The sequence below is a fragment of the Monodelphis domestica genome, chromosome 1, assembly GCF_027887165.1.
Source record: "Monodelphis domestica isolate mMonDom1 chromosome 1, mMonDom1.pri, whole genome shotgun sequence".
NCBI lineage: Eukaryota > Metazoa > Chordata > Mammalia > Didelphimorphia > Didelphidae > Monodelphis > Monodelphis domestica.
The window spans coordinates 118361541-119504058 of NC_077227.1; the positions used below are offsets into that span (position 1 = coordinate 118361541).

The following is a 1142518-nucleotide window of genomic DNA, read 5'->3' on the forward strand; positions in this document are numbered from 1 at the left end:
AGGTACATTTCAATGGAAGAGAGCATCCCTAGTTCAAAGGACCAACATAAGATCTTAAGAAGCAATGATGAAATCGGGGGTTGGGGGGAGAGAAGGATGAAGGACCACTAGATTCATTATTTTGCCTTAGGGTGATCTAAACTCTAACATTTTCTATGTTTAAAAGTTGAATCAATCAACCAACAAATTTTTAATGAGAACCTACTTTGTTAAATTATTAGGTATTCAAAAAGGAAACAGTCCCTCCCATAATGTGCTTACAATTTAGTTGGAAAAATAAGACATACACACAAGCTAAAGCTATAAAGTAGCTGCAAATGCTTGGGTCCAAATGCATGGTTGCTAGTAATTGCTATAGGACTTCAAAAGAAAAAGAAATCATTCACTGGAGTCAGGAGGACCTGAGTTCAAATGTGACTTCTGTCACTTCCTAGCTGTGTGCCCCTGGACAAGTCACTTAACCCTATTTGTTTAACCCTTACTCTTCTATCTTAGAGTTGTTACTGAAACAGAAAATAAGGGTTTAAAAAAGAAAGAAAGAAATCATTCAATTGAGTCTCAGCTGTTTGATTAGTAGTATGACCTTGGCCTAGAAATGGGAGGTCCTGGGTTCTAATCTAGCCTCAGACACTTCCTAGCAGTGTGAACTTAGGCAAGTCATTTGAACCCTATTGCCTAACCCTTACCCTTCTGCTGCCTTATAACCAATACTTAGTATTGATTTTAAGGTAGAAGCTTAGGGTTTCTAAGATAGAAGAATGGTCTGACCTTACATAAGTCATTTAAGCTTCCACAGCTTCAATTTCCTCATATATCCCAAGCTCCTTAAGGTTAATGGTTAGATTCGGTTTTGTGTTTGTAGCTCCATTGCTTAGCACAGTACCTGGGAACAAAGTAAGTGATTCATAAATGCTTGTTTGAGGAGCAGCTGGGTAGTTTAGTAGATCAAGAGCTAGGCTAGGAAATGAGAGGTCCTAGGTTCAAATCTAGCCTCAGATACATCCTGGCCATGTCACTTAACCCCATTTGTGTAAGCCTTGTAGCTCTTCTGCCTTGGGATTCTATGACTGAAAGGTACAGGTTTGTTTTTTTTTTTAAGTAAATAAATAAATAAATGCTTGTTGATTGATGTAGAATGAACTAGATTATTTCCAAGGCAACTCCCAACTATAGAATTCTCTGTGTGAATGTTACAAATAGCAGCAAATTTGTCTCTGTGTTCCAAACATTTAATTTCCCATTCAACAGAAATGTATTAAGTAGCTGCTGATATGTACAACTTTTGTATGGAAATACAAAAACCAAAAGTGAAACTATCCCTACTCTTAAGGAGCTTATATTTGCTGGAGTTTTGTCTTTACAAAATTTCCATGAACCTGGTGATAAATGTTCATTATGATACCCTACCAAACTGTGTAGAACAACCAGAAGATAATCATTGCTTGATCACTCAGGGTCATTAGGAACATTGTTGTGCTGAGGATGGAAAAGATATGGGACTGGGACTTTAATGACTTAGCTTATCAGTCATTGATTTATAACAAGTTTCCCCCTCTCCTTGCCATCATCCCTGCTGGAGAGTTGTCTGCAGGTTTGAGGTAGCTACCTCTAGAGAAGCTGGCAATTAAACTGAAAAAAGAAACATCACTCATTGTTAGCAACTTCCATTCATAGTCTGTCTCCCTTTGCCTAGGGAACACAGTTATAGGGTCTTTGGATTCTGAGCTTGATGGGTTTCCTTGAATTTTCATATCCCCTGGTTAGATTTAAGACTACTCATTCATGTTTTTATCTGGCCTTGAATTCATGCCTGCTAGTCATAGACTATTTACCAAGAACCTCTAACTAGATAAGAGTGGCCTTGGCCACTCCTTGCCTACACTAACTCTCCTTGATTCTTCCCTGGAGATTAGATAGATAGATAGATAGATAGATAGATAGATAGATAGATACATAGATACATAGATACATAGATACATAGATACATAGATACATAGATACATAGATACATGGGTAGATGGGTAGATGGTTGAATGGATGGATAGATGGATGGATGGATGGATGGATGGATGGATGGATGGATGGATGGATAGAGATAGATATCTCCAGATAACAAATATATACATGTATTTCAAGACCTACATATATTTCAAGTTAGTTAACGTTTATTAGACTACTATGTGTAGAACACTGTACTTAGCATAATGCCTCAGCACTTAAGTACAATGCCTTACATAGGTGCTTAATAAATGCTTGTTGCCTTGGTACCAGGAAGTATATTAATGTAGGGCCCCCTGGGATACTCTTGTCCTTGCCTCATATTGAAAGGTTGGGTTCCCTGGAGAACAACTACCCCAGCTCTAAGCTCTTCTTTGGGTCCCCAAAGAATATAGAATCTAGGAATCTAAACCTATAGATAACAAGCTTCTACCAATGGATTTATCTTTCAGTAGTCAACCATAGGATACAATTATCTTAGAATAAGAACAAAGTCATTTACTGGAATAACACATGAGTATTTACATTAAGGAATTCCTTCCAAAATTTCTCCTGAAATATATACACTATCTTTAAAAAAAATTCAGTTACATGTAGAAACAATTTTTGACAATTGTTTTCTGACATTTTAGGATTTAGCTTTTCTCCTTCCCTCCCTTCCCCCACCTTCTGAAGGTAAACAGTCTGATATATAGATTATAACCATACTTTTACACAATACATATTTCCATATTGTTCATACCCTGATAAAAGACATATAGCATACATACAATAAAAATCTCATGAAGAAAATATGGTAGAAAATGGCATGCTTTGATCTGCAATCAGACTCCAATAGTTCCTTTTTTGACTGTAGATAGCATTTTTCATCATGAGTTCCTTGTGGTTATTTTGGATACTGCTAATAACGATTTAGCCCTTCATATTTGATCATCATATAATATTTTACTTTATTCATTGTTCTCTTGGTTCAGCTCTCTTCACTTTGGATCAGTTCATATGTCTTTCCAGTTGAGAAAAATATGGAAAGACTTATATGACCTGAAAAATATACATAATATCAATATCAATGAGGAGAATGAGTAAGTGTAGTGGTCATACCTGAGCACTCCCCCAGGGCAAGGATCCAATTATACCTCCAAGTGCTACAAAGCCACTCATGACATCCTATCACTACCCTTTAGTGGATTCCACAAATGTGTGGAGTGTATCACTAATCTGGAGCCCCTGGATCAGCTGTTGGGCAGGGAATCTGGTCATAATCTCCCCTGCTTCCAGTTTCCATTCATGGCTTGGTTATGGTTTATACTTCCTCTAGCTCCAGTTTCAGTTGCAGCCCTTACCTAGGACATTGCTTTTCTGAGGAGAACCAGAATCAAGGTACAGAGCAGTTGGCCTGGAGTCATGAAGAACTGAGTTCAGATCCAGTCTCACATACTAGCCTGTGACTTGGGGCATCACTTCACCTCTAACTTGGTCCTTCCTCTCTAAAATGGGGATAATAATAGTACTTACCTCCCAGGGTTGTTGTGAAGATCAAATGAGATGATATTTGTCAAGGGCTTAGCACAGTGCCTGACACACAGTAGGTACTACATAAATGCTTGCTATAATAATTATTATTAGGATTATTGGGAAATCTCCCCAGTTCTACTTCCTCAGAATCTCTGCCTCAGGAAACAAGCTCTCTTCCTCTTCAAACCTCTTGAAGGCTTGATATAAGCATGGTTCCTACCCATTACCATGTTCTACCACTGAAAGAAGAGCCATTGCTGGTGTGGGAAGAGGAAGAAAAGAGAAAAATTCCCTCCCCAGATTATTGTACTATTCTAGTCACTCTTAAGAACACTACCAAGACTGGTTCCCTTCTTTTGAAAATCTGGGTTTCTCTCATTCCCCTATGCAAATGAATGGACTGAGAAAAGACCCAAAGTAAGTCAGAACTAGAGGTAAATCCATTATCTCTTGGCAGCCACTCAGCATAATTCCTGACCAGTTTGTAGGAAAATGTGGACACTTAGTGATTGAGAGATAACAATAATAATAACTAACTTTTATAGAGTGCTTACCATGTGCCAGGCACTGTCCTAGATCTTTATAATTATTAGCTCATTTAATCCTTATAACAGCCCTTAGAGGGAGGAGCTGTTAGTACCTTCCTTTTACAGATAAGGGAACTGAAGCAAATAGAGGTTAAGTGACTTGCTTAGGGGTCACACAGGATGTGACTGAGGTCAAATTTGAACTCAGGTCTTCCTGACTCTAAGCTGATCTCTCTGTCCCACTCCCTACTACATAAAGGTTAGATAAGAAAGCAAGCCTTCATTAAGCTTATAGTCTACTAAGGAATATTCACACATACTTGTGCACACACATTTTATATGTATAATATATATGCCTATATATATGCAATATATATCATATATATAATCGTGATACAAACAATGTTAAATACTGAGAAATTCAAAGCCAGCTACTCAGATCTCAAGGACCAATGCTAGCTCAAAAGAATAATTTAATCCCATCAGGAAAAATTGGAATCATAATAGCAAATCATTGTTATTCAGTTATGACTCCATTTGAGGTTTTTTTGGCAAAGAAATGGGTATTTTGCCATTTCGTTCTCCAGCTCATTTTACAGATAAGGAAACTGAGGCAAATAGAATTAAGTGACTTGCCCAAGGTCACACAGCTAGTAAGTGCCTGAGGCTACATTTGAACTCAAGAAGATGAGTCTTTCTGATTCCAGGCCTAGCACCCAATCCACCTAGGTACCAATAGCTATATTATTTCTCTGTTTAAGGGCTCACTGCTAGCTATAATTCTTTAGGGTAAAAGGCCATTATCAACTGGGTATAGATCAAGAGAAAGCATTTGGGTGCAGACTTAAAGAATGACAGGAAGCTGGGAAAGAGCAAGAGCATTTCAGGGAACTTATGAGCAAGGACATTTGGAAATTATCTACTTAGAGGTGATAGTTGAAGCCATACGAGTAGAGATCACATAGGGAAGGAGAAAAGAGCTAAAAATCACCTTAGCATGTACCCACTTAAAGTCAGGAGAGTATTAAAGCAGCAAAGGGGGGAGAAAAATGACCTTGTGAGAGATAAGACTAGAAGAAGACCAAAGAAGGAAATTAGCCAACATTGTCAAATACCATAAGGAAGTCAAGGAGCTAGGGGACTGAGAAGAGACTTTTGCAATTCGGTAGTCACCCTGACTCTGGACAAAGAAGTTTCATAAAGGAGTAAGGGGTGGGAAGAGAAGCCAAGTTTCAGGTGTTTAAGGAATGAGTGGATGGTGAAACAATGAAAAGATCTTATATGACCATTCACCTGAGACGTTTAGCTAGGAAAAGAAGTACTTAGATTGCATAAATTATTGGTAATTAGATTTTCTTTTGAAGTAGTGACAGGATAGAATCACAGATTTGAGGTATCAGTGAGTTATCAAAGAACGAAGTTATTTCTTTATTCACTATGACTTCCCTATCTTTCTGTCTTTCTCCCATTTAGAAAGGGGGAAACATTAGGTAAACAACCATTGGCCACATTCTGGTGTGACTCTTAAAAGACACAATCCACTCAGTTTGAGTAAGTAAAGGCAGGAGCAAACAGTTGGGGGGAAAACCCAGTTTTTCACATCTTACCTGGAAGGGATTCTCTGACCCTTCCCTTGAACCCCTCACCACTGAGCTATGGAGCTATTTGGCCAGGAGACTCTCCATCTAACAGTTCCCCAGACAGTCACAGGTATAGATTGGCTAAGTGATATGGCCAAGTGGCACAGTGGAAATCAAGTGCCAGGACTGGAGTTTGGGAAACTCTTCTTTCTGAGTTCAAATCCAGCCTCAAATACTAGTTGTATGACCCTGGGCAAATTACTTAACCCTGTTTGCCTCAGTTTCCTTATCTGTAAAATAAGCCAGAGAAGGCAATGACAATAAATAAGGTAAAAACAACAAAAAAAGACATTGACAATCTGCTGCAGTATCCTTGCCAAGAAAACCCCAAATGGATTCACAAGTAGGACAAGACTTTAAAAAGAGAGAGAGAGAGAGAGAGAGAGAGAGAGAGAGAGAGAGAGAGAGAAAATACCAATAGCACAGTGGCATAAAGCTACACTTGTTTGGAAACAGAAGAAAAGAGAGGCTGCTATGGACTACAAGGTAGCTAGCCCAATATTTTGAGATTTAAACTGCAGAGAGGCTTGAATAAAGACAAAAAGGACTCTGGGGCCAGTTAGTACTGGAGGAATGGGTAATCTTTGTTACATGAGTCTCCAGGAAGGACAAAGTCCAATCTTTTTCACTAGACACACCTATGCATAAATTTGCCCATTTTTAAAATGGAAAGATAGTTAACTTTCTCTTTTCCTTGCAAGTGATTCCCAATACCTTTTCTTAAGCATGTAAACGCCTCTTAAAATGTGTCCTTAAGCCAAGGAGAAATAGCATCACGCTATATCATGGGCATCATAGAAGCAATTGTGGCTCAATGATAAACATAGAATAGGCCTGGAGTTCAAATCCAGCTTCAGATACTTCCTAGTGCTGTGTGATCAGGCCAGTCACTTAACTTCTATATGCCTAGGAGGCAGTTAGGTGGATCAGTGGATGATAAGCCTGGAATCAGGAAGACCTGAGTTCAAATCTGATCTCAACAGTGGTCCCTAATTGTGACCCTGGGTAAGCCACTTAATCAATGATTGCCTGACAAGAGAATCCACTTGAGAAGGAAATTGCAAACCAATTCAGTATCCTTGCTAAGAAAATCCCTTGGATAGCTATGGTCTGTGGGGCCACAAAGAGTCAGACATGGGCATCAGTGAACCAAGAGCACAAGGTAGGACAGTGAGAGCACAGTAGTGGATTGGATCACAGAGAAAGGTATTTGGAGTCACAGGACTGTAGTTCAAATCTCATTTCTGATAGTACCTTTGTGATCCTGGGAAAATCACTTAACATCCATAAGCTTCAATTTTGACATCTGTAAAATAAAGAGGATCAGATAACATCTATAATCTCTTAGGGCTCTAAATAGTGACCAGTGGCAAACAAGATAGCAACAAACTCCCAGACATCAATACCAGTGGGTAAATTAGAATATTCAAAGTCTAGGCATTAGTGTTTGGGTCCAGATAGAGAGAGCTCCAAAAGAACTGGAGTTACTGGGACAGGGACCAAGGAAGCAACCTTGATAGTGAGGAAGAAGGCTGCCTTCTTCAGCAAGGCTTCCCTCATGCCAGAACTAACCTTGACCTTGGAGGTTTTGATGGTGGCTACCTGCAAACAGCTCACTGTCTAAGGAGAGAATATAAGAGCAGAGGATGGATGCAATTCTCTGCCAATAGTCATTCCCTGAGATAAGTGGTTCCAGCAGATAGTAATTCTCTTTCCTGCCTCCAACTGACTTCCGGAACATCAAATCTACAAATACTGGTTACATTACAATAGACTTTACCATAAAGTTCATGCTATTGGAAGCTATGGTGTCTGATTTTTCATATTCTGTGGTGTCTAAATATCTGGGATTCAATAGAAATTATCAGAAAGTCTATGATTTCCAGATAGGACTTAAATATTGAAAGGGAAATAAATGACCTATCTTTTAGGAAAGCTCCTAGTATGTCTTCCTTCCTTCCTTCCTTCCTTACTTCCTTCCTTCCTTCCTTCCTTCCTTCCTTCCTTCCTTCCTTCCTTCCTTCCTTCCTTCCTTCCTTCCTTCCTTCCTTCCTTCCTTCCTTCCTTCCTTCCCTTCTCTCTCTCTCTCTCTCTCTCTCTCTCTCTCTCTCTCTCTCTCTCTCTCTCTCTCTCTTTTATTAACTCTTACCTTCCTTTTTAGAATAATAGTAAATGGGGTAACTGGGTGGCTCAGTGGATTGAGAACCAAGCCTAGAGATGGGAGGTCCTGGGTTCAAATTTGGCCTCCAATATTCCTAGCTGTGTGACTCTGGGCAAGGAATTTGATCCCCATTGCCTAGCCATTACCACTCTTCTACCTTAGAACCAATACACAGTATTGATTCTTAGATGGAAGGTAACGAGGCTGCATGTTATAGTGGATACAGAACTCACTTCAAAAGCAGAAGATCTAAATTAAAGTCTCTCAACTCTGACATATACTGGCTTTGTGACCTCCAGCAAGACATTTAACCTCTCTGTCTCCCAGGTGACTCTCAAAGTCTATAAGTTGCAGGTAACATTTAACATTTAAGAAGGTAACATTTAAAAATGTTGTAAAAAAATTAAATAATTAATATTGAGCATTGGTTCCAAGGCAGAAGAGGGATAATGGCTGGGATAAAATGACTTGTCCAGGGTCACATAGCTAGGAAGTATTTGAGCCCAGATTTAAATGCAGGACTTCCTATCTTCAGATTTGGCTTTCTATCCACTGAGCCACCTAGCTGTTCTCCTCCATTTCTTTCTTACAAAGCTAACAAAACCCAGCTTTTTTCTGAATACAAGATGGTTTTAAAAGGCTCCATAGTTAAGGTGAAGAAAATAGAAATGAATATTGCTAATGACTAGTTAACAATAAAGTATAAGAATAGAGTCTGTACTTGTGATTTCATTGGCATGCATAATTCCTAAGTGAGGAAAATTCCCTCAGTTCAAATACTCTGCAACTTATAGACTTTGAGAGTCACCTGGGAGACAGGGAGGTTAAATGTCTTGCTGGAGGTCACAAAGCCAGTATATGTCAGAGGTGAGAGACTTTAATTTAGATCTTCTGCTTTTGAAGTGAGTTCTGTATCCACTATAACATGCAGCCTCATTTGGTAAGTCAGGTTTCTTCCTACTGAAAGAAAACATTTTAATTAGAAATAATACTTTAGTTTAGAGTTTAATTGCTAGCAGAAAGTATGACAGGTGCTTCTTCATTCTCAACTAGTATGTGGACAACCTTATCTTCAAATAATGTAATGTAGGTAGGAGGCTGGAGAAAACAGCTAATTGTAAACTTCTTTTCCTCTACAAAATTAAATAAGGAAAACTTGACTGTAAAAACAGACACTGCTCAATGACTTTTGAAAGATGGGGAAGACAAGGTAGAATCTATTGTTTTCCTTTGGCTCAAAAAGGGTCATTGGGCCCAAGGGTCTTTGGAAAAAATCAGACACTGGATTGTAAATTGTATCATAGACATTGAGATTGTATTTTATTTTACTCCAGTAGTTGAATAACAGACTTACAATAACTTGTAATTATAACATAATTGTGTATTATTGATAATAAATATATCAGGAATATAAGAGCTCCTGTTTGAACTATAAATTATTTTCTTTCATTTGCTTATTACTGGCACGACTGCCAGTATTTGTATTTGTTAATAATTATAGAGTATATGTTTCATTAATAAACAGTTTATTTGACAAGAAAAAGTGACATATTTCTAAATTTTTCATATGCACACTCTTCAAATGAACCCTGACTACTTATGAATAATTGTTTTGGAAGAGGTAAGCTGTTATAGTCAAAAAGATTTGGGGCTCCATCTAGGGACCAAATTGAATAAATGCTCTTGAACTGAGGGGTGGGGAGAGAGGGAGAAACAGATGCAAAGTCCTGAGAGAGCAATCATATGTATAACATTTAATATAGAAATAGATAATATTTCTACAGTATAACATGTTCTGAAGTATAATGAGAATTTTGTTTGAATGATTTTAAAGTACAAAAATTCACCACCCCTCCTAATTTCCATTCATTTTTCAAACAAAAAGTATTCTCAGTGATTCTCTATAGCTGTAAGTCATGATATACTGGGAGCTAGAAAGAACACTGAAATTAGAGCTAGAATAGCTGCTTTCAGTTTCTAATTCTGTCACTCATTATCTGGACGATTCGGGGCAAGTTGCTTCACCTCATGGAGCCTTATCTGTAGGTGACAGGGTTGGTCTATATTATCTTAAAGGTCCCTTCCAGCTGTATTCTATATCACATGGCCTTTTATGAAGGATTAAAATTGACCTGAGGATAATCAAAAGATATCATAGCAAATATATATATAGATAGATTATAGCATATTTAATTAATAAATTAATTAAGCATAATTAATTTGAATTAAATTAAGAAAAGAAGTCATATAACATGTCATCAAAATTGATATGTATGATTAAAAAAAAACAAGGAAGGGCCTGGCCATGTAAAAAGAATAAGATATGGACATTTTTACTTCATTTGTACCTTTGATATCCTAAGAGAATTAGAGGAAGGCTTCCAGTATTTGAGGCAGATTTTCTATATATAGATAGAGATGATATGGTATGATAGAATGAATACTGGACTTGGAGTCAGGATTTGGGTTCATATTTTACCTTGTTAATATTTATATAGCACTTATATGACTATCAGCAAATCACTTAACTGCTTAGTGCTTTAGTTTTCTCATCTATAAAACAGGGATTAAAAATGCCTGTAGTACCTACTTGAGGTTCAAGAGAGATCATGTAGGAGCAGTTAGGTGACACTTGTTTTTGTTTTTAATTGAAATTTTCATTTAATTAATTAATTAATTTAGAATATTTTTTCATGGTTAAATAATTCATGTTCTTTCCCTCTGCTCCTCCCTACCCTCCATAGCCAATGAGCATTTCCACTGGATTTTACATGTGTCATTGATCAAGACCTATTTCCATATTATTAATATTTATATTAGGGTGATCACTTAGAGTCTATGTCCCCAATTATATTCCCATTGACCCATGTGATCAAGTAGTTGTTTTTCTTGTGTGTTTCTGTTCCCACAGTTCTTTCTCTGAATGTGGATAGCTTTCTTTCTCATAAGTCCCACAGAATTGTCCTGGATCATTGCATTGCTGCTAGTAGAGAAGTCCATTACATTCAACTGTGCCACAGTGTATCCATCTCTGTGTATAATATTCTCCTGGTTCTGCTCTTTCACTCTGTATCAATTCCTGGAGGTCGTTCCAGTTCACATAGAATTCCTCCAGTTCATTATTTCTTTGAGCACAATAGGAATCACCATCAGATATCACAATTTGTTCAGTCATTCCGCAATCAAAGAGCATCCCCTCATTTTCCATTTTTTTTTCCCTAGGTGGCACTTTGGCTAGAGCACAGGAATAGTCCAGGAAGACTCATTTTCATTAATTCAAATCTGGCCTCAATCTGGCCTCAGACACTTTCTAGAAGTGTGACCCTGGACAAGTTAGTTCACCCCTTTGCCTTAGTTTCTTCATCTATAAAATGAGCTGGAAGGAGATGGCAAACTGCAACAATATTTCTGCCAAGAAAACTCTATTTGAGGTGTTGGGCACAACAGAAAACAAATCGATATCAGAAGGAGGCTGAGCCAATGAAACATCATCTGCCCCGAGGGTCTTAGCTTTTAGCAAAATGGAATAAATCTACCCTATTCTATTATAAATTACATTATAGCCTATCTGAAATGTGGCATGGTATTCCCCCAAAACTTTCATTTTCTTTCCTCCATATAAACCCTCTTTGATGTTCCATTATAAAATGGAGACCACTCTGGCTTCTTAAAAGTTCTGCCAAAAGAATGCAGGGCTCCAGTACTATTATCAGGCTCAGTGTGAACAAAAAAAAAAAGGCAAGGGCCAGCCTCATTCATTTTCAAAAGGTTCATCGTTAGAAGGCGGACACTAAGTCATTTTTTTCATGACTAGAACAAGTTATGAATATCATCAATCAATTGATAGATGAGCATTTATTAAGTGTATGGGCCAGACACTGGGAAATCAAAGACAAAATTAAAATACTCTTGGTCCTCATAAAGCTTACAGTCTCACTGTAGGGAAAGAGTATGTTTAAATATAGTTATATACAAAATACATATACAAGGTATTTTCAGGAAAGGTTTTATATAGAAGAATCATAAACTTAGGGCTCGAAGGGACCATAGAAGCCATCTAGTCCAAACCCTTCATTTTGCAGACAAGGAAATTGAGATTCAGAGACATTAAGAGATTTGTCCAAGGTCACCCAGGTAGAAAATGACCAAAGTGGGATTGAAACTCATGTCTCTGTGACTTCAAGTCCAACACTCTATCCATTGTTCCTAGCTCCCTCTTGACCTGAGTCTTGAAAGAAAACATTGTGTCAGCAGTTGCTGAGTCAGAGAATCCCAGAACTGCTGGTCATCTAGTACATCCTGTCTATTTTCCCTTGTAACCTGTGTCTGACTAGTGACCATCCAGACGCCACCATCATCCGTATCAATCTGCCTATAGGTCATTTTGCATGTCTAACCGTGTGAAATGACTTTTGAGCTTTCAGTTGGTCTTGTCCTTCAATCTGTTTTCAGGGGGACAATCCAAATAATCTTCTGTCCTCTAGCTCCCTCACATCCATCATTAATCTCCCATTTTGAACACTGTCCAAAACATTGGGAGCAAATCTGCTTCTCTGATGTCTACTCCATACACTGCCTTGGCCGAGGTAGCTTCAAAAGAGTTCCAAAAAATTATTGAAGCACGACTTGGCTTTCCTGGGCTCTGCTGGTAATCCTTAATCAGGCTCAAAGAGATTTTTCTGGGTACTCCTCCACTTAATCCATCAAAACACTTTCTAATGTTTCTCCACAGCTGAAGGGAACCTAGCAGTTCCCTAGGGTTTTTGTTTGTTTGTTTTTGTTGATTAGTCTAAGCTCTCTTTTAAATGAGGGGAAGAAAACATGATGGTACTCTGAAATGTTGTACCATTTGGGAAAGCCTAAAAATATGCTCCCACTGTCTTTAAGGAAATCCTTCACTTAAGAGAAAAATGAAATAAATCAACTTAAATCAGCTAACTTCAACCATCTTGTTTGGGATTCTGTTAACCATTGTCTGAACTTCAGTGAGCACTGGAAGATACCCCTTCTTTGCTTCCCCCTCCCCACTGACACCTTCCCTGGCCATATGTCTCCCTTTGGTCTCAACATCATTGCTACATTGACCCCCTTTTTCCTCCTTCTGTTTTGTCCAGACCTATGATTTTATCAGCGTAGCAGATTTCCTTTATTAATACATATTGGCACTGAGAGATTAATGGACTTGCTTAAGGTCACACAATTAGTATACATCAGATATGGGACTTGAGCCAGTTCTTTCTGACTCACTGGTAGTTCTTTATTTACCATGCCATATTACTTTATGTTGTTTAAAAAAACAAATAAAACACTCTGCATTCTATTCTCTATATGTCTTTTCTTCAGGAGGACCCTTTCTTACAGTAGGTATTAAGGAGTCCATTCCTCATAATATCCAAGACCATGAAAGCTGCCTTCTACCCCTCTCCCACCATCCCATTGAATCCTCATCCAAGTGGGATGTGAAGGAAGATGAAAGAAGATACAATGGCTTAGCTAAACCCAGTCCAACCACAGATCTATAGGCTATGAAACCCCCTCATCTTCTCTTAGATTTCTTAAACTTCTTCCAAGAACCAACTGGCAGGATTCTTTTGTACACAGGTGAGAATTGTGGTTTCACATTGGACGTCAAGCAGCTGTGTGTTCTTGACCAAATCATGGAACCTCTCAGTTTTTTAATAGCCTCCTCCCCCCTTCAAAAATGTTTATTTTCTATATGCTTTGTAAACACATTTTTATATTCATGCTCTCTCCTTCAATACAGTGTAAGCTCTTTGAGTTCAGTGAATATTTTTGGCTGTATTCCTGGCACCTAGGACAGTAGCAAGACCTTAAACAAATGTTTATTGACTGGTTGATTGACTTCTCCATGTCCCTCATTTTCTTCATCTATAAAATGAGGTAGCTTTCACTCTCTGGGGACCATTCAAAAATGTTATTCTGGGGGAGATAGGCAACACACTGAATAGAGAGCCAGACCTGGAGACAGGGAGCCCTGGGTTGAAATCTCACCTCAGACACTTCCTAGCTGTGTGACTCTGGACAAGTTACATAACCCCCATTGCCTAGCCCATACTATTGATTCGAAGTCAGAAGGTAAGAAGTTTAAAAGAAAAGAAAAAGTAAATAATCGAAGGAAATGCAGTTTTGGTTAGAGCTTTTTTCCTCCTAAAAACAGACCCTCTGATATCTATCAATAGATCCTTTAGAGGCATGTGTCTCCCCTTCAATTTAGTTCAGTCCTCTCATTTTACATTATGAGGAACTTAAGGGCTGAAAGAGTTGAAATTATTTGCTCAACTTTCACAGTAAGTGACGGAGTAGGATTCGAAACTCGGTCCTCAGGGTATAAATCTAGAATTTCTTCCCTTAATGTTGCTACTCCCTGTCAACATGGAAATCTAGAGATCCCCAGTTTATTTAGTTTGAGTGTAGAAACCTCAGGTTTTGACCTTGTCACAGGAGAGTTTCCCCCTGAGGGAAGGTCCCTCTTCACCAGACAGTGAACTTCCTGGTAGTTTGGGTGGGAACAGCAAATCCCATCCAATATTAAACATCCCTTTTGTCCCAATGGTTTCTTCCCCCTAGGCTAAAGTCCATGACCAAGGTGACCCAGCCCTAGGCTGAGTCTTTCCCTTTTGTGTCCATTGTGGGGCCCCAGCCCCTCACTATTATTCCTGTCTGGAACTTCTCATTTTCCTTTCTCACCATTGTAAGGTCAATCAACTGTCCCTCTAAACCTAAAGCCCCCAGGTCACCTAGAGTGGTATATATGTTCCCCAAGTTCTTTTGTTCCTCGGAGTCCATCCTGAGTGGGTGGCACTCCCAGGGGCTGGTGACCAGGGCGTCTTGACTCCAGTGCAGTCTTGGAAATCAGCTCTGTTGTCGTAGTAGCAGCGCTAACCCCTTTTCCCTTGATTAAAGAGTGATTTTGACTATTTAATAGTTCTGTGTTTTTTCTAGTTGACATCCCATTCTAAAAGAGTAACTCCAGGCGGGGCCAGGAATGTGTATGCCCCAAGAAAGAAAATTTGAAAATTATGTCCTTATGTATCAGGTACACTTCACACTGTAAGCCTTTACTGAAATACACATGACTTAACTCATTTCAGTGAATCATAGTCACAGAATAATAGAGGAAAAGAAAACCAGAGGAGGTTAAATAAGTGACTTGTGTAAAATTACACAGAAAAGTAAGTGGCAGAACTGAAATATGAACCCAGCTTCTCTGTACCACATTGCCCTCAAATAAATACAAAGTAAATGTGGAAATATAATAAATACAAAGTAAATAGAAAGTATAAAATATGCTAACATTAAATATATGTAATTTGTTTGCTTTTGATCTGAACCTATGACATCATCACCTTAAGGAGTACTCTTTGCAGTTACAAATAAGAAACTCATCTACAAGTTGATTGTCTTAAAAGTTATGTGGGTAGGGCAGCTGAATGGCTCTGTGGATAAAGAGCCAGATCTGAAGACTGAAGGTCCTGGGTTCAAATGTGACCTCAGATACTTCTTAGCTGTATAACCATGGGCAAGTCACCTTACCACTCTTCTGCCTTGGAAACAATATGTAGTATTAATTCCAAGTTGGAAGTTAAGGGTTTTAAAATAAAATGACAAAAGACAAAACAAGTTATCTGGGGACACTGAGATGTTAAATAATTTGCTCAGTGCCACATAGGTACTGTATGCCCAAAGCAGTATTTGAACCTGTGTCATTGTTTACTAAGGATAGTCCTTTACTAAGTCACACTGCTTGGCAAAACAACAACAAAACCCTTACAAAATAAAATAATAAAAATAAAAGTTAAAAAAGTGTTCTTTTGTTTAGCATATGCATATATTATACTTTATAGTATATATATATGCATATATATGTATATATACACACTCTCTCTCTCTCTCTCTCTCTCCTTACTTTCTAAGATTGCATTCTATTTTCTATGGTGAATTTCCCCCCTCCCAACTTCTTTATTTTAGTTACATCCCTTTCAGAGAAGGATGAAAACAAAAGATGAATTGGCCAAGGAGTATGATGGAGAAGATGGGGAGATCTTTTAATTTTTCATAACAAGAAATGGATAATTAGAAAGCAGAACCTGTTTATAGTTCACAAGAAATCCCTGGCTATTAGGGAGGCATTGTGTCTGGAGACAATGGACTTAGGTTCAAATTACTACCTGTGTGACCTTGAGCAAATGGCTAAATCTTCTAGGGCTGCAAAAAAGGGGGCTGAACAAGCTGACCTCTGGAGTTTCTTCTAGCCTCATGTCTATAATCCTATAATGCTTTGTATTTGCTTAGCTGTGTACATATTTCTCTAGGTTAAAATGTAAGCTTTGTATTACCAGTGTCTGGCACAGTACTTGGTACATAGCCAGTGCTAAATGTATATGACATTGTCTAGAATTTCTGTAGAAGTTTAAAAGAATGTTATTGATTCCCTGGGGGGTCTCTATCTGTTCTCTCAATTGTTTTTGTTCAGTTGTTTCAATCAGGTCCAACTTTTCATGACCCATTTGGGTTTTTCTTGTTGAAGATACTAGAGTGATTTGCCATTTCCTTCTCCAGCTCATTTTACAGAAGGGGGAGTCCATAATCACATCTCTAGTAAGTGTCTGATACTGGATTTGAACTCAGATCTTCCTGATACAAGGCCCGATTCTCCATCTACTGTACAGCCTATACTATTCTGTTCTATGTTTACCCAGTATCTGAGAATGGGAGTTTCTTATCAATCTATGATTCAACAATGATTTATTAAGAGTATCCAGGTAGTTTGGTGGATAGAGTGGATAGAGAGGCTCGAAGACAGGGGGTCTTGGGTTCAAATATAGTTTCAGATACTTGCTAGCTGTATGACAACCCCAAGTGCCTAGCCCTTACCACTCTTCTGCCTTGGAACCAATACTTCATGTCAATACTAAGATAGAAAGCAAGGGTTTAAAAAAAAAGAGTGCCTCGGTGCCTTATATAGGGATACAAAGACAAAAATTAAAATTTCTTCCCTCAAGGACCTTACTTTCTATCAAAAGAAAAAAATTTACACATATAAAACTCTACAAAATGTTCACAAGCTAGATATGAAGTCTTTTGGGATGGTGTTGGGGAGTCTTTAACAGATGGGGGATCAGGAAAGGTCTCATATGAAAGGTGGTTGAGCTAATTATTCTAAAAGGGGCAATGTGGAAGGAATTCATTCCCAGGATTGGAAATAGCCAGAGCCAAAGATGTGAGAAGACTATAATTGGTCAAAACATAGAATGTATAAAGAGGAAGAATATATAATAAGTCTGGAAAGGTAAGTTGGTATTAGGTTTGTAAAGGAGTTGAAAAAATGAATAAAGGCGTTTGTGTTTAACTCTAGAAATAATTGGTAGGTGGTACGGTAGATATAGCCCTGTGTCTAGAAACAGGAACATTTCATTACAAATCCATCCTTATATTACTAGCTGTTTGCCCCTAGGCAAGTCACATAACTGCTCTCTGCCTCCATTTCCTCATGTATAAAATGGGGATAGTCACTATTTCATAAGGTTGTTGTGAGTATCAAATGAGATAATATTTCTTAAAAAGTGTTTAGGGAATAACAAAATTGGACACTAACACATTGTTGGTAGAGTTGTGAACTAATATGATCATTTTTGAAGGATAATTGGAATTCTACCCAAAGGGCAATAAAACTGTACATACCCTTTGATCCAGTAATACCACTATGAGGTCTATATCCCAAAGAGATAAATGAAAGAGGGAAAGAGCTACATGTACAAAAATATTTTTAGCAGCCCTTTTTGTGGTGGCAAAGAATTGGAAATTGAAGGGAAGTCCATCAATTGAGGAATGACTAAAGGAATTGTGGTACCTGTTGGTGAAGGAATTCTATTGTGTCATAAGAAATGATGAAAAGGATGATTTCAAAAAGAGATAAAAAGACCTATATGAACTGATGCAGAATGAAATAAGCAGAACCAGGAGATCACTGTACACAGTAACAGCAACATTGTGGAATGATCAATTGTGAAAGACCTAGCTACTATCAGCAATACAATGATCCAGGTCAATTCTGAGGGAGGGGATTTATGGGAAATGATGCTATCTACATTAAGAGAAAAGAACTGTTGGAGTTGGAATGCAGATCAAAGAACACTATTTTTCACTTTAGTTTATTTGGGAAATTTGTTTTTATATGAGTATTCTCTTAAAACAATGAACAATGTGGAAGTATTTTTTTACATGATAATACATGTATAACTCAGATCAAATTGCTTACTATCTCTGGGTAGAAGGAGGGAAGGGAAGTAGGGAGATGATTTGAATCTTATAACTTTAGAAAACTTATGTAGAAGATAGTTATTACACATAATTGGTAAAATTAAATATCTTTTTTTAAAGCACTTAGTACAGTGCCTGGCACATAGTAGATGCTAATGAAATGCTTATTCTCTCCCTATATCCCCTCATTACACTTTATCGAGCAGGGAGCAGCTAGGTGGCTCAATGGGTAGAGAATCAGTCCTGAAGAGAGGAGGTCCTGGGTTTAAGTGTGATCTCAGACACTTCCTAGCTGTGTGACCCTGGGCAAGTCACTTAACCCTAATTGCCTAGCCTTCACCATTCTTTTGCCTTGGAACCCATACTTAGTATAGAGTCTAAGACAGAAGGTAAAAGGTTAAAAATATGCATAACAATTTATTAAGCACAAGAGTGATAAGATTAGGCCTATACTTTAATAATATCAATCTGGCAGCTCTATGGGGGTTGGATTGAATGAGGGAGAAACTTGAGGCAAGAAAACCAATTGGGAGGGTTTTTTAAGAATCTAAGAGAGAGCTGACAAGGGTCTGAATTAGGATGGTGGCTTGGTGAATAGAGAAGAGGGGGTGAATTTTGTGAAATTAATTATTGATTGATTAGTAGCTAAGAGTTATTAATCATAGTGGTAGTAATTATGACCAATTTCTACAAGCTTAGATTCAGAGCTATTTTGTGTAGACTCTAGTAGTGTGATGCTTATTAGGTAACTATGAATGCAACACAATAGTGGCCAAGTCACTTGAGGGAAATAAAGAAGATGGATGAAAGATTACACTGATGATATCAATCTAATCAGGACATTTTTCCTGGTTCTAGGTTCTGCTCATGTGGGGAGTAGAGAGTTGGGGACTTCCCAAATGATGTTCTGGGGGATGATGACTAACTTTGTGCTCCCCTAGGACTCTGGAAAAACTCTCCTATAAGATGGCATAATTATGGGCCAACCACAGTCTTAATTTAGTTTTCATCATTGCACCATTTTTGGTACCCTATATAACCTACTACCTTTTCAACTGTATAAAATACTGCTTTGATTATCAGAGGTGTCTCTGGTCATTGAAGGACCATTGACCTGTATTATTTGAAGCTGCTAGTCTTGCTAGGACTTTTGTGCTTTAGTTTCTTTATACTGCAGATTTTTATCACAATCTTTTAAGAGATGTTGAAGCAATAGAATTGGCAAGATATGGCAACTCAGTTGGATAGAGGGAATGAGGAAGAATGAAGAGTTGATAATTATGGAATTTTGAACCCGTGTGCTTGGGAAAATGATAGTGTCTTTCATTATGAAAATCTAGCTCCATGATTTAAAAAGCAAATTCTTGACTTTGGAATGAGTTGATCCTCAAGAAAAATAAAAAGTGGAAACTTTTTTTGAAAGCAGTAGGAGAGTTAAGCAAGATCAGACTGATTATCTCCTTTTCTTGTTTAAGAACGACTAGCATTTTTTAAAAATAAGCTTTCATTAATGTATTCTTTTTGGTATCTCCTATATTTCCATCATATGCCTTTCCTTCTCCTTCGAAGAGAGCCATACTTCATCTTAATAAAGAATAAAAAAGAAAGTCAGCAAAACTAATATATGAAAAAGTTGTGACATTATACACTGATCTGTACTTCTGACTTTATCACCTCTGCAAACAGAACTGACTCTGAGTATTGGTATATCTTCAACACTCTCCCATGTTTGTTTGTTTTTATTATGTGTCCTGTTCCCTGAAAATATTGGCAGTAAAAGTCTCTCAGAAGTTTCCAAAGGTGTTGTATGGTCATTTGGGGATAGGGAGAGGAGGAGGAAAAGTTAGGAACCTCTGCACCAGTCCACTTGGAAAGTGAAGAAATCTGATAGAAAGGAAATTGTTGAAAATGGATCAGGATGCTGAGCTGCCAAGTCATGAGGAAACAACAAAGTGAGACATAGATTTAAAAGTTTCTCATTCAGCTTAATATCACCAAAGACTTCATGTATTCCTGTAGTTTATTAGTAGATGTGTGCATAAATTTAGAACTGGAAGGGATTTTTTTTTTAATCCTTACTTTACAGCTTAGAATCAATATTGAGTATCTGGTCCAAGGAAGGAGCAATTGATGTTAAGTTACTTGCCCGAGGGCACATAACCAGGAAGCATCTGAGGTCAAATTTGAACCCAGGACCTCTTATCTCCAAGCATGGCCTTTTATCCACAGAGGCATCTAACTGAGCCTTGGGAGGGACTTTCAAATGAATTTCTGTTAGTATTCAGAACTCTATAGATCCTAGACTCTCTGTGGTAATATTCCCCATGTTTTCCCTTGTTTAGCCATGGAATGTTATTGCCAGCAGAAGAAATCAATATTGTCATCATCAAATGATATTTATTGGAACTCTATCTATGACCATCTCTATGCTGAAACAATTTCAGTCATCAACAACAGTCTTATCTTTCTTATTTTCAATTGACAAATTCGAACAAAACACAACCATTTCCATAGACAAAAAAAAAATGGTCTATGAAACTGTGAATCTTTACTGCAGACAAATTTCTTTTTTTTTCTAAAAGTATCTTGAAAAATAATGTAAAATGTTAGTTTCAAAGTTCTTGCATGTGTTATGGAACTTCCTTCTATTCCTGTCTATGCATTTTTAAAAAATGCATCAATGATATTTTCTTTTCATTCTTTCTTTTGTGAGGGGGAAAGGATAAGGGAAGGAATCACTATTACTAATTTTCCTTTCTCCTTTCAAGTCCTGCTCCCATAAACAAAATAAAACCCTCCTCTATAATTAAAAGTCTTATTAACAGACAACTAGATGTTAGAGTGGAAAGAGACAGATAGTTCTGAGTTCAAATATGGTTTTAGACATTTGTAAGCTGTGGGACCCTGGACAAATCACTTCACCTCTATCTGCCTCAGTTTCTCCATATGTAAAATGGTAACACTCACCTTTAGGTGTCATTGCAAAGATAAAATAAGATATTTTTGGTAAAGAATTTTGTGAATTTTTTTGAAAATTTTATTTAGTTAGATGATATAGACTATTTTTCCATGGTTACAAGACTCATGTTCTTTCCCTCCCCTCTCCCACCCCCTCCCGTATCTGATGCACAATTCCACTAGGTTTAATATGTGTCTTGATCAAGACCTATTTCCATATTATTAATATTTGTACTAGGGTGATCTTTTAGAGTCTACATCCCCAGTCATATCCTCATCAACCCATGTGATCAAGCAGTTGACTTTCTTCTGTGTTTCTTTTCCCACAGTTCTTCCTCTGGATGTGGATAGTGTTCTTTCTCATATGTTCCTTCAAATAGTTCTGAATCATTGCATTGCTACTAGTAGAGAAGTCCATTACATTTGATTGCACCACAGTGTATATCAGTGTATATTGGATCTGCTCCTTTCACTCTGGATAAATTCTTGGAGGTTGTTCTAGTTCACATGGAATTCCTCCAGTTTATTATTCCTTTGAGCATAACAGTATTCCATCACCAGCATATACCATAATTTGTTCAGCCATTCTCCAATTGAAGGGCATTCCCTCTTTTTCCAATTTTTTTGCCACCACGAAGAGCATGGCTATGAATATTCTTGTACATGTCTTTTTCCTTATTATCTTTTTAGGGTGCATAACCAGCAGTGCTATGGCTGGATCAAAGGGCAGACAGACTTTTAGCGCCCTTTGGGCATAGTTCCAAATTGGCTTCCAGAATGGTTGGATCAATTCACAACTCCACCAGCAATACATTAATGTCCCAATTTTGCCACATTCCCTCCAACATTCATTACTTTCCTTCGTTGTCATATGCTGATGTGAGGTGCTAGGTGTGAGGTTATAACTCAGAGTTGTTTTGATTTGCATTTCTCTGATTATAAGAGATTTAGAACACTTTTTCATGTGCTTATTAATAGTTTTGATTTATTTGACTGATAATTGTCTATTCATGTCCCTCACCCATTTATCAATTGGGGAATGGCTTGATTTATTTGTACAATTGATTTAGCTCCATATAAATTTGAGTAATTAGACCTTTGTCAGAGGTTTTTGCTATAAAGATTATTTCCCAATTTGTTGCTTCCCTTCTAATTTTGGTTGCATTGGTTTGTACAAAAACTATTTTATTTAATGTAATCAAAATTATTTATTTTGCATTTTGTAATTTTTTCTAACTCTTGCTTGGTCTTAAAATCTTTCCTTTCCCAAAGATCTGACACATATACTAATAACTCTTACCTTCCACCTTAGAATCAATACCAAGTATTGATTTCAAAGCAGAAGAGTAGTAAGGGCAAAGCAATGGGGGATAAGTGATGTGCCCAGGGTCACACAGCTTGGAAGTGTTACATTTGAACCCAGGACCTCCCATCTCTGAGCATGACTCTCAATCCACTAAGGCACTCAGCTCCCCACCTGGCCCGGCTTTGCAAATCTTATAGTACTATATAAATACTAACTATTATTAGTTAAGCAAAAGAAATCCATGTAATGGACATATTTGAACATGCATATCTATCCAAGGTTCTTCTGTTCTTAAGAGAAATAACATTTCATAGGATCGTATTCAATCCAATCCAATAAGCACTTGCTAAGGGCCTCCTATGTTGTAGGCACTATGCCCTGAGACTCTAGGAATTCAAAAATAGAATTTATATAGACTCTTCCCTCTACCCCAAGGAACTTATATTCTACTCAAGGGCAGATAACAACATGTTTACAAATAAGTAAATATAAAATATATGCAAATAAATATAAAGATATAGGAGACTCCAGAAGCACTAACATCTGGCAGCTAAGTGGCTTAATGGGTAAAACACTGGGTCTAGATATATGAGTTCATCTTGGACACTTCCTAGCTGTATGACCCTGGGCAAGTCATTTAACCTCTGATTGCCTGACAAAAAAGGGATCCCCTGGAGAAGAAAAACAGCAAGCCACTTCAGTATCCTTGCCAAGAATACCCCATGGGCATGGGTTCACAAAGACATGTCTGAATGGCAGAACAATATCTGGGGGAAATTAGGGAAAGTCTCAATAGGCAGAGACACTTGAACTGTATTTTGAAGAGGGGAAGGCTTCCTAGAGAGAGAAGTGAGTTAAGGAACAATAACACTCGGCAATGGGGACAACCTGTGCAGTAAGGAGGCTGGAGATACAGTGGTATGTATGATGGGTAATAAGTAGGTTAATTGGCCCAGAGTGTGTGAAAGGAAGTCATGGGCAACTGACTGGAAAAATACAGATGGTTGTAGTACTGATATGTACCACTTAGCAAGTCTAGTGATATTCCAAATTCACTAAGAGAGCTTTCTCTATAAAGGAATTCCAGGGCGTATCTTCTTGCAAATTTGAAATCTCTTTATAAAAGGAATAGTCACCTCATCTATCTAGTTTATAAATGCAGATTTTTTTTTTTGTATTAGGTTTGCTTCAGGGGGAGCAGAACACAACTTGACCTCCACCTCTCACCCCACAGGCTAATCAACTCATCTATAAAATGGACTGGATGACCTTTAAGGTTGCAGGCAGTTCTCAATTTATCATGCTGGTCTTCTGGCTTCCCAAGGGGCTTTCTAAATTATTTCTGATTAGGAAAGCAACAGGCATCTTCTGGTGTGTCTATCTTTCTGGTGTTGTTGGTTTTTTTTATAAGTGCCTCTACCTCTTACTTCTTGAAATCATCACAAAACAAAAGCCACAATCAGGAGCCCAAAGTCAGATTATCGTCTCAGAGTAGAAAAAAGAAAGCAGAGAAAAGGATAGGAGTAGGAAATCTACTTTTCTTACCAATTTCGCCTCTGTTCTTTCCCTCAAAAATAGTTATTTTAGATACTCTAGTTTATCCTATTGGAGTCTGTCTGCTGGAGTTCTCTGGCAAGGGAGTTGGTGTCTGTAGTACACAGTGTGGACACCGTGTGTACAAGAATAAGGAAGGCATCTTAAGGGATTTAGGAGAGCAGTCCATGATCGGCATCCTGAGACATCAGTCATCATTTCTGGCTGAGGTCGTAGGCAACTCTGAAAAAGAGCAGGCCAATTGCTGCTAGTGCAAGACTGAACTTGATGGAAAATCAAGGAGATTGCTATGGTAATTCCAAACATTGGAACTAATTACTTTTGTTTACCTGTAGAGTCAAGTCCTTTAACATCACTGGCTCAGAAAAACGTCTCCCCTTTCTGTCCCTTCTCTGGACCCCACCCAGCTTCATAAGTCACTTATTCATTCATTCATTCATTCATTCATTCATTAAACATTCAACAAATATTGATTGAATACCTTTTATGTGAGAGGCGCTGCCCTCATTGAGTGTCTCCTAGGTACAGAAGGCACCCTTAAGCACTATGGAGGGTGATTGGACATTGTAATTTATTTGAAGTGAAGTGCACTGGCATCATTTATTCACTGAGTAGTTTTCTTTGGTTCATTTCATGTCTCTGCCTTACACAAAGTGTTACCTCAGCATTGGCAGTGACCAAATACCACATGCATTCCTATGATTTTAGACATGCCCCATGGGGTCTGGTTAAAAAACAAAAGGCCTTTTTATTTAACAAAAAACTGAGAATCTTAGAGTTGGAAGTGATCCTTATGGTCATCAAGTTTTCAATCTTCTACCCAGTCTCTTTAGACAGACGGCTATCCAGCCTCTGCTCAGACATTTCAAGGGATGGAGAGTTTACTGCCTCACAAGGCAGCCCACTCCATTTTGGTCAGCTCTACTTGTTAGAACAGTCTGACTTCAATTGGTGACCTTATAATTTCCTGTAAATCCCTCTAATTTCCTCCCAATGACACTGTAGTACTACTCTCTGAAGTTACTCAGAATGTCTAATCCTTCTTCCATATAATGTCCTTAATTAGCTCTCTTTCTCTTTCTTTTAAACAAAAGAAGGGTTCAAATCTTTGGGGGTACAGGAAGGGGATTGTTATATTCATTCATGCATTAATTCATTTACCAATCATTCATTAGTGTCTACTATCTGTAAGAAATGTAGGCAATTAAGATAATATCCCTGTGGTTATGGACTTTCTAACTATTATAATTTAAAATTTATAATCTTTATAATCTAAAAAAATCTTTTTGGTATTTTAAAATGGAGGCTAGTAGAGGGAGATGGCAAAATGCAATTTTAACAGATATATACATATAAATGTATCACTGTATAATTATAATGTAGTATAGAAAAACAATGAGGCTGTCACTGTATAATTATAATGTAGTATAGAAAAACAATGAAGCTGTCACAGAGGTACAAGGTTCTGTGTGAGACCTAAAGGACAGAACATTTCTTTTGATTCCTTTTGGTTTGCCTATAGTGCCCTCACAGAGGCCCTAATCTTCTTAAGTAATGAACCAATTTCAAAGGTGGAAAAGCAGAGGACTGGAACAGTAAGTATTCACAGAATCATAGGATTTAGAACTTCAAGACACCTTACAGATCAGTTAAACACTATCAGGTTTCAGAAGGAAACTGAGACTTCGAGAGTTTAAATAATCTGCCTAGGATTTGACTGTTGAGCTTGCATTTCAGTAAATCCACATCCTCTGATGCCTAAACCAGTACTCTAGCTGCCATCTATAAACCTCTGAAGCCTAAGCTTGTCCTTTAGGCACCATCTACATACATCTGCATACCATCTATACATTGGCACTCCCATTATGGCTAGTGTGTTCAGTAGGCGAGGGAGAGTAGCAAGAAATGGTTTGTATATAGATTTTGTGCAGTGCTCAGGCAGATCTAACCAAATAATATGCTTCCAGCATAGTATGATCCAAAGCACTCATGGATATAGTTTTTTCTGTTAGTTTATCAGTGAAAGTTCTCTTTGAAAAATTCCAACCTTGGTTGAACTAAGAGGAAGATATGTATTTTTCTTAGTCAGATGATTAAGAGAAAAAGTACATTTCTGGGGGAAGGAGCTGTGATCGTGAGGGAGGAGCACTGCACCTTTGAGTTGCATGATTCCATGTCCAGAAGCCATAGCTCTGTGTGTGGCTCTTGGCTAGGGGCAGAGAATGGGAACTAACCCCAAGACATTTTCCTATTGGCATCTGTTCTCCTCCTCCACCATACTTAGTGTCCTTGAAATCATACCAAACATTGTTGCCTACCTATTTGTATGTCCTATTCTATAATAATGGGAATCTCTAGAGATTTACAACCACCCTCTTACCACTTAAGAATTTTGGTTCTAAACCACTTGAAGATTTTCTCTAGTTCTAACGGAATAGTAACCTTTATCCAAAACAAAAGGTCCCAACTTTAAATTTAACCTTTTTGTTGTTGAGTTGAGGGTTTTTTTGAATATTGTATTGTTGATTTAAACTGGACCATGATAATACAGAGAAGGGCCTGAGAAGATAGTTGGCTTTCCAAAATCTTTTGAATGTTACATATGCAGATGGCAGAGCTGGGAGTTAAATGACCCAGGGAACAACAAGTCAATCATAACTGCATATATAAAGTATGTAAGGTACTGGTCATTTAATAGTTTTGGACATGACAACTTTAGAAATGGGAGCTGCAAATCTAGAATATAAGGTTTCCTGAAGGGCACACATTGACAGTTTTAAAATGTAATATTATCCCAGTTTGATCATATTTTTATTTATTTTGTTAACTATTTCTTATTTGCATTTTAATCTTGTTCAGGTTTCACACTTCTGCTCCAAGCATCTCTAAGCCTACAAGATGCAGAAAAGATACTGACCTCCATTGGTAAAGGAAGTCCTTCATCTAGGGATGCCCCATAGAGTGAAATCAGGGGTAGTCCCTATCCCCCATTTCAGAGAATTCTGTTGCACTGTAAACAATGCCCTGATATTGTCTCCACCCCAAACTAGCAAGAAATGCTTGCAGAAATCAATTTATTGAAGACTCATTAAAAATGATACATTTACATTTGGGAAAGTATATATGAAAATATTTTGTTTTGTTTTGTTTTTTAAACCCTTCCCTTCTTTCTTAGTATCAGTTCTAAGACAGAAGAGCAGCAGAACCTGGGCAATTGGGGTTTTAGTGACTTGCCCAATCTTATGCAGCTAGGAAGTATCGGGGGTCATATTTGAACCCATGTCCTCCTGACTACAGATCTGACACTCTATCCACTCTGTTATCTAGTTGCCCCTGTGAAAATGGTTTAAAGTATAATATTTCATTTGAGCACACAGGATTTTCAAAGTTAGAAAGAATGTGGGTAAATTAGAAAGTGTACTGAATTTAGAATGAGAAGACCTGAGTTTTAATTCAACCTCTGATACTTATTACCTGATGAAGGAGACATTCATGTTTGAACATGACTATAATATGTATTTGTTTTGCTTGAGTGAATATTTGTTACAAAAGTTGTATTTTTTTTTAATTTGGAGTTAGGAGAGGTAGAATTTTTAGGGAAGAAGGGAACTAGTGACAGGGTTACAAAAAAAAAAGATGAAAATAAATAAGAAGAAAAGCAAAGAGTGTCATGGAAGCCTTTTAAAAAAATGTATGAAAACAGAACAGAAGAAAGTTCAAAATAGATGTGTCTGACAGTTTTGAAAATAGCATATTGTATCTATTATATATTTTCAAAAAAGTAAGATGTGCATGTTAGAGATTCATACTTTCACATATAATACAAATAGAAATGTGAACTTTTTTGTTTTACTTTGCATATGGAAATGCTCATTTTAGGTAGTTATTAATATCAGAATTAATTTTTTTAATTAGAGGATTTGATGAAGGCTCCTTCCTGCCCTCAACCTATGATTCTATTAGGATATTGAATTAAATGATAACTTCTAGTTTACCAAGTTTGCTTAGCAAGATATATATTCCCAGTTATTCCCCATGAATTATTAAAATATATATACGTATGCATGTTGATAATACATGTATAACTGAGATTGAATTGCATGGCAGCTCCTGAAGGGGAGGGCCGAAAAGGAATAAGGGTGATAATTTGGATCATATAACGTTGAGAAGATTATGTTGAAATTTGTTATCATGTTTAATTGGTAAAGAAATAATCAAACTCCAAAAAATATATGCATGTAATATTATGAGAGGAATTAATTTTTTTAAACTTATTAACCTAATCTAACCTAAACAAAACCTGACTCATGAAATAATAATCATCAGGGAAGGTCAGGGTCATTTCTCCTAGTTGAGAGTTGACCAAAACCTATCCCATGGGATGTAGAAATTCATTTAAAACCTTAAACATTTCTTAGATAAGAAGCCAGAGGGAAACTTTTCCTATCTCCAAGGAGTCCCTGACTCCTGGGTGATATGCAAATCTTCTTTTTTAAGTAGACTAATTGTGAAACTTCTAAATGTAGTTTAATCTGTAAATTGACTTAGTTTACCTATAGAGTTTGTTTGATGAGGTTTATTTCCCTAAGGGATATGTGAGATTATTACTCTCTTTAACTAAGTTTTCAACTTTTATGACATTGAAGGAAATATGAGATCATGAATTTATTTTCTCTTTAACTTTTATGGTCTAAGAGGAATGCACATGATTGAAGTACATAAAATAATTATTTCTCTGTCACTAACATAATTTTGCCTATAAAAAGTCTGGTTAGAATCTAATCAGAGATACATAAAAATATATAATCATAGATCTAAAATTGGATGGACCTCTAAGTCCATCTAATCCAACCCTCTCCTCCTCCTATGCATGTGATGAAGCTGAGACCCAGAATGATTATGACTTGATGAAAGTCATACAAGTAAGAAGCATCACTAGTGAAAGCTGAATCCAAGAGCAGGTGATTATTCTACTGTACCACACTGCCTGCCTCTCATTGCATCACAGACTCAGAGTTGTAAAGTGATTTTAGAAATCATCTAATCCCACCTTTACTCAGTACAGAAACTCACTCTAATATCCCTGGCAGGATTGGCATTTGCTTAAACATTTCCAGTAATGGATAATTCAATCTACCTATCAAATAAGGTCCATTCCATTGTTGGACAACTCAAATTGTTAGGAAGCCCTTTCTTAAAGGGCACCAAAATCTCACTCCTTTGGTTTGCCCATTGGTTCTATTTTTGTACTCTTTTGCTGTAGACAATAAGTTTACTCCTTCTTTAAGATGATAGTCCTTTAAATATTTGAAGACAGTGCAGGCTGCTTTCCACCAGAAGTCTTCTATAGTCTACACACTCTCAATTCCTTTAGACTTTCCTCTTTTGAAATGATTTCCAGATACCTCATTCTCCTGATTGCCTTCCTCCAGATACAAGCCAACTTATCAATGTCTCTTTTAAATGTGATGCTTAGAAGCAGCACATAATATTTTAAATGTGATCGAATCAATGCAGCGTTCATTGTGTCTATTGCCTCCTTTGTTCTGTTAACACAGTTTAAAGATTACATTAGCTTTTTGGCAGTCGTGCCAAATCATTGACTCATATTGAGCTTACAGTCAACTAAGTCTTTCTCAAATGAACTACTGTCTAGCCATGTCTTCTTTATCCTATACTAGTACTATTTTTTTTAAGTCTAAGGATGTGGTTTTACTCTTTTTTTTTTGGTTTAGACATGTGATTGTATCTCTGTGGGGAATTCCTGGTGTGGAAACTCCCTCTGCCTGATGCAGTCTGGCAGCTAAACTGTAATTTGTAGTCTTAAATAATTTCCTGGGAGCAATGAAATGTTAAGTGACTTGCCTATGACCACATGGCCAAAAAGTATTAAAGGCAAGATTTTTAATATAGGACTTCCTATATCCAAGCCAGTTCTTTATCTACTATGCCATTACAATGTTTTAGATATAGCCCTATTAAATTTCCTACTTTTAGATTGACAGTGAACATCAAAATGGGGCAGAGGATAGGTGACAGGAGGAAGAAAGAGGGATATTGACTTAAAGGATCATGTGAGATAATATATATAAGGTCATTTCACAAGCCTTAAAGTGCTACATAAATGTTAGCTATTATTATTAGTTATTATTTTTATAGGAGGTATTTTTAGAATACAAAACTGCTAATTTCATAGTCTTGCCTGGTGCTAATCTTGAATATAATACTCAAAGTCATTTCACATGCTACCTTGACATTACATGCAATATTCTTCCAATTTTTGGTTTAGAACAGGTGGTTTTGTTGTTGTTGTCGTTGTTCTATTCAAACCCTTATCGATACTGTGTAAGAAAAGTGGTCAGGGCTAGGCAGTGGGGGTTAAGTGACTTGCCCAGGATCACACAGCTCGGATATATATGAGGCAAGATTTGAACCCAGGACTTTTCATCTCCAGGCCTGGCTCATAATCCATTGAGCCACCTAGCTGCCCCCAGAATAGGCAACCTTTTGGGGGTCATAGACTCTGGTGAAACCTATGAACCCCTTTTCAGCATAATGTTTTTAAATGTAAAATATAACATAAGATACACAGAATTGCAAAGTGAAATAATTATATTGAAATATAGTTATAAAATACTTTAAAAAAATAAGTTCAGAGTCCCCAGGATAAGAACTCCTGGCTGATAGATGAACTTCTGGTTCATACTTTACATTATGGAAATCAAAGGGGATGCAAGGTATACCAAATGACTATCTTAGATATGAAGGTCAATGAGAAGGATGTCAGAAGGGAGATCTAACCCTGTGGTAGATCCAGAATGTCTCAGAACCTTTTGTTCATGTACCTAGCAGCCTTGTTTAAAAAAAAAAAAGAAGAGAGAATTAGAATGATGCCTCTGGCCTCTGGGAGCTTGGATGGGGTGTGGGGTGTGGAACAGAGAGGATCCTGCTACAGTCTCTTATGTTAATGCTTGTCCTCTGCTGACTGTACATCAGCATAAAAGACAGTTTTCTGAGATCCGGTCCAGCCACTCCAGCAAGATATCACTGAGCAAACAGTTCTAGATGAAAGACTTATTACAGATGCATTAGTCCAGCACAACTATAGATTCCATGCTCTAACGAGTCTTCTGGGATGTGTAAACTGCTCCTAAGCTCCTAGAAAATGTGAAGGGAGACCCCGTAGGATCACCTGTACTTCAATTGATTTTTCATCATAGGCTAGTTTACTCTAAGAGCTCTCTGAAAATCTGCATTAACTGTTTGGGGCAAGATTTATCTGTCTTTTAGGTATATTCATTTTACCTGAAACATTAAGCTATGTTTTAGGAAGAGAGCGTTTGTAATTCTGGTTTGCCAGTTGGGCAGGCTTGTTCACACATGCAGATAATGAGGTTCAAAGACATACCAGCTGTATTAGGGTGCCAACTCCAGGACCTTAGGAAAGGAAGATTTGGTTCACATTTTATTGCTTGTGCTGAATATTCCAAAAGGTGCTGACTCTGCTGTTATGCTCCAGAACCCTTTTTCTGAAGCTCACAATTCCTTTTTCAATCCTCTCTCAATTCAACCGAATAATTTTGCAATTAAAAAAAAAATTCTCTCTCTCCACCAGATCCTTTCCGTGTGCAAGCAAATTTCCTAATCTCTCTCTTTAAAACAAGTAAACAATCCCCTCAATCTTGCTACCCTCTCCATCCACTATGCCCTTTCTTCCTTTACCACCAAATTTCTTGAAAGTGTAGTCTATGCTAGCTGTCATCACTTCTCACCTTCCACTCACTCTTCAGCCTCTGAGAACCTAGCTTCCATTCCTACCAATCTACTCACACCGTTTCCTTGAAAGTCACTGATTACATCCAGATTGTTAAATTTGTTGTTGTTCGGTCATTCAGACTTGTCTGACTCTGTGATCCTGTGGACCATAGCACACTGACACTGTCCATGGGATTTTCTTGTCAAAGATACTGGAATGATTTAATATTTCTTTTTCTAGTGGATTGAGGCAAACAGAGGTTAAGTGACTTACCCAGAGTCGCACAGCTACTAAGTAAGTATTTGATGCCAGCTTTGCATTTCCCTGACTCCAGGTCCAGCACTGTACCTGCTGGGCCACCTGGCTGCCTAAATTGTTAAATATACAACCTTTTTATCATGGTGTGTCACCCTTGACCTCTCTGCAGAATTTGACACTTTTGACTATTCCTTCCTACGACTCTCTCCTCCCTTCTCGTCTTCTCCTCTCTTCCTCCTCCTTGTTCTTCATCTTCCTTATTGGTAAAACTTTCCCTGATTCCTCCAACAACTAGTTCTACCACTCCCTAAATTACCTGATATTTATTTTGTATTTATTCTCTACATACATTTAACATGTTGTCTCTCAGATAGAATGAATTTTTTTGTTTATTTTAATTTTATTTAATTTTTATTTAATTTTATTATTTTTATTTATATCCCCATGTACTTAATTCACTGCCTGGCACATAGCAGGCACTTAAATGCTTATTGATTGATTGATTTCAGTTCTCTGGAATTCAGTTTCATTACCTATAAAATGAAATAATTCATCTCCTCTTTGGGATAAAATTATGGCTATTTACAAATGCAGAATTCCATAGATGAAGAAGTAGGTAAGATTTTCCCTGAGTTGGATAGTCAGTTGTTTTTCATTCATGTCCTATTTGACCTCTACAGATAGACTGGAGTAGTTTTTGCCTTTTCCTTCTTCAGTTCATATTACAGATGAGGAAACTGAGGCAAAACAGGGTTAAGTGATTTGCCTAGAGTCATACAGCTAGTAAGTACCTGAGGCCAGATTTGAACTCAGAAGGATGTCTTCCTGACTCCAGGGCTGGCACTGGCCACTGTGCCTTCTAGCTGCCCTTGGATAGTGTCAGTCATGGTTATTTCCTCTACTATACTCTTCTGATTTTTACAGAAGGTTTAGTCCCTGACTAGCTCTGTTTACATGCCAAATAGAAGTCAGTTTTCATAGTCTACTTCTACCTTAGTTCTATCTAGTGTTGATTGATTGCTTTGCTGGCTTCTCCTTCTTCTTTCCTTGACTTACCAACACAAGTATTTCCCAAAGTTTTTACTTTTTTCTCTTTATATACTCTCTTTTAACCATCTTTTTTTCCCTCTAAACAACACCAACTATTTCTCCTATAATAATAATCATGATAGCTAATACATTGTCAATATGTGCGGGGCACTGTGTTAATTACTTTACCAATATTGCCTCATTAAATTTTCAGCATGTTGTGATGAAGTTTGATGCTGTTATCCTCAGTTTCCCAGTTGAGAAAACTGAAGCAAACAAGAGGTTAAGTGACTTACCCAAAGTTACACAGCTAGCGAGTGCTTGAATTCACATTTGAACCTAAGTCTTCTTGACTCCAGATCCAATACTCTATCCACCCTATCATCCAGCTGTGTAATGCTGATTCCCAAATCCTACTAGATTATAAACTTCTTGAAAGAAAAAAAAAACAACCCTTGTTTATTTTTGTGTCCTAAGTAGTGCCTTGCATACCTTGCTTGTAGAATTGAATTGTATCTATTTCAAGGAATCTTAACACTGGATCCATAGACCCGGAGAATTCAGGGAATTTGTGAATTGGGATAGAATAAAATGCTTCCTTATTCCAACAGAACTGGTTTCCTTTGGAATCCCACGTGTTTTATTTTCTACACTTAAAAGCATAATTCTGAGAATATCCTGGCTTTGATAGACTACCCCTCTTTAAACCTTCAATCTTGATCTCTCTTGAGAGAGTAGAATGTGAAACCTATAGTTTACATTCTGTTATTTTGCACTTACTTATCTGTGTCAATATTATACTCCACACTGGAAAATAGGCTTCTTGAGGACAGGATATTTTGTTTTGTTTCATATTTGAATTAGTGCTCTACTAGTTAATGTTTAACAGTTGGCTCCTCCCAACCCCACCAAAAGATAAATGTAAAATACTTTTTACTTTTAATCTGCATGATTAAAATTTTCTACATCACTTTCTTTTTTAAATTTTATTTTAAACCCTTAGCTTCTGTCCTCGAATTGATATCAATTCTTGGTATTGTAAATCTTGGTAAGGAAAAATATCTTCCTGATTTATAAAATTCTAAGGCAGAAAGAAGTGAGGACGGGGCAGACAAGGTTGAGTAACTTGTCTGGATCACACAACTAGGAAGTAAACTATCTGAGGTCAGATTTGAACCCAAGTTTTCCAAACTCCAAACCTGGTACTCTCTCCATTGTGCTATCTAGCTGCCCATCCAGCCCATTCTTAAGTCTAGACAATCATCAAACTAATAAACCAAATATTATATATGTAGTGTTTATTAGTTTAAGAGGTATCAGTGTTGATAATGAAAATTTAAGTGTCTTTCTTGATCTGGCTACAGTATATTCCTGTTTGTAACCTCTGGTACCTTACATGTAGAAGGTGTTTAATAGATGCTTATTGAATTAAGTTGAACATGACCTAATAAACACCTATCCTGAACTTCTTTACTCTTTTATATACTCATTGCTTCATGGTTTTTGCAGGTGGATTCCACACCGAATTTTAGCTTCTATACACTATCAGCCATGTCTACAATAAATTTGATATCATGTTCTTGATCAAAAATGTATTCTCCAATTATAGAATAGCATTCCTAGGAAAAAATGCAACATCCTGATGAAGGGGTTTCTGGGAGCACTAGACGTGTTCTCTAGTCAAGCAGTCCAACTTTTTACATTTTCTCTACCCACCAGGCTCATTCCCAGAAACCAGATGAGAATGGAACAACTTTCTTTTTTAGAGAATCTCTCAGGGATTCCTTAACTATTTCAAATTAATGAAAAGTTTTGTTAAATAATTTTTATGAATAATTAATTGTTCTATAGACATACTAAATGGTACTGGGGCATCCTAAAAGTATTCATGTGTGTTTTTTTTTTCCCCATCTCTCTGGCTGAGTGTTGTATTATTCATCCTTTTCATTCTGTCCTCATAAAGTAGAGATGAGGGACAGATTTCTACACCTCTGAAGAGGGTAGACATTAAGACACAGAGTGCTTCAGGCACTCATGTAAAGGCAAATGGCTAGTCAATGGCAGACCTAGGAAACTGAAGCAAGATCTCTTGACTCATTATTTTTAAAGCTTCTTAGAAAACAAATACATAATCAACAAAATACATGCCAGTCACTGTCAGGAAAAAGATACAGGTAGGAAAACAGATTGAGGGCCAAACATAATCAGTATCCCCAATTTCCCTAAAGTGTATATATATGTGTGTCTATAAAAGCACTTTTGGAGGCATCTGGGTGGTTCAGTGGATGAGAACCAGCCCCAAAGTGGGGAGGACCTGGGTTCACATCTGTCCCCAGACATTTCCTAGTTGTGTAACCTGCACAAGTCCCTTAAGTCCAATTGCTTAACTCTTCCCACTCTTCTACCTTGAAACTGATATTTGTAACAATTCTAAGAAGGTAAAGATTTTTTTAAAAAATAAAAGATTATTTTAAAAATTGTTTTATAATCATAGCAAGATAATTCCATGGGAAAACTTATAATGACAGCAAGGACCTGAACTGTATGGTTTAGGTTGGGGTATAATGGAAAGACCATAGAGCTTGGAAATCAAGAAATTTGTATTCAAACCCAGGACTTGCCTCTGGGGGTCTGACTGTGGGCAAATCCCCTTTCTAAGTCTTATCTTCCTGATTTATAAAATGGGAACTAATAATCCCTGCCCTGAAGAGCAAGAGTAGCATAAAGGGGAGAAAGCAATACTCAGAGCCTGGAACATTTGGGTATAATTCTTGCCTCTGACACATCCTAGCCAGGTAACCCTTGGCCAAGTAATTTACCCTTTTAAAGCCTCCAGCAATATTCTCAGGCTAAGATACTGATTGAAGAGTGGCATCAGGGGAGGGAGTGACCATGCTGTGACTCCTCCACACTTACGTGGATGTCTCCAGTATTGTAATGTTATTGCCATGTGAATGTGAGAGAAGATACCCAGACACACACACACACACACACACACACAGATATTTGATTTGGTAGAAGATGGAGTTAATGAGAAAGTCCCTCACTAAAATATCCTTTTATGTTGCCCCTGTGGCTAAGGAGAGTTCTTTTCCCTAGGCCAAGGGAGTAACTCCTCCTTCAGCAAAGTCACACATCAGGCTTCTTTCAGACCAGGTGTCTCACATCAGAAGGTAATCCCGGTGGGCCTGGAATTTCCAGGAACAAGGCTGATGGTTCAGCAAAGTTGGGAGGGACTCCAGGGAGCTCTGATTAATGAGCCTTTCTTCAGCCAGGAAACTGGGTGCCACAATATGAGTCATGGGGAAAGGAGAATTGCAAAGTGACAAGTGCAGAAGCTAGTCATTCTGGAAATTTAAAAACACCCCCCCCCCAAAAAAAGCAGAAAGCAGTGTGTATTTTGATTAAACTGTTTTAAAAGGAAAATTATTGTCTTGGGCAGAATTGCACTTCAGAAACAAATGCTCTTCATTAGTCATTGATTAAAGGGAAAATAATTGCTTAATCTAGATCTATTTACAGAATAGCTGGACAAATCCCAGTACTTTTTTTTTTTTTGCTAAATTACTGCCAAATGTTTTTAAATACCCCATCCTCCTGGCTTTAAGGATTCAGTTGGAATTTCATCTTATTGGAGGTCTTTGGTTGTGGTCCATTGGTTCTTGGGACAGGTTGTAGTTTTGAAGAATCCTTTGCCTCACTCTGTCTTGCAGTCCCCTGGGACTGATTTATAATTATTTCTCTAACCACTATTCTCAGACACTTTTTTTTTTCCAAATTATGACTCATTACCCTAAGCCATCCCTTCATGAAAGGCTGCTTAACTGTACATGTCCCAATCGCTCTCTTTGTCATCTGACTTTCAGACTAGTTCCTGATCTCCTTTGATATACTGTACATGACAGTCTAACAAAACCAAGTCTTTAATCAGAGTGATGAAGATTCAGCTGTGTGCCACTGTCAGAAGTTTGGGAAATGCTAACATGTAGCAGATGTGTTCTTGCAGGTCAGATGGAATGAACGGATTTAGAACCTCCACTCAGCATAATCTTTAAATTAACCCTAAGATATAATTTTAAAATAAAATCCCACATCTTTTTCACAAGGTAGAGATGTCTTAGCTAGCAGGTCACTTTTAGAAACAGTCAGCAGGCAAAAGACCCATGACAAACTTTTCCAAAATGTGCAGGAGCTCAGGAACCCAGGATTAAAAGGAAGCATCTTAGACAAGCCAAGTGGAGCAATGGGGAGAGTGCCAGGTTTGGAATCAGAAAGACCTGAGTATAAATACCATTTCAGATTCTTTACTAGCTGTGTGACCCTGGACAAATCACTTAATCCTGTTTGCCTCAGTTTCCTCATCTATAACATGAGCTGGAGAAGGAAATGGCAAAAGACTCTAGTATCTTTACCCAGAAAACCCCAAAGGGGACAACCAAGAGTCAGACATGGCTGAAAACAGTTAAACAATAACAAAAATCTTAGACAAGAGCAACTTTGTTTTTAAAATCTGACCAAAAAAGCACTTAAGGTCATAGGATTAGACCTGGAAGGCCCCTCATGTTGCCCATGAGAAATCTGAGTTCAAAAGAAGTTTAGTAAATTTCCCAGATTTAGCCAGGAAGCCAAACACAAGTCTTAGTATGGCAAAGAAAAGAAAAAAAAAAACTTCAGTTATTTTTTTTTTTAAACTGGTCTGCCTCCTCTGGTGGAGATACATTGGCAATAATATGAATTCAGTGAGTGAACTTCTCTAATTGATCAACATCTTAGTTCCAACAACAAACTGGAGGCTGGCTAGGATGTTCCCTTTGAATAGTGTCAGATATATAAGCGTACCATAAGTAATCAGATATTCACTCAATCCTTTTTGAGGATGTGGATGATCAGGGTTAACGTGCTGAGTAAGTAGAATAGGTGGCTGCCTAGACAACTTGATTGGAGAAATGCCAAGAAGGCCTCCCTGCCCCAGAAAATCTCTCCCACAGGCCTGCCACGGATGCCTTGAAAGCCAGCCTTTAGAGATTAGTTTCTTTGGCTTGGGGCATCATCCTCTATTAAATACAGATAGTCCTGGGAGGGGTAAGATGTTAAGGATCCTTTGTGGGAATCAGGATGTCATATATTCCCCCCCCAAAATGAGAGCTAGCTTGGAGCAGGGTTTGATGGGGAGAGCATAAAGACACAGGGTGCTGAGGGGAAGGAGGGGCCAACAAATGAGGAACATGGGCAGGCAATAGCAGAGGTGGGAGCCTGCCAAAGACCAATGTCAGGATGTTGCCAAAGGCGGTCCTTGACAGTGGTGATGGTGATGATTGCTGATTGCTAGTTCAATACCAGAGAAATCCAGTGGAGTTGTAGAAGCAAAGGAGAGAAACGAAAGGATTTAGAAATAATTGTGCAGCCATCCCAGCCCTTAGAGTCTAGGGCTTAACTGAGGTAAAGAAAAAAGGAGGGCAGTTACTATTAGTGGTGCCTGTTAGACTCATCACAAGCTGCTGCCTTTAGGCAGATTTGGACTAACAGCTGAGAGGAAAATAGATCCATGTAGGCATATAGTGAGTGAAAAAGGGCACAGGGACTCAAAGTCAAGGGGGTCTTCCTTTTTATAGATATTTTATACATTCCCTCAGTGAATGAATGAAAAAACATTTATTAAGCAGTTAATAGATATAAGCATAGGGAACACAGATTGATAAAAGTAAATAATCCCTTAATTAGCCACTCAACCATTTATTAATTTTTTTCATTTGCCAGGCACTATTCTAAGTTCTAGGGATACAAAGAAAGGTAAATAGCAGTCCCTGCTATCAGGAGCTCACACTCTAATTTGAAGAGACAAAGAATAAAAGAAAATCCAGCTCTTTGGCAGATGGAAAGCCTTGGAAGGACTAAGGATGCTGTGGTGTGGCTGATGGTGAGTCCCCAAAGTCCTTAGGTATTTTTAAGTATAGTGCTGAATGACAGGAAGCATGGTATAGCTTGAAGGAGCTTAGGATGCAGAGGGAAGGCAGATGGTTAGACCTGGTGGTCCTCCATTTCATCAGAAGGGATGGAGTCATTGGCTGCCATCTCAGGCAAGCCTTATGTGCAGTCAAGAAACTCAGGCAAGGGTGTAAGTTGGTACCTTTGATGGTGGCCAACTGAAAAATTATTTTGGGGATAGAAGCCAACTGTGGCATGTGTGTGTATCTCCATACTCATCCTCTAACTCAGTGTCTTACATAGTATGTCTGCATTTGGCACCTCTCCCAATATAAATAAAGATCAGCCTATACTAATTTATATATATTTAGAATTTCTCCTGTAGGATACTGATGGTAGACAAGGATAAGAGGAGAGAGAAAGCCCCTCCCCCCTCCTCCCTATCCCCTTCTGCATTCTGGTAGAGGAACTTTTTATATGTATATAGACATATCTATATACACATATACATACATGTACACACCCACATATAAAAACATGTAAAACAAAAAATTCCCTTCTCCAATGAAACAGTCACCAGACATCAAAGCATTCACAGCAGTCTTTCTGGCAAAAAATATAATGTCCAAGGCTGGATTTGAACTGAGGTTTTCCTCAAGGCTCAAGGCTCAGTGTTCTGTGCACTGCATCATCTAGATACCTCAAATGTGTTAGCCTTCTCATAGGCATGAATAGCTGGGAGCATGGATTCATGCATAATTCCTTTCAATTATAGTCATTCAATTATGCTCTAAATATTCAATTGTACTCTTAATTATACTTTAAAATAAATTCTTTTAAAATAGTAAAGCATAAAAAACTGAAATAATCTCTATGAACCCAGTAACATAACTTGGACCAAGTTATAAAGAAACATAACATGTCATGTCCAGCAGGGCGATTGCTTTGGAATGGGGAATGGGGTAGGATTTTCAGTCTTAGCTATTGTTTGGCCAGGAAGTTTGCCTGTAAAGTGGATAGAATAGAAATAAATACAAGCATGAAGTATCCAAGAAAGATTTGAACTGGGACATTACCAATGACAAAAATAAGGTCTGTTGTCAGCACAGAGAAGAGTCATTGATACACCATTCTGGGAAGAACAGAGCAGAATTATTTATGGAGCACCTGCTTGAGGTTGTCCCCTAGCCCAAAAGAGCACATGCTCATGAAGTTTGGGTTTTCCAGGAGATAAGTGCCTCAGGTTCAAGGTGTTATATAGGTCTGTATCTCTAAAAGTTTCCACTGATGTATTTGCCTTTTATAGCTAGCCTGGAGACTCAATTTGCTTTTTGTACTCACTTATTGAAATGACAGAGGAAGGATAGTATTTATAAAACATTTCCCAATTAACCTGGGACATAATATTCTCTTACAAATACACACAACACCAATAGGAAGTGACAGAAAGAGTATGTATAGAAAAAAACATATGAAGTGAGCCATTACATATAGTATGTGTAGAGAGAAACACAAAAAGGAATTGCTATATTATGTGACCAAAAAAGCTTATATCTGCAGCACCTCCACCACTGCTCTGTATGGGCATAGTGTCTCTGCTCGTCTTGGTTGCTCAGTTGGGTTCTTGGGCCCATTCTTCTTGGTCACCACAGGCTTCCTCTCCTAACTCTCAGAAGTAACAGTTCTCCAACCTAAAGCCTTCTTCTACACTCAATTTGAGAGCCTCTTTCCTATGACGTTCTATATTTTCCACTTGTTTAGAATTCTCTGGCAAGATGCTGATGGAAGGCATGGGTGAGAAGAGAGAGAGAGGAATCCTCTTTCCTGTCTCCCAACTCTCTGTTTTCTAGGAGAGGCATAAGAGAAAAATTTTAGAAATCCACTAATTAATTGTGAGGAGCCATGATGAAGAGCACTGAATAACTTTTTCCTGAGTTGTTGAACAGAAGCCTTTCTTTTATTAGTGGTGCATAATACAGAAATACAGATAGAATTAATGTTTATAGAATATATAGAATTAATATATAGGACAAACACCACAATATGCTCCTCGAAGCAAGCAACATGAAAGGCACTCTCACATCAACAATTTATTATAAATTCAGTTTGGTAGGGAAGGAGTCAGGGCAGGGAAAGAACTTGAGGGGAAACTTTAGATTCTGGAACATATGAAGATAGACCTGTTGGGGTTATCAGAAACCCTGGGACACTGGGGGAGGGGGTCCTGCAGGAGAGTCTACTGTGTCAGAAGTGAGTAAGGCAGGGCTGATCCAGAGTGGAGCTGACCAGATATAGAGTTGCTAGGGGAAGAAGAAGGACATCTGTAGCGTCCCTAGATCTTACCAACTAAGTGCTAAGCTCGGTGGCTTCTCAACTTGCCAAAGGAGTATTATCAAAACTTGCTACATATTGGTTACCCTGGGACAAAGCCATAGTTCCTTGTCCCATAGTCACATCTCTGCAGAGTTGCCAAGAAAATAAACATTCTAATTGACTATATTGGAAAATACCCTCAGAGGGCTTCATATGATGATGACACCTAAAGATCAGGCAAATATTGGCCATGCTCTTGAAAGAGCGATATATTCTTTGGAAAAGTTATCATTAGTAATTGAAAATGCATTCTGACAGGAAGCTTCAGGTTACTAAGTCAATCATCCCATTTGCCCAGAAGATAGTCTTTAAGTGAACTTCTTTTAGAGTCAGAATATGAATGAATAATGGAATCCACGTGCAGAAGATCAATAAGGCAATGTCTTACAATTTTTTCAGTGTTGAAAATTGTCTTCTATTTATTGGTTTAAGTAAGTAAATCACTTAGTCATATCATTGCAGAACTTTTGTGCTAGAAGGGGCTCCCCTGCCAAAGTCTCTCACAAACTCCTAGCATCTGATCAAATGCCTGTTATGTAGATACTTTTTGGTCCTCAGAATGTGCCAAACTCTTGCCCTGAACCAATATCAAAGTTTTGACTTTAAGTGGAAGAAGAGAAGAGCATAGAAAGGCATTAGCACTCAGAACCAGATACCACCACTTTCTCAGATCTCGCTGGGTTCTGGCTCTTTTTTGATGAAGGCTCTTAAGTCCTATATGCTAAGTCAATAAGCTTTTCTTCAGTTCAGAGACCACCTAGGATGATCTAATGGGTATAGTATCAAAAGCAGCCTCTATGCATAAGATTCTGTGAAAATTACTTTCCCTTCACATGAAAGCAAGTCAGTCCTTCAAGATCAGGATAAAACATCTCCCCCCACCTCCCACCAGCACATCCCCAAAGTATCTGCACAATAAAAGGTTCTCAGGAAATGTTCATCGAATTGAACTGGACACAACTGAATTCTTAAAGTTGTACTTTTCAGTGATCTCTTTGAACATTCTTACTCTTAGTAATATGAGAAAGTAATCTATATTTACAGTTTCCCTTTTTCTTGTAAATTGTTTCAAACAACTCTATACATGAATAGAACCTATTTTTGAAGCCCTCTTTCATTGACCCAAGAAATCACTAGCACAATGAAAGTGAATTCCATCACTTTGTTATAGAGTTCCAGAATTTCAAAATTGGAGGGGACCTTGGGAACCAACTCATATAAGTCACACTTGAACAATTACCCCTCTAAAACATATCTGACACATAGCTACCCCACCTTTGGTGGAAGAACTCCAGTAAGTGGGAATTTGGTCACAATGCAGCTCATTGCACTTTTGGATAGCTCTAGTTTTGGGGTAAGTTTTTTCCTTGCAATGAGTCAGATTCCACCTCATGGCAACTTCCATCCTTTTTAAAAGTCTGCCCTCTAGGGACAAACAGAAGAAGTTTAATTCATCCAAATGTTAACTTTTTATTTGGTGGTTTCAATTGTGTCTGATTTTTCATGATCCCATTTGGAGTTTTCTTGGCAGAGATACTGGAACAGTTTGCTGTTTCCTTCTCCAGCTCATTTTACTGATAAGGAAACTGAGACAAACAGGGTCAAATGACTTGCCCAGGGTCACACAGCTATTACTTGTCTAAGGCCAGATTTGAACTCAGAAAGTTATCTTCCTAACTCCAGGCCCAGGACTCTATCCACTGTACCTCCTAGCTCCCTTCTTCTATAGGACATTTTTTCAAGTACCTGATGGCAGATAACCTGTCACATTAAAATCTTCCTAAACCAGTCCTTAGACAGCAGCATTCTGGTTTCCTTTCTTCAAAGAAAGAAGCCTAGCTTATGAATATCTTGCCTATAGTAAAAGTCATAGAATCATAGGCAGTATGCTAGGGACTGTGCAAAGTACTAGAAATACAAAGGAGAACAAAAAAGGTCCCTGTCTTCAAAGAGAATATATTCTGAATGTTTTTTTTTTTAATCTAGAATCTATTCTAAATATCTAGAACACAGTCTGGATATATTTATCAATAATAGATTCTAAGTGTTTATCTACAACATATTCTGGATTCATTAATCTAAAACATTCTAAATGCATTTATATAGAGCACATTCTGAATGTATTTATCTAAAATATATTATAAATAAATTCATCTAGAACATATTCTAAATTTATAGCATAAGTAACTAGGAATGTATATATCCTATATTTTATTTTTCAATTCTAAAATTCTTCTTTGATTTGCTGCTATTTCAACAATACTCTTAAGTCTTTTGTACTATTTTCCCCTTCTCATTTTCTCTACCATGCTATGTTTATTTTATTTGATGCACTAATGTTATAACTTTCCTTATCTCTTTTTTGAGGACAGCTCATACTTGTGGCCATGGAGAACCAATGGAATCTATCTGCTATAGTTTTCCAACATAAAATGGAGAGAATATATTTTTGTCTACCTTATTCAGTATTTTAAAGTTATTGGTAACAAGAAAATCTGGGGAAAGTGGCCATTAAAATCATACTACTACATATTCTTTAACAATCACAGAATCCATAAAGATAGAGAAGATATTAAAGATCTTCTAGACCAGAAGTGTCAAACATATGTCTGTGGTCACCTGAAAAAATTAAAATGTAATTGGGTAATTTTAAACAAAATAAACAAAAATTCAATAAAACATAGGTAATAATAATTTGTGGTTTTCTAAGTCAGCCACACAGATGCTCATTATGGTTTAGTAACTGTTTCTAATTGAATTTGACACCACTGTTTTTGACCAACAACCTTCTCCATGTAGGAATCCTTTCTTTTCTTCCTTTTTTTTTTAAACTTTTACCTTCTGCCTTGGAACCAATTGACAGAAGAGTGGTAAGGGCTAGGGAATTAGTGTTAAGTGATTTGCCCAGGTTCACAAAGCTAAGAAGTATCTGAGGTCAAATTTGAACCCAGGACCTTCTGTCTCTAGGCCTGGCTCTCAATCCACAGAGTCACCCAGCTGCCCCCCTGGAATCCTTTCTGTAATATCGCATCTTTATTTTTCAGAGAGAATTTGCCTCCCTACTAAGTCTACTCCATTTTCCACGAGCTTGCTCTTAGATATGATGAAAGCCATTATGTTTCCCCTGAGTTATCTGTAGGCTACATCCTTTGACAGTCAATAAGTAACAGTCAAATCAATATAGGAAATAGTATCAGGTGCTAGAAGAATCAGAAAAAATCTGGGATTATGATGGATTTACCAGCCAGCAGTTACTTACCTATGTAAAAGTCATGCAGGAGCTAGAATGTAAATGAAAAAAAGAGATTTATAAGCCAGCAGGAACATGGGAAGGGATTCTGGATCTAAGTCTTTTTCTGTGCAAAACCGGTATGGATGTTGTGACAACAAATTAGTCTGAATGAATTGACTTGTTTGAGTTAGATGACTGGTCAGTTTAGTCAGTGATGGAGCTGTTAGCCTTGTATTTACAAGCAAAGTCAAAATTACCTTGGAGGGGGAAATCTGTTCATTGATATGCTGTGTGATGATTAAAAATTCTGAGAAACTGACTTCTGGATAAGATTAAATATTAATCAGTCTAGCAATAATCAATAAATTAATGTTCTAAGATCCTCTTAGTAATCAAAGATAAGGAAGTTCTTGAATAGATCCATTAATACAATTTGTGGAGTTTATTATTCAGCTCCTCTCTTGGAGATCTGAAGACATCTCTAATTGGTGAATAGCCAATGATCCAGTGAAACTTTCAAACCTTTACTATCCCCTGGGTGGTAGTTGCCAGTTACTTGTCCCATGCTGTCTCAGAATTGACACTAAGTTATCAGTTCCAAGGCAGAAGAGTGTTAAGGGCTAGGCAATTGGGGTTAAGTGACTTGCCCAGGGTCACACAACTGGGAAATGTCTGAGGCCATAATTGAACCCAGGACCTCCAGTCTCCAGGTCTGGCTGTCTACAAATTGAGCCACCTAGCTGAGCCTATAATGTTTCTTAATGTGAGAGTCAAAGACTTAGTTCTATTCATGACAGATTCTCCCAACTTAAACTAGTTCTTCTTTACTAAGTAAAATTAACCCTTAATCTCCTCTTTCTATCTATCAGACTCTAGGGTGGGAAATACCTTGAAGTTCCTAGGAACAACAGAATGAGAGACATGCCTGAGTCTCAGTTCAGAACTCAGGAATAGAAATAATTCAATATATTAAAAATAAATCCTCTCAGCTGTCTTCATATATTTTCGAGGCAAATACAAAACTTCATTTCACATAGCGACCTAAGTCCCTTTAGCAGGCACTACATTGTCATCATCACCATCATTATTTTAAGAATGGTAACAGTAACAGAATGGGCAAAGTTGATTCCTTCCCTTATTTTTTTTTTAAAGCCTTACCTTCCATCTTGGAATCAATACTGGGTATTGGTTCCAAGGCAGAAGAGTGGTAAAGGCTAGGCAATGGGGATTAAGTGACTTGCCCAGGGTCACACAGCTGGGAAGTGTCTGAGACCAGATTTGAACCCAGGACCTCCCATCTCTAGGCCTGGCTCTCAATCCACTGAGCTACCCAGCTACCCACTGAATCCTCCCCTTATTACTCCAAGGCATATGTGATCTCATCCATATGGATAAGCCCTCTAATGGTAGAGACTGTAATTTATTCCTACTTTTTCAACTTGTGTGATTCTTGTCCAGTTCCTCCCACAAATCCTTTATGGAGGGTAATCCATGGGCAAACAATTTTCCCTCTATGTTCATTTAACATTTTGTGAATACCTGTGTAGTACTCAGGTTATCTGTTATCTGTTAGATCTGTTAGATCTGTTATCTTCTACTTCTTTCTGTATTTTCACCCATCTCCTTTTCCAATCCTACATTTCCTAGAAAATATATTTCATACTCCTTTTTACACATTTCATCATAGGTAATATGCTCTGGTTTACTTAACACTTATCTCACACCCCCTTTTTGACTTTGGGTCATCAACAATTTTGGTTTTTTAGAGAATGTGATATTCTGTGATTTGCAGCCACTTAATATCATCCTACAAATATTGGTTTTGAAAGGATGCGTTTCTGTGTCAAGGAGCATCTTGGGATTGTTGAAAGTATCATATAGTTTCCCAACTGCAATCCAGCCTAGTTTCCTCCTCTTATCAGTTCTAGGCCTGGCTTATTTTCCACCTGCAGATCCTATTCATAGGAGATATCTTGAAGAATTGACTCAGAATACTGTCTCTCCAGTTGCTTTTCTGAGATATAGGCATTCACTTGTTTTTCCCTACATGAATTGTTGGGTCAGTATCTTTTCAATGGTCATGAGTTTCTTTTAGGAGGTCATATTGTTGGTGATCAACTGAGAATGACTTAGCTATTCTCAATAATACCATGATCCAAACAACTCTATAGGACTCATGACAAAAAGAGAAAGAATTCATGGAGTCTGAATGAAATGCTTCAGCGTACTATTTTTTGCTTCATTTTCTTCATTTTTTTAAATGAGTCTTCTTTCAAAATATGGCCAATGTGGAAATATGTTTTATGTGAGCGCCTGAGTATAACCTTGATAAAATTGCCTACCGTCTTAGTAAGTGGAGAGGGGAGGAAGGAGAGGAGAAAAGCAGGAAGAGAATTTGGAACTCAAAAAATGTAAAAAAAACAAATGTTAAAAATTATTTTGACATGTATGGGAAAATAAAGTATTCTATCAAAAAATAGAAGGTTGTATTGTATTCTGGGACATGATGAAATCAACATCTTTGAAGGATTTTCTTATTTCTATGGAGTCTATTTAGATTTTCTTTTGGGACATCTTCCATGAGAGAGGTAAACCCATTGGTGATCACAGCTTTCTCTCTGATAACTTGCTTGACATTGGTAGTTTGGAATCATTGAACAGTTATCTCTGAGGTTGTCTCTACTCAGGAACTATGTACAGTCTTGACACATGCGTGGCAGGAACTCTTTTGAAGAAAACTCTAAAGCTGTCTTTTGCATTGCCAGTTCAAATGTCTTTTACAAAATCAACAATCAGGAAGGGGGAAAGGGGAAAAATCAGTAGAATCCTCTTTTCTCTCCAACTTTTATTCAATTGTGTGACTGCAAATATTGTATCTACAGAAAACTGTGACCATGAGCCTGCTCCTTTTCCATTTTTCATCAAAGATACCCTCCATGCGTGTGTACCCATGCATAGATTCCCATAAAGACTTTCTACAGATGAGATGAGTTTCTCTAAACAACCTCTAAAGCAGTTATTAGTGTCCTCTAACAAAATCGACCTTTTCAGGTCAATAATAATATAATTTGTAGCATTTATAATAATTTAACCTTTCCTCTTTTTTCAGTTACATTCAAAATTTAAAGATGAATTAAAAATGAAATAGGGAAAGTTTACATTTTGATAATTGGTCTGTTGTTGATTTCAGTGTTGTATCACTTCTGGAATGGATGTCTTCTGTTTATATTTTGCCCAGTCCAACTGATCTTGCTTACTTATTCAACTCTCAATTCCACTTGTATAGCACATAAAAGACTAATGGATTCTTACCTACTTTAAATGTCATAATCTTCATTTCTAGGAGTTTTCAGCACCTAAGCAGAAAGTCTACTGAGACCTAATTTTCTTTTTTCTTTTTTTTTTATGACTTCTCTCCCCTGTTACTTCAGATCAGGAGGCAATGTGGTACGACTGGGAAAAGCATCAGATGAGATGTCATGAAATTTGATTTCATATTCTTCATATTTGGACAATCAATCAATCAATAAACATTTACTAAGCACCTATTATATGCCAGGCACTGTACTAATCATTGGGGTTGCAAAAAGAGGGAAAAGACAGACAAACTTAAGGAGCTTATAGTCCAATGGGGAGACAACAAATAAATAAATATATTAAAAGAAAGCTACTTATAGGATAACTAGGAACTAAATAACAGAGGAAAGGCCTTCAATTGAGCATTAAGAGGGTTTGTGAAAGGTTTGTGGTAAATGATGACATGACTGCTTATTGTGTTCTTTGGGCCTCAGTTTCCTTATCTGTTCAAGAAAGGGGTTGGGTTCTTTTTAATCAGACTTTTATATACAGGGGTAGACCTAAGGCTTTTGTCTCAGTGTTTATTTCCATCTTTGGAATCCCAATTTTAAGGGACCAGTCTTTAGAAAAACAACAATGGCAACAAAATTTAAAATATAACTATTTTGACTGTACTTTTTTTGATCCTATGACCAAATGGGCAAGTAAGGCCAGCTAAATGCTGCCTTCACTGTTGTGCCTAAATCAGATGAAACATTTCAGCTGGTTTGGGAGTAAGACACCAGGACTGAAAATTAGATCCATGAAATCCCCAAGGGGTTCAGCCCATTGTTCCTTAGCCAGCATTTGTGCTTTTAAATTAATTAGTAGCACCATTATATTGATTTGGATAGGCAGTGTCTGGAACCATGTTTGCCTAATTACTCATCATTTGTACATCACTTTGCAAGCATCTTGAGTAGTTATTCCTTGCAGAAGCTCTGGGAGCTAGATCTGATTTTATATCTTGAAATACTAAGGTCAGATTTTCCTTTTTCATTTAGTTTGTATGGGATGGAGTGGGGCTTCAGATGTTTTATATTTGTAACTGAAGCTCCTGCCCTAGGTGGTTGGCTCCTAAAATTTCATCTGCATAACTTACTGAGTTTTCCAATGAGTCCAGAACCACACAGCCAAAGTGAAGGTGAGAACTGATTCTGAGCTGTATAGATAGTACAACTCTATAACAAAGCGGTTATTCAACCACTCTAAAATTGAATAGATTAAAGGTCCACACCGGGAAAACAATCCATAGATCCACAACTGAGCACAACTAATCCATGTAAAATAAGTTTATAAGAACATGACTAGCAATTTTAAAATTATTTAGAAATGTTAAATCAAAGAAACAAGTTGGATGTCCATTATATTCTTAGGAAATTGCTATTTCTTGTTCAACCCAGTGGACTGAAGGTGGCATTCAGTAATATTGGAGGTATTAGCTAAGTTTTCACAGTAATACATAAACTTTCATGATAGAGCTTGGGGGGGGGGGGGAGGAAAGAGAAGATAGATTAATGAGCCTCTCAAAAAAATCCCAATCATTTTTTAACTACTTAGAAGTCTAGGTAATAGTTGGTTATTTTCTAAAAGTACATGTCTAACCACATCACATCCCTACTCAATAAACTCCAGTGGCTCCCTAGTACATTTAGGATAAAATATAAACTATGTTAGTTTGGAAATAACACAGAACTACTAAAGTAGTCAGAACAATCAAGTCTTTAATCAGGAAAGAGATAGGTCCAGTAATAGGCCAATATCATATAGTCTAGCACCAAAAATTACTTAGGGTCAATACTCTGGGGCTCTGGGGACATATCCCTGGAAAAATGCACCCTGCTAGATTTCTCCAAAGAACAATAAAGCTTGGGCAACTTATATGCCTTTTGGGGAACTAAGGACACAGAAGTATGACTGATTGGCATTACCATGGTTCCTAGGAAATGGGAAGCCCAGGACCAGATAATCAGGGAAAGGCTGATGCTTTATAATGAATACAAAAGGGAAGGGTCCAGACAAGTGCTGGGCTACCTGGGGGAGAACTTTGATGCCATGGGAGAAACTACTGGGAGAAAAGAGTACTTAACATTTTAATTAAGTTTACCTTAGGGTTTATTGTTCTGTCTAAAATGGTCAGTCTGGAACTTCCCTCTGGGTGAGTTCTCAGGGAACAGGGGCAGACTTGGGGTCTCTAGATTTCAAGTTGACAACTCTATAGTTTGACATTTAAAATTCTTTATAACTTAGCCCCTTTCTAATTTTCCAATCTTCTTACTCACACTCCAGTCCCCTCTGCACAATCTATTAGTCTATCCATACTGACCTAGATGCTATTTCTCACACATAATACTCCCATCTCCTATATCTTTGCCTTTTCTGTCCTTAATATCTGGAATGTTTTCCCTCCTCATCTCCACCTTTTAGAATCTTTCTTCAGGGTGCAACTTAAGGGCTGTCTCTTGCAAGCTTTTCTTGGTGTGCCTACATATGGCTTCAGAATCTCCAGAAAGATTACCTTTCATCAATTCCGAATACTCTTATAGGTGTATAGGTAGGGATTAGTTGAGTAAGTCAAACACTGGCACTTCATCCCATTTTAAGTTAGTGGTGACATGCTAAACCCTTAATGAGGTAAGAACATGATCTCCATCAATTAATCAGTTGAAGACTTTAGGCTGTCAGTCAACAAGCATTTATTGAGCACTAACTATATGCATGCTGTGCTAAGCCCTAGGGAAATTTAAGAAAGGCAAGTCCTTGTCCTCAAAAAGAGTCCCTGTCATCATGAATACCAAGTGTGAAAAGTCTTTGATCAATTTAAGATGTCCTTGAAAGGCATAGGAAGACTGTCACGACTGGCTGAGGAAATTTGGAACATTCCTTGTGAGTCTTCTATAAAATAGAAAAGCAGTTCAGAACCCAAGATTTTGAGATTCTAGCATGTAGAAAGGAGAGACTCTTTTAGTTAAATCCCAGAGAAGGAATCCACTTGGGGCAGGGAATGGGGAGGAGTAGAGAGAGCCCAGACTTTGGCTGTGATCTCTTCCCAGCCCCTGCCTGGTCCCTTGCTGGATCTGGAAAAAACTCCCCACCTTCTTAGCAGTAAAATCTTTGGATCAGCTGATGGCAATGGCCGCATCAGGGCATCAGTAGCCAAGGACAGATTGAACATGTATAGGGCTCATCAAGGAGTCCAGCAGAAAAGCTAAACTTGACCCTGGGTATGACTTTGTATTTACTTTGAACATATTTTGTTTTTGCTTTTTTCAAAAGTTCATATGTTGATTTTTGCTCAGTTCAATGTAAGCTCCTTTAGGACAGGCATTGTTTGATTTGATTTGATTTTTTTGTTGTTGCTGTATCAGCTGTTGCTGATAGTTCTCAGCACATACTAATTGCTTAATAAATACTTGTTGGTTGATTGAACAAATGAGTGATAACTTTCCCCTCTGAGAATTCCTTTTATCCAGTTTGAATATATTTTGTATGTCTCTAGTTATTTTACAGTCTTCTTCATTAGAATGTTAGTACTTGAAAGCAGAAACTCTTTTTGCTTTTCTTTGTATGTCTAGCATTTAGTATGGTGCCTGACACAGTAAGATCCTTTGACCTGGTGAAAACCAGTTTGACTGGTATTGTCATTGTTCCCAGAGACCCAAAGCTTGACTCTGTGTGGTGTATGTTTATGACTCTACATGGTGGTCATAAGAATTCTTTTTCTCTTTTCTGATTAAAGACTTGTTTGTTGTAACTGCTTTGTGGTTTTGTGATTTTCTAGGTTGACAGAGGAAAAGGACCTACATGCACAAAAATATTTATTGTGACTTTTTTTTTGTGCTGGCAAAGAATTGGAGACTGAAGAGATATCCATCATTTTGAGAATGGTTGAACAAGTTGTAGTATATGGTTGTAAAGGAATACTGTAGTGCCATAAGAAATGATGAACAAGATGATCATACACACACACACATACAAACCTGAAAAGACTTATATGAACTGATACAAAGTAAAGTGAGCAGAACCAGATGTATAATTAAAAATCTGTTACCCTAAAAAAGAACTACATTTCCTGGGAGCCCACTGTGTGATAGAGGCTGGCACTAGAGAAAAAGTGCCAGACTGAAGAGTATATGAAATTGATCACCTCGACGGGGCCGGGACCCCAGGAGTGGAATCCTGAGGAGACTCTGGTGAGGAGAGCAGTGAGGGTCTCTCTGTCTTGAGACGTCAAAGAGAGAAGATGGATAAAGACTTTCTCCTGAGGGTTGCCCACTTTTCCTGCTGGTGACTGGAAATCTTCTCCTCCCCCCCAACATTTCTCAATTAAAGGGACTTTCTGAAGAGAATCCTGAGCAGACTTTACCTCAGCTCCTGTTGCCCAGGGGTGAGTTGACCTGACTTTCTCTTGGGGGGCTCAGGCTGCCAAGGCCCGAGTTCCCCACCAAACTTGAGGAGGGAGGAAAAGGGCTTTAGATAGAGACAGGGACCCCCTTTTTCCCACTTTACTTTTCCCATTCTTCCCTGCCCATTACTCCTTTTGTATTACCTGATTGAGTTAACATTAAAAGTTATCTGTTCCCCAAGCTGAGTGTGAACAAACGGATCAAGGGGAGACCTTTTGGGTCTCAAGTAGTGGAGGGAGGACAAGAGGGACAAGAGTAATTGGGGAGAGCAGCTTTAGCTAAGGAGGGAAGGCAGAAGGGGGAAAATCTTCAAACCCCCCTCTCCTCTCTCTGAGCCAACCCGTTACATCTGCTGTCTCCCCTGAACCCCACTTTGTGGAAAGAAGGTAGGGTTCTCCTCCCTTTCCCTCCCTCTCAATACCTCGGAGTCCAAACCATCCTCTCTAGACTACATCCCTTCTTTTTTTTATATCTTTTTTTTAAAAAACAACTGACTTCCTGTTGTTATGTAATTCCTGTACACAGGGGATATTAGGCAGGGACATGGAGAGTCCCAGCCTCTTTGGCTTGATGACAGTGAGCTTGGTGGTAGTAAGGTGGGTGTTTTAAACTGGCTAATTAGCCATGGGCATGTAGTTTTTTATTTTGTATCCCTTTTATTCCTTTATTTCTAATGATCATTAATAAATCTCCAAAAATATAATATTTTAATTACTTGAGATTAATTTTAAATTTTACACAAGAGAATGTTGTTCACAGAAAGAGCAATACTGTACAATGATCAACCTTGAATGACCTAGTATCAACAGTTTAAGGATCTGGGGCAATTCCAAGGGATTTAGGATGAAAAAGAATTTCCACCACCATAGAAGGGACAGATGAAGTCCAAATGCTAAATGAAGCATACCATTCTTCACTTTATTTCCTCCATGAATTTTTCTCTAATATAAGTGATATGTGTCTTCTTTAATAATATGATGAACACAGAAATATATATTTTATGATACCACATGTATGACCTACATCATTTTACCTGCCATCTTGGGGAAAGGGAAGAGGTGAGAAGAAGGGAGAGAACATAGATTGACAAATGTCAAAAATTTGTTATTAAAAATTGTATCAAATGTAATCTGGAAAAAAATTAAAAAGCCAATACATTAGGCCCAGATTAGAACAAGCAGATAAAAGTGGCCTGAATTGACTTTGGAAAATTGTAAAATTCTTCCACTGACTCCAAACTTCCCTCTGAAACAAAGGCTCATCTTTTTAAAAAATGTCCATATTAGTCATGTTGGGATAAAGAAAGCACACACACACACACACACACACACACAAACAAAATAAAATTAAAAAATTAAAAACAAAAAACCCCAACTATAAGAAAGTTTAAGTCCTGAGTGTCTTAGGGCCTCATTGAATATCCAAGACAAGATAGCTTGCCTGAGGAGCTTGGGGTAAAGGATGAGGGGGATCTGTGCTGTTTCTGTTGGCATCCGTCCCCTTCTCAAGGCTGACAATCTTGGGCGACAGTGTCACTCTTGGTGAAGAATTCCTTCCCCTCTCCCCTGACTCTTGAAGGAAATGTTTATTGAATGACTGACTGAGAACTGAAGAAAGACAGAAGTGGTGACTGCACTAGGGATGTGGGACTTCGATATGAACTGAGATTCTGGGACCAGTGTAGAAATCAGTCAACAAATCCACTCAATATCAAAATTCTGAGAGATTTAGAATCAAATTCAAGCATCACTAATTAAACACCCATTTTATACAAATCATTCATAGTGTGGACACCAGAGATTCCAAAATGAAAACAAGACTCTGCCCTAAGGGAGCTTATACTCTAATTGGATCAGGCCAAGCTGACCTTCATTTTTTCTTGTTCATTCTCAAGTCAACAAAAGCATTTGAAGTGTAAAGCGCCGTAGGCCTGTCTCTTTTCCCATGTCACATTGATGCTATGTGGCTTTGAAACCAAACTGATCTATTTAGACAGGTGGGGCCTGGGAGCAGAGGATTTTTGAACATGTTTAGAGAGCATGAAGCTAAGCACAAAACCAGGTAAGAAGTCCCTGGCTGATTTTTCTATAGCTGTCACGATGAAATATCTGGTAAAGTGCTTAATAACTATGAAATGTGACCGTCCCACCCCTCTCTATAAAAGATGTTCTAGATCTGTATATTCAGGATAGATAAATAGATAGAGATTTTAAAAAATTTTAAGCGTGTCTCTCTAAAAGTGAGATTGGTGTGTCTGAAAATGTCAAGATGGGGGTAAGGAAATTATTTTTCAGGCCAAGCCCATGGGATGTTTGCTGTATACTTCATGATGGAGCAACATTCAAAAATGTATTCTATTCTTTGGAGCCCTGACTTCCAGAATGATGGTCATCGCTGAAGTCTTGTTTTGAAGAGGGTCTTCAAGTCTGTATGCTGGGCTTGTTCTTAATGGCTAAAACTACTTTATAGCTATCTGAGAGTCTTTTGAGGCCCTGTTTCAATGATCCTTAAATCATATTTTCTGCCCTTTACCTTTGAAAGTGAGATCCTATTTGGGGTCACTTAGCTATTATGGTAATATGGTATGGGATCAAAAGAGCACTAAAAATAATGGAGTCAGAGGACCTGGGACCAGTCTTGGTTTACCTGTGTGACCCTGGGCAAGTCACTGCATTTTGACAAGCTTTAGCCTCCTTATCTATAAAAGGGATTTCCCCTTTTTATAATATCCAAATTAGGTGTCCTTTAGAAAATTGTTTTTAAACCGTAAAGTACTGTGAAAAGAAAGACTCTTATCCACCAGTCCTCTGGGTACTTTTCTATTCCTTTGTCTTCATACATTGGCCCAGTGGATAGAGAACTGGACATAGAGTTAGAAAGAATGGACAGTTATTAGCTGTGTGATCCTGGTCATGTTTCTTAATCTGTCTGCCTCAGTTTTCTGTACTGAAATGGAGATAATAATAATACCCAACTCTCAGAGTTGTGAGGATTAAATATTTATAAACATTTTATAGTAGGTACTTAATATTTCCTTCCTTCCTTCTTTTCTTCCTTTCATCCTTCCTTCTTTCTTCTCTCCCTCTTTTTCTCCTTCTTTTCCTTGCTTTTCCCCTCCTTTCTTCTTTCATTCCTTTTCTCTCTTTCCCATTCTTTCCTTCCTTCCTTCCTTCCTTCCTTCCTTCCTTCCTTCCTTCCTTCCTTCAGGACTTAAAAAACAATGAGTCTATATATCTGTATATATCAGAGCCAGGACTCAATGAAATGGAACAGGATAGGGACCTACGGAAGGAGATGTGTATATGATGGTTGGCTTAGACTATGAAGAAGGAATCTCAACTGTAACCTTGAATAGATCCATCTATACAATGTTGAAAAAATCATCAAACACAGCTTGAACCCTGGGATTGATCTGAAAAAACATGGCTGAATATTAGAAGTTATTTCCAACAATGAAGGGGAGAAGGGAACAAGTATTTCTATAGCACTTGGAATGTGCTTAAGTGTCTTACAGATATTTCATTTTATCTTCTCAATAACCCTATGAGCTTAGTGTATTATAATTATTCCCATTTTACAGCTAAGGTAACTGAGGCAAACAGAGGTTAAAGTGATATGTACAGGGTCATACAGCCAATAAATCATATTTGGATTTGTAAAAGGGAATTCTTTGTTCTCTTTGAGTTTATACTTGGGAAAGGGAATCCTTTATTCTTTTTGCCTAGTTGGAGCTAACACTTTGGTTAACAATAACTTAAGTACCCCTACTTAGGGGTACTTACTAAATTGTGAAGAAGGGATTAACTCTACTTTGTCTACTTTTTGATAGAATCAAAAAAAGCTTGAACTAGGTGGAGGAGCTCAAAAACCATTTAGAGTATTCACACCCTCAGAAACTCAATCAGCCAGGAATCTGTGAACCCTTTTGATGAGTATTCACCTCTCTAGAAGGTGAGAACTGGTTCCTACAAACACTGCCCCCTGGGCAGTGCTAGACAATTTGGAAGCTGTGATTGGCTCTTTGGTGAGGGGAAGGGACACAAAGCCGCTATAAAAGGTTCTGAATTTCTGGGGCTAAAAAAGTCAGCTCCAAAAAGGAAGTCAGCTTCAAGAAGGAGTTGGACTTCAAGAGGGAAGTCAGCTTTAAGAAGAAGGTTGACTCAAGGAATCACCTTCGAGTCATTGTCTTGACTTGCCTCTTGGAAGGAACTTGGGTGAGTGAATAGCTGATTTTCCTTTCTTGTCTTCTGGAGAGAGTTTAATTCTGGTTGAAGGTCAACAAGTCCTGACAGAGTCGAGCACCTGAGCAATATTTAGTTAGATAGGCTAATGTCTTCTCTACCTTTTTGTATTTCTCTACTTTTACTCTTTACACCTCTTTTGTAAATAAAAGCTATTAAAGTCATTTCAACTTTGAGCAATAATACTTTGAATTGGTGACTACCATATTATTCATAATTTTCACATATTTTAGTCAACCATTAAAATTTAATTCTTACAGATTCAGATTTTCCTGATTCAAGGCCCAACATTCTCTCTACTGTACCACATAGTCTTGAAGCAAAGTAAACAATACTCGGCTAATCTTTTGTAGCCCCTCTCAACCTAAGAATGATATTTAACCAGCTTCCAGCTAGGATAGTCAGCTTACATAAAGTAACAAATTCAATCAATAATAGACACTGGGGCAAAAAGACTCAGGGCTATGAAGAATGAAACTAAGCCACAGATTGCCCTAGACCCATCTCTAGCTCCACACTATCTCTGAGCATCATAGATGCCACAACTTTTGTCTGTATAAATACTTTATCTAGTCCCATGGGCTGAATCTTATTTCTAGGATCTTAGATTCAGGGATGGAAGGGAGCTTAAAGGAAATCCAGGTCAACTTTCTCATTTTACATGTGGAGAAACTGTGGCTTACAGATGTTAAATGATTTGTATATAGTCACATAGCTAGGAAGTGTCAAGGTGGGATGTGAACACTAACTTTTCTAACTTCAGGTTGTTAACTCTATCCATTTAGCCACAAAGGCTTTTTGATATACATTAAGCATTGTTCTTTTGTTGTTTATATGCTGCATTCAGCTCTGATCCCTATCCAAATCTGCCTGCAAGTGACTTCATAACATTTCCTTTGACCTCTGATACAAGATTACTACCCCTGACTCTTTAGAATTATTACAATTCCATTAGAATATAGAATACCTTGGGGTAGTTAGGTGACTCAGTGCATAGAAAATCTGGTCAGGAGACAGGAGGTCCTGGTTCAAATTTGACCTCAGCAAATTTTTGTCTGTGTGATCCTGGGTAAGTCACTTAACCCTAATTGCTTCACCTTTACCACTCTTCTGCCTTGGACCTCATACCTACTATCCACTCTAAGGCAGGAGCTAAAGGTTAAAAAAAAAGAATGAAAGTTCCTTGACAGCAAGGACTATTTATACCTTCTTTAAAATCCTGAGTGATAAATATTGTGCGTGGAATAAAGTAAGCACTTAATAAATTTGTTGACTTGAGACAGGGTTCTCAGATCTTGGTTTGGTTTGAGATACTATTTTCCCAAATTCTCCTGCTGACCTTCCTTCCCACATGAAATCTCTGATTGCTGCCCAGTCTTTATGCTGACCAATCACTGTCAGCCAGCTGGAAGCACTTTGGGATAATGGGTGCCTTTCTAGGGCTCTTCAGACCATACAAGATGGACTATCTGCTTCCTCCACCAGTGCAGGTGTCCCAGCTTGGGGTGTTCACTTTGTCAAGGTAGGGGAGCATGGCCTTTCTCAAGTGAGATCTTTGGCTCATTTTCAGATTTGAAAGACAATGGAGAGATGGAACTTAAGGCTCTCCTTCTTGAAGCCTGCCAGATGTTCCCATCTGGGCTGCAGAGCTGGAAGAACAAAGCTTGTGTTCTGACTCATCCTAAGGAACTCTCAGAACAATGTTAAATGTCTGGAGTCCGGGAATGGTTATTTTTTTTGTCTCGTTCTGACTGAAGGACTCAGGAGCTTGAAAGAGTATCATTGCTGGCAGCAGCAACTCTGGCTTTGTCTTTCTTCTTTCTTAGTGCCCTCTGTAACGAATCTCCTTTCATAATCTACATCTTATAATCATCTGCCTGTCAGGTCCAGTTTAAATCCCATTTTCATTTCCTGCTCTAGAGCTCAAAGGCAAGTGTTCTGGTGGTTCCTATTCTTTGGTAGCTGTTCAGTTGTTGAATACCTGGTAATTACTTGGTTCTTGTTGTTCAGTCATGTCTGACTCTTCATGACCCTGTTTGGGTTTGTTTATTGTTTATTGTTTTGTTTTGTTTTTTTGGCAGGGATACTGAGTGGTTTGCCATTTCCTTCTCCAGGTCATTTTACAGATAAGATAACTGAGGCAAATAAAATTAAGTGACTTGATCAGGGTCACACAACTTGGAAGTGTCTGAGGTCGTATTTGAATCCAGAACCTCCTCTCTCTAGGCTTGGTTCTCAGTTCAATGAGCCACCTAAATGCCCATTGGCTTATATTATAATGAAGGAGATAGGATACACATAAATAGCTATATATAAGATAAAGAATAGATGCAAGATAAGAGGGAAAATCACCAGCAATTGGGATAGAGGAGGCCTCCTGTAGAAGGTAATTTGTGCTGTGTCTTAAAGGAAACCAGAGATTCTAAGAGACAGAGGAAATGATGAAGAGCATTGTAGGTACGGGACAATCAACATGTGGAGGAGGAAATGGGAGAATGCACAGCATGTTGTTATTGTTCAATTGTTTCTGTCCTGTCTGACTTTGTGACTTCATTTGAGGGTTGTCAAAGATACTAGAATGGTTTGCCTTTCCTTTTCCAGCTCATTTTCCAGTTGAGGAAACTGAGACAAATACAGTTAAGTGACTTGCCCAGGGTCATACAGGTAGTAAGTATCTGAAGCTGGATTTGAACTTGGGGAGATGAGTCTTCATAACTCCAGACCTGGCACTCTATCCACTGTGCCAGCTAATGTAAGGAGAAGCAAGTTAGCCAATATGTCTGGACCAGAGAACTTGGGATGTATAAGATCGGGTAGATAGGAAGGGACCAAGTGGTGAAGATTAGAACACAGGACCTCCTGACTCCAGGGTTTGATTATTTTGTATCTAAAACCAACTTCACACAACCAAGTGCTCCCTTCTACCACTTCCCCTACATAAGTACCAGTGATCACTTAATGTCCTTAAATATCCATGAAAACAGCAGCTACTTAATGTATTCTTGGTCACCCAGCAGTTCTCCCCCTTCCTAGACACTTTCGAGCTGCATAGTAGTTTTATTTTCTTCATATTTCTACCTATTTTATATAACAGGGGCTAGCCATTGAGCCCACTCCTTATGAGAATACCCAGAATGCTGCTCACGTAATTTCCCACCTGGAAGACACCAGATTAGTCTGGAGGTTATGACCGTTCAAGTTTTGAAAGCTCAGTTTGAGCAGATACGAGTAAAGAAGATATTCCTCAGTTCCTCAGTAGTTCTCCTAGAACCTCAAAGGAAGATGTTGCCAGACTCATGCATAGAGAATGGGGGCAGAGAGCACTCACAACACTGCACTTATCCTGGCATATCATTTCTGAATTTGAGTATATTCTCTTCCCTTGTAAAAGAACTCCACAAAATATTCTTGAGAGCAGAAATAGGGGCAAGCAGGGGAAGATCTTAGCTGTGGATGCTAGCCCACTTACAGTGTCAGGGACCAAAGAAACCAGGTAGATGCTAGATTTCTCTAAAGGATTTCATATATACACATATGTATGTGTGTGTATATATATATATGAAAGGACAATTCTATATTTTTCAGTATGATATTACATATAAATATATATATTGGCATAAACACAGTTTAATCATCTTCAACCAAAATGCTGGAGGGGACAAAAGACAGTATGGCAAGGCACATTCTTTTTAAATTTTTAAAATATTTTATTAATTTCAAAGATCAAGTATTCAGTTATTTTCTCTCATACCTCCCCATTTACTGAAAAGAAAGAAGAAAAGGACAAAAAGAAATGACATATGTATTGCATAAGCACAAACAAAACACATTCCAGCACTGGTTCTGTCCAACAATGCATTTCTCATTCTGAATGTTAGTCCATCATCTCTCTGTCATGAGTAGTAGCAGTACTTGTCATTATTAGTTCTTCGGAATGATAGTTGTTGATCATTTAGTTGAATAGAGGTCTTAAGTCTTTAAAAGTTCTTTTTATAATAGTTCTTTTTTAAAAGTTCTTTTTTATAATATTTGTTATAAATTATTATTCTGGCTTTGATTACTCTTTATCAGCCCCTGTAGGTCTTTCTATGTCTCTCTGATGTCATATTTTCCCTCATTTCTTATAGAACAAATAGTATTTCATCATATTCATATGCCACAAATTGTTTGGCCTTTCCCTAATTGATGAGCAACCCCTTAGTTTCCCTTTTTTCTTCTTTTTTTTGCCATCACAAAAAGTTGCTATACATATTCGTATACATAGAAGACCTTTTACTCTTTATGTGATCTTTTGTATATAGGTCTAACAATGTTATAGCTGGGTCAAAGGGCAGGTACTATTTAGCAAATTTTTGTACATAATTCTAACTTGCTTTCCAGAATGGTTGTACCTATTCACAGGTTCATCAATACAGTGAAATGTACATGTTTTCCCATATCCCCTCCAAACATTTGTCATTTTCTTTTTTTATCCTGTTTGCCAATCTGATAGGTGTGAGGTGTAATTTCAGAATTGCTTTAATTTGTACTTCTCTAATTATTAGTGATTTGGAGTATTTTTCTTTTCCCCACTTTTAACAAAATTTTATTTTTTCTCAATTACATGTAAAAACAATTTAAAATTTTTAAAATTTTAGTCAAATCCTCTCCCTCCTTCCTGCCCTCTCTTTTCCTTCCCTGAGACAATAAGCAATCTGATATAAATTTTAGGTGTGCAATAATGTAAAACTTTTTTCCATATTAGTCATTTTATGGAATGGGATTTTGAAAAGATTATGGAAGTGAAATATAGCATGTTTCTCTCTGTATTCAAATTCCATCAGTTCTTTTTCTGGAACTGGATGGCATTCTTTATCATGAATCCTTGTGATTTATTTTAGATTACCATATAGCTATGAATAGCTAAGCCGTTAACAACTGTTCATTGTATAATATTGCTGTTACTGTGTACAATGTTTTTCTGGTTCTGCTCACTTCAGTTCTCATCAGTTCATTGTAAATCTTAACAGGTTTTTCAGAAATCATTCTCCTATCAAGTATTTTTTCATATTGCTACCTATAGATAGTGTATTTTCTTCCTTGCGAGCCAGTTGCTTGTTCATATCTTTAGATAATTTATCAATAAATAGCTAACATTTATATAGCATTTACTATATTTCAGGAACTGTGCTAAATACTTTACAATTATTTCATTTGATCTTCACAATTACCCTAGGAGACAGATAATATTATTATCTTATTTTATAGTTGAGGAAACTGAGGCAGACAGAGGTTAAGGAACATGCCCAGGGTTATGTAAGCTAGTTCCAAATTGCCTTCCAGAATAGTTGGATCAATTCACAATGCCAGCAACAATGCATTAGTGTCCCAATTTTTGCCATATCTCCTCCAATAGTTATTATTTTCCTTTACTGGCATATTGGCCAACATGCTAGGTGTAGGGGGTACCTCAGAATTGTTTTGATTTGAATTTCTCTAATCAGGAGGGATTTATAATACTTTTTCATATAATTATCGATAGTTTTTATTTCTTCATCTGAAAACTGCCTATTCACATCCCTTGACCATTTGTCAACTGGGGAATGACTTGATTTCGACTCTATTGCTCTTTCTATTACCCCCACACTACCCCTCTAACATCATCAGATCTAAGTCTTTGTCTCTGCTCCCAAAGACTAATCAATACTCTTGAGAGCTATGGTACTTATTTATTGAGCCTTTACTGTTTTGTTGGTTGCAACATTTAGAAGCTTAAGAACTGTGGTGTTTCAACTACTCCTTGTTTTTCATATCCCACAAATTCCATTATCACCTCAAAATCAATTAGTTTCTCCAAGGATGGAAAAAATTCTAAAAACCCATTATCAATATGTAGACATTATTTTGACCCAGAAATATATCAGGAGATATGTTAGGAATATGACAAAGAGCATGGCTAAGAACATAGGCAATTGATGAACAATGATGAATTCAAGTATCCACACTTGAAAGTTTGGTACAGAATACTGATCCAACTATAAATAGCTTATAAAGTCAATCTATGTCATGTGAAATAGGCAGATAACTATGAGATCTACCATAGGGAATAAAACCCAGAAATTTTAAACATAAACATAGGACATTGGCAGGATATGATTTTTATCTGAAGTTGGCTCAACTAGAGAAGAAATATTGATTTTTTCAGCACATTTATTCTTGTCTCAAAAGTTATTTCATGTTTGAAAGAAATAGGAAGATGAAAATATCTATATGAGGTTTGACTATTAAATAATAAAAAAAATTTTTAAACAAGTGTCCTAGAATTTAAGTAGCTAAATGAATGCTGCCCTTTTAAAGAAGTGACCTCAGAAAGCTAAACACTTCATTATTCTAGTGATGCCTCCATTGCTCAATAAAATTTATTCTGCCTCTTTGGGATTCATCTTCAAGGTCTGAGCCATCTTCTTTGGGATTTCCTTATCTTTTGAGGCTGTATTTGACTTTTAGAAAGATCCAAATGTCATTCAGAACCAACTTTAGTGACTAGAGAGGGCAAGGGAACCAAGTGATATATTATTCTCATTCAAAACAAAGTTGAATCTATGAAGTAATGAAAATTATTTTCCCTTAGGAATCTCATCCTTCTTCTCTTCAACCATTCTTGCCTATTGTTACCAACGAGCTCCATTCTGTTCAGAGATGTCCAATAATGGAACAGGTTAGTCAGTGGAACAAGCCTACTTCTTGAGATTCTTATTAGAAGGGTTCAAGCACAGGAGAGATTTCCATTTGTCCATGGAATTATTGGAGATTCATGAAATTTAGGAGCTAGAAGAAAATTTAGAAATCATTTAGAACAACCCCCTTGTGTTAGTGCAGTAATCAGTTCTAGCATTGATATCATATTGCTTATCGACATTAATTAGTGGTGATGCAGCCAAGAAAATGTTTGATGTATAGAAGCATGGCTGTAGTTTTCAAAACAACAATTACAACAAAACCACAACTGCACCTCTTGTATAATAATGAGGCCATAGAGGACAGTGGAAAGAAAACTGGATTTAAAATCAGAGACCACTTCATTCCTCATTGTATGCAAAATAAGAATAACACTTGCTGTATTATCTACCATAAAAGAGATCATCCAAGAGACTCAGAACTGGATAAGGGGAGGAATTAGATAGGAAGAGTGAAGGATAACAGATGAACAGACCACTTGTAACATTGGTATCTACATGAAATCAAGAGACCTAGAAGAAAGCCATTGGTACATTAGGTGGACCTCTTTGGATGATGTGCACTTAGGGAAGGATATGCATGAGTCAGATAAGATGGGAAGGTACAGATGGGGTGCAATCAGCATCTTTGAATTACAATGTCAGTGTGATCATAGGTTCACTGTAGTATTGACAAAACTTTACCTTAAAAGCCATGTTTTCCAACTCTTCCATCTTACAGATAAGGAAACCGAGGCCTGGAGAAGTTTTGTGACTTATCTAAGTTCGTGTAGGTAATAAATATCAGTTGGGATTTGAATCTAGATGTTGTTAACCAGGAGAAGCATCCTGGGTTTAACTTCTATTTTTGTGTGTGTGTGTGTGTGTCTTTCTGTGGGTAGCTAGACAGAGGTACTTCCTCTACTGGACTATAAATGCCCTGAGAGCAGGAACATATCCTGTCTAAATTTTGGAACACTCCTTACTGTTTATTCTATATATAGCAGGAAATAAATAAATAAATATTTACTTATTTATTTAAACCTTTACTTTCTATGTTAGTAACAAGACAGAAAGGTAAGGGCAGCTGAGGTTCAATGATTTGACTAGGCTCACATAATTAGGAAGTATTTGAGATCAGATTTGAACCCAGGTCTCTGGACTCCAGTCCTGGCACTCTATCCACTGTACAGCTGCCTCTTAAATAAATGATTATTGGCATTAATTTTAAAATTGAACTGTATTGCTAGCAGGAATTGGCCACACCAACAGACCCCCTTGCCAATGAGAATTGATCCTAGGCTAGCCTGGTTTGCCTATTGAAGTTAGAGTTCTGAGGTGCCTGTATCAATCAATTAACTGGTATTTATTAATGCCTTCTAATTGTCAAGGCACCATGTTAGTCAATAGGGAAACTAATATAAAGAATGAAGCAATCCCTATTTGCAATAAGCTTACATTCTAACAACTATATATATACAGCATATATACTATATACAGCATAAATATAAAATTAATAAATACATATTCATGTATACATACTTGTATGTATGTACACATATGTACATATGTGTATGTTTATATATGTCTATATATATACACACACACACTCACAAAGTAGTTAAATACAAAGCAGTTTGAGAGTGAAGAACATTACCATTTAGGGGGATCATGAGAGAACTTCACAAAGAAGATAGTGTCTGCCAAACATCTCAAAGGAAGAGAGAAACTCTATAATGCTATTTTATTGTGCCCAGGGAAGAAATAGGTACCCCCCACTTCTGCCAGCAGAAGCTCCTCCATTTTTTGTTTTATGTTTTCTTATTTTCCGAACCAGTGGGTAGAAGCACATTTTGTCCCTGACTCCACCACCTGGTGCTCACAACAGTTGGAGTGCCCCATGAAAATCAACCTTCGTGCATCAGACCTGGGGCCGAGGGCAACAAATACAATCTTCCATTCCCTGGAAACATCTTCAGACATGGAGACTAATAGCAGAATGACAACGTTAAAAGGCTTATGAGCTACTGACCTGTTATGTAAGTACAACCAAAGTAAAGGTCATTTTCTTGGGGTAATTGCTGTCTCCAAAGATTACAGAGAAGGTTATTTACACTGTGCTAGTCACAGTATTAATCCTTAGGAGATGCCTCACACCAAGGTCAAAATGGCGGTTATACAATCAAAAAAATATCTTCCAACAATTTCCTCCCCAATGGTTTGTCATATTCATCTTCAGAGCTGAGTGTGTTCTCTCAGTGTGGCACCAATGATCCAGTGGAAATATCTGGCACAACCTGAACAACCTTGTAATCACAAGGTAGCCTTGGGCTGGAGTAGTTGTAGCTTATTCAATAGAACATCTGTTCCTTGGTACCTTTGGTCTATGACGGGGAAGCAGGAGAGGCATGCTCCCTGGCAAGGGGCAGACTTTGAATTGTATACTGGAATGTTCAAGCTCATTACTAGAAGCCCAGCCACCTCCCCGTGGGAATAGGAAAAATAGCCTCAGTGGTGGGAATGGTGCTCATTAATTAGTACCCTTCTAGGAGTAACTAATCACATGAAACTTTGAACTACATAACTAGCTGACTATAAGGGCCATACATAGGTCAACAAACAACAATATTTCCACAAAATTAGGTGATGAATTCTAGAGTAGAATCTTGTGGTTAGAAATAGAGTCCATTGAACAAGTGGAAGGAGATGTAATTTTTTGGACATGGGAAATACAGGAATTAGCTTTACTTAACTAAGCATATTTGTTATAAGTGTTTTGTCTTATCTTTTTTCTAGTAGGGATGGGAAAGAAATAAAATAAGTGTCTGTTAACTGAAAAAATAAAGTGTAATATAAAAAAAAGAAATCTAATCCATATCCTTCATATTACAGATGAAGGAATCAAGGCTAAGAGGGGTGAAATTACTTACCCAAAGTCACATTAACTAGCTTGTGACAGAGCTTGTAATGGAATTCAACTCTCTTCACTCCCATCCTTGTATTCTTTACATTACAGGACACTTTTCCAGCTGTTGCACATGCAAAGAATCTGGTCCAATAGGATACAATAAGCATTTATTAAGCATCTACCATATGGAGGGGACTATGCTAGGAATAGAAAGATAGAATGAAAAACAAACACAATAAACAGCTCCTGATCCCTTGAAATCTGGCTTCATACTTTATCACTCAGTGGAAATTGATGTCTCCAGAGTTGCCAAAAGCTAGTCAGCTTTCTTTTTTCTTTCTCTTTCTTTGTTCCACCCTCTCTCTGTCTGTCTCTCTTTCTCTTTTCTTCTCTCCCTCTGACTCTCTGTTTTTCTTTCTCTTTTCTTCTTTCTTCTTTCTTCTTTCTTCTTCTTCCTCTCTCTCTCTCTCTCTCTCTCTCTCTCTCTCTCTCTCTCTCTCTCTCTCTCTCTCTTTCTCTCTCTCTCTCTCCCCCTCTCTCTTCCCTCCTTCCCTCCCTCCCTCCCTCCCTCCCTCCTCCCTGCCACCCCTTAGAATCAATACTAAGGAACAGAACCAGGAAAACATTGTACACAGAGACTGATACATTGTGGTACAATCAAAGGTGATGGACTTCTCCATTAGTGGCAATGCAATGTCCCTGAACAATCTGTAGGGATCTAAAAAACACTATCCACAAACAGAAGATAAACTGTGGGAATAAAAACACCAAAGAAAAGCAACTGCTTGACTACAGGGGTTGAGGGGATATGACTGAGGAGAGACTCTAAATGAACACTCTAATGCAAATACCAACAACAGGGAAATGGGTTTTAGTCAAGAACACATGTGATAACCAGTGGAATCGTGCGTCAGCTATGGGAGAGGGAAAGGTGGTGGGAGGGGGGCGGGGAGGAAAAGAAAATGATCTTTGTTTCCAGTGAATAATGTTTGGAAATGACCAAATAAAATAATGTTTAAAATTAAAAAAAAAAGAATCAATACTAAGTATTGTGGTGGTAAAAGAAACAGGATCCAGGAGAGACAGCTGATGTTTTATGGTTGGCTCAGAGAGAGAAGAGGGAGGTTGAGGAATTTCTTCCTTCTGTCTTCTCTCCTCTGATATGGCTGCCCTCATAGATTGGCTCTTGTCCCCCTCCACTACTAAAGCCAAATGTTTCCCTCCCTCTTTAAGCTGTTCCACTCATACTTGATTCAAATTTGGGAAAGGATAACTACTTTAATGTAAATTAATTAGGGTAATACAAAGGAATGACTGGCAGGGAAAAGAATGGGAAAGGAAAGTGGGGAAAAGGGGTCCCTTTCTCTAACTAAACCCTTTTCCTCCCTCCTCCAGGTTGGGAGAAACTCAGGCTTTGACAGTCTGAGCCCCCTGAGAGATAGTCAGGTTGACTGACCCTGGGTGTGGCTCACTGGCCACACAGTTCAGACCCAGGACAACAGGAGCTGAGGTAAAGTCTGACAGAGACTCAAAATGTCTTTTCTCAGCTTTCCCTTCATTAGTCTTTTCAATTGGGAAAGGTTGAAGGGACAGATTTCCAGTCCCTAGCAGGAAAAAAGGTGGGTAACCCTCAGGAGAAAGTTTTAACCAGCTCTCTCTCTTCAGCTTCTCAAAACTGCTCTTCAGAAGGAACCTTCTGGCTTCTCAGGATTCCAGCCTCCTGGGGCCCCACCCCCGACAAGGAGAAAGATTCAGCCTGACAGTCTTCCTTTAGTGCCAGCCTCTGTCACAGTTCCAAGGCAGAAGAGAGGTAAGAGCTAGACAACTGGGGCAATTGATTTGTCCTAGTTCACATAGCTAAGAAGTTTCTGAGGTCAGATTTGCACCTGGAACCTCCCATCGCCAAGCCTGGCTTTAACAGTTTCTTCATCATCAAATCCAATCATCTTCTCTCTAGCCTTATTATTTTTTAATCTGGTTTATTTGATGCTATGGACCACTTCCTCCTGGATATTCACTCCCCTCGGATTTTTGTGACACTGTTCTCTCTTGGTTCTTCTCCTAGATATGTGATCATTCTTTCTTAGTCTTAGATCATTGTATCATTGTCTATGTCCCACCATCAATTAAAGATGTGCCCCCAAGGCTCTATGCTAGGCTTTATCTCTGAACACTCTTTTTAAGTGACTCCATCAGCTCTCAGGGCTCAATTTTCACTTCCCTACCAGAATGCAATCATTTGGAGAACTGAGACTATCTTGCTTTTATGTTTATATCCCTAGCACTTAGTAGAATACTTTACACATTAGGAAGTACATAATCAATGAGTTTTCATTCATTCTTTCATGATTCAGCTCAGAACCCTGGCCTCTGTTCTGAGCTCCAGCTTTATGTCACCATCTGCCTTCTGCACATTTTGAATTAAAGGACCTACAATGAGACATCTTAAATTCAACAGGTACAAAACAGAACTTCTTAGTTTCCCTCAACCCACTTCTCTTCTGAACTTCCTTATTTCTGTCAAAAGGAGCCACCACAAAGAATTGGAAATTAAAGGAATGCCCATCACTTGGGGAATGGCTGAACAAATTGAGGCATATGAGAGTGATACTATTATACTGTAAGGAATGATGAACAGGATGATTTCAGAAAGAGCTGGAAAGACTTAAATGCAATAAGCAGAACCAGGAGAACATTGTACACAGTAACAGAAGTATTGTGGAATGATCCACTGTGATAGACTTAGCTATTATCAGTAATATAATGATCTGGGACAATTCTGAGGGACTTATGACAAAGAATGCTGTCCACCTCCAGAGAAAGAACTGTTGGGGTCAGAATACAGATGAAAGCACATGATTTTTCAACTGTTTATTTGGGTTTATGCTTTGGGGTTTTGGTTTTATAAGATTACTCACAAAAATGAACAATATGGAAATTTTGTGAGATAATACATGTATAACCCAGATTGAATTGCCTGCCAGCACTGGGAGGGGTAGGGGAGGGAGGAAGGAAGATAAGTCCGATCACATAACTTAGGAAAACTTGTGTGGAAATTGGTAATTACATATAATTGTTAAAAATAAAAAATATATATTATTACTAAAATAAAATAAATAGTAAATAACAGGAAAAAAAGAGCTACCATCCTATGTACTGAGAACAAGAGGTTCATCTTTGACTTCTTATTCTTTTTCATACCTTGTATCAAGTCAATTGCCAAGTCTTATTGAGTTTACCTCCTTTGCATCGATCCTTTTCTATTCATATAGCCACTACAGTAGCTCAGAGCCCCATCAACTCTTGACTGCACTATTGCAATGGCCTTTTAATTGGTCTCCATGCCTCAGAAACTCTTGCTTCTAATCTGTTCTCCACACAGCAGCCAAACTGATTTTCCTAATTCACAAGTCTGAACTTGCCACTCCCTGCTTGATAAACTCCAATGCCTATAGATATCACTGGAAATAAATATAAACTTCTTTGTTTGGCATTTAAAACTCTTCCCAGCCTGGCTACAACCTACCTTTCTAGGTCTCATACACATTGCCTCTTGAACTTTACAGTTCAGAGAAAGTGGCTTTTTTTGCTTTCCCTCAGACCTCCTGTTTCCAGGGCTTTACATAGTTTCCCATGCTTAGATGCATTCCCTTTCTCCTCCCTCTTAGAATCCAGTCTTCTTCAAAGCTCATCTCAAACACCATCTCTTATATGGATATCCTTTTACATGATATCCTAATAGGATATCAAGTTGTTCAAGGCAGGTGCATTTCATTTTTGTCTTTGTATCCCTAGCCCTGTGTGTGTTGATTGCTTGCTTATAACTCCCTCCACAGAGATAAAACTACAACCCTTCTATGCTTTGGTTGATGGGTTGAGGAGTTGTAACAAAGTAATTTATTGCCTAATAGCTAACTTTTCACTGTTAAGCCCCTTAAAACAGTGTATCTGGGTCTAGTTCCTATGTACTCCCAGGGAGCAATTTCAGAGCCACAGTTGCTGGTCCTAGTCAACAAGTGGGAACTTTGGTACCATCTTCTGGTCACATGGTGTCACAGTGCTAGGGCTTGGTGTTGTGGAATGTCAAGGCCAAGCATTAGTGATCTCCAGGTTTTTTTGTAACCCCTACTACATCTGTGGAAAGAAGCAGCTTCTAGCCTAACCTCTTGGTTGTGACTTGCTCATTGCTCTGACTCTCCTGGGCAGAGAGCTAGGGAGATGGATAGTCTTTGTTTATTTTTTTTAAGCAAATGTAGCACTCTATTCTGCTGTTTCTTTCTTTGAATGGGTACTGCCTAAGATCAGTTAGGGTTTGCCATTTTATTCTAAATCACCAAGTCCTTTCAGTGGTAGACTCCACTGGTGGAAGAAGGATGAAAGAAGTCCCTTTTCCAGCTTGGTAGGACCTGTGAGAACTTGTATTCTACAGGTATAAACCTTTGAAAATCCACAGTCATTTCTATGCCACGATGAGGCACTAATCACTGAGTGAGAAAGTCCATTGCAATTAAAAGACATGTCAGGATCTGTTCAGTATTCTGCCCATACACTTCCATTAGTGAAGTGCCTTCTCTTTCCCACCTTCCAGACCTAGGTTGGTTAAGTCCTGGGACAAGTCTCTCCCTTTCCAGCACACATATAGAAACTTTCCTATTTGGGACTAGGGTTTGCCACATAATTAAGTTTTCCTTGAGAGTTGGCTCATGTGTCATTTCTTATTTGCTTTGTCATTTAATGATATCCTGGCCATTGATGGCCAATGGCCTGAATGCCTTCCTTGATGTATCCTCTGGTATTTGTGTCTTCCTAACTACTTGATTCTACCCTATATTCTTGCACTGACCTATGTGTATGTTTCTTGATGGCAAGTACTGTGTTTTATTTAATTTTTCCCCCGTCCGACTGCTATCATAGTGCTACACACCTTGCTTAATAAAATTTTATTGGTATTTATATATTTAAATACATATATATGTATACACATAAATTGTTAGACTAAGTAACCTTGAGGGAAAATAAGATGATAACTGGTACAAAGTTCCTCTTGAGAAGGTGCCTTGGGACTATAGTCTGGGTTGATAAGATGGCAGCCAAATGATGCTCAATGGAACTCTTTTTAAAAAAAAAAAAAAGTAATTCTTTTGTTGGTTACATTTAGGTATCTCTTCCCCACTCCTTCCCTTCTCCATGCTAGAGAAGGCATTACTTGACAAAAAAAGCATATGTGTGTGTGTGTGTGTGTGTGTGTGTGTGTGTGTGTGTATAAACTATGTCTTTTGTGTTTCTATTTATCAGTTCTTTCTCCAGAGGTGGACAAGGGCTAGGCAATTGCAGTTAAGTGATTAGCCCGTAGATAGGAAATATCTGAGGCCAGATATGACCCAGGTCCTTCTGACTCCAAACCTTTTACTCTATCCACTGTGCTACCTAGCTGCCTCAACAAGTTATTCTTCAAACATTAATTCTGTGACTGTATATAATGTTCTCTTGAATCTACTCATTTTGCTTTTCATAATTTCATGTAGGTTTTTAAACTTTTTAAATTGACCTGCTTATCATTTCTTATAACAAAGTAGTATCCTATCACAATCATGTGACACAACTTGTTCATCCATTTCCCAATTTATGGACATCTCCTCAATTACCAGTTCTTTGCCACCACCATATTTTAGAACATTTCCCTGATTACCTTGGAAACAGGATATTGCTGGATCTAAGGGTATATATATATATACACAGCTTTATCACTCACTGGACATAATTGCAGGTTGTTCAATGGGACTTTCAAGTAGTATAGAGGACAGAGGGTGCTACTAAGATAAAGGAAACAGGGAAGAAGAATGCCAATCTGTCAAGGGACATGGGTTGTTATGAATTATATCAAAAAGTCAAGGCCACCAAGTATTGGGAGATCAAATCACTGAGGGTTAGGATGGGCAGAAGACAGAGTCTTAAGTTCCCAAATCAAATAAAGTCAGGTTAGTTGTGCAACGAAGAAATGTTGTACTGTTATAAAAAGATGGTCTTTGAATAATTTGGATTTCATTAAGAAACTTCTGCACTAGATCAAATTATGTCATTTTCCACTATATTTCCTTTATGGGATTTCTACTGTATGTGTGGTATAATGTGTCATATATGTGATGTCTTCTGTCATGCCATGAGTAATGTGGAAACATATTGCATGAAAGTACATGTATAACCTACATCAGACTATTCACTGCCTTGGAGGGGAAGAATGGAGAAAATCTGAATTTGAAAATGTCAAAAAGTATTTCTTTATTTAACTGAAAAAATAAAAAATAAAAATGAATGTGATTAAAGCAAAACAAAACAAAACAAAACAAAGACTTATATTAAGGTCATGGATTATTGCCTTGTAGAGCTACAAGGACTTCAGAGGTCATCTAGTCCAGTTCTCTCATTTTTTAAATGAAGAAACGGATGCCTAAAGAGTTTAAGTGACTTGGACAAGGTTACATAGACATTGCATCACAGTCAGGGTTTGAATCTAGATCCTCTATTCATGATCTTGCCCCTTTCCCATGCTACCTTGCTGACAGTTATAACTAGGATGGACTAGGGCATCAAAATATAGAGGGCACAGAACTTTATATAATTTCAAGAAATTATACAATTAAGAAATCTGTTCTATTTTAGGCATACTTTTTACTCTTTCAACTGTGTTGCATTTATCATGCATAATTAAACTTGGAAGCTATCCATTGTCTCAATGCTTTTCTATCCCCCTTTCCCAATGGCAACCTATCAAGAGAATTCAACGCAATCAAAACTCCTTTCAGGCTATCCTTAAGTGGCAGTATCCCCAACAGTGACCTCAGAGTATCCTACAGTCTCCCCCAGGAACTGGCTTGGATATGCCTCCTCTTCCCCCCCCCCCCCCAGTGAATCCTATGCTAGGGTCATTCCTCATGGTTGATTTAAAGTTATGTTTACTTCCTCTTACCCCAAGGTCTACAGGAGCCAAAATTTCTAACTAGCACTTTTTGTTGCTTCTTCAGTAATCCAGGCAAGCATCAATGAGACAATTGGGATTCAGAGTCAAAAGATCATTGTTAATCTTGAAGAAAATGGTAGGTTCAGAAGTCTAATTACATAGGGCTGAGGAGTGATTAGGTGGTAAAAAAATGGAAGAAGTGAGAGTAAACAACTTTTTCTGGAAGGTTGACAGTGGAAGCAAAATATAGGATGATACCTTGAAGAGATAATAGGATTAAATATGTTTTCCTCAGGATGAATGAGACCTGGACATATTTGCAGGCAGCAAGAAAGAAGCCAGAAAAGGGAGAGATTAAAGATGACAGAGAGGGATCGAAGAGGAGGAATGTGAGCCAGGTACTGAATATCTTGAGAAACTGGAAGAGTTATTACATATGAAAGTATCTTAAGGCAGTCTATTACACTTTTGGAAAGTTCTGATGAAAAGAAGTTTTCCTTACATTAAGCCTAAATTTGCTCCTTTGCAACTTTCATACAGCTGTGTTAGTTCTAGCCCAGGAGCCAAGAATAAGTCTAATCTATCTTTTATATAGTAGCCCTTCAAATACTTGAAGACAGTGATCATGCTTCCCTCTACCCATTACCAAATCTTTTCCAGGAGTAGAAAAGGAAGATCAGTCAAGAGGCTTTTATTAAGCACCTAATATGTGCTAGGTACGGAGAATTCAAAGACAAAAATAAAACTGTCTTAATCTCTTCTATTGGGAAAACAAAATGCCCACACAGAAGTATACCCAACTATGGTATGGGTGACCCAGTGTTGAGGAATGGTAGGATATCTATTGATAGTAATAAGGAGGCAAACGTATTCACGGGGTAGGAAGGGGTGGATAGAAGCCAGCTTGAACTAGCTTGTGAGAGCCAATTGTCTATCTAAATATTTGCACCCTAGAAATTGGCAAATGGTATAAATCAGAGCTTGGGTTATTGTTTGTTGTTATTGATTATCCAGACTTAAGAAAGTGATGGAGAAAATGTTACTAACACAAATTAATCTTAAAAATGTGTACATTTTTTTTTGAGAACCAGTTATTAAGTACTTATATAAATCACTGGGGAAAGGGCAGTGCTTACTGAACTGATAAGTTATAGGGTCAAAACATTGAAAAGAGAAAAGTGAGTCCAGAGTAAGATAATAAAATAGGAGACCAGAGAGGAATAAAGGGGCTGGGGATCACTGTGAGGAAAAGTCAGGGAGAGGGGAAGATGAAAGGATAGATTTGTGAAAAAATAAGAGAATTTTAGAATTAAAGGTTGTGGGGATATCATAGTCATAGGTGATAACAAAACAGCTTTCTAACAACAGCTCAGTAGATTAAAGGTATAGGTCAAGGGAGCTGAGGAGGCTGTTGACTTGGGTGTCCAGGGCATTTGGAGTATCATTAACATGTATAATAAAAGGCTCAAGTATGAAATCGGGGAGAAGACATGGGTTTTTTTCATATCATAGTCACAAAAATCTGGACTTAGTGATACAGTGAGGTAGAGTGAACCTCAAAGAGAGGTTACAGAATGTTAGTAATATAGGGAAGTTCTGGAAGTGTCCTAAGGAATCAAAGAAAAAGTTCATTTTTCCATAACTTACTGTCAAATGAGAAATTGGAGTGGATGACTAGGAAGAAAGGCTACCATGATGCAACAGGAGCACCAGAAAATGGAACAAGCCTAAGATGAAGAGATCTAGGATGAAAGGAGGTTTGTCAATAGTATATCAGGTAAGGGGAGGGGAGTGGGGTAGATGGGGGCTCAGTAGACAGAGAGTCAGGCCTAGAGATGGGAGGTTCTGAATTCAAATATGGCCTCAGACACTTCCTAGCTGTGTGACCCTGGGCAAGTCACTTACCACCACCACCACGCCCCCATTGCCTAGTCCTTACCACTCTTCTGCTTTGGAACCAATACACAGTTTTGATTCCAAGACAGAAAGTAAGGGTATAAAAAATCCCCTAAGGTCTCAAAACCCTGAGATTCTATGATTTATTAAGTATGAACTTTGGCAAGTCACTTAACCCCTGTTGCCTAGCCCTTACTGCTCTTCTGCCTTGGAACCAATATACAGTATTGATTCTAAGATTGAAGGTAAGGGCTTAATATGTATATATAAATATATATCAGGTACTCTGGTGAGAATGACAAGACAAAGGACAATATAGGCTCTGGAGAAATAGGCTTGAGGTGGATGGGGGTAAGATTGCAGGAAGAAAAGATTTCCCAATTAGTGTTCATCATACTTTGAATTACATATCACCTTGATGTGGCTGAAATGTTCCACAAAGCCTGCCAAGTAGCTGTATATGATCAAAAGAACAGAGAAACAATGCTAGTTGATTAGTATGGGGCTACCTTTCAGATAAGATATATGAGTTGCTTAGATTCACAATTATGAGAAAACTCCTCAAATCAAATCTTTAGACATAACCTAGGTCACTAGTTGAGGTCTCTGGACAGCAAGGACAGGTGGTTCAGTTTCCCAGTCACACAGGACTAGGTTCAAACAATGCTCCATTTCTATACTCACTGCCTTCCTGAGCATCTGCGCAGAAAAGAGCAAAACTTGACCTAAAGTTACCCCAGGGTATTTAACATATCATTTGCTTCCCATTTAAACTGAGGTTTGTTTCCCTGAGTTGGGCAAACAGAATGAACCATGGGTAAATACATGCAAACCAAAGTGGATCATGGGTAAAGTGAGGTTAGTTCCCTGGAGACACAGAGCAACAACTGCCCAAACAAATGATCCCTTCCTTAGTAACTAATCTAGATAAAAAGCATTTCTGAAAACTCCTATTCTTACTCTTAACCTTTTACTCTCACTCTCTTCTCTACCTTTACTCTCAATTATTTACTATAATAGATACTATTTTTATACTCTTTTATAATAAAATTTGTTTCCTTGAAATGGAGTCAGTTTGAGCCATAAATCAATTCCTTGAATAAGACCCAATCATCTCTCCCCCATCATTCTTCTTAAGTAATTGATTAAGATCAATCAAAAACATTATATTTGTGCTCTTTCTAAAGAGGTAGCTTAGAAAAACAAACCCATAAGCAATTAAAAATAATATTAAATACTATATCTTAGTCACACTTAAAGAGACTGAATTTTTGAACCACAAAGCCACAAACAAATTATCACTATATAATTAATGGCCAGGTATCTTAATTTCAAATATTTGCCTTGAAGGAAAGATGGAAGACTCTTGAGGGATGGCCTTGAAACAGAAAATCTATAAAATGACAGAAAATGTCACCCTTAGTTTTTTCAATATCACCTGTCCAAATGCAGAGAGCACTACTGTTAAGCAGTATTATCAGTATTACCCATTCATCTAAGTTTTAGTTGAAATAGAATAGAATCCTTGGTTTGATGTAACTCAGATCATCCTCCAATGCAACGGTACTTATGTTTCTTCCATCAGATTGGGAATGACGGACCAAATACTTCTTAAGATGATTACTACCAGTTGGAATGAAAAGAAGTCAGGCTTTAGGATATTCCCAAGGGATAAAAAAAAATGAAACTGTGGGAGGAACAACAGTATCACCAGTTAAAACAATCAGAATAGTTTCTAGTTGGGAGGCCTTATTTCAGTTTCATCCTAAAAGTGGGAAAAGCTCCCAGTTTTTTTTAGTCAAATAATAACTGATTCCACATTTTTGAAGTATTATAACAAAGGGCTCTTTGTTCAGTCTTCTATTGGCAGCAAATAACTTCAGTTCTCGTGACTGATTGAGGATACTAACTGGACTTTTAGAATGCTATGTCAATCATTTCTCCTACTTTGTGTAAAAAGAATTCATGCTCATAACAATTAAATCAGAGCCACAGTGACCATGAGAATGTATTTATCATAGTGTTTCATTTTATTATTGTTTTTTAACAAAAGAACTTTTTTCTAATAGTTTCTTTTTGCTGGTCATTTCATATGATCACAGCTTTTTCCATTTCATATGATCACAGCTTTTTCAGAAAGCCTCTGTTAAAAACTGCTTCCCTGCCAAAACACCTGTCCAGAAAAAATGATTTGGGTATAGATACAGAAATATAGGACAAAGGTTGCCAGCTCTGCCATACCTTCCAATCTTACTTACAATTTCCCAGGGTAATCTGCATGGACAGTGTTAGTTACTGAAAACATGATGGTAGCTGAAAGGAGTTTTCTCATCTAAATATTAGCAAGCCGACTGGAAGGGATGTTTGCTGAGGCAAAAGCAAAGCTATTAAAAAAGACAGACTTGACCTAAAGTCTTTTAGTGGCCGGCTAGGTACAACTATGAGTCTGACTCACAAAAGAGCTGAACTAGCCCTTGGCTATTTTCCAAATGAACAGTGACCACTTACTCCTAGCACAGAGCTCACAGCTATAATTTGGTGAAAAACTATCAGGTGGCAACACAATAGGAAAGACAGCCCAGCAGATTTTATTACCAGACTAGCAAAAAATACAAGAATTTCAGCAACAAAGCAACAGATAGTAGATTCAGAGTCAGAGAAATGTTCTGAGGTAGAACCATTAGAGTGTGAGTTGTCCACTCTATATATGTTCCTTGTCCTGCATTTGTTTCCTACATATGTTCCTTCTCTCTTTAGAAGTCAGGAATCTATGGAAGAAGAATGAGAGGGGATTTCCCTTGTTATTTACCTTATTACTCTTTTAAATTAAATCCCTTTGCCTTGAATGAATATATCTCCTGGTTTGATCTGATGAAAAAAGATATTTTGGTATGGGCTCATAAACTGCAAATTTGAATAATCTTCAGTTTATCAGCCCAAACCAAGATTTCTTTGAATAAATACTAATCCAAAGTATCTCATACACCTGTATGTTACTTTCAGAGACCTACATAAGAAGTCACATGAATAATGTTATATATAAATCCACAATCACAGACCAAAACTATCCTCCAACTTAGTGGAAAATCTGTCTCTTATCCCTGCTTCTCTACTCCCATTCATCACCCTATTGTCAATATGCTGATGAATTTAGCTAGGCTATTTCTTGGTCAAAACATATCACCCCATCATTGGACGTGTACTCAAAGTCTCTATTGGTAGGAATACCCTGATAAAGATTCTGCTCAATTAGCATAGTTTTGAGAATCTAAACTCACCTCTATGTCAAGATAAGGCTGATCAGAATAGGGTTTTGGTGGAAGCCTATAGGTTATTAGATTGTAACAGTAATGATGAACTAATATTTCTCTTCCCTATTTTCCATTTTGATATGTAGCTATTCCCCTCACTTATGCTTTTCCTGATTGCCTTCTTTTTCTATAAATATCCATTACTCTTTGTTATGTGTATAATTTTGCCCTTTTTTTCATGCTCTCATTTTTTCATTTATCTCTACCTATCAAAATATATAACCCAATCATTATTTCCTCCATCTCTCCTTAGCTAAAATGGATCTTTCCTCTGAATTCTTGTACTAATTTGTTGGTATCATAATTATGCATCTAATCTCACATAGTTATTGGTGTGAAGAGTCATAGGATCTTAGTTTAACAATTATAACCACTGTTTCGCCCAGTGGATAGAGTTGTTGCATCCTTTCCCTTTTATCCAAGGAGTCTCTTTACTATGAATCCATGCACATGGTCCAAAACAATTCTGGTTCTTGGGATACCTGAGTATCTAAAAGAAAGGTCAGAGCCCTTTTTTCATCTATTATACTCCAACCCCAGCACCACAAGAAAAATTTAAAGAGTTTTGGTTCATATCTAGGGTCTGCCCAAAAGGGCAATTATAATATGAACAACAGAAATCAAGGTTGGAACAGATTTATTTTTTACCTGCAGAAGAAATATTCAACAATGGTTATTACAAGCACCCACTGATGAGACTTATGAAATCTGTAGCATATAAATGAATAGATAATAATAATATAAATATAACATATAATAATGTGAAACTACTGTTTCACACTTGAAGAAGCTTGTGGCACAGTGAATAGAGCACTGGTCCTGATTTTAGGAAGACCTGAATTCAAATCCAATCTCAGAAACTTACTAGCTATGTGGCCTGAGTTAGTCACGTAAATCTCCGTTGACCTCAGTCTCCTCACTTGCAAAATGAGGATAATAATAGAATGTAACTTCCAGGGTTATTACAAGGATCAAATGAGCTAATATTTTTAATTGAAAAAATTAATTAAGAATATTTTCCATGGTTACATGATTTATGTTCTTTCCCTCCCCTCCTACCTCTCCCCTCCCCTGTATCCAATGTGCAATTCCACTTGGTTTTTCATGTATCATTGATCAAGACCTATTTCCATATTATTGATAATTGCACTAGGGTGATCCTTTAGGGTGTACATTCCCAATCATATCCCCATCAACCCATGTGATCAAGCAATTGTTTTTCTTCTGTGTTTCTACTCCCACAGTTCTTCCTCTGAATGTGGGTAGTGCTCTTTCTTATAAGCCCCTCAGAATTGTCTTGGATCATTGCATTGCTGCTAGTAGAGAAGTCTATTACATTCAATTGTACCACAGTGCATCAGTTTCTGTGTATAATGTTCTCCTGGTTCTGCTCCTTTTACTCTGGATCAATTCCTGGAGGTCATTCCAGTTCACATGGAATTCCTCCAGTTCATTATTCCTTTGAATACAATAGTATCCATCACCAACATATACCACAATTTGTTCAGCCATTCCCCAATTACTAAATGGGCAAGGGACATGAATAGACAATTTTCAGAAAAAAAAAATCAAAACTATCAATAATCACAAGAAAAAGTGTTCTAAATCTCATAATCAGAGAGATGCAAATCAAAACAACTCTGAGGTATCACCTCACACCTAGCAGATTGGCCAACATGACAGCAAAGGAAAGTAATAAATGTTGAAGGGGATGTGGCAAAGTTGGGACATTAATGCATTGCTGGTAGAATTGTGAACTGATCCAACTACTCTGGTTGACAATTTGGAACTATGACCAAAGGGCTTTAAAAGACTGTCTGCCCTTTAATCCAGCCATACCACTGATGGGTTTATACCCTAAAGAGATCATAAGGAAAAAGACTTATACAAAAATGTTTATAGCCACGCTCTTTGTGGTGGCAAAAAAAATGGAAAATGAGGGGATGCCCTTAAATTAAGTTAATGTTTTTAAAAAATAAATTTAAATAAAATAAAATAAATTTTAATGCTTAGCATAGTACCTGGCACATTGTAGTAACTATATAAAGGCTTGTTTCCCTTTCCTTCCCCTTTTGTGGAAAGTTGACATAAAACCCTGGACATAAAGAATTTGAAAAAATTCCTAAATATGCTTTTTTATATTTAATCTCACTTTTGCATTGTCCAAACAATTCCTGCTTGAGTCCAGGTCTTCTGTAAAAGAGGTGAGAACTTGGCTCATCCTCATGTTGGTGGTTGCTTTATATAATGCATAAACTCTCAGTTTTGCCAATTATCATTACTAAATATTGGTTCTAAGGCAGACTAACAGTATGGGCTAGGCAATTGGGGCTAAATGAATTGCTTAAGGTCACACAGCTAGGAATTGTTTGAATTCAGATTTGAAATAATTTTCTAAAGAGTAGGAAAGCTCTTATCTTTGCATCAAATGAGATATTTGTAAAATAGCACAGTGCCTGACACATAGTAGGCACCAAATAAATACTTATTCCCTCCCTGCTTTGGGGGTTATACTTTTTTCTTCTCCAGGAGATAGAAGGCAATGACTGATCCTTGCAATCAAGATGACCTGTGTGGATAGAAATTCAACTGAGCTATGCAGTTTTACTTTGTATAGGCATGTACATCTTGAATTCATTGCCACTGGCACCCGGATGATGTAAGGAGCTAAGATGGTCACAGCAAAAACACTGTAGTTGTCCAACTCAGCTCTGCCCTGCCCTGATAGCATATGCATGCTTGGGGATAGCTAACTGATTCTCCATCAAAATTCTGATCACAAATTTAAATTTAAAAGTTCAGTAGTTACCCAGGAACATATATATATATGTACACATATATATATATGAAATTAGTAAGCACTTATTAAGTGCCCACTAATGCCACCCATTCTTCTAGGTACTAGGGATGCCAAGACAAAAGTGAAATGTCTCTTCCTTGTAGAAGCTTAATTGAACCAGGGGAAATAATATCTATACACATATAGGCATATGAAATATATAAAATAAATACCAGTTAAGTTTTTGGAGGGAGAAGTTGCTAGCATCCAGAAGGGCACAGTTAGGAGTCTTCATGTAGATGTACTTGATCGAGTTTTTTATTTTTTTAAAAAACACATTCTCTCTTAGAATGGATACTATCCATTCCAAGGCAGAAGAGCACTGAGGGCTAGGCATTTGGGGTTAAGTGATTTGACCAAGAAGTGTCTAAGATCAGATTTAAAATCTAGGACCTCCCATCTTCAGGTTTGGTTCTCTATCCATCTAACTGCCCCATTTAGCCAAGTTTTGAAAGAAATGAAGGATTCTAAAAGGCTGAGCTAAGACGGGAATACATTTTGGGTTTAGTGAAAGCTAGAGCAAAGAAACAGAGGTGGGAGATAGAGGATTGCTTAACAGGAAAAGCAAGAAATTCAATTTGGTTAGACCAGAGAATAAATTAAAGACAGTAATATATAAAAATATTAGAAAGGACACGTGAATTTTTTTTTTAATTTAAAAACCCTTACCTTCTGTCTTGGAATCAATACTCTGTATTGACTCCAAGGCAGAAGAGTGGTAAGGGCTAGGCAATGGGGGTTAAGTGACTTGCCCAGGGTAACACAGCTTAGAAGTGTCTGAGACCAGATTTGAACCTAGGACCTCCCATCTCTAGGCCTGGCTTTCAATCCACTGAGTGTCCCAGCTGTCCCACATGTGAAATTTTAATGTGATAAGATGAAGGTTTTTGGAAGGGGCATCATAGACCATTAACAATTTGAAAATAATATTAAATTCTCTCATGGTTAATCACACTTAAGGAGACTGGATTTTTGAACCACAAGAAAACAGCTAAATTATCACTATATACCTAAATGGCCAAGTATCTTCATTTCCTTTGAAGGGACTATAGAAGCTCCCGAGAGATGATCTTGAAATCCCCAAAGTACAAAATGATGCAAATGTCACACTTAATTTTTTCAATCTCTAATTTCTATTCTTACTTACATTTTACACCCAAAGACAGATCATTTAACTATCTTCAGTTTAATTCAGTATACATAGTACTAGAGTGAATTCCTAGACAAGAAACTTAATTACCTTTTTATCCTGGGTATTCAAAAATTCTATGATTCCTCTAATATTGGTAAGAACAATTTGCTGAATCCTGGGAGTGTCATGAACTTGATAAGACATAATTCTCACCCTAAAGGGGTTTATAGTCTAATAGAAGACTATTATCTATATACAAATAACAATAATACAAAAATAGCACATAAGAAGTGTAAAGTGCTTTGCAAGTCTACTATGCAAATATTAGCTATTATTATTACTACTACTAATACTATTATATTGAGTAGAAATTCATTCACTGATACTCTGCCTCTGAAGCTACATTGAATTCATCTAAATCTCTTCTTTTTGAGCACCCTTTCCTTAGTATTTACCTAAACTGATAAACATTGTTTCCTGCCATGTTTCAGTAACTGTCTAACTTGGCTTCCATGGGTGCCTGGATCTATACTTGTAACTGCTCAGTTTCCTAGTAGGTATGCCTTTAATCCTAAAAGACTCTATTAGCCATTGGTTCAATTACAAGGAATCAGTTCCTTATTTTGTTTTGCATGATTTTTTTTTCCCTTTTGGCTAATGCCTTAAATACATTTGGGGGGGGGGTTAGCTTTTGTTTTTCAATTAACAAGAATTCATTTTTTTGCTTTCTTACAATTCATTGCACAAAGAAAGGGAAACCATATCCTTCCAACAAATATCCAGAGTCAAGCAAAACAAATCTTTGTGTTGGCCAAGACCAAAAATGTATTCTTGATGTAAATAATTATTATTTGAAATTAGGTAGAAGAATGATGGCTTGTTGGATGACTACATTTTAGAATGGATTAAGAATTGGTTAATTATTTCCTTGCATTTGAATCCCCAACATTTAGCACAGTTCTCAACACATAATAAGCATTAATAAATGTCTTTTAATTCATTCATTTATTCATCTACTCATCTGCATGGAAGTAGTAGTTGTGATAAAGGATGGTCCATCCTTTACCACATAGTTAAAGCTTAAAGAGTGAATGAGATTGCTGAAGGACTGAGAGAGAGACAGAGATAGACAGACAGACAAATGAGATGGGGAAGGGGTGTGGGGGAGAGAAAATATTAAGCACTTACTATGGGCAAAACACTTTGCTAAGCACCAGGGATACAAATATAAGTAAGCAAAATAGGTCCTGCCCTCAAGGAGCTTACATTTACATGGGAGAAGGCAACACAAAAGAAACTGGAACAGAGGTAAGTTCCAGAAGATATCTGGTGAGTTGAGTCAAGAATTAAGTATAGTTGCAACCTCTCCTGATACAGTGGTCTGTAAAAATATTCATGTTAGGAGAGGTGGGACTTCAGAGCAGGGGTTTCTCCAGGGTGAGAAGGTAGTTGTTCAAAAGGAGGAGAACTCTAGAGAGCTGAGTTATAAGTGAAGTGAACTGGGCCTCTGAGACAGAAAATAGAGGGGGAAACAAAGGTTAAGAACAGAATTTTGTTATGGTAGGAAGACAGTGAAGAATCTGTGAAGATAATCAGGAGGAGAACCAAGAGATCATATTCTCTCAGAAATCAGAAGAGAGAATAAAGGAGGGTAGTGGGCAGATATGTCAACTGCAGAAAGCTTTAAAATGAGGACAGGTAATATGCAATCCGTTTTGTAACCTAGGACATCACTGATAATTTTCAAGAAATAAATTTTAGTACAATAATGAAGACAAAAGCCAGATTACAAGTCACTGAGGAAAGTCAATATTAACAAAGTAGAAAGCATCAAATGGAAATTATTTTTTCCAAGTTTGTTTGTAAAAGAGAAATGGGAGGATAGCTAAGTGAAATAGGATAGAGAAGCTCTTTTCTTTTCTTTCTTTTTTTAGCATTAAGTAAACCTAAGCATGTTTATAGATAAATGAGAAAAATACAATAGAGGTGAAAAGGGAGAGAATAAAGATACGTAAGAGAAGATGATAGTTGCAGCAAATTTCTGAAGAAGATAATGGGGTCAAGGGAGAATTAATCTCGGCAAAGAGTCTTATCTGACAGACTAAGGAAAAAAGGGAAGAATAGGTCATTACAGTGAGAGAAAAAAGGGAAGAAGCAAGGGCCCAGTGTGTGGGCCTCTAAAAAATTCCACTGCCAAGATGGCCAGCACAGCATTTCACAAATAACTGGTGAACCTGTTGTAACACCACAGTAGCAACAAGTTTAGCATTTCTCTGAACTCACAGGGCACTTTCTCCTTGATTTCATCTGCTTGGAAAATTTTTATTCTAAAGTCAAAATAGAACTATATGCTCTATAACAGGGATGCACAAAGATTTTGACCCAACATGGAAAAACTGCCCAAGGAATGAAAAAAAGCAGTCTTTGAACCATCAAAAAGTGTTTAAATTTTATGAAATGTGGAAAGATTTGTTGATAGAAGACCTGCTATTGGTCTTGAAACTCAGTACTACTAGGGTTTGGGAATGTCTAATGGAATTGGAAATTTCAAAAAAGCTACAATTTGACTACAGCCAATGCAGGAGAGAATTCCTATCACATATATTCCACAAGGGACACAACAACATTGTTTGCTTTAGCAAACAGACATCCTATTATCTTAGAATGTAGACCTGTTGATTTCTTTCTCTGATGCTCTATTTGGACATCAGGGGGACTGTGGTGACCTTTCAGAATTTGTTGAGTGGCCTTCTAATCCTAAACCCTCTTGGTATATATAGAAGACCAAGTGACCTTCATAGTGTAACCTAATTTTTAAGTATATGAGTAATTAATGAGAGCATTAATATTCTTTTTGTCCATTTTCTGATATCTTTGTCCTGCTAGGATTAGATAATATCTTCAGGATTCAGATTATATTTGTGTTTTGATTACATATGAGCCACGTGGCATGTGTTGGTACTTTTGTTGTTGGCTTGGCTACATATTGATTAGTCATTCAGTCATTTCAATCCTATATGACTCTTTGTGATCCGATTGGGGGTCTTCTTGGCAAAGATACTGGAGTGGTTTACTATTTCCATCTTCAGCTCATTTTACAGATAAGGAAACTGAGGCAAACAGAGTTAAGTGACTTGCCTAGGGTCACACAGCTAGTAAGTGTCTGATGCCAGATTTGAACTCATGAAAATGAGCCTTACTCCAGGTCTGGCATTCTAACCATTGCTCCATGTTGACAGTCTGACTAGTTTTGAAGTGTTGCCCTCCTATGAGTAACCTTAATGTAGTTATGTTGTTTCTTCTGTTCCTTAATAGTCTAGATTAAAATATCTTTATCATGAGTTTTATTTTTCTTTAAAGTTACAATTTGAAAAACATCAAATAAATTATATAAACCTCTCATCTGAATATGTATCATGTATGTGAACATATATTTCAAACTTATAATTTGAACAAATATAAAATAAATATACTGTTCTAGGGTTCTAGGATAGAGATAGAAAGTAAACAGATAAATATAGATTAAACTTTTTCTGGTATAAATCAAAATATGTGAGAGAAGGGTTATTTTTCTTTATTTCTCATTTCTCAAATCTTTATTTAAAAGGCTTAATTATTACTTAAACAGGAAGATAAAGAATAATTTTCTCTCCCAACACTCTAGGCCAATTCTATTCCATTCTTCCATACTAAATGTTAAAAAGAAGCAAATTTTATCTTGGTAAAGTAATATGTTAATGATGATTTTTCCATAGATCCCCCCCCCCCCCCGTCCATTACTTAATTTGGAAATCACCTCTTTATCAGTTAAATTTGTAAACTCATGACTCAGCATAAATTATTATTGGAAGATTTTAGTAAAAGAAATTGAATCTGTATAATTTCTTTTTTATGAGGGTGCTCATTTTAGCTGGACTCAAATTCCTCATTTTGAAGGAGGAGTTGCCAGTTGTTAAACAGTAACCAGCACACTCCTGGACAAATAGCACAGTGAATGATACAATTAGAAAGATCTCCCAGGACTGGAACAATGGATTAAAACTAACTAGATAAAACTTAGTGTTAAATATAAAGGTCTGCACAGTGAGAGGACTCAAAACTAGGCCATACAAGAATCATTGAAGGAATTAGGGAATGTTTATTCCAGAGAAGAAAAAACTTGGGAAATATGGTAGCAATTTTCAAATATTTGAATGTTTTTCATATGGATGAAGGATTAACTTGTCTTGCTTGCTTCTAGAGGGCAAAACTTGAATCAGTAGGCAGAATTTACAGGAAGACTCCAGGTTTTTATTTTAATATCCTTTAAATAATAACATAGTTCTCCAAGAATGGGTTAAGCTTCTTTGGTAGGTAGTAAGTTGCTCATCACTGGAGGTAGTTAAACAGAGGCTTAATTATCATTTGTCAAAGATGTCAAAGTTTCCTTCCAATTCTACATTCTGGTGACCATAGTATGAGAACAAAAAAACAATGAACATCATTTAGAAAAACAAAATGGCAACAAATAACATAGACCATAACATAAGCTAGAAAAAGCTTTTTGAAACTACAGTCAAGGAATTGTTGAGTAGCTGAGCTTATATACATTCTTCCAGTATGAAAACCATAAAAGTAATTCAAATTGGGATTATTCGGAGATAATAACAGGCTGAGGTGAGAGTTTTGGAGGTATTTGTGCTAGGGAGAGTTCTTCCTATAATACTGTAGAAATGTGATACAGTGGGAAAATAATGGACTTGGAGCCACAAGACCCAGGTGCTTATCTTACCTTTTTCCATTACTATCTATGTGGCACTAAGTCAATTAATTTCTTTGGGCCTTAGTTTCTTTATCTGTAAAATCAGGATATTGGACTTGATGGCCTCCTTCTTCCCTTCCCACTCTAAATCTATGATTTTGTGGGTCAAAAGATAAAATTGTCATCCAGCAAGGACTTTTACTTGTATTTTCTTAAGCAGAAGAACCTTAGGTTAGCAAAAAGTTTTCACTTTGGTTTGGGGAAATTGGAGTCTATGTGAGTGTATGACTTTTTTTTTTCCTTTAAGGAGAGAAATTGAGGAGTAAAATGACTCTAAGATGTTACAGCCTGGAAAACAGATAAATAAAATTCTGCTAGCTGGTAATGACTCAACTTATGCCCTTCTTATGTCACAGAGTGGCTACAGACACAGAAGGGGTAACTATAGATAATAAGTTTGCAAGATATTCCATAGGGAAAGTAGTGGGCTTGAGACACATTTTTAAAGTTACTGAGTTAACTATAAAAGAGAAAAGGGACAACTTCCTTCTCTGATGCTACTGAGAAGGATGAGCAAATAAATGTGGAAACATTTAAATATTGAGGTGAACCTGAAGGTAACTCCTGCCAGATGGACTCAATCTTTTCTGCACAATAGAAGGCAAGGTCATCTGCCAAGTGTCAGGAAAAAAAGAGGTCTTTTAAAAGAAGTTGACAGATTTGAAATACACATCATGGGGATAGGAAATTGCCAAATCAAGATTTAAAATACTTTAGAACTTATTTTTATTTTACACAAAATAACTTAACCAGAGAAGAAAAAAATCTGTGATATGCTAAAATATTATTGACTTCCACTCATCCTGCAAACATTTATTGTACCAATTACTAAAATGGTTTAATTGTGTGTGTGCATCCATGCGTGTGTGCAAATTAGAAAGAGCTTATTTCTAGATAAGCTGTCTTATGAGAAAAAAGGAAAAAATCAATATTCATGTGACTCCATTCATTGAATCAAAAATATTCATTTAGCAATATCCTAAGTGCTTCTCTCATGCATGTTAAGGCTAGTATTTTATTAAAGGGTTGGTGGGCTGAAGGTTCAGACTACTGACAATTCTTCCTGGACACCTGGATACAAAACTGGGACTAGGAGCACTAACTCCTTACCCTCCCTGATGGTTTGGCTCTGTGGAAAATAATGGCCCACTCAGGCAAGAGAGAATCATCAACATAGAGATGATAATTGAATTCACTGGAGCTACCATGACCACAAAGTGAAATAGAGAGGGAGAAAAAAAAGGGGGGGTCCTAGATCAAAGCCCTGAGCAACAGTCAGAGTTAATGGATGTGATTTGAATGATGATTTGACCATGGAGACTGCTTCAGAAGGAGTGGTCAGACAGGTAGAAAGAGATCCAGAGAGAGGATTATCCTTTGACATCTAGAAAGAAGAGAGTATCAAGGGGAAGATCTAGAGGATATTGACAGTGTTAAAAGCTCCAGAGAGGTCAAGAAGGATGAGCATTAAGAAAAAGACAAGAGATTATTGAGAACTTTTCAAAGAACAGTTTTGGTTGAATGATGAAGGCAGAAGACAGGCTGCAGAGAATTAAGAAGAAAGTGAGAACAAAGGAAGTGGAGGCATTGATTATAGTTAGCCTTCTCAAGGAGAGAAAATGGGATTATAGGTCACAGGTATGGACAGATCAAGAGGATAGGAGTGACAATACGTTTGTACCCAGGGGAAGCATCCAATAGATAAATAGAGAAATATTGAATATGAGAGGGAGAAAGGATGATAGAGGGGACAATCTTCTGAGGAAGATGAAATTGTATTGGATCACTTGTGTATGTAGTAGGGTTTACCTTGGCAAGGAAAAGAATCACCTTTTCACATGAGAAAAGGGTGAAGGAGATGATAGTAAAAAGAATCTGCATGATCTGAGATGAGGAAGGGAGAAACAGAAGCTTTTGCACATTTAGTTCTAATACAAAACCTAAACTAAACAAGAGACCAGAGTAAGTAAGTTCTACCTCTGAACTATTGCCATAGTTGGCAGACCTGAGCTTGCTGAAGTGTGGGATGGGAATTGCAGAGGAATATGGGCTGGCATTGGCTTTCATGCTCCTGGTGGTGCTTTTGGTGATGCCTGGTGAGATAATGGTTACTTACTGTGATGTTCCTTCTCCATCCCCCACCTCATTTTGGGCAGAGTAAATAGTAAACTGCCCATGTAGATTCAGGAGGGTGAGACCAGAGAGAGTAGCAATATGAATATACTGTGTGTCCTTAAAAATATATACCTTGAAGATAATTGTAGGGGCAGCTAGGTGGCTTAGTGTTAGAATGTCTAGAGACAGGAGGTCCTGGGTTCAAATCTAGACTTAGTCACTTCCTAGCTGTGTGACCCTGGGCAAGTCACTTAATTCCAATTGCCCAGCCCTTAATGTTCTGCTTTAGAACCAATACACAGTATTGATTCTAATATGGAAGGTAAGATTTTTAAAAGAAATGAGAGAATTGCTATAAAATGTCTTTTAGGCCCTCCAACAGTGTTGTTCCTGGGCCTGCCAGCCTGGTGATCTAAACTTTCTCCAAGTTCTACTGGGGATTTACTCAGAACTCAGTTTACCTTCAAAGAAGTTAGGAGGAATTACATTTGGGAGAATTAAAAGTAATAATTCCTCCTCACTACAAAAGACAAATGTAGAAGGATTAGGTGTGCTCCAGGGGAATGCTGATCTTTATTTATTTATATTTATATACTTAGCCACCAGCTGAGTTAGGTCCCAGGAAGAGCAGGAGCCACAGATCTCTTCCTGAGCATAGGGACCCAGTAGCAGGGCAAGTCTACAGATCAGTGGAAGCACAATAGTCAGCCAATAAACATTTATTAAGCAACTACTGTGTGACAGGCTCAGTGCTAGACTTTAGGAATACAAATATGAAAAGAGTAGCCCCTGCCCTGAAGGAGTTTATTATTTAACAGGGTAAGATAACCCACAATAGGAAGGTGAAAAGTGGGGAGAATAAGGTACTTGGAGCATGGGCATGATGGAGAAGTCCAAGGGGTGTGTAGCCATGTAGGAAATGTAGAGATGGCTGGCTGCTGTGAGTGTCCTTCTTAAACTGGGATTTGGGGAGGAGCTCTCCACACAGAAGGTACTGAGACCAAGTGATTTCTGGGGCTGATGTGATCCTGAGCGATGAAGAAATACATGGGGAATGATAAAGAAATCCAGAGAAATACAGCCAGGTAGAAAATGAACAATAACACTCAGATCTCTCTATGGTCATCTACTGTCCAAAGCAGGGTAGAAGATGTCAGATCCTAATAGGACAGTTCTGCTCTGCCACTCTGGACAGCAGTTGACCCTGGTAGAGCAAGGAGATGGCACAGGTGCTGGCCTCAGTGGTGCTGGCAGGGGGACAATGGTCACAGATGAAAGAGAGTGAGCCACCCTGACAGTGAAAGCTTAGACTTTCCATAGTACTTTGTGCCTTTCTCTTGTAATTGATACCAACGGTCAATACCATATTCTTTCCTGTATTATAGTTATTGCATGATTAATTATTTTATAGTTATATATTATTGAGCATTTACTTATATCTTATGCCTTGTCTTTTTAGATTCTCAAATCTGAGAGTAAGTGCCATATGTTTATTATCTTGCTAATTTTCCTAGTGCTTATCTTTACATATAATATTTGCTTGATAAATGGCTGCTGGATTAATGAATAATGACAATGAATGAATGAATGAGAGAGGATCCAGTAGAAGAGCTCAAATTCTACCAGAAGGGAAAAAAATGCTTTCTTTTTTAAAACTCTTATCTTTTGCCTTGGAATCCATACTGTATGTTAATTCTAAGAGAGAAAAAGCAATAAGGGCTAGGCAATGAGGTTTAAGTGACTTGCCCAGGGTCACACAGCTAGGAAGGATCTGAGGGCAGATTTGAACACAAGACCTCCTATCTCTAAACCTGGCTCTCAATCTACTGAGCCACTTAACTGCACCCCTAGGGGAAATTTTTCTTGAGAAAAGGGAAGCCATGATCATAGTTGGTTTAATGGATAACATATGTAGCCTCATTATCACCTCTCATATACCCTGGGTTAGTTATCAGTTCCCTAAGGGACAAATGAGCATAAATAGGCATCAGGAATCAAGAAAGGTCTACAATATGCTAATCCTATAGTGTGTGCAGAAGCTCTAAGCAGTACAAGACCAGAAAGAGGACCTTAGAAGACTAGAGGGGGAAATGATGCTAAAAGGAAAGAGGGCAAGGGCCTAAAGAAAATGGCAGAGGAGTACCAAAGACAATTTTCAACAGTTTTAGAGACTTGGGTGTATCTCTATCATGTCCCAAGAAATTTATTGTTGGGAAATTTCATTATCCTGCAAGACTGAATCAGCCTTGGCATGCACATCTCAATAGTACCCTCTGCCCTTTTAATTAGACCCTTTGACTAGAGGGCAGAGCCATGAGTGCCAAAGCCTCTATTTAAGGAGGGAGGGAGCCCAGTTCAGTCCTCTCCCCATTTCCCACCAGATACACTGCTTTTGGACTTCTTTGAAAGTCTCCATCATGCCCCCCCAGTCTGGGTACCTTCTTCCCCACTAATCCTTCCACTTTTGCTTATTTTTGTGTGCCCTCTTCCTCCATTAGATTGTCAGCTCCTTGAGAATAGGGACTTTTTCTTATTACTTGGATTATATCCTTAGCACTTAGCATGAAATCTGGCACATAATGAGTATTTAACAAATGTTTATAGACTAGAAACTTGATAAATGTAAATTAAAAATATGAAATGCAGGGAGAGAAGAAAGGAGGAAGAGAGAGAATTTGAAATGCAAAATGTGAAGAAATTAATGTTAAAAATTATTTTAGTATGCAATTGGGAAAAATGTCATTAAAAATAAGAAGGGGTAGCTAGGTGGCAAAGTGAATAAAGTACCAGATCTAAAGTCAGGAGGCCCTGTGTTAAATCTGGCTTTAGACACTTTCTACCTGTGTAACCCTGAGCAAGTCACTTAACCTTGTTTACTAAAAAAAAAGATAATGATGAAATGGAAGCTGTACTGGATTCTGCAGGTTGTAACTCATGGGGTGCACTGACTCCAAGAGGTAATATAGATCAAAAATATAGATCAGTACATAAAAGGATTAAATAAATTCATTAATTATAGATGGAGTTTGGCAAGACTATTTTCCTACTTTCATCTTAACATATAATCAGAGACTTAACTATGGAGGAAGTTGTCAGGGCTTTGCCCCAAGGTGGAAAATATAGAGGGCTACAATAGCAGTAACCCAGAATATGTTTCCATCCTGCCTAATCTAGCCACCAAAGTAGTAGTGGACTGATTGCAATCAGTAGTCTGGTCTCCATAGTGCCTCTTCTTTTTTCAGAGACTGGCAAGATCAATCTAAGAATAATTGATCTGCCAGAAAAGCATGATGAAACAAAAAACCTCAAGGTCCCATTCCAGGAAATCCTACAAGAAATTGGCCAGAATTTTCTTTAGAGCAAAGTCTAAATAGAAAGAATTTGTCAGAGAGATTCTCTAGGATAACTTACCCAGAAAAAGAGTTACCAAGCCCCAGAACTAGGAGAACTAAGCTCAAATAGAAATTATATCCATTAAAGGATATGATACAGCTAAAAATGAAATCAATATGAAAAATATTTTTAAAAGACACAGGCATATGTGGGGGTAATGGATAAATAATCATATAAAATTATGACAGGCAATATAGAAAAAATTATGAGACTCAGGTATGTAATGCATAGAGTAATATTTATAATTATGGAAGTTTATATTAATAAAAGAAAGAAAAGACTAACAAAGTAAGTGTATAATTTCAAATATTAGAAAACTAACAAATTGGAAGTCTTGAATTAAGCACAAATGTAAACATACTTAAAATAAAAGCAGAGATTAGTAGCATTAGAATAAGAGTATTGAACTGATAAATAAAACATTTTATTTATTTAAAAAATTTTAATTTTAATTTTATTCCAATAACATATTTCCACATAAGTTTTCCAAAGTTACATGATTCATGTTGTCTCTCTCCCTTCTACTGGGTTATACATACATTATCACTCAAAACACATTTTCATATTTAAATAAAATATTTTAAAAGAACAGTTAAATTTTTTGAGTTGTTTGACTAATTTGAGAAAAAAAAAAGGAATGGGAAGAAAGAATAAACATCTACATAGTACCACCCCATATGCCAGGTTAAGTGTCTGAAGCCAGATTTGAACTCAGAAAGATGAGTTATCCTTGACTTCAGGCCTGACATTCTATCCACTGTGCCACCTAGCTGCCCAGTTTTAAATAAATAAAGCTTAACATTTAAGACTTTGGGGGGGAACATCCTGTAGAACTATAGCTCCAGAATAGTTTTTACTGAATTAAAAGAAAAATTAAATAGAAAAATATTCAATCTTTGTAGTGGAACCATTCCACTGTAGCAAAAACAGGAATCCTATCCTAATTTAATTTGTAAATTACATATTTAGTGTTATTCTAAACAAATTGTCAAAGATTCCTTCATTGAATTGCAAGTCTTGTAAGTTTTGTAAAGCATTATTTGAAAACTGGAAACAAAACATGGACTTAACTAATGATTAATGGCTTGACAAACTGGGGTATATGGATGTAATGAATATTACTATATTATAAGGAAAGAAGAATGTGAAGAATTCAGCAAAACACTGGAAGACTTGTATGAAGAGGTGCAAAGTAAAAACCGCATGCATAATACACATAATTGCTACCACATATGTTCATTGTTGGTTCCATCCTTTCAAAGCACACATAAAAGGGAGGAAGGAAGGAAAGAAGGAAGGAAGGGGGGAGGGAAGGAGGAAGGAAAGAAGGAAAGAAGCATTTATTATGTGCCTACTATGTACGGAGCACTGTGGTAAGCCCTTTATAAATATTCTCTCTTTTGATCTTGACAATAACCTTGTAATGTGGGTGCTGTTATTATCCCCATTTTATAGTTGAGGAAATCAAGGCAAAAAGAAAATTAAATGACTCTTTCAGGACCACATAGCGAATATCTGAGACAAGATTTGAACTCAGGTCTTCCTGACTTTAGACCTAATGCTCAATCCACTGTGCTGCAAACCTACCACTGGGAAGAATCTTGCTTCCCCCTTCCCCCCCAGCCCCCCCCAAAACACCCATCAATTTTAAAAAGGAAAAGGAAGTGGATTATCATAAAGCAGATCTAATTTTCCCCCAGAAGCAGTCATACTTTGAGGCTGAGTTTCTGAGCAAAGTCTTACTATTAAATAAATCACAGTTATGAGTGACATGTCATAAAAGCCAAGACAGAAGAGCTATAAACTTCCATAATAATTTAAAATAATAAAGTCTTCCAAGTCCTATAAAGCAGGCATAAAAGTACATATTGATTGTATAATGTAGCATGTACTATAAAGTACATAAAGAGAATTTGAAAATATAATTCTATTATGTCATAAATTTGACCTGAAACTACCATGCTTGCTATAAGTCAACATTTAGCTTTTAATTAATTCTTGTTTTGTTTGCCTCAGAATTTATGGAGCTTTAGGAGAAATTGTTTGGCTGTCACAGGACTTTAAAAAATGTTTTCATCTAGGGAAGCCCAAATTAATGTCTTTTTAATCTATCGACAAATTCCCTTTTATTGAGCAGAATTGTTCAAGATCTTTCCTTTGACCTCAGGGCCAAGTTTTCCAAATTTCTCTTTTTTTGGTCACTAGATGGGGCACTTCCACACTGAAAAAGTGAATCGCTGAAGGAAGGTGCCCCAAACTGAAAAAGACAGCCAAATCAAGCAATTGGAAATGAGCTGGTACTCTGAAAATAGAGATTGTGAGGGAGAGGGCAGGCTGGGAGAAACAATCTCTGGACACTTTAATTTAATTAATCAGAAATATATATATATATATATACATATACATATACATATACATATACATATACATACACACACATACACACACATATATATATATACATATATAGTTTATAATTAGATTAAGAGGGAACATAACATAGTGGATAAAAGAGCTGGCCTCAGACAGGAAGACCTGAGTTCAAATTCCACCTCTGACATACTAACTCTGTGACACAGGCTAAATCACTTCACCTCTCAGTTCTCTTGGAAACCGATGAAGATTATAAATTACACAGAAGGTCTCTAGAGAAAGTGTGGAGTGGGGACAGCAGATAGTGGTTTGGACATGGAATCAGAAAAACCTGAGTTCAGATCTCAGACAAATATTAACTGTGTGGCCCTGGACAAATCATCTAATCTTGTCTGCTTCAGTTTCCTCATCTATAAAGTGGGGATAATAATAGCACCTACCTCTAAGGGACACTGTGAGGATAAAGCAAGAAAATATTTGTAAAGTGCTTAGCACAGAAGTGCTGGTTATTATTATTATGATTATTTTAACCTGTACTCCGTAGAAGAAATGTTCTTACCTGGGAATTCCCTGTACCAATGAAATCATCGGTCCCATTCCTATCCTTATCCCTTAAAGGCAGACATGGAAAAAAGTCATCAAGATGGGCAGGCTGCTACTAAGAGTATGTATCCATCAAAGCAGCCAATATGAAGTCAAACTCCTTCCTACTTGTAACTCTGTGGTTTAAAGGAGTTTAAATCTTCCTAAACAAGGGATGAACTAAACACTTTGACAGGTTTCCTTTTTTTCATTGACTCACAGGGAAAAAAATCAATAAAGGGTGATCCTGAAGAGCAAAACAATTTGATTTACATAATTGCTATTATTTTAAAGAAAGGAAGAGATGTAAACAATTTGTCTGACCTGATTTTTGAGTTAGAGTAGAGGACAAAAAACTTTACCTAATAAATAGGATACAAATTTTGAAATGTCATTTCCACATTATGACCAAATGAAAATGGAAGATAAAGGAGAAAAGAGTGGGGAGAAGAAACAGAATAAACATTCATCTATCCTTTTGATGTAGTAATATTCTATTACATTCATATTCCCTGGTTTGTCCAACTATTATGCATTTGTTGAGTTCATAGATTTTGTTTCCAGCTTTAAAATAATGCTACACAAAACTTTAATTCAATTTAATTTAATTTAATGCTTTAAATCAGTGAAAGAATCCTTTGGCAATTGGTTTAGAATACTGCTAAACTTATTGAGTAGTTTGCTTAGGTTTGCTCTTTTTGCTATAATGGTGGGGTTCAGCCACAAAGATTTAATTTTGTTCTATTTAGTTCTTCCTTTAATTCCATAAATATCATTCTGTTGCTGAATTTATACAGTGTTCCAAGAATCTTAAATTTTAAGAGAATGGGAAAAAACATATGGACAGATGGACCAGAAGCAAAAGAGAAATACAAACTAGAGAAAGAGATGAAAAGTTTAAAGAAAACAAAGAGGAAAAGGGAAGATGGAAGACAGGTAGTAGAAAACAGAAGAGCAGAGACAGGAAAGGAGGGAGAGAGAGAAGTTCAGTCAATATTTAATGACCTCATTAGTGAAGACTAATGTTATTTGAGTTTTGGCTCCAGATTGATACCACCTTTAATCACTGCCTCCTTGAAAGCTAATAAGATGATAAATGATTGTTCAAGTTCTTGGGTTCTTTACTTTTTTTTCCCTCTTTTTTCTCTGTCAAAAAAAAAAACAACTGTTATCTTCTGTCTTAGAATTCAGAAGAGCATCAAAGACTAGGCAATTGGGGTTAAAAGACTTGTACAGGATCACACAGCTAGGAAGTGTCTGAGATCATATTTTAACACTTTCTAAGCTGGACTCTCTGTTCACTGTGCTGGGTATCTGACTTCCCACTGCATTCTTTACTTTTGTCTGAGAATCTATAAATGGATTGCCACCGCAACTCTTTGAGGAAATTATTCTCTAGGATACAGCGGTAGTGGTGATTCATTCATCCAAAAACTATCATTGAGAACAATATTACTCTAAAAAAGGGGGGGAAATAAGTCAAGCATTTCTCTTGGAAAGAAGATGACAACTAAATCGCTAGGTATATCTATAAATATGACTACAGATATAGATGTAGATATACCTGATATGGAAAGAATAGATGGGAAGTAGGAAAGGGCTCCTGCAGAAGGTTGGATTTGAAATGGAGCTTGAAGAAAGACAGATAATATAAGGAAGAGGTGAGAAGGGAGAACATTCCAGGCATGGTACATAGCAAGTCTGCGTAACTAGCAGGATGATAGTGTCCCAGAAAAGAACAGGGAAGTTGAGAAGTAAAAAAAGAGTTTGGGGCGGAAAGTAAGTTCTGTTCTAGATATATTGATTTTGAAATATTTCTGGAAAATTCAGTTTGAGATATACAGAAGATAGTTGCATGAGACTGAAGTTCAGAAGAGAGATTTGGGCTATATATGTTTATGAATGTATACATGTAGTTTACACACATACATACAAGAGATGCATAGATATGTTCATTGTACACACATGTGTATTCATATATCACATATCTATAAATACATCATATTATAGTATGAATATATGTGTATTATAGATCTGTGAATTGTATGCATAGAGATGATAATTGAATTTGTAGACATTAGATAGTATAGAGTGAAAATAGAAGAGGGACCATGATAGATCATTTTCTAAAAGGATCGATGACATCATGAGGCTTATATCTTGACTTGCTGGTCAGTTGGATTTAAATGAGGTGGAGTTGTGCAAAATTGTCAGCCTCACTTGCTTTTCCAGAGTCATTGAAATTTGATGGCTGGACAAAAGTCAAGATGCCTGGAGATGGCCCAGGATGCAATAGATGACCCTGGTGTCCAGCTCTACAGAGAAGTCAAAAAGAATGGGGACTGATGAAAGTCCATTCAATCTGGAAATTAAGAGATCACTGATAACTTTGGAGAGAGCAGTTTCAGTTGAATAAAGATGATTGCAGAAGGTTTAGAAACAACTGACAGGAGAGGAAGTAGAAGTACTAATTGTAGATGGTTAGCTCAAGGAATTTAGCTGAGAAGTGGGGATAAAAGACAAAAGCGAAAATGGTAGAATCAAGGGAGGGTATTTTAAGGGTTTTTAATATTTTCAACTTGTTTCAGTTGTGTCTGACTCTTCATGATCCCATTTGGAATTTTCTTGGCAAAGCTACTGGAGTGGTTTGTCATTCTTTTCTTCAGTTCATTTTACAGAAATTAAAAACTGAGGCAAATAAGGTTAAGTGACTTGCCCAGGGTCAAACAGATAGTAAGTATCTGAGACTGGATTTGAACTGAGGTCTTCCTGACTCCAGCCCATACACTCTATCCACTTTACTACCTAGCTTTCTCTGGGGAAATTTAGATGAGTTTATAAGTAGATAAGAAGTTAGTAAATAGGTGAAGATGGAAGATATGAGTGGGAATGTGTGTATCTGCTAGAAAATATGATAGGGGGTGGGTTCAAAGGTCTATGTAGAGGGCGTGGCTTTGACAAAAGGAAGAGATATTTCTTTATTCAAGATCAGAGTAAAGGAAGAGAGGAGGATGGGATGATGAACGGCTGTGTGATGTGAGGATGAAAGAAAGATTTTGGCAAATAGCCTCATTTTTCTCAGTGGAGTATAAAGCAAGGTTCTCAGCTGAAGAAGTGAGGAGAAGGGATACCATAGCATCTATGGTGCTGTGATAAGAAAGATGATGAATCGGTTAGAGAGGTATAAAAGGATTATTTTGCTGCAGGAGTGAGGATTCTGTGAAGATTATATAATACAAATTTGTAATGGTCCCACTCAATATGTTTTCATGACTTTCTCCACTTTACATTCAGCAGTATGAGAATAGGAAGAAAGGCTACAAATGGTAGAAATAATCCAAGGTTGGGGCTTGGCAAGGCATGATTGGCAACAGGACAAAAGGACAAGATATTCTTATTCAAGAATAAGAAAGGAAGAGGTTTCAGATGAAAGAGGTGGAGAGACCTGGACTGGCTCATTGAAGAGGTTGGGTTGAAGTGTATGTGTGTCCTTTGTAATAGAAATGGTAATCTGTGTGACTATTTCTTGTTGTAATGACTGGAATGTACTCTGACTGGAGACTAGAGAGCATCTGCTAGTAGTATGGGGACACACCTGAGGGCTATCTAGAGATAGAAGTACTTTGAGAGACACTGAGAGATACTGCCTGAGATAGAGGAATGCTGCCACAGGGGAATGTTCTGGAGCTGCCTATTGATCTCTATTGATGGCTAATGGATCAATATTTTCCTAGTCTCCTCCTACCCTCTTCCTCCCTCCCTCCCTCCCTTAACCACCCACTTCTTGAAGCCTTTTGGCTTCCTCCTTCCCCCCTGAGTGGACTTGTTTTCTTTCTCAGGTAAGGGGTTTATTGGGAAACAACAGAATGGGAAACTGAAGTAAGAGGGATGAGGGTTTCCCTAATCTATAAGGAGAATTTGAGGGTTTGGGAAATCAGTCCAGTCACAACTGTGACAGAGGGACAGTCAGAGAAAATGGAGGACAACTGTTTAAAATCTTCTTTCTTCTTCACAAAGCCACCAATGTCTCAGACTAAATTTCAGAAGTCCCCCTCAAGGGTCCTTCAGCCTGGGACAAAAGCTAACAAGATTAGTTCAGGGCTTCTCTCCTTCAGCCAGCCACCAAGAAAGTCTCCTTCAGCCTGACTTTCCTCCAACTCTTGGTCAGTAAAATCCCAGAGAGCCAAAGTCTCCTGGTCAGTCCACCCCAGAAGAGAGAGACAGGATCAGATCCTCCCCCTGGCCAGCTCAACTGTCTCCTCCAGGAACATTCCATTTGGAACCTTCTCCTTGATTGACAGACAGGTAATCACCTTGGTCTGCATGCAGGCTTGTCCTGTTCTCCTTGATTTTGCAGATCAGGTACCCAGCCTTGGTTTGCAAGCCTGAAGTTCTCTCTTTCTGGCTTGTCTGTATCACACCTTCTGGGCAATAGGGCTCGAGAACTGGGACTGCATCTCAGCAGATGGGAGTTCAGAATCATTAGGATGGAAAGAGTCAAAGGGAGAAGATGTCTGCTAACCACTGCAGAATGAGTCCAGGAAGAGTATCAGCGATTAGAGAGGACTATTGAGTGAGGAGCATGCTTGAGGTCCCCCCTCAAGGTCCAACTGTGTGGTAGATAATGATGCTGTGTTTTGTGAGAGCCATGGTTTCACCTCACAGAAGGCAGGAGCAGGAATAGGAATGGGAGCCAGGTCAGAAAGCAGTGTGGTTAAGCCAGCCCCCGGAGAAGACCCTGGGAGTGAGAAGTAGGAGAAATTTTGTCATGGGATTGACTGGTCCTTGGGAAGGCCCTGGAAGCCAAGGATCTCTCCAGAAGCAGATGTTAGGTTATTGTTCTTAGAATGGGCTGCTGCCTACTGTGGGAGTGAATACCATATATAAAATCAGACTTTTTTGATATGTTTGTTTTGCTGAACTGGTTTTGCTGTTGTTATAAGAGATGGTCCTTGGAGAAGAAGTGGGAGAAGAGACACTGGAAAATATAGGCGATGAAGGAGCAAAATATGTCAGGAAAAGTATTTTAAAAATCAATATTTCTGCTAGTATCATATTTTCCTGCTATTTTGAAGTGTGATGTCATGATGAACCTACACTTTTTTCTTTAAAATAACATTAGTCAACAAGAAAATTTTAGGGAGGGACTTTATTCTAAAAGAGAAACCAACATTTCTTGTCAATCCAAGGAAAAATTTGAGAATTTATTCTGATTACACTGAATACAAATGTATTTGAGGGGGAAAGGGGAGGGGATTTGCAACACTGTGATAATTGCATCCTGCTGGTAGAAAGATGGTTAGAACATACCAGCCTACCTAAATATCTACATTAGACTAAATGGAGGACTAGGGTTTCGTTGCTTTCTTACCCCCAGATCTAGGTCTTTGTATAATGCATCTACATATATATGCATCTATATGTGTATTATATAACCTATAGATAATATTGTCAGTACTTGAAATGATCAGTGATTTCTTGATTTGGGGATTCTTCTTAAGTAAAATGAATTGTAGATCCTCCACTGTCACAAAGTACCTTTTTTCATCAGTCACGTTTACTCCCCATGCTACCTTGCTGTGTGAATGTGGATAAGTCATTCAGCTTCTGTAGGTATCAGCTTCCTCATCTATAAAATAGGGATAATAAGAGCACCTACCTCCTAGAGTTGTAAGGATTAAATTAAATTATTATTAATAATTATATGTTTAGCATATAATTATCATATAAATATTAGTCATCATCATTATTATTATTACCGTGAGTGAATCCCTTTGCCCCTCTGATTCTCAGTTTTGATCCCTTATATCTATTATGGAGGGGATTTTTGTGTAGGTAAGCATTGAACTAACTGACCTTCCAGGTTTTCTCAACTCTGAAATTCTACAATTTGGTGAATGTGCTTTATAAACCTTTGAAGTGCTGTAGAAATGAATTATCATCATTTTTATTGTTATTGGCAGTAGTCAAACCACAACCATATTTTCTAAACTCCAAGATTCGGACACATGCTTTGATAAAGAATATTCCTTCTGCAAAGCCTTGCTAAAAGTATCTGTTCTTTTCATAAAATAAAAAACCATCCTAGAAAATCCAGGACATATGGTTGCCATATTCATAGGGCACAGGTGAAAATAAAGTCCAAGAAATAGCTCTGGGTAACTAGCCCCTACTCCAAAAGACATTTCTTAACTAAGCTGTTATAAGGCCCTGGGTGACACAAGTAAGTTAATAAACAGGATGCAGACTACACTGTGCCCTACCCAGCCAGACTAGACCATCTGCCTTGTCACTCAGACATCAAAGAAACTGATTTTGAAATGCTGGTGAAGAAAAGTGTTTCCACACTAGATACAGACTTGACTTTCATCCTCTCAACAAACTTCCTTCCTCCCTGACCTGGGGCTAGGAAGTCTAAAGCTCTGACATTCAAAGTTCTACTTTCTTAAAATCAAGGAGTCACACACAGCCCACCTGGAGGGGAAATTTCAGTGAAGCACTGCCCCCTCGAGCCCCTTCTTCATTCCCCCAAAAGAAAAGAAATCACCAAGGTTTTAAATTTTTCATTCTGTCTCTGACTCTGGGAAGGATTAACTGAAAATCCTGTATGGATATAGATATGTCAATCTAGCCTGCCAGGGCAATCTACTTCCCCGATATTAGCTGACTAAATCCTTGTCATTTAAGCTTACCAACTCTTATGACATAAATGTCATGTACATTGGAACTCCTCCCAAACTCTGTCCCCTGGTCTAGTAGCCTTAGCTTCTCCCAAGTTCCATTCTACTCCAACCCAACTCACCCACTATCTAGCCCATTTTGCTGGGTCTTTGGCAAGTCCACAGTATCCTCTGTTCTTATTGTCAACCAGCGTTCCTTCTACATTCTCATTTGAACATAAATCTGGTTTTGTCTTGTGAATTTTGGTTTTAGTTAATCTGGCTCAGTCTTTAGAAATTCTAGCAACCAGGAATGTATACACCCTTACTTAAAGATTAAGTGTTGAGGAGGATGACCTATGACAGACATGTGCTAGCAAGTGACAAATAAGAAACAACTGACAGACCCCCTGGGCTGTTCTAAGTCAAGCTTAAACTACCATTGGTACATATGAGATGCAGGAAGTGATGTGAAGAATGATCTATATATTTCGCATCATTTCCTCTCTTCGATCTCTCTTGCGGAGATATGGCTCTCTCTCTTTCAGCATTGGGAGCTTGTGGTGGAGTCCTTAGCATGCTTGGTGAGTGGTTAGGCTGATTCCTCCTTTCCTTTACCTCCTAAAACATTATCCTCTTAGGAGGCCCTTCATCTCGGTGTAGACCTTATGGCTGGAAGCCGAGCTTCTGAGGAGGCCTTGTGGCTAAGTTCTCTGAACTTCCCTTGGCTTAGGCTGGGCTGGAGAAATCTTATACCCCTTTCTCTCTCTTCTTCTTCTTAATTTCTTCCCTCTATTGTAATTAAACTACCCTAAAAATCCCAAACTGACTTGAGTATTGTAAGATAATTTTAGTGTTTTGACTTAAATCTAGATTTAAATGGTCTCCAGGGATGATTCCCAAATAATAAAATACCCAAGTCAGCTGGGAATTATGGAGATTTTAATTAATATAGAGAGAAGAAATTAAGGAAGAGAGAGAGAGAGAAAGAGAGAGAGAGAGAGAAAGAGAGAGAGAGAGAAAGAGAGAGAGAGAGAGAAAGAGAGAGAGAGAGAGAGAGAGAGAGAGAGAGAGAGAGAGAGAGAGAGAGAGAGAGAGAGAGAGAGAGAGAGAGAGAGAGAGAGAGAGAGAGAGAGAGAAAGAAAGGGAGAGAATTAATTTAAACTGCTCTGGCTCAGGCTGAGCCAGGCAGTAGTTAAAGGCCTTGGCCAAAGTGGCCTCCCTGAGCCTCAGGGAAAGGGAATCAGTCTTATCACTCACCACTAGACCATCTCCAAACTGGGTTCCAGTTCTCCACTGAACTCAGTCTCCTGAACTGAGTTCAGAACTCCATTTCCACTCCAAACTGAATTGCCTCAACTGACTTTTTTAGCCTCCTTTTAAAGAAATGTTCTCTTATGTCACCTCCCCTAAATTTTCATGTCTACCAATAAAAGTAGACACTTTTTTTCCAGGACCGCCCATTCTTTAGTTCTCCCCACTCTTTAGTTCTCACCTTCTCTGGAGAGATTATATCTTTTGAGTACTTCACACTTCTTTGTTAAGCTTACCTTTTGTGAGTTACTTGACCTTTTTGTGATTAATTTAACCTTTACAGGTACTTAACAACTTTTTGTATTAGATCTAAAAATAGACTTAACTTAAGGTTCTAGCTTCACTATAAGGTATGAGTTAAGTACCTTCATTGTTCAATCAGGAGTTTACAACTTTATCTTCCCCTAAAGTATGTCTAAATATGGGTGGAGTAATGTAAAGTTCTCAAGGCATTCCTGATTTTGTTAGACCAAGTATCTCCATTGTTACAATAAGGAAATAGCTAAATCAAAGCTTCTAAAGTACAGTCTGAGTAGTTTTTAAGATTCACAGTATTTTATTGGGATTGAATTAATCCCTGGAGACCACTAGTATAATATATTCAGTCAATAACCCTTAATTTTACCCCTTATAGTCCTGAGGATATAAGGTCCCACTTCATTGGTGATCATTGCTTCAGTGACCTCTGACTCATCATCCTAGAGGAGAGGGGTCAAGCATACTTCTTGCTTCCCATTGTTCCTTCCATCTCTCACAATCCCCTCAATACTTTTCCTCTACAGCAATTTATTCAGTCCAATTGGGCTGCTCACTACTCATCTTTGCTGCTGTCATTTATCAATCTTGAGGTCATTTCCATCATTTTTTAGAAATGAGTTTTATCACCGGTTTATAGTCTTCCTTTCTACCCTAATCTTTGTCTTCTGGCTCAGGACTGAGTCTTCTCTCTCTTTCTTTGGATGTTCTTCCTCTTACCATCTTCTTAATGTGAGTGTTTTCTAAGAGTCAGTATTTAGTCTTCTTCTTACTAAGCTCCTTGGTACTCTTCTTCTCTCCCATAGCTTCAACTCTTACATTTATACAGATGATTCCCAAATTCTGAGCACTCTTCCTGGCTCTCCAACTGCCTAAGCAATATTACCACCTTTATTTCGTACCAGCACTTCAAATTCAAAATGTCAGAATCCAGTTCATTTTTTATCCTTCTAAATACACATCTCCTTCCGACCACATTGGTTGTTGTCCATTTTACTCAAAGAGGACCAAAATGACATCACTGGTAATGTCATCTGGCTCATGCATAAATTGTATTTAAGATAGGCAGTTTCCCAAAGTCATCAGCCTCATTCTCTCTTCCAGAATCATAGAAGTCCAATGGCAAAGCAAGGCAAAAGTCAAGATGCCTGGCAAGGATGCTCCGTAGCAGCAGAATTCACTGAGCCTCCTGTGATTTTCCCTTTAAAAAGAGTCGTTGATTTTTTCCTTCCCTTACTTCTCATGTTTAAAGGCTAACTGGCCCTTTTGTAACCTTGGATGTTATATCTATAACATGTCTTACATTTATCTCCCAATAAACCCCAATCCAACAAATCTTTATAAGCATCTACTGCATATAATTAATATTTAATATTAGAGACACAACAATATTCCCGGTCCTATCACTCCTGTTCATCAGTCTGGATTGTTGCAATAGTTTCCTGATATGTTTTTCTCACTCCATGTTCTTCTCTTTCTCTAATCCCTCCATATATTTAACAGTGTAACATGTTTGTCTTATTTCCACTTAGTACTTAGTATTCCTTTTCGAAAATATTCTAATGTTCTGCACACAATAGGTATTTGATACTTGTGGATTTGAAAGCCTTACTGGTTATCCAATGCACAATCTCTCAGTGCATAATATCCAATGGATATCTCTCAATGCATAATACTATCTAGCTTACTTATTTTACTGGGACATTATTAGGATCAAATGAGATAATATATGTTAAAGACTTTGAGAATTATAAAGTATTTCACAAATGCAAAGAATTATTATTACCTTGGGATGTTGGAGTACCTTTCTGATATGATAATGAATAGGACTAGCTCTAGTTAACAAATATGGGAACAGAAAACTTGGAATGAAATTCAAATCACTTGGGTTTTGTTTAGATATTTTTCAATGAAGGGGAGAAGGAAGGAAAAAAGAAAAGAATGTTCTAAAAAGAAATTTTAAGTAGAACTCAAGTTTTCTCATCTCCATTTCAGGACACTAACTTATAGACCAATATTACTGATGCAAATACTAACGTGTAAATTAAATTCCATTAAGTCCCTGATGATCATATAAGGGAAATGTGAATTCTTGACGACTTAAGATTAATTATTGAATCATTCATTGATGTTAATAAAAACTTTTCAGCTTTCCTTAGTTGACTTGGAAATTTGCTTTTCACTGTCATTTAGATATCTAAATGATATTTTTATTCTTTAATTTTAAGTGCTAGTGTTATAGAGGTAGGTAACAGCCCCCTATTGATTAAACCAGAATGATTTTAAATCTACTTCTATATACTCATATATTGATATATGTATATATATATATATACATATATATTCAAATCACCAGCCCTTTGCAAAGAACTATATAGGATGTACTCTAAATAAAAATTCATTCAAGTGGGAAAATTCTTGGAAAACCAATCCCAAGCACATTGCTGATGCCTTTATGAAGACAGTGATACAAAAGAACATGAAGCAAAGCCATGCTTCTATTCTAGAGTTGAAGTAAAAAATGTTATTCAAAAGAAAAAAATGAGTTAATTTTTCCATAGCTATGAAAGAAAAAAGACCATTGGACAATTCATTCTTTAAAAAAAAACAACTAAATTTTTCTCTTTTAATTTAGTGTTTTAGCAAGATGAGTTCTCTATCATATTCTGCATTCCTTTTTATTAAGCCAGTTTTTTAAATCCAAAAATTCTTTATATTTGAAGTTCATTCTATTAAAAAATTCACCCAGCAAAGTTTTTTTGTGTATAATAAATGTTTGATAATTATCATTTGAATGAATGAACTAATGAAACTTTCAATTCTGTTCTGTGATTTCTTTATCTTTTTTTAATGATGGTATTAGGGCACACCTAACTGTTAAATGGTTAAATGGAATTGGGGTGTAGAAGACCTATAGAACTGAAGTAACATAATTGGTGTAGAACAGATTCCATAAAGCCCTTTAAGGAGACAAGAGAATCCTAGGGCAAGGGTGAAATGTAATATAACTGGGCTTCAGGCAATGGAAACTGGGGTAATAATAACTGTTTCAGGAAGAAAAAGTACATCAGTTGGTTTAAATAGTGTGTGTAGGGAGCAGCTGGGTGGCTCAGTGGATTGAGAGTTAGGCCCAGAGATGGGAGGTCCTGGGTTCATATCTGGCCTAAGACACTTCCTAGCTGTGTGACCCTGAGCAAGTCACTTAACTCCCATTGCCTAGCCCTTACCACTCTTCTGCTTTAGAACCAGTTCTTGGGTCTAAGGCAGAAGGTAAGGGTTTAAAATAAATATATAAATTGTGTGTGTGTGTGTGTGTGTGTGTGTGTGTGTGTGTGTGTGTGTGTGTGTGTGTGTGAAGGAGAATAATAGGAAGTATGCCTGAAAAGATAGTTTGAAATCAGATTATAAAAGGCATTAAATGCTAAACTTATATATTTTATTTTGTAGGTGATAGATAGCTTATCATGATAGTGCTGGCAAGAGATGAGGACTTGAATTAGGTTAGAAGCTCTTTGGGTAGAAAGAAGGGGATGGGGGCAGCTAAGTGGCCCAGTGGATAGAGACTGGCTTAGAGAATAGGAGATTCTGGGTTCAAATTTGACCTCAGATACTTCTTAGCTGTGTGATCCTGGGCAAGTCACTTAACCCCTGTTGCCTAGCCCTTACTGCTCTTCTGCCTTCCAACCAATAGCTTCTAAGATAGAAGGTAAGGGTTTTCTTAAAAGGGTGGGAGAATACATGTGTGAAATGGGGAAATAGAGTTGACAAGACTTCCTAATTAGCAGGATGTTGAAAAAGAGGGAAGAGATAATGACAGTTTAGAGACTGCAAGGGTGCTGGTTGAGTTATTAATGTTAAAAAGTAATTTTCTTTTTAGATCTTTTGTTAGTGTCCTAACACTTACCATCAATCATCAATCTAAAATAAGTGATTGAAACAATAAAATTTGAATGACTTTTAAAACTTTGGTCATTCCATTAGTGTTTTTCTCAAATCACCTATTTTCCCAGGGTATAACATCATGCTTTCTCTCTGCTGTATCCTTTCTCTTGTTTGGACAAGTTCTTTTGAGTATCAAATGAATGTTTCTCTTAAAAATACATTAGCTTTAGGACTCCCTTTCATGTATAAATTATTGTCCTCATTTCCCCCTTCATATTTTTATTATTACTCTCTTTTTAATCTTTCACTGACAGATTAAATTAAAGGATCAAACTGCTGGAATTTTTTTAAGAGAGAGGATAAAACTAATTAAATAGTTTTGATGAACTAGGTATAAAACTTCAGCAAGTATTAAACAGAATAGTGAATGAAATCGATAATAATAATAGTGGCTTGCGCTTTTAGGTTTACAATAATCTTCTAAAATAGTTAGTATACGTGTTATTTCCTTATTGCAAATGAGGAAGCTAAAGGTCAGAGAGGCTGTTACATGGTCATAATCACACAGTTACTAAGAGTCATAACTGGGCATCAAATGTGGTTTTCTGTCATGAAGCTCAGTGAATTTCCCACTTTACCATTCTGCTTCTTAGTTGTGAAAAATGGCACAATAAAATTGTTATGTTTTCCTTGGTTGCTGACTGTGTTATTAAGATGAATCTCAGCTCTGTTACTTATTGTGTGATAATTGATTAAGGTATTCAATGTCTCTGGACCTCACTTTCCCCATCTATAAATTTAGAGGTGTTGAACTAGATAGCCAGGTTTTCTAGCTCTAAATCTCTGATCCTTAACTGCACTTCTGTTTTATCTTCAGCAAGAGGTCTAATAATTATAAGCAATATGATAGTGTTGTCATTTGGTATAATTAACTCTAGAGAGGCAGATATGTAGTCAAATGGATTAGAGTGCTGGACCTTGAGTCAGGAAGGCTCATCTTTCTGAGTTCAAACTCAGCTTCAGATACCTATTAGCTGTGTGATCTTGAGCAAATTACTTAACCCTTTTTGCTGTAGTTTCCTCATCTATAAAATGAGCTGGAGAAGAAAATGGCAACCACTTTAGTATATAAACTTAAAAATTAATATACAACAACCTCAAGTATTATATTTAATAAGATTTATTAATAAAAGAGCAAAGAGGGAGCTAACTCAGCCATGGTTATGAGAGAAGAGAGAGAGAGAGAGAGGGGTGGAATTATCGTCAACTATATAGAAAATATGACCACGAAGTGGTGGAGAGAGAAAAGGAATTCTGGGAAATACTCAAGGAATTCTGGGGAATGCATTTCAAAGGTACAAAATTTCCACTTATACATATCCCCCTGTGATCTTTTTGGGAGATCAGTCTCCCCAAAGGGATTGTTTTAAACATAACCAACTTATAAATTGTAATAATTTGTGAATAAAAGGAAAAGAGATCAAAACCAATTATTGCTAGGTGCATTGACAAAAAGCCAATGATGTGGCAGTCCCCTTTGGCATAAGAGTATACATACAAAACAAATGCATTCAACACCCCACAGTTCAAATCACCACATTCCAAAGTTCACTGTGGATCTTCTGGTGCAGCATGTGGTCTCTGCAGGCATCTTCGTGGCACCTTCTCCAAAAAGTTCTTATTCTGGATTCTGGGAGGTAGCAAGTTTCTTATCCTAAAATTACTCTCAAAAGAATTTAAAGTTTGAATTATAGAATAAAAACACATTCCTCCATTAGGAGGACGGTGACAAACACAGGGATCACTCAAGAATACATGACTGAGTTCTGAGGTATATGAATCAATTGGCAAAAGAAATCAAAACATCAAAAAAATCTAAATAAAAGAGAAAAAACAAACTTGTGGATGAAATATAGAATCTCAAAGTCTTATGTGTAGAAATTCTAAGTAAAGGAAAAAAATAAACCTATAACAGATCCTTAAATCACAACCCAATTATAGTGATTTATGTAATTATGCACTTACCCTATCATCAGCCAGGACTACAGAAAGTTTGCCACACTATAAAAGCCAGAAAAGAGACTAAATTTCAGTAGTAAATTGGGAAATAGCATTCCTTGGTCTGATTTTACCTTTTCTCTCAGGGCTACTGGAGCCACAATGGCAGCCAAAGTGAGGTGCTTGGTAGAATGTGGCTCAGGGAAGACCTTCCTCTGACACATGTCAAAATTTCAAACCCCAAACAAGTTCAAGTCCTCTTGTCTTGGCTCAAAATTTTATCAATCCCACTGGGATTGGTTGGTCTATTTGATCTTGTGCTTCATAGGCACTATGCAGGTTAGCTTTATGCTTCTTTGGCACTGTACAGTGGCTCTTTTTTGTATTCCCTTCTCCTGGAATCAGACAGAATCATTCAGTAAAGTACTATATAAAAATTTTTAAAACAATCAAAGGCATTATTTCTATAGTTTAAAGCTTTTTGAGTGTGCACTGACATTAGGGTTAATGGGTATTTTTAAATTTACCCTAGTGCAAAATTAAAAAAAAAACACCTTAATAATACTGGCAACATGTGCTTCAAGTGCAAAAAGGAGAGAGAAAAAAATAAAACTCAAACACTGTATTGCACATACCAGGAAGGAAAATAATTTTAAAATGTTTTAAAAATCAAAAATATGTAGCTTACAATCAATGACACACTGTGTCAGCCAAGGAGAGGTAGAATGCAAAGGTTTCTTACCCAAAAATGAGATCCATTTCCTTTTTAACTTGGCCATGAACCACTCTATGAGTTCAAATGATTTTTACAAAGTAATAGTTTTATAAAACAGTAGTACAGTAGATAATGCACATTCAAAGAAAGTCCCAAAATTCCCAAAATTCACAATAGCCCATTTAATGACAATAGCAAAAAAATACACTATTATATAGGATTCACATCAGTTTCTATATAGCCACTTGCTGTGTGACATTTAAAAAAACATATGAACTGATGGATATTTGTCACAAGTTCTACAAATATAGCAAATCTTTCAACCTTGGCAAAGATATCTTTAACAAAGTCAATTACTGTCATCATTCCAAAATTTGGCAGAAGAGCCTAGAAAAAACACAAACCTCTGCATTGCTGATAAAACCTTCTGGGTCTAAAACATCACTAAGCATCTAGTTCACTCTAGTGGCATGCAAAAGCAACTTGGGCTTCATGCTTTATATAAAATTTTTGTGGCAGAAACTTCTGTTTTGTTCTCTACCTTTAATTCAACATTTTTAATTATTTTTAATTATTTAATTATTTTTATCATATATACATAATCATACAGAAGCTACTAGATATCTAAAAATTATTTCTGAAGACCCCTTATAATCAACTGAGATATTTAGCTCATTTTTAGCTCATTAAATTCTTCAAAGGTTGTATACAATTGTAACCAGTTTTGATGGAGTCCATCCATCATCTATGTGACAATTAATGAAGACAAAAATAAATAAAAAGCAATATGTGACTTTGATGGATCAGGTGGAAAATGCAGCATACATAAGGAGTTATGGTTTTGACACTGAAGAGAGTTTGTGCAAGGTGTTTATGGGCTTTCACAATGATACGTTCTTTAGCACAGTCATAGGGGAAAGGTACAAATAAAGATAATGTAACAGAATATATCTAATAGCCAAAACACAGTAGCTTAAAATGATTCAGTGTAACAGAATAGTATTGATTAGATTAATATATGAACTAAAAAAGAAAATTAAATCTTAAAACAAACAATCAGCAAATACAATAAGCATGACAGGGTACAGGCAGTTAATTAAAAATCCTTTTATCCAATTCCAATAGACTTCTTCACTATCATGGAGGGGAAACAAAACTCAAAAAGTTAACATCAATAAAGATCTCATTAAAGGTTCCTTCCCCTCCCCAGTATCAATCATCCATTCAGATTCCTTTTGTCACACCTCTGGAGTTCCCTCAGTTCCACTGAGCATAATGTGGATTAATCTCATATTGGGTTTGGTGCAGAAACTGGGGAGATAAAAATGACAAGAGGTTGTAAGGAGATGGATTTTCTATCTGAATCTTAAGATTAGTCAAATGATCAACTTCAAGGTTTCTAATCAGCACAAAAACCACCATGAACAGAAGAAAAACTATCCTAAAGCTGTCAGCTACATTAAGTCAATAAGGCTCTATGAAAATGGAAACTGTTTGAGATTTGCAGGAACCTGGGACATGCTTACAATCTCTACTTATTAAATTGGTTGCAAATCTACTTCCTGTTTGGAAGAATAACCTTCCTTCCTTCCCCCCCAAGTAAAAATACCAGGGGACACATACTACCTCAGGCCCCTCCCCCACAGGCAGGATCATGGAAGCCTTCCTGGATTAGGTGGCTGGGGTTGGAGTGGGTGTGTTCACCTGCTGAAAACTGGCTAGCACAACCTTTAAAACCCTCGTTTGGGAGGGGAGGATGAAGGGATTTATACTTCACTCACTTCTTAAGAACTCCTTAATTGTGTGCTGAAAAGACACAGTGCAGGCTCACAGCAAAGGGGTCCCAGTCACAGGCAGTTGGAGGCTACAGGCTGGGTACAGCAGCCACAGGAGTGCAGGCACTGGGGCTGGGAGAGTTCAGGGCATGTCAGAAGTGGCAGGAGAGAAAAATGTAGCTTACAAAATGTATCTACTCTATATTCTTTTTTCTAAGGCTTAAAAACATTTTTTTTTCAGAATTCTATCCCTTCATAGGTAACCAAATTGTAAACTTAAAAATTAATATACAATAACCTCAAGTATTATATTTAATAAGATTTATTAATAAAAGCTAGAGCAAAGAGGGAGCTAACTCAGCCATAGTCATGAGAGAGGAGAGAGGCAGAGATACCACAAACTATATATAAAATGTGACCATGCAATGTGGTGGAGAGAGGAGAGGAATTCTGGGAAATACTCAAGGAATTCTGGGGAATGTAGTTCAAAGGTACAAAATTTCCACTTATACAAGTATCTGCCAAGAAAACCCCAAATGGGGTTACAAAGAGTCAGACATGCCTGGAAAACAACTGCAAGTGGCCTAGAGAAGGCTAATGTTGTTTTTAACTTATGTTGGGATTCATTTTGTTGTTGTTTAAGATGACAAACAATTATATTCTGCAAATTACCCATATCAATTTACTATGTGCATAATACATTAATTCAGTAAACATTTATTAAACTTACTGTGTGCATTGCCCTGTTCCAAACTGACATTATTTCATGTGCCTTTTTCTCAGTTAGAGTCAATGAGTTCCCACCATGTTTCCCTTCATATGCTCACACAAGTATAGCCAGATATTAAAACAGAATTGGGTCCCATTTCCGAAAAATAAAAGGATATTTTATTTAATTTTACCCTGAAATTCACAAGTATACTTCATTTTCCCTACTTACAGAGGTTGACATTTTACAATAACTTGAAAAGAAAGCCTAAAGTACATCCCCCCTACATCTTCAATTAGGAAGACTTCAATTCGGATCTTGCTTCTGAAACATGTTAGTGGTGGGATCATGGGGAAATCACTTTAATATCTTTGAGGTGCTCAATTTCATCATCTGTAAAATAGGAGCACTAATAAATGTAGCACTTAATTCATAGAATTATTGTGAGATTCAGACAGGTGCAAAGTGCTTCATCAACTTAAAAGGTTAAATGTTTATGATGATGATGATGTTTTTTCTCATCTTTATTTTGATGGAACTCAGATAGGAATAGACCTGGAACAAGTGCTATCTTACAAATATTGTTTTATTTTTAGTGTTTAAGTCATGACAAAAAGTTCTTATTACACACCTACTATACACCAGGCATTGTGGTAAGTCCTGGGGATTCAAAGAGAGGCAAAAAAAAAAAAGTGCCCACTTTTAGGGAGCTCACAATCTAATGTGGGAGACAACATTCAAACAACTATATTCAAATGGGAAATGCATAGGATAAATTGGAGATGATGTCAGTGAAGATACTCTTAGAAGGGATAAAGAAAGGCTTTTTAACAGAAGGTGAGGTTTTAGCTGAGACTTGAAGGAAGCCAGAAGCCAAAAGTGAAAGGGGAGAGAATTTCAGGCATGAAGTGAAAATGTAGAGTGAAGCAATGGAGTGTCTTGTTCAAGGAATGACAAGTGGGTCAGTATCAATTCAGGACAATTCCAGCAGACGAGATGACAGTATTTCTTCCTGTCCCCTCATGGTTTTGATGGTTTCTACATTTTGAAAGCTTTTATTTCATGTCATTTGGAGGTTTTGAGTACTTGTATGCCAACATCAATTTTTAAAACATCATCAGAGCAGCTCAGTGGTTCAGTGGAGAGAGAGTCATGCCTAGAGATGGGAGGTCCTGTATTCAAATGTGACCTCAGATACTTCCTAGCTAAGTGACCCCCTCAGCAAGTCACTGAAACCCAATAGCTCAGCCCTAACTACTCTTCTAACTTGGAACAGATACTTTGTACCAACAATTCTAAAATAGAAGAAAGAGGTTCAAAAAGTTTGTCATCCTTGAAATAAATGAATATCATCACTGGAATGGAGGAAATGCTGAAAAGCTACAAAATGGGTATCATTTTGAACCCTGAAGTAGCCAATGTCTCTCTCACTTAGGTCTGAGGACCTGAAGAGTGTGAAACACAGAGATGGCTTGCAGAATACACTGAACATCCCTGGGAGATTTTTGTTGTTGTTGTTTTTGTTTCAGGATTAGAATCTTGTTCCTTTACCTCAGACAGACACTATAGAGTGGTGGATGTGGGAGAGCATTATAAATCAGAAACAGGGGTCCATAAAGAATCCATGAGCCTGAAGATGATTTCCCAGGTTTAAATGGGATATAGTCTTGCTTTCCTGGTTTAAGTGAAGATGAGACCCAAATGTTTACTACTTCTGTATTTTCCCCCCATATAATTTTATTCTCAGCCTCTGTGTGTAGAGTAGAGATGTTTCTGTATTTAATTCTGGAACCAGACTGTTTTATGATGTTCTAGAAAATATACCTTAAGCAACATTTTCCTCCCATTTCTTTGAGCCTCTTAAGGCCATATTTTCCCTCTGGCTGCCCAACGTAAGGGACAAACATAAACTCTATGTCTATCTATGAAGAAATTCTGTCTGAAAAGCCCTCGATATTGAAAGAGCTCAATAAAGCTGACTTGGAAAGCCTATTCAGCATGATTATGTGGGAAAAGTTGAAGACCACAGTACTGCAAAATGAACACAACTTCAAGAGGAATATGAGTTAGTTAATGATTAGTTTAAGAACATTCACTTTGAAATTCAAGCATGAGGGCCATTGTTATCAAATGGTGTATGTTCCACATGCCATTGGGTGGCCCAACAGATTTGAAGGATAAGGGTTGGGGGGAGGAAGGAACCCTTACCCTCCTTAGTCTGAGAGCTGAGAGCCCAGCAGTAACAGGTTTAAAGGAACCCTTGTATTTTCCCACCTAAGTTCCTATTCCTCAATTCTTACTACATTTTGGATGTTTGCTCTTGATTAGATACTGACCCCCTCCTCTTCTCCTTCCCCTTTCTTGAGTATCCTAGATTCTCAATTCACTATGATCACTGGACCAACTACTCCATACTTAACAGTCACTGGGCAGGGACCATTCACACTTGTTCTTAGAGGTCCCCTGGGTCTTACCATCTGCCCTGCTGTGCCCTCTAGACCCTATGGACCATCTGGTATTTCCATCTTCCCTGAAGATATTTGTTATCTGCCATTTCCATTAGCCCTCCTTATTTCCATCTCCGCTAGAGTATGAGCAATATGAGAGCAGGAATGGTCCCTATTTGCATTCTTAGTGCTTGGAACTTAGTGCTTAATAATACCTTTTCATTCTGTTTTTCCTATTAGAGATAATTGTTATCAGAATATAGGTAATAATTTTATCTTTTAATATTACTGTTCTAGTACAACTTATGTGTTGAATTCTCAAAGATATTATGAGACTTGTATTTGTAGTGCAAAAATTCATTATGTTAAAATTTTGAAGAATAATGAGTTTCTGTTGTGTAATTTTAACTACTGGATCATGTTTTAGAGGTGCAAAATTTTTGCAACTTGCAGTGATGTACAGTATTGCACAATTTCTGCAGTCTCCATTAATCAAAAGTCCTGGCTCCTTAAGAATGAGCTTTCTTTTGTTTTTTAGAAGCAGTAACCTGACACTGTGCCACCATCAAAACCTCCTGTTTTTATGAACAAATCCTCTATTCAGCAATTTGCTTGATACCTCTTTTTTGGCATCTTGTGGAGTGAATTCATGTGTTCATCACTCATAGAAGGTCTTTTACTTTCATCATTTATATTATTATCCTCAATTGCCATGTCACATCCTCCAATTCAGGCTTGGATTCTGCCTTATGCTCAGATTGGAGAAGAGAAGAGTCAAATGAAAGGGAATAGAGAGGAAGGAGAGAAGGTTTATTGCAACTAGGGCTTCCACCAACCCCTCTATATGGCCCCTGAAGTAACCTGACCAGATAGTCATGTCTCCATCATCAATCCTTTCTCAGAGAATCCTCCAAGAACATGCTGTGACCCATAGTGACCTTAATGTAGGTCTCCTAATGATGTTGGGAACTAAAGTCCTAAGACCACAATCTTTTTTCCCCAGTCCTTCAAAGCTAAAAAATGACTCATGCTTAATTTTGTGGGCTGATTCTTAGATACATATTAGATTTGTTTAGTCCTCATTTAAACATTGATTGTTTAGAGGCAGCATTTTGGATTGGAAGAGCACCATATTTGAGTCTGAGAACTGGGCTCTGGCACTTACTTGCTATGTGGCTTTAGCCTTTCTGCATTGTAGCTTCCTCTTCTATAAAATGAAGGTTTGTCTAGCTGACCTCTGGACACTATCTCCAGCCACCAAGTCTATGATTTTATGTAAGAATTTTCTGGGTTATATCTATCCATATCTGTTGGTTTGTCTATCTATCTATCTATCTATCTATCTATCTATCTATCTATCTATCTATCTATCTATCTATCTATCTGTCTACCCACCCACCTCTCTCTGTCTGCCTATGTATCTATGCATGTATGTATGTATGTATATATGTATGTATGTATCTATCTATCTATCTATCTGTCTGTCTGTCTGCCCACCCACCTCTCTCTTTCTGTCTGACTATCTATCCATCCATCTGTCTATCATCTATCTATCTATCTATCTATCTATCTATCTATCTATCTACCCACCCACCTCTCTCTGTCTGCCTATGTATCTATGCATGCATGTATGTATGTATATATGTATGTATGTATCTATCTATCTATCTATCTATCTATCTGTCTGTCTGTCTGCCCACCTACCTCTCTCTTTCTGTCTGACTATCTATCTATCCATCCATCTGTCTATCATCTATCTATCTATCTATCTGCAGATCTTCATCTCTATCCAAGAACATACATACACATACATACATATGAAACTAGATGGCACAGTGGATAGAGTGCTGAGCCTGGTTTCAGGAAGACTCGAGTTCAAATGTGGTCTCAGACACTTACCGGCTGTGTGACCCTGGGCATGTCACTTAACCCTGTTTGCCTCAGTTTCTCATCTGTAAAATGAGCTGGAGAAAGAAATGGTGAACTGCTGAAGTATCTTTAACAAGAAAACCCTGAATGGGTTGTAGAGTCACACATGACTGGAAAACAACAACAAATATGTATAGATAGATAGATAGATATGGATAGATAAAGATATAGAGACACATAGATCTTCCCAGAAGTGTATATAAATCACTTTTTTATTTTCTCTATTGTTCATTAGTTGGCTGGTGGGGGGAGGGCAGATATCAATCACCATCAGACTAGTTAACAAATTTGTGATCATATTTCTGGCTGGTTGACATTTTCTAGAGGAAACAACACAAAGATCCAGAGGAACCACACTTCAATACTAACTCTCCTCACCATCAATGGGTCCTTGGTAAGTCTTTTATGCTCTTTTGACCTTAGTTTCAACATCTGTAAAATGAAAGCATATGGCTACTCTAAATTCTATGAGTCCATGACAACTCAATCAACCAGCAATTCGAGATGCAGGAGAAGAGCAGCTATGTCTAATGCATGGAACAGTGGGCAAAACAAAACAAGACCCAACAACAAAAAAAACTAGCAAACTAGCTTTGGGATCAGGGGATCTGGGTCTTTTCCAAGTTCAGTTACTTACTACCTATTTGATCTTGGACAAGGAAGGACAATAAGGTCCTCTAACCAATCTATAAAAATGAGGGTGTTGTACTGGTTATCTGTGAAGTTCCTTTAAACTCTCAATCTATGATTTTATCATTCCTCCTCCTCTTCTTCCTGCTCTTCCTCCTCCTCTTCTTCCTCCTCCTCCTCTGCTTTGATTAAAAAAAAGTTCTGGGCAAGGATGAAGATGAAAACCTGTGTCACTGCTCAGGACATCAAGAGACATGACCAAATCCCAAGATTGGTCCTAGGCATCTTCCATTTTTGTTGTTGTTGTTGTTGTTACCACTGTTTAAGTACCTACAGGTGGGGTGTAAAGAATCCTCAGATTGTGCTTTGGGTTTCCTCAAACTGCATGGCATCCCAATATTGCAAGATGACCACAAATCGATTGTTCCTTTTTTGTGATTTGTGCACTGAAAACAATTCACCCTCAAATTAAAATTTTGTCCTTAGCAAAATTAACCAAGGCATTTTTAGACATTTAACAATTCAGAAGTCAAAAGAATAGATATGACCATTCACTTTTCCACATCTTGGGTCATGTATTTTGCTTTCTAGTTTTATTCATTCTGAGGCATACTTCTAATTGTCTCAATTTCCATGATATATCATAGGTTGCTGAGAGGGCAGAGAGAGAGTATGCCTCTGGAATAAAAGATGGTTGTTTGAGATGGTAGCACATACATTAAGAGTTGGAAGAGACCTTAGAAGTCATTTAGGCCAACTCTCATTTTATAGGTGAGGAAATGAGACATAGAGTTAAGTGATTTATTCGACATTGTAAAGCTGGCAAATATCAAGGTCTGATTTAAACTCAAGTCTGGTAAGGCAGCTGGATGGTACTGTGGGTAAAGGGCTGGAGCTTGAGTCAGGAAGATCAAAATTCAAATTCTGTCTCAGACACCTAACTGTTGTCTGCTTCACTTTCTTCAAGTCAAAGATGGGCATCATGATAGTACCTACCTCAAAGGGTTGTTTAGAGGATCAAATAAATCAATATATGTAAAGCACTTAGCATAGTATCTGGCACATTGTAGGTGCTTAAGAAATGCTTGCTCCCTTTCCTTAATCTTTCTCTACCCACTCTACCCATTTATTTATAATGAATACCTGCTAGTACAGGGAAAATAAGTCTTTGAAAGATCTCTACTTAATTAGATAAATAAAAAGAGAAATAATATTGAAACAGAAAGATAAAAGAATAAAAAGTAGTAAATGGAATTCTAGACTTAGATTCATAAAGACCTGGGTTAATATCCTGCCTCTGACACTTATTGAATAATCCTGAGCCAAATCATTTAATTTCTTGGTGCCTTAGGTAATTAGCTATGGTTAATCTGCTCATTTACAGAAAGGATGCACTCTGTTTCAGGTATACTGGATTCCCCAAGCTGATGGATCCATCTTGTGTATATATGTATATTTAAAAAAATTTTTTTAAAAGACAAAAATGGAAAAAATTAAAGATTGGTACATGAGGTTTGAATTACTACAATAATTGGAGTTCCTTCCTCCAATATCTTCCTTCTTCAGTCCCTTCTTGCACAGCTGATAAATTGATTATAATTAAAGTGCATTGTGTGAGCATGGAGGAGCAGACAGGTGACTTACATATATAAACTGTGAAGCTGGACAATTCACTTGTTCTCAAAACCTCAGCCAATTCTCTAAGACAAAAATGACAGGTCTATTACTACTTTTTATTAGTAGTTCCTTACAAGGCTTTCATGACTACAAAGAAATCACAAATTTCCCAGCATAGATCTGACCACTCATTCCTTTCTCTGTGTCTCCCAACAGGAAAATTGCAATTAGAGCCCCTCACAATCTGGCTCCAAACATGCAAATGACCACAACTGGCCCACCTCCTTGGGCCCCATATGCATCCTCTCTCCCATTGCCATACCTTTACACAAGCTATGTACTCCATCCCTAGAATGCCCTTGTTATTAGCTTTTTTTTCCCTAGATTCAACTCAAGTGTGTTGGTAGAGTTGTGAACTGATCCACCCATTTTGGAGAGTAATTTTGAATTATACCCAGAGAGTTATAAAAAATATAAACTGTGTATATCCTTAGACCTAACAATACTACTGCTTGGGTCTCTTTCCAAAGAAGATCAGAAAAAAAGGAAAAGAACTTAGGTGTTCCAAAATCTTTATAGCAGCTCTCTTTGTGGTGGCAAAAAAACTGGAAATTGATAGAGGATGCCCAGCAATTGGGGAATGGCTAAACAAATGGTGGTTTTTGATTGTGATGGAATACTACTATGCCATAAGAAATGACGAGCAGGCTAATTTTAGTAATACTTGGAAAGAATTACATGTGATAATGAACAGTAAAAAGAGTAGAGCCAAGAGAGCATCATAACAGCTACAGATTTAATTCTTTTTTTTAAAACCTTACCATCTGTCTTAGAATCAATTCTATGTATTGGCTCCAAGGCAGAAGAGTGTGGCAAGGGCTAGGCAAAGGGGGTTAAGTGACTTACCCAGGATCATACAATCAGAGAGTGTCTGAGGCCACATATGATCCTAGGACCTTCTATCTCTAGGGTCAACTCTCAATCCACTGAGCCACCCAGCTGGTCCCTACAAATTTAATTCTTGAAGAATTGTGAATGTTACCTCCAGGGAGTAAACTGAAAGATACAAACATAAATGACATCTTTTGTATGAACATGGCTGTCTCCCAGATGATGCCTTCTGTGATATGGGGAAGGAGGGGAGGGCCATATGAGGACACTTGTGGATAAATTCTATTAATTTAAAACAAAATATTCAATTCAAATGAAACTCCTATTAGCTTTCCCTATCTACTTCTTATTGTTCCCCCTGCATTTGAAATTGGTTTGTATTTTTCTTTCTTTTTTCCTTCTTCCTTGCCTTCCTTCCTTCCTTCCTTCCTTGCCTTCCTTCCTTCCTTTCTTTCTTTCTTCCTTCCTTCCTTCCTTCCTTGCCTTCCTTTCTTTCTTTCTTTCTTTCTTTCTTTCTTTCTTTCTTTCTTTCTTTCTTTCTTTCTTTCTTTCTTTCTTTCTTTCTTTCTTTCTTTCTTTCTTTCTTTCTTTCTTTCTTTCTTTCTTTCTTTCTTTCTTTCTTTCTTTCTTTCTTTCTTTCTTTCTTTCTTTCTTTCTTTCTTTCTTTCTTTCTTTCTTTCTTTCTTTCCTCCCTTACATTCATACTAAGTATCAGTTCCAAGGCAGAAGAACTATAAAAGTTAGGAAATTGAGATTAAAGGCCACCCAGAGAAGAAGTATATGAGGTTAGATTTGAATCCAGGACCTCTGGAACTCTTGGGCTTTCTATCCACTGAGCCACCTATTTGCGCTTGTATTTTTTTGTGTGTATATATATATATTTTTTTTTTTCTCCCCCCTCAGGAGAGATGACCCTTAGGAATTACAGTTATTTCAAAGCCAGTGTTGTCTGGAAAGTGATCCATTGGAATCTGTTCATGATAGTGACTTCTCTGGTGCCTAGGAACTAAGAACACTGATCTAATTTTTAAGCCTGAACTTAAAGGATTCATCTAGTTAAAGAGATCAATGGAGAAACAGAAAGAAAAGTATTCCTTTCTTGTCCACTAACACATTTTCTCTTCCCATTGATGTAAATAATTTCCAAGAAGTCCCTGAATTGCATATGTTCAGGAGATGTACTTATTCTGCAATTGGGATAAAGGGGCTTTGAAGAAGTTTTGAAGGTCAAGATCTTAATCACTGGCAATTTGTTATTGTATTGCTATGTTTATTTGGAGGCTCAGGTGTTTAAATACCCCCTATCACCTTTAACTTACAGTTCATGATGGTACCATCTGATCTCAGGTCACTCATGTATCAGGATGCATAGTTTGGAAAACATTGGCATAGGATTTGATTCAATTAATTTAGCAAATATTCATTAAGAAGCACTATAAGTGCAATGAAAAAAGATGAAAAGGGCCCTACATTCAAGAAGACCTGAATTCAAATCTTGTCTCAGCCTCTTGTAGTGTAACTGGGCAGGTTCCTTACCTTTTCTGAGGTTCTGTTTCTTCATCTATAAATTAGAGATAATAATAACATCTACCACTCAGTGTTTTAGTGAGGATAAAATGAGATATTAAAAGGACTTTGCAAACTTTAAAATGCTCTATAGTGCTAGGTTTTAATTATTATCAATTGGGTAGAGTTAGAGGTGACAAAAACTGACAAATGAATGGAGATAGGAAGTGAAGAAAAGAGAAGAGGTTACATACTTAATGACTGGAAGGAGGGTAATGTCCTCAGTAGAGAAAGTTTGAAGGAATATATTTTCAGAAATAATAATAGCTCATGTTTATATAGTACTTTAAAGTTTGAAAAACATTTTCTTTACTTTATAAGTTTTGTTTTGAATTAGTTGAGATTGAGATGTTATGGAATATCCACATGGAAACAGATGTCCTTCAGGCAGTTGGGGATACAAGACTGGGATTCAGAAGAGAACTTATTCATGCTGGGGCTGAATATATAGGTTAGGGATTTATTTACATATAAATAGGAAGCAAGTCAGTGGGATCTGTTGAAAGCACTGAGAATATAGAAAAAGAAAAGAAAGACGAATAGGGTGCTGGGGGAACAACTGTACTTAGTGGGTGGACAAATAATGGTTCAGGTAAAGGGGATGGAGAATGGTCAGAAAAGGAGGAGAATGAAGACAGAGTCAGTAGTATTACAGAAGCTAAAAGAAGAGGGAATAGCCAGGAAGAGGGAGTAGTTTAGACAGTGTTAAAAGCTACAGAGAATTCCCTGGATTTAGTAGTGAAGAGTTAGGGTCGAGCAGAGAATGATAGTTGATAAAATGAAGGCAATCAGTATAATGATTCTTATAGTCTGGAGGGTTGGCAGCAGTAAGTAAAGGCATTTTTTTTGAGGATGGCAAGAGATCCTACACCTGTAGGAAGCAGGGAAGGCACCAGTGGCTAAGGAAAACTTATAGATGAGAGAGGGAAAGATTGTGAAGGTCAGACTCCTATAGAAGATAGGAAGGGATGGGATTGATGGCACAAGTGTAGGGTTGATTATGGGAGTTGGTGAGTTTCATGGGCACTGGGATTTTATTTGGGATTTCAATTGTATTCCCTTTTAAAGGATTTGAAATATGTCTTTTGCCAATTGCCAGACTTACTGGGAATATGGGAACATCACCTTGAGGGTCACTGGGTATGAACTGGTTGGTTCTCAGTGTTAGAAGTTAGAACTGCTTCCTTCTGCTGGACCTATAAAAGGGAATATGTTGCAGCTAGCCTTGCTCATTTTCTTTTCTTTGTCCCCTTTTTTAGAGATGTGGAGAGCAGCAGAACTCAGGGCAGTCTTGAGTCTCAGGAATCATAAATGGTTGCCTTGGAGCTGAAGCAATTTGAGGTTGTACTTACTCTTACTCACTTAGACTGAGAGTTTCTGAACCCCAGAATCCTGGATAAAGGAAAGGGAATTTTCTGGACAATGTTAAGTTCCTAAAGAGTTCTGGAACCTAGCCTTCTAAAGAGAGTGAGGGAGTTCCTGGATAGTATTGGCTTCTTGGGATAAATCAAGAGGATTGCACAACTGGCTCCTACGGTAGGATTAAGAGATGGATTTAGAAACAACACAGGGAAGTAGAAGATTTTGCCTTCAGCTATTACTGTGAGTTATTCTCTCAGTGCAAGTCTGATGGGAAGGGGGTTGCCTGGTTAGGAAATGCAAGTTCATTTCCTTTTCAACAGAGCCTATTTCCTGAGGACTATAAAGTTGGACATCTATTTAGGTTTTTGGTGTGAAAGTAGTACACTCAAATTTTGGAGACTGGGTGCAGTAGGTTTAGCCATCCTGCTAATTTCCCTTTCATTCAAACCAGCATGTTGCCAAACAAAAAGGATTATTTAGGGGTCTGGGAGAAGGTGAGATTGATTACAGAGAAAAGTGTATTGGCTTCTTAAAAGTTACTGTGAGCCCTTAATGCATTTTCTGTGGGTGGAATAAAGATTTACCTGTATCTGATACAAGCTTTGTTTCCTTGAGTAATTTGCATGGGAAATGTGAAATCTTCTTATTCACATCTTTGAAGATCTATATTTCAGTTATAATCAGAAATTTCCCAGAGGCAATTGGGTAGGGACCAAATGACTCAAAGAGATTTTGATGCTTTCAGCTCTTTTCCCAAGCTGAGTGCCAGGATCTACTGCTTCAGTGATATCTCAGAGGTAAGACAATGAAGGTCATGGTCAATGGATTTGCCATTTGAGGTACCTCTTTACCAGGGCTGAATTCACCTCAGGCAGAGTGGCTATTGTGGCCATCCACAACCTTGTGGTTTGTATATTCCAATATGATTCCACCCAGATCCATGGATGCTATTAAGGTTGAGAATAGGAATCTGGGGACCAATGGAAAAGCCATTACTGTCATCTAGGCACATAATCTGACCAATATTAAATGGGAGGTTGCTGGACCAAATATGTAGTAGAATCAATCCACTGGTGTCTTTACCACCTTGGAAACAATCAGGACTCACTTGAAGAGTGAAGCTATGTGTGTCCTTAATCTCTGCCCCTTCAACTGATGCCCATATAGTCATTATAGGGATGAATCATGAGAAATGGGATAATTCTCTTGAGACTCTCAACAAAGGAGGAAGAAATGCCTCATCATATAACACTGTGGGTCTAGTTGAGAAGAAAATAAAATTTTAGTAGACTCTGATGGTATGATTTGTATGACCTGGAGGCAGCTAGATGGCTAAATCAACAGAGAACACTCAAGGTTGCAATGAATTGGGTTTGAATCCTGTATCAGACATTGGATGTACAATCCTAGGCAAGTCCTCTTTGAGCTTCATTTTTCTCATCTTTAAAATGAAGGAGTTGGACCCAATGGCCTATAAGATCCCGTCCAGCTCTAATCCATGAACCTTTCTCCAGCAGTGTTTTAAAGCATGAAAGTAGGAGTGAAGGAGGTAGATATTGGAGAAATTCATGGTTGAAATTTGCCAAGGTAGGAGTGATAGGGAATAGGACAAGGCAAGAAGAGATTCAAGGGTGGAAGAGAATGTGTCACTTGAACAGGTCAACAATATAATCAAGTCTAGGAAGAAGAGGTAGTAAGGCTAGAGCATTTTTTTTGGTTTGTTTTTTAATTGAAAAACATTTACTTAATTAATTAATTTAGAATATTTTTTCCATGGTTACATGATTTATATTCTTTCCCTCCTTTCCCCTGCCTCATAGCCAATGAGCAATTCCACTGGATAAGGCTAGAGCATTTGTGATGAACTGGGAAAGCAGGGAAGGGTATAGGAGGGGATAGAGTTTATGTTGTTGTTCAGTTAGGTATGACTCTTGGAAAAGATACTGGAGTGGTATGCTGTTTCCTTTTCCAGCTCATTTTAAAGATGAGAAAACTGAGGCAAACAGGGTTAAGTGGTTTGTCCAGGATTACAGAGCTAGTAAGTATCTGAGGTCTGACTTGAATTCAGGTCTTCCTGACTCCAGGCCTGGCCCTCTATCCACTTGCACCACCTAGCAACAAGAAGAGGTTGAGAAGGAGGCAGTCAGGGAGAGGTGAAAAAACAGGAGGTTATGATTATAAGGAGACCAATCAAATTTAAGCTGCTTGAGGAAAGGAACTATTTCATTTCTCTCTTGGTATGTTTGGGTCCTAGCACAGTACAATGATTGATCATGGGGGCACCTGGGTAGCTCAGTGGATTGAGAACCAGACCTAGAGATGGGAGGTCCTGGGTTCAAATCTGGTGTCAGACACTTCCCAGCTATGTGATCCTGGGTAAGTCACTTGACCCCCATTGCCCAGCCCTTACCACTCTTCTGCCTTGGAGTCAATACAAGGTAAGGGGTTAAAAAAAGATCAATCAGTTTATAATGATCATAGAATGTTAAAGTTATAATGAGACTTAGAAACCATAATTGCAGCATCAGTCATTTTACATGATTATTCATTCAAGGACAATAGAATAAAGTTTGCTTTTAGTTTTTGAATAATAATTGTACTGACCTTTCCTTGCTTTGGGTGTTATAACATATGTGGTCAAATTGTTTACTGGTTGAAATATCCAAAAAAGTATAGTTCAACAGGAACTCCCTATGTTGTTTGTGACAGTCTGGGAGGCAGGCAGGTCATAGAGAGGGGCAAAGCAGCTTCCAATCCTATTAATGCACAGACTTTAATAATGTGGCTAAACTAAACCTTAATTTCTTTATTTTATGGGTCATTAACAGAAAAGTAATAGCCTTATTAATCTAATTAAGGTCAAACATATATAATGATTTTCAATAATAGAATCATAGCTATAGAACCAGAAGGCACACTGAGGTTATTTAATTCAACCTATTCATTTTATAATTGCCTTTAACTGAATTTCAGCTTTGAATACTAGTTTTGTTAAATACTGTCAAAATAAGCAAACAATATCAGGCTAATCTCTTTCTCTATGTAAAGGAGAGATTAGACTTTCTCTGGCCACACAAGAGCTCAGAATTAGATGCCAGGGATTAAAATTGCAAAAAGGCAAATTTAGGATTGATATCAGGGAAAAGCAAGAAAAATTCCTTAAGATAAGAGCTATACTAAAGTATAATTTGCTGCCACTGTGGCTGATGTGTTTCTTAAAATTTTGAGGATTCTCCTCATCACACCAGAAGATGGCATTAGTAGTTTACTCACTACCTAGTTTCCCCTCTGTGTAAGCACTTCTTTGAAGTGTGAAAACATTTGAGAGGAAACAAGGACATCTGTAACAGAACACTACAGGTTCATTCAAGGTTATTGTCTCGAAAAGGGGCATTAGTATTTATAGTGTCGTTTGTCCTTCATTTTTGGAGAGGACCAATGACATCATGGGGTGATGTCTTACCTTGCCGGTGAGTTGGATTTAATGGTGGCCAACTTGCACCAAGTCTTTGGCCTCTCTCCCTCTTCCAGAAAATGCAATGACGAGACAAAAAATGACTGGCGATGGCCTGGGATGCAGTGGATGACCATGGCCTCTTCCATGTCTGACTAAGCTCTAAGGACTCCATAGTGCCTGCTTCAGCTGCTTTCCTGGCCTGTGGAAAGAACTGTTTGCTGGGGGAAATCTTCATGTGTCTGGAGTAGACATCCTTTGGGTTACCCTACTGAAGAGCAAAATCTTGTATTGGCAGACATATCGTGGAGTACCCAGTATAATTGAGCTCCCTTCAATCATCCCTCCTCCAGCCCTCTTTTCTGAGGAATTTAAGATTTTCTTCAGTATCTGAAACTGAAAAGAGCCCCTGCCTACTTCTTGAACTCACCAAATGATTCTTATTAGCTTCATATAAACCAATGAATAATATTTTTTAAAAGTCTATATGCTACCATTTGCAATGTACTAGGGCCCAAGGAAAATTGCCATGTTTAACATCTGTAACTCATCATGTCTTTTCTGTTACCTCATTGATCACCAGACAACATGTTTTCCAGATGTTAAAACATGGGGTTCTTGAACGGCCTATTAAGTTACAATAAAAGCAAAATAATATCCATGCTTTAAAATTCCTATCAGAGCCAGGTATGTGTGAATGCCTATCAACTCTGATCAAGAATTTTTTAAATGTCTTATTTACAAAAACACTGGACATATTATATAAATATTAAATATTTACCTCTAAAACCTGGCATGATACTACCTAAGTTACTTTCTAAAATTATTCAACCTTCCCAAATAGGGATGTTTGGCTAAAACAATAAGAATAACAAAAGAAATTTGACTACCTTTGATAGTGTGGGGGTTAAACCAGGATCTTGGGCATATCACTAAAAGCTTTAGGGAGTCAAAGCCAGTCTTTTAGACTTGAGAAGAAATGCCATCTGTAACTCATATCATACTATGGAGCTCTTCAGTGACAAAGATGTTGGAAAATTCAAGTGGATAAGCCAATTTCTATTGCCAATTTGGATCCAGGGCTTCTTTATTCCTGAGAAGGCATAGATGGTTTCGGTTTGCACTGCTGGAAAGAGCACCCACATTTATGGGATCATAGATCCATCAAAATGTCATTCTTATTTTGCACCATATTTTTTCCTTCACACAGGTTTGACCTATAATCATCATTTATCATATGGGAAATTATAAGGGCTCAGTGCACATATTTCTTCTGACTAAAGTGTAAGGATTTTGAGAGCAAGAGCCAGGCCTTATTCACCTTTGTGTCCTGAAATAGTAGTCTAACACAGAGCTTTGCACTAGTAGGCACTCACTAAAAGTTTACTTGAGTCCTTAGGAGGGGCAGGTGGGTGGCTCAGTGGATTGAGAGCCAGGACCAGAGATGGGAAGTCCTTGGTTCAAATCTGACCTCAGACACTTCCCAGCTGTGTGACCCTGGGTAAGTCACTTAACCCCATTGCCTAGCCCTTACCACTCTTCTGCCTTGGAACCAATACACAATATTGATTCCAAGACAGAAGGTCAGGGTTAAAAAAAAAAAATCCTTACTACTAAAACTATAAAACTCAGGAGCTCTCCTCACTGATGTGTGAATTCTCAATAGACAGAAAACACAATTAAGTCAGAGCACATTAGTTAGTTAGGTGGCATGGTAGATAGAACATCTGCCAAATTCAGATCAGATACTCACCGTGACCATGGTTGGTTGTTCTTTGTTCTCAGAGTGAATGATGTCTTTTGACTCTTGCATTAACTGGATTTAAATAAGGCAGGACTGCACAAAGTCCTCAGACTCACTCTCTTTTCCAGTCATCAAAATCCAGGAATAAGACAAAAGTTAGGAAGACCCGTGACGGCTCAGGATACAGTGGATGACCCCAAACTCTTTTGATGTTTCACCCAGCTCCGTGCTCTGTAGTGCCTGTTTTAGTCACTTCCATGGTCACTGGAACAAACTGTTCCCATCTATCTGCCCCTTCCTTGGGCTGGGCTGGGGAAGAATCTTCACATGCCTGGGGTAGACCTTCCCTCAACTCAGCAATGAGTTTGAGGTCTGTTCCCCTCCACCTGGTTTAGCCAGCCCACTGAGGCTCTTCCCTGGGGTGTGGATGCTGCTCATCCTACATCTTCTTGGCACCATAGGTGAGATCTGGGTGGCAGGTGGGTACTAAAGGAGGCAAGGGGGTGTCTCATGTTCAGGGAAGACCAGGCTCTCTGATAAAGGGTAACTTGCAGATTTGAACTCAGAAAGTTCAGTCCTTTTGATGTCAGATCTGACATTCTATCCCCTGGACCACCTAGCTTACCAGAGTATTGTCATACTGCTCTTCAAAAAGTGATTATACCAAGACTCAGCTCAAGGTCCATTTACCCAACTGAAACCTTTCCTGATCTCCTCAAAAGCTAGCACTTTCCTTCCCAAATCTCTTGTAATTTACGTTCTTGTATTTATTTTTATAATATTTTAAGCCTCTCATAACCTTACCTCCTTCTACCTTTTCTGTCTTTTTCCAACTTAATTCTGTCTATATTCTCTGCAAGTCATTCTATCTGTTCTTATATTAGCTGTTACTACTACTACTACTGGCTAAAATTTATATGATGCTTACTAAGTGCCAGGCACTAATTCGATCTCATTTGATCCTCACAGCTGCCCTGAAAGGTAGGTGCTTTTATTATCCTCATTTTGCCAGTAAGGAAAAGGAGACAAAAAGAGGTTAAAGTGAGTTGCCCAGGGTCACACAGCTAAGTGTCAACATTTCCCTACTCCCTGCACTTTCCTAATGCTTGAAATTATCTGCTTCCTCACTCCCTGACTTCTTAGTCTTCAAGTCTCAACAAAAATAGCACTTTCTGTAAGAAGCGTGCCTTTTTCAGTCCTCCTTAATGTGAGTTCTGTGCTTCTGAGATTAGCAGGAGTTTAGACAAGCCAATAAGCATTTATTAAGCACCTATTAAGTGCCAGTAACTGTGCTAAGTAAGCACTGGGAATACAAATACAGAAAAGAAAGGCAATCCTTGTTCTTGAAGAGTATGCAGTCTAATGGGGGAAGCCAATACACAAAAAGAAAAGCAGTATACAAAAGAAGATGGAAAAAAGGGTAGGGGGTGTAGAAAGAGAAGTCTTAAAGTAATGGAAGTCAAGTGAGATACAAGATGTTCTAAAGTTTTGTAATTTATGATTCTACCTTTCAGTCAGATTGAAGCGGAGTAAGGATGGCATGGTAGAGTAAGTATCAAGGCTAATGGTATCTTTGCAGTATGATGAGTTTTTCCCAATAATGAGCTTTCTAGGGACATTTTGGAAAAGTGATAAAAGTTCCAAAGTAGTTCAAGCCAATGAAAAATGAGATCTTTGAGCTGAACCAAGGTCCCTTCTGGGGCAGCTGGGTGGCATGATAGATAGAGTTCCAGGCTGGAGTTAGGAAGACTCATTTTCCTGGGTTTCAGATCTGGTCTCGGAAACTTACTAGTTATGTGACTCTCAGTAAATCATTTAATACTGTTTGCCTCAGTTTCCTTATCTGTAAAATGAGTTGGAGAAGGAAGTAGCAAACCATTCCAGTATCTTTGCTATAAAACCCAAATAGGGTAGGAGTTGGACAGGAGAAAACAACAACAAAGCTCCTTCCTAGAATAGATATTTTAGAGTTCATGGCTCTACCCTTCAATCAGAGTGACAGAAGGTGGGGATGAGATGTGGAATACCAAAACTGATGGGATCCCAAGGATGATGAGATTTTCCCAATAATAAACTTTCTTTTTAAAAGTCAGAAAAGTTCCAGAGGAGTGCAGTCAAGTGAAAAATGAGATGTTTTGAGCTGAGCTCCCACCTTAAATGGAGGTTTTGGTTTACCCTGTATGTCTTGTTTATACCTCATAGTTTGCAAGTTGTCTCCTCCATTAGGTTGTAAGTTCTTTAAGGGCAGGGACTGTCTTTTGGGTTTCTTTAAATCTCCAAAGCTTAGTACAGTGTCTGGCATACCATGAATACTTAATAAATGCCTGTGGATTTGTATATGTATATGTTATCTTCTCCAATGCAAAGTAAGCTTCTCCAGAGACTAGAGATCAGTTCATCTTTTGGCTGTATTTATTCTCAGCACCTCATAAATGGTTGCTGATTTTGCTCATTTGCTTAACACTGGCTTTTATCATTAAAATAACTTCCCCTTGGTTTTTAACCATTAAAAAATTGGTAAACATAATCTGATCTGTCACTGGTGAACTTGTGTTGGGGGGCTTAGGGAGAGGGAAGAAGGTCTACCTTCCCAATTCAGAATGCCCTAAGAGCAAGGCTCGTATGTTTCCAGGACATCTACAGTATTTCATAAATATTTAATACATGCATATTCAATAAATAGATGTTTTGAATTCTCATTTTCAGGGCTTGCTTCTTTAGTTACTCTTCCAGTCCTCTCTGGGGCTGAAATTTCCAGCATAATCTCAGAGTTGCTATATGAAGAACACTGGACTAAGAATCAGAAACCTGAGTCCCAGTTCTTATTTCCTAACTTGCTGGCTCCTATGATACTTTGGGTAAGTTACTTGATCTTTTTTCAACTTATATTCCTCTTCTGTAAAATGAGAGAGTTGGACCCCAAGGTATTTTTCCTTGCTTTAAAAGCCTGTTTATTAGACAGTATCGGGGGTCTCCTAATAGAGTAGCTCTGGATAAACAATTTTGGATTGATTGCTTTAAAAGACCAATAGTGCAAATCCTTTTATGATGAGATAGATCGCATAAAGAAATAATTATATATGAATGTTGTATATTTGTCTATTTATTCATCTATCTAAAAACTAAGTTCACAAACAAAAGGTAGCTTGTGCTATGATGGTGGAAGATGGCATGTCAGGTTCGTGAAACCATTAATCAACAATTTTATTTGGAAAAGAAGTTTGTGAAAGGGATTAATATGAAATAAAGCTGAGAAGGTAGCAGGGAGCCAGCCTTACATTCTAGACTAAGGATTTTTTATTTTATGCAGTAGGGTACTACTGAAGAATTTTGAGAAGGGATATGTAAATCATCTTTTCCATATTATTTGGATGGGAATGGGCTGTTTCCCAGCAGGGATTTCTGAGAAAATTGATGAACTTTTAGAAAGCTTAGACTCTAGATTCCAGATCCCTCTTTACTTAGAACAGTAGCCCTCAATTTTTGATGTTTTCCACTTTTTTTATGTCTTCATTTTTTGGGGAGGGGAGGGCATTAAAAAAATCTATGGAAGAAATATGTACTAGAAGTTTATAAGACTATCTTGAGAGTTGAGAACTATGATTTTATGATTTAATTTATTTTAATAACAAGTTTTCTGGAGTTAGATGATGCAAATTGTCTACCTCCTTTTCCCCCTCCTCTCTCCCTGACCTAACAAGCAATTCAATCTAGGTTATATATGTATAGAGGTGAGAACTATGAATGGTCTTCACAGTTCATATATATTTCAGGGTAGTAGAGAGAGGAGCAAGAGAAAATGAATTTGCAAATTACCTCTTAAAAATTACCCCTTACATGTGTAAATTTTAAGGAATTTCATGGAGGCTCATATAACAATGGAAAGTTTTGCAAAGTAGGGGGTTAAATCAACCTGAGATCATAACCTCTCATCTCTAATTAACAAAGAAAGCCTGTAAAGCTATTATCACCTGATACTTTCAACCAGTATCTTAGAACCTTAAAATTGGGAGGGGCCTTGGGAATACTTTAGTCCAATTCCCTCCTTTAACTATTGTGGCCCAAAATAGGTCAAGTCACAAAACAAGTAAATAGTAAAAACTCAATTAAAATCAGGCACTTTCATTGCAAGTGCCGGTTTTTTCCCCATCATATTTTGCTGCCTCTTATTCCACTTCTGTTAAGAAACCAACACTTCCCAAATATTCCTTACAATATGAATGATTTCAATTTGAAAAAAAAAACTGTGCTGGTGGTATTTTTCCTTGAAAATAGGTAATTATGAACATGGAAGCTTCAAGTATTTGAAATTTTGTTGGTATGGGTACTCCCTCTATTGATGGTTTGGGAGAGCTGATTTAGAGGAAAATTCCATCCTCTTCGCAGCCCTAGATGTTGAGCCTTTTGGAAAATAGCTACATTTACTTTAACAAACTGTCCACCCATTCCAGGGTCCAGACTTGGGATCTTTCCAGCTTAGTCCAGCCTCTGAGAGGGTGAGCTCAGCCCTTAGAGATTAGGAGAAGCCACAGCTCATCTCTACTTCACAAAGTGGCACCTGCCCTAGGATTGTAGTGTAAGAATAAAATGTTATAAATATAAAAAATATTTATTACAGCGGACACTTTTTTGGTGGGTATACAAATAGGCTTAACTTATTTTGCATTCAAATCTCCCCGATTCTCTTTTTGTTCCTGGGAAATTCCATGTACTTAGATACTTTACATTTCCCTGTCTTTCCTTCTCTTTCCCTCCCCTCCCCACACGAAAGTTTTCCCAGACAAATTAATTTAGGAAACACTCAGACTGGATTATTTAGGATTGCCTGGAAACAGGTGCTCTGTACAGGATAAAACGCAATAGAGTAATCTGGGAATAAATTATGGCAGGATGGCAAACATAGGTATTTATGTATTTGTAAATTAACAGCACGCTACAGCGTTCCCATTGGTCTGAAGGAGGCGGAGCATCTCCCCCAAAAGAGTAATTCATAACTAATACACCAGGAGGATTCTGGCGTATTTCTTTGTGTTACAAACGAGGATTAGGGGATCCCTACACTCTTCTCCCTCCAGGGCTTCCAGCTCATACTCTAACTAGCCTTTCTTAGCAAAGGCTTGTAATTTGCTTGTGGAGCACTTGCAGGCGGCCCCTAGTCCGAGAAAAAAGGAGGAGGAATGAGGAATATACTGCACAATCACCCAAACTCGGAGTGCGTGGTATATACATCTCATATGAACGCATCAGCCCCTAGACTCCGCTTTGCCTCTATTTAAGCCCACGGGACCTCTCTCCTCCAGGCACTCCGCTGACCCTCCGGCTGCGCGCCTATTCCCCCGTATCCACGCAACAATGAAGCGTGGGCGTTCTTCACGAGACTTATTTGCATACAGCGGCGGCTTGGCCAATGGGCTCCTGGGAAGCTTTGGAATTCGGTGTTTCCATTTGCGTGCCTTAGAGGGAGTGAGAGTGTGTGGCTGTGGCGGTGACAGTGACTGGCTGGGGGGTCGGGCCGAGGACAGCGGGGCGACTGGCCTCGGCGTCCGCTCCGCTCCCGGGACCGCGTCGTCCCTCTCCCCGACCCCCCGGCCCCCAGCGGCCACCTCCCTCCCCTTCTTCTAGAGGGTCGGGACGCCTCCTGACCACACGCGCGATCCACAATGTTTAAGTCCGGATTCAGAAAGCAGTTCCACAAGGCTAGTCAGGTAGGATGGGGACCTGCTGGGAAGTAGGGGAGAGGGGTCCTGCAGCTGGGTTGGGTGAGGGAGGCCTGGACCTAGAAGGGCTGCCACTCAAACCCTCAGGAATAGACCCTCCCGGGCCAGTAATTTCCTTCCCCCTCCTGTTTGGGTCTTCTACCCTTTCCTTGAATCGCATAGCCACCCCCAGCTCAGAGTCTATGTGTTTGAGGGGGGTAGTGGTCCTCCTGGTTCTGCTTCCCCATCCTTTAGCGCCACCCGCCCGCACTATTTCTCCCTTCCCCAACTACCCCCATCTCCTACTCTTAACTACCATCCAAGAACCAGCACCTCCCCCCTCCCCATCCACTCCACGTGACCTCGCCCCTAGGCTTAGGTGGTTAGGGTGTGTGTGTGTGTGTGTGTGTGTATGTATGTATGTATGTATGTATGTATGTGTATGACACTTGGGTGTGGAAAAATATGGTTTGGTCTGTAGTTTTAGGGATTAAAAAACTCAAGGTAGTGGTGCTTAGTGCTGAAATTTGGAGAGGATAAACTCTGGTGCTTTTGTCTCTGGAGAGGTGGGGGAGGTGGAGAGGAGTGGACCCCTGGTCAGATGCTGGTAGTGGTTTAGTCATCTCTCTCCTCTCAGCCTTTCTTTTCCTTCTCCTCCTCGTCCCCGCCCCCTTCCCTCCTCTACACCCCCCTTTCCCTTTTTCGTCTCTTTACCTTCTCCCTGTCTTCTTCCCCTCTCTCCCCCTCTACTCTTCTCATACTTTCTTCTTCCTCTCCTCTCTTCACCTCTCGGTCCCTTTTACTTTCCTCCCTTCCACACACTCTCCCTTTGAAGTGCATTTAGTAATTATAATGATAAGGAATAAAACTTGACTCCTGCTCCCCAGGAAATACTGAATCTAGTTAAATGTGTGAGCCTGGGGCTCCTGTTACTGTTCCATCCCCTTATCCAATTTTGCATTTCTGAATGAGACAATATGTGTTATAAATGAATATTTATTTACTTGAAGTCAGGATATAAAAACACAAATCTTTCTGCCATTCTATTTACTTTTTTGGGAACTTGTACCATACTTTGAATCATGCTAAGGGTTATGCTGTTCCTGCACACTTTTCACTGTGTATCCATAATCTATTTTAGTGTAGGAGTGTACATTTATACTACTACTTTGCTCTCAAGTATCTAGAATAATTCCCATTTGTTTTTATCTTTCTGGTCGGTTGAATAATCAGAGAACTGATGTGCTTCTAACACATTACAGGCAGCACAGGAGAGCTGAAAGTGAGGAAGTCAAAGGGAACCACAACAAAGCATTGTGTAACTTCTAATTGGGTAGTTAGAGTTGCTTTTTGGCTGGCTAACCAAGAGGAAAATGTTGAAATATACTAGAAATTAGAAGAGTAGTAATGAGACCCTTCAGGTAACAGAACTGGATAAAATCAATTATATTGAAATATCAGTATGAATCTAGATTGCCCAACTTGAAAAGAAATAGAAAAACACAACAGCTTTTTAGTAGCAGAAATCGAAGTTTATAGTTGACATGCTAAATAGATACATGTTTGTCAGAACAAAAAAAATACTCCAGCACAGCAGATATGAAGAGAAACCACACAGAATTTAGTATAATAGAAAAAGATAGAGTTGTGGAAGAAAAAAATGCTTTCTAGTCAGATAGCATTTAACAGTTTCTTTCCAACTTTTCTTATCTGAATTATAATGCTGTTTTATTTTATGTAAAATTACCATAGTATTGGAAAAAAGAAGATCATTGAAAAGAAATTCTGAAGATCAGGATTCTAACCCTGGATTGTTTTTCCCCATTAAATGGTAATTGTGTGATTTTGAATAATCATTAAAGTATTCTGGACCTCAGTTTCCTTGTCCATAAAATGAAGGATTTGTACTTGATTTATAAAAGTCCTTTCAACTTTAACTTTCCAAGTTTTTCAATCTGTATGCTCTACTTTCATTCTATATTTTAAAGGCTTTTTGATAAGATGAAGACATAATAAAAAAGATCATTTTCAATAAGAAAACAGGAAAATGGTAGATTAAAAAATTCTTAGAGATGGGACAAGAGAAATTACTATTAATTTCTAGGAAAAATAATTCTATGTTCCACCTATTTTATCTATTAAAAACCCTTTAATTTGAAGAATTTGAGCTGTTTAAGCAAGTTATTAATAATTTGGAAGCATGTAGAGGCTAAAAGAGAATAGTACAAATTAATTTCAAATAAGACATGTTGTTGTTTAGTTGTTTTCAATTGTCTGACCCTTTGTAACCCCATTTGGGATTTTCTTGGCAAAGATGCTAGAGTGGTTTGCCATTTCCCTCTCCAGCTCATTTTGGATACTGGCAAAAAGGATTTACTGACTTTCTCAGGGTCACAAACATAGGTCAGATTTGAACTCAGATCAGACTGAATGCACTATTCTACTTATACCACATAGGTAGATGGGAACAGCTGACAGAAATAGACCAATTTCTTAGGAAAAGAGTACAAAAAGAATAAAATTTATTATTAGAATGTTTAAGGTATGTGATATATGGATCCTGTACTTAAGGATCTTGTAGGCTAGTTAGGGGAAAGAAGACATGTAAAAGAACTGAAAAAAATTCTAAGTATTATGAACAATTTTATAACATAATGGAATATGACTAAGAGTTTAAGAGAACTAACACATTTTTAATCATCCCCATTACTCTTAATTAGAAAAAATGGATAATAATGCAACAGTTTCCTTATTCAGAATCTCCCAAATACAGCACTGTGCCTGGAGTGAGGAAGATCTGAATTTAAATCCTGATTCAGACATTTCTTTTTTTTTTTTTGTTTCCTCTTTTAGAATAACAAAGTAGAAGCTGGAAAGGGAGCAGGCTATGTTTTGGCTCTGACTAGGACTACTATTACTACCTAAATTTAACCAGGGAGGAACACCAGAAAATTAAATGTTTTTATTTCCCTTAAACAGGTCTTTATGACTGCCAATGCAGAATAAATGAACATTGGGGAATGAACCACTTTGGTTCTGGTGTTTAGGATCTTATAGTTGCTTACCTTTTCCACTTGTGAGTTTGTGTTTTGCTGGTTTGCCATTTATTCAAGGAAGACAGCATAATTTGATTATGTTACTTTGAATATGACTTGGGGACTGTGTTAGTTCATATGGATGAGCTACTTAGAAGTCCAGAGGGAAGTGGCCTATGGTGATTTGTAATTCAGTCTTTTTTGGTTCATGCTTGGTATGGCCAATCTCCTCATTCTATGGTCATTACAATAGTCACATATAATATACCCTGCTACCCTATCCCAGGGGGTTTATTTCTTCTTACTTGTTTCAGCTAGTCAATATTTCACCTCCCCCAATCTTTTGGACTATCTATTGACACTATATTACTTGTTTTTTTGGTTTTTGGGTTTTTGATAATAAAATTCAGTTGTAAAGAAGTCTTCTGCAACTTTAAAGTTTTAGTTGTCTGAACTACTTGCAACTCCCCCAAACAAGAATGGTTATCAGTTATAGAGCTTTTATCTAGTTTTTCCAAAATTTTAATATATTCAGTTTAAATTTAATTGGGAATAAATTAAAAAGGGACAAACTTTTCTTATTACTGGTTAAGTATGCAACTTGGAATGCTTCTAGGAGAATATGTTAGGAATGTGTTATAAATGAACCTCTAGGATAAGAAATAAGTGTAGCTGACTTGTGAAAAAATTAGAAAATTATGCAAACTTAATTATGTATTTTCTTTTCTACATATTAGAAAATATCTTTAGGCACAAAACAAATGTTGTTTTGATTTTTAGAGGGTTTACTGTGCAGTAGCTTCATTATTATATAACTCCATATGACATTTCTTTGAGTTGAATGGTAACTAAATAAAAATTATTTGAATAATTCAGACTCATTAGGAAGATATGATCTAGTCATTTTCCCCTCCAAAAATCACATTCTTAGCATCTGACATAAACTTAAAATTAGAAATGTATATCTAGAAGTGACCTGACAGCATTTAGGCAAATATGATTATTTTACAGATAAGAAAAAAAGATTTCAGAGATGTATAGTAGTGACTTGCTCATTATCATAGCTGGTTAACAACAAAACCAGGACTAGGACTTTGTCTCCCAGTACACAGTCTTTTTATCTTGAAAAAGCTACTTATTTTACTGCCTAATTTTTGCCTCTCTTTACTTTCCTTTACTGGGATTGTACTACTCAGAGGTTTTTTTTTTTTAAGGCATATGTGTTTTGAAGGGATCTATTTTATATGTTTTCCTAACTAATTTTCCTAATTTAATGGCTTATGGAAACTAAAAGATGATTTGTTTATAAAAGCTAATGGAATCAAAATACTTTTGAATTTACCAGGCTTATTATGGGTAATTTGGCAATATTCTGTTATCAGGAAGTATATCGCTGTTCTCAAAAACAATGAACATTTCAGTCAGGATTCTTATTATATAATCAATTAATTTACTATTTTCAGGATTTTGAAAATTAGATTTCAGTATAATTCATTTTCATTATAATCCTTTATTTTATTTTATGCATTTAACAACATTATTTTCAGAAAGCGTACATAATCTTTACCAGATTGCTAAAGAAGTCCATGACATAAAAAAGGTTAGGGACCTCTCTGATTTAAGTTTTTAGACCTATTAAGTTATTTTTTTATATTTTTCCTTCAGTCTTGGAACCAATTTGGTTTCTATATATTAAGTCTTAATATTACCAGTTTGGTATATGTTCTTTTTAAAAAATATATTCTATTTTTTTCTAAATTACATGATGGTATAATTTTTAATAATTGTTTTCTAAATTTTGTGATTCATGTTTCCACTTTCCTTTCTATCCCTCCTCCTTCCCCAGAATGGCAGGTAATATAATTTATTCATATGTTATCATATAATACATGTTTCTATGTCCATTATGATGTGAAGCAAGACACATATTACTTATAACAGAGAAACATGTATGGAGGAAATAATATGAAGAATGGGGTTCTTCCATTTGCATTCAGAATTCTTCACTTCTTTCAGTGGTGGTGGATAGTCTTTTTCTTCATGAGTCCCTCAGAGTTATCCTAGATCCATATAAGGTTGATAATAGTTGCCATTCAGAGTTTATCGTTGTACTTTATTGCCATTACTGTATACAATGTTTTCTTGGTTCTGCTTACTTCACTTTGCATCAGTTCATATAGTCTTTCCAGGTTTTTTTTTTTCATCAACTTGCTTCATGGCACATTGTTCTTACAGCACATTTCCATTACAATGGATACTTTCTTCAATAAAAATAGGCATGCTCTTTTTTTTTTTTAAAAACCCTTACCTTCCGTCTTGGAATACTGTGTATTGACTCCAAGGCAGAAGAGTGGTAAGGGCTAGGCAAGGGGGGCCAAGTGACTTGCCCAGGGTCACACAACTGGGAAGTGTCTGAGGCCAGATTTGAACCTAGGACCTCCAGTCTCTAGGCCTGGCTCTCAATCCACTGAGCCACCTAGCTGCCCCCAGGCATGCTCTTTTAATAAAACAAGTATATTAATTTGTGTAGTTAAACTTAGAAATATATTTTGAATGCTTTCTTTTTCTTTCATTACCAAAAATATTTCCTAACAGATTTCTTTACCTTTCTTCCTTCCATTCCATTCTACCTAAAGCTGCTGGATTTTAAAGGTTGATAATGTCATATCTTTTACCTGCTCAGAACTTATGCTATCAGTAGAAGATATTTCTTTTAAAGGTGAGATTATCACCATTGGAGTTTCTTTTTCTTTTTTTCCCCCAAACCCTTACTTTCTGCTTTATAATGAATACTATGTATTGGTTCCAAGGCAGAAGAATAGTAAGGGCTAGGCAATGGGGGTTAAGTAACTTGTCCAGGGTCACACAGCTAGGGAGTGTCAGAGGCCAGATTTGTACCCAGGATCTCCCATCACTGGACTTGGCTCTCAATTCACTGAGCCACCTAGCTGCCCCCACCATTGGAGTTTCTGATGAATACAACTGTTTAAGTCACTTCTGCCAATTCATTTGGCAACACCCCCACCCAAGCAAATTACACATTTTTGAATGGTACATCCATAACTTTAAAATATATTCTACTTTTTATGTTTTGGAGGTACCATTGGTGACCAGCCACTTACGATGTAGGCATCAATTGTTTAGCAGTTTGTAGATGGTATTGGCTGTCCCAGTACAGATTGCTCTTGTTTTTGTGATGCTTGTCATTCCTGGAAACAGCTTGTCAGGTGCAGTACCATCAGCTGAATAGACAGTGCAGGGCACCTGTGCACTCTTTATGGTTGTCATTTCAGCATATATGGTTTCCTCGGTCAAGGTGAATAAGCAAGTAAAAGGAACAAAAAGTAAAGTAAGAGATGTTTATTTAGTAATGTTAAAAGGGTGAAATAATAATTTAAAATGATAAAAACTTAGTGTGTTTAATTTTTTTCTGTTACAAACATGTATAGTGAAGAAAACAAATTATTGCATTAGTTGTGTTCAATAGGGAAAAATGTGTGAATAGTTGTAAAAGCACAGATAAAACATACATGTATTTTGTATGTCTTATTCTACACTGTGAGGCTTTCACTTCTCTTTCAGAAGGTGAAATAGTATGTTTCATCTTGAGTCCTGTGGAATTGTGGTTGGCCATTATGCTGATTGGAGTTACTAATGTCTTTCAAAATTGTTTGTCATTATATTAATTGGTCCCTGAGTTCTGCTCACTTTACTCTGCATTAGTTATAAAAGTTTTCTTGGATTTCTCTGAAATGCCCCCCCCCTTTTTTTAAAGTGCAATAGTTTTCTGTAACCATTATAAACCATAACTTGTTCAATCATTCCCTAATGGATGGATGACCCCCTTAGATTCCCTTTCTTTGTCACCTTAAAAAAATATAGTTTTTGCCTACTTTGGTTGGAGTTTGTTTTGTTTTAGGACTAATCCCTCCCTTAATTGCTTGCAGGTAGTGTGTTGTCCTTTCAGGTAAAGTCAGAATGGTCACTTGTCATGTATAATGTAGAGGAAGAAGATTCTTGTTCAGGTATGGATTGAATTAGATTGCCTTGATTCTCTTTCAGTTCTAGGATTATGTTATTAGAAAAGGAAGCCACACTGGTCATAGGGCAAGAACAAGAACTAATTAACAACAGATGGACTTTCCAAATACACAGTTGTCCTTGAACTGTTAAAATGTGTATCTGACGGCTTTTAGCCTTTTTGTGGTAGGTTTTCTATGAACACCTTGGGGAACACTGACAAAAAAATTAGGTAAAAAGAAGTATGCCAAGATTATAAGGTGTATCCTTCAGAGAACACCCACATTGATTAGATCACATATCCACTGAAATATATAATGATGGTGATAATAGTCCATATTTTTTTATTCAAATCTGAGACTTCCATCTATATTAATTTCCAGGATAGATCCCACTTTCTTTGATACAGATTGGTATCTTATTTATAATCTATAGTCCTAGAGAGTTGCCTGGGGCAATGGGAGATTATGTCACACTGTTAATTTGTGCAAGAGACAGAATTCAAAACCATTTCTTTCTGGTCCTATACAGTTGGTCCTCTATCCTATACCCATGATAGCAAACCTGTGGCACTTTTGGACCTCTCTGTGAGCATGCATGCCAAGGACTCAGTGCTCCCATCCCTATGCCACAAAGTTCACCAGAGTTCCCAAATAGAAAGCCAGAGGGAGGTGTAGCTGGACTGCTTCCCTTTTCCTCTCCCCAATAGGAGTTAGCAAGCAGGTCTCTTCAAGACAGCATCCCTTGCAGGACAAGATTGCACCACCCCACTCAGAATACAATCTCCTCTGATGTCTTTACTATCAGAAGCAACCAGTGCTTTACAAAGTACTTGGGGATGTATCTTTTGAGTCTTTACTATCAGAAGCAACCAGTGCTTTACAAAGCACTTGGGGATGTATCTTTTGAGTCTGTACTTTAAAAAATGTCCAAAACTATAGTCTAATGATTTAGGAATAAGTTTTATGAACTATGGGCCAGGCTATTAGCCTCTTTACTGTTCTTCCTTTCTCAGTTTCTTTCACAAGCAAATTTGGATTCTTCCCCTAACTTCTTACTAGCCTGTTCAATTTGCATTTAAAGATAGACTAGAAGTTTTGGAAAACGCAATAGTGACTTGTAAGAGGTAGCAGTCAGCCCTGCATCCAGATTAAAACCTGACTTCAACCCTTGACCATTTGCTAAAAAGGTTCATTTGGAGGATACCTGCTTCATGAAGGCTGAAAGTGATGGGGAATGTGTCAAGATGATGTCATTTAACCTGAAGCTTATATTTTCCTATAAATAAGGCGTTTTCCTGTAAACTGGGGCTTTTTTTCTCTTCTAGGTTTGAGGGGATCATAAATCACATAACTAGAGGGGAGCAGAATGCTTACTTCCCTTACCTCACCTCACCTCTTCCTTACCTCACCTTTTCCTCTCCCCAAGCCTGACTACAAAACCCGCCTCCCTGCCCATCAGTCCAATGGGAATGCTTCCTCCCTCCCCTGGGTGGAGTAAGGGGGGCAGGGAATGACCAGCACTCAATGGGGGGTAGGGGCACAGAATGTGGTCTGGAGTGGTGGTGGGGCCTGGCGTTCTATGTCTAAAAGGTTCCCCATCACTGTACTATATCATGCTTTTTCTCATTATTTATATTTATGTTTCACTTTATGGTTAAATACAAATATATATATATATACTTATTTGCAAATCTCATCCTCACCATAGCAACCTGTAGATAGCAAAGCCATAAATTACTAGCTAAGATAAAACAGGGCTTTGCTCTAGAACATTGACATGTACTTCTTCTACAAGCACTTATACTTGTACCTCACCATGTTGACCTTTCCTGACCTGTCACAGCTCAATTCTTAGGATCTTGTCACTATGGCAAACTCTTCTTGGACCTACCTTTCTCTCTTAATTCCTCAGGTGACAAGAGTCAGCTGAAACCTGTGGTTTCACGATGGCACCTCCTAACCCCAGTTTTTACCTCAGGTGAAAAAATTTCCAGTTAAAATCTATAGTAGTGTAAGTTGTATTATATAAATAAGGAAACTGAGACCCAGAGGTTATATAACTAAGAGAGTCCAAGATTGTGTGTGTGTGTGTGTGTATATATATACACACTATATATTATGTAAGTAAAAGGTCTTGAACATCTCAGTGTTTAGTAAATCATATTCATATAACAAAATATTTTAAATTTATAATTAACCATATAATATATACCAGTATCCAATAATTATATAATTAGTATATCAATACAACATACTATGTTAATAAATGTTTGTCGACTGATTGAAGTCAAAATGTCAGGGTCTGAGTCTTGACTCAGACATTCACTAGCAAAGTGACCTTTGGGCAAATAACTTTTATTTCCTCCATTGAAATTGTGGTAATAAAACTTGCTTCAAAAGTTTGTCAGTTCTGAAGGACTTATGACAAAGAATGCTATCCACTTCCAGAGAAATAACTGTTGGAGTTGGATGTATATTAAAAGCATTCCATTTTTCATATTAGCTTATTTATTACTTTATTTTGGGGTTTTGGTTTTATATGAGTATTCTCTTATAACAGTGACCAATATGGAAATATGTTTTGCATGATAATACATATATTAGTAAGATCAAATTGCTTACCATCTCTGAGAGGAGGGAGGGAAAGAAGGAAGGGATACAATTGGGATCTTATAGTTTCAGAAAATGTGTATTATTATTTAATGTAATTGGGAAAAAAATATGTTTGAATTAAAAAAAAAAGCTTTCCCAGTATGTAAAAGGGGGGAAATTTTCTCGTCAGGAAATCTCTCAATAAACCTTAAATTCTTCAGTGCATTTGTGATGTATCTAATTAGGGTGGGGATTACTACTGGTACAGCATAGAAAAAATTTATGGCATATTATATATAATCCTATAAATCCTCAGTAAAAGTATCTGGTATACTGGAAACCTTATGATTATTTAAAAATATTTTGTGAATCCAGTACCTGTGTAGTCCCCAGGCTTAGAACACTATACAAATGTGACTTTATATTATTATTAATCCCCAAGATCACATTGCTAATAAATGAGGGAGAACGAACTTGAATTCCAATTTCATTCCTTGGGGGGGGGGGGAAGTGCATGTGTGTGTGTGTGTGTGTGTGTGTGTGTGTGTGTGTGTTCATGTGTTCATGAAGATATTCCAGCCAGTTGATGGGTCCTTTATCTTTCCACCCTAGTTTGTGTGGATAGGTGTGTCTAGAATCATTTATTTATTTATATACATATTTATATATGTAAATAAATAAATATTTATTTATTTATAATATTTATTCATTAACACTGTTTGGTTATATTCCGGTGATGAAAGGAGGGAAAGACTCTAGGAATAAGTGTGTTTGTGGTTACTGTTAACTGTCCACGTTATTTTCTTTTTAACAGAAGAAACTTATTTATTAGATATGATAGTGCCTGTAGTCAAGGTCACAGATTAGGAGGATTTAGCCTCAGATTCTATACTCAGTGAGAATAAAAGTTTAGTCATTTCCACATTCTTATCACTACTGAGTTTTAGAAAGTTTGCAATCCATAACTAAAAAAAATCCACTTTGAATCTTTTTTAGTATGTACACTTTTCCTTTTCTTTCCTTTTTTTTTAAAGTAAACAAAAGTCATAAAAGAACTTGTGTTAAAGGCAGTGAAATGCTTTGCCACCTCTATAGAGAAAAACAATGAAGGGTTTTATTTCTTTTCTGACCAACCCTAGTTTCCCTTATTGTTTTGTGTGTGTGTTTGTTTGTTTTAGTGAGTATTGAAATGAAATAGACTTGAATAATATATATTGTTTTTAGTATATTTGCATATCAGAGTTTGGAAGTTGTTAGGTAGTTGCTAGTGTAATTTGGTGTGGCCTTTTATAAAGATAAAATGTATAAGACCACAAGGCTCAGCAGGTTTTAAGTAAGAAGGTACCATATTGTATCTTTCTTAGTCTCTTCTGGATAGGAGGAGCTTGTTTCAGGGGAGAAGGTAGTCAACCCTGTGACCTTTCAATAAAAAAATCTATATCCAGGCCAAGTTGTTGTTCAGTCCTGGAGTGTCATATCTGACTCTGTGACCTCATTTGGGGTCTTCTTGGCATTGATAATTGAGTGGTTTGCCATTTCCTTCTCCAGCTCATTTTACAGATGAGGAAACTGAGGCCAACAGGGTAAAGTGACTTGCCCAGGGTCAGACAGCTAGTAAGAGTCTGAGGCCAGATTTGAACTCAGAAAGTTGTCTTCTTGACTTAAGGCCCGAGTACTTTATCATCCCCTGTGCCACTTAGCTGCACCCATCAGGGCCAAATAATTCGTATGAATCTGAGAAATTAAAGCAAGTAGATTGGGTCAAGTTATTGAGCAGTGGATTAGATAAAGCATTTTTTTTTGCACTATGCTACACTTTGGGAATATAATATGAATACAAGCAAAAAAAAAAGTTAGTCTTTGCTTTAAGGAACTTATTTTCAAATGGGGAAAAAAAACCCATTAGCAAAAAACTCCACATAAAACAGTACTGGAAGTGCTCTAAATATATATATGATTTAATATCAGATATGTAGATTCAAGGTCATTTTAAGGTAGAAGGATCCAGGAGTTGGGGATAAAGATTAGGAAAGCCCTTATTTATAAAGTGGTATGACACCTGAAGTTTTTTTCCCCCTTTTTCTTTTTTAAACCTTTACCTTCTGCTGTAGAATCAATGTTATATATTGGTTCCAAGGCAGAAGAGTGGTAAGGACTAGGCAATGAGGATTAAATGACTTGTCCAGGGTCACACACCTAGGAAGTGTCAGAGGTCTGATTTGAACCCAGGACCTCCAATTTCTAGGCCTGACTCTCAATCCACTGAGCTATCTAGGTGTCCCGATAATTGAATCTTGTAGAAAATTAGGAATCAAAGACACAAGTGAGGAAAGAGTACATTCCAGGCATAGAGCATGACAGATTTCTTAGGAACAAATGGCTGGACTATTGAATAGATAGATGAAAAGGAGTAATATGTAATAAGACTGGGAAAGTAAGTTGGGTCAGTTTGTACTTAGCTTTGAATAGAGGAATTTGTATTTGATCCTAGAGGTGATAGGAAGCCTTTGGAATTTATTGTGTAAGGGATTTATTGAGTAAGTGACCTGGTCAGACCTATCCTTAAGAAAAATAACTTTTTCAGTTATGTGGAATATGAATTGGAGGGATGGAAACTTGGAATGAATGGGTCAATGAAAAGACATTTTTAAAGTGCCCACTGTATGACAAACACTGTGCTAAGAGCTAGGGATATAAATAGAAAAAATGTCAGCCCCTGTTCTCAAAAAGTGCACCCTCTAAGTAGGAGAGTATACATAAGAGTTAAAAGTTCAGCTTCAGCACAGTGAGAAAGGTTCTTAAGGTTCCAGTGGGGTGTGTATGTGGGGGAGAGGGGGAATGGCAAATGGTATGACCCAGGGATTTGTAGAACCCAGTGGCAGGATAAATGGCAAAACTCTGAAGATTTTAGGATGCAGTAGCAAGTTAAATAATAAGAATTCTTTGTTCCTTCATCTCACAGGAAGGCTTGTAGTTCACCTCCTGCTCGTCCAAGTGGAATTCCCTGGATACAGGGAGGTTAGTTGTGTGGCTGATGTTCTAGGTAAAAGAGGTAATGAAGTGCTGACTAGGACAGCAGCCAAATGAATAACCAGAAGGAATGGATATTGAGAGATGTGGCATCAGAAGTGGTAATATTAGGCAATTGAATGAATGTGTGGGTTAAGATTAAAGAATCAAGGTTGACACTGAGGTTGTAAACTGGAAGTATAGTGGTGTCCTTAATAGAAATAAAGTGCTTTGGAAGAAAGGAAGATAGTGACATGAGTTTTGTTTTGGATAAGTTGAGTTGGAGATACTTGTTATAGGATAGATTATTTCTAAAACCATTATTTTCAAAGATATGGAGCAAATCAAAATCATTTAGCATTATTACCTGGATGTCACTTCCAGGAAGGAAGATTGCTTTGACTGTTGTTCCATAGAGCATGTTCCCAACATAGGCATTAGCTCCCTCAAAGTTTGAACTGATATTTTCTTTGGAAATGTGGAATATATCTTATTTTCAAAGTAGAGGGTTTTTAATTATTGCAGTTTCATTGAATGTGAATGAACAAAGCAGCATATTCCCACCCTGAACTTTGATGTTCCCTAGTTCCAGGCCTTGAAGAAAGCAGTCTAAATTTCTAAACTGATCAGTCAACTAGAATATATCTAAGTAACAACTATAATTACTCCAAAAGTCAAATGACTGGCACAATGGGGACAATGTTTTCAATAACAAGAATAATAGTAGTAACAGCTAGTATTTATATAGTATTTTGATGTTTTGAAAGTACTTTAGAAATATCTCATTTTATCTTCACAATAACCCTAGGAAGTAGGTGCTCTTAATTTGAAGACATCTTATCTCTTTCCTCCTAATGTGATGTAATATTTTTATTTTGGTTCAAATGTGAGATTTCATTAGAACAGGAAACCACTGGAGAGGAAATTTCTTCTACCAGTGCAGATAAGCCACTGTTACTTTCTGAGAGAGCTGCAAGAGCTATGAAGATGGTAAGTGACTTTGCTCTGGGTCATACAGTGTTGTATTTTTAATTTGTTTTTTTTTTTTTTAAATCCTTAACTTTTGTCTTAGTATGAATTCTAAGACCGAAGGATAACAAGGACTAGGCAATCAGTATTAGTCTGAAGCCATATTTGAACCCAGGGCCTCCAGATTCCAGACCTAGCACTCTATCCACTGTGGCATCTAGCTGCTTCTACAGAAGATGTTAAAGGTAGAACTTGAATCCAAGTCTTTCTGACTCTGAAGTTGGCTCTCTAGCCACTATATTTTATTTCCTCTCAGTAAAGTAATAATAGGGGAAAGAAAATTACATAAAATGATAAGATTGCACAATCTACTTCCTGAAGGTAGATTAAAACTATATGTTAACTAGAGCTTTAAGTAGTAAAAGAAATGTTTTCCCCATTTGATACCTTTAAAGGCGTTTCAGATTGTTAATTAGCTAAATTCTAGTTGTCTGGATGTCAGAGCTCACTTTACTAAGTTATAGTAAAAACTCTCTGGAGATGAAGTAGATAGTATAAAAATTATTGGTACATTTTAATTTTAAGTAACAAGGCATTTGCCAATATATACCCAAACTTCCCATAAAGTATCTTTAAACAGTTAAGGAAAACCATTCAATAGCAACTGCAACATGCTATTTTTGAATTTTGGTATGGATAATTATTTTTCAGAACAGCTGGACTGTTCAAGTCAAATGTGCTAGGAATTGTGTTGAGTCCTTGGAGTACAAAGAAAGGCAAAATCTCTGTTCTCAAGAAATTTATATTCTCCTGGGGAGATAATATGCAAATTAAAATATACAAATAAGATATAGACAGGAAAAGTTGAGAGTAATCTCAGAGGCAAAACATTACTATTAAAGGGGATCAGGAAAGACTTCTTGTAGAAGATGAGATGTTAGCTAGGGCTTGAAGGAAGCTGTGGAAACAAGGAGGTGGAGATGAAGAGAGAGAATTCCATGCATAAGGGCAGATAATGAAAATAGTCAGGAGATTTGTATTGTGTTAGGGACATTAAGGAGGCCAGTGCCACTGTATTGTAGAATTTATGAGGAGTCAAAGTATAAGAATACTAGAGGTAGGAGGGTGCCATGTTAGGAAGATCTTTAAAAGGTAAAAATAGGGTTTTATATTTGATCCTTGAGGCCATAAGGAGCCATTGATTAGAAATTTTAAGAAAAAGAAATAATCAGTCATTTTCCAGTCTAGGTCAGCTTAGAGAGTTCTTCAGATATTGGAGATATTGGTCAGCCAAAGAGCACAAAGCAGTGGAGCACAGTGGTAAACAGAAGAAGACTGTAGTTCAAGGGTCCCCAACTATGGCCTGCAGGCCACATGTGGTCCCCTGAGGCCATGTATCTGGCCCCCACTACACTTCTGGAAGGCACGTCTTTTTCATGGGTGATCAATGAGAGGAGCACTGTATGTGGTGGCCCCACAAAGTGTGGTGTCACTTACGTACAGTACTACTTCCAGGGACAAAATCCTTTGCGTGGCGCCTTAGGATAAGGCACCATGCAAAGGATTATGTGGCTGTACAATGAAAGACATCAGTATGGTGAGTGGTGATCTGGGGGAGGGGATTCCATACTATGTATACTACTGCTGGGTTAGGATTAGGGTTAGGCTTTTATAGTTTGGCCCTCCAATGGTCTGAGGAGCAGTGATCTGGCCCCCTGTGTAAAAAGTTTGGGGATGCCTGCTGTAGTTGTACTAAGGCAAGAAGAGACCTACATAGAGAAGCCAACCTTACAGCAAAATATAGGAATAGAGGTCAGTTGGCAACTCTGCCACTACCTAGTTCTAAATTCACAGATCCAAGGTAGAGTGAAGAAGGGACTGAACTTAGGTAGCATTTCAGGATTAGGAAAAGTTGTGGGCCTCAGGCTGTGTCTAGAGTGAGGAACAGGTTCAGAAGTAAGCCATAAGTGTGAGGCTCTGATCCCAAGAGCAGATTGGGGTCTCAGTTCCAGCTTCTAGCCTGAAGAGGAACAACCAGAATAGGAATCTGTAGTCAAAGGAACTCCTGCAATCTATCACTCTGAAGCTGCAGAACTTTCCAGCTGGCTAATGGTGGCTGAGTCAAGCAAAAGTCTACTGAACTCCAACTAAGGGCCAGTGAATAGATGTGATACTCAAAGCCAAACCTATGTTGTAAACTTATAGAGCTTAAATAATAAGATTTTGCCCTCCATCAGCCAACTTTGGGAGTACTTGTATGTTTCCAGCCTAAGCTGTTCTTGAAGTCCTGAAACAGGCTAAAAATTATTTCCTGAGTAAAGCAGTAAAAGGATGACTCAAGAGGACATAATCCATCATTCAGACATCCCTTCCAGAAGTTCTTAGAGGTGGGTTTTTAACAGAGTACAAAATTAGGAAGTAGGCTGGAAAAATGTGCAAAAAAAAAAAAGAAGAAGAATCTTACCATAAAGAGTTATTGTGGAGACAGGGATACTCAACAAAAGGCTATTGAAAAAATTAATATGAGACTAATTTAATTCTTAAATAATGAGTTGGTTAAAAATTCCACAGAAACAATCAATAATTTTATTAAAGATAACAACAAAAATGGGATAACTTAACTAAAGTTTTTGGCATCTAGACAAAACAGTTCTTCAGAGGAAATTTGTATTTCTGAACACTTTCATCAATAAAAGAAAGGACAAACAGATCAATGAACTGAGTGTGCAACTAAAAAACTAGAAATCAGATAAATTATAAATCCCCACTAAAATACCAAAATAGAAATCCTGAAAATCAAAGAAGAGATTAACAAAGTAAAAAGCAAAAACCCACATTGAATTAATGGATAAAACTATAAAATATTTAAGAAGACAATTAGCTAATTTGGTTTTTGAAAAATGAAAGAAAACCAGGTTAATGGTATCAAAAATGAAAAAGGTGAATTCACAACCAGTGAAGAACAAAAGAAACTAAAATAAAATAAAAGAAACTAAAATAAAAAAAATAAAACAAAATTGAGTTCTCAATTTTGTGCTTAAAAAACCTGATACTCTAAAATGGAATGGATGAATATTTAGAAAAGAATAAACTATCAAGATGAATAGAACAAGAAATAATGGACTGAAATAACCCAATCTTCTTTTTTAAAATACTCTAAAATGGAATGGATGAGTATTTAGAAAAGAATAAACTGTCCAGATGAATAGAACAAGAAATAGTGGATTGAAATAACCCAATCTTCTTCTTTTTTAAAATAAAGTTTCAAAAGGAAAAGACAAAATAAACGCAGCTAGATGGCATCTTACTGATCAGATTAGCTAAAATGACAAACATTAAAGGGTATGGGGAAAAATGAGATCATTAATACTCTGTTGGTGGAGCTGAGAATTGATCTCAATCCTTTTTTTGGAGAGCAATCCATAATTATGCCCAGAGTTAAAAAACTGTGCATACCCTTAGACTCAGTAATATAAGTGTTGGATCTGTCTCCCAAGGACATGAGGGGAAAAGGAAAAGAAACTTGTATGTTCCAAATATTTATAGCAGCTTATTTTGTGGTGTCAAAGAACTAGAAATTGAGGGATGTACATCAGTTGGGGAATGGTTGAACAAGTTGTGACATATGATTTTGTTGGAATTCTACTGCTCTGTAAAAAATGATGAGTAGGTTAATTTCAAAAAAATCTTGGAAAGACCTACATGAAATTATGAATAGCAAAATTAGTAAAGCCAAGAGAACATATCCAGCTAAAGAATTAATGTTTGAAGAATCACTTGTGAATGTCCACCTCCAGAAAAAGAACTGTCAAATAGAAACATGAATAGACAATTTATATATACATTTTTTTTGGTAAAGTGATGCCTTCTTTTATGTAAGGAGGGAGAGGGAGGAGGGAGAGGTACTTGGAAATTTTAATGTAACCAACCAACAATGAATTAATAAAGTAAAATAAAAACTTCCTGTTCATTAAAACAAGAGCAACAGTGGGTAAGCATGGTGGCAGTCTAGACATGGGACTCTTCCTCTCCTCAGCACCCACCGATATAGACTTCCTCAAAAGACCAAAAAAACCAAATTCATAAGAATGAAGGGACTCTTGTACAGTTAAAAGAGTGGTTGCCTTAAACTGTGACCGTGAAAATATGGTTTCAAGAATTTGAATTGCCAAAATTGTAAAGATAATTTTTTGTGTCTTGATTTTATATTAAAAATACAGTGGTCGCCATGGGAAAAATTCCCTAATATGAAATACCCAAGTCAGCTGGGTTTTTATGGAGGTTTTAATTAATACAAATAAGGAATTAAGGAAAGGGAGAGAGAGAGTAAGAGGAAATAATGGGAAAGAGGCCTAGGCCATTGGCCTAGGCCTGAGTTTTAAGAGAGACCCGTCAGTCTTTAATCCACTCACCACAAGATTTGTCCCAAGCAAAATTCTAGTGTTTAGAGAGACCCAACTCCTCTAACTAGTCCGAGCTCCAACTCAGCTACCAAAGCTGCACTCACTTTCAGAGGCCTTCTGACCTCCTTTTTAAAAAGAACTTTCTCCTATGTCACCTCCCCTAAGTTTTCACATCTACCAATCACAGTAGACGTTTTCCAAAGGACTGACCATTCTTAATTCACACCTGAGTAGACTAAAACTTTTGAGTAATTCATACCTGAGTAGACTAATCTTGTCCTTTGCAAGTTGCCTGATTAATTTGATCTTCATAGGTACTTAGCACCCCTTTGTATTAGATCTAAAAATAGACCTAGCTTAAGGGTTCTTGCTTCACTTTAAGTATGGGTTGAGTACTTTTCATTGTTCAGTAAGGAGTTTAAAACTTTATCTTCCCCTAAAGTATGCCTAAGTATGGGTGCAGTAATGTTAGAGTTCCCACCTTCCTGACCACAGTCCCTTCATTGTTTTAAAATGGGTTTAGCTTAATCAAATCTTCTGAAGTAGAGTCTGAGAATTTTTAATATTCACACTCTACAGTAGGGTGCAGCATTGAAGGTATGTGGGATTTGGGCATTTCCACGCTATAAGGGGGTGAACATTTCCACACTATAAGGGGGTGAACATTCTACACTATAAGGGGATGAAAAATCTCCCACCCAAACATGAGCTGATCTACCCTCCCCCACCCCATCTAAGGAGCCAGAGTCAGAGCCAGCATGCACCAGAATCAGTGAGTGAGCGAGAGGCACCTCTAGAGCAAGCAAGGGGCACCGCTAGGTCCTTGGGAACTGACTAAGATCACCAAAGACTTACCCCTAAGAGCAGCTACACCTGAAACCCCAGCGGGCTGGGGAGTTCAGACTGAGGGTGCTCGCTGGAAGGTGGCACAGAGAATGGCAGCGAATAGTGGAAGCTCTGAAGATTCAAAATCTTGCCTCAGGCAAAATCCTTGCTCCTTAACTCCATACATAGAGAGCCTACCCATCTAACTCAGATTTCTGACTAAAAAGGGAAGGCAAAACCTCCACGGTGATGGAAAATTGTGCCCAGGAGCAGGAACCACCCTCCAAGAAAAACAAAAAAGAAGGCATTGACCCTGGAAAATTTTTACAGAGGAAAAACCCAGGCTACAGAGGAAATGGAGGAGGAAATTCAAACAAAGCCAAAACCTTCCCCCAAAATTGGAAATTGTACATAAGCTCTTGAAGAATTTAAATTGGAGCTTATCAAAAAGATGGAAGCCTTTTGCAAGAAAAGTGGGAAATAGTTCAGAAAAAAATAACAGTTTAAAGGATAAGAACTCCCAATTGGAGAAACAGCTGGAAGCCACGAAAAGCAGGATAGACCAAACTAAAAAGGAAAACCAGTCTTTAAAGACTAGAATTAGGCAACTGGAATACAGTGATCTTCCAAAACAGCAAGAATTAATAAAGCAAAGTCAAAAGACTGACAAAATAGAAGAAAACATAAAATATCTCACTGACAAGATGACTTATCAGGAAAACAGATCATGAAGAGACAATTTGAAAATCATTGGTCTATCTGAAAAGCCAGAAATAAACAGAAATCTTGACAGCATACTAAAATCATCAAAGAAAACTTCCCTGATGTTCTTGAAAAAGGGGGCAAAATAGACATTGAAAGAGTTTATAGAACACCCTCTACACTAAATCCTCAAAAGACAACTCCCAGGAATGTAATTGCCAAATTCCAGAGCTTTCAAGCTAAGGAGAAAATTCTACAAGAAGCCAAAAAGAGACAATTCAGATACCAAGGAGTACCAATCAGGATCACGATCACACAAGACCTGGCAGCTTCCATGACCCCAAGGCCTGGAACATGATATTCAGAAAGGCAAGAGAATTGGGTCTTCAACCAAGAATCACCTATCCATGAATACTGACTATATAATTCCAGGGGAAAGTATGGGCATCAAAAAAAAAAATAGAAGATTTCCAAGTATTTGTAAAGAAAAGACCAGAACTAAATGGAAAGTCTGATATCCAAACACAGAGAGAAAGTGAAACGTGAAAAGGTAAATAAGAAATAGAGGGAAAAGGGGGAAAATGTTTTATTCAAACTCTCTTTAAGGACTACAATTAGATCAAATTATATATATTTACATATGGGGACAATGTTATTTGTAACTCTCAAAAAATTGCATTCATTTTTATAGTAATTAGAAGAATCATTCACAGGAAGAGATTGGGGCATTAAGGGCTATAAGATGATATTCAAAAAAAGAAAAAGGGAGGGGGGAATCGAAGATGGCACCATGAGATACTTGAAGAAATAAAATAAATAGGATACTCTTTATCACATAAAGATATACATGGGAAGGGGAGGGGAAGAATACTCTCATAAGAAGGAGAGGAAGTGAGTGCTAATAGGTAATATTTAAACCTTACTCTTAGTGAAATCAATTCTGAGAGGGAAGAACATCTAGATCCATTGGAGTCTTGAATTCTATCTTATCCTACAGGGTAAGTGAGAAGGGAAAACTAAGGGGGGTAGGAGGGAGGGAATAGAAAAAGGGAGTGAAGTCGAGGGGGGAGGGAAGTCAACAGACCCTAAAAAAACAAGAAGGGAAGAAAGAGAGACCAGAAAGGGAAGCATATTAAGGGAGGGGATTAGGGGGATTCATTAAAAGTAAACCATTGGTTTAAAAGGATATAGCAAAAGAAGAAAGGACAGAACTAGGAGAGGATATCAAAATGCTGGGGAATACAGAAGTGACAATCATAACTTTGAATGTGAATGGGATGAAGTCACCCATAAAACGAAAGCATAGGAGAGTGGATTAGAATCCAAAATCCTACCATATGTTGGTTACAAGAAACACACCTGAGGCGGGTAGATACTCACAAAATTAGAATTAAAGGTTGGAGCAAAACCTATTGGGCCTCAAATGATAGAAAGAAAGCAGGAGTTGCAATCACGATATTTGACAAAGCAAAAGTAAAAATACATCTGATTAAAAGGGATAGGCAAGGTAAATATATCCTGATAAAAGAATAGGCAATGAGGAAATATCAGTAATCAACATGTATGCACCAAATGGTATAGCATCCAGATTTCTAAAGGAGAAACTAGTGGAGTTGAAGGAGGAAATAAATAGTAAAACTATACTAGTGGGAGACCTAAACCTACCACTATCAAATTTAGATAAATCAAAAAATAAATAAGAAAGAGGTAAAAGATGTGAATGAAATCTTGGAAAAATTAGAGTTAATATGGAGAAATATAAATAGGGACAAAAAAGAATACACTTTCTTTTCAGTAGCACATGGTACATTCACAAAGATTGACCATGTATTAGGTCATAAAAACATGGCAAACAAATGCAGAAAAGCAGAAATTCCAAAGCCAGGCAGATCAAAAATGGAGAAAGAAAACTGCAGACCAATCTCCTTAATGAACATAGATGCAAGAATCTTAAATAGGATATAAGCAAAAAGACTCCAGGCAAGTCATCACGAGGGTTATTCACTCTGATCAGGTGGGATTTATACCAGGAATGCAAGGATGATTCAATATTAGGAAAACCATCCACATAATTGACCATATCAACAAGCAAACCAACAAAAATCACATGATTATCTCAATAGATGCAGAAAAAGTCTTTAACAAAATACAACCCTTATTCCTATTGAAAACACTAGAAAGTATAGGAATAGAAGGGTCTTTCCTAAAAATAATAAACAATATCTATCTAAAACCATCGGCAAACATCATCTGCAATGGGGATAAATTAGATGCATTCCTAATAAGATCAGGAGTGAGACAAGGATGCCTATTATCACCTCTATTATTTAATATTGTACTAGAAACACTAGCAGTAGCAATCAGAGAAGAAAAAGAAATTGAAGCTATTAAAATTGGCAATGAAGAGACCAAGCTATCACTCTTTGAGGATGCTATGGTGGTCTACTTAAAGAATCCTAGAGACTCAACTAAAAAGCTAGCAGAAATAATAACTTTAGCAAAGTTGCAGGATACAAAATAAACCCATGTAAGTCATCATCATTTCTATATATCTCCAACACATCTCAGCAGCAAGAATTAGAAAGAGAAATTCCATTTAAAGTCACCCTAGACAATATAAAATACTTAGGAATCTATCTGCTGAGACAAACACAGGAACTATATGAACACAACTACAAAACACTTTCCACACAATAAAACTAGATCTAAACAATTAGAAAAACATTAACTGCTCCTGGGTAGGGCGAGCTAACATAATAAAAATAACCATCCTACCCAAAGTTATCTACTTATTTAGTGCCATACCCATCAAACTACCAAAAAACTTTTTTACTGTATTAGAAAAAAACCATAACAAAGTTCATTTGGAAGAACAAAAGATCAAGGATATCCAGGGAAATAATGAAAAAAAATGCAAAGGAAGGTGGCTTTGCAGTCCCAGATCTCAAACTACTATGAAGCAGTGGTCATCAAAACAATTTGGTATTGGCTAAGAGACAGAAAGGAGCATCAGTGGAATAGACTTTGGACAAGTGACCTCAGCAAGACAGTCTATGACAAACCCAAAGATCCCAGCTTTTGAGACTATTTGACTATCCACTATTTGATAAAAACTGCTGGGAAAATTGGAAGACAGTGTGGGAGAGATTAGGTTTGGATTAATACCTCACACCCTACACCAAGATAAACTCAGAATGGGTGAATGACTTGAACATAAAGAAGGAACTCTAAGTAACTTATGTGAACACAGAATAGTATACATGTGAGACCTTTGGGAAAGGAAAGATTTTAAAACCAAGCAAGACTTAGAAACAGTCACAAAATATAAAATAAATAATTTTGTTTACATCAAATTAAAAAAAGTTTTTGTACAAACAAAACCAATGTAACCAAAATTAGGAGGGAATTAACAAATTGCGAAAAAATCTTCACAACAAAAATCTCTGACAAAGGTCTAATTACTCAAATTCAAAAAGTTAAATCAATCGTACAAAAAAAAATCAAGCCATTCTCCAATTGACAAATGGGCAAGGGACATGAATGGGCAATTTTCAGTCAAAGAAATCAAAACTATTAATAAGAACGTGAAAAAGTGTTCTATATCTCTTATAATCAGAGAGATGCAAATCAAAACAACTCTGAAGTATCATCACCTCACACCTAACAGATTGGGTAACATGACAGCAGAGGAAAGTAATGATGCTGGAAGGGAAGTGGCAAAGTTGGGACATTAATTCATTGCTGGTGGAGTTGTGAATTAATCCAACCATTCTGGTGGGCAATTTGGAACTATGCCCAAAGGGCTTTAAAAGTCTCTCTGCCCTTTGATCCAGTCATGGCACTTGCTGGGTTTGTACCCCAAAGAGATAATAAGGAAAAAAACTGGAACAAGAATATTCTTAGCTGCAATCTTTGTGGTGGCAAAAAATTGGAAAATGAGGGGGTTGCCCTTCGATTGGGGAATGGCTGAACAAACTGTGGTATAGGTGATGGAGTATTATTGTGCTCAAAGGAATAATAAAGTGGAGGAATTCCATGTGAACTGGAACAACCTCCAGGAATTGATGCAGAGTGAAAGGAGTAGAACAAGGAGAACATTGTACACAGAGACTGATACACTGTGGTATAATCGAATGCAATGGATTTCTCCATTAGTGGCAATGCAGTGATCCTGAACAACCCGGAGGGATCTACGAGAAAGAACGCTATCCACATCCAGAGGAAAAACTGTGGGTGTAGAAACATAGAAGAAAAGCAACTGCTTGATTACATGGGTCAAGGGGATATGACTGGGGATGTAGACTCTAAATGAACATCCTAATGCAAACACCAACAACATGGAAATAGGTTCTGATCAAGGACACATGTAATTCCCTGTGGAATTGCATGGGGGCTATGGGAAGGGTGGGGGGAAGGGAGGGAGGGAAAGAATATGATTCTTGTAACAAAGGAATAATGTTATGAATTGACTAAATAAAATTAAGATTTAAAAAAGGGAGGGGTGGGAGATGGGGCTTAGAATAAATAGGGAAAGATATTTCTCTCTCCCTCCCTCCTTTCCTCCCTCCCCTCTCCTTGCCTCTTTGAAAGATATCTGTCTGATATGAGATGAGAAGGGGGAAGAGGGAACTCTTGGTAATTGGCTTACCTTTTGTTTAACTGAAGTATGAGCTGAGATCCATTGCTGAGAAGATGGGGGAGGGAGTGCCATGGGAAGTATGATGATGGATAAAATGTTTGCAGTGACTGTTGTGGCAAGTAGGATAGTGAATTAGTGAAGTGGAAAAGGATTGCCTTGTTGAAGTGGGGGTCCAATTGATATTTTCTAACATAAATTTGTAATAAACCTAAGGCAGTATAGTTTCATGATTTTCTTTTTCAACTCCAGTTAGCAGCACATGACTAGAAGTGAAGGTAGATGATGGGAGTAATCCAAGGTGGGAATCTGGCAAGGCATGATAATAGAACAAGGAAGCAAGGAATTCAAATGTAGAAGATGATATAGAATTGAACTGGTTCATCAGAGGTTCAAGATAATGTAGACCATATAAATAGTGCAGAGAATATCTTAGGAAAGAACTGAGGAGATGAACAAAATGTAGATCAAAGTAATGATGGAAGTTTAGGGGTCATAAGGCATAGGGAGTATATAATGATAAAAGATGAAGGAATTTTAGAGTTCATGTATATTTAAGTAGAAAACATTCAGGTGATGGCAGAATTTAGGTTATGACTAGCTCCATGTCATTGAGGTGGAGTGGAGGAAGAGGTCTTATGAATGGAATAGAATGAGAAACTGGGAAGTTATGTTATTTGTTATTATATTATGTGTTTTGAAGTACCTTAATATGAGAGCAAGAGTTGGAGTAAAAAAAGATTATGAGCAAGGAATCAAATTCATTGAGGAAGGAGAAAATCTTGAGGTTGATAAAAGAGTGTATACCAGGATCTGTATCGTATGATTAAATTTGAATGTCACGAACCTCAAAGGTAGAGATGTTGAGTGATGGTCTGTAGAAGGAGTCTGAAAGGGATACAGAGCACTTTAAATTTTTCACAGTGACCAAATGATTGGAGTGTAGGCGGTATTATGAGTAAAAGTGCAACTAATATTAGAAAGGTTGTCAAAGTGTTGTGGAAGAGTGAGTTTGTTGTGGGAGAGCAGATGCTGGTTCTTGCCCAAAGAATTGTAGCACTCATCTGAAAGCATGAAAATGTTTATTCAAGAAAGATAAAAGTAGTGTGACCAGGGTGGTGGAATGGCCCTTGCAGAGATGGAAGATGAACTGGGCCACAGCAGAGATGGAATCGCATCTGCCAGAGGAATTCAGGTTGCTAGATTTATAAGAGCATCTGGGGGATTGCCTTCTCCCTCCTTGGGAATTCTTTGGCTTTCCTTAGATTGTTCTTCCCTTAGGCATTTCAGGCTGAAAAGCAGGGAAGGGGCTTGTAGGTTTTTAGGCAGAGATGTGTTTTAAGAGTGTATGCATCATGGGGTGAATTTTAGGGCAAGAAAAGAAGAAAGGGACGTGTGCAGGGCTTGGGGATTTTTCCTAATCATAAAGACCTTCCCTTAATTGCAAATATCCCCAGTATGCATGTATGATGTTCTCTCCTGTAACCTTCCTAACCTTATCTGTAGACCTTCAAGGTTGCTCTCCTATTCTCCCTTCTCAGGTTTACAAGCTCTTAGCAGCTGGCAGGAAGGCACAATCTAAAACAGGGTTTGAATCTACATTCTAATTGGTAATATCTGCTAACTAGTAAAAAGTGAGGATTTAAAAGCACTGTTTAAAAGCACCATTTCACATTCTTTCCCACTGCACAACTCCATTAAAAGAAAGCACTGTGAATAGGAAGGATCCAGGTCTCAGCGAATGCAGAAGATAGAAGGAATGAGAAAGAAAAAGGCTTATAATCGAAGGAAGTGTGCAAATTATAAAGCAGACATGCCAAAGGACACAGTGGAAAGCATAGATAATTTTGAGGGGAGAGTAAGATTGTGGGGGATAGAAGAGATCAGACTGTTGGACATGGGGAACAACATTCATTCAATGGCAGCCAGGAATTCAGAATTTCTAGGATTAGGAGAGCATAAATGGGTGTGGATATTCTAACCATTAAGAATGAATACAATTCTGAGTTTCATTGGTTGCATGAGGTCCAATGAAGGGGGAATGTGATTAGATTCAGGATCTCCTTGAAGTTCATCCTCCTGGCAATAGAACATTTTATGTACTATGAGTCTTAGGAGACCTGTTTAACAAGAGACAGCAAGAAACAGAGGTATATCTGAGAGGAGTTTAGTCATGAGGCAAGAGATGGCAGTGTAAGAAGGGTTTAGAGGATTATCTCCTGAGTATGGCAGGTAATGGGGCAAATACAAAGGCCAGATCTCGGTAGCCACCAATACTGAAGTAATATTGAAAGGTTTTCTCATGCTTCTTTTGCCCTTCTGTGTTTACCTTAAACCTTTTCTCTTATCCTTAAAATATTTACAGAGATAGGGGCAGCTAGGTGGCTTAGTGGATTAGAGCCAGACCTACATACAAGAGGTCCTGGGTTCAAATATGGTTTCAGATATTGCTTAGCTGTGTGACATGGGGCAAATCACTTTACCCCTATTGCCTAGCCTTTACCTCTCCTGCCTTGAAACCAATACAATTCCAAGATGGAAGATAAAAACAGGAAAAAAAAAGTTTTTACAGATGTACTCATCCAGTCCATTTATATGGGGTGAATGCCTCGATTATTTATGGTTGGACTCTTTAAGAATTACAAAACAAGGGGCTGAACAACTGTCCTGTATCATACAGTTAATAAGAATTAGATCTAAGGCTCTTGCACTACATATACAACCCTGTATTGTGAGAGTAGAGCCATTTGACTCTCCCACAACTTTCTCTACTTCTTAACCCATTACTCCTTCCCCTGAGCACTTCTGCCTCCTGCTTTCTCTTCCAGGCCATGAAGAGAAGTGGGGTTGAGAAGTGAGATTTAGATTATACACTAACACTGTAATTTTTATTTGTAGCTTTTAAAATATAAACACCAATACTGCTGGTTGGAGCCTTATTAAGAATACACTATGAATTTTAAGAATCATAATGCTTAGGCTTAAGCTTAGTTTTTGAGGGTGTTTGAGTGGTCCATAACTTTCGCTTACTTTTTTTTGACATCTTATTTGTGAAGGGGAAAATAGAGTGCATTAGTGTTTGAATAGATATGAGTATTTTAAACAAGTTAATCAACACCTATCTTCCCTGTTTGGGAATATTTACTAAAAAGAATGGAATACTTTAGATAATCATGATATGATAATCTCATCGTGGCTACTCCAACTCCCTCCCCAAAAGTGATAGTCATAAGTATCACACACATTTAGATTGATTATGCCTTCTGGCTTACCAAAGGTACCACTGGGGCACATTCAAAAGTTATGCCAAAAAGGATATGGCTTTATATATTGAGACCTATTGTCTTTGAAGATAATTCTACTTGACAATGTCTATAGCAAGGGTCCCCAAACTATGGCCCATGGGCCACGTGCGGCCCCCTGAGGCCATTTATCCAGCCCCCATTGCACTTCCGGAAGGGGTACTTCTTTCATTGGTGGTCAGTGTGAGGATATATCCGCATTGTGTACTCCTGGAATACTGTATATTCATGTACAGTACTACTTCTGCTGACATAATCTTTTGCGTGACGCCTTGTTCTGAGAGTAACTGAATGAGAATGAGGTGTTGCGCAAAGGATTATGTGACTGCACAGTGGAAGACATCAGCATGGTGAGTGGAGATCTGGGGGAGGGGATTCTGCACTGTGTATCCTGCTGCCTGGTATAGTGGTGGTGGTGATGGGCCTGTGCAAGATGTGACAAGCCCATCACAGCCAGCACTGCAGCCTCCACTATCCCAGACAGCAGGATACAGATTTGTTCGTAGTTTTTTTTTATAGTCCGACCCTCCAAGTTTTTTTTATAGTCCGACAGTGAACTGGCCCCCTATGTAAAAAGTTTGGGAACTCCTGCTTATAGTGTGGATGAAGGTCTTGCTCCTTGGGTAGAGGCCTCAGGCACTGTCATCTGTCCTGCTGATCCCTGAGGCCTTCTGAGCCTTTCCTTACATTTGACCTTTTTTATTTATTGGCTTTCCCAAAAAGAATTTTAGCTCTTAAAGAGCAAGTAGTATTTTTTCTTTGTCTTCACTGTGGTTAGCACAGTATTTAGCACAGAGTACTTTTAGTGTATAATTGAGGCAACTGGCAAAATACATGTCCTCTGTGGTTTAGGACACCACTGTCAAAGGAACTAAAACAGGTAGTATCCATTCAGGCAGCCAAATATCATTCTTCATTATTTTGTGGCTCTATGAAAATAATTGGAAATTCTTTTTTTTATTGAATAAAACTGGATTTGAAATATAAAATCTGTCATTAAAAACACTTATTTTTCTTTTCTTTGGGGTAGCATACTCTTCTGAGAAGAGGAAAATTTAGAAATAAGAGAATAAAAGACAGTCTGTTTTCCCAAACGAGAAGCAGTTGTTATAATGACAAGCACTCTTTAATCTGAATACCTGATTTTGAATCTTGGCTCTGTTCCAACTAATACTTGTGGGATCTTGGGCAGTTATTTAGACTTTCCATGCCTCATTCTATTTATCTGGATGGATCACAGTATTTAAGAGGTAGAAGGGACCTCACTGGCCACCTAATCCAACCGTATATGAAAGGAATTCCTACTATTATGCACCTGACTAGTGGCTGTCCAGTTTCTGCTTGAAGACCTCCAAGAAAGAGGTCAGAAATCATGATTTTTCTTTACAAATATAGAAAAATGATTTTGTTTTTCTTCTTATAACTAACTTATTAACCCTTAATATTTAATTTATCAAAGACTTTTGATTCATTAATTAATGAAATAATGAAAACATGTGTGCTCTGTTCCAGATAGTGTGCTGTGCTTTGAGAATATGTAAAAATTAGACAATCCTGCCTTCAAGGAGATTATATTCTAATAGTTAGTGATAACATAAAAAGCTTCAAATATTTCAGATCAATAAATGAGTTTAGATTGTTTTCTTTCTCCATTCTTAAATATTGTGGATTATAAGGGCTAGTCATTCTGTTGCTGGTAGAATTTACTTATAAATTAATTTAGGTCTAATGCCTTTTTACCTGGAAACAGATGGATATTTTCTTCTATTTTTCTTTCTGATATTAGTTAACTGAAATTATAACTTGTTTTTAGAAATTCATATTGGCCAGCAACTTTTTGAGACTCTAAATTTCAGAGTAGTTGCTAATCTGCCCGATTCAAGGGAGTTGATTCAAAGAGAATTCCACATGTTAATGATACCACAGATTTAAACAAATTTAATTTGTGTGTCATGTTTCTAAATGTTAAATACATTTTATTTAATAATTTCTAAAAAATAATTACCTCTCCAGGCAGCCTATTCTTCTTTTCAGTAGTTTTAATCGTTAGAGGAAGTATTATGCACCAATACCAAATGATGCAGAAAGATTAAGGATGAGAAGCAAGAAGAGGCCAACTGATTTAACTAATGAGAACTTAAAGAAGGCAATTTCAGTTGAATGGATTTTGGAAGCCAGATTGCAAGGGATTTAGAACTGAATAAGACAGAGGAAGTGGAGTGTAGGTATCCTCTCATATTCCTTATGTCCTATGAGTTTGTCAGTGAAATGAAAGAGATAGTTTGAGGGGATGGTAGGATCAAGTGAAAATTTTTTAAGGATGGAAGATACTTTGGATATATTTTTGGAGAGCAAGGAAAGGAGCCAGCAGATAGGGAGAAATTCAAAATTAGAGGATGGATAATAAGCTTTCATAGGAAATATGAGAAGATGAGATCAAGGGCACAAGTAGAGAGAGGGGTTGGTTGATGATAGTGAGAAGGACCACCTTTCCATTAGAGCAAAGGAAGAATGGTCTCAAGGGATTTTTGAGGTGTTGACAGAAGAAAAGGGAAGCTTCCCACCCAATAGTAAAATGAGATATTTTCAAAGTACTTTGCAAACCTTTAAGTGCCATATAAGTGCCAACTATTATTGTTCTTAGTGAAACAGGATCACTTCTTGGGAGAGGTAGTGGGCACAGGTAGTTTGAGACACCTCAGAAGAGAATGGAATAGTTTTTGTGGGGAATGTCATAGTCATTTGAAAAATTTTGATGATTGCTTTAATTTCCTCTTCATTGGAGGTAAGGTCCCCCTTTTCATCTATTATACTGTTAATTTGCTTTTCTTCTTTCCTTTTTTAAATTAGATTGACCAGTACTTTATCTATTTTGTTTTTTCAAAGTACCAGCTTCTAGTCTTAATTATTAGTTCAATAGTTCTATCACTTTCGATTTTATTAATTTCTCGGATTTCTAATTTGGTTTTCTTCTGGGGGTTTTTAATTTGTTCGCTTTTGAGTTTTTTGATTTGCATGTCCAATTAATTGATCTCTGCCATCCTTAATTTGTTAATATATGCACTTAGGGATATGAATTTTCCTCTGAGTACAGCTTTGGCTGCATCCCATAAGATTTGAAAGGATGTCTTACCATTGTCATTTTCTTCAATGAAATTATTAATTGTTTCTATGATTTGTTCTCTAACTGATTTTGGAGTATCATACTATTTAATTTCCAATTAATTTTTAATTTTGCTCTCCATGTACCCTTACTGATCATTATTTTTATTGCCTTATGATCTGAAAAAGCTGCATTTATTATTTCTGCTTTTCTGCATTTGTTTGCCATGTTTTTATGACCTAGTACATGGTCAATCTTTGTGAATGTGCCATGTGCTGCTGAAAAGAAGGTGTATTCCTTTTTATCCCTATTTATTTTTCTCCATATATCTGTTAACTCTTAATATTTCATTCACATCTTTTACCTCTTTCTTATTTATTTTTTGATTTGATTTATCTAAATTTGATAGCAATTGGTTCAGATCTCCCACTAATATAGTTTTACTATCTTTTTTCTCCTTCAGTTCTCCTAGTTTCTCCATTAGAAATTTGGATGCTATACCATTTGGTGCATACATGTTGATTAGCGATATTTCCTCATTGTCTATACTCCCTTTTATCAGGATGTATTTACCTTCCCTATCCCTTTTGATCTGGTCTATTTTTGCTTTGGCTTTGTCAGATATCATGATTGTAACTCCTGCCTTCTTTCTCTCAGTTGAGGCCCAATAGATCTTACTCCAATCTTTATTCTGAACTTGTGAGTATCTACCTGCCTCATGTGTGTTTCTTGGAGACAACAAATGGTAGGGTTTTGGATTCTAATCCAGTCTGCTATTTGTCTATGTTTTATGGGTGAGTTCATCCCATTCACTTTCAAAGTTATGATTGTCACTTATGACTTCCCTGGCATTTTGATCTCCTCCCTTAATTCTGACATTTCTTCTTTTGCTATAACCTTTTTTTTTTTAAACTCTTACCTTCCATCTTGGAGTCAATACTGTGTATTGGCTCCAAGGCAGAAGAGTGATAAGGGCTAGGCAATGGGGGTCAAGTGACTTGCCCAGGGTCACACAGCTGGGAAGTGTCAGGCCAGATTTGAAACTAGGACCTCCCATCTCTAGGCCTGGCTCTCACTACACTGAGCTACCCAGCTGCCCTCGCTATAACCTTTTAAACCAGTGGTTTACTTTAAATCAGTCCCCCAATTACCTCCCTTGATATGCTTCCCTTTCTATCCCCTCCCTTCCCCTTTCTAGCCCCTCCCTTTTTGTTCCTTTTTTTTTAAGGGTCTGTTAATTTCCCTCCCCCCTCTCCTTCCCTCCCTTTTTGAACTCCCTTCCCCCTACCTCCCCTTAATTTTCCCTTCTCCCTTACCCTGTTGGATAAGATAGAATTCAAGATCCTAATGGGTCTAGATGCTCTTCCCTCTCAGATTTGATTTCACTGAGAGTAAGGTTTAAGTAATACCAATTAGCACTCTCTTCCTCTCCTTCTTATAAGAGAATTCTTCCCCTCCCCTCCTCTTCCCATGTATATCTTTGTGTGACAAGGATTATTCTATTTAATTTATTTCTATTTCTTCAAGTATATCTTGATACCATCATCGATTCCCTCCCTTCCCTTCCCCCCCCTTCTCCATATCATCTTAATGCCCCAATCTTTTCCTGAGTGATTCTTCTAATTACTCTAATAATGCATACAATTTTTGAGATTTACACATAACATTTTCCCCACATATTTATACACACACACACACACACATACATACATATATACATACATATATATATATAAAATTTGTTCTAAATGTAGACCTTATAGAGAAGAGGGTTTGAATACAAGAAAAAAATTTTTTTTTTCCTTTTCCCTTTCTTTCATATTTACCTTTTCATGTTTCTCTTGCTTGCTCTTTGTGTTTGGATATCAAACTTTCCACTGAGTTCTGGTCTTTTCTTTACAAATACTTGGAAATCTATTTTGTTGAATGCCCATATGTTCCCCTGGAAGTATATAGTCAGTTTTGATGGATAGGTGATTCTTGGTTGAAGACCCAGTTCTCTTGCCTTTCTGAATATCGTGTTCAAGGCCTTGTGGTTGTTCAGTGTTGCCGCTGCCAGGTCTTGTGTGATCCTGATTGAAGCTCCTTGGTATCTGAATTCTTTCTGGCTTCTTGTAGGATTCTCTTCTTAGCTTGAAAGCTTTGGAATTTGTCAATTACATTCCTGGGAGTTGTCTTTTGGGGATTTATTGTAGAGGGTGTTCTATGAACTCTTTCAATGTCTGTTTTGTCCCCTTGTTCTAGAATCTCAGGGCAGTTTTCTTGGATGATATCTTGTATTATTATGTCAGGATTCCTGTTTATTTCTGGCTTTTCAGGTAGACCAATGATTTTCAGATTGTCTCTCCTTCCTATGTTTTCCTGATCTGTCACCTTTTCAGTGAGATATTTTATGTTTTCTTATAATTTGTAAATTTTTTGACTTTGCTTTATTAATTCTTGCTGTTTTGCAAGATCATTGTCTTCCAGTTGCCTAATTCTGGTCTTTAATGACTAGTTTTCCTTTTTCAGTTTGGTCTATCCAGCTTTTTGAGGCTTCCAGCTGTTTCTCCAATTGGGAGTTCTTGACCCCCAGATTGTTAAATTCTCTTTGCATTATGTCCCGTTTTTCCTGCCAGAAGGCTTCCATCTTTTTTGATAACCTCCAATTTAAATTATTCAAGATCTTGTGGACAATTTCCATTTATTTTGGAAGGTTTTGGAGCATTTATTTGGGTTTCCTCTTCTGCTATTTCCCCTGTATTCTATATTTTTCCTTTATAAAAACTATCCAAAGTCAACCTCTTCTTGCTTTTTTTGGTGTTGGGAAGTTGTCCCTGGGCACTGTTTGCCATCTCAATGGTTTTCCCTTCCCTTTCAAGTCAGAAATCTGAGTGAGGAGGGCTGGCTCTCTGTGTATGGATCAAGGCTTTTTGCCTCTGGCCAGCTCTCAATTCTCCGCAACTGCGCTATCTTCCCGGGGAATTCCAAGGTCTGCTCTCCCCTGCCTGCCAGCGTTTTGGGTGTTGCTGCTCTCTGGTGGGTCCTTGGTGGTCTTAGTTACCTCCCAAGACCGACCTATAGGTGCCCCTTGCTCACTTCAGGGGTGCCCTTTACAGACTCATTGATTGTGGTGCTCTGGTTCTGAGCGCCCGAGATCTGAGCTCCCCTTGCCTGCCTGCCGGGGTTTTGGGTGTTACTGCTCTCAGGGGTAAGTCCTTGGTGGTTTTAGTAGCTTCCAAGTCCTGGAGCTGCCCGTTGCTCACTCCTGGTGTACCCCTCCCTCACTCAATGGTTCTGACGCACGCTGACTTTAATTCTGGCTCCTTAGGTATGGTGGGGGAGGGTACGTCAGCTCAGGTTTGGGAGGGAGTTTTTTCCTTCCCTTATAGCGTGGAAATGCCTGTGTCCCACGTACCTTCAGTTCTGCTGCCTTCTGTAGGGGCCCTCTGTTCTTATGAAGATGGTTTTTTTTGGGGTCTTTTGAAGTCGTCTGTATCATTGGGTCTGAGGAGGGGAAGCGAGCCGCATCTAATCTCCTGCCATGCTTACCTGGAAGTCCCTCATCTAAAATTTTTTAAGAATGATTAAATTGCATTTGGTGAAAGCTTCATTGAGGCTAGTGACATAAATTTGTAGTTGCCTCAGTCTATGATTCTTTAAAGTCATTAAAGAATCATATTAATGACTTCCAGCACTGTTTGGTAGCATGTGACTAAGAGCCAAGAGCCTGAATGGTGAGAACAGACCAGGACTGGTAAGTGTAGAGGGAAAGAACATAGTTAAACTACTTAACTTTGTTAGTCAAGATTAAAAAGTTAAGAAAGTGAAGTCAGAGAGCAGTCATTATGAGGATGAAGAATAGATTTAGGAAGGGTGAGGAATGGGGAGAGATAGAAAGGGTCAGAAAGGTAGGTTTCAGATTATGAGATCAGAAGTATGGCTGTTTCTGTTTATGGCTGAAGTGAAAGAAAGATGTAACTCATAGAAGTTGAGGAGGATCATTAAGGAGGCCAGAGTGTTTAGAAAATCAACAGCATGTCTACTGAAGTTTTCAAGTGTAATGGCAAGAGGTTGGAGTGAAGGGTAACAATTTAGTGTCTGACTCATTTAGGTTGTTAGGATAAAAAAAAACAATATAAATTAGTAGAAATACTGGCTCTTGTTTGTAAAGTAAAAATGTCAAGACTAGATGATGGTTTTAACTCTATGAATTTATAAATGCATGTGTATACATCAGTGCCTAATCTTCAGGGCAAAAGAGAAGAGTCTGTCTGGGAAGACTTCAGATTGTTTTTGTTGGTGACTTAATTTTTTTTCCCAACAGAATAATTTTTTTTCACTTTTTTATCCAGTGTACATACTAAGGAATGTGATTGTCAGACAAGTTCATCTGGAATGAACAGTAATTCTGGTATAGGTCTCTGCCTGGTGCAGTGTTTCCTTTTGAATAGAAATGCAGAATTACTCTATATTGTTAGAATCTCACTTTATTCACATTTGAATAAAAAAACTCTTTGTTCATAGGAGGAAAAAAAATAATTATTGTGAAGCTGCATGAATTCTAAATGAAGCCCTTGAACAGTATATTATATCTTTCGGTAAAATAATAAGCATTGTTTGTATAAATAATGATCCAAATTATTTAGATGTGATGTAGATTTACTTATTTTTCCTTTTTTGAAATTTGGTTATGACTGAAAAGAATTAATGTTTGGTAACGTAGTGTCACAAGAATGTTTTACATATAGAGGAAGCATGGTGTGGTGCAAAGAATATTAGACTTAAAGCCAGGATAGCCTGGTTTGAATCTCCATTTTCATGCACACTATCCTCATTCAAACCCTCCTTAGCTCTGGATTATTACCATAGCCTCCTCATTGGTCTTTCTGCCTTCCTTCCTTTAATCTTCAGTTCATCTTCAACATGGCTAGCAGATCTGGCTGAGACTTACTCTTCCTACCAGAATACTTCAGTGTGTGCTTGCTTCCCTGTTGTTTTTAGGATAAACATAAACTACTCCATTTGGCTTTTTAAGCCCTTCACAGAATGGATCCAGCCTGCCTTTACAGGCTCAATATAAACATTACACCCCTTCACACATTCTGTATTCCATACAAATGGGCCTAATTGCTGTTCTTAGTATAAGACATCCAATTTATCTGGTGTGTGTGTGTGTGTGTGTGTGTGTGTGTGTGTGTGTGTGTGTGTGTGTGTGTGTGTGTTTTCCTCCATCAGCATGGAATGGCTTTATTGCTGCTTCTTAGAGATACTTTCTTCTCCATGGGGATTTTTGTGATCCTACCAGCTACTAGTGACCTCCCTCCCTCTACCTTTGCATTTACCCTTTATATATTTATTTGTACAAGTTAAGAATGTGAGTTCAATTAGAGCAGGAATGAGTTCATTTTTGTCTTTGTGTCCCCAGATCCTAATTTTATACATGGTATATTGAAGGTGCTTAATAAAGGGTTGTTGCTCAGTTGCCTCAGTATGACTACTCATGGAACTGTGTATATTTATTTTAATACTATTTTAGATTCTGTAGGTCATAGGATATAGAATTCAACATGATCTTAAAGATCATCTAGTTCAGCACAATTTTACAAGTGAGGAACCTGAGACTCATAGAAAATGAATGATTTGCCTGTTCTTTTGTAACTAATAAGAGTCAAAGCTGTGAGAACTTAGCCTTTTGACTCTACTAGTGTGCCTTGATATGCCTTTTAACTTCATATATAAAGAAGATGGTTTTGGGGGAAAATACCATAATTGAAGAGGGTCATACTTACAACACACATCATATAGGGGTTGCTTATTTCTTCCTAGGATTTTATTTTTGGTAACTTATTACTAGGGAACATAAGGCATTTTGGATTATTAAGGTATAAAGTAAATGATTAAGTATAACATAAGGGTTCTATGACTTTTCACTAGTAGACTCTGTGATCTTTGGCATGCCCTTGACTAGAGAATATGGGAGGAATTTTCAAAAAGTCATCTTAAGGCAAAAGCTATTGCTGATTTTGAAATGCAAAGGAAATCCTTTTGATAGATTCTTGTTCTCCAAGATCTCAAATAACGTACAAAAAAGGCTAGTGTGTAAACTTTTTTTTGGGACACATACAATAAAGAAGAGCAAAAAACTAAACACATTGGGAAATACCTGTTACTTAGGACATAATAGTTTTAGAAATTTGTCATCTTGTCTGGGCAGGACTGTTGGAATCTGCTTACAGTAAGATGCCATAGTTGAGTTGAGGGGTCTTGTTTTCAGGTTGATCTTTCTTGGAACTGTCATCATCTATGTTAGTATTCCAAGAGGGAATTAGGGTCCATATCTAAAAGGACTCCTTGGATAATCCCTAGGGTTTGTGTGTCTTGAAACTAGTGCCTCCCTTTTAGTGTTGACTCCCATTTGTTAAGTCCATGCTTGTATCCACATTTCCAGATGAGATGTAATTTTGTTTTTTATTTGAAATTTTTTACTTAATTAATTGATTTAGAATATTTTTCCATGGTTACATGATTCATGTTCTTTCCCTCCCTTCCACTCACTCCCCTCCCCCTTAGCCAATGAGCTGTTCCATGGGGCTTTACATGTGTCATTAATCAAGACCTATTTCCATATTATTAATATTTGCATTAGGGTGATCATTTAGAGTCTGCGTTCCCAATCATATCCCCATTGACCCATGATCAAGCAATTGTTTTCTGTGTTTCTACTCCCATAGTTCTTTCTCTGAATGAGATGTAATTTTAACCCCATCATTTAACTTCAGGATAGTTCTTGTCTTCAAAGTGCTTATATTCTAATTAGAGGTAGAGAGGGAAGGTATAAAATGTAAAGTATAATCTATGTTTATAGTGGTGGTAAAGTACTCCATGAAGACTTCAAGAAGGAAAATCTCTTGTAGGTATTCTTAACATTTTATGTGTCTTAGACCTCTTTGGCATTTTGGTGAAGCTGATGGAACCTTTCCCAGAGTATAGTTTAAAAAGAAAAAACAAAAACAAAGACAAAAAAACCCTATTACCTTATAAATCTTAGAATTGTTACCAAGTATGGGTTCCATGGTAACATAGGCAATTGGGGTAAATTGGCTTGTCCAGGATCACACAGCTAGGACACATCTGAGACTAGATTTAAACCCTGTCAAGAATATAGTTTTTAAGCACATAAAATACAAATAAAAGATTATCAAGGAGCTAGTTATATTGAAATGAAGATATAATTTGTTTTCTCATCCCTGAAATCTATGGTCCAGGATACTAGGTTAAGAACTCTTTAGAGTATGAAGCTTTTGCATCAGTCCAGAATGTGATACTTCTCCATATTTTTGTTCTGATAGAGGGCGTTTTAGAAACATAATTCTTTAGAAGCCTTAATTTTTGAATTTTAAGAGATTAATCTAACATAATTTAAATTAAAAGATGAAAATCATTCACAAAGACATTCTAATTGGATAAATCAAATCTTCATCAAAACATAAGATTATTAAAGAATAGTGGGTAGGGAAGAAGTCAGTGGGGCCTTAAGGTCAAGTTGAACATGAATCTAGTAGTTAGATTGAAAGCCACCTAATGTGGTGAGTGATGAGTAGTTGCAATCATGACGTTTTCTTCATTCTTAGCCTTGTGTAGTATGATCTCATTCTACTCTACCTGAACCCACTTTGATTAATCATAGATGTAGTCCAGACCTGTGACTAACAAGATTAAAGACTAGCTATTTTCTCCCATCTTTATCACCTGAACAAGCTAAGAAATATGATAAAAGCCAGTCCAGCTGTGGCTTCCTCTCTCTCAATCTAAGACCACAAGAACCCTAAGGAGAAAGAAGGTAATCCAATGAACTATAAAAGCAGAGAAGATGAATTCTTAGTTCGAACAAACTCAGTGCTCCTTCTTTTCCTCCATCAGCTCTGCCAGGGCTGCACAAACTGAACTATGAACTTGTAATAGAACTCAACTCTTCTCCCACTCCAACCCTTCACGTGCCCCTGTTCTTCCTGACTTGACCACAACATCTTGGCAGTACACTGTGCTACAACAGCACTGAACCAGAAAACTGAGGTACACAGAGGACTTGGGATATTAGTAATTTTGATTTTTCTAAGATCACATTGTTTCATGATCCACAGCCATATATTATCACAGAAAAATGTTCATTTTAAAAAGATGGACTTTTTGGCAATGAATAGATGTTGACATTTCCTTCTAGCTCTCAGTTTAGGCTTTTATACTTGTTCTATCACACTGTCCATTTTATACACTTGTCAAATTAACTCACTGGGTTCTCTAGCTACATGTCTTAGACAATCTGCACTTTTTTTCCTTCTTATTTTTCTAAGTGTTGTCAGACCAAGCTCTTTCCTATTTTTACAGATTTCATTGAGATGACTTTTTAAAAGTGTCATATACTTTTGAAAAATTTCAATACTAATAGGGAGGCCTTTGTTTGGATTCAGATCAGGACATCATCCATGACACTGGTAATAATGTTATGTGAACAGGCTCAGTGTTTTATACAAATCTTTCACCCACGAGATTTTTTGGGAGTTGCATTTTGTTGGGTTCATTGCAGTTAAAGCTTTTGAATGAGGTAGGCAACTTGGTATTTGAGCTGTACTTGTAAAGTTTTAAGAAAGACTTCTTGTGCTTAGGAAGTAACATTTTCTGTTAGCCCAGTCTTAAGATTCTTTCTTTCTTTCTTTCTTTCTTTCTTTCTTTCTTTCTTTCTTTCTTTCTTTCTTTCTTTCTTTCTTTCTTTCTTTCTTTCTTTCTTTCTTTCTTTCTTTCTTTCTTTCTTTCTTTCTTTCTTTCTTTCTTTCTTTCTTTCTTTCTTTCTTTCTTTCTTTCTTTCTTTCTTTCTTTCTCTCTCTCTCTCTCTCTCTCTCTCTCTCTCTCTCTCTCTCTCTCTCTCTCTCTTTCTTTCTTTCTTTCTTTCTTTCTTTCTTTCTTTCTTTCTTTCTTTCTTTCTTTCTTTCTTTCTCTCTCTCTCTCTCTCTTTCTTTCTCTCTCTCTCTCTCTCTTTCTTTCTCTCTTTCTCTCATTCTCTCTTTCTCTCTCTGTCTCCCCCTCCCCTCCCCTTTCCTCTTTGAATCTATACTGTGTTCCAGTATAGATTTGGTTCCAAGTAAGGGATAGACAGTGGGGGTTAAGTGACTTTCTCATGGTCACACAGTTAGGATGTATCTGAGACCTGATTTAAATCCAGGACCTCTCATATATGGGCCTGGCTCTTAATAGATTAAGTTGCCTAGTTTCTAGTAAACTAAAAGTGGATGCAGATTTTAGGGGCCCCTGGCAGCCAAACTGAGGAGTTATGACTTTATCTTATGGAGAGATATTTTGGGAAGTTGATGAGCCTGGGAATTATGTTATTTAGGCCACATTTGAGAGAAATGGGTCAGGCAGCAGTATAGGTATAGATTGGAAGGGAGAGAGGATGGGGGCAGGGGGACCAGTTGGGACATTATTTCTCCTTAATTAGGTGAGTGGTATTTTCCCCCAGAAGTAAGAGGCAGTATAGTATAGTGGATGGCCTTTGAACTAGAAGATCTGATTTCAAATTCTGTGTAGGCTTGGGTGAAGTTGTAAAGAAGGTATTGACCTACAGTAGAATTTCCTCATCCAGAAGTTCTCTGTACTAAAGTACATAGTAGGTCCCTAGTATGGTTATAGTGAGATAGAAAGAAATGGACAGATGTTAGAAAGATTTTGGAGGAGGAATAGTAGTTGGATTTGGGGGACATGAGAGGAAGAAATCAAAGACAAATTTACACTCTGGAAGGTATGACTGACATAAAAAGATAGATTGAGAGAATTGGCCAATTTTGTGGTATAAAGTGTAATTTTAGATAGACCAGCTGTGAGATGATGGTATAACATCCAAAAGGAGATATTCCAAAGGCAGAGGGTGATAGAGATCTGAAATGCTGAGATCTGAACTCAGCTTCCTTTCCTAGGTTTAAGATCCAGTCTTTGTGTGTGGCCTTAAACTGTGTTGCAAAGTCAAAGATAAATGATTTTTGGATTATACTTTCCCTTTTGCTACCCTATAGTTTTCTTTCATTATTAATGAAGCTAATTGATAGTTGAGTACATTAATGGAACTGATTTCTGGTTAGGTAGTTTTGTGCTTGTTAGTTTGATTATGGATGTTATTTGTGTGCATTGTTAAAGAATGCACATATTGCAATAGTGATGCAAGTTGTAATTCCAGGTGCCTAATTAGATTTTTGCCAACTATTTTACCTAGAAACACTATCACTATACTGTAAGTATTCTCTCTCCTACTTGGTCTCTCCAGCACAGTAGGGGATTCTTCAAAAATCCTGTTGTTTTGCAAACTCAACCCCTGGGTATTTAATTTAAATTAAGGATCTAGCTAGGTATCATTGTTTTGTTTCAGTTAGCTCTGTTGAGATTGGGCTACAAACAAGCGTTTTAAAAATAAAAGTTAAGTGTTTTTAAAATATGTTGTCTCTACCTTGTTTCACACTTTTTCAAAATGAAATTATTGAGTACCCTGGTCTGACCAGTTGGTATAAATGGGCCAGTGACACTTGTGCAGGCACTAAAGTGCAGCACTCTTGTAGAATTGGTAGGTATTCTTATGGTGTCTTGGGAGAAGTCATTGGCAGTCTCAGATTGAGCATGAGTAATTCTCTAGGAAGATTCTATATATAAAGCAAGGATAATAATGGAATAAAAATAATGTGCTTCAATTATATTTGAGTTAGGTCATATAACTGTGTTCCACTTTAACAAAATCTAACATACCAAAAATCAAACTGGATTCACCTAAATGACCTGATATTGCTGTTAATATTTTTCATCCCCAAATGGGGAACTATGATGAGAGGAAGGCAAGGAAAGAAGGACTCTTTGAGTTTCCAGGTCTTGGGTCAGATCCCACCTCTGATTCTTATGTGTGACTTTGGGCAAGTTCCTTAATTTCCCAGAGCCTCAACTTGCTTTTCTTTAAAACAAGGGGGTTAGACTAGGTGACCTCAGGTGGTCTCAGGTCCCTTACAGCTTTTAGTCCTAGGATTCTTTATTTTACAGGACAATTTTTGGGATGTTTACCTTAAATATAAATGCACATGACAAATTTAAAATGTACCTGTGAAAGTTTTAAGGCCTGCTGCATAAAGTGCAATATAATTATGGAGAAGATAGCAAGGTCATTTGGAACAAAAGAACTTAACATTAGCCCCCACCCCCTTCCTCCTAGACTCTCCAAAGAAATAGGCAGTACATTTTATTCTGATGGTTGTTTACTGCATTGTCAACATCACTGGACTCTTTGTAATTTTTTTTTGGCCTTGAGTTACGCACGACTTGCAATCAAATCTGGCAATTACAGTCATTGGGGTAGTAGACAGAATTCTCCAGAGGATTTGAGGCAGATATTTTTTAGAATCAGCACTTGAGTGTGACTTAAACTGCTTTTTGATGAATAGTAATGCACCTTGCTTTTTTTTTTTTGCTATGAGATAATCTAGCTTGCATATTAGATGACAAATTAATCTATTGTACCTGGAAGTGAAGATTTCTTTTATTTAGTAGTAATTAGTTGTGAAGTGGTGCACTTCATAAAGTGAGTCCAGACACCCAGAAGTTCAAATTAATGGAACCAATATTTATTTATTACTGGCCAGGGCAAACCTTCATAATGAATGTTGCACCAATTGAAATGACAGTGCAGTTTTTATAGTGTGCAAGATACAAAGCAAACAATTAATGAGACATAACCTTGATGGAGCAAGCAAACCTTATTGTCTAGAAGCTATATTTGTCAGTCGCTTGGGGTACAGGACATTCCATTGTATATCTTATCCTAGCCTGGCTGCTTGATAGAAAGGGAGTTACTTTCTCATGGATCCTGATGTATGTTGTTTTGGTTCTGAGCTGACTGACCTTCACAGGAAAGCTCAGTTCTGATTTCTACTTTCCCCAGGGAAAAACAGGTTTTCTAGTCAATGACTTAGTTTACCTCACTGCAATTCCTACTTTTCTTGTGTGTATGAGTCAAACCCTTAACTCACCTTTGGTGGGCACAGGAGGGTAGTGAGACAGCAAGAGCAAAAGTTTGACTGCCTTTAGGTGCCATTGGACATAGAACATGAGGCAATTTGTTAAGCAGGGGCCAATACCAGGCCTCTGGGGGATCATCAGGAGATGGTGAGCATAGGGCGAAGGGGAGAGGCTCAGAGGCAGAGTAGTAGCTGAGCTGGCAATGCAGCCCCCTTCTGGGCTCTGGGCAGAGCAGTTTTATCCTGTAAAACAGACTTTATCAGGATGTCCTGGTTTTCCATATATTATTCCCTGGCCCTCATGAGCCACTGAGAGGTCTATGATCGAAGCCCCTGCATTCCCCCTTCTCTACAATGTGACCTTGGGGTTTACTGGTTCCATGGGGCAGGGGTCTCCTGCCCCCAGGCTGTACAGTGAAATTTACCAGGCATGTTGCAGGGAGTTGGCCCTCCTGATAGACAAGCATATAAATGAAATTTAACCAACATCAGTTCCCCATGTATGCCACAGACCAGCCCCTGTAAAAGCATGCAGGATTTTCTTCTAGTAGTTTGACGTGTATTTTGGATACTACTTATCTTTCATTAAACCACTCATCCAGTGCTGCCTGAAAAATCCCTAAATTTCAAACCCTATTACCTAAATACATTTCTTCAGCCTCCAAAAGTAACTAATTGTAGAAACAAAACATATTCTTTCTGATGCTTGAACGCCACCCAGTGGTGAAAATGTGCAGATGTAGACTTATGCAGGTTTTTTTTTATAGGCCCACCGGGAAGGGTGGTTTGGGGTTGATTTTGTTTATGTCTCTTCTTTGGCTAATTATGGAATCTTAAATAGGGAGAGGACTTTAAGGGATCTAATCCAGTCTTTACCTGAAGCATGAAGCACCTGCAGTTAGTAGGTACTGATTTCAAGAGTCAGTACCTGATCAGTAGTCATGGAGAACTAAGTTAAAATCTGGCCTGGGACACTTAGTAGCTATTTGACTTCAGATAAATCACTTTACTTCTCTCTGCCACAGTTTTTTCATATGTAAAATGAGGTTAATGATAGCACCCACCTTTCAGGGTTATTTTAAGGATAAAATGAGATGATATTGGCAAAGCCCCTTGCAAACCTTAAAATTTCATGTAAATAACCAGCTGTGATCATCATCTTCCTTGACTTCCTGACTCCAAGGCTGACCCTCTGTAATAATAATAATAATAGATTCAAAGCTATTTTCTTTTTCCAATTACATGTGATAATAATTTTCAACATACCCTCTTCCTACTTGGAAGCAATTTGTTCTGGGCCATACATGTATTATCATGTAAAACACACTTCCATATTGATCATTGTTGTAAGAGCACACTCATACAAGACCATAACCCCCAACTAAAACTGTAAATACAGATCTACACCCATCTGATTCTAGCAGTTTTTTCTCTGGGACAGCATTTCTTGTTATAAGTCCTTCAGAATTGTCCTAGATCATTGCATTCCTGAGAGAAACTAACTTTTTACAGTTGATCATCATACAATATCACTGTTACTATGTACAATGTTCTTCCAATTCTGCTTTTTTAACTCTGCATCAGTTCATGTAATAAAAAAGTTAATATTTGCAATAGAGTGATCATTGAAAGTCAACATCCCCAATCATATCCCATGTGATCAGTCATATGTTTTTCTTATGGGTTTCTACTCCCACAGTTCTTTCCCTGGATGTGGATAGCATTCTTTCTTATAAGTCCCTCAGAATTGTCCTAGATCATTGCATTGCTGCTAGTAGAGAAGTCCATTACATTTGATTGTACCACAGTGTATCAGTCTCTGTGTACAATGTTCTCTTGGTTCTGCTCCTTTTGCTCTGCATCAGTTCCTGGAGGTCTTTCCAATTACATGGAATTCCTCTTCCAGTCCATTATTCCTTTTAGCACAATAGTATTCCATCACCAACAGATACCACAATTTGTTCAGCCATTCCCCAATCAATGGATATTTTCCAGTTTTTTGATATTACAAAGAGCGCAGCTATAAATATTTTTGTGCATGTATTTTTCCTTATTATCTCTTTGGGGTATAAACTCAGCAGTGCTATGGCTGGATCAAAGGGAAGGCAGTCTTTTAAAGCCCTTTGGTCAGTGTTCCAAATTGTCTTCCAGAAAGGTTGGATCAGTTCACAATTCCACCAGCAATTTTAGTGTCCCAATTTTGCCACATCCCCTCCAATATTTATCACTTTCCTTTGCTGCCATATTGGCCAGTCTGCAAGGTATAAGGTGATACCTTAGAGTTGTTTTGATTTGCATTTCTCTAATTTTGAGAGATTTAGAACACTTTTTCATGTGTTTATTGATAGTTTTGATTTCATTGTGTGAAAACTGCCTATTCGTGTCCTTTGCCCATTAATCAATTAGGGAATGGCTTGATTTTTTTGTACAATTGATTTAGCTCCTCTTAAATTTGAGAAATTAGACCTTTGTCAGAGGTTTTTGTTACAAAGATTTTTTCCCCCAATTTGTTGTTTCCCTTCTAATTTTGGTTGCATTAGCTTTGTTTCTACAGAAACCTTTTAATTTAATGTAATCAAAATTATTCATTTTACATTTTGTAATATTCTCTTATCTCTTGCCTGGTCTCAAATTTTTTCCTTTCCCATAGATCTGACAGGTATACTATTTTATGTTCATCAAGATTACTTATAATTTCCTTCTTTATATTTAAGTCATTTATCCATTCTGAATTTATCTTGGTATAGGTTGTGAGATGTTGATCTAAACCTAATTTCTCCCATACTGTTTTCCAATTCTCCTAGCAGTTCAAGATCCCAAGCACTTGATCTTGAACAAAAGATCAAGAACATCAAGGGAACTAATAAAAAAAGTGTGAAGGATGGGAGTCTAGCAGTACCAGATCTTAAATTGTACTATACAGCTGTGAGCACAAAAAAAAATATGGTACTGACTAAGAGACAGAAGGGTAGATAGATCAATGTAGTAGACTTGGGGTAAATGACCTCAGCAAGTTAGTGTTTGATAAACCCAAAGATCCCAACTTTTGGGACAAGAACCCACTCTTAGTATTGATTTTAAAGTAGGAGTTTGTCTAAGGTTTTTAAAAAAAGGAGATGGTATTTGAATCAAGTCTTTAAGGAAACCAGAATGCAAAAAGGTAAGGAGATAGAGCATTCCAGGAATAGGGGATAGTCAATGAAAAGGCATAGAGTTGGGAGAGACATATGCAAGGAAATGGGTAGCGTTCTTGGATTAGTACCTGAAGAGCATGGTTATGCCTTTAAATTTTTTTTCCCTCCAATAACACGTTGAAACAATTTTTTAAAATTCCCTCCCCTTTCTTCCTCTCCTTCCCTTTTTCCTCCTCCTCTTCTTCTTTTCTCTTTTCTTCTCTCTCTCTCCTCTCTCCCCCTTGGTATTGATTCAATTTCAAGGCAGAAGAGTGGTAAGGGTTAGGCAATGGGGTTAAGTGGCTTGCCCAGGGTCCTACAGCTGGGAAGTGTCTGAGTTCAGATTTGTGAACCTAGGCCCTCCCATCTCTAGGCCTAGCTCTCAATCCACTGAGCCACTCAGCTCCCCCTTGGTTTTCTTTAAAATTTGGTTTGAGTGCAACCTAACCTTTTTTTTGGGGGGGACAGTTCTACCTAGTAGTGCTCTCCTTTGTAAAATAGTTCTTGTATTCATTTCATGGATGTTATGCAAATTATTGCTGTACAGATCTATATATATACCCAGACCTAATCCATTGCCTTTCATTTCCGTATCACAAACTGCTGTTAGGACATTTCAAACTAAGTGCCGTACAAGTACATCAAACTCAGCTTGCCAAAAAAAAGGCATTTTCCCCTCCACACCAACTCCTTTCCCAAATTTCTCTCTTACTCTTGATGGTTTTTGTTGATTTGTTCTCTTGTTTCAGTGGTATCCGATGGTATTTTTGTTCTTTTAAGTGCCCAGGTTTGCCCCTGGTGACATCTTCTATTCTTTACTCTCTTTTACCCTATAATCCAGTTGCCAAAGCTTGTCTTCATAACATGTCTTATTTTGTGGACTCACACAGTCATTCTCCTAGTCGAGACCTTCATCATCTCTTGCTTAAATAGCCCCTTATTTGATCTCTGCTTCAAACGATCCTATCCACAGGTGCTAAAGTAATTTTCATGAAGGAATGGTCTGACTATTTCACTTCACTACTCAATTAACTCTAGTGTTTCCTTGTCACCCCTAGGATCAAATATAAACTTCTGTCAGGCATATACATTTTTCACAACATAACTGCTTTTTACCTTCCAGACTTTTTGCACATAATTCTGTTTCACTTGTGCTGTGGTCCAGCCATCCTGGCCTACTTGTAGTTTTTAATGTATGATGTGTAATCTCCCACTTCCATGTCTTTGCACTATTCTCCAATTCTGTAATGCTCTCCCTCCTCACCTCATCTTAGAGTCCCTGGTTTCCTTCAAAACCCAGCTCCATTGCAATTTAGACTTTACCTTTCCTGATCCTTGAAGTTGCTAGTGCTGTCTTTTCCAAAACAATCCTTGTCTTTATTTCACAGACATTCTTTATGTACTTGCTTCCTAAATTGGAATGTAAACTCTTGAGGGCAGGAATTGTCTCATTTTTGTTTTTGTTTTCCTAGCACCTAACACAGTAGTTGACACATAACAGACATAATCTTGTTTATTTATTGATTACATAGCTTGCCTCTGTCACACACAGTTTTTACAAAAATGCTTTTGAAACTGTAAAGTACTAGATAAATGTGGACTATTCCTATCATAAAAGATATGGATTCTAATAACTAAATCAGGCATGTATTTCATTTGTAACTTTCTAGTTAGATGTCTTATTCATATGATTTTTTTTCATTTTCCTTTATTAATACTGTTAACTTTTCATGAAAAGAAGCAGAAGAAAAAACTTCAAGTGGTTAAAAATTCAGGTTTTGAAGGAAATTCCTAAAATGACTTATCTTAATCTTTCTTGAATTAACCATTGTATTTTTATTTCCTATCACCCTGCATTTGGGCAATGTTTTGCTAAGAAATTATTTTTCTCTTTCTTAACACTTTGCAATACTAAACACTTTTCCTGAAGGTCTCCAGGGCAGGACATCACACCTTCAGAGACATAAATTATGAGAATTTCCCTTAACCCCAAGAAACTCAGCAAATGCTTGCTAACCACAGTCACATCTGTAACAACTGGAATAACATTAATAATAAACTTACTATGTGGCAGTTGGATTTTTTTTCAGCTATATAGTCTATCTGCCAAGTTTACTATAAATAGAAGATTTAATTATCAAAAAAGTATATAATAAAAATTCCAACAGTAACCCTTACACTTTCACAGTTACTCATCATTTTCTTTTTAAAAATAAATTGTTGAAACCTTTTGATTTTACACTGCCTACATTTCTTACTATATTTATTTCTTCCACTACTCTCTTATAATAAAAGGATTATAATAAATATAATCTTCTCAACCATCCTTTATAAAAAGAATAAAAAAGAGAAAAAAGAAAAGTTTAGCAAAATTAATCAACATAGTAAAAAAGTATGATATTATGCAATATTCTATATCCATAGTCTTACCCCCTCTGCAGAGTAGTACAGAGTGAGCTCTTCTTTGGAGCTGTTTTGTTATTATAATTTCATAGCATTCAGTTTTTAAATTTTATTTTTATTCCAAATTTTATAAAACCAAATGAAATAATCCTTTCCATACACAGAGAAAAAGAAGATAGTATACAAATAAAATCACAAATCTATGTAATTTAGCTTACTTTTCTTCATATGTGCATGATGAATCCTGTCCACTAGTATCTCAGCCCCTCCTTACCCTCCTGTTTCCCAAACATGTACATATAAGTCTTTCATATTTTCCTTTTTTGCTCATTTTTTGGAGGTGACATTTACAGTTTATTCTTTCAGCATTAATTCTGTTACTCTGTATAATGATCTCCTGGTTCTACGTGTTTCACTGTTCACTATCTCATACAGTTCTTTCCAAGTTTTTTTTTTTAAATCAGTCTGTTTATTGTTTCTTATGGCACAGTACTTTTCCATCACAATCATTTATCATAATTTGTTCAGCCATTCCCCAATTGATGGGCATCCCAATAGTTTCTAGTTCTTTACTGCCACAAAGAAAGCTGTTAGAAATGTTTTGGAAGCATATGGATTCTTTTCTTCTTTCACTGATCTTGTGAAACAGATCCAGCAATAGTATTTCTGGGTCTAAGAGTATACAAATTTTATAACTCTGGGCGTAATTCAAAATTGTTTTCCAAAATAGTTGGATCCTTTCACAGGACCCCCAACAGTGGTTTTTCCCATTTTTCCATAGATCCTCCAACATTTGTCACTTTGTCCTTTTGTCATTTTAGCCAATCTGATGGGTATGGGGTGGTATTTCAGAGTTGTTTCAGTTTGCATTTCTTCAATCTAGTAACCTATAGGTGACTTTGGTTTCTTTATTAAAAAATTGTCTGTTCATATCTTTTGTCCATTTATAATTGGAAGATGGCTATTATTCTTATAAATTTCTTTTATTCTTCCAATTGAATTTTATTATTTTTTCTAACAGTAAAATAATTTTTTGATAATTTAATTGGGAAGGCATTGAATATAGGTAGATTAGTTTAGCTAGGATTGCCATTTTAATTATATTGGCTCTGCCCGTCCATGAATAATATGTATCCAAATATTTAGATTTGATTTTATTTGTGCAAAAAGTGTTTTATAATTATGCTTATGTAGTTCCTGGGTTTGTTTTGACAGGTATACTCCCAGGCATTTTATTCTATCTATAGTCTTATCTATGTATATATATATATATTTTTTTCTATTTTAAATGGAATATCTTTACCTCTTCTTATAGAACTTTGTCAGTAATGTATACAAATTCTGATGATTTATGTGGATTTATTTTATATCCTGCTACTTCACTAAAATTATTGATAATTTCAATTAAATTTTTAGTCAAATTTTTACTATCATGTCATCATCAAATAGATAGTTTTAGTATCTCTTTACCCATTCTGATTCCTTCCATTTCTTTTTCTTCTCTTATTGTTAATTCTAGCATTTCTAATACTATGTTAAATAATATTGGTGATAATAATAAGAAACCAGGCTTCTAGCTTCTCCCCATTACAGATATTTGCTGATGGTTTAGGTAGATGTTTCATATCATTTTAAGAAAACATCCATTTATACCTAATAGCATTCAGCTTTCATTGTTTTATTATTCTATTTTTTTCCACTTACATTATTGTAGTAATTTGTATATTGAGTTCCTAGTGTTGCTCACCTCACTGTATCAGTTTGTATAAATCGTTTCATGTCTATCTTTATAAATTTTTTTATTTTATATTTTTTATATTTATATATATAATTTATATATAATTTTTTATAAAGATAGACATATAAATGCCTATCTTTATAAATCAATCATCATTTCTTATATCACAGTAATAGTCTCTTGTATTCATATGTCACAATTTGTTTAACAACTCCCAATTTGATTGGGTGTCTACTTTGTTTCCATTCTTTCCTACCATACAATATACTTCTAGAAAAATGTTGGTATTTATGGCATCTTTTTTCTGTCTTTGACATCCTTGGGGTCTATTTCTAGCAGTGGGACCTCTGGGTTATAAGTTATAGATATTTTAGATACTTTGAGTACTTACAAATGGCTTTTTAGAATGGTTGAACTCATCTTTTTATTGAAACCTTTTGTATATCACCAGAATTTCTATCAGCATCATGCCCCAGTGAGACATACATTGTAAAAAGTATTATTTTTTCTAAGGAAGAAAAAATTGGCAAAATCAGTCAATACCTAGTTGTTCTATATAACACATATACAATGCGTTATATGTGGGTTTCCCAGCTCGCCAAAGGAGTGAAATAGGGATATGTACTCATGTCTCTTCTTCCAGATCCTTCACTTCTGATTGTTGTATACATTTTATATATATATGTGTGTGTGTGTGTGTGTGTGTGTATATATATATATATATATATATATATATATATATATATATAGTTTTATTAACCCTGCTAATTTCAATGGGCTTCAGATTATATAAACCTTTTCATGCTTTTCTGTATTCATCACATGCATCAAAAGGTCAGATTGTTGGTAAGGGGCTAGAGAACTAGAATTGGAGGTAGGTTCAGATTGTGCCTTAGACACTTAACTAACTTTGTGACCCAGGGCAAGCTATTTAAAGTTCTCTGCCTTAGTTCCCTTGTCTGAAAGATTAGGGGCTTGGATTTGATTTCCTTTTTTAAGTTCCTATGCAGCTCTAAAGCTATGAAGCCATGGGATTAACTGTAAACTTAACAATTTGAGGGAACAAAACAGCAGTGGTAAGGAGAACGAGGAAACTGGTTGTCTTTATTCATTCTTTTCAGGAAATGTACGATTTTTGCTCAATTAGGTTTGAACCTGTGTTTCTTTTTCCTACTTTCTACTTTGGTATCATTGGCCATGGACCTAAATTCTCCTTGCTTTTGCAGGGATGGTATAGCTGTTGGTTTCTCTCTCCTGAACTACAGGATATAGTGTAAAGACACTTCTCATAAAAGGTATTGTACAATTGTATGCTGAATTGTTTATATACTGCCAATGCTGTAAAAATTCAGGGAAGAAGGGAGTTAAAAGGGATTGTAATCTTAAAGAATCATCAGTGTGATATGTTGAGATTAAAGCTAACATGATATTTGGATGCATTGACAGGCATACTGTCCAAGACAAAGGAGGTGACGGTGAAAATCCACTGATCAGATAGCCTCTAGAATATTAGTGCTCACATTTGGACTATTAATGTCTCATTTTAGGGAGGACTGACAAATTGGAGTGAATTAAAGTAGAGTGACCAGAATTATGGGAGTATTGGAAACTATTCCAATAGAGGACAGGTTGAAAGAAATGGGAATGTTGATTTTGGAGAAACTATGGGGGCTACATCATAGCTTCCTTCAAGTATTTGAATGGCTTGTCATGTGGAAGAAGGAATAGACTTGTTCTCTTTGGCAGCAGAGAAAAGAACTACCACTAATGTGAAGTAGAAAATAAGCTCAGTTTAAGGAAGACTTCTTTTAAATAGAGTTGGCCAAAAGTGAAATGGGCTTTTTCATATGATAATGAGTTCCCCATCACTGGAAGTCTCAATGATTTGTTAGGTATGTTTCAGAAGGAATTTCTGTGTAGATGATATAAGTTGGACAAGATTGGTTCAACTCTGGGAAGACTAAAGGATGTGAAAAATGAGGATAAGTGAATTGCAGAAGAGGCTAGTGTATAGTCTAGGAGAAGGGGAACATGGTTAAAAAACATAGGAGTAGGAAATGAGCATAACACAGTAGAAATGAATACAGGTGATTAACACCAATGCAGCAGAGATTATTTGAAAAGGACAAGTAGGAAAGTAAGTAGGGTTGGAGTCAATTATGAATGATGACCTTATAAATTAGACGCAGGAGGTTATATTGAATAAATAAGGAGATAGGAAATAGTTTGAAATCAGAAGCTAGTAGTCCTATATTAAGCAATCCAGACTTGATTAATAGGTGAAAAGGAATTTTAAATATTCATTTCATTACTGGGGAAAAGAGGAAAAAAACTATTTTTATTTTGGCTAATAGGGACAGTTCCTATCTCAATACCTCAATAGTATTTTAAAAACTCATAGAGAAGACACTTCAAAATGCTCTCTTTTACATAGCCAGATGTGTCAGGAAATTCCATGGTGCAGTTACCTTCTACTCTCTGTGCTAACAATTGTAAAAACATATTAGTATTGTTTCATCAGAGTCCTGTCAAGCAGAGTTTTAATATTGTTTTTCTCCAGAAAGTTATAGAACAGTAAATTACCCTCAGAATAATTCAACTGGTTAAACATTGCCAGAGTTGATTATGTAAAGACTTAAAAAAATTCATTTTGCATTTGTAACCCAGTAGTCTTACTATTCTTTTAGAGTTTGCTATTGTTGACAACATTGAGTTATATGGAGGGAAGAAGTTTTGGATTTCCAAGTGTAATTGTGAGGAAAGTAGTTGGTAAATGTCCAAGTGCCCCAGAAATGTGAGTCATTTATGAGTTTTTTTTTCCTGACTAATGCTAATAATATTGATGGGGAATGAACGGATAAGTAAGGAAGGTATTTTATGTCCTTCAGTGGATCTTGACTTTTTATTATTTGATATTGATCAAGCTTTATCATTTATGAAGCAACTAATAGAATATTGGGCCTCTGTGCAGTCTTAAAATGGATTATTCCTATTTAAAATGTCTTATTGGCTTCACATTTATGTAGTACTTGAAGACTTAGCAAATCACTTTATTCACAACAGTCCCAAACAAATTAAATAATGGAATATGGTTATCCTTATCTTTATTCCTGGGTAACTGAGGCATTGAGAAATTAAGTGTGTGGTCAGGCTCACAATATTAGTATCAGAACATTACTTAATTGAAAAAAAAACACAAAAACTCAGAGAAATTGAATAAACAATAGCAATACAAGCCTACTTATTTGTTCTATGAAGACGTATTTATTTTCTAAATTGATAGTCAACAAAACTATTCCCATGGCTTAACTTCCAGTAAAATGTTTTCACTTTGGTTGGAAAAAAGATCATGTGGACAGTATTAAAAAATCTTACCTTCTAGTTCACTCCTGCCTTACTACCAGTTCTATACTTAAACATGAGTAGCAAAAAAAAAAAGATGTATCCTCTTAAAGTATTCTGGAGAGAGGGAGCATGGGGAATATGGTTGTGGGAGGTGATGCTTCATCTCATCATTTAGTTTTCACCACCCAGGTGAGAAGGATTAGCACATAGGAGTGAAGCTGGTAAAAAGTTAGCCACCTTCCTTTGAGATGCTAGATTCAAGTAGTCATGAAATATAAACCTCTACTTTCTAAAACACCATACTTATTTGGGAGTATTCTTGGTTATACTATTCTGAAAAGTCTTATGGACTTTTAAAAAATTTCCATGCTATAAGCAATGGAGGAAAAATGTACCATTTCAGTTTATTTTTGAATATATAAACTAGCAAAATTTCATGTACATGAGAATGTTTTCATAATTTAAAAGTTTAAAAAAATTTTTAAAATGAAATCAATATATTAATTTTTTTTAAACCTTACCTTCCATCTTTGAATCAGTATTGTATATTGATTCTAAGAGCAGTAGCAGTAAAGGGTAGGCAGTGTGGCGTAAGTGACTTGACCAGAGTCACATAGTTAGGAAGTACCCAATGCCATATTTGAATCCAGGGCCTCCTGTCTCTAGGCCTGGCTGTCAGTTGCCTGAGTCATCTAACTGCCCTGCCTCCTTGACCCCATCACATTAAATTGTAGGGACTATTCTTTAAGAACTCTGACAATCTAGAAATTGCCCTCTTGTGATAGATGATCAAGATGGTAGACTTAAAGCAATGACATTTGAAGATTAATCAATTAAAAGGATTGGGGAGATTAGAAAAGATTTTATATGTTCTCTAGCTTTAGAAAAGTTCAAAAGCTTCTGGGTAGAAGACAGAGTAAGTTTACAGAACTAGAGCCAGGAAAATGGAAGTAGCTTCATAGCACCATAGCAAAGCACCTTCTAACAATTAAAGTTGTCTATAAATGGGTTGGGCTGTGTCATAAAGTAGCAAACAGAGGAATGAGGGAATCCAGTGGAAGAGCACTAGCCTGGAGTTCAGATCTGGCCTCTCATTAGCTATATGACCCTGGGAAAGTCACTTAGTGCACATTGCCCATCTCTTGTCACTCTTCTGCCTTAGAATTGATACTAAGTAAGAAAGAGGGTAAGGATTTTAGTTTTAAAAAAATAGTTAACACTGTCACTTGAAGTGTTAGATATAGATCTATGATCAACTGTCAGGAATATTTGAGAGAGTGTGGGGGGGGGGAAGCGGGAACGAGACAGGATTTTCCTGTATTGGGAAGTAAATGTTCCTTAAGATTCTAAAAGGGTTCTTTGATTTAAGTATGTTTTAAGTTTGGTGAAGAAATTTCCAAGGATGGTTTGAAATTAGCCATGGTTCTTCCCTGGTCTAGCATCTTATCAGACTTGAACCTAGAGGCTTTTTAGGCTTGGTAGAAACTTCTACAGGTAGAGTTTCTCCAGCATGGCTGTTTTTCAAGGCTTCAAGGTTACTTCAAATCAGAATGAGGTATTGCAGTAAGACATTTTTTGGTTAATAAAAATCATGTCATTAAAAGCCAGATTTCTATAATGGATATTGTTAAAGCTTGGGGAAGTTTGGAAAGTCAGGATTTTTGCTTTTGCTTTTACATTCTACCATTTCCTAAAATAGGACTTTTAAACATTAAATTGGAAGTATATTCAAAACTATCCTCACAGAGAGAATTTTCCTTCAGGTCCAATTCAATTGGTTTGAGAAAGCAACATAATAATTTTTTTTTTTATTAAGGCTAGTTTATGGGTCTTCCATAAGTCTTCCAGTCTAGTTCATCAAAGGAGAGGAAACACTCAATTGGAAAAATACCCAAATATACATATTATTATTATTAACTTAAGTTTATATAGTACTTTTGGGATTCAAATTGCTTTCCTTGACAGCATTTGAGCTTCACAACTCTGTGAAGTAAGTTATTACAGGTATTTTTTCTTTCCATTTTTCACATAAGAAAACTGGAGCACAAAGAGATTAATCACCTGATAAAATGTAAATTCCTTGTGGGGCAGAGATGTCTGCATCCTAAAGGCCTGTCATGGAGGTACTTAACAAATATGTTTTAATTGATTTATATTGTGGTCCCAGTTACTGGACTCTTAGAAGAGTGTTGAGTATATTTTTTGGAAGATAACCCAGTCTGAAAAACAGTCTTCTACCTGAAAATTTTCTTGGTAGTGACCTTGTGGCTAGTCAACCCTCACTATGAAAGTTAAAGGTAAAAAACAAAACAGAATATAACAATTGTAGACAATAGAATTATTTAAATACCCGCTCATGGGGAATTGGGTCAGTTTATTTAGGTTTTTTACAAGTCATCTAATGGGAGATTATTTCAGACCAATAAATACAGTGTTTGGCATATAGTAGGGGCTTAATAAATGTTTGCTGAGTAATTGCCAAGGTAAAAAAGGGGAATTTAAAAGGAATTTAGCTTTCCTCAGGTTGGACACTTATGAACCATGGGTCTATGCTTCTTATAATAATATTATCTATTATTTGTGTAAAAATAAGAAAAATAAATGGAAATAGAATAAGATAAAATGTAATAATTAAGGTAATAAAGATAAAATAGACAATATTCTGATATTTGTATTCAATGGAAAAGGAAGATCATTTATACCTACCAAAAGAGATTAATGCTTCTTTGTGGGGTCCTGGGATTTAGTCTATATTTCTTAACAGATCTGTCTGAGAGATAAATTGGAGGTTGGAGGGTCACTTGAAGAGAAACCTTAGATATATACTTCAAAGTAAAAACTTATGATTATGTACCTAAGAGAAAAGAATATAGCTGCTGAAAAACTAGACTAGGTTTAGTAGCTTTAGTATTCAATTTAAGCAGGTATGGGATATTTATGAATAGCGGCTCTAATCCCAGGGGGGAAAAAAAAGAGTTTGTTTCTTTAGAGGCAGCTCCTGGTGCAGTTGATAGATGACTGCCTGGAATTGGGAAAACCTGAGTTCAAATCTAGTCCCAGACACTTTTTAGCTATGTGTTTATAGATAGGTCACTTAACCTGTTGAACTCAGTTCCTCAACTATAAAATAAAGATAATATTAGCACCCACCTCGTAGGGTTGTTGTGTGGATTAAATGAGATAATATTTGTAAAAAGGACCTAACACAGAGATTCACACATAGTAGGCATGATATAAATGTTTTCTTTTTTCTTTTCTCCCTCTTTCATTCTTTAGGACTGTGATTTGTTCTTACTGAAAAGAATCCTTTTGTCTTTTATTTTTTGAAAACTAGGCTTTTTTGACATACTGAAAGTGCAAGTTTTAAAAAAAAAACTTGTTTAAATGTAATAACATGTAATATAATATAATTTTTTTTTTTACAGTTCCTTAGTGAAAAAATCAGTCGAGTAGAAAAAACGAAACTAGATGATGAATTCCTGGAAATGGAAAGGGTGAGAAAAAATTTTATGTGCAAATTAGATAAGATTGACCTTATGAGCTGAGATTTTATTTATTACTATAATTGTCTCCTGTCACTAAAGCAAATGAGAATCCCAGGGCATATAAACCAGAGCATGAGTTGCAGAACTCAGAGAAAATCCTTTCATAATACTGAGTCATGGTGAGATCTTAGACATACTTTTCTAACCATTTTGGGTCTTTTGTGGTATGTTGGAATTTGAAAAACTTAAAGGTGGTTTGGAGGTAGAGTCATGAAAAAGGTCAAAGGAAATAGCTTTTGAGTAGGACAGATAGAATTTTCAATCCTACCTCAGATACTGTGGGCTCAGAGTGTCTTAGCCTCTCGGGGCTTCAGTTTCCTTCTTTGAAATTCAGAAGTTATTCCACAGCTTCTGAGTTTCTATGATTCTCTGATCTTAAAAGCATCATATAGTGAGATAGAATCCTTTTGGAAAGGTTAAAATAATAGGAATGGCATGTTTTAGAGAATCAAAGACTAAGAGGGTCCCAGTTACTGTTTTCCTAGTACATAAACACTATATAATAAGATATTATGAATACAAGATAATACACTTCTCTCCCCTCACTTGGACCTCTGAGTATTTATGAAACAATGCAGTGGAAAAATAGTAGAATCTTTGTTTGGTTTAATGCAGGTGGAGAAAGAGCTAGATCTACTTTATTTTGAGCCAGACTTCATGATGTTAAGGATTTTTAACTAGAGATCTGTGGGATCTGTGTATAGATTTCAGGGGACACAAGAAGTTGGAACTAACATCTAACTGAAATTGAGGATTTCCTTTGGTTTTGAATGTCATGAGCAAATATTCTGAATAAAATATCCAAAGGTTTTACCAGACTATCCAAAGGGTCCGTGACAAAAAAGATTCAGAACCTCCGAACCCAGATTTTTTAAATGTATTTTTCTTCATGTTCTTGGAGTTGGAGGGCAGGGATTTTCCTGGAAACATAATTTGACTCAAGATGGGATTGCTTGCAATTGTAGGAATGTAAGTAATAGAAAGAGGTCTTTGAAGATTAAATATGTAAATATAGTAAAAATGACAGAAAAAATAAAACAAGAAAAAAAATGAGACTTGAGTAAAAAAGAGTTGCCTTCATCATTTCTTATGGCATAAGAGTATTCCATTTATTCCTTTCATATACTATAATTTGTTTATCCATTTCTCAGTTGTTGGGCATCCTTTCAGTTTCAGATCTTTATTATTTCATAGGAGCTACAATTAATATTTTTGTATATATTGGATTATCTTTTCTCTTTTGATCTCAATATGTACAAAAATGTTAATTGAAGACATTGAGTCAAAGGATATACTCGGTTTAGTGAATCTGGAAGCATTGACCTAAATTGCTTTCAAGAATGTCTGAACCAAAAAAAAAAAGACTGAAACAATTCACATTTCTACTAACAGTGCATTAATATGCCTTTTTATTGTTCCTCCAACATCTATAATTTTTCTTTTTTTAGTCAGCATTGCCAATCTAATTGATGTGAGGCAGAACCTCATCATTTCTTTAATTTATGTTGTTTAGTCATTTCATTTCAGTTGTGTCCAATTCTTTCTGACTCGTAGCTCATTTTGCATATCAGGAAAGTGAGGCTAACAGGGTTAAGTGATTTGGCTAGGGTCACAGAGCAAGTAAGTGTCTGAGGCCAGGTTTGAACTCGGGAAGATGAATCTTCCTGACTCCAGGTCTGGAGCTCTATTCACTGTTTCACCTAATTGCCCTTCTAATAATTAGTGATTTAAATTTTTTTCATATGACTGTAGGCCTATTTCTTCCCTTGAGAACTTCATATTCATATCTTTTGACTATCAATTAGAAAATGCCTTTTAATTTGACAAATGTGAATCAGTTCCATGTATATCTTGGAAATGCAACCTTTATCAAAGAAACTTATTCTAAAGCCGTCCCCTGTCTCACCCATATTAAGCATTTTCCTTCTGTTCTTTGACCTACTTCTAATTTTTAGGGAGTTCTTTGCTTGAGGTTTTGGTTTCCTTTTCCATTTGGCTAATTTTACTCGTTAGAGAGTTATTTATCTTAGTGTTTATTATTGTCCTCCATTTCCACTTGGCCTATTATAGTTTTTAGGGAGTTATTTTCTTCAGTGAATGCTGCTTCCCCCCTCCCATGCCCCCAAAGCTATTATCTTTCTGTCAATTCTCTTATTGTTTGGTTTTTAAAGTTCTTTTCTTTCAGGGGTTCTTTTGAGGACTGACATACTTTCACACTCCTTTGAGCTTCACATTTTTATTTTTGACATTATCCTTTTCTGAGTTTGTTTTTTGATTAGTGTCACTAAAATAACTCTCTAAGGATTTTTTTGGTTTGTTTTTTGTCTTTTGATCATTTTTCCATTTATTTATTTATTTGTGTTACCATACCTATCAATTCAGGTTCTGCTCTCCTCCTGGGGCAGAGGGAACACTGTTCAAAGTTTGCAGAGCAGTGTTCTTTGGTATTTTGGGTAGACCCAGCTTTGGGTCCCACAGTGTGCCCTTTGAAGGGTTGCTCTTGCTGGCCTATTGTGGGGAAGACTTGTAGCTATTTTGTCCAGTTAGATTCTGCTTCCTGTGCTGCCAGGCCCCCCTGTTGTCTCATGGGTTGGGCTAGTTCCCTGATTTGTTGCCCTAAACCTCATGGAAATGTGTTGGGCTCCTACCCTGTTCTGCAGCTTTGTTGCCCTGGGTCTAGTGACTTATGCTTGGCTGGTCTCCAACTCTGCATGTTTGCTGCCTTGGGCCACATGGAAAGGCATTGCCACTTTGCTGCTCTGAGTAGAGTGGCTTTGGCTGGGAAGGTCCCTTGCCCTACCTTTTTGTTGTCATGTAACATTATAGTAGAGTCAATGTTGGGCTTTTCTATATTCTGCTGGTTTCTACACACTGGTCTTCCTGGACTAATCTCCTTTCTTTCCCCTGTGAGATACTTCTTTCCTGACTTTGTTTTGAGGCAATTTATTTTCTTTTTTTGTGTGTATGGGGAGTTTGGGCAATTGGAGTATTCTTTATTCTGCTATTTTAGCTCCCACTATGCATCTTTATCCCTTTTTGTCTTAATTGCTTCGGCATTATGCAAAAATTTAAAAATTTAATGAAATCAAATTCATTCTTTTAATAATCTTGGATACTTTAGTCATCCATGAATTCTTCCCCTCTCTATAAATTTTAAAGGTAATTCCTTCTTTGCTCTTCAAATTTATTTATGATGTGATCTTTTATAGCTAGGTCATGTGTCTACTTGACCTTATCTTAGTATATAATTTGAAGTGTCCTACTTTGAAAAACGTATGTATACTTTGTTCTTATGAAGCGAAAGGTCTGCTTTCTCTGAGCATGCCCTGGTGCGGGTAATAAAGGAATCTCCAACCAACTTTTCCTGGGTTCCTGTGGTTACACAGTCCAAGTGTCCCTTAATATTTGGAGGCCCCAGAGAGATGTCCTGGAGGTAGTAAATGACTTCTGACCCCTGCATTGGCGCCATACCCCCTCTTCCTTGTGACTGTGTGTGATTGTGTGGAAAGAAGGTTATCCTCCAAGGTGGAGGTGTTTCTGAGAGTGGATGGGCAGAGTACGAGTTTCCCTCAGTCTGGGAGTACCTGGGCCAGAAATTTCCAGAAGTGAGTGGTGGTGGTGGTGGTGATCATAATGGGGGAAAATAAGTTTTATTTCTTAACCTTTCTCAAGGAAATCTCATAAATTGGATATTTGTACATCTTTGGTGTCTAAGGATTTTTTCTGTTCTATTCTGAATCAGGCTGGATCCATTTGGGGTAGGATGGCAGTTGGAAGAGACTAAAAGCCTCCTCCCTAGGGATCTCAGGAGATGTCCTCAGGCCCTGTGGGTGTATCATATTGATTGTTCATTGTCTTTTGTGTGTCTTATCTGTCTGGGAGGTGTCTGTCTATACTTGTATTGCTGCTAAGAATGAGTAACACTAATTCAATGTCTGTCTCAACCACCCTTGATTGTGTGTTGACTAATTTTAAAGCCTTAAAAAAGGCGGCTTCAGGATATGGAGAAAAGGTAGATTCTGCCACACTGCATCGCCTATGTAGATTGGAATGGCCAACCTTTGAGGTGGGTTGGCCACCAGAGGGAACCACTAATCTCCAGGTCTGTTTTGATGTTAAGAGAATCATTTATGGGGATCCTGGCCACCCAGATCAAATCCCATATATTGATGCATGGATTTGTCTCTTGACCTGAATGGTTGTTTCCAATACTGTTCCCACACCTTATGCCCCTTAGCCCTGCCTTTACAGGTGGTAAAAATTTCCCAGCTCCTTCTGGCTCCAGGATGAGCCAGACCACCAAGAAGGTGAGTTTCCACCACCATACTAGCCACTGTCAGGCCCCCCCCCCCCACTTCCACACCAGACATCATCCCTATACTCCTCCCTCCCATCCCCAGGAAGAGTAGGGATACTGCAGTTAATCAGCCAGCCTCTGTTTCCCCTGCTGCCACTTGCTAGGGTACAAACTACCAAAAGCCCCCTGCCCCTGTTCCACAATTACCCCTCCACCAAGCCCCTGTGCCCCCCAACACCTCTGAGACAGGGGTTCCCTTTCTTGTTTATGTCCCCTTCTCTTCCACTTATCTCTACAACTGGAAAACTCAGAAGCCCCCCCTTTATCTGAAAAGCCCCAGAACCTCATTTTCCCCCTTGAAAGTATTTTCTTCATCCATAACCCCACTTGGGATGACGGTCAACAAATTCTGCAGACTCTTTTTACATCTGAGGGATGCCTCCATATTTTCAGGGAGGCTCTGTGATCCATTTTAGATAGGGATGGTCAGCCCACAGTAGATGCCGACAGATAGGAAATTGTTTTTCTATCCAGGAACCCCTTGTGAGAGTATAATAGTGATGCAGGGAGGGAAGCCCTTGACAGGTATGGACAAAGACTTTTGGTTGGGAGGGCAGCTGGGTGGCTCAGTGGATTGAGAGCCAGGCCTAGAGGTGGGAGCTCCTAGGTTCAAATCTGGCCTCAGAAACTTCCCAGCTGTGTGACCCTGGGCAAGTCACTTGATCCCCATTGCCTAGCCCTTACCACTCTTCTGCCTTGGAGCCAATGCACAGTATTGACTCTAAGATGGAAGGTAAGGGTTTAAAAAAATAGACTTTTGGTTGGGGTGCAAGTGGCAGCCCGAAAACCCACCAACTTTTCAGTGGTCAGTGAGATAGTCCAGGGACCCACAGAATCCCCAGCAGCCTTTTTAGAGAGACTTTTTGAGGCCTATTGAAATTTCACCCCTATTGACCTTGAGACCCCTGAAAACTGTAGGATTGTGAACATTGCTTTTGTGACTCAGTCTGCCCCTAACATTCACTGCAAATTACAATGCTTAGAAGGGTTTGAGGGAAAAGTTCTTTCAGAACTCCTTGAAATTTCCCAGGTTTTTAATAATTGTGGGCATGAAGACCTCTTGAAGCTGAAAAAGGCATAATGACCCCTACCCCTGGTTGGCTGGACCTAGGGTGGGCAAAATGACTGGTTCCACCCTCGCATTCGCAGCAAGAGACCAATGTGTGTATTACAAGGAACTTGGCCCCTGGAAAAATGAATGCCCCCAAAAGAAGGAAGGCCCTGTTTTGATGCAAATGAGGGGACTCTGCACCCATGCACCCCCCGGAGCCTAGGGTGAGCTTATAAGTAGGTGGTAAGACTGTTGATTTCCTTTTAGACACAGGTGTTACCTTTTCTACCCTCTAAAATGACCATGATCCCTATTCCCCTGATCCTGTCCTTATTCAGGGAGAAACGGGAATTTTTTCTTCTTGTCCCCACATTGCAGATTGCAAAGTCGATCTTGGAACTGGTACTGGAACTCACTCTTTTTTGGTCCTCCCCGATTGTTCAGATCCTGTATTGGGGAGGGACCTTCTTCAGAAGGTTCATACCTCCATCTTTTTTAGACCTTTTGCCCCTCCCAATATTACCTTCCAAGCTTTCTCAAAAAAGCCACCTCCAGCCTTACTGTTCACCTGCCTCCTTTCACAGGAATACCTCCTCACATCATCAGGCCCACTACCCGCAGCTGAGAATTCACACACCCCAGCCCCATCTTCCCTCTTTTCAGTTCTTCAGACCCAGGTCCTGAATGTGTAGGCTGAAACAAATCCACCTAGGCTTGCAGCCCATCACCCTCCATCCTTGTCCAAGTACTCAATTCCAACATTCCTGTCCACATACGACAGTACCCCCTCTCCAGACAAGCACAGATGGGGATTGCCCCCCACATTGATTGCCTCCTATCTGCAGGGATTCTGGTATCCTGTCATTCCCCTTGGAACTCCACCCTGCTTCCTGTTAAAAAACCTTGCTCTACTGATTATCGTCCAGTTCAGGACCTCAGAGAGGTTAACCAGTGGGTTGAAAGAGTGTACCCTACACTGCCTACCCCCTAAACCCTCATCAGCTTGTTGTCCCCCTCTTGAACCTTGGATTTAAAGGATTCCTTCTTCTCCATCCCACTGGCCCCTCCCATCCAGCCCCTCTTTGCATTTGAAGACCCTCGGGAGGGGTGCCCCAGTCAACTCATGTGGACAAGGCTTCTCCAAGGGTTCAAAAACTCCCCCACCCTTTTTTTATGATACATTCTTTTTTTTTAATTTGAATTAGTTTATTTAGTCAATTTTCATTATTTTCATTATTTCTTGGTTACAATAATCACATTATTTCCCTCCCTCCCCTCCACTCACCCTTCCCGCAGCTGATGTGCAATTTCATTGGGTATTACTTGTGTCCTTGATCAGAACCTGTTGTTGATGTTTGCACTAGGATGTTCATTTAGAGTCTATATCCTCAACCACATCCCTTCGACCCATGTATTCAAGCAGTTGCTTTTCTTTGGTGTTTTTACTCCCACAGTGTTTCCTCTGAATATGGATAGTGGTTTTTCTCATAGATGCCTCCAAGTTGTTCAGGGTCACTGCATTGCCGCTAATTACATTCTATTGTACCACAGTGTATCAGTCTCTGTGTATAATGTTTTCTTGGTTCTGCTCCTCTCACTCTGCATCAATTCCTGGAGGTTGTTCAAGTCCCCACGGAATTCCTCTACTTTATTATTCCTTTGGAATACAATAGTATTCCATCACCAACATATACCACAATTTGTTCAGCCATTCCCCAATTGATGGGCATCCCCTCATTTTCCAATTTTTGGCCACCATAAAGAGCGCAGCTATGAATATTTTTGTACATTCCTTTTTCCTTATTATCTCTTTCCCCCCACCCTTTTTGGAGAAGCTCTGGCGAATGATCTCTTGCTCTATTGCCAAGACCACCCATCTATATCACTCCTTCAGTATGTAGATGATTTGCTCTTGACCAGTGACTCTTATGATTCTTGTTTTCAGACCACTTTGGATTTACTTTCATTTCTTGAACGGCTGGGATATTGGTTCTCTGCCAAGAAGGTGCAAATCTGTGCGTCCTCTGTTATATACTTGAGCTATGTTCTCTCTTCTAGTACCCATAAACTGTCTCGAGACAGGATACAGGCTATCTTTGATATCCTAACCCCCTCCACCAAGCAACAAGTCCATGAATTCCTCAGGGCTGCTGGCTATTGCTGTCTCTGGATTCCTAGGTTTGCAGACCTTGCAAGACCCTTCTACATGGCTACTGTTTGCACCTTCCTGAATCTCACCTGGACTTCTGACATGCAAAATGCTTTTGATTCCTTAAAGACAACCCTCATGACTGCTCCAGCCCTAGGGCTCCCTAACCTTTCAAGACCCTTCCAACTTTTTGTTGATGAAGCTAATGGGGTAGCTAAAGGAGTCCTCACCCAGTCTCTTGGTCCCTGGCCTCTCCCTATGGCTTACCTCTCCAAGAAACTTGACGTTGTTGCAATTGGGTGGCCCATGTGTCTAAGGGCAATCATAACAATTGCCACTCTGGTTAAGGAAGCCTCTAAACTCACCTTTGGCCAAGATCTTATAGTGACTGCCCCTCATACTGTGGATGCCCTCCTCCATAGCCCCCGATCAATGGCTATCAAATTCTTGCATAGCTCAGTACCAGGCTCTACTATTGAACCACCCTTTTGTTACCTTTACCTCCTCTGCCTCCCTGAACCCTTCCATTCTCCTCCCCCTCTCTGGGGAACCTTCTCCCCTACATGACTGCCTGTAGCTGCTGGACACCCTCACTGGTGTCTGCCCTGATATTTCTGATCTCCCTTTGCCTGCTGCTGATCATGTTTTATTTGTGGGTGTTAATAGCTTCATTTGGGAGGGCATTCACCTCTCTGGTGCTACTGTTGTGGAACCCCCAAAGACATTGGGCACACAGTCCCTTGGTCATGGGACATCTGCTAAGAGGGCAGAAGTCATAGCCCTGACTCAGGCTCTCCACTGGGCATACAGCAAGTCTGTTAACATTTACACAGATAGCCGGTATGCTTTTGCAACTGTCTTGTACATAGCGCACTGTACCATGAATGTGGGTTCCTGACTTCTGTGGTCCATGCTATTAAGAATGGCCCAGAGATTTTGGCCCTCCTTGAAGCCATTTGGTTCCCGTCTGCTCTTGTTGTCATCTACTGCCCTGGGTACCAGATTGGAGACTCGCTCATGGCCATTGGAAATCGCCTGGCTGATGCCATCACCCATCAGGTAGCACTGGAACCTGTGCATCCCCTCAAGGTGCTGCCTTTACTACTCCCATCCCTCCCCACTGTAGAAATTAAAATTAAATCTTAAACATAAAAATATCATATTTTAGGAGATTTATTTATGATAATTAGAAATAAAGGAATAAAAGGAAAACAAAACTAAAAAAACACATGCCCATGGCTGATCAGCCAGTTCAGATGCTGGCCTTACCACCCCCAAGCTCTCTGTCATCAAGCCTACAGGCCCAAGAGGACCATCCACCTGTTAATATCCTCTGTCTACAGGAAGTACTTAATGACAGGAAGTCAGTAGACTCCTGGGAAATGTAGTTCTTTTATTAGGGTAACAGATTTTTGATTATACACCACCATGCCTTACTATGCTATGCCTGATGAGGACCTTACTGCTTCCCTGCAAGCTGCCAAGGACCCTTAGGGGTGGCATTGACAACCTGATAGGCACCTCCTTCTTCCTCGAGCCCTGGGGAGAAAATTCCCTACAGCACCTATATACTTCAATACACCTAGGGTGAACCAAACTGACTGAACTGATCTGCAGAGATTTTGTAGTCCTAGACCTACATGGGATCGCCAAGATTTCACTTCCCACTGTGCCACCTCTGCCCAAGTCAATGCAAAAGGAGGCCCCACCATCTCCACTGGCCACTGGCTACGAGGTACTTACCCGGGGCAGCATTGGGAAGTAGACTATACTGAAGTCAAACCTGGAAAGCTCGGGTGCAAGTACCTTTTGGTATTTGTAGACACTTTTTCTGGGTGGGTAGAAACTTTCCACACTAAATCAGAAACTGTCAACCAAGTCAGCAAGAAACTTCTACATGAAATCATTCATCGATTTGGTCTTCCCCACTGCACATTGACTCAGACAATGGACTGGCGTTTGTTAGCCAGGTCACCCAGCAACTTTCAAAAGCTCCTGACCTCACTTGGAAGCTTCATTGTGCATGTTGGTCACAGAGCTCAGGACAGGTTGAATGCATGAATTGAACCCTCAAGGACACCATGACTAAACTACTTCTAGAAACTAAAGGAACTTGGATGGACATCCTTCCCTTTGCCTTACTAAGGGCCCGGTGTACACCATATCACTTGGGCACCACTCCCTTTGAGATCATGTTCAGCAGGCCCCCTCCACTCCTTCCTCACATGGGGGAAGAAATCTTGACAGAACTAAACAATTGTTCTTTTCTCTTCTCCCTCCAGGCATCCCAGCGAATTAGGGAAACTGTCAATGCCGGAGTTTCTTCTACAGTTGCCTCAGACAAACTAATCACTGTTACTGTTTTAGATGCTGCCCACCAGGTATCTCCTGGGGACTTGGTCTGGGTCTGATGCTTCAGTGCAAAGGCACTTGAGCCATGGTGGGCCAGTCCATACCTTATTATTTTAACCACCCTGACTGCAGCAAAGGTTGCTGGAAAACAAGCCTGGATCCACAACTCCCACCTGAAAAACAACAGGACCCTGACTCCCCCTGCGGTTGGAGTATCCAGCTCTCCACTGATCCCCTGAAATTAACTATGAAAAAGAACATTGTGGGTCCATAATGAAGCCCCTAACTGTTCTCACCATTACTCTCCTTCTGCTTTGTTGCTCTGTGTGCTCCTCTTCCAGGTTCTGACTCCAGACTTACTGCTGGACCATTACTCGAACTATTGATTGGCAGCTTTTGAACTCCATTGAATCCACCTCTAAGAATCTGATCATCTGCTTCAGTCTCTGTCTTTTGGTGGACAATGGCCATCATTCTAGATGATGCCAAGGAGAACATGGACACTTTCCCTCAGTATCTGGGTGGTATGCTTGCCCCTCTGACGGTCCATCCTACTTCACCACTCTGGGTTTTGATTATTGTGCTTCCTGGGGCTGTGAAACTATGGCCCCATGGCTGTCGCAGCCCTGTGACAAATATATAACCATTACTACTAACATGATTTCTGATAAGAATTGGGAAAAGATAGGTGGACAACATTGGGTGATAGGCAGCTATCAGAATCCTAGAGAGGTTTAATGACCACTGGCAGAGTGGCCAATCATGGAGCTTTTGGTTATATGACAAAGGCTGTGACCCAGGTTGGTCTTTTACTGTCTAGCATTTCCCACTACAGCAACAGGATGAAACAGTTCCTCAGCCTATAGGTCCCCTGAAAACATGTTTATTCCTCCTACCCTTCCCCCATTTCTGTCTCCAGTGCCTCCGGAGGCAGGAGATGCTGCTACCTCTACTAATGCTCATATCAACCCTACTCTCCCAGGGATGACAGACAACCCGCTCCTAATTGTCTTGGATGCTATGTTCATTTTTCTTAATTTTTCCTTCCCCCAACCTGACCTCCAGCTGTTGGTTATGCCTAGACCCTAGACCCCCATATTTTGTTGGCATTGGAGCCCACGCTTCTTTCCAAAACAGCAACTCAACCCAAAGAGAGGCCTTCATTACTCTAGTCCCAAAGGAACACGGTGAGAAGCTGTGTTGTTGGGGGTATGAACCTGTACTGACTCTGGGTGATTTGAACAGGCAGTGGCACATCTGTGATCACCTCTACAAGTTGTTGTGAACCCAGGTGGAGACATTGTATGGATGTTATCCATGCTGAGGTTGATGGGGGAAGTGAAGGTAGCTACTTTGTGGCTCTTGTCGGGACCTGGTTTACCTGTATTTTGGGAATTACTCCCTGTGTATTGCCCTTGACTTTAGTGGAAAGTGATCCACTATCTTTTTGTATCCTAGGACATATTGTTCCTCAGGTTTGTTACTACTCAGAAGGAGAATGAGACCATTTAGCTACTACTGGCTTGATCTGGGCTTGTAGAGCTCCAATTCTCATTCCTGTCCTTGTTGACTTAGGCTCAGCTGCCCTGGGAGCCATGGTCCTGATCCCTGGAAATGCACACTCTCATATCCTAGCAGCCCAGGGACACTAAGACCTGCAGGAATTTGAACACTCTGTAAACCTTCTAGCGAACTCTGTTGCATCCTTAGCTGAGGTGATTCTCCAAAATCGAAGAGATCTTGACTTGCTATTCCTAAAGCAGGGTGGCCTATGTGCTGCCCTAGGGGAAGCCTGCTTTCTCTATGCAAACCACTCTGGTATCATCTGTGAAAGCCTCTCTTTAATCAGGAATAGATTACAGAAACGAGAAGAGGCCCACTCTCAGAATGCAAACTAACTTATCCTTTTGGTCACCCTGATTGACTACCCTACTTACCAGTCCAACTGGCTTGTTTATCCTTCTCTGCTGGGAACCATCAAATCCACACTGTTTGACACGTTCACAAGTGGAAACCAGGGAAACACCCACTTACACCCCTTTATGTGACTTCTCTCTTACTAATATCCCCTGTTATTGGAATTGTTATAATTATTATTCTACCCCAGCACCAGGAAAATACAGATGAGAGCAAAATGCTTACAGGGTTAAACATAGATCTCCCACTCTATCGTCCTAAAATATTGCCAAAAGATTCTACTTACCAAATCAAACATAAGGATTCCTACCCCTAACAATTTTGTACTTAGATTCCCTACCCCATATACAAGCCAGGGACAATAAGTATATTAATTGCCTTTCATGCAGAGGCTGGTATATTCCACTCCACTGATTTGTTTTGCTACCTGTAGGCAAGGTAAAATGTCTTAGAAGCCTTAGTGAAACATTAGGATATGAAAGCCTAATAGTTGAAAAACACTTAAAACTGGGTTATGTTTTCTCTACCCTCTGACTCTGCAGTTGGCAACAGTTTTTTGTTGATTATCTCCTTAGAAAATCTGGTTGATTGTGTATTTGATTAAAGTAACAAATAATCACTCGACTTAATTGCAAATCTGATCACCTCACAGGTTAATGAGGAACTGACCTCTAGCCATGCCGCCTGTGACGAGAAAAACATTTATCTTTTGTAAAAGCTTTGCATTTGTTGTTAGGATCTATGGAATCAAAGTATGTAGGATAATCATAGAATGTCGATTAAACAATTTGTTAAAAGTTAATGTATGACTTGTTCCATTACCTGTAAGGAAGCATGTATGTTGAAAAATGAAATCGTGTGCCAAGAACATATATAATCACTAGAGTATAAAATAAAGTCAAGCCAGCCAAAAGTAGAGGAGTTTCTTGTGACATCTGATTGCAGGTGAAAACTTTAACTGTCTTCCCATCATTTACTGTAACGCCACCCTACCAGCCAAAGACCCCAGACTCTGCGTTGAGGGCTTGTCCACACACTGCTGTACTTCTCCTCCTTGGTTTCTTCATAGGCCCCATTGTCCTTAAATGCCTCCTTCATTACATTTGCTCCTGCCAGCAAGCTGTGAAGCTACTAGTTGTTCACCACATTTATTTAACCTTGTCTACAGTTGATAGTCCAGTCTGATGGAAGTTTACTAAGCTGCCTCTCAGTGGAACAGTGTTCCATTAGTCTCAAGAGGAGTCAGAAATGTTATGACAGAGGCATCAAGGTGCTAGGTACCCACATCCTGAACTTGTTCTGCTTAAGAGGCACCAAAGTACCAAGGTGCCATATCCTGAAGTTGTTTTGCCCCAACCTTACTTTCTAGAAGATTGCCTGTGCAAGCTTATTTTAGAAATCTTCCCTGTTCTGAGAAATAATCCTATCCTCCACATTCCCCAGTGTCAGAAATACAACACCTGCATAACCATATCCCTTTGCTTCTATAACCTCAGCTGCTTCCATGAAAAGCCCCTCTCGGTCAGTAGGCAGAATCTAGGACTTGACCAATCCACTGACAATATAAACAACCCCTGTCCTACTTTGAAAAACGTATATATACTTTGTTCTTATGAGCATGCCCTGTGTGGGGTTTTCCTTAATGGACTTCCCTGGCCAGCAGGGTCCCACAAGGGAAGGGGCTCACCTTTGTGATGGGACAGGAGGAGAGATAGGAACCGAGAACCAGGATGGAAATGAAAGACACGGACAAGTCAGTGTTTGAATAGGGCAGGCAATCCCTATGATAGGAAAGTATGAGTACAAAGGAACACGAGGTGGATGAGGAGATTAAGATAGGGAATGCAGCTGAGATGGTTACAGCCTCTGGGAAGGAGAAGGTTAAAAGGAGAGAGAGACATAGTCATTAAGGAGCCTGGTGGAGCTCCATGAAAGGGGAGATCAATCTCTCCTTTTGATGAGTAGAAGAATCACCCTCCCCAAGGGGTTTGTATATACATACATATGTGTGTGTGTGTGTGTGTGTGTATATATATATATACATATATATATATATGTATATATATATATACATATATGTATATACATATATATTAGTATAGGCCTTTGATATTTTTCTTAAATGTGGCTAAGAGGTTGCCCCCTCTTTTCTTCTATTCCCATGAAAGAAGTTTAAGGGTGACCTAATTCTTGTGAGAGAAATCTTAAAAATTACAAGTTATAATCTTGACTACATATCCCAGAAGATATTTCAACCTGTTGCAATGCTATAGCCCAAGTAATGTTTCAAAGAGTATTTCAGCCTGAGCTGTAAAATCTGACAAATCCTTGGACAGGCCTAAAACCCATACTCAACTAAAAATTGCAAACCTAAGGAATATTCCTGTATGTTTGGAAATGTCAGAAGCGTTGGAAAAGGATTGAGGATAGAAGAAGGAGGGTTGAATAAGATACAGATGATGGGAAAGTGGAAATAGCATTGTGTTGGATCCCTATAAAATAAGATTCACTTCAGAGACCTCAGACTGTGGAGTCTGTCTCTCTGTCTCTCTCTGCCTCTGTCTGTCTCTCTCTCATTTGGCACCACCCCTACACCTTGTGAGGATGCTGTCTATGCCCATTGTTTCCTTATTCTATGCACCCCGCCTCCCATGCCTCTGAATAAAGCCACATGAATTCTGCCAGCATCAAATCTTCTGTCTGCTAATTAGAGTGATTTTGGGAGTATGAGCCTTCCCCAGAATTGCACTCCACACAGAACCAACTTTGCATTCCTCTTATAAATCTAATATATTCCTCTTTTCCCTGCTATTTTACGGTGCTTATAAGATAAATATATATATATATATATACACACACACATATATATTGTTCTCTAGTTTTCTCTGTTATTGAATCTCTTTTCATTTAGATATTAAAAGCATATTTTTAGAAGAAATTTGGTAGGACTCTTCTGATATTTTTGGAAACAGTATGTAATGGAATTAATTATTGAATATTTGATGCAGTTTACTTATAAAATTCCTTAGTCTCTTTAGTTTTCCTACCTCCTTTTGGGAGTTCATTCATGGCTTATTTAGTTCAGTATTCTGACACTGAGTTGCTTAAATTCTCATTCTTATTCTAATTATCTCTGCCTTTTTTATTTTTGTAAATATTCATCCATTATTTAAGGAGTCAGTTTTATTATCATAGTTAAGTAAAATAATTTCAAATAGTATCTTTTATTTCTATGTTGTGAAGTTTCCTTTTTCATTTTTAATAGTAGTAATTTGATTTTCCTCTTTTAAAAATAATGGTTTATCTATTTGATTTATTTAAAAAACCATATTCTAGTTTTATTGTCTTTTTCTTTTCTATTAATACTTTCTTCTCCAAGATTTCTATTCTGATATTTAATATGTATTGTGCTACCTAGTTGCTCCTTTTCTGCCATATTAGCCAATCTGATAGGTGTGAAGTGGTATCTTAGTTAATTTTAATTTTAATTGATCTAATTAATAGTGATTTAGAACATTTTTATATGACTAGATATTTTCTATTTCTTTTTCTGAAAACTGCCTGTCACTCTCCTTTGAATATTTATCAGTTAGAGAATAACTCATATTCTTACAAATTTGACTCAGTTCTATCTATTATTTGAGAAATGAGGATTTTATCAGAGAAACATGATATAAATCCCCCCCCCCCCAGGTTCTTTCTTTCGAATCTTGGCTGCATTGGTTTTGTTTGTGAAAACCTTCTTAAATTTAATGTGATCAAAATTATTTATTTTACATCCTGTATTAGTCTTGATCTCTTTATTGTTTATAAATTCTTTCATTATCCATAAATCTGACAGATAAAATATTCTATGCTTCTTTTATTTGCTTATGATATCACCTTTTATTTTTAAATCACATACCCATTTTGACGGTATCTTGGTATATGCTGTAAGATGTTGGTCTATACCTAGTTTCTGCCAAACTGCTTTCCAATTTTCCCAAATAGTGAGTCCTTATCCTAAAAGACTGAATCTTTGCCTTTATCATACACTAAATATTGTCATAATTATTGTGTACCTAATTTATTTCACTGATCTGTCATTCTGTTACATAGCCAGTACCAGATTGTTTTGATTGAATACTGCTTTGTAATTTAATTTGGGATCTGATATTATGAGGCTATCTTCCTTCACATTTTTTTCATTCATTCCCTTTATCTTCTTGATCTTTTGATCGTCACATCATTTTAATTGGTAGTTTTCCTAGCTCTATAAAATAATTTTGTTGTATTTTGTTTATTGCATTTGAACAAGTAAATTAATTTAGGTAGAACTTCCTTTTTATGCTATTAGCTCAGCCTGCCCATGAACAAAGAATATTTAATTGTTTAGATCTGATTTTATTTGTATGAAAGTGTTTTGCAATTGTGTTCATACAGTCCCTAGGTTTGTCTTGGAGGGTAGACTCCCAAATATTTAACATTTTTTGCAGTTATTTCATTTGGATAGTTTTAATTTAATTTAATTATTTTATTTTTATTTAAACTTTATAAATATTTTAATATTTCATAAATAATATAATATATAATATTTTAATAGTTTAATTTTAATGGAATTGTTTTTTCTGTCTCTTCCTATTGGACTTTGTTGGTAATATACTACATAGAAATGCCTATGATTTATGTACATTTATTTTACATACTGTCATTTTGCTAAAGTTATTATTTCAAATAATTTTTTAGTTTATTTTCTAGGATTCTTCAACAAATGCTATCTGTAAACCTCAAAATTCCTTAGACTTATAAATGTTGGAAATTTCACCATTGGGATATTTCATACTTGGAAAAATTCTTACTGATAGTCTATTGGAATGGGAACCCCGTTGGCATGGGAGGTTCCTTCTCTTCCCTTCTTAAGATTACTTTAGGACAGAAACCTTTTGCTGAACAATGGAAAGGACTTTGACCTATGCTTAAGCATAGAACAGGAATTTCTTTGAGTCATGATTGATTTTAGAATTGATACAATGGAGATACTTGGAATCAATCTCCACCCTATTCAGTCCTAACAGGATTGAGTAAGGGCTGCAGCCTAGATCAAAATTTAATTATTCCAATCTCTACCCTACTCAGGTTAACAGGATTTAGAAAGGGCTGTAGCAAAGGAGCAAAGATTTAATCATTTGAAAATATGACCTTCAACAGACATGTGCAAAGCCTCTGGGCGGTCCTGGGTTAAGCTAGAGCCTCCATTGGCACAGGGAAATTGATGGACAGTGATTGGTAGATGTGAGAACTGAGGGGAGGCAACTTGGATGGTTTCCTTAAAGATCAGGGGGGTCTGAAGACTAGAGGGTGGTTGAGGAGTTGATCGGAGTGGTGGCAGTGTACTCTGAGAAGCTTGCTCTGAAGGAAGCTGAAGGTGGGGGCCTCTGAGACTGTTTCTCCATTTTGGTCACGTGAGTAATAGGGACTGATCTCCTTTATTTGCCCCAGCTATCTAAGGGCTTGGGCCTTTTGGCCCAGCCTAAACAGAAGGGGTATTTAAGCCCTATTCCTTTCTCTCCCTTTTTCTCTCTCTCTATCTCTAATTCCTTTCTTCCTCCTATTGTAATTAAACTCCATAAAAGATTGACTGCAAACTTGAGTTTTCATTTAGGAATTACATAGCTGAATTCCTTGGCGACCTTAATTAATATATATCAGTCTTTTAAAGTGATTCCCTTGTAACATATCCTATTTTCAGTAGAGTGATAGTTTTGTTTTCTTAATGCCAATTCTAATTCCTTCAATTTCTTTTTCTCCTAAATTCCTATTGCTACCATATCTAGTACAGCAATGAATAATAGTGGTGATAATGGAGAGCCTTACTTTACCCATGATCTTACTGAAAAGACTTTTAGCTATCCCCATTATAAATAATACTTGCTGATAGTTTTAAATAGATATTTTTTATAATTTTAAGGAAAGCTTTGTTTATTAGTATGTTTTCTAGCCAGCATTTTTAATAGGGATTTTGTATTTTGTCAAAAGCTTTTTTTTTTTATCTGTTGAGATAATTGTGCAATTTTTGTTGGTTTTGTTATTGATATGGTCTGTTATGCTGAGAGTTTTCCTAATATTGAACTGGTTCTACATTCCTGTTATAAATTCCCTTGCTTATAGTGTATGATCTTTGTGCAATATTATTGTAATCTCCTTGCTTGTATTTTATTGATGTAAATTGGAATTATCTGCATTAAGAACAGATCCTAGTTAGAAGCAAGAGTTTCAGCCCAGAGAAATGTTTGTTACTTTTAAATATGTTCCATTAAGGCAGAGCCAGAGGAAAGGGTGATGTGGGCCTCTTAAAAATTATCCCAGAATCCCCAGAGAGAAGAGTCAGTTGGCACTCTCTTGAACTGGTCCTCAAGAGAATAGGTTGACTGGTTAGTTTTCTCTGAGAGTGATTTTTAGAGATAACTGGAAAGAGTTGAAAAAAACCATCTGGAAAAGCCAAAGAAGAGTTTTTGGTGGGCTGGAAAGCTGTTCTCCTGACAGGGATAAGTAGCTGCCAAGTTGGGGTGATGTTTACTCACACTGAACAGCGTAAGCTCTGACTGCTCTGGTGAGAAGAGTTAGAGGAGACATTTTGATCTCTAACTGCCATGTTGGTCTGTTAGAGAAGACAACTTGTTACTTTTGTTTTGTATTTCAAGGAGGTTAATTATTTTTAAATTTATATATTAGAATAAGGCTAGAAAGATAGATTTTGGGTTTTTGCTAGATAGTGGTAGAATAGATGTAAGGAGGTTTGCCTTTGGTGAACAAGAAGAAATCCCTTGCGTGATAGTTGGGGTGTGGGAGTAGTTAGAAACTTTAGATTTAAAATATCTTTACTATCTCTACCTCCTTATTTCCCTACCTCTCTTGATAATAATTAGTAAATAGTTGTTAGATTACACTGTGTACAACAGCTTCATACATCACATATCACCAGGTGACCTTAATAGTTAGCTGATCAATATCAACTGGCCATACCATAAATACATGACAAACAGGGAAATATATATTAGATGATAATATATCTACAAACTCTTTCATATTACCTGCCTTCTTGGGGAGGGTAGGGGCTGGGAGAAATGAGGAACAAAAGGGAAAAAAGAATGAGACAGAATGAGAAATGTAGCTAATGCGAGAATTTTTTTCTCTTGGATAAGCATATTTATTTTAATGTATTATATTTATAATAAATCATATGCATTATCATTGTTACATATTGTATTACATATAAAAAATAAAAGTACTAGTGATTTAATTTTCTTTTTTATCATAATTTTAAAAATCAAATTAGCCAGTGGTTTATGTGTAAATAGAAGTTTTGTACCCCTGAACTACATTACCCAGCATCCCCAAGTTGCATGCTTACATTGCATTGATAAAGGTGTGCATAATACCACCCTGGCACTCACTCTCTCTCTCTCTCTCTCTCTCTCTCTCTCTCTCTCTCACTCACACACACACTTCTGGCAGTGCTTTTGGCGCTATCATGACCCTGTGTGTGGGTCACAGGTAGCTTCTTTTCTTTATCAAGGCTGTTACTTTCCTTTTGCTTCAAGTTATTATTAATAAGCTTTATAAAATATAATACTTGGATATAAATTTTTAATCTTACAATATTTGGTGACCATGAAGGGACACAAATTCTCAAAAATTATTTTACTCAGCCTCTCAGTAAAGGTAAATTTTTCCTGTGGTGGGGTTCTAACCAATGCCTGTTCCTGCTCCTGTTACTCTGTCTGGTGCCTACTGGTAAGCTTCCCCAACCCCAGCCCAGTGGGTGTCTGAAGAAACCCTAGTCCCTCTCTTTTTCACCCACCACAGCTTGTTTCCTAAACTACCTGTCCAGCTCTGGTCTCTCCCTCTGGATTGAGATTGCTTATAGAAAAGTAAGTGCAAGCAACAAACCCTCCTTGCCTTTGCAGCCAGATCCTCCATTTTGGTTTCTGGCACACCTGATTTACCTTAACTATGCAACTAGAAGCCAGTATTGAGTACTTGCTTTTTTTGCCTCTGCTGAGCTGCAGTGCTGCCTTTCAACCACCAGAGGGCAACACCAAAAAAATTTTTTTTGCAAATAAAATCCAATAATGTCATATAACATTATATAAAATAAATTAAAATACTCCTACGCCTTCTAATTACAGTGCTGAGCATCATGATTGCTATTCTGCAAGAAAGCCTTCTGGCTTTTGCTCAATTGGAAACCTTTAAGGTTTCTGAATGCCTCCTTCTTATGTTGCCAGGAAATTTTCTTTTCCTGATCCTAAATGTTAAGACTCAACAGGATTCCCTGTGGAAAATACAGGCAAAAATGCAGGTTGAAGTGCAATTTCAGTTGGACAATTTCAAGCACTCCTTGCACAGTCCAAAGGCAAAGGAGGATTCCATACAAAAAAATGTCTGATTTTTGCAAGCCTATTCATAAACTACCAAGAGAGGAAAATCCTATTTCTCCTGAAATGCAGACGGAAGACACCTCTTCCGTGTCTAAGGTGGATAACCTCCTCCCTTGTATTGTGTAACTACTGGCTAACAGTCCCTCCTCTTCTACTTCTCCCAATGCCCTGCCCTCTCCTGTTCCCTCTCCTATCCCACAACCAACCCCAGCCCTGAAGAAACCTTGTCCTCCTAAAATACAGGTTCCTATCTGTACTGCCTTGGTATCCACACAGACAACTACTAAGAAAACACAATCACTGACTGATTCTTGTGAATTTCTTTTCACCTCAAGAGAAGTGCCCACAATAGAATGCAAAGGGGATGTGGTAACATTAAAACAACATATACCTTTCACACCCCTAGATATAAAGGAATTAAAACACAATACTCCTAGCTAGGAAGAAGAACCTATAGCAATAATGAAAAAGATGGCTAACATTTTCTTTCAGTATTACCCTTATTATAAAGATGTTGAAAAATTGTTCCAGGCCTTTCTAATGGACCATGAGAGGAATAAGATTATCTCTCATGTTAATAAAGTCCAAGGTGTGATATGGAAATCACTTTAAAAGACTGATATATATTAATTTAAGGTCATCAAGGAATTCAGCTATGTAATTCCTAAATGAAAACTCAAGTCAGCAGTCAACCTTTTATGGAGTTTTAATTACAAACAGGAGGAAGAAAAGTATTAGAGGGAAAGAGAGAGAGGGGGAAAAGGGAGAGAAGGGAATAGGTCTTAAACACCCACTCTGCATAGGCTGGGCCAAAGGCCCAAGGCCCTGGATAGCCGAGGCAAAGAAAAGAGATCAGTCCCTATCACTCACGTGACCAAAATGGAGAAACAGTCTGAGCGCCTCCACTCCAAGCACCAGCTCCAACCACCACACTTTCCTCCACACAGGAAGTCCCCAGCACTCCTGAGCTCTCCTCTACCTCACTTCCTGTGTCTCGCCTGTGCCAGTGGTGGCTCTAGCTTAACCTAGGACCTCCCAGAGGTCTGCCCTTTTTGCACATGTCTGTTGAAGGCCATATTCTCAGATAATTAAATCTTGAGTTTTGCTGCAGCCCTTCCTAAATCCTGTTACCCTGAGTAGGGTGGAGATTGTAGTTTCCAAGACCTGATTCTGTCATTCCAAGTATCTCTATTGTTATTGATCAGGAAATAGCCAAATCTCATCCTCTAAAGAATGGTTTGAACAGGGTTGAGTAGTTTTGAAATTCACAAAGGGCACAATGCAGCACACTGGCTATCTCAGGATCCTCAATGGAACTATAACCACCTCGATTAATATTTGCAGTTATATTGTGCTAGGGAGGCCATTCTCAAAGCAATGTGTGAATTCTCTGAAAGGCTGGGTGCATGGACCAGATTTGGGCACCTTAAACAATCTGATGATGAGACACCCTCCCAATTCATGGATAGACTCATTGAGCTGGGAGGTAGATACCTGGATATTGACATTTCTTCTGAAAGTGATAATAGGCAAATAAGGCAACAATTTGTCAACAACTATTGCAGAGTGGTTCAGGATTACTTTAAAATGCATTGCCCAAATTGTCCCAAGATGGATCTTGACGAGTTGAGAAGAACTGCTTTTTATGTCTCTGAAGACCATAGAGACAGACAGAGACTAACAATTTACTGTAAACGATTCAAAAGGAACTAAAATCTTTAAGTGATAGAATACATAAACAAGAAAAAGGGCATGATACTCAACCAATGGCACTTTTCCCCCTTTAAGAATCTTAACTATCCCATACCTGCCACTTCTGTAAGAAGGGCCATATATTGATGGACTGTAGAAATTTGTTCCAAGCAATCAGAAAGAATACCTACTGACATAACTATAGAAACAACCATAGGAGTAATAACTAATAATGATTTCAGGAATCACAACTTTAGAACGCATAACAATTATAGAAATATAAATCAGGCAACTGATAACTCCAAAACTGATAACTCCAAACCAAATGTCCCCGCAACAGTATATATTAAGTGAAGCTTGTCCCTGAACTACTCAGGGTGCTAATGCCTCTCAGGGGTAGTCCAAGGAACTACCTAAATAATATGAAGGTGTAAGGGGGGTGGGGCACAGTAATCAGAGGATACAACCTTTGATTTTCCAGACCCTGATGTCTTACTGCCGATTTTCCCTATCCAATGCTTCCCCAACTCATACTGATGAGTCTTGCGAAACATTAAAGGTTGGTAACGCCTTTTATGATTGTCTTTTGGACACTGGAGCCTCCATGTCTGTATTGAGGAGTATACCTGATTCATATTAGAATCCCATCGGCTCAATAAATGTAGTAGGTGTATCGGAGACACCCCTAAAGGTTCCAAAGCTTTTCTCTAGGATGGTGTCTGTAGGGCCCTTTTCAGTAGAGCATTCTTTCCTCTTGATGCCTGGCTCACCTATAAATTTTATGGGGAGAGACCTTTTATGCAATCTTAGAGCCACAATGACTTGCTCTTCAGATGGCTCCATGCCATGTCACTGAAATTAGCAGAGTAATCCTTATTTTTGCTTCCTGTACTTCTTTCAGACAGTCATGAGATGGAGTCTCCCACTTTTGAAATCCCAACTGATATACCTGAGCCTCTGTGCCACATCATCTTCTGATATTGACCTACTTATATTTACTGTCCCTTTCCAAATTAAAACGAAATCAAGCCCACCTCCTTCTATTCCTCAGTACCCTCTCTCAAAGGTGGCAGTTGAGGGCATTACTCTGGTAATAAATTCACTAATTGACCAAAGCATCATAATTCCCTATAAATCTGAGTGTAATACACCCATTCTGCCTGTTAAAAAGCCAAAATTGGGGTCTAGTGGCAAGCATCTCTATAGATTCATCTGGGATTTGAGGGGTGTGAACATTCACATTATAAAGAGACACCCCCTAGTTTCCAATATAAATACTATTATAGTCCTAGCACAGCTACATACTTTACTGTAGTTGACTTGTGTTCCTCTTTCTTTTCTATACCTATACATAAAGATCCTAGTCATATCTTTGCTTTCACCTGGAAAGGTTCTAAGGGAACCTTGTCTTGTTTGTCCCAAAGGTTTATGGACAGCCCTACATTATTTACACAGTGCTTGACTGCTGATATAGATGCCATCAGATTTAAATACAGCCGTTTAATCCAATATATGGTTGATTTGCTCTTGGCTTGACCAAATGCTACAGTATGCCAAGAGGAGAGCAAGCATCTCCTTTTGGAGCTTCACAAGAGAGGTCACAATGTCTCTAAAGACAAAATTCATGGGTGTCTCCCCACAGTGCAATATTTGGATTTCATTTTAACTGCTGGGTCCCATTCTATTTCTCCTAAACGTATTGAAAGTATCCAAAAATTAAGTGCTCCTTCCACTAAAAACCAATTGAGGGTGATTTTTGGAGCAACAGGATTTTGTCAGCAGTGGATCCCTTGCTATGGGGAAATCACTAAGCCCCTTGTATCACTAACAAAAAACTCAGTCCCTGAACCACTTAAATTGGAAATGGAACACCTGACAGCTCTTTCAAATTTAAAATGGGTTATCCTATCTGCCCCTGCTCTAGGCACCCCAAATTATGATAAACCATTTACCTCATATGTGCATGAATAAAGAGGGGTAGCTTCAGGTGTTCTAACTCAAGTTTTGAGACCTGCTCAATACCCTGGACCCAGTAGCTTCAGGAGCATCACCATTCCTTATTGGAGTAGCTGCCACAACTTTATTAGTAACCAAATCTGCTGATTAGGATGCCCTCTAACCATAATGTGCCCACACAAGGTCAAAGCATTGTTATTAAGTTATTAAGATATGTGATATAGGCATTTACCAATCAAAGGATTATGAGATACGAGATAATCCTATTGAATAATGAACATATCATGCTAAAATGCTGTGGAGTTCTAAATCCTGCAAACTTGCTCCCTGATTTGCCAACTTCTGAAGAACCTTTTCCCAATTGTACATTTTTAGTGTCCATTGTTGATAAACCTTGTAATGATTTACTGGACACCTCTTTGGATAATTTGGATTTAATATTATTCATAAATGGTTCTTTGTTTATGAGGGATGGCATACACTATACAGGTGTTGCAGCAGTTTCTAAATGCTACTGGTCAGCTTCCTTACCCTCAAATGTGCACAAGGTGCAGAACTCAGTTTTAAAACATGCTTGTATCATTGTGAAGGATAAGAGGACCATGATTACATGGATTCCTGTTATACATTTGGCATATGTCATTCTGTCAGCATGTTATGGCTTCACAGGGATTCTTAACATCTGCTGGAAAATTGTCAATACAGACCTTATTACTGAACTTCTTTCTGCCCTCCAGTTCCCTGATGCCATTGCTGTTGTTCACTGCTCAGATCACACATATGGCACTGACCTTGTCTCCAGGGGAAATAACTAAGCATATATCGCATCCACACTACTGTCCTTGGAAGGACCTGAATTAATTTTGCCACTAACAGTTACTGATGATTTGGATCTATTCCTTTCCTATGATGACAAGGAAGTGGGACAATGGAAGAGTAAATTTAAAGCCAAATAGATCAGTGGCATCTGAGAATCATTAGACGTTAAATCCCTGCTCCTTAGACTTTCTATAACCAAATTAGTTACTCCATCCATAAACATGGTCATTTTGGCTCTGTAAACCTTAAAATTTCTTAGACTTATAAATGTTGGAAATTTCACCATTGGGAAATTTCATACTTGAAAAATTTCCTACTGATAGTCTATTGGAATGTGAACCCCCTTGGCATGGGAGAAGGACCCTTCTCTTCCCTACTTAAGATTACTTTAGGACAGAAACCTTTTGCTGAACAATGGAAAGGGCTTTGACCTATGCTTAAGCATAGAACAGGAAGTTCTTTGAGTCATGATTGATTTTAGAATTGATACAATAGAGATACTTGGAATGACAGAACCAGGCCTTGGAAAATACAATTTCTACCCTACTTAGAGTAACAGGATTTAGGAAGGGCTGCAGCAAAGGATCAAGATTTAATTATTTGAGAATATGACCTTCAACAGACATGTGCAAAGCCACAGACCTCTGGGTGGTCCTGGGTTAAGCTAGAGCCACCATTGGCACAGGGAAGACATGGACAGTGATTGGTAGATGTGAGAACTGAGGGGACGGAACTTAGATGGTTTCCTTAAAGATAGCGGGGTCTGAGGAGAGAAGGGGAGGAGGTTTTGCTCTGAGCGAGGTGGCTCTGAAGGAGGTTGGAGAGGTTTTGCTCTGAGAGGTTGTGCTCTGAGAAGCTTGCTCTGAAGGAAGCTGGAGGTGGTGGCCCCTGAGACTGTTTCTCCATTTTGGTCACGTGAGTGATAGGGACTGATCTCTTTTCTTGCCTCAGCTATCTAAGGGCTTGGGCCTTTTGGCCCAGCCTAAACAGAGGGGGTATTTAAGCCCTATTCCCTTCTCTCCCTTTTCTCTCTCTCTCTCTAATACCTTTCTTCCTCCTGTTTGTAATTAAACTCTATAAAAGGTTGACTGCTGATTTCAGTTTTCATTAAGGAATTACATAGCTGAATTCCTTGGCGACCTTAAATTAATATATATCAGTCTTTTAAAGTGATTTCCTTGTCACAGCTCCCAAGGCATTGTATGTAGACTCTGTGAAAAGAGTATTGTTGGCACCTGGAATAACTACCATTGCCTCCAAAGTTTGTACAGCTTGTCTTATCTGTGTAAAAATGGAGATTTGAACCCTGGACTTCAATTCCCAGAAGTCCTTGGTAGTTCCCAGAATTCCCTAAGATCTCACCCTGAGTCCTCACCTGAGTGGGAGAACACAATTTGTATTTAAACTGACTCTGCCTACTTCAGTCTCTCTCTCTCCCTGCTTCTGCTTCTAGGACATGCAGTTCTCTACCTAACAGGCAAGAAGTAGAGTAAGTGGTTGTGAATGGGCTCTGGGTCTTGGTATGTGCTTTTCTTATTTTGCATTTTCTTTAATTCTTAATTCCAATAATCTTTAATAAACCTCATAAAATATACTACTTTCATCAGAGAAACAAATTTTAAATGTTACACCTGCCAGGCCTTTAATCAGCATGCTTTTCGAGGAAAAGACGTTAGTGGACATCCTCTTGCTTACACACCATTTGGGCATTTACAAATTGATTTTATCTCTGCTTAAAGCTGGATAGTATAAATTTTGTCTGGTCATATTTGATCAATTGACTAGGTAGCCTGAAGCATTTCCTACTTTTGGGGCCATAGTGGCTTTTGTTGCCAAAGTCCCTTTTGAAAGAAGTTATTCCTTGTTTTGGCATGCTGGCATGTATTGATTTGGATGGAGGAACTCATTTTACTGATTAAGACTCATTGCAAATTTATTCATGTTTGGGGATAACTCCTAAATTTCATACACTATATCATCCCCAGAGCTCTGGCCAAGTCGAAAGAATGAATAAAGAACTTAAAACTATGATTGGCAAATTGTAAATGAAGACTCATTTAAAATGGCCTCTAATTCTATCTCTGGTCCTATTTTATCTCAGAAGCCATTTATAAGTCTAAGCAATTTTACGGTTTACACCTGCGAAATGCCACACAAGCACAAAAAGTAAGAGACCAAACCTTTTTTTATGGGAATTGATAAAATTCTGTGCAAAGTGCACAAGGATTTGATCATGTGTGAGCCTCAACATTGAGGCTATTTAACATGTGCTAAATGTAGGACTTCCTTGTACCACATGCTCTATTGAGCACCTACTTTTGATTGTTCTGGCTCCATTATCTGAGAAAGTGAAGAAAAGTGTTAAACAAGGGAGTGCTATTTCCCATTTGTTTCAAGTTCTAGTCTCATTTTCTATTTTCTTTCATGATGAGGCAACTTACTCTAGTCCAAACTGCTAAATTGGGTTAGTGAGTGATTGTCATTGTAGGCTTATGGGACATGGATCGCTAAAAGAACCTGTTACAATTTGTGAATTTTTTCCTTTTTTCTATAATTTTTCACAGTTTTGATATTCTACATTTCACTCAGAGGTTATTTTTAATTATTTTGGATTATATGATATTTTCTTAAACTTTAATCTTATATTTATAATTTCTTTGTTTTTACCCCCCCCCATAAAACTAGCTCGTAGTTTTATTTATTAGTTCAGAGCCTTTCTTTCAATTTTGATAACTCTAGCCCCTTACCATGTATATCTCTTACCATGTGTATCTCTATTTCAAGTATATTTCTGGTAAATAATATATTGTATTCTAGTTTTTTACATCCACTCTGTTATTTGTCTTCATTTTATGAGTAAGTTCATCCCTTTCACATTTACAATCATGATTACTGTGCATTTCCCTCTGACCTATTTTTACTCTGTTCTTTTTCTCTCACCTTTTCCCTCCTTGAAAATCTGTTTTACTTCTGACAATTTCATCTTGCAATCTGTCTACTCCCTCCTATCCTCACTTTTCTTCTCCCTTTCCCTTTGTAATTTCTTATGGGTTAATACAGATTTTTATACACATTCAAGTGTGACTGTTATTCCCTCTTGAGCCAATTCTAGGGAGAGTAAGTAAGCATTTGCCACTTTCTGATCTTACCCTTGTGGTTGAGAAAAAAGGAGGGAAAGCTAAGGAAAGGAAGGTGGCAGGGGTCTCCCCCTGCTCTGTAGAGAAATTGACCCAGGTCTTCTTGTAGGTAGGCTAGGGAATTAAATTAAATCAAGCTAGACTCCATAGAGAGTTAGATAGGTTTATTTAGGGTTTGGAATAGAAAATTTGGGAAAGTCAGGGAAAGTTTGATCTCTGATAGCTATGCAGGGATCAAAACTCTCCACCTAGGTTTGGGGTAAAAGGCACCCAAACCCGAACTTCTCTCTTCTTTATTCTCTCTCTCACACCTCCCACAAAGGAAGTAGGATATGTCAGAGGAAGCTGCAGTAGAGAATCCTGGGAGATGGAGTGTCCCAGGGCGCTTAGTTCTACTTCAAAACACACATCCTTCATTATAAAACCTCTTCCTTTCTCATCTCTTTTATGTGAAAATTTTCCTCATTCTACTTATATATTCCCTTTTCTTTGAATGCATCCTTCTTTTCTTATCTCTTCAATTTATCTTATTTTTAAATCATCCAGTGATACACAGACAACTCACAACTGTACCTTCTGTCTTTGTATGCTCCCTACCCTAATAATGATAAAGCTCTTAGGAATTACAGGTATCATCTTCCCATGTTAGAATGTAAATAGTTTAACCTTATTAATTTTCTTATGATTTCTTTTACCTATACCTTTTGATACTTCTCCTTTCTTTTCTGGTCTTTTTCATCAAGAATGTCTGAAGGTCCTCGATTTTCTTATTTTTTAAATTTTATTTATATTATATTTTTATTTTATTTATTATATATTATTTATAATACAAATATAATGTAAATAACATATTATTTTTATTACATATTTTATTAAATATGTAATCCAGAAGGATTATGTTTTGTTGACTAGGTTATTTTCAGTTTTAATCCTAATTCGTTTGTTCTCTGGAATATTTTGTTCCAAGCCCTTGAAACATTCAGTGTGGAAATTGCTAAATCTTGTTTAATCTCAGTATCTGAATTGTTTCTTTGTGACTGTTTACAGTATTTTCTCTTTAGCCTGGGAGCTCTACAATTTGGTTATAATATTCCTGAGAGTTTTCATTTAGGGGATCTCTTTCAGGAGGTGATCAGCAGATTCTTTCAACTTCTATTTTACCCTCTGATTCTAGGAAATCAGATCAGTTTTTCTTGATAAATTTCTTGAAATATTTTGTCTAGGTTCTTTTTTTCATTGTGGCTTTCAGGTATGTACTTTTCTTAAATATTCTCTCTCGGATCTATCTTCCAGGTCTGTTGTTTTTCCTGTGATATAGTTCACATTTTCTTCTATTTTTTTTAGTCTCTCGACTTTGCCTAATTGTTTCTTGATGTCCCATTGAGTCATTAACTTTTACTCATTCAATTCTAATTTATAAGGGATTATTTTCTTCAGTGAGCTTTTCTACCTCCTTTTCAATTTGACAACTCTACTCTTTAAGTTCTTTTCTTCAGTAAAGTTTTATTCCTATTCTTCCATTTTTCCTGTTTCTGCTTTTTAAGAAGTTTTTCTTTTAGTGTATTTTTGTTCCTCTTTTACCATTAGGTCAATTCCTTCCTTCCTTCCTTCCTTCCTTCCTTCCTTCCTTCCTTCCTTCCTTCCTTCCTTCCTTCCTTCCTTCCTTCCTTCCTTCCTTCCTTCCTTCCTTCCTTCCTTCCTTCCTTCCTTCCTTCCTTCCTTCCTTCCTTCCTTCCTTCCTTCCTCCCTCCCTCCCTCCCTCCCTCCCTCCCTCCCTCCCTCCCTCTCTCCCTCCCTCCCTCCATACTCTGTCTCATTTAATTATCGAGTTATTTATATTTTTTCACAAATTGCTTGCATGGTCCATATTTTATTCCATTCTCTAAATAACACTATAAATGAATGAATAAAAGAAAAATAATTTAATAAGCATTTGCTACATCTACATGCTAGTTACTGTGCTAAAACACTGTTTACACAAATATAAGCAATGCCAAACAGTACCTATGTTTACATTCTAAAGGGGGAAGACCATACATAGAGGGGAGCCGGAAAAGGCAATGATGGGGTAGAAGCTGTGAGGCATCAATGTGGTTTGGAAGTAATTGGGAAGTGACATGGAGGTCTAATTCTAGACAAAATAAAAGAAAAAGTAGGGCAGGTATTTTTAATCAGTCCATTTTATGGACAAAGAAATCTTTGCTTAGAGAAGTTAAAAATAATTTGCCATAAGTCATTCTTTTACTGTCAGAGATGGGATTAGGACTCATATCCTCTCTCTCCCAGTTCCTTTAGTCTTGATGTTGATCTCTAGCAAACTTCCTTGAAGTCTTTTTTTTTTATTTTTAAATTAAAAAAATTTTTAAATTTGGTCAATTTCAAATATTATTCCCTGGTTATAAAAATCATTTTCTGTTCCTCCCTTCCCTCTTTTCTCCCCTCCCCTCCCGTAGCCAACGCATAGTTCCACTGGGTATTACATGTGTCCTTGACCAGAATCCATTTCCATATTGTTGGTATTTTCACTAGGATGTTCATTCAGAGTCTACATCCCCAATTGTATCCCCCCTTGGCCCATGTAATCAAGCAATTGTTTTTTTCTTCTATGTTTCTATTCCCACAGTTTTTCCCTCTGAATGTGGATAGTGTTCTTTCTCATAGATCCCTCTGGGTTGTTCCGGAACACTGCATTGCCATTAATGGAGAAGTCCATTACATTCGATTGTACCAGTGTATCAATCTCTGTGTACAATGTTCTCCTGGCTCTGCTCCTTTTACTCTGTATCACTTCCTGGAGGTTGTTCCAGTTCCCATGAAATTCCTCCACTTTATTATTCCTTTGAGCGCAATAGTATTCCATTACCAACATTTACAACTATTTGTTCAGCCATTCCCAATTGAAGGGTATCCTCTTATTTTCCAAGTTTTGCCACCACAAAAGAGCGCAGCTATAAATATTCTTGTACATGTATTTTTCCTTATTATCTCTTTTGGGGTACAAACCCAGAAATGCTATGGCTGGATGAAAGAGCAGGCAGTCTTTTAGTGCCATTTAGGCATAGTTCCAAATTGTCCTCCAGAAGGGTTGGATCAATTCACAACTCCACCAGAAATGCATTAATGTCTTGACTTTGCCACATCCCTTCCAGCATTCATTACTTTCCTCTGCTGTTATGATAGCCAATCTGCTAGGTGTGAGGTGATACTTCAGAGCTGTTTTGATTTGCATCTCTCTGACTATAAGAGATTTAGAACACTTTTTTATGTACTTATTAATGGTTTTGATTTCTTTTATTGAAAATTGCCTATTCATGTCCCTTGCCCATTTTTCAGTTGGAGAATGGCTTGATTTTTTTATACATTTGATTTACCTCTTTGTACATTGGAGTAATTAGACCTTTGTCAGAGGCTTTTGTTATGAAGATTGTTTCCCTGTTTGTTATTTTCCTTCTGATTTTAGTTACATTGGTTTTATCTGTACAAAAACTTTTTAATTTGATGTAGTCAAAATTATTTATTTTACATTTTTTGACTCTTTTTTTGTGTGTCTTGCTTGGTTTTAAAATTATTCCCTTCCCAAAGGTCTGACATGTATATTATTCTGTGTTCACCTAATTTTCTTATAGTTTCCTTCTTTATATTCAGGCCATTCACCCATTCTGGGATCTTTTGGCTTGTCATATACTCTCTTGCTAAGGTCGCTTACCCCAAGTCTATTCTACTGATCCTCCTTTCTGTCTCTTAGCCAGTACCAAATTGTTTTGAATACCACTACTTTATAGTATAGTTTGTGATCTGGTACTACAAGGCCACCTTCCTTTGTATTTTTTTTCCCATTATTTTCCTGGGTATCCTTGATCTTTTGTTCTTCCAAATGAACTTTGTTATGTTTTTTTCTATGTTAGTAAAAAAGTTTTTTGGAAGTTCAATGGGTATGGCACTAAATTAAATAGATAAGTTTGGGTAGGATGGTCATTTTTATTGTTAGCTCATCCTACCCATGAGCAGTTAATGTTTTTCCAATTGCTCAGATCTAGTTTTAGTTGTGTGGAAAGTGTTTTGTAGTTGTGTTCATATAGCTCCTGTGTTTGTCTCAGCAGATAGATTCCTAAGTATTTTGTATTGTCTAGGGTGATTTTGAATGGCATTTCTCTCTTTCTAGTTCCTGCTGCTTAGATACATTGGAGATAAATAGAAATGCTGATGACCTATGTGGGTTTATTTTGTATCCTGCAACTTTGCTATAAGTTGTTGATTATTTCCACTAGCTTTTTAGTTGATTCTCTAGGATTCTTTAAGTAGACCACAAAGAGTGATAGTTTGGTCTCTTTATTGCCATTTTTAATATCTTCAATTTTTTTTCTTCTCTGATTGCTACTGCTAGTGTTTTAATACAGTGTTAAATAATAAAGGTGATAATGGACATCCTTGTGTGTTTCACTCCTTATCTTATTGGGAATGCATCTAGTTTAGCTCCATTGCAGATGATATTGACTGATGGTTTTTGGTAGATATTGTTTACTATTTTTAGGAAAGACCCTTCTATTCCTATATTTTTTAGTTTTTTTTTTAATAGGAATGAGTGTTATATTTTGTCAAAGGCTTTTTCTGCATCTGTTGAAATACTCATGTCATTTTTGTTGGTTTTCTTGTTGATATGGTCAGTTATATGGATGGTTTTCCTGTTATTGAACTATCCTTGCATTCCTGGTATAAATTCCACCTGATCAAAGTGAATAACCCTCCTGATCACTTGCTGGAGTCTTTTTGTTAGTATCCTATTTAAGATTTTTGCATCTATATTCATTAGGGAGATTGATCTATAGTTTTCTTTCTCTGTTTTTGACCTGCCTGGTTTTGGAATCAGTACCATATTTGTGTCATAAAAGGAATTTGGTAGAACTCCCTCTTTGCTTATTATGTCAAATAGTTTGAATAATATAGGGATTAGCTGGAATGTTTGATAGAATTCACTTGTGAATCCATCTGGCCCTTGGGATTTTTTCTTATAGAGTTCTTTGATGGCTTGTTGGATTTCTTTTTCTGATATGGGATTATTTAAGAATTCTATTTCTTCTTCTGTTAATCTAGGCAATTTATATTTTTGTAAACATTCATATCACCTAAATTGGAATGTTTATTGCCATATAATTGGGCAAAGTATTTTTTAATGATTGCTTTAATTTCCTCTTCATTGGAAGTGAGTTCTCCCTTTTCATCTATGATACTGTTAATTTGATTTTCTTCCTTCCTTTTTTTTTATTAGATTGACCAGTACTTTGTCTATTTTGTTTGTTTTTTTTCTTAATACAAGCTTCTAGTCTTATTGATTAGTTCAATAGTTCTATCACTTCCGATTTTATTAATTTCTTCTTTAATTTTTAGGATCTCTAATTTGGTTTTCTTCTGGGGATTTTTAATTTGTTCGCTTTCAAGTTTTTGGGTTTGCATGTCCAAATCATTGACCTCTTCTCTCCCTAATTTGTCAATATATGAACTGAAGGATATAAATTTTCCCCTGAGAACTGCTTTGGCTGTGCCCCATAGGGTTTGAAAGAATGTTTCGTCATTGTCATTTTCTTCAGTGAAATTATTAATTGTTTCTATGATTTGTTCTCTGACCGATTTTGGAGAATCATATTGTTTAATTTCCAATTAATTTTTGATTTGGCTCTCCATGTACCCTTACTGATCATTGTTTTTATTGCCTTATGATCTGAAAAGGTTGCATTTATTATTTCTGCTTTTCTGCATTTCTTTGCCATGTTTTTATGATCTAATATATGGTCCATCTTTGTGAATGTACCATGTGCTGCAGAAAAGAAGATGTATTCCTTTTTGTCCCTATTTATTTTTCTCCATATATCTATTAACTAATTTTTCCAAGATTTCATTTACCTCTTTTACCTCTTTCTTATTTTATTTTTTTATTTCATTTATCTAAATTTGATAGTGTTAGGTTCAGGTCTCCCACTAGTATAGTTTTACTATCTATTTCCTCCTTCAATCCTATTAGTTTTTCCAATAGAAATTTGGGTGCTATTCCATTTGATGCATACATTTTGATTAGTGATATTTCCTCATTGTCTATAGTCCCTTTTATCAGGATGTATTTACCTTCTCTATCCCTTTTTATTAGGTCTATTTTTACTTTGGCTTTGTTAGATATTATGATTGTAACTGCTTCCTTCTTTCTATCAGTTGAGGCCCAATAGGTCTTGCTCCAACCTTTAATTCTGACCTTGTGAGTATCTACCTGCCTCATGTGTGTTTCTTCAAGACAGTATATGGTCAGGTTTTGGATTCTAATCCACTCTCCTTTTCACCTATGTTTTATGGGTGACTTTGTCATTTGTGAATTCCCTAGCATTTTGATCTCCTCTCCTAGATCTGTCCTTTCTTCCTTTGCTTTATCTTTTTAAACCAGTGGTTTACTTTTAACCAATCCCCTTAATCCCCTCCCTTGATGTGCTTCCCTTTCTGGGCCCTCCCTTTTTGTTCCCTTCTTATTTTCTTTTTTTTCCAGAGCTTGTTGATTTCCCTTCCCCCTCTCCTTCCCTCCCTTTTTGTACTTTCTTTCCCCTACCCCTCTTAGTTTTACCTTCTCCCTTACCCTGTAGGATAAGATAGAATTCAATATCCCAATGGATCTAGATGCTCTTCCCTCTCAGAGTTGATTTCTCTGAGAGTGAGGTTTAGATATTGTCTATTAGCACTCTTCTTCACCTTCTTATATGAGTATTTCTCTTTTTTTAAATATCTTTTAGTCCTTAATACCCCAGTCTTTTCCTATGAGTGATTCTTCTAATTACTATTATAATGATTACAGTTTTTGAGAGTTACAAATGATATTTTCCCATATATTAATATATATAATTTGATCTAATGGTAACCCTTAAAGAAGAGAGTTTGAATAGAAAGAAAAAAACCTTTTTCTCCTTTTTCCTCTTTTTCTTATTTATCTTTTCATGTTTCTCTTGCTCTTTGTGTTTGGATATCAAACTTTCCACTTAGTTCTGGTCTTTTCTTGACAAATACTTGGAATTTTCTGTTTTGTTGAATGCTCATACTTTCCCCTGCAAGTAAATAGTTTTGATGGATAGGTGATTCTTGGTTGAAAACCCAGTTCTCTTGCCTTTCTGAATATCATGTTCCAGGCCTTGTGGTCCTTTAGTGTGGAAGCTGCCAGGTCTTGTGTGATCTTGATTGGTGCTCCCTTGTATCTGAATTGTCTCTTTTTGGCTCTTTGTAGAATTTTCTCCTTAGCTTGAAAGCTCTGGGAGTTGTCTTTTGGGGATTTAGTATAGAGGGTGTTCTATGAATTCTTTTCAATGTCTATTTTTCCCCCTTGTTCAGGAACATCAGGGAAGTTTTCTTCGATGATTTCTTTTAGTATGATGTCAATATTTCTGTTCATTTCTAGTTTTTCAGGTAGACCAACGAGTCTTAGATTGTCTCTCCTTCCTCTGTTTTCCTGATCTCTCACCTGGTCAATGAGATATTTTATGTTTTCTTCTATTTTGTCAGTCTTTTGACTTTGCTTTATTAATTCTTGCTGTTTTGCAAGATCATTGGTTTCCAGTTACTCAATTCTTGTCCTTAAGGCCTGGTTTTCTGCTTTAACCTTTTGATTTTCAGCTATACTTTTTTAGTTCTCTGCTATAATTTTTTCATTTTCTTTTTGAACCATTTCCCATTTATCTTTCCAGAAGTCTTCCATATTTTTGATAAGCTCCAATTTAAAATTTTCCCGAACTTGTAGACAATTTCCATTTCTTTTGGAAGGTTTTAGAGCATTTATTTGGATTCCCTCTTCTTCTATTTCATCTTTAGTCTGTAATTTTTCCTCTGTAAAAATTATCCAAGTTTAAGTCCTTTTTGTTTTTATTGCTTTTGGGAAGTTTTTCCTGGGCACTGTTTGCCATTGTTTTTCCTTATCTTTCCAGTCAGAAATCTGAGTTAGGAGGGCAGGCTCTCTGTGTATGGAGCTAAGGAGCAAGACTTTTTTGAGGCAAGCTCTCAAATTTCTATAGCTGCGCTACCTTCCAAGGGGCTCCCAGTGTCTGAGCTCCCCCACTTGCCCGCCTGTGTTTCGAGTTTAACTGTTCCCACGGGTAGCTCCTTTGTGGTCTTAGTCAGCTCCCAAGACCTAGATCTGTCCCTTGGTCGCTCTAGAGGTGCCCTTTGCTCACTCAGTATTTCTGCCATGAGTTGGTTCTGGGCGCCCAAAGCCTGCGCTTCCCTGCCCGTCTGCCTGTGTTGTGAGTATAACTGCTCTCAAGGGTAGGTCCTTGGTGGTCTTAGTCAGCTCCCAAGACCTAGAGCTGCGCCTTGCTTGTTCCAGAGGTGCCCCTCACTCACTCATTGATTCTAGCTCACACTGGCTCTAACTCTGGCTCCGTAGGTGGGGTGGGGTGGAGGAGATCAGCTTGAGTTTGGGTGGGAGCTTTTTTACTCCCTTGTAGTGTGGAAATGCCCAAGTCCTATGTACCTTCAATGCTGCACCCTATTGTAGAGTCCCTTTGTTCTTATGAAGATGGTTTTTTGGGGTCTTTTTAGTTCTTCTATATCGGTGAGTATGAGGATGGGAAGCTTCCCACTTCTAGATTGCTGCCATGCTTACCTGAAAGTTCCCTTTGAAGTCTTAACTCTGTTATTTACTTGGAAATTGGTCTTTTGTATCTATAATAAATTAAATATAGTAAAATTGGTTTACTTCAACTACCTACAATTTTTTGGGAATTTTTTAAATGGTAGGAATATATGGAGATTTTTGTTAGTTTACATTGCATAGACATATTTTAATATTGGAATTTATGTACTTTTATTAATAAAGGAGTTTTTGTCAGTTTTAAATTAAAACACTTGGATTATTCAGATTATTAATTCATATTAGTGATCTTGCTGAATATTTGTTAGCTTGAGTATGAGGCTATTCCTAATTGTTAATAAATATTTTTAAATTTTAAATAAAAAATATTTTTAAATCCCTTATCTTCAGTCTTAGACTCAATTCTGAGTATTAGTTCCAAGGCAGAAGAGTAGTAAGGGTTAGGCAATTGGGGCTAAATGACTTGCCCAGCTAGGAAGTGTCTGAGGTCAGATTTGAACCTGTGTCTTCCTGACTCTGGTGCTCTCTCTACTGAGTCACCTAGTTGCCCCGTCAACAAGTATTTTTGAAGTTCCTACTGTGTGCTAGGCAGAAATACATATGTTAAATAGTTCCTACCCTCTACAACAGTGATAGTGAACCTTTTAGAGACTGTGTGCTATGCTTCACCCTCCGACTACATGTTGTATTGTGCCCCTCCCCTCCCACTTCCATCTTACCCTAGACAGGGAGAAAGGGATAAAAGGGGCCCAGGTACTCCTCTAAGGGTCCTTATTTGGCTAGTGGGCAGAGCTGTGGGTGATGAGAGGAGGGGGAGGGGAGCATCTTTGGCCTAATTCTTCTGCTTTTCTAGTAAATGACTGGTGCACTTGCCCACAGAGAGGTCAGTGTGTTCACCATCATGGCTCTAGGAGATTACTTTCAACAAAGGGACCTCCCTAGGCTACTTGAGACCATTTATTGTGAAAACCCATGTTTCATGCACTCTAAAGTTCTGTAGATAGAAAAATAAGTGAAGAATTCTTACCCTCAAGGAGTTCATGCTTTTTATTAGGGACAAAATTAAAAAAGGTAAAAATCTGTGTATGCATAAGTATGTATATGTGTATTTATGTGCATATGTACATTGTTATAAATAAAAATTAATCTTGGAGGCTTTTCACTAGATTTATAAGCATTTATTAATAAAAAGGTGGGGGCAGCTGGGTAGCTAAGTGGATTGAGAATTAGGCCTAGATTTGGGTGGTCCTAGGTTCAAATCTGGCCTTAAATACTTCCTAGCTGTGAGACCCTGGGCAAGTCACTTTACCCCCATTGTTTAGCCCTTACAGCTCTTCTGCTTTGGAAACAATACAGAGTATTGGTTTTAAGGTAGAAGATAAAGCTTTAAAGAAAAATAAAGAGAGTGAACAAAATCAGTTTTTAGCCTTTCTACTTAGTAAGATCAGGTCCTCCACTGAAGCCTCCCACTGGGCCGCTTTTCAGAGATGGCTGGATAAGATGAGAGTACTTCAGAAGAGAGAATACAAACCCAGAGAGAGTTAAGATATCAAAGGAGACAGACTGCTTTCTGGACTAGCTTTTCAAACCTAAGCTTCTCCCAGCTCTGGATCTTTCCTAGGCCAGTGGCTTTTATGCATCTGTCCTAATCTCCTGCCCTGGGATGCCTGTGTTGATGCTGAGACTCTGGGCAGTAAGACATATGACTCTTGGTTCCTATGTGCACTGGTGTGCACAGGATCAAAACTGGGATGGAGGTCCCCTAAATATTTACCTCACATAGCATGTATATGGACATACAAAAATATATGATTTTTCCTTATGAGGGAAGGGGATAAACAATTGGAGAAGTCAGGAAAAGCTTTATAGTTAAAGTGACATTTGAACTGCTTGTTGGAAGGACCTAGAGATATTCTAAAAGGAGTGGTGAGCAGGAAGAGCATTTCAGGGTTGGCAGATAGGTTGTGCAAAAGCTCAGAAATAGAGCAATAAAGTTATTTTGACTGGATCATTCTGCATGTGATGTGTAGAGATCAATAGGAGATGATGAGAACTTTTAGAACAAGAGAAGGACATAGTCAGATCTGTGCTTCAGAATACTGCTTTGTATTGAGTCTGGATTAGAGAGGAGAGAAACTTGAGTTAGGGGGTAGTTTACAACTACCTCCATTCATTAGATTTCCATATGTAACAATATTTCTAGGTTGAAAATTTTGTTTACACCTTAGTGTTAGTCAGGAATCAGGTAGGAGGTTATAGAAGTAATTTTAGGAATACCAGGACTAAAGAGAGATTAGAGCTAGTAATTTGTGCACTGTAAATGCAGTTTCTGGCTTCAGCATAAATTCAGTTCTTATTACTAAAATGCCATAAATGGTGAATTCTTACACTACCATCATGTGGGTTTTATATACACTGTTATAGGAATGGAGGCCCAAGTTCAACCAGCAAGTGAATGGTAGCAGTGTTTTGTTTTTGTTCTTATCTTTGTAATTCTGTCATCTAGGGTGGTGCTATGTACATAATAAACTTTTGGACTGATGGTTGAATGAATGATGAATTATGGTGTAGTTCTTAATCTTAAGCAAATCTTTAATCTGCTGCCCCATACTATGCTGCTGCTTGGGAATCAAAATGGTAGGCCCACCACTCCCAGGATTGATTTTAATATAGGAATCTAGGTTTCTGAAAAACAGGGGCTTTGTTCTGCAAAGATTCTAAAAACAAAGTTAATTAACATTAATTTAAAACTTATCTGGAGGCTTAGAGATGCCCATAAGATCTTGGCATATCTCAATTACAAGCAAAACTTCCGTAAATTGAAGCCTCATGGTGTTTGTACCAGCATTTCATCATGGAACATTGCTTCTAAAGCTTGATACTACATGGATTATTTAGATTTTCTGGTATTTTTACATCTTGTAAAATTTCTTTTTCAGAAAATAGATGTAACCCATAGAGCATTTATAGAACTTCTTCCAAAATGCATCGAGTATCTTCAGCCAAATCCAGGTAAAGTTAGGAAATATCTTAACATCTTCTAACATTTTATGTATCATCAAAGCATGTTATTAGTTTTTTTTTAAGTTAACATACTAAGAGTAGATGATATTACACATTTATGGGAGGGAAATTTACTTTAGAGGTCATATAATCCCCCCTCCATCATTTTATGAATTAGGAGACTGATCATACAGGTAGCATTTGGGAAGATCAGGGTTTGAATTCTGATCTTTGAATTCCAAACTGAGAACTTTTTCCATTGTATGTATTCTACTACGTTTCTTTGCTGGGTTTTCCTATGTTGTCTTCCAAATATTTGATAAAAGGTTTAGAAAGTGAAACCTCTCTTCATGAAGAATAATTGCAGGAAACATGCTAGTCAGATGAGAGACTTGGCAGATGCCATGTTAAATTTTGTATCCTCATTTAAATGGAGATTCTTTTGTTTCTCTGCCAAGTAGAGTGCTATAGCAAAGATGTTTTTAATTGAAATATTTTAGAGTGTATAAACAGCTCTTTTATTAAGTTTTGTTTCCTCTTGATGAGCTGCAGTTACTGGGGTCCTGTGTCAAAGATGGGATTCTGATGTGATATGCCAAGAGATTTATTCCCACGTTTGAGGATATAAGGAATTACTACGTGGCAGGACAAATAGCTGATTTTATTTAGAATATGGTCTAAAATAGAATAAAGCAATTGAATAAGGACCTGAGATTTTTCTTTCATTAGGTGAACTCCTCTTAAGTTCATGAGTTTAGTAGATATAATTTAGTGCATATATTCTTTTCTTGTTTGCTAGAAGCCTTCCCCTCCCCCCTTTACTTCCTACCTCTCACCTATGTTTTGTACAGGTGAGGTTTTTTAGTTATAAATCACTTTTTGTTAAGTGATATACCATTAAATAACATCACCTGCAACAAGTTTCTTCTGCCAGTAATTTGTGTTCCAAGGTTGCTGTTCTACATGTTGATATCCATGCCATTATCACCTCTCTTGTGGACATCTGCAAAGCCGTAAAGTATTTTTTCTACCTGCAATCCTTTACTAGGCCTAGAATAATCTTCCTAAAACATTATTTTGCTCAAAAATTTCCATCTGGCCTCAGAAAGGATAAAATAAAAACTGGAATTCAAAGACTTTTTTAGACTCGATTTCCAAATTTATCTCCTACCACTCTCATATGTTAATCCTGTGCTCTAATCAAACTAGTCAACCCTTAGCACCATCTCCAATTTTCTATGCATTCCATTCTCCATACTTTTATCCATGCTTGTCTTCATGTCTAGAATACTCTTTTTCATCCTTTGTATTTAGCTCCAATCTTCTCTTTTGACTCAATTATATTCCAACTTACACCATTGAAGCCTCTCCCACTATTCTAGCCTGCCATGATTTCTTCACCTAAATACAGAAGTTTAACAATTTACTCTCATTGTTATTCTTAATTGGGTGTTTTGGGAGTGGTGGGTAGGAGAAGAGAGAAGGGGTGGGGGGTGAGGAGGGATGGGGAGAGGGAGAGACAGAGACAGAGAGACAGAGAGTCATACACAGAGAGAGAGACAGAGAGACAGAGACTGACTTTTAAAATAACAAGACTGGTTTCCAGTCATTCAGGGATCACTCATACACATGCACACAATCTTTCTATGTTATATGCATGCTACTTTGCAGTCTCTAGATATACCTTAGGGTAGAAACTGGCTTTTAATGATAATGCCAAGTATAATGTCCATTATGGATTAGGTGCTCAATAAATACATTTTGTTTTCATGATGCTAAATTAGACCTGAACTTGTACAGGACCTTGAGCTATAGTGTTACTCCTCTGACACCTGAAAAAAAGACCAAAAGCATGTTTTGCTATCAACCAGGAAAGAATGATCACAGAAAGTTGAAGAACTTACCCGAGTCTTAAAATTCAAAGATTAGTATGTATTGTTGTACAGTCATTCCTTATTGGTTTTGATATTGAAATTTAACTTGGTTCAATTATATATTTAAAAAAGTTTTTCCAGTTACATGTAAAAACAAGTTTTAACATTGATTCAAAAAAATTATTTCCAAATTCTCATCCTCCTTCCATCTCCTTTCCCCTCCCTAAGAAAGGCAAGAAATTTTATATTGACTCTACATGTCATGAAAAAAACTATTTCAAGATGGTTCATTTTTATGTTATTTTGTAATTTTAGTTTAAAATTTTTCATTAAAAGGAAATTACATGTTCATATGCATTTAGTGAAATGATACAGTATAACTGAGTTAAATTCATCTCATTTTAATATGTCAACAGTAAAAATCCTCTCTTTCCATGGCTCTTAATTGCTAGTGTTGATCGATATATAGTACTAGCAGTATCTTTTTTGAGATTTTTTTTTTTTGTATTTTGTTTTCTGAGGGGTAGGCATTTGGAGGGCAATGCATATTGAAGATAACCATTTGTTAATGGTTTGGGCCTTGAATATGTTTGGTGTACTTTATGAGGCTAGTTTCCGCCCTTGTCTAAATATTCTTGCCTATCTATCTTGATCAAGAATCCAAACTTTTATAACTTGAGTTGAAAAGGTTTAAAAGGAAGAAAGACCTTCATTTATGTGGTTGAGCTTTCGCACATTTTTTGTTCTCCTGATGTACCCAAGTCATAAAGTTGCTTTCCCATGGATGCTGTAATTTTATCTGCTCTATGTCATGCATTCCGATTTTGTAAGCGTAAAGAATTACAAGTGACTATGTCTTTAAGCATATAGAATGAAGCTAGGAGTGATGCAGACTGTGTTCAAGATCACAGGGCAGTTGAAAAACCAACCATACCCACATTCTGAAGGGATGCTAGGAGACTGTATGCTGCGCTATGGTTCAGAACTTGGAGAAGAATCCCTGTTTGGTGAGTGTCTGCCAAATACTTTTGAATATCCAAGTTTATATTATTCTGTAAAAGATAGTTCTCTATTGCTCTTAAATTAATACAGTCACATCTGAAAGCCTAAAGAGTAGTAAAATGGATTTTGAAAGCACATCAATAGTGTTTTGTCTTTAGTTTCTGTTTATTTTTTATGCGTTTTGAGCAGATGCAGTTAAAGAATGCAGAATAACATACTTTGTAGTTAACAGTTTATATTTGATGATTTTGAATGGTATTTATGCATTTTTAATATATTAGCAAAACTGATGGCATAAAACTATAGGGTGTGTAATGGAGGGTGGTTTGGAGATGGGATTAGATGTTTCAGATAGGGCCAGTATTAGAAGATGTAACTGATTTGGGAAGGCAGTGTCAGTAGGTTGACTGTGGCCTGACAGGTTTTAACAGACCCAGTTCAGACAGAGCCTGTCCTGAAATAACAAACACAGATGGATTTATTATGACAAGGAAAGGTGAAAAGGGGATTTGGGGTAATCCTAAATTAATGTCAACTATCTAAACTCCCCAGATCTAAATATCTCTTCACAGAGATTTTTTCACAGATTTTGAGCTAACCTTATCCTTACCTATCTGTCTAAAGACCCCAGTCCCTAATATAGATAAACCTATATTAACCTAACCCCCCTTTTGATGGTAATAGAGGCAGTGGGTTTTGGCAGTATGACAGGACAGGGCACAGGGAGAGGTCCTGGATCCAAAAGGATCCCAGACCCAACCAATCTTATAGACAGATGGCCCAAATGGTTTAGGATCACAGCAGGAAGCTCAGTAGATGACAACAAGACAGCAGGTAAGCAGATAAGATGGAAAAGACAAGGTAGAAATAGCCACCAAGGAAAGCAGCTATTCCCTCTAGTTCAAACCAGAGAAGAACCCAGCTCCAACCTCAATTAATTGTCTCATACTTTTCTCCCCACATTTTAGAATCTTTTCTCTGCATCTGCATCTCCCTGCTGACCCACATCTTCTACTTTCTTACTTATAACAGGTGGCAAAATTTCCTGACAAGGGCTGAAACAGCATGGTTATTACTGCTTTTTAAACCCACAGTCTTCCAAGCAGAGTGTCTAAACCCCATGGGTTATACACACAATGTGCTAGTGGAGTCATAAGAGTTTGAGTAGTAAATATTAAAACTTGTATTTCTGTTTATTTTTTTTATCTTGAAAAAGAAATTAATCTTTATTAACATTGACTATATGGATTGACCTGGTGCCCTCACTCCATCTCCATATGTCTGATGGATGATCGCGTGGCTTATAAACTCTCCCTTTCATTGGCTTTGAAATCTGGGAGGTAGAATATAATGCATAAGAAATCCTAGGTAATTCACAGAGGGGCTGACCATGCTTAGAAGATGGGACAAGTCTGGGCAATAAATTGCGAGCTTTTTATACTACCTAGATTCCTTATTCAATTTGTTTAAATGGTTCAGGTGATTTAATAAACTTGGCACCTTATTAAATAGTCCTGTTTCTATCTATCTCTGCCTTGCCTCAATGGTTGAGGGTAGAAATCTGGGAGTAAAATGGTTTCCTGGGCAGAGCTAGCTGGACTGGCCCCACACAAGACTCAGGTGACTTTAGGTCCTTTGACCCCAAAGCCCCTCAGAGTTAGGTGATTCTATTCTTTGGCTAGAAATCATACCCACAGAGATGATTTGCAGCAGCAAGGTACTGAAGTGTTGTGTCTTATCTGAAGGGAGAAGGAAAGGCTTATGAAATTTCAGGATATGATTTACACTATGAAAACTATGACTTCCTTGGGTCCATTCTCATTCTCCTCATTCCCCTTCTCCCTACTCTGTTCTTCTCAGGCTTCAATTCAACAAGTTTTTAGTCAGCACTATGTCATATGCCAAGTTCCTTAGTTTCAAAGAAAAAAGCAAAACGTTATCTGTCCTTCTTTATACCTTAGCCTTGGAAATTTATTGGGAGAGGATAAAAATCCATTCTTGCTAAAAATGACTGTATAAGATTTAAGAATCTCAGTTTCCCATCATGGGACAGGACTCATAGTTTGTACTAAATGATAAACTAGTGATTTCCAGTAGAGTCAAGTGTGTCGGATATGACCCTTATAGATATGGAAGGAAAAATAGGAGAATTTCTATTTCAGTTTAGTTGAAAGAAAATCTGAAAGAAGAAATTAAGATTTGCAGACATTGAGTAAATATATAGATTGACCCTAGTGCCTTCACGTAATCTCCCTATGTCATATAATCCTGTGTCATATTAGCTTTCCTTTCTTTCTGGATATATGAACACAAATAAGAGCAATGTTCACAATAAAGAAGGGAATAGAAAAGGTTAGATAATTTTACATGCTTAGCTGGATCTGGAGTACTAACACCTTGGGGAATCTAGAAAGATCTCTTATAGAAGGGATACTTTTAAAGGATTTTTTTTGAGTCAGAAGATTTTTTTTAAGAGTTAGAGAATATGATGAGATGGAGAATAAAAATAATAGTTTTTCCCCTCCCAATTCCTGTATTGCCTTTAAAAATAGTATTTTCTAGGGTACTATAGTTTGTCATAGCTTCCCATTTCAGCTATGACAGTCATTAAAATTAAGTGTTGAAATAAATTGAACCAGAACTTATATTACTGCATCATAACATAACAAATTTAATATTTAAAACAATAGTGGCCCATATTTATAGTGATTTAATATAATTATTTTTAGTGAGAAAAAAATTTGATGCTGTTAATAAATAAAATAGAAATTATTTTTAAAATGCTATCTTCATTACATCTTAAAAATTTTTAAACTTTCCATATGTTTTATTATATTCATGAATATAGATGTGTTTAAATTTAAAATTAACATACATATATTGGGTATATTTCCTCCAAAAAAGTTTTACTGAGTGGTGTACAATTAAAAAAGTGTGGTGATCATTGCCCTAAAGCATGTGAATACTAAAATAATAAACTTAATTGTACCTGAGGTATGGGAAAGAAATATCATGTTCAAGAGGGGAAACACTTGGAGAACACAATCTACTCAGTGTTTCCAGTTTGTGTTTCTCTCTCACTGATGACTCACTAAGTCATGAAATAGAGGGGGTTATCTTACTCCTCTTTGACAGAAAGAAAGATTCCAGAAAGTTCATAGGGCATTGAACTAGAAGGATCTTAGAGATCAGTCAGTAAACCTCCTAGAGTGTGTCAGGCACTTTGCTATGTTCTAGGGTACAAAAGTAAAAGACAGTCTCTGCTCTCAGAGAACTCATAGTCCAGTGATGGAGACAGTATGCAAACAGCTACATTCATAGATGCTATAATGGAATAAATTGTAGCTAATCAATAAAGGAAAGGCACCAGATTTAAAGAAGATTGGAAAAGACTTCATGCCGAGGGTGAAATTTTAACTGGACTTGATGAAAACCATCTAATTCAGCACTATCATTTTGCAGAAGTAGAAAATGAGCTCCATAGATAAGCTAATCCGCCTAATGTCCCTCCCCAGGTAGTAACATTATTCAAACCTAGATCCTCTGACTGTATACCCCATTTGTTCTATAACTCCATATTGCCTCTGTAAGAGAAAGAAATTTAGCCTCTTAGTAAAAAGTGCAGCTATGGTTGGTTATAATGGAGAAATAGTCAAGTTTTAGTTATGAGTATGAAGTAACCTCTCATTTAATTTCAGGGCCTCAGAGTATGGACATGTAATTGGGGGAATACACAGGTATGGGGCAGAAAAGCAGCCCTGGATTCACTTACCTAATTAAGATAGAACAACTTTATACAATGAAGAATAGATCAGGTTAAAGCTGACTTTGAAGAGGAAAGAAAGAATGAAGCTTTGACTCCTGGAAGGGTATTGATAGGCTCATTTGCAAAATAATCTAGTTTTAGCTGTAACAGGCCTTGGTTACTTGGGAATCAGATGAGAAATGGACTTCGTCTCCAATTAGTTGAGCAAAGCCTTATTTTGAGAACTGGCACTGATGTCCAATGAACAATTTCCATTTTGACTCCTTCAGGGCAAAACTGGAAAGGAGAATTGGCCCCTAGAGGGAGAGAACAGGTTTTCTCAGAAACATCAGCTGCACAGAAGCTGAGATTGTAAGTTTAATATAGACTTCTGGATGAACCTCAGACAACATGCAGTCTCTTTTAGAATGTTTAGTGCCTGAAACCCTGAATAAAGGGGGGGAAAAGAATATTTGTTTTTTATATATTTGCCTATTGCTATTTAATTGAAGTCTTTTCTTTTATCAGTCTTTTTTTTTTGGACATACTATCCCTCTTACCCCATAACAACCTCACTAAATGAGGCCTTCTTTGTAACAAACATATTCAAATGGCTATATTATTCCACTGATATGGCATCCTCTTCACAGGTGCAACTCATAGCCTAGCATATATCTGTCCTGTGCAACTTCTGTCTGTGTTCTTCCAAAAGCTCACCGTAGGTTGGTCCTATCTGTGAACTGGAATCCTTCCTCCTTTTTGCTGATATCACAACAGTATAAGTGGAACCCTCCAACTAATCATTCTTTCATCCCTTGTTCTTCTATGTGATCAGCCCATCTTTCCTTTCTGTCATGTAATTCCCTGTCATTCTTTACTTCTTTCTTCCAGAGTTCTTTGTGGTTAATGCTGTAGCCTGCTCACACTCACCACATAATTCTTATTTATTTGCCTTTCTTGTGTTTTACTTTATCCTAAGTTTTTTTCACTGATATTCTAGGTCTTAAAGCCGTAGGGCAACACTGGTAAAATGTCAATATTGAAAAGTAGGGCCTTTGCTTTCATGGAAAGCTTGCAGTTAATTAAAGAGTTTTATAGTTTCTTTAAAGCAATTGGGCTTCCATTCCTCCTTCCTTTTCAGCTTGGACCCATCTATACTGTTTAACCCAGAAATACTTAACATTAGACATGCTCTTTTGAGTGTACATCCAAATACATATTGAAATTTTTTTCTCTTTAAAATTCTTTTCAAATTTCTTTTTAAATTAATCTTTTAAAAATTATTTTAAAAATTAAATTTTATTTATTCACATTATAAATTATTTATAAATTTTTCTTTCTAACTATTCCTTTACTCCACTGAAAGAGAAAGGACAACAAAACTCTTGTAACAAATAAACTTAGTCAAATTAAACAAACTCCCACATTGACCCTGTACAAAATATGTCTCATTCTGCCTCATAGTCCCATACCTCTCTGCTAGGACATGGGAACAAGTTTCATCAGCCTTCTGGAATCATGATTAATCCTTGCATTGCTTACTCTTCTGAAGTATTTCAGAATTGTTTTTACATTGTTCATAGCATACGTTTTTATCTTGGTCCTTTTCACTTCATTTATCAGACCATATTATAATCTTCCCAGGTATTTCTTATAGTGTATTATCTTTTCATCACATTTCTTTTACTATAATTTGTTCAGTCTTTTCTAAATTGATAGACACTCTCTTAGTCACACAATGAATATTTTTATATATTTTTGGCCTTCCTTCTTTGGCCCCATTAGGGCAGTGATTGTGCACTTTTTAGTTACCAAGTGCCCAAACTTCATATGAGTGCCCTCACTCCATATGTGAGGCTTCCCTCCCAACATGAGAGAGAGGAAGCACTCCCATTGGGCTGCTGAGCAAAGAGGCAGGTGAGGCAAGGAATGTCCTCAGGTAGGATGGAAAGGGGGAGGGGAGAAGCCCCCTCCAGCATGCATGCCATAGATTTGCTGACATGGCCTTAGGGCATATGTCTAGTAGAATTATTGTTGAGTGAAAGGGTATACACATATTTTTTTATGTTCAAAATTTTATTATTAAGAATATTTTTCTCAATTACAAGTAAAAACAATAGTTAATATTCTTTTTTTTTTAATTGAGTTCCAATTCTCTCCTTCCTTGAAAGGACAATTTAACATAGCTTATATTTGGAAAGTCAGAATATTGTTTTCTATACAACTGTGGATATCTTAGATTTCTTCCTTAAGAACTGTCTTCATATTCTTTGACCATTTATCAACTGAGGAGTGGCCTCATTCTTATAAATTTGAATTTACAAGAGAAGCTTTTATCCACGTTTACTCCTTATTTCCTCTTACTACTTCTCTTCTAATCTTGGTTGTATTACATTTATTAGTATAAAAACTTTTATTCATTTGGAGTTTATCTTGGTATAATTGATATGAATGTTGATTTAGATCATATTTTGATCTCATTTCTGCCAGGTTGTTTTACAATTCAATCATCAATTGTTATTTGAAAAGTTCTCTTTTCAAATAATGAGTACTTAATTCATTAATTGGGATCTTTGGGTTTGTTGAATACCAAGCCAATTTATTTAAAAAAAAAAAAGTCTCCCAATTACATGGAAAAACTGTTTCCAAAATGTTTTTTTTTTTTTAACCCTTACCTTCTGTCTTGGAGTCAGTACTGTGTATTGGCTCCAAGGCAGAAGAGTGGTAAGGGCTAGGCAATGGGGGTCAAGTGACATGCCCAGGGTCACACAGCTGGGAAGTGTCTGAGGCCAGATTTGAACCTAGGACCTCCCATCTCTAGGCCTGGCTCTCAATCCACTGAGCTACCCAGCTGCCCCCCCCCCCCCCCAAATGTTTTTTAAAGAATATTGAGTCTTGAATTTTCTCCCTCCCTCCCTACCCCTGCCAGGACCCCCATGAGGTTGTAAGCAATCTCATATAGATTATACATGTACAATCATGTAAAACATCTTTCCATATTAATAACTTTGTGGAAGGAAACTCAAATAGAAAAAAATTAAGAAAGTGAAAAAAGTTTGCTTTGGTTTGGATTCAGACTCAGATTTCTTTTTCTCTGGAAGTAGATGACATTCTTTTTTATATCATGGATTCTTTGAGTTAGTTTTGGATCATTTTATTGCTAATAATATCCATTATTCACAGTTGTTCATTGTAAAGTATTCTTGTCACTATACAGTGTTTTCCTAGTTTCTGTTTGTTTTATTCTGCTTAGTTTCTATAAGTCTTTCCAGGTTTTTCTGAGCCCCTCCTGCTTGTCATTTCTTATAGTACAATAGTATTTCATAACAATCATATACTGTAAGTTACTCAGTCATTCCCCAATTGTTGAATATCCCCATTCTAAATCTTTGCTTCCCTAAAAAGAGCTGCTTTAAATATTTTTTTGGGGTACGAATAAGTCCATGATGGCAAACCTATGACATGTGTGCCAAAGATGGCACACAGAAACCTCTCTGCGGACATATGTGCTGTTCCTGTTAGAGTTAGTTACTAGAAAAGCAGAGGGACACAGGCAGAGCTGCTCCCTCCCAGCTCTCCACAGAGCTTCCCTGCCCCTCTGTGCTTCCTCCTTCCCCTGAACTGAGCACTCAGGCCACTCCCCTCCCCTTCTCCCTCCTTTGTCTGGAACTAGGGACTGCAGGGGGCAGGAGGGATGTCTCCTCTCACAGCACCTGATTCAGCCCCACCCCTTAAAAGATCTCCCTCCTTCTTCCTTTCTTCCCTGCCAGCCACTAGTCTTGGGGGGTGATCCAGCCCTCCCAGGCTAATTGTGCTCCCTCCACCTCCTGCTCCCATCTCCTGAGTGGGTCTCAACTCAATAGGCACTCCACTCCTAGCACTGTTGTCATATCATGGGGTGCTCCATTGTTATGGAAATATAAGCAGTCTAAAAGGCAAGGAGGTTGTACCTCTGAGACAGAGTTGGGCATAGGCTGCATGGAGCTGCATTTGGGTTTTTTTGTTTTTATTTTTTGAAAATATTACTTAGTCAATTTAGAACATTATTCCTTGGTTACAAGAATCATATTCTTTTCCTCCCTCCCTTCCCCCAAACCTTTCCCATAGCCAATGTGCAATTTCATTGGGTTTTATATGTGTTCTAGATCAGAACCTATTTCTATGTTGTTGATGTTTGCACAATGATGATCAATTAGAGTCTACATCCCTAATCTTATCCCCTCAACCCATGTAATCAAATAGTTGTTTTTCTTCTTGTGTTTCTACTCCCACAGTTTTTCCTCTGAATGTAGATAGTGTTCTTTCTCATAAATGCCTCCGAGTTGTTCAGGATCACTGCATTGCCACTAATGGAGAAGTTCATTACATTTGATTGTTCCACAGTGTATTGGTCTCTGTGTACAATGTTCTCCTGGTTCTGCTCCTTTCGCTCTGCATCACTTCCTGGAGGTTGTTCCAGTCTCCATAGAATTCCTCCATTTTATTATTCCTTTTAGCACAATAATATTCCATCACCAACATATACTACAATTTATTCAGCCATTCCCCAATTGAAGGGCATCCCCTCATTTTCCAATTTTTGACATGGGGCTGCATTTGAATTGGATTCTATGAGAACATGTACCCTGCTTTGTAATAAAAAGCCACCTTCCTCCAACCTTCCCCTACCTTCCTGACCCTAATAGTCTTCTCTGACTGAGCAAAGCCCAGCTGTAGCCCCCTTGCTCGGCCCCTGGCATGGCTGCATGGAGCATCAGCAGGAGGCAGGTTCCCTCTGAATGTGAGCTGCTGGGAGCCCAGAACTTGCTCCTGAATGCAGGGTGGGGGGCACTCATTCTTGGTGGGGCAGAACATGGCACATAGTCTGGGAGGAGGGCTGGGGCATGGCACATGGTCTCTAAAAATTTCTAAAAGGTTTGCCATCACTGACATAGATACTTCCCCCCTTCCCCCTTTTTAATCTCTTTGGGATATAAACCTAGAAATGGCATTTCTGGATCAAAGAATATATACTATTTTATAGCCCTTTGACCATGGAACCCAATTGCTCTCTTGAGTGACTAAATCAGTTCACAATTCCCCCAACAGTGCATTCATGTCCCAGCTTTCCCATATCCCCTCCAAATTTTGTTATCTTCCTTTTCTATCATAATAGGCAATCTGATAGGTGTGGGGTAGTACCTCAAGAGTTGTTTTAATGTTCATTTTTCTGAATAATAGTGATGTAGAGCATTTTTTGCATAACTATAGAGAGCTTTAATTACTTTTGAGAACTGCCTGTTCATATCCTTTGACCATTTATCAAATGAGGAATGACTTGAATTCTTTATATTCAACTCATTTCTCTATGTATTTGAGAAATGAGGTCTTTATTAGAGACTTGTAAAAATTTTTGCATCATTATGTTTACTGTGTCTTACTTTCCATCTTATCTACACCTGTTTAGTTTCTAACCTCTATCTCCTCCCCCAAATTGCCCTCTTTTCTACCAGCCCCCCTTCTCTAATTCTTTCCCTTTTAACTTTCTGATAAGGTAAGATAGCTTTCTACATGCAAGTATGTTCTTCCTTCAGGGAGCCAATTCTGATGAGAGCAAGGTTCACATGCTTTTCTCCTCAACCTTCCCCATCTTCCCCTCCAATATGAATGCTCTTTCATACCTCTTATGTGCAATAATTTATCCCATTCTGTTTTTCCCTTCGCCCTCCTTTCAATGCATTCAGCTTTCTTCTCATGCCTTAATTTAATTATTTATATCATCCCATCATATTCGACTAATTCTTACTTTCTATGTATCCCCCTTTTAACTGCCTTAATAATGAAAAAAGTTTTTTGGTGTTAAAAGAATTACCTCCCCACATGGGGATGAACACAATTTGACCTTATTGAATGTCTTTGATTTCTCTTTTCTGTTTGCCTTTTTATGATTCTCTTGAGCTTGTTATTTGAGAGTCACATTTTCCATTCAGCTTTGGTCTTTAAATCTGGAAAGTTTGGAAGTCCTCTTAAGTCCTATTAAATATCTATTTTTGCCCCTGAAGTTGCTCAGTTTTGCTGGGTAAGCAATTCTTAGTTGAAGTCCTAGCTCCTTTGCTCTGGAATATCATAGCTCAATGATCCTTTAGAAGCTACTAAGTCTTGTGCTATCCTGACTGTGGTCCCAGGATCTTTGAATTGTTTCTTTTTGGCTACTTAAAATATTTTCTCCTTGACTTGGGAGCTTTGGAATGTGGCTATATTTTTCTGGGAGTTATTCTTTTGGAATCACTTTCAAGAGGTTATCAGTGGATTCTTTTCTGTTTTGTCTTCTGATTCTAGAATATCAGGGAAGTTTACCTTGATGATTTTTTGAAAGATGATTTCTACCCTCTCTTTTTGATCATGGCTTTCAGGTAGTCCAGTGATCTCTTCTAGGTTTATTTTTTGGGTCAGTTGTTTTTCCCACAAGATATTTTCTCCTATTTTTTTTATTTTTTGACTTTGATTGTTTCTTGATGTCTCATGGAGTTAATAGTTTCCTTTTGTCCAATTCTAATTTTTAAGATAGGATTTTCTTAAGTTAGCTTTTATACCTCCTTTTCCATTTGGCCAATTCTACTTTGTAAAGACTTCTTTTCCTCAGTGAATTTTTGCATATCTTTTTCCAAAAGGCCAACTTTGTCTTTCAGGTTTTTCTCTTCGATGCATTTTGGTATATCTTTTTCCATTTGGCCAATTCTGCTTTTTAAGTATTTCTTTTCTTCTTTGGATTTTTGCCCATCTTTTATGAGTCTATTCTGTTTTTTTTAAGGTATTAATTTTTTAGTATTTTTATTGGCTTCTTTTTCCAAGCTGTTGATTCTTTTTTCATGATTTTTTTGTGTCACTCTCCTTTCTTTTCCCAGTTTTTCTTCTACCTCTCTTATTTGATTTTTTAAATCTTTTTTTAAGCTCTTTTATTATTCCTTTTTGGGTTTGAGAACAATATTTTCTTGGAGGTTTTGGATGCAGCTGTATTGATTTTGCTGTCATTTTCTGAGTTTCAGTCTACCCTGCCATCAAAATAATGTTCTATGTTGAGTTCCCTTTTTGTTGTTGTTTGCTCATTTTCTTGCTTTTTTCTTTTCTTTTAGTTCAAAAAACTGTCAAAGTTGGGCTTTGTAACTGTGGTGAAGGGAACACTATTCCAAGTTTCAGGTTCTTTATATACCTGTCTTCAGAATGGGCATTGACCTCTCTGCTTTCAGTTCTTCTAAGGTGGTCTGAGGTAAGGAGAGGTGTGTTTAATTATTACTTTCCTGTACTGTGCTCTGATCTGTGAGTAATCCCAAGCTCTCCTTTTTATCTCTTGGAACTGTGACCAGTGTCCCCTCCAAGTGTTGATATTTGCTGGTACCCCTCCTCATCCTGTAACTCTGCCTCAGGGCTGTGACCTGTTTTTGCATATGGGCAGTCTTATAGCCAGAGCCAGTAAAGGAACCCCTGTCATCTCTTTCTGCACAGTTGTCCAACCCCTCTCACCATCTGTGACTGAACCTTCCAGAATCCTTGGCTGCTGTTTCAGTGGTTTCAAAGCCTGTTGCCTCAGTAGGTCTTGTCCTTTCATGCTGTGTGTTTCATCTCTACTCTGGTGCACTGGATCCCTCATGCTGTTCTTCCAGGTTGTTATGGGCTGAAAAATTACTTCACTATGTCTTTTTGAGGGTTATGCTGTTCCAGAATTTTTGGAAGATAATTTGGTAGAAATCTGGCTTTACCCCTTCACAAGCTAATTTTTTAATAAGCACCATAGGATTTTAATAATTACCATGTTGTATAGCTTAGGATCTAATATTACTAGACTTTCTTCCTTTCCCCCATTATTTCCCATGAGATTCTTGACCTTTTGCTCCTTCAGAAGAATTTTGTTGTTATTTTTTCTACTTCTGTAATGGTATCCTTTGTTGGTATGGCACTAAATCAATTAATTAATATTTAGATAGTATTGTTATTATATTAGCTTTGCCTACTCATGAGCAGGTATTTAGGACTATGTTTAAATATTTTAAATATTTTTTTAAGTTATTTTAGCTGATAATGTGGATTTATTTTATATCTTGCAGCTTTGTCAATTTTATTAATAATTTCAGTAAATTTTAAAATCACTTTATTTTTCTAAGTGCACTATCATTATCTGCAGAAAGTATTGTTTTTCTTATATTTTACCTATATCTAGCATTTCTAGCATTTTATCAAAAAATAATGATGATAGTGATAGGCATTTTTTTGTCCACTTGATCTTTTCTAAGTATGCATGGATGATGGACCAAATTCCTTTGAGTGATTATAGATCTCTTCCAGGAGACTTGGCAGTATCTTGGGGTTTGATGCAATCATACCATTGTCTTCAAACAAGAGGATATTAAAAGACCTCACTATCCACAGGGAATTATTTCTTCTTACCTTGTATTCTGCTGGTTTTCTTCCCCTTGCTTTGGGCAGCTAGGTTAGAAGCACAGATTTAATGCTGTACTTTGTGTTAGGAATACCTGAGTTTGAATTCTACCTTAGACAGTAGCTTTGTAATCCAGGACAAGTCACTTTCAAATGATACCTCCTTCTAACCTTGTGAGAACCAAGTAAGCAACTTGTAAAGGACTATTCAAACCTAAATGCAAACTATTTTATACCTCATCTGATGTTTCTTATCAGAAAGTCACTGATTGGGGTTATTTATATTCTTCCATTTCCCAAAGAATCTTGGGTGGTCTTAATGCATGAATAAGATATAACCTTGCTATAAAAAAAGAACCCATAAAATGACATTTTGCTTTACCCAATCAAGTACAATTTCATAATCAGCAAGCAATTCAATAAACATTTGTTATATTAATATGCGATATTATCTTATATTCTTTATATATTTTTTAAATTCTGAGATGATAAGGATTTGGTTCATTATTAATTATCATTTGGAAAAATCTCTTTTTATCTCCTTATGCTTTTGTTAAGAATACCTTCAATACATCTAAATGTGTCTCTCATCAAAACTTTGTATAGATTGGAGAATAGGTTTGTAAGTTATTAATTTTTGATGGCCTCTTGGTTACTGTTTTTTGAGGAATATATTTAAAAGGTCCAGTATTCTTTTCAATCCCACTGATATCTTCTTATCCCTTAGATAACTTACAAATTGGTCCCTAACTATCTTCCCAATTGAATTGTCTTCAGTATTGCTTTCTACTATTTATATATGGTTCATTCTGACTGCTTTACCTATCTTTGTTTATTTTGTTCAGATTGAGATATTAGGGTTTAAGCATGGTGGTTCCATTGCTATTGATGTGTTAAACTTTTTGTTGTATTATTTTATTAACTAAAATTTTTCTATTCTTCACTAAAGCATAAAATCAGTTTAAAAAAAGCTCAATGGGATTTCTTGGGTACTAGATTATTATTTGAATCATTTGATAACAAATATTTCTCATATTTACATCTTCCTTTATGTTTGCTGCACAAGTTTTGTTCATATAAAAGAGTCTTTTAGTTTTTTTTGCGATTTACATTGTTTATTTTATTTTTGTGTTGTTCTCTCTCATTTCACTTAAGAATTTGCTCCTAGGCATATTTATAAAAGGCACCTTCTTCCTTTCTCTTAATTTTTAATATTTAATTTCTGTGTCCCCTTGGGGTTTGTTCAGTGTGCTAATAGGACCCGGTTTTCCACGAACTTTTCCAGTGTCCTATTCATCCATGTCAAATAGGGAGAACTCTCCCCACTAATGTATCATTGGTTTTGTCAAATACAGGATAACAGAGGTCAGTTATTTTTGCTTCTTGATCATTTAGTCTTTTCTATCAATCTACTTTTCTGTTTTTTTTAACCAATACCAAATAGTTTTGGTGATTTAGACTTTATGATATATGGTTTGAAATCTTAAAAGTATTATGTCTCCCTTCACTATTACTTTCATTCCATTATTTCCTTTGAGATTCTAGACATTTTATTCCTCTAAATGATTTTTTAAAGTTTTTAGTCAAATTCTACCAAATAATGCCTTGGTAGTTTGACATAATATGGAATCTGCATGTTAATTTAGATACTATTATCTTTTTTGTCACTGTGGGCCAATGCCAAGGTATAAATATCCCTTAAATTATTCTAATTTTTCTTTATTTCTTTACATTATTTGTAATTATAGAAGCCCAAATTGTGTCTTCACATATTGGTTCAGATATTTGTTCATTATTTAGTTATTTTGAATGGAAATTCTCTTTCTAGCATTGCCTCTTGGTTTTTATTGTTGATAAATGGAAATGCTGATGGTTTTATAGATTTATTTTATTCCAATTTTTTATCAGATTTGAGTTTTCTTAGCAAGCCATCTATAAAAAAGGAGTATCTCCTCTGTTTCAATGTTTAATAAGCTGCTTATTTTTGAAGAGTTAACTTCCTCAGAAAATTTTTAAAAAATATTTAAGTATCAATATAATATAATGAATAAAATGAGTATTTAAATCCAAAGTTGCTCAACTATATTTATCCTGTGGATATTTAGAAAATATTAGGAAAAATATAAAAACAAATGAGAAGAATCTTTTTTTCTTTTTTTTTTAAATCTGGGGCCATAAAGCCCAAAGTTTAAGAGTTGAACAATATCCATAGGACTGTCAGCATTAAACTCCTTTTAAAGGAAAAAGTGAAAAAGGCTGTCCTTCTCTGGAAACCCCGTTCATTGCTGAGCTGACTCTGTTTTGTCTTTTCTCTAGGCCAAGCATTGTTGGATTGTGGTGAAACAATGATGTTGATGAGTGATATAAAAGAAGCTCTTGATATCAATGTGAAACAAAACTTTTTAGATCCAGTGCAGTTATTAGAAGCCAGAGAAATAAAAGACATTGAGGTAAGTTTCTGCACACAGAACATGGATGCATTTTAAAATGATGTTTTTATTCAGTAGGAACTTGGTCAAAATATCAACCTTAAGCTATTCAGTTAAATTAAACAGTTTTGGGATCACAGTATAAACTTTTTTTTTATTATTAATATATTTTATTTGATCATTTCCAAGCATTATTCGTTAAAGACATAGATCATTTTCTTTTCCTCCCCCCCACCCCCCATAGCCAACGCGTAAGTCCACTGGGCATTAGATGTTTTCTTGATTTGAACCCATTGCTTTATTGATAGTATTTGCATTAGAGTGTTCATTTAGAGTCTCTCCTCTGTCATGTCCCCTCAACCTCTGTAGACAGGCAGTTGCTTTTTCTCGGTGTTTCCACTCCCATAGTTTATCCTTTGCTTATGAATGGTGTTTTTTTCTCCTGGATCCCTGCAAGTTGTTCAGGGACATTACACCGCCACTAATGGAGAAGTCCATTACGTTCGATTATACCACAGTGTATTAGTCTCTGTGTACAATGTTCTCCTAGTTCTGCTCCTCTCGCTCTGCATCACTTCCTGGAGGTTGTTCCTGTCCCCATGGAATTCCTCCACTTTATTATTCCTTTGAGCACAATAGTATTCCATCACCAACATATACCACAGTTTGTTCAGCCATTCCCCAATTGATGGGCATCCCCTCGTTTTCCAGTTTTGGGCCACCACAAAGAGCGCAGCTATGAATATTTTTGTACAAGTCTTTGTGTCCATTATCTCTTTGGGGTACAGACCCAGCAGTGCTATGGCTGGGTCAAAGGGTAGATATTCTTTTGTCGCCCTTTGGGCATAGTTCCAAATTGCCCTCCAGAATGGTTGGATCAGTTCACAGCTCCACCAGCAATGAATTAATGTCCCTACTTTGCCACATCCCCTCCAGCATTCATTACTTTCCTCTGCTGTCACGTTAGCCAATCTGGTAGTTGTGAGGTGATACCTCAGAGATGTTTTGATTTGCATCTCTCTGATTATAAGAGATGTAGAACACTTCTTCATGTGCTTGTTAATAGTTTTGATTTCTTTATCTGAGAACTGCCTATCCATTTCCCTTGCCCATTTATCAATTGGAGAATGGCTTGATTTTTTGTACAATTGATTTAGCTCTTTGTAAATTTGACTAATTAAACTTTGTCAGAGTTTTTGTGATGAAGATTGTTTCCCAATTTGTTGTTTCCCTTCTGTTTTTAATTATATTGGTTTTGTTTGTACAAAACCTTTTTAATTTGATGTAGTCAAAATTATTTATTTTACATTTTGTGACTAAGTCTTGCTTGGTTTTAAAATCTTTCCCTTCCCAAAGGTCTGATATGTATACTATTCTGTGTTCACCTAATTTTCTTATAGTTATCTTTCTTATGTTCAGGTCATTCACCCATTCTGAGTTTATCTTGGTGTAGGGTGTGAGATGTTGATCCAAACTTAATCTCTCTCATACAGTCTTCTAATTTTCCCAGCAGTTTTTATCAAATAGTGAATTTTTGGCTGAAAAGCTGGGATCTTTGGGTTTGTCATAGACTGTCTTACTGAGGTCATTTACCCCAAGTCTATTCCACTGATCCTCTTTTCTGTCTCTTAGCCAGTTCCAAATTGTTTTTATGACCACAGCTTTATAGTATAGTTTGACTGCAAGACCTCCTTCCTTTGCATTTTTTTTTTCATGATTTCCCTGGATATCCTTGATCTTTTGTTCTTCCAAATATACTTAGTTATTTTTTTTTCTAATTCAGTAAAGAAGTTTTTTGGTAGTTCCATGGGTATGGCACTAAATAGATAAATAAGTTTGGGTAGGATTGTCATTTTTATTATGTTAGCTCGTCCCACCCATGAGCAATCAATGTTTTTCCAATTGTTTAGATCTAGTTTTAACTGCGTGTAGAGTGTTTTGTAGTTGTGTTCATATAGTTCCTGTGTTTGTCTCAGCAGATATATTCCTAAGTATTTTATATTGTCTAGGGTGATTTTAAATGATATTTCTCTTTGTAATTCTTACTGCTGAAATGGGTTAGAGATATATAGAAATGCTGATGACTTATGCGGGTTTATTTTGTATCCTTCAACTTTGCTAAAGTTGTTTATTATTTCGACTAGCTTTTTGGTTGATTCTTTACAATTCTTTAAGCAAACCATCATATCATCCACAAAGAGTGATAGTTTGGTCTCCTCATTGCCAATTTTAATACTTTCAGTTTCTTTTCCTTCTCTAATTGTTATTGCTAGTGTTTCTAGTACAATGTTAAATAATAGAGGTGATAATGGTCATCCTTGTTTTACTCCTGATCTTATTGGGAAGGATTCTAGTGTATGCCCATTGCAAATGATGTTTGCTGATGGTTTTAGATAATAAACTGTTTATTATTTTTAGGAAAGGCCATTCTATTCCTATACTTTCTAGTTTTTTCAAAAGGAATGGGTGTTATATTTTATCAAAGGCTTTTTCTGCATCTATTGAGATAATCATGTGATTTTTGTCAGTTTGCTTGTTAATATGGCCAAATATGTGGATGGTTTCCTAATATTGAACCATCCTTTTATTTTATTTTATTCCTGGTATGAATCCTGCCTGGTCATAGTGGATAACCTTTGTGATGACTTGTTGTAGTCTTTTTGCTAGAATCCTATTTAAGATTTTTGCATATATATTCATTAGGGAGATTGGTATATAGTTTTCTTTCTCTGTTTTTGACCTGCCTGGCTTTGGGATCAGTACCATGTTTGTTTCGTAAAATGAATTTGGTAGAACTCCTTCTTGGCTTATTCTGTCAAATGGTTTGTATAATATTGGGATTAGTTGTTCTTTGAATGTTTGATAGAATTTGTTTGTGAATCCATCTGGACCTGGGGATTTTTTCTTAGGGAGTTCTTTGATGGCTTGTTCCATTTCTTTTTTCTGGAAAGTGGTTGTTTAGGTAATTTATTTCTTCCACTGTTAATATAAGCAATTTATATTTTTGTAAGTATTCATCCATATCGCCAAGATTGCCATATTTGTTGCCATATAATTGGGCATAGTAGTTTTTAATGATTGCCTCGATTTCCTCCTCATTAGAGGTGAGGTCTCCCTTTTCATCTTGGATACTGTCAATTTGGTTTTTTTCTTTCCTTTTTAAGTACTTTGTCTATTTTATTTGCTTTTTTCAAAGTACCAGCTTCTAGTCTTATTTATTAAATCAATAGTTCTTTGACTTTCAATTTTATTAATTTCTCCTTTGAGTTTTAGGATCTCTAATTTAGTCTTCATCTGAGGATTTTTAATTTGTTCGCTTTCTAATTTTTTAATTTGCATGCCCAATTCATTGACCTCTGACCTCCTTAATTTGTTAATATATGAACCCAAGGATATAAATTTACCCCTGAGTACTGCTTTGGCTGCATCCCATAGGTTTTGAAAGGATGTCTCATCATTGTCATTTTTTTCAATTAAGTTATTAATTGTTTTTATGATTTGTTCTTTAACTAACCAGTTTTGGAGAATTGTATTGTTTAATTTCTAATTAATTTTTTATTTACCTCTCCATGTTCCCTTACTAATTATTATTTTAATTGCATTGTGATCTAAGAAAGTTGCGCTTATTATTTCTGCTCTTTTACACTTGCTTGCAATGTTTTTATGCCCTAATACATGGTCAATTTTTGTGAATGTACCATGTGCTGCTGTAAAGAAGATCTATTCCTTTTTGTCCCTATTTATTTTTCTCCACATGTCTACTAATTCTAATTTTTCTAATATTTCATTCACTTCTCTTACCTCTTTCTTATTTATTTTTTGTTTTGATTTATCTAGTTCTGATAGAGGAAGGTTCAGGTCTCCCACTAGTATTGTTTTTCTATTTATTTCATCCTTGAGCTCCTCCAGTTTCTCCTTTAGAAATTTGGATGCTATGCTATTTGGTGAATATATGTTGAGGACAGATATTTCCTCATTGTCTATACTGCCTTCTATCAGGATGTAATTACCTTCCCTATCTCTTTTAACTAAATTTAGTTTCACTTTGGCTTTGTCAGATATCATCATTACGACTTCTGCCTTCTTTTTATCAGTTGATGCCCAATAGATTTGGATGCACCATCTTACTTTCACCCTATGCATATCTACCTTTCTCATGTGTGTTTCTTGTTGACAGCATATGGTAGGGTTTTGAATTCTAATCCACTCTGTTATTCACTTGCATTTTATGGATGAGTTCATTCCATTCACATTCAGAGTTATGATTACTAGCTGTGTATTTCCCAGCATTTTGATTTCTACTCCTGGTCCTCGCTTTTCTTCTTTCACTATTTCCTTCTAGACCAATATTTATTTTTAATCAGTCCCCCTTGTTCCCACCCTTATTTTCCTTCCCTTTCTACCTTCCTCCTTTTTACTCCCCCCTCCCATTTTCCTTGTAGTCTTTCTAAAATTACCCCCCCCAGACCCCTCCCTCCCTTGCACTGCTTCCCTCCCCACCAGTCCTTTTGTTACCTTTCTACTCCCCTATAGGGCACAAATCTATTCTCTCCCCAAATGGATTGGATTGTTCTTCCCTCTTTGTTCAATTTCAAAGCATGTAAGAATTGAGTATTTCCTATCTTCAACCTCTTTACCCTTAGAATGTATTGATGTTCTCCCCTGTCCCACCACGAGCTTCTTTGTGACATATAAATCTACCCCCATTTGTTTCTTTTCCCATTTTTTAATATTAACCTATTTTTTAGCTCTTTTCATCCTATATAGTTTGTCACTGTTCCCTCTCAGTGTACTTCTTTTAGCTGCCCCAGTAATAACAACAGTTTTTAAGAGTTACCAATGACCTCTTTTCTTATAGGGATACATATCATTTTAACTTATTCAGTCTCTTAAAAATTTTTGTTTTGTTTTGTTTTGTTTCTCCTTTTTCCCCCTCTTTTCTAATTATCGTTTGATGATTCTCTTGAGTTCTGTGCTTTGACATCAAATTTTCTGTTCAGGTCTGGACTTTTCTTCATGAATTCTTGGAATTCTTCTATTTTATTGAATAACCATACTTTCCCCTGTAAGAATATAGTCAGTTTTTCTGGGTAGTTGATTCTTGGTTGTAGGCCTAGTTCCCTTGCTTTCTGGAATATCATATTCCGTGCCTTTCGGTCCTTCAGTGTGAATGCAGCCAGACCCTATGTTATCTTCACTGTGGTTCCATGTTTTCTGGATGACTTCTTGGCAGCTTGTAATATCTTTTCTTTGGTCTGATCGTTCTTGAATTTGGCTAAAACATTCCTGGGTGTTGTCAGTTGGGGATTAAGTCCAGGTGGTGATCTGTGGATTCTTTGAATCTCTACTTTTCTCTTTTGTTCTAGGATATCAGGGCAGTTTTCTTGAATAATTTTTTTAGTATGATGTCCAGGCTTTTTTTTTTGTCATGGTCTTCTGGTAGACCAATGATTTCTTAATTTGTCTCTCCTTGAACGATTTTCTAAATCCTCTGCTTTGTGAATGAGATCCTTCATATTTTCCTCAATTCTTTCATTCTTTTTGTTTTGTTTTTTTTATGTCCTGCTTCCTTGTGAGGTCACTGAATTCTAGTTGTTTTTTGTGGTTCTTAAAGACTGGATTTCATCCTTGGCTTTTTGGTCATCCTTTTCCTTCTGGTCTGATTTTCTTTGGAGGTCATCTTTTTCATCCTCTTTACCTGGTCTTTCATCTCCTTCTCATTTTTCATCTTTATCTGATCTTTCATCTCCTTTGCCTCATTTTTCAGCTGCTTGATTTTGGCTTTCAGGACACTATTTTCTGTTTCCAGTTGACTTATTTTAGTTTTTAAGTTCTTTTCCCAATATTCTTCAGCCTCTCTTAATTGTGTTTTGAATTGCATTTTGAGTTCTTCCAAAGCCTGTTTCTAATTCACTGGGATTTCTGATTTTTCCTTTGCTGATCCCTCCCCCTCTGTTTTGTTTGCTCTTTGCTCATTACCTGTACAGAAGCTCTTTATTGTAATTTCTTTCTTCTTTTTCTTTAGTTTGCTCGTATTTACCCGTTCTTTGCTCCCCATACTTGTCTGTGCTCTTGCTACTCTCATTTATTTTTGGGTTTGGGGCTTTCTCTCAGTCTCCCCTCTTGGAGCTTTGTCAGATATCTTAGTACAGTCTCTGGGGGAGGAATGTTGACTTCCCTGTCCTCTGGAAGCTTTTGATCGTATTAAGTTCAACTGGGTTGGGCTGTATGTGCTCTGAGGCCGAAAACTCCCTGTAGGCTGCAGCCAAACGGAAGGTCTCAGCCACCCAGGCTCTCTCCAGTTTTCTCCAGCTGCTTCCCCACTGCTTGCATTTCACACTTTGAGCCTTGCACAGCCCTCTCCGCTAGGTACATCCTCCAGTCCAGTGCCTTTGCTTGCCCAGAGTTTCCTGTCCTTGCAGGAGTCCCTGCACTCTATTGGGGAGGGGGGGGCTCTGGCCTCCCTGAGCTCTGAGGAGTACTGATGGGATTAGGTTCAACTGGGTTGGTTTGGATGTGCCATGAGGCAAAAACCTCCCCTGAGACTGGAGCCAAATGGAAGAACCCAGCCACCGGGGCTGCCAGCTCTTCGATCTCTCTCTGGCTGATTTTCTGCTGCCTGTGTTTGATGCTCTGAGCCTTGCACAGCCCTCTAGACCAGCACCTTTGCTTGCCTAGAGGTTCCCACTGTCTCTGGGGCCTCAGAGCTGTGGGTTGGGGGGGGAGGGGTTTTGGGACCTCCCTTCTGACTTTCCCTTAGACCCAAGTGTTCTTGGATTCCGGCTTTTGGAGGGCATACCTTTTGAATTGAGTCCAGAAGGAGGGTTTCCCTGCTCTGTCCTATTGTTAAGTTTGAATTTCAGTCCCCTAGGAGCATTCAGTTTGTGATCCTTAAGGAAGGCTTTTCAGATGTCTGAAGTTTTGCTGCTTCTAAGCTGCCATCTTGATTCCACCCCCTTCATTATATTATTGATAAAAGCTAAGTCATTCAGTTGATCATTATATAATATTTCTGTTACTGTGTACTGTGTTCTCCTGGTTATGCTAATTCACCTTGCATCAATTTATATGTCTTTCTTCTTAATAATTTCTTTTTTTACAGTTATAGTCTATTATGCTCATGTGGTACAACTTATTCACCTATTTCCCAGTTATTAGGCATCCACTCATTTTCTACTTCTTTGCCACCACAAAAAGAGCTGCTATAAATATTTCCATACAAATAGGTCCTTAAATTGTTTCTTTCTCTTTGTATGTAGCATTTTCTTCTTGGCCATGGAGCTCTGAAATGAGGCTATATAGGTCTGGGAGTTTTTCTATTTTCGTCTCTTTTAGAAGGTAATCAGCAAACTTTTTTCCGTTTTTATTTTATGCTCATGATTGGGATTTTAAGGACAGTTTTCCCTGAAAAAAATTTTTTTTGTAGTGGTGTCTATTGAAAAATTGAAGGAATTTGGATAGCAAGTTATTATTTGTAGGAAATTAAGTGAAACACACTGACTCCATCTTGTAACTCAGTTTTGGAGTTAGCTCAGTTCTTTTTTGTTCAATTATGGACCTAATCCAAATTCTGTCTTATGAGAAAAGTTTATTCAGTTGTGGAAATTGGAAGAAAATCTTATTGTATTATTTTAATCTAGCCCTTTTTGTCTTGGAAATTAGACTACCTATGTCTGTGGTTGACCAGAGATATCGTCAGATCCACAGATTGATATAACGAGTTTTCTCATCATTTTATATATTTATCTACGTATATGTCTTCTCTGAAAACTGGTCACATATGGATCAATCAGTTATTGTTTCCATGTTCCTTTGATTATTTATAGATACTTGGTGAGGTGTTATATACGACTTTTCCTGAACCAGTGAAAATATACATGTTCACTTTTCCCCTTCCCATTTGGAACATTCTTAATCTTTCATCCAGTTAGAAATCAAATGACCTAATAATGTATTATTCCCTTAATGAGTTGGTCTTACTTCATTAACTGTTTTTAATGGATAAAAATCTCTCTCCCTCTTTATTAGTATCCAGTCCTAAACTGAGGAAGGGGCTTAGTCCTGATTTGTTAGTCAGTTGCCATGCATTGCTTAATAAATTAATATGCTCAGAAAAATCAAACTTTTGTTTCCTTTGTCATTTCTTCTTTTGCTTGTTACATGTTTAGGCTCTTTATTGATTATGACTTTCAGGTAGTCCAATAAATTCTTAGATCTATTTTCAAGGTCAGTTTTTCTGGAGAGATATTTTAGATTTTCTTCTATTTTTTTCTTCTTTTGATGTTGTTTTATTATTCTTTCATGTCCTAACAAAGTGATTAACTTCCATTTGCCTAATTCTAATTTTTAGGTAGTTATTTTCTTCATTGAATTTATATATCTCCTTTCCCATTTGGCCAATTCAGCTTTTTAAGAAGTTATTTTCCTCAATGGATTTTGATTTACATTTTACTAAGCTGTTGACTTATTTTTTCCCCAATTTTCTTCTATATCCTGTTTGAGTTCTTCCAGGAAATTCTTTTTGGGGCTGCTACTCTTTAACACTTTCCTTTTAGGTGTCACATGTTTCCATTTTGGCATTGTTGTCCTCTTTTGAGTTCATGTTTTGATTTTCCTTGTCAGTAAAGTAGCTTCCTAAGGTTAGGTTTTTCCTTTGTCTTTTGCTCATTTTTTCAGCCTATTTCATGATCTTTGAATTATATATTACAATTTAGTTCTGTTCTTGGGATAGAGGTGATGTTTCCCAGGTTTCTTTTGCAAGGTGTACAATGAATGGAATCTGGAGAGGATTGCAATTGTTTTATTTAGGTGTTACCTGCTCTGAATTGAGTTAAATTTCCATTCCTCCTCACTCTCCCTTAATTGCCCAGTTCCACCTGTATGCTACCTGATGTGGGCCATGCTCTACTCATACCCCTTTGAGATGGATCTTCACTGTCTACCCTCCATGCTATCTTGGGCAGCATTTTGCTCTTTTTCTTGGTAGAAAATTTCCAAGGTCAAGTTCTTTTTTTTGCTGTTTATTCCTTTTGCCGTTAAGAGGACTGGGATTCCTGCATGTTGGTGGTCATTGCTTTCTTAGCTTTGTCTAGCAGGGCTTTGCCTTGGTGCAATCTTTCCCTTCCGTATTAGAGTCTTGAGTGAGAGCAGGGAGATCTGTGATGTTTTTTGTGTAACTTGCTTCAAAGTGTTTCACCCTAAGGCTATCTTTCCTGCTTTTGCTGTGTCCCCTGTGACCCCCTCGTTGCTTCCCCCACTGCAAGGACCGAGTTCTATGTCATTTAGTCTCTGCCATATTGGCTCTGCCTCCCTCCATGCTATCTTCAGATAGAAAATTGTTTCATTTTTCTTAATTCTATTCCTCCAGAATTTGTTTTGAATTTTTTGCAGGTGATTTTGGATGACCTTGGAGCACTCCTTTCTTATATCATCATCTTGTCCCCTGAAAATGGAAGTCATATTTATAAATTTAACTAGTGCCTTTTTTACTTGTCATTACCTTTCCTTGCCAATTTCACTAATACTCCTGATACTCTCACTAAGACTATGCCATGCTTTAAAATTTTTATCCTGTTAAATATTCTTGTTCCATCTTTTGCATATTTCTTTTTTAAATTTTGTTAATTTCCCTTATTCCATATTCTTTTATTTCTTTCTTTTTGCAAAAACAAAGAAACAACCCTTACCTTCTGTCTTGGAATAAATAGTGTTATTTTCATGGCAGAAGACTGGCTAGGCAGTTTGGGTTAATTGAATTTCCCAGGGTTACAGAGGTAGGCAATGTCTGAAGCCAGATTGAACCCAGGACCTTCTGCTTCCATGCTTCGCTCTCTGTCCATTGAGTCACCTAGTGGTCCCCTATATATTCTAAAAAATCTAAGTTGGTTGAAGAGTTTCCTGTGTATTTATACTAGTCTTACTTTAGATAATTTCTACTTTTCCTCCCTGTAGATATTTTTCTTTGGATCTTTAGAATATCATTACAAGAGTTTTTTCATCCTTCCTGGATTGACTTCCTCTTTAGTATTTTAGATGCTACTGATCTTTTACCTAAACCTTTTGAATTTTGTTATACAGAGGACATGATAGAATATATTTGTGTTTATTTCATTGTAATTTGTTAATTCTTAAATAGAGCAGTTATGTAACCCTAATCCACAAATATCTATAATTTCTTCTTTTACAGTTTTGAACCTTTTGGTGATAATCAGCAATTAGCTTCATTGAGTCCTCCCTTTTGTTAAAAGTTTTCTTAATCTCTCTCTCTCTCTCTGTTTCTTTAAGGGAGCAGAAAGATTTCTCAGTAAAAGCCTCTTAACTCACAGGCTTCTGTTAGAGATCTGAAGATTCTGCTACCTTGGAGACAAAGTAGGTATATAAGGGAAAGAGAAGTTGGGAGGAGGCTTTTGCCTCTGGAGTTTCCTAGAGACCAGGAGTTCCATCTGTCTTTGTCTCAGTCAGACTGGTAATTGGACCAGCTGACAGTTGACGTAGAGAAAAGGGATCTATGGTGGTTGGATTTTGATTAATGCTTATTGATTAGCTTAGGTAGGTAATTAGATAGTGAATAAATTGATTGACAGATGATGTCCCCAGCTTTCTGTCTTGCATGAATGAAGTTCTCTCTTCCTTCATGCCTCTTCCACATTAGTCAAGCTAAAGAAACTCTTGGATTGACCATATCCAAAAATGTGACTCGTTCTCCATCATAGTTTCTACCAGGACATGGGATGTGAGTCGTTAGCCTTCTGGAATCATGATTAATCCTTGCATTGCTTACCATTTTGAAGCCTTTTCCCAGAATTATTTTCATTTCTCATAACATAGTATAAAGTTTTCTCCTGTTCTTACTTCATTCTGTATTGGTCTAGATAAGTTTACCTAATTGCCAAATAAATATATTTTGGAGAAGAGCTCTAGCATTTGGGGATATGGGAAAAACTTAGAAATTAATTCTTGAACTCCACCTTGAAAGAAGTAAGATTATTCTGTGTGGTTGAGGTAAAGATGGAGCATATTGAGGGCAAAGGTACAGAGATGAAAAGATGGAGTGTTGTATTCAAGAAGTAGAGATAAAAGCAGTTTGAGTATACTAATATATGAGAAGGCTAATAAAATGAGACCAGAAAGATGGGTTGGGGTCACTTTGGGAATAGCTTTAAAAGCTGAAATGGATTTTATCTTAATTTTTAATCATAGAAGCAATAGTAAGCCTGTAGAATTTGAGTTGGTAAAGTCTGCACTTGAAAAAAAATTTTTTGTGGAAAAATGATTATAGTAGGGAGAGACTTAAGGGCTTAAACTAAAGAGGCAGTGAGGAGAGAGAAAGCATTAAATATAAACAATATTGTGATGTTAAGAGACTTCAAGATGGCAACTTGATTGGATATGTGGAGTGAAAGTGTGGAGTCGACAACAATGACCAAATTACAGACCTGGGAGACAGTTAAGAATGGTAGTCCCTAGACTTACTGCCAGTATTACAAGGAAAGAATACATGAATGCCTTATGTAATCTCAACTAATCTTATTGAAAAAAAATTTTTTTCAAAGGAAAAAAAATAGTTAAGACCAACATTTTTACTCTTTATTCAGCCCTAGTCTCTTTTCTGATCTCTCTAGTCCCATTTAATGACCTGTTGTTCACTTTGAACCCCAAATCTTGTAGGCATCAATGCAATACACAGTCATTAAGCTTCTGCTATATACTTCAGGCACTGTGCTAAGTGCTGGGGATACAAATAAGAAAAATTAATAGTCCTTACTCTCAGTGAGCTTATAATCTAATGGAGGAACACAACACATAAAAGATACCTGAAAATTAGGGAGAAGATTCCTACATAGGAGAATCAATGGTGTTGGAGTATGGCTGGTGGAAAATGAAGAGTTGATCAGGCTTCTGACCCTTGGAGATTTTGTGGGCAATTTTTTTCCCCTTAGCTCTCTATGCCTTCCAGTCAAAGTGGCAGTGGTAACAGAGTACTCATTAGTTTTCCTGGTGATATGCTTTATTACTATCCTTCTAGGCTCTTGGGTTTATTACCCATGTGTCATCTTTGATTCTTCTTTCTTGCTGACTCCATATATCCTATAAGTTGCCAAATCTTATTCCTCTTTATATTTCCTCTTCTTTCTATTCGTATTTTTACCAGCCTCGTTCAGCCACTTATTACTACCTCTTGCCAGGACTATTTCAGTGGCCTTCTCATTTTTCTCTGTGTTCCAGGTTTTTTAATGCTTCAGATCATCTTTCACATAGCTGCCAAAATGATTTTCCTAAAGTCAAGATCTGATTATGTCATCACTACCTCAATTCAGTAAATTCTAATGGTTCTTTGTTAGCTCCAGTAGCTATTCATATATTGCCTGGCCCTTGTCTATCTTTCCAATCTTCTTATAGTCTTCTACCTTCTATACTTTTTCTAATCCAGCCATATTGGCCTACTTACAATTCCTTGCAATTATACCTCTGTGTATATCTCTGTTTCTCTCTGACTTGCCACTGGATGGTTTTTGTTTTTTTGGTTTTTTTTTTGGCCTGGAAAAGTCTTTTTTTTTCCAGACCCCGACTCCTAGAATTTCTAGCTTGCTTTTAGGATTCATTTCCAGTGCTACCTGTTTACTGGTACCCCCCATATTAGTGCCATCTCTTCTAACGCAATTCTAACTATTCTATTTATCTTGAATGTCCTGATTTATATATACTGTGTCCATCATTGAAATGTAAACTTCTGAAGATCAGGTACAATTTTTTTATTTTGTATGTGTGTGTATTCATCACTTAACAAAGTACCCAACATATAATAAATACTTGGAAGTGCTTATTGATTGGTTGGTTGGTTGTATGACAGTATAGACAGTATTCTATACTTATAATTCCCCATTTCCATAATGAAGTAGGGAGTTATACTTTTTCAGCTATTTTCCAGGTTCAAGTTTAAACATTAGAATTAATGACAGATTAAGAGGCACAACATAAACAATGTACAACCATATGTGATTTTGTTCCAAGTTATATGGCAAAGCCCATAAGAACTATAAACATTCTGGTATTACCATCAGTGGACTACTATTTCTTAGCCTTTTGTCCAGTTCTACAACCATAATCAAATAAATACTGGCATTATTACTAGAAATCCTACATCTATATATTCCATTATGACTATTTAGCAACCCTTTAAAGTTCCTAATCCAAATTACACCTCCCTGGGTGCCATTTTCTCCTTGTAGTGTTTTCTCCTTTTGGAAAGTAGGCTCCTTAAAAGGGTAGAGCCTGTCTTCACATGTTTTTAAATCCCCAGCATTTAGCTCAGTATTTTGCACATAGTAAGCACCAAATAAATTGCTTTTCTTTAAATAATTCAGAAAAAGAGGAGAATAGTGAGGGCTTGCTTAGTCAGAGATTCATAGAAGAGGGTGTTCAAAGATGGATAGGTTTTAGATGAATGAAAAGGGGAAGGAATCTCAGCAGAGGGGAGATATATGAATGGAAAGACACAAAAACAAAAAGAGCATGACATAACTAAAGTAGATAGCTGCATTGGAAAATAATGGGAAATGTGCTTAGAATTATGATTCTAGATGTGCTAGAAGAATTATGAAAAGAATTTGAAATTAAGGTAAAAATATGACTAAAATGTCCATAACCTTTGACCCAGAGATCCTACTGATAGGTACATATCTCCTGAAGGTCTATAATAGAAATGAAGGTCCCATATAGACCAAAATATTCACTGTGGCACTTTTTTATAGTAGATAACTAAAAACAAATTAAATGGCCACTAACTTTGTAATGGCTAAGCAAATTATGGTACAAAAATATAATGGACTATCACTGTATTCCAAGAAATGATGACCCGCAAGAAACATTAAAATGCAAACATGAAGAATTAATAGAGTAAAAAAAGCTGAACCAGGAAAACAGTGACTAAAACAATGTAAATTCAAAGTGACAAGAAACTGAATTCTAATTAGTATATCTAATAGTAGGTGCTTAATACATTGGTTGGTTGATGGTGTTCATATTGTGAAATACTTTGAGATTTTGTTGTTCAGTTGTTGTTTAGTCATTTCCAACTCTTCAAGACCCCATTTGGGGTTTTCATGACAAAAATTCTCAAATGATTTGCCATTTTCTTCTCTAGCTCATTTTACAGATAATGAAACTAAGGCAGAGCTAAGTCACAGTAAGTAAATGTCAATTTACTGAGGTCAATTTTGATCTCTGGAAGATGAATCTCACTCTAGACTTGGCACTCTATCCATTGCACTGACTAGCCATTAGGCTTTTAGGTATCATCTAAGTCAGCCTCATTTTGTAGATGAAGAAACTGGAGTCCAGAAATGTTAAACAATTAGTTTTTGAGCCCAACTAACCTTGGTCTCTTGACATTGTTATTGTGACTATTACTGACTTGAAATCTGGTGTCACTTTACCTTGATAAGAGTTGGTGAAATAAATTCTTAAGTTTCATTTTAATTCAGTAGAACAAATGTTAATTAAGTTCTACTTTTTCCAAATCACTGTGCCAGACACAAAGGAAACAATGACTAAAACAAGACTGTCCATGCACTTAAGAGTTCTTACATTTTAATGGATGATACAACATATACATAGATTCAGTAAGTACAAGACAATTCGAGGAAGGAGAAATGATTAAAAATCCATAGAATCAAAAAGGGCAAGAGCATCATGAAAGAAGTAAAGGGAGAGAAAGATTTGAAAGAAGTGAAAGTTATAAAGGAGTATATTCCAGTGAGGGTAAACTAATAATCTGGATTTCTCAAAGGTAAAAAAAACCCTAGATCTAGAGTCAGAGGACCTGGACATGACTTACAGCCCTAACACTGTTGGTGGGACCTTGGGAAAGTCACTCAGTCACTTTAAGATTCAGTTTCTTCATTTATAAGGAGAGAGGGTTGTACTAAATGACCTTGAAAGTACCTTCTGTTTCTAACATGATTCTGCTTGATGATTGGCTCAGTAATATTTAACAAAAATATTTCAGTTTTTCAGTGAGATATTTCATATTTTAAATTTTTCATTCTTTTGATTTTGTTTTATTGTTTCTTGATGTCTTCATAGAGTCATTGGCTTCTATTTTGCCCAATTCTAATTTTTAAAGACTGAATTTCTTTCACAACTGTTTGATCTTCCTTTTTCATTTGATCCATTCTAGTTTTCATGGTACTCTTTTCTTCATTGTTTTTTTTGCCCCCTTTTCCAATTGACCAATTTTGTTCTTTAAGCTGTGATTTTCTTTTTGCATTACTTTCATTTTTTCCCATTTTTGTTTGACTTGTCTTATTTGTTTTTTTAATTCCTTTTTGATTTCTTCTAGAGATTGAGATCAATTCCTAGGGTTTTTTTTTTTTTAAGTTTTGCATGTGGTTGCTTAGCTCTCACCATCTCCTATTGTTCTATGCTTTGTTCTTTGTCCACACAGAAATTTTTGAGGGTTAAATGTTTCTTCTGTTGCTACTTATTTTCTTTCTATGATTATTTGATTAGGAATTATCTAGAGTACAATTTCTGCATATCAACAATAATGGAAAGAAATGAATAACCCTCAAAATAGGTTCTCAGGACAATATTTTCTTAGTTGCTATGCTTTGTTTTGGATGCCGAAAGGATCTATCTACTTGTATTTACACATAAATATTCAGTTATTCCATAAGCTTTTATCCGCTGTACCCTTTATGATCTCTCTTTGTTAGGCATTGAAAGGGATAGATAGGCATTCTGTGTTTTGGACTTTGGAAAAATAATTAGCATTTTCACAGAATTATAAAAGCAGTCTGACATTTTCTAATTTTTCTCTCAGCGTAACTTGAGAAAGTTAGAAAGCCGTCGTTTGGACTATGATTATATAAAGAGACGTGATATTTCCATCATACATCCTGAAGAATTACAAGTAGCAGGAGGAAAATTTGAAGAGTCAAAGGAGTTGGTTAGAACCAGCATGACTAATTTTTTAGAAAATGATGTGAGTATGACATTTCAACTATTTAAAGCAAACTAAAAGAATCCTAAAATAATAGTTTTAATTAAGTAATTTTTCATATGGAGATATGTTGTCATTTTCAGGGAGAGGAAGGCACTCTAAAATCCTCATGAATACAAAATATATAGTACATGCTGGTGTGTTTCTTGTGTGGTCAATTCTTGTGACTTTAGATAGTCAAGAAATTAGATTATTGTGGGATGTCCTTGCTCAGAGGCCAATCAGTCATCTATATCTGGTGAGAGCCAGGGGAAAAGCACAGTGGGTCCCCTCCCCCCCCATTATTTAGTCTCTAATTATTTGTGGTTGAAATGAAATTAAAATGACGTCTAGGTATGGCCTTAAAATGGAAAATAACTTACTGAAAGCCCATTTGAAGTTTGAGAGAATGGATAGTTCCACTGTGTTTGCATCAGGTCCTGCTTTGCCTATTCAAAGTCACCCAGAGTTATTGCATTGCCCAACTTGTCCTAGAAGTTAAGGGTCCAAGGCATTTGCATTTATACCAGTTCTCCAAACCTGAGATTTCAGAATCTCTAGTTCTAATACTGTGTGTCCAGTTTTCTTTTAGATCTGTGGAACAAGTGATCCCCTTACCCCCTTAGCATATTTAGGAATGCTATTTGATATCATCACTATACTATCATAAATGGAGCATTCAAACAAAAACGATTTATTAAATTTCTACTCTGTTAGACATGAGGCTAAGTGCTGTAATCATGACTCTTATGATGGGATATAAACCTCTCAAGTACAAGGAAGGAGAGTATCCCCTTTATCTTCCCTGTTCTTTTTCTTTTTTCTTGATTATTAGGGTTTCACTTTTTGTTTTTGGTAACAATAATTATAGCTAATATCACTAAAGCACATTACAGTTTTACTGAATACTTTTCCTTCTGTATGCTGTGGGTTGTGTAATGTCAATATTACATTCCCATTTCATAGATTAGGAAGCAGGAAAATGCCTTGCCCAAGTCACATATCACATGTCTGATGAAGATGGCATGATATCATAGATAGAACTCTAGATTGTGGAAGATCTAAGTTTAAATCATCATTAAATCCTCACTAACTGACCCTGGGCAAGACACTTAATCATTCTTTGCCTCAGTTTCCTCATCTGTGAAATGAGCGGTTTAGAATTAATGGCTTCTAAACTTTGAGCTCTAAATTTATGATCCTATGTCTCTTAAGTCCAACAGTCTTTTTTATCTACCATATCACCTCTTCTAGAGAAAAAAAAAAAGAACTTGTCTTGGGCCTCCTATACAAAATATTTCATATCACCAAATTATTATTACATTGAAAAATCACATTGCTTTATAAATGCTGCCAACTAGCTTGTATATAGACAGGCACATTTAAACAGAATAGTTCATGAGTTATTTTCTTTAGAGAACATCATTAGGATTTTTTACAAAGGTCTACATTAAAGATAAATATATTCAGCTGCTACTAAGTTTGGCTTGGCATTTAGCTCAGCCTGTAACATTTCTTCCCTAATTATCAGTAAAAAATCAGAAGTAATTGCCTCATTAATAAATTTATTTATTTCCAGTTTTTCCAAAATGAAGTATGTTAGCTGTCAATGAGTGGGTAAATTCCTTTCCTGACTAGGGAATTGTCATCTAGCTTGCTTTCTGGCTAAGCCTTCCTTGGATACTTAAAGGGCTGACTTAATTTCTTCTTTTTTCTTTTTCTTTTTTGTCCATAGGGGATAGGCTCTCCATTGCCAATACTTAGGCTAAGCAATCTAGGTTTCTTCCCATTTTATTGTTGGCTTAGCTGTTGATTCTCTTCCTAGTAGTGCCTATTCATAGGCTTCATTAGAACTTATTTATGGAAATTATATCTCTCCTTCCCATATTTGACTTTTATTTGAAAAGAGAAAAATCAAAACAAACAGTAATTATTAAACTGCTAGTTAATGGCAGATCTGGAATTGGAATTCTGATCCACTATTATTTTTTTAAACCCTTACCTTCCACCTTAGAATTAATACTATGTATTTATTCCAAGGCAGAAGAAGAGTGGTAAGGGCTAGGAAATGGGGGTTAAATGACTTGCCCAGGATCACACAGCTAGGAAGTGTCTGAATCCAGATTTGAACCTAGGACCTCCCATCTCTAGGCTTGGCTCTCAAGCCACTGAGCTACCTAGCTGCCCCTTCCAATTTTTCTTCTACCAAGTTATCTAATTCATCTGTTAGAAGGAGAAAAGTGAATTCTAATTAAAGGTCAGAGGTTTTCAGGCCTTTTCTCCCTTCTTGCCTTTCTTCTTGATCCTAGTGTAACCCAAGTAGAGAGCTTTCTAGAAAGGCCTTTCTTATTAGAAGATCAGATGAAGGACATGGCCTTTGAACTCCCCTATTTCCATGGAGGTACCTACCTCATTCCACTCTACTATTTTGTATTATCCATTTCTGACATTATCCACATTAGAAGTTTTCAGACTGGAGAAGTCTTGGAACAAAATCCTTATTGGGGTATATGACATGTAACCTTTGAGTCATTTCATCTTGCTCCTTTTAGCTCCCCTAAAATCTGAACTGATATTGGTTGACATTATGAGAAATACCTGTCATCTCTAAGGTATCTATAAATATTTCTATATATAAATGAGGTGATAATAAATACAACAATTTGAGGTGACAAATATGTGAAATATAATAAATATAAGATGATACACCCTGTACTTCTCAAATCTAATGTAACAGCCAGTGAACATGGCTTTGTTAAAAAAAAAAAGAAACCAAAAAATATCCATCCTTAGTATTTGCCTTGCAGATATGAATTATAGGAAGAAAGACATTGCAGTTTCCTGCAAGGATACCGGAACTTTTTGGTTGATAAAAACTATTAGAAATCCTTTTGAGTGAAAGAAAGGGTAAGATATTATCAGGGCGAATGCTATTTAACATTCTAACCCATCAGAGACCCTAGTAACAGACCACACATTGAGATTGGCTATTGATGTCAGCTCTGATTGGTTAAACTCCTCAAACCCACACAGCCCAGGGTCTGAGCTTTGTCACTGAAAAGCAAGCTGTTGTTGGAGGAAGATGGGCATTCCCTCATTGTATTTATAATTGAGGAGAGACCCTGCAGAATTTTTAGCAGAAATCTTCTTCCTCAACTACATTTAGAGTAGAGATAGATAATACTTTTTAGGTGTGTTATGCAAGAAAGAATTTCCTTACAGAAAGAATTCATCCCAACAGTTTCACTATAGCAAACTCAGGATTATGACATTAGGAAGAACCACAGAAAGTGAGGTGAGTGAGACTCCATCTCTACAAATACCAAGAAACCATTTAGAACTTCTAGGTTTCCAAGGCAAATTCTTAGATATAGAGACAAAACCTTAGCACCAATGCCTGAGTTTTTTCAGTCTGTTGGAAGGAATACTGGGACCTGAGTTCTAGTTCCATTTTTGCTGAAAACTCTTTTGTGTAATAGTGCTTTGGACAGTTTGCTCCTGCCTCAGTTTCCTCAGCTGTAAAATTGTATGTGCTTAGTTTGCTGTGGGGATCTCTGAAAATAGTGGAGGGGCAAGCATTATGAGAAGTAAAAAGTTAATTTAAGTGTGATTGATTTTCTTTCCAGGTTAGTTTTTATAATTTACCTGTGATTTGGACCTGTGAGTTTACTGGTACAGTATAGGAAACTCCTTCTGGTAACGGGTAGTAACACGTGCTCCTTCTAATCTTAGGAAATCATCTAGAAGCAGTTATTACTTATCCAGTATCACCCAGATAGACAGATGGGAGGACTTGAAATCAAGTCTTACTGACCCAAACTTCAAGCCAGATCTTTATTAACTATGCCATGTGACTTCTTTTACAAGGACAGAAATTTAAAAATCTTAGTAACTGTTGACTCTGTTAACTTTGAAAAACTCAGAACTACTAAAGTAGTCAGAAAAACCAAGTCTTTAATCAGGAGAGAGATAGTGTTCAATATTGGGCCGCCACAGAGTCAAAGGCACTCTCTGCTAACAGTATCTCTGAGAGGAGCATCTACTAGATGATACTCCAAAGAACAATAGAATTGGGGGAACTTATATTTCATTTGGGAACTAAGGACAGGGAAGTATGATTGATTGACTTTATCATGGTTACAAGAGATCCCAACTACATGGACAGGATGTAAACAGGTTTGGAAAGAAACCATAGCCAGAGGCTGGGGTATCAGGGAGTGGCCTACTTACAATAGATGCTAAAAGGACTATCCCTGCATTGTAGGGGGAAACTTCCAAGACTAAAAGGGTACTTATCATTTGATGAGGTCTGCTAGCCCCACCTAAACTGGGATTATCAATTACTTTACAGTCTATTATTGAGTCTGAAATGGCTGAATCTGAGGCCTCCCTCAGGGCGAATTCTCATGGGACAGGAGCAAACTTGGGGTTTCCAGATTTCAAGTTGACAACTGCAAACTAGTACCTGCATCCTAATTTGTGTTCTTTTTTACACAATTTTCAGAGTATAATTTGGCCATAGGCCAACTGACATTTTTCTTCTTTTTTTGAAAATTATATTACACTTAAAAAATGATGTTGTTAGGTTAATGAATGATAATAATAATGAAATGGATTTAAAAGTAGATTTAACAAATAGTAATAAAATGAATATTGGATTAGAGTTTAACTAAAAGTTGTGGCATAAAGGACACAAATGTTATGATGATAACAACAACCTGTAGACAACCATATAGTAAATTGTTCTGACTAGATCTCAGTGCAATGGAGTAAACATTTCTTAAACTATATTTGTTTATAGAGCTAAATCTATCATGAGCATCTTGATGTCATAGATTGGATTGCCAAGACACATAGAGAACCAAGTTCTGAAAAATCAAGAAATCCTGCTGATTTTGTGGTTGGGAGGCCACATTGTGTGTCATTTTAAGGTTTCTAGAAACTTAAAGCATAGCTAGTTGGATCATTTTTACTGTTTTTAAAAAAAGTAACTGTAAAATGATATTGTTTAATTTTGCATCTTCTGAACATCATTTGGCATTCATGGAATATGCTTTCTATCTTCCATGCATATTGAATTCCAAAACTAAGGAAGTATTAGTAATGTAATTGTAGAGTTAATGATGAATAATAGCAGAAAGGAGAAAGGAAAATTAAGGCATAGACCACCAAAGAAAAGCTTTAGCAGAAAATGCAAACCGGATGGAGGATTATTCAAGCAAAGAAATACAGGCTTGGTAGGACAAGAGAAATGTTGAAAATGTATTAAAAAATACATAGAAGAAAAGATTTTATAATGGAAAAAAGCAATGAAGAATGAAGCAGGAAAGACTTCAACTTTAGAAGATTTGAAGTTGAAGATTCCTGCCTAACAGTAGGAGAATGGGTGAATCTTGAAATGTTTGAGCTAGATGTATAGATGTGCAAACTGAGGGTTAGAGAAAATGATGTTATTTTTCCCATCATCACAGTAGCAGAACTACAAATAGAATCTTCTGACTCCTGATTCCCAGGAAATTGAGAACAATAGGGTTTCTGTAGGAACCGGGGACACTCACATTTCCCTAAAGACTTGTGGGAGGGGTATACTTTGACAAAATAAAAATAGGTTTTACCCCATGGCAATGGGTAGATTTTGCTGGTCTGGTAGCTTTCGATACCTTTACCTACCTTGGCTTTTATGAAGTGGGAGGTTTCAAAAGGAGGAGGGGGAAAAAAAGGAAATGGAGGAGAAAAGAACCTTAATAGAGTGGAAAGGAAAGATTAAAATATCAAGAATGAATAAAGAGAAGCACATAATATTAGGAATGGAATTAGGAAAGGAAAAGCTTATGCTGATTAAACCTAGACCAACTACCACTTCCTTTTTCTAATCCATTGTATTTTTATTATTTTCCCATATCTCTAAATCTAAAATGTAAATATCAAATAGTCCTTACAAGTCACTTGATTTATAAATAATTTGTAGCATTCTTCTACCCTCCCTCCCCCATTTGCTTGTGGCTAAGTGACAATGAGAGAGATTAGAAGGTTAAGGCCCCCAGGTCTAGCAGATACTGCAGTTTTGGAATGTCATAAAATTAGGGCATTAATTTTCACATAAAAATCTGTGAATTGGAAGAGAATTTTAGTTTGCCGTTTCATTTAATGTGGGAATAAATCCCTTTTATAGGATCCAAGCTCAACTTCAAAACTCCTAGTGAAAAGTTTTGTCACTTCCTGAGATTTATTAAATGCTTCATCACTTGAATTTTGGGATTGCTGTAGTTAAAAAGTTCTTACCTAGAAACCAAACCTCTCTTGATATACTAGCACCACCTAATGGTCCCAGTTCTGCCTTCTAAGAAATTCTAACAAGTCTATTTCCTCTTATGCCTGAGAACTATTTAAGTATCTGGAGACAACTTTTATCCTCTTCCTAAGTGTTATTTTTTTCAGGCTTATCCTTTCTAGTTCTTTTCATTGTTGGTTGTATGACAAGATTCCTTACCGTTCATCTTAGTATTGGCAAAGTGGGTGGTCGGTGTTTGACTTTTTAAAATTGAGGAGGTGTTGGGACATTTAAATTTTGTTCCTTTCATTTAGTTGTATCAAGGAAAATATTTTCTCAGTGTCCCAGGGACCATGTAGATGGGATGGATGCCCGTGAATCTATTAGGTCTTTGGTCATTTAACATTTTATATTTCCCTTTCCATATTCAAGGATAAGGTTATACTTTGTTCTTGCCTCTGCTTAGACATTATGTATTTATACAGAGACTGCACACATTTCATTTAGCACATTTAAATAGCATTTGTAAGCTGGAATGCTTTTTCATGCAGTTTTTATGTCTGTGAAGCCTATAGGTTAGTTAGAGACTTTGTGGAAATATCTAATTTGAAAAACAAGCATTGTGTTTAGTTTAGTATTAAATTAACACAGATCACAAGTGAACTTGAATATCTTCTTACAAATTAACCAGGTTCAATAATGGAGTAAGATGTGCCTGAATTATGCTGATTACCTGAATTTCCTTTACAAACCATTGTCCTTATTACTAGTCTGATCATTTTCTGTTTTTGTCAATGAAGATGAAAAACCATAAGATTCCATGAGCTAATCCTTCTATTCTGCTGCAGATAGAGCAAGTTAACCAGTTGGCAGTATTTATAGAAGCCCTGTTAGAGTATCACAGACAGAACACAGAAATTTTGGAGGATCTATATAGGAAATTACATCACCGGTAAGAGCTGAACAATTAATTAAAAATCTTAGGTTTCAGATGTGCTACTTTTTTTTCTTTTTCAGTATTTTGTTATTTTGAGAGAGATGTATTTTCATGCACATGGTTCTTCTAGTCAACAAAACATCATAGTATCCCCATTCCTCCTCCTCTTTCTTGAGATTCTTGTCTATGTTTTTTTTTTTAAACCCTTACCTTCCATCTTGGAATCAATGGGCAGTGAGGGTTAAGTGACTTGCTTAGGGTCACACAGCTAGGAAGTGTCTGAGGCTAGATTTGAACCTAGAACCTCCCATATCTAGGACTGGCTCCCAATCCACTGAGCTACCCAGCTGCCCCATCTCGTCTATGTTTTATTATAAACCCTTGTGAGAAGATCTTCCCTAAGCACCAGAGCCCTTCCACTTGTTTTGTCTCTGTCTCTGAGGGTACCAGGTTGGCTGTTTGTTGACTCTCATCCTTATTACCTGACCAGTCCCTTTCTAGTTATGCAGTCTCACTGATGTCTTTTATTCTTGCATATGTCTATACCAGTCTGCTTTTTAAATCCACCGGTCATCTTTTTGTTAGCTTTTTATTTGTGGTTTTTACTTTTTTCTTAAATATTACAGTGTTCCATTGGTTTCAGACATATGGCCATTACAAGGATGTAATAATTATGATGCTAATGATAGGAATTAATCAATATGTACTTATTAAGCACTTACCATTTGCCAGGTATTGTGCTAGGCACAGGAAATAACAGAAAAAAAATGAAATAACCCTTCCTGGCAAAATAGTTTATATTCTAATAAATTCTGACCTGGATATAGCGCTTTATAGTTGAAAATGTGCTTTCACATACATGACCTCACTTAATTTGAATTTTGTTTCATTAGGTGCCTTGGTTGAGTGGACTGAGAGATATAACCCTGTGAATTAGGAGGTCTAGGGAAAGAGATCTCAAGCACCCATCTCTCCCCTTTTTTCCATTAAAGTTATTTTATCATTTTAAGTTTTTGACAAATAAACACAGATTATTTACTCTTGTCCTCTCCGGATGTGAGGGACTTTAGTTCTAATATTCCTAACATGGCTGCTTGACTTGCTGAATTATCTTAAGCAGGTTATTTAGTCTCTTGGGATTTAATTACCAAGTCACCAGAATAGGGAATGCCTTTTTTCACCTTCTCTGGAGGGTGATAAAAAGCCTGAAATGACATTTGGGAATTAGTTTGAACCCCAGAGAAACTAGAAAGATATGGCTCACTTCTGAATAGAGTAATATATTTATGAAAATTCAAGATTCTGAAATTCTATCAAAATTATCCCCCAAGGTTAAATTATTAAGTGTGCTCTAATTCTTTGAATATTAGTGATCCGTGTATAATATATGTGGTGATTCTAAAATCAAGTCTTGATTAGTTTAATAGAGGGTTGGTCTGATTGTAAAGAGAGAGGGAGAAAGAGTGGAGAGCTCCCTTCCCAAATTGGGGTTCAGGAGGAACAGCTGATATTTAATTTGGCCAAGCTTTTTACTGTTGGGCCATGCTGGATGACAGGAAACTAGTGACGAATCAATCAAGAGAAATTATTTAATGCCTTCTATGTACTAAAATCCCACATACTCCTTCCCCCAACTCCCAACTACTATGTGTATTGTTATTTATACACATACACATTATAAATACTAAGTAATTTTTTGGAAGTAACTCTTTGAATAATTATTAAGAACTAAGAATAAATTTGAAGTAATTTTCATTGAGAACTATGTCATATAGTATAAACATTAGCATTTTGATTGGTGACTAATTTATAAAGTACCTCCTTTGAGAGACACCTGGTTCCTGTTAACTTTTAGTCATCCTACCTATTCAGGAGACACTCTTTCTTAGAGATGTATATGACCTAAATGAATTCAGATACATTGTGGAGAGGGAAAACTTTGGAATTTAATTTATGTGGATATAGTCAGCCCAACTAACAAAGATTAGAGGATAGCATTTTGGGGGTTGTTCAGAATACATTTGTCCAGTCTTTTCCTGCTCCCAATCTAAGTCTACGATTAATGTATAAATAATGTTAATATATTCCTAAGGTACTGTGTTTTCAGTTATCCTATGTCTTATATATCTTAAAATATGTGTTACAGAATCCGTCTATCACCTTATTACTACAAGTCACATGCTGATTTTTTAAAGACTTATAAGGTTAAAGGTAATGATCGAGTTGAATATAGATCTTCAGCAAATTCAGGTAAGAATGCAATTATACTTAACATTTCTTTAAATATAGAGAATAAATTGTATAACTGTTAAACAAAGTTTGTTATTTTTTTGCATTAATATAATAGCTAAATCTTTCATGTCAAAAGAAAATATTTACATATTACTTGTGACTAGTTTGGAAGAGATTTATACTTTATTTTTTTATTTTTAAAAATTCTTAACCTTCTGTCATAGAATTGATATTAAGTATTGGATCCAAAGCAGAAGTATGGTAAGGGCTAGACAACTGGGCTTTAATGACTTCCCTGGGGGTCACACAGTGTCTGAGGCCAGATTGGACCTGAGATCTCCTGTCTGCAGACCCGGCTCTCTTTCCACAGGGTAGATTTTTCTTTATTTTACTTTATTGCACTTGGTCTTTTGTTGCAAAATAGAAATTTTAAAATCAAGCATAAAAAGGGTATTATTTAAATTGGACCCAAGTTATAATAATAGTGTTTAATTTCCAAGTACTCAGAAGGGATAGGGGGATTTCAGAACCTGGGAAAAGCCATGTCCATGTACTCCCAAGGTTTAATCTTACTTCTCCTAGGACACACTCTTTTCTCTGTAGGAGAGAAAAGATTACTAACTCTCCATAGCAATGTATCTGAAAATAGATTATACTGCAGACCAGTGAATTATCTCAATTCTTTATCTTGGCTCACTCTAGCCTCGGCATTCTCAGGACCAGGGCTATCAGCAGCTTGAAGGACAGATAATTTGGAGGAAAATATAGAAATATAAGGGGGGGGGGGAAATAGAAATAGAAGGATAAGATGAAAAAGGGTTAAAAATTTATACATGTGGGAGGCAGCTGGGTGGCTCAGTTAGGAGCCAGGCCTAAAGATGGGAGGCCTGGGTTCAAATATGACCTCAGACACTTCCTAGCTGTGTTGTGACCCTGGGCAAGTCACTTAACTCCCATTGCCTAACCTTCACCACTCTTCTGCCTTGGAAGTAATACATAGTATTGATTCTAAGGTGGAAGGTACAGGTTTTTTAAAAATTGTAGGTGTTAAATAAGGACTTTTGCATGCCCATAATCCCTGCTACAAAATATATAGGCTGGTGGATTTCTTAATTTCAGGAGTTCTGAGCTGGGCTAAGCCAATTAGATTTCTGTACAATGTCTAGCACCATTATGGTGAGTCTCCAGGAGCAGGAAGCCACCAGACCACCTGAGGAGGTCAAAACTCTCATGTCAGTCAGTAGTGGAATTTGACCCATGAGAGGCTATTGAACTTCCAGCCATGGCAAGATCAAGTGAACCAGTCCTTCCCACCATTCCCCCACAAACAAAAGAAAACAAAAGAAAGAAGTAAAGACATTTTAGAGTAAAGACCAGTATAAACTTTGAACATACTAATGGTATAATCATGGGCCCAATGTCAGCTTAGGAGGATCTACCCTTTGACCTGTCAGCTTAGTCAGGACATAAATTCCCTTGAGTTTCTTTGCAAGGACACACAGATGCAGAGAATAAAGTGATTCTTGGTGCCCCATCATTGACTGATTTTTCATACTTATCCCATTAAAAAGCAAAGCAGAACAAAGCTGTTTTTCCTGGAAATGGCTAAAGGATGTTTAGTCTAATGCTTTGTTACTTATGTATACCAAGGGACCTTCCTCAGGTAGTTGGGAAAAAGATTTTTTTCAGAGAGCATAAGATTACTAAATTGAGGGGTGGCTCTGTCCTGCTTTAATGGCCTAAGACAGAAAGAGATAGAACTAGAAATGGGCCATCCAATGCTTTTTCACAGAGACCACAAGTGACTTTTTTATTTCCTAGATCTCACTGTGCCCCAAGGATTATTTTTCAGGAAGACCTGGTGCCTACCATCAGAATTCTCTTCTGTTCTCTAATGCCCTTCTCCATGTACTTCAGTTTGTCCTGTGACTTTAATAGACTACCTCTTAAATTGCCTTGGCAATAGCAATCACTTAAAAATCAGCACATCTCATATCCATCTCCATTGGTCATGGCTGGAATGTGTGAGGTCGAAGGGGACCTGTACTGTTTGTTTCTCAGGAACAGATTCAGATGAAAATGACATTTTATAGTCAGTTTTAATGGGATATTACTTTCCATTAGGATTCTGAATGATTTCCACAGAATGTTTATAAAGCAAAGAAAAAATGTCAAGCATTTCACTAACAATTCAAAGTGAAGCTGATGGGAACCTGCCAGAAACGGACTCCAAGAACATTTTCCTCATCATTTCTTCTTTCTAAGGAAAGAAAAGAATGTGGTCAATTAGGCAGTATGAATCCATCATTATAGTGAGATGGGATCATTGATAATATGTGTAAGCAGGTCTGAAATGAAGCCTCTGTGTTGGTTATATTATGAAAATGAACAGAGCACGACAGAAAAAAAAGAAGAAATCACATCTTGTAATGATGGATTGCAGGCAAAAGACCAGGTTAAGACTTGGCTAGGAAAAATGACCTACTGTCCAAACTCTGAGAGTGTACAGTCATGTTTGCCTCATCAGCATTCAGGAGTACTTCTGTGCCAAAACTTGAGAAAAAGGGGAGAGAAAGCCATTAAGGTGTAATGGTTCCTTTTGCCCTTTTTCTGAGAGAGCCCAGAAGCCCTGTGTTTACTTCTCCCACTACCTTTAAGAACTTTAAGAAAGAAAATAACTTAGGAACTTGTAGACTATATTTTCCTTATTCCACAAATATGTCTTTCTTGGCCCTTCAATATTTGCTTCCTAAATTGTAAATTTAGAAATTGTGATATAGTGGAAAGAATACTGAAGTGAGTCAAAAATCTGGGTTCAGGTGCTGCCTCTAGCACTGCTGAGTGGTGAGATCTTGGGCAAATCTCTTATTTATTGAAGCATCAGCTTCTGCATCTGTAAAATTCTTACTTGACTACATCATAGGGCTTGTTTTCAGATAATACATAGCAAAACGCTTTGAAAACTGTAAAACCCTATATAAATATAAGGTATTATTGGACATAGGATTAATGATGTTTTTTGGTTAACCCATTTATTCTCAAAATTTTGAATGGTTCTCAATATCAAACATCATCTTAACTATGTTTTAAAAAAAACTCTTCCATCTTAGAAGTACTAAAGTATTGGTTCTAAGGCGTAAGTGGTAAGGACTAGGCAAAGGGGGTTAAGTGACTTGCCCAGGGTTACACAGCTATGCAGTGTTTGAGGCCAGAACACTATGTCTTAACAGATAAAAAAAAAGACAAAAGATAAAAGGTATAACTAGTAAATCAAACGTATTGAAGGAGAGGATAAACATTGGGCTCTTAAAGATGGTGGAGTAAAAGCAACACGGAACTTGGGCTCACAGGGCATATCTGAGTTTAAATCCTGGCTTTACTACTTACAGAATTTCCAAGTTTCAGTTTCTTCATTTGTAAGATGAAGAGATTGGACTACCTGTCCCCTAAGCTCTCTTCCTGTTCTAGATCTGACCTTGTAATTCTCAGATTATTTCTGTGGTAGAAAGAGGACTGACCAGTCCAGTGTAGGTTTAGAGGCACTACAAACAAATCATAATTGGGCTCCAGGATAATTATAGGGTAAAAGATATTTTAAAAGATTAAGTTATAAACTGTTTAGTTAAAGAATTTCTTAACTGGGAAAAAAGTCTTCCCTCTGCATGTACATATAGTCTCCTAGGTCTTCTGAAAGTAGCACGGTGTGATGAAGAGAGCATGGCCCTAGGAAGTGTTCTCCTCCTAACTTTGCCACTCACTAACAGTGTGGCTTCCCTGCCTTGGTACCTCCTTCTGTGAAAGGAGGGAGTTGTCCCCAGTGACAAAAATTTAACTCTAAAATTAGATAATTCTGTGTCTGTACTCAGATGCTTCCCAATGTTTAATGTACTTGTTTGGGCCTTTGATTTCCTTGCCATCCTCTTTCCCCATTTTTAAACAGTGTAATTAATTGCTCACTGAGCTATTTAAATGAGCTAAAAGAAAATAAAACATTTTGAAAGGGCCATTTAAGCCTAAAATATACAATTAACTAATTATATATACAACAACTCTATAGATATGAGCATACATTCATAAAATATACACTTTTTTTGGTAAGATACGTTTCACATGGAAAATGATCCTATCTTGAATTTTATTGTTTCCAGTATCTAGCAAGATGCTGGGGACTTGCAGAGCTTAATAAATACTTGTTTGGTAATATTTCAAATGTGTTACAGACAAGCCTAAGCAAGCTCCCACTCATGTAGCCGTCGAGTACCATGGAACAAAAAACTCTGAATTTGGGTCCAGAAGGCCTTGGGTTTAAATCTCATCAGTGCCATTTACTTAGGTACTTTACTGTAGGCAAGTTATTTATTTTTTCTGGGCTTTATTTTCCTTGTCTGTAAAATTGGGGAGTTGGACTTGATGACCTCAGAGGTCTTTCTTAGCTTTAGGCCTATCATTTTATAATTGGCATACATTTTATAGTCGCCAGTTCACTATAGGACCAGTACCTATACCCTGAGATTCCATCACTTTTACACTCTGGATCTGTTTATCTTTTCCCTGCACCCAGATAATTTCACTTTTGTGAAGTCTCTTGAATGTTGAGGATTATGCCAATTGGATATTTTATTTGTCCAACTCTTCCTAGATGCCAGGCTGATATATATATACATACACACACACACTCCCTCTGAGGCCCGACAATAGACATCGAGGAAACTGATTCACCCTCATTCTGTGCTCCCACAGTGTCTGGCTCACAGGCCCAAAGTGGAATCTCCCAAACCTGTCGGGTTCCACATCATCCACTTGTATACTCACCAGATTATCAAGCTGTCCCTGACCTGAGTAACATGCAAGGGACACTCTGTTGCTCTCACTGCCATATTCAAACTCTGGCAGGTGTTGCTATAGGGCATGAAGGTTTCCTACTCGCTACACTTTCATTCTCAACACGAATCCCTCAGTATTCACCTGACAAGAGCCCCAGACCCAGACCGACCACACACTGACTCAGTCCTGAGCTGACAGTTTTGAGAACAGATTCCTACTGACAAGCTTCCAGATCTGTACCAGCAGTCCTTTGCGCTCTGACTCGTGTCCCGTGGTGAGAGCACACTGACATAGAGCACTGCACAGACACACACTCACAACATGTTCCACGCTCTCCACATTAAATGGGCTCCTCATTGGCTGGCTCACCATAACCACGGCACAAAGAATGTTTCCACTCTAGCCTGAGAATAACAGACTCATCAGGAGCTTCTCTTCCCTGAAGTCAGGAGATCACTCTTTCTTCTTGTTTTGGCTCCTTTTAAAAGGGTTTATATGCTAATAGCTGGTCCAAGACGAAGCCTGTTAAAGAATCTTCACATTTGCTCTCTTCCTAGACTGATGTAGCAACAGGGCAGTGTAGCAAAGGGGGACAAGCACTATGACAGACACGTCTCTGAAGGCAAGGGGCTCCAAGCCCGGGAGGTCAGTGCAGGCTGAGAAAGAGCAGAGATGTAACTAGGCAGTTAGGTCCCACTTAGCAAGAGTGACACCAGTGAGCAGGGGGCCCATAGTACTTGTTCTCTCCTGAATATGCTTTACCTCTGGGCTGTCTACAAGGCTGCGCCTTATATGCCTTCCTGGCTATGGGTATGTATAGACCATAGATAGAAGGATCTCAGGGGTTTGTAGGGAAATCTTGTCTCAGACTGAGGCAAGGACAAATATGGTAGCTAGGATTAGCTCTCACCTACCTACCTGCATTTTATTAATTTCCTCCAATGTGGTAAAATATTTGTTTTTTTTAACAAACCCTTTTTATTTCCATGTAACTGGGGCAGGTCCTTCGTTTGCCAACGTTGTCCCATGCTGTCGTGGTCTCTATGATTTTGCTGCTGAACATGAAGAAGAACTTGGATTTAAAGAAGGGGACATCATTACAATAACCAGTCAAGTAGATGAAAACTGGTATGCTGGAATACTCGAGGGAAAATACGGATTCTTCCCCATTACTTATGTTGAAGTGCTAGTGCCTTTGCCTTCGCATTTGTCTTATTAGATTGGTCGCTCCAGCTGTGGACCTCAGTTTGTGACTGAAATGAATTCATACAAATGTTCTCTCAGTGTGGCATTCTGTGAAAGCCCTGCTATATTTGACTGACTAAATGACTTTTGTATGTGTGTTCTCTTTTTAATGTGTTTTGTATTTCATTTGTATAAATATTTTACCTTTTTGGCCACTTGGAAGTGCAATTTTCATTTTTTGCTTTGTCTCTTCAAGGTCACTGGTTAGATGTGTGTGGATCCTGTAGTTTAAAAAAATTACATCCATTACAAAAACTCTTGGCTGGTTTTCATTATCCATTAGCTGCAAGGATTTTTAAAAACATAAAATGTGAAGCTAAAAATCCAGGGTCTCCAAGTTACTGAGATCACTGAGTCATTCATCATAATGTAACTTACATGTTAACAGCCTAATAAATATTGCTCATTCTATGTAGACAAAAGTCAAAGTTTGTTGTCCTCAGTATTAAGATGTTTTTCTTCAAAATATAGTCTTCAGGTGATAGCCTATTCTAGCTTACTGAGGTGGACCCAATTTAATATATATTAGAAAAGACAATGCCTTTTCATTATTTATGTGTAAATGCTTTTAAGTGATTTTCCTTTGCAGATCAAAGTGGTTTTAGAAATGTGCCCATGTGTTTTTCTTTAATATCATTCTTTACCTATTTAATTTAGTTATTATAACCTTTTCTTTCTACTTCACAGTGATTCCAGTAAAAATTGGGAAAAGGCTTCCAAGCTAGGCCACATGACCTAAGCAATGAATGGGCTTGTGGGCAAAAGTGCTGGAGCGAATCAAGTAATTGGGCACAGATGTAGTTTCCTAGAGAAAGTTTCATGAGGAGAGGAGAGTCTTAAGCATGTATTTGAATGAAAAGCAGGGATGTAGCTTTACAGAGGGAGGGCATACTCAGTGGCTTAAAAATTGGAGTAAATAAGAATTAAGGAAGAATACCAGAGATTTTTGTTTGGTGACAATAGAGAATTCAGGCTTTGCTTTAAAGGGGAAATGAGGTTTTGTGGCAGTGGAGCTGAGGAAGGCACCCAATTCATGGAGGGTCTGGAAGTGAGGTCTGATGAGTGCAAGATGCAATTAGGAATTCCTTTAGGTTTCTACCAGAGGAGCTGCGTGATGAAAACAATATTTTTGATCAGATGTTCTTAACCTGGAATTCTTGAATAATTTTCAGATAATCCATGATTATTTTTGTTTAATATTTTGATAACTATTTCAATATTCATCTCTCTTGTAATCCAATATATTTTATGCATTAAAATTATTTTGAGAAGTCCATAGGTTTCATCAGACTGACAAAGGGGTCAAAGAAACAGCAACAAAAATGATTAAGAACCCCTGGCTAGTTGATTATTTAGATTTTAGCTGTTTATTCAACCTATATATCTGATAAATTGAAGGGCTGAGAGACTGGAGTAATGTAATGAAAAGAGATTAGAAAACCCAAATTGGAATCTTGGCTCTTCTCTTTCCTGCTTATTTGATTATGACAAGCCACAGTTCTGCTAGACCTCAGTTCAAGAGATAGAAAATCTCTGTGGTCCCTTCTAACTCTTTTCTATGAATCTGAGTATGAACCTCCTTTACCTGTTTGACAGCATTGTTGGGAGGGTCAAATAAGTTTAATGTAAATGAAAAAAATACCCCGCAAACTGAAGACAAACCAAATGTACAAGAAATAAAAAGCTATTACAGGAAGAGGTAAACTGCAAACATTCAGGAAGGTGGGAGAGACTAATGCAATGATGATTTAACTTATTTCTGCAGACATGATATAAGCTTAGACTCTTATTTTTAAGAGGAAGAGGTGATCAAATGAAAAGCCTAAGGAAGGAAAAAGAATTAGTCTTCTTGGGATGTAGGAGACACTCATTTTGATTTTATACCTGAGCTGCTAACAATCCTTATAGCTTCACTGTCTATCTTAATTAGTGTTCTATTATTGTTTGTCCTCAGTGCCATCTAGTTGCTAACAAACAACCCAAAAATGTGAGAGAAGGAATACCATTTTTTCTTTCCAGTGCAGCTTTTGGTTCTGGCACTGCCAACTTGTCGACTTCTTCCCACACCTAGACATTTCCACATTTTGGGGTGGTGTGAGACAGATGGCTCTCAGTGTACGTAATGGAAGTCATAGTAGTAATGCTATGGAATAACAAGGAAATGGACTGCCTTCAACTTCACACTTGCAAAAATGCCTTAATTTCTTTGAAACAAGATGCCCCAAATCGGGTTACAATTCACACTTAAGATGCTTGAATCATGAAGGTTTATGTGAACCATCTCAAACTGGCCTGCAACCTCTAGAAGCAGAGCAAGCCTTCAGGCAACTTTTCCGTGCTCGACTATTTAAACTTTTCTTCTTGACTTGGTTCTATGCAAGAAGGGGGAAAAAATAGGAAAAAGACTTGTCAACACAGACAAACAAAGCCCCAATAATGAAGCATTTCCTGATACATCTTTAATCTTTTAAAGTGTTTGTTCTTGTACCCATTTTATTATGTTATTTAATATCCACACAAATAATATGAAAGTGAGATTGAACAGTCCAATAGCTACTTTTCCAGATGAATGACTAAGGTCTCTTGAGTAGGGAAATGTGAAGTGGATGAGGATATGCTGTAGGATGATCTCATCAAGTGATGTGAGTATAGATAAAGGAGTGGCAGATGAACCCTCCCTGTGGATAAAAGTAGTATGATGTGGAACATTTGGAATGAGATTGGAGTGTGAGTCCTGCTCCTGACACTCACACACAGAATTTTAAAGTTGAAAGGGAGCTATGAGACCATCTAGGGCAACCTATACCCAAAAGGAATCTTTACTAGAACCTATCTGCTATCTGCGTTTAGCCTCTGCTAAAAGACCACTAAGGAGAGGGAATTTATCATCTCCTGCGGCTATGGGCAGATCACCAAGTTTTTGAGCCTCAGCTCCTTCATTAAATTGGGGAGTTGGACCAGGTGATCGCTGAGATCTCTTTGCCCAATTCTTATGAGGATGAGCCAAAGCATTTTTTGGAAAAAAAGAACATAAACCCCCCTTGCAAGGTGATGAGCTCTAGGTAACATTAGGAAATTTTTAAAGAGTAACTTTAGGCTAAGGACCTTAGTTGATCCAACATGCAACTGTGGCCCCAAAATAGCAGATTCTGGACATCATGGAAAGTAGTGAAGAGACAAGAGAAAAAGAGTCTCTTATATTTATTTTCATAAAAATGTTGAGTTGAAAGGCCTATGATTTAATGGGTATTCTCTCCACTAAAATCAATCACAAATACATACTCTCTCTCTCTCTCTCTCTCTCTCTCTCTCTCTCTCTCTCTCTCTCTCTCTCTCTCTCTCTCTCTCTCTCTCTGTCTGTCTCTTTCTTCCAATATAATAATGTTTTATGCATTTGAAAATGTTTTTTCTGAAAAGGGGAAGACAGAATTTATCAGACTATCAAAGGTTAGGCTACAAGACAACAAAAACCAAGGCTAGCAGATACCTTTCCAGAATTGTCATGGCTAAAAAAAAAATAGTTTTCTAGCCAATCCAATGATCTATAGTTTTTGCTAGTCCTAAGATGATCCTCACATGGATCCTCATCAAGATACTACTTAGGGGTCATTTAGGTGACTCAGTGGAATGAGAGCCAGAACTGAATACAGAAGTCTTGAGTTCAAATTTGTCCCAAGATACATCCTAGCTATGTGACCTTGGGCAAGTGATTTAATCCCCATTGCCTAGGTTCTGCCTTGGATCTAATACATAGTATCAATTCTAAAACAGAAAGTAAGGTGGTTTTTTGTTTTTATTTTTAAGACAATACTTGGAGCTCTGTGCTCTTGCTAGGCACAGCCTTCAAGAATTGGAAGTCACAGTCCTTTGATGCCATCTTAGTTTAGAATTGGCTGTAGTGGGTGGAGGGTTGGTGGGTGGGAGGGTTGTAGGGGTAGTTTCCCAGAGTAGAAAGTGTCTTTTAAGAAGTTATTGTTCTTGGGAGCAGCTGGGTAGCTCAGTGGATTGAGAGCCAGGCCTAGAGATGGGAGGTCCTAGGTTCAAGTTTGACCTCAGACACTTCCCAGCTGTGTGACCCTGGGCAAGTCACTTGACCCTCATTGCCTAGCCCTTACCACTATTCTGCCTTAGAACCAATACACAGTATTGATTCCAAGACAGAAGGTAAGGGTTTAAAAAAAAAGAAGTTATTATTCTTTCCTCACAGAAACATTACTCCTTTGTTGTTTAATTGCTGTGATAAGGACATTGCTACAATATAGTCAAAGGAAGAGACAAAATATACTCATAACCTCCTTGGATCACTGAGTAGAAGAGTATGTTGTATTAAAAAAAACAACCTCCCCCCCCCTCCCCCTTACTTTCTGTCTCAGAAACTAAATATTGTTTTCGAGGCAGAAGAGCAGTAAGAGCTAGGCAGTTGGGATTAAGTGACTTGCTGAGGCCACACAACTGTCTGAGGCCAGATTGAAACCTAGGACCTCCCATCTCCAAATCTGGCTTTCTATCCAGAGCCACCTAGCTGCCCTGAATTTGTTGCATTTTAAAAATGACTATAATTTCCATCTCCTCCCCAAGTCATAATTAGAAAAGCTTTCACTCAGCAAACAAACAAACAAAAAATAAAAGTTTTTGTTTTTGTTTGTAAAAGAGAAAGGAAAATAGGAGGCAATGATGCTACAAAAGACCAACCCAACCTTAGGTTCAGTAACACCGACAGAGGGGTGATTTGCCTGACCCCTATCTACTTAGAGCTGAGTGGGGAAACTGGGAGCCCCAAAGTCCAGGGGCTATAATGGCTGCTCGTGTGCCTCCTGATGGTGTGAGGTCCGCAGCAGTGGACCGTGAGGCAATAAACCTCCAGATGTTGGTGCCCTGGGGCACTGGCTGTTCCTCATGCCTATAATACATTTCCATCTCACCTCCATCTCTGAGAGGTCCTTGTTCCTTTTAAAACTTTGCTCAAGTGACACCTTCTACATGAAGTGTTTCCGGAGGCCCCCAGCAGCTGCTAGTGCTATTGCCTTCAAAAAATGTAACTCGTACTTATTTCTTGCTTTATGTACACTTATTTATATAAATATCTTCCTCTGTAGAATGTAAATGCCTAGAGAGCAGGCATTGTATCATGTGTATCCCCAGCTCCCAGAATAGTCTGCACATACGAGATGCTTAATGAACACTGAGGAATGATTGGAACAAAGCTGTCAGAATGTTTTAAGTTTTCTCCTAAATGGAAGTCTCACTGTGTGGAATCTATGTAAAATCTGACTTCACTTCCTTTTCTTCCACAATTAAAATGAAAGGGGGAACTCTATAATCTCTAAATTCTATGCAAATTCATTGTTTATTATCTTTGGTGTGGGGCCTTGTCCAAGAATTTTTTACTATATGTCCATTGGCTTCTTCTTGTTCATATATTTACTAATTTTCTTAGAAAATACTGTGATAGCAATTAAGCAACATTTCCCTTTAGAGAAGTTGTGTTTCAGAAGTGGTTGAATCATAAAATGCTAATTAGAAGCCTGGCCCTGTAAAGAAGGCAAAGGTTCCAGTACCACCTCTTTTACAGGTGTCAATCACCCAACCTCTCTGAGCCTTAGTTTCCTCAGTTGTAAAAAAAAAAAAAGTTAAGACCTCTAAAGTTTGCTATGAGGCTTCTAGGAGAGGACTTTGTAAAATAAGATATGAGAATGTTGATCATTATTATTTTGATTGTAAATAGTTTATGGTATTGGAAGTGATGATTGATGATTTGAAAATGACAACTAATTTTTGATGAGACTTAGTAGAACTGGAATCCACTGGAGACTACGATAGTGTCCAAGTGAAAAGCATTGAAAACATGCCAGGAATCTTGATGTTAGTTAAAACAGTTGATGTCAGGGCTCAGATGGAAGCATCAAAATTGTTTCATTCTAGGCTACAGTTCACTTGGTTTTGCACACTGATTATTATTATTTTTAAAAATAAAAGTATGAAGAGAACCTGATTCAGATGTGTCCTTTTGAATGGAACAAACAGTTCAACAATGGAACAAACAGCTTCCAACCGAAGCACTATATAGCATGTGGTATCATGGAAGGGTTTCAATTCATTTTGTTTCAATAATGCCTGCAAATTGAGCTCTTAGAATTCAAAATTTTGCCCACAGCACACTTAAATATGTATGTATCATGTATTTGAGGCAACATGGTACAGTTGAAAAGCCTTGGAGTCAAGGAGGCATCCTGAGGCATCCTGCTTCCATGATGATGGGCAAATCATCCGGCCTCTCAGTGCCCCAAGGGACTCCTTTAAGGGAAGGCCAGGCCTGGTTCTTCAAGAGTGGACGAAGTATCTATACTGATGAAATCCCAAGTTTATACAGATCTCTTCCCTTCTTTGTGATCTCAGATTTGAGGAGTTTGCTTTCAGTCCACCCCTACGTCCTCATCTGTAAGGAAAAGGGCCTTTTCCCTATACTGTCTGTATGTACCTTTATCATCCAAGCTCTGTACAGGTTCTGCATCTATGTGTCACTCGGGCACCAGGCTCCCACCCCCCCTTCCATCCTGTGAGAATTTGGGCATTTATGAGAGACCACGTGTAGTGATAGTTCTCCACCACCCGATTTTACATTTCTGATAATGCCTTCAGGTTGTTCCATCCCTTGCTCCGAGAAATACCGCGTAAGAGTGAAAAAAGCTGACCACGTGGGAATTCAGGTTCTTGGAAGTAAGCAAGCTAATGGGTCATGTGCATTATGTCTCCTCTTTGTAAATACAGGATAAAAATGCTTTATTGGTCATCAGCTATTTCAAGTGCCAGAGCTGAGTGTTTTACAAACGGTAATGCATAGAAATGTTTTTATTGAATTAAAATTTGAAAACACACTTTTCAAGTATTCCTTTGTGGTGCTTCCAACCCAAATATTGCAACATTGAGGGCATAAGAAACAAGAAGGAAGACAGACTAAACAGACTGGCTTCACTGTATGGGCCAAACTGAGTGAGTGACATGAAGAAGAGGAATGGGATAAAATTTATTTTAAACCTTGCTTTTGAACTGAAAGCTTGTGTAAGGCAGTGCAATGTTTATCCCAATAGGGTCCCTTCTGTATATAGTATCTATCCTTTCACTTCTACTGCTGCAAATTATGTAGCACAACAGTCAAACCCCAGCTGGCCAGCCATCCTTGGGGAAATGAGTCATTTGGGAAAGCTGAGTTTTCCAGATAGTTGAAGGCTTTTCTCTTTAAGTGCCAAACTATTATTTTTTCCTTTTATTGGGCCTCAAGAAAAAAAAACCAGGACACTTTAGTTGGACCTTTTTTGTTTCCTTCTAGTCTCCATCCCAACCCCCTCATTTGCTTATTAGTTTAACAATCAGATTGCTTTTGTGACTTTGTAAACTTTCTACTGGGATAATTTTTTCACTCTGCTGGAAAGATGTTTTTAATCACAAATAAAATTTTTTCAAATACATTTAGTTTTTTTTTTTTAGTGGAGAGGAAGGAGATGGGTGAAGAAACAGGTTTTTGTTCAGCTCATAGATTTCAAGTAGTTCATGTAATTCTCTTTTCCCTAGGAAGGTCCTAGGCATACATTTAATGGGTTAATGATAATGATGATGTGACATTTACTTGCTTCTCAGTCTTGTCTGACTCCTCATGACCTCATTTGGGGCTTTCTTGGCACACGTTGGAGTTGCTTGCCATTTCCTCCAGATGATTTTATAGATGAGAAAACGGAGGCAAACAGGGTGAAGCAATTTGCCCAGGGACACAGAACTGGTATCTGTGGCTGGATTTGAACTCAGCTCTTCCTGACTCCCAGCCTTGTGTTGCATCTACTATACCACTTCACAACATAGATCACAGATAATGTTAATTTGAGGTTTTCTAAATTATTATGTGGCTGGCAAGGGTCCATTTCTATTTGAATTTTAAACTACTGAAAGAGAACTCATTCAAATTAATAAGAAGGAACACTCTCCAATCAATAAGCAATCTGATGATAAGACTGCGCCATCCATTTTCCAGGGAAGAAATCCAAGCTATCAATAACCTTGTGAAAACATACTCTAATTTAATGCAAATTTAAATAAGTTATAAAGTTGACAAATGGAAAATGACAAATGCTGGAGGGGCTCTGGGAAAATGTCTAATAATGCACATTAAAAAACCCTTACCTTTTTTCTTAGAATCAATATTAAGTATTGGTTTCAAGGCAGAAGAGTAGTAAGAACAAGGTAATTGGGGTTAAGTGACTTGCCTAGGGACTAAGAGCTAGGAAGTGTCTGATTTGAACTCAGGACTTTTTTTACTCCACGCCTGGCCATCTCACTGCCCCACATTAATGCAATATTGGTGGTGCAGCCATTCTGAAAATTAATTTGGCATTGTGCTCCAAAAGTTATTCAATTGTGTATACATACTCTTTGACCTACCTATACCACTACCATATGTACCTTTCAGGAAAGATCAAGGAAAGAGGACAAAGACCCACATGTACAAAAATAACTATAGTAGCCCTTTTTTGGTGGCAAAGGATTGGAAACTGGGGGGATGCCCATCAACTGGGGGAATGGCTGAACAAGTTATGGTATAGAAAATGTGTTGGTACTACTATTGTGTTGTAAGAAATGATGCAGGGAGTGTTTTCAGAGAAATTTGGGAAGACTGGTATGGCCTGATGCAGAGGCAAGTCAGCAGAATCAGGACAATTTATATGATAGTAATATTGCCATACAGACAGCTCTGAATCATTTGGGGATTTGGCATCATCCCCAACCACAATTGAAGTGTACGTGATGAAACATCAACCTCTTGATAGAGGACGGAAGGATTCAAAGTGGAGACAGTTATTTGTTTTATTTTAAATCGTGGCCAGTGGTGGAATTGGCTAGCATGAGTGTAACCGGTTTGTTTTACTTGCTATTTTGATGGAGTGAGCAGGAGAGAACATGCATCAGAAAATAAAATAATTTTTAAAAAATGAATGTAAACATAAACTTCTTGAGGGATGGACCCATGTAGTCATCTTTCTACTTTGTTTTCCCCATAACACCTAGACTGGAGTGAATGTCTGTTGACCCCTGAGAAAGGTCTGAGAGGAGTGCATAGGCTGGGAAATGAAACTAGATCAATGACTTATATAATTAATATAAATAATAATTATAATTTCACATTAAAATAACGCCAATGTTGGCATCTCATTTGATCCTCACACCAACCCTATTAGGCAGGCACTTCACAGGTGAAGAACCAGGCTCTGGGAGGTAAAGTCTCCTCACTAGTAAGAGTGAGGCAGAATATTGAATCCAGATCGTTTGATTCCCAAGCCCAATAGCCTCCCGCCACTCTGTAATGCTGCCTAGATCTTCCAAGAAAAGCTCCCAGGGGTATCTCCATTGCCTAACAAGCCTGGCCAAACCCATCCCCACTTTTCTATTTCAGCTTTGGCCAAGGAGCATCGTGTGGCTGGTTTAGAAAGAATGCACCATTTCTACCAGTGGAAAGGACAGTTAAATAGTGTAGACCGGCCCGGGGTACCCAACTCTCCTCATGGGTATTTCCCACGACTTTGGCATTCGTCTTACATAGCTTGTGTTCTGCTCCCTCCTGTCTTTTTTTAATCCAACTTATTTCTTCTGCTTCTTTGGTAATAGGTCCAATTCAGTTTTCAGGGAAGCCGCGAATTCTTTCATTTAAAAATTTTCATAACTTTAAAATTCCTAAATTTCATAATTCATAATTTAGTGAAATTCCATCTCGTAAGTGGTCAATCCCACAGTAGAATACTGAAGGGAGAATGTGAGTTAAGAAGGCACTGGTAAGAAAGCAGTACCTGTTTTTTGGCTTAACTGATACTCAAAAATAAAAACTACAAAGTAAATAGATACAGGAAAAGAGGCTCTCCGTGATTTCATGGGTATAGTAAACTCATTCCCCCTTTCAATTTCTCATCAACCACTTCTCCTTCAGAGAGTTGCTTAGGGCATGGAGAAGTTAAATGACTTGCCTAGGGTCACAAAGCCAAGAGACTTCAGAAGTAGAGCTTAAACTCAGATTTTCTTGGCTCTAAAGCCGGCTCTCTATCCGCCAAAGTGCTCTGCCTCTTAGTTATGTTATAAAGACACGCTTATAAACGAAAAACCTTCGCATCCTCTGGCAAAGAATCGCAGACGCTTAACTGTCGGAGTTACAATTCCTATTACCGCTTCACCACCCTTACCTTACTTCTGTCCACGTCGCAAGCGGGTCCCTCCGCCAAATTGAAGGATTCCAGCTCGTGTCTACTGCAACCCAGTTCGGAGCACTTATTCCGCTAGAGGGCGCTCGGTTCCTACTTAACGAGGAGGCTCCATTCCCTCGCGGAAGCGTGAGCCATTTGGAAAAGTTTCCAGCTCAGCATATTTTCGCAAGCCCTTCATCGGTTATGTTTAGTTCATTGGTGCACACTCTTAGTGTACATGGCACGCGTACAATAGCAAGGGGTTTTACTGTCCTCGTCGACTCCATGTACTAGGTTGCGAGGACGAGGCGGCGGTAAAGGCATTTTAATAGCCAGTGCCCATCACAGCCGAGAAGCTGGATAAAAAGTTAGCCACTAGAGTTTTCGCTGTTTTGGACATTATACCATGGCTCAGAGCTCTAAAGTTTTACAGGCACAAGACAGATGTTTAAGGTAAAAGTCTATCTATTAAACTTGAGTGAGGAAATAGAGTATGTTTTGATCTCTGGGTTTATTATTCCAGAGTCTACCTTTCTCTGAATGCAGCGATGACTGGGTTTGTTTTGCAACATATTCCTCCCCACCCTTCCCTGAATGCTGGTTACGTTTTGTAACGCTGCAGCATTTCCACCATAACACGCCCGGGGCTGCATTCCCTGCCTTTGGCACGACACCTGGCAGGAGGCACTGGGCAAGGACTGGTTTTCTGCAAACTCGGGCTAGGAGATTCTGACCAAGTCTCCTAGTCTAAGGTACCTTACTCATTAGGCAATCACCTGCCCCCAGGGGAAGCCGGGCCCCTGGCCACTTTTTACCCTAGTTCTGGGCGTTTGTCCCTGCATTTCTGGGGAATATGAAAGTGACTGTGAGTGATGGAAGGAAAACTGCCTCGGTTGTGGGAAGTCCTCTTGAAGACTAAGCTCCATCCTGGGGCAGTGGGCAGCTGGGAGAGGGGCGGAGGTCTTCAGTGGGGGTAGGGCGCATGGTCCAGTGCACTTGCTCCGGTGCTACAGGTGGCGGCGCGCGCGCTCTCCCGAGTCTGGCTCCCGCAAGTGCTCCGCGCCGGGGCAGTCCCAGGAGTGGGGATAGGAGGGGAAGGCGGGGGTTGGGGGGGTGGGGGGAGTGGGGGAGATGGAGAGGTGGGGCAGCCTCGGCTCCAGAACCATTTAACATCTTGGCGGCTGCGACGCCGCGGATTGGAGGCCGACGTGCAGTAAGGTCATGCTTCTCTAGGCTCCGAATGAGAAGGCATCATCCCCAGTAGTGGTGACGGGAACGCAATTGCTCTCCTCGCAGCCTCGCGCGGAGTTGGAGCGGCCCTTGGGTGGAAGTTACAGAGTACAGGTCATCCATCGGTGCAAGGTGGGTGCAGTAGAAGAACGGGAAAACGGAGGGGATAAGGAAACCCGCCTGGAAGCGGGGTGAAGTTTTCGGATTCTAATGGTACTTAGGTAGAGGTCAGAGCCAACTGAGCCGCGGGCTGGAGAACCAGGCAGCCACCGAAAGTCTCATCAATTGACAGCACGTTAGGGGACTGACCTTGGCACTAAAGGAGGGGGACAGCATGCTCCATTTATGACATATGTTGAGGAAGAATGGACTTACCCTAGGGTATAATGAGCTGTCACTCTAGGGGCTGCGTCGTTCTGAAGAGTGAAGGGCTTGTGTGTGTTTGAGGGGTGGGGGTGGTGGCGGCTCGAGAGAACTGGGGCGCAGTTAAGGGGGATTAAGTGGATGTGCGTGCTTATGTGTGTGCGCGTTAAGGGGGAGGGAGACACGGGTGTCGATTGCTGAAACTGTAGGCTACTGCCGTGGGGAGAGCACTCAGCAAGGGGCAGTGTCCCGGAGACTCGGTATCAGTTCGCCGCGAAGAAGTCGCGACAGGTCGGAAGAAGCTGCACATTTGCGGATCGCATTAGGTCGGGTCCCGTTAATGCTTTCTCCAGATGAGTGCGAAGCCATCCATCCACCCACGGACAGAGCGGCTCTGCTAAGGCGGGGGCGCTGCACTTCCCAGCTCTGCGAAACAGAAGTGAGGAATGACCATGGGCCATTACAACACACCACTTTTAGAACGTCATTCTTTGCCTATTTCCTGAAACTGAAAGGAAACTATGCAAAAAGACACCCACCCATAAGCTGCCCACTCTTCCCCAATTCCCAGTTTTCTGAGATTCAGGGTCGCCTCGACCAGGCACAACTCCAAAGCAGAGAGAAAAGTTGGGGTTGTTCTGGCGACCTCCCAGCTTAAGAATAGCTATAGGTGCTCGGGTCTCGGGGGCGTCCTTAGGTTGGCATAGGCCGACGTACAGGTGCAGGGCCTCGCGACAGGGGGTTTAGGAGGGAGAGGTGACTCTTCCTGAACTTCCGGGTCTGCAAAGAATCCGGCGATCGTGGCAGCGGGCCGGACCCTGCGTCTGTTCCGACGTCGCGCCTGGGTAGCGCCAGGAGGACTGACTTCTTTGGCCTCCTCGCTCTGTTTCTGGACGGTTTCCACGTGGAACCTACTCCAGAGAGCCTTTGGGCGGGCACGCGCCAAGCCTTGGCTAGGGAGTCCCAAGATATCTGGCCTCTGGGTTGCGCTCCCGCGTTGAGGAGGATTGGAACCTTGGAGTCGGTTGGGCTCCCGGGCAGTCTGAGGCTTGCCCCCGGGGCAAGGCGCCGGACGCCCCACCCAGCCGAATGGGAACGGGAGAGGTGGGGCGCACGGGTGCGGCTGCTCTTCACACGTACACGCACGTGCGCTCAGCAAAAATTGCAAATAGGTATCCTCTCCTATATTCACCCACTCGGCGCATACTACGCTTACTTAAGTATGCCAAGGCTTTGCCCTTTGGCCAGGTCCACAACTTCTTTTCCCTAATTGGAAATACCTCATCCCTTATACTGATCATGGCATGTGCCCTGAGTCTGCTTCCCTCGCCAGCAAAAACCTTCCCCATGTTTGAGTTGCTCGGAATCCAATGCCCCATTCCCAGGCTACGTCCGGCTGAGTCACCAAGCTTCCGAGGGGGAGAGGGGCACTGGGGTGGGAACATTTTTTGAAATCGTTGCTTTTTCTGATAGGCAGACAGCGAGCCTTCTGAGATCAGGACCCATGGCCCTGCCAAAGACCTTCTGGTGGTTGGATATCTGGATTGTCATAATCTTCTGTGCCGGTTTACAGGTAGGCTGCGGTCAGGTAATTGTTTTAGTTCCATAATTAAACAAGAAATAAAAAAAAATCTCCAATCCTTATTTTTATTTAATTTATTTTTAAATTCAATTTATTTTTATTTAATCCTTATACTTATTTTAAAGAAAAGGGTGTTACCTGAAGGATGCCATTAGGGATTCTAGTAAAAAAAAAACCAACAGCACACTTTTCCTTCTAAAAAAGTTAATGGGCTTTAATTACTTTGTTATTTCTTTCCCTTTGTAGTGAGGATCATCTATGCTCTGGAGATACAGTAGAAACATGTTTCCATGCATTTGGAAAACAACAAATAGTGTAAAGTAATGTTCTAGGCACTAATGGATTCCTGCCTTAGAAAAACACTAAATCTAATGGAGGAGATGAACTTACAAATAATTAATTTGAAACAGAACTAACAAATTGGTTTACTGGAATGGAGTCAGAGAAATTTGACATTTATTCAGTAATTGTTTGATCTTTAGCAAGTTAGTTTGTAGGCCTTTAGGTTCCTCATTTATAAAATTAGGGAATTTGTATTAGATTATTTTGGAAACTCATTTAAGCTGAAAATCATTTAATTCTATGACAAAGTACAATGAGAGATGTTCCTGCCTAGGAGAATCAGGCATCATGGAGTCTTCAGAGCTAGTTTTTGAAGGCTGATTAGGATTTAAAAAGACAGATAAAATGAAAAGCATTCCAGGCATAGATTTCTAAAGGTGGGGAGCAGGGAAATTTAAGTTATTTGTGAAGTGGACAGAAGCCAAATGGTTTTGTTGAATTAGAAACAACAGTATATTCAGTGACTAGATGTTGAGATGAAGGAGAGGGAATTGTCATGGGTAAAAATAGGGGAGGATGTTGTTATAATTGACAAAGATGGGTAAGTCAAGAAGAAAATAAGATACTAACAGTGAGGTGTTGAATTAAGCATGTTGGGCTTTGCAGGAAACAGTTGGCAAACGGAAAATTGAGTCTGGAAAGAGGCTGGGGCTAGGGAGAAAGATTTGATAACTCTTTGATCCATCCCCCTCACATTTGCCAATTGGACATTCCTCAGGTCTGACCAGGTAGACTTTTGCAAAAGAAGCTTCGGTGTGGCTCCTAAGAACAATGTACACATGCCTCTGTTTGGCATTTAAAGCCCTTTACAACCTGATTGAAGCCTATATTTCTAAGCTAATTGCACAGCAGTGCTCATCATATACTCTACTTTTCAGCCAAACTGGCCTACTTGTTATTACAGTAAGGCCTTGTTTTACTCGACCAATGCATTCCGAGACCCTTTTCATAAGTTGAAAATCATGCTTAAGAGCAAACCCCATTATTGAATAAATGTTATACAAATGTTCGTAGGCACTTTATGATTTTCGTAGGCTTATCAGAGCTCCCTGTATCCCTACTCATATATATTGGGACCATTATCAATAACTAAATATCATTAATGAAACAGAGAGAAGCACCGCTCTGACTCCGACAGGACTTGTTACCAGCTAGAACCCTGGACAAAAACTGAGGAGGGAACTGATGTTTGGCTCAAAACAATGTAATGGCTCACACTAATGCTTCTCAGAGTGAGAATGATGGTGATGGGGTGAACTGCAGTAAGACTTTACTTGGTGTGGGAAAATAACTTGGATTTAGTGTGGGATTAAAACTTTTTTTTTCCCTGCCTTTAGTCTTTTCAATTGCCAAGCATATATATCTGAATTCATGTGCGTTGAGTTCAAGTAAAATGAAGTCCTACTGTATTCTTTAACATTCTCTTTCCTGCCTTGATGACTTTGCAAAGATTGTTTCAAAAGCCTGGAATCATCTCCCTCCCTATCCCCACTTTTAACTTCAAACTTCCTTTGTAGTTCAGCTCAAGTGCCACCTGTTTGAGGAAATTTTTTAGTGGCAGTCAGGTAACTCAGTAGAGACAAGGCTGGAGATAGGAAGTCCTGGGTTCAAATCTGAATTCAGACACTTCCCAGCAGTGTGTTCCTGGTCAAGTCACAACCCATGTTGCTTATCCCTTACCATTCTTCTGTGTTGAAACTAATAGTATCAATTTTAAGAGAGAAGGTAAGGTTTTATTTTTTAAAAATCTTTCTTGAGTCGTTAATGCCCTCCCATTACTTTGTATTTCTTTTATATATATGCATATGTGTGTATATATGTTCACATATAAGTTTATTTACTTATTGAACACATTTATTTTTTGGCACCACTTTGCAAACCTATTTGCATGCCAGCCATTTTTATTATTACGTAAGTTACTTGAAAACAGACAGAAACTATATAGTCTTTGTAGCCTCCATGCCTAGAAAAGGGTCTGGTATAAGGCATGTGCTTAAAAAATGCTTTTGAATTAGTCTTTTCACCTGGACATGATAATCAAAATTTGGGAATTCATATGACCACCCAGAAAGAGAATGTGTATAGAAAGAGAAGGTCTGGGGACAGGTCTTTTGCAAATTCCACCATCAATTAAGGAGTGAATAAAAGAGAAGCCAGGGACAGATACTCAGAAGGAAAGAATCAGCATTACCAGAGTCAAAGCAATCAGGACAAAGGAAAGAAATCACTAACAAAAAATAAATTGGCCTGCTTTCCAAGAGACTTCTATTCTAGTCTGAACATTACCACAAACTTAAGACAAATTGTTTAAATTCTCTGGATCTTTGTTTTTTCAACTGTAAAATCTAAGGTCTGGTTGATATACAACGCTTGAAGTCTCTCCTTGCTTTTCACCTCTGTTGTGTTCTAATCTGTCACTTAGTATTCATTAAGGGCAGAGTGAGTAAGAAACTGCTGGACCCTTGGGGAGATGCTAGACTAATGAAGATTTGACTTCTTGCCTTCTGGAAGCTTATAAGTGGAGCAAGGGAGATGAAACACAAACAAATATATCATAATTCATCACACTTAAATTCTGTGAAAGTTACTGTGCAAGTTGAAAGTGGAGGGGAGGACATGAGTCACAGTCAAAAATGGAAATCTTGACCTCAAGATGTTCTGGGAGCATGTATGTATATAAAGAGAATGGACTGAGTTTCAACTGTGAATGGAAAGATGAAACATGTAGACAGATTAAGGAGAGGGAGAAAACACTAATTGGGAAGGCAGGGGAATCAAGGAAGGCTTCTTGGAGGAGGTGACCTTGAAGATGGTTATTTAGAGAAGCAGCAATAAGCATGTGGCACAAGCCAGGCATTGTGCAAATGTCGGGCCCTGGAGATTATGTGACCAATATAGGAAATAAATACTGGTCCAGTTTCCTGGACTACAGTGTGTGGAAGATTTCATAAACTTCATAATTGTAAAATTGAGGTACTTCATTCCACAACTCCAATATGTAGTTTACTGACTTGTTTTTATTCTCTCTTATTTTATTCTCACATTATCACTAGTTTGTTTATATTTTTCCTGCCAAAAAGTGTAATTTCATTATATTTTATTTCCTTGTTTGCAAAAGAAACTTTATTTTGAAAAAAAACTTAACTATGCATATGATGGAATCAGATCATCTTGAAGATATTCCTCTTAGTAGGAACATTTTGTTTTTAACTCTTGGTGTGGACAAAATCGAGTATTACCACGACTACTTAAAAGTTTTTTTTTTCTATTCTTGTGACAGTTATGGCTCTTTTGAATAAAGTTTATCTTACTCTCTTGTTCATGGAAAAGGAAACGATGCTAATGCTTTCTGCAATATGATTCAAGTTAGTAAGGGGGTGGAGTGGGAAGGTTCAAGGAGAACTGAGAGTATGAATCTCAGTGATGGGGAGAACGACAATGTTCTCAAAAGAAATAGGGAAATTTGAGAGAGAGGCAGGCTAACAGGACGATCTGTCTGAAATGGTAAGTTGGAGGCAGATTAGTTGTTCTGTTGTTTTTCAGGCATATCTGATTTTTTTACCTCATTTGAGGTTTTCTTGGAAAAGATACTAGAATGCTTTGCCATTTTCTTCTTTAACTCATTTTACAGATGAGGAATTGAGGGAAACCAGTTAAGTGACTTTCCCAGGGTCACATAACTTGTAAATGTCTGAGGCTGATTTTGAACTTGGGAAGATGAGTCTTTATGACTCTAACCCCAGCACCCTATCTACTGAGCCACCTAGCAGCCTTTGGAGCCAGATTATGGAGGCCTTTAAATATGATGCGGAGGAGTTTGTAATTTATCTTAGAGACAGAAGAGATAGGGATCGAACCTCTGATTTCATTGCTATGAGGAACACCCAGATGAGGAAACTCCTTTGAATGAGTTCAAATTTGACCTCAGATACTTACTAGCTATGTGACCATGGATAAGTCACTTAAACTCTGTTCGCCTCAGTTTTCTCATCTGTAAAATGAGTTGGAGGAAGAAATGGTAAACCATTCCAGCAAACCCCAAATGGGGTCTCAAACATGACTGAAAATGACTAAAACACCACAGAATGCATGCACATATATATCTGTATATAGAAAGAGCTGTCAGAGTTATTTGCATAGAGATGATAATTGAAGCCATGAAAATTATTAAGATCGCTAAAGGACAGCGTTTAGAGAGAGGAGAGAAGAGGGTCTGAGGACAGAGCCTTGGAGTACATCCATACTTAGTGGGTGGGCAATGGTTGATGATCTAATAACTAAAGGATAATTTTATGGTAAAGAATGAAGAGGAATATAATAGAGAAGCAATGTGAGTCTAAGGTGGGAAAGATCATTCCTGAATAGCAGGAGAGAAGGCAAAGAGGAGGAGGAGGAGGAGGAGGAAAGAAGTCTTTATTGAGGACCTGGATTTCAAATGATGAGTAGAATTTCAAAAGGCAGAAATTAAATTCATTTCGCCAGACATTCATTAAATTTTTACTTTGTGGAGAGAATACTATGTAAGGAATTGAATAGTGACCTAGATTTTACACAGGATGCAGTTTTTCTTATCATAGAGTTTACAATCCAATGATGGGGGGGGGTGTTAATTATAGTGTAAGCAAAAGCACGGAAGTGGGAGATTACTAGATGTGTACACAGGATGGTGAACAGTCCAGTTTAGCTGAAACAAATCTTACAGGTTTGGGTGTCAGCATGAGACAAGACTAGAGAGGTGGGGACACATCAAGTTGTATGGGGACTTTAATGCCAGGTTATGGAGTTTGGGCTTCATTTTGGTAGGTAGTGGAGAGCCTTTGTGGAGTTTTGAGCAGACAAGTGAATGGAATGGACTTGTGAATGAGGAAGATGAACCTGGCAGTCATTAAGAGAAGGATAGTTTGGACACAGCATTAGATCAGAACAGATATCCCTTGTGGGGACAGAAAATGAAAGTGCTTTCCACCCAGCCAGAAGTCTCTAGTACCTTGGAGAAGCTGGTGCTAGGGCAGCCTCCAAGTAAGAGGCCAATTTAGTAAAGCTTCTGGATATACCAGATTGCAATGTTGTTGATTGTAGAAACACTTGAGTTTTTGCTGAGTGCAGTGCCCTGATAGTAATGTTCTGGGGAGATCAATCTGAACTCAAAATGGTGAAGCTCACTGGACCTGGAGGCAGGAAATTGTCAGCTTGAATTTAGCCTCAGACAAGTGTGTTACTCTAGGCAAATCACTCAATCTCTCTGTGCCTCAGTTAACTCAGCTGTAAAATAAGAGGGGTAGATTGGATGACCCCTTAAGGACCCTTCTCTCTTTACCTCCATAATTCTATGATTATAGGGCCGAGGGTTTAGGAAAGTTAAGGGATTAATTGATCTGTTGCAATAATCCAAGTATGACATTGGTAACAATGGGGAATCAAGAGGAAGAAGAGATTGATGCCCAGACCTCCAGAATATTAAATTAGTGACTTTAAATGCCCTCCTGGCACCCACATGTGAGATCAGAGTAGACAGATGCTCTGGGGAATGTTGTTGTCACTTTTATGCACACTCCTTGTGAAAGCAGAGAGAAAACTCAGTGTGTTTGGTTCTCATAGAATGGAATCTGATGTTGGCATTGTGCCCTGCTCTCCACAAATGATTCGGTCTTGCTCTCCTTATGGGATGTTTCTATTTTTTAACACAGACAGGTTGAAGTAATCAGCTAGTCATTGTGAGGAGGTTCCAGAAGTTTTTTTTCAGAGGTTCCAGAGGTTTTTACAGTATGCAACATTTAGGAGCCTCCAAACCTGACCTTTAAACTTTATGATTCTTATGTCACAGAAAGCCCTATTCTCTTGATCTTAATGACATGGAAGATCTATGTGCTGGTCTTTATTTTTATTTTAAAAATGCTTACCTTCTATCTTTGAATCTATACTGAGTATTGGTTCCAAGGCAGAAGAGTGGTAAGGGCTAGCCAACTGGAGTTAAGTGACTTGCCCAGGATCACACAGTGAGGAGGTGTGTGAGGTCGAATTTGAACCCAGAACCTTCCCTCTCCAGGGCTGGCTCTCTATCCACTGAGCAATCTAGCTGCCCCAGTGCTTTCCTTATTGATTTCTTTCTTTCTTTCTTTCTTTCTTTTTTTTGTAGTTTTAAATGAGTCATGGTATCAGTAATGTGATTTGATTACAACTTCATTGTTGTCTTCTCTTTAGCTAGTTGTGGAGAGAACCAGTAGATAGCCCACTGCATTTATACCTGGCATACTGTGAGCCATCTAACTTTCTGTTGCAGAGGGTTCAGTTAAAGTTAGTTCAGGTCAAATTTATGATTTTTTGAGAACCTGCATGTCAGGCAGTTGTATAGGTGTTAGAGATATTCAGAGTCAGAAAATAGTTCTTGCCATCAAGGAATTTGTATTTTACTGGGAAGAAACAATGTGTACACAGATAAGCAATACAAACTATAAGTGTACTTAATACAAAGTAATTTCAAGGGAAGGAGGGAGACGGCTAACATTCAACTACCAGTAGGAAGTGGTACTTGAACCTTGTGCTTTGGGGGAAACTAGGGATTTTATGCAAGGGCTTTTCAGATGCCTGAATAGCATTTGGAAATAGTCCTACAAGGCAGTGGCATGTCCCTTGGGAAGAATGGATTCATTTTACTTGGAGAGAATAACACAGGAAGGAGGAACCCTGCAGTATGGAATCCATTAAGAAAAGCAAGCTGTTACTTAGAAAATTCATAAGTTATTATTTTTTTGCATTGGGAAAATTCTCTCCAACTGTTTCTGGAAATTGGATGTTTCTATAACCTGACAACATTCGATTCTGGTTCTGATTCCCATAAGATTTCATCATCAAATTTCAGTTTGTATTTGAAATCCGATGAATAAGAAATTTAAATGATGGGCTTTTATTTTAGGGAGCAACTTGGGATTATTGAAAGTGCTATATGGTTTCCTGAATGCAATTTGGCCTGCTCTATCCCTCTTGAGGCCCCACTTATTGTCCAGCTACAGTAGCTGTCCAAGATAGACAAGGGATCTGGGTGGTATAATGGATAGAGTGCTTGAGACAGGGTGAAGAAGATCAGTTCAAATCCTGTCCCCCACACCAGCTCTGTGACCATGTGCAAGTCACTTAACCTCTGGGTACCTCAATTTCTTCATCTGTAAAATAGGAATAATAATAGTATACACTTCCCAGGGTTGTTGTGAGGATAAAATGAAATAAGGATTGTAAAGCATTTTGCAAACCTTAAAGGGCTATAGAAATACAAGTTATTACTGTTATTTGTATTGTCATTTGTGTAATGATTGACAAACTTATTGAGCTTCTCAGCTACTCCATCTGATAGTATGAGCAATTGATGTTCCTCTATCATTTCTTTTTTCTCCTGTGCTTTCTTAAACTAAGCTCTTTTCAATGGCTATGGTGCTCATTGAGAAGGTTCTGTAATATTCCATATCTTGATATAATTAACACATCAGCCACAAACTAAAGCATCTGGAGAATATAAACATCTGCAGGGAATTTCTCTTCCATTTGGACTTCATGCAGGGCATTCTTTGGCTAACATCCATCACCTTATTTTCTACTTCAACTGATAATCAGAGGATCATTGCACAGATCTCATCTCTTTAGCACCAGCATTTTCTTAGTGATGCCAGGACAGCATAGAGATGCCAGGTGGGCACAGACAGCAGCACAATGCCAGTGATGGTCACTTGCACACAAGAAGTGGAGTCTTTGATATTATCCAGGAAATGCCTAATCAAAAAAAGAAGTGGCATGCTTATATAGCGAGGGATAACAGATAGACTTTCTGAGTGTTATGTTAAAAAGACCCAAAGGAAGACTCCCTCCCTTGATTTGAGATTTGGAGTCAGGAAGACTACGATTGAATTCCTTCCTCTGACTTGTCCTGACTATGAACAAGACATTTACTCCCTCCACCTTAGGCAGTTACCTCTCTGCATCAGTTGAGGGATTTTCCCACATTCCAGGTTGGACTTCAAATAAAACAAAACAAAATTGATCAATTGATGTTGCACTCTATAAATTTTAGATCACTGTGTAAAAACTGAGTTATGATTATTAGGACTGAATTCACGAAGAGGCTACATATGTCCAAATGAAGTCATTAGCCTAGCAACTGAAGAGATTCTCATTCCTTTCCAAACTAAAGCCTCCTGATTTTCCGTTTATCTGTAACAGCACCATCATTCTCCTTCTCAATGAAATGCAACACTCCAGGCTTATCTTATCCTCTTCCTTCCCCCTCCCCTCCTATAGCCATTCTAACTCCAAATCCTGGCAATTTTACCTCCATTATACTCCTAGATTGTATTCTCTTGTTCCTGTTCCTCATTATTACCATCTAGTAATAGGCTTTCGCCTCATCTTCCACTTGAATTATTATGGCATTAGCCTCCTAAGAATTAATTCTCCCCATCTCTAGTCTCTCTTCTAGTCTGTGCTGCTCTCAGATTTTTCCATTTTCTCTTAAAAAGCCTTTCCTCTTTCCACTCTTTCCATTGCCCATGCAATTAAACCCAAACTACTTATTCTGGTTTTTTTCTTCCTTTGTATTTCTACGCCTATCTTCCACCTCTTTCCTTCTACTACTCTACTATTCAGATAAACTGGATTACTTATTGTTCCCCAAACATGATCCATATCCCCCTTCCCCCAGAAATCCACCTTTGTTTGAGCCATTTCCTGTGCCTGAAAAGACTTTATCCTTCCTCTTCTTGTCGAACTTTAAACCATTTTTCTGTCCTACAAGTTCAAATATCTCTTTTATTTTGGAAAGGAAAGTTTTTCCTTGATCACCCTGCTCAGGAGGCAGTGTGGTACAGTGGAAAGAGAACTGGTTCTGGAGCCATGAAATTTAATTCCATAGTTTATATTTTCTCTAAAAAAATAGATTTTATTTTTTTCATTACCTTCATTTCAGAATGAATTCTTCCCCTCTTCCCTCTCCAGCAAGCTATCCCTAGTAACCTATAACGAAAAGGAAAGTCACAGACGAGCTCGCCAACATCTCAATCCAACTTGACAGTAAATGCAATGTTCTCCATAGTTATCCTTTTTTATGGCACAGTAATATGTATTTTATTACATTCATCTACTTTAGTATGGTTAGCCACTTCCTATTTAATATCTACTTTGATATCAGTTCTTAGCTACCATAAAGAGCTTCTGTTATTAATTTTTTGATATGAGTTTTCTTTTCCTTTTGTCTTTGACTTTCTGGGGGCAGATACATATCCATGGGATTTCCATGTCAACTGAGCCACTTTATAAAAGCATAATTCCAAGTTGCTTTTCAGAATGACTGTACCAATTCACAACCCTACCAGTAGTATCTTAGCATGTCTGTTTTTCCACAATCCCTCCAGCACTAACTATTCCCATCTTTTGTCACTTTTGCCTATTTTTCTGGTTGCAAGGTAACAATTCAAAACCTTTACTCATCTTAGAATTGCTACTACATATAAGTTTCAAGACAGAAGACTGTTAAAGACTTGGTAGTTTTGGTTAAGTGACTTGCCCAAGGTCACACAGCTAAGTGTTTAAGGTCAGATTTGAACCCAAGATTTCTTATTTCCAGGCTTGACTTTCTCTCTATTCACTGAGTCACCTAGCTTCTCCTCCCAGAATTGTTTTGATGATAGTTCATTCATTATTAAATAATGAATTGGGATAGTCTTTCATGTGGTTGCAATTCATATGGTCTTGGAATTCTTCTTTTAACAACTTAGTTCATATTTTGTAGCCAGTGTTTTCCACTAGAGAATAGTTCTTCGGTTATTTATTTTCATTAGTTCCCTGTATATGTTGGATATGAGATCCTTATTAGAGATACTTGTTGCAAAGATTTTTCCTCTCCATCTAATACCTTCTCTTATTATTGTGTTGACACTGAATGGACTCATGCAAAATCTTTTGAATTTCATGTAATTGAAATTTGCCATCTTAGCTTTTGCTATTACCTCTACTTTTTGATTGGTTAAGTATCTGTTCTACTATCCATAGCTGTGAAAGTAAGCAATGTGCTTTTCTGCTGTTGGTTTTTCTTTCAGTTGGTATGATCTGTGATATTCAGATTGTGTATTTGTTTTGAGCTTATATAATGTATAATGTAGGATGTTGATTTTAAAAAAGCCATTTTTGCCAAAAATTTTCTTGGTTTCCCCAGAAGAGTTCTCCTTAAATACAAAATGCTTTCCAAAATAATTTGCCTTCTAAGGTTTATTTGGATATGGGTTATTGAATTGATACATTTATGATTCTTTCTTATATAGTTTGTTCCACTGACCTACTTTTCTATTAAAAAATCAGTTCTAAAGAGTTATGGTGATTTTTGTTTTATAGTATAATATGAGGTCTGGTACAACTTACTTTTTTCCAAAAAGTGAAATACAGTAGGTCAGTGGGACCTTCTGTTTTGAATTCTTTTCATAATACATTTTGCAATTTTGCTTTTAGATTCTATAAACAAACCAGTTTTGAAAAGGAAAATATGAGCAAAAATTTGTTTTTGACAGTGGTAATTGACATATATTTACTGAGGTTGCTCAGCACAGACTCATACCAGAGAGAGTTTGCATAAAGTTAATTGTGAAGAGATTGTTTCATGTTTCCATGCTATTTATAATATTTAACATTTTTAGGAAAAGTAAACAGTCACAATTACAATCCTTGAAATGTGATTTCCAGGAAAGGCTAACTTGTAATGCTTTGAGTTTCATTAAGAATTGTTTGTATTCAGAAGTACCCACTTTGATTTTGTCCTGGCATGAAAAAAAACGACATGCAATAATATAATCAGTCATGTATACAAATGCTGGAGAAGCCTGGCGATTTGGATTCCAATTTTGGCTTTCGCACAGTGGTTTTATAATCTGTCACTATATCTGTCTAAGCCTCTGTTTTTTCCTCTATAAAATATGGATAATAAAAATCTTGGTATTCTTTTCTGAGAATTATTGTGAGGAAACACCTTTGTAAACCTTATAATGTTATATCAATGTGAATTTCCATTTTTATTCTTTTGATTTGTAGTTCTCTTTTCTCATTGTCATCTTTGTTGATTTTGTAGTAATTTGAATATTAGCAACAGTTAAAGTATTTTCTTGTCACTTTTTTGATGTGTAATGCACTAAAAGAATTAAAAATGCAAAATGACATGTCAGATTGATGAAATTGATGAAGATCGTCTTCAGATATTCTGATATTTATGTTCCAACTTGTAACAGAGCAGTTAGGTTGGTTCCTTGGGCAGGATAGTGATATGAAAAGAAGGACTTTAGACTAGTGATGGTGAACCTTTTAGAGACAGAGTGCCAGGCCCCACCCTATCTCATTCCCCCAGACTGAGTGCTGTGCCTCTCCCCACCATTACCCCATGTAGGGAGGGAGAAAGTGCTCTCATTGGGCTGCAGGGCAGAGGGGTGGGTGAAGTGAGGAATGTCCTCAGCAAGTGTATAGAGGGGAAGGGAAGTGTCCTGAGTGCTCTGCTCCCCTCCAGCTCTGCCACCTATGAGCTACCCACCTTACCATCCATGCACTCTCATTGGGCTGCTGGGCATAGGGGTGGGTAATGTGATAAAATGTTGTCAGGCACAGTGGAGAGGGGAAGGGGAGCAGCTCTGCCTGAGTCCCTCTGCCTTTCTAGAATTGAACTGAGGTGGGGTGGCCATATGCCCACAGAGAGATCTCTGTGTGCCATCTTTGGCACTCGTGCCATAGATTCACTATCATTTCTTTAGCCTGTGAGATTAAAAAGCAAAAAGAACAGTATCATTCTTTTGGAAGAAAGAGGAGGTTATCCCTAGGTTCATTAAGGTCAAGTCCCGAGCTCTGAGCATGGTCATTGCCCCCAAATGGGAGTGGGGTGAGTAATGCTCTAGGAAAGTTAGAACAGTTACCAAATCAGAATAAAAAAACTTTCTGCTAGAACTTTTCTTTATTATGGGGTGTCACCATTGTTATTGCAGGAGAAGGAAACATTTGAACCTGGTCTAGAGCACAGAACTGAAATGTTCTAAGAATCAAGATAAATGCTAAATGCTAAAAAGGGAGATATTTGATAACTGCTTTTTGAAGTTTGTGTTTGATATGGCATGGCCTTTAAAATATATAACTACCTTTCTTTTCCAGTCAATTTACATGTAGATGACACAGAATGAACTTGAAGAGCCAATCTTTCTAGGTTGATTACACATGATTTCCTTAAGCATGCACTCTATAGCAGCTAGGTGATGCAACTGGCAGAGAGCATTTCACTGGGCCTGGAGGCAAGAAGACCTGAGTTTATATCTCAACTCAGACACTTAATAGCTATAGCCTAGGGCCAGTCATTTAACTTCTGCCTGCCACTGTTTTCTTATTTATAAAAGAAAGATAATAATTTCACTCTCTCTCAGGATTATTGTTGGGATAAAATGAAGTAATATTTGCAAAGCAATCTATAAACTTTAAAGCATTCATGAATGCTAGTTCTTGTTAGTTCTTGCTTATGGTTCAAACAAACTAACCCGCTTGCTATTGCATCAACATAATTTTCCAACTTCCATCTCAGTGCCTTTCCTTAGATTGTTCTCTCCCAGTGAAGGCTCTCGCTCCCTCATTTCTATCTCTTTACTTATTTCCTCTAGCTCAAATGCTTAGTACCTTCAACTTCAAGAAGTATTTCCTGATTCCTTCTCCCTCCCCACTTAGTGTTTTTTCCTCACTCAATATTTACTTTCATTAACATTCTCCTTGAGCTACTCACCGGGCTTCCACCGGAACTGTCAGGTTGTGGCTCTAGAAAGCTGTTGACTGTTTCCTCTTTCAGCATTCTTTCTTCAGGTAAGCCTGAAGAACTGGAGTTTCTAACAGTGTTGCTCAGGAGCACCCATTTTTTTTTGTGAACCTCAGTATTGATTAACCAGTCAATAATAATTAGCTTTAACAAAGGGACAAAGACAGAAATTACAAAAACATCCCCTAAAGTAAATGTTTGTGCAGATAAAAAATCCATAGGGAGAGTGAGCTCAAGCTTAAACTATAAAGGGAATCGAACACATAGAAAATTAGAAAGAGAACATTACACATGTTCTATAGAGCTCAAAAGGAAGGATAAATCTATACATGCTCTAAGACCTAGGTCCTTGTTGGTCAATACTCTTGTCACATTTATATATTTTGTACTTTCTTATCAAGTAATTAAAATTTTTACAATGTTATGTCTCCTACTGGAATTTAAGCTCCACAAGTGCAGAGATAGTTTAACTTTCATATCTGTGTTGCTATTACCTTGCATGTAGCGAGTTCCTACCTTCTGTCTTAGAATCAGTACTGTTTTTTGGTTTCATGGCAGAAGAGTGATAAGGGCTAGGCAATGGGGTGTAAATGACTTGCCTAGGGTCATGCAACTAGGAAGTATCTGAGGTCAAATTTGAACCCAGGACTTTCTGTCTCCAGACCTGAATTCTCAATCCACTGAGTTACCTGGCTGCCTTTGGTATATAGCAGGTTCTTAATAAATGTATTCTATAGATTGATTACAACAGAGACCTCCAGCTTTGAGAAGCAATATGGACAGTAGCAATGAGATGTGCTGATAGCCAAAGCACAATGGTAATAAGTGCTGTGTTTTCATTCAAAGAGAGGGTTTTGAGTCTGATTCCTGTTACTAGCTCTGTGACTCTTCTGGACATGTCACTTCTCTTTGTGCCTGATACTTTTTCTTCTGAAAAAAATGAGGGATTTAACTTCTCCAAGCTGCGTATGGTAGTCTATACAAATGATTTGAGTATAAGTTTTGTTTTTTGGTAGGGGATATTCTGTGATGATCTACTATTATGGAAACCTTAGTTGCCTGAAAAAAAGGATAAGTCCTCATAGCTTTGGTTTTGAACATGAGCATGGAGATGTATAAGGTCCTTGAGGCCAAGAACTTTTTTGGGGGATGAGAGAGGGCATTATTTCTAACCCCTAGCACAGTGCCTGGCACATAGTAGGTATTGAACGAATGCTTACTGGATTTAATTGATTTGGAAATAAGAAAATCATTAGATCTCTAAAGAAACTGATTTATCATAGTAAATACAGGCCATACAGGTTTCTGTTGAACATGCTTGAGTACTGATGACTGATACTCAAGAACTTAACCTGGCACTGGCTCAAGATTTCCCTCAGAAACTGAAGATCCAAGGAATCACATTAAGGAGTTAGTGATTAAATGACAATTATGAAGTCCTTTATCTCTCAGACATCAGCTGTGGCGTGGCTGGAACAAAAAGCCTGGGAAAAATAAAATGTTTCTGGAATACAGACCACTGAATGAAGCAGAATGGATCCAAGCCTCAACTTTGGTGTTAGGTATGCAAGGGGCCCTGCCTGACTCCTAGAGCAGGTCAGTAATACAAAGGGGAATTATCTCCATTCAGGGAACTCCTACTGATCTGAAGATATTCTCCATTGGAATATATGCCTGCAGGAAATCTCAGCAGCCTCCAGGACCCATATTTTAGAACCTTAATTGGGGAAAGGGAGCAAGGAATGAAAGCTGTTTTGAAATTAGATCTACTTGGATGATCTTGTGTTTGAGAAAACCATCCAAGTAGCAAGTATTGAAGACACTAGAACAGTTGGAAATTGCGGTTGAGAAGACTCTCTGGGAAACATAAGGGATACCATTCAAGGTACCAAATCAGTTGGAAGCAGCTGTTTTAAAGCTGTATGTTAACAAAAGTCAAATCTGTAGATTGTTTTCTAAATATGTAGGTCACTTAATGTCTGCAAAGAGATAAACACTGACCTGGAAAGATAGAGGTGCTTACCACGGGGCCATGTCAAAAATACTAGAATGAGCTCCGTTTTCCTAGGGTTTAGGAGATATTACTGAAGGTTTGTTGAGAATTTTGCCACTGACACAGAATCCCTAAATGAACTTACAAGTAGATACCAAGTTGGAAGGAGACAAAAGAGAAAAAGGAGAATAGGAAACCAAAGCTCAAACAATGAATATCAGGTGAGGAATTCTGATGCCTTGGAACCAACTGGAGGCTGCTGGACTCAGAAATGTGGTCAGCTTTCAAAGACTTGGTTCATTGGCCAATTCACATACCAGTGTTTGCTTTTGTAGACCCAGACAAGCCCTTTGTGTTGATTGTTGATGCAAACCCAGATGAGTTAGGATTTCTATGATTTGTGCCAAGTTGTCAGGACAGTAGGTTTAGGACTTCCTGACAATGAGGTCTATTCCCATTCCCATTCCCAGGTTGGAGTTTTTGGCCCAGAGAAATGTAGATTTAGAATAGAGAGTTTAAGTACTAAGTATTACTTAGTATACATTAGTTTTATGTAAGGAAAGTTACCGCTACCTAAAAATTAGTGTTAAATAGGTACTCTTTCTTCTGTCCCTTAAAACCAGCCTTCACCAAGCAAAGCCACATACCTTAGCATTTTTATGGACTATTCCTTTTTTTCTTTTATGGAGGAGGACAAGGTAGAACAGAGAAGGAAGATCTTTGTTTTACATAGCTCCCTTCAGTAATTCTGATATTTGTGTTCTCATTTACATTAGATAACAAAATGAGAGAATCTGAGAGTTGGAAGGGACCACAATAGCTATCTAGTTCGATACATAATTTAATATTTTTATTTATTCTGATATTCCATTTTCCCACATATATGTTATAACAATTTTCAACATACATTTTCCAACAGTATAAGATCCAAATTGTCTCCCTCCTCCCTTCTCAGGGATGGTAAGCAATTTGATCTGTTATACATGTATTATCATGCAAAACATATTTCCATATTGGTCATTATTCATGTAAAACCAAAAGCTCAGAATAAAACTATAAATAAACTAATGTGGAAGATAATATGCTTAGTTCTGAGTCTGATTCCAGCAGTTCTTTCTCTGGAGGTAAATAGCATTCTTTGTTTTAAGTCCTTTAGAATTGTCCCAGATCATTGTATTGCTGAGGGTAGCTAAGTCTTTAATAGTTGATCATCTTATAGTATTGCTCTTACTGTGTATTAATGTTCTCCTGGTCCTGCTTATTTCACTCTGCGTCAGTACATGTAGATCCTTCCAACTTTTCCCAAAATCATCCTGCATATTACTACTTAAAGTATAAAAGTATTCTGTCACTCAAACATACCAAAACCATTCCTCAATCGATGGACATCCCTTCAACTTCCACTTCTTTGCCACCACAAAAAGAGATGCTATAAATATTTTTGTGGAAGTAGGTCCTTTCCCCCTTTTTTATGATCTCTTTGGTATACAGATCCAGTAGTGGTATTATAGGATCAAAGGGTATATACAGTTTTATAGCCCTTTCAGGCATAAGTTCAAATTGCCCTTCAGAATGGTTGGTTCAGTACACAACTCCACCAACAATGCATTAGAGTCCCAATTTTGCCATTTATCACTTTTCTTTACTGTTATATTGGCCAATCTGATAGGTTTGAGGTGATACCTCAGAGTTGTCTCAAAAAAACTTGTTGTAAATCCCCCCCCCCATTTGTTGTTTCCCTTCTAATATTGGCTATATTAGTTTTGTTTGTACAAAAGCTTTTTAATTTAACAAAATTTAAATTATTCATTTTACATCTTTTAATGCTGTCTATATCTTCTTGTTTGTTCATAAATTCTTTCCCTTTCCATACATCTGCCATTAAACTATTCTGTGTTTCCCTAACTTCCTTATGGTATCATTCTTTATATTTCAATAATATACCAATTTTGACCTTATCTTGGATATAGTGTGTGAAATATTTGCATACACCTAGCTTCTGCCATTCTGTTATCCAATTTTTTCAGCAATTTTTGTTAGAGAGTGAGTTCTTATCCCAAAAGCTAGGGCCTTTGGGTTTATCAAACACTAAGTTTCTAAGGTCATCTATCCCTGTATATTGTATATCTAATCTGTTCCATTGATCTATGATTCTGCTTCTTAGCCAGTACCAGACCGTGGTTTGTCATCAATCCATAATTTAAAAGGATTCCCACTATATCTGACAAGTAGTCATTGGGCTACAACCAGAAGACCTTCAATGAGGAGGAATCTACCTTCTTAGAATGCTCATTTCATTCCTGAGTATCTCTAATGGCATTTTTTCCCCTGGCGTCAAGCCTTAATTTATCTTTTTGTAACTTCTACCTATTGCTTCTGATTCTGTCACCTAGAAGCAACTAAGACAACTCACTTTTCCATATGACAGCTCCTCAAATACTTGAACACAGCTATCACTATCCCATGCCACTATCTCTATCCCATGCCAGTCTTCTGAGTTCTTATAGAGCTTTATATGTTATATATTATATAACATTATAGTATAGTACATTTATATAACACTGTAAGGTATCAAAAATACTTTATATATAATATTTTATTCTCAGAACAATCCTGAGAGGTAGGTACTATTATTATTCCCATTTTACAGATAAGAAAACTGAAACTTTTAGAGATTAAGTAACTTGTTCAGGGTCACATAGCTACTAAGTATCTGAGGCCAGATTTGAACTCTACCTTCTTGACTTTATGAACCACTAGTTTTCTCTTCTTCAGGCCGAACATTCCAAGTTCCTTCATGACGTGGGCTCAAGATTCTTCCTTATACTTTTGCTGCTAAAGAAAATCCAGAAGCTTAGGTCTTTTTTTTTTTTTGTTGTTGACAAACTGCTATCTAACTATGTATGCCTTCCTCATTCTGTGCTTGTAAAGCTGATTTATTTTTTAGCCAACGAAAGAATTTTTACACTGATCACTTATTTATATGACATTTTGGCTTTTGAGACTAACTTAACTTGCCTTGTGGGCATGGAATCCATACTTCTGTAAGCTTGAGTTCTGCAATATTTTTCTGAATATTTTTGGAACACTAAAACACTTTACTTTGATCTCAACATTATGATGCCATTGGCCTAATTCTTGCTCTTGAATGATATTCATGGCATAATAAGACAATGGGAATGAGTCCCAGTAAAATCAATCTCATATGATTAATGTGTAGACTTTTGTAAAGTTGTGTGCTTGATGTTGAGGAAACTATAAATATCTTTTATTTTCATGCCAAGAGCCAAATGTTAAATGCATCTTTGGTCCAGTGGTATTAAGTTGAAAAATTAGAGAGCAATTAAGTTAGTTGGGAAACACAATTTACTTTGTATTATGAATAGAGCTTTAAAACTCCAGAAATTTTTAAACCATACAAAAAGAGGAAAAACAAAAATTTTTGTAAGGGTAGGAAAAGAGAGATTAGACTTTAAGAACAATCAGAAATATATACAAAGTATTTTAATTTACTGCCTTTAGGAGAATTAAAATTAAGTAACATAAAAGTGTAACAAATATAACTTAATTTGCTCATCAAATGATTATTGGCTATATTTAGAGATATGGAAGCTTGAAAAAAGAACCAATAAGATTCAGGGGAGAAAAATTCTTATTAAGAGTGCCATCTGCCTCTTTACTTCCTAATCTTGACTCACACCTATCCTTTTTACCTCTTTCATATTTAAATATTTTCCTTGATTTCTGTTTTTATTGTCAGTATTTCTATAAATCTATTTGATATTCCCTCCCACCCATTTACTGGGGTGGATGGGAACAGAGAGAACTTTATGTCTGATTTGTAGTCAAAGAACTTGCAGGTTCTCTAGGGAGAAAAGATTTACATGTACGCAACAACCAGATAATAATACAGATGGTACATTGTAAAGTGTTGAAGTGTAACCTAGGAGCTGCTTTTCTATACCCCTTTAGAACTAATAGACTGGGTTGCTAGACTGAGGCTACTACACCCTCTCTGGGCTTTGGAAGTAGCCCTGAAAATTTGGGGTATGGTTTTTCTCTTACTTTATGGTTCATAAGCTTCAACTTATGTGCTTCCTGCCATGACTAATGATTATCAGGTGATATATGTTAGTTAAGTAGACTTAATTGGTTTTTGGAAAAGAATATTTACTAAGGTGGTATGATAAAAATGTTCCCGTAACAGTTTCCACAAGTATATACAGAATCCAAGGGAAAAATAGTATCAAGCTTAAAGATGACATGCGGCAAAAGGGTAACTCATACCTCTTCTTTGCTGACAGTCCTCGAAATTTTCACTCAGGAATGGTATCATTTCCTGTTGGACTCTTCATGTAGCTGTGTATTTGTATCAGGTCTGTACTTGGCTCATGATGCAGATAGCTGATCCAGGGATGCTTCTAGGATAGTGCAGGGAAGATGAGAAGATGAAAGAGTAAGGAGGAAATGGGGATAGCTGGAATAGAATTGCCATTTTAAAAAACTATCAGCAGTAAGGAGAGTAGCTAGAAAGGGCAGCATATCAAGGAGATAACTGGAGATTTATACACGTTTTAAGGCAAATGTCAGGAAGCCAGCAAAATTGGACATGATAAATGTTGGATCATTTTCCCCATTACGAGGCAAGACGAATTGGGATCAAGAATGTGTGTAGGGGGCAGCTGGGTGGCTCAGTGGATTGAGAGCCAGGCCTAGAGATGGGAGGTCCTAGGTTCAAATCTGGCCTCAGACACTTCCCAGCTGTGTGACCCTGGGCATGTCACTTGACCCCCATTGCCGAGCCCTTACCACTCTTCTGCCTTGGAGCCAATACACAGTATTGACTCCAAGATGGAAGGTAAGGGTTTAAAAAAAAAAAGGATGTGTGTAAAGATTGGTTAGAAAACCTTTTCTCTAATACTGAAGAATTAGATAGGAGGATGATTATAGAAAGTGAAATACACTGAATTAAGGATGAGAACTGTTATCTTTTATAAACAAAGAAGAAAGATCACTTGCCAAAAGTGAGGGATGAAGATGGAGGTAATAAATTGGAGAAAAAGGAAATTTGGTCATCAAAGATGAATAAAAAATGTCCGGAGGAGTCACTTCATAGAATGTACTTGGTAATTAATGGGAGATAAAAATATTGGATTACCAGTGAGAGAGAAATAGGCTAGACTGAAATTGAATAGCATAAATCAATAATATGTTATCATCATCTAACAGTAATTAGTAACTGAATAACAGAAATGTAAAGACTGTATAAAGATTAGTCAGTAGGGAGGTAATCCAGGATTGAGTAATTGAGGTAGGGGCCCAACAGAAGTTCATGGATCACCAGGGATCCAGCGGTGCAAATGAAGTCTTATAGATATATAGCCAAAGGAGAACTAGTGGCTTGAGTGAAGTGAGTTCAAAAATCTGGGGTGCAGGTTCAGTACGGTTGTTGGAGAGATGCCAGGTAAGGAAGTTGGGGCTAGAGAGAGGGAACATAACTGTCCAGATCTTTTTTTTTAAACCCTTACCTTCCATCTTGGAGTCAATACTGTGTATTGGCTCCAAGGCAGACGAGTGGTAAGGGCTAGGCAATGGGGGTCAAGTGACTTGCCCAGGGTCACACAGCTGGGAAGTGTCTGAGGCCAGATTTGAACCTATGAACTCCCATCTCTAGGCCTGGCTCTCAATCCACTGATCTACCCAGTTGCCCCCAACTTTCTAGATCTTGAAAGTAGAGCAGGGCCTTTTCATAAGAAGTTCAGGGCAAAGCTGCCTTTTGAAGCTGGAGATGGAGTTAGTTAGCTGAAGAAGTCAGGACAGAAAAGTTAAGATAGTGATTTCACGTCTACTTTTATTTAAAAAAAATTTACTGATAACTTTTGTTTTTACATCATCTTTATTTTTAATGGTTTCCTCCAATTATGTCTTCCAACTGATTTATGCTTTGTAACAAAGAATAAGATGGAAAGAAAAAATATAACTCAGCAAAACCAGCAAAACAACCAGTTTTCATAGCATATACAGTATTCAAGCCCCGTAGTCACCCACCTTTGTAAAGAAAGGAAGGAAGTACAGAATTTTCTTCTTTACTTGGGGGCCAAGCTTTGTCACTATAATTATACAGAATTCAATTTCTGGGTTTTTGTTTTGCCTTTCCATTTGAATTGTTGTAGTCATTGAGTATATTGTTTTCTGGATGCTTCTTTCACTCTCCATCAATCCAAAATTGTTTTTCTTTATTTCTCTTCATATTCATAATTTTTTATGGCTATAGCAAAATTGCATCATTTTCATGTGACACTTTTAAAAAAATTCTAAGCTTTCAAGAACAAAGTTATGAGTTCTTATTGTTATCTTTGACTTGTCACCTCATGAAGATGTTGCTAAAATTGAGGAATACACAAACTAAATAACCTGTTCATTTCAACATCCATAATTTAAATTTTATGTGTGATTTTTAGGTACAGTGATAGGGGCTGAACCTAGTATAGGGAATGACCTCATGAAGAAACTCTTTTTCATATGCCTGTTTGATAGGTTTTCTGCAAGTCAGGGTCATCTTAGAGAGTTGCCTAGAACAGAGAGAGGTTAAATGACTTGGCTCAGGATCCTAAAGTGAGGGACCAGCTAGGTAAGTCTTCCAATATCTGACACTAGCTCTCTAATCAATATATCATACTACCTTTTGAGATTTTTTTGATGTTATAAATCACAAAATACACATTTGCTGATCACGGGTCAATTCTTTTTTTTTTAAATGAATTAATGAAAAATATTTTTCCATGGTTACATGATTCATATTCTTTTCCTTTCCCTCCGGTACCCAATGAGCAATTCCACTGGGTTTTACATGTGTCATTGATCAAGACCTTTTCCCATATTATTAATATTTGTAATAGAGTGATCATTTAAAGTAAAAATCCCTAATCATATACTAAAGGATCAATTCTTGATTATTGTGACTCTTGTTGGAGTGGAAGTCCAGGGGGCAATATGTGGGAAAAGGGACTAGCATGGTTGTGTCAGTCATAGGAAATAGGAAATGCCTTATGGAACCCAGAGGAAAAAAAAACTCATCCAGGTCCTGGCAGGTTCTCTTGATTACTCCTCCCATCAAAGTTCTTGTAGAACAGACAGTAACATCATTGGCAAACAAAAGCTTTTTTTTTTTTTAAATCCAAACCTGCCCTGGTGATAGAGCATTGAAGGGAGCAAGAGGACAGTAACACTGTGTTTGCTCTTCAGCCTCCTAGCCAGAACTGGCCAGCCTCCAAGGGCATTCAAGCTTCTACTTGGCAGCCTGAGGGATGACCTGCACTTTTTATACTGCTAGAGGAGTGAGTCAGGAGGGAGGGAACAGGAGTGGTTTGTCACCCCTGGAAACTCTGCCTCTTTCATGGCTTCATGGGAATTTGCCTGACTTGTTTTGTGGAGGTCTTTGGATGCTAATTCTATTCTCTGTTCCAGACTATGGCTATCTTCCTAGTGCATACTTCTAATTGGGAACAAGCACCCAATAAATACTTACTGAATTTCATGGAAAAACTTTCATTGTTAGATTGAGGAGTGTCAGTGTATGGAAGAGTGCCCATGAGGAAAGGCTAATGAAGGTGGGGCTACTTAATCCTGAGAAAAGAATGCTAAGGTGGAGCCTCAAAATGATTTGTTTTCCCATATGACAGAAATTATACATTTGTTCTGTTGGTGAAAAAAAAAGTTCTCCTTACCAATGCTTCCACAGCTAAATACTACTGATCCTAGGTACTCTATGGGTCTTTATTCTCCTTAAGCCATAATTCATGAGCCCCCACCAATGAGTTTACTTTTAATAGTCGGTCAAAGGACACATAGTTCACAACAAAGGCATTTAGTGAACTAGCATAGCAACAGAACATTTTCCCCTATTAATTTTGAGTAAATTCTCCCACAGATCATACACTCAATGGAAAAAAAAATTAAACCTATATAGAAATCATAGGTACATAGCTGTGTGGGAAAACCTGTGGCTAGGCTACTGACAGGGTGAAGCACACACCAAGAGAAATGTGGCATATACACACAGAAGCCAAAGTATCCTATACTGTGAAAATCTTAATGTCTTTTAGCAACATGATCAAGCTGCTCTCCACTGGACCTGCTTCTTGCCAGGAATTGAATAACTGCTATCTTCAGGGTCACCTAATACTTAGCCCAATATCCACTAAGAATGGTTTAGGGCATAAGCTTGTCCACTAAAGCTCTTTTCAGCCTGAGTTTTTAGATTACAACTATGTCATTGTGATACTGTCATCTTAGGTAGTATCTTCAGAGCTACTTGCTCATCTAGCCTACTACAAGTACTCTGATTATAGCAAGCCTCTTACGTATAGAAGAGGCTCAAATTATTCTGTTAACCTTCTCAGGCACTAGCTATGAAGTTCCTTAAGCTCTTCCTAGTCAGTTCTTTTAGCCAATGGCTGAGAAACTCTTCTGAGATCTTCAGAAGCAACCATCTTAACCAGCACTCAAGAAATTCTTTGACTAAATCATCTTACAAGGGCCGGGCATGGAGACCTTGCTTTCTCTCCCTTTCTCATCCACTCCCATTCTTTTTCTTCCCCATCCCATGGGAGTTATCATTATGGAGTTGGGATAGTGTTAGATTTGGAGTCAGAAGTGCTAGGTTTGAATCCTGGCATTGTTACTGACTAGCTAGTGAGTGTTTCTCTTTTCTTGCTTGTAAAATGAAGAAAATAAAATATATACAACTTATTTCCCAGAGTTGTTGTGAAGAAATTTATTATACAAATTAAAGTGCTAAAATTGTGAATTATTACAGTTTTTCCTTCCTTCTTAACTTTTTTTTTTCTTCAAGCCTTTCTGGTCCTTAGGCAATGGTTACTCTGGTTAGTAGTTGTTGAAGGTAGACTCCTGAAATGAGTGATGAAAGAATTAAGTGCCTACCAGGAGTAATTAAAGTACAGGGAAAATCTGGTTTACTATATGTTTACTTTTTCAGGGAGTTGCAGTAAAACTGTGCTGTAAATAATGCTACCTGACCTCCCCCCCCTGGCTTGAGGGAATCATTTAATTTTACTGTGGTGGTCAGATGGCATCATGAGATGTTTCTGTAGCCGTTAGTTTGTGTTTATTTCTTTATATAAAAATCCAAATGAACATTTATATGTTTATGATTTTTATAAAAATTGAAAAGCGTCCCATTTTCCTAAGGTTAGGTTTTATCGAGTGTCACTGAAGAGCATTTTCTCAGGTGTGCCAAACTGTCTTTGTTGGCAAGAATATCTCTGAAGTGTTGTGGAGGGAAATATTCAAACCAGCCCTTAGAGCTTGCACGATATTTTTATGAAGGTTTGAAGCATGACAAACACGAACATTTATTTGGAAAATATTTGTTAGGGCTTTTTTTCTTTTTCTTTCTTTCTTTTTTTCCTCCCATGAATGAAAATTGAAGAGCTATTTCAGTGTTCTTCCACTGAGTTTTAGGGAAATAGTGAGGGTAGTGCCAGTAAGAAGAGAAACTTTATTAAGTTCTTTCTGCATGCTTGGGCATTGTGCTAGGTGCTGTGGATACAGACAAAAATGCAACAATTTCTGCCTCCAAGGGGCTGGGATTTACATTACACTGGAGAATAAAATCTATACAGGGAATATTAAAATAAAGGATAGGGATCCTGCAAAGGAGATCAGAGGTCCTATGGGAAATCTTCATAGAGGAGGTGGCAATTGAGCAGATTCTAGAAGGAAGATAAGGAATATGAAAGGGAAAATTCTAGGCTAGGGAGGTATAGCTTATGACAATGCATAAATGCAGACAATGTTAAATTCATTCCAAGATTAGGGATCAATTAGTAGGCCAGTTTAGCTGGAACATAAGAGTACATGGAGGGAACGTTAAATATGATTGTAGAGGGAGTTTGGTGCCAGATTACTGCAGGGACTTAAAGTATGCACATAACACTGTAACTATTAAAATGGTCATTAGTTAAGCTGGAATGCACTGCGGTTAGTTGTTTTTCCAAGATCACGCATCAAATCAAATCAGCAAATAAATAGCAACACCTTCTTTCTACCAAGTATTGTGCTAGCTGGACATAAATTGGGATCCTGCCTTCATGACTCTTACAGAGAAAGAACTGTTGGAGTCAGATAGATGCAGGTCAAAGCATATTATCTTTTATATCAGTGTATTTGGGGTTTATTTGGGGGTTTTGGTTTTGTACAAATGTTTTCTTATAATAGTGACTAATATTGAAGTCTGTTTTGCATGATAATAAAAGTAAAATTTAAAAAATAAAATAAAGAAACTGAACATCGTGTTTGGCTTCTCGCTATCCATTTAATTATAGTGTAGGCTCATCACAAATGAAGTTTATGTGGTAGGACATTTTATATAATAAATGCCCAATGAGGATATGGAATATGAGAGTTATAATATAAGAAGAAGAAAGGGATTACTTCAAACCACACTTGCTCAGGAAGTAGATGAGAAATTAGTGAAGTTTTGAAGGGAAGATAAGATTTGAATATCTTAAAGGGAATTGTATGTTTTATATCTTTTTGATTTCTTCTCCAAACTTAGGAGAAGGTTTAGAATAGATACTATGTGAGGTTTTTCAGTTCTGGATTTTTGAATTCATGGCCTTATGTTTTGAGATTTCAAATTTAAAAATAATTAAGCTGTTTCAAAAATAATTTTATGTGTTTCTGTTTTTGGGGTACTAGACTATGGGCATGGAAATTTTAGGGGGAATTGTAAGATGAGTAATATTGTTAAAATACCTTCTTTGAATATAAAAAGTCATTTAATTAGGGAGCAGCTGGGTAGCTCAGTGGATTGAGAGCCAGGCTTAGAGATGGGAGGTCGTAGGTTCAAATCTGGCCTCAGACACTTCCTAGCCGTGTGACCCTGGGCAAGTCACTTGACCCCCATTGTCTAGCCCTTACCACTCTTCTGCCTTGGAGCCAATACACAGTATTGACTCCAAGATGGAAGGTAAGGGTTTAAAAAAAAGTCATTTAATTATTTTGAGAACATAAGGATTTATTCTTTATATATTGGTGCTCTAGACTTTTGTAGTCATTATAGCCCTGGAATTTAAACAAAGTTTTACCGAAGAATTATACCATCCATTCAAAGGAAAGGAGTAGACTTTATTTGGCTTACATAAAAGGTTATATGACTTAATTGGATACGTCTAAGGCCTGGATCATGAAGAAAGATTAAGTCAGGGACAACAAGAATAACACTAGAGGGGCAGATAACACCTCCATGCCAAAGTAGTATAGGAAAAGCCCTAGAAGGCATACAACCAAGGATGTCACCAGAGCCTTAGAACATGGCATGAGAAGGAGAAAATTCAAGATGCTCTCATGAAAGGCAGCTTCCTTAACTTGACATATGCATGCTTAAAAAAAATTCTCAATACTGCTTATGTGTGGGACAGAAGGGAAGCCTAGGTCTTTTGATTTGTCCCATTTGCTGGGTAATGCTGGAACAAGCCTAGGCATTTTATATCAAGAGATGGAGTCTTCTGATTGGCTTCCTACCTTGAGTGTCATAAGCAAAGAGCTGGCAGGGTTATCCTATGGATCATGGAAGATTTTAGTGTGGAAGGTAGCAGGCATTGGAGATTCCTTAAAAGGGAGAAGATAGAGTCTAGAATAGAGACAGCTTGTCACAAGAAAGACTAGGAAGGGTTTACCATTAAGATGGTGGTCATAAAGAAATAGTGCTCTCATGTATATTGCAGCAATTATTTTTAAAAGGTGCCACTTTGAATTATGATAAAGAAATTCAAAGAGAAACATTACTAAGCTCCTTCATCCATGCCAGGCAGGACTACACAAAAAAATTAACCAGAAACCACTAGTGTTGAAAGAGGGGTCCTGCCAAGAAAGCCAGAAGGAACCCAGCTAAATAGGTCAGAAGCCAGTAGCAGTGACTTGTCTGGGGAAGCCCGCAGCAGCATCTGGAGAAGCAAGCAGTAAGGGAGGGGAATGTGTGAAGGCATGAAGTGGCACCCTGACTGAAGACAGCCAACCGCAGAACTGTAAGTAGGAACATTAAACCTTGCCAAGGTTCTGAGCACAGACATATAAGGAAAATAGAAACTAGTAGATGGAGCTGAGAAAATCAAGGTCATGACTAAACAGAGCTGGTCTTGGCAGAAAGTCCAAATTAGAAACTGAGGCTAGAGATATGACTAAACAGAGAAAGACAATGAACACAATGAAGAAATATTATGTACCTAGAGATGCCCAAGATGTAAACCAAGAAAAAGACAGTAACTCCACAACAATAATAAGCAGAGGGGCAATGAAGATAGAGAGCCAGGCTTGGAGACAGGAGATCTTGGGTTCAAATCTGGTCTCAGATACTTCCTGGACACGTCATCCTGGGCAACTCACTTAACCCCAAATTGTCTAGTCCTTAAAGTTCTTCTGTCTTGGAATTAATGCTTAGTATTGATTCTAAGACAGAAGGTAAGGGTTAAAAAAAACACCCCCAACCAAAACAATAATAATCAGAGCCTCATGGTAAAAGATACCTGGGTCACAAGAACTACAGGAGTGCCTGAAAGGAGTGAATCAAGAGATAGTAAATGAAATAACTTTAAAGTAAAAAGGCAGAAGAATATTAAATAGTTGAGAACAGAAAGCAGGACATTTTAATTAGAATAAACCAAATAGGGCTTAATAACTCCAGGAAACAAGAATTAGTATAAAAGAAACAAAATATTACAACAAAAAGAAAAAAGTTTTAAGTATTTTATAAAAATCAACTAATATAGAAAGTAAATTAAGAATCAGATTTCCTGAAGACTGCAATGACCTCCCCCCCAAACTCCATAAAAAAGCCTGGATATTGTATTTCACAAAATTAAAAATAAAAACTGGAAATTGCCCAGGTTTACTGGAACTGGAAAGCAAAATCAGCTAGTTAATTAGCAAGCACTGATTAAATACTTTTATGTGCTAGGCACTATATTAAGTTCTAGGGATACAAAGAAAAGAAATAGAAAAGATTGTGTTCTTAAGAAGGGTATATTATAATAAGGGAAATAGTGTATAAATAACTATACATCTACACAGTATTTGTGGATGTTCTGTGCTTGCTAATTAACTAGCTGATTTTGTTTTCCAGTTCCAATATACTTGGGCAATTTCCAGTTTTTATTTACTGTCCATAAGGTTTTCTTCACATAGATACTGGAGTGGTTTGCCATTTCCTTTTCCAGTGGATTAAGACAAACAGAGGATAAATGACTTGCCTAGGGTCTCCACAGTAAGTTTCTGAGAGTGGATCTGAACTCAGGTCTTCCTGACTCCAGACCCTGTGACCTGTCTACTGAGTCCTCTAGCTCTATGTATATACATAGTATATACAATGCAAAAGGATGCTGATCTCAGAAGGAAGCCACTAGCCATATGGGAGTAGGATGGAGACTGGCCTCCTGAATGCGGTAGGATTTGACCTAAATCTTAGACCAAAGAAACCAGGAGGCAGACGGGAATAAGTAGAAAATTCCAGGCTTGGGGAATAGTTTGTGAAATGCAGTAAACTTGGGAGATAGAATATCTTGTTTGAGGAACCATAAGTAAATGAGTATCATTTGAGCATAGATTACATATATGGAGCCAGAACAGAAAATTTCATTTTTTATCCTGGAAGTCATAGGGACCTACTAGAGTTTATCTTGTAGGAAGATGAAATGATCAGACCTATATTTTAGGACAAAAATCATTCTGGCAGCTGAACAGAGATGAGACTGGAGTCGGGAGATATTTGAGGCAGGCAACCCCACCAGAAGGTTACCCCAGTAATCTAAGCTGGACGTGACAAAGGACAGCACCATAATGGTGGCTCTGTGAGTGGAGAGGACATATATATGAAGGATGATACTTGAACTCATAAGATATAATATAGAGGGACAATAAAGGAAAGAACTTTGGAGGATATCTGTGTTTAGTGAGTGTGATCTGGAGGGAAATCCAGCAAAGGATATTGAGAAGGAGCAGTGAAAAAAAAAGGCATCCATCAGTGCTGGAAAGATCTACATGAACTGATGCAGAGCAAAATAAGTAGAATTGGGAAATTGGACACAGTAATAACAATATTGTAGGATAATCAACTGTGAAAGACTCGGCTACTCTCAGCAATACAATGATCTGGGACAATTCTGAAGGACTTATGATAATGAATACTATCTACCTCCAGAGAAAGAAGTGTTAAGAGTCAGATTCAGATCAAAGCATACTATCTTTCACATTAGTTTATTTAAGGTTTTATTTTGGGGTTTGGTTTTATATGAGCTTTTTCTTACAACAATGACCAATATGGTATGTTTTTGATATATAATCTAGATCAAATTGCCTCCCATTTCTGAGAGGGGGGAGGTATGGGAGTGAGAAGACAATTTGGATCTTATAATTTTGGAAAATGTATGTTGAAATTTGTTATTACATGTAATTGGGAAAATAAAATCTCTTTGAACAACAACAGCAACAACAAAAGTATCCATCTGTCACCTCCTGAAAGAAACCCTAGAATGAAAACTCCCAGGAATGTAGGAAAAGAAAAAGATACTGCAGGCAGTGAGAAAGAGAGAATTCAAGTACAAAAGCAGTCACACAAGACTTGGCTGTAGCTGCTTTGATGAAGAAAAAATTTTAGAGTAACATATTTCCAAAAACAAAAGAGAAAGAACTGCAACCAGGAATAACATACTCTGAAAATTATTCTGATTCTGAAATTTGAACCTGGCATCTCATGTCTCCAGGCTTGGCTCTCTGTCTACTCACTGAGGAACTTAGTTCCCTGAGACCCAATCTTAAATAAAAATAAAATTAAAAAAAAAACTGAATATAATCCTATAGGGAAAAAGGGAATTTAATAGAATATTATACTTTAAAACATCCCTAGTGAAAATAAATGAGTCTAATAGAAACTGACTTCCAAATATAAGAAGCAAAAAAAGGTCCTAAGGCAAAATGCCCTAACACATAAAAACCTCATAAGCAACATTTGAACAGTTTAGTATTTATTGGGTGCTTGTTCCCAGGTAGGACACCGATAAAACAAAAGAGGTGAGTAGAATATAAAAATATATTGTTTACAAGAGATATACTTGAAACATAAATTTTCATATAGTAAATCAGAATTCTGGACTAGAATTTATTATGTTTCAAATAAATTCTAAAAAGCAGAAATAATAATTATGCTCTCAGACAGGCAAAAACAGACACTGCCAAAAGAAATAAAAAATTACATTATATTTATTGATACCATAAACAAATCAATAACTTAAACTTATATATATATATATTTAGCAAATAACATGGCCTCTTCAGATTGTCTACCCAAAACTGAAATCCTTCAAAGTTCAATCCCTCACAAGTCTTGTCTAACATCACATAGGTAGTAATCATCAGAGATAGCATTTAAATCTAGGATCATTAACTGTAGAGCCAGTGCTCTTTCCATTATATGTCATATATATGGTTAAAAGAAAAATTAATTTAGTTATAAAGATGAGTAGAGAGCAAACCTTGATCGCTGTAAACCTCATTTTATTCCTGTCAGGCTTAAATATATTTAAATACGGGAGAAAGTTTAGGTGCTGAATATAAATATAACCCAGGAGACTTAAGTATGATATAGATATCTAGAAGTCAGTGAATGGGATTTGAAAAGACTATTTATTTATCAGTGTGCCACTTTTACAAAATTTGATCTTGTCCTAAGGAATAAAAACTCATAAAAAGCAGAAATAGTAAATACAGTCATTATTGAGCACAACATAGTTAAATACCATAATAAGTAAAGGGACTTCAAATAAGACATTCAAACTTAAATGGAGAGTAGATGATTAAACCCAAGAGTTAGTCGGTCCAAGAACAAATCTTAAAAATAAAAAATAATTTTATTAAAGAAAATGGCAACAAAAAGACAATAGAAGAGCTTTTGGAATGTAGCCAAAACAGTTTCATCAACAAATTTAAAAATAGGTTAATGGATTTAGCATGCAACTAAAATAAAATAGGAAGAAAAAATCCAACCTCCTAATTCAACACAAAAATTGAAATCCCCAAAACAGAAAACAGATTAAAAAAATTAAAATTTCAAACCTGTTGAAATGAGAAATAAAACTAAGAGTTGGAATTGGCTTTTCAAAAAGCTAGTAATATAAAAACTGTTTAAATAACCTCATAAGAAGTAAAGGAAAGTAAATTAAAAAACAAGATGTCAACTGACCAGTGATAAGTACAGTAGGTTTATCTCCTTCCACATCCTGGACTCTATGTCTTTCAATGTAGGCTAAGGTCTTGTTATTATTATTATTATTTTTTGGCATCTGTAGCACATTATTGACTCATATAGAGCTTGCAGCCCATTTAAGTCTACAAATCTGTTTTTCTTTAAACCCTTATTATTAGAATTGATCCAAATATTGGTTCCACAGCAGGAGAGTGATACGGTCTAGGCAACTGGGGTTAAGTGACTTGTCCATGGTCACACCGCTAGAAAGTATCTGAAATTTGAACCCAGGTCCTCCTGACTCTGGTCTGTTTTATCCACTGAGCTACCTAGCTTTCCCAAATCCCCAGATCTTTTTGGAGATAATTATATTACTTTCCCTCCTTAATTCTTCTCCTCTCTAGTTCTGATATCTTCAGATCTTTCCATTAATGACATATATTATGACCTTGCTACTCTTCATCATTTTTTTTGAATAGCCTTTTTGTAATGTTCTCCAAAGAATCAGTGAACGTCCTTTCTAAACTTTGGTTCTCAGAATAAAAGGATCAGTAGGAATTGTGACCTTAGTAACCTAAGCTTTTCCATTCTCTCTGTGATCCTTTGTTAGTAATTATTTTTTTAATATGCATTCATTTAGAGTTCCTAAATAGCATTTTATAAGTGATCTATGACTACCTTCAGCTGGGTTATATAAAATCTAGAATTATAAGAACTTAAAAGAAGATTGTAATATCTATAGTTCCATGATAAATTTGAGATTGCAGAGCCAGCCTAACCAAGGAGATTTTTTTTTTTTTCCAGAACACTCAGATAGGTTTTCTTCAGGGATGAAGAGCTGAAAGTAGATTAAGTCATGATCTAGCCACCGATATTTTTAATCTATAAAAATAAAGTATTAAATACTAATGCCCAATAACCACTAATTGGTAATTAATAAGAAAATGAGACACCATTTAAAGTAGAATATGAGTAAGTCTCAAGTACAAATCATGTTTTAATTAGACTCCAACTGTTATCACTGCTTAATCTAACTTTTCCCCCGTTCTGGTTTTTGCCCTTTCAGCTTTTTTTGTTTATATCTCCTGCTAACATCAGACTATCTTAAAACAGAATTTGGTTCTATATTTTTCAAAAGGTGTTAAGCCTAAATAAATATTACAACTTACTCTCTATTTAATTTTGTGTTATTATTGTAGTTTTAATCCAAAAGATATATTTATTGACTGCTTAACCTCAGAACCTTAAAAGTATGAAAAATGTTAGCTAGACCTTGTGTGTGTATGTATTTGCATAGTTACTTCATCAAACACCATATGTTCTTTTCGCTTATGTCTCTTTGCATCTTTTCCAGTTGCTTGATCTACCCACTTTCCCCTGTTCTGATGATACAAAACAGATTGTTAAAAAATAAAAACTTCTTCTGTTATAAAATCAATACTAACTTGGTTCCAAGGCAGAAGAATGATAAGGGCTAGGCAATGGGGATTAAATAACTTGCCCTACATCTAGGAAGTATCTGATATTAGATTTGAATCCAGGACAGTTTGTCTCTAGATCTGACTTTGTCTAATATCTGTCTACCTAGTTTGCTACTACCTCCCCATTTTAAAAGTCTTTAATCGACTGCTTCCTGCTTGAAGTTAATTGTAGGGAAGTTATTTTACCTTTTGAGAATTCCTCATTTAACTCTTAGAACCTCTCTCATATTTTCTTAGCACAGAGAAAGCAGCAAAACAAGAAACTGATCCCAGCTTTGATGATGTTTTTCTTAAATTTTCTCATGACTGCTAAAACTCTGTGATGATAGGTAGTAGTAGGTAGCATGATAGCTAGAGCTCTAGGTTTGGACTTAGGAAGTCCCAGACTCATATTTGAACCCAGTTACATATTATTCGTGTGACTCTAGGCAAGTCACTTCACCTTTGTCTGCCTCATTTTTCTTACTTGTAAAATGGGCATAGTAACAGCAGGGTTGTTGTGAGGATCTGATAAGATAATATTTATAAAAAGCACTTAGCACGTAGTAAACATTAAATGTTTTATGATTAAGAATGTTATTTGTCAGTATAGGAGAGGTTGTGGGCAGATAAGCACAGGAAAAGCATTGTTGATGGACCTGTGAATTAGTATAGCCATTTTGCAAAATTATTTGGAATTATACAATTACAGGGTCTAAAACATTTATATTGTTGGTTCAGAGAATCCAGTGCTAGGTATATCGAAGGAGGTTACTGATAAAAAGAAAGGCTCTTCCTATACCAAATTATTGAAACAGCATTTTTTGTGAAAGCAAAGAATTAGAAACAAGTAGATGCTCATTGGCTGGGGAAATCTCTAAGCAAATCGTGGTACTTGAATGTGACTGAATATTATTGTGCTGTAAGAAATGACCCAGATCAACCTCATTTCCACTTCCCCTGAGACCGTGTGCAGAGGCGAAGATTCTTACCTATACACAACAGTAGCTTCTACTTATTAGTCATCGATTATAATTATTCCATTAATATTCTATTAAGAATTACTCTTCAAGAACTATCTATGAACGGCTTAACAGCTTTAGTCCAGATTTTTCAGTGTTAGTACAGATGCTGTTATTAAAGGGAACATCAGGAACCTTTCTTGCCTGAGGCTGATAGAGCTTCAGCTGCAATGTTGGTCTTGATTTCTGGCTTCTTATTTTCCACAACAGACAGGTTCAGCAATAATGTCAAAACGGAATCTAGACACCCCCAACTTGTAGCCTAGTAAGTTCTGATGAACCCCAAGTTTTAGGACTAGTTTATAAGTCAGAGACCCCAAAGCTTGTACTGATTCTCTGTTCCTGTGATAATCCACCCTAAATGGGATCTCAGGCTAGCGTTTTCAGACTGAAATTTCCTTCAGGGTGGACAATCTCCAGCAGGTGGGGCCAAGCCCAAGCCAAGTGACTCTTCTTGTCTCCAGAAACCTCTCCCACTGTATTAAACCCTCCTTTTGAGGATCGAACTCAGGACCTTCAGCTTGGGAGACTGACACACTGCCTACTGCACTAAAGAGTCACTTGGGTTGGACTTTTACCTTCGGGTCCATTATTCAGTCTGAAACTGCTAGCCTGGGATTCCCCTCAGATTGGATTCTCACAGGAACAGGGAAAGCACAAGCTTTGGGGTCTCCGACTTACAAGCTAGTCCTAAAACTTGGGGTTCGTCAGATCTTTAGGCTACAAGTTGGGGGTTTCCAGATTCCATGTTGACAATAGCTTGAGTTCCTCAACTTAGTTTGCAACAAGAATGTTTGCATTTTCTGACGTTTTTATGACTGGTATAGAACACTTCAACCTGCCTTCAGGTTGGGGAGATTTTAATTGGGTTTCTGAAATGGCCAGGAGTGAGTGACCCTTCTCCTTGATAGATGGAGTCCTTATTTAAGTTTCTTATCTTTAATATTGCTTATGGAAGCAAGGCTGTACCTGGAGCAGAAGTCATGATCTAGCTATCTGATTTCCTCAGACTACCTTTTATTTGTCTTAAGGCAGTCCTAGAAACTCTTTCCCTGATTAGACTCTACTAGCCAGGGGTAGTATCACATAATTTAAAATAAATCACTTGTCTTATGAAATAGGGTAGATCCCAAGGAGTTTGGTTCCTCTGCCCCTTGCCTGAGTTTAGAACTTATAGGAAGACTTGAGTTTAGATTTCCTTTTCACTTCTTGCTGTTGTGGAGGTGAAGAGGTGTACCCGTTGGGCTCAGGAAGGATACTTTTCTGCAAGATGCAAGACTGAAACTTAGCTTAAAATAGGGAAATTTATTAATTTAGAAAGTAATTTTAAGAATGGCCAGGAGGATAGTACAGGTGGAACAGCAAGATGGAAGGCTGCCTCTTGGGAGGACAGCTTGGATGGAAAAGCTGTCCCCCAGAAGACATTAATTCTGTGGATTTTATACTCTTTACAACAGATGCTGTATCATGGTGTGGATGTGACTCTTGAGTGGTAAACCCTCAGGTATTTGGTCAGGGGTTTGGTCATCTGATTGGAGTCTGCCTGAAGACATGGGGAGTGACTCTCATAAAAAGATTCTTTAGTTTTAGGGAACAGATGGATGTCCAAGATACAGCCTGATGGTATTGAGGTATAACCTGGAGGTGCAGCTCTCTGTCCATCTTAAATCTAAAGGAGGATCAAAGGAGAATGATCCTCTCAGGGATTTATAGGAGTTATTAGATGTTTTGGGTTGGGAGTCACGAGGATGTAAGGGAACAGAGGAATTTCCCTGATAATAGTTTGCCTGAGTTTCTGGGGGGTACAATGCCCATGTCATTGCTAGCTTGTGGATATGAAAAGTAGCATGTTTGCCTTTATCTGGTTTCCTCTTCACCAGGCTCAAGAGGGCTTTGTGGAATTAAATCCAGCATCCCTCCTTCTCTCCCTCTTTGAGAGGAAGACTGGGGCAACACTTTGGAATTTAATTCTTCCCCTAGTGAAGGGAGAGGGAAAGCTGGGCCCATCTTCCAGTCCTCTGACAATAGGTCTCATATGGATCAACTTTATTTTAACCAAAACTTAGCTTAACTAAACCTTAAGTGCTATATAAATAAATTGATTTGGTGCACATGTTATTTAACTAATCATTCTTTTTTCATTCCCTCAAAATAGGTTTTTAGATTGGGAGTTCAAGTCATCATGTGGTTTTTAAATTCTGAAATTCGTACAATATGGCACAGAAATTTTGTGTGTGATAATTTTGGGGGTGCTCTTAGAATACTAAGCTGCCCAATCCATTTTAATATCCCTCGTGTCCAATGAGTATCACCGTTTTAACTACTTCAGACTTTTTAATGGTTTATTTCTGGAGTCTTATTTCAGGCAAAACAAGCTTTATTTATTTATTTATTTATTTGGTGTAAGCTTTTATTGTTAAACCTGAAATTGAAGCTTTATTAGGATTAGTGTTTATGGTATAATTTTCTACATCTGTTGCAAACCAGAGCCCCTTTTGAATAAATTCTTCTCCCAAATAAATGAATTGTTGTTTTAATTTTGCATGGATTTACATTCAATACATTGTTATCTTCAACTAAAGGATATCATGAAAAAGGGTTCACAAAGGATGTTTTATTCCCTGACCTCCATTCTTCTAAACTTTCCCCATTCAAGATAGAAGGGGAGTATTTATATTAAGATTTTTGGGGGGAGGGAGAAAGGACTACAACATTGTCCTACTAGTTTTTGAAGATAAGTCATTATAGCTTAAATTGACCACATCGAGCATTTTTTACTTCATAAGAGACTGCTCTTTTACTCACTAAAGAGTACTATGTTTTACCATCATCTCACATTGAAATCTAACTTTCACTGGAGGACTGAGGATGGGTTCCAGGGAGCATTATTGGAAGCCATCCTTCTGTGTTTCTTGGCAAGAAAATGAACAAATATTACTTGATTTGCTTTCCCTGAGAAATGCAAAAAGCCATAAGGTCCTATGCCTATGTTTTAAATTTTGGAGACAGTCTCAGCCACATGTTTTTAAGGAGTCAGATTATGGTGGTACAACATATTTGCTAGTTTAGATCATTTCTAATTACACTCATATACAGGCTTGTGCCCCCTAATTTCATGCATAATTATGAATTACTTGTGTAAAGGGCTGCAAAAGTATGGTAATTTTTCCAGATAAATATAAGTACAGCAGGTACTTATGCCCAAGATATAAACAAGAAAGGAAATCAATTGTTTCTACATTTGAGGATTTACATGCCTTTCTTCAAAGTCCAATAGCTCATGACCATATTGGTAAAGATTTGTAGTGAGTTATGGGACCTTTGATAAAGGATCTATACTTCTGAAGTAGTTACTTGAATTAATTTTTTTTAAATTAACTTTTCAAAAAATATTGCTCATCTTTCAGAATTTAATAATTTGTGTAAGTGACTGCCATGGTTCTAGTCATGGGATAAATAATGGAGCAAGCAATGAGGTATGCAAGGTGTTAAGGGAAGACTAGTACCACTGGTGTAATGGCTTCTTGAGTCCTCTTCAGGGCTGTTTTCTTCCTTTGGTGTCCACCTCTTATTCAGCTCTCACCTGTGGTTCCAAGAAGCTATAGCATGAGCAGGGGCCACACTCTAGTAAACCATTTTGGCAGGTGGGTTAAACCAAGCTGAGGGTAACTAATGGGCCTTAAACCCACTGGTGATTTAGGTGGGGTATACTCCAGACATATGGAGACTTCTGGCAGAATAGACTGATGAGAACAATTTGTTCCAGTGGCCTTGAAAGCTATGGAAGCAGGCACTGTGGAGCGCTTAGAATTTGGTAGACATTGAAGAAGCCAAGGCCATCCACTGCATCCTGAACCATTGCCAGGCATCTTGACTTTTGTCTTGCTACTGGACTTTGATGCCTCTGGAAGAAAGAATGAGGTTGAGGTTGGAGATTTTGTGCAATTCTGCCTCACTTAAATCCAATTTAAGCAGAGTCAAAAGGTATCACTAGTTATACCATTTTGGCTCTCTTCAAGTACTAGGGACAGCAACTAAACAACCAGGAGCAAGATCTAAACAAAATGGGTCATGGTATGAAAAACCTGGAGCCAGAAGTCATGCTAAGGGCCATCAGATCTAGCTCTCTAATTTTACAAGTGAGGAAACTGAAGCCCAGAAAGATTAAGTGATTTGCACAGGTTATTTCTTGGCACAATAACATTCAGTTACATCATGTACCATGATTTATTTAGCAATTTTCCAGTGAATGGGTATTTCCTTTGTATCTAATTCTTTATCACAAAAAATGCTGCTATAAATATTTTGGTATAGGAGGAGCCTTTCTTTTTTATCAGAAACCTCCTTGGATATACCTACCACTGGATTCTCTGAGCCAAAGATATGAATGTTTTAGACCCTTTATTTGGGCTAGGCTTTAAGGTATTATTATGCCCTTTTAACAAAAGTAGTTTCCTTAAGCCTGGGAACTAAAGACTATTTAGGTTGAATAAGTCTGGCTCTGAGGAGTTTGCTCCTCAAACTGTATGAAGAAGTAAAAGGCAAAGCACATATATTTATCCTTCCTCTAACCTGTTTTATTGAGGAGCAGAGGATTTTTCTTGCTCTAATCAACTCCTTGCAATACCACTTCCTTCATTCAATTTACTTCTGAGCCAACCTCCTTTCAATGAGTCCAGGGCAAAGCAAAAGATGTAAAAATATGTCTTCTTCCAGTAAACTGTGCAGAAGGGTTAATGAAAAGTTACAACTTCTCTTTTTTCTCAACTAGTTACTTTTCTGTGGTTCATTAGTTTAACTGGACTTGACTGAATTCAGCTTTTTATCAACGAGTAGACGGACAACCTCTTTCTTCTTTTTTGGTCTCTTCTCTTTCCTCAGTTTCTCTTTTCTTCCCTCCAGTCTCAGTCTGATTCTTTTCTAATTGACTCTTGCCTTGAAGTTAGGTCATCTTGTGTGAAGTGACTCACCTCTTTCTCAGGATGAAAACCTGAAATTTCCATTTCTGTCCAACTCTCAACCAATGGGCAATGTACAATTATTTCATGGTTATCAAGAAATACTAATATCAGAATTTCCCAACTATCAATATCAAAGCCTTAAACAATCTTATATAGATTATCTGTTGGGAAATGAAACATTTTGGCCATCTTTACTTTCTCTGTGTACTTTTCTTTGAGTGCTTAATTTCTCTCAAGTCGTCTTTGTCTCTTTAAAAATAAGTTTTTCTTTGATCCACTTTCTCAGAGTTTCTTTCAGAACTATCCAGGTTTCTGTACTTTTCTAGAAATAAAATAGCCCAAAACTGCAAGGGACTCCATTTTACAGTGGGAAAAAGGGAAGACCTGAACTCACAAAAAGACTGCAGACTCCCTTGTTTTGCTTTAGAAGTGCTTATCTATTCACATCCTATGTCCAGAATAGACAGCAGAAAATTCTTCTATCAGAGAGATGTGCTGCTTGTACTGTAATGTGGAGTCTTTTGCCATTATTACGTATTATCTAGAATTTTTTTCCATGTTTGAACCCTGGGCAAATGGCCCTCACAAATGTACTTGGATTATTCTCTTCTTTATTTGTGTTCCCATCTGCATGTGTGAATCATAAACTTCATGAAGATAAGTCCCATAGTTTTTTTTCCAGTCTTTCTTAGTAACTAGTACAGCCCTTTGCACATAGTAGGACCATAACAAATGAATGGCTCTTAAAGAAGTGAAATAATCAGTTTTGTTCTTATGGCCCATGGTACATCTTTCTTTTTAAAAAAATATTTATTTAATTGATTGATTTAAAATATTTTCCCATGGTTATATGATTCATGTTCTTTCCCTCCCCTCCTACCTCCCCCTTCTATAGCCACCAAGCCGTTACATTGAGTTTTACATGTATCAATAATCAAGACTGATTTCCTTATTATTAATATTTACAATAGAGTGAACATTTAGTCTATATTTCCAATCATATCCTCATCAAAACATGTGATCAAGCAAATGTTTTTGTTCTGTGTTTCTACTCTCACAGTTCTTCCTCTGAATGTGGATAGCGTTCTCTCTCCTAAGTCCTTCAGAATTGTCCTGGATCATTGCATTGCTGCTAGTAGAGAAGTCCATTACATTCAATTGTACCATAATGCATCAGTCTCTGTATCCTGGTTCTGCTCCTTTCACTCTGCATTAATTCCTGGAGGTCGTTCCAGTTCACATGGAATTCCTCCAGTTCATTATTCATTTTAGCACAGTATTTATTCTATCACCAACAGATACCACAGTTTGTTCAGCCATTCCCCAATCGATGAACACTCCTTTATTTTTCAATTTTTTTGCCACCACAAAGAGTGGGGTTATAAATATTTTTGTACAAGTCTTTTTGTCCATTATCTCTTTGGGGTACAGACCCAGCAGTGCTATGGCTAGATCAAAGGGTAGACATTCTTTTGTCACCCTTTGGGCATAGTTCCAAATTGCCCTCCAGAATGGTTGGATCAATTCACAACTCCACCAGCAATGAATTAATGTCCCAACTTTGCCACATCCCCTCCAGCATTCATTACTTTCCTTTGTTGTCCTGTTAGCCAATCTGCTAGGTGTGAGGGGATACCTCAGAGTTGTTTTGATTTGCATCTCTCTGATTATAAGAGATTTAGAGCACTTTTTAATGTACTAATTGATAGTTTTGATTTTGGCACATCTTTCTGAATGAACTGATTTATGGATTTCCATTGTGTCTTTTTGACTGAACCCTCACTCTGTTGTTCCATGTCATAGTAATCTGCTCCGGTTGCCCACTGCTGGTATCACCTGCCCTGTCTGTTACTTTTCAACTCATAATCTAGCACTGCCCCAGGGTTGTTCTGACACTCACGCCAAGAATTATGAAAACAAGAAAGTATGTTATAAATGAATGTTTTAAAATGTGTCATAACTGTAACAATGAGCATGGGACTGGGATTTAGGGAACCCAGGTTTGAATTCCAGATATCTCCCTGAATATCTATGTGATCTTTCCTCTTCCACTAAGCTATATGACCTTGGGCAAGGCATGGGAGCTCTTAGGGCTTTAATTTCCTCATTTGTTATGATGAGGTGATAGTATGAAATCATTCTAAGGTCTCTTCTATCTCTAACAATGTATAAATACATTAAGTTGAAATGAGTGAGTGATGAGAAGGAATTTCAAAGTCTAATTAAGGTGATTTCTATAGAGGTCGGAGGATGTTAATACTTCCAATCTTAGTAAATTTTTGATAATATTTTATTTCGATTTTATATTTTTGCTCAGAATTGAGGTTCCTCTTCCTAGAAACATATCTCTTGCTATGCAGTAGAGCTCTTAAATAGAGGGAAGGGGGCAGCTATGTGGGTCAATAGCCAGGTGTAGAGTTGGGAGATTCTGGGTTCAAATCTGGTCCCAGACACTTCTTAGCTGTGACCCTGGGCATGTCACTTGACCCCCATTGCCTAGCTCTTACTGCTCTTCTGCCTTTAAACCAATATATAGTATTGGTTCTAAGATGGAGGTAAGGGTTTTAAAAATAAATAAGTGTAATAGAGGGAAACTGAAAACCCTCCTTTGCTTTACTTGTTAGGACTAGCCTTATATAAATTAACTGTTGGGAACCAGCCATCAGTTTTTCTCTGCAGTTAGAGATACAATGGGTGGATGCAGGGTTTCATATAAGTAAGTTGACAAATTCTACTAGAGTGATATCCCCAAAGGGAAAAAGGGAAAGCTCAAGATATTTTGTATTCTGGCCTCTTCTGGCCGGCCATACTGCTGTAGATGCCTGCCCCCTGCAGGTAGGAAAGAAATTGAGCCTCCTTTGACCCTTAGTTTTCTTTTCCTTCAATGTGATAAGGGGGATTTAAGTCAGTTCAAGAAAACTTTATTCATTGATCACTTTATTCAAGATTTTGGATGAAACCCTGTAGGGGATCCAAAGATAGGTAAGTATATAATCTGCGTCCTCAAAGAGTTTTCAATATAATGAAAATAAGACATGGACGCAATTAACTACAATGGTAGTCTACCTTTGTGTAATGCCAAACGTACAGAGTATTATGGATCAGAGGATTATAGATAAATTCAGAGCTATAAAAGACCTTAAAAGTGATGTAGCCCAATCTTTTTTTTTACAGATGAATAAGCTGAATGAAATGACTTATTTAAAGTAGCATAGGTAATAAGTGGCAGAACTGAGATTCATACACAAATCCCCTGACTCCTAATTCATTCCTCTTCTCACTGCTTCAGGCTGCCCCTCAAAACAAAGAGCAGTATTACCTACGGGTATGTGGTGGCAGGGGCATGGAGGATGGCAAATCAGAGAAGAGGGTATGGAGGTAGAATTTGAGATGGGCTTTATAGGATGGATTGTTGTCAAGAAAGCACTTTTTGAAATTGAAAAGTGCGCTGCTATTATAGTTATTTTCATCATCTGGGAGGGGCATATAATTTCTGGTCCTCTAATGTTCATTTATGTATGAAGTTACACGAATCAGGTGACATACATGAGATGGATGGCCATTTCATCTTTCTGACTGATCAACAAATTGTCCAGCCATCAGTCTTTCTGCATGTGTTTTTCTACTAGTATGTATTGCTAATGCTTGGCAGTTTTATATTTCCATAACCTGGAACCCATAGGTATCAATCAGCCCAAAGCTGTAGGAATTGCCTTGGAACATATGATGAAATAATTAGGTTCATCATATACATATGCTTCCATTCAGTCACCAAACTGAATATTTAATCACTGGTTTGAAAACCATGTTACCATCTGGATGTGATAGCTATTTTAAATGGCTTTCATCTGTATGGGACAGATATGATGAGGAGCTGCCTGAAGGGAATGCCCCCCTAACAGTTGATATTGTTCCGCACAGTTGTTTCTTAAAAACATGGAAGACAAACCACAGTAACACCTCATTTATCTGACATCATCTGGGAATGAGTTGTACTGAATAAGTGAACTTTCTGTGTTCCTGAAGCTTTATATCCCTTGGCACTGAAACATAAAAAAATTAACCATCTTGGATTAAAATCTTCCTAGAATATATTATAGAATAATAATCAGCTTTCATATGGTTCTTTAAGGTTTGTGAAACACTTTAATTATTCCATTTGAACCTCTCAAATCCAGTGAATTTGGGACCTTGGATGACATTATTTTACAGATTAAGAAAGTGAATTCTCATATCTAATGAAATAATATTTATAGAATGCTTTGTATACAGTGCACTTAGTAGTTGCTTAAAAAGATGCTTGTTCCCCACTATGGTCACCCAGGTGGTGGATGACAGAGGCTGGATTTGAACCCAGATCTTCTTGACTCCAAGTTCAACATCCTGATATTATGTACTCAAAAATTATTATCAAAAAAGAAAAAAAAGCTATCTGCTCAAATATTTTGTAATTCTTATTTGTAATCATAAGAAACTAGAAATGGCACCAAATATCCAACAGCTGGTGAATGGCTGAACAAACTGTGGCATATCAGTATAATTGAGTAGTGCTATAATATAATTAATAATGATACATATGAGGGGCATCCATGTAGAGAATGGACACAGAAATATGGAGCAGGTGGGCAAAGGGATTCAGTAGCAGTATCAAGTTAGCTGTTGGGGATATGTGTGTGCAGAAATTCCTTTTTTAAAAACAAAGAAGTTGCAAATGTATGTCTCATTTTGTTATTTTTAAAGTTAAATTTGTATAAAACTATTAAACAAAAATAAAAGGCATTATGTGTTTTCCTGCCTCCTTAAGCATGGAATATTCAGTCATCAAGGCAGTGGGGCATAATGAATAGAGAGATGTACTGGGAATTGAATCTCTCCTTGAACACTTATTATGAGGGTGATCCTGGGCAAGTCCCTTAACCTCTCTGAGATTCAAATTATTTGTCTATAAAGTAGTGACAATAAGCCTATCTTTCAGGGATGGAAACCTTAACATGCTCTATAAGTATTAGCTGCTATTATAATTATTATGAACATCTTGATTCATAAGATTTAGTTACAAGGGGAAGATCATCTGGTTCATTGTACTTACGTGTTGTATAGTTTGGAAATAATCTAATTTGTGATGACTTCAGAGTCTATTAAGGAATGTGGGGCTATGTTCCCTATGCTGAATAGTTACAAACTGTGGTGCTTTTGGACTTTTTCCTACTTTCTGGAGGTTTTTTTTTTTATCTTCTGTCATAATGTCAGGAAATCTGAGGTCACTTCTTACTACTAATAGTGGACCTGCCTGTAGCAAGTCCTTTGATCATACCTGATTTGTGGCTTTAGACTGGGAAAAGAAATGACCATGATGCATTGTATGCAAAATAAGAACCAGTGAGGCTCTGAAGAGCCCTCTTGGGAGTCAAGTGTCTGTGCTTTGCTGCAATCTTTGTGACATTTGTTTTTGATGTTTAGTTTGTCGTGCCTAATCTTTTGCTTACCCTCTAGTCTTGATTCAACAGTTATGAAATGCCCACTCTGCAATGTGTTTGTAGTTCTAGGCTCTGAAGAAAATAATTAATAACAATAGAGTTAATTAATGTTGTTAGCCCTGTGGGATAGCTGGCTAGCAAAATTATTATTCCTGTTTTACAGACGAGGATCCTGAAGCTCTGAGGGGTTAAATGTATTTCTCATGACGTTGAAGCCCCGGGCATCCCATCAGAGGTTAGAACCCAGGAGGATAAAATATGTGTGTATTCACAACCATATTCAGATCAGACAATACTGGGGTACCAGAGGAACACAGAGGACACATTTCCAGTTGGGAAGATCAAAGCAGGGTTCATAGGGGATGTGCTTTGTTGGTTCTGGACAGGTGACCTTGCTAGATAAAAAAAAAAAAAACCTTCTAGATACCTGAGATACTTTAGAGAATAGTTCCTATATGCAACTTGCATCCCTGGAAAGCAGTATGAAGGTTTTATCTTGTCTTTGATGAACAAAATTAGATTGGGGTGTGTGAATCTTGAGGTACTTTCTCTGGCAAATAAGGAATCTTTCTGCAGGAGGGGGTCAGCTTTCACTAAGGCTAGTTCTCCTCTCCTACTTCCCCCTTAACCCTCCCCCCACCCCCACTGTAGTCAGTTGGAATGAATAGATGGAGGGGCAAGAGGGGATGGCAATGCATCCTTTTATGTAGCAGAGTATTTTTCATCTTTTTATTCTTTAACTTGCTATGAACCCCTGCTGTATCCCCCCCCACTTAACCTTGACTTTATGAACTCTGTTGCTGCTACTTGCAAGACATTTGATCGAGGCATTATCATTGTTGTAGAAAGGAAACACCAAATGAAGACGGCAGGAGTTAAAGACACAGCTCTGTTTCCAGCTGCCTTGGGAGCTGTTACTAATCTTCACATCTGTCTCCAGACACCCACACAGAATGAGCACATAATGTGCAACAGAAAGGTCTTCCACATGCAGATGGGGGTGACTGCCAACCCCAGATCTTGGATGTGGTGGCCAATTTCCTTGGTTTGTGTCATAATGCATACTTACTTAGGCAATCTGGCTTGTGTCAGTTCTTAGAATCAGGAAGAACCCCTGGTGGGCCACTAATTGGTAAGTAATGGAATCCTAGATCAGCTTTTCCTGCTTACACTATAGGGCCATAAGTAAGGACACATATTAAGCCTGTTGCTCATTCATTGCTGGTGATCAGTGTTACCCACTAAAGTCTTGGCTTGTGTCACTATTCTGAGCACAATTCCAACATGTCCACGATGAAGTTGCCAGGCTCACCACATTAATTATAAAAAAGACACAGTATGTTACAAATGCTCTTCAGTTATCCAGATGGATTGGGTGATATATTGCTCTGTTACTGTAAGTACCCACTCCCATCAAAGTTTGTGACATCCTTTCTGCAGGAAGTGAACAGTAGATTGTAGTCATAAAGGCTGGAATCTATTCAGAGAGAATGGTGGAAGTTGATTCATCAAATGTAGATAAGTCAAAGATAGGAATACTTTATCAGAGTTGGAAATAGTTTATGACACATAAAAGTACAGGCTAATTTTTCATAGTAATGGAGAAAAAGAATAATGAGATTCCTTCCCCCATCTTTTTTTTTTTTGATAGATCTTCCATTTCCTTGGTGTAGGGAAATCTTGGTGAAGAAACTCCTCCTACCTATAGACAGTCTTCAGTTTTTCTGCAATTTATAGTCTTAGACATTAAGTGACTTCTCTAGGACCAAATGGCTAGTATGTGTCAGAGTTGGTACTTAGAAAACAATAACTCTTAAATTTCTTTTATAAGAATGGCACACTGTATTCTAGAGACTCTCACTTCCTTTCATCTAGAAACTATTTTTCTATTAATGTAGTTTTCAGTCACTTTTGCCTTTTCTGGGGAGAAGCAACCATATCATATTGTTGACTTATGTTGGGCTTGCAGTCAAATTGGATCTTTAAATCTTGTTAATATAGTTTATTCCCTAAACATGGCTCTCCATTATGTCCTTTAGTGACTGAGTTTTTGAGCCTAAGTACATGACATTGACATTTTCCCCCAGGTAGTGCCATACATATTATTACATACATATTAGACTTCCTCAGCCTATTGAGATAGTTTTTCTGATTCATATTCATTCATTTGGTTCCATCCCTTACTGCATTGTTCCATCTACACATTTGAAAAGTATGCCCTTTGTGTCTTCAATACAAGTAATTAATAAAAATATTGAACAAAGTAGGGGCTAAAGACAGAGGTTTATAGCACACTAGAAGGGAGGTAGATAGCCATGGTTTAATACAAAGAGAACTGTATCTGGATCATAAAACCTATGTAATTCTAGTTAAGTCACTTCACCAATATGATCTGCAGCCTCCTTATTTTTATTATACTGAATGACTTTTAAGATTCCTTCTACTTCAAAATTCTATGAATCTTTTCTCTAGATCAACATTAATCCATTATGCAATATTCTATAACAATATTAATTTAGTTTCACTTCATTACAACATATTTGAATTAAACAGTAGGAGGGGAGAATGGCACAATATGTACAGAATATGTAAATACAAAATGTGTCTGTGTATTTGAATAACAATATCTGAGGAAGGCTAAACAAGAGAAATTCTTGTGTAGGATAGATTCTTGTATTCTAGAGAGAGATAAAATCTGGAATGTGGATGTGGACATAATCTATACTGATAGGATAATTGTCTCAAGTAACAACAGTCATAGGAGAGAGCATAGAGAAAAAAAAGAAAGGTCTGGGACAGAACTAGGTATGGTATACTTAATGGTTTAGAAGATGATGATCAGGCTGTGAAGTAAATAGAACCAGGGAAACAGTATATCTAATAACATGACAATGTAAAAAAAAAAAGGACATTAAAATAAAATGAAGAGCTGTATGTACCTTCCTCCTTTCCATGAGAGAGGCAGAGAGATGTCAAATGTGATCATTTGGTTAGTTGGTTTTGCTTAACTTTCTTTGTTACAAGAGAAAGCTCATAGAGTGGGAGGATGTAGTAGGAGGATTAGAAATGCCCATGATATGAAGGTAAAAGGTATCAATAAATTAAATTTAAATTGTAATTAAAAATTAATTAATTAAAATTAATTTTAAAATCCCCAAATTTTGCTTTTGATTGTCACTGAATTTACTGATATATATATATACACACACATACATATTTATTTGTTATTCAGCAATTTCAAATAACTGGGGAAATATTTTTGCTCATTACAGGACCATATACAGATTTGGCAGGGACCTTATAAGGCTATTTTCCTCCTAGGCCTGTCATTTTACAGATGAGGAACTGAATCCTCGAGAAGTAATGTACCTTGCATGAGATCACACAGCTGTGATGTGATATTCATATCTATTTCTTTGTGACCTCATTTGAGGTTTTCCTGGTAAAGATACTGGAGTTGTTGGCATTCCCTTCTCCAGCTCATTTTAGAGATGAGGAAAAGGAAGCAAATAGGGTTAAATGGTTTTTCCAGGATCACATAGCAGTGTCTGAGGGCCAGATTTGAACTCACAATGAGTCTTCTTGACCTCAGGCTTGGTAATCTAGATAGCATATCACCTAGCTGTCCAGAAAAGGTGTAGACCTTAATTAGTAGTGGGGATTTTCTTCATCTGGGAGTTTTATCTATCACTGAAATCACAAGTCTAGTCCTCAGCCTCTGTACTCTTGTACAAGATATCTGAAAAGTCTTTTGTGCAGTTTAAGCTTTAATAGATCAGTCAGTATAGCATATTAATTAAATAGCAAGATTGTATACAATGTGGACACCAAAGACAAAAATTAAATAGTCTCAACCACTGGGGAAGTAGGGAAGAAGTAAATACAAAGTATACAGATTAAATAATACAAAGCAATTTGAATACACAATAATTGAGAGAGGGGAATTCTTATGTAGGAGATGACACCTAAACTTTAATAGTTTAACAACGAACAAAGACTTTTGGGACCCCCATGCATGACTTTGTTGTCTCTACTGTTAGAATGTAAGCTTTTTGAGAGTGTGAATTGTATCATTCTTAGTATTTGTATTTTATTGACCATTATGCAGTATTAAATAAGTGTCAATTGATTAATCACTTGCAGAGAGTCCTAGCAGAGAAAATATCCATAACATAATAGCCCATAAAGTATGTGTATATGTACATATATGTGTATACATACCTGTGTTTTTGTTGTCCTGTCTATCTATCTGAATGCTTTTGAAGACAAAAGTCCTTTCCATCCTCTTAGATCTGTAACTAGGAGCACAAAACCAATCAACCTACAAGGTAATAAAAATATTCTGCTGCATGCAATATTCAGAAGCATCTGGCTCCTGTAAGTACCCCCTTTGCTTAACACCCTACATAGATCAGGTTGATCAAAACTATACATTCTGTTCTGTATATCTAATCTCTCTGGACACCTTGGATGACAGAAGCCTAAGTGGAAGTGCTGTTATGATCACTGTATACTTTGGTCCAGCTATTCCTGAATGTGTAGGGAATACTTCTACCCTGAGCACACACCGTCCCCCTACTTCTATTTGTGCTCTTTGCTATATTCTTTTCTGATGATTCTGCATTGGATATTCATTTTTCATGCAGTTGGCAGGCACTAAGAAGTTGACCAGACCAGAATATAGATGAATTCCCATAAAAACAACCATTATTATGCAAGAAGCCACTATTAGAGCAGACATGCAGAATCTATGGTGTAAATGCAGCATCTCCTTCCCTGTACTGTTTGGTGCCAAGTGTTCTAGACTGAATTAAAAAAATATTTTTTTTCAATGAACAAAAATCTGTTTCTCTTTCTTCTAATCCCTATTAACAAAAAAGAAAAAGAAATCATTGTTTACAAATATACATATAGTTAACCAAAACAAATTTTCTCATTATTCAGGTACAAAATATATATCTCATTCTTTATCCTGAGTATATTAGTTCTCAGTCAAGAAGAGGGTAGCAGGCTATGTTATCAGTGCTTTCAAATTGTGGTTGATCATTATAGCAATTAGAGTTCTTAAGTCCTTCTTTGTTAATTGTCTTTGCAGTGTTTTTGTTATTGTATAAATTGTCTTCTTGGTTCTGCTCACTTTACTTTGCATCATTTCATTCATACAAGTCTTTCCATGTTATTCTGAAACTGTTGCTTCCATCATTTCTTATAGCACAGTGGTATTCTGTTCATATAGTGTATGCCAGGGTAGATTATTGTTGATCCTGAGCTGATTGTCTTACCTCAGAGTCTTTATTTTTGATGTCTGGAGAAATTCTCTTTTAATTGTGCTTTACTCTTTGGTTTACCTATGTTGTGCCCTCGACTTACATTATATGCTAACTAAGCAGACAATCAGACTTGTTCAGTAACCTCTTTTGCCTTCAGTAGAGGTCTCCCTGGATCTGTCCTCTTAGAAGCCTCACTTGCCTTACCAGACCTGTTTTTTTTCCTATCAGGGAAATCCACCCATTTCTGCTGTCCTCCTGAGTGCTAAGTAGGCAGAAGCTTTAAAAGTCTGAGAAAATTTGAGCAAATGATGCTAAAAAGCCGAGAGAAGCTGAAGACCAGCGAATAAAGAAACCCGGTGTATTTTGTATTTTGTAGTTTTGATTTAGCCTAGTTCTTGGTTACTAATTCTTAATTTTCTCTATCCTAACCTTGGGACCTTTATAGGAACTTCTGGCTTATTGAATTTGAATCAAATACCCATTTCATCGATTGTTTCACATTATCCCAGGGCTTTCTGGCTTGAGGGACTGACTACTTCCTGTTTACCCATTGGCTTATCTTATTGATATTGTTGGGTCATAACTTAGAATCATTTTGGATGTATTTCTGGTTTAAATCCTAAATCCCTTAAGTGAAGCTTGGCTTCATCACCTCTTGTTCCAAGTTAATATCTTTGTCCCATTCATGTTGTCTTTTCATGATCTTTGTTCTTGAGCTTGTCAGATTCAAATCTGCATTTCTTCTGTCTAATAGAAGACTTTTCTTTTCCCAATTTTAATGCTATGTTGCACATTGCACTTCATACTATAGTTTCCCTAGCATAAAGTATACCTTGACTTCTCCATTCATTCATAGGGAAAAGATTGGTTTAGACAGATTTTGAGCCCAGTGAATGATTTTTCAGCTCATTTACCATATGCTTTCCTGGATTAGGACTCATTCTTCAGAAGTTCCCCATTCCCCCAAGACCCTGATACTATAAGTTTAACATAGAGTAATAATAATAGATAATTCTCACTAACAATAAGGAAGAATACTTTTGTGGCAACTGGTCACACTTGCCAAACTTGTCTACCCAGGTCTACCATGATATATACTATCAGGAAAGAGGATATGGATTGGTTATACACTAGTGTAGATATACTTACTTGAATCCTCCTTTCTTTACCTATTTTCTCTTGGTTTGAGGCATCCAACAATATTTTCCCATGCCAATCTACATTTTTGTTAGGATTTGTTATCTGCCTTCTCCCATCTGATTTGCTTGATCTTGAACATACTGACCTCAGCCTGTTTTCTGCTTTTTGTTACTCTGTCCCCTCCAAGTTGCACTGTACTCATACTCTTCTTAGGTCAACTGAATTTTTAACCATGACTTTGCTTGCATGGCACCTAAGGATCTCCGATGTCCACCAATCTAATTTGACTCATAGAGGTGGCTTCCTATCCCTGTAGTTAGTACTGACTTGTAACTTTATGCTCACAGTCTTATGTGCATGACTAGGAGTAGCCCTGAGACAGACTAATGCAAGTAATCTATCCAGTTGGACTAGGAGACCCTTCTCCATGCCATGGAACCTGGAACAAATTATTGGAATAGCAATAGGAGATGCAAAGAATGGGAAAGAGCTAGAGGAAAGGGAGGGACTAAATATGTGGGGGAAAGAGGGGAGTAAACATTTTTACCAAAGGAAAAATAGAATCTAAAATGATAGTCAAGCCAGGAAGGTTTAACTCTGGAGATCAGAAAACCAGGATAACACAGAGACCAATATTAAACCATAAACAAATGGAAATCTATCTATCTCCCCCCCACCCCCCATCCCTACCTTGATCTTTCATCCTTCTAGTTTTGTTTATGGAGAATGCTAGTCTCTGCTTTATATATCTTGGGCAAAAGCATGAGATTTGGAGTTCGAAGAGCAGTCTTCAAACCTAAACTATACCACTTATAGAAATACTTCTGTGACTTTGAGGAAGTCACTATTTCTTATTGGGACTCAGTTTCCTTATATAAAATAAATAGGTTGGTCTTGAAGGCAGGGGTTTTAAAACCAAGTGCTGTCAATTGTTAAATATTTGGGCAACTATGTTTTATTTCATTTATAAAAAATATTATTCTGAAAAGGGAATTCATAGCTTTCTTTAGTTTGCCAGAGAAGCCTATGATAGACACAAAAATTAAGAACCCTCAATCTAAGTGATCTTTTAAAGTCTTTTCTAGGTCTAAATCCTATGATCTTTTATGAAGTATTTTCTTTTCTTTCTTTTCTTTCTTTTTTTTTGTCATAGGGAAGCTATCTAAGTCTTTAAGGTTGAATCCTTAAAGATATTTCTTGTTTGATCTTCACTGTTTTTCCTTATGTGTTACCTTTGCTTGTCTTCCTGATTAGTGATAGAGAGATTGAGCTGCTTTCAGCATAGTTCAAGTGTGTGGAACACTGGTGCATCTCAGTGTAGGCCTCTTTTTTTGTAAAATGAATTGTAGAAGCTTTGATTTAAATGGAGGACTCTCCATGGCAGGTAGGGTTTACTCTCTGGTTAGCATCTGAAGAGTAGCAGAGTGACTATCCCTTCAATTTTCCTTTCTTTTTATAAATTTTCGTCCTCAAAATTCTCTAATTTTGAAAATAGGAGAATTAAGGCCAAGTAGAATGAAGTAACCTGGCTAACCTTTGCTATGGTGGAGGTAGAAACTAAAGCTTTGTGATTACTAGTCAAGTGCTCTTTTCACTTATGAAACATCTCTTTAAAAATTGGACCTTTACCTTATTGCTACAAACAATAGCAAACGACAGCTAGCAATTATATAGTGCTTTAAGGTTTGCAGAGTGCTTTGCACATCATCTTATTTGGTCTTTAAAACAACTCTGTGAGATAGCTGCTATTTCATCCATTTTATGGATGAGGAAACTGAGTCAGAAAGTGGTTAAGTGACTTGATCAGGGTCCCATAACTGTATCATCTCAATCAAGAAGGTAGAACAATTGATATTTGACATGGAAAGGTATCGGCTATTTCTGGTAGCCTTAATAGTGGGGCCAAATTTTTTCTTACTTTGAGGCCATCCATAAACAGCAAATACTGAGAAGGGGAGCAGAAGCTTCTGAACTAGTATTTAATATGGTTCTTTATAACATGGCAGTAAAGCTGTAGAGACATGCATTTCATAAGGAAATGAAGAGAGCAGATGGACTCTTCTGTGAGAGAACAGGGTACCTCGGTGTGTTTTGGTTACCAGGATAGTTTCTACTATGTGTTTTTGTTTTAGACTCTCATAGTTCTGTGCTATAAGTTTGTGGGGTATCAGATGTAGAAAACACCCCAAGTATTTGTGCCAAAGATGATTCTTTGTCACATTATCAGTGACAACTACATTCTTGAGAATACCTTCTGAGCCCTTCCCTTTGGACGTAGGTGTTCCACTCTCAGTGACTTTGGGACACTTGTAGTCAATGGTCACAGGATGCCGACAGTAATTATTCTATTTATTTACTAAATTTGGTGATAAAATTTCAATGTGAAATCGATATGAAGTCATGTAAATTACTGTTAAAAGCCACACCCACCCCACCCTAAGGATGCCAATTAAGGTTGTGACTCAAAACGAAAACCATGAGGAAATTTTAAGGCAGGAATCCCCTTTTAGCCTAAGCAGATCCTTCCTCAAATGAAGAATTATGATTTTCTTTCTGAAATGTAATAATTTTTCTTGTGATGTGCTTTTAAGTGCATATATTACTCCAAGTTGGACTTGTTTTTAAATTATATTTTAGTAGTTAATTTAATAAAGGGAATAATTTATTAAATTCCCAACATGTGCATTGTGTTATTTTGCTAAGTAGGTATAATTTTAGCTCCTTTACAAATGACAGTGATAGCAATCATAATGGTGACTCACATCATTCAGTATTTTAAGGTTTCTAAAAGATGTTAGCTTTTTCATTTAAGGAATCTTTAATGTTGTATGATAAGGACAAGGCCATTTTTTATTCTGTATAGCATGGAGAAATTACCATTAGCTGTCTTCAGTTTAATGAAAAATAATTCTCTGACTCAAAATCAGTATCTTCCAATCTTACTTGTTCAGACACTCTAAAATGGATGAACCTCAAAACTGCAAGTCTGGCATGGACTAAAACGTGTTCTTACTGAAGATTTCCTGCTTTGCTAAGCTTTTAAAAACAAACTAGGTTATGATTAATATAGCTGTTGGTATGTGAAGATGTTTTTCAGAGCCTGTGTAAGCATAATATTTCTATCTTTTTCTTATCCCTGTAGATTACATATTTAAAATCTACAGAATTGCAGAAAGAAATAAGGATATGCTTGAGAAAGAACTTAAAAAGAAGTGAATATGCTCACCAGAATAATACTGCATCTTTGCCTGGCCCCTCATGCTCACTTGACATTAAGTGTTCCATTGCTAAATCTGGGAAGGGTTGTGCATTTTTCATTGCTGATATAAGATAAATTTATGTTAGGAAGAGTCAGTTTAACAACTACTTAGTGGTTACATTTGATTTAATTGTGCATTCAGCAGGGATACTCCATGATCATAACAGAAAATCCTTCTGGTCATACATATTTAATCACATATTCAGAACATAATTGTTGAGTGTCTTCTATGTATAAAGTATTTTTCTAGGTACTGTGGGAAACATAAAGAAAAATAAATAAGGCATGGTGTCTGTTCTTAAGAATCTTATAATCAGTTATTACAAGGTAGAGGCAGCCAAAAATCAGGGCTGACTAGGAGGGGCCAGGATTAAGGCTTCATTTGGCAGATACAAGGCAAACAAGAAGTAAGATGGATGTAAGCTAGCTAAGTAGCTGCTATGAATCTAAACAGGTTCCAGAGTTCAGGAAGTTAAAACAAAACAACAGTATCATGCAACATTGATGACTTCTTTAGTTAATATTTTACTTTTTCTCCAATTACTTGTAAAAACAATCTTTTGACCTTTGTTTAAAAAAATTGATCCAAATTCTTCCTCTTCCTTCCCTCTCTTCTCCAGGGGACAGTAAGCAATATGATATAGATTTTACATGTGCAATAATTTAAAACATTTCTCCATATATAGACATTATGTTAAAGAGAACTCAAACAAAAAATGAAGAAAGAAAGCAAATAGTATGTTTCAGTCTATAGTCAGACTTCATCTGGAGGTGGATAGCATTTTTCATCATGGATCCTTGGGGATTATCTTGGATCAATATATTCCTAAAAATAGCAAAGTTATTCACAATTGTTCATCTCATAATATTGCAATGTTCTCTTGGTTCTGCTCACTGTGCTTTATATCAGTTCATTCCAGGTTTTCGTGAAATCATCCTTTTCATTTCTGGTAGCACAGAAGTATTTCATTAAAATCATAAATATTACACAACTTGTTTAGCCATTCCCCAATTAATGGCCATCTTAGTTTCCAGTTTTTTGCCACTACAAAAAGAACCACTATAAATATTTTTGTATAGGCCTTTTCCCTTTAAAAAAATCTCTTTGGGATATGGACCTAGAAGTGTTATTGCTGGATCAAAGAGTATGCACAGTTTTAAAGCTTTTTGGGCTTAGTTCCAAACCTTTCTCTGGAATTGTCGGATCACTTCGCAGCTCTACCAATAGTGCTTTAGTGTCCCAATTTTCCCATACTGCCTCCAAAATTTATCATTTCCTTTTCTATCATATTAGCCAATCTGATAGGTATGAGGAGACACTTCAGAGCTGTTTTAATTTGCATTTCTCTAAGAGAGTGATTTAGGGCTTTTTTTAAATATGATTTTAGATAGCTTTGATTTCTTCATCTGAAAACTGCCTGTTCATATCTTTTGACCATTCATCAATTGGGGAATGACTTGTGTTCTTATAAATTTGACCCAGTTCTCTATATAGTTGAGAAATAAGGCCTTTATAAAAAATATTTGCTTAAATTTTTTTCTCCATTTTTCTGTATTTTTCCTATTCTTAGCTGCAATGGTTTTATTTGTGTAAACCCTTTTAAATTTTAATGTAATTAGAATTATCCATTTTACATCCTATAATGATGTCTATCTCTTGTTTGGCCAGTTGATTACTTTTGATATTAGGGCACGTGCATTTTGCTTTCTGCCTTGTAGAAAGCGACATTGTCAAGTAGAAAGAGCAAAGTACTTGGGTTCAAATCCTACTTCTGCCACCTCCTACCTATGTGACTGGGAAAGTCACTTAAACTCCCTGAACCTCGTTCACTTCATCTGTAAAGTAAGAGGATTGTACTAACTGGCCTCTGAGGTCCCTTTCAATTATAGAACTATTATCTTACTGCTTATATAGACTGAGATGTATGGGATAATGCACAGTCTCACAGATATTAATTGCAACTGATGAACCCTGATTCTGATGGAGTCTTAGCTGGGATCTCAGTAAATTCTCATATAATCTACTTTGGGAGATAATACATTCATAAAGTGAAAAGGAGACAGTATATAATGTGCTAAATGTAAAATTCAGATAAGATAGTGTTGTCTAGTGGAAGGATCACTGAACTAGAAATCTGGAAAACTGAGTTCAGATCTAAACACTACTATTTTGTTAGTTTAGACAAGCCACTTAACTCCTATGCTTAGGAGGTCACATGTAAAAGGTGAAGCTCAGGTTCTTTCTCGTTAAATAAAATTGACTTCAGGAATATGTGTGCTATAAAAGAGCAGAATGGGGAAGAGAGATGACAGTGGATCTAGTGGTCAAGGAATAAATATGGAGAGGGGACCCTGAAGCTTGGCTTTAGCAGGATTTTTGGTACCAAATTTAGGGAGGAAACAGTATATTTTCATATATTTGAGAGACTTAAACAGCATGTTTGACATTGAGAGTTTATGAAGTTGTGGGGAGTTTTGAAAGAATGTAAGCTTCTTTAGGGCAGAGACTATTTCATTTTTTGTCTTTGTATCCCTAGAAAATTTATAGTTTGAGTGGCAGCATGAATAGAGAGCCAGCTTTGAAGTCAGGAAGCTCTGGATTCAAGAAATACCTTGGATGCAAACTGCTGTGTGACAATGGCCAAGTCACTTAAACTCTCATGGATCTAATCCAGAGATGTCAAACACTTGGCTCACATGCCACCCACAATATTCCTGAGGGTAGCCTGAACCAGATTAAAATGCAATTGGGAATATTTTATAGAATAAACAAAAACCCATCAAATCATAGATGATATTACATATAAAAATTAAGTCAATATGCATTGCACAAGGATCTTTGTGTCTGGGTTAGGGGCCCCTGTTTCTGAGTGAATTTGACAACACTGATCAGCCTGTTTTTAACCCTTATCTTCTGTCTTGGAATCGATACTGTGCATTTTTTCTAAGGTAGAAGAGTGGTAAGGGCTAGGCAATGGGGATTAAGTGACTTGCCCAGGGTCACACAGCTAGGGAGTATCTGAGGTCAGATTTTAACTGAGGACTTCCTATCCCTAGGCCTCTAGGCAGCCCTCTCAGGATACAAGATGCAGAAGGAGTTGGAAGGTAAAATATAATCCATTTTACAGATGAGGAAACTAAGATTTGTGGCTTGTATACTATGATATATATATATATATATATATATATATATATATATATATACATATATATAGTGAGTGGCAAAACTGTCTTTAGCCAGCATCATTAGACTCTAGACCATAACGTCATGCTTGATTCACAGTCTGAAGCAACATCTTTGTATCTCAGTGCTTTGTTCCTCTTAATGCATTTTACAATTCAGTTTTGTGTGAGTTGTTTATTTCTATTACTGGACAGCAAGCACCATGAAGGAAGGGATTACAGTGCCTTATGCATTGAGTCCTTATTGAATATTTGTAGAATGTTTGTTGATTGAGGCTATAAAAGGAGTGACCAGAGAGCTAAGAAGAGATCCAAGATAGAAGTGCATTATGAAATCTGAAGGAGGTGCTGATTTCAAAAAGGAAGGGATGGTCAATAGGTTCGAATTCCATTGAGAGGTTAAGAATGAAGGTTAGGTAAAGTCTTTTGGAGTTGGCAATTAAGAGATGAGATGGATGACATTTTAAAATATAGCTTTAGTAGAATCCTTTTAATGGAAATTTAATTGTAAGGGATTAAGAAAGTAAATGAGTGGTAAGGAAATGAACAGAGTAGGTGCAGATATCTCATTTGGGGAATTTGATAAGGAAAGGAAGGAGACAAATAGCAAGATAGCTTTGAGATGCCACCATGATGATAGAAAGGTCTCTGTGAAGGCAGAGAAGAGATGAAACCAGTACAGATGCAAGAATGAAGTGTGTGTGTGTGTGTGTGTGTGTGTGTGTGTGTGTGAGAGAGAGAGAGAGAGAGAGACAGACAGACAGACAGACAGACAGACAGGCAGACAGACAGACACACACACACAGACAGACAGACAGAGCAACCAAAAAAGGAGAATGTTGTATTGGGAAGAGCCATTTCTTAGAGGATGCAAGCATGACTTGATAGACTAGGTTTGGTCTTCAAAAATAAATTTTCCTCTGGTACTGAAAGAAGTACTAACAAAGGAACAATTTATGATAACCTTATGACTGTCTCTTTGATGTATCCCCATCCTCAGTGGCAGGGTCCACAACACACTCTTCCCTGGGGAAGAATATAAGGGGAAGACAAATGCAGACCCAGGCAAAATCATTCAGAAATATCTATCCTTTATATTGTGCCATGGTGATGAGGGTCCATTTTTCTCATCCTAATTTTCAGGGAGTTCACTGCTTGGATAAGGTTTACCATCATCTGTTCAAAGATATTAATTCTTGCCATTCTTTACTTCCTGCCTGTCATTTCTTTTAGTGTTAAATTTTGTATCATTTGTTTCATTTCTGGGTATTCTTGTAGTTCTTCTGACTAGTACATTCTTTCTTTTTTTCTGAGGCTCTACTTGGGATTATTTTAAGGTTCACCCTCCTCTTTGGGGTTTCTCTAAATCATAGTATTTCTTCCTCATTTTCAGCAGTTTTTCTATTTACTCATATTTCCAGTCTCAGTATCTAGATTAGGATTTTGTGCTTGGGTCAGACTCTGCTCTCTCCTGTACTCTTGAATGTTACAGGTAGTAGATGCTAGGCTGTACTTGGTCCTCACTGTAGTGGCTATGTAATGAGAGTCCATTTGACCATCTCTCCTTCTTTCCCCTCCAAAGAAAAACTTTGCACTGGCAACATGATTGCTAGGATTGAGGATGCTTCATCCACACAGAAAAAAAAAAGCCCTGTTTCTCCCAGCTGTTGTTTATTGACTGTGCAAAACCTTAGTGTGGGTGATGGATCTTCCTCATCAATGCTGGCAGAAACTACTGAATTCACAAACTCGCAGCTCACTTGCTGTGATACAGAGGAATAGCAAGAGCCCAGGAGACTGCCGCTACTTTAGAAATATTATCCTATCAACCCATCTCCTCCCCCCTTTCCCACACAAATACTCCCTTCTCCATCTTCATATGCAGGGAGAAAGCCAGAGGCACAGGAGAAAATGTGTTAGAGATTAGCAGGCCTATGTTTTAGCCAGGGTATAATTGGAAGGGCCCTTAAGTAAGTCAATAAGCTGACATGGTTGTTAAGTATGTAAACAAGCCAGCTGGGATAAAGTGGATTTATACACAGCCAGGGAAAGCCAGAAAGTTCATGGAGAAAACTTTAAGGTGGGTACAAAGTCCAAAGCCTGAAAAGCCAAAAAACTGGGTACCAAAGCCAGAGGCTAAGTAGGAACACACTCCCAAGAGTTGGAAAGCAATGGGTCAAGAGTCAGGGGCATCAAAACTGGAGCAAGAACAGGAAACAACACAGGAGGCAGGTGTTGAGGACAATTTGCTTCACTCAGAGAAACAGTTCAAGGCAGTAGACATTTTTAAATGGCAGGCAGCTGAAGGAAATGCAGATGTGGGCTTGGCTAGTTTGGTGCTTTCACAACCATGTTCTTAGACACCAGTGTACCCAAAAATGGGCTGAGAAAAATTCAATGAAAACAAGCAAACAATTATTAAGCTCCTACTGCAGATAAGGTGCTGTGCTAGGTGATGCAGGTATTAAAAATAAAAATAACATAGCTTTTCTCAAAGAGCTTACATTTTTCAGGAAGCAGGGGCATGTTATTATATGTCTACAGAGAAGAAAGAAGGAGACATCTAGATAAAGTATCGTAGGAATATTATGGAAGGAAGAGATCACCTTCAGAAGTTTACATCGAGAGAAAGCTACATTGAACCATGCAGCATTTGAGCTGAACCATAGTGGGAGAAGAAGGATTCTGGAAGTTGGATTTAATGAGGTATTATGTTGCAGGGAGGTGAGATGGCGTAAAGTGGGAGATAGCATGTCAAGCTCAAGTAATGGTTAGTAGTACAGTTTGGCAGGAATATGGCGAATGAAAGAGAGAAATATGAAATAAGGCTAGAAAGGTAAATTGGAGTCAGATTTTGAAGGGCCTTAAATGTCAGTTTAAGGAGCGATCAGCACTAGAGCCTTTGAAGACTGTTTGTGTTTTTTGGACAAGACCTGAGGTTACAGTGCCTTAGGGGAGGGTTACATTACTGTAGGAAATACCTTGGGAGGAAACGCCCTTTACTAATGGTCTGCAACTTAATCTTAAAGAGTTATTTGGGGCACTGAGAAGGGAAATGATTCACCCAGGGTCATACAGCCAGTCCTCTGAAGGAGCAGGGTGGTACCATGGGAAGATTGTTGTTGGCAGCTCTGGGAAAAGAAAATTTAGAAGAGACAGAACAGAGGCTAGACTCAAGGCATGATCCTTCATCATTTGACAGGCTCCAGACCTTCTTCTAATCTTGCCTACCCTTGTATAGACACAGATAATAAGGATCTTGCTGTTCTCTTTTGGGGACCTACAGCTATCCGTGCATCAGTACCCTGCACATTGGCTTGTAAGGAAATACATAGGTTCATAAATGAAGTTGGTTGCCACAAGGAAGGCAGAACTGGCCCCTGAATGTTGCAAGGATGAAGTTCTTCAGCAGAAGTTCCTGAATGCTGTTTCACTGAGAAGTTATTTTCTATTTGCAGCTAAACTAGAGGAGACTCTTCTGCAAATGAGTTTTGATACTTCTGGGTGGAAGGGACAGCTTTTTGTGCCATTGACCATTATCAAGGGCTGTCCGAGGCTAAAAACCCATGAGTCTCTTCATCTATTGAATGAGGGTTGACAGATCAGAACCATTGTAATAACCTGGCCTTTGAGGAGTGGAGAATGAAAACCAGTACAATCAAGGAATTGTGGAATAGAAGTCAACTTAGATCTGTCAGTCATTCAGTCAAACAAACATTTATTAAGTGCCTCTCATGTGCCAGGCATTGTAAAGTCTCTCTCTGAGCCATGTATCAGGAAAGCAGTTTTCTAGAGTATTTCACTCGGATTTCCCTTTTGATCATATTTTCTCCTTTATTTTTAACTTATTTATCTGATAGATTTTTAAGTGCTAAGAGTAAGGACTATGCCATTTATTTTCATCTTTTATATTGCCTTGAATGTAGTAGCTGTTTAATAAATTGTTACTGAATTAATATCTCTGTATTCAAGAATACATGAGAATAAAACTCTGAATTCCTGAATGACTCCTTACAACCCAATCATTTTCCACACTACTGAAACCACCACCACTCTTTGTCATTTTTACTTTGTGTAAACAATACTGCTAAAAAGGTTCCATCAATTTCAGAAACAAGATTGTATTTCTTGATTATTATATGGTTTGCTTGTGGAAGAACCCATTATATGCTTCAGTGTCATGTACTCTAAAGGCAGTAAGTATGTCATAGTGGCTAATCATGGACTTGGTGCCAAGAAGAGTCAAGTTCAAATGACAACCCTGCCACTCACTAATTGTATAACCCTGGGAAAGTTGCCTAATATCTCTGGACCTTAGTTTCCTCCTCTGTAAAATAAGAACGGTAGTATCCAATTTTGAGAGTTGTTATGAGACTTGAATGGCACAACAAATAATTTCTTTAGTTTTGAAACATGTTTCTATACAACTTATTTAAAGTGCTTTGTAGACTTTAAAAGATTATCTTACTTCCTCCATCTTTTCCTTCCCTTCCCTTTCTTTCTTTCCTCCTCTTTCTTATATATTTCTAGAGGTTACTAAATGATTCCTGAAAGAGTTAAAATGCTTGAACTTCTTTAAAGAAGTTCAGATACTGAAACTAGGGAAAAGATACTGAAACTAGGGAAACACTTTTTTTTGGGGGGGGGGGAGGATATCTGTTTAAAGTTTTCCTGTTTGAAAAGCAGAAAAAACCCCTCCAAATATTTTCTCACAATATTCCATGTCTGTGTTCCTCACTCAATACCTAATTTAAAATGCCAAGTTATTCATAAAATCCCTCTTTAAAAATTTTTTTTCTTAAAGGTATTTTGAGAGGAATTTCTATCTCTGTGGCATTTTACAAATTGAGACTCTTTCCAATGGGAGAATTTTATTTCAAGGCCTACCTAAAAATGAAATTTTAAATAAAATTGTTATAGAGAAGGCTTAAGGGGGAAAATAGCTAAACTGTATATATTGGCAGGGAAAGTCTATCTTTCCTCCATCCATACAGAGTAATAGTCTTGTTTTTTAAATAATCCATTGTGATATGCCAACATTTTATTCAAAATTACAGCCAAAACATTTTAGTCTTCCTGTTGGAGGGGAGTATGTTCACATGACAGTCATGTCAAGCTACATGTGGAAGGCGGTGCCTACTTCCCTGATGTGGTACCTAGAAAAAGGACTTGTTGGACATGATTTTATTCCTCCAGTTATCTTCCTTCTCCCGCCCCCCACAAATGACAAGATGAGCTTTCTTCTCTGGCTACTAGCACTTTACTGGAGAAGTTTAGTATGTATTTTCCATATTGGCTCTACCTGTTCATCCAAGTTTAAAAATTTGTTTATTGGGGGTGGTGTTTCCAGGGAAAATGGCATAAATAAGTAAAAAATTCCTTTTTTGTTAAAAATTGGAATTGAATGTGACAAGTTTGCATTTCAGTAAAGACTTTGAAAAACAAACAGCTCATTCTCAATGTGTGGAAAAAAGGAACAACTTAGGAAGAGAAGTGTAAGGCCCAGGTGCTCATATTTCTTTGGGAAATTTGCATCACAGCTAAGGTAAATTTTTTGAAACTTGTATTTTGGTGTTGCTGTCATAGAGGTCGGTTAGTGAATGTTAAATGTTTTAGCTAAACTCTTATAAAGAGAAAATACAATTAGTTATTGATATATCCAAAAACTTAATCATTGGGATAAATTTTTTAAAAGTTCAGAAAAAACTGTTAAGATTCATTTGATCTCCTTCCCACAGTACCAGTCCTGCCAAAGAAAATGCATTTTATATTTATCAGGAATATATTTTTTTAAACATAGCTTTAAAAAAGAAAACTTCAGAGTGACGACAGTGTACTTGAAAAAAAAGTGAGCTGGAATGTTTCCTTTTTAACCTAGGTTTCAGGTTTAGGAAATAAAGCCTATGTTATGCCTTTTGGAGGAGAAAAAATCTTAAGCATACTGTAAAAAATAATTATAAATGACTAGATTTTCTGTTAAGGATCCAGATGGGTGATAGCAACAGACTCTCTTGGGATTGACAGGAGCAGAGGATCTGAGGACTTTTGCTGCTGCTGCTTCTTCTTTTTTTTAAAAACCCTTACTTTCTGTTAGCATCAATACCAAGTATAAGTTCTAAGGCAGAAGAATGGTAAGGTCCAAGCATCTGAGGTTAAGTGTCTTCCCCAGGATCACACAGCTAAGAAGTGTTTGAGACCAGATTTGAACCCTAATACTCTTGACTCCAGGTCTCCAATCCCCCCACTTCCCCAAGTCCCCTTCTTTAAGTTCAGATCTAGAAAAACAATATGCTTTCTTCAGAATGTCCCTGATCCAGTAAGTAACTTTGTTGGAGAGTGTGGATGGCCACTCTACCTGGAGCACAATCAGTATGGCAGTGTGGGTGCTTTCCCACTTTCAACATATCCTGGACCGTGTTCCCTTTGCTGTTGGGGCCCCTTGGTACCTAGGAGAAAATGCAGGCTGGACTGCTAGCCTCACAGATCTCTGCCTGTCATGTGATGACAGATGTTATGGCTCCTGAAGACAGCATAGAGTTTAGAGTTGGAAGGGACCTTAGAGATCATCTTGTCCAACTTCCTAATTTCACACATGAGACTCAGAGAGGTTATGTCATTTGCCAGAGCTGAGAGACTCAAACAGTTTTTCTGCTATTACTACATTGATGACTACATTGCCTTTGGATGCAAAGGCATAGCTCAGGTCTCTGTCTATGTACATTGAGGTGATGAGAGGGATAGAACTACTTATAGGTTATATAATTTTAGAGTTGGAGGGGGTCTTAGGGGCCTTTGAGTCTGGCCTCCCACCTCCCACAGGAATTTTCTCTGCAATTCCCTATCATCTAATCATCCAGCCTGTGTGCGAACATTTCCACTGACTACTTGGCTCACTAGTGAAGTCTCTCATTCCCTTTTTGGATCCAGAATTGCTAAGTTGGAAGGGACCTTGGAGACCATCTAGTCCAAACTCTATTTGAACAGGATCCAGCTGAAGCTGTACCTGAATAGGGACTGATTAGAGCAGGCATTTCTAACTGCTAGAAAATTGTAACTTCTTTTGAGTCAAAATCTTTCTCCTTTGAATTTTACCTCATTGGGCTTGGTTCCGATCTCTGAAGCCATATTGTACAAGATTACTTCCACTTCCACATCACATCAGCGTTTCAGATATTTGAAGATATAGAACATACGCCCTCCTAGGTCTTCTCTTTTCTAGGAAAAACATGAACAATTCTTCCAACTGTATGTGGTTTGCTCCTGAGCCGGATCTGCAGCATTTCTCTAACCGTTGTACTGAAACTTGGACCACTGATATGGGCCTCAAATCAAATTGTCCTCTCTCTGAAACTTTCCTCTAAGATAGTAGGTGGAATTCTATCTGAATTCATTAGTCACTTTTCATCTGAGGTGAAGGGAGATCCCAAGGACTCGAGGACCTGGCTGTGGTTTTCTTGAGCAGAAACAATCCTGAGGAGGGCTACAGTCTCTGCTACAGAACATATGATTGCTTTTAAAGATTTGCTAAGAACCCCTTATTCCCATATTTGACACTTGTACCTGGAGAGGGGCATACTCCTTCCCCCACCTTTTATAAGTTTCATTGATATTGTCTGTTCTTTACATCGTCATACAGTTTTCTACTGTATCCCTCTCCTCCCTTCTCCCACTGAGTCATCTCATATAACAAAAAGTATTTTTGCAAAGGGAATAAGAAAAGAAACAGGAAAAAACCCAACATAACCAATCAATGTAATGAAAAAATCTGAAAACCTATGCAATGTATGATCCCTATGGATCTCCCACATATGCTAAGGGGTGGATTGGAGGTAAATACACTCAGATTTTTTCACTCAAATCAGAACATGTTCCACTTCCTTCTTTCCTTCCTTCCTTCCTTCCTTCCTTCCTTCCTTCCTTCCTTCCTTCCTTCCTTCCTTCCTTCCTTCCTTCCTTCCTTCCTTCCTTCCTTCCTTCCTTCCTTCCTTCCTTCCTTCCTTCCTTCCTTCCTTCCTTCCTTCCTTCCTTCCCTCCAGCAGTTTTCATTTCTCCTACCTTCTGGGAAATCAAATGAAATTGTTAGCCAACATGGTAATTACTTATCTGATCCTCTAATTGTAGAATAAGAATTCAAATGAAGTAAAGATAGTTTTTACTATTATTACTATGCTTTGTATAAATTCTTTTTTTCTATTTTAAGAAGATTTCATCTATATACTCTTTCTGATTATGTGGTCTTATAGCAATGGTGCCAAGCTCAAATTAAAATGGGGGTCACTAGTCCATATGTAGATGCCTGTAAGATGCATATTAACTTAATTTTAAAACATAATATTATCTGTTTTATTGGCTTTTTGTATATCTTGTTAAATATTTCCCAGTGATCTCTTAATCTGGTTTGATCCATACTCAGGAGTGTGTTGAGCCATATGTTTGATACCTCTGGTCTATAGTGTAGACCTCTAGAGTCTATAGTATCATAAGGTTATTACATTTGTTTCTTTCTCCTTTTACTTTCACCTAACCTCTACCATGTCTTTGCCCTCAGACTTGTATATATCTATGCCAGTGTCTACCTTCATATATTAATGTCAGCAAGTATGTATTACACATTTGCAGTTTGCCAAGTACTAGGGATGTACTGGAACCATATCATTCCTCCTTTGAATAAAGCACATCTTTCAATAGGATAGTCTAGTCATGAGTTCAATTCTACAAACTCTTAATGTAATATATTTACTTCCTTTAAAAGTTAACTTTTTGTAGATGATAGCCTTTGTAATAACTGCAAATAATCTTTAGAGGTGCCTCCCTCGTGAAAACATTTCAACTTTTCTCACTTTGTTAATTTATTGTCTATACTGTATGCACTGATATCTAGATCCATGACGCCTCTCCTCCTCTCTGTCCCAATGGAGCAGTGCCATTTGTAGTAACCTGCTCTTCAGGATTAAGGAGATAAAGTAGAGAAAATAAAGTTATGCTGAATGAGTACATAGTTGTTTTCATTCAGCAGATAGTTGTATGCTCCAATGATAGTAAAGGAGCTGCCAAAATTGAATGTGTTCACAAGCATCCTTTTTGGGAGTGGTTCAGAACTCTCCAACTGGGGAACATTCTGTGTTCAGCCAACAGTTAGCCTTCATTCACAGCTACACTGGGGTGGGTTTTTTTCTGGTTTCAAAACAGAGTAGGATCTGGGAAACAGCTGGCATTTAAATACCAAAGACTGATGGGACATGAGAGGTCATCTATTTCTCCTTTCCTCCAGCACAAATTCTCCATTTGAGAGAATGTTGTACAAATGATCTCCAACAATAGAACGTGGTAGAAGAAATCTCTAAGGGTTAAGTGCTTATCTTAGGGCCTTGGGAAGGTGAACTATCCCAGAAGAAGGAATAGTAGTACACAGTACATGGACAAGAGTGAAAGAACATTTGAGGAAAAGGACTCCAACTTTTCATGTTCTTAGTTAATTGTTGCTACTCTTGATGAATACTTATACTAAATTCTGCTGTCAATAAAAGTACATGCTCTAAAAATATCCATTCTATGGTAGGGCATAGAAGGGCACCCTGATCACAGTCACATTAGTAGGAGGCAGATTTCAGTTCATTTAAAGAACTTTCTAAAAACCAGAGCTGTCTGAAAGTGGAATGGACTGTCTTGTGAAGTGGTGAATTCTTTGTCACTGGAAGTGATAAAACAGGCTTGGTGACCATCTTTCACAGATGCTATAGGGAAACTTGTTACATACATTACTCCTGAGTGCAGCCTAACCATATTAAAATGTGATTGGGGTGCAGGGGTGCTAGGTGGCTCAATGAATAGAGAGCCAGACCTAGAGACAAAAGGTCTTGGGTTCAAATGTAGCTTCAGACACTTCTTAGCTGTGTCACCCTGGGCAAGTCACTTAACCCCCATTGCCAATCCATTACTGCTCTTCTGCTTTGGAAGAAATATACAGTATTGATTCTAAGACAGAAGATAAGGGTTTTCCTTTAAAAAATGTATTGGGAAATATTCAGCAAAATAAATAAAAAATGCAATAGAACATACTGCTGATTTTTTAAAAAGCCAACAACTATCCTACAGAGATCCTTTGGTATGGTTTGATGGTCATTGTTTCCATTTGAGTTTATGCCACTTACATAGAGGCTAATCCTGAATTGGGAAGCACATTGACCTATACAGTATATAACTTTTAAAGTCACTTCCAATTTTAGTTCTCTTATTGTATAACTTGAAAGTAGCCATAGTACAGTAGAAAGAATGCTGGTTTTGGAGCCAACAAACTTGAATCTGAGAACCATGCAGCTTTTAAGTGCCAAAGTCAGATTTGATCTCAGGACTTCTTGTCTACCTACTCTACCACTTAGCAGTCCTAGTGAGTTATAAAATGAGAGACCACAGAAACTCTAATGCCCCTCCCAGGTCTAAATCTATGATTTTATGTCTTGACTTTTAGCACCTGAGTATTTGTGAATTTTGAAAGGATCCTAATTAGAAGACAATCTAAACTAGAGTATCTTAATTTTTGTTGTTATTATTATTTAGAATTGGGTATTCAGCAAAACAATCATACGGGTGAATGTCTGTGGTCCTAAAAAGAGGAAGCAGGATTTCTTTGCATTTGGGATTTAGAGAAAGCAGATTGTTGTCTGTACAGTTACTCCAAATGTAGGATTAAGACTTTTTACAGAGATAGCTCCTAACTGGACTTTGGAAATTAAAGATCACTGAGAGCTCCAGGAGATAGTAGGAACAGGAGTGTGATCAGGTTCCAGGCTACAGTCTTTGTCAAGGTGGTCAGCCTGGAGTACAGGGAGGGAATAACCTTAAAGATGCCAAGAGGGAGTAGGCCAAATTGTTCATCCGAAGAATCTTTTAGGATTCAAGAGTTTTAGGGAAGTTAGCAGTTGTTGGGACCAAGTTTTACTGGAATTCGCAAAAGGCAAAAGAACTGTTCTTTGTTTTTGCTTTGAGCCCACTGTGGGTTATTCATGCTCCAAGTACATATGGTTGTGCTTGTCTAATAAAGTCTGGGGCAATAGTTAGATACAAAAAGTGATTAGAGCATGGAGTTGAGAGGAAATTTTAGAAGGAATTCATTATTGCACAAACAGTACCAGGTTAAGAGAGATGAAATGTAGAGAAAGTCAAAACTATTAATTATAAGGGGTCAGAAATAAATGTAACTGCTGTAATAATATAGAAATCTGTTTCAATTACTCAAAGGAAATGTGATGAAATAGGGAGTATGCCAGATTAGGAATCTGGGACCTGGGTATATAATGAGGTTAGATTAAAGGACTCCCCATCTGCCTCAAAAACTCAGAAATTCTATGACTTACAATCATAAGCCAATATAAGAATTTGCTAAAAATGCAACAGATCAAACAAATTTTAAAATCTATTAAGGTAAGATATAATAAATACATATCAATTTTAAAATAGATTTCTTTGTGGTTTTACCTTATGTGAATTCCTTAGGAATAAGTCTAATGTAATTTTTAAAGGAATTGTTGTGGATTGAAGAGGTACAGGGGATAAGAAAGGTTTTGCAACAGGGAATGGAGGAATTGAAGGGGTAGAGGGAATATGGATGCTGATGAGGTAAAAGGAGAGAGATACCCCCTGCTGAGAGACTATCTTTGAAAAACAGGGTTCCCAAGAAATGGGCCAACTATGATAGCCTGAGGGGATGTCTTCTTTATTGATTGATATTGAAGATACTCCAGAGCAGGTAAGCATGGACCCTCCTGAGGGACAAGCCTCCCCCCCTCTCAACCATTCTCCTGGCAGTGGTCCAATAAGGACTGTTTATGGTTGAATGTCTGTCCTTAGGTTCAGCTCCCTCTATGTTCCACTGAAATGATAGTCCTCTTATCTGACTATAGGTTATTTAACCCAAGATGAATTTAATAACAAGTTTGGATCAGGAAGGTATCAGGGTATAGGGAAGAGGGAATTGCTCTATACTTTGCCCCAAATTGGGTTTGAGTCTCTCTCAGCTTTTGAGCTGAGGCCAAGCCTCACAGGATGGTGGAGAGTTTCTTTTATTCCTGTCTATGCTAATCTGTGCTAGGTTTCTTAAGTTCAAAATCTTTAGCAGAAGACAGTAAGAGGAAGAAAAGGCTCTGACCTTCAGAGCTGGTTGGGTCTGTCTCTTCAGATTGACATCCCTTAAGACTGTCCTTAAGTTCAAGCTGCTCCCCTTAAATCCCTTTGTTCGATGACACAATCCACAGGAATCTAGGTAGAGCACACAGTTGGGAAAATCCGAGAATAGAGGTACTACTCTCCAGAGACTGGGAGAGAGCTCTCCTTCCAGTCTGAGGGCTAGGAAAGAAAGAGCCTCCTTGAGAGCAACTGTCACTCTCCCAGTAACTCCTCCCCCCACCAACTGTCATCACTGCTCATCACTCTTCACTCTAACATTCCAATTGCTGTTTGCTCTACTTCAGTGGCAGAAAGGCCCAAAGCTTGATTCAGTTTTAATTTCCACAGTAATAATAAAATTTATTGATAAAAATAAACCTTACAACTTTGTATGTCTTTAGAAAAAGTTTAGTGTGCAGTGTATCAATCATCTTTTTGCCACAATCACTTGTTTTAACATGATTTGATTTTGAGTTCAACATGTTGATTCATCCTTCATCATGAAACCACAGTTTATTACATTAGTGAATATTAATTGTATCTGAGAAACAGATAATTTTTCCAGGTGTTCTCTTGCTTGTAGCCAACAGACTTTCAGTGAAGTTTAAATGAGATGAGTTCCTAGACCACTGAAACATGTTTAACTCTATCTTCTTGAGTAAATTTTAGAAGATTCCATAAGTGGCAAGTTTTAAGGTTGTGTTGAAGTATTTCATATTTACATGGAATTTCTGTGATTTGGGAACAATTCTGTTTTTCTCTATATATCAGAGTTCATTATTTTATAAGTAGGAACAAGATTTATAGGCCCTTTGGAAATAGAAAAAATTCAAAATATTTTTGGAGGTGGCAAAAAAAAACCAAAATCAAAAACAAAAAAACAAAAATAACGTTATGAAGATTCCTAGATCTTATAGGCCTACCTGAATTTTTGGCAATGTTTTTGCTATAGCCCTGGATGGAAAAGCAGAAAGTTTTATTCGTAAAGATGACATTTTCCCAGTCTTTATTATTACAGTCTTTATACTATCTTGCTCCTGACAAGAATTTTTTCTTCAAAGCTATTGTTAAACCACAGAAAATCTTGAAAACCATTTACCAAGCTGTATAGGATCTGGGAACTGAGTTGGTAGAATGAATATCTACACCAATAAAAACAAAATGATTTTGAAATATTGAGGCATATAGCATTTTAAGGTTAACAAAATGTTTCCCTCACAATGACACTGTGAAATGCATAGTGATGATTATTATTAGCCTGATTTTACAGATGCCACAATTGCAAAGTGGTAAAGCAACTATATTCAGGATCATGCAGCTAACAAGTATTAAAGGACAGATTTGAACCTAGTCTTCCTGACTCTATGCCCAACACTATAACACTTCATGGTGTCTCTTGATTAATAATGCACTGCAGCAGAAAGACAGGAATTAATTGGTCATCCTTATAAAAAACAATAAGATAATTGGAATAATTTAATTTTGCTCTAGGGATTTCCTGGTCAATCACAGAGTCCTAGCCTCCTCCACCCTCTACCCCACCATAGATTCAAAAGTATTCTGATCTCAATGAAAACATATGTTGGCATTCAGATTCATAAGCCTAAATTTGCCTGGCACAGGCAGGACCTTCTGAATATAATTCAATTGTTTGTATGTTATTGAGGTCTTGAAACCCATCATTAAATACCTATTATGTAGGAGTCATTGTGTCAGATTCTGGGGCTATAAAGACAAAAATGAAAGAAACATGTCTTTCCTCAAGGAACTTACCTTCTATGAGGGCAAATAATATGCACATATTTAGGTATGTATAAAATAGATGCAAAGTAATTTGGAAGAGGAGGGTGCTAGTAGCTGGCCTGGTGAATTGGAGATTAGGAAAGAATTCTTGTAGAGGGTGTTCCTTCAGTTAAGTCTTGAAAACATTAGGGATTTTAGGAGGTGCAGGTAAGGAAGAAGTAACCTCTAAGTACTTGGGCTAGTCATGCAAAGGCCATAGAAAATGAAAGTGTTATGTATGGGGAATAGTAAGGATAGTTTGACTGGACCATAGAATACATAAAGGAGAGAGTAATATGCAATGAGACTGGAAAGGTAGGTTGTAAAGGGATTTCTTAAGCGTCAAGAAGAACAGTTTGTTGGTTCCTAAAATATTAGAGAAACACTGGAGTTTATTGAATAGGGCATAGTCAGTATTGAATAGGGCATTGACAGATTCAAACCTTTAGGGAAATCACTGGCAACTTGTGAAAGAAGAATTAGAGTGGGGAGATCAATGAAAAGATTGTTGCTGTAATCTAAGGAAAGGGTGATGAGGACCTGAACTAGAGTGGCGACTGTATGTGGTTAGCATGAGAGGTGTTGTAGTGTTAGCAAAAACAAAGTTGGGCAGCTGAATGGATATGTGAGGGTAGGGAGAGGGAGAAGTTAGGGATAGAACCAAGATTATAAATCATGATTACTGGAAAGATGGTGGTGCCTTTGATGGTAATAGAAAGAGGGATAGGTTCTGAGACAAAAATAGTAAGTTCTCATTTTGACATATTGAATTTGAGATGCTCAAGGTCCAAAATCAAAGAACCAGCATTAAAATTCTGTCCTTTATTTTCACCTGTGTGACCTTCTTTAACTTTAACTTTAACCCTTGTTTAAAGTTGTTTAACTTTGTTGGGCCTCAGTTTCCTTATTTGTAAAATGATACACAGAGACAGAATGAATTTCTTACAGGGTAAACCCCTAGGGTCCTGACTTGTCAGTATGCTCTGCTTTTTTAAGCATTTCTTGACTACAGGAGGATCATGACTTAAGCCTTGTGGCCCAAATCTCTCTCCTTCCTCCCCATAAGATAAGGTTAGGAAGGTAAGATCATAGGTTTTAAACCTGCAAAGGATCTTCAAAATCCCATGCCAACATCATAATTTTATATATGAAGAAAATAAAGCCCTGAAAGATGGTGAAGGAACTTGTTTAAAGTCACCAATAGAATGAATGGGAATTGAACTCAGTTTTTTCTCATTCCCAAATAAGGGCTTTTCCCCCAAGCACCACAATTGCCTCCTTAGAGTTGTCAGTTAGTTTGCAAAAGCAAAAAAAATCATAAAACCAGACCAGTGCTCTGGTTAGCATCTGAGTGTTTTATAAGCTAATTTGTCTAGGATGGAAAATGAAAAATAAAAAGGACGTGATGGTCACTACAAAGTTTAAACAAAATTCGAGATCACCTTTTGATAATTTAGCACAAATTTCAAGGAATGCTGGAGATGACATCTTATTGAGGCTACATAAGAGAGCACAGATGGGAAACCAAAGATGAATGAGAATTTCTTATGTAAATACAAAGTATATTTGCAAAGGAAGACTTGAGTGTTGTTGTATGGAGTAGTTATCTCTGGTATTTGAAGGAATTACTGCTTATGTTATTTCCAAGATAAAAGAAATAACTTATAACCATATTGATGGTAAGAGTTGGGAAGTATAAAAACCACACTTGACTTATTTTATGTACTATAAAGAAGCCCCAGTGCAGGAGAAGTATTATTATTGTAGGAATCAAGAGGCCTGAGTCAGAATAGCTATGTCACTCAGTGGATAGAATAAGACCTGGAGTCAGGAGGACCTGGGTTCAAATCTGGACTCTGACACTTCCTAGCTGTGTGATCCTGGGTAAGTAATTTAATTCTGTTTGCCTAGCCCTAGTCCTTCTGTTTTAGAGTTGTTACTTAGACAGAAAGTAAAAGTTAAAAAAAAAAAAAGATTCCTGAGTCCTAGACTCTGCTCTGCTTCAGTCAGAGATATGGTTTTAGATAAGTCCTTCTGGACGTCATTGGTTTATTAATTTTTTCATTTAAATATTTATGCCTGTAAAATCAAAGAGTTGTATTCATTAGATCTCTAAAGTTCTTTGGGGGTGAAGTTCTTTGACACAATGAAAAACTAATCTCTAACTAGTTACAGTGAAGTAACTGTAACCATTTCACAAAACTTAGCATACAATAATGAAAAATGGTAGTTGAGAGATAGGAAGAAAGGAAAAAAGTTGTGTGTTATTGGAAACCACAAGCAGGGCTCATTTTTTTCTTCCTTAACTACAAGTGGAAATGGAAAAGGCCTATTCTGAGGTTTTTGGTGGGAAAAGAGGAAGGTACTCATTGATAGTGTCAGCTTGACCCCAGCCTTGCCAGTGGATCCCTTTTATTTGTCTAATTTTGAAAATCTGAAGGTTTCCCCCCCCTTGGGTGACTTTAGGGTCTATGGCCCCAATAGCAATGTGTCATCTCCCTCTTTTCTACTCATCTGCATGTGCATATGCTATGATAAGACTGTGGAGGCTGTCATCCATTCTCAAAATTGGTTTTATGTGCCTACTTCAGAGGTTGGAGTGGTGAATATTGGGGATTCTTTTCCCTGACTACTGAGCTTCATTTCACTGTTCAGGGATCTCATTAGACAACCTCAGAGATACAGGAACCTTGACTGAGGACAACGTATTCTACTGCTAACACTTGCTATCTCAATCAATCAATCTATCAATCAGCATTTATTAACTACCTTCTATATGTCAGGAACTGTGCTAAGAGCATGGAATTAAATTAAATAAATAAAATTTAAAAAAAAGCAAAAGACAATCCGTTAATGGGAGAAACAACATTCAAACAAATATATACAAAGCACTCTATACAGAACAGATAGGAAATAACTGAGGAAAGGCATTAGCATTGAGGTGTTGGGGAAGACTTCCAAGGAAAAAGGAGATCTTAGTAGAGACTTAACGGAAGCTAGGGAGGTCAGTATACAGAATGGAGGAAGGAGAGCATTCCAGGAATGGAGGACAGCTAGAGAAAATGCTCTTAGCTGAGAGCAAGAATTCTTATTCATGGAACAGCTAGGAGACCAGTGCCATTGAATTGAAGAATACAGAGGGAGAAAGGTGTAAGAAGACTAGAATGGTAGGTTGGGACTAAAGTTATTACTGAGGATTTGAATGCCAAATAGAAGAGTTTATATTTGATCTTTGAGGCAACAGGGAGTCACTAGAATTTATTGAGTAGAGGAGTAACATGGTGCTTAAGGACAATCATTTTAATGCCTGAATAGAGGACAGATGAATGAGGAGAGGCTTGAGGCAGGCTGACACCTTCAGGCTAATGCAGTAGAGTAGTGGGTGGTAGTGTTAGAGGTGAGAAGGGAGAATCTTCAAGAGGTATTGCAAGAAAGGAATCAAGAGGTGGATTGGATATGGGTGGTGAGAGGTAGTGAGGAGTCACGGATGTCTCCTAAGTGAGGAGCCTGAGGTATTGGGAGAATGATGTTACATAAGAGGGAAGATAGGTGGGAAGGATGATTTAGGGGAAAAGATAATGAGTACAGCTTTGGACATTGAATTTAAGATATCTACTGAATGTCTAGTTGGAGGTACGAGATTGGAAGTCAGCAGAGAATTTGGGGCAGGATAGGTAGATTTGAGAATCATCAGCATAGAAATGGTAGTAAGCTCTCTGATCTTGGGCAAGTTCTATAGTCTCATTATTTTATCTATTATAATGAAAGATTTGGAATGTGTGGCCTCAGAGGTTTGTTTGTTTGTTTGTTTGTTTTTCAGCTCTAGATCTTTGATCCCATTGCCTTCCTTCTTTCTTCCCACTCTTCCCCTTTTTCATTTCTCTCAAGTTGTGGTTACTAGAGCTAAGTGCTCTCCCTACTTTTCTTAGCTTGAAAGTCAGTGATAATCATGAAAATGTCAACATAAGAGTCAGGGTAGTATACAATGAGTCTCAGATGACCTGAGTTTGAATGCTATCTCCATTTACTACTTCTTGTGACCTGGGATATGTGACTTAATCCTACTGTTTATTGAAAATATTGTTGATAAATTTTTGTGGTTCTGTGATATGCCTGGAGGAGTGTGAAAGACTCGATTTATTATTGCTCAGAAAATATATGCAATGACATACTTTTAAGTTTAATCTGCATTATTTTCACTTTCTTCAGTCTGGAAAGTCAACAAAAGACTAAATCAAGCCCTAATTTATAATGAGTTCCCTAGGTATGTGTGCCACTACTGAAAATTTGACAGTGGGCTCTCCAGATCTGATTATTACTATTATTATTATTTGGCAAAATCTGTAGTCATATCAGCGTAGGGAGTTCATGTGAGGAATTTCCTTTAGAGTGTAGAAAAATGCTTGTTCTTCAACTTAGGATCAGTGGTCTGATCTTTTTTTTTTGTATTATCAACTCCTACGGCAGCCTGGTGAAGTCTATAGATCTCTTTTCAGAATTATAGATTTTATTTTATTTTAATATATCTATTTATTATTATTATATTTTTATTATTATTTATGCCTTCTGTTTTGATATCATTTCTAAGAAGCAAGAGATTAGCAGTGGGGGTTAAATGACTTGCCCAGGCTCCCACAGCTAGGAAGTATCTGAGGCCAGATTTGAATTTGGGAAGAGCAATCTTCCTGATTATAAGCCCAGTGCTCTATCCATTGCAGAGGAGGGAATTGAGGTTCAGAAAGATTGAATGAGTTGACCATAGTCATATAATTAGTAAATATCAGGGATGGAATTTGAGCCTTGGTCTTCCTGATTACAAATGTGGTGCTGTTGCCATTATTCCATGATGCCTCTGGATAGTATGAGGATTGATGGCTTTATGATTAATTCAGGAACAAATGCCCTCCCTTGCCTCTCTTCCTGTCCTGCTATCAACACTTTTAATATCTATATCAATTCATTCCTCCCTAAATTTCCCACTTTACCTCCCTGTTGTTCTCAGATGAAATCTGTTAGTTATACAACATTCACACCCCATTTCCCTCCTATCACTCTAACCATTGGTAGCCAAACACCACCTCCTGCCGACTAATATTTGTCTCTTTTTATGGCATTGGATTCTCCACCTGAGTAGTTCTCCTGTTCTCACTTTGCTCCCCATTTCTGAGAGAAAATCAGTTTCCTCTTATTCCCTCCCTGCCTATTCAGACAGTTAATGGCCTTCTCTCCAGGTGATTCTCATGGAAAAATTGGAGTTTGTTGCATAAACAAATGACTAGAGTTGTGGGAAGAGTTGAATTTCTTAGGTGTTAAGTAGGAGGCCTGTGTGGGAAACGAGATATGTCAGCATGGAAACAGACTAAGGGGAGCCTAAACATTTTAGTTAAAGGAAACTTGAAATTTGGAAGGGACCAAAGGGGCCATCAAGTTCAGTCCTCTAATTTTAGAGACAAGGAAACTGAGGTCCTCAGAGTGAAAGTAACTGACCCAAAACCATCCAGCTAGTTAGTGGCAAAACCAGGTCTAGGATTTATTAGTTCATTAGTGAGGGCTTGCAGTGAATTGTCACAGAAAATCTCATCTGAAATCATCTAATGTTTTTGCAAAGAAGATATAGTTTATTGTACAACATTTAGCATAAATGCCTTATGTGTAGGTATTCAGGAAATATTTGTCAACGTGCATGCAGGCACGATTGAATGATATTTCAGACATTCCTGGTGGGGGTGGGAGGAAAGAGAGTCATATGTATACATCATTCAGTTCTTTGTCAAAAGGGTAATTTTGTGTCTTGTAATAATTCTAATGGATCATTTTCAAGTTTATAAAGTACTTTCCACATAACAGTCCTGTGAAGTCGTTACTGTAAGTCTAATTAATTCCTATTTTATTGATGAGGAAAATGAGCCAGAGAGAAGTGATTTACTTATTGTTTCACAATAAGCTTCAGAGCAGAGGTTCCAACCCTGGTCTTTAGACTCTGGTCTAGCATAGGGAGGGAGAGGGGTAAGATTACTAACAGCACAGGTAATCTCAGAAGGGCGGCAAGCCAGAAGCTAGGAGAATTGTATGTTTTATTTGGGTCTGCATGGAGTTAACTTGACTTGAAAATCTAATTTTTTTTTGCAGCTTATCCCTACTGAGGAAGTAAGACTTTGCAAACATGTTTTCTCTTCCAGTAGAATGTAAGGTGGGCTGGCACAGTGGATAGTGCCAGGTCTGGCCCGAAGACTCATTTTTCCGAGTTCAAATCTAGCTTCACTTACTGGCTGTGAAATCCAGTCAAGTCACTTACCCTGATTGCCTCAGTTTCATCATCTGTAAAATGATTTGGCAAAGGAAACATCCAACCACTCAATTATCTTTGCTAAGAACCTCTCTCCCTCAAATAATGTCACAAAGAGTTGGAGCTGACTGAAGAAAAGAATGTAAGCTACTTAGGGGAAGAGATTTTTTCTCTTTTTTTGTATTTGTATTCAAAGCCCCTCCAATACTGAAGATGCTTAGTGGGTGCTTATTAAACTAAAATAAATTGAATGAAGTTAATCAGTTTGGGCTGGGCCATTCCCATCTAATATAACTTCAATTTTGCATTAAGACCAAAAGTAAAGATTTTAAAAACCTCCCACAGACTATTGCTATTGCCTCTTAGATCCCGAGGATACTGACGTGAGGAAAGAAGGCATTGATAAAAATAACCTGGGACCGCTAAGCAGTGGATGCTGTTTATGGATGACAGCTTGTTCTTGTAAACACATATATGATCATAAGTATTGCTATTAGAGCTCTCTCTGAGAATCGAGTATCAGGGGACTAGAAACTGCATCCTGATGGAAAATAAAAATGCAAGCTGTTGAATTTGGACGATCACTGTAATATAGGCAATGGATGGTTCTCATTTTTCTAGGCTCTCTAATGACATTTCTTGGAGATCAGTAGTCCCTGCTAACTGCCAGACAAATTCAGTGCCTGCTTTAACCAGGAATCTCACTACTGACATCTTGTGGCTGGCAATGAAAATCTTTTCTCTTGCTCCCATAGTCTTTCCTTTGCACTTAAAGGCATCTGTTCATGATTCATCTTGGAATGTCTTTTTCCCATGTTTCCATCATCCTTCACATGGGTGGTGTGTTCCCTGAGACTTGAATGTGACTGGGATGATCTTTTCTTTTAGGCAAGAGCAGAGAAGTCTCCAGGGGCGTACTTCCTGCCTGAGTTTGCCCTTTCTCCTCAAGGAAGTTTTCTTGAAGACACGACGGGAGAGCAGTTCCTTACTTACCGTTATGACGATCAGGTCAGTAAATGATGCAAAAGTAATTGGCCCTGGGTTGATTGTACAGTAATTGGACTTAAAAATAAAATCTTCTACAATAAATCATTCTTTTCTACCTTCTTCTTTCTAGTAAAGTAAGGACTGTTACGTTACCTGAATAAAGAAATGAAAGGTCATTTGTTGTTGAAATATTAAACAAATTTACATTCCAATATGAAAATAATATGAAAAGTCATTGAAAAATATTTTTATTTGGGACAGGGGAGTGAGGGAATGAAGGAGGGGGAAAGAATACTTCTGTCAACAGATTAGGTAACCCATTTCACATTTTTTGAAATGTGTCTGCCTGAATAGGTTTGTTACGCAGCCGGGAACCTTTCACCATGTTGGAATTTTACTGGTGTTACAATTTATAGCTCTAGTTAATCCAGAAATCAGTGATCCTACATGTTTTAATATGAGAACTTCAGAGAAACTAATTGAGAGGGGGAGTAAGGTATAAAATTGGGTGTCTGGAAAATAACAAGTCATGCATCTTATAATTAAAGAGTGGTAATGACTTCTCCAGGACTCTACCAATACATTATATTTAGCATAACAACAATATAAAAAGTTTTTTTTTAATAAAAGAAACCCATTAATTCAGAGGAAAAGAGTTAATGCAGAGCTGGAAAGTGTGTGGCATACAGTAAAAACTGACTCAAAGCATATTGTTTTCCAGAAGCCCTATTGAACACCATGTGTGATCTACTAAGTTGGACTTTCATAGGTACTTAAAATAGGTTTCTTTTAATTAAATCAAAGGAATAGGGTAGGAATCTGATAGAACCAGTGAATAAAAGCTATGGTTCCAAACATTAAAGAAAATAATTAAAAGATCATTTTTCCCAAGTAGGTAAATGTGATCTATATGGAAATCAGGAGATAAGGTGCATTTTTTAGTGAAAACAATCTAGGCAGATTCAGGAGGAGAAGAAGGGTACATGTTTATGGTTGAGAATTTTTTGTCTTGAGAATCTTTGCAGTTATAGACACACTAAATCTCTTTTCTCTTATTTGTCCATTGAATGCAGAAAACTGAAAATCTAAAATTCCTGGAGTAACTCCTAGATACTATTCATAGTTTTTGGGGGGCTGGAGAGCATTGCCACATCTTATATACAATGGAATTTCACCTTCTCCTTATCTCAGTATTCTCAATATTATTATCTCAATATAATATCTCAATATCAATCTTCTCAAATTTTCAAGTTGAACACAAAATTCAACTCTTGTCAGATGCCTTAATAAGGGAGGAAAGGGAATATGGCCTGTCTGATCTTCAAGTGTATGGCACTTATTCAGGTAATGGTTTTATAAAATGAATGCCAATTGTATTCTCCCAGCTCAGATACTCAGGAATATATAGAGATTTAGGCACCAATGATATTGCTGGGCCAATGAAAAAATAGATAGGAGCACCCTGAGATCTTATAGCCCAGAAGTTGATAAGGAAACTGGAGCCTAGGGCTAGAAGATTCTTTGAGGTTTTCAGGGGACTTGCATGTTGATTTTCCTAAAACTGAGCCATGGACATCAGGGATACATAAAGGAGCTCTGATTTCCTTTGCAGGACCTTATAATGCACATTGGCAGCCTGTCTGTGATTTGTTAGATAAGTTCACAGGTAGTACCAGGGTCAGAAGGAGAAAGGTAAAGTAGTTTGCTTAGGGCTCCAGAGCTGTCAAGAATCTGAGGCAGGATCTAAACTTGGTTCTCTTTAGACTGTATCTGGTTATAACCTGCTGCTAAGTGATGGAGCTCATGGAAGAGAAATTCTCGTGAACCTTCAGGTATTCCAAAGTAAGGTAAAAATGACATGGCACCACTAAAGAGTAGGTTCTATTTATAGATGGTGACGTGTTCATGTAAGCACATGTGTGACCAAGAGTGTTGATATTAGAGCTATCTCTGAGCTTTTTTAGAGAATGAGAGCTAAGAAGGGGTTCCAAAGACAGAATTCAAAGAAATGTGCCTTCTGAGAAAGCTTTAGGGAACAGGACATTATTCTAAAGGAGTGGTGGGCTGACAGAATTAAAGGTTGATGTGAATTAGGAAACTTTTAGGCAGGGCCAAGTGATTGGCCAACAAAGACTTTATCTAGAGAAGTAATGTGGCTTGATAGGACAGACTGGGTTGGTCAGGAGACTTAGCTTTGTCTCCCAGATGATTGATAGCTATGTGGTTTTAGGGAGTTTCTAATGTCTCAAGAGACTTATTTTCTTTATCCCTAAAAAGGGCTCGATGCTACCTATATTACTTCACCCACAGGGATGCTGGGAGTGTAAGACTGTGCAAATCTTAAGGTACCATGTGAATGTGAGCTATTATTATTTAGTGTGGTGAAGTGGGAAGAGTAAGTGATTCAGTAAGAGAACTGAATTTGAATGTCAGCCCAGACACCAAGCTGTATAAGAAGCAAATCACTTGACCTTTCTGAGCCTTAGTTTTCACATCTGTATAAAAAAGATGTGATATATTCCCATCACTGCCTACCTCCTAAAATTGTTGTGAGAAAGTGGTTTATCAACCTAGAGGGCTATGCCACTATCTCAAATGTTAATCATAGAATGTTAGAGCTGGAATCTTTGAGTTTATCTAGTCCAACCTCCTCATTTTGTTGATAATGAGACACACTTAGATTGGTAAAGCCCTAGGAGCCTAGTGTTTCAGTGGAAAGAGTGCTGATCTTAGAGTCAAAGGACCAGAAGTTGAGTCTTAGCTCTGCTCCTATGTCAGTCAGTCAGTGAACATTAAGCACCTATGATGTGTCAGGCACTATAAGTGCTAAAGATACAAAAAGAAGCAAAAAAGACAGTCCTTGCTCTCAAGGACCTCACAATCTAGTGGGGGAAAAAATAAGCAAACATACACAAACAAGAAATAGATAGGAAAAATAGGAAAAAAATTCAAAGAGGGAGGGATATAGAATTAAGAGGGCATGACAATTAAAATTCCAAGAGACTGGGTTCTGGGTAAGAAAATCAATTTATTGATTAGGCTAGCAGTAACCAATAAATTAATTGGTCAGTGATCTTTCTCAGTAGTCAAAGACAAAGAAAGCTTTATGGGTCCCTTAATACAATTTTGGAAACTCACTATTTAGCTCTCCCCTAGATGTCCCAGGATATCTCTAATAGGTGAATGAGGAGGTAGTCCATCATTTTTTCAGTTCCTCCCTGATTCCTTGCTCAATGATGGAAATGACATGCTTGATCCCATGATTCCAATGTCTAGAAGGAGAAATAAAGTTCTGCCCAGTTAGGAATGACTGTTCAGTACTTTTCAATGTCAAATTCAAGGACACAGACACACTTGGCTTAATCCAGTTTTTATTTACTGGGCAATGTAGAACCCATAATTTTACTTTTCTATTACCAGACAATGGAAGATGTGAGCATTCTTTGAATTAACCAGGAACAAAGAAATGAGTAAAAGAGGTCTTAAGGACAAATTTGAACCTCAATTCAAAATCTAGAAATAGATTATAATAGAAATAATTCAGTATATTAGAAATAAATCTTTTCATGGGGTTGGGAAAGGATTGCTGTAGATAATGGATTTTTCATTGGGACTTAAAGAAAGCCAGGACACATACTACCTGTGTGACTATAGACAGCATGGTAGAGGAGGAAGAATACCAGATCTGGAGTCAAAGAATTTAGGTTCTAATCACATTTCTGCTATGGGCTAGTTGGATGACTGCGGGCAATTCACAGACTTTCTGGGCTTTCTCAAGATCTCTCACATATGTACCCTTCCTTCTACCCACTCAGATACAATCTAAGTTCCAATTTTCTTCACCCCTTGCCTGCTTCAGGGCTCTCTTTATTCCAGTTCATTCTCTATATATGTAGCTGCCAAAGTGGTTTTCCTAAAGTGAAGATGTGACCCTGTCACTTCCTAACTAAACTAACTCCAGAGCCTCAGTGATACTTTTAGGGTCAGATAGAAAATCTCTGGCCATTCAAAGCCCTGCATAACCTTAAACATCAATCAGCCAATCAACTAACATTTATTAAGCACCTACTACATTCCAGGTCCTGTATTAAGTGCTGAACAAATAAAGAAAAACAAAAGTATACAGTCTCTGCTCTCAAGGAACTTGCCATTTAAAAGGAGGGGGGAGTTGTGTGAAAACATGTAAATAGCTATATTCAAACAAGATCTATACAGGATAAATTGGGGTTAATTTCAGAGGGAAGAGAGAAGACCCTTGCAAATGATAAAGCATTCTGTAAATGTTAGTCAAATGTCCCCTTTTACTGTACAATTTAACCAAACTGGCTTTTGTACCATTCCTCAGACATGACTATTCACTCTTTAGCTCCCAACTTGTTCTTTCTTTCAATGGTTGCCTTCCCTCTTTAAGTTGACTTTTATTGATTTCATAAATAATTTTTTTATTTGATGTTATTATATATATATACATGTTTAAGTTGCAATAGAATGCAATTCCCTTGAAGGAAGGAACCATTTTACTATTTTCTTTATATACTTAGCACCTACCAGAATGGCTGAGACATTACATTCACTTAATAAATGATTTTTGAGTGACTACAAAATGAGAGGATTAAGTGAGATGGCCTTTAAGGTCCCCATCCCACTCTAAATTAATTGATCTTTTGATCCATTGAAGTCACTTAATCTCTTGGAGATTCCTTAGTTTCAGCTTTAAAATGAAAGGGTTGTACTAGATGACTATCAAAGTCCTTTCCATCTCTTGTTCTGTGATCTTAAGTCAGAGCTAGGAGAAGAAACCTAATTATGTCCTAACTTCCAAGCTCATGACTTCTGGTTTACATGCCCCTTATTAAATGAGGAGCTTTTCATAGCCTTCTCCTTTAAGTACAAGAAATTTTCCCAGCCTATATATGGAAACTCTGCTTGGGTTGTAAAGGTGTCTATCTGGCTTTTAGAGGAAGAACAATTTCATTGTGAGATTAAACCACTAACTTTAAAACAGAAGGTAACTAAAGGAGGACTTCTTGGAAACATCCCAGCTCCAGAATTCTTATTTGCTGTAAAGAGAAACAGTTAGAAAGGGAGCATTGATATACTTCATATGCATATCTCTTAAACATTTTTCAAGTAAGTGTTTTTTCATAAATGCATTAGTGAGAAGACCTTCAGTTCATCTCAGGATGTCTCCTAGATTAAACATCTGGAAAACCAATAACTTAAGGAACAGTAAAACACAGCTGCAATGTGTGCTACATTTAACAAGGCCCTGTAAAAAAGGTCCAATACAGATCAGTCTTTGGGGGTGTGGGGGGGTAAAAGCAGTTTCTATTGAAGGAAATATTTGTTGGATCTAATTAAATAAATCCAAGCAGAATATTCTACATTAGAGAGTATTAATTGGATGGTTTTTCTTCACTAGGATGGCTTCAGTAAGGGCTCCAGCTCATCCATGTAATAAAATACTTGAAGAATAAGTGAATTTTAGTGCTGGAGAAAACCTTTGTATTAACCAAGTACAACCCTCTGCTTTTCAAACATGTGGAACCTGTATACGAGAGAGTTTAAGTTTCTTGCCTAAAGTCACCCATCTAATTAGTGGCAGAGATGGGGTGATAAGTCAGCCCTGCTGACTTGAATCTTTTATATTTCTTTCTTGCATAAACAAGTTGAAGCCCTAAGTTTTCTTTTGCATAAAAAGAACACTGTAGGTCATATTGTCTAACAAAGATTTGATGATTGTAGAATAATAGATTGCTTTATTGGGTGACTCTCAGCTTCTACAAGAATTAGGAATTATATTAAGAGAGATTCTGAGAATTATCCAGATATATTGACTCCCTTACCCTAATTCCCACTTTTAAAGTGCCAAAATATTAAAATTAAATAATTATTATCAAAGTACTAATTTCCATGAAATGAACACATACTTTGAACACTTAATCCATTTAACATGTGGTTAAATCAGTCCAGTGAGGTGCTTACAAATTCCTTCCTTGGCTGGTATGACATTTGGATAAAGTACTGGCTTGGTGAAGAATCAATAGATTTATGGACTTTTTATTAAGTTAAGATATTTTCTTCTATTAAGGCTATATTTATAAGTAAACAATTGAATGTTGGTAGACTTCAAAATTGAGATATTCAAGTTTAGGATTTGTTCTACTGCAAATAAGAGAAGTATTTTTATGATTAAACTTTCTAGTGGTTCAGTCTACATTTTTATAAACTGAGGTAAAAAAGAACATTTAAGGCCTATAAGTCAATTTAATAGGAATGAATGCAAAGTCTTATCCCCAGTTTCAAACAACCAATTTTACACCTAAAAGGTGGAGGAAGAGGCATGGTTAGAAAATAATTCCTGAGAGAAATGCCTTCACATCTTAGTGGACTGCAATCTCAACACATCATCGGTTAAAAAGCTCTTGGGTTACATTAATTGGAATATAGTGTTCAGAATGAGGGAAGTATAGGCTAGCTCTATTCTGTCCTGGTTAGATCACATTTGGAAAATTGTGTTCAGTTCTAGATGCCCCATTTAAATTTGGACATTAACAATAAACTGGTGGTAGTTCACAGGAAAGCAAGAAGTATGTTGAGAGGACTCAAAACTCTGTCATACAGGGGTTGTTGAAAAAAAAACTGGGGATGTTTAAGCTGGCAAAGAGAATATGTGTGTGTGGGGAGAGGGAGTGACATGATTGTTTTAAGTATTTGAAGGCCTGTCATATGGAAGGGGGATTAGATTTGTTTGGTTTGGCCCCAGAGGGCAGAAATAGGAGTAATGGTTAGAAGTTTCAGAGTGACGGATTTTGGCTCAATATTAGGAAATCTTCCTGAAAAATTGGAACTATTCAAAGATAGAATGGACTGTCTCACTGAGCTAGCAAATTCCATATCATCAGAAGGCTACTTATACAGTCTGGATGATGATTTGTCAGGGAATTCATAGATAGGATTCATAATTTTTCCAGGACCAGACTAGATGACTTCTGAGGTCTCTTTTGATTCTGAGATTCTGAGAGGCAGAGTCAAGATGATGGCATAGAGGCAGTAAAAGTTCAGACCTCTAACCCTTCCTCATCAATTAAAAACAAAATGCTCCCAGGGGACTGAAAACCAAATCTAACAACAGGACAGAGCTAAGGAACCCTCCTGCTGGACTCAACTTAAAAGGTTCACCCCCAAAAAGCCTGAATTCAAGAACATTGGGGTTTAAGGGGAAGAAAGAAGGAAGGTCCCAGGACCCGTCTACCACCTACTGTTCTGAGCCTCCAGCAGTGACTAGAATCTCTGGGTGGGCAAGGGCGCTAGTCTAGAGGGAGTACCTTGTGGGCAAAGCTGTTCCAGGCTCAGGGCTTTGAACACAGTTGATAGGGAGCCAGCTGGAGGAGAACCTCAAAGAAGGCAGCCGAATTGCAGCAGAGACACTCCATTCCCCACCCCCGCCTCCACACACATACACACCCCAGCCTTTTCCTGAGGTTTTGGTCTCAGGGCATATCCAGCTCTGCAAGTTCCACTCTTCCAGGCTTAATCTTATCAAGCCAGAGGGCAGGAAAGCTCAAGCTCCAATACTCCTCCCCCACAGACTGCTCTGAGAGCTTGTTAAGCTCCAAGGGTGAAGGCTGACAGAAAAGTCCAAAACCACAGATCCAGAACATGAGAGGAGCAAGACTACAGGCAACTACAGGGGAAAAAGAAGGGGCAAATATGAGCAAACAACAGAAAAAGAAAAAAGAAATGACAATCTACAGTTTCTATCCAGGCAATGAATAAAGAGCAAATGTAACAGAGGACGATCAAGGAACACCAAGCAAAAACACAGAAACTTCAGCAAATTGGACACAGGCTTTGGAAGTACTCAAAATCCAATTCAAAACACAATTAAGAGAGGCTGAAGACAACTGGGGAAAGAACTCAACTCTGAGATTCTAGTATTATGTTATTCTTTTGCCCCACTCTGTACCTAGATCAACCCTGGGTAATTAGTTTTTTAGGCAGTCTTTCTATATTGATTGGAGATATAATAATAGAGTGAAGAGGACATTAGTAAGACATGGAATTAGAGGACCAGAGATCAAGTTCCTGACTCTGACAATTACTATTTTATGATCACAGATGAGATGCTAAATTTCGTTGAGCCTCAGATTCCTCTTTAAATTGAGGAAAATAATGCTTGTGCTACCTGTGTCACAGAATAATTGCCGAGAAAAATCAGTTTGTTAGCTATAATACATCATACAAATGTGTCAACTTTTAATTTTGATTACAAAGTCTTTCTTGGTCCCTAAGTTATTTTACTTCCCTCTTTCAAATGACTTTGAATTTATCTGTGTACATATTGTATCCTTTTGCTTGAATATAAGCCTCTTGAGGGCAAAGATTTTTTTCCCTTTGCATTCTCAGCTCTTAGCATAATTCTGGGGACATAATAGATACTTAATAATTATTTGTTGTTTAAATGAATTATAAGAAAGTTTCAGATATTTTATTTTTTGAAATATTACTTTAATTCCTCTTCATCTGTTAAAACTTTTTATTCTTCTTTCATTACTGGTTACCTGTTCCCTTAGGACTATTCATTGATCATAAGCTTTCATTTATCCATATACAAATGCTCATAATCCATATCAGGGGGGCCATAGGTTTTAGGAATGGAAGAGATTGCAAAGGCTGTTTAGATTAATCCTCCCATTTAAGGAAAATGAGGCTCAGAGAGGACATTTGACTTGCCTAAAGGTCACATAGGTAGAACCAGGAGTTCAGCCTTCATCCTCTGCCAATCTATTGTGCTTTCCAAAGTACAATATGCCACCAAATTCCATATCTCTAGTTCTAACTTCTGTCCCATTCTCTAGTCCCCCTTCCACCCTATATTATAAATTGTCCCATTGTTCAAAGTTCAATCTTCTGCTTTCTCTCTAATGGTTCATTATCTTCTTCCTTCACACTAGCATTAGCATTACTATCCTTTGAATAATCCACTTTTAGATCCACTGAGCTAAGTTTCCAAAGCAATAGTTTTGCTCTCGCTGTCCTCTGTACTTTTGACTTTGTCCATGCCTGCTACTAAGGCCCCTCTGCCAAACCTTGTATGATTGGACAGTCCCTAGACAGTGCCTAGCACATAGTAAATTCTTACTATGTTGACTGACTCATTGACTGATACATATAACCACTCATACTCATAGTTTTCTCCTATTAATTAATTAAGTTAAAAAAAAAACCTTTTACTTTCTGTCAGTAACAACTCTAAGACAGAAGGGCAAGGTCTAGATAAATAGTTAGAAAGTGTTTGAGGCTAAATTTGAACTCAAATCTTGAAGTCAGGCTGCATTCACGGTGCCACCTAGCTGCCCTTAATATAGTTTTATTGTCTATTTCCTTTTGTAACTCATGTAGTTTCTTTAGAAATTTGGATGCTATGCCATTTGGTACATCTATGTGTTTATTCATAGTTTATTTATTCATAGTTTATGCTACCTCCTATCAAGATGTAATTTCTTTCCCCATTTCTGTTAGATTGGTTTTCCCTTTTGCTTTGTGTGAGATCATAATTGCTACCCCTGCTTTTTCGTCTTTAGCTAAAGCATAATAGATTTTGCTCCAGTCTTTTTTCCTTTACTTTGTTTTCCTACTAAAAATGTTTTTCTTGTAGACACCATATTGTGGCATTCTGACTTGTAATCCCCTCTGCTATATGCTTCCCTATCATGGTTGAGTCCATCCTATTCACATTCACTGTTATGATTACTATGTTTCTCTCTACCTTCTTTATCCCCTTTTCCTTCTTTTTTCTCCTGGTCTTTTCTCATTCATGCTTTTCTCTACATTTCCCACATTTTAGTTTTCATACAGGTTGTTTTCCTTACCTCTCTTTTAAATTGTTTTCATATGTTTTCTGTTTCCTATTTTCTCTGTTTAACTTGTGGTACATACTAAATTTAGTATCAGAAGGATCTTTCTAAACTAATGCTTTCATTTATTTCATCACTTCCTTGATCATCTGTCCCGGTTAAGGAATCAGAGTTGGAAAGCACTAGAGTTGTCATTAGCCCAACTTGATCCTGAATAAGGTTCCTTCAATATTATTATTCAATAAGTATTCATCCAATCTTTGTTTGAATAGTTCTAATGAGGGTGAGCTTACTACCTCCCAAGGAAGCCCATTTCTCTTTTGGATAGCTCTAATCGTGTGAAGTTCCCCTACCCTCTTACCCCAGAACTAAATTTGTGACTTTGAAATTTCTACCCGTTACTTATAGTTCTGCTCTCTGCAATCTAACAAACTATAAAATCATTCTTCTAAGTGAACTCAATTGACCTCTCCCTGCTTCAACTCTGAAAACAAAATCAAGACATTCTTCTTAACTTTAAGGAGTTTAACCAGCTAGTAATAGCCCACTTCAGAGATTATGTTTATTTAATCTGGTAGCATGGAAAGACCAATAATTGTAGTGAGGGGACCTAGGTTCAAAACTCACTTCTGTTACGTAGTGCTTTTGTGACCTAGGGCAAATCATTTACCCTCTTTCTCATCTGTCACATATGGAGGTTGAATTCTGAGTTCCCTTCCATTCTAATTAATTGCAACTTTGTTAAAGCATCACTTTTTAAAACTTGGTCTACATTCTCTATTCAATCTGGTAAAAGAAGTACCTAGGTTTTTCCAATGAAACTTTTTAAAGGCCAGTGTTATTTTTAACTACACATCTTTTTAGCATTGATCAATAGAATGCTTGGCAGGCTGAACTCTACTGAATAAACAGATGATTTGGCTGACAAAAGAGAAGAAAAGAAAGATTTAATGGGGAATAATAAGAGCATGAACTCTCAGGGAAATTTCTAGTACAGTAAATAAAATATAAATTAAAAAAATTAACACATATAATTCTCAACAATAACCTTAAAGATAGAAGACACACAAGAATCTCTATAAACAGGATGATATTAGATTATATCTTCTAGGACCAATTGGACCTCAGTTGATATGAGACCACATGTACTTCTCCACTCCAAACCACACCAAAAATGTTGAGGGATAAAAGGGTAGATGAGTAGGAGAGAGAGCCAGAAAGCAAGAGAAATTCAGTTTTGAGTTCTCCTCTGTCCATAAGAGAAACACTCCTGCCTAATTTGCTGACAGGCATTTCTTAAGCATATACTAGACAATGGGAATACAAAGACAAAAGTATAATTAGTTCCTCCATTCAGGTAATTCATCTTCTCTTGGAAGACAATGTATAAATAAATAAGCATATCTTCATGGCTGTATTAGGGAGAAAAGGCATTAGCAGTTAGTGGAACAAGAAGGGTTTCAAGAAGTCAACTAGTCTTAAAGATAGGTCTTTGAAGCTTTCTGTTGGTTACTTCTAGTCTAGTCAAACCATGTGTAAATTATTTTCATTCTTTCTAAGACTTGCTTCTCAGTACCTCCTGAGAGTTCAAGGAGATATCATACCTAATGTATTCCAAATCCTGTTGCCAGAAATGAGGGTTGATGAAGACATCTCCCTCTCTAAAGAGGCAGACTGATTTTTTTAATCCAGGGATGCCAACCCTAATAAGAACAGAAAGTCTTCCTTAATTTAATCACGCGATTTTTTTAGGATCAACTTTTGTGAGACCATTCTTATTGGCTAGTCAGTTGCTTAGAGTATGAATTATGGTGCCCTTCTCCCTGTTCCAAACAACTAGAATGTAACTGAATATCAACTGATCCATTATGATATTGTTAAATGTGGCCAGACAGTGAGACTCCTAATAACTTGTGTTTTAGCCAGGTAGGCTTTCACCAGCTAAAGATATCTCTCTCTTCTGATTCTAAGCTTCTGTCTAGGATGTGTTTGGAACAGTCTCTGTAATAGACATCATCAGATCGCTGCACTCCAGCACATCTCATCCGTAATGATGATACCGAGAGCTTAAGGAAACATCAGACCTTATGTATTCCAAACACTGTTGCTGGAACTGAGTGTCAGGGAAGACCCTCGGGGAATAGTTTCCACTTATGAACACTACATTTTAAAAGGAGCTTTGAAAAGTCACTGAGTCCAGAGGAGGACCGCCTAGACACTGTGCTTAGAAAACATCTCATAATATCAACAATTGATGAAGCTGATAATATTTAGCTTGTAAATCTTAGGGAGACATGATTGGCATCTTCAAATATTTGAAGGGCTGGTATTGGAAGAGATGTTAGTTTTCTTCAAATGGATTTGGTGATACAGAAATAGGAATAAGGAAGAACTTACCCAGTTAAGGAGAAACTTTCTAATCAGAATTGCACAACAATTTTGATTGTTGCTTTGTAAAGTTTTGAACTTTCTGTCATTGCTAGAATTCAATAAATGTGTTAAATTGAATTTAGTTAAGTCATTAAATCAAGTTGAAGAAATTCTTAACTGGTTTAGTGATCTTTGCTACTAGTGTGATTAGCCAGTTATGTTATAGGGAGATTTTTGCTTTATATAGGAAGTCCAACTTATAGTGTGGTTTAGTAGCTAGAATGCTAGACTTGGAGCCAGAAAAATATTGGTTTGAATGCTTTTTCAAACATTTTCTATCTGTATGACCTTGGGCAAATCATTTAACCTCTCAGATCTTTAATTTCATCTTTAAAATGAGGGGCCTGGATTAGATGATTTATAAGTTCTTCAAATTCTAAATTTATGGTCCTATGACATCTGATATTTTTCCCACTTCTAGTTCATGACTATGAATGGTGATAGTACTACTGAAATTCTACATTTTCCATGAAGCCTTTTTGGATAATTAGAAATTTGTTCCATAAATCATTTAACATTTCTACCTTTTTAAAGCCATTAACATTCCTTCTCCTATATACATCCTCATTTGTGTACCTGTGTAAACATATCTTCATATATTTAATAGTAGCACTTATGTAGCACTTTAAGGTTTGAAAAGCACTTTAGAAAGGTTATCCCATTATTATATGCATTTTACAGATCAGGAAATTGAGGCAGGCAGAGAGATTAAGTGTCTTGTCCAAGGTCACAAAAGCTAGTACATTTCTGAGGCCAAATGTTAACTTAGGTCTTTCTTATTCCAGATCTGATGCTCTGTCAACTATTTTTTTTTGTTTTGTCAAGACTATTTTGTATTTCCCATTTTGACTGTAGCTTTTTTTTGAAGTAGAAACTGTGTTTTTTCCTTTATTCCTTTTTAGTCTGAGTGCTTACTCCCTTGATGTCAGGGCCATACCTGCATAGGTATTTGATGCCATGTATTTTTTCAAATATCTCATCACGTGAGTAATAGATGAAAAATCTTAAATTCAAATTAGAGATGAAGAATACTGCACTTTCTAAATTTATTAAATGCCAGAGCAGGAAATTTAATTTTACCATTTCTACTGCTTGGAGGCAGATGTCTGAGACTGAACTAGATAAACTCTCTTAGCATGTTTTGTGGCTTTGTGAATTATGTAATCATTCTTTGTTCTTAATCTTAATTTAAATGGTTTGCTCAAAGGATTATTTTAATGTTTGATGATGCTATCAAAAATATATTATAATTGAGTACAAAGCTGGATTTATATCTTATTGAAATCTCTCCCAGTTTCCCAATCTATAAAATGGGGATAAATAGCACCTACTTTCCAGGTTTGTTGTGAGGATAAAATGGGATAATATTTGTAAAGTTTTTGCACTAGACTTTGATGATCTCTGGAAGAGAAAGTATGGCTGATGACTTTGTGCAATTCTGCTTCACTTAAATCTAGTTGATGGGTAAATCAAGACATAACTCCATGATATTATTGGTCCTCTTCACAATGAAGGACAAACAACATGTTATTATTATTATTATTATTATTATTATTATTTGATGTGGGCACCTTTTTCATCACAACAGATTATAACCTGTCCACCTTCCTTTTCTGTGTGTCTCTCGCCCATGTCATCCTTTGAGTCCTTAATGAGGGGTGGGGTGATCTGAGACACTGAATACTTTTTGCTGTCTCTTTTGTATATTGCAAGGATATCATTGAAACGGATTTTTGTCCATTATTTTGACTCACTTCATTCATTCAACAAAATATATCAAATAGCTGTAATGTAATAGACAAAGCACTGAAAATACACAGATAAATAATATATAATTCCTGTCTTCAAATAGCTGGCAATCTAATACAGTAGATAAAATTCTCATGCAAGTAAGGACACCACAAAATGTTAGAGAATACAATGGTTTGTCTTGATCAGATCAAGATTCAACTCTTATTATTTTCCAAAATTTTTTCAGTATTTTTCTTAGAAATTTTTTCTTCAGCTTTTTTATGATGAATACAAGTTTTCATTCTTAATGATTGATTTATAAAAGGAAGAAATATGAATATATTATTTTGCAAGGTAACTTTCTTAGAACTTTTCATGAGTATCTTGGCTAGAATTTGCAGTTTGGGCTAAATTGTTGGCAGGCATCAAACTATTGCATGAGTCTTCCAAGTTATCTGTGCAATAGTTTATAGCTTGCCCTGCATATGCTTACTTCTGACATTTACATTACAGGAAGCTATATGCAGCCATATATTCTCCAATATGCTGTCATCTTCATTACCATCTAAACTTAGCTTCTTTATGTATTCCATACATAGAAATGTCTCAGTGTTGTTTTTGGCTGATGCCTATGATAGTTTCAAGCAGCGAGCCACTTGAATCTGGCCCATTCATTCCTTTGTTAGTGAGTAATCTTGCTCAAATGGAGTTATGCTTTTTAAATATTCAAAAGCCTTAGACCTCTAAAAAGACAAGTTCACAATCTGACACGAGAGACAAGTAAATAGTAATTGCAACAAATTGAATTCTGCTCCCAGCCCAGGCACATGCATTCATATTGTATATGTCATACAGTACTTTTTTCCTAGTGTGTTCCTGTAGAAGGATTCACTGAATTTCATTCCTATTAAACTTTTTCCAGATAATTGTTTCTTGGGCAGAGATGAGACGCAGTAACTCCATTATCAGAGATCAATTATCCAGTTTAAAAAAAATCTTTTGAGACCATTTGCTGCTTCTAATATCTTTTACTTAATTTTTTTTTCAGTAGGGGATTTTGGGGTTTACAATTACCTATGCCAGAGTGAAAAAAAATAAGGAGACATGCAGTAATAGTGATAGTACCTCACATTTATATAATGACAAGTTTAGCAAAACTTAATGTTTTAGGCTACTTGTTTGCTACTTTTATGAACAGTTTAATGAGAGAGAAGATTGAAGTTCTTACACAAGATGAACTTTGGGGTAATTTTGGTTTTCCTATATTCATGCCTTGGAGAGAATCCCTTTTTGTGGAAATAGCCTTGTTAGAGTGAAAAGATCCACTCTGAAACTCTTATGGCCAAAGTCTAAACTTGGCTGATGTCATGATTAATTAAAAAAGGGTTTAACTACTAAAGAACAATGTGACTTGGAATAGTAGCTTCCCACATTATTATCTCAAAATCACAATTATTAGCACTTTAAAGGTTTGGATAAATTTAATTCATTCAGTAAATCAGTGAATAACCCTTTATTTAAATGCTTACTATGTGCCCTGACACTTGATAGGAAAGACAAAAGATGGCTCAGAGCAATACAAGAAGACAGCACACAAAAGAAAGTTTTGAAGAATGGAGAATGATCAGTGTTGGGGGAAAGATATCTAGTATGAGGCAGGATGGAGAAAGCCAGAGGACTGCAGCTGGGTAGGAAATTAGACCATTGTTCTTCTTGACAATATTTAACTTTAGTCAGGTAATAGCTACTTTACCTAGAGTTTACATTTTAGCTGTAACAGTTACTTGCTAATAGGCAATTTGTCATTGCTAAAAAGTGGGAATTATGGCACAGAGAATCTGAAATTCTGTAATAACTTGCTATAAAAATTAATCTTGATTTTGGAATTTATCATCTATTTTTTGTTCTGTGATATTCTAATTATATTTGGTCTTAGTTCCTTTAAAAAATTCAATACATTCTCTGAGTATGTACCAAGTTCTGCTGGAAGAATGTTGCCCTGAGAAGTAAAGGCAGCCTGGAAAAATAATTTGCTTTGGGTAATCTACACACAGATAATTAAGAGTTGACTGTATATCACTCAATTGGAATTTTTAATGCAGTAGTTTGTAATTTTACAAGGGATTTTTAAAAAAGGCAACTGTATATCTAGTGAATTTTTTCATGGGTAGTTGCACAGTTCCCCGCAGAATTCTTCTGGGTTCTCAATCTGGAGAAATTTAAAGTCTGTCAAAGGAGACAGAATTGAAGCATTTAAAAGTTAGTTAGACCCAGGGTTAAGTGAAGTGTTTCACAGAAGAGGCGGTTTAACTAAATTGCGGCACCTATATGTTATATAAAGTTACACTATAGTTATCCAGATGTCAGATTTCCAGCAACCCCAAGCCATTGGAATGGTGCCGAGCCCTTGGAGGAAGGAAAAAAAAAAGGAATAAAAGCTTCTCAGGCAGCAAAGAGGTGGCCCCTCAGCATCCAACACCAACAAAAAATAGGCAGGAAGAGACCCAATCTCAGAGATTAAGCTTGATAAGCAAAGATTGTCCAGTCTGTTGACCAGAGAGGATTCCCCTCATTGCTTGACAGTGACTGTAAAAACCAAGGCATTAGGTGAGAAGACTAAGAAGTAGGTAAGAAATAATAGCATAAGGAGAGAGAGGAGAATAAAAAGAAAGAGAATTATAAGAAGGTACAGCTACTATGATTAGACATAACAATAGAAGTGATGAGTGTCTGACATTTTGATAATGAAAAGGAAAAAGCCATCTGTGCCCACATCACTGGAAGTCAGTTACATTGTTCTCTGCAATGGTCAGATCACAGCTGGACTATTCTGTTCCAGGTGCCACTTGTTTAGAGGGTCAATGAGAGTCTGGAGCATATTGGTAGGAAGATAACTAGAAAGAAGAGAGGTGTGGGAAACATGAGGAATAGTTGAGGGAACCAGAAATGTTTGAAATGATGTAAAGATACCTAAGGAGAAATATAACTCACACCGATCAACAGATTTCTCCGTTTGCAAAGCTATCACCTTAGTTCAAACTCTCACCACATTTTGCCTTGGATATTGTCATAGTATCCTAATTGACTTTCCTACCTCACCTGTCCCCACTCCAATCAATCTTCCACATGGCTTTCAATACCACTTCCCTCAACTGCATATTTGACTAGGTCACTTTTCTACCCAGTAAACTCTCATTGCTCCCTATTATCTCTAGGATTAAATATAAGACCCATCTATTTAGTTTTTAAAATGCTTTGCAACTTGGCCTTATTCTCCTTTTCAATCTTAATTATTCATGAATTCCATTTCTGCTTTCTCTTGTGTTGCTCAACTGGCCTTCTCAATATTCTTCACACATAAATCTATACCTCTCATTTCCCTGTCTTCTGTGCTTAAAATGCTCTTACTCCTAGCACCCATCCATTACAATTGCTTGTCTTCAAAACTGTGCCCAAACAGCACCTAAAGTTTTTTCTGATTTTTGCCTCCCCACCTCAGATGCCAGATGCTAGTGTCCTACATCTTACAGAAAACCAAAATAAACATAAATTTATTTTGAAAACATTTTATTCTATGCATTTGTTTAATTATGTATTATATACTATACAAGCATGATATGTATTCTTCTATATTCATTTTGTATTTTAGTCTATTATATATTGATTTATGTACAACTTTTCTCCCCCAATAAAATGTGAGTTCTTTTAGGACAGAACAATTTCATGTTCCTCTTACTATCCTATTCACCCAATGTTTGGCATAGAGGAAGAATTTAAAAAATACTTGTTTATTGATTGGCAAGAGTTATATAGAGATATTTGAAAAATTGTCACAGAAAGGATATAGACTGCCTGAGAAAGAAAAACAAGGTATAGTGTGTATAGGTTGGCAGAATTTGGCCTAATATGCCAAATAGTTTTCTAGTAATTAAAGATGTCCAACAAGAGATGAACTATTTAATAGCAAGTGGTAATCTACTTGTGGAAGTATTGAGGAAGAGGCAGAATGACTTCCCCTTTCAGGTATCACCAAAAGAAAGAAAGAAAATAAGCATTAATTAGTTGTTTACTATGTGCTAAGTACTTTCCAAACATCATTTGGTCCTTGCTACAACTCTGGAGAATATGTACTATTATGATCCCCATTTTACAGAAAAGGAAACTGAAGCAGTCAGAAATTAAATAAATTTGCCTAGGATCACACAGCTAAGTGTCTGAAGTCTGATTGAAAGTCTTCCTGATTCCAGACCCAGTGCTCTCTCCATGGAACTACCTAACAATTTCTATGGATTACTAGATTAGATGGCTTCTAACATTCAAGTCTGAGATTTAGGGATTCTAAGGTTATTGATGTAAAAGAGTAAACCAAGGCTAACTTACATCAATAATCTCTGAAGAAGAACCAGCGAAGGACATCTGTGTATCCAAACAGGAATTCATAAATCATTTGTGATGGCATTTGCCTAGAGAACTTTCCCCAAGGCAGCCATCTAACTATGAACCAATAGATAATTCCTAGAGTTGCTCAAGTCATTGAGAGGTGAAATGACATAAATGGGATCATACAACAAGTAACTGGATTTAGAAGCCACTCACTCTAAATCTTAGCTCAGCATTCTATCCTTATGGATTAGTGGCCACCACTCTTTAGGATACTTACTATGAAACATGGTTTTATTTCTTTTTTTTTTATCATTGCAGGGAGCTCCCAATAAAGGACTTTCTCTACCAATAGCAGATGACTACCTGCTCTGAAAATTGTAGTCTTAGAGAATTGCCATATAGGGTAATGTCTAGGGCAGCCAGTTGTTGCTCTGGATAGAGTGATGGGGCTGGAGTCAGGAAAGCTTGAGTTTGAATTTGACCTTGGGCACTTATCTATATGACCTTGGCAAGTCATTTTTCTGTTTGTGACAGTTTACTTACCTGTATAATGGGGATCATCCTAACACCTACCTTTCAGGGTTTTGAGGATCAAATGAGATCCCTCTAAAGTGCTTAGAAAAATGCTTGGCATGACATTAATAAACATTATTTTAACACTAATTATTATTATTATTGTTATTGTCACAAAGCCAGGACATATCAGAGGAAGGTCTTAAACTCATGTCTTTAAGACTTCAGAGGAGCAACAAGTTCAGTGGATAAAGAGCTAGGCGTAGAAATGGGAGGTCCAAGGTTCAAATGTGGCTTCAGACACTGCCTAGTGTATAAGTGGAAATTTTGTATCCTTTGGACTTCATCTCCTAGAATTCTTTTCTTGTCCCAAGAATCCTTTTCCCCTTTGTTCAGGTTTGTGTTTGTTACATTCGTATATAAGTTTTGAGTAACTTCTCGCTCGCTCTCTCTTTCACAAGAGGCTGGGTGAGCTCTTCCTGTTTCTTTAGCTTTTTAGTTTCCTTTTGCTTCAAGTTAAATATTAATAAATATTATTAAATAGAATACTCTGAGTATTAAATATTAATTTTAAACATCTACACTAGCTTTGTGACCCTGGGCAAGTCACTTAATCCTGTTTTGTAGCCCTTACTACTCTTCTGCTTTGGAACCTATACACAGTATTGATTCTAAGATGGAAAATAAGCGTTAAAAAAAAAAGATCTCAGAGTATTATTTTATAGGTCTCCCTCTAGTGCTCACCTAGGTATGTTAGTTTGTGGCTTTGAAAGTATGAATACTCCTCCTCTTTGAGTTCCAGGGATAATGTTGAAGGCTTCTGATCTAGCCTATCATGAGCCACTCTCTGGTGTACCACCCCCTCTAGTATTAAGCATCCTGCAAAACTATTGGCTTCTAGAAAGGGGTAATTACTGAGAAAGTAGAGCAGGAATAGTGGATAGAAAAGATTCCCCTAGTCTTGGGTTATCTGTCCCGCCTGCATACTCCCTAGGGTGAGTGACTTCAAACTTAAACTATAAAGGGAGTGAGTCATCCTCCTAATGAACCCATGTGGCCAAGGGGAACCTTGTGAATCCTGGATTCAGAAATCCTTTTTTCCTTTTGTGACATCCTCATAAGGCTCCCCTTGAGTGGAGCTCTTGGCTAGACTTCTATGACCAGTACCTCCCTTGGGTTCACAGAAAGCCTTGTCAGGCTGGATCACTGCTCTTCTTGGGAGACACTCTTTCCCCCTTAGTCTGTGCATCCTTTCTCTGTCACTGACTACTACCTATCTGGTGGACTTTGCTACCAACTGACTAGGGTTGCTGGTGATACCTTTCTGATGACTTAAAATTATTTTATTTTTAGAGTCTATACTATGTATTGATTCCAAGGCAAAAGAGCAGAAAAGGGAATTAAGTGACTTACCCAGGTTCACACAGCTAGGCAGCATCTGCGGCTAGATTTGAACCCAGGACCTCGCATCTGTTGGCCTGGCTTTTAATCCACTGAGCCACCCAGCTGCCCCCTCTGAAGACTCATAAATTTCCTGAAATCCCTAGTGACCTGGATAATGCTTTTTAGGTACTCATTCATATAATAGAATAAATTCAAAACAACTAGAAGTGGCATTGACTTGAAGGAGGATGGAAATAACCTACTTCCCCAAACCCTATCAATTAGGGCAACCCTCTTCACTCACCTGCCCCCAAGGAAAAGCCTGAATATCCTTTTGGAAGCATACGTCATTCCTGTTTAGCCTTTTCTGGGTTCTTAATCTTTTTAACTCTTCCACTAACCAACATGAAGGCTCTTCAACATTTTACAGCCTGACCCCCTCTGTCTTTCATGCCCAGAAGCAGGCTCTGAAAACTCTTTGTGAAAGATTGAAATTAGGTAGGGAATATTTGGGCATGCTCTAGGAAGGGCCAGTCCAAGGATGGGTCTCTCATTGGCCAGTCTCTCCATTATATAAATTTAGACATTGAAGGCACCTTGGAGCCATCAAGTCAAACCTACTCTTTTTACAGATGAGAAAATGAGCCACAAAAAGTTTAAGTGACTTTCCCAAGGTCACCTAGATGAGTAAATGTCAGAGGTGGGATTTTCAGTCCAGTGTTTCAGACTCCAATTTCAGGATCCTCTTCACTATACCAGATTCTCTTACTTAGCATTCTATGATGTGATTTGATATTAGACAGTAAATACATATAGAATGTGCTATAAATTGTGTTGTTTTCTGGAACCAAAATATATTCATTTGTTAAAAAATGATATTAAAAAGTCTCTTTTTGTAACCCTTAGCAGGTCATATTTTAGTATAGGCAATGGCATTTTTAGATCTTGACCTTTTGCTTAGAACCAGAGTGTGCCTAGCTGGACATTGGCTCATGATTTAGAGGATCATTCTCAAAGGAACACATCAGAGGTTACCTTCCTCTTCCTTGGCTTCCTCTTGTGCCAGCTCTGTTCTGGGGACATTGTGGTAGTCTGCAGAGCTGTCCTGGATTGCAGAACACTAGCTTGGTGGGATGATTCACTCGCTGCACTTACAGCAGTGGCAAGCTCAGTTATGAAAGAATTGGCTGCTCTACAGTTACTATAAACAGCATAACAGAGAAGGGGGTATCATAGAAGCCATTGTCTTGAAGCAATATTTGTTCTGTCTGGTCTCTGGGCCCTAAGGAGTTGAATGGGTCATGTGGAATTCCACATGATTTAAGGTTTTAATTTTAATTATTTTTAATTTTTAAAATTTAAAAAAATTTTAAATTTTAATTAAGTTTTATTAATTAATGAATTAATTAAAATTTAATGAAATTTAATTTAAATTTAAATTTTAAATAAAAAATTTTAAATTTAATTTTTAATTAAAATTAATTTTAATTTAAATTAAGGATTTAAGGTATAAATGAAATGAGGTCAAATGCATTAAGGTCAATCTTTGGATGATTTCTCTATGCCAATATTGAGAAGGAAGTATAGTTCTTTCTATATTGTGGGTTTCTTATTCCTGCAAAGCCTCCATTATGACCAACCTAGGGGTATCCCCTTGGGTGGGAACCTGGAAAGTCACAACTCTCCATGTATATTCTTGCCAAGTAGTTGGTTTCTATAGTAAGAGGATTTGATTATTTTCTTTTTTTAAAAAAATATTCTATTTCCCCAATTACATGTAAAAACAATTTTCAACATAGGTTTTTTGAATTTATAAGATCCAGATTGGGGAGATAGGGAAAATTGAGCCTGGCGTAGAAAATCCTTGTCTCTAGGAACTTTGGGTGATTAATGGGGAATAAAGCTGCAGAATAATTTTGTATCTTTTTCAGAGAACTCATTTTTGAGCCCAGTCTTCTCAATGCTGATGTATGACCCTGCAGGACATGGCCAGCATTCTGAGAAGCAAAATATGGAACCACCTTTTTCTTAAACAGATTGATAGGGTGGATGAAACAGTTTTGTTTTGGCAAAGCATTCTCCAAGTTTAGTACTTAACAATGAAGTTACTTAACATCCTGACTGTCCTCACATGCCTAATCCTGGATGCCTTCATAAAATAAAACTGGAAATTGGAAATTGTCATCATTCAAGAACTTTAAAAGATTTAGTACTATTTGTATCCAAAACAAAAAGTAATACATGGATAGATGAGTCTTAGAGGCAATTTGCTTTAGTAGGAAAAGTTCTGGATCAGATTTAGGGGTCCTAGAACTTGAATTCTGACTCCTTGGCAAGTCGGTTAAACTCTATAGACCTCAGTTTCTTCATCTGTGAAATAAGAGGCTTGGAGTATTGAGCCATTAAAGTTTCTTCCAGCTGTAACAAAATGCCTATTTTTCCTGGTTCAATCATCAATTTGTACGTTTAATGACACATTTCAGAATGTGGGCCAATTTAAGCACAGCAAAATATATTTTGTTGGTAGTTTTAGAACTTTACTATAAAGAAAAGTATGGAACTATTTTTAATCATATTCCAACTTTCTAGTGGTATCTCATTGATTAAAACTATAGGTAATATTAAAAATAAGAAATATTATAAAAAGATTGCATAAAATAAATTTAAAAATTTCCACAAGTATTTAGTAAGTTCCCATTGTGTTCCAGGCACCGTGTCCAGTGCTTTTACAAACATTTCATTTGATACTCTCAACAAACACTTAACCTCTGTCTGACTCAGTTTCCTCATCCATAAAATGGGGATAATAATAGCAGCTACCTTGCAAGATTGTCATGAGAGTCAAATGAGATAATAATTGTAAATTCTGTAACATATAGTAAGTGTTATATAAATGTTAGATATTATTATATACATATTGTTTCCATGCAAAGAATTTCATTCCCTTGAGAAGTAATTATTATTATGCTTTTTTAATAGATAAAGAAACTGAGGCAGACACTTGAGTGATTTGCCCAGGATAACCCAGCTAGTATTTAAGGCTGGATTTGAACTTCCTAACTCCAAATCCAGTGCTCCCAACACTGATTTTACCTTAGAGGATCATGCTACTGTCCATCCTTCATTCTGTCTTTATGAAAGAGATATTAAAAAAATCAAAATAACCTGACTTTTGGGATTTTCTTTAAAAATGAGCTTCAGGATATCTCTTGGAGTCATTCCCCATTTGGACTTTTTGTCTATAATGACACCTACTTAGGAGAATTACTAGCATTCATAATAACCTCCCCTACCCTAATATTAATGATTTTAATTTTTAAGAAATCTAAATTATGTCTAACATACTATTTAAGAAGGCAGGCAAATGTATTGCCATTTAAAAAAAATAGGTCTCTCATTGCATCAGATGACAACAGGGTTTGGAAAACTATATTTTCAACCTTGGGCAAATCACTTAACCTATCTCTAGGTCTCATTCTCTTCATTTGCGAAATGAGATGCTGGATGATCTTGGAGGTCCCTTCTAGCTCTTAATCTATGATCTTGGCTGGCATAAGGGCTTAAGTTGTGACAGATCCTAAAATTTTGGGGAAGACTTTGAGTCTGGGCCGCGTGATGACTGCATGCTTATCTAAGGACCAGCCCAACTAAAAGCAGAGAGGCACATTATCAGAAAATTGGCCGCTCAATTCCCCCCCCCCCCCCCCCAATGGCAATTCATAAAGACTATTTATTAACATCTGGAGAGGTCTTGCTCTATGCAAGTGACAGGATATCCACAATACTGAAGTCATGGATCTTCAAAGTCTTGAGGAATGCATCATGGACAAAGTGTCAATATGGTTTTCTTTTATGGAGGCAGGAGTACATACTCAGATTGCAATCCAACTAAGTCATAGTGTTATATTTCTGGGGCTTAGAAAGATTATACAGCTAGTAAGTTATAGAGGAGGGATTTTAACTCAGATCTAGTAATTGCAAGACCATTGCATTATCCATAAGGCTATATACTGCCTCAATTGATGAATAGAAAAAAAAACTACAATAGAGTCAGTGCTTAAGAGGTTAAACTTTGATCAACTGAAAAATTAACTTATCCCAAGCATCTTGTTCCCAGAAATGCCAGATAGATGCAGCATCACTGTGTCATGTTTAAAAATCCCTCTGGATCATTGTGGCTTATATATAGTTTACACGTTATGCACAATTTGGCATATAGTGAAAAGTTCCTTTTTCAGTAATTATAGGACTTGAAGAAAATGCTAATTATGATTTTTTCTGGGATTTGGGAAAGAAATGAAAGGAAATCTTTTCTAAATGTAAAGTGTACTTTATAATAACAAATGTATCATTTCTAGATAAGCTTTGGGAGAGGGGAGTAAGTTTTTTTTTTTACACTTTACCTGCAACTATATATAAAAAAAAAATCAGTCTCTCCTCCAACCACTAATAGTACTGGAAATGTTTCTCAAAGAATTAAAGTGTTTTCTGCCACTTGAGCCTTTGCTTCCAAGTCTAAAACCATTCCATATGATGGCCCACCAACGAGGACAGTGCTCATAATGGATTTGGATGAATTCTTCTCTTAATCCCTTCACTGTTGGATTTAATTCTAACAGAAAAAACAGTGCTAGAGTGGTTGCTATTTTTCTTTTTTAATTAGAAAAAGGCAAAAAGTTTTATAAGTTTTTTTTTAGCCCACATTTTTCCCCTTCTAAGAGAAGGGGAAGAAATATTTGGGGAGAAATAACTGAGTTGTCAAGTTGTAGATTCCCAGTATGTGTCAGAAACTAGCTTAAATATGTAGAGATAAACAAAAATTTACCACTTTATAACAATAACACAATCACTTTTGTATTTACAAAGTGATTTCTGACGATATTCCTCTAAGGTAGGTAATGTAAATATTATAATACCGATTTCAAGATAAGGAAATAGATGGAATTATTGCTGTCATAAAAATATGAACCAAATCTCCTGATTCAGGTCACATACTTGTTCTACCATGCTAGAAGACAGCTAGATGTGGCACTGGATAAATCTGTACTGGAACTTGGAGTTAGAAAGACCTGGTTTCAAATCTGACCTCAGATATTTACTATCTGGGCAAGTCATATACCTCCAACTGCCTTAATTTTATAATTTATAAAATGAGAATAATAGTAGTAGTCACATCCCAAAGTGTGAGGATAAATTGTGATAATATTTGTGAGGAGATTTACCATCCTTAAAATGCTATATAAATACTAGCTTTTATCCTCTTCCCCCTCCTACTTCATTATGGTACTTCTGTATCAAAAAGTTGATTTAAGTTAGTGTTCAGAAACTTGGTTAAAAAAATTTCTTTTCTGCATAAAGATTAGGTATGGATCCTTTAATTGAGACAATTTGTATTTGCACCTACTTGTATGTGAAGCCTTTTTTTTACATGTAGGAATATGAATCTAGTGGAAAAAAGCAAATATTGAAATCAATAAGCATTTTTTGTTGTTGAGGTGTTTCAGATGTATATAATTCTGTGGTCCATTTGGGGTTTTCTTGGCAAAGATATTGGAGTGGTTTGTCGTTTCCTTCTTCAGCTCATTTTCCAAATATGAAAAATGAGGCAAACAGGGTTAAGTGACTTGCCCAGGGTCACACTGCTAGTAAGTGTCTGAGGACAGATTTGAATTCAGGAAGAGGAGTCTTCTTGACTTCAGGCCAGCAATGTATCTCTATTGTATTACCTGCTGTCTATGTATTTATTATGTGTCCACTGTGAGCCTGCCAGTGTGATAAGCCATGGAAAGGCAGAAAACTGAGGTCAGAAGAGGAACTTGAGGTTATATTCTGTAGGTCTGTGGTGTTGTGACATAGAATGTCAGGATTGAAAGTGACCACAATGGCCATTGGGTCAGGTCCTCTATGAAATGCCCAACAATTGTCATGTAGCCTTCGCTGAAGACCTCCGATGAGAGAGAATGTGCCACCAATATCCTGAAACAAACGTTTCTATTTTTAGATAATTTTTGTTGCTAGAAAGTTTTTCCTCACACAAAGCCCAAGTTTGTTTCTTTGGAATTTCCACTCATTCCTCTTGGTCCTGCCCTCTAGGGCAAAGTATAGTACGTCTAGTCAATTTTGAAAATAAATTAAAATTAATCAAAACATTTTGTTTTACAACACAGCCCTTTATCGATTTAGCTCCCCATACAAAATCCTTCTTTTGTAACAGAAAAAACTGGCTAAATGAAAACAACCAACACGATGACAGTGGCTGATAGTGCATGTAATATTCCCCTCCAAAGTCCCCTGCTTCTTAAAGAGGAGGGAAAGGGGTTTCATAATCAAAGCTACTACAATTATTAAGTGCTGCTTTTATTCATATTATTCTAGTCATTGTACACAGGACTCTGCTTGCTTTACTGTGCATCTCTTTATAAAAGTTTTCCCATACTTGTCTGAATTTTTCATATTGAATAGACATTCATCTGGCACAGCATTCCATTACATTCATGATCCACAAATTTTAGAATAATTTCCTCATCATGAGCATCCAGTTTTTTCTAGTTTCCTTGCTAATACAAAAAATGTTGCTTTGAAGATTCTGATATCTATAAAATCTCTCCAAATCTGACCTCTTAGGGTGGTTTACACAAAGAGCTTGCTGGGGCAAAGGTTATGGACAGTATAATACTTTTTCTTATAATTCCAAATTATTTCCCAGAATTATTAAATTAATTTATAGCTCCTCTAATAGACATCTATCTATGTAGATATTTCTGCAGACCTTCCAACATTGGTTTTTTTTTTTTTGGTCTTCTGAGACCAAATACCAACCCTTCCACTTGGCATTGGCTCAGTAGATAGAGGGCCAGGGTTGGAGATGGGAGGTTCTGGGTTCAAATATGGCCTCAGATACTTCCTAGCTGTGTGACCCTGGGCAAGTCACTTAACCCCAACTGCCTAGCCCTTACCGCTCTTCTTCCTTGAAACCAATACTTAGTATCAATTCCAAAGCAGAGGGTCAGGGCTTAAAAAATGATAACAAAATGTATTGTTTTTCTCCTTTACATGGTTATTAATTGGTTTACGATGTTCTTTGATCTAATCTTTTTCAATATTATTGCTTAGTTTTCATTCTTAGTCATTATCTTTTATATTCCCTCTAGTATGTTGTGTGTTATGATATATTAGAGGGGTGCTTAATATTTCTAGTTTTTAAAATTTATTCATCTCTATCATCATGCCCTGGGACATATGATTATTTTTTAAAAATACCTTCAGTCTTAGTATCATTCTAAGAAGAACAGCAAGGGCTAAGGAATAGGGGCTGAGTGGCTTGCTTAGGGGTCACATAGCTAGGAAGTATCTGAGTCCAGATTTGAACACAAGCCCTCCCAATTCCAAGCTGGGCATTCTATCCACTCTACTACCTAGATGCCCCTTTTATCAGTTTATCAGATTTGTAGTGAACATAAAACAAGGCAGGTTCGCTAACATATTGGATGGAAATTAAGGTCCTACTTGATCTAAGCAGACTAAAACATTGAGCTTAATATAAGAAGTAATTCAGAAAAGGTACTTGTCAATAATCTTATGTTTCTGTTGGAGAAAAAAAGCTTCATAAGCATAGGATAAAGGAAACATTTCTAAATGATTATTCCTGTGAAAAGGATACTGGGTTCTTAGTGGATGTTCAGCTAATTCCCCCAACCCCCAACAGTAGGATGTGGTCATGAAATACCCTATTGTAAACTAGGCTACATCAAAGGAAGTATGACTCTCTAGGAAGAGGGACATGCAGACCCTTGTCATCTGCCCTGATCAGACCACATCTGGAACATAGTGTTCAGTTTGGAGTGTCACATTTTCAAACAACACTGGAGCTGGAGAGTTTCCAGAGGAGAAGAGCATCGTGGAAAGAATTAAGAAAGCCTGGGCACTAACTCTAACTCAGAAACTTACTGCTTGTGATCCTTGGCAAAGCAAGACAGCAAACATTATTATGGAAAAAAAGGAAAAATAGTCTGCCATCAAGGACGTTATATTCTCACGGGTGATACAACTGTGTACATGCATGTAGGGTCTGTTCTGGGTAAATTAGAGATTATCTTGGAGGAAAGGATCTAGAATGGAAGAGAACCTGGAAAAGATTCTTACAGCATTGTGGATTTTTTTTTCACATTCAAGGGAAGCCACATCCTTTAATCCTTTGGGAATCTTATTTTCCTCCTCTATAAAATGAAGGAATAAGACTCCAAGACCCATTTTAGCTCTATTCAATTCAACTCAATTGACATTTATTTTTTATTTTTAAAATTTTATTTATTTAATTCAATAAACATTTATTGAGCACCTATTATGTGTCAGGCAAGGGCAGATAGGTGGAGCAGTCAGTAGAGCTCAGCTCCTGGAGTCAGGCCTTAGTTTAAATGTGGCCTTATGTGACCCTGGGTAAGTCACTTAACCTTGCTTGCCTCTGTTTCCTCAGCTTTAAAGTGAACCAGAGAAGGAAAGGGCAAACCACTCCATTATCTTTGCCATGAAAACTCCAAATGGGGTCCAGAAGAGTCAAGGAACAGTGGAAAAGTCTGACTAACCACAACATGTGCTAAGTGCTAAGGATATGAAAAGATACAAAAGACAGTTTCTGCCCTCAGGGAGATTACAATCTAAAGGAAAAGACAGCACAAATAAAGCAAGATAGCAAATAAAGCATGATAAATAGGAAATAATTTAAATAATTTAAAAATTACAAGAAAGCACTGGAACTAAGAGGAATGAGGGAAGGCTTTCTGCAGAAGGTGGGATTTTAGTTGTTACTTAAAGTAACTACTTAACAATTTAAGTAACAAGGAAATCAGGGAGGTCAATAGTTAGATAGGGGGGAGGTAGAATAAGTATTCCTGGCTTGGGAGATAGCCAGAAAAATGATTAGACACTTAATAAATGCTCATTGACTGACTGATTTGTCCAAGATCAAATATTATCTGTTGAGAGAGTCCATTCAGCTCTTGTGCAGCTAGATGGTACAGTGGATAGATTCTTGCACCTGGAGACCTGTTGTCATTAAATTAATCATAGCACCTAAGAGGTAGATAGAACCTGGGAGGGTCCTAGGTTCACAGATTTAGAACTGGAAGGGACTTCTGAGGCCATGAGTCCCCGGCTTGCATTTACAGTGAGGAAACTAGCACTCATATAAGTTAAATGGTTTGCTAGAGTTGCATAACTATTAAGTGTTTGAGTCAGCATTCAAATTCAGGTCTTCCTGATGTGAGGTCCAGACCTGTATCCATTGTACCACTAAATTAGGTCAACCAACTTCGTTAATTTTATGTGCTTTATTAAATAGCTTTTGGGAAGAGGAAGGGATCCTTTTCTTCCAGCTGTTGGGTCTGCTTTACCTTTCAGTCTTTGGAGGTTCTTAAGATCTCCAGCCTTGATCTTAACGTGGCAGAACTTAACAAAATAATTTCAAAATAATTGTTCTATTTATCCATCCCATCAGCATTCAGATAGGCAAGCCAGCAAGAAAGAGGTGGGAAAGGAGGTTATTCCGTCGTCCATCGGCAAAACCAGCCAAAAATTTTAGAAAATGTTAACTTTTATGGTCTTGGACAGCACAGTAATACTATGACACTGCTGTAAGGCATTAGATAGTTGCTATAACATTAGTGAAGAATATTAGGAGCTGGAGACACCTCATAACATTTCTTCCATCTCATCGTTGGGTGGAAGATAAAAATCATTAGGCCAACCACATTACCATGTATAGGAGAAGCTGAGGACATGCTGTAACAGCTCCATCTTAATTCCTTGTTTAATTTGAATACTTTTTCCAAAATATTGTCTGGCCTTGTGCCACCATCATTGCAAACTTGATGCATCCAAAACTGAATTAATGAACTTACGCTGACAAACTGGCTTATCCTTCTGACCTCTAAATTTTGGATCGTGACACTTTTAATCCTTTTTCTTCCCCTTCTTAAAACTTTGGATTCCCCTTTTGAGGCCTCCCTCTCCCATGACCCACACACAAAGTAGTTACCAGATCCTGCTGATTATTCCTTTTCGTGCCCACTTCCAGCACTGTAAGGAAGGATGGAATAGAATAGGGGTTCTCAACCTGTGGGGCTGTAGACTCTTGGGAAACCACTATGTTGCTCCAAGAGCATGAGCCAGTCCATTACAAGGAAATAGATTCTTTAGACTGAATAAACAATATACCCCATACCTGCATGCATTGCTGTTTTTGAGATGAGGCTGACGCTGTCTTTGATAAAATACAGACTGGTTTAAAACGTGTCACTGAGTTCATTTTAGCCTTTTATCCTCCTGCATTTTCTTAATTATTAGCAGGACAACTCCTGTCATGTGAGGTTTTGTAAAAAGGGACGTTTTTATATAATCTCCCAACTCGTCTCCCTGACAGTGTATTGATTTAGAATGTTGAACCCTAGAGACTACATTTCCCACAATCCCTTTTTCCTTTTCCTGTTTGCACATCTTCTTACTTGGGGCGACTTTTGAGTTTTTGTGTTCCACCTGTGTGGGCTCGCTGGTTCCATGGTGAAAGAGGGTGGAGCGGTTTTTGGTTTTTGCTAGCCTTACTTCCTTATGCTTCAAGATAAATATTTAATAAATATTATTAAATACAATACTTGGAGTACTGGATACTAATTTTAATCTTTACAATAGCCCATTCTATACAGCAAGAACACTAGGCTAATCTTAAGTATAACCTTTATGTAATTCCTATTGAAGAACACTCAGTGGCTCACCATTTTCTACTAGCATTTAAAGCCCTATACAACCCGATTCCACTTTACTTTCCCAGCTTTGTGGATATTCCTATTTTCTCTCTGGACCTCCCTATTACCCCTCTCCCTTGCTTTGATCCAAGCAAATAGGCTGTGCCCATGTATGGAATGGACTCCCTCCTTTAAAAGAAAATTTTTAATTAAATTAATTAATTTAGAATATTTTTCCATGTTTACATGATTCATGTTCTTTCTCTCCTTTCCTCTCCCCCTTCCCACCCCATAGCCAACATACAATTCCACTGGGTTTTACAAGTATCACTGATCAAGACCCTTTCTTCCTTTAAGATGCAGATCAGGTACCATCTCGTACATGGGACCTTTCCTGTATCTTCCTACTACTGCGAATACCACCCCCTTTCTAAATTATTGGATATTTAACTACTTTGAATATCTATCTATCTATCTATCTATCTATCTATCTATCTATCTATGTCCATCTTTCTATCTATCTGTCTGTCTATCAATCTGTATCTCTCTGGTTTGTATAAGCCCTTATTTTCTTTACAGTGATCCCTTAAGACATGAGCAATTTGAGACATGAACAGTTGCAATTGGGATTTTTTGCTTTAAGTCATGAGCAGATATTAGAATCACAAACTTCCACCCATGGGAGGAGTCCAAGGTGGATGAGGTATACAAGCGAGATTAAGGAAATGTTGAGGATTTGGGAAAAAATTAAAGTTTATTGAAAAGACATACCCAGAAAATGTTGCAACAGGTCATGTGTTGAAGCTGTGTGATGACACTTGTTTCACACATTATGGAAATGTTCTGAAAGAGAGAAAGAAACAAATTTCCATGGAAAGATTTTGGTTGAAGTGGCCTCTAAGTGAAATTGAGGAAAGTGTGGCAAAACAGCCAATATTCAATGAAGAAAATGATAATAATTAAGTGAAGTAAAAAATAGTAATTAAGTTTAGCAATAAAATTACATATCATAAGTAATATGTCAAGTCAATTTTGCATTTAAAAGTAGAGTAAGTTATCTTATAAGTGATAGCTCACAAAATGAAAACTATTTTTCCCTGACCTTGAAGGTAAATAACATTTCATAAGAAAATTTATTTCTTTATATTCTTCCTTATTATTCATAAATATATTTATTTGTTATTTATAAAGTCCATTTTCATATTTAAAAGCACATAAAACAAAAAAATTCATGTGTTTTTTGGGGGGCTGGAATGGATTGTATTTTTATTCATTTAAATGGGGAAATTCAATATGACACATGAGCAAATTGAGTTACGAGCTTGTTCAGGGAACAAATTCAACTCGTGTATCAAGGTACCACTGTATTAGTACAACTCTAAGATAGAAGGACAAAGGCTAGGCAAACAGGGTTAAGTGACTTGCTCAGGGTCACATCACTAGGAAGTGTCTGAGACAAGATTTGAACCCAAGTGCTCTATCTATTGTGTTACCTAGCTGCCCTCTTGGAAATATATTTGTCCTGCATATTGTTATATGTAATTGTTTCTCTGGAGGTAGCTAGGTGACACAGAGAATAGAATGATTTATCTGGAGTCAGGCAAACCTGAGTTGAAATCTGGCCTCAGACACTTACTATGTGACTCTGGGAAAATCACCCAACCCTGTTTGCCTCAGTTTCCTCATCTGTAAAATGAGTTGAAGATGAAGAGTTGGACACAACCAACATGACTGAGTGGCAAGAAGTTGTTTCTTTCATTAGAACCTAAGTACTTTGTGGGCAAAGATTGTTTCATTCTTGGCACCGGTATATCCTCAGCCATTCTCCTAACCACTTGCACATAGTAGGTACTTAATAAATATTGACTGATTGATTGATAGAGCACAGGGAGCTCAAGCCCCAGGCTATGACTATAACAAAATCTAGTGAATCAGCATGTGTATGTCAGATATAATCCCTCTTCTGACTTTTTGTGTCTTCTGTCTGTGGTGAATTCTTAGACCTCTTTCTTTCCCAGTTCTCCAGTCTTTGGATTCCTGAATCCTGCTGAGCACATTATGCTTTCCTTCTGGTTCTGTGGCATTTCTGTCATCACTTTATGGATTTAGGATGGCAATTTCAGCATTCAATTATTTATTTCCCCTTGAAGCTTTAAGCCTGTAGTTAGAGGGCTCAGACTGCCATGAAGTCTGAAGAACCAAGCCTCCTCCTGGTTAGCTGAGGATAATTAGTAGACTTTCTAACTTTTTTAAAGATACAGAAAAATTATTAGAATAACTAATAAATAATAGCATATCTTAAATACACAAGCATTTAATAGAATAAACTTTTACTTAATTTAGTACTTGGGTATAATTTGATACCTTGGTCACTCATCTTTAACTGGTATCTGCTCCAAATTATTATTTTTTAAACCCTTACCTTTGGTCTTAGTCTCAATTGTGAGACAGAAGAACAGTGAGGACTGGTTAATTGAGATGAAGTGACTTGTCCAGGGTCACATCTCTAGGAAGTATCTGAGGTCATATTTGAACCTGAGTCCTCTCAATACCCAGCCTGATTATCTATTCACTGTGCTACCTAACTGTCTTACTACTACAACTTATTTTAACCAAAGTTGTTGCCAGACTTAAATAAAATATAGTATTATGATCCACCTTGAAACCTTATATTAAAGTCCAACATCTCCTTGATTATCTCTAGGACTTCTGGTCATCATATGTCAGATATTATCTGGATAATTTGCTATTAATTGACAACCACCAGGAGTTATCAGAATTCATTTTTGTCTAGGACAGCAGTTAGCAGTTTCCTTTCCCACAATCAATCCAAGTGTCTCTCTTTCTTCTTCTGCCTCCACATCCAAGTCAATTAAGTGAACATTTATTGCAGGAGAAGCATCATGTGGTGATGGATAGAAGATTGGCCTTGAAGCCAGGAAGAAATTGTCTTGCCCCTGACAAATATGTTGGCCTGTGTGATCCTGGACAAGTCTCTTAAACTCTCAGTATTTTAGACAACTCTTTAAAAAAATTAGTTTTTTTTAAATTTAAATACCCATTTAACTCTCTCCCTTCCTCCCTTCCTCCCATTAGAGAAGGCATCATTTAACAAAAAGATAGATAAAGCTACATCTTGCTTGTTTCTACTTATCAGTTCTTTCTCTGGAGGTGGACATAACACAAGTCATTCTTCAAACAATATTTCTGTTGCTGTATGTAATATCCTCTTGGATACACTAATTTCATTCTTCATAATTTCATGTAGATCTTTCCATGTTTTTCCAAAATTAACCTGCTCATCATTTCTTATGGCACAGTAGTATTCCATCACAGTTATATGACACAACTTGTGCAGCCATTCCCCAATTGATGGACATCCCTTCAATTTCTGCTTACTGAAAAGCTTGTCTTTTCAAACAAGAAAGTGAAGTGGCCCCTAGCAAGCATCCTTATGGCCCACATATCTTCACTATCTCTGTCACATATCTGACATTGCTTTAACTTTTCTTATACCTCTTCTATAACTCATATCTTTCTTATAGCTCACATTTATATAATACTTTGTGTAATTTTGAAACTAAACTTATACCAAACCATATTTCAATTTTTACCTATATCTTTTATTATTATATCATGCATTTGCCTTTTATACCTCCCCTTACATAGAGTAACATCCCTTATAGTAAAGAATTAAAAAAAAACAGAAAGAGAACAACATATATATATATATATTATATATATATAATCCAAGTCTGGCAGCATGTGTGCCATACTCATAGTCCCCACCTCTGCCAAGAAAGATAGGAGGTACTTTTTCATACCTCTTTTTCAGGGCCAAACTGTCATTGGTTATACTGCTGTCAGTTTAATTTGCAAAGCATCCTTAAAATTTTAAAAAGAAGGGACATTTAGGTAGCTCCATGTATAGAGATGGGAAGTAAGTTCTGGGTTCAAATTTGACCATAGACCCTTCTGAGCTATGTAACCTGGTCTAGTCACTTAATTCCAATTGCTTAGCTCTAACTCCTCTTATGCATTGGAACTGATACTTAGTATTGATTCTAAGACAGAAGGTAAGGGTTTGAAAAAAAATTTAATACAGAAAATATAACAAAATTTGAAACTGTTCTACTATGTTTTCATCTCAATGAGTCATGGCAAACATGACTTTTTTTGTTTTTTGTTTGGGTAGTAGTAAAGATTAAATTTAAAACTTACAAGGTGTTGAAAATCTGTTCAATTTCCAACATTGGTTGTTTTTCCAGTGCTGAATATTTCAAGGGAAATAGTGCATTTAAAATTTTGTTTACATAATTGATTCCCATGTAGGCAACTATTATAAAACATGGTAAGAATTCATAGTAACTACTGCATAATAGTAACTTGAAAAATATTGCTCAGAGTCTAAAAATGTCTCAATATTTCTGTATGTTGGGAGGGCATCTGTTGAACTGGAAAAACTCGTATTCAGAGTTATCGCAGAGAGATTTCATATGATGTAATTTTTTCACATGCCAAAGCTAATGCCATTATGCCCATTGGTTCCCACATGGAGGTAGGAGGGGCATGCCTAACCCACCTGTCTGATATTAGGACATCTCTCAATGGGCCTTTTGAGCCAATTCAAGGAAACTTTTGCTGCTAATATTCCTAGCACTTTATCATTACTCCCAAATAGATTTCATTACCTCCCTTGGAAATTTGGATCTTTCCTGGACTATGGAAGTTTGACTTTACTTATCCTTTAGGCATAGAGAATAGCATTCTGGTCCTGAACTCAAGAAGGCCAACTTAGTTCAAATGTTGTCTTACACACTTATTAGATGCGTGATCCTGTACAAGTCACTTAGGTTCTGTTTGCCTCAATTTTCTCATCTGTTAACATGTGGATAATAATAGCACCTACCTCCAAAAGGTGTTAAGAGAATAAAATTTATATATACATTATATACGTGTGTATATATGTATGTATGTACATACATATATATATATATATATATATATATATAGAGAGAGAGAGAGAGAGAGAGAGAGAGAGAGAGGTGGGGGAGGAGTGAGGAGAGGGGGAGAGAAGAGGCAGAGGAGAGAGAGGGGGAAGGGAGAGGGAGAGGGAGAGAGAGAGAAAGAGAGAGACAGAGAGACAGAGAGAGAGAGAGAGAGAGAGAGAGAGAGAGAGAGAGAGAGAGAGAGAGAGAGAGAGCATTTTACAAGCCATAAAACTCTGTGTGGCACAGTGGATAGAGTTCTAGGTCTGGAATCAGGAAGATTCATGTCCTTGTTTTCAAATCTGACCTCAGATGTTAGCTGTGTGCTCTTGGGCAAGTTGTTTAACTCTGTTTGTCTCAGTTTCCTCATCTGTAAAATGAGTTGAAGAAGAAAATGGCAAATTAGTATCTTTTCCAAGAGAACTTTAAATGGGGTCATGAAGAGTCAGACAAAACTGAAATGACAGAACAAGAGCAACAAAATATTAACCATTATTATTAACTTAACCTTTGTCCTCATCTATGATTTTCCTTTCCCCAGACTGAGAAAATGTGAGCTGCCATAGAAAGAGGAGTCAAAAGACTCAAGTCTGCATCTTGACTCTTAACACTATAAGCCTGGAACCGAAGTGCTTATTAAACTCTCTAAAATATAGATTTCTCATGTGTAAAATGGCAATAATAAAACTTGTACCACCTACTGAAATGAACAGTTGATTTAAAGTCAGAGGACCTGCACTCAAATCTGGGCTTTTCTGTTTACTCCCTATTTGACTCTGAGCAAGCTAATCAATTCCTCTCCAGCTAAGTTTCCTCCCAGGTAAAATAAGGAATTGAATTGGGCGATCTTAGATATCCCTTCCAACTTTTAAATTTTCTAATCCAAGGTCATATTGAAGGTTGTGAGTGAAAGGGTAAAGAGATGTGAATGACTATTTTCCCTTTTTCTTTTCCATCCCTTACATTTAGTAAAGTATCCAACAAATAGTAAGCCTTTGATAATATGTGCTTGTTGGTTGGCAGGTAAGTGGCATAGCAGATAGAGCACTGGGTCTGGAGTCTGGAAGACCTGAGTTCAAGTCCAACCTCAAATATTTCCTAACTATGTCAGCCTGGACAAGTTGCTTCACCTCTGTCTGTCTGGGGTTCCTCAGCTATAAAGTGGGGATAATAATAGCACCTACCTCTCAGGATTTTTGTGATAATAGACATAAAGTGCTTTACAAACCTTAAAGCATTATATAAATGCTAGATGTCTTTTTCATCTTCTTGTTCCTCCTCCTCCTTCTTCTTGTTCTTCCTTCTTCCTTCTTGTTTTTTCCTTCTTGTTCTTGTTCTTATTCTTGTTCTTGTTCTTCCTCTTGTTCTTCTTCTTCTTGTTCTTCTTGTTGCTCTTGTTCTTGTTCTTATTCTTGTTCTTGTTCTCCTCCTCCTCCTCCTCCTCCTTCTTCCTGTTTTCTTCCTCCTCTTCGTTTTTCTTCTCCTTCTCCTCCATTTCTCCTTATCCAACTCTTTTTCTCTTTTGTTCCTTGCCCCCTGACTCCACTGATTAATTTCTCTGAAATATATAGTAGAAACAATATCCACAGGAGCTGTTGGCCCTGAGGTTTGAATCTTGCTTCTGACATTTAGTCACTTAACCTCTTTGAACCTAATTTCCTCATCTGTAAAATGAGGGGGTTGGACTTGATGATGGCTAAGGTTCCATTTTAAATCTAGATATAAGATCCAATTATTGATCGATAGTTTTCCATGACTGATTAGCCAGTAAGCCCTGGCTTCTAACTCTTTCTGTTCTAGGCAGCTGGTTGCCTTTCTGTCCACCTCAGTGTGCTCCTGCAGACTGCCTCATCCCATGAAGCTTGACAAGACATAGCTTTTCAAGGTGTCCCATACTAATAGAGATAGACAATTTCAATGAAACTCCTCTTCAGCTATACGAGGGATATGCTAAGGATGGAGAGACATGGCTTGCCTTCATAGTGAATCAGCAATTATCTTTTCATTGCCTCTATTGCCCAGAAATCTTAATTCAAAGTACACATGGCCCATCAAAGAGACCTCTTTAGCAGACAAAAATAATTGAAATTATTCAGAACGCCTACTGCTAATATGGCAGAAGTCCATAAAAGGGTTACTCTCGGGCATTCTCCGAGGTGATTTTTGAAAGGGCAAATATTGAATGTGGCAGACGGCGTCTCGTCCTGGTATAATGAGACATTATGGGTGCTTATTTCTAACTTACTGACGACACTTTTTTTTTGCCACTTAAAACATGCATTTCGTTCCACACTGCTTTAAAAATAATTGTCAACATTGCCAGAGAATCTGATTTATTTCCACTGGCTCTGAGTCTTCAAGAACTATTTGGCCATGAAGAAAAGGATTACATATGCTAGTTACAGTTCTTGGCGGCATGTGCTGAAACACTAAACAGAGATGCCTTAGTGGGCCCTTTCCTTTGTGAATTAGTTTAGAGGTTGTTGACAAGTGTTTGTAAATGCTGAAAATGTGAACAAAGGAGCTAAAATTACAAGAGGCACCAACAGTTGCATTCTGCATTTTTTAGGTCAGGCATAAACTAAACCCAGGTTTTGGCAATGACTGGGTTTGCTTCAATTAGCATATTAAAATATTAGTTTGTTTTTCTTTGTATCCCATCCTAAAGGAACTTTCCCCCTTTCCCCTTCTTCAGTTAAATAATAATAACGCAACAATATGTGAAAAAGCTTAACATTTCAAATTCTACCTGATTTAAGACATTCCATGTTGGGCTTATAATGCCACAGACTTGGTGAAAACTTCTAATTAAATAGCTTCAAACATTATTTTCCTAGGTTAGAAGACTTTTCAAAAATGTTCCATATTTAGTATTTTTATGTAAGAAAATGATATTATTGCAAATCATATTGTTACAACAATAAGGTGAAGCTTAAAAGTAAATGAACAAAACATTTTGGTCTTTTAAAAGTTAAAATGGTGGACATGCTTTTATTTGTATGTAGGGAAAATCCTTTGACCTTCCATTTTTGTTAGTTATTTTTTTAAGGCCTGAGTTTTACATTTAGAAGCAAATTATTAACAATTAAAGTTAACAAAGTCAGAGATTTGGGAGATTGGCACCATTTTTAGAAACTATAGAATATTCCAAAATTGTCAAGATAAAGTGGCTCTTACTCTTGTATGTCACGATTTAGTCCCATACCTTTCTGCTGAGGGTGAAGGCAGTTATGTAGAGCAAGACTTTTTTGCTTCAAATAAACCCATTTCTTAGGCCTCCATTCATGTTATCATAGGTCAGGTAATTAGAATTTGCATAACCAGATTACATCCTATCATCATTAACTAGAAATATCTTCCTATTTGTATTTTCTTCTATGAAAATGTAATTTCTCAAGAAATATAAAGTTCAACCTCTATTCAACAGAGTATACATGTAACTAAACTGTTTTCTTTATGAAATGTATATTTGTTATATTTGCCTTCCCCCTAATCTATCCTGGCATATATAACCTTTTCTTGCCCAAAAATTCACCTTTCACATCCAAAATTACTTCATTCTCAAGCTTTCTCTTCTTTTTAAGAATTTATTTGTATATGTACAACCTTTGTAATATTACCTGCCTTCTTGGCGTGGGGGAGGGATGGGAGGGAAGGAGAAAAAAAAAGAATGAGACATAGGTTTTTGGACATAGCTAACGTGAAAATTTGTTTCTCTTGGATAAGCATATTTATTATAATTAATAACATATTATATTATTGTTATATTACATATGTTATATATTAAAAAAATAAAAACAAATGGTAACTCAAAACCCCCTGAAAATAAAAATAATTTGTTTTAAAATTCTTCATCATACCCCTTATAGTCTTAAAAAACATTCTCAATTTTACTCCCACTTTTTGTATCAATAACACTTCTAAGTGACTACCTCTTCCCCTTTCCTAACAGAATACTCACTCCCTTGGATGAAGGATAAGTTATGTAAAGTTAATCAACACATTGGCCATGTTTGACAGTGTGTGTTCCATTCTGTACTTTCATCACTTTTCTGCCAAGAAGGGGATGATATTCTTCACTTTTGGTCTTATGAAATTAAGCCTGGTCACAGAATCGATTAGAGTACTTTTGGCTTTCAATATTCTCTTCCAATACTATGTTGGGGTATTTGGGTAGATTGTTCTGGTTCTATTTTCTTTGCTCTACATGAGTTCATAAAGTTTTCCTAAGTTTCACTGTATTCTTATTATAACAGAAGTTACAAATTCCTGGAGCCTGTCAATGCATATTTGTGGGTTTGGTGTGTGTTAAATATTTCTTTTGTGAAGAAAAAAGCTAACTATTTCCTCATGGATGTCTGTACCCCACATATAAATTGAGCACCTCTTTTTCAAACCAATTCCTTCCCTTCCTCCCTTCAGGAGTGTGACTCTCTTATTACTGCCCCCAGCTCTATCCCTTATAGCCTCCTTGAGCACAAGCAAAGGACAATGGAAGGAAAAACTCTTATGGAGGACTTTGTTTTTTTAGGGCATTGTGTTTCCTCCTTCCATCAGAAAATCTGCTTAGTCATGGAAGAGGCTTTAGCTGTGGTCTGTTATTTAATTCCATCTTTCTATCCTTCCCTCCTGCTTTTTGAAAGTTTTGGAATATAAATCAACCAAGTTCTCTTTCATTTATCTCCAGAGCCCCCAGCTGGGAAGAACTTCACACTATTCAAAGCAGTCTATTTCTTTTGTTTCATTCCCTAACTGTCCATTTCTATAATACCCTGGGCACTTCCTTCTCTTTCATATTTAATTCTCAAGTACTTAAATGTATACAAATCAGAAAGTGCTATTGTCAGCCACAATTTATCTTATCTTGACTTTCAAGAATAATTGAAGAGAAATATAGGCAGGTTTTAAGAGCAAAGCTTTGGAATTAACATAAACTCTCCTGGATAGAGGACAGAAGGAACAAGAAAAAAAATCCATTTGCTATCAGTTTGAGTCCCTTGTGCCCAGTTTTGGGCTACTCTCCTGATCATGCCAGGGAGGAGGAACCCTAAGTGATACCTGGGGACTGCTTAAAGATCATTAGTATCTCGCACTCATATTACTATCTCTTCTTGCCCAACTTCCCCAGTCTCTCTCTCCTAACTTGAAGGCAGATCAGCTGAGCCCTAGCCACTCTATGCATATTGTCTCTTTGGATACTTCTCCAGGGCAAGAATTTAGTATTCTCCCTCTTAGGGTACATTCACTCTTTAGGCAGTAGATCAAAGAATCTGAAGGTTTTAATTTGGTCCATCAGCCTTCATTCACAACATGCCTATCCTCTTGGCACAGGGGGCAAAAGGGAGACCAAGTTATAATCTATTCATTCATGATCTGTCTTCTTCATTTACTCTATGCTCTTATTCTCTAAGTATAGTTGTCTCCCAAGGTTAAGTCTAGTGCCTGCTTTTTGCTCAATATTCCTTTCTTGGGAGATCTCAAATGATCACAGGAGTATTATGATAATCCCTACTCAGATGACTTTAAAACAAACAAATAAATAAAATTTATGGAGTAAAATTGGAAATTGCAATATGGTGCACTCCTTTAATCGGTAACCACATCTGAAGTGAGTAACTCCATTATGTCCTTCATTTTGAAGGCTAGGCTTGCATCCCCAACTTCCTGCTGTATAATTCCACTTAGATAGCCTAATGACACCTAACACAACATATTCTGTTATACCCCAATTCTTCCCCATACCCATTTCCCTGCTTCTATTGAAGGCACTGATATACTTCCAAGCACCCAAATTCATAACCTTGGAGTGGCATTGTTAGGGAAGGTTTAATGAAAGAGGTGGCATCTGGGGTGAACTTTGAAGAAAAAAGGAGAAATCTGTGTCTGATATGAGTAGAAGGGAGTACTATCATGAGTAGAAGGCACAAAGAAAAGATAGAGTTGGATAAGAACAGGGAACAGAGTATAAAATCCAATTTAGTTGTGAAATAAAACCTAAGACTAGGAGTAATGGGAGATAAGTCTGGAAAGGAAAGTTGGAGCTCATTGTGGCTCAAATGCCAGAATCAGGAGGGTACCAAGAAATGACAAGCAGTCCTTTATGTCAGAGGCTGAAGTCAGGTCAAAGAGAATGAGGAAAAATTTAGAAGGTCATTGAATTAATCAATAAGAAAGTATTTGGTAACCTTAGAAAAAGGTGTTGTAATAGAGTGATAAAGATAGGAGTGAGATTAGAAATAGTTGAGGAGAAAATTAGTGCTGAGGAAGGAATTGGAGACAATAAGCACAGAAACTTTCATCTGGAAATTTGTCAGTGAAGGGGAGAAAGACAGGAGAGGCTAACGAAATGGAGGAAAAGTGTTTGGTGGTTGTTTCGTTGTTTGCGTTTAGGTTAAGGAGATACTTGTGCATATTTTTAGACTGAGGAGAAAATGACATTAGAAACAGATACATTAAAAATGCAAGAAAAATGCACTAGTTGGGATGAGTTCACTGAGGAGACCGGAACAAATAGAATGGAGGATACTGATAGAAGGTTTTTGGGGGGCAGGGAGGAGGGCCACTTCAGAGACTGAAGGGGAGAAAGAGAAAATTGGGGATATTGAAAAGTTTAGGAGAGTGGAGGAAGGGAGTTGAGGGAGTTCATGTTGAAGAAACCTCAGTCTCCTTAGTTAAGTAAGAGTCAGGGTCATCTGCAGACAGTGATGGGGAAGGAAGTTGAGTTGGGGGTTTGAAGAGAGAAATCATTGGTTATGAAATCCCTTATCCACCTTCCTTCTTTCTCTCATTCCTCAATTTATATTTGTCTTCATCCACTCTGTCTTCCTTTCTTCTTGTGTCAGAGGAAGATATATCCCTCCTTACTTCTAAGACTAATTCTCTACCCTCTTTTATATAACATTGTTCCCTCAATTATTTCTTCTTTTCTTTGCATATTCACCCCTACAGTACTTTCTTCTCAAATCAACCATCTTCAAAAACCTCAAAATAAATTTTGATTTCCTTGTTTCTTACTCTCTGACTTTAAGCAGTGACCAAATTCCATTGCTTCTCTCTTCACAATGTCTATATTCATTAATTTATCCATTTTTTTCATTCCTTATAGCATTAAAGTATTTCAAACTCTTGTAACCTTAGGTTCACAATATATTGTCTCTCTCTTTATCCATCTATATGTTGCATGCATATTAATTGTTAAGATCATTGCTTTTATCAAGCCACTTCCCTATTCAGAAATCAAAACCTCCTATAGTTCAAAAGATGAAATCTAAATTTATACTGCTATACAAGCTCTCCACATTGTGACCTCTACCATTCCTTCTTAGCTTTTATTTCTAAATTACAACTACTTAAACTTTCTCCTATTTTAGCCATAATTTCCTAGGAATGATCCCTGAAAACAGAGATGCAGAAATTCGGGTGGCACTGTAATATTTGCAGTTTTCTAGCAATGTAGAAACAACCAAGTTAGTACCCAGGTAGAACGAATAACTAGTTAAGATAGAAGATTGTTACATGGTGTCCTTCCTTTAATTGGTATCTACATCTGAACTGAGTACCTTCCCACCCTGGCCCTAATCTAACTACCTTATTTAACTGAGTTTGAGGTTTTATTAAAAAAAAAAATTAATGGAGTTCCAAATTCTTTCCTTTTCTTCCACCCTTACCCATCATTGAGCAGGCAAACATTATATAATTTATACATGTGAAATCATACAAAATATATTTCTATATTAGTCATATTAAAAAAGCAAGAAAAATAAAGGATGTGAGAAAATTATACTTAAATTTATACTCAGTTCATCAATTCTTTGGAAATGGAGAGTAAATTTTTTTTCATCGTGAATCCTTTAAAATTAGCTTGGATCATTGTATTGATCTGAATAGCTAAGTTTTCTACAGTTGATCATGATTACAATATTGAGACTATACAATGATCTCCTGGTCCTGCTCATTTCATTTTACATAAGTTCATATAAGTCATTCCAGATTTTTGACCTTCTATTGGGAAAGGAAATAGGAGGATTGGAAAAATGGGGGATAATGGGAGGTTTCTTTGGGGGTATGGAGGAGGTGAGGGGAGAGAGGGAATATTGTTCAGTGAAGCAAAGGAGAACGATGCCCCCTGCTGAGAGGAAGCAGCAGGGGTCCGATAAGGACTGTTTGTCCTGGAATGACTGAACTGAAGTTCAGTTCCCTCTATGACCAGAAAAGATAGTCCACTTATCTGACAGCGAGTTCAAATAATATAAAGTTTAATAACTAGTTGGGATTGGAGTTCTTTCCTTAGCTTCAGAGTTTCGGCCAGGCCCCAGAGGCTGGCGGATGCTTTCTCCCACTCCCGTCTACTCTATATCAGTCCTGCTTTGTCTAATTCAGAATCTTAGCAGTAGACAGAAAGTAAACAAGAACAGTTCTAACCTTCAGAAGCCTGTGTCTTTGGGCTGAACCAAGAAGAGCATGCCACTCCAGACTGGGCTGAACAAGCTCCTCTCTCCTCCAACACCAGGAAGTAAGTCCAACCTTGGCAGGAAGGAAGTGCTAGTCACAAGACCCAATTGCCACTCCCAGTTGCGCCTTCCCCCACTAACTGTCAGTCTTGTTTCCTTTCCACACTTCTCCCTCATTTCCTATGGGACAATAATATCACTCACAATCATAAGCCACAACTTGTTTAGCCATCTCCCAATTGATAATAATCTCCTCAATTTCTAATATTTTTATCACTCAATGCAGAAATTATTAATGAAGTTCTTTCTGCTCTCAAACTGCCTGAAGCCCTAGCTGTAGTTCATTGCTCTGACCCTGTCTCTAGAGGAAATGACCAAGCAGATGCCACTGCAAAGCATATATAGCAGCCATAGAAGGACCTGGATTAATTTTAACATTAACAACCACTGATGATTTAAATTTATCACTTTCCTATAATGAAAAGGAAGTGGAAAAATGGAAACAAAAATTTAAAGCAAAACAGATTAATGGAGTGTGGGTATCGTCTGAAGGGAAACCCCTGCCCTTTGTACACTCAGCCACTTGAGATTGAGCAATAACAGGTCTTTGATGCCCTTAGATGTCTGGGGCTGCACACGCGCTACACTGACTGGCTCAGCGTGTGCCTACCCTAAGCCGGCAGGTGCGGGTAACCCATTGAACCCCATTTGTGATGGGGATCGGGGATTGCAATTATTCCCCATGAACGAGAAATTCCCAGTAAGTGCGGGTCATAAGCTTGTGTTGATTAAGTCCCTTTGTGGTCGCCAACTGTAAAGATTAAAATTTAGGGGAGACTGAGGCAGGTAGAAATTAGGTTCTCTCTGCAAGGAGTATTATATTTTATGAGGTTTATTAAAGGTTGAGAATTTAAGAATATACAAGTAAGAAAAAACACGTGCCTAGGCCAAAGGCCTAGACAAGACCTCACCTACATTATGGAAAGAGCCACGTCTGCCCCAAAACAGAAATCCAAAAAAGAGAGCTCAAAAGCCTTTGCAATCAGCTTAAATACCTTCTTGATCTTGCCCACCTCAGAATTCCATGAGATTACAAAGCATTTTGAGGAAGTGGAGCAAGGGCTTGTGGGGATTGAAGTCTAGAGTTCAAATCTCAATTTTACACTATACCTTGTATACCCTTGTATACCCTATAGACCCTTTTCTTTTCCTTTTATTTCTGTGGGATGCAGACATAGTAGTGGTATTGCTGGGTCAAAATGTTTGCACAATTTTCTAGCCCTTTGTGCATAGTTCCAAATTGTTCTTCAGAATGGTTGGACCAATTCAGAACTCCACCAAAAGTTTGTTAGTCTAATTTATTTTCCCTTATCCTCTCCAGCATTTGTTATTTCTAATAGGTGTGAAGTGGTACCTCAGAGTTATTTTAATTTGCATTTCTCTAATCAGTAGTGATTTGGAGCATTTAAAAAATATGAGAATAGATAGTTTTGATCTCCCCCTTTCCCCCCCCCCCCCCCACCACCATACTGCCTGTTCATAGCTTTGAACCATTTATCATTTGGGGAATAGCTCTTATTTTTATATATTTGACTCAGTTTATATTTGAGGAATGAGGCCTTTATCAGAGAAACATGTAAATCCTTCCCCATAAACCCCCACCGCAGTTTCCTGGTTTCCTTTTATTTTTTGTGGCTTTGGTTTTATTTGTGCCTTAAAGAATTTGGATGATGTACCATTTGATGCATATATGATTAGTATTGATATTACTTCATTGTCTATTACAACTTTTATCAACACGTAGTTTCCCCAGTTATCTCTTAATTAAGTCTATTTTGGCTTTTGCTTTGTCTGAGATCATGATTGCTATCCATATGTTTTGTTATTTTTTTAACCTCAGCTGAAACATATGAGATTCTTTTCTAGTCCCTTATTTTAACTCTGTATGTGTCTTTTCTGTTTCAAGTATGTCTCATGTAAACAATCATCTTGTTGGATTCTAGTTTCTCATCCATTTGCTATCTGCTTCCATTTTATAGATGAGCTCATCCCTTTCACATTCATAGTTTTGATTACAGAGAATTCCCCTCCATCTCATTTTGTTCTCTTTTTTTATCCTATTCTTCCTCAAAAGTCCATTTTGCTTCTGACCACTGCTTCCCCTAATTTGCTCTCCCATTTATCATCCCCTCCCCTCATACTCTTATCCCCTTCCACTTTTATTTCCCTATACAAACTATCCTTTTCCCTTTGAGCCAGTTCTGATGAGTGGGGTTCAAGCATTGCCTGCCCACCCCCATTTTCCTCTCTATTTTATAAGCTCTTTCTTGCATGCTTCTTTTATGAGATAATTTTTTCCATTCTTCTTCTCCCTTCCCCTTTCTTCCAGTGCATCCCTTTATCTTATCCTTTCCTTTTTTTGAGATTATCCCAACATAATCTACTCACATTCATGCCCTTAAATCTTGTGTTTGAATGTCAGATTTTCTATTCAGCTCTGATCTTTTCATTAAGAAAGATTGAAAGTCCTCTATTTCATCATGTTATTGTTTAGACATTTCCCTTTGGGCTTTTCTTGGAAAATTTACTAGGGTTGTTTTCCATTTCCTTTTCCAGCTCATTTTATAGATGAGGAAACTGAGATAAACAGGTTTAAGTGACTTGCCCAGAGTCGTACAGCTAGTAAGTATAGGTCTGGAATTGAGCTCAGGTCTTCTTTTCCCTGCAGGGGCTGGTACTTGTTCTCTTCTCTGCATTAAAACTGTAAATCTGACCCTTGCTTTTTAGTGACTGATCCACAAGTCCTCCTCTGTGCTTTGGAACTGTGATCCAGAACTGCATATAGGCAATAGACTTGCCAGTCAATGCCAGCTACATGAAAATGCCAGCAAAGGATTTCCTATAATCTCTTTCCAACAAAAAGTCTGATACCCTTATCATCTGTGGGCTAAGATCTCCTGAAACTACTGCTGTCACTATTGTGGCTGCCTCCATTGTCTACCTCTGGTGTTGTCACCATGTGTGTTTGCTCCTTCCACTATGGTGTCACATACCTCTCCTACCAACCTCCTAAGTTTTCTTTGAGTAGAAAAATGAAGTTACCTTAACCCAAAAATATATTACCCTGATCCTTTGTTGTCTCTACTATTCCCAGATTTGATTTGAGGGTTTTTAAAAAAAGTTGTTTTGAGGGGAATGTTGTAGGAATTCTTCTGGGTTGGTTCTTCTTCTCTTCCATCTTGGCCCCACCACTCTTTTAATTTTGATTTTAAAAATTTATTTGAAGCATCTTTTATGCCAACTGTCATGGATACAAAAATGACTGATTTTGGTTTCTTTCAGAAAAATAGCTTGTAATACTTGATTTTATGAGTTTGCTAATGTCTTCATCCTTGTCCCCAGTGAATAAGAAGAATCAAGCAATTCAAATTACTATATTCTAGAGATTCTTAACAATGTGTGTATATGTATGTATATGAGAGAAAGAGAGAGAGAGAGAGAGAGAGAGAGAGAGAGAGAGAGAGAGAGAGAGAGAGAGAGAGAGAGAGAAAGAGAGAGAGAGAGAGAGAGGTTGGAAAGTCTGGTAGAACATATACTCTTCAGAATAATGTTTTTAATGCATAAAACAAAATACATATGATTGTGAAACAATTTTCACTATATTAAAAAAAATAAGTCCTTTGACCCCAAGTTAAATATCCCATAGGTTATATAGATTAAAAAAAAAAACTCAAAACCTTACCTTCTTAGAATTTATGCTAAATATTGGTTCCAAGGCAGAAGAGTGGTAAGGGCTGGGAATTAGGGGGTTAAGTGACTTGCCCAGGGTCTAAGAAGTGTTTGAGGCCAGATTTGAACCTAGAACCTCCCTTCTCCAGCCCTTATTTTCTATACATTTAATCATAAACACTGTCCAAGGGTATCACCTTTCTTTTTAGAAAGGTTTCTCCCTCCCTAGGCATAATTTGAGTGGTTGGTGTTCTCATCATAGTATTATCAGAAGAGTCTTTTTTGACCTTTGACTTCTCAAAATGAAATTTAATTTATCTATCCAAGACTGCATAAAATGTTAAGGGAAAAACTATTTGATATTTTATCAGATTGAGTCAGTTTGATATAGTGCCTCAATTGTTAGCTGTATTGGATAATTTGGGAGCAACATTAATGCTCTTAGAAAATTCGGATGCTATTTGAATATGTTTATGTGCCTGAAAGTATTAATGCATTTGGTGAAGGTATCTTAATTTGAGAAAATGGGTATTTTAATTCACATCCACACATTCTCCCCAGGATTGCAGATTGGGAGGTTTCTTGGCTCCCCTAAACTCAAAGTCACTATCCACATCACCATCTTTGGAGTCAATATTGTACAGGGAGAGAGAGAACACAGGATCATAGATGAAGAACTGTACAAGACCTTTGAATCCAAACTTCACATTTCATATATGAGAAGACAGGTCCAGAGAGGTTTAGTGATTATCTGCCCAAGACCAAAGTTAGTAAATGTCTGTACCTGAACTGTAATTTGAACTCAAGTTCTATGTCTCTTACTCTAGTGCATCTAACAATGATATGAGGTGCCAGTCCTATTCAGACCCTGTTCTGAACTGGTAGTCTAGGGTTGGTATTGAAAAGAAATGAGACACTTTAAGATCATTTGACAATGTTAACATGTCTTCATTTCTTGCTTTCTAGGGAGAAGTGCCAGCATCATCATGTCTACAATATAGGACACTGTTTTGCTTAAAAAAACAACAACAAATAATCCTTACCTTACTCCTTAGAATAAATACTATTTATTGGTTCTAAGACAGAAAGTGGTAAGGGCTAGGCAAAGGGAGTTAAGTGACTTGCCCAGTTTTACACAAAGAAGTGTCTGGGGTCAGATTTGAACCCAGGACCCCCTGTTTCTAGGCTTGGCTCTCAATCTACTGAACCACTTAACTGCCCCCCACCATTTTGCTTTTAGTGATGCATTTGAAGGCTTGACAAGAGTAGTTGATGAGCTATGAAAAGTGGTTAAGCACTCTTCCTTTGAAATTCAACTAAAGGGTCTATACTTATCCCTTAAAAGACTCTGACTTAGATTTCAGAGGGCTTTCTTCTACTATGATTCCTGTTACCTCATGTCCTCCTCACTTCTGCCTCTAGTACAACTTTAGAATGCCCTCAGTTCCTTTAAATCTTGCTTCAGTTTCTATCTTTTATATGAGGCTTTTCTTTTCTTTAAAAAAAAAAACAACCCAAACTCTTAACTTCTGCCTTAGAATAACTTCTAGTATTGGTTGGTTCCAAGGCAAAAGAGTAGTAAGGGCTAGGCAATTTGGGTTAAATAATTTGCCCAGGGTCTGAGTCCACATTTGAACCCGGGACCTCCCATCTCTAGTCCTGGTTCTCTATCCACTTAGCATCGAGCTGCCCCTCATGAGGCCTTTTTTGATTTATTGGTATTGCTAATTCCTCTTCCCCTTTTAATATTTTGTCTATATTTTGTATTATTTGCCTATGTAATGTTTATTTATCTATTCAAATGATAAACATCTTAAAGGAAGACACTGTTTCAAAGTGTTTTTTTTTCTTTCCATTCTCCATTGTCTAGCACAGAGTTTGGCATAGGGATTTAATAATTTGTTGCTGAATTGAATTGAACTGAAGTGAAAGTTATCATCAGGGAAACTGGAAATCTCATTTCCTTTTCAGAATGTGATGGGGACAGCAGATATGACATTGGACCATTATTGTTCAGCATGCTACTAAGTAGGAACGGGTAATGACCAGTTTGTATGGTGATAGAACATTAAATTACAAAGCATATTTTGTTTGAAACTCTAGCAGCATTTGAGACACTTTTAAATCCTGTGACTTATTTTAGGAGACTATTGTGTCCTAGGCAATAACCAGCAGCCTACAATTCTTTCATGTTTATTTTCATTTTAACTCCACTTTATTTCCCCAATTACATGTAATAATAATTTTAACATGTTTTCCAAAATTATGTAATTCTTTTATATTAATGAACTTTGTTTTATTCAATTCAGCCCAATAAAATGTATTTTTTTTTTTTTTTGCTACAACAGGCAGCAAATACTGTGCTAAAGTGTGGAAAAGCAACAGTGAAATGTCTTGGCTTCAGGGAGCTTTCAGTTCAGTGATCGTTTCCTAAAATGTCTTTACATTTACACTTTCCTAAAGGATGTCATTCTATCTACATCTACACTTTGGTAGATGGCTTAGTTGATAGGTAAAGACATACTAAGGATGAGACCTTAGTTCAACTATTCATTCCCAGAATGTGGGGAAGCCACATTCATTCTTCTTCCTGCTAATGAATGCAAATGTTTTGTTAGACCTTTTTTTTAACTTTACTTTCTGTTTTAGAATCAATGGTAGATATCAATCCCAAGGCAGGAAAGCTGTAAGGGTAGGGAATTGGGGTTAAGTGACTTGTCCCAGGTTACACAACTAGGAAATGTTTTAGGCAAAATTTGAACCCAGATCCTCTCAGTTCCAAGCCTGGAGCTCTATTCATTATGTTACCTAGCTGTTCCTAGCTTTTTTGACTTACAAGGGTCCCTGGTTTGGGTGCAGCATGAATATTAAGTAAAAAAGTAAGAGTGATAATCTAAGATATAAGAGCCAGTTCATGACAAAATTATAAACTAAATCAAATGGATTTTAGTATTGATTATTTCCAATCCTTCCGTAGTCTTCCCTGAAACCTGTTTTCAGACATGCATAGCTTTCAATTTTCTTCTTTTTTCCTACTCACTGAAACTTAAATTATTCCCTTTGGTTTTCATCCAGCCCACATCATTCTAACTCATCTATTGAACACCTTATTGTGGATTCTGCATTCTTCTATCTTATACCTCAAATTTTAAGATAACTGATGAATGTAATAAAAATCCATAATTAAGGTAGAAGGCTGGATTAGAATCCTAGAATTTGGTAATAATACATATTTTAACATTCCCTTTTTGGGACAGTCCTCAGCTTTACCCAAAAGGATTATTGATCCCAAGGTATAGTGAGTGATGGGATGGGCCAAACCAGCAGAGAACCTGAATCTATCACAGATTCTAAGCAGATCCATCAGAGATCTCTATGTGCCCAAGATGTGCTTTGGAGGAATCAGAGCTTGGAATGTTTCCTCTGTGACCCTTACCATTATGGAATGAGTTTTTAGAGGTGATAAGTATGAGTTCAGGTCAGGAATCTGGGGAGCCACTTATCAGGATTGTCATCTACTACATGCTTTAGGGAATCAAAGTCAATGCTATACCTGAGCTTCTGGGGATTCACATCCATTGGAGATTCTAAGCTTTAGGCAGTCAGAGGTGCTGGAAGTTTTGACTTTCCAGGTACTCAGAGACAGGGAACCACATTTGCTTTGTGTTCCAAGTGCCACCTGGGTCCTCATTCTCTACTCTCTTGAGATGAGTATATGAGATTGGAACTAGCCTGGGGCTGCTGAACAATAAGGGAATGAGGACAAATTCAGGAGGTCTGGTGGTGGGTAGCAAGAAGGCAAAATGTGGCATCAGTGTACTAGACAGAAAGCAATAGTTGAGATATATAGGAAGTTTGCATCAGGGAAGTGTGTCAGCAGTAGCAGGTACATAGCCACAAGAGCTAGGGGATAGGGCGCCATACTGGTTCTTGGGAGGATTGGTATAACCAAGGTTGGCCTAGGATACCTTCCTAAGAGTATAGGTATGGTATTAAGGCACAGATTTAAGCATAGAGTAATAATACAGGGGCCCTATTACTTGAAATGGGGGTAAAATGTGGCAAACAAGAGCTCTTTTACTGGAACTAGAGAATGAGGTCAAAGTAGAATAAACACCAAAGGTGATTAGACACTCAGTTATGGATTTAGAGTCCTTATTTCCCTGAATAGATTTAGAATCCTTATGCTCTCCCTTGTCCTACTGCAGGTATTGGGGTGGGTCTAAATTTCGAGGGGAGGAGGGAGGTTAGTGGCTATTTATTAGAGGGGTGCTGTGGCAATGAGTGAGTTTGATCTTTATATCGTCTTCACCTTTAGGAGTTTTTTTGGCACCTTCTGATACTAGAAGTTCACATCCCTTTAAGTCATCTTTACACCTCATTATACCTTTATACCTTTATTATAAGTGTGGGAGATTACTGCTAAGTCTTGGGTGCAACTTGACCTTCTTTCCAGACTAACAGATGTTATATGGTTAGGGTAGTATTTCTGATGGCTTTCCCCCTGAATATTGGCAAGCTGTGTTTCAGTTCTTACTAGTGTCTTCTTTTGAATTGAACAAGAAGTGAGTGGGGCATCTAGAAAAATCTAAAAAAGATCTTCTAGTAGCTAGCAATTAGTGTTGCAAACTCCACTAAGTCAAGTTGATACACTTTATTAATTGTGATTTTATAAATTAAATTGTGATATTCTTTGTGATCTGTTTTTCCAGCCTTTGCATGGCTAAAAACCATGAATTAGAGAACAGGAGATGAAGGCATATCTTGGCACTGACAAAAGCAAGAAGTAAAATATCCTGGGACCTAAAAGTGGCAGCAGCCTGGATTTCTTTAGTGTAGGGACAAACAAATCTGCCTAATGTAGTAGTCCCCAAGGGACTTAATGGGAAATTTTCTTAGAAATGATAAGAAATGAATATTTTATGTGATTGTACATGTAAAATCTATATTATTTCAGGGAGAGAATTTGGAACTCAAAAACAAACAAACAAAAACAAAAAAAATGTTACTCTTGTAAAATAGCCCATTCCATTACAATAATAATACAACATTATTTGTGTGTTATTTTTGTGGGTATTCATGATTTTTTTTACCTCGTGATATAGGTTTTCATATTTTTATTACTATGTCATAAATGCCTAGTTCCTTCAGAATGAAGGGATTTTGTTTTTAAGTAATGGAATGCTTCTAATACACTAAATGGGTTTTCAGTTAGATTATACTGAATATAAGTAATAGCTGTTGTCATATACTTGATAAATGATTTTAATGAGGAAATGTCAAAATATGATATATAAATTACAATATTAAGGGAACATTGTTGCATTTGTGAAGTGAAGAAAAATCCCTTAGAACTTCCTAGTTGGTACTTAATCACTAATGGGCTCTTGCATGATTCTCCCCACAGAGGATTATATTTTTAATCTGATGATTCCTTCCTTCCTTCCTTCCTTCCTTCCTTCCTTCCTTCCTTCCTTCCTTCCTTCCTTCCTTCCTTCCTTCCTTCCTTCCTTCCTTCCTTCATCCCTTCTTCCCTCCCTTCCTTCCTCTCTTTCTTTTTTCCTCACATATAGATATACATAGACACATATAAAGAAGTAGAAATGTATGATTTTATGATGAAGGGAATGGAAAATGTGTAAAGTCTCTTTAAAGCTTTTAAAAAATGAAATGAATCCATACTTAGGCAAGATTCATATTTAAAATTATAGCCTTTTGTAGTTTGTAGGGGAATATTTTATGGCCAGTTCAGAGAAATGCAGCAATATATTAATTTATTAAACTTTTCTAAACTTGTTATGAGGTATATATGTGGGATGTTATTTTCAAAGTCAGAAGTTATAGAGGGAAATAGGAGGGGAGATTACTGATACTAATAAAAAAGGAAGAAGTATTAATGAAATATTGAAAGAAATACAAAACAGTAGAAAGAACTTAGAGACAGTAACAGACAATCAAGGCAGGCTGGCACTACTGTATTAAATTTCATATATACTTTGATAAAAAGTGTACATAAAAGAGTGATGGTTTCATGTGTGATTGTTTTCTTTTTTATATTGAAATGCTCATATTGTTTATATTTGTCAAGTTCTTATTTTTTTAAAAAATGGAAAAGATAAATATTAGCAATGCATTCTCTAGTAATTAGAAGACTTCAAACTGAGAGTGAAAGACCTTTTATCAGAGATATTTTCAAGAGTATTCCTATTGAAATATGGATAGAATTAGATGACCTTTGAGGTCCCTCTGAGCTCAGAAATTCCATGGTTCTGCTGAATATGAATACTGTTCCTAGATGTATTTTTAAGGTATACAGTTTTAGGTAGTTATGTATGTGTAAAAACCTGTGTGAAGATATTCTGTACTTTTCACCATGGTGAGTTCTTGAAACTCATAAAACAGATAAAGCAGATTTTTCAGAGGGTTTCCTTTTTAAGCCAAAAGAAGGGTTGATGTAGAAAGGAAAAAGGTGATGGTCACATAGTAGTATTAGAACTAGGAATAGTATTGTTTATGGGCCGCTTGTATGTCTCTGAGTATGTGCCTTCTTTAGCACTAGCTGGAGGATGTAGCCCTTTCTCCCAAATCTTGCTGCTTCTTGAGTCTGTAGCGTCCTCCATAAAGGCTCTCTGTTGGAACCTAACTATTTGGAAATTGATGGGGGTGTGAAGAAATATACTTGTTTGGCAGACCTGATGGATGAAGTATTGGTAGACTGCTTTTGCATCAAGAGAGAAACATCCAAATCCACATGAATTTACTTTTTTTTAGGCTGACATTGAAGTTGATATGAAACAATCTCTGTTTTTAATCACTTATGACATTTTTCTTAATTTGCATTCTGCATTCACTTAACATCTTGAGGCCTCAGTTTCCTCATCCATAAAACGAGGACATTAGATGAGATGACACCTGAAGTTCCTTCTAGATTTAGAACTATGACATTTTCGATTTTAAAACATTAAAGTATATACATGTATGAATTCCCTGTGAACTTTAATGTTCAACTATCCTACTTGTGTTTATTATATGTCTGAATTCATGAGTTTTGACAGATTTTTATTAACTTCTGTGTGTAAGTACAGTGGTACTGGCCAGTGGGGTTTCAAAGACAAGAAAAAGTGATTTTCTGCCCCTGGGGAATTTACTTCCTTTCAAGAGAAACACAACATGTTCTGAGATGAGGAGAAAAAAAGTAATTTGAAGGGAGGAGAGCACTTTAAAAACTAGGAACAGTCATGGAAGTATTTGTAGATAATGTAGCACTTGAGTGTAGAAAAGAATCCTGGGGGATATAGGTGAGGAGGGTATTTGCTAAAGGGCTAGAGGATGACTTATGAACAGAGACAGGAGCTAGAATGTCCAGCTTTTGGAACAGTTCATTTTCAGGTTTGGTTAGAAAGTAGAGCACATGAAGTGGGGAGTAAGGTGAAACAAGAGAAATCAGTTGGAGCCAGATTGTAGAAGGCTTAACAATAACAAATTGAGGAGTTTGTATTTTATCTTAAAGACAATGGTGAATCATTGAAGACTTTTGAGCAAGGGTAATGTAGCCAGTTGCATAGTCAGGAATATATCATTTTGACAGTGATGAAGAATGGATGAGAGGAAAGAGATTGGTGGCAGAAAGACAAATTAGCAGGCTGGGACAATAGTTCAGACAAGAGGCGATGAAGTCCTGGATTAGGATAGTGACCTTGTGAATAGTTGAAAGGGGACTGACATGAAAGATGTCTTGTATGTTCGAGGTAAGGAAAAAGCATGACTATGATGACAAACCTAGGCTACTGAGAATATGGTGTTACAATAACAAAAATAGGAAAGCTTAGAGGGGAGAGGTACTGTGATAGAGGTTTGAGAGAGGAGGTTTCTACTCTTTCTCCCTTTCTCTCTTTACCACCAGACTTACCCTCTATTACAGTACAGATTTAGGGGGGAAAATGATGAATTCTGTTGTATATGTTGAGTTTGAAATACTGATGTAACATCCAGGTGTTAATATTCATCAGGCAGTGCATGATACATAGGACTGGAATTCAGGAAAGAGATGAGGACTGGATCTGTAGATTTGAGAGTCATCAGCATAATGATAATTTAATCCATAGAGCTGATGAGATCACCAAAGGAGAAAATACTCAAGACCATAGGATCAGTAGGCAATCTATCTTCCATTTGGACCATATGCTGGGCATCCGCCATGACTGGCAAGTGCTTTTGGCAAGTACAGATCTTACTCTTTTGTGCCTTGTTTGATATTTACGATCAGACATCCAACAAAGCTATCTCTCTTGTTATATCTTTCAAGGAATCTGTAATGACTTTAACACATGCATAGGAGATACCTTATTGGAGGAGAACCTTTAAGTATATCCTTCACTACCAAATCAAATACATTTTTAAAGGTCAGAGAATAGTAATTACATTGGGAGCATGTATTCTCTGCAAGTTTCAGAAAATCTAAAGGAGAATTTGATACTTGTTTCAGCTTGCCTGTTTCTTCTCATATCTTTATCAACTATGCCCTTGACACATAGGTAGACTATTCTAATAAAATTTTTGTTGTGAGAGAAACTAAATCTATGGGCCCATAGTTAAGTTTTTCTTAGTTTCCTCTTTTCAGCTATAATAATGCTCATATATCTTACTTATGAATATTAATTAGTTTGTGAAGCACTGAATTACTTTTCAATGCAGATGTCTGGTTTATTGAATTCAGGGTAGGAGAGAAGTGAGTCAGTGGCGCACCATTAGATTGCTGTGTCTTCTCAGGGAGTTAGTTTTTCATAAGAACTTGTGTATAAATTAAAATATACCTTCCTTTCACTGCATATTTAGAGAATGTCCCTTTATTGACTCCTCCTCTTTACTCTTATGAATCAGAAATATGGTATATAAATTAACTTGCCTTTGGTGCCAAGTTTATACTTTAAAACATCTTTGTTTAATCAATTATCTCTTCCTTTCTTTCTATTTTTCCTTTTTTTTCTTTAATATTGCAGTTGGCTAAAAGGCCCTTTGTATACCTTGGAGGCTGCTTGGTGGATTTTTTACAGCCCTGTGCAGACATTTAAAATTGGTGTCCAATTCTCTTTTTTAAATACAGGCTTTGTTCCTATTGTTGAGAGTCTTACCTTGTGGGAGACACACAGATGGAAGAAGGTGGTTGTAATGCTTTACTTTGTTAATGCTACAAGTGGATGTCCAGGTCATGCTAGAATGTCAGATGAAGAAAACTACTAAGAGTTAAGAGGTTTCTGTTTCCACCACTGACCTGCTGTGGCACTCTGGAAAAACTACTTATTTGTATCCAATTTAATTTAAAATTGTGGTTTGTTGACAGGGTTCATATTTCTCAGAATATCTTCCTATTTTTCTTATTGTAGATAAATTTTATTATCAGTCTTTAGGGCAAGGAAATATGATTGGCATTTGTCACTGTATAGGCCAGAGAGATAATGTAGGGAGGTATGATTAATGCATATAAATCAGGGAGAGATTTGTGAGGCCTGAGGGTTTAAAAAAAAAAAAACACCTACTTGCAGTCTTTCCCTTAAGTACATTACAACCTAATGCAAGAAACCCAAATGACTATGTCATATTTTCAAAGTCTATTCTGATGGAAACTGGCCTATTGTCAGGAGAGAATTGTATGGATTAAATTTACAGTGGTATGATTTAATTTAAAATTAACTTATGGTTTGTTGACAGTGTTCATATTTCATAGAATAAGTATAGGGTGGAAGATTTTGTATTTCCTATGAGTAAAAATTATTAATTTTGACATCTGTTTTTAACACTTTCGCTCATATATTTGGCTTTGTTTCCACTGAAAGCAGGAAAGTGACTAAGAGATCAGCTCAAGATGGCCTCAGGGCCCATTCCCAGCTGGTAGCACATCTGGAATGTTATATAAGGGGGATACATTCGGAGCTGCAGTTTAATAAGATTGGTATTCAGGCATTCTGCCTACAGCAGAGGAAAGGACAGTATGGCTGACAGCATGCCTAGGGAATAATATGTCAAGGTGTCTAAAATATAAATGATTAGGTTTTTACTTTTATTGTGGATGACCCTTTTTATAGTTAGATATGTATTCTGCTAGTATCACTCTAGATGTAAAAGTCTATGAAGTCATCCTGGCAGAAAGTAGAGACTTTTATCTTCTTGGTAGCAGTTTATGATACATCTGTGTGGCTTCTTTTATGGAAAAAAGTGTTAAAGTCCAATTTTTATGAGTTGACCCAAAATAATTCTCCCTATGGATCTGTCAGCTCAGGGTGACTACAGCTATTAGTGGAGATTTTGCTGAATTATATATTATGCTCATTTGAGTTTGTAGGCAAAAATCGTATGTTATCAAGCTTACATGATTTACAGCATGAAAACAGATTGGTTTATTTACCTTTCATTCCCCAGCTGTCCCCAGTGGACTTCATTTGTGTTTATCAAGCACATAGCTCTGTCATTAGTCTGATTTCTTGCCTTGTGCCAAATAGTTTCCAAAGTACCTACACTTAATCATCTGTAGTAATGATCATTATTAACCAGTGAAAATTGAAGCTGCATTTGATAAGCACCCATAATAATAATTAAGCATTTGTTAAGCACCTATTCTGTGTTCTCAAGGAATTTACTTGGGGAGAGAGGGGAAGTAACATATATAGAGGAGTCAACAAACATATATATATATAAAATAAATACAAAATAAATATGTGGGAGGTGTGTATATGGGAAATGTAAACAACTGAGGGCATCCATAATGACCTTGTGGAAGAGATGACATTTGAGCTAACTGAAAATTAAAGAAAGATATAGATTCTGAGAGGAAGAGGTAAGGAAGGAGTACATTGTAGGAATGAAATCTACCTATGCAAAAACATGGAGGTGGGAGATGGAATGTTGTGTATGGGCATCAAAGGGCCATAGATCTAGACCAGGAAGGACTTCCAGTGCCTTCCAATCACCCCAACCCCATTTTTCATGTGAAGAAATTGAGGCTCAGGAGGTTAAATGACTTTCTCAAGAATAGAGAGGTAATAAGTGGGATAGGGAGTATTTGAACTCATATTCTCTAACTTAAAAGCCTTTGCCTGTACCAGAGAAAATTTTTGTTGGACAATTTGGCCAGAGTGTATGTGTGTATGAGCATATGAGTAAGGAGTAATATGAAATCAGTCTGGAAAGATAAGTTGGAGCCAGACTGTGAAGGGCTTTAAGGGCCAAACAGAAGACTACATTTTGACCAAGAGCCAATAGAGAGCTGCGGTAGTGAAAAGAGCACTGAAATTTTAGTTAAGAGAGCTTTGTTTGAAGTTAGCTTCTGCTAATTATTAGCTTTGCTACCTGTGGCAGTTGCTCAATTCCTCTCAGGTTGTTTACCTGTAACATAAGAACAGTGATGCCCACAGTATCTCATCTCCCTGGAATGTTTTGAGTTCTGAACTGGAAATTGCTAATTCAAGGTAATTTATGATGATTATGATATTTTAAAGCCATATTATCCAGTTCTCCAGATTACAAGTGTTTAATCACTTATTCCTTTTGAGGGGATGCTCTACAAATACTCTCTAGATTAATGGGAATTCAAGCACAAACTGATTAGAGAAAATTTTCTAAATCTACAAAGTTTATCTTAGTGTGGGAACTTAAAATAGATGTTGAAAAGTATTTTATTTTTCCTAGGGAAATAATTATCTAATTTGTGGATTAACTAGGACTTTTGCTTCTTAAAGAGTCATAGAGTTGCAAGGCACAAATAGAGACCATCTATTACAAACCTCAGTAAAAACTCATAAAAATTGGACTTTCACATTTTTTCCATAAAAGAAGCCACACTGATATGTTATAAATTACCTAGTATAATCCTTCAAACCAGGGTGGTCATTTACCTTGGGGGGCTTTAGGTAGAGAGAGAAGCAGCTTCATGCCATTCCTTTATCTGTCTATTGATGCCTTTAGCTTCCAGTACATATTAGAGTTAATACATATAGAGTTTCTTCCACAATATCCTGGACATTTAATCAGTTTCTATTTGTGTAAATGCTCCCAGTGATGGGTAGATTGTTTCCTCTTTGGGGAGCCTATTTCTCTTTCATTATATATTTGGTTGTCATTTGACTACTGCCAGTACTAAGATACTGAGATATCTTCTATGTACTATTCTTCATCAGAACGAAGAAAAGTAAAGCAATAAGTTAAAAATTACATATGTTGAATTTCTAGCTCATTAATACCTCTGGTAAGAAGGTGGATAGTATAAGATAATTTGAGTTCTGCAGAGTATTTATAGATTTCCATTATTCATACTCTCCCTTTGTCCCTAGATAGTCCATTGACTTGGCTGTAGAAGAGGTAGTGGTGATTTACCTTCTTCTCATCCCTTTTCTTAGAGCCAAGCTCATTATGAAGCAGAAGATGACTCTCTGAGGGTCTGAGCATTGTATCATTACATACATTTCCTGAGATACAGGGATGGCAGCCATAAGGACTATGGCTAAATCATTGAAACTGTGTTTCCCATGAGGTTGTGTAGGCTGAAAATATAGACACTGTTCTAGAGTTTCAAGAAGGTGAATGATATACCTTCAATTCTGAGGCTTTAACATGTGGATTTAGACTCAGTGACTTAAAAGGTGCTCTGTAAACGTTTGATGAATAAGACTGAATGGCTCTGCCAAGAAATAAACTATATTTTCCATTTTGTATAATAATAATAATTCATATTGCTATAATTCTATATAGATTTTAAGTCTTCTTACATATATTTTTGTACATATATAGTCTCCATTTGGATTCATATATCTGGCTTTGTATAATTGGCATAGCCAGTCTCAAATTAGCCAAATGTTCAGTGTTTGCTTTTTATATATTCCCTAACATACATTAAATTCTTCTATTTAACTTGAATTATTGAAAGTTGTTAACTCAGTTTCTTACTTTGTTTGCCTTTGATAGCTCTTCCTTAATTCCTGAACTAAGTAGCACCAAACTATAAATAATTCTTATAAATTATCTAGTACATAATAATCTAGTAAATAATCAGAAATAGAATAAGAGACATTAAAGAACTTGTTATGTTATTTGTGACAATATTTCCTTTATTGATATATACATATGTATATATATCACAATCCATCTGTATCTATCCATCCATCCATTCATCCAGATGATTGTACCTGTCTTTCCTGAAGTTTGTCACAAGATCCACTTGACATTTTGGATATCTTTCTCTCTTTTACCTGGTATCATATATTGATTTATTTAAGGGAAAAAAAAAACTCCATCAGATTCAGTGGAGCACATGCTTCTTTAAAGACTGTTTTCCAATTCCATCTCACTTATTCATGCATAAAGATTATGCATGATTCCTGTATGAATGATATCCTGTGGTCCCTGCTATTGGAGGTTTGGGGAAGGCTGAGGCTAGTGGTTTGCTTGAGAGCTCTGAGCTGCATTAGGACTAAATCTGATTGCATATCCACCTTAAGTCTGGTAGCTGTATGGTAAGGCGCTGGGAAGAGAGGGCTTCAAGATTACCTAAAGAGGGGTCAATGGGCTTACATCAGAGACTGAAGAAACCAAAGATTTTGCATTTCTCAAAAGTGGGATGAGACTTGTGAGTTTAGGGAAACCCAATTTAGGAAGGAATGAAGAAAGGAAGGAAAACCTTTTTCTTTGTTTGTTTTTTTTTTATGCTCTGTTCACTAATATTAAGCAAGGCATGAACCAGTAAAACATGTGTTCATCAAACACATTTACCACTGCCATGAAAGAAAGCAGTGCTAAATCCAAATCTAAGAACATTTCTTTATCGATAATGGATTCCTCCAGATGCTCCATTTTGTGGATGACATCTTGCTGGTTGCTTCAAGTATCAGAATGTTGCTGAACTCAAAAAGAGACCTGAAACCAATCAAGAAATCCTCTCTTACAGAGGAGGAAAATGTTCTCTGGTCTCCCTTTTTATCCCTTTTTGGTATAAAAATTTTTGGAACCTGTTCCTTTAAACATTTTGTCAAACATTAGCCATCTATCATGTGCAAAGACACTGACAAATTGCTCCCAATATTTATGGTCATGGCTACTTTTCTGTTGAAGTAGTTAATTTTAAAAACTTAATTAGTCAAAAGAAGCTTCTTATATTGGTCAGCTTACTGGAAGTGTTTATATCGCATGTAGAACAATCTTACATTGGTAGCTGATCTGAAGGGGAAAGATGCTATCCAAGGTAGAATCTTTGGTCTTTAAGCCCTCAAGAAAAGTCCTAGTTTTAAAAGAATACAAATTTTTTAAAAAATTATGAGAATATTATCGGTGTTTTAGTAACTATAATGCTAGAGAAGCTTGGTTAGTGTTCATTCCTTATCTTTTTGGCTTCTTCTAAACTTGGAGCTGATCTACTACTTAGAGGCCCATGAAAGTGCAGCAAGCAATGTGGATGATCATTCTGGGGGGATTGTGTGCATGGCGGTGTTGGCTCACTGGAGAGGTAATGCGATGAGGTCAAATTATACTTCTAAGAGAGGAGGTGGAATTTAATGTGAGTGTCTCTATGGCATTTTCCACTGATTATATGATACCTTACATTTAGAGTATCTTTCAACCCAGGAGGCTTCAGAACACTTGTAAAAGTTTATCATTCATATGGAATCATTGGATCCACCAACAGAAATGGCTTCAGCCTGGGAATGGTACATAGCAACTGTTGAATGATAATGGAGTATTGTTTGTAGTGCTAGTCCCTTCCTGGGGAGGTATATCTCTACACTGTAGGACTTCCCTTATAGGGAAAACTAAGGTTCATTTTAGAACTGGAAGGCATTTTAGTCCTTTTTTTTTTTTTAAGTCCAACTGTCTTATTTAGTGACTGAAGTTCATAGAGGTTTCAAAATGGATTTGGATTATAGATTCTGGGTTCAAATCCCAGGCCTTTAACTGCCTCAGTTTTAACCCTGTTAGGACAGGATTTTGGATAAGGGAAACACAAGAGGAAAAAACATCTAAAAATCTACTTAATTGTTTTGGAAGGGAAAGGAATAAGGGCTTAGGGATTTACTTATGGTTATTCTTATTTTAAAAAACTAGCTAACTAGGTTACTAAACTAAACTTAACCAAGTTCCCAAATATTACTCAGCAAGGGTCCATAAAAAACAGTTAGAGCCAGGATCTGTTGTTGTTAGATGTCCAAGCAAGTCCAGATATCCAAGTGAGATTGAATGCTGCCAGCAGCTAGATACAGGAACCCTTCCTCAGTTCAACACAGGGAAACTCCTCTTGATTCCTTTCTCTTGACTTCCTCAGGAGACCAGAAGAACATCTGTTGGGGCAAGATGGAGTCTTCCCCAATCCTCCAGCTCAGGCTCCCATGTGACCCCTTGGCCACATGCCACTGTCAATCATACCTAGGTTTGCACTTTTCAGTTCTTGCACAGTTTTGCAAATTGTAAACCTTTCCATCCTTTATCACAACCCTGAACAAATCCCTTCACCTCTATGGGCCCATATCCTCAATTGTAAAATGATCCCTTGGGTTCTTTCTAGTTCTAAATTTATATTCCTTTGATCCTACACAGAAATATATTCTTTTTATATGAAAACTTAACACATATTACCTCTCTGTGTTTTGTTTTTGATTTAGTAAGTCTAAGTGAAAACAAAAGAATTAGAAGGTGATCTATAACTCTCTTAGTTCCTTCTTTGTTGACAAGCAATAAAAATCTGCCCCCCCCAAGTTTCTCTCCCCAAACAAACCACATTTTTTATAAAATCTAAACAGTGCTATATGAATCATTTTATTCTTTTCCATAAGGGCAAGGGAAAGTAAGAAACTCATCAAAAGCAGTAGGGAGGAGCTAATAGTAAGAAAAGTAAGTGGGTTAAACAAAGGTATGGTGTCACTGATCATGACCTTCCATTTATTTTTTACCAATAAATACACAAAACTTCTTAATTCACTGACATCCCCTTTTCCATATTCCTTTTCACCTCTCTTCTTGGCTCTACTTCCTCAACATTTAGCTTTGTTTGCAGATGAGGATATATACTTTTCCCCTTTCTCCTACCCTGTTCCTTAAGAATGGAATAAAGCCTTCTTTGTGTTGTTATGGATTTGCTGAAGTACTACAGGGAAATGGATGAGGTCTTAAAATAAAAACTAAGTGGGGTAGTGTATGAGATGATATAGTCCTCAATAGTGATTTCTGACCCTCAGTGAAAAGCACATGGAACTAGACCTCAGTCTTGCTTAGTTATTTCTCTTTTTCCTAAATGAATTTTTTTTTAATTTTGCCTTTAGAACTGGCCTATCTGGATTCTACCAAATGAGATCCTATTTATTAAGTATTTAACACAGTGCCTGACATGTAGTAGGTGTTTAATAAATACTTGTTCTTCCTCATCTCCCCACTCCAAATCTAATCTTTCTCTGAATATGACAACCTTAGGTAGACACTTTCTTTTCTGTCCTTCCCATAAGTTATTTCCTATCCTTTAGGCCACCAAAGACCTTGCTTTCCTCATTTTTTATCTTGTTGACTAACCCTCAGCCTTTTCCTACACCTTAGATCCTTGATCAATAAGGAACCTTCCCTGTTGGGCCTTTAAAGATTGTTTCATGACTGTTGATTTCTTCATCCAATTACAGAATCTAGAAATATCAGAAGTGATATTGTACTACTGGAAGTAGTACAGATTCTAGAAATGTCAGTTAGAGACTCAGAATCGATTAACATTTATTGAGTGTCTTACTTGGTGCCAGACATTGTACTAAGTGCAACCCTTTGGTTTTTTATATTGTCTTGTATAAATTTGATCGTATTGAGATATTGATACTGATGGCTAGTTGATATTAATAGACTAACACTGTCAGGGAGCTCTGGTTGAAAGTGGTTGATAAAATTGATGGATACAGCTTAATCCAACATTATTTATTACTTATCTAAGTGGAGAAGCAGGGACAGGAAAATGATGTAGGAATAAAGAAGGATATATTAAATCTAACACTAAGATTTCAAACTATGCCCCCAAACCCAACTGTCCTCCAAGGGACTTCTTCATGTTCACTGGGGTGAACCTGTACTGATTTATTCTTACTATCTAAAGATTAAATCTATTTAACTAAAGCTATTCTACTAGATGATCTTAAATTTATGTACTTCTTAAAATTATCTATAAGATTTTACCAGCTGCCTCAAACTAATTGTCAACTGATGACGCTCTCACATCAGGGTGTCTGAAACTGACATGGTCAAGCGGTCAAGTGAGAGGAAACAGCACCCCCTTTGGCCGCTTTTCCCTCTCTCTGAGAAAAAGCACACACTTCACCCAGTCTTCTACAGATCAAAAGATGTTTCTTGACTTCTCCAAACTTAACTCTTTTTTTTTTAAGAGATTTTGGTTTCTTTATTATTTTTAGTCTTTTAATTTTTTTTTGTACTTAACATTATTTTATTTGGTCATTTCCAAACATGATTCATTGGAGACAGAGATCATTTTCTTTTCCTCCCCCTCCCTCCCTCTCCCATAGCCGATGCGCGATTCTGCTGAGTATCACATGTGTTCTTGATTCGAACCCATTTCCAAAAAATATGGAATGCTTCACGAATTTGCGTGTCATCCTTGCGCAGGGGCCATGCTAATCTTCTCTGTATCATTCCAATTTTAGTATATGTGCTGCCGAAGTGAGCACCCAAACATAACTCTTAAGAAACCTTTACAGATTTATCAGAGCCAACTCTCCAGCTATCTACTCCAAGTGAGGAAGCTCCAGAGAGTGACCAGTTCTCTAATTGCCTTTCCTTTTCTGAAATCCTCTTAAAGTGACCCACAGATAATTCTTTCCTTCTCTGCTTAAAGGAGCCAATGTAAAATGTAAAACTCTCTATAATAAACCTTACTTCTAAGTAGGTTAATTAGCTAAGTTAAATTTTCATCCTGACAATATAAAGAAAATCAGATTATGGAAGGTCAAATTGCCCAAGGTGACACTACTTGTTAGTGGCACAACCAGTACTTTGTCATCAGATGTTCTGACTTTACATCTAGTAATCTTTGCTTTTTTGGTTATCTTCATGATCTCAGCCCTTGAAATTTCTCTCTCATCCTTGACTCTTCCTCCCCATGCAAGAAAATGCAAGAAAAAAAAAACCCAACCTCATTTACCAGATGTTATGGTTGATTCTGCCCTACAAATGAAAATTTGGTTTCCCTACCTTGGTGTTGATTGGCACCTGAGCCTTTGTAAGAAATACCATGCTCCCCACCATCCTCACCCCACTATGAATAAGGAAGGGTCAGAGGGAGTGACTCCTGAGACTTGATGGAACTGTAATCCTCTTGAGGGAGCTTGCCTATCATCCTATTTTTCTAGCAGGCATAAGGAGCAGTTAGCCAAGTTTTTTTTTTTTCATCTGAGATGATGAGGAGCAACATAGAGAGGTAGTTGGTGAGGTAATGGAGTTGGAGGACATTGAAAATTCAAGGAGTCAGACAGACAGTGAATGACTGATCCACATTCCTCCTCTTTAGACTGGCCAGAATTAGGTTTTCATGAAGCATCTGAACAATTTTATTCTTCACTCTGAAGCAGGTTTCACAGATAAATATTCTGTTCTGTGTGAACGGGAAGAACAATATGGATGCCTTTTCTGGAATATATATTTACACATAAATATATATTCTATTGCTTAAATTTTATTTCTTTTCTTTCTAATATAATTAAACTGACTACTTGATTTTCAAACTTGCATGGTAATTGATTGTACTCTCAGGGTCCTATGAAGTAAAGAGTACCAAGTAGATGGGAGTAGAGCTGAGTGATTGATATACTCAACTGCAAATCAGGGGATTTTGATGTGGAACCCATAGATCCCCAAAGAATCAAAGGATAGATTTCAGGGAATCTGTAGACTTGGATGGGAAAAATGACATCTCTTTTTTCACTAACCTATAATTGAAATGTAGCATTTTTAAAAAATTATGAATATAAGCTACAAACATCATTCACAGAAGAAATCCATAATCTTTACTAGATTGCTGAAGATGTCTAGGACACACAAAAAGTTTAAGAACTCTTCCTCTAGAATCATGAAAAAGAAACATAGCCCCAAAGAAGAAATATGAAAAGACACCTACCTACTCCTCTGCAGAAGTGTGAGGTCCACTGAATGTGGAACATAGCATATATTTTAAGACCTTTTTAATATATTAATCAATGTTCTTTTCCTTCTTACTCCTTTTTCTTTAAAAATATTCCTTGATACATGGCATGGATTTCTGGAAAGGAGAAGGCAAAGGAATAATTTAAAGAGTTGTATTCTTCACTTTAAAACAGTAGTCATGGAAGTGGTTATTCTGTTCTGTATGAATGAAAGGAACAAGATGGCTGCCTTTTCTGGAATATATATTTATATATTTTTAAATGATATAAAATAAAAGATATCAATAAAAATATTGAAAAAAGTCTCTACTCTTGGTGATGTAAGAGATGTAGGAAGTAGAGCCAGGTTCTGGTTGTCATTTACTGGAGTGGGTTTAATGATGTGATGATGTAATTTTTGTTATGTGCTCATTGTTGATTTTGGTTTGGGGTTTTTACCCAGTATCTCTCCTCTGTTCTCTGTGACTTCATAAACCTTCCTTTTCATAATAGATAGTCTCTGAGTTGCCATGAATTGAAAAACATATACATTACCTAGTGGCCAATGTTGGGGTGATAACCTTCTCTAGAGTTAACTTGACTGTTTCCACAACAATGGATATGCATTTGTACTGGAAGAAATTTGGATAATTTATGGATAATTAGAATTCAGTGGGCTGGCATGGAAACTACCATAAAAATTATTGTTTCTTTGAGAGAATGCATTCAAGCATTGACTGATAAATAATTTGAAATACAAAACCACTAGATTCTGAGCTCCCTGAGAGCAGGGATTTTTTTGGGTCTTCATTTGTATCTTAACATTTAGTTATCTGACACATAGTAAGACCTTAATAAATATTTGTTGACTTAACAACCCACTTTCAAATTGTGGAGTGTTCTTTGCTGTCTCATTCCAAACAAAATTCTCTTCTACTTTTTGTTTTGCAATTGATAATTATCCTATCAAGAATAAATGAAAAATGGATTTCAACCATAGCTGTGGCCTGTCCTGTGTTATGCTTAATATTTTCAAGTCCTACTGTTTATCATACTCCACTGAAAGAATCCTGTGCTGTATTTAGGATAGAAATTGGTAGTTCTCTACAATAAATTTCTCTGTCAAATAAATGATGGGATTTCACCAATTCCCTTGAGGGTATGGGAAAGATTTGTTATTAAAAGAAAATATTCCATAAGAAAGGATCTTACATCTCATTTCACTGATAGAATCAGTAGGTACAGTTGTAGAAGCCCTGAAATGCTCTAAAAACTCCTGATTTATATTTTCTGAAATATTCAATAAAACTCATTTAAGATTATTTTTCAAGCTTTTAGGTCCAGAAAACTCAACAGGGAAAGTTCTCAAGGAGAAGGGAACTCTGGGTAAAGAAAGGGAGGGGCAACAGGAGGGGAGAGGAAAATTAGGAGATGGAATCTTTGAAAATGCATTTTATTATAGATATAAAAATTATAACCATGCAAAGGTTAGCAGCATGAAATTTAAATAGTAATGCTAGATTTATAAAAAAAATACCTCCTGTTTCTTTTGCCCTTTGCAGTATTCAAAGCATTTTATTCAACTCTTATAAGGCAAGGCTATGAGGTAGGAAGTGGTAGAGGAATTGCTTCCATATTATGGAAGAGCAGATTTGAGGCTCAAAGGGACTGAGATTGATACTCAGTGTCTTCTGAGTATTCAGCAGTGAAGCCAGAACTAGAATGCAAGGGGGTCTGGTCCTCAGTCTAGTTCCCTTTCCATCAACCTATAGAGACTCCAGCCATTCTCCCATCATATAGTTAAAGCCATATTTTGCAACTACATATAATAAAGTTCAGTTTTAAGTTAAAGTTATTTAGCAAAACATGTTGGATTATAGGTTTATGGTACTCATGTGTGTGTGTGGGGTGTGTGGGTGTGTGTGTAGATGGGTGGAAGGGTATTAGTACTTGTGCATGCTTTCTGGTCATGGATGTATTCCAGATGGCAGAAGGTACAACAGGTCTAGCTTCTGGAAAATTTGAGCATTCCCATATCTGTTTTCTTCATGTTTTGCTAAATGGTCATATTAGAAAAGGGAGGCTTTTTTGTCTTCTTTTGCAAAAGAAGAGGCAGTTTAGTGTGGTGGAAGAGATTCTGCTGTAGACTTTGGGCCCAAAGGGCCACCTTGGGCAAACTACTTTCCCTCTCTGAGCCTTAGTGGAACATTGAAGAGAGGACTGTTGAACACCTAGAAAGAAAAGTGGTGTAGCCAGCTTGGTTTCATTAAGAATAAGTCATGCCAGATGAACCTCATTTCCTTTTTGGCAGGATTGCTAGATGTATATTAAGAGAACAATGAAGATCTAGTGTCCTATTTTGGGTAAATATTTGCTAAAATGTGATCTGATTCTTGTGAGAAGATGGAGGAATTGTACTGCATGAGTATAGCATTGGTTGGAAGACCTATGTCTAGGAAGTTATTAATGATCCATGATGAACATGGTGCAAAGGCTAAAGATCTTTCTGTACTTGGTCCTGTATTTAATTTTTTTTTACCAAAGATATGCAGATTACACTAACCAGGGAGGGATAGCAAATATCTAAGATAATGATTTGAATCAAATATCAGCTTGTTAGTCTAGAGTACAGAACCATATCTAACAAGGTGAAATTTAGTAGGGGTAAATGGCAAAGTCTTACACTTGGGTATACCCCCTCCTCACACACACACACACACACACACTTTATAGTGCAAAATGAGAAGCATAGTTAGAAAGTGATTGTTCTGAAAAAGATCTGAGGTCTTCAGTGAACTACCAGGCTCAATGTGATTCAGCAGTGTGGTGTGACAACCAAAGAAATTAATGTGAGCCTAGGTTGCATTACAAGAGCTATAGCTTCCAAGAATTGAGAGATGATAATCCCACTGTTACCTGCTCCTATCAGATCTCATTCTAGAGAATTTGTTTCCTTCTGGGCAATGTTTGTTTTTATAAATTGATAAGTTGGAGAGTGGTAAAAGCAGAGGTTCTTAACTTGTGTGTGTTGTGGATGCCTTTGGAAGTCTGATGAGACTCTGTCTCATAATAATTTTTTTTTAAATCCTCAATTGAGGAAAATGCTAAATTTCAGTTAGAGATTAGTGAGAATAAAGATGTATTTTTTCTCTAACAGGTTATTCACATACCCCACCAAAGGAATTTGTAATGTAGAGGAAGGTTACTAGAACAGCGAAGAGCATTGAATCTCTGCCATATAAAATATCATTTGAAGGAACTTAGAATGTTTGGCCTGAAGAAAAGAAGACTGGGGATCAGAACGTTTGAAGGGGTTTGTGTAGAAGAGGGATTACACTGGTTTTGGTTAGCTTCTGAGGACAGAACAAGGAGCATAAGTTTAGAATTGTTGTCAAGAAAAACTTGCAAATAATTAGACCTATTCCTAAATCAACAGGTTAGGGAGAACCCTTTGCAGAATTCTTTGTGCATGTGTTTGTTGGGTTATGTTTTACTGGAGATTTCTTCACTTAAGATTTAAATAGCCTTCCACCTTTTAGATTCAGTCAAAATGGGATGACTGTCAAGGACCTCTCTTAGTGGTAATGTTCTATGAGACTATAACAAAATGCTGCACAAATGAACTATAACTGAACATCTAACTTAAAATCAAAATCTTTTGGTTGTGATTTTATTTTTGTCTTCCCTTTTTTTATTCAGAATATTTTCCATGGTTACATGATTCATGTAACCTCCCTTGCCCTACTCTTTTCTCCCCCCTCCTGAATCTGACAAGCATTTCCACTGGGTTATACATGTATCATTGTCCAAAACCTATTTCCATGTTATTCATATCTGCAGTAGCACAATCTTTTAACAACAAAACCCCAATAATATTCCTATCACTTATCATATGATTGATCACTTATTTTCCTAATGCATTTTCATTTCCACAGTTTTTTTCCTGGATGTGGACTGCATTTTTTTCTCACAAGTTCCTCTAAATTGTCCTGTGTCATTGCATTGCTGCTAGTAGGGAAGTTCATTAAATTCAACTGTGTCATAAAGTATCAGCTTCTGTGTACAATGTTCTTCAGGTTCTACTCCTTTCAATCTGCATCAGTTTGCTCTGCATTCCAATTCACATGGAATCCCTACAGTTCATCATTCCTTTTAGCACAATAGTATCCCATCAGCTGGATCAAAGGGTAGGCATTTAAAAAAATTAAGTTTATTTATTTAATTAATTTAAAATATTTTTCCATGGTTATATAATTCATGTGCTTTCCCTCTCCTCCTTCCCCCCCCCCCCCAACCTCCTATAGCCAATGATTAATTCCACTGGGTTTTACGTATGTCTTTGATCAAGACCTATTTCCATATTATTAATATTTGCACTAGAGTTATTGTTTAGAGTCCACATTTCCTATCATATCCCCATTGAACCAAGCAGTTGTTTTTCTTCTGTTTTCTACTCCCACAGTTCTTTCTCTGGATGTGGATAGTGTTCTTTCTCATAAGCCCCTCAGAATTGTCCTGGATCATTGCATTGCTGCTAGTAGATAAGTCCATTACATTCGATTGTGCCACAGTGTATCAGTCTCTGTGTACAATGTTCTCTTGGTTCTGCTCCTTTTGCTCTGCATCAGTTCCTGGAGGTCTTTCCAATTACATGGAATTCCTCTTCCAGTTCATTATTCCTTTCAGCACAATAGTATTCCATCACCAACAGATACCACAATTTGTTTAGCCATTCCCCAATTGAAGGGCATCCCCTCATTTTCCAGTTTTTTGCCACCACAAAGCACGGCAAAAAATATTTTTCTTTATGATCTCTTTGGGGTATAAATCCTGCAGTGCTATAGCTGGATCAAAGGGCAGACAGTCTTTTACAGCCCTTTGGGCATAGTTCCAAATTGCCCTCCAGAATGGTTGTACCAATTCACAACTCCACCAGCAGTGTATTAGTGTTGCAATTTTGCCACATCCCCTCCAACATTTATCACTTTCATTTGCAACCATATTAATCAGTATGCAAACTCTTTTCTTTTTAAAACTTGTAAAACTGGCTAAATATTTAAAGAGATGTGAGATGAATGATATCTATGAATAACAGAAAAAAAGAGAGTTGCTCCCAAAAGACTTGCAGAGATTCTTTGGAGAGACTGCCTGGGGGGAATAGAATCTAAATTAGCTGGGAATTTAGCTTGGAGGCACAATGGATGGAGTCAGGAAGAGCCTGGAGTCAGAAGATCTGAATTTAAATTTGTCCCTAGAAACTTACTGTGTGACACAGTTTGCTTCAGTTCTTCATTTGTAGAATGAGTTAGAGAAGAGAGAAGGATATAGCAGGTCACTACTCCAGTATCTTTGCCATGAAAACCCCAAATGGAGTCACTAAGAGTTGGACACACCTCAGAAACAAGAAAGCCCAGAGGTCATCACTTTCTTATGAACTATAATAATAGATTTTCACAATAATAATGTTATTGTTTCATAAGTTGTTAAAGTTAAAGCTAGAAGGGAACTTACATGTGTATTTTCTAACCCTCTTATTATACAGATGAAGAAACTGAGATGTTGGATGGTTAAACTATTTTACCAGTCACATAGGACTAGGATTCTGTCTTAGATCTCATGATTCAATAATAATACTAGTTTACCTATTATGTGCCAGATATTATTACCTTACTTTGATTCAGCAGGTTACAGTTTTTATACTTCCTTCAAAATAGGCTTCCCAATAGACCTAAAAGGCAGGGCTACTTGTTTTTTATTGCTATCTCTCCAGCACCTAGCATAGTGCCTGGCATATACTGGGTGCTTGATAGTCGACAGTCAATACATACATATTAAGTGTCTACTATGTGCCAGGAACTGTTGCTGAGGATTGGAGTTACAAAGAAAGGCAAATGACAGTCCCTGCTTTCCAGGAGTTTACAGTCTAATGAGGGAGACCACAAAACAATTACTTATAAAGCAGAGGTTGACAAGTTATTTGGAAATAATCACCAGAGAAAGCACTAGCATCAAGGGGAATTGAAAAAAGTTTCTTAAAGAAGGTGATATTTTACTGGAATTTGAAGGAAGCCAGGGAACCCGAAGATATGAGGAGGAAGAAAATTCCAGGCATAGAAAGCCAATACAAAAGCCAGGAGTCTAGAAAGTCTTGTGGGATGAGTAGCAAGGATACCCAGTGGCTAGGGATTGCAGAATATGTGGGGGTGAGTAAGGTATAAGAAGATAGGAAAAATAGAGATATATATGTGTTGTATTAGAGGGTTGGTTTGGGTATAATGGAGAAAGAGTAGATGATCCCAGAAAGTAGAAGGAGGGTGAGATGGATTCCCCCTTTCAGTCTTGTTCAATTATGTCTCTCCACTAACTCTGTCTTTACTCCCCTCTAATAACTGATTAATGGGTGAACCTTTTCCCTTGGGGAAAGAGAGAGAAATCTGCTCTCTCCCCCTTCAATAAGACAAGGAAGTTGATTTAAGATAACTGATACTTTATTCTGACAAATGGTGGTTAGGGGTAAAATAAACAAGATGTCTGCAGGTTGGAGTTTATAGGAAAGAGGGTAAGGAAAGTCCCTATCTGTCTAAAAATATCTTTCTCCCTCCCTCCAAAGTTGAGAGATCCAAGTTTGTTAGCCTGGTCCCTAAGAGGCTCAGGGTTTGGGGGCCCCTGATCTTAGCATAGCAGAGCCAATGTCCATACTCAGGATATCACAGGAGTGTGATCTTCTGTGAGATCTTCTGATGCTCTTCTCAGATTTTGCAACAACTCTTGGTGTCTTTGGGGGGTAGGGGAGATGGCGATTAGGATCAATGAGGAATTTTGTATGGCTCAATAGAGAAATCTCTGATCAGCCTGTCACCCTTGGCTTTCTTAAGCAAGAGAGAGATCAACTGTCTCCCCCTGGAATCTCCTCTTCCCTCAAGTTTCCAAACCTTCACCATCCCTCGATGTGGATACAAACCTTGGCATGCCCTCTAGGCTTTGTCCCTCAAAGTCTCTGGGTCATTCCTTGCATGTGCCAGTCTTATACTGAATATAGAAATGTAGTAAAAAGCTCTTTTCATATCCATTATCTCATTTGATTAGAAAAACACCCTTACCTTCTGTCTTAAAATTGATACTAGGTATGGGTTCCAAGGCAAAAGGGCAATAAGGGCTAGGCAATTAGGATTAATTAGCTTGCCCAGGGTTTGAGACCAGTTTTTCTATTGGTTCTAGGCCTGGCTCTCTCTCCAGTGAGCCACCTAGCTGCCTCTATCTCATTTGATCATAACAAGAGTCCTTGGAGGTGGATTGTACAAGAATGATTAACTGGATTTAACAGATGAGGAAACTGTGCCTTAGATTCACAAAGTGACTTGACCACAGTCACATAGCTGGAAAGTGCCTGAGGTAGGATTTTCTTTTGCACACACTAGAAAAAGTCAAGTTACTGGAGTACTATACACCTTATTTAAGAAAGCAGGAAACTGTAACATACATGAAGGAGATTTTCTTCCCAAATGTCTAGAACACTTATCTGGAAAATTCACCAAAGTTGAATGGCTCCTTCCCTAACAATGCTGAGATAAATGAAGTGTTCCTGTCTGTAGAAAGGTGGGTTTGAAAGAATTCTTAAATGTTTATATATCTATACTTATATTTTCAGATTTATGTTCCCTACAACCACAGCTTATTTTTACTATGTTCACAATTGTTAACTTTTTTTTGTTGAAAGCAGATTTTTCCCCCCACTAAACTAACATACCATGGGCGATAGGTAACGAAGAATCAGATTTCTAGGAGGCTTGACCAATGAGTAATAATGGTAAAACCTTCAGATACTAGTTAGCTGATTTGGCAGCTGGACTGAAAAGTACTGAACTTTAATATGTTTATATGCCTTTTAGTAGGACAGCTCTTAATGTTTTTATGTGTTGTCTAGAGGGTACTTTTTTTAGTATATGAGGCTGTCTGGATCCATTATGTGTAACATATGAAGTATGAAGCTAGTATGGTAACGCCCCATTTATCTGCCATCATGGGGGAATTGTGTGTTCTGGATGAGCATTATTTCCAGGTAGCTGGGGCTTTACTTTTTTAATACAAACTTTAAAAACAGTTTTCAATATCTTTATGGAATTGAGATGGAAATATAAGTTTTTTGAACCCATATCCAGGGCTTTTAGCTGTACTTTGCTTGTCCTTAATTTAACCTCATGATTATAGATATCAATTTCTATAAAAGGCTGTAACAGTGATTTTCTTAGTGATTTTAATACAATGATCATTACTTATTAATAATAATAATTACTATGCATATGTATTGTAATATCGAGGGAGACTGTGAAAGGGAAGGAACCAAGTGTTCAGCTGTTGGGGATTGAATACTACGTGGCACTTCCTCTTTTTTTTTCTCTAAGCTGAGCTGTTACCAATGGAGTCAGTCAGTCTAGACTAAAGGGTAGGTCTGTTCCCCACCCCCCCCCCCCAGCCTCCTTCTTAACTGATAGATTGAAATTCCCCTCCTATCACATAGACTCTGAATCTATATCTGGTATAACTCAAGGTATCTAATTTATTTGGATATAAGGTTGTTGAAAGAATGAGGAAAGGAAAGGGCAGAGGGAATAGGAAGTCCCTGAGATTTTCTCTCCTACATGGTTCTTGAGGGTTTGACCAAGGAAATCTTTTATGAATAAGTTCTGGGTTCCTCTAAGGGAAAAAGAGAGTCTTTATCCCAAAGATTAGCTTCAATTGAGAACTGAGATCTTCAGTTTAAGCAGAGGATTTTTGAGATTTGTATTTCTTCCACCCAGTTCCACAGAGTCCCAGATAAGAAGAACCTTGAGTCTTTTTTCTCCAATTGCTTGTGAACCTGGATGGAACTCCATCCCATCCCCCAAGGTCTTGTAAAGGTTTCATTTGCTCCTCTTCTCAGCATCTCTTCAAACTTCAACTTTCTCTTTGCTCCTGGTCATCCCCTTGTTCACAATATACAATCACTAAGGAAATCACTGTATTACAGACAAATACAATAATTGACCTTTTCCACATTAATATGCATATACACATTGTCAAGAAATGTAGAAGAGTTGTCTTGGAGGGGTTTTGTTCTGCACCATTGGAGAAAGTATGCACATTGATGAGGTCAGGGAACACCTTATCTTGGTACTTATGAACTAGCTAGTCTTGGGGCTAATGCTTGCTTAGGATTTCCTCACTTGCTGACTTCTTCATCCAAAACCTCTATTTGTATGCTTTTTCTTTGCTGAGCTTTGTCAGCTGTATCCCTGGTCCTGGCTTCCTTACTAGTGGCACATACTTTTATTGTCTCAGCCTCCTTTTGTCATTGATGATTTCCATGAGGAAAGAAGCAGAGATGTCAGGGAGATAGAGATTTCATAAACTGTTTGTTCAAGGACCTTTCCTAGGGTAGAAAATAGAAAGGCTGATATTATATTTGCCTTTGAGCTCAGTTAATTCAACTCAATCAAAAAGAGAGCTGTCCAGGAATTTCTTTCCCTAAGAGTATGCATCACTATAGGCTCCATTCTTTTTATTCCAAAATTATTTTAATTCATCAAACCATTTGATTATTTTCTTTTCTAATAATCCAGAGGTTGGGGCATGGACCTAGGATTTCATTCCTATGCCAACAGAAAACTTTCCCAGGTGAGAATTTATACCATGTTCATAATTGTTAACCTTTTTTGAGTTGAAAGCAGACCCACACACCCCCAACCCCCAATAAACTAATATACGATGGCGAATAGGTAATGGAGAATCAGATTTCCAGTAGCTTGACCAGTATTCATACAGTTTTTATGCCACTTCTCTGAAATTTATGGCATTAGAGAATGACCTACACTCCCTGAGAAGCTTAGTGATTCACCAAGGGAAACCCCAGGCACTGTGTGTCAGAAATGTTCTTCCTGGTTCTGAGGTTATCTTTTTGTCCACTATCCCATGATGCCTAAATGTTTAGGAAATTGGTGAGATAGTATCCTCTACGGGGAGGCGTTTAGACTAAAGAAATAGGTCCTGGGTTCAATTATGGCTCTGACCTGTATGATTCTGGGCAAATCACTTGACATCCTTGGGTCTCAGTTTCTCATCATAAAATGAGGTGTTTGGAAGACAACCTTTAATCACCAGTGATTTATATAAAGGCACCATCACTAAAATGAGATCTTTTTAAAAGGAAGAATATAGAAAGCTTTCATTGTTTTTTCAGTCATTTTTTAGAGGTGTCCAACTCTTCATGACCCCTTTTGGGGTTTTCCTGGCAAAGATGCTCAAGTGGTTTGCAGTTTCCTACTCCAGCTCCTTTTCAGATGGGGAGACTGAAGTCAACAGGCTTAAGTGACTTGTCCAGAGTCACATAGCTATTGACTAAGGTGAGATAATACAAGTCTTAGGCCATACTTGAGTTTTATATAAGCAACAGATTGATGAAAAGTGCTGCCTTTATATAAACTAAGTTTCATTTTAATTCTGGAAACATTTATTGAGCATCTTCTATTCTGCAAGGCATTGGGAAGACAAATATAATTTTTAAATGACTTGCACAGTAACATATAATAGCAGAATTAAATATGAATGGAATTAAAATGAACCTTTAACCTATTGAAAGCAGTTCTTTTCTTCAAGTTCTGACTTGTATAAAATCTGAGTATGGCTGTGACTGTTATTATTTTTCAACATGTAATTGATAGTAATTATTTCTATAAATGTGAGTTAAGAAATTATAAAAGGTCTTTGGAAAGGGTACACATAAGATGGGGCATAGAAAAAAATATATGGATTTACCATTGCTTCTCCAAGGTTCAAAAATCTGTTTCTAGGTTCTAAGTATTGTATCTCTCTTTGAGATTCAGGGAGGAATCACAAAGCCTTGTTAGGGAGTAAAAAGTTCTCGATCTCCTGTCATCTCTTGTCTACAATAGTGATTTTCAGCCCAGCTCTGGAGCAGGCCAGAATCTCAAGGGGTGTGTGGTGTGAAGTGAGTAAATCCTTAAAGCCAAATAAATCTAGTTTTTAAAATGTAAAACATAAACATATGCCACAAAGACCTTTAAAACGTAAATATGTGACATAAAGGGCAAAGTTAAGAATGGCCCTTGGGTTTGTCACAAAATCACACAAATAATGTTAGTGTCATAACTCCAAATTGGTTTTGAAGTACCATACGGAACAGATGTTTCTCCAATATTGATGCATTTCCCTAAGAATCATCTGTTTTCAGTGACCTTAAACCACAATCTTTTCTCTTTAGCAAAGATCAACTATGATCATCTCAAAGTGTTCCAACAGAGGAGGCCATTGAATCATAGGATCATGGGAACAGAAGGAATCTTGACAATTCCTTAAGCCTCTTCATTTTTATTCAGGGAGGGCTTCATCTGAACCAAGCCTATCCACTGAAAAGTTAATCTAACTTCCTGACATCCATGACCTCCAGAGATGATTATATTGACATACATTTTGGAGCCAGCCTTAATAGATTGATAGTCTCACTATTAAGAAAATTATTCTCATACTCAACATCCTAAAAGAGATGACTGCAGAGTTTAGCAAGACCTAGATTTGAATTCTGCCTCTGAAAATCCTTTTAAACATGAAGACTTAATGTTTCAACCTGCCCATTTCCATTTAAAGAAAAAAAAATGACATAGCAGTTAGGTGGTTCTGTAGATAGGAAGCTGGGCTTGGAGTCAGGAAGACCTGAGTTCAAATGTGGCCTCAGATACTTCCTAGCTATATAACTCCAGGCAAGTCACTTAACCCTGTTTGCCTTAGTTTCCTCATTTGTAAAATAAGCTGGAGAAGAAAATGGCAAACCACCCCAGTATCTTTGCCAAGAAAACCCCAAGTAGGGTCACAAAGAGTTGGAGATAATTGAAAAATGATTGAAAAATGACATAAAGCTATGTTTCCCCCCTAGAAATGGGTTAAAAATCAGGCTACTTGGGAGGGGAATAAGTCATTTGTGCTAAATGCTAAATGCCCATTTTTCTGCTTCATTTGTTAATAACAATAATACTTATAATAATAGCTGACAATTTATATAATGTTTTTATGTGCAAGGCACTGTGTTAACTACTTTACATGTCATTTGATCTTTACAACAACCTTGGGAGATGGATACTGTTACTATGAGAATTTTCAGATGAAGAAACTGAGGCAAAGAGCTTAAGTGATTTGCCCAGAGTCACGCAGTTATTCTGAGGCTTGATTTGAACTCCTGACTAAAGTCACCCCGTTGTGCCACCTAGTTGTCATTTATAGGTTTCTGAATTCCAGAAACCTGAAGCCAAAACTAGTGGGTAAAGAGAGCTTGACCTGTGGTTGCTTAGAGATCTTTGAAACAGGTTGAAATGAAATGTCTGGTATATAGATGCCCATTAATGATACCTAGTATTCTCAACTTTGGTGATAGAGCAGTAAAACTGTATACTGCTGCAACTGACATTACACATACACTTTTGCAAGCCATTTTAAATATAAGGAAAATGGGACCAGAAACGTTTAATGACTTGTCTTATGTCATTTAAGAAGTAAATAGCCAAATAAGAATTAGAAAAACTGGGTCCTCCAGTTCTGGCATTTTCCTTACCACACCATGCTTTTTTCCTCTCTCACACATGTATGTACTACTTGACACTTTAAAGCAGTTTTAAACCCTTACAATATTTTGTTGAAATGCCTTTTTAACAAAAACCCTTGCCTTCTGTCTAAGAATCTATATTAAATATTAGTTCCAAGGAAGAAGAATGGTAAGGACTAGTCAATAGGGGTTTAGTGACTTGCCCAGAGTCACACAGTGTCTGAGGCCAGATTGGAACCCAGGACCTCCCATTTCTAGGCCTGGCTCTCTATCCTTGTAGCCACCCACTGCTTTTGAAATGTCTTTTAAAATATATTTTGGTACCCTGAAAAATGTTTGACTATTAGACCTCTTTATTGGTTAGGGAAGACTTGGGGTTCTTGAAGTCTATACCTAGAAAATATAAGTTCTGAAGGTGAATTATCTCTATCCTTTGAGAACCAATCAATGAATATGTTTCTAAGGAAGTACATCATTAATCTCTTAGTTATTAATCCATTCTGCTTCACCAAATTACCTTTTAAAAAAACCCTTTTTTGTGCCCTCCAGGAGCTTACAACCTTTTAGAAGGGAAATCTATCTATTTCTGTTTCTATATGCCCAATTCCTAGTGCCTTGTATATAGTAGGTATTTAATAAATGCTTGTTGAATGGTATTGAAAATGTTCATCACCAAATGATAAATGTTTTTGGCCACCTAAACTTATAAAACAATCTATGAGGCTCATGGGGATCGCCATCTGCCTTGTCGATGAAAAGGGTACCCCTTTGGATGAAATCATAGCTCTTTTGAAGTATGGAAATAAGAACTGTGCTCTGGTATCACTAAGGTTTTTGTTAACTCTATGCTGTAATACAGAGCAGATGTATTTGATCCCCTATGTGTGATGGTTGCCATGGAAATGACTGAATGTTAATTTGATTTCACACTACACCCTACTAAAATCTATGTCAGGAGAGAGGGGAAGATGCTTGGAACATCAGTTCTCTTCCCATCTTTTGTCCACTTCCATACTTCCTCCTTACAATTACCCCAGATGTCAGTGAAGAAGTCAGGAGGAGAAAAACTTTCTCATTTGAGGAGAGTAGATAGTCTGAATGCCTCTGCTCATTGAAGAGAAATTTATGAAGAAGGGAAAAAAAAGATGGCATCAACTCAAATATCCTTGTAGAGTTTGTTTTAAGACCTATGCTTTGCAAATCATCTTCTAAAGCCTTTCCAGATACTGAAAAGATGAATAAAATTATCATTCATTAAATATATAATTTTATTTATAGAAACCATATTAATTTTGAGTCAAATTTTTATTATATCTACTAGAATTATGTCTTTTTAACCTTCTGCATATATACTTTATAGTCTATTGGGACCCCTTGTAGAATCTCTGTGTACAAGACATTTAAGCTTTTTTTTATGGGACTTGGAGCATCAGTTTTCTATAGAGACTAAAGTAGTTTGTAGTGGTTGTACCATTGCTTTGATGACATTCTTCTGATCATACCTCTGATTTATTTGATTTGTCAGGAATGCAACCTTTAATGACACTCTTTATTCTTTGAGGAAATTAAAATCTGCCTTCTGTTGCAGTTTCCTAGGATGCATTCATAGTTGCAAATGGTGGGAATGGCCCATTGAGTGGTTAGTCATCCTGGCAAACGTTTGTTTAACTGTTTTAATGAAAAGTTCTATTTTAGTTTTTTGATTTTTTTTAAATAAGCACAATTGAATGGAAAAGTACGGTAATCTTTTTTTTTTCTCACTTAACTCACTTAACTATGCCGATGAGAAACCCAAGTGCTCTGATTATAACCAAAGTGAAAGAAATGCCATGTGGTATGGCTTAAAGAACAGAAGATTTGAAGTCTAAACCCATTTCTCTTCCATAACTAGTTTTACTGTCTTGGACAAAGCACCAATTCTTTCATCCTCAAGAGTTGGTGAGTTCTTAATTTTGAGAGGCAATTGGATGTGAAATGTCATGAGACTTAGATCCCTTGGGTTTAAATCTTGACTCTGCCCTCTACTAATGAAGCACCTTTAAATAAGTCACCTAACATCTCTGAGCCTTAGTTACCTCATCTGTAAAATGGACATAGTTGAGAATCACCAAGGAGGAGATGTGAATGGGTGTCATTCTATAGTTACAGCAATCATGCCTGTTATATAACAGCTTGTTTGAAGGATAAGCCTAATTATATTTGGAGGATTTAATTAGCAGAAAAGGTTGGAATCTCAGGTGATGAAATCATATGATCTTTTAATAAATCATAGAATTTGAAGTATAGAATTTGAAGTTGGGTAGCCTCACTGTAGAAATCTGGAGAAAGAATTCTGGGACACAGAGTCCAGCATCAGTGGGTTCAATCTCATTGGGATTGGGGTCACCATGGTGGAAGGGAGGGAATGGAATTCTGTAATGACATTTTGACAGGATGTAATGTCCTAGGATAAAGTGGGTCAGGATCCACCAAAGGAACTGGCAACATAGATCATGGGGAAAACCATAGAGTGGAGTCAGAAGCCAAACAGCTGCTAAAGACTGAGGATCCCTGGAGCAGGAGAAATGCTGTATATGTTTGGAGCCAACTAGGGGGCAAAATTGCCCAGAGTTGTTCCTTATCCCCAGGGCTTCCTTTAGATAAGAAAGGATGTGCCCTTCTTGCTTGTGTTAGAAGTATCTTGATGAAACCCAACCTCTTTGGCTGTGTTGAAGGGTTTGGACAGAGCTAATATTTATATGATCTGAGCCAGCTGTATTTTAAGAGTATTGAAACTATACATAGGAAAGAGTGAGAGAGTTTCTGGAACTCGAATTCCTGGCAGTTGTGTGAAAAGAAGCAAAATCCATTGTGAAAATTGGTGCCATGTGAACACTTGGATCAACAGCCCTAATGGGAGTACTAGGGGAATAAGTGTCAAAAAAAAGTTTGTGTGGAAGGAGGTTGTGCTGTGATTTTTGTCCTAGTCCTCCTACCCTGTTACTAGCAGCTTTGGGCATTAATGGTGAATGTCCATTAACCAGATATGGTCTTGTACTATTTTATTAGAATCTGAATTTTTTTGAGCCCCCTAAATTCTCAGTATAGAAAAGGAGAATCTCCTGGGGCTTGGGAACTCAGATAAAAGTGAATTCAGCTGCAGAAGTGAGGGAATGCAAGTAGGTCATGACAACAGAGTCTAAGGTACTGAGTTGAGTGGCGAGGTAGGTCTGGAACTGAAGGTGAATGAAATACAAATGTTTAGGAGCAAATTCTGGCCTAGATGGGATGAACTGTTATTCCACTCCAAGTTGTGATAAATGGATGCAGATTTTCCATGCCTGCTGACCCTCTCTTCCCCCCATGGGGGCATAATAAGCCAGCTGGCCCAGGCTGCCTTACACTTACAAACTAGTAGAAATATATAACACTTTTCAGTTACAAAGCTCTTTATATAGATTATTGTATTTGAATTTTACATATTTTGCTGTTGTAGGTCAAACTTTAATTCTAGCAGTGTTATTTTCATCGGGTTTTTTTAAAACTCTCTCAAGAAGAATTAGGTTTCCTGACACATAATATATAGCCAGTCTACAGGTCAAAGTTACTCTGTGTTCTCCCCTCATCTTCTCAAAACCTCTAATGGATTTGAGAATTACATTGGATGTTAGTAAATTCTGATTTATTAGCCTTATGGAATATATGGAATTGTGGATCATGGAAAATAAATATTTTCTAATTTATATTAAAAGAAACCGTAAACTAGATTGTTACTCTTTGTGGTAGTACAAGATTTTGTGAGGAGAGTAACAAGTGACTGGGTCAGAAGACCTAGGGGTGAGGAATGATTATTTGATCTTGGCCAAGGCACTTCAGCAATTTTGGTCTCAGTTTAGAGTCACAGAAATGAGAGAATATTCTCTGGGAGGTCCTCCAGTTTAATGCTTTTATTTTTACAAATGAGGAAAATGAGGATATAGAGGTAAACATTAACCTCTTCCCTTTTCTTATCCAGCCAACACCTTAGTTCAGGCTTTTATAGCTATTCACATAGACTATTGCAGTAGTTTCCCAATTATTTATTTACCTCCCTTCCAGGAAGTTAGATGGCACAGTGGATAAATCACTGGACTTGAAGCTAGAAAGACCTGAGTCCAAATCCTTCCTCAGATATTTACTAGATATGTAAACTTGGGCAAGTTCACCTAACCTCTAATTGCCAACTGTGAAATGGGGCTAATAATAGCACCTATTTCTCAGGTTTGTTGTAAACATCAATTAAGATCTCATGTCTAAAGAGCTTCACACATAGAAGGCACTTAAATGCTTGTTTTCTTCTTTTCCAATCCATTCTCTATACTGCTTACAAAGTAATTTTCCTAAAGCCCAAATTTGACCATGATACTCCCCAATAAACTCCAGCAACTCCCTATTGACTCTAGTATAAAATAATATAGTCTATTTGAATTTTAAAGCCCTAGATCACCTCCGTCCTCTTTCCAGCCTCATGAATCTTTTCTTCCAATCTGTGAGCCAGGCAAACTGTCCTTCTCATTGTCCCTCAAACATGGCCTTCTCTCTCTTGTCTTTATATTTTTGTTCTGGCTATCCCCCAAGCCTAGAATGCACTCCCTCCCCACTTCTGCCTTACAGAATCCTTTTCTTTCAGGATGGAGTTTAAACACTTCTTTTATATGAAGCCTTTCCTCGTCTCCCCCAAGCCCAAAATGCTAGTGCCCTCCTAACTATCTGCATTTAACTTCTGTTGCTGTATGTATCCTTACATATATATGTATATATACATATATGTGTGTGTGTTTTTTTCCCAGATAAACTGTTAACTCTTTGAGAATAAATTATTTCTCTGTTTATTTTTGTATTCTCAGCAGTTAGCACAGTTACTGATACATAGTAGGTGTTTAACAAATGTTTGTTGAATTAGTAAGTATCAGAACCAGGATTTGAATATAATATCTCATTCTTTCCAGTGTATCCTCTCTAAAATGAGGATGCTGGAATAAATGGTCTTCAAAGATCCCTTCTAGCTATAACATTTCCTGATTCTTTGACCCTATCACCTGGCTTATTGCCTGAGAGCGGACCTGTGAGAATGCTACCAGAGAGCTCAAGGATATTTATTCTTCAGGGAAAACACAATCATAACTACTAAGCTGCTCATTATAATTCCATTAGTACAGAAAATCCCTACAATTTTATTTCACTTTATAAATAGCATTTATATGCAAGTTGATACCCAGATGAGTTAGAGGTTTTGAAAAGAGAGGTGAGAAAAACATTCTTTTAACTCATAGACTATAGGTAATTCAGACAGTTAAGCTATAAAAGAGGTTCAGTGTATTTCTCTTGACTTGACATCTCCAATAATTGCTATCCCCTTAGAGTTGGTTCCTCTACAGTGAATGTTTAGGCTATTTCAAGGTCCCCCCCCTTCCTACCTTTTCCTTTAGCACTCCTTCCTGTTCATCCTGTTTGGCTTCTCTGTATGCCCTCATATCCTGCACACCTTTCATTTCCTCTTTCCTCACTTGGACAGTGTTGAAATAACATTTCACTCTTTTGGCACCATGAGTCAGCAGTAGAATCTTCCCTTTAGATTAATTCTGCCCTGGCAAGGGTAAAATTTGAATAATTTATGGAGAACGTTTTTCCATCTCCAATTCTTCAGATTTCCTCTTGGGTATTTTGCCAGTTGTGGTTGACCCCAAATCTGACTAAAAGTGTAAAAGAAATGTCGGAAAATCATCTGAAATGCTATATATTGCTGCATTTCTTGGAGTGATTGTAGAAATGTGGCAAAGAGTCATCTTGAAGGTGGTCAGCTCTTCCCCATTCCCTTGCAGAGCTGGCTTTTCTGCTTTTCTATGAAAGATGCAAGGGTTTATTCTGCCAACTTAGGAGACTTAACAATTTCCCAGAGTTTTAAGGCTGGTCTCCAAGCCATTCAGCCTTAGCTTTTGTTGGCATTTCATTTTGATTAATCAAAAGGCAAGGTTTTAAAGAAAGATGCTTTATACTTTGAGTCTAAAAGGTTGTCTCCCTTTGAGTTTCTACCCTGTTCTTTAGGCATAGACTTGAATACAGCCTTCATGAAGTGTTTCCTGAATCTTTCCTTAGCCCCAGAACTGCATGTGTTCTATCCTTCGTCTGATCTTAGAATTCCTCTTAAGTGCTTATTATATTTTAATTCATTTTGCCATAGATTTAGAGCTGGAAAGGATCAAGGAGTTCATCTAGTTCAAATTCCTAATTTTAAAGATGAGGATATTAAGGCCCTGAGAGATTAGATGATTTTCCTTAGTTCATACAGATAAGACCCAAGATTTGAACCTCAGTCCTTTCTCTGCGAAATAAGCCATAGTTAATATCAGCATACATCTTAAAACCCCTAGATCATTAGCTTCACTTTCTGCTGGCCTCCTGCACCCCCATATCCTACTTTCTCTCCTATCTTATTAGAACTTTATACAGAGTGAATAATTAGTAAATGTTTGTCATGAGTAAATAGTTGAGGAAAAGCACAAGAACTCCATCAATTAACAATATGTGACCTCTCTGTTGGGAAAAGGAACAGTCTAGGTTGATCCAGGGTCACTGATGCCTTAAAACATTCCCTTCCCCCAGACATAAATTCATGACAATCAACTGATTAAGTTTTGAAACAGGAGAATTAATTGGTCAGAAGATAGATTAATTTAGTCAGAATAGTAGTGAACATGAGTTCAGATCTGAGAATAAAGGCTAGAATCAGCACTAAGATTGAGATCAATGGGAGTAGTAGAGCTGGATTGTTAGCAGTATGCAAACAATTTTGTGATGGGAGAAAAATTCCTGACTAATAAAAAAAGACTTATTAGATATAAAATGGGAGTAGGAGAGATTTTATTCTTAACTGGAACCCTTTCCTTTTTCCTTTCTAGAGGCATGGAGAAGAGAGAACCCCAAGCTTGCACAGCTACTATTGTCTGTTTGTTGTCTGTTGTCTGAACTTGCCCCTCTTGACTAATCAGAGGGCAGAATGACTCTCCAAAGAAGGAGAGTGGAGAAAGGTTGTAGTGGAGTTTGGTCCTAATTAGATCTGTTGTAAAAAGACATGATTATGAAACATTAACTTAAAAAAAAAAACACAACCCAAAAATGTTACCCTTACAAAGTATTGCTTCCAAGGCAATTCTTCTGAATGGTAAGGGCTGGGCAGTGTGGTTAAGTGACTTGCCCAGGGTTACATAGCTAGGAAGTATCTGAGGCCACATTTGAACCCAGGATCTCCCATCTCTGGGCTCAACTCTCAATCCACTGAGCTACCCAGCCCTCAACAATAGCTTTCATTGATACAAAAAATCAAAGTATGTCAGTGGCTGTGCTTGGAAAAGGCCAAGAAAGCTTCACTTTCTGGGTGCATTGACTTCTTGGAACAAAACTCTCTGTCACTTGACTTGTTTCAGTATCCTCATGGAAGATAATACTAACCTCCTCCTTTCTGTCTGTCTTCACTTTCAAACATGCTGTGAGGGAAAGTGAATTCTTTTTTCTTTTTAACTCATCTTCTGTCTTAAAATCCATACTATGTATTGGTTACCAGGCAGAAGAGCAGGAAGAGACAACTGGGCTTAAGCTACTTCCTGAAGCTCACATAGCTAGAAGATATCTGTGGCTAGATGGAAGCCTGCCATCTCTAGCTCTGGCTCTCAATCCACTGAGCTAGCTGCTCCTAGGAAGGTCAATGACTAAGATAGTGTCTGAGAGCAGGATTCCCTCATGATATTGACTTAAACTAAAAATATATGTTTTGAGTCATGGTATTGGCAATAATAAAAATTCCACTTATTTTATAATCTTCTTGAGATTATACATGTTAATCTAGAAACAGTTTACCCTAAATTTCTCTCATTTAATTCCTATTAAGTGGCTAATAAGAGTCAGAGTAGAATATGAACCCAAGTGTTTCAACTCCCAAGTCCTTTGTATGTTCACTCACTATGTAATGCTGCTCTCTGAACTTGGACTAGTTAGTTAGTTATTCTATCTTGCCACATATTTCCTACTGAACATAGCTGTGCGGAAATTGCTTTGCAAATCTTGAGACAAAATAGAAATGTGAATTATTTATACCAGGTGCCTCTACAGAATGGCTTTCTAGTTGGTCACCACTTTCCCTGCACAGACTATATTTCCCATGTGTCTTTGAGAGGGCAATTTTCCTATTGCAAGTTAGTTTATTCTGGTGTTCAGCCTGAGCTCTTGGGTCAGCCGTGTAGCCCAGTAGTTTTAAAGTTATTGAGACTCTTTTTTGGTAAGTCTGGGATCACTCTTTGTTATAATGTAAAAGTCTCTTAAAGCTAGACACATCTATGCTTGCTTTAAAAAACCATGGATCAGATATTTAGAGAAAGCAGATGATCCATCACCTGTAAACACTAAAGGTGAAAGCTGACTGAATAATCTGCCCTTTGAGTTGTTCCTTTCTAAGTTCTATAGGGTTGCAGGAGTGAGATTACTGTTCATACAGGAAGCTGTGCTGAGACTACAGAATGAGCCAAGGATTGCTAGGAATAGGGTTTTTAGCATGACTGTTGAAGCTGAGCCAGGCGGTGTATACAAACACCAGCAAGGATTTAGATAAGCAGTAGTGATGCCCATAATTCTTGAAGTTTTAGATGGTGGGAGTGGAGAAGGGAATTTTTTTTTAATTCTTTACCTGTTTTTTAAAAATGGAAACCTTCAGGAGAAGGCATTGATTTCAATAGAATTGCACCAACACCCAAAGTTTACATATCAGAGGGATTACTGTGATCCTCTTTTCCTATTTTCAAATAAACCAATGACCACCAAACATTTCATGTAATCAGTGAGAAGAAAACAGAAGTTACATTTATAGCTGGCTGTCTGAAGATGAAGAAATGGCTCCAATTTCAGAGCATTTGTCATTCTAGCTGGAAGAAGGGAGCTGGCTTAGCTGTATAATCATTAGGTCTGAGATACTTAGACTCCCTGGCACCACAGGTTCATAATCCAGCAATGGTCTGCTTAGCCCTTTTTCTGCTCTGAGAGAGATAATTGATGCTCTGTATAGTTATCCACATGGGGGATTTTCATTTGAGATCTTAATAAAAATGTGGGAAAAAACACTTTGCTTGTTTTTCACAGGGAGAAAGGGACAGATGGCACCCTTTCTATGAGTAAGCTCTTCTCTTCCATGCTTTCCTTACCCCTGATAGTAATGAGGAAGACTGTTATCCCCCTCTTCTTGGGCAAGAAGCTTTCAGAACTTTACAGAAGGATAAATACCTGGGAGAAACCTGGAAGATTTCTTACATTATTATAAAAATTAATTATTAAGTTATTCTTGTGTGCAGTGAAAAGGTCAGACCAGAGAATCTCTAACATCCTGCTCAGCTCTATCCTATGATCTTGTAAGATGTACAGTATTATTCCTGCTGTGAAAGAACTGAATCTAGACTCTCACTGACTCCTTGCCTGGATTATATATAGCCTCCTAATAGGTCTCTCTGCCTCATCTTTCCTATTCCAGTCCATCCTACACACGGCAATGAACATAATTTTCCCTAAGCATATTTCTGATGTGACTGCCCTATTCAATAAACTCCCATCACTTCTCCTAAGATCAAATATAAACTGTTTTGTTTAGGTGTTAAGAGCTTACAGCCAGATCCCAACCCACATTCTGAAGTTCAACCAACTGATCTTTTCTCTATTGCAGGATCTGTGCTTTTGTGATGGCTGTTCCACTGGCTTTGTATGTAATCCTTCTTTACTTATACTTCAGAGTTCCTTTCCTTCTTTAAAAGAGAGCTCAAACTCTATCATCTCCACATAATCTTTCCTGATCTCACTCTCTTCTAGGACCCTCTTTCTGAGAGCATTTATTTTAAAATGTATACTAAATTATTTCTTTATTTATATTATTTATCAAATCAGTCCCTCAGCCTTTGTATTAATTCCTTTATGTCCCATGTAAAGAATTTCTCCCATTGTAGAAGAGATAGGAAAGTGAGATTATGAGAGTGTGAAATCTGCTTTTCTCAGTAAATAGAACCAGATTATGCTAGATATACTCACTTGTAGTACAATCAAGTCTTTGGCTCTTTCATTAAGAAACATTATAGGAGTTGATCTTGACTGGGCATAATTAGATCTCCACCCTTCTCCTCCATAGTTGTCAGACATAGGACCCATACATGATTAACTCATCATCACCAGGGGATGGGGAAGAATTGAGAATTTTAATGTATCATCTCCTCAAAGGCTATTGACCAATTAAAGATGTCTTGAGGTGTCCAACAGAGGGCTGAATAATGAATTTCCTAAATTATCTATTTAAGGATTTGTGTGAGGAGACATCACAGGGTCTTTGATCATCAAGAGAAATCACTGACTGATTAATTTATTGGTTAATGCTTGCCTAATCAATAAATTGATATTCTTATTTAGAAACCAGACTCAGAATTTTAAATTGTTTCACTCCCAAAATGCCTTGTATTTGTCTCCATTATAATATAATTTTCCTGCAAATAGACAGTTTTGTTCTTTATTTATATATTGGTGGTATCTAGTACATTGCCTGGCAAATAGTAAGCATTTATTAAATACCTATTGGTGACTGATCTTCCTTCCTGAAATCTCTCCCCACTCCATTCCTATTTCTACATAACTGTCAAAATGATTTTTCTAAAGTGAATATTTTTTTCTAGTCAACTCTCCTCCTTTCCCCATACAATATATACTCTCTTGGTACCATGTTTCCTCACAAATCAAATATAAGTTTTTCTATTTGTCATTTAAATCACTTCATAACTTGGCCTCATCTTAACTTTCTAGTCTTCTTACACATTACTCCTACCTATACATACCTACCTAGACTAGCCAAACTAGTCTTGCTTTTTCTCAAATGAAACTTCCATTTCCCTCACCATGTCTTTGAGGTCGCTTTCTTCCATTCCTGGAATACTCATCCTACTCAACTCTGCCTATGGAATTGCCTTTTCCTTTCCAAACATAGTGCAAGCATCACCTTTTATATGAAAGGAAAGAGAAGAGAAGAATATAATCATTTATATAATACCTACTATGTGGCAGGTATTGTACTAAGTCCATTTTTACAGATTTTATCTGATTTGATCCTCACAACAGCCATATAGGGTAGCTACTATTATTATACCCTTTTTACAGTTGGCTAACCTGAGACAAGAAGTAGTTAAGTGACTTGCCCAGGGTAATGCAGCTAGTAAGACCATATTAACTCATCTTCCTGATTTTAGACCCACTACTGTATCTACTAAGCCACCAGCTACCTCTATCCATGTAGGAATAAAAATGAAGAATTTCTATTATCCAGACTATATGATATGGTAGAAAAACACAGAATTTAAAGCCAGAAGATCTAAGTGTAAATCTGGACTGAGTTGTTTAATAGTAGTATAATCTTAGACAAGTTCTTTAACCCTCTTCGCCTCAGTTTCTCCTTCCTTAAAAGATAAGTGATCTAAGGATAAGAAATATTTTGTTTCTGCCTCTAAGCAAGGCTTAGGCAAGGTGGCTATATACTTGTCAAAGGTGTTAGCCACTGTCATGGAAGTCCGCAATGGAATTCTAATCCGAGATTCTCTCTTAGAGGGTGAAGTCCTTCAGATACAGTGTGGATGACATTGTGATGATGGCACTAATCAATGGAACATTACAGAGCCTCCTAAATGAGACTCATAATCATTCAAAAGAACTTGGTCTAAGAAGAAAAAAACCTAGTAGAGGAATATCATCTGAGAGGCACAATGGATAGAGTGGTGGGCTTGGAATCAGGTAGGAAAGAATTCAGATTCACCTTGTTTGGCCTTAGTTTCTTCAAATGTAAAATGGGGACAATAATAGCACCTACCTTGAAGGGTTGTCATGTCATCAAATCAGGTAATATTCGTAAAAAAGAAAAAAAAAGAGCTCAGCACAATGCCTGATGGAGAGTAGGTGCTATATAAGTACTTCCTCCTTCCCTTTATCCAGACTATGAAAATCAGTTGGACAGAGAGTCATGCTATATAGTTGTCACTTCATATTACTGGGAAGAATACTGCAAATTGTATGATGACGTAGGCTTTGAACTGTGTGACTGTGAGTCATGAAATACTACATCTCCAAAGTAGTAAAGCTGATTAAAATGATTCAGAGGACAATATTGTGAGATTTAAAATGGTTGAGGTCTTAAACTGTAGTGATTAAAATAGCGGAAGATATAAATTGTGATAGATATAAGAGAGGGTGAGTAAATTTGACCGCAGAAATATGTTTCACTACAGTGTCTTGGGTTTTAAAATCAAATATAAGGTGGTCGCCAGGGAAATATTCCCAATTATTCAAATACCCAAGGCAATTGGGTTTTATAGAGATTTTAATTAACAATACAATGAGTAATCAAAGAAAGAGAGAGAGAGAGAGAGAGAGAGAGAGAGTAAGAAAGGAATAAGTATGAAGGGCCTCAAGCCAATATGGCCTAGACCTGAGTCTTAAAAGAGAAATCAGTCAGTTTTTTAACACTCACCACAAGGTCTGACTAAACAAGGATACTAGTGACATCAGGCCAGCGTCCTTCCTCAAAGAGTCTTCCAGCCAGAGATTGTTTCAAAGGGCCTCTCTCAAGAGCCTCCAGAGCTCCTACCCCAGAGGGACAGAGCCCCTCAGAGGAGCTCCTCAAGGAGCTCTCCTTCAGAATGAGATTTCCTCCAAGAGCACTTCTCCTCAAAGAAATCTATCTCCAAGGAAAGAGCCCTCAAGCATCAGTCCTCAAGGAAATGAGTCTCTCAGAATGAGATCCTCCAGAATGAGAATCAGAAATCGAGATTCTCAATGAGATCCAAGCTCTTATTTTTAAGGGAAAAAATTTCCTCTGTCACCTCCCCTAAGTCCTTACATCTACCAATCACTGTAGATGTTTCTAAAGGACCACCCATTTTGAATTCACAGCTGAGTAGTTTTAATCTCTTTAGTAAGTCAGAAAAAAATGCTGCTGTGTCAACAAATTTCATTAAGAAAAACCTCTGAATAAGTTATCACCCTTTTAGGTTTAAGTAGTTTACAAGTTTCCCCACCTTTATAGGTACTTAGTATCCCATTGTATCAATTCTAAAACAGTCATGACTCAAAGAACTTCCTGTCACTTCCATAAGCATGGATCAAAGTACTTTCATTGTTTAGCAAGCCATTTTCTGTCCTAAAGCAGTCTTAAGTAGGGTGGAGCAGGGACACTCCCATAGCTAGGAGCCCCCACACTCAAGTAGAGTTCTCACCATCTGCTAGGGAATTTTTTTAAGTAGAAGATTCCCCAGTGGGGGAAACCCCTAACATTCATAAGTCTGAGAAATTTTGAGGTTTACAATATAGAGGTTAATGGCAGAAAATAAGCAAGAAATAATCTGTATCAAATAAGAAATTTTGTAAAAGAAATGTCATAAAGAATGCTAGTAGAAAAATGAATGTTTGGGGGAAAAATAATGGACCAGTCATTGAGGAGCAAACAATAGAAGGCTCCACTGTTATTCACACAGTATCGAGAAAATAACGGAGGCTTCCATAACACTGAATTGACTCCAGTCCCCAGTATTTTCCATGATGAAGTTTGGTGGAGAACTTTGATGAGAATACTACAGGATATATAGGTAGGCATGGACAACTTGCAATTTGCAATGTTGGAGGGAATATACCAATTGGATCACGGATCTATTGGAGCTTTGGAATGTCCCCAAGCCCATAATTTTAAAAATAATAGGCAGTTAATAAATATTTGTTGATCTGATTTTTTTTGAAGGAGTTAGTTAAGCTCGTTCATCATTAGGGCACCTTCTGATTTTAAATCTGATGAGCATTTAAACTTAATAAAGGGCTTAACATGGTCTTTCAAAAAGACTTGATGATTGATGGATTTTGGTACTTCAATCTATAAAATTGGAAGTGGGTATTTCCAGAGGCTAATTAAGTTCTAACATACAGTCATTTTAAGGCAAGGGTATCTGTTGGCATATTAACTTTAACAATGACTCCAGGGAAAGAACTGAAGGATATTGTAGAATGAACAGTGTTGCTATTAAGTCCCCTTTGGTTTTGATGTTCATTAGTTCTCTCCAAAAAATGCTTTATATTTCAATGTAAGTATCAAAACCATGGCTGTAGGTGGCCAATTGATGATCCACAGAGAATCAGATTATAAATAAGTTGCAGTAGTGAGAGTCATGGATCACTTATTATAGACCTGAGTGGGAGCTGGGCCAGTTTTATTCTTTTCAGGAATATCCAGTACCTCCTAACCCAGATGCAAAGGAAAAGGAATTCATTTTCCTTATTGCACATGGATGGAATGACTTCATCATAGTTCCTATTTAAATACGAATGAAAGAAGGATTAACAAAGGGAAAAGGGAACCTCTGCTTTGAAGGCCTATTCTCTTCAAGGATTGGTTAAAGCTGACTTGTCTCTCCCCTAGGGTCTGACTATCATAGGTTCTATTAAACTAAAATGAAAGTTTTTTCTTGAATATTAGGGCATAGGGCCCACTATGGAAGAATTTTCTCTTCCCAAATGGCATATACAATAAACAATTTGGAGAAAGGCTGTTTCTTGTGAAATAAAGTATTGACTTAAGACACTTTAAGATTTGTTCTCCTGGCTATCATGGGAATTAGACACATTTATCAATGTAAGCATAAACTTCACTGAGTCTCAGGAGCATATTTATTTGCTTTTCTGCCAGAGGGGGAAAAAGTGAAGGCTTGTTTGGCATTGCTGCATAGCAGCTGAAGTTTCCTCTTGAACCTTCATGAATTTGGGAATTGTGGGAGATAGATGACTCCATGGATGAGGTACAGGATCCAAGACTTTGACCCCTAGGTCACTGAATCAATTCCTGTCCTCATACACAGTGACTAAAACATGTGACAGGCTGTCTTATTTAACATGTATTTGTCGGAAAGAAAAAAATCTGCATTTAATTTTTAGTACTGAGCAACAGGAGAATCATAGGCACAGGTTAAGGTGGCACTCTTGGTTGTTGAGTTGGCAGAGAAATATGCCTAGACTAAGATTTAGAGGATTGTATTCCTTCTTTTTTATTTTTAAAATCAGCATTAAATGAGGCCACTTCAGGGCCAGGATGGAGTACTGTGGAAAAACTTGGCCTGGATTGTGGCTGTGATTTACCCATTTTGTGAATAAACAAAGGCTCCATTTTCCACTTGACATTTTTATGAATGCTAACTTCACTTAAAACGATAAATTCAGGGAAAGAGATCAGAGCTAGAGATAGGGATTTGGGAGTCATCCACTGAGAGGTGATAATTGAAGCCATAGGATGGATGAGGTAGACAAGGGAGAGGGGAAGGAAGGTATGGAGGTGGGGAAACATGGGAGAAAGCTCTGTTTGACCCGCCATGTGCACCAATTAAAGCTTTTCATTCTAGATTTTGTCCTTTTTAAAAATCCCAGTTAGTCTTAACTATGTAGGAAAGCCAAATTCTAGGTAATTCTTGCCAAATACATTTTTAGATGACTGATGACTTGTGTGGCCATGTACATATCAATGTCTCTGGGCCTCACTTTTCAGATCTATGAAATGTGAAGGTTTCAATAGATGATGATGATCTAAAATTAATTCCTTAGGGACTAGATATTATCCATTCTGTGGTCCCAGGAACTTACCTTTATGAAAAAAAAAACATACTACTTTGGCCTCAGAGTTCACTTAACCATGAAGATGTTTAATATAGCTACATTTGAAAAAAGGCTTTATAACTGAGCAGTGAGGATCCATTGTTTGTGAAATCGTAGTGCTGATTACAAAAATCTAATTCATTTTCCAAATTTCAGTCTTTCTTCTCAATCTATCTTGCCTGTTGCCACAAATAATATTTTCCTAAAATGTTCCTTTCCTCATGTTACTTCTCTGCTTAAGAATCATTATAAGCCCACATGATAAAGTCAATGCTTCTCCAATGCTGGGTTCAAGTTCCTCCTTAGCTTATTCCTATCCTAACTTATCCAATATAATAGAAATAGTCTGGAACATATAATAAATTGGAAGGCAGTGTGATTGAAGAAAATATGCTGATTTTTATATGATTGTAAATCATGGGACAACACAAGATCTGAAGAATTGAAATTGTGGATAGTCCAAAGGACACTAGAGATATGCATGGCAAGTGTAAATAGTAGAATATCATGTATAATAATTGTGCTTATTAACAAAAATAAAAGAAATCAGAGAGAAATACAGTACTAGAAAAGGAGTTAGGCTGATTATATGAAGAACAAGAGTTAACAGATAACATGAAACTTAATATTCAGTGTCAAGAGATTACAGTGAAGTCACCCAACATATTGGGTGAATTGTCTGTGAAAGATTTTTTGAAGACATGGACAAAAATATAGGATGAGATATGAATAGATTGTAATCTATGTGATTGGAGAGAATATTTACCTCATTGAAATCACAGCTCCACTGAAGTAATGAAATATGCTTCCTTTAATGTAGCTTGTTTGCTTTAGTTTTGCTTGTTTGCTTTGGCTTCCAGGCCCCACTGTTGATTTATACTAAGCTTAAAATCTATTGAAATGTTCAGGCCCTTTTCTCTTTTATTATAGCCTCATATTCTTTATCTATGACTTATATAGTCAATTTTTAACAATGCTAATAATTAACATTTATGTAATACTTTTAGGTTTGCATAGCACTTTACAAATATTATCTCTTTTTATCCTGAAAACAACTCTGGTATGTAGGTGCTATTATCTGCCCCATTTTAGAGATAAGGGAAGTAAGACCAATAGAAGATAAGTGACTTGACCAGGATCTGAGACAGGATTTGAACTCAGGTCTCCCTGACTCTAGGTCCAGCCAATGAACTCTATCCTCTGTGCCACCTCGCTGCCAAAAAAACAAGAATGGGGCTTTAACTATATCCTTAATGTTTCATTTTTAAATATTTGGACCACTCTGTATGGAGATATTTGTGGATTTCAAGTCTGTTGCCCAGCGTCTTTCCCATCCCTTACAACTTTTGTTATCTTCAGGTTTATTAAGCATGCTGTGTTTGCCTTTACTCAAATACACTGATTAAAAATGTTCAATGGAAAAAGATCAGAGACAGAGCCCTGTGGCATCTCACTAGAGCAGGACTTCTTAAACCTCCTTAGAAGTCTTCAGATATACTTCAGGGGTCTGTGAATATGGATGGGGGAAAATTACATCTTCATTTTTCACTAATTTTTAACTGAAATTTACAATTTCCTCCAATTATTTAAAAACATTTGATGAGGGGCCCATTAGCTTTACCAGACTGCCAAAGGAGTCTATGACACACAATAAGGTAAGAACTCTTGAATTTGAGAGTTTTTGAATCGTTTTTAGTTGATATTGATTCATTGAATTAACATATTTGGAGTCCATCTGTTCATATGATTCCAAATGCACAGAACTTTACTATCAGTGGGCAAGTATTTCACTAGTCTATGAGGCAGTAATGAGAGAATTTACTGAATACATTGCTGAAATTCACTTATGCTATTTTTAAATTATTTCTATTATTTATTAAATATTTCCCAATTGTATGTAAAATAATTTTTAACAGTTTAAAAAATATATTTTGTACTGCAAATTCTCTCTTCCCCTCCCACTCTTCCATTTTCTTAAGAAGATGAGCAATTTGATTTCAGTTTTACTAGTGAGGTCATGCCAAACACATTTACATATTAGTCATATTACAAAAGAAAAAAGAATCAAATACAACAATAAAAAATAAAGTTAAGAAAAGTATGCTTCAGTCTGCATTCTGAGTCCATCAGTTCTCTCTTTGGAAGTGGATAGCATTTTCCATTATGTATCCTTTGCAATTGTCTTGAATCATTGTCTTGATCAGACTAGCTGAGTCTTTCACAGTTGATCATCCTAACAATATTGTTACTGTGTACAATGGTCTCCTTCTGCTCACTTAATTTTGTATCACTTCATATAAATCTTTCCAGGGTTTTCTGAAGCCATCTTGCTTGTCATTTCTAATAGTATCACAATCATATAGCATAAATTGTTTGGCCATTTCTCAACTGATGGGTGTCCCCTCCAATTCCAATTCTTGGCCCCCACCAAAAGAGTGGCTATAAATATTTTTGCACAAAAATGTCATTTCCTCTTTTCTTTTATCTTTTTGGGTTACAGACCTAGTAGTGGTATTGCTTAGTCAAAGTGTGTGCACAGTTTTATATCCCCTGAAGCATAGTTCCAAATTGTTCTCCAGAATGGTTGGACTAGTTCACAACTCCACAAATAGTGCATTAGTATCCAGATTTTTCCACAAATCCCCTGCAGCATTTGTCATTTTCTTTTTCTGTCAGGCTATCCAGGCTAATAGTGAAGTTGTATCTCAGTATTATTTTAGTTTGCATTTCTCTGATCAGCTCACTTATGCTATGTTAATGTTCTTTGAAAGAGAGACATTTAGAAAATTACCTTCATCTTCTTTTACATGTGCTTGATGAAGTTATGCTTATTCACAGACATACTTTTACTCACAAGTATTCTTTCAAAATTTGTTAAAAAAAGTCTGAGAGCAAGTCTTCTGAGAAAATTTACTTTAATATGATAGCAAGCAAACCACACAAGTCAGTGGTTGGCAGACACACCCTACATAGTCTGAGACTCTGAGCATCAATTGTGACAGGTCTCTGTAGACAAAAAGAAGAATTTACAGACTTACTTTTCTCTCCAATAACTTGGGTGTTATGTTTAGGGCTAATAACTCATGTACTGATCTTTTTGAGAAGGCTCAAAGAGTGGGCCTCAGGGTAATGGTGAAATGTCTGTGCTTAGTATAAAATTTGCCAATTAACTATGGTCTCCTTAGTCTCTATAGTCTTTTACATAGTCATTTCAAAAGCAATTCTCTATACTAGATAAGTGGACAATTCTTACTTCTACAGAACTATATGATTAAAGGGGTCTGTATGATTATAAATGATTGATTACCTTACTACTACTGCAGATTATATATTATAAATGTCATACCCAATTATTCAATCAACTAGTAACTAGTATTATCTCTTTCTATTAAATCAACAATTACTGTTTTACAGTATAGTCTAACTAATAGTGATAATAATGTCAGTTCTATAGTCACTCTTATATTATGGAATTTTGTTAGGGAATAACTTCAAGCTTATCAGTCTATAGATGAAAGAATCTCCACATTCTTCCAAGTTTCAGTTTTTAGTTAGAATTATTTCCCCCATCTCTGGTCCCGTGACATTTTTTCATTAAAAAATAAATTAACTGGTAGTAACTAGCAATCTCATTCACAAGTCCTTTCAATACCACCAAGTGATACTCAAAAAATATGATCACTTGAATTCTTTTAATATAGATAGATGTTCTTTTGCTATGTCCCTACTTGTGAATTGTTTGTTAGGCATTTTAATTTTATCTTTCATTGTCTGAAAGGCATCCCCTTTAGTTAGTTAACAAATTAAAAGAAAAAGACATTTAGTATTTTGACTTCCTTGCTTCAATACTTTGTTATCATGATCTTCCTTTTGCTCTTCACATACCCTCAAAAAAGTTTTTGTTTTCCTCTTCCTCTTGTTCCTCCTCTTCTTCTTCTCTTCTCTCCTCCTCTACCTCCTTCTCCTCTTCTTATTTTCCTTCTCCTTCTTTAATCTTCCTCTTCCTTCTTCCTTTTCCTCCTTTTCCTCTTCTTTCTTCCTCCTCTTCCTTTTTTCTCCTCCTCCTTCCTCTACCTTCTCTTTTTTTCTCTTCCTCCTCCCTTCTTCTCCCCATCATCCTCCTTTTCTTTCTGCTCCTTCTCTTCTCATCTTCCTTCTCCTTCTCCTTCTTCTCTTCCTTCCACACCTATTTTTGCTTCCATTAGTGACTCTGACGTCCCCAATACAAATCTTGAATATAGTGCTGGGTAGAGAGAAAAAAAAAACCACATTCAGAAATTAAAGAAAAGTTACTCAGTGTTTTGGGGATAATAAATGATATCTCTCTCTCAAAAGGAATAGGCATGACATCACTAATAACCAACTTTTTCCTATAGAAATCTAATTACTATTGAATAATATGAAAATTCTTAAATCCCTTTTCAAATCTGAAGCAATGTGCAGTATCGCCATGTAAAATACAATGAAATGATACTGTGGTGGTACTATGCTTTTCTCTATGAATTGCCCTTGATTCTTTATTCATTTGCGAAATCAAGAAAATAATATAGCTTATTCCTAGAATTAAGCTATTCTTATATCTTCTGGACTCCCTGCTGATGACTAAAATTTTTTTGAATTGTTTCTTCATTTTCCACTTTAAATAATCTTTCTGGCAGAAGTCCTTATTGACCATATTATCTGTTTAAGCTTAGAAAGATAATCTTTCACAGAATCCCTTTTAGGGAAAAATATAATCTTCCAAAATACAGTTAATGTGGCAATAATTAACAGTAGCTGGCTTTAATGTTGGTGATTTAAACTAATATTTCATTTGTTTCAGTTTTTGACAGAAGTAACTTTTGGTGAAAGTTAGCATCAGAATGAAAACAATACCAATAGCCAGAAATATCTCTTCTCTGAATCCAACACATTCTTCAATTTATAACTTAATTATGACAATGAAGAAAGAGAACTTGCTGCTTGTGGTGAAGTCATATATTGAAGCATAACCATTATGTATAACTATTTGTGAACCATTCCTATTAATGCAAATGTAGTTATTTGTTTTTCTTCTGTTGCAACAAACTATTATTGTTAAGCATTAAATCTATAAAAACCCAGTTACTATAAACAGTAAAGTTAGTATAACACATACATCACAAAAAAGCTAAGCCTTTTTGAGCTTTTTGAGTAAGGAAATTTCTTGTTTGAAATATTTGGAGTTCTTGGAATGGGCAGAACATTGGTCAGAGTAGGCAAAAATTAAATGGGAAAAGGGGTTATAAATTGTATTCTATTCTCTTCCTTTACGGTATATAGGAAGAAGCAAAGCTCTGACAAATATTTGTCATAGTTTGAAGAATGTGCCATTATGATGTTATTGTTCATTATTGCCTTAACTCTAATATGGGTAACTTCTACTCAGATACTTAATAGATTGTATAACCCTGGGCAAGAGACTTAATCTCAATTTGCCTCAGTTTTGTCAACTGTAAAATGAGAAGAAGAAGAAAAGCATCTGCTTTGCAGGGTTGTGGTGATGATTCAATGAGATAAAATTTGCAAAGCACTTTTAGCACAGTACCTGACACAAAGAAGGAGCTGTTCAAATGCTAGTTATTATTATTGTTATGAAATAAATGCATATATGCTACTATACTATAATAATTTTAAAGAGTTGTTTTGGTGTCTAAGAAATTAAGGGACTAGTTGCATACCAGTATAGGCTAGAGGTGAGATTTGAACCTAAATCTTCTTGGCTGCAAGGGCAGTTCCCTATCATCCACATCAATCTGCCTTTTTAATGTACATTTACAGAAAGTAATATTACATATCCCTTATGGGAAGACATGGAAGACCTTGTGATATAGAGGAAATAATATTGCACAGGGCACCAGACTGTAAGTCAGGAAACCTTGGGTTCAGTACAGACAGCCCTAGGTCAGATCACTATTAATTGTATGATCCTGGGAAAGTCCATTAATTTTTCTTTGCTGCAGTTTCCTCACATGTAAAATGAGGAGGTTGGAAACTTTGTCCTCTTAGGTCCTTTCCAACTCTTAAGTCTGTTCTATAACCGTAAGAACTTGAAGAGACCTTAGAGATATTTTAATATACTTTTCCAATTTAGAGATGAGGAAACTGAGGACAGTCAGCCTATAAATATTTTCTAAATACCTACTGTGTCCCAGGAACTGTGCTAAGTACATGGAGAAGGGAAGTTACTTGCTTAGAGCCATTACAGTAGAGAGCTAACAGAGCAGAGATTTGAAGCTTTTGTATCATACCATTTCCTTGTAATCCTCCTGCATGTCACATTCTTGGCTGCTGTCTAACCTGCTTACCCCCTGGACACATCTCTAAGAAGAGGAAAGCTTTTGGAAACAGTGTTGGTATATACTGAATATGGTCCCTGCAAGGGGTAGACTTTTGGTTGGGAGAAAATGATTAATTTTCAAGAGACTAGAAAGAGGTGAAGGACAAGAATTCATGCTTCTGGGACTCTTTGCCATTAACTCCCCTGCATCCCCTATCTGTTTCATAGATTGCCTCCTTGTTGAAGCATTTTTTCACACTCCTTATTTCTTCTTAGACTCAGCTTTTTCCAGTTTAATCTGGAACCTCTATTTCTCATTTTCACTCCTTTCCTCCCTGACGATAGATTTCTTTCTTATACTGTCATTTTTACTGAATTAGTGTTTTTGTATTAATGTATGAGTTGATTTAACATAATGCTTTGCTTCATATGCTGTGGATTTAAGGTGACACATATGGTTACTGAACAAGGAATCAGGAAAGACAAATGGTCTGAGCAGTGGTTTAGTCAGGAGAGGAGTCACACATAGAACAGTGTGAGTTCTTTTTAATGTAGACAGGAGGCAAGGTATCTTTCCTAACCGTGAGCAAGAGGCCAATCATCTCTCTGTAGCATGGACAAGAGGCCAGGTATCTGTCCTTGGGTTGGGAAAAAGACCAGGAATCTTTCCAGAATGTAGGCAAGACACCAGGGATATGTCACAGGGATGGGAAGAAAACCAGGAACATATCTTAAGTAAGGAAAGGAAGGCTGTCCAGAGAGGGCAGAAAGGCTGACTGAGAGAGCAGTATGTTCCTACTGGAGAATAGAGAGCATGTTGACTCCAACACAGGCTGTCCCACGTCATGTAAAGTAACAAGTTCCATTCATTAATTGCCCAGTATGTAATTGGCCTTAGTGACAGTTCCTCCTGCCATGTTTTTACCCTTGACTTGGTTAAGGCAAAGTAAATTATGACTCATTCCTATTTACTAGCATGGTTCCATTCATATATGCTGAGATTACTAGTCAGTTCTCTTTTGAGAATAGATGGTGGGGAGAGAGGGGGAAGGGGGGTAAGGAGAGAAGAGAGAAAAAGAGAGAGGGAGAAGGAGAAGAAGGGAGAGGCAAAGCACCTGAGGATTACATGACTGACCTATGACTTTCCTGTGCTGTTCTGGTGTGCTGAACAATATTAACTTGACTATTGCGACCCTGGCTTTGGATTCTGATCTGCAGCAATTGTTGCTACTTTTTTCATTAATAACAATAATAATGGTTAATAATGGTGATAATTTACATTTCTATAATAATGGTAGCATACATTTGTCTAATAATTTAAGGCTGACAAAATCCTTTCCTTACAACAATTCTGTGAGATAGATCATAAAAGCATCTTTATCTTATTTTTTATAGTTATCTCCATTTTATAGTTATCTCTGAGAAAACAATTTGCCCAGAGTTATTACATTTGTAAATGCCATGGCTGGAACTCAAAAGTCCAAGTCCAACCATCTTCTTCCTACCTTTTCTTTGATTCTTTCTAAATGTATACCCCTGTCATGGAACCTTGACCCAAATATAAAGATTTTTCTCTGTCAAGAACTCAGAGCTCTCTAGCACACATTCCATTTCCTCAGCAGGGCTCTTCTCTGATCTTTGATAGTAAAATATCTTTTTTGATCTTCCCCTTTTCCCTGGCATCAGACTCACATGAGGTAAAGTGCCTACACAACCTTTTGGAGGGCTCCTTATTCTACAGGCTTGGTGTCCCTACCCAAGCAGCCTAGGATAGACATGAGAGAATATCTCCTATACTGAGAAAGGACCTCTACCTGTAGCTACTAATTCACTGCATTGTAGAAAAAAGGAAAATTTTATTGAAGGGACATGGAACAACAATAAAGTAGAACCTAAAATAGAATTCTTGGGAAACAAATAGAAAATTCTAGTGAGTAAGTTTCTCTCAAAGATCTGTAAGTTCCCAGTTCATATTTTCAACTATGTATAGTCCTCTCTCTCTTTAATTCTAGGTTAGTCCCCCAAAGGTATTTCTTGCTCCTTCATCATCATTCCTCTGCATTTTTCATAGCAGAAATTTCCTTTTAGCATCCAACAAGGATCCCAGGGTTCTTGCTCTCATGCATATGCATACTGCATGCTTTTTCTTTCATTGGTCAATGCCTTTGATTCCTGGATAGAAAGAAGAGTATAAGACTTGGAGTTAGGAAGTCTAGAGTTGAAATTATGCTTCAGTCACATACTAACTATGTGACCCTGGGCAAGTCACTACAACATTTTGTCTCAATTTCTTCATCTGTAAAATGGAGATAATGTTATCATCTACCTCCCAGGGTTGGTTTGAGGCCCATTGATATTATATATACAAATTATTTTGCAAACATTAAGGTGACTAGTAAATATTAGCTAATTATTATGCCATACATAATTTGATCATCATAAGATCATTGTGAAGTTGGCAGTGTTAGTAGCATTCCCCCTGTTAAGATGAAGAAGCCGACTAAGACCAGTTTAACAATGTCCGGGGCAAAATGCTTAAAAGTGGGAGAACCCATTTGCAACCCAGGAGTTTAGCCTTCAAAGACAGTAAAATGTACTATTTTTTTGTCTACTCTGGGCAAGGCACTGGATTACTCTTGTCAGCATTAAGGGGATAGGGCAATTGTTCCATAAGGCAGTAAAATGATAAGAATGAAAGCTTGGAATGTGGGAAGGAAGGGAAAAGGAAACATCAAAGATGACTTTTGTGTTTCCAATTGTAGGCAGCTAGATGAATAATGATGCCTCTGAGAAAGATAATAAATTCAGTTTTAGTTATGTTGAGTTTGAATTTGGGGACATCCAAATGGATGTTCAACAGGAACTTGAAAGATGTAGGCTTCAAACTTAAAAGTTAAGCTTTACAATACAGATTTCAGAATCCAGAGTAAGAATAGCTAACACTCAGATAGTACTTTAAGATTTGCAAATATATATTATCTGATTTGGTTCTCACAACAACCCAGAGACATAGGTGCTATTGTTATTCTCCTTTAATAGATGAGGAAACTGAGCCATGCAGAGGTTAAGGTGACTTGATTAGGGTCACAAGGCTACTAAAAGTCTGAGGCTGTATTTGAATTCAGGCTTCCCTGACTGCAATTTCTAGTACTCTGTAAATTGTACCAATCAGTTGCCTCTATAGAGGAAGCCATTGAAGTCATGAGAGTGAATGAGATTGCCAAGGAAGTGGGTGGAGAGAGAAAAGGGAAGGAGACTGAGAGCTGAACCTTGAAGATCTATGATCCTGTGTTACATGTATTAAAGGCAGAGTATAACTAATACTGCAAGAAAGAAGTGAGGAGAACCAGGGGAGTATAAAATGTTGATGAAGCCAGGAGAATGGGCAACAGTGTCAACTGCTAGATAGAGGTCTTAAGGAAAATGAAGAATGGATTAAGATCAACAGATTTGGTGATTCATCCACTATAGATCTCTGGGAGAGAAATTGTAGTAGTGTGACAGGATCAGAAGTTTTAGATCGAAAAGGGGATGAGGAAAAGAATGGGTGATAAAGAAGTAGTAGCATCTGGGGTAGAACATTTTCTCCAGAAGTTTATGAGTGAAGGGAAGAGCAGATAGAATGGTAACAAGATGGAAAGGAAAGGTCAGGGGATGATGGCTTTCCTTTTCCTTCCCCCTACCCTCCTCCTCAGCAGATGGAAGACCTGGAGTTTGCAGTAGGAGTACCCAGAGAGGAGAGTCTACTATAGATATGGGGGGATATTATGAGCAAAGGCAGAGAGCTAGAATGAGATTCATTTTTTCTCTTTGCCTTCTAGTTTTATTACACATTTGGACATTTCTCTGGGTGATGTCTCTTCCATATTATTTGTGCAATTGCTAATTAAATAAGACAAGTCCTAGCACTGGTCTTTCACTTATAGTTTTTTCTTACAGAGTATTTATTTATCTTTACTCTTTATTTCCTGTCTCTAAGGCAATTCCCTAGGCATTGCAAAAGAGGTCTTTAAGCCCAAGTTGACTCCATTAAAATAAGAAGCCTTTGGTTTGGAACGTTGTCAGTCTTTTGGAGAAATATGTGTTCTGGTGCTGCCTTATCCCCTTGCTTATTTAGAAAGGGAAAAAACTACAGTAGATTGAGAAAGTATGATTTCCCTCTTGAAAATCCTGTTGTTTTTTTCTCAGTGCTTCAAGTACTGGGGCGAATCAGTAGCTCTGGGGTTAAGGGATCTGGCTTAGAATCTTACCTTTGATGCTTATGACCTGTGCAATGGTGGGAAAAGGTGTTTAACCTCCATGGGCCCCATGTTTCTTATTTGTAAAATATGGTGATTTAAACCAAATGACCTCTGATCATTCTTTCATGTCCAGAATTATGGATACTTCATCTGACTCGGGTTTTGATCCAGGCTCTATTGTATACTATCTGGGTGATTTTGATTAAATTGCTTCATTTCTTCTTGAACTGAGAAAGAAAAAGCAATTATTCAAAGGTCATTGAGTGCATGTGTGGGTGTGCCTGTGTGTGCACACATAGGCAGACATATAAACACATATGTCTGTACATGTGTGTATGTATTATCTGTCTAGCTGGCCATCTAGTGATGGAGATATCTATGTGTAGATAGCAGAGTCAAGACTAGAATATGGACCTCGAACCAGGTCTACCTATGTGTGTTGGTAAACTGGGTTCACACTCTATTCAAATCTATGCCTTCTCTCATCATAATGGGGAAGATTTATAGCAGTATATAATATATACTGGATTCTTGTCAATCATCTGGCTGTACTTTTTGTGGAGTTACATGGGTGAGGCCAATGCCAAGGACTCAGTCTTTCCAGGTCTGGTTTTGTCGATGACCCACCTTTGGTGATGGTTGACTTTGGGGGAGTTATTCTCCCTTTCCTTTGTTTTTGAATCAAATGAGGAGGGTAATGCCTGCCTCTCTTCCCCTGAGGAGGTTGTGTTGGGGTCCTGCTTGAGAAGAGACTTGCAACACTTTCCTTGAATTCAAGGTATACTGTGGGGTGGGCTGGGTGGGGATCAGCTGTGAGTGATCATATTACCATACCTGTTGGCTTCTCTTTTGAAAATGGATGGATAGATTTTTTTTTTTCCTTCACTGAGCTCAGAATTAATGAGAGAGTTCTTAGAATTACTTTTTCTACCCTGGTGGTTTAAGCATTTGTCCGTGGTTGAGACCCCCCCCCATCCTCAATCTCTGCCTGGCTTGCTAATGACCAAAAAGTAGCAGGAGCTCAGCGACACCATTCCCAGGCAGGAAACCAACCCAGTCTACAGTCCCTCCAGGAAGGCTGAACACATGACTCTAAGGCTCTTTCCTGAGCTGCTAAGGTAGCTGAATAATATAAAATATGCCTTACATTTTCACTGCTATTCACCTTTAAGTGACTTTTCAGCTTTTTCCATTAGGAGCTGCTGTTTTCATTTGGCTGGAGAAATCTGCTCAAACTGAAACTTGGCATTCAAGGGCCCAGCCTGGCAGTTCTTTCTTTTCCGTTCGTTCATTCATTTTTAAAATTCAATTAAAACCAAACCCAACCAAATCTCTATCTGGCCCTTCTAGAATTCCTCATCTCCTCCTCAAACCCCACCGTCCCTACTCCACCCCACACACAGAAGCATGCATACACATCCCCACCATACCTAGGAGAGAAGGAAAACAAAACAAAACACTTAATTTTTAAGACTTTTGATCTCTTTAAAATTTTATTTTTATACCAGCATTATGCAGCATTTTGCTTTTGGTTCCAAATTTTACCTTCACTTGAGTAAAGTTAAATGCCTAAAGATATTTGAAACTATAATACTCCTAAAAAACGTCTCTGCCCTCATTAAAAACTCTCTGGAAGAAGTGTTGATGTTCATATGGTCATCCAAAAAAAAAAATTAGGATCCCTTCTCTTGGGAATCCACAGTACCAGTTGTGGTGAGGGCATTTGTACCTGGCCTCACCATTGTTCTCTTGGGTAGTGGTTGGCCCAGTTAAATGTGAGCTTTGGAAACTCACACAGATAATAGTGGGTTGTGGTCAGCAGGCATAAGCCAATTGCTGCTGAGGAAGCAAATCCCTGGGCCTTCTTCCCATCGGAACTCTTCAGGTTTGGAGCTAGCAATAGGGCCAGGTCCAGCTTGGATGTGAAGAGTCTGCAAAGGAAGCTTTGTTTATAGGGTTCTGTCTGCAGAACCCTTACCCCCAACTTTCCTTTATTAAGCACACTCTGGCTGGGGAGCAGGAAACTTTCCCTTTTTATTACTTATATTCTGGCTACAGGAAGTGCCTTCTCCTCCCCACCCCCCTTTTTGGTTTTTATTTGCCATTTTAGAACAGAACTTTGAATGCAAAGGTTTTAGCATCTGGCAGAGGGGCTCGCCTGACCTGTCCCACCCACCTGCTGTCTTCAGTTGTTTGTCACAGATTTCGGGAAGCCTGGCATTCTTTGACGCACCTAGGGGAGCATGTCCAAACTTGGAGCTTAGATTCCTCTGGTTGCCAAACAGTCAATCAGTCAACGAGCATTTATTAAGTGTTCCGTGCTGACTCGAGCGTTAGCACCCTGCCTCTCTTTCCAAAATGTTTCTATTTGGTCTCCCCTCCAATAAAGTACCAAATATAAATGATCACAGTTGCCTGAACTCCAGCAGCCACAGATCCTTTTCTTACTTCTTCAAGTTTATTTTTGCCAGGGAGATACAGCCAATTATCTATGAGTCCTATTTGTCATCCACGGATACCCAGTTGTTAGAGATCTCTTTCCTGCGGTTTTGACCCATCTCAGAAAATAAATTCCCAAGTGAAGTCTTCATATATTTTTGTACAATCAGTACTGAGAGACAAGAAGTTTGGGCTGTATTGTTGATTTTCTTATGGAGAGTTAACGGAGTTAAATTATTAGTTTATTTTTATTTTTAAGGTAGAAATTTAATCTTCATGAATATTTCATATTGGATTAAAATTAGGATCTTTAACTTTTCCATTTTTTCCTTAGCTTTTAGAAAAGGGATCCTGATTTTAGTCAATTCAGACATGGAGCAAGGGATAGAAGTCACAAAGGGACAAATGAAGGTCTAATATCATGAAAAAAAATTAGAGCTTTCCAAAAGTGCAGCGAGTCTCCCTTTTAGGTAGTGAGCTTCCTCCACTGAAAATGGGCAGCTAGATGGCATAGTGGATAGAGAGATAGGCCTAGAGTCAGGAAGACATGAGTTCAAATCCAGTGTCAGACACTTCCTAGCTATGTGACTTTGAGTAAGTCAGTCACTTAATCCTATTTGCCTCAGTTTCTTCATCTGTGAAATGAGCTGGCAACTGCTCCAGTATTTTTGTCAAAGAATCCTCAAATGGAGTCAGCAAGAGTCAGATGTGACTGATCAATGATTCCATATAGGACTTCCAGGAACCTGTTTCTATTTGAGTTTGATACCATTGACCTGGTTCCCCCCTCTCATTTTATAGATGAGAATAAATCAGAGGCTTAGAGAAGAAGAGTGAATTGCTTATGGTCCTATTTGGGCTAAATACAACTTGAAAATGACAAGTTAAAATTATTTTTTAAATGTCTTTTTTAAAGTATTGTGACAATACTATTTTAACCAAATTAGAGATTACAGTTATATTATGATATATAATCTACAAGGTTTTTTTTTTTTCTTCTCAAAACAACCTTGTAAGGTAGGCAAGGCAAACATTTTTACATTTTTCGGATGAGGAAATTGAGGGTGAGGAAAGCTAAACAATTTGTCTGTTGTCCTACCACTCCTAAGTTTCAGAGTTGAGACATGGGCCTGGCCTTTCTACTTTGTCCAAATCTTTCTATACTATGATACCTTACTCAAGAGCATCAGAAGATGAGATAGATAATCAAGAATATGTACCCAATGTGAATAGATGACTTTGCTTATATAAAGTTAAAATGCTTTTCTATAGACAAAATCAATGAACCTAGACTAAGAAAAGAAACTATTAAGTAGGAGGAAAAATCTTTGCATCCAATAGTTTTGCTAAAAGTCTAAAAAAAGACCCAATATATAATATTTGAGATTTCTACTCAAATCATCAAATGACCAAAGTTTTAAAAAAATTCACTATATGGAAATTAATGTTTCCAAATCATATATACACAAGTTTAGCTAGAATGATTATCCTCTGTTAATTGAAAAGAAATGATACTCTGCTACTTGGGAAATCTCCTTCATAGTCACCCCATAATGTCAGCCAAACCTATCATGAATATATCAGCTTTCTAGAAGCTGCCCTTTTGGTCACTGCCACAGTAATTGACTTTATAGATTTGGCTGACACCATTCATGTCCCTTCCCAACAACCCCTCTAGAAGAGTTCATACTTAGAGTCACATGTTTTTGCCTGGGAATCCCACTTAATTAAAAGCAAATGATCGTGTTTATATTTGAAGATCATTTTCCTTCCATAAATCTTTTCTCTGCCTGTATATCCTGTGACAAAATTAATTAGAAATGACAAACTTAACATGAAATTCAATAGGGTGGAAGAAAAACTGTTTAGTACCTTTTGGTCTATGGTTTCATAACCAAATATCCTGCACTATAGGTTCTTTGTGCACTTTATCATCTACCAGAGAAAGGAGGTTCCTTTCATTTAGACCAGTGTTGAACATTACTCTGTTCTTCTGACTTTTGTTATTTGCCTTTAAAAATTCAGTCTCTATTATTTCTTCATTTAAATTTTTTTGGGTTGAATCTGATGGAGTCATGTTTTTTATTAAAATTCCATTAACTCTGGCCATAAAGTCATTGTGTTTTGTAATTTAAAAATTGTTCCTTTATGTCTTCACCAAAATGCTGTGCATTTGACATTAAGTTAAAGGGTAAATTTTATGACAATTTGTTCATTTTTTTAGAATTTATCAAGCTAGAGTAGAGATAATAGTAATTTATAAGATGAATGATTTTGAAAAGAAGCTTTAGGAAGATTTTGTTTTAGGAGTTAGTAGCCTAGAAATGGGGGATATAGTGTGTATAAGCTTTATGATGGAGGCTTACCAGCCAAAAAGCAGTCAGTAATTTCACAACTAGTTTGCAGATTCTAATTATGCGATATAGGGGAACAGGTGCCGAGATCCCTCAACCTCTGACACTAGCATCCATGAGAAGATAAGGAAAGTTCAGAAGGTATTTTATTATATATACATATATATATATATATATAAAATGAATACCTGTAAATATATACAAAATATTGAAATACAAAGTAATTTGGGAAGGTAGTGTCAAAACTTTAATTATTACTAACCTTGTAACACAGAATCATTATTGCAAACCCTTGGAATGTTTTTATTGCTTTTTAAATTTCCCCATACTCAAGACTTCGGGCAATTTAAACCATGGTCCAGCACATAAATCTTCCTTGGGGGCACATGCTAAATAAAGAAACAGAAGCAGATACACAGGGAAAGCTGCCCAGAAATACCAGATCCCCACACTATAACAGCTGTGTTTCCATTTTGCCATTTTATTTTTCACCTGTATCTCTCTCTTCCTTTCCTTTAAGGACCATCAGTCCTTCAAGTGCTATTTAATTGTCTAATTTAGAACATTAACCTAAAGTGTTCCAAGTCATTGCTTTTACCTTTATCAAGAGAGTGAGTGAAAGGTTGTTGCAGTTGCTGACTTCTTGCCTTCACAAATCAATTGTTTGCTTTCTAAACTGTTGCCAGTTGACTTTATTGTGAAAAATGCATGTGGTCCTGGTTATTTGGATGAGGTGGGGAGAATCCTGTTCTTCCACATTTATATGAGTATTTTCCTTGTTTCTAGAAATTTGGTTGTCAAGACAGTGTATCTGACTTTCCCTTGGAGGAATAGCATTTAATCTGTTATATATGTGTAAATGACTCGTATTACTATAAACCCAGGTCTAATCTCATTCCTGAGATTCATCCTTGCATAACCGAGCAACATGCTTTGAATTGGAAGGCCCAAAGACATGTCAAATGCAGCTCATCTAAAATAGAACTTATTTCTCTGAAAACTTTTCTATTTCTTTAGAGGATGCGGTCATCCTTCAGTGACCTAGGCTTGTAGCCTTGGAGCCATTCTCCACTCCTCTCTGTTACCCCATGGAGCTAGTGAGAAGTCAAATCTTATCATTTCTGTCTCTGCAGTATCTCTTGAATATACCTCCTCCTCTCCATTCCTGTAGCCACCACAACTATATTAGCCTCCTTTCTCTCCCTATCTTGGGCATCTCTCCTCTTGAATCTATCCACTATCTAGTTGCCAAAATGACTTTCACCAAGTGTTTGTTTGTTGTTCAGTCTTACCTGACTCTTCATGACCTCATTTGGTGTTTTCTTAGCAAAGACACTGCAGTGGTTTGCCATTTCCCTCTCCGGCTCATTTTACACATGGGGAAACTGAGATAAACAGGGTTAAGTGACTTGTCCAGGGTCACATAGCTGGTAGGTGTCTGAGGACAGATTTGAAATTAGGTCTTCTTGACTCCAGATCTAGCACTCTATTCACTTGACTATCTAGGTATCCTTCATAAAGTTTAGATCTAACCATTTTATTCTGCTATTCCAGAAATTTCAGAGGCTTCTTTTGCTTTTGAATCAAATATGAACACTGCTAATTGACACTGAAGAATTTCTGGAATTTTGGATTTTTTCCCTGGAATTTCTGGAAATTTTCTGGAATTTCTGGAAAAAGGAATAGACCTTTCCTTACCAGTCCAGCCTCCTTCTATTTCTTTATACTCCTTATACTTTCTTCCTCTCCTTTTGCAATACGGTGCAAATATATTGACTAATTCTGCATACACAAGGCTTCATTCCCTTTTGCTGTATCTTTGGTACTGGTTTCCATTCTGATTGCAAAGCATATTCCTTCTACACCTCCCTCTTGGGATGCCTGATTCAAGCCCCTCCTTCTTATGTCTTCCCTGGTTCTTGCAGATGCTAGGTAGGCACCTTTTCCTCAAACTGCTGAAATTCATTTTGTGTATGTCTTGTATATATTGCAGATTGTCTCTCTCATTAAAATGATTAACTCCTTGAAGATAGGGACCATTTTATTTTTATTTTTCTGTCTTTAGTGCTTATCACTATCTTGTATAGAGAAAGTTCTAATAATCAATTATTTGTTGAGCAATTGGTTTCTATCTCTTTTATTTCCTCACTTAAGGAAATTTCTGACTTGGAAACTTCCTCAACTACTGCAGATCTCAAACTTAGTTGGAGCATATAGTATTTTTTTTAAACCCTTACCTTCCTTCTTGGAGTCAATAATGGGTATTGGTTCTAAGGCAGAAGAGTGGTAAGGGCTAGGCAATGGGGGTCAAGTGACTTGCCCAGGGTCACACAGCTGGGAAGTGTCTGAGGTCATATTTGAACCCAGGACCTCCAGTCTCTGGCCCTGACTCTCAATCCACTGAGCCACCCAGCTGCCACCTGAAGCATATAGTCTTAAAGAGATCCATCAGGGAACTTATAGGTTAAGTACAAACTAGCTTTTGTCAGAGTTAGAATTTGATAAGATTTGAATCTTCATTATGCCAGTGTCAGTATGTATGGTCCCAGCAGAGGCTCTAGTGGTTTAGAGGACATTCTTATTGTTACAACTATTGTATAATTCCCAGTTGCTTTCCAATTAAGGTTGTAATAATTCTAGTAATGCAATGATATTATTGGAAGAACACTATCTTATGAATACTGTGTTTTGTTGTTTATAATGATTATGTGTAATTTGGTGGAAAAGAGCATCTGAGTTTTTAGTGTTTCCATTTCTCTATTTTTAGAGATTCTCAACATTTTCATTATGGTTTTTTAAATTTGAGAACTGTCTGCTTATATTTTGGACTACAGAACTGTCAAAGAAGGGTTTTATTTTTTTTTATATTTGTGTCAGTTCAATTTAACAAATATTTAAGTATCTATCATGGTGAAGATGTTGTGCTAGATTCTGTGGAAATAAAGATGGAAAAAGCAATAATAAAAAAGACCTGCATTTAAGGAGCTTGTACTCCACTAGGAAATGTAATATGTACATGGATAAATGAATATGACTATTTCAGTATAAAAGGGCACTAACACTTGGTGGGATCAATCAATTAACACATATTTATTTAGCTCCAATTATGTGTCACTGTGCAACGTGCTGGGATTAGGAATACAAAGAATGAACTTGAAAAGGGTTTAAACTACAAAAGGAGAGTACACATTTTATTATATATACATATATATATAAAATAAAATGAATGCCTGTAAATATATACAAAATATTGAAATATAAAGTAATTTGGGAAGGTGAGCAAGACCAGTTAAGGGTTCAGGAAGGACTTCATGAAGAAAGTGGTATCTGAGTTGAATCTTAAAAAGAAGGACATTGAAAGACAGAGATAAGATAGAAATGCATTTCATTGCAAAGACCCAGACACAGGATATAGTGTCGCCTGTGAGGAACAGAGAGAAAGCCAGTTTGACTGGATTTTAGAGTTCAAGAAGTAGAATGTCTGGTAATGCTAAAATGATAGATTGAGACTAGGATGTATAGTTCTTTAAAGGCTAAAAAGAGGAGTTCATATTTTATCCTTTGGGCAATTAGAAGCCACTGGGATTAATTGAGTAGTAACATATGCTAAGATCTGTGTTTAAGGAAAAATGACTTTGGCTCCAGTGAGTAGGATGGGATGGAGTGATGAGAGATTGGAGGTAGGGACACTGATTAAGAAGCCAATTGAGTATTTTTGAAAGAGATGATGAGAGCCTAAACCAAATTAGGGAAAAGAAGTGGTTGCGTAAGAGAGTTATTATGAAGGTAGAAAGGGCAAGATTTTGCAGTTGTTTGGATTTGTGGCATACTGCAGAGTGAGGCACTGAAGATAATGTTCAAATTGGGGTCCTGAGAGATTGGAAGGATGGTGTTACATTTGAAAGAAATAGGGAAGCTTGGAAGAGAAGACTTGAGTGAAAGAATGAATTTTTTTTGACATGTTCAGTTTTAAATGTTTCTGAGATATCCAGTCTAAATTATATAATAGGCAATTGGTGATATAGTATTGAAGTATCTATCTTTGTAACATCCTTTTATCATCAAAAACAGAGAAGTCACTATATTTAGCTACTAACAACATAGTCCTAGGTGTACTGCCAGAAGTAGAAATTTCATTAAAGAAAACAAATGAGGAAATCAGTTATAGTTAACAAAATATATGCTAAATAAGTCTGTGATGGAAGTAAAAATTTTGAGAGTAAAGACTGAATTTCAAGTTATTTGAAAAATGGTAAGTTACTAAAGGTACAGAAAAAATAATAGTAGGCATTTATTTTTATTTTTTTGGCATTAATCAAAGTTTTCATCTATCCAACATTTTTATGAGAATATTCTAACCTTCTTAAAGGTAAGAGAAGACATTCAGACTTTCAAAAATTATATTTCACAATAAAATACATCTTGACAATCATATGATTGATGGTCAGTTGTAGATAATATAAGATCCCACTCTACTTATTCTTTTTTGGCTATAAAAATCATTTGATTTGGTAAATCAAAATGCTACCTTAAAGATTTTGCTTGAGCAAAATATATTCTATACATATATTACCATTGCATGAGATTCTTTAAAAGCTACAACAGAAATAACTTTTAAAATCATCTGATTATTATTAGAAAGGTATAAATTTAAAGAGATCGTTCACTTACAAAAATGAATAGGGAACAATGTTTTGAGTGATAATACATGAATATCCCAGATTGCATTGCTTGTCATCGCTGGGGGATGGGAGTGGAGAAGAAAGGAAGAAGACAACATAAATCATAAAACTTTGGAAAACTTATGTGGAAATTTGTTATTAAAAATAAAGATAAAACTAAAAAAGACATAAAATTGAAACTGTATGCTTATTTTTGCTAATCAAATTTATTTACCACTGTAATTGAAGAATGTCCAGAACTGAGCCCTCATTGAAGAATATCCTGTAGACGGTAGAAAAGATGGCCACTGAAGTCCATAGAAATCTAAAATTCTCTGATCCTGATTCAGTGAAGTCTTCCAGATGCACTTTAAAGATAATATCTTATTAATTGCATCAGACCTCAAAGAAATGTAAAATTTCCTAAATGAGTTTCATAATAACTTTTCAAAAATCATTCTAACTATCTACACAGGGAAAAATCAAATACATGAATGCCTGTAGTACAATTGATGCTTTTTGTCTCTGATTCTTGATAATCTCCAAAAAAACTGAATTTGATGACCACTCAGAGAGCAATGGAGAAATGCTTTATCAGTCAACAAACATTCATTAATGTCTTCCTGTATGACATGCTGAAAACTGTCTAGTCTTATCCTTTGGTCTTTTATCAACTAGAGAATGAATCTTATGCATATAAATTTGAATCAGTTTCCTGCATACCTAAGAAAGGACAACTTTATTAGAGAAACTTGGCATATTATCTATTGTGTACCTAATCTGCTCCAGTACCAGTTTAGAATATCAGAACTGAAGACTCCTCTTTGGTCTTAGGATCCTTAACTAGTTATTCTGTTGTAGCCTTCAGAATGGCCTAGAGACTGCATCTGAGACACCATTCAGCTTCTGAACTTGTTCTTTGTTCACTATTTGCCATATATGACCATTTCTTACCTGAGAATGCCACTCCTTGGTGCAAGTTTTTTTCTCATTCTGCCTAAGATCTTTGACCTAGAACTTAAGGGTGAACAACAGAGTTGCCAGTCAACATCCAATTCCTGCATCTTCTCTAAGATTGGGGTTGTACTTTATGGTCTGGTACCACTTTTCACCCGAGCACATAGTCCTGGTCTTCTTTCATTTTCTATGTAAATGCTCCGTTTCTGTGACTCTGGCTACTCTCCATTCCTAGTCACCAAAGACTTCTTTAAACTGATCTGGTCTAGAAATATGGCTGACTCTGATTTTTAAAAATTGAATTTCCTCATCAGAATTCAGTATGGTACATTTTCTAGATATTTGTTAAAGGATTACTTTGGGACCTTAGGCTGTCATCTTTCTGCTACTCAGAGATCTTGGCTTGGCCTCCATTAGGTTCTAGAAGTAAAGTAAGCTATTGGAATTTTAATTGATTTAGTTAGAAATGCGCAAACTAATTTGGAAAATATTGCAACAATGTCTTATGTAAACTTGGTCTGACTTTTGAACATTGAACATCTTACTAATTATTTACTTTCTTAAACCTATAAAATTATTAAAGAGGTATATTTAGAAGTCCTTTCAATGTGTTGGTTGAGTAATTTAGGAATCAGTTATGTAGAGAAGATAAATGGACCCTGGAGAACTGATGGAACCATTTAAATTTATTGATAATACTTAAAGATGATGATTTGGGAGAAGTGGGAGAGGTAGTATAACTTGCCTATATTTTGCTGATATCTATGATTTCATGAATGTTTTTTGTTGATTCTATTGGTTTTTTAAATAAATATAATAGCATTCACAAACAAATAAATTAAGGTTCTCTACAAAATCTTTTTTCTTTACTTTCCTCTTATTGAAGTAATGCTATTTCTTTTTAAGCACTATGATGAATAATAATGGTGAGAACTGAGACAAGGGTAAAGGATCACTCTTAGCCTGTGTTCTGGGTTAGAAAGGCTATGAGATTTTTCTTTTACAGATAATGCTAGTTTTTGAGTTCAATTTGCTTTCTGTTCATGGTAAGGAAAGGTCCCTCTATTCTTATGCCTTTTATTGCTCCTAACATAAATATATGCTGCATTTCATTGAAATATTTTTATTAATTTGTATAATCATATGGATTTTGCTATTTTTATTAATATATTTATGTATATTAGTTAAATAGAATCATCCTTTCATTCCTAGTATAAATCTCACTGGATCATAATAAATAATTTTTATATTATTACATACAGTTTGGCAGTGTCTTATTTATTTTTTGCATCGGTTGATATAAACTATAAATAATATATTTAAATTAATTACATTAATGAATAAATGCCCAAACACAAGCTTAGGATATTTAGGTAAAAAAGGTTGTGAGGAAGACATAGGGATTTAATTGGACTATAAATAAATTCAATAGAAATTGTGCAACATAGTCTCCAAAACTAAGTTTCTAAGTTTTCTAGATTGTTCTTTAGTAATATTCTGCAACCTTAGAGTAATAACAGAGAAAGAGTGGGAGTAGCTCAGGGCTAAGTATTTAATAGATCAGTAGCACAAAAGAATTTGTGGTCTTTAAATATAGGCTATTTTGAAATGATTCCATGGAATTCAGCCTGGTCAGGGAGTCAAGTGTAGCTAGAAGAACTGAATAGAGAAGAATTGAGTGACTGAGAGCCTTGGTTAAGGAATGAGAATTTATTTGGCTAGGGTACAGGAGTAGGAGAGAGGCAAGCTAAGGACATTGCAGAACATTGGGTTTGAAAATAAATTCCTAAATTTCTGTTTGTTTTACCCACACTGAGTAAAATCTTCAGTATTTCATGACAAACAAAACTTTAATACTGAACCTTTTTTATGAACAAATGATGAAAAAGTGCAAAAGGACTCCTGGTATTTGAGAACAAACTTTGGATAACTATTCAGATTTTGAAAGAACTCTGATAAGAAATTCTTTAAAGCTTATAACAATATTTGGATAGAATATCTCAACTGTAAGTAAGAAATCCAGAGACTTATCTTTAGAAATATTTCTTAGAAGCCCTTTATATTATAAAGTACTAAACTAGGTCACTTGGCTTGCACCAATATTCTTTAACTGCACCAAGATGGGGTTTTGGGGAAAAGGGGAAAGAAATGTATGTGATATAAAATTAAAAGTAGCGAATTCAGCCCTGTGGAAATGAATGATTTCCTTTGATAACTACTGATATAACATTAGGATTCAGAAAAGTTAGAATAATTTTTTAAAGAGAATAAATAAAATTATTAGGGAAGCTAAGGTGGCTTAGTGGATAGAGAGACAGGTTTGGAGATGGGAGGTTTGGGGTTCAAATATGACTTCAGACACTTCCTACCTTTGTGACCCTGGACAAGTCACTTTACTTCCATTGCCAAGCTCTTACCTCTTTTCTGCCTTAGAACTAATACATAATATTGGCTCTAAAATGGAAAGTAAAAGTTAAAAAAGAGAGAGAGAATGGATGATTAGTTCCAAATACTGTCACTCCTGCCCACCTAAAGCCATACAGATCACAAACATCTAAAAAGCTAAATATGCAAATATAAAACAAAAATAAATCAATGGGGTACAGTTGGGTGGTTGAGTGGATAGAGAGCTAGACCTAGAGATGGGAGGTTCTGGGTTCAAATGTGGCCTCATGTAGTTCTTAGCTGTGTGAACCTGAGCAAGTCAGTTAACTTCAATTGCCTAGCCCTTACCTTACTTAGTATTGATTCTAAGACAAGATAAGGGCTTTAAAAATTAATATCTAAATGAGACAATAATTATCTAACAGGAAAATTCCATCCAGGTGTTAGTAATTGAAGTGAGAAGTTTCAAGGCTTCATGCCAGCAATGTATAGAAATTCTGAGTATAAATGATCCCCACTTCTTTTTCTTCACCAAGCATGATATGCCATCAACCAAAGCCCCTGTTGAGTGAAAATCTACAAGCCAAAACACCAGAAGTGGAGATACGAGATAAAAATAACACTGGGTTATTTCATTTCTTCATTTCTTTGCTGTCAAAGCCTGTTCCTTGCAGGAGCTTGTTTAAAGACTTTGCCCTGAAATTTTGGTCTGGGTAATGTTCTTGATGATTTTTTGGCACCAAATCTGTATTTTTCTATGTTAAACAGCTGACCTGGAATGGGTGTAAATCACATAGAAAAGTCAAGAGAATTTTTTTTAAACTCCCTATCATTAAACTAAAAAAGCCTCAAGTTTATTTTTTCCTTGGAAAGAAAAGTTCATGGTGGATTGTCATATATTAATAGTTTAAATGTGGTTCAACTTATGTTTAAATTAGAAGGACTTTCTAAAGAATACTTTAGTAGTCTTGAATATTGGACAGGACAGGAATAATCTATGCTAAAGATCAGTAAAAATGTTTTTAAAATTCTTGTACAGATAATTGCAAGGTTTTATTTTGCTGAAAGGCTATCTGCCCATGGAGTAAACTGGAGAACTCTATTATAGCTTTTTCTAAAGAACAAAGCTTATAATCACTTTTGTTGATGTATGTCAGTTTAGAAAACAAAGCTCATTTAAACTGGAATGCAACTCATTGCGGGGGTGGGGGGAGGCAGCTTTCTGTCATATCCACATAATCATTTTAGAAAGTTTTTCAGCATTTAAGAATCTCAGAGTAGATGGGAACTTGGTATTATCTGGCCTAATTATGGCAGTAGATTTTTTTTTTTAAACTCACAAGTCACTTTCCTGGAAGTTATTCATCTTCTTGAGGATTCCAGTCATTGTACTGGTTTTTTTTCTCTCTTCCAAACAAGGTACACAGTACATGACAGGTAATTTAGGGTAGCAAAAGGACTCCTGATCTATATCTGAGTTCTCTAGTTGCCCTGAGATCTGTGGCCATGGTAGACCTAAGGAGTCTGAGATCATCTTGGCAGATCCTCTTTGGAGCTTGCTTAGCTTCCAGTCTGCAGAACAGTATGATCAAGAGACTTTGAAAGCCAGAAAGGATTTTATATTTGGTCCTGGAGTTGATATGGAGCCACTAAAGTTTATTGAGCCAGAGGATCTGGTTCAAATGGTAGCTCAACCACTTCACTAATTTAGTGATCTTAAAGAAATTTCACTTAGGATCCAATCTCCTCATCTTGCAAGAAGAAGGTTTGACTTAGGTGATCTTTGAGGTTCATTTCAATTTCATATCTTATAATCTGATGACTCAGAGATGACAATACTTTTGGGGGGCTCTGTGTGTTGTCTTTCTTCAGTTTTTGTGTTCTCATTATTTCTTTCAGTCTGCTCCTCAGTCAATCAACTGAGAAATGCTTTAATGAGCATAGTGATTTAAAAAAATATGTTTGGTAGAATTCTCTTACAAAATCTGTCTGCACCTATTGCTTAGAAGTATTGTTTTTTTATTTTGTTTTAGAGTGTGAGTGCATGAAAAAGAGTCTTATTGTGCCAGCTTGCTCAATTTATCTTTCTATTGATGTTGACTTTAATATTTTAAAATCTCTTTTAGATATTTAGATTATTCATTGGTTTTAAAAAATATCATGCTCAAATGATTACTTTTTTATCTCTTTTGTATAATGGATAATTCAGACATCTAAGTTTCTGTTCTTATATTTTGGTATGTTATCTCTTATGATCTTGCTAACTTAATTTGTTATTTCTATGAATTGATATTTGACTCACTCATTTAGAATTTCATTTTTATTTTCAATTTAGAAGTCTGCATCTTTTGTTCACATTTTCTTTATTGATGATAATTTTCTTTGTGCTATGTTATAAAAAGAATGTGTTTACAATTTCTGCTTTCAACATTAATTTCTAAGATTTTTGGTGCCTTAGCATATGATTACTTTATGTATGAGATCTAAAAATCTATGACATATAGATATTCTTTAATCTTGTCAATCATAGGTCTCCACTGATATAGCAAATTCAATTTTCCTCACTTTAGTTTGTCTGTAATTTCTAAATTTAGCCTTTTGTCTTTGTTCCTCCAAGAGGAACACTGCTTCAAATTAATGTGTTCCTATATAAACCTCTTTTTCCATTTCAGTTAATTACCCCTTTAAGAATTTGTTTGCTATGTTACGTAGTACATACATATTTATTATTGATATTATTTAATTGTCGGTGATGTCCTTAATCACAAAGTGGTTCTGCTTCCCTCTCAATGGTATGTTTTCTGTTGCCTTATCTGAAATAATAAATATAATTCCTCCTTTTATATTTAGCTGAAGAATAATAAAATTTATTCCAACATTTGACTGAATTCTTTCGATGTTTCTTATAATTAGGAAAGTGTGGAATTTTATATTTTAAATTAGATTTATTTATTGTTTATTTCTGTCTATTTATATTGATGGTTACTATCATTGAGTTGACTGACTTTTCAAGGTATTCTTCCCTCAAATTCTTAGCTTTTAAAAATGTTATCATTATATTAAGAGCTTCCGAAATGCTAAAAGACACCTGTTATCTCATTATAGTACATTAACACTGAAGAATCATTCATTTCCTTACTCAAATTAAATACTAGATTAAATTGTAAATTTTAGCTACTTGTTTAATTGGCACATCAAAAATTCTTCCCAGTTATGAATTCTTTTTAGAAAAGAATTAAAGCTTCTCACCTTATTGAAAAACTCATTTTGCATGAAACACTATATTCAGTTTGGGGGCTGTCTGATCATAGGGTGAAGACTTATTTTTCTTTATTTTTTTCATAAATCATATTTCAGCTACTTCTTCATTTCTTGTCCTCATTGATTCATACTGAACCAGAGACATTTTAATGTACATTTCTTTTAATATTTGTGATTTAAAAGCAATCTTTCATTTGATTTTGATAGCTTTTAGCTTTTTTTTTGAAATCTGTTCTTATCTAATGATATTTACTTAATTAGAAAATTGCTCTTGATATATAACTGTGTTAGTTCTTTATATAGTTTACACATTAAATTTGGGGTGCTCAAGGAGGAGTAGTATCTCTGGTATGGAGGGCTTGTCGTCCCCTTTTAGGGCAGCTCTCCAGCCTCTGACCCCCACCTGACACCCAGCTCTCACTTGTGGCTCCCAGTAGCTGCTAACATGTGGCAGCGGCCACACTCCGGGTAACGGCTTCGACAGGCTGGCTAAACCTTGTGAGAGTAGCCAGAGGATCGTCGACCCCTGGTGAACAAGGGCTTTGCTCACCCAGTATGTGAAGACTGCTTCTGCGGAACAGGCGGAAGAAACCAATAAGAAGGTTCAGCGGCTGAGATGGCGATGCAGCAAAGCACTGTGGAGTGCTTAGGGCGTGCTGGAGCACAAAGGACAACACGGCCATCCAATGCAGCTGAGGAAGTCTCCAGACGTAACAATTTTTTGTGCCAATGGACCCAGGCTTCCAATGCCGAGAGAGTGGGACTGTCTCTGTGCATCACCTTTTCCACTTGAATCTCCTTCACGCACAAGTGTCTTTGTGCACACTCATCTACATCACAGATGAAAGCGCACAAAGACAATCGTCATCCTCGGTTACCGAGAGACTACTACTACTACATTAAATTTCTATTGGATACACTTGGCATAAATATTTTTTCCAGTGGAATTTACCTGTTTATCCTAGCTGTAGTAACTTTATTCGTGTGAAAACTTTTGTGTATGATAAAAATTGATTACTTCATCTTTTATGAACTCTGTCTTGTTTCATTAAGAATTCTTGCTGTAGAGGGATCTATGAGAAAGAACACTATCCACATTCAGAGGAAAAACTGTGGGAGTAGAAACACAGAAGAAAAATAACTGCTTGAATACATGGGTCGAGGGGACATGGCTGGGGATATAAACTCTAAATGAACATCCTGATGCAAACATCAACAACATGGAAATAGGTTCTGATCAAGGACACATGTAAAACCCAGTGGAATTGTGCATCAGCAACAAGAAGGGTGGGGGGAGGGGAGGGAGGAATAGAATATGATTTTTGTAACCAAGGAATAATGCTTGAAATTGACCAAATTAAAAAAAAAAAATAATAATAAAAATAATTCTTGCTGTAACTATTGTGGTAAAAGTTACCCCCTATTCTACTGAGTTTCTGGGCTACTGGTTGTTTCTAGTTCTTGAATGAATCTATTTATGGAGCATGCGCTGTTTTACTCTTCTCATCTCCATCACTCAGACATCTTTCTCTACAGTCACTTACATGAAATGGCCCTTTTCCTTGCCAAAGAAAACCATTGTTATTTCATCTTTTTTCCCATTCCAAGTGATACTGTTCCATTTCATCTTTTGCAGCAGATTACCTCTTCTCTCATCCCTATTCTCTCACTTACCCTTAACTTCTGCATATCTATTGACTGCTTCTCTACTTCCTATAAACATTCCCATCTTTCCCACCTTTTCCCCTCAGACTTCTTTGATAAATCTAGTCTTGCTATTATCTTATATTTCTCCCCCCTTTCATGACTAAACTCTTTGAGAAGGCTGCCTACAATGGATACTTCCATTGCTGTTCCTCATGTTTTCTTCATAACTCTTAGTAGCCTGTCTTTTGTCCTCATCATTCAACTGAAACTGCTTTTCCCAAAGTTACCAGTGTTCTCTTATTTGCTAAATCTAGTGGCCTTTCCTCATTCTTGTCTTTCTTGACCACTAGAGCCTTGACTTGACTATCTTGACCACTCTCTTTTCTTAAATTTTATTATTTTAAAAAATAATTAATTAAGAATATTTATCTATGGTTACATGTTTCATGTTCTTTTGCTCCCATCTTCCCTCCCCCCTTCCTGAGCTGATGAGCAATTCTGGGTTTTACATGTATCATCATTTAAAATCTGTTTCCATATTATTAATATTTGCAATAGAGTGATCATTTAAAGTCAGAATCCCCAATCATGTACCCATCAAACTATGTGATCGAGCAGTTGTTTTTCTTCTGTTTCTATTCCCACCGTTCTTTCTCTGGATGTGGATAGTGTTTTTTCTCAAAAGTCCCCTGGATTTGGGAGGAGGGAAGGGAAAGAGCATGATTCATTTACTATGGAAAACTATTCTAAATCAATTAAATAAATAAACTTAAAAAAGCACAAGAAAAACAATTGCTTGATCACATGATATGATGGGGATATGATTGGGGATATAGACATTAAATGATCACTCTAGTGCAAATAATAATATGGAAATAGGTAGGTCTTGATCAATGACACATATAAAATCTAGTGGAATTGTTCATTGGCTACAGGTGGAGGATTGAGGAAGGGAGGGAAAGAACATGAATCACATAACCATGGAAAAACATTCCAAATTAATTAATTAAATTAATAAACTTAATTAAAAAAAGTTCCCTGGATTGTCCTGGATCATTGCATTGCTGCTAGTACAGAAGTCCATTATATTCGATTGTGCCACAATGTTTCAGTTTCGTTGTACAATGTTCTCTTGATTCTGCTCCTTTCACTCTACATCACTTCCTGGAGGTCTTACCAGTCTTTTTCCTTATTTCTTTGGTGTACAAACCCAGCAGTGGTATGGCTGGTTCAAAGGCCAGGCAGTCTTTTAAAGCCCTTTGGACATAGTTTCAAATTGCACTCCAGAATGGTTCGATCAATTCACAACTCCACCAGAAATGTATTAGTGTCCCAATTTTGCCACATCCCCTCCAACATTTATTATTTTCCTTTACTGTCATATTGTTGTCTTTGATACAATCTTTTCTCTGGGTTTTTTGGTGCTTGGTTCTCCTTCTCCTGCCTGACCAATTTTTCTTAGTTTTCCTTTGCTGGATCTTTAGTCAGGAAGCCCCTACTCACCATGAATATTCCCCAAGGTTCTATTTTGGGCTGTTTTCTCTTCTCTTTTTTTTCTTCTTTTCTTTTCTTTTCACTTCATGTTCTTATTAGCATTAACTTATAATCTCTATGCAAATTATTATCAGATATATTTATCCAACTCTAACCTTTCTTCTGTCTTAAAACCTCATATCTCCAATTGCTTATTGGACATATCTTAAACTGAATGTATCCCAAACTAAATATCATTTCCTCCAATTCTCCCCCTCTTTCTAACTTCATTTACTGTTGAGAGACTAGGATCTTTTTGTCTTTATCTCTGCCTCTGGATTTTTTCAAACCTTACCCTCTGTAAGAACTCTTTCCTACTTCTTAATGGGAGCCATTCTGTATATATCAGGTATGTACATAGTTGTTCTTACTCTATCTTCTGTATTAGAATGTTTAGTTGTTGGGAACACAGACTACTTTTTCAGATTTTTTTTTTAATATTCTCGATATTTACCCCAGTGCTTAGCACATAGCATTTAATAAATACTTGTAGACTTGACTTTCTTTAATCCATTCCACTTTTAAATTTCTTAAACCAGTACCAATTAGTTTTAATGATTATTTCTTGGTAATATATTTTAAAGTGTTGCTTCATTTCCCCCTTTAGATTATAGATTTTAGAGAGATGGCCAGCAGTCTTTCGAAGCTGAAGGATTTCCTTGAGTAGGTGTGGCGACTTAGGTGAAAGATGAGGAGTAGGAGACAGCCTGGATGTTTCAGACCTGTTGCTCAGGAGTGGCAAGAAGATGCTCCACAAGGCACAGGGTTCATCTTTATTTATACCTCAGTGGTTACATATTTCTCTGGCTCACAGTCATTTTTCAACATACATGATTTCTTACAGGTAATTGGATGTGTCACACATTAACTTTTAACAAATTGTTAATTAACATTCTATGATCATCTTGTGTGCCATGTTGCTACAACAAAAATAAAACTTGCTAGAGATAAATGACACAGGCAGGGTAACTAGGAGGTCAGTTCCCACTGACCCATGAGATGAACAGCTAGGAGAATCATTGTTACTTTTACTCAGCTACCATAATCAATCAGAATTAATTAGGAGATGAGTAACAAAAACATTTGCTGCTAGGTGCAGGATTAAAGGGCAAATTCAATACAACCCTAGTTTCAGGTATTTTTCTAATTTTCAAGTTTCATTTTTTTGGGTTACATAGAAATGTTGCTGGGCTTCAATAAACAAAACAAGTTGGTGGAGTATGACATACCAGGCTGTGCTTAGGGGGTGATTAATGTACCTGTCATCTCTAGTTTGTAATGGGGGTGGAGAACATGGATGTGATCCTGCTAGAGGCTTAATTCTGAGAGAGAGAGAGAGAGAGAGAGAGAGAGAGAGAGAGAGAGAGAGAGAGAGAGAAGGGGGGGGATAGTGGTTACACAGAATTCTTTAGGTTTTAATTCTGTGAATAAGATCTTTGGAGAGGATCTTTGGAGTGGTATTCTGGGTGGATTAAAGTGGGACATATGTATTAATCCTGTGAATATTTGCTCTCATATTATTTTTTCCTGAAACTAAGGAGAGAACAATAATCATAACAATTTCATTAGTAAGGGAAGTTAGTGGAAGAAGTCACATTGAGGGGGGCTAAGTGGGTGTCTCCATATTTCCAGAAGGTTGCTTTGCAATTCTGGTATCCATGTGTGACCATGTCAGACAGCCCTCAGCATCTCCCCCTTTACTATTTTTTAATTGAAATGACTTCGAACCTAGATATCAGATGATGACTGGAAAACAAAAAGAATGAGAAAAAATAAGACAAGAGCAAATCCACAAGTAATAAGGGTATGAAAAAAAATCATTGTGGGAAACAAAGGAAGAGACACTGTCAAAAAAGGAATTGGCAATAGAGGAAGAAGAATAAAGGAAAGGACTGGAATGACTAATATCCATGATTTTTTATGTAATGTTTTTATGTCAACAGAGAACTCTGAATGATTCCAAATACCAAAAATGTTTTGTTGTATGTTCTCCCAAGGAACATCTGATTGATTGTAGAGGAGGGGAGAAACACAGATCCATTTAAAGTCAACATGACATTTTGACTTGAACCTCACTTTTATATTTTGTAACTGATTTCCAATATAAAAAATGGCCTCTTCAAGGACATTTATACAAGCTTCTAGGCCTTTGTCAATATGTTCCTGGGTTAAAAGAGCAAGGGGAACATTTTTTAAAAGGTTATATACGTGTTGTACAGTATGGACTTCCTGGACAAGAGCAGTCATTGAGGCTGCTAGGGATGCAATGATAGAGATAAGTGTAATGATACCCAGAATAAGAGATGAAATGAAGTGCTTAGAGCAGCTTAAATTATGGGAAATTAATTGTAAGGCATAAATGCCTGGATATACCTGGAAATACCAATCTGTAAAAGGTGGTTGCTTAACAACAAATACAGTGGTAGCAGAGATGAAGGGATTAAGATAATTTGTTAAAATACATTCTGAACAAGAGATTCTAAAAGTCATGGGGGAATTACTTTGCAAAGAGGAGAAGCCATTGTTTGTTTGGATACAAATAATGGGGTAGCAGACACCCTTCTTGGGAATCCACATTCTCACCAAGAAGGATATCTGTATTTATTATCAATTTGATGCCAAAGTTTATCAGAGATTTGTTTACATTCAGGAATATTCTTAGGGGGATGTACAGGGCTTGTCTGAAAGGAGAATGTATTCAGTGAATAAAGAGGGGATAGCATACTAGCATTGCCCTCAGCAATAGATCTTTTGGCTCTAATAATTTTAATATAATTTTGCCCAATTCTATTAATATATTTTCTGGGTGATTTTATTGGTAGTATATTAAATCTGTAATTTAATTTAGGTAGGATTATCATTTTTATAATATTGATGAAGTCCAATCATGACTAACTAACTTCACTCCAATTATTTAAGTGTCAAATTTTGGTAATTGTATCTCTTTAAGTCCTGTGTGTTTCTTGGTAGATTTACTCCCTAAAATTTTATCTTTTTCATAATTATTTTTTATGAAATTTATCTTTCATTTCCTTTTGGCTTTTTGTTGTTATTGTTTATAAAATATATAGTGTAATAATAAATAGCTATATGTGTATATATAAATATATCTACTTATATGATTTTATGGTTTTATTCCATGTTTGCTACTTATCAAAACTTAATTCTCAGCCAATTGATTTATTTTTCTCTTGTTTCTCTCAGTAAACCTTCATGTGCTCTGCTAAACGACAAATTTGCTTTTCTTTGCCCACTTTATATAGATTTATTTTTTCTTATTTTATTACTATTAGCATTTCTTGAACAATTTTAGATAATAGCAGAGAAAGAAGACATTCCTACTTTATTTTGACATTTATTCAAACAGTTTAAATAAAGCAACTTTTTTGGGATAGATATATAGTTTTATGATATTAAAAATGACTCATTCATCCCTTTGTTTTTAGGATTTAGTGAGTTGTTTTTTCCTTTTAGAAAGGTTCTTTTCTTTATGCTTTTTTCTCAGCTTCTATGCTTAGAGTAGGGAATGGTTTTTTTTATTGTTATTGTTGAATTTTTAAAGTCATGTCAAACTCTTTGTGACCTCATTTTGGGGTTTTCTTAGCAAAGGGACTGGAGTGGCTTTTCTAACTCATTTTATCAGTGAGGAAACTGAGGCATACACAGAATTAAGTTATTTCCCCAGGAACACACAGCTAGTAAGTATCTTAGGCCAGATTTGAACTCATGAAGCTAAGTCTTCCTGATTCAAAGGCCAGTGTTCTGTCCACTGTACCACCTAGCTGCCTCAGAGGAGGGAAATGTATTTCATTATTTGTTCTTCAAGATGGAGCTTGATTATCCTCTTTTAAATGTTTATTTCATTTCTATTATTTCATTTATTGTGTACATAGTTTTTCTGTATTGTAAAGTGATCAAAACTAGAAAACCAATATATACAATGTTTAAATTAAAAGGAACACTGGAAGGAAGTATGAGATTAGATGTGAATCTTTCCATTCTTTCTTAAAATTCCCTTGTATGCATTTTTAATGTATTTTATATATACCTCCATAAGTACATGCCACTCAGCCTATTAGAATGTAAACTTCTTGGGGGCAGGATCTGGATTAGTTTTGTCTTTGTATCCCCAGTGCATGGCAAATAATAGATATTTAATGCTTTCGCAGAGGAAGGAGTTCTGGCTTTCAAACAGAGAAGCTGTTTTAAATCAAACCTTTGGTGTTTATATTTCTATAATTTTATGATTTTATTTTATATGTTGCTACTTATCGAAACTATTAATTCTTTATAACTTTGGGCAAATGAAAACTCCTTCTAGGTCTTAGTTTTCTCATGTATAGAATGAGGGAAGTGGGCTATATTACCTCCCTGGTCTCTTGCAGCTCTCAATTTGTGATTCTAAAATAGATTAAAGCAACTGTGGATGTGTAGCCTGAGAAAAGATTTCCCAGCGTGGCTCCTTTTCTTCTAAAAAGATCATAATAGTTGTCTTCAATTATCATAGGCTTAGATAAGTTTTGTGCCAGAAATCAGAACTAGGCAGAATTTGTAACTGTTGTAGTGTGACTAAGGAAAAACTTGCTTATGATTAGAGCTTCCCAAAAGTGGAACACATTCTTCAGGAGGCAGTAAGTTTACCACTCAGCTGACATGTCCAAGTGACCATCTGCTAAATATGCTGTAGAGGAGATTCTTGTTCAGGTATTAGCTAAAGTTGACTTCTGGGGTCACACCAGTCCTGAGGTCCTGTCATTCATCATGAAAACCAAAGCAATAATATGATATTAAAATATCTGGGATTTGTAGAGTCGGAAAAAAACATCAGAATTTTAGTTCTGGGTCGACTACCACCTTATTTACATAAATATATACATATATAATTTTTATATATTTGTTTATAATATAATAACATAAATTATAATAATTTATAATGTATAATATAATATACCTATATAGGTATATTATCTATTATATCCCAGTCTGTAAAATGGGATAATATATACAATTATATATGATATATATTTATTTTATATTTATAATCTATATATATTTAAAACCCTTATTTTCTATCTTAAAATCAATTCTAAGTATTCATTCTAAGGCAGAAGAGTGGTAAGGGATAGGCACTTGGTGTTGTGACTTGCTCAGGATCACACAGATAATTTTTATTGTATTTAATCCAAGTTACCATTTTGGGATTCAGGCTCTAGATCCTTAGTAAGGACATTGGAGTAATTAAATGATAACCGAGGACCTTCTCTAATATTTTATGATTTCAATTCTGTGGTTCTTTGTTTTTATAATTAGTACACACTAATACTCCGTGTGTAGTGCAACCTGAAGACTTGATGTCATTGAAATAAATTAGATGTGAACCAACAATTTCAATTACCCTAGCAATAGAGTTATAACCAATTTCTCTTCCTGCAGGTTAGGGACCTGTATTGTTTCACTCATATTCACCTTGTCAAGTTGTGTTTATAGAAGGCTTCAAGATGTATCGTGTTCTAATTCCAGGGACCACACATTCATCATCTTACTACTCCCATAGTGGTCTATAGTTATGTGTTAGTGTCTGCATCCGATCGTTTTTCCAGTGTTTTGTGAGTGACATCTTCCTTTTTGTAGCTGCTTACTTAGAGGATGTCTCTCAGGTAAACCCCAAATTAAGTGTGAGGCTTAAGCAGTGTTTGTTGATTGCCTGATAAGTACAGAGTACACCATTTCGTTTTGACTTGTCAAAGTCAGGAAGCACCTCAGAGAGTTTCCAATCCAGCCCTTTTATTCTAGATGTGAAGAAACTGTGAGATCGTGCAAGTGGAATAAATAGTGTTGAGAGTTAGAACTGGATGCCAAAGATTTCTGCTTCCAGGTCTGGGCTCTTTTCACAGTATTAGGATGTTTGAATTATGAAAAGTATAAATATCATTAAGTAAGGTGAATGGGTTAGATGGTTTCTAAGGTCTCTTGGCAACTCTTAACCATCAGTGGGTCTGTAAGGAAATCTGTTCTGCCTCTGGATCTCTATCCAGTTTGGATGAAACTAGCATGGTTTATAGATTGATGAAGACTAACTTAAATCTAGTATCCTTCCTCTCCCTAATTGTTTTATGATCTGAACCATGTCCATTATTGAGTGGATTCAGGAACATATGGGCTTTGTGTGTGTATTTCAGTGCTAGATGGCAAAACAAGAAATTTCTCTTTTCTCAAATGTAATTACTTCATATAATAGAATAGCTATTTAAAATATCCACCTGGTGTGGCAGAAAGGATCCTAAACTTGGAGTAGGAATGATTGGTTTCATTTCCAAATCAGGGGGCTCTTATTAGCTGTGTGACTGTGGAGAGATCACCTCATCTCCAAGACCCACAGTTTCCTTATCTGTAAAATGGGGATCATGATAATGTAAGAAAAGTGCTTTATAAATGTTAAAGTGACATATAACTATGAGTTAGTGTTACGATTGTGACTTTTTTTTAATAATGGGGAATTTTTATGTTCAAATAAAGCTATTATTAAACTATGAGAAGAGATATGGCTTAATAATCCTACTGACATTTGTTTTTGCTCAGTCTGTTTTTGTTTTTGATCTATTCAATAACTATGACTTTGGGGATTTAGGAAAGAATCCTAAGTGTACCCCTAAAAGCCACAGCAGCTACGAAGGTAGGGACTTTTACAAATACTAGCAAATTCAAGAGTAGATGCTGTGGTAAGTGTCCAGGGAACTAGATTTGAGTGAACAATTTGACTGCTTCCCAAGAAGCTTATTTGAAAATGTTCAGTGCAGTGATATCTCAATGAATAAATTCTCTGAATAGGTTTTTTTTTTAACCTATAAGTTGTTCAAAGAGAACAATATGTATTTACAGCTGAATGACAAAATTATCTTCTGGTTTCCACTCATTTGTTTGAGGCATCCCTAGAAAAATATTACAATTGACAAACTAAGGAAAAGGATGATGTGAATAGAGTGCTAATACTAAGATTCAGAATTATCTGGGGCCAACTTCTGTGACCAATACTTAATAACTCTATAACTATGGACAAATCCCATAAACTTCATGAGGTTCAATTTCTTCTTCTTGAAAGAAGGTATTATGATACTGATGATACCAACCTTTTAGGGTACTTAGATCAGAAAGTCTCAAATGAGATTATGCAGACAAAATATTTTCTAAAACTTACACAAATGTCAGCACTTGTTATTGCTGATTTTCTTTTCTTTTTCCCATGTTGTCCAATTCAGATGCTCAGTGCCCTCCTGTTCTCAATTCTTCCTCATAAAAACAGGGACAGATTAGATATGAGTCTTTTATCCTCTTTGTATGAAAGATTATGTATTCATCCTAAAGTATTACCTCAACAAAGCATTTACAGCTTAAGAATTTTATCTGTAAATATGGAATAAAAGGCTTTATTTCCTGTTAAAGGAATTTTAGGCTTCAGTAAAAGAAATATATTTTAATTGAAATAGTATTTTATGCTGAATTATATTAAAATGTAAGTTCTATTTTTAGACCCTGCTCCCCTCCAGAAGATCATATTCTAATATATCATTGTTCACATTTTTTTTGATTGATAAGAAAGACTGAATAACATTTTCATTGCTTGGATACCTTTATAAGATTCCCTGTCTCTATTTTTATCTTTTATAATCTATCATTTTCTCTATCTGTATGTTCATTCCCTACAATATATTATATTTTCACATAACGCCAAAAAAACCTGATTCAGATTACCTTAGACTGTAAAGGTTTCTAGTCTATTTTCTCTGTGATGTTTATTTCTCTACAAAGTGGGGTGAATTATTAAAGTGACAATCTGGGGCCTGTCCACACCATTCTATTAAAATTTCCCTCTAGCAAGTTTCTGATCATCTACTTGTCAAATGGAGTGAGTCTTTCTTTTACATTCAGTGTTCTTGATTTCCATGTAGTATTTGCTGATGTGAAGCACCTCCTCCTTTTGATTCTTCTTTCTCCTTTGACTTCTCTGGCATGATACTTATCTTCCTATCTCTTATGGCAACTTCTCTGTTTCTCCTCCCTCTTCCCCTTCTCTAAATGCTGATTTTTCTGAAGGCTCAGTTCTTCCTTTCTTGCTACACTCTCTCCCTTGGCAGTTTCATCTACACCCACAAGTTCAATGATTAACTCAAATGTAAGTGACAAATCTTTGCCTCTGGCCCAAACTCTATTATCTTCAACCTTAATTCCTATTTTTGGCCTCTGCCTCCCATGTTTACCAGTTCAATTTTGTCCCCATCTCATCTTGCCTCATATTAGACATTTTAGAGTACATTTTATATCCTTCTCAGTGGACTGTAAATTCTTCAGAGGGACAGGAAATGTTATTTTTAAAAAATATTATATTTTTAATGTATGGTGCTTGATAGAGGATTAATACATGGTTCTTTCTTTTTTTAAAAGTATATATTTTGAGGAAATAGGACAAAGAAACCTAAGGGATTTAAGGAAAGAAAGATTCCTTGTATCTGGGAAGATCAGAAGGGATCCTGGACAAAAAGAACAAGTCCTTGGGGTCCTGATAGAGGAAAAAAAGATGTCAATATACAGAGATGAGAATGGGAGAGAGAGTCCATTAAAGGCATACGTATGGGAAACGTATGTTTGTAAAAGGAGTCAGGAATGGGCAGGATGAGACCAGGAGCAGTTTAGAGAGAGGAAGATGAAATAAATCAAGAAAGATAGGCAGGAGCCAGATTGTGAAGTACTTTGAATGTTTGGTTTCCTCTAGGCTAAGGAACCACTGAATGCTTATAAACAACAACAACAAAACCCAACAACTTTATTTTCTATCTTAGGTTTAATACTGTTTACGTATTTGTTCCAAGGCAGGATGCTGTAAGGGCAAGGCAATGGGGGTGAAGGGGTAAGTACTCGCCCACAGACAAATAGCTAATAAATATCTGAGGCCAGGTTTCAACCAAGGACTTCTCATCTCCAGGTCTTATTCTCAATCCACTGAACCACTTAGTTGCTCCTCCTAGTGAAGGTTTTTGACTAGAAGAATGCCATGATCAGAACTGTGCCTTATGAAAATCTGCTTCAATATCTTTGTAGAGGATAAGTGGGAAAACTAGAGGCAGTGGGTTCAATTAGGAAATTATTCATTTGAATATTAGTTAAAAGATTCTCAATTCTTTTCCTTTAGTCCATAGAAAATTTCCGAAAGTTTTTGGCAGAAGAGTTCCCTGTTCAAACCTATGCCTTATGAAGATTGCTTTATGAAAGATAGATGAGAGATCATAAGTACTGAGATCACTTGGAAGGTTATTACAATAGGTTAGACCTGAAGTTTTATAATAGGGGCAGGAGTGGGAAAGAGGAGACACATATGCTACACATTTGGGATATAGTATTGATATTGCTGTTCCTTTGTTTCAGTCATATCTAATTCTGTGTAGCCTCTTTTGGGGTTTTCTTCCCTCTCCAGTTCATTTTACAGATGAAGAAATTGAGGAAAACAGAGTTAAGTGACTTGCCCAGGGTCACACAGTGAGTAAATGTCTGAAGCCAGATTTGAAGTCAGGATTTATTAACTCTAGGCCTTAGTGCTCTAGGAATTGACAATTGATTGGATATGAGAAAGGAAAAAAGGAAAGGAAGAAAGAGTAAAGAATGACTGTGAAGTCTGCAACCTTGGCAACTATAAAATTGACAATGTTGTTAACTGAATGGGGAAGTTCAGAAAAGGACCAGTTTTGAGGGGGAAAAAACTCATTTCTGTTTGACATGCATTGACTTTGAGGGATCAGTGTAATATTTGGGTAGAGATTCCTAGCATATACAGTTGGTAACTTACTGGACTAGAGCTCAAGGTAAAAGTTGAGGCTACAGAGAGAGATTTGGAAATCATCTAAATAGATCTGATAAATTAAGCAATGCAAGTACATAATAGAAGAAATAGAGCACAATGGGCTGAACACTCCCTTAGTGTGATTCCAAACTCTACCATTACTAGTTGAGGGGTGACCTTGGGCAAATCACTTCTCTGCTCAGAGGGAGCTAAATTGGATGGTTTCTCAGAGTCCTTCTAACAAATATTTGGTGAGATTGCTAAGGGGATGAGATGAGAGGCAGAGACAGAAGAGGGCTGACTCAGAGTCTAGAGTCATGCAGGACTTCCTCACTTAAAAGATAGAAAGAGAAAGACATTCTAGGGGTCAGCACAGGAAGAGAAAAGCCAAGAGAGCATAGAATATCAAGTTAAGAAATGCTCAGGAAAAAAAAAAAAACAACCTATGAGTGTTAGCAGGGTCATAAATGCAAGTCTTGAAGTTGCCAAGAATGATGACAGATGAAAGGGAGGAGAAGAAAATTGTAAGCCAAGAGCTGAAGTCATTGAGGAAGGTGGGAGGGCATCCTGGAGGTCAATAACTAACAGTGACAGGAATTGGGAAAAGGTTGTATAATTGGATTACATGGCCTTCAAAGGAGAAGTCAAGTAGTGATGGGAAAGGGTGGAGCTGACAGTGTGGAGCAAGAGGTGAACCAAAATATCCTTTTCTCAGCCTAGTTCCTAATTTATCTCCCTCACAAAAGTCACCAGCCCTCCCCTTCTGCAAACACCCTTCTCCTCTACCCCTAAAAATATTTTCCTCAGTCTTGTAATTCTGGTCCTATTCAAGATTTTATCCTTGACCTTCTCTATATTCCCTTACCCCTTTGGCAATCACATCCTTGCCTACAGCTTCAGGAATTTCTTTTATGTAGATGACTCCTGAATCTATTTCTCTTGAACTCTAGACCATTCCCAATTGCCTCTCTGACTTCCACCTGGTTATCCTACACTTGTTTTTTCCAGAATAGAATTTTCTGTCTTTTTCCCAGAACTATTTCTCTTGAACTCTAGACCATTCCCAATTGCCTCTCTGACTTCCACCTGGATATCCTACACTTGTTTTTTCCAGAATAGAATTTTCTGTATTTTTCCCAGAACTATTTCTCTTGAACTCTAGACCATTCTCAATTGTCTCTCCAATCTCCACCTGGATATCCTACACTCTTTACATTCAGAATAGGATTTTCCATCTTTTCCCCAGATTCTGTGCCCTTTTCTGACTTATCTGTCATTAACATAACATATTTGGAACCTTTGAGATTGCTCTGTCTCATAACCTCTATTCTTTATTGTCAGTTCCTTTAAATCATAACTCCATAACATCTCTTGGATTAGTCAAATCACCTCCTTTCAACTGTTTCTATGTGGCACAGGATAACTATAAATATTCCTGCTTAGCACAGTTATAGCAAAGGTCACCATTACCATCATCCTTGACATGACTTTTTAACCAGGCTTTCCATTTTTCATCTTCTCCCCTATAATCCATTATTTACACCAGTGTTAAATTAATTTTGTATGTTTTCATCATTCTATGTTTTTGTTTAAAGTTTTCAGTGACTTTCTAAATTCTTTAGCTTGGTGTTCAAGACTTCCCATAATCTGTCAGGATTCTTTAGATCCAAACTCAAGTCCTCATTCTTGTCCATATGCTCTAGGTATTGACCAAAATGGACTTTTTTGTTGACCCCCCCCAGTTGTCATGTTGTCTTATCCCACTTTTGTGACCCTATTTGGGGTTTTCTTGGCAGAGATACTGGAGTGGTTTTCTTTTCCTTCTCCTACTCATTTTACAGATGAGAAAACTGAAGCAAACAGGGTTAAGTGACTAGCTCAGCTTCACACAGCTTTTAAGTGTCTGAGGCTGGATCTCCAGGCCTGGCACTCTATCCACTGTGCCACCTCACTGCCCTATTCAGTTATGATGGTACATTCCCATTTCTCTGCTTTTGCTTATGCCCATTATTCCCTCTATTTGTGTTATCTTTCTCCCTTTTTATCTCTGCCTCTTTGATCATTACCACTTATAATTTCTTGTGTTCTCTGTCTCATTTCTGAATTTCTACTTCTTTTTTATAGTTTTCTTTTTTAAACCTTATTCCTGAACGGTAATTGCTACTCTGACTAGTATAACCATAGTAATGTGGCAGGAAGGGTCAGAGTTCCTTCATCTGACAGCCAAACTCACATGATATATTCTCAATAAATACTTATTGCTTTTATTTTTTATTTTTGCATGATGAGGGCAGTAAGATGTCCAGTACATGTGGAGTTTTCTTATTAATATCCATAAAGTATGTATAAAAGAAAATAGATATTTTAGACAAATTCTGCTTTTTAAAATCTCTTTTGTATCCTGTTTAAACCTTTGGTTGGAAGTCCCTATGGAAGAAGATTTGACAGTTTCAGTTTAATTGTTTTGTTTTTCAGAAATAGCTCAATCTGGCCTTAGCTAGGTCATCCAGTCATGATAGCAAACAGCTTTCATTCTTTGCCTGGTAGCCAGGACCCCTGTAGAGACTTGCACATACTGAATGGTGAATGCTATCTAGGATTAGTAAACATAAATGAGGAGGAATTTCTCATTGATTTTTCAGTCACACTAACAGATATCCTATGCCTGCCAGTCTGAAATGGATGTCATTATATAGAGCATCTAAAACCCTTTTTCATTTTTAAGAAGCATATCAAATAAGGGAATATTTTTACTTTCTAAGTAGTCACTCCAGGGGGCTTTCTACTTCTTTAAATGATTATACCATTGCTCAAAAACATCATTAGGAAATGTCTTCATAAATTTTGAAAATAACAGCTTCTTCTCAAGTATGTTAAATCGTGATACTACTCGAAGTCTGAGATGATGGTTTCAAACTAAAATTTTCTTTTTTAACCCTCCTATTTATTGGAGAAGCCAAATAATCTGCAGGGTATCATTTAGACATCTCATTTTGTATTATAATATTAATTCTGATTATTTTTAAAGGTATCCTTTTTATTTTATTGAAAAGTCAAGTAAGAATGATGGACTTTAGGCTCCTTGAGGACTGGGACTGTTTAGTGTTTTATCTTTGTATTCCTAGTGCCTAGCCATAATTATTGGCCAAAATGGACTTTTCATTGATCCCTCAATTGCCATGTTATTTTTATTCAGTTATTTCAGTCATATCTCACTCTTCATGATCTCATTCCGGATTTTCTTGGCAGAGATACTGGAATGGTTTTCTATTTCCTTCTCCCACTCATTTTAAAGATGAGGAAACTGAGGCAAACAGTGCTAAGTGACTTGCCCAGGGTCACATAGCTAGTAAGTGTTGACAGGCACATAATTAATGTTTGTTGAGTGATTGATGCTTTGCACAGTGCCTAGAACATATTAGTCACTTGCTAAATATTTATTGGACACTTTATATATTGATTGATGCTGTTTGAAAAATTATGGTGAGGATATTGCTTTGTTAAATTTAAACTAAATGTATGCATAGAACAGGATTGCCTTGAGAATGCTGCACTTGTTTATATAACCTGATTGCATGAACATTCTCATCCATCGGTTGTTGGAAAGTCCCAAGTTTTTCTGATAGGGTTGGGGAAGGTATTCTGTGGTGGAAAGAACAGTAGATTTCAAATTTTAAGAGCATAGTAAAATCTTGGCTCTGCCACTTACTAGCTATAATATTATTAATTTTTATGAGGCTTCTTTCCAAATGTGTTGATGCTGTGGTTGGTGGTCTGGTTACTAGATTGAAGATTTGTGGTTGCTAGAGAACTGCATTTCTTAATGCATAGCTGAAATTGCATTCTTGAGGTGCGTTCTCTTGAAGGATTGGCTCCACTCTAGGCACTTTCCCTGCACACAAATGGATTAACTCATGATCAATCAGAAAATTTGCTTAATACTGATTTTCTATAAAGTAATAAAGCTTTTTTTTAAAAAATCCCCAAATCCCTAGCATACCAAAGCTTATTTTGCCAAATGAGTCTTGTCATTCAAAGAGGCACCCTTAGGAGGCTGTAAACCTATTCCAATAATGTCACCATTCCTCAACATGTTTGGAAAGTCTTTGGAACCCATTTATGAGTTTTGCAAAGAGAATTTATTGTTGCATTTTAGTTTGTGACATAGGTGGTAATATCCTAGCTTGATATTTTAAATTTGAATAATTCTTAAGGTCAATCTTGGCTTTATATCTCATTTGATCCTTATAGCAACTGAATGAGACAAGTAGTCATTACCTATTGTAAGGATTGAGGTACAGGTGATAAGGAAGGGTTGCCATAAGGACTGGAGGAGATGAAGGGACAGAGGGAATGTGAAGGGCTGGTGAGGTAAAGGGATAATATATACCCTCTGGGCTGAGAGATGATCTTTGTAATTCCCTCACATTCAACCTACCGGAGAGGTACCCATGTTTGGGATTAGATAATGGAATTAGAGTCTTTGAGTGCGCTTCTGGGGAATAGTGGATTTTACTCTTCAAGGCTTGACTGGTAGTTGAAACCCCAGAAGTCCCCCTTGTCTGGCAGGCAGACTGTCATTTTTGGCTTTCATTGTTTAGTCAAGGCAAATGGCTAGCCTAGCTCATCACCCTTTTTTTCTTTGTTCTTTCTTCAATTTGATTCTGACTGCAAGTTTCCATTTTTCAAAGTGGTTTAATAATTCTAGTAATAAGAGAAAGGGAATAGGGTTGTGGGAAAAGGAGACCCTACAGATAGATTTTCTTTGCTGCTTCTTCAGCTGAGCCCAAATGACTCAGCTTATCTTATCTTTCTTCTTAGCTAATCACTGTCTCTATCCTAACTAAACAAATGGCAAGTGTCCTTCTTGCGAAGGTCAAGGGATGGAAAGGATCTTCAGGGTGACCCCCTGAAGTTAAGGGATCAGCTCCTTTCAGGAGCAATTGATGTTTGGTTCTTATTTTAGCTGACACTCTCAAACATAATTCAGGAATCTTCTCTCTTCTGGGTAAGGGAAATGGAGGTAAGGCTTTTCCACAGGTTGGGATCAAGGTAAGGACCTTACTCAACAGAATTCAAAGGGAAATTCAAAGGGAAAAGACCCTTTCTTTTTAGCAATTTCTCCCACAATCCTCTTCTCTCACTCCAACTGTCACTCCCCCTCCCATCACATTCCAAATGATGGCTGCTCACTCTCAGTGGGCAGAAATACAGAAGTGTGATTCTCAGTTTTCCTTTCCACACTATGTATAAAGAAACTGAGGTGCAAAATGTTAAGTTTTGTGCCCAAAGTCTCACAGCTAAATATTAATAGATTTAGGATTAGTATCTAGGCTCTTAACTCCTAATCCAGTGACACAGGCTGTTGCCTCAGGGGCTAATTAATTGCTTAGTGCTAACTTTGGGTTTAATTCTTCCTTAAGACTTTCTGCATTTGTACATGAGATAGACATTTATACATGTTCTTCATGTCAATTGTCTTTTCAAATTATTTACACCATCATTCATTTCTTTTCCTTTCTTCTTTCTCCATCTTTTAAAATTTTTTGTGATATTCTCATTTCTTCCTTGTCCTTTTTTCCTTTTTTGTCTTTATTTTCCAATCTCTTTTATTCTCTCCCCATTTCTTCTTCCTTTTCCATTGCTTACCCTATGGGTAGGCTGTTGCCAATTTTTGCTATAGGGCTCAGATTTTAGATTTACTTCATCTCATACTAAAAAGAGAAGATTTTGTGGACACATGATAGATATCTTCAAATATTTGAATGAGTATCAGATAAAATGTTGTTTTGGGAGATCCATCAATTGCGGAATGGCTGAACAAGTTGTGGTATATGATGGTTATGGAAAACTGTTTTGCTATAAAAATGTCAATCAAGATGATTTCAGAATAATATGGAAGGATTTACATGAACTGATGCAAAATACAATGAGGAGACCAGGATATTGTACACAGTGACAGCACTATTTCTTGATGAACAACTAACTATGAATGACTTAAGTTATCCTCGGCAATTCAGTGTTCTAAGACAATCCCAGAGATTCATATTGAAAAATGCCATTTGTCCTCTGAGAGAGAATTGTTGGAGTCTGAATGCAGCCTGAAACATTATATTTAATTTTTTTCTTCTTCTTTTTTTATTTGAGATCTCTTCCACAAAATGACTAATATAGAAAAATGTTTTACATGATTACACGTGTAAAATCTATATCAGATTGCTTACCAACTTAGGGAGGGAGAGGAGGGAGATAATTTGAAACTCAAAATTAAAAAAAATGTTTAAATTATTTTTACATGCAATAAGGGGAAAATAAAATATTATTACAAAATTGCTTTGAGTAACAACTAGGAAAAACATGGTGACTGAATTGTTATATATAGAGATTATTTGTAATCAGTTTTTCAAGAAGCATTTATTTCAATTCTGGCCTGAAATACTTCCTAGCTTTGTGATCCTGGGCAAATAATTTGATCCCAATTGACCAGATCTTGCCATTCTTCTGTTTTAGAAGTGATATTAAGATAGAAAGTAAGGATTTTTTAAAAAGCATTTAGTAACCAAATAATAGTAAACAACAATTTAAGATTTGTAGGGTTCCTTATATATGTTATATCATTTGAATTTCATAACAACACCATTAGATAGGCATTATTATGCTTTTTTTTTCCAGATGAGGAAACTGAGACTGAAATTAAGTGACTTATTAGGGTCACACAACAAAGTATCTTAAGCTGGATTCATATTTAGGTATTTTTGCCTTCAAGTTCATTACCCACCCACAATGCCTCCTAGTTGTATTTGTGGATATATGACAGTTGAATATCTTGAATACTTAAATCTAGTTTCAAATATTCTCTCTAGATTATTACTTTTTTTGAGTAAGAAATGAGCAAGAACATCTTTATTTGGGGAGAGATGGTGTATTTCCTTTTTTCCTGAGTTCTATATAAATCTCAATAAAAAATTCAGAGAGTTTCCAAGAATGAACATTATGACAATCCAAATCTTTATCATGCAACATTTAAGTGCTGAAATGCAAAACTTGTCTTCCTTTGGAAGGAATTTCTGATTAAGTAGAAATATATATGTGTGTGTGTATATAAATATATACATATATATGTATACAGAGTTCCCAAGAAATAAAGTAGCATATTTGATATCTGTTTATCAATTGATCATTTTTATTGATTGCCAGATTTGGTTTTCATCATTAAAGACCTTACAGTAGTTATAACCTGAATGAATGTATTTACTATTAGCAGCATCTGGGTCATTTGTGGTTTCCTTAAACAGCTTTAGTGGTAACTTTGGCACAGACTTTTATTTGATATTTGGGAGGTAACATCCCAGTGGAACTTTATTTTCCTTTGGATTGTTTTTAATATGGAGCTGTTAATAGAGCATTTCCATTAACTGACCTTCTCTGTGAGATCTGCCTTTAATTACCGGTTACTAGTGGTGAAACTGACATAGTATAAGCGTAGCAGAACTGTACTGTTTATTATGAGTCACAGGTTTAGGCAATTGTCAAGAAAATATTTTCAGATATGATTTATGTGTGTGGATACAAGTAAAGCAATAGCTACACCAATCTTTATGAGATTGTGAACACACTTAATCTTACAATATTCTTGGCTCTAGCCAATGCTATTATATAATAAGGAAACAATGTCTTTTTTGTATTTTTCATCCAAAACATTCCCCAGTGAGAAATCTACTTGGCAAAAGATGTGATTTCCTATGAATAGATCTTTTTTTTAAACTTGATTATTTTAGCCAAACTATACAAAGTACATTCAACCTCCTCAACATGTTTTTGTAGGTATCTCTTAAATATACTTTTCTGGCATTTGGTATAAATTTGGCAGGATCTACACTGAGCTCTGGTGTCACATTTCCCACTCTTCCCAGGTTAATCTACCTACCATCTCCATTTCCACCTGCAGGGCCTGGGCTCACCACACCCAGAGTTTGATTCCAATGCCAATAAAATATATGTATATGTGTGTGTGTGCATGTGTGTGTGTGTACATGCATACATAAGATTGACTTGTCTGATTTCTAAACCTGCTTTCTTGCTTTGAATCCCTGAATTGCCTGAAACTCTGGAAACCATATTCTTTGCTTCCTGACTAGAGTTATGATGACTCTATGATGGAAAAGCAAACAAAATGGGAGATAAACCTTTTTTTTTCCCCTGAGGACTTTTTCATTTTGCCTAAATGGAAAACTGCAAATTTTGTTCCCTAAAAGAAATGCAGAAAATACAAATTATAAAGACTTTCATCATGCATGCTGCCTTTGAGAGAAAGAGAAGAAAAAGAATAAAATAATGCAGATTCTTATAAAATATGATAAGTTGTGGTGGTAATATTTTGTGAGCATTTACTAAAAACTAAAGATATACTTCAAGAAAAAGTTCAAAATGATCATCTTAAAAATAATTGGATGCCACTTTTCTTTTACAAAAGTTAGGGTCCACTATACCTAGTGTCAGACTTTTTTTAAAATAATGTTGGGTTAATTTTGCTGTACTTTTTCCAAAATTTTAAAATTCTTTGTCATAAGGAATGACTCTCTGAGAAGGGGAAAGATTGAATATATTAAAAATGTGGGTGACATAGAAACAAAAGATAGCAATAAAATTTATTTATAAATTTAAATATCAGCCTAGTAAGAAATATCTTATTTCTGGTTTCAATAGCAGAATATTCCCTGAATATTATAAAGTCAGCTTCTTTAGAACTTAAAAAGGACATGGGAATTAGAAAATATACTTCAATCCAATTTGCTAGTGTGGATGAGTGAGATACAGAATGCATTGCAAGGACTTGATTTACAAGGAAACCTCATGCAGGAAGGAAATGGAACTTTGGCTGGAAACGGGGGATAGGGCTAGAACCTCCAGCCAAGAAAAGCAGATAGACAGTTGAAAAGGGGTTCTTTTTCCCTTCTGAACTGAAAAGGGGAAGACAACTTACTGAGCTTAACCTGCTATGATCCCTCATCGATCTGAAGAAATCAGATTAGCCATCCTTCCTCAATAGTGGCGGATAGAGACTTTTTTCCTTTGGGGAAGACCCAGAAGATTTTCCATTGATACCTTCAAAAGCTGTATATCTCTATGTTAAGAAATTACACCAGCCTGACTCCACAATGTCCTCATGGACCCAGATCCCCATACCTGAGCCCTCAACCCCTGAAGGGAATTTAGGTTGAAATAGAAATAGGGACTTCCTATTTTTCCCTTGTCCCTAAACCAATCTCCAAACAATAAATAGATCTTATTTATTCAGAAGAACTGAACATTTCATTCTTCTAAGGTACTAAGGGGATCAAGGTAATATCCATTATTATGGATAGGGGATTTCTTCTTTACCTTTCAGCTCTGGACATTGATCCAATCTCACCTTCCCTTGTATAGTTCTACCTATAAAAAGAAGTGGTGCTTCTATTTATCTGTCTCTCCCTCTCCTAGATCTTTCAATCATTAGTTCCTGATTCCCTGATAGTACACTAGTCAAGTATTTTAACTGATTAAAAGAAAAGTCAACTAGCTTCATGAATATCTTTGCTTATAAGGAAGAGTAGCAAGTAAAGGGAAAGACTTAAAAGTAATACCTTTTGTTTTAGAATTGATACTAAATATTGGTTCCAAGTCAGAAGAGTGGTAAGGGCTGGGCAGTTGGGGTTAAGTGACTTGTCCAGGGTCACACAGATAGGAAGTGTCTGAGGTCAGGTTTGAATCCAGGTCCTCTCCTCTCTAGATGTGGCTCTCTATCCCCTGAACACTTAATTACCCTTATTGAGAACTTTCTCAGCCACTTCTTTACTGTATTAAATCTCTTGGCTCTGAGGCTCTAAAGAAGAAACACAAACACTATTTCTAGAATTGATTGGTTTATAAGTAATACACTTAAAACATGAAATTAAAAGAACACATACAGATGCTGCAGAATAAAATATATCTTCAGATCAAGAAGGGTAAAACCAACGATGGCTCTGTCTATAGTGAAAAGGATTATGGTAAGCTGAAGTGCTCATATTTCTTGGGATACACCATACTTTGGGGCGGGGCAAAGAGAAGAGAAAAGAAGCAGCAGCAATAGAGAGGCCTCTGTAGGGCAGTGGAATAAAAAAGGACGATGTTAGCAGCCATGAGGCAAATGGACTTGAGACTTGCTTTGATTAAGAGGACTATTGCCAACAACCTAGTTTTTTTCTCCTCTTACCCTCAGAGAGAACCAATCCCTGGGTAAGAGCTGCCTGAAAACTCACAGGTGATGGTAATTGAAAACAGCTGGCCAGGTAGAAAGTATGGGGGATGGAAGCAGACCCAGAAGCAGTTCCTGATGATAACTTAGATATTAGTCTGATTTCCTGACATCAGTCTCATGGAGGGGGTTTCCTGAAAATATGGAGGTCTGTGTTATCTGTGCATTTTTAGAGGAACCTTGTCATTGTAATGTGTACATCAACAGTGATTTTCAGTTTATTTCTGTACAATTGAGCCTAATTTTATTCCTTCGGTTTTGGCCTTTGGTAAATAGAATGTGATACACATTTTGACACTCCTTATACTTCCTTTGATGATGTGTCAAAATACTGTTATGACTGTTTAAAATACCCTTATGCTCATTCAAACAAAACAGACAAAGAAAATCCAGAGATTTTTGAGGAACATATATAGCTTCTAATAATCAGAAAAGATGGAAAAGCTGAGAGAATTCTCACAGATTTATACCTGCAAGGAAACTCAGGGACCAGTTTATTCAATGCCCTGATTTTACAGTTGAGAAAACCAAGACTCAAAGTTTATGTAACTTTCCCAGAAACCCTTTCAGTAATAGAAGCAAAGCTAGAAATAAATGTTCTCCAACTGAGAAGTAGCAAAGTGGGATAAGGAAGTTCTGAGTACAATTTTGGTCTCAACACTTAATAGCTATATAACTCTGGGCAGATTAGTTAATCTCTGCTTTCTCAGTTTCCTCATTTGTAAATTGGGGGTGATAATAGCATCTGCCTCCCAGGATTGTTATGACGATCAAATGAAATAATATTTATAAAGCTTTTGGCATATTGTCTGGCACAGAGTAGTTTCTTAATAAGTAATAGTTTTCTTCCTTTTCATTATACCATGCTGCAAAGTTAATATAAAAATGTATGATTTTTTTCCTAGAAAATTTCTAGATTTGTAATTTCCTGTGCTCTCCAAGTTGCGCAATCCCAACTGTTCATGGAAACAAAATTTAGTCATCTCTGTACAATTAAAGTTAATAAATAGAGTCAACGGAAAGTGGATGAAGTTTTAAGAATATTGATATCTCAGGTATCTTCATCCCAAAGCCATAGGGCCATTGATTTAGAACTCAAAGAAACTTGGAGGTCATTGAGTCCAACTCCCTTGTTTTACAAATGAGAAAACTGGAACATAGAGCATTCAAGCAAATTGTCCAAGGTCCTGCAGCTAATAAGGGTCTGGGATAAAATTTGAACTCAGACATTCCTAACTCCAAGTCCAGCTACAGCCAGAGGTGTATTAGAGCTAGCTAGTACCAGCTTGTTATGTTCCCCACTAGGTTCTTTAGCTATTCCTCCTATGAAATAGATTATAAGCTACACATTTTTCTTTGGACTTTCTACGGTCTGTCAGTGACTCTTTTAAAATTGGGCATCCATATTGCTTCACTGGAGTTTCTGATCATTGTTCTATCCTTTTGAGATATTTTAAAATCCTTATTCTTTTCATTGGTGTGTTAAATGTCATTAATTAAGATTGGTTAGTCTCAGAACAAATGGTCAAAACTGATTGGATTACCCCCTCAGAGAGGGGTTGGTGAATGAAGTATGGTAGAGAGGGTCTCTATTCCAGGGGCCAAGAAATGGGGCATCAGCAGGGCAGATAACAAGATAACTGTACCTCATGGTATGTGATAATTAGCATAAAAATAAGTAATTGAAATAAAATATTATTTCTCCAGTGTTAATAACTATCCTTAATATTGAAAGCTATTACTGATCTTGTGTACATTTTAATCTTGAGTCTCCTATCTGTTTTTTAAAAATTTATGTTTCACAGTAGCTGAAGGTTCATATAAAAGTCAGTCAGTTCATAAATGAAAGATAAATAGGTAAAACTTATATTAGTATGTGTTTAGGATATGGTAGAAACTGGACTATGCACTGGGAATACAAATAAAAGTAGGCAGAGCAGTCTCTGCCTTCAAGAACTTTATATTCTAATAGAGAAAGAAAGTGAAAGATTGAAGAGACTTTCGGTCAAGATGGCGGCTTAGAGAAAGCTAAAGTTCAGATCTCCGGAAAACCCTTCCCCACCGATCTCAAACTATAAGCTCCTAAGGCGCCAAAATTCAAAACAATCAACAGCATAGACCCTGGAAATCCTCCTCCTGGATCTGGACCTGGATCAAAAGGTACAGCCCCCTTCAAAAGCCAGAACCCGAGATCACTCGGACCTAAGGGGTAGGAGTGCAGAGTCCAAGGCTCTGGGAAGCCGCAGCCCCACCCCCCTCAGAGAGCAGGGTCCTCTGAAACAACAGCAACCCTCAGGGCGGGCAAGACAGCCTCACCAGCTGGATCCTGCTATCCAAGTCTCAGTGAAAGTCACTGCCCTTGGAGCTCCGGGAAGCCGCGGCCCATCCCCCCGCAGAGAGCAGGGTCCTCTGAAACAACAGCAACCCTCAGGGCCGATGAAACAGCCTCACGGCCAGCTATTCTGAAGGCAACTTCCGGAAAGCAACCTGACCCAGTCGAGGGGGCACCTTAGCAGCAGGGAAACAGAGAGAACCGGGGGAGAGTGTGGCCCCCTGGTCTGACCCTTCCATTCCAGTTCCAGTGAAAGTCATTGCCTGAATGCATACTCAATTTAACCCAGGGAAAGCTCATAGAACCGACAATCTGCCCAGGGCTAAATCCTCTGAACACCAGACAGAGATAAGAAAAGCTAATCCTCCCCATTCAGAGATGGCAAACTCCACAGAAGCACAGAAGCCCCCAAATCACAAGAAAAATAAGAAGAAAGGGGCGATTTTGGACACATTCTATGGAGCCAAAATACAAAATACAGAGGAGATAGAAGATGATATACAAGAAAATGCTCCGAAACCTTCCAAAGGAAATGGAAACTCTCCACAAACCCATTAAAAATTTGAATCAGAAATGACCAAAAAGATGGAAGCCTTCTGGGCGGAAAAGTGGGAAATAATGCAAAAGAAATTCACGCATCTACAAAACCAGTTTGACCAAAGTGAAAAGGAAAACCAGTCTTTAAAGGCCAGTATCAGGCAGCTGGAAGACAACGATCGTGTAAAAGAGCAAGAATTAATAAAGCAAAGCCAAAATACCAAGAAATTAGAAGAGAACATAAAATATTTCACCAACAAGGTGACAGATCTGGAAAATAGAGGGAGAAGAGATAATTTAAGAATAAGTGGACTTGCAGAAAAGCCAGAAATAAACACCAAACTCGACATCGTGATACAAGATATAATCAAAGAAAATTGCCCAGAGATTCTAGAACAAGGGGGAAATACAGCCACTGACAGAGCTCACAGAACACCTTCTACACTAAACCCCCAAAAGACAACTCCCAGGAATGTAATTGCCAAATTCCAAAGCTATCAAACAAAAGAAAAAATCCTACAGGAAGCCAGAAAAAGACAATTTAGATATAAAGGAATGCCAATCAGGGTCACACAAGACCTTGCAAGTTCTACTCTGAATGATCGTAAGGCATGGAACATGATCTTCAGAAAGGCAAGAGAGCTGGGTCTTCAACCAAGAATCAGCTACCCAGCAAAACTGACTATATACTTCCAAGGGAATGTATGGGCATTCAACAAAATAGAAGACTTCCAACTTTTTGCAAAGAAAAGACCAGAGCTCTGTGGAAAGTTTGATACCGAAAATCAAGGAGCAAGGAATACCTGAAAAGGTAAATATTAAGGAAAGGGGAAAAATGTTATCTTCTTCTTTTACTCAAACTCTCTTCTATAAGGACTACATTTATATCAATCTATGTATACTAATATGTGGGGAAAATGTAATGTATAAATAGGGGGTAAAGAAAGACCAAATAGAATAATCGTTCTCACACAAAGATTCACATGGGAAGGGGAGGGGAAGAAAACTCCTATAAGAAGGAGAGGAAGAGAGGGTTTTTTTTTTTTTACTTAAACCTCAATCTCAGGGAAATCAACTCTGAGAGGGAAAAACATCCAGATCCATTGGGATCTTGAATTCTATCTTACCCAACAAGGATAGGGAGAAGGGAAAACCAAGGGGGGGAGGGGGAGAGGGAGAACAAAAAGGGAGGGAAAGAGAGGGGGAAGGGGGAGGGAAGAAAAATGGAGGGACTAAAAAGGGAAACATCAAGGGAGGGGACAAGGGGGACTGATTCAAAGTAAATCACTGGACTAAAAGGTAGAGCCGAAGAAGAAAAGGTTAGAATTATGGAAGGTTATCAAAATGCCAGGGAGTCCACAAATGACAATCATAACTTTAAACGTGAATGGGATGAACTCACCCATAAAACGTAGATGAATAGCAGAATGGATTAGAATCCAAAACCCTACCATATGTTGTCTTCAAGAAACACACATGAGGCGGGTTGACACCCACAAGGTCAAACTTAAAGGATGGAGTAAGACCTTCTGGGCCTCAACTGATAGAAAGAAGGCAGGAGTGGTAATCATGATATCTGATAAAGCCAATGCAAAAATAGACCTGATCAAAAGGGATAGGGAAGGTAATTATATTTTGTTAAAAGGGACTCTAGACAATGAGGAAATATCATTAATCAACATGTATGCACCAAATAATATAGCACCCAAATTTCTAATGGAGAAACTAGGAGAATTGAAGGAAGAAATAGACAGTAAAACCATACTAGTGGGAGACTTAAACCAACCATTATCAAATTTAGATAAATCAAATAAAAAAATAAATAAGAAAGAGGTAAAAGAAGTGAATGAAATCTTAGAAAAATTAGAATTAATAGACATATGGAGAAAAATAAATAGGGATAAAAAGGAATACACCTTCTTCTCAGCACCACATGGCACATTCACAAAAATTGACCATACATTAGGTCACAGAAACATAGCACACAAATGCAGAAAAGCAGAAATAATGAATGCAGCCTTCTCAGATCACAAGGCAATAAAAATAATGATCAGTAATGGTACATGGAAAACCAAATCTAAAACCAATTGGAAATTAAACAATATGATACTCCAAAACCGTTTAGTTAAAGAAGAAATCATAGAAACAATTAATAATTTCATCGAGGAAAATGACAATGGCGAGACATCCTTTCAAACCTTTTGGGATGCAGCCAAAGCCGTAATCAGAGGTAAATTCATATCCCTGAATGCTTATATTAACAAACAAGGGAGAGCAGAGATCAATCAATTAGAAATGCAAATGAAAAAACTCGAAAGCGATCAAATTAAAACCCCCCAGCAGAAAACCAAACTAGAAATCCTAAAAATTAAGGGAGAAATTAATAAAATCGAAAGTGATAGAACTATTGATTTAATAAATAAGACAAGAAGCTGGTACTTTGAAAAAACAAACAAAATAGACAAAGTACTGGTCAATCTAATTAAGAAAAGGAAGGAAGAAAAGCAAATTCACAGCATTAAAGATGAAAAGGGGGACAGCACCTCCGATGAAGAGGAAATTAAGGCAATCATTAGAAATTACTTTGCCCAATTATATGGCAATAAATACACCAATTTAGGAGAAATGGATGAATATATACAAAAATACAAACTGCCTAGACTAACAGAAGAGGAAATAGAATTCTTAAATAATCCCATATCAGAAAATGAAATCCAACAAGCCATCAAAGAACTTCCTAAGAAAAAATCCCCAGGGCCTGATGGATTCACCAGTGAATTCTATCAAACATTCAGAGAACAGTTAATCCCAATACTATACAAACTATTTGACATAATAAGCAAAGAGGGAGTTCTACCAAACTCCTTTTACGACACAAACATGGTACTGATTCCAAAACCAAGCAGGTCAAAAACAGAGAAAGAAAACTATAGACCAATCTCCCTAATGAATATAGATGCAAAAATCTTAAATAGGATACTAGCAAAAAGACTCCAGCAAGTGATCAGAAGGATCATTCACCATGATCAAGTAGGATTTATACCAGGGATGCAGGGCTGGTTCAACATTAGGAAAACCATCCACATAATTGACCACATCAACAAGCAAACTAGCAAGAACCACATGATTATCTCAATAGATGCAGAAAAAGCATTTGATAAAATACAACACCCATTCCTATTAAAAACACTAGAAAGCATAGGAATAGAAGGATCATTCCTAAAAATAATAAACAGTATATATCTAAAACCATCAGCTAATATCATCTGCAATGGGGATAAACTAGATGCATTCCCAATAAGATCAGGAGTGAAACAAGGATGCCCATTATCACCTCTACTATTTGACATTATACTAGAAACACTAGCAGTAGCAATTAGAGAAGAAAAAGAAATTGAAGGCATCAAAATAGGCAAGGAGGAGACCAAGTTATCACTCTTTGAAGATGACATGATGGTCTACTTAAAGAATCCTAGAGATTCAACCAAAAAGCTAATCGAAATAATCAACAACTTTAGCAAAGTTGCAGGATACAAAATAAACCCACACAAATTATCAGCTTTTCTATATATCTCCAACCCAGCTCAGCAGCAAGAACTAGAAAGAGAAATCCCATTCAAAATCACCTTAGACAAAATAAAATACCTAGGAATCTACCTCCCAAGGCAAACACAGGAACTATATGAACACAACTACAAAACACTCTCCACACAACTAAAACTAGACTTGAGCAATTGGAAAAACATTAACTGCTCATGGATAGGACGAGCCAATATAATAAAAATGACCATCCTACCCAAACTTATTTATCTATTTAGTGCCATACCCATTGAACTACCAAAATACTTCTTCACTGATTTAGAAAAAACCATAACAGAGTTCATTTGGAAGAACAAAAGATCAAGGATATCCAGGGAAATAATGAAAAAAAAAAACACATATGATGGGGGCCTTTCAGTCCCTGACCTTAAACTATATTACAAAGCAGCAGTCATCAAAACAATTTGGTACTGGCTAAGAAACAGAAAGGAAGATCAGTGGAATAGACTGGGGGCAAGCGACCTCAGCAAGACAGTATATGATAAACCCAAAGATCCCAGCTTTTGGGACAAAAATCCACTATTCGATAAAAACTGCTGGGAAAATTGGAAGACAGTGTGGGAGAGACTAGGAATAGATCAACACCTCACACCCTACAGCAAGATAAATTCAAAATGGGTGAGTGACTTAAACATAAAGAAGGAAACCATAAGTAAATTGGGTAAACACAGAATAGTATACATGTCAGACCTTTGGGAGGGGAAAGGCTTTAAAACCAAGCAAGACATAGAAAGAATCACAAAATGTAAAATAAATAATTTTGACTACATCAAACTAAAAAGCTTTTGCACAAACAAAACCAATGTAACTAAAATCAGAAGGGAAACAACAAACTGGGAAAAAATCTTCATAGAAACCTCTGACAAAGGTTTAATTACTCATATTTATAAAGAGCTAAATCAATTGTACAAAAAATCAAGCCATTCTCCAATTGATAAATGGGCAAGGGACATGGATAGGCAGTTCTCAGATAAAGAAATCAAAACTATTAATAAGCACATGAAGAAGTGTTCTAAATCTCTTATAATCAGAGAGATGCAAATAAAAACAACTCTGAGGTATCACCTCACACCTAGCAGATTGGCTAACATAACAGCAAAGGAAAGTAATGAATGCTGGAGGGGATGTGGCAAAGTAGGGACATTAATTCATTGCTGGTGGAGTTGTGAACTGATCCAACCATTCTGGAGGGCAATTTGGAACTATGCCCAAAGGGCGACAAAATATCTACCCTTTGATCCAGCCATAGCACTGCTGGGTCTGTACCCCAAAGAGATAATGGACAAAAAGACTTGTACAAAAATATTCATAGCTGCGCTCTTTGTGGTGGCCAAAAACTGGAAAACGAGGGGATGCCCATCAATTGGGGAATGGCTGAGCAAATTGTGGTATATGTTGGTGATGGAATACTATTGTGCTAAAAGGAATAATAAAGTGGAGGAGTTCCATGGAGACTGGAACAACCTCCAGGAAGTGATGCAGAGCGAGAGGAGCAGAACCAGGAGAACATTGTACACAGAGATAATACACTGTGGCATAATCGAACGTAATGGACTTCTCATTAGTGGCGGTGTAATGTCCCTGAACAATTTGCAGGGATCTAGGAGAAAAAAACACTATTCATAAGCAAAGGATAAACTATGGGAGTGGAAACACCGAGGGAAAGCAACTGCCTGAATACAGCGGTTGAGGGGACATGACAGAGGAGAGACTCTAAATGAACACTCTAATGCAAATATTATCAACATAGCAATGGGTTCAAATCAAGAAAACATGTAATGCCCAGTGGATTTACGCATCGGCTATGGGGGGGTGGGGGTGGGGGAAGAAAATGATCTATGTCTTTAATGAATAATGCTTGGAAATGGTCAAATAAAATATAATAATAATAAAAAAATGAAAGATTGAAGAGCATCTATCAAGCACATATTCTAAGTTGGGTACTGGCTCTGGAATCAGAGGACTGTGGTTCAAATCCTGCCTCTGAAGCATATCTTTTCTAAGACCTTGAACAAATCACTTAACCCTGGACTTCAGTTTCCTCTTTTGTAAAGGTTGAGGATTTGATTGGATCATCAGTGAGATTGCTTTCTAATTCTTGAGCTATGATCTTACAGAGGCAGCCTGGTTTTATAGTGAGTAGATAAAAAGCTGACCTTGGAGTCAAGAAATCCTGGGTGCAAATTTGATCTTATCATGCTTGTGTGATCTGAACTAGTGACTTAACCTCTCAGGTCTCCAGGCAACTCTCTAAGATTATAAATAGCAAAATAAAAACAGATCCTATTAGTAAAGGGATTTTCCTTACTGTTAGGACTCAACCTTAGGACTGTTCCAAAACCGAAGAAAAGCAACAACTAAAACCACCATATATATTACTCAATAGGGGTAACCAGAGGCTCCTAGATTTCTCAACTCTAGTACATGTTGAATGAATGTTTGTGGATAATGGTTAACTTTGTATAAGTTGTGTTTCATTCCAACAGTCAACTCTGATCATGTATGATTAGACTTCATTGTTGCTCATGAGTCACAGTAGTTGACTTGTGACTTTATAACAAAATTGGAGTGGACATTAAGAGAATGCTATAGCATTATGAAGTAGCTTTAATATTCATCCATGACTTCTCTAAAGGGAAAGGCAAAGGGACAAGTATTTATTATACACCTACTATGTTCTAGGCACCATGCCAAATACTTTATAAATATTTTATTTTCCTCACAATCCTGTGAGTTAGATGCTGTTATTACCCTCATTTTAGAGGAACTGTGATTGTCTTCATTTTACTGAAACTGACTGAGATGACTAGTGGCTAGCCCACGGTAAATATCCAAGGTCCTGCAGCTAATAAGCTAATATTATATAATAATATATAATAATAACTCAGTTTTTCTAAAGCCAGACCCAATGTTCCATCCACAGCTTCAATAATCCATGAAGACATATAAAACAGAAAACATGTTTTAGATTGTGGATGAGAGAAAGCTAAGAGGGATAGCTAAGATACTGGAGAAAAAGAATCAGATTCAAAAATTTCTCAGCAAGATGGAATGATGAACAGAAACTACAGTGAAGCATTATCAGAGGGACATTGAGAGATTTTAGAAGGTCCATAGGAGAATTCCCCACACAGTCTTGAAACAAAATCTTATAAGAAATAGCTGAAGAAACTAACTAGTGTTCTTTCTCCTGGAGAAGTAGAGATTGAGGGGGGATATGATAGATTTTTAAATCTTTGAAGGATTTCTCTATGATAGACGTCATCTGCTCCAACTCTTTTATTTTACAGATGAGGCAACTGAGGCCCAGAGAATTTTAAGTGGCTTGGTTTAGATCACACAGCTAAGCATAGAACTTGGGACTCAATAACTCCAAGTTAAGCATTCTTTCCATTCCACCAAGCTGCCTTTGAAATTATGAGGTGGTAGATATTATTCATGATAAGGAAGAACTTGCTACCCATTTAATCCATCCAACAATGGAATAGATTGCCTTGCAAATAATGAGCTTCTCATCACAAAATGTTGAATAGATATTTGTCAATGAACTGTTCTCTAGAAATGATCTCTCCATTGAGAGGTATATTACAAGATTACTTTGAAGCTCTAACCCAACTTTAAGATTTTCTTGTTCAGTCATTTTCAGCTGTGTCAAACACTTTTTGATTCCATTGGGGTTTTCTTGGCAAAGATACTGGAGTGGTTTGCCATTTCCTTTTCCAGCTCATTTTAAAGATGAAGAACTAAGGCATACAGGATTAAGTGACTTACCCAGAATCATACTGTTAATAAGAGTTTCAGGCCAGATTTGAACTCAAGAAGTGAAGTCTTCCCGCCTCTAGGTCCAACATTCTATCTAATGCATCAACTAGCTACTTCTAACTTTAAGATATTAGGCTTATAATGGAAATGCCAGTCATCAATATACTCTTGAGATTCATTTTTTCTAATTCATTGAAAAGTAAGTTAGCTAAGTGACTCACAACTAGCTAATAAGTCTTGATGAAGTATTCTTACCATAGTCCTCAAAGTAACAGTGTTGCCTAATAATTAAAACTGACCAAGAATGGATGACGAAAAAGAAGTGCACAATATTCCAAATAAAATTATGCCCTTTTAATGGTCTGTGATAGAAGATAAGCTTTAGAAGAACCCCTATGGATGAACCACTTTATATCTAATTATTCAGACATTATTACTTGAGGCATTTGTGAAACTACTGAAAGATCCAAAAGAATAGAAAAAAATCTATAGATCTAATCTGTTAAAAATGAAAAGCTGGATTTTACTCTAACCTTTTAGTAGTGAGACATCTCTAAAGAAAAAGAGAAATATTATTTAAAAGTATACCTGGTTGACATAGCAATTCAGTTTTTAGCTATAATAGAAATCTAAACAAATTAAAGCCATGTTATAAAAAGTTTTCAATTTTTAAAGATATTTGAGAATATTTTTAAACTATCATCTGGGTAAGAGTACAAAACAGTATACTTAGTAGAAATAAATTAATCAACAGCAGCTTTATGTATTTGATACTTTATCTCCATGATTGGCAAGAACAACTGAGAGTCAAAGTCAATTTAATAACCTACTGATTGTATGTTTTATGAACTAGAACTCACTGTTTTATGTTGTTCAGCATGATAAATCTGGAGGATACAGAGACTATGGGTGAAATGCTGCCAAACAGATATAGAAAAACCAAAGGGAACACGGAGCTAATTGGAACAGTAAGCAGTCTGGTTTTAATTTGTCTTTATTCCTGATGACAGACTGAGTGAGCTGCCAGGTACTGATGCTTTAGTTTATGTGACCTGCCTGACATTGATAGAAATATTATGATTAAGTGGACTGCTGATTGTGTGATGTATGAAGACATCTCAGGTCAAGTCCTCAAAACTCATTGACCAAAGAGAACACCACAGATTAACATGCTGCCTTTTATCTAATTATTTAGATAAAAAGACACAGGTCCCTTTGAAACTAAGGAAAGAATGCTAGTGAAAATGCACGTTATGGCCTCTTCCTAGTCACTCAGCTATTATTCTTTTACTTTGCTACTGACAGTCTTCTCTGGAGGGAAGTGTGTGGATTAGTTTTTAGGTGGTGTTTTTTTGTTAGTTTTTTTTCTTTAATCACCCTTTTTTTCCTTCAGTTTTTGGCAAAGTAGAGCATGGAAATCCATGGTCTAAGTATCTAGATCACTTGCTATATATATTTTTCTTATGTTATGTTACATTTTCCCTTATGAATGAACTTTGATTTTGAGAGTTGGACTTGGGCCATAAAGTGCCACTTTTTCTCAATCTTCTTTAAAACTTCTCCCCCTCAAAACTCTCCCCCTCCCCATAAAACTACTATCCTTTATATAGAGTGTCTCAAGCCTTGGGATTGATTATTCATCAATTTGGATATTTTTAACTGTCAAAATGACAACAGTGCCAGGTGCCATCTTGGGTTCAAAGTGAATAAATATGATTGGAGAACTTGGCTAGGGTTGTGATGAGAACTCAAAATACTTGCCCCAAGTTTTTTTTATCATAAATTTGGAATTAGAAGGCAGCTTGAAGATCTAGTCCACCTCTTTTACTTTACAAATGAGTAAACTGAGGCCCAGGGGAGACTTAAGTGATTTTTCCCCTTAGATGTTAAATATCAGAGATAAGGTTTGAACTCACTTTCTCAGATTTTAGAGTCAATTAATAATCTTTCAAATATGCCATGTTGCTTTGAGTCGTGTGTTGATTATTTGTTATCCCCAATTCAGTCAGATGTTCTGCAACTACTGGAAGGTCACTTATTTTTGGCTCCATTTCAACTGAGTTAATTGCCAGCAGTTGAGTTGGTGTCATTCTGGGGTGTGAGCCAAATGGAATAGAACTGATAAGGACAACCGAGGATTACTAAGAGTTCTTCCAAGACGACTTAACAAATATCTCATCTGGGCATATTTGGGGTAAAGCACAAGTAGGGGAGCTAAGGCAGAAAGGAGAAGACAGGTGATTCTGAATAAGAGTTCTAATTACAACTGATATTTATATAGTGCCTTAAGATTTACAAAGAGTTTTACAAACATAATCTCATTTCAGCCACATGACAGTCCTATAAAGTAGTATTTTTATCACTAATTTTGTCGATTAAGAAAATGAGACTGAGGTATTGTGAATTGCCCAGTCACACAACTAATGTCTGTTGGAGATAGAATTTAAATATAGATTTTCCTGACTCCCAGGCCAGCCCTGCTTTGGTATTCAGTCACTCATAAAGGGGGAAAGGGAGGTTGGGAAGGGGAAAGGAATAGCATTCTAGGCAGGGAGAATAATGAATTCTAGATGTAGTAACAATTCGTTCATGTGATGGGAAATGAGATATTGCAGAAGTTAATTTTTCTAATAACAGAAGCATAGCTTTTAACTGTCAAAACTCATTTTATTTTACCCATTTTTATGATGATGTCTCTCAAGGATATTATATTTCCCTGCCTTCTTATAAATATGTGTTACTATTATAATTTAACTTTCCCTTGATGACTTAGTCATTGTTATGAATGTGAAGCATTGTTCAAACAATTCTTCCATATTAAAGGTACACCAACTTTGTAAGGACCCTAACATCAATATGATATTAGTTGATTTTCATTTTTCCATTGAAACAATGTTTTGGTGGGGGGTTATATTTCTGGAAGACTACTTGATGCCTAGCTTATTAATGACCACACATGCTATATTCAGTTAACTACTTAAATAAATGTCTGATTGATTCAACATAAATTCAATATACATGTATATTTTATACTACTTAGTATAAAGTTTTTATTCACAGATATGTGATGTATGTGTGTATGTGTGTGTGTATGTATGTATAGGATTTCATTGATATAGGGAACTCCTTTGAGGAAAATTCTTATCAATGTGAACAGACAATGGCTCTACAACCTAGAAAATGACACGTGAACATTATTTTGCTTATTTTGATTGTATTAGTTGGAAAGTGAAGAAACATTTTTGTCATATTCTTAGAAATCAGGCTTCTTTGAGGGAGATAGTATTGTCAGGCATTTTCCAGATCTTTCTTTAGGGGACCTTTTCTAGGCTTGATGGAAAACTCTTCATAGGATATTTATTCTCTTTGTTTTCAATGAAAATGTCTCTGTGGAGAAGATGATCATAAGTTATTGGTTTTCTGTTTCATTTGAGATTGAATACATTCCCATAGAATTGTCTGGAAGACAATTTGTTTATAGGCTCCTGAAATATCCTAAGGAAAAACTATGGATGGAAATGTCAGGATTCTAAGAAATCATTTTAAGCTGCCTTGTAATGTGAGGCTCTTGAGATTTGCCACAGTGGATGAGGCTCTTTAATGGTCTTGGGCAACCAAAATGTTGTCACTGAAGTAGAGAGAGACCTGGGTCCAAGAGACCAATTATGGGAATGTTGTAATGGTTTTCTTGAGAAATGATTAAAACTTGAACTAAGGTGGTAGCTGTGTGAGTGGTGAGGAATTGAATGTCAGAAATGCGGTGAAGGTAGAAATGGCGGGGCTTGACTTGGACACATGGGAGAGTGGAGAGTCCAGGGTGATGGTGAAGTTAGGAACATAGTGAAGTTCAGAGGAGAAGAGGGTTAAATATGTTAATAGGCTGGGGAGAATGTGTTTAATTTTGGACATGTTTATTTGATATGTATCGAAGACATAATTCAAAATGTCTAATAAGCAATTGGTTATATGGACCTGAAGCTCAAGAAGAGGAATGGGCTGTATATCTACATTTAATATGAATCCATATTCAACCTATTTATTTCTATCCATATATTTTTGTCTGCTTCAAATATTTTAATTTTAGTTCTTTTAAATATTTTGCTACAACAAAAGATATAAGATAATATATTAATGAAATCTATATTTAAAATTTGAATCAAGATAATATTTATTTATTTATAATGCTATACTTCCAATTATAGACACCACAAGCACTCACACACCTTCAAGTTTCACTAGGGTTTTTTTTTTTTTGGTGGAGTAGGGAGACATTTGGGTATGACCCTCAAAAGGAAAACATGCTTATTTCAGTGTGATTTGTCTTTGGTTTCCCCAAAGCAGTAAGTACCAGTTTCCATGTCTTTTGTCATTTAACTGAAGTATTTCCATAGTGCCAGCAGACTATTCAAATTAAGAATGACTTTTAATGAAACTATAGGGTGATATTACTAAATGGATTAACTGATCATGTGTAGCTAACTATATTTTATTCTTCAGTCAACTTAGCAATTGAAACATTTCATAGAGGTCTAGAAAAAAGTTACCTTGACTTCAGCATAGAACATGCTTTTTTACAATATCCCTTTCCCCCTCAGAGATCAAACTGAATTATGCCAAACTGTGTAGTGCTTTGAATAAGAAGCTACAACGTCTTGCAGTTAGTTTGGGGAAAGAAAGTATAATTTTAAAAAGCAGTCCTTGGTGACTAAATTATGGTTCAAAGATTTAGTCAAGGCTACCATTGGTCTTATTATGAAAAAAAAAAAGCAAAGCATATTCTAGCTATTATAAACTGCAAGAAAAGAGAGGAGAGAGAAAGAGAGATTTATTTAGATATATAAATACGTAGCCCCGTCTTCTCTCACTTGAGCTTCACTCCCATGTCACCGACTGCCTATTGGATATTTTGAATTGTATGTTCCAGAGACATTTCAAGTTCAATGTGACCAAAACTAAACTTATCCTTCCTCACCCCAATTCTCCCCTCTGTATAGCTATCTATATTGATACATAGACATAGGTATACATGCATTATACAAATATGTATATTTCATGTCTATATAACTGATTCATACATGTGCCTAAATAGATATATCTGAATTATCTTCATAGAGATAATAATTAAACATTTGGCAGCTGATAAGTTCACTGAAAATGTAGAGAAAAGAGAAAAAAACTAAAGGCAGAACTTTTGGGAACACCCAAAGTTAGGGGCCATGAAATAGATAATAAGCCCACAAAGGTGAAGAAGAAGGATCTACAGATAGGTAGGAGGTAAATCAGGAAAGAAGTGTCATGAAAACAGAGAGGAAAGAATATTCAGGAGGAGAGGGTGGTCTAAAGTATCATATGCAACCTATGGGTCAGGAAGGATGAGAACTAAGACAAAAACACCATAATTGACAGTTAAAAGATCATTAGTAGCTTTGAAGAAGGCAATTTCAGTGGAGTGATGAGATAAGAAACCAAATTGCAAAGGTCGAAAAATGAAGAGAAGTCAGTGACACATTCAGATTTTTTTACTTTATTTCAAATCTCTCCCTTCCAATCCTTCCTCCACTCAGTTGGCAAACTTATTTTCCTAAAGCACAGTTCTTACCATGTTACTCTTCCCTACTACATTTATTAAACTCCAGTAACTTCCTTTTACCTCCAGGATCAAATATGAAGTCCTTTGGTTGGCTTTAAATTTTTTGGTAACCTGAGCTCTCCCTTCTTTTGTAGTCTTCTTATAATTTTCATTCGGTACCCTCCACTCCTACACCCCCTTCTCTGCAATATGCTGACTCCTGACTATTCTTTGAACAATATACTCCATCTCTCACCTTTCTAGCCAGCTCTTCCCCATGCCTAGAATTCTCTCCTTTGTTTCAACTTTTTTGGATTCCCATGCTTCCTTCAAGTCTCAGCTAGAATCACTTTGTAAGATGCTTTTCCCAATCCTTCTTAATCTTAGAATTTTCCATCTGGCATTATTTTCAATTTATCCTATAAATATTTTATTTATATATAGTTACTTGCATGTTGTAGTTTCTGTTTGACTATGAGCTACTTGAGAGCAGGGACTGTTTTTGTTTTGGAGACTTTGTTTTTGTTTATTATTATTATTTTTTTTGGTCTTTGTATTCCTGGTATTTAGCATACTTTTGGCATATAGTAGATATTTATTAAATGCACATATTTGAGAAAAAGTGCAAGGGCTCTTGGGCATCATGAAAGGTTAGATAGGGCCACTGATTCCTAGGGACATTTATGTACAAACCAATGTTGTTCTATTTCTGAGGTCTAAATGAAATGAGTTGTGGGATATGAAAGGAAAATCCATTTTGACTTAGAATTCAATGGTAAAATTCTTCAATCCTGAAGCTCAGTGTACCAAATTTACTTAGTGTTGGGAGGGCCATTGTATCTGTCCTCAAACCCTTTTCTTCCCTCTGGTAGCCTGTGCTCTATGTACAGATCCCTAGAAAAAGTGAATTGAAGCTACAAAGCTTCAAATTCATTTTCAAATGAATTCCTTTATCATAAGGTCAGCAGGGTCACCAGGCATATGTAAGTTTTTTTTTAAAGCTGTTTCCTGCTGGGGGCTCATTGTTGATTACCTCTTAAACTAATTCAAATCCTGAGAAAATTCTTTCCACTTTCATCAAAACTCTTAATATTTCAAAGGGGCTGGAGAAAGTAAATATCTTTCCTTATCGATAAGAGGTAGTTCCTTTTTTAAGATCTAGAAGTCCCTTTTTGTCTAATTCAGCATCCAAAAATTGTAACAAAAATTTCTTGCAACTTCACTAGGTTGTGCTATTTTAAAATCTTTTTATTTCCATTTGATTTGATTTTTCTGTTTTTATTCTAAAATTTTACTTATTTAATAGAATTTAATCCTAGGTATCTCAGCTTTTCCCTTCCCTTCTCACACCAAAGAAGGTAGCACCCAACAAAAAGATATGCATATATAGAGAGATTGTGTTTTTCATGTTTCTTTTTTTAATTTCATTCTCTGGAGGTGAATAGCTACAAGTTATTCCTCAAATATTTATCTATAGCTGTATATAATGTTCTCCTGGTTCTACTTATTTCACTCTTCATTACTTCATTTATGGTTCTAAATTAAAAAAAAATTAATCTGCTCATTATTTCTTATAGCACAATAATATTCCATCACAATCACATACCACAGTTTGTCCAGTTATTCTCCAAATGATGGAGGTATTTTAAAACCTTGTCCCAAATAATGTCTTATCTTTCCTGTCCTTTAATTTTGTTCCTTTCAGTTCCTTCCTCTTATCAAAATAAAAATAATTAATTTTGCTCACTTCTACAGGGGAGGGGAGCTAGATGGCTCAGTAGACAGAGTTCAGGTTTTGAAATCAGGAAAACATCTTTCAGAATTTCAATTTGGCCTCAGATACTTACTAGCTTTGTGACCCACAGCAATTCATTTAACCCTGTTTACCTCAGTTTCCTCATTTGTCAAATGAACTGGAGAAGGAAATGGCAAAATGTTCCAGTATCTTTGCCAAGAAAACTCCAAATTGGATCAGAAAAAGTTGGACATAACTAAATAACAACAAAAGTGACTTAAATAGCAAAGTAAAGTGATTGAACTATAGTCATCTTCAAAGGTTGATTCTGACCCTTTCTCTCTCTCTCTCTCTCTCTCTCTCTCTCTCTCTCTCTCTCTCTCTCTCTCTCTCTCTCTCTCTCTCTCTTTTTAGGAATTTGGGTGAACAGAAAGCCTTGTTGGGCATTTTGGTAGTAACACCAATTTGATAAAGCAATCAGCAGCTACCTCCTTGAATTGAAACCAAGAATGAATTTAACTTCTTGGAAAAACAATTAGAATCAAAATTTGGTATAATGATTATATAATCCAGTATTTGGAGCTGTACATAATACTCTTTGGATTCACAGTTGATTTTGAAATTAGTTTTTTCAATAAAAAACAAAATTTTAATACAAAGTAAGGACTATTGATCCTCACAAATATTTTAGGGTCCCAAAGATTCATGTGTTGAATGAGAATCATAGTTTGGATATGGTAGGGAAGGTGGTCCTTTAAGAAAGAGAGTGAGGGGAGAATGGTATGAAAGGAAAGAGAAATGGGGAGGGAAATGAGGCATGTAAAGGAGAAGAAAAACAGGAGACATTGAAAGAAGGAGGGAATGAGAGAGGGAGAATGAATGTGTAAGAGCTCCCAGTAGAATACTAGACATTTCAACTAGAGCATGTGGGAAATGGGAACTATTAAGTAATGCTTTGATTATTCTTGAAGCAGTTTGACAAGGAAAAGAAAACTAAACTTGGAAATAGAAGGTGATGTTTGTGCTGCTTCTCTAAGGAAGTGAGAGATTTTATGAGGTGGAGGTTAGGAGGGAATGCATTTCAGGAATAAGGAAAATAGCCATTGTGAAGGAAGAGAGGAAGAATTCTATGGGGAAGGAACAGAGAGCAAACCAGTTTGACAAGAGTGTAGAATATAAGAAAAGAAGTTATGTATCATGATTCTGGAAAGCAGAATTGGGGGTAAAATTGTAAAAGGCTTTCAGAGTCAAGTAAAGGAATTTTTATTTTATCCTAGTAGCAGTCTGGAGCTGGAATTTATTGGGTAGGGGATTGACATGGTCAGATTCTCTCCTTAGGAAAAATCACTTTGGTAACTGTATGGAGGATGAACTGGAGAAGGGAAGAGACTTGAGGCAGGGTGACCATTTGGGAGGCGATTGCAGCAGTCTATGCACAAGGTGATGAGTGCCTGAATAAAGAGAGAGGGGATCAAGTATAAGATATATTACATACTTGTGGAAGAGAGAAATTATAAGGCATGCAAAAGGACAGAAGTAGTGCCTGAGTGGTAACCTAACTGTCAATCAAATGAAGATTCTGATTTGGAATATTACTGGGAAAGGCAGTTTGGAGCCAAACCAACTGCTGGACTGAATTCCTGGGGGCTTGGCTGATGGTGGTTGCCTTTGAATCAGGGTCCTGATTGATTTCCTGATTGTCTTTGAATCACAGAAGGAAGAAGCTGGATTTATCTCTGGGACTTGGGATAATCAAGCTGGAGGTGGCCTGGTGACTTTGAAGGCAGAAGAAGAAGGACAATAGTCCATATAGCTCTCTGACTTGCTCTATTGGTGATAGTGACTGAAATACTAGACCTATCAAGCATTTCTCTCAATATCCTCCAATCTAAGGCTAATTATAGAATTAGGGAAATCCCCTATCCTCTTACCTCGATCCTCCATCTTTTCCTGTCTTCCCCAAATAAACCCTTACTTAGGATAAAAGAAGGTAGAGCATATTTTCATTTGAAACATTAACTCACCCTGACAGATTTAGAAACCAGAAGAAGAACAGGGGAAAGGGAAGCTAAAGGGAAGCAAAGGGGAGGAAGGGAGGAATAGAAGGAGGAGGGTAGGCAGAAGAAGATAACTACCTGATTTATTAGTTATCATTTACCCATCAAATATACCTCCAATAAAATTATCTATTACATACCTCACATTTTTTTTTGTGCAGGTAGACTGAGCTAATGGATATGGTAATGCTTTGCAAATTGATATATTTGCCCATTATTATCACCCATATTCTGTTACTTTTACCTTCAGTATTCCACAGAATATTGTGACCAGTTTAGGATTCTTGACAGACTTCCTTAAAAACTATGGGAAGACATTGAAGAACAAGCTGGGTGAGCCAGAATTGGTAGAAGATGTCCTTGTGGAGAGGTCAAAGAAGTGGAGATGAATAAATCTGGTGAAAAGTAGGCAGACATCTACCCCCTCCTCTCTTTTTTTGCCCTAAATCTCTTGATTTGTTGATATGGAGAACCCCATGTGATTTTCCAGGGATGGAGAATGGCAGCTGCTCTGTAATTTAGAGTCTGAGAGAGTTTCCTAAGGACAATGGGAGTAATTTTGCCTGTGATAACACACTAGCTAGGTGGTGTCAGAGAAAGGACTTGAAATCTGACCTTCTTGACTCTATAGCTACTCTTGTCTCTTTATGAATGGAAAGAGCTTTTATGGGAGAGCAGGCGATGGCTTCTATTTTTCTTTTTTATTATCTCCATTGAAAACAAGCTAAGTTTTTTTTTCCAGGAGTTGAGAGTTAAAAATAAGTTGAAATAATTTATGTCAAATATTAGAATGAGTGATCTAGGAAGTTCAACGTTCTCATTCCTATGGGATTAAAATCAGCTGTCTACAATTTAATCAATCAGCTAAACCCAGTTAAACTGTGTTCTTTCCTAGAGGCAGGCCACTGCCCTAGAAAGTATTCATATTAGTTGCTCTGGTGACCCATCTCTTTACCACTATATAGTTGACATCAGATTGGCAAATACATTGTTCAGACTATTATTTCCGGATCTATTCAGTTTGCATTCATTAAATATCATAGTTTACTCAGCACTACATCAGATGACACACAAGTAGAGCGAGATAATAGCCTCTGTGCTTCAGTCCATGATCACTGAATTTTAAGAGATAAGATACAGAAACAAGAATTTTTTTCATGAAGAAATTTATGAATAGCATTTATAGTTTGATAATCCAGTTGAAAATCATAGGATGATGTGATCAGAGAGTCAGAGTTGAAAGGGATTGTAGAAGTTATTAGTGCAACCTCCTGTATTTTCACATCTAAAGACATTGGGACCCAAAGAAGTTAAGTCGTCTTCCCAACATCCCATGAACAGTGTGACAGACTAAGATTTGAAATGTGAATCCAAAATCAACAACCTCTCAATTATTTCCCCCCTTTTTAACTGATGAATAAAATAAGGCCCAGAGAGGTTTGTTGCTTTACTAATATCACACAAATACTTAAGAACAGTAAGTAGGACCCTTCTTGATTGGTGTTTCTCCTAGAGACCATAACTGTTAGAGGAATTCAGAAAAGACAGGATTCAGTTTGGTTGCTATTAGGTGTCCTATAGGAGATGAGCTTGGACCTAATATAGTTAGTATAGGTTTTTGATAGGTGAAGAGAGGAGAAAATTCTAGGTAAAGTGACTAGTAGAGGTATAAATACAGAGGAATTTACTACCAAATTATGAGGCAGCACATATGATGGAAGGAGCATTGGTTCTATGGGCAGACTACCTAGATTGGTTCAGGAAGACTCCAGTTCAAATCTGGTCTCAGTCATGTATTAGCTAAGTGACCCTGGACAAGTCACTTAACCTGTGTCTGTCTTAGTTTTGTAAAATGGTGATAATAATAGCATCCACATTGAAGGGTTGTTGTGAGGATCAAATGAGATATTTGTAAAGTGTTTCACAAATTTTCTTACTGTATGATAAAGAAATAGAGAAAAATTAAAAGATATGTTTTAGTCAAAGAGACAGAGACATTCCTGGAATACAAATAGGTCTGTTTCTATACAACGGAGCACATGTAGTCTGTGAGGTAGTTAAGGGGGCACAGTGTTGAACTTGGAGTCGGGAAGACCTGAGTTAAAATGCTGTCTCAAACTCTTTCTTATTTAGCTGTGTAAGTCATTTTTGTTGTTTAGTTCTGCCTGACTCTTCCTAACTCCATTTAGGGTTTTCTTAGCAAAGATCATAGAGTACTTTGCTATTTCCTTCTTCAGCTCATCTTACAGACGAGGAAACTGAGGCAGACATGTTTAAGTGATTTGCCCAGAGTCACACAGCTAGAAAGTGTTGGAGAACAGATTTGAATTCAGGTCTCCCTGACTCAGCGCCTGGCACTCTGCTCACCTTGCCACCTAGCTGCATTTTTAAGTCATTTTAGAGGGAGTAAATCACTTACCCTCTTTCTAGTTGCTGTTTCCTCATCTATAACAGAGGGACAATAAAAGCACCTAATGCAGTGGACCACTGTGATCAAATGAGAGTGCTTTTCAGACCTTAAAACTCAATGTAAATGCTCTGTCTTTAGTAGTTGTGTTCCAGTTTCTCTTTGTGGAAATGATGAACCCAGCCTTATCAATACAACAGCTTGATTTTGTATCACTGACTCTTTGGAATTGGAAACATTGTTTAAACTTTCTCTTTCTTGACCTTAAAGTAGGTATTTTGTTTTTCCCTTAGGAATAGTTTTAAATACTAGTGACCTTATTCAGAAAATGGAATTAATTTTTTCAAATGTGACTCACTAGAGCCCCTAAAAGGCATTGTATTAACTTAAGGTTAATATTAACTAACATCAGCAGTCTTCTATATTGGATTTGTCTTTAGTTCCTTGTGGTTCCTGTGGGTAGAATTCTTGGAACAGGCAGATCAATGCAACAAGTAATATATCACAGCCTGGACAAATCCCCAAGCTATGAAAACCTACTACTCCAAAACTCAAGGCCACACCCTGCTCTTAGTCTGCTGAATGACCCTCGGCATTTCCTAGAAATAGCCTAAAGACACAAAACTGGGAGGGATAGTTAATAGGCTGGATTACAGGATAGAATCAGCATTCAGAAACATTTCCCTGGGCAGGAATGATGGCCTAAAACTAACAAGAGAAAATGCCATAGCAAGCCTACACTTGGGTTAAAGGAAAAACTACACATGACCTTTCCTTAAATTAAATCTCTTGAAACCTAAGATTTAGCTTAACTTCAATTCATTTGAAAATAACTGAAAGATTTTAGTTGAATATAAGCTGAAGTCTTTGTGAATCAACCATGGTGATATGGCTAAAAACCTAGGGTGTAGAGTGCAATGGAGATAAGAATATATAAGGTGTCCCAAAAGGTTGATGCAGTTTTAATTTAATTTAATTTAATTTCAGAGAGCTCTTACTTTGGATCCCCTTCCTTGTTGTACTATACTCTGAACTGGTCAGATCAGACCAGAATCTTGTCATTAGTTTGGGGCCCCACATTTTAAGGAGGCCATTGAATATACAGGAACAAATTTGGTTTGTGGAAGAGACTAATACTCAAAGGAGACATGACAGTTAGATTCACAAATTTCAGGGTTGTCTGAGGGCAGCTGGGTAGTATAGTGGGCAGAGTGCTGGACCTAGAGTATGGAAGACTCATTTTCATTCTCAGATACTTACTAGGTGTATGATCCTGGGAAAGTCACTTAACCTTGTTTGCCTCAATTTTCTCATCCGTAAAATGAGCTGAAGTAGGAAATGGCAAACTATACCAGTATCTTTGCCATGAAAATGCTAAACGGGGTCAGAAATGATGGAAACAACTGAGCAGCAACAACTTGAAGAAGACATTCTTTTTAGCTCCAGAACACAGGTCAAGATGCAAAATACACAGGCAGGATAATTGATAGCTGTCCTTATATGGAAGCATTGCTTTGTGTGAAGTGGCAAACTCTCCAGGATGGGGACCTGTCCATATGTGTACATGGAATAAGGTCCCTATCATTGGACAAGTTGTTCAGATATTTGAATGCAGCAGTTAGATAGTCCCTGACTCTTTTCTTCAGACTCAGTCAATCAAAAGGCATCTACTAATCACCTACCAAGGGCTAGGCATTGTGACAAACTGAGTACTGCCAGAGAAATAGAAAGGTCAGCATCTAGAGCTGTGTCAAAGAAGGAATTCACTGACAAATGTTGAATTTCAGACAGGTTAAGTGATTATGCCCTTATGCAGTTCCCCTAACCACCTTCCAGGTACTACCCCAGGCCAGTGACCATCAAGGAATATATTAATAGCCCCTCTCCCCCATCCCCACTCCACTCTACCCACTGCCAACTTGAAACTCATGATTTAATATGGTTTGGAGAAAGAACAATGTTTTTTTGGTTTGGATTGGCCTTCGCATGCCTCACTCTATCTATTAGATTTTCTTTTCTTTTTAAAAATTAGTTTTTATTGATGTCTTTTGTTGTTTCATTATCTAAATTCCCCCCTGTATTCTTCCTTATCTCCTCTCTTGGAAAACTATCCTATAAACAAAAATTCTGAAAAGAAAAAGAAAAAAATAAGCAAAACTTAGCTAGGAATTCTCAGGTCCCAATTGAAAGGTTATAAGCCTCCTCCAGACTAAATCATTTGGGTAAGATAGTTGTTTGGATACCCTGGGATTCCTTGAAGAAAGCCTGGGATCCTTTGGCCTGTTTCATAGGGCATAGATTTCCCAGATCTCTGTCGTCAGCCTGGGCAAGAGGTAGAACCCTTTTCATACTTAAACAGAAGATGAATGAAGGTAGTTACTACACACAGTCCATGTTCAGTTTGAATTGACTAAAGTTTATTAGTCAGGACATTGAAAACTGAGCTATATAGAATAACTGAATCCATAAATAGAATGATTACCCAACATCCTGCTATGCAGTGATAAAAATAAAGGGACCATATATCAAACACTGGAGGACTCTGACTGTCAGAGAGAGGGAATTCATAAAATATGGAAATTTTATAGAGGCAATCAGTGAAGTAGAACAGGGAAAAAAATTTGAACTGAAAGGCACTTTAAAAGATAGTTTAACCCTTTCTTTATCTAGATAAAGAAACCCAAGTCCAGTATAGAAAGTACACTGCTTGTTAAGTATATCCTGAATTTGAAGGTCCAAATAACTGTTGAAAAAAAGCAGCAGTGTGTGAGATCAAAGGAACCAGAGAACTGAAGGCAATATAGATAGTTCTCGCAATCATAGGTGGTGAAAACCACATGGGATCCTGATGATTTTTGTAGAGTGCCAAAACATGGAAGCCCATCTGAGTGAGCTCAGGAATGTGCTTGTTGTTAGGAGATTCTGACAGCTGGAGTAGAAGCCCTCAGTTTGCATCAGGCTCAGGATTCGAAATGGGAAAAGGAAGGAGATAATTATTGGTAGTACTTGGCTGCTATGGATAGGTCTAGTCAGGGATATGCTGGTAAAGTTTTAACTACTGGCTCTCGCCAAAATACCACATACTTTTAAATTTAATATGAATTATTAACATTTTCCTCATCACTTCCTTAAGTTTAGATCACCAACAAAATGATGAATCAAGGCCTGATTTTGTAGTATTGGTTGGTTTCTAAAGTATAAATGATCTCACTGAAAATATGACAAGTGACTCCTGAGAGATGGTATGGCTTGCTCTTGGTATTGCCCAGCAAATCCCTGGGCTTTCCAGTATTAGGAATGGTTATAACTGGAGTATATTTTTAGATTGAAGGGAAAGAAGCAGTAAAGAGGCTAACGGAGCAAGTAGTCCATGATTCTCCCCTTCTTAGCCCCCATTCTAATCTACTCCACATAAATGTCAACAGACTGCCCCTCTAGTCTTGCAAATGGAATCTCTTGTTCACAAGGGGCTAAGGAAGAATGTGTGGAGAGCAGTGTAACCCTTCTCCAATGCAGAGTACAAGAGCCTGCTCTTGGGAATTAGAACAAGACTTGTAATGTATACTTGGTTGGAAGCAGACTAAAGAGAGGCTGGAGTGCCTGGCTAAGGCTTGTGGGGGTGACTTCCTCCATCTCTTGGTTTGATGGTTCAGTCTGAAGCCAATGGGAGATTTCCCTTGAGCTCTCACCCTCCTCTGGACCACATAAAAGGAAACATTCCTTTCAGTTCAATTATCACTCATTTGAAATGCTTCACTCTGTCCTGTCTTGGTCTCCCTCCTTACTACCCCCTCACAACCCCTTCAGAGTCTCCTAGCCTCCAGTTTCTCTTCATTCAACTTTATCCTCCACTCAGCAAGCAAAGTGATCTTCCCAAAGTGAGAGTCTAACCCTACCACCATCCTGCTTAGTAAATACTAAGTTGTCTCTATTGCTTCTAGGATCAAATATCATGTCCTTTGTTTGGCATGTAATGCCCTTCACAAACTGAACTTTTCCAATCTTCCTAAATACCATACACTCTACCACCTAGCCATATTATCCGATATGGTGTTCCTCATTCCTTCCCCTATCTTTTTTATCTTTGTGCTGGTTGTTTGTCATACCTGAAAACACTCTCCTTTCCCAGCCTCCAACTCTTAGAAAACTTTCTTTTAGGACTCAACTTAAGGACCACCTCTTCCAAGAAGTCTTTGCTGCACCCACCCCTTCAACTTATGCCATTTCCTCCCCTCAAGGTTACCTGCCTCCTCTACTATATTTATCTTGTAGGTAGGTTCTGATTTATAGATGTTGTCTCCCTCATTAGAATGTTAACTTTTTGAGGACAAGGATTGTTTTTACTAGTTTCTTTGGGCTGTTGCTTTGGCACATAGTAAGTGATTAATAAACACTTGGTGATTGATTGTTATAATGACATCGCTCGTACAAAATTCCTAAAGAACTCTTGAAATAACATAGGACTTTACAAAGGCTAATGTGTTGTAGAATTTGGGAGCATGCAGGTAACTTGACAAACCAGCAAATTGATGGTGTGTCACATTTCCCATCACTAGGAATTCATTCCATTTTTACAGAGAGGGCATGCTCTGTCATTAGCCTCCTGTACCTATTTTCTTCATCAGATTCACCTTCCACTTGAAGTTTATGCTGGTTCCATACATATCCATCAGCTAGAACCTCCTCTGATTTCAGGGTAAGTGTCATTTGGGAAGGTGAAGCTCACCAGACATCTGGCCCCAGACAAGCCAAAGTCCAAGGCAAATGTTGCTAATGCAATTTTATTTTTATTCCATGAACTATCCCGGAGTACATGTTGGAAAAATCTCAGTTTAGGCCCCCTGGTTTACTAATTCCAATTTCCATGGTTTGGTTGGTTTAATTTACAATTCTGATGCCCCTGTGCAGCCAGTTTTTAAAAGCTGTTTTTATTATGGTGTTATTATTAAAATGTTGAAGCAGTTAAATCTATGATCCAATCCAGTTTCAAAAAATCCAAGCACCCTGGCTAAAACTACATCTAAATGCAGTGATTTGGGGTGGGGCCAGGGGGTGGAGGAATAGGCTCTTACTACTACTGGCAGAATTCCATTAGCATGGCCTCCATTCTTTTTAAGTGCCAGCCAGATGAGACCTCAAACATGCAACTGGTTCAGATTCTCTCTTCAAAGTACAAGAGACAGTTGGTTGTCTCCTCTATTGGAGAGATTCTAGGGAAGGAGAATGTACAAGCTTCCTTCAACATTTAATTATTCCTTTAACAGTCCTTACTATCAATAAGCTTCTACTTTTATATGTGGATGGATCATAAGTTTCTCTTTAAGAAGACACTATACAGGATGATCTAATCCCAATAGAACTTTACCAAAACCAAGAAAATTCAACTCTTCACATAATATTTTGAGAAATAAAGAGTGTAATCAAATTTTATTAAAGCTTGATCTTTAATTCAAAGTGTTAACAAAGTAGATTATTAATCATGGGGATTTGTAACTGTAGTGATCATGATCTAATGTCAACAATGAACAGCAAAGTTTGTAAATTGTGAAACTTTGAGCTGTATACATTCTTTTTGTTCATTTAATATATCTGGCTCCTTTTCAGCTATGATATAATGCAGTATGATTATTTTATGAAGCTTTCATTGTATTAACTATTTTTAAAATCACTATTATTTAGGAACCAGGAGAAGGAGTTAAGTTGGGTTTTAAAGAAAGGCTCATGGAATGTCAGAGACAGAAAATAATTTTAGGATCATTTATTCTACTTTATTTGAAGAAAAGGAAGCAAGGACCCAAGGAAGAAAAGTCATCTGCTTCATCACTCAGCTACAAAATGAACTCCTCTTAGGACTCCTGGTTCCTAGTCCAGTCCCTTTAGCATTTATACTACTTCTTTCCTACCCAGAAATATCCAAGAATGACACTGGTGAAAACTGAGGCATAACTTGTCAGGATCCAAAAAAAGCCACTATGAAACTATGAACACTGTCTTGATCTTGAGAATCTCTGCTAAGCAGAACCATATTAATGTGTGTTTAGTCTTAGAAAATGTTATTCTTAATCTTAGAAGATGTAATTCTCATAGGTACAATAAAGATGATGTGATGGAAGAAAGCAAAAGGGAAGGAGAAAGATGCTTGTTTAGAGAAAAGGAGCTACATCTCAGGTTCATTCCCTGCTTCTCATCTTGCCCAGGAAAATCCTGAATTGGGGAATCTTGACTCTAATCACTGCTAATGATTATAAATTAACTAAATTATTACTCTTTATCACATAAAACCAATTCATATGCAAATTAATACATCACCCAATAATGTCGTTGGTCCACTTTGAAAATGAACAACAAACAACAATAATTAGCAGACCAAGTCTCTGAACCCATTTCTCCTGATACCCTGTTCAATGCTTTTTTGTTGTTGGCTATCATTCCTTATGATATATTTTGACTAAAACCACATATTTTTGGTTCCTTTTGGACTCTGTTCTCTGTTTGTGGGTCTCTACACACTCTACCATCAGTAACAAAGGAGGACTTTCATTCCCAGTACAGCTTGTACTCTTCTAACAGAAAAAGAAACTAGTTTCCTTTCCTTGGATGGAAAGAAGACCTGAATTTGAGCTTAGAAGATTCGTTATTCTTTCTTAGGCCAGGTCAAAGGACACATGGATCAGAAAAATGAGATTCAGCTAGGAGTATTCCTCCACACCCCCAGAACAACTAGTATAAACCTGCTCTAATAGTGTTTAGGATCCTCATTATATTTGCTTTGGAATGAATGTGGAAAGTTGACCCACAAAGATTCTAGGATTTTTTTTTTCTTTAAAGAATTGAATTTAGTGACTGTGAAAATTGCCAGAACAGACAGACTTGGATAAAGAAGTTCTAGAAAATTTTTAGAATAGACAAAGCAAGCATTTTATCCAGTAAAGGATTGCTCTCTTACTCTTTCTGTTCATTTGTTTGATGAACTCACTATCGTCCAAATGTACCCTCTACCTTCCCATTGCTTTTGTTCCCTATTTATCAATGTCCTCTCATGTGGGCTTGTGGGCTTGCTACCCATCCTTAAATGTCACCTGCTCCATAAAGTCTCCTTTGATTCCCTTATCCCCTACCAAATCTGAGGGTCTTAATCTTCTGATTGCAGAGCACTTGGTATTCCCACTGTGTACTTACTAATTTCTGAGTTGTACTGTAATATTTGTCTTCATAAATCTTATCTCTTCTAGACTGCAAGTATCTGGAGTCCAGGAACTATATCTTATTTATCTTGGTATCTTGTCCAGCCCCAAACATACTGAATTCATTTCAATTGTTTTTGTTATTCAGTTATATCTGACCCTTTGTAAACCCATTTGAAATTTTCTTGGCAAAGATACTGGAGTGATTGGTCATTTCCTTCTCTAGCTCATTTTACAGGTAAGGAAACTAACACAAACAAGGTTAAGTGACTTGCCCATGGTCACATAGCTGAGACCAGATTTGAACTCAAGAAGATGAGCCCTCCTATCTCCAAGCCCAGCACTGTGTCCATTAAGCCACCTAGCTTCCTGCATTACACAAAGCACTCAATAAATATTTGAATTCATGTTTTCTAGCCCAATTCTTTAGTTTTATCAGTGCATTATTAAGGTGGACTACTGATTATTATCAACTTAGATTTATAGTATCTCTATATCAAGAGTGAAAATTGGAGGTAAAGTTTCCCATGTACATACATTGAATGTGGCTAAATTGCTATGTACAAATATATATCCTATGTATAGACAAAACAAGTATTTGGTGCTTCCAAAGAACTGGTTTATTAAACTCTTTCTAAATTAGCAAATCTGAAATTATTGGGAATCTGTTATATACAAGTGGGAAAAATGTGATTTTGATTTTAAAACTCTTTATAAACTATTATTCTAGAGGTATTTTAGAATCAGCTCAGTGGTGCAGTGTAGGGGGACTAATCTTCCTGAGTTCAAATCTGGCCTCAAACACTTATTAGCTGTGTAACCCTCAGGGTTAGCCACTTAATTCTGTTTGCCTCAGGTTGCTCATCTGGAAAATGAGATGGAGAAGGAAATGGCAAACCACTCCATTATCTTTGCCAAGGAAACATTAAATGGAGTTATGAAGAATCAGATACAACTGAAAAACATGAACTATTTCAGAAGGGAACAACATATGTGGAGCTAGAGGGACCTCAGAGGTCCAACCCTATTTATTTGTACCTAGTCCAATGCCTCATTTTAGAGGTAAGGAAACAAACTCCCTCAAAGTAAAATGATGTATTTAAGGTCACAAGGACTGATGATGATGATAACAGCAACTGATATAGACAGGTCATCTGACACTTAAATCCAATACAATTGTTAAACATGATTTAGAAGAGCCCAATTTCTACTAGCCAAGTCTGATATACTCCCAAATTGCTGTTAGCCAGGACCCTTGGGATCTTTTAGACTTTGGTAAGAACATACTTATAAAAGTGTGCCCTGAAAAATAAAAATACAATTTTGCTCTAGAAAGAGAGCTTCTATATGGGATATCAGCCTCTAGAGAGGCACGATAGCATAATGGATAGAGTTGGAAATCTTTGGATTCAGGAAGCCTGGAGTTGAACACTGTGACCATAGACAGGTTATTTAATATCTCAGTGTCCCAGCCAAATCTCTGAGACTACAAGTAACAGATAAGTTACAGATCTATATTGGTGAAAAGTTTCCATACCAGGAATTCTCTCCACTAAAGAAATCACTGGTTGAGACTGCCTTCTACCCTTCCCCAAAAGAATTAGCACACAGACTTTAAAGAATTGTTAGCTCAGTAATGAACATACCAATCCGCAGAAGAGCAACTGCCAAGTATGTGGAAAATAAGGGGAACTATTAGCTCAGTAATGGACATACAAATCTAGTAAAAGTTGAATTGTATAATGAAAATAAAATTCTTGACAACAATCCTAAAAATGTACAGTATACATGCACCAGTCTGTTGCATTTTGGGGGGTGGGGGTGGGTGGGAACACTTAGAGGTTTCCACAGAAAAAACAAATTAGCCATTAATGCTAAAAAGTACATTATTAAAATTACATTGGGTGGGGCAGCTAAGTGGTTTAGTGGATTAAGAGCCAGGTTTAGAGGCAGGAGGTCCTGGGTTCAAATGTGACCTCAGATACTTCCTAGCTATGTGACCCTGGGCAAGTCACTTAATTCCCCCTTCCCCCTCCACCCCCCATTGCCTAGCCCTTACCACTCTTCTGCTTTGGAACCAATACATAGAATTGTTTCTATGTTTGAAGGTAAGAATTAAAAACATTGCATTTAACCAAAGACAAGAGAAAATACTTAATTTGAGATACCTGGGGAGAGGGGAATATGAGGGCAGGAGAAAGAGAAGAAAGTTTTCTTGAGGTCTCAGTACTTGAAAGATGAAGCTAACCTGAATCTCCAAAGGGGCAGGATACATTTGTAACTTTTCAGTAGGGGAATGCAAGCAAATGATCTTGAAACCATGGCTGGAGGAGGACAATTGAAGACCATGAGAGACACTCTCTGGACCTGATGTGCCCAGATTATGCTAGGTTTTCATTACTCCTTCCTTTTCTGATACAGGGAGATATAGGTCCCTCCCACGAAACTGAGTTATTCCAGAAGAGAGCTTGGTAATTAGATAGAGCTTTAGTGTATGGGCTATCTGGTTTCATGGTAGGTTCAAATTAGACAGGAAGTTAAAAGTGACCAGCAAGGAGAAACCCACATAGTCTGTGTGTCAGCATCAGAAAAACTAAAAGTGGGATCAGAAACTAAAAGTGAAAATCTCTCATGGTAGGTGTGGGCATACTGCAGTAAGGAGCTAGAAAGAACAATAAGAAAGGGTGTCATCAAAAAGGTGTGTGATTGAAATTGATGATGGGCTGGTCATGGGATAAAAGCAAAAGCTAACTAATGGTCAGCCAGTGTGTTCCAAAGGTGTTCTAATGAAGTCAAGAAAAAGCAAGGAGAGTGTCTCTGGCACACTGGGTAAACACTCCCTGATGACATTGTGGAAGGACATGTAAAAGACAAGCATAGGATGGGAAGATGTGAGTGGGTTAAAATTTGCTTTATTGGTGGTAAAATCCAAATTGATAAAATACTTAAACTATTAGCAATGAGTGTTGAGTCAAGATAGCTTATCATACTTTGTATGAAGCTGCATTGACTTACAAAAATGTTATTAAAATGTTCTGAACATCTTGGGAGATCCTAGGTTCAAATCTGGCCTCAGACACTTCCCAGCTGTGTGACCCTGGGCAAGTGACTTGACCCCCATTGCCTAGCCCTTACCACTCTTCTGCCTTGGAGCTAATACACAGTATTGACTCCAATATAGAAGGTAAGGGTTTAAAAAAAATGTTCTGAACATCTCCTTGAAGTTAATTTTAGACCTAAACAGAGGTAATTTCCACTATAGAATTATTTCCTCTTGAGATCTGTCTTACTTAACAAAATATTTTAAAAAAAATTGTATGCATGATATTGAAAGGAAACAGACCTTGACCTATCAGTTAATTTCGTTATTCTACAGTTTTCTCATTTGCAAAATGAGAAGATTTAATTATCCTAGCTCCCTTCTTGCTGTAGGTGGTAGAGTGGGAAGCATGTTGGACTTGGGAGTCAGAAAGATCTTAGATTTCAATCCTATCTCAGACACTTAGACCCATGGGAAATCAATCTCCCAACCTCAGTTCCCTCATCTGTGAAAATGGGGATAATTGGAACACCTATTTCAGTTATGGTGGAGTAGCAAATGAGAGAACATATGTAAAGCGCCTTGTAAATATTCAGGCATTAAACCATAATTATAATTAATATCATCATTAATTATCATAATATCAATTAGAAGTGACACCATAATTGAAAAGCAATTATAATAGCCATGACATAATAATATATAGTGCATAAAATATAGTATTATTTGTTGTTGTTGTTCAGTCATGTCTTTCTGATACCATATAGGGAGGATTCTTGGCAAAGATATTCTAGTAATTTGCCATTTTCTTCTCCATCTCATTTTACAGATGAGGAACTGAGATTGGGAAATTAAGTGACTTGCCCAGGGTCACACAGTAAGTGTCTGAGGTTAGATGTGAACTCATGAAAGAGTCTTCTTGATCCCAACCACAATGTTCTATCCACTAATATACATAGTTGCCTTATTGCCATACTATTATAATATAATTTAACTAATATTATTGTAATTATGCATTATAATTACTATTATTATAATTATATTACTATGGGAATCATAAAATAATAATAGCAGTTATACTATTAAAACTGGGATTATCATTATTTTCCATGATTCTGTGGTATATGTTGAATGCTTGGCAACCCTGGTATCAAATTTTCTCTTCTCCCTGCCCCACTTGAAGTTAGGGCCAGAGGCATGGGGAGACTGGAAACTTTCCATTCTGCTGACAAAGATGTTATTGGGCCCTGGTTCTGTGGGCACTTAAACAAGAAAGGAAAAGCTCAGTCATGAGACAACTTGAATTCACAAAGGATCAGAGGCAAAGGAGAGAATAAATTGGTAAAACTGCAGTAGAAAGAACATTCAACTAGGGGATTTGAGTCGACTGAGTCTCAGCCCTGATGAAGTATGATTTTTAGGGCAAATCCCTTAAGTTTTCTGGCCCCCCCTTTTTTTCATGTATAAAGTTTAGGGACTGGAAGAGATAACTTCTTAGATTGTTCCCAGCTCTAACTAATCTATAGTTCTATGAAAAGAACTGGCAAAAATGGAGAATCATCAGTCCAAGGTGGAAGTAAGGGTTAATAAAAGTGGGTAATGGGCAGGTCAAAGGAAGGTCTTGAGCCTCGAGAGTTATGATTTGTCTGGCTTCATGAGTGGGCACACCTGAGCCTTTTAAGACTGGCTGTGTGGGCCTAGATGAACTACAGCTGTGATCAACTCCAACTCACCTCTGCTGCCTTCAGGATGGGAGACAGCTGTGTGGAGATGATGGCAGACCCAAGCAGAAAGTGGGCTTGACCTTTAGAAGAAATACCTCCAATTTTCTGAGTTTAAATTAAGGTTGTCAGAATGAGTGAAATCCATGTAGACTTCAACAAAATCCATTTAACATATGTCACTGTTTATGAAATACTTATTTCTAATCGAGTTTCTATATTTTGTTTAGGTAGAAAATGAATGTTGACTTTGTTGTCTATTTTTAGTTTACCTTGGAAATTGTAAAATATGTGCAATGTAGATTCTGGTTATGTATTTGTCTGGGGGCCAGGAACCCCTTGTAAACTTCTTTTTTGGAGAGTGCCAATGACCCAAATCCGCTGACCTCTTTTTTTACACTGACTCTGTTCAAATTCTCCAGTTTCTTTTTGAACTTCTGGCTATGCCTTCACCCTACTTGGGGAGCAACCTAGTTAGCCTTCTCCCCATCTTCATGACAACCATTAATATATTTGGGGATGCTATTTTGTATTCTCTTGGGTTTCTTGTCTTGAAGCTAAACATCCTCAAATTCTTTAGTCAATCTTCTATTCATCCTCATGACTCACTCTAGATGCAATAGCATCAAGCATTTCCTAGTGCCTTCCTGTCAAGGCACATAAGAAGCACTGTGAGACAATCAAGGATGTATAAGACAAGGAAGATCTTTATGACCCTAGAGTTTGCAGTCTAGTTGTAGAGAAAAGACCAAAAAAAAAATGAAGTCAGTAGCTTAATAGAACCAAAAAGTCACAAGGCAAAACCATTTCCAAATGAATTATGTAGATAATAATTGCTATGAAAATTCAGAGAAGAGAGACAGCACTTGATGGTGTGTGGTCAAGAAAGGTTTTGCATCAAGATAGAATTTGAATAATGTTTTTAATAATGAGTAAGGTTTATTTTGGTAGAGGAGGGCATTCTGAGAAGCTGGCATAATTCAAACTCAGCAAGCCAGTGAGTTGAATTTGGGGTCAGGGTGGGGAGGGGAGGGGAGAGAGGAAACAAGTAGCAATAGTTATGAGCTTTAATTTAAAGAGAATATAGTGGAATGAGGTGGATTCTCACTCCAAAGACCATCTCAAAGAGATGCCCTTTGCCTGACCACTGATTCTAGTTTAAATATGAGCAATCCCCAGTCCCACTCTCTTGCCTACACTATTTTTCCTTATGTGTGATAGGAAGTAAGATTTATTTCTCTTCAGGTACATTCTAGAAAGAAGCAGTGTAAGCTTCAACTACTTGACATCTTCAGCTATATAGAATGTAGCCTAGAGACAAAAAGGAGAAATAGTAACTTTGCATTCAAAGTAGAGAAGACAAACTCTGTGCTCCACAACTCCCCCACATGGCTTTTGGGGATACCTTCAGGCCCTTTCTTAGAGCCTCTTCCCATTTACAGTTCCATATTTCTAGCAAGCTTAGAAATCTGATTTCTGAGGAGTACACTGACTATTAGTATCAATACATTAGAAAAGTGATAACTAAGTGTAGTCAATGGTATCTCAAGTAAGGATGATACTACTGATTTTATACTACTGTACTGTTTATAGATATACCAACATTAACAGTAGCAATAAGTACCAACTGATAGTGTAACAGCAAGGGAAAGACAGAAAAAAACAACTAAAACTCAGAAGCAAATCATAAAGTATAATATCCTGGAGCATCTCCTATAGGGTAATATAGCCTGATTTGCCAATTTATTTATGAATCCCTCACAAGAATAGTAATTGTTAGAGTTGTAGGATTTCTGAACCACAGGAAACCTTAGATTTTCTAACAATATTTACAGTGATGATCCTTAGTCATCAAGAAAAGGTTAAATGCTTTTTTTTATTCTCTGAGGGGTATACAGTAGTGAATAGAGAAGTCTGGAAGTCCAGCATCTGATGCGTGCCAGTTGTAGGATCTTGGGCAATTAATGATCCTTTACTGCTTTAGGCCAGTGGTATCACACTCAGCTAGAAAGGGATCTCTATGTGCCACATGTTGACTTGCTGAGTCATTTCAGTTGTATCCTACTCTTCACAGACCTATTTGAGGTTTTCTTGGCAAAGATATCGGAATGATTAGCCATTTTCTTCTCTAGCTTATTTTCTGGTTGAGAAAACAGAGATAAACAGGGGTAAGTGACTTTCCCAAGGTCATAAAACTAGTAAGTCTTTGAGGCCATATTCAACCTCAGGTCTTCCTGACTCCATGCCCATTACTCTATCTACTATTGCCATCTAGCTGTCCACATATTGACTTGGGAACCCACAATTCAATATTATTTATGTTATATTGTATTTTAATTTATTTTGTTAAACATTTCCCAATTACATTAAAAAAAAAAACACTTTCGGTTTTAGGATAGGTATTAAGTATTGGTTCCAGAACAGAAGAGCAATAAGGGCTAGGCATATAGAGTTAAGTGACTTGCCCAGGGTCACACAGCAAGGAAGTGTTTGAGGACAAATTTAAAAGCCAGGTCCTCTTGATTCCCGATCTGGCATTTGTAAGGTGTAGAAATGTGAGGGGTTTTTTATAAAAGGTTGGACTGGATTATTTAAGATTAGGGTCACCAGGAATTTAATTAATTCCAAGGATATTTATTTTAACACTTTATTTATAAAATATAGAAAATGAAAGTAAGAAAATCAGAGAGAGGATCAGGTAAGATATCTAGCCTAAACACTAAGTATATTGTTCCGACCTGGGCATACCCCAGGCAGGGCTAATTAGTCCGTAGCTGGAGGAGTCTGCGCCTTGAGCAAAGGACCTGGGGATGCAGGGAGTCTTTCTCAAAAGGGTAGATCTCGTGGGTAAACATGGCTGTAATCTAGACGCCACACACTTTCTCTCCCCTGCACCGAACGAAATAGACTATATCAAAGGAGCATAAAAATCACCTTTGGAGGAACAGAAGGACTCTCCAGTACCCCAAAGAGGCTAAGGTATGTGGGGTTTGAACATTTACACACTATAATAAGAAGGAGGAAAAGTTTGCACAGAAACATGAAGTGAGCCGGCCTTCCCCCCGCACCCTCCCCCCACAACTCCCCCACCAAACCAGAGTGAGCTACCGGAGCACTCACTGGGACAGCGAGTGAGTGGGAATGTCTCTGTCTCGGGGGGCACTCCAGGGTCCTTGGGATCTGGGGGCTGCCAGGAAACAACATCTCAGGGCGGTTTCACGGGAGAATCCTGCACTGATCACAGGGGCCACGGAGCTGTACTCGGGGTGGTTGCACTGAGTATGTGGGCGGAGCTAAACACCAGGGGCAGACCAAATGCTGATTATCTGGGCAGAGCTGAACACCTGGGCAGTTTGGCTTTGATCAGGGGCCCCGCACTCTTAAGAAACCTCGGAGGCTCAGAAGAACTAGCCTGAGGCACCCTAAATTCACAGAAAACCCGCCCACATCACCCAGACCCCAGACCAAAAAAGAAAGTGGAATAAAACCACCAAAGGGATGGCTCAAATGGCCCAAAATCAAGCCTCCAGGAAGAAAGGGAAAAAGGTGACTATTGAAAACTTTTATGGTGGGAGTACCCAAGGAAAAGAAGAGAATGAGGATGAAATCCAAAAAAAATCAGAACATGCCTCCCAAAAAGGAAACTATCAACAAGCTCTGGAAGATCTCAAACTGGAGCTTAGCCAAAAGATGGAAACCTTCTGGAAAGAAAAATGGGAGAAAGAGATCAGCAGTCTGATAGATAAGACTGCAAATTGGAGAAAGAGCTGGAAGCAACTAATAGAAGGGCAGACAAAGCTGAAAAGCAAAACCAGTCAATAACGACCAGAATTAAGCAACTGGAAGACAGTGAGCATGCAAAACAGCAAGAATTAATAAAGCAAAGCCAAAAAATTAATGAATTCTAAGAAAACACAAAATATCTCACTGAAAATGTCACAGACCTGGAAAACAGAGGAAGAAGAGACAATGTGAGAATTATTGGTCTGCCCGAAAAACCAGAGATAAACAAAAACCTAGATGCTATACTACAGGAGATTATAGAAGAAAATTGCCCACATGTTCTGGAGCAAGGGGGCAAAATAGAAATAGAAAGGGTTCATAGAACACCCTTTATACTAAATCCCCAAAAGACAATCCCCAGGAATGTAATCGCCAAATTCACGAGCTTCCAAGAAAAGGAGAAAATCCTACAAGAAGCCAAGAAGAGGAGTTTCATATATAGGGGGGCTCCCATAAGGATCACATGTGATTTAGCGACTAACACACTAAGAGACTGCAAAGCATGGAACACGATATTTAGAAAGGCAAGAGAGCTGGGTCTCCGACCAAGAATCAACTACCCAGCAAAACTGACTATATACTTCCAGGGGAAAGTATGGGCATTCAACAAAATAGAAGATTTCCAAGCATTTGCTAAGAAAAGACCAGAACTTAGTGGAAAATTTGATATCCAATCACAGAAAGCAAGAGAAACACGAAAAGGTAAATATGAAAGAAAGGGAAAAGGAGATAAATCTTATCTTTTTCTTTTATTCAAACTCTCTTCTATAAGGACTACATTTACATCAAATTATATATATTAATATGTGGGAAAAATGTATTGTGTAACTCTCAAAAATTGTATGCACCATAAGAGTAGTTAGATAGAATCATGCATAGGGAAAGATTGGGGCATCAAGAAGATTTAGTGAAAGGGGGGGCAAAGAAAGGAAAAGGGAGGGGGGAAGCGTCGACAATACTAAGACTTACTTCAAGAAATGGGGGGGGGGACTCAATAGAATAATCTTTCCCATACAAAGATACACATGGGAAGGGGAGGGGAAGATCTCTCATATGAGAAGGAGAGGAAGAGAGCGTGAAGTGGTATTACTTAAACCTTACTCTCAGTGAAACCAACTCTGAGAGGGAAGAACATCTAGATCCACTGGGATCCTGAATTCTATCTTATCCAACAGGGCAAGAAAGAAAGGAAAATTAAGGAGGGCGATGGGGGAGGGAGTATAAAAAGGGAGGGAAGGAGAGGGGGGAGGGGAAGGGAGAATAAAAAGGGAGGGGCTAGAAAGGGAAGCATCTCAAGGCAGGGGACTAGGGGGACTGACTTAAAGTAAATCACTGGTTCAAAAGGATATAGCTAAAGAAGAAAGGTCAAAACTAGGGGAAGATATCAAAATGCCAGCAAATCTACAAGTGACAATCATAACTTTGAACGTGAATGGGATGAACTCACCCATAAAATGTAGAAAAATAGCAGATTGGATTAGAACCCAAAACCCTACCATCTGTTGTCTTCAAGAAACACATATGAGGCGGGTAGATACTCACAAGGTTAGAATTAAAGGTTGGAGTAAGACCTTTTGGGCCTCAACTGATAGAAAGAAGGCAGGAGTTGCAATCATGATATCTGACAAAGCCAAAGCAAAAATAGACCTGATCAAAAGGGATAGGGAAGGTAAATATATTCTGCTAAAAGGGAGTATAGACAATGAGGAAATATCACTAATTAACATGTACGCACCAAATGGTATAGCATCCAAATTTTTAATGGAGAAACTAGGAGAACTGAAGGAGGAAATAGACAGTAAAACCATATTAGTGGGAGACCTGAAACAACCACTATCAAATTTAGATAAATCAAACCAAAAAATAAACAAGAAAGAGGTAAAAGAGGTGAATGAAATCTTAGAAAAATTAGAGTTAATAGACATATGGAGAAAAATAAATAGGGACAAAAAGGAATACACCTTCTTTTCACCACCAAATGGCACATACACAAAAATAGATCATACACTAGGTCACAGAAACATGGCACTCAAATGCAGAAAAGCAGAAATAATAAATGCAACCTTTTCAGATCATAAGGCAATAAAAATATTGATCTGTAAGGGTACATGGAGAGCCAAATAAAAAATTAATTGGAAATTAAATAATATGATACTCCAAAATCGGTTAGAGAAGAAATCATAGAAACAATTAATAATTTTGTTGAGGAAAATGACAATGGCGAGACATCCTTTCAAACCTTATGGGATGCAGCCAAGGCAGTACTTAGAGGAAAATTCATATCCCTGAGTGCATATATTAACAAATTAGGGAGGACAGGGATCAAGGAATTGGAAATGCAAATCAAAAAACTTGAGAACAAACAAATTAAAACCCCCCAGAAGGAAACCAAACTAGAGATCCTAAAAATTAAAGGAGAAATTAATAAAATCGAAAGTGATAGAACTATTGAGCTAATAAACAAGACTAGAAGCTGGTACTTTGAAAAAACAGACAAAATAGACAAGGTACTGGTCAATCTAATTAAAAAAAGGAAAGAAGAAAGGCAAATTAACAGCATCAAGGATGAAAAGGGGGATCTCACCTCCAAAGAAGAGGAAATTAAGGCAATCATTAAAAACTACTTTTTTTTAAAAAAATATATTTTATTTGATCATTTCCAAGCATTATTCGTTAAAGACATAGATCATTTTTTTCCTACCCCCCACCCCCCATAGCCTACGCGTAAGTCCACTGGGCATTAGATGTTTTCTTGATTTGAACCCATTGCTTTGTTGATAGTATTTGCATTAGAGTGTTCATTTAGAGTCTCTTCTCTGTCATGTCCCCTCAACCCCTGTAGTCAGGCAGTTGCTTTTCCTCGGTATTTCCACTCCCATAGTTTATCCTTTGCTTATGAATAGTGTTTTTTTCTCCTAGATCCCTGCAAATTGTTCAGGGACATTACACCACCATTTATGGAGAAGTCCATTACGTTCGATTATACCACAGTGTATTAGTCTCTGTGTACAATGTTCTCCTGGTTCTGCTCCTCTCGCTCTGCATCACTTCCTGGAGGTTGTTCCAGTCTCCATGGAACTCCTCCACTTTATTATTCCTTTTAGCACAATAGTATTCCATCACCAACATATACCACAATTTGTTCAGCAATTCCCCAATTGATGGGCATCCCCTCGTTTTCCAGTTTTTGGCCACCAAAAAGAGCGCAGCTATGAATATTTTTGTACAAGTCTTTGTGTCCATTATCTCTTTGGTTATAGACCCAGCAGTGCTATGGCTGGGTCAAAGGGTAGATATTCTTTTGTCACCCTTTGGGCATAGTTCCAAATTGCCCTCCAGAATGGTTGGATCAGTTCACAACTCCACCAGCAATGAATTAATGTCCCTACTTTGCCACATCCCCTCCAGCATTCATTACTTTCCTTTGCTGTTATGTTAGCCAATCTGCTAGGTGTGAGGTGATACCTCAGTGTTGCTCTGATTTGCATCTCTCTGATTATAAGAGATGTAGAACACTTCTTCATGTGCTTGTTAATAGTTTTGATTTCTTTATCTGAGAACTGCCTATCCATGTCCCTTGCCCATTTATCAATTGGGGAATGGCTTGATTTTTTGTACAATTGATTTAGCTCTTTATAAATATGAGTAATTAAACCTTTGTCAGAGGTTTCTATGAAGATTTTTTCCCAGTTTGTTGTTTCCCTTCTGATTTTAGTTACATTGGTTTTGTTTGTACAAAAGCTTTTTAGTTTGATGTAGTCAAAATTATTTATTTTACATTTTGTGATTCTTTCTATATCTTGCTTGGTTTTAAAGCCTTTCCCCTCCCAAAGGTCTGACATGTATACTATTCTGTGTTTACCCAATTTACTTATGGTTTCCTTCTTTATGTTTAAGTCACTCATCCATTTTGAATTTATCTTGGTGTAGAGTGTGAGGTGTTGATCTATTCCTAGTCTCTCCCACACTGTCTTCCAATTTTCCCAACAGTTTTTATCGAATAGTGGATTTTTGTCCCAAAAGCTGGGATCTTTGGGTTTATCGTATACTGTCTTGCTGAGGTCGCTTTCCCCCAGTCTATTCCACTGATCTTCCTTTCTGTTTTTTAGCCAGTACCAAATTGTTTTGATGACTGCTGCTTTGTAATATAGTTTTAGGTCAGGGACTGCAAGGCCCCCATCATATGTGTTTTTTTTCATTATTTCCCTGGATATCCTTGATCTTTTGTTCTTCCAAATGAACTTTGTTATGGTTTTTTCTAAATCAGTGAAGAAGTCTTTTGGTAGTTCAATGGGTATGGCACTAAATAGATAAATAAGTTTGGGTAGGATGGTCATTTTTATTATATTGGCTCGTCCTATCCATGAGCAGTTAATGTTTTTCCATTTGCTCAAGTCTAGTTTTAGTTGTGTGGCGAGTGTTTTGTAGTTGTGTTCATATAGTTCCTGTGTTTGTCTTGGGAGGTAGATTCCTAGGTATTTTATTTTGTCTAAGGTGATTTTGAATGGGATTTCTCTTTCTAGTTCTTGCTGCTGAGCTGGGTTGGAGATATATAGAAAAGCTGATGATTTATGTGGGTTTATTTTGTATCCTGCAACTTTGCTAAAGTTGTTGATTATTTCAATTAGCTTTTTGGTTGAATCTCTAGGATTCTTTAAGTAGACCATCATGTCATCCGCAAAGAGTGATAACTTGGTCTCCTCCTTGCCTATTTTGATGCCTTCAATTCCTTTATCTTCTCTAATTGCTACTGCTAGTGTTTCTAGTACAATGTCAAATAATAGAGGTGATAATGGGCATCCTTGTTTCACTCCTGATCTTATTGGGAATGCATCTAGTTTATCCTCATTGCAGATGATATTAGCTGATGGTTTTAGATATATACTGTTTATTATTTTTAGGAATGATCCTTCTATTCCTATGCTTTCTAGTGTTTTTAATAGGAATGGGTGTTGTATTTTATCAAAGACTTTTTCTGCATCTATTGAGATAATCATGTGGTTCTTGCTAGTTTGCTTGTTGATGTGGTCAATTATGTGGATGGTTTTCCTAATGTTGAACCAGCCCTGCATCCCTGGTATGAATCCTACTTGATCATGGTGAATGATCCTTCGGATCATTTGCTGGAGTCTTTTTGCTAGTATCCTGTTTAAGATTTTTGCATCTATATTCATTAAAGAGATTGGCCTATAGTTTTCTTTCTCTGTTTTTGACCTGCCTGGTTTTGGAATCAGTACCATGTTTGTGTCGTAAAAGGAGTTTGGTAGAACTCCCTCTTTGCTTATTATGTCAAATAGTTTGTATAGTATTGGGATTAACTGTTCTCTGAATGTTTGATAGAATTCACTGGTGAATCCATCAGGCCCTGGGGATTTTTTCTTAGGAAGTTCTTTGATGGCTTGTTGAATTTCAATTTCTGATATGGGATTATTTAAGAATTCTATTTCCTCTTCTGTTAGTCTAGGCAGTTTGTATTTTTGTATATATTCATCCATTTCTCCTAAATTGGTGTATTTATTGCCATATAATTGGGCAAAGTAATTTCTAATGATTGCCTTAATTTCCTCTTCATCGGAGGTGCTGTCCCCCTTTTCATCTTTAATGCTGTGAATTTGCTTTTCTTCCTTCCTTTTTTTAATTAGATTGACCAGTACTTTGTCTATTTTGTTTGTTTTTTCAAAGTACCAGCTTCTTGTCTTATTTATTAAATCAATAGTTCTATCACTTTCGATTTTATTAATTTCTCCCTTAATTTTTAGGATTTCTAGTTTGGTTTTCTGCTGGGGGGTTTTAATTTGATAGCTTTCGAGTTTTTTCATTTGCATTTCCAATTGATTGATCTCTGCTCTCCCTTGTTTGTTAATATAAGCATTCAGGGATATGAATTTACCTCTGATTACCGCTTTGGCTGCATCCCAAAAGGTTTGAAAGGATGTTTCGCCATTGTTATTTTCCTCGATGAAATTATTAATTGTTTCTATGATTTCTTCTTTAACTAAACGTTTTTGGAGTATCATATTGTTTAATTTCCAATTGGTTTTAGATTTGGTTTTCCATGTACCATTACTAATCATTATTTTTATTGCCTTGTGATCTGAGAAGGCTGCATTCATTATTTCTGCTTTTTTGCATTTGTGTGCTATGTGTCTGTGACCTAATGTATGGTCAATTTTTGTGAATGTGCCATGTGGTGCTGAGAAGAAGGTGTATTCCTTTTTATCCCTATTTATTTTTCTCCATATGTCTATTAATTCTAATTTTTCTAAGATTCCATTCACTTCTTTTACCTCTTTCTTATTTATTTTTTGATTTGATTTATCTAAATTTGATAATGGTTGGTTTAAGTCTCCCACTAGTATGGTTTTATTGTCTATTTCTTCCTTCAATTCTCCTAGTTTTCCATTAGAAATTTGGGTGCTATATTATTTGGTGCATACATGTTGATTAATGATATTTCCTCATTGTCTAGAGTCCCTTTTAACAAAATATAATTACCTTCCCTATCCCTTTTGATCAGGTCTATTTTTGCTTTGACTTTATCAGATATCATGATTACCACTCCTGCCTTCTTTCTATCAGTTGAGGCCCAGAAGGTCTTACTCCATCCTTTAATTCTGACCTTGTGGGTATCAACCCGCCTCATGTGTGTTTCTTGAAGACAACATATGGTAGGGTTTTGGATTCTAATCCATTCTGGTATTCGTCTACGTTTTATGGGTGAGTTCATCCCATTCACGTTCAAAGTTATGATTGTCATTTGTGGACTCCCTGGCATTTTGATAACCTTCCATAATTCTAACCTTTTCTTCTTCGGCTCTACCTTTTAGTCCAGTGATTTACTTTGAATCAGTCCCTCTTGTCCCCTCCCTTGATGTTTCCCTTTTTAGTCCCTCCCTTTTTGTTCCCTCCCCCTCCCCCCTCTCTTTCCCTCCCTTTTTGTTCTCCCTCTCCCCCTCCTCCCCTTGGTTTTCCCTTCTCCCTACCCTTGTTGGGTAAGATAGAATTCATGATCCCAATGGATCTGGATGTTTTTCCCTCTCAGAGTTGATTTCCCTGAGATTAAGGTTTAAGTAACCCCCCCCCCTTCCTCTCCTTCTTATAGGAGTTTTCTTCCCCTCCCCTTCCCATGTGAATCTTTGTGTGAGAATGATTATTCTATTTGTTCTTTCTTTACCCCCTATTTATACATTACATTTTCCCCACATATTAGTATACATAGATTGATAGAAATGTAGTCCTTATAGAAGAGAGTTTGAGTAAAAGAAGAAGATAACATTTTTCCCCTTTCCTTAATATTTACCTTTTCAGGTATTCCTTGCTCTTTGATTTTCGGTATCAAACTTTCCACAGAGCTCTGGTCTTTTCTTTGCAAAAAGTTGGAAGTCTTCTATTTTGTTGAATGCCCATACTTTCCCTTGGAAGTATATAGTCAGTTTTGCTGGGTAGTTGATTCTTGGTTGGAGACCCAGCTCTCTTGCCTTTCTGAAGATCATGTTCCATGCCTTACGATCATTCAGAGTAGAACTTGCAAGGTCTTGTGTGACCCTGATTGGCATTCCTTTATATCTAAATTGTCTTTTTCTGGCTTCCTGTAGGATTTTTTCTTTTGTTTGATAGCTTTGGAATTTGGCAATTACATTCCTTGGAGTTGTCTTTTGGGGGTTCAGTGTAGAAGGTGTTCTGTGAGCTCTGTCAGTGGCTGTATTGCCCCCTTGTTCTAGAATCTCTGGGCAATTTTCTTTGATTATATTTGTATCACCATGTCCAGTTTGGTGTTTATTTCTGGCTTTTCTGTGAGTCCAATTATTCTTAAATTATCTCTTCTCCCTCTATTTTCCAGATCTATCATCTTGTCGGTGAGATATTTTATGTTCTCTTCTAATTTCTTGGTGTTTTGGCTTTGCTTTATTAGGTCTTGCTTTAAAGCCTGGTTTTCTTTTACAGTTTGGTCAAACTGGTTTTGTAGATGCGTGAATTTCTTTTGCATTATCTCCCACTTTTCCTCCCAGAAGGCTTCCATCTTTTTGGTCATTTCTGATTCAAATTCATCATGGGTTTGTGGAGAGTTTCCATTTCCTTTGGAAGATTTTGGAGCATTTTCTTGTATATCTTCTTCTATCTGCTCTGTATTTTGTATTTTGGCTCCATAGAATGTGTGCAAAGTCGCCCCTTTCTTCTTATTTTTCTTGGTATTTTGGGGCTTCTGTGCTTCTGTGGAGTTTGCCATCTCTGAATGGGGAGGATTAGCTTTTCTTATCTCTGTCTGGTGTTCATAGGCTTTAGTCCTGGGCAGATTGTCGGTTCTATGAGCTTTCCCTGGGTTAAACTGAATATGCCTCACTGGAACTGGAATGGAAGGGTCGGACCACGAGGCCACACTCTCCCCCCCCCGGCTCTCTGGGTCGGGTTGCTTCCCGGAAGTTGCCTTCAGAATCGCTGGCCGTGAGGCTGTTTCGTCGGCCTGCAGGGGGATGGGCTGCAGCTTCCCCAAGCTCCGAGGGCAGGGACTTTCACTGAGACTTGGATAGCAGTATCCAGCCCGTGAGGCTGTCTTGCCCGCCCTGAGGGTTGCTGTTGTTTCAGACAAGCCTGCTCTCTGCCGGGGGAGCTCCGAGGGCAATGACTTTCACTGGGACTCGGATAGAAGGCCCTCCATTAAAAACTACTTTGCCCAACTATATGGCAATAAATATACCAACCTAGGTGATATGGATGAATATTTACAAAAATATAAATTGCCTAGACTAATAGAAGAAGAAATAGATTTCTTAAATAATCCCATATCAGAAAAAGAAAGCCAACAGGCCATCATGGAACTTCCTAAGAAAAAATCCCCAGGGCCTGATAGATTCACCAGTGAATTCTATCAAACATTCAAAGAACAGCTAACTCCAATACTATACAAACTATTTGACATAATAAGCAAAGAGGGAGTTCTATCAAATTCCTTTTATGACACAAACATGGTACTAATTCAAAGCCAGGCAGGTCAAAAACAGAGAAAGAAAACTATAGGCCAATCTCTTTAATGAATATAGATGCAAAAATCTTAAATAGGATACTAGCAAAAAGACTCCAGCAAGTGATCAGAAGAATCATTCACCATGATCAAGTAGGATTCATACCAGGGATGCAGGGCTGGTTCAATATTAGGAAAACCATCCACATAATTGACCACATCAACAAGCAAACCAACAAAAATCACATGATTATTTCAATAGATGCAGAAAACGCCTTTGATAAAATACAACACCCATTCCTATTAAAAATACTGGAAAGCATAGGAATAGAAGGGCCATTCCTAAAAATAATAAACAGTATATATCTAAAACCATCAACTAATATCATCTGCAATGGAGATAAACGAAATCCATTCCCATTAAGATCAGGAGTAAAACAAGGATGCCCATTATCACCTTTATTATTTGACATTGCATTAGAAACACTAGCAGTAGCAATTAGAGAAGAAAAAGAAATTGAAGGCATTTAGATAGGCAAGGAGGAGACCAAATTATCGCTCTTTGCATATGACACAATGGTCTACTTAAAGAATCCTAGAGATTCAACCAAAAAGCTAATCGAAATAATCAACAACTTTAGGAAAGTTGCAGGATACAAAATAAACCCCACATAAGTCATCAGCATTTCTATATAATTCCAACACAGCTCAGCAGCAAGAACTAGAAAGAGAAATCCCATTCAAAATTACCTTAGACAAAATAAAATACTTAGGAATCTATCTCCCAAGACAAACACAAGAACTACATGAACACAACTACAAAACACTCTCCATACAACTAAAACTAGACTTGAACAATTGGAAGAACATCAACTGCTCGTGGGTAGGATGAGACAATATAATAAAAATGACCATCCTACCCAAACTCATCTATCTATTTAGTGCCATACCCATGGAACTTCCAAAATTTTTTTTTTACTGATTTAGAAAAAACCATAACAAAGTTCATTTGGAAGAACAAAAGATCAAGGATATCCAGGGAAATAATGAAAAAAAAATACAAAGGAAGGGGGCCTTGCAGTCCCAGATCTCAAACTATATTATAAAGCAGAGGTCACCAAAACAATCTGGTAATGGCTAAGAGACAGAAAGCAGGATCAGTGGAATAGATTCGGGATAAGTGACCCCAGCAAGACAGTATATGAGAAACCCAAAGATCCCAGCTTTTGGGACAAAAATCCACTATTTCATAAAAACTGCTGGGAAAATTGGAGGACAGTGTGGGAAAGATTAGGTTTAGATCAACACCTCACACCCTACACCAAGATAAATTCAAAATGGGTGTATGACTTGAACATAAAGAAGGAAACTATAAGAAAATTAGGCAAACACAGAATAGTACACATGTCAGACCTTTGGGAAGGGAAAGACTTCAAAACCAAGCATGACTTAGAAAGAGTTACAAAATGCAAAATAAATAATCTGGAATACATCAAATTAAAAAGTTTTTGTACAAACAAAACCAATGTAACTAAAATCAGAAGGGAAGCAACAAATTGGGTAACAATCTTCATGAAAACCTCTGACAAAGGTTTAATTACTCAAATTTACAAAGAGCTAAATCAATTGTACAAAAAATCAAGCCATTCTCCAATTGAGAAATGGGCAAGGGACATGAACAGGCAGTTCTTAGCTAAAGAAATCAAAACTATTAATAAGCACATGAAAAAGTGCTCTACATCTCTTATAATCAGAGAGATGCAAATCAAAACAACTCTGAGGTATCACCTCACACCTAGCAGATTGGCTAACATGACAGCTATGGAAAGTAATGAATGCTGGAGGGGATGTGGCAAAGTAGGGACACTAATTCATTGCTGGTGGAGTTGTGAATTGATCCAACCATTCTGGAGGGCAATTTGGAACTATGCCCAAAGGGTGATAAAAGACTGTCTGCCCTTTGATCCAGCTATAGCACTGCTGGGTTTGTATCCCAAAGAGATAATAAGGAAAAAAAAAACTTGTACAAGAATATTCATAGTTGTACTCTTTGTGGTGGCCAAAAATTGGAAAACGAGGGGATGCCCATCAATTGGGGAATGGCTGAACAAATTGTGGTATATGTTGGTGATGGAATACTATTGTGCTAAAAGGAATAATAAAGTAGAGGAATTCCATGGAGACTGGAACAACCTCCAAGAAGTGATGCAGAGTGAAAGGAGCAGAACCAGGAGAACATTGTACACAGATACTGATACATTTTGGTACAATCGAAGGTGATGGTCTTCTCCATTAGTGGCAATGCAATGTCCCTGAACAATCTGCAGGGATCTAAAAAATACTATCCACAAGCAGAGGATAAACTGTGGGAGTAAAAACACCAAGGAAAAGCAACTCCTTGACTACAGGGGTTGAGGGGATATGACTGAGGAGAGACTCTAAATGAACACTCTAATGCAAATACCAACAACATGGAAATGGGTTAGAAACAGGAACACATGTGATAACCAGTGGAATCATGCATCGGCTATGAGAGAGGGAAGGGTGGTGGGGGGGAGGGAGGAAAAGAAAATGATTTTTGTTTCCAGTGAATAATGTTTGGAAATGACCAAATAAAATAATGTTAAAAAATAAATAAATAAATAAAAGGGTAGATCTCTCCTGAGGATAGTCCCTCAGAAAATCCAGGAAAGAGAATCAGCCTTTCACTCACCACATGTCAGTCCAAAAGGGAAGCAGTTTGAGATCTCAAGCCTTAGCTCCTCCAAAGTCAAGTTGAAGACCAAAGAGAGAAGCACCTCTTCACAGGAAAAGCTTGGCATTTTTAAAGACTGTTTCTTTTTGTCACTTCCTGTGACTTTCCTCCACTTTACATGTACCAATTACAGCTAAGGCTTTGCTTAGGATTGCATAGGCGGCAATCAGTCGATTCTGATTTGTCACTCACTATTGTACACATGAGTCACAGACCTCCCCCACTCAAGTATGAGTTGGGTATATATATACTTTTGATTAAATATAAAAATGGGCAGGGAAGAGTTAATTTAATCTTCACAATGGAGGGGGAGTTAATTAAATCTTCACAATCAGGGTAGAGTTAATTTCATTTTCACACATTCTATCCATTGTTCCACATAACTGCCTTTCCCAATTAAATTTTAATCTAGTTTGAGTCAAATTGTGGAGGGTTTTGGGCTACAGTCTGATTTTGACACCTGTGATCTATCTAATTCTCTTTTGGTTATCAATTACACAGAAGACTTACATTGCTAGGATTAGTTCCACAACTACATTTTTTCCTATAGGTTGAAACCACAGGTCCAGCCAGTCTATATCCTATTATTTGTTATAATTTTAGCCCTAACTCTCTGCTTAAGGAAGACAGGAAGTATATACTTCATTAAAGAGAGGACATAGATCACAAATTTGAACTGACAAGGAATTTAGGGATCAGTTAGTCCTGACAAATTAGGAAACTGAATTGCCTAGAGACTGAGTGACTTGCCCAAGTTTACATAGCTAGTAATGTACAGAGGCAGGTCTTGAGTCCAGATCATGTGGACTAAAAACTATTTCCACTACTTCCATTTCACTTCCTCAATTGCATCTAAAATGATTAAACTAAAACAAATCCTGATATTTAAAGGGGGTAAATTTTCATTGTCTGGAAAATTCATTCATGTGGAATTTCCATCCCTAGTGGAGATGGAAAAATGAAATGTTACTTTTTGTTTTGTTTGGGTCCAATTTTTTCTCCCTGGGGAACATATGCTTGAGATTACAATGGAAATTGGTGGGTGGGAAAGTATAATATAGCCCTTTGCAAAAATTCATTTTACAGAAATCTCAGAGGAGCATATTTCTTCTGTTAAATGAGGTACACCTACAACACCTCTTCTTTTCTTCCCTCCCTCAGAGATATAGTCTAATGGAAAATAATTTATTCTTAATCATACTATAGTACTCATTACTAGAATGACTCTAGATTCTTACAGTTATTCTCTGCCATCATGCTCTAATGACAAAATAATAATTTTAAAGTTAAACATTTCAAAGATGTTTCATTTCCTTTGGATACCCTTAGGAAAAGATGAGAAAGGTGGGGAAGACTCAGAAAACTTTAAGGCATTTCCAGAAGTATTACATTCTATTCCTTATTTTTTTTTTTGCCCAATTTGTAGACATCAAGAATTACTCGGTCAGATGAGGATAAAGATGGTGGCTGGGATGCCTGGGGTGCTTGGAGTGATTGTTCTCGGACCTGTGGTGGAGGAGCATCCTATTCTCTGAGGAGATGCTTGAATGGAAGGTCAGTAATGAAGTTTCTTGCATTTAAGCCAGCAGTATCTTTAGATTACATTTTGGCATACACTGCAAAACCAAGTACTATTGCCATATGAAATTAAGTATGCCAAGCTATTAGAAGGCCTGTGTAATTAAGATGCAATTTAATAAAAAATATTATTAAGTATGTACTGTGTTCAGGGAACTGTTCTGGATGTTACCAAATGGAAAGATGAATATTATATAGACCCTTCACTTAGGATTTTTCTACTCTAGTAGAGAGGGGAAAATCCATTACTCAAATAACTAAAATGAAAACTCTAATATAATAGCTGAGAGTGAGGCATAGTATTGGACCTGGAGTCAGGAAGACCTGATTTCATATTTCTCCAAGTTTTTCTTATGATGGGCTAGTTATTTAACCTCTCAACCTGAGTTTCCTGATCTTTAATAGATGGAGATTATTCTGCATACTAGATAGTATGCTATGAGTGATGCTTGAGAACAGGGATAGTGTCTCCCTCTTATATTTGTATTCTGGCACCTTGCATATGCCTGGCACATAGTAGACCATTAATAAATGTGTATTCATTTATTAGTGGCATCTGCTTAACAGGAGTCTTGTGAAAATCAAACAAGATAATATATGCAAAGCATTTTCCAAGCTTTATACTGTTAGTCAGCATCTTATTATAATAATATTTACCTATATTAATATAGGTAAATATAATATAATATATTATATTAATTTTATTCAATAAATTTAAATTAAATTAAAAATATTATATAAATAATAATAATAATATATATAATAATTACCTTCCGTCTTGGAGTCAATACTGTATATTGGCTCCAAGGCAGAAGAGTGGTAAGGGCTAGGCAATGGGGGTCAAGTGACTTGCCCAGGGTCACACAGCTGGGAAGTGTCTGAGGCCAGATTTGAACCTAGAACCTCCCATATCTAGGCCTGGCTCTCAATCCACTGAGCTACCCAGCTGCCCCCTCAGTTAAATTTCTGATGAACTTGAATGATTGTTATTATTCATTCATGTCAGTCATGTCCAACTCTTTTTGATTACATTTTGGATTTTCTTGGCAAAGTTACTGGAATGGTTTGCTAAATGGCTTAGCCCTGGGTTACTCAGTTAATAAGTGTCTGAAGCCAGATTTGAACTCAGGAAGATGAACCTTCCTGCCTCACCACACCATTTATCTGACTCAATGGCCTTGAATGATAGAATAAGGAATTTGAACCTTGCTCAATAGGCAGTGTTGAGCCAGTGAAAGTATAGAAGCAAAGGAATAATATGATTCAAGCTATACTTTAAGATGATTACTTTTGGTTGAAGGAGTTCAGCTAGATGGCTCTGTGGATAGAGTGAGACCTAAAGATAGGAGGTCTTAAGTTCAAATGTGGCCTCAGATACTTCCTGGCTGTGTGATGCTGGGAAAGTCACTTAACCCCAGTTGCCTAACACTTCCTGATCTTTGGCTTTAGAAACAATACATAGGATTGATTCCAAGAAAGTAGGAAAGAATTTTTTTTTTAAAGTTTATTCCTTTGGCAGCATTGCATAAGATGCATTGGAATGGGGAAGTTTGAGGTAGGGATTGTGAACCACAAGGTAACTGTGTATTTTAATGAGCTCTGAACCCAAGACCCTGTGGCAATTGTCTGTTTTTTACAGCATTCCCAGGGGGCAAGCAATGTCACATGTGTTGTGCTCTCATGAACTTGAGCCACAGAATGAGGAATTGACATGCCAAAGTAGATGATGGCATTAGATGGGAATTCAGGATTAGAACCCAACTTTCCTGAATCTTCTTCTTGAGTTCTATCCATAGGAATTAATTTCCTATTAAAATACTATGAGTGACCCATTCATTGGAACAGAATACCCTCAAGGTTTGCCAGAGAGAAATTAACAAGATTATTTTTCCAAGGTTTTATATATTGGAAAATGTAAGTCTTTAAAAAAATCACTCTAGGAATGTATATATTTGTAAATTTGATTTTAAGAATGTCTGAATTAAAAATTAGACTATATTTAAAAAATATTAAGAATTTACTCTTAAGTTTTTATGAATTGGTAATTATATATTTATACATCCCATCACAAAGATTAGAAAGGGATTTTGAAGAGATAAAGATATAGTTCAATGTTCCTTGTATTTATTTTCATAAAACTAATATTCCAAACATATGTGTAAAGGAGGGGGATGATTGGCATTGCTAATTGTTGCAGAAACAATGAGGGGGACAAAGGTTAGCTGAAACTCGGATTTTATTAGTGGAGAGAGAGACAGAGAGGAGAAGGGTGAATGAAATGGTAATCAAAGCAAAGGATTAAAAAAGGAAAGGATGGTGAGGAAATAGAGGGAGCTGAAAGGATTAAGCTATGATACCTTTGATACTTGGGGTAGGTGGAACCAGTGTACTCTGTCCGAAAAAAGTCCACAAACCACCCAAACCTTCTTAGTAGACAATTATATCTGCATTTCTATTGGCTAGATGGTGTGTCATAGTGGACTGATCCTTGAAGTTGTGGGGGAAGGGATCAGAAGACCTGAATTTTGTTCTAGTTCTTCCAAAACTAGTTTTGTGACCTGGCTCATTTCATATTGATTGAGATTCAGTCTCCAAAAGTATAAAGTGATTTGGCTGATTAGACAAACTCTAGTCTCTTTCGGCTCTAGCATTTGATGTTTTCTATTACTCACAGTCACCATTTTTGCTCAACTTGATCATGCTTCTGAGTCATATTTCATAGTCCCTTTTAGATTATCCACTTCATCTTCATCTTTCTTCTCTTCTGAGTTTGCAATCACACTTCCTTTTTTCATTTTTTAAATTACAATTTTTAAACCCTTTCCTTTTGTCTTCAAATTGATATTTAGTATTGGTTCCAAAGCAGCAGATGGGTAAAACCAGGGTCACACAGATAAGAAGTATCTATGGTCATATTTATTATATTTTTTGGGGGGGAGATTAATTTCATATTATAACTTTTATTCTAACTTTTGACTGTTATTCCAAAGTTATTCACAGTAAAAATAATTTTTAAAGAAGTTGTACTTTCCCTCAAAACATTTCTTTTTCATGTTTAATCATCATTATTAACATTTCCCCATCACTTTCTTTTTTTCCTAATAGGTTATTTCTTTTTTATTGCCATGCAAAACATGAGGCCAGATATAAACCCAGGTCCTCCTGACTCCAGGGCTTGCTCTGAATTCACTGAGCCTCCTTCTATACACTGTTTTCCTAGTTCTACACACTTCACTTCGCATCAATTCATAGAAATCTTTTTATGTTTTTCTGAACTTTTCCTCTTCATCATTTCTTATAACCCAGTAGTTTTCCATTATAATATACCATAACTTATTCAGCCATTCCATAATTGATAGATACCCCCACAGTTTCCAATTCTTTGCCACTACAAAAAAATATTTTTGTTCAAGTAGGTCTTTCCCCCCCTAATTCTTATGTCTTTGGGATATAGACTCAGTAGTGGTATGCGGGATCAAAGGGTATGCATAATTTCAAGGTCCTTTGGATGTGGTTCCATATTTCTCTCCAGAGTGATTGTATCATTTCAAAGTTCCACCAAAGTTCCACCATTAGTGTCTCAATATATTTTTAAGCAAATGGAAATAAGCCAGTGAACAGAGAGGGGCAGAAGATTCAAGAAAGGTAATAAGGAAGGGGAGCACAAGGAGATGGATGAGGACACAGGTGGAAGACTTCTTAAGACAGAGAAGAAATACTTCTTTTTCTCCATATTTGTACTTTGTTTCTATAATTTTCCACTAATATATTCCAGAGAGAATGGAGGCAGGTGGATTTTCTACTGAAATATGGTGTGTATATGTTTGATGAAAACTGCCATAAGAATGAATTAGGGACCATAAATTGCTGCTTTCACCTTATTTTAAGTCAACCAAAATAGATACATTTATGGTTTTGATTTATTAAAAATTATACTGACTGTATCCAGAATGTACTTTTCCTAAGTGCTATATATGCTTCTGGGATTTGGTCCAACACCCTTTCCAAACTATCCAAGTAGCTACCTAGCCTTTAAAAGCTAAAAAACCACTGACTTCCGATACCAACGACCTAAATAGGGAAAAGGTAAGTCTTTTGCCTGACTCATAAGCTACTCTCCAATCTCTCTTCCCTCCAAACTGTCCAGAAATGTGAATTCATATAATTCATTTCTACTTTCCAGTAGGTCACTCATTGTAAGTAACGTCATAGGCTTCTAGCCTAACAGCTCTGGTCTGCTTGGACTAGGATTGAAACTTGGATCCATCAGATTCACATATGGCTGTCTTCATAGCAAAACCAGTACTTTGGGGTTCTTGCCATGTGCTTAGTCATATAAATTTGGCAAAGCATATAGAATGAATTTTGGGATTGATGAACAGAAGTATAAAATATTACAACTGAAAAGGAACTTAATACATAAATGATCAGCTTTGATTGCTTATCCAAGATTAAGTTGGAGCCCACTGAGGGGAAGGGAGAAATTCTGGGGTTATACAACCAATTTATGATGGAGCCCCAATTAGAATCTAGGCCTTCTGATTTCTAATTTATTGCTCTTCTCACATTACTGTTCCTGCTTCTATATTCCTGTTGGATGTCACATTTTCTGTGGGAAGTCTTATCATTCTATGGTAGGGGATCCTAACTTTTTTGCATCATGGCCCCTTTGGCAGTGTGATGAAACTTAAGGACTCCTTTTCAGATTAATGTTTTTGGAAGCCTAAAATAAAATATGCATGATTACAAAATAAACCATTTATATTTATATACAGGTATCACTTTTTTTTTAAAACAAGTTCATAGACTTCAAACTGTTTTAGGGCTATATGTTAACCCATAAGTAGAATAATAGATATTTTCTACATCCTCCATAACCCACTGATTATATTGTTGATTAAAATAGTCTATCAACTTTTTTTTTTGGTTTTTAGTTCCTACTGCTGTGTTTTAGGCACTATACCAGGCTCTGGGATACAAGGACAAAGAATGAAATAACCTTTACTTGGAATGGACTTATATTCTGTCCATTCCAAGTGCATATAAAAAGTGCATATAAAAATATATAATGGAAATGTAAAATTAATTAATAGAAATTAGTCAAAGTAGGCAAATACCATCTAGTTTCAGAGGAATAGTACCAGTAGATGATAAAAAAGCAGAAAAGACTTAATAGCAGAAGGCGAAGCTTTGAATTTCATTGCCAAGGAAGAAAGCAATTTGGTGGGGCAGAGGTTAGGAGGGAGTTCTGAGTAAGGGAAGAGAGGTATAAGATTGAGTGTATGGTAGGTGCTCATGAAACATTTATTTTTGTTTTAAGGATGATGGAAACTTGGACATGGTTGTAGAAATTAGGGAAGGGGGAGGGGAGACAAAGAGGATGCAATGATATAATGTTATCATTAGATAACATGAATTTGTAATATGTCCAGTTAGCACATTAGAAACTTTTTTCCAGCATTGTTCATCATTTTGTCAGAGATGTAGAGGTGGTAAATGTAGTAGGATCCAAGGAAATTAGAGAGACAAGAGAAATAGAACAGTAGGGCAATATTTCAAGAAATTCCAGATCAGAGAAAAGGGTTGTATTGAAATGACTAGTAATTGGTTTGAGGTGGGAGAGCAAAGAAAGTATAGTTACAGTAGGGGTTATGGCTTGAGAAAACCAAAGGATAGAAAGAAGGAGGTGTTGATGACAGCAAAAAACAAGTGTAGAAGAGTGAAGCATAGGAAGAGGTAGAATGAGTCTAGATTCAGCAGGGACTTACTGCATGTAAATAGATGCCCCTGCCTTCTTCCTCAAAGTAGCTATTGTGGGAAACAGAGGTTGTGGTTTTCTAGCTAGCAGAGGGCACAGTTTGGGAGCCTGAAAACAAGGAACTTTCTTTCTGGACTTTAAGTCAGAAGTTTGAGAATTGAATCCCAGCTCTAATATTACTAACTATGAGAACATAGGCAAATCATAATAAGATTTAATTCAATAAACATTCATTCAAGGCAAAACAAAAGTAAAACTAGTCCCAAACCTTGAGGAACTTAGATTTCATAAGTGATTAGAGGGTAGAAGTGGAAATAAAAGACACAGATAAGCCAGTACAAAACAATTTGATGAGGGAGAAAATATAATAATTGGAGGAATCACAAAGGGGTTCATTTAGGATGTGCCATTTGAGCTGAGCCTTGCAGGAAACAAAGGATTTTGAGAGGCTGAGGTTGGGTGAGAGTAGATTTCAGGGAAGGTGGGACAGCCTAAGTGAAAGCAAGAGGACAGTACATGGAATGGCAAACTTGGAGAGCAGTAAATAGCTCAGTTTGTCTAGTACACAAAATGGAAGTTGTATTTGAAAATTTTTATTTAATTAATTGATTTAGAATGTTTTCCATGGTTACATGTTCTTTCCTTCCCCTCTTCCCACACCCCTCCCATAACGAATGAGCAGATTCACTGTGTTTATATATGTCATTGATCCAGACTTACTTTCATATTATTAATAATTTCATTAGGGTGATAGTTTAGAATCTACATCCCCAGTCATATCCCCATTGACCATCAAGCAGTTGTTTTTCTTCTGTGTTTCTACTCCTACAGTTCTTTCTCTGAATGTGGATAGTGTTCTCTCTCGTAAATCCCTATGGGTTGTTGAGGATCACTGCATTTCCACTAATGGAGAAGTCCATTACATTTGATTGTACGACACTGTATCAGTCTCTGTGTACAATGTTCTCCTGGTTCTGCTCCTTTCACTCTTCATCTTTTCCTGGAGATCATTCCAGTTCACATGGAATTACTCCAGTTCATTATTCCTTTGAGTACAATAGTATTCCATCATCAACATATACCACAATTTGTTTAGCCATTCCCCAATTCATGGGCATCCCCTCATTTTCCAATTTTTTGTCACCACAAAGAGCGCAGCTATGAATATTCTTGTACAAGACTTTTTTCCTTATCTCTTTGGGGTATAAATTCAGCAGTGCTATGACTGGATCTTTTAGCACCCTTTGCACATAGTTCCAAATTGTCCTACAGAATGGCTGGATCAATTCACAACTCTACCAGCAATGCATTTATGTCTCAATTTTGCCACATTCCCTCCAATGTTCATTATTTTCCTTTGCTGTCATGTTAGCCAATATGCTGGGTGTGAGGTGGTACCTCAGAGTTGTTTTGATTTACATTACTCTGACTAGTAGTAGTAGTAGTCTCTCAGAAGCCGAGAATGACGATTGTCTTTGTGCATAAATCACAAAGATACTTGTGCGTGAAAGAGATTTAAGTGGAAATGTCGGTGCAAAGAGACAGTCCCACTCTCTTGGCGTTGGGAGCCTGCGTCTAGTGGCATGAAAAATCATTACACCTGGAGACTTCCTCAGCTGCATTGGATGGCCATGTTGTCTTTTGTGCTCCAACACGCCCTAAGCACTCCACAGTGCCTTGCTGTATTGCCATCTCAGCCATTGAACCTTCTTGTTGGTTTCTTCCGCCTGTTCCGCCAAAACAGTCTTCACATGCTGGGTGAGCAAAGCTCTAGTTCACTAGGGATCAACAACGACCCGATGGCTACCTCACAAGGTTTGGCCGGCCTGTCGAAGCCTTTGCCTGGGGTGTGGCCGCTGCTGCATGCTAGCAGCTACTAGGAGCCACAAGTGAGAGCTGGTTGTCAGGTAGGCGTCAGAGGCTGGAGAGCTGCCCTAAGAGGGCACAACAAGCCCTCCATACCAAGGTGCTACCCTTCTCTGAGCACCCTATACACCCCTACTTACTATGACTATAAGAGATTTAAAACACTTTTTCATGTGCTTATTAATAGTTTTGATTTCTTTATCTGAAAATTGCCTATTCATATCCATTGCCCATTTATCAATTGGGGAATGGCTTGGTTTTTTATACAATTGATTGAGCTCTTTATAAATTTGAGTAATTAGACCTTTGTCAGAGGTTTTTGTTATGAAGATTTTTTTTCAATTTGTTGTTTCCCTTCTAATTTTGGTTGCATTGGTTTTGTTTGTACAACCCCTTTTTAATTTAATGTAATCAAAGTTATTGATTTTACATTTTGTAATTTTTTCTAACTTTTTTGGTCTTAAAAATCTTTCCTTTCCCAAAGATCTGACAAATATACTATTCTGTGTTCACCTAATTTACTTATAGTTTCCTTCTTTATATTACATCCACCCATTCTGAGTTCAATGTGGTGTAGGGAGTGAGATGTTGATCTAAACCTAATCTCTCCAATTCTGTTTTCCAATTTTCACAGCAGTTTTTGTCAAGTAGTGGACTTTTGTCCCAAAAGCTTGGATCGTTGTGTTTATCATAGACCCTTTTGATGAGGTCACTTATCCCAACTCTATTCCACTGATCCTCCTCTCTCTCTTAGCCAGTACCATATTGGTTTGATGACCACTGCTTTAGAGTATAGTTTGAGATCTGGTACTGCTAAGCCACTTTCTTTCACATTTTTTTCATTATTTCCCTAGATATCCTTGATCTTTTGTTCTTCCAAATGAACTTTGTTATGGTTTTTTCTAATTTGGTAAAAAAGTTTCTTGGTAGTTTGATGGGTATAGCACTAAATAAGTACATAAGTTTGGGTAGGATTGTCATTTTCTTATGTTAGCTTGTCCTACCCATAAGCAATTAATGTTTTTCCAATTATTTAGATCCAGTTTTAATTCTGTGGAAAGTGTTTTGTATTTGTGTTCACATAGTTCCTGTGTTTGTCTTGACAGATAGATACCTAAGTATTTTATACTGTCTAGGGTGGTTTTTAATGAATTTCTTTTTCTAATTCTTGGTGCTGAGATGTGTTGGAAATCTATAGAAATAGTGATGACTTATATGGGTTATTTTGTATCCTGCAACTTCGCTAAAGTTGCCTATTATTTCCACTAGCTTTTTAGTTGATTCTCTATGATTCTTTAAGTAGACCATCATATCATCTGGAAAGAGTGATAGATTGGCCTCCTCATTGCCTATTTTAATACCTTCAATTTCTTTTTCTTCTCTAATTGCTACAGATAGTGTTTCTAGTACAATGTTAAATAATAGAGGTGATAATGGGCATCCTAATTTCACTCCTGATCTTTTTGTGAAGGCTTCTAGTTTATCACCATTGCAGATGATGTTTGCTGATAGTTTTAGATATACACTTTATTATTTTTAGGAAAGGCCCTTCTATTCCTCTGCTTTCTAGTGTTTCCAATAGGAATGAGTGTTGTATTTTGTCAAAGGCTTTTTCTGCATCCATTGAGATAATCATGTGATTTTTGTTGGTTTGCTTATTGATATGGTCAATTATGTGGATAGTTTTCCTAATATTGAACCATCCTTGCATTCCTGGTATAAATCCCACTTGATCATAATGAATAACCCTCGTGATCACTTGTTGGATTATTTTTGCTAGTATCCTATTTAAGATTTTTGCATCTATGTTCATTACGGAGATTGATCTGTAGTATTCTTTCTCCTTTTTTGATCTGCCTGGCTTTGGAATAAGTATCATATTTGTGTCATAAAAGGAATTTGGTAGAACTCCTTTGTTTATTCTGTCAAATAGTTTGTATGGTATTGGGATTAGTTGTTCTTTGAATGCTTGATGGAATTCACTTTTGAATCCATCAGGCTTTGGGGATTTTTTCTTAGAGAGTTCTTTGATGGCTTGTTCAATTTCTTTTTATGATATGGGATTATTTAAGTATTCTATTTCTTCTTCTGTTAACCTAGCCAATTTATATTTTTGTAAGTATTCATCCATGTAACTTAGATTGCCATATTTATTGCTATATATTTGGTCAAATAGTTTTTAATGATTGCCTTAATTTCCTCTTCATTAGAGGTGAGGTTTCCATTTTCATTTTTAATACTGTTAATTTGGTTTTCTTCTTCCCTTTTTTTATTCATTAGCTTAACCAGTACTTTATTTTATTTCTTTTTTTTCCAAAGTAACAGCTTCTCGTCTTACTTATTAATTCAACAGTTAGTTTACATTCAGTTATATTAATTTCTCCTTTCATTTTTAGGATTTCTAATTTAGTTTTTATCTAGGAATTTTTAATTTGTTCTCTTTCTAGTTTTTTAATTTGCACGCCCAATTCATTGACCTCTGCCCTACCTAATTTGTTAATATATGCACTCAAGGATATAAATTTCACCCTGAGTACTACTTTGACTCCTGCCTATAGATTTTGATATGATATCTCATCATTGTCATTGACTTCAATTAAATTATTAATTGTTTCTATGATTTGTTCTTTAACCAATTTTGGAGAACCATATTATTCAATTTCCAATTAATTTTTCGTTTGCCTCTCCATGAACCCTTGCTAATTATTATTTTTATTGCATTATGATCTTAAAAGGTTGCATTTATTATGTCTTCTTTTTTGCATTTGTTTGCCAGGTTTTTATGCCCTAGTACAGTCAATCTTAATGAATGTATGATGTGCTGATGAAAAGAAGGTGTATTCATTTTGTCCCTATTTATTTTTCTCTATATATGTATTAACTCCAATTTTTCTAAGAATTCATTCACATCTCTTACCTCTTTCTTATTTATTTTTTGGTTTGAGTCATCTACATCTGATAGAGGTAGGTTCAGGTCTCCCACTTGTATAGTTTTACTCTCTCTTTTCTCCTTAAGCTCCACTAGTTTCTCCTTTAAAAATTTGCAAACTATACCATTTGGTGCATACATGTTGAGTACTGATATTTCCTCATTGTGTATACTGCCTTTTATTAGGATGTAATTACTTTACCTATCTCTTTTAATCAGATATATTCTTACTATGGCTTTGATAACTATAATGATTGCAACTCTTTTTTTTTAATATTTTATTTGATCATTTCCAAGCATTATTCATTAAAGACATAGATCATTTTCTTTTCCTCCCCCCACCCCCATAGCCGACGCTTAATTCCACTGGGCATTACATGTTTTCTTGATTTGAACCCATTGCTATGTTGATAATATTTGCATTAGAGTGTTCATTTAGAGTCTCTCCTCTGTCATGTCCCCTCAACCCCTGTAGTCAGGCAGTTGCTTTTCCTCGGTGTTTCTACTCCCACAGTTTATCCTCTGCTCATGAATGGTGTTTTTTTTTCTCCTAGATCCCTGCAAATTGTTCAGGGACATTACACCGCCACTAATGGAGAAGTCCATTACGTTCGATTATACCACAGTGTATTAGTCTCTGTGTACAATGTTCTCCTGGTTCTGCTCCTCTCGCTCTGCATCACTTCCTGGAGGTTGTTCCAGTCTCCATGGAACTCCTCCACTTTATTATTCCTTTTAGCACAATAGTATTCCATCACCAACATATACCACAATTTGCTCAGCCATTCCCCAATTGATGGGCATCCCTTCGTTTTCCAGTTTTGGGCCACCACAAAGAGCGCAGCTATGAATATTTTTGTACAAGTCTTTGTGTCCATTATCTCTTTGGGGTACAGACCCAGCAGTGCTATGGCTGGGTCAAAGGGTAAATATTCTTTTGTCGCCCTTTGGGCATAGTTCCAAATTGCCCTCCAGAATGGTTGGATCAGTTCACAACTCCACCAGCAACGAATTAATGTCCCTACTTGGCCACATCCCCTCCAGTTCCGAGGGCAGTGACTTTCACTGAAACTCGGATAGAAGGCCCTGAGGGTTACTGTTGTTTCAGACGACCCTGCTCTCTGAGGGGGGAGGGGCCGCGGCTTCCGGGAGCCTTAGACTCTGAGCTCCTACCCCTTAGGTCCAAGTGATCTCGGGTTCTGGCTTTTGAGGGGGGCCATACCTTTTGATCCAGGTCCAGGTCCAGGAGGAGGATTCCCAGGGTCTATGCTGTTGATTGTTTTGAATTTCGGCGCCCTAGGAGCATATAGTTTGAGATCGGTAGGGAAGGGTTTCCGGAGATCTGAACTTTAGCTTTCTCTAAGCCACCATCTTGACCGGAAGTATGATTGCAACTCTTGCCTTATTTTTCTCAGTTGATGTCCAATAGATTTTGCTCAAGTCTTTTACCTTTACTCTGTGTGTGTTTACCTGCCTCAAGTGTGTTTCTTTTAGTCAACATATGGTAGGTTTTTGGTTTCTAATCTACTCTGCTATTTGCTTCCATTTTATGGGTGAGTACATCCCATTCACATTCAGAGTTATGATTACCACCTGTGCATTCCCCAACATTTTGATTTCTTCTCCTAGTTCTGCCCTTTCTTTTTTTGTTATTTCCTTCTACACCAGTGTTTTGCTTTTAATCAGTCCCCCCTCTAATTTTAGTTTCCTTTCTGCCCCCTCTCTTTTTATACCCCTCTCATTTTTAGGGCCTTTTAAATGACCCCCTCTTTTCCCTCCCTTTTTGTATTCCCCACCCCATCCCCCCCTTTGTTTTTCCTTCTCAACTACTCTGTAGGATAAGATAGAATTTGATACCCCTATGGATCTAGATGCTTTTCCCTCTCAGAATTGATTCCACTGAGAGTAAGTTTTGAGTATTACCTATTAGCTCTCTTTTCCTCTCCTTCTTATAATAGTATTCTTCCCCTCATCTCCCATATGCCCCTTTACATAATATGGATTATCCTATTTTTCTTATTCCTTTAAGTTTATCTTGGTGCCATCTTCTATTACCCCTTTTCTTTTTTTTATAATATCTGAAACCACTTAGTACCCCAACTTCTTCCTATGAATATTTCTTCTAACTTCTAAAATAGTGAAAACAATTTTTGACAGTTACAAATAACATTTTCCATATAGGAATATAAACAATTTGATCTTATTGAAGCACTTAAGAAAAAAGAAAAATATTCCCCCCCTCATTCTTATTTACCTTTCCATGTTTCTCTTGATTTTTGTATTTGGACATCAAATTTTCTGTTTATTTCTGGTCTTTTCTTTATAAATACTATTTTGTTAAATGCCTATACTTCCCCCTGGAAGTACAGAGTCAATTTTGTTGGTTAGGTGATCCTTGGTTGTAGACCCAATTCTCTTTCCTTTCTGAATATAATATTCCAAGCATTGTGGTCCTTTAATGTGGATGCTGACAGATCCTGTGTAATCCTGATTGGTGCTCCTTGATATCTGAATTTTCTCTTTCTGGCTTCTTGCAATATTTTCTCCTTAGCTAGGGAGCACTTGAATTTGTCAATTACATTCCTGGGAATTGCATTTTGAGCATTTAATGTAGAAGATGATCTATGAATTCTTGTAATGTCTATTTTGTCCTCTTATTGAAGAACAACAGGGAAGTTTTCTTGGATAATTTCTTATAGTATGATATCAAGGTTTCTGTTTATTTCTAGGTTTTCAGGGAGACCTATGATTCTCATATTGTGTCTTCTAGACCAGTTTTCTAGGTCAGTCATCTTCTCAGTGAGATATTTCACATTTTCTTCTATTTTGTTATTATTTTGTCTTTGCTTTATTAATTCTTGCTATCTTGTGAGATCATTGGCTTATATTTTCCCAATTCTGGTCTTTAAAGACTGGTTTTCAGCTTTGATCTTTTGATTTTCCTTTTGGTTTGGTCTATCCTGCTTTTTTATGGATTCCAGTTGGTCAATTATGGTTTTCAATTTGCTTTTCATTTCATTTCATTTGATTTCTGGGCTTCTTTTTCCAAGTGGGAATTTCTGTCTTTTAAACTATTATTTTCCTTTTGAACTATTTCCCACTTGTCTTGCCAAGTTTCTTCTATCTTTCTTAATTTGGCTCATAATCTCAAATATGAGCTCTTCAAGAGCTTGTGACCAATTTCCATTTTTTTGAAGGTTTGGATGTGTTTACTTGTTTGTCATCTTCTGCTGTCTCCTCTGTGATCTGGAATTTTTCTGCATAAAAATTATCTAGGGTCAAGTTTTTTTTCTTGTTTTTTCTTGTTGGTGTTGGTGGTGGTGGTAGTAGTTGTGAATTGTAGTTCTTGGGTATTAGTGGCCATTGCTTTGTTTCTTCCTGGTCAAGTCTGAGTGAGGAACATGAACCATCTTTGTATTGTGCTCCAAAGAGCTTTTTACCCTGAGACTATTTTTCAAGTCTCACCAGTGTCTTCTGAGTGCAGCCCCTCTCTGCTCAATCTCTATGTTACCTCAGTCTCTGGGTATTCCAAGTTTTGCTGTTCTCAGTGGCAAGTCTGTGGTGTCCTCAGCCAGTCCCTGAGAGCCTAAAGATTGCCTTGCAGAAGTCTGAGTGAGGAGGGTAGGAAAGTCCCTGTTTTGATCTCAGAGAGGTTTTTTCCCTGAGGCAATTTTTGGAGTCTCAGCCATGTCTTCTGTATGCAGCCACTCTCTGCCCAATCCCCATGCCCAATCTCCATGTTTCCTCAGCCTCCTGGGGTTCCAAGTATTGCTGCTCTCAGGGGTAAGTTTGTGGTATCCTCAGCCAACCCTCTCCCCCCAAGAATCTAGAGGTTGCCCCATGCTCACTCAGACTCTGGCACTGTAGGTAGAGTGATAGGCTCATGCTTTGGTGGGAGCAATTTTACCCCCTTTTAGTGTGGAAATGCCCCAACTCTGTCCAACTTCAATGCTGTGTCCCATAGTGGAGCTCCATTCACTCATCTTATCATCTTAACCCCAATTTTGTGGCTAGTTGTGGTATAGCACTATAAGAGTTATAGAACAAATGGAACACAGATCTCTCCCTACATGTATAGTCTTATTTTTATTTTCCTTAATTCACCCTGGACAACTGGGAATGGGTAGACTTAGCTGTTATGGGAAAAGTTGAATTTTGAGGTTTTAGAATTAGAATATTTATATGTTATGGGTAAGAACAGGAAATACAGAACAGAATGAGGCAATTGAGTGAATAGAAAAGCCATATCACAAAATTAACACAAGCTAGGACTTCTATTTAAATCCCAACTCTACCATTTGCTTCTTGTGTGACTTTGAGCAAGTCATAGCCTTTCTAGACCTCACTTCTCCCACCTGCAATAGTTAGGTTTTGAATTAGATGATCTATTAGAGTGATTATAAGTGAGATGCTATAAAATTTTAAAGAGGTTTGATAATAGAGGGGCGGTGGGTGGGAGGCAGTAGAAATTACTTGCCTAGTTGTTTTTCCTCTATAATATAGATAGATATCTAATATAGAAAAACGGGTCCCCATGTACTATGACCTTATATTTAGATAGATAGGATCTGAGACCTGGCCACCTTGACTTTGGAGAAGCAATTAGGTAGCAGGCAAAGCATTGGACTTGAACTCAGGAAGTCTTGCAGTTCAAATCCTACCTCAGACACTAGCTGTGTAACCTTGGGCAAATCACCTAAATTTCTCTCAGTCTCAGTTTCCTCATCTGTAAAATTAGAGGTAGTAATAGAACCTACCTCACATGGTTTTCATGAGCATCACATTAGATAATAGGTGTAAAGTGCTTTTCAAACCATAAAGCACCATATACATGATAGCTATATTTTGATTTCTATCTTTGTTGTCAATTTTCATTTGGCTTATGGCTACCACCTCCAGTAGTAAGAAAAGGGTAGGTATATTCCAGGACTTTGGTTTTGGGGTGACACCCCTTCTCTCTCTTAGATACAAGTGAGTTTGAGGCTAGAATTATATCTATCTTCTATGCATCAGTTATTGTTTTTATAGTAGTAGATAGAAAGCTGCCTTTGGAGCTAGGAAGACATATGTTTAAGCCTTGCCACTCGAACACACTATGTAGAATCCTGGGAAAGTCATTTAACTTCTCAAGTGCCCTAAGCCACTTTCTGACATGATAAACTATAGAGGTTTGCAATCTAAATTGGTCAAAGAAGAGTCCCACTGGAAGCTATCAATGAAATCACTGTGCTTGTTAAAAAAAAAATCAAAATGTTATTTTAGGTTCTCTGAGCCTATGTGTAGGGCATCTAGGGAGCAGTGTATCTATAGAGCACTGGGTCTGTAGTCAGGAAGACCCATTTTCCCGAGTTCAAATTTGACCCCAAACACATACTAGCTGTGTGACCCTGGGCCAGTGATTTCCCTCTATTTGTCTATATTTTTGACCTTTATAAAATGAGCTGGAGAAGGAAATGGCAAATTCCATTATCTTTGCCAAGAAAACTCCAAATGGGGTCACAAATTGTCAGACTTGACTGAAAACAATTGAACAATAATAAGACCTCTTCCAGTTCTAAAATTCATGATTCCATAATCTCTTCTTCTGAGGTGAAATTTTTTCTTTTTGACATGAACTCTTCTAAGCCTCAGAATCAGAACCCATACCTATTCCTTCTCAAACAATATAAAATCTCTTCAGAAACCATAAAGTATTCTACAAATGGAAGGTATTGTCATCATCATTATAAAAATGAAGTGTGGTCTAGTGGTTAGAACAAAGACCAAGAATGAAGAGACTTGGGTCCAGTTCTTGGTTTGCTCAGAAACATGCTGAAAGCCGTTTGGCAAATTTCCTTGCCTCACTGGGTCTCAGCCTTATAAAAGAAGTTCTCCTTTCTGCCTGTGTAGGTTGTTGTACATATTTGTCTAGAATGAGAGACAACTAGAAATAATGGGGCAGGATGAACCCTTAATAAACCGTAATATCTAGCTCTCTACCTTTAGTATGGCCATACTTAGTCTTCCAGACCCATTCCACTATTTAACAACCCTCCCTATAAGTCTGGGAAGTACTTTGAGATGTTGAAAAGAAACCCAGAGTAGTATCACTTACTTCCTTTGGAAATCTTAGGGCTGCTCTCTATCCCTGAACAGCCTCAGAGACTTATAAAGCATTTATAAATCTTGAACCCTTGTGGTCAATCCCTTCTGGAAGAAGGGTACTTCTTGGGAAATGATACTCAAAACAAAGATGCCCTAGGACTTTAAAGAATATGTGGGCCTCATCTTAAATTCAACATTCAGGGAATTTGGGCAGACATAATTTTTACTTGTTAATTTCTTTGTGAATTGTTATTTTAAAAATTCAATTACATTTAATACCTTTTGGCTAGTTTGTGCTTTGTACAGTAAACCAGCCAAAAAATCTCTTTCTATTGAAGAACTTGTAATATGATACTCTAGGCAAGCACCAGCAATGAAAAATACAAGGCTTAAGTTAGCTTTTATTGTAGAAGTTAATATCTTTTTCTTCTACAAAACATACACTAGATCTTTAATACACCAATATTTGAGTCAAGGTATACTACCAGTATACTAGTAATTGTGAAGTGACTGCAATAAAGTGTAGCAATATAAACTCCAGAGCAATTTTATTAATATTTTTAATGTATTCCCATGTGGAGACAGCATGTGTTTTCTATGCACTGATAAATTTATGGTTTCAAAAGTATTCTATATCAGGTTATTATGATTGTTGTAATGAGTAGGAAGTACATAGTTGTGAAACAACATTTTCAGATTCTCGTTTGCTGTAATACTCTAAGAATCATTAGCGTTCACAGTCATTGGAATAAAATTAAAATTTTGAGGGTAATGCCTTTGTATCTTGGCTACTATGGGTCAAGGGAGTTATTTCTAGAGTAAGCTGGCAAATTCTTCTATAGGAAATTTGGGCTCGTATGTCCTTAGCTTTCAAATAACTTGCATTTCATTTTGTGCCTGGTTCATAAAGTGGTTATTTATGTACATGTTAAGAGACTATAGCATAACCTTGCCATATCAAGTGAGGGCAGCCAAGGGATTGACTAAGTGTTGAATCTGAACTGGCCTCTTTTTTAACATAAGCAAAATGAAGTAGTGAAGAAGAAGAAATCTTCCAGAAAATTTATGGGTAGGGAGTGTTTGGGAGAAAACCCCTTTCTATTGAACCAAATTTAAGGGGCTGATGGAGACTCTAATATACCTACCAGTGGTTAATATTGACAGTTAATAATAATTAATACCACATGATTTGTAGTATAATTTGTTGAATTCTGTTTCTCTTTGTTAAATTTGAATGGTGTTTGTTTTAGATGAAACTTTGCTTTATAGATTTAGTTGTTGAAATTCAGGACTCAATCTGTTTTATTTTTTCGTTCTCAACTCATTTGCTTATAATTAGGACAAGCTGTCACTAAGTGGGGATGGTATCTGACTTACAGAAATGTGGTCCAATTAATAAGTTTTTGTCAAAGGCATAAATTTCTCTGAGAGAGAAATTAGTACCATTTTCCTTTAAAGAGTATTACACCAAGTTGAGAATTAGAAGAAAAGGGCAAAAGGAAGAATGAGAAAGAGAAGGAGGAGGAGGAGAAGAGGAAGATGAAAGAATGAGGAGAAGAAGAGGGGGGTTACAGGGAATTTAGTTATTAAAAGTCTAGCTGTGTTCTTTGAAATCTGCATGCAATAATTACTTCCGATGCAACTTCAAGTGACTTTGCAGCTATTGGCTATATTACACTTTGGATCAAATACAAATAATAAAGAGCTCCAGATTTCTTAAAAACAATATATCTATCAGGAGAAAATATTTTATTAAACTTTTTTATTTTAATTTCCCCCCAAATTACTTGTAAAAACAATTTTTGACATTAAAAGTGTTGAGCCCTGATTTTTTTCCTCCCCTCCCTCAGAGATGGCAAGTAATCTGATATAGAGTTTATATGTACAATCATGTAAAATATTTTTCCATATTAATCCTTTTGTGGACGAAAACTCAAACAAAAAATCAAAGGAAGAAAATGAACTATACTATGCTTTGGTTTGCATTCAGAGTCCATCAATTCTTTCTTTGAAAGGAGATGGCATTTTTCATCATGAGTTCCTTGGGATTGTCTTAGATCATTATACTGCTGATCAGAGCTAAGTTATGTACAGTTGTTCATTGTACACTATTACTGTTTACTATATAAAATCTTCTGGTTCTGCTCACTTCACTTTGAATCAATTCATGTAAAATCTTTCCAGGTTTTTCTGAAACCATCCTGCTTGTCATTTCTTATAGCACAATAATATTCCATTACAATCATATACCACAACTTAGCTATTCCCCAATTGATGAGTCTCCCTCCAATTTCCATTTCTTTGCCATCACAAAAAAAGGTGCTCTAAATATTTTTGCACATATGGGACCTTTTCCAATTTCTTTTATCTCTTTGAAATATAGACCTATTAATAGTAGTGTTGGATCAAACAATATGCATACTTTTGTAGTCCTTTGAACATAGTTCCAAATTGTTCTCCAAAATAGTTGGATCAGTTCACAACTCCACCAAAAGTTTATTAGTGACTAAATTTTCCCACATCCCCTCCCATCTTTGTCATTTTCTTTTTCTGTCATATTAGCTGATCTAATATGTATGAGGTGATACCACAGAGTTATTATTTTAATTTGCATTTCTCTAATCAATAGTGATTTAGAATTTTTTTCCTTATGACTACAGATAGCTTTGATTTCTTCTTCTGAAAAATGCCTGTCCATATCCTTTGACCATTTATCAATTTCTACCCATTCTGTACTCTATTGTCATTTGGGTATGACAAACCTTTTATGCAGATATTCTAAGTTGTCTTGAGTTGAAAAATCATTTTTACCCTATATTTTTGTTGCATCTGCTCTTCTAGCATTCATTTTGAGGTGTTAATCATATCTGTTTGGAGGGAAATTTGGGAGAGATGAGGAGGGTCCTGTTCTTTCCCTGCCATTTTCTCTCTAAAATTTTTAAAAGAACAACAAATACAATTTAACAAGGTTTTAAATCAGTTCAGCTGTTGGAGTTTCATCATAGTTATTATTTTTGTGTTATGATCTCTTAAAATAGGTTATTTTACAGAGTATCATTTTGCTGGGTGAACAAAGAAGATGGTAGCTTCAACACTGAATGAAGTCAATTTGATACAGCTAGATAATACAGATCTTCTCTTAGGGGGAACTAACCCTTTGTTTTATGGAAAGCTGTGATACAAGACTTGGAATTAGAGGATTTGGGTTCAAATTCCAAACCTCCTGTTTACTTGGAGAGGTCAATTAAACCTTTCTAGATTAAAATATCTTCATTTGTAAAATGAGTAGATTGAAATTCTAAAGTTCTTTCCAGTTTTGCATCTTATAATCTTTATGATCTAGACTAAAGCAGAAGAAACTTTAATAGGTTCAAAATAGCTCATTAGCACTTTAAGGTTTGCAAGGTGTTTTACATAAGATATTTTATTCATCCCCACAACAATTTGTGAGATGGGTAATATTATTATATCCATTTTAAAGAAGAGGAAACTTCCCATGGACACATAGCTAGGAAGCACCTATGATGGGACTTGATCTTAGGTCTTTCAGATTTCCAGATTTGGTGTTCTATGTACCATCTACAAGATCATTTCTGATGAAAGTTATCAAGGTTTTACTCTTGGCCTCTGCTCAAGTTGAAGATATAATATGAGTAACACTGTATATGCAATGTATGTTCACATAATATTTCTCTTGTTCTAGACATGTAATGTAAATAAGATGCATATTTTCAGGTTTATAAAGAAAAAGTTCTCATGTTCCTTCTATACTAGACTATAGGCTCTGACAAAAAGTTCTCAATCTTAGATTTACTTGTTTGTCTCATATAGAGAGACAGTTAAATGAAAGTAGAAACTAAACCCCAAGACAGAACCTGAGGAATTAAAATTAGAGAATAATAAAGGAGAAAAACCTATGAAATTTATGATCCAAAATATCCTAAGAGAAGATTGAGGAATAGTGAAAACCTCTGTTTATTTATATTTTTGTTGTTTTCCAGTTGTTTTATTCACATCTAAGTCTTTGTGATCCCATTTTGGGTTTTCTTGGCAAAGATACTGGAGTTTACCATTTTCTTCTTCAGCTCATTTTATAGATGAGTAAACTGAGACAAGCAGTTAAGTGAACTTGCCTAAGATCACAGCTAGTAAGTGTGTAAAGGCAGATTTGAACTCAGGAAGACAGGTTTTCCGGACTCCAGTTCTGCACTCTATCCATTGTGCCACCTAGCTGCCGTTGTTATGTATTAAACATGTATCAGATTTCCAAAGGTAGTTTTAGATGGTGTCATCTTTAGATGTGTAATTAATTGGGCATACCTGAAATAAACCGGGGCTGAGATAGACAGAATTTCTTTTCAGAAATCTCTGAGAACTTTGGGCATTATAATAAAAAATCAGCTTCTTAATTTAAGAGAGAATTTGCAAGGAAATATATCAAATTTTAAAAATACCCCAGAGCTTCATTATACATGTCCCACTATAGCAAGATATTCAACTTAATGCAGAACCATCTTGGTTCCTATTCATGGAGTTTTGTTACCAGATGGTTCTTATTTTAACCTATTGTACACATTTTCAACATATAGAATAGGTTGAGGAAGGAGGTGAGTAGAGGTGGGTTCAAAATGCTGACAGATATCTTAGAATTTATTTCTATTGTTTGCAATTATTGGATTGAAACTTTATGTTTCCTTGTTTAAAGTAATACTTTGGCATAAACTTGATGTGACAACAGAAAAGGTGGAGTTTCTGCCAACGGGAACAATCCATCAAAATACTGCTCTGGCACAAATACCGTTTTCATTGTGTTTCTCCTTTCCCTTATTCCTCTGACCAGAACTGATCTTTCTTTCCTCTGAACTCAAATAGCACTTCCTTTATACCACTCATCTACAGAGTGGGGTGATGAATTGAGGGAGTCTTGAGTTAGCATATTGTGGTTTTAAATTCCACCTCTGACATCCTGGCTGTGTGAGACTGGTCAAGTCAATTACCCTATCAGTGCTCCCACTTATTTCTCTAAATCTTAGTGACAAAACAATTGGCTGCATTAAAGGAGGGAGCTTCTTTGTTAGACATCTCTGTGGCTGAAGTCATAGGTCCAGGCTTCCCTCTTCACTCCCCTAAATAGACAACCAAAAATCATAGCACAATTTCTATTGTCTTTGTATTTACATGACTCATAATATCACTCAGTAAACTATAATGTATTTGAAGTTAAGGACCATTCCTTACACATTTTTGTGCTTCTTAAACTCATAGAACTATGCCAGATAGACAGGAGGGGCTATTAAATTTTTTTGAGTGAATGAATAACATCCTTCCCACTTGTCCACCCTCAAGTTCTCTCTTTTAGGAGACTGGCATGTCTTTCCATATATACCTCAGACTAAAAAATATTTAAAATTATTTGAAATTGTGAAGAATTTTAAATGAGTAAAATAGATTTTAAGAGAGAAAACTGTTCCAGCCCCTCCCAAACAACCAGACTCGTGGTTTCCCTTGACCCTGGGTTTTCCCTCTTGAAAGCATTGCTCTGAGAAGTTTTTGGCTAGCTCTCAAAGAAAGGGGAAAGCCAGAGGACAACCACTCATTGCTCATTCCCAGTAAAGAGGAAGGAAAGACATAAAAGCTTGGCTTCATCATGCACTTCTAGACAAGGTTTACATCATAATGAGTGACATATTTTAGACTGCACAGAGGCATAGAAACACCTTAGATTCCTCTAGTTACCTTCAAACAGGATTTCTTAACCATTGTTATATTATGGATCTCTTTGACAGTCATGTGAAGCAATGAGCTTCTTCTCATAAAGATGTTTTCAAATGTATTTAATGAAATGCATAGCATTACCAAAGAAACCAATTATATTGAAATGCAGTTATGAAAATATAAAAAACCCACAAGTTCATAGACCTAGAATTAAGAACCTTTACTAAAAATTATATGAGCATACTCTTTAAGGCATTAGAGACAAAGGAAACTCTGGGGAGAAAGGGTTTGGAAGGATAGGAAGAATGAAGTATTTTGCATTTTTGAAAGATTTTGGTGAAGATGAGATGTAGAAATAAATAGGTAAAATATGAATGATTCTATCTGACCTCAGATCTCCTTTTATTCTTATATTGAATGCAACTTAAATAACTAATTACTAATGACTAATTATTAAACCTATAATTAATTATTATAAAATAAATAAATACAACATAAAATAAATACACATTTACATATAACTGAATAATAATAATGATTATCAAATAAATAATAGAAATAATTTAAAATATAATTTATTAAACATTTTAATAATTATACAAGGATCAAATTATTTTAATAACTGAACAACTATTAAGTAATTTGAAAAACTGAACACTTATTAAGTGATTTGAATTTTTTTAATTATTAATTGTTAAATAACAATAAATATGAGGAAGTTTACATATATTTTGTCCTGAATAGAATCTTCTCCCTTCACTAAATGCTACTCACCATGCTAAGTTGGTGACTATATATTCTTGTAGATCATGCTGCCGGAGGTTTTAAGTTTAAAAACCCAATGACATATGGTTGCTTTAAGATCAGATAGGCTTGTTGACAAAAAACTACCATCAGCAAGATTTTGCTCACAGTAACTCATGAAAAAATAGCATAAGCTCCATGAGGGCAGACTTTTGTCTTTGTGTTCCTAATGGGTACCACAGCACCTTGCATATGCTTGCTACATGGTGCCTCGGGTGCTTAATAAAATGCTTCATAAATTGATTGAAATGAAAGCATCCACCAAGTTAGGGAAGGGCTCTGATTTGTCTTCATGGGGACATCCCTACATTAGGGAAGTAACAGATGTTCTCCAGGATTGGGGCAGCAGTGTGGAATGGAAGATAAAATGAGACACAAGAGTTAGGAAGATCTAAATTTCATAACACAGCTCAAAAACTTTCCAGTTGTGGGAACCATGAACTTATCAAAACCTCTATTAGCATCAGTTTCTTCACCTGTTGCTTTGGGTTTAATAATAGGCATCAAACTTAAGGGAGTCTCTGGAGGGTTAAATGAGATAATTCATGTTAAATAACTTGTAAATTTTAAAGTACTACGTAAATATGGTCAGTGATTATTAATATTATTACAATTACTTCTACTTATAATAATACTGAAATAAAGTCTCTCCATCTACTTAGTTTCACGTGATAAAAATGTGCTAAATGACCATATTGCTTATGTTATGAATAAAGAATACTTGGGCATCCAGGTGGTACATTGAATAGAAGGCCAACCTTAGCCTCTGGAAGACTTTTTTTCCTGAATTCAAATCTGACTTCAGACACTTATTAGCTGTGTGACCCAGTCAGGGAAATGGACAGTAATTCTCCCTAACATACAGGAACTGGGACTTTTCTACTCCAGGGCCCTGATATAAGATTTAATACAGTATATGAAAAATAAATTATCACAGATACATTCTTTCATTTGAATTTGGTCTAGACATCCATAGCTGTTGGTGCCTTTTTATCAAAAGATACTTACCCTGAATTCTGTATTTATTTTGTATATAATGATGTCTGTATCCATTCTTTCCTCCAATAGAACATTAACTCCTTTAGAGCAGGGATAGTTTTTACTTTTACATTGTCTCCCTAGTGCTTAGGATATTGCCAGGCATAGAGTAAGTGTTTTAAAAGTGCTTGTTGTTTAAAGCTAAAGTCTAAAATAAAGTGAAACATGCTGGCAATAGGATTAGAAGAAGTAATTAAGGTGAAAACAATAATTTATTACACTATTGTGCTAAGCACTTTACAAATATTATCTCACTTAATCCTCACAATGACCCTAGAAAGAAGACTTAATTATTATCCCCACTGTATAGTTGAGGAAACTGAGGCAGACAGAAGTTGAGTGACTGGAAAAGGTTGTCACACAACTAGTGTTTGAGGCCTGACTTGAACTCAAATCTTCCTGGATCCAATTCCAACACTGTATCCACTGTGCTATCAATTGCCTCATATATAGATAGAATTTAATCATTGATTTAGAACTGGAAGAAGCCTTTAGATCAGGTAGTCTACCAGTCTCATTTTAGACATAAGGAAACACACCTTGGGAAGATGGAAATGACTTCTCCAAGGCCATGCAGATTTAGTTTTTACAGAAAATCATTATCTTGTTTTTGCTTGTGAATAATCACTATTTTTATTTAGAATCCTTATCTCCTTTTCTCTATGTAGGAGCTGTGAAGGGCAGAATATTCGATACAAAACCTGCAGCAATAATGTAAGTGTTGTAATATAAAAAAAATATTCTAATGAAACTTTTAAAAGACATATTTTTGTGGTATATATTTAAGAGCTAATGGTGCATAATACTCTTTCCTCACTCTCTTGTTACTCATTTAAAGAGATTTGACTGTTCGCCTAATTGACCACAGATTTAGAATTTACTCTTTGTGAATGCATGCTTTACTGCCAAATTGGATACAAAATATTTCATATGAATTACAAGGAAGTTACACATTTGGGGAGAATTCATAGGAATTTATCCTAAATTGTTTAACATTAAGATATTTTTAAAAGATGTTTAAGACTTCCTTTTGCAGTTTTTAAAGCAATAAAGATCAGAAAATATAAAAGAATATGTGTCCTTCACATAATCTGCTTACCAGTTTAAAATGATCATTTGACTTAGATTAAGATGATAATTATAAAAACTCTTTACTTTCAGTCTGGACATTGTGAGGGATACTTCATTCCAAATGGAATTCCTAATATGAGCAGTAAGCATAGTAGAGTTTGAGGCTATTACAATATAGAAGAAAAAATTCCCAACAAATATATAATAGGCTAAAAAGTTTTATTTGATAAGTACTATTGTTTTTCCATGCATTCTTCAGAAGTTCTGAAATATCTCCATATTTGGCCACATTTGTTCAGGACAAAACCTTGACTAAAGCCACACCTATGTAAGTGTGGTTAAATTAAACCAGACGAAAAAATTCAGCCTGGATAGAGCTCCCTTCCCATAATGGGCTGGGACATTTTTCCTCTGCCCAGATACTGAATATGGCGTTAACAATGAAATGATTTCATAAAATGAAAAGTTATTTTTTACGATTAACTGGACCTGAAAAAGGTAATGAAGATAATATATCAGTACTCTTTCTTCAACTGCTTTCCCCCCCAATAAATCCTTAACCAAACAAAGCCACTTTCATTAGGCCCAGCTATCTAGAGATTGCTAAGGTATAAAAAATGCTGAGAACATTCATTCATTCATTCATTCATTCTGCCAGTCAGTCAGAGAGCCATATATTAAGTATTTGCTATGTGATAGCCATTGTTCTAGGGATGCGAATATTAAAAACAAAAGTTAAAATCCTTGTCTTCAAAGAGCTTATGAGTCATTATGAACATATATTAGTATTATAAAATATATACATTCTAGATACAACATAAAGAAATTAACTCAGACTGTTCATTAGAAGGTCAGATACTGAAGCTAAAGCTTAAAAACGTTGGCCATATAATGAGAAGACGTATACCACTGGAAAAGACTCTGATGTTGGAAAAGATTGAAGGCAAAAGAAGGTTACAGCAGAGATTGAGATGGAAAGAAAGTGTCATGGAAATAATGGTCACGAACTTGAACAGACTGAAAGGTATGGAAGAGAGAAGAGCCTGTTGTGCTATGATCTGTGGTTCAAGAAAACAACAAAAACTTTGGATTTAAGGGAAATACTGTTAACAGGAGGGAGCAGGGGGCAGGAATCAGGGAAAACTTGACAAAGGTGGAGTTTGAATGATTAAGAGGCTGTTTTAGTAGTTCTGGCTTTGCTCTAGAATCAAGCAATATGAGGTAAGTTCTGCTCTTTAATGCTGGTATTATTGAAAACACAAACATTGATGGGCAGAGTCAAGATGGCGGCCTAGAAGGAGCAGAAGTTCAGACCTCTGAATACCCTTCCTAACCTATCACAAACTGAATGCTCTCAGGGGACTGAAAATCAAACTTAACAACAAGACAGAGCCAAGGAACCTTCCTGCTGGACTTAATTCAAAAGGTATGCCCTTCAAAATGCCAGAATCTGAGAACACTCAGGTTTAAGGGGAAGACAAAAGGAAGATCCCAGTACAAATCCCCCCTCCCACCCAGAGTGCTGAGATTCCAGCAGCAGCGGGAACTTCTGGGTGGGCAAAGGTGCTGGTCTGAAGGGCATACCTTGTAAACAGGGCTGTGCCAAGTTCAGAGTGTCCAACACAGAAGGTAGGGAAGGAGCTAGAGAGGGAGCATAGACCTGGCAGCCTGGCCCGAGCTGTGGAGATCCTCCATATTTGCTCTAGCCTTCCAGGAAGTTTTGGACTCAGAGCATACCCAGCCCAACTAAGCTGATCTTAATCCCATCAAAAGTCTCCAGAACTCAGGGAAGCCCAGGCTCCACACCCATCCTCATTGACTGCTGGACGTTAATCCAATCAAAAGCCTCCAGAGGACAGGGAAACTCAAACCCCAACAACCCCCCACCAGAGACTATACCGAGAGATCTCCTGCTAAAGCTTCAAGAGGGGAAACTGACAGAAGCCCCCAAAATAAAAAAATGAGAGGAGCAATAGCACAGACAAATATGGGGAGTAAAGAAGGGGTGAATTTGAGCAGACAACAGAAAAAGAAGAAAGAAACTACAATAGACAGCATCTACTCAGCAAACAGAACAGAGGGGGAGAGATTAGCCAACGATGAATCAGAAATCCCAGCAAATTCTCAAAACACAATTAAGAGAGGCTGAAGACAATTGGGAAAAGAACTTAAAAATTAAGATAAGTCATCTGGAAACAGAGGCACTTGAACTAAAACGAGAAAATAGTGTCTTGAAAGCCAAAATCAACCAGCTGGAAAATGAGGCAAAGGAGATGAAAGATGAGGCAAAGGAGATGAAAGATGAGGTAAAGAGGATGAAAGACAACCTTCAAAGAAAATCAGACCAGAAGGAAAAGGATGACCAAAATGCTAGGGATGAAATCCAGTCTTTAAGAACCAGAATACAACAACTGGAATTAAGTGACCTCACAAGGCAGCAGGACAGTATAAAACAAAATGAAAAGAATGAAAAAATTGAGGAAAATATGAAGCATCTCATCACAAAACAGACAATTTGGAATATCGTTTGAAAAGAGACAATTTAAGAATCATTGGTCTAAAGAATTCTGAGTAAGCATGGCTGCAGAGTAGACGCGGCTTGCTTCCTCTCCTCAGACCCAACGACAGAGATGACCTCAAAAGACCCCCCAAACTCCCCCCAAAAAAACAACCTTCCTCATAAGAACGGAGAGACCCCACACTAAAGCACAGGACTGAAGGTAGGTGGGATTCCAGCATTTCCACAATATAAGGGACCTTATATAATATACAATATAAGCTGACCTACCCTCCCCTACCCACCAGAGTTTAAGTCGGCACTGGGAGCCAGAGTTTAAGTCGGCACTGGCCAGAATCAACAAGTGAGGGAGGGGTACCCCAGGATTGAACAACGGGCATCCCCAGGTCTGGGGACCCAACTAAGACCACCAAGGACCTATTCCCATGAGTAATAACACCTGAAACCCCCAGCAAGTGGGAAAGGGGAAATCAGATTTCAGGCGCCCAGAACTAGCGCACTATAATCAATGACTGCATGAAGGGATCCCCTGAAGTAAGCAAGGGACACCCACATGTCTTGGGAGTTAACTAAGACCACCAAAGACCTACACCTGAGAGCAGTAACACCCAAAACACCGGCAGGCAGGGGAGGGCAGACCCAGGGCTCCCCCGGGAAGAAAGTGCAGCTGTGGAGAACCGAGAATTAGCCCGAGGATAAAGCCTTGATCAATAGACCCTTACACTGAGAGCAAGCCCTCCTCACTCAGATATCTGACTGGAAAGGGGAGAAAAAAACCCCAAAAACATAGAGATGGCAAACAGTGCACAGGAACAACAGCCTCCCAACACCAAGAAAAGCAAGAAGAAGGGGATAACTTTGGATACATTTTATGGAGGGAAAATACAAAATATAGAGGATATAGAAGAAGAAACACAAACAAATGCTCCAGTACCTTCCAAAAGAAATGGAAATACTCCACAAGCTCTTGAAGAATTTAATTTAATTTAAATTGGAAGTTATCAAAAAGATGGAAGCCTTCTGGCAGGAAAAATGGGAAATAATTCAAAAGGAACTCAGCAATCTGAAGGATGAAAACAAGCAATTGCAAAAACAGCTTGAAGACTCAGGAAAGCAGGACAGACCAAACTGAAAAGGAAAACCAGTCTTTAAAGGTCAGAATCAAGCAATTGGAAGATAATGATCTTGCAAAAGAGCAAGAATTAATAAAGCAAAGTCAAAAGACTAAGAAATTAGAAGATAACATAAAATATCTCACTGACAAGGTGACAGACCTGGAAAACAGAAGAAGGAAAGACAATCTGAGAATCATTGGTCTACCAGAAAAGCCAGAAATGAAAAGCAATCTTGATATCATAATACAAGATATCATCCAAGAAAACTGCCCAGAGGTTCTAGAACAAGGGGGCAATATAGGCATTGAAAGAATTCACAGAACACCCTCTATACTAAATCCCCAAAAGACAACTCCCAGGAATGTAATTGCCAAACTCCAAAGCTTTCAAGCAAAAGAAAAAATCTTACAAGAAGCCAGAGAGAGACAATTTAGATATAAAGGAATGCCAATCAGGGTCACACAAGACCTTGAAAATTCCACACTGAATGACCGTAAGGCATGAAACATGATATTCAGAAAGGCAAGAGAGCTGGGTCTTCAACCAAGAATCAGCTATCCATCAAAACTGACTATATAATTCCAGGGGAAAGTATGGGCATTCAACAAAATAGAAGGTTTCCAAGTATTTATAAAGAAAAGACCAGAGCTGTGTGGAAAGTTTGACATCCAAACCCAAAGAACAAGAGAAACATGAAAAGGTAAATATGAAGGAAAGGGAAAAGAAGAAAAATGTTATCTTTTTCTTTTATTCAAACTCTCTTCTATAAGGACTACATTTATATCAAATTATATATATTAATATGTGGGGAAATGTAATGTGTAACTCTCAAAAATTGTATGCATCATTAGAGTAGTTAGAAGAATCACTCATAGGGAAAGATTGGGGCATCAAGACGATATGGAGAAAGGGGGAGAAGAAAGAAAAAGGGAGGGGGGGAATCATTGATGGTACTAAGATATACTTCAAAAAATAGAAAAAAACTAAATAGAATAATCTTTGTCACACATGGGAAGGGGAGGGGAAGAATTCTCCTATAAGAAGGAGAGGAACAGAGTGCAAATCGATATTACTTAAACCTTACTCTCAGTGAAATCAACTCTGAGAGGGAAGAACATCTAGATCCATTGGGATCTTGAATTCTATCTTATCCAACAGGGTAAGAGAGAAGGGGAAATTAAGGAGAGGGAAAGGGGAGGGAGTATAAAAAGGGAAGGAAGGAGACAGGGGAAGGGAAGGTAATAAAAAGGGAGGCGCTAGAAAGGGAAGCATATTAAGGGAGGGAACTAGGGGACTGATCTAAAGTAAATCACTGGTTTAAAAGGTTATAGGGGGGCGGAGTCAAGATGGCAGCTTATCAAGCAGCAAAAGTTCAGACCTCGTGGAAGACCCTTCCTTACCAATACAGACTGAATGCTCCTAGGGCACCGAAATTCAATCTGAACAACAGGACAGAAGTGGGGAACCCTCCTTCTGAACTCAAATCAAAAGGTATGCCCCACCAAAAGCCAGAATCCAAGAATACTCAGGGCTAAGGGGAAGGCAGAGCGAAGGTCCCAGGACCCCTCCCCCACAACCGAGAGGGCTGAGCCCTCATCAGCAGCAGGAACCTCTGAGCATGCAAAGGTGCTGGTTTGCAGGGTCTACCTTGTGAGCAGCGGGGCGCCGGGCTCAGAGCATCCAGCTTGGACAGTGGGGAAGAAGCCAGGGAGAAACGGGCGGTGGCTGGGTCCCTCCATCGGGCTCCAGTCTCACCCTTGCCTTGGGCACATCCAGACCAATCCAGTTGAACTAATCCCATCAGAACTCCTCAGAGTTTAGTGAGGCAGGCAAAGGCACTTGCAGACAGTGGAGAAGCAGCTGGAGAGAACTGGAGAGAGCCTGGGCGGCCCAGCCTTCCAGGAGTCTTCAGAGCCTCAGTGCTTCATACCACATACAGCCCAACCCAATTGAACTCAATCCAATCAAAAGCCTCCAGAGGACAGGGAAGCTAACATTCCTCCCATAGAGACTGTACCAAGAGATCTGACAAAGCTCCAAGAGGGGAGACTGACAGCCCCAAAACCAAAACAAAATGAGAGGAGCAAGAGCACAGCCAAATATGGGGAGCAAAGAAGGGATAAACTCAAGCAAACAACAGAAAAGGAAGAAAGAAATTACAATAGACAGCTTCTGCACAGGTAATGAGCAAAGAGCGAATGAAACAGAGGGGGAGGACCCAGCAAAGGAAAAATCAGAAAATCCAGCGAATTGGAACAGGTTTTGGAAGAACTCAAAATGCAATTCAAAACACAATTAAGAGAGGCTAAAGACAATTGGGAAAAGAACTTAAAAACTAAGATAAGTCATCTGGAAACAGAAAATAATGTCTTGAAAGCCAAAATCAACCAGCTGGAAAATGAGGCAAAAGAGATGAAAGATGAGGCAAAGCAGATGAAAGATGAGGTGAAGAAGATGAAAGATGACCTCCAAAGAAAATCAGACCAAAAGGAAAAGGACGACCAAAAAACTAAGGATGAAATCCAGTTTTTAAGAACCAGAATACAACAACTTGAATCAAGCGACCGCACAAGGCAGCAAGACACTATAAAACAAAATGAAAAGAATGAAAAAATTGAGGAAAATATGAAGCATCTCATTCACAAAACAGAGGATTTAGAAAATCATTCAAGGAGAGACAATTTAAGAATTATTGGCCTACCAGAAGACCATGACAAAAGAAAAAGGCTAGACATTATATTACAGGAAATTATTAAAAAAAACTGCCCCGAAATCCTTGAACAAGAGGGAAAAGTGGAGATTGATAGAATCCACAGATCACCTCCTGCATTTAATCCCCAACTGACACCACCCAGGAATGTTATAGCCAAATTCAAGAACTATCAGACCAAAGAAAAGATATTACAAGCTGCCAAGAAGAAGTCATTCAGATACCAAGGAACCACAGTGAGGATAACTCAGGATCTGGCTGCATCCACACTGAAAAAAAGAAAGGTATGGAATACGATATTCCAGAAAGCAAGGGAACTAGGTTTACAACCAAGAATCAACTACTCAGCAAAGCTGACTATATTCTTACAGGGGAAAGTATGGTCATTCAACAAAATAGAAGAATTCCAAGAATTTGTAAAGAAAAGACCAGACCTGAACAGAAAATTTGATGTCCAAGCACAGAACTTAAGAGAATCATCAAAAGGTAATTTAAAAAGAGGGGAAAAAAGAAAAAACAATAAAAAAAATTTAAGAGACTCAATAAGTTAAAATGATATGTACCCTATAAGAAAAGAGGTCATTGAGAAGTATACTTAGAGAGAACAGCAACAAACTGTATAGGATGAAAGGACAAGACATAAATAGGTATATAGATATATGCATGCAAAAATACAATTGCATGAGTATGCATATATATACATATATATATATAAAACTAGACTTAAAATAGGTTAATATTAAAAGAAATGGGAAAAGAAACAAATGGGGGTAAATTTATATGTCATAAAGAAGCTCATGGTGGGAGGGGGGAGAACATCAATACACAGGAAGGGTAAAGAGGTTGGAGATTGGAAATACTCAACTCTTACATGCTTTGAAAGTGACTCAAAGAGGGAAAAACAATCCAATCCATTGGGGACAGAGAATAGATTTGCACCCTATAGGGGAGTAGAAGGGTAACAAATGGTCTGGTGGGGAGGGAAGCAGTACAAGAGAGGGAGGGAGCAAGGGGTTAATTTTAGAAAGACTACAGGGAAAATAAGGGGGGGATAAATAGGGAGGGGGTATAAAGGGAAGTAAAATAAGGGGGGGAACAAGGGGGACTGTTCAAAAGCAAACATTGGTGTAGAAGGAAATAGTGAAAGAAGAAAAGGCAGGTAAAGGAGCAGAAATCAAAATGCTGGGAAATACACAGCTAGTAATCATAACTCTGAATGTGAATGGAATGAACTCACCCATAAAACGCAAGCGAATAGCAGAGTAGATTAGAGTCCAAAACCCTATCATATGCTGTCTACAAGAAACACATATGAGAAAGGTAGATACACATAGGGTGAAAGTAAGAGGGTGGAGCCAAATCTATTGGGCATCAACTGACAAAAAGAAGGCAGGAGTCGCAATCATGATATCTGACAAAGCCAAAGTAAAAATAAATCTAGTTAAAAGAGATAGGGAAGGTAATTACATCCTGATAAAAGGCAGTATAGACAGTGAGGAAATCTTTGTATTCAACATGTATGCACCAAATGGCATAGCATCCAAATTTCTAAAGGAGAAACTAGAGGAACTCAAGGACGAAATAGATAGAAAAACTATACTAGTGGGAGATCTGAACCTTCCTCTATCCGAACTAGATAAATCAAACCAAAAAATAAATAAGAAAAGAGGTAAGAGAAGTGAATGAAATCTTAGAAAAATTAGAGTTAGTAGACATGTGGAGAAAAATAAATAGGGACAAAAAGGAATATACCTTCTTTTCTGCAGCACATAGTACATTTACAAAAATTGACCATGTATTAGGGCATAAAAACATTGCAAACAAGTACAAAAGAGCAGAAATAATAAATGCAACTTTCTCAGATCACAATGCAATGAAAATAATAATTAGTAAGGGAACATGGAGAGGTAAATCGAAAATTAATTGGAAATTAAACAATACGATTCTCCAAAACCAGTTAGTTAAAGAACAAATCATAGAAACAATAACTTCATTGAAGAAAATGACAATGATGAGACATCCTTTCAAAATCTATTAGATGAAGCCAAAGCAGTACTCAGGGGGAAATTTATATCCTTGAGTTCATATATTAACAAATTAAGAAGGGCAGAGGTCAATGAATTGGGCATGCAAATTAAAAATTAGAAAGTGAACAAATTAAAAATCCTCAGATGAAGACTAAATTAGAGATCCTAAAACTCAAAGGAGAAATTTAACAAATCGAAAGTGATAGAACTATTGAACTAATAAATAAGACTAGAAGCTGGTACTTTGAAAAAACAAAATAGACAAAGTACTAGTCAGTCTAATTAGAAAAAGGAAAGAAATAAACCAAATTGACAGTATCCAAGATGAAAAAGGAGACCTCACCTCTAATGAAGAGGAAATTAAGGCAATCATTAAAAACTACTATGCCAGATTATATGGCAACAAATATGGCAATCTAGGTGACATGGATGAATACTTACAAAAATATAAATTGCCTAGACTAAAAGAGGAAAAAATAAATTACCTTAACAACCCCATTTCAGAAAAAGAAATTGAACAAGCCATCAAAGAACTCCCTAAGAAAAAATCCCCAGGTCCAGATGGATTCACAAATGAATTCTATCAAACATTCAAAGAACAACTAATCCCAATATTAAACAAACTATTTGACAGAATAGGCCAAGAAGGAGTTCTACCAAATTCATTCTACGACACAAACATGGTACCGATCCCAAAGCCAGGCAGGTCAAAAACAGAGAAAGAAAACTAGACCAATCTCCCTAATGAATATAGATGCAAAAATCCTAAATAGGATACTAGCAAAAAGACTCCAGCAAGTCATCACAAGGGTCATCCACTATGAACAGACAGGATTCATAACAGGAATGCAAGGATGGTTCAATATTAGGAAAACCATCCACATGATTGACCATATTAACAAGCAAACTGACAAAAATTACATGATTATCTCAATAGATGCAGAAAAAGCTTTTGATAAAATACAACACCCATTCCTATTGAAAACACTAGAAAGCATAGGAATAGAAGGGTCATTCCTAAAAATAATAAACAGTATATATCTAAAACCATCAGCAAACATCATCTGCAATGGGGATAAACTAGAAGCCTTTCCAATAAGATCAGGAGTAAAACAAGGATGCCCATTATCACCTCTATTATTTAACATTGTACTAGAAACACTAGCAGTAGCAATTAGAGAAGAAAAAGAAATTGAAGGTATTAAAATTGGCAATGAGGAGACCAAGCTATCACTCTTTGCAGATGATATGATGGTTTACTTAAGGAATCCTAGAGAATCAACCAAAATGTTACTCGAAATAATCAACAACTTTAGCAAAGTTGCAGGATACAAAATAAACCTGCATAAGTCATCAGCATTTCTATATATCTCTAACCCATTTTAGCAGCAAGAATTAGAGAGCAAAATACCATTCAAAATCACCCTAGACAATATAAAATACTTAGGAATCTATCTCCTGAGACAAACACAGGAACTATATGAACACAACTACAAAACACTTTCCTCACAGCTAAAACTAGATCTAAACAATTGGAAAAACATTGAGTGCTCATGGGTGGGACGAGCTAACATAATAAAAATGACAATCCTACCCAAATTAATTTACTTATTTAGTGCCATACCCATTGAACTACCAAAAAACTTCTTTACTGAATTAGAAAAAAACATAACTAAGTTCATTTCGAAGAACAAAAGATCAAGGATATCCAGGGAAATCATGAAAAAAAATGCAAAGGAAGGAGGACTTGCAGTCCCAGATCTCAAAGTATACTATAAATCAGTGGTTATCAAAACAATTTGGTACCGGCTAAGAAACAGAAAGGAGGATCAGTGGAATAGACTTGGCATAAATGATCTCAGCAAGACAGTTTATGACAAACCCAAAGACCCCAGCTGTTGGGAAAAATTCCATTATTTGATAAAAACTGCTGGGAAAATTGGAGGACAGTGTGGGAAAGATTAGGTTGGGATCAACACCTCACACCCTACACCAAGATAAATTTAGAATGGGTGAATGACTTGAACATAAAGAAGGAAACTATAAGTAAATTAGGTGAACATAGAATAGTATACCTGTTAGACCTTTGGGAAGGGAAAGATTTTAAAACCAAGCAAGACTTAGAAAGAGTTACAAAATGTAAAATAAATAATTTTGACTACATCAAATTAAAAAGTTTTTGTACAAACAAAACCAATGTAACTAAAATCAGAAGGGTAGCAACAAATTGGGAAACAATCTTCATAAAAACCTCTGACAAAGGTTTAATTACTCAAATTTACAAAGAGCTAAATCAATTGTACAAAAAATCAAGCCATTCTCCAATTGAGAAATGGGCAAGGGACATGAACAGGCAGTTCTCAGCCAAAGAAATCAAAACTATTAATAAGCACATGAAAAAGTGTTCTACATCTCTTATAATCAGAGAAATGCAAATCAAAACAACTCTGAGGTATCACCTGACACCTAGCAGATTGGCTAACATGACAGCTATGGAAAGTAATGAATGCTGGAGGGGATGTGGCAAAGTAGGGACACTAATTCATTGCTGGTGGAGTTGTGAATTAATCCAACCATTCTGGAGGGCAATTTGGAACTATGCCCAAAGGGCGATAAAAGACTGTCTGCCCTTTGATCCAGCCATAGCACTACTGGGCTTGTACCCCAAAGAGATAATAAGGAAAAAGACTTGTACAAGAATATTCATAGCTGCACTCTTTGTGGTGGCCAAAAATTGGAAAACGAGGGGATGCCCTTCAATTGGGGAATGGCTGAACAATTTGTGGTATATGTTGGTGATGGAACACTATTGTGCTCAAAGGAATAATAAAGTAGAGGAATTCCATGGAGACTGGAACAACCTCCAGGAAGTGATGCAGAGTGAAAGGAGAACCAGGAGAACATTGTACACAGAGACTGATACACTGTGGTACAATCAAATGTAATGGAATTCTCCATTAGTGTCAAAGCAATGTCCCTGAACACTCTGCAGGTATCTATGAGAAAAAGCACTATCCTTAAGCAGAGGACAAACTGTGGGAGTAAAAACACCGAGGAAAGGCTTGACTACAGGGGTTGAAGGCATATCATTGAGGAGAGATGCTAAATGAGCACCCTAATGCAAATACCAACAACAAGGAAATGGGTTCGGAGCAAGTACAAGTTGTACCCAATGGAATCGCGCATCGTTTAGGGGAGGGATTGAGGGATGGAGGGGGAGGAAAAGAAAATTATCTTTGTTTCCAATGAATAATGTATGAAAATGACCAAATAAAATAATGTTTAAAAACTAAAACAAACAAACAAACAAACAAACAAAAACCCCTCAAACATCTAGGATTCTTAGCAATAGATTACCTTGACTTTGTTAGGGGTAGAAATGTGAGGGTTTTTTATAAAAGGTTGGACTGGATTATTTAAGAATAGGGTCATTAGGAATTTAATTAATTCCTAAGAAATGTAGTTTCACAATTTATTTTAAAAATATAGAAATAGTGAAAGTACGAAAAATCAGAGAGAGTATAGGGTAAGATACCTGGGCTACACACTAAGTATTTTTGCTCTGCCCCTGCCCCCCCCCCAACCCAGGCATGACTAATCAGCCCTTAGCTGGAGGGGCCTCATCCTTGAGCTGAGGACCTGGGGATGCAGGAATCCTCTCTTAAGAGGGTAGGTCTCTCCTGAGTTGAGTCCTTTCAGAAAATACAGGAAAGAAGTCAGCCTTTTCCACTCACCCCAAGTGATAGTTTAAGGAAAGTAGAAGCAGTCTGAGATCCTCAGTCATAGCTCTTCCAAAGTCAAGGCAAAGACAAAAGACCAAAGAGCCTCCTCACAGGAAGAGCTTGGCATTTTTTAAGACCGTATCTTTTCATCACTTCCTGTGACTTTCTTCCATTTTATGTGTATTAATTCCAAGTAAAGCTTTGCTTAGGACTGCCCAGGGAGAAGTCAGTTGATTCTAATTCATCACCTAATATCACACACGTGGGGTCACAGACCTCACCTACTCAAGTGTAAGTGGGGTGTTTATACTTTTGGTGATTAAATCTAAAAATTGGCAGGGGAGAGTTCATTTAATCTTCACAACTTCCAGAGTCCATTTCTTTCTTTACACCTTGCTGATCTCATGACTGTGCCCTTAGGAGCCCCTCAGTTACTTGCATTCAAGACTGTCTTTTGGTGCTGATCTGGCTTGTTTTCAGCCACAGCAATTGTTTAACCGATCCATTCTTGTTGCTGCTCCATATCCCAGCATAATAGAATCTGAAATGTTATAAACTTGAGAACTGGGAAATTGTCAGACCCTCATAAGTCCTGCTAGTTTCCTTTAAAAAAAAATCCAAACAACTCTTTCCTGCCATCTTAGAACCAATATTATATATATTTGAACAGGAAGTACAGAAAGATAGTCCCTTCTCTTAAGAAGCTCAAAGTTTTATGGAGGGGGAAAAGTGAACAAATATACCTACATACATATATTCATATAAACATACAAGCTATATACAGGATAAATAGGAAATAATTAAAAGAGGGGAGGTAAGGCAAAAGAATTATGAAAGGTTTGGAAAGGCTCCTTGTAGAAGAAGAGATTTTAGTTGAGTCTTGAAGTAAGTCATGGAAGTCAATAGGTGGAAAGTTGGAGGGATAACATTCTAGGCATGAAGGCAGCCAGAGGAAATGCTACAAATCAAGAGAAGTGTGTCATCAGTGGAACAGCAAGGAAGCCAATGCCATTGGAACAAAGAGTATAGTGGGGTAAATGAGATATGAGTAGATAAAAGATAATTGGGGTGAGACATCCAGTTTATGAAGAGCTTTGAACACTAAAAAAGATTTTATATAGATATTCAAGATAAATGAGAAGCACTGGAATTTATTGAGTAGTGGGGGTGATGTGGTCAGATCTGTGCTTTAGGAAAATCAGTTTGGTGACTAAATGGAGGAGGGATTGAGGTGAGGAGAGATTAGATATAGTTAGATCCACCAGCACACTGTTACAAGAGTACAAGCAAGAAATGATAAAGACATGTTTCAGTGGTAGAAGTATCAGTTGAGAAGGGGGTGTATTGGAAAGATATTCCAAAGGTGAAACCTTCCGACCTTTGGAGCAGATTGGATATAGTGGATGAAAGATAGTGAGGAGTTGAGGATGACTCTGGTTGCAAGCCTGTGCCTTCAACAGTAATAGTGAAGTTGGAAAGTTGGGAAGGTTTTGGGGAAAAGATAATGAATTCTGTATTAGATGTGTAGAATTTCAGATGCTGGCTCAACATCTAGTTTGATATGTCTGAAAGACAGTTGGAAATGTAACACTTGAGGTTTAGCAGAGGGGTTGGGGCAAAATCCGTAGGTCTAAGTATCATCAGTATAGAGGATCGTTAAAACCACGAGACATTCCCAAATGGAGTTGTATAGAGAGAGAAGAGAAGCATGCCTAGGTCAGGGCCCCATGGGATGCCTATAATTAGTGGAGGGTGGCAGTTTTGGGATCCAGCACATTAAGGAAGTTATATTCTATTGAGGGAAACATGTTTATAAGTAAGTATATTACAAGGTCATTTGAGAGTATGGGTGGGGGAAGGAATTAGTAGCTATGGGGATAAAAAAAAGACATCATGCCAAACAAGTTATGACATATGATTGTGATGGAATATTACTTTGCAGTAATGCTACTTTTGCTTTAGGAATGTCAATTTGGCAACTGTGTGGAGGACAGATTATAATATTGTGAGGCTACTTAGGAAGCCATTGCAATAGTTAAGGTCACTGGTGTCAAATTAAAAGAGAAACAGGAGCCACTAACCACACCCACAGATAAGCATCCTCATAGGATACAGAAAGACTTAAGACAAGTATATACTATTATTATCTGTGTTTTATTGTATCAGTGAGCCATAAGTTTGACTCTTTTAGGCTGGGTAAAGAAGGAATCATTTGACAAAAAGACATGTATATAAAAAGCTTTCTCTTCCTTATTTTTATTTATTAGTTCTTTCTTTGAAGGTGGATATACACAAGTTATTCTTCAAACAATATTTCTGCTGCAGTATATGTTTTCTTGGTTCTACACATTTTACTCTTCAAAATTTAATGTAGATCTTTCCAAGTTAAAAAAATTTAACTACTCATCACTTCTCATAGTGCAGTAACTGTATTTCATCACAATCGTCCATCATAATTTGTTCAGCCATAGTGAGAAGGGGAGGAAGGGAGGGATTCACTTGGAAATTTTAATATAACAAGATAATTAATTAAAAAAAATTTAAAGGTGATGAGGGCCTGCATTAGGTTAATAGTTGGGTGGTGGTGGACATATATGAGAGACATGCTAGAAGTAGAAACAACCAGATAGATTTGATTATAATTAGATGAGTGGGGTGGTAAAGAAGAGTGAGTAATTGAGGATGTCTCTGGTCATATACTTTAGTGATTAGAAATATGGTGGTACTTCTGACAGAAATAAGGACATTTAGTAGAAGAGAAGAAGCAAGGGAAAAAATAATAATTTTGCTTTTGATTTGCTAATTTTAAGATGCATATGGGATATCTAATTTTAAATAATTAGTAGATAAGATAGCAATACACAACTGAATCTCAGGAAAGAGACTAGATTTGAAACCTTGATAGGAAATACATTTACTTACTTTTACCATGTGACTTCAGCCCCATTGATCTGAATATTGATGGGCTCTTCCATACCCAAATGATATGCAAAAAAAAAAACAAAAAAAAAACAAGAAAGAGGGAGAAGAGTGTTAAAACATGGATTAGGAGCCATTCAGATTTGTATATTCATTTTAAAATGCATTACTTGAACTATTGTAAATAAAACTGATATGATTTCTTTTGTGACATTATTTTAAGAGTATGTTATTTTTCTTAAAATATGCAAAGTCAAGAGATTCTTAATGCTGTTTGTAGCATATGTCAAAGTGGTCTCATGGAAGCACCCTAGAATAGGAATTCAGGACACCTAAATCATAGGTATTTATTGATTGCTACTTTGCTCCTCAGTTTGGTGAAGATATTAGAGTAGTTTATTTTAGTCCAAAGTCCAAATTTTATGAACTTTTGATATGCCATTAATCTTGTGTAACCTTGAAGAAGTTATTTCCCTGGTCAGGCCATCAGTTTTATCTTTTGTAGATTGATGATGTTGGATTAGGTCCATGCTTCCCAGACTGCTCCATGGAGCCCTGGTATAGTGTGAATAGGGATTCTGAGAAAATTTGGAGGTTAGTGATCTTTTCCCATGAAACATTAAATGTAAAATTATATATTTATACAAAATGCTTATAATGTGCAACAATTTCTTGGTATGAAAATAAGCTTAATTTTCTTTATATTGCTCCAAAACTTCTCTAACCCCATTTATACTGGTATTGTTCCAGACCCCAAGACTCCTCAGACCTATATTTATGGGTTTCATTAATATATTTCAAGTTCCAAAGCATTATGTGGCCAAATTAGTTTGAGAAACATTGGATTCTAAGGTCTCTTCAGGCTTTAACATACTGTGATCCTGTTTGATTCCATTAACATACTTGGAGAAATGGTCACTCAAACTGCAATATCTAAATCCTCTTTTCCCCTCTCCCCCTACAGGAAATATTTTGTGGTCTGTTTGTACAACCACAAGTTAAAACTGTAGGTACTATTTGTGATTTAAAAGTGAATGAAGTAAAGATCTTCAATAAGAGTTGACAGTTCATGTTATATAGTTTTTAAAAGGAATTTTCAGAGGTCAAGAAATTGGTCATTAAAATGCATAAGTTTTACTCAAGTATATTTAAAGACTAGCAGTATTTGTCAAGGTATGTTACTCTCTTAGCTTGAAAATTAGGTGTTTTTCATCCTACATCCTGTATGTGTAAGGCTTGTTTGAACTCTTTGAAAGATGCTGGCTGTTTTTTAGAGCCTTCTACAAGAGGTGACAGAAACTGACTGTCTGTAAATGTCATTTTGCCACATGATCTGGGCTGCCTCTGAAGCTTCTAACAAGTACAGATGAAGCACGACTTCATATGTCACTTCTATGAAAAGAACAAGAGTCATTTGACCATGAAATTGGTTTCATCTGGATTTGTAATAGAATAGCAGGAGGTTCAACAAGTTTTAGCAAAGTAATTCTCGGCACAGAATTTGAGGCAGAAACGTGTAACTCAAAGTTTCCATAAATGAAAAACATGTGAATTTTTAATCTGTGATTGACCTTTTTAATTTTGTGGTTTAAAAAAAAACCACAATTGTCTTGGCAGTGATTTTGTTTAAAAGGCAGGCATTTAGTAGGTTTTCATAAACACTTTGAAAAAATAAACTAAAACATTACATTTTTCATATCTTTCTGTTTAAATTTTTCAGTTTTCTTAGTGACTTCTACATTTTCTTTTTTCTTTTGCTCCTTCAATCAGTCGACCAACATTTGGTTAAGGGCCTACTATGCTGGCACTATAATACTCTATGGCTAGGAATACACAACTTTTTTTCTTTTTTCCTATTCCTTATATTTTTCAACACTATACGGAGGCACTGCTCAGTATTGCCTGATAACCTAATAACAACATTCAGATATTATGCTGCTGCCCTTTGTAATGAAATAAGAATAAACTATGCAAAAGTTAAATTTTCTCTTGTTTAATATAATTTAAAACATTCAGAAGAGGGAAAAAACTCCTTCGAAGCAAATGAAGCCAATCTCTCAAAAATACAAGTTTGTAAACTGCTAAAAGCCTACTGTAGTAGTTAGTTTGCATAAAATTATATGCCATACAACATTTAAGTTCTTCAAAGGGAAGAGAATTAGGTAGGAAAGGCAAATCACAGAGTAAGAAAAATCTTCTGATTGGAAAAGATCAGAAATGTAATATATGATTATTAGTATAATGCATAATAGACATGCCTCTAACATTTCCCCCATCCTGGTTAAAGGAGCTGTGTAGAGCTGAGAAAAACCATATGGAGCTAAAACCACATGCTCTCTATAACCAATAAACATTTATTAAGCTTGTACTATGTGTCTGCTACTAGGTCAGGTGCAATGAATGTAAAGGCAAAATTAAAATAGGTCCTGCCATCAAAAAGCCTGCCTTTTATCAAGGAAGGTGACATAGGCATATCTAAATCCAATGTAATTTATTGGTGGGGTGGGTGGGCCCTAACAGCTGTGATTCACAGAAACAGCCTTATCTAGAGGATGGTGCTTCATATGAACTTTGAAGGAAACTAGGGATCCTAAAAAGCAGGGACTATTTGACTGCATGCCACATAAGGGAACAACACAACCTATGCAAAGAAAACCCATATGCCTGCTCTTACTGGATTGTGGGTCAAAAAAAATCAGTTTCATGAGAACAAAATTGACTGCCTGTAAGTAGAAGTGTGATTATACCATGCCTGTCATTCCTTCTGCTGCAGTGCTTAAGTTCTGACCTAGGGTAGGGGTAATGTCAATTGGAGGCTTCATTGGATCTAGCTCCAATGTGGGGAGCCCCTGGAAGTTGGAGTGGTGGCAATCGGGCTTCCTATGGAGAACTAGCCCCAAACCAAAAGAGCAGCAGGTCATTAGTCCTGTGCTGATCAGCAGTGGGATCAGGCATGTGAGTGGCTGCTACATTTCCAACCTTAGCAAGATAGGGAGCCCCACTCTTAAAACAAAACAAAAAAAAGGAAGAGGAGGAAAAAAGAAAAAAATCCTAGGTGAGTTAGATTAGTTGTATTATACATTATTGTGCTGTAAAAAAAACTGGAGATTTTAGTGGATTCTGAGCTCTCTGAAATCAATACACAATAATAGTGTGACACGAAGCCAATAAAACGAATGTGATTTAGTGTTCAGGAATAGGAATGGTGCTAATCTGTCTCTTGATGAAACTATATCTGGAGTACTAGAGATCTGACCTGAATGCTACACTTTAGGAAGTAATAGATGTCCTGGAAAATGAATAAGTCAGCAACCAATATGATTAGGAGCCCTAAGTTTATAGAACACAAAAATAGGTTAAGTGAGAGTGTATAGCATGGAGAAGAGAAGAAGTAAAGGAACGATGATAGCTAGCTTCAAGTCTCCTAAAGACTGTCCCATAGAAGATTAGCATTGTTTTTGTTTGATTCTGGGAAGCATAATTAAGAACAATGGGCAAAAGTTGCAAAGAGGTAAATTTAGACTTGATATAAGAAAACCCTTCCTAACAATTTTTTGTTATTGTTCAGTCATTTCAGTCATGTCAAACTCTTCATGATCCCATTTGCAGTTTTCTAAGCAAAGACACTAGAGTGTTTTGCCAATTTCTTCTCTAACTCATTTTGCAGTCAGGGAAACTGAGGCAAACAGGGTTAAGCAACTTGCTTGGGGCCATAATGCCAGTAAGTATCTGAGGCCAAATTTAAAATCAAGTTTTCCTGACTCTAGGGTCAGCACACTATCCCCTACACCACCTAGCTGCCCCTTAAAAATTGAAAACATATAAATAAAAGTGGGTTTAGGAGTAGGTTTTCTTTCTTTGAAAGTCTTTAATCCAAGGCTAAATGTGCACTTATTAGCTGTGGTGTAGAGGTGATGTTTGTTCTGATTTGGAATCCACAAGGTGGTCCATAAGGTCCTTTTTAAACTCTGGAATTCTGTGAATTTCAGAAGAGTACAATGACTAGTCCAGGGTTATACATGAAATGACAGTGCCAGGACTACAAACTTGTCTTCAGACTTTAAATCCTCTGCTTTTTCTACTGCACTCTGGTCCTTTTCAATAATTATAATCTTCTATAGAATGTAGAGATTTTACAGGTATAGAGTTATAGAATGCTTTTGGTTGGGAGAAGGAGAAAACTACATCTGGTGAAGGCTAGATTAAAAAAAAAAAAAGAAAACCAGATGTGTTACTCTCCTCATGGAAAAAAATTTTTCCCACCCAATTTGAAAAAGTGCCATAAAAGGCACTGCCCTCTTGACATTTGAAAGACTTGCTGCCAGTGCATACAGTGGAACCTAAGGAAATACAAATGAACTCTCAAGCAGTCCCCATTTATGAGATTTCTATATTGAGAGATCCTCATCTGTGTACCATGTCCAAGCCATGTTGGGATGACATCTAGAATCATTGACACAAAAGAGACCTAATAGATCATCTGGTCCAACTTCTCGTTTTATAGATGAGCCCCAGAGAAGGCTTCATTGATATATTAAAGGTTGCAGAGCATATGCAGAACAAAAATTTCATCCCAAGATTCCTTGCTCTCAAATGAATACAGCTTTAATATAGCTAATGAAACTTAAATCTGCACTCAGACTTTTTGACACTCTGTGTACCTTCCTTAATGCCACCACTGTTGCTGCTGTTTCTGTGTATGTCTAAGTCTGTCTTCATGATAATTTGGATGCTGGAAGGTGTAAGGCATAAAAGAGATCTAAGAGATCTTAGGTGGGTTCTTAAGAGATCTATGTTGGTTCAAGGTTAAATGTTTGCCATTGATTAATGGCCACATCATTTGGAAATGAAAGTCAGATATATATATATATATTAACCTTTAGCTGCTCTCTTAGAATAAATGCTATATTTTGGATCCAAGGCAGAAGAGTGGTAAAGGCTAGGAAATAAGGGTTAAGTGACTTGACCAGGATCACACACCTAAGTACCTGCTACCTTGATGCCCCCATCAGCTATGTTTTAGAACTGTATAGATTAGAATCTGAAGATAGTGTGGACTTGAAATTGAGGGACCTATGTTTGAATCCTATCATATTCTACATAAGTCATGACTACTCTATCTCAGCTTTTTCTTCTGTAAAAATGAGGGCATGAGGGGGGCAGATAGGTGGCTCAGCAAAGTGAGAGCCAGGTATAGATACAGGAAGTCCTGGGTTAAAATTTGACCTCAGACACTTCCTAACTGTGTGACCTTGGGCAAGTCACTTAACCCCCATTGCCTAGGCCTTACTGCTCTTCTGCCTTGCAACCAAATACACAGTATCAATTCTAAGATGAAAAATAAGGGTTTAAAAAATGAAGGCATTCAATTCAGTAGCTATTAAAGTCCCTTCTGGCTCTATGTCTATGAGCTGATGATCTAAGATCCTGTCTGTGATTCTCTAATTGTCATTTAAAGTGACCAAGTATAAAATGGGCAGCTAGATGGTGCAGTAGATAGAGTGCCAGCCCTGAAATCCTTGAGTTCAACTCTGGTTACAGACACTTTATAGCTCTGTGACTCTGGACAAGACACTTAACCCTGTTTGCCTCAGTTTCCTCATCTGTTAAATTAGCTTGAGAAGAAAGTGGCAAACTACTCCAGTATCTTTGCCAAGAAACCCCGAAATGGTTTTATGAAGAATTAGACAAATCAAATTGTAACGAAAGCCCAAAAAGAGGGGATGACATGTCCAAAGTCAGCCAGCAAATTAGTGGCAAAGGCTAAGTTAGAACTAAAATCTCCTGGTTCCTACTGAATGCAATGCCGTTCTCTTCTCTTATCCATTTGGAGGGCATTCAAATTTTCCAAATAGGATTGAAATCTTGCAGTGGGAAGGAATTAATGTATCGTTCAGGTGCAGCCCTATCGTCTGACTTTTAGTATCCCAAGGGTTTAGATGACATGTTAGGGTCTTTGGCTTTTTCTGTCCAATGAAAATACTGCCAGTGTTTGTTATAACCCAGATGTGAGAGCCCATGTGTGGACAGAATTCTGGGAAGACTGTACATTCCATCTAGCACTGAGGCTATTTGACATTGGACATGCTTTCTTTTGTAAGTAGAGTCTTTAGTATGTGAAGGATTGATGCAGTATATCTTTTGTCAGGGGCTCATAAAAGTAACTTTCTGGTAGGAAAAAAAAAAGGCTGAGAAATCCAGGAATGTTTTTACAGGGATGCTTCACAATCCATGAGCTTAATTTGGTGTTTTGACTAAAGCTTAATATTTGATCAAAATTTTCACCTGGAAAACTATCTGAGGTTTAAGAAGCTTCTTGTTTTAGCTACGTTCTCCAGAGAAATGTCCTTCTACATGAAAGAGAAAAGGGCTCTAGTTAAAAAAAAAAAAGTTAGACATATCTGTAGTCTATAACAAAACCAGAAAGAGAAACAAAGAATATTACTGAAATGTTTAAAAATGGTTATAATACCCTTTTTCTTAATTTATTTCTTGTGGCTTATAAAGTATCTGTTCCCAAAGTTTGAAAATCTTAGATTTCAGGTGGAGTTAACTTAGATCAAAAAGAGGAATAACTCAGTTACCTTCACTTATCCAAAACATTGCAAAAATCAGAAATTAAAACACACTTTTCAGTTGTCATAAGTTTATTCATAGGGGAGCCTCTTAGGCCTGTACTCAGCCTTTTTATTTTTAGTTTACACACATTTATGACAAATTTATTACTGCGTTTCTACACCCATAGAAGCACTTGGTTAGAAAGGGAACACCAGTTAGTGGCAGCTACACTGACAAAAATAAGAAGGCAGAGCTGATGGAGAAGAGGCATAAAAATAACAGAGTGAAAAGGTTTTTTAGAAGCACACGCGCGCGCGCGTACACACACACACACACACACACACACACACACACACACACACACACACACCAAGGTTATGCCATTTTGTTTTAGGGACAAATATCCCTATGCCTTGGTAGCTCTAAAGAGAATCACAGTGATATAAGTATAATCATCAGGAAAATATTGAATTCTGTTCAATATATTCTGTAGCTATGTGGAACAGGAGAGTGTTGGATAGAGTGCTGGGTTTGAAATCAGAAAGACCTGAGTTCATATATTGCCTCAGACATTTATCTGTGATCTTACAAAAGTCATTTAACCTCTCTCAAGTTCAGTTTCCTCATCTATAAAATGAAGATAATGATAGTAGCTACTTTATAAGGTGGTTGATTGTTGTAAGGACCAAATGAAATAACATTTCTAAAGTGCTTTGCAAACTTTAAAGTGTTATAGAAATGCTAACTGTATATTATTGTCTATGTGATTATTTTGTTGTTGCTATTTTCTTCCTAAGAAGACAGACAGGTGTATAATGCCTCTGAAGTGGGTTTTCCATATAGAACAGTTCAAATAAAGCAAGTTTTAGAGCTTAAAGGGGATAAATTTCAGATGTCTGGAAAATTAATTTGTAAAACTCTTCCATTAGCATGAATGATGAATAAAAGTAGAGCATATTGCTACCATTAATAAAAGATCAGATTGGTTCTGGTAATATAGCTCATTTTTTCTTTTTCTTCTCCCTCTTTTTTTTTAAATTCTCACCTTCTGTCCTAACCTTTGCCATTCTTCTATCTTAGGACTGAATCCTAAGGATTGAATTCTTATCAATCCTAAGATAGAAGAATGGCAAAGGCTAGACAGTCTTGCATGGGGTTACACAACTAGGAATTTCTGAGGCCAGATTTGAATCCCAATCCTCCCAGTTCCAGACCTGATACTCTATCCACTGTGCTGCCTACCTGCACCCATATCTCTCTTCTATAAAGAAAGACTTAGTGGGCAGTCTCCCTGGAAAAAGACCCATATGCATATGGTAGACTTTTTCAAAGTCCCATTAGATTATAAGTTCCTTGAAAGCAGAGGCATTCTTTACCCTCTTTTTGTATCCCCAGTACTTAGCCTGGTGTCTGGGAGGCACTTAATAATTGTCTAATGAATGATTAATTGATTATAAGTTCAGAAATCTAGAACCATCTAAGTCTAGTCCTTTCTTTTTATATAAGATGATCCTCAAGCCCATTGTATATAACTTGGTAAAAGTCATACAAATAATATATAAAGAGTAAAAAATTCCCACTTAAGGTCTTCTGACTCCAAGATAAAGTATTCTAGGGTGTCCCATTGCCTCAAATGAACCAGTTCAGTCCTTAAGTGTGCCTGCTTCTCAAGAGAATGACATGACTCTTTCACTGCTTGTAGGACTGCCCTTCCGATGCTGGTGATTTCAGAGCTCAACAGTGTTCAGCCTACAATGATGTCCAGTACCAAGGCCACTACTACGAATGGCTTCCTATCTATGATGATTCAGCAGCACCATGTGCCCTTAAGTGTCAAGCTCGAGGGCAAAACTTGGTTGTGGAATTGGCACCCAAAGTTCTCGATGGGACTCGTTGCAACATTGACTCTTTGGATATGTGTATTAGTGGCATTTGTCAGGTGAGTCAAAAATTATTCTCTCTGCCTCTCTTCCTACTTTATACACCTTATAAGTGGAAATCCTTCTTTAGTCTATGTTATTTTCTATATATACACAGTCAAACAAATACCATTAGTTCTCTTGACTATGCTAAAAAAAATAAGTTTGGGATATTATCCCATTGGTTAGCCTTGTATTTTTCTAAATAAAAACAGTGTCTGTATATACATTTATAGTTTAAGGCTCTCTATTATGTGAATAGTTTAGGCTGCTCTGTCATAATTTAAATAGTTTATATTTTATTCTCTCATTTGCATTTGATAATCTTTTATATAGTTGATGTTGAGCAAAAATAGTCCCTTTCGTATCATGCATGAGGTGAAGCTGTCCTACTGACTTTTTTTTAAAATAGAAAAGAGTCCTGACTATTTATTGAAAAACCTCACTCTTGTTCATGTTCCAGCAGCTTCCTTGCTGTAGCCAGAGTCAATGAGGGGTTCTGTCAGTGAAGCTTTACTAAGGAGATATGACTGTTGTGTGGACCCCAAGCTATATACTTTCTGAGGCAATGGGTGCGAAGGGTTTGTGGATGTTTGGGAAAAGTCAAGGCATAGGGAGCAAGGTTCAAGGTTCAAATTTACTGAGTTCTAAAAAGGTGGCAAAGTTATATTTATAATGTAGAATCATAGAATTTCAGAATTGGAACAGATTTTGGTTCCGACCTCTCATTTTACTGATAAGAAGGATTAAGCCCAGAAAGGAGAAATATCTGCTTTGAACACACATACTTGCCACTGCAATAACAGTGACAATGTGACCTCTTCATATTGGGTACAGGGCAAGGGGTGGGGGAAGGGAAGAACTAAATTTGCCAGCCTACTAATAATGTGAAGTGCTAAAGTAGATAAATGAATTATCTGAAATGGTTCCAAAAGTGCTTCACACCCTATGGATTTCTTAACCATAGTTTCCCATGAATCCTCTATAGACGATGTAGCCAAACAACAGTAGTAATTCCAGAGGGTTGCCACTAAATATTCGTAATACTATTAATATCATTTAAAGAAAAAGACACTATTTCAAGCAAATTTGGAAGAGGAGAACCCTTCTCATGGTAAATAGTATTCCTAGAATGAAATTCCTAAATATGATCTACTGGAAAACACCTAAAGGAAAGCAATCAGACTCAAAAATATGTATGTCATTCAAGGATTGATTAAAATCCCTGGGGATGTTTAAACTAAAGAAACTGAAGAAAAGAAAGCTTGAGGCAGGCCAGCATGATAACTATCTCTAAATATTTTAAGGGCTGGTAAATGGATGAGGGATTAGACTTGTTCTGCTTGACTTCAGAAGACTGAACTAAGGCCCATTGGTAGAAGTTTCCAAGAGACAAATTTAGAATTGATATAAGGAAAAAATAGGTAAAAATAGTGTAACTAGGTGACTTAATAGATAGAGTGCTGAGCCTGGAGGTATAAAAAAAATTTCTAATAGAATTCTGCAAAAGTGGAATTCACCAACAAACTTATACTTTAGAGAGACAGTTAGTAAAGATGGAATCAAAGGTAAAGTAGCAGGGTAAAAATAAAGAACTATAGCATAGTTTTGTTTTGTTTTTACTAATATAGACTGAGAATGAATTGAGGTTTCCCAAGAGTGATAAAGGCAATACCCCCCCCCCCAGCTACGTTGAGGGAAAAAATCAGAATCAAGAAAAGCAGAACCATTGCTGAGTAGAATGGGTCAAATCATATGCCCATATCAACAAGTGATAAATTATGTTTTTTTCTTCTAGATTTCTACACCCCCAGTTCTTTCTCTGGATATGGATAGCGTTCTTTACCTCAGAGGTGTCCTGGATCTTTGCATTACTTTTAGTAGCAAAGTTTATTACATTTGATTGTCCCACAATGTTTCAATTACTATAAATAATGTTCTTCTGGTTCTGCTTGTTTCACTCTGCATCAGTTCATGGAGGTCTTTCTAGTTCTTATAGAAATCAGGTAGTTCACCATTCCTTATAGCATAATAGTATTCCATCACCATAATATACCACAATTTGTTCAGCCATTCCCTAACCAAGGGACACCTCCTCATTTTCCATTTTTTGCCACCACAAAAAGCACAGCTATAAATATTTTTGTACAAACAGAACTTTCCTAATTTTTTAAAATCACTTTGAGATACAAACCCAGTAGTAGTGTTGCTGCATCAAAGGACATGCATTCTTTTAGAGCCCTTTGGGCATATATATTATAGTAGATATAGTTTACTTAGCTTTTAGCAAAACACTTGGAAAAGTCCCCCACCATTTTTAGGGGATAGTATAAATAGATCAATTTAGAATTGACTGAAATGACTATACTTAATGTGTAGTCATTAAAGGTAAAATATCAACTTGGAAAGAGGAGTCCATTGTAGTGCTGAAAGGCACTTGACCATAACTAAGCCCTGAACTAACATTTTGATAGAAATATGACTTGGTTAAAGAAATAGATGAAATACTTGTCAAGTTATTAGAAGACACAAAACTTGTAGAGATAATTAATAAGTAGGATGACAAAAATCAGAATTGAAAAATCAATAAGATTAAGACAGTGAGCTCAATCAAATTAAATGAAATGTAATAGGAAGAAAAGTGATTGCTATGTTTTAGTTTAGAAAATCAACATTGTAAGTATAAAATTTGGAAGAAGTGATGCTATAGCAGTTCTTTTAAAAAAAAGATACTGAGACTAAGGAGATTGTTTTTAAAAAATTATTTTCTTCAATGAGCTTTTGAACCTCCTTTTCCATTTGGCCAATTCTACTGCTTAAAAAACTCTTTTCTTCATTGTATTTTTATACTTCTTTTTCCATTTGGCCAATTCTACTTTTTATGGTTTTATTTTCTTTTTGTGTCACTTTCATTCGTCTTCATTTTTCCTCTGAATCTCTTATTTACTTTTTGGCATCCTTTTTGAGTTCTTCCAGATCCTGAGGCAATTATCATGTTTCTTTTAATTTTTGCATATAGTTGCTTTGATCTCAATGCACTTTTCTGAGTTTGTGCCTTGCATTTTTTTGTCTCCATAATAATTTTCTCTGGTTAGATTTTTTTTTTTATATTTGTTCATTTTGCTAGCCTTTTCCTTCATTTTTATTTTTATCTTAAACATGGGCTCTGTTCTCAGGGTAGAGAAAACACTCTTTTAAACTTCAGTGTTTCCATGCTGCTACTTTCAGATCTAGTTTTGGATTTCTGAAAGTTCTCCTTCTTCCAAGGTGGTATGATGGCCTGTGGGCAGAAAGCTTTATAAGCCATCTCCCACTGCTGATTCAGACTTTTCTTGGACTTGCTGATGGTTTGAAGGGCTTTGAGACACCTTGTACTTGGGCTTGGTTAGGACCGCTGAACCTCCACTTGGGCTTATATCAGCCAGGTGTAGGATGCCCTGCTCTAGTGCTTGAGCCCTTAGTGCAGCTTTATGCTAAGGCATAGAACTTCAAGGGGTGGGGTTAGGGTCTTCTTCTCTTAGTTTAGACAGGATCTTGAAGTCTTGACATTGGCTTGGGCCCAGTACTTGAGCAGTAGAGGTGGGGGGGGGGTCATTGGTTTTTGCTTGTGCCATTACTCCTTGGTACAGCCTTATTATGGACTATGCTTCCTTCTCATCCCAGTGAAAGAGTCCCTCTCAGCCTCCCTTCCAAGTTGTTTTCTGTAGGAAAATTCCTTCACTCCATCCCCTTGTTGGTTCTCTCATTCTAGTATTTATTTTTAAATGTTATTTTTAGCTTGTTTGGAGAGGATTCTCAGAGAGGTTCTAGCTTTATGTGTCTCCACTCTGCCATCTTGGCTTCACCTCCTGGTTTTAGTGGATTACACCTGATGAGTCAATGAAAGCTAATGATCTTAGGTTGCATTAAAGCAGGTCATAGAATAAAGCAAGTGATGTTCTCACTGTATTATACCCTAGTCAGACCATGTTTGAAGTATTTTTTTTTTCAGTTCTGGGTATGATCAGCAAGTATTTATTGTGCCTACTATGTGCTAATACTGAGGATATGAAACACAAAAGCAGCCTCTGTTCTCAAGGATTCCTGGGTCTAAAGAGGGAGACAACATACATATAACTATTTACTATACACACAAGATATATACTGGATAAATTGGAGATAAATTCAGAGGAAAGGCACTAAACACCCCTTTTTGGAATATTTAGCTTGGTAAAGAAAGACTTCCAAGTAATATCATATCTTTTTTTTTTTAAACATGTGAAGGGCTATCTTGTGGACGAAGGTATAGATGTGTTCTCTTTGATGCTAGAAAGGAGAACTAGAAATAGAGATAGACCTGGATCATAATGGAAAGGGAGAAAAAATTCTTAGGATTTAGAATTATCTAAAAGTAGATAGTACCATTTCAGATGGCATCTTTAGTGAATTGCTTTTAGGAAGTTTCACAGCACTTTTAAGCAATTCTAACCTTCCACCTGGTACAAAGTCTTATTTTCCTCAAACTTGGGAAGTTTCACAGCACTTTTAAGCAATTCTAACCTTCCACCTGGTACAAAGTCTTATTTTCCTCAATATTATTGCATCTATAACTATTAATCTTGGGCAATTAAGAAATCTAGATTTCAAGAGACTCAAAACACAATAGTAGATGTGGCATAGTGTATTTCAGATGGTTACCTAGGCTCAAAAAGTGATCTAACAGTCTTTGTAAATAAATATCTGATTAGACATTTGAAAAAATGAAAAGAGATGGTGTCAGTCATATGCTAGAAGTGAGAAGTAAAAGATGAGTGACTTGAGTATTCCATTGGTACTTTCAAAATACAAAAAACTTAGAACATATCTTTACCTGAATTCCACAGATGGAGTCCATGGATAGATTTTAAAGGTTCTATGAACATGAATAAAAAATTCTTTATTTTTGCTAACCTCTAACTGAAATTAAATATTTATTTCAATTAATAATAAAGCATAGAATCCCACAGACTGCCAAAGTTGTCCAAGTGACATAAAAATCAGTTAATAACGTCTCTGGAAGGGTCCTTTTTGACTGCATTAAACATTCAGTAATTTAAAAATTAAATGTCTACCATGTTCTTTCATAGCAATTTGCTTATCATTATAAGGAATACAAAGAAATTTCTGTCCTCAAAGAACTTGACATTTCCTTGGAAAAGATAAAACACCAACCAATAATGCAAGAGTTTATTAGATTCCACCCCAGGCATATCATTTTTAATTTAAAAGAATCTTCTGGATGAATATTTGTTATTGGAAAGCTGAAGATGACACAAGACACTGAATGAGCCCTTAGACTTAGAGATTTCTGGGTGGAAGGCCATTTATCTTTCTGAATTTGGCCCTGGAATTAGAACCTTCATTAACACTCACACACATATAGAATAATTTCATTGTAACTCAATGATATTAATGTCTTGGTGGAATTTAATGGTCAATGGTGACTTGTGGTCATCATTGAGTGCTTTTTTGGCCAGGCCACTCTTGTAAAAAAATACTTTAAGAGTTGAAGCTTCTTCAGAAGCTGACACAAATACTTATCTGGGGCAGCTCTGAATCTTGCTTTATGGAGGAAATGGCTCCCATAAATTCCGTTTCTTGTAAAATGTGGCTACACAGTCAGCAGCTGTTAGGATAAGAGAGAGTAAACTTTGTGATTCGTTGCAATTGTTGTTGCAAAAGCATCAGTCTTTTGAGTCCTGACATTTACTTGGCATGGAGTAAAAAGAATTTGGCAAGTGTTTTCCTGGTTAACTCATCTAAAGAAACATGTTGCATTGTTCATGTGGCTGGCTTTCCATTTGCCAGAGAGCAGCAAGAAGAGAGGTCCTGTGTGATTGACTCTTGCTTTGAGTACTCTTACTTAGATGTTTTTTATTTTATCTAAAGGAAGACATCCTTTGTAGACAGCCCTCAGCCTTTAAGATTAAACTTGATTTGGTTTCATTCCCTTGAGGATGGAGCTGAGGCTGTGTAAATTCCACTTCATCTTTAAAAAGTTAATTTCTGATTTAGTTGAGACTAGCAATAGGGAAAAAAAGGAAATGGTTCTTTTAAAAGAAGCAATTTCTTTTTGGATAAATTCTCTATCTAGAATAGGCAAATCCTCTGAGAGGCATTGTTCTTAAGGGGACCAGTGGTGTATCATTACTGTCTCATCTTTTCACAAAAATACAGGGTAAATAACTAGGAAGGGGAACTAAGCCAGACAAGAAGGAGGAAGAAAGGATGAGAGGCCAGGGGAGAGAAGGAAAGGGAGAGTGAGAGAGAGAGAGAGAGAGAGAGAGAGAGAGAGAGAGAGAGAGAGAGAGAGAGAGAGAGAGAGAGAGAGAGGAGGAGGAGGAGGAGGAGGAGAAAGAGGAGGAGAAGTAAGAGGAGGAGGAGGAGGAAGGAAAGGAACGAAGGAAGGAAGGAAGGAAGGAGAGGGGAGGAGAGGGGAGGAGAGGAAAGGAAGCTTATGAGGCTTCTTGCTGATTAGAGAAACTCTAGTTACAGGCTGGGAAAGCTGGGAATGCTGGGAAAATATATATATAGATGTTACCTTGCTCCCTCCTGTGCCACCCTCTATCTCTGTTTTTCTCTTTATCTTCATCTTTCTCTGTCTCTTATACCTTATTGCTATGTCTCAGAAAAGAAAAAAAAACAAGTTATATAGGGCTCTTTAAAGCTTAGCCCAATGTGACTTTGAGGGGAAGGCATCTCATTAGTCTTCCCTGGGGTTAGCAAGAAGTGGTCATAGATAAAAATCACTAGCCCACAATAAAGAAGGGAGTTACAGGATGGAGATCATAGTTAGTTACAAGTGAAACCAGAGCCATACAACAGATATGAAGTAGAGCTAGCTGTCCTTTAAATTAAGGTACAACATAGCAAATAAATCAACTACAGTGAGTATCTGGTAGTGTGTTCACTGTCATCTTTCCTTCTTTTTTGATTCAGGTAGCATGTTATTTTAAACATGAAGAAATTTCATGAAGAAGTTAACCATTTAGGACTTTCAACTTTGTTATTAAATTACTAAAAAATATTTACTGATATCTGGAATTTTTCTAATAGCCAAAACATTAAGGGAAATTAGAGGAAATCCTTATTTTCCTTCAGGAGTTAACGTAGATGCCACCTCTTGCTTTAGTCATTCCTTGCTTTATCCCCATCTTCAATTGCCTTTATATTTATTAATGTACATGTTGATTTTTCCCAGTCTCGTAGAGCAACCAGACTGTGTAATAATGTTTTCTTTGTTCCCCTGGTCCCACCCTCCTGGGGGCCACCCAAACAGGGTGAAGTGACTTACGTAGGGTCCCACAGCTAGTAAGTATCTGAGACCAGGCCTGGCATATAATAGGTACTTAAATATTTATCAACTAACTAACAAGATGGAAGGACTACCAGTTCTCTAGTCATGGACACAATGCCTCTCACGTGCAACCTAATAGGAACTCTCTAAGCCCTTGTGGGTTGATTAATCACTGTTCTCTTAAATCCTTATAATTAAAGATTTTGTCCTCAGAAAGAGGCCATGAAATTATTCAGACAATCTAAGTGAGTTATTGTTAATAGTACTAGGATTCAACTGATTGAATTCAGTCCTTAGTTTCAGGGTCAGAGTCTGATTTAAACCACTCAAGCACAAGCCTATTGGGAGTTCACAGCTATTACTTATTTCTGACCTTTTTCATGTACTGCATTTTGGCTGTGAAATTAGCAGAGTGAGCTGCATTTTTTAAAATATGAATTAAATATGAATTCATGGGCCTGAAAACTTTCCAAGATTTTTAAGCCTATAAAAACCCTTCAGATCCAGCCCAGCCTAAATTCTAAACTCACACCCTTACTGGTAAAAAAAAGAAAACAGGAATGTTCACTTTCATGAAACGTTAATTGGTAGGGGACAGTGAATTTAAGAGGACATAACTGACCAAGACAGTATATTTTGCTAAGTAATGGCTGAATTACTTCTGCTGGACAAAGTTGGTCTAAGAACAGGTAACTATTAAACTTAACTCCCTGGATTTTTTAAATTAATAGAAATCTAATTTCTTTCCCTTTCACCTTTATCCCATTGATAACAAACAAGCAAATGATGTGTAAAATTTATTGTTAAGGAATATAAAATGCTTCATACATCATGTTAAAAAATAACAACCTCATTTTACACTCTGAATTCATCACCTTACTGTCAGGAAGTAGATATGTTTCAACATTGGTCTTTCATAAATATGTATAACAACAGAAAAAAAATTATCTATCAGATACATGGATAGAAGAAAAGTTAATTACCAAACAAAAAATAGAGTGTATCACAGATGATAAACTAGAATTTCATTACATAAAATTTAAAAAATTGCCCAAACAAATGTAAGCTAAATTTAAAAGAGAAAAAATTTCTGGCAAAATATTTGCAGCAAATTTCTCTGATAAGTCTCATTTCCAAGATAGATAAGGACCTAAATTTTATAAGAATAAGAGCCACTTCCTGGTTGTAAATAGTCTAAAGATACAGTCAGTTCTCAAGAAAAGCAATCCTGGCTCAGTATTTTGTGTATGGTATGTCTTTTATAATCCTACTTAAATAAGGTAACTTTAAATTTGAAAGTGGGTGTTACTTGAAATCCAGCTTTTTGCAGGGCACTGTTCTTGACCTAATGACATACAAATATCAATATAATTAAAACAGTTCCGAGTGTAAAGAAATTTATAATCTTGTAGAAGTGTGGGGTGAGAAGGATGAACACATTGCAAATGATTAGAAAACAGAAATCAGTAGGTGCTTAAAAATGCAAAATGCTATGCAAGTAATTGTTGAAGAGATCATTTTTGATTCTAGGAGTTGGGAAAGATTTCATAGAGGAAAGATCATTTGACTAAGAGTTAAAGAATGGGTAAAATTCCAGGAAAAGGACAAGGTATGATAGAGGGAGAGTATTCTAACAATAAAGAATATCATAGGAAAATATTCATTTATTCACAAGCATTTATTAAGTGCATATTGTGTGTCAAGTACCGCTGGGTATAAAGCCTTCAAAGATAAAATTAAAAACAATTATTTCCTTTAAGGAACTTGCAGTCTCACTGGGCAGACAGCATGCATATATACATATACACTTATTCAGATACCTATAATACAGACATAAAGGAATGTTTAGGAATTATTGAATAATTAAGTTTGATTTGAGCATAGACAGAGCTGAAAATGTTGGTAGGAGCCAGGTTGTGGGAAAAATTCAACTAAGGAGAACAAACGTTATTCAGTAGGAAATGTTAGGTTATTGATGTTTTTTGAGCAATAGAATGATATGAAAAGGGGTTACTAAAGAGAATGTAGTATTTTTTATCATGACTCAGGATCTTTATTATAACCACAATTCATTATAGTGTTATAGAATATGGTATGTGTGCTCTCTAGCTTCCCTGCCATTTTGTCTCCCTAAAATGCTTCAATCTCATGATTCATATCCTCTACATGATCCCATTTTGCACCATTACATTTATTTCATTTAGAGTTTGTTCAGTTGTCCATTTGACCTGCATTCTCCTTGGAAGAGAAAGACTTTATTTTTACATATGCCACATCACTTTGCAATGTTTCAAATAAAATTTTAGATGAACTGGTTGTATATGATTTCCATGGGAAGTCAATACACATCTTTAGTTGTTTCCCTACTTCTCCTTCACAAAGGATCTAGGGCTCTTTGTGCTGTCAGAGAAGGCATAGAATATTTTCTCAGTGACTGACTTATAATAAGCAGTAAAAGTAAGAAAAGTAACATATAACTCTATCCCAGGTTGGGATCAGGAAGTATAATATTGGATTTGGAAATGACCAGAATACACAAGGCTATTTATATAAATTTGTATATATGGCAGTTGCTCCTATCAATCTTCCCTCTAATTTCATGAAATTTTTATGTTGAAAAGGATAAGAATACTACAAATACACAATGGGAGAAATGCATCAAACCAATAAGCGCAAATGGAATGATCACATTCCTAAATCATGGAAGGCAACATTGCAACTCTCCTTGGGCTGAACTACAGGAAAAGGAAAGGAATATAAATATATGTGCTTCCCTGGGGCCTCAGGAATCATTTCCATCTCTCCCTGGCACTGTCTCTGTGTGTTGGGACCATGAGACAGTTCTTCCAGCTGTCTGGACAGGACTTGAGCTTTAGGGCCACAGCCGTGGATTATCTAACACTTTTCTTCTCCTCTATACTTTGTACAAATGAGTTGGAAAACTCTATGAGAACAGCAAGTTTTTCATGTTTTCTCCCTGTCCTGGAGGAGGAGGTCAGGGACACCATGAGAACAGCCTTTGGCACGTTCAGTCCTGGGCCCAGCTGGAAACTGGCCGTGGGAGGAAACTTCAGAATATTCAGGATTGTCCATTGGTTTCTGAAAATAGGCAAGGGTTCAGAATATTGTCTTGATTAAATCAGAATATCCTTTGTGTAAAAGGAAAGCTAAATTTTAATATAGTAAGATTACTGTATATAAATTACTTTCTATATTTCTATGATGGGGAATAACATAGATAATTCAAGATGGTAGTCAATCTGACTGGGACTTTCCATTCCCTCAAAATGTATTTAGAATTCCTGATGTTGAGAGAATGAACTGGCAGATATATGAGGACTTAATATTGAGGGAAAGGCCACATTGAAGGAGTTGTGAATTAGACGTTGTGCTATTTGTGCTCTGATGCCCCTTTTTATTTTGTACCAGGAGTAGAAGTGTTTGGAAGGCAGCAAAATTGGATGAACAAACAAAAATATTTTTTGCACTAAAAAAACAACTCTGGTTACTTTGAGCCTTTAACAGTAATAGTAACTCTTTTTTCTATTTCTCCCTTCCACAGAACTTCATGCTCACTACTAACTGACAATTCAAATTAAGTTGTAATAATAGAAATGGTTCCCAGAGCAGTTGTACAGTCCTCATCGTTGTTCTACTCTCATTGACTTCCTGTATAATTTCCCACAGTGGCTATTCTAAAATTTTTCAGCATGGTATAGTACAAAGAGCTCCAGACTTTGAGTAAGTGGCCCCATCCCCTCCACCTTTCCTGTTCACAAAACATCTCCCTTGTACTCATCATGGATTATTTGTATAATAGGGGGTTTTCTTCCTGCATACTTCCATTCCCTTTTTAGTCTATAAGCTCCATGGGAATAAGGGCATTATCTTATCTGGATTTAAATTACTAGCACATTCTAGATAGTATGATTAAAAGGACTCATGAATATTTTGATAAATGATAAATTATCACAGAACAATAGTATGGATTCATAGGGATAAATCATATCAAATTAACCTTATTTTCTTTTGTGACTTACCAAAATTAATAAATCAGAATGACATTAATATGATTTTCCCTAGATTTTAGGAAATCATTTAATGAAATTCCTGATGGAATTCTTAGACAGGATAGAGATAGGAGGGTTAGATGAAAGTTCACTTGATTACTTTTACAGTCCTTTCATAATTATGGGAATCCAGAACTATCTATCTGACTGAATGGCTAGACACATGGAGTAGTGTTAATGGTTTGATTGACTTGGAATATAAAGCAATTAGTTTGCCCTTGTATCTGCATTTCTTCCAGTTTTGATTAATATTTTAATCAATGATTTGAATAGAATTTTGTCAGATTTGCAGATGACAATAAACTTATGAAAATAATTGATATACCAAGGAACAATATAGAGAGATCTTGAGAGACTGTCATACTGAGTTGAAATAAGTAAGGTGAAATTAAGTAGAGATAAGTATAAAGTCTTATAGTTGGCTTAAAAAAATCAACTTCACAAGTATAAGATAAAGTTGATGTGATTAGAGGGCAACTCATTTGCAAAAGGACTGGAGAGGTATTATAGATTGCAAGTTGAATATGAATCAGAAGGGATTTCAAAGGGCATCCAAGAAAGATAATGTCATCTGAGGCTATATTAAGAGAGGAGTCAAGAGTTACTGTATTTTGCCATGAGCCTTTTGTGAAAGCTGGTTGGCAAGTGGATACCAAAGGAAGAAAGAAGCCCTGCAAAAGGTTCAGCAAGCCCTCACACCAGAAGTATTCATCTTTTTTGAACAGCCCCCAAGAAGTTGTAGCATGTTCAGTGGCCAAACCTCAGTAAACTGTCTCAGCAAACTGATGTTAACTGATAGACTTCAAAAACCTGTAGGTTAGGAAGGTGTTTACCCCAGGGACATGAAGACTTCCTCCAGTGGAAGGGGCAGATTAGCACAATTTACTTCATTGGCCATGTAGGAAGAGCTTTGGAGCACTTAGAGCTTGGTTAAACATTGAAGAAGCCAAGGTCATCCACTGCTTCCCAGGGCATCACCAGGCACCTTGACTTTTGTCTTGCCACTGGCTTCAGTAATTCTGGATGAGAGAATGAGGCTGATAACTTTGTGCATTTCTTCCTCATTTACTTAAATACAATTAATGTTCAAATAAAGACATTACCTTGTGATGTCAGTGGTCCTATTTGAAAATATAGAACATAGCAAAATTGAAGGGTACAAAATAAACCCAAATAAATCATCAGCATTTCTATATATTTCCAACAAAATTCAGCAACAAGAGTTAGAAAGACAAACATTTAAAATCACTCTAAACAATAAAAAATAACTCAGGAATTATATGAACACAATTACAAAACACTTTTCACACAATTAAAACTGGATCTAAATAATTGGAAAAACATTAATTGCTCATGAGTAGGATGAGCTAATATAATAAAATGACAATTCTACCCAAATTAATCTACTTATTCAGTCCCATACTTATCAAATTACCAAAACCTTTTTATACAATTAGAAAACATTATAACAAAGTTCATCTGGAAGACAAAAAGATCAAGAACATCAAGGGAAATAATGAAAAAAATATGTGGAGGGTGGCCTAACAGTACCAGATCATAAGCTGTACTATATAAAGCAGTGGTCATCAAAACAATATGGTACTGGCTAAGAGACAGAAGCGTGGATCAGTGGAATAGACTATGGGTAAATGACCTCATCAAAATAGTGTCCAATAAACTCAAAGATCACAGCTTTTGGGACAAGAACTTTCTCTTTGACAAAAACTGTTGGGAAAATTGTAAAATAGTATGGAGAAAATCAGGTTTAAATCAACATCTCACACCCTATACCAAGATAAATTCAAAATGAGTAAATGACTTAAATATGATGAGTGAAATCATAAGTGAATTAGGTGAATATAGAATAGTAAACCTGTCAGATCTGTGGGAAAGGAAGGAATTTAAGACCAACCAAGAGAAAGAGAACATTATAAAATGTAAAATGAGTATCTATATCAAATTAAAAAGGTGTTATACAAACAAACCCAATACAACCAAAATTAGAAGGAAAGCAATAAACTGGGAAAACATTTTTATAACAAAGCTCTGTGATAAAGGCTTAATTTCCCAAATATATAAGGAACTAAGTCACTTGTACAAAAAAATCAAGCCATTCCCTAATTAACACATGGTCAAGAGATATGAATAGACAGTTTTCACATGAAGAAATAAAAACTATCAATAAGCACATTAAAAGTGTTCTAAATTTCTCTTGACTAGAGAAATGCAAATTATAACAATGCTCAGGTACCACCTCACACCTAGCAGACAGGCCAATATGGCAGCAAAGAAAAGTGATAAATGTTTGATGGGATGTGGCAAAATTGGCACACTGATACCCTGCTAATGGAGTTGTGAATGTGTCCAACCATTCTGGAGGGCAAATTGGAACTATGCCCAAAGGGTTTTAAATGACTGCCTGCCCTTTTATCCAGCCATACCACGGCTGGGTTTGTACCCCAAAGAGATAATAGAGAAAAAAAACTTCTACAAAAATATTCATAGCTGCACTTTTTGTGGTGGCAAAAAAAATTGGAAAATGAAGGGGTGTCCATCAACTGGGGAATGACTCAATAAATTGTAGTATCTCATGGTGATGGAATACTATTGTGCTGAAAGGAATCATGAACTGGAATGACCTCCAGGAATTGATGCAGAGCGAAAGGAGCAGAACCCGGAGAACATTATATACAGAGACTAATATAATGTGGCACAATTGAAGGTAATAGACATTTCTACTAGCAGCAATGCAATGATTCAGGACAATCCAGAATAACTTATGAGAAAGAATGCTATCCACATCCAGAGAATGAACTGTGGGAGTAGAAAAGCAGAAGAAAAACTTATGACTGATCACATGGTTCAATGGGGATATGATTGAGGTTTGGGTGTTAGAAGATCACTCTACTGCAAATATGAATAACATGGTAATAGGATTTGAACATGAATACATGTATAACCCAGTGGAATTGCTTTTCAGCTCCAGGAGATGGAAGGCAAGAGGGGAGGGAAAGAGCATTAATCATTTAACCATGAAAAAATATTCTAAATGAATAAATTTAAAATTTAGAAAAAAGAAAATAAAATTTAGAATGAAGAACATTTTTACCATGAACACACTACATCTCTAGTGTTTTCTTCTTTATAAGATTCCACATTTTAGGAAGGATTTAGATAAACTGAAGAGTGTCCAGAGGAGACCAACCAAAATGGTGAAGGGCCTTGAGTTTGTACTACATAAGAACTGATTGAGGAACTTGGGAATGTTTTGTCTGGAGAAGAGAACATATAGGTAGAACCTTATTAGTTGTATTTAAGTATCAAATAGAGTATGGCCTGGATTAGGAATAGACTTCTTTTATTTTATTCCATTTGAGCAAAACGAGGGACATGTTAAAATAAATTTTAAAACTTAGGTGTGATAACAGGGAAAACTCCCTAACAATTAGAGCTATTCCAAAATAAAATTGGCTTTCTTAGGAAATAATGGCCTTCCATTCAGTTGAAATTTTCATGTAAATGTTGAATGACTACTTGTCAACTATGTTGTGGAAGTTATTTTTTTTAGATATGATTGGAACTAGAATGAGAGCTGGTGACATTCATTTCAATTTGGAAATTCTGAGATTATGTTTCCATAAGAGGAAAACACTTTCTAGACTAGGTGTTGCCGATGAAGGGAGAATCAGTTGTGAAGCCAAACAGAGAAGCACAGATAACGAGGAAAAGAGTACCAGTTCAGAGCACAGAAAAACTGAGCCTGTTGGGATATTGAATGTACTGGACAGCAAGAACAGAGGGAAATAGGATACACAAATGTAGTGACCTGAGTGCAAAATATTCTGGATATCCTGAGACAAAGGAGAAGATCAAGTGAAAGTAGGTGACATGAAGAAACATTCTGGAAATATTGAATGCAGAAGAAATGAGAAATACTCTGGGTTGATCTGGTTTCTGAAGAATAACTAAAAGAGAAAGATATAGCAGAATCCAATGTCCCTGGAGATTTATTAATAGTCTGCTAATGATATTACTATGGGATAAAGATCACTGAAGCTCCAGTCAGAAGATCTGGCTTCCAATCCTAACTCTGACACTAGCTGTGTAACCCTGGGCAAGTCACTTTACTTGAATTCATTTCTCCATATGTAAAATAGGAGTAATATTATTTACAATACATACTTTATGAGATTATTATGGGGAGAGCATTTTGTAAACATTAATGGTACTTTGTAAAATACTAAAGTGAAGTTTATTACTACTAATAAACAATATTGATTGAAACTATTATATTGGGTATGAATGTATAATACTATAAAAGCTGGCCAGTAAACACAAATCTGATTCCAGCATGTTCTGTCAATTAGATGGTCATACAGTTTCTGCCTTAATAGAATAGAATCTATTTTCAATTCTGAAATCTTCATTTTCTAAAATTAGATAATGAGACAAAAATGATCAGTGAATGTGATAATGTCAGTCACATGGAGTTCTTCAATATAAAAATGAATATAATTAGTGCCTATGAATAGATTGAATTATCTTAATATGCAATTATTCCTTCAAGCTGTAAAGCTGGACCGAATTTTAGAAGTCATCCAGTTCACCCTTTCACCTAGGGTAAAAAATTTGTTCTTCAAGATCCTTTGAAATCCAATCCTTGCTTAATAACTACAATGGTGAGAAGGTCATAAATATTACCTTCCTTTTGGGAACATTAATTTTATTAATGTATCCAAAGATTGTATTATCTTGTCAGGCATGCCATACTTTTGGCTCCACCAAACTTTATGGTTAGCTACAACCATCATGTTTTCTTCATGTGAACTACTTCCAAAACCAAGTTTTGCCCACTCTGAAATTGTATAGTTTATTTTTTCAATCGAGCAGAACTTTACTTTTTCCTTACTAATTTTCATCTTATAATTTTGGATTCTTCATTTTCGACTCCAGATTTTTTTGAATCCTGGATGTTGGCAAGCACATTACCAACGTCTCACAGCTTTCTGTCATCTCCAAATGTGATAAGTACACCAGCTATGTTTTCAGTCAGGTTGTTAATAAAAAGGTTGGTTAGGTCAAGGCTAAGTAAAACAAAACAAAGCAACAACAATAATACCCAGAAAAACCCCACAACACTATGGCATGCCACAAGAGCAAGGATTCTTAACCTGACATCTGTGAACTGGTTTTTCTATAAAAACATTTTGATAGCTATATTTCTTCTTTTTGAAAATTCTCCCATCTTGTCTTAGAAGTGATATACCTAGGATCAGTTCCAAGAAAGAAAAGTGGTAAGGGCTAAGCAATTAGGTTTAAGTGACTTGCCTGGGATCACACAACTAGGAAGTATCTGAGGCCAAATTTGAAATCAACACCCCCTATCTGCAAGCCTGGCTCTTTATCCATTGAGCCACCTACATACCCTGATAATCATATTTCTCTGTAATTCGTGTTCTTTGTAATCTTTCATATTTTATCTTATGAATTTAAAAACCTTCTGAGAAGAGATCCCATAGTTTCACCAGGCTGTCAGAAGAGTCCAAGATATACAAAAAAAGACTGATATAGTCTGCACCATAGATTTCCCTCTACATTGATATCTATCCATTAAAAAGCGTGTATTTGATTCTGGGTGACACTGGCCAAGTCACCTCACTACTTTACTTCTTCTGTTGTATGTCACTTATCATATGTTGTATGGTATCCACAAAAGTCCCCTATTCCTTATTATGGAATAGAATGGGTTTGGATTCTCAGGATCTATGCCATCAGAGCACAGACTTTGCCAAACTCTACCAAACTGGAAAGGCTTTGAGCAATGACATGACAATAGATTGTGTTTGTTTTTAGGGGATACTCCTGAGAAAGTATGAAGAGACTTATCACTTACTTGCAGGTTGAACTTTAAGTGATGAATTCTTTGGCTGTGGTGCTGACTCATGACTCTATGACTCCCTTTTGCTTCTCCGGTGACATTGGCAGATTAGTAGAAAAGAAGGCAAAAAGTATTGGGAATGACAAAGGTTTTCAGGCATCTACAAATATTAATTTAACTACTGTTACTCTTTACGTCTGACTTTTACGCATTGTCCAGTGAGTTTATATGCTATTGGAGGAAATTTAATATTACTAATGAAACCCATCAGAAAGAAAGAAAGTGACTACAGAATGTATAAAGTATCTGGAAGCCCACCTACCAAGATATACTCAAGATGTGTACAAATACAACTGCAAATACTCATTACTAAATTAAAGGAAGACTTAAATAATTGGAGAGATATTATTGTTGTTTGTCTGTCGTACTTGAAGAGGACTAATTATATTATATAATAGGAATCAGGGTATAGTGTGTTAGCCTATGGTTAATCATTATAATCTGAACTTTAAAAGACTACCACAGGTTAGGCACAAATAATTCATTTGAATATTTGGGATGGATTTGACTCTAGAGTTTCAATCTTATGCTTCCTTTGTCCTTTTGTGATCTACCTTACTCATGGAGCACAGCACTGTATTTGATTTGGGCACATCATTCTGGGTGGTTTTGTGCTAGAATCTTCCTTTTCTCATATATGATACTAAAATTCTTCAGAGAGACCTTGAGAGTAACATTGTATTTTACTCATGGTTGGGCAGTATCAATATAATAATAATAAAACAATACCTAATTTAATTTGTAGATTTTATGCCATATTGATCAAATTATCAAGAGTTTAATAGATTTGTAGACAAAAATAATTTAAAAATATATCCAGAGGAACAAAAGAACCAGAATCTTAAGAGAAATAATAAAGAAAAATAGGGATAAGAGGATTTAATAGTAACAAATTTCCAAATATAAAATAAGAATAAGAATAATTTTATACTGGATTGAATATAGAAAAGTTGTATTATTCAAGCATTTATTAGGGATCTATTATGTGCTAGGCACTGGAAGTGAAAATCAAAAGATTAAGATAATACTTAAGAGGAACTTACTGAGGAAGGCAACATTTACAAAAAAAAACAGATACAAGGTAATTAAATATAAGGTAGTTTGAGATGGAGGAAAAACTAATAGGAAAAGCAGGAAATCCTTCTTGGAGTAGGTGGTTCTTGAGCTAAATTTTGAAGGAAAAGGATGCATTGTATGAATTTATTTTATGAGGCAGGGTTGAGGAGAGAATATATTTCAAGCATGCTAATAGTCAAAATAGTCATTAAAATGGAGGATACTGTGCTATGTAAAGGAACAAATGCTGGTTTGGCTATATCACAGAGTACAAGAGGGAGAATAGCATGCATTGAGGTGAGGAAAATGAGTTAGAACCAGAATTATGAAGGGTTTTACAAGGTAAACAGAAAAGTTTGTGTTTTATCGTAGGCAATAGAAAGCCACTGAAGTTTACTGCTACATGTGATGACATGACCAGACCTACACTTAAAGAAAATAATTTTGGCAATTATCTGGAAGATAGATTGGAGTGGGGAAGAGATGAGGCCAGGAAACCAGTTAGGAGGAAGCTATTTCAATCATCTCCACTAGAGATGACATCATGAACTAAGGAGGTAGTTGTATAAGTAAAGGGAAGGGCTCAGATTCCAAGGATGTTATGGAGGTAGAAATGGAAATATTTGGCAACTAATTGGATATGAAGAATAAGGGGGAATAAAGAATTGAGGATACCACTGAGTTTCTGAATCTAGGAAGCAGGAAGAATAGTGGTACTTCTCACTGTCTCAGAAATCATCAAATTTGGAAGAAGTGTGAGTTTAGGGAGAAATATGAGTTCTGTTTCAGATATGATGAATTTGAAATGCCTCTGGGATGTCATTTGAAATGCCCAGTAGAAAATCAGGATTGTAGGAATGATATTCATAGGACACTCTGGGCTGGATATAGATCTGTGAGTCATTTAGGAAGAACCCTAGTAGGTTGTATGTTTGGGTTTTTCAAATTTTATACTACTGTGTTCAATTGCTTCCAGGTCTTGGGTACCAAATTTGTTCCCTGATCCACTGTTGTATTTTACACTGCCCTCTTGCTCTTCTTGGATACTCTCTAGTTTCTGGGTTTTTGTAAAATTACTCTCTCTTGGTTCTCTTTCTTTCTAACTAGTCCTCTGTCTCTTTTTTCTGGTTTATCATCTATATCACACTTGCAAGCTGTGGGTGTTTTCCAAGGCTCTGTTCTAGGCCCTTGGTGACCTCATTTGCTGTCATTTTATAAGAATTGCTTGGAAAACTAGAAAGCAGTCTGGTAGAAATTAGGGTTAGGCAAACATTTCATGCCATATACCATAATAAATATTAAACAGGTAAAATATTAAATGTCATAAGAAATTGGATGAAGGGAAGAGCTATATTTTACAACTGTGCCTTGGGGGTGGATTTTTATCTAAATAAGCCATAGAGATGAGCACAAAAATAATTTGTAGAATTTTGAATGGATAATATTTTTAAAGCTTCCATACAAGCAAAATGCAATTAGAATCAGAAGGGAACAAATAACTAGGGGAAAAAATCTTCAGAGCAAATCTCTCTGATTAAGGTCTAATATTCAATATATATAAAGAATCAATACAAACATAAGAATAAGAATGATTTCCCAGTAGACAAGTGGCCAGAGAATATATTTTTAGAAAACTCTAAATGAAGAAATGTAAGCTATCAGTAAATATGAAAATGTTCCAAATTAATAATAATAATTAAGATTCTAATCTATGCTATATGATTTTAGAAAACTAATTTTGGAGTATGGTTCTCCCATTTGGCAGAGAATTGAATCTATGGTTGTAAAATGAGACATTATTTTTGGACAAAACTGTTGATCTTTTTTTTTTGATCTGACTAAATCATTTACAAGGCACATTTTCTATTTGGAGTGTTGAGGGTTTAAGGGCTAGGATCTAGTGGTTACTGATAGTGATGGAAAGGAAAGAGGAGTATTAATGAAACATTTGTAAATGCCCAGAGGAGGGTAGAGGGAAGCTCAGAAGGGGGCACAGACAAGGAGTGCTGTTTTATAGAATTTCATATATACTTTTAAAAAAACACCATTTGCCTAACAAGTTTTGAGGTTTGAGACAATTCTTTATTTTATTTGTATGATAAAGTATTAAAAACTTTTTTTAAATTATGTTTTTCTTTATTCCTGATTTCTTTGGGAAACAGAATTGGCATGGTATTAATGGGTCTAAGAGTGTATACTTTTATCTCTGAGCATAATTCCAAATAGCTCTCCAAAATGGTTGGATCAGTTCACAGTTCCACCAACAGTCCCATTTTTTCTATATTTTCTCCATCATTTGTCAATTGTGTCCTTTTATCATTTTAGTGAGTCTGCTAAGTGTGAGATGATATCTCAGAATTGTTTTGATTTGCACTTCTCTATCTATTGTGATTTAGAATGCTTTTTCATATATCCATATGTGACTTAGGTTTGCTCTTGTAAAAACTGTTAATTAATCTTTTGACCATTTATCAATTGGGGGATGCCTTTATTCTTATAAACTTGACAAAGTTCTCTACATCTTTTTGATATGAGACTTCTCTCTGAGAAATTGTCCATAAAATTTCCTCCCTGCAATTCTTAGCTTTTCTTCTAATTGTGGATATTTTAGTTTTATTTGTTTAAAAAAACCTTTTTAATTTAATGTAATGAGAATTATCCATTTTATAGCTCACAATCTTATTTACTCATGAATTCCTCTCCTATCTATAAATCTAATAGGTGTTATTTTCCCTCTTCCAATTTGCTTATATCTCCTTTTATGTCTAGATAATGTATCCATTTTGAGCTTATCTTAAGGAATGGAGTAAGATATTGATCTATACATAGTTTCTGATTAGGGAGTTCTTATCCCCAAAACATGGATCTAGACTTTTGTGAAATACAATGTTACTATAATCTTATACTATGTTGTATGTCTTCTTTGTTCCACTAATCTTTTTATTTATTAGCTAGTACCAGATAGCTTTGATAAGTGCTTTATTATACAGTTTAAGATCTGCCTGCTAGATCTCTTTCCTTTACATTTTTTCATTAATTCATTTGATATTCTTGTTCTTTTGTTCATCCAAATCAATTTTTTTAGCTCAATGAAATAATTTTTAGTAATTTAATTGGGAATACATTGAATAAATCAGTTTAGGTAGGATTGTCATTTTAATGATATTGTCTCTGAAAAAAATATTTTTTTTCAAATGAAACAGCATTACACTTAGAGTCTGAAGCCCTCAGTTTGAGATCTCATTTGAATTCTTATTTCCTATATGATTATGGGTAGAAATTTTAATGTCTTAAAGACTGTTTCCTCATAGATAGAAGTGGAATATTGCTTTAACTATTTACTTTCCAAGGCCTGGTAAAGAAAAATATAAATTATTCAATACAATCAACTATTAACAGAGATATGGATATTTATGCATAATTCTATTTTTCTTTTATATGTATGACCAATTATTAAACCTTTGTCATGCTCATTAAGTTCATTTATACATACATATATGCACAATCTATAATTTTTATGCACTTGTTAGCTCTCCCATTAGTACCATGTAAATGGGATTTTTTTTCATTCTTTATACTGTGTGCCCAGCACCTAGCAAAGTGCTTGGCAAATAGTAGGAACTTAATTCTTGTTGATCAAATTGCAATTAAAAATTATTTCTGTTTTTCAATATAAGTTAATCTCAGGTATTACTATTGTAATGAAGTCAGACTTTGACCCAGTTGCACTTACAGCATTTCTATAAGAAATGGATGTAAGTTGAATTTTTAAATGAAAGAACATACATTGAAATTGCTCAACCATCCATTTTGCAGCTGGGCAGATTTAGGGTGGGGAATACAAGCTATGTAGGGTTGCACCAATTGTATGTGATTAAATATACATTTATGGTTTATATAGTCTTTATTTTTTAAAAAAAGGACTCCCAAGGCTGTATTTTCAAATGAGGACCTCATGTGTAGTTGCCAAGATTCATTCTACGTGCATGCATGCATTCAGTTGTGAATTTTGAGTTCATGTAGGGTACAGTATGAGAGAGGATAGATCCAGCTCTCAGATGCAAAACAAGATCCAGATGACTGAAGCATGAATGAATAGTAAATAAAATTTAACTCAATTTCTTTACTCTTGTTTTACCATTTTGGAGCTATTTGAGATAACTTGGACTAAGGAAATATATTGGGTATATTCTGCTTCTGTTGGCAATATTAAAATTCTAGTTCTCTTTCTTACCTGACCATATTGTTTCTCCAATATCTAGCTATATTAATTTTTTAAAAAAATTCATATTGAAGTATGAAACAAGAAAGATAATCTTGGAATTTTACATTGGTTTTAAAAATATCTAGTGATTAGTAGCAGCATTTGAATTATGAGAAAAATTTTAAATATGGTAAAAAAAATTAAGCCTTATTATCTTCCAGTGATCCATAGAAAAACTGGCCATAAATGAGTTTTATTTCAATAGTAACTATCATTTCCATATTGAATAGAATGTTCAAGTTTAGAAAGATAGCCTGGGAAAATGGATTTAAGGCAACAATACCTCTGTTAATGAAAATTTGAGCTTATTTGATACCCGCTACAAACACAATACTAAAAGAAAATGGCTAAAAGGTTTTATGTTGTAATGAGTTTTAGCAGGGTCATCACTCATGGTAAATAAATATCAATGGTTTGATTTTATTTAATTTATATCAATTCTTCTTGCTTTCAAGTCTATATTCAGAAAAATAATAAGTAATCTTTATTATTTAGTGTTATCTAATAGTGAAACACACATAATTCCCTATAAATGTATCATTTAATAATTTCATGTTTGCTTTCTTTTTTTTAAAAGCACCTCCTGTCTTAGAATCAATTCTGTGTATTGGTTCCAGGGCAGAAGGGTGATAAGGGCTAGGCAATGGGGGTTAAATTACTTGCCCTAGTTTACACACTTAAGAAGTATCTGAGCTCACATTTGAACCCAGGACCTCCTGCCTCTAGACCTGTCTTTCAATCCACTGAGCCATTTAGCTGCTTACCACTTCTGCCCCAACCATGTTTATTTTCAATATAATTGATGCAGGCACTTCTGTTTTGGCCTGCTAGGCAACATAAAGTGCAGTTCATGGAATTAGTTAGATGCAAAGTGCACTTTGGGGAGGAAGGAGAGTTTATTTCACTTTGCTCCTCTTCATATTCTTAGTAGGTGTTCCTCAAATTCAGCATTCCATTTCCTGTCTTCTGTTCAGTATATCCCTATGCCTGGAATGCTGTACTCATTTCTGCTTCTTAAAATTCTTAAAATCCCTAACCTTGGCTCAGATTCCCAGTTCTCTGTGAATGTAACCTTGATCACCATTATTGTTAATGACTCCTTCTTCCTGAAATCACCTTGTATTGGTGTTTTCCTCCTAGAATGTAAGGTACTCAAGGGCAAGGAATATTTGTTCTTTATAGCTCCAGCCTTTGGAGAGTGCCTTGATGTTCATAGTAGACCCACAATTGCTTTTTATTTGAATTGAATTAATAACACTTGTTTTGAAAGTACAAATGCATAATGTGGATATATTATTGGTAGCATTGTAAATCAAGAGCACAAATGCAAAAAAAAATCACTTAGCAGCAAGTGGAAGATGTTTTCTATGTAATTACCAATCAAACGGAATTGAATGTATTTAAAACTAGTAGTATCCCAGACTTATACATGCTATTAAACATTTTATGAATTAAAGCTGTTTGCTTTATTAATATGTTGTATCTACCAAATGCTGTTTTCTAAAGAGATTATAGAAATAACATACATGTTTTCCTCTGTTTTAAGGAACTAGAGCTTATCAAATTTAGAGAGAAAAGGGGTTTCCTTCTAAAGATAAGACTCAGAGAGATTAGCTACATGCCTGAGGTCATGCATCTCATAATTCAAAATCATTTTTGGTGTCTCCAAAGCTACACACAAATGGATTACAACTCCAGACTTTTTATACTGTTACAATAGGTCACTCAAGGTGTGAGCTACTCAAAGTTCCATGCCTAATACACTCTAAGCAGCTCAAAGATGAAACTTTAAGAGCTAATTGCTTATGTTACATGCCCTTAAATCCTGTAATTTTGTCAAGATGATTGGGGCGGGGGGAGCGGGACTCAATTTATCAGGCAAATCTTTAATAACTAATTGGTCTTTACCTGTCCCTTATATCATAGAATTTCATTAAGATGGTTATGAGGTTCAGTTTATCACAGATGCTTTAAAGAGCATCCCTCCTCACAATAATAATCAAATTTCTCTAGTCTTTAATGGCTTTTGATTTTCTGATGATAATCCAGAGGCATTGTAGCATTGATATTATTATGATCATTTAACAGATGAGAGAAACAAAATGACTTGTTCATGGTCACACAGCTAATTAAATGCTAATCCCATGCTCTTGATTGCCAATCCAGCACTATTTCTATTGTACCATACTGGATTTTTTCTATATTGAAGCTTTTCCCCCCTTCACCCCTCAGTGTATATACCAGGTGTTCTAAGTTCACAGATGTTTCAAATATTCTAAAAGCCTGGGAAGCACCAAGCTAAGGAATCATTCACTCAGAGGATGCGATAGAGTTCTAAGGTTCATCAAGGAAGTGCAGTAACAGTTACTCATAAGTGGTTCTGGAAGGAAATACGGACTTCCAAATGGATTTGGAATGCCCCAAGTATAGTAAAGAACCCAGCTGTAGTATCCAACACTTACAGAAAGTTATGGTCACGAAAAGCCAACATCAGCTTCTGAATTGCAAGAGTTTTGTTAGACTGCCAACAAAAAAGAACTTTCTAACAATTATACTTGTCCATAAATGGAATGAGCTGCCTCAAGAAATCATGAACTCCCCATCACTGGAAGTATTCACACAGAGGTTGAATGATTGCCTGCCAGGGATGCTGCTGAAGGGATTCCTGGACTGGGTGAGAGAGAAGACCAGATGACTTCTTAAGGCTCTTTCCCAGTTAGGTTTCTTCTCTAAGTCACTGGTTCTAAAATTCAGACTTAATATCATTTTCCTGATCATATCCCCTGGATTGACCTCTGTACCAGGGAAATTAATTAAGACACATACTGGGGGAGTCCAGAAAGCTCAGATGTCAGTGCTTGGAATGTACAGAAGAAATAAAAGACAAGCTTTATAATCTATAATTTATAATTGGGAATAGAAGATATAAGCACACAATCCAAGACAAGAGTATATGTATATGTATATATATATATATATATATATGTATATATATATATATGTTATATGGAACAAAGTGTAATGGAGTCCAATTAAAGATACTAATTATTTATGCATATATATGTATATGTATATAAATATATGTGTGTATATATATATATATATATATATATATTTAAACCCTTACCTTCTGTCTCAGAACCAATACTTTGTATTGTTGATTCTACGACAGAAGAATGGTAAGGACTAGGCAATGGGGGTTAAGTGACATGCCCACTGTCACATAACTAGGAAGTATTTGAGGTCATATTTGAACCCAGGACCTCCTGATGGCAGGCCTGCTCTTAATCCACTGAGCCACCTTGCTACCCTACCCTGCTATCTAGTTGTATTTTAAATATACTTTATGTGGTATAATAGAAAGAGAACAAATTTGGACTTGGGAGACATGAGTTCAAAACCCAACTCTATCATTTACTATCTATTTTCCATTGGAAAGTAACTGACCCTCTATAGACTTTTGATTCCATATATATATATATATATATATATATATATATATATATATATGGCTTATGGGGGGCATTAAACTAGATGGTCTCTGAGGTCCTTTCCATCTCTAAATCTATAACCATCTCATTCCTTAGGAATTTATAAATCAAAACCATACATATCTACAAGAAGAGTTTAGGTAAATTTGAAAATGATGGAGTCATACTGGGTCATTAAGGAGAACATTTACTATATTGAAGCAACATCTTTAACCTTTGGGTTTGATATTTTAGAAAGTAATTACTGGAATTGCCTACAAAACATTTCTTAGGTGTCACTATTTCTGATCAGAATATCTGTTGAAAGGATGAATGAATGAATGAAAAGCACTATATTAAGTTCTGGTGATACAAAGAGAAAAGTATGACAATTTCTTAAGGAACTCTTTCTAATGGAATATACATTGTGTGTAATTTACTGCATATATAGAAGGTTTCAGCTACAAGTTAGGTGGGAAAGTCCCATGATCCTTAGGGTACTCATACAAAGCAGATGTTAATACCTCTTTAATGTCATTCTATTGATGAAATGATATAATTTTCTGATGTTGAATTCACTGGCATTGCCAAGAACTTTGTGGCAAGAGCTTTCTTTGCTGGTTCTTTAGTAGTTGAGGTTGTAGCACTTGTAGAAGCAGTTGCCAGAGTTGCCAGACTGCATCTCCATACAAGTCGCTTCCTCGGATGATGGCCAGGGTCACTAGGGCTAGAAGCAGGTTTATGGGACACTAGATTTTCCGAATTTGGGGGGGGGGAGCCTCATAAGCCTGAGATGTTTCTATCAGGATCTGAGTGGAGGTAGTGGCCAAGATGGGGCTAGTGCTATGTCTTGCCTGGCACGTGCTTTCTCCTATATCTCTCATAAGATGCCCTGATGCTTCTTCTAGTCTTGAGTTGTCCATGCTGTGTGTAACAGTTGACTAGTAGTTGATGGAAATGGCTGCCCTTTTCTCCATAGGAGTTGCCTCCCTCGATGATAGTTGAGGGACTAGACTGGAAACAGGGCCAGGGGACTGAGAGGTGCTGCCATTCCCATAGTGCTATTGTCCTACTAGTCATATAGGTTCACAGTTTTGGTGACATCCTTCACTCTTCTCCCATAATCACTACATATAACCAATCTATCTGTTCCCAAGTCATCTTGTTTATAACCTCCCATCTATTTTATATATTTCATTTTCTTTACATAGAAAATGGTCATTCTGCTATAGGCTTTAATTACCTCTTTTGAATTATTTCAATAGAATAATAAATAATAATTATTGCAAATTGGCCTCCCTACCTCAAATCTCTCCCCACTCTAATCCATTCTCTACTCAGGTGCCAAAGTGATGTTCCTCGAGCAGAAGTCTGACCATGTTGCTTCTTATCCTGACTCAGTAAACTCCTGTGGTTCCCTCTTACTTCCAGGATCAAATATAAAACTCTCTATTTAGTTTTGAATTTTTTTTAAACTTTCATATTCAAGCCCCTTCCTTTCTTTAAGTCTTCTTGCTCTGTATCTCCTCCACACTGCTCTGTGATCTGGGTAATCCTGGACTTTATGTTCTTTAGACACAGTACTGCTCCATCTCCTGATTCCTTTTTATTGGTGGTCCCCCATGTTGGGAATGCTCTCCTTTCTCACCTATACTTACTTGTTTTTTGCTTTCTTCCTAATCAATTTCAAATCCTATCTTCCGCAGGATGTTTTTCTTCTCCTTCCCCTCTCTACCCTCTATTACTTCCTTTCCTCTGAAAGTATCTTCCTCCTCCTCTTTCCTTCTTCTCCTCCCCCTATTTTAGTTGTGTCCAACTCTTCATGACCCCATTGGAGATTTCCTTGGCAAAGAGTGGTTGGTCGTTTCCTTCTCCAGCACATTTTATATCTAGACCCAATATTCTATTCACTGCACCACCTAGGTACACAGGTTATCTTCTACTTATATATACTCTGTATATCATATTTACAAAGTTATTTAGCTACATCATATAGCCACATCTTACATAGGTCTTTCGGAGTAGATGAGACCAAGAATCATGTTTTTTACTTTTTCTTATCTGTAAGCAGATAGTAAGTACTTAATAAATGTTTGCTGATTGACTGACTGGAGGGGAAACCCAACTTGTGATTTCCTTGGTTGCCAGGAAATCTCAGGGAAGAAATTATCTCTACCCATACAGATTTGTAGCTATTCTGTAACTTTAAGTCTTTGTGGATTTCCTGGGACAGATGAGAGGTTAAATAACTTGCAAGTTGAAAGACCTGATTTCAAATTCTGGCTCTGTTACTTTTGTATGTGACTTTGAACAAGTCATTTCTTCCTTCAGGGGCTGTTCCCTGATATGTAAAATGAGGACATTTTACTAGATCCCCAAGGCGCCTTCAAGCTCTAAATTCTATTATCCTATCTTGTTGACATAAAAAAAAATATTTTGGCTCACTCTAATCTAATGAGAGCTAGAATTCAAAGCCAAACTTCTTGTGTTAGGGAAAGCGTGAACCAGCAACAAGTTTGTACAAAGCCAGGCTCTGGCTCTAACTAGTCCCTTGAATTAATATACAATCTATTGGGAGTAGAAAAGAATAGAGTTAAGATGGGAATGCTGGTGAGTCAGATATTAACAGTTTGATTTCTTCTTCCTTCAATACTTCATTCCTTCATTCTTCCATGCTTTTCTTCATTTGTTTGCCCCTTCCTTCATTCCTTCCTTCTTTGCCCTTACATTCTATCTTAGTAGGAATTCTAAGACAGAGGAGCAGCAAGAGCTAGAAAATTGGGGTTAAGTGACTTGCCCAGTGTCAAATCAGATAGGAAGTATCTGAGATAAAATTTGAACCCAGGTCCTCCCAACTCTAGACATGGTGTTCTATACACTATGCTACCTAGTTGCCCCAACTTTATAATTTCAATATCATATTTAGAGCTTTGTGAATCTTATAACATCAGAGCCATTCATATTTAAACACAAACATAACATTCTAAACTCTGATGCAAACATTTTCGGAATTAGCCAAACCCGATCTCCCCACCTTTAAGTAGTTTTTTATTAAGTTTTCAGTGCAAGACAAACTGAGTACAAGTTCAACTGATCAGGGATTGAAAGATTAATTAAAATGAAGCTGAGGAGTATAAAAATGGAAGTCAAGAAATGCTCACTTTGAATGTAATGGGAACTTGAAACATTGCTTATAATTATGGCATAGATGATGGGTTGACTTTAAGGAGTGTAAGAAATAATAATAACAACATATAATATTTTATAATTACAAAATATTTTCCTCAAAACATCCTGGTAAGGTAGCAAATTATCATCTCCATTTTACAAATAAGGAAACCTAGATACAAGGCTTGGAAGTGACTTAAGTACAGAATCCAGTTTTAGAAGGGTTGGGGACCTGAGAGAATCCACATTTTTAAAGTGAGGAAGCTGATGTTAAGAAAATATGGAGACTTGCCTTTGGTTACACTGCTAGCAAATAATAAACAAAGTAAATAAATAACCAGCCAAGACTCTCGGCTAGATGCTTTCTGATTGTCCAAGTCCAGTAATCTTTACGTTATATCACACCATCTCTTCTAGATATGTAGCACATGTATTTGCTATAGCTTGTGTATTGCTCAATTGTTTCAGTTGTGTCCAACTCTTCTATTTGGAGGGACGAGAGTTTCTTAGCAAAGATACTTGAGTGATTTGTCATTTCCTTCTCTAGCTCATTTTACAAATGAGGAAACTGAGGCAAACCGTGACTTGCCCACACTCACACAGTTAGTGTCTGAGGCCAGATTCAAACCCAGAAAGATGAGTAAATGGAAAATGGAAAGTAATAAATGGAAAAGCCAAGATCTGCACCCAAGTTATCTGTGACTCTCAAGTTTAATGCTTCTATTTAGGTAGGAGAATATTTTACCTAGGAAAAGTCACTGTCAGTCTGACTTCAAAGAGAACTAGCATTTTACTCCCTTGTTCTTCCATAGAACACATTTTATATTATCTACAGATTTCATTCCATTTCAACTGTGGTTTTGTACCTGTGGAAGGAATTGTTCTTGACTACAAGGTGTCTTTTGAATGTCAACTCATGGATGAAAGCCAGAGAGAGACCTCTAGTGCCCAAGAAGTGTGGTTATCCCAACCATTCATAGTCTTTGGAGAGTAATACAGCCCCTTCTGGAATGAGAAAAAATAACATGAAGCAGTCCAGGGCTCTGCAGCTGTTGTCTTATAATTATATGGGTGGGAACCTTAGTTAGCAAGCAGTATGTTTTTCGGCTGCTGCCCATTTCCTAATAACATTTAAATGGACATATGTGCTTAAGAACTGAAGATTTTCAAATCTAACAGATTTTAAATTGGCCATGTCAAAATGGAATTAGACTTTCTCTATTCCTGTTTTTCATTTAAATCTAGCTCCTTTGCCAAATACAAAGAACAAGGAGCAGGCGTGATGGAAGCATCTGTAGATATGTTCAAAGTGAGATGAATGCTCATGAGATGTTTATGAAACTCCATCAGCATCTCTTGGAGCCCAGTGGCAAATTTATCTTTCGCCTGCGTTGGTAGTTCTGTGTCTTGCTTCTAGAGAAGTGTTTCTGCATGCTCTCCTCTGTTTCAGGGTCTGCTTTTCAGTGTTCTGAATATGGTCTAGGACAGTTCACCCAGAGATGTTCAGATCCTTGTGGCTTGATTCATGGAAATTACATTTTATGGATAAGGAAGTCCAGGGCTAGAGTAGGAACATGCTAGAAGTCACCAAGTAAGTAAAAGGCATAGCTGGGATGGAAATCCAGGTCCTTTGATTCCATCCAATAGTTTTTGCACTATACCCATGTGATTCCTGGAAGCTATTGTCTTTCATAAATCTGGAGCTAGATCTAGAACAACTTTCTTATTCTAGCAATGAGGAAATGGAGACCTAGAGAGATTAAGTGAATAATAGCCTTTGGAAGTCAAATCTTATCATAGTCCACCCATTTACACTTTAAAATCTTATTATTCATTGTGCATATAAAATTAAACACAGTTTAAAAAGTAAAATGAAGGATTGTGAGGTTGCCCAAAGCCATAGGGTAACTCATATTTTTGCAACATGTTAATTTAGTTAGTGATTCATTAAAAATCTTTTTAAAATACTAAGTACAGAGCACAGGGGAAGGAAGAAAGTATAGATGAGACCTAGGTACTTCTCTCATGGTACATACAGGGGAATGGTGGGACAAGAAAATACTTTTGAGGCTGTCTAATCCAACTCCTTTGGTTCATAGATGAGGATGCTGAGGTATATTAAGTTAAGTGTCACAGAAGTAAGTAGTAAATAGCAAATCTAGAGTTCAAATCTAGGTCTCCTGATTCCCCTGATTCTTTTCAATAAATCATAGGGCATTCTCCCTGGCCCCACTCTAGATCAGGAATGCTTTCTCATAGCCAACTGATGCAATGGTGCCTTTATTCCCCTCAAGTAGAAATAGGGGCTAGGTGGCATATTGAATGGAGTGCTAAGGCTTACTTTCAAGTCTGGCCTCAGCTACTTTGTAGCCGGGTAACCCTACACAAGTCAACTAGTTCAGTTTGCTTCAATTTTCTCATTTATAACATGATCTGGAGGAAGGAAATGGCAAATGCTCCAGTATGTTTGCCAAGAAAATGTCAAATGGGTTCATAAAGAGTTGGGTACAACTAAAACTACTGACCAACAGCAATGTAGGGCAGTAGTTTCGAATGATCTTAAGGATTTTTACTGCTAATTACAAGAGAATAAAGTACTGATGAAATGGCAGTGGAAATATAGATTAATAGAGTGATACAAAAGTTTCATAAACCTCCCAGAAAATTCTCCTTGTCTTCTAACTTCTGTGCTCTACTTAACTACTGTGATCTAGCTTAAATGCTTCCTTTTGTTAATGAGGAAAATAAAGGTCATGGTGGCACATCTAATTAGTGGTAGAGACAGGGAGAAGACTCAGGTTTTTCTGTTCTATTAATGAGGTCAATACAATTATTGACATCATACTCTGAGTATTTTTCTGTCATTGGTCTCTCTCAGTCTTTATTGAGGGAGACCAAAAAACAACAAATTTTTTGCACATTGCCTTTGTCACAACAACCCCAAATCACCTACATTTTACAAATAGAGAAACTAAGGCTAAGAAAGGTAAAGTTAGTAGCCATGTGTCTTATAACATGTCTGAGCCAGGACTCAAACCTGTCTTCAGATTCTAAGATCACAGCTCTCTTTACTATGCCATAGTGGGTTCTAGTCCTGCTTCTGAGACTAGCTGTGCAAATCAAATAAATTCTTAGGCCTCAGTATCCATGTCTTTAATATGTAGAGATCAGACCAAATATTCTCCAAGATCCTTTTTAACTATAGAATGTTTGAGATTTCAATTAGCATGCAACATTCAATTTCAAATTGTGGGAATGCAATAGGAATTGAATGTGATGAAAAACTTGGGGAAAACAGGCTGGTATAGCTTGTCAGATTTCCCCCAGCTATTTTAATTAAAAATTTCCATATTCTGTACAGTCTAAAAGAAACATTTTCTGAAAGAAAAAAAATAAACCATCTGTCCCAGACTAATGTTTAGGAAGTTAAGGTACTTATAAGATCTGCTTTATTCTCCAACCATCTTAACTAAGACTTAGTATTTTAGTTTTCTGCTTAGGTAAGTAAAATCCCATATTATAAAGTTTACTGATCATTCATTTCAATATACCATTGAAGTTTGTCTTATGAGATTTTCTCTCTCTTTTTTTAGCCCTTACCTTCTGACTTAGAATTGATACTAAGCATCAGTTCCAGGACAGAATTGTGGTAAGAGCCAGGCAGTTGGGATTAAATCACTTGCTTAAGAGTCACACAGCTAGGAAATTTCTGAGGCCAAATTTGAACCCTGTACTTCCCATCTCCAGGCTTGGCACTCTTATCTACTGTGTGACTGGGTAAATCATTGAACTCTGTTTGCCAAAGTTTCCTCATCTATAAAATGAATAGAGATGGAAATGGCAAACCACTCCCGTATTTTTGCTACCTAGCTTCCTTGTGGGTTTCTCTTAAACTAACTCAGAACATTTCAGATTTACTTCTAAATTTTATCTATTTTTTCTGTTATTTTTCCTTTGTAACAATAATTTAATGTGAGAGACAACTTCTGATTCTATCTCTCCCCCTTGCTATCTCACTCTCTTTTTCTCTATGTCTCACTTTCTCATTCTTACTCTTTTGCACACAATTGTCTTTCTATTTTTTTCTCTCAGTGTGAATCTAATTGTTCAAAAAAATTCCTCCTGTCCTCTCCCCAAAACAGTGTAGGGATGAGAATGGCATGCCATTGGCAGACATTGGATCATAGCTCCATTTGAGGATTTGAGTGTTTACCTTGATCTAGTTCTATAACCCTTGGCAATTTATTTAAACACTGTATAGACTCTGGAACTCTCTAAATGGCAGAAAAGTTGCTAATCTGCTTTGATAGAACTTTTCTCAAAAAGAAAAAAAAGTAACAAATTCTAGGTTTGTCAGTCAATCTAGGATCATTCCCTCTTCCTTCTTAATTATGTCATCTTTGTTTGGGGAGAAGAGGTGATAGGGTAAGAGAGGGAGGGGAATGAGGATTAAACCTAGAGTTTTATTGTCACAGGTGAAAACTCTCTCTGTCGAGTCATCATCCCTGTTCTTCAATTCAGAGATTTGCTAAGAGCCCTGAAAGAGACATGAGAGAACTTGCTTAGGATCCCACAACTGGTATATGTCAAAGGCAGGACTTGAATCTATGACTTCTGCCCTTCACAATATGTGTTAATATCTAAAGTAAGATGTAATGGAAATAGCAGTGGTCTGAAAATGAAGAGAAAATAGTGAACATTTTTAAAATGTTTATTCTGTGTCAGGTATTGTGCTCCCACAACAACCTGGGGAAGGAAGTGTTATTATTCCCACTTTACAGATAAGTAAACTGATTAAGTATCGTGCCTAGGGTCACACACCTAGTAAAAGTCCAAAGCTAAATTTGAACTCAGATCTTTCTGACCCCACAGTCAGCTAGGTGGCAGAGTATATAGAACGCCAGACTTGGAAGTCAGGAAAACTCATCTTCCTGAGTTCAAATCTCACCATAGACACTTGGTAGCTGTGTGACTCTGGGTAGTCATTTAATTCTGTTTGCTTCAGTTTCCTTATCTGTAAAATGAGCTGGAAAAGGAAATAGCAAACCATTCCAGGGTCTTTGCCAAGAAAAACCTAAATGGGATCATAAAGGGTTAGACACAACAACTTCCTGACCTCCAGTTTGGCACTCTGTCCACCATGCTGACCTAGCTGTCCCTCAATTCTAGCCTTAACTTTGCAGTTACTTGTGTGACCTTGGACAAATCACTTCTTTGCTCCATGTCTATTGCCTCATCTCTAAGATAATGATTTTGGAGTAAACATTCTCTAAGGTCCCTTCTATCTCTGACATCCTAGCATTTCAGTATGATTCATTTCTATCAGAATGCAATATGCACCTTTGAATATTTTCCTAGTTTATCTGTAATGATGGCATCTAATTCCTTTTTCCTCTGAAAAGAGCCAGTAAGGAGAAGATTAACCCTCACACTTGCCTTCATCAGAAAATCACAGAGCTAGTAAAGTAAAACAAGTGACCAGAATGAATGGCTCTTGGCCGGTCCCTTGTCTTTCAGAAAGCAACAGTTCTCTGTCTGTTCAGGTTCACAGCCTTGTGGTATAGCTGGCTTTTGCTCATTTTTCATGCCCTTCTTCAGCCTGGAGCTTCCTCTAAAAGGTTACCTGAGTGAATTGAGACTTGTCTTTGAGCCTGAGATTAATGCCACCACATGAATCAGTCAGCAGAGGGTGCTCCATTGCAAGAAACTGTGATCACCCTCTCTAGTTGGGAGCATATATATCTGATACTATTGGGTACCCAGCATTTGCCTAGAACCTAATCATGAAATGATTTCAAAGGAAAGTTAAAGAAGATTCTCAGCTCTTTGCATTATTGAAGATCAGCTTAAGCCTCATCTTTTCTATAAGGCATTTCATGATCTGTGGCCCCTCCTGTCCCAACTGCTAGCATATTCCCTCAAAAAAAAAAAAACTATGCTGAATTTATGTATTTATGTTGTGTAAAATTTGCATATACTTAAAAAAATCTTTGCTTTCTGTCTTAGAGTCAATCCTGTCTATTAGTGCCAAGGCAGAAGCGTGGTAAAGGCTAGGCAATTGGGGTTGTGACATGCCTAGGGTCCTCACACAGCTAGGAAGTATCTGAGGCTGAATTTGAACCCAGAACCTCTGATCTCTAGTCCTGACTCTCTATTCACTGAGCCACATAGCTGCCCTTTATATACATTTTTATGTACTTTTAATCAATTCTCCATATATACTTTTGAAAGTATATGTTTTCAGGAGCAGGTATCTTTCAATCAGTGGATTGAAAGACAGGTCTAGAGATCAGAGATTTGGGGTTCAAATCTGACTTCAGACACATCCTAGCTGTGGGACCCCGGGCAAGTCACCTAACCCTCTTTCCCTAGTCCTTACTACTCTTCTGCCTTGGAACTTGATATACAGTATTGAGTCTAAGATGGACAGTAAGGATTTAAAATATATATTTGTGTATATGCATACATACATATAATACATGATGATTTATTGATTGGTTAAGTATCCTCAATGCCTAAAGGCTTTTTTGATTATTTTGACAATACATAGAATGAGAATCTTTAATTCTTTGTCTTGGGTAGTAGCATTGCTCTCCAGTGGCATCCCCATAGTGCTCTGTGATTCCGATTTAGAGTGTTTGTAGCTTTGTAGCAAGAAAATAAGTCCTCTTCAATGGAGTTTGTAGGGAAGAATGTTTTCCTAACATGTGGCCAAAGACATTTCCTTGAATCATTGCTTCTATTCCTGGAGGAACAGCTCAGCCCTGTCCATATTGAGTAGGGAGAGAGCACCAACCCCAATTCTCTTGGAACAAGAAACATGCATGAATAGAAAATTTCTTTAAAATTAGAGGTGAATGTGTCTACACACATGTCCACATCTGTAATTTTAAGCTCTGCATCAGAAATGACAGAACAGGATGTGAATCAGCTTCAGTGATCTGCCCAGGGAAATGTCTGAGCATTTATGTTATTAGTCTCACCTTTGGCCTGAGCTATAGATTGGGTTTCCTTTATATTGACATTGACTCAGAAGTTCCAAGGAATAGGGTTAGGGAGAGCAGAATTTCTATTAAGCCTTTTTTAACCTATAGAGAGATCTATGCTACCCCCAAGGGCTATCCTGGTTTAGTCTCTAAAGAGTATTTAGAGACCAGACTGTCATGAATCTAAGGAGGAAAGAAAAATTTTCACCTTCATTATTTGCTTTTTGAAGTACCCTCTAATATCCTAACCTTCCCTTTAGTCTCCTCTGTCAAAATCATATTTGCCATCCATAGCCCAGGATAAATGAACCTCCTTTAAGAAGACATCCCAGATTTTCTCAACCAGAAGTCATCTCTCTTTCCTCTACACCTTCAGAGTACTTTGTACCGCTTTTATAACAAATTCAGCGTTCTGTCCTGTACTATCATTATTTCTCTGTCTGTCTTATTCCCATGATAAATGACAATCTTCTTGAATTCATGATTCATGTCACGCTTACTTCAAATCCTCCCCACTGCCTAGATAAGTTCTTTAGTAAATGTTTGTTGAGTTATTGAAATTCAAAGATTTGTGGAAATAGGATTATTTGTCTTCTCCCCTTGAGTGGAATAGGGGATTCTGATTCACAAACATTGCCTTCTCTAACTATTGATTTTGGTTTGTGTTGCCAAAGTTTACAACTTTGGAGTTGACCTGGATCCTTTCCCTTTTCTTGGTCAATCTCTTGCCAAGTCTTATCTTCATGTTATTTTATGTCTAGTCTAGTTGCTTCCAAGACTCAACTCAAGCACTATCTTTTATGTGAAGCCTTTCTTGACCTTACCATTGCTAGTGCTCCTCATCACCTGAATTACCTTGTATTTATTTTGTACGCATTCTGAATATATATGTATGTATGTATATGTATATATATATATATATATACACACATGCACAGTCATATGCATTTGCTTTTTCTTGGATTGAATATAGTCTCCTAGATGGCAAGTACTTTTTTTTTTCTTTTGTCTTTGTAGATATATTGTCTGACACATAGTAGGTACTGAAAAAAATGCTTGTTGATTGGTTATTGGCAAGCATATGGCCTCCCATAGCCACTACCTTTTGTTGTTGTTGTTTAGTCATTTCCTATCGTGTCTGACTCTTTGTGACCTTTTTTGAGATTTTCTTTGCAAAGATATTAGAATAGTTTGCTATTTCCTTCTTCAACTCATTTTATAGATAAGAAAACTGAGGCAAATAGGGTTAAATGGCTTGCTAAAGTCGCATAGCTAGTAAATGTCTGGGTCCAGATTTGAACTCAGTTTTTCCATATTTGAGACCGGGCTCCCTATCCACAGTGCCACCTAGCCAACCAGCCACTACTCTACTTTATTCAATTAATCAAAAGGCATTCATTTATTTATTAAATGCTTACTGTGTGCCACAAGGTAGTTGTTTCAAAGACAAACATGAAGCAATCCTTGTTCTCAAGGAGCTCACATTGTCATAATTTCTCACCTAGACTTTTGCAGTTTCCTCCTTGCTTTTTTGTCTTTCCCAATCTTTCCCTCAAGCGGCTACTAAATCAATATCCCAGTCAAAAGATTCTTAACTTTTTTGTATTCTTTATGCAATTGGATGAAACCTACGTAATCTTTCTCATAGTTTTTAAATGCACAAAATAAAATACAAAGAATTACAAAGGAAACCAATTATCTAGAAATACAGTTATAAGAGAACTGGTTTTTCAACCAAGAATCACCTGCCCATCAAAATTGACTATATACATCCAGGGGAAAGTATGGTCATTTAATAAAATAGAAGATTTCTAAACATTTCTGAGGAAAAAACCAGACATAAACAGAAAATTTGAGGTCCAAATACAAAATATAAATGAAGCATAAAAAGGTAAATAAGAAAGAGGAAAAATTTAAGGGCTTCAATAATGTCAAATTGTTTATATTCCTATAAGAAAGATGATATCAGTAACTCTAAAAATTGTTATCATTATCATGTGGTTAGAAGAAATATACATAGACAGAGGGTGAGGTAATAGACTATTTAGGATGATATGTAAAAATTACAGTTATAAACATTTTTTCAAGTTCTTACTTTATGTCTTAGAATCAATACTAAATATTTCCCTGACTGAAGAATGGTAAGGGCTAGGCAAATGGGATTAAGTGACTTATCCAAACTCACATAGCTAGGAAGTATCTGAAGACATATTTGAATAAGGACTTCCCATCTTCTGGCCTGTCTCTGTCTACTGAGCCACGTAGCTATCTCTGCCACTCTCAATTTTTTCCAGAGTTTCCAGACTCCATGTTAAGAACTCCTTTTACAGAGATACCAGTTTAATAGTTTTACTCCCTTATTCCAAAATCTTTATTGCATCTAGGATAAAATGCAAACTCTTCATCCTGACCCAGGAAGATATACACAAACTTTCTCCTATCTACTTTTACAGACCTCTTTCTATATATTTTTAAAAATCTCTCTCTCCCCTAGTAAAATACAAAATTGTTAACTTCAAGGGCTGTGTAACATTTTTATCTTTGTATCCTTAGCACCTAATAATGCATTTTGGGTGCTTAGTAAATGTGTGTTAACTTGAATTGAATTGTATAAGATGCAGGAGTAATAAAGTTTAAGTAAATTCAGTATATATTCTTTCATTAATAAAGTAGTTCAAATTTTTGAACATGTTTTCACTGCTTCAAGACATCTCATGAGTGTGGATACTCTTTCCATACTGATTTCCAGGAATTGCTTTCATTAAAAAAATCACCTGGTAACCAATCATCTCATGATCTCCTGCAAATTTAACTCATCTGGTGCTCACAAAGCAGTTATGCAGTCCATTACTAAGCCCTGATTTGAAGCCATTCCATCTTGTTAGGACTTAGCAGGGCTTGCTTTGCCACCTTATAGTGCTTTAGAATCCAGGTTTACCTGTGAAGTGATTGTGCCACGATGAGGTATCAGAGTAAGCCTTTGAATTGAAGAAAATATGTATACAAATATCTATAAAACATTCATGGACCCACAGAAGGAGTATGAATTCTAAGGTTAGAACACTTGGGTTCAGGTTTCACCTCTGACACTATCTGTGTACCCTTGAACAAGTGACTTAAATGCCATGGTCCTTATTTTCCTCATCTGTAAAATAAAGAGCTTGCATTAGGATCTAGATCTTATGATCCTAATAAATTAGAGTATTATTATTTTTATAAGAGACCAAGATAAATAGCCCCTTGTGTCATTGTGTCATTAACTGAATTCCCAAAAGCATGTTATTAAGAAAAACGTCATTACAAGGAATAGTTTGTTTCATAGGAATGGAGCCAGAGGTGGGGAATATTTAGCTAGTGGTTTTGGGAGCAGGAGCCAGTGCTACCTGGGAAGGTGAACCAAAAGACATTATATGGGATTCAGGACATGATGGTGACTTATAGTTACAAGGTGTTAATGATGTTATAGCAAAGCAGTCTTGGTTGGAGCAGTGTTATTCAGGATATGCCTGTATAAACAAAGCATAAAGAGAAGGTTCTTTGGAAGAGGTGGCATATAAGCAAAATCCTGAAAGAGGGGTAGGGTTTGAAAAGATGGAGAAGAGAAGATAAATTCAACAGAGTTATATTCAACAGACATTTATTAAACCTCTTCTAGATTCTAAGGATGCCAAGACATAAAAGAAGTGGTCCCTGCTTTCAAGTACTTTATATTCTATTGGAGGGAGAAAACATGGGCATAAATAATTTTGATAAAAGGAAAACTGATGGATGGGAAGGGGGAGAAACAGATAGACTAACAGAAAGAGATAGATATGCACAGAGAGAATGAGACAGACAGATGTACAGAGACAGAGACAGAGAGACATGCAGAGAAACAGAGAGAGAGAGAGAGAGAAAGAGAGAGAGAGAGAGAGAGAGAGAGAGAGAGAGAGAGAGAGAGAGAGAGAGAGAGAGAGAGAGAGAGAGAGAGGCTTCATGGAAGAGGAACTGTCACAGTTGATTTTTGAAGAAATCATAGATTCAGAAAGGTGATGATAAGCAGTGAGTACATTTCTGGCATGAGAAATTAGTTCTCTGAGTGTATAGGGTCAAGGAATGGTTTATTGAGTTCAGAAAATGGCCAGTAGACCAGTTTGTTAGGAATATAGAGTATATGAAGGTTTATGAAGTAAATCTGAAAAGATAAGGAAGAAGCCAAATTATGGAGATCCTTAAATGCCAGGTTAAGAAGTTTATATTTTCCTGTATAAGAAGCAGGAAACCAATGAAGATTTTTGAACAGAAAATTTGCATGATCAGATGTTTGCCTTTGGGAAATGATTTTGGCCCTTTGGGAAACATGGATTGGAAAAGAAAAGAGAATAAAAAGACTGATTAGGCAGCTATTATAATAGTCCAGGCAAAAACTGACAATGTAGGGTGGTGGTTGTGTGAGTGAAGAGAAAGGGATGTAGGCCAAATGTGATGGACTAGGGTTGTGGTCTTGTAACCAGAGAATGGTGTGGGTTCATGAAATGTGATGGTGGAATTTGAGTTATTAAGGTTTAGTGACTGCTTGAATAAGGGTAGTAGGTGGGATAAGGAAGAGAAACAAAGATGACTATAAGGTTACAAATCAGTTTTCCAGAAGGATCATAGATTTAGATCTGGAAAGGATCTTATCTACTCTGATAACTCTAATTTTGTGAGCCAATGGAGTTTTAGGGAAGTTATTTATCCATGGTCACAGTGGCAGAGCTAGGATTCAAATCAAGATCCTCTGTCTTCATGAGCATGTTTTCTATTATATCATGAAAAAAGGGAGGAGATTTTAGCAGGAAAGATAAGAAATTCCATTTAAGATAATTTAGCCCATCAAGAATCATCATTATTAGGCATTTATTATGTTCCAAGAATTCCCGAATATAAGACATGTTGAATGTGAAATACTTATAGGTCATCTAGAACAATTTGTATAAGGGAAGTCATAAAAGTGAAAAATAATGTGTCACATTCAGAGAAAAGCAAGTGGGCCAATTCCAATGGAATATAGAAGATGTGATGTTGTTTGAAAAATAGTCATTTGTGACTGGTATAAAAGGTTACATGATGGCAGATATAATATCTATATCTGTTCTATTGCTTACCGTCTCAAGGAGGGCGGGAGGATTGGAAAGAGGGAAAGAATTTGGAATTCAAAGTTTTAAAAAATGAATGTTAAAATTTGTTTTTACATGTTATTGGGGAAAAATAATTTTTAAAAAACCCTTACCTCACGCCTTAGCATCAATACTATGTATTGGTTCCAAAGCAGAAGAGTAATAAGGGCTAGATAGTTAAGTGACTTGCTCAGGATTCTACAGACAGGAAGTATCTAAGGCTAGATTTAAACCCAGGACTTCCCATCTCTGTGCTTGGCTCTTAATCTACTGAGCTGCCCAGCTGCCCCTATAATTTTTTTTAAGTAGCCATTTTGGAGTCATATTTTAGAGAATCTTAAATGCTGGGGTTAAAAAGTTTAGACTTCATTCAAGGGGCAATGAGGAACATGCAAATGTGTTTGAATAATGAATTTTCGTGATCCTTATGTGAGGAAGATAAATTAATTAGCCTCAGGTTTCAAGAGTAGGTGACCCAGAATGGTGATGGCATTCAATTAAATAGATAGCCAAAAAGAAGAACATGTTTCTAGGGAAATATTAATTCAGTATTAAATATATTGTATTTCAGATTACAGGGAGGATTCAAAAATAAAACAATTGATTAGGCATTTGGGAAAATTAGAGAAATAACAAACTAGAGACCCAAGTCCAGGTAGAAAGCTATAACAGTATGAGAGATAAGAGCCTAAAATATGATGAGGTAGTTGTAATGGGCTTGGAAATAAAAGAATGGAGCTATTTGGGAAGTAGAATAAGATGCAATATTTAGTATACAGTTAAAGAAGAAGGAATAAAAAGATGGAGAATTTGGAAGAGTCAAAGATTACTCTAGAATTTTCTTAAGCTGGATGACTAGAAGGATGATTATTCCATCAAAAGAAACAAGTTGAGGGAAGGGGCAGCTTTAGAGAGAAAATATAATGAACACATTTTTATATGTTGAATTTAAGGTATTAGTAATTTAACTGGATAGATATGTCTAGCAACATTAGAAATATGCCTTAGAGTACCTGGATTAGAACCCAAGCCTTCTCAAACTTAGTCCATCACTGTTTCCACCATAGCATACCATCTTTTGACATGCCTCACAATTCTTTTTCCCTGAATCCCTACTGGTTCAGGGCCATGACTTATTTCCCATGGCAAGAGTCCCAGCTGTAGGCGGTAGGCCTGCTGTATCCCCAAGCCAACTTTGTATATTTTTAGGCATTTTAAAATTATCTGTAGTAATGTCAGTTTCCATGTATGCAAATAATCAAGATTTCACTGTTTTTAATTATTTTGTGAATTTAGAGGAAGAGTTTCAGTGTTCTAATAGGAAGAGACCTTGATATCTAGTTAAATTACCTGGATATGTCTTACATAATTCATTTTCTTCATATTTTGTTTCAAATGCACAATGTTCAAATTCAGATCATTTATGGATCATGTGCCCAGTCCCCAATCCCCAAACACACATACACAGATTGTACTATTTAGAATTGTAGCAAAGCAGTCCAAGGAAAACAATCTGAAAATGAAAACATGTTTTCCTTTGTTCCTGTACATGAGTAGTAGACTCCAAAGTGCTCTTGATTTCCTTCTACTTTTTTTTTTTAATTAGTCTGGTCGACACTGTCATAATATGGTGGCTGAAACTGGCAGACTGTTTTAATCTCGGCCTCACATGTTGCTACATTTTCTTGGTTCCTGAAAAAGTTCAGGGTCTGTTACAAAGGAAAATAGGGTCAAAAACCACTTTTTATCAATTTGTTCAAGACTAATTAGGTTCTGATTCACTGAAACTACACACATATGTTCTCTCTCTCTCTCTCTCTCTCTCTCTCTCTCTCTCTCTCTCTCTCACTCTCTCTCTCTCTCTCTCTCTCTCTCTCTCTCTCTCTCTCTCTCTCTCTCTTTCTCTCTCTCTCTCTCTCTCTCTTTTCTCCCTCTCTCTAACTCACTCACTCACACACATACACACTCACACATGATACTGACTTATAAACCAGAATTCCATTTAATTAAATTTCAATTGGATTCCTTCCAGATCCAAGGACTGGATCTAGTCATTTGACCAGGGCACTCTCTTTTTGGTGGATAGGTCTATTCAGGAAACCAATTTACAGACCAGAAATTCCTATACAAAATAAAACACCGTAGTATATGGTCTTTTAGAGAAGACAAAGATGAGAGAGTAATAAAACCACATGATTTTTCAAGATAGGGGAGCTATGCATTTTTAAAATGGAAAATTCTACAGAGAAATAAGGAATAAACCTAAGGTACAATTTCCCAAAAGATACAAAAAGATATAGGATGTAGGTCATGGGATTTAGAGCTAGAACATGTCTCAGTCATCATCAACTCATTGTAAATGAGGAAATTGAAGCCACCCCAAAGTTGTCTCTCAAAAGTCATAGATAGTAAATAGCAGTACAGACATTCAAACCCAATCTTTCTGATCCCAAATCCATTCTTCTTTATATTATACCATGACAGAGATTAATCCTCAGAAAGGTGAAAGGAAACAAGCATTTATTAAGTACCTACCAAGGTGCCAGGCATTGTGCTAAGTGCTTTACAAATATTATCTCATTTGATCTTCACAACTACCCTGGGATCTGGGTGCTATTATTATTCCTGTCTTATAGTTGAGGAAAATGAGACAGGTTAAGTTATTTGCCCAGGATCACACAGTATTAAGTATCTGAGACCAGGTATGCATTTAAGTCTTCCTGACTCCATGTGAAGTGCTCTATCCATTGTGCCAACTGGCTGTCTTTGGAATATTGCCTTTGGGACTGACTGGGAGGCTGAAAAAATACATAGATGTGGACTGAACAAAACAGTATACATGTATGGACATGGGTAAGAGGTAGCATTACTATTTCTTTTCTTATTCTTTTATTTCCATATTATTCATTTTTGTAAGTGAATCTTATAAAACCAAAAGTCTAAATCATATGCCTAAATAAACAAGTGATAAATCATATATTTTCATCTGCATTTATATTCCAACAGTTCTTTCTCTGGAGGTGGATAGCATTCTTTTTCATAAGTCCCTCAAAATTATCCTGGATCATTGTATTGCTATTAGTAGCAAAGTCTTTCACATTTGATCATTACACAATATCGCATGTGTAATGTTCTCCTGTTTCTGCTTATTTCACTCTGCATCATTTTATGTAGGTCTTTCTAGCTCTTTCTGAAATTATCCTGTTCATCATTCCTTATAGAACAATAGTATTCCATCACCATCATATATCACATTTTGTTCAGCTGTTCCCCAATTGAGGGACATCCTCTCAGTTTCCAATTCTTTGCCACCACAAAAAGAGCAGCTTTAAATATTTGTGTACACGTGGGTCCTTTCCCCTTTTATTATCTCTGTGATAGAGACCCATTAGTGGCATTACTAGATCTAAGAGTATACACAATTTTATAGCCCTTTGGGCATAGTTCTAAATTGCCCTTCAGAGTGGTTAGATCAGTTCACAACTCCACCAACAATGCATTAGTGTTTCAATTTTTCTACATCACCTCCAATATTTACTACTTTCTTTTAATGCCATATTGGCCAATCTGATAGATGTGAGGTAGGGACCTCATCATTCCTTTAATTTGCATTTCTCTAATCAAGAGTGATTTAGAACATTTTTATATGATTATTGATTGCTTTCATTTTTTCATCTGAAAATCACTTCTTTGTATCATTTGACCATTTGTTAATTGGGAAATGGTTTGTATTTTTATGAATTTGTCTTGGTTCTCTTTCTCAGAGAATTTTGTCATGAAACTTTCCCCCCAGTTTATTCTTTCCCTTCTAATCTTGGTTACATTAGTTTTGTTTGCACACAAGCCTTTTAATTTAATGTAATCAAAATTATTCATTTTACATGTTAGTAATACTCTCTGTCTGTTGTTTGGACATAAATTCTTCCCTTCTCCAGAGATCTTCCATGTAAACTATTCTGTGTTCCCCTAATTTAGTTATGGTTTCATTCTATATCTAAATCATATATCCACTTTGACTGTATGTTGGTATAGGGTGTGAGATGTTGGTATATACCCAGTTTCTGCCATACTGTTTTCCAATTTTCCCACCAGTTTTTGTTAGAGTGAGTTCTTATTCCAAAAGCTGGGATCTTTGGGTTTATCAAACACTAGATGGGTAAGGTCATTTAACCCAGCAAATTGTGTATCTAATGCACTCCATTGATCTATCATTCTATTCCTTAGTTAGTACCAGATTGTTTTGATGATTGCTGCTTTATAGTACTGTTTGAGATATGGTACTACTAGGCCCCCTTCCTTCACATTTTTTTCATCAGTTCCCTTAATATTCTTGACCTTTTGTTCTTCCATGTGAATTTTGTTATTTTTTCTAATTCTTGCTGAAAATTTTAGGTATATACTATTTATAATTTTAAAGAATGACCCATTTATTCCTATGCTTTCTACTGTTTTAAATAGGAATGGGTGTTGTGTTTTATCAAAGGATTTTTCTGCATCTATTGAGATAATCTTGGGATTTCTGTTATTTTGGTTATTGATATGGTCAATTATGCTGATAGCTTTCCTAATATTAAACCAGCCCTGCATTCCTAGGGTAAATCCCACCTGATCATAGTGAATGATCCTTGTGATATATTTCTGTTTTCTCCTTGCTAATATTTTATTTATAATTTTTGCATCTATATTCATTAATGAAGTTGGCACATAATTTCCTTTCTTTGTTTTTGTTCTTCCTGGCTTAGGTAACAGTACCATATTAGTTTCATTAAAAGAATTTGGTAAAATTCCTTCTCTGCCTTTTTTCCCAAAAATATAGTGTTGGGATTAATTGTTCTTTAAAATGCTTGATATATATATACTTGTGAATCTATCTGGCTCTGAGGATTTTAGGGAGTTCATTGATGGATGCTTGTTCAGTTTCTTTTTCTGATATAAGATTATTTAAGGATTCTATTTCCTCTTTTGCTAATCCAGGCAATTTCTTTTTTTTGTAAATATTCAACCATTTCACTTAGATTTTCAGACTTATTGGTATATAGTTGGGCAAAATTGCTCTTAATGATTACTTTAATTTCCTCTTGATTAAAGGTAAGTTTACCCTTTCACTTTTTGATACTGATGATTTGATTTTCTTTCTTTTTTAATCAAATTAACCAACACGCTGACTCTTTTATTTATCTATTTTTCATAAAATCAACTCCTAGTCCTATTTATTAGTTCAATGTTTGTCTTACTTTTAATTTTATTCATTTCTCCTTTAATTTTAGGATTTCAAATTTTAGTATTTAAATGAGGATTTTTAATTTGTTCTTTCATTTTAAGATTAGTTGGAGAGGATTTTCATGATGGTTTCATGCTTCCCTGCTTCTGCTCTGCAATCTTGGCTCCTGAACTGGAAATCTCCCCAAATAGTTTTAACTTGCATTTATTTATTTGTTAGTGATTTTGAATATTTTTTTAAAATATGGCTGTTGAGAGATTTCATTTTTCTCAGAAAATTGCTTATTTATATCTTTTGACTAATTATCAAATAAGGAATTACTTTCTTTCTTACAAATTTGACTCAAGTTTCCTATATATCATAGTAATAAGACATTTATTGAAGAAATTTGCTGTAAGGATTCACCACCTCTTCCCTCAGTTTTGGTCTTTTCTTCTAATTTCAGCTCCATTGATTATATATGTGCATTTTTATTGTGGGATTTCTGAATATGGGGGAGAATGGAGGAATATAAATCATTTAAGATAACTCCAAGATTGTCAAGCTGGATGGTTAGACGATAATGGTACCTTTAATAGAACTTGAGAAGTTAAGAATAGGGATGAATTGAGGGAACAAAATAGTGAATTTTCTTCTTGACACATTGAATTTAAGATACAGATTAGATATCTAGGTGAAGGTAACTAGCAGGCAATTAGTAGTATGAGACTGGAACTCAGGAGAAAGATGAGGGCTGCTTGTGTACATTTGGGAAGCAAAATGATAAGATCACCAAGAGATAGTATAGCAAGAAAGAAGAGTACATGGGTCTTAGTGTTCAGCTAATGGACTAAAATAAAAACTAAGATCATAGCACCAGAGACTTAGAGTCCAGTGAAACCATTGAAGTTATATCATTTAATACTCTTATTTCTATATGAACACTTTAAGATCCATAGAGGTTACATTACTTACACAGGGTCACATATTTAGTATGAAAGTCAAGGTTCAAATCTCATTCCTGATTCCAAATTCCAATATTTTCTCCACTATATCACATTACTTCCCCCCTACAGAAATCTATACATGATTAATTTGGACAGAGAAGAAACTGTGATGCCTAAAGATGTCTCGAGCCTGTGTTGCTTTATCTTTTGACATGTATCTAATATTAGGATTTCAGGAATTTGAGTAGTATATTACACACACACTCACACATACTGCTCAATTTCATCATTAAATTTCATTCCAAATGTTGAAATAGTGACAGACTACATGCCATGGAAGTCATCAACAGGGAAAACTGCTGTTCAAACAGCAAGATATAATATTAACTTTGCCTTTACTAGTGTTGATTAAGCAACATGGAATTATTAACTTAAAGAAGATGGTGCCAGAAATCCTGAAATAGAAACACTGTTCAGCACCTTAGACAGATGCCTTCAGAAAAAGTGTTCTATAACCCCTAGTTTTCACATATGGTGTAATTATTCCCCATACCTTATTTAATTGGTCTTTAATTTTTATTTTCCATATTCTTGATTAATTGATTTAAGAAAGTAGAAAGTCCTGAAACAACAACTACTTATTTTGGTTACTATAATATTGCATTGAATGTTTTTAGTTAATTCCCCTCACCCTTGCCCAAACTGCTTATAGGGTTTAATTTCTTTTTTTTTTAAGCCACTAGATTTGGATCTTGAGGCTTAATTTCCTTTTTATATACTTTTGATGACTTAGTTCTGGAAGCTTTTGCCATATTATTTTGCTAAGACAGACCATAGAAAACTGATAAGTTAATGTGAAAAAAATTAAATGTACAATGATATTCTGATTCCCAAATTTTCTTGATATAAAGCTCCTTTACAAAGTTTCTGATCATAAGATGTGTCATTGAAACAAGTAATTTTCATTAATAAACATGGTGGTGGTGGTATGCAACACAGTTTTCCTACAAATTAACCCTTTTAATAATGAAAAGCCCAGAAGAGAATGTGTCCCACTTTAATTCCTAATGAATAGTTTAGTGTTGGAATATGGCTTTTTATATATTGAGAAGAACAAGGAAAACAATTCTTGCAAATTTAATCATTAAGATTTTCATTAAATTGTGGAAATGGCTTCACATTGTCAAATTTTTCATAGTTCATACTTATAAAGATGTGTCCTGACCAAAGGAAGTGAAAAGGATAACATCATGAACAAAATATTTCTGAAACCTATTTCTACTGCAGTTTTGTCTTCCCTCTGACCATGATGTTGCTGTTGGCAGGCAATAGGATGTGATCGGCAACTTGGGAGCAATGCCAAAGAAGACAACTGTGGCGTCTGTGCAGGAGATGGATCAACATGCAGACTTGTGAGGGGACAGTCCAAGTCACATGTTTCTCCTGAAAAAAGTAGGTTTCAAAATTAATCTGCTGTTCCATTATAACAATATGTTCTTTGCAGCATTGTTAATATATCACCAGCATATTCTTAGCCTAACATTTTCTTTTAGTGTGCTCATAGACACTAGTGGGTCCAGTTCTTATTAAGATCATCCATAAAATAGCTAGACTAGACAATGTTACTTGAATTTCAAGAAAGGCATCCTACTCTGGTACATAAAGAGGAAAGAGTTAAATACATGTCTCCCATTATGGTTGATAAGCTGATTTTGATTCTCTGTACTAAGGAATCTGTATCTTATTTGAAGGTAAATTCTTCTTTGTGCTCTCATTTGTTGCATAGTTTTATAGCCACATCTTTTTAAAACTAGCTTGTTCAAATAAGTTGAATACCCTTTAAATTATATGGATAATTTGGCAAGTGATTTGTTTTATTTGAAATTACTATGCCTTGCCCTCATAACTCTCAAAACAGCAAACTTCCCTAGAAAGAGCAAGCTAGTAAGTGTTTGGGGTTTATCCTGTGCCCAGCTGTGGAATCAGCTGAGCTGCCTCTGTCTGACATCTGTGAGTGAGTTAGAGACAGCCTCACAGCATCATTCAGGTTCTGCTGGAGTTGGGATGAATATAAAAAGGATCTCTGTGGTTTAGCAGTGCTTATAATGCCCTGGGCAGTGGGAGATGACAGCAGAGGTAAAACATGTGGGTTGCAGTCTATGTAATTCCAACTGCCTGCCTAGTCTAACAGGCAATACACTTTGAGAAAGACTCCCCAAAGACATGTGTAGGTCTAATCTGGTAGCCAGAGTATTTTGTACTGATCTCATGCCACATGTTCTGTTACATGCATGATTTAAATATGAACATGACTTACACAAAAGAAATATGTCTCCCTTGTGGATTGCAAACATATCTCAACTTTTTTTAACTTTAGGGATTAAAAAACATTAGTATGTGAAAATCTAAATCGGTTTTGAGAAGTGGGTCAAAAAAAGCTTTGCCATTTTACAGTGTTTTTCTTTGTGCATTGTCATTTTCTATGTATCCAAGCAACATTAATCATATTTTTTAAAATAAATTTTATTTTATTGATTAAGAAAAAATTTTCCATGGTTACAGGATTCATGTTCTTTCTTTTCCATCCTCCCACTCTGCTCCCATAACCAATGCGCAATTCCACTGGGTTTTACATGTGTCACTGATCAAAACATGTTTCCATATTATTGATATTTGCACTAGGGTGATCATTTAGAGTTTATATCCCCAATCATATCCTCATCAACCCATGTGATCAAGCAGTTGTTTTTCTTCTGTGTTTCTACTCCCACAGTTCTTTCTCTGGATGTGGATAGTGTCCTTTTCTCATAAGTTCCTCAGAATTGTCCTGATCATTGCATTGCTGCTAGTAGAGAAGTCCATCACAATCGATTGTACCACAGTGTATCAGTCTCTGTGTGTAATATCTTCCTGGTTCTGCTCCTTTTTGTTCTGCATCAATTCCTGGAGGTCATTCCAGTTCACATGGAATTCCTCCAGTTCATTATTCCTTTTAGCACAATAATATTCCATTACCAACAGATACCACAATTTGTTTAGCCATTCCTCAATTGAAGGGGATCCCCTCATTTTCCAATTTTTTGCCACCACAAAGAGCACAGCTATAAATATTTTTGTACAAGTCTTTTTTCCTTATTATCTCTTTGGGGTATAAACCCAGCAGTGGTATGGCTGGATCAAAGTGAAAAAGGCAGTCTTTAAAAGCCCTTTGGGCATAGTTCCAAATTGCCATCCAGAAAGATTGGATCAATTCACAACTCCACCAGCAATGCATTAATGTCCCAATTTTGCCACATCCTCTCTAACATTTATTACTTTCCTTTGCTATCATGTTAGCCAATCTGCTAGGTGTGATGTGATACCTCAGAGTTGTTTTGATTTGCATTTCTCTAATTATAAGAGATTTAGAACACTTTTTCATGTCCTTATTGATAGTTTTGATTTCATGGTGTGAAAACTGCCTGTTCAAATCCCTTACTCATTTGTCAATTGGGGAATGGCTTGCTTTTTTGTACAATTGATTTAGCTCCTTATATATTTGAGTAATTAGACCGTTATCAGAGGTTTTTGTTATATAGATTTTCCCCCAAATTTGTTGCTTCCCTTCTAATTTTGGTTACATTGGTTTTGTTTGTACAAAAAGTTTTTAATTTAATGTAATCAAAATTATTGATTTTACATATTGTAATTTTTTCTAACTCTTGCTTGGTCTTGAAATCTTTCCTTTCCCAAAGATCTGACAGGTATACTATTCTATATTCACCTAATTTACTTATAGTTTCCCTCTTTATATTCAAGTCATTCATCCATTCTGTGTTTATCTTGGTGTAGGGTGTTAGATGTTGATCCAAACCTAATCTCTCTCATACTGTTTTCCAATTTTCCCAGAAGTTTTTGTCAAATAGTGGATTTTTGTCCCAAAATCTGGGCTCTTTGGGTTTATCATATGCTGTCTTGCTGAGGTCATTTACACCAAGTCTATTCTACTGATCCTCCCTTCTGTCTCTTAGCCAGTACCATATTGTTTTGATGACCACTGCTTTATAGTACAGTTTAAGATCTGGTACTAGTAGGCCACCTGCCTTCACATTTTTTCATTATTTCCCTTGATATTCCTGATATTTTATTCCTCCAAATGAACTTTGTTTTTCTCTAATTCAGTAAAAAAGCTTCTTAGTAGTTTGATAGGTATGACACTGAATAAGTAAATAAGTTTGGGTAGGATTGTCATTTTTATTATGTTAGCTCACCCTACTCATAAGCAATTAATGTTTTTCCAGTTGTTTAGATCTAGTTTTAATTGTGTGGAAAGTGTTTTGTGGTTGTGTTCATATAATTCCTGTTTTGGTCTTGGCAAATAGATTCCCAAGTTATTGTTAATCATTTAAATAAGCTTTATGCATAATTTTATGGAACTGAATAATTGTTAGAATATAGCCAGATACAAGAAAAGAATCATTTTATACAGGTCAATACATGTATACAGAAAAAACCCTACATATTTTTTTCAAAAGTAGGTTTAAGTGTTACCTTGAAAATCACCTTTCCCCATCTCTCCAGTCTCTAGTATCTCTTGCCCCACTACTAAAAAAAAAAAAAGCCTTTATTGTGCATATTTTGTATGAGAGGTAGCAAGACAGAGTGAAAACATGCTTTCAAGTCCTGACTCTATAGGGGAGAGTAGTATAGTGGACAGAGAGACATCGTCACAGCCAGAAAGACCTGAGTACAAGTCTTGCTTCTGGCATGTACTTGTGAAGTGTCTCTGCATAAATCATTTAATTTCTTAGTGCTCTTGGCTAGAGGTAGCAAACAGGTGGCCAGCAGGCTACATACAGCCTACCACATTCCTGAATCTGGCTCAGGTTTGCTTGAAATGTAATTGGAAAATATTTAACAAAATAAATAAAAATATAACAACAGATAAATAATATCAGTATATAGATTTCTTAGACAATATGTGAGCATCAGGGATATGCTTTACTGGCCCTGCTTTCTATCTAAGTTTGACATCAGTGTCCTAGACCTCAGGTTGAAGAGAAGATGTCAACTTACATTTGAAAGAATTTAGTCTCATCTGAGAGTTCCCTGTACTAAAGAAATCCCAAGTCTGGGACCTATCTTGATATTGTGAATACACTCATTAATATGCCATTGTCTCTAATAGCAGCATGTCATATTCTCTCCTGGATAGCATTCAGTTTTTGTCATTTTACCTACAAAGTCTAGCATAGTATCTGACTGCATTTGATGTTATTCAGTTATTCCAGACATTGTCCAGCTTTGGGGGCTTTTTTTTTTTTTTGCAAAGATACTAGCATGAATTGCTATTTCCTTCTCCAGATCATTTTACAAATGAGGAAACTGAGGCAACCAGGTTTACATGACTTGCCAGGGTTATACAACTAGTAAGCATCTGAGGCCAGATTTGACCTCAAGAAGAATTTTCCTGAATCCTAGCCTGGCATTTTGTCCACTCTCCATCTAGCAGCCCGTCTGAGCACATAGTAGATGTTTAATAATAATTGTTGATTGATTGTTTCTCTAGTTGTACACATCATTGGGTACCTTCCCCACAACCCATTTGGAAGATTAATTTGAAATAGTCACTGGTCATCAATCCTCTCTGAAAATGAAGGACAAACAACAGCAACAATCAATGCTAGGAAGAGCTGACCAAGACCTTAGAAATCATCATGTCCATCCTTCTCATTTGATAGAAGAAACTGAGAATTATATAGATAAAATGACTTGTTTTAGTGGTACAGCAAGGGAATAGGGCAAGTGTCCCTGCCCTGATGTGGAAGTACTCTTCTTTAGCAGTAAATAGGCAAGTATGTTATAGGTAGGATTATAGCATCATAGAGTTAGAAGGGACCTCAGTATCCCTTTAGACCAACTCATCATTTTACAAGTAAGGAAACTAAAGGACACATGAGTATTAAATATCAGTCAGAATTTTAACCCAAGAACACTACCATACTTCTTCCTCCATAATACAAGTCAGTAGACACTTATTAAGAACTTTTCTCTAATTTAGGGATATGAGGATTAAAATCTAATTTCCAGATCCTCCCTTCAAGGCATTAAGAGCTTTGTGAGGTAAAATATTGAAAGATTAATTTAAATCAGGCAGTCAGCATTTATGAAGTCTGTGCTAGATACTATGCTAAGCACTGAAGGTACAAAGGAAGACAAAATCACTCTTTACTCTCAATAACTCACATTCTAATGGGGAGACAACATGTGCATGTAAGATATATAGATATATATATATATTACATATATATATAAATAATTCTTTTTGAAAATGAAGAGCAAAGGGCAGATAGATAAGTTAGATATTAGATAAAAATTAGATAAAAAGCCAGGCCTAGAGTTAGGAGGTCCCAGATTCAAATGTGACTGCAGATACTTTTTAGTTGTGTGACCCTGAGCAAGTCATTTACCCCCAGTTGTCTCGCTCTTGCCCCTCTTCTGACTTAGAACTAATGCACAGTATCAATTCTAAGACAGAAAGTAAGGAATTTTTAAAAAAGAAAAGAAAATGAAGGATGATCAACAATAAAGAATAGATATTGTACAATTTTAATAGTAGTTAAGAGAAGAATAGAAAATTTGTTGTAGGGTAGTGTATAATTAATTTCCAAATGAGAGATGCTGCCAAGTTTGGGCTAAACGGAGGCTAGGACTATCCAAGGAGGCTTTGCCTACGAGGTAGAGATTGATAGTAGTCAATTATGTATGAGCACCAAATGAAAATGGTTAGGGAAGATATAAGTATGAAAGATACCCAGACCCTAATTAGCACAACAGAAAGGAAGTCTGGTTCAAACCATGAATCAGCTAAGGAAGAAACAAATAGTAATGTAAAAAGTTATGCAAAAAAACCATTTACACTGGGAGTTCCAAGATAGGTAGAAATGTAGAAGTAGAGTGATTATAAGATTATAAATGCTGGGCCATAAGAAATGGGTTCCAAGTCCAAAATCACATGGGGTCAAAGACAGTACATGCAAAGAATTCTAGTTAGACAAAATACACCAACAGAGCCCTGCTCTTGGGTGAAATTAACGGAATTTTCCAAATGTACAGTTCTTCTCATATCACCCTGAAATGTTGAATAGCTCTCATTTGCATATTGATTAAATATTGTGACAAGGAAATCACTTTAAAAGACTGATATATATTAATTTAAGGTCGCCAAGGAATTCAGCTATGTAATTCCTAAATGAAAACTCAAGTCAGCCGTCAGTCTTTTATAGAGTTTAATTACAAACAGGAGGAAGAAAGGAATTAGAGAGAGAGAGAGAGAGAGAGAGAGAGAGAGAGAGAGAGAGAGAGAGAGAGAGAAAGGGGAGAGAAGGGAATAGGGCTTAAATACCCCCTCTGTTTAGGCTGGGCCAAAAGGCCCAAGCCCTTAGAAAGCTGGGGCAAAGAAAGGAGATCAGTCCCTATTACTCACGTGACCAAAATGGAGAAACAGTCTCCGGGGCCTCCACCTCCAGCTTCCTTCAGAGCAAGCTTCTCAGAGCACATCTCCAACCACTCAGAGCCAAAACTCTCCAACCAACCCCCCTGGTCCTCAGACCCCTCTATCTTTAAGGAAACCATCCAAGTTCCCTCCCCTCAGTTCTCACATCTACCAATCACTGTCCATCATTTTCCCTGTGCCAATGGTGGCTCTAGCTTAACCCAGGACCTCCCAGAGGTCTGTGGCTTTGCACATGTCTGTTGAAGGTCATATTCTCAAATAATTAAATCTTGATCCTTTGCTGCAGCCCTTCCTAAATCCTGTTACCCTGAGTAGGGTGGAGATTGGAATAATTAAATTTTGATCTATGCTGCAGCCCTTCCTAAATCCTGTTAGGACTGAATAGGGTGGAGATTGCAATTTACAAGACTTGGTTCTGTCATTCCAAGTATCTCCATTGTATCAATTCTAAAATCAATCATGACTCAAAGAAATTCCTGTTCTATGCTTAAGCATAGGTCAAAGTCCTTTCCATTGTTCAGCAAAAGGTTTCTGTCCTAAAGTAATCTTAAGAAGGGAGGAGGAAGAACCTCCCATGCCAATGGGGTTCACATTCCAATAGCCAAGACCCACTATCAATAGGAAATTTTTCAAGTATGAAATTTCCCAATGGTGAAATTTCCAACATTTGAAAGTCTAAGAAATTTTGAGGTTTACAATATTAGACTTCCTAATTTGATATTGAAGGCCTTCTGCAATCTAGTACCTTTCAAGACCATATTCAGATCAATATGTGATCCTTTGAGAACATTTGGAAAAGACTTCTTCAAAAGATTCATTGTTAATTTGTTACTCAACATATTGTTTCCACAAAGATAAACTTTGCTGTAGTTCCAACAAGTTTTTCCTTGATTTTGACTTTAGCTTTACAGTTTTGATTGGCTCCTCTTAATCTGTTCTTCTAGACAGTCTTTTCCTCACTTCATTCCATTCTAGTTGACTCATTGAGTGCTCAGCTTCCACTTACACCTGCTCCCTTGGTATCTTCCATGTCAGCTCCCTCCTTGGCATTTAGCTTTCTTACCTGATCTCCCTCGCCACCTTCAGCTCACACAAGCAGATCCCCTGGGATTTCTGCTCAGTATTAGAGTAGACTTCAATATCTAACTGGTAAGACCTCATCACCTACCATCAATTTGGCTGTGATGTTTACATGCCTATCTCATACTTTTCTGCAGATCTGTACTCTCATCAGACCAGTCTACGTATCATTCCTTGAATAATACCTTTGTTGCTTTTCCAAGTCTATTCCTGTTTTTATATTCTTCCCTAAGTTGCAATTGTGCATAAGCTACATGTGCATTTTGAAAAAAATCATTATTTCAAACATAATAAGAATATCAACAAAGTCAGCACAATAAATAGAACCATGATGAAACCATAATAGGCTATTTATAATTATAATTATCTTAAAGGAGAGGTATATTTTTAAACTTAAAATAATAGATATTATTTATTTTCTATGTCTTTTTTTCAATCTTACCCTCATTGTATATTTATCAGCATTTGGTCATGATATTTTAAATCTGATTCTGCTTTTTTCTGCTTTACATGACTCTATAGAAGATTATTTGTATTTATTCAAAATTTGCATATTTGTCATTGTTGTCCTTCATAAAATTTCTACTCTTATGCTTTATCATTGCATAAGAGTGACATTAGTTTTTCAAAGATGGTATCAGTAGGTTATAAGCTCTGTCAAGTTCTACCATTTTGGTAGAATACAGAATATATTTGGGTTTTGAATACAGTCTGGGCAACAGAGTGTATGTGCTGTCCAAGCCTAGCTAACTGCAGAGAGGGTTATCATCACTGTTAGTCACCAGAGGATGAATTTGTTATTCATGGAAACCCATGAAACAAACAAACAAAAAAATACACAAGGTCCTTAGTCACATGTAACCCTCTTCTACTTGTATAGTGATGGTGACAATATGATGGGAAGGGTAACTGTAAGGATGGGTGCATGGTAAAATTTTGGGAGCATTAGTTGGAAAGCAAAGGATTCTGGGAAGGAAAGTGACCTGAGGAAGAGCTAGAGAATTCTGGGGGCTTTTGATCTGAGTCCTTAACCTGATAAGATCTGCTCTGGGCTGAGGATTCACTGAAAGCCACCTGAGAGGATCCTGTTCCTACATTCAAACTTACTAGTTAGGATCTTTCTTCAATCTGATTTCTCCAATCACCTCTTAACTGAGACAAAGATATCTCAAACCCCAAAGTGGAGCAGTAGACTCTTGGTGGAGAGAGCCCAACTCCCTTGCTCTTCTAATCTCCTAGCACCTATCATTTTGTAGTTTCTTAGGCCAGTTGCTTGCATAAAATATTAGCGGGATTAATTAATTTGGGAAACGGTCCGGCAAAGCTTAGGGTCATGAAATCCTCGCTCCCCAAGTGAGGGACTGGGTAGAGAATATTAGGGTAACCTATCCCCACTTTCCATCCCACAGTTTTACTCAATGACCCTCCATTAAACCTTTATAAAGCAATCAGATTTGAGAAGCTTCTTGATATAATTCTGATAAGGTACATGAGTCAAGTACAACAGAGAGTTTCCTGAGCCAATCTCCTCTGAGGCAAAGCCCCTGCTAGGGTTTGCCTCTAGATCCACTCTGGGGGAGAAGCAGTGAGGCCATCCTTAGGATTAGTTGGTAGGGGAAACCTGTCCTTAATTTCCCAACAGCCATTTCCTCAGGGAACCCAGTTCTGCAACTGATATCTGTCTCCCTCAGGGAAGAGAGAGAAAGACAGGAGCTAGATCCACTCAACTTGACTTTGGCTCTCTCCCTCTCATACTGACCCTGCTCCAGAAATTCTCTGTACTCCACTGATACGCCATCACAATCAGTGGAAGGAATCTTTATTTTTATATCAAGAAAATCCTCATTTTTACAGTGACAGAAAGATTTTAGAGTCAAAGATATTTTATTTGAATTTATTTATTTATTTAAAATTTCTCTAAACACCAATTTTGCCATTGGCACATAATGTAAGATGAGTTAATATATAATAATATAATAAAGCACTTTTCAAACACTACAGTGCTATATAAATGATAGCTGCTATTACTAAATCTGATGTCCTTATCCAAACCAATGACCAGCAAATCAATACTGACAATCTCACTAGAAATAATAATAGATTATAAGACTGTTACACTGAAATGGAAGGATAGATTACAAGTTCTCCTTTGAGGTACTAACACAGGCGTGAGTGGACTTGGTTTCATTGTTCATCCATAGGTAACAAGAAACAGTTTCCTGATACACTTGGGTATCTTACCTAATAGTGTTTGTAATGAACAAAGAAAAATACTAACTTCCATGAAAATGACTTTCACTAATGTGTTGCTGAGATGAGGTGATGAATTTCACTATCGAAGTTAATAGAGTTGTTCTAAGGATCAAATGAGATTATATATATATATATGTAAAGCAATTTGTAAATTTGTAAATGTCATATAAATACTAGTTATTATTATTACTGCCAATAATAAAATGAGCAGCCACATAGCTCAGTAGCTAGAGTGCCAGACCTGGAATCAGGAAGACTCATCTTCCTCAGTTCAAATCTGGCCTCTGGCACTTACTAGTTGAGTGACTCTGAGCAAGTCACTTAATCCTAGGAACCTCAATTTCCTCATCTGTAAAATTACCTGAAGAAGGAAATGACAAACCATTCTAGTACTTTTGCCAAGAGAACCACAAAAGGGGGTAACAAAGTCAGATACAATTAAAATGACTGAATGAGAAAAATAATCTGAACTAGCCCAATATTCTTTTAATTCTCAGTGATTTCAATGTAAATAGATAATGGAGATGAGAGCAAAAACATTTTTAAAATATGATTCAGGATTAAGAAATAAGAGTCCAAAAGCTTATAGAATATATGGAAGCTTCAACTTTGTATGTCAGATATAATTTATCATTTGGTATTTAAATAATATTAAATATGGAAAACATTTAATAACATAACCAAAAATGAGAATGTGATTGGTTTCCCTCATGGGAGTCACTTCTATACATAGCTATATTTTTGACTTGTTATGATAAGATAAAAATCAATAACACATGTTAGGAATGTGTAGTATGTAATTTAAATACTTCCATTTTGGCCTATTCAAAAAAGCTATAAGTGCTTAAAAGGAGGAAATGGATAAGAGAAAAGACATTGATACAGACTACCACTATTTCTTGTGGAAGATTAACCAATGTAAACACAGCAAGAAGACCAAAAGAAAACAGAAACTTCCTAAGAAGCAAACAATTCACCTTCTTGCCAAGAGAAGAGAGAGAAGCCAAGGGTAAGGGTAACAGCAATTTAGAAAATAAAATCATTGGTTAAACTTTATGGAGGAGAATACTAAAATCTTTTGAGGCCTTTTACCTCATCAAACAGTGATTAATGGTAGGGTGAAAAATGAGTTTGCAAAGTTTTATGTGAAACCACAATTGAGCCATATCATTCTAAGAGATTCAAATTTAAGGGATGAAATTAGAAGAAGACAAGAAACAAATGAAAATTGGAATAGATATTTCATCATTTCTATCACATTCTTTTTTCATAAGTGGCAGTAGAATATTTGGTCTCTGGCATATCAGTAACCAATATGCTATAAGAAAAAGTGGAATGGCACTTTAGATGAAAAGTTGAACCGGACCAAGTATATGGAGAGGAAATTAATAGTGGAGTGATAAATTTTGATGCCATTGAAGGATCTCTTCTGAAATAATCTAAAAAGACACTAGTGAAAGGGGAATCCCATTTGCTGTTGTTAGCTGAAAACAAGTGATTAAGAAGGCAATCAATCAGTCATTGATATAGCTTGATGGTCTGGCTGCCTCAAATCTCTCTCCACTCTAATCCATTCTCTAATCCCTGAAGTGATTTTCCTAATGTTCAGGACTAATCATGTCACCTCTTTATTCTATAAACCCCAGTGACTTCTTGTTGTTTCCAGAATCAAATACAAAATGCTGTCTTTGGTATTCAAAGCCTATCATGTCTTAGTCTCCTCCTTCCTTTCCAGTCTTCTTACAACTTATTCCCCAAAAGATATTTTTCAGTCCAGTAATATTGACTTCCTAACTGTTCCAGAACTACTCTTAGCTCTGGGCATTTTCTCTGGCTGTCCCACATGCCTAGAATACTTTCCCTTCTCTGTTTTGACTACTGACCTTCCTGGTTTCCTTTAAGTCCTAATTAAAATCTCAATTTATATAGGAATTCTTCCTTATTTCTAATGCATGGAGTACCAGACCTGAAATCAGGGAGACTCATCTTTCTGAGTTCATATTCAGCATCAGACACTAACTGCATGACCCTGGGCAAGTGACTTAGTCATGTTTCCCTCAATTTCCTCATCTATAAAGTGATTTGGAGAAGGAAGTGGCAAACCACTCTAGTATTTTTGCCAAGAAAACCTCAAACAGGGTCATGAAGTATCAGACATAATGGAAATAACCAAACAATAATGACCACATTTATTCTGTATTCTTGCTTAAATAAACAAACAAACAAACAAACAAACATATATATATATATATATATATATATATTTGCATGATATCTTCCCCATTAGATTGTAGATTTTAGGTAAGGACTATCTTTTGCTTCTTTTTGGTATTCTTTTACAGTGCCTGGCATAGAGCAGGCACATATGATTTTTAAAGAAGATATCTATGAAACTGACTATTTTAAAAAAATCTCTTTAACATCTTTATGGGGAGTGACCTACACATAATTCAGGGTTATCTTTGAAAACAAAGGAAAGTAAAAGAGAGTCAGCACAAACAATATTTTACCTCAGACCACATCTTCATAGACAAAGTCTAGTGCTTAGAGTAGTTCTTGGCACATAATGACTGACAGAGATAACAGGTTGCCACTATTTTTATTGTTTTTTGATTATAAGAAAATCATTTGACTTGTGGCAAAATGTAGTCATAGAAGGTGTCCTCCAACAAGGTATCTCCTAAGAATACTTTAAGATTATATACAAACCTTTGAATGATAACTGTAAATTCTATTTTACTCAACAATTTTCTGATTATTAATATCAAGCAAGGCATAACACATAGAAATTTGTGTTTACCAAGCATGCTTATCAGCATGCCGTGATCATGAAGGATGTCTATACCAAGATCCAGATGGAAAAGGAATTCTGTACACAGGGATGCAGTCTTCCAAATGTTTATTTTGGGGGATAACCCTGTTACATTTTTCAAACCCTAATTTACCATCACAGTACCTAAATGAGACCAATAACCTCTCTAAATTATTTGGCCTAATTGTTCACACAGGGAAAAGCAAATATATGAAGAATATGTTTTACTATGATATTTGGTTTGATAGATAGCCCATTAGGTTAGTCCATAAAGTGATAATCCTTAGAAAGACAATGCTGATGGAAAATGAATTAGGCCCATAATTTTGTAGGGGGAAAAGAGCAAGCTGGACAAATTTTACTTGGGAAATGGAACACTTTCAATTATCCCAAAGTTACCTCTTAAAACAAAAATCCATCTTTTTTTAACAGCAATATTTTTTCCTGATATTATATACCTACAAATAATAGAATGAAATCATCTCAAAATCATTATAATTACAATATCCCAAGTGGCAACAGGGAGAAGATGGTGGCCATAAATGGGCCATGGCATATTTCTAATGATGTCTTACACATAAGAAATGGTCTAAAAGATACCCAGAAGATGTATGATTGGAAAAGGAGATGAGCTGATCATATAGCAGACTGGGAGAGATAAGAGTTAGACAACACAAGTGCTGCATTGGTTCTCATGTGAGTTTAAAAGACCTGGTGAAGGTCTGTGGCATGTGGAGTAGACTCCTAGTGCATGAGCATGGGTAGGAGTTGCCCAGAATAGAAAAATGACTTGTACCATTAGAAGGAGAACCCACAGCAAAGAAAAAATGGATCCATTCATATGAATTCAAATATCTAAAATATTTGCGATTTCATTACTATGGAGAGCTCCTAAAGTGGAAACTTCCTCCACTGATACAGATTACAGTTTTTCTATGGCTTATAGATATGTCCTAGGGAGTTCTCTGAGTCATTTAGAGACTAAGTGACTTGTTAGGGTCATACACCTAATTAAGGATTTGAGGAAGCATTTGTACCTAAATCAAACTGATCCTAAATTCCAAACACTATCCATTATCGGTGGTGCCTCTCTATAGTCACAAATAAAATTTATTCATACATTCCTATATCATTCGACATAAAGGCTTTCCCAGTTTTTTGCTCTTGTAAATAAAGCTCATATTAATTTTTATACCTCTCCCTCTCTAATACATTCTTTGGATGCAGTCCTGGTAGTAGGATTACTGGGTCAAAGTAGTTTTGTAATTCTTATTGTATATTACCCAGTTTTTTCCCCAAAAAAGATTATATCAGGTCATAGCTCCAACAGCATAGTAGTATTTTACCTTTTGCCCCCAAATCCTGCCATTACACAATTTTATTGTTTTTAGCTAACTTTGCCCCTGAAATGGACCTATCTCCTGCATCTTACTAGTAGAAACCCTGCACATTCCTCAAGGCCAACCTCTATTACCCTTTCTTCCATAAACCTTCCTTGATTGCATTATCCCATTCCAGAAAAGATCTCCCCTGATAAATTCCCATTTCTCTTTTTTGGAACCTCTTTTACACACCTTGACTCCCAGTGTTTGTTTTTATATAAATATGTTGTATTTTATCTTTATAAATATTTGTATTCTTTCTACCAGACTATCATCTACTTAATGGGGGAGGACATACAACTTTGTACATCTATCAACACCTCAAACAGCAACTTTCATGTATTAGGAATTCAGTAAATGTTTGTTAAATTGAATTAAGACCATGTGAACCCCTCACTGTGGTGGGCCTTCGGCAGCTGTCCCTCTTGGCTAGTGAATAAAGAGTCTCTGTGTGGAAACCCTAATGAATCTGCTGTCTTCATTAGCACTGAAGTTTATGCCTACAGCATTGATCCTGTTGGAGAAGTTGACTGTGTTAGGTTTGGCCCTAATTTTTGGCTTGTAGTCTCAGGAGATTTCCAATCTAAAGGAAAAGTTGAGGGTTTCAGTCATCTGAGCTCTCTGCATTTTTCACAGTAGCAGGCTTCCCTCCAAAGACTTGGTAAGATCCATAAAGTTAATTTTCCTTTAGGAGGGTCTGTGGGGTTTAATCTGAAATACCTAAAATAGAGCTTTTTGCTTTGTCTAGACCTTTGATTTTCTCAGTGTGGAGACCTTTTAATTATGGAGACTTCTACCAATTCTGATGACTTCTTTGATGACTTAATTATTTCTCTGTTAACTTTCAGTTTCATAAAGTTGTTTTGGCCACTAGCAGTTAAATGACATGTCAGAGATGGAACTTAAATGTCAAGCTTAACTCCAAAGCCCCTTCCATTGTTGCCACTTTGCTGGGTAGATACATTCATTTAAAAAACAAAACAAAACAACATTTTATTTGATCATTTCCAAACATTATTCATTGGAGACAAAGATCATTTTCTTTTCCTTCCCCCCACCCCCCACCTCTCCCATAGCTGACCCGTGATTCCATTGGGTATGACATGTGTTCTTGATTCGAACCCATTTCCAAGTTGTTGGTATTTGCATTAGAGTGTTCATTTAGAGTCTCTCCTCAGACATGTCCCCTCCACCCCTGTAGTCAAGCAGTTGCTTTTCCTCGTTGTTTTTACTCCCACAGTGCTTCCTCTGAATGTGGATGATGTTCTTTCTCATAGATCCCTCCAAGTTGTTCAGGATCACTGCATTGCCACTAATGGAGCAGTCCATCACCTTCGATTGTACCACAGTGTATTAGTTTCTGTGTACGATGTTCTCCTGGTTCTGCTCCTCTCGCTCTGCATCACTTCCTGGAGGTTGTTCCAGTCTCCATGGAATTCCTCCACTTTATTATTCCTTTTAGCACAATAGTATTCCATCACCAACATATACCACAATTTGTTCAGCCATTCCCCAATTGAAGGGCATCCCCTCATTTTCCAATTTTTGGCCACCACAAAGAGCGCAGCTACATTCATTATTTTTTAAAGAGCTTAATATACACATATGTTTCAAGAAAGAATCTCTTTCTCTGGTTAGGAGCGATTTGCTTCATCATTCTAATGAAAATTGCATAGAAATGCATTTAATATAGTCCCTAATATGAACTCCTATTTCACAAATGACATTTTTAGGTCTATAATTCTCAGAAATTAATGTCACTCTTTTCTGTGACATTTTCTAGTTGTGGAGAAAAGGCATGTGATTTCATTTTTCACATGAGTGTGCTTTAAAGGCAATGTTGTGTGACCAATAAAATGTGGAAGTTGGATTCAAGGAAATTTGGGTTCAAATTTTACTCCTTTCTAACTTTATGACTTTTGGAAAGTCACTTAATCCTCCCTTTGTGTTTCAGATGATTCCTTAAGATTTAGTTGATAAATCTATGTTGATGGAGGGAGTTCTCACACTGGTAGATATACTCATCATGAAATCACAAGATCTCTTCCTATCCACATGTCCATATAGTTACAGGATGAGAGAAATATGACTGGATAAGCAGTACACATTACTTTCTCTAGGTAGGATGTAAGCTCCAGAAGGCAGGGACCAGTTTTTTGTTGTTTTTTTGGTCCTCATATCTCCAGCACCTAGCCTGGTACCTCGCATGAAGTAAGTGCTTAATTTTTTTTTTCATTTACTTCTAAGATAACCCTAAGAAATTCATGAGAAGTGCTCTCCACAGCCAAAGAAGGAACTGTTGGAGTGTGCGTGCAGATCGAAGAATGCCATCTTTCACTTTATTTCTTTCATGCATTTTTCATTGTATGTGTGATATGTGTCTTCTCTCATGGCATGAGGAATATGGAAATATATATTGCACAGAAGCATTGGTAATCTATATCAAACTATTTACTAGGGAGAAAATTTGAATCACAAAATGTCAGATAATTGTTTCTACATGTAATTGAAAAAAAATTTAAGTTAAATATTTTGTTTGCTTGTTGAAGTCTAGCTTGATCTTAGTTTTGGATATGGCATAAACTCGGTGGATGGTGTTAAGCAAGTCTTTTGTCTTTTAGTCTCAGTTTCCTTGTTAGATAAATGGGAAGGTTAGACTATACAATCTTCCCGCTATAAAATGGTACTACTTTTGGAAAAGAAAATGCTACTTCTCTTTGCTTAGTGTGATTTATAATAGCACATAGAATAATTCTCAATCTTCCCTCAAATCTGGGTGTATGTGTATGTGTCTTTGTGTGATAGATGCAATCTTAGTGGAATATGGTTTTAGCCCGATGAGAAAGAAGAAAAAGAGTTTGAGCCACTTGCTAAAAAGAAATGCATAGCCTTGTGTTCCATTCCACCTCAGGATTAGCCACAGAGCCAAGAAAAGAAATTTAGTAGACTTACCATGAGTAACTCTTACTTCTTCCTAACTGAACTGGGAATTGTATGAAGCCCCCTCCCCTTCACTATCTCTCTGGCTCCTTATCTTCTATTCTATCTCTATGTCTCTTGCTCTTTCCCTTTCTCTTTCTCTTTCTATGGGTCACTCTGTGATTTTTTTTTACCTTTATCAGTCTCTCTTCTTCAGTCTCTGCTCTCTCTGTGTATCTCTCTGTCTCTGTCTCTTTCCCCCTCCCTCTTCTTCTTCCTTGCCCTGTCTCTCCTTCTCTCTCTCTCCTTTCTTTCTCTTTCTCTTTTCTTTCTATTTCTTTTCTTTCTCCCTCTGTATTTTTTTTTCTCTCTCTCTCTTTCTGTCTTTCTGTCTGTCTGTTTTCATGACTTCCTTTGAAGACGGGAAGGGCTTTTTGTCACCAGTAGCTATGGTGGCCACTCACTCATAGAAACTAGCATGTGTACAGCCTAAGTGAGCCTGACACTGGACCATAGGTTCTCTCTTCTGATTATATTTCCCTTATTAGAGGAGACCCAATATCAAGCTAGAATTGGAAATTCTGGTCTTAGAGGCAACCTTGTGAGTTTCAGAAGCTTGAATCTCTTGGCTCCTTCAATCAGTGCCAGCCACAATGTTGGAGGCACTCTTTGCAATTAATGGAATCTCATTTTTTAAGACACTACTATGTGCCAGGCCCTGTGCTAAGTACTGAGAATACAGAGAAAGGCACATGCATGCACACGTACATATGCATGTATATGCATACATGCACACACATATACTTACCTGCTCTCAGAAAGTTAGTTTAATGAGGGAAACATCATATATACAAAAAGTCATATATATAGGATAAATTGGTAGTAATCTCAGGGAGAAGAATTGAGATTAAGGAAGACTAGAAAAGGCTTCTTGCCAAAGGTGATGCTCTAGTTGAGATCTGAATGTGGAGGGAAGTAAGTTATGAGAAGCCTGGAAAGGTAGGCAGTGGCAGGCTATTCATTTACTCAAGCATTTCCAAGGTAGATGAGGACAACTGCCAAAGGCTGAGGCCAAACCACATTCAGGCTTCCCAAAATACATGATCCTCAAAGAAGTTGTTTTATTAGTACTGAGCTTAAGCCATAGATGAAACAGCTATTTCTGGGTTCAACAAAATGTTTGTTTTGATATTTAAGTACTAGCCTCCCAAGAAAGAATGAGAATTATGATTCCTGTTTCATAATTTTTATCTTTGTCAATGCTCATTTATGAGTTTTTGGAGTTCTGGGTATTTCTTTTGTGTGGATGAATATTGTTTGATACCTGATTTGCATTGTACATTGAGTATCTTCCTAATTGTTTTGGGGAAAATCTTCATCATGAGCCAAACCTAACCTTTCTTTAAGTGGATTTTCTCAGATCTGCAAGGAGTAAGGAGCAAGAGAATACAGGAAGTGGGAAAGGAGAAGATTCTGATCCTTTTCTTTAGAGGTCAGACATACTTAGGACTGAATTCCAGAGTGGAGGACCCCTTGTGAAAGAAGAAGTCTCAACTCCCATGTCAGACCTGGTGTTACATGTATATAAGGCTATCTTTTATTCTAGGAGGTTGGATCTCTTATTTTAGTTCCATATAAATGAAGATGTGTATAAACACAGATTCATCTATTGAATACATAATTGAATGAACTTTATTTGTGACTATAAATCGTTCCAGAATTGAGACTGTTTCTATCTATGAAGAATGTACTATATGGTAGTTACTGAGTATTTCTAGTATGAACTAAACATTTTTCAAGAATATGCCACTATGTGTGTACAGTTGGACTAGGCAGCGGGGGAGATTTAGCAAACTTTAGTTAAGATAATGATAGTTCCTTCCTTCACTGAGCTTACAGATTAGTAGAGGCATAAGACTTTAGCATAACTCAAAATTTATTAACGTTAACAAAGAAAAACAAAACTACTTTTGAAGTCTGAAGGAGATTTTTACTGACAGTAATTCAGGACAACATCATGGGGAGTGGGATCATGGTAGGCTTCATGGAAGAAGCCTTTTATTTAGGCTTTTTTCCCCTAAACCTTTAACATCTGTCTTAGACTTGATACCAAGTGTTAGTTCCAAGACAGAAGAGCAGCAAAGACTAGGTAATTGGGGTTAAGCAACTTGCCAGAGTCGCACAGCTAGCAAGTATCTGATGCTAGATGTGAACTCAGATCCTCCCAACTCCAGGACTGGTGCTCCATCTATTGTGCTACCTAACTACCCTATTTACACTTTAAAAGATAGTAGTTGAAGAGGAAGATTGAGGAGAGTATAGGTATATTTAGGACAACATGCACAAAGACCAGGAGGCCTGAGAATGCAAGGTTATTTCAAGGGACAGTGGTCTACTTTTTATGATAGTATGGAGAGACTGAAGGAAAATTTTGCTAAATCTGGCAATATAGGGTGTGGTGAAATGATGGAGGTCCTTGAATGGCAGACAAAGAAATTAGCACTTTAATTGGTAGGCAATAAGTAGTCAGTATAAGATTTTTGATTAGATAAAGGACATGACTTGGTCTATGATTAAAGCATTCTTAATGGGAAAGCTATCTCCTCTGAGTTTATTTTGGAGAAAGTTCTTCAAGGGATGAAAAACTTGGACCCAGAATCCAGGAATGAATCAGAGAAATGTGAGTAACAAGGACAACCCAACACTTAAGAAAGTTTAATAGTAGGAGTAGGAAGAAGACAGTGTAGTATGCAAAGGACTAGTTTGGGAAGATTTTTTAGAAGAAAGAGAGAGTGGAGGGGAGGTCAAATCATCATCTTCATCATCATCATAGTTGACATTTATATAGTGCCTTAAAGTTTTCATAGGCTATTGGGGAATTGCATGAAATTACATGTATTCCTGAACCCTAATGCTTGTGCTTAGAGAATATGCCAGAAGGGACCCTGTTTCATCAGGGGCCAAGAAAGAACTCAGGTTGGAATCAAGATAGAAGGAAGGAGGAATTGGGAAGAGGAATGAGATTTCTCAGAGGGAAAAGTAAATTGAAGAAGGGGTTGTACTGTATCACTATGCTGCATACCTGTGAGTGTATGACAAAACATTTAATTGAAGAGTTTGGGACATATACTGAATAGAATTTACACTCCTAGTTATGGAAATGTTTGAGAAAATATTGTTGGGAAATGGTGGAACCTTAGCTTCTATAATCCAAAAACAATAAATCCAGCATCAGACATTTTTTTATGTCACTTAACTTTTGTCTTCCTCAGTTTTCTCATCTGTAAAATGAAGATGATATAGTTGTTGTGAGAATCAAATGAGGTTATGTTTCAAAAGCATTTATATGCACTCATATACAACCTGAGAGAGTCCAAATAACTGGCTAAATGTGATGAAACTCTTGACTTAGTGAAGAATGGAAATGGGTGACAATAAAGGATTTAAAAGGGTTCTAATAGAGTTAGCTCTAACTAAAGCCTACTGTTAAATTTTCAGTATGAACATCTATACCTCAGAAATCTGCAAACATTATAAATCAGGGATCAAGTTATTGTTTTTTTAAATTTCCTAGACTTTAATAATATATATTGTATTTAAAAGCATTCATAGAGGACAGCTAGGTGGTTCAGTGGATTGAGAGCTAAGCTTACAGATGGGAGATTCTGAATTCAAAATCTGACCTCAGACAGCTTGGTGATCCTGGGAAAGTTGCTTAATCCCCTTTGCCTATCCTTATCACTCTTCTACCTTGGAATCAATACGCAGTATTGATTCTAAAGCAGAAGGTAAGAGTTTTTTGGGTTTTTTTTAAGTGTGCCTTGTGTACATTTTTTGGAAAATTGGTTTTAAAATTTTACTAACACCCCCCCTAAGTTCCAAGTCTAGAACTTTTTGAGAAAAAAAATCCATATTTTAAAATAATATCTTCAAGAAGAATATTTGGCAAGAGAAGGGAGTGTCTCATTTTGGGTGCTCCTGGCTTTTCATTAGGTCTCAAATACATGTACCTGAGTTAAGGCTAAAAATAGCAAGCATCTCCTGATTCCATGTATATAGCATTCCTATTCCTTAATTTTTAGTATGGTTTGTTCACGTCTGTTTTTCTTGCTCTGAATTTGGCAAGACAAACCCCATTTTTGGCTAAGATTTTCCACATACCATATGGAAGCACTTCTATGTAATCATGCTCTGTGTGAATGAAATGTGGAAATGAAGCCATGTCTCCTTTTTTGATTGTGTATCAGTAGTGCCTGCAGGATAAGCACAGATTTTAGGTACACATTGCCAAGTGATTGTTCATATCTTAACTTGGATTCATACCGAGTCAGTGTTGAAATGAGACAATATTGGCACATCCCTGCTCAAGAGAAAGCACACAAGGTTGTGAACAGGATATCATTTCCATCATATGCTGAGGCAGATTCAAGGTGCAAGAGTATTGATCCAAGATCTTTTCTATGAGAAAAATGAGACAATCATTTGGCTGTAATGGGCAAGCATTCTACTCAAAAGAGGAGGAAGGGAGAGAGGCAGAATTTAATAAGTTTTCCATGGGTGAGTTGGAGTGAATGCAAAAGATGCAAAAGACTTATATGTACTTCTGAGACTAAAAAAATAGCAACAGATGAACCACATTCTTGAGATACAAACAAAACAGCTAATTGAAGAGTTGGAGACATAGACTTAATAGAATTTCCACTCTTCCAATTATGGTCCTGTTCATGTAGAGTTCACATAGTGTTGGGATTTAGTGGAACCAAGACTCCCTTCATCCAAAAAAAAACTGTGCCCCTCCTATTATGATTTCTTCCTAGAAAAACTCTTTTCATATACTTATCAGAAACCTTATACTGGGATGGATGAGATGGATATAGTTTCCTCATCTGTAAAATTAAGATAATAGTAGCACCCACCTTATAGAGCTATTATGAGGATCAAATGAGATAATGTTTCTAAAGCACTTAACGCAGTGCCTGGCCTATACTTTTGTTCCCTACCTACTATAGATATGTGCAACTTGTTTTCCTTTTTAATAGTAAGCCAGAAGAAATTGGTAAAAAAATGATGGGTAGATAAGAAATATAATCCAGTAAGACAAAGTAATTTCATTGAATCTCTAACTCTAAAAGGAGTGATTCAATAGTTATCTCTTACATTGAATGAAATAGTTTCCTTAACAGGACTGTGGTATGTCAAAATTTATTAAAACCAGCTACCTGGTTCATTTTATAAAATATCTCAACATTTACTTGGGTGGCAAAGTGTTGCAATGCCAGGAGTCAAGAAGTCTCATTTTTCTGAATCCAAATCTGGCCTCAGACACTAACAGTGTCACCCTGGACAAGTCACTTAACGTTGTTTGACTCAATTTCCACTTCAGTTAAATAAGGAGGAAAAGGAAATAGCAAATAGCACCAGCATCTTTGTCAAGAAAACTTCAAATGGAGTCAAGTAGAGTTAGATACAACTAAAAATGACAAAGCAACAACCACCTTTGCAAATCTGAGTACAATAAGGACAGTCTGGTGTAAAAGAAAGAAGAGAAGACAAAGAAGCAGGAGACCAGAGAGTTAATTAAGTCCCAGGTCTAGCTCTGATATTATTAATTACCCAGGATGACCTTTGATGAGTCATAATTTTTTTTCTGCACCATGGTTTTTGTAAACTCCAGCATCTTCTCTGGCTCTAACATTATATAAATACATTTGCAGTGGATTCTTGTTTTTTTTTTCCTTTTCTCTTTCTTTTTAAAATTAGTAATAGGATTGAACTAAGGTCAAAGAAAGGAGACCCTCTTACCAGTAATTTACCAAATGAATTAGATAATTTGCCAAAATCTTAATAGAGCAATCATACAGTTAAATATTGACATGTCCTCTTTTGTGTGTGCTAGAGCACTCAGAAAATCCAAAAAGAGACTGCTCACCACAGGCCAAATGCCAGAAAAAGAGGTTCATTTTGGGACAAGTATGGGGTCTTCTGTTATTTATTAGAAAGGAGAGTAGAAGGCCCTGACATGATGCTCTCATACCCGGTAAAATGCATTCTTAACTCTTGGAGTCATAATAACAACTCACATTTGTTTAGTATTTTAGTGTTTGCAAAAGGCTTTCCTCATAACAACTCTGTCAGATAATTAGAGCAAGAATTATTTTCTCTGCCTTGCAGATAAAGAAAATTAGGCTAAGAAAAGCAAGTAATTAGCCATGGTTATACACGTAATGTCTGAGGTAGGATTTGAACCTAGATCTCTTGACTTCAGGTCCAGCATTCCACTATGCCACTTAATCCTACCTTGTTTAGATATAGCCTCTTCCAATCTGGTTTAATAGGTTCATTCTCATTCCAACAACTCCAGATTTTCTTTAGTAAATTTTTTTGCCTTGGAGTGCCCCTTTCCTTCCTGGGTTCTTTTGTACTAAGAAGAGGCAAAATCCAACAAAGAGCCTTGTTTCTCTCCCAAATGCTACTTTACATGGAACACCATTGCAGGAGGCTAGTTATAATTATCAACAGTATCATAAATGGGAAATGTACTCCTGGCCAGCCAAAATCTAAGCAGAGTCAAAAGATTGTAATTTTAATCGTAATATTTGCACTCCACAACTTGTCACATCCTTTCTCCCTGCACATCACAGGGATTCTTAATTGATGGATGGGATTTAGAGGAGCTGTCAGAGACTTGTCTTTTCAGGGCTTGGATTTGTGAAGTGAAAAGTATCACAGAATGTGTTGCATTGGGGTTCCCAAAGCCTTATCACATCTTCTCAGCTCCCCACCTTTCATCTCTACTTGATTAGCCCTTTTCAAGTTCAACTACTCTGACTAGTCCTAGGCTGTACTCCTAGAATCAAGACCAGTAAACTAGCATTTATTAAATACTTTCTATATATTGGGGATGAAAACACAAATAGAAAGTCATTCCATTGTGAAGCTGACATTCTAATGGGAGAAAACATCTTATAACAGAGAACTGGAAAGGGAAGTGACTGGTAAACTTGAAGATACCAAACACAAAGGCATTGTAGAAAAAGCCCAGGAGAGTCAGGAGTGCAGCCTGCAGAGAAATTAATACATGGATGCCCTGAGCATCCTCCTCAAAATGGAGATTTTGGGAGGAATCAGCCAACCAGAAATCCAGGGGTGGAGTGAGCTTCCAGGATAAAGAGGTTTCCGAGTCACCATAGAGAAATTTGAAGAGAATTGCTATTGTCTAGGGTTCTTCCACAAATAAAAGCTCACTACCATCTTGAAATTGGTCTTAGCAGAAGTACACTTAAGACAAGGATTTTTAGTAAGTTATTCATGGCATTATCTTGAATAAATTTTGACAGGAGCAAATTTATGTAGGGGTCAAGATGCCCAGGACCATGTCTGATGGTAGCATATCTTTTTAGGCATCCTAAAAAATAAAGAAACAAAACTTGAATGCTTATGGTTTGTTGGACTTGCTTGCTTTTGTTTAGCATCCTAAGCTCGCTTTAAAAAATATTATTTTCATTTTTGTTAAATAAAATACCAAGTTAACTTCTTCCTTCCCCTTCTTCTTCCCCTATTAGAGAAGGTATTGTTTGGCATTTGGCAAAAGATATATATATATATATATATATATATATATATATATAGATAGATAGATATAGATATAGATATAGATATAGATATAGATATAGATATAGATATATACACATATATGTGTGTGTATATATATATATACATATATACACATGTATACACATTTACACACACATACAAAACTATGTCTTACTTATTTCTATTCATCAATTCTTTCTCTGGAGATAAACAAACAGTATTCCTGTTGCTGTAGGTGATTTTCTCTTGGTTCTGCTCATTTTACTCTGTAATTTCAAAAAAGTCTTTTCATGTTTTTCCAAAATTAACCTGTTTGTCATTTCTTACTTTTACTGCTTCCTTCTTGATATTGGCACTAAGCATAGTCTCATAGGCATTATCTGCTTTGGTCTTTATGGTACACTTGCTTTAAGCTATGCATTGAGCATCCCAAAGAAGAATAAGAAAGTGGCCCTCCCCTTGGGGGCTTAGGGCCTCTTTGAGAAGGGAAAGCTTACACAGAGATTACTAACCAAGGCAGATAACAGAGGCTGTGGCAGATGAGCATTTGGGGCAGTAAATGCTCCAAGAGAGAGTTCTGAGACTCTCCCTCTGGGCTCCCTGCCAGACTCTGATCAACAAGAGAAACTCATCTCTGTTTTCCTTCTCTAGTTTTCTCAGTCACTAATGGGAGAAAAAAAAATTAAGGAAAAAGATGACCCAGCCAGATGTGATGTCCCATCTTTTCTGGGACTGTCAAGCCTCTTGTCTAGCAGTTGCCAACACAGGAGATTTTTCTACCTTTTTGCTTTTTTATTTTTCTCTCTGAAAAGGAAAGAAGTGTTCCAGATCCCTCCCATCTGCTTATGTTATTCTACAGCTGCCTGGCTACTCCTTTTTAAAACATACAGTGCTAGTTTACTAAATTAACAGCCCTGCCCAGAGATTCCTTTAGAAATTGCTTCAGAAATAAGTTTAAAGTGTCAGTATCCTTTACAACACCATAGAAAATGAAACAGACTCCTGGAGAGAAAAGCAACTCATTCTCTCACAGCTCACCGTATGTTGTATATCTTAGATTATTTCTTGGTGTGATGGAGATGATATTATTTTTACAATGCAATCAGTTGAAAACTCTGTCTTAAATGGAAGATACAGCCTTGTAACGCCAAGGTTAATTTGGGTCACTTAAAAAAATAAAACAACTTTAAACCACTCAAATTGAAACTTTACAGTAGAAAAACTGTCGCTTATCAAACACTGGCAGTTGGTATGTATTTGTTTTATTTTCAAATTTTAATTAAATACAGTAGTGGTTTTTTCCAACTCACAAATGGCTTTTCTGCTTTTGCTTCATTTCCTGTGCCTGATAAAGGATAAGGGAGTTCCCTGTCCTGAATGTACCAAAGACTGGCAAGTAAAGAAGCTGCACTGGTAGGAAAGATTATCTCCTCAATATCTAGGACAAGGTGGGTATAGAAAGACAAACAGAATATTGTGCCAAGATACTTCTGATAGGTTAGAGACAGGAAATAAATTTTGAACTTAAAGGTCCTGGAAATTTGCCTCTCCTTTATAGGCTTTAGAAGTGGAAAAAACCCTGAAAATCATTTAGTCCAACCTCAGATGAGGAAACTGAAACCCAGGGAGGAGAACTGATTTCCCCAAGATCACCTACATAGCCTGTAGCAGAGTCAGCATTTGAACCTAGGGCTTTTGGTTTTCTGCCCCAAACTTCTTCAATTTCACTGCTCTCTGGGGTAAGTGACCTTGAACTCTTTTCTGCAAGTGGAGCCTTCTAATGGTCACAAGGCTGCATTCATGATCTCTAGGCTTGATTTACTGATCACTCTTATTAGATGGATTAGCTGTATTTTCTGGTAGGATCTCAAGTAGTGCTCCCACCTGTTTTTTTTTTAAAATATATTTTATTTGATCATTTCCAAGCATTATTCGTTAAAGACATAGATCATTTTCTTTTCCTCCCGCCCACCCCCCATAGCCAACGTGTAAGTCCACTGGGCATTAGATGTTTTCTTGATTTGAACCCATTGCTTTGTTGATAGTATTTGCATTAGAGTGTTCATTTAGAGTCTATCCTCTGTCATGTCCCCTCAACCTCTGTATTCAGGCAGTTGCTTTTTCTTGGTGTTTCCACTCCCATAGTTTATCCTTTGCTTATGAATGGTGTTTTTTTCTCCTGGATCCCTGCAAGTTGTTCAGGGACATTACACCGCCACTAATGGAGAAGTCCCACCTGTTTTTTTTAAAGTTGTAATTAAATGGCTTTGCCATCTGAATAATACAGTATGAAACTGACTTTACCTGTACAGGGCTCAGTTTCCCCATCTGTAAGATGAAGAGGTTGAACTAGTTGGCATCTGAAGTTTCTTCTAGCCCTTGATCTAAAAATCATGTAAAATACTAAACTAGAACTAGAGAAATACCTCCCATGTATTGTAGATTCTCCGTGAAAGAATTATTAAAAGAAAAGACCTGAACAAGAGCCACATGGGATGAGGAAATATGCTTTTATCATGTGGATTTTCTCTCTTAGTAGCAATACTTTGTATTGGTTGCAACACAGAAGAGCAGTAAGGGCTAGGCAAGGGGAGATAAATGGAGTTATCTGTATCTGAGGCACATTTCAACCCAAGACTTCCTCTAGCCACTGAGCCACCTAGCTACCTACTCCACCCTTCCTCCAATAATCTCTCTATTGTGTCAACTAGAAGTTGTTTCACGAATCAGCTTTTTATGAAATATATAGAAGTTTTAATTCAAATATGATGGATATCAATGAAGGCATGTGAATTTTAGTGTTCAACAAAAACATTATAAATGTTGTTATTAATCTTGCACAATTTTTGTTGTTACTCAAATATTATAGGAAAGATTTCAAGTGGTCTGTTTATTTCATTCCTTTGCCCACAGTGAGAGTTATTTTTACTTTCCCTCAGAGAAATGGAAAATCATCTTAAGTTTTAGTTGTTGTTTCTTTTTGCTTTTTTTCTAAAATGACAGGGGAAAAATCTGTGTATTTATGGAAAAGGAAGGGCTTCTGCATTTTCTGATGTAACCAGAACCCTCATGCTACTCATTATTGACCTTAGGAGCCAGAACCGCAAAATGACAGTAAATTAAGACAAGCTTTTGACTTCCCCTTTGAAGGATTTCCCCTTTAGATGACTTAGAGTAAGAGCAGTCTCAGTCATACTGTACCTGTGGAATTACTGGCAATACCACTGTGGTGTAGCCTTAAAGGGAGCTTAAATAAAGTAATTTAATTTCTGGGCTATGAGAAATGTAAACCTCAAAGGAAATATAATACAAAGCATGTGCCTCACAAGTAATAGTCACTCAATTTATGTTTTCTCAATGGCCAAAGCATCTACTATAAATGAGATACGGTGTTAGGGATCAGGGATACAAAGAAGATACAAAGATAAAGGTCTTCCCTTCCTTCAGGTTGTGAATCAGATGCTTCTAATCCTCTGAGCCTTCTCTAAATCTTTCCATTCCCCTTTCCTTAGGACATTGAATCAATGAACAAGCATTTATTAAATGCTTGATCTTAAAAAGTTTATTTTTCTCAGGGAAAACACTATGTAAATTTAAGCATATTTCAGAATAAACATAAAATAGGTATATAGTACATTAGGAAAGGACATTAACAATTGGGAGGAATTATTTATAGAAGGTTGTGCTCAACCTGAGGGATTCCAAAAGGCAGAGCTGATTAAAAAAAAAAGAATGCATTTTAGACATGAGGAATAGCTAATACCAACGCTAAAATATGGAGAGATGAGATGAAATTGGTTTGACAAGAAGGTTACTCTTGATGGACTGTAGATTTCAGGAAAGAAGGAGGACAGTAAATAAAAAACAAATAATCTCTTGGCCCTCAAATTTTTCAGAGCATTGCCTGGACCTCTATTCCGCATTTATTTTACTTTTCCTTGTATCCTAACTATTTGCTTTCCTTTATAATACCTTGCAGGTAGAAGGTACATTGTTGGATTATCTTGAATTGGAAAATGGCAACATTCTTGGCCACAAGAAGTTATAGTTCTTTTTTGTTATTGTTCAGTTGCCTCAGTCATGACTCATTCTTCAAGAAGACCGATTTAGTTTTCTTGCCAAAAATATTGGTGTGCTTTGCCATTTCCTTTTCCAGCTCATTTGTAGAGGAGGAAACTAAAGCAAACAAGGTTAGTGACTTGCCCAAGGTCACATAGCTAGTAAGTTTCTGAGGCCTGGTACTCTATCCATTGTACAACACAGCTGCCTCTGTTTAATAACCTATTATGTAGATAAAATACACCTGAAAATAACTTTAATAATATATTAGATAATTAATAAATCCCTAGGTGAATTCAGACTAAGTATCTTGGGAGATTCAAGATGTGAGAAATAAAACTTTTATTTGGTGTGAACTCCAATTGTGGAGCTCACTACCCAGTATTATGAGATGCTGGTACCGCATATAAAGGAAACTTTTTTGAAACAACATAAAAAATAGAAACAGAAAAGTACAATCAGGCAGTTTGGCAGTTTACCAGGGGCAACTCTGTTTTGATGAATTGATTGTCTCCAATAAAGACCTTCTTTATAAACAAATTTTTGAATTAAGAACAGTCTTTTCAGGACTGCTATCATCTGCTAATCACTCATGACAGTTAATTGGACCTGAATTTTTACTGTGAAACAACTTCATTGCTATCTTATGGCAATATATACCTATGGATTAGTTTTCAGTAGCAAGAACAGAGGTTGTCTCATCTTGAGTTAAAAAACAATAACAACAACATAGGATCATAGACCTAAAATTAGAATAGACTTAAGGAGTCAATTTGCTTTAACTTTTTCATTTTACAGTTAATGAAATTGAGACTCAAGGAAGTTATAAAGGGACTTAAGGGAGGTCCTTAAGTTTTAAGCATCAGACATGGGATTTGAACTCAGGTTCTTTGACTCTAGAGTCACTGCTTTCTACTGAGTTCCTTTCCCTCCCAGAACAACTTTTAATTATCCCCACAGTCACAGCACCCCTCCAATACCTTTAAAAAAAAAAGCTCAAAATGATGGTCACCCTTTTGAAAAGGTTACTACTAGTCCTTGTCTCACATATTCATATATTTCCTAAACAGACAGAGAAACAAAAGGGATTTCACAAAAAAAAAAAAAAGATATTGCACAAAGATTTTTCTCAAAATATTTGTTGATGCTTGGGGTATGGGAGTGGCCAGGGTAGGTAGTTCATTTTTTCACACTTTTTTTTCTTTTTTTGACTAGTATTTAAATTTGTTTTCTTTAATTGAATTTAGCAACAACTTTGTACAATTGTTTTCTGACATTTTTTTATTCAGATTCTCTTCCCTCCCTCACCCTGAGAGAGTAAACAATCTGATATAGGTTTTGCCAGTGTTGTCATGTATTATGTATTTCCATATTCCTCATGCTGTTCTCATTATTTTTTAAACCATATCTGTAGTCCCAAGAACTAGAGGATAGACAGAAGAATAAGGAGGTGGGATGAAAAAAAGGAAAAATCAACCAAGAGAAAGCCAGAATGAGAAAATGGGACTAGGTCTGCTTTAGATCAGAGTGAGAAAAATTCAGAAGTGTATTCTTGTGTGAGTTAACATTATACAAGCTGAGGTAGTGCCAGAGTATATGCAAAAAAGGGTTTATTGCTAGGAGGAATAATGGCCTAACATAAATTTCTCGATCTAAACCAAAGCATAATAATTAATGTTGTGTGGGTGATTGATTTCCTATACATCTTGCTACTCACACTGTGATCTGTGACAGGAAATGAGGTATTGGTCAAAATATGATGGAACAGCTGGATAGTTGCATTTATGTGTGGGAGGGAACAGAGGAAAACAAACTAAGCAGATCTGTGAGTCAGTCCAAAGATTGCAAAATAAATTCAGATGGAATCCATAGAATATAAATATGTGACTAATTTGTTGTTGATATTTGAGTTGTATGGGCTTATAAAATGTAATTTCCCTCTACTCAAAATGACTTCCAAGGTTATTGGTCTATGTGTGTGTGTGTTTATATGTATATTTTCTAAAACAGCCCAATTGTTTTGGCTATTGATGTGGTACTAGTTGTATAGAATGATGCCTTTTCAGACAGAAGATATGATTTTGTCATGTGATCATCAGTAAATTCACATGACTTCTCATCCCATTGTCTCTGTGTTTCTCTCATATCTTTGCTGAAGTCTAAAGTGGGAACCCTCCTAAATATATGTATATTACTTCTTCCAATAGACTGTAAGTCCCTTGAAGACAGAAAGTCTTTTATTTTTTTTTCTTTGCATTCCTAACACTTTGATTACTACAGGGCACTGAGTAAGTACTGAAGAACTACTTAATTAATAGATTAACTATTTTGAATTGAACTATGACATAAAATATAACCAAAGCCTATTTAAAGTTAAAATTTGAAACACAAGAATGAGGTTTGTATGTTAACATCCCTATCCCCTCTGTTCTTACTATGGCTCTATTATTGTCTCATTCTAGGGGAAGAAAATGTGATTGCTGTTCCACTGGGGAGTCGAAGTGTAAGGATCACTGTGAAAGGACCAGCACACCTCTGTAAATATCTCTTTTATAAGATGTGTACCTTGTATTTACTTTCAAACAGACAATTTACAAACCAGAACAGATGAAATCTCTCTTTTAAAAAATCCACACCCTTGTATTATTTACGTCTGTGGAATATAGAAGAATGCTTTTCGTATATGTGATACTAACCAGTGGGGGATGTAGAAAATAAACAAAGTAAGTCCTTGGAACCATTCTAAGAATTTTCCATTCAGATTTGTTGTGTTGGAGTTGGAATCAGATCCTTAAAGTATCTCTGGCTGCCAGACTGTGAGCCTAAGCCCCTGATGGAGCACAGGGCTCTCTTCATTTTGAGGTGGAAAGTAGCTTTCCTACATTGCTTCACTAATCACAGAAATATAAAGCATGCACTTAAAAAAACACATAATTAAAATACAGGGTTATACATCAACTTTGCTAGTTTGGCTTTAATAGAGGAAACCAACTTGTAAGTTTATCACAGGTTCTTTCCATCACTGGATCTGTGCATTCTGGTAAGCGTTACTTCTAAACTTCAGGTGTCTATGACTTCATTAGTGTTAATGAACTCTATGGACGGTGACATATCTACATTAGAGTAGCTAAAGAGTCCTGGGTATGTCACTTCATTTCTTTGGTTTTCTTATCTGTGAAATGGGAATAAAAGTATCTTCTTCAGAGTTGCTGAGAGGCTTAAATGAGTTACTATATAGAGTGATTTTTTTTTTTATTTTTCCCAGTTGTATATAAAAAACTATTATTAGTTTCTTAAAATTTTGAATTCCAATTTCTCTCCCTCTCTCTCCTCCTCCCCTTCCTGAGATGGTAAGCAGCTGGATATTGGTTACACATGTGCAATCATGCAAAACATATTAGACTTGTGAAAAAAAAACAGACCAAAAATAAACATAAAAATATAAAGTAAAAAATAGTATGCTTTGATCTGCATTCACTATCAGTTCTTCCTATAGAGTACTTTTCAAATCTTAAAGCCCTATATAAATGTCAAATTAGCAGCAGCAATGGTAGATGATGAAGAAAAGGAAGAATGAAACAAAGCTAAAGAGGATGATAATGATAATCCTCAGTAGATTTAATGGCCAAAATATTTCATTACTGGTCATATTAAGACTTTTGATAGTTACTTACTTAAAACCTTTTCAGTTTGATAGAAACTTCCAGAATTTGCAACTAGCCTTTGAGAACATGTAGTAAGGATGATCTTGGTTGATTGAGAGGCAGAATGGAACACTGCAAAGAACACTGGATGTAGTATCAAAAGACAGGTTCAAATTCTTCCTCAGTCACCTACTGGATTTTGGGCAAATCACTGGATTTATTAGTCTCTTATAGTTCCAGCTCTATATCAGACACTATTCTAAGCATTATGTCTCCCTAGTCCTTGGGTTTTCTCATATGTAAAACAAAGACATTGGATTCAATATCTGGTATCTGCCAGATAACTCGTACTGTTGTGTTATATGTTATGTAACATATACTGTTGTATAACACTTCTTTTCTGGGAAGAGGACTTTTTTTCAGCTTCTCTGAAAAAGAACAGCTCCAAAACATCTCAGAATCTGTCAAAGATCCCATAAAAACACAATAGCTATCTATTCTTCACTTTCTCCACCTGGAAAGCACAGACTTAGGAGCTTGGGTGAGTAGGACAATTACAGTCCAAACAATAAACCTCAGAGTTTCACTGACCCTATAAGTAAGAGAGGAAAAAATTCCCCACTTTGAGATTACCCACATTTCATTCTTTGGGGTGAGAGATCTTATTCATTTTCAAGTAAAAAATCCCATAGTTAAGACATTTTTTTCTGGGTCATATTTTTTTGTTTTTCTAAATGATTTCTTAAGAGGAGTAAAATCCTTGGTTGGTGTCTTTCTAGTGGCTTTGAAATTCATTGGACTTTTTGAAAACTGGGCTAAACTTTGGAATAGAATTGTCCTTTGTCAAAGATTTCCATTTAAAGTATTTCACTTATAGCTCTCCCAGCTAAGAGCCCGTCCTTTATTAGAACAGTAGGGAATTGTTAGAAAACATTTTAAGGCAATAATGAGGTAGTTAATGAACTGGAAGAAAACTTAAGGATATCCTGTATGTGGTATAATTTAAGTTTGGAAAGCTAGAGAAATTTAATGATGCCAGGGGCATGAGCAATGAATAGACCAGAAAGCCTTTTGCACCTTCAGTTTCATTAGACAAACTGTTATTATAAAGTCATTCAGTTACTTTTGTTAAACAAACAAAATTCAAACTGATTTTTAAATAAATATTATCCCTTTCCCAAGGAGTCATCTTCAGTGGCTATATGTGCTTATGCTGTTGATTCTATTTTGTAGCTGGCAAATGCATTTCTGGAATTCTCTTTTGAGAATTGCTTTTAGAGGCCAGAGCAGGTCAATATATTCGTTGCATTTGGAAACAGCCAAAAGTTATTCAGAGACAAATTTGTTCAATGAGGCAAGGCAATAACTATTAACTCCATACATTCATTTTTTTAGAAACAATTAAACTGATACCCCAAATCCTAGAAAAGCAATATAGCTATCCTATACACACTGATAATGTGAAGGAACTTAATTACTTGAAGGTGGACAAGGAAAATGGCAAACTCTTCAGTATCTTTGCCTAGAAAAGCCCATACAGGGTCATGAAGAGTAGGACTTGACTGAATGACTGAACAACAATTACTTGGAAGGCAGGATGGTATTGTAGGTAGAATTCTGGACCTCGGTTCAAGATTTATACCTGACATTTATTGGATTTATGATCATGGCAGGTCACTTAATCTTTCTATACCACAGTTTCCTCATCTATAAATTGGAGATAGTGAACTTAGCTTGAGGAGCTGTTCTGAGGTTGAAAAAAGATAATGCATGTAAAATTACTTGAAGATCCTAAAGAGCTCCATAAATGTCAATTGAAATTATTAGTAAATGCCCAAAATAATATAAATGTAATATGTTTAGGAGTTAAAATGCAAAGTGTGCCTATTAAGTAATGAGAGATTTTCTTGTGGCTTGTAAACTGTCTCTCTGAAGACTTCCAGATCCACTGAGTAATGTCCACAGCATTGAAATCAGCATCTAGTCGGGAATAAATGTCTTGGGCAAGATTTGAATTTGTCTTCCTAAGTCTAAATCTAGCACTGTTTCCACTATGCACTAAATAAATAATACATTAGGTATTAAAACTAACACATCATAAAAACAAAGAGGCAATAAGGACATCTCTATGCAATTATCTATGCCCCAACTAAAGTTTTACTTCCATCCCTCATTGTGGTGGGCTGAAAATCTTGGCTTTGCAAAGGCCAAATTAGTGGAGCACAGATTGACAGATTCTACAGAGCGGTAAGGATTTGAGTAGAAGCACACCATAATGTTTGACGACCAACCTAAAAGAAGTCTAAAGAGTCTTATGAACAAAACGCTACTTTCCGGTACTCAGAGCTGGTCTACTAAGGCTCCCAAATGATGTCTTCCCGGCTTTTAATTTTTCTGTTTCTTAGCAACTTGGCTCCAGCTTAAGTCTTTTGGTTTCATCCTTCTTCCCTTCCTTTCTTCTTTCTCCTCACTAAGTTATCCTTGAACTGGTGAAGATAGCTCTCACACCAGCAAGCCATACATCCTTGATGTGTTTAAGTGGAATGATGTGGGAGGTAGTGTGGCATATAGAAAGAGCACTATTGGTTTAGAATTCAAACAAAGGAATTGCTTTTAAATCTAGCTATTGCCTATGTGGTGTTCGACAGGTCACCTGATCTTTTTTCCTTGGGCCTCCTTTTCCTCAGCTATATAATGAAGGGTTGGATTAGATAATCTTTGAGATCCTTTTCAGCTCTAGATCTATGACTATGACTTATTTAAAATAATGAAGTGACAATTTAGGACCTGTACAATGAATATCAATGAGTGTATGGGAAATCTTCCTCTCAGCCTTGTTGCTTTATTCAGAGGCAGTCAGCTTCCAAGATGATCTTGTCTAGGTAGAGTCCAGGCACACACACCCTTCAGGCTGCACCATCAGCTCTAGACAGACAGTTTACCTTCAACAGCTTGGAACTTTTCCCCTGCCAGCTCTTGGAGAATTCTGAGTCTTGAGGGCTGCCAATCAAACTACTGTGCTACTTCTTGCACTTTATAATTTCCCTCTCTACACATCACATTAAAAATCATAATAGTCCTATGATAAATATATATGATTATTATTATTAATTTTAAAATTAGTAAAAAAATGTACTAGAAACAATTTTGTAATAATCGTAGAATACAAAGGGGCTTTGGGGAAAATTTTGACTACCACTTCTCTGCAAAATATTCTGCACAGGGAATTTTGAAATGATACTTTTTTTGTCTCTTCTTAATAGCAAGGAGAGGGCAATCTAAATTGTTTCATTAATTATTTTTTAAAACACAGCTATTAAAGGATATGAATAGACAATTTTCAGATGAAGAAATCAAGTTATCAATAATCATATGAAAAAAATGTTCTAAATGACTTTTGATTAAAGAAATGCAAATTTAAAAAAAAACTCTGGGTACCACCTCACACCTATCAGATTGGTCAATATGAGAGTAAAGGAAAATAATAAATGTTTGAGGAGATGTGGCAACATAGAGATACTAATGCAGGTAAAGTTGTGAACTGATTCAAATATTCTGGAGGGCAAATTGGAGTTAAACCTAAAGGGCTATAAAAGAATGCTTACTTTTTGATCTAGTAATACCACTACTAAGTCTGTATCCCAGAGATAAAAAAATGTAAAAGTACTTGATTGTACAAAAATGTTTATAACTGCTCTTTTGTGGTGGCAATTAACAAAGGATACAAAAGGGATGTCCATCATTTGGAGAATGGTTGAACAAATTGTGGCATATGATGGTGATGGAATATTATTTTGCTATAAGGAATGATGAGCAGGGTTATTTCAGAAAGAGCAGGAAAGACCTATGTGAACTGATGCAGAATGAACAGAACCAGGAGAACATTGTACATAGTAACAGCAATATTGTGGAATGATCAAATGTGATAGACTTTGCTACTAACAGCAATACAATGATCCAGTACAATTTTGAGGGACTTCTGGAAAAGAATGCTTTCCACCTCCAGAGAAAGAACTCTTGGAGTAAGAACACAGATGGAAGCATAGGATTTATCACTTGTTTATTTGGGTATGTTTTTTAGGGCTTTGGTTTTATTATTCACTTAAAAATGAATAATATGGAAACATGTTTTATGTGATAATACATGATTTACCCAGATTGAATTACTTGACAGCCCTGTGAAGGGGGAAGGAAGAAGAGTGAGAGACAATTTGAATTATAAAACTTTGGAAAACTCATGTGGAAATGTGTTATTAAAATAATTTTTTAAAAATACCCAGCTACTTCAGCAGGCAAATATTTAGAAGCCTAACTAAAGTCTGTCTTAAATTTAATCTTCTAGTATATCCCTCTTTTTTCCTCCTTTTCTATATTCTTTTCACCTACTCATCCCCAAATTCCTCTGTCAACAACACCAAAGGGAGTAAAGGGGAAAAACATCCTGAAAGGGTAATGTGAAAAGTGTGGGTGTAGGGTAAAATGAATAATTACTCTTTTGCCTCCTCTAAGGTACAAAATTTATAGGTGGAATTTATTTGAGTCTTTACTTCTTGATAGCAGCTAAAAAAGCTGTCTTCGATTTGCCCCCTGTTTCATCTTCCTATGTGACTGCCTAGCCCCATAAACCTAGGCCCTTGACTCTAGAAACTAGCTATAAAGTGAACATGGGGAAAGAAGGGAAGATAAAAATTGGAAACGGAGACATTAATTGGAAATTAGATGTGCCCAAATTTAGAAAAGTAGAGCCTTTCAGGTATATGGTAATCTCTAGGTTTTCCATTCAGATTTATTATAAAAAGCAGCCTGATCTTCAATTTCAAGAGGCACAAGGCTTTTAGGGAACATGTGAAATTTTTACTAAAAAATATAGTCATAAGAAATTTTATCTTGGAATCTGAATTGTTTTAATTTCAATTGAAATGGTTTTATTGTGCTGAATTGAGTAATTTTATTCTTGAAAGAAACTGAAAGACTCTGAACAAATAATTTCACCCTTTGAACCAGCTTAATCTTTAATACAATTTGAAAGTAAAATTCTGTGGCCCTCTTCCTTGCCCAGATGGCCTAAGAATTTGTGATTACACCAGTGGAAAACTTTGGCATTCTTTGGCATCGAGATGCTTCCCTTCCATCCCCACCCCAATGAGCATAAAGCAGTCAGTGGTCTGTACCAGTAACGAAGAGCTACAATGTGCCTGTCTGCCTGTCTCTGCTTATTTAAACTGGGAATGTGCTTTAGTGTTCATAATCTCAATCAAATCTTTCAGCATGCATTTATTAAATGACTAAAATATGCCTGCTAGGAACTATGCTTGGCAATGGGGATACAAAGACTAAAAAGAAATGGTCTTTATCCTCAAGATAAGAACAAAGCTAAAAGAACAAGACAAAACAAAAAAACAGACTCAGCGCTATAACTTTCTCCCTGTTCCTTAAAGCCTCCCTTCACATACCCTCATCTAGTTGGCTTCCATTCCACACATCATTCTTGGAGCCACTAAGAAATTAGTGACTTAGTGTGTGTGTGTGTGTTATAAAAATATTTAGTGAATTGAGGAAAGTATGCTGTCTAGATGTTGTCTACCTTTCTGAGTAGATTTTTGGCTGTCAACAACTGGGTATTTGGACATTCTATAATTATAGTCAAATACACAGTTTTATCTGAGGACTTTTCCTAACTTTTTTCCTTTTATGGATACTCTTCTTCTTTATTAGTCTTTTCCTGTTTTCTTTCCTTTTGTATCTAGTCTCTCTACTAATATTTCACTTATTAGATTTTAAACTAGTAGAATCTTATTGTAGAATGCAGGTAGTCTTCATATCTAAGTCATTTCTCTGACACCAATGACTGTGATCCCCCAGCAAAGTTTAACCTCTAGGCACTGTAGGCAACTCAATGAGATTATAAGATACAAAATACTCCATACAGATAATTTCTATGTCAAGACTTCCCTACAACTCTGAAGTCACAGGTGCAGAAAAAAACTAAACATTTTAATGCTATTTAATTGTTTTTGTACCATTTAATGATAAAACATATTTGACTCCTTTATGATTATAAATTGCTTTTCCCCTCAGATCTCATTTGGTCTTCACAATAACCTGGTAAAGCAGGAAGTAAAAATGAGATTGTTCCCACTTTATAGATGAGACAATTGAGATTCTAAGCCATATCTGGAACCCATATTCTTCCTCCCTAAATTTAGAACACTTTCCACTACATCACATTGCCTTTCAAAGAACCTCATGGGAACTAGAAAAAACTTTGTCCATACTTTCCAAATATCCAATATGATCAGGGATTTATTCCAGACTTTGATTTCAAGGTCATTGCCTCAAAGCAGCTGGTTTTTGTGGGCTTGAAAGTAGCCAGAATACTTCATACCCTTCTAATAAATTCTCCAAATCAGTAGCTCACTTATATCACTTGATTTTTCCCAGAAACATTCTCTGCCTTTCTGTCAGTGATAACTAGCGATGCCTGCAAAAGGTTACAATCTTTTGTGGATTTAGCACCAAGCTCTCTGGAATTCCTGTGGCAGCCACAGTAGCAGAGAGAAAATCCAACAAAAGAAAGCAGTATATAAATGCAAAACCTTTAAAACTCTATTCCTAGCTTTTCATTTTTCTATTTTCTAGCAACTTGGCTACAGATGTCAGACTTGGTATTTTTTGTCAACATCTCTTAAGAATAGCAAACTTACATTCTACCAATCATAGGAAGTCAGAGTTAGAAGGGAATTCATTTATTCCAATATATTCATTTTACAGATGATGAAATTGAAGCCTTAAGAGGTAATGTGATTTGTCAAAGGTCATGCAGCAAGTTAGTGGCAAGAGTTAGAACTAAAACTCAAATCTCTTGGTTCCCATTCCAGTTATCTTTCCCCTACCCTACCCTGCTTCTCTCAACCTTAGTTCATATCTAAGAAGCAGAATAAAATTAAGAATTATGACAGTTATCTGAATGAGAAAAAGCAAGAGTTCTTTTCCATGATTTTTGAACTATTTCAGGCAAACAGCTTATTTGAGGTTGATCCACCTAGGTAGTTACCTTACTTGTCAGCTTTGTTCATCTCAGAGTCAGGGATACAGTAGTAAATATTTAATTGGGTCTATAGTTGGAAAATGTTAGCAGGTATAAGGGGGGGAATCAGGTTTTTTTTTTTATAAAAAGGTTGGGCTTAATTATTCAAAATTAGGGTCATCAGGAATTTAATTAATTCCAATGAGATTTTATTTACAATTTATTTACAAAATATAGAAAGAGTGAAGTTAGAAAATCAGAGAGAGGATAGGGTAAGATATCTAGCTTAAGCACTAAGTATTTTGCTCCAGCCCCTGGTTCAACCCAGGTAGGGGAGAGTTAATCCTTAGCTGGAGGGTTTTGGGCCCTTGTACACGAGGACCTGTGGATACAGAGAGCCTCTCTCAAAAGGTAGGTCTCTCCTGAGGCTAGTCTCTTCAGAAAATCCAGGAAAGGAGTCATCCTTTTTCACTCACCACATGTCAGTCCAAAGGGGAGAGATTCAAGGACAGTCTCACCAGGAAAGGTCTCAGGTCCAGTCAGCAGATTCTTCACCAGCCTCCAGCTCAGAACTCCATAAGAAGTCAGAAGTTCTCTTTGAAGATCCCAGATGAATCTCCCAGGAATCTCAGTTGATTCTCCTCCATAGGAATTTGTCACTCCCTTTTAAAGATACTTTATTTTGTGTCACTTCCTATGCCTTCCTCTACTTGTTACATGGACAAATCGTAGTCTAAAGCCTTGCTTAGGACTGCCCAAGGGTCAGTCAGTTGATTCTGATTCATCACCCACTATTGCATACATGGGTCACAGACCTCCCCACTCAACTGTAAGTAGAGTGTTTACACTTTTGGTGATTAAATCTAAAAAATGGGCAGGGGATCGTTCATTTCATTTTCACAACCAGGGGAGAGATTTAATTTAATCTTCACACAGGACATACTTTTAAACTTAATCTGCATTAACATTTTTCTCCAACTCTTTCTTAAATTTAGATAGTCATCAAAAATAATAAACCAGAATCTGACTTATTGCTGATTCCCAAGGTGTAAATGCTCACTGAAAATTTAAGTATCTCTTGAGCCAGTTCGAACTGGCTATAGAACATTCTTGACTCAATCAAAGGACATTCACGACCCTAATTTGACTAGGAAAAAGAGAAGAGTTCATAATTGAAAGGCTGCCCCATTTGTTAAACTGTCTCCCTGCCAAATGTTCCCTAAAAGTCATTGCTGAAAATCTGCATCTGTGTTCTCAGGTCAAGTATTCTTGAAGTAAATATGTGGGTTTATTAGTTCATTTATCAGTTAAATGGCATGGGCACTAGATTGGTAGTAGAAGAAATTGACAAATGCTTGATCTCTTTGGACTGATCTCCACACTTTGCATTTTTCTATAGCTTACCAACCTGCACTTAGCTGTAACATGGTGTCTTCACCTTTTTTGTGATATGGACCCCTGCAGCAATCTGTGGAAGTCTATGGATCCTTTCTTAGAAAAATGCTTGTTGCCCTCATTATAATCAAATTGAAATGCTAAATTTGTTAGAGATTAGTGAAAATAACAACAGTAACAACTAACATTTATAAAGCATTTAAGGTTTGAAAATTGCTTTGCAAATATCTCATTTTATCCTCCTGTCAACTCTGGGAGGTAGGTATCATCACATTTTACAGATGAGGAAACTCAAGCAAGCAAAAAAGTCACATGCATAGTGTCCTAAGCTTGATTTGAATTCTTGACTTCCTGTCTCCAGGATCAGTGCTCTGCCATATGGCAGTATTTTTTTCTTCCATCCAAGCTAATGATCTTTCTGAAATCTTTCAGTGTACCTCAAATTAAGAAGTACTACTCTAAAAGCAAGTTCTAGATGTGTTACTGTCTCAGTCAGGCTACACCATGATTATTGCATTATAACCATATTAATCATGTTATGATCATGTTAATTATACATATATGTGTGTATATATACACACATGCCATCACTAATTAAAACCTAACACTGAGCTCTTCTGGTGTTTACTGAATAATTAGATAACAGATATCTCTAGAACAGTGATGGTATGTCTAAAACAATGAATCAGTAAATAGATTTTAAAAAGGAAATGACCACTTATATTGATGGGAATAAGAACTACTAAAAGAGCAGAATTTATATATGTGTGTATGTGGCACAGGTTAGGGTTTGTGGATGTATGCATTTTTCTGGAGAATAAAATAATTTCACATGAGCAAACTTGCTAATTACTGTCACTATCCACTTTAAAACAGCTTTAAAAATCATCTCACTTTTTTCAATTTTTTTTTTTTAGTTATTGAGTCAAAAACCCTTCAAGGAAGCAAGGGAGAGCACAGTTTTGCTGCCCCTGGAGTTTTTGTTATAGAAAACACTACAGTTGAATTTCTGAGAGGATCTGATAGAGAAACCTTTAAGATTCCAGGTCCTTTGGGAGCAGATTTCATTTTCAAGGTAAGATGAGCCTACTTGCCAATATCTCAACATACTTAAAGCATAATAATAGTCTTTATATATTGAAATGTCAAGTAGGAAATAAATTTATTCAGGTTGATACTGCATGTCTATGCATATGATCAGTCTACTTTTGTTACTTGTCTGCTTGTTCCAAATGAAATAGTCAACCATATTTCTTTGTTTAGTCCTAAAATTTACCTCATGAACTATGGACAAATTTCAGTTATAAGGGATGGTTTTTATCCACTGCATTTCAAATTCATATTCGATTTAATTACTCTTCTTATAGTAAAAATAGTTTAGAATTGACTTCTTCAACAAACCATTAGTAGGTATCTAATGTGATAACTAGGCTGCCAGGGGCGATAAAAAGTCTGCCCCATAGAATTTACCTTTCAATGTGGAGATGAGAATGTTACACAGGAAGTGAATTAGAGCAATTAATAAAAAGGAGGTCACTGTGAATAAGAGGATTCAGAAAAAGATACATGGATGAGGTGGTGCCATTAAAGAATGGGTAGTTATATAGTTAATGAATATAAATAGATAGTTTTCAATTGTTATATAGTTAATAAATATAAATAGATAGTTTTCAAAAGACAAAATCAAAGCTATTTATAGTCATAAAATTCTATAAATAATTATTGATTAGGAAGTACAAATTAAAATGATGGAGGTTCCACATCACACCTATCAGATTGGGTGATATGACAAAAAGAAAATGACAAAAGGTTGAATGGGATATGGGAAAGTTGGGTCACTTATATACTTTTCATGGAGTTGTGAACTGATCTAACCATTTTTAAAAGCAAATTGAAACTATGCTCAAAGGGGCATAAAATAGCATATTCTTTTATGCAACAATACCACTACTAAATTTGTATCCCAAAGAGATTTTTAAAATAGGAAAAGATCCTATATGTACAAAAATATTTATAGTAACTCTTTTTTGTGGTGGCAAAGCATTTAAAATTGAGGAGATACTCATAAATTGTGGAATGGCTGAGTAAGTTATGGTATCTGTGATGGATTACTATTGTGCTATGGGAAATAATAGGCAAGATGGTTTCAGAAAAACTTGGAAAGACATATGAACTAATGCAAAGAAAGGTGAGTAGTGTTATTATTTTTAGGAAAGGGGGAAAGGAAAGGTATACATAAGAGAAGAATCACATATAAATAAAACTGAATTTACTAACAGGTAAGGGAAAGATTTTGGGAATGGAATGGAGAAAGGGGTTTAGCATCTGACTTTACCTACTATATTTTCTTATCTAACTAAGCTTATTCTGGCTAACTATCTAACTAAAGACTATCAAGACTAAATTCCCCAGCAAACCCAGAATCTCACAAACACTGAGTCAATGGTTGGTCAGATATCAGGAATCCAAATTGTGGTGTTCTCAGATGGTCTTAGCAAAGTAGAGGTCTGCTCTCTAGTAACTGTCCACCAGAAGACTGGAGATTTCCTCACATCCACAGCCAGTTGATCCTCAAAGGCCAGTTGTCTGAGTGATGGATTATCAGGATGTCTCATCTACACACCTTTCTCCTTCACCTTCTCCAGAGTAACAGTTTCAAACTGCTCCTTGGAACTCTGACTCAATCAGCTGAGGAAAGATTCTATGTCTCAAGATCTGTCAATCATTGACTTGCTCCTTTTACCTTCCATTTCTACAGCAGAGCCAGGAGATCATTGTACACAGTAATAGTAATATTGTAGAATGATCAACTTTGAATGCTTTAGCTGTTCTCAGCAATATAATGATCTAAGACTGATCTGAAGGATTTACGAAAAAAATTCTATTTTCCATAGAAAGAACTGAAGGAATCTGAGCACAGATTTTTACTTTCTCTCATTTTGTTGTTGTTGTTTCTTCTCTTTTGCAACATGGTTAATATGGAAATATGTTTTACATGACTACACATTTATAATGTATATCAAGGGGCATGTCCTCTCAAAAGTAGGGAAGAAAAAAGTAATTTGGAACTCAAAAATTATAAAAAAATAAATGATAAAAATTATTTTATATGTAACTGGGGAAAATATAAGAACATTTCTTTTGAAATTAATGGGTATAAAGTCAATGGGAAAAAAGGAGAAGACTAAATATATTATGTGTATAATATAGTTATTTCTATAATGCTATAAATATAGTTTATCTAGATTTTAGTGATGCATTTTATAAAGTATCTCATACTATTGTTGTGGAAAAGATAGAGAAATATTTATTAGGCAATCATATTATTAATCAGTATTTAGATTTATTAATTATCTAGTTTCAACTTGGAAAGAAGTCTTAAATGGAGTGCCCCAGGGATCTATCCTTGGTGCTATGCTGTTTAACATATCTCTCAATGATGTGGATAAAAGCACTGATGATATGGTTATTAGTTTTGTTGATAATGCAAAGAGAGTAGAGCTAGGTGACATGTTCAATAAGAGAGTCAATATAATTTGGTCATGAAAAATTAGAATATGTAATCAAATAGATTTTCTAATCTAATAAAATTAATTTCAGAGGGGATACATGCCTTAGGCTTGAGTCTAAATAAAAAAACCAGCAACTTTTTTTTTTAAACCCTTACCTTCTGTCTTGGAGCCAATGCTGTGTTTTGGGTCCAAGGCAGAAGAGTGGTAAGGGCTAGGCAATGGGGGTCAAGTGACTTGCCCAGGGTCACACAGCTGGGAAGTACCCAGCTGCCCCCCCAGCAACTTTTTAAGTATATGATACTGAAAGGCTTATTTAGATAGAAGTTTTCCTAAAAATGACTTTTTTTAAGTAAACTATAAATTCAATTTGAATTGAGAACATAATATGGCAATTAAGAAAGTTAATTCAATCTTGGACTGCATTAAAGAGACTTAGCTTCTAGGAATAATTTATGATAGTCCTGTTGTACCTTGCTGAAGTCAGAGCATATCCAGAGCATTGTGTTCAGTTTTTGGTATCACTGTTTAAGAAGAGCATTGATAAATTGGAGTGTTCTCAGAGAAAGGATATCAGGATAGTGAAGGGCCTTGAGTCCATGTCATTTGAAGACTGTTTGAAGGAAATGGATATGTTTAGCCACAGAAGAGAAGACTAAGGGAGGATATGATTTGATCAGTAAAAGGGCACTTATGTGGAAGAAAGACTTGACTTTTTATCTCTTTAGCCCCAGAGTGTAGACCCAGGAACAGTGGGTTAAATTTGCTGGAGGAATATTTGAGCTGGATGTAAGGATAAAATATCTTAAGTATAACTTTTCATAAATGAAATACATTATCTTGTCAGTGAGCTTCCCTTTACAAGGGGAATTCAGATAGTCTGGATAGCTATTTCTTAATCATCACATAATGGAGATGTTTTTCAGATGTGGGTTCAGTTAGATGGTGGTAGGGGTCTCTTCCAACTTTAAAATTCTGTAATTCTAATTCTGGGTTTCTAAGAAGATAATCAGGTACAGCAAAAGGAATAGCACAAATAAAGACACAGGGGCATGAGATTGTATAGAGGGATGAGACTTATAGGCTAGAAAAGGTTTAGTAATACAGGTTTGCTAGCTTGTAGATTATTAAAAAAAGGAATAATATGAGGTAAGATTAGAAAGATAGAGTGAAATAAGGGTTGAAAATGCCTTAAACTCTAGGAAGAAGAAATTGAGCTTTGAGAACTGTGGATGCACTGATGATTTCTAAGCAGAGTAGGGGAGTGACAGAATCTATACATAAAAAAGATTATCTGCCATCACTATGAGGAATAGATTAGAGGAGAAATGAATGAAGGCAAGATGATTTATTGGAAGACTATTTCAATAGTATAGGGAATGTAGTAATAAAGGCCTTATTAGAGTATTGGCATAATACTCTATTAGATTAGAGACATATAGCATAGGTAGAATTAAGAGGACCTGATTAGAGATTGATTGGAAATTTGAGGGAAGGGAAGGGGAAGACTCAGAAATAACTCACAAGTTTCTGAATATCAGAAATTGGATATATGATAGTGACATAATACAAATAGAAAAGTCATAAGAAAAAAATGGTAATGAGTTTAAGGGATGTTGAATTTGAGAGATAGATACATTTCAGGTGGTAATGTTTAGTATAATTTTGGAGATATAAGTCTGGGAGTCTTAACTGTGGTCAGGGCTGAAAATAAAGATTTGGGAATCATTTGAAGAAAAGATATGGTAGACAAACATGTAGAAGTCAGTAAAGTTGCCATGTGAATGAAAAATAGAAGAGGGCCAACCATTCTCCAATATGTAAGTGGTCAAAGAATATGAAAAAACAATTCTCAAAAGAATTGTAAACTATTAATAACTATTTGAAAGAATATTATGAAATGTAAATTTTTAAAAAACCCCAAGTTTTCATCTCACACTTTGCAAGTTGGTAAAGATGACAATAAGATGGGACTAGTCAGTGTTGGAAAAGTCATAGGAGTATGCAGTAGTGTATCGTTGGTAGAGATTTATATAACTATTTTGGAAAGCAGTTTGGGATTATGCAAATAAAATAATTAAAATGTTCATCCCTTTAGCTTAGAGATTCAGTTACTATGCTTCTACCCCATGAAGTCCATTGATAAAAAGAAACTTTACATGTACACCAAAATTCTTATAGCAGCACTTTTTGTGATAACAGAGAATTGGAAACAAAGCATATGCCCATCCATTGGGAAATGGCTAAACAAACTGTAGTACATGAATATAATGGAATATTACTATGCTGTATAAAATGAGAGATATAAAGGATCAGGGGCAGCTAGGTAGCTGAGTGGATTGAGAGCCAGATCTAAAGAAGGGAGGTCCTGGGTTCAAATATGACCTCAAAAATTTCCAGCTATGTGAGCCTGGGCAAGTCACTTAACCCCATTGCCTAGCCTTTACTGCTTTTCTGCCTTGGAATGAATACATAATATTGATTCTATGATAGAAGGCAAATGTTTTAAAAAAAAAAAAGACATAATGAATCCAGAGAAACATTTAAAGATCTACATGAACTAATAAAGAGTGACGTAAACAGAGCTAAGAAGATAATATATACAACGATTATAACAATGTAAATTGTGAAGGGGAGATTTTTGGAAAGGAAACAAGAGTGCAAGCAGAGTGACATGGAATGCAGTTGAACCAGGAGAAGCAAGAGCAAACCGTTTTAGAATCTTGAGAGGAAGGGAATGCAGGTTAACCAATGGCCAGCCAAGGGAGTTGGATCCCTGCTCTGGAGAGAGAAACATTCTCCAGGATCCAGCTCCAACCTTCTGTGAATAGAAAATTGTTCCAGAAAGATATTTAACAAGATTCTGAAGACCATTGAAGCTCCTGACTCTGCTGTGACACTGAGAAGACCAAATATCTCAAAGGGAGTTGTTTGAACTACTTAGTTTGCCTTGATTTGCATTAGCCTCACCTGGGTAGACTTTATCACTCCTGATTCCTGACTTCATCTTATTCCTATCTATACTCTAGAGACCTATTCCTCTGTGGGTTTTAGCCTAGAAATAGATTAGAATAGAAGGGGAATCACTTGGGCAGAGAGAGTATTAAGTGTAGCCTTGGCTGGGCCAAGTACCAAAGAGACTTTAAAGCAAAGTCAGACTGGTGGGTAATAAGATAGTTTTATTAGTCACAGGGAAACCTTTTAACTCATGTTCCTAACCCCATCTCCAATTTACAACTTTACAATAAAACCTGTTATTTTGAAAAGCAGTCAGATTGGATAGATACTGGCCTAAGGCAAAAAGCAGCCATTTTTGCTCTCTTCCACTGAAGAGATCTTGCTGTCACCTGTCTTAAATCTCTCTGACAAAATGGAAAGAACAACCACAGCAAAAGTGAAAAATGAAAAATTTCAACAAATAAATGTGACTCACAAAAAAAGACACGAAGAAATTTTTCAATTGAAATTTATTTATATGTTTATTACATTTTTTAAACCAAGTAACTCCCTCCTTCATACCCCTCCCCCCATTAGGAAAGGTATCATTTGATTTTTTAAAAGTATAAAAGTCTTGCTTATTTCTATTTATCAGTTCTTTTTGTAGAGGCATATATATACACATCTTTCTTCAAATAATATTTCTGATTCTTTTTTTTTTAGATTTTTTGGAAAATTTTATTTAATTAGTCAAATTAGAATATTTTTCCATGGTTACAAGATTCATGTTCCTTCCCTCCCCTCCCTCAAACCCCTTCCCATAGCTGACATGCAATTCCACTGGGTTTTACATGTGTCATTGATCAAGACCTATTTCCATATTATTGATATTCATACTAGAGTGATCATTTAGAGTCTATATCCCCAATCATATCCACATCGAACCATGTGATCAAGTAGTTGTTTTTCTTATGAGAAGACAGACATTTCTCTCTCCTCCATTTGCAGAGGTAGGAGGTCAGCAGTATACTGCATTTATTTTCAAACGTTTTGAAGGTATTGATTAATTATGCAGTTTTCCTCCTTTTTATCTTTATTTTTGTCTTTAAAAATACTATTTGTTATAAGGGATGACTCTGATAAGAGAACCCATGGTTTACTCTATTTACCTATCGGAGGAAGCAAATTGCAATGTAAATAGGATGCCAATGATAGGAAGAACAGAGATACTGAGAAAAATTATGGTGATGAAAAAATAGACATCACTTAAAATTTGTTTTTAAAAAGAAAGAAGTACAGCAAGAAGTTGAAAAGAAGGTTAAGAGCCACTAAAGGAGGGAGATGAAAAACAAAAGAGGTAGAGATAAAACCAAATTAGCCTTCTGCTTGGTTAGGTTAAACAGGTCTTGTTAGCCACCCTGTTGGATTCTCACCAAGCTGAGTTGCCTCTGGCTGGACCAGGTGGGTTGCTTGACTGCTGAAGTCTATTGTTTCTGAGCTGGATAACTGTTGCTGTACTGGGATGGGCAGGGCATTTTGCCATTGGACTGCTGCTGGGTTCAGTGGGTCAAATAGCTCAGCTGCTGGGTGTAGTGGTTCTCTAATATGGACATCTTGGACTTTTTCTTTGATGGACAACTCAAGTCTTTCCTCACCTTCAATCACTGGCTCCATAGGGTAGTAGTGATGGAATTAATCCTAATTGGGTCTCATCCAAAGAATTGTTTGATGCCTCCAACTGACTCCATTCTGATGAAACAAGCTTTATTATAAGGGAATATAGTATCATAAAAACTATTATAGTAAATAAGGTAAGGTAAGGAGGCATGATAAATAAAGGAAGAGAGAGAGTAGAATGAAAAAGATAAGACAGGAAAGGTAAAAGGTAAGAGTTAAGAAAGTAAGGTCTGTAGGGTTTTTCAGGTATGCTTTTTATCTTAATAACTAAGGAAAGGGTCATTTGTTTGGGCAGTTGTTGCCCTGGATCTCCAGGGAACTGATGTCACTGTATCCATGGTCACTTTGCTTTGTATGGCTTTACCCATGGTTCACTCTGTTTGCCTATTGGGGGAAAGCAAACTGCAATATAAATGGGACGCTAATTATATATTAAATATCCCTGGACAGTGTTAGATGAAATTTTGTTCTTTTCTGTGCAGACTCTGAGGAAGACAGTGAGTTTGGAAATTGAGCATTGTTTGAACCTATGTAACTGGGAAACTGAACCACTTGTAGTTGGTGTCCAGAGACTCCAACCAGTGACCTAGGTTATGTCTAAAGATTGATGTGAGGAGTTTTCTCCTAATTGTGAATCTAAACAACTCATATGTCTTATATGAAAGGTAGCCACCTTCTAATCAGCTAGTTATTGTTTCTGTGTTCTCTTGATAGCTTACAGCTACTTGGCAGGGTTTATGGGACTTTGCAGCCCATGTCAATTCTCAGGCAGCTAGATGGTACAACAGAGAGAGTGTTAGATCTAAATACAGAAAAACATGAATTCAAATCCAGCCTCAGACACTTCTTAGCTGTAAAACCCTGGCTACTTCTCTTAACTTCTGTTTGCCTCAGTTTCCTCATCTGTAAAACGAGGGTAATAATAATGACTATTCCATAGAGTTGTTGTAAGGATCAAATGAAATGATCATTGTAGAAGTGTTCAGCAAAGTGACTAGCACATAGTAGCTTCAATATAAATGTTAGCTTATTGTTATTATTTTTTTTATTCAGCTGAAGTATTAAAGTACTCTTTTTATCTAGTGCTCTTTAGGTAGGTCAAGTCTTACTCTGTTAATATATTACCAGTATCCTAAGTTGCATAAATTTATTACCTAAGTACTTAGATTTGGTAAACAAGTGTTTATGTTCATCATTCACATCTTCCTTCAATCTTCATCTTTCCAAACTAATATAGGATTTTTAAAAAGTTTATAGAAATGTTTATACCCAGAAGATGCATATTATTCTAAGACTCATGGCAGCATAGGATGAATGAATCATGAACTTAAAGCTGAAAAGGACATTTTCCTTTTTTTAATTACATGTAGAAACAATCTTTAGCTATTATTTTGTGACTTTTAATGATTCAGATTCTCTCCTTCCCTCCCTCCATCCCTTCAGAGGAAAGGACTTTAAATGTTATCAAGCCCCACCTATTGTACTGATTAGAAAACTGAAGCCTCAAAGATTTGGTGTGATTTGCCCAGGGTCACAGAGCTAATATATTTCTCAGGCAGGATTTCAGCTCCTGACTTCCTGGTTACAAGTCCAATACTATCTAATTCCTTCCCCTGGAACACTGACTTTCATTAGAGTAATATGCATAATTGGAAGGGACTTGCCTATTTTAGATAAGTGTAGAATTAAGGTGATAGTGTTTTCTTAACTTGCCAGTCTATCAAAACCTGAAGTGTCAAACATGTGACCCAGAACACTTTGAGTACTGCCCAATTGGATTAAAATAAAATTGGGAAATATTTAACAAAATAAATAAAAACAAAATACAACCTGGTTATTGTTAATTCATGATTTCCTAAATCAGTTTCTGGCCTATAGGGATCCTTGCATTAAAAACACTGACCTAAATGAGCTTGGGTTATATAAAAATAGCATAAGTCATATTTGTATGTTGATCTAAACTTTGCAAAAGTTTTCTTCCCAACAACCCAGTGAGGTAGAGAATAAAAATATAATTACTCCCTTTTTAAAGATGTGATCCATGGTCATATCACTGTAAAATGTCTAAAGTGGGATTCAACCCAAAATCTAATTTGCTGTCTCAGACACGGTGCTGCCTCTAGATGTCTGGATAAATTGATTAACCCTGATTCTTGAGAAAAGGAGTTCACGTGCCTGCCTGTGCTCATCTGTGGATAAAACATAGGCACTCCTTTCCTCCATTCATCATTTCTGATTAGTCTGGCATACTGCACAGACAAATCCTACTAGTGTTTTGGGAGAGAGTTGAAAAATGCATTTATCATCTTGCAAACTGTTCAGCTTTGTGTCTTATGTAGCTCTCTTGTCCTTATTCAGTAACTAGCAGAAATGGTCTAAAGATGAAGTTACTCAGGGTCCCTACAGAGGAAATGGGACAAGAGACTCACCTTGTCCTAGCTGCATTAATTTGTGCTACGAAATGCCTGAAAGTGTCCAGGCAAAATTCCTAGTAGATATTTCTTCCTTTCATCTGGGAAGCTTGACAAATGAACTGTTGCAAGCTATGTCTCATTTGTTGAGGGAGCCAGGGACCTTACCAGGGCACTGCAGATACTCAAATTAGACATCTTGAGAATAGAGTATTTATCTTAGAATATTCCGCTTAGCAATAGAATAGATATGCTTTTCCAAGAAAGACTAATAACCACCTGAGTTAAAGATGTGTACATTGAGGGAGGGACACAGAGATGCAAATGATTGTTGGAAAACAGATTTTCTGTGCTATCTTTTAAATACTGACCCAACAATTTCCTGAATGTTAAGCAGACAGATTTTTTTTTTCTTTCTGTTGAGAATGACCATATTTTACTTACTCTTTTCCTAATTGCATCAAAATTCAATTAGGATTTTCTTTAGTTGATCATTCATGGAAATGACCATTTGTCTTCCTCTCTGCTCTTGAGTTTTCCTAAATGGGTTATTCATTTCTCATATTGTTGTGGGGTGTAGAGGTGTACCCCTGGGGTTCTGGAAGGATACCTTTCACAAGAATGCAAGACTCTGAAACTTAGCTTAAAAGTAAAGAGAGATTTATTAGTGATGTTGAATTTTTGGCCAGCAAGAAAGCAGAAGTGGAACAACCTCGGGGGTTGCTCCTAGAATGCCTCCATTCTGGGATTTTTATATTCTTCTACCACAGTGAGGATGTGACTCTGGAGCAAGGAGTTGTTAGCCCTATGGCATGTGGGTGGTTCTATTGATTTGGAGGATGAATGAATGAGGTGTGTCTCTTTGTCCATCTCAATTCAATTGGACAATCAAAGGAGGGTAATCTCCAAGGTCAGATGTTTTGGGTTGGGATTCACAGAGGGCTTAGGGCAGGGGTCCCCAAACTTTTTACACAGGGGGCCAGTTCACTGTCCCTCAGACCATTGGAGAGCCAGTCTGTAAAAAAACACTATGAACAAATTTGTATACCACTGTCTGGGATGCAGTGCTGGCTGTGATGGGTCATGCCTTGCACAGGCCCATCACTGCCACCACTATTCTGGGCAGCAGTATACACAGTGCGGAATCCCCTCCCCCAGATCTCTGTTCACCATGCTGATGTCTTCCATTGTGCAGCCACATAGTCCTTTGCACCATGCCTTGTTCTCATTCAGTTACTCTCAGAACAAGGCACCACCTGAAGCATTATGTCACTGGAAGTAGTACTGTACATGAGCTATGCCACGCCTTGTAGCATCTTTGCATTTGTATCCTGTGCTCCTCTCACTGACCACCAATGAAAGAGGTACCCCTTTCGGAAGTTCAGTGGGTACGGATAAATGGCCTCAGGGGGCTGCATGTGGCCCACAGGCCTTAGTTTGGGGACCCCAGGCCCAGGGGTCAGAGGAATTTCCCTGATAATAGTTTGCCTGAATTTGGGGGGGTACAATGCCCATGCCAATATGATGTTTCACAAAGCTCTCCTGAGATCAGCACCTAGGGGAGGAATACCTCTTTGGTCACTCCTCTGGCAGAATGTGCATGTTTCTACCCCAAAAGCCAGGAAGAATCTAGCACCTTGAGCAATAAAATGCCAGTAAGTTACTCATAAGAAATTATTTCTTAATTTCAATTTGTCTAGTATTTTTCAGACATGTTCTAAGTTCCAGGCACTGAACTAAGCAATATGGATTCAAAGAAAGACAAGGACAGTCCCTCTACTCGAGTGGCACCTATTATAATAGAAGAGAAGACTTACAAATGCTTATGTACACATTATATATATATATATATATATATATATATATATATATATACTGTAAAGGGAAGGTAATCTCAGAGAAGGCACTGGGATTGGGAGGGTGAAGATTGAGCAGGAAAGGTCTCCTGCAAAAGGTAGTATTTGAGCTCAGTCTTAAAGGAAGCCAGGGAAGCAAGCCAGGACATATAGGTGAGGAGAAATCATTCCAGGCATGGGTTTCAGCCAATGCAAATGCATGGAGTCTGGAGGTAGATCAAAGAATACTTATAGGGGAATGAATTGTATGACATAGAAAGGAAGGAAAGGGCCAGATTGTAAAGGGTTTTAAAAGCCAGAGAGGACTTTAGATCTGATCCTGGAGGTAAAAGGGAATGACTGTAGTTTATTGAATGTATGGGAGAGCAGAGGGTGGTGACATGGTTAGATCTGTGCTTTAGAAAAACTACTTTGACATCTGAGTGGAGGATGAATTGAACAAGGAAGAAACTTGAGGCAGGGAGTCCAACGAGAAGGCTAATGCAATATTCTAGGAAAGAGAGGATGAGAGCCTGAACTAAGGTTGTGGCTGTGTGAGTAGAGAGAAGGAGATGGATAGAAAGGATGTGTAGGAAAGAGGAGACTTGGCAAATGATTATATGTTCAAAGTGAGTGAATAAAGAATTGGAGATGACACCAAGGTTCTGAACCTAGCTGACTGAGAGAATGGCAATACCCTTGACAGGAACAGAGAAGTTGAAGAAACACAAGGTTTTGGAGAGAAAGGCAATACATTTTGTTTTGAATATGCTCATCTTGAGATTCCTATGGGGCATCCAATTCAAGATATCCCAGACAGTTGCCTATTTGGAGCTAAAATTTAGGAGAGAGTTTAGGACTGGGAATATAGTGCTTCAGAGAAAGATTAGGACAAGGTATGTAGATCTGTAAATCAGATTCATAATGTTGTTAATGAAACTAATGAAAATGATGAAATCACCAAGCCAGATAGTATATAAAAAAGATGAAGGTCCAACATAGAACTGAGGGATATCTATGGTTACTGACCATGACCTGGATGTGAATATTTTAAATAGATTTTTGTACATGGAATCAAAGCTTCCTTTGTTTCCTTTTTTATTATGTTTTACATAGAACATTAGCATGGTTTGGTGGATTAAGAACAGGCTTCAGCTTCAGGAAGAGCTAGGTTCTGCCTCTGTGATAGATAATAACTCTGTGACCCTAGACAAGTCACTTAACTTCTCAATGTCCTTAGGCAACTATCTTAGATTATATGTTACAAAATAGTTGTAGATATACATTGGGAAAGGGTGTTTTCTTACTGGAAGTTACCTCCTAAATCTGAACCAGTGTTTCAGAAATGGAATACTGCTAATGGGGCTCCTGGACTGCAAGGAATTATTTCTGTGACATCATATTATTGTCTTTCAGAATTGTTGACCAAAATGTTTGTGCCAGTCTGCAGTCTTACCAACAATTTGTTAGAATTGATGTGTCTCCATATAACTGCCAACATTAGATTTTATTGTTCTTTCCTGTGTTGGTTTGCATTTCAAATTCTTGAGGAATTTAAGCATCATTTCATGTGGTTATTAATAGTTTCTATTTCATCCTTATGGAATTATTCATGTCCTGTGACTCAAATAAAGAGTGTGTATTTTTAGTCATAACTATGTGTCATTTTATATTCATTGTTGATTTGTAGAAATCTGTCTTTTTTTTTGCTAGACTATGAAGCTTTCCTTCATTATTGTAGTATTAGTACAAGCAAATATTTAAGATAGATACATTCTCATTTTGTTTAGAAACTTGTTAGCATCATACTTTGCCCTAATTGCTTTTTAATATTTTGTTGTTTGATGTCAGCTTTGATTGTCTGATGTCATTAGCCAGCCTTCTATGTTGACAGAATTGGTACCAGCAGTAGCACTAGCAATTAGTGAAAGTACTGAGAGTAGTAATAATAAAAACACGCCCATATGGAGCCATAAAGTTTACAAATAATTCTCTTCACAATAACAATGTGAAGCAAGTGTTGCAAGCACAATTGTTCTAACAATTGATGTGGAAACAGTGGTGTGATAAGCAAAATAATCTACCTAGTGTAACATAGCTACTAAATGTTTTAGTCCAAAAAGTTCAGCAGCATAGATTTTATTGAGAAGTTTGTCCCATTTTATATTTGATGATATGATTATTAGGTTTATGTTTTTGCCATATTCTCTCAGAAAGAAATTTTTGTTGCTACTGTTCATCCATGTCTAGCTCTTCATGACTTCATGAATCATTGCTATCCGTGGAGTTTTTCACAGCAAGGAAAATCACTGGAGTGGTTTTCCATTTCCTTGTCCAGTATATCCTATTGTCAGGCAATCAGAGGATAAGTAGTTTATTTGGTCACAAACCTAGGAAGTGTCTAAGGTTGAATTTAAATTCAGGGTCTCCTATCTCTAGATCTGGGTTCTCAATCCACTGAGCCACCTACTGGCCTCCAAGAATTTAGCTTTTTTGTTCAATTTATTTCCATTATTCATCTAAAGAACTGAATCCTATAAAAAGTTTCCTTGCTTTATATTGATGAATCTGTCATTTACTTTAATTTGGGCTTTGTCACCATTAGAAACCAGAGCTTTGCCTACCTGTTTTTCTCCCTACTTGTTTTTCCCCCCTCCATTTCACTGAAACACTCTTCTAAAATATTTAATGAATTCGTGAAAGGTTCTCACACTATGTTAGCTGTTTCTCTTAGCTCTTTTTAGCACTTTTCACCTGGGAGATTTCTTTGTTGTTGAAAATGTCCTCAGAATGGTTGTGGGAAGCTAACATTTGAAAGTCAGTTTCTCAAAAATATATCTCTTATATCCATTTTTGTAGCCTTGGAGTTTAACCTTGATATGTATAATCTCATTAAACTATGAGTTTTTAATTGTCAGAGTCTCGTGGATTATTTTCATTTCCATTTGGCTCATTGTTTTCACCAAGAATATTTTTTTCTTGGTGTATACATCCAAATTCTTTTATCTGCTAACTTCTCTGGGATCACAGTAAATAGTAAACAATATAATTAAAACAATCAACAAAATCAAAACAATTAAAAAATAGGATCACAATCACAGTAGATTTGATTGATGAAATATATTTTCTTCCCAGACTCTAGCATGCATATGAGGGTTTTCTAATATTATGACCAATGCAATGGTTTTTTTGCATTTCTGACTTTGCTATATTGTATATAATTATAGCTTCCACTATTTAACCTGCTGTTTCTTGCATTCATTTTTTATGTTTTTATTGTATTTTCCATATTGATAATTTTCATGAATTCTGCCTAGATTTTTCAAAGTTCTTACTTAATTTCTTCATCTGATTTCCTACTTTCTTTATGTTATTTATTTGGTCTTGTGATTTTCTTAGCACCTCTGATTTTTGCTTGTTTTCTCTGAATGTTATTTTTCCATCTTTTGTTATCTCTTGGCATGCATCATATGGTTTCTTTTTGACTTCCATTACTCCTGTTATTTAAGCTGATCTTCTTCTTCTATGGTTTATTTTTAATGTATTCAGATTTTAGTTTTTATTTTGGTTCACTGATATTTTTGTATTTTTTAGTTATTTACTTCTCGTTGGTATGATATGGCTGTGAAGTTTGATCATTATGTAGAGAATCATGCAAAAAATCCTGCCTGTCCCCTTCTCAAGCTTTCATCAAGGATATACTCAACATATGCCATACATAGATCACTTTGTTAAAGATTTTATGAAGATGACAAAGGAATCATATTGATTGATAGTTGTTTAAATCTTCTTTTGGGGAGATAATGTTATTTGTGATCATTAAAATTATTTTGGAATTTGATGTTTTAGATATTTTGAAAATTGATCACTTATTGTTCTTATACACATATCATCTATAGCAGCCTTAAGCAAAGGTTTTCGAGTTCAAGAGAGGGGGGAGGTGGGGTACTCCCTTTCATTACCTCAGAGGGTGAAGGGAGGAAGTGCTCCTTTTGGGCAATTTGACCAAGGAGTGGAGCATGCAAAAAAAAAAATGTCATCAGGCACTGCGAAGAGGGAGAATGGAGCAGCTCCCTGAGGGCTGGCTGGACACACATGCCAATGCTTTGCCAACACTATCTATAGTATAGATTCCTTCTCTTCATAGTTAATTCTGCCATCTTTTCTGACTTGATTTCCCTGAATTCTATTCCATGTCTTAATATAATATATTAAAGACTAAGGTAGGTGTCAGGGACCAAATTTATTATGCTTATTGCCAACAACAATGACAGTAAACCACTGTAGATATCCAGGAAGTTCAGTTTCATTTCAAATATATTTGTTCATCTTCTTTCAGTTCTTTTTGTATATACTTTGGGGAAAATGTGAATTAGTGAGATCTCACATTCTCTTCCACTGCTTTTTAATTTTATCATACAGCTCATTAATGATTATGATGATATGAGAGTTCAAATATAGTGGACAGAGATGGAGAAAAGAGTTGAGGTTGTCTTCTCCTCTTCCTTGTTCTTCTTCCTTTTCTCTCCTCCTTTCTCCTTTTCCTTCTTTTTTTGTCCCTTTCCTCCTCATTTTCCTTCTCTTCTTCCTCCTCCTCCTCATTCTCTTCCTCCTTCCTCTTTGTTTTCTGCTTTCATAGATTTCAAGAACTTGGGATCACATCCAATCTACTATGTGCTAATAGAGTGGGACTTTGTGTAGGACAGTAAAATGTATTATAAGTGTAAATTATTCAGAGAAGCAGTACGGCATAGTGGCTGGCCTAGACATTGATATGGCATTGATTCAAGACCTGCTTATGACATATATTGACTGTGTGGCCCTCTTTTAACATATGGGTGCTCTGTACAACTCCCCAAGACATAAATTGCAAGATACTTCCCAGCACTGACAGGAGGAGTTCCTCACTCAGAGCTCCCTCCCTAGAAGTGTCACACTCACAGATAAACCATGGATGAGTAAAACTCAAAACAGATTAAACTGTAATTGAGAAATATTTAACAAAAGAAATAAAAGTACAATATAAGTTTGATAATGTTAATTTGTGTCTTTTTCTAAAGTGAATAAAAGGGTTGTCAGGGAACTTTTTGAGTTTGATACCATTGCCTTGATACACTGCAATCACAGGTCCTGTCCTTATTCTTTTAATTTAATCACTTGATTATTATGAATTTGCTAGTTGAATAATCAAATGACTAAATTAAATTGCAAATGGAGCTTTAAGCTGTTGCACTTTTTGGAATTCACTATCCCTTAGTTTGTGCCAGCTAATGAAAAGAAGGCACAAATTTGAGAACAGACACCATAAGCTTAAGAGCAAAACAAAATCATAAAGTTTCTTGCAATTCACAGTGTCGAATAAATACAGGAAAAAAAGTCTCTTCATAAAAGGAAATAAAGAGAAAAACAAGAATGTAAAAGGAACAAAACTCATGCATAAAAAATACTTTTGCCATATGAAATAGATGAATTTTGTTTTCTGAACTGTTCCTGTCAGCAGTTTTTGTTGCTTCTGACTGTTTTTGCCATCTTTATGAGGATCTGGAAACCAAAAACTTGACATGAGCTTCTCTACCCTTTCATATATGTGTTGGTTTCCAGGTTCAGTAAATCTTTTCATATGCATATCAGTGTAGTTCGCAGGCTATGGGTAGGTAATTGAACTGAAAACAGGTGAACAGCAACCCAAGTCCAGAATTCTTTGCCCATGTCACAGTAGCAATATGATTAGCAGAACCCCAGCCTGCTTTCCCGGACCAAGTAGCTAATGAGATTCACATTCTACCCCATTTTGAAAGTACTCTCTAGCCCTGGTCCTTAGCATGAAATTTATTTTATAATATGGTTCCGAGCAGTGGCAATGCTATCACCACCTAAATTTCCATCTTTGCTGTTTGGCTCATATGGAAAGTGTGCTAAAGGAAAGGGTAGTTGAGGTTTGCAGAAGAATTGTCATTGAGTATTTTGTTTCTTCTTGGGTATTTGAAGGTTTTAATATAGCACTGCTTCTAAAAGACAGGCCTTACTTTTCAGTAAATGATGCTGAAGGACAGCAACAGTTGATCCCACACTGTGTTTTATTATGGTCTCACAGCTGCTCCTTCACACTTATTCAGTCATGTCTAACTCTTTGCGACCCTATTTGGGGATTTTCTTGGCAAAGATACTAGAGTGGTTTGTCATTTCCTTCTCCAACTCATTTGATAGATGAGGAAGCTAAGGCAAATAGGATTAAGTGACTTGCCTAAGATCACACAACTAAGTGGCTGAGGGCAGATTTAAACTCAGGAAGATGAGACTTTCTGACTTCAGACCCAGAGCTCTTGTCTACTGCTAACTAGCTGATGCCAGTTTCTTCATACTGGACATTCTTTATTTATTTTAAATGCTCCACAATTTCTTTTCTTTTCTGGAGAGTGTCCTAATTTTAAGGCATGATCAATGTTTAGCTACCTAGTGCTCATTCATTCATTCTACCACACTCTTCCCCTTGATTGGTTGTGGTGTTTGAATTGTTAATCTACAAAGGAATTGCTTTCCTCCTCCCATTTTTCTGTAAGACATTGTATCCTATGAGTGATCCCTCTGAAAATTGTCTCCTTTACCCTGTTTTAGAGTTTTACAACATCTCTCTTTGATTAAAAAAAAAAAAAACCACAACTGATGGAAGTATTGTTACTACAAAATGTATGCATCTGAAAGTATTTGCAAAATTTATTGCTGAAATGATTATTTTCTTACATATTTTACTTCATTATATTTTTGCTTTCTTGAATACAAAAGAATTACTTGTACAATGATTGTCTGCTTACCAACCAATGTGATGGTCTTTGCAATTTAAGTACTCCCTACCAACATTAATTTTCATTTATTGGCAAATGCACCCTAGTAGGGTCATTTTGTCTGGAAACAAAATCAACATGAACTTCTATATATAAAAATAATAGTAATAAAAATAAATAACAACAATTAGCCAATGCTTTTCAGCTTTGAAAAAGCTTTACATATATTAACTCATTGACCTTACAAAAATTCTGGGAGATAGGCACAGTTATTATCTTCACCTTACAGATAAGGAAACTGAGGCAAATAGAAGGTTCCATCATTGCTTGCAGTATTTGGAAACTGGATGGTGTTGGTTGGGCACCTCCTTTTGCTAACAATGAATAGGACACTCTGTACCTGCAAGAATATGTTTATTTATCCTAATAACATTTGGAAAATTACATTTCATTGAGCAGTATTTGCAATTCATATATCTTGTTTTTTAACCCTTCAGAGTCATTTGCATTGTAAAATTACTTCCATATTGTAGAAATTGTCTCAACATTTTGCTGATTTAAAAAAATGTAGTTTAGTGAGCAGTTTGCATAGAAATACTAACAGAGCCTGTGAAACCTTTCCTCAAATTAATTCTAACTTTCCTTTCACAGGCCACATCTACTTGGGTAGAGAATTTTGCTATGGAACATCGGATTACTAGGAATTCATTTGTGACTTAATGAGTCACAAAAATTCCTAATATTCTGAATTTAGAATAAAATAGTGTCTTAAATTTCAACCAAAAGTCATAGTTTCCCCCATCTCCATCATGTTATAGGGCTTAGAAGAGCTGTTTTCTAATTTCTATCTAGCTACAAAACCTTTTGACATTGATTACTGTTAGTCCAGAGCCTTAGATTCCTAGATTTAAAACTGAAAGAGACCTTAGAGATCATGTAGCCTAACTTTCTTATTCTACAGATGAGAAAATTTAAACTCAATGAAATTAGATTTGTCCAAGTTCAAACACAAGTCATTAGAGTTAGAATTTGAACTCTTGTCCCTTTATTCCACATTCAGTGCTTTTCCCATTGTACTGGATTGCCTTTTTTTTTTTGAAAAATTTATTTAGTCAATTTAGAACATTATTCCTTGTTTACAAGAATCATATTTTTCCCTCCCCTCCCCCAGCCCCTTCTCATAGCCAATGCTCAATTCCACTGGGTTTTACATGTGTCCTTGATCAGAACCTATTTCCATGTTGTTGATGTTTGCACTAGGATGATCATTTAGAGTCTACATCCCCAATCAAATCTCCATCAACCCATGCAATCAAGCATTGTTTTTCTTCTGTGTTTTTACTCCAACAGTTTTTCCTCTGAATGTGGATAGTGTTCTTTCTCATAAATGCCTCCAAATTGTTCAGGATCACTGCATTGCCACTAATGGAGAAATCCATCACATTCAATTGTGCCACACTGTATCAGTCTCTGTGTACAATGTTCTCCTGGTTCTGCTCCTTTCACTCTGCATCACTTCCTGGGGGTTGTTCCAGTCCCTATGGAATTCTTCCAGTTCATTACTCCTTTGAGCACAATAGTATTCCATCACCAACATATACCATAATTTGTTCAGCCATTCCCCAATTGAAGGGTATCCATCCCCTCATTTTCCAATTTTTTGCCACCACAAAGAGCGAAGCTATAAATATTTTTGTACAAGTCGTTTTCCTTATTATCTCTTTGGGATACAAACCCAGCAGTGCTATGGCTGGATCAAAGGGCAGACAGTCTTTTAGCACCCTTTGTGCATAGTTCCAAATTGTCCTCCATACTGGATTGTCTTTTAAGTAAGTACTTAGTTCCTAGTTTCCTATCTCCACAAGAAGAAAATGGCAAACTGCTAATTTTCACTCACTCTATTGCAAGACAAAAATGAGCCAATAATTGGAAAGGTGGGAGATTGTTAGAGGCCAGAGAAGAAAAGGAAGAACTGTAACTGTACTCAACCAGATAATGCTTCTTGTACGTCAGTTGACCCCAGTTGCCATTGAGATTTTGGCAAGAACTTAACTTATTTACATTTTTATAGTTTATTTCCAGCCTTTGTGGTAAAATAAGGCTAGAATGTTCATCTGCTTTTGTTGTTATTGTTCAGTCATTTCAGTCATTTTTGACTCTTCATGACCACATCTGAGGTTTTCTTAGCAAAGATAGTGGAGTAGTTTGCCATTTCCTTGTCTGGCTCATTTGTAAGATGAGGAAACTGAGGCAAACAGGTTTAAGGTTTAATGCCCAGGATCATGCAGTAAATAGCTGAGACTGTATTTGAATTTAGAAAGATTAGTCTTCCAAACTCTAGGTCTTAAACTCTATCCACTGAGCAACCTAGCCTTTGATGCACATTTCCCAATGTCTGGCCCAGGAGCACTCAAGGTAGTCAAAATTTGCAGTCAACAGGCCATAGCAATTTTGCTTTTTAAGTTTCAATTTAAGAAAAAGAGCAGTTATCTTGAGAGGTAGAAGAGAATCCTTGTCTGTTGCTCAAACTCAGAAGATATAAAAATGTAAGACATTGAAAAAAGACAGTAATAAAAAAGGACCTAACAGGAAAAGGAAGGAAGAGATAGGAACCTAGACCTATAGAAGAAAAGGGAGCAATCCCCTTTGAGGAGAAAGGCAAATGTCTTTGTTCCCAAGAAAATGGTGTAGATCCTACATGGCATTAGAAAAGGAATGATTCTTGAAATGTCTGAAAGAGAAGACAACAGCGATGACTAGTGATTGCTTGTGTAAAGAGCTGTTTTTAGTCTACTCATCACTAACAATGTTTTCTGTCTTCCTGGGGAAAGTCCAGGACTTGATAAAGAACCTCCACTGTCTTGTCAAAAATGATGTCTACTGTCCATTTCTGATAATTCATGTGGGTACATATGATACTGTCAGAAGGAACTCAGAAGTTAATGATCCAGATTGTAAGGTTCAGAGCAAGAATCAAGTTTCTATTGGTGGGAAAAGTTGCAAGGTATAAATAGTGAAGGATAAAATCTAAGTTAAAGGAGAGTTTGTTTAAGACAAATTAGAAGGGGGAGTGGGTATGATGCTATAGGAAGGGGGGGGGGCATAAACTATTGACAGGAGAGGCTATGGAAAATAGGATAGAGTTCCTAACTTTTATGAAGTTAGGGAAAGATAGGACACGGAGAAGATTTTTGTCTTCACTGGTGTTGACTGAATTATAAGAATAGGAGGAGCAGGGAATGTATTAATTTAGCATGAAAATGGCTATCATGACAGAACCCTTCAAAGTTGTGCAGTGATTAAATCATAGTCCATGAGGAGGTAGAATAGGAGGGCCTAGTGACAGGAGGACCTGGGTTCAAATCTAGCCTCATACACTTTCTAGCTGTGTGATTCTAGGCAAGTCACTTAACTCCAATTGCCTAGATAAGTGTTGGTGAACCTTTTAGAGACTGAGTGCCCCAACTGCAACCCTAATACAGCATGTGAGTCACCACCCTTTACCACAGACAGGGGAGGGAGGAAACGCTCCCAAGGGGCTGCTGGGCAGATGGGTGGATGATGTGAAAAATGCCTTCAGGTGTGGTGGAGAGGGAAAGGAGAGTAGCTCCCTCCAGTACGCAGGTCATAGGTTCACCAACATGGATCTAGACTTACCTCTATTCTGCCATTGAACTAGGTTTAATTTTTTTAAAATTAAAAAAAAAAATTGACAAAATAAAAACACAGTAGAACACAGTTAATATTAATATGTGCTTTTCTAAATCAATATATAGCTATAGGGATCCTTATGTAAAGATTAGTGCCCCCCTTTCTGTATGAGTTTGATACTACCTCTGAAAAGGTTTCAGCTTAATTTATATCTCAGGAAATTTCCCACTTGTAATCTCCATCTCAGTTGCTTTTCTCTTCATAGAAAAAAAAATCCATATTGGGTCATTTCTTATCCCCTTTAGACGGTGTGTTTTAAATTTTGTATTTGAAGATTACTCTCTTAAATTACCATATAGAATATCTGTTCAAGGAAGAAAACCAATGAGCAAATCAGTAAGTATTTATTAACCATCAACTAAGTCTTGTAGTGTACTAGGAATTTGTAGGAGATGAGGGAGAGCATGACAAGCATGGGTGGCAGTATGTAACACGCATAGATTTCAGAAGCTCATATACTGAGGAGGAATAGCAAATTTGGCTATGAGCAGGAGTGCTTAACCTGGGAGCAATGAATTTTTTTTAATAGATATCTTGATAACTGCACTTCAACGAAGCTTTGCAATCCTACATATTTTATTTTATTTTATGCATTTAAAAGCATTATTCTCAGAAGGGATCAATAGGCTTAAGCAGGCAGCCAAAGGGTTGCATAACCCACACCAAAAAAAAAAAATGCCATTAGCCTAGAGAAATAGGGTGGAGCCAAATTGTGAATGTTGCTTTGTTGTTGTTGTTGTTGGGTTTTCTTACCCTTTTGTCTTAAAATTGATACTAAGTTTGGTTCTAAGGCAGTAGAGTAGTAAGAGCTAGGCAATGGGGGTTAAGCAGCTTGCTCGGATCATATAGCTAGGAAGTGTGGGGTCAAATTTGGAACCAAGATCTCCCTTCTCCAGGTCTGGTTCCACCTAGCTGCCCCTTGTGAAAGGTTTTTAAATGTCAAATAGAGGAGTTTGTTTTCTTAATCTAGAAGCAATAGATAATCATGCTTTTTGAGTTGTAGTGGCATTAGATGCATTTTAGAATATCACTTTGATAGCTCTTTGGATAATTGATTAGGGGGGAAATATTGGATGAAGGAACTCTAGTTAGGTGGTTGGAGGGATGGCAAGAGCATGGACTACATTCCTTGTGGTATGAATAAAAAGGAAGCCAACAAAGGAGGTATGAAAGAAGTGAACTAGACAAATTTGGCAACTGATTGAACTAGAGGGTACAGAAAGGATGGCTTTAAGTTAGTTCCCTCGACAGAAATAAGGAAATGAGAAGGTCAAGTTTTTTTTTTTTTTGATATATTGAATTTCAGATATCTCTGGGACATGTAGGTAGAAATGTCTATTAAGTGATAAAAAGTGTGGAACTAGAGCTCCATAGAGAGATGACGATTGTATATATAGATTTATAGATCATGTAAATAGAGATTAGAGTTGAATTCATGGGAACTGAAAATTCCTGAGAGAGAATGTATAGGAAAGAAGAGAAGAGGACCCTTTACAGAACACTAGAAGTAATGTGTGAATAGGGTATGGGACCTACATGATGATACTTCAAAGGATTGGTTCAATAACTAGAAAGAGAAGCACAACAGAACGATGTCATGAAAATCCAGAAACGAGAGAAGTCCAAAATTGACAGGGTGCTATGGCCAAAAATCAGACTAAGAGAAAAAAAAAACAAATAAAAAATAATTACTTAGAGGGGGTTGTCGATTCAACTAATGGTTTTTCTTTTTTTTTTAATTTATGAATGTGGACTTATTGGGCTTCTTTGAAGGCAGGAAGGAAGAAACCAATTGATAAGGAGATGGAAATTTAGGAAGAGAAGAGAGATAATTAAAAGAGGTTTTTCAGAAGCATTAGGAAGACATAGTATCAAGAACAGATATAATGGGTTTGGTCTTGACATCCTTTGAGTCTAGAGCAGAGAAGTGAAGGATAAGCAGGAGAAATTATTCTAAGGTGATTTGAAATCTGGGATTAGGGAGAAGATAGAACTTGTTATAGAAAAGCAGAGAATCCAGGTTGAATTATCCAGAAATTGTGGGTTTACAAAAAATTATGGCCAGATGGTAGTTGAAGAGTTTGGTTAAGAAATTGTCTACATTTCTATACCAGTTGTTTTCCAAGACAATCACTCTTGGTGATTTGAAAATTTTGTAGGTGTCACATGAAAGTTATGTTGTTTTGAGAATCCTTGAGCTGATGATACTCTGAAAATGACAGTTCATGATTAATGATTGCTCATTATATAGTTTGTTTCTACATACTACAATTTCCTGTCTATGACTAGATGGTTCTCAGTGTTGACACATATTGATTATGTATTGAAACAGTGGGAGAGTATTGACAGAAGTATGCAAATGTGTTGTAATGAACATTTCTTTAGACCAGGTATACAACCTCCAGAGACAGTGTGGTCCAGTTCTTCTTCTACCAGCCTATCAGTCACCAGTGGAGACAAACTGACTTCTTTCCCTGCACTGTAACATGTGGAGGAGGTGAGCAGAAGTTGTTCATGAACACATTCATGAATTTGAAATGGCCAGTTTGCATGTCTGAAATGGTGAACTAAAATTAATACAATGAAACTAATACAAATAGATTAAATACAATGCAGTAATACAGTTTAAAAATTATTGTAATCTTTACCTTCTGTTTTAGAATCAATCCTGTGCATTGGGTTCAAGGCAGAAGAACACTAAGGGCAATGGGGATTAAACGACTTGCCTGGGGTCCCACAGGCAGTATCTGAAGCCATATTTGAACCTAGCACTTCACATTTCTTAGCCCAGCTGTCAATCCACTGAGCCACCTAACTGCCTGCTATTAATACAAATTTAATAAAAATTGATACAGCTTATATAAGGTACCTTTGCAGCTATATGAGTTGCCCTTATAGTTATTGGCTTATTCAAGCCTTCAAACAACTGTGGGAGGTGGTTGATAAGCATATTTGCACCCTCATTTGTGCTTGAGAAAGTGAAGGCTGAGAGGTTAGATGACTCATGAAAAGTCATAAAACTAGTATTAGCAGTGGGATTTGCACTCAGGTCTTCTGACTCTAAGTTTTTTATACCAAAATTCTCAATTTGTAATTATATCATTTCTTACTCAGCAAAGAAAATGGCTAAAGCACCCATGGCTATGAATACACTATGGCTTTTTCTAACTCTTAAAATAAATTTAAAACTTAGTTTCAGATAAAACATTTCTTCTTGAGTGCTTGGAATCCTTTCACACTTGTAATTGCTTTTTTGCTCCAGGACATCCCTGTAAAGCATATGTTCATATGGCCACAGTCCCCATAGAAGAGCTGAGAAAGTAAGAGGGTTAATTGGCTTTCTCAAGGCCAACAAATTAATGAGTTAGGGAACACACCAGATATTATAATCCCCACCCTTATCCACCACCTTGCTATCTTGTTTAAGTTATGTTGCCTTCTGGAACAAATCCTTCTCATTAGAATAAAATGCTTTATAGTTACTTAGTGCTTTAGATAGTTTATCTTATTTGATCTTCATGAGAAATTTTTGAAAACCTTCACCTTCTTTCTTAGTAACAACTTTAAAAACAGAAGGGCAAAGACTAGGAAGATGGGGTTAAATGACTTGCCCAAGGTGGGCCACATTGCTAGGAAGTGGCTGAGGCTAGATTTGAAACCTGGTCCTCTAAATTACAGGCCTAGTGTTCTATCCACTGTGACACCTAGCTGCCCCAATCTCCATTATTATTATGAACCCATTTTTACATATGAGGAAACAGAGCTGAGAAAATTTTAGTGACTTGTCTATGTTCCTGTGGATCATATTGGAGGTAGGATTCAAACCCAGGTCTTGGCAAGACCAGCGTGCTTTCTACTAAACCATGTTGCCTGCATGTTTGTGCTTATTAGAAGGTACTTTCATATCTGTCTCTTGAATAAATTTGATTTTTGGTTTTTAAAGTATTTCCATCATTCTCCACTCCCTGTACCCCTTCTTCATATTTCTCTGTCTGACATTTTAAATTAAATTAGTATAATTTCCAGCTAAGCCCTCCAAATTCTTGCTTTGGGGCCTGTCTTAATAAGCTCTTGGATCTCCTTTTAGAGTTTATTCCATTCAAACTGCCCATGGTGTAATAGTCACCACCCAGATCATGTGGAGAATATGTTTGCCATCCCCTTCACTCTGAGGTGCTTTAAAATAAATTTTCCTAGGCTCTAAAGTTAACTTTATGTGCTGCATTTTGAAAGTCATGCTATATTTTTAAAGTTCTTTTCAATAAACTAATGAGTTTATTTTCTTTCATTTCACTAAATTGTATTGCTCTTCAACCACAAAAACCTGTCTTCAACACAAAAGAATGGGAGAAAATTGAAGCAATCGATAATTGGGACAACTCAGGCAAAAGCACACTCATTCTGGAAATGAATGTAAAAGCAAGAAAAATAGCAAGAGTATAAGTTCAAAATGGGGTACCTAGGTAGGTGATACAGTGGATAGAATGTCAGTTCTGGAGTCAGGAAGCTCATTTTTATGAGTTCAAATTTGGTCTTAGACTTACTAGCTTTGTGACCATGGACAAGTCCCTTAATCATGTTTGCCTTGGTTTCCTCATCTGTAAAATTGGGGAGAAGGAAATGGTAAACTACTCCAGTGCCCTTGCCAAAAAAACTCCAAAAAGGCACAGCTGAACAACAATGACAATTTCAAAATGGGGACTATGACTTCATTCTTGGACTAAATTCTTTAGGAATCATTTTTCTTTGAATTGTCAAGTTGATTACCTCTATGTTTCCCAGCCAAATAGGTAGGCTCAGTAGTCAGTCTTTCTTATCTTTTCCCCCAGGGTAGGGTGGAGAGGAAGGAGGAAAGAGGGTCCTGCAGAAAGGGGGTAGGATCTGAGCTGAAAACTAGCTAGAGTGAATGGGGTCTGGCTTTGAATCTTGTGGGGGACTCCAAAGAAATGCTTCCCACCTCCCTCTGGGCTTTCTTTTGAGCTTTCTGTGCTTACCATAAGATGGATATATGTACATATGTGTGTGTTTGAATATATATATATATATATATATACATATATATATAAAAGGAAAAGGTTCATATACACATAAATATCCTGTGTGTGTGTGTGTGTGTGTGTGTGTGTGTGTGTGTGTGTGTGTAGGAAAGTTTCCAGATTTTTAATATATAGATATATAGATGTTGGTACATTTTATGGTAAAAAAAAAATGAAATGTTCCAGATATACACATATATATTTATGGTAAGCAGATAAATATATACATGAAAGGTTTCATATATCTATGTATCATCTTATGGTAAACATATATATATGAAAGGTTCCAGTTAGAGGTGGGGGGAGAGAGAGAGAGAGAAATAAATGGATGGATGGATGGATTGATAGGTAGATGGATAGACAGACATACAGATAGGCAGGCAGGCAGAAAAACAAATAGGCAGACGTAGATAGATATCCATCTTAAGGATTGCAAAGAAATACATATATATTATATATATATATATATATATACACACACACATACATATTATGGTAAGTATATATATATGTGTGTGTGTGTGTGTGTGTATATATATGAAAGGCTTCCTATATATCCATCTTATGGTAAGCAGAGAAATATATATATATATATACACATCAAAGATATATATATGAAAGAATCATATATATCCATCTTAAGGATTGCAAAGAAATATATGTATGTTAGATTCTAGTTTATATATATTTATAAATGTGTGTATATACACCCATATTATGGTAAGTATATATATTTATATATATGAAAGGTTCCATTTATTTACATATATATATATATATCCATCTTATGGTAAGCAGAGAAATACACACACACACACATATGGTATATATGTATATATGAAAGGTTCCAGCTCACTTTGTCTAGTTAATGTAAAGTCCATTACTTTGCCCCTGCCAACATGTGTTTTCCATCCAGATGCAGACTTGCCTGGTGAAGACCATTTGCCAAAGGTTTATCCACCTGTGGCATGTTGAATCTTTATTTCTTTAAATCAGTCAAAGAGGAGACTCAGAGATAATGGAGGGATAAAACCCAAATATCTGCCTTTTACCTTCTGATGGAAGTGCTCGTGTCCGTTAAATTTATCTGGGACATGAGTAAATTCTGAAGGTAGATTCAGGGGCAGCTTGGTGATATGGTAGATAGAGTGCTAGGCCTGGGTCCAGTAAGATCTGAGTTTATATCCAGCTCAGACACTTACTAGCTGTATGACTCTGGGTAAATCACCTAATCTGTTTCCCTCAGTTTCCCCACTGAAATAAGGAGAGCAAAAATACCTATTTTTCAGGGTTGTTATGAGGATTAAATGAGATCACTGTAAATCACTCAGCAGAGTGCCTGACACCTTGTGAGCACTCTATGTTAGCTATTTCTATTATTATTTATTTAAACGATTACTACTATAAATGTAAGATTATAATAGCTAGCACTTAATATAAAGCTTTAAGGTTAGGAAAATGCTGTATATAGTTTATATCACTTTATCCTCATATCACCCTTGGGAGGTAGGTGTTGTTATTTTCTCCATTTTACAGATGAGGAAACTGAGACTGAGGGGAGGTTGCCCAAGATCACATAGGTAGTGAGCATCTAAGATAGAATTTGAACTCCAGTCTTCCTGATTCCAGACCCATCATGCTGTCCATTGTGCCACTTAATGGCCTCACACTGTTCTTTGAATTCCTGAAAGCTGACTCCCACTGCTGTTCTATTCAAAAACAACCTCTCACACACATGAATAGTGTCTAAAATTCCACTGTTGGCACTAAATTACCCTAAATTGAAACTTTACCTTTGTCTAGTCTGCCCTTTCAATGTGCAGACAGCTTGGGGAGGGGTAACTAATATAGTTGTACCCAGGCTCCTCTCCCCCTTCCCCCTGCCTGGAGCTGTGAGTTCACTGTTATAGAGAAAGTTCAGTGAATTAACTCTCACTACCAATGCAGATCATTGCCTGCTTTGTCATTTTAGAGCTGCTTGGGAACATGGAGGGTCGTTTGTTCAGTGATGTCCGATTCTTCGTGTTTCTGCAGATCATCCTGTCCATGGGCTTTTCTTGGCAAAGATACTAATATGGATTGCCATTTCCTTCTCCATTGGTGTAAGGCAAACAGAGATTAAGTGATTTGCCTAAGATCACACTGCTAAGAAGTGCCTGCAGCTGGAGTTGAACATAGGTCTTCCTGACTCCAGAGCCAGTGCTTTCTATTTTGATCCATCTAGCTGCCCAGGATCTATTCCAAGGCTTCATTCACTTCTCCATCCTACACCTCTGCTATTAGTAGGACCTTACTGTCAATTTGCTATTTGCAGTACAGCAGGTTGGACTAATCCAGGCATTGGATTAATTTCGAGATAACTGGATTCTGGTCTTGACTCTGCAATTGACTCACCAAATGAAATCCTAGGTAAATAACTTCTCTCCCTGGATCTCAGTTGAAAGAGTGGGACTAAATAATACCAAGGATTATTCCAGTTCTAAAATTCTGGTTGTGTGGTATATGGTGCTGGACTTAGAATCAGAAGCATCCAAGTTTGAGTCTCACTTCAGAAACATGTTAATTGGGTGAACCTGGGAAAACCCCTCTCAGCCTCAGTTTCCTCATCTATAAAATGTAGATAATAGTATCTGTCTCAGATGGTCTTTGTGAGGATCAAATGAGATCATGTGGGTAGAGTGCCTTGCAAACCCTTAAAACACAATATATACTTACTTGTTGGTGTTACTGTTATTATTCTAATCTACATATGAAACACTGACCCAACCTCTTTTCTCTTCTTGAATCTAAAAATTGTTGCTCAGATGGCAACATAGTGCCAGAATTGGAATCCAAGGACCTGATCTGAACACATCTCTGCTACTTGCCTCCGGAAATTTTGGCAAGGCAGTTAACTTGTGGGCTTATTACCTTACCTTTAAAATAAGGACATCAGTAAGATGATCTCTAATTTATATGTATATATGTATGTGTGTGTGTGTGTGTGTATAGCCAACCAATCAATAAACATTTATGAAGGACCTACTATGTACCAGCATAGTGTTAGGTTCCAAAGATGTGAACACAATGACCTATGAGATGAATACTTGTTGGTGGGGCACAATTACCTTTAAATTTTCTGAATTATAGACTCCCACGTATGCTGTCAGGGGAAGTCCCTAAAAATAGAGACCTCTGTCTGGACTGGTTTAGACAGCGAGCTGCTTGAAGTCTGGATCAGATGAGTCCGTGGGTTCCCTGCTAGTTCTGTGATTCAGAAATTCTTTGGGCCAAATCTCTTCCCTGAAATTAATACTCAGAACTTTATGCTTTCTCGTAAATGCTGATACATAGTCAGCAGATGCATAACTGACCTAATCCCCTCAGGTCTCCACTTCTGGCATTCTCCTCTTCGCCCAGGACAAGTTACCAGATGTGCTTGGGTGTGACTCACTGGCCTGCCATAAAGGAATTGTTAGCATAAATTAATTGTACCTACACATTTGCATGTGCAAGCTTTGCAAATAACTGAGCCTCAGTCTAAAGGCACCATGATCTCAGTTAAGCAAAAGAGATGATCACATCCTTTGAAAACAAAGCATTCACTGGCTATTGAGTTAGAAAGGACCTGAGGAATCAACAGGCAGAGTCCTTTACTTTTACAGGTGAGGTAACTAAGGCCTAGAAAGGTGAGGTAATTTGTTGTTGTAGAGTTGTGTCTGACTCTTTGTGACTTCTTTTGCGATTTCCTTGGCAAAGATAATGGAGTGGTCTGCCATTTACTTCTCCAGCTCATTTAACTGATGAGGAATCTGAGGCACATAGGATTATGTGAATTGCCCAGGGTCCCACAACTTGTAGGTGTCTGAGGATGAATTTGAACTCCTGTCTTCCTGACTCTGGGCCCAAAACTATCCACTGCACCACCTAGCTACACCTAATCTGTCCAAACTCATATGGCAAAGGCACAGTGCTAGGATTTGAACCTAGCAACTATCTAGCTTTAGATGTGTCACACTCCACCACCTCAATGCAGGATGTGTATGTTAAATGTATATGTGTGTGTGTGTGTATGTTTATCATTTAACAGGCAAACTTTTCTTACCATTCAATGAATGTATATGGCCATAAGAGCCTTTTAGATTAATCAGTTGTTCAACAAATATTTACTTATATGCCAGGAACTGTTCTAGGTAAAATACAACAGACAAACAATAACTTTCACATTTGAGAATTGCACTTACAAGTGGGATTTGACTAATTACTATCAGTCAGATTACAAAGAAATGGTTCCTAAATTTACTTAGAAGTAATGAAAAGTGGAGAGATTATGGAAATCTCAGAAGGGCACATTAGCATAGTCTAGGTTCTTGCTACAGAAGCTAGTGGTTAGATTGGCTAAAAATTGTGAGATTGTGATGACAAGAGAATGGGATTCTGGGCTACTCTCTGAATAGTTTAGGGGATTTTTTTTCCTTCCTTTCTTGGTAGGATGGTTGTTATCCTTATTCCCTGCCACATTTATATGGTAATGAGATTTTAATATTATAATAGCTTGCATCTACATATTGCTTTGTATTTCATAATTATATTTGCTCACATTAGTATGCTACTTCAAGTTTTATAAAACTTTTATCCCACTAGACTTTGAGTACTTCGAGAATAGAAATTATCTTTTATTTTCCTTTTTTTCCTCAGTGCTTAGCACCATGCCTGGCAGACAGGAGGTGCTTAATGAATGTTTATTCATTCAGTGACCTTGTCTCATTTGGTCCTTACAACAGTCTGGTCAGATAAATCTTCTTGCTAATCTTGTTTCACTAATGAGGAACCTGAGGTTGTGACTTAACTAGTGTCACAAGCTAATAATGGGATATAAACCTAGATATTCCTGACTCCAAGCTGGCCCCCCAGTGCACTGGGCTACATTGACTCTAACTGCTGTCCTAACCACAACATAATAAGTATCTAACTCAAGTAATAAATGTCCCCATTTTAGGGATGAGGAAGCTCTGGCTTTAGAAGGCGAAGTTGTTTAGCCATCACTACACAGCTAGTAAATCGTGGTCCTGGGATCTGGGACTTAGATATAGGTCTTTTGACTCCCAAATGCAATGCTCTTTACACTATTCTCTAGTCCTCACTCTAACTCTATAATTATCTACAAATTGGAGGGCCAGCTAGATTAAAAAAAAAAATATATATATATATATATATATATATATAAGATGTTTAACTCCTAAAGCATTTTACAATTAAAGAGAAAGAGTAAAGATCATTTTTTCTTCCAAACCCCATGCCAAATCACAAACATATTTATGCTCATTTTCTTGTTTTCTTATTTTTATGTTTCCCTTTACAACAAAGGTACTTTCTGGCCTAAAAGACCATGAACTCATTCAGTGCTTTGTTTTTTTGGGGAAAAATCAAGTGTAATTTTGCTTGTTCTTTAGTCTACATGATTTGGATAAATGACATTTTTTCTGGGTTCCTTGGATCATTAAGAAAGTTAGCTTATTTGCCTCAGAGGTGCCAGAACCATTTAACTCAATTTTATTACTCCTGCCATCCAAAAATCAATGTGGGGATGCTCTTGATGAGCCAAAGAAATGGGCAGAGATTGCCATCGATATCTGATATTTTAGTCTCTTCAGTAGATACTGGCACTAGTACTATAGTCTTATTTTATTGACTCCATTTGGATTTTCATTCTTGTGGTTTCTACCTTGTTTTTTATAATGCATACCAGTGCATCCTTCTCCACTCAGCTTACATCCAAGCCATCAATCATGAATGCCTTTCCTCTCTTTGCCAAGAAAGCAGCCTAGTGGTTTATAAAATCAAATTCACTCTCAGTAATCAATCCTTTAAATAGAATTTTAGACCAATTAGATATGTTTGAGTTTGGGGCCTATTTAGAGGGGAAGGGGCTGAATAACTGGTGACATTCTTGAAAAATTACTGTTAAAATATGTTTAGCAACCAAGCAGTTGTGCAGTTGTAGGCAAGCTGGGCCAAACTTTCCCAGGAATGAAAGTACAACATTTTCTTTTTTCTTTATTTGCTATCCTCATCTGTTTGGGTTGTACCTTCCAGGTGTTTTCTTTTCTCAAGGACTGTATAACTAGTTGGTTTGCAAATAATTATTTCCTCTTTTTAGGATAGTGAATCTCCTACAGCTTCCTGCCAATATGCTTACATTCCCAATTGGGCACTCTATTGTGACTTTTCTGTTGCAGATTAATGAGGTAAAATGACAAGAATGAAAGGCAGCATGATCACAATGGATATAATATTCTACTTGGAAGACTGCATTCAAATACTTCTCCAGTACTCAGACACTGAAAATGTGGACAAATCCTTTAACCTCTTAGCTTCCATTTCCTGGTTTTAAAATACAAAAGAAAAGATAATAATTTGCTAGCAACTGCCACACCAAGATGTTTGGGGGCTTAAAAGAGATAATGTTGGTGAAGAATCTTGTAATTCTTTAATTGCCACATAAGTATAGTCTGTTATTATTGTTATTGACAAGGTCTGGGTAGAAGAATGGCATTGTGGAACAGGGATATAGAGAACTGTTTTTAGACAGCTAAAACCATCTCCAGCAAAGGTGACTTTTGAACTCTTTCTAGATCCACATATATGAAAATGATACAATTCTTGTGTTTTTATTCTTTCCTACTTAGGATATCAGCTCAACTCTGCTGAATGTGTAGATGTTCGCCTAAAGCGGGTGGTTCCTGACCATTATTGTCACTATTACCCTGAGAACACAAAACCAAAGCCTAAGCTGAAAGAATGTAGCATGGATCCCTGCCCTTCAAGGTTTGTTTGAATTGCTCGAGTTGTTCCTTGCTAAGAAACAAATGAACCAATGTTAGCTGATACAGATCATTCATTTACCCTTGAGCCAGCATCCTTCTTGATTCTTGCTGTTAGAAAAAGAAATGCTGACAGTTGGCATTGATATATTTGCAATCCAGATCTATCTCCTTGGCTTTCAGTAAGGGAAATTAAACTGTCTACATGGCAGGTCAGCATAACCTCCTGGTTGTCTCGTAATCATGGTCTACATCTACTTTTGATGTAGCTGTTAAAACTCATGAACACATTAAACCTGGCCAGATTGCCTCTCCTCCATGAGGTGCCATATATGGTATCAAGGATTTCTCCCTCCCAAGTTTCCAACTTAATTTATTCTTCTGCCAGTCACAAACTGAAAGTGGGTCACTTATTAGCATGTCATGGCTTGAAAAGTAATCATATTAAATGTGGTATGAATTGTAAATTTGTGCAGAGAACTACTAAGTGTTAATGCCGGAGTGTGGAGAAGCCCTGCAGAAACTATAATGTTGCACAATTTAGAACCAGCTTACTTTTGGACTACTTGAAGTGGTTTCCTGGCAACATTATAGTATCTTAAAATAACATCACAATATCAAGTCCCAGAACCTCACATAAATATGCCAGCTGGCGGAGGGAGAGTTATAGGCAAGTGGAAAAGGAAACATTCTCGGTGGATTTCATTTCCTATAGCTAAAATGTCCGTTTCCTTTAATCCCAGTTGGACATCACCATTAACCGTGACCTTTACTGAGCACAAATACCTGAACTAAAGACCCAATTAATAGGAGAATGTGCTATAAAGCTTGTGTATTTTACCAGAGCAGCCTATAGTAGCAGGCATGTGACATGACTAAAATTTTGTCTAGAAGAGAGCCCAATTCCCCTGCCAGAGGCCAAACACACCACCTTTTGGTCATGGAAGATAATTTGTATTTTTTATCCACTAACTAGTCTGGGGTTCTGTGAAATACATTCTCATATTAGAAATGAGGTTAGATGGTGGTTTATGTCAGGGATGTTTCTGAAATGGAGAAAAAGCAAGAGAAAACCACAGAAGATTAAAGAAGTGAAGTTGGCAGAACACTTGGGAAATGGGAACATGTCACATTGAGCTGTCATTGGAAAAAGGAGACTACCCTTGGGAGGTTCATGCTACCTGAAAATGTCATGATTTCAAATATATTTGTTGTCTTAAGAAATAAAATAACATTGTGCTAATTATATTATTCATAGTGATGGATTTAAAGAGATTATGCCCTATGACCATTTCCAGCCTCTCCCTCGGTGAGTTTTGATTACTATTAATTTTTTTCTTATTTATTTTGAATATGAGGAGCTTGCTAAGTACTGAATAAAATATAGCCAGTTCCCAGTATAAGTGGTTTGCTGAAGTCAGGTTTGCCCCTTACTAAAATATTCTCTTGAAGCTTAAATACATTTTCACCAACTAAATCAGACATTGATGCTGATTTAATTCACTGGACATTAATAAAAAAGCACTTCCTCTGTGCAGATCATTGTGTGAGATGCCAGAAAATATATAGCTACATGTACACTAATGGAGGACATGACACATAGGAACTGAATTTCAAGTAAAATGATATAAAAGTCCACAGAAGTTCAAATAAAGAACTACATGTACATAAATATATGTATATTAAAGTACTATATACACATATACACAAACATAATGCACATTTATAAATATACATATATTGTATGTGTATGCAGGCTTGAGAAAAGAATAATCACAATCTAGTGGTAAAAGAAGCCAAGACATTGAGTCAAAAATCCTAATTTCTTCAGCTCATTTTATGTTCGAGCATTCCTGATACTACCCATAGTAGTATATGCTTCATTTTGTATTTATCTTTGTTAACTTCACTGCTTCCATCTTTTGCACATCAATTAAAAATTTGAGTTGAGCTAAGAGTTCCTTGTGCATCCACATTGATCTTTTAAATGAATTCTAATTTCATTTTTGCTTTACATTGTTTCTTTTTTGTGTTCAGAATTTTATTATTTAGTGCTTCTATATTTTATAGGCTGACTTCCCCTGTACAATTTTTGGCATGAAATTCTATCTTTTCTCCCAAACCCTTGGGAAATCTGCTTTCCCAAAATCTTGGGTGCATGTGAGATTATGTCTCTTTTTTTCCCCTCCTTCTTAAGGCAGCAACGTTGCACAGTGGATAGAGTCCTCCAGATGTGGAATCAGGAATACCTGAGTTCAAATGGGGTTTCAGACTCTTACTGGCTCTGTGACCTTGGACAAGTCACTTAACCTTTGTCAGTTTCAGTTTTCTCAACTATAAAATGGAGTAACAAATAGTATCTACCCTCTAGGAGACTATGAGAATAAAATGAGGTAATGTTTATAAAAACATTTAGTGCAAGGGTTGGCATATAACAGATGATTAATAAACATATATCCTATCCTCTTTTCCATTCCCCTAATCATAAATTCTAAGAAAGAAAGGTTGATTTTCCCTAAGGTTCTATAAGGGCCAGAATGTAAGGGGTTAATATAAAAGGTTGGACTAGATTATTTAAGAATAGAGTCACCAGGAATTTAATCAATTCCAAAATGACTTTTTAGCAATTTATTTATAAAATATAGAAAGAGTGAAAGTAAGAAAATCAGAGAGAGGATAAGGTATCTAACACACTAAATAGTTTGCTCTGGCCCCTGGCTCAACCCAGGCAGGGCTAATTAGTCCTTAGCCAGAGGGGCCTCAGCCTTGAGCCAAGGACCTGGGGATGCACAAAGCCTCTCTCAAGGTGGGAAGGCCTCTCCTGAGGCTAGTCCCTTCTGAAAATCCAGGAAAAGAGTCAGTCCTTTTCACTCATCCTATGTGGTAGTTCTAAAGGGAAAAAATCCAAGAGCAGTCTGAGGTCTCAATCTGGAGCTCCTTCAAGATCAAGTTCAGGATGTCTTCACAGGAAGTTCTTGGCATTTTAAAAGACCATTCCCTTTTGTTACTTCCGGTGACTTCCTTCTATTTTACATGTACCAATTACAACTAAAGATTTACTTAGGACTGCACAGGTGGCAGTCATTGGATTCTGATTCATCAACCACTCTTGCACACATGAGTTACAGACCTCCCCCACTCAAGTGTAAGTAGGGTGTATACACTTCTGGTGATTAAATCTAAAATGGGCATGGGAGAGTTAATCCCATCTTCACAGTTCCTTCCTTTTAATTTCTATCCCAGCAGCTAGTTCTTTTTCTTCAGAATGAGAATCTGAAAAAGGATAGTAATTTCTTATGTTAACTTCCTCACCTTTTAAAGGATGAAATTTTTATTTAAATAAACCAAGTCACACTGCTGTGACAGAAAGAGTGTACCAACTGAGTCTAGATAATTGAATTTCTTTGTTACTATTATATTATGGCTATATGCCAGATTTTTTATCTATTTCCTAAACTATTAACTTGCCTCAGTCGTTGAGATCATGATGATGATGATGATAGCCTATATGTAGCACTTTAAGGTTCATAAAGTGCCTACATATGTTATTCCACTGGATCCTCACAATAATCCTTTAAGATAGGTGCTATGATTAGCTCCATTTTGCAGATGAAGACACTGAGACTAAGAAGTTAAGTGACTTCTCCAGAGTTCATATAATAATCACTCTATTATTTATTGTGACACCTAGTTGTCTAACACTATTGTGAAAGTATTACTTCTATTTTTCCTTGTGTATCTTTTTTACCAAAATACAGTCTGGAATATTTATCCCTCTGGTTATTGGATTCCCTTACAGGATCATGCCTTTTTCTTATCTTTGGGACTCAACTTCAGAGGCATGGCCATGGAGTGAGAAACCAAGGAACCACATTCTTCTGGCCAGGCAGTTTTTTTCAATATCCCCCAAATTCCTATGGCTTTGAACTTCAGCTCTACAGACTACTTAGTCCTTAAATATGAAGGATCATATGAAAATATATATACATAGATAAATATCTGACAATATATCATATATATCAGATAACATATGATATGTTATATCATATTATCTGAAAATATCTGATAATAAATAAATGATATTAATATATACCAGATATAAATACTACCTGATCTTAAATATGAAGGATCAGAGATAAAAGCATTACAGTAATTCAGGTAGCTACTATTAACATACTGGTCATCAACTAGTAGTTCCTCATTCTTTCCCTCCTTGCTTATACTCTCCAACATTTATAGTATCTTTGCACCAATTAAGACCTGGACTTGCAAGGAGGGATAGGATAGTCCTGGTTTTCTTCTCAGATCCAGTCCAAAACAATTAGAGCTTAAGGAATCTTAAGAAAAATCATTCTTAATAGGGAGATAAATGGTCTTCCCTACAAGGAATCTTAAGAAAACCACCCTTTCACTAGGACAGGCTATTACTTGTAACCTTTGTAACCACCCTTTCTCTTTAATCACGACTCAGTGAATGGGCTTAAAAGGCAGATTATATTATTAATATATGGTAATTTTTGCTTCCTCACTCCCCTTTAACATATTTTATTTCTTTCCAAGAAAGCATCCTTTTTCAAAGCCAAATTCCAGTCACAGCTGAAATGCTATAACATCTTAGCCATGCCTTTGAAATCAAATTTGTGATCTCCTTTTGAGTCTGAATCTGTAAAACTAAGAGTAGAGAGATGATTACTTTGTGACACCGGAATAATGTGCATTCCACTTACAGCACAATATAGATCTTCAGTCAGGGGCTTCGGTTCAGATCTCTGCTGTACCTCTAATTGTTTGACCATGGACAGGTCACTGTCTCCTGAGCCTTAATTTCTTTTTCTGTAAAATAAAAGAGTTAGACTAAAGGTTTGCTAATGTCCCTTCTGTTCTAAAAGAGCTAGTCTATAAGTCTGCTTGTAATGTGGATTCTGTTTCAAAACAAAATAAGCAGAGATAAATTAAGTGAATGAGAGCTGGATTTGTATTTGCATGTGTATGAGAAAAAAATATAGTCTGCTGAGGGCAACTGGTGTACTACTTCAAACAGTAGCTGTTCAATACACTTTTCATTTTTTTTTTCATTTTTATCAAAACTAATGCCATTTTCATGAATGTTGATTCTGGTGCTTCACTGATACTATTATACCCATTGGCAGTCATCAGAGATCTTTGGGGAGGCTTATAGATGCAAAGAAGGGGTTGGGTGGAAAAATATTTCTTGCAATGACTGGGCATGAGTTTAAAGAAAAAAGAAAGGAAGAAAAGTTTAAGAAGCAGACATACATACACATGCATACATATGTATTTGTGTGCTTATGTTTGTATCTGTGTTTATATATTATATCCATATGAATTAATGAAAAACATTTTGATATAGTGGATGGAAAGCAAGCCTGAGGGAAGGAAAAGTCCTGCCTCTGACACATACTAACTCTTTGACCCTGGCCAAGCCACTTAACATCTCAATGTCTGAGGAAATTTTCAAGCTCTCTTAATTTGCAGATCTACCAGAATAAAAGTATTTTCCTTGCAAAAGTTCCATACACCAATGAAATCACAGATCTACATTTTTTTTTCAAGTGGAAAAGTTAGTCATCCAAATTATCATAAGTTTCCAGTCAATTACATTTAAATAACTGAAATTCTCTAGAAAAAAGAGAAGAAAGATAGGATGTACTTGTTGTGGGTAGATAATCCTTATACTTAGTGATTCTTTTTTCTTTTTAAAGATATTTTATTTTTCCAATTACATGTAATTACCCTTTTCCATATCTGTTTTCTAAATTTATAAGATCCATATTGTCTCCCTCCCTCCCTCCCAAATCCCCCTCCTTAAGAACATAAACAATTTGATCTGGGTTACTGTACCTATGATTTTAAGTTAACTGTGGACAAACTTGTAGTTTATTAGAATGTGTTAGGCAGAATTTACAGGACATGCTACTGGAGTCTTAAGAATAATTATTACTTGAAAACCTGAGCATTTGTTGAGGCAAGTTAGATCTGTCTCATGGTCATTCTGAGTTGGCTTAAGAGCCTTAGCAAAGTAGTTTACATATCTTTCCATTTCATCATATATTTAGGAATAAAGGGTCCACTGGAATATGTTTCTATGATCCGTAATGATAATCTTGATGTCAAGTATGAAGCTACATGCCTGAGATGTTAAAAAAATAACATTTTCTTTTAAAATTGTTTTTGCTCCCGAGCTGGGAACATAATCCTTGGACAGCATGCTCAGTGTCCTGTGGTGGAGGGATCCAGAGGCGGAGCTTTGTTTGTGTAGAAGAGTCTATGCATGGAGAGATATTACAAGTGGAAGAGTGGAAATGCATGTATGCCCCCAAGCCCAAGGTGATGCAAACTTGTAACCTCTTTGATTGTCCCAAATGGATTGCCATGGAGTGGTCTCCGGTAAGACTGAGCATCATCCCTTTTTCCTACCAGTATCTAGTTCTCATGGCTCTACACAGTGGGCAATATGAAAGTTCCCTCAAGCCATGGGTTGGACTAAATATATGAGAATTCTAAGATATTCCCCAGCTCAACCCATGTAGTGTTCATTAACCCTTTAGTCAGAGAACTTGGTGGTGAATTTAAGCAAGGATTTAACCCACGAGGCTTCCTCCAGGAAGGGAAGGCCTCTCCAGAACTAATCTCTCCAGAAGCCAGGAAAGAAAGGTCAGTTTTTCACTCACCAGGAGAAGGTCCAAAGGGAGAAGTTTTACCAGAAGCAGTCCAAGAGCCACAGTTCCAGTCCAAGCTCCTTCAACCTAAAAATTCAGGATGAAAAGCTCTTGCACAGGAAGTTCATCATCTTTTATAGTCTTTTTTTTGTGTCCCTTCCTGTCCCTTCCTCCACCTAGCAGGGACCAATTATAGTCATTAAATTTGCTTAGCACTTCCCAGGGGGGCAATGTTTGTAGGCTCCACCTCTCATCCAATGAGGGTGTATACTCTCATCAGAGGATTCACAAGTTTCTGACTAATTGAGTTGAAAGGGTGAAGTTCTCTTAGTAACTTGCAAACTCCCCAACCTAGTGCCAAGCAGGGGTGTTCAAGCTTTGGTTGGTTAGTTCAAAAATAGGCAAGGGGAGAGTCAATTCCATCTTTACACTATGGAACTTAAAATGTTTTGCAGGGTCATAAAACAGCTGAAATCCAGGATACTATTTGAGTGCCAAAATGTGGGTGGTATAGACAGTAAGCATAGTAGAAGATTTGGGAATAGCCAGAGTTTAAACACATAGGAGCAAGGATGTACTTTGGCACTTGGGGAAGCTTTAGAAAGGTAAATATATTATTGGCAATATGTGCAGATACAGAGATCTGGGAGTCATCTACATAAGAGATTATAATTGAGATCTGGGGAACTTATGAGATCAACAAGGAGATATAGAATAAATAGAAGTATGACTATGGGAATGAGCCTGGCATATTTGGGATAGAATAAACAAAATAAATTGGTTAGAGAAAAAGTATGGACAATAAAATGACACAGAAAAGACAGGATCCCTCTATAGATATTGGAATTTTTATCAGGAAGTTCTTCATTATTTGAGTAAATTATAAAAATAATATTCCCACAAGATAAGTCTAGTGGCATAGTATATGATGAATGATTGTAGGATTTCAGGTATGAGGACTCTAAAGTCCAAACCATGGGGGAGGAACTAGTAATAAACAGAAAAGAATGAATCAGAAATAGATGGTTCAGTGGCAGAATGCTGCTTTAGATTCAAGGAGTTTGGGTTCAAATACCAATTATTTAATTCTTCTGCCTTTTGTAAATTTGACTAAGTTACTCTCTGAGGCCCAGCCTCACTTTCTTTTTGTATAAAATTAGAAATTTGGACTCTAAATAACCTTATGAATTGAAAAAATAGTTAACTGATTGAATCCTTTTCCAAAATGGAATTAATATGTCCACAGACAGAATCTTTGGAAAGTCCACAGAAAGCTGAAGTTCATTTAGGATTAGAATAAATTAAAGAACATTATTTATATGTCATATCTAAAAATGGTTAACATTGATCCAGGGAGATTATTTTTCACCAAAAACATAGACCATTAAATTCTTTGTAAAATATAAGGGTATGCCTTCTCTCTTGGTTTACTATTTCTTAGTAAATGATCAATATTATTAGTCATCATTATTCTAGAAGATTTATTAAATTTAATGTATAATTCTAAAATTGATTTTTAAATAAATGACAGAATTTATAAAACCATGTAAAAGCTATCCTTCAAACCTTGGGAGATTACATAAATATTCTTAAAGTTGATTATATGATAGTAATGTTCTTAAATTATTGAAAATTACCCTTGAGAATTACCTTCATAGTCAATCTATAAGAAAATCATTCTCATTACTTCATAGACACATAAATTCAAAATTATAATAGTCAATAATCACTGACCTTATTTATCAGAATTGGCCTTGATTGACTTGTGACTATTTTCCCTCCCCAAAAAATCACTCTCCTTCAAAAGACAAAGATTAACCATCTCAAGGGATATTCTAAAGGGATATTAGTTCTCTCTCCTAAGTTACAAATTAATATTTTTCTGTAACTCTTTTCTTTCTTGAAGTGCACAGTGACATGTGGTCGGGGGTTAAGATATCGAGTTGTCCTTTGTATCAACCATAATGGACAGCATGTTGGGGGCTGCAATCCACAACTCAAGTTACACATCAAAGAGGAATGTATCATCCCAGTCCCATGTTATAAACCAAAAGGTAATTTGTAAATTAGTAAAAAATATGTAAATTTACATTTCCTTCTTTCTTCCTTATCTTTCTCTTCTCTTCTCCTCTTCTTTCTTCCTCCTCCTCCCCCTTGTTCTTCTTCTTCCTCCTCCTCCTGTTCCTCCTCATCCTTTCTTATTCTTCTTCTCATTCTTACTCTTTCTTCCTCCTTCTTCCTCCTCCTTCCTTTTTGTTTATACTGCCCTAAACTCATTAAATACTATATAAAGACACTCTTTGTTCACTTCCAGTGTCACCACTCTTATTAAGTGTCCTTTGTTGGGTAATCATCAATGCCCTGGTTTGCCCTTACATGTTCCTCAATTCTATGACCTGAACTTTCTTCTATATTATCTCCACACTCTCTCTCTTTTTGATCTCATAAGTTCCCCAGATCTCAATTATAATCTCTTATGTAGATGACTCCCAGATCTCTGTATCTGTACCAAATCTCTCTGGAGCCCCAGTTCTATATCACAAAATGTTGTTGGCATATTCTAAATGGATGCTTCACAGACATCTCATGATATATATGACCAAAACAAGATTTATTGTTTTTCTCTGTAAACACTATCTTTTTCCTAGCTCACATGTTTCTGTTCATGGTTCTGCTACTCTTCAATTCTTATAGGATCATAGTCTTCCAATCCCCCTGAGTATTTACTTCTCCCATATCCAATCAGTTGCTTCCTCCACAGCTTGCCTTATGACTATCCCTTTCTCTTTACTGAAATGGCTACTGTACTAGTTTAGATCTACCTCAACCTTGCCTGGTCTATTGCAACTACCTTCTCATAGGGTTCCTGGCCTCCAGTCTCTCTTTCCTTCTGATCTGTCTTTCATAGCAGCCAAAATGATGTGGTTCTCTTCATCAAGGGCTTTCAATGCTCTTTATTGCCTCTAAGACATGATATGTCCTCAGCTTGACAAAACACTTTTCAATTAGATCTGACCTTCCTTTTTAAGCTTAATTGGCATTGTTCTTCTATGCACACTAGGTTCTAGCCAAACATACCAATTTATTGTTCAATGAGCCTAATATTCCATCCCTGGCCTCCATATTTTCTCGCCAGCTGTTCCTTTATGTCTAGAATGCACAACAGCCTCACTTGAGCCCCTTACAATCTTGACAGATAATAGTTTCCTTCCTACCTTTCATGATGCCCCAAGTTGTTAGTGTTCTACTTCTTCAGTTAATCATTAATATTTTTATAAGTTTACATATTGTACCCCCCAGTATAATATAAGATTGTCAACAGGACCTGTTTTTCATCTTGTCTTTATATCCTCAGTACTTAGCACAGCAACTCACCTATAAGTCTTCCATAAATGCTTGTTGGACTTGAGTGGATTTGATTTTGATTTTGTTACTGAGTGAAAATTCATCTACATTCATCAGTTTTTATATTGAGGAATCCAAGTTCCCACATCCTTAGTATTTAATATAGTAAAAATAAATGTAATATCAATGTCAACTGAAATGCAGTCTTAAAATAAATATGATTTACTCAATTAAGAAAAAGGTTAATTTAATACAAATACATTTTTGTATATTAATTCTCTGATTCTGTAGTATGTCCTATAGAATATAGAAAAAACATGTGACAGAGTTCATTTCTTTAAAAAATTTGTGATTTTTTAAATAATTAAACAAATTTAAATAATAGAATTTTAGTGTCCAATGGGATCTTAGTGGTCATTCAATCCAAATACATTCATTCATTGCACAGTCTTCCCTGACACAGATTATCCATCCATTGCTTAAAAACTTTGCCATGCAGTTCAGTATTCATTTAATGAACATCTTCTCCATGTAAGAAGCTGTACTAAAGACTGACATGTGAAGGCAAGGAAATAAAGAAGCTTGACTCAAAACCCTGCCCTTAAGAAACTTGAATTTTACTGGGAGCTATAATGAGAGTGAGAGGGGAGGGAAATAGCAGGTATACAAATAAATGAGTACAAAATAATTTCAAATAGAAGAGGGAATAGTCAATGGTCAGTTAAGATTTATGAAGTACCTCACCAGGCACTGTGCTCAAGACTGGGGACATAAATACAAAAAAGAAGAGAGTTTAGCCCCCAAGGAGCTTAAATTCTAAAGGCAGAAGACAACAACACATAAGGAAAGATTGTGCTATGAAGGAAGCCAGAGAACATATATGAGGCACTAAGTAAAGTGCATTATTTCAAACATCAAGCATTTATTAGGTGCCTAATATAAGTAGTGTGCTAGTCCTGTTCTAGGTACAAAGATGAAAATGAAATATCACTTGCCCTCAAGGAGCTTATTCTCTTGTGGTTGGGGATCGGACAGGAAGGGGAGACAGCACACCCCCTATGCACATAAGAATATACCCAAAAAAGTCACTGTGAAGATATTTCATGGGGAAGGTCCTAGCAGATAAGGAGATTCAGGAAAAAAAAAATTTGGAGCAGATGTTGCTTGAGCTGAACTTTGAAGAAAACAAGGAATCCAAAGGAGAGCATGCCAAGTCCAGAGAGAGGTATATTGACGACCTGTCCAAAGATTTCAAGAGATGAGATGGAATGTCAAGTGTGAGGAAAAAGAAGACAGACATTTAGGCTGGCATGTGAATCATGGGAAGGTAGTAATATGTAATATGCCTAGAGAGGTGTTCTACAGCCAAATGATGAAAAACACCAAGCCAGAAGAGTTTGCATTTGATCTCAGAGGCAACTGAGATTCCCTGGAGGTGATCAAAGAGAGGAGTGGCATGATATGATGTATACTTTAGACATGTCACTTTGGCATAGAGATGGAAAATGGATTGGACATGAGCTATCACTGTGCAAAGGCATGGAGGTAGAAGATTGAATGTTGGAGAGGGGAATAGCCAGCTGGACAGTGTGACCAGAAAAGAGGAAACCAGTAGGGAAGTAATAAGACTGAAAATGTAGGTAGGAATCAGATAATAGAGAGCTTTCAATACCAGCCTGAGGACTATGTAATTTCTCTTATAGTTAATAAGGAACTACAGATAATTTCTGAGAAAGGAAATAACATTGTCAGAACTATGCTTTAGAGGTTTTCTATTCAGTAGCACTTTTAATGATCAGAAATTCAGACTTTAGTAAGTGAATTATTTTGTTGCCAGGCACTGGAGTAACAGGTATAGTACTGGTCTTGGTTTCAAGGGGCCTAGGTGTGAATCATTCTAGTTAATTACCTCTGTGACTCGGGGCAAATTACTCAACCTTTTTGGGGTCTCAGTTTTGTCATTTGAAAAAATGAGATGAATCTGTAAAATCAGATGAATTTGAAGGCTTTTCTAGCTCAGTATCACTGCTCCTACATTCCTAATTATTTCTTTAAGTACTAAAACCCCACATCTCCATTGCTCTTAGTTGTATTATCTGGAGCAAGAAAGAACAGTCCCACTTCCTGTTGCCATCACCTTCCTTAAAATAGACCTCCAGTTAAGTTTTTCTTTTGTAGAAAATTTGCTTGATTTGAACAATGAATCTTTATATGATCTTGCTTCTTTGCATTCTCCTTTGTAAGAAAAATTGCAAAGGATCTATTTTAAAGTATTTGCTCTCCATTTTGATTTATTTTTTATTTTATATTTCAAAAGCCTCTACTATTGATTTCTGGAGTCTTTTCATAATAGTGGATCTCCTTTTTTATGGATGGGAAAACTGATATGTATGTATATGAGGCAATCAGTGAATTAACTAGCATTTATAAAGTATATGCCAGGCACTCTGCTTTGTGTGTGAGAGGGAAAGAGACATCCAGACAGACAATAGAGTTAGTGTGCAGCAAATATACTACAAATCCTGGTCTTGCCAGGAAGTTCACTAATAAGGGAAATAGACCAGTGATAAGTACCAAGAAGGGAGCAGAGTGGAGCATTACCAAATCCAAGTGAGAAGCTTTTGCTGGATTCAGTCCATTGCATCAACAAGGGAATACTTACGTGTCAAGCCAAGGAGATTAGACCAAGAGTGTGAACTGATTTGCCAGACAAGTGTCAGAGAACCCCAGAGATAAAACATAGGAGAGTCTGCAAAGCAACAGGAGCCTAGAAGATAATTGCTTACCCATGAATCCCTGAGAGGAATCTCTTCTTCTAGCCCACCTTAACTACAAAGTGTTGATGGATATCAGCTGCCATTGACACTGGAGGAAAATAAAATGCCATTATTCAAAATTAGGTCTAATGGTTCTTTATTTTCTTACTTTCTCTGCTCCCAACAAACTATTTGGTGCCCCTCTTTTCCACTTTCCCACCCTCATAATCTTCGTGTGATTTGCTGTGCTGATTATAGTCCTTCATCAGGGTTAGGGTTAGGGTTAGGATTTAATTGATACAGGAAACTCCCAGTTGAAGAAACTCCCTCTGTAAATGCAAGTTGAGAACTTTTTTGCAACTTGGAGTCTTATAGTGTTGGTAGGGCCTTGAGAGAATAGATAACTTGCCTAGAATCACCTACAAGGTAAGCAGCAGAAACACAAGCAGATTTCAGCTGCTCTGATCCTGGGCAGCTATAGGTAATGCAGTGACAACTAGGTGATAGAGTGATTAGAGTGCCTGACCGAAAGTCAGGAAGGTTTCAACTTCCTGAATTCAAATTCAGCCTTAGACACTAGCTGTGTGACCATAGACAAGTCACTCAATCTTGTTTGGTACAGTTGCCTCATCTGTAAAATGATCTGGAGAAGGAAATTGCAAACACTTCAGTATCTCTACCAAGAAAACCCCAAATGGAGTCATGAAGATTTAGACAACACTCTGAATAACAGCCTCTGATCACAGGGCAGTAGTCTTTCCATGATACAAAGATCACAAACTCTTCATATGTAAGATTACAGTGGTATCAAACTCAAATAGAAATGGATCAGTACAGGTTACATATTAATGTAGAAAACCACAAATTAACATCACCTATGTTGAATTGTAGTTTTATTTATTTTGTTAAACATATCCCAATTTCTTTTTAACTTCCCCTGCATTTGGGAATTTATAGCATGATTGCATCCACATGGATGGAGTTGGTACCTCTGTCTAAGAAGATGGTCTTTGTAAGTTGATGTGTTTACTTGTTTCAGTTGTATGCAACTCTTTGTGATCTCATTTAGAGTTTTCTTGGCAGAAGTACTAGAATGGTTTGTCATTTCCCTCTCTAGATCATTTTACATCTGAGGAAATTGAGGTAAACAGAGTTAAATGACTTGCCCAGAGTCACACGGCTGGTACGTGTCATGGGCCATATTTGAACTCAGATCTTCCTCACTCCAGACTGGCATTTCATCTATACTATCACCCAACTGCCCTTTGAAAATTACTGTTGTTTTAAAAAAATCTTCATGCAGGAGCCAACCTTCTGATGAGGAAAATGAGCCTTTTCTTTCTAAACTTAGCGAAACTGGTCCTTGGATGACAGACACAAAGTCCATTGCTGAGTCCATATTCAAAGTTCTTCCAGCTTGGTACAACTTGCCAAAGCATACAACCTTCTGGCATGGCCTTCAAGAATCCAGAGTCTCCCATACACCACAGTGAATGCCCCATCAGACTTTAGTGGGGAAATGATACTGAATAAGTAACTCAAAATGCAAAGGCTGGAAACAATACCAAGAGCTGATATAACATTTAGAAAACATTTTATCGTAATTTAGGGAGTATATCCAAACATTGGCCAGAGATTTTTCTTTTGTTTTGTTAATTTGTTGTTAAAAAAAATACAATAGCGTAGAATTGGAGCTAATTGTTACCCCAGAAGCTACCTGTTGAGCTATGTTTAAGTGAAACCATTAGAATCTATACCATTTAAACTTTTCTGATGAAAAAAATTAATAGAAAAGATGTGTATATTTAATGAATTAACAATAACCAAACATCATGCCTGTCTGTCCTAGAAAAAAATCCAGTGGAAGCCAAATTACCATGGTTCAAACAAGCCCAGGAACTAGAAGAGACCAGAACAGCAGCATCAGAAGAACCAGCGTGAGTTCAATTTCTTTTATGAGTCCAGAAGGGAACCAAGCCCTTTAATAAAGACTCAGATCAGTTGTTTAATCATTTGGGAATTTTTTTTAATCCTTACCTTTTCTCTTAGAATCAATACTAAGTAGCAGTTCTAAGGCAGAAGAGTGGTAATGGCTAGGCAATTGAGGTTAAGTAACTTACCCAGAGCTACATAGCTAAGGAAGTGGCTGAGGACCTCTCATCTCCAGAACTGGCTCTCAATCCACTGAGCCTCCTAGCTGCCCTTCACTGTGGAATCTTTTTCAAGAGTGCAAGATTTTCAGACTATAAAGATATCACAGCTATTGTAGACTCTTCTCTTTTCACAACTTCTTGGCATGCCAATTTGGGTACCATCTGTTCAAGATTGCACAGAAGAGGTCAGGATTGCTCACTGTAGAGAAGCCCACATGGCAAATGATGGCTGGAATTGAGTTCACTTTGAAGATGATCACATATTCCTTGGCCATGGGCCATAACCCTGTTATTTATTTAAATAAACCAATCATATCAAAGTCAGATCCTTTGTTTTAAACTAAAGTAACAACTGATTTTCACAGTCAATATAATTAGCATATTAGAAAACTGAAATAATTGTCAATAAATACCAAATAATTATCAAGGAAGAAAGGAAGGAAACAAGTATTTATTAAGCGCTTTTCATATGCCAGTCACTATGCTAAGCACTTTATAAATATTATCTCATTTGATCTTTAAAGTGACCCGGGGAGGTAGGTACTATTATCCCCATTTTACAGTTGAGAAAACTGAGGCAAACAAGTTTAAGTGACCTCTTCAGAGCCATTTAGCTAGTAAGCATCTAAGACCAGATTTGAAATCAAGTATTCTTGACTGCAGGCCCAGTGCTCTATCCACTGTGTCACCTAACAGCTTTGTCAATAACCATATTGAATCCTTTGATTCAATATATAATGATTATAAACAGAAAACTAGTGCAGTGGATAGATAGGTCTTGCAGTCAGGAAGAACTGAGTTCAAATCTTTCCTCAAACACTTCTTATCTGTATATCCCTGGGCAAGTCACTTAACCTCTCTGTGCTTCAGGGTCCTGATCTATAAAATGGGGGTAATAAGAGCACCTATCTTACATGCTTGTTGGTGAGGATCAAATCAGTTAAATGAAGTGCCTTGTAAACCTTAAAGCACTATCATTGTTTAGTCATTTTTGACTCTTCATGACTCTATATTTGAAATTTTCTCTTTCTATTTTTTTAAAATTTAGCATGTTATTTTCCCAATTACATGCAATCTTTTACATACTTTTTCCAAAATTATAATATCCAAATTATTTCCTTCCTTCTCTTCACTCTCCACCCAAATGAGATGATAAGCAATTTGATGTGGGTTATACACATTTGATCTTGCAAAATGTATTTCCATATTGTTAGAAAATATTTATATGTAGCCAAAATCCAAAAATAAAAACAAATTCAAATAAAGTGAAAACAATATCCCTCAATCTGTATTCAGTAGTGAATAGCCTTATTTGTCATAAGTCCTTCAGAATTTTCTTGGATCATCATATTTCTCAGAAGAGCTAAGCTTTCACAGCTTATCATCTTACATCATTGCTGTTTCTATGCAATGTTCTCCTGGTTCTGCTCACTTCGCTTTGCATATCTATTCACTGTTTATGTGGGTCTTTCCAGATTTTTCTGAAATCATTATGCTTATCATTCCTATTGCATTTTCAAGTATTCCTCCACAAATGTAAGAAATATGTCTGACAAAAGAATTATCTTGATAGGATAAATTATAGGGGTTTAAATCCCCTTATTTCTAGAATAATAGGAATTGAACCTACATCTAAGAACTCAAAATTCTATGTATTTCCTTTACATTACATTCTAGTAAGGTCAGCTAAATAAGCTATCGGGCCCATACCCCGAAAATGTTGGTTTGCATCTTTCCCATACTAATGTCTCCATATGTATTAACCATTGTTTCGCTCAGTTTATTAATAGGAACTTCAGTAACTCTAGCTAGCAACCACTGGCTAACTGCCTGAATAGGACTAGAAATTAATACACTAGCTATTTATTCCATTAATAACTTATCCCCACTATACACGAAACACAGAATCAGCTATTAAATATTTTATAACTCAAGCTACAGCTTCAATAATTTTAATCTTTTCTATTATTTGTAATGCATCATTAACTAATCAATGAACCATCACTCAAATATCTAATCAATGAGCTTCATTACTAATAACTCAAGCCTTAGCAATTAAATTAGGATTAGCCCCCTTTCATTTTTGAGTACCAGAAGTTACACAAGGAATTCCACTCCTATCTGGCATAATACTTCTTACATGACAAAAAATTGCTCCTATCTCAATTATATATCAAATTTCATCATCACTAAACATCCATGTATTAAATGGTCCTTTTCTCTTTTAAAAAAATATTTTTGGTATACAGACATAGTAGTGTTACTCCTGAATCAAAGGATTTTATCATCTTTTGGGCATAGTTCCAAATTGCCCTCCAGAATGGTTAGGTCAATTTACATCTCTACCAGTAATGCATTAGTATTCCAATTTTGCTACATCACCTGCAACAGTTATAATTTTTCTTTACTGTGTCATATTAACCATTCTAATAGGTGTGAGATGTTACCTCAAAGTTATTTTAATTTGTATTTCTCTTATCAATAATGATTTAGAATATTTTTTCTTCTGACTATAGTTTTGGTTTCTTCATCTGAAACTGCCTGTTCATATCCTTTGTCTGTCAGTTGGACACTCTATCCACCATGCTACCTAGCTTCCCTGAAAACACTATATAAATACTAGCTATGAACTATAATTAAATTTAACATGCAAAGTATTACTATATTAAGACTAAAATGGTTAATGGTTAAATGTTTGTGTTACATTAATATAGTCCATATCTTAATTTCCCTATAAGTGAAACAATAGTGCTCAAAATTCTATCTTCTAGGAATAATCATTTTTATGAAAAAATCTTTGGATATTCTTCTGGATTACATTCTCAATATAAACAGTGTCATGAGAGACAAAAAAAAAAAACAAAAACCCTAATTCCATTCTAGTCTAAATTAAGTTAGACAGTGTCCAGAACAAGCAGGGTGATAGATGATCCTACTGCCTTCTCCTATGGTTCATCCACATCTATTTGTGGGTAGCCCTGTTTACCACATTTTGGGAAATAGGGCTAAGGACCTGCCAAATATGAACCAGCTAAAGGAACTAAAGATGTTTATCTTGGATAAGAGGTTTGGAGGGGTCAAGGACATGATCATTTACCTTCAAGTATTTAAGAAGGCTGTTACAAGGAAAAGGAATTAGATTTTTTCTGTTAGATATAGAGAACAAAATTAGAAACAAAAGATGGAATTAATGAAGATGTGGGCTAGACAATAATATATAAGGTACATTCAGGACTAGTTGAGAAAGACACAAAATGAATATTAATGAATGTTTTAAAATTTCATTAAAATAATAATCATTAATGGTTCAGTGTCAAATTAGAATGACTTCTGTTGTGTGTCCCATGGGTATGTACTTAGCCTTATGCTACCTATTTAATATTTTTCATTATTTGTTGTGGGTCAGTCATTTCAGTTATGTCCTCTTCTTTGTGATCCCATTTGGAATTTTCTTGGTAAAGATACTGGAATGATTTGCCATTTCCTTCTCCAGCTCACTTTATAGATGTGGAAACTGAAACAACCATGGTTAAGTGATTTGCCCAGAGTCACAGAGCTAGTAAGTCCTGGGTGTGCTATCCACTGGACCACCTAGCCAACAATCATTAAATTGGATTGAAGACATAGGTTACATGTCTTTCACATTTTTCAGATATCCCAAAGGTAGGAGCAATAGCTAACCTGTCAGATGATAGAACGAGGTTGCATAAAAGATCATGGCAGACTAGGATGTTTGGTCAAATGCAATTAGTTTAATAAATTTAAAGACTTCTACTTGCATTAAAAATTAATGCAAAAAATTCAAGATGAGTACTTGTTCACTCAAAATGAGACAACAGATAAATAACTAAGCAAACCCACACCATTCTGAGTTGCAGAGAATAATACTGTATAACAGTAGGAAGATGATAGTATTCTTCTTTTATGCTAGTCAGAGCACAGATGCAGAATTTTGTATAAGTCACTTTTATGATGGACATTGAAAGACTGAAGACCCTGGAGAGGAGGTCACCCAGGATGGTGAACAACTTTGAGATCATTCCAGATTTGAATTGGTTGAAGGAATTAGGAATATTTAGTTTTAAGAAAAAAGGAGGTACATGAAAGATATATTCAACTATTCAAAGGGTTATACATCAGGAAGAACCCTCTTCCAGAAACTTAGTTGCTGTCTGCCTCACTTTCTTCATCTATAAAAATTGGAATAATAGAAATATCTTCTTCCCAGAATTATTGCAAGGACAAAATATTTACAAAACACTTTGAAAAACTGAAAGGACTATATAAATGCTAGCTTTTTGTTGGTGGTGTTTAGTCATTTTAGTCTTGTCCAACTCTTTGTGACCCCATTGGAATTTTCTTGGCAAAGATACTGGAGTGATTTGCCATTTCTTTCTCTAGCTCATTTTACAGACGAGGAACTAAGGCAAACAGGGATAAGGGACTTACTCTTGTCACACAGTTAATAAGTATCTGTGGCCAGATTTGAACTCAAGAAAATTGGTCTTCTTAACTGTACTCTGGGCACTCAATCCACTGTGTCACCTAGTTGCCAAAATGCTAGGAGGTGTTATTATTATTATCATTATTATGCCCTTTCAGTGTAGATTGCAACCTATCCATACCTTGTTATCCTTTAGAATTCTTGTACATACATTGTGCCAAATCCTTTATAGAAGATCTATTCTGTATAATAGAGGACTTCCTTTAGTTTTTCTAACATTTGCAGAGATGTATGTACAGCATACCTTGTTCTCACTGCAGACCAACTTATATCTTCTTCTCATGATACATATACTGAATAACAAAGCCTTGTGCTATTTTGCCACAGAATAACCTAAATTCAGAGTTAGAAATGATCTCAAAGGATCAAGACCAAGTTATACCTTTATGATAATCTTACCTATAATATCCACCAAAAATATTCACCAGACTTTCATTAGAACAATTCTAGAGAGGGATGGACCTACTTTCCCAGAAAATTTTCTTGGTGTCAAGGTTCTTTGTCTTTTCTCATGTTCCTGTTATGATTGGCAGTATCATTGCTAGCCTCCCAAATGCCCCTTCATTCTCCTTTGTATCACCCATGATTTTTATTCTTTGATATTGTGATGTTTAATGATGTGATACAACCAGAAATATATTAGTCTTTTTAAAAATTCAAGTTGTTGCTTGAGATCATTGAAAGTCCTGGGGAAGTCTCCAACTATTTTCATGCCCCTCTTAAAATGGCATGAGTATATATGGTTTAGTTAAGAACCATTTTAAATGGAAAGATTGTACATAGGTCGTAGATGTGGTCTCATCAACCCAAAGTACAGTGGGATTACTATTTCCAAAATATAGACACTAAAGTTATTCATATAGTCTAAAATTGGATGAACTCTTTTAATAGCCACATAGCCCTACCAGCTTGTGTTTAGCTTGTCGTCAGCCAAAACTCCAAAGACTTTTCCACATGATCTGCTGCCACAGCTAGTTTCTTCCATCTTATATTTATAGAATTGATTTTTAAAAAACCCTAAATATAAAACATATTTATTATTGTTTATTTTCATTTCACTAATTTCAGCCTATGGTTTCAACCTGTCAAGATTATTTTTAACCTTGATTCTGTCACATATGGAGGATAAAGCATTTCTCCAATTTTGATAAGTAGGTCTTTTTCTGCCTCTAGGATACTATATTTTCCTTCATATTCATCTTTCCCAAATGAAGTACATTGCCCTTTGAAGGGCTATCAAGCACAAAAGGGAGATTTGCACTTTGAGGGAAGCATTAAGATATTGTCAAAACTTCCAAAGAGAGAGATTTCAAAATAATATAAGAAAATTTTCTAACAGCATCTAATACTGTTTAATTATAGAATGTCTTATCACATGGAGAGATCTATTGAATTGCAAGTACTGATTGCTAATATGTGTGAGGTTGAACTAATTCCCCTCTAAACTTCCTTCTAGCTCTTAGGATTCCATAATCTTCTCTCCATTTGGATACAAGAGAATTTGGAATCTCACAGATTTAGAAGTTCCCTCTAACAATTCCATTTGAAGCCCATCCTCCCATGCTTGCCCATCTTGTATAACTCTTGTCCACTCCTTTAGTTGGCCAGGATTCCTCCAGTAAGCTAGAGGTTTATTCTGACATCAAGAGGGTATCAATACAGCACTCTTCCATTCTACCCGTCACCCTTATCTTTGCCATGTGACAAATCCGTCTTCTTTTCCTCTCATACAATTCATTGATAACACCTATTACTTCCATTCACAAGTTCCTCAATAGTTATATGTTGTAACCCAGTGACACCTCCCACATCTTCCCACTCCCTAATGTGTAAAAATTTCCAGATATTGTTGCATCCCATGTTTTTCCACCATTCCACAACATTAGTAAAATGTCATTACTAAAAATATTGATCTTTGCTTTCATGGAAAGATTTGGATTTTACAAAAAGGATTATTCAATTACAAAATACATTTAATTTATTATCATCAGTGTTAAAAACAAAAAAGACAAAAATGATATTTTATTGCTATTTCTATTTTATTTCTTTTACCTACTATATTAATCTTTCACGTCAAACCTCCTAAAATGGATAGACTATCCCAAATATTTCTAGCTATCTGTACTGACACAAACATTACCTGCCATCTCAGGGAAGTGGGGAAGAGAAGGAGAGGAGAGAATATGAATTGCAAAATGTAAGAAATCAGGTATTAATAATTGCATCTATATATGATCTGGAAAATAAAAATATAATTTAAAATTTTGAATAAGTATTAAAATTCTGATCTGGTTGTAGATTTTGTGCCCTTGGTACTGCTTTACCTATTAGGGGTTTTTTTTGTTGTTGAAAATTACCTAAATCTCTTGACTTCTTTCTTCTTTTTCTTATATAGTATTACTATATAAATATATATATTTAATAAATATATGTAATACTAAGTTATGCATATAAGTTGCAGCCAGCCTATAAGAGCACACATTCTCTTTGATCCTTTAAAGATTTAGCATCTTTGTTTGAAGGCCATGTAATAGAGTGGGAAAAGCACTGGATTTGGGTGAATCTGTGTTGAAATAACTACTCTGCCATTCATCATCTATGTGGCTTTGTTCAAACCATTCAGCTTTTCAGAGCCTCAATTCCTTCATCAGTGAAGTAATGGAATTAGACTAGATGAACTCTGAGACCTTCTCCTGTCTCAAATCTAATGATCCTGTTATGGTATCTAGTCATTAGAAGGAAGAAACTGTCCTCCTCCCCCTGAGGCAGCTAGGTGGCCTCATGGATAAAGCCCTGGACATGGAATCAGAAAACCTAAAATTTACTAGCTTTGTGACTGGATAAATAACTTAGCATCCTTCTGTATCAGTTTTCTCATTTCTCAAGTGGAATTAGTAATAGCACCTACCAAGAAGGGTTGTTATAGGAATCTAATTTTATATATATATATATATATATATATATATATATATATTACTTTGCAAACTCTGCAGTTATATGTATATGTTTTCTTTTATCCTCATCGTCATCATCATCATCATCATCATCAAATGAGGAGACAGAGTTGCTCTGAGCATGATCAACCACATATAGTATAAAACTGTTTCTCTCCCACAATTGTAGAATCTCAACTATCCTGGCATGTATTTGATTTTCCTTTTGTAATTCATGTTGCCTAACAGTCTCTGGCCCATTTTTGGTTGGTGTGGGGTTTACAGTTTCCTTGGGAGGCTGCCACAACGTTTGACTTTATTCATTTCCTAGTTTTCCAAACAAAACCACAACATATCTCAGCTTCTAGTTCATCCTTTTATTACAACTGTCTTCTGTGGCTCTGAGCTGCGTGTTAGTTGATAATGAATAAGGGAATAAGTGTAGTTGTGTTTCAAAACCCCTAAATACAGTCATGCCAAACCAGTTTGTGGAAGATAAATATTTCAGCCTCTGTGGTCTACCATGGCTGGGGTTCTGAATTTACATAGAGGGTGAATGTTCAAAAGACATTTTTTTATTAGGAAAATAAAAAATTACAGCTTGTCAAGCTAAGCCAAGAAAAATGTAGGTTTGGCCTTTTGAGTTTTCAGTTGTGGAATGTGATGACAGTTGATACGCATCATCATTTTAAAAGTTCCTCCCTGGAGCCGTCTGAGTTTCTCTGGGATTCTCAAGACTTCAGCAAGGTTTTACATCACCATTGCCATCTTCCCTTTTCTCTTTACCTTTCCTCTTTTTTTTTTCATCAAAGGGCCAAAGAAATTATGTAGATTTAAAATGCTTGATATGTTTTCTCAACTTGACACTTAAGCCTTTTCCTTTTGTGGCTATTTAATTTGTTAAAACCAAGCTGAAGTATGATATTTCAGGGATTTGTAACCAGGTTGTTTCTGGTCATTTTCCTCAAGAACTGTATAACAATGAAAAATTATATTCAAGCTTGTGTTTTACAGTTTTAAAAAATATCATTTATTTTGCAGTTTCAGAGAAGTTAAGTAACTTACCCATGAATACACAGCTAGAAAAAGTTGGATCATACCAGTCTTCTGACATGAACTCTGATTCTAATACTTCACCAAAGGGATTATTCTTCCCTAATCCATTTAATATATTTATTTCCAATTTAACTACAGTTCTGTGTTATTTTCTATTGGTAAAATGCAAAGTAGTTGGTCTTTTCAGAACCCACATGAGGGCTTGGCCCTGGTGGGTTTCTTTTAATGCCAGAGTTGAGGAGGCCAAGAGACCCCCTTGGAGCCCTCAAAATCTGGCTCCCTTCGCAAAGCCCATCATGAGAGTTGGTTGCTTCATAGTATTCCCTAGGCAGCATTCCGACCTTCTGTTCATCCTGCTCTGTATTCATTTATGACCCATATTCATCCTGAATTCCTACTTCATACCTCAGTTCTCTGCTTTGGCATCCTCTTCTCTCCTCTGGACTGACCCCCTTAGATTCCTGAGAATGGGCTGACTACTAGAATCTAATTTGCTTATCTGTTAGTTAAACTCATTTTCCCTCATCATTCTCTGAGTTTGTCACAGCTTTTAGTCCTTACCTTTCAGAAGTGGAAACACTCACATATCTGCTGATCCTAGTTGTCATGTAGTCACCATAGCCTTTTCATTAGTAGCCTATTAACCTCTTGGATCCCAGAAATTCTTCATTTTACAGTTGGACTTTACTTATTTTTTCTTTTAAGAAATTTCATTGATATATTTTTAGATAGCCTTCATTTCTGAATATATTACTTCCCTTGCCTACCTAGTGAGTCATCCTTTATAACAAAGAATAAAAAAAGAAAAAAAATAGTTCAACAAACCAACCAACACATCTACTTACTTTTATACTGTGTATATTCATAATCACCAACCCAGGTAAAGACAGGCAGGTGTTTTCTCATCTTTTCTCTGGAGATAGAATTGGTTATCACAATTTGTTTTTTTCCTCCATTCATATTATTGTCATTGTATACATTGTTTTTCTGATTCTTATTACTTCCCTCCTCTCAGTTCATATGTCTTTCTATAATCCTCTATACTCGTCTGCATTTCTTATGCCATATTCCATTACATTCCTGTACCACAATTTAGTTTAAACATTCCTTGATAGTTGGATATCTACATTGTTTCCAGTCATTTGCTAATACAAAATGTCGTTTCCATATTTTGGTGTATAGGGGACCTTTTTGTCTTAGACCTCCTAGGTATTGATATACCTAGCTTTGGCATCTGTGGGTCAAAGCTTAGGTCTTTCCTTCCTGATAGAATTGTTTTGTAACACCATTTATAGTTCTGATATGGCTCATCTTTGTTCATAATGATTGTTCATAATGATTGTTCATAATGATTTATGGCTCAACAACAAGAGCAAACACCAAGGACCTGCCACAATTTGCATGAAGCATTCTACTAGCCATTGGGGAGTTACAAATTTTAGATTTTCCCAATTCTTTTCTTTCTTTCATTCTTTTTATTGTTATAACACTACTTTATTTTCCTCCAATTACATGTGAAAAAAGTTTTTAAACATTCATTTTTTTTTAAATTTGAACCAATGAGAATCATCCCTATGTACTGTGTATATTTGCATATCAAAGATTATATATAGCCCAGCAAGCTCCGCCTCTCTCTCTCTCTCTTTCAGGCTAGCTGATGGCTGTCCTGGCAGGAGCTTGGCCTCTGGCCAAGCTCCATCTTTAAACCTTCTCTATCTCTCTTTCATCTCTCCAACCTGTGTGGTATTAAATGTGGATTTCTGGACTGGTATAAGCCTTCGGAGTGGTCCTTTGATCAAAGCTTGGCTGTGGCTTATGGATAATTAATAAAGACTCATTCCTGCCACCTCATATCTCTAATTTGACTCTGTCATCCCCCTCGTGGTATCTAAAACTTCTATCCTGTCTCTATCTTCCTACCTTAGAGCTTCTCTCCCATCTGAGGAAGCTTTAAAGCCCCACCAGGCAAAAGACTTTGGGTGAAACTGAAATAGCAGCCAAGACTTCTGGAATTTTCAGTCAAAAGACTTTAAGGGGGGAGCGGGCCAGAACATTGCTCAAAAGGAGATTACAGGGGCCCCTTTACTGGCTCTGGGTGCAAGATTCCTGTGGCATTGCCCATAAGCTGAACCAGGTTTCTGCCCAGGTGCACAGTAGCAGGGTCAGGAGGAGAATCAGCATACACCATTATTTACAGCCATAGGGGAGCAGAGGACCCTAGTCACAGTTCCAACGGGTGAAAGAGTGCTTGGGATTACTCACAACCCAGAGAACAGGCCAGGAGAATATTAAACACAACTTATATCATTTCACCTAGGAAGAATTGAAAGCAGATAGATCCTTCTGCCAGCTCTGAAGATGGCTACACAAAGGACCTGAAGCATGAAGTGCTCCCTTCACCACAATTATAAAGCCCAGTTTTAATTGTTTTTAAACTATAAAAAGGCAAGAAAATGAACAAACAACAACAAAAAGAAACCCACCATAGAAAGTATTTTGGTGATAGGGTAGACTCATATTCAGAAGAAGACAACAAAGTCAATACTGCAGCATCCAAAGCTTCCCCCCACCCCCCACCCCCAAAATAGGAATTGCTCTGAAGTCCAAAAAGAATTATTGGAGAAGCTCAAAAAGTATCTTTAAAATCAAATAAGAGAGGTACAAGGAAAATTGAGAAAATAAAGTGATACAGAAAAATCATGGGAAAAGAGTCAACACCTTGGTAAAGGAAGCACAAAAACATTTTAAAGAAATTCAAATCTTAAAAAAAACCACACACACACACACAAAATTTGAGCTCCAAATTCTCTCCCTCCCACCGTTTTCCCCTCCTTGAGATGGTAAGGAATCTGATACAGATTTTATGTGTTCAATCATGTAATTATTTTTCCATATCAGTCATTTTATGGAGGAGCTCTCAAACAAACAAAAAAGAGAAAAAAGAAGAAAGAGAAATATTGTATTTTTGGTCGGCATTTAAAATTGTCCTGAATATTAAGGAGTATATAGTCTAATCGAATGATAAGACATTTAGACAGGTATTCCTAATACTCAGTATGACCTGATAAATACATTTAAGAGGCACAAAACAAAAGTCTATGTGTGGCTGGAGGGATGTGATTGTTACTGGAGAAGGAGATCTTGGTAGCATTTGAAGAATGACATTTGAATTGAAATGGATAGAAATTTAACTAAGCATTACAGTGGAGAACAGACTAAGTAAAACAAGGCAGAAATACAGCTCAAAAACCAGAAATCCAACAGTTATAACCAATGTTACTCATACGTATGAAGAAATATACCCATTAACTACTTGAGCCTATGTTCCAAGTTTTTTATTTTTAAATTAGTATTACAGATTTAGAGAGGTAGAAATGTAGTGAGAGGTCTTTCTAGTGAACAGAATGTCTAGATTAAAAGTGTCAAACTGGGAAGTAGAAGGCATGCTAAAGACACAGTAAGAAAACCAGTTTGATTCAGGTTTGTAAAGGAATAATAGGAGTAAAGTGCTATCAAATGTGGATTATGAGAATTAGGAAATAAGTTTTTTGGGAGGCTTTCACTAATTCAGCTCAGATTATATATTACCTTGATATTTTTTTCCTGCCTAACCCATGACTCTTCTCTTTGTCCTCTCTTTTTTATCCATTTATATTGGGATGTAAATCCTTCTTCGTTCCTCTTTCCTGGGTATGACTAGAGCTCCCCACTAAATTCATTTCCCAGCTTATTTTTAAATTTTACTTCCATCACCAAAATATCTTTGTCTTTCTCTGATGCCAGTTCTCATGAATAGGAAAGGAAAGAGGAAATATATGATGAGGTGGTAAGATCATTGAATTGAGCATAATGAGACTGAGGTGAGAGGTGGCAAGGGCCTGAGCTAGAGGGGTGGGAGGTGGCAGTGGCAATGGAAAGGAAGACTTTTTATGAATTCTGCTCATAAAAAAGGGATAATATAACTTTCCTGGGACACTGCCATATATACACACTCTCCTCTCTCATATCATAAATGTGAAATACTTTGAGAGAGGCTCTGTCTTAAGCTCTCTTCATTTCCTATACTGTTTTGTTTGCTACCATGAGTTCAGTTATCATTATTATGAAGACTGCTCCCAAATTTTTACACCCATCCCTAACCTCTTTGTTTTTTTAATTAGTTAATTTGTTAGTTTCATTAAAAATCCCTGATAACTTCTTCCCTTCTTCCTTCCACTCCCTACACAAAAGAATACATTGTTGAGCTCTAACCCCATATTATGCCTTTTGGACATATTTACTCATCTATATATACCTACCTATAAGCCACACACATGCACACACGTATGTGTGTGTGTTTAAACACATCTTAAATAAAACTCATTATAGTCTTTCCCAAATATGTCCCTCCTCCAGACTGCCATTTTAGTTAATGATGCATTTGCGTTATTTTAGCCAAGCAATCTTTGATACTTCTCTTTCCCTCAACCTCCATATTCAATTGGTTGCCAAATCTGGCAGCTCACCATTTCTTACCTGGACTACAAAGTACCACCTCACTGATCTCCCCATCTCTAATTGCTTTCCTTTCTGGCCTATCCTTTGCCCAGTTGCCAAATGGATATTCTTAAAACACAAATCTGATCCTATCCTCCCTACTCAAATATCTTCATTGGCTCCCTCTTCACCCAAAGGATAAACTACAAACAGCTTGGTATAAAAGCCTTCCATCTACCTTTCCAAGTATTAGTTCATAGTTTTCCATTTCATGAAAGCTCTGTTCCAGTTAAAGTAACCTAATAGCTTTTCCCCATACATGATATTCCATCTCCTACCTGCCTGCTTTTATATAGGATTTTTGAATGTACTCCCTCCTCACTTCTGGCTTATAGAATTCCTCCAAAGTACAGTTGAGATACCACCTTCTAATTCAAACTTTCCTGTTTGCTAGTACTTTTTTCTTCTTTAAATTATATATATATTTTTTAGTTATATACATGTTATATCCTCACTGTATTCCCCCTTCCCTGGTAGCATATAATCTCTTTGAGAATATAGAGTTTTTGAGAGACTATAGGATTTTTCCTTAGTATTTCCAGATCTGGCATAGTATTGCCCTGATAGTAGGCACTCAGGAAATGTTTGTTGAACTATATTGGGATCTCTTAACAGATAATTAAGGGAACAACTGTGTTACTTAGAGGACATCTTTTTTTTTAATATATTTTATTTGATCATTTCCAAGCATTATTCGTTAAAGACATAGATCATTTTCTTTTCCTCCCCCCCCACCTCCCATAGCCGACGCATAAGTCCACTGGGCATTAGATGTTTTCTTGATTTGAACCCATTGCTTTGTTGATAGTATTTGCATTAGAGTGTTCATTTAGAGTCTCTCCTCTGTCATGTCCCCTCAACCTCTGTATTCAGGCAGTTGCTTTTCCTCGGTGTTTCCACTCCCATAGTTTATCCTTTGCTTATGAATGGTGTTTTTTTCTCCTGGATCCCTGCAAGTTGTTCAGGGACATTACACCGCCACTAATGGAGAAGTCCATTACGTTCGATTATACCACAGTGTATTAGTCTCTGTGTACAATGTTCTCCTGGTTCTGCTCCTCTCGCTCTGCATCACTTCCTGGAGGTTGTTCCAGTCTCCATGGAACTCCTCCACTTTATTATTCCTTTGAGCACAATAGTATTCCATCACCAACATATACCACAGTTTGTTCAGCCATTCCCCAATTGATGGGCATCCCCTCGTTTTCCAGTTTTTGGCCACCACAAAGAGCGCAGCTATGAATATTTTTGTACAAGTCTTTGTGTCCATTATCTCTTTGGGGTACAGACCCAGCAGTGCTATGGCTGGGTCAAAGGGTAGATATTTAGAGGACATCTTTTATTAGATTCAATAATTATTCAATAATAATTTAATTATTAAAAATCTATTGTTTGCAGAGCACTGTGCTAGTCACCAGAAAGAAAGTTTAGATAAAACTGCCCTTTCACAGAACTTACAATTCAATGAAAAGATAAGATACAAAACCAGAAAAATATGCCATGTATTATTTCATAAGTAATGTATTATAGTGATATAGAAAAAAAAGGATTATGTGAGGTTCAAGGAGAAAGGGAGTTACTGACAAAAGGCATAAAGGTGGATTTTATGGAGAAAGTGACATTTGAGTTTGACTTTAACAAATCGGTAGGAATTCAGCCTATGAAAAGAGATAAGAAGGTTATTCTAAGTACAGGAAGCAATAGAAGCAAAAGTGCAAAGACATAAAATCATAGACTATGTTAGGGAAAGAGTCTAGTTTGATTAAAACAAATGAAGTTGGAAAGATAGAGCGGTATGTATTAAGGAGCAGTTAAAATACAGGACTTAGTATTAATAAGACCTATATTAAAGTTGTACCCTAGAAACTTAAATATTAATATGATCCTAGGTAAATCAGTGAACCTCTTTGTCAATCAGCTTCCTTATCCCTAGGATGAGGAGGCTAAACAAAATAACTTCTATCTCTCCTTCCAGATCTAAGTTTTTGAGTATGATCCTATGAAATTGTGAAGGGCCTTGAACTCAAGGCAAAACATTTGAGATTCATTTAGTAAAACAGTGGGGAAAGGGGGGCGGGGGCTGGGTGGCTTAGTAGATTGAAAGCTAAGTGTGAGGTCCTGGGTTTAAATCTGGCCTCAGACACTTCCCAGCTATGTGACCTTGGACAAGTCACTTAACCCCCATTGCCTAGCCCTTACCACTCTTCTGCCTTGGAACCAATACACAGTATTAATTCTAAGACAGAAGGTAAGGGTTTTAAGAAAAAAAAGTGTGGGGGATTTGAATAGAGTCATCATATGTCCAGATCCAAAGATGAGAAAGATTGCTCTGACATTGGTATAGAGGTTGGATTTGAGTGGGAAATGAGTAGAAATTGGAAGATGGTTTAAACTATTGTAAAAGTGGTCAGAGGAACAGAGAAGAAATGATTAGAGATATCTCAGGAGTGGAACTGATCAGACTTGAGAACTAGATCCTAATGGCAAAAATGATGAAATTCCCAAAGATAATCTTAAAATTTTGAATGCAGGAGGCTAGATGGATATTAGTTACTGTTCAGGCATTTCAGTCAAACCCAACTTTTCATGTCCCATTTGGGGTTTTCTTGGCAGAGATACTAAAGTGGTTTGCCGTTTTGTTCTCCAGTTCATTTTACGGATGAGGAAACTGAGGAAAACAGGGTTAAGTGACTTGCCCAGAGTCACACATCTAATAAAGAGTTTGAGGTCATATTTGAACTCAGATCTTCCTGACTCCAGGCCCAGTGTTCTGTCCACTGTGCCGCATAACTGCTGGATAGAGGGCACTGACACTCATAGAAATCATGAGATTTGAAAGAGGAATAGATGGGCAAAGATAATAAACTCACTTTCAGATAGGTTATAGTTGGGTATATGGATTTGGGAGGTCAGAAGAGGCTCAGGCTACAGATGTGGGTTTGGGGGGTCAGATGCATATAGGTGGTCTATGGGAAAGAGTGAGATTACTAAGAGAAAGATAAAAGAGAAGGCTAAGAACAGATTCCTGACTAATAGTTGAAAAGAGGAGACACAGGCAGCAAAGGAGACAAAGAGGAAGTGTTTAGAGACAGGAAGATAAATCAGAGAGTGCAATGCCAGTGAAGTTAGGGCAGAAGAAGGTAACTGATAGGAGGGATCATCAAATGGTTTCTAAGGGGCCAAGAAAGAGGTCCAGAAACAGAGCCCATCCAATTTGAATATTATGATGGTATTGGTAGTTCATGAACACATAATTTAAATGTCACCTGATAATTTAGAAGCATTAATTGACCACCAGGTGAACATCTTACTACTTCAAAATTTTAGGGCCAATCATAGGTTCCCACATCCCTTCTTGATAGCCTTGATGGGTATCAGTGATTCACTGGAACTCAAGAAAGATTTTCTTTTTACAAGAAACCAAATACATTGGCCTTGGAAAGCATGTTTAGTTTCAAGAAATATGAGCAACATCAATTTCGGGGGTTTTGTGTTTTCATCCTTGGATTTTAAACTCTGTTTCAGGCTCAATTTTCCATTCCTGTGTAGCCATTTGGGACTTTGGAATTGATCAGAGGACTAAAAGATCCAAATATTCTGTGGATTCTAATACTTTAAGGAAATAATAAAATATCCTGTATCATTGTGCTCTGAATGATATTCAATCAGCCAGCAATTGGAGAAACTATGGCAAAAAGTCTTCTTCCCACACCAGTGTTCTTTTTTTAACCTCTTATCACTGCTTTTCTGCTCCCCTTTTTTTTTTTGAGTTAGGAAAGGATATGGTGAAAGAAGAAAATAAAAACATGCTATAGTTATATAATCCAAATTCCTAGAAGGCAAGTGTCAAGTCCCAGCTCTGTCACCAGCCATTAGTGTGACTTTGGATAAATCACCTCGTTTCTATAGCCTGAATAATGGGGTATTGTGAAGGCATTTTAAGGACAGTAAAGCCTTGGTCATATTTGAAGGCCAGTAGAAATTGAATATTAGAATAACAGAGGGAATGATTGAAGTAGCAATCTGCAGACCATAGTTTCTCTTTAGCTGCAAAATAAAAGACTTGAACTAGCATTTTTTCTGTAATCTTCTGTGTTTTCTTTCTAGAAAAGCATGTTACATTTTATGAGAGTAGAAATAGTTTAATATTATGGTTAGTGATATTTACATTATAATTATATTTTAAATTGAATCACAAAAAATTGTTGTCTGTCCTACAGAGCATATAAAGGATATCCCATTTGCTCACATATTCATTTACATATTTAGTTATATGTTGTGGGAAAATCAAAGATAAATAAGATTTAGACTTGCAACTCATGGAAACGGTCATCTAATAGTGAAGATAGTGTATGTCCACAAATAATTGTATCAATTAGAATGTGACAAGTACATGAGTGCTGCAGTTTTCCTGAGAGGTTCAAGAGATGCTTCATAAATAAATAAAAATTCATAGGTATACATCTGTCTTCCTTTAGAACAGAAGTTTGTTCTTAGTGTCTATGTTTTCCTCAATTACATGAACAAAGTAATATTTTTAAAAGTATGAATCAAATTCTCACACTCCTTCCCTCTAATCTCGCCTCTCTCCCTGAGATGACAAGCAATCTAATATAGATTTTAATGTGTGTCATAGTATAAAACAAAAATTTGAACTGCTTTGAGGTTTTGATTAGAAGCTGGAGTTGTTAATTTCACTGCCTCAGTTGAAATCTGTGTTTACAACTTCTTTTTCAGAACTTTATCTTTGTGTGCCTAAAATGGTGACTGGAGTTTACATTATGAATTCTAAGAAAATTAGAAATGTGCCTTTTTACACTTTAATTACCTACAGAATAGACAGATTGCTAGCAGAAATTTACTTCCCTTTTCTGGCAACCCCTGAAACACATGGATTATTCAGGAGGTGTTTACATTTGAGGACTGAAAAGGAAATCTGTCACCATCTCTTCCTAGTCCCCTCTTCCTAATACTTGATGTTCACTGCACAAGATAAGCCTTGGAATTAGAGGGTAGCTTTCTCACCTGAGTAGGTTTTGTAATTTGCCACCTCTTCCCAGATGCAGAAGGCAAAATAAAGGTAACCTGCACCATGGAGTTGAGTGGGAGAGATTAAGGAGAGGTTTTTTCATGTCTCAAAGTGAAACAACAGATGTTACACAATGCATATCTTCCTTTCAAAAGCCATACTCTTTCTAGTTTAATCCTACAAGAGAATGTCAGGGACATATAGGTAGATGAACAGTATATCACTGGAATACCCAAGTCTTCATTCAGTCCATGAAATTATTAGTGTATATTGACCATACTTTACCTACTCATGCCAAGCTTCTGTTCCTTATATTTAAAATAGTCATCATCATCATCATCACCATCGTACTATATATCATATCAGGCTGTTCTGAGGAAAGTGCCATATTAATATGAAAAAATGTTAGCATTTTTGTTGTTGAAAGAGATACATTTGGGAAGCCTTTACTAATTCAGCCATTTCTTTCTCTTTTGCTTAATTTTTTTTAATCCAGTCCTTGACTTTCTTCTTCATAGCCACTCCTGTTAAGATGGACACCTGTCTTTACCCCTCACATTCTTGTTGGTAAATATAGGTAGGAATGATCAAAATAGTCTTATATCATCTTACTACTTTATATCCACCATCAAAGTATTAATTTCTTTTTCTGTTGACGTTTGTAATGAACAACCACAAGGGAGGCAACAAAGTATAGTATAAGGACCATGGGGTTCTGGTGTGGAGACTTGGGATCTCATTGTTACTAACTAGCTCTGTAATCCTGGGTACTAACTACACTTTATCTCTCAGCATCTTTCATTATCTGTAAAACTAAAAGGTTGGATTACATATAACCAACAATCTTTGTGAAAGAAACCTGGGATTTTAGTGGATTCTTTGCTCATTATGAATCAGTTGTGTGAGATGATAATCCAGAAAAAGCCCATATGATCTCCAGCTGCATTAAGAAAGGCTTGGGGCCCAGGATAGGAAAAGTTACTGCCCAAGTATATATTCTGTCCTTCTTATACCACACCTGTGCCTGAAGCATTCTGTTCATTTGTGGGCTCCTTATTTTAGTAAGATCACTAAAATTTTGATAAATGATACATTCAGTGGAAATAATGTGTGAGTCAAGCCATGGAAGTGGGAAAACTCAAGATGGTGAAAGGCTTTGAGGCAATATATTATGAGCAAACAGTGAGAGAGTAAAGAATATGTAGCTTAGAGAAGAGGAGGCAGGATGGGAATGGATCAGAGAGAGAGAAGAGACTTCAAGTATGTGAAGGACTGTTGGGTAGAAGGATTAGTCTTGTTTTTTTTAATTTATTTTTTTAATTAGATGATTTAGAATATTTTTCCATGGTTACAAGACTCATGTTCTTTCCCTCCCCTTACCCTACCCCCTTCCCATATCTGATACACAGTTCCACTGGGTTTAATATGTGTCATTGATCAAGACCGATTTACATATTATTAATATTTGCACTGCGATGATTGTTTAGAATCTACTTTCCCATAGAAGGATTAGTCTTGTGTTCTGCAAAGACCTGGAGAGCAAAGCTAGGAGCAATGAATGAAAGCTTCAGAAATGTAAGTTTATGCTCAATCTAAGCAAAAACTTTCTAAAAGCTTCCCAAGATAGAATAGTTTGCCCAAAGTGATGATGAGTTATCTAGTCCCTGATCTCCCAGCCAAGATTATAATCAGTTGTTAGAGAGCAGCTAGGTGGCTTACTAGATAAAATCCTGGGCTAAGAGTCAAACAGATCTAGGTTCAAATCTGGCCTCAGACCCTGAACAAGGCACTTAACCTCTGTTTGCCTCAGTTTCCTCATTTTGAAAAATCACACTAGAGCACCTATTTCCCAGGATTGTTGTAAGGATCAAATATGATATTTGATAATATACATAAATATATGTATATACTATGCATATAATATATGTATATAAATATTATTATAATATACAATATATGTAAAGAACTCAGCACAGTGCCTGGCACATAGTTTTACATAAATGCTAACTATTATTATAGGTATTATGTAGGAGAGTTCTCTTTAAGTGCATTCTATTCAATAACTCTGATGCTCAAGTCCTGAGATTCTGTGAGTAGTAACATCTGCCCTTATACTCTGACATTCTGTTATGCTTCATCTGACTTAAGCAGGGGAAGGGCTCTAAGTTGGGTGGTCTTGGCCCCATGAGAAAGCTGAAAGCCCAAGTTTAAGCAAGAACAGGAATAAAAAATGTCCAGTTGTTGCTAGGTGGTCAACAGGTTAAATCCTCTTTCTGCTTCTAAATCATCATCTTCATTTTATTACTCTTTGAAATAAGAGAGAAGGAAGCAGATGTTGTTTCTATTGACAGCTTACATATAGAAAATCTACTGGTTGGGGGGAAGGGATAACTGTATCAGGCCAAGAAGGATAAATGTACAGAATGAAAGGTACTCTGACCACCAAGGAAAAGATAGAAAGGGGAAGATAAAAACCTACCTGTCTTGAAATAGAAACAAGGAAAGGCTTAGCAAGAAAGAAATACAGATTCAAATCAGAGCAAGGTCTTGGGATTGAAGTGAGAGGGCTGGATGGCTAGCAGGAGAAGCATACACTCAGAGTGGGAAATGAAACAAGCTGCTTGGCACCTATCCTACTGCGTAGAGTTGGGAAAATAGTATGGAATGAATGAAACTTAGAAAGGAATCATGGTAAGCATTCACAGGCAAATCATTTATTTAAGGCACGTTTTAACTGCAAAGAAGTTACTGAAGTTACTCTGTTTCCAATTAGACGTGTAGGGTACAGCATTTTATCTCCCACTATCTTGCTTTACATTATCTGTAACACTAAAGGTTGAACTAACAATCTTTGTGAAAGAAATCTGGCATTTTAGCAGATTCTAAATTCAGTGTGAGTCAGGAGTGTGAGGTGGTAACCCCTCCAAAGCCCCATATTGATAAAACCATAAGTCCAGACCAAAAATTATGGTGCCAAAGCCACCTCCATTAAGAGTCACTTGTATTGCTATGATTTTTATTTACTTAACATTTTTATTTCATCTTCTACAGAAAGCATTTGAGGCTGTTAATTAGTTTAAAATATTGTAAAAGTAGAACAATTAAGAATAGAGACAGGATAGGGTCTACATGAAGAAAACAAAAAGAGTAGAGGCTACCACATAGGATACATAATTTGATTATCATAATTAGGCCCTGAATTTGATTGAGTTTTTTGATGGGCTAAAAAAGGGAAATAGATCATATTACATAATTTTCATTTTCTAACAAAAGAGAGCAAAAAAGAATTTGTCTATGGAGACAGACATTTTCCTGGAACTAAATTCCATAGGAATTTTCTGAATGACATTGGGCAATATAGCAAGATAATATTCTCAAATATGGTTTTTTTTAAATTTATAGAAATACTACTTAAAGAGAATTCTTGCCCCATCTCACTATAAAGGCAAAGAATATCATATTCAATTGTAGCTTGGTGATAGTAATAGTAGTAAATTCCCAGTTTATACAGTTGGGACTTTTAAATGCCAGTGTGTAATTTTTTTCTTCATTCTGCCGTTTGGGATTTGAAAGCAAATGCCAGTGTTAAATAGGAAGCCCTAATTTCAGTATATGTCTGCTATAAGTCAAAGAAAACTGCTTATGATTTTTGAGTTTATTAATAAATCTGTGGTACACTTCAGCTTTTTCTTCCAAACCAAGGAATAAAAGGCTTCAGAAGAATGCACCATAAATTATTTTTGGATGCTGCAAAGAATTCATTTGGCTATATGCAACAACAGGTCTAATTTCTGGTATGCTGCTATCACACTTGAACCAAAACAGGCCACTTTTTTTAGGCCTGTGTAAACTATTAGGAGAGTAGCTTTGGGGATTTTTTAACTCCAGAAATTCAGAGAATTATTTAACAAATTACATAAACTGACAAAAAAGAATTAACTTGTACTAAGAAATTATATAATAAGGATTATGCTTCAAAGTTTACAAAGTGATTTCCCCCCTTCTCTCAATAACCCTATGCAGTAGCAATAAATCTTTAATTTATAGATTAAGACTCTGTGGCTGATAAAAATCGAGATCAAAGTACAGTGAATGTTGAAACCAGGAATTTTAGTACAAGCATGTTCTCCCTATTTTATAAATGAGGAAATTAAGGCCAAAGGAAGTTTAGTGACTTTTTCCAAAGTTACCTAGAAAATGGTTTGGATTTGAACCCTTCTCACTCTGACTAGCATTCTTTCCCCCATCCCATACTCACTTAAATTTTCTTATTGATGAAAATGAGTATTTTGTTTGGATTTTATACACAATCCCATCTGTCATCCTATTGTTAACAAGTCTTCTATAACTCAAATATTTTGTGGGTTAGTACTCTTGGAATTTTCCTAGGCAATAACCAAAAGAGCACCTGGTGAGCTGAATTCCTAAACTAAATAAGCACTGTTTTAAGATCAAAGGGAAGACAATAAAAGACCTAGGTCTTAAAGTCATACCTACTCAAATCAAGTCACATATTTCAAGTCATCTTTCTTGTAAGTTATTCAACAATTCCCTGATTAGGATTAAAGGAAGTAGAGTATTTTCTTCCTGCTATGCTCTGCCATCTCAATGTCATTGGAGATGTTGTTCACTCATTCTTTTCCAGGGAAGAATTCAGTTTTGGCAAAAGAGGGTCCTGTTCTATTTGTAACACAAATTCAGCTTTTTAGTCCTGTTAACACATATCTTCGAGGACCACAAATTTGAAATAAAAAATGCAACTCTTTGATTTAAAAAAAAAACAACCTATCCTTTCAGTCTGTCCATACTGAAATGCATCCTGAAACATTTTCCTGAGATCTAGTAAATTAGAACTTCTCAGTCTCCATGTTAGAAGGGACCAAAGGGTCTACCTAATCTACCTATATTTAAACAAAATATCCTTTTACAATATACCCTTCAGCCTCTGCTTAAAGATAATGAAGAACCAAGTAATTCCCCAGAGAACTCAGTTCACTTTGGCATAGACCTAATTATTAGGAAGTTTTTCCTTGTAAAGATCTATAATTTGCCTTGCCGAAATTCCCAATCATTCCATCTAATATTCACTTTGAAGACAAGGCAAAAGCCAAGGTATTATGTGTTCTACCACAATTCCCATTTCAAACACCCAAAAGGTAATTAAGTATTAGTTTACATCTTGAGATAATGCCATAAGGAAGGGAAGACAGATCCCTAAAACTATACAAGATCATAGATTGGAGCTGGATGAAATCTTAAGAGACTTCCTCTTCATTTTATACATGAAGAAACTGGGGAAGTGATTTTCCAAAGATCCCAGAGATATTGTGTCAGAGTTAGTATTTAAACTCAGGTACTCTGACTTCAGGTCTAGCATTCTTTCCACTGCATCACATGGCCTAAGATGGTAACTATCCTCAATTTATTTTACTTCACCATAAGAGTGGAAAGTCAGTTTTTTCAAGCCCTAAAGGCCAAGTTGATTACCTAAATCTAATGTAATTAATTAGGTCTATCACAAAATTCATATTCTAGTGTTTTGTTGGACTGTGGAGGTGATCCTGAATTCTCAAAGTCTAGAATTGTGAAGCACGATTTCTAGAAGATTCTATCAAGCTGGGAAACCTTCAAGTATATGTTTGATGATGAACTGAGCATACCTATTAAGGGCAAGCCTACTTAAATATAGAAAGGGTCATGGCCAGTAGGTTAGCCATTAGGTGATACATTTCTTGGCCATGGGAATTCATGAAACCAAGAAAAATTAAAAGCAACACTCACAATCACAATATTCAGAGTTGGAAAGGATACTAGAGATAATTTCTTCCAATGCTATTATTTTACAGATGAGGAAATTGAGGCATAAATATATTAAGTGATTTGCCTACGATCACACAGGAAGTAAATAGAAGGAGGATTTAAATCCATGTCTTTTGAATCCAAAGCTAATGCCCTGTCCACTCTTTTTTACAGTACTTCCATCACTATAACGCACTATAATTCTGTGTCGTCCCCTTGGATTTCCACAGCAAAAAGACTATGGCAAAAAAGGGGACAGAGAGCTGAGAATAACACAGATTGGTAGGGCAGCACACACTGGTCATCTTTGCTACCATGAAAACTGAGACTTGTGAGTCTCTTAATCCTAGAAATTCTGAGCTGCAGTGTAGTCCATAGCTGATCAAATGTCTGCTTGAAACCAATATGTTGAACTCCCAGGAACAGGAGTCTACCAGGCTATGTATGAAGGGAAAAAATCTGGACCAGTTTAGAAACGGAGCAGAGTTTTAAAACTCCCATGCCAATCCAAGTGAGATGAGACCTGTGAGTAGACCTTGTACTTCAAAGCCTGGGTGAGATGAGATCAGTCTTTAAAACAAAACCAAAATATTTTTTTTCTGGTTGCCCATACACATGTATATAAATGGGCTACATTAAATATGAGTTCTTTGTCCAGGGCAAAAGGAATTGATGTACTGTATTGATGTTCTCGCTATAAATGAAACCTGAAGACATAAAGAAGTCACCGCCAAGTGGAAGGATGGCTTAAAGACATTTCTGGGCAAGGCAAACAAAGAAGTTTGTTGCCAAAAGGAATGAAATATCATTTAACAGGACACTTGATCATCTTGTTAGTCAGAGAGCATGATGAATGGACTTAAAAAAGACCACCATGAAGGTATTTTCAGTTCCTGTGCCAACATCTGTTATTGAGGGTGAAGAAACAGTGAAATTCTAGGAAGAACTTGACAAGATTCTCCAAACTGAGCCAATAGACATTGCCACTCAGGCCTTTTTCTCAAACAGCAGGTCATTTGTTGAGTTAAATGACCAATAGGCCAATAGTAATACTATGGTAATGCTAGAAAATTCCCTGGAACTAAGTCTCCTTTGAACCAAAGTTTAGAAGGGACCAGGAAGATTCTGGAGTTCTCATTTCTGGTTCACTGGTAAGCGTTGGCTGACAAAAGGAAAGCATTGGCATGGCAAGGGAAAGAGAACTCTTGAATGGGGTATGGGCTTATGCCTAGCTAAGGAAGGCTAAGGCTCTTAACATCAGATCCAGAGACACCCCATGTGGTCTATTGATAGATTTCAGGGAGTCTATGAAATCGCATCTTTAGTTTCCCTGACCTCTAACTAAAATTTAGCACTTCCTTCATTTATGAATTTTTGAAAACTGTACACATTATTCTGAGAAGAGGTCCATAGGCTTCACTACACTGCTAAAAACATAGTGACTGAGTGACACAGAACAGGTTAAGAACCTTGAGCTCAGGTAATGCACTATAGAGCACATGCACAGTCCACCTTCACATGGGCTTATAGAAGATATTGCCTGTAATGTTACCCTGTACCTAAACTGTGTCTCTAAGCAAGATAATTCTAGGAGAACTACGAGCTCCCTCACATAGACTGAGAGGAAGAGGAAGCCACAACTATCTCTTGGAGGAGATTTTATTTTTTTTTCCTTAAACTCAGATCTGACTATATGATTCTCCTCTTCAGTGAATTCCAGTAGTTCTCTGTTGCTTTTAAGAAAAGTATAAACTCCTATTTTTGTTTTTAAAGCTCTTCAAGTCCTGGTTACAATCTGTCTTTTTAGCTTCATTATACATGACTACCCTTCTGACAGAAATCCTCTGATTTGCAAGGTTCGTGCTTCATACCCTAACGTTCTGTAATTTTGCTGTCCTCAAACTGGTCTTCTCTGTTTTCTTCAAACCCTAAACTGGTCTTCTCTATGTTCCTCAAACCCAATATTCGACCTTCCATCTCAGTGCCTTTGCACTGGGTGCCCCCAGAATTCATGCTTGGGATGCACTCTTCTCTTATTCCACTCATAAAATCCTACTCATCCTTTAAAATACAATTCTAGAACTGCTTTCTACATGAAGCATTTCTTGATTATTTTAAACCCTTACCCTCTGTCTTGGAATCAGTACTTTGTATTATGTACAATTTTATATTGTTTCCAAGACAGAAGAACAGTAAGGGCTAGACAGTGGGGGTTTAAGTAATTTGACCAGGGTCACACATCTAGGAAGTGTCTGAAAACATATTTGAATCCAGGACCTCCTACTAATTATCAGGCATTGTGCTAAATAAGGACTGAGGAAGCAATAAAGATAAAAATGATCACTGTTATTCTCAAGGAGGGAGATAACATATGGACCAGGTACATATAGGATATATACGAAGTAAATCAGATAATCTCAGAACTAGGGCACTAAGATTAAAGAGGACTGAGAAAGGCTTCTTGTAGAAAGAACTGAGGTTTGGAGGATGTTAGAAGGTGGAGAGGAGAAGAAAAGTCCTATATTATTGTCTATTATTATTAAATCTTAAAGCATAGCTTCATAAGGATTTATTTTAAAGGGCCATAAAACAGAGTTTCACTAATCAAATGACTATTTTCTCTGATGGAAAATACTCCTTCCAAACAGCCCTGCTGCTAATGTGATGTCAGTACAGTGGTTAAATATAGCAAAACATTGGCAAGACAAGTTGAGAGGAAGTCCATTAAATGAAGCTGGCTGTTTTTCCTTCTTCTGTATATTAAAGACATTTTATTGCTTTTCCTATATGTCTTGATTTAAAGTCTGTTTGTTTCTTCTTCTTCTTCTTCTTTTTTTTTTTTGGAATACCTCTTGGTTTCTGTAGATTTATTCCTGAGCCCTGGTCAGCCTGCAGCACCACCTGTGGTCCAGGTGTTCAAGTCCGAGAGGTCAAGTGTCGAGTCCTGCTTACATTTACTCAGACAGAAACAGAGCTGCCTGAGGAAGAGTGCGAAGGTCCTAAGCCATTCACAGAGAGACCTTGCCTCCTTGAAGCATGTGATGATGTCCCTGCTGTACGTGGGCTGGATTTCTCTTGGAATGAAAAAGACCGTGAAACGATTTATGATTGGGAGTATGTTGGTTTCACTCCTTGCTCAGCTACATGTTTGGGAGGTATTTGACCCTTTTCTTCTTCTTTGGCACTTATTTCTTGGGTAAACAAAGACATATAAAATTACTTGGTTACTCTAATTCTATAAATTAGAATGGAATTGAAAGAAGCCACACAGATGACCTAAGAGATAATTAGTATACTCTACCTGGCAGATCTCTTACTCTTAGAAGGTAGTACAGAGAGAAAGATGCCATGTTCTCTAAGCCTAACAATGCAGTCAGAAGGAGCAGGTGGTACCTGTTTGGGAAGGTGGAAAGAAAATGGGAAAAGGAGTAAAATCCCTTGGAAATGTGACTCTTGACTCTGCTTTTTTGTGAGCTTGGTAAATCATGTCCTCTTTCTGCACCAAAATTTCCTCCTTTGTAATATGAGGGAATTGACTTGTGACCACCTTGGAAAATGTGGGAAGGTCAAAGGTAGATTTTGTAGCCTGATAAAAAAGGGACTGTACCTTAGATATCCAGTAATATGGCCCTTGATTTTTAGACATTCCTTAAGTAGACTTATTTGGATGCAGAAAAACCTGCTTCTCTAAAATAACATTTTAATGTAGTACTACAACGTTGTCCTCCAAAACTGACTTTCATCTTCATTTTTTTCAATTTTGAGCAGTATGTAGGTTTCATAACCTTACTTCTGAAAAGCAGAGGACTTCAATCTAAAAATGGTTGATAGTTATATTAAAAAGTCACTGAGGGAAATATAATTTTTTACTCTTAATATTCATGGATCAAAGTCATATTTCATATGGAGAAAATAATGAATATAAATTAAGAATTTTAAAATAGTCAATCCCTTTGCCTGGTATCTTTGAGATTTTGTTTTAACCTATAAGTCTGTCATCTATCATATATGTGCATCCCAGAAATTGATGATGGGTAAATTATTTGCTCTTTTCAGCACTGACATATTTCAAAGTTTGAGTAAGTTTTTTATGCTCATGTGATAACCAAAAGTTAGCACTATTTTCCTACTGATATTCCTGCAATGGTTAAAGAACCAAACATATTCTGTTTTCAGTTCTAGAACAAATAATCCAGGGGAGTCAAATATCACCTTGCAGGATGCATATGGCCATCAGCTGTATTTCATCTGGGCTATGGCAATTTTTGTTTAAATTAAAGGTTTGTTAGGCTTTTCCTCCTATATTCAAAACCTATTTTTGCCTCCATATGACTGTTATAATTATAAAATACAACACCTTTTAGCAGAAATATCTTAAAATGTAATAAGCAAGAGATATTACTCCACCAAGGAAGACCTTGTTCTCTTCAGTGCCATTCATGGAGCTAGAATGAGAAATAATAGATGGGCACAACAATGACACATTAGTGCCTTCAAAAGGAAAGAACTTTGTTCATAGTAGTGTTCTCTAAATATCACTATTATAATTAATATTAAGAAAAGAACTACCCAGAGACCTCCATTGTATTGAGAAGATCCTTGATAAAGAATTTATGGGAAAACATGGAAAACATAGAATGAGGTAGCATGTAAAGATGGGGAACATTGAGTGAAGAGGCTGTCCTCACCTATGAAATCATGGCTCCATCTAAGTAACAAAGTAATTATGCCAAGCTACAATAAATAGTGATTCATAGCTCAGTGAAATTTACCATAAAAATAGAAAAATAAAGAGATAGACACTGTTGATAAGTTCTAGAAAAGGGAACTGTCCCAAAATAAAGGTTTTCAAAAAATTTGAAAGATAGAATTCAAAAATTCATAAGTCAAGTAACTATTCAAATAAAAACACCTCTACAAAAGTATCATAGCTTAACTCTGATCTCTTCAAATGTATAAAATTTTAAAAATACATGCTCTTTAAAAAACAGGTTGTCAAAAAAAAACCTGGTTAATAGAGAGCAGAGTATAATAATGACTTTCCAGGAAAACAATTGATTGATTAATTAAGCAAGTTTATAACGTTGTCTCACCACTTCTATACATCATTTCTCATCAATGAACATTTTCTCATTTTCTTGGGAATGTATTGCTTCTATCCCTTTGCTAATGAATCTCTTTGTATAATAAATATGGAGAAATTGAGTCCTTTGAGAACTGGAATAATGTCTCCACAAGCCATTTAATTCAGTTGAAAAAAATGCCTACTATGTGTATGAACACCAAAACAACTAAATTTGCCCAGAAACTATCCCATTTAGTGCAAATAATAATCCTATCAAGGGGTCATAAGTATTAAAATGTATACTAATCAATGTTTAGATGTAAATTATGATAACTAGTTATAGCCCAATTGATTCTGCCTTTTTACTTTTTGGATCATTTCGTAAAGATATTTCAAAATGTCTTTCTATTTCTCAGACTTGTAGGTCGTCATTGTATTATTGCATTTCATCAGCATGCCACAGTTTATTTAACATTCTTACTGCTGCAAATTCTTAAAGGGGTTAATGCTCTCATTGATCAGAGCAGGTAGAAAGTTAGATTGCTCCTACCATCCCATAGGTCCCTAGATCTTGGCCAGATCTTAAGTATAACTGTTTACTTAACAATAAAGGGAAAATAACATCATAGATTTTCATATGTTAAAATAAATAAAAAACAATATACATCACAATCCACACATATATATTTGGATCATATTCACCAATACTTAGTATCTGTGGAGAAGCCTAGATATATTTCTTGATAAAACTGACAAGAAAGCACATGAAGGACAAAGACACATGAGCCTGGGGCTACTTTGGTATAGATTATAAACTTTGATGTCATTAATCCATTCAAGATTATCTGCATGTCACAAACCTGCTTGTCTCTTGCTGGATATATCCTCTTAGCCTTTTTCTATGTTGAATTTTATTTAAACACTAATCATTTCTTTGAACTTAAAATAAAAGGGCATTTAGAAACCGTCACCCCTTTATGTGACTAAACAGCATGTCATTTTAAGCCAGAGAATTGCAAAGCTTATCAGCCTGGCTATCTTATCTGTTAAAGACCATCCAACTACTCCTCACTTAGACTCAGAGTTGCCAATCAGAACCAGAACTCACATAAAACAGCTCAGGTTGACTCTGGCCAAGGAAAACCATAATTAATGGGTTCTTCCTATAGAGCAGCTTAATTACTTGTTTTTCCCCTTCTGCATTTCCTTCTTGGATCAGAGGGGGCAGGAAAGGGAAACATGTACTTCTAAGCATCTTCACCAATTAGGAATTGCTAAAATCTTGAGAGTTGTCCACCTTTTTTGTTTGTTTGTTTTAAACTCTTATCAAAGTCTTAGTAACAATTCAAAGACAGAAGGGCAACAGCTAGACAAATGAGGTTAAATGATTTGCCCACACAGCTAGGAAGTATCTAAGGTCAGATTTGAATCCAAGTCTTCCCAACTCCAGTCCTAGCAGTCTATTTACTGAGCCACCTAGCTGCTCCCTACTTGTCCACTCTTGCTGTTGGTCTCTTCAAACTGATCTAACAAACTTTTCCCAATCTTCTGCTATTTCTTCCATCTTCACTTCTCGGGTTCCTTTCTAACTTTTTTCTCCTCAGCCTCCTATTTCTTATATCTCCTATAGCCCTATGTCTTTCAGTGAATTAAGTCAAAACTTCCCACCTTTCACCACTTGCCAGATTTCTACTTTGAAATGAATCAGCTTAAAAAAAGTCACATTCAAGTGTCTCTCCATATGCTTATATGAGTGATTTTAAAAATCACATCTAAGGGTCTCCCCATATAGTTATATAAATGATTTCTAAAGTTTTCCCTGCTTTAGAGGCAGCTAGGTAGAGTTAGTGGATAGAACACTGAGTGTAGAATTTGTCCTAACACCTAAGTTCACATCTTGCTTCACTCCTGCCTCAGTTTCATCTTCTGTAAAGAGGGGATAATAATCACACCCTTCAGAATTATTATTATGCTAAAATGAGATCATATATATGTATTTGAGATTTTCTCTATGTCATACTTTGCAAACTTAAGGTGTTTTATAACTATTAGCTATTATTGTAAATCAGCTATATAAGAATAAGTTGAGGGACTCTAATATATACAAAGCATTACCTTCAGAGAATAGTTGACTTTAGATGATTACTTTTACTCTGTGGGTTCATGTGAATGGTCCTAGAGTGGACGCTACAGAGCAGAAGACTAGTTCTCTCCCTAGTCTGTCCCTGTGTCCGAATATCAGTTTTTGCTCTTTTTATTATCCTCTCCCATTCTATCTTTGACAGTTATCACAGTTGACCTTTCTCCCCCCAAATCCTTGATATCGGTTGCATGAATATTAAATCCTCAGGCTAATCTTTAAATCCCCCCATAATATGGCTCCCACCAGATCTTGTGAATGTTACCCCCTTCACACATTTTCTCTTTTCTAGTCAAACTGACTGCTTTGCTTTTCCCTGCACACTGCCTTCTGCCTCCTTTATCTGCTCCTTGTACATTTGAATGGTCCCCTCAGTTTAGACTATACATTTTCTTAGGGACCCCACAGAATGTCCTCAGCTGCATAGGGGAAAGCCTGTGCCTCAGCTTAGGTGTCCTTACCTCACCTCAAATAAGTTCCCTCGGCTAATAAGTACCCATCCAGACGATGGGCGTAGCCTCCTTAGGAGTCTGGGACCTGTGCCACATGAACTGGCTCGTGGACCTGGCTAGGGCATGCTTGTAGAAACTACTCCATCACCCCCTTCTCCAAGATTGTCTTGGCCCTAGTCATCTTGTAGCCATTTCCTTACTGAGTCCTCTAAGTCCCTGACCATTTCACATTCTTTCTCATTAGGGGCTGCCACATTCTCCTAGGACCAGCTTTTCCATAGGAAACTTCTTCCTTCACCTGAAACTTATCAAGAACAGTCTTTTCCACCTTCTGATTGAGTGTGGGGATTTCTACTGTACATTAGGAGCAGAGCAGAGCAGAGCTCCATGCACTGGGGATGCTTGATGCCAGGTAGATTACAGATTCCTAAGGAAGGAGAGAGACCTGACCCTGAGGTCCTTCTCTCCTTTGTATTCCTATAGCCCTTTATCTGGATCACTTCTATGGAGCTCCTTTTTATTATCCATGTTTGCATATGTCTCATCATCTCTCCTATAGTGTCAGCTCTTTTAAGGAGAAGAGGACTTCAGCTTTCCTTTGTATCCTATATGGCAACTAATAAAGTGCCCACCATTTATGAGTACTCTTCTTTACTAATGAAAAAAATGACCTCCTCTTATTTTAGACAACATCTTTCTATATTTGGATAATGAGATTTAGAGCTAGAAGGAACTTTAATCATTTAGTAATATCTTCATTTTACCCATGAGAAAACTGAGACACCCAAAGTCCAGGTGACTTAGCAAAGATCACACACATAGCAGTAGAAGAAGCAATATTTAAAATTCCAAGTTTTTATATTGTACACTGCATCGTCACCATTTGTTTTAAAAATTTAGAAATCAAGGCTCTGGAATTTAAGGAAAGGACCCAAGCTTCTTGTGATTGTACCTATAACATTATAGATGGAATTCTATTTTCATTCTCTCTTCCAGCTATTCACTCTATCTTTTAATTGTAGAAAAAGCAGAATAAGACACCATTCACCCTTGCAGATCCTCTTTGCATTTTCATTGCTACCAAACTTATAAAAAGCATTGGGTCTATGTGGAGAAAGAAGGGATATCTTCTCATGCCTCTTATTCATTCCCTTCTTCCCTAAGAAGTCAGGTAGAACACTGCTTTGGAATCTTGGTGTACCTGAGTTTATTTGCAAAATGAGAATAATAAGTCTTGGATTATTCAGTTTACATAATTGTGGTATAGCAAGGGTTTTGCCAATTATAAAATACTATTTAAATATGGCCTATTATTAATTCAATGACTGATATTTTAGAGAATGTCTAGGCAAACAGTAGAGCAGTAGTGCATTACTTTTGTTAGCCAAGCGTGCACACACACACACACACACACACACACACACACACACACACCCCTTAGTCCTTTGCAGATCTAGTCAAAACAATTTTACCACAAAGCCTTCCAGAAATAAACCACTTGGATTATTGTAGCTACTGATGCTAATGAGAATTCTGGAATCCAGGATATAACATATCCTGTCTGACTGTTAAGCACATTACCTGTGAGATATTTAATATGTTTATAACAACATGATTAGTTCAGATGTTAGATGAAAGAGAGATTGCAGCCTGATTTTGAAGGATCCCAAATATTATTGTAATTGTTTTTGTTTGTGGTGAGAATGTCCAAAAAAATTATAAAGGTCTCATAGAGATTTCCCAGGGAAGGGCTTAGAAGTAATACACATATTCCAAGTGGTACACCTGCAGTAATGGGCAGGACAGAGGGCAAGTGCTTATTCCTATGCCTACAGTGATGTTTAATCCAGCCTTTCATGTTTTGGGCAGAAGGCAATGAGCAATATTAATGTAAATATGGGAGTAGTAGGCAGTGTGGTTTTGTGGAAAGAATATTAGCTCTCAAGTCAGAAAATATTGGTCTAAATCCCAGCTTTATTATTTTATTACCTGAATGACTTTGACTTTATATATTAAAAATTAGGCCTTTTATCCTATGAAATGGGGGCCAGACTAGATCTCTTACATTCTTTATAGCTCTAAATGCAAAGATCATATATATGTAGGTATTGTACATGTATGACCACTTTAGAGAAAAATAAAAATAATAATACTTAATTTTTCACTGAGATGTTTAAAAATAGGAAGGAAAGATGGCACCAGGAATGATCCCCAGATTCAAAATCAGGAGACCTTTTTTCAGATTCTGGCACTGTCACATATTATGTGATATTGAGTAAATTCCTCTGAGCTCCATTTTCTTCATCTCTAAAATGAGTGGGTTGAATTAGGTAGAGGCTGAGGACACTTTCAGTTCTAACACCATTTCTGAGTATGAATGAAGGAATATTCATGAGTTAATAAATGAATGAAAATGAATTTATTAAGAGCCTACTATGGATGCAGCTAGGTGGGTCAATGGATAGAGAGCCAGGTAGAGAGACAGAAATACTTGCATTCAAATCTGACTTTAGACACTTACTAGTGGAATGATACTGGACAAGTCACTTAACTCTTTGCCTCATTTTCCTCATCTGTAGCATTAACTGGAGGAAGAAATGGCAAACCACTCTAGTATCTTTGCCAAGAAAACCCCTTATGGGGTTATGAAGAACCAGACATGACTGAAACAACTGAACAAAAACATGTGCACAGCACTGTGCTAAATGCTAGGGATACCATTAGAAAAACAGAGAAAGTCCTTACCCTCCTGGACTGAAGTGGAGAGAAAACATGCAAGGGAGATTCTAGCTATAAATCAGACAGAAATGGCCCATGGTCTTTACCTTAGGGAACATGGTGAAGCAAATTCTAACCTTTGCTTTAATGTTATTTCCACCGATAGAACCTCTCCATTCCTAACATTCACCCATTTGATAGCACCAAGAATCCTGGTGGCAAGAACTTTCTTTAGTTTCTGCAGCTACTGAGATGATGAAGCTTCTGCAATTGGCAGAAATAGTTGCCAGGTGGCATCTCCACAAGTCTTGCTTCCCACAATGATGGCAACAGGGGCTGGGATGAAAGCAGGATTAATGAGAGGGAGGGTGTGGTTTGTGTGGAGATTACTACCATTCCCCTGGTTCTTGGGTTTACCTGCCTACACATGGCAATTGTTCAGTGTTTAGTGTTAATGATGGCAAGGAAGGTGGACCCATGATGCAGCAAGGACTAGGCTGTAAGCAGGGTTGGTGGTCTGGGGAATACCACCATCCCCTTCCAGAGGCAGCTACAATGAGTCCTGGCCCTGAAATCAGGAAGACTCAAATCCAAGTCTGACTTCAAGCATTTACTAGTGACCCTGAAAAAGTCACTTAACCTCTGTTTGCCTCATTTCCTTAACTGTAAAATAGAGCAAATAATAGCACCTACCTCATAGATTTGTGTGAGGATCAAATGAGATGTTTTTAAAACCTTAGATGGAACTATATAAATGCCCATTCCTTCCCCTTCCTTCTCTTCCTTTGCCCTATTATTCCCAAGGGTCTTGGGCTCAGGGTCTGAAGGAAGGTGCAATGGTCAAGATCATGGAAATGGCTTAACTCTTCTGACACCTGTCATCTCTTTCTTCTCCCACAGGATGCCTTCTGCTTCAGTTAGAATCACTCCCCTACTCTTTGCCTCTGAGTTGGTCAGCACATGACAAGGATGGCTGCCCCCTTCTTCAGTGTAGTTGCTTCTATAGATAATGGGTTAAAAGCAATATTGGTAGGGAAGGAGACAGGGACACCACCGTTCCCAAGGCTCTTGAGCTTACCTACTACGCATTGTAGATTGCTGATTTTAACATCGTCAACCTGAGAACCCATTTTCTCTGTCCGAAAAGAATGATTGAGCTAATAGTCAATAGAAGTTTTTGAGGCAACCACAACCAAAGGTTTTAAAATATCATGGTTATACAGTTTATAAAGTCCCAAATGTCATGATCTTTAACTCAGTTAGTAAACATTTATTAAGTGCTGACTCTTTTCCAGTCATCATGTTAATCTCTGGGAATATAAAGAAAGTCAGAATCACAATTCCTCACCTCAAAGAGCTCATAGTCTAATGGGGGAGATACCAAGATATATACCGAGTAATGTTTTAGATGCCAAAATAAAAAAGTGTCATGGCTAGAAAGAGAGGTCCAGTAAAATCCCAAGCAGACCCATCTGCTAGGCTAGATCCTCAGGAGAGCTGCTAGGCAAAACCTTTGGAGAGCAGAAGTGTTGGGGCAAGGCAGGAAAAGTGAAAAGGAAATAAAAACAGAGGAAGTCACTCTGCCCATTATGTAATTGCAGAGGAGACTCATCCTGCCCACTGCAAATACAATGAAAAAAGAAGCTCCTTGGGAACTGCTTTCTATGGTACTGAAACTTAAAATAATTTTTTTTTTCTCACCACTATTTTAAAGATGCCTGAAAAAGTTGGTCCATCCATAACCCTGTAACAGTGTTAATTCAGGTTCTTATCCTTTAATATTCATTTGCAGAGCTATTTTCTATTTTTTAAAGGCAGTAAGTAAAGACCTGAGTTCAAATCTAGCCTCAGACACTTACTATATCTGGGTCTGTAGGCAAGCCACTTAACCTCTATCTGTTTCAATTTCCTAACCTGTAAAATGGCAATAATAATAACACCTACTTCCCAGGATGGTTGTGAGGAACAAATGAGATAATATTTGTAAAGTGTTTAGTACAGAGCCTGGCATATAATAATACTGTATAAATGTTCCATTAGACTTGAGAATCATTTAGAGCCTTGGCCCTGGATAGACCTTTTGCCCACAACTGTCTGCATGTGTTTTCCTGAATGTGTTTTTGCTGGGGTCTGGGCCAGTTAGTCTGTTCCCTTGGGCCAGATTGTCCTCTGATCTTTTGTGGATAAAAAAGAAATGAAAATGCTCTGGTTGAGTCTTTTCTGAATGTCTATATCTGTTGGCTTGAAGGAAACACTAGGGACTGTCTTGAGCTGACTGATTTCCTGAGACAGACGCAGTGATAAAATGTGGAGTTTAGGCTCCACGAAGGGGCAATGGTGAAGTGCATTCTCTAGCTTCCTTAGGGAAAAGAGGCATGGGCGTAAATACCAGTACTCCATCGAGCTAATTCAGCCAAGAACTAAGAAGCAATCAAGGCCTCCGAGGAAGAAAATTGAACATATGATTACCACACACTAAAATTAAACCGCTCAGAGTCTATTTGCTCCTACTTTATACATGATTCTACCAAGCTTGATTAGTTCCACAGAAGATTTGTAGTCAGTTAGAATAGAAGAGAAGAATTACCATCACTAGAACCACTGACAAATGGTGAGATGTTGCAGCTGACATTCCAACAAAGGAGGGCATACAAAACTCAGAAAAGGAGAATAAAGACAAATATTCCTGTATAGGATGGTAGAGAGGAATTTTTTGTCAGAAAGCCAGTGTTTAAATTCTGACTGTGTAACCTCTGTGACTTTATTCAAATAATTTATCCTCTTTATTAGTTTTATGACTCTGGGAAAGTCCCTTAACCCTGATGCACTCGGTTTCTTCATCAGTAAAATGAACTGAAAAAGGAACTGGCAACCATTCCAGTATCTCTGCCAAGAAAATCCCAACTGGGGGCACAAAGAGTCAGATACAACTGAACAATAACAACAAAAGTCTGTATAAAGAGTCATATAATACCATTTAAAAATTATCTATTCAAAGTAGCTAAATTTTATTGTTTAATGTTTAGCTAGCCAGAGATCTTGACCGGACAGAATATTAATTCCCAAGAGTTCTAGATGGGTAAAGGTTAGTTGCGTTTTCCAAGGAATGTTAGTAGCAAATCAAAATATACATTAATATTTTATGTTCATGTGTGCAAATACACATGTGAATACCTGCATATAGACACATATTAACTTCTGCATGAGAAAGTTAATGTAACTGACTAGGAGGGGAATGCTTATAGTCTTTGTAGGTCACTATGGGAAAGTTTACATTTGAAATCAGGAAGCAAAGTTAGTGTGTTGTGATAATATTTATTCTTGTATATCAGGTAAATCAGTTTTTATTAAAGGTTCATAATTGACTGGTCTTAAATGTAACACTATGTATTGCTATCATTCAGCACATAACACTGCTAATGAAGGCATCAGGGACGTTAGAGAAAAGTCAGAGGAAAAAGTTGGTCTTTGTAAACAAATATTATGTATACAGCATATAATTTTTCTCCCTTTTCTAACCATTACTTCATTGGAAAACTGCTAGGTTGAAACATAACGAGTGTTTATTTTAAAATGCACCACATCATTAAAAGAAATCTTGACTCTTTCATGTGAAATTGAATATATTTTATGTTTCAAAATGTCTTCTTACTCTTCAAAGTTTTACCCAACATTTTCCAACAATTTTGGTGTAATTCCCATGTTTACAATTTTTATCCTTTTCATTTATTCAGTTCATTCATTCCACAAGCATTTCTCAGTCACCTACTATGTGCCAACCACTATGCAAGGTAATAAAGTACCTCATACAAAAACAAAATCAACCTCTTTTTGCCTTTGAGGAACTTGTCCACTGCGAGATAAACAACATGAACCCAAATAAATATATACACACATAATATATGTATTGATATATGTATATATTATAAAATGATCAATGGATAACAGGTATGTCTATACCTGTATTTTATATATATGTATATAAACACATACATATATCCACATATAAAGAGATGATTTCTGTAATGGAGCATTCTAGCAAATTGGGAAGAATCAATCTCTTGTAGGAAATGACAGCTGAACTAAACTCTAGGAATTCTGAGAGTTAAGAAAGGAATACATTCAAGGCATGAGAGAGCCCATGTTTTGCAGAGAGGGATAGAAGATGGAATATCACATTTGGGAAGAAACAAGTTTGTCTAAAATATAAAGTGGCCAAAGGAGAACTACATACAATTGTCCTCCAAGGTAGGCTAAAATCAGATTAGAAAAGGCTCTAAATATCAGGTGGAATAGTTTGTACCTTATATTAAAGGTAAGAGGGAGCCACTGAAGTTGTTAATGTCATATAGCCAATAAAACTCCAGTGATGTCCTCTTAATCTTTAATGTAAAGTACAAACTCTTCCATCTGGCTTGTAGAGCCTATTCTAATCTGCTTTTAGCCAAAGAACTTCATTTTAAGAATGCAGCTTGGTAGCACTATGGATAGAATGCCAGGCCTGGCATTAGAAGGACGTGGGTTCAAATCTGGCCTCAGACACTTCCTAACTGTATGACCCTGGGAAAGTCACTTAAACCTGATTGCCTGTCCCTTGCTGTTCTTCCAGCTAAGAATTTATATTAATACAGAAGGTGAGGGTTTAAAAACCAACAACAACAAAAAGAATGTCCAAATGGCAGCAGTTAAAGAGTATGAATTGGAAAAGGTAAAGACTGAAGGTGGAAACAGATTAGGAAGTTATAGCATAATCGAGAAGAAAGGTGAAGAGGGCTGAAATGAGGATGGTAATCATGTGAGTAAAGAGAGAAAGGGTTAATGGGAAAGAAGTAAAGACAAAATTGACAGCATGTGGCAATGGATTGGATATCGAGTTTGAGGAAAGGGGAAGAGTGGACAATGACTTAAAGGTTTTGAATCTCAGTGTCTAAAAAGGGTGTTATCATCAAAAGAAATAGAGAACCTGAAATGAAGGGTGGTTTTGGGAGATGTGATGAGTCCTGTTTTGACTGTGTTGAGTTTGAGATGCCTACTCCTCAAAGAGATGAATAGGACAGAGAATCAGTATGGGCTGTAGCTCAGGGAAAAGTGCAGAAAAGTGATTCTAAGAAGACTCATCCACTATCCTTTGCAGAAAAGAACCTACTACATTATATTACATGGAACACTACATTATAACATCAGACTTTTGCCATGTTTTGATCAGTTTTTACTAGCCTTTTTTTTTTTAACTCTTGTTCTAAGGGAGGAAAGAGGTTATGTTGAAATTAACACTAGAAAAACAAAAGACGAAATTTTAAAAAGTTCTTTGGTGCTTCATGGAAGTAACTCTGGGTTCTCAAAGGTTAATTCAGCAGAAAACAAGTTCTAGAAGATTGGAAAGCCTGAGAATACCCAGTCTGAGCAATAGGCTGAGATTATTGTTCAAGAGCACAATGTAGATATGTACAGAGAGACTCACCATCAGCAAGTTGACTACAAGGTGATGAATTGTGTGGCCAATCTCACCTGAAACTGATAAATATGCAAACTAACCCATTGTCCTATGCAGGCTCTTTCTTCTTCCACAATGATAGCAAAGTATTGGGGAAAGGAGGAGAGGGTACTAAAAATCACACTATTTTTTGCTGTCCACAAATCTAAAATTAGCTGTTGATACTCAAATTGTGAATCATTTTTCTAATGATTACTGAGCTGATACATGATCTGAAAATTTGAACCATATCCCTATTAATAATTTTACTACAAAGAAAACTAAGAGTCATAAAGTTGTAGCCAAATAGAAGGTTGGTCATAGATTCTCTCAAGGGAAGCAAATGGAGGAGTTTGTTGTTAGCTTCATTATGTATAGCCAGGGACTATAAGAAGCATCATTTCATGGGAAGTTTGATCATTTCTCTTTACATTGCTTACTATGTTAAGGACCATACTTAAGATAATTGCAGCATATATGCCAACATCTATTACAGAGGATAAATATGTTGGGAAAATCTATTTCTATAACTCAATAATATCCTCTAAATCAAGTCAATATTTAGTTTGATACATAGTGACTTCAGTGTGAAGACAGATGTAGGGGAGGATGCTGGAAGACTGTTGGAAAATATGGCTCCTGATCAAAGATTGAAAGAGACCAAAGGTTTCTGGACTGCTCAGAAGCCTCACGTCTGTAGATCACAAATACTTTCTTCAAAGAGAGAGAGAGTCCAGGTGCCAGAAGTGGAGAGAGAACTAAATAATACTACAAAAAATGAAATTGACTCTATCTTGACAGGGTTTAGCTAGTTATCCATAACATGGGAATAATTTCCTTCTTGCTATTTAGTCAGACATGGTAAGAGACAATAAACATGAAATTAAAAGATAAAGATGAGAAGTCATGGTGTGTAATTTCAGTGGCTCCAACTCAACCCATTTCTACAAGTTGTTTATTCTGAAAAATGAGAAATACACCAAAGTAAATATTTTAACTGGCACTATTTTTAGAATTTTGGGAGCAGCTAGATGCCACATTGTATGTGTATACATAATATATCTATGTAGATAAACACATATATAGAGAAAGCTGGACCTGGAGTCATGAAAACCTATCTTTGTGAGTTCAAATTGGCTTCAGATGCTTACTAGTTGTTTGACCCTGGGCAAGTCACTTAACCCCGTTTGCCTCCATTCTTCATCCCCAAAAATTAGTTGAAGGAAATGGAAAACCACTACAGTATCTTTGCCAAGAAAACTCCAAATGGGGTTATGAAGAGTCAGACACAACTGAAATGACTTAACAACAAATTTTGGAAGAATTTAGACAGAAAATAACCTTCACATCAAAGAGGTCAGAAGACCCCCAGGAGCCACCCCAGGGAGTAACTACTTCTAAATCTCCATAACAAGCAGAGAGACATGAAAGCCAAGAGAAATATCACTTTAGAGTATAAAATGATTTGTAAAACATTATAGAGATAAGTAACTAGAAACTAGATCACCTCCCCAAAATCAGAAAAGCAGATAAGAATCACCTGACCTAGATTATGTTGACCATAGATGACCACCAAAGTAGAATATTAATAGACATGAAATGGAACATAACATGTTTGTGTCTGTCTATGTGTGTATATGTTTTATATATATATATATATATACACATATGTTCTCAGCAGCAGTAAATTATATGTGGATCACATTTGATCTCCACTTTCTTGGTATCTGATGTGCTATGTGTGGACATTTAAATGAATAAATGTGAAGATGAAAATGAAAAGTGCAGGTGTTCATGAAATAAATTAATGCTCAAGGAAACAATTTAAAAGGCATTTGAGATCAGTTTTTCAGTATATTTCCAAAGGAAATGTTGAAAAAGAATAGAATAGATTATAGATGTTACTATTACAAACTTTTAGCAATGAAAGTGGTATCATAATCAGCTATTCAAATACTCCTATTTGCCCCACACCCTGTCCAAATGCTCTTCCTGGTATAAAGTCTCCTTCTTGACTCTAGGAGGTAGTATCAAAGGATTTAAAAATTCTTTTTCCTTTTATTAGTGACGGTCCCCCAGTCAGAGACAGTGATTCTGGCAAAACACTTCAATGTAATTCTTTCTCCTTTCTCTGGGGATGTATCTCCTTCAGTTGTTTCCTCCCACCTGCATTTCTAATAAGTAAACCAAGAGTAGCAAAGACCCAAGGTTAACACCATTTATAGACAAAATAAATGTCTAAAACACAAAAAAGCATTTCCCAAGTACAAAGGGAAAGGTTCTAGTTTTCCATGAGAGAGCGTAAGGGGAGAATGAAGAAACTGCATTACCACCTTTGGGTCTATAATCTGTTAAGTAAGAGAGCATTTGTCCCAATATTTCATGTGCCCAGTTGTTCTGAGCAGCCTTGTACCCAAGATTTAAATCAATGATCCTGTGGAGGAGTCTACATTGCATATGCAATACTTTCCCCTTACTAAATGGTCTCAGATATGACTTATCTTATGTGTTCTTTTGATATGTAATCACTGACTTTAAGTTCATCCTCCTGAATAGATTCAGTTGCTTTCAGAAGATAAATTGAACACCCCACAAAGAGAGCCAAAATACCAATAATCACCATTTATATAATGCTTTAAGGTTTGGAAAATGCATTGCAAATATTTTCTTATTTTATACTCACAATAACCATCAGAGGTAAGTGGTATTATTATCCTCATTTCTCAGAAGACAAAGCCAAGGCAAACAGAGGCTTTGTGACTTGCCCTGAGTCCCATAGCTACTAAGCATTTGGGGTCCAATTTAAACTCAGGTCTTTCTGACTCCATGACTGGCTCGGTATCCACTGTGTCAACTAATTGCTCCAATGAGTTGGAATCTAATGCTCAGATGAAAATCTGAGTGAGGACAAATGCATATCATGGACACGAAGTCTCCAAGGGTGGACCCAGGGCCATATGGGTTACAATTGTCATTTCTAGGACTCCAAGTTATAATTCTAACACTGATGAAAAGTATCTTAAGAATAAAGTGGTGTTGTAATGTGAGAGACCACCCAAAGTTCAAATCTGGTCTTAGACACTACTTGTGTGACGCTGGGCAAGACATTTAATCCTGTTTGCCTCAGTTTCCCCATCCCCACATGGGGAAGGAAATGACAAATCACTTAAGTATCTTTGCCAAGAAAACCCCAAATGGTATCATGGAGAGTCAGTCATGATTGAAAATAAGTGAACAACAGTCTTCACATTCAAACAGTTGACTGGAGGAATATAAAGAATCTGAGATTTGGGGGACTGGTATCCATTATAGAAATTTATTTCACTTGGTGGAATAATTCATATCCTTAAATCCTCTATTGCAACTAGGTATCTCCTCTTGATGCATTAAGATTATACAAAATTCTGTGATAGTCATCAAAATAACTTTCCAATAATCCTATGGGTATAAACATCAAGTGAAGCATCACGTAATGAGAAATTCAAATATTCATCATAGATGTTTGCTACTTTCCTAAAGGATGTTCTGACAAAAAATCATTGGATCATATTGATAGAATTTTTCAGCTGCTTCTTTTTGCAAGGAATGTCATGCCATTTGAGTCAATCTTTAATACTACAGGATAGTCTAAATGAGATCTATGTGCATTCAAAAGAGAGAGGCATAAGTGTTAATTTTTTGTTATAAGCCTTATTTATATTTTCTCCCAATTGGAAAATAGCTCATTTCTACATTATGGTGGACTCCGGGGTTGACTCTTGAGTTGGGTCAACATTTGACTCAAATTTGTAAATCATGAAGCTTTGTTTGTGTAAATCTGATATGATCAATGCGTGAGATAATTTAACAAATTAAAATTAAGAGATGGGGAGAGAGAGACAGAAAGAAACACACGAGAGAAAGAGACAAAGACAGAGACAGAGAGAGGGGGAGGTAGTGTCTACATACTGAAAACAAGGTGGATGAATAGCACCTTATTTGAAGTGCTTAACTTCCTATATCTATAAAAATAAAGGGCTTGGATTAGAAGATTCCTTCATTTCCATCTAGCACTAGATCTATGATCCTATAACTAACCATATTACCCACAGTATGACATGCAACCATATACTCACAATCAATGAGCAATTGATAGTCGGGCTTGAATAGAGGTAGAGATTAGAATGGATCCCAACCATATTTGGACTTCTCTGATGAAATTTCTCTAGTCTTTAAGACTATCCTCTTGCCTTATCCTCTTATTCATTATGTAAATATTTCTATGTCCTTAATTTACCCTAGTTTATGTTAACAGCTTAAACATAGTAGACATTCAATAATGTTTTTTGAATTTATATGTGTTCTTGTGTCTTTTAACTCCTATTTAACCAATATTCTGTTTTTGAATGATAAACATATACTCACTTCTATTTCCTTTAGATATCATCAAAGAATTTAATATATGCCAAGCAAACATAGATCCAATAGACAGCTCTACATGTCACTGGTTACCTGAAACAATATAGATTTTACTGTTTAATAAGTTGAATGCAGAAATTTAATATTTCTATAGCTTTTTTGCCAATCAAAATACAGTTATTATATCTGGGAATGACTATTTTATTTTGTCTTTAGTCTATAATTTATTTTTTATTTTTTAGGTCAGGGTTTAAATTCCAATCATTCAGTTTTTTCCCCTCAAAGGAAAAGTATGGTTATAGAAGTTCATATTTAAGTCAAGAAAAGCTAATGGAGTGAAATGTCAAATAATAATTAAAATTATGATATTATGAATTTATCATTAAATTTAATGGGGCTTAATTTAAATTTATAAATGCAGTATGTTTTTTTTTCATTTTTTCCATTTCATAGTATTTATATTCCCTGTTCCATGAACAAGGAATACTGTTTTTCCAACCACGGCCTGCAAAAGTATGACCTAGCTCACACACCACTTTCTCTGTTACACCTTTATTGCTACTTCCACTTGGAAATGTTCTTTTCTTCCTCAGATCTAACATTGCACTTTTACTCATCTCATTCATTAGACATATTCTTTTTGATTTATAGTTATTTGTATATATGCTATAAACAACTCATTCTAAATCAAAAGTTCTTAACTTTTTTTTTTGTTCTGGACCTCTTTGAAAATAAGGTGTATCATATAAACCTTTTCTCAGAAAACTATGTTAAATGTATAAAATAAATAGGATTAGGAAGGAAGGCAATTAATTAAAATATCATTAACAAATTTTAAAAATAAATTCATAGAACTCACAATTGGAACCCCTTTTCTAGTTGGTGAGTTCTTTGATGGCAAAGATAATGTATTATTTTTGGTATTCCCCAAAGCCTAACACTTAGTAGACACTTAATAAATGTTATCTTCTATAGAAAATTTTCCACTACCAAATAGAGGCAGAAATAGCTTCATACTTTCTGTTAGGTTGTTTAACTGAGACTTTATCCTCGGGGGGTGAATTTAGTTTTCAATCTCCTGTCTAATTTCATTTTTTCCACATCATTTTTTAAATCTCATTTGTGAATTTTTTTTTTAAACTAGGCAAACGAGAAGCCATAGCTCGGTGTCTACACATACAGACCCACCAAGCTGTCAATGACACACTGTGTGACAAGGCCCATCGACCCCCTCCAATGACTCAGAGTTGCAACACTGATCCATGCCCTCCAAGGTATGTGTAGGAACTGGGACTTCTTAGACTTGTATGCCTGGTCCTTTATCTTTTGCTATCATGGCACCCAAGCTTCTGAAAGCAGAAATAATGGGACTATGGTTTGGGTGCCTGCATACAAAAGCCAGGATACAGTCACCCTGAGAAAGCCAAACTAGGCTGACTCTTTTGCTCTCTAGATTAGTCTTGTGCTTCCTGCTGGCTTTCTTGGCAACTAGAACTGATTGACAGTTATGGTAAACATAGAAGATCAGTTTTTTATCCTGCATTCACAGAGTGACAGAGAACACGAAGAAGTTTGTTGGTTTTTTTTTTAACCTGGTTTCTATTTATCCATAGAGCAGATATAGGTAAAAACAAATCAGATCTGAGATAAAATTATAAATCCAGTGAAATGTGTACCCATTTTAGGGCTTCCTGTACTTGACTATTCTCTAACCTCATATCCTTATTTTTTTAAAAAGGAAAAGCTCTAATATTGTAGGTTTTATTTTGAAACTCATCCATACCTTTACTGACTCTTCCATTGTAAACTTCTTATCTCTAATTGTGCAGTAAATGGCTTTCTCTGCTACTACAGGAATTTTAGGCATCACTGAACAGATGGATAGGGAAAGTGTTTCTTTGGATGAGGGACCTTTCTCCTGGCCCTACCATCATGCCCTCTGTCTAAGCTTAATTTGAAGGGAAACCTGCCTTCTCGAGTTAGAGTGCATGAATCATGGGGAGAGTTGGGGAAGAAGGAAAGGTAGGAAGTCTCCCTTCACTCCATTTCATTATAAAATTATTATCCCCAATCACTTAGTCCCTGATTTCTCAGGAACCTTATGTACATCCAAGAATTCCCTTTCCAAAACAGAGCTAGGTAAAGCTCAGAAAATGATGCCATTTAGATCTGTTTAATAGATGCAGCCTCTTTTATAGCCTTTTATCAATGTTCCTTCTGATGGCACTTATCCTGCAGGGAAGAAGGGACTCCCTACTACTTCTAAGTAGATCCAGTGAGAGTTTGACCATTTCCACTACTTCTCTTGAAGATGAGGGAATACATTTTTACTTCCTTTCTCATTCAGTCCTATAGCATCCTCAATATCTGACACCCTAATACTGGATCACAAATGGCATAGTGGATACAGTATCTGATTTGGAGGCAAGAAGGCTTGAGTTTGAATCTTCCTCAGACACTTGCTAGCTGTGTATCCTTGGGCAAGTCACTTAACCTCCCAGCCTCAGATTCCTCTTTTTTAAAATGGGAAGAAAAACACATAACTTCACAGGGTTATGAGAATTAAGAGATATAATACTATAAAGCACTTTGTGAGTTTTAAAATAATATATAAGTGCCAGCTGTTGTTTTTATTATTACTTCCTCACTACCTAAGAAATACTGAAGTTATCTGAAGCTTGGAAAGCAATATACAATTATCCTAAAAAGGGTAGACTAGAATTAGATCGTGAAGAGGTTTAAATTGAAAACAAAAGTTTGCACTTCATCTTAGAGGCACTATGGAAACACTGATGCTTTTTAAGCACGGGAGTGACATGATCACCCTTGTGCTTTATGCAATTCAAGTTGGTAGCTGCACATAAGATGGAGTAGAGAGGCGAGAGCCTGGAGAGTAGGCACTTAAAATCAGTTGGTTCTGCATGAGTTGAGAGAGAATACCCATGTCAGAAGAGTGGGAGAGGTAGAATTAATGAGAATTGACTGGGTATTGGATGTGAGGAAGAGAGAAGAGTCTAAATTTAGTAAATAGCGAAGTTAGAAAGACAAGCAGATTTGTAAAGAGAGATACTCTGTTTTGGATAAGTTGGGTTTAGAATGCTACCGTAGAAGATGTTAGTTACCCAAGCCTTCTTATATAAAAGTAGAAATGAAGCTTAAAATTATATCCTCCTTCTTCTGATGCACAAGCATCATTTCTTTTAACTGTTTTTTATCCCTATATATTTAACATCAGCCAAAATTTTATAGAATTTTCCCTGTTCCCAAGCCTTTCCCAAAATAATTAACTCAATCCACTCCATCTGTGTTTCCTTCCCTGTGGAGCAAGCCAAGATGTGGTCATCTTTCCAAAATAGAATTAGATGGTCATTGAGGAAGGTGCCCTTTTCCAACTTTTACCCAGATTTGCTATTGCCTAGTATTGCCATAAATCTTTTGTGTTCTACTTTATTTAGTTGTGTAAATTAGTCCTCTTTGTAATTTAGGAGCAATCCCTATCCCATCATGAACAGAATTTCTTGGTATATTAGGTAGACACTAGTGCCTCATAGACAAAAGGGGTAAAGGTGACAGCTCCATTAAAAAAAGAATAACCAGAAGAGAGGACTGGTGGGTAAGAAATTAGAGAACTAGCACTCAGATGTGAATAATGCAAAGTGTTTGGGAGCAAAGGAAACTCAGTTGTTAAAAACAAGATCCAAGACTCTTATTCTTAAATTCTTGTCTGTGTTCATGTTTCTTTGTACACACACATGAATGGTGAAGGAGATAATAATTTAAAAGTATTTGGAAAACTAATTTTTATGCAGATTCTGCATGCTGGAGAATTAAGAAAATAAAGAAAGAAAAACTAAGAATTTGTTTAGTGAGTTCAAGTTGTTAGTATCTTTTTACTACTTTGAGAAGTCAGAATTTTAGGCTAAAGACCTAGAAGAGTTGAAAATCCAGTACAGGTTTGAACTTGGGCTACACTGTAGGTCTTTGCTCACAAAGTCAAATCCGGATTTAATAAAGAGCCAGGAAATTGTTTCCTAATGATGCTGAAGAACGTTTTCATTCTGTACCTTGTAATAACTTCTTGGTTTCCCCTTGTAGTAGCCTTGAGGTGGAGTATCCACCTCGATACATCTCAGCACTAGACCTTGCAAGTTATCCTTCTCAGGAATTCCATACCCTGGAGCCCCGGAGCTAGGAATAATTGGGCAGTCAGAATGTGTTGATTTCTTTGGGAAACTGATACTTTGTTTTTGTACAGAGGGAAATATTATGCCTCATTTCAATGATGCAGATTTAATAAACTTTTTCAAAGAGTGGGGATTCGATTGGAAAAAAAGGACATATTAGAGACAAAGGTCAAAGCCAAAACAAAGGTAAGTTTACGGAAATGTTTGAGGTTCTAAAAACTTGTGGTTGTAGAAATAACAGGAACAGGGTGTTGGATAATATTTTCCATACAAATATTGACTGACTCCAAGGGCAATAGCTCTCAAACATCACCCAAAGGTAGGGCTCACTGCTAAGATTGTGTTGCACATCCAATGGGACTGTTTTTACCCAAAGGCAGCTTTCTTTGGTTTCTTTGCTTTGGTTTTCAAATGCTGAGTACTCCATGTTTTGTTCACCTTTGTGGACTTTTTCCTGATGTATCCCATCACTGCCAAGTTTCTGCCTCTTCCTGGGTTCCTGTCTCTGGAATAGAGTCATTTTTTTATAAGAATTTGAAGGTAGATGTACTATATGATGATTCCTGATGGTCTGGGAACAGCCCTTCTCTCAAACAGTCTCAGAAAAGGGTTAGAGAACGTCCTCTGCCAGTTGGGAAGAGGATAAGAAGACTAGAATATCCTCTGGTATCACATATTGGTATCTTGAACCACCTGGACCAGAAAGCCAATAACAATTAAAAAATCATTACCAGTTTCCCAAATAAAAGAGCTCCCACATATATGCTTTGTCTTGTGTTGCTGTAGTGATTCTTCTGGCTACCCTCTTTCCAGAAAAGAAATAAATGTCCCACAACTACTCAAATGGAAAAGATGTTTTTTCATATTTCCATATTATTCATTTCTGTAAGTGAACAATCTTATAAAACCAACATTCCCAAACATATACCCAAATAAACAAGTGATGAACCATATGTTTTTATCTGCATTTCTTTCTTTCTTTCTTTTAACAATATTTTATTTGGTCATTTCAAAACATTATTCATTGGAGACAAAGATTATTTTCTTTTCCTCCCCCCCCCCACCTCTCCCATAGCCAATGCGTGATTCCACTGGGTATCACCTGTGTTCTTGTTTTTCTGCATTTCTACTCTAATAGTTCTTCTCTGGAGGTAGATATCATTCTTTTTTATGTCTCTTTAAATTGTCCTGGATCATTATATTGCTGTTAGTAGCAAAGTCTATCACATTTGATCATCCAAAATATTGCAGTTACTATGTATAATGATCTTCTGGTTCTGCTGATTTCACTCTGCATCAATTCATGTAGGTCTTAACAGCTCTTTCTGTAATCATTCTGTTTATCATTCCTTATAGCACTATAGTATTCCATCACCATCAGATACCACAATTTCTTAAGCAATTCCCCAGTTGAGGGACATCCCTTTAGTTCCCAATCCTTTGCCACCAGAAAAAGAGTAGCTATAAATATTTTTGTACAAATGGGTTCTTTCACATTTAAAATGGATTGCTTTAAATGTGTAACACAATCCTGCAGTGAATTTATTTATAATCCCACTTCTGTTAGCATAAACCTTGATTGCCTTAGAATCTAAGATGTAAATTTCTAAGGCAATGAGTCAGTTCTATAGCTGAATTTGGAGTTTGATGTGGTAGTAGACCAGGTTAGTCTAATGCAGAGACCATGGGAGATCTCTTGTAAGCTGCATATGAAGTAGTTGTCTCTGCTCTATTTCTGTTTCCTCATCACCTCTCAGAGTACTTTGTATATCATAGGGACCCCAATGAGTACTTGTGGGATGAAATGTGAAAATGTTTTGATCAAGGAATTTCTCATTGGAGAAATATAGCTCTTTCTGCCTTTAATCCAAAGAATACTCCCATTCAGTTCACCTGCTGGTTCCAGTTAAAAACCTAGAAATAAAGGGGGGAAAACTAATCAAACAAACTAGCATAGCATCGTCAAAGAGGCAAGATGTTAGAACATCCATTCCAACTCCTTCATTTTACAGGTAAGGAAACTGAGACCCAGAATGATCAAGTGACTAGATAAAAGTCACACATTAAATTAGAAATAATGTCAAACATAAAACTCAGGCCCCCTGGCTTCTTATGTAAGCATATATCCACCTTTGTATTGTAGAAACAGAGCATTTTAGTGTTTTAAGTATCCTGAGAGAGCTTCTTGTCCCAGGTTTTCTTTTTTTACAGATGAGGAAACTAAAGCCCATAGAGATTAGGACTTACCCAAGGTCAGACAGATAGCAAGTGACAGAATTAGGTTAAGGGCCAAGTGCTCTGATTCTAAACCCAGCACTCTTCCCCCTGCACCAAATGTTCTCCAAATCTCTAAAAGAGGCTTACTCAAAGAATGCCAGCAGTGCCTACAGGAAAAGCAGTATGGTGTTTGAGTAATAAAACCATTTCTTGACAACATCCATGTTGAGAGCTAAAGTTACATAGAAGTAGGCATGAGATTTTAAATTTTGTCAGCATCAGGAACTATTAGAATAAGAACTCTCCACCAAGGCATATGACAACTCATATGAGCTAGAAATAATCGGGTAGTCAAAATGTGTTGATTCATTTGGGAAACTGATACTTTGTTTTTGTACAGAGGGAAATATTATACCTCATTTCAAATCTTATAGTTGCTAGAATCAGTCTAAGGATAAGGTCATATAGTAAATAAATGTCAAAAGCCATCATTTGAACCAAGATCTTCCTGATTCCAACCCAGGCACTATGTCTACTACATCATATTTCCTTTTCCCCAAAATGATGCTAATATTGAAATAATTATGGTGGCTGACATTTAAAGAATGTTTTAAATTTTGCAGAACTTTAAACTACATTGTTTCTCTTGGTATATTACAGATATGTTTCAAAAGCACTTTTAAAGAATGTTTTTGATTTTTAGTAAGAGCTTACATTCTTGAAAGTTCCATTGGAGTGAACTAGAAGTCTTAATAAAAATTCTGGGGTGCCCAATGCTCATTAAAAATATGAGGGTCACATTTTCTGCCTGGACCTTTAAGTGATGTATAAATTAAATCTTTAGTGATAAAGATCCTCATGCCAGTCATGTATAATTATCTATTCATATGATGTTAGGTACCAGAAAGGTGGGGATCAGGCTTTGTTAAGACAGATCCATAAGTATGTATACTTGCTCTTCTTATAGACTCTAGATAAAGCCCTTATTTTTGTTTTGTCTCCTGGACCTGTCCTTTGTTTTAATTACTATGTCTTATTCTTAACCATTCTCAGTAGCCCTTCTAATAACCAGAAGCTATTCCTATAATAGGACATAGATATCCACAGCTAAGTTCCATTTATACACACAATCTGTCACCAGGAGTCAAGCATAAACTAAATAATCTAATAAAAGATTGAACAAGGCTCTAGAGTTTTTGCCTGTGAGTGCAGATGCCTTATTTTGTGATGGACTTTATAAGTCTATCTGTATTTAGGATACTTGACTTTAGAATCATACCTTTAGTCATCTGCATTTCAGATTGTTAGATGTCCATATGACTAAACTTGTTCATGCTTTTAGTGGTTCGTTATCAAACTAATGAAGAATATGTGCCTAACAAGGTAGCCTGTTTCTTGCTGTATTACACACCCCACGTTTCTGAACAGAAGTTCAGGAGGGTAGAATGTCCTTACTTTTACAAATTGCTTTAGATTTGGATCCTAATCTTATAATAAAATGCATTTTGAGTTTGGGGAGTAGGATATTTAGGCTGAAAAGCCAAGATCATGACTTTTCTCTCTCAGCTTTAGACTGGAAATGAAATTACCAGCCATACCATTGCTTGGTTCAATTGTCTTCATCTTCAGAATTTAACATACTTAAAAATGACTCCGTCAAATCAAAGAATCTCAGACAGAAGTAACATTAAAGGGTTTACCTAGCCTGGCCTCTTCATCAACACATAATTCCCTTTTTGTGACATCCACAACCAATAATAACATTTTAAAGTGCCTGCTATGTACCAGGCCCTTTGGTAGCAGTAGACACGAGAAGGGGGAAAAAAGGAAACATTCCCTATTCATAAGGACCTTTCCTTCTTAGAAGGTATCATACAGTCTTCAGCAGCTCCAGTGTCAGGCAATCCATTATCTCAAGATGCAATCTATTCTATTGTGGAATATCTTTCCTATTTGGGGAAAAAACCTGCTTTCCAATTATTTTGTCTGTTGGATTCCAGTTCTATCCCCTGGAACTATATGGAGTAAGGTCAATCACTCACCCATCTATCATTCCTTCCTTACTGGAAGACAACTATTATATCCTCTTTGAACCTTCTTTTTCTAAGGCTAACATCTCTTCCTTCAGCACATCTTCACATGGTATATTTTCTGGAAGCCTCAACATCTTGGCTGCCTTCCTTTGGATATTTTTCAGCCCGTCAATGTTATTTCTGTAATGTAGCACCCAGAGTTAATAGACAATCTAACTAGATTATTAATTAATGAGCCTCCCTCCATCTTGGATGCCACTTTTATTCTTTTAGCCTAAAATCTCAGCTCCCTTTTGACAATTATACCATTTTTGAGAGTCAGTGTTTAGCTTGAGTTCAGCTAAAGCTCTCAGATCTTTCTCACATCTGGACTGCCTAACCATATCTGCCTACTTCACCCCTCATCTTGTACTTTTCTTTCTCTTCTATAACCTTGGTGGATATGTTTTATTTATCCCACAGCTAACACATATGGGATTGCATACATCTCTCGTTTAAGACTATTTTCAAATCATTTTCCCTCTCAGAAAAAAAAATTTCCTTCCCTATACTAGAAATTGGGTTTCATCTCCTAACCTGAAATAATCTCTCCTTCCATTGAACTCCCATCACAATTCATTGGCATGACTACAGCACTTTTTTTCAAAATTTACTTTGTATTCTAGCTATTTTTAATTATGTCTTTATATATATTCAAATATAAATAGGTATTTTTTGTAAATATATCTTATCCTTCCTCTTAGACTGTAAGCTCCTGGAGGGCAGAAATTATATCTACTATTTTTGTATGCCCATTAATGTCTAATGAAATGCCCTATTCATGACACATGCCTTAATTATTTCTTAAAATATGTAGCATTTTTGTCAAGACTAAAGTTCAACAATTACAAATTTAACAGAGTTCTTTTAGTTACCTGCAAACCCCTTTCTAGTTCTATTGGCTCCCCCTCACTGTGAATGTTAGGTACATGATTTTGACACAAAACATTAGAGACATTCTATTATATGCTGTGTTGACAATGAAAATATAGTGATGGACCTAAAATATAATTCAGTATTTTGAGTCTAGATGCATATAAGCTTTTTATTTGTTTGTTTGTTTGTTTCTAATAAAGAATGCCATTTCCTCCAGTTCACTTGTGAATCTCAAAGTGACACAACTCGGAGAATTTTAGGATTCTAGAATGTAGAGTTAGAAGGGAATTGATAGCTGTTCTCTGGTCAATTCTTTTGATTTTATAGGAAAAAATAAGGAAGTCGATTCCAATTTTCTTCAAATTGTAAGACCTCTTATATTTGCTCCAAAAATCTCTCTGCCCAAATGCAGTTTAGTAAGCAGCAAAAGGAGAAATATGCTTTAATATCTGTGAGCATGAATGGATGCCACTGCCAATCTCCTCTATGCTCCCAGCCTTTAGAAACTTGGTTGGGAATGTCTTTAGGTCGTAAGTAAACAAAAGACTCTCATAAGCAAGGGCAGCACCACATCTTTCCTTCTCTTGTGAAAATGACCATGCTCCAAAGGTCGAAATGCATCTTGCTTTAGGACAGGGCCTGTCCAAGTGTACAGGAATTGTGATGATAGCTGGCTTTACATAAAAGTCATATTCATGGTATAGCATTTAGAATTTGTTTGGGGGAGTAAATACTAAATAAAATATATATGAGTGCCATTTCTTAAAATTTTACTTATCATTCTAAAAATTAACATTACAACATTTTTTGGGGAAACGAGAGTCCTTGGGAAATAACAGAAAAAAAACAAACTGTTTTTTTCCCGAATCTTTCCGTTTGTTTTTTTTTCCCCAGGCCTTCACATCTCTATTGCCAGTTTCCCCTCCTTGGATTATGCTTGGTAAGCAGCTGTCCTAGTTTTTCTGTTTATTTGCAAATATTTTTTAAAATTTATTTCATAAGAAAATTTCATTCTCCCAAGGTTTTACCTGAAGTAAATCACTTTGACCTAATTAATGCTTTGTATATGATCTTACCAGAGGAGGCAAATAGTTTTGGAGAAATCTAAGTAAATACAGATAGGGGCCTGGAAGATTTCCTAAAATGGGCTTTTTAATCATTTAAAATTGCTTTTGACAATCATACTCATCATACATATCTTTGTGTTCTTTTCTAAAAGAAAAAGAGTTTCTCTAATTATATGCTAGCTAATCATGCCTCGGTGGACAGCCTTATGTTTTTTCTTTTGTTTTCCTGGAGGGCCCTCCTAAATGTATGGGTTTCTTCCTTGAGATGCATCATGGACATTTCTTGCATTAAAAATCATCATTCTGTACTTTTTTTTTTTTGGTATTGCTTTTACTTACTGAGATTTTTGTGGCTCTCGAGATTTTGCCCTAAGACTGAAGTATGTGGCAGGGTGGGTAAGGGAACTCTGAAATCAGGAGAATTCCCATCCACTGTTGCCCCTGGCATCTGAGCACTATTTCCTAGAACGTGGCTGTATCCTTTTATGTTTTGGCACAGGTGGCAAACAGGGTCCTGGAGACCATGCTCCGCAACTTGTGGTGTGGGAATACAGACCAGAGACGTGAACTGCCTGCAACCTGGGGAACCCCTTGTCCCTTCTGAGGAGTGCAAAGATGAAAAGCCTCATGTTTTGCAAGCTTGCAATCAGTTTGACTGTCCCCCTGGCTGGCACATAGAAGAGTGGCAACAGGTATACCAGCCGTCCCTTTGCAAGATGTAGGGTCATTACCCCCCACATGAAAAGATCAGTGTAAAGTTAGTGTTGCCAGCCTTATCCATTTGCCTCTACCCCTCTCTCAGTGTTCTAGGACCTGTGGTGGAGGAACTCAGTATCGGAGAGTGACCTGTAGGCAGTTGCTGACAGATGGCAGCTTTCTGAACCTGTCGGATGAATTGTGTCAAGAACCCAGAGCATCATCCCATAAGTCTTGTGCCAGAACTGACTGTCCACCTCAGTTAGTTTTAGGAGATTGGTCCAAGGTTAGTGGTCTACGTGTAGTCAGAGGACTTTTTATGCTTTATTTTTGCATGAATGCTCCAAGGAACTTCTAAAAATGAAACTAAAAATGTTTAGTAGTGTTGGGTGCAAAGAGGAATTCTACTTCATAATATTAATAATTCACATTCCTTACAACTACCCTGTGAGTTTGAAGGTAAAAGTGCCATTATTTTTTTTTGCAGGTGAGAAAACCGAGACTCAGTGAAGTTAGTTTCTTAAAACCAATAAGCATCCTAGATGGCATTTGAACTTTTGATGTTCCTAGGGCAGGTCATTGGGAAAGTTGGGAGAGAAAGCAAGGTTTTCACTTCACCCCCAAGCAAGGAAAGTCTTCAACAAGATGCTGAATAATCATGTCTTAGGGATGCTGTTTCAGAAAAACTTTTTCAAGTATGGCTTGGAGTAGATAACTTCTGAGGTTCTTTCCAACTGTGTGATTCTGATTAGTGGTTTTTCCACCATCTAGTTCTCTGACTTTGTTTCAAGGGTCTCTCCAGATGTTTTCTAAAGACCTCCCTCACGCAGTATCCAAATGGAAGACTCAGGAGGACCCAATTACTTGATGTTTCAAAGGCAGCAGATTATTTTTCAATATACAAAAATGTTCACTCATTCTGTATCACAAATTTAAGGCAAACTGGCAGATTCCATGAAATGCCCCTATATGGGAGAAAGAACTCAATTGGATTCTTATCCCCTTTTAGCTCTTACCACCACTTAGCTTTGTGAACATAAAATAGTTTTTCTATATTTTTGTATAATAAGGGAATTAGTTTAGATGATGTTTAAAGTACTTTGTGATATTGGGTTGAATGATTCTAAGACCTCAATCTGTATCATTCCATAGCATTCTATTTGAGTGACATCCTTCCTCTCAACTAACTCCTTTTGCCTATTGAAATATAGCTTTTCCTTGGAGGTTCATCTTGAGTACTACTTCCCCTTCCCCTGTTCAGTTTTCTGGGATTCTTCTAAATCTAATTCACACTTTATTTTTTTTTACCACTTACTTTATGTCTTAATAACAACTCTCAGACAGAAGGGCAAGGGCTAGACAAACAGTTAAGTGACTCATCCAGGGTCACACAGCTAGGAAGTGTCTGGGTTCAGATTTGAACCCCTGAACCTATGGACTCCAGGCCTGGCATTCTATTTATTGTGCTACATAATTGCCCCTAAATATAATTCACTCTTCTTTGAATTTCTTTAGCTCCTGTGTCTATACTCCTATTTTTAGCATTCTTAGTGCATTACCTATACTGTTAGCAACTCTCCAAGGGTATATTTTGTCTTCCCAACTACATTGTAAATGCCTTTAGAAGTGGGAATGTGGCTTTCCCTTCTTTTGTGGCCAAGTACCAGTTGCTTCGACAAGTAAATGTTAAATTAAACTGTAGCTCATCAGGCAGAAGTAAAACCTGTCCAGTTGTCTTATTATCCACCAGCAAAAGGAGATTTCTTGCGGAGAGGCAAAGGGTCCTAATGGCCTGAGCTCTCAATAATGACCTGTGGTCTTGCTTTAGCCACCCATTCAGTTCCCCCATTAATTAAGAAGTTAGGAAACGTTCTAGAGTCATTTGTGAAGCCCTTTGCTCTAATCTGCTCAGGCATGGGAGTTCAGTCTATTTTGATATAGGATTTAGGCTGCAAACTTTTCTACTGAAAGAAGCAATCAAAAGCAAATAAAAAAGGATCTTAACCTACCTGAGTTTTTGGTAGGACAGATGGGTTTCCAAGGCAACTAAATTCATTAAGGGACAAAGTGAGTAGCCAGGTCAGTATAACCCCATCAGGACACTCACCAGGGTCCAACCACAGACCACATTTCTGCTTGAGACTATTAATAGGGTGTGAGCAAGGGAATCATATGCACGTGATTTCAATTTCAACCTCTTTCAAAAACAAAATCTTTAATGGGGTTCAGAAACAACAGGATGCCTATGCAGCTGCTAGGAAAGGAATTTAACATTTTTGTAGCATTCACATTTTCTCTTTTCTGTTGAAATTTCCTCTCATTTTTTAGTCATTTTTTTTCTTCATTCTTTGGCATAGAGCTTGACAACTAATTGCTGCCTGTCTCTAAGGCCCGGTGGGTGCCTGCCAAGTTCATGTGCCAAGGGAGTTCTCACCTTAAAGGCAGCTAGCTATTCATTGTGTGCTTCTGAATAGCCCCATTGCAAGATTAGAGCTAGCAATTTAGACCTGTGCATTCTAAGGCTAGGAAAAAGCTCACGGGTTTGTACCGTTCTATCCATTACCTGTGATCTCCCTACACTCACCGAAATGGGCTTCATTTACCCAAAGTTTCATAGGATGCTAGAATTGGAAAGTACCTTAGAGAACATCTAGCTCAGCCTCCTCATTATCCAATGGAAGAAGTGGCATCCCAGTAAGGGAAGAGGCAGGGGAGAAAATAATATACCCAAGGCTATACATTTTGATTTGATTTCATCCAGTATTGGTAAGGAGTCTGGGAACTTGAACCAATACTAATAACAACTCATAGTTTTATGGCATTTTACAGATTATAAGGTTTCTCCCAACAACCTTGTGAGACAGGCAAGGCAATTCTTGTTATTTCCATTTAACAGATGAGGAAACTGGAGGTCAATGATTCAAGCAAGCTCATAGAGGCAGGGCCAAGATTGAAACCCAGTTCTTCTGCCTCCAAGAACACTTCATTCCACTAAATCTTGTGTATTTTATAGAAGAGAGAACTAAAAATAACTGTCACATTCCTAGATTGTTTTCTGGAGTTAATAGAAAGCAGCAGAGAATCATAGGGAAACCATTTAGAATGAATGGCTTATATCTACTGAGTTCATTTCCTTGCTAAGACATCACCCTCCCATGATGTCATTGTCCCTCTTTGAAATTAAAGGGCAAAAACTTACTTGGCAGGGATGATGCCGAGATCACAAAGGATATCACTTTGGATAGGCTGATGCCAGCAATTTTTCCAAATTTGGAAATTTGGAAATTTGACCAAATAATTTGTGGCAAGAGGGGACCATGTTCATGCTCTCTCCTGGGAGGAAATAAAAGAAAGAAAGAAAATGAAGGATGGAGGCAGCTAGGTGGTACAGTGGATAAAATGCTTGGCTTGGTATCAGGAAGGCTTATCTTCATGAGTCCAAATCTGGCCTCAGACATTTGCTAGCTGTGTGACCTTGGGCAAGTCACTTATCCCTGTTTGTCTTAAAAAAGAAAAAGAAAAGAAAAGAAGAATGACTAACAACAAGAACAAGTTGTGAGAGGTGATATGGTATTGTGGAAGATGTTCTGGCATTGAAGTCAGATGACTTGGTTTTGAATCCCAACTCTGCCACTCATTACCTTTATGACCTTGAACAAGTCACTTCTATGGGCCAAAGTTCTTCATCTGTTAACAGGAGGGGGTTGGACTATCAGATGGTCACTGAGGTTCCTTTCAGCTTGAAATTCAATCTAAAAACTTCCTTGATTTCTATACCTTCTACTATCATCCTAATGAAACTCCTACCTCACTTTTTTCCTCTCTAGTAAATTTGCTCCTATCGCACCTAACCACTTTTTCTCTGTTTTTTTTCTCTATTACATTTCTGCAGAAATTGATGTTGCTGACCATCTCTCACCTGGTTTTCTTGCCTTCTCTTATCTACCCTTCTGTGTTCCTCTTTCTAGAAGTTCCTGTTCACTTATTAGAAGCTTTCCAGGGGCTCAGTCTTTGCTCTGCACTCACCCGAATCAGTGAACTCATGGCTGCAGCTATCACTTCTCTGCTTACTGTCCCTATTTTCTAATTAAACATAAACTACTTTTCGTCCTGCCTGGCTTTTTCATGTGTGTATGTCTCATCTTACCAACTCAGTGGGAAGCACCCAGACATCATAGACCGTGATTGTATTTTACTTTATTTTTATGTTTTTTTTTACTTTGTTTTTTTATGTTTTATGTTCCTTATTGCCTAGCAAGCTATTCAACACATATTCAGAATAGGGATTGGGCCAGAGATTTCATTAGTATTTCCCTCTGCCAATATAAGTCAGCACTTAGGCCTTATTAGAGCAGCATTCTCAAAATGTTGTCCATGTAACCTCCCTTCCACTCCCTTACATACACACCTCTTTTAGGAGTCCGTGGGTTCAAAACTATTTTCATAATACTGCCACAAAGTTTGATTTCCAATGTGGTAAATGTTGATAAGTATATCCCACATAAATAAAAACTCTTTGGGTCCTCAGTAATTTTTAAACCCTTATCTTCTGTTTTAGAATCCAAACTAAGTATTAGTTCCAAGGCAGAAGAGTGGGGAGGACCAGGCAATTGGGGTTAAGTGACTTGCCCAGGGTCACACAGCTAAGACATATCTGAGGCCATATTTGAACACAGGACCTCCCACCTCTGGTACTGGCTCTCTCTCTAGTGAGCCACCTAGCTGCCCATGAAATGTTTTTAAGAATGCAAAGGGGTTTAGAATAAAGAATTAAAATTTATGACAGACCCCTGAGAGAGTAATAGTAATAATTATAGGGGATATTATAATAATATAACAATAAATAGAATTAATATGATAAATAGTAATAATAATAAACATTTGCATAGTACCTAAATAATTATGGAATGCTTTACATATTTTTTACTGGAGTGTTATAACTGAGTATTATCATCTTTTTTCAATAGATGATGAAACTAAGTTTGATAGAGGTTAAGTGAAACTAATATATGAAATAGGATTTGAACTTGGACTTTCCTGACCCCAAGTCCAGTATGCTATCCATTGTGCCATTTAACAGCCTCTCAGGTTAAGTGACTTGCCCAGGGTTACACAGCCAGTAAATGTCAGAAGTATTTGATTCCAGGTAAGTACAAGACCAGATTTGGTGCTCTGCTACCAGTAAGTTGAATTGTTACTGAACAAATGCTGAGACTTATAAAAGTCACCCAGTTCCTTGTCGCCCATCTACCCACTCTAAGGAGCATATATTTCCCCCCCTGTATCAAAGAATCACAGACTTTTAGGTTGAAAAGAACTGCTTTAAAGATCATTGATTCAACCCTCTTTTCTTAACAGATGTAGAGACTATAATTCAGAGATGAAATGATGGCTTGTCATTTGGGGTTAGGACAATTCTGGTTAAAATATCTACTGGATTTGTGACTCTGAGTGAATGATCTTTGTCATTTAGTCCCTTTTAGCCTCCATCTCCCTCCTCATCTGTGAAACAGGAGTCATAGTAGTATTATTACAGGGTCAGAAGTAGGTGAGGCTCAAATGAAATAATATATGCAAAGCAATTTCCAAAGTTTAAAGTGCTATATAAATTCAACTATTATTATTATAAATTCTGTTACTGTTATTACAATCAGTTACCTTAATAGTGACCCACATAGGCAGAGCTAAAGTCTCTTAAATCTCCATCCATTGATCTTTATACTGTTATGTCTCCATAAGAAAAAAGAAAAACACTTTGATTCCATCTTGAGTAAAATGGTCCTTCAATTACTTTAATGCACTTACTTTAAAAATAATTACAAGCCAGATATTAGCATGTTAAAGGTGATTCCCATGACAAATGTTATTGCAAAAAAAATGTTAAATTGGACAACAAAAATGCAGGGAGTGGCTTGCTCACTTAAAATCTAAGAGTCATGAAATTCCTCTATCTCTAGAGTTTATACCTCCCATAGAATTCACTGGAATTGGCTTGGACATAGCTTAGATTAGAATCTTAGTTGACTTCAATGCCTCATCCCTTTTGCAGTGTTCTGTAAGTTGTGGTGTTGGGATTCAGAGAAGGAAGCCCATCTGTCAAAGGTTGACTGCCAAAGGCCGTAACGTCACACTCAATGGGTCACTGTGCAGCGGTCGGCCACATGCCCCTCTCATAAGGTCTTGCCGGATGGCGATGTGCAACAGTAAGTATGGTGCTTTCATGGCTTACAATGAAATGCATTGATTTGAACTAGCACTCTAATAGACCTTATAGAACTCCCTTCTAAATGATTCCTTTTTTCTCCTTGTATCAGCATGTTTCTACTCAGTGGGTAAACCAAGCTGTTCAAAGTCAAGAACATTCATGGAGATATTCTACCATAATAAAGTCTATAATGCTAAAGATTATGAATAACTTCCATGCCTTTTCTTTCCCTCTCCTCCCTTTTCTTTCAGTTAATAGCATTTAGCATTCTAGCCTCTTGGGTTTTGTGTTTATTTTTTCCAGTGTTTGGGCTTGTCCTCCCTCACAATACTTCCTTTTTTCCTAGTTTTCTAACATTTGATATTTTGAATGTTAATTATGTAACCAATGTTGAAATGATTCCTGATTTCATTTCATAGGATTTAGTGCTGGAAGAGATGTAGAGAGTATCAAATCCCACTTCTTCATTTTGTATTGAGGCCTAGAGAAAAGGAATGAATGACTTATCCAAGACCACACAGATAGAAAAGAGCAAAGGGATTAGAACTCAAGGCCTCTAACTCCAAAGTTAATGACTTTTTATTGTGCTCTGTTCATATCATATTTATATTGGCAGCATTAAGGGAAGAGCATAATTATAGTGTTTTTATTTAAAATGGACCAAAATCAGAATTGGGTGAAAAAGTATAATGTTCCAACATTTTAAAAAATACAAAATTAATTTGAACAGCTTTTTCCTTAAATATGATAATCAATTCATTATAACTTATTATAGAGCTACAAAGCACTGCTCCTTCCAAATGTTTAAAATGATTTAAAAACTCTAAGTACATGTATATTTCAAAGGAAGTTGTTTGGATTTAATGCCTAGAATTTAATGACTAAGAAGCAGGATAATTGCTCTCTTGGACATCAACAGTTTTCTTAGTTCTCTTCCTCAACTTCTCACTTCTTGAAATCTTCCTGCATAAATCTGCAAAAATAGGTTTAATTATATCAAGGACCCACATGGAGGATATACTGTTTAAGAAAAAAATTGATAATAAAGAAAAAAATTTATTCTAATAAGATGAATTTTTTGTTAGTTATCTAAAATCATCTGTTTATATATGGCTTTCTCAGTCACTAAAAAAAACAAAATAAGAAATACAATAATTATTGGTTCATGCATCACTTGAAACGTCTATTATTGCACATCTTTTAAGTTGACATTCCAAAAGTCTGAGGTTCCAAACATCATTTAAATAAAGCCCCAAGGAATTCTGGAATGTCCTTGGCATGTGGTATAATAAAATATTTTGAGCTGCATATTTATCTGAATTTTATTAATTGTGGATAGTTACATAGCTGTGTGGCTAGTCTGTAAACTACTTAGAGAAGAGTCATATTAAAGTCACACTGGCAGCTTCCACTAAAATAATATCAGGACAACATGTGGGAATCTGTAGTAGTTATTAGGGCATGAAATGGGGTGTAGAGAGATATTATAAGTTAGCAAAAAAAAAGTCTAAGAAAATGCCTTTGAAGATTGTAATCTTCCTTCAGCTTTGCAAACCATCCTTAGCATGGAGGCAGCAAAAATGTGCCATCATTGTCCAGAGAGGATACCAGGCTGCTGTTCTTGCTAGCCTGTTAACACTGGCCCAGCTTCCCCAGAGAAACAGACTTGATCTGCAGACCCTCAGTTTGTAGAGACACAGCAACTCTACTAAAATTATCTTTGTATGGGTCAAAATTAGATGGAATGGGGCAGCTAGGTGGCTCAGTGGAGAGGTCCTCAGACACTTCCTACATGTGTGACATGGGCAAGTCAACTGACCCAATGGCCTGGCTCTTCTGTTATTGCCTACCACTCTTCTGCCTTGGAACCAATTCTTAGGATCAATTTAAAGATAAAAAATCAGGGTTTAAGAAAAAAAAACAGATGGAATAAACACCTTGACAAGTTTTAGGGCTTGGTTCCTTTTCAAGTATTTGATATAAGGAAAATATAACAAAAGATAAATTAATTTATTCAAATCCTAGAGGTCACAAAGGGCAGCAAGATAGCTTAGTGGACACAATGCTATCCAGCCCTAGACAGTAACTATGTGACCCTGGGCACATCACTTAATCCTGTTTGCCTCAGTTTTCCTCATCTATAAAATGAGCTAGAGAAGGAAATAGCAAACCTCTCCAGTATCTTTGCCAAGAAAACCCAAAATGGGGTCATGAAGAGTTGAACACAACCAAACAACAAGAGGTCATAATTCCTCTACTAGAGGGTCCCTTAACTGTTTTTTTAAAGGAAAGCACTCCCCTATTCCCCCCCCAAAAATCACCAGGTCATAGAATTTAGAGCTAGAAAGGACCTTAGAAATTCATCTGGTTCAACCCTCTCATTGTACAAATATGGAGAAGGAAACATCCTGGCTCAGGCAGGATTCAAGCTGATGCCAGATCAACCACCTGCTGTTTCCACCCTACCTCATTGCCTCCCAAGGGGGACCTGAAATTAAACTATGTAAAGGGCAGTAATGGATGGGATCTGATCAGTGAAGTTCTAGAGAAGTGTGCCAGCTGTGTGTGCCCCTTCCTGAATGGAATTTTAGCAAACTGTGGCAGAAAAAGAAGAATAGAGCTAGCTTTGAAGAACTCCTGGAAAAAGTTTTTAAAATCTCTTGATATTAAGTAGCACCCTTGTTCTCTTCTAATCACAATTTCAGCTAGTTTAGCCCTCGGACTTTTCTGTTGTAACAGATGTACTGGACAATAATTTTTAAAATACAAAAAAAAAAACAACACCACTACAGCAGTGCTAACTCTAATTCGTTTGCTATAAAATGATTAACTTGAAAGCCATGCAAGTGGATAGAATTGTTTACTTAGGAACTGAGAAATCAAGGCCAAGATAATCCCATGGGTCAGAACACATTTTCCTAAACCACTGTAAGCATTTCATATCTACTGAGCCCTAGAGGCACTTAGCTTCCTGCCTCCTCCACCCAGTGTTTTGTAGTATTATTTGCATGTGTTCACAGAGCTCCTAACTTATGTCTTCCACGATTGAAGTTTTGCTTAGGAGTTGAAATGTATCCAAGTACTACAGATGTGTACATTTAACCTGGAGGTTATGCCAGCTGTCTTTCTGTGTTTGTGGGTTTATCATGTGGAAGATGGATTAGCTTAATTCGGCTTGGCCTCAGAGCACACAACCAGGATTACTAGGTGGGAGTTGCAGGAAGCAGATTTGGGTGTGATGGAAGAAAAATCTTCCTGACATTTAGAGCTACTCCAAAGTAGAGGTGGCTGCTTTAGAAAACAGTGAGTTCTGTATCACTCAGTGTTTTTAAACAGATGTTAGATGACCGCTTGTTGGGGATGTTAATGAGGCGATGGTTTTAACTAATTAAAACCTAAGGTCCCTTAAAACCCTGAGATTCTATGATTTATCCAGATTTTAATTCATGCACTTTAAAAAAGTAAACTCAAAAATTAAATACACTTGTAAGCATTGATAAGAACATGACTGCTTTAGAAAAGTTATTTTTATTAATTTTTTTCTATTTTTGTTTGTCTTGTAGTGATAAAGCCAGAGATTATACCAAAATATGGTGCCCATGGTCCTCAGATCCTTGGCATCAAAAGAGTCTACATTCAAACCAGAGAAGAAAAACGTATTAATTTTACAATAGGTGGGAGGGCCTATTTACTTCCCAAAACATCTGTGGTCATCAAGTGCCCAGTAAGAAGGTTCCAAAAAGCTCTTATTCAGTGGGAAAAAGATGGGCAGCGTTTGCAGAACTCTAAAAGATTTGGCATAACCAAGTCAGGTTCAATGAAGATTCATAGCCTTGAAGCCAGTGATATTGGACTGTACCGGTGTGTTGCAGGGCCTGTTCATGAAACATTTGTTCTCAAGCTAATTGGTACTGACAATCGTCTTATAGAACCACCAGCCTTCCGAGACCACCCTCTTGAACATGGCAGGATAGACCATAATGAAGCTAATAGTTTGGGAGCCACATGGCATAAAATGAGACAAATATGGAGTCAACAGAATGAACTCTACCTGGATGATGGTCAAGTTAGCGACCAGCCACTTTTAAGAGCTCTCATACAGCATGGCAATAATCCAGCAGAAAATCCCAACTCCTTGGAGTTCAAGGATAAATTCTTAGAAGCAGCAGTACTACAAGGGTCCTACAGTATGGACACTGCACAGTTTGAGGAACTAATAAAGAATATGAGTCAGCTTATTGAAACTGGAGAGGTGAATGATGATATCGCATCCCAAGTGATCTATGAGGTGGTTGCAGAGTTAGCAAAGGTCCAGCCTACAAGAGAGAAATCGAGAGGAGCCCAAATCGAATCATCTACCACAAAGTTAAATATGAAAATTCAAAATGTGTCTAGCAGTTCCAATTCAAAAAACCCAAACAGACTAACTTTCAAGCAAAAAGGATTTGCTCTTATGAAACAAAACAAAGTCCCCAATATTTCATTTAATAAAACAATAAATTCAAGGATTGGAAGTACAGTTTTTATTACCCAAAGTACTGAGATCATCAATTTGTTCTGTGACCTCATTAAAACAAATGATGCTAAATATGCATGGACCAAAGATGGAGTATTACTACAACCCTCAGAAAAGTAAGTGAAATGTACATTTTAATTTATATTACATGCTACCAGTGAGTCTTGAGATAGTTTGAAATTCTTTCAGATTCTTCTTCTGAGTTTAGGTTGCCAGCATGAAAAAAGATGCCACTATCAATTTTGTTTTTAATATATATCAGCATCAAAGTTTTCTTCATCTTGTCAGATCCAATCATAGAGAATATTCTTTGGGCAAAACAATGGGATAGGCACAAAGATAAAACATGATTTCTATTCTTAAAGATAAAGATAAAATATCTTTCCAGATAAATATAGCACAAAGTACAGGTTGATAAAAAAGAATGTGAAAGAAATCACTTTCAGGTAGAAGAGTGACTTTATATAGGTAATTGCCTTTGAAGTAAGCTTTTAAGGATGATTGAAATGTTACACAGACAGATGCTGTTGGAAAGGGTACTCTAGGCATGCATAAATGCTTTCCTGCTCTCTAACCTTGTCCATCAATGTTATGATTTAGTAGATAAGTCTTAGGGAGTTGCATGAGATTATATATAGACTTGACCAAGTCACAGAGCTTGTAAGGATCACAGACAGGATTTGAACCCAGATCTTCTTGACTCCAAGCCTGATAATCTATCTGCTCTGCAATGCTGCTTTTATTACTCAGGGCTTAGAGTATAGTGTTATCATGTGCCCACCTGGGTATGGCACAGTATAAAAATGAGAGTTGGACAGGCTGAATCCCTTCCCTTTTAGAGCCTGAATTCTGAAATCCTTACAAAAGAGTCACCATCTCTAATTTTGTACCTTCGTTCTTCATGGATAAATTATGACTCATTAGGTGATATCAACCACACTCAGACTTTCTTACTAGCTAAGATCAGAATTATATCTAAGCATATAGCAAAGCTCTCTCTACTCTAGCAGTATCTTCAAAGGGTTCCACCAGATGAAGAGAATTCCCTCTTGAGAGTTAGGGCACAATCAGTGAAAACTGCTAATCAAGAGTACCAAGCATTCCCCTCATCTAAAAGGCATTGTATCTCTTTTGGTGGAGAGATTTCTGGGAAATTCTTAAGGATGAGGCTTTCTCCAAGGCAAGCACTAAAGCTATAACTCCCAAGAAGCTTAGCCCTGTGGAAACCACATGGGTGTTATAAATCAGTACAATTCACCCAAACACCGATTCCTCAATTAAACTGTAGTATTGAGATTTCTGAGAGCAGGAAACATGTCTTGTGTATGCTTCATAGTCTACCAAGCACATAGGAAGGTTCTTATCTCACATTAGGCATTTAATGAATTTTTGCTGACTTGCATATGGATGACAAATTCAACATGTATCAGCTAATAAGATTAACAAAAATGGATATTTGGGTCATTAAGATTACTTAAATCCTAAGTGATTTTTCCTTTTTTTGAGCATAAAAATATCCTAAATGTTTGTAATTTTTGACTTATTTAATATTTCTAGCTCTTGCTATTTGTAAATAAAAGATAATAGATTGTACTTAGCACAAATTGTTTCACATGAAAAGAAAAAGAGCTATGATTATTTTTTTTAGGAATTGACAGATAGGACTATATCAGCCCCTGTCATTCCCTCAAGTGTATCTTTTCATATCTCTCCTTCTTTCACAGACAAAAAGGCTATCTAGACTCTATTTTCTTACCTTCTGTTCAGCTTCTCAACACTTTGAAGTCTGGCTTCCATTCCTGCCTCTCAGACAAAATGCCACCAGTGTTCTCTAACATCATCCAGGTTCTGTTCATTGCTAAATTCAGTTGCCTTTTCTACTTTGAGTCTGAACTTCTTTGTAGCATTTGATAGTATTATGTCCTGAATTTTCACAATATTGCAATTATAGTTTTCCTACCTTTCTGGTCAATCTTCCTTCCTTAGTCTCCTTTGCTCCATAAATATTCATGTCTCACTCTTCCTGTGTGCATACTCCAGGGCTCTGCTTCAGTCTCTGTCTTTCTATCTTTGTGTGTCTGACTATCAGTTTCTCTCTTGGTATCTCTGTCTGTCTATCTCTTATTAGCTTCAGAGCTGCATTGTGAGCTATTGCTATATCTTCACTGAGATGATGTCGTTTAGTCAATTTTCAGTTGTGTGCCACTCTTCATGACCCCACTTGTGATTTCCTTGGCAAAGATACTGTACTGGTTTGCCTTTTCCAGCTCATATTTCAGATGAGGAAACTGAGGCAAATAGGGTTAAGTCAGTTTCCCAGAATTACCCAGCTAACAAGTGTCTGAGGTTGAATTTGAACTCTAGAAAAGGACTCTTTCTCACTCCCAGGCCTATTTCAAACTCAAGCATATCTAAAACTAAACTCATTATCTTTTACTATAAATCCCCCTTTCCTCATAATTTCACGACTTCTTTTGAAGACTCTTCTTTCTTTCAGTAGCCCAGGGTCATAAATTGGGAGGCATTTTCAGCTCTCTACTCATTCACCTCCTCAGCCCCACTTTCTGTCATTGCAAACTCTTATTATTTCAACCTCAGTAGTATCTCTCACATTTGTCCCCATCTCTTCAATTACTCCACAGCCGCCCTTTGTGGGGACTCTTAGCGCTTTTGCTCATTATTGCAGTCATCTCCTAAAATCCAGCCCCACATTCTATCCTCTGCACAGCTGCCTGATTAATTTTTTCTAGACTATAAGTCTTGGCACATCGAACCCTTGACATGGAAACACCATTGTTTCCCCATTGCCTGTAGGATACTGAGCCTGACATTGAAAACCTTTCCTATTCTGACTCCAGCTTATCTTCTCAAGACAATTACACATCATTCATTCTCTTGCATAAGCTCTGTGCTCCAGTCAAAATGGCAGATTTGCTGTTCTCCATTCTCTTGTCTTCCTCCTGCCTTGCTCTGCATAGACTCTTCATCATGCACATGTGACAAATGTATACGGTTTTGACATCCATCCACCCCATCACTGTTGAGCTTCACCTCTCATATGCCAATTCCTCCTCCCTCATTTTCTAAACTGGTTCACTCACTTTAAACCTGCTGGCATCACCCTGAGAGGGATGTTTCTCTTAGAGCTTAGAGCAGAAATCCAGTAATCAACTATTCCATATGGAATGGCCGTATCTTCAAGTGATGGTACTTACACCTGGAATCTTCTTCCTCCTCGCCTCTGCCTGTCAGAATCCTTAGTTCTCATAAAGTCTCAGCTCCTGTCACTTTATACAAGAGGTCTTTTCTGATTCCCAACCTGGCCTCTTCCTAAAATCACTTTGTATTCCTTTCATAAATATCTTATATTTACTTTTCTGTATACATTAAATCCCCACTGTAGGATTTAAACTCCTTGGGTGGGTAGAAGTCTGTCTTGTTCTTGTCTTTGTAACCCTATCACCTAATATAGTGCTTGGCATATTAAAGAGAGAGTTAATAAATATACTTATTATGGAATTTATTTTAAAAAGCAATGTAGAGGGTAGAAATTTCCCATCTTTTGATTTCCTCATACTAGATGTGTAGATTAAAAAATACTGTACTTTGAATAAAGGTTGAAATTGTAATGATGGAAAGAACCTTCTAGATCCAACTTCTCATTTCATTAATAGGGAAACTGAAGCTCTAAGAGGTAATGAGACTTGCCACCTGGATAACAGGTAGTCCATAAATATTTCATTAATTTGATTTGATTTGCTGGTCTTAGGAGACCACCAGGATTGAATTAAAGTTAACTTCCCAGGCCTGAGTCTCTCAAGGAATTATGAATTGGCCTTAAATTTTGAAAGAGACTTTCTGAAATTATAAGAGCTTGTTTGGATGTGATTCTACATACTTTAATGATTAGCACCTTTGCCAGAAAATAAGACCTTTCTGTGTGGCCATCAAAGTGTTTTTAAATGACATTCTTAACAAGAATTTAGTATGATTTTGAAGTCTCTGTTACTACTGCCAGTTATTAGTATCATGTGGACCATACTTAATTTACTATTAATTGGTTTCAACTGGTACTTTTTCTTAATTGTAATCCAAGTTCTTATCTTAGATCTTTTCTTTCTGAATTACATAAATCTTTCAGATCAAAGAAATTAAAAATTATTTAATTTTGGAATGGTGAGAAATGTTAGCTGCTAGCTAATCCAATCTCCTCATTTATAGGAAAGAACACTAAAGCCCAGACACATTAAAGTGACCTGCCAAAGGTCACAGAGTTCGTGAGTTGGTAGTAAAGCCAGAACTAGATCCCCTTTTTCTGATTTCTCAAGTTCAGAGGCATAACAACAGATTTTTTCCTCCGCCAGCTAGATAAAATGAACTAGAACAGGATTAGAATAATGCCTCACTTAATCTGCTTTATCTTACAAATATTTACAGTAAAATCAAGAAACAGTAATTAAACAAAAAATCTAAATACATAACAGAATTCATACACTAAAGCTCATATACTTTACTCTCTGGAGTTTCTCACTCTGAATATATTTACTGTTATAATGTAAAAAATTTGAATGATCAGGAACCTGATCCACAATTTTAAAAAATTCACATTTCCTTGAATTGTACAATTGATAAAGCACTATCCTATCAAAATCTCTCTGGGAGGGAGTTAGTATATCATCCCTCTTTTTCAGATTAGGAAACTAAGTCAGAGAAATAGCAGCTTACCAGTAAGATGAAGTATGGACGAAGATCCGGGGGCACAAAATCCAGTAAGTCCAGTAAACTAGAATCATTTTGTATAGGAAGAATAGCCTTATACTTCAAAGTAATCTCTCAGGTCATCATTGCATCATAGAACAGTGCAATACAGTGGATACAGTGCTGGGCCTGGAGTCAGGAAGACTTCTCTTGCTGAGTTCAAATCTAGCCCCAGACACTTATTAACTGTGTGACCTGCACAAGTCATTTACCCTGTTTGTCTCAGTTTCTTCATCTGTATAATGAGCTGGAGAAGGAAAAGAGAAACCACTCCAGTATCATTGCCAAGGAAACTGCAAAAGAGGTCATGAAGAGTTGAACACAACTGAAATAACAACAATTATGAAGAGTCATCAAAAAAAGGTTAAGTTAGAAAAAGTATATATTCTGTTTAGGAAGTTATGAATTACATTGTATAATTAAGAATTCTATGTGAAATGTTTTAAGAAAAAGGTATAGATACTTAAAATGAAAGAAACTTTCATGTATATAAAATAGCACATTCTTTGATGATGTAAGATAATTGAAACACTATATATAATTACTTTATATCTCACTTGTCATATGTAATGATCATAAGTGCCTTTGAGAAGTAGGATTCTTGTAACCAGACAGCCAATATATGTGTCCTAAATTTTAAGTGGATAAAATTAATGCAAATGCCAACTGAATGCAACAAGCATTAAACTCCTACCATGTTCAAGGCACTGAATATTAAAAACAATTTTAATAGTATTTGCCCTCAAGCAAAGTCTCTGCTCTCAATTAGAGTATCTTATCTCCATCTTTTGGGGAAGATATAATGTGTACACAAGTAAGTAAATTCACAATATATACAAAGTAATTTCAAGAGCTATAAAGTGCTAACAGCCAAGCAGGAAAAAACTTGTGTATAAGTTGGTACTCAAGCTATAGGAGAAAGGGTAAGGAGGGAATGCATTCCAGACATAGGGTCTGACTAGTATGAAGACACAAAGGAGGAATATGGAATCCTGTGGAAAGAAAATGACCAGTAAGCCAGTTTCACTGGAACAGAAGATGCAAAAAATGGAATAATATGAAATGGGATTTTGAAAAACAGGTGGAAACCATATCATGAACCACTTTAAATATTATACTGAGAAGTTTATATTTTATCCTTGAAGAAATAGGGATCCATTGAAGATTTTTGAGTAAGCAAATGACATGATCAGATCTGTATTTTAAGAATATCAATTTGACTACTACATGGGGGATGGGTTGGAGAAGAAAGAGACTAAAGGCTGATGAACCAGTGAAGAAGCTTTTGTGCAGGAAAGAAGTGATGAAAATCTAAACCAGAGTAAAGGTTTAGGTATTTTCCATTGTTTTCTGGCCAGTGAGATAGTAGCAGTATTAAGGAAATTCTACCAAAATCTATGACTTTTTCCCCTTCTTTCTATGTTTGCTCAGCTCTGCTACAGCCTTTGAAAGAATGGGCTTGCCCTTAATATAAATGCTAAAACATGAAATTTCATGATACCCAGGGAGAACTTATATGATCACGGGGTTGGGGGGGATTTGAAATAACTATCTGCTAGGAATTCAGATTTGCTAAGATCTCAACTAATATGATTCTATATCTTTATAGACTGGACTAACTGAAAAGGCTGATTTTTAAAGACTGAGCAATTATCATTTGTACTTTGAAGAGATTCTTGACATTGTTCTATTTTTTTTTGGAGTGCTAGGATTGAGGGAGAAGCAGTGGCTTGCTATGCCGGAAATTCTATCTACTGTCCAGGAATCATGGGAATGTAGCTGTTGTATTGGAATAACAGGTTGAATTTTTAGGCAGATAAGATTAACCTGCAGTAAATGAGTAAGCAAGAGTTGATAGGTTTTAAAATGGTGGCAGTAGAGGGCAGCAGAGCTCTTGCTTAGAGATGGCCATCAGCCAGTTCCCCTTAGCTGTGGCTAAAATTGCCTGTGGGTATGTCAAAGGAGAGGGTTGGAGAGAGAAAACCCACTTGGAAATATACGGGCACCTGGAATCTAGCCAAAGGGAGAGAGGAAGCCCGGGCCAGTACCCCTGAAGCACTTGACAACTAGTGTCTGAAGCCAGGCTGAGGAGTAAGTCAAAGAGCAGGATGAAGAATCAGCCAAAGGGCAGTCTACCAGTTCGCAATTCAACCTGCATTATATAAGTGCAAAAGGAAAGCAGAATTGGGCCATAAAAGACAAATTAAAGACCAAAAAGGATGGCTTGGGACTTTGGTTTAAAAAATAAACAAAAAATGTTATTTGATCTTAGAATTCTTCTCTTAAGTCTTCAGATTCAGAATCTTAAAAAAAAAAACACACAACTGGGTAGATTCAATGTACTTCTTTAGAAAAATAAAAGTGGACACACCAAAATAAAATAGTGTCCAGGATAAGATGGGAGTCAATATGATATGGGAGCCAGAATGTTGGATTTGCAGTCAAAAGAATTTATATCCCTTCTCAGGCACTTATTTGAAATGTGGCATTGGTTTAGAGGCTTGTCGGAGTTACGGTTTCTTTGCTGGTAAAATGGGGTAAAATTAATAGTATATGTTTGTGAAAAAAATAATCTGAAGGTCCATTGATTAATTACTGCTATCAATCACCAAAACAGTAATTCAGACATGGTTATCTGTGGAGTTTTATTCCACTTGGAGGGCAGATACTATAATAATAATTCTTTAAAAAGTTAGAGAGTCCAGAGTATTAGCTTAAACAACTTTATGTAGACTGGAAGCATTTACCCAGCTTAGAAAAATGGAATTTTACAAAAATTAGGAGGGAATGATAAGACTATTATACATGTCCAGAAACAAATGAGCAAAGGAGAAGATAGGAATAACAGCCAGGCTGGACCAAGCAGAAATTATGGCTCTTTTCCCAACCTTGATTCTGCAGGTTTTGTGACCTTCGAGCTTCTGGAATGTCTGGAAGCTCAAAATAGAAGCAGGGCAGTATCCTTCTCTTACTAGAGTAATGGTAAGGAGTGTAAGACAGACTTTCTTTCTTATAACAATTTTTTCTTTTCTCACAGTGACAGCAAGAAGCCTGAGCCTCAAATTCTCTTGCCATACATTAGGTGCTATATAAATATAAGTTATTAGGTTAGACAGTAGAAAGGGAAACACTGAATTAAGCAAAATATTAAAAAAGAAGGTCTAGCATTTATCAGTCAGTAAGCATTTACTGTATGTCCACGTACTATGCTTGGTGCTTGAATTCAATAAATAAGATTCAAAGCACAAGGATTAATTAAAAGCTTGTTTGTGATTCAGCTGGGTGTTTCAGTGAATAGAAAACCAAGTTTGGAGATGAGGGTGGGAAGGGGTCATAGATTCAGATGTGGTCCTAGATACCACCTAGCTTTGTGACCCTAAGTAAGTCGTATAACCCCTATTGCCTGCCTCTTATCATTCTTCTGTGTTTGAACCAAAACCAAGTATCAATTTTAAGAGGGAAATGAAGGATATTTGTTTAAAAAGCTCATTTGTTTAAACTTGTTTAAAGCTGTATCAGATGATATAACTTCGTTAAAATAATTTTATACATTTAATTTTAAAACAAACAAAAGCAACTAAATATTTATTTGTAACTTACTGACATTTGAAAATTAATATCAGGATATAAGCAAGTTTATCTGATATTGCCTCTTTTTTCCTTTCTTTTTTTTATATATTCATCTCTATTTATATATAGATTTTTTCCCTGGTATGTATAAATCTTCTGGTTCTTTTTTTCATTTTATACTTTCATTGTTTAGCCATTTCAGTTGTGTCCAACTCTTTGTGACTCCAATTGGCATTTTCTTGGCAGAGATACTGGAGTAGTTTGCCTTTTCCCTCTCTCACTCATTTTACAGATGAGGAAACTAAAGCAAACAGGTTTAAGTGACTTGTCCAGGATCACATGGTTAATAAATAACTGGAACCACATTTGAACTCAGGAAAATAAGTCTTCCTGCACACAGGCCTAGTGTTGTATCCACTGTGCCATCTAACTGCCCATTTTATACTACTTAGTTGCAAATATATTACATTTTTAAATTCATCCTACATTCTCTTTATTAATTTAGATAGTATGATATTCCATTTTATAAATAATTTATAGGCTTAGATCTGGAAAGGACTTTAGAAACCCTTTACTATAATTCCTTCCTTTAACAGATGAATAATTGAGGCCCAGAGAGCATAAGCAACATTTATCCAAGGCTACACACAGAGTAAAGTAGTAGAAGCAGGACTCAAACTTGTGTCCTCTGACTCATTCAGTATTTTTTCTGTTTTGTCATGTTTTTTTGTGAACTCTTGAATATTTCTATTTCTTTTCAATCACAAATAATTTTGCTTTACATGTCTTGGAACAACTAGCTTTGATTAAAATAAAAATTGAGTGTTTTGTCCCAATGCGGGGATATTGGGGCAGAAGATATGTTTTACACATTGTTTTTATTGCATATTTCTGAATTGCCCTTCAAAAAGGTTCTACAAACCTTTGGTTCCACCAACAATGTATGAGCAAACTTCTTGCCTTCAGTAGCTCAAAATTTTATCACATCTACTTTTAATATCTATTTGATAAACATAAAATGGCATTATGACTTTATTTATTATGTTTTTATCATTATTCTGATTATCTTTTTAAAATATTTTAAAGTAATTCTTTAGACATGATACTCTTCTTTTGAAATTATCTTTTAATATCATTCAACCATTTATCCAATGGGGAGCAGGTGTTCCTCTCCCTTGATTTCTATTTCCTTATAAATGTTAGATGTTAAAGTTTGTATATGTTGACCACAAATATTTTTCCAATATGTCAATTTTTCTTTTTACATTGAATCTGTTTTTATTATGCAGAACTACACTTTACATAATCAAGTCCATCCACTTTGTCCCCTTAATTTTCTCTTATCTGATTACTAGACAAAATTGATCAGTCCTTCATAATTAAAAGGAATGAATACTATTTTCTTCTAACTTTTGATAATTCTTCTAATGTTCGATTCTATGAACCAGGTGGAATTTATTATGAATGCCATATGAGGCCTTAAATTTATTTTTGGCACATGACCATTCAGCTTCTCTAATAACATTTATTAAATAATGAATCTTTTCCCAAATTTTTATTTTCTGTAAGTTTGTCAAACAATATTATTTTGAAAAGATTTTATTCTATTTCTGTTATATTTATTCTGTTTTAAAATTTTTATTTTAATAACAAATTTTCACATGAGTTTTCCAAAGTTATATAATCTAAATTGCCTCCTTTCATTCTTCCCATCCCCCTCCTGGAGCTGGCAAACAGTTTGATCTGGGTTATACATATGTTCACTTGTATATTTTTAACATATTTTTAACATATTTCTAAATATTCTTATGATTATTATATAATACATTTTAAAATCTGAGATGGCAAGAATACTTCTATCAACTTTCTTCAAGTGAACAATTACTATTATTGCCCTTTTCACCTGTAAAGTATGTTCTTTTATTCATTTTTATAAAGATTCACTGGAACCATTATAGACACATTTTCTCTAACTTATTCCCTAAGCTTTGGGTTCACTTGGACCTTCTTTCTCTCAAATTTCCTCACTATATTTTCTTTAACCTTGCCAGAACTGAGGTGCTCAGAAATGTGCCATTCACTTGCCTGGGGGAAAAAAAAAAAGCAGTATCTCTTATTTCTCCACCCAAACTAGTATTGTTTGCGGGGAGGAGCCTGGGACCCAGAGTGTCCTCCGGAGACTTGATTGGATGGGAGATGCCAATCTCTGCTATGTCTAAGGACCCACTTTCTCCATACTCTCTAAGTCAAGCCTCATACACATATCTGAAGATATGTAACTCTGGGACACAGCCTCACCTCAGGACTCCTTTTCTCATACTCTCACTGTTATTCTCACTAGCCCCTCTTCATTCTGATTGCTGCTGGTCTCTCTTCCCTGTTCATTCACACTTCTAATTTCCACTGACTAATTTAGTCTGACCACAATAGCACCTTGTCACATACTTATTTCTTCACTGTATGCTGAGGCAAGTTTTTCTCAGCCATGGCTTCTAGCGCATCGATGTCAAAAAGAATATGTGAGCATTACAAATTTTCTTACAGCATTGCTGATAGCCATATTGAAGCAGAGCTTCTTAGACAATTTTTTGACCTTTCAACCCTAAGTATTCCTAGAGTGTAAGAGTTATTTTGATTCAGGTGAAATTCACTTTGCAAATTAATTTAGTGTACATAGTCATCTCTTCTGTTCTCCAGGGAACTTCATTGATTATGTTTTAGCCTACCCAAATCCACAATGCATCTCTCCACTACTTTCCATGAGATTCCTATGAAAATATTTATCCTGTGTTTTAGCGCCGGACAGAAAAACTAGTAAAATATTGGTATCAAAAAGACAAAAGCTTTAAATGTCAAACAAGAATTTATATTTGATACTGGAAGACAGGACTTTAGGAAACCCAGGGAGTTATTAAGTACAGGAGTCAAATAGTCAGACCCATGCTTTAAATAAATCCCTTCAATAACTCAATAGATGAAGGAAAAGATTAAAGGCAAGGGAATCAGTATTTCCCTACTCTAATCTGTCCAATATTTAGATGCCAAGGTAGTCAGTTGGAGGCTACAGATGTGGTCCAAGCAAGAGGTGAAGATCCTTCTTTAATTTGGACCATGCCCTGAATCTATTCCATTATTGTGGCGAAGATGTTTGGAAATCATACAATGGGGAATGGCAGTATTGTGTCATAGGAGGAATATGGAACCTGGAATCAGAAGAGGATTAGATTCTAATCCTACCTTTGACACATATTCATTATATACCCCTGGGCAAGTTGTTTAACATCTCTGAGCCTCATTTTCCTCATCTGTATTATATTATCTACATATATGTGTATATTTGTATTTGTATATATATTCCCACACATACATAAATTTATACATATATGTATATCATTTTGCACACTTTAAAGCATAACACAATTATTAATGGCTGAACAATGGGTGATATATTGGTGACATGAGCTATTTTCATAAAGGAACTATAGACATGAAAAATTCATTAAAATATGGGAAGATATATGCAACTGATCAAACAATGTAGAGCCAGGAGAAAAATAGATACAACCTTAGTGTAGTGTCAAACTATACTCCACAACACTCCCAAGTATTTCAGAACCAAACTAAAGTGTAATTGGGGTACATTTAACAAAATAAATAAAAATACAACAGCATAAGTAGTGTTAATGTGGTTTCTAAATCAGTAAGCAGCCTGGCATGAAATCTATTTCTTCTTTTTTTAAACCCTCACCTTCCAGCTTAGAATCAATACTAAGTATTGGTTCTAAGGTAGAAGAGTAGTAGGACTAGGCAATGGGGGTTAAGTGACTTACCCAGGGTCACATAGCTAGGAAGTGTTTGAGGCCAGATTTGAATGGCATCTGTTTCTATTTGAATTTTGTAGCACTGATATAAATGATGTAATAGAATACCCAGTGAGCAGTGTTGGTTCTAGAGAAGTGATATTGAAGCACATTCCTTTCAAGTCTATAGAGAAAGAATGGACAATAGGTATGGAATGTTAAATATTCTTACTTATAGCAACTGTATCAGGCAGTTTTTGTAACCATTTTTTGCTTGTTTCATTTTGTTTTTTCTAAAGAAAAGTATAGAAATAGTATTTGAAAGTAAATATGAAAACACCACATGCATTTAGAAAATATATTTTATCTTCTGTTTCAAATTTTTTCAAGGAAGAGAGGAAAACTATAAAAGAAAAAAGAGCAAAGGAAAGAACCTTAGAAAATGCCTGTATTTAAAGGATGGGAGAAGAAAAAGAACCAACATAGTTTTTCACAGATGGATATGTCAGAAATACAAAAATCTAGACAATGAAATTATGGAAGTAGAGAATTTTCAAGAAGCAAGAACTGATTATCAAATAACACAGACATCAGGAAAGATGATGGAGGAAAAGGTTAATAGATTTGACAGCCAGAAAGTCACTTTTGACCTTATAAAAAGCAATTCCAATAAGTTGGTTAGAGTAATAGCCAGATTGCATAAGGTTGAGATGTGAGTGGGTAGTAAAGACATTCATTAAGTTTGAATTAATGCTTTTAGCACTTTGGCAGTGAAAGGAAGGTGAGATCTGGGACATTTTCTATAGAGGATCAAGTCTGGGGCAATGTTGGGAGTCCTAGGGACTCATTGGGGGTGGTCCATGACAAACAAGCATGGTGGAAGAGTGCCAAAAGAGTTACAAGTAGAACAGTGGCATGAGTAGTTCAGCCAGCACTGAACGCCAGCAGGGCTGGAGTGCTGGGATGGTGCCAAATAAAGGTGTCTGAGGCTGAGCCAAGAGAACCATAGACAAAAAGTCAAACTGGTGTCCCAAAAGGGCTGGGTTGTAGTGGAAACAGAAACCCAGGAGACAGGCAGAGGAATTCAGATACTAATAGTTAATCACTTGTGGCATGGTTATCCCACATCTAAACTTCAATGGATTTTTAAGGGTATAAGCAATGAGATGTTTCAAAACCTAACTGATAGTAAAGCTGGACAGAGAGAAGTGTTGTTTATAAGACTGTTGTTTCAGATAATAGAGACGTAAGCATGTTTGTAAGTAGAGGAGGAAAGAGCCAATGGAAAGGAAGAAACTGAATATGTAAGAGAAGGGAGTTTAATGGAACAAGGTCCTAATAGAGGTCTGAGAAGATAGTTCTAGGGTGTTGGTAGAGAGATTATCCTTTATATGAAGGATGATACTATCACCCTTCCAGTCACCCTAAGGTTCATAACAACTCCTTTCTCTGCTTCATTGCCTTTATCCAATTAGTTGTCCAGTCTTTTAGATTCCACAACAATATCGCTTCTATGTATCTCCTCTTCACTCACACAAGCACTACTCAGTTCATTCCCTTATCACTTCTCTCCTGGACTAGGGTTACAAGCTTCTAATTAGTCACCTTGCTTCTGGCTTCTCCTGTCTCCAATTCATCCTCTACAACATTACCAATTTAATATAACTAAGACATGGTCCGACCTATTATATCCTTACTCAGAATTCTTCAGTAGTTTCCTAGAGACTTCTCAACCTGACATTTAAGACTATCAAGGATATGGATCTCCTATATCATTTCCCATTACTACCTTTCATGCTCTATGTGCCATAGTCAATTTAACCCCACTAGCTAACCCCTGAACTTGAAATTTTCATCTCTTTTCCCCAGATAAATTGTGTCCTCTAAGCCCAGAATGTTGGATCACCTCTTACAATCCCTAATAGTTTGCAACACTCAAATAAAGTGTCACCTTCTAGGGAAGTATTTCCATATTGCCACACCTTTGAATTGTTGGTTCCCTCTCTCTCTAAAATAACTTTGTGTTAACCTATCCATGAAAATGTTCTCCTCCAGAGAGATTGAACTTTTTTTTGGTTTTGTATTACCAGCATTACTAGCACTTGATTGTTGCTTAATTTGAATTAAACTGTTATTGAAGGATGCCTTTTATTCAGAACTAGGAGAGGAAGTTAACAGGGAGGAAGTATAAGGGGCAAGATCAAATTGTTAGAAAACGAGCAAGTGACTAATAAAAAATTGATAAGATAAAATAAAAAATTGTTTACCAAGTACACTTATTCTAAGCAAGAAACTACAGAGGAATAGGGAAAAAGAAGATAAAGTTGAAGCTGATATAACAAAAATTAAAAGGCAAAATCTTTACAAATAGAAGTGAAAGTGCTGAGTTTGATGAATTAAAATAGGTTGACATAGAAGCTAAATATAAAGTACAAGTTATGAAGAATTGTTTTCCACTAAAACCTAATTTGAAGAACAAAGGAGGTTGCAACATGAAGAAAAGAAAGAGAACTAGAAATCCAATGAAATTCAAATTTTATTTATTAAGCCTTGACTATGGGAAAGTACTGCATGAAACACTAGGAATACAAACACAACAAAAATTCTTCCTTGTTCTTAAGGAGTTTATGGTCTATCTGAGTATCACATGGAAGCAGACAAAATATATGCATGATAATTTGAGAAGGGGAGATAGAGATAGATTTTCCTTGGAGATATATGATCCAGAGATTATAAGAGGCACAGTAAAGAAAGCAGAGGGAAGGGGTAGCTATGTGCCTCAGTAGTTAGAAAGCCTGGCCTAGAAACAGGTCATAGGTTAAAATCTGGCCCCAAACATGTCCCAGCAGTGTGACCCTGGGCAAGTCACTTAACTCCAATTGCCTACCCCTTACCACTTTTCTGCCTTGGAACCAATACTTAATATTGATTTTAAGATGGAAAGTAAGAATTTTTTAAAAAGAAAGAAAGAAATCAAAGGGCAGTGTAGACTTTAGAGACAACCTGTAAAAAGACAAGGAGATAGGAAATTGGAATGCTTTGTTTAGAGCTATTTGTCTAAAGAAAAGTTCTTAAAGGAGAACAATGTGCAGTAAGCCTGGAAACATAGATTGGAACTAGATTGTGAAGAACTTTATACCAAGCTAAGCAAATGGTGTTGATATGGTCAGTCTTACACTTCATGAAGATTATTCTGGCAGCTATATAGAGGATGAATTGGATAGGTAAAGATGAGACTTAAAGCCAGTAGTTAAGCAAGAGATATTGAGGGTCTGAACTAGGATCAGTGAGTAAGTGAATGAATAAACAAATAAATTTTTTAAAAAGCTAAGAGCTTACTGTATACCAAGCACTATTTCTAAATGCTAGAGATACAAGTAGAAAAGCAACAAGTTTACTTCAAACTCAGTAAATTCACATTCTGAATGGGAGAGACTATTAATATTGGATGGCTACACTTCAAGGCAGATGAAAGAGCCCAAATGTCCTAAAGACACAGCGTTAGGGGAGAGATTGCCACCCAGTGGTCCTTAAAGTTAATTGGCAAGTAAGATATGAGTGCCTGAGAATCTGGAGTGCATAAGTACAGGGCAGATCATGAGCACCCTCTCACAAAATCTTTTTTCTGATAAGAAAGATTTCACATTTCCAGCACTGGCAGAAAAGTTGGGTCAGGGCAGGAAGAGCAACTCCAGATGCCTACTTTCCATTAGGTCCACAAAATGGAGGTGGTTACAGACCCTATAAGAAGCAGTGTTACTTATAAAGAATGGTAGAGAGAAAAAGTAGTTCAAAGAAAGTTTCATAAAAGTCCCAACTAAAGTCATCCCGAGGATATTTAAGGACAAAACTGGAAAACAGACGACAAACTAATGAAAAGTGAAAAACTATGCAATTATTTTTACAACAAATTCTATTCACCATAAAGTGAAACCATTCATTTTAGATGCTAAGATAGCAATCTCAGATGATCTTATTGAGTAAGTTTAATTGAACTAGCTCAAATATACACAAAGTAAGTACATTTTGGAGATAATTGTTTTGATGAAATTCCTCAAGGTATCTGAAGAGAAAGATAAAAGAAGTTTTGAAAAAATCAGATTTTAGTTCAAAAAAAGGAAATGTAGAGAATATCATAATTGCAAATTTTCCTGTCTACATGATTTCTGAGAATGATCAGCACACACATTTAGGATTTAATTGGTGAAAGTATTAGAAGAGAATATATAGGCTTTTAGAAGTTATATTCCACATCAGACTATATATCACCATATCCCAAAGGACTGATGAAATAGAGACTCTAAGATGCCACTATGCTTATTGCCTGATAACTACAATACATTTGATTCATTAGAGCAAAATGCTGCCTTAAAATTTCCCTTCTACTATGTCTCTTATGCATATGTGAAAATAATACAAAATTCCATGAAAAATGTAATGGAAATATTTGCTTCTCTTTTTCCAGATTGTCCTTTTCTTTCCTGTATTTGCATTCCCAAAAACTTATTCTCTAGTTTCATTAGTGAAACTTGCCACTGTGGATTCAAGGTTTTTTTTAATCAGTTAATTGTTTCTGCTTTGCAATACATGAATTCTGCTTTCATGATTCCCATTTCTCATTTAGGAATATCCTATTGTGGTTCCAGGGTCCTTTACTTCATCAAGAATTTATTAAGTTTCATTTATATTAAGATATTTATTTGTAGAAATCTGGACTTTTAAAACTGATATGGAGCACATATTCCCTTCTGTTTTTAATATCTTTCCTGTTGGATTATATGCATATATTCAAGTTTTTAAATTGAATTTTCTTTCTCCTAATATCTTTGCTAATATCACTTTTCCCCCTTCATTTTATGGTAGTTTTTATGGGCACTATTACTCAAAGTCATCTCAGGCTCATCCTAAACTAGGCAATTTACATCTCACCAGCCTCAGTCTTTGTCCCAGATGCCTTTGGGAATGGTAATAGAGAAAATTGGGTCCAGCTTGATACTGGGCTTCTTCCTTCAGACTTAATGTGGTGCCACACAGACATATATAAGTTGTGATCCATTGCCCTCTGTTCCTCAGTTTTCGGACTTAGCTATTTCAACCCCCCAAAACTTCTACTTCTTGGTTTTTCACAGTTGAATTGGATTCACTTGCAAATCCATTGGTCAGCTTGTGCAACCTTGCCATAGAACCTGATAAGTACTAGGAAATGGATATTAAATGAACATATTAAAGGTTAAGAATTAGCTTTCTCTCCTGTTGATTCATAAAAGTTGGAGGTCTTGGTTGACCTAGGTTGTGAACAGAGCTAAAGTTTCTTTAGCTCTAGTGCATAATTTTTATTTTGGACAAGTTCAAGAACTTTAGGGGATAAGAAAAAACCTTCTTAAGTTCCTTTGAATACCCACTGATCATAAATATCAATTGAAGCTTGTAAGAGAGAAACATTATAGTCAAAGATATTGGCTACTTTTTATTTGTTTATTTTTTCAACTACATGTAGAAATAATTTTTGACAATTATTTTCTGACATTTTAGGATTCAGATTTTTATCCCTCTCTTCCAGGTGGTACATAGTCTGAAGTGGGTTATATCATATTGGATTGACCTATGGCATGCTAATAGGAAGGATGTGAACCAGAAGTTAGTAATCCAAAATTTTAGTCTTGGTTCTGATACATCTGTAACTTTGGGCAAGTCATTTCCCCTATATGAGATTCCATTTCCTCACTGATACAATAAGGGAACTGAACCAAATCTTAGATTAAGAATTAAAAGAGGTCTAAACACATCTAGCCTCACTACCTTACTTTTCAGGTGAGACAACAAGCTCAGAAAGGTTAAATGATTTTCCCATGAGGCATATATGGCAAATGGCAGATAGATGATTTCTAGGATCCCTTTAGAGTTTTAAAAAGTCTGTGGTCTTAAAACTATAAGGAAAGGAAGAAGAAATTCAGATAGGGACCATAGACAAAGTAATCCCTCCAGCACCTTTTCTCAGAGTCTTAAGTAGAGTAAACAGGGCTTTCCTCCAGGGTATCAAATTTAGAGGGTGCTGATAAGCACTTAATTAGAAATAAAAGTTAATGAAAAGATTAAGCTAACCAAGTGGCTTACTGGGGTACCCTCATTTCTTACCTCCCAGAAGTAGTTCTCACACTAGTATCCCAAGGGGCTTTGTCTCTCCCTATATCCCATTGGATATGCATATTGTACCATTTCTTTTACATTGTTTGTGGTATTTGCAACAGTCACAAAAAATCCTTGTCATAGCTCTACTTTATTAGCCTTAAAATTCTATAATCCCACATCCTTAATATATGTCATATATGGCTTTTCTTAGTAAATATATAGTATGAAATAAATATACCATGTTTTTTGCTGTTCTACAGAATAATACTAGATGGCACCAGAAAAATACAAATCCGGAATCCTACAAAGGAAGAACAAGGCGTATATGGCTGTAGCGTGCTTAATCATCTTCATTCAGACACAAAAAGTTCCTCAGTGTTATATGCAGGTAATGCCAAATGCAGAATTTGGATTTTCTTTTTTTACTTTACTACTAATTTATGTCTTATTTCCCATGGAACTCTGAAGTCTGATTATTTAACATGGTTGTGCTCAAAGATGTTGTTCTAAAGCAACTTTTATCCTGTTTATGGTATTTATGTCCAGCATTACTGATTATTCATATTTAAAGTCTCACTATATCAAAGAAGGGCAGCTAGGTGGCACAGAAGATAGAGTACCATATCTAGAGCAAGGAAGGCTCATCTACCTGAGTTCAAATCTAGTCTCAGACAGACTAAAGCTCTGTCACTCTGGGCAAGTCATTGAATACTGTTTGACGTTTGACTCAGGTCATTATCTGTAAAATGATTTGAAGAAAGAAAAAATGCCTTTAACCAAGAAAACCAAAATGAGGTCACAGAGAATCAGATACTACTAAAATGACTGAATAGCAACATACCAAAGAAAGGAATTTTTCTAGGTTTGTCTTTTTTTTTTATACCATGACACATAGCCATCTGCATCATTAAAAACACTTCAAAGAAACTTGAACTTGATATAGCTATGCGGACATTTTGTGATTTCATAAACTAAACCATATGAGGCAACTAAGTGGGACAATGAAATAGATCACTGGACCTGGAATCAAAAAGACCTGAGTTCAAATCCATTCTTAGATATTTACTAGCTGTGCAAATCTAGGCAAGTCACTCAACCTTTGTCTGTCTATTTCCTTAACTGTAAAATGGGAATGATAATCACATGTGCCTCCTAGCATTATTGTGAAGATAAAATGAGATGATATTTATAAAGTGCTTTTATTGCCGTTGTTTAATCATTTGTCATGTCTGACTCTTTGTGACCCCATTTGGGTTTTTGGTTTTTTTTTGGAAAAGATATGGGAATGGCTTGCCATTTTCCTTCTCATTTTACAGTTGAGGAAACTGAGACAGAGTTAAGTGTCTTGCCCAGATTCACACAGCTAGTAAGTATCTGAGGCCGGTTTTGAATGCAGGAAGATAAGCCTTCCTTATTCTAAGCCTATCCACTATACCACCTAGCTGCCTGTATCGTGATTTGTTAACCTTATGCTAGCTATTACTATTTTTATCTCATACACACACACACACACACACACACACACACACACACACACACACACATTCAGAGAAAAAAAATGGAACTGCCTTATTTTAAGAATTTTAGAGGAATAGTCTAAAGCTTTGTTGTTTTATCAGATAGTTGCCTGACCCTGATCCTTTGATCTTTGACCCAAAAGAAGTAACTTAACCCATCAGTGTCCAGAGACAACTCTCTAAACCTATAAATCACTGGGAAATTCCATTGGAAGGTGAAGTCTCCATTTGGGTGTTCATTGTACTGAATGAAATCATGGATCTAAAGAGAGGGAAAAAGTTTTGTTAAAGGCTTGCTTATTTCAAGCATGTAGAGATGAAAAGAATTACCACCAGCACCAGCAGTGGTTTCTGTTACTGCTTCCCCAAACCACAAGTGAGAATCAGATGTAGGGATTCCAGGGTGGGTGGGAGAATGGGAAATGTTTGTAAAATTGCTCTTTGGGGAAAGGTAACAGCCAAGTGCAATAAGTTGAGAAGCATAATGGTAAAGGAGAAATAACATTGTCTTTGGAGTCAAGAGCTTTGGTTCTGGTGCAGGCTATGCAACTAACCAGTTCTGTGCCTCTAGGCAAATCACTACATCTCTCCGGGTCTCAGTTTATTCATCTGTAAAATGAAGACCTTTGACTGAATGATCTCTGAGTCCCTTCCAGTTCTAAAATTATATGGTTCTAAGTATTTCTTGAATGCCCTTCTAAGTATCCAATAGTGATCTTAGATTTTCAGGGAATAGAAGAGAAATATGAGACATGCCTTTTAGCCACAAAGAATTTACATTCCCCTGGGGGGAATAAAGACAATATGTAAGAGTGAGATGGAGGATCAGCATAGTTAGAAATGAGATGGTGTCGGTGGTAATCTGGACCCCACTATTATTTGTTTGAGTTTGAGAAAATCAAACCATCTCTGTGGACCTCAGACTTCTCACCTGTAAAATTAAAATTGGTCTAGTGTTCTTGAAGGTTCTTTCCATTTCTAAGTTCTAAAAATGCCAAACTGTCCACCTTTATGTGTTTCCAAGGTCAGTTTGCTTCTGTCAAATTTTGGCTTAATTCTTCACACCCCTGAAATTGGATTATTATTAATATGCCTAAGAGCTTCCTTAAGTCATCTGCTCCAATTGACAATAGCTTTGGGGGAGAAAGGGGCAGGTCAAATCACAATATCTTCTAGAAAGTATCCAATATGGCAATGTTTGTATAACTGCACATATATAATCTCTTCTCAAATCGCTTGCTTTTTCTATGAGGGAGGTTATTGAACTTGAAATTTAAAAATTAATGAATGTTAACATTTTTCTTTATGTCTAATTAAGGGGGAAATGAAAAATTAAATGTTTAAAAACATTTTTTAACTTTCTGGACTCCCAGAATTATAAAGTCTCAGAAGTAGAAAGGAACTTGGAGGTCGTCTAATTCAAACTCTTTACCTGTACAGAATCCTGGAGTTTGAAAATTGGAGCAGAAGCCCAGCATATACTTGAATAAAAATTCTCACTACATACCTGAAAAGTGATAATATAACTTTTACTTTAAAACCTCCATTGTAAAGGAATCAACTCTATCCCAAGGCAGTTCGTTTTACTTTGAGATAGCCCTAATTATTAGGAAGTTCTCCCCTATATTTAGTTAGTTCTGCTCTCTGGACCAAAAGAAAAACAAGTTTAATGTTTAAGATTTAAATACTTGTTCAGGATTTTAATATATAATATATGAATATAATAAATATATAATAATAAACATTTTTAAATTATTTTTTTAGGATTAGACTAAGCTATTGCTCTTCATCCCCTTAAATATCCTTATTTTTCAGTCAACATGACATGATTTCAAAAAATTTGATAGTCCTGATCAGCTTCCTTTAGATATTTTCCAATATGGTCTATGCAAATGGACATAACATTCAATATATGCTCTTATCAGGACAGATCCCTTCCCTGAGTCCTCGTCCCTATAATTCCTCTAGCCCGAGATTACATTATCCTTCTGTACTGAATCAGACTGAACTTGCTGCCACTAAAACTCCCCACATCTTTTTTCCCCATACAATTGATGTCTAGCCATGCTTCCGTGGCCTTGTGCTTATGAGACTGATTTTCTTATCCAAAGGTACAACTTTAAATTTATCCCTATTAAATTTCATCTAGTTATGGTTGGCCCAATGTTCTGTCCTCACAAGATTTTTTTGGCTCCTAACTCTGTCATACAATTTGTTAGCTGGTCCTCCTGGCTTTCTGTCACCTGCAAATTAAATAAACACACTGGCTGTACTGTTTATCCAAGGCACTGATAAAAATTGTTAAAATGATCCAAGGCCAAACATAGATCCCTGGAGTGTTTTCTGGGAGCCCCCCTGCCAGGCTCACCAGAAATCTGTCTCTCAGAATTTGTGACATAGTCATTGAGGGAGTATTTGAAGGCCTTCAATAAGTCCTTTACTTTGCTTGGACCTACAAATAATGGGCTGTTGCTTCAGCTCAGCATCTCTTAGCTTCAGGCCAAAGCTATTATCCTGTGACCTGTTATTATGCCTCACGATTTGTGTTAGTATTTATCTGATCTGTGCCCATAAGTCAGAGCTTCTTAACTTAATTCATGTCATGCACCCCTTTGGCAATCTGGTGAAACCTATGGATCCCTTCTCTGAATCATATTCTTAAAAAGATAAAATAAAATAAATAGGATTATGAAGGAAACCAATTATATTGAAATACAGATATCAAATATATTTTTAAAAGTTCATAGACCCCAGGCTAAGAAATCCTTTCCCCAGACTCTGATATTTTAAAACTATCATATATCAAAATACATCCTATATTAGTACCACAAATCAGTAAAACATTATTTAAGAGGATAAAAACCATTCTTAGCTTAAGAGAAATAAGCAACTGGTCTTGGGACCATAGTTTATAGATTCCTTTTTTTTTCCCTCCTAGTCCTGGCTACTCAGGCCCTTTCTTGATTTCTCAGACTAAACTGCCCATCTTCATCAGCACATTCCAACCAACTTGCCCCTTTCTATTTTCTGAAAGGGCCATGCGGTGGGTCTAGACTGGCCTTGGGAGAGGAGTCTTATTTACTTTCTGATACTTGGCTTTTTGCCTGTCACCAGCCCTGAGGGAGCATATTTCTTTAGACAGGAAATGTTAGTGTGTAGCCAGAGTTGTCACTGACCAACACATTCTTTATTCTTTCCAAATTTGAAATATTTTTTCTAGCATTGAATTTTTCCACAATCTGTTATACAAATGCTTGTTTCAGAACAATAAGATGCTAACCTTTTAATTGTATTTCACCATTATTGGCCATTGTATATTAAATGAAACAATTTTATTGCTCATAGCCTCATGTAACTGCTATTTGAGAGTTATGTTAGAATTGGCCACTTGAGGTCCATTTGACACCCTGAGACTTTCTACAATTTAACGAGTTCTTAATATGGTAAGTGATTTCAAGAGCAATTCTTTAATCTCTATTTTGAAATTTGTATTAGATGAACTTAAGAAATGTGACCTTTAGCAAGGGCAGGTAGCACAGAGGATCATAGACTCTTAAGTCTAAAAGAACACTTGATCTAGAAAAATCAGTGCTCCTCACAGAATTCCTGAATGTTAGAGTTGAAATGGACCTTAGGAGTTATATGATTCAACTCAACTATGAAAAAGAATTCCACTATAAAATGTCTAATAGAAGGCCATTCAGCCTCTGCTAGAAAAACTCTAGGGAAGAGGGAGACACACAACCTCAAGAGGCAGATCATTCTACTTATGGATAGTCCCAATTCTTGACATGTTTTACGTGACATCAAACCTTAGTGTGACAACTTAGAATTCTGACCCTTGTCTCTTGGTCTTCAGGGCCAAACAGAACAAAATTAATACATTTTTCATACATATGTCCTTCAAATCCTCCAAGATCATTATCATGCCTCCCCTGAGCCTTTCCTTCTCTACATTACATATCCTCAGTTCCTTCAACTAATTCTCATGTATTTTCACTTGTCTGTATTTATATAGGTATATGTTGTCTCCTATAAGGTAAACTCCTTGAAGGTTGGGAATTTTCATTTCTGTCTTTATATTCCTAATACCTCATACAATCCCTGACAGGTAGTATTTAATAAATTCTTTGATTGATTGATTTATTAATATGGCACAGAGCTAAGGCCCTTTAGTATCCTTGTTTTTCTGATGAGATTCAAATGGAGAGTTAAAATGTTTTGCTTAATCATTTAGATGTTTCATAGTATAATCAATCAGTCAACAAACATTTATTAAGCCCCTACAATATACCAGGCACTGTACTAAACACCTGGGGCTCTGTGCTAAGCTAGGATTAGAATCTGAGTCTCCTGATTTCACAGTCTATTCCAGTAACTTTTGACTTTCTTTATTGCTCCAGGGTTTAACACAATGCCTGGCACATAGTAAGCTTGCTAAATGTTTATTGACCAGTTGACCACATTGCTCAAACCTGTGAATCCAGGAATTATACTTTCCTTGGTATTTATGGGAATCCATATGTTGTAAAAGTAGACTCTCAGGGAAAAAAAATTTTAAGTAGCAAGATTAGCTTCTTTCTCTGCTCATGTTGATATATGAGCAACACCGGGGTTCAAACATTACATCTGACACATACTGGCTATCGCATAGCCTCTTGGTGCCCCAGGCAACTCTTGTTGATTGTGGAACAGTTGCTCATATGTATGGTTTGCTCATATACCAATGGAATTACAGATCCAGACATCCTGATCATTCCCACTCCTGATTGCTAATTAAACTTTGGTGCCAAAATTGTAGTAACTAAAACTTTGCACATGTTTAATCTATCTCCATCTGCCTACCACCTTTGGTCATTGCCCTGCTACTTTGTTAGCGATCTAAAGAGGGTAAAAAAGGCTTAAACCTAACCCAGCTCTGTATTTCCTTTTAATTAAGAGGTGCCTGTCATCTTGACTGTTGCGAGAAATATCACAGAATTGGAACGTGGTCGTCTGACTGTAATTGTTGGTGGCACTGCCAAGGCAAGAGTAGGAGCCAACATCACCATTAGATGTCCAGCAAAAGGTAAGCAAGAACATCCATTTCTAGCTTGAATTTTAGGGTATGCTTAAAGGTGACCTAAACAACCAGCAGGAACTACAAAAATGGTTGTGGCCATGCTTAGTCATAGAATGAAGGCTACACATTTTTTTCCCTTAGGGTCTGAGATTAGTCCTCTGTCTGGGGCACACCCCAGTATAGGCATCCAACATTGAAATGTCTTCCCTCTTGTAATGGCCTGTTGCCAGCCATTCCTCCAAGCTGCAAGGGAGCACTCTTTGGCTCCTCAACCAGTTGACCTATTGGTCTGGAAATCTGTAAACCCACAATGAGTTGTTTTTTACCCCCTTTGAAGTTCTCAGACCATCTGGCCTTCATAGACTAAGACTTGTAAAAGACATCTCCAGCAATTCACTCAATTCTACCACTACCCTCACCCCTATGGGGTGGGGAAAAAAAACTGTGAGCCTTTTGGCAGTACAAACCTACCCATTATAGTTCGAACCAGCATTCTGTGGCTACAGAAGGAGACGAGCAGGATTACACTTCTCAGATGCCAAGCCACAACTGTCTGGAGCTTCTGCCATCCCGCACCTGCAGAGATGGACTTGTATATAACAGAACCAATGTTTATTAAGTAGAACTTCATGTTTCACCTTCCTTTGGATTTCTGATTTGCACAAAATTTTAGAATTACAATTTCATGATGCAATTTAGAGCTCACTTTTTTAGATATACTTTGGGGATAACAGATGAATAATTGGCTTCAGTGGCAGTTTTGTCTGAGGATAGGCAACACAAATGGCCCAAGTTTGGTTATTAACTACTGTTATTAACAGTTTCTATAAAAACCTGTTTAAGTTTTGGGTCCAAATTTTATTCTCTTGCTGGCATAGCTTATATTGGATTCAATAAGAACTGAGTCCATGAGAGACACACAGACTTAATTTAATAGCCCTTACTCCCACAATATCTGAAAAGTTCTGCTACTGTACCATTTGCATAAGCAATACCAGCCTTGTTCATTCCTGAAGGTACTAGCTTCAAGCTCTCAAATATCCTTAAAGTTACTATGGACCATGTTTCTGGCTTTACTAGGAACGCATGAAATTTAATCATCTTATTAGTCAGTCCTCTGCCTCTTGTTCAAGAGAGATAATGAGAAAACATGCTTTGATATTGTATTTCATCCCCAGAGGAATAGTAGCATTCAAAGAGTCACAGATTGAGAAGTGGAAGGGCTATCTGATTGACCACTCCCCCATCTCAGTTCTAGACATGAGAATACTGTGGAAGAGACATGAAGGAAGAGAGAATTTCATGCATGCAAGACAGAAAGTGAGGGACCTCATCTGCCAATCAAAAAGTGACATTCCAGGTGGAATGTTCCCAGGAAGAGGCAGTTGGAAACTAACCCCACAGTGGAACTGAACTAGGTCTCTTGGCTTTAGAGAGGGGAGACAAGAAGGTTTTGTGTGGCTGATGGTGGTAGTTGAACCTGAAGAACTGATTGTATATTTGAGATTTGAGTTGGAAGGAAGAAGAAAGAAGATTAAACAGCTATCCTCCCATCTCCTTGACAGACTTGTGTCACAGTTGTGATAGGACTGACATTTCCCAAAATCCTCCTAACCCTCCTTATAGACTAGGGACAACCCTATCCCTCTCACCTCATCTTCCATCCTTGTCCTGTTTTCCCAACAAACCCCCTTACTTGAGAAAAGAAGAGTGAAGAGTATTTCTCTGAAATCTCATAGTTCCCCTGAGTTACTTAGAAAGTGGCTGACTAAGACCGGGGGAGGGGAAAGGAAGGCAGGAGGGAGAGGGTGGAAAACGGGTGGTATTTGAGGGAGGAGAATAGGCAAAATATTAATATATTAACCATTTAGGGAATTGATAGACACCCTCAAGTATTCCCCTAGTATATATCTCTCTTTATTACAACTAGGCACTTTGAGGTTTCCCCTGGTAGTAGTATATCTCCATTGCAACTAGTCAGCCAGACTATTTATTCCAATTGGCACACCAGTATCCATTTCTAATACAATACCCAGGGCCAACAAGGTTAAGTTGTTCACCCAAGGTCTCATGTAGTAAAATCATAGGTAGGATTTGAACCAAGTCTTCTGAGAGATAGCATTACCTTGTGGATAAAGAACTGGCTTTAAAGCCAGTAAAATGTGAATTCAAGTCCCACCTTCAACAAAGTGTCTATACGAACTTAAGCAACTTACTCAGCCTCTCCTAGGCAATTGTCCAAGAAGATAAGTTGCAAAAAAGGGGATAACCTACATTGGTAGTATTTCTTTACCAAGCTAAGCCTTTCCCTATACCATTGAAATCACAAGTTCATTCCTTCTACAGGAGCCAAAAAGTCCCAAACTTCCATGTGCCAAGTTTGCTCTGAGTGCTTTCCAAATATATCCCATTTGCATCACTCATTTGAGGAAGGTGTTGTGATTTCCCCTGTTTTATAGATGGGGAAACTGAGGCAGCCAGTGATGAAGTGACTTGCCCCAGGCCACAAAGCTAGTCTGAGGCAGAATTTGAAATCAGGTCCTCCTTGACTTCAGTTTCAGCAGTCTAATAATGCTAACATTTTCAGATGGCACAGGAAAGGAGATAAACATGCAGATGAAAGAATGTGACTAATGTGGTAATAATTGTAATAGGGATCTATCATTCAGAGGACTTTATTGTGGCCTCTAAATATTCCTATAGGTACAGATCAGTAGTTGTACCTGCCACAGTATGAAATTTGTTGATATTCAGTCATTTTCAGTCATGTCCAACTCTTTGTGACTCTATTTGGCATTTTCTTGGCAAAGATACTGGAATGGTTTGCCCTTTCTCTCTCTCTCCAGCTCATTTTGCAGATGAAGGAACTGAGGAAAACAATGTTAAGTCACAAAAATAGTAAGTGTCTGAGGCTGGATTTGAACTCAGGAAGATGAGTCTTCCTGATTTCGGGCCTGGTACTCTATTCACTGTGCCACTCAGCTACCCCCTATGAAATTACCATTAGGGAGTATATGTAATAGATTTAGTGGGAAAAAGATAAGTCCTGAAGTCAGGACACCTGGGTTGAATTCTCCATCCCAATCTTTCTAACTCTATGACCCAGACCATGTTGTTCTCTGCCCTTAATTGGATATATTATAATATTTGTACTCTGTCTCACAGGGCTGCCATAAGGAAAGCACTTTGTAAACCTTACATTGCTGTAAAATCATGGGCTACTATTATTATGGTTATTTAAAGCAATGAGATAAAATATTTTTGATCTTTTTTCATTCATAATTTTGGTTGCTGCTTTTCAACTTTGATCATTCCATCTTACTAGCTTCAGTGATTCCTTGTACTGATTAAGTGTCTTGTCTGTCCACACCTATGTTGCTAAATAGTCTGTGTAAAGGTCAGCCTAGGTCCATGTGATGGATGTGCCATCATCACTCAATCTTCTTTGAGGAACATTTAGACATCACACCTGTTAGTCTTTGGGTAATGGTGTAGGCAGGTGTCTTTCATTTAATCAACTCCAGATCACTGTGCAAAATGATCACATTAGTTTGACATGTGTGAATAAAGAGCTGGAGTTGTCCTTTCTGAGGTGAACTGGAACTCAAAGGGGAAATGTGGTCCTTGTTGGTGTAAACCTTAAAATTTCTTAGACTTATGAATGTTGGAAATTTCCCCATTTCCAACATTAGGTAGGGAGGGTCCTTCTCCTCCCTACCTAAGATTACTTTAGGACAGAAACCTTTTGCTGAACAATGGAAAGGGCTGCAGCATAGATCAAAATTTAATTATTCCAATCTCCACCCTACTCAGGGTAACAGGATTTAGGAAGGGCTGCAGCAAAGGATCAAGATTTAATTATTTGAGAATATGACCTTCAACAGACATGTGCAAAGCCACAGACCTCTGGGCGGTCCTGGGTTAAGCTAGAGCCTCCATTGGCACAGGGAAGACATGGACAGTGATTGGTAGATGTGAGAACTGAGGGGAGGGGAACTTGGATGGTTTCCTTAAAGATAGAGGTGGGGGGGTTCTGAGGACTAGGGGTGGTTGGTTGGAGAGGTTTTGGGCTGAGAGGTGGTGCTCTGAGAAGCTTGCTCTGAAGGAAGCTGGAGGTGGAGGCCCCTGAGACTGTTTCTCCATTTTGGTCACGTGAGTGATAGGGATTGATCTCTTTTCTTTGCCTCAGCTATCTAAGGGCTTAGGCCTTTTGGCCCAGCCTAAACAGAAGGGGTATTTAAGCCCTATTCCCTTCTCTCCCCTTTTCTCTCTCCCTCTCTCTCTTTCTCTAATACCTTTCTTCCTCCTGTTTGTAATTAAACTCCATAAAAGGTTGACTGCTGACTTGAGTTTTCATTTAGGAATTACATAGCTGAATTCCTTGGCGACCTTAAATTAATATATATCAGTCTTTTAAAGTGATTTCCTTGTCACATTGGTTCAATGAGTAACTTGACCAATGTAGAATGTTAAGAGATAGAAGGCACTTTAGATACACCCTAGTTCAACCTCCTTCATTGTTTTGAAGATGAAAACACTGAAGTGGAGACATGACATCACTTTCCCAAAGATACCATTCTGTATTTGTGATCATCTGTGCACCATGCTGACAGTCTAGTGGCATGAAGAGGGAATGCTCTTCAGAATTCCTATTGGGCAAGTAATAGTGATAGCTTTGGGTTTTTTTTTTAAACCTTTACCTTCCATCTTAGAATCAATACAGAGGAATGGTTCCAAGGCAGAAGAGTGGGAAGGGCTGGGCAATGGAGGGTAAGTGACTTGCCCAGGGTCACACAGCTAGTAAGTGTCTGAGGTCAGATTTGAACCCAGGACATCCCATCTCTGAGCCTAGCTGCCCCCTACATTTTTAATTACTTTATAACTTAGGAAGCACTGCACATTCATCATCAAATAAGGTCCGTTGGACTGTGAGCTTCTTGAAAGCAAATTCTGTTTTTTTGCTTTTCCTTGTAACAACCTCAGTATTTACTTAGCAGAGTGCCTGGCACATTGTAGTTATTTAGTAAGTGCTAGTGGACTGACTGACTGACTTCAGTCCCCTGAGGTAAGTAAGGCAGGTATATTATCCTCATTTTATTGATGAGAGCCTAGCTGCCCAGAGTAGCTAATTAACTTGGTCTAGAGCACATAGTTAAAAATAGTAAAGCCAGGTTTTGAAACTAGTGCTTCTGACTCCCCAGGCCAGTGTTCTTTCCATTATACCATAAACTATCCCAGAGTTTTAGAGGAGGAGGGGGCCTCAGAGGCCAGCTAGTCTAGCCTGTAGTCTGAATAAGGATCCTTTCTACAATGTTCTCAACAAGTTGTCATCCAATTTTTGTTAAGACTTATAGTAAAGAAAACCCACTACATCCCCAGGTGGCCCATCATTCCTTAGAATAAAATTATTTTTTAAACCCCTGCTTTCTGTTGTAGTATCAATTTGAAGAAGAGTGGCAAGGGCTGGGGCAATTGGGGTTAAGTGCCATGCCCAGGGTCATATAGCCAGGACATCACTGAAGTCATATTTGAACCCAGGACTTCTCATCCCCAGGCTTGGTTGTATTTGCTGTGCTACTTAACTGCTCCTGGAATAGAATTAATTGTAATGAAAATGTTCTTCATATCAGTTTTTAATTTGCCTCTGTGCAACTTTTACCCCTCTAAGGCCAAACAAAACAAACTCAATCCCTTTTCCACATGACAGCCCTTCAAAGACACCAAGACCACTATCATCATATATTCCCCTCTGTACTTATGCAAGCCTTCTGGACTCCAGGCTCAATATCCCAAGTTTCTTCAATTATTTTCACATGATATAACCTCCAAGATAACTATCCTGGTTGCCTGACTCCCCCCCTCCCTTTACCTACCCGCTCTACACTTTGGAATGCTCTCTACTTAATCAATGCTCTTTCTAAAATATGGCATCCCCTCTAGGGGCAGCTAGTTGGTTCAATGAATAGAGAGCTGGGCCTGGAATTAGGAAGACCTAAATTCAAGTCTAGCCTCATACAGTAACTAGCTGTGTGACCCTGGGTAAGTCATGTAACATTTTTTTTTGCCTCAGTTTTCTCATCTGTAAAATGAGCTGAAGAAGGAAATGGTAAACCACTCCAGTATCTTTGCCATGTAAACCCCAAATAGGATCAGAAGAATTGGACATAACTGAAGTGCTTGAATGAGAAGAAAACCCAATATATACAAGATATATTCTGACCAGAGTAAACTGTATATTCTTTTAAATGATATAATTCATGACCTATAACATTCCACATAATTTTTATTATGTTGCATGATACCTGGGGCTATTAATTAAATTCCCTATATATTACTTGTGGCAACTTTAATATTATCAAAACAAAAATGTGGTTGTGTGTTTAAAATTAATCAATACAACACATTTTTTCCTATTCAACACTTTTATTTCCTAGATTGTTTTTCCATACTCACAGAGATGATTCCATATTTCTAAAATTCTTAGCTTCATATTGTAAATTTAAATTTTATATGAATTATATATATATAATTATGTAAATTAAATTTTTAAATATAAATTAAAATTTACAAAATAAAATGTCCTAATTAGTAATATATACAGAGTTTGAGAATTGGGATGTTTATTTATGTTAACTAAATATTAACTATTTGAACTCAAATCTCACCTTGGACACTTTATAGCTGTGTGACCCTGAGCAAGTCACTTAACCCCAGTTGTTCTCACCCTTGGTCTTTTTCTGCCTCAGAATATATAAGGTAAGGGTTTAAAAAAAACAACAACTAGTTCTGTCTCAAAGATTAATGGGCTGCCTGCGGAAGTAGTGAGTTCTCTTTACTATAACTCTTTGACAAAAAATTGAATGACAACTATGAAGCTACTAATATAGACCTATTTTCATTTTAGTTAATTCTTAAAATATTTTCTCATTATTATACTATGCTCATTATTATGGGTCTTATCTTCAAGAGAGACCCATATTCACATGTGGTAGACAAGTACCATTCAAACCCGTAGGACAAATGTCCATAACCCTCATTTCTAATTGCTCATGAATAAAATTTACTGCAATTGCAACAATCTTTTAAAAATTATTACATAAAATAAATAGGACCCTTGAACTCAGTGTACTCTTAAATCTCAAGATCAGAGTTATAGGGTTAAGTAAAATGTAGGATTTGGTCAATTGTTAGTCTAAAAATTTTTGTGGCTGAGGGAAAAGTACTAGATTTGGCATTAAAAGACCTGGGTTTAGGTCCCAGTTCTGCTATTTATTTACTATTTAACCTTAGGCAAACCCCATTATCTCTTAGTCTCTCAGTTTCTCATCTCTAAAATGAGGGGGTTGGATTAGACACACTCTCCTGTCCCTTCTAGCTCTAATTCCTATGATCCAAGATCCTGTGAAAGTGGAAGAGAAAAATGAGTGTTCTCTGCCCCCTTCTGGTAAGAAAGAAAAGCTCACCAGAAGAAGAGATCACTTGCTAGAAGTTTTGTAGGATTCATCTGATTTGATTCTTCCACTTCTCAAAGTGCAGGTCTGTGACATGACACTCTTGAGCCTGTGCCCTAGACTTCCTCTTCCTTAAGTGGATACTGTGACTGCACGTAGAAGTCAGTCTGTAAGCATTTATTAAGTATCTAGAATGTGCCAGACTCTGTGCTAAATGCTGGATGTAGAAAGTCACACAGTCCCCACTCCCAAAGTGTTACAGTCCAACAGGAGGAGGCAACATGTAACAACTATGTACAAAGAAGTTATCCATAGGATAAATTGGAAACAGTCAACAGCAGGGAGGTACTAGCATTAAGGAGGGAATCAGGAGAGGTTTACTCCAGAAGGGATTTTATCTGGTTATTAAACCAGGAGATAAAAATGAGGAAGGAGAACATTCCAGATAAGGTAGACAGTCAGGGAAAATGCCCAGAGAGGAGAGCCGGAGTATTTTGTTTGAGAAACCCCAAGGAAACCAGTGTCATTAGACTCCAGAATATGAGGAAGGATGCTGTCTATAGTCTGAGGAAGATTAGAAAAGTGAGGGTAAGGGGACAGAGCAGAGAGAAGGATTATGAAGGAGGATTTTTCCTTTGGTCTTGAAGATGATAGGGAGCTGCTAGAATTTATTGAGAAGAGGAAGGACATAGGTCTGTTTTTTTTAGGAAATTCACTTTGAGAGTTGAGGGAAAGATGGACTGGAATGGAGAGAGACTTGGGGCGGGGGAGACAAGCAGTAGACTCTTGCAATAGTTCAGAATGAGTCAATGGAGCCCTGCACCAGGGTGGTGGTACTGCCCAAGGAGAGAAGGAGACCTACGTGAGAGCTTTCACAAAGGTAAAATTGATTAATGGGCCTTACCAACAGATTGGATAACATGGAGGGAGAGTGAGGAGTTAATAATGATGTCATAAAGTCCCCTTGGGCAGATGTTGTTACTGTTTTTGAGGGCAGATTTGAACCTAAGGTCTCCTGACTCTTAGCCTAGTGCTCTATCCACTATGCTTACGTAGATACCCCACAAAGACTTTTTTAAAAAGCCCTTACCTTCCAAATTAGAATCAATACTGTGCATTGGTTCCAAGCCAGAATAGTGGTAAGAGGGGTTAAGTGACTTACCCATGGTCACATAGCTAAGAAGTGTAGGAGGCCAAATTTGAACCTAGGACCTGCCTGTCAAACCACTAGCCACCTAGCTGCCCCCAAAAGACTATTAATATTGAGAAATTTGTAAAATTTCAGCCTAGGAAAAATGTAGAACTCATAATATCTGAGGACATAGATTAGTACTCTCTTCAGGTCCCTGTATTCTCTGGTCTGGGAGTCAGAAGACCTATGTTCTAGGCCTACTTCTACTACCTTTTTAACTCTCTACCCTAGTTTTCCCATTTGTAAAATCATAAGGAGAAAAGGATTATTGATCTTTGCATTCCCTTCCAGCTCTGAAATTCCATGTCATTTACGTCTAAATCCAGGTAACTGTCCTAAACCAGAATTTTAAAAAATGTTATTATTTTTTTTTAAAAAGGAGACTGGGGAGGGAGGAGTAGCTAGGTGGCACAGTGGATAGAGCATCAGACCTTGGAGATGGGAGGTCCTAGTTTCAAACCTGGCCTCTGACATTCCTAGCTATGTGGTCTTGAGTAAGTTACTTAACCCCCATTACCTTACTACTCTTCTGCCTTGGCACTGATATTTTGTATTGATTCTAAGACATAAGGTGAGAGTTTATTAAATAAATAAACATTTATTAAGTGCCTACTGTATTACCAGGTACTGTAACACCCAACAAAGGGAGGCATCTCTAAGGTAATAATAAAAATTACTTCATTTAACACTTTAACGTTTGAGATCTACTTTATATAAAGTACCCCATTTGATTCTCATAACAACCATAGGATTCAACAACTATCTTCATTCTACAGATGAAGAAACTAAGAAGATAAAGAAATTAAGTGGCCACTAAGTTTCAGTGTATGAACTCAAACCCCAGCCTCTCCTGACTCAGCCCATTGTTCTTTTTAGGATAACTCATTGCTTCCCCATAGTGTATGATTCTTTGAAACTAACTGCTTCCTCCAGACATTAATAGCTCCTACTAGGAGTGTAGGAGAGGGAAAATTCTGTTGTTTCAGCTCCAGGGAGTTCATTTGCCTTGGGTTACTTTGAGTATATTGCGAAAGAAGGCAGGGGTGCAGGATGGAGTTACCAAAGTGGTTTATGAAGCAACCTGTAATTTTTGAAACACTTGAGGAGGCAGCAATGGTTCTTTCTCTCCCCTCAAAACTCTCATAAATTGGCATCATCAAAATTGGTCTGTTTGAATGAAGGCAATCAAATGTGATGGGGAACATAGGAAAGAAAGGATTTGGCTTCAGAGAATTTCAGAATGGTTAAAAAAGAAAAAGATTCATCAGAGGAGTTTCTGATCAATTTTATGACTTTCACCCAGTCAATCTGAAGCAATAATAGGGTGTTCATCTCTGTTTTAATGTGTCTAAGGAATAGCAACCCAAGGAGTGCCCACTGGTGACTTGGGGATAAGACAAAAGATGATTGGCAGATTAATGTTCATAAGGACAGACTCCTACAGGACAAGTCAGCCTCCCTCAGTGGTCTGTTAAATTGAGCTGAAAGTCTAGAGCTGAAGAACTAACTCTTACTCTCAGTCTCTTGGACCTTTAGGCAACTAGTGGATAACAGTGTGGACCTGCTTTCTAAGGAGGGGAAAAGGAATGGGGAGAGAAGTGGAGGAGATGTGTCTATGTGCAGTTATATATCCCAGGAGTAAGTTAAAAATGACATAGAGAAGAAAAACAGTGAAAGGTACACGTACTTAAACACAGACTAAGAGTGGAAATCCAAAGAGTAGACTTACTCCACTCAACAGATGGAGATTTCATGGGCAGCGTTTGTGAACCCCAACTTCTACATGCAGGAGGGAATATTTTAAATTCCCTAGGCAGGTGATCCCAGACTAAAACCTTCTTACCAGAGAAGGACTGTTTCCTAAGCAGCACCTTTGAATAGTCCCAAATATGAGAGTTTCCAAGTTCTAGTTCAGGGATAGGACATTCTAGGGAGAAAAAGACATTGTCTGATGAAGTGTGCTTATTGGACAAAGAAAGGGGTCATCTAACAGTTCCTGCAGTGTGCTTCTTAGACAAATTGATGCCATTGAGTTGTTTCAGTCATATTGACTCATGATGACTCCATTTAGGGTTTTCTTGACAATGATAGTTGGAGTGATTTGCCATCCTTCTCCAGATCATTTTACATATGAGGAAACTGAGCAAACCGAGGTAAGTGACTTGCCCGGGGTTATACAACTAGTACGTGTCGGAATCTAAATTCAGGTCTTCCTGACTATGGGCCATTGTACCACCTAGCTCCCCCTCAGAGATCAATGCCAGTTAGTTATTCAGAAAGTACAGGTTTTATTGGCAAGGGATAGCTTTTTCTTCAATATTTTCCAAAAAATATGTTTACTTTTGAGGGGAGACCCATAGTCTGTTAGTATAGTTCTTGGGGAAATCTGTAGGTCCCTATGAGAAAGAGATTCACAAGAATATCAAGGAGTGACCTTGAACTTTGGCCCTGACTTCTCCTGCAGGAGTCTGTCCTTATGAACATCAGTTGTGGTACAGAGGGTAGTATACTTAGCAAAGTGCTTAGTAGACTAAGAGCTTAATGTGACTGGTCTGTGTTGATTAGTTGATCCATTGGACTAGAGAAGAAAATTTTAGAGTGGAAAGAGCACTCTCTTTGTAGTCTCTCAAAGGTCACCTCTGCCTTTGGTTTTTAGGCATTTTTCTCAATCTTCCTTACATATCTGTGGTATCTGCCTAAGAAACTCTCAGCTTTTAAGTATTCTCCCTCCTTTAGGCTTGAGCTTTCACATTCCCTTATCTCTCTCTGTTTTTCCTTTGTCTCCTTGGGCCTTCTTCCCATTTTACTGGATAGAATTTCTTTAGATTTATTCTTTGGCTCTCATATCTTTATTTCATACACCATTTGTCCCCTGGCACAAAGAAAGCAAAGTTTCATTTTTTATTTTCTAATGGGATTAATTTATGAGTCTAGGGGGTAATAGGGAACCAGCACTCAGCATAGAAGGAAGTATAATCTCATCCCTTTCTATACTCATATCAATCTATTATTTCATCGATGTGGATATTTGCTCCAATACTGCAGATTGAAACCCATTCATGCCTGCCATCCTGTGAGATTCTTGTCCCAATTCACCAGTGCATTCATCATCTGGCATCTATTCAACATGCCTCCTTTTCTTTCTTTCAACATTGAAATGATAAAGGTAGAGTATTTGGGCTATCTATTGGCTAGTCCCCTACTTGAACCATGTGATTAATTCATATTTTTTTCCCCTCATAACATTTCTTTAAGGATGCATATTAAGTGGCTCCCTGGATGAAGTATTGAACTTGGAGTTAGGAAAACCTGAGTTCAAATCATGCCTTAGAAATGTATTACTCTGCAACCACAGGCAAGTCACTTATCCTTTCCCAGCCTTAGTTTCCTCACTCATAAAATGGTAATGGTAATTACACCTGCTTCCTAGGGTTATTGTAAAGAAAAAATGAGATAGCATGCAAAGCTCTTTGAAAACCCTAAAGTGCTATCCATATACATGCTAGCTAGTATTATTCTCATTATTATTGCTACTCTCTCTGTCCATATTTCATTGTTTATAAGGTCAGTCAATAAGCTTTTATTATTCATAGATTCTTATCAACATCTTTTTATAACTCTTTTACAACCAATTTCTCCATGTATTCCCTTTTTCATTCCCATAGAGCCATAAGTATTTTCTTAGATGGAGATTAAAAAAAGCATCAAAACTAATCTATGTATCCAAAAAGTCTGACATTATTTGCAGTGTTCCACACAGGCAGACTCCCAAATCTGGAAAGGAACAAAATAAGTTGTCAGCTTAAATCTCTTTTTTTGGGAACCAACTTGGTCATTATAATTTTGCAACATTCATTTTCAATTATTTGGTGATTATTATTCTTTCCATTTACATTGTTATGACCATTGTGTATGTTGTTTTCCTTGCTCTGCTTACTTCATTTTATTTCAGCTCATATAAGTCTTTCCATGCATTTCTATAATAATATTATTTGTCAATTCTTTTATAAAAAAAGGTTTTTTCAATTTATTTTTATTTTCAGCCCAATTCTCTCCCTCCTTTCCCCACCCATAGAGAAGGCAAGAAATACAATACCCATTAACATATGAAGTCATGCAAAAACATTTGTACATTATCCATTTTGGTGGGGAGGGGCAGAGGGAAAGCGAGAAAAATAAATTAAGAAAAAATATGTTTCCATCAGCTCTCAGAGTTTATCACTTCTCTCTCTAAAGGTAGATAACATTTTTCATAATTAATCCTTTGGAATTGCCATGTATTATTGTATTGATCAGAGTAGCTAAGTCTTTTCACAGATGATTATTATTATAATATTGCTATTACTATTTATAAAGTTCCCCTAGTTTTTCTTATTTTACTTTTCATCAATTCATAAGTCTTCCAGGTTTTTCTGAAACCATCCTACTCAATTTCTTATAACACAATAGTATTCCATCACAAATATATACCACAACTTGTACAACCATTCCTAATTGATGAGCATCCTCAATTTTTAATTCTTTGTCACCACCAAAATTGCTGCTGGAAATTTTTTTGTATTTATGGGTCCTTTTCCTTTTTCTCTGATCTCTGAAATATATATCTTATAGCAATATTACTGGTACAAAGGGTATGCAATTTTTTAGCCCTTTGGACATAGTTTCAAATTGTTCTCCAGAACATTTGGGCCAGTTTACAGCTCCACCAACAGTGCATTAGAGTACCTATTTCCCAACATGTTCTCCAGCATTTGTCATTCACTAAGCATGTGTTAATTGCCTGCTATGTTGTAGGCACTGTTACTACTTGCTCACACAAATCATTGTGTGATTCTCCATTGACCTCTGAGTTATGCTCATTTTAACTTAATCAGAGACTCTAATGTTCCATATAATGTACCACAGCCATCTAACAATACTGGCAGAATTTTGCCATTAAAAAGAAGGACTTTGGTTTCAGGGAGAAATTTGGAGTCATTAAAGGAATTTTGCAATTTCTCTAAGGCAAATAAGGCTATTACATCTGTCTAATTCTTGACCCAACTCCTTGTCCATGTTAGGGGGCCACAATAAAATAGTTCAATTGTGAACTCAATTCAAATGCCCCTCACTTCAACTCTGAACTCCAACTCCGAACTCCAACTAAAATTCCAATCCAAACTCCATTACCTGAACTGACTTCTCCTTTTAAAGAAATTTTCTCTTATGTCACCTCCCCTAAATTTTCACATCTACCAATCACAGTAGACTCTTTTTCCCAGGACTGCCCATTCTTAGTTCTCATCTTCTTTTGTTCTCACCTTCTCTGGTTAGATTCAATCCTCTGAGTACTTCACACCTCTTTTGCTAAGCTTGCTTTTGTAAGTTGCTTGACCTTTTAGGTACTAATTTAACCTTTATAGGTACTTAGCACCCTTTTGTATTAGATCTAAAAATAGACCTAGCTTAAGGTTCTAGCTTTACTATGAGTTAGGGACTTTTCATTGTTCAATCATTTATCTTCCCTTAAGGCACTGTCTGAGTAGGGTGGAATAATTTTAAAAGTTCTCAATACATTCCTGATCAAGTACCTCCACTGTTAAAAATAGGGAATAGCTTAATCAAATCTTCTGAAGTAGAGTCTGAGTAATTTTAAGATTCACAGTTGGCACTAGAATAAGGAGGGGTTATAATTAGAATGCTTCCTGTAGAAGATGGAATTTTAGTTGGAATTTGAAGCCAGGGAGGTCAATACTCTGAGTAAAGAAGGGAGAGCTTTTCAGGCACAAAGGCCAGTCCAACCAGAGAGAATACCCTGAACTGAGACATGCAATGTCTTGTTGGTAGAACATCCAGGAACTCAATGTTGTTGTCCTAAAGAAGAGTCAAAAGGAAAAGCTTTTTGGTCTTGAGAGCTGGGCATGTTTGTGACTAAACAGGGAGCCACTGGAGAGGGAGAGATTGTAGATGTATGAGAGAGAAGATGAATGCTGGAGACTAATTCCAGGAGGATTTAGGAGGAAAGAGAATATAGGACTCAGGTAAAGTGGTGAGCCTTAGCAAAGGACAGGACCACTCCTGAGAGAGGAGGGAAAAAGAAAACAATGAAGGAGACTTTGAGGTTTTCAGGGAGTTCACATACAGTGAGCTTAATTCTTCACAGTAAAATTTGGAGGACTAATCATCTGCTTTAAGTATGAAAAAGAGATTTGGGTGTGGTGGGGCAAGAAAAAAGATTTCTCTTGCTACCATTATTGCTTATTGGTCTAGTTCTATGACTGATTTCACTGGCATAGTGAATTCCTAGTGAAGAAAATCCCCTCTGTGAATGTAGATGGACACCTCTTAGGCTATTGCCTGGACCACTGGAAGCCTATCCCAGCATGTGAGACTTGAACCCACGTCTCTTTGGCTATCTCTTTCTTCACTGCATCTAACTGCTTCAAAATTCCTTTAATAATAATCACCACAGGACTTCTGGGTTAACATGGCTGCAATCTAGACGGGAATTGCTTCCTCTCCCCAGCACCGAACAAAATAGACTACCTCAAAAGAGCATAAAAATCACCTTTGGAAGAACAGAGGGGCTCTACACAGAAATGAAGGTATATGGGGCTTGAACATTTCCACACTATAAGGAGGAGGAAAAGCTTGCACAAAAACGTGAACTGAGCCGCCACTACCCCCCCCCCAACAAACCAGAGTAAGATATCAGAGCACTCACTGGGACAGCAAGTGAGTGAGGAGCATCTCTGTCTGGGGGGGCACACCAGGGTCCTTGGGATCTAAAGACTGCAAGGAAACAACCTCTCGGGGTGGTTTCATGGGAAAATCCTGTGCTGAGCAAAAGGGCAGCCTTGCTGAGAGGCTGCACTCAGCAAAGGGGAGGCCATGCTGAGAGGCTGTGCTGAGCAAAGGGGTGGCCACACTGAGCACAGGGGCCCACACTCAAAGAAACCTTGGAGGCTGGGAAGAACTAGTCTGAGGCAACCTAAATTCACAGAAAATCCACCCATATCACCCAGAACCCAGACCCAAAAGGAAAGGGGAATAAAACCACCAAAGGGATGGCTCAGATGGCCCAAAATCAAGCCTCCAGGAAGAAAGGGAAAAAGGTGAGTATTGAAAACTTTTATGGCGGGAGTACCCAAGGAAAAGAATAGAAAGAGGATGAAACCCAAACAAAATCAAAACATGCCTCCCAAAATGGAAATTATCCACAAGCTCTGGAAGAACTCAAATTGGAGCTTACCCAAAACCTTCTGGACAGAAAAATGGGAGAAAGAGATCAGCAGTCTGATAGATAAGACTTCACAATTGGAGAAAGAGGTGGAAGCATCTAATAGAAGGGCAGACAAAGCTGAAAAGCAAAACCAGTCCCTAACGACCAGAATTAAGCAACTAGAAGACAGTGAGCATGCAAAACAGCAAGATTTAATAAAGCAAAGCCAAAAAAATTAATGAATTAGAAGAAAACACAAAATATCTCACTGAAAAGGTTACAGACCTGGAAAACAGAGGAAGAAGAGACAATGTGAGAATTATTGGCCTGCCCGAAAAACCAGAGATAAACAAAAATCTAGATGCTATACTACAGGAGATTATAGAAGAAAATTGCCCACATGTTCTGGAGCAAGGGGACAAAATAGAAATATAAAGGGTTCATAGAACACCCTCTATACTAAATCCCCAAAAGACAAGCCCCAGGAATGTAATCGCCAAATTCAAGAGCTTCCAAGAAAAGGAGAAAATCCTACAAGAAGCCAAGAAGAGGAGCTTCATATATAGGGGGGCTCCCATAAGGATCACACGTGACTTAGCAGCTAACACACTAAGAGACCTCAAAGCATGGAACACGATATTTAGAAAGGCAAGAGAGCTGGGTCTCCAACGAAGAATCAACTACCCAGCAAAACTGACTATATACTTCCAGGGGAAAGTATGGGTATTCAACAAAATAGAAGATTTCCAAGCATTTACTAAGAAAAGACCAGAACTTAGTGGAAAATTTGATATCCAATCACAGAAGGCAAGAGAAACATGAAAAGGTAAACATGAAAGAAAGAGAAAAGGAGATAAATCTTATATTTTTCTTTAAGTCAAACTCTCTTCTATAAGGACTACATTTACATCAAATTATATATATTAATATGTGGGGAAAATGTATTGTGTAACTCTCAAAAATTGTATGCACCATAAGAGTAGTTAGAAGAATCATGCATAGGGAAAGATTGGGGCATCAAGAAGATTTAGTGAAAGGGGGGGCAAAGAAAGGAAAAGGGAGGGGGGAAGCATCGACAATACTAAGACTTACTTCAAGAAATGGGGGGGGGGACTAAATAGAATAATCTTTCCCATACAAAGATACACATGGGAAGGGGAGGGGAAGATCTTTCATATGAGAAGGAGAGGAAGAGAGCGTGAAGTGGTATTACTTAAACCTTACTCTCGGTGAAATCAACTCTGAGAGGGAAGAACATCTAGATCCAGTGGGATCCTGAATTCTATCTTATCCAACAGGGTAAGAAAGAAAGGGAAATTAAGGAGGGGGAGGGGAGGGAGTATATAAAGGGAGGGAAGGAGAAGGGGGAGGGGAAGGGAGCATAAAAAGGGAGGGGCTAGAAAGGGAAGTATACCAAGGGAGGGGACTAGGGGGACTGACCTAAAGTAAATCACTGGTTCAAAAGGATATAGCTAGGGAAGAAAGGTCAGAACTAGGGGAAAGGTATCAAAATGCCAGGAAATCCACAAGTGACAATCATAACTTTGAACGTGAATGGGATGAACTCACCCATAAAAAGCACACAAATACCAGATGGGATTAGAACCCAAAACCCTCCCATATATTGTCTTCAAGAAACACATATGAGGTTGGATGATACTCACAAGATTAGAATTAAAGGATGGAGTAAGACCTTTTGGGCCTCAACTGATAGAAAGAAGGCAGAAGTTGCAAACATGATATCTGACAAAGCCAAAGCACAAATAGACCTGATCAAAAGGGTTAGGGAAAGTAAATATATTCTGTTAAAATGGAATATAGACAATGAGGAAATATCACTAATCAACGTGTATGCACCAAATGGTATAGCATCCAAATTTCTAATGGAGAAACTAGGAGAATTGAAGGAGGAAATAGACAGTAAAACCATATTAATGGGAGACTTGAAACAACCACTATCAAATTTAGATAAATCAAACCAAAAAATAAATAAGAAAGAGGTAAAAGAGGTGAATGAAATCTTAGAAAAATTAGAGTTAATAGACATATGGAGAAAAATAAATAGGGACAAAAAAGAATACACCTTCTTCTCAGCACCACATGGCACATTCACAAAAATAGATCATACACTAGGCCACAGAAACATAGCACTCAAATGCAGAAAAGCAGAAATAATAAATGCAACCTTTTCAGATCATAAGGCAATAAAAATATTGATCAGTACGGGTACGTGGAGAGCCAAATCAAAAATTAATTAGAAATTAAATAATATAATACTCCAAAATCAGTTAGTTAGAGAAGAAATCATAGAAACAATTAATAATTTCATTGAAAACGAACAAATTAAAACCCCCAGAAGAAAACCATACTAGAGATCCTAAAAATTAAAGGAGAAATTAATAAAATCGAAAGTGATAGAACTATTGAGCTAATAAACAAGACTAGAAGCTGGTACTTTGAAAAAAAAAAGACAAAATAGACAAAGTACTGGTCAATCTAATTAAAAAAAGGAAAGAAGAAAGGCAAATTAACAGCATCAAGAATGAAAAAGAGGACCTCACCTCCAATGAAGAGGAAATTAAGGCAATCATTAAAAACTACTTTGCCCAACTATATTGCAATAAATATACCAAATGAATATTTACAAAAATATAAATTGCCTAGACTAACAGAAGAAGAAATAGATTTCTTAAATAATCCCATATCAGAAAAAGAAAGCCAACAGGCCATCAAAGAACTTTCTAAGAAAAAATCTCCAGGGCCTGATAGATTCACCAGTGAATTCTATCAAACATTCAAAGAACAGCTAACCCCAATACTATACATACTATTCAACATAATAAGCAAAGAGGGAGTTCTTCCAAATTCCTTTTAAGACACAAACATGGTTCTGATCCCAAAGCCAGTCAGGCCAAAAACAGAGGACGAAAATTATAGACCAATCTCCCAAATGAATATAGATGCAAAAATCTTAAATAGGATACTAGCAAAAAGACTCCAGCAAGTGATCAGAAGGATCATTCACCATGATCAAGTAGGATTCATACCAGGGATGCAGGGCTGGTTCAATATTAGGAAAACCATCCACATAATTGACCACATCAACAAGCAAACCAACAGAAATCACATGATTATTTCAATAGACGCAGAAAAAGCCTTTGATAAAATACAACACTCATTCCTATTAAAAACACTAGAAAGCATAGGAATAGAAGGGTCGTTCCTAAAAATAATAAACAGTATATATCTAAAACCATCAACTAATATCATCTGCAATGGGAATAAACTAGATGCATTCCCAATAAGATCAGGAGTGAAACAAGGATGCCCATTATCACCTCTATTATTTGATATTGTACTAGAAACACTAGCAGTACCAATTAGAGAAGAAAAAGAAATTGAAGGAATTAAAATAGGCAAGGAGGAGACCAAGTTATCACTCTTTGCGGTTGACATGATGGTCTACTTAAAGAATCCTAGAGATTCAACCAAAAAGCTAATTGAAATAATCAACAACTTTAGCAAAGTTGCAGGATACAAAATAAACCCACATAAGTCATCAGCATTTCTATATATTTCCAATACAGCTCAGCAGCAAGAACTAGAAAGAGAAATCCCATTCAAAATCACCTTAGACAAAATAAAATATTTAGGAATCTATCTCCCGAAATAAGCACAGGAACTATATGAACACAACTACAAAACACTTTCCACACAACTAAAACTAGACTTGAACAATTGGAAGAACATTAACTGCTCATGGGTAGGACGAGCCAATATAATGAAAATGACCATCCTACCCAAACTCATTTATCTATTTGGTGCCATACCCATTGAACTTCCAAATTTTTTTTTTACTGATTTAGAAAAAAACATAAAGTTCTTTTGGAAGAACAAAGGATCAAGGATATCCAGGGAAACAATGAAAAAAAAATACAAAGGAAGGGGGCCTTGTAGTCCCAGATCTCAGACTATATTATAAAGCAGTGGTCATCAAAACAATTTGGTACTGGCTAAGATACACAAAAGGAGGATCAGTGGAATAGACTCGGTGTAAGTAACCTCAGCAGGACAGTATACGACAAACCCAGAGAACCCAGCTTTTGGGATAAAAATACACTATTTCATAAAAACTTCTGGGAAAATTGGAGGGCAGTGGGGGAAAGATTAGGTTTAGATCAACACCTCACACCCTACACCAAGATAAATTCAAAATGGGTGATTGACTTGAACATAAAAAAAGGAAACTATAAGAAAATTAGGTGAACAGAGAACATAGTATACATGTCAGATCTTTGGGAAGGGATAGATTTTAAAACCAGGTAAGACTTAGAAAGCATCCCAAAATGCAAAATAAATAATTTGGAATACATCAAATTAAAAAGTTTTTGTACAAATAAAACCAATGTAACCAAAATCAGAAGGGTAGCAACAAATTGGGAAACAATCTTCATAAAAACCTCTGACAAAGGTTTAATTACTCAAATTTACAAAGAACTAAATCAATTGTACAAAAAATCAAGCCATTCTCCAATTGATAAATGGGCAAGGGACATGAACAGGCAGTTCTCAGCCAAAGAAATCAAAACTATTAATAAGCACATGAAAAAGTGCTCTACATCTCTTATAATCAGAGAGATGCAAATCAAAACAACTCTGAAGTATCACCTCATATTTAGCAGATTGGCTAACATGACAGCTATGGAAAGTAATGAATGCTGGAGGGGATGTGGCAAAGTAGGGACATTAATTCATTGCTGGTGGAGTTGTGAATTGATCCAGCCATTCTGGAGGGCAATTGGGAACTATGCCCAAAGGGTGATAAAAGACTGTCTGCCCTTTGATCCAGCTATAGCACTGCTGGGTTTGTACCCCAAAGAGATAATAAGGAAAAAGACTTGTACAAGAATATTCATAGCTGCACTCTTTGTGGTGGCCAAAAATTGGAAAACAAGGGGATGCCCTTCAATTGGGGAATGGCTGAACAAATTGTGGTATATGTTGGTGATGCAATACTATTGTGCTAAAAGGAATAATAAAGTGGAGGAATTCCATGGAGTCTGGAACAACCTCCAGGAAGTGATGCAGAGCGAGAGGAGCAGAACCAGGAAATCATTATACACAGAGACTGATACACTGAGGTATAATCGAAGGTAATGGACTTCCCCATTAGGGACAATGCAATGTCCCTGAACAATCTGCAGGGATCTAAAAAACACTATCCACAAGCAGAGGATAAACTGTGAGAGTAAAAACACCGAAGAAAAGCAACTGCTTGACTACAGGGGTTGAGGGGATATGACTGAGGAGAGACTCTAAATGAACACTCTAGAACAACACGGAAATGGGTTCGAGTCAAGAATACATGTGATACCCAGTGGAATCATGCACCGGCTATGGGGGGTGGGGGGAGGAAAAGAAAATGATTTTTGTTTCCAATGAATAATGTTTGGAAATGACCAAATAAAATAATGTTTAAAAAAATAATAATCACCACATAGCACTTTAAAGTTCGCAGAACTCTTTACATCCAGTATTCTTATTTGAACTTCCCCAACAACTCTATCAGGCAAGTATGACAGGTATTATTATCTCCATTTTAGAGATGTAGAAACTGGGGCCAAGAGAGTTTAAACAATTTGACCTCGGTCGCAATAGTGTCACAGGCAGAATTTGAGCCTCACTATCCTCTGCGCCACTAGTGAATGTTGTACTTATATAGTTATAGTGACACTGAGCATTATGTTCATTTGTCACTAGCAGGTGATGATCTTTACAGGTGAGTCATATAAGAGTTCTAGGGTGGTTATTCTCATTTTACATAAGAGGAAACTGAAGCATAAAGATTTTGAGCATCTTCTATAGCATCATAAAATCATAAAGTTGTAGATTTAGAAATAAAATCAGATTTTCTGATTCCAGTCTGGTGTGATCAGATACCAGAAAATGATGCTGTGTTTCTCTTCATTTTGGACAAATTAATGTGGTTTAGAGTACTTTGAGCTATTCACACACACACAAAAAAAAGACATCTTAAAAAATATTTGCATCATCAAATTTATTTCAGGATTTTCAAGCTGTGGAATATGCCCATGAATTCTGCTGAAAACTTATTGGATTCTATTCATTATTAACTTCCTCTACTGGGTTTCATAATTTTCTCCCTTTCGATGTGGTCTTGAAAAAACGTTTATGGTAAAGTAGAATTATATGTGGTTAAATTCCTAAACCTTATTCTTTTCTCCTTCTACTTTCCACCCTTTTCTCCATGAACTATATTGGTTCATGTTATGTAAAAGAGAGGACTTTATGATTTGAGTTTTTTGGTGCTCCAGATTGCATCCCAAATAAAAGTTTATTCTTAAGCTGTTATTTTAGAAAGATATTACTTAATCTATTATTGAAATCTTAATAAAATCTTACTCTGCTCTTTAAATTCTATTAAAATTAATAAAATAATCAAAAGAGATTTTTAAAACTCTAGATTTCTTAACACATATGATCTAGATTCATAATATTATCTCTAAAACTAACTTTCCTGATTTTTCCTATTTTTATCATTCAGGAACAATTTTGTTTCCTTGTCCCTTCTTCCAAGCAACTTGTTATTCACCAAGTCCCCAATTTTTTTTCCTTCCTATTTCTTGCTTTCCTTTCTACTTCCATTGTCATCAAGTCCATATCATCTCATATCTGCACTACGGCTTCCTAATTGATTTCCCCACACCTTGTCTCTCCCCATACCAATTGGTTCTGTGCACCAACAGATTTATCCCTCAAAGTCTGAATGTAGATAAATGCATGTGATTTTTTACTTCCATTTGGGGGGGATTTCTGTTTAAGGTTTTAGTTTTATGTGATTATTCTCTTACAAAAATGATCATTGTGAAAATATATTTTGCATAATAGTATTTATATGATCCAAATCAAATTGCTTGCCAACTGTAGAAGAAGGGAGGAAAGGAGTGGAGGCAATTAGATTTTATAGCCCTTTAGGCATAGTTCCAAATTGCCTTCTAGAATGTTTGGGGCAGTTCACAACTCCACCATCAATGCATTAGTGTCCCAATTGTACCACATCCCCTCCAAAATTTATCAGTTTCCTTTATTATCTTATTGACCAATCTGGAAGGTATGAGGTAGTTTTTAGCCTTATTGTAATTTGCATTTCTCTAATCTAGAGTGACTTATAGCATTTTATATGATTATTGAAAGCTTTGATTTCTTCACCTGAAAATTGCTTGTATATACCATTTGACCATTTGTCAATAGGGAAATGACTTGTATTCTTATAAATCTGACTTAGTTCTCTATAGATTTGTGAAATTAAGCCTTTAATAGAGAATTTTGTCATAAAATTTTTTTTCTGTTCATTGTTTCCCATCTAATCTTTGTTACATTAGTTTTATTTCTACAAAAGCTTTTTAATTTAATACAATCAAAATTATAATGCTCTCTAATTCTTGTTTGGCCATAAATTCTTCCCTTCTCCAAAGATCTGTCAGTTAAACTATGCTATGTTCCCCTAATTTAGTTATGATATCACTCACTATATCTAAATCATATATCCATTTTGATCTTATCTTGATATTTAGTGTGAGATATTGGTGTATACATATTTTTTGTTGTATTGTTTTCCAATTTTCTCAGCAGGTTTGTTAAACAGTTCTTATTCAAAAAGCCTTGATTTTTGTATTTATCAAACACTTGGTTGTTAAGGTCATTTGCCCCTGTATATTGTATATCTACTCTATTTCATTGGTCTACCCCCGTATTATTGCTTTATAATACAGTTTGAGTTCTGGTACTGCTAGGCTACCTTCCTTCACATTTTTGTTTTCATTAATTCCCTCAATATTCTTGACTCTTGGTTCTTCCAGATAGATTTTTCTATTGTTTTTTTCTAGTTCTTTAAAATGATTATTTGATAGATCGATTGGTATAGCACTGAATAAGCCAATTAATTTAGGTAGAATTGTAATTTCTATTATATTAGGTCAGCATACCCATATTTTTCCAATTTTTAAACCAATTTTACCTGTGTGAAAAGTATTATATTATTGTGTTCATATAATTCCTGTGTGATGCCAGTTATTTTTTATTGTCTAGTGTTATTTTAAATGGAATTTCTCTTTTTATCTCTTGCTGCTGAACTTTGTTGGTAATATGCAGAAATGCTGATGATTTGTGTGGATTTATTTTATTCAACCTGAAACCTTACTAAAGTTATTATTTTAATGAGCTTTTAGTTCTTTTTAGTTTAGATTCTCTAGAATTCTTTAACTCTACCATCATATCATTTGCAAAGATTAATAGTTTCATTTCCTCATTGCCTACTTTAATTCCTTTAATTTTTTTTTTTATTTCTAAAGCCAGAATTTCTAATGCAACATAAAATAATTGTGGTGATAATGGACAACCTTGATTCATTCCTGATCTTATTGGGAAGGCTTCTAATTTATCCCCATTGTAAATTAACTTGCTGATGGTTTTAAGCATATACTTATTTTAAGGAATGACCTGTTTATTCCTATGCTTCCTAGTATTTTTAGTAGGAATGAGTGTTGTATTTTGTCAAAGGTTTTTTCTGCATCCATTGAAATAATCATGATTTCTTTTAGTATGGATGTTGATAAGGTCAATACCATGCTGATAATTTTTCTAATATTAAACAAATTGCTTTCCTGGTATAAATCTTACCTGGTCATAGTGAATAATCCTTGTGATATATTGCTATAGTCTCCTTGCTAGTATTTTATTTAAAAATTTTGCATCTATATTCACTAATGAGATTTCTTTATCTGTTTTTTATTTTCTTGACTTAGATTAACAGTACTATATTTGTGTCATAATAGAATCTCTATTTTCCCAAATAGTTTAAATAATAATATAGGGATTAATCATTCTTAAAATGTTTGATAGAATTCACTTGTGAATCCATCTGGCCATGGGAATTTTTTCCTAGGGAGTTCATTGATATTTTGTTCATTTTCCTTTTCTAAGATAGGATTATTTAAGTATTCTATTTTCTCTTTTCTTAATCTGGACAATTTCTATTTTTGTAAATATTCATCCATTTCAATTAGATTATCAGGTTTATTGGCATATAATTAGGCAAAGTAGATCCTAATGAGTGCTTTAATTTCCTCTTTATTGAGTTTACCTTTTTTGATTTTGATACTGATTATTTTATTTTCTTCTTTCTTTTTTAAATCAAATTAACCAATTCTCTGTCTATATTTTTAAATAAAATCAACTGCTACTTTTATTTCTTAGCTCAATGGTTCTCTTACTTTCAGTTTTTATTTATTTCTCCTTCAATTTTCAGGATTTCCAATTTAGTCTTTAATTGGGGATTTTTAATTTGTTCTTCTTCTAGTTTTTTTTCATGTCCAATTCATGTAACTACTTTTCCTCTATTTTATTGAGCTAATTGTTTAGAGATATAAAATTACCCCCAAAGTACTGCTTTGGCTATATCCCATAAACTTTGATATGCTAGCTCCTCATTGTCATTCTGATTAATGAAATTATGTTTTCTATAATTTGTTCTTTGACCCACCCCCGGTTTTTAGCCTTACATTATTTAGTTTCAAATTAATTACTGACTTTTCTTTCCATGAACCATTATTGATTATAATTTTTATTGTATTATGATCCAAAAAGGATGCGTTTTATTATTTCTGCTTTTCTGCATTTGGTTGTGAAGTTTTTATGCCCTAATATAAGGTCAATTTTTCTGTAAGCACCATGTACTGCTGAAAAGAAGGTATATATTCCTTTCTATTCCCATTGAATTTTCTCCAGAAACCAATAAGTTCTAACTTTTCTAAAATTTTATTCACATTCTTTACTTTTTTCTCACCTACTTTTTGGTTTAGTTTTTCTAGATATGAAAGGGGGAAGTTAAGGTCCCCCACTGGTATAGTTTTAATTGTCTATTTCCTCCTGAAGCTCATTTAATTTCTCCTTTAAGAATTTGGAAGCTATATAATTTGGTGCATATATGTTTAGTATTGATATTACTTCATCGTTTTTACTACCTTTTATAAACAATATATCTTAGGCTTCAGGTTTTTAATTCACTCTGCTTGCTGCTTCCATTTCATGTTTCCATTTCACATTCACATGTTACACACAGTTACAATTACCAACTGTGTATTCCCCTACCTCTTATATTCTCCTTTTAATTATGCTCTTTTTCCTTTCATTATGTCCCTCCTCATATGTGTTTTGCTTTTAATGACCACCCATTGCTTCTCCTTCCCTTCTATTACCACCGCCACCTTTGTCTTTTTCCCCTCCTATTTCTATACCTCAATGACTATGGTTATTATTCTCTCTCTGAGCCAGTTACAGTGAGAGTGAGGTTTAAGCATTGCCCATTACTACCCTCATCCTCTTCTCTACTATAAGAATTTTTTACACCCTTTTAGGTGAGAAAATTTATCCCAATATTTCTCTTCCTTCCCTTTTCACTCACTACAATCATATTTCCCACCTCTTGATTTTTTTTGCATATCACTTCATACTAATCAGCTTACTCTCATACTCTATCTGTATGTATCCTCTTTCTAACTTCTCTAATATTGTTAAAAATATTTAAGAATTACAAATATCATTTTCCACCAATGAATACATTGAGTTTGACCTTACTGAGTTTGACCAAACTTACTTTTAATTTACTTGGCCTTAATTTTTTTTTTCTTATTTACTTTTTTAGGTTTCTCTTGGATCTTGTGTTTAAACATCAAATTTTCTGTTTATATCTGGTCTTTTCATGAGGAATTCTTGGAAATCTCCTGTTTTATTGAATGACCATTTTCTCCACTGAAACAGTATACTCAGTTTTTCTGGGAAGGTGATTTTAGGTTTTAAACCTAGATCTTTTGCCTTCTGTAATATCATATTCCAGGCTTTGTGATCCTTCAATGTTGAGGTCACTAAGTCCTTTGTAATCCTAACTATAAGTCTATAGTATTTGAATTTTTTATTTCTTTCTGGTTGCTTGCAGCATTTCCTTGTTGGCTTGAGGACTCTTGAATTTAGCTATAGTATTCCTAGAAGTTGTCATTTGTGGGCTTATTTCTGGAGGTGGTTTGTGCATTCTTTCAATTTCTATTTTACCTTCTTTTGCAAGAATATAAGCTCAGTTTTCTTTGATAACTTCTTGTATTATGATGTCTAGCCTTTTTTTTACCATGGCTTTCAGGTAGTCCAATAATTCTTGTCTCTCCTGTATCTTCTGTTTATGTTAGTTTTTTTCTGTATCCCTTGTTCATGTTAGTTGTTTTTTCAATGAGATTTTTTATGTTTTCTTTTGATTTTGTTTTATTGTTTCTTGATGTCTCTTGAAGTCATTAGCTTCTAGTTACCCAATTCTAATTTTTAAGGAATGATTTTCTTCTGTAGGCTTTTGAACCTCCTTTTTTATTTGACCAATTCTATTATTATTTTCTTCTTGCATTGCTTTCATTTCTATTCCCCATTTTTTCTTCTGTCTTCCTTAACTGATTTTAAAAATCCTTTTTAAGCTCTTCCAGAGCCTGAAAAGAATTTGTATTTTTTTATGCTCTATGTGTATTTTCTTTGCATTCATTGGCCCCTTCTGTGTCTGTGCCTTGTTCTTCTTTGTCTCAATAAACAATTTCTATGGTAAGGTTTTTTTAATGTTTGCTCATTTTCCCAGCCTTTCTCTTGATTTTCAATTTTATATTAAAGGTGGGCTCTGTTCTCAAGATAGAGAAATCACTCTCTTAAACTTCAGTTTTTCCTTGATGCTTCCCTTAGCTCTATTTCTGAGTTTTTGCAAGTTTCAGTTCTACCAAGGTGAAATGTTGGCCTGTGGGCTGGAAGCTCGGAAAGCTATCTCCCACTGCTGAGTCAATCGCCCCCTGGGCCTGCTGATGGCTTGCAGAGTTCAGAGCATTTATAAGCTACACTGTGCTGTGGCTCAAAGTCTAGCCTCATGTTTGGGCATGGGCTTTTGCTATCATCCTGGACTTGATCAAGTCAAGCCCACTATGGACTGCCTTGCCCTATGGCTTGTAACTTCACCTTGGGTTTACACAGTCCAGTGAGCTATGAACTGTCTTGTGCTGGGGCTCTAGGCCTCCTTCTAGGCTTATACAGACTGCCCTGAAGACTGACTTGCACTGGGATTCCAGAACTTACTGTTGTCTTGGGCTGGGGCTAGGATTGCGGTTAGATCTGTTGACTTAGGCAGGGTCTCAGAGTCTGGAAATTAGCTTGGGCCAAGTTTCAGGACCTAGAACAGTAGATGTGGGATGGGAAGTTGTTGTTGGCTTTTCCAAGTTCTCCTTTATAGACTCCTGTGGGCTGTGTTCCCCTGTGACCCCAGTGAACCAGATCCTCTCTGCCTACCTTTCTAGTTGTTTACTACCTGAAAGCTGCTTCACTCTGTCTCTTTATTGGTTCTTTCACTCCACTATTCATTTGGGGACATTATTTTAAGATTTGTTACAGAGGATTCTCATAGTGGTTTGAGCTTTCCCTGCTTCTGCTCTACCATCTTGGCTCTGCTCCCTCCACCCCATAAATAACTCCATAAATAATTATAAAGAATAATGAGAGGGAGTTATTCTTTATAAAAGTCCAGTGACATAGATAAGAGAGACTTTTGAAAAGAAAAGTATTCTGGCATCATCTGCAAAGGACCATAGATTATTAATTTTTATTCAAAATATAACATTGGATTGACAAAAATGGGTATTTTCTTAAAAACATGGAAATTCTTCAAAGACCAACATTTGTCTGGTCGTGTGGCCTCAAAGGAATTCTTCAAGAATACCCAGGAGACTAATTTAACCACTAATTTAAGTGTGATGGGTTAATCCTATTTTAGCAGTATTCTGAATCTCGCTACTATATTTCTATTTCATCCATATAATATAAGGTTGCCTCAATTCTTATGAAATCATAATTTTTCAAATATTCAAAGAAGGTATAAGCAATAAAGTATCAATCTTCACTGTTGTGAATGAGAAATTCAGAAAACTGTGAGCCTACACAGCTGAAGGGGAGAAAAACTCTGTTATGAAATATCCAGTATTTTAGAGCAGCCTGTGAGTAGGCCAAGATTTTTATAGTGTGGAATATTTCATGGGCTTTTCAAGGTTGGAGGAAATTTGTTTTTAAACACTGAATATTTTAAAGGCACCCTATAGTGCAGACTTTTTAAAACACATGTTTTGCAGCCCCTCCAGCCCTGAACTTTTTTTCCATAACATTTGCTGTCCAAAAACTACTTTAGGATTGTGGAAATGGAACACTGGATATTTCAAAACTGCTGTAAGCCTGGAAAAATAGCCTACCTTTTAAGGTCAGATAAATAAATTTAAACTATTTTTGACATTTTGTGGTTGTTTAAACATGGAGCAAACATTTATATTTTCAGTTGCTTTCAGTAAACCAAACAAACTGTGAGCTTTGGGAGAAAAAATTCAGATTGAATTTCTTTTATATTTTCTGATCATTTGAATGCATAGAATTCTGCCCATATATCTCTATAGCATCCAGCTGATATGTCTTGAAGTCACTTTCTTTCCATCCATATTGGCATTTATCTGGAAGTTTTAGCAGATATATAACCAACCCAGTTTTTCTTTCAGGAGTTCAATATATAGATCAGTCAATTTTTGAGTATTTAAGTGCCTGCTATGTGTCATGGACTCTGCTAGATGCTGAGAATACAAGTCCAAAGAGTGAAACAATCCCTGTATCTTCTAGTTTATCTCAGTGGCTTAGTCCTGAGTCTAGGACCCCTAGGGTATGGCTACAAATGCAAGTAGATGTATGATGTCATTAACTAGGTCTTATAGTAAATGAAGTGCATTGGTCACTTTTGCTTTTTTTGTGACCATCTTTCATTTCACTCATTTATTTCATTAATGGCATCCTTCACACCACTTCTTCATCACTCCTTGTTGGTAGCATCTTGCTGCCTACTCACACATCTATGATAGACCTCTGCATTGCCCTTTGGTAGTTTGTCTGAAATCTTCTTTCCCTCCAGGCTACAGATATCACTTCCAGGAGCTAGGAGCTACACATTTCCTACCTATATTATCTGGAATGTGGAAACTCTAGGAGAAACTTCAGTCCCAGAGTACCACTGAATACATTTTCCCATCTATCCACTGTCATACTCAGGACTTAATAATACCCTTTATGCTGAAAACAGGCTTTTTCAACTTTACTTGGAAGTCTAACCACAAGTAACATTATTTCTCTGGGAATATGTGTTCTGGGTTCTAAACAACTAACAATAAAATTTTTGAACATAACCTATGTGAACTTTAGACTCCCTATATAATTGTCAGAGCCATAACTAAGATAGATGACCTGGCCTTTTTCCTAGGATTCTGAATTTAGAAAGCCACAAATTTGGAGGGCTCTGATCATTTCCAAACCTTTAACAATAGTCAGTTCAACCAACAGGCATTTATTAAGGGCCTCCTATATACCAGGCACTGTCCTAAATGCTAGTGCTTTGAAATAACAGAACTTACAATCTAATTAGCAAGAACTTGTTTATATAATGGGCTAGTCTATGGTAGGTTGGAATGAAATCTTCTCCCATTTTCTTTTCCCTAATCTCCTAGTCTCTGATTGCCCCAACAGTAATTTTGAGCCAAACTTCTGGAGTCTGTGCCTCTGTCATGAATCAGTGTTTTGTACTCCCATGTCTGCAGGTGTTCTTTGTTCCATTTATCCTGGAGTGGAGAGGCATGAAGATCTTTAGAGGTCATAGCCCTGTGTGCCTAGGCTCAGACAAAATAAAGTGAATACTCACTGATAAGAGTCCAGGGTCCAAGGAGTAGAAGCTGTATTTCTAGGGTGGCATTAGACCATAGGTAGTATGAGAGCTGGAAAAGATCTTAGAGAACATCATATTCAGCTCCGCCATCTTAAAGGTGTTGAGCTGTAGACTCACACAAGATACAATGGTTTTCCCAAGCCCTATAGTAAGTAGCTGAGACAAGACCAAAATCCTTCTCTCCCAACAGTCACTTCATTGTCCCTTTACTATAAGGCAAGTTCTTTATGATCTGATTGAAGAGACAAGTACAAATAAGGCAATTAGTGAACATGACAGTATGATCATTATAATTACTGGGTACAATACAGTTCTTGTTTGTGAAATACCCTTGGGAAATAGTAATTTGATTCTCTTAACCAGCTAATTGAATGAAAAAAGAGACCTCTGAAAAGTGAAGTTTTAGTGAACAAATTTCTGAGTCTTTGGATTGTTCTGAAGATTGAACTGAAATGGGTATTGAGTCCTCCAGGACCTTTCCTATAATTTACTGTGATTATCCTTTGTTGAATCAGCAAGCCCAAAGCCCCAGATACTTGCTGTTTAATCTCTTGGGAAGCCAAGTACTTAGAAGACTTAACTCAAGTGGGCACTTAAGGATAAGTGAGGCTTTTAGAGATCTGCCCTAGAATTTCTAAGGGAAAGAAAAGTGAGTGTTTATAAGTAGGTTGTCTAGAAAATGACAGGAAGTGCTCGTTCCAATTGCACTTTAAGGGGAGAAAATGGTCATAGACATCCTTGAGTCCAATCCCTCTCATTATTTACTTTCTCTTTTTGTTTTGGGTTGTTTTTTTTTGGTGGTGTTTATATAAATATCAAAAGCTTGAAAGAAAACTCAGGAAAGGTCAACACTTTCAATGATTTTTTTTTTTAATCTAACATCCTGTATGGAAAGAACCATTAACTTCATGACCTTGGGCAAGTGATAACCTCTTTGAATATCAATTTTCCCAAATGCTTAATGGGGATAATACTTGTACTTTTCTTTCAAGAATTTAGATCCATGTCTTTGGATTCTAGATCAAGTGCTCTTTCCACTATACTGCCTTCTCCTCATTCATTGGGAATGAGCCTACAGATAAATTTCATATGGTATTTAAGGAGTTGAAATAAATAACATATCACAGTAATATCAGAGTTCCTATTAAACATTTGTGGGCAGTTTCATACAATTGAACTATTTGCTCACTAAACATTGTTAGTGAGATCTGCCAAGTCATTGGCTTGGTCCATAATGCTATTAGATATTACTCAGACATAATTCAGATTATCATTATTTATTAAAATTTATTACACATTTATAACAAATCCCATGTGTTACATTATTATGTTATATTTTATATTATATGTAAAAAAAGTAAAAATAAATATTTATGCTTAAAAAAAAAAGAAATGCACAGAAGGTTCCCCCTACCACTATTTTGTGTCAAAATCTTAATTCTTCAGCATCTCACTTCCTCAGGGTCTTTAGAAGGTGAGATCTTCCCTAACAAGAATGACACATTCCACTCTTATTACCTTACTCCTTCTGCCTTTGCCTCCAATATCTCAGGGAACCAGTGATACTTTAAGAACAGAGAAAATAGAGACAAATCCAGAACTATTTTTGAGATGTTACACTCCATAGAAAGCACAAGGTGAAAGAGATTATCCAACTTAGACTCCAAATGGGAAAAAGAATGAATGAGGGGATGTCCTATCCTTTAGAAATTTGCTTCTAAATAGTAGTATGATGGGAAAGGTTGAAACCATCAGGTGCCTCTAGTTCTCTGCTTTTAAATCCAAGGGCAACTTCTAAGTTTTTTGAGGGTAGAGGCATAACAATGCCTCTTTTTTGTCTTTTTTTTTTGTCTCTCAATACTTTGTACATAGTAGACATGATAAAAAAATATATCAATCAAATTAAGGAATAGGGGCCACTAGGTAGCACTATGGATAGAGTTCCAGGCCTGGTGTTAGAAGGACCTGGATTTAAATGCAGTCTCAGATACCTCCTAGCCATTTGACCCTGGACAAGTCATTTAACTCCAATTGCCTAGCCTTTACCACCCTTCTGCCTTGGAACCCAAACTTAGTGTTAATTCTAAAATAGAAGTAAGGTTTTAAAAAATTTAAGAAATAGGATTAGAAAACTACAACAATACTGCTGTCCCTAGCTATTGCTAGTTCAGTGCCATTCTGTTATAAAAACAAAACTAGTAAAACTTTACTGTTCATAACAAATTTTAATACACCACTGTTTGTTTTTTTCTACTATATGTCTCAATCAGGTATCATTTTATCCACTAAAAACTCTACTTTTCTGAGACTCTCCATCTCCCAGTTCTGGATATTTTCATGGCTGTCTTGAGGTCTGGTATTCTCTCCCTCCTCTCCTCTGCCTCCTAGTTGCCTTAGTTTTCTTCAAGTCCCAGCTAAAATCTCACCTTCTACAAAAAGCCTTTCCCAATCCCCCTTAACACTAGTCCTTTCTTCTGTTGATTTCAATTTATCCTGCATAAAGCTTGTTTGTCCATTGATATTTGCATGTTGTCTCCACCAATAGACTGTGAGCTCCTTGGGAATAAGGACTATCTTTTCCCTTTCTTTGTATCCCTACCCCTTAGAGCAGAGCCTGTCATATTAGAAGTGCTTAATAAATAAATCAAGATGCCTTGACTTGATTGCAAGAGAATTGGAATAAAAGCAGCTTTCAGTGTAACAGAGATCACTGTAATTTTATGTACAAAGAGATATAAATAAATATCCCTATGGCCATAATGAAGACCTCAGGTCATCTCCAAGAATGCAGATCATACTAGTTTATAGGAGTCCTAGAAATGAACAAACTAATTGAGATATAGCACAATAATAGTGCAAATTCTGTTCCCTTTTATGAAAATTGTGTTAATTGCCCTTGCCCAGTCCTAGATACTTCTACTATTCTCCAAAATCTTTCAGAAGTCATAGATAGTAATTCAGCAATCATATCTGCCAGTTCTTCAGTGTCATAGAGATAGTTTGTTTAGATCATGGAGTTTGAACCCATCAAGAGAAACTAGAAGATTTCTTGCTGTCTCAACAATTATTTGGGATTTCAGTTACTCTTAGACCATTTTTGCTTTTCTCCTTTCCAATTTAAAAGTAATAGGACCATAGAGTTTGACCTGGAAAGGGTTATAGAGATCATCTAGCCAACTGGTTCCCCTTCTTTTTACAGATGAAGAAATAGATGCCCAGAGATGTTAAGTGATTTGCCCATGGTGGCACAGGTTATGGTAAGTGGAAGATCCAGGATTTGGGCATAGGTTTTCAGACTCTAGATCCAGTAGTCTGTCTCCTGCCCTTCTTTCTTTTAACAGGAAAAAATAAAAACAAAAGAAGAGTTGAAAAGGAATCTAGTTAAAGAGACCAAGTGTTCCTTATGATAGTGAGCTTCCTGACAGCAGGGACTATATTTTGCCTTTCTTTGTATATCCAACTCTTATAAGGTGCCTGTCTCATAGTAAGCTCTTAAATGATTGTTTGATTTGTTTTGGTTCTTTTTTTAAAGTTACTATTTATTTTTATTTTTTAAAAATATGGCAATATAACATGTTAACATAATCATGTAATACCTATGATTTGTTGTGTATATGCAATTAATTATAATAAATATACTTATCTAAGAGAAACAAATTCTTACATCAGTCATACCCAAAAGTCTATATCTCATTCTTCATCCTCCTCCTTCCTCCCACCCATTCCTTCTCTACAATTACTATCTGAATGACTCTCTAATCCTTAATTTCCATATCTTCAATTTGGAAATAATAATATACTACACAGATTTTTGGAAGATATTTTGTAAACCTTAAAAATCTTTGTAAATAATCTCTATGAAATGTAAGATTTCAAATTAAAATCTATATTGTAATTCTGGTAGAGCGTCACAAATTTAAATGGACAATTGGGGAAAACCATAATCTAGGGAATGTTATGGAGAGTTTGACCCTATTGTTTGGGACATTGAATTAATGATCTTTAAACTATCCTCCACCTCTTATAATGCAAGAGTATTGGAACTGGACAAAAAATATGGATTAAAATTCCACCTCTATCAAATTATTAGCTTAGTGACCTTGGACAAGTTGCTTATTACCCTGAGATGCCATTTCTTCATTTGTAAAAGGATAATAATACTTTTATTACCTTCTCCTCAGGATTGTTATGAGAAAAATGTTTTGTAAACTTACAGTGCTAAATAAATGAGATAAAAATTCTTATAGCTATAATTTATATGAATAAATTACTGGACAATTAAATTAGGATTAAGGAATAACAGATTGACACTGTCAGTGCCAAAATGGTGCCCACTAAATGTTAAAAAGCCCTTTTCTGGGTTTTCAAAGTCAGTAGTATATTGGAAGGGCACAGTCAGAACTTTCTCAGGATAAAAAAAAAAATCTTGGTTGAGTTTCAGTCTACACCCCTATCATAAGTGGTCATATCAATAAGATAACTGATTCATTAAATTGGTTAACAAAATATAGATCCCACTTTTATGTTTAAATGAATGTGTTATTTTTTGCCTGTTTGACAAATTCTTTTTTCACAAATAGTCCATCTGATCATATATCTGAATAAATGAAGAACCTTTTGCTAAAATGCTATCATTTTGCTATGGGAAGAATATGACAGTTTAAACCTCAGACACATAAATTTGTCATTGGCATATATCATTGTTCCTTTCCATTAGATTTATATTCTTAATTTCATGTTTTAGATATTCAGGGAAGTAGTTAGTAATTTCTCAGTAGATACTGCTAGACAATGGGAGAAGATAGCTCAGAAAAAAATGTCTACACATGCACATATGTATACGTGTGCTAGAAAAGATCTCAAAGTATCATTTAGTCCAGCCCTTTACATTTAGAGTATGAAATGAAGACAAAGCTAATACAATTAGCTTTTTTTTCAGAGACCCAGAGAGGTAAAGTGATATGAATGGATAATTAGCCAGTGATAGAGTGAGTACTAGAATCCTTCTCCAGGCTCTTAGTATAGTTCTGTTTTTAAATTGCCCCACATTCCTCCCCCTTTAATTAATAGTTAATTGGATTTGAGTTCTGAAGTACAAGCTATCATCTAGGGGTTTCCAGATAATTTGTGGGATTCACATCTTTCATGTGAAAAAAAATGTTTTGAATTGTTTCTACCACACAACTTAAGCATTAGAAGTTGGCAATCATTCAGTACAATAAAAGCTACCTATGTATGTGTAGACATATATATGTTTTATTGACTAAGCCATGAAAATCATTATTCTTTTTTTCATTTTTCTAACCTGGGGGTTGACAAACTACAGTCCAAACACCAAATTCAGTCTCTCATATCATAGCCCATAGAAAAAAAAGAGGTGGCTGACAAGGATGGTAGTTTCACTGACCCCTATTTTAATTATTAATTTAACATACTAGTTCTAAACAGACTCTTAGAGCAAAAAGAGATCTCCTCTGCCAATAGTTAATCCTTAAATGTCTTTAGACTTTTAGCCATAATATTCCAAGAAAGATTGAAATAGTTACCTCAATCATCACCTTCAGTAAGATAATAGAATGAACTAAGAAGGAATCAGAAAATGCAAGATGACCTATGTTCATTTTGTTCCCATTCCCTCAATGTTTGCCAATCATGAAGCACCCAGGAAGATCATACTGAAATTTCCAAACCTATAGTACTTCCTATAATCATCTGCATATCAAAATGTTGGTCTTAATAAAGAGCAATTAGTAAAAACTGATGGTTATTCAGTATAGAATCTTCTTGTACATTTTTTAAACCCTTGTCTTCCATCTTAGAATCAATACTGTGTATTGGCTTCAAGGCAGAAGAGTGGTAAGGGCTAGACAATGGGGGTTAAGTGAACTTGCCCAGGGTCACACAGCTGGGAAATGTAAGAATAATTTTAGGGTTGTGACCTAATCTAAATTAGTTTGGTCACCAGAGAAAATCCCAAATAAAATACCCAAGTCAGTTTGGAAATTTATGGTGATTTTAATTAATATAGAGGGAAAGAGTTAAGGAGAAGAGAGAGAAGAGGGTATAGGATTTCTCCCACCTGGCCTGTGCCAGAGGGAGTTCAAAGACCGCCACCATAAGATCTTTGGAGAAGATAGAGACTTTTCTAAGAGGATAGTGTTTGGAAGGTAAAGGAGAAAAGAATCAGCCTAAATTCTGAGAGAGCTCAGTGCAGATGCCTCACCTGAACTAGGCTACTAAGCTTCTCCCAGTATAGTATAGTATATCAAGGAAAACTCACCGCCAAAACCAAACAATAGCTGCAGCCACGCCAAGATGCTGAAACGCTCAGCAAGCTGTCACCAGAGCCACCTCTCTTCCAAAAAAGGCCAGAGAGAGGAAGTGACGTGAAATATATAGACATTTTTACATCACTTTCCTGCATCTCATATGTACCAATGATAGCTTAAGCTTGGTTTAGGACAGCCCAGGGGTCTGTCAATTGTTTCTAATTTGTCATTTGCTAGCACATGTCGGTCATAGGCCATCCTCCTAAATACTTAATCCTTAAGTATGGGTGTAGACATTCCTGTATTTGTTAGACTAAGTAGGGTGGAGTAATCTAAAGTTCACAGAAGTGTCTGAGGTCAGATTTGAACCCAGGACCTCCTGTCTCTGGGCCTGGCTCTCAATCCACTGAGCTACCTAGCTTCCTCCTCTTCTTGTATATTCACATGACACAAAGGTAGAGCCCTAAAAAAAAAATAAAATAAGTCCACTGGGTGGCAGATGAACCAGAGGCATTGAGTGGCTTTGGTCAGACCATGTGTCAAGGATGAGAAACAATAAATGGACTGACTTGCAAATTGAATTGCATGGGAACACAACCACCTGACAAAGAAGCTGAAAAGCTGGGAGGATGAGCCAAAGGTCAGATTGCTTGGACATAAGGAGAAATGGAAAACACAAGCTCATAAATTCTGGAATCAGCTAATCAATAAGTATTTCTTAAGTACCTACCACTCACAGCCCGTGTGTCCTTGAATAAGTCTCTTTACCTGGGCCTGACTTTCCTTGCCTATAAAATGAGATAGCCAGGATAAATTATTCCTGTCTGGTTTTATTACTTTATTTATTATCCATTGTGCTCAGCTCTGGATAGATTTTTTTGTTCTCATTGTATAAAGTGATAAAGATTGAATGATTTGGCACATTATGATTGATATTAAAAGAGACATTTTTGGCTTGTTTATTTTTCTTTTGAAGGTATTCCTCAGCCCCATATTACTTGGTTTAAAAGGGGAGGATCTCTGAATGATAATGCTTTCTTACTTTTCAATGGGTCCCTATTGTTGAAGAATGTTTCACTTGAAAATGAAGGAACATATGTGTGCACGGCTACCAATGCTCTCGGAAAAGCAATGGCAGCATCTGTTCTTCACTTGTTTGGTAAGTATATAATTTTCATTGTTTTCATACTTGTGTGATATTTATAATTTTTTTTAATATAAGGGGGAATTGTATTCCAGTTTTTATCCAGAAGTTAGGGAGTGAGAATTGAAAGGCATTTTATTATTGTAGTCCTTGCCAAATAATCTATCTATCTCTTTTGCAATGTCTGAGTAACATTTCCTATGTACATTTTACTAACTCACAAATTATTGCTTTTAGCATGTCACTCTCCTACTTCTTGCTTACTGAATTAAGTCTAAAAGTTCTCTGCCTGAGTTTCTCAGCCTTTACAAACTTGGATCTATCCTGTCTCTCCTGTTTCATTTGCCATTACTTTCCACAATAGATATTCCATTCTATTTAGTCCTTTTTATTCTAATATACATGTATCTCAGATCATAGTGTTTCCTAACCTAGACTATATTTCCCATTCTCTGACTGTCTTCAAGTTCTAGATTGATTCTTATTTCTTCTATGAAAATTTTCTTGACCTCTCTGATCCCTAATCTCTCAAGGAACTTATATTTTAACATTATCTAATTATTGCTCCCTGAAATAATATATGTGTAAAACATTTTTCAAACCTTAAAGAACTACAAAGATGTTAGCTATAATAATAATAGTTGGTTTTATTATTATTGTCCACTAGTATCATCATCCCAATTAGATTATCACCTCCATGAGGTCAGAGACCATCCGTTCTTCAGTCAGTAGTCAAGAAGTACTTATTAATCAATCAATCAACATTTATTAAGCTCATACTATGTATTAGGCACTATACTAAGTGCTAGGGATACAGAGAAGGGAGATAAGTTCTGACTTTTAAGGGAAAGAGAGACACAGAGACCACAAGAGTAGATTAAAGGTAACCATTAAAAGAGAAAATTTTACACTGTGATACAATTGAATGTAATGGACTTCTCTACTAGCAGCAATGCAATGATCCAGGACACCTCGGAGGGACTTAAGAGAAAGAACACTATCCACATCCAGAGGAAGAACTGTAGGAATAGAAACACAGAAGAAAAACAACTGCTTGATCACATGGGTCGATGGGGATATGATTGGGGATGTAGATTCTAAGGGATTACCCTAGTGCAAATATCAACAATATGAAAATAGGTCTTGATCAATGACACATGTAAAACCCAGTGGAATTGCACATCAGCTATGGGAGGAGGGGTAGGGGGAGAGAAGGGAAAGAACATGAATCTTGTAACCATGGGAAAATATTCTACGTTAATTAAATAAAATTTCTAAATTAAAAAAAAAATAAAAAAGAAAAGGTATTAGCATCTGTTATGCCTAAGAAAGGAGTCCTGCAGAAGATGGGCTTTGAGCTAAGTCTTCAAGGAAGCCAGGAAGCAGAAGGGCAAAAGGCAGAGCATTCCAGGAATGGATGAGAGCCAGCATTTGAAATTCCTCTTGTAGCTCCAGAACATTTAGCATAAAGTAGATGCTAAATAAATACTTCATGATTAAGACTTCAGACCTCTTAATGTTCATGTCAGAGTTATTATCTATATTTTACACATAAAGAAACAGAAACAGGAGAAAATGCCAGGATAAGTCACTTTTTGAATGAGTGATTAAGATGGTTTTAAATATCGTCTAATGAGTTGAATAGGATGGAGTGTGAATTACTAGATTAAATTGCTTTCATTCACGACAGCTAGCTAATTTTAGAAATACCCAGAGTCAGGCAACTTGTGACAAGAAGAAGAGAGAAGAAATGTTGAGATCATAGAACAGAGCTGGCTTGGGGAAGGAGATGGAACAAGCCTGAGAAGAGCTCCATAGTACAGAAATCAGGGGGCAAATCACAAGCTAACTAGGTGATTGAGGTAGGAGAATAAAGGCAGGTATATCATTAAGGCAATATGTTGTCAAAAGGGAATATGAGAAGGGGCATACAAAGCCTTTCCTACCCATGATTTTGTTCTTTTAGATCTGCATTCTACTACTTTCTCTTATATACCCATCTTCATAAAAGGGTCTCTTTTCTCTTAAAACATTTTTGCTTTCTCTACATCTGTATCACTCTGATAATTTCAGTAGAGCTAATGGATAGACCAAGATTCTTTGTAAATGCTTATGATTCTTCACTCTACTTGAGAGAAATGGGTATATGGGCTGAGATACCAAATATTCTCCATTCCCTCATTCTACACATCACCAATAATAATAACAGCTGGTGTTGACATTTAAATAGTAGTTTAAAGTATAAGGTGTACTTTACAAATATGAATACTTTTAATCCTCTAAACAAGCCTTTAAGGTAGGTACTAATAGTATTATTCTTGCATTTTATAGATGAGGAAGAGATTAAGAGACTAAATGACTTGCCTCTGGTCTCACAGTTGATGAGTATCTAAGACAAATTTTGAACTCAAAGAATCCTCCTTCCAAGTCTGGCACTCTACACACCATGCAATACTGTCACAGTATAGAACAAGATGGTATTATCCATTGCAGGGGCTTTCACATTTAGCCATGGATTGAGTTATGAGATGCACATTCATTGGTAACAGTTCTCTGCTACAACCACTCTCTACCCCACTTACTTTGATAAATATTTAAGCCACTTGAGTTAGAGGTTATTTCACTTTTGCTTCTGAATTCTTAGCACATGGAGTGGTGCCTTATATATAATAGACACATAATAAAACACTTGCTGAATTTGCTTGAAATGAAATGCCCAATATGTATAAGGCACTATCCTTAGGATACAAAGGGGAAATAAAGGAAATCCTGAACACTCCTGGGAAGAATATTCAGAACATTTACAGTTGTCTGGTGCCAGAGTCAGCATCATGTATGCTGTATCATGCCAATTATGTGTGGTACCATTAACTAATGGGTGAGTTTTTGGTAAGTGTTCAGAATGAGTAAGGACTGTTCTCTAGCAAGTAAGTAGGAATAAAAATTCCAAGTTAGAACAATTCTTGAACATAATTTCTAGTAAAAATTATATTTTAATCTTCAGAACCAAGAAATCCAGATATGAAAGTAAATTTGCCCAAAGGGAACAAGAAACATGTTCTAAGGTCATCCAACATCAGTACAAGTATCTCAAGTATGACAACTGGACAAATGCTCCATATAGGTAAGTTATTTTTATTCTTAGTATTTTTTGTTTAAAATAACATTTCAGCCAAAATTATTTTTGGCTAAAAGACTCTCATAAGTATTTAGCATATAGTAATGATGAAATAATAGTAGAAGGTGTGGAAGAATGGATAGAGAGCTGATCTTGGAGCCAAGAAAACCTAAATGTGAGTTTCTACTCTAACACCTTCTGGCTGTGTGATCCTAGGCCAATCATTTGAACTTCTCAGAGCTGTAGGCAAGTCTAGAACTGGAAGGTGTAGAAGAAGTGCTGATCTGAATTGAGTTTCCGTATACAAATCATAGGTCTAATCCCAGTCTCTAACCCTAAATAATAATTGATATGTGTATAGTGCTTCATAATTACAAAGGGATTTCTTGTTCATTTTCTCATTTGATCTCTGCAGCAACCTGTGAGGATATAGGGAGAATATTTGTTCTTTTATAAATATAAGGAAATTGGAGCTCAGAAAATTAAACAGCCAATAAGTAGCAATGCTAAGACTCATATGCAGGTCTTCTGATTCCAAAGCCAACATCAATGGAGTAATTGGGTCTAAACCTTCATTGCTTTACCATCTATCAGAATTAAACTTTTCAACTTGATTTCTAGTATGAAACTTTGGGCCCGATCAGCAATATCTTTATAGCAAATTGCAGAACACAAACAATTTTCCCAATAAACAAGACTAATAAAAGACAAGATTTACAACAAGGTGCTTACCCATGAGCCTACTATGTTCTAACATGGCATTTTCTTGTAAAGTTTAAGTTGCAATGGTGATGGATGTGATCTCTTGTTACATGTATTATCTGTATATTTCTACTTCTCCCTGGAGGGAAAAATATATAATGGTATGTTAATCACAGGAAGGTATAACGGGACAGAGACAAGTAATAGCTTTCATTTCCAGCTAAGGGTAGAGAATGATGCTTCTTGTAATTCTGTCAGTGATATTTGAAAGGCAGACCAGAAATTGGGTAGACTGGGCATGACTTAGAAGAGGAGAGCCATATCTTAGATAAAAATAATGGTATAGTCTCAAGAAGACTAGATTTCTCCAGCCTGATTGAAGATGAGACAATTAGCAATTAAGTAATCTGATTTCTTGTGCCTTGTTTTACATGGTGTGAACTTTACTCTTCTATCTCACAAAGAAACAATGGCACAACAATGACCAACTGAGACATTTGGAATGGCAGCAAAGGCCTGGGTGGTACCATGAAGATGTAACAGTGTGAAAGTGTGCCAAATATATGGGTAGTCAAGTCAATAGGGCTTTAGCTAGAAAGGTACTTCAAGTGAGGTAAAATTAGATGGCATAAAACCTTTGGAAACCATGGATTCAGTGGGATTTTGTGAGTTCTTGAATGTCCATTGAAAGCAAAGGGAACAAAACATCTCTAGTGACCATCTTATAAATAATAGAAACAATTGTTAACCATCACTCTATTATCTGATAAAATTATTTTTTGTGTGTAGAATATATTGCATTTATCCATGCACAATAAAAGAGAGGAAGAGAAAGTCTAGAATAGCAACTATAATCAAATATCTTGCAGTATTGTTGGTTTTGAGATTGTCCCAGGCGGTCACACCAAAGAAGCACCATTGGTTGGTTCTTCAAAGACTAACCCAATGAGAGTATTTCTAGCTTGAAGGAAAGTCCTTTAGCTAGAGTTCATCCATTGAAGCAACTTCTGTCTCTCAATAGTTCAGGAGACAATACAAATGTTGCTTGTTCAATGACAAAGCCATTTTCTGCTTAGGGAAATATCAGCATGGAACGTTTTCTATAAAAATGTATGTCCTGTTATTTCTCTTACTTCTTTTATTCATTGTTTTTTTTTTCACCACAGACTGTCAGTTTTTTACTATTATTCAGTTACTGATAACCCAAGTGGGAGATTTATGAGTATCTTTATTCTCTTCTCTGAATATAGTCAGAAGACATCATTTCAAGTCTCTATTGTACCAATTACTAGCTGGATGGCATAGATTTTAGAATCAATAGTAAATATTGGTTCCAAGGCAGCAACAGAGTGACAAGGGCTAGGCAATAGGGCTTAAGAGACTTGCCCAGGGTCAACCAGTTAGCAAGTGTCTGAGACCAGATTTAAACCTAGGACCATCTCTGGGCCTGGCTCTCAACTCACTGAGTCACCTAGCTGCCCCCAAGATTCTAGATCATTTGTGAATTTCATTTCTCTGTTTTACCCATGTGAAGATGGCCACCTACTATTCTCTAGAAAACCTCAGAATCTCAGACACATATTTCTATTAGTACCTAGGAACTTTTAAATGATAAGAATATCTTATTTTATTCTGTGACTGCTTTAAATCAAAGGGTTAAAAATACCCTATTGTTAGTGCCATGGTTCTCTCTAATGATGCCTGTTGGTCATATACTGGTAAAGTGCTCCAGAACACAGTAGTTTTCAGCAGTCTGCTTTCATAAACCTGAATTCTGAAGCTGTCCTTAATAGCTAAGATATTCCTTTAGGAGCCATTTACCAAAAGAAGAAAACACACAACTATGTTCCAACTTGTCCAAACTTGTGCCTACTACCCCAGTGAGGTAGATATTTCCCACCCCAACACTTCTGAAAGGGGCCCTTCTTTTTCATCCCTACCATCTTTTCCAAATAAAAGAGAAGATTGAGTTGGGAAACCTTGACAATCATTGAGATCCCTGGAAAATCTGTCTCCATAATGAAGATGGAGTTAGAGTGAAAATGAATGAGAGGAAGATGATATAAGAATGGAACTAATCCAAGCTGGCATAGAACTCCAGTGCCTACTCTTTCTATCCTTCTCTCATTGGTGTTCAAGCTCCAAAGCCACAGTGTTCCAGTCCTTTTGACCAGGATAGAAAAGAAAAAATCATGCAGAAGTACACTGAATAAAAACTTACCACATTGGAGCTCTGCAAGCTCCCCTTCTTTCCCTCTCCTATTCTTTTTAAGTTTCTCATTCTTCAGTGTCTTGGACCCTTGCTCCAGCTATCCTGGTGATGATGCCTAAATTCTTGCTGTCAGCAGTGCTCCCTTCTTGTCATCCCTTCCACCACCACATGGACACACACCCTCCCCCATCCCTTTAGTAATAATCACTGAGCTCTGAACTCAGTCCAACCCCAAGACACATTGTCAACTGGAGCAAGCAACACTTCAGCCTTCTCACTCACACCTCAAAAACAACTCCCTTCATTGAGACTTTTCAAGTAGGTATTGATCTGATTATAGCAACTATGACGCTAAAGTGAGCATGATAGATGGAGCTAATGCCCTAGACTTGTTGATCCCAATTAACCTTCATTTGATAGAATGTGTTGGGTAGATGATTTTAATCAGGGAGCTTGCCTCCTTCAAATAGCTGCCTCCTTCCCCTTCACACTACACCCTCTGTTCTCCTTCCCTCACAAAAACCAAAAACCAAAAGCCAAAAACCTAGTCCACCTAGAAGTCCAATCCTGGAATCGTTGCAAGTTCTCACTGCTTCCACTCCAGTGCCTTAAAGACAAACAGCTAGGATGCAAAGATCTCCAGATTCCTATTGCAATACTTTATTGATGGATAATTTTAATAAATTGCTTGAGGTATTAATACGTATCATGATGAACTCTCCTCAAATGGCTCATCATTTAGGAATTTTTTAAGAGATGAGGAAACCAGAGAGGGCCTCACTGAAAGTGGGCAAAGCAAGGGGATTGCTCTGCTAGAGCCCAGGTGCCACTTTACTTAAATAAACATGATCTCCAGGCCACAGTGACAGTCAATAAATTTAACCATTTCTACTTTGCAAATAGCCTTTTGTGCAGTTTAAAACAAAAACCCCAGAACTAAGAAGGAAAGCCTGAAAAACAATAAGCGAAAGAATTCATTATGTGCTGTCTGAGGGAGACTGTGGACACAGCTGGTAGCTATCAATTATTTTTGGTTATTACAGCTAAATTCTGGCTCCTTCTATGATCACATAAAAATCTGTCAACATCATGTAGTACCTCATCTGTTACCAAGTGTCAGAAGAGAAGGGAAAAATCATTTGGAATGGTGACTAACTATAACAGCTATAATTATTGGAAGTGATTAGCATCTAATTTCTAAAGAAAATCCTCCATTTTTCACTTCATTTTGCTCAATAGCCTCAATGGCGAGATTATTTATGCACTTTAAGACCCAAAATTTGTCATTTAGATTAGGAATGGATGGGCTGATCTGACAAATGTAAGATTGAAATTGAATTGTGTCTCTGGATAACTGGAGTCAACCTAAATATATGACCTTTCTTCCTCCAACTAAACTCTCATTTTATGAAATTATGATGTCATAATGAGCCCTATAAAATAGTGTAAGCTCTTTTTGGCTAGGAGCTGTCTTTCAGTCCCCAGTGCCTAACACAATGTCAGGCATGTGGTAGGTGTTTAATCAGTGCTTGTTAATTCACAGGTTTTGAAAGGAGGTTAACACCAGTCACCATGGACAGTCATTCTGATTTTTCTTTAGCCAGCATAGAGCTACTAGCTTACAGACTTTATCAGTCTAAAAATATGTGTAAGATACTTTCTTAGTTTGAATACATGTATATAAATGTGATTTCATACATAAACATGCATAAGCACATAGAAACACTGTATTCATCATTACAAAAGTCTGTTAGTTTGAGATGGGTGGAGAGAATATGTATTCTGTGGCATATCATTAAAAAATGGATATGATAAATTTTTAATAAAATCCCCCCAGGCAGAGCATTTCTCTGGAGCTTAAAAAAAACAAAAACCTTTACCTTGCATACTAAATATGGATTCCAAGATAAAAGAGTGGTAAGGGCTAAGCATTTGAGGTTAAGTGACTTGTTCCTTATTGCTAGGAAGTATCTGAAGCCAGATTCGTACTTGGGTCTTTCTAACACCAGACTTGGCTCTCTGTCAACTGGCCTACCCAGTTGTCCATCTCTGGGTCTTTTTTCTGGGTCTAAATGAAGCTTGAATATCCCCAACAAAGGAAAATTTTTAGACAGTTTTCTTCTCGTACTTCTGTCCTGGAGTTATCTTATCAAACCTTAAAATATTTAAAATATGAACTAATAGTATTTCATCTAGCTTTCTCTCTAACTTATTGCTTATGGTGCTTTGGCCTTGATGCAATGTCCTCTTCCTCACATTCTTTCTAATGTTCATCAGCAGTTCCTGGTCTTAACAGATGATTCTTCATGTCCAGGATTTAACCAGTTGTTTTAAATTCAGAGATATTTTTCAGAGACATGTAATAACAATTTTCAACATACATTTTCTGAAATTTTAAGATATGAATTGTCTCTCTCCCTTCTCTCCCCTCCTCTCAGAGAGGATAAATAAATGATCTTGATTATATAGGTATTATCATGCAAAACATACTTCTGTATTAGTCAGTACTGAGTCCTTTCCTACTTAAGTTAGTCAGTTTCACTTTTTATGCTATAAAATGATACTTTCCAAATATTAGAATCTCCTGATCCTCTTCAATCAGCCATTCAATAATTATGCCTTCTTGTTGTTCATCCTTTGTTGTCAAAGTGGACCAATGACATCACAATATTGGGATAAAATAGTGGGGATGGGTGATGTTTTGAAAAGGATTCAGCAAGTTCTCACACCCCCATCTCCACTTAGATACTTACTATATTCCAGGCACTGTGCTAGGCACCTGGTTTACAAAGATGAAAGTAAAATAACCCCTTCCCTCAAGGAGCTTGAATTCTATCCAATTCGTTTCATTCTTGAATATAACATGCAGACATGAGCCCTCTCAGTGTTCTACAAGGGTTTATTCTCTTTCCTTTCTTAATCCTGAACCATATATTAAAAAAGAATATTTACTCTTTTCTTGCTCTGTGCTCGGTCATAATATTGAAGTCACTGAGTTTCAAGAAATACATTGCTTCCTAAGGGAAGTTGGGAATCCTTTAACCTACTTCATTAGGATTTATAAGTTCTATGGGTTGTCTGTTTCTTTCTTCTCTGACTATGGTGGTGAGTTTTTCTTCAAGATATTGATTGATTCCACTTAATTATTCCTATAGATCCCAAAATAACCCTACCTCTGCAATATAGTCATTGTCAAATGATATATCCTTACCTTCTAACTTCTTGGCAGTTCCTCAGTTCCTCATGCCTGGACTATTTCAGTAGTCTTCTGGTTAGTGTTCCTGTCTCAAGTCTCTCCCTACTCCAATGCATTCTCCAATCAAATGCCAAAATGATCTTTCTAAAGTTCAGTTTTGACCATGTCATTCTAACTCATTAAACCCTAGTGGCTTCCCATAACCTCCAAGATCAAGTTATCTGTTTGGGTTTTAAGCCTTCCACAACTTTGTCCCTTCTTACTTCTCTAATCTTTTTTATACTCTGACTTCTTTCCATGAACTCTAATCCAGTGACACTGGCGTTTGTGATATTTATTTCACATAACACCCTCCTGATCCACTACCTTTTCATTGACTGTCCCCTATGCTTTATGTAATCCTTGTCCTTGCCTCTTGGCTTCCCTGGATTCCTTCAAGTCTCAGCTCAAATTCTGCTTTCTGCAAGAAGCCTTTCCTTTTGAGATTGCATCCAATACGTGTGTATAAAGGGCAAATGTTGAAAAAAAATGACCAAGGAAACAAAGGTTCAAGCTTCTACTTCAACTTTTTAAGTGCATGCCAATTGTCTAACAAATCAGGGCCAGGCCACCTTCCTCAGTTTAGGGCTAGACACTGAATATGGAGGGAGATAGACTTTTATACATTAAAAACAATTTTTCAAATAAGGCCAATTAATTAAAAGTAACAATACAACATTAGGATCACCTGATTTCTAAATGAATGAAAGATGATAGAAATCAAAGTTGGGAGGGGGAGAATGAACAAAGATATTTCCTTGAATTCAGAAAATGTCCCAATTCCCCACCCAAAAAAATCTGTGAACAATCAAGGAAACATGGAAACAATGACCGATGATCAGTAGGGGACCATGGATAGGATACAGGGTTTCTTGAAGATGTACAGTTGTGAGAAAATTCCTTGCATCCATCTTTGGATCGGACTGGGTTTCTGATCAGCATAACCTGGGTCCTTAGCTGAGGGTCTCTAAGCAGGAGGTAGAGGTGTCAGTTTCTCAGCCACACAGGGTTATATTCAAATAATCAATAAGGTTTCCTCCCAAATTACACAATTGAATAAGTTTTTCTTACAAGATAGATTTTGGACTAGACCCATAACTGAATAGAAAGGGAATTGAGTGAGCTATAGAACTGAGACACACGATAGAGTCAGTGTGATTCACTCATTTCCCAGTTAACCACTTCCAATTCCCTTCAATTACCTCATTCTCACACACACACAAATATATATATATATACATATATATATATATATATAGTCATTTGCATGTTGCCTGCCTCATTAAATAGTGAGTTCCTTGAGGAAAGGGACCAAGTTTTGCCTTTCTTGTATCTCTAGTGTTTAGCACAGTGCCTGCCATGTTGGCACATAGAAAGAACTTTACAAATTCTGGATAATTGACACACTCATTGACTGACCCCACTTGGCTATGGCCAGAATGGTAGTCCTGGGAAGAGATATGGGATTAGGCATGGAGTGACAACAGTAACTCATGTGACCATATTAAGGAAGAAATTTTCTATTATTGACATGTTGGATCCCTTTGCTTCTGAGGTACACCACCCCTCCAATATTCTTCAGATCACAGAACAATTCACAAAGGATAATTTTGTTTCTAATTCTCAAGAGGATGAGGAGTAGGGTGTAATCTACTAGAAAAGTAACTAAGCATGGCCTGGCTAGTCCTGAAAGAGTGGAAAGAATTTGAGGATGTAGATAGAGGACTTTAGACCAGTCCTTTCAGCATTCTCTCCCCTCCTTGTGCACGCTGCTCCACCTCTCTTCTGAGAAGCAGAAGAGCCCCTAGCAACGTCCCTCCATCTTCCCATATCTCTTTCTCCCCTTTCTGGAATAAAGACCAAGCAGTAACCTTTCCTTCCATCTCCTGTTTTTTCGTCCTTTCCCTCTTTCTGAGTTTGGTTTGGATCTGGGAAACCTGTGTGGCCTTGTGTCAAGCAAGGTAGGCCCAGCTGGCCTGAGAAGAGATGATCTCATTCCATCCTATTTGTAGAAATGCTTATGCCTGTGTCTTTAGGATTACTGTTAAGAATTATATCCTTGATTTATAGAAGTTATTTTTAATGGATTCATGCTGCATGTTTGTATAGAGCTAGAAGTTTCCCCAAAATTCTGTATGCTTTTGAGGCCTCATTAATATCTATTGCCCCCTCACAAGCCAGATTCTCTCTGTTGATTTAATGGGTTTTAGCCAACCCAGAGTCTTGTTGTCCAATGCTTAAAATCCTGAGAGCTGCTGGCTAGGAAGATGGGATTTGCCTCCAAATCCCTTCCCAGGACAGTGGCTTTAACAGAAGTTTCAACTCTCTGGTTGTCTCCCTTCCTGTGTTCTGACAAGATATCTGAGTAGGAGGTCCAGTGGTTAATAGCTACACCTTCTGGGATTTTTCTGGGACATCTGGTTGGCTCACCACAGTCCCTCTTTCCCATTCTGTGGTAACAGAACATGGACGTCTTCCAGTGGGCCCCATTTGGCTTCTGCACCTGACTCTTTAGATACATGAAAGCAGGGGAAGGAGAATATTTAAAATAGCCCATTGCATTTTTGAGGGGGAACAGTAGGGGAGATGTCTTTCTTTTATATATCCTTAAGATCCTGTTGTATAAAGGAGACTGATAGGAAAAAAAATCAGGCCCCCAAATGGCTGTAAACCAAAGCATATTGAGCCCCTAGTCACTGTTTTTAAGTTGAGTCTGTGGCAATGTTTCTTTTTCTTTTCTTTCAACAGAATATAATTGGGAGCCTGGTGAATGGACACATTGCTCTGCTACCTGTGGCAACCTGGGAAGTCGTGTTCAGAGACCCCAGTGCCTGACGACAAAAAGACAAAAAGTCAGCGAGACCTTTTGTGATCCTCTCCAGAAGCCACAGAATCTGGTCCAGCCCTGCAACAGGCGCGACTGCCCTGCAAGGTGCATTCACTCTTGTGGTCTTGGTAGTCTCTAGCTTTCACTCTTTCTTTTAAAAAGCCTCTTCAGGAAGCCTGACTTACCAGTGAACTCCAAAGCACAATGTAAAGAATATGAATCTAAACTAAATTTAAGTATGAAATTAGCAGGCAATTTGATCACTGACAGAACACTTTAGAATGTTAAAGTGGGCATCAGCTCAGGAACTTTCAAATAGAAAAGGAAAATCTCAGCATTTTTATTTCTCAGTGAACTGAGTCCCCCCACACACACACTTCTGCCTTCACTTCTCACCATTAACCATCTTGTTCCTAGAGTGAACCATTTCAACAAATCTTGATCTGCCCTCCTTGAGTCTCCTGATCTTTTGTCTCTTCGCTGTTCCCACTCTACTGATCAGATCATCTCAGAGTTGGGAAGGACCATAGATGAAATCTAGTCCAAAATATATCTGAACCAGAATCCCTTCTATAGCATCCCTGAAAACTCACCCTTCAGCCTTTGCTTGGTGGCTTCCACTAAGGGGATACCTACTGCCTCCTGAAGCCCTTGCCACTTAAGGAAAAATTTCCTTAATTCAAGCTATTATTTACCTCTTTTTCAGCTTTTCCCCGTTTCATCTTCTGGTCCCTGGAACCACACACACACACACACACACACACACACACACACACACACACACACACACATACACACACCCCAAACCCCAACACATGGAATCTTTTCCCCCCAATTTATTGTCCTCCAGATATTATCATGACCTCCTAGATCTTCTCTTCTCTAGACTAAGCCCTCCACCCCCAGTTCCTTCAGCTGCTCCCTATATAGGGTGGCCTCAAGCTTCCTCATCATCGTAGCAACCTTCCCTGGAAGCTGTCCATCTCATCAAGTTCCTCCATAAAAGGTAATGCACAGATCCCCCTGACACAGTACTTCAGGTGAAGTCTAACTATATAAGCATTTTTTTTTCAATCATGGCCATCTCTTTGTGACCCCATTTGGAATTTTCTTGGCAAAGATACCAAAGTGATTTGCCGTTTCCTTCTACAGCTCATTTTACAATGAAGAAACTGAGACAAATAGGATTAACTAACTTACCCACGATCACAAAACTAGTGTCTGAGGAATAGATTTAAACTCAAAGAGAAGTGTCTTCTTGACACTGAGCACAGCTTCTATCTAATTTCCATAGGCTCTCTCATTGCATCCTAATATTCCATTTGGGGTTTTTTGGGGAGCTATCCTGTCATGTTCTTGATTCATATTAGCATCTGGTCAAGCTTTTTAAAATCATTAAGCCTAATCATTAGAAAACATCTTAATCAATTTCAGAAAAATTGTCAATTGTCCACAACTTCTTCATCTTGAATTTGTGAAGTTTACTTTTTTGGAGTATACCTTAAATTTTTATCTTATTTTTAAAAGACCCAAAATTCTAGCTTGGAAAAATAAGTTGGGGTCCTGATTTTGTTCTACTGTTTTTATTTATCCTTACTCTCATTGTCTCATTGTCAAATGTTTAGCATGTGATTTATGACTTTATCTGGGTCACTGATAAAAATGTTGAACAGGGATCATATATAGAACCCTGGAACTCTCCTCTAGAGATTTTCATCAAAGGTGACAAGAAATCATTAATAGCTACTCTTTGGGTCCATAATTCAAGTGGTTTTGAATCTACCCAATTGTATTATCATCTAATTCATATCTCTCTGTCTTTTCCAGAAGATTAACATGAGAGACTTCATCAAATGCTTTGTTGAAACCTTGATAAACTCTTATCAGACACCACTAATGTAGGAATGTGTTTTGCTTGACTAGGCTATTTTGTTACGAGGGCTTCTTTTTTATATATTCCCAAATGAAGTGGGGTGGAAAGGATATGGAGGCTATGGATGAAGTAGCTCCCCCTTCCAAAAAAAATTTTTAAAGGAGAGATACATGGGAAATTTAATGTAACAAACAAGTTTTTAAAAAGCCTTTTAAAAAACATACAAGAGAGGACACAAGGAAGGCTAGAAAGAATCACAGACAAGTGGTGCAACTTTGAAAGCTAGAGATTAAATTGAATTACACAATTAAAAAGAAAGTCTGTACCTCATAAAGATCTGCAGTTTCATATATAATGCTTTTTTTCTATTCTACTCCACATATAAGAATATTCATTTGTTTAGTGTTTTTTACAGTTAGAAAAAAAATTTAATAGAGTAAATCTATAAAAGTAAAGCTACTTTCCTAAAACCAAATAGATCATTGAAAAGTCAGCTCTAATTCACAAATTCTGAGTCATCATTGCTTTTTTCCCCTATACTGTGCCTCCTTCTTCAATCTTTGTTTACTCTGAGTTCATGAACACTCATACTTCCACCCATTCCCCCAAGTTTCCATATTCTAAGATAAAGCTGGTAGAAAATTCCCCTCACTAAGAAAGATCAAATATCTTAATGCTCATCTTTTACTAAAAGATGCATTTAAAACATGATACAGTAACCCATACAGTAACCTATTAAAATGGCATCTCCTAAATATCCTTAAAGCTCTTTCCAACCTTTCCAGTCTTGTTCTTCCTCCCCAGGTACCTACTCTGTGATCCATCCTCCTTGCCATTCCATGAACAAGACACTCCCTCTCCTGATTAGGCATTTCCCCTCATTTCCCCCCCAAACCTGGCATTCTTTTCCTCCTCATCTCTGCCTTTAGGCTTCTCTACCTTCTTTCAAGTCTCAGGTAAAATCCTACCTTCTACAAGAAGCTTTTCCTAATTCTTAATTCTAGTTCCTTCCAACACCAATTTATACTGTGTGTGTGTGTGTAGTGTTGTTGTTTGTCCTATGTTTTCAACAAGGACCAATGAGATCATGAGAATTATGTCTTGACTTACATGTAAATTAGATGTAAATGGAAGTTACAAAAAGTTGCCAGCCTCACTCTTCCAGAGTTATCCAAGACCAGTGGCAAGACAAAAGTCATGACAACTGCCAATATACATATATGTATGTATTTTATTATGCCTATTTGTTTACAAGTTGTTTCACCCATTAGACTGTAAGTCTCTTAGAAGCAGGAACTGCTTGTAACCCTTTTTATTTTTTTTTTAATTTCCAGGGCTTAACACAATACCTGGATCTTAGGAGGCATTTAATAAATGCTAGTTGACATGATTTGATTTAGACTTTCCTGGGGGAATTCCTCTTTGTGTGTTAGAGCTGACCAGGCTGGTCAGGACCTTCCCAGCTGGAAGGATTTTTCACACAAATCTAACCAGCAATAGACAATAGTCTTTTTGAATCTTTTGTATCCATCCATGTCTATTGGTAGTACTGTAGTTCAAGACTTTGTTTCTCAACTAGACTACTGTGCTAGGTTGCTAAATATCTTCCTAGCTTTGTTTCCTCCCATATGTACTCCAACCAGTGTTGTACACTCTTGCCAGATTAATCTTCTTTCTGTTCAGATCTACACAGAACACTGCTTGTAATTCTAATGGCTCCCCATTATCAACTAGATTAAAGGCCATACTCTTTCCTTGCCACTCAAGTCCCTCTACTCTTTGGCCCCAATCTACCTCCCTTACCAGCTTTATTCCCTACTACTGAATTTCCCTTTACACCTATCTCTATTTCTAGTCAAATAGAATTCTTTATAGTTTCCTGAACATACTCACATTTTTATTTACATTATTTATTATCCCATTTTGTCTAAAAAATTGACATCCTTTCTGTCTTTCAAGAACTAGTTTTTCTAAATGTTACCTCTTCTATAATTCTTATCTGGAGTGATCTTACTTTCTCTATTAAAAATGTACCATTCTATTCTATTTTTTAATAATCTAGAGAAAGCCATAGAGTGTTGGACTTATTTGTAGGCAGGAAGACCTGAGCTCAAATCCCATTTCTGGCATTTATTAGCAATGTAACCTTGTCACTTATTTGCATTTATTAGCAGCGTGACCACGTCACTTAATTTCCCTGTTTCTTGGGCACATCCAGAGAATTTATCCATTAAAGTTCTTAATGTATTTATTGGCAGTCTCCATTGACACAGTTCCCATTTGTACAGGATCCCTGAGTATTTTGCTTCATGGTTATTTTTGTACATACTTTGTCTCTCTTACTAGATTAGAAATTCCTTGATGGTGAGAACCAGTACCTTAATTGTCATTATATCTCCTTAAGTCCCTAGCACAATACCATGTATTCATTAAATGTTCATTCAGCATGTCTTGAAGTGAAATTAATTTCTTGACTCCTTTTTTTTCTTCTGAAAGAGTAATCTTTCATTCTGTGTCCCTAGCACATCCCTTGCCTCTATGCTAACATGTTTCATCCTATATCCCCTAGGTGGCTGGCAAGTAACTGGTCAGAATGTTCTGTGTCTTGTGGTAATGGATTTCGCCATCGGCAGATAACCTGTGAACGGGTCAAAGCCAGCGGCATCGTGCAGACGATGTCTCCAAATGCTTGTGCCCATAAAGATCGACCTTTGGGAAGAAAACGTTGTTGGGGTCAAGCTTGTGGGGAATGGGCAGTCCAGCTAGGGAGCCAGGTAATGCATTCATTCTCTCATGACTTTGCATCTGGTGAACACTGGAAGAAAATCGAGTTTGTGTAACGAATTGAATTTTCTGACCTGAAGATTCATATTGCTAGCCCTGTGTTCTGCACAGATGAATGTCTAATCAACGTCTGTTGAATTTTTAAGGTTTGAATTTATCTTTAGAAATCAATGTGACAAAATGAAAAATGAAAGAATGTTGGACGTGGAGTCTTCCAGGGCTCATAGACACACATATGCATGGGAATACACATCCACATCCACACATGTGTGCTTTGAGTGAGTGGTATAAATATATGTGTGGGGGGTATATATAAATATGTGCACATAAATCATGTATGTCACATAAATATCTCTTTATTATGGAATATACAGTAAGACCTCATTTTACAAGACTAATATGTTCCAGGACCTTTCGCATAAGTTAAAAATCACACATAATAACAAACCCTATTATTTAATCAAATGTTCTCATACCGACATATCTAGGCACTTTGTGACTTCTCTTAGGTTTATCAGAGCTACAAGCATCGCTACTCTTGTACGTTTGGAGCCAATATTAATAACTAAATAGTGTTAACAAAAACAAAGAGCAGCATTGTTCTGACAAGAACACGATTTGTTACAAGTGAGAACTCCAAAGACTGATATGGGAACTAATGTTCGGTGCAAAACAATGTCATGACTCACCAAGATTTCTCAGAGTGAGGAGAGCAGGTTTGGGCATACAGCTGCAAGACTTTATTCCACTTGGGAAAAGAGAGCAAAATTAAAAATTTTCATTTTACAGGTTTTTTCTGTTTTTATTTTGAATTGCCAACGTGTATACCTGAATTCTCCAATGCTGCTTGCATAAGACAAGATCCTACTGTATATACTTATAAGACACATAATACACTTGCACCTGTGTTTATTGTATATATGCAGGTGCATACAAGTCCTGGAACATAAGTGCATACATAGATCCACACCACACATATACATAAATATATTTTTTTATTTTTTTGGTCGTTTATATCCACCCCTCTAAGGGGATGCCACAGTACTTTTGTATGGGAGAATTTTCATCCAGTCTTTCTCTTTCCCCACCAATTCAAAGCTGCACAATTAAGAGCACGCCCTGCACATTTATACATTTGTACATTGGATATTTGTGGCCAATTACTTTTCTCCACACAGAAGGGGAAATTGGGATAACTATAATGTGTTGACACTGCTGATCTCATAGAAAACCCAGTGAACCTTGTATAATTTGAATCCTGTCTTGTGCATCTAAACCCAGCACAAACAGCGAATGGAAAGTGAACCCTGCTTTTACCTTTTTAGGACATTGTTTATTCTTCCATTTCAGTGCGCTGGACAATGTCCGGGCCGTGCCCAGGAGATGCAGCGTCTGCCAGAGCTCTGTCAGCATCGCAATGGCTCAGCAGTATTGGACCTGGATTGTGCTGAAAGAAAGAGGTACGAGGCCTGGGCCAAGATGGGTCTGATCTCTCCTCCCAAGGGGAGTCAGCCATTGCCGTAGAAACGTTGGCTTAGAACTGGAAGGACATCTGACCTGGACTGTGATGAAAGAAGTGTGAGCCCTGGGTCAAGATGGTCAAATCTCTCCTCCCTAATGGAGTTAATCATAGCAGCATTGGTTCAGAGAGGTGACTTATCCAAGGTCACACAGGTATCGAATTGGATATGTTAGTCAATATCTTCTCAGTTTTAACGTCTAAATTGATTTTTAGAAATCAGTTTGACGAGGTGAAAAGTGAATAAAGTGACAGACTTGGAGTCTTCCAGGGCTAATGTATACACACACATATATGTAAAATATACACATATATATATGTGTGTGTATACAGTATAAATATAGACATTCATGTGTATGTATAGTCTATGTATGTATATAATATGTACATACATATATTTTTTCCTTGGATGATATTTTATCTTGAATTTCATATATTATCCAGTTTCACATTCTTACAGGATCAACAACTATATACATATACCAACACACTACAAATATATATTGTAAAAATTATACATATATAATACAAATTATTTACACACCCCAACACACTACAAATACACACATGCATAGACGTATATATGTAGTCTCTGTGTCGAGAGAAAATGGTACAAATGAGAATCAAACCCATGTCCTATGGCTGTAGTCTGTCCCTAAGACGCGCACTCAAATTTAAGTGATTTAACGTTTCTTTATTCTTTTATGAAACAAAGTTCATACTAAACAGTCATTTTTAGAATGCTGTTCTGCATTCTTTCAACATCAGTTTCTTCGGGCATTAAAGAAGTGTACTGATAGCTCTCTGGGTGAATACCGTACACTTCAATGGGCCCACTTCAAAATGAATGTGATTCAATCCAACAAGCATCTATTAAGGGCCTCAGTTGTATTTTGCTTAAATATGAGTTTTTTAAACCTTGCCATGTGAATACTCTGCCTGGCCATCATTGCGGGGTGCCCCAGATGTGCATTACTCTAAGCACCAAGAGAAGCAGTTTTATGCAATTTGCAATTTGCACGTAATACTAAGTATTACATCTCTAATTCTAAATAATACACTTTACTTTAAAATGCTCAGATTAAGAAAACAGAAAAACAGTCCCTGCTGATGCAACATGCACAAAAAAGACAGTTGCAGGTTTTACACTCATAAACTCAAAGACACTATAAATGGCTTTTCCCCGCTATGTGGGAGAGTCAAATCCTAAATTCCACTGAGGCCACCCTTGCCAACCGCCTGAGCTCCCAGGCTCCTTAGACTCTTCCCATTGGACGTAGCAGTGTATTCAGCAGCCCCCAGGTGTCTGAGCAGCTGTTTTTAAGGATCACATTGCTCACCTCTTACCGAGAGGATGACACTAGAAAGGCACAGACTATCAGACGTGCAGGGAATCCTTGGGAGGAATGGAGTCAAAAACATTAACGATAATGGTCACTTAGGGCTGAAAACGTACGCGTCTCATGATCTCTTCATTATCATCCATTTACCTAAAAGCAATAAAATGTCGTAGATGCATCCTCAAAGCAAATAGTGGCATTTAATAAACGATATCAGTGTACGGATAAGAACCAGAAAGCCATCGCCTCTGCTTTTAAGGTGTTTTCTAGCTCTAAATTTATGATTATATTCATTAGTTAGCATGAATAGGTAGGGACTTGGCTTTTACTGAGAAACAGTTGTGAAGTTTTTATCTCAAAAGGCAAGAAAATCAGGGCTTTGGGCAATACATTTTCAAATCAAGGAGTTTTAAAGTTTAATTGTTTGCTAGTAGATTGTAAACCAAAGGAATAGAAATAAGAGGACAGAGAGGAACCCAATGGCCCTTAGATTCCTAGAATGTAATTATATATATTAAGAGCTATTTGCAGCATTTCATGCTTTGCTGATTCAGAGTTGTTCTTAATGAGAATGTGACTCTGGATAGCTTTTAAAAGGGATGTCTACATAAAGCAGACTCAATACGAGGTCGCCATCCAGTGGCAAAGCAGGATAATTACTGCAGTTGACTTCTGAACTAGTCCAGGATGTAAATGATATCAATATAAAATATCACTCATTGTTCTTTTTTGTTTTTACAAAAATATATAATTTTTTATTAAAGCAGATGAGCACAAGTATTTAGCAGTGTGGCAAACATTATAAACACGTAAGTGTTAGCTAGAAGATGAAGAATTCTTCCCAGAAGATCAAACCTGCATTTTTCATAGCCCTGGTGGTACAACTTATAACTTGGTTAAACTGTTTAAGCTAACCAGAGATGAAGTAAATTAAGATAAATCCAGTGGATCCAACAAAACTACAGAGTTGTGATGAGATAACCATGGTTAGAGATCTTATTCTCAGTTTTTCAGATCCAGGTTACTATTTTATTGATTCATATAGGAATAATCTACTGGAAATATTCTCTTATAAACAATGTTTGCACAATTCAATTTATTATGCATTTATATATAATGCAAATTATATACAATATTATATACAAAATATATACAATACAATACAATAATTTCAATGCAATTTATACAGATCATTTTGTTCTCAATAGAGAAATGATCAAAGGATATTGGTAAAGCATTCTGAAATGAAGAATTGCAATTAACAACCATGTGAAAGAATGCTACAAATCATTAATGTTAAGAAATTCAAATCAAAATATCCCTGAGGGAAGCTGAAAGGGACTCAGAGTGCCAGAGGGTCCCAAGTAGGGGCATGATGAAGATGATGGTGGAGTAGAAAGCACGAAGAGCAACTTGTGACAGATGAAGAAGTATATAAAATTTTGAACCACTATAAAGAAAAGCTGTGGGAGAAAGGGTTTTTTTTTGTTCTAATCAAAGAGGCAGAAGCAACTGAGGGTATTAATGAGATGTGAATAACAAAACTGAAGCCATCTTCACAATCCAGAGTTTCTTGACTATGAATTTATCCTGGTCAAGATATGATGAAAATTAGAACAAAGACATCATGGGGAAATAGAACCTAATTCACAACTCATTCCATAATCATAGTGTGGATGAGATCCATGCATTGAGATAGAGAACCTAGGTGCCTTGAATCATTTCTCTCTCAGAAGGCAGGTGCCATGGCTTCACATGACAAGGAGAAGGTAAAAATACTTGTCTTCTTTTTCTTCTACTAAGGGAAGATAAGAAGAAAGACATCCAGACTAGAAAGAGCAAACTAAAAAAGCAAAGCATGTTTTAAAGCCCCAGCATATGAGTATTTGGTATGAAAAAAATTTGTTTGGTAAAAGTTCAGGCAAGAGATGATGAGGACCAAAACTAGGGTGGTGTCCATGTGTGACTAGAGAGAAGATGGATGTGAGAGATACTTTGGAGATATCTTTAAAGAGATAATTGACATTTCAATAGATATGGAATTTAAAGGAGAAAAAATAGTCCAAAATGACTCCAAGATTTGGTATCTAGGTGTCTAGAAAGGAGCTGATGTGCCTGCAATAGAAACAGAAATTTTGAAGGAGGGATGGAATAAGAGAGCAACAATGAATTCTGTTTCTAGTATGTTGAATTTGAGATACTGATGGGACATTCAGGTAGAGAATTTCAACAGACTAGTCAAAGTGAGGTGGGAACTGAAGCTAAGGAGAGACATTAAAGTTATATATACAGATTTGAAAGGCGTCTATGTAGAGATGATAGTCATGGAAGCAGCAAAGATTACCGAGAGTTAGAGAAAGAAGGGTAGTCCTAAAACAGTCTTAGAGAATAACCATCTTTAAGAAGAATGGCCTGTATCATATTGTCTGCCTTCTCAGGGAGGGGAAAGAGGTGAGAGGGAAGGAAAAAGATGTGGAGAAAGGGAGAGAAAATAATGAAGCAGATTTTTGGATGTGGCTAATGTGAGAATTTGTTTCTCTTGGATAAACATATTAATTATAATTTTACATAGTTCTAACAAATAATATATATTGCATTATTGTTATTTAGCTATTATGTTATATATATATGTGATAATTTTAAAAATAACCATAGAAAACTGAGAAGTAATGGTTAGTCAGGTAGGAGAACAAGGAGTAAGTTATGCCACTATAATCCAAAGGAGAGTATCAATGAGGGAAAAGATATCCGATAATATCAAAAGCTGCCATGTCCTTACAGCAGATGGATTTATCTCAGTAAAATAGGGTCTAGAGTTCTGCTGAGAGGGAGTGGTGGAAGGTTGGCATTAGAGAACTTAAGAATAGATGGTTTGTAATAATTATTGTTTTGCACCAAACATTAGCTCCCACATTGCCTATGAAAAGCCATGTCTGTGTCAAAGCGGTGCTTCTCTTTGTTTCATTAACACTATTTAGTTATTAATAATGGCCCCAAAGTACAAGAGTAGTGATGCCTGATAAATCTAAAAAAGCCATAAAATGCCTAGGTGTGTCATACAAGAAATACTTATAAAATAATGGCATTCACTCTTATGTCCCATTTTCAACTTACCCAAAGGGTCTTGGAATGTATTAGTTGTGCAAAATGAAGTCCTACTATACTAAACTTCTTGGAAACGTTAGAGAATGAACTAGAGGCCAGTCTGTGACTGCAATAAGAATGATTTAGACAAATGTCCCATACCACAAAGAAGAAGCTGCTGAGAGATAATGCCAGAGAATGGTTCTCCAAGTTCTCATGAGAAGGAAAGAGTAGGCTTCCTTCTCTTCCTTGCTCAGAGGTTTTGGAAGAATGAGAGGAGCCAGAAATACTGAGGGAAGCCAAGAATGTCTTGTCTTTTGGAGGAAACCAAGTTTCCATAAAGTAGTATGAAAGGAAGACGTAGAAGATGAAGGAAAGTTTGTTAACTAAATGCTGGAATGAGTCTTCTCCAGGAGGCACAATGTAAGAAAAAGGAAGGCAGAGATAGATAGGGACTGGGATGGGGAAGGTAAAGATTAAGATAAATAGGGATGAAAGAGTGGAAGAGTAGCAGAGAAAGGATTTTGTTGGTTTGTTTTTAGCCTCAACAGGCAATAGCTGAATAATAGAGAAGAGGGTGGGAGGAGATGAAGGAAGCACTAGTTGGCTGGGATGCCTATTTTTTTATCTTTTGATAGGGGTAGGCAATATCAGGCTTCTCATCTCACCCCATTCTCCAAGAAAGTAGTGGGTTGATGTGATGGAACCAGACCAAACTGGCTCCTGAGAGCGAATTATTAAATTTCTGTGGGAGCATATACAACTCAGAAATCTTCAAATGCTACAAATCAGGGATTGATTTTTTTGTCTTGTTGATTTCTAGATTTATGAAAGTGATCGAGAAAATGTTAATAATGCAGATTTAAACTTAACAAGTTTATCCTTCTTTTTGGAGAGCCTGTTGTTATATTTACCAGCACATCATTGTAGTTGGCTCAGTGGAATGGTTGAATCGAGTATTTGGATTGGTAATACTATATACTCAATGCCATTTTTTATATCTCAAGCAAGGAATGATGCATAGGAGATACCTTGTACATTGAGCATGTGCTTGTTCTTAATTAGAACTAAAAGCTAAATACTCTGAATCCAAAATCAGGCATGGCAGTGATCAAGCATAGAGAACCCTGGTGTCTGGACTCCTGAAGGTAGAAAAGGCTAAAGTGTTTTTCTCAGAGGGACCTTCACTTTTCTCAGACCATCACCCTTCTTCCCAACCCAATCTTGACCTTAAATTTGACCATACATACTTGCATACTATGTTTATCTAATTATCAAGCATTTATTAAGCACCTAATATATTCCAGACACTGTGCCAAGCACTGCAGAGACAAAGAAAAAAAAATTACAGTCCTGCCCCTCAAGTGCTTTTTTGACCCCATAAAATAGCTTTATTCACACAAACATCTCTCAGTTTACAAAATATACGCCATTTGTACACATCAGGGGATCCACCATGTTTGAGGAACTTAAATACAAAGTTCCAATCCAACCCAAGTGAACTGAGTCCAAAAAAGTATTTATATAAAATTGTTCACATGTAAGTCCTAGATTATCAGCCTCTGTGAAAAACAAACAAAAAAAACAGAAAATAGCTTTATTAATAAGTATTTTAAACCAACTTTGAGCCTGGGTTTATTTTTTGTATTTTGAATTCTTTTTTTAAATTCTATTCTATCTTCAAATCCCTCATTCCTTTGTCTTAATATTGTTTGTAGTCAGCTAAACTTATTCATGGGCTTCTTGGATTGGGGAAAGAATAGGCATTATACTTTACATTGCCTTTCCATGAAGTCCTGAGACATAGAGAGTTCCATATTTGTTATCTGAAAGGGACTGGGGCTAGGAACGTGCCCCTGTTTCTTGAGCAGGATTTTTGGTGTCAAAGTTAGAGAGCTGATAACAGAAGGCTAAGCCATCTTTTGTTGTTGGGTTTGGTTGTTTTTTTTTTTTCATAAGTTTGTGTAAATAAATGTAAGCTCTATGAGAATAGAAACTCTTTCATTTTTGTCTTGTGTCCCCAGCCCCCAGCTCAGTATCTTGCATATACAGGCATTTCCTAAATGGTGATTGGCTCCAGTCAGAATAGAGATCGTCTCCATACAAGGAAGTAAGTTCTGAGATGAGGAAGGCTCCAAATCCAAGTCCAATGACTCAGCTAGGGCTGGAGCAACTAGGTAGTACAATGGATAGAGCATTAGACTTGGAGAATCGAGTTTGACTCTTACCTCAAATATTCACTAGCTGCATGACCCTAAGCAAGTCATTCAGCCTATTGAGAACGTCCTATCATCTATAAAATGGGGATGACAATAGTACCAACCTCTGAGAGTTTTTGTAAAATTAAAATGAAATAAACATATAAAAGACTTTCCAAACCTGAAAGTAATACAGAAATGTTAACCCTTTTTATTATCTTCCCTAGTTAGTTGATCCATATGATCCACTGCCCTCAAACAGATGAGCTGGAGCAGTATGTGCTGGATGATAGTATAATTGTGCATTTATCTGAAGAGTGCCAATTAAAGGATTGGTGACAACTGGAATAGACATTTGTAGCATTGTGTCATAGACACTGACTCAGATGCTAATGGGATTGATGACAGAGTCAAGGATCAGAATGTTCTCAGTTTTCTCAATAGCTAACAACATTTGATGAAGCCAAAAGTCAAACAATGAGCAAGCATTTATTAAGTACCTATTATGATTAAATGCCAACAAGAAGAAACTTATTAGTATAGCAGCTGGGGGCTTCCCTCAACTCACAACTAGGTCCCTAAATTCAACATACTTTATGAGTTCCCATCCACTCAAACCCATAGTTCGTGAGTCCCCACTAATGTGTTTGCCTTTATTACTGGAACAAAAGAGGCAATTCAAATTTAAAAAATTAATGAAGTAGCACAGTAAGAAAAGTAGTGATAAAATGTTACCCGTCTTACACAGTCCCACAAAGATCCCATCTCCATCCAAAAAAACAAGTTATCCCCTTGCTCTTTTGCTGGACCTACTCTGTTACAGGTTCTCGTGGCTCATAATTTCTACTATATAAATGTATGTACATATGTATGGCCCAAGTGTGAGATGGGAAGAGACCTCACTTGGGAGTAGTTCACATGAAAAGATCCTGAGAAGTTTAAATGACAAGTTCAACGTGAACGTAGCTCCTTTTTTAAAAGTGCTAATATTGTCTCAGACTATATTAATAATAGCATCCAGATCTTGGGAATGATTCCTAGTCTAGTCACCTCTGAAATATTAGGTTCAGTGTTTGGACATAAAATTCCAAGAAGGGAGGGAGAGAAGGAGGAAATTAGCCTTTATAAAGAGACTATTATGTGTTAGACACTGTCCTAAGCATTTTTACATATATTTTATCATTTGGTCCTCAGTACAATCCTGATAAATGGGTGCTGTTATTATCCCATTTTAGAGTTGAGGAAACTGAGGCAGGAAGAGGTTAAGGGGCTTACCCAGGGTCACAATGCTAGTAAATGTCTGAAGCCATATTTGAATCCTGGTCTTCCTGACTCCAGGCACAATGCTATCCATTGTGCCATCAGTTACGAGAACAGGAATAAATAAATAGAAAGTCATCCAGAAGAGGGTGACCAGAATGCAGAGGGATTTGGAAACTACATGATGTGGATTATAGATATAACATCCATGCAATATTTCACTTAGATAAGATAAAGCTAGATATATGATAACGGTCTTTAAATATTACAAGAGCTGTCATCAGACGAAGGAAAAAAGCAATTTTGTAACACTCCAGTGGATTGAAGAGCCCTATAGAAAGCTGTCTCACTCGTCAAATGTGTTACTTTGTGAGTGGAGATGGATGGAGAAGCATCTGTGAGAGATTTTCTCGGAAGGATTCTTACATCTGGTTGGGAAGTGGAGCTAGATGACCTCAAGAGCCTCTTTCATCTTCCAAATGTTCTAATTCTCCAACTAGCAAAACTCAAATGAAGAGGATCTTGACTATAGTGATTAGAAAGCACAAGATGATTAAAAGCTTTTCATAGTTGAAATGACTCAAAAAGTGGAAAGCTTTGAGGTCAAGTCACAATTGTTCAAAGCTTCAAAGTAGGCAAAGCAAGAATGGGGAATGCAGAGTTCACAAGCCACCTAGAAATGTTAATTAAGCAACATCCAGAAAAATCAGTTAAAAGGTTGTTTCGGAATAGAAAGAAGCCATTAAACTAAAGCAGTAATTCAATCAAAATTTATTTCAGCAAGTAAAGGGATGAAATGTGCATATAAGTATTGCTTTTCTTTAATCTGTGATCTTTAAGAGTAAAAAAAATTGAAATAATTAGCATTTGTTCATTTTTTTAAATAAAGAAAATGCTTAAGGAAAAACCCAGAATGTTTCTTTAATTTCTTTTTTTCTTTAAGTTATCCAGAGAGGAGGTGTGGTATCGTGGTTAGAAAGCTGTTCTTGACATCTAGAATATCAGGATTTAAGGACCTCCTTTGAAATAAACTGGCTGTGTGACTGGGCAAATCATCTCCTATGACTCTAAGCAGTTCTAGAAGCTTTACGGACATCTAGATACTGACATTAATTGGGAGAACTTTCTTACCTGGGAGTTCTCTATGAAAATGAAAAAGGTGCAATACCCATCTCCTTCTTAGGGTGCTCCTTTGATATTGGACCAGAGGATGCAATTCAAATTAAAAAAAAACAAACCCAACATGTATCGAAGTACACCAAATTATTACTCTCACCAGTGATCCCCGAGCATGTAAAATTAGATTCTAGGCACCACCTTGTGGGATCTATTGGAATTACAAGCCAAGTACCTATCAGTAAAAATAGTAGGTCTTGCTATAGAGTTACTTTTGCATTTCCATCCTTAATAACTTAATGAAAAGTTTACAGCTGAAGTCTCAAAGAAGCACATTTCCCCCCTTTATTCCCAGAATTTCACCTTACTTCCAGGGTTTGTATTTCTTTGACCTTTGGATATCAGCAAGGTGACCTTAGTGTACTTTCTAGCATCTAAAGAGAGCTGAAGTATGCCCTCCTGATGTAGGGGGTCCCTCTGACTCTGTCACATCCTCTCTCATTACAAAGCTGAAGCAGAGAGAGAAAAAGTACAGCGCTCTAGGGGACCTGTACCCTCTGGTGCAAAATACCAAGATTTCTTTTTTGAATCAGAAAGAGGTAACTTTCCATTTGGAAGATAAAGAAACAGAAAATAGTTCTTCTTGAAAATAGTGTTTTCAAAGTAAAGTATTGTTATTTCAGTTTTTCTCTTCATAGCAAAACTACACACAAATAATTGACATCATTTATAGAGAAGATTTTGAATCATAGAATCTTCCAGTTGGAAAAGAACTCTGGCCATCAAATTCAAACAACACAATAGACTCAGCTCAGTAGAGCGGATAAGGCACTAAACCTGAAGGTAGGAACATAGAGTTCAGATCTCATCAAAGATGCTGAGGCTGAGGGTGGCTCTGGGCAAGTCACTTCGCATTTTAGTGTCTCCATCTCCTTTTCCAGGACATCTCTGACAAGTGGCCCTCCAACTTCTGCTTATGAGGGGCAGTCTACTACCTCTCAATGCATGCCATTTCATTTGGGGATAGCTCTAATTACTAGGAAGTTTTCCCTACCTCATACATATATTTCGTCTTTACCACTGTTCTTGAATCTGCTCTTTATGGCCAAGCAGAGAATGTCTAATCCTTCTTCCACATGACAGTTCTTCAGCGGTTAAAAGGCAATTTCCATGGTCCCTCCTGTCCCCACCAAGCCAGCCATGCTCAATCCCTTCTATTCATCTTCGTATGGCATGATCTCAAGGCCTTTCACTATCATGATTGAAATAGATATCATCCAATTACAGGTATTAATTTTGACTAGGCTGTAAGTGAAGTTGCTAAGCAACTGGACCACCCAATGGATAGAGTGCAGAGCTTAAAGTTAGGGAGACTCATCTTCCAGTGTTCAAATCTGGCCTGAGACACTTGGCAGCTATGTGACCCTGGTCATGTTGCTTCATCCTTTTCGCCTTGGTTCTTCATCTGTAAAATGCTATAAAAGGAAATGGCAAAACCAGTCCAGTGTCTTGCCAAGAAAACCTCAAATAGGGTCACAAAGAGTTAGACACAGTTGAAACAACTCAACAACAAATATAAATAAACATCGGCTATTTTTATGAATGCATAATTATCACCACTCAGAAATTAATCACTCACCTGTTCAGGGAGAAACATGTTTGAGTATGTGTGGACATGTGAACATGCATGCTTGTATTTAAAAGTAGTTCAACTTACCAAAAAAGACATATTAAGTAACATTTTTCTGATCACTTTATTCCTCTAATAAGTTTTTGTTTGCAGCATTATAAATTCAGAGATGGAAGGGAGACAATTTGCCCTGGATAATCCATCAAGGAAGTCAAATCACTGGTTTTAGATTCTCACGCTCGCTCTCTCTCTCTCTCTCTCTCTCTTTCTCTCTCTCTCTCTCCCTCTCCAGGTCTAGTATTCTTTCCCTTTCCCCGGCACACTATCATGTATTGTTAAAAGAAAAGGTAGAATATTAAAATATTCAAATAATTTTAATTCTAATCCTAAAAAAATAATTCTAATAAAAGAAAAAGAGACAAGAGGTCCTGGGTTCAAATTTGACCTCAGATACTTCCTAGCTATGTGATCATGGGCAAGTCACTTAACCCAAACTGCCTATCCTTTATCACTCTTCTGCCTTGTAACCAATACTTAACTATTGATTCTAAGATGGAAAGTAAAATAAAAAAAAAAGAAAAGAAAAAGTAATGGAAATGTGATGTTGACTATAACACTTAGAAGGTCATTCTGTTTTTCACTTGAGAACAAATAGATAAAGAATTTCTTTTCTATTTGTAAGTCATCCACATGATGACTTATAGTAAGCATTAAAGCTGGTAAAGCCTCTAAGGCTACCTCCATCTAACAAAAGGAAATTAACTCAAGGCCAAGCCACCCACAAAATTCTTGAATAGAGCCCAAACGAGATTAAAATATAATTGGGAAATGTTTAGCAAATAAATAAAAATACTACACCACCTAGACAGTTATATTGTGGATTTCTCAGTTAAAATGGTGCCCACACGATGATCAAATGTGATAGACTTTGCTACTAATAGCAATACATTGATTCAGGACAATTCTGAGGGACTTAAGACAAAGAATGCTATCCAACTCCAGAGAAAGAACTATTGCAATAGGAATGCAGGTAAAAACATATCTATTATCACTTGTTTATTTGGGTATATGTTTTGGTCTTATAAGATTATTCTCTTACAAAAATGAATAATATAGAAATATATTTGTGTCATAATACATGTATAACCCAGAAAAAAATAAAAATTTTTTTTATAAATGGAGCCCCAAAAGATTCATTCCTATTTGAGTTTAAAATCACTGATTTACTTCATTCGTTTATATATACCTTCTATTTCTTTACATGTTGCCTCCTCTTTTAGATTGTAAGCTCCTTAGAAGCAATCTTTTTTTTTTTTTTTTGGTATTCTCACCAATTAACCCAGCCCAGAGCTTCACATATAATAAGAAGTTGATGACTATATATTAACTGATTGTAATTGGTATCATTGAGGGCACAAAGATAGAAGTTGATCTGAGGCAAATAAAACCCTAGTTTAAGACTTTATTCTCAACTAAAGTTGGAAATAGGAGACAGGACAAGATGGGAGACAAGAAACATTGGGACTGAAGAGAGAGATCCATATACTATCCATATAAAAGAATAATGGATGAAACTGAGGGAATGAATGGGATTGCCAAACTAGATTGCTTAGGAAGGAAAAACGAACACTAAATACAGGACCTTGGGGAAATCCGATAGAGAAAGAATGAGAAGAGAAAAAGACCTAGTGGTAAAAACAGGACAACTGAATGCTAAAAAGAGAAAGAGGATGGTGTAGTCTCATGGAAACCAGTGGAGAAGGCAGTAGACATTATATTTTCCCCTTTAAAGCAAGCCCTCAACCCCCTTCTTCATTTCTTCTCTCTGGGACCCTGATATGACTTCCCCAGATCCCTTGCCATTCCTTTTTCCTCACAAACAGAGGTTCCCTGCCTCATTCTGACATCTGTACCTCATTGGACAGAGGATGCTTGCTCCCCATCTCTAATCTCTATCTTATGATGGATGCAGTTGAGGTTCCATTTCCAATAAGTTCATTAAGCCTACTTTGTTTTGCCCTCCTTGCCTCTTTCTGTCTTTTCCTCCTTGCAATCCTCAATATTTTTTGCTATTTTAGACTTCTTATCCCTTTGATTAACTACACCAAGTCCTTGATTTATCTGAGGAAACTGGAGGTGAATTGTGTCAAATTTGATAAGTGCAAGGTATTTGAAAACAAAGTTTTGTTTCCTTGAGTAGGGTGAACACTCCCCTGAACATTTCATTTCTTTATTGAACCCTTACTTTCATAGGCAGCACCAAAACAAATTTGTTGAATTCTTGTCCTATTATTACTACTTTAAAAATATTGGTGGGGGTAGGTAAATGTCTGGATTACTGAGTAGTTTGAAAGTAAAACATTATTGCAGAAAGTACTCACTCTTCCTCCTCCACCAAACTTTCCTAATTCTCCTACTTTTTTCCCTCTAGATCCAACATGAGAAGAAACTGCTCCTCTGAGCCATGCGATGTGTATTGGCGCACTGGCCCTTGGAGACCCTGCACAGCAGCCTGTGGCAATGGATTTCAATCCCGGAAAGTGGAATGTGTGCACCGAAAGAGTAGCCGACCGGTGGCAGTTCACCACTGTGGTTCTAGACAAAGACCAGTGAGCTGGAAGCACTGCAATGTCACTTCCTGTGGTAGTATGTACCCATTATAAGTACAATCCTCATTTGGGGAGCTTCAAAGCAAGCTGTAGTGAGTGTGAAGAACACTGGACTTGTTAAGTCACCCTGCATTTGAGTCTTATTGCTACTTTATGGTTATTATGCTAGTTGGCTTTTTGGATTAAAGGTGATTTGAGTGACTTGATAGAAGGTACTGCTTTCTCTCTCTTATCAGGTATACCAAAGATAATGTATAATTCATCTTAAAACTACTTGAGCCTTCTCCTCTGAGGTTATCTTCCATCCACTTTGTATCTTTTATCCACCTATTGATTTGTTTTCCCTCCATAAAATATAAGAAGAGGACTATTTTGACTACAGGCCAGACTTCAAAGTCTTTGGAGGAAAAAATTCTCAAAAAAAAAAAATCCCCCAAGGCATGTCTGTTTTGCTAGCACAACTATGGTATTTGGTATTACTGTCAACAATGGCAAGACTTTCTGAAAACCATCTTTTCCAACCTTTCCAGGAAGGTGCTTCAGCTTTTAAAGAGACTGCTGCAAGTGCCAGCATAAATAATTTTCTGTGCAGCAACCAAGGAAGTAATAATCTTTTTTTTACCCAAATGAGTCTGGAATTCAGATCCCTGAAAAGACGAAGTAGTGACAAAGTTTTTACCAATGATCACCATGTCGACATGGACTGGAGACTTTAATTATGTTTATTCTATGGCTAGTTAAGCCTTCTCTTAGAAATACAAACTTTTAGAATTAGAGTGTTAAATGTCTGGTTAATTCATCAATTGTGCATTTATTATTTAATAATAAATTATGTTACTTAATGCATACATAGATATGGATAGGAATATGGACAAGACTTGTGATTTCATTGACATAAGGAATTCTCATGTTAGGAAACTGCCACACCTTCTCTGAAATGGATAGAGATTTGCCTAGAGCACTGAGAGATTGTGATTTACCCAGGGTCACAATCAGAATGTGTCAGAGGCATATCTTGAAGGCAGATCTCTTAGAAATTAACTTCAGGGGGCAGCTGGGTAGCTCAGTGGATTGAGTGTTAGGCCTAGAGACGGGAGGTCCTAGGTTCAAATCTGGCCTCAGACACTTCCTAGGTTTGTGTCCCTGGGCAAGTCACTGGACCCCCATTGCCTAGTCCTTACCACTCTTCTGCCTTGGAGCCAATACACAGTATTGACTCCAAGACAGAAGGTAAGGGTTTAAAAAAAAGAAAGAAAGAAAGAAAGAAGTTAACTCCAGCTATCCATTGTACTGCCTATTAAATATCATTTTAGTTAAATTTATTTAATGAAATGTATTTAATTATATATTTATATATAATAATATTATTTAAATTTATTGGTTTTAAAATGAATTTGTTTAATAAAATTTTATTAATTAAATTAAATTACAATTAAAATATTGTTTATGAAAATAGAAATTCACAAAAAATATAAAACAATACTCATGAAAGAGACAATGTGGTAGAGTAGAAGACCTATATTTAAGTTTTTCTCTGACACCTACTAGCTATAATGACCCTAAGTAGGTCATTCAGCCTCTATATTTCCCAGACAATTAATACTTAAATTAGTTGTTGCCCATCTTCATCCTTAAAGAGAGTTTCAACATTGATAATTCCTGATGCTGATGAAAACATGGGTCAGGGCTTAAAATAAAATAAAAGAGTTAATAAATCCAATTAATGAATCAATTATTATTTTTTCAGGAGAATGCAAGGACACAACTCACTACTGTACATTTGTAAAGAATCTAAACTTGTGTTCAATAGACCTCTACAAACAAAGGTGTTGCCAGTCTTGTCAAGAAGCATAACTCTGTACAGAGTTCATGGTGCTGCTATGAAGAGGAAGAAGTTCTTTGCATGTAGCTGGTTCCAAAGTATGTATTCAATGTAGGACTCCAGGCTGAAAAGCAAAATGGATGTTGATACAGAAACACCACAGAATTTTATAGAGTGGAATTTTTTTCCCATAATTTTGGGGTTTGTTTCCCCTTGATCAACATTTCCATGGTGAACTTTTTAACATTTAACATTTTTTATTGTTCCAGAATTTAAGATACCATAGCACATAATCCACTGAACTGAATAGGCCCTTGTCGCACAATTATAATTGGGAAAACACTTATCACCAGTGCATCAAATACTGCTTACTTCCTGTGATTTGTAGGAAATCATAGTAGTTTAATGCATCCTGAAGACTTGGGAAGTGCAGCAACTGATGACTATTTCTCAGCTTCGTATTTTTAGTGTTTCTTGGAATTTACAAGGTACTGAAATTTCAGATGCTCTGGCCAGTAGCTGTTAAGGTGGTATTTGTGTCATTGATTATACTTTGCATAGCTGACTTTAAGATTGGACTATGAAAAAGGGGCAAACTCTCAGGACAAGTTTTCTCAAGATTGGCTGGTGACTGGACACACAATGTGAAAAGGCACCTCCCATGCCTAACCAGTGTTTATACACCAAATGGGAAAGAGCATTCTTGACAGTCTTGCCATTTTCCACTGCAAAAATCTGTATTTTTTTTTAATCAAAGGAGGCGCTGCTTGGCTTTGTTCCTATCCTCTTCCACTCAGATTAAAATATGATCAGAGGGAAGCTCTGCTTAGTCCTTTTCTACTGACTGAATTAGATGCGATGTTTCCCTTAGAAGAGCTGTGAATGACACTTTGGTAAGCACTATTCTCTTGCACATGACCAAATAGGAAATCTAAGTCTTATCTGGCCCAGTCTGTGTATCAGATATCATTCCTCAGTCTTTTATGTTTTTTCGAGCTTGAAACAAATCAATAAGGAAGTGGTGTTCTAAATAGGAAGCTTAATTAATAGTGAAGCCATTGATCATTTTCATACGTTTTGAACTTCTATCACTCAAAAAAGAACTTCTGCTTACACATTATAAATTCTAAACCTAACATTGAAAGAGACTTCCTATATATATCACCAATTCTAAGCCTGGTTGACCAAAAAAAAAAGAGAGAGAGAGAGACGAGGGCTTGAGGGAAGCGAAGAAAGAGAATTCAACGTTCAGATGTCCCAGCAGTTTGAGTAAGGTGCCACAGCTGCTCTGTTCACGTGCAACATTTTACCCATGTTGTAGAAATAATGAAACCTGAAGGGGAAGCACATCTCACCATTTATGGCCTCCTTGCCAACAGGGAACATGCATTTTGGCTTTTGATTTCTTGGAGGACAGAAGTGGTCCATAGTTGGCACATTATAATTAGGAAAGCCACAGGTCTCCTAAGCCATCATTTTTAGCATCACTGAAACAGAGATGAGCACTACTGTATCCCAAGGGCTTAGAAGGCACCACATTTGGTGGCTGTGAGGGACAACACTCCAGATGACAAGCTTTTTTTTTTTAAATCAGTAATGGGTCTTGACTATTGAAACAGGTTTTTTAAATTAAAAAGACAAAGAACATTTGTAAGATAACTTTTGTATATATTTATTGTATGATTCTTAAAGTGCAATATTTTGTTTTGTACAGTGTGTAATAAAGATTATGGAACATATATTTTTCTTATTATCAAAAATTCATATTAAATTACTTTGTATTTGTATTTAAACTTCAAGAGTTAACATTAAGCATTTCTTGTTTTCTATTATATCCTCTGGGTTGGGTTGAGTATATTCTCACAATAAGGAAGCTGTGTTTATTACCATCAGAAAGACATGCCTCTGTAGTGTATTTGCTACCATTTGTTACCATAACAAGAAATGTTCACCATATATCCGTCATGAAAACCGCTTCAGCAATTCAGAAATAAAATTGACTTTGGTTATTCAGCTGCACCATCATTTATGGAAATTGTTTCTTTTCGTGGCTTTTCTTATGGCCTTTCCATATGGGAATATCTAGGGAGGGGCCTAATCTTAGAAAAAATCATATTGTGTGCCTCTAACTCTTCACCTCCTCCATTCACTCAAACCATCTTAAGTAAAATGGTATTAAAATGAATATCCAGGGCAATTGGGAAGTAGAAAAACATCATAGAAAGTATACAACCTGTGTTGGGGGTGGGACATATGGAAGGAAGGAGGGCCCTGGTGAGGTGGAAGATGAGAAAAGCTAATGAATGGATTTCATATATGTATATATATACATTTTTATAATTATATATTTATGTGTATATGTAAGGCTTAGGACACCTTTACCTCCAGTTGGGTGAACCATCTTCTTCCTCTGGCTAATTACATTCTAGAGTCATTATCTAATGTTGTGAGAGAAGAGGAAGAGAAAAAAAATACTCCAATGACTATGGTCAGAGTAATGACCACATTTGCCATGTGCTAGGGATGGCTCCATTATTGTCATTTTCTTTGTAACTGATTGCTTTCTGGTTCTATTATAACCATGTGTTAAAGGATTGCTGTGCATAAAATCTGTTGTCACTCATTTTGGGAAAGCTCTGGTTTTGATCCTAAACCCTAATCCCAATTGTATACTGAACATGCAAGGATAATATTATATTTTAAGAAGGCTTATACTTTATTGATGATTATCCAAACTATGTGTGTACTCAAAACTAAATTGTTTTTTTAAAAAAAGAAAAAATAAATGATTAATCTATTAAATTGGAAAGATCTAAGACCCTTAGAGTTGAGACATACTTCCTAACACCAAAATCCTAAGCTTTCAGGTTTATCTTATCATTTTATAGAGACTCTTAGTGATGTAGAAAAATACTCTTGATATGGAATAATAAGCAAAAAGAGAACTTAGAAATTATCTAGTCCAAAAATAAACAAAAAACAACAGAAATTAGTCCAACCTTTTTTTTTTTTATAAATAAGGAAGACTCAAAAAAGGAAAAGGGGCTTGTTGAACACAACACTGAAAGTTAATTTTTTTAAAAGTTAGCTGTATTAGAATCAATGTCTCCTGATTCCCCGGCTGTTATTTCATCATGCAGTGATATATGTATTCATTTCTGTAATATTTTACATAAATGATACCATTTCCAGAACTGCTTTTTAAAAACTACAAGGAATACCTATTGTATTCTGGATAATATTATCCAATTTGGGCATTATCCTCAGTTTTCTTCTTTCCCTGAAATGTTTGCAGAAAGGCACAAAAAATAATATTTTTGTGAAATTAACCACTGACATGCTTTCCACATCAGTGCATCTCTGATCTCATCCATGTAAGTATTCCCTCTTTCAGTATAGATTGCAACAAGTTCCAACTTCTCATGTAATTCTTATGATTTTCATATATGAGATTAAAATGGTCTGTGCACACTAAACTTGACATTAATTATAAACATACATTAATGAAACCACACTGATAAAAGTAAATTGTAGGAATTTTGATTTAAAAAAGGTATCTCTTCTATTCTTTGACCATATCATTCAAAACATAACTCAAAATAGGAAAAACATATTTGACTAGAAGTTTTTCATTTCTTTCTGGTTTATATAATTAGAATTTGTGTAGAAAAGAGATATGGCTAGTCACCCCATATATATATATATATATAGATAGATATAGATAGATAGATAGATAATCAGTTGACATTTCTCCCCAAAATGAGATTTTTTAGAAGAAAGATGGAAGTATAAGTTCTTTTTTCTGAATTGATATTACATAGAAATGAAATTTTAAGTACCATTTGTAATTTCACAATAATGTATACAAATTTAAATTCATATTCATAAAATTTATTGTAACAATATAATAAAAAATTTTAGTCTAAGAAGTATGTGATTGGTTCATTTTAGGTCCCAAGTTGAAACACAATTTGATTAATATATATTCAATAACAGGAAGATAAAATTCACTCCATATTAAACATATTTATTCAGGCAAAAATATTTTCAGTTACTTATATATTTCTGTAGGAAATTATGGAAATATTTTCTCACCTACTACCAGCTTCTTGCTATTCTACTAGCAGAATCCCTTTCCTTTTTCCTTTTTAAGCACATATTTTATTGCAAAACTGGAGGAAGAGGCAGAGAGAGGGAGATGATGTTTAGGCATAACCCCAGATTTTATGACTCTCTGAGTCTGTCATTAAGGCTATATATTATACCTGGCTATTGTTGCCTCCTATGGGTGAACCTAGAAACTCTCATTAGTCCAACCAGAACATAATATAACACCACCTTTCCAGATGCTCTGAAGGCTTTAAGCAATTAGTCTTTGTTGACATGTCTTTTATTTAATAATTCTTCACCATAATCATAGCTATAACAGTTGACATTTATATACCAGTCTTTAAGATTTACAGTGAAATCTCACAGCATTTTTAAAATCTGAGCTTCATAAAAAGTCTTGTGTGTTAAATGTGACATATTATCCCCATTTTTATAGCTCTGTGAGGTTCAGAGAGGCTTACACATTGTCACATGGCTAGTAGGAGTCACAGGCAGGATACAACCCCAGGTCTCCCCTTGATTCCAAGTCCCACACACTCAATGCCTCAATTCACATACTTTGCTTTGTCTTCAGCAAACAATATCATGCAGATTTCTTTCACTGAGCAGACTCCTACACTCCCTGTGAAATAATTTTCTTACGCAAATTTTGAAATTCTGGAAGACAGAAGAAGTATTTTCTTCACACAAGAGCATCCTGTTTGGGAAATCAAAGAAACCCTGGACTGCTGCTGTATGATCTTTGTGATGTGCTTAGAAAAGTAGATAGAAATAGCTAGGTGACTCAGTGGATAGACAAGAGTGCCTGAAGCCAAGAAGTCCTGGTTCAAATAGGACCTCAGACATGTCCTCTCTGTGTGGCTCTGGGCAAGTCACTTAAACCCTATTGTCTAACCCTTACTGCTCTTCTGCCTTGAAGCTGATACTTAGCATCAGTCCTAAGGGCAAAAGGTAAGAATTTTTCTAAAAAGAAAAGAAATTGTATATTAGGAAAACAGAGAGAATTGTTAATTCCCATCTTAAAGAGAAGAAAACAGGAAAGGACACCTCCATCACCCCAAGTCCAAATCATCTCTTCCTTCAGCAGATTCCTCAGTCCATAGCCTGGATTTAACCCTTGCATAATAATTTATAGAATCCTACATTTAGACTGAGATCTTGGAGTTCTACTATCAGCCCCAATCTTTATTTCATAGTAAATATACTATAAATATAAAGTATACTATATATATATGTATATATATATATACATATATATATAAAGTATACTATTTTATAGTAACAGAGAGCCTTTGTAGAAAAAGTGAGGGACGGTGAAAAGAACTCTGGTTTGGAGAACAAATTCCACCAGTGACACTACCTGTGTGACTTTGGGCAAAATGAGTAACTTCCTTTGACCTCAGTTTCATCATCTATAAAATGAAGATGTTGGGCTACCTAGAGAGTATCTGAGGTCCCTTCTATCTCTAGACCTATGATCTATCATCCTGTGCCCAAGGAGATTAAATATCTTGTCCAACATCTTATGGGTAGTTGTGGCTCTCCCCTAATAAGATTGGAAAACTGAAAGCAGGGTCCTGTATCCCTTTCACCTAATACAAAGTACATTAACCTATCTTTTTAAAGGTTGGGAGCACTTAAATTAGCAATTGTTCCATTCAATTGAATTTCTGTGAAATAGGGGTAGTGCTACCTAATGCCTCACACTTTCATACTCCACAGAGGTACTTCAACGTTTCATCATGGACCAAATGAGACCCCATTAGATTATAAGCTCCTTGAAGACGGGGATTGTCTTTTTGTGTCCCCTGACATTTAGCACAGTGTCCAATGTATAGTAGGCACTTAATAAATACTGAGTTCAATTTCTGAATTCTCAGAGGCTGTAAAGCAAAAAACAAACTTTGATAGGTCTTACCAAAATATACGAGCCTCTCAGTGGACTGTGTTTCTGTCATCGAAAAGTCAGGTTAAGTAACCTAGGAAAGGCTGACCACCAGTTAAGGCATTTGTTTGTCCATTGCTTCTCATGAAGAATGCCTCCTCTAGCATAGAGGGATTGCTATCTGCTGTGGTGGAGAGATCCTTGAAATACAATCGTACGATTTCCCAACCATTTTCTCATTTGATCCTTAGAACAACCTAGTGAGGTATTTGGGGTTGATAATGTTTCCATTTTATAAATAAGGAAACTAAGACTCCAATATGTTCAATGACTTGCCCAACATCAAGTCATAGGGCTCCTAGGCAGTAGAGGTAGGACTAGAACTCAATGCTTGCCCATTAGGCCCTATTTCATCTTACCCTACTGAAGAGAGAGAGTGGTTCATTGGACACTTCACCAGTGGCCTCTGCATTCTCATGTCAGAATTCTATGCATTATGTTATGTTACCTTTCATTAATTATAATAGTAAAAATGAAGATTATAGTATTTCAAAACCTGTATTGAAGATTCTCAGGTATTCAGGTTTACTATAATGTCTTGATTCACTCCTCTTCCTTAAGATAACAAAAACAAAAGCTGGGAGCAGTTCTATAGAAAGAGTACTAGGCAGAGTCTAAATTGCTCAAGTCAAGTGGGCTGAGGCTCCTTGGTAAGGAAGAGGGAATTGAAGCTATCCAAGGTAAAAGCTAAAGTGGGTTGAAGTTGGCACAGACCAGATATTTGGGGTTTAAAGGGGGGATGTGGTTATACTGTCAATGTGAGAGTTAAGAGTAGTAGTTTTGGAATGAGTAGACTTGGGTTTAGTCCTCTGGCTTCAACATTCAATATCATGGAACATTCATTTAGCATCTACTGGGTACAGGGTATTGTGTTCAGATGCCAAGAGAGATAAAATGTGTTGGTAAAATATAATACTTAACCTCAAGGAAACTAACATCTAGGAGGAGAAAAAGAATATCAGCTCATGTGGCCTACATTGCATGAAAGTTATAAAACAATATTATGGGAATGTTGAGGGATGGAAGCTATTGCCAAATTTATTCAATCAGTGTAAACTTCTGGGAAGTTGTGGCATTTTGGGAGGTTTGGAGGGGTTGTTAGTTCAAAAGAAAAAATGGGAAGGAGGGCATTCCATGCCCCAGAAAGAGCCTCAGCAAAGATGTGAAGACCAAGTGCAGGAATTGTGACCACAGATAAGTGGTTAACATCTTTACACCCTGGTTTCATCTGTAAAATTGGAAGAAGAACAGTCATACTACCTAAATAATAGTTTTTATAAATGAATCATTTTGTAAATTATAAAACCTGTATTCAATCATTTAACAAGTGTTTATTGAGCATTTGCTATATATAAAATGTAAGTTATTATTGCAAGATGACAGTTGGGACAACATTGTGTGGAATATGCCCATTTTGGAAAAAATCTGGAAGTAATAAATTAGCACAAACATATGAATGACCATGAACTGTTTGAGTCTCCAAAAGCAAAATCTATATTAAAAATCATACTTTATACCAAATTTTACCTGTTTTGTTTTCTATGGGCTCAATTACTATATTTCAGGAGCAGATTGTCATTAATGATGGAATGGTTGGACACCTCTGACTACATCATTTACACATAAAAATGTCATCAATTGTATATGATCACAGAATGGAAACTAGTTAAGAAATCGTATGGCAGGAATAATTAAATTACATTGGGAATGTCCAGAATAAAATTGGTATAAGTGCATTGTAAAGAAAAATGAACTAAAAATATCAGTGCTAATTGTATTAGGCTTTTTTAGTACCTTACTCTTAATGCTTCTTGATGTTAAGAAGATGATCCTGGGTTCTTGGAGGCTATGCCAGCAGAAGGCAAGCTTTGGCAATATCCCCAAACTGGAAAGTCTTTGAATGCAAGCTTATCAATGACATTCCTGTCTTCAAAGGACCAGTCTGGGTAAGTTCAGAAATGCTCATTAACAGAGAAATGGTTACTTATTGATATTTTTGGCCAAAGAAACTTATGAAGAACTGTCTACTGAGGCATGGAAGGATTATAATTAGCTTTGGTGAAAGGAGTATCCATTCTAATTTCAATTATAAACCTTTTGAAGTAATTTTTTCAGCAGTAATATTAAACTCCCTGGATAGATTTAAATCTCCTTAAGTTAAAAAAAATCTAGATGGAACATTTTACTACTAATCTTCATAAAAACAATCTTCCATAATGATTTTTCTCTTTATCGCCTAATTAAAATATCTTGAATCTCATAGGTCCATCAGCCTAGGAAATCCAGCATGTCATAAAGCCATTTAGTTGGAAACCTTATTAGTTGATGGAGTAAAGTCCTCCACTGGTGGACTATTCTTGCGAAATAATTTGTGACCATGGAAATTGGTATTTTCAAATCTATATCCTGGAGGGGGAGAATATCTAGCTGGGCATGTCTCCTGTTTCTTTGCTGTATAATGTAGAGAATATAATGTTGTATCATCAAATGGTTCGGAGCTGTTAACAATAAGTGGGACAGGTTTGAAACTCTTTGTTGGAATTAATTCATGCTCTCTATAATGAGTTCTGAAAGTGGTCAAGTCTTCAAACTTCCCAGATGGACTGGAAAAATCATAGCTGGGTTTAATTATTAATGACCGTCTGCAATAGTTGTCCCATGGTTTGAAATCATCTTTCATGGTGCTTTTTCCTTGAAAGGGAAATTTAGTAATATGTGAATAACCTTGCTTTTTAGGAGCCCCTGTGGTCATTTGAGTTGGTATAGAATCTTGATGAGTTTTGCCACTTTGCTTCATGTGATCTGATGGGGGAACATTCTGTGTTAACTTTCGAATCTTGGGCAATGGAATTTGCCATGAATGAAAATTATCCTGGAATTCTGTGTTTCCCCCGAATTGAGCATTTTTTGCCACCCTTGTGATTGCAGGTAGACAAATCTTTGCAGGTTCCCCAGGGAGGCCTTGGTAAGCCTGGCGGTTGGTTGTTAAATCATCAAAGGGTTCATTGTTTGGCTTATAAACTTCTTTTGGTTTTATAAATTTGGGTCCTAGCCCATGAGGTCTATATGAAAAGAGATAGCTTGTAAGGGTTTCTAAGGGCTGAAATGTAGATTTCACAGTAGGCAGTTGCTTTTCAGGGTCCCTTTTCTCAATCCTCCAAAGTCTGAAATGATCTTAAAGATAAGAAAGCCTTTCAGCATAAAATAAAAATCCAGAAACACTGATTCTTAAATAATTGTTCTATTAATATCATCCCCTTCTGTCCCTGCCAATATATCCTCCTATCTTTAGCAATCTAATCAACTTGGCTTGTATTCCATGTAGCATATATTCATTTGGCAACAAATTGTCTTATAGCATCACTTATTCTATTAAAATATTTTTCTCTTAAAGTATTTAACATTAAATATACATGCATTCATGTTGTCTTCCCAATATAAGTTTGTTGAGGGTGACGGTAGTGTTATTGTGCTTATTTGCATACTCCATAATGCCTACCTTTAAATATAGTAGGCACTCATTAAATATTTACTAGGTGATCAATTACTATCCAATGTGTCTAGCAATTCGTAGTTTCTTCAAACTAAAAAATCTTCAAACTATAGTACCAGAACTTGGGACTCACATTAAGAACAAGTCTTTTCTCTTAGCTGAATTTTTTTCCTTCCCCTAGTTCCTCTCCCCCAAACTCCCACACTGATGTCTATATTCAGTCAATTCTCATTGTTCCTTCCTTCCTATTCTGTGCTATCAGATTTGGATACATGTGACTCTATTTGTCTCACACTATTCAGTATTCAGAATATTAAGGACTGGCGCTTCCTCTGTCTGGCTACTTATGGGGAGGAGGTGTTGTCCAAGAGCTCCACCTAAGAAAGAAGTTTTAGAGAAGGATGGGCTAGGAGGTGGTGTGAAACAGGAAGGCATGGAGCTCAACAGAGCCAGCTTTTAAGAACTGTTCCTTGTACATCCCTTTCACTAATTCCTCCCAAACCCTCATGACCACTTTTCTCCTAACAGATCTTTCCATCTCCACTCCAACCCCCCCCCCCATGACATTCTTCACATGGCTTATTTTCTTCATGAACAGATGAATTTGAGTTACTTCTTTGCTCAAAGCCTTTTCCAATGGCTCTCTTGTCACACAAATAAAATCCAAGAATGTTTGGCTGGTATTAGAGGCCTTCTACAACTTCTAAGATCTCTCTCTCTTCACTTTACCCTCAGTCACTGTCTTCCACGTTCTCATACCCTCTCTCACCTTGTTTATTGTAAAAGTCTTCTAAATGAATGTCCTACTTGCATTCTCCTTTTTCTTAAATCCATCCACCATGCAGGTGTTCAAGCAATTTTCTTTATAAAGTGAAGATATGATTAGGTCACTCCCCTCCTTAAAAAAAATCTTTCAAAGCTCCCTATCACTTCAAGGATCAAATCAGCTCCCAACTTAGCACCCAAAACTTTCCATGATATTGAGCAACCTTCCCTTTCTAGACATTTCATCCTACTACCTTCCCCACTACCACCTGTCATTCCCATCCAGAAACTAAAAAGCTTGATAAACCTAATTTACACAGCAAGATGCCCAGGCCTATCATATCATTGTTGTTGTTCAGTTATATTTTCAGTTGTATTAGAATCTTCATGAATCTATTTGGGATTTTCATGGCAAAGATACTGGAGTAATTTGCCATTTCCTTTTCCAGCTCATTTTACAGATAAGGAAACTGTGGCAAAGAGAATTTAGTGACTTGCTTGTGATTACACAGTCAGTAAGTGTCTGAGGCCAGATTTGAACTGAGGAAAATGAATCTTCCTGACTCTAGGCCTGGTACTCTATCCATTACATCACCTAGCTGCCCTATTATGTTATACCAATATGATAATTATAAACTTCTTGAGGGCCAGATTTGTTTTATTTATCTCTATACCTTTCCCCCGCTACTTAAAGCAGTCCCCTGTAGTTATGAGATAATATGTGCAAAGTGCTTTGTATACCTTAAAATGCCCTATAGATGTAAATTGTTATTTTTGTTATAGTAAGAGAAGTTGTATTTTTTTTTAATAAAGTGGGCCCCTGGGTTCTTTCATTCAATCCCAAATCTGATTCTCATTTTTTAAATAAAAATCCCATATCTAATTTCCTTTTTCTCAATAATATTCTCATGAATTTTCCCAATTTTATTATGCCTTCCCCTCTAACTTTATCCCTGTCTTCCCTATCCAGCTAGTGTTTCCTTATATCATTAACTTCTTGTTTGGACTTCTTTCAGCATCTAAGCATTCCTTTGTTACCTTTATTCTTAAAATAATTTATTTGGCCCTCATCTTTTCAGCATCTTCTTGCCTTTAGAAGATGGCTATTTGAAGGCCTTTGCCTTCAATAAAATAGTCAGATATAAATACTAGCCCCCTGAGAACTGAGACTGAGTATTACCTAGATCAGGACTTCTATAATGCAGTCCTATCACTTGTGATCAAAGGAAGAGAATACATCTTCCAAGAATATTTTAAACTAAATTTAATGAGATACCATAACCATTATTTTACTACTAAGGTACCATATTGGTCCAAATATAGACAACTTTATTTAAGCAAATCTTATTTGTATAAAACCTGATTTAGGCCTAAATGATTTTATTTTCATTGTATATATTTATAAATATTCATGTATACCCATATGTATACATACATATATATGCATCTCTATAAATATGATCTGCCCAAATGCCTTTGAAAAGACGCATGTACACATCTATTTATATGTATAATCATAATCCCTCTTACAATGTGTGTATTATTATACATACATGTATATATACATATATGTGCCCATATTTCTTTTCAAAGACATTTAGGAAGTTCATATTTGGCCAAATAAAATTTACAAAAAGTATCTAAAAATCACTACATTAAAAATACTGACTACGTTTTACTCCTTTGGAAAATATAGGATGTTACCTTTATAGGTAGGAAGAGTATCCATCTTTCCTTCTTTACGAAGACTTCTCTCCAGAGGCTTCATTGTTTTAGCAGGTTGTAATGGATAAAATTTAAAATCCTGCTTATAGATGCTTGCAAAATCAATTTCCTTCTTTTTTGGCTTGTATTCTTCTTTTACAGAAGCCATTTTTTTAATTATGTCATAGGAAAGGCATTCAGACCTGAAATATCATAACATGAGTCACTCCATAAAGGATATTTATTTTTGACTTCACATAATGTGGGGATTGCTGGTGTCTGGGATTTGAAACATGAAACAAGGCACAATTCTAAGAAGTTCAGAATTAAAAGGTAACATTTTTATCAGGAGTAGCACTTTTTCCTGGTCTCCACAATCTTTCAAAGATCATGAGCAGGGGCTTCAGTCATCTCCACTGGGTCTCTTGCTACTTGATATATTTCTCAGAGTTGAAAATGAACAACTAAATCCTAAATATTTGGTGTAGACTTCCTCTGAACTTTAGCAATATGTTAAGTCCTGGAGGGGAGAAAGAAAATACAACAGCTACCTAACTACTGGTATTTTTGAAAGGCTAACGTGTGGTAGGATGGAACTTACCTTATATTTATGTCCAATGGCTTGGACTCCTGTCTTGCTTCTGTCCTTTAGTACCTGTGTGCCCTAAGGCATGTTAGCTTATCACTCTGGGCCTTAGGGACCTTATGTGTAAAATGAGGGAATCAGGCTAGGTTGATTCTAAGTTCCCTTTCATTTCCAAATCTGTCATTTGGTATCTTCCTGTCATGAAGGGAAGGCCATAAGGGGAGAGACAATATTCTTGGGAACCATGAGAATTAGGTTCTAGTCCAGGTTCTTCTACTAAGTAGCTGGTTAAGTTGCTTAAACTTTCTAGATCTCAATTTCCTCATTTGAAAAATAAGGTTAGACTAGATGACTTCTAATGCCCTTTCAGTTCTACCAATCCATGTCCCATTTCACTGATAAAAATGATGGACTTTCTCTGTTGTTCATTTCAATTGTATCCAACTCTTTGTGACCCCATTTGGGGTTGTTGTTTTGGGTTTGTTTGGTTTTTTTTTTTTTTTAGCAAAGATTCTGGAGTGGTTTGCTATTTCCTTCTCTAGCTCATTTTATAGATGAGGAAATTGAGGCAAACAGGGTTAAGTGTCTGAACTCAGATATGAACTCAGGTCCTCCTGAATCTGGCATTCAATCCACTGTACCACTGAGTCTAGACATATCTATCTTTATATAGATTATATAGATAGCCTATCCCTACTAAGGCTATTCCTTTTCTATGGAAAGAAATTAAATTAGTTTGCATGCTAGATTAGACAATTGTTCTTTTTATCTTCTATTTTGCTGGGTATTTATCATAGGAATATAAATTGAGCACTGGAGGGGACATCAGGGTTCAACTTTTATAACGCTTATATTTTTTTATGGACTAAGAAACAGAAACCCAGAAAAGTTAAATTGTTAGCAAGTATTTATTTAGTACCAATTGCATGCAGAGCATTATGCTAGGCAATAGTAGATTCAAAGAAAGGCACAAAAACAGCCCCTGATTTCAAGGAAGTGATAGTCCTAATTGATTTGTGATTTGGCCAAGATCACATAGATAATAAATTACAAAACAAAGTTCTCAAACCCAGAGCCTTTGACAACAAATCCACTACACTTTCTACTAAATCATGATGGTGCCACACCATAGCTATCAGAAGGTCAAGCTGATTACCTTTTTCTTTTTCACTTCCTACTAGGATTAGCCAGATAAGAGGTCTACAAATAATGGAATAAAATCCCTTTCCTTACCCAGCTATGTGGTTCACTAACCTTTGTGTGCAGTCATCAGCTTCCTGGGATTCAGTAGTCAAAGTTAGGTTGCCTGGGAGGGACCCAAGATTGTAGGGGCATAGTCTCTGAAATATTGTGCTTTTATAACTAAAAACAAACCTTTGGGATAGGTTGATGCTTTCAGATTGCTAACAACTGTTTGCATATTTTCTGTCTTTATTCTTAAACCTTCAGAAATGTTACCCTGAATTGGAAATATGTAGATATTCACTTGAAGTTAATTTTTCTCTGAACTGCAGTGACTATCCCTAAAAGAGCTAGATAAAATGAAGGCAACAGCAGATTCTCCATCACTGGTGTACACAAGTGGCTTTGACTCTACCTGAATCAAAAACAGAGCCAAGATGCTAGCAAAACCAATAAAAATGTAGTGGAACAATGTAAAAAATTAAAAAAAAAATTGAAGAAAACTGATATGTGGAAAAGTAGGAAAATAATCAGAGAAGATAAACCAGTTGATATGCCAAATAAGTAGAGAGTAACAGAAAAGTCTGCACCAAAATAGGAGCCTTGGGATAACTACCTTTTCCTATCTACTTCTTTTTGCTCTCTTCTTCTCACTATTCCTCATCTTCACTCTTTTTTTAATAACATTTTTCTGAATATCAAAATTTAATGGTTTGGTTTCACCTTACGTAGTTCCTACTTCAGCACAAGTTACTAGTGTAACTTGTAATGTAAAGGTGAATATGTCACTACCCATAAAGATGCTGATAGAAAAGATGAAAGTTTGGTCTGGCTTTCTCAAAAAGAAATTGATGTAGAATGAGGAAAACTGGCAGAGTAGAGGAGAAACCAATAGAAAAAAAAAGCTAAAAGGGACTTCAGTTATCTCACTCTCAAAAAGACAAGAGAGGGAAATAACAAAGGACCAAGGGTGACCCAAAACCAATTCCAGGAGTAACAAAGAACTCCAGTCCTCTCCAACTGTGAGAGGAGATGGGGCACAGATACATGGTTCCTTGTATTTGTTTATCAAACCACAACTCACTCAAACCAATCTTAATTCCAGCAGAGAAATTCTGACCTGGTGTAACATCATGATGGTGAGAAGGCACTGTAGGTGGAACTGTCATTTAATCCAAATGTTATGGAAAAGTTTGGAATAGTATTTAATAAAGTCACTAGACTGATTATAGCCTTATACTCAAGTGATACCACCACTAGGTATACACCCTGGGAATGTCAATAACTGAAGGAAAATTCCCATATATGGAAAGAATATTGCAATAGCAAAAAAAAAGTGGAAGGAAAATGGGTGCCCATTGATTGGGGGAGAAATATAAATTTAGATAAAATATAAATTTAGAGTATAATGCAAAATGAAGAGATGAACATAAAGAATTCAAAAGAATATGGGGAGACTAATATGATCTGATGTATAGCAAATCATGCAAAATCAGAATAATTGACATATAACCACAAGTCTGTAAAAAATAACAGGAGTGAAAGACTTCAAAATGCTTATCAATGTAGCATCCAGTTGTGACCAGTGTGTGACCACCTACAACCAAGATAAAAAGAAAATTGAAGTATTTCTTATGCCACTTAGCAAAAGGATGGTGGATTATAATAATATTTAATAATAAATTATTATTGTGCAGAACAAACTATTCATTTTCAAACAAAGTCAATGTTGATTTGCTTTGCTCAGTGGGACTTATTTGTTGCAAGAGACATATCCATTGGGTGGGAGTAGTCATAAGGAAGAGACAATAGTGTCATAGAAAGTAAAACACATCGATAAAAGACTTTTAAAGGACAGAAATACCTTTACCTCATTGCACAGTGCAATGTAAACTATTTGCTTAAATGCTATTATTCCTTACATTTTACTACCATCTGCTTGATGTTCATGTTGCAGAGATTTAATATTTTGTGAAGGAATAACATTTTCAAAGTTGGTATATTTTTCCAAATATTCAGTTGTGGGGTAACTCAAGTCTCCATCTTCATAAATCTTTGTAGGCTTCTGAGGACAGCGATGGAGCCTGTGTAAACACAAATAAATGAACTGAAATGTGGTTTCGACTTTTAAAAATATTTTGCATATCAAATTATTGTACTATATTTCATGATGCTTTTTACTCCTAAGTCTCATATGAATTTAGGGATCTTTACTTAGGAGCAGTTTCACTTCCTTCTCTGTTTACATTATGGTATATTGAGAGATGTTTATAAAGATCCAATTGACCAATTTAGTCTATGAAGCCTAATATTTTCCTCTTTTCAGTTTTTTTCCACCCTTTATTCCTAGTTTTTTTCCATTGAGATCAAGTAGAATTCCATCTTCCTATGACAACCCTTCAAAATGCTTGAAAACAGTTATTATATTCCCATTCCCATATATTATCTTCTTCAGGTTAAATAGTACTAATCCCTTCAAACAATTTTAATTTGTCAATATGAATACATAAATCAATGAATTAAAATTTGTCACTATGAATAATGAATTTTGAGATTCTTTGTCATCTTACTTATTCTAGGCATTCTCCAGATTATCATTGTTTTTCCTAAAAAGTGGTACCCAGGACTGAACAAAATAGATATGGTCCTGGCAAGGACAGACTAATGCAGGATGACCTCCTAGTCCTAGACACATTCCTTTTTCAATGAAGCATAAGGTTACATTAGCTTTGTTGGATTTTCTTCCCCATAGTTACATTATCTTGAACTTTATTTTAGTTCACTAAAACTCCCAGTTTTTTTAAGACAAACTATCTAGCCATGCCTTCCCTAATTTATATTTGTGAAATTTATTTTTTTTTAAATCTAATTGCAAGATTTTATAATTCTCCCTATATAAAGTGTTCATGCATAGTCTTCACTTGGGCTTCCCTTAAGACTATGAAGCGGCACTGTATAAGGTATAGGTGTCTAGTGCTAGCAAACCTTTAATGTTAGCTAAGAAAAGGCTTAGCATCACTCTTTTCCTCTTATTCCCACTGCTCCACTTAGCTCATTTACTATCAACTTTTTCTCTAATTTCAAAAGACTGTCTAATTGGTTATTGCTATTGTTCTTTAGTTGTTTTTCAATTGTGTCCAACTCTTCATGACCCTTTTTGGAGTTTTCTTGGCATAAATACTGGAATAGTTTGTCATTTTCTTCTCTAGTGCTTATTATAGATGAGGAACTAAGGTAAATAGGGTTAAGTAACTTGTCCAAGGTCACAACAGTTAGTGTCTGAGGCTGGAAACAATACATAATAGTAATTCTAAAATGGAAAGTGAGGATTTTAAAAAATAGTCTGTTTTAGAATTTTGCCAGGAATCAAAGTCAACCTCACTGGCCCATAGTTTTCAGTCTCCATCCTCTGCTTTTTTGAAAGTTAGGACATTTGCCCTTTTCCAACTATGTGGTATCTTTCTCCTCCTTGATCACATCCACAACAGCTCTTTAGACAACTCCTATCCCTTTTCCTTCTTCTCAGACTTTTTTCTCTTGAATGTTTTCTTCTTATATGATATAAATAAAATATTTGCATTCTCTGAGTTCAGAGGGGAGTTTGGACCCAACAGTTCCCCAGGGGCATACCACCAGAAAGAGGTTTCATTTATGAAGGAATTTAGATAGCTGAATGAATGACAAATATGACTGTGTATGTGAGGGAAGTGATATTCCTAAAAGGATGAATCAATCAAAAAGCATTTATTCAGCCAGGCCTGCAGACAGGAATTCCTGGCACAGACACTTCTTCCCTGGGTGACCCTGTGCAAGTTACTTAACCCCAATTGCTTAGCCCTTACCATTTTTCTACCTTGGAACTAATACTTAGTGTAAATTCTAAGACAGAAGATAAGAGGTTTTTAAAAAATAAAATAAAAATAAACTTTTCTTCAGAGCCTCTTATGCACCAGGCACTTTTAGTGAATAGGGCAATAATGAGAAAAGCCCTGGGAGCTTTCTGAGTGGAGAAATAATTGGTTGTATTGGAGGAAAATCACTGACAGCTGTGTGGAGTATGGTGTGGAGAGAGGAATGACTGAAGCAAGATCAATTAAGAGGTTATTGCAATAGTTCAGGTGAATGTGAACTGGAAGGACCTCCAGGAACTGATGCAGAGTAAAAGGAACAGAATCAGGAGAACATTGTACACAGAGACTGATACACTGTGACACAATCAGATGTAATGGACTTCTCTACTAGCAGCAATGCAATGATCCAGGACAATTCTGAGGGACTTATGAGAAAGAACGCTATCAACATCCAAAGAACTGTGGGAGTAGAAACAGAGGAAAAACATTTGCTTGATCACATGGTTCAATGGGGATATGATTGAAGACACGTAGATTCTAAAGGATCACCCTACTGCAAATATTAATAATATGGAAATAGGTCTTGATCACATGTAAAACCCAGTGGAACTGCTCATTGGCTATGGAAGGGGGATGGGAGGAGGGGAGGGAAAGAATATGAATCATGTAAACATGGGAAAATATTCTAAATCAATTAATTAAATAAAAAATTTCAAATTAAAAAAATAGTCCAGGAGAGATGTGATGAGAATCTGAAACAGGGTGTTGGCCATGAGAATGGAGAGAAGGATTGTGGACCTAGAATCCAAAAGACTTGGAAACTGATTAGACATGATGTATAAGTGAAAGTGAAGAATCAAGAATGATTCAGAGGAGTGTCTGGAAAGATGGTGGTGCTTTGGCAGAAAGGTAATTAAGATGAGGGATGGGGGGTTAGGGGAAAGTTAATAAATTCAATTTTATTGAATGTCAATTTTGTGATATCTCCTAGACATCCAGTTGGAAATGTCCAAAGGATATTAGGTGATTTGGGACTAGAGTTCAGGATAGAGTAAAACTGAATATATAAATATGGGAATCATCTGCAAAGAGATGATAATGGAACCTTTGAGAATTAACAAGATCACCAAGAGAATAGTCAATACTTAGCTAAAAAAGGTATTCATCTATTATCTATATCTCAGGACTGAGATAAAAGAACTAGAGGGAATTTATCATAGATCTTTGAAATAGGACAATGATATACTCATGTTTCAACTTTTCACTATTATCATACCTAATATTTTACTTGATTTTCACAATAATATAATGAAGAAAATAGGGTAGAAATGATTGTCTCTGTTATATATAGGAAAAATTTAAGCACAGAGAGATTGATTTTCTCCATTTCATACCAAAAGTAAAAATCTGTGATTATAAATTCACATCTCTAAACTCTAAATTCAGTACACTTTCTACCACACCATGATTTCTCTAACATCATAGTGATAAACTCTTACTGACTTTGTTATTTCCAAGTGAAAATTTCTCCATTTAGCAGAAAGTGATTGAAGTGACATGTGTTTATATTGCAGTATAAACATTCTCTTGCTAGCTTTCCATTGTTCCAAGCTTTCTGTTGACGGTATGGAATAGATGCCCAAGATTATGTCATTCATCTTGCTAAAGGAACTTGACATAGACCCACTATCAATGAGGCATATTGAAATTTATAATTTTAGAAGTTTATAAGAAAAAGGAAATGATTAAAGGTAAAGGAGACTGAAGATTAATAAGAATATTTCATATTTAGATATGGAGTTGTAAGACCTGGGTTTGAATACTTGTTCTGTCACTTTGTCACTTTGTGACCCTTTAGGTAAGTCCCTTTATCTTTTTGGCTCTGATTCCTCATCTAATGAGCTAGATAATCCCTGAAGACACTTATCAGCTGTGTGACCCTGGACAAGTCAATTAACCCTATTTGCCTCAGTTTCTTCATCTGTTAAATAAGCTGGAGAAGAAAATGGCCAAGCATTCCAGTATCTTTGCCAATAAAACCCCAAAATAGGATCACAAAGGATTGAAAACAACTGAAATAATTGAATAAAAACTAAAACAAAATCCCTCCCAACTTTAAAATCTAATGGGGTTCTTTAAAGTTTAAAGTTGGAAGCAACATTAGAGATTATGTTGTCCAAGCTTCTAACTCTGTTTTCTAGAAGGGGAAAGTGAGGCTCAGAAAAGCAAAGTCAATTATCTAAGGAAGACTTCAGAAGGCCAAAAAAAGGATGAAGGACAATGTGGTTTATAAGAAAGGCTTCTTTGTCACTGACCACTACAGATTACATATTATAGCATTGTCGTTTTAGAGGTGAATATTGATTTTTAAAGTATTTTATAGGTAAAATTCAATGAACAAATATTTATTGAATACATTTACTTAGCTCTAAGTTCAGTAGACATATGGTAAATGCTTATGATATGTAAGGCTATACTAAATACTAGTGGATATATAGAGATAAATAAAAAAAGATATCTTCCTTCTTAAGAGCTTCTATACAAAGTATAAGAAGACATAGTTCCCAAAGAGTTATAACCTAATTGTTAAAAGAATGCCAGTGCAATATTGACAATGATTGTCTTTGCTCTCAAAGGAGCTCTCCAGTGCAAGACTGTTCCTGAATGCAAGGATTTTTCCACTTGTTAAAGACATAATTAGATGGGAGCTGGAATGTTTGGAGGTTAGGGACAGTTTCTCCACCCCTGTATAAGTTTTCCCTGGGAGCTTTTTTCTTTGTCTTATGAGGTATGACATTTTGCTCATTTGTGTACAAGGGACTAAGAATTTGCCCAATTTAACACTTGTTATTTACATAATTTTTCCATTTTATTAAATGTCTTTATTGAGTTTGTGACTCTTACATATTCTGTGAATAGAGATTCTTGGGGATTGGGGAATGATTTGCATAACCAATTACCCAAAAAATTCCATAGTGAACATGGCAAGTTCTCAAGTAGACTTACAGAAATTCTAGTTATACATGGAAGAAAGAATAAACCAAACCACTTATAATGAGCATCAAATAAGTAAACTATTTCCCTGTAGGCTTCAGTTTCTTTCTCTGTAAAATGTATGTGTGTGTATGGGGGGGGGGGTTACTAGAAGATCTCTGAGGTACCTTTCAGCTCTGATGTCCATGATATTATGAAATAAATGTTTTACTTGTCCCATTGCTTAGTACTGTTCCCTCTGTTCAAGAAGCCCTTAGTTAACATGTTTAGTTAAGTATTACCCTATTCTATTTTGCTCCTTGATTTCTCTTAAATTAACCAGTATTTACAGTGTGTATAGCTAAATTAGTTCATGATGTTTTGTGTTAGATCCTGGAGGATTTAGACGTGAAAGATGAGTGGAGTGAAAACAATAGGAATTATAAACTATCAATAGTTGTCTCCCTACTCTCAGACTATAAAAGAATATTCAGATGTAGAAATGCCCGTAGTTTGGGGGAATGTGTTAGAAATATGAAGAATGTGGAGATCAGTCATGCAGGTGTAAGTATATCTATGAACATTAGTGAGAGACTGTGATGAAGGAGATTAAATGGAGAGTTAAGAGACTATAAAGAAGTACTGAGCTTGTGGGTGTGTCTGGTGGTGACTCCCTGACAGACAAGGTATGAATCTAGTTGTAGATCCCTGGAAGACTGTTTGCTTCTTCCGTAAAATCTTGATTTAGTGAGTATGAGGAAACTCTTACTTTAGGGTAGCAGGCAACATTCCCTCTAGCCTGTGCTGTTAATTGGTATGATTATGTAGGCTCTAGGTTCTAATTTTAGGTTCTTAGAATAGAATAATTTCAATATTCTGGGAACAATCATGGAAGAGGCCTGTCAAATATATCATGTTTAAATGACATAATTCTGAATCCCTAAGAGTCCCTAAATGAGAAAAGAAAAAAGTCATCTGGATATAAATGGATCTAGAACTTGGAGTATAAACAAAATCATAATGTTGGGTCTACAACAGTTTGTTCTGAATAATATCTGTGCCACCTAACAGAAGCAAACTATTTTCTCTATCTGAAAGGCATTTTTTAAACATGCTTTATTCTTTAGACATTTCCCACATTTTTTTTTCTGCAAATGAAGTACAATAATAACTTCTCTCATTCTGTTTCTCTAAAAAGCCAATCACATTATGATACTGAGAATGAGTACTTCTTGTTGAACTACATAATTCTGAGATCCCTTTCAGTTTTGGAAGACTATAATTCTCAGATGACATAAAGATTGAATATATTTATATAAGCATTTGGAAGTACCTTAAATTACAGGATTTATTCCCTATAGCAGTGAAGTCTGCATGTAGACTTAGAAAACCACAAGTTAACATGATCTGTCTTGTATTATTATGTTAAACATTTCTTAATTATATTTTAATCTGCTATTCTATGTGGCTCTATATCCTTAAAACTATAGTTCTACAAGTTCCCTATTGATCTTTTTATGTTTCAGCAGTCATCTAGAAGATACAATTAGCTCAAAGTGAAGATATTTGCTGAATGGCATTGTAAGAAAAGTAACAACAAAACACTTCCCCCATAAATCTGGGGTACATTCTCCCATCAACAAACCCAGCATCAGTAGGAAGAGAAGATATGCATAGATATTATGAGCAGAGCATCAGACATATAAGAAACATGTGCTTTAGGGTTTGCAAAATGCTTTACAAATATCTTATTTTATCCTCACAACCCTGAGAGATAGTGGTTGTCATTTCCACTTTACATATGAGGAAAATGAGGCAGACAGCCATTAAATGACTTGACCAGGATTATACAGCTAAGTGTCTGAAGTGAACTCAGGTCTTCCTGACACCTTTTCTATCTCTGATGCCACTTAGCTGACCACCAAATGGTTGTTTTTGTTTAGTCATTCTCTTGTGTTTGACTCTCTGTGATCCAATGGACCATAGCACAGCAGGTCCTTCTCTCCTCCAGTCACTCTCAAAATATGTCCATGCTCATATTTGTTGTTTCCACAAAATAATTGATCCATCTCAACTTGTTGTCCCCTGAATACTTTTGCCTTCAATCCTTCCCATCATCAAGTTCTTTTCCAGTGACTCTTGTCTTCTCATTATGTATTCAAAGTATTTATACTTCAGCTTCAGCTTAGAAAACTGAGCCTGCAGTCTCTCAATGTTCAGAGTTCTCTGTCTAGGTGTGGTGGTCAGTTGAATAAGTGGTGAGAGACACTATAAGCTCAATCCTATGTTTAGGCATCACACAGAGTTCTGCCATGCACCGGGTTTGTGTTTATTTTATAGGTTCTGTGAGTACATACTTTTCTGGCACACAATCATTTCTCAACATACATGCTTCCATACAACCTAACAACAGACCCCAAGCCTAAAGAGATAGTCAACAAAACACTGTTTCTATAACAGAAATAGATGAATGACATAAACAGGTGATCTGGAGGTTAGTTCCCCCTGACCTATGGGATGACCAGCTAGGAGAATCATTGTTGCTTTTGATCAACTTTCACAATCAATCAAAATTACTTAGGAGATGGGTAATAAAATATTTCGTACCTAGGTATGGGGTTAGAGGGTAACTTAAAGCAGTCCAGAATTGGAACTTTCCTCAATTTCCAAGTTGCATTTTTCTTGGGTTTTGATTCAAGCACCTGGCAAAGTTGCCTGGTTATGGTAAACATAACGATTCAGCGAAGTGTGTCTGTAACTTGTGTTTCTAGGAATAATTGATGTATCTGTCATGCTTGGCCTGCAATGGGTGTAGGGCCTCTGAATGTACCTCTGCTAAGAGAAAGAAAGGAGGGGTAATGGTTATTGATCTTTGGGTTTTAATTCTGTGAATGTAATCTTTTTGGGGTACTATTCTAAGGGGGTTAAATGGGGCATATTATGTATTAGCCCTATAAGTCTTTGCTCTCATATTATTTCTCCTGTATTGGGGAGAGAACAATAATAATAACAATTCCATTAGTAAGGGAAGTTAGAGAGGGAAGTCATATAGAAGGGGTTCCCATGGGTGCCTTATTTTCTGGGGGCTGCTTTGCAGTCTCCATTTCCCCAGACTATGACTCTGTCAGACAGCAGAGGTATGATGGCTTCCCACACTTCAGTAATTGACCTTCCACTGAATTGTCTGAATTAATTTATTTATGTATTGACTTATTTGATCTCCTTGCTATCCAAGAGATTCTCAAAAGGGATTCTCAAATTTTCTCCAGCACCATAATTTGAAAGCATTGATTCTGCAGCACTCAGCTTTATTTATATAGTTCAACTCTCAGCCATATGTCACTACCATATGGACCTTTAAGTATGAACAAAAAATTTTCCACTGAGTCCGGTTCAGACTCACACTATGCTAGGACAAGCAAGCTAAATGTAATTTATAGAAATTAAAATAAACTCAGAAAAGTTCCAATAATGTTCAATTTGAGCACTTGAGATGTTTTGGTTATTGTGCAAACCTCACCCTATGGCTGTGTGATAAGGATCTCAGAAAGCTCTTGTACCACAATAGTGCAAACAATCTAGCTTTGCTCCAAAGTTAGCTCCTAGAAAAAAATATTTAATGTGGATGAGAATGATGATGTGCTGTCACTATAGTTACCTCTGTAGTCATGAGGAACTCTGTTTGCTAAGAAACATCTCTGTGGCTTTAGGTATATTGCAGGCACCAATATTTTAGGGATGTTAAGCATGCATATTACTCAATTTTTAATTAACCACTTTAGATTTTCTTGGAAACTTTCCCAAGTCCTTTTCCTAGAAGAATGAATCAAATTTGTCCCTAATTAATAAACTTTCTACAAAATCTTCAATCTAACATTGCTTATTACAAGGGATTCTAATACCTTATTGTCTACTATAGATAGACAATTGTCTATTGTAGATAATATTACTTTTCATCTCATCCTAGAAATTTCTCACATTGTTTGACCTACAGTTCATACTTTGCCTCTATCAATAGCCCCCTAACTGATCTTCCTTTCTCAAGCCTTTTTCTCAATCTACTCATCATCAACAATAATCTTAGCTTTCTTTGTCACTTCCCTATCTTTGGTTATGTCCTCAGAAACGGGTATTACAGACTGGGCAAAAAATCTTTATAGCAAACAATTCTAAGGTACCACATAACACCTATCAGACTGGATAACATGTCAGAAAAAATGAAAATGATAAATTTTGGAGGGCATGTGGAAATTAGGACACATATACTGTTGGTGGAGCTGTGAGCTGATACATCCATTCTGAGGAGCAAGGTGGATGCCAAAAGGTTCATAAAACTATATATGCCCTTTGATCCAGCAATACCATTAGTAGGTCTACTTCCCAAGGAGATTAATTGAAGATGGGGGAAAGGACCTATTTGTACAAAAAATATTTATAGCAACTTCCTTCATGGTGGCAAAGAATTGGAAACTGAGAAAGTGCCCATAAATTGGGGAATGGTTAAACAAGTTGTGGTATATGATTGTAATGGAATACTGTTTTGCCATAAGAAATAACAAGATGATCACAAAAACCTAGAAAGACTTACATTAAGTGATGCAAAGTGAAGGAGCAGAATCAGGAGAACATTAACCAGTAGTAACAAGCAATAACAGTAACACTAATAACTGGAAAACCAGGAGAAAAGTAACCAGGAATAACAGTAACTGTAATAATAATAAACCAACAACAATAATAGTATATGATGATTAACTGTTAACGACAATTATTATCAATAAGGCAAGGGTCCAGGAGAACTCCAAGTGAGTCATGAGGAAAAAGGACATCCACCACTATAGAAAGCATAGACAGAGTCTGAATGCAGATTGAAATATGTCATTCTTCACTTTATTTCCTCCATCAGTTTTTCTCTGGTGTAAGCAGTATGTCTTGTTTCACAACATGATGAACATAGAAATATGTATTGTACAATAACATGTACAACCTATATCATATTACTTGCCTTCTTGTAAAGGGGGAGAAGGATAGGAAAGAGAGAAAATATGGATAGCAAAATGTCAGAAAGAAAATATTATAAGTTATACCAATATGTAAACTGGAAAAAATAAAAATAATTATTTCTAAAAGTGGGTCAGTGTTCCTCAAGAAATCATTTATAAAGTGCTCAAGAGCACACCTTTTACTTAGCATTTCAGGAGACATGGTTGCTTCAAAGCTAAACATTTTGGTTTTCTCAGGAACTTGAAGGACTGCAATTGTTTCTTTTTTTTTTTAATTCCCACTTGTTTCCAGAGCAACAAGGGTCTTCTGTGATTTCTTGTATAAGAGGGGGAATTTCATGTCCCAGAATGTTTATTTTCTCTCCCTTCTCCATCTACATGATTCTGTCCTCTTACTCTGACCTCAAGAAAGCAGCAATAGTTCACATTTATGTGATGTTTCAGATTAATAAAAACCCTTTCTTCACAATATTCCTGTGAAGATGGAAGGACTTAGATGAAGGGGGAATAGTAGAGATCCACATCATATTCACTCCTATGAGCACTGAGTTCAAACTTAGGAAACCTGAAACCACTATTTTTCAAGGTTTCCAAAGTCAACTATTTCATTTTGATCTTCCCAACAGGCTCTAAGTGGCTTAAGTATTGTTTACCTGTATTGTACAGATGTAGAAACTGATACTCAGAGATACGCTGACTTGCTCAGTCACACAGGCAGTCAGTATCAGAGCCAATGTATCTTCTCAGTCCATTATTAATATTAATGAAATTTCTATTCTTCTTGGAATCAGAAAATCTAGTTTCAAATCCCATAATTCTAGTTCCAGTGTTTTATGTAATAATTTATTTGAACTCCTACTATGATCATTTCTTATCAATTCCTCCAGCCTCATTACTTACTGAATATACATCACTTGATTCTTCACTATCTCACTGTCCATAATCCAATCTTTTGCCAATGCCTATTGATGTCATCTTTGCAACAGCTCTAGAATATAGAGAACAAAATAAATAGAACAAAAACCACCTAAAACCACTCTAGAAATTTTCATCTTGTTTAATACTAAAGTGGCTAGCCCTTGCTTTACCTGTAATTAAGCAAGCAACCCAGAAGATATCTCCATACAAGATTTCTTATATTCTGAGCTTATTCAAAACCAAATTACCTGAAGTATGTAGAGCAATGTCAAGAAGTACATGATTTAATTTTCTCTAATTTTCTCCTCTGACACTGTCACCACTTAAGTACAGGTCCTCATCAACTCACAGCTGGATTATTGCAGTAACCTGCTGGTGGGTCTGATAGCCTTAAGTCTGTCCTCTCCTCCAATCCTTCCTCCATTCCACTCCCAAAATGATTTTCCTAAAGTATAGGTTTGATCATGTCATTTTCCCCTAGGATTCACATGCAAAAAAATATTTGGCATATAAAGCCTTTCATGACCCTTTCCCACTCAAATCTTTCTAGGCTTCTCATATCTTATTCCCAGACACATAGCCTTCCATTTAGTGACACTGGCCTCCTTGATTTTCCATGAAGAAGATAGTCCATCTCTCATCTCTAGGCGATTTCTCTGGTTGTTCCTCATGTCTGGAATGTTCTCTCCTCAACTCTTCATGTCTTCCTTTAAGTTTCAAGTAAAAACCCACTTTCATAAGAAGTTTTTCCTGACCTCTTTTAATTCTAGTGCCTTTTGTCTATTATTTCCTTCTTATCCTGTATATTCCTTATTTGTACATATATATATTTGCTTGTTTATAATATCTACCCCCATTAGATTGTGAACTCCTTGAGGACAGGGAGTTCTTGTCTTTTTTTTTTTTTGGCATCCTTAGCACTTAGCATAGTGCCTGGCATATGATAGACCCTTAATAAATGTTTATTGAATATTGATTAATTTCATTGTGTCTCCCAGGAACATAATCAATAGGACTAACCCAGTCTATGTGAGTAAATTAAAGAAATTATAGACTGAGTGTCTACTATATTGCAGTGGAGCCATATCCTTTACCTCCCTTCTCCCCACCCCACTCTCTCTGCCCATAATTCTTTAAGGGTGTAGCAGATCGTGATCACAAACCCAGTTATATTGCAAAGTAAAAACTACTTTTCTATTGCCTCTTTTGACCTCTCTGCCCAAATGTGATGGTGATGGCACATTATGACTTTGGATATATTACTTCTTTTTTTTTTTTAAACCCTTACCTTCCACCTTAGAGTCAATACTGTGTATTGGCTCCAAGGCAGAAGAGTGGTAAGGGCTAGGCAATGGGGGTCAAGTGATGTGCAGGGTCACACAGCTGGGAAGTGCCTGAGGGCAGATTTGAAACTAGGACTTCTCATCTCTAGGGCTGGTTCTCAATCCACTGAGCTATCCAGTTGCCCCCTGGATATATTACTTCTACAAGAGCCTTGTCTGTCTAAACTAATAACAGGTTTTCCTTGAAAATATAATTAGTTCTTCTTGGAAAAAGTGATTACCTTTGGCATTTTCTTTTCTTCTTTAGTTACAGAAAGTTATAAGATCCTAGTTCTAAAATTGTAAGGGGCGTCTAAGGTCATTTAATCCATCGCTCTGATTTTCTAGATGAAGGAGCTGGAACCCAAGAAAGGTTAAGTAATTTGCCTGAAGTCACAGAAGTAGTAAACATCCTAGGTGTGACTATAACACTCTTTAGTCAGGGTCTTTTCCTCTCTCCTTTCCAATTAGGTTTTGCTACCTCCGTAGACTTGGAACTTTTGTAACATAGTTCACACAGTAAGAACTTATCACTTAATTCTATCACTTGGCCTACTCATCTTTGACCTCGTATTAATGCTTACTTGGAAATTATGTAGTAGAATTAATCTAAACCAAATCAGGGGTACTCTTGACTATAGAATTTTTTTAAACCCTTACCTTCTGCCTTAGGCAGAAGAGTGGTTAGGGCTAGGCAATGGGGGTTAAGTGACTTGCCCAGGGTCACATAGATGGGAAGTGTCTGAGGCCAGATCTGAACCCAGGACCTCCCTTCTCTAGGCCTGGCTCTCAATCCACTGAGCCACCCAGCTGCTCCCATCTCTACTTATAGTATTAATATTTCCATTAACATCAAATTGGGCCAGAAATTCACTTTATGAAGAGCCAAAAGAGATATAGGTTTTATTTTTAAATAGTCAGTATTTTAAATATTTATGTATAACTTGAGAAATATCATCATCTACTTCTTGACATTGTTCTACATACTTTAGGTAATTTGGTTTTGAATAAACTCAGAATATAAGAAATCTTGTTTGGAGATATCTTCTGGGTTGTGTGAAAAGGAAATCACTTTAAAAGACTGATATATATTAATTTAAGGTCGCCAAGGAATTCAGCTATGTAATTCCTAAATGAAAACTCAAGTCAGCAGTCAACCTTTTATGGAGTTTAATTACAAACAGGATGAAGAAAGGTATTAGAGATAGAGAGAGAGAGGGAGAGAGAAAGGGGAGAGAAGGGAATAGGGCTTAAATACCCCTTCTGTTTAGGCTGGGCCAAAAGGCCCAAGCCCTTAGATAGCTGGGGCAAAGAAAGGAGATCAATCCCTATTACTCACGTGACCAAAATGGAGAAACAGTCTCAGGGGCCTCCACCTCCAGCTTCCTTCAGAGCCAACCCTCAAAGCACCACCTCTCAGCCAAAAACCTCTCCAACCAACCCCCCTCAGTCCTCAGACCCCTCTATCTTTAAGGAACCCATCCAAGTTCCCTCCCCTCAGTTCTCACATCTACCAATCACTGTCCATGTCTTCCCTGTGCCAATGGTGGCTCTACCTTAACCCAGGACCGCCCAGAGGTCTGTGGCTTTGCACATGTCTGTTGAAGGTCATATTCTCAAATAATTAAATCTTGATCCTTTGCTACAGCCCTTCCTAAATCCTGTTACCCTGAGTAGGGTAGAGATTGGAATAATTAAATTTTGATCTATGCTGCAGCCCTTCCTAAATCCTTTTAGGACTAAGTAGGGTGGAGATTGTAATTTCCAAGACCTGGTTCTGTCATTCCAAGTATCTCTATTGTATCAATTCTAAAATCAATCATGACTCAAAGAAATTCCTGTTCTATGCTTAAGCATAGGTCAAAGCCCTTTCCATTGTTCAGCAAAAGGTTTCTGTCCTAAAGTAATCTTAAGAAGGGAGGAGGAGGAACCTCCCATGCCAATGGGGTTCACATTCCAATAGAGTTCCCACTATCAATAGGAAATTTTTCAAGTATGAAATTTCTCAATGGTGAAATTTCCAACATTTATAAATCTAAGAAATTTTAAGGTTTACAGTTGCTTGCTTAATTACAGGAAAAGCAAGGGCTAGCCACTTTAGTATTAAACAAGATGAAAATTTCTAAGGTGGTTTTTGTTACTGTTGCAGTATTATTTCTGTTTCATGCTCTGTGTATTTTATTTTATGTTCAAGAGTGTGCTTTTGAATTTACATTGGTCCTCTTCAAATGTGTGTTGATCCTTTGAAGTTTCCACTTTTCTAGTTCTGTCTTATCTGTACAACTTTGTTTCCTGTTTTTCCTCTAATGTATCCTGTGCTGTGGGCCTCCAGGTGGACCTTACCATGCCATTGATATTCCATGTTCAATGATACCTCAGAACCTTTATTTATGTTGTTCCTTTCATCGGGAAAGGTCTTCCTCATTTTCTATGTAGCCAAATCCTACCTATTGTTCAATAAGTCAGCTCAAGACTACTTCCTTTACAAAGCATTAGCTACCTACTTTGGCCTGCATTTATTAATTTGTCATCTTATTTAATAAAGCATTTAAAGTCAGTACTATTTAATTATAGATTTGCAGTATCACATAAAATAGAGCTGGAAGGGAACTTAGACATTTTCTATTCCACACCCATATTTTATAGAGGAAGAAACTGAGGCTCAGAAGTGAATTGGTCAAGGGCACTTATAATATATAGATGAGGATAATTGGCCTTGTACTTTTAACTGTAGGTTTGATATAGCTTTTCTCTTCCTATCTAGACTGTAAGTTCCTAGAAGGCAGGGACTATGTATGCTTTTATGCTTCCCAAGAATTACTATAGTACTCAGAATATAAAATAAATCAAAGTTTATTGGTTGATTGAGTCTGTGTTATTTCTATATGTCAGAAAACATCTGGATAAAAGGTAGAAAATTTAGTTACTCTCCAGATGTTTAGCCAAACATTTGGACATCTGGAATCATTCAGATACCTGGCCCTGTGCAGAAAAAAAATCCAGATGTTTAATTGACATTTTAATTTTTCAGTCAGATATTCTGGCATCATGTCTGCATGACAACCTAGATTTGATTATCATCATTTTCTTATTTATGCTTCTGTTGCCTGTCACATAAAAACTCTTTTCTATGATATGTTCAAAATTTCTCAGGTAAATAAGGCAACTAAATAAAAGGAACTGTAATGGCTTCAATCCAATCCCACTTGTCTAAATCAACTAAATATTAAATTCCTTCCATAGCTTTAGAAAATGTTTCAGTTGCAACCACTATGCTATACTACAATTCAAATTACAAGGATCATTATTTAAATACAGTCTATTTCTAATTCTAATCTAATTTTTGTTAATTTTCCTATAGTTACTTTTACAAAACTGGTTCTGATAATGAGGCTGCATATGAACTATGTTAGTGAGTTAGTAACTTCTACCAAAAAACCCCCAAAACAACAAAAAAACAACTCTGGGTTATCCTTATATTTGAGGAAAATGTTTTCATGTTACTATATATTATGGCATGCATTATTATTTAATGTTATTTCATGAATTAGCTATAGTTATTTAAGTAGTTTTCTGTCTTCAAATTTGGTCAGCATAATTTCCGTGTCTTTAAATTACTGATTAAGTTAGACAGAGGCAAACTATGTCAAGTTATTACCTCAAACTAACTATACAGACATTTTCACATATTTTATACAACATCTAGATCTACAGATGAATCATGTAACCAGTGCCCTATTTATACCGGACATGTTTAAATCGGAAATGGCAAAACTGTAGGGCCTACTCTGAAAAAATAAGCAAAAGCAAAATAGCCCTTAGGTCTATGTGGCCCCCTACTAAATTACAGAGATCCTGGTAAATGGGGGGGGGGGAAGGCCAGAGACTGCTATGAATCATAGTTTTTAGACTTTCTATAAAACAATAACTTAATTGTAGGTACTATGAATAATAGGTCAGTCCTTGTAGGCTGACCGACAAATGAACCTATTACTTAAGAAACTAAAACATCAGTCTTTGTATTCTTGGTACAAGACTTGAAACCAGATGACAAAAATTAAAAGAATGATTATAGGTTACCTTAGGAAATAGAAGCTAAGAGAATGATCACAGAATTAGTTTTAGTCTCTGCCCAAAGGCATTATGTTATGAGATACTTGGTTATCTCATATTTCAAGACTCAAGATGAACACTTGTAAAAAGACTCCCATAAAGATAAAAGAGGGTAATGTGCCATCATCTTTGCAGAGAATAAGGAGGCAGAGAATATCTATTAAGAACTCAATAGGGGCAGCTAGGTGGTTCAGGGGATATAGAGCTAGGATTAGAACCAGGAAAATCCTCAGTTCAAATCTGGTCTCAGATACTTCCTAGCTGTGTGAATGGGCAAGTCACCTAACTCCAATTGCCTAGCCCTTACTGTTTTTCTGCCTTAGAACCGTGTTTTGATTCTAAAATGGAAGGTAAAGATTTTTTAAAAATGAATTCAATCAGAATCCTTCGATTAAAACATATAATTTTAATATGCTAGTTTCAATGTAAAGGTGGGCATAGAAAAGGATACTGAAAAATTATATTGGAAATGTGAAAAGGGAATCCTTTGTTCCCTTTGCCTATTCTAAGTTCATACACTTTTTGATTGAACCAACACAAGCTTGAACTAGGTGGAAGAGCTGGCAAACCACTTAGTGGATTCACATACTACCTAGTGCTAGGTAGATACTTGGAGAGCTCCATCCTTTTTTTCTAACTCAGTCAGAAATTTGTTCTTTTAAGAATTCACAAGAGAGTTCACACCCTCAGAAACTCACTCACTCAGTAACTTGTAAGAGTTCACACCCTCAGAAATTGTGAACCCCCTGCATAGTGCTAGACAATTTTGGAAACTGTGATTGGCCCCTGTGAAGAGGGGCAGGGACAAAGAATCATCATAAAAGCAAGCCCTGAACTGAGTCTGGGAGATGGGTCTTGGAGAAGATTGTCTGAAGAGATTGCCTTCTGGAGATAGCCTTCTAACTGGGGAGAGTCTTTGAGAGAGCTTGGCTTCAACTTAGACTCTGACTCCAGGATTGCTTTGTTGGGTGAGTGAAAGGCTTATTACTTTCCTAGTTTCCTGAGAGACTAGCTTCCATCTTGGTTACTGACCACCAGCCTTCCTGGTTAACTTTTAGGTTGCTATTCCCCTCACATTTGTCTTCTTTATTATTTCCTCTCTATTTGTAAATTTTTTGGTAAATAAGCTTCTCACTTGAGATATAATAATTTCAGCAACCACGTTATTTCATATAATTTAAGTACAACCATTAAATTTAACCTTTATAGAAGACATGACAGGATTAAAAAAAGAAATATACTTGTAATCTACACAGAAGCCTTATAACTATATATTATACAAGGAGAAAGTAGGGAGTTGCTAGATGTTGAACCAGATTTTTATGTTGGAACATTTTAAAAGATATGGAGCTCATCCAATCCTTGCTGCATCAATCAGAACAAGTTAAATTGTACCTCTGAGATAGCTGTTATGTCTTCAGCACACCCTTTGCTACCCCCAACTCTTCTTTTCTGCAAGCTAAACATCTTTCAAACTTTCAACCAATTCTAGATATGGTATAAATCCCTATTCTGATTATGCTCTTCTTAATACATTCAAGTTAATTTATATTCTTAAAATTTGGAGCCCAGAATTAAACACAGTTTCTCAACTATAAAATGAACTAGAGAAGGAAATGGCAAACCACTATAGTCTATTTGCCAAAAAAAACTTCAAATGGGGTCACAAGGAGTTGAACATAACTGAAATGACTGAACAACAAATCCTGTACCTTTCCCCCCTCTATATATGATCTTTTAGAGACCACTGACTAGTTCAGAAATAATATTTGCTAGTTCTTTCAGTTCATCTAGGTCTTGTGACCTGGAATCATCAAAGGCAGCTATGTATTTTCTTATTTTCCTATTGATTTGGAATACCAACTCTGTATTAGTCATTTTTGTTTCACATTTTTTCCAGTGCAAAGATTATTTTATTGCAAAAAAAAAATGAAAATAGGAATTGTTTAGCTCTGCCTAATCATTAGTTGTTATAACCAATCCCTCCCAAGAGTAGCAGCTTTATCTCATCTTTGATCTTTTCTCCTAATATAGCTCCTAATATAGGGGTGTATGAGGTGCTCAGGGAGGAGTAGTATCTCTGGTATGAAGGGCTTGTCGTGCCCTCCTAGGGCAACTCTCCAGCCTCTGACCCCAACCTGATACTCAGCTCTCACTTGTGGCTCCTAATAACTGCTAGCATGCGGCAGCGGCCACACCCCGGGCAATGGCTTCGACAGGCTGGCTAAACCTTGTGAGGGTAGCCATCGGGTTGTCGACCCCTGGTGAACCAGGGCTTTGCTCACCCAGCATGTGAAGACTGCTTCGGCTGAACAGATGGAAGAAACCAATAAAAAGGTTCAACGGCTGAGAGGGCGACACAGCAAAGCACTGTGGAGTGCTTAGGGCGTGTTGGAGCACAAAGGACAACACAGCCATCCAATGCAGCTGAAGAAGTCTCCAGATGTAACAATTTTTCGTGCCACTGGACCCAGGCTTCCGATGCCGAGAGAGTGGGACTATCTCTGTGCATCGACTTTTCCACTTAAATCTCCTTCACACACAAGTGTTTTTGTGCACACTCATCTACATCACAGATGAAAGCGCACAAAGACAATCGTCATCCTCGGTTACTGAGAGACTACTACTAGCTTTAATATAAATGTGTAGAGGTCCATATATGTCATGTTTGTTATTCTAAACTTTCCTAACCAGCTTCATTTAATTCTTAACTTCAGCATTTCTAGGCCATGCTATATTTGCACTGATTTGCTGTCACTTGTACTCAATTCTTTCTTCTATATATTTCTTTTAAATATCTAGCTAGGTTGGTTGATAAGTTCCCTAGGTTGTCTATATTGCTCTCTTTAAACAAATTACCTTTTCTTCATTGGGATTATTTCTTTATCCTCCTAATTTTATTCTTGCCTTGTAGAATTACTCCATTGGGTCCTACTTATTCTTTAAAAGAATCACGGTATTCTAGAGATGGAAAGGATCTCAATGTCTACTTGGACTAACCAATTCTTCCCAAATAGTCGGCACTAGAGCATGTACAACTGGTTATCTAAGCTTCTATCTGGCGACCTCTGAGGTTAAATGCACTGTGTCCTAAGGAAGCAATTTCCACTTATTATAACTTTAATTTAGCAATTAAAGTTAGGATGTAAGGAAGTTTTCTTTATAGCAACCTTTAATTTGCTTTTTTTTTAACTTCCATCTATTGCTCCTAGTCTTCCCTATGAAAACAAAGTCATAAGCCTCTTTAACATGTCAGCTCTTCTACCACTTTAAGATAGCTATTCCCTTAAAATTTTTCTTCTTAAAACTAAACATCTCTAGTTCCTTTAACTGATCCTCATATAGCATGGACTCAGTGTCCTTAACCATCCTATTTTCCCTCCTTTGGACACACTTCAGCTAACCAAAATCTTTACTTAACTGTAGCATTTATAGTCGAACCCAATATTGCAGATGTGGTCTGAGCATAACCGATTATAGCAGAACTACTGCCTCTTTATTCCCAGTAGTACTAATTCTTATTTTGGTTCAAGTTCAGAGGTCCTTTTTTAAAGCTTCTATGTAACACTACTGATTCATATTGAACATGACTTCACTAAAACATACAATTCTTTGGTAGACAAACTGCTTTCCAAGATGTCTTTCCTATTTTGTACTTGTGAAATTGACATTTTCAACTTGTAATTCAGTTCTCTTAAATTTTCTCCATGCCTCTTTGTGATATAATTTATCCTATTTTACTCTCTTTCCATTTCTCTCATTGCAATACATTTTTTGCCCCTTAATTTTTTTCATATCATCCTAAATAGCTTACTACTATACCCTCTGTCCATTTATACTTCTAACTACTATGATAATGAGAACAATTTTAAGAATTACAATATCATTCCATATAGGAAGATAAACAATTTGACCTTATTGAGTCCCTTAACTCTTTTCTCCTTATTTATCTTTTTATGCTTCTCCTAGATTTTGTTTTTGGACATCAAATTTTCTGTTTAAGTTTGGACTTTTCTTCAGGAATGTTTGGATTATTATTATTATTATTACTATTGAATGACGATTTTTCCTCCTGAAAGAATATAGCTAGTGTTGATAGGTAGGTGATTCTTGCCTTCTAGAATATCATGTTCCAAGATTTCCAGTCCTTTAATATGAAAGCTGCCAGATCCTGTGTAATTCTGACAAAGGTTCCATATTTGAATTATTTCTTTCTGGATGCTTGTAGTATTTTTCCTTGACCTGGGAGCTCTTATATTTGGTTATAATATTCCAGAAAGTTGTCATTTGGGGATTTATTATAGGTGATTTATGGATTCTTTCAAATACTACTTACCTGAATGTCAGGATAGTTGTTTTTGAAAATTTCTTGTAATATGATGATTAGATTTTTTTTATCATGACTTTCAGGTAGTCTGATAATTCTTAAATTTTCTCTCCTGGATCGATTTTCCAGGACAGTAGTTTTTTTTAATGAAATATTTAATATTTTTTCTATTTTTTTCATTCTTTTGATTTTGTTTTATTGTTTCTTGATAACTTCTGAAGTCACTAGCCTCTATTTGCCCAATTTTAATTTTTAAAGACTGAATTTCTCCCATGATCTTTTAATCCTCCTTTTTCATTTGATTCATTCTACTTTTCATGGAACTCTTTTCTTCATCGTATATTTCTGTCTCTTTTTCCAGTGAGTCAATTTTTTTTTAAAGACTGAATTTCTTCCATGACCTTTTTGATCCTCCTTTTCCATTTGGCCCATTCTACTTTTCATAGAACTCTTTTCTTCATTGGATTTTTGTGCCTCTTTTTCCAGTTGATTAATTTTGCTTTTTAAGTTGTTACTTTCATTTTGCATTACTTTTATTTATTTTCCCCATTTTTCTTCAACCTGTTTTGTTTGATTTTTTAATTCCTTTTTTAAGTTCTTCTAGACCTTGGGACCAATTTCCGTTTTTTTGGGGGGGGGGGAGTTCTTTTTGAGGTTTTGCATGTGGTTGCTTGGATCTCACCATCTCACATTGGTTCTGTGCTTTGTTCTTTGACTCCATATAAATTTTTGAGAGTAAAATGTTTTTTTCTGCTGTTTGTTCATTTTCACAGCTTTTTTTTTTTGGCCTGTGGCCTGGGGATACTGAAAGCTGCTTGCTGATTCTGTCTCCTCTGATAGCTAGCAGGGTTTTGCCTTGGAGCTATGTCTTTGGTGCAGCCATGAAAGCTTGAAAGGACCCAGCGCTATGAATTTCCAGGCCTCACTGTGGGCTGGTGCCAGGCTCTGGGACTTCAAGGGGTAGTTCTGAGGTTCTCTTTTGCTAGTGTAGCTCCCATCCTGGGATCCTAAAGTTAGCCCATGTGCAATAAGGGGGTGGGGGTAGTTAGCCAACATTCCTCTGTGTATAGTTTTGCTTCTTTCTGCCTAACTTTTTCTAACTCTTTCTTCCTACCCTTCAAGTCTTGGTGTTCATTTTTGAGTCCTATCATTTTGAGATGGTTTTTAAAGATTAGGTTGGAAGGACTGTAATAGTGGTTTAGGCTTTCACTGCTACTTAGCTGCTATCTTGATTCCTCCTCTCCCCCATTCTATTTTTTTTTTTTATGGAACTCTTTCCTTCATTGGATTTTTGCACCTTTTTTTCCTAATTGACCAATTTTGTGTTTTCTTTTTCTCATTTTTCTTCTGCCCTTTGTTTTATGAATTCCCTTTTGAGCTCTTCTAGCATTGGAGACCAATTCTCATTTTTCTTTGAAGTTTTGCATGTGATTGCTTAGATCTTATTGTCCACTACTGAGTCTGTTCCTGGTTCTTTTTCTCTTTAGAAATTTTCTATGGTTGTGTTTCTTTTGCTATTTGCTCATGTTCCTTTGGACTGGGAATTTTGAAAACTTCTGATTCTGGTTCCTCTGCTGATGGCTTGCAGAAATCAGCACTGTGAGTTATTTTGCTTCACCACAGTCTCAAAATGACTAATTGGGAATCTATGGACTTTGGGGTTTCACTGTAGACTGGTGCCAGTGCTTGAGACCTCAAGTGGTGGGTATGGGGTGGTGCAGTTTTACTTCTACTTCCCTTTTATCCTGTGAAAATTGATTCTCTCTGGCTACCTTTTGAGCTGTTTTCTGCAAGAGCCCTATCACTCCATCTTCTTGTTTTTGTGAATACTTTCCTTTTGAGGCACTATTTTAAGGTGGGTTTGGAAACATTCTCAGAGTAGTTCTAGCTTTTGTTGCTACTAAGCTGCCATCTGGGCTCTGCAACCATTTTAAATTTCATATTCAATTCAGTCCAATGGTCTAGACAAGTGATGGCACACAAAGCACTCTCTGTGGGAAAACAGTCACCCTTCCTCCCCCCCCACCCCAACCCAAATTTGTTACTAGAAAGGCAGAGGGACTTGGGTGGATCTGCTACCTTCCTTCTTTCCACCATGCCTGACAACATTTTTTCACATTACTCATCCTTCTTCCCAGCAGCTCAGGGGGAGCACACAGGGCTTAATAAAGTGGACAGCTCACAGGTGGCGGAGCTGGAGGGGAGCAGAGTGCTTGGGCCACTCTCCTCCCCCTCTTCACCTGCACTGAGCACATTTTTTTCACTTCACCCTCCCCTCTGCCCAGCAGCCTAATGAGAGTGCTTTACCCCTTCCTTATGTGTGCTAAGGGCAAGGAACAGGGCATGCCTGACACTTGGTGGGAGAAGGGGCATGACATTTAGTCTCTGGGGGAGTGGGCACAGGACTCAGTCAGGGGATGGTATGGGGACAGGGCCTGGCAATCTATCTCTGAAAGGTTTGCCTTCACTGTTCTAGACTGTCATGAGCTTTTTGAATTTTGCCCTCCAATGAGTTAGTTGTGTAATCTTCAAATGTAATAAAAATGCCATTTATGCATTTTTCCAAGTTATTGACAATATCAAATAGCACAAGGTCAAGAACAAATCCCTGAAGAAATCTATTGGAAACTTCATTTGAACTCATTATATAGATCTAGAGCTACGGAATACCAAAGAAACTATCTGGTCTAACCTTCTCATTTTAGACATGAGAAAACTAAGGTGCAGAGAATTTAAGTGATTTATCCAAATTATAATGAATTAATAATGATTATGATAGCTTAACTTAAGATTGAAAGTAAAGTCCCATGAATTTCACTCTTTCTACTGTTCCACAACGATTAATTTTTGAGATCAGTCAGTTGATCAGTCTGAATTTTTCTGAAACATGTTCTCCCAAAACAAATAGTGCATGTCAGACCACATTCAACTTCTCTCCTCTTATCACAAATGCTAAGTTACTTTTCCACCAAGATTCCAAAGTCTCTTTCCAAGTTCCTCTTTGCTTTTAAGAGTCAGATGAAGAGGGGCAGATGGGCGGCTCAGTGGATTGAGAGCCAGGCCTAGAGATGGGAGGTCTTAGATTGGCCTCAGACACTTCCTGGCTGTATGACCCTGGGCAAGTCACTTAACCCCTATTGCCTAGCCCTTACTGCTCTTCTGCCTTGGAACCAATACACAGTATTGATTCTAAGACGAAGGTAAGGGTTAAAAAAATAAAGAATGAGATGTAGAATAGAAATTTCTCCTTGCTGTTTCTTCCAACTTTCCAAGGACAAAGAAATTATAATTGTTATTAAAGGCAAGTCAGGAAATTATTTATTGTTCTAGATTTTGGCAGATAGCTTCATATTCCAGACTTGTCCTATAACTTTTGCTTCTTGTGACAAAAAATATATTATCCCAATTCCCTCCTATATCATTTTCCTTTTATAAGAAGCAACATGACTTTCAAATGAAAATTGGACTCATTTTCATTATTTATCATTGATTGTAAAATTAAGATAATGTTTTGATGCCTTAGGATTAGATAGTAGTTAAATCTTAATTATGGATTATCCTTTATTTATTTACCATATAGTTGCTCCTAGATTACTTTTAATCCTCACCATTCAGCCTCATTTTCCTTTCTTTCTGCTGGCTTATACAGATACACAAAGATATGTTATTTATTTAAAATATAGCTAATTTCAATGTTATCCTAAGTCTAGACAGCCCTGGAGTTCAACAGGAAAGTAACAGGACACATAAAATTTTCATAAATACATTACATTTGAAAAGCCATTATAAATGATTGATGGATTATCCATTATTTTAGATTGTTCTTTACTCTATTATTAGTGTAGATAATTAAAAGTTGACTATCTTGTAAATGTCGTTAATATGAAGAAATTTTCTAAGTTTTCCTAAATGCAGCACAGCAAGCAAAGTGTCATCTGGTATTTCTCTGCTTCTTTCAGTCATTTGACTATGAAGTTATAGGCTAATGAAGAATATTATTCACAAAACCCTGTCTGATTCTTCTAAAAAGATATACTGAATATAAGTGATTATTCTCTTACATATAATTGTAGACACAGAAAAGTAGGCATACCTATATGTATCAAGATATTCATAATAGCATTCTTGTAAGAAAGTGAGAAAAAGTGGGGAATTGGGGACTACCTGAACAAACTGATACATGTATTTAATGGAATATTATACTGAAATAAGGAAAAATCTCTGGGATACTCCACTGAATACTCTTATATGCTAACATTGAACAATTAATTTTTTTGTGTCCAAAAATGCTATCATATAGTTTCTCTTTCCAACTTTTCTACAAGAACAGTGTGAAGTACTCTATCAAATGCTTTCCCAAAACCTATATAAATGTATTATATTATTTGCTGTGTTATACCAGTTGAGTTAGGTGCAGTGAGGTGCTTCAGTGGATAGAGTGCCAGGTCTAGTCTTACCTCAGACACTTAATAGCAGTGTGACCCTGCATAATTCACTTGACCTATTTGCCTGACTCCTCATCTATAAAATGAGTTGCAAAAGGAAATGGCAAAATGCTTCAATATTTTTGCCAAGAAAACCCCAAATGGGGTCAAGACGAGCCAAACATGACTGAAATGGCTGAACACCACCACCATTTGAGAAAACATGTTGCAAAAAGAAATCCTAGTGACCCTGGGCAAGTTATTTATACCCCATCACCTAGCCCTTACCACTTTCCTATACTGAAACCAATACACAGTATTGATTCTAAGGCTGAAGATAAACATTTTTTAAAAAAGATAAGAAAAAGAAATGCTAGTGTGATATGATTTCTTCTTAAAGTTAAGCTAGTTACTTGTAGTCACTAATTTCTTTATATATGTGTATATATTTACATCAAATATATTATATATTTATATATAAGCATATACATGGATATAATATATATCTATCTTATATTGAACATGCAAATCATAGTCCAATGAACTTCTTGGCAACATTCTAGAACTTTTTATTTTGGAGAGATATTTAGTGGGGAAAAAGTGTGTTTCATCACTAATTTTTCTTTGAATACATATTAAAATATGTATGATATGCTATTTATATGTATAGAATTATAAGTGTATATATATATATATATATATATATATATATATATATATTTCCCTCCAGTAATAAGTTCTAGAATTCTGCCAACAAGCAAAGGATTGTTTTTCATGTTTTTCTTTCCTTTTTAAAAAAAGGGACAGTTGCCCTTCTCTAGGTCTACAGTATCTTTCCTGCTACCCAGCCACTGTGAGTAGATGGAGAATCATATCTGCCAGTTTTTTTCAGTTCCTAAGAATATAGTTTCATCTGCTGAAGACAGCTGCTTCTGGTCATCCTGGATCCAGAGAACATTCTGTTCTTAATTGCTTGCTTCTTAATCAATTGTTACTATCCAACAGTGGATAGAGGGAGGTGGCAGATATAGAACCTGACAGTGGGAAAAGGTGGACTACAGGAAAGGTGTGGGACTCTTGGGATAGTTCTGAAAGGAACAGGGACAGAGGTCAGTGCACTATTTTGAGAAGAACATGCTGTGATAGCAGCACCCTGGGAACAAAGCTATGGTTTCTTGTCTGCTAGTCAAGGCTCTGAAAAGTAGTCCCTTCTATAATTTAAATTTTTTAATATCAACAGTGACCATGACTTTAATGGATTGTAATTGATGGAACTGAGATTTCCTCTCCATTATGAATCATTTGGCATTTTTCTCCCCTCATATCTTAAATCTTAACATTCACTTAGTAATTAGCTCACTGATGCTATATACACTACTAGTCTTATGGAAATTTTAAATATAGTTTGCCTTTATTGAGATTATTACAATATTAAGGTATAAGTTTAATATCTCTGAGAACTCTATAAGAATGATCAGATATTCATGTGGTCAATTAAAGTGAAAATGTACAGCTCTTTTGCAATATTTTGCTTATATTTTGGTATATCTGCTGAATATTTACTTCAGCAGTTCAAGAATACATGCTTTCATCAGTGTGACATCACTTTACCAACATAGAAGCAATCCTTTTTGATTTAGTAGTTGGTCTTCATGAAGTGATGTGGCCAAAAATACCCAAAAATTATTTGATAGCCCTTTGATCTTTGCAAACTCAGATATATTGGTACTCAAAACAGACCTGGTCTGCAACTGAATCTAATGAGATCTGCTTATGTGATCTTCTGGCACAGCTTGTGAGAATACAGATTACCTCTATACCAGGATGAGACATTAGAAGACTCCAATGGAGGTGTGACAGATTATCTGTATTCAGGCTTTGGTAACTTTCAGGTGCCCTCTTGTGATGGTTTGTTGCCTTTTAACGAGAAAGGACTAGCATTTGAATTTAGTTTGTGTAAGAGGAGCCAGAAAGGTGGCCAGCAGAATTGAACAGCTCAAGACATTCACTATCAGTGCTTCCTATAATTGGGAGGTAGTTAGTAAAGCATATACTTACCAATTCCTGAGCTAAAGAATTGAATTCTATTATTTCAAGCACTTAATTAATGATAAAAGGTTACTTAAAAATTCACAAGTATCCAGGTGCATTATTTTATTCTTTGCAATAAGACTTTTGAGGAAATCAAATTTCTTATTCCATCCTCATATAAACATTCTTTGTGATTCCATATTTAATACTTGTGAATAGTTGGAAACACACAGAACAGTAAAGAAAAAACTTTTGAGGAAGATAAATGTACAAATACATACAAAAAAGGTGAGAAAAGGCTGAGTATTTATTACATTAAAAAAAAATGAAATATAACAATTTCCAGGAGAATACTTGATAACCTTGATTGGTGAAGTCTAATCTTTGATCCCCTACTATTTTTAACTTTTTGGTGAGAGCCAAGCATGTGAAAAAACCTCCTGAAATTTAGATGTTTTCCATTTGGAGGTAGTCATTACTTGGGAGTAGAAACAATAAACTAAATAGCTGTTTGTAATATTTATTTAGCACATACTGATTAAAGTCCTAAGTAAATAGTGGGGAGAAAGCAACTAGGAGACTGTGTTTGTTTGGTATAGGAGGTTGTTAGGTGCCACCTTGATATTTCCATAAACTGGGGGGAAATTAAAAAATAAAAAACAAACCTTGAAAAGATAATTCCAGAGAGACAACAGATGTAGCCCAATCTATGCATTTGAGTATTAACAAAAAATACCATTCTTATATGAACCCAGGAAAGAGAGATTACCTTTCCTAGATTATCTAAATATTATTGGGCTACAGAAAAGGGAGAAAGTGAACATTCAGTCAAGATAGTTCCTGGCAAAGTTTTCAGCGAGCAAAGAAAATAAAAAAAAAACTATCTCAAATTTCAACAGTGTCCCTAAAGAGGCGAGTAGGTATATGTTTGGAAATTTATAAACTAAGATTGCAGACTTTAGGCTTTAATGGAATAGGAATACTTGAAGATGTAAATGGTTTAGAAAGGGGCAGAGGCTCTGGCTCCATGGAACTAAAAACTACTGAAAAATACAGAAAATGGGTAAGAGGTCTTGATCCATAAGAGATCTGATGTGTGTAGACCCTTGGGAAATTAAATTTAATAAGAATGTAATATGTGAAAATAATCTCAGAGTTAAAATTGTACTAGAGGGAGAGAAGGCAGTTGGATCTATGGAAAAATCTGAAGGGTGAGGATGATCAGAAAAGGGTCAAATCCCTTAAAGAGTGTGTGTGTGTGTGTGTGTGTGTGTGTGTGTGTGTGTGTGTGTGTGTGTGTGTGTTGGGGAAAGTAGGGCTGGATCTGTGGAACAGGAAATCTACAAGGTGTGAGGATTCTGGAAAGTAGAGCTTTGGAACAGGAGAGCTTAAGTATATGGGAGTCAGGAAGTAGACACTGTCTCCCAAGAATAAGAAAACTGAAGGCCACAAGGATACAGTAACTCAGAAAGGGTTAAGAGAACAGTTTCTGGAACATGATAATTGACAGGTATGAGTTCAGAAGGAGGGGGCAGTTTGAAAAACAAAGTTTCTGGAACATAAAGAGTATGGGGCCCAGTGAGAGAAGTCTGGACTGTTGGTATAGGCAAACTGAAAGCTATGGAAACCAAGGGAGAGGAAAATGGGCTGAAAACTTAAAACCTGACCCCAACAAGCTTCAGCAAAGGAGTCTAGGTCAACCCTGGAATAGGAGATATAAAGGTGATGGGGTTAAGAAAAGGGGCTAAATCCCTGGAATAAGAAATCCAAAAGGTATGGGACTCCTAATGAGGTCTGGGTACTTGGAGTAGGAGAGCCAAAGTCTGTGGGGTTCAGGAGGGGAGCTAATCCTAGATCAGGAGAGTTTAAACTTAGGGGAATCAGAAAGGTAAGGAGTCTCTGGACCTGGAAAGCTTCAGGAAGGGGAGGCCAGAAAAAGGTTCAATCTCTGGAAGAGGGGAAGTTTAAGGGTTTGGGCTCAGAAAGGGTGTTGGTTTTATGGAATAGTTCAGATGAAGGATGTGAGGCTCAGAAAGGGAGCTAGTTTCCTGGCATAGGAGAATTGAAAGGGATCAGAAAAGAGGCTGAGTTCCCAGAATAGTGGGAAGAAGGCGGGGCTTCGAGATGTGGGCTCAGGAAGGAGGCTGGTTTCTGAACTAGGAAAAAGCTGAAGGGTATGGGGTTTAGTAGGGGGGCTGGCTCTCTGGAAAAGGAGAGCAGAAGAATGTGTGGCTCAGGAAGGGGGCTGACTCCCTGGAACAGTACAGCAGAAGGTTCCAGGGTTAAGAAGCAGGGCTCTGCCCTCTTCCTGACCCCTGAGAGGAAGAGGGTGAATTTAAAGCTTACAGGGCTCATGAAGTGCATGGAGTCTTTTAGAAAAGAAACCTAAAGGCAGTGGGAAAAGGAACGGAGTCCTTGGAATAAAGGAAAGAGGGGAGGCTGAAGGATATAGAACCAGGAAAAAGTCTCATCACTGCCTAAAACAGGACTGCTGAAGGTAGTGGGGTCAGGAAAAAGGAGTGAAATCCTGGAAAAGAGGGTGAGACCTTGGAATAGGGGTAGTTTAAGAAAACGAGATAAGGAAGTGGGGGGGGGGGTGAGACCGCGGAACACGGAGCTGAAGGATGGGTCAGGAAGGGGCTGCAATACGCCAGGGCAGGAGCATAGAGGCAGGGTTCCAGCACTTAGGATGCGTGCAGAAGAGCGGGAGGAAGCCGATTCTGAAGGAGGATTGAAGAGGGCGCCGTCGGACGATCCTGGGCGGCGGGAGAGAGGGGCCCGCACTCACCGCAGCTCGAAGTATCCCTTACCCGCAAGTGCAAATCTGGCACAGACACTGGAGCGTCATTTTCAGTGCCGAAGCCTTCCCTTAGTCAGTCTCCAACACTCTAGAACCGCGGCCGTAACCATGGCAACCATGCGGCTGCCTAGTAACGACCTCGGCGTTCTACTGACCGGGAGGGCTTCCGGTGTCGTCACAGGAGGCGGGCAACTCAAAGGTCGCGTTCTTCGCCACGCCCCTTAACCCCGCCTCCCGCCCCCCCCTCCAGCTCTCCCATCCTCGAGTTCCGGGTTTGGAACCACCTCCTCCGCGTCTTCTTCAGCACGCGTGGTGTCGCCGGCGCTGCTGGGCCCGATATCAGCTTGTTGGCTTTTTTTTTTGTCATCTGTAACTGACTGAGTGGGTGAGTTGGGAGACCCGGGAGACAGGTGGGCAGGAGAATGGAACCCCTCCACTCCAGGGTGACTGCCTTCGACGTTCTCCTTCCAGAGCGCTTAGAGATCGGCTTCCCCCGACCGGCGTCACTCGCTGGGGTCAGAGGTCGCGCACGCCCAGGTTTTGCGAGGTGTTGGGGCCGGGAGAACCCTGGGAAGTTTTGTGACTGTCAGCGCTGCGCGTTCTGCCTGGTGCTGGTTTAAACTCCCTCCCCAGGCCCTCACTCACATCCCCCGGGCCACTCTCCTTTGAACTCCCCCAAACAAAAATACAGTCCAAAAGGGACCGGAGCCTGAACCAGAGCGGGCTTCGCGACCTTGGTTCCTGCGACCTCAATTCCGGGAAAGGGCCAGCGGGAAACTTTGCCCAGGCGCGGGCGTTAGTGCCCACTCAGGACCGAGGGATCCCCGGAAAGGGAGCAGGATTTGGGGTCTCGGGACCTTGCTTTGCCTCTAACTGACTTTGGACAGATCATTAACCCTCCTTTTTCCCAGTTTCCTTACTTGAAATATGTCCTCTAGATCAGGAATCTTTAAACTTTTTTTGGGAGGGTGCGGGGTTGTCACTAACAAAAGTTATGTTTTTAAGTGCACAAAATAAAATATATAGAATTGCAAAAGAAATATATTGAAAAAAGTTATTAAGCCATATATTTGAGTACATGTTTATATATTACGAATGTATTTACAATGTATATTTGTATATTGGGGGAGATTGATGAGATAAGACTGGAAAGATATAGGGTTTTATTGTGGAAAGCTTTGAATCAGCCACACAAAAAAAAGCGTTTTCACTATTTTGAACAGAGGAATTTGATCTGGACACTAGATCAACAAACGTTTAATTATGAGTCACTGCTAAGTTTTGGGGATACAAAGAAAGTTATTTATACATATGTTTTTTGTATCTCTGCATAGGTGTCTGCATCTGTACATATTTTTGTTACAAAGAACGGGAGGAACATGGTCCTTGCTGCTGAATCTGTCATACTATGATTTTAGACACAGGCTTCAGAGACAAAAAAACAAAAAACCTGTCCTCAAGAAGTTTACAATTCTAACTTGTTACTTTGCCCTAACTCTTCTCTCTGTATTAGAGTCTACTATACACCTGGTTACTTCTTTCTTGGTGATAAGGACTTAGAGTAGCAGTTCTCAACCTCTCAATTTGTAGCAATGAGAATACATAATGCATATCAGGTATTTACATTCTGAATCATAACTGTAGCAAAATTAGAGTTTTGAAGTAGCCACCAAAATAATTTTTTGGTTTGGGGTCACGGCATAAGAAAGGTTGGGAACCACTGACTTAGAGGAAGGTACAGAGCAGTTGGAAATATAGTATCAGATAGTTGACTTAAGAAATCAACCACGTACTCCATAAACTTATGCTTGCCTTTTTAGTCTTTGTTGGCATTTTACAGGTTGTCCCAAAAATCTAAGTGCACATTAAAGCATTATTCGTAGTGCAGTTTTAAGCGAATAAAGTTTAAAGACTAAGACTTTTCAGATATTCCATATATCTAAATAACCCCATCCTGCCATTAACTCACTGCATGTTACATGGGCAAGTTACTTCACTTTTGGGCCTCAGTTGTTCATTGTAAAATGAGGAAGTTGGACTAAAGAGTTGTAAGGGGCTTTCATGTTCATTGGGTCCAACCTTTCATTTTATTGATGAACAAAATTAGTCCCATAGAAGTTAAGTGACTTGAAAGATGAACCAATTAAGATTTTAAGTAAAAGTTACAAATATGAATATACTTTTTTTTAGTTATTGAAAATGCTTTAAGTCATTTTTGTGTTTTGCATATGTGTGCATTTTAAAATCATGTTTTTCTTGTCTTTAATGACTCATGTTAAGGATTCCTATAAATGGCTCTAGGTCATGATGAATCAGTTTCTAAATCTACTGCTTTGTACATTTAAAAGGAGGCAAGCTAGGTGTCACAGTAGATAGAGTGATGGACCTGGAGTCAGGAAGACTTGAATTCATATCCATTCTCAGACACCAGCTATGTGATTCTGGGCAAGTCTGGGCAAACCAGTCTTGCCTTCAGTTTCCTCATCTGTAAAATGGGAACAGTATACCTGCTTCCTGGTATGAGGATAAAATGAAATATGTTTTGTAAAGTGCTTTGCAGACCTTAAGTGCTATATATATATGTTGTCATTTTTTAGTTGTTTCCAACTTTTCATTAACCCCATTAGGGATTTTCTTGGCAAAGTTACTTAAATAATTTGCCATTTCCTTCTCTAGCTCATTTTACAGAGGTGGAACTGAGGCAAACTGTTAAGTAACTTGCTCTGGGTCACACAGCCACTAAGTATCTGAGACCAGATTTGAACTCAAGAAGATGTCTTCCTGACTTCAGGCCCTGCATTCTATTTGCTGTGCTACTAGATGCTTTATATAAATATTAGCAGTTATTATTATGTGCAATAAATAATATGCAGAAGAATGAAATTCTTTATGTTTGTGGCTTTGACTGTTACTGAAATGCATACTGAGGCAGTAACTATAAATATATAAAACAAAATAAACTAAAAAAATATGAAAAGTTGCTTCTTGATTCATCTCCAAGAGACTGATTTAATTGACTGACATGCCATCCCTGAATTTGCAGCAACCTGTTCATTCATTCATTCATTTACTAACTTTTGAAGAAATTAATTGATTTTAATAAAATTGTATTACTTTTTGAGGCTATAAAGCTACACTGAAAGATTAATTTTAAAATCAGCAGCTGAATCCTGAAACCAAATCCTAGGCATTGTTTTCAAATACATGTAACTAAAGCATTTCTGGATTTTTAGTAAGATTTTGTGTGTGTGTGTGTGTGTGTGTGTGTGTGTGTGTAGAAAGTACAGAAATAAATGTCTTTCAAGGAAGAATTATGGTGATTGACCAGTCTGTTCATAGACTATGTAAGGGAAACTGTTTTTGCTCTGCTTATTACTATTTAAACTATTTATCTAAATTTACTATTTAAAGGAATGATAAAACAATTTTTTTTTCCCCTTGTGGAGACTTCTGACCTATAGGAAAAATGAAGGGCCCTAGGACAACTAGGTAGCACAATGGATAGCATGCCAGGCCTGGAGTCATACAAACTTGGTTCAGATTTGACCTTAGACACTTCCTAGCTTTGGGACCCTGGGCAAATATTATAATTCTGTTTGCCTAGCTCTTGATTGTCTTAAGAGTTGTTTCGAAGACAGAAGGTAAAGGTTTTAAAAAGAAAGTGAAGAGCTGAAAGGAAAAAGCAAATTTTTATCCTATTGAGAAATTATAAAATATTATAGCCATCTGCTTTTTAAAGAGAATAAAACCTTATTAAAAGATCAAAGAATTTTTTTAAAGTTCCATTTTATGCCCAGTTTAAGGAAGAGAGACTTTTAAGGTCTGCTTTTTCTTAATAAGCTGGATAAAATTAAAGTGAAAGCTAAATTTTGCCTAGAACCTAAAGCTTATGTGTAGCCAGGGTCTAAAAGTGGAACTTAAATTTTTTATAACATCTAGTGTATTCTTTGAGATGAGAGTCAGATATAGGAAATGGGGAAGAAGAAATTAATATTTGTATGAAAAGAGACCAAGCCATTAAATATTCCTTCAAAAGCTAGCCCTTTCCCTTAGGCTGAATTTTTAGCTTTATGAAAGTTGAACCAAACTTTTATGAACTCATGTTCACTTTTTATTTGTAACTTATGTTGCACTTTTATCTTAAATCTAATACTGCACAAATTTAAATTCTTCCTTATCTGATTCAATTCTGGACGTGAACTGTTTTGGCATACATTTTATAGCAAAGTGTCTAACGTGGATGTTGTAGTTAACAATTTCCAATTGATTTATACAATCTGGCAATCAAGACTTTCTACCACTGGTCCTTCCTATCTCTCACTACTCCCAACATGGAAATACCAATCCATCTAACTGGTCTTTGGTCCCAAAGTCCCTCAAATATAACATTTCAATATGGCTAGCTACTATAGGATACCTTCTACAACCCTTATTAACTCCAATGCCTTCCCTTGGCTAATCATTTCCTTTTTATCCCATATATAGCTTGTTTTGTATGTATTTGTTTACATGTTGTCTCCTCCATTATATTTTAAGTTTCTTGAGGGCATAGACTCTCATTTGCCTTTTTTTTTTGAGGGGGGGGTCCCCAGCACTTAGCATAATGCCTGGCATATAGTAGGCTTTTTTTTTTTTCTTAAACCCCTACCTTCCACCTTAGAGTCAATACTATTTTGGTTCTAAGGCAGAAGAGGGGTAAGGGCTAGGCAATGGGTGTCAAGTGACTTGCCCAGGGTCACACAGCTAGGAAGTGTCTGAGGACAGATTTGAACCTAGGACCTCCTGTCTCTTGGCCTAGCTCTCAATCCACTGAGCCACTCAGCTGCCCCTTATAGTAGGCTTTTAATAAATGTTTATTGATCCATTGAATAACCTTGGCTGATTGCTTGTTTTCTTATCTAGAATATGCTTCTTTGTATTCAAGAGTACACTAATTGTTTCTCTATCTTTGAGAGTACAACAAAAGCTTTCCTTTTTCCAGGATTTGTACTTCTTGCCCCACTCTCTGCTTCCCGTCCTTTTACTCCATTTCTCTTAGAACACTAATTGTCTGTACCTGTGGTCTCTGAAGTGGCTCCTTTCCCATGGACTGCATTTTGGCATGACCTCAGGGTACTTAACCAAGTTGGGGTGGGAAGATAGATTGTATAGCAACCTTCCCATAATATCTCAGTTGGTAGGTTATCACCTAACCTTTTATCTTTCAGTATCCCACCTCCACTGCCTTATTCCTCCGAGGGCTCTTATGGGTGTATGAGCCCTAGCCTCTTCCTAGACTAAGGTGGTAAACTCCTTGCATTGGATAGACCCAAGTTGAGGGCAAAATTCTCCCTTGCCACCCATGCACCCATCCATACCTCATCCTCCCCCAGATTATCTCATGGATATTACAGGTGCTTTTTGATAGGCTTCACACTCCTAGACAGAACCTCAGCTGCTTCTATTTCTCCTCATGTTTTTGATGAAACAAAGTGAGTCTCAAAGGATGAGCTGGTACAAATGGATAGGTACTTGTATGCATTTCAGATCTTATTATGGTATTTCCCTCTACTCCCAACTACCCACTCTTTTCCTGAATTTCCAATTTCTGTTAAGGGGACCAGCATTCTTAAAGACACCTAAATTTGGAAGCTCAGCATCATCCTCACTGTCCCTGATGCTATATGTCTAGTCAGTTGCTGAGTCTTGCTCATTCTTTTTCCACAGGATATCTCATATTAATCAATGCCCTTCTTTCCACTCACATGGTAATTATTAAGTTCCTCATTACTTCTCTCCTTGCCTCAAGTCTCTCCCTGTACCACATTGATATTCTTAAATTACTGGTCTGAGCATGCCATTCTCCTACCCAGTAAACTCCTGTGGCTCTCTACTAACTCTAGGATCAAATAGTTCATTTTTATTTCACCATTTTTTAGTTTAATCTTTATGTAAGTTTTAGAATAAAAAGCATTTAACAATTTTATGATGTATAGTAGTATGTAAATAAAGCAATATACATATATTGGGAGTGTATACTGAAACATTTTACTGATTGAGTGTGTGTGATAAATACCTATTAAAAGTTTACATACCATTAATCCATTCTTTGCTACTTAATTGCACACTACCTTGTGTTTGTTACTTAACAGTTTCCTGAAGGCACCTGGAGGGGAGGGTACTATATTTTGCAGAGCTCTTAATATTCCTCAATAGAGAATTACTCATCAAAAGAATGAATTCAGCCCAAGAATACAAATCCAACATTGTTCAGATCATTGGTTGAATTTACAAGTCATTAGAGAGCAGTCAGTTTAGTTTTTAATAGATAAAAATATTTGAGGCAATTTTGAATGTTGGTTCTAATGATTTAACATAACTTCTCAGATTTTTCACTTGCTTCTTTGGGGGAGGGGGGGATACTGTGATCACTTTCATCTATTAACCAGAAGTTGCCCATCTCAGTAATTCTTTGTGTTTCTATGGCCTTTGGAATTGTAAAGGATAATTTTATAGTTGTGACTTAAAAATCTAAATTAATTGGTCACCAGGGAAAATCCCAAATAATAAAATGCCCAAGTCAGCTGGAAATTATGATGATTTTAATTAATATAGAGAGAAGGAATTAAGGAGAAGAGAGAGGGAAAAGGAAGGAGTTAATTTAAACTGCTCCGGCTCAGGCTGAGCCAGGCAGGAGTTAAAGACCTTGGCCAAAGTGGCCTCCCTGAGCCCAAGGGAAAGGAAGTCAGTCTTACCCAAGTCACCACCAAGTGCCTGTCTCAAGAAAGCTGTCTGAGGGAGCTCCTCCAGGCTGAGTTCCACACCTGAACTGAACACATAGGCTACTCTTTTTAGAGATCTTTTCTCTTGTGTCACCTCCCCTAAATTTTCATGTCTACCAATCACAGCAGACACTTTTCTCCAGGACTGCCCGTTCTTTAATTCTCACTTTCTTTGATTAGATTTTTGAATTACTTAACACTTCTTTGTTAAGTTCACCTTTTGTTAGTTACTTGACCTTTTTGTGATCAATTTAACCTTTATACGTACTTAACATTTTTGTATCAAGGTCTAAAAATAGACTTAGCTTAAGGTTCTAGCTTCACTATCAGGTGAGAACTAAGTACCTTCATTGTTCAATCAGGAGATTAGAACTTTATTTTCCCCTGAAGCACTGTCTAAGGAGGGTGGAGTAATTTTAAAGTTCACAGAGTCCTGGCAGCTGAGATGTATTCCCTAACTAGCTGCAGTGTTCTATTACATTAAATACATTTAAAGAATTTAATACATTAATATTACATTAAATTAATAATGAGCTTTGGTGTTGATTACTTGAAGGTGTATTTGACAAACTTGTCAAATATCAACATTTTAATGTATTTTTTAACCTTGATCTTTAGCTCCATTTATATCATAATGCAACTTAATTTTTAACTACAGGGGGAAAAAGACACCATGGTGCTCAATAGTTTAGACAAGATGATTCAACTGCAGAAAAATACCAGTAACATCAGGAACATCTGCATATTGGCTCATGTGGACCATGGTAAGCATCATGTTTGAATTACATTTTTTGAGTAATAAAAAGTATATGACTAAGTAGGAGTGACTAATGCTAGTTTATAGAGTCCTAATATGTACTAATAAATTTCATCATTTTCCAGGATGTAAGAAAAACCTGTTGCATGGCAGTTTTATCAAGTTTAAGCTCTCTGATCTATTATAGAAGTGGTTTAGCATGTCATAGAATTGTTGCTTTACAACCTGAAGACATCTCCCAAGCCATCTATGGTCTGTGACTAATTTCATAAGATAAAAAAACAGAGCTGTTGACATACTAAAGGGAGATAGATCATAGAGTCATCAAAAGAAATAGCATCAGGAGGGGAATTTGAAATAGGTCCTCTGACTCCAGAGCCAGTATTCTTTCCACTAAACTACTCTTTTTTCCTTCATTGGACTAGAGCCTGAAGTTTCTTAGAAAGTAATTGATTTGGTTTTTATATTATACAGAGAAAATTTTCAGTATTTCATAATGGTAACATAACTGGTTATTTTAACATTATCCTGTTTTCTTTTTTTCTGTTTCTGTAATTTGCCACCAGTATTATTTCCATTATTTCCCTTTGGAGAATGTGTCAACCTGGTATGAGTTACTTTTCTGCATTTGTAGAATATTGATAAAATATACACAGGGTTCCTTCTGCCTTAACACGATCTTGTAAAGGCCCATTGTTTGATTGGGCTTTCAGATATTGGTGTTGGGGATGATGAAGATGGTGGTGGCAGTAGCAGCACTTTAAGGTTTTCAAAGCAATTTACAGATATTGTCTCCTCTAATTCTTACAACCCTGTGAATTGAGTGTTGTCATTATCTCCATTTTACAAGTAAAGGAAACTAAGACTTTGATACTTTATACTCCAGGTCACAAGCTTATAGGTAGGATTCAAACTCAGATCTTTTTGTCTCCAATGCCAGCACTCTCTCTACTACTACCTAGGCTCTAGATAATTTAAGTGCTAGATTTCTGTCTAGCTTCACTTTCCAGGAACAACTATGTGTGGCTAAGTACTCAGCTAAAGGGAAACTCTCATCTATTACAATTTTACTCCTTTTTTAGAATAAATTGAATTTAATGATTTTTATTTATAGGGAAAACCACGCTTGCAGACTGCCTTATATCTAGCAATGGAATCATCTCTAGTCGCCTAGCTGGGAAGGTAAGATATTCTTTTATCATAAACACATATTCATCAAGTTTCTACAGCTCAGTTCAGCAAGTATTTATTGAGTATTTTTCATATGCTCAGCATTCTGAAGGTTTGAAACATGTCAAAAGAAGTTATGGTCTACTTAGAGAGATAGACTGATACACCCAAAAGACAATTACATTTTACTGGGGGGGGGGGGGTTGATTTAAATATAAAAATGAATGGCACAATGAATTGTTGCCTAGGGGGATGATTTAATGATTAATTGAAAATTACATTGGTTCTTAAAGAATAGGCCTTGTATTGTTGGGATGTTGGAGATTAATTGATGGGTAATAAGAATAGAGGATTTCAATGTGATATCTTTGGAGAACAATAAGACCATCTTTCTGAGAACAGAATTTTTTGGGGGAAATTAGGTTAGTATTATGGAACCTGTATTGAAAGAGGGAGGGCCTTGAAAGCTTGTTTGAAGAATTTCAACTTCATCCTGAGTATAATGGGATATAGTTAAAGCTTTTGAACAGGAAAATAACAGAATGAAAACAATGTTGATTGATCTTTTAAGACAAATTCCATATGAAGAGAAAGAGACCTATTTGGATTTTTCAGTATTCAGGGCATGAAATAATGACTATAAAGGTTAGGTAGCAGTAGTAATGGAAAGGAAGGAGTAAATACAAGAGTGCCTTTTAAGGACCTTGTGATAGGTCATTAGGGAGACATGATTTGGTAACTGAATGTTGAAGGCCAAAAGGAAAAGGAAGAAATAAAGGGTGTAAATATTTGGGCCCTGGGAAACTCAGAAGAGTGGGGTCAATAAGAGAAATAGTGAGCTTGAGAAAGAATTTGATGAATTAGTTTTTGCAAAATTTAAGTAGGAGTGATAAACCTTCAAGTGAAACTAGTTGCAATTGATCATTATATGATTGAAGTTGGTGATACAGGAAAATATCCATAATAGAGGATTCATCGTTCTCAGTTTTGAATATTTGTTACTTTCCTTTCTGTTGCTCTGTTCCATTGGTGATTTTACTTTGAACCTGCTGGGCTATAGGAATGATTATATATGGATACATATATTTGTGTATGTGTGTGTGTGTGTATATATATATAATATTATTATATGTAAAACCCTTGCCTTCTGTATTGGAATTGATACTAAGTATCAGTTCCAAGGCAGAAGAGGGGTAAGGTTTAGGCATTTGGGGTTAAATGACTTGCCCAGACTTACATGGCTAGGAAGTATGTGTTTTTCCATCCTCTGATTTGGCTCTCTGTATGAGAGCTGATTGACGTAATTTCCCCTTGCAGGACTATTTGTAAAGAATTATGAATAATATTGAATTCCACTACTTTCAGAAGAGTCTAGAATTTATCCTTACAATGACAAGAACCTTCTATGTAGCTTTGAAAATATCATTATAGAACTGGTAGTTAAAGGCATGAAAATTGGGCAGTTCTTGAGAAAGAAAATATAAGAGAAGAAAGATAGAGGATCAAGGATTTGAGCCCTAGAGATTATCTCTATTAAGAGTTTTTAGAGTGGTCAAAAGAAAAGAGGCTATGGGAGTCTTAAGTAGTGGTAATAGAACCACTCTAGGCACTATTCTTTGCTATTGAATCTAGCAGAATTGCATTCAAAAGAGATATTGATCAACACTGAGTAGTACTAAACATTTGTAAAGCCAGATGTAATATTTCTCTAATCAAATGAAACTTTTTCTTTAAAACAGTTTTACTGGAACCAATACTAATAATTCTGCTTTTTCCACAGACATCTATTCACCTATTTCTTAGTTATTTGCTAAAAATCTGGGAATGGAAAGAGGAAAAGAAGACAGTGTTATCAAGCAATAAAATAAATTCTTATGCTCCCAATTCCTAAATGTTCATACGTGTGAAATTGCTCACATCAGATAGAGTAAAATTGGAATATTAAAATATTTTTGGAAATAAAAAAAATCATTTGGGAACATGAGTAGTGAGTGCAAATTTTTATTCTTTTAGTAATGGTAAAAGTTTGCATATTTCTATTTTGTTAGTTCCATTAATTTTTAAAATTTCTGACTTGAATTTAAATTACATAGTTAAAAATGTTTTTTGCTACAGAAACTCACCATTCACCATATTACTCTTTAAATCAATGATCAGTAAAGAGATGAATATGCACACATATTGTATGTGAGTGCATAAACAGATTGTGTTTGTGTGTGTTTGTTTTTTAGTTAAGATATATGGATAGCCGAGAAGATGAACAGATTCGAGGGATCACCATGAAATCTAGTGCCATTTCCCTCCACTATGAAAAAGGTAAAAACTAAGGTTGTATTACAGACCACATAATTTCATCTCTTGTTTTTTTTTGTTTTCCCTTTGAATTGATTTGCTTTTTTATTATAACAATTCCTTTTTAGAATAAAACACTTTAAATTGATGTTTGCTTTGTGATGTTTCCCAGTTAATATTCATTCCATAGTGGACTTGACTTCTACCTGTTGTGGGGTGTTATAGTGACTATTGCCATTCTGTGAAATAACTATAGCATTGAAGACATAAAGCTAGAGAAAAGACTGGTGTGAATTTTTGGTGGGTAAAGAAGATCAGAAAAGGGAAGGTAAAAGATATTGCAACTGTCATTAGACAACATTGGAAATAGTGATTTATCAGTTTCTAATGCTAATTTTAATGCTAATTTTCCTATGCATTAGTGTGTATAGTGCTTGTCATTCAGATTTCTACTTCTGAAATGGTCCTTCCTTCCTTACTACTCTGAAATAACAGCATAGTCAGATAAAAATGAGCACATGTGTTGGTCATTGAAGGAAGTAAGACTTCTACAATTTGTTATTTTTACACTCTAATAAATAGTAAGAGACATCAGTAGATATTGAGCAAGCTTTGGAATTAGAAAGTTTCACATCCTGCCTTTACCACATGCTTTGTTTAGGACCCGAGACAAATCCCTTAACCTCTCACAATCTTCTAAAACTCAAGTGGCAGAGTAGATGGCAGCCTATACTGAGAGAGGAAAATCTGAACTTTGAATTCCCTAAACCAGGGAAATTACAAACCTGATACCAAAAAAAAAAAAGGCAGAAAAGGAGAGAGTACTACAAAAAAAAAGCCTCTCTTCTTTTTCCTGTACTCTGTCTCTCTTCTTTTCTTCAAGAGCCATATCAAATTCTACTTTCTTCAGTTCTCTCTTCCCTTCTTCCCCCCAATAGAGAGTAATCTTCTTCTCTGAATTCTTGTATCCATTTGTTTGTATTTCTCTCCTGACAGTGATTTGATTCTACCACAGTTATCTATATATTTGTTCTAACTTCACTTCTCTTGATTCCTTGAGGGACAGGGAACTTATACATCTTTTTCTTGTCTTTCCTTCATCACTTAAAAAGGCACTGGGTACATTATATACTCAGTAAATACTTGTTAGTTGAACCAATTTTTTTTTTACTTTTTAAACATTATTTTATTTGGTTATTTACAGACATTATTCATTGGAAACAATGATCATTATCTTTTCCTCTCCCTGCCCCCCTCCCACCACTTCTCCCATAGCTGGTGCACAATTCTACTGGGTTTCACATGTGTTCTTGATTTGAACCCATTTCCATGTTGTTGGTATTTGCACTAGAGTGTTCATTTAGAGTCCCTCCTCAGTCATTTCCTCTCAGCCCCTGTAGTCAAGCAGTTGCTTTTCATTGGTGTTTTTACTCCCACAGTTTATCCTCTGCTTGTGGATAGTGTTTTTTAGATCCCTGCAGATTGTTCAGAGACATTGCATTGTCCCTAGTGGAGGAGTCCTTTGATTGTACCACAATGTATCAGTCTCTGTGTACAATGTTTTCCTGGTTCTGCTCTTTTCGCTCTGCATCACTTCCTGGAGGTTGTTCCAGTCTCCATGGAATTCCTCCACTTTATTATTCCTTTGAGCACAATAGTATTCCATCACCAACATATACCACAATTTCCCATTCCCCAATTGAAGGGCATCCCCTCATTTTCCAATTTTTGGCCACCACAAAGAGCGCAGCTATGAATATTCTTGTACAAGTCTTTTTCCTTATTATCTCTTTGGGGTACAAACCCAGCAGTGCTATGGCTGGATCAAAGGGCAGACAGTCTTTTAGAGCCCTTTGGGCATAGTTCCAAATTGCCCTCCAGAATGGTTGGATCAATTCACAACTCCACCAGCAATGAATTAATGTCCTTACTTTGCCGCATCCCCTCCAGCATTCATTACTTTCCATAGCTGCCATGTTAGCCAATCTGCTAGGTGTGAGGTAATACCTCAGAGTTGTTTTGATTTGCATTTCTCTGATTATAAGAGTAGAGCACTTTTTCATGTGCTTATTAATAGTTTTGATTTCTTTGGCTGAGAACTGCCTGTTCATGTCCCTTGCCCATTTATCAATTGGAGAATGGCTTGATTTTTTGTACAATTGATTTAGCTCTTTGTAAATTTGAGTAATTAAACCTTTGTCAGAGGTTTTTATGAAGATTGCTTCCCAATTTGTTGCTTTCCTTCTGATTTTAGTTATATTGGTTTTTTTTGTACAAAAGCTTTTTAATTTGATGTAGTCGAAATTATTTATTTTACATTTTGTGACTCTTTCTAAGTCTTGCTTGGTTTTAAAATCTTTCCCTTCCCAAAGGTCTGACATGTATACTATTCTGTGTTTACCTAATTTACTTATAGTTTCCTTCTTTATGTTTATGTCAGTCATACATTTTGAATTTATCTTGGTGTAGGGTGTGAGGTGTTGATCTAATCCTAATCTCTCCCACACTGTCTTCCAGTTTTCCCAGCAGTTTTTATCGAATAGTGGATTTTTGACCCAAAAGCTGGGATCTTTGGGTTTATCATATATTGTCTTGCTGAGGTCACTTGCCCCCAGTCTATTCCACTGATCCTCCTTTCTGTCTCTTAGCCAGTACCAAATTGTTTTGATGACTGCTGCTTTGTAATATAGTTTGAGATCTGGGACTTCAAGGCCCCCTTCCTTTGTATTTTTTTTCATTATTTCCCTGGATATCCTTGATCCTTTGTTATTCCAAGTGAACTTTGTTATGGTTGAACCAATTTTTTAAGATATAAAGAGACAAAATAGAGGCATATAGCTAAAAAGCCTTAAAAAAAAAAGAAAGAAAAGAAATCCGGTAATGTTATAGATCAAAATAATCAGAATGCACTTATGTCTAAAACCATCTGAATTAAGAGATGAAAATTAAAACAAAAATTTTTAAAGGCTTCAGGAAAGAAGCAAATTAACAGAGTAAAGCAGAGCAATGTTACATGGGATATTTTTTCAGCATTTTTAAAACTACCTTTTAAAAGTTACTGTGATATGCATAAGTGTAAGTTTTATATAGTTCTCAGCATATGTATAACAAAACTGAAAGTGCGCCCCCCCTTTCAGAACCACTGCCTTAGACTCTTAAATATTTCTTTTTTGCTAATAGACCATATATAATAGCTAATATACCATAGCAAGAAGTTCTTAGTAATCTGTAGCTTCATGGCCAAATAATTATCTTTTATCATTATTGATTATCATTTAAATTTATTTTAAAATTAGTAGACTTTTGTTTATTAGCAATAAAATAGTTTTTAGTATAATTTCTAGTTTGGTAAATAAGCATTCATTTATTGATGGTATCTGCTTAATAGGATCCTAGATTTTGTGTAATTAATAGGTTTAAAGATATTTTTCACATTGGCTTTCTTAAACCCCATTAGCAGCATTTTGGTATTATACATAGTTGGAAGGTTAGCATTGGATGAGTTACAATATAGAAAAATAGAAATGGAATCCAGTGGGCCTCATATTAATTGAGAAAATCTCAAATTAACTTATTGTATTTTTATTTTTATCAAACATTTGTAGTTACATTTTGATCTGGTGTACAGGAAGCAGTCTGTTTTAGGACAACATTGTCTTCTAATTTACACATTAGGAAGCTAAGATCTAAAGGAGGTGACTTGCTTTAAGTCATATAGTTAGCAGATTGCAAGAATGAGACTAAACCCAGGGCCTCTGACTCCAAATTAGAACAGCACCTTTGGCCTGCACCATGGTATTTCCCCAAACTGTTACCTGCAGAATTTTGTTTTATAAAATGTGAAGAAATAATAACAATAAATTCATATCTGTATAAATTTACAGAGTTCTTCCTTCACAATGCTCCTTTGAGTTCGGGTGCTATTCCATTTTATATATGAGGGAACTGAGGCTTAGTGAGGTGAATTGAATTGCCTTTCACCACAGATTGTAAGTGGCTGAACTGAGACTTGTGTGGGTTCTGTGAGAAGATTTTTCTGCTAATCATAATAGAGTAAGTTGAAATTATGTATCAGAAATATCTATTATATGTGATCATTTTAGGGGTATGAAAAGACTTAATGACCTCTAATTTACTCTGAAAATTCTCTCTGTTCCTTTGTTGGTATTTTATATTCTCAAAATCCTCTGAGAGTATTTAGAGGTTTCATCAGAATATTTCAAGCTAAAAAGGGTTCTGTGGCTAAACTTATTTGAAAAGCACTATTTAGAGAGAAATGAACATCAATAACCATGATTTTGAATGAAATAAAGGAGTTGGTGTCTGATAAGTGATCAGGAGGCATTGTAGACTCTCAAGCTGGGGAGTAACATGATGGAAGTGATGTCTTAGAAAAGGGGCTGCCATGGCAGTGCTACCATGCTGTTTGTGCTAGGCTTGGAGGGAAGAAAGACAAGATTAAAGCCAGGGGGTGGCCAGGAACAACAGTGTGGCATTACCTGACCCCTCCTCATATTTGTAGAGTGCTCTACAGATCACAAAATGCTTCACAGACATTTTTCTTATTTGACCCATATGACACTGTGAAGTAGGTTAGCATGTAAGTATCTTAGGTTTCATCCATGCAGGAATTACCAGTGTCCACATAGATCCCTCTGTTTTTGGTATAACTTTGTACATATATAAACTCAAAAAGTGTGACTAACTTGCCCTGCCTCCTGAATCATGAATTCTGCAGAAGTAGGTTTTGAACTTCTACATCTAATACTCCCTCTATTCTACTCTGCTGTTTATTTATAAGCTAAAGAAAAGAACTGCTATTACCCTCAAAAAGAGCAAACAGTCAATTGGCTATTCAGTTGACAGAGCTGGGATTTGAACTCAGGCTTTGGGACTTTGAATCCCAGTGACATTTCCACTGTGCCAATTAGGATCTGCTCCAGGAAGCATGGCTTGTGCTGGTTTGTATCTGATATCCAGTGTCACTTTTATAGTAAAGGCAACACATTAACTTGAAAGATGTTAACATTTAAAAATGTTTCTTCTAGAAATACAGAAGAAAAACATTTGCTTGATCACATGGTTCAATGGGGATATATGATTGGGCATGTAGACTCTAAACAATCACTAGGTTGCAAATATTAATAATATGGACATTTTTCTTGATCAACGACACATATAAAACCCAGTGGAATTGCTCGTTGGCTCCAGGAGGGAGGAGGACAGGGAAAGAACATGAATCTTGTAACCATGGGAAAATATTCTAAATCAATTAATTAAATAAATAAATTTTAAAGAATGTTCTAATGAACATTAGCATCTCTAACTCAGATGTAGTTTTCCATTTCATATGATCTTGTAAGGAGAGCCTTAGCTTGCCAAAGTATGAGTGATGTCCATTCTCCAAGAAATTTTCATTTGCAGTTATCGTTATTTTTAGTTTGCAAATTGCTTCTTAACAAATTGCTTATTTTTCCAAATAGTTCATGTTCTGGGGGGCAACTAGGTGGCTCAGTAGATAGAGCACCAGGCCAAGAGAAAGAGGTCTTGGGTTCAGTCTGGCCTCAGATACTTTCTAGCTGTGTGGCCCTGGGCAGTTCACTTAACCCTCATTGCCTCACCTTTCACACTCTTCTACCTTGGAATCAATAAACAGTATTGATACTAAGATGGAAGGTAAGGGTTTAAAAAAATTTACATTCCCTTGTTTCAAGGACTAAAGGGGGCCATGAAAGGCTTGTATATATTTGCCAAACCTTTGTTCTTTTTTGCCCTTTAAAGATTCTCCTACTGAAAATAAAACGACCAACAGAGCCACATTTTCCCTTTCAGTTCCTTTTCATAATAATCATAAGAGTTTTGTTGGAAGCCTTTTGCTCCTGTTTTTATGACCAGACTCTTGGGTTGGTAGCTCAATAATTCTAAAGGCTAGACTGGGAAATTAGGTTGTTACTTGTAAAACCTTTCTTGCTTTTACTGAGTTGCTGGGCAACTAGTTCTTACTGTCCTGTTTGCCTATCATTTCCTACTTTAACAGAAGGAAAGAAATGTTCTCTATGTGCAGTTCTTACTTCCTTTTCCTTACTTAAGAGGTTTTATCCAAGATTGTTGCATTGTAGCCAGAATGATGTATTTCAATAGGGAAACTTTGAGATAAAAAATATGGACCTGCATTGCTTTCTTCAGATATTTTGTTTTCACACTTTAAAATTAAGGAAAGAGGTAACTAACTTCCTAGTGTCTTCTTAAAAATGAAGGCAAAAGTCAAAGATGAATGGGACTACCTCTTCTCAGTAGACATGATTGAATGAATGACAAAGTAGGAGGCCTGGGGACACAAATACAAAAATCAAGACCATCCCCTCCTTCAAGGAACCTACATTCTAAAAAAACCCCGATGGCCAGGAAAAGTGATTTGGTCTGGAAAATATGATTTGGGTAATTGATTTGGTAGTCCTTTCCTGGAATGGTAGCATTGACTTAATTATTTTGCCTAGAGATAGAAAGGAGTGAGTATAGGACATTATGCGCAGAAAGTGTACAGTGCAGGGGGATTTCTAGGACATGCTGCATATGGCGAGCTCTCACCAATCAATCAGTTAAATCAGCAGCATCAAGGGTATGGGGTAGGAATTGGGGCAGCTGATATCAGGGTCTAAGGCAGGTTGGAGTGAAGCTACCTGGCAGAGAGGTGGGTCTACATGGCATAGGCTAGATATGAAGAGCTATTACCAAGAGAAACCCAGAGCATTGAGGAAAATTGATCTGTTCACTTCTATATAAGAAAAGCCCTCTTTGTTGGATCTGTGTCTGCTTAATGAATAGTGGTGGTAAATTTTTTAGTAATTTCACCTCATTTGAAATAGAGAGCTTTCACTTCATCATTTTACTGGTCACAGGGAATATCTTTTGGCTGGTCCTTGTGACACATGAGCACTTAACCTCTGAAAGACTGGAGGATTCCTGGGGGAAAGTGAGAGATTCTTTCCTCTTAACAATTTTTTTGATAGGAATGGAGAGTCTTATCTGGATATAGCCTTTGGGTACAGTAGTTTTCCCCTCCCTATCTCAGCTTTTTTCCTTTTGCCTAGAATTTTAAAATAGCCTTTATTGCTTGTGATTAGCTTGTTCCTTTCTAATAGAGAAGTTTTCTGAAGTGGTACAGTCAATAGAGGGCAGAGATATTTTTCTGAAGGCTGTAGCAGGAGTTAATGCAATCAGATCTTAATTCTCAGGGTGTTGTTAGAAACCCTAACACACTTGGCTTAGTTTAAAATTTTGGCTCCCCCAAAATGTGGTCTTCTGGATTATTTGTTTTAAACTAGCTACTGTAGAAGAGAAGATAAATGGTCTGGTTACTAACAAATATAGTATCTGTGTGTGTGTGTGTGTGTGTGTGTGTGTGTTTTCATTAGGGGAATGAGGGAAGATGAGAAAGAACAAGCATTTATCAAGAACTTTTGTATCAGGCATGGTGCTAAGCATTTTATAAATATTATCTCATTTAATCTTTTACCTTCTTAGTATCAATTCTAAGACAGAAAATCAGCAAGGGCTACACAGTAGGGGTTAAATGACTTTGCCCAGGGTCACACAACTAAGAAGTATGTGAGGCCAGGTTTGAATCCAGGTTCTCCTTACTCCAACCCAGACACTATCTGCTGAGCTACCTGGCTGTTCTCATTTGATCTTTACAATAACCCTGGGAAGTAGGTACTATTATCCTGATTTTACAGTTGAGGAAACGGATTCAGGGAGAGGTTAAGTGACTTAGTGACCTGGGTAACAAGACAGTGTCTTGTACTCAGATTTACCTGACTCAAGGCCCAGTATGTTTATCTCCCTCTTATATACCATGCCACAAGCCTGCCCCTAGGCATGAATTTAACATAAAGTTATTTAGTTTTCTCTTATTTGAGGAGGAATTCAATGGATTGAACATTGGATGAGGAATTCTAGTCCAAGACCATCACTAGTTGGGAGAACTTGTTGAGGAAGTCACTTAACTTTTAATCATTCCTTTATGTGGGTGACTTTTAAAATAATTTATTTTCTGTGATTTCTCCCCCCAAACTCCATTATATTTCCAACAGTTTGTACACACCTCTCCTCAAATTCAAAATGTCTAAAACAAAATTAGCATTGTGCCTCTCCACTTTTTTATTTCCCCAAACCCCAAATTAATCCCACTCCATCCAAACAACTGTCAGCCCCCTTCCTCCCAACTTCCCCCTTTCAGTTAATGGCACTATTTTTTCAGTTTTCAAACTTGAGTTTTTGGCTATCAACATCGTCTCCTTTCTACCTCATTCTTATGGCCAATTTGTAATCAAATTTTATAGATTCCACTCCTATGGTATTTTTCATATCCTTCTGTGGTTCCTGTTGCTTCCAGAATAAAATCCATACTGCTCAGCATGATCCTCATGAAGCTCCTTCTACAGTTTGGCTCCTAGCTGTCTTTCTGACCTTCTTTCCCAGCACTCCCTTATGTGAACCTTATTCTGCAGCTCAGCCAACCTTGGATTATGAACTGCTCCTGCTGTGTCCTTTGCTTGTATTCTTCTCTACCTCTGCCATGCTGTTTCTCCTTGCTAGAATTCTCTCTTTTCTGGTTGTTTGTCATCAAGTTTTGCCCATCAGCCCTACCTCCCCAAGCATTCTGTCATGTTCTCCTATGTACTTGTGATCTGTTTTCCTTCAAAATTTCTTAAGTATTTTGTATGCTCCTCTTGTGATATTTATCATATTCTTCTTTATATTGAAGGCATTTGTGTATACATCTTTATTTGTTCTATACAGGTATAAATTCCTTTAAGGGTAAAGGACTATGTTTTACTAATTTTTATCTATTTTAAAGCCCCTGACACTATACTTTTCATGCAAAGGATTACCCAATAAATATTTGTTGAGTTCAAGAAACAATTCTAAAACTAGTTCCTTCATCTATAAAACAAAAAAATTGGACTAGTCCCCTTAAGCATCTATTCTATCAAATCTGTGCAGTGTGATCATGAAATAATGAGATTGGGTTTGGGGTGATTTGTGGAATTAGTTTCATTTAACAGCAATTCATATTTGTATTTGTGCTCTCACTTTTTAAGAAGTTCACAGACTGTTCATACATATTCACTATATTCACTATTTATAGATGAGGTTGTATGTTGTTTCTCTTAAGTCTAACATCTCCATGCAAAGAGTTCCCATTATCTTTACTAGTAAAGTATTAACTCATTTTTCTGTGAAACTCTGAAAATCCTACCACATATTTCTTCATAATAATACTGTGGCTAGTTACCGAATAAAACCTTTCTATCTCAAGTCCACTAGGAATTTCTAAGAATTTTGGTAATTTGTTGGCAAGAGAAAGATGGCCCTTGAAGACTAAATTTTTTAAAAATTATATGTATCACATAAATGTAATAAGAAATATGGACAAAATAACATAACATAAAGTAAATAGAAATATAACTTATGTTTTACCATGCTCATCTTATGATGTTTTTTTGTTATGCTTTGTTATGATTATGTTCAGTAATGTTCAATATATTTATATATATGGTATATGTGCTTTATATGTTATAATGCAGAATAGTTTCTAGAATTTTAAGCTCTGTAAAGCAATCTGGATGGCATTTATTTTTTGTTATTTCTAAATAATATGAAAAGAGTTTTTTTATGAATTTAGCTAAAATAAAATAAATTAGATAGAAAAGAATTATATCAAAGATGGTTTAAAGTGAATGAACAAACCTAAAATACCTCCTTGTGATTGATTATAGACACAAGAGGCTTGAGTATGAAAGAGATCAGTTTCACAAGCCATCTGTGAAAAAAAGTTACATCTTTGGTCTTTCAATAAAATCCTGTGGTTTTTCCTTTTGAAAGGAAACTCCTGAGAAATTAAATTGAGAAAGCAGGGTGATATTGAAGAACCCTCAATTGGGAATTAAGAAATTTGAGTTCTTTCATTTTTCCCACTAACCAGCTTTTGATTGGGCATATGATATGACCTCTCCTAGCTAGACCTTACTTTCCTCATTTGTAAGAGCAGAGGCTGAGACTAGATAATCTTGAAGGGCCTCATCTTGTCTTAAAACTATGATTGTGTGAATCTATGATTTTATCTCATAAAAAAACTTTTATTTGGAGATAGTGCTGGCTATCAGTTATGGCACAAGAATCGAGAGTAATGTTTTAGTTTTAGTTTTTTTCACAGATTTGCACAGGCACTACTTTTTTTTTTTTACACTAAGCATTTGGAGCCCTAATGCTTAATTATGTCCCAAGGACAAATGTGAGAATTGGCAATATGAAACTTGTTCATAAAGTCAACTTTTAAAAATATGATTCTTGTCTCAAGTGTTGGGCCCTGGAAGCCTGAAACTACCCTAAGGTTTTAAGCTTCAACTTTGCTGTTTTAGAATGTTTTCTCTCAGAATCTTGGTAGGATAAGAATTTCAACCTATCTCTGCATCCCCTTTCCTTTCCAGTTTATCATGACCATTGAAGTTGTGAGGGACTTCAGGCTTTTAAGTTAGATTTGTTGGAATGTCATGTAGTGACTTGCCCCTTATGGACTTCTAAATAGATGGGAAGAGATCACCCCATTTACTTCATTCTACTAAGAATTAGAAGTCCTTAATTTGGAAGTATGGATAATAGAACTGAACTTGGTGTGGGGAAAGATCCCGGGGTTCTGATGTAGGATTTTCTGTGAAATTCCTTCATCAGTGTGGAATTTCTTTGCTTTTGTGACTTAAGCACATCTGCTGAAATTCTCTACTCTGCACTTTTTAAGATTGTGTATGTTTTTTAAAACTTAATTTCAGATGATCAGGAATACCTCATTAATCTAATAGACTCTCCAGGACATGTGGATTTCTCCTCAGAAGTATCAACTGCCGTTCGAATTTGTGATGGCTGTATCATTGTGGTGGATGCTGTGGAAGGAGTCTGTCCACAGGTGATGTACAATGAAAAATTACAGCACTTACTAGTAGTAACTCACATTTATGTAAGACATTAAAGGTTACAAAGCATTTTCTTAACAACTCTGTGAGCAAAGAGTACACATTTTTGCAAGCCCAGTTTTTACAGATGAAGTAACTGAAGCCCAGAGTGGTTACTATGCCCATAGTCCCAGAGCTAATAGTGTTGTCAGTCAGCAGATGTTTGAACTGGACTCTTCTGACACCAAGCCCAGGGCTCCTTTTACTACCCCACAGCTACTTAAGTCTGCTTTAAACTCTTGCCTGAGGATTAGCACAGTTTGATTTTAGCATTGAGTTTGAGGTAATAGTAGAAATTTGAGCTATTTTTCTGTTCCTACTGCTTAATCCATTTCTCTTTTCATAGTTATTCTCTAGCTTTCCCATGGGGTTTTCTGTATTCACTATAACTCCTTCGGTGATTTCTAGCAATTAATTCTGCCCTGCTTGTCTTCTCTCTTTTCTTGTTCTCTTTCAGTCTACAATTTCAGTCAGCAAAACTTGTCTTCTTTGGTTTCATGCACTTAGTCCCTTGCTTTGATTGTCCTTTTGCATCAGGACAATAATCTTACAATTAGATTTCAGTTCAGAACCTGCTTCTGCTACTACTGCTACAAAAAATTGAGAGGAATTAATAGTATTGTCTGCTTTGCAGGCTGTTGTGCGTATCAAACAAGGTGATTCATACAAAAGTACTTTGTTAATTGCAAAGCATTTTATCAGTGTGAGTAGCTCTTATTAATAATGGAATATATCCCTAACCCCCTCTCCCCAAATTTGTCACTCCTAATTTTAGCTCAGTACTGTAGTAGTAGAATTAGGAATAAGACAATTAGGTATTGCTAAATAAATAAGTTTCCACTTCAGGAGAATTTTCATGATTAAACCAGTTCCATTTTTCTGACCTTTCCAGCAAGTATCTAATAAATGTTAATAAATGTTATGTGAAATGGATTGTGATCATATTGGATGAAGCATATTGATTATTTTGCATTGAAGATTTAAAATTTTCTTAATATGGTTAATTCTCTCATGCCATAAGCTGTATTTGTGTTTGTTTTTCTGTTAGACACAAGCAGTTCTTCGACAAGCCTGGCTAGAAAACATCCGCCCAGTTCTAGTGATCAATAAAATAGATCGTTTGATAGTGGAACTGAAATTCACACCTCTGGAAGCATATTCTCACCTGAAGAATATCTTAGAACAGGTACCATGTAAAATTATAACTTTGTTTTCAAATTGGGGAGGTCATAGGAAAGTTTTAAGAGGAACAATCCTTGGGGTAAAAATTGGTATGCTAGATGGGATAACTTCTGGAAAATTGAATGAAGTTTTCTTCTCAAAAGATCTGAATTTTTAATATGTTGTAGACATCCACAAAGGGAAAAATGAGTTCAGATTCACTTTCTAAAAAACTATGTAACTATTTGGACCTGTGCCTCCCAGTAATGGAGGGATGCATGGGTCTGGGGGAGGGTAACTGGTGGGAAAATTGACCGTGAGTCCCTTAAAATACATTTTAAGATGTATTTGTATCCCTAGAACTTAAGCACAATGCTTCATATATAGTAAGTAATTAAATAAACAATTATTCCTTCATTAAACACTTTCAAGTTTGCTGTGCAAAAGTCAAAGTGATCAAAACTGAACCACATCCAAAAAAATCATATTAAAAAAAAAAATCCTCTACTGTCTGTAGCCATAGCTCATCAATTTAAAAACAATATGACTCTAGTGAAGCAATGCTTTTGTGCTGTCAAGGTTATCAACATGTGTTGTTATTTAAGTATGTTGGGAAATAAAAATGAAAATTAGCTAGAGGGTTTGACAGTGTTTATTTGTTTGCATTAAAATCACAAAGTTGACCTTTCAGAATACTTTTGGTTTACTTTGGACAATTTTAACTTGATTATATCTTATTTGAAGTAAGGTCAGAAATATCTTTGATAAGATAAGTTAGTCATACATTTTTCTTCATGAATTGAATATGAATTGACAGCAACCTTTTGTTACTTGAAGAGGTAGCTACCTGGAGGCAGGAAGTATGTACCCCACAGTGGCTATCCCACAGTGGCCATCTCTTACCATCTGGATGACATTTTTGCATTTTACCTGTCTTCCCTAGATTAATGCACTCACTGGGACTCTTTTTACTTCTAAAGTCTTAGAAGAATGGTCCAAAAGAGAAACCGAAACCCAAGCGAGTTCAGATTCTGTACCAGGAGAGCAAGTTTATGACTGGAGTGCAGGCTTGGAGCATACAGATGATTCTCACCTTTACTTCTCACCAGATCAGGGAAATGTGATATTTACAAGTGCAATAGATGGATGGGGCTTTGGGTAAGTCTGTTTGAATCCAATAGAGATTATAGTCATAAGAAAAATAAAAGACTTTTCAACACCACTGTTGGTTTTATATTTTCTGCCATACCAAAAGGCAATATGGCGTAGTAGAAAGAGTGATAAGAGGTCTTATTGGAATATAGGCCCTGAATATTAGGTGTGCATCCATGGGTAAGTCAGGTCATATCTCTGGGGCTCAGTTTCTTAATTTGCAAAATGAAAATACTGTTGTACCTAAGAGAGTTGTAAAATGTGAAACGATGAGGCACTATATACCAATCATAATTGTTACTACATACCATCATTGATATTATTATGCTATCAATGAATACTTTTTCATTACTTCTGTGATAGAGAATAGTTTATTCTCCTTGGACTCTTTCTCAGTTTCTTTGTAATAAGCTTTTGTTTACCCAACATAGGAGAGTTACATGGATAGACCAAAATGAATGGTTGTCCAGAAATACTTTATATTTGGTTTTGTAATGCATCTTACAACTTGGTATAAGCCAAGTGGTAATGCATTTTGAGTTCTTATGTTTTCTTCAGCCAGATAGTAGTCAAATTAAATTATAAAGAATACAGTGCTTGAACACCTAACATGTGCAAGGTGAAATTAATAATTCAATGTAAATGCTTTTTCTGGTCTCATACTATTTGGCCTCTATGTCTTGACCTTCATTGTATTCTGTTTATCCTCTAGAATAGGTTTAGTGACTAAGTTGTTTTTAATTTTGTCCATCGTCCCTTCAAGTTCCCATACCACACCTTCCCAAACATTGTAGCCATCTAAAAAAAGTTCCAACAAAACTCAAGCCATCTTCTAACACAAGAATGCATGCAAAAATATTGAAGAGCTTGTAGGGAAAAAACACCTTCCTGGGTTCAAAGCATTTCTTTTCCCTTGGCTAGTTTATTTTATCTAGTTTTATTATCTGTTTTATCTAGTCTTAAACGAGTCCTAAAATGCCATTACATAAAAATGATTTGTATTTCCTGTGGAATTTCTTAAAAAGGGACTTTACTAGACTTAAATTAGTTTACCTTACTAGGGCACATACCAATTGATAATAGTATGGGGATTGAGAAGAGTAGAATGAGAATAGCAAGACATGAATACCAGAGAAACCAAGTGTGAAAATAATTTTTAGCAGACAATCCAGAAAATATATAATCTTCATATGGATAATTCAGGGTTAATTCTATGAACTTCCTCCAAGTTTTTAGACTTTTTCCATTACTATGAAAATTGAAGAGTTAGGCAAAAGTAGGGATCTCTTAAGATTATGTACCAAACTAGGTAATATAGCCATTATTATACTGTTTAATTTTTGAGAAGCTATTTGAATAGATAGCAATTTTTTTTACTTTTTGTCTTCAATAAAACCGGTTATTTAGAATCAGCATAGAATATGAATAGAATTCTTATCTCTAAGTTAGGAAAATTTAGGTTAAAGTTACGCTTTTGATAGATACTAACTCTGTGATCCTGACTTGTCACATCATTTCTCAGTGCCTGTGAACAACTCTTTAATACTTTACTGAGTAGAAATGCATTGATAAAGGGTACTCTCACCAGAATTTCCTTTTACTAGTGAAAGTACAATTTTGAAATCTTCCCCTTGCTCCAATTTGACTGGTAGTTTAGGGAGATTTTAATTCTGCTTTGCAATTATGCCTCAAAGAATGAAAGAAAAAAAGGGAATTTCCAAAAGAATGAAAAAAAGTCATGGGTGGTACTGTTATTATTAAAAACAACAACAAAAATAACCCAAGGAAGTATTAGCGTTATGAAACCAAATGCTTACTTTTTCATCTCTTTATGAGGATAAGTATGCATTCAAGAGCACCTGTGATTGAAATGAGAAAGGACCCAGCAGAGATTCTGTAGACAGTTTTCTCCAGCAAACTGTGTGTTTTTGGATACATAGTTGATTAAGAAGTATCCTACATGCCTTAAATGTACAGTCTCTCTGTTTCCTACATATAGAATTCCCTGCTCTTACTACAAGGTGGAGCTCAAGCAACAATATTTTTGCATTAAGCTTTTCCAAATCCCCTCAAATATTTGTGCTTCCTCCATTCCAGTTACCTTGTACTTAGTTATATTTATTCATTTTATCTTTATGCTGCATGGCTTAAATATATATGGATAAATTCTTGTTTTTCCCATTAGAATGTAATCTCCTTGTGAGTAGGATTATTTTATTCTTTGTACTAGTATCCCTAGGACCTGGCACCAGTGTTTGGCACATAATAGGTTTATAGGTTTTTAATAAACACTTGCTGGATGTTTCCTATTTACCACCATTCCAGGTTGTTATTGGATTGCTATTATTAGATACATCGTTGTTACATAAAAAGACCTAATGGCAGATTTTTTGGGGAATGGGTTCCTAAAACATTTTGAATTTTTAAAAAGCCCTTACCTTTTGTCTTAGACCCAATCCTGTGTATTGGTTTCAAGACAGAAGAGTGTTAAGGGCTAGGCAATGTTGGTGGTGACTTGCCGAGGGTCATATAATTTTGAAGTACCTGAGTCTGTATTTGAAATTAGGACCTTCCATCTCTCGGCCTGGCTTTCAATCCATTGAGCCACCTCGCTGCCCCCATGTTTTGTATCTTAATAGAATGCAATATTTATTCCCTTACTGGAAAATCTCTATTCTGTAATATATTCAGAAGTTGTTGGTTCATTTAATGATTTGTGAGTAGTCTACCAACTGACCACAAGATGGAGATCTTGTCTTTTTCTTTCAAGGTTACTATTAATATTTCATCAAATTATTTAGTTGAAATCTCTTCACTTACAAATTAGTAAAGATTATTTTGTCAGGGAGGTTGATGGGTAGAGAAAGGACAAAAAGAGGATGTCTATCTCATTAAATGTAGTTGACTTATCTCTTTGAGCTCATTTTCTTTTTTTACCAATAAAAATAAATATCAATCAGGAATTCTACCTAGTTAAATATCAGTCTTGGATAAGTTATATTGCCCACTTTCAAAGAAACTCATATTTGATCTGGCAGCAAGGTTTTGAATGGAGGTTTCTAAAATCTGATCACTGGGAGAAAGTTTAAAAAAAAAAGGGTACAAAATAATTGGAATTTGAATTCTTATTTGAAATCCCACTCAAAGAAAATATCAGTGGACAACTTCATTGAGACTTTGGCAGGAAACTGCCAACTTCAAATCAAATTAAGGGGAAAAAAAGCAAGTTATAGCTTGTGTTAAGAGGTTATTAAAAAAATAGACACCAGCTTAACAGGTACCTCATATGGCAGTTTGCCATGAGAGCTGCCAGCAAGAATGACAAGGTGCCAAGACTCTCTTTCCTGCATGTATGTAGAGCAATGGAAATTTTTTTGCAGTGACCAGATCATGTCCAGAACTTTATGTTTCTCTGTTGCTAGGTTTCAGATTTATGTGAACAAAATTGCCCTTTAAGAGTAGAAAGGTGAAAGGGCCCTAGGAACTATTCTTCATAGGTTAACAGGAATAATGAAACATTCTTTGAAAGAAGTGTCTTTCTGGGAAAATCAGTTCTATTCAGTTTTAAAAGTTTCTCTCATTCAACTACTATGTGCCTGGCACTATCCTGGACACAAAACTAAAAATGAAACAATTGTCATTCTCAAGGAGCTTGTATGTCTACCATGAACTATAATACCTGTGTTCAGTAGAATAGGAACATAAGAAAAATGATTGGTGGGGGAAATCCAGGTTGATGCTTCTATTGTCAGTATAAATCTTCCAAGTTCAAATATAGGAGCAAGCTACAACACAAGAAGAACGGCAGTAGAGAGAGCCAAGATTTACAAGAGATATTTGAGGAGACCCAACAATAAAACCTATGGTTTTTGGTTACATAAGTACATACATGCAAAAAATAATAATAACAAACCAGGGACTAACCATCCCAATGGAAAAAGAAGAATATTTGACCTAATAAGCAATGTATTCCTAAGAGAAGGTAGAATGTGATTAATGTGAATGTGGACATAGTATAATCTGATTTAAAAGATATAGTACTATATATATTTTTTTAATTTAAAATTTTATTTTTGCGTCCAAGTCTCTGCCTGCACTCCCTCCCTTATCCATTGAGAAGGCAAGAAAATAGCATATTTTTAAAAGATATATTTATATGAGGAAATCTAGCAACTATAGAATATGGTGAGAAGTTAACTGGAGTGCGAATCAGTGGAGGAAAAAACAAGTTTGTATTCTTGTGAGTGTGTTTTATAGGCAATCTGAATAGGAGAAAATAGATGAGTTTAGGAAATCACATCAGACTGGGATTGAATTGTAGAGATAGGAACTTAAGTTATCAGGACATTTGCTGAACTCAATGATCTAAATAAATTTTTATATGCCCTTGTCATTTTACTTTTTTAAAAAATCAAGGTAGTGACCAAGGCATCTGCTTACTCTGTAGCTGATTCTGACCAGCAAGTGTCTTTGGAAATAGAACTGATGAGAATCCTAAGAGAAAATGACCATTCCATGCTAGAGAGTTAATGCATATAGTCTGATGTGCAGTATAGATTTAGAGGAAAACAGACTTTAGAGAATAGAATAAGAACAGAAAACAGAAAAAGAAGATTTCACGATCTCATTTTAGAGGAAAAAATGAGAATCATGAAGATAAAAAAGAGAGAATTAAGAAGGAAAAGGAGTTGCTAAAGATGACCATGTAGCTGTATAGGGAACTTATCCATAGAATTATGTTTATAATAGGTAACTGATGCACAAAAGCATGTATAGAAAATTGTAGCAAAGGAGAGTATAATAGATGGTGAATACAAGTGTTTGTAAGAGTAATATCTTCAAACCCAGAATTAACCAAGGCTAGTTGGTAAGAGGTCATAATAATGTAGAGGGTTTTTTACATATATCTGGGGGCAAAAGGTCAAAGATAGTGCCACTGCTAGAGATGGATGGGATGATAATGCACAATGGAGAGAAGGCTACAGTTACAATAAAATCATTGTTTTAGAGCTATGGGGGTCCTTAGAAGTCAGAGTTCAGCTCCTTCATTTAATGGATGAGGAAACTCAGGCTTTCTGGGGACCCTGTTAAATGGAGTTGTACACTAGATTGACTGATGCCTAAATGGTATCAGATTTGTTCTGTTTTAAGTCCAACTCCCTCATTTTACAAACCACGAAACCAAGGATTCTCAAGGGGCATTTAAATGTCTCAGGTGTTTTAATGGCTGTCATCTAGACTATGGTTTAGACTTGTTCTGTCTTACCTCAGAGGGCAAAACTAATAACAGTGAGTGGAGATTGAGACAGATTTAGAGTTGTTGTAGTGGAAAAACTTCCAAATGATTCACACTGTTTAATGTTGATTAGGCTACCTAGGAGGGAGTTTTTATTCATTAGAAGTTTTCAAACAAAGACTGTGTTCACCTATCCAAGATGTAAAGAAGATTCCATTTTGGCTATACAGTAAATTGAACTGTTTGTCCTCTGTGGCTTCTTACAATATCATGATTCACTCATAAGCTGTGTTGTTACTTTTATTAAACATTCCTTGATATCAATCATAGTGTGCTTTTAAAAATTAGGCATGTATATATACATAATATATGTGTTTGTACATGCATATACACACATGTAGATATATTTTAATAACATAATTTTTATAACACAATTTTACATATACTTTAAAATACCATTTAAGTAGAATTGTTCAAGGAATGGGGTCTTATTAATTGAGAATCATTTCCCTTCAACTCAGAGCAGCTGATTTAGAGTTGGCATAGTAGAAAAACTTTCAAATGATTCAAACTAATGTTAATTAGGCTACTTTGGAGAGAGGGAGTATATTCATTAAAAGTTTCCAGAGACTGTATATTCAGCTGACAAATTTTTGACTTGGCTTATTGGCAGTTTCATCTTTGAGAAGATAGAGGATGAGATGATGGTGTTGCTACTTTGATCTTAATTCTATCTGGCAAAGGAGGACTTCTAGAAATGTGACAGTGATAGAAACCTTGGGAAATAATGGCCATGCCATTTAAAATTCATAATTACAAAGAAAGGGAAGTTATGATTATTTGACATGACCATATACTTTGGTGGAAAAAAAAATAGGGACATGAGTCTGGTTAGAACTTTTGAAAGACAACATTTTCCCAGAGTATCAGAGGGCCCTCCAAATGAAATTTTGGCAGTATGATTGAAAATTATCCCTATGAGGGAAAAATTGAAGAAAGTTATATAAAATAATCAGTTTTGTGTTGCATAAAATTTGCTTAGGTTTAGAAAGGCCTTGTATGAAAGATTGAATAGAGTATAAATCCAAATCAAATAATGAATGGATTGAACCCATAATAATAGCATCAAAATTAACAAAGATTTGCCCAAAATACCAAAGACAGATATAAAATCCTTTTTATTATATTTGGAGCAAGAAGAGCAAGGAAAAGATTGGTTAGAGGAGATGATGTAATATTAACAGATGACAGAAGGCAAAACTGCTTATCTTCTGTTGTTCTGTGTTCTCCTATTAGGAGAAAGAGCTTGCAACTTGAAAAGAGTAGGAGGAAAAAAAAATCTTAAAGATGGAATTGAAGCCCAAGAATGGTTTAGGAGATAAGAGCACTAGGTAGTAGATAATATTAAATGAGTTAGAGTCTTCTGGACCCAGACAGATCATATCTCAGGATACCTGTACATGTTATCATAGAACCCCCATTAGTAATCTGGAAAAATAATCTTGAGTGGGAGAGGTGTCAGAGAACTAGAGACAGACAAATATTGTCAAAATGGATGAAAAGGTAGATACTAGAAACTTGATGGTTAAGTGTTGTGTTGCTCTTTAGCAAAAGTCTATATTAGATTATTAAATCAGATGGAAAACAATGTAAATATTCAGAAAAGAACAAAGTGATGAGCGTACTGAGAAGAAATCACATACATCTAATATAATTTCCTATTATGTTAAGATGACTAGACTGGTAGATTGGGAATGTCACAAACATAGTTTATCTTGATTTTAGCAAGACATTTGACAGTCTCTTATAATACTGCTGAACAAGATGGAGAAAGTGTGGGGAATGATAGTACCATCAGGCAGATTTGCAGTAAATTAAAATGTAGATTTAAGGTAGCTCCAATGAATGAAGTTAATCAGAATTTCACCCTTGAAAAAGAAGTCTATAGTTTGGCACAGGGTTTGTTCTTGTTATTAGACATTTTTAAAAGTGATGCAGAGGAAGACATGGAAGTCATATGTCACAAATTTACAAATATCGCTAGCCTAGGAGAAGTACCTAATATGATAGATAACAGAATCAAGACTCTTGATCTTGATAGTCTAGAATGATGGAATGAATCCAATAAAATAAAGCTTTACAGAGGTAAATCTAACATCTTTCAATTATGCTTAACATTTTAGTTGGACAAATAAGAGAATTAGAACCATCTAAAATGACAGCATTTCCCTTGAGAAGGATGTTTGTTCAATATCAATAAGCAGTACAATGTGTAGTCTCTGGTCACTTTAAACTATGGTGTTTCAGTCATAGAAAATGGCATTCCCACTGTACTTTGTTTTAGTTGGATCTTTGAGTTACGTTGTTTAGATCTGGGCTACGTTTTGAGAAGATGATGACAGACAGGAATATGTTCTGAAGATAGTAATAATAATAACCAAGTTAGTGAAAGCTCTTAAAACCATATCATATGAAGAATTATTGAAAGACTTGAGAATGTTTGGCTTGAAGAAGTTACTACTTAGGTGAGGTATAATGGTTGTCCTCTGGTATTTAAAGGAAAGTTTTTTGGAAGAAAAATGACATTTATTGTGAGTTAGGCTAGAGGATGGAAGTTATTGGGAGGCATGCATCTGGAAGCAGAAGACCTAGAGATCCCTCTTCTTATACTTACCAATTTAGTCTTTCTGTGATGAATCGGGATCCTATAGTGCCTTAGGGGGATTCTTATAAATAGTGATGATCATGACACTGTATTTTGGTGTAGGAATAAAAGATTAGACTGAATCTCTTGAACCAAACATTGACCCTAGAATTCTATAGGAATATTTATTAGTTTGTTTTTCTACAATTTATGTCTTGTGTGTGTGTGTGTGTGTGTGTGTGTGTGTGTGTGTGTGTGTGTGTGTGTGTGTTTTAATAAGCAGTGACTTTCTTGAGTTAAGGGAAGAGGCAAGGGGTAGCTTTAGAAATGAATATCATGTGAAAACAAAAAGTATCAGTGAAAATAAGATTTTTAAAGAGGGAAGTGCATACAAGGAGGTCTAACTAAAGTGAGTCTCTTTACTGTAAGTTGATTAAAGATAGATTTGGAAATAATTTTAATAAATTGGGTAGTATAGCAATAGAGTCCCTAGCGTCAGGAAGACTTGAGTTCAAATTTGCCTTGGATTCTTCTTCAATTGTGAAATGAAGATAATTATAGCATTGGTTGTGAGAATTAAATGAGATAATATTTTAAAGTGCCTGAAACATAGTAGATACTTTAAATAAATGCTTATTCATTTTCCTTTCCTTCGATATGGGTAGGGACCAGATTTCTTTAAGTTTCATTATCACCCTGAACATCTACAGTGATTCTATTTCTCCTCACTAGTGCTGCCTCTTCCTTTCTTTAGTTGATTCCCAACCCCTTCCATTTCTCCTTATTTATCACTAAACTTAAAGAATAAGACCAGGGGGCAGCTGGGTGGCTCAGTGGATTGAGAGTCAGGCCTAGAGATGGGAGGTCCTGGGTTCAAATATGGCCTCAGACACTTACTAGCTGTGTGACCCTGGGCAAGTCACTTGACCCCCATTGCCTAGCCCTTACCACTCTTCTGCCTTGGAGCCAATACACAGTATTGACTCCAAGGAAGGTAAGGGTTTAAAAAAAAAAAAAAAGAAGAATAAGACCAGTTAGCTGGTTAGCAAACCAACAAGCATTAAGTGCCTATGTGTCAGGAGATAAAAATCGGCCACTGTCAAGATTTCTTGACAAGAGACTTTGCTTTAAAAAAAAAAATCTTTTCTCATATCTTGAGATTATAATTTATAATTTGTTTTATGTGCCTTGTCTAGTATTCAGTAGAATTGTACAATTGGTTATGGTCTACAAGTCAATAATAGGATTATTAGATAGGCCACTCTTCTCAGAGGAAAAAGAGAATTTTTGTTTTTAATGCTAACTAATCTCCAAAAAAGTCTAGATTTCATAGAACAAGATAAAAACATTCAAACTAGAAAAAGCCTTAGATTGTATGCTCCAAAAGGCATAATAAGAGTACTAGACTTGGATTGAGGATAACTTGAATCCATATCCTCTCTCAGGTACTTATTTAACTGGGTGACTCTTAGGCAAGTCAATAAACTTCTCAACTTCAGTTTCTTCATCTATAAAATTTTGTTGCTCACTTGCTTTTCAGTCTTGATCCCATTTGAGGTTTTCTTGGTAAAAATATTAGAGTGGTTTGCCATTTGCTTTTCCACCCCATTTTGCAGATTAAGAATTGAGGCAAACAAGGAAGTAATTTGCCCAGCTCAAGTGCTTTGAGGCCAGATGTGAACTAAGGAAGATGAGTCTTCCTGACTCTTAAGTCTAGCACTACTATCTACTTTGCTACCTAGCTGCCCCTGATACCAGGAATGGTAATCTACAAAACAGGAATGGTAATCTACAAAACAGGAATTATAATTTAGCTCCCAGGATTATTGAGTCAAAATGAGACAACACATGTAATGAGCAACCTTGAAAAAAAAATGATATGCTCCAAAGTGGGAGTCAACATATGCATGTATCTAGGAGGAAATTCTTGCCTAAGGAAGGATAGATAGACTATTTGATCCAAATTAATATCCACCAAGGATAATACCAGATTGGGAACAGGACCACTTAGAGGTGCAAGGATTCAAGACAGAAGTGGGAAGTTGGAGGCAAGAAATAATGTCTTTGAATGCACGGGATATCAAGAGACCCAGCTTCCAGGAGCTCCTCAAAGACTTGCACTTTTATGGTGGTATTTGCAGTCTCTGCTTTGTATTGATGTATTGATGCTGCTATAAGCCAGACTCATCATGTTCCTCTAGATATAGCCATTGTCCTCAGCCATGGACTTGAGTATACCCATTGATTTTAGAGTGAGGACATTTAGACCCAGATGGAATGGAGTTTGCCTCACTGTCACATATATAGTTAGTGGCAGGGCCAAAGCTAGAATCTATATTTCCTGATTCTGAAACTAGTATTCTTCAATATTTTATAGTGTTGATCTCTATTTTTGTCACTAAAATATAATTTTATTAGGGACAGTCCTGGAGTGAACTCATAATTGTTGTAATACAAAGAAGATAACTTTGAAATCTTCTAGTGTCTCCTCCCACCCAGTAGAGGAATCTACTTGCACACCCATGACAGAATTGCTGACATAGTCTAAACTTCTTCCATGTGCTCATGGGAAGAGTGAGTGAAGTTTAGAAGATTCTATTTTGATCAAGTGCTGAACACAGCACATCTGGGATCCCCATATAAAATCCATGTGTTGAAAGGGTGCAGTCAAACTGTGTATTAGCAATTGCAGACACCAAATGAATCAGAAAAGCTTAAGTTTTTATTGCCTTTGGCTTACCTTCAGAAAATGCTGGCATCTTTTAAGACACCATCTTGAATACCATGCTTTTTGCAACATCACTTTTTAGAATGTTGTTTGGAAGAAACGACCATTGTAAATATCTTTTTGGATTTTTAGGTTCAGATGCTCACAACTAACTTGGGTCTCTGAAGAAATAAAGTTATCTGAAAAACAGGAATCTTTTGCTCTTTGCCTTCATTGCAATTTGCATGCTAAGAGAAGTTTATTTTTTCTTATTTGACTTTTGAAGACCAGTAATTTATCCTTTACAAGCAGTATTGAAAAGTACACTCCAAAGAACATGAATTTACGAGACTTGTATTAGTCTCCATCTTGCCATTAACTAACTGTGTGATCCTGGGGGAATGACTTCATCATCTCTTTGAGAATGTGACAGTTCTTTAAGTAGCACCAAGAATGGGAAATTTGACTTCTTTTCCCCTCAATTTCCTCTTTTTGTTAAGGGAAGTAGTATGGAAGAAGACAATAGTAAACTGGATTTCATATTTGCTTTCTAATTGTATGGTGCTAAAATCAGTGCCAATTGCTCTTATTAGGGTTGAAGGTGATGATCCCTGGTCCATCAAAAGCTGTGCAATCAAATGCCAGCTATGGCATGCCTAGAAATTTAGAAGGCTTTGAGTGCATGCCAGGCAATGGATTGAATGTCTGGCATTTGAGCACCTGCCTCATTTCAAAGAAAATCAGTAGTAGATATAATGGCTACCATGTGACAGAAATCTCTGGTCACGCAATTCATCAATTTAGGAATGTGGAGGGGTTGTGTATGATCTCTGTCAGTGGAGGAAGTTCTCCCATTGATGAAATCTCACCGGTTTTAATGTGTAGAAAAAAGATTGGGGAAGAAATGGATCCTTATTTCCCTTAGTGGGTGGTGGGAGAGCTAATATATTTGATCACAGGCAAAGTACTTGACTTCTTAGTGCCTCAGGTATCTTTCTTAAGATTATAAGCCATTGGGGGCAAAAAGGTGGTTCAGTGGATTTAGAGCCAGGCCTAGAGACAGGAGGTTCTGGGTTCAAATGTAGCTTCGGACACTTCCTAAGTGTGTGACTGGGCAAGTCACTTAACCCCCAGTGCGTATCCCTTCCTGTCTTTGATATTATATACACTATTGTATATTGTATAATATTATATAAATATTGATTCTAAGATCAAAGGTAAGGATTAAAAAAAAGGATTCCTTGGTGGGAGAGAACCTTTCATCCTAGGATTCTGCACCTTGATAAAATCAGAGGCAATGAATACACTGTTACTCTGGTTTGAATATCCCAATCCCCATCTGTTCCTTAGGCCAATTCTCTTCTTACCTTACTTTTGAAATCAATAATGTATAACATTATATTGTATATTATTCATATTGCTATGGAAAATCACTTTCTTTCAGAATCAAGCATTTTGCCAAACTATATAGCCAAAAACTTGGAATCAAGGCTGATGTTCTTTTGAAGACCTTATGGGGAGAGTACTACCTAAATACAAAATCAAAGAAAATTATGAAAGCTGACCAGGTAAATACAGTAAGATGAAGAGGTACTTTGTAGTGGGGCTCACTATTGATATACAAAAGAAAAATTAATCTGAAGTTTTCTACCAATAGATATAAGTAGTAGCTGATATATTATGCTCATTATTCAGTATCATGGAAATTATGACCTTAATAAAATTTTTAACACATGTAGCCCAAATACCAATAATATTCTCTTCATGTATGTTCATTTATGTCATTTATCAGTTTTCTCTGGATTTCAGGGATTAAGTTGTGATATTGAACATTGAAGAAAATTGTCTATATTCAGATAGTCCCATAAAATGTGGTATATAACATTTTGATATTTAGTTACATTTTTTTCCCTTTGAATATCTAATACCATTTAACAGCTGAAATAGATTTAATTTGTCTTTCATTTATGCTGCTTGTATCATGAAAGTCTTTTACTCTTTGCAGTTGGATAAAAATTAAGTCTTCTTGGGGGCAGCTGGGTAGCTCAGTGGATTGAGAACCAGGCCTAGAGATTGGAGGTCCTAGGTTCAAATCTGACCTCAGACACTTCCCAGCTGTGTGACCCTGGGCAAGTCACTTGACCCCCATTGCCTAGCCCTTACCACTCTTCTGCCTTGGAGCCAATACACAGTATTGACTCCAAGACGGAAGGTAAGGGTTTAAAAAAAAAAAATTAAGTCTTCTTCCCCAGTTATTGTGTTTAGATAAGAATTTTTATTTGCCTTTTAAGTTTAGATAACATAACAACTCATTTCCCAATATAGTCAGGAATTAAGAGATTCAGGTTCAAGCTCTGGTTCTTCTGTAACTTTGGAGAAATCACGTCTCCTTTCTGACCTCTCTTTTTCTATGTTTCTAAAGTCAGATGTTTAGACTTCATGTCTTACAGATCTAAAAAACTGTATCATTAAGGTCACTTCACTACCTGAGAACTCAGGGAAAATTATGGAGAACCACACATTTTAAATGTCAAAGATGTATATTTGCCATTTATTATATATTGCAGTAATCTGGGGCCACTTAATATAGTGGAAAACATTCTTTGGTATTTCATTGATTCTCATGGGACTCTCTGTGTTATAATGCAGTACAGTATTTACTGTTCATAATGATGGCTTTGAGCTATAAAGAGAATGTTGAGTTATATGTAGTGTTCTCTGTATAAGAAGTAGGGAAATGGATATGACATTGAAGAAATAGTTTCATATAAAGGGGCTCCTCTAACAGAGTAAAACTGAAACCACCTTAGCTCCTGTACTAGGATAGATAGATAATGCCACTATTGGGCATTTGTGGTAAGAGCAATGGAAGTAACCATAGAAATTAATGTTGGTTTAGTTGAATTGAAATGGCAGTATTAATGGTGGGGGGAGAGGGGTGCAACAGCACAACAGGGTTTCCCTTTTTCATTAAGTATTATTTGTGATACTGTTTTCAACCACTGATAGGTGTAATTGAAATTTGGCTCTGAGTGCCAAACTACAGGTTTTGCCAAACTGAAAATTATGTTGGGTAAATATTTGGCAAGTGGTGAGACATATAGTAGTGAAATTGAATCATATTAAGACATCTGTCACATGTTCCAAGTCTCCAGAGACAATCTGGTAGAGTCGAGAGAGCAGAGAAATCAGAAGACATGGGTAGGAAGTCTGACTCCAACTTTTGCTAGATTTATAATCATGGCCAAGAGGCTTCATCTCTTTAAGCTTCAATTTCATCTGTAAAATTGGGAGTTAATGCTCTTTCCATAATAGTGGGACTTTATAGAAAGCCTTTTGTAAAATATAAAAGTGAATTGTTATTATTCCAACCATATATTCTCTTTTTTACAGACAAAAGGAAAGAAACCTTTATTTGTACAGTTGGTCCTAGAAAATATATGGAGTCTCTATGATGCAGTCTTGAAAAAGTAAGATTATAAAACAGTGTTTGATATTCAGATCAGTTCTATTTAAGTAATATACTAATCTTACGTACTTATCACACTTCAAGAATGTGCTTAATGGGGAAAAGTGATAGAAGTTTTCAACAGAATTGATTGTGGTTGGTGAAACCAACCATTTCTGTTAATATTCAGTCTGTGTAAAACATGGCTAAAGGGTGTAGTTAGCCATGATTTTAAAATGTGGCATGGTGGTGGGCTGATGATAATGACTATATGTTTTCAACAAGCCACTAAAAGATTAATTTGATAAAATCTGTCTCCAACAAGTAGAAGTGAAAATTAATTTTATTGTTCTAGTTCCATTTTGAATGATAGGCTAGTAATTTTTTTTTCACCATTTGTAAGACTATATTGTTGGTAATGTAGATTGTCCTAAAAGTTTTGGAGTCTCCCACTTTGAAAATAATAATAAAAAAAGATTATTTTTGCACTGTGGCAAGAATTCCCTTCCAAATATTTATGGCCTTTTGTTAAAAAATAAAGATTGGGGAGCAAATAGCTAATTAAATTTTACTTCTCTTAACTTTCTGTGTGTATAGAAATATAATCTTGTGTTTTTCATTTTGTTGAATGAATATAGGGACAAAGAAAAAATTGATAAAATAGTAAGCTCATTGGGACTAAAAATTGGAGCACGGGAGGCACGACATTCTGACCCTAAAGTTCAGATCAATGCCATTTGCAGCCAGTGGCTTCCAATATCAACTAGTGTTCTTGGTATCCTTTTTGAAGTTCTCTACTATTGATGAGTCATGAAGACTTTTGAAAATAGAGCTCTTCAGGTTGAAGCTTTTTGTGTTATTATGTAACAAGCTTTTTCTAAAGCCTTGCCTATATTTGTTTTTCTCCTCTTAGGGATTTCTTTGTCCCATAACACCTCTTCATTACTAAATATAGCATGTGTAGGGACGAAATTGACCTAAATATATCATAGGTAATGTGCATTTGTTATACTTATTATCTGTAGTTTAACAAAATACATTTTTTCCTTAAGATACACAGTTGGTTAATTTGGGAATGGTTTCTACTAGGAACTTTTTTACCCTCTGATTATCACTCTATTGTCAATCAATCACTGTTTCTTATCATAATAATGGCCCTTTTTCACTTTCTTGTTCTTCATTAAACCAATTAATTAACTACATTTCTTGTTTCTTTTAATGGGACCTTTCTGTGGTATAAATGTATGTATATGTCTATCTTTAGGAATATCTTTACACATATAATTTTAAAGAAGTCTAAATAGTTTAAAAAGTGAATAATGATGCCATTAATTTTTTTAAGTCCATATTCTTTTGTATGAGAAAAGTTCATATTCTTTAAATGAGAAGAATAGCTACAGAGTGGCTAGGGAACTGGCATCAAGGTCAGGAAGACCTCGAGTTCAAGTTCTGCTTCTTTGTTATCCCTCAGTGCCTCAAGTAGCTCTCAGAGACTAGAAGCTACAGTATAGGTGCCTTTGGTTTTCTAGGAATTCTTTATACTTATTGAAATGACAGATCCTGCCTGTGGATAAATTTTAAAATAATTATTTAACATTTTTCTTTAAATGAAATTACCCCTCCCCCAACAACTTCCCCAATTACTAAAGCAGCAGTTCTATTTTTAAGAATTTAAGTCTTTCTGAGGATTACCCAGTATAATAATTAAAACAGGTTTGACAAATATAAGAATTTAAAAATTGTTGTGGTTGCTGTTTATAATAAACTTTTTAGTCAAAAGACTGTTAGTAGCTTTATTACAGCAAGGTAGAGATAGTAAAGGGGGAAATGTAGGAAGAGGGTAGAAGATATTGCTTAGCTAAATTAACTAAATCTGGATCCAAGTGCCTTATCTAAGAGAGCATCCCATCAAAGACAGGAGACAAGCCAAAAGGCCATTGTCTCTGGCCAGGGTCCCCTCAACCCAAGCGAGTCACTGAAGCCTAACTCCTTGAATCACCAATGTAGAATCATCATGTAGAAGAATTCCTCTTTCAGCAAAAGTCACCAAGGCAGCAGAAGTGCTTCAGAATGACCTCGGCTGCCTTTTATAAACAGTTTTCTTAGTGTCACTTCCTGTCTCTCTGGTTTCTAGTTCCTTTCACTAGTCTATCACATCTCAGGAACCAATCATAGTCTTCCAATTTTGCTAGCACTTAAGGAGTATGGGGAGGGGAGGGGGGTAGTGCTTGTGGTCTTTTAGGACTAAGTGTTAATGACTAAGTAAGTGTGAAAGGCAGGGGACTCCAGGTTCTTGATTAAGTTAAAATAAACAAATTCCCTTTCACACTAGTACATATCTCCCAAAAATTTCTAACTATAAATATCCATATGGTAATCTCTAGAGGTATTATAATAGGATGAAGCTGTCTAATAATTGCTGGTATTTGTTTTTATACTAGAATATCAAAAATGCAGGTTCTTATTTGTTATGTAGGAATTTTATGTAGTATCTTTATATTGTATGAAGCATAAAAACTTTTGTAATCATTTGGGTAAATGTACCAATCTGTAAGGTTCAGTTATAATTACTTTTTCAGTCAAATGAAGATATTGCTTCTGTCATACCTATCATGTGCAATTGTGGTAAAGAACAAATATATGCAATGTGCTTTTGTTAATCTTATAGTGCCAGATACCCATAACTTGTCCAAGATTATCATCTCTCCTAATCTGCGGATCTTGCCCTATTGTCATTTACTAATGACAATGAATGAAACCTTTTTAAGTCCAGTACAAAGAATTGGGGGACAATTCTAGCCCATTAGCTTTGAATCCTTAACAGTGGATTTTAGACATGGTATGCCAGAAACTCCCTAGTCCTCTTGACATCCCAGCTGAGCGAGTAGAGAGGCTGCTATGCACTGGAGCAAAGACATTTGATTCTCTTCCACCAGAAACCCAGGAACTAAAGACAGGTGAGTTAAATTTGAACAAATTAATTTAGAAACAATTAGGGGCAGCTAAGCAGCACAGTGGATAGAGTGCCAGGTCTTGAGTAGGGAGGACCTGGATTCAAATGTGGCCTCAGACACTTTCTAGCTGTGTAACCCTGGGCAAGTCATTTAATCCAGATTATCTAGTTCTTACCACTCTTCTGCCTAAAATTGATACTAAGACAGAAGGTAAGGGCACTGGGGGAAAGAAACCCCAACAAAACTATTAAAGTCCATTAAAGGCTATATAAATCCAGGGTTTGGTGTTCTGATCACTAGATATGTATAATTTCAGCTTTGGAACTAGCCTTGATAGTAATGGTTTTTTTAATTCATCCATTTTTCCTTTAAAATCTTTTTTATATGACTATCTTTTAAACTACTTGTTTCTTAGGTTTGGGATTGTTACACTTATTTTTTTTTGTCTCTTCTGCAACTAGCACCATTGCCTGGATCATTGTAAGAGCTCACCATATGGTTATTGATTGATTGATTGATTGTAATTGAACTAGTGATACTCAGTCTGGTCCTATGCTCTTGTTATTTTTTTAAAATTGGATCTCCTTTCTTAAGAGTAAAGATGGGATCTGAAATCTTTATGACATTTTGGGACTATAGCAAATAACACAGCCAGATTGATTCTTTAGGAATTATACTTTGGGGATGTTTAATAAACCTTAAAGCATAACCTGCAATCACTCAAATAATGTTACTACTGTTCTTAAGACACACACACACACACACACACACACACACATTTTTTACATTTTAAAGTGGCCTTTTTATGGTATCATTTAACCTTAGCCTGTGGTGAGCCAAGTTTCCAAAAATAGTTATATTTAGGTGTGCTAAGTGAGGTCTTAAGGCAATTGTTTTAGATTCCCCTCAGCAAGAGTTTTATCAGTAGATTGATTCTCATTGTGGATTAAAAATGTAAGTGCACTTTGCTAGAAATGTGCTTTGAGATATCCAGTGGCAATTTGCTCAGTACTCCATCTTATGCTCTTTCTGCCTAGAGACAAAAATGTTACTTCATTGTAATATGAAGTTAGATGATGTTCTTATAGCTCTTAGGTGAAATCTAAGCTCTTTCTTTTGGTTTGTTAGGATATACCTTAGTATCAGAGAAGATAGATTCCTAAATTGTGCAAATGTTATGGGAACTAATTTTTGGTAGGACCCAGAGAAAGCAGACTGTTCTCTTCTTTTCACCATGTTGATAAGGAAAAATCATGTCATAGAAATACAAGGTGCAAATTGTTTATAAGCAGTCTATGATTTATACACATTTATGTATATTTGAATAATGCATACATAGGAATTACTATGCCATCCTCAGCTTGAGAGCTTTTTACTTTGGGACTGTTAGAACCCTCCATCTTGTATTGGTATGGAAATTCCTCAATTATGAAAGCTTCTTTCCCAGCACCAGTATTTCCATCGTTGGCTTCAGGGGAATTTGTTCTGGAACATTAAAATGGTCATTTTTGAAACTGTTTCAAGAGTTCAGTGGCATTTCCCTATTAACAATATGCTGCCATTTATGTATCTCCTGGCATCCCTTTGCTATGGAATTATAGCATGGAAGTCATTTGTTCATTGTTCTAAAGCTAGAAGAGATGTCTGATGCCACCTAGTCTCCAGATAGTTTAGGTTGGATTACTTAAGGTTTCCTAAGTTAAAAGGTTATCCCATACACTGTGTGGATGCTTGTTAGCTCTTTTCACAGTTTGTCACTTCTCTGGGTAGGATGCCATGCCCTCTCCTAATTTATTATTTCAGTTATTTCTTCTACATCTTGGGAGACTTACTTTGGGGCCTATAGTCCAACCATTCACTACAAATAGCAGCCAGACAAATAAGTCATTATAAGTTACGTTGATTTTTTTTTTCTGAGTAAAGAAGGAAAGCATTTTGTTCTTTGGAAAAGTATAATTCTTTAAGTGGAATTTAAAAAATAGTTAAGACCCCGGATTGGTTTTAGTTCTAAATGCTGTTTTATTCCAAGTCTCACTTGTTCTAATGAAATTTGGTTTTCTTACAGTAGGTAAAGAAAAAGAATGACATTTGTTTCTTATTTCTTTAGCTTTTATGAAATGTGGAAGTGAAGAAACAGCCCCAGTCATCATCTTTGTTTCTAAAATGTTTGCAGTTGATGCAAGGTCTTTGCCTTGTAACAAACCAAGGTAAGACTCAAGGAGAAAATGGAGATTTCTCCTCCTGGGGGCTATTTGAAGATAGGATGTGTGTATTGGTGGTGGGGAGTGGGGTTATAACTTTTCTTAACTAGCTCATAATTTCTGACCACCAGGAATATTCACTCTAGATGATTTCTGCTTGTGGTATTCCCTTTGTATATGGCACTCTGTTAATTAGCCGTTTCTCCTGTTATGTTGCTGTATGTTCATTTGATTATTTTTGGTGCTTCTTGCCTTTCTAGTGTGTGTGTGTGTGTGTGTGTGTGTGTGTGTGTGTGTGTGTGTGTGTGTGTGTGTGTGTGTGTGTGTGTATGTATTTAGAATCCAAAGCTAGAATAAGGTGTTTGTGTACCCTGCATAGATTTATGCAGTTATTCTCTGCATTTACAAAGATGTCTTCTGTAAGTTCCTTTGTCCTGGAAGTTCTATGTTGTCAGTAAGTCACACAAAGTGACTTAACTTACCACAAAATTCTTACCTATCACAGAGAACAAGATTTTTTCCAATTAAAAACTTGTGCATTTCTCAAGTTAACAGGATCTAAGTCCTATGCTTTCTTCACTATTCCATGCTCTCATTGATGAGAGCAGTCTTAAAGTTCCTCAGTAATTTGAGGCTTCTTTTTTTTCCTACTGTCCATACCTTTAGAATGGAAAAAAAATCAACTCCAACAGTGAAAAAAATTATGACCAGTAGCAATAGAAATACTTATTGTAATTTTTAGATGAAGTTGTGTTTTCCTCTATAGAGGAAGATTAAAGTTTATTACAAGCTGGGCAGGTTGACTAGACTAAATTGAGATCAGCCCTGGCTGAGTCTGTTTTAGAGTACTAATATAACTATTGCTAATGCATATTTTTTGCTATTAAAATGTCCTTTTGACTTAACTCACTAATTTAATTTTTAAAGAAAAATTATTTTATATGACTCTTGTTCAAGCCAAGTAACCATTGTTTTATAATTGCATAGTCAGATTGAATGTGAAGAAATAGTCAAGTTTTTTCTAGTGACTGGAATATTAGCATTTGAATTAGAATAGTGTAATTCCTCAAAGTATATTAGGCAGCAGCTACTGAAAATTTCACTATTGTGATTCAGTCAGACTAGACCTTTGATCTTGGTGAACCATTTGAACATATTAAATGGAGTTTTAAGTGGGTTTTCCTTCTCTAGTGAATAATCCCTTCACATCTGTGGTATCATGAATTATTTTGACAGGTCTTTGGTGTGCAGTGAAAGTCGATGCTGTGCAACATTTTGGAAAGATTTTGTTTCTTCTCACCAAATGAAGTTTTTTCATACTAATTTCACAGGTTTAGAAAGGTCTCAAAGCTAGTTCAGAGCCTCTTAGGTTAAGTTTATTTAAATTATTTATTGCTGCATTGAATATTTAAATCTAAAGATTTCTAAAATATGGAGCTTCATGAATGAAGATCTGCCCTTGGGACTTTGGCATTGACTTTACATTGGATCTTGGTATTTATAGTTATAATATAAGCACTCTTTATTGTCTGATACAAAACATTTTATATTCTTCAGTTTTCAAAAAGAATGCTTGAATCATATAATAACTGAGCAACAAGGGACCTTTAGAGGCTTCTTTAGCCCTGTTTCTTCACTTTATAACTAAGAAATGGAGGCACCCACTGTAAAATGCCTTACCTAAGGTCATATACTTAAGGAAACCAGCTGGAATTTGAAGTCAGCTACCTTAAATAATACTTTCATTTTCTGCCTTAGAGGATTCTTATGAGACTCATATTAATTAGTGTTTGTGACAGTGATTTATAACTGTTAAAAATGCTATGATCCATAAATTCTCTTGTTCTTTCTTTTTTCTTTCTTCTTTTTTTTCTCTCCTCTCTTCACATCTCACTCATATGCCTCACCATAAGTATATAATGCCTTATCTGAGCCAGTCTTCAGATGTGGCCTTGACTGTGAACTGTGACTTTCAAAGTGCTCTTCTCATTTGATGAATATTTTTGGCCACAAGGACCCATAAGATAGAGCATTACAATGGAAAAATTACTGGATCTAGAGTCAGGGGAACTGGTTCTGACATTTATGACCTGTGTGATCATACATAAGTTACTTTATCTACATATCTGACCATCAGTCTTTCTTCATCTGTAAAGTTAGAGGACTGGGTTAGATAACTCTATGATTGCTTGCCGCTCAAGATCTGGGATCCTAAGTAACATCTGTAAGAATGGAAGAGTTGGGATCTCTGTTGGTGGAGCCCCCTCCCCCATGGATGTATGGAAATATCAAAGTACATTTTATCATTACTCCTCCTTTTTTTCCTCCTCTTCCTCTTCTACTCACAATTACAAACTGGTGCTACAAGGCCTCTTTCCATCCTTTCATGCTATTATTACAAATAAGGCCTAGAGTTTTAATACCTTTGAGTCTTTGACCATTTCCTAGTCAGATTATGCCCAAGATGTATAGAGTGTTGGATTAGTCATAGGACCACTTGTGGTACTTTGGATCAGTCTCTTTATCTGCCTAGAAAATGAGGGGTTTAGATATGGTGATATCCTAGGTACCTTGAGCCCAGTTTGTCTAAAATCACAAAAAGGTGGAAATGAATGACAATCACATATTTTCCTAAGAGCAGATTTTGATGGTAGAAAGAATTGACAAAGACTAATGTATGGAATTGCCTTGATAAAGAAGGAAAAGAAGTTTCATATCCTAGTGATAATCTCTACACACTTCTTAATTTAACTTAGAGTAGTTTATAGTATATTAGAGCTGGAAGAAATCTTGGAGATCATGTAGTTCAATTCTATTATTTTATAGAGGAAGGAACTGAGAATCAGAATGAGGTGGTATTCTGAAAAGCTGGGGCTAGAGTCAGGCAGACCTAAGTTAAAATGTGTCCTTACATATTTACTACCTGTATGACTCTGGACAAGTCACTTAACCTCTGTCTGCTTCTCTTTCCTCAGTTATAAAATGGGGATACTACTACTACTTACTCCTAGGGTTGTCAGGAAGATCAAATGAGATAATATTTGTGAAGCATTTAGCACAATGCTTCTTATATTGTAATTAGGTGCTCTATAAATGCTTATTTCCTTTCTTTCCCCTTTTCCAGGATTGCCTAACCAGTTAATGATAAAGCTGGGATTAGAATTTTGCTTTCATGCATGCCTCACTGTTGCTTAATAAACTTTGCCTCACTATTGACTGTTTTAATTTTCAGTAACCTTAGAATGGTATGTATGCCCTGTTTCTAATTTTTCCTATTCATTATTGGGATTTTTTATTTCAAATGATACAACATAGTAGACCACTAGTATAGTATTTGACTTTCAAATCTTTGAGAATTGGAACCCTGGTACAGTTATCCTACTGGTCATTCATTATCCACAATTTTGATTCCTTTAGATAGATGCTAAATGACAGAGTTGGTGGGTATAGAAGCCACACCATAATCATTGGTATCCGCTCCTGAGGGAATTCTGCCATCATAAGGTCCCCCTTTTCAGGATTTTGGTGGATCTGTAATTTCATCAATGTGACTATTTCATTAACTAGTACAGATTACAAATAATTCATACCTTTTTATCTATTATTATATTTCTTATCTTTACACAAATATTTCCTAAAGCATCCAACCAGTGTATTTCAGGCTTTCTATGCAACACTGTATGACTTTCCACTCTACCTCTGAAGACTGCTGCTTCAGGACCTGTTTACCACTTTGCAGACCAGTCATCTCTGGTAAAAGGCTTCAGCCTACAGATATCTATATTTTCCCATTATCCTTTGAGTTATTTACAATCTTTAGATTGTGTTTTTTCATGATTGTATTGTTCAATGACAGTGTTCTTAGGAATTAAGTGTATCGAAAAGATGAACTTTTATAGCACTGAGTAGCTTGGGATCAATGAACCATTTCTCAGGAGTGATAGAACCTGATAAGTTATTAGTCAGTTATGCTTAGGATGTATAGAGTGCTGGATTAGAGTCATTGAGACCTTGTCTCTGCCACTTGTACTTGTACTTTGGCTATGTCTCTTCACCTACCTAGAGTTATTTCTTTATAAAATGAGGGGGTTAGACATGATGTTCAAGGTACCTTCCAACTAAAACTATAAAGATCCATAAATACACATTTCAATAATTGATGGACTAATTCAATGGTCAGATATCTAGCTGCATGTCATAAGCTAAAGAATAGTCTTCTACCTGCCCACTTTTTTGGTTTAGACTTATGATTTCATTGGTTTAGTTAAGGAATTCCTTTGATTGTTGGAGACACAGAGACATAAATGATTTGCCCATGATCTGACAATCAGTATATTTCAGAGAGAGTATTTGAACCCAGGTTTTTCTAACTGAAGGCCAGCTCTGTGTCTGCCTCCTATGTCCTGACTCTTATCTACTACTGAATCACTATGACCTAGGGCAAGTAATTTTATTCCTCCTGGAACTAGTTTCCTTTCCTTCCAAGTCATGAAAAGAGATCGAACTAGATTATCTCTAAGATCCATCCCAACTCTAAGATTCAGTGTTAGAACTTTATTGTTACTCTAACAGTATCCATCATGTATATTACTCCTCTTAAGTGAAGATTTCATATCTGAACACTGTGTGTGTATGTATATATATGCATATATATATAGTGTGAGTACATATATTCATTTAGCTATACACATATATATGTATATATGTAATTTTTTAAAAATAGGAAGTAATTGGTTGAAAAGTTTTGAAGTTGGAAAATATATTAGGCAATAGGTACTTGACCATAATAGTAAATACGATTAAAGTAACAGACTTAAATACTTGTTTCAGAGGATTTCCTTTAGAGGCCAGCTGGGCAGGTGGTTTTTTGATTCCTTGGGCTAATTTTATAAGTCATCTTAAGAAAGTGACCCATCTTGCTAGCTCATTCTGTGATCAAGTACCTAATCATTTTATGTCTAACACAGCTTATAAATTAGGAAAAGGGAGAAGGTTGCATTTCTTTGCCTAAGCCAAAAACCCTCGCATGATGAAACTTCAAATGCCCTGCCTGTAGTCAGTTATTCAAAGATCCAATAAGATCATTAAAATCCCTTGTTTTTGTATTTCACTTTGTGGTTTTAAAAGCATTTTCACATATAACAAGATTTCATCTTTGCAAGGCTGAGAAAGAAAAGACTGGTGGAGGTTATTTTGGTTGTTACTTAAATTGAAGAGAATGGAAGCTCAGAGAATTTGAGCCAAGTCTTTTGGTGCCAGATTTAGCCCATCCTGATTCCTAAGTTTTGGGCTTCTTCAACCAATACCATGTTTTCATTTCTTTTGCAAAAGTAGTGAGTATGCAGTCTCATCCACCATAGAGTGGCTGGTTCAGGGCAACAGATAGATCATAAAATGCTACTATCCTGAAAATGGGAATGTTGACTTCATTTTATACTGACAAGTAGATCCATCAATAAATGGGGCCTTTCCTGAGAGAGTGTTTTGGAAAAGGAGATGAGGAACAGAGGAAGGCGAATCTTGTATTCTCATAGGGGCTTTGACAGCTATACTACCTCCACCAAGGCTGGATTGTATCCTCTATCTATTCATTATTCTATAGCAGGGGCAGTCTGGAATCATGGAGAGAGTGCTGGACTTGCCAAAATCAGCCCTCTCTGGTTGGAATCATGCCTTTGGCACTTAGTAGCATATGACCATAGGCAGTCCATTTCATTTTTCTGAGTACCACCTACCTCCTAGCACTGTTAGGAAGATCAGATGAGGAAATGGATGGGAAATGCTTTACAAACTACAAAGAGTTCCACAAATTTTAATTATTACCTCTTGATTTGGTCCACCTATCAGTAAAGGTGGAAATTTATTAATGGATTTTTTAAAATGAAGATCACCTGTTTGTAGATTTGCTTAGGAGTCAACCAACTGGACCATAAAGAAGTTTACCTAGTCTTCTCTTTTTTGTTACCGTTTTATTAAGTTTCCCCTTAATGAGAGTTTGTATAAATAGTGCAGATTTATTAGAACCCCATGTTTGTTTCTTTTAGACTTAGGAAGATCATTATTGTTATTGCTATTGTTCAGTTGTATCTTACATTTCATGACCTCATTTGGGGTTTTCTTGGCAGATACTAATTTATAGTTTCCTTCTCCTGCTCATTTTGCAGATGAGAAAATTGAAGCAGATAGGGTTTAAGTGATTTGCTTGGTATCATACATCTAGTAAGTACTTGAACCCAGATTTGAATTGGAGTTGAAAATGAGTTTTCCTGCCTCCAGGTCTGGTGCTCTATGCCCTGTGCCACCTAGCTGCCCAAGGAAGATCATTGGGATCGTGTTTTTCTCAAAGATATGAGATAGCATTGCTAATTGTTATGGGGAGAAGACTTGAAGTTTCCCGAGTCATACTTCTGGATTCTACTGAGCAGTGGACTGATCACATAGATTTTGAAAACAGAGGTAGTTAGCTATAAGTATAAGTTATAAGACTTCAAGAGATAAGGAGATGAAGTGAAGACCAAGGACAAATAGATGGTGTTTACCTGATGCTCTGAACAAAATTATTCTCATTGTGCCTTTATGACTTGAAAATTCCCTAAAGAATTTTGTGCATTGCACAAGAAAACAAACAAACAAAAAAACTCCAAAAAACAAAAGCCCAGAATTAATTCCAGGTTGATTTATCATTTATCAGGAACTATGATGACTTTTTTTTCAACCTTTACTCTCCTTCGAATCAATACTGTTTTGGTTCTAATGCAGAAATTGTTGTAAGGGCTAGGCAATGGGGGTTAAGTGACTTGCCCAGGGTCACACAGCTAGGAAATGTCTGAGGTCACATTTGAACCTAGAGCCTCCCATCTCTTGGCCTGTCTCTCAATCCATTGAGCCACCTAGTTTCCCCCTGAACTATGATGATTAAAAAAACAAAAAACAAAAACCTATTACAATGTCTGACTCCTTAACTTTCTTCCTCCCCTTTCTCCCATCCCTTTTTCCCAAGACAACATCAAGGATGTTCTGAGAATGTGGCCAAAATATATTTCAGAATTATGTAGATTTTGTAGGTTTAGAGATTTAAGGAACCACAAAAGTACTTCCTCACTTTACAGATGAAAGAATTGAAGTCCAAGGTGACAAAAGGAAGAGATAGCGTTGTGATTCAAACTCAAGGCTTCTGACTCCAAATTCACTGCTCTTTCTTCTGTACCAAAATACATTTTGAATTTAAGTGCATTCCAGGGAAGGAAAATTTTGTTTAACCCAAATTTTCTGAGTAATCGTTGCAATTCTTTATATTGTGGGTGTAGATTCTAAGATGGTCTAGATATTTATTTTCTTCTTTGACCAGAACACAATACACCCAGAATCAATGAAAAAATGAGGCTTATAATGCTTTTTACACACTTTGCATCACCATATAATGCTAGTTATTATGAATAAACCAGCTTTTCTTCTAATAAAATTTCATTCCATTTATTTTTAACCACACCATGTACATTTCTTTATTTATTACATCTATTATTAATTCTCCTAATCCTTCCCTCATATTTCAGCATGATATGCCTGCTTGTGACTTTATCTAAAGACTCAAGACCTCTACTATGATCTGAGAGTAATTCTAGACTCAGACAGGTATTGGGCAGAAACTTTATTCAATTAAACCTAGTTCTTACTGTTTGTTTGACTCTGTGCCTATTCCCCAAAACCTGTTGCCTATATCTTGGATCTCAATTTATCAAGGCTCTTTGGTCTAGAAGACTCCTGACTTCCTTTTCTGGGACCCATATGCTTTGTGTTCCAATCTATTTACCTGAATTTAATTTTCTCACTTAATTGAAATGTTAGTCTTATTTTTAGCTCTTTCTTATCAGTGTCCTGCTTTTTCAGATTGTACCCAGCCCAAAGCACAGTAAAATATTTTCCAGTGGTGGCTTTTTCTTATAGCCAAACAACCCAGAAGATACAAAACCTTTTTGATGAAAGTAGTTATCCCAAAGCCGTGTATTTATATCACAAGAAGAATGACATGGAATCACTAATCTCAGGTCTTCCCCTGGATTATTGTATGTAAAATAAGGGTGTATATTTAAGTTGGAGGCCACATTGAGATCAGTTAGGGATAACAAATGACTGAGAGAGAAAATAGAAACATGGAAAAAATTGAACTATGAGGTGTCAGTTAGCTTTTTAGTATTTGACATTTTTTAGCTTAAAATTGCACTGAAATCTTTGGAACACTGTATAAAGTCTCTGTGATCTAGGCCCTTGTGCTGCTGGGGAGTTCAGCTCTGCAATTGAATAGGCAATGATGTCCTTGCTCTTGTTCAGCATGTCCCTAACATTGCCCCACCTCATTGACACAGGATTTGTCTGTGTTAAGTGTGTACCACTGGATGAGTGACCAAATCAGGACCCAAGTCAGAACCACATAGTGCTGCCATGAAAGGAGTGGCCAAGCAACTAGACCAAAGGCAGGGAAACCCATTGTCTGTAGGATAGGGCAGAGAGAGGAAGAGAAAGGGCTGACAGGTTGGCTAAGAGCAGCTGAGCAGACAGGAAGGAATTGAAGGTAAAACTAGCCATGTTGTCCACAAGGCATTCAGCAGCCCTAGAAACTTAATTGAGGTCAAGATACCAAGGACCATGGGAGGTACCTCAGGAAAGAAAGACCATTCCTTCTCACCTTCAGGGAGATTCCTTTTGTATTTACATTCTGGTAAATATGTTAGTGGTAGATAATGTCTATCTGTGTGTGTGTGTGTATGTATATATATATATATATGCATATATGTGTGTTGTGTATGTGTGTATAGATGTATAGTTTTGTATATATTGTATAATAGATGTATAGTTGTGTACATATTGTATATGCATATTATATGTTATATATATATGTTGCTGGAGATTATCGCAATCTCCATCTGAATAGACAATTTCTAGTCTCACTAATTATTCCTGAATATGTGAGTCTATTACATGATATATATGCATATGTGTTTATGTATATGTGGGTGTATTTGTATACATATATGTATATAATATAGACATATATTCTGTGCTTCACCCGAGGTAGAGCTGCTCCTCTCTGGCCCTAGCTTCATTCCTTTACACAACTGATTCTCTGATTCCTGCTTTTCTCCTCTCCTGCTTTTAAATGATCACGTTAAATAAGCTGATCTGTATAATACTTGGAGTTCTACAGAGGAGAAAATAGACATCTTTTCTTTTTGTATGACCTTCTATGACTATACTAATTATACCTTTCCTCCCTTCCACTACACATACACATATATTTATAATATATATTTATGATTTATGAGGTGGTTTTATATATATTCCTTCATTTGATCTCATAACTACCTTGTAAAATAGACATAGATTTGGCATGTATCAAAGAGTTGTAGTCTTTATGGACAAGAGGAAGGAGTCCCCATTTTGATGAGACCATGGAGCCATAGAAGTAGTGTATTATTCCATTTTACTGAAAACTCAAGCTCAGGAAAATTGATTGTACAGGTTACAGTTAAAAAGTGGTACCTTCAGAATTTGAGCCCTGTTCTTCTGACTCCAGCACCTGTGGTCTTTGCTCTACCTACACTGTGACTACATCTGATTATGATATAATCAGTCAGGGCTAGTTTCTCACCATCATTCTGCTTCTTTGGTAGCAACCATTGCCCTGGGAGACTGTGGTTGATGGATGGTAACTGAAAACAGCCAGCCATAAAGTGAAAGAGAGGGTGGCAAACAGATGGAGTTCTTTTCTTTGGCAGAGATACTGGAATGTGGCAGTAAGAAGGTCACGGTTTCAGAAGTGTCTCCAGGATGATTGATAGCCAGGTTTCCTAGGGACTTAAGGAAGAAGAAGAGACAGGGAGGCAACCATCAGCATCTGGTGGGTCATTTCTTCTTTTTTCTTCTTTTTAAAAAATAAATTTGTTATTTATTTTTAACATTCATTCTTTTACAATTTTGATTTCTGAATTTTCTCCTTTCCTCCAGTCTTTCCCCCATTCATTGAGAAGGCAAGCAATATGATATTAATTATACATATAAAATAATGCAAAAAAATTGTCATATTAGCCATATTGCAAAAAAAAAAACCTACAAGAAAAATAAAGTGAAAAAAAAAACCACTTCAGTCTGCACTCAGTCTTTTATCAGTTTTCTCTCTGGAGGCAGATAACATTTTTCATCATGTTTCCTTTGGAATTGTCATGGAACATTTTATTGATAAGAATAGCTAAGTCTTTCACAGTTGATCATCTTTATAATATACTGTTATTGTGTACCATGTTCTCCTTGTCCTTATTTTACTTTGCATCGGTTCATATAAGTCTTCCCAGTTTTTTCTGAAACTATCTGGTTTATTATTTCTTATAGCATAGTAGTATTCTGGTACAATCATATTCACAACTTGTTCAGCCATTCCCCAATTGATGGGCATCCTCTTAATTTCTAATTCTTTGCCACCACAAGAAAAGCTGCTATAAGTATTTTTGTGCATATAGGTCCTTTTTCTTTTTTCATTTATCACTTTGGGGTATAGACCTATGGTATTGTTAGATCAAAAGTTATGTGCAAAATTATATAGACCTTTGGACATAATTCCAAATTGTTCTCCAAAATTGTTGGACCAGTTCACAAACTCCTTTAGCAGTCATTAGTGTTCCAATTTTTCCACATTTTCGCTAACATTTATCATTTTCCTTTTCTATCATGTTAGCCAATCTAATAGCTATGAAATGTTAATTCAGAATTTTTTAAATTTGCATTTCTCAGTTATGAATTAGAACATTTTTTTCCTATGATCAAAACTTTGATTTCTTCTTCAGAAAATTGCCTGTTCGTATCCTTTGTGGTAGAGATCATATTTGAAGGAATTGGGGGAGTAAAACTAGAAAGGAATTGGACAATAAATGGAAGGGGCACAACAGAGTTGAGTGCTTTTTTTTTTGTCCAAGATGAGAAATAATATGAATAATACTTTTTAAAAGGATGGATACTTAAGGAAGTTTCCTTTTTCATAGAAATGGTTCATGCAAATTACTTCACTTTCATAGGCAATGTGATATAGTAGAAAGATTGCTAAACTTGCCATCAGGAGAAACTCAAGTTGAAATCAGGTCTTTACTACTTATTAACCTTAATTTTGCCATCTATAAAATGGGGCCAATAATACCTGTAGCACCTATCCTCTATGTTCTTATTAATATTTGTTGAAATTGTGTTTACAAACTTTAAAACATTATGCGTGTGTCCACTTTTATTATGCTTGTACCAGAAAAATAAGACATTTATGCACTAATGATCAGTCTTTTTTTAATTTAAATTAAACATATTCTAAACCTAAAAACATTCTTTGGAAGAAAATAATTTTTTTCCTGTCATTGGGCTTATTTTGGGTGGCAGTTGTTCATTTTTTTTACATGGGCCTGAAAATACTTAAAGGTCTTACCTTGCCATCTAAGTGATTTATGGTTCCTATATTTTGTCTTAACATGATGTCTGTGTTCTTTACCATGAATTTTGTGCTAATTCAGAAAGGATGGTTTCATAATTCATTTTTTCAGGATTACATTTTAAATTTCAAAATTTAAATCTCAATTTGCTCAGCAGACTTTATTGTAATTAGTAGATTTCCTTCCTACCTTTAATTCTTTAGGAATGTTAATGTATTTTCACTACGAATCCTTATAAGAGCTTAAAAGTATCATTTCACAGGAGAAAGTTATAGTTAAGTATAATTTGCGTTTAAATCTTGTGAATAAAACATTTTGGTTATAACTAACTTATACAATGCTTTATGGGTAGCATGCTTTTTGCTTTTCACAACATTTACTTCTCACAATAACCTTGAGAGACAGATAGTATAAATATGTTTATTTTATAGATTTTAAAATGGTAAGATCACATATCTTTTAAATTGTAGAGAGGGTACTTAATCGTAGGGATTTTGACTCAAATCCTAGATGCTCTGTTACCTATTATGCATTGTTTTTCAAGATTATGAAAAATATGTGTGTTCATGTATGTTTAGATAGATAGATGCCCAGTATATTCATAGCAAGACCTAAGAATGGAATCTTAATCTCTTCTCCTCTGGAGAACTCACTACTGTCTCAACTAGCATATTTAACACAACTAGTTGTAACCAGGTAGGGAGAGAGAAGAGGGAATCAGAGATAGTTGTTTAAAGGAGTGAACTTAGGGTCAGCAGAGCAGCAGCATCTCGGGGGAAGTCTAGAATAATTAAACTCAGTTCTGAAGCTAATGCTTAGCCTATCCAGCTGTAACCTTGAATAGCTTAAAAGTATAGGACACCATGACTTTGGGGCCTCCCTGTACATTCTGTGACCCTGTATGCTAAGCAGGTGCTTCTTGGGAGCTAGGTTTTGCTATGAACTTGGGATTTTGGCATAGGAAACTTGTGGTATGGAAAATACGATCATCCCCTATTATGGATAATTGCCATTTTCTCTGTAGTTTATAGTCATAGATAGTCGTCTTGAGGCACTGAGAGATTAAATAATTTACCTGTACCTTGTCATTCCTCCCTTAGGGAGGGGGAAGAGGAGGGAGCTATGCTAAGGGCTTTTTTACAAATATCTCATTTGATCGTAGTTTTTGGCCTAAGTAGAACTTAGACCCAGCTCTAGTGATAACTAGGCTCAGCGATCTGTCTGTTATTCCAGGCTGTCTTATTTTATTAGAGGGGAGACTAATGTGTGGTGATAATAGTCTCTGTACAAGGAGAATCTTTGGATCTTAGAAGTTTCTCAAAATAAAATGTTTTCTCTCTCCCCTTGCCTCCTAACATTTGTAATGAGCAGATATCTGTATGCATATTTAAAAGGGAGTTTCTGAAGTAAGGTTTTCTGATATATTATAAAAGGTTCTCCTGAGGTAATTCTGTTCCCTTAGCTATTGAGGAGGAGCTTAGATTGTCAGAGAGAGGTAAGTTGTTGATTGGTGTCTTTGTCAGAGATCTGCTACCTGCTTGTGGGTCCAAACTGTAGGTGAAGAGCTCATGCATGAAGAGAGAGCTTTGAGCAAATTGAAGAACTGAAGTAGGATTAAATCTTGATGGCACTTAGTCTTTTGAAGAATTAGGGGTTTCAAGGGACAATGTTTTTATGCCTCTTTCCTTCCTTTAGATGAGGTAGTTTGTTCTTTCTCTTTCCCCTCATTGTTTGACATTCCTTAGTGACTCTTTTCTTTTTCTGTCTATAATATAAAACCAAACCAAAAATGAATGTTTAATTTTATAATATTAATTGAATACAGTTTTTATTTTTCTGTTCCTGATTTCTTAGGGCTTAGATGTATGGCTTAGATGTTTTATATTTCTCTTTTAAAAATAGAAAGAACTAACTAAAGTTAGGTTTACTTTGGTTGGCCTCTCAGTTAATTATTTTCCCTCATGGGTCAGTGTCACTTAGTAGAAAAATTATTCCTTACCCTTGCCTTAACAGATAGCTAGAGATTTCCCCACACATAATTTGTACTAATTCAAACTAAAAACATCATAGAAACAAGAGGTGGTGATGAAAAAAGTTCCAGAAATGTCGTGTTCTGCTCTCTCCCTTCACTTCTTTTCTTGTAAACTTCTATACCTTTTGCCATTTCAGACTCTCAGTGAAGAATAAAGGCAGAAAATAGGGGACAAAAAAAGATGAGAATTAGGGAGAATAGACTAGAGCAGGGGTGAAGAAATAGTCTCAATTTTGTCTTTGCTTGACCTTGCAAAGTGATATTTTTGATGTGTGACTTAGTAAAGTTTTTAAGGAAGTGAGAAATGATCTGTAAAAAATTTAACCATTTTTTTCTTTCTGTATATGATAGAGCTTTAGATTGTACTCAAACTAAGCCTCCCAGTCATAAAATCAAATTGGATTCTTCTGTTGCAAAACTAGTGAAGAGCAATTTTCCCAAATAAGATTAGGGTAAATGGAGAAGGATAGAATTATGTTTTCATCTTGTGCAGCCAGGAGTGGAATTGAGTGTCTTTTGAAGGAAATGTCTGAACTGTTTAGGGTCTACCTGGTCACTTGGTCAATGATTACATTCCATCTATTTTGAGGAAGCTACTTAAAATATTCAGAGGCAGATAGTGCATATTTTGCAGAATATTACCTTTCTTTTTTAATTTTTATTGTCATGCAAAGCACTTCCATATTGGTCATACAAAGCCAAAACCATAAAATAAAAACAAAGACATTCTTATGAGATGATTCTAATAGTTCTTTCTCCGGAGATGGATAGCATGCCCCATCCTAAATCTTTCAGGATTGTCCCAGATTGTTGCATTTCTGAGAGTAGCCAAATTTTCACAGATAATCATCATTCCATATCACTGTTATTGTGTACAATTATTCTCCCAGTTCTGCTTATTTTTCTCTTTATCAGTTCCCAAAGATCTTTCCACCTTTTTTCCTGAAATCATCTTACTTAATTCTCATAGCAAAATAGTATTTCATTACTAACATAATATGTTAATATATACCATATTATATATATATGTATATATAATATGTTAATATGTACCATACAGAATATTTAAAAATGTGAGGTTGTATCCTGTTTGTTATCCAGAGCTATGGTAACTTCAGACATCAAGACTTGGCAGCTAAGAAGCAAATCACAAACAAATCTCATATGTATAGGGAGAGAGGGAGACAGACAGAGAGAGAGTGAGAGAGATTGAAAGAAGAGTTGATTTGCTTTTCAGAATATGGTCCTCTCCTCTTTTCTATAAAAGGCATTACAAATGCAGACAGGGACAGAAAACAGTTGAGAAGGGAGGAGATGGGGAAAGTGCCATTGAGTGGGGAAGGAGCTTGTTGAAGGAGAGAGATGGGCAAAGAGAAGTTGCTATTGGTGTTAGGAGCCTCAAAGAGCAGAAGTGGCCACTAAGGTGGCAAAATGTAGACTCAAAGTGCAGAAGAAAGTCCATTGTGATGCACAGAAGTCATACAGCTCTGCAGTTGGTGGGGTTCATGAGCCACACAGATCAGAGGAACCCCTATACACATCATTGCTCTATACCAGTCATCTCAGTTGTCAGTACTTTGGGGAGATTGTACTATCTAGATCACAAGAATCCTGATGAATAGCATTATGTCATGCGTGTGGCTGGAGCAGGGATTATGTTGGAGGGAGCTGACTGAAAGCAGGAAGTCAAAATTCCTACACTTCTGGCCTCAGAGGTCTTCAGAATATTCAAGTACTGCCATACAGTGGCTCATCAAGCAGTATAATTCAGCTTATAAATGAAGAAAGCTAAATAATCAGTATAAGAGTGATACTGCATTTCAGGCTTCTTATGACATTAAAGATACAGTTTTTAGTGTTGCTTGGGCCTGAAGTTATGTAAAAGTCACACATTTATGAGAGCTTGGAAAAAAAAGGAGGGGGGTGGTGTTATGTGCACACAAGTATCTTTTCTGCTGAAGAATTTTCAGCTGTTGCAACTGCCAGGACTTACCCAAATAACCTAGTACAGACTTCTGAAATGAGGTTTCATTCCTTTGTCCCAACCCATTTATGGTTACTATACCTTTAGCTACATCTTGCAGTGCAGTATACTCCCAGCAACAAATTTAGTACAAAAGAGATAAAAATGTGGATATAAATCAATGGGGAAGTCCATTGTGACTTAACCTTTCTGAGGATGTTTTCTAATCAGTAAAATAGGGATGTTACCTCTTAAGACTACCTATTGGGATGCTACTTCTTAGGCTTCCCCACTGCACAGGAGTTTTGAAAGAAAAGTGCTAAGTACTTCTTAAAACACTAATAAAAAATCATATTATTACTCTTCTGCCTAAGAGGCTATGAGGTTGTATATTCTTCATGCTACTTTTATAAGAAGAAAATACTCATAACTCTGACCCAGGACTTTTTTGTGAATGTAAGTTTTAGGATGACTCCAGCATTCCTTACACATTCAGCCCTGTGTCCTATCCCACTTACTATGTGTACATGTGTAGTTAATAAGAACTTCAATCGAGTATTACTGACCATGATGAGATATAACCTAATTAAATTAGTTTATGTATATTTTGGAATAAGGAGCATGTGAAATACAGGTATTCCTTCCACATTGCAGTTTTCTTCTTTGCAGTTTTGATATATCATGGGTTAGCATAAGAAACTGACTGAGAATTTTGGGGGAGTTTTGTGGAAGCCACAGATGACATATGAAGATCAGCAGATAATACAGAAAAAGTTTAGACATTCAGAAATGCATAAAATGTTTATATAGTATTGTATATCAACATATTTAATCTTTTAATACCACAAACACACAATTTCGTTTCCTTTTAAACACTTGCATTTTCTAGATTGTGAGGGCATCCCTATCCTTTGAGATGTGGAAGGGATACTTGTGTGCATGCATGTGTGTGTGTGTGTGTGTGTGTGTGTGACTGTTTTAAACCCTTACTTTCTGTCTTATATTTGATACCAAATATTGATTCCAAAACAGAAGAGTGATAGAGGCTAGGCAATTGGGGTTGAGTAGTCTCTTCTCTCTCTAGATCTTACTCTCATTGAGCCACATAGCTGCCCCTGAATTATATAAATGACTTCTTTTGGGAAAAAATGTTCAATAGGGAAGAGTCCTGATGTAGTTTATGAAGAGTTTACCCTTGAGTCAGAAGGATTTGGGGCCCAATTTGGCACAAACTGGCTACATGATTGGGTGGACACTTAAACCTCTGAATACCCCAGGAATTGTCAGGTTGTAACTTGCAGAGTAGGTGCTGATCTGCATTGGGAGAGTGACTTATCCCTTTGGAAGTTTCTTGAAATCATGACCCTGTCCTCCCTCCAAAACAGCATCAAGAACTTCAGTAAAACAAGTAGTTTTTAAACTTCAAGACTCTTAATGATCTTATAAAATGCATGATGGTTTGCAAAGTGGCATTTATATGAACCTTTTTAAGTACAAGTACCTTCATTCTTATTTTATAAATGAAACTGAAATTCTGAGAAGTTGAAGTACTTAAAAAGGTTCATATAAATGAGTGTATGGTAGAGAAGGAACTTGACTCCAAATCCAGCACTTTTTCTTTTATGCTCTAGTTGCCTAATATAGCCTTTTTGTTTTAAAGATGAGGAAACTATCTCAGTATTTAAGTGGTTAAACTTCAGTTATCAAGAAGAACACAGCTATTGAGAACACTTCCATCTCTGAGAAGTACAGATAACTGAGGTATCACTATGTTTCATCTTTCAGTTTTTTTAATTAGAAAAAATCAGAAAATGTTACCTTCATTGGTTTTAACATCTTGAAATAACAATTATCCACTATTTGTTAAGCAATTTGTTTCAGGGTGTGGAGAGGATTATCTTAAATAATATTTGTTTTCAATTTACCACAGCTTAAAAGCAAAAACTTGAATTCAAGAATAATATTTTTTGGTTTAGCAAATTATTCAAATACTTTAACAAAGATATTTTTAGAAACTGTCTGAAAAATTAGCTCCGTTGACATCAAAAACATTTTTGACTATTAAAATTCTGTAATTTCAGCAAAACCTAGTTCTTCTTTGCCCTTCTGACTTGTATGCCATCCATTAAAATGTTTCTTTAATGAAAATTTCTTTTTCTATGTGCATGACTTTGGTTCATTTTTTAGCTTTGACTTAGTGATAAATTTCTTGGAACTCAGTGTCTCTATTTGGCAAACACCCCTTTATACCCTTTTTATGGTCAATGTGTAATCCACTTTGTACAGATTCTGAACCCTTCCCATTTCTGCTTTCCAAAGAGAGTTAACTTTGTCTGTTTTTTGTTCCTATATTTTTGCCTATATTTGAATCAATTTTTTTTTCTCCCAAGAATAAATTCTGAAATTAAAATGTAGCCAGTATGCTCTTGTTTGGCTTTATGGATCCCTAATTCGTGTGTATTTTCTGAGAATCTATAGAATTATTCCTTCTAATTATCTTTTGGTTTCAACCTTAATTGGAGAGATGGTATATATTAATCTGAGTATAGGCTATGTTTTTTTCTCAAATTTGGTTTCTGGAAAATCTGAGTGTGGTTTAGAATCATGCGCTTAGAGAACAACAGTGAAAAGTGATAAATGTGAAAAGAGCAGATGATAGACTTGTTAGAAAATTTTTTTAGAAAACTTTTCACAGTAAATATATAAATAAGCAATATAATATATCTAATATATCCAATATAGATCTCATTTAAGGAGTGTGACATATTCAGAACAATTCTGTATTTGTTAAAGATAGCTTCATAATGAGTATATTCACATTTTTGCTTTTCCTTTTTTGTTACTATTTTATATGTAACAAAATATAATATGTAACCATAACAATATGATACATACGATTCATTATAAATGTAATAAATATTAATATGCTTATCAAAGAGAAACAAATTTGCTTTTCCTTTGAAAATTATCATTTGACTCTTCCTTTATATCCATTTACCCATAAGCAGAAGTACTTTTTATGTGTCTTAGCAATTTTTTCTTTGCTTCACAATTTCATGTGGTGTTGTAAACCTAAAATATTTTTACTGAGTTTGCAGAAATAATGGGGGGAAATATATGCAAATGTTTATTATGTCAGTGAGGAAGGGAGCATAACAGAGTAGTGAAATAAGTGTACTTCTTTCCCTAAATGTATTAGGGGCCCTGTTTTTCTTAAATTGTGTTATGGTTCAGTAGTATCGAAAAATGTAGTCTTAAGATGAGTGTGTGCCTTGCAGTTCAAATGATTAGTGCATCTTGAAGCCTCGCCCATATTTTCAGAAATATCAGCAGAACTATTTAAGTATAAGAGGACAAAATTAAGAGATCAGAGGAAGAATGATAGACCCTCGGAAATTTCACTCTTTTGGGAGAGAACTTTGTACCCTTTAAATTTCACTACTAGATTTACCCATTCATGATGCAACCTTTAATAAATTGGAAAATTCTGTAGTCGAACCATTTCATTTTCAGATATAGTGACATGCCTGAAGTAGAAAAGCTGGCTTAATATCAGAGTTGGATTTAAAGAACTCAGATTGCCTAACTCCTGATAAGCAGACAAGGGCTCTTTCTCTATGTGGCTGCTTCCCTAACTTCTACAGTAGTTAGATCAAGGATTTTTTCGTCTCTAATGATTAGACTCTAGAAATCTTCTTTACATTGTATACTTTTCTTCTCAATGACTTGAAAAATATTTTTCTTCTCTGCATGAAATCAGTTCCTTTCCTTAAATGTTACCATGAAATTGGCACTTTGCCTTATAATACTGCATGAAATTAGCACGATAATTAGATCTCTTTTTTTTGTCATGCAGCTAGTTTGCATGTGTTAAATCAACAGGTCAGTTTTATATGTCATTTGATAACACATTTAAGATTTTTGCTGATAATTTAGAAAGTTTGCATGTGAAAAGTTGCAAAATTTGGTTTTACTTTGTTATGAGTAATATATTTTGATGTGATTTGTTATGTAAAGCAAAAATTTTTGTAGAAATAGTTTTCTTAAAATTTATTTCAGTAATAATGTTACCCATAAAGGATGTTTTATTTTAAAAAATCAAAATCTGAACTGCCCCTTTGAATTTAAAAAAACATTTTGTAGCTGAAACTTTATTAAATATTGACCAATTTTTAAGTAGAAATATTGATAGTTAATTGTTCATAATGTATAAGAATTTTTAATTAAAGGTTTGACACTTATAATTTGTGATATTTGTAATTTTGGTCTCTGATAGAAAATGCATTGTCTTCTTTCCTATGTGGAAATATATTTCTTTTGGGGTTCAAATGACACATTGATCCTATTTTAAAGTAATAGCTTTTATATATGTGTGAAATTTGAATCTCTCTGTGGCTTTTACATAATTGCAAGATAGTATGAAATTGTTAAAACACTGCAGAAATGCCTCAATAATGCAGTAATGTAAGGAATTTGGTATTTTTAGTTTTTGTAATTATGTTATTTGTGTATTTCAACTTTGCATCAATGATAGATATTCAATTGCTATTTGGATAGAATTTTAAGTCCATGATTAATATTCTATCCAAAATGAGCTATAAGTAAAACATCTTAATGATAGGATTTTGCTGTTATTGTATATTTCTTCCATATCCCAATATTTAATCAAATATGAGTTGATTCACATTTTTTATCTTTAGTTGTCAGCTGACTTTTGAAAGGATGCATTTAATGTGTTACTAAAAATATTTTAATTTACTCATTGCCTGTTTCTACCGCCACCATTCACCCTCACCAAGAAACAATCTGATTCCACAGACTCTGAACTTGATTTGCAGGAGACTGGTTCATGCTTAACAATTGTGGGACTGTAGTACTGTGCTTAAATAGTTTACATCCACTGCTCAAGAGTCAATCACTTTGCAGCTGCTCTACCTGACTTTTAAGGCCTTTCATAATTCATTCATCCAATTTTTTTTCATATTACTCATTAACAAAGATATGACAGTAACCAAAAAACCTGATGCTTATTTCTTTTTTCAACCACTCAACCGGTGGTTCTGAACCCAGAGCTGTTTTTAAAAAATAAAAAAAAATTTTTTTATAGAGTAAACATTTCATGGAGGGGGTTGTTTCTTCTTGAGTACTCATGTCCATTCATCCTACTTGTTGCTATCTCTCTCACCTCTTTCCTACACTGCAAAACCTCCATGATTTCTTTACCCTGTTTACCACTATGCCCTTCTCTCCCTTCTCCCACCTCACTCTACTATTGGACTATTGGACTTTAAAGGGATCTCATAGATCTTTTTTTAATGATCATTAAAAAATTTTTAAGTTCCAAATTCTCTTTGTCCTGCCCTTTTCCCCTCCTTGAGAAGGTAAGCACTTTTATTTCAGTAGTATCTATATAAGGTCATGCAAAACATATGTCCATATTAGCTATGTTGCAAAAGAAAAGATAAGGTTTTTTTTAAAAGTATGGTTTAGTCTGGATTCAGACTTTTATCAGTTATCCTCTGGAGGTGGATATCATTTTTCAACATGGGTCTTTTGAAAAATTTTTGATCAGAGAAACTTGGTCTTTCACAATTGATCATCTTTAAATTCCTGCTGTTATTGTAGACTATGTTCTCCTGGTGCTGCTTATTTCACTTTCCATCAGATCTTATAAATTTTTCTAGATTTTACTGAGTAAAATTTTACTTAGTAAAATAGTGTTCCATCACAATCATATACCACAACTTGTTCATTTCCCAGTTAATGGGCATCCCCTCTTTTTTGCAGTTCTTTGCTGCCACAAAAAGAACTGCTATAAATTATTTTGTACAATTATGTCTTTTTTCTTTTCCTTTTTTAAAAAATCTTTGGGATACATACCCCATTAGTATATCAAAGGGTATGCACAGTTTTATAGCCCTTAGGGTATAATTCAGTATTATTCTCTAGAATGATTAGATCATTTTATAATTCCACCAACATTAATTAGTATTACAATTTTTCGACATCTCTAATATTTGTTATTTTCCTTTTCTCTCATTTTAGCCAATATAATTGGTGCTAGTGGTACCTTAGTTATTTTAATTTGCATTTCTCTAATCAATAGTAATTAGGAGATTTTACTGTAAATAGTTTTCATTTCTTCTTTTGAAAACCTATTTATATCCTTTGACCATTTATCAGCTGGGGAATGGTCTTTTTATAAATTTGCTTCAGTTCCCTATATAGTTGAGAAACAAAACCTCTCCCAAAAAGACTCATCGCAATACTTTTTTCCAGTTTCCTGTTTTCTTTCCGGTTTTTTCTGCATTAGTTTTGTTTGTGAAAAGGACTTAATTTCATTTAATCAAAATTATCTCTTTTTATCCCCATAATCTCTATTTCTTATTGGGCTACAAGTTTTTCCCTTATCCATAGATCTGACAGGTATATTTTTCTATCTCAACTACTAGCTTGAATGGAAATTCTCTTTACACTGCATAATTAATCAGTCTTTTGACTCCCAGCAAAGAAAACCCTCTTTGCAATCCACTCAGTAATGTTATCTGTCCATATTCTTTCTCCCTGTTGCTCCTATTAGACCATATTCTCTTCTTTTGTTTCTGTGATTATTTCCTTAACTCTTTATCTACAACTTGGCTTTCTTGATATGCTCCCACCCATGGTACACTCATCTTCCCCTTCTATTCCCTTGATTTGATAGAAGAGCACTTTATTTAACATTAATCTATAAAGCCTTATTCCCACCTGCTACCATCAAGGACCCACTCCTACTTTCTTTGATTATTTTATTAAGAATTTCCTTTGGGATCCTTTATTACTGTTTTCCTCAGAGACTTCACCATTCATATTGAATACCCATTAAACTCTCTCATCTCCGAGTTCTGTGTTTTTGACTCTCCTGATCTTCATCTCTGTTTTATATCAACTGTGAACAAGTTGAACAAGTGTTTCTGTGCCCTCAGTCTCATCATGTGGAATTGATCTGTGGCTAAGCTCATGAACTTGGCTTTCTCCCTCATCTATGACATTTGTACAGGGTGTTCAGAAAGTCTTAACTCTTGAGGCTGAAAACTGCACTGAGATTTTTGGTATACCCTTTCTAAGACTAAAGTAACTATATATACATGTATTCACTTGATCTTCACAATGATTCAGTGGGACCTTGAGAGTTAATAGGGCACAATGGAAAATGTGCTGGATTTAGTGTCAGAGGACTTGGAATTTGAATTCTATCAATTCAACTACTTACTATTTTTTATCATTACTTATTACCTTAGGCAAGTTACTGAATCTTTATTAACCAGAAATTTCCTCATCCTGTAAAGTTAAACTGGACAACCTATATGGGCTCCTTCCAGCTCTTACTCTTCAGTCCACAAATGAGACTTAAGACTGAAAAGTTTTAAATGACTTGGTGAAAGTTGTTTAGTTAGTTGCATAGTCAGTATTAGAACCAAACCCTGCTTATTCCCCAGGGAATTCAGTTTGCTTTTCATTATAAGACATCACTTTTCTCATTTTTTCATATACATTAAATCTCTTCCTTATTTTTAATGACTTCAGAGCATTTAATCTGTCATCCTTCACCTGTTTGTTGTTTAATTTCTTGTTACAATTGATTCTCCTGCTCAGCCTGAACATGGTCTGATACTTCATTACTTTCCATATTAAAATTCTAGACTCACTTGCCCCATTGAACTTCTTTCATTCTACTTGCCACATCATCTAGCTGTTCTCTCTATTTGCTCTACTCCCATACTGTTGGGTCAAATATGGTAGTTGGAAAAAGCCAAAGAGAGCAGAACCTACTACATATTTATCATATCAGCTTTTGTTTTTTGGCAGATTATTTTAATGCAGTTCTTAATACTGAATTGTACTTCTCAGCTGATGATCTTTCATGAGAAGATCAAGCCAGATTCTACCTTATAGTAAACCTGAAAAAGCATCTCACTTAACTCCTTTGCTCCTTTTTCAGGGGAAGTTATCCCTCTTTTCTGAACAAACATCTATCCCTAGTAGGGCTAATCTGTAGTGATGTTTGCAAATTCACCCTTTGATGTCAAGTTATACCTGTTTATTTGTCTAATCTTTGAGAGAAAATTTCCCTTTGGGGGGAAAAGATAAAAGACAAAAAAAAAACACATTAGTTTTTGGAACCTTTTAAATTATACTGACCCGCTTACTCTTTATATTTACTATATATATACTTGAAAGACTGGTATTCTTCCAGTTTATACTTACAGTTTTCTTTGGAATGGCAGTAAAACTTTATCATCTTCTAAAAGGAGTTCAAGTCCAGCCATCTGTTTGCTACTTTACCTCTGGAACTGAATGTAGGTGAGAGTTGATCTTAACCTTAATAGTGATAATTTGTACTGACTCAGCTATGACTATATATATCCCCCCCTTTTCCCCAAAGTAATTGCACGCATGTTTTTCTTAGTTAAAATGAGGAGAAACTAGCAATATCTTAGTCTAATAATTCTTAAGTCATAATTAGTAAACAATTCTTCGCTGATTTTGCTCATTCTGCATCTTACTTACTATATTTCTTTTTCTGGCATATCCTAAATATACTGGAAAGTTTCCCTTCCTTTTTGTACCTTGTGTCCTGACAAGGTTTATTATGAAACAATAGAGATTTGAGGTAAACTCTGTATCTAGGAAACCGAAAGGTGCCAGTCTGAAAGACCTCCACTTTTAACTTCCAGAAAGACATCCAAGCCATATTATTGGAATAAATCTCTTTACATGTTTAGTGTAATGAATATATTCATGAATGGGGTAGGTTGCCTAACACAATGGAATTGGGAAATCTGGCTTTTAAGTTCGGATCTGGCTACGTTCTGAACCTCAGATTCCTCATCTGTAAAGTGAGAGGTATTAAGGGATTTTCTTAATCTCTCCCTCTGTCTCCTAAAGAGGCAAGAGAGCAGGATTTCTAAGTGGATCAGAACTGACAGGAGTCAGTGAACCAGAGGTGAAGATTCCATTACCAGGGAGGCCAGGAGAGAGATAAGAAAGGAGTTCTGACAGTTAGGGGCTTTTTTGCCTTTGGATGTTGAGAGAGCAGGAGATCTGTCTCTGAGGCAGGGGTGACTGGCGGTTGGCTTATAGAAAACTGATTGAGGGAATTTGTGGATGGTGGCTGTCAATTATTTAGGAAAACGGAGCACCCTTTCTTTTGAGGATGAGCCCATAGCTGTTATCAAAAGTCTGGTGTACAAATAGAAAAGTATATGCCAACAATTTGATCCAGCCTGGATTGATTTTGAGAATTTGTTAGATGAATTGTTAACAGAAAGGAAAAAGATAAGATTATCATGCTTACTAATGAGGCTTTGGGAAGAGGAGCAGCACACTGGCCGTTAAAAGACCCCAAATGGGATTTTAATGATGCATCTGTGAAAGCATGTTCTGACAGACCAGGTACCTGGACAAAATTTGAAAAATTAAAACAAGAGATTGGAGAAAATCCTTCACAGTTCATGGACAGACTTGGAGAACTGGGAGGAAGCTATATTGACCTAGATTTGACCACAGAAAGGTATGTTAGACAATTGAGAAGGCAGTTTGTGAAAAATTGCTGACGGGTGGGCAAGGACTATTTCACAACTAGCTGTCCTAACTGGCTGAGTATGGATCTTGATGAATTAAGGAGAATGGCAGTATATGTATATAATGGGCATGAAAAGAAAGATGAAGATGATAGTGATTTAGTGGAGTCATTAAGAAAGGAGATAAAAGTATTAAAGGGAAAACTTGAAAAAAGAGATACAAATTATGGGGTAGCTATGGCTCCTTTGTGAGAATCTACAAACCAAAGACCAAAGTGTTTGGTTTGGACTCAAATGTTCAATAATTTTAGTAATAATGGTGGAAACTTTAGGAACAACTATTTTCAAAATAACAACAACAATAGAAACAATTACAGAAATAACAGTTATAGAAATTATGGGAACAATAGACCCAATAACCAAAATGAGGCAAATGATATGTTACAATATATCTGAAATGGGGCTTGTCCATGCAATAACCAAAATGCAAATCCTCCTCAATGAAAGGAATCTCAGATAGTTGTACACGGACTCTTATGAAGGTCTGAGAGGGGATAAAGGACTCTGGAAACAAAGATTGAAATATTTGATTTTCCAGACACCGATATAATTACACTAGTCAACCCAGTCTGTTCTCCCCTGAATAGCTATGAACCACATGTGACACTGAAAGTAGGACATAGGTTATACTATTGTCTTCTAGATACTGGGGCATCAATATCTGTGCTGATGATTATACCTGATTCTAATTGTAATTCTATTGGCACTATCAATGTTGTGGGGATGTCCAGAGCACCTCTGAAAGTCCCAAAGCTTTCACCATGAATGGTGTCTGTGGACCTTTATCCTTGGAATATTCATTCCTTTTAATGCCTAACTCCTATGAATTTATTGGGGAGAGATCTTTTGTGTAAATTAAGAGTCACAATAACATATACTCAAGATGGAGATATTACATTAGAACTGTCTGAGGAATCTCTAAATTTGTTCCCTGTACTCTTTCTAGATAGGAGATGGACAAAACTCCCACCTTTGAAAAGATATACCCTAATATCTCTGGGCTATATCTTCTTTCCATGTAGACCTATTTAAATCAGCTGTTTTGTTCAGATTAGAACAAAAGGTGGCCCACCTCCTTCCATTTCTCAGTATCCATTATCAAAAGAAGTAATTGAGGGAATTACTCCAGTAATAATCCCATGCAAATCAGAATATAATACACCTAACTTGCCTATTAAACAACTGAAATTAGATAAAAATGGAAAACCTATTTATCTGTTTGTTCAAGATTTAAGGGCTCTTAATAATTATATCGAAAAACACCTTTTTGTTCTAGGTCTATCAACCATTATTTCCTCTTCCTAGCGCCGTAAATATTTCACAGTAGTAGATTTGTGTTCTGCCTTTTTTTTTTTCACTACCCATCCATGATGATTCCTGAAACATATTTACATTCACCTGGAAAGGGTCTAAACACAGGTGGTTTTGTCTGCCTCAAGGTTACCTAGAACTTCCAACTTTATTTTCCCAAGTTTTGACACAAGATTTGGCAAATATTGAATTTAAGGAGAGCCCTTTAATACATTTTGTGGATGATTTGCTCTTGGCCTCCTGAAATGCCATACCATTCCAAGAATATAGCAAACATCTATAAAGTGAGGGGTTTTATCTAGGAACGTTAATTTCCAGCTATGACTTCATATGATTTCTACAATTAAAATAAAATAGAATAGAAGTTATTATAATTTAATGGAACTAGTACATAATAGCTACTTAATTAAAGCTTATTGGATTAGATTGAAATTTTCCCAAGGCAACATACCTAGTTAATTAGTGGTATAGATCAACACCGGGGAGTGCAAAATTTTAAATTAAATCTCTAAAAATATTATATTTTAAGGGATTCATTAATGATCATTAGAAATCAAGGAACAAATAGGATACAAAATAAAGACCATGTACCCATGGCTGATCAGCCAGTTCAAATGCCCACCTTACTACCACTAAGCTCGGGACAGGAAGTAAAGAGCAGGACCCTCCATGTCCCTATCTAATATCTCCTGCCTACAGGAAGTATGTAATGACAGGAAGTCAGTCAGTGGGCTCCTGGGAAATGTAGTTCTTTTTTTTTTTTTTAGGGTAACAGATTTTTAATTATACATTCCCCCTGAGATCCGTGGAAGACACATCTCTCCAATGGATCTTATAAACAGAACCAGCTTTGAAATTAAAATAATTTAGGGGGGAAAAGGAAAAGAGAACAAAACCAATGATTTCTAGGTGTATTGACAAAAAGCCAGTTAGGGGGCAGTCCCTTTCAGCATAAGAGTATACATACAAAACAAATGCATTCAACCCCAGACAATTCAGATCACCACATTGTATGGGGTAAATTTAGGGTTTTTTTGACTGAAATATAAATTTAGTTGGTTGCCAGGGATTAATTCAAATCCCAATAAAAATACTTGTCAGTTTGGTGATTTAATTAATTTAATTAATATTGAGGGAAGTAATTAAGAAGAAGAGAGAGGGAAAGGGTATAGGATTTCTCTGGCCTAGCCTGAGCCAAGGGGAGTTCAGAGACCTTCCAGCCATGAGGCCTCCTCCGAGATGAGGGGCCTTCTAGGAGGATGGCGTTTTAGGAAAGGTAAAGGAAAAAAAAAGAATCAGCCTAAACTCCAAGAGAGCTCAGTGAAAATGCTTCACCTGACCCATATGTTAAGCTTCTCTTGGTTACTGTATGAAGGATGCTCAACGACAAACCTGGACAATAGCTGCAGTCATGCCAGGATGCCAAGACACCTAGCACGCTGCCACTAGCCACCTCTCTGCCAACAGAACCAGAACCACCTCTTCGCAAAAAAGAGACTGGAGAGAGGAAGTGACACAAAATATATAGACTGTTTTTTACATCACTTCCTGCATCTCACATGTATCAATGGTAGCTTAAGCTTGACTTAGGACAGCCCAGGGGGTCTGTCTGTTGTTTCTGATTTGTCATTTGCTAGCACATGTCTGTTATAGGCCGTCCGTCTCAACACTTAATTCTTAAGTAGGGGTATAGACATTCCTGTTTTGTTAGACTAAGCAGGGTGGAGTAAATCTAAAATTTACAACATCCCAAAGTTCACTCTGAATCTTCTGGTTGAGCGTGTGGTCTGTGCAGGCATCTTCATGGTGCCTTCTCCAAACAGTTCATTTCTGGATTCAGAGAGGTAGCGTGTTTCTTATCCTAAAATTACTCTCAAAAAGAATTTAAAATTTGCATTTTAGAATAATAATAATACATACTCCCCTGAAGAGGGTGTTGAAAAACACAGGGATCACTTAGGGATGCATGGCTGAGTTATGAGGTATATGAATCAATTGACAAGATAAATCAAAAACATAAAAAAAATCCAAATAAAAAAGAAAAAAATAATTTCTGCTTGAAATATAAACTATCAAAGTCTTACGTGTAAAAATTTTAAGTAAAGGAAAAATAAACCTGTAACAGGTCCTTGAATCAGGGCCCAATTAAAATGATTTAAGCAATTATTCACTTACCCAATCAACAGCCAGGACTAAAGAAAGTTTTGCCATACTTTGAAAGACAGATTAAGGACTAGATTATAAGAACCAGGTAGGAGCCAAATTTGAGATACTTGGTAGAATGTAGGACAAGGAAGACCTGCCTTTGACATATGTCAAAACAGTTGCAACCTCAAACTCCAAATAAGTTCAAGTCCTCTTGTCTTGACTCAAAATTTCATCAATTCCTTTGGGATTGGTTGGTCTCTTCTCTTGCTCACCTACTTGAGCCTGAGTTCCTCGTTCCTCACTGCTGCCTTTGGTTGCTGCTGTCTATCCTGTTTGCTCCTAGTCCTGCTTCTGCTTCTGCTCCTGCTCCTGCTCCTGCTCCTGTTCCTGCTGCTGATCCAGCCCCCTGGATTGTCTCCTGATCTTCTTGATCCTGATCGCTCATCCTCTAGCCCCCAGCCCGGGTCCTAGACTGCTGGTAGTTGCAGCTATATCTTCAGAACTCACAAAATTGGAGCCACTCTCCTGGCAACTGGTAAAAACTGGGGTGTATTTTCCTTAGGTAACAATTAGCCTCCTAACTCCCTCTCCACGTGACTGAAGAAACAAACTGATCCCTAATTTTACCTCAGGGGGAAGGGGATTTTAAAAATTATACCAGAGCCTAGATATTTCAGTTTCTAGACTGATGTTCTTTCTACTTTATTATCCTTCAAACAGCATTGTTTTCCCCACACAAGTTCAGGTTCTCGTACTAATTTATAGAGATTAGCAAGCGTATTACAAAAACTTGGTGTTTGTTTACATGTTTCCAAAGTAATTGGTTTCTTCAGTGTTGAAAAAACAGTAAAAAAATGCAGTCAGACCATTCATACTTTATTAAATAAACATAAAGAACTTTCTAAAGGGTTTGGTATTCAAGACACTTAAATCTATATAAGACTAAGTCATTCCCCAGTAGTTAAATGATTAAAGGATATAAACAGGTTACAAAGTATTCAACAACCACATTCAAGAATGTTCCAGATCACTAATAATAAGAAAACTGTACATCTAAACACTCTTAAGGTTTAACCTCACATCCTGCAAATTGGTAAAGATGACAAAAGTCCAGCCAGTACTGGAGAGGATATAGGGTAACACGTTGTTTGTGGATCTGTGAAATAGGACAACCATTTTTGAAAACAACTTAGAATTATGCAAATAATTATAACAGTTTTAAGAATATGTATAATAAATAGAATCTTTATTCCCTTTGACCCAGAAATTATTATTGAGCTACTCAAGCAAGCCATTGACTTTTGTTATACCAGTCAGTCAGTAAGTATTTATTAAATACCTACTTGATGCTAAGGCATTGTGCAAAACACTGAGGATATAAAAAGAAACAAAAGACAGTGTCTGCCCTCAACTTGTTTAAGTTGGAGCAACTGCATGCAAACAAACATATACAAAATAAACTATATACAGGATAAATAGGAAATAATTAACAGAGAGAAAGCATTAGAATTGAGAGGAATATGAATGTACTGAAATATTACTGTGCTGTAAGAAATTCAGTGAATACAGAGAAATACAGAAAGGTCTACATGAACTGATGAAGAATGAAGTAAGCAGATCCAAGAAAACAATATATACATGACTACAAACTTATTAACAGAAAGAACCATACATAAATACAAAAAGTGAATGTAACAAAATTGTAAAGATCAAAGAAATGTTTCTAATTCTTTACCCTACTAAAATCCTACCTTCTACAGGAAGCCTATTATTTCCTATTTATCCTGTATATAACTTGTTTTGTGTGTTTGAGTGTGTATATATATGTCATATACATATGTATGTTTATATACATATGTAAATATATATCTTATATGACTTGAGTGAAGATATGAACTCCAATTCATTCCATTTGTAAAGTTAGGGTATCCCCAGGTATTGTACATTTCACATTTTTTGAACATTTTTCAATTCATTGGTTAGTTATGATATTTCCTCCCCCCCCCCCCATTTTCATGTCTTTAAAATACAATATTTGTTGTTTGGGATATCTCTGAGATAGGAGAGTTCAGGGAAAATTATGACAACATAGAAAAAATAATTTATATGTTGAATGCTAGAGATGAAAAGATAATAGATTTTTTACCACTAGTAGTTTCAGCTGAATGAAGGGTATATTAAAAGAAAACAAGTGGTAAATACATAGTGCTTGGGTTTGTGTTGGCAATAACAATTGAAGATAAACCCATTTTTACCCTTTTTTTTTGGTTTAAGTATACTGTATATTTATGTGTAGTTTACTCCATGACTGCCTTGAGTAGAACTATAAAATCAATTTGAATTTCTTGCAAGTGGTATCATCATGTATCTTGAGCTTGTATCAGAAGTAATTTTTTATGCTATATTTAAAATGTATTTATACATGATAGAATTATATCACAATAGAGTAGGAAAGAACTTAGAGATAATGGAATAGCTCCAACTCTTCATTTTAGAATTGAGAAAAAACATGCTTCAAGAAACTCAACATCATATAGCTCAACTCTGATTTTGACAGAGCTGGAACTAGAACTTATGTTTTTACATTCCTAATTTAATACTCTTTCTTTTCTTCCATATTACCTTTGTAAGATTCATTCCATTTCCAAAAATTTTCTCTTTTACAAATCTAAATAAAATAATTGTTAAGCATTTAATGGTTGAGGCAGGTAGGTAGCACAGTGGATAAAGCAATAGGCCTGGAGTTAGGAGGACCTGGGTTCAAATATAACCTGGGCAATTCACTTAACCCTCATTGCTTAGTCCTTAATCCTCTTCTGTCTAGGAATTGATACTAAGACCCAAGATAAGGATTAAAAACAAAAGAAAAAGAATTTATTGGTCACTTGTTATGTGACTAACAATGCTAATCTCTATGAGATACACGTAATAAATGTGCTTGTGTATGTGTATTATTTTCATCCTGTCAGCAAGTATATTCAGTCACCCTTTCTCATACCATCTTGATAATTTTTCCTACCGTATCTTATCTTTTTCATTACATTGACCATGTTTGGTTCATTTCCATTTGATCCTTTCAAGTGAATGTTTACCAAGACCCTTCCTGCAACATCAGTTATCATTTGGAAGGGTCAAATCTCAACTTCAAGCTACTTTTCCAAGCCTCAGACTCACATTTCCAGTTGCCTGCTGGACATGTCCACCTGGATATCACACTGGCAGCTCAAACTCAACACTTTCAAAACTGAACCTGTCTTTTTCCTAAACCTCCTTCTCCTCCTAATTTTCTTGTTCCTATCAGTGGTACCACAATGTACTCAGTCATCTACTTGGGTCTTGACTTTTGATTCTTCATTTTATCATCACCTGCTAGATTTCATCATTTACCCAGTTTTATTGATTCTACCTTTCTAATAGCTTTTATAACCTTTCCCTGCATTCTTTTACTATAGTCTATACCTTAGAATAGACCATAATTTCCATCTGTCTGAATTGTTACATCTTACCACCTACAACAGCCTCTTACTTGCCCTCATATGTCTCCTGTTTTTCTAATACATCGTTTACATAGCATATTAATGCTATTTCTATGCTCCCCCCCACCCCCATTACTACCCTTTTTCTCTTATACTCTTTTCCAGGCAGTTGGACTGTTGGCTAATTGTAACTCTTCCTTTCTTGAAATAGGTCTTCCTTCATGAAGTCTTATTCCTTCAAGGATCAGTTGGGAGTCACTTCTTCCTTGATCCCTGAAACTGCAATTCATTTTTTTCTCTTTATAATTCTTTTATAGCATTTGGCTTAGATCTCTTTACTTTCTAGCCCATTATAATATATGTTTATATCCATGTCTCATTCCATTTATTAGATTATAAATTTCTTAAACTGAGGAGCTATGCCATCTTTTGCATATATACACCCTAAAGTTTAGTGCCTGCTTTGCATGTAGTAGTAGAGATTTAATAAATTCTTATTGAATTGAATTACTTCGGAGAGAAGCAAAACAGAAAGTAGATGACTCCATTCTTTTACAGACCCAGAGAAAAGGGTAGCTCAGTTAACTAGAATTAACAAGTGGTCCATTGAAAAACAAGTCTTAAAACTTTTTCTTGAAGTCTTCTCTCTTACCTTTAGTCTATGCTTCTTGAAGTTCTGTGCAATCTATCATGATCTAAGCAATATGAATATTTCACTAATACAGATCACAAACCTATCTAGGCTCATCCTCCTATGTAATTCTTTCCTGTGTTTTTCTAAATCCTTTACAGGAGATTTGTCTGCTGGTTTCTGTTTGTTTGTAGTTACTAACTAGCTCAATGTTTGGGCTTTCCAGTGGTTAACCCTTACTTGCTAATCTACCTACTCCCCTTCCTATTTTGGCCAAATATTTCTATTGAAAGGGGATGTGTAAAAATTAAAATCGTGGAAGACATAAATTGTGGCAGATAAAAGAGTTGGAGCCTTAAATTGTGACCACAGAAAATAAGGTTTCAAGACAGTGTCTTGTTTTAAATCAAATATAAGGTGGTCGCCAGGGAAAAATTCCCAATTATTAAATATACCCAAGTCAACTGGGTTTTATAGAGATTTTAATTCATACAAATTAAGGAATTAATGAGAGTGAGAGAGAATAAGAGAGGAATAAGTATGAAGGGCCTTAGCCAAAATGGCCTAGACCTGAGTCTTAAGAGAGAGATCAGTCTTTAATCACTCACCACAAGATTTGTCCAAGCAAAGATTCTAGTGTTCAGAGACACTAGTTCAGCCAGCCATCCATCTCCAGAGAGAGATTCTTCTGACTGTCCTGAGATTCATCTTTTCCTCTCCTTATAAAGGGAATTTTCTCCTCCCCTAAGTTCTCACATCTACCAATCAAAGTAGACGTTTTCCAAAGGAAAGACTTTTCTTAGTTCACACCTAAGAAGGCTTAAATTTTTTATCAAGTTCACACCAGAAAACCTCTGAGTAAGTTTCTCACCTCTTTGCTCCTTGTAAATTCACAAGTTGCCTGACCTTTATAGGTACTTAGCACCCTTTTGTATTAGATCTAAAAATAGGCACAGCTTAAGAACTTTTGTCTTACTATAAGTATGGGTTTAAGTATTTTTCATTGTTCAGCAAAGAGTTTCTTCCCCTAAAGCAGGCTTAAGTAGGGGTGGAGTAGAGGTCTTCATATTCCTGATCTAAGTAGAGGTCTCACATTCCTGATCTAAGTTCCTTCATTGTTTAAAATGGGGAATGCTCTTAACTCAACCTTATGAAGTAGGGTCTGAGAATTTTTAAGGTTCACAATCACTTCTGATGATCATTGGGAGACTAGTCTCCCCATTGATCATTTAACAAATTCATCTTGTAATCCTAAATGAACTTCTAACTGTAGATATATACAATATTCAGTTTTCTAAGAGGAAATTAGAGTAGTGAGGGAGGAAATAGAAAAGAAAGAAAGCTTTTGCTAGGCTCATTGACAGAAAGCCAAATTAGGGGCACTCCCTTTTGGCATAAATGTATATACATTTACAATAAACTTTCAATCAAACTTCAGTTCAATCAACCATATCCAAAGTTCATTCTTGATCTTCTTGATGTATTGTGGGTTTTCTGGCATCTTTCTGCAATAATTCATTCTCTGGATTTAGGAGTTAATAAGCTTCTTCCTTGAAGATCTTTTCTCGAACAAAAATCAAAATCTTGGATTTTATGTAAAAATATAATCTCAAACAAAAAATCAAAATTCTTAGATTTTAAATTAAAATACAATCCCCCCTGAAGTAGGTGTTAAAAAAAATCCAGTTCAGCTCAGAATGCAATGTTGAGTTATGGGGATGTATGAGTCAATTATCAAAAGAAGAGAAAAATAATCAGAAACATAAGGAAAAAAAAATTCAAAATAGGCCCTTGTATAGGTCCAATTTAATGTAATTTCTATCCCACAAGTCTGTAGGACAGAATGCAGTAATATTTCATTTAGCCATTTTCAGCCAAGACTACAGGAAGTTGCCATAATATAAGAAGAAAAAAAAATTAGAATTCTATTTTGATAGGGAAGCGTCTGATTTTTGTCATTCTCAGGGATATAGGGAGCCAGCATAATAGTCAAATTTTGTACTTGTATGAGTACTTCACAATGAGTATAGATACAAGGAAGTCCTACGACTTAACATATGTCAAGCGTCGCAACCTCGAGTCTCACATTAGTATTTCATGTGTGCTCTTTTTGATACTTTTCAGGTTAAGTCTGTGCTCCTTGTTTTTTTATCCCATTTTTCTGGAATCATACATAAACATTAATCACAGTATCACAGTCTCCTAATATTTTATCAATAAATGGCAGGTTCCCATAGTTTAAAGCTTTTGGGGTATGCATTGATATTATAGCAAGTATATATATATATATATATATATATATATATATATATACATATATATATATACATATATATGTTAAACTTCTATTACTGCAAAAAAAATAATATTAATTATATGTACCTTTAGTATAAGAAATGAGAAAAAAAATCAAATATCCTAATCAAAATAAAAGAAAAGTAATAAAAAATAAGGGAGAAAAATCAGGTATTCAATGTGTTTTTTGAAAAAAAAGTATCTACTTGTCAATGGATTATAATCTACAATTCATATGATAGGATACAGTCAATCAGTCTCAGCAGAAGATGCTTTCTTCACATGTGAGCAATGAGTCCAAGAGTCCTTTTCTCCAATCTTTATAGATGTTGGAGTAGTTAACAATATTTGGAATGGTCCTTTCCACGAAGGCTGAGTTGCTCCAGTATGCTTGAAATTCTTAATATACACTTTGTCTCCTGGGTTCAGGTCATGAAGAGAAAAGTCTAGTGGTCCAACTTGTAGTGCAGCTCCGGATTCATGAAGTTCACGCAGTTTGTGCTGTATTTCCTGTATATAGGAAGCAATAGAAGTATCTCCTCCTCATAGTGATGTATATGCAGGGGAAATAGGTTTAGCTTGTATAGGCGGATGTCCAAAAAGCATCTCGAATGGTGAGATATGTAGGTCTCCTCTAGGCCTGCTTCTAAGATAAAATAGGGCCAGAGGGAGAATTTCAGGTCATTTTAAATGTGTCTCAGTGCATAATTTTCCAATCATAGTTTTAAGTTCATTGTTCATCCTCTCCACTTGGCCTGAGCTCTGGGCATGATATGGAACATGGAATTTGGGAGCTATTCCCAAGCAAGAATATATCTGATTAGGACAGAATCAGTAAAATGACTTCCTCTATCTGAATCAATATGTGCTGGCAGTCCAAAGCGAGGAATAATTTCTTTTAAAAGTATCTTAGCAACAAAATCCGCTGTGGCTCGGGTCACAGGAAATGCTTCCGGCCATCTGGTCAGTTGATCTACAATGACTAGACAAAATTTATAACGTCCAGCCTTTGGCATTGTTATGAAATCTATCCGTAGGTGTTCAAAAGGTATGTAAGCCAGAGGATGCCCACCAAAGGATTTTCCACGAAATGCATGTTGGTTATATGCCTGGCAGGTAGAGCAGACTGAACATACTTTAGAGGCTATAGTAGTTATACCAGGGGCTATCCATACTCTCTTAACCGAGTCCATGATGCTCTGGGTGCCAAAATGACCATTTTTATGAATAGATTGGCAAATTTGGTGATAGAAACTTCTAGGGAGCAGGGGTTTTCCCTCAGATGACACCCATACTCCACTAATTTGTTTTGCTTTAAATTTTTGTTTCCATTTTTCCACTTCCTTTTCATTATAGGAAAGTGGTAAATTTAAATCATCAGTGGTTGTTAATGTTAAAATTAATTCAGGTCCTTCTATGGCTGCTAGCTTTGCAGCGGCATCTGCTTGATTATTTCCCTTAGAGATGGGGTCAGTGCCACCTGTATGGGCAGAGCAGTGAATTACAGCTAGGGCTTCAGGTAGCTGTAGAGCAGAAAGAACTTCATTAATAATTTCTGCATTAGCTATAGATTTTCCAGCTGAGGTTAAAAAATCCTCTCTGGAGCCATAACATTCCAACTGAGTGACAAATGCCAAAAGCATATCTAGAATCCGTATAAATTGTTGCCTTTTTATCCTTGGCAATTATACAAATGGGCTACAGAGCTATGAGTTCTGCTCCTTGAGCTCTAATGTTAGAAGGTAGTGAAGCTGACCATTCAGTGGCAAATTCTGAGACTACGGCAGCTCCAGTGTAGAGTATGCTATCCCTCATAAAAGAGGAACCATTAGTGAATAAAATCAGATCTGCATTGTCTAAGGGAGTGTCCAAGAGATTATCTCGAGGCTTTTCTGCCTTGGACACTAATGTTTCACAATTGTGTAATGGTTCTCCTGAAGTTGGTAAATCTGGAAGCAAGGTGGCAGGGTTAAGGATTGTACAGTGTTTCAAGGTAATGTTTTCACTATTTAATAAGGTTATTTCATATCTTGTAATCCTCTGATCTGAGAAAGCCTGTGTTCTATGTTTTATCAACAATGCTTCTACCTCATGTGAGCAAATAATTGTTAATGGACATCCCAATACTAGATCAACAGTTTTTGTCACTAGTAAGGCTGTAGTAGCTACTCCTCTAAGACATGGTGGTGCTCCAGATTCTACTGGGTCTAGTTGGGCAGAATAATAAGCAATTGGGCGCTGAGAAGGTCCCAAAGTCTGAGTTAAAACACCAGAAGATACTCCTCTTCGCTCATGCACATACAAAGTAAATGGCTTGTTGTAATCTGGGATGCCTAGAGCAGGGGCAGACATGATAGCCTTTTTTAGATCTGATAGAGCTGACAAGTGTTCAGGCTCTAATTTGAGGGGTTCAGGGACCAAATAAGTTAGTGCTATAAGGGGTTTAGTAATTTCCCCATAGCAAGGAATCCATTGTCTGCAAAATGTAAGATTTAAAATAGTTGATGCCATAAACTGTAATAATTAAAATGGTTGATGTTGTAAACTGTAGTGAGTTAAAATGGTGGAAGATATAAATTGTGATAGATATAAGAAAGGGTGAGTAAATTTGACTGCAGAAAATATGTTTCACTACAGTGTCTTGGTTTTTAAATCAAATATAAGGTGGTCGCCAGGGAAATATTCCCAGTTATTCAAATACCCAAGTCAACTGGGTTTTATAGAGATTTTAATTAATACAAATGTGGAATTAAAGAAAAGAGAGAAAGAGAGGAAAAGGAAATAAGTATGAAGGGCCTTAAGCCAACATGGCCTAGACCTGAGTCTTAAGAGAGAGAGATCAGTCAGGCAGTCTTTTAACACTCACCACAAGGTCTGTCTAAGCAAGGATTCTAGTGACACCAGGCCAGCTCCATCTCAGCTGACTTCACCAGAGAGAGTTCCAGCCAGAGTCCTCCTTAAAGAGCCTTCCAGCCAGAGACTGTTCCAAGGGGCCTCTCTCCAGAGACTCCAGAGGGACAGAGTCCCCTCAGAGGAGCTCCAGCGAGACTTCCTTAGAGATTGTCCTCCAAGAGCTTCCCTTCTCCAGAGCCTCTCTCAAGAGATTCTTCCCAAGCGATCCTCATCAGAGATTCTCCAAAAGGATTTTTCTCAAGAGATTCTGCTTTTTCTTATATAGGGATTTTTCTCCTATGTCACCTCCCCTAAGTCCTTACATCTACCAATAACTGTAGAAGTTTTCCAAAGGACTGCCCATCTGAATTCTTGCTAAGTCAACTAATCTCCACAGTAAGTCTGAACCAGTGAAAACACAGCTGAGTCAACTAATCTCATTAAGAGAAAACTTGCCCAACCCATTTAGGTACCTAGCATCTCATTGTATCAATTCTAAAAAACAGGCATGGCTCAAAGAACTCCTTGCCTTATTATAAGCATGGGTCCAAGTACTTTCATTGTTTAGCAAGGAGTTTTCTCCCCTAAAGCAGTCTTAAGTACAGGTGCAGTAGAGGTCCTCCCATAGCAAGGATTTTTCTCCCCTAAAGCAGTCTTAAGTACAGGTGGAGTAGAGGTCCTCCCATTTCTGATCCTGGCGAGTTCTCACATCAAAATGGGGAATGTTTCCCAGTAGGGAATTTGTTCCAATGGAAGATTCCTCAATGTGGAAATTTTTAACATTCACAAGTCTGAGAAATTTCAAGATTTACAAAAACCCTGTTGAGCCTAAAATTATTCTCAACTGTTTCTTAGTAGTAGAAGTGCTTAAATTTTGAATATTCTCAATTCGTTTTGGAGAAATATAACGAACACCCGCAGTCAGGACAAATCCCAAATATTCTACTTTAGGGAGACACCACTGAACTTTATCCTTTGAGATTTTATGTCTTCTTTTGTGCAATTCCAAAAGAAGGTGTTTACTATCTCCTTGACATGTTTCTGTGTCTGTTTAAGCCAAGAGTAGATCATCTACATATTTGATTAATTTACTATTTTAAAATGTTATATTGTCTGTGTCTTGGCTCAAAATTTGCTCAAATAAACTCGGACTTTCCACATAACTCTGTGGCAGACGACTCCATGTATATTAAGAGCCCTTCCAGGTAAAAGCAAAAATATGCCTGGAGTTCTCATGTATAGGTATGGAAAAGAAAGCTGAGCACAAGTCTACTATTGTAAAGTATGTAGCTATGCTAGGAATAGAGGAAATAATAGTATTTATGTTAGAAACTACGGAGTGTCTCTTTATAACGTGATTATTCACTGCCCTCAGATCCTGTACGAATATATAGAAGTGTTTGCCATCAGGCCCTCTTTGTTTTTTTAACTGGAAGGATGGGCGTGTTGTATTCTGATTTTCCAGGGATTATTATTCCCTGTTCTATTAATGAGTTAATAACTGGTGTAATACCCTCAATTGCTTCCTTTGAGAGGGGATACTGAGGAATGGAAGCAGGTGGGCTAGATTTAGTTTTTATCTGCACAGGAACAGCAGATTTTAGTAAGCCTACATCGGAAGAAGATGTGGCCCAAAGAGACTCCGGTATATCCTTAGGTATTTCAAAAGTAGGAGGCTCTTTTGCCTCTTGGCTCTCTGAGAGAAGTACAGGGAGTAAATTTAAAGATTCCTCTGGTACTTCCAATGTTAAGGAACCATCTGGGGAGCAAGTTATTGTGGCTCTGAGTTTGCATAGAAGGTCTCTCCCCAGCAAATTTAAAGGGGAGTCAGGCATTAAAAGAAAGGAATGTTGTACCTCTAGGGGTCCTACAGACACCATTCTAGGGGCAAGTTTTTTAACTCTTTGGGGTATTCCTGATACTCCCACTACACTTTGTGAGTCAATGGAGTAACAATTTAAATCTGGTACATTCTTCAATACAGACCTGGTAGCTCCAGTGTCTAAGAGACAAACATAATAAGTGTTACCCACCTTTAAGGTAACATGGGGTTCATTAGTATGGGGAGGGCAGTGTATAGGGACAACGGGCTGTCTGGCTCCAGCTCACCTTTCTAAATTTATTCAACATTATTCTCATTTATATACTTTATGCTCCAGACAGATTTCTTTACTAGTTGTTCACCAAACTTCTATTTAGCCTCTCACTTCTGGAACAGTGATGATTATTCTGTAGGAGTAGAATTCACTGTCCTATTTTACCTCTTAGACTCCTTAGCTTCTTTCAAGACTGCGCTGAGTGGGAAGACTTTTCTCCCCTTGCCCCATTTTAATTTTTTTTGGACTTATAATTATCTTATATTACTTATCTGTGTAAATGTTGTAGCCTCCAGTAGAATGTAAGCTCCTTGAGGACAAGGACTGTATTTGTTTTGACTTTGTATCCCTGGTGCCTATCTCATAGTAGACTTGTAATAATTCTTGGTGAGTTGAACATTACAACAGAAGCATTGTTACATATGATGTTTACATTCTATTCTACTAATATATAGAACTGTAATTCAGACAACTAATAGACCAAATTTTGTGGGCAGGTTTGGAAACCTAGGTACCACATGTAACATTGTCCCTTTGGCACAATATGTTTTGGATTCCACTTAACCAGCTTATAAAAACATTTATAAAACTGTTGACAACTTTGAATAGCTAACATTTTAGATTTTTCTAAGTTTGAATAAATTAAATATTTTTGGTCATTATCAAAGGAAAATGCTTCCAATACACAGTTTCGGGAAAATAAAAAAATTGAGGATGATATGTATTTAAAATATTGATGGAACCCTCAGTGGGCTCTCAGTGATTTTTTTTTGTGATAGAATATTTATTATTATTTTCTATTATATGCTTGCCAGATTTTTGGAAGCTGGTAGTAAAGAGGGTATCTTCTTCCAGTGCATGATATAGACAGACTCCCAGAATTTCATCTTTCAGTTTCTTCCCTGATCAAAATATTTCATTCTTTTAAATCTTCCTACATCACTCTAAATTGGGTAAAATTTTAGTTTATCTCAAAAGAATACAGTAATATACTATATGATTGTTAATTTCCTTCATGTTTAAATAAATTAAATTACTGTGATTTATAGTTATATAAAGCTAGTTTGTTCCTGTGTAATAGTAATACACAAGAGAACAAGCAAGGGAAATCTAATCCTTGCTGTTCATATAAAAGTAAGATTTTGTGAAGTATATTCAAGTTTATGTTGCAATTGGGATTAATATAATATATACCCTAAGTGTCTCATGGGCTCAGGTGGTGTTTTTGAACATTCTCTAGACTCCTGGACAATTTGGGAAACTTCTTCCAGAATAACTAATTATTCTTGCTATCAAGTTGTCTAGCAGTCTTACTAATGGGAGAACAGAGAGGAAATTATGCTGGGGAAGTATGAAGTTTATCCCTGGCTCTGGCAGAAAAGCTGAAACTGGAGTTTTAACCAAAGGGGAAAGATCTTCAGGTTAGGACTGTTTTGTGTTTTTTTTTTTAATCTTTTCCTTCCTTCCCTCTTAGAATCAATACTGTGTATTGGTTCTAAGGCAGAAGAGTGGTAAGGGCTAGGCAGTGGGGGTTCAGTGACTTGCTTAGGGTCACACAGCTAGGAAGTATCTGAGGCCAGATTTGAAACTAGGACCTCCAGTCTCTGGGCCTGGCTGTCAACCCACTGAGCCACCCAGTTTCCCCACCCTGTTACAAGTCTTAAGTAAATTAGAAGGGACAGAATACTGTATCTTCAGAATGCCTTTTTCATTCAGTATAGGACTTCTGCATAAAATAATCTCTGTTCTCTGGAATCATGTGTATGACCTTGGGTTACTTTTCCCAAACAAAACAAAAATGATATGCTTTTATGTAATAGGTTCACTCATTTTCTCTGAAATGTTTTTTCTTTTCCCCCAGAAAATCTTTACAAACCCATATCAAAATGAAAACAGTACTTATATATGCTGTAAAAATGCTATAAAAATACAAAGTCTTATCATCTTGTGTATTGCCTACTCCAGAGTCTTCATGCCTCTAGCATCACCTCTCTTTAAAATGGGAATAAATTCCTTTCCATTTGTATAAATTCTAGCATTTCAGTTTATATCAGTTGCCCCATTCATTAGTTATTTCCTCTTCCTACTACATGCTTGAACATTCCTCTCCCTCTTACTTTTTACTCAGCTATCAAAGTAAAATGGAAGGAGCCTTAGTTTTTAACTTAGGTTCCAGTAAATCTTGACCTGAATGTCTATTACCTGGGCAATTTTTGGATAAATTACTTCATCCCTCTTGTTTTTTGGCTCTCATCTATAAAATGATATATCTTTGAATCTAGTGATTCCTTTGATTCACTACTTATTTCTTTTGTATCTTTCAGCTAAGTTGATTGTACCATTGTACCCTTATGGATTCTTGAATGCATTGAATCTATTGTTTGCATCACAGCAATTTGTACTTGACAAAGGACCTCTCTGGAGGCTAGTACCTTCAGAAAAGCCAGGAAAGGGTGTTAGCCTTTTCACTCACTCACGTGGTAATTCTAAGGGAAAATATGAAAAGCAGTCCAAGGTCCCCAAGCAAGAGCTCCTTCAAGGTCAAGTTCCAAGGTGAAAGAGCTGCTCATAGGAAGTTCTTGCCACTTTTAAAGACCTTTCCTTTTGTCACTTCCTGTGCCTTCCTTCCACTTTAGGTGGACCAGTTGCAGCTATAGCTTTGCTTAGGACTGCCCAGGGGGCTTTCAGTGGGTTTCTGATTCATTACCCACTATCACAAAGTGGGTCACCAACCTCCCCATACTTACGGATAAGTGGGGTGTATACACTTCTGGTGATTAAGTCTAAAAATGGGTAGGGGAGAGTTAATCCCATCTTTATACTTTTAATTTCTTAAAAAGACTTTCCTATCCCTAAATAGAATGTGAAGGCAGGAACTGTTTCTGAAAGTTATTTTGTACTCCTCATAATAAATACCTATTAAATACATAACAAATACTTATTGATTTTTCTCCCCTCACAGGCTTTGTTCCATATTATTCCATTTTGCTGTATTTTTATGGATTCATGAAATCAGTAATTTGGGTATTTCTTTCCTTGGTTTTCAGTTGCCACCTGTTCAAGATTTCCCATTCTTTGTGGTTCTTGTTCATCTCCTTTTAATCCTCTATAAGGGATCTACTAATTGCTGATGACCTTCTTTTGGTTTCTTATATTTCACAGATACCAGAGTAAAGTTAAGGCTGCCCATCTGTTACCTATGGGCTACCACCTTTTCTTTTCCTACATGTTCTTGTGTCTTTTATTTCACTTTAGAATCTTGGATTATTAGTCCTTTTTGATACAATTTCTTCTTTAAATAGACAAAAATAAGAAGAGACTTAAAGATTATTGTTTGCCTAAAATCATGATCCACATGTGTAGACATAGTTGATAAAATGCTGAAGCCTACTTTATAATACATTTTGCCTTTGCCCTTTGAGTTACATGTAAGATTGACTCTTTTTCAGATTGTGGTATTACCTCCTTTTGTACCTTCACATCTTTGCCTCTGACTCTGAAGCTTTGCACACTGTTATTATATTAATTGTCTTAAGATCTCTTCAAAGCCCTGAAGTCTTAAATTGTGTTGCCCTCTTTACTGTCATACTGCTGAGACATTCTATATCATTTTCCTGCATTACACTATATCAAAAGGTTTATTACATGCCACACAAATTGCCAGTGAATTAATCAATCAATAATTATTAAGCACTTATAATATGCCAGGCATTATAGGAAGTGCTCAGGATACAAAAGGGGGTAAAGCTAGTTCCTGCCTTAGGAATAGAGGAGACAATGTGTAAACAAATGTATACAAAGTAAGTTCCTTTGATTTTCCAGGAAGTGAGCTTCAAGCCAGCTTTTAATTTCTCTTCTTTCACTTTCATCAAGAAACTTCGTAATTCTTCCTCTCTTTATGCCATCAGAATAGTATCATTTCTCTCAGCAAACTTAATTATAGTTTTTGATTTTTCTAGCCTGGCATTTCTCATGATACACTCTTCACAAAAATTAAATAAATAAGGCAACACTATACAACCTTGACTTATTCTTTTCCCTATCTTAAATCAATCATGTTTGGTCCTATTGCTTTTTTGACCTACATACAGGTTCCTCAGGAGATAAGAAAGATAATATGCTACTTCCTTCTCTTTGAAGATTTGATACATTTTGTTGTGAACCATTCAACGTCTTTAGTGTAGTCCATGAAGCTGAATTAGATGTTTGTCTGGAACTCCTTTGCTTTCTCTGTGATCTGGTGAATGTTGGAAATTTGGTTTTTAGTTCTTCTGCCTCTCTGGAAACCAGTCGACTCTTCTGATAATTCTTGGTTTACATATAGCTGAAGACTGACTTGTAATAAACATTACCTTGCTGGAGTGTAAAACATGCACAATTGTTCTGTAATTTGAACATTCTTTGCCATTGCCCTTCTTTGGGAATGGGTGTGTTGTAAATGATCTTTTCCACTCCATTGGCCATTGTTAAGTTTTCCAAATTTGTTGTTATATTGAATGCACTTTAACAGAATCATCTTTTAGGATTTTGAATAGCTTAGCTGGAATTCTGTCACCCCTACTAACCTTAATGTTAATAGTGCTTCCTAAAGCCCACTTGACTTCATTTTTTAGGATGTATGGTTCCTGATCACATTTATCAGTGATATTAAAATCTTTCCTATATAGTTCTTCTGTATATTTTGCTAACTCTTCTTAATCTCTTCTATTTCTAGTAAGTCTATCATTTTTGTCTTTTATCATGTTCATTTTTTTCATGAAACATTTCCTTGATATCTTGAATTTTCTTGAAGAGATTGTTTGTCTTTCCCATTCTGAGGTTTTCTCTTTATTTCTTTACATTGCTTATTTAAGAAAACCTTATCTCCCCTTTCTGTTCTCTGTTCTCTGGAATTCAGTATTCAGTGTCTATATCTTTCCCTTCCTCTTTTCCCTTACTCTTTTTTTCTTTCCTCAACTATTTGCAAAATCTCATCAGGTAGCAGTTTTGCTTTCTTGCTCTTCTTTTTCCTTGGAATGTTTGCTATTGCTGCATCCTATGCAATATTGCAAATCTTTGTCCATGGCTCTTCAGGAACTCTGTCTACCACATTTAATCCCTTAAATCTATTTGTTACTTACACTTCAGATTCAAGCTTATATACATGATGAGTAGGAAATAATAGAGAAAGCACCAGAATTAAGAGGATTCAGGGAAAGATTCCAATAGAAGGTGGGATTTTAGTTGGGACTTGAAGCCAGGGAGGTTAGTAGTTGCAGTAGAGGAGGGAGAGTGTTTCAGGCATAGGGGGCAGCCAGAGAAAATATGCAGAGGTGAGAGATGGAATACCTTGTTTGTGGAAAAAGCCAGGAGGCTAGTGTCACTGGAGATTGAAGAGAATCAGTAAGGGGTGCAAACAGCATTTTCTATTAGCTCTTAGAATAGAAAACTATTGGAGTTTATTGAGTAGAGGAAGGGATATGATAAGAAAAACATTTTAGGGAAGTCACTGTAGAGATTGAATGTAGCATGGATTGGAGTGGGGAGGAATCAAGGCAGGCAGACTTCCCAGGAGGCTATTGCAGTAGCTGAGGCATGAAGTAAATGAGGGCCTGCGCTAAAATAGGTGGTAATGCTAGAGGAGAGAAAAGAACATATTCCAGAAATGTTGCAAGAATGAAATTAGCAGGCCTTGGCAACAGCTTGGGTATGGGAGGTGAGGGATAACAAGGAATCCAGAATGAGTGTGAGGTTGGAGCCTGAGGGACTGGGAAGATAGAGTTGTTCTCTACAGTAATAGAGAAGGTAGAGGTGGGGCGAGCTTAGGGAGAAAGAAAATAAGTTCTGTTTTAGATGTGCTGTGTTTAAGATGTCTATTTAACATCCAGTTCATTATGTCTGAAAGGCATTTGGGTATGTGAGACTGGAGGTCAGCAGAGAGAATGGTGGAAGATGGCTAGATTTGAGAATAATCCATATAGACATGACAATTAAATCCCTGGGAGTTGATGAGCTCACCTGGTGAAGTTGAATAAAAAGAAATGAGAAGGCTGCTCAGGATGAAACCCTAAGAGCTAACTACAGTAAACATAATCTCAAGGAGGAAAACCAGGAGAGAGTGGTGTTCCCAAAACCTAGAGAGAAGAGAGTATCAAAGAGTCATCAACAATGTCATATGCTACAAAGAGGTCTAAGAGAATGAGAATTGAGAAAAGGCCATTTTTGGGGGGAACTTAGAGATCATTAATAACTTTTTGGAGGATGTGGTTTCTGTAAAATAGTAAGTTAGAAGCCATATTGTATAAGGGGTGAAAAGGAAGGAGAGAAAATGATGGTATCTACTATAAACAGACTTTTTGAGGAATTTAGCTAGAAAGAACAGAAGAAATATAGAAGGATAATTAAGTGAGCACTTCTCTCTCTTGTCTCTGTCTCTGTCTCTCTTGATTGCTTTTTGTCTCTCTCTGTTTCTCTCACCTCCCATGTCAGTGCTTGCCTTTCAAAGCCACCTAGCTGCCTCCACATTCCTTCTTGTGTTATAGTTATTTGTGTATTTGTCTGAGTTCTCTTCCTCAATTTTAAGTTTTCCGAGGCACCATATTTCATTCTTCCTTTTATTCTCTTTTGGGTCTAGCTTAGACTTGTACACATTAGGCTCTAAGTAAATATGTGTTTAATTGAATTTTATAGTTTGTGATAATCATTTCAGCTCACTCTTTGAATCCTTTGGCCCCTAATCTTGGCTTGACCTTTTCTGATGCAACTGCAATGAAGGTGTCTTTTCTTTCTCTTTTTTTGTCCAGGTATTTGTTTGTTTGTTTGATGTGGGCAGGGTATTAAAACCTAGCTAATTATACTAAGATTAATTCTCTGCAGATCGTTGATGATAATATTAATAATAACATTAGCATACATTTATGTAGCAATTTATACAAAATGCTTTCTTCATAATTAAGATGTGAGGTGGATAGGATGAATAATTATTATTTTACATTTTACAGATAATGGTGACTTGTGAAGAGTCACACCAGTGATTACTGCCAAAACCACCAAGACTCCTGATTCTAAATCTAGCCTTCTTTCCAGCAGATCTAGCTGCTACAGATTCCTGAACCCTTTAGAAGGGTTCTTAGTCCTCCTTAAAGGCTCTTCTTTGGGTTCTAAGAAACTCAGTTATATTATTTAATACTTACCTGGGATCAAGAATTCGTTAAAGCCCCATTGCAAGTACCATCCAGAATCACTTGGTCTGGGAGTTAGGTAGCTTTGGTGAAATGAACTTACTGGTAAACAACTGGGATTTAGCTCTTCCTCACCATGCCATAGTAACAATCATTGCTTCTTTGAATTTATTAGAAATCTCCTGTGGTTTCCAAGAGTTAACAATTTTGTAATGTTATGCAGGCCTCTAACTCCAGAAGAAATTGCTCAAAGGCGGGAATTTGCGAGACGAAGGCATGCAGAAAAGTTGGCTGCTGCTCAGGGGCAAATGTCATTGGAACCAACACTTGTTGGAAATAATGCATCTGAAATCGGTCCAAAGAAAGAAGAGACAAAAAGTATTATTCTTGATGTTGTCTTGCTCTATATTTAAAAGGATGTATGGTGTTTTCTACTTTTTTCCCATAATTTGAAAAGCCTTGTTTGGAAATAAAGCAACTCCTTCATCCAACTCTACTAAAGATGTATCCTAATGCCTCATCTTTGTCATGGAGGGGACCTTGGACTCCTGAAGGGCATATAAACAGGGCATGAGGTTTGGTATATTGTGTCCAGTGAGAATGGCTTTGAGTACTTTTCTAGTTTGTAGCCGACCACTTAACAACTCCACTATGTTCAGAGAGATATATCATCATTAGAAAGATGTTGGCCTGGTGCATTTTTCCAGCTGTAGAAATTCAAGAAAGAACATCTGCTGAGACACAGAGGGTTTGCATTCCAAATATCCTCACCAGTGAGATCACAGATCCTTAAAATATTGCAATGTATAGCATTTCACAATTTTAAGATAGTCATATATATTGTCTCATTTGGTCCCTGCCATCCTGTGTGAACCTTGTCCTTCTCTTGCAATTCAGGAAACTGAGGATTCAAAAGGGCAGATGACTTGCTTTAGTCACCCAACTAGAGTGAGGGGTAGAGCCAGGATTCCCTAGTTCAGTGGTCTTTTCACAAATTGCTCTGTCTCTCTTCATTTATGTATGACCACACTAATTGCTTAAAAAATGAAATGTAGGAGACTTGTGGGTCATAGCTAAAAGGCTGTCACTATCAACCCTAATTCAGATACAAAAATGAGTTTTGTTCCATCAGTTTAAAAGCATTTGCTCCTTGCTTGCTGTGGTATGCGACTTTTGGCTCTTTCCAAACTGTAGATCATCCTCCATTTTTCTTATTCTAATTAAGCCCTATCTATTCTATTGCTTTTTTACCCCCAGTTTTCCCCTCTTTTCCTTAATATTTTTTATCTGATGGTTGATTAAAATGTGTAGAGTTGCTATTTCCTTTTGTTCTTTCCCTGGCCTTTCCTTGGTGGTAAAAATAATATTTTATTCCCTTTTTCCTTTAATTAGATGATGAGCAGCTGACTAGTCCAGTTGAGACTATCACCTTAAAACCTGCTATGCAAGAAGCAGAGGACAAAGATTCTTTCATTGCTTTTGCTCGAGTATTTAGTGGTGTGGCTCGAAGAGGACAGAAAATTTTTGTCTTGGGCCCCAAATATGATCCTGCTGAATTTTTGCAAAGGGTAAGAATTAGAGCTAAATATTTACTAATGTGTGGTCCTTCTTTCAATATGTCTCAGATTGTTTTTGGACCTGCTAAGAGTTGAGATCCATTTTGTTTTCAAAAAATTAGCCTTTAATTTGAACACGTGTACCATCATCAGAGAGTGTGTTCTGGACACATGGGCCTCTACTCCAAATCAAAAACAAATTTCTTTCATAGCTTTGAATCAGATTTGGTTTGTGGGTAGCTTATATATTCTTGTTAATCCTATTAAAACAAAAACACATTGTCACATGTTAGACAATTTTACATTTAAATCTAAGGCTCTATAACTCTGAGCTGGAGATTTTAGATCAGTTGTACTGTAGAAAAAAACAACAGAGGGAAAACCACCTCCTAAGGAAATTAATAGCAAAACTCATTGTTACTCTGGGACAATGAGATGAAGCAAAATATGAAAAAACACTTCAGTATACTGGGACTCAGCCTAAGGTAGCATTGTGAGGCTATGGTGAGACAACTGGCAATGTTTACATAGCATGGCAGTTGAGTTAGATTGAACTTTATCCCCAGATGGCTACTGTGGAACCTGAGTGCAACAAAGGTAAAGAAAAACACTAGATAATTGTATTTCTGAACACCAACCTATATATCTTGTTTGTAGTTAGGCAGGTAAAGGGCAAGTCTTAGCATGAATCACACCCAGAAGAGAGTGTGGGAGAGATAGGAATAGGAAGCTATCACTGTCAGGCTACCTTGATGCTGAGCCAAGGTTCTGGATTGCCCAGACAATTTTATAAGTTTCTTTTAAATTAGTAACTGATTCCTGGGAAAGCATAGCTGAAGGAATAAATTATAACATAGAGGACTCTTGTTTCCTAATATATCCTGATTTAGCAAGAAGCACTTTAAATGTGGATGAGTAAATTTTTTGAATTGTTAAATGTGGGGTGATGGGATTTATAAAAACCCATTTGTAATTATCTTGGTGATTTGGTTTACACATAAATATTATAATATAATTGCAAATTTATTATTATTAATGTGCCAACTACTTCTTTTAAATCTTTTTTCCATTAATATCTGAATGCTGGAATTTTGCCTAAATGACTAAGGGATTTTTTGTTTGTTTGAAAATATTGATCAGTTGTTACAAAGATTATGGCCACCTCAAATCATCCCAATTCCTATCACTTTGATAATATTGCAGCATCAAAGCCTGCCTGACCTACTAAATGAAATGTTTTTGGAAATTCATATAAGTCTGATTGATATTTGTGTGGCCCATCTTATAGAAAAATAATATTAATTATCCTCCCTCACCTAATACCAGAGTGATATTCTTAGAGCACACATCTGACCCCATCTTTTAGCACAAACTTGTTTGCTGGCTCTTACTCTTCTGCTCAAGAACTTTTAGTGGCTCCCTATTCTTTCCAGGATCAAATACAAATTCCTTTTAGGCATTTGAAAGCTTTACAGTTTGATTCTGATTTTTCCAGGCTGATTATACATTACTTCCTACCAACCTACATACTATTTTACATAAAACATTTTCCCTATGCCTATAATTCTCTAACTCCTCACTTATCTTATGAAACCCATAGTTCCTTTCAAGGACCATCTCAATTTCCACTTCTTACAAGGCCTTTTCTGATTCTCACTTGGTTGTTAGTCCTTACCCTAGTACCTTCCTTTCCCTGTTCTGACCTCTGTAAATTATGTTGTGCTTTTTGGGGAGTTTTCTCCAAGAAGAATGTTTTTATTTTTTTCTTTGTAGTGCCACACCCAGCACAGTAAGCTAGCACATAATAAACATCTGATAATACGTGTTTAGATAAATTAATTTTCTCCTTTCAGAGAGTCATCACAGTCTTAATCCTGTGCTGAGTTTCTTTGAAACTCTATCCACAAATGACACATGCTTCTAGGGTGCTCTTTTGGTTTGATCTGTATGGGCACCGAGTCAGGCTATTGTGTATGTTCACAAAAAGCCAAGTCAGCAAGTATTTTCTAATCATTTACTCTGCATCAGGCAGTGTGCTAAGGATTAAAAAAAAGACAGAAATAATCCCTGCCCCAAAGGAACTCCCATCCTGATGGAAGAGTCAGCGTGAGAATCCCCATTATAGAGAGAGGATACCTGTGTAGGGGTTAAATTGGGGTTTTGATTAAATAAGAGAGTTATAAATTCAATGTTTTGGTTGCCAAATTAAAAATATCCCTAAGACAGAAAAAAAAAACAATACTGTTAGCAGCTTTTATTTTTAATGAGGAAGAGATAGAGTTGAAGTATGAAATGTAGGAGGGAAAGAGGTAAGAAATTGCTTAGTTTACCCTAAGTGCTGATCTGATGAAAGTCAGCTTGCTCCCCAACAAAGTTCCAGTCTTCACATGGAAGTCTGAGTCACTCACCAGCAAATCGATGCAGGATCCAAGGAAAAGGTCTCCAAGCTAAGGCAGGGATCTCCGAAACCAATCTGTCCAAACACTAGGAAGGGAAAGAATGCTAGATCATGTTGGTCTCTTTTTATACCCCTTTTTTCCACATCACTTTGTGTCACTTCTCCTACACAGAAACCAATGGCAGTCTTCCAATTTGCCTAGCACTGCCGGTGCGGGGGGGGGGGGGGGGGGGCGGGCAGTGGCCTTTGGAGTTGTCACTTACTTTAGTAAGTGACTTGTGAACTCTCATACTTAATGGTAAGTAGGGGTACTTTAAGTTCTTGATATGATTAGCTAAAAATAGACAAGGGGAGAGTTAATCCTATCTTCACACCTGCCTGGCACATGGAAGGTAACTCAGAGATGAAAGCCTTGGCAGCTACTGGAGAGGGACCGCCTGAGCTTACTGGGATTGTGGGTTGACTCCTCACAGAGTGATAAATATTATTTTCTGTTCTTAGTTATGTTATTTTTCAGTTTTAGTGCTTATTTGCTTTATACCTATTATTGACTGAAGTAGGATTACTCACCTAACCAGGAGGCCTTTGGGAATTCCTATTCTGTAGGCTGCTGGGTAGTGCAGTGGATATAGTACTTTCTGGATGTGGAGTCAGGAAGATGGAATTAAAATCCTGCTTCAGATGCTTAATTTCTGTTTACCTCAGTTTCCTCAAATGGTGATAATAATAGCAACTCCCTCCCAGGGTTGTTGTGGGGATAAAAAAAGGGAACATTTGTAAATTGCTACTTAAAGTATGATATAAATAAATGCTAGCTATCTTTATCCTTCTGAAGAATTCTTAGATTACTAGCTCTCTTGATTTTCTGGCTTTAGTGATCCAGGTTGACTCAACATCAGCTCAACAATCATGGTCTCATAAAGTATCTTTTATTTAAAATTTTCATCAATTCATCTTCCTGCTCAGAATCCTCTTCCAACCTTGAGTTGAAGTTAGATTTTTTAGATTGGCCTCAAGGCCTCTGAAATGGGACTGCAACCTTCCTTTCTAATCTTATGTGTCATCATTATCTCCTCTTTGGTCAGCATGGCATACTCCCTTTTTATGGGATATACTTTGTGTCTTGGCTCAGGGTTTGCAGTTTCCCTTTGCTTAGACCATTACCCAGTTGAAAGACCAACCTTGTCCTTCTGACCATCTGAATCCTTTTCATCCTTTATGGTCTTTTCCTATTTCCAGTGTTGATCTTTATTTTATTCTCCCTATTCCTACCAGGCCACAATAGTCCTTTAGCAGAAGACTAATTATTTATACTTCTAATTTGGCCCTTGTTCTCCCCCATTATATATTGTTAGTTATCTTTTTATGTGAATGGATCTTGTCTTCCCCAATATGGTAAAATCTCTTCAAGGTTAAGGACTGTTTTAAAGGATTCATTGCCCCTAGCATAATTTTTTTGCTTATAATATGTTGCATCTATTTGTTGATTGGAATGGGTACATTTTCATTTTATGAAATGTGTGTTTTACCATCAGTTATTCTCTTTGACTAGGTGCCGTTAGGCTTTTCGGCTTCTTCAGATGATCTTCCATCAATTCCCCATATGGCTTGTTGTACTTTGGAAAATCTTTACCTTTTGATGGGAAGGGAACTAGAGGATCTACATGAAGTGCCTCCAGGCAATGTGCTAGGTAGGACTGTGCTTTTAATTTCTCTTATTTAGCATATGAATCTATAATACATTTAAACACATAAAAACAATCTGTAAGATAGTTCTCCTTCCTCACACTTTTCTTATTCTTATTTCTCTGTGATCTAACTTCTATTCAATGGAATAGTCAACCTTTTATAAGACCTGAAGTGTCTAGAAATGATATTTAATGACTCATTTTAATTGTGTCCTTTCTCTCTTTAATCACCACTTACCTGTCTGGAATTTCCTTTTTACCTGTGACTAAATTTATCCATCAATTCTTTTTTATAACCCATAACTTCTGTTTTTGAAATAGTACTGAGTATTTATTCCAAAGCAGAAGAGTGGTAAGGGCTAGGCAATTGAGGTTAAGTGACTTGCCTAGGATGACACAGCTAGGAAGTGTCTAAGGTTAAATTCGAACCCAAGTCTTCCCATCTCCAGGCTTGGCACTCTGTCCACTAAGCCATTTAGCTACTCCTATTCATCAGTTTCTATGGATTTGCTTCCTTAATGCTTAAATGAGCTTCTTCCCTGCTCCTGATTTGTGTGTTTACATTTAAAATTATTCAATCAAACATTTCTTAATGTGAATTCAATTGACTCAAGATTTTCAGGTTCTCCTTTACCTTCTTTGTGACTGAAATCTGATGAAGGTAATTTCTTTATTTAGTCTTTACTTGAACTTTTTTGCTGTGAAGCTATAGGACTCTTTGCTGAAAATTATTTGTGTTTGAATAAACAGTACTAGCTTGTCTTTTGGTTTCGAGATGCCCCTTAGTATCATTAGTCATTTGCCTGAATCTTAGAACTGTTAGTCTAGAAAATTTTCTGAAATATTGTGACATTTAGATGCATGAAACACACCTGCTTATGAAATAAAGCATTCAACAAGCACAGCTATTCAACTTGCTTATGGAACCATGCCTTCTCCATGCCTTTTGAAACTTGCTTTTGAATGGCTCTGAGTACTCATGCAGTTTCATGGACAGCTGTTGCTAATAAACTGCTGAGCATTAAGGAGATTAAAAATAAAATAGAAAATGTTATTCTACCCTTGTACAAAACCATGAGAATTTTTACATCTATAATAAAGTTCGCTTTTGTAGCAACCATACCTTCACACAGATAAAATAGAACTAGAAAAGGTCCTGAGGTGGTAATTTTATTTTTATTGTCATGCAAAGTACACTTCCATATTGATCATTCCTGTAAGAGCACACTCATACATAACCAAAATTCAAAATAAATCCATTAATACATTAACGTGAAAGATGACTCCAACATTTCTTTCTCTGGAGGTGGATGACATTCCCTGTCGTAAGTCTTTCAGGATTGTCCTAGATCGTTGCATTACAGAGTGTAGACAAGTTTTCACAGATGATCATTGTCCAATATTGCTGTTATCATGTACAATGTTCTCCCAGTTCTTCTCATTTCACTTTGCATCACTTCCTGCAGATTATTTCAGCTTTTTCAGAAATCATCTTACTTTCATTTTTTATAGCACAATAGTATTCCATCACCAACATGTACTACAATTTGTTCAGCTTTCCCCAATTAATAGATAGACATTCCTTCAATTTCCAATTCTTTGACAGTATAAAAAGAACAGTTATAATTATTTTTGTATAAGTAGATTCTTTCTCCTTTTTTATTATCACTTTGGGATATAGACCCAGTAGAGGTAAATAGCCCTTTGAACATAGTTCCAAATTGCTCTCCAGAATGGCTGGATTAGTTCACAATTCTTACCAACAAAGCATTAGTGTTCCAATTTGCCACATTCCCATCAACATCGACCACTTTGCTCTCCTGCCATATTGATCAGTCTGATAGGTGCAAGGTGGTACCTCAGCATTGTTTTAATTTGCATTTCTCTAATCAAGAGAGATTTAGAACATTTTCTCATATGATTATTGATGATTCTGATTTGTTTGTATCCTTTGACTATTTGTCAATTTGGGAATGGCTGGTATTCATAGAAATTTAACTTAATTCTCTATAAATTTAAGGAAATGAGACCTTTATCAGAGAAATTTATTATAAAAATGTTTTCCCAGTTTGTTGTTTCCCTTCTAATGATGGTTATATTAGTTTCATCTGTCCTAAAGCTTTTTAATTTAATATGATCAAAATTATTCATTTTATATTTTATAATACTCTTTATCTTTTGTTTGATCATAAATTGTTCCCTTGTCCAAAGATCTGCCAGGTAAACTGTTCTGTGTTCTTCTAATTTAGTTACAGTATCATTCTTTATATCTAAATCATATATCCATTTTGACCTATCTTGGTGTAGGGTGTGAGATATTGGTCTACTCTTAACTTCTGCATACTGTTTTCCAATTTTCCTAGCAGTTTTTGTTACAGAGTGAGTTCTTACTCCAAAAGCTGAATCTTTGGGTTTATCAAACATTAGGTTGGTAAGGTCATTTACCTGTGTATATTGTGTATCTAATAGTCTTCATTGATCTTCCATTCTGTTTCTTAGCCAGTATCAGATTGTTTTGATGATTGATGCTTTACAGTATAGTTTGAGATCTGATACTGCTAGGCTATCTTCCTTCACATTTTTTTCCCATGAGTTCTTTGATATTCTTGACTTTTTTTCTTCTAGATGAATTTTATTATTTTTTCAAATTCTATAAAATAATTGGTATTTTGATTGATATGGTATTAAATAAGTAAATTATTTTGGTTGAATTGTCATTTTTGTTATATTACTGTGGCTTACCCATGAATAATTAATAATTTTCCAATTGTTTAGATTTGTCTTTAGTTGTGTTAAAAGTATTTTATAATTGTGTTCATAAAGTCCCATGTTTGCCTTGGCAAGTAGATTCACAAGTATTTCATACTGTCTAATGATTTTAAATGGAATTTCTCTTTCTAGTTTGTGCTGCTGGATTTTGTTGGTAACATATAGAAATTCTGATGATTTATGTGGATTTGTTTTGTATCCTGCAACTTTACCAAATGTAAGGATGGGTGGCAGGGAGATTTGGCATTCTGGAGATGAGGTCTGAAAGAAGTTGAGTGGCAGCTGAAGAGCAAAGACTTCTGGGAGGATAAACAGTTCTGAGGGGATTTTGAGGAACCTCTGGGTCTTCTGACTTGGGACCTGAAGCTGCAAAGTCCAATTTTGGGGGGCTGAAGGATTACTTAAAGTAGGGGACACCTCCCATGACTTCCCTGCCTCCCTGAACTATTTTCTACTTATTTCTCATAGGACAAACTGGTGATTAAGCTATAGAAAGGGGATATTTAGCTGGGAAGGAGTGGAAATGTCTGTTGGGCACTGTTACAGGCCCATCAGATTACGGAACGCATAGGATTTTGGCAGGCCCTCCTATCCCCTCTTCCCTCATCCAGTTTACCCTAACACCAATAATAAACCCCACTGAAGTAGTCAGATATTTGTATTGACCTTTCATTAATTTTAGGAAGAGTTACCTCAAAAACTAGGAACTGGTCTCACAAAGTGCATCTGACATCATTCCCTCTGTGGTAACACCTTGGCCAAGATCTACCACTAAATCCTCATTGAGGAAGAGATACAGAAACTATCCACAAGTGGGGCTGACTGGGGAGAGAGACATCAAATCTCCTCAGTCATTTCCTCAAGGGGGATCAAGTGATACCTGACAGCCTGTTATCACTTGAGTGAGAGAGAAGGAGCTGCCATTTCTTCTCTAACATAAGCTTTCCTTCACACCCTTTTGCTGCTGTCACAAACCACCCAATAACTCACTGGTATACCACCTTATCCAGTGAACTAAACCATTTATGCTAATAATAAGTTTTATTTTACACAAAGGTATTATTTCAACTGGTTTTTCATTTGATTCTCAGGATTCTTTAAGTACCATCATATCATCAGCAAAGAGTGATAGTTTAGTTTCCTCGTTGCCTAATTCCTTCAATTTCTTTTTCTTGCCTTATTGCTAAACTAGCATTTCTAATACAGGATAAAATAATAGGGGTGATAATGGGCATCTTTGCTTCACTCCTGATATTATTGGGAAGGCTTCTAAGTTATCCCCATTGCAGTTGATACTTGCTTAAGGTATTAGGTCGATATTACTTATTTTAAGGAATGACCTACTTATTCCTATGCTTTTAAATTTTTAATAAGAAGGGGTTTGTATTTTGTCAAGGCTTTTTCTTCATCTACTGAAATAATCATGTGATTTCTGTTAGTTTGATTATTGTTTCAGTCAGTTATGATAGTTTTCCTACTATTAAACCAGCCCTGCATTCCTGGGGTAAAGCCCACCTGGTCATAGTGAATGATCCTTGTAATATATTTCTGTAGTCTCCTTGCTAGTATCTTATTTAAAATTTTTTCATCTATATATTAATGAAATTGGTCTTTAATTTTCTTTCTCAGATTTTGCTCTTCCTGGCTTAGGTACCAACAGTACCATATTTATTTCATAAAAAGAATTTGGTAGGTTCCCTTCTCTGCCTATTTTTCCCAAATAGTTTATATAGTATTGGGATTAATTTTCTTTAAATGTTTGGTAGAATTAACTTGTGAATCCATCTACCCCAGGGGATTTTCTATTAGGAAGTTCTTTGATGGCTTGTTCAATTCCTTTTCCTGAAATGGGTTTATTTTATTATTTATTTATTATTCTATTTCCTCTTTTTGTATTTTGGGCATTTTGCATTTTTGTAAATATTCATCCATTTCACTTAGATTATCAGATGAATTGGCATATAATTGGGCAAAATAGTTTCTAATAATTGCTTTAATTTTCTCTTCTTTGGTTGTGACTTCACCATTTTCATTTTTGAAAATGATTATTTGATTTTCTTTACTTTTTTAAACAAATTAATTAGTGTTTTGTTTGTTTTTCAAAAAAGCAGTTGGTTCTCTTAATTTTAATTTTATTAATTTCTCCTTTTATTTTTAGGATTTCCAATATAATCTTTGAGTTTACATTTTTTTTTCTTTTTCTAGTTTTTAAAATTGTATGTCCAATTCATTGGTCCTCATTTTCTCTGTTTTATTGATATAAGTGTTTATAGAGTTGTTAATTTTACCCATAATACTGCTTTGGCTATATCCCATAAATTTTGATATGTTTTCTCCTCATTGTCATTCTCCTTAATAAAAGTATTGATTGCTTCTATAATTTATTATTTGACCCACCCATTTTTAGCATTAGGTTATTTATTTTCCAGTTAATTCCTGATTTGCCTTTCCATGGAGCTTTATTGCTTCATATTTTTATTGAATTATGATCTGAAAAGATGCATTTACTATTTTTGCATTTGATTGTGAAGTTTTCAATATCCTAATATATAGTCAGATTTTGGATATGAAATAATTGTATATAACTAAAATAATTGTTTCTAGAAAGATACCTGATGGTAATAGGATTTTAGTGGGTCAAGGAATGATTGTTTAGGACCAATATCAGAAGGACAAATGTTTTGGGAAGGCCAACAGGATAAAGCTTACAAGATACAAATGCTATTAAAGAGGGTTTATTTAAGATAAGGGAAGGAAGCGAAAAGAATTGGGATGATCTATCTAAAGAATATAAATAAACCTCCCACCAAATCTAGTTGGTAGCTTCAGAGAGATGGTATTTGCACTGTCAGTTACCTCTCTACCTAAGAGTCCCAATTCCTATAATACAATACACTTCACTAACCCAAATCCCCTCCCTCACCCCCAGATGGTGATTGAGGTAGTAAGATTGGAAGGTAAGTAAGAACAGGGCTTCAAAGGAAGGTCTCACTGACAGATGGCTTTAGGTGTCTCAGGCAGCTCTGTAGGAATATGCCTCAGTCAGCATCAACAGGATACATAGGAACAGGTTGTTGGTAAGATGGATCACAAGGAAAGCCACAGGAGAGAGAATAGCTAGTTCTCTGGGTCCACCCTAGAAGACTAGACAAACTCCACCTCCTGCCTCCTGCTTAACTGTTGTGAGATTTAAAATGGTTGAGGTCTTAAACTGTAGTGAGTTAAAATGGTGGAAGATATAAATTGTGATAGATATAAGAGAGAGTGAGTAAATTTGACCGCAGAAAATATGTTTCACTACTGTGTCTTGGTTTTATATAAATATAAGATGGTCGCCAGGGAATATATTCCCAATTTATGAATATGCCCAAGCCAACTGGGTTTTATAGAGAAATTTAATTTATAATACACTGATTAAATCAATAGAAAAAGAGAGAAAGTAAGAAAAGAATAAGAATGAATAAATCAATCAGTTGGTTTTATCACTCACCCAAGATCTCTCTAGGTAAGGCATCTCATGCCAACCTCAGGCTCCACCTTCAAGAGAGCCTCCTTTCAAGAAATGTTTCCAGAGCCTTCTCCTCCTGACTCCTCCTGAGTTCTCCTTCCACAGCCTCCTTCAAGACCTCTCCAGGAGATCTCCCTCCAGGACCTCTCTCCTCTCAGACTCCTTCAGAGCAAAACCTCCTCCTCTCAGAGCAAAAAAACTCTCTTCCCTCTGTCCTCAGACCCTGCTATCTTTAAGGAAACCATCTCAGTTCCCTCCCATCAGTTCTCACATCTACCAATCACTGTCCATGTCTCTCCTGTGCCAATGGTGGCTCTAGTTTAACCCAGGACTGCCCAGAGGTCTGTGGCTTTGCACATGTCTGTTGAAGGTCATATTCTCAAATAATTAAATCTTGGTCTTTGCTGCAGCCCTTCTTAAATCCTGTTACTCTAAATAGGGTGGAGATTGTATTTTCCAAGACCTGGTTCTGTCATTCCAAGTATCTCTATTGTATCAATTCTAAAATCAATCATGACTCAAAGAACTTCCTGTTCTATGCTTAAGCATAGGTCAAAGCCCTTTCCATTGTTTAGCAAAAGGTTTCTGTCCTAAAGTAGTCTTAAGTAGGGAGGAGAAAGATCCTCCCATGCCAAGGGGTTTCACATTCCAATAGAGTTCTTACTATCAGTAGGAAATTTTTTCCAAGTATGAAATTTCCCAATGGTGAAATTTCCAACATTCATAAGTCTAAGAAATTTTAAGATTTACACTGTCTGTTAGAAGAAGCAACAGTCCTTTCACTTCTCCAAAATTCCAGAACCTTCCTCCTTTTGCCTTTTCAGCAGCTCCTGCTCATTTCCTTATAACAGGTAGGAACCATGCACTGCCAAAAAGAAGGTATATTTCTTTCTATTCCCATTCAGTTCTCTTCAGATATCCATTATTTCTAACTTTTCTAATATTTCATTTATTTCCTTTACTTCTTTCTTGTTTATGTTTTGATTTATCTCAATCTGAAAGGGGGAAGTTTGAAGTCTCCCACTAGTATAGTTTTACTATCTATTTCCTTCTGAAGCTCATTTAATTTCTCCTTCAGAAATTTAGAGGCTATACTATTTGGTGTATATATGTTTAGTACTGATATTACTTCATTGTTTAAAGTACCTTTTAGACATAATTTTCTTCCTTAGCTCTTTTCTCAGATATATTTTTGCTTTAGTTTTGTCGAGATTATGATCACTACAACTGCTTTTTTTTTACTTCAGATGATGCAAAATAAATTCTCCAGCTTCTTACCTTTAGTCTGTGTATCACCTTGACTCAGATGTATTTATTATAAATAACATATAGTAAGATTCTGGTTTTTATTCCACTCTGCCATTTGCTTCTGTTTTGTTGGTGAGTTCATCCTATTCACGTTTCACAATGTCCCTCCTCACAGGTGTTTTGCTTTTTATCACCCACACCTACTTTCCTTCCCTCCTATTATCACCTTCTCCTGCCCTTCTCTTATTCTCCTCTTACTTATATTTAGGCTAACTTGGAATTCTAAACTCCAATGAATATGGTTGTTATACCCTCTCTGAGCCAGTTAAGGGGATATTAAGATTTACGTTTTGCCTCTCACCACTCTCTTTCCATATAGGAATACACACAGATTGACCATATTATTGAGAACCTTAAACTTTTTCTTTCTTATTTACCTCTTTAGGCTTTTTTTGGGGTCTTATGTTTGGAATTGTCATTTGGGAATTTCTTTCTGGAGGTGATCAGTGGATGGATTCTTTCAATTTCTATTCTACTCTTGTTCAAGAATATTAGGGCAGTTTTCTATGATAATTGCTTGTGTTATGATATCATGGCTTTTGGGGGGGTGGCTTTCAGATATTCCAATAATTCTTAAATTGTCTGTTCCTGATCTATTTTCCAGGTCTGTTGTTTTTTCAATGAAATTTTTCTCATTTTCTTCTGTTTGTTTTTGTATTGTTGTTCTTTTGGTTTTGTTTTTTTATTTCTTGATGTCTCATGAGATCATTTGTTTCTAGTTGCCCAATTCTGATTTTTTTGGGATTGATTCTCTTTCATGGGCTTTTGAACCTCCTTTTTCATTTTGCCCATTTCTCTTTGCATTGTTTTTATTACTCATCCCCATTTTTCCTCTGCCTCTCTTAATTGCTTTCTGAAATCCTTTTTTGAGCTCTTCCAGAAACTGATACCAATTCATATTTTTCTTTGAAGCTTTGCATGTGTTTGCTTTGCTTTCACTGTCCCCTTCTGTGTCTGTGCCTTGCTCTTTGTCCCCATAAAATTTTTTTTGGTCAGGTGTTGGCTGGTGTGGTGTGTGTGTGTGTGTGTGTGTGTGTGTGTGTGTGTGTGTGTGTGTGTGTGTTTAAGTGTTTTCTCATTTTCCCAGCCTTTTTCTTGACTTTCAGTTTTATTCTAAATGTAGGCTCAGTTCTTAGGAAGAATAGGGCACTCTGTTATACTTCAACTCTTCCTCAATGGCACCTTTAGGTTTGTTTCTGGGTTTCTGTCCATTTTAGTTCTTTCAAGGTGATATGATGGTCTGTTGGCTGGGAGCTCTGTGAGATACCTCCCACTGCTAATTCAGATACCCCCTGACATTGCTGATGACTCAAATTCTAGCCTCAGGCTTGGGAGGAAGCTTTTGTTATTATTCTATGCTTGATCAGGTCAGGAACACTGTGGACTGCCTTGCCTTAGGGCTCTCACTTGAGCTTTGGGTAGGGCTAGCAAGGTCTGGCACCTTGGGGACTATCTTCTCTGGGGATCTAGGGGCCTTATATAGATCAGACACATTACAGACTGCCTAGCACTTTGATTTTGGACCTTATTGAAATCTTGTTTGGAAGTTTGTGGCGTGTTTTTTGGGGTGTCTTGCTGTTGACTTAGGCAGGGCCTCAGGATCTGGTTGTTGGTTTGGGCTCAGTTTCAGAAACTGGAACACTAGATGTGGGGGTGAGTGGAGGGCTTGCTTTTGGCTTGCTCCTTACTCCTTGATTTAGTCTCCTGTTGGCTGTACTCTCCTCTCTCTCCAGGGATTCAGATGCTCTCTGCCTACCTTTCAAGTTGTTCTCTGCTTGAAAGTTGCTTTACTCCATCTCTATGTTTGTTCTTTCACTCCTGTATTTGTTTCGTGGCTTTTTTAAGATTGGTTAGAGAGGATTCTAATGGTGGTTTTGAGCTTTTCCTACTTCTACTCTGCCATTTTGGCCTCCTTAGCAATTATTTCCTATTACCTTTTTGATAATTTAAAAAAATCAAATGAATGGCCACCCCAACTGTGAGGGATGATGTAATAAGGTTAAGACTTTTTATTTAAAAAGAAAAACAAAAATTAAGTATATCAAATCATAAATGATATGATAAGGTATGTGAAAATGAACTATTTTTCCATATTATCTATATTTCCTGCATAATTTCCAGGCATTAGGATCAAGATAGGCAGTATAATTTAGTAGAAAGAACCATAAAATAGGTTCAAGACCAGATTCTCCTAGTGACTAGCTGAGTGACCAAGAATTAGGTATACGATCTCTTAGGTTTCTTGAAGCTATAGTGTTCTGTGAGTGTCTCTGATCTGTAGAGTAATACTTTTACTCCAAGTGAAAGCAGAGTCAGTGAGAAGATTTCTCCCTCTTGAGGATATTTTTTGAAGGATCAAAATAACAAGTTTGTTTGTAGAGGTTATGTATTTTGTAGCTCTGTAGGGTTCTTTTGCTATTATCACCAAACCATCTGAAAAGGTGTCTCATCAAATCCTGTAAGTTACCTCCTTAAACGCTATTTTACTCGTTCATTGAGTAACACAGTGATTAGGAAAGGTTGTCACATGTGTAGTAACAGCCATGTCTAAAGCCAGGATACACTGTCACCTAATAGAAAGCAAATTTCCAAATTTAGAAGTAAGTTCAATTTAGGGTTGAAAGGCAGTCCAGGCATTCTGGTGTATTATGAGGTGGAATGGGATAGAGTGACCCTGAAGAGAGACAGCAGCAGCTCAAAATAATGAATGTTGGGATGCCAGCCAATAAAATGTTGGGGTGAATTTTATTGATGCCAGATGTGTCAGCATAGTTTTTTCCACTTAAAAATGCATTATCTTTTCATATGTGGATATGAAATGGAAAGGAGTCAACTCATAAGTTGGCTAAATTTGGCAAAAAGAAAATCTATTAATCATAGATATTTTATTTTCTATTACTTTTTACCATATCCATGACAGGAATACTTTTCATGAGGTAAATAACAGGAGGTCTTACTGTGATTTGGAGAGACCTGAAGGCTTCATCTCCCTTACTCTTACTAATTAACATTGTAAAAGGTACCAATTCAGTTTTTAGAAAGCAAGAATTTTCAAAATAAGATCAATATAACCATTACCCATATGCTTCTCATCAAAAATGGTATACGACATTATATTTATCCATCCCAGATGTAAATTTAAGAAAAATAAATGAAAACATTACATAACTTACTTGAATGATTCTGCACTTTATGGATGAGAAACAAAGTGAAATTCCTTTGGTTTTCGAAAACACAGGGATTTACATTTAGCTTCTGCTAAATTCACTTAAATATCTTGTAATGATTGATTAATGTACAACGGTTTTTTTTTTTTTTGTGCTCTGGAAACAGTTTATTTAGATTTTGACTTTACTTGCTTGCTTTCTGATATTTGTGTACTTAAAGATTGGGGCATAGAACTGGGCAGTGGGTCCCTAGCATATTTAGCACACACTAACCTTTTGTTACACATGGTGATGAACATCTCTAAAAATATAAGGTTTCTATTGCTTCTTATTAAAATACGTGGGAAATTAAATTCGATTTCCAAATCTTCAACTTTTTCATGGAAGCTTTTCAGATCTGTTCCAGATGTTCTTGAAGAAATATTCTCAGAAGCAACATGATACCTCTTTCTTTTTCACCATAGAATGAAGAAAATAATGAATATTAATAAGTTCCCTTCTAGACTTGTTTTGCTTAAGTTGTGATTGGTCACTGGGTCAATTGAATGTCATACTATGTTGAATGGGCTATCTAGTGCTATGATTTATTGGTCATATAGTATGATTAAAGATTAAGAAACTGAGTTTTGTTAATGAATTGAATTTAACATTTACTTTGAAAAAATACAAATAATTTCAGGGCTTTTACATTTTTAAAGTAATCTTTTGTCTAAATAATGAATAATTTGTCCTTTTATTCCAAATGTTTCCCTTTGAATAGGAGACAGTAGGATTTATTTTAGTTAATTACAAATAATATTTCTTTTCTATATTAGATTTTCATTTAAGAAAGTTTTTTGGAGTCTTTAAAATAATCACCTCATTAATTTTGATGCCTTTTGCCTCCCTTATTTCTTAATCATCCCAGAGTATGGCCTATCTCTCCAATTAAAAGATAGTCCTTGTCATGAAAAGAAGCAGTGTCACTTGCTGCAAGATGAAGATTGTATATTAGAAATTTTTGCAGCAATTTGTTTCCATTTCAAACCTGGGTGAGGTAACTCTATCTCTTTCTCTGCTATGGTAATATATAAGATGGGTATTGATAATTATTTCTTCCTACTTACTTCATAGATTAGTTCAGCTAAGGCAAAGTAAAATGGAAGACTGTGTAAGTGTTTTGAATTTTTTTTTCATTCTATACAAAAAAATACTTTTTTTTTTTGCCTGAACCAACTATTTTTGGAATCTTCTACTTTGCTTTGGTTATATAGAACATAGTTGTCATGAAAGAAATAGTTGAAATTTGCTTGTTGTTTCAGAAAATGTATCTGTTAATTTGTGTCTTTACTTCTGAACCATTAGCCAAGATCAACTGGATTTCCTCATATAAGGTCATAGATGCTCTACAACAGGGATGGCCAACCTTTTTATACCAGGTGCCCAAACTGCAACCCTTATGTGGCATGTGAGCCCTTGCCTTACTCAGACAGTGGAGATGTGATGAGAGAAATGTCCTCAGAGGAGGAGCAGAGCAGCCCCCTCTGGTACACATGCCGTAGGTTCACCAACACGGCTCTAGAAGTTACATGATAACAGAAAGGCTAGGTGATGCTATTTCATCGCTCCATTCTGCCACCTGCCATTCAAAGCCCCAAGCATTAGACAACCACTTTACATTGATCAGAGTGGGTTTTGGAGTTGAGGAACCAGCCCAATGCCCAGGCAGAAAGCATGGAAAGCCTTGTGGGAAATGCAAATGGTCATCTTGGCAACAGGATCTTTTTATCTTTTCTAAAGAACTACTAGCTGCTCTGTTCCTAGTGCACTCCTCTGTCTTCTTCACATTAAAGAATCACTGTCTTTACCTTGAATTCATGGATTCCCAAATAGACCTCATTTCTTTCTTACCTCCCTTGCCCTTCCAATATATACAATTTCTCTGTCATATGGGCCCATGAAATACTTTACCAAAAGTACCCGAGAATTTGTGGTCTAGTGCCTAAAGCCATTAAATACATAGAACCAATAAGCTGTTCAGTTTACTATCTGTCTCTTTCTCACCCCATGTGATATTTCTCTCTATCCTGTGGGTATTAGGGAAAGTAAAACATGAGAGTAGAATTATGTAGTAGCTTCTTGATCATAAAGTTCTTGCATGAATCCAGTTTCATTTCAGCTGAGACATAAAGGAATAATAATAATAAAGTTTACATTTTTAAAGCACTTTTTCATTCATTTTTTCATATGATCACCCATAATAACTTTGACCTACATCTTATAGATTTTTGATTCAGTAATCTCATTATTGAGCATGTTCTAGGAATTTTATTAAAAAAACAAACCACTATTAAAGGATTATAATAATGGCATAAGATGAAAATATTCCAAATGCCTAGTGGTTGAAAAGGAATTATATTATATAAATGTAAATACTGCAATACTTTAAGGATTTGTGGTTTCATCAGTGTGGCTATTGCCATAACTAATGCCAACTGCAGTGAAAACATTATGCCAGAGATAGTTTTCCCCAAGCTTATTCATCTAAATCAGTTCATCATTTAATGGTTGATAGGTGTCCTAGTGATGAGCCCCTTATAGTTTAAGGAGTTAATGAGGCTGATGCAAGGTGCAGGGCCAGTATTCCAGACTGTTTTCCAGTTTGGTGTAGAATATTCCAGAGACTTTACTCTACCATACTGGCTCAGAGGGCATTTCATCACTGTAATAAAGTGCTGGGGGAGGCTTTTAATGGAGAATAATACAGTAAGAAAAAGAAATAGAACCTCAAACTGGGAATCCCCGATGCTTTTTGATAGCAACTATTTCTAAAAGGAAAATGTAAACCTAAATACAAAGGATAATGAACAAAATCAACTCTGAGCAAGTTCTTTACTTCCAGTTGTCTAGCCTTTACCAGTCTTTGCTTTGGAAGTGATATTTATTATTGATTCCAAGATAGAAGGTAAGTGTTTAAAAAAATAAATAGACATGACAAGGGATGACTGCAAAATAACCAATTCACATCTGGTGTCCTTTCTTTAACACCATGTTTGTTTCCAAAGGTAAACTCTGCAAGACCCTATGTCTTCAGTTCTTTGATCTGTATATTCTACTATATTATTAAAATGTAGCATATGTGAGTTGAGAGTTTTGTTTGGAACAGCCACAAAGAGCTGGACATTAGTATGCTTCTTAGAATTTAGGGGTTTGGGAAGCTCCACTAATGAATGACCAAAATAAAATTCTTCATTAGAAGGGGAGAGATGTAAAAAATAGAATGTACTGTAATAGTATAGATGTGAAATGATAAGGGACTGCCTAGGGCTTTGTTGGCAAAGACCTGGCATGTATCACCTGGCAGCAAGGAGGAGTCTGCTCTGTTCTCCCTCTCCTCTGTGCCTGAGGATATTTTTATATGCCCTTACCCCTCTGTCCAGCTGATGAATGTGAGCACTTCCTCTCTCTGCTCTCTGCAGTAGGGCAGGAGGCTCACATGCAAATTGAAGGTGAAGTTTGGGCACATAATCTCTGAAAGGTTTGCCAACACTGGCCTAGGGTGATGAGAGGGAAAATTGAAAGAAACAATTAGACACAAGAAACATCAGTGGGGAAAATCGGCAGATTTGTTGATTGACTGAATATGGCACAGTGAATGGGGAATCAACAATGATACCCCTAACAGAATTTTGTTTTGCTACTATTTGTGTTTAATGTGTGAATTTTATCATAGAAAATGTCTATAACAATATCAATCATTTATTTTTTCCTTTTTTCTATCCATCTCTACTTTTATATAGAGATCTACTTGTATATAAATTAGCCTTTTTTGGTTAATTACTCTGTGGTTCTTGTGGTCAAACACCTAGATTCATTGCCTGAAAGTAATCTTTCATCCGTTCCTCGTCCTTACCTCCTACATTTAGCCAATTTTACTAGGTCTACCTCCATAATATTTCTCTTGTATGTCTTATTTTCTATCCAAACGGCCAGGATCTTATTCTAAATAATTTCTGTTCTGAACAAAGACTACTGGCTGTCCTCAAAAGCAACATTCTTATATCTGGCTTCCATATATTTATGGAAACAATTTTCCATACCTCTTAGAATCCTCATCTTCTTTCAAGACTTAGGAAAAAATTACCCATTCTTGAAGCCATTCTTGCTCTCTTTTTTACCAAGTTGTTAATGCACTCCTCATTATCATATTATTTTGCATTCTTATCTGGGAATGTCCTGTGACCCCACTGTATTTAAGGTCCTTGGGGGAGGAAATAGGAAGCACATTCAAAGTGTTTTAATATTGTCTTAATATCTCTAGCACCTAGGGCTCTAATATATATATATATATATACTTAACAAGTGTTGCTTCAGTTGTGATAGATACATAGATACATAGATGGCAGTCAGGCAGGCAGACATTTTTCAATTTAATAGTGATCAGGAAGTTTTGAGAGGAACTGGTGAAAAGTTGATGAATTTGGTTTTAAATAGACTGAGTTTGGGATGATGTTAGAATGCCTAAATGGGAATGTCCACCTGATAGTTAATGATGTGAGGTTGGATCTCAAAATTTAGAGCTGAAGATGTGGATGTGGGGGTTATTTCATGGTGATGTTAATTTAATCTAGAAAAATGGATAAACCATTGAAGAGATCATATATTGTCAGGATTGATTTGAACTTCAAACAGACTTTATTAGCCTGCTGGAAGTAAATACAAAGGAAAGGCCCCAAATTTTAGTTGTATTATCAACTTGATGGATTATTGTTAGAAACTTGCCTTTGGTATGACAAGGCATAGTTGGAAAATGGCTATGAGGGTCTCAAATGAGCAGAATCAGATTTCCCAGTGGTCCTTATGCACAATGTCCTTCTATTCTCAAAGCACTGGCTACCAGCCAATAAGAGGCTCTTCATTGCTTTCCTTCTTTATACTTTTTTTAAAAGTCTGTTTAAAAGTAGTTTTCTTAACCAGCCCATCATAGACACTTTAATTGAAAACACTTGACAGATGTTTTAAGACATGGTGAATAACTATTTAGACATTATATACTCAATGATAAATGGTTTACAGGTCAGATTTCATTTAAATGAATTTTTAAAATATACTTGTGATTTCAGTATTTAATACTGTCCCTATATGTCAAGGTAGAATTTAAAGAATTCCAGCACAAGAGACTATGGAGAGGCAGGATTGTGAATTGATTTAGACAGGAAAGCACTCTTCCGTCATGTGAGGTAGAGGCTAAATTCAGAAAGATTAACCTGGGTAGAAAGAAATAGGCCACATTGACTTAGGTTTCAGTTCCTGTGCTTTGCCTACCAAGGGGATGGCTAGACTGTCCAGTTGTGTATAGAAGATGTTTGTATATATAAAATTGAAATGTGATTGGTTTTACACAGATATATTGGCAAATATCTTGAATATGGGGGACTCTTTTGTTTGGGAGAGCTAAACTACAGTAACAGTTATATAATGATGTTGAAGATGATGATGGCCAAATATTATATAGTGCTTCTATGTGCCAGGCTTTGTGTTGAATGCTTAATACTTTTTATTTCATTTAAGCCTCAATAACTCTGGGAGCTAGGTGCTATGATTTTTTTTTACAGATGAAGAAACTTTAAGTGACTTCCCCAGAGTCACACAGTTATTAATTATCTCAGGCCAGATTTGAAGTCAATTCTTTCTGACTCCAGACGCAGTACTGTGCCATTAAATTTGAAGTCAGAATACCTGGCCTCTGCTATCTGTGTGACCTTGAACAAATCATTTGAGATCTTTATATTTTAGATTGTTCATTTATAAAAGTTTGAGGTTTAATTAAATGATCTATAAGCAGAGTCAAATCTAAGATGGAGCAAATAAGACTTTGTTCCAATACTTCAATATTTGGGGAAAGTGGGCACTAATTTTTTTTTCTTAAGATACCATCTAGGGGAATAGCCAAAGATTACTATCCTGTCATTACTTCTTAGAATTCTGTCTCTACCATGACCTTCTCCTACCATTTCTCATCTTTTGCCCACCTGACTATATCAAACTGGAGTGGATTGCCTGTTTTGCTACCTGGCACACAGGGTTTCCTAGATCATTTACACTCCAATGGTCATATTATACCTGTTTTGAAATCTCCTGAATTCTTCCTCACTCCCTGAAACCAAATGTTGGCATGTCTCCCCAGATAGGATGAACTGCCTCTTTACTCCTAATAATATATATTGGATGTTCTTTCTCCACAAGTCAGAATTTGCCCTAGGTTCTAGAATTCCCAATTAAAATTCTGTCTCAAAGGGCCTGTCCAGATGGAAATCCCATGGTCATCAGGCAGGTGAACCAAATTACTTTTCAAAATAGGCAGCTTGTCTGGCTAGGAGGGGAAGGTTAAGATAGTCAGGAAGGATCAGAGATGCTGAAGGAGATGTGACCAAGCTGAGGCTAAGCCAAGGTTCAAACAAAAGCTAACATCTTAGTTGTGCTAAACTGATTGATCCTCCCTGAGAAGTGCTGATTTTTCACAGATATATCTGGGTCTTTTGATAGTCCCTTACTCTGCAAGAACTGGTTTGCCCTGACCTTAAAAGGACTTGGATTTGAGAAAGATCATAGTACCCATAGCACATTGTCTTCAAATTATTGCAAGAATTCTCTGAATTGAACTTGGATAGATGGGTTACGTGAATAGAGAACTCTATCTAGTTAAGGGTTAGTTTCTTCCCAGTTCCAGGTTTCTCTCCAGAGAAGTTCTTGGAGTTCCTTTTTTTGGCCAGTGACCTACAGCCTGGATAGGTAACATAGGTCCAGGAGAGTGTTTGCCATGGAAATTAGAAAACTTCTGAACTTAGAATCAGGAGGTTTGTATTTATATTCTGCTTTGGACACCAGTGAACTATGGGAGCACAGGGAAATCAGCTAATCCCTGTAAGGAATTAAATTTTATGGGTTATATGAGAATTCTAAGATAATACTGTGCTCGCCGATTTTAAAATTAATACAGCCCAAGTTAAAATGACTTTTAGTAGCTTTTCTTTACAAAAAAAAGTGGAGAGAGTGAAAGTAAAGAAATGTGAAACAGGGTAAAGTAAGAAGTCTAGCTTATCACCCTAAATGTTGCTCCAGTCCCCAGCTCAACCCATGCAGGACTCATTAAGCCCTGTTAGACTGGACTGAATATATTTTTATTTGGTCGCCAGGGATTTAAATTCTAAATCCCAATGAAATACTCAAGTCAGAATGGAATTTTATGGTGGTTTATTTACAATAGAGTGAAGATATTAAGGAAGAAAGAAAGAGAGAAAAGGTGAGAGACACCAGGCAGGAGTTCAGAGGCCCCAGCCAAGGGGATGGGGGATGGTGGTGGTATATTTTAAATATAGCAGGGCTTCCAGCCACAAGGCCTCCTCCAAGATGAGGGGCCTCCTTGGAGGCTTGCGCCTCCAGAAAGGCCAAGGAAAGGGAAGTAAGCCTTGCACTCACCACATGACAGTCTAAGGGAAGCAATCTGTTCTCATGCTGGAGCTCCTGATCACAGTCAAGTTCCACTGCCAAGTCCCCTCATAGGAAGTGATGTGAAATATAAAGGCAGTTCTTTACATCACTTCCTGTGCCTCACATGTACTAATGGTGGCTTAAACTTGGCTTTGGACGGCCCAGAGGTCAAGTCAATTGTTTCTGATTTGTCACTTGCTAGCACACTCTAGTCATAGACCTTCCTCCCCCATAGTTAATCCTTAAATGGGGGTGTATACATTCCTGGTTGCTAAAATTCTAAAGACTAAGCCGGGTGGAGTGAATCTAAAATTCACAGCCCTCATCCAGAGGACTCAGTGGTGAATTCAGTAAGGTTCAACCCACCTGACCTCCAAAAAGGGAAGGCCTCTCCAGAACTAATCTCTCCAGAATCCAGGAAAGGAAGGTCAGCTTTTCACTCACCAGGAAAAGATCCAGAGGGAGAAGATCCAGGAGCAGTCTTACCAGAAGCAGCCCAAGAGCCAGAGTCCTAGGTCCAAGTGAAGCCAAAAACCAAAGTCCTAAGGGGAAGTCCCAAAGGAGAAGATCCTCCAATCTGAAAATTCATAATGAAGATCTCTTGGACAGGAAATTCATCATCTTTTTATAGTCCTTTTTTATGTCTCTTCCTGTCCCTTCCTGTGACCAATTGCAGTCTTTAAATTTGCTTAACATTGCCCAAGGGGAAAATGGTTGTAGGTTCCACCTCTTGTCTTTATGAGGGTGTACTCTCTTCAAAGGATTCACAAGTTTCTGACTGATTGAGTTGAAAGGGTGAAGTTCTGTAAGTGGCTTGTGAACTCCCTCACCTAGTGCAAAGTAGGGGTGTTCAAGCTTTGGTTGATTAATTTAAAAAATAGACAAGGGGAGAGTCAATCCCATCTTCACATGCCCCAGAATCCATTTCCTCATCTATAAAATTGGGGATAATAAAACCAACACTGTCAGCATCTCAGGTAGCACTTTGAAGACTTTAAAGCACTATCTAAATGTGAATTATCCTCAAGAACCCAGGCTACAAGCCTGAAGAATTTAGAAATTAAGCAATCAGCACTGTCTCTCCTAGTTGAGTTTAATAGTTAGTTGTATGCATTGTGCTCAAGGCTACAGCTATTCCCAAAGTATGAACAGATTTGAGCCTATAGGTACAGGTATGAAGACACATTTGTCTGGAGAAGGGGGATTGAGATTAGTGTAATGTAATATAATTCATAGAGATGAAAATAATAAAATGAATATAATTCATTAATAATTACTATAATCCAAAATAGGACCGTGCCTTTTCCCCCTTTAGGTATTTTAATTAAAATTTGAAGTCCACTGAAAGCAGATGTTAAAAAGATTCTCTTACCCCATGGTTAAATAGGAATATTAAAAATTCTTCCCACTTCTCTATCTTCCTTAACTCTCATCGCCTAAATTAGGGACTACATGAGTGCTCTTTAAGCCTCTAAAGGAGATTACTGGCAGAGACACACTTCCTTCATTTTCCTTTTTTTTGGCCTATCCATTTCCACTTCAACTTTATCCAAATAAATCAGTTTCAGGGGAATAATCAGTCTTTCCTGAGAGGCATTGGAAAGGTATAGCTAAAGTTCATATTATATGAAAATATAGTACCTTATGCCTCTATAATACTATAAATAGTGAAATTATCAAAACAACCTCTCTCCAAAAACATGGGGAGGATTAGTCACTGGAGACTATTCCCAAATCTTTTACCAGAAACCTTGTAGAGGCTATTTATTCATGCACAGTAAAATTAGTCATAGACTCATAAACATTAGTATTGGAAATCATTTAGTCCAATTCTATCACTTTACCAATGAAGGAGATTAATTCACTTATTATTGTCACCTAGAGGACTTTGCTATTGTGAGTAGAGAGGCCCCTTTAAAATAACCATTTATTTTTTTGTTTGTTGTTCATAGGAGACTACTTATGCTTGATAGTGGTTTCATAGAATGTGTATATCCACACCAGAAGAAAATGTTAAACCCAGTAAGAAAGAAAGGGAAATGCTGACACTGACAGGTTTAATTTGGGTACTTTTGTCTTCTTATGTAATTAATTTTCTAAATGAAAGAAAACTTACAATGGTTAATGTAGAGTATAATTACATTGGTTAGATTAGTATTGTATATTACTGTTTGCTTAACAGATAAGAAGGCTTTGAAAATTCATCATTGGAGTCCTTTTCAAGTCATGTAATTAACTTTAGAGATCATTTAGTCCAACTCCTGCAGAAGTTAAGTGACACGTTCAAAGATTCACCACTGTTTTAGGCCAATTTGGATAGACCTAGGACTCCTGAATCCCATTCTATCACTTTTCCTACATTCCTCAAATACCATTAAAAAAAATTTCCCTTCAATTAAAAAAAAAACAACACCTGAGATAAAAAGAGCAAATTTGAAATGCTAAGACTTTCCATCTAAAATAGGCATTTGTTGATGGTTTCCAGTATTTGAAAAGTTAGAAGGAAATAGTAGGGGTAGACATTTCTCTGGGTCAGTCTGTGCATATTTTAAGCTACAGGATTGGATGAGGAAAGGAACCTCCATTTGGAAGCAATCTTAGAGGTCATGTATTTCAACCTCCTCCTCTCCCATTTTACAGATGAGGGACCTGAGGTTCAGGGAAATTAAACAATTCCAGTGTCACAAAAATAAAAAGTAGGAGAGCAGAGTTTCAAACTTGGGGTTTATGTCTCCAAGTTGAGCTCTCTTTAATTTATAGTTTCCTCAAAGCCCCAAATGCCAACATTTTAGAGGATGAAGTAACTTGGGTCTATAGCCTAGAGACAATTATTCATTGCCTTAGGAAAGAGAATTAGCTAGTTTATTTACTATTTCACTTGTCTAATATAATGCAAAACTATTGGATACTGCTAGTCCTTGAGTAAAAGAATAAAGCCTCACTAATAGAATGGTTTAACATTAGTTATTTATAAAAGAACTAAAAATTTTAACTCTTGAGCTCATTTGCTTCTTTTCCTTTTTAAACTCATAGGTCATCCAATATTCTTTCACCTTTTCTGTTGTCACTGAGACTTGTTGAATTCAGAGAAATGTATATTTTCCATGTGGATAAAAAGACTAATAATAATTTTCACAAACTTCTTATAATTTTAGTTAGCAACATTGATTCTCTTTTCAGAGGCATTTATCCTTTAGTTGGATCCTTGTGAGAAAATTATTGGTGGATTTTTCAGGAAGTTATTCAGACCACAGTGACTTTATTTTTTATAATGAAATTATTACCATGCAGAATACAGAATTCATTTTCAAATCATAGAATGCTTGAATTCTATATGGGAAGTCCTCAGTTTAAATCTGCCCTCAGGCATTTCCTATCTATATTACCTTGAGCTAGTCACTTAATCTCAATTGTCTACTTCTTACTACTCTTCTGCCTTGGAACTGATACTCAGTATGGATTCTAAGACCTAAAGTAAGGGCTTTTTTTTTTTTTAAAGAAAGAGATTATAAAGGATTATCTAGCCTAGTCTCATTTTGGAGATGACATCCAAGGATGATTTTTCTGTTTTAACAATGATTTATTATGTGGTGTATGTTTCTCCTTTTAATTGAAGGTTGGGATAATGTGATTTATAATGATTTCATGTGTTAGATTCTAATAAGTTTCTTTGATTGAAAAAGAAAAAACTTTTATCCTAAACTCAAATTGGAAAATTAACATCAATTTATCATACACTAATTTGAAAGAGTATCATAAAACCACCGTAATTGCAGTGGTTAAAAGAGAATATTGTTAGCTCAGCTTCATAGTGCATACTTGGAGTCTTCCTGGAAGACTTAAGAAGGTATGAGTATTCTCAAGGTAAGGGTGTTCTCAAAGGTCAGGGTAGGTGAGTTCAGGAGTCTAGAACTCCCGAAGGAATTTGAGGTAGAAGTAAGTGAAAACATCAAGGTGAACTGTATATGGGGGTGGTCCTCAACTGTATATTTGTCGAAAAGGAAGAGTCAGAAACCTGCAGGTACACTGTGCTCTTGATTAGAAATATAGATTTGATTGTCATCTACAGATGAAAGAAGTAGAAAAAAAGAAATTAAGGGAAGGAATAGAATAGTTGAATTAATGTCCTCAATAACATCAGGAAGGCAGTTAATCCTTGAGAGGAGAGGCACTTCTTTTTTAGGAGGGCAGGATGAGAAGGTCTTTTTAAAGATGATTATTTAGAGATAGAAATAAAGAAATAGTAATAATTGCTGATGTATAATGCTTAAAGTTTCTAATAAGCTTTACATACTTTACCTCATTTTGTCCTCATGGCAACCCTGTTAGATAGGTGCTATTATTATCTTCAGTTTGCAGATGAAGAAACCAAGAAGCTCCCACTGATAGGCCTTGATTTCTCTGTTAAAATAAGAAATGAAGTCATCTGCTGATAATGTCAGAAGGGTGGGCTTGAGGGGTCAGACCAAGGGCATGAGCAGAATAAAGTTGAATTTTCTGCCAATACATGAGGTCTAGGTGTTGGAAATACAAACATCAATCTTAACCTTTTTTTAAAAGTTTGCAAAAAAAGAAAAATGATTTCAGTAGTTTTCCTTTAGGTCAAAGGAAGGGAGAATGATTATTGGCTGAGGTTTTAGTATTAAATCATTTGGGCCAAATGACTAAGTATTCTTATTACCAAAAAAAAAAGGAGGAGGAGGAGGAGGCTGGGACCAGTACTAAAGTATTCTGGGTCAATTCTTTGGGTTGTTATTGCTAATTCTAATTGTAAACACAATGCTTTTTAAAAAATTCTTTGACTTTGCATAAGTGAACATGGATGTAATCTTTTTTTGAAACAAACTATGAAACTTATGAGTTTATTTTTTAAAGTGGGGCAGGATACTGATATGGTGTTGTTTGTATAATAAAGCCTAGTGAAACCTCAGGAATTGCAATATGGTCACTGAGGAATGAACACTTGGAATATTGTTAATGAAAAAATTCTATTACTACATATTTACAAAGTATTTTCCTTTTGTTATTTTATGCATGAGAGAAAAAAGTAGTAAGTTTTTCAAGTAATAAGGATAAAAGCAGAGAAGTAAGGGTTTAAAAAAATTTTAAGAGATTAAAAAAAGGTAGCTTGCTGGGTTATGAAAATGATGTCATGTATCTGGGGGTCAGCAGCTTGCTCCAAAGTGCATTTATATTGTAGGTAAGCGCTAAAAGTAGGTCATTTTATAAGCTAATCTTCAGGATTCCTGTCCACATCAGTTTACTAATATGCCATGAAAATTTGTCAAATTGCAAATGTACTTTGAAGGATTAACTCGACTATCAATATTGATGGTAGATTATAAAAAACACCTTCACTTATCTCTCCCTTTCCTACTCCATTATTGACTCCATTAACCATTGTCTCAGTATCTTCTTCATCACCAACTAATTGTACATCTCAATCAAACATTTAGCTATGTCCATCAGAAACCTATCTTTTTCCCTGATTTCCTTATTTCTTTCCAAAGCACCATCAATCTTCCAGTCATTCAGGATAACAAATTTGTCCTGATCCTTGACTCTTTGCTGTTTCTTATTCCTTATGTCCATTCAAGCAGTCCCCAAGTCTTGGCATTTCTACTAGCATATCATCTGTCACATGCATCTCCTCTGCATTTACACCAATCTGGTACACACTCTCATCATCTTTGATATAGCTGTTAAAATAACTTTACTGAAACATATAGGTCTGAGTATGTCATTGCCCCACTACAGAAACTCCAGGCATTATTTATTGCCACTAGAATAAAATATAAACTCATTAGCTTGGAATTAAAAGTTCTTCATTATTTAATTCTAGTATACCTTATGAGACTGTTTTTAAAATTTCTTCTTTATAAACTGTCCCTTCTAACCCAGTTAGCCAGTTTAAACATGCATAAGTACACAAGAAACAAGATCCAAGAAAAGAACCAGTAACAAAACCTGTCCACCTCAAATGTCCTTATGCAGATGCACAAAGAATAGCAATGATTGGGAATTAGAGTTCTAAGGCGAGGAAGCAGTGTTGATCTCACTGAGAATTTGGATAATGACATCCATGATGAGAATACAATTCTGGAAAGGTATATATACCCCATTCAAAAGAAAGGAGAAAGGTGACAAAATGTTATGTGATGGTGAGTTATTTTGTATTTTCTTAATCATTTGTGGATATCTTGGAATCAGTGAAGAAATGTATGGAGGGGAACATTCAGATAAAGATAAATGAAAATAAAAATGAATGACATTGTCATCTGAATAGACCCAGGACAACCTAGAGAGAAAGAGAAAGTACATGAAAAGTTTGGAAAACAAACCTCAGGCCCAAGTTGGAGTTATGGTATACAGAAATGTTGAGAGACTTTATTTATTTGGACATATGGTAAAAGTTGTGTGTCTGCCAAAAGTGAAGCACCTAATAATATTTTGACTTACCCTAATGGTAATTTCATTTTTCAGAAGTGTAAAATGAAGGAGGTGAATTAGAGGACCTCTAAGGCATCTTCTTGCTCAAGATCTGTGATCTAGTGATCCCAAATTGGAAGATCATGGAAGGAGAATTACTGTTATGGACCTGATTCTCACCCATAAGGAAGATGTGTTTTTTGTTGTGAAATGACGGGGATATTGTGAAGTGGAGTGGGATGATTAGATTATTTAGAATTTATGACAAATTTTATGGAAAAATCAGCATTGTCAAATCTTCACTGTAGACCTTGGTGGTGTCTGGTTGCCATAGTGGATAGAACATTGGACTTGGAGCTAGGAAGATCTGAATTTGAGTCCTGTGGTAGATGCTTATTAGCTATGTGACCCTGGAGAAGTCTCTAAACTTTCTTTAGTCTCAGCCTTCTCATTTGTAAAAAGGATCTCTTTCAAATAATATGAGATACTAAATATAAAACACTTTGCAAATCATAAAGGGTTTATATAGATGTTGGGTGACTCTTCTTTTGGGTCCATATTCAGAGAGAAAATGCCATAAATTTTTCTGTTCTTTGGGTTAAGTACTATTATATATTTACTTTAACACTATCCTCCCCTAGCTCCCCTGCCTCACACACACATACATTGCATATGGGCACATGGGGGAATTAATTGGGCAAATGTAATTTCTTTTTCCCATGTGAATTTTTACTTTATTTTTGAGAAAGAAGATAAATTTTTGATCTGCTTGGTGAAGATTTTGCTATTTCATTTTTAGAAAGGAAAAAACATACTTCTCATTCTATCATATAGTCAATTTTTTGCTGCCTTTGAGGAAAAATAACTCATGTTTGACTGTTGAGTAGGTTCACAGACTGAGAACTGGATGGAACCTCAAAGGTGATCTAGTTGAAGCCCTCAAATTTCCACACGTAGTAAGAGTCAGAGGCAGGATTTTTACTCAGTTCTTTTGATTCCAAAGCTTTCAGATTCACATTTGATATTTATTTTTTACTCTAAATAAGGTATTAGTCCTTCGCAATTTTATCTAATTTGCTTTGAGCAAATAATTTAATTTCCTTGAGTTTCTTTAGGTATAAAATTTAGGAAAACAACCTGATTTGTTTTAGAGATGATTTGTAAGTCTCTTTCATCCCTGACATTCTATGATATATTGTAATTTTGACTTTTTGGACTTATTTCCTATTACTCTGTATAAACTTTCTGTCCCAACTAGACTGGATTCATTACTTTCCTTAGAAAACATCTTATAATTTCTTGTACTTTTTTTTAAAATTAAACTATTTCTTGTACTTTTGCACATGGAATGTTCTTCTCCCTGCTTCTAACACTGTCCTTCAGTCTTTTTCATATGCTCTCCTCAAGATGAAGTCTTCTAAAATCCCTCTAACTCACAGTGCAGTCCCCATTTACCAATCTTTGTATTTGAGGGGTTGTTTATTTATAACCAAGAGGTTCAGTCTTTCAGTATTGAGTGGGAGAAAGAGTGGAGACCCCTTTTCTCAAAGCAGGGTTCAGGGGAGACAGCTGATGTTTAAGGTTGGTTCAGAGAAAGGAGAAGGGATTTGAAGATTTTCCCTCTTCTGCCTTTCTTCCTTAGGTAAGGCTGCTCTCCCAGATTCCCTCTGGTCCCTCTTGTCCCTCCTCCAATACTTGAGACCAAAGGGTCTCCCCTTGATCTGTTTACTTGCACTTGATTCACAGCTTGGGGAAAAGATAATTATTTAATGTCAACTTAACCAGGATAATACAAAGGAAAAACTATCAAGGAAAGAGTGGGAGAGCAAAGTGGGAAAAGGGGGTCCCTGTCTATCTAAAACAACTCAGAATTTATGTATTGCATTTATTTGGCAACTTTTTTCTGTCTTTGCATATCTTATATCCCAACTTGATTATAAACTCCATGAGGGCAGGGAGACTGTCTCATATTTTTTGTGTCCCTACCTTGTCTAATACAAAGGCTAGTGTCTACTCACTGAATGTTTGATGATTGATTTAGGTATTGTGAAGAGAGGCTCCCCCTGCTAGAAACACTGCTGCATGCCCAGTAGGCATTTTCTCCCTTTGGGAATTTCTTGTAATGATTTGGGAGCTTTTTAATAAGCAGGCTCTGCTTAGCACAAGATGCAGCTGCAAGTAGTGGTGCCATTATAAGGGTCCAGAATGGCTTTCTAGGATTGATGCCAACTTGCAAGCGTTAACACCTTCCCTGAAAGCCCTGTGAACAGTCCTGCTGTTAAACCAGCCTTTTATTCTATGCAAACATTTGGTGGGCTAATTTTGCTCTCTGAATCAGTAATGTGATTATAAAAGTAGCTGGCTTAAAGTAGTTCCAGCTGCGTCCAGCTTCCTAACTCCATCTCGAGGTGAACACAGGAGGGCAGTCTTTCTCACAGTTCAATCAGTAACTGAAAAATAGTAAAAGAAATAAAGACAGAAATGTTTGGAGGGATCGAGGAGAGATTCAGCTAGCTAACATCTGAAATTATTGGTTTTAAGAGTAATTAATTATACTACCATTAGTGCAAAAGCTGAATAATTTCAATTGCCACATTTTGAAATAATAAGGAATTGGTTGAAAGATAAACAGAGTAGATTTTTCTTATTGAAGGGGCAGTTTGTTGAAAAGCACATGTCTGTTATTCTTTGTTGTTATATACTGTATTTCCCACCAGAGGCCTACCCAACACTATGCTTTACACATAGTTAGTGCCCAAATAAATATTTTCTGGTGACGATGATGAAATGACCAGATGTTTAGAGATGTAAGGGCCAGTTAAATTGTCGTAGTGGAAATTCTTTAGTTACTGTCAGGACCCAAAGAATGATCTTAAATCAGCAATTTAAATCTAGTGTGGCACTTCCTTCCTTAGACCCTCCCCCTTCATTCCTGAATACTAGGGCCATTGTCTCACTTGTATATTTTTACTTCAGTTCATTCTCAGTCTTCTGAAATTGAGTTATTACTCCTTTAGTTGTTTCTAGTTTGAAGTAGCTTTATTATGGAAATATATGCTGCTTAGTGAGCAATGAAGCAGAATGCAAAACATTGCTAATAACCTGATATCCAGTGCAATTAGGAGCATATTGTCACTAGTTTTGTTTTATGCTTCCCAGATGACTGTTTGTTAGTTTCCAGCAGTTCAGCACATAATTCCATTGATGATCACATTTCAAAGGATTTTGGTTTATTGATTCAAGTGATGAATTGAAGAAACACAGTTATTATTTCTTCACTATTGTATCTAATTTCATCATATTATCTGACTATAATGGAGGAAAGAAATCAGATATGCTGGAAATCAAAGACAAAGTCTACTTTCCTCTATTGAGAAATTCTTTTGTCGTTCTGTACAGAAGCAACAATTAGTAGATTTGCTGTATGCTTGTCATTTTTCTTCAGTCTAATTCTTTTTAAATATCAACTTCTAAGGTTTAGTTTTAAAATAAATTCATAATCAATTACATTTGCTTTGTGTGTCTATTTTATAAGTGGAATTTATTAAGTATATTTAAGATTAGACACATCACTTTATAGCAATTCTTATACAATTATTGCTAAGATGATATGACTTTGTATGTTTGAAAAAGCTTTCATCATTTTATTCTTTATTCTTATTTTAAGGTTGCCCCAAAATTTTCTCTAACATTTTGGTGTTAAGGAATTGCCTTAGTGAAGAAACCATGAGGTAGCTGAGTTTAAAAATTGTTCTGTTACTATAAAATGTGTTAATGTTCTAAGAGGAAACAATGGTTTACCTTAAAGGTAGATTACTCAGTTCAGAGTGTAGGAAACAAAGAAATTAGCTACAAACTCAACAAATAAATGATTTAAATGCATTGTAATAAAGAAATTAGGAATGAGAGGGCAAGATACTTTTGTTTGATTCAAGTATTCCTGACTGGGTAGAAATCATCCTGGTTTGGAACATAGATTTTATATGGAGCTGAGAATTCAAATAAATAAATATTTATTAAGCACATACTTGAGTGCCTTCTAGGCACTGTTTGCAAAGTATAGATAGTTCCTCTGTCCTAGCAGAGTTTATGGTGGAGAGATTAGGAGGTAGGGGAAATGAGAAGAGGGAGGGGTGGGGAAAGATATTTTTCTGGAAAATATTAGGAGATTGGTGAGAGCTAGGGATTGTTGGCCTTAAAACAACCTTCAGTGTAGCCTGCTTTAGAAAACCCATCCTAAAGCTACTTGCCCAGAGTCATTGGGGGCCATTTTAAGGCTTTTCTATTTATGGATACTGTAATCAGATATTGATTCTTCAGTCTTTGCAAAGAGTGTTACTTCTAGTTTGCATCTTTTTTGTGTGGCATATGTCATCTGTCCTAAAGTACCTAGTGTCACTCTTAACTTTTAAATTCCCATGGGTATGCAAGTCCTTAGGGATATAGTTTTGTTGATAGATTGTGTGTTCTAACTCTTAAGCCTTTATTTGGAGAAACTTTTAGGATCATTAAAAATCATTAGCTTTCTTCTGATTAGCAGGAAAAACAAACTTTGCCCCCTTGTATGCTGACTTTTCCATTTTTTACTTAAAAAAAATCACAATTCTCAAAATTCAGATGTTCAAGTACCTTCCAATGGTTTTTATTGTTTGATTTACTTTATTCATACAAATATATATATACATATATACATACAACTTCATTTTTGTTTACTAATGTACCTTTTTCAAAATGTCTTTACATTTTCTATTTATTTTGATTGGTTGACTAGGTTGACTACCCCATTCATGGTCGGATGTATTTATCTGCAAACAGACCAGATTCTACACATTATAAGTGCTAAAATATGTTTTTTGATTAACATATAATTTTTAATATAATTTGTGTTAGTGAGTGGCCACAGGTTTGTAAAAGCATTGAAAATGAAATGTGTGGCACCTATATGAAGAAGATATTCATCTATTGAGTATTTTTTCTGTATATTGAATTGCAAAATCATCTCTTTAAGACAAAATATCAAAACTTGCCAATTGCAGTTTTTTACTATTTTAGAGACTTTTAATATTTATTTTTAAATAACAAAAACTTGCATAATTTGTACATTATTAGGTAGGTGGTAATACTTTCTGAAACTAGGTGTCAAAGGACAAATTTGTTTAAAAAACAAAAATATTTCTGTTCTTTGTGTTTACAATATAACCTTAGGTATTCTTAGAAGCTTGTAGAGTGATAAGATGCCCTTTTCTTTCCCAATTCTGACTGTATTCTGCTTGGATAGGGGTTTCTATTACAAAAGGATGACTAATAACCATTTTATGAGCTCCCATCACTTTCCTCCAAAGGTTAAATATGTTTTTGTAATGGTGAAATTGACTCTCAAGGAAAGTGATGGGAAACTCTCTTACTTTAGGTAACTCTAAACTGGGTAAGGTCAAGCTGTAGAGAGTGCACATTTGAGGGAAACAATCTTGCATTTCTAAGTGGAGTAGACTAAGTGACCCAGTAGGCCATTTAAAAAATCAAACAAATGTCCTTTGTTCTTCCTGTCATGAGTGTCATTCATCTTCTGAATGATCCAATTTCTTTCCATCATAAATTCTAAAAAAATTAAAAGACTATCATCAGAAAGGAAAACTTATTTGGTTCCCTTTAGAGGATGGGAGAGGTAGGAAAGCTGTGCTTCTCTGTATTCAATTTATATCAAGATTTAAGTAAATAAATAGCTTTTGGTGATAAATTTTTTTCATGGGATAGATTTAGATTTTTCATTGCTTGTTTTCTATTCCCTTCCCATTTTCATCCACACTAAAGTTGTTGTTCATCAGCAGAGGCAGTTATATGATTCAATGGATATGTCTGGATTAGGTGGTCCAAGGTTCAAATTTGGCCTCAGATACTTTTTAGCTATGTGTTGGTATCCTGGACTAGTTACTTAACCCCAGTTGCCTAGCCCTTGCCACTCCTCTGCCTTGGAACGATACTTGATAATTCTGGGACAGGAGGTAAGGATTTGAAAAACAAAACAAAACAAAAAACACTTTAATCACAAGAATAATAACTGTTGCTTTCTTTGAAGAAAGACTAGAAAGAACAAAGAAAATAGAAAATTCTCTCCCATGCTTTATATTAACTCTGTTAAAAATCTTATGTTATACGAATGGGTAAAGATGATTTGGGGAAGGACAAAAGTTTTGTTTGTACCTCCAAGTTCCCTAGGAGGAAACTGTACTATCTAGAAGAATAGAAATTTAAAAGAATGCTATAGTTGAGAAGATTAAAATACTTTTTAAGGAACTAAGTTCTGAGATCTAGGACTTTCAAAAATTTAAGGAAAATGGAAAAAGGAAGAATCAATATATTGCTCTAATTGCAGCTTGATGGCTCAGTTTAGAAGTGTGCCCCACCTGGAATCAGAAAGATCTAGGTTTAAATCCTGCCTGGCTCTTACTAACTATGTGACCCTGGGCAAGTCACTTAACCTCTGTCTGACATTTGTTAAATATTTTGTAAACTTTAAAGCTCTATAAAATAGTAGGTAGTAGTGGCAGCAGCAGCAGAACCTGCCTGAATCACAATGTGGCTTCCGACCAGATTGCAGTACATGGTCTTCATGGTGAGGCAAATGCAGGAAAAATGCCTTGAGCAGAACCTAAGTCTCTACATTGTCTTCATAGACCTAACAAAGGCGTTTGACACAGTGAACAGGGACGCATTGTGGGTGATCCTCAGCAAGCTCGGTTGCCCAGCAAAATTCGTCAAACTGATCCAGCTTTTCATGTCGACATGACAGGGGAAGTCCTATCTGGTGGAGAGACTTCCGATCACTTCAACATCTCCAATGGCGTGAAACAAGGCTGTGTCCTCGCTCTGGTACTATTCAACCTATTTTTCACCCAAGTATTACGACATGCTGTGATGGATCTAGACCTGGGAGTCTACATCAAATACCGACTGGATGGCTCACTATTCGACCTTCGCCACCTGACTGCAAAAACAAAGACAACAGAGAGACTCATCCTGGTAGCTCTCTTCACAGATGACTATGCTCTCATGGCCCACCAAGAAAATCATCTTCAAACCATTGTGGACAGGTTATCCACCACAACAAAACTGTTTGGCCTCACTATCAGCCTCAGCAAAACAGAGGTGCTATTCCAACCTGCACCAGGGAGGCCAACTAACTAGCCGTGCATTACAATCGATGGCACACAGCTTTCTAACGTCAACACTTTCAAGTACCTGGGCAGCACCATCGCCAACGACGGGTCCCTAGACCATGAGATCAATGCCAGGATCCAAAAGGCCAGGCAGGCACTTGGGCAGCTGCACTGCAAAGTCCTCCAACACAGCGATGTAAGCACTGTGACGAAGCTCAAAGTGTACAACGCAGTGGTCCTCAGCTCGTTCCTGTACGGTTGTGAGACATGGACACTGTACCGGAATTACATGAAGCAGTTGGAGCAATTCCACCAACGCTCTCTCCGGTCAATCATGAGGATCCGATGGCAGGACTGAATCACCAACCAGGAAGTCCTCGACAGAGCCAACTCCACCAGCATCAAAGTCCTGGTCCTCAAATCCCAGCTACGATGGTCTGGACACGTCATCCGCATGGACCCACAGCGAATACCAAGACAGGTATTCTATGGTGAACTGTCAGCTGGACTCAGGAAACAAGGCCAACCAAAGAAAAGATTCAAGGATCAGCTAAAGTCCAACCTGAAGTGGGCTGGCATTACACCAAAGCAACTAGAACTTGCTGCCTCTGACAGAAGCAGCTGGCGAGCCCACATTTACCATGCCGCTGCCACCTTTGAAGATGAGCGACGTCGACGTCTTGTCATTGCACGTGAACGCCAACACCAGGCCACAACCGCACCTCCCGTAACAACTGGAGTTCCATGCCCCATGTGCCCCAAACTCTGCACCTCAGTCTTTGGACTTCAAAGGCACATGACGGTACACCGTAGATGAAACTGCACAAAGACAATAGTCATTCTCGGTTACCAAGAGACTACCACTAGTGGTAGTAGTAGTGTTGGTGGTAATCGTAGTGATAATGGTAATAGTAGTAGTAAAATGAAGATAAAAATAGATATGAGTTTGACTGAAAATTAATATAATCATACCATACTTCTGGTCATCTTTATTAAGCACTTGCTGTGTACTCAGTGCTGACAATAGAAAGAAAGAGAAAAAACAGTCTTTGATATTAGTTTACAGTATAATGGGGGAAACAACATTAAAATAATTATGTACAAGCAAGATTTATACAGGAGAAACTGGACATAACCTCAGAGAGAAGACATGAAAAACCGAGGAAAGACTTTTTGCAGAAAGAAAACCTTTAGCAGAGACTTGAAGAAAACCAGAGAAGCCCAGAGGTGGAGATGAAGAGAGAAAGCATTCCAGGCAAGGGTATCAGCCAATGAAAATACCCAAATTCTGAGATAGAGTGCCATATTCAAGGAGTAGCAAGGAGGTCAGTGTCACTAGATTTCAAAGTACTTGGAGGAGGAATAAGATGCAAGAAATCTGAAAAGGTAGGGCCAGGTTATGAAAGTTTTTAAAGGCCTTTAAAGGATTTTTTATTTGATCCTGGAAGTGATAGAAAGCCACTGAATGGGGAGGTGGCATGGTCACATTTGAGTTTTAGGAAGATCAGTTTGGTAGCTGAGTGGAAAATGTTCCAGTGTGGGAGGAAATATGAAATAGGGGAGACCAATCAGCAGGCTATTGCAATGGTCCAGACATGAGATGATCAGGGTCTGTATTAATATGATGGCAGTGTCAGCAGAGAGAAGAGTGTGCATGCAAGAGATGCTAAGAAGGTAGAAACAATAGAACTAGGCAACTAGTCAGTTAGGTGGTATAGTAGATAAAGTGCCAGGCCTGGGGCCAGGAAGACTCATGTTCATGAGTTCAAATTTGGCCTCAGACCCTTAATAGTTGGTGACCTTGTGCAGATCACTTAACCATGTTGGCCTCAATTTTCTCATCTGTAAAATGAGCTGGAAAAAGAAATGGCAGACCACTTGTGTCTTTGCCAAGAAAATCCCAAATGGGGTAATTAAGAGTCAAATATGAATGAAAAGATTGACCAACAAAACTGGTTGGAGTAGGAGGGAGTGAAGAGTTGAAGTTACATCTAGTTTGCAAAACTGGGTGACTGGGAAGATGGTAGTACCCTCAAGAGTAATAGGAAAGTTGTTCAGAAATGATGTATTATGTTGTTTGGAAAAAAATCATCATACCGTTTAAATCCAGCCATATGAAATGAAAGGTAATCCACACCCAGAAAATTGCTTAAGTCCAATAACTCTAGATACGTCAGAGATGGCTATGAGGTATTTATGATTCTCCTAGGCACCAGATCCATCCAAAGCATTCTTGTTTGGGGTTATTACATCCAGAAACTCCTAAGGGGCCCACTCCAAATTTCCATTTTGGGGTTTCCTTGTGTTTTGGGTTTGTCTAAATCTTATTCAGTGTTTATAGCTACTTATATCCATTTCAATCTGCCTTGCTTTCAGATGCTATCTTGGCAAAATTGCTTAGCTGAGTTCATGGAGTTCCTATGTGGGAAACCTTTGTCAAAATCCTATATAATGTATATCCAGAATATGGAGAGAGGGAGCCATACCTCATTTCCAGCTCTTCCACCAAATGACCTAATAAATGTCTTTATAAAACTGTGTCAGATTTTGGAGCTTGTGTCTCACAAACAACAAAGTCCAGAATTGAGGAAGTTTGGAGGTAAAGATAATGAATTCAGTTTTAGAAATGTTGAATTTAAGAAGCCTATAAAAAATATTATTCAAGATGTGCAACGGACTGATGTGAGTCTGGGGGTCAGGAAAGAGGTTGGGGCTAGACAGGTGGATCTGAGAAGCATCTGTCTAGAGATGTGAGTGCTGATAAGATCAAGTGAAATAGTATAGAAAAGGAGGGATCTCAGGACATAGCCTTGGAGCATACCCCCTGTTAGTGAGTAAGACCTGGATAAAAGTCCAGACTGAGAAAAAGTAGTTAGATAGTTAGGAGGAAAACAGAGAGAGTTGTTATAGAGCCCTCGGGAGAAGAAAAGATCAAGGAGAAGAGCATAATTGACAGTGTCAAAGGCTGCAGATAAGTCATGAAGGAAGAAGAGGGGAAAAAAAGCCATTAAATGTGGTAATCTAGAGGAGAGGCAGCAAGGTATCATAATAGATAGAGCTCCAATCCTCCAGTTAGAAGGACCCAGGTTCAAATTTAGTCTTAGACATTTCCTAGCTGTGTGACCCTGGATGAGTCACTTAACCCCATTGCCTAGCCCTTGCTGCTTTTCTGTCTTAGAATTCATAGTAATAAAGAAGTTAAGTGTAGCAGTCCAGCCCATGGGTATTATGGAGAGACAAGGATTGTGAATGGGCACATGGCCATTCTGCGCATGGCAATGAACTCTGTTCCCAGAGTGGCTGAACTTAGGGCGGGAAACCTGGCTTCTCTTTGTCTTACTCACCTGAGGATAAAAACTCCACCTTCACCTTGTCGTAATTTGCAATTATCCAATGGCAATACACTATGTAACTCATCTATATGTATTGAGGCATCATGTAACTTATCAATATGTATTGAGTTCATTTATGTATCAAAGAGAATAAATTGGGGAGCCACAGCAAGCTCCTCCCTCTTCTTCCTCTTCTTCCTCTTCTTCTTTTTCTTGGATGAGCTACAGGTTTGCTATCTCCACTTTTCTCTCTTCTATCTTCACCTGAGGCCTGACCTTCGGCCAGGTGTCTCTCTTTCTTTTCCAATGCTAATACCTAGCATTCTCTAATTCTATTAGTCAGTGTTAAATGGGATCTCTGGGCAGAATATAGCCTTTTAGTAATGTCCATTGATCGGAGCGTGGCTGTGGCTCCCAAAATATTAATAATAATTGTTTACTGACTCATTATTGACATCTCAAAGGTTGGCTCCTTCACACCCTTCATGGGATCCAAAACTTCTATCCCTTTTCTATTTTCCTACCATAAAGCTTCTCGCTGGCGGGAGGCTTTATTAAGGGTGTAAATAGATATATAGAGATACACATATATGGAGATATACATGCCATTGATAGCTTTGGAGAAAGCAATTTTCAGTTAGACAATAAGGGTAAAAAGTTAGACTCTAAAGAGTTAAGAAAGTGAAAGAAGGAGGTGAGATATGGGATGGTAGAGAGCAGGGATGGATGGAGCAAGTGAATTTTTTTGAGGATGGGGGAGAGATGGGCATGATTTTAATTTTTAACTTTTAATTTTTTAATTTTAATTTTTAAATATTTTCCCATATTTCCATGTTTCATTTTCTTTCCTTTGACTCTTCCCTCTCCTCCCCTCCCAGAGCTGACAAGCAATTCTACTGGGTTGTATAAATGTTATCACCTATTTCCATATTATTCATTTTTGCTATAGAGCAATTTTTTAAAGCCCAAACCCCAAATCACATACCTATATATACATGTGATAAGTGATGTCATATATTTTACTTTTGCATTTCTACTCCCATAGTATTTTCTCTCAATGTGGTTAGCATTCTTTCCCATAAGTCCTTCAGGAGTCTTCTGGTTTGTTGCATTGCCACTAGCAGCAAAGTCCATTACATTGGCTTGTTCCACAATGTTTCACTTTCTATGTATAATGTCCTCTTCATTCTGCTCATTTCACTCTGCATTAGTTCATGGAAGTTCTTCTAGTTCATATAGAAATCTTCCAGTTCATTCTTTATAGCACAATAGTATTCTATCAGTATCATAAACCATAGTTTGTTCAGTCATTCCCCAATTGAGGGATTTTTTTTTTTTTGCTATGGAAATGTTTAAAGGCAATAGGCAAGCTACCAGTAGATAAGAAGAGAATGATAAGGATGATAGAACTGCTGATTGCATGGACTAGGATCAGTTGTTCATAAAGTAATGGCAAAGTGGTCCACCTCTTCTTATGAAACAGATAAAGAAGGAAATGGGAACAAAGGCTTCTGGGTCATCTGAGAAAAGGAGGAAGTAATAGTCTAATGTCATCATTGGAATACTCTAAAACAGTGGTGCCCCAAAGGGTCTTCCATGGGAACTGAGATCAAAACTATTTTTATAATACCATCAAAATGTTTTCATTTTCAGTGTGGTTTAAGTATCAATAGATATAACCCACAAAAAAAAAAAGAAAGCTATTTGAGAAGTTTTCAATAATTTTTAAGACTGGAATTTGAGATCAGAATTTTGAGAAACACTTCACTCTGCCCCAGTAGCATTCAGTTCAATACTTAGTTCCATGATCTTTATGTAATGATGTTACCTAGAAAGCAGAGTTTAACAGTGTTCACAGTTATGGCCTTGGTAATTAAGTTGTTGTTTAAAAATTTTGGGGAGGGGGGACAAGGATGTGATTAAGCCATTCTGTTTGGTTTCCCCAAATATTAAAGCTATTACAGAGGGGAAAAGCCCAATAAATTTTGCTAATCCTAAAAAAATAATCCACTGCTAGTACCTTCTTTCTGAAATTGCCTCCATTTTACATTGTATATATTCTGTATGTTCATCTTCCCTGTTAGAATGTGACCTTCTTGAAGTTGGGGTCTGGTTTTGCTTTTCTTTGAATAAGTGCTTATTGATTTGACTTGATATATATCCTAAAATAATTTTTAAAAATCTTAATTGAAAACAGTGACTCTGAAAGTTTTGTTTGTTACCATATATATATGTGTGTGTGTGTGTGTGTGTGTGTGTGTGTGTGTGTGTGTGTGTGTGTGTATCAATCATATGATGCAACTTCCCCCAGTTCATGGAATTGCATGAAGGGGATCTCAGAAATCATCTCTTCAAATCCTTTCCTTGCTAAAATTCAAATCATGGCATATTCCGGATATGTCTATATTAGATGATTAATCTTTTGTAAAGTTAGAGAATATTCAAGCCTCACTGACAAATAATGGAATCTCTGGGTCAGAGGATGTGGAGATTATAATCATTATTCACTATTTGCATAATTCCAAAATGGTTGTACTGATTCACAGTTCTGCCAACAAAACAATAGTGTGCCTCTCTTCTTGAATACCCTCCACCATTAAGTTTTCCCATATTTTGTAATCTTTACTATTTGCAATGGGTGAGGTAAAACCTGAGGATTTTTTTGATTTGCATTTCTTGTTATAAATGATTTGGAGCAATCTTTAATAAGATTGTTAGTAGCAATTTTTTGGAGAACTATTTGTTTCTAGCATTTGACCACATCTTTGGGCATACACATATGTATATGTGTGTACATGTGTATTTATGTATGTATTTGTATCTATGTATGTGTCTGTATGTAAATATGAAAGTAAATCCTTATCAGAGAATTGGATACAGATTTTATTTTGACTACTTCCCTTCTAACCCTGGACATATTAATTTTTTGCAAAAGCTTTTCAATTTCATTGAAATTGAATTCATCAATTCAATTTCATCAATTCATCATTTCAAATTCATCAATTTTCAAAAAGGTAAAAAAATTACCTTTTTTTATCTTTTGTAATTGCCTATATCTTTTGGTTCAGAGTGCATCTCCTACCCATCCCCAGGAGAGATATCCTTCCTAAATTTTTTATAGTATAGTCTTTAGTATTAAGGTCACAGATCCATTTAGAAGGTATTATAGAATACCATATGTAGCATTGGTTTAAACTAATTTTCTCAGCACTTTTTATGAAATAGGAAGTTCTTTCCTAAATAATTAATGTTTTCTGCCTTATTGAACCAGTGTGGAATCTCTTTCCTTTGCTGAGATTATTCAAGAAGATATTGGCAGAATCCTTTGACTTGCTCATGATTAGATGTTAAGGCTTCAGCAGTTAGCAAAACCTGTATCAGAGCCCGTATTTTGTGATTTGTAGTCCAGTACTCTTTTCAGCAATTGACTTGTTATAAGAAAAGATTTAAAGTAGAAATGGAGTGCCCTACTTTGCCAAGATTATAATTAAGCAGCTGTTGGGAAAATCTCTTCTACATTTGATTTGAAGTATTCCAAAAGTCATCCATTAAAGAAGTGGTTTTGTGGGAAAACTCAGTGTCACTTTACCAAAGCTGGTCAACTTGTTTGGGTTCGTACAATGAAATCTGATCAGTTTTGATGGATTTTCATGATACATGCCTAATGACATTCATAGCAGGATCTAGTTTAAAGTATTGATAATTCCTGCCTTTTCTTAAGCATTTAGGAGGAGGTTTGTATTTCATGCTGAGATCCATTTTTAACATTACCATTGTATGCTGTATAGTGCTTTTATAATTTTAAAAATCCCTTAATTAACTTAACCTACCATATTTTATCAGTCCAATCTTTTTTTTTAAATAACTTCAAAGGTTTGTAGGGATTGTTTTTGAAGTAATACCTACTGGAATGATGGATTTGGGAAAACAAAAACAGATCAGATAGTGGATGTTCCAGGTTGGCTTATTTCAATTAAATGTTTTTTGGAAGAATAAAGTTCACTACTTTAAGTTATGTTCTTGAAGGCCAACTGTCCTAGTTATTTCTTATTTTCCTGAATTGATATCCCATTTATGGGGACAAATATGTAAGGACACCATTAGCAGAATAGAGTCAATTGACCATCATCTAATTCAAGAGTACTTGAATACCTCATACTGTAGGTATTAGAGAAACTTACTTGGAGGAGTAGAAAGAAAGGAGAGAGATGTCAGAGGAATTCTCAGAAGATTTGGGCAGAAATGTTAATGTCCCACCAATCATCCCTCAGAGTCTTTGCCCTGAAGATGGAATTTCAGAAACTATTGGAGTTTCAAGAGAAAGACTGTGAAGAGACTAGAGGATACAAGATTTAGTTGATAGAACTGGACATGTATTGATTTTCCACAAGTTGTCTTTTGCATTTTTTTAAAAATCAAAATAGGCAAATAGCAATTGGAGAAATAACCTTATGGTTTCTTTGCTCCTGGCTGTGAATTTCATAGTCAGTCCTCTGACTACCTCCAAAATACTTTCTTAGTTCCAGGTTTTGGGTTTTTTTTTTCCCTATTTTAGGACAACTTGAGACTCAAACTGTTTTCCTTGGTATCCCTTTCTGAAATGTTTTTAGGTTTCTTGTTTTCTATATATTATGACAAAAATACACAACAATTATACTTACCTAGTGTCTGAAATGTGGCTCACATTAGTACTCTATAATACTAGAAAATGTATCTCCCTCTTCTTTAACTGGGTATTTTTGTGGCTTTATGTATTGGTGGTTATGGATTAAAAAAAAAAATCTTCCCCTGATTTTTGAGCAGTGCCAAAGCCATATCTTAAGTGAACCTAAATTTGAATGTAATTCTTCCCCTTGCTACACAGCAACTTAACCTCTCATCAGAGGTGGGAAGTTACCTAAAAGTTCTACTGTTTCTTGCAGAACAAAAACATTGGAATAAGATCTGTCATTCAGCTAATGTGTATTAAGTGCTGTGCTAGACTTAAAACTTAAAAAGACAAAGCTCTGACTCTGGGCAAGTTACTTTACTCCAATTGACTCTCCTTTACCACTCTCTTCTGCCTTAGAACCAATACTTAGTATCAATTCTAAGACAGAAGGTAAGGGTTAAAAAAAAAAAATTAAAAGCTGAAAAAGTCCCTGCTCTCAGAAGGAGAGACAGTGTGTACAAATCCAGGAACATATAGAACATATACAAACAAGCTATACGGCACTTGATTGGGGAAGGCAAGTGGTTGGGGAAAAAGCCTTATGCAAAAAGTAACCCTTGAAAAAGATGACGGAGTATAGGAGGCAGAAATGATGAGTATTCCTGGAGTGAGTCACAGCTGGTACAGTGGCATTGAGGTTGAATGTAGTGTATGAGAAACAGCAGCAAGGCATTTTGACTGTACTGAGGGTGTACCAGGACAAGAGGAATGTGTGAAAAGGCTGGGCCTAGTTGGGCAAAGCATTAAATGTCAAACCAAGGAGTTTATGTTTGAACCTAGAGGTGAGAGGGAACCACTGGAGTTTATAGAATAGGAAGGTAGTGGGGTCAGACATGGACTTTTTTTTTTAGGAAAGTTCCTTTGTTGGCTAAGGAATTTTATACAAAAGATACAGAGTAGTTTCAACGTAGGAGGAAAGCAACTTCAAAATTATTTTAGCCTGCCTGTTCCTCTCTTCTCACCCTCCTAAAGTGCACACTCCCGTGTTAAATTGAGTTTCTCCTCTTAACTCTCTCAAAATCAGCTTGATATACAGCTAGCTCACCAGTAGTTGATGCCGCCTCCTCTAAGCCAGACAGTCAATTGGCAGTTATCCTGCTGGGTATTATATTGTAACAATAAAATTACTTTGTTTTATATAAATTAAGAGAAAGAAAAATTAACCCCAAAGTGTCCAGGGTGTTAGAAATTCTTATATGCCCTAAAGCCTCTCTGATTCTTCCTTGCATGTGAGTGAAAATAAAAACAACCGAGACTCTTCTACAGGAGAACATAACTACCTGGCTCCATGGCAGACTTGTCTTCCATTATTATTTTGCCCCAATGCCTAGAAATTTGGGCCTTCCTCTCTATACTGTAGACTCTTGTTTATGTGTACCTTTTTACTAGATTGTGTCCTTTTAAAAAGCACAGTCCTTACAGGAATCCTTACCTGTTCTGTCAGTCCTGGAGGGAAGTGAGATTGGGTCTCTCTACTGGAGCTTTTCTTATTCCTGTGGCCCCCTTTTTGTTTTTGTTTTTGTACTGCTTATATACCAAATTCTTTGATTATCTCAGATACTATATAGAAACAACTTTTTTAATAAGTATGACAAAACTGTGGATATATAATTCACCTTTGATATATTCTTAACTCAGAAAATCCACCATCCTTCTACCTCCTCTTGTTGATTGAAAGATTAATCTTTTGAGCCTGTGTAGGGTGGAGTAGTCTGTTTTTGTTTTTGGTGGAGAAGCATATTTTCTCCCAAACCCTTTTTCAAAATACAAATAAAATAACAGATAATGGAAGATATTTGAAAAGGAAAACAAGACTTATCATATGTCACCATGCTTAAGTTAACCTTCTGATGATTTGTCTTGTTCTTTCTGACATAATAAGCAGCTTAAGGAAAGATATTTTACCTTGTTCATATGCTGCACAATAAATATCAAATAAAATGTCCTCAAATGAATACTTTGGATACCATGTCTTCCTGTCTTGTATTACTATGTAATTTTGGAAAATTTAACTTGGAGTTGAGCTGACCTAATTTATGGTCTCCTGTTAAAATTTTGATTTAATTTTTGTGAGTCAGTACAGTTAAAGTCCTATTTTAATGAGCTTCATGGAGCAGCAAAAAAACAAAAAACAAAAAAAAAACCCTTCATTAAGATTAGAAGGCTATTGCCTTAGTGAAAAAGGAATACATGTATGCTGACATTTGTTTATTTTTTTGGAAAAATATTCCAGTTTTTAAGAAATGCAGACAGGTGGAGAGAGTAATGAACTGGGGTAAGGAAGAGAGACAGGGGCTCTTCTCCTGGCACTAATATTGAATAGCTAAGTGACCATAGGGAGCTTCACTTTAATGTTCTGGACCTCATTTTCTATATAATGAGGATATTAGGCTAGATGATCTCTGAGGTCTGACAGCTCTAAAATCTTGTGATTGTCAATGGTCTGTATACACTTTATTTAAGTAGTTCAGAAATTATTATGTGGGGACCTTTGTGTAACAGAGATCACAAGCCAATTAAGTTCAGCATTTTGATGGGAGAAAGGAAATCAAATAAAAGCTATGCTTATTGAATTTTAGAAAATGGAGATATGCCAAGTGAGGCTTTGGGGGAAAAGTGAAGGGATAAAAGTATAATAAAATAAATAATTCACAGAAATCCTTATGACTCAAAAAATTTCTACTGAAGGGTTGAGAAAAATGTTTACCAAGGAGACAAATCAATAGATACTCATAAAGCAACCCTACTTTCCTAATCAGAAGAATAAGGAAACCAGTGTCAAAGGCTGCATAGAGGTGAAAGAGAATGAGGATTTGAGAGAAGGACACTGGCTTTGGCAACTAAGAGGTTATAAGTAACTTTAATGAGAGTGGTATTGGCGCAATGATAAAGCTAGAAACCAGATTATAAATTTTAAAGAAGAGAATGGGAGGAAAGAAAATGTATACACCTGTTATGTGCAGCCAAAGAGTTTAGTTACCAGAGCAGAAGAGATACAGGACTGGAAAGTTCAAATGATGGTTTTTTCAGGATGAGGGAATCATGGATGGATATGTAGGTAGACAATAGGAAATGAACCAGTAGAGAAGGAAAAATTGAAAATAAGTGAGAGTGGAGATGACAGAGGAGGCAATTTTTTGGAGGAAACAGGATGGAAAGGGACTATTTGAACAAATAGAAAGATTACCCTTGGTAAGGAATAAGTTTGTCTCATCATGTAAGACAGGTGATGGAGGAGAAAGTGACAAAAGGCATTTGAGTGATAAGAAATGAAGAATAGAGAAGAGAGAGTTCATGACAAATGGCTTCAATTCTTTTCTGTAAAATATGAAGCAAGATTCTCAGCTGAGACACTAGAAGGAGGTTTTGAGGAAGAAAAGGTTTGGAAGACCTACTGTGGAGAGTGAAATTTAGTGAGTTGATAAGAGAGATATTAGGTTTGCTTAGCACCAGTGAGGGCCCAGTTGAGGTTATTTTACATGATTTTCTCCACCTTCGTTCAGCAGCACATGTGTAGGTATTTAAATTAATGCCCAACACTCCAAGTATTAATTTTATAAAGTTTATTAATCACTTGAAGTAGAAGGAATAAAAAGGAAATAGAAGTATAAAAAACTAATTATCTAACAGAAGTAAACTGATGTAAGTTCTCCTGGCTCTCAAAAAGCCCCCATCTACAGCTGCTTGTGATCACAAGAAGAAGGGTGAGAAGCGGGGCTGCACAAAATGTATATCCTGTCTACTCCAGCACATAACGTGAGGAGAGTGGGGTTCTGGGAATTGTAATTCTGGGGTTCAGATTGCAGTTATACAGTGTGAAGGCACCAAATGGTGGGAGTAATCCAAGGTTGATTTTTAACTGGGCATAATTGGTGATATTATAAGGAGGCAAGGGACTCAAGAGATGAGGATGGAGTAAACAAAGAAAAGAGGATAGGGAGAAAAGAAGAGATGGTAAGTGCAAGGAAGATAGCTTGGGAGAGAATTGAGGTGTCAAAATATCAGGGGTCACATTGAGGAAGAATAGATGAAGGACGTCAGGGGGATTGGAGGTCCCAGTGAGGATGAAGACCATATATTATGGTTAGATAAGTGGCTTTCAGAATTCTTGACTTCAAGAATTCTTTAATGTTATAAATAAGTCTTATGGAAGAGAAGATGATTCCTTTGAAAGGAATGTAAGTCTTTTAACTGCTTTTCCCATTTTCTGTATTCCATTTCCCCCTTCTTTTTCATCCTGCGTACTTGTCCCTTTTGTACCAAGCCTTTGGAAACAGTCACTATATCCTAGCTATAATACATAGTGGTCTGGTATAATAGAAAGAGCAAAGTACTAGAAGTTAGGAGAGTTGGGTTTGGAAATACCTAGTGGCTGTATTATCATGAACAACACAACTAGTTGCATGCATCAACACCTCAGAGCCTGGTTCTTTAATACCAAGAGACAATACTTTTGTACTATTTGAGTTGTTGCAAGGAAAATATTGGGGATCTAGATGTATGAATTAGTTAGCTTTTCCCCAGTTTCTTTCCAATATGTAATGTCAAAGCTTTTGTTTCCAAATGTGTGTTTAAAGTATTTACATATTTTCACCTCTATATATTTGTTCTATAATTCTAATCTAGTCTCATCACTGGACACATACCCATGGAGATCAGGGTAACATTAAGGAAGTTGAAGAGAACTGTGAATGGAGTAATATCATCCCAAACTCTTGAAGCTACACCTTCTGATTGTCATTCATAGCAAACTTCTCAGGGCAGTGTTCCTGACTCAAAATCATTGAGGCCATAATATGAACTTGATGGGTTTGAGATTAGGGTCTCTCTCTGCTCATGGCACTTGGTGTATGTAGACCCTTACTCAAATGCTCCCTGAGTAAGAAAGTAAAACTAGTAATGATTAAATTATTTTTCTGATAACCTAGGTCATCTTCAGATTATTGACTCTACTATGTGGAAGCCACCTCCTGAACTGATTTCCTCTATATAGAAGACATGCCATTAAGTGACCTCATGTCACCAGAGGCTTCCCAATAATATCCAGCTGGATAATTAGTTTAAAAATTCAGTTCCATTTACTTCCTATGCCACCAATCGATCTAAGCCCTCACAGATGGACAGACACAGAGAGAATCTCAGATGCCATGTAGTCAAACCTTTACCCAAATCTCTAGATGATTACAGTAGCTTCCTAACTATTGTTTCCACCTCCGTTCTCTTACTCCTTCCAATTCTTCTGTAATTCTGTGATTACCATTTTAGTCGTTTGGTCATTTCAGTTGTGTTTGACTCTCATGACTCTACTTGGGGTTTTCTTGACAAAGATCCTGGAGTAGTTTGCCATTTCCTTCTTCAGCTTATTTTATAGATGAGAAAATTGAGTGACTTGCCCAGAGTCACACATCTAATAGGTGTTTGAGGTCTAATTTGCCTTCAGGTCTTCCTGACTTCAGACCCAGAGCCCTATCCATTGTGCCACTTAGCTCCTCCTTGATTACCTTAGAGCCTAGATATTTCAAGGTCATATCATAATGGGTCATTATGCCTTAGCCAAAATTCCTGTACCTGACTCCCCAACATTGTGTGTGTGAGATTTAAATCCTGTAATACAAAAAAAATTTTCTTTCTTAAAATTGTGAAATAAAGAATTAGAGAAATAATTCTTGTCCAAAATATATGTGGTATTTCAGTTAAAGATGCATTTTTAAAGGTGTAAGAATATAAAATTTGAGTGTTTAATGTTAATATGAAAGTTCTAATGTAATAGTCTGGTTGCTGATTTAAAAATATTATAGCTTAAGTCAAAATGACTGTTAGTAGAAAAATGTAAGAAGAAGATAGAGAAATACCTAGCTTACCACCCTAAATGTTGCTCCAGTGTCCAACTCAGCCCCAGCAGGGCTCAGTAAACTTCAACCAGAGGCCCCAGTCGTGTCTTCAGCAAGGGTTCCAACAACACAGCCTCCTCCAGGAAAGGAAGGTCTCTCCAGAACCAATTTTTCCAGAAGCCAGGAATGCAGAGTCTCTGACAACGAACTCCCAAGCAGAAGTCGTCCAAAAGGCAAAGTCCTCCAACGAAGCAGTCCAAAAGAGAAGCTCCCCTGGACAGGAAGTTCAGGACTTTTTATAGTCTTTTTCCCACATTACTTCTTGTCCCTTCTTCCACCTTATAGGAACCAGTTATAGACTTTAAATTTACCTAGCACTGCCCAACGGGGATGGCAGTAGCTTTTGGAAATGTGAGCTTACTCTAGTAAGTGACTCGTGAATTCTTTTGCTTAGTGTTAAATAGGGGTGCTTACCTTTTTGATTGATTAATTTAAAAGTTGTTGATTGATAGACAAAGAAAGTTTGATTCACTCTTCACAAAGATATGCTAATAATAAATAATTATTGATTACAGGTGGGCAAAGCACCATAATAATTATTGTTTTTATTATATTAAGAATAATTTCATTAAGAAATAAGCACACCCCTACTCCCCAAGAAAGAAAGAAACACCAAACAATTTTATTCTTCTCTATGAAAATAACATTTGCAGAGATTTTTCACCAGGAATTAATTGCTCAGGCTGTTTTCCCCTCAGATTACATAATCATTCCATTTCCCAAGTACACATTAAAGAAAAGTGCCTAGGTCTTCTACCTCCAGTGCCAGCTTATAGCAATCTAAAAGAGTAGAATATCCCATTACAGGCATTACTTCACAACTGATAAAGACATTAAGGTAATCCAGTATGACAGAACTCTTCTTTTGAGGGAGTGTAAGGTATATGTACTTTGCTTTTATACTCTATTTTAAACTCAGATGTTCAGATTTCTAGCCTACTGAAAAGAAACTGACACTCTGGTTAGATTTTTTTTTTTAATGTTTTCAGTTAGCCCTCAAGTGGAAGCAGCTCAACTACAGCTGTTGCTTGTGGGATGATACATGATCCCAGGTTTGTGAAGCACTTTGTTTAGTCAGCAGAATACTAGCCAGAACTGCTTTGTTTCTGAGAAACCTTTGGGTTGGGGGATTCATGGAGACAAATTAGCTTGTTTCATTTCCATGAGGTGTTTGCTCCACATGCTTCATGGATGAAAGGTATTGAGACCTCCTCATTAACTATACAATGGCTGGTTGTTAAACTCATGTCATAGTTCCTGCAATGTTTCCTAAGACCAAGATCCATTAGTGAGGAAGTTCTAATTCTTTTAAATATGGTTGTTTTTTTTTTTTGTTTTTTTAGAATTAAACAAATTTTGATTCCATGTTTACTTGCTTCCCCCTATCCTTTGGGAAACTTAAAAATAAGTACTTTTTTGCCTGTCCATTCTAGTATTTTTTTTCCTGGCTCTTTCAAAATTCTCATCAATTTCTAGATGATTTAGACCTCAAGAATTATCCAGACCATCAGTTCTCCAATGTTTTTGTTTCCAGGATCCCTTTATACTCTTAAATTATTGAGGATTCCAAACAGCTTTTGTTTATGTGAATTTTCTCTAATGATATTTGCCATGTTAAAAATTAAAGCTGGTAAATTTTAAATTAATTATGTATTTAGAAATAATAATAAAAGCATTACATGTTAACATAAATAGCATTTTCTATGAAAAGTAACTATATTTCCCCCAAAAAATTTCAGTGAGAAAAAGTAGTATTGTTTTACAAAATTTTCCAAATTTCTTTAGTGACTGGATTAATAGAATACAGCTGGGTTCTCATATCTGCTTCTAAATTCAATCTGTTGTGATTAGTTGTTTTGGTATATGAAGAAACGCTGGCATCAAACAGATATGTAGTTGAAAAAAGGAGTATTTAAATAGACACAAAATGTCTTAGCATTGTTATGAAAATAGTTTTAACTTCACAGATCCTGAAAGGATCTCAGGTCCATAGATCTCCTTAGGAGTCCACAAACCACACTGAAAACCCTTGATCTAGAGTTCACAGATGCATAATCTGAAGTCTATAAATGTTAAGATGTTACTTGTCCAATTTGACATTACAAGGTAATGGGAAAAAAAGGTAAGAATCCAGGTCTTAAGTTTCAGCCCATTGTTCTCGTCTCCACACCAAGATTCCCCTGTTTCAAGGATCAGTAAATATCTTTATGAAATTGCCAATGTAAGATGCTGCATTGAACTTTAGGGTGGGGTTCAACTATGAAGGGCAATGACATCACCTTGCTCTTAAGAATCTTGCAATCTGATGGAGGGAAAGGCATCTACAATGTATTGCAAGTTGAAATGTGATAAGAACATAAGGAGTGGCTTGTTTTGGGAAGAAAGGTTCACTTCTAGCTGGAAGGTGAGTGTGGATGAGATTTAGAGAAAACTTCATGAAGCAAGAATTCATTCAGCATCTACCATACATGAGACATTAGGGATAAGAAGATAAAAATAAAACAGTTTTTGCCCATGAAGAGATTGCATTTTATTATATAATCAGCATATAAATAAATACAAAGTGCCTGACCCATGTTAAGTACCACATCAGAAAGGTTCTGCATTGTCTTTTTTACCAACCTTTTCATTAACAGGAGATCCTCTTATGGTCATTCTTCATTTCTTCTTGTGCTGCTTCACAGGCAGCCCTAACTTAACCCCAACCACTAATAGTGCAGACACTATCCTATAGTGGATGCCCTGTTCCTTTCCCTCCCCTCCACCTCACCTGGTCTACAAGGCCTCCACACAGACTTGGTGTTGATGGCAGATGTAGATCACACCTACTCCTTTTGGGCCATGAAACATATAGCCACTGATGCTCATAAGATCAGTTTTCATGTCATTCACAATGAATGGGATTTTTCCAACTGCCTGGAATGCATCTTCAAATCAGCATTTGCTACAATATGGGTTTGATTTATTGCTTAATAAATTGTTTAGACTTGAGAAACTAATGAAAAAATATTAATCTTGTAGATTAAATTTAAAAACTGTGGGTTTTATGTCTACAGAATTGGTTATTAAAATTTTTACTAACACACCCTTGTACCAAGTTCACCGCCATTTACATTATGACCTGGCTGACCTTGGAGATCATTTTCATCAAATGTATATTCTCTTTCCTTCCACCTCAGCTCTTCCCCTTCTAGGACCCTATCCAACTCCTCCTTTATCATTATGCCCTTTTGAACCTCAGTTTAATTTTAAGCAAATTTCCATTTGTCCTAGTTTTCTTCATTTCATGGCCCATCAGTCTTTTTACTCACAGAAATGTGGCTCATCCCAGAATATGGTACATGTGTATCCTTGGTCAACCTTTCTTATCCTGGCTTTCTCTTCATTCATATAACAGAGTGTGTAGGGAAGAGGGATAAGCATATTCCCTCTATGCCTGTCAATGAGCAACATCTCCTTCTTTGAGTTTGACTCAGCTAAATAATTTTCTTTAGTGAACCAGGAATCTCACAACCCCCAGGCTATTTTGCCTGAACCTCTAAGGACTCTGAACCTGGAGAGTCTGTCTGCCCCGATCATTGGGGACCTCATTGTATATGTTGATGTCCTCATAAGATTTCTTGTCCTTTGATTCTATCAACCTCTTCAACTCCTGTGAACTGTGCACCTACAGTATTCATGAACATCACATTGCATTGGTCATTCATTTTATTTTGGAATTATTCATCATTGTCACCATCCAGAATTCTGAAATTCCTCTCTCTAACCACAACTTTCTATCTTTCTTTAATCTTCTTTTCTGTCTTCACTGAGACTTCTAATCAGTCGTCCCCTTCCTCTTCTTCCATTCATGGAACTAGAGAATTTGAAAACTGTAAAAGATCTCATTTTTCATCCATTACAATTCATGTATAAGAGGATTGATTCTTCACTCTAATATACCTAGCAAATGACTGTCCAGCATCTGCTTAAAGACTTCCAAGTAGGAGAAACACACAGTCTCTCAAAGTGAAGTATTCTACCTTTGGAGAGCTATAATCATTGGAAAGTGTTTCCTGATATCAAGCCCAAATTAATCTTTTTTACAACTTCCACATATTATTCCTGGTTCTCCCCCAAGGACCAAATAGAACAGTTCTGATCCCTCTTCTACAGAACAGCCTTTCAAAGACACCCATTATGTCCCTTCATCAGGATAAACATGCCCAGTTTCCCCATCCAGTCTTCTATCTTATCAACACAAAGCTATTCATTAACTTAGTTGTCTTTATCCAGAGACTCTACAGTTTTTCAGTGTCCTTCTTAAGAGTTGTTACATAGAATTGAAGACCTCCTGATAAGGTCTCTTGAGGGCATCATATGGTAAAACTATAATTTCCTTATTCTTGTTAGGAGTCCATGGTCATATTAACTTTTTGGACTCCCACATCACACTGCCAACCACCACTGCCATCACCATCATCATCATCCTCAACATCAACATCATCAACACCATAATCCTCAACATCAATATCATTATCATCATCATCTCCACCATCACTGCCACCGCCACCACCACCACCATCATCATTATTATCACCCTCCAGATAACAGTTCTTTACAAATATCATCCCATTTTATCTTCACAAGAACCCTCGAAAGTAGGTGCTTTTATTATCTCCACTTTACCAGTGAGGAAACTGAGACAGACAAGTTAAGGGACTTGCCCAGGATCACATAGCTAGTAAAGAGTTTTGTGACTAAATTTACATTCAGTGCATCCTAATTCCAGGTCTATTCTTCCCTGTGCCACCTTGCTGCCTCTTAAACTTTTAGTAAAAGCCCCCATATCTTTTTTAGAAATTCTTTTCACAGTGTCATTGCCTTTGCTGTTGTTTCTCCCATACAACACTTTCACCAGCTGCTCCCTAATTCTTTAGTGCTCTCCTTCTTTACCTCTGCCTTCTTGCTTCTTTGACTCCCTGCGAGTCTTCCCTAAAATCCCATCTTCTGTAAGAAACCTTTTCTGGTTTCCCTTAAAGAATTTTTCTTTATGAAACAACCTCAATTTACCCTGTTTATATCTTGTATATTTGTTTACTTGTTGAGTCTCCAATTAGAATGTGAGCTTCTTTAGGGCTGGGACTGTTTTTATCTTTCTATCTCTAGCACTTATCCCAGGGCTAGATGAATAGGAGGCACTTACTAAAGACTTGTTCCACCTCTTCCGTTTTCCATGATCTTTCACGTATCAATGACTATACTTTAGTAATCATCTTCTGGTTCTTTCAGGAACCAAGTTCATTTGGGTCCAAATTCAAGAGCAGCTACATGGATTCTGCCTTCTTATTGATCTTGGGCATCAACTCCATATTAAGTCATTTTTGTTTTGGCCTTTAAAAAAAACACATTCATTTTAAAATATTTTATTTTCCCAATTACATGTAATAATTTTCAGTATATGTTTTCCATAATTCTAAGATTCAAGTTATTTCCCTTCTTCCCTTTCCTCCATCTTCTCATGCTAAACGTATATGATCATGTAAAGCACCTTTCCATATTAGTCATTGTGAAAGAATCCACATATGAAACCAAAACCCCAAAATAAAAGCAAAAATAAACTAAAGTAAAAAACAGTACACTTTGGTCCATATTCTGACTCTCAACAGTTCTTTCTCTGAAGGTGGATAGTTTTCTTTGTTATAAGTCCTTCAGAATTGTCTTGAATCATTGTATTGCTGAGAGTATCTAACTCTTTGAAAGTTGATCATTGTACAGTATTGTTGTTCCTATGTGCAGTGTTCTCATGGTTCAGCTTACTTCATTCTGCATCAGTTCATATAGCTCCTCCCAGTTTTTTCTGAAAGCATCCTTCTCTGTCATTTCCTATAATGCAATATTTGTTCAGCCATTTCCCACTTGGTGGCTATCCTCTCAATTTCCAATTCTTTGCCTTGACATAATTTGCCTCTTTGTTAAAAATTCAACTATAAGGATGTCAAAGTCCAAATAAGGATTATAAAGCTTAATTAAGAGCTTGAATTGCTTTACAACTCCCATTGGTTCTTCTTCATATTTTGGGGTATTTTTCTTAAAACTGTATATCAGCTTGTGTAAACCTTTTGTGGCATATGATATTCAGTGCACCATGCTCTAGGAATACTACAGATACCTTCGTTAAAGGAAACATATGAACTGGTGTGCTTTCTAATGCTTCAGTTTCCATTTCTAATTTAGTTGGTTTATCTGATTTAGTTATACCCCCTAATTTATTTGCTTCATGTTATTTACTTTCTGTCATTGTCCCTTTAGCTTTGAGTAATTCCTCATATTGAATTTCCATTCTATCTAGTTTAATCTCTAGGTAGTTCACTTTTAATGTTAGATGATTCTTTGTAGTAGCTTGCTTGATGTTTGCTTTTAAATGTTTAAAAAGGATTTCCAAAGATTCAATCATCATGTAAAAGCACAAGAAAAACAATACTAGCACAGGGACATAAGAAATTAGTTCCAGGAGTATCAATGAGAGTAATGGCATTAGAAAGTCGTAGGCATGTGAATTTTGTATATATTCTGGTATAATAGAGAAAAAAAGATTTGGCAGAAAAGTCACATCTAACAGAAAAACCCCGATGGTGATTTTATGTAGCTAATTCACTAGCTTTTCTGCGAGCATAGAGCCTTTGAGTCAAGTTGATTGGAAGATGGGTTTTGAAGCCACCTAGAGTTCAGCTCACTATTAAACTGCCAGCTCTAGCTGTTGTTTCAATGGGAACCCCATACTGTTAGCCCCTTAAAATGAGATTTTCTGGTTCTTTGTTCTGTTTAACTCAACAAAACTGTAAAAATAATGGGCAAAAACTGTAAAAATAGTGAGCAATGAATTGATTATAAACTGATTTAGATACTTTGCTTATATATCAATTAAGTGAAGCTCATAAGTGAACTTCTCTTCAGGGCCAGGAGAAAGTATGCTAAGGAGACTCTTGTTATATAAAAACAAACTACTTATTGAAAATATAAGGCTACAAAAGGATTTCTAACTCTAAGGGATTCTAACTCCACCCAAATAAAACTCCCTGGTTCCCCAAGGAACCACTTCTCCTGTTTCCACAGGCTACACTAATCCTTTCTGATCTGACTAACCCCAATTTTCACTATTCTACAATAAACTAAAAGCTATTATTCTTATACTTCTTAACTTTGTCTCCAAGTTATAAAAATAACAAAGGCTAGCTGGCTGATCCTTAGCAAGAACCAAGTTAGGACTCTGGGCCTTAATAGACTCGGAGTCCAAACCAAAGAACAGGTCTTTCTTTGGTCTTCTTAGATATAAAAACAATTTACAAAACTGCAAGACAGTCACTAGTGTTTCCCAAGTTGGGAAAGGAAAATTGCTTAACTCATTCAGGTTTTTCCCTCCTTTCCTTCTATACTCAGACAGTGAGGAGAGAGAAAAAAGATGTCACCTGCTTCCCAAACTCTGAGAGAGTGTAACTGCCAGAGATCAACTGCCACAGAAAAACCATGATTCCTCCCCCATATACTGTCAACATTTGAAACTGACACTTGTCTCAAATCTGTTTCAAACTCCAATTTTTTCTCAATCCAGCTTCTCTACCTCTTATCTCTAAATATAACAAGACTTAATTTCTAATATCATCCTTATAGCTGCTACAAGGTACTTTCCCTTTTTTTCATATTTTGGGGATATAAATTTGTAGTGGTTTTATTGGATAAAAGTCTTTGCACATTTTTATAGCTATAGTTCCAAATTGCCTTGCAAAATGATTAAATCAATTCACAACTCTACCAAACAATGCATTAGTGTCCCAATTTTGCCACGTCCCCTCCACTATTTATTATTTTCTCTCATATTGGCCAGTCTGATAGGTGTAAGATACCTCAGAGTTGTTTTAATTTGCATTTGTCTAGTCAGTAGTGATTTAGAACATTTTTTCATATGATTATTGATAGCCTTGATTTCTTCATTTTGAAAATCAACATGAAAATTGAAAACTGCTCATTCATATTCTCTAATTGTCAGTGGCGGATATTTTGGCCTTTATATAGAAAATGAAAACCAGAATTGAACAGGCCTGCTATTTCATTTGTTGGTTATCATTATCCAATCTATTTGATGCAAAAGTCCATCATCCTTATTTGGTCTTTACTTTCTTCCCTTTAAAAATCTTTATCTTATCTTATCAATTTATCTAGTGGAAGGGAACTATACTACATTAAAATGGCCTGAGATCACTATAAATTTGTTGTCTAATCTTAATAGTCCCTTCACTTCTTCACGACAACCCTTTCTTATTCTTCTTTTGATTGACTCTTTCAAATGTTTTCTATTTCTCAGGTCTCCTACACCATCCTTTGCCATCTTTCTTCAGCGGAGAACTTTGCTTTTTACTTTGCTGAGAAAATAGAGACTATACATCACAAGTTCCTTCCTTCCTATTCTGTACTTCAAAGCTGCTCTTTGTCATTTTCCATTCTATCCTCCTTTGCACTAATCTCCAAAGTGGAGGTTGTCCTCCTTTACAAGTTCGGTTCTTCTTGCTATACTCTTTTTTTTTTTAACCTTTACCTTCTGTCTTAGTATCAATTCTGAGACAGAAGAGCATCAAGGGCTAAGCAATTAGGGTTAAGTGACCTTGCCCAGGGTCTCACAGCTAGGAAGTATCTGAGTCCTGATTTAAACCTAGGATCTCTCAACTCCAGGCATGGCTTTCTATCCACTGAGCCACCTAATTGCTCCCCTTTTGCTATGCTTTTGATCCGTCCCTCTTTTTGTCTTCTCTCCTCTGAGTTTGCCACTTTAATCATCCCTTCATCTTTTTTTCATTCTCTTATACATTCAATTCACAGTTGCCTACAAACTGGATAGATCTCCTCTTTCTTAAAAAATCTTCTCTTGACCTTCAAGCTATCCTCCCTTTCTTAGGAAAAGTCCTTTAATATTCTATATTTGTTTCCTCCATTTCCTTATCTTACCTCAGCCTCAAGCCACCAGCTTTTGATTGGATTATTTAATTGAAAGTTCTCTTTACAAGTTACAAGTGATCTCTTAATTGTAAAGTCCAGTGGAGCACTAATTCTGTTTGATAGCTCTGTTCTTTTTATCATTGTCAACTATCCCAGCAGCAATAGTAGTGTTCTTCCCAGTCACTCTCTTTCTTTAGCTTCCTTGACACTATTCTCTCTTGATTTTGCTCCTACCATCTGTGACTCTTCCATCTGGAATACCCTTTGATGAATTGTCACCTTTCTCCCACTCACTTCAAGACCCTGTCCTAGGCCAGTTCTCTCCCTTGGTGATCTCATCAGCTCCCATGGTTTCTTCTTTATGCAGAGGACTCCAAGATCTATAAATCTAGCCCAAATTTCTCTCCTAAACTCCAGTCTCACATTACTAATTCCCTGCTGGACATTTCCACCTAGATGTTCTGTAGCCAATTCAAATTCAACATATCCAAATGAAACTGAATATATTTCTTCCCAAACCTGTTTCTACCCCCTATTTCTTTGTATCTTTACTTTTTCTCACATCACAACCTTAGAGTCTTTCTCTACTCTTCTGTTTGCTCCCTTTCATATTCACTAACTTGCCAAGGCTTATCAATTCTACTTCCTTATCTTTTGCTTCCATTTTCTTAGAATTTACTCAGTAGCTTCCCTAATAGTTCAGGCCTTCCTCACTTCTTACCTGAACTATTTCTGTAGCTTCCTAGTTGGTCTCTCAGTTTCTAAATCATCCTTCACATAGCTGTCAAACTGATATTTCTTAAACATGTATTTGACTGTCACTCCTCTATCTGAAAAATCTTCAGTGGCTCTCAGTTGTCTTTAGGATAAAATCCAAATTATTATCTGTCATTTAAAGTCCTCCACAATCTACCTCCTACATATCTTTCTAATTGGCCTGCTCAATTTTTCCTGTGAGGTGATATTACTATTTTCTAACTCCTTATCTGCCTTTTTTATCATTCTTAGCTACAATAGGCTTTTCTTGATTTTCCCAATTGTTCATGTATTCTCGCCCTTTTATGATTTATGTAAGCTTAATGTTTATTTATGTAAATATACCTGTTTCATTTCCTCAGAAAAGGGTAAACTTCTTGAATCCAGGACTGGCATTTTAATTTTTGTTTTATCTTTATCCATCTAAATCTATACATACACACACACATATAAAATCTCAAAAGTGCTTAATAAATGTTTATTGAATTCTACTTAATTGTGTTGGGATGAAGAATTAAATTTCTTTTAAGGATTCTTCAGCCAAAAAAATTCTTTAGATCTATTCTCTTCTGTATATGCCCACTGTTCTATATAAAATGTTATGTAGAACTTCTATAGATTAAATTACTGTATCTCAATATTTAGAATTCGACAGCCATAATGTTTGGGGAGGGGGGGTGTTATGAGAAAAATGTAGGGGAAAACGTAGGGAAAGGAAAGGAAGGGAAGGTAGCCAGGGGTCCCTTTCTGCTCCCGGTAGCCCGATAATGAAATTGACCAGGCTTTTCCTTCTAACCTATAATTATGCTAGGGATTTAAATTAAAATTGAGCCAGATTTCATGGATCTTTAGATAGGTTTATTTTGGCCAGGGAAATAAAGATTTTGGAAGGTTAAAGAAAATTATCTCTGGCAGGTATGCGGGGACCAAAGACTCTTACCCAGGGCAAGGCTTTTCTCCAGAAAAAGTGCCAAAACTCCTACTTCTCCCTTCTTTTTATATCTTCTCAGACAACTCCCACAAAGGAAGTAGGAGGTATCTGAGGAAGTTGGGGTAGAGGGTCCTGAAAGATGATAGTCTGCCAGGGTTCAGAGCCATTTTAAAACGCACAGGTGTAAATAGAGGGAAGACCTCTAGATTTGAAGTAAGAGCATTTAATTGAATCGGTTGCTTACAGCCTCTGTGACCGGGAGCAATTCTTCCCTGAACCTCAGTTTTCTCCTCTGTAAAAAGGGTTGAAGTTGATGATCTCTCAATTCCTTTCCAAATAAAGATCTTTTGAGTCTCTATCATTGCAAAAACAAAACTGGATAAAGAAAAATGAAGGTTTAAATTTGAAAGATAAATTATTGAAGCCAAGAACAAAGATTATAGTGATCTTGGACTGCAAATATGAAGAATCAGGATTTGATAAAGATGTAGCTCTCTCTCAACATTGGGAACAAAAAAGAGAGAATACTTAGGGAAGGTTGCTCAGCAACAGGGACTTTTAGAATTAGTGAGCTTTCTGTTCATAATTTGAACTGCAGTAATATTTTGCTTTCAAGCTAGTAAGGTAGTTGTTTGTTGTTTTTCTGGTCAGAGTTCCCAATGTCTTCCCAGTTTCAGGGAATTCTGCTTTGAAGTTTTATTTTAATGTTGGCTTTTAAAAGCTCCCTAGGAAAGCACACCAACTGCCAATTGACTCTGCTAACAAATATAGGAACACAAGGGCCTATTGTAAACCCAGTGATAATATGCAAAACTGGTTAAGTGCTTAGTAGTGCATTCAGATTTAAAGAAAATCATTTTCCTGGACCATTCTCTGAACTCTCTTATTAAATTTCCTCCATCACTGCTCCTCCACACACAGATGCTTCTGTGTGATTGGAGCTCTAGGTCTCTAATCACTGAGTGACATCTGCGGAGAGAATGACATATTTGTGAAGCAATAGTGTGATGTGCTTAATAGTGCAGGGACTGATCTGTCCAACTGACTAATAATAATGAAATGTGTCCTAAGCAGTGTTTTGACACAGACTCTTATGGGAAAGAATTATTTTCCCCCTAGATAATAAGGCTATAAACTGTCAAAGGAAGCAAGCACAAAATTGACTTGTCTAAAACAGAACTTCAAATTCAAATTTACTTGGTGCATTCCCCTATGGATTTATGAAGAATTAAGACAGCTTTGCTTTGCAAAACAGTGTTTTTTTTAAAGTTACCAATGATACCAATGTTCAGAGTACCTAAAGTTTTTTTTTTTAAACATTAGAATTAATTAATCTTCTATCTTTCTCTTTTGGTAAGCTCCCCTTCTGTTCCTTTTCTGCCATATTTTGTTGATTGGCTCTCTCATCCCTCTACTAGTGATGCTTTCCTTTTTTTATAGGGATATACCATTGGCACAAAGAGAAAGGAGGAATACTTGTTTTCTTGTGCTCCCCTGCAAGATCCCTTTAGTAATGCTGTAGCAAATTAGACATGGAAGGCGATAACCCAGAAATTTGTCACTTTATGTCTAGCATTGACCTAGCTCTATGATCTTGGGCATAAACATTTGTAAAATGAGAGGGTTGGACTAGATAATTTCTATGATCCCTTCAAATAATTTTTTAAATCCATATCTTCCATCTTAGACTCAATATTAAGTATTTGTTCTAAGGCAGAAGAAGAGTAAGGGCTAAGCAAAAAGAGTTAAATCGCCCGGGGTCACACAGCTAGAAAATGTTGGAGGTCAGATTTGAACCCAGGACCTCCTGTCCTCAGACCTGACTCTATCTACTTCGTCACCTAGCTTCCCCTTTAATGAAATTTTTATCATATGAGTTATTTATCAAGACATTGTTTATCCAAATATGATGTAGATAAGGTGATAAATAACCTGAAATAGAATAATGTCAGTGACAGTATGAAATACGTGATTGTATCTTTTCAAGGATTAATTAACAGAAGTAGAATATAAAAATTGAGGTAATAGGGAATGGGGGGGAGGTAGAGGGTGCAATGTGGATTCAAGAACACTAGGCATAGAAATCACAAGCTCAATATGAGTCTATAAGAACTGCAATATTTAATATAAGTATAGCGTAGAGAATAAGAAATAATGATTCCAGTGTCCTTTGCTGGTCTGACCATATTTAGAATTTACTTTTGTTTTAGGAGGCAGCATTTTAAGAGATTTTGACTAACTACAGGGCTTCTAGATGAGTTCCACATGAATGATAAAAATGATCTAGAAACCATGTAATATGATAAATGACTAAAGGAATTAGGTGTGTTTTGTTTGTAGAGTTCTGGTGGTAAGTTGAATGAACAACAACAAAAAAAAATTAAGCACTTAGTTTATGCCAAACACTATACTAAGCAAGTCTTTTGATATTTGAAAGATTCATGTAGAATTGGATAAGAGATGCATTATTTCAGAAGGCAAAATTAGTGCCAACGATGAAAGATTTAAAATGCCTGTTTCCTTCCCATCATAAGAAATAATTTTTTATCATTATATCCTCAAACAGTGGAATGGAATGCCTCATAAAATGGGTTACTTTATGTGATAAGTGTACTTCCTGACACTGAAGAGGTTCAATAAGGTGTTCACTTAACTATCTCTTGGAGATGAGAGCAAAGTAAAAATTATTTCTGCATAAATGGATGTTTAGATTAGATGGTCCTCTAAATATGGTTGTCAGGTGTTGATGATTTTTATGTAAAGTAGTTAGAGTTTGAGAGAAGAACCTTCCCTGATAAGAGGACATGGCCTAAATCATAAACTGTTGCTCAGAGTAAACTAAAGAAGGTATGCCGAGTCAAAACCAAAATACATTTGGACTATTATATTCAAAAGGTATAAAAGATGGGGCTTGAATGACTGCTTCCTGTCTGTTCCCTCTCCTCTCCATCTTCTACATAGCTGCCAGAGATATTTCTGAAACACAGATTTGCCATGTCATTTCTCTAATCCATACTCTTCAGTATCTCCCTCCTGACTAGGATAAAATATAAAATTGTCAACCTGCCATTCAAAACTCTACAGTCTGTCTTATTAGTTTTATAGTCAGTACATATTTCTCCACTTAAGACATTCTACCTTCTAGTCATCATGACCTGTAGCTGTTATATACATACAGTATGCCTTTTCCTATTCCATGCTTTTGCATAGGTAGTATTCTTAAATTCCTTTAAGGCTTTGTCCCAGTTGTGACCTTCTTCATGACCCTATTTAGGTTTTCTTTGCCAAAGACACTGGAGTAGTTTTTGTATTTTCCTTCTGCAGCGCATTTCAAAGATGAGGAAACTGAGACAGAGTTAAATAACTTGTCCAGGGTCATACATATATACTCATGTCTGCGGCCGGATTTGAACTCGGCAAGATGAGTCTTCCTAACTCTAGGCCCAGAACCCTTTATCTACTACACCATCTAGCTGTACCAGTTGTTACCTATGAGGCCATTCCTCATCCTTCCCCAGGATTTTAGTGTTCTGTCCCCCTTGTAAGGATGATATTAGAAAATAAGTATTCTTTTATTAGTTTAGGGATAAGAAATAAAATGGCTGACTTGAGAAAAGAACTGGAGTTTGAAGCAGAGCTGAAAGAGCGTGTTCATTTCAACTGCTGACAGTTATAACCATTTTTCTATGTCAGTTACTCTCTCTGGCAGTTGGCAGAGGCATACACACTCAGAGATTTTCTCTCAGGGCCTCTCTCTCTCTCTGTCTAAGGGAAAGATTGAAGGAGCTCAGTGTTTTCCTTTCCCAACGTGGGAAACATTATTGACTATCTATTGGGGTTTTATAGATTGTTTAGCTGAGAAGACCAAAGAAAAACCTGGTCTTTGGTTTAGACTCTGAGTCTCTTAAAACTCAGAGTCCTAACTTGATTCTTGTTGAGGCTCGCCCAGCTAGCCTTTGCTATTTTATAATTTGAAGGCAACGTTAAGATTTATAAGGATAATAGTGGTAGTATTTATTTAGATAGTATAAATTTGGGTTAGTCAGTTCACGGAGAATTAGTGTAGCCTGTGAAACACAGGAGAAGCAGTTCCTTATGGAATTTGGGAGTTTATTTGGGTGGATTTTGAACCTCTTAGAATTAGAAATCCTTTATTTATCCTTATATATTTCAATAAACATTTTATTTTTATATTAAGAGTCTCTTTAGCATCCTTGAGCCTGACCCTGAAGAGAAATTCACATTTGAGCTTCACTTCATCGCTGAGGATACTTTTGATTACCCCTGTCAAAAGTATCTGAACAGTTTTGAACCTATATTGGAACAATTTTTCCATATAAATATTTTATTTTTATAACTCGCAAATTTATTTTTACACCCTTGAGGTTACTTTGTATATAGTTTGTGCTTGTTTATCTGTGCACACATTAAACCCTCCAAAGGGACATAATCTCCATTAGAATAGGAATATTGTTGCCTTTTTTGGACAATGTGTTGTAGGTGGTAAGTCCTTAATAAATAATTGTTTTTGAATACACAATAGTAATTCCAAAGCTAGGGAGTCAACCTTAAATCTTTGAGAGTTTATAAATGGAAGCAATTGATCTCAGTGAAATAGTCCAAGTACTACACACTTTGCTTTAGTCCTCTTCTTAATTCTATTTTCTAACCCTTGAAATTGAGAAAATTAGATTACTTGAGACATCACTTCATGTATACCTGATGATGAATTTTCTTAATCATCTTCATCTTAAAAGATTAATCTCTATAATTCACCCTGACCACAGTATTTATAATTGGAAGAACCTTAAAGTTCATGTAATTCATCATTATCTTACCCCCAAGACTACCCCTGCCTCCAATGCAGTCTCAATTTCTGTCTAACTGTCATTCTGTGAAGAATTAGGGCTTGTAACCTCAGTCACTTTTGCCTTATCCTCCTTCATTATATCTTATAGGAATCAATATTGTGTTTATATTTGACAGTATATTTATTGACAGTATATATTATGTGTTTATATTTGACAGTATATGTATATACATATACATATAATACATATATTATATGTAATAAACAAATGAAACAATACATGTACAAGACATTAAAAATTTTAATGTGTTAGTTAAATGTCAGCTATTATTATCTAATTAGTCATTAAATCTTCCTTCTTAGGGTTCCAAAAACCTCTTCCATCTTACATCTCCTTTCTATCTCATCCTACTATTTTTTATTCCGTTTATTACCTCTCACCAAAACTGTTTTATTAGCCTCTTAACTGATAACCCTGCTCGTTTCTTTTTTGCTCCAATCTATTGTACTTCTTCCATATTGATTTTTCTAATTAATGGGTCTGATTATGCTGTTCCACCACCTATATTACTACTTAAGTAGTTCCTTATTCTTATAAAAATTCAGATTTTTTAGCCATACTTTTTAGCATGTCCTAAAAGTTTTGTATTGTTTAGTCTCTTTTCAGTCATGTCTGACCCTTCATGATCCCATTTGTGATTTTCATGACAAAGATGTTGGAGTGGTTTGCTGTTTCCTTCTCCAGCTCATTTTACATATAAAAAAAAAAAACAGAGACAGAGTTAAATGACTTGTTCAGGGTTTATGCAAGCTAGTAAGTGTCCAAGGCTACTTTTGAACTCAGGAAGAGCAGTCTTCCTGACTAGGTCCAGCATTCTATCCATCCCACTGTCTAGCTGCAACAAGAAGTATGTCTTTTGGCAACTTACCTTTCCAATCATTTCTCTCATGTCTTTCTTTTACTGCAATCAGATTGACTATATGCCATTCCAATTATCTAGAATGCCATTTATTTAAGATTAACAATCCATATTTGGCCCATCTTTTAACTATCTGGTTAGAGGCTCAAAATCTTTCTCCCTCCAATAAAGTAGTCATCTTATTCTTTTCCTTGAACTTCCAATACTTTAATTGTATTAGCTCTTCTGTTCTTTTGTGTTGTAATCATTTGTGTGCCTGTTTTTAACCTCATTAGAAGCAGATATGTATATTATTCATCTTTGTACATTTCCCAGCACTTTGCATAATGCTTTATGAATAGTCAGCACTTCATAAATCTCTGTTGACCAAATTGGGGTATGTTCCAATTTCTGGGTCATTCTTTTAGAGAGATGTAGTGGATAACTAGCATACCATCTTTTGTAATATTTGATGTTTAACAATTCAAGAAATAAGCTGTAATTCGTGTGATATTCAAAAACATCATTTGGGGGAATTCAGATGCATAATATAGTAACACAGGGGAACTGAAACCTGATCAGGTCCCTTAAGGCCAGCTTGATCTAGCACAAGAAGTAATACTATGGGAAATTTGGATCATTTGAAGATTATCTAGCAGAATCCTTTCACTTTAGAGAACAAGAAACAAGGGCTTTGAGAAGTTGTGACATTTTAAATTTTGAAACATTTTAGAGCTGAAAAGAACCACATCATTTGTCTAGTATTATAGCCAAGAGTGGACATCTTTCCCCATTTTGTATGAAAGTGTATTTTTCTAAAGGATTTATTTTGTTAAGTCTCTCAACTTTGTATTTTGATATTAGATTTTCTAGACAATTAGCTTGTCAAATCTAATAAGGCGAGGTCTAACAGACATTGCTTAAATGAATAACTTGCAAATTTACAGCCTAAAGGCTCCATTGATTTTATTACCACTTTTTAATCAACATCTGGCACAAACAGATGCCACTTTTTCATTTTATGTGTATATGGGTGTGTACAGGTATATCTATCTTATTTTAATTATGCTTGACATGAAAATCCAGGAAATTAACTGATTAGTCACTTAACAAACTAACATAGAATGGCATTCCTTTAAGTAGTAAACTCTACTAATATATTGGAAATAAATAGTATTTGATTTTTTAAAATTTTATATGTAACATTTTAAAAACCAATCTGCTTTTGAAATGAAGGCACATCTGAATGTACAACAGTATTGCTTTCTTGGGTCCTTAAATGTAATGTATTTCAAGGATGTAATTTCATTATTGTGAGCTAATAGAGATCACAGACTCTTTGTACTTGAGTAAATGATCTTGAGTTGCTTTGCTACACAATTCATTACTCTGTAGCCACACTGATATTGACCTTTTCCAAATTTACTTAGGCTGATCCTCATATAACTAATATACAGTCTGGCATCAGCCCTGTACAGAGTCTTTCTAGCCTCCTAAAAACTAGATCTAAAACTACAAAAGACCTTAGTATTCACTTTAGGTAATCTCAGACTTCCATCCCTGCACTGATTATGCCCTTCTCCTTTTCCAATCTTAGACTGCTTGGTGAATCATTTCAGCTCTTACTTTCCTCTTTTCTTTTGCCTCTCGTTGATCTTATTCATCCAAGACCCAGCCTTGGATTACTCCCACCAAATTTTGCCTTCACTTCTATTAAACTGATGCCAAATGAAGTTGGAGAAAGTCTTGAAATTGTCCTGAATAGGTTCACTTCAAATATATTTTACACATAATCCATACTGGGTCTTTATGTCTGCAAGGCAGTCCTTTGGCACTTTACTAATTGATTCAATATCCCATTCACACCATTGAGTTTCCAAACCTTTTTATTCCTTCTCAAATCTCCCATAGCTTGAGAGCTTGTCCAATTCTCTTAGCTAATAACCTTGCCTTCTATTTCACTGCAATATTTGAGACATTCACCAAGAGTCTCTCTTTTCCCCTGCTTTCTTTGTATTATTGATATTCCTTCTGCCAGGTTCTCTTTCACCCATCTTACATGGAGAAGGGGGTCCTGTTTCTTGCCAAGGCAACTCCCTTTACATGGACACATGATTCAGTTCCATTCTATTTTCTCCAGCAAATTGCCCCATATCTGTCATTTGCACCCTGTTTTATCCTCAGTCTATTCCTATTTACTAGCTACTTCACTACTGCCTAAATACATTCACTAAATGACAAAAAACTTATAATTCATCATCATAACCACTACCAGCCTCATCCCATTTTCATCTTTTTCTCCCTTCCTCATCTTTCTACTCCAAATAATAGAAATGTACTATTCATTATCTCAATCTCATACCTATCATGGGATCTCCAAGCTAAAAGGGACCTTGGGACATGAAATTCAGTTTTTGCCTGATATTGCAACATACCATGTCCATAAAGTACTCATCTAGCCTTTACTTGAAGATTTCAAATGAAGGAGAGACCTATCTCCTCTTCCACAGCCTGTCTTACTTTTTGGACAGTTCTAGTTGATAGTGTTTTAAATTATGTAAATTCTAGATTGACTTGCAACTTCTACTCATTGCTCCCAATTCTCCCTTTTCTGGTCAGTTGTCATATCCTCTACTAAATAAATCTGCCCTTTAGAAGTCTAAACAACCTCCATTCCTTCACCTTGCTCTATTACAGACTATTCTTGGAGCCATTTATCATTCTGGTTGCCCTGCCTCTCCAGATCATTAATGTCCTTCCTTAAAAAGTGATGGCCAAAAACAACTCTTCAACTTTCTGACCAGAGCAGAGTACAACAGAATTCCCAAATCATGGACAGCATACCTTTTTTTCCCCCTAATGCAGACCAAGATCACATTATCTTGGAAGATATCCCTTTATATTAGCTAAAACAAAGTTTCTTTCATAGAAAACTATTTCTCAGAAGTACCTTCTACTCACTTGAAATGGTAATAGATCTGTGGACTTACAGCAGTTTGAATCTACTCTTCGAGCTGTTTCTTAATACCCAAAGCTAAGATATTGATACTTCATCTTACCTTCCTGCCACTCATGCTGTTGTGTCCTTTCTACAGTCAAAGTGCACAGAACACCAAGACTTTTTTCTTATTAAAAACTCTCCATGGTTGGCACAGTTAGCTATCTGAAAAGATACAGAATAGAAAGTCTTTTCTTTTGCAACTACATTTGCTTTTCAAATAATTAGAAACATTCAAATTCTAATTACTAAAATTTATAAATTTGAGAGTAGTTCATTTTTATTGCTCTTTCATATCCATTATTTCAGCGATTTCTCATAGGTGTTCTCTTCACACAGGAGAATGGAGATTACCAGGAAGAACTATTGCACCAATAGACAGAGAATTGGCTACACCCACAATTCTTCTGTTTCCAACAGTACCAGTCACAGGGAACTTAGCAGGCAGGTTATCCTCCACTCTCCTATGTGCTTTGGCCAATTTTAGGCAATCTGTAAATATTTATTAAATTATTAATGAAATAAATATAAAACATTACCTCATATCCCTTTGCCTAATCTCAGAGTTAAAATCATTTTGATATGGTGGGGTAAGTTCTCAGCTTGGGTTCCGTGAGAATCCCTACTTGACTGGGGTGTAAAATAGAACTGCCAAAATGAAAGAAATGAAAAGTTTTAGCTTTCTAAGGAATACCCCTTTGGTTGTTATCAGCTTCAGCTATGGGGGTGAGGGTTAGGGGAGGGGGGCACGATAGACAGGGCTTCTAGTGCTTCCAGAAGCACAGAACGAAGTACCCAGTATTCTGTGGTATTTCATAGAACCAATGGAAACAGACTGTCCCTACTGGAAAATGAGTCTTCAAGTCCTGGTGGCATTATAAGAGTGCAACATCTATGGCTTTTGTGTATTCAGCCTTAGCGAGGTGGAGGTAGTTCATTCAGGTTTGTTATTCAGTTTAATAAAGAATGGGAGTAGTTCTGTGAGTTGTTTTATTCGAATTAGTTCTTTGAGGTTTGAGGTATTTAGACTAACAGAATAACTGTGGGTGGGGGTGTAGAACAGAAGTAGAGAGAAGGTAATTTTAGTCATACCAAACATTTAGATAATAATTTATTGTGGAAATTAATAACTAGAAATTGCATTTATTTGACAATCATTTATGGAATGTCTATAATGAATAAGACTGTTCTCAAGGATCTTTATAATCTAGTTGATGAGGTTAAGTTTTGTAGGTAAATAACTATAATTCATTCCTCTTTTGGCAAGGTGGCAAGAAATTTAGATTCCTTGCTTTCCAGGATTCTTCTGGACTAGAAGTGAGAGGTTGGCATAGATTATAATTATATAATCAGGGTTGTTAACCTATACTCAAATTTTATTCACCTCAAGCTACTCTTACTCTCAGGAGCAGAAAAACAGACCTGCAAATTCTTATTTTATTTTATTTTATTTTATTAATTAATTAATTTTATTATTTTTTTGGTTACAATACTCACTTTATTTCCCTCCCTCCCCTCTACCCGCCCTTCCCACAGCTAACAAATTTCATTGGATATTACTTGTATCCTTGATCAGAACCTATTTCCATGTTGTTGTTTGCACTAGGATGTTCACTTAGAATCTACATCACCAATCATATCCCTTCGACCCATGTATTCAAGCAGTTGTTTTTCTTCTGGTGTTTTTACTCCCACAGTGTTTCCTCTGAATGTGGATAGTGGCTTTTCTCATAGATTCCTCCAGGTTGTTCAGGAACACTGCATTGCCACTAACGGAGAAGTCCATTGCATTCAATTGTACCACAGTGTATCGGTCTCTGTGTACAATCTTTTCCTGGTTCTGCTCCTCTCACTTTGGATCAATTCCTGGAGCTTGTTCCAGTCTGCATAGAATTCCTCCACTTTATTATTCCTTTGAGCAAAATAGTATTCCATCACCAACATATACCACAATTTCTTCAGCAATTCCCCAATTAAAGAGCATCCCCTCACACCACAAAGAGTGCAGCTATGAATATTCTTGTACATGTCTTTTTCCTTATTATTTCTTTGGGGTACAAACCTAGCAGTGCTATGTCTGGATCAAAGGACAGACAGTCTTTTAGCACCCTTTGGGCATAGTTCCAAATTGCCCTCCAGAATGGTTAGATCAATTCACAACTCCACCAGCAATGCATTAATGCCCCTACTTTGCCACATCCCCTCCAGCATTCATTACTTTCCTTTGCTGTCATGTTAGCCAATCTGCTAGGTGTGAGGTGATACCTCAGAGTTGTTTTGATTTGCATCTCTCTCATTATTAGAGATTTAGAGCACTTTTTCATGTGCTTATTAATAGTTTTGATTTCTTTAACTGAAAATTGCCTATTCATGTCTCTTGCCCATTTTTCAATTAGAGAATGGCTTGATTTTTTTCGTACAGTTGGTTAGGTTATTTATAAATTTGAGTAATTAGACCTTTGTCAAGTTTTTGTAATGAAGATTGTTTCCCAATTTGTTGCTTCCCTTCTAATTTTGGATGCATTAGTTTTGTTTGTACAAAAACTTTTAATTTGATGTAATCAAAATTATTGATTTTACATTTTGTCATTTTTTTGCTAGCTCTTGCTTGGTTTTAAAGTCTTTCCTTTCCCAAACATCTGACAAATATACAATTCTGTGTTCACCTAATCTGCTTATAGTTTCCTTCTTTATATTCAGGTCATTCACCCATTCTGAGTTTATCTTGGTGTAGGGTGTGAGATGTTGATCCAAACCTAATCTCTCCCATACTGTCTTCCAATTTTCCCAGCAGATTTTATCAAATAATGGATTTTGGTCCCCAAAACTGGGATCATTGGGCTTATCGTAGACTGTCATGCTGAGGTCATTTACCCCAAGTCTATTCCACTTATCCTCCTTTCTGTCTCTTAGCCAGTGCCAAATTATTTTCATGACCACTGCTTTATAGTAGAGTTTGAGATCTGGGGCTGCAAGTTCTCCTTCCTTTGCATTTTTTTTTCATGATTTTCCTGGATATCCTTGATCTTTTGTTCTTCCAAGTGAACATTGTTATGGTGTTTTCTAATTCAGTAAAAAACGTTTTTGGTAGTTCAATGAGTATGGCACTAAATAAGTAAATTAATTTATATTGTCTAGGGTGATTTTAAATGGAATTTCTCTTTATAATTATTGCTGCTGAAATGGGTTGGAGATGTATAGAAATGCTGATGACTTATGCAGGTTTATTTTGTATCCTGTGACTTTGCTAACGTTGTTGATTATTTCAACTAGCTTTTTGGTTGATTCTCTAGGATTATTTAAGTAGACCATCATATCATCTGCAAAGAGAGCTTGGTCTCCTCAATGTAAATTTTAATACTTTCAATTTCTTTTTTCTTTAATTGCTACTGCTAGTATTCCTAGTACAATGTTAAATAATAGAGATGATAATGGGCATCCTTGTTTCACTCCTGATCTTATTGGGAAGGCTTCTAGTTTATCCCCATTGCAGATGATGTTTGCTGATGGTTTTAGATATATACTGTTTATTACTTTTAGGAAAGGCCCTTCTATTCCTATACTTCCTAGTGTTTTCAATAGGAATGGGTGTTTTATTTTATCAAAGGCTTTTTCTGCATCTATTGAGATAATCATGTGATTTTTGTCAGTTTGCTTGTTAATATGGTCAATTATGTGGATAGTTTTCCTAATATTGAACCATCCTTTCATTCCTGGTATAAATCCTAACTGGTAATAGTGAATAACCCTTGTGATGACTTACTGGAGTCTTTTTGCTACTATCCTATTTAAGATTTTTGTATGTAATTCATTAGGGAGATTGGTTGATTGGTCTATAGTTTTCTTTCTCTGTTTTTGACCTGCTTGGTTTTGGGATCAGTACCATATTTGTGTCACAAAATGAATTTGGTAAAACACCTTCTTTGCTTATTCTGTCAAATAGTTTGTATAATATTGGGGTTAGTTGTTCTTTGAATGTTTGATAGAATTCATTTCTGAATCTATCTGGACCTGGGGATTTTTTCTTAGGGAGTTCTTTAATGGCTTGTTCAATTTCTTTTTCTGATATGGGGTTGTTTATGTAACCTATTTCTTCCTCTCTCAGTCTAGGCAATTTATATTTTTGTAAGTAATCATCCATATAGTAATAGTTTTTAATGATTGCCTTAATTTCTTCTTCATTAGAGGTAAGGTTTCCCTTTTCATCTTGGATACTGTCAATTTGGTTTTCTTCTTTCCTTTTTTTTATTAGACTGACCAGTACTTTGTCTATTTTATTTGTTTTTTCAAATTACCAGCTTCTAGTCTTATTTATTAAATCAATAGTTATTTGACTTTAGATTTTATTAATTTCTCCTCTGATTTTTACGATCTCTAAGATTTTTAATTTGTTCACTTTATAGTTTTTTTTTTTAATTCGTATGCCCAGCTCATTGACCTCTGCCCTTCCTAATTTGTTAATATATGAACTCAAGGATATAAATTTCCCACTGAGTACTGCTTTGGCTGCATTCCATAGGTTTTGAAAGGATGTCTCATCATTGTCATTTTCTTCAATGAAATTATTAATTGTTTCTATGATTTGTTCTTTGACCAACCAGTTTTAAAGAATTGTATTTTTTAATTTCCAATTAATTTTTGACTTACCTCTCCATGTACCCTTATTAATTATTATTTTCATTGCATTGTGATCTGAGAATGTTGCATTTATTATTTCTGCTCTTTTGCACTTGTTTGCAATGTTTTTATGCCCCAATACATGGTCAGTTTTTGTGAATGTTCCATGTGTTACTGAAAAGAAGGTGTATTTTTTTTGTCCATTTTTATTTTTCTCCACATATCTACTAACTCTAATTTTTCTAAGATTTCATTCACTTCTCTTACCTCTTTCTTATTTATTTTTTGGTTTGATTTATCTAGTTCAGATAGAGGAAGGTTCAGGTCTCCCACTAGTATAGTTTTTCTATCTATTTCATCCTTGAACTCCACTAGTTTCTCCTTTAGAAATTTGGATGCTATGTCATTTGGTGCATACATGTTGAGTATGGATATTTCCTCATTGTCTATACTGCCTTTTATCAGGATGTAATTACCTTCCTCTTTTAACTAGATTTATTTTTACTTTGGTTTTGTCAGATATTATGATTGTGACTCCAGCCTTCTTTTTTATCAGTTGATGCCAATAGATTTGGTTCCATCCTCTTACTTTTTATCCTATGTGTGTCTACCTTCCTCATGTGTGTTTCTTGCAGACAGCATATGGTAGGGTTTTAGATTCTAATCCACTCTGCTATTCACTTGCGTTTTATGGGTGAGTTCATTCCATTCACATTCAGAGTTATGATTACCAGCTCTGTATTTCCCAGCATTTTGATTTATACTCCTAGTCCTGCCTTTTCTTTTTTCACTATTTCCTTCTACCCCAATGTTTGTTTTTAATCAGTCCGCCTAGTTCCCACCATTATTTTTCTTCCCTTTCTATCCCCCCCATCTTATTCCCCCCATATTTTCTTTGCAGTCTTTTTAAAACTATGCCCCTGCATCCCTCCCTTATACCATTTGTTATCTTTCTACTCCCCTATAGGGCGCAAATCTATTCTCTGCCTCAATGGGTTGGATTGTTCTTCAGTCTTTGGGTCAATTTCAGTGCACATAAGAGTTGAGTGTTTCCTATCTCCAAACTCTTTACCCTTCTAGTGTATTGATGTTCTCCCCACTCCCACCATGAGCTTCTTTGTGACATATCCCCTTTTGTTTCTTTTCCCATTTCTTTTAGCCTTAAGCTCTTTTTTTAGCTCTAGTTGTATACACACACACACACGTATATGTATTTATGTATACATATATCTATATACCTATTTATGTCTTGTTCTTTCATCCTATACAGTATGTCACTGTTCCCTCTAAGTGTAATTCTTCTAGCTGCCCAGGTGATAACAACAGTTTTTAAGAGTTATCAATGACCTCTTTTCTTATAGGAATACATATCATTTTAACTTATGGAGTCTCCATAAAAAAAAGGGTGGGGGTTGTTTTTATTTTTCTTTTTTGTATTTTTCTTTTTTTTTTTAATTACCTTTTGATGATTCTCTTGAGTTCTGTGCTTGCACATCAAATTTTCTGTTCATTTCTCGTCTTTTCTTTACAAATGCTTGGAATTCTTCTATTTTGTTGAATGACCATACTTTCCCCTGTAAGAATATAGTCAGTTTTGCTGAGTAGTTGATTCTTGATTGTAGATATAGTTCCCTTGCTTTCCAGAATATCATATTCCATGCCTTTTTGTCCTTCAGTGTAGATGCAGCCAGATCCTGTGTTATCCTCACTGTCGTTCCATGGTATCTGAATGACTTTTTCTTGGCAGCTTGTAATATATTTTCTTTGGTTTAATAGTTCTTGAATATGGCTATAAAATTCCTGGTTGTTTTCAGTTGGGCATTAAGTACAGGAAGTGATCTGTGGATTCTTTCAGTCTTCACTTTTCCCTCTTGTTCTAGAATATCAGGGCAGTTTTCTTGAATGATTTCCTGTAGTATTATGTCCAGGGTTTTTCTTTTGTCATGGTCTATTGGTAAACCAATGCTTCTTCAATTGTCTCTCCTCGAACGATTTTCTAAATCTTCTGTTTTGTGAGTGAGATGTTTCATATTTTCCTCAATTTTTTCATTCTTTTGGTTTTGTTTTATAGTGTCCTGCTGCCTTTTGAGGTCACTTAATTCTAGTTGTTGTATTCTGGTTCTTAAAGACTGGATTTCATCCCTGGCTTTTTGGTCATCCTTCTCCTTCTGGTCTGATTTTCTTTGGAGGTCATCTTTTATCCTCTTTGCATCATCTTTCATCTCCTTTGCCTCATTTTCAAGCTGGCTGATTTTGGCTTTCAAGACATTATTTTCTGTTTCCAGATGACTTATCTTAGTTTTTACGTTCTTTTCCCAATTGTCTTCAATCTTTCTTAATTGTGTTTTGAATTGCAATTTGAGTTCTTCCATAGCCTGTATCCATTTCACTGAGATTTCTGATTTATCGTTTGCTCATCCCTCCCCATCTGTTTTGTTCACTCTTTGCTCATTACCTGTACAGTAGCTGTCTATTGTAATTTCTTTCTTCTTTTTCTTTTGTTTGCCTATATTTATCACTTCTTTGTTCCCCGTATTTGTCTGTGCTCTTGCTCCTCTCATTTTTTTGGTTTTGGGTGTTTCTGTCAGTCTCCTTTCTTGGAGCTTTGACAGAAGGTCTCTCCCTGCAGTCTGTGGGGGAGTAGTGTTTTAGTTTGAGCTTCCCTGTCCACTGGAGGCTTTTGATTGGATTAAATTAAAGTCTAGAAATCTGTGAGGGATGGTTGTTGGAGTTTGGGCTTTCCTGACCTCTGAAGACTTTTGATGGTATTAAGTTCAGCTGGTTTCGCTGGATGTGCCCTGAGGCCAAAACCTCCTGGAAGGCTAGAGCAATATGGAGGGTCTTCGTAGCTCTGTCCAGGCCGCCATCTCTGTGCTCCCTCTCCAGCTCCTTCCCCGCTTCTATGGTCTGAGGCTGGCACAGTCCTGCCTGCAAGGTACACCCTCCAGACCAATTCCTTTACCTGCCCAGAGGTTCCCACTGCAGCTGGAGGCTTAGTGCTATAGGTGTGGTTTGGAGGGGTCCTGGGATCATCCTTCTGCCTTCCCATTAAACCCGAATGTTTTCAGATTCTGGCTTTTGTGGGGGCATACCTTGTGTATTGAGTCCAACAGGAGGGTTCCTTGGCTCTATCTTGTTAGGTTTAATTTTCAGTCTCCTAGGAGCAATCAGTTTGTGATCAGTAAGGAAGGATTTTCAGAGGTCTGAACTTCTGCTGCCTCTAAGACTCCATCTTGACTCTGCCTCCAGTCCTGCAAATTCTTGAGCATTTTCTTTTGCATTTTTTTGTTCAGAGGGGTGTAGACTTACTGGAAACTTATACAGGTATGGATTTGTGAGGAAATCATATTAACTCAATGAAAACTGTGCAGGCCCTTATAAACTGACCTAAATGAGAATAACATGTGTCAAATGACCAAGCAAACCATTTATTTGAGAATAGAAGTGTCAACACTGTGGATTATAGGATTTTGTGTATTGATATGCATATTTTGAGGAACACTAGAGAGCTGTAGAAGGGAACTTAAATACTGAAACTAGCTTGTCTTTTCTAATTTGATAGGCATTTGCTTTAGGCAACATATAACAGGTTTCTATTCATTAGATGCATTTAAAGATTCCCTTTTAGTCCCTGTGGAGTTTGTCTCATATCCCTCTAACATGAATTCTTTTGATTATGCTTGGTTTTTCTCTATGTATTTTTAAGAAGGCACTGGGTCTGTTTATTCATTTATAAAATGAAGAGTCATGATGGTCTCTGAAATCTTTTTCAGCTCTAAAAATTTTCTGATTGTGAGAGATTTTTCTAGTATTAGTATTGATGACTCCTTAAGATACTGATTAACATTTTTCCTAAGGCAGAGTATCAAATAGCTATATATTGCCCACTTGGATCATGAGCAAATGGTTACAGCAGCCTTAATTATCTGTTTTCACTTTGATGTGAAATACTGTTGATTGTCCTTTCCATTTAACTCTAACTTTAAAATGACTTTAAAGTTCCTTTGGTGCTTAGAAAGCAGTGTTTAAAAGAAATATTTATAGTGGCTACCCAATAAATCCTTAGCACTTTCACATGAGCATAAAATCTCATTTTTACTATAATGAACACTGTAATTAATCTTTCACTTTAAGTGTCTTCTAAACTAAACTTTTTTCAGAAACATTTTCATTGATTATGCAATAATGAGACAGCACTTCATAAAGTTCTGGGCCTTAGCTCAGTGACTGGCACATCATAGAACCTTAATAAAATTTTATTGTTTGTGGGAGTCAGGAAGACCTGAGTTCAAATCCAGAGTTAGTTATTATTTGTGTGACCCTGAGCAAGTCATTTAACTTCTTAGTTTCCTCATGTATAAAATGGGGATGATAATAAAAACACTTACCTCGCTGGATTGTTGTAAGGATCAAATCAAAAAATATTTGTTAAGCTTTTAGCTTAATCCCTGGCTATAGGGGATGTTATAGAAGTCCTTATTAATTTCCCTCCCCCTATTATATTGATCTGTGGGGTGGCAAAGAAAATAGGAAGTTTCAGTGATTTATTATTAGTCTAGATTAAGAGTGTTACTTTGAAACTTTCTTTAGATTTTGTAAAACTTGTTAAAATGGAGGAATTTGGGTGTTGGAGTAAACTAAAACAGTGATTTAAATGGCATTATAATTTGTAATATAATTTTTTTAGTCAAAACATGATTCAGTGATTAATATTTGAGTGTTTTATACTCCATTTTTTTAATTCACTCATTTGTTCAACAAGATATCCAAAGAAAAGTACCATCAAAATACTGTGGGAATTTTGAAAAAGAAATCTTTTTTCTTTTCTAGGTTTTTTGTTTTCAAACTTCTTGAAATTTTAAAAAAGGATCTTTCCAGACTCATTTCTGGTGATGATAATTCCATGAAGCTTTTCTGCTTTTCATTCTCCCTTCCATCAAAATTACTTGGATATACTCCTTTCCTTCTCTTACTCTCTATCCTCATTATGCTATAAACTCCTTGAGAACATGGTCTGCCTATGTCATCTAGCCAGCAGTCTTCTGTATAGTAGCATCTAATAGGTTTTTTTTTTTTTCATGGCTACTATTTTTATTTGTTTTGCTCATCTACCATTTATTACATGGGAATGTTCTATATGGCTGAGGAAGGAAGTTATTGGGAAGTGACAGCATTGTAAAAAAATCAATAAAACATTTCATAATAGTCCCCTAAGGTCTCTTACAACTCTGTGAGAATACCCGAAGGAAAAAAGTCAGACTTCAACTTAATATCACCTAATAATTATTACTTAACACCTTATTGGAATTTGGGTAATCAGTTGAAAACAGGAAAAAAGGTATCCCTAGTCAGTAAGCAAGAGGGAATAAAGGAGTACTGATGGTGAAGGTTAGAGAATGTCAAAAACAAACTTTGCTTATTGCACATTCTTACCCAAGCACCAAACCAGGCTCTGCCATTTTTTTCTTTTTTTCTTTTTTTTAAAATATATTTTATTTGATCATTTCCAAGCATTATTCGTTAAAGACATAGATCATTTTCTTTTCCTCCCCCCCACCCCCCATAGCCGACGGGTAAGTCCACTGGGCATTAGATGTTTTCTTGATTTGAACCCATTGCTTTGTTGATAGTATTTGCATTAGAGTGTTCATTTAGAGTCTATCCTCTGTCATGTCCCCTCAACCTCTGTATTCAGGCAGTTGCTTTTTCTCGGTGTTTCCACTCCCATAGTTTATCCTTTGCTTATGAATGGTGTTTTTTTCTCCTGGATCCCTGCAAGTTGTTCAGGGACATTACACCGCCACTAATGGAGAAGTCCATTACGTTCGATTATACCACAGTGTATCTAATAGGTTTTTTAAAAATTAATTTGGATCTGAATATTTAACTGTATTCATAATTACCCTAGGAGCCTCTTTCAAAAGAATTCAATATTCAAGTCATTCACCCATTCTGAGTTTATCTTGATGTAGGGTGTTAGATGTTGATCTAAACCCAATCTCTCCCTTGCTGTCTTCCAATTTTCCCAGCAGTTTTTGTCAAATAGTGGATTTTTGTCCCAAAGGCTTGGATCTTTCAGTTTATCATAGACTGTCTTGCTGAGGTGACTTACCTCACCAGTGGAATTGTGTGTTGGATATAGGAGGTGGTTGGGAGGAGGGGAGGGAAAAAAACATAATTTTTGAAATCCTGGAAAAATGTTCTAAATTAAACAATTAAGTAAAATTTAAAAAAAGAATTAAATATAATAAAAGAAATGTTCTTTCAACCCTATAAATGGTGAGGTAGATATAGTAAAGAAGCATTTTTAAAAAGCCAGACACAGCAGCTATCTCTACATGCCTATATATTGTGTTGATTTAATAGATACCAAAATTCTTAATTCTTCTGTTTCCTTTGTATGGGAAAGAACATTCTTTGAAAAGTGGGAATTTTTTCAAATTTATTATAGTGATATTTTATTTTTACCAATTCCAAACTGTCTCCCTTCCCTGACTGTAAAGATAAATTTAGTTGTGACTTTAAATCTAGATTTGAATGGTCACTAAATAAAATTCCCAAGTTAGTTTGGAAATTTATGGTAATTTAATTAATATAGAGGGAAGGAATTTAAGGAGAAGAGAGAGGGAAAGGAAAAAGTGTTAATTTAAACTGCTCTGGCTCAAGCTGAGCCAGGAAGGAGTTAAAGACCTTGGCCAAAGGGGCCTCCCTGAGCCCAAGGGAAAAGGAAGTCAGTCTTATCACTCACCATGTCTCAAGGTCTGAGTGAGCTACTCCAAACTGAGTTCCAGGATCAAACTGGTACTCAGGCTGCTCACAGGAAGTGATCATCCAGATCCAACTTTCCAGGGAAAGAGTTTTTGAGAGACGAAAAAATCCCAAATATATAGACCTTTCACCCTTGTGACTTCGCCTCTAAATTTTCACATCTACTAATCACATCAAAGGCTTTCTCCAGGACTGCCCATACTTTTAGTTCTCACCTTCTTTGATTATATCTTTTGAGCTACTTCACACTTCATTGTTAAGTTCACCTTTTGTTAGTTACTTGACCTTTTTGTAATTAATTTAATCTTTAAAGTTACTTAACACCTTTTTGTATTAAGGTCTAAAAATAGACTTAGCTTAAAGTTCTGGCTTCACTATGAGGTGAGAACTAAGTACCTTCATTGTTCAATTAGGAGATTACAACTTTATCTTCCCCTAAAGTATGTCTAAGTAGGGTGGAGTAATGTAAAGTAGTACAAGACATTCCTGATTCTGTTAAAGAGAATGCCTTTATTGTTATAATCAGGAGATAGCTAAATCAAATCTTCTAAAGTACAGACTGAGTAGGGTGGAGTAGTTTTAAAAATCATACCACCCCGATCCCTTAGCTGGCAAGCAATTCCATCTTGGTTGTACATGTATGACCATGCAGAACATTTCCATATTGATCACTTTTGTAAGAGAATAATCATATAAAATCAAAACCTCAAAACAAAACCCCAGCTAAACTAAAGTGAAAAATCACACAATTTGATCTGCATTCCAAGAGTGGAAATTTGTAAATAAAAGCCATGTTTAAGAATATAGAGATGGAGACCTGGAGATGCTTCGTGCCATCCATCTAAGAGATTTTGCACTCTTGTTTAAAGGTTTTGCCTTTTAAGTAAAGAGACAATTTATTTTAAATGTCTTCGGTATGAAAAGATGTTACTGCCAATATCAACTGTGATTCTTGTTCTTTGAGAATGTACTCTTCCATATTGCTGTCTAGACCATGACATATGGAGGAATCCTACACGGAAAGAAACTAAGTCAACTTCCCAAGTAACTCCTGGAAACAGAAAATATTGCCTTTGTTTCAGTCATGCCTGACTCTGTGGCCCCATTTGGAGTTTTCTTGGCAAAAGTAGTAGGGTGATTTGCCACTTCCTTCTCCAGCTCATTTTACAGATGAGGAAATGAAGGCAAAAATTATTAAATGACTTGCCCAAGGTCAAACACTTAATCTCTACTGCAAGATTTGAACTTTGGTCTTTTTGACTCCAGGCCCTGAGCTCAAACCATTCATTATTCCCCCTAACTGCTTAATGACAGAAACATATCTTGCTTTTTGCAAAAAGCATTTATTAAGTGCTCACTATATGCCAGGCACCATGCTAAGCTCTACACAAAAGACTGTTCTTCCTGGTCTTTTGGGGAAAGAGAATATTCAGCTACTCTGTACAAACATAATATTGGTGTATAGGAGTTTTAATGTTTATTTAAAAATTTCTTATGAATGGTTTTGTATAACTTGTGGTAGGTAGAAGGGACCATAAAGGTCCTCTAGTTCAGTTGCTTCATTTTACAGTGGAGGAAGTTCAGTCATAGAGAGAAGTTAAATCACTCACATAAGCCTTCAGTTACTGCCTGGAAGAATCAGAAAATCTGACTTTAAATTTAGTTAGCTCTCTCCACTAGACCACGCTTCCTATTAGGGAAGGTTTTTTTTTTTCATTGTCCCTGTGCCAGGAATGCACTCCTTTCCTTCTGACTCTCAAAATCTGTGGCTTCCTTCAGGTCTTAGTTCAAGTGTCACCTTCAACTTGAACCTTTTCTTGACCACCCCTCCCCCCAAGCTGGTATTGCATTCCTTCAAACCATTTTTATTGATTTTGTATATGATAGTATAAAATTGTACATGTGCATATTGTTTTCCCTATTATAATGTACATTTCTTGGATTTTTTTTACTTTTGGATTTGAATTTTCTTTGTTTTGCATAAGGGCTGGCATGTTGATTGATTGATTGCTTGCTTGATTAAGGGAAGAAGCAGTACTTAAACACATAATTTTATTTGTACCTCTTAAAACATTTCCTAAGCTTTTTCAATATCTCACTTTCTCCTTCTTTTATTATCCACATTGTACTCATCCTTCCAAATACAACTCAAGCCCTCCCTCTCATGAAGCTTTTTTTGATGACAACATGTAAGATGTTTAATTTTGCTTTGCTAAGGGAAATCTAGTTCAGGAAAGTTTTAGCAATTTACCCAAATCCAGCTCTTTTTTTTTTTCCCACTGTGCCCTGTGTTTGGTCCTTATATGTTTCTTCTCTGAATTTTTATTACTCATGATCAGTACCACCCTTGATGCTGATGTCTTCCCTGTGTTGCCTGCCCACCAGTTCATCTTGTGTACATCATGTTCACATGTAGTTATTTGCATACTGCCTCTCAGGTTATACTGTGAACTCCTGGAGACCTAGGGCTATCTTTGCCTTTCATTCTGTGCCTGGCATTTGGCATGGTGCCTCTTACATAGTAGGTATTTAATAAATAATAGTTGATTGGCTTTTACTTATCTGGTTTTATTCATGTGTTAGTTTTGCTGCTTCAGTTGGTTCATGTGCTTTTCTGAAGACAGAGAATGAATATACCCTTAGTTTTCCTCATAGCTTCTAGTAAACTGGTTATATAAAAAACATTCACAAAAGACTTTTCAACTAATTAGAATATAATTGTGGAGAGAGAGGAGCTTTTTCTAGAGAGTTGCTTACTATTGTCTATTTTCATTGTTCACTGTGAGATTTGGAACCATTTGTTAATTTATGTTTTTAAAGAATCAGAGAAAAGAACTATAGATATGTTTGAAATAAATACTGCTATTGCAAATATAATGCCAATCCTAATTGTTTCTAGCATGATTTCATTTATCATTAGCTCTTATGCATTCAGATGTTGCTTATCAAGCTTATAAATTATCCTAAACCGTTACTATGATTGTCTCCTTGCCATGATCTCACTGGTCTTGGGTACTTCTTCCATTCATACAAATTGCATGTCCTCTTTCTTGTATTCAAGCTGTTGATCAATTCATAATGGCATCTTCATTTATTCATATTACTATGGTGTTTGCCATTTAAAAATTCTCCAACTACTAAATTTGAAAAACCTGAATTAAGAAAATTAATAATACAAATTCAAGAGTCATATTTCAATAGATGTGTTCACCTTTTAAAATTGGCATTGTTCAAAGATGGGAAATATTCCTTGTCTATAATCCATAAATAGTAACTTAAAAGAGCTCAGAATGATGTGGCTCAGTATGAAGTAGCATGGATCATATTAATAGAAAATTTCCTCTTACAGAAAAGCATTTTCCTTTAGAAGAAAACTCCTTCACATTTCTTTCATCATTTTTGGAGAGAAAAGATTTGAAGAAAAATTTTCCTGAAAATAGAAAAAGCAAAATATATCTTCAATGTATGCATTCACTTATCAAAAGGGAATTTAGTAGTTATCTGTTTTGTACAAGGCACCATGCTAGGCCTTGTTGATCAATCTTGTTAATCAACCTAGTGGAAAACCCTTCTTTTTTATAAGGATGAGAAAAAGGAGACCTTGCAGATTCTACCTGTTAATACTATGTTTAATTTCATATTCGAAAATGGTGTGTCTTTCCTTTCCTTTGGTATTAATGATATAGAATAGAGGTATCAAACTCCAGGCCTTGAAAACTCCCTAGTGTGGTTGGAGAGAGATGAAAATTTAATTGGGAAATATTTATTCAAATAAATAAAAATACAATAGCATATGGATAATGTTAATTTGTGGTTTTTTAAGTCAGTAAGCCCAAAGGGATAGATTTCTATTTGAGTTTGACACCATTATTCTAGAGATATTTTCCATTATCCTTTCTACAGAGTTACACTTAATTTTTGTTTTATTTAGTCCTCAGAGCTCCATTTTACTATCCACAGGTATTGTTCTGTGCCTCTTTGAGATCTTATGGTTCATAGAGCAAAAGTCTATTTGAGAGCAAGATCAAATTGTTCATTGCTGACAATTTCTTTTCAGTGCTTCTTTGACTACTATTTGAAGCTCACTATGTTTTAAGGAATACAGTATGCAATTTTGTTTTTAGCCAGAAATAGAAGACGTGTGATCATAGGATTGGAGATCTAGAGCAGGAAAGAACCTCAGAAGTCTAGTCCTGGCTCTCATACTCAGTTACTGTGTAACCTTGAGCAAGCCACCTTTATCTGAACTCTCTGGCCCTTCCAAAGTTTACTTATCTCTAAAATAAAGGAGTTGGATTAGATGACTTCCATGATTTCTTGCAGCTCGACTGGCATGCAAGCTTGTGATTTCTATGAATTCTTTCATACTGCAACTCTAGTGAAACTAATTGTATCTGAAGGTATAACTGACAGACATTGGGAGTGTTTTTCTCTCCTTCTGATGAGAAGCTAATGTGATTCCTACATAAAACTCTTGCTTTACACTAGCTAATTTTTCTCCAAATTCCTTTTTGTGTGCTTTCCCCATTAATTTAACTATAGTCTTTAAAGCAACTGATCTGTAAACTCTATTTTCTGTCTCACCGATCTGACTAAAATTACTTTCCAGCTTTCCTCTCTTTCTTCTAACTATAGAATTTATCTTCATTCCTCCTCATTTCCAAATACTTTAAACGTCCTTCATTGTTTCTAATTACTTTGTTTTCTCCCCATACTTCTCTTAAGCTCTTCCTTAGCCCTGCCTACTTCCCCATATTTTCTTCATATGCTGATAGAGCCCATAGAATGAACACCTTCCTCTTTTTCCAGGAAATAGGCTGACCCTAGAATTAAGTTCTCAGACTCCTTTCCCTACTAACATTCTCGTTAATGGCCACATTGGCTTAATTTAATTGATTTTCATGATCTCTGATAGAGTCAGGAAAATGTAGGTTCTGGGTGTAATTAAAATATAAATATATATGGCAAAGTTTAAACTGTATGTAATTTTAAAGGGGCTTGTTTATGTTTCATACTTGCTTTGCTTGCTAGTTGAAAAGATAACTTTGGATGCATCCAATTTATTATCACTTTAGAAAAAGGTATTCTTTTCATCCATTTCAATTAACCTTTGGAGTCTGGTTCCTCAACTGTAAAATGGGGATAATAATACCAGCAATGTCAGCTTCCTGAAACTGTTGTATGTATACAAATAGCACAGTGGAAATGGTGATGGATTTTTTACAAATGGAAGGTATTATTATCACCATCATTGTTCTTTTTAATAATCATAACTAGGAAAGTCATCTTTGTTTTTATGACCAATAAAAGAAGACCTTTCCAAATCTGCTTATTTCCTAGATTATTTAGAGGAAGTTTTCTAGTACTGTGTAGTCAAAGGTCCTGTTGATGCCTGAAATATCCCATCTCTAAAACTGTGTGTCATAAAATGGGACTTGTACTAAACTTATGGTCAGGGGAAAGTGATGAAACTACTGCTTATGTGGAAGTATAGTCCCTTAGCTCTCTTAACTTTCTCTTAGCAAACTTAGAATATCAGTCAAAAGCACAAGAAGTGCTGCCCAGTAATACTCCAGGGACCTTGAGGAAGATACCTCACTTTGAGTCCCCAGTTTTCTCCTTTATAAAAAGCAGAATTGAACTAGAGCTCCTTCCAGATTTAAAATTCTCCAAATTTAAATTTCTCTATGAGTCTAAGCAGTTTTTCCCTAAGATTTCGGAGTGAGGTTATTATCAGCATACAGAGATAAAAATACTTAGCACTGATTTTGAAGGGATTTTTTAACCATGTCATTGAGGTTAAATTTGAACATCTCTCAATTAGTGCAATACTTGTCACATAGCAAAAAATGCCTTTGTTTAGAGGATTAGGAATTATCTACCGTTTTTAGCATTTTCTCCAGTTTTCAGACAGAATTTAGAAAGTTCTCTCAAATCCAGAGAAGAAACTATGTACTAGTTTCTTGTAATTTGTTTAACTTTGCAATCCTGGTCAAAGAGTTGGCCAGTGTTCTTCTTGCAGGATGAATATTTGAAAGACTAATCATGAATCATACAATTTTCACCAGAAATTAGTAATGTCTTGTGTTTTATCTTCTGTTGAGTGCTTAATTTCAATGTAACCATCCTTGAACCATTTTTTTTTTTGCTATAGGTCTGTGTTTCTTCCTAATGAGGCTAAACTTAAAGTTCCTTTGTACTCCAAAATGTTATTATGACCCCTGGCATTTTAAAAGGCAGCTAGGTAGATAGAGAAAGAGTCAGGAGATCTGAGTTCAAATCTTGCCGCAGACACTGTGAACTTTAGATTACTCCACCTTACAACACTGGGTTTGTGATCCTGAGTAAGTCACTTAAACTCTACTTGCTTTAATCCAGTGGAAAAGGAAATGTCAAATCATTCCAATATCCGTGCCAATGGGCAGTTGTGTCCAATTCTTCATGACCTCATAGACTGTAGACAGAGGACTCATGGTTGCTTGGCATCTGGAAGATGTTTGCCTCTTGTGCTACATGCCCCCTGAGGTTCAGAAGACCCATTTTTGATCCAGACTGAGGTCAGAGGCCACCAAATAAGGAAGATTCAGAATAGTGATGTCACAAGTAGTTTAAAATATGAGGTGTGTCTTTGTCCATTTCAAAGCAAAGGGACAATCAAAGGAGGATAATCCTCCCAGGGTCAGATGTTTTGGGTTGAGAGTCAGAGGGTGTAAGGGAGCAAAGGAATTTCCCTGATAATAGTTTGCCTGAGTTTCTAGGGATACA

At 36.6% G+C, this 1142518-nt stretch overlaps 4 protein-coding genes and 1 non-coding gene across 30 annotated transcripts in view; 3 read left to right on the plus strand and 2 right to left on the minus strand.

Annotated features, from left to right (window-relative positions):
• The first annotated feature begins 123350 nt into the window (after positions 1-123350).
• Positions 123351-285376, plus strand: SH3GL3 (SH3 domain containing GRB2 like 3, endophilin A3). Of its 16 annotated transcripts, none has more exons than XM_056805824.1 (12): positions 123391-123488; positions 131153-131304; positions 133747-134151; positions 143112-143177; positions 190848-190916; positions 230368-230440; positions 233169-233312; positions 247781-247914; positions 263717-263878; positions 270995-271098; positions 273230-273333; positions 279141-285376. In XM_056805824.1, exons 5-12 carry the CDS (start codon positions 190908-190910, stop codon positions 279356-279358), a joined length of 948 nt encoding a protein of 315 aa, XP_056661802.1. In that variant the 5' UTR covers positions 123391-123488; positions 131153-131304; positions 133747-134151; positions 143112-143177; positions 190848-190907; the 3' UTR covers positions 279359-285376. The 16 variants fall into 16 exon arrangements, with proteins under 16 accessions (XP_007479309.1, XP_007479308.1, XP_007479310.1 ...); XM_056805858.1 differs by having other exon boundaries at positions 233176-233312; XM_007479247.3 differs by lacking the exon at positions 143112-143177 and having other exon boundaries at positions 123351-123422.
• Positions 285377-290750: 5374 nt separating this feature from the next.
• ADAMTSL3 (ADAMTS like 3) lies at positions 290751-919517 on the plus strand. Of its 2 annotated transcripts, none has more exons than XM_007479267.3 (30): positions 290751-290963; positions 292668-292767; positions 371065-371184; positions 567545-567672; positions 592559-592604; positions 616233-616469; positions 665327-665453; positions 696057-696131; positions 706578-706735; positions 730908-731019; positions 740227-740365; positions 741620-741670; positions 746565-746769; positions 748948-749095; positions 754992-755079; positions 782018-782307; positions 800543-800672; positions 810314-810506; positions 810617-810796; positions 816560-816713; positions 820279-821347; positions 839749-839876; positions 845945-846073; positions 883996-884178; positions 887168-887287; positions 896179-896362; positions 900700-900904; positions 902265-902374; positions 915493-915707; positions 917418-919517. In XM_007479267.3, the coding sequence occupies exons 2-30, from the start codon at positions 292699-292701 to the stop codon at positions 917522-917524; spliced, it is 5100 nt and encodes a 1699-aa protein (XP_007479329.1). In that variant the 5' UTR covers positions 290751-290963; positions 292668-292698; the 3' UTR covers positions 917525-919517. The 2 variants fall into 2 exon arrangements, with proteins under 2 accessions (XP_007479329.1, XP_056661859.1); XM_056805881.1 differs by having other exon boundaries at positions 292672-292767.
• On the minus strand, positions 436947-437053 carry LOC130456812 (U6 spliceosomal RNA). Its single transcript, XR_008915833.1, has one exon. It is a non-coding gene; the product is annotated as a U6 spliceosomal RNA (small nuclear RNA).
• A 3372-nt stretch (positions 919518-922889) lies between the features above and the next one.
• Positions 922890-1046847, minus strand: SAXO2 (stabilizer of axonemal microtubules 2). 9 transcript variants are annotated; one of them, XM_056805911.1, is made up of 7 exons: positions 1031326-1046847; positions 1030236-1030321; positions 1019528-1019758; positions 1016178-1016383; positions 933200-933361; positions 929510-929712; positions 922890-926721 (listed from the first exon to the last, which is right to left on the minus strand). In XM_056805911.1, coding segments are annotated over exons 5-7 (1077 nt in total). In that variant the 5' UTR covers positions 933202-933361; positions 1016178-1016383; positions 1019528-1019758; positions 1030236-1030321; positions 1031326-1046847; the 3' UTR covers positions 922890-925849. The 9 variants fall into 9 exon arrangements, with proteins under 9 accessions (XP_056661889.1, XP_056661893.1, XP_056661888.1 ...); XM_056805915.1 differs by lacking the exon at positions 1031326-1046847 and adding an exon at positions 1030539-1031307; XM_056805910.1 differs by lacking the exon at positions 1019528-1019758.
• Positions 963289-1142518, plus strand: part of EFL1 (elongation factor like GTPase 1) — a 278731-nt gene continuing 99501 nt past the window's right edge. For both annotated transcript variants that reach the window (XR_460442.3, XM_001362562.4), the window contains exons 1-15: positions 963289-963421; positions 970456-970561; positions 971669-971736; positions 973956-974040; positions 984849-984982; positions 986077-986214; positions 987133-987347; positions 999373-999496; positions 1001322-1001398; positions 1002015-1002151; positions 1004211-1004333; positions 1006438-1006537; positions 1053844-1053998; positions 1055013-1055188; positions 1059127-1059265. Coding sequence is in view for 1 of the 2 variants with exons in the window: in XM_001362562.4 (XP_001362599.1) it covers positions 970471-970561; positions 971669-971736; positions 973956-974040; positions 984849-984982; positions 986077-986214; positions 987133-987347; positions 999373-999496; positions 1001322-1001398; positions 1002015-1002151; positions 1004211-1004333; positions 1006438-1006537; positions 1053844-1053998; positions 1055013-1055188; positions 1059127-1059265 (1762 nt within the window). In the remaining variant the exon portion in view is untranslated. The remainder of the gene's footprint in view (positions 963422-970455; positions 970562-971668; positions 971737-973955; positions 974041-984848; positions 984983-986076; positions 986215-987132; positions 987348-999372; positions 999497-1001321; positions 1001399-1002014; positions 1002152-1004210; positions 1004334-1006437; positions 1006538-1053843; positions 1053999-1055012; positions 1055189-1059126; positions 1059266-1142518) is intronic.

Bases quoted from the DNA above. Each gene is read 5' to 3' on its own strand.
- SH3GL3 (XM_007479247.3), top strand. From the start codon at position 134,107: ATGTTTAAGTCCGGATTCAGAAAGCAGTTCCACAAGGCTAGTCAG. The intron at 233,313-247,780 runs GTGAGTGTCTGC...TCTTTTCTCTAG, and splicing joins TGGAGAAGAATCCCTGTTTG to GCCAAGCATTGTTGGATTGT. The intron at 273,334-279,140 runs GTAAGAATGCAA...TAACTGGGGCAG, and splicing joins TAGATCTTCAGCAAATTCAG to GTCCTTCGTTTGCCAACGTT.
- ADAMTSL3 (XM_007479267.3), top strand. From the start codon at position 292,699: ATGGCCCTGCCAAAGACCTTCTGGTGGTTGGATATCTGGATTGTCATA. The intron at 665,454-696,056 runs GTAGGTTTCAAA...GTCTCATTCTAG, and splicing joins ACATGTTTCTCCTGAAAAAA to GGGAAGAAAATGTGATTGCT. The intron at 900,905-902,264 runs GTAATGCATTCA...CTTCCATTTCAG, and splicing joins CAGTCCAGCTAGGGAGCCAG to TGCGCTGGACAATGTCCGGG.
- SAXO2 (XM_007479260.2), bottom strand. From the start codon at position 1,030,297: ATGGCTGGACTTGAACTCCTTTTAGAAGATGATAAAGTTTTACTGCCA. The intron at 933,362-1,030,235 runs GTAAGTATAAAC...GTGTTTACACAG, and splicing joins CTGCCATTCCAAAGAAAACT to GCTCCATCGCTGTCCTCAGA. The intron at 929,713-933,199 runs GTAAGGAATAAT...ATGATATTTCAG, and splicing joins CAAGCAGATGGTAGTAAAAT to GTCTGAATGCCTTTCCTATG.